Source organism: Triturus cristatus, chromosome 7, assembly GCF_964204655.1.
Source record: "Triturus cristatus chromosome 7, aTriCri1.1, whole genome shotgun sequence".
Lineage (NCBI taxonomy): Eukaryota > Metazoa > Chordata > Amphibia > Caudata > Salamandridae > Triturus > Triturus cristatus.
The window spans coordinates 1,286,998,736-1,288,152,168 of record NC_140590.1 but is presented as its reverse complement, the minus strand read 5'-3'; the positions used below and the strand labels follow the sequence as shown (position 1 = coordinate 1,288,152,168).

The 1,153,433-nt window shown below is 45.1% G+C and overlaps 1 protein-coding gene, 1 non-coding gene and 4 pseudogenes across 2 annotated transcripts; 1 reads left to right on the top strand and 5 right to left on the bottom strand.

The window, feature by feature from the left end:
- Positions 1-501,757: 501,757 nt before the first annotated feature.
- LOC146811901 (sulfotransferase 1 family member D1-like) lies at positions 501,758-1,017,044 on the top strand. The gene is made up of 7 exons (XM_085618863.1): positions 501,758-501,891; positions 618,507-618,632; positions 1,005,750-1,005,847; positions 1,006,077-1,006,203; positions 1,014,839-1,014,933; positions 1,015,061-1,015,241; positions 1,016,846-1,017,044. The coding sequence occupies exons 4-7, from the start codon at positions 1,006,137-1,006,139 to the stop codon at positions 1,016,956-1,016,958; spliced, it is 456 nt and encodes a 151-aa protein (XP_085474989.1). The 5' UTR covers positions 501,758-501,891; positions 618,507-618,632; positions 1,005,750-1,005,847; positions 1,006,077-1,006,136; the 3' UTR covers positions 1,016,959-1,017,044.
- Positions 596,092-596,233, bottom strand: LOC146811903 (U4 spliceosomal RNA). Its single transcript, XR_014967324.1, has one exon. It is a non-coding gene; the product is annotated as a U4 spliceosomal RNA (small nuclear RNA).
- On the bottom strand, positions 795,113-822,518 carry LOC146811902 (insulin receptor substrate 1-A-like; annotated as a pseudogene).
- Positions 1,017,045-1,142,725: 125,681 nt separating the features above from the next.
- On the bottom strand, positions 1,142,726-1,143,084 carry LOC146811900 (large ribosomal subunit protein eL33 pseudogene; annotated as a pseudogene).
- Positions 1,143,085-1,146,296: 3,212 nt separating this feature from the next.
- On the bottom strand, positions 1,146,297-1,146,770 carry LOC146811899 (large ribosomal subunit protein eL33 pseudogene; annotated as a pseudogene).
- A 3,097-nt stretch (positions 1,146,771-1,149,867) lies between these two features.
- On the bottom strand, positions 1,149,868-1,150,345 carry LOC146811898 (large ribosomal subunit protein eL33 pseudogene; annotated as a pseudogene).
- Between the last annotated feature and the right edge of the window lie 3,088 nt (positions 1,150,346-1,153,433).

Here is a 1,153,433-nt window from a genome sequence, read left to right as displayed (position 1 = left end):
GTTTGAGCATAAGATTCTCGATTTCCCTATCCCTGAAGCGGTAGAAATTGGCTAAAATGGAAATGGTAAATACACTATTCAAAGTTTGTATTATTCCCACTAACTGTAGCATAACCCTTCCTCTCTCAACTTATCAGCTGAAATAATTGCTACTACTGTACAATATCTTAAATGTAATAAATGAAGTGAGAAGGGTACCCTGCCACTTGGCTGGCAAAAAGATGTATTTATCTATGCCCTAATGTACATGCCACAGTTGTTTAGAGAGCATTAGGAAACGAGGCATTGATTTGAATTTCGAATGAGCTGTTGATTTTCACAATAATACAGACTCCATAATACTGATCTGTTTACGCTTTATGAAAATCAAGATTTTTTTGTATTGCTTATACTAAATGCACTAACAGTGGAGTTTTCCATCTGCAGATTATACTGAATGACCAGCAGTGGCAGTGTTTCACAACAGATTTTCTCCGCATCGCCGAGAATAAAGAAAAAAAAAAAAAGCAAGTCTTCCGGCGTACTGCATCATTTTACCAATTTATATGGTAAGTAAAACTCACAACCATTTCTTTGGGCATTCAAGAGACGTTCAGAGCATGTGAATGTCCTCACTACCTTGTAGTGGGGTCCCATGCTTGAATATAATTTCTGTCAATAAGGAAGAATTATGGATCACATTGTGTTGGTCATGATAGATAATAAAAGACTGACTGCCTCCAAGGCTACCAAAGCCTGCTTTAGATCCTGGTGCTTGCCTTATTCCATTCAGGGAAATTGCTGCCTTTGAGGCTGAAATGTACTATCTTACTTTAAAACGATAGCCTTACTTTGTCGCTTAAGGAAACTCATTTAACCTCTTCCCCTGCACTCTGTGTGTTGGGCTCTGATACTGGAGTTGAATTGTTAAGGATAATCTCTGTTTTTGTATCAACATCCCACTTTAAAAAAAAAAACCAATGCTATGACTGGTTGAGAGACCTTTACCATTCCACCTCCTACTTGCCTTGCAGTCATGAATACAGACAGTAACCGAGTGCATAATTGCTGATATCTCATCCTCCTGTGTGTCACCTTCACCCAGGGCAATTCGTCCAGTGGTGCTCTGACATCATAAAGCTAAAGCAGAATGTCGTCTGACGTGAGGGTCACTCAGTTGCCTAGCAAGCAATAGAATACCTTAATCTTGGTATTGAAATGAGTAGCAGGTTAGACAGGATGCCCAACTGAAATCTAAGATGGTGAGATGAAAGAAATTAGGGCATTTTTTGCGATTTCTAAATCTGTATGAACCTAAGTTTGAGCATAAGATTCTCGATTTCACTATCCCTGAAGCGGTAGAAATTGGGTAAAATGGAAATGGTAAATACACTATTCAAAGTTTGTATTATTCCCACTAACTGTAGCATAACCCTTCCTCTCAACTTATCAGCTGAAATAATTGCTACTACTGTACAATATCTTAAATGTAATAAATGAAGTGAGAAGGGTACCCTGCCACTTGGCTGGCAAAAAGATGTATTTATCTATGCCCTAATGTACGTGCCACAGTTGTTTAGAGAGCATTAGGAAACTAGGCATTGATTTGAATTTCTAATGAGCTGTTGATTTTCACAATAATACAGACTCCATAATACTGATCTGTTTACGCTTTATGAAAATCAAGATTTTTTTGTATTGCTTATACTAAATGCACTAACAGTGGAGTTTTCCATCTGCAGATTATACTGAATGACCAGCAGTGGCAGTCTTTCACAACAGATTTTCTCCGCATCGCCGAGAATAAAAAAAAAGAAAAAAAGAAAGTCTTCCGGCGTACTGCATCATTTTACCAATTTATATGGTAAGTAAAACTCACAACCATTTCTTTGGGCATTCAAGAGACGTTCAGAGCATGTGAATGTCCTCACTACCTTGTAGTGGGGTCCCATGCTTGAATATAATTTCTGTCAATAAGGAAGAATTATGGATCACATTGTGTTGGTCATGATAGATAATAAAAGACTGACTGCCTCCAAGGCTACCAAAGCCTGCTTTAGATCCTGGTGCTTGCCTTATTCCATTCAGGGAAATTGCTGCCTTTGAGGCTGAAATGTACTATCTTACTTTAAAACGATAGCCTTACTTTGTCGCTTAAGGAAACTCATTTAACCTCTTCCCCTGCACTCTGTGTGTTGGGCTCTGATACTGGAGTTGGATTGTTAAGGATAATCTCTGTTTTTGTATCTCCATCCCACTTTCAAAAAGGCCCCAATGCTATGACTGGTTGAGAGCCCTTTACCATTCCACCTCCTATTTGCCTTGCAGTCATAAATACAGACAGTAACCGAGTGCATAATTGCTGATATCTCATCCTCCTGTGTGTCACCTTCACCCAGGGCAATTGGTCCAGTGGTACTCTGACATCATAAAGCTAAAGCAGAATGTCGTCTGACGTGAGGGTCACTCAGTTGCCTAGCAAGCAATAGAATACCTTTATCTTGGTATTGAAATGAGTAGCAGGTTAGACAGGATGCCCAACTGAAAACTAAGATGGTGAGATGAAAGAAATTAGGGCATTTTTTGCGATTTCTAAATCTGTATGAACCTAAGTTTGAGCATAAGATTCTCGATTTCACTATCCCTGAAGCGGTAGAAATTGGGTAAAATGGAAATGGTAAATACACTATTCAAAGTTTGTATTATTCCCACTAACTGTAGCATAACCCTTCCTCTCTCAACTTATCAGCTGAAATAATTGCTACTACTGTACAATATCTTAAATTTAATAAATGAAGTGAGAAGGGTACCCTGCCACTTGGCTGGCAAAAAGGTGTATTTATCTATGCCCTAATGTACGTGCCATAGTAGTTTAGAGAGCATCAGGAAACGAGCCATTGATTTGAATTTCTAATGAGCTGTTGATTTTCACAATAATACAGACTCCATAATACTGATCTGTTTACGCTTTATGAAAATCAAGATTTTTTTGTATTGCTTATACTAAATGCACTAACAGTGGAGTTTTCCATCTGCAGATTATACTGAATGACCAGCAGTGGCAGTCTTTCACAACAGATTTTCTCCGCATCGCCGAGAATAAAGAAAAAAAACAAAAAGCAAGTCTTCCGGCGTACTGTATCATTTTACCAATTTATATGGTAAGTAAAACTCACAACCATTTCTTTGGGCATTAAAGAGACGTTCAGAGCATGTGAATGTCCTCACTACCTTGTAGTGGGGTCCCATGCTTGAATATAATTTCTGTCAATAAGGAAGAATTATGGATCACATTGTGTTGGTCATGATAGATAATAAAAGACTGACTGCCTCCAAGGCTACCAAAGCCTGCTTTAGATCCTGGTGCTTGCCTTATTCCATTCAAGGAAATTGCTGCCTTTGAGGCTGAAATGTACTATTTTACTTTAAAACGATAGCCTTACTTTGTCGCTTAAGGAAACTCATTTAACCTCTTCCCCTGCACTCTGTGTGTTGGGCTCTGATACTGGAGTTGGATTGTTGTTAAGGATAATCTCTGTTTTTGTATCTCCATCCCACTTTCAAAAAAACCCCAATGCTATGACTGGTTGAGAGACCTTTACCATTCCACCTCCTACTTGCCTTGCAGTCATGAATACAGACAGTAACCGAGTGCATAATTGCTGATATTTCATCCTCCTGTGTGTCACCTTCACCCAGGGCAATTGGTCCAGTGGTGCTCTGACATCATAAAGCTAAAGCAGAATGTTGTCTGACGTGAGGGTCACTCAGTTGCCTTGCATGCAATAGAATACCTTTATCTTGGTATTGAATTGAGTAGCAGGTTAGACAGGATGCCCAACTGACAACTAAGATGGTGAGATGAAAGAAATTAGGGCATTTTTTGCGATTTCTAAATCTGTATGAACGTAAGTTTGAGCATAAGATTCTCGATTTCACTATCCCTGAATTGGTAGAAATTGGCTAAAATGGAAATGGTAAATACACTATTCAAAGTTTGTATTATTCCCACTAACTGTAGCATAACCCTTCCTCTCAACTTATCAGCTGAAATAATTGCTACTACTGTACAATATCTTAAATGTAATAAATGAAGTGAGAAGGGTACCCTGCCACTTGGCTGGCAAAAAGGTGTATTTATCTATGCCCTAATGTACGTGCCATAGTAGTTTAGAGAGCATTAGGAAACGAGGCATTGATTTGGATTTCTAATGAGCTGTTGATTTTCACAATAATACAGACTCCATAATACTGATCTGTTTACGCTTTATGAAAATCAAGATTTTTTTGTATTGCTTATACTAAATGCACTAACAGTGGAGTTTTCCATCTGCAGATTATACTGAATGACCAGCAGTGGCAGTGTTTCACAACAGATTTTCTCCGCATCGCCGAGAATAAAGAAAAAAAAAAAAAGCAAGTCTTCCGGCGTACTGCATCATTTTACCAATTTATATGGTAAGTAAAACTCACAACCATTTCTTTGGGCATTCAAGAGACGTTCAGAGCATGTGAATGTCCTCACTACCTTGTAGTGGGGTCCCATGCTTGAATATAATTTCTGTCAATAAGGAAGAATTATGGATCACATTGTGTTGGTCATGATAGATAATAAAAGACTGACTGCCTCCAAGGCTACCAAAGCCTGCTTTAGATCCTGGTGCTTGCCTTATTCCATTCAGGGAAATTGCTGCCTTTGAGGCTGAAATGTACTATCTTACTTTAAAACGATAGCCTTACTTTGTCGCTTAAGGAAACTCATTTAACCTCTTCCCCTGCACTCTGTGTGTTGGGCTCTGATACTGGAGTTGAATTGTTAAGGATAATCTCTGTTTTTGTATCAACATCCCACTTTAAAAAAAAAAACCAATGCTATGACTGGTTGAGAGACCTTTACCATTCCACCTCCTACTTGCCTTGCAGTCATGAATACAGACAGTAACCGAGTGCATAATTGCTGATATCTCATCCTCCTGTGTGTCACCTTCACCCAGGGCAATTCGTCCAGTGGTGCTCTGACATCATAAAGCTAAAGCAGAATGTCGTCTGACGTGAGGGTCACTCAGTTGCCTAGCAAGCAATAGAATACCTTAATCTTGGTATTGAAATGAGTAGCAGGTTAGACAGGATGCCCAACTGAAATCTAAGATGGTGAGATGAAAGAAATTAGGGCATTTTTTGCGATTTTTAAATCTGTATGAACCTAAGTTTGAGCATAAGATTCTCGATTTCACTATCCCTGAAGCGGTAGAAATTGGGTAAAATGGAAATGGTAAATACACTATTCAAAGTTTGTATTATTCCCACTAACTGTAGCATAACCCTTCCTCTCAACTTATCAGCTGAAATAATTGCTACTACTGTACAATATCTTAAATGTAATAAATGAAGTGAGAAGGGTACCCTGCCACTTGGCTGGCAAAAAGATGTATTTATCTATGCCCTAATGTACGTGCCACAGTTGTTTAGAGAGCATTAGGAAACTAGGCATTGATTTGAATTTCTAATGAGCTGTTGATTTTCACAATAATACAGACTCCATAATACTGATCTGTTTACGCTTTATGAAAATCAAGATTTTTTTGTATTGCTTATACTAAATGCACTAACAGTGGAGTTTTCCATCTGCAGATTATACTGAATGACCAGCAGTGGCAGTCTTTCACAACAGATTTTCTCCGCATCGCCGAGAATAAAAAAAAAGAAAAAAAGAAAGTCTTCCGGCGTACTGCATCATTTTACCAATTTATATGGTAAGTAAAACTCACAACCATTTCTTTGGGCATTCAAGAGACGTTCAGAGCATGTGAATGTCCTCACTACCTTGTAGTGGGGTCCCATGCTTGAATATAATTTCTGTCAATAAGGAAGAATTATGGATCACATTGTGTTGGTCATGATAGATAATAAAAGACTGACTGCCTCCAAGGCTACCAAAGCCTGCTTTAGATCCTGGTGCTTGCCTTATTCCATTCAGGGAAATTGCTGCCTTTGAGGCTGAAATGTACTATATTACTTTAAAACGATAGCCTTACTTTGTCGCTTAAGGAAACTCATTTAACCTCTTCCCCTGCACTCTGTGTGTTGGGCTCTGATACTGGAGTTGTATTGTTGTTAAGGATAATCTCTGTTTTTGTATCTCCATCCCACTTTCAAAAAAACCCCAATGCTATGACTGGTTGAGAGACCTTTACCATTCTACCTCCTACTTGCCTTGCAGTCATGAATACAGACAGTAACCGAGTGCATAATTGCTGATATCTCATCCTCCTGTGTGTCACCTTCACCCAGGGCAATTGGTCCAGTGGTGCTCTGACATCATGAAGCTAAAGCAGAATGTTGTCTGACGTGAGGGTCACTCAGTTGCCTAGCAAGCAATAGAATACCTTTATCTTGGTATTGAAATGAGTAGCAGGTTAGACAGGATGCCCAACTGAAAACTAAGATGGTGAGATGAAAGAAATTAGGGCATTTTTTGCGATTTCTAAATCTGTATGAACCTAAGTTTGAGCATAAGATTCTCGATTTCCCTATCCCTGAAGCGGTAGAAATTGGCTAAAATGGAAATGGTAAATACACTATTCAAAGTTTGTATTATTCCCACTAACTGTAGCATAACCCTTCCTCTCTCAACTTATCAGCTGAAATAATTGCTACTACTGTACAATATCTTAAATGTAATAAATGAAGTGAGAAGGGTAACCTGCCACTTGGCTGGCAAAAAGATGTATTTATCTATGCCCTAATGTACATGCCACAGTTGTTTAGAGAGCATTAGGAAACGAGGCATTGATTTGAATTTCGAATGAGCTGTTGATTTTCACAATAATACAGACTCCATAATACTGATCTGTTTACGCTTTATGAAAATCAAGATTTTTTTAGTATTGCTTATACTAAATGCACTAACAGTGGAGTTTTCCATCTGCAGATTATACTGAATGACCAGCAGTGGCAGTGTTTCACAACAGATTTTCTCCGCATCGCCGAGAATAAAGAAAAAAAAAAAAAGCAAGTCTTCCGGCGTACTGCATCATTTTACCAATTTATATGGTAAGTAAAACTCACAACCATTTCTTTGGGCATTCAAGAGACGTTCAGAGCATGTGAATGTCCTCACTACCTTGTAGTGGGGTCCCATGCTTGAATATAATTTCTGTCAATAAGGAAGAATTATGGATCACATTGTGTTGGTCATGATAGATAATAAAAGACTGACTGCCTCCAAGGCTACCAAAGCCTGCTTTAGATCCTGGTGCTTGCCTTATTCCATTCAGGGAAATTGCTGCCTTTGAGGCTGAAATGTACTATCTTACTTTAAAACGATAGCCTTACTTTGTCGCTTAAGGAAACTCATTTCACCTCTTCCCCTGCACTCTGTGTGTTGGGCTCTGATACTGGAGTTGGATTGTTAAGGATAATCTCTGTTTTTGTATCAACATCCCACTTTCAAAAAAACCCCAATGCTATGACTGGTTGAGAGACCTTTACCATTCCACCTCCTACTTGCCTTGCAGTCATGAATACAGACAGTAACCGAGTGCATAATTGCTGATATCTCATCCTCCTGTGTGTCACCTTCACCCAGGGCAATTGGTCCAGTGGTGCTCTGATATCATAAAGCTAAAGCAGAATGTCGTCTGACGTGAGGGTCACTCAGTTGCCTAGCAAGCAATAGAATACCTTTATCTTGGTATTGAAATGAGTAGCAGGTTAGACAGGATGCCCAACTAAAAACTAAGATGGTGAGATGAAAGAAATTAGGGCATTTTTTGCGATTTCTAAATATGTATGAACGCAAGTTTGAGCATAAGATTCTCGATTTCACTATCCCTGAATCGGTAGAAATTGGCTAAAATGGAAATGGTAAATAAAATATTCAAAGTTTGTATTATTCCCACTAACTGTAGCATAACCCTTCCTCTCTCAACTTATCAGCTGAAATAATTGCTACTACTGTACAATATCTTAAATGTAATAAATGAAGTGAGAAGGGTACCCTGCCACTTGGCTGGCAAAAAGGTGTATTTATCTATGCCCTAATGTACGTGCCATAGTAGTTTAGAGAGCATTAGGAAACGAGGCATTGATTTGAATTTCTAATGAGCTGTTGATTTTCACAATAATACAGACTCCATAATACTGATCTGTTTACGCTTTATGAAAATCAAGATTTTTTTGTAGTGCTTATACTAAATGCACTAACAGTGGAGTTTTCCATCTGCAGATTATACTGAATGACCAGCAGTGGCAGTCTTTCACAACACATTTTCTCCGCATCGCCGAGAATAAAGAAAAAAAAAAAGCAAGTCTTCCGGCGTACTGCATAATTTTGCCAATTTATATGGTAAGTAAAACTCACCACCATTTCTTTGGGCATTAAAGAGACGTTCAGGGCATGTGAATGTCCTCACTATCTTGTAGTGGGGTCCCATGCTTGAATATCATTTCTGTCAATAAGGAAGAATTATGGATCACATTGTGTTGGTCATGATAGATAATAAAAGACTGACTGCCTCCAAGGCTACCAAAGCCTGCTTTAGATCCTGGTGCTTGCCTTATTCCATTCAAGGAAATTGCTGCCTTTGAGGCTGAAATGTACTATTTTACTTTAAAACGATAGCCTTACTTTGTCGCTTAAGGAAACTCATTTAACCTCTTCCCCTGCACTCTGTGTGTTGGGCTCTGATACTGGAGTTGTATTGTTGTTAAGGATAATCTCTGTTTTTGTATCTCCATCCCACTTTCAAAAAAACCCCAATGCTATGACTGGTTGAGAGACCTTTACCATTCTACCTCCTACTTGCCTTGCAGTCATGAATACAGACAGTAACCGAGTGCATAATTGCTGATATCTCATCCTCCTTTGTGTCACCTTCACCCAGGGCAATTGGTCCAGTGGTGCTCTGACATCATAAAGCTAAAGCAGAATGTCGTCTGACGTGAGGGTCACTCAGTTGCCTAGCAAGCAATAGAATACCTTTATCTTGGTATTGAAATGAGTAGCAGGTTAGACAGGATGCCCAACTGAAAACTAAGATGGTGAGATGAAAGAAATTAGGGCATTTTTTGCGATTTCTAAATCTGTATGAACCTAAGTTTGAGCATAAGATTCTCGATTTCCCTATCCCTGAAGCGGTAGAAATTGGCTAAAATGGAAATGGTAAATACACTATTCAAAGTTTGTATTATTCCCACTAACTGTAGCATAACCCTTCCTCTCTCAACTTATCAGCTGAAATAATTGCTACTACTGTACAATATCTTAAATGTAATAAATGAAGTGAGAAGGGTACCCTGCCACTTGGCTGGCAAAAAGATGTATTTATCTATGCCCTAATGTACATGCCACAGTTGTTTAGAGAGCATTAGGAAACGAGGCATTGATTTGAATTTCGAATGAGCTGTTGATTTTCACAATAATACAGACTCCATAATACTGATCTGTTTACGCTTTATGAAAATCAAGATTTTTTTAGTATTGCTTATACTAAATGCACTAACAGTGGAGTTTTCCATCTGCAGATTATACTGAATGACCAGCAGTGGCAGTCTTTCACAACACATTTTCTCCGCATCGCCGAGAATAAAGAAAAAAAAAAAGCAAGTCTTCCGGCGTACTGCATCATTTTACCAATTTATATGGTAAGTAAAACTCACAACCATTTCTTTGGGCACTCAAGAGACGTTCAGAGCATGTGAATGTCCTCACTACCTTGTAGTGGGGTCCCATGCTTGAATATAATTTCTGTCAATAAGGAAGAATTATGGATCACATTGTGTTGGTCATGATAGATAATAAAAGACTGACTGCCTCCAAGGCTACCAAAGCCTGCTTTAGATCCTGGTGCTTGCCTTATTCCATTCAGGGAAATTGCTGCCTTTGAGGCTGAAATGTACTATCTTACTTTAAAACGATAGCCTTACTTTGTCGCTTAAGGAAACTCATTTCACCTCTTCCCCTGCACTCTGTGTGTCGGGCTCTGATACTGGAGTTGGATTGTTAAGGATAATCTCTGTTTTTGTATCTCCATCCCACTTTCAAAAAAACCCCAATGCTATGACTGGTTGAGAGACCTTTACCATTCCACCTCCTACTTGCCTTGCAGTCATGAATACAGACAGTAACCGAGTGCATAATTGCTGATATCTCATCCTCCTGTGTGTCACCTTCACCCAGGGCAATTGGTCCAGTGGTGCTCTGATATCATAAAGCTAAAGCAGAATGTCGTCTGACGTGAGGGTCACTCAGTTGCCTAGCAAGCAATAGAATACCTTTATCTTGGTATTGAAATGAGTAGCAGGTTAGACAGGATGCCCAACTAAAAACTAAGATGGTGAGATGAAAGAAATTAGGGCATTTTTTGCGATTTCTAAATCTGTATGAACCTAAGTTTGAGCATAAGATTCTCGATTTCCCTATCCCTGAAGCGGTAGAAATTGGCTAACATGGAAATGGTAAATACACTATTCAAAGTTTGTATTATTCCCACTAACTGTAGCATAACCCTTCCTCTCTCAACTTATCAGCTGAAATAATTGCTACTACTGTACAATATCTTAAATGTAATAAATGAAGTGAGAAGGGTACCCTGCCACTTGGCTGGCAAAAAGGTGTATTTATCTATGCCCTAATGTACGTGCCATAGTAGTTTAGAGAGCATTAGGAAACGAGGCATTGATTTGAATTTCTAATGAGCTGTTGATTTTCACAATAATACAGACTCCATAATACTGATCTGTTTACGCTTTATGAAAATCAAGATTTTTTTAGTATTGCTTATACTAAATGCACTAACAGTGGAGTTTTCCATCTGCAGATTATACTGAATGACCAGCAGTGGCAGTCTTTCACAACACATTTTCTCCGCATCGCCGAGAATAAAGAAAAAAAAAAAAAAGCAAGTCTTCCGGCGTACTGCATCATTTTACCAATTTATATGGTAAGTAAAACTCACAACCATTTCTTTGGGCATTCAAGAGACGTTCAGAGCATGTGAATGTCCTCACTACCTTGTAGTGGGGTCCCATGCTTGAATATAATTTCTGTCAATAAGGAAGAATTATGGATCACATTGTGTTGGTCATGATAGATAATAAAAGACTGACTGCCTCCAAGGCTACCAAAGCCTGCTTTAGATCCTGGTGCTTGCCTTATTCCATTCAGGGAAATTGCTGCCTTTGAGGCTGAAATGTACTATCTTACTTTAAAACGATAGCCTTACTTTGTCGCTTAAGGAAACTCATTTCACCTCTTCCCCTGCACTCTGTGTGTTGGGCTCTGATACTGGAGTTGGATTGTTAAGGATAATCTCTGTTTTTGTATCTCCATCCCACTTTCAAAAAAACCCCAATGCTATGACTGGTTGAGAGACCTTTACCATTCCACCTCCTACTTGCCTTGCAGTCATGAATACAGACAGTAACCGAGTGCATAATTGCTGATATCTCATCCTCCTGTGTGTCACCTTCACCCAGGGCAATTGGTCCAGTGGTGCTCTGATATCATAAAGCTAAAGCAGAATGTCGTCTGACGTGAGGGTCACTCAGTTGCCTAGCAAGCAATAGAATACCTTTATCTTGGTATTGAAATGAGTAGCAGGTTAGACAGGATGCCCAACTGAAAACTAAGATGGTGAGATGAAAGAAATTAGGGCATTTTTTGCGATTTCTAAATCTGTATGAACCTAAGTTTGAGCATAAGATTCTCGATTTCCCTATCCCTGAAGCGGTAGAAATTGGCTAAAATGGAAATGGTAAATACACTATTCAAAGTTTGTATTATTCCCACTAACTGTAGCATAACCCTTCCTCTCAACTTATCAGCTGAAATAATTGCTACTACTGTACAATATCTTAAATGTAATAAATGAAATGAGAAGGGTACCCTGCCACTTGGCTGGCAAAAAGATGTATTTATCTATGCCCTAATGTACGTGCCACAGTTGTTTAGAGAGCATTAGGAAACGAGGCATTGATTTGAATTTCTAATGAGCTGTTGATTTTCACAATAATACAGACTCCATAATACTGATCTGTTTACGCTTTATGAAAATCAAGATTTTTTTGTAGTGCTTATACTAAATGCACTAACAGTGGAGTTTTCCATCTGCAGATTATACTGAATGACCAGCAGTGGCAGTCTTTCACAACAGATTTTCTCCGCATCGCCGAGAATAAAGAAAAAAAAAAAAAGCAAGTCTTCCGGCGTACTGCATCATTTTACCAATTTATATGGTAAGTAAAACTCACCACCATTTCTTTGGGCATTAAAGAGACGTTCAGAGCATGTGAATGTCCTCACTACCTTGTAGTGGGGTCCCATGCTTGAATATCATTTCTGTCAATAAGGAAGAATTATGGATCACATTGTGTTGGTCATGATAGATAATAAAAGACTGACTGCCTCCAAGGCTACCAAAGCCTGCTTTAGATCCTGGTGCTTGCCTTATTCCATTCAAGAAAATTGCTGCCTTTGAGGCTGAAATGTACTATTTTACTTTAAAACGATAGCCTTACTTTGTCGCTTAAGGAAACTCATTTAACCTCTTCCCCTGCACTCTGTGTGTTGGGCTCTGATACTGGAGTTGTATTGTTGTTAAGGATAATCTCTGTTTTTGTATCTCCATCCCACTTTCAAAAAAACCCCAATGCTATGACTGGTTGAGAGACTTTTACCATTCCACCTCCTACTTGCCTTGCAGTCATGAATACAGACAGTAACCGAGTGCATAATTGCTGATATCTCATCCTCCTGTGTGTCACCTTCACCCAGGGCAATTGGTCCAGTGGTGCTCTGACATCATAAAGCTAAAGAAGAATGTCGTCTGACGTGAGGGTCACTCAGTTGCCTAGCAAGCAATAGAATACCTTTATCTTGGTATTGAAATGAGTAGCAGGTTAGACAGGATGCCCAACTGAAAACTAAGATGGTGAGATGAAAGAAATTAGGGCATTTTTTACTATTTCTAAATCTGTATGAACCTAAGTTTGAGCATAAGATTCTCGATTGCCTATCCCTGAAGCGGTAGAAATTGGCTAAAATGGAAATGGTAAATAAAATATTCAAAGTTTGTATTATTCCCACTAACTGTAGCATAACCCTTCCTCTCAACTTATCAGCTGAAATAATTGCTACTACTGTACAATATCTTAAATGTAATAAATGAAATGAGAAGGGTACCCTGCCACTTGGCTGGCAAAAAGATGTATTTATCTATGCCCTAATGTACGTGCCACAGTTGTTTAGAGAGCATTAGGAAACGAGGCATTGATTTGAATTTCTAATGAGCTGTTGATTTTCACAATAATACAGACTCCATAATACTGATCTGTTTACGCTTTATGAAAATCAAGATTTTTTTGTAGTGCTTATACTAAATGCACTAACAGTGGAGTTTTCCATCTGCAGATTATACTGAATGACCAGCAGTGGCAGTCTTTCACAACAGATTTTCTCCGCATCGCCGAGAATAAAGAAAAAAAAAAAAAGCAAGTCTTCCGGCGTACTGCATCATTTTACCAATTTATATGGTAAGTAAAACTCACAACCATTTCTTTGGGCATTCAAGAGACGTTCAGAGCATGTGAAGGTCCTCACTACCTTGTAGTGGGGTCCCATGCTTGAATATCATTTCTGTCAATAAGGAAGAATTATGGATCACATTGTGTTGGTCATGATAGATAATAAAAGACTGACTGCCTCCAAGGCTACCAAAGCCTGCTTTAGATCCTGGTGCTTGCCTTATTCCATTCAGGGAAATTGCTGCCTTTGAGGCTGAAATGTACTATCTTACTTTAAAACGATAGCCTTACTTTGTCGCTTAAGGAAACTCATTTAACCTCTTCCCCTGCACTCTGTGTGTTGGGCTCTGATACTGGAGTTGGATTGTTAAGGATAATCTCTATTTTTGTATCAACATCCCACTTTCAAAAAAACCCCAATGCTATGACTGGTTGAGAGCCCTTTACCATTCCACCTCCTATTTGCCTTGCAGTCATGAATACAGACAGTAACCGAGTGCATAATTGCTGATATCTCATCCTCCTGTGTGTCACCTTCACCCAGGGCAATTGGTCCAGTGGTACTCTGACATCATAAAGCTAAAGCAGAATGTCGTCTGACGTGAGGGTCACTCAGTTGCCTAGCAAGCAATAGAATACCTTTATCTTGGTATTGAAATGAGTAGCAGGTTAGACAGGATGCCCAACTGAAAACTAAGATGGTGAGATGAAAGAAATTAGGGCATTTTTTGCGATTTCTAAATCTGTATGAACCTAAGTTTGAGCATAAGATTCTCGATTTCACTATCCATGAAGCGGTAGAAATTGGGTAAAATGGAAATGGTAAATACACTATTCAAAGTTTGTATTATTCCCACTAACAGTAGCATAACCCTTCCTCTCAACTTATCAGCTGAAATAATTGCTACTACTGTACAATATCTTAAATGTAATAAATGAAGTGAGAAGGGTACCCTGCCACTTGGCTGGCAAAAAGATGTATTTATCTATGCCCTAATGTACATGCCACAGTTGTTTAGAGAGCATTAGGAAACGAGGCATTGATTTGAATTTCGAATGAGCTGTTGATTTTCACAATAATACAGACTCCATAATAGTGATCTGTTTACGCATTATGAAAATCAAGATTTTTTTGTATTGCTTATACTAAATGCACTAACAGTGGAGTTTTCCATCTGCAGATTATACTGAATGACCAGCAGTGGCAGTGTTTCACAACAGATTTTCTCCGCATCGCCGAGAATAAAAAAAAAGAAAAAAAGAAAGTCTTCCGGCGTACTGCATCATTTTACCAATTTATATGGTAAGTAAAACTCACAACCATTTCTTTGGGCATTCAGGAGATGTTCAGAGCATGTGAATGTCCTCACTACCTTGTAGTGGGGTCCCATCCTTGAATATCATTTCTGTCAATAAGGAAGAATTATGGATCACATTGTGTTGGTCACAATAGATAATAAAAGACTGACTGCCTCCAAGGCTACCAAAGCCTGCTTTAGATCCTGGTGCTTGCCTTATTCCATTCAGGGAAATTGCTGCCTTTGAGGCTGAAATGTACTATCTTACTTTAAAACGATAGCCTTACTTTGTCGCTTAAGGAAACTCATTTAACCTCTTCCCCTGCACTCTGTGTGTTGGGCTCTGATACTGGAGTTGGATTGTTGTTAAGGATAATCTCTGTTTTTGTATCTCCATCCCACTTTGAAAAAACCCCAATGCTATGACTGGTTGAGAGCCCTTTACCATTCCACCTCCTTTTTGCCTTGCAGTCATGAATACAGACAGTAACCGAGTGCATAATTGCTGATATCTCATCCTCCTGTGTGTCACCTTCACCCAGGGCAATTGGTCCAGTGGTGCTCTGACATCATAAAGCTAAAGCAGAATGTCGTCTGACGTGAGGGTCACTCAGTTGCCTAGCAAGCAATAGAATACCTTTATCTTGGTATTGAAATGAGTAGCAGGTTAGACAGGATGCCCAACTGAAAACTAAGATGGTGAGATGAAAGAAATTAGGGCATTTTTTGCGATTTCTAAATCTGTATGAACCTAAGTTTGAGCATAAGATTCTCGATTTCACTATCCCTGAATTGGTAGAAATTGGCTAAAATGGAAATGGTAAATACACTATTCAAAGTTTGTATTATTCCCACTAACTGTAGCAAAACCCTTCCTCTCAACTTATCAGCTGAAATAATTGCTACTACTCTACAATATCTTAAATGTAATAAATGAAGTGAGAAGGGTACCCTGCCACTTGGCTGGCAAAAAGGTGTATTTATCTATGCCCTAATGTACGTGCCATAGTAGTTTAGAGAGCATTAGGAAACGAGGCATTGATTTGAATTTCTAATGAGCTGTTGATTTTCACAATAATACAGACTCCATAATACTGATCTGTTTACTCTTTATGAAAATCAAGATTTTTTTGTAGTGCTTATACTAAATGCACTAACAGTGGAGTTTTCCATCTGCAGATTATACTGAATGACCAGCAGTGGCAGCCTTTCACAACAGATTTTCTCCGCATCGCCAAGAATAAAGAAAAAAAAAAAAAGCAAGTCTTCCGGCGTACTGCATCATTTTACCAATTTATATGGTAAGTAAAACTCACCACCATTTCTTTGGGCATTAAAGAGACGTTCAGAGCATGTGAATGTCCTCACTACCTTGTAGTGGGGTCCCATGCTTGAATATCATTTCTGTCAATAAGGAAGAATTATGGATCACATTGTGTTGGTCATGATAGATAATAAAAGACTGACTGCCTCCAAGGCTACCAAAGCCTGCTTTAGATCCTGGTGCTTGCCTTATTCCATTCAGGGAAATTGCTGCCTTTGAGGCTGAAATGTACTATCTTACTTTAAAACGATAGCCTTACTTTGTCGCTTAAGGAAACTCATTTAACCTCTTCCCCTGCACTCTGTGTGTTGGGCTCTGATACTGGAGTTGGATTGTTAAGGATAATCTCTGTTTTTGTATCAACATCCCACTTTCAAAAAAAAACCAATGCTATGACTGGTTGAGAGACCTTTACCATTCCACCTCCTACTTGCCTTGCAGTCATGAATACAGACAGTAACCAAGTGCATAATTGCTGATATCTCATCCTCCTGTGTGTCACCTTCACCCAGGGCAATTGGTCCAGTGGTGCTCTGACATCATAAAGCTAAAGCAGAATGTCGTCTGACGTGAGGGTCACTCAGTTGCCTAGCAAGCAATAGAATACCTTTATCTTGGTATTGAAATGAGTAGCAGGTTAGACAGGATGCCCAACTGAAAACTAAGATGGTGAGATGAAAGAAATTAGGGCATTTTTTGCGTTTTCTAAATCTGTATGAACCTAAGTTTGAGCATAAGATTCTCGATTTCACTATCCCTGAATTGGTAGAAATTGGCTAAAATGGAAATGGTAAATACACTATTCAAAGTTTGTATTATTCCCACTAACTGTAGCATAACCCTTCCTCTCAACTTATCAGCTGAAATAATTGCTACTACTGTACAATATCTTAAATGTAATAAATGAAATGAGAAGGGTACCCTGCCACTTGGCTGGCAAAAAGGTGTATTTATCTATGCCCTAATGTACGTGCCATAGTAGTTTAGAGAGCATTAGGAAACGAGGCATTGATTTGAATTTCTAATGAGCTGTTGATTTTCACAATAATACAGACTCCATAATACTGATCTGTTTACGCTTTATGAAAATCAAGATTTTTTTGTAGTGCTTATACTAAATGCACTAACAGTGGAGTTTTCCATCTGCAGATTATACTGAATGACCAGCAGTGGCAGTCTTTCACAACAGATTTTCTCCGCATCGCCGAGAATAAAGAAAAAAAAAAAAAGCAAGTCTTCCGGCGTACTGCATCATTTTACCAATTTATATGGTAAGTAAAACTCACCACCATTTCTTTGGGCATTAAAGAGACGTTCAGAGCATGTGAATGTCCTCACTACCTTGTAGTGGGGTCTCATGCTTGAATATCATTTCTGTCAATAAGGAAGAATTATGGATCACATTGTGTTGGTCATGATAGATAATAAAAGACTGACTGCCTCCAAGGCTACCAAAGCCTGCTTTAGATCCTGGTGCTTGCCTTATTCCATTCAGGGAAATTGCTGCCTTTGAGGCTGAAATGTACTATCTTACTTTAAAACGATAGCCTTACTTTGTCGCTTAAGGAAACTCATTTAACCTCTTCCCCTGCACTCTGTGTGTTGGGCTCTGATACTGGAGTTGGATTGTTGTTAAGGATAATCTCTGTTTTTGTATCTCCATCCCACTTTCAAAAAGGCCCCAATGCTATGACTGGTTGAGAGCCCTTTACCATTCCACCTCCTATTTGCCTTGCAGTCATAAATACAGACAGTAACCGAGTGCATAATTGCTGATATCTCATCCTCCTGTGTGTCACCTTCACCCAGGGCAATTGGTCCAGTGGTACTCTGACATCATAAAGCTAAAGCAGAATGTCGTCTGACGTGAGGGTCACTCAGTTGCCTAGCAAGCAATAGAATACCTTTATCTTGGTATTGAAATGAGTAGCAGGTTAGACAGGATGCCCAACTGAAAACTAAGATGGTGAGATGAAAGAAATTAGGGCATTTTTTGTGATTTCTAAATCTGTATGAACCTAAGTTTGAGCATAAGATTCTCGATTTCACTATCCCTGAAGCGGTAGAAATTGGGTAAAATGGAAATGGTAAATACACTATTCAAAGTTTGTATTATTCCCACTAACAGTAGCATAACCCTTCCTCTCAACTTATCAGCTGAAATAATTGCTACTACTGTACAATATCTTAAATGTAATAAATGAAGTGAGAAGGGTACCCTGCCACTTGGCTGGCAAAAAGATGTATTTATCTATGCCCTAATGTACATGCCACAGTTGTTTAGAGAGCATTAGGAAACGAGGCATTGATTTGAATTTCGAATGAGCTGTTGATTTTCACAATAATACAGACTCCATAATAGTGATCTGTTTACGCTTTATGAAAATCAAGATTTTTTTGTAGTGCTTATACTAAATGCACTAACAGTGGAGTTTTCCATCTGCAGATTATACTGAATGACCAGCAGTGGCAGTCTTTCACAACAGATTTTCTCCGCATCGCCGAGAATAAAAAAAAAGAAAAAAAGAAAGTCTTCCGGCGTACTGCATCATTTTACCAATTTATATGGTAAGTAAAACTCACAACCATTTCTTTGGGAATTCAGGAGATGTTCAGAGCATGTGAATGTCCTCACTACCTTGTAGTGGGGTCCCATGCTTGAATATAATTTCTGTCAATAAGGAAGAATTATGGATCACATTGTGTTGGTCATGATAGATAATAAAAGACTGACTGCCTCCAAGGCTACCAAAGCCTGCTTTAGATCCTGGTGCTTGCCTTATTCCATTCAGGGAAATTGCTGCCTTTGAGGCTGAAATGTACTATCTTACTTTAAAAGGATAGCCTTACTTTGTCGCTTAAGGAAACTCATTTAACCTCTTCCCCTGCACTCTGTGTGTTGGGCTCTGATACTGGAGTTGGATTGTTAAGGATAATCTCTGTTTTTGTATCAACATCCCACTTTCAAAAAAAAACCAATGCTATGACTGGTTGAGAGACCTTTACCATTCCACCTCCTACTTGCCTTGCAGTCATGAATACAGACAGTAACCAAGTGCATAATTGCTGATATCTCATCCTCCTGTGTGTCACCTTCACCCAGGGCAATTGGTCCAGTGGTGCTCTGACATCATAAAGCTAAAGCAGAATGTCGTCTGACGTGAGGGTCACTCAGTTGCCTAGCAAGCAATAGAATACCTTTATCTTGGTATTGAAATGAGTAGCAGGTTAGACAGGATGCCCAACTGAAAACTAAGATGGTGAGATGAAAGAAATTAGGGCATTTTTTGCGTTTTCTAAATCTGTATGAACCTAAGTTTGAGCATAAGATTCTCGATTTCACTATCCCTGAATTGGTAGAAATTGGCTAAAATGGAAATGGTAAATACACTATTCAAAGTTTGTATTATTCCCACTAACTGTAGCATAACCCTTCCTCTCAACTTATCAGCTGAAATAATTGCTACTACTGTACAATATCTTAAATGTAATAAATGAAATGAGAAGGGTACCCTGCCACTTGGCTGGCAAAAAGGTGTATTTATCTATGCCCTAATGTACGTGCCATAGTAGTTTAGAGAGCATTAGGAAACGAGGCATTGATTTGAATTTCTAATGAGCTGTTGATTTTCACAATAATACAGACTCCATAATACTGATCTGTTTACGCTTTATGAAAATCAAGATTTTTTTGTAGTGCTTATACTAAATGCACTAACAGTGGAGTTTTCCATCTGCAGATTATACTGAATGACCAGCAGTGGCAGTCTTTCACAACAGATTTTCTCCGCATCGCCGAGAATAAAGAAAAAAAAAAAAGCAAGTCTTCCGGCGTACTGCATCATTTTACCAATTTATATGGTAAGTAAAACTCACCACCATTTCTTTGGGCATTAAAGAGAGGTTCAGAGCATGTGAATGTCCTCACTACCTTGTAGTGGGGTCTCATGCTTGAATATCATTTCTGTCAATAAGGAAGAATTATGGATCACATTGTGTTGGTCATGATAGATAATAAAAGACTGACTGCCTCCAAGGCTACCAAAGCCTGCTTTAGATCCTGGTGCTTGCCTTATTCCATTCAAGAAAATTGCTGCCTTTGAGGCTGAAATGTACTATTTTACTTTAAAACGATAGCCTTACTTTGTCGCTTAAGGAAACTCATTTAACCTCTTCCCCTGCACTCTGTGTGTTGGGCTCTGATACTGGAGTTGTATTGTTGTTAAGGATAATCTCTGTTTTTGTATCTCCATCCCACTTTCAAAAAAACCCCAATGCTATGACTGGTTGAGAGACTTTTACCATTCCACCTCCTACTTGCCTTGCAGTCATGAATACAGACAGTAACCGAGTGCATAATTGCTGATATCTCATCCTCCTGTGTGTCACCTTCACCCAGGGCAATTGGTCCAGTGGTGCTCTGACATCATAAAGCTAAAGCAGAATGTCGTCTGACGTGAGGGTCACTCAGTTGCCTAGCAAGCAATAGAATACCTTTATCTTGGTATTGAAATGAGTAGCAGGTTAGACAGGATGCCCAACTGAAAACTAAGATGGTGAGATGAAAGAAATTAGGGCATTTTTTACTATTTCTAAATCTGTATGAACCTAAGTTTGAGCATAAGATTCTCGATTTCACTATCCCTGAATCGGTAGAAATTGGCTAAAATGGAAATGGTAAATACACTATTCAAAGTTTGTATTATTCCCACTAACAGTAGCATAACCCTTCCTCTCTCAACTTATCAGCTGAAATAATTGCTACTACTGTACAATATCTTAAATGTAATAAATGAAGTGAGAAGGGTACCCTGCCACTTGGCTGGCAAAAAGATGTATTTATCTATGCCCTAATGTACATGCCACAGTTGTTTAGAGAGCATTAGGAAACGAGGCATTGATTTGAATTTCGAATGAGCTGTTGATTTTCACAATAATACAGACTCCATAATACTGATCTGTTTACTCTTTATGAAAATCAAGATTTTTTTGTAGTGCTTATACTAAATGCACTAACAGTGGAGTTTTCCATCTGCAGATTATACTGAATGACCAGCAGTGGCAGCCTTTCACAACAGATTTTCTCCGCATCGCCAAGAATAAAGAAAAAAAAAAAAAGCAAGTCTTCCGGCGTACTGCATCATTTTACCAATTTATATGGTAAGTAAAACTCACCACCATTTCTTTGGGCATTAAAGAGACGTTCAGAGCATGTGAATGTCCTCACTACCTTGTAGTGGGGTCCCATGCTTGAATATCATTTCTGTCAATAAGGAAGAATTATGGATCACATTGTGTTGGTCATGATAGATAATAAAAGACTGACTGCCTCCAAGGCTACCAAAGCCTGCTTTAGATCCTGGTGCTTGCCTTATTCCATTCAGGGAAATTGCTGCCTTTGAGGCTGAAATGTACTATCTTACTTTAAAACGATAGCCTTACTTTGTCGCTTAAGGAAACTCATTTAACCTCTTCCCCTGCACTCTGTGTGTTGGGCTCTGATACTGGAGTTGGATTGTTGTTAAGGATAATCTCTGTTTTTGTATCTCCATCCCACTTTCAAAAAGGCCCCAATGCTATGACTGGTTGAGAGCCCTTTACCATTCCACCTCCTATTTGCCTTGCAGTCATAAATACAGACAGTAACCGAGTGCATAATTGCTGATATCTCATCCTCCTGTGTGTCACCTTCACCCAGGGCAATTGGTCCAGTGGTACTCTGACATCATAAAGCTAAAGCAGAATGTCGTCTGACGTGAGGGTCACTCAGTTGCCTAGCAAGCAATAGAATACCTTTATCTTGGTATTGAAATGAGTAGCAGGTTAGACAGGATGCCCAACTGAAAACTAAGATGGTGAGATGAAAGAAATTAGGGCATTTTTTGTGATTTCTAAATCTGTATGAACCTAAGTTTGAGCATAAGATTCTCGATTTCACTATCCCTGAAGCGGTAGAAATTGGGTAAAATGGAAATGGTAAATACACTATTCAAAGTTTGTATTATTCCCACTAACAGTAGCATAACCCTTCCTCTCAACTTATCAGCTGAAATAATTGCTACTACTGTACAATATCTTAAATGTAATAAATGAAGTGAGAAGGGTACCCTGCCACTTGGCTGGCAAAAAGATGTATTTATCTATGCCCTAATGTACATGCCACAGTTGTTTAGAGAGCATTAGGAAACGAGGCATTGATTTGAATTTCGAATGAGCTGTTGATTTTCACAATAATACAGACTCCATAATAGTGATCTGTTTACGCTTTATGAAAATCAAGATTTTTTTGTAGTGCTTATACTAAATGCACTAACAGTGGAGTTTTCCATCTGCAGATTATACTGAATGACCAGCAGTGGCAGTCTTTCACAACAGATTTTCTCCGCATCGCCGAGAATAAAAAAAAAGAAAAAAAGAAAGTCTTCCGGCGTACTGCATCATTTTACCAATTTATATGGTAAGTAAAACTCACAACCATTTCTTTGGGAATTCAGGAGATGTTCAGAGCATGTGAATGTCCTCACTACCTTGTAGTGGGGTCCCATGCTTGAATATAATTTCTGTCAATAAGGAAGAATTATGGATCACATTGTGTTGGTCATGATAGATAATAAAAGACTGACTGCCTCCAAGGCTACCAAAGCCTGCTTTAGATCCTGGTGCTTGCCTTATTCCATTCAGGGAAATTGCTGCCTTTGAGGCTGAAATGTACTATCTTACTTTAAAACGATAGCCTTACTTTGTCGCTTAAGGAAACTCATTTAACCTCTTCCCCTGCACTCTGTGTGTTGGGCTCTGATACTGGAGTTGGATTGTTAAGGATAATCTCTGTTTTTGTATCAACATCCCACTTTCAAAAAAAAACCAATGCTATGACTGGTTGAGAGACCTTTACCATTCCACCTCCTACTTGCCTTGCAGTCATGAATACAGACAGTAACCAAGTGCATAATTGCTGATATCTCATCCTCCTGTGTGTCACCTTCACCCAGGGCAATTGGTCCAGTGGTGCTCTGACATCATAAAGCTAAAGCAGAATGTCGTCTGACGTGAGGGTCACTCAGTTGCCTAGCAAGCAATAGAATACCTTTATCTTGGTATTGAAATGAGTAGCAGGTTAGACAGGATGCCCAACTGAAAACTAAGATGGTGAGATGAAAGAAATTAGGGCATTTTTTGCGTTTTCTAAATCTGTATGAACCTAAGTTTGAGCATAAGATTCTCGATTTCACTATCCCTGAATTGGTAGAAATTGGCTAAAATGGAAATGGTAAATACACTATTCAAAGTTTGTATTATTCCCACTAACTGTAGCATAACCCTTCCTCTCAACTTATCAGCTGAAATAATTGCTACTACTGTACAATATCTTAAATGTAATAAATGAAATGAGAAGGGTACCCTGCCACTTGGCTGGCAAAAAGGTGTATTTATCTATGCCCTAATGTACGTGCCATAGTAGTTTAGAGAGCATTAGGAAACGAGGCATTGATTTGAATTTCTAATGAGCTGTTGATTTTCACAATAATACAGACTCCATAATACTGATCTGTTTACGCTTTATGAAAATCAAGATTTTTTTGTAGTGCTTATACTAAATGCACTAACAGTGGAGTTTTCCATCTGCAGATTATACTGAATGACCAGCAGTGGCAGTCTTTCACAACAGATTTTCTCCGCATCGCCGAGAATAAAGAAAAAAAAAAAAAGCAAGTCTTCCGGCGTACTGCATCATTTTACCAATTTATATGGTAAGTAAAACTCACCACCATTTCTTTGGGCATTAAAGAGACGTTCAGAGCATGTGAATGTCCTCACTACCTTGTAGTGGGGTCTCATGCTTGAATATCATTTCTGTCAATAAGGAAGAATTATGGATCACATTGTGTTGGTCATGATAGATAATAAAAGACTGACTGCCTCCAAGGCTACCAAAGCCTGCTTTAGATCCTGGTGCTTGCCTTATTCCATTCAAGAAAATTGCTGCCTTTGAGGCTGAAATGTACTATTTTACTTTAAAACGATAGCCTTACTTTGTCGCTTAAGGAAACTCATTTAACCTCTTCCCCTGCACTCTGTGTGTTGGGCTCTGATACTGGAGTTGTATTGTTGTTAAGGATAATCTCTGTTTTTGTATCTCCATCCCACTTTCAATAAAACCCCAATGCTATGACTGGTTGAGAGCCCTTTACCATTCCACCTCCTATTTGCCTTGCAGTCATGAATACAGACAGTAACCGAGTGCATAATTGCTGATATCTCATCCTCCTGTGTGACACCTTCACCCAGGGCAATTGGTCCAGTGGTACTCTGACATCATAAAGCTAAAGCAGAATGTCGTCTGACGTGAGGGTCACTCAGTTGCCTAGCAAGCAATAGAATACCTTTATCTTGGTATTGAAATGAGTAGCAGGTTAGACAGGATGCCCAACTGAAAACTAAGATGGTGAGATGAAAGAAATTAGGGCATTTTTTGCGATTTTCTAAATCTGTATGAACCTAAGTTTGAGCATAAGATTCTCGATTTCACTATCCCTGAAGCGGTAGAAATTGGGTAAAATGGAAATGGTAAATACACTATTCAAAGTTTGTATTATTCCCACTAACTGTAGCATAACCCTTCCTCTGTCAACTTATCAGCTGAAATAATTGCTACTACTGTACAATATCTTAAATGTAATAAATGAAGTGAGAAGGGTACCCTGCCACTTGGCTGGCAAAAAGATGTATTTATCTATGCCCTAATGTACATGCCACAGTTGTTTAGAGAGCATTAGGAAACGAGGCATTGATTTGAATTTCGAATGAGCTGTTGATTTTCACAATAATACAGACTCCATAATACTGATCTGTTTACGCTTTATGAAAATCAAGATTTTTTTAGTATTGCTTATACTAAATGCACTAACAGTGGAGTTTTCCATCTGCAGATTATACTGAATGACCAGCAGTGGCAGTGTTTCACAACAGATTTTCTCCGCATCGCCGAGAATAAAGAAAAAAAAAAAAAAGCAAGTCTTCCGGCGTACTGCATCATTTTACCAATTTATATGGTAAGTAAAACTCACAACCATTTCTTTGGGCATTCAAGAGACGTTCAGAGCATGTGAATGTCCTCACTACCTTGTAGTGGGGTCCCATGCTTGAATATAATTTCTGTCAATAAGGAAGAATTATGGATCACATTGTGTTGGTCATGATAGATAATAAAAGACTGACTGCCTCCAAGGCTACCAAAGCCTGCTTTAGATCCTGGTGCTTGCCTTATTCCATTCAGGGAAATTGCTGCCTTTGAGGCTGAAATGTACTATCTTACTTTAAAACGATAGCCTTACTTTGTCGCTTAAGGAAACTCATTTCACCTCTTCCCCTGCACTCTGTGTGTTGGGCTCTGATACTGGAGTTGGATTGTTAAGGATAATCTCTGTTTTTGTATCAACATCCCACTTTCAAAAAAACCCCAATGCTATGACTGGTTGCGAGACCTTTACCATTCCACCTCCTACTTGCCTTGCAGTCATGAATACAGACAGTAACCGAGTGCATAATTGCTGATATCTCATCCTCCTGTGTGTCACCTTCACCCAGGGCAATTGGTCCAGTGGTGCTCTGATATCATAAAGCTAAAGCAGAATGTCGTCTGACGTGAGGGTCACTCAGTTGCCTAGCAAGCAATAGAATACCTTTATCTTGGTATTGAAATGAGTAGCAGGTTAGACAGGATGCCCAACTAAAAACTAAGATGGTGAGATGAAAGAAATTAGGGCATTTTTTGCGATTTCTAAATATGTATGAACGCAAGTTTGAGCATAAGATTCTCGATTTCACTATCCCTGAATCGGTAGAAATTGGCTAAAATGGAAATGGTAAATAAAATATTCAAAGTTTGTATTATTCCCACTAACTGTAGCATAACCCTTCCTCTCTCAACTTATCAGCTGAAATAATTGCTACTACTGTACAATATCTTAAATGTAATAAATGAAGTGAGAAGGGTACCCTGCCACTTGGCTGGCAAAAAGGTGTATTTATCTATGCCCTAATGTACGTGCCATAGTAGTTTAGAGAGCATTAGGAAACGAGGCATTGATTTGAATTTCTAATGAGCTGTTGATTTTCACAATAATACAGACTCCATAATACTGATCTGTTTACGCTTTATGAAAATCAAGATTTTTTTGTAGTGCTTATACTAAATGCACTAACAGTGGAGTTTTCCATCTGCAGATTATACTGAATGACCAGCAGTGGCAGTCTTTCACAACACATTTTCTCCGCATCGCCGAGAATAAAGAAAAAAAAAAAGCAAGTCTTCCGGCGTACTGCATAATTTTGCCAATTTATATGGTAAGTAAAACTCACCACCATTTCTTTGGGCATTAAAGAGACGTTCAGAGCATGTGAATGTCCTCACTATCTTGTAGTGGGGTCCCATGCTTGAATATCATTTCTGTCAATAAGGAAGAATTATGGATCACATTGTGTTGGTCATGATAGATAATAAAAGACTGACTGCCTCCAAGGCTACCAAAGCCTGCTTTAGATCCTGGTGCTTGCCTTATTCCATTCAAGGAAATTGCTGCCTTTGAGGCTGAAATGTACTATTTTACTTTAAAACGATAGCCTTACTTTGTCGCTTAAGGAAACTCATTTCACCTCTTCCCCTGCACTCTGTGTGTTGGGCTCTGATACTGGAGTTGGATTGTTAAGGATAATCTCTGTTTTTGTATCTCCATCCCACTTTCAAAAAAACCCCAATGCTATGACTGGTTGAGAGACCTTTACCATTCCACCTCCTACTTGCCTTGCAGTCATGAATACAGACAGTAACCGAGTGCATAATTGCTGATATCTCATCCTCCTGTGTGTCACCTTCACCCAGGGCAATTGGTCCAGTGGTGCTCTGATATCATAAAGCTAAAGCAGAATGTCGTCTGACGTGAGGGTCACTCAGTTGCCTAGCAAGCAATAGAATACCTTTATCTTGGTATTGAAATGAGTAGCAGGTTAGACAGGATGCCCAACTGAAAACTAAGATGGTGAGATGAAAGAAATTAGGGCATTTTTTGCGATTTCTAAATCTGTATGAACCTAAGTTTGAGCATAAGATTCTCGATTTCCCTATCCCTGAAGCGGTAGAAATTGGCTAAAATGGAAATGGTAAATACACTATTCAAAGTTTGTATTATTCCCACTAACTGTAGCATAACCCTTCCTCTCTCAACTTATCAGCTGAAATAATTGCTACTACTGTACAATATCTTAAATGTAATAAATGAAGTGAGAAGGGTACCCTGCCACTTGGCTGGCAAAAAGGTGTATTTATCTATGCCCTAATGTACGTGCCATAGTAGTTTAGAGAGCATTAGGAAACGAGGCATTGATTTGAATTTCTAATGAGCTGTTGATTTTCACAATAATACAGACTCCATAATACTGATCTGTTTACGCTTTATGAAAATCAAGATTTTTTTGTAGTGCTTATACTAAATGCACTAACAGTGGAGTTTTCCATCTGCAGATTATACTGAATGACCAGCAGTGGCAGTCTTTCACAACACATTTTCTCCGCATCGCCGAGAATAAAGAAAAAAAAAAAGCAAGTCTTCCGGCGTACTGCATAATTTTGCCAATTTATATGGTAAGTAAAACTCACCACCATTTCTTTGGGCATTAAAGAGACGTTCAGAGCATGTGAATGTCCTCACTACCTTGTAGTGGGGTCCCATGCTTGAATATAATTTCTGTCAATAAGGAAGAATTATGGATCACATTGTGTTGGTCATGATAGATAATAAAAGACTGACTGCCTCCAAGGCTACCAAAGCCTGCTTTAGATCCTGGTGCTTGCCTTATTCCATTTAAGGGAATTGCTGCCTTTGAGGCTGAAATGTACTATCTTACTTTAAAACGATAGCCTTACTTTGTCGCTTAAGTAAACTCATTTAACCTCTTCCCCTGCACTCTGTGTGTTGGGCTCTGATACTGGAGTTGGATTGTTAAGGATAATCTCTGTTTTTGTATCAACATCCCACTTTCAAAAAAACCCCAATGCTATGACTGGTTGAGAGACCTTTACCATTCCACCTCCTACTTGCCTTGCAGTCATGAATACAGACAGTAACCGAGTGCATAATTGCTGATATCTCATCCTCCTTTGTGTCACCTTCACCCAGGGCAATTGGTCCAGTGGTGCTCTGACATCATAAAGCTAAAGCAGAATGTCGTCTGACGTGAGGGTCACTCAGTTGCCTAGCAAGCAATAGAATACCTTTATTTTGGTATTGAAATGAGTAGCAGGTTAGACAGGATGCCCAACTGAAAACTAAGATGGTGAGATGAAAGAAATTAGGGCATTTTTTGCGATTTCTAAATCTGTATGAACCTAAGTTTGAGCATAAGATTCTCGATTTCCCTATCCCTGAAGCGGTAGAAATTGGCTAAAATGGAAATGGTAAATACACTATTCAAAGTTTGTATTATTCCCACTAACTGTAGCATAACCCTTCCTCTCTCAACTTATCAGCTGAAATAATTGCTACTACTGTACAATATCTTAAATGTAATAAATGAAGTGAGAAGGGTACCCTGCCACTTGGCTGGCAAAAAGATGTATTTATCTATGCCCTAATGTACATGCCACAGTTGTTTAGAGAGCATTAGGAAACGAGGCATTGATTTGAATTTCGAATGAGCTGTTGATTTTCACAATAATACAGACTCCATAATACTGATCTGTTTACGCTTTATGAAAATCAAGATTTTTTTAGTATTGCTTATACTAAATGCTCTAACAGTGGAGTTTTCCATCTGCAGATTATACTGAATGACCAGCAGTGGCAGTCTTTCACAACACATTTTCTCCGCATCGCCGAGAATAAAGAAAAAAAAAAAGCAAGTCTTCCGGCGTACTGCATCATTTTACCAATTTATATGGTAAGTAAAACTCACAACCATTTCTTTGGGCATTCAAGAGACGTTCAGAGCATGTGAATGTCCTCACTATCTTGTAGTGGGGTCCCATGCTTGAATATAATTTCTGTCAATAAGGAAGAATTATGGATCACATTGTGTTGGTCATGATAGATAATAAAAGACTGACTGCCTCCAAGGCTACCAAAGCCTGCTTTAGATCCTGGTGCTTGCCTTATTCCATTCAGGGAAATTGCTGCCTTTGAGGCTGAAATGTACTATCTTACTTTAAAACGATAGCCTTACTTTGTCGCTTAAGGAAACTCATTTCACCTCTTCCCCTGCACTCTGTGTGTTGGGCTCTGATACTGGAGTTGGATTGTTAAGGATAATCTCTGTTTTTGTATCTCCATTCCACTTTCAAAAAAACCCCAATGCTATGACTGGTTGAGAGACCTTTACCATTCCACCTCCTACTTGCCTTGCAGTCATGAATACAGACAGTAACCGAGTGCATAATTGCTGATATCTCATCCTCCTGTGTGTCACCTTCACCCAGGGCAATTGGTCCAGTGGTGCTCTGATATCATAAAGCTAAAGCAGAATGTCGTCTGACGTGAGGGTCACTCAGTTGCCTAGCAAGCAATAGAATACCTTTATCTTGGTATTGAAATGAGTAGCAGGTTAGACAGGATGCCCAACTAAAAACTAAGATGGTGAGATGAAAGAAATTAGGGCATTTTTTGCGATTTCTAAATCTGTATGAACGCAAGTTTGAGCATAAGATTCTCGATTTCACTATCCCTGAATCGGTAGAAATTGGCTAAAATGGAAATGGTAAATAAAATATTCAAAGTTTGTATTATTCCCACTAACTGTAGCATAACCCTTCCTCTCTCAACTTATCAGCTGAAATAATTGCTACTACTGTACAATATCTTAAATGTAATAAATGAAGTGAGAAGGGTACCCTGCCACTTGGCTGGCAAAAAGGTGTATTTATCTATGCCCTAATGTACGTGCCATAGTAGTTTAGAGAGCATTAGGAAACGAGGCATTGATTTGAATTTCTAATGAGCTGTTGATTTTCACAATAATACAGACTCCATAATACTGATCTGTTTACGCTTTATGAAAATCAAGATTTTTTTGTAGTGCTTATACTAAATGCACTAACAGTGGAGTTTTCCATCTGCAGATTATACTGAATGACCAGCAGTGGCAGTCTTTCACAACACATTTTCTCCGCATCGCCGAGAATAAAGAAAAAAAAAAAGCAAGTCTTCCGGCGTACTGCATAATTTTGCCAATTTATATGGTAAGTAAAACTCACCACCATTTCTTTGGGCATTAAAGAGACGTTCAGAGCATGTGAATGTCCTCACTATCTTGTAGTGGGGTCCCATGCTTGAATATCATTTCTGTCAATAAGGAAGAATTATGGATCACATTGTGTTGGTCATGATAGATAATAAAAGACTGACTGCCTCCAAGGCTACCAAAGCCTGCTTTAGATCCTGGTGCTTGCCTTATTCCATTCAAGGAAATTGCTACCTTTGAGGCTGAAATGTACTATTTTACTTTAAAACGATAGCCTTACTTTGTCGCTTAAGGAAACTCATTTAACCTCTTCCCCTGCACTCTGTGTGTTGGGCTCTGATACTGGAGTTGTATTGTTGTTAAGGATAATCTCTGTTTTTGTATCTCCATCCCACTTTCAAAAAAACCCCAATGCTATGACTGGTTGAGAGACCTTTACCATTCCACCTCCTACTTGCCTTGCAGTCATGAATACAGACAGTAACCGAGTGCATAATTGCTGATATCTCATCCTCCTTTGTGTCACCTTCACCCAAGGCAATTGGTCCAGTGGTGCTCTGACATCATAAAGCTAAAGCAGAATGTCGTCTGACGTGAGGGTCACTCAGTTGCCTAGCAAGCAATAGAATACCTTTATCTTGGTATTGAAATGAGTAGCAGGTTAGACAGGATGCCCAACTGAAAACTAAGATGGTGAGATGAAAGAAATTAGGGCATTTTTTGCGATTTCTAAATCTGTATGAACCTAAGTTTGAGCATAAGATTCTCGATTTCCCTATCCCTGAAGCGGTAGAAATTGGCTAAAATGGAAATGGTAAATACACTATTCAAAGTTTGTATTATTCCCACTAACTGTAGCATAACCCTTCCTCTCTCAACTTATCAGCTGAAATAATTGCTACTACTGTACAATATCTTAAATGTAATAAATGAAGTGAGAAGGGTACCCTGCCACTTGGCTGGCAAAAAGATGTATTTATCTATGCCCTAATGTACATGCCACAGTTGTTTAGAGAGCATTAGGAAACGAGGCATTGATTTGAATTTCGAATGAGCTGTTGATTTTCACAATAATACAGACTCCATAATACTGATCTGTTTACGCTTTATGAAAATCAAGATTTTTTTGTATTGCTTATACTAAATGCACTAACAGTGGAGTTTTCCATCTGCAGATTATACTGAATGACCAGCAGTGGCAGTGTTTCACAACAGATTTTCTCCGCATCACCGAGAATAAAGAAAAAAAAAAAAAAGCAAGTCTTCCGGCGTACTGCATCATTTTACCAATTTATATGGTAAGTAAAACTCACAACCATTTCTTTGGGCATTCAAGAGACGTTCAGAGCATGTGAATGTCCTCACTACCTTGTAGTGGGGTCCCATGCTTGAATATAATTTCTGTCAATAAGGAAGAATTATGGATCACATTGTGTTGGTCATGATAGATAATAAAAGACTGACTGCCTCCAAGGCTACCAAAGCCTGCTTTAGATCCTGGTGCTTGCCTTATTCCATTCAGGGAAATTGCTGCCTTTGAGGCTGAAATGTACTATCTTACTTTAAAACGATAGCCTTACTTTGTCGCTTAAGGAAACTCATTTCACCTCTTCCCCTGCACTCTGTGTGTTGGGCTCTGATACTGGAGTTGGATTGTTAAGGATAATCTCTGTTTTTGTATCTCCATCCCACTTTCAAAAAAACCCCAATGCTATGACTGGTTGAGAGACCTTTACCATTCCACCTCCTACTTGCCTTGCAGTCATGAATACAGACAGTAACCGAGTGCATAATTGCTGATATCTCATCCTCCTGTGTGTCACCTTCACCCAGGGCAATTGGTCCAGTGGTGCTCTGATATCATAAAGCTAAAGCAGAATGTCGTCTGACGTGAGGGTCACTCAGTTGCCTAGCAAGCAATAGAATACCTTTATCTTGGTATTGAAATGAGTAGCAGGTTAGACAGGATGCCCAACTGAAAACTAAGATGGTGAGATGAAAGAAATTAGGGCATTTTTTGCGATTTCTAAATCTGTATGAACCTAAGTTTGAGCATAAGATTCTCGATTTCCCTATCCCTGAAGCGGTAGAAATTGGCTAAAATGGAAATGGTAAATACACTATTCAAAGTTTGTATTATTCCCACTAACTGTAGCATAACCCTTCCTCTCAACTTATCAGCTGAAATAATTGCTACTACTGTACAATATCTTAAATGTAATAAATGAAATGAGAAGGGTACCCTGCCACTTGGCTGGCAAAAAGATGTATTTATCTATGCCCTAATGTACGTGCCACAGTTGTTTAGAGAGCATTAGGAAACGAGGCATTGATTTGAATTTCTAATGAGCTGTTGATTTTCACAATAATACAGACTCCATAATACTGATCTGTTTACGCTTTATGAAAATCAAGATTTTTTTGTAGTGCTTATACTAAATGCACTAACAGTGGAGTTTTCCATCTGCAGATTATACTGAATGACCAGCAGTGGCAGTCTTTCACAACAGATTTTCTCCGCATCGCCGAGAATAAAGAAAAAAAAAAAAAGCAAGTCTTCCGGCGTACTGCATCATTTTACCAATTTATATGGTAAGTAAAACTCACCACCATTTCTTTGGGCATTAAAGAGACGTTCAGAGCATGTGAATGTCCTCACTACCTTGTAGTGGGGTCCCATGCTTGAATATCATTTCTGTCAATAAGGAAGAATTATGGATCACATTGTGTTGGTCATGATAGATAATAAAAGACTGACTGCCTCCAAGGCTACCAAAGCCTGCTTTAGATCCTGGTGCTTGCCTTATTCCATTCAAGAAAATTGCTGCCTTTGAGGCTGAAATGTACTATTTTACTTTAAAACGATAGCCTTACTTTGTCGCTTAAGGAAACTCATTTCACCTCTTCCCCTGCACTCTGTGTGTTGGGCTCTGATACTGGAGTTGTATTGTTGTTAAGGATAATCTCTGTTTTTGTATCTCCATCCCACTTTCAAAAAAAACCCAATGCTATGACTGGTTGAGAGACTTTTACCATTCCACCTCCTACTTGCCTTGCAGTCATGAATACAGACAGTAACCGAGTGCATAATTGCTGATATCTCATCCTCCTGTGTGTCACCTTCACCCAGGGCAATTGGTCCAGTGGTGCTCTGATATCATAAAGCTAAAGCAGAATGTCGTCTGACGTGAGGGTCACTCAGTTGCCTAGCAAGCAATAGAATACCTTTATCTTGGTATTGAAATGAGTAGCAGGTTAGACAGGATGCCCAACTGAAAACTAAGATGGTGAGATGAAAGAAATTAGGGCATTTTTTGCGATTTCTAAATCTGTATGAACCTAAGTTTGAGCATAAGATTCTCGATTTCCCTATCCCTGAAGCGGTAGAAATTGGCTAAAATGGAAATGGTAAATACACTATTCAAAGTTTGTATTATTCCCACTAACTGTAGCATAACCCTTCCTCTCAACTTATCAGCTGAAATAATTGCTACTACTGTACAATATCTTAAATGTAATAAATGAAATGAGAAGGGTACCCTGCCACTTGGCTGGCAAAAAGATGTATTTATCTATGCCCTAATGTACGTGCCACAGTTGTTTAGAGAGCATTAGGAAACGAGGCATTGATTTGAATTTCTAATGAGCTGTTGATTTTCACAATAATACAGACTCCATAATACTGATCTGTTTACGCTTTATGAAAATCAAGATTTTTTTGTAGTGCTTATACTAAATGCACTAACAGTGGAGTTTTCCATCTGCAGATTATACTGAATGACCAGCAGTGGCAGTCTTTCACAACAGATTTTCTCCGCATCGCCGAGAATAAAGAAAAAAAAAAAAAGCAAGTCTTCCGGCGTACTGCATCATTTTACCAATTTATATGGTAAGTAAAACTCACCACCATTTCTTTGGGCATTAAAGAGACGTTCAGAGCATGTGAATGTCCTCACTACCTTGTAGTGGGGTCCCATGCTTGAATATCATTTCTGTCAATAAGGAAGAATTATGGATCACATTGTGTTGGTCATGATAGATAATAAAAGACTGACTGCCTCCAAGGCTACCAAAGCCTGCTTTAGATCCTGGTGCTTGCCTTATTCCATTCAAGAAAATTGCTGCCTTTGAGGCTGAAATGTACTATTTTACTTTAAAACGATAGCCTTACTTTGTCGCTTAAGGAAACTCATTTAACCTCTTCCCCTGCACTCTGTGTGTTGGGCTCTGATACTGGAGTTGTATTGTTGTTAAGGATAATCTCTGTTTTTGTATCTCCATCCCACTTTCAAAAAAACCCCAATGCTATGACTGGTTGAGAGACTTTTACCATTCCACCTCCTACTTGCCTTGCAGTCATGAATACAGACAGTAACCGAGTGCATAATTGCTGATATCTCATCCTCCTGTGTGTCACCTTCACCCAGGGCAATTGGTCCAGTGGTGCTCTGACATCATAAAGCTAAAGCAGAATGTCGTCTGACGTGAGGGTCACTCAGTTGCCTAGCAAGCAATAGAATACCTTTATCTTGGTATTGAAATGAGTAGCAGGTTAGACAGGATGCCCAACTGAAAACTAAGATGGTGAGATGAAAGAAATTAGGGCATTTTTTACTATTTCTAAATCTGTATGAACCTAAATTTGAGCATAAGATTCTCGATTGCCTATCCCTGAAGCGGTAGAAATTGGCTAAAATGGAAATGGTAAATAAAATATTCAAAGTTTGTATTATTCCCACTAACTGTAGCATAACCCTTCCTCTCTCAACTTATCAGCTGAAATAATTGCTACTACTGTACAATATCTTAAATCTAATAAATGAAGTGAGAAGGGTACCCTGCCACTTGGCTGGCAAAAAGATGTATTTATCTATGCCCTAATGTACATGCCACAGTTGTTTAGAGAGCATTAGGAAACGAGGCATTGATTTGAATTTCGAATGAGCTTTTAATTTTCACAATAATACAGACTCCATAATACTGATCTGTTTATGCTTTATGAAAATCAAGATTTTTTTGTATTGCTTATACTAAATGCACTAACAGTGGAGTTTTCCATCTGCAGATTATACTGAATGACCAGCAGTGGCAGTCTTTCACAACAGATTTTCTCCGCATCGCCGAGAATAAAAAAAAAAAAAAAGCAAGTCTTCCGGCGAACTGCATCATTTTACCAATTTATATGGTAAGTAAAACTCACAACCATTTCTTTGGGCATTCAAGAGACGTTCAGAGCATGTGAAGGTCCTCACTACCTTGTAGTGGGGTCCCATGCTTGAATATAATTTCTGTCAATAAGGAAGAATTATGGATCACATTGTGTTGGTCATGATAGATAATAAAAGACTGACTGCCTCCAAGGCTACCAAAGCCTGCTTTAGATCCTGGTGCTTGCCTTATTCCATTCAGGGAAATTGCTGCCTTTGAGGCTGAAATGTACTATCTTACTTTAAAACGATAGCCTTACTTTGTCGCTTAAGGAAACTCATTTAACCTCTTCCCCTGCACTCTGTGTGTTGGGCTCTGATACTGGAGTTGGATTGTTAAGGATAATCTCTATTTTTGTATCAACATCCCACTTTCAAAAAAACCCCAATGCTATGACTGGTTGAGAGCCCTTTACCATTCCACCTCCTATTTGCCTTGCAGTCATGAATACAGACAGTAACCGAGTGCATAATTGCTGATATCTCATCCTCCTGTGTGTCACCTTCACCCAGGGCAATTGGTCCAGTGGTACTCTGACATCATAAAGCTAAAGCAGAATGTCGTCTGACGTGAGGGTCACTCAGTTGCCTAGCAAGCAATAGAATACCTTTATCTTGGTATTGAAATGAGTAGCAGGTTAGACAGGATGCCCAACTGAAAACTAAGATGGTGAGATGAAAGAAATTAGGGCATTTTTTGCGATTTCTAAATCTGTATGAACCTAAGTTTGAGCATAAGATTCTCGATTTCACTATCCATGAAGCGGTAGAAATTGGGTAAAATGGAAATGGTAAATACACTATTCAAAGTTTGTATTATTCCCACTAACAGTAGCATAACCCTTCCTCTCAACTTATCAGCTGAAATAATTGCTACTACTGTACAATATCTTAAATGTAATAAATGAAGTGAGAAGGGTACCCTGCCACTTGGCTGGCAAAAGGTGTATTTATCTATGCCCTAATGTACGTGCCATAGTAGTTTAGAGAGCATTAGGAAACGAGGCATTGATTTGAATTTCTAATGAGCTGTTGATTTTCACAATAATACAGACTCCATAATACTGATCTGTTTACTCTTTATGAAAATCAAGATTTTTTTGTAGTGCTTATACTAAATGCACTAACAGTGGAGTTTTCCATCTGCAGATTATACTGAATGACCAGCAGTGGCAGCCTTTCACAACAGATTTTCTCCGCATCGCCAAGAATAAAGAAAAAAAAAAAAAGCAAGTCTTCCGGCGTACTGCATCATTTTACCAATTTATATGGTAAGTAAAACTCACAACCATGTCTTTGGGCATTAAAGAGACGTTCAGAGCATGTGAATGTCCTCACTACCTTGTAGTGGGGTCCCATGCTTGAATATCATTTCTGTCAATAAGGAAGAATTATGGATCACATTGTGTTGGTCATGATAGATAATAAAAGACTGACTGCCTCCAAGGCTACCAAAGCCTGCTTTAGATCCTGGTGCTTGCCTTATTCCATTCAGGGAAATTGCTGCCTTTGAGGCTGAAATGTACTATCTTACTTTAAAACGATAGCCTTACTTTGTCGCTTAAGGAAACTCATTTAACCTCTTCCCCTGCACTCTGTGTGTTGGGCTCTGATACTGGAGTTGGATTGTTAAGGATAATCTCTGTTTTTGTATCAACATCCCACTTTAAAAAAAAAACCAATGCTATGACTGGTTGAGAGACCTTTACCATTCCACCTCCTACTTGCCTTGCAGTCATGAATACAGACAGTAACCGAGTGCATAATTGCTGATATCTCATCCTCCTGTGTGTCACCTTCACCCAGGGCAATTGGTCCAGTGGTGCTCTGACATCATAAAGCTAAAGCAGAATGTCGTCTGACGTGAGGGTCACTCAGTTGCCTAGCAAGCAATAGAATACCTTTATCTTGGTATTGAAATGAGTAGCAGGTTAGACAGGATGCCCAACTGAAAACTAAGATGGTGAGATGAAAGAAATTAGGGCATTTTTTGCGTTTTCTAAATCTGTATGAACCTAAGTTTGAGCATAAGATTCTCGATTTCACTATCCCTGAATCGGTAGAAATTGGCTAAAATGGAAATGGTAAATACACTATTCAAAGTTTGTATTATTCCCACTAACAGTAGCATAACCCTTCCTCTCTCAACTTATCAGCTGAAATAATTGCTACTACTGTACAATATCTTAAATGTAATAAATGAAGTGAGAAGGGTACCCTGCCACTTGGCTGGCAAAAAGATGTATTTATCTATGCCCTAATGTACATGCCACAGTTGTTTAGAGAGCATTAGGAAACGAGGCATTGATTTGAATTTCGAATGAGCTGTTGATTTTCACAATAATACAGACTCCATAATACTGATCTGTTTATGCTTTATGAAAATCAAGATTTTTTTGTATTGCTTATACTAAATGCACTAACAGTGGAGTTTTCCATCTGCAGATTATACTGAATGACCAGCAGTGGCAGTCTTTCACAACAGATTTTCTCCGCATCGCCGAGAATAAAAAAAAAAAAAAAAGCAAGTCTTCCGGCGAACTGCATCATTTTACCAATTTATATGGTAAGTAAAACTCACAACCATTTCTTTGGGCATTCAAGAGACGTTCAGAGCATGTGAAGGTCCTCACTACCTTGTAGTGGGGTCCCATGCTTGAATATAATTTCTGTCAATAAGGAAGAATTATGGATCACATTGTGTTGGTCATGATAGATAATAAAAGACTGACTGCCTCCAAGGCTACCAAAGCCTGCTTTAGATCCTGGTGCTTGCCTTATTCCATTCAGGGAAATTGCTGCCTTTGAGGCTGAAATGTACTATCTTACTTTAAAACGATAGCCTTACTTTGTCGCTTAAGGAAACTCATTTAACCTCTTCCCCTGCACTCTGTGTGTTGGGCTCTGATACTGGAGTTGGATTGTTAAGGATAATCTCTATTTTTGTATCAACATCCCACTTTCAAAAAAACCCCAATGCTATGACTGGTTGAGAGCCCTTTACCATTCCACCTCCTATTTGCCTTGCAGTCATGAATACAGACAGTAACCGAGTGCATAATTGCTGATATCTCATCCTCCTGTGTGACACCTTCACCCAGGGCAATTGGTCCAGTGGTACTCTGACATCATAAAGCTAAAGCAGAATGTCGTCTGACGTGAGGGTCACTCAGTTGCCTAGCAAGCAATAGAATACCTTTATCTTGGTATTGAAATGAGTAGCAGGTTAGACAGGATGCCCAACTGAAAACTAAGATGGTGAGATGAAAGAAATTAGGGCATTTTTTGCGATTTTCTAAATCTGTATGAACGCAAGTTTGAGCATAAGATTCTCGATTTCACTATCCCTGAATCGGTAGAAATTGGCTAAAATGGAAATGGTAAATACACTATTCAAAGTTTGTATTATTCCCACTAACAGTAGCATAACCCTTCCTCTCTCAACTTATCAGCTGAAATAATTGCTACTACTGTACAATATCTTAAATGTAATAAATGAAGTGAGAAGGGTACCCTGCCACTTGGCTGGCAAAAAGATGTATTTATCTATGCCCTAATGTACATGCCACAGTTGTTTAAAAAGCATTAGGAAACGAGGCATTGATTTGAATTTCGAATGAGCTGTTGATTTTCACAATAATACAGACTCCATAATAGTGATCTGTTTACGCTTTATGAAAATCAAGATTTTTTTGTATTGCTTATACTAAATGCACTAACAGTGGAGTTTTCCATCTGCAGATTATACTGAATGACCAGCAGTGGCAGTGTTTCACAACAGATTTTCTCTGCATCGCCGAGAATAAAGAAAAAAAAAAAAAGCAAGTCTTCCGGCGTACTGCATCATTTTACCAATTTATATGGTAAGTAAAACTCACAACCATTTCTTTGGGCATTAAAGAGACTTTCAGAGCATGTGAATGTCCTCACTACCTTGAAGTGGGGTCCCATGCTTGAATATAATTTCTGTCAATAAGGAAGAATTATGGATCACATTGTGTTGGTCATGATAGATAATAAAAGACTGACTGCCTCCAAGGCTACCAAAGCCTGCTTTAGATCCTGGTGCTTGCCTTATTCCATTTAAGGAAATTGCTGCCTTTGAGGCTGAAATGTACTATCTTACTTTAAAACGATAGCCTTACTTTGTCGCTTAAGTAAACTCATTTAACCTCTTCCCCTGCACTCTGTGTGTTGGGCTCTGATACTGGAGTTGGATTGTTAAGGATAATCTCTGTTTTTGTATCTCCATCCCACTTTCAAAAAAACCCCAATGCTATGACTGGTTGAGAGCCCTTTACCATTCCACCTCCTTTTTGCCTTGCAGTCATGAATGCAGACAGTAACCGAGTGCATAATTGCTGATATCTCATCCTCCTGCGTGTCACCTTCACCCAGGGCAATTGGTCCAGTGGTGCTCTGACATCATAAAGCTAAAGCAGAATGTCGTCTGACGTGAGGGTCACTCAGTTGCCTAGCAAGCAATAGAATACCTTTATCTTGGTATTGAAATGAGTAGCAGGTTAGACAGGATGCCCAACTGAAAACGAAGATGGTGAGATGAAAGAAATTAGGGCATTTTTTACTATTTCTAAATCTGTATGAACCTAAGTTTGAGCATAAGATTCTCGATTTCCCTATCCCTAAAGCGGTAGAAATTGGCTAAAATGGAAATGGTAAATACACTATTCAAAGTTTGTATTGTTCCCACTAACTGTAGCATAACCCTTCCTCTCAACTTATCAGCTGAAATAATTGCTACTACTGTACAATATCTTAAATGTAATAAATGAAGTGAGAAGGGTACCCTGCCACTTGGCTGGCAAAAAGATGTATTTATCTATGCCCTAATGTACGTGCCACAGTTGTTTAGAGAGCATTAGGAAACGAGGCATTGATTTGAATTTCGAATGAGCTGTTGATTTTCACAATAATACAGACTCCATAATACTGATCTGTTTACGCTTTATGAAAATCAAGATTTTTTTGTATTGCTTATACTAAATGCACTAACAGTGGAGTTTTCCATCTGCAGATTATACTGAATGACCAGCAGTGGCAGTGTTTCACAACAGATTTTCTCTGCATCGCCGAGAATAAAGAAAAAAAAAAAAAAGAAAGTCTTCCGGCGTACTGCATCATTTTACCAATTTATATGGTAAGTAAAACTCACAACCATTTCTTTGGGCATTCAGGAGATGTTCAGAGCATGTGAATGTCCTCACTACCTTGTAGTGGGGTCCCATGCTTTAATATAATTTCTATCAATAAGGAAGAATTATGGATCACATTGTGTTGGTCATGATAGATAATAAAAGACTGACTGCCTCCAAGGCTACCAAAGCCTGCTTTAGATCCTGGTGCTTGCCTTATTCCATTCAGGGAAATTGCTGCCTTTGAGGCTGAAATGTACTATCTTACTTTAAAACGATAGCCTTACTTTGTCGCTTAAGGAAACTCATTTAACCTCTTCCCCTGCACTCTGTGTGTTGGGCTCTGATACTGGAGTTGGATTGTTGTTAAGGATAATCTCTGTTTTTGTATCTCCATCCCACTTTCAAAAAGGCCCCAATGCTATGACTGGTTGAGAGCCCTTTACCATTCCACCTCCTATTTGCCTTGCAGTCATAAATACAGACAGTAACCGAGTGCATAATTGCTGATATCTCATCCTCCTGTGTGTCACCTTCACCCAGGGCAATTGGTCCAGTGGTACTCTGACATCATAAAGCTAAAGCAGAATGTCGTCTGACGTGAGGGTCACTCAGTTGCCTAGCAAGCAATAGAATACCTTTATCTTGGTATTGAAATGAGTAGCAGGTTAGACAGGATGCCCAACTGAAAACTAAGATGGTGAGATGAAAGAAATTAGGGCATTTTTTGCGTTTTCTAAATCTGTATGAACCTAAGTTTGAGCATAAGATTCTCGATTTCACTAACCCTGAAGCGGTAGAAATTGGGTAAAATGGAAATGGTAAATACACTATTCAAAGTTTGTATTATTCCCACTAACTGTAGCATAACCCTTCCTCTCAACTTATCAGCTGAAATAATTGCTACTACTGTACAATATCTTAAATGTAATAAATGAAGTGAGAAGGGTACCCTGCCACTTGGCTGGCAAAAAGATGTATTTATCTATGCCCTAATGTACATGCCACAGTTGTTTAGAGAGCATTAGGAAACGAGGCATTGATTTGAATTTCGAATGAGCTGTTGATTTTCACAATAATACAGACTCCATAATAGTGATCTGTTTACGCATTATGAAAATCAAGATTTTTTTTGTATTGCTTATACTAAATGCACTAACAGTGGAGTTTTCCATCTGCAGATTATACTGAATGACCAGCAGTGGCAGTGTTTCACAACAGATTTTCTCTGCATCACCGAGAATAAAGAAAAAAAAAAAAAAGCAAGTCTTCCGGCGTACTGCATCATTTTACCAATTTATATGGTAAGTAAAACTCACAACCATTTCTTTGGGCATTAAAGAGACTTTCAGAGCATGTGAATGTCCTCACTACCTTGTAGTGGGGTCCCATGCTTGAATATAATTTCTGTCAATAAGCAAGAATTATGGATCACATTGTGTTGGTCATGATAGATAATAAAAGACTGACTGCCTCCAAGGCTACCAAAGCCTGCTTTAGATCCTGGTGCTTGCCTTATTCCATTCAGGGAAATTGCTGCCTTTGAGGCTGAAATGTACTATCTTACTTTAAAACGATAGCCTTACTTTGTCGCTTAAGGAAACTCAATTAACCTCTTCCCCTGCACTCTGTGTGTTGGGCTCTGATACTGGAGTTGGATTGTTAAGGATAATCTCTGTTTTTGTATCAACATCCCACTTTCAAAAAAAACCCAATGCTATGACTGGTTGAGAGACCTTTACCATTCCACCTCCTACTTGCCTTGCAGTCATGAATACAGACAGTAACCGAGTGCATAATTGCTGATATCTCATCCTCCTGTGTGTCACCTTCACCCAGGGCAATTGGTCCAGTTGTGCTCTGACATCATAAAGCTAAAGCAGAATGTCGTCTGACGTGAGGGTCACTCAGTTGCCTAGCAAGCAATAGAATACCTTAATCTTGGTATTGAAATGAGTAGCAGGTTAGACAGGATGCCCAACTGAAAACTAAGATGGTGAGATGAAAGAAATTAGGGCATTTTTTGCGTTTTCTAAATCTGTATGAACCTAAGTTTGAGCATAAGATTCTCGATTTCACTATCCCTGAAGCGGTAGAAATTGGGTAAAATGGAAATGGTAAATACACTATTCAAAGTTTGTATTATTCCCACTAACTGTAGCATAACCCTTCCTCTCAACTTATCAGCTGAAATAATTGCTACTACTGTACAATATCTTAAATGTAATAAATGAAGTGAGAAGGGTACCCTGCCACTTGGCTGGCAAAAAGATGTATTTATCTATGCCCTAATGTACGTGCCACAGTTGTTTAGAGAGCATTAGGAAACGAGGCATTGATTTGAATTTCTAATGAGCTGTTGATTTTCACAATAATACAGACTCCATAATACTGATCTGTTTACGCTTTATGAAAATCAAGATTTTTTTGTATTGCTTATACTAAATGCACTAACAGTGGAGTTTTCCATCTGCAGATTATACTGAATGACCAGCAGTGGCAGTGTTTCACAACAGATTTTCTCCGCATCGCCGAGAATAAAGAAAAAAAAAAAAAGCAAGTCTTCCGGCGTACTGCATCATTTTACCAATTTATATGGTAAGTAAAACTCACAACCATTTCTTTGGGCTTTCAAGAGACGTTCAGAGCATGTGAATGTCCTCACTACCTTGTAGTGGGGTCCCATGCTTTAATATAATTTCTGTCAATAAGGAAGAATTATGGATCACATTGTGTTGGTCATGATAGATAATAAAAGACTGACTGCCTCCAAGGCTACCAAAGCCTGCTTTAGATCCTGGTGCTTGCCTTATTCCATTCAGGGAAATTGCTGCCTTTGAGGCTGAAATGTACTATCTTACTTTAAAACGATAGCCTTACTTTGTCGCTTAAGGAAACTCATTTAACCTCTTCCCCTGCACTCTGTGTGTTGGGCTCTGATACTGGAGTTGGATTGTTAAGGATAATCTCTGTTTTTGTATCAACATCCCACTTTAAAAAAAACCCCAATGCTATGACTGGTTGAGAGACTTTTACCATTCCACCTCCTATTTGCCTTGCAGTCATAAATACAGACAGTAACCGAGTGCATAATTGCTGATATCTCATCCTCCTGTGTGTCACCTTCACCCAGGGCAATTGGTCCAGTGGTACTCTGACATCATAAAGCTAAAGCAGAATGTCGTCTGACGTGAGGGTCACTCAGTTGCCTAGCAAGCAATAGAATACCTTTATCTTGGTATTGAAATGAGTAGCAGGTTAGACAGGATGCCCAACTAAAAACTAAGATGGTGAGATGAAAGAAATTAGGGCATTTTTTGCGATTTCTAAATCTGTATGAACGCAAGTTTGAGCATAAGATTCTCGATTTCACTATCCCTGAAGCGGTAGAAATTGGGTAAAATGGAAATGGTAAATACACTATTCAAAGTTTGTATTATTCCCACTAACAGTAGCATAACCCTTCCTCTCTCAACTTATCAGATGAAATAATTGCTACTTCTGTACAATATCTTAAATTTAATAAATGAAGTGAGAAGGGTACCCTGCCACTTGGCTGGCAAAAAGGTGTATTTATCTATGCCCTAATTTACGTGCCATAGTAGTTTAGAGAGCATTAGGAAACGAGGCATTGATTTGAATTTCTAATGAGCTGTTGATTTTCACAATAATACAGACTCCATAATACTGATCTGTTTACGCTTTATGAAAATCAAGATTTTTTTGTAGTGCTTATACTAAATGCACTAACAGTGGAGTTTTCCATCTGCAGATTATACTGAATGACCAGCAGTGGCAGTCTTTCACAACAGATTTTCTCCGCATCGCCGAGAATAAAGAAAAAAAAAAAAAGCAAGTCTTCCGGCGTACTGCATCATTTTACCAATTTATATGGTAAGTAAAACTCACCACCATTTCTTTGGGCATTAAAGAGACGTTCAGAGCATGTGAATGTCCTCACTACCTTGTAGTGGGGTCCCATGCTTGAATATCATTTCTGTCAATAAGGAAGAATTATGGATCACATTGTGTTGGTCATGATAGATAATAAAAGACTGACTGCCTCCAAGGCTACCAAAGCATGCTTTAGATCCTGGTGCTTGCCTTATTCCATTCAAGAAAATTGCTGCCTTTGAGGCTGAAATGTACTATTTTACTTTAAAACGATAGCCTTACTTTGTCGCTTAAGGAAACTCATTTAACCTCTTCCCCTGCACTCTGTGTGTTGGGCTCTGATACTGGAGTTGTATTGTTGTTAAGGATAATCTCTGTTTTTGTATCTCCATCCCACTTTCAAAAAAACCCCAATGCTATGACTGGTTGAGAGACTTTTACCATTCCACCTCCTACTTGCCTTGCAGTCATGAATACAGACAGTAACCGAGTGCATAATTGCTGATATCTCATCCTCCTGTGTGTCACCTTCACCCAGGGCAATTGGTCCAGTGGTGCTCTGACATCATAAAGCTAAAGCAGAATGTCGTCTGACGTGAGGGTCACTCAGTTGCCTAGCAAGCAATAGAATACCTTTATCTTGGTATTGAAATGAGTAGCAGGTTAGACAGGATGCCCAACTGAAAACTAAGATGGTGAGATGAAAGAAATTAGGGCATTTTTTGCGATTTCTAAATCTGTATGAACCTAAGTTTGAGCATAAGATTCTCGATTTCACTATCCCTGAAGCGGTAGAAATTGGGTAAAATGGAAATGGTAAATACACTATTCAAAGTTTGTATTATTCCCACTAACAGTAGCATAACCCTTCCTCTCTCAACTTATCAGCTGAAATAATTGCTACTACTGTACAATATCTTAAATGTAATAAATGAAGTGAGAAGGGTACCCTGCCACTTGGCTGGCAAAAAGATGTATTTATCTATGCCCTAATGTACATGCCACAGTTGTTTAGAGAGCATTAGGAAACGAGGCATTGATTTGAATTTCGAATGAGCTGTTGATTTTCACAATAATACAGACTCCATAATAGTGATCTGTTTACGCTTTATGAAAATCAAGATTTTTTTGTAGTGCTTATACTAAATGCACTAACAGTGGAGTTTTCCATCTGCAGACTATACTGAATGACCAGCAGTGGCAGTCTTTCACAACAGATTTTCTCCGCATCGCCGAGAATAAAAAAAAAGAAAAAAAGAAAGTCTTCCGGCGTACTGCATCATTTTACCAATTTATATGGTAAGTAAAACTCACAACCATTTCTTTGGGCATTCAGGAGATGTTCAGAGCATGTGAATGTCCTCACTACCTTGTAGTGGGGTCCCATGCTTGAATATAATTTCTGTCAATAAGGAAGAATTATGGATCACATTGTGTTGGTCATGATAGATAATAAAAGACTGACTGCCTCCAAGGCTACCAAAGCCTGCTTTAGATCCTGGTGCTTGCCTTATTCCATTCAGGGAAATTGCTGCCTTTGAGGCTGAAATGTACTATCTTACTTTAAAACGATAGCCTTACTTTGTCGCTTAAGGAAACTCATTTAACCTCTTCCCCTGCACTCTGTGTGTTGGGCTCTGATACTGGAGTTGGATTGTTAAGGATAATCTCTGTTTTTGTATCAACATCCCACTTTCAAAAAAAAACCAATGCTATGACTGGTTGAGAGACCTTTACCATTCCACCTCCTACTTGCCTTGCAGTCATGAATACAGACAGTAACCGAGTGCATGATTGCTGATATCTCATCCTCCTGTGTGTCACCTTCACCCAGGGCAATTGGTCCAGTGGTGCTCTGACATCATAAAGCTAAAGCAGAATGTCGTCTGACGTGAGGGTCACTCAGTTGCCTAGCAAGCAATAGAATACCTTTATCTTGGTATTGAAATGAGTAGCAGGTTAGACAGGATGCCCAACTGAAAACTAAGATGGTGAGATGAAAGAAATTAGGGCATTTTTTGCGTTTTCTAAATCTGTATGAACCTAAGTTTGAGCATAAGATTCTCGATTTCACTATCCCTGAATTGGTAGAAATTGGCTAAAATGGAAATGGTAAATACACTATTCAAAGTTTGTATTATTCCCACTAACTGTAGCATAACCCTTCCTCTCAACTTATCAGCTGAAATAATTGCTACTACTGTACAATATCTTAAATGTAATAAATGAAATGAGAAGGGTACCCTGCCACTTGGCTGGCAAAAAGGTGTATTTATCTATGCCCTAATGTACGTGCCATAGTAGTTTAGAGAGCATTAGGAAACGAGGCATTGATTTGAATTTCTAATGAGCTGTTGATTTTCACAATAATACAGACTCCATAATACTGATCTGTTTACGCTTTATGAAAATCAAGATTTTTTTGTAGTGCTTATACTAAATGCACTAACAGTGGAGTTTTCCATCTGCAGATTATACTGAATGACCAGCAGTGGCAGTCTTTCACAACAGATTTTCTCCGCATCGCCGAGAATAAAGAAAATAAAAAAAGCAAGTCTTCCGGCGTACTGCATCATTTTACCAATTTATATGGTAAGTAAAACTCACCACCATTTCTTTGGGCATTAAAGAGACGTTCAGAGCATGTGAATGTCCTCACTACCTTGTAGTGGGGTCCCATGCTTGAATATCATTTCTGTCAATAAGGAAGAATTATGGATCACATTGTGTTGGTCATGATAGATAATAAAAGACTGACTGCCTCCAAGGCTACCAAAGCCTGCTTTAGATCCTGGTGCTTGCCTTATTCCATTCAAGAAAATTGCTGCCTTTGAGGCTGAAATGTACTATTTTACTTTAAAACGATAGCCTTACTTTGTCGCTTAAGGAAACTCATTTAACCTCTTCCCCTGCACTCTGTGTGTTGGGCTCTGATACTGGAGTTGTATTGTTGTTAAGGATAATCTCTGTTTTTGTATCTCCATCCCACTTTCAAAAAAACCCCAATGCTATGACTGGTTGAGAGACTTTTACCATTCCACCTCCTACTTGCCTTGCAGTCATGAATACAGACAGTAACCGAGTGCATAATTGCTGATATCTCATCCTCCTGTGTGTCACCTTCACCCAGGGCAATTGGTCCAGTGGTACTCTGACATCATAAAGCTAAAGCAGAATGTCGTCTGAAGTGAGGGTCACTCAGTTGCCTAGCAAGCAATAGAATACCTTTATCTTGGTATTGAAATGAGTAGCAGGTTAGACAGGATGCCCAACTGAAAACTAAGATGGTGAGATGAAAGAAATTAGGGCATTTTTTGCGATTTTCTAAATCTGTATGAACGCAAGTTTGAGCATAAGATTCTCGATTTCACTATCCCTGAATCGGTAGAAATTGGCTAAAATGGAAATGGTAAATACACTATTCAAAGTTTGTATTATTCCCACTAACAGTAGCATAACCCTTCCTCTCTCAACTTATCAGCTGAAATAATTGCTACTACTGTACAATATCTTAAATGTAATAAATGAAGTGAGAAGGGTACCCTGCCACTTGGCTGGCAAAAAGATGTATTTATCTATGCCCTAATGTACATGCCACAGTTGTTTAAAAAGCATTAGGAAACGAGGCATTGATTTGAATTTCGAATGAGCTGTTGATTTTCACAATAATACAGACTCCATAATAGTGATCTGTTTACGCTTTATGAAAATCAAGATTTTTTTGTATTGCTTATACTAAATGCACTAACAGTGGAGTTTTCCATCTGCAGATTATACTGAATGACCAGCAGTGGCAGTGTTTCACAACAGATTTTCTCTGCATCGCCGAGAATAAAGAAAAAAAAAAAAAGCAAGTCTTCCGGCGTACTGCATCATTTTACCAATTTATATGGTAAGTAAAACTCACAACCATTTCTTTGGGCATTAAAGAGACTTTCAGAGCATGTGAATGTCCTCACTACCTTGTAGTGGGGTCCCATGCTTGAATATAATTTCTGTCAATAAGGAAGAATTATGGATCACATTGTGTTGGTCATGATAGATAATAAAAGACTGACTGCCTCCAAGGCTACCAAAGCCTGCTTTAGATCCTGGTGCTTGCCTTATTCCATTTAAGGAAATTGCTGCCTTTGAGGCTGAAATGTACTATCTTACTTTAAAACGATAGCCTTACTTTGTCGCTTAAGTAAACTCATTTAACCTCTTCCCCTGCACTCTGTGTGTTGGGCTCTGATACTGGAGTTGGATTGTTAAGGATAATCTCTGTTTTTGTATCTCCATCCCACTTTCAAAAAAACCCCAATGCTATGACTGGTTGAGAGCCCTTTACCATTCCACCTCCTATTTGCCTTGCAGTCATAAATACAGACAGTAACCGAGTGCATAATTGCTGATATCTCATCCTCCTGTGTGTCACCTTCACCCAGGGCAATTGGTCCAGTGGTACTCTGACATCATAAAGCTAAAGCAGAATGTCGTCTGACGTGAGGGTCACTCAGTTGCCTAGCAAGCAATAGAATACCTTTATCTTGGTATTGAAATGAGTAGCAGGTTAGACAGGATGCCCAACTAAAAACTAAGATGGTGAGATGAAAGAAATTAGGGCATTTTTTGCGATTTCTAAATCTGTATGAACGCAAGTTTGAGCATAAGATTCTCGATTTCACTATCCCTGAATCGGTAGAAATTGGCTAAAATGGAAATGGTAAATACACCATTCATAGTTTGTATTATTCCCACTAACTGTAGCATAACCCTTCCTCTCTCAACTTATCAGCTGAAATAATTGCTACTACTCTACAATATCTTAAATGTAATAAATGAAGTGAGAAGGGTACCCTGCCACTTGGCTGGCAAAAAGGTGTATTTATCTATGCCCTAATGTACGTGCCATAGTAGTTTAGAGAGCATTAGGAAACGAGGCATTGATTTGAATTTCTAATGAGCTGTTGATTTTCACAATAATACAGACTCCATAATACTGATCTGTTTACGCTTTATGAAAATCAAGATTTTTTTGTAGTGCTTATACTAAATGCACTAACAGTGGAGTTTTCCATCTGCAGATTATACTGAATGACCAGCAGTGGCAGTCTTTCACAACAGATTTTCTCCGCATCGCCAAGAATAAAGAAAAAAAAAAAAAGCAAGTCTTCCGGCGTTCTGCATCATTTTACCAATTTATATGGTAAGTAAAACTCACCACCATTTCTTTGGGCATTAAAGAGACGTTCAGAGCATGTGAATGTCCTCACTACCTTGTAGTGGGGTCCCATGCTTGAATATCATTTCTGTCAATAAGGAAGAATTATGGATCACATTGTGTTGGTCATGATAGATAATAAAAGACTGACTGCCTCCAAGGCTACCAAAGCCTGCTTTAGATCCTGGTGCTTGCCTTATTCCATTCAAGGAAATTGCTGCCTTTGAGGCTGAAATGTACTATTTTACTTTAAAACGATAGCCTTACTTTGTCGCTTAAGGAAACTCATTTAACCTCTTCCCCTGCACTCTGTGTGTTGGGCTCTGATACTGGAGTTGGATTGTTGTTAAGGATAATCTCTGTTTTTGTATCTCCATCCCACTTTAAAAAAAAACCCAATGCTATGACTGGTTGAGCCCTTTACCATTCCACCTCCTTTTTGCCTTGCAGTCATGAATGCAGACAGTAACCGAGTGCATAATTGCTGATATCTCATCCTCCTGCGTGTCACCTTCACCCAGGGCAATTGGTCCAGTGGTGCTCTGACATCATAAAGCTAAAGCAGAATGTCGTCTGACGTGAGGGTCACTCAGTTGCCTAGCAAGCAATAGAATACCTTTATCTTGGTATTGAAATGAGTAGCAGGTTAGACAGGATGCCCAACTGAAAACGAAGATGGTGAGATGAAAGAAATTAGGGCATTTTTTACTATTTCTAAATCTGTATGAACCTAAGTTTGAGCATAAGATTCTCGATTTCCCTATCCCTGAAGCGGTAGAAATTGGCTAAAATGGAAATGGTAAATACACTATTCAAAGTTTGTATTATTCCCACTAACTGTAGCATAACCCTTCCTCTCAACTTATCAGCTGAAATAATTGCTACTACTGTACAATATCTTAAATGTAATAAATGAAGTGAGAAGGGTACCCTGCCACTTGGCTGGCAAAAAGATGTATTTATCTATGCCCTAATGTACGTGCCACAGTTGTTTAGAGAGCATTAGGAAACGAGGCATTGATTTGAATTTCTAATGAGCTGTTGATTTTCACAATAATACAGACTCCATAATACTGATCTGTTTACGCTTTATGAAAATCAAGATTTTTTTGTATTGCTTATACTAAATGCACTAACAGTGGAGTTTTCCATCTGCAGATTATACTGAATGACCAGCAGTGGCAGTCTTTCACAACAGATTTTCTCCGCATCGCCGAGAATAAAAAAAAAGAAAAAAAGAAAGTCTTCCGGCGTACTGCATCATTTTTCCAATTTATATGGTAAGTAAAACTCACAACCATTTCTTTGGGCATTCAGGAGATGTTCAGAGCATGTGAATGTCCTCACTACCTTGTAGTGGGGTCCCATGCTTGAATATAATTTCTGTCAATAAGGAAGAATTATGGATCACATTGTGTTGGTCATGATAGATAATAAAAGACTGACTGCCTCCAAGGCTACCAAAGCCTGCTTTAGATCCTGGTGCTTGCCTTATTCCATTCAGGGAAATTGCTGCCTTTGAGGCTGAAATGTACTATCTTACTTTAAAACGATAGCCTTACTTTGTCGCTTAAGGAAACTCATTTAACCTCTTCCCCTGCACTCTGTGTGTTGGGCTCTGATACTGGAGTGGGATTGTTGTTAAGGATAATCTCTGTTTTTGTATCTCCATCCCACTTTCAAAAAGGCCCCAATGCTATGACTGGTTGAGAGCCCTTTACCATTCCACCTCCTATTTGCCTTGCAGTCATAAATACAGACAGTAACCGAGTGCATAATTGCTGATATCTCATCCTCCTGTGTGTCACCTTCACCCAGGGCAATTGGTCCAGTGGTACTCTGACCTCATAAAGCTAAAGCAGAATGTCGTCTGACGTGAGGGTCACTCAGTTGCCTAGCAAGCAATAGAATACCTTTATCTTGGTATTGAAATGAGTAGCAGGTTAGACAGGATGCCCAACTGAAAACTAAGATGGTGAGATGAAAGAAATTAGGGCATTTTTTGTGATTTCTAAATCTGTATGAACCTAAGTTTGAGCATAAGATTCTCGATTTCACTATCCCTGAAGCGGTAGAAATTGGGTAAAATGGAAATGGTAAATACACTATTCAAAGTTTGTATTATTCCCACTAACAGTAGCATAACCCTTCCTCTCAACTTATCAGCTGAAATAATTGCTACTACTGTACAATATCTTAAATGTAATAAATGAAGTGAGAAGGGTACCCTGCCACTTGGCTGGCAAAAAGATGTATTTATCTATGCCCTAATGTACATGCCACAGTTGTTTAGAGAGCATTAGGAAACGAGGCATTGATTTGAATTTCGAATGAGCTGTTGATTTTCACAATAATACAGACTCCATAATAGTGATCTGTTTACGCATTATGAAAATCAAGATTTTTTTGTATTGCTTATACTAAATGCACTAACAGTGGAGTTTTCCATCTGCAGATTATACTGAATGACCAGCAGTGGCAGTCTTTCACAACAGATTTTCTCCGCATCGCCGAGAATAAAAAAAAAGAAAAAAAGAAAGTCTTCCGGCGTACTGCATCATTTTTCCAATTTATATGGTAAGTAAAACTCACAACCATTTCTTTGGGCATTCAGGAGATGTTCAGAGCATGTGAATGTCCTCACTACCTTGTAGTGGGGTCCCATGCTTGAATATAATTTCTGTCAATAAGGAAGAATTATGGATCACATTGTGTTGGTCATGATAGATAATAAAAGACTGACTGCCTCCAAGGCTACCAAAGCCTGCTTTAGATCCTGGTGCTTGCCTTATTCCATTCAGGGAAATTGCTGCCTTTGAGGCTGAAATGTACTATCTTACTTTAAAACGATAGCCTTACTTTGTCGCTTAAGGAAACTCATTTAACCTCTTCCCCTGCACTCTGTGTGTTGGGCTCTGATACTGGAGTGGGATTGTTGTTAAGGATAATCTCTGTTTTTGTATCTCCATCCCACTTTCAAAAAGGCCCCAATGCTATGACTGGTTGAGAGCCCTTTACCATTCCACCTCCTATTTGCCTTGCAGTCATAAATACAGACAGTAACCGAGTGCATAATTGCTGATATCTCATCCTCCTGTGTGTCACCTTCACCCAGGGCAATTGGTCCAGTGGTACTCTGACCTCATAAAGCTAAAGCAGAATGTCGTCTGACGTGAGGGTCACTCAGTTGCCTAGCAAGCAATAGAATACCTTTATCTTGGTATTGAAATGAGTAGCAGGTTAGACAGGATGCCCAACTGAAAACTAAGATGGTGAGATGAAAGAAATTAGGGCATTTTTTGTGATTTCTAAATCTGTATGAACCTAAGTTTGAGCATAAGATTCTCGATTTCACTATCCCTGAAGCGGTAGAAATTGGGTAAAATGGAAATGGTAAATACACTATTCAAAGTTTGTATTATTCCCACTAACAGTAGCATAACCCTTCCTCTCAACTTATCAGCTGAAATAATTGCTACTACTGTACAATATCTTAAATGTAATAAATGAAGTGAGAAGGGTACCCTGCCACTTGGCTGGCAAAAAGATGTATTTATCTATGCCCTAATGTACATGCCACAGTTGTTTAGAGAGCATTAGGAAACGAGGCATTGATTTGAATTTCGAATGAGCTGTTGATTTTCACAATAATACAGACTCCATAATAGTGATCTGTTTACGCATTATGAAAATCAAGATTTTTTTGTATTGCTTATACTAAATGCACTAACAGTGGAGTTTTCCATCTGCAGATTATACTGAATGACCAGCAGTGGCAGTGTTTCACAACAGATTTTCTCTGCATAGCCGAGAATAAAGAAAAAAAAAAAAAATGAAAGTCTTTCGGCGTACTGCATCATTTTACCAATTTATATGGTAAGTAAAACTCACAACCATTTCTTTGGGCATTCAGGAGATGTTCAGAGCATGTGAATGTCCTCACTACCTTGTAGTGGGGTCCCATGCTTGAATATAATTTCTATCAATAAGGAAGAATTATGGATCACATTGTGTTGGTCATGATAGATAATAAAAGACTGACTGCCTCCAAGGCTACCAAAGCCTGCTTTAGATCCTGGTGCTTGCCTTATTCCATTCAGGGAAATTGCTGCCTTTGAGGCTGAAATGTACTATCTTACTTTAAAACGATAGCCTTACTTTGTCGCTTAAGGAAACTCATTTAACCTCTTCCCCTGCACTCTGTGTGTTGGGCTCTGATACTGGAGTTGGATTGTTAAGGATAATCTCTGTTTTTGTATCAACATCCCACTTTCAAAAAAAACCCAATGCTATGACTGGTTGAGAGACCTTTACCATTCCACCTCCTACTTGCCTTGCAGTCATGAATACAGACAGTAACCGAGTGCATAATTGCTGATATCTCATCCTCCTGTGTGTCACCTTCACCCAGGGCAATTGGTCCAGTGGTGCTCTGACATCATAAAGCTAAAGCAGAATGTCGTCTGACGTGAGGGTCACTCAGTTGCCTAGCAAGCAATAGAATACCTTAATCTTGGTATTGAAATGAGTAGCAGGTTAGACAGGATGCCCAACTGAAAACTAAGATGGTGAGATGAAAGAAATTAGGGCATTTTTTGCGTTTTCTAAATCTGTATGAACCTAAGTTTGAGCATAAGATTCTCGATTTCACTATCCCTGAAGCGGTAGAAATTGGGTGAAATGGTAAATACACTATTCAAAGTTTGTATTATTCCCACTAACTGTAGCATAACCCTTCCTCTCAACTTATCAGCTGAAATAATTGCTACTACTGTACAATATCTTAAATGTAATAAATGAAGTGAGAAGGGTACCCTGCCACTTGGCTGGCAAAAAGATGTATTTATCTATGCCCTAATGTACATGCCACAGTTGTTTAGAGAGCATTAGGAAACGAGGCATTGATTTGAATTTCTAATGAGCTGTTGATTTTCACAATAATACAGACTCCATAATACTGATCTGTTTATGCTTTATGAACATCAAGATTTTTTTGTATTGCTTATACTAAATGCACTAACAGTGGAGTTTTCCATCTGCAGATTATACTGAATGACCAGCAGTGGCAGTCTTTCACAACAGATTTTCTCCGCATCGCCGAGAATAAAAAAAAAAGAAAAAAAGAAAGTCTTCCGGCGTACTGCATCATTTTACCAATTTATATGGTAAGTAAAACTCACAACCATTTCTTTGGGCATTCAGGAGATGTTCAGAGCATGTGAATGTCCTCACTACCTTGTAGTGGGGTCCCATGCTTGAATATAATTTCTGTCAATAAGGAAGAATTATGGATCACATTGTGTTGGTCATGATAGATAATAAAAGACTGACTGCCTCCAAGGCTACCAAAGCCTGCTTTAGATCCTGGTGCTTGCCTTATTCCATTCAGGGAAATTGCTGCCTTTGAGGCTGAAATGTACTATCTTACTTTAAAACGATAGCCTTACTTTGTCGCTTAAGGAAACTCATTTAACCTCTTCCCCTGCACTCTGTGTGTTGGGCTCTGATACTGGAGTTGGATTGTTGTTAAGGATAATCTCTGTTTTTGTATCTCCATCCCACTTTCAAAAAGGCCCCAATGCTATGACTGGTTGAGAGCCCGTTACCATTCCACCTCCTATTTGCCTTGCAGTCATAAATACAGACCGTAACCGAGTGCATAATTGCTGATATCTCATCCTCCTGTGTGTCACCTTCACCCAGGGCAATTGGTCCAGTGGTACTCTGACATCATAAAGCTAAAGCAGAATGTCGTCTGACGTGAGGGTCACTCAGTTGCCTAGCAAGCAATAGAATACCTTTATCTTGGTATTGAAATGAGTAGCAGGTTAGACAGGATGCCCAACTGAAAACTAAGATGGTGAGATGAAAGAAATTAGGGCATTTTTTGCGATTTCTAAATCTGTATGAACGCAAGTTTGAGCATAAGATTCTCGTTTTCACTATCCCTGAAGCGGTAGAAATTGGGTAAAATGGAAATGGTAAATACACTATTCAAAGTTTGTATTATTCCCACTAACAGTAGCATAACCCTTCCTCTCTCAACTTATCAGCTGAAATAATTGCTACTTCTGTACAATATCTTAAATGTAATAAATGAAGTGAGAAGGGTACCCTGCCACTTGGCTGGCAAAAAGATATATTTATCTATGCCCTAATGTACATGCCACAGTTGTTTAGAGAGCATTAGGAAACGAGGCATTGATTTGAATTTCTAATGAGCTGTTGATTTTCACAATAATACAGACTCCATAATACTGATCTGTTTACGCTTTATGAAAATCAAGATTTTTTTGTAGTGCTTATACTAAATGCACTAACAGTGGAGTTTTCCATCTGCAGATTATACTGAATGACCAGCAGTGGCAGTCTTTCACAACAGATTTTCTCCGCATCGCCGAGAATAAAGAAAAAAAAAAAAGCAAGTCTTCCGGCGTACAGCATCATTTTACCAATTTATATGGTAAGTAAAACTCACCACCATTTCTTTGGGCATTAAAGAGACGTTCAGAGCATGTGAATGTCCTCACTACCTTGTAGTGGGGTCCCATGCTTGAATATAATTTCTGTCAATAAGGAAGAATTATATATCACATTGTGTTGGTCATGATAGATAATAAAAGACTGACTGCCTCCAAGGCTACCAAAGCCTGCTTTAGATCCTGGTGCTTGCCTTATTCCATTTAAGGAAATTGCTGCCTTTGAGGCTGAAATGTACTATCTTACTTTAAAACGATAGCCTTACTTTGTCGCTTAAGTAAACTCATTTAACCTCTTCCCCTGCACTCTGTGTGTTGGGCTCTGATACTGGAGTTGGATTGTTAAGGATAATCTCTGTTTTTGTATCTCCATCCCACTTTAAAAAAAACCCCAATGCTATGACTGGTTGAGAGACCTTTACCATTCCACCTCCTACTTGCCTTGCAGTCATGAATACAGACAGTAACCAAGTGCATAATTGCTGATATCTCATCCTCCTGTGTGTCACCTTCACCCAGGGCAATTGGTCCAGTGGTGCTCTGACATCATAAAGCTAAAGCAGAATGTCGTCTGACGTGAGGGTCACTCAGTTGCCTAGCAAGCAATAGAATACCTTTATCTTGGTATTGAAATGAGTAGCAGGTTAGACAGGATGCCCAACTGAAAACTAAGATGGTGAGATGAAAGAAATTAGGGCATTTTTTGCGATTTCTAAATCTGTATGAACGCAAGTTTGAGCATAAGATTCTCGTTTTCACTATCCCTGAAGCGGTAGAAATTGGGTAAAATGGAAATGGTAAATACACTATTCAAAGTTTGTATTATTCCCACTAACAGTAGCATAACCCTTCCTCTCTCAACTTATCAGCTGAAATAATTGCTACTTCTGTACAATATCTTAAATGTAATAAATGAAGTGAGAAGGGTACCCTGCCACTTGGCTGGCAAAAAGATATATTTATCTATGCCCTAATGTACATGCCACAGTTGTTTAGAGAGCATTAGGAAACGAGGCATTGATTTGAATTTCTAATGAGCTGTTGATTTTCACAATAATACAGACTCCATAATACTGATCTGTTTACGCTTTATGAAAATCAAGATTTTTTTGTAGTGCTTATACTAAATGCACTAACAGTGGAGTTTTCCATCTGCAGATTATACTGAATGACCAGCAGTGGCAGTCTTTCACAACAGATTTTCTCCGCATCGCCGAGAATAAAGAAAAAAAAAAAAGCAAGTCTTCCGGCGTACAGCATCATTTTACCAATTTATATGGTAAGTAAAACTCACCACCATTTCTTTGGGCATTAAAGAGACGTTCAGAGCATGTGAATGTCCTCACTACCTTGTAGTGGGGTCCCATGCTTGAATATAATTTCTGTCAATAAGGAAGAATTATATATCACATTGTGTTGGTCATGATAGATAATAAAAGACTGACTGCCTCCAAGGCTACCAAAGCCTGCTTTAGATCCTGGTGCTTGCCTTATTCCATTTAAGGAAATTGCTGCCTTTGAGGCTGAAATGTACTATCTTACTTTAAAACGATAGCCTTACTTTGTCGCTTAAGTAAACTCATTTAACCTCTTCCCCTGCACTCTGTGTGTTGGGCTCTGATACTGGAGTTGGATTGTTAAGGATAATCTCTGTTTTTGTATCTCCATCCCACTTTAAAAAAAACCCCAATGCTATGACTGGTTGAGAGACCTTTACCATTCCACCTCCTACTTGCCTTGCAGTCATGAATACAGACAGTAACCAAGTGCATAATTGCTGATATCTCATCCTCCTGTGTGTCACCTTCACCCAGGGCAATTGGTCCAGTGGTGCTCTGACATCATAAAGCTAAAGCAGAATGTCGTCTGACGTGAGGGTCACTCAGTTGCCTAGCAAGCAATAGAATACCTTTATCTTGGTATTGAAATGAGTAGCAGGTTAGACAGGATGCCCAACTGAAAACTAAGATGGTGAGATGAAAGAAATTAGGGCATTTTTTGCGATTTCTAAATCTGTATGAACGTACGTTTTAGCATAAGATTCTCGATTTCACTATCCCTGAATCGGTAGAAATTGGCTAAAATGGAAATGGTAAATACACCATTCATAGTTTGTATTATTCCCACTAACTGTAGTATAACCCTTCCTCTCTCAACTTATCAGCTGAAATAATTGCTACTACTGTACAATATCTTAAATTTAATAAATGAAGTGAGAAGGGTACCCTGCCACTTGGCTGGCAAAAAGGTGTATTTATCTATGCCCTAATGTACGTGCCATAGTAGTTTAGAGAGCATTAGGAAACGAGGCATTGATTTGAATTTCTAATGAGCTGTTGATTTTCACAATAATACAGACTCCATAATAGTGATCTGTTTACGCTTTATGAAAATCAAGATTTTTTTGTATTGCTTATACTAAATGCACTAACAGTGGAGTTTTCCATCTGCAGATTATACTGAATGACCAGCAGTGGCAGTGTTTCACAACAGATTTTCTCTGCATCGCCGAGAATAAAGAAAAAAAAAAAAGCAAGTCTTCCGGCGTACAGCATCATTTTACCAATTTATATGGTAAGTAAAACTCACCACCATTTCTTTGGGCATTAAAGAGACGTTCAGAGCATGTGAATGTCCTCACTACCTTGTAGTGGGGTCCCATGCTTGAATATAATTTCTGTCAATAAGGAAGAATTATGGATCACATTGTGTTGGTCATGATAGATAATAAAAGACTGACTGCCTCCAAGGCTACCAAAGCCTGCTTTAGATCCTGGTGCTTGCCTTATTCCATTCAAGGAAATTGCTGCCTTTGAGGCTGAAATGTACTATTTTACTTTAAAACGATAGCCTTACTTTGTCGCTTAAGGAAACTCATTTAACCTCTTCCCCTGCACTCTGTGTGTTGGGCTCTTATACTGGAGTTGGATTGTTGTTAAGGATAATCTCTGTTTTTGTATCTCCATCCCACTTTCAAAAAGGCCCCAATGCTATGACTGGTTGAGAGCCCTTTACCATTCCACCTCCTATTTGCCTTGCAGTCATAAATACAGACAGTAACCGAGTGCATAATTGCTGATATCTCATCCTCCTGTGTGTCACCTTCACCCAGGGCAATTGGTCCAGTGGTACTCTGACATCATAAAGCTAAAGCAGAATGTCGTCTGACGTGAGGGTCACTCAGTTGCCTAGCAAGCAATAGAATACCTTTATCTTGGTATTGAAATGAGTAGCAGGTTAGACAGGATGCCCAACTGAGAACTAAGATGGTGAGATGAAAGAAATTAGGGCATTTTTTGCGATTTCTAAATCTGTATGAACCTAAGTTTGAGCATAAGATTCTCGATTTCCCTATCCCTGAAGCGGTAGAAATTGGCTAAAATGGAAATGGTAAATACACTATTCAAAGTTTGTATTATTCCCACTAACTGTAGCATAACCCTTCCTCTCAACTTATCAGCTGAAATAATTGCTACTACTGTACAATATCTTAAATGTAATAAATGAAGTGAGAAGGGTACCCTGCCACTTGGCTGGCAAAAAGATGTATTTATCTATGCCCTAATGTACGTGCCACAGTTGTTTAGAGAGCATTAGGAAACGAGGCATTGATTTGAATTTCTAATGAGCTGTTGATTTTCACAATAATACAGACTCCATAATACTGATCTGTTTACGCTTTATGAAAATCAAGATTTTTTTGTATTGCTTATACTAAATGCACTAACAGTGGAGTTTTCCATCTGCAGATTATACTGAATGACCAGCAGTGGCAGTCTTTCACAACAGATTTTCTCCGCATCGCCGAGAATAAAAAAAAAGAAAAAAAGAAAGTCTTCCGGCGTACTGCATCATTTTTCCAATTTATATGGTAAGTAAAACTCACAACCATTTCTTTGGGCATTCAGGAGATGTTCAGAGCATGTGAATGTCCTCACTACCTTGTAGTGGGGTCCCATGCTTGAATATAATTTCTGTCAATAAGGAAGAATTATGGATCACATTGTGTTGGTCATGATAGATAATAAAAGACTGACTGCCTCCAAGGCTACCAAAGCCTGCTTTAGATCCTGGTGCTTGCCTTATTCCATTCAGGGAAATTGCTGCCTTTGAGGCTGAAATGTACTATCTTACTTTAAAACGATAGCCTTACTTTGTCGCTTAAGGAAACTCATTTAACCTCTTCCCCTGCACTCTGTGTGTTGGGCTCTGATACTGGAGTGGGATTGTTGTTAAGGATAATCTCTGTTTTTGTATCTCCATCCCACTTTCAAAAAGGCCCCAATGCTATGACTGGTTGAGAGCCCTTTACCATTCCACCTCCTATTTGCCTTGCAGTCATAAATACAGACAGTAACCGAGTGCATAATTGCTGATATCTCATCCTCCTGTGTGTCACCTTCACCCAGGGCAATTGGTCCAGTGGTACTCTGACCTCATAAAGCTAAAGCAGAATGTCGTCTGACGTGAGGGTCACTCAGTTGCCTAGCAAGCAATAGAATACCTTTATCTTGGTATTGAAATGAGTAGCAGGTTAGACAGGATGCCCAACTGAAAACTAAGATGGTGAGATGAAAGAAATTAGGGCATTTTTTGTGATTTCTAAATCTGTATGAACCTAAGTTTGAGCATAAGATTCTCGATTTCACTATCCCTGAAGCGGTAGAAATTGGGTAAAATGGAAATGGTAAATACACTATTCAAAGTTTGTATTATTCCCACTAACAGTAGCATAACCCTTCCTCTCAACTTATCAGCTGAAATAATTGCTACTACTGTACAATATCTTAAATGTAATAAATGAAGTGAGAAGGGTACCCTGCCACTTGGCTGGCAAAAAGATGTATTTATCTATGCCCTAATGTACATGCCACAGTTGTTTAGAGAGCATTAGGAAACGAGGCATTGATTTGAATTTCGAATGAGCTGTTGATTTTCACAATAATACAGACTCCATAATAGTGATCTGTTTACGCATTATGAAAATCAAGATTTTTTTGTATTGCTTATACTAAATGCACTAACAGTGGAGTTTTCCATCTGCAGATTATACTGAATGACCAGCAGTGGCAGTGTTTCACAACAGATTTTCTCTGCATCGCCGAGAATAAAGAAAAAAAAAAAAAAGAAAGTCTTCCGGCGTACTGCATCATTTTACCAATTTATATGGTAAGTAAAACTCACAACCATTTCTTTGGGCATTCAGGAGATGTTCAGAGCATGTGAATGTCCTCACTACCTTGTAGTGGGGTCCCATGCTTGAATATAATTTCTATCAATAAGGAAGAATTATGGATCACATTGTGTTGGTCATGATAGATAATAAAAGACTGACTGCCTCCAAGGCTACCAAAGCCTGCTTTAGATCCTGGTGCTTGCCTTATTCCATTCAGGGAAATTGCTGCCTTTGAGGCTGAAATGTACTATCTTACTTTAAAACGATAGCCTTACTTTGTCGCTTAAGGAAACTCATTTAACCTCTTCCCCTGCACTCTGTGTGTTGGGCTCTGATACTGGAGTTGGATTGTTAAGGATAATCTCTGTTTTTGTATCAACATCCCACTTTCAAAAAAAACCCAATGCTATGACTGGTTGAGAGACCTTTACCATTCCACCTCCTACTTGCCTTGCAGTCATGAATACAGACAGTAACCGAGTGCATAATTGCTGATATCTCATCCTCCTGTGTGTCACCTTCACCCAGGGCAATTGGTCCAGTGGTGCTCTGACATCATAAAGCTAAAGCAGAATGTCGTCTGACGTGAGGGTCACTCAGTTGCCTAGCAAGCAATAGAATACCTTAATCTTGGTATTGAAATGAGTAGCAGGTTAGACAGGATGCCCAACTGAAAACTAAGATGGTGAGATGAAAGAAATTAGGGCATTTTTTGCGTTTTCTAAATCTGTATGAACCTAAGTTTGAGCATAAGATTCTCGATTTCACTATCCCTGAAGCGGTAGAAATTGGGTGAAATGGTAAATACACTATTCAAAGTTTGTATTATTCCCACTAACTGTAGCATAACCCTTCCTCTCAACTTATCAGCTGAAATAATTGCTACTACTGTACAATATCTTAAATGTAATAAATGAAGTGAGAAGGGTACCCTGCCACTTGGCTGGCAAAAAGATGTATTTATCTATGCCCTAATGTACATGCCACAGTTGTTTAGAGAGCATTAGGAAACGAGGCATTGATTTGAATTTCTAATGAGCTGTTGATTTTCACAATAATACAGACTCCATAATACTGATCTGTTTACGCTTTATGAACATCAAGATTTTTTTGTATTGCTTATACTAAATGCACTAACAGTGGAGTTTTCCATCTGCAGATTATACTGAATGACCAGCAGTGGCAGTCTTTCACAACAGATTTTCTCCGCATCGCCGAGAATAAAAAAAAAAGAAAAAAAGAAAGTCTTCCGGCGTACTGCATCATTTTACCAATTTATATGGTAAGTAAAACTCAACCATTTCTTTGGGCATTCAGGAGATGTTCAGAGCATGTGAATGCCCTCACTACCTTGTAGTGGGGTCCCATGCTTGAATATAATTTCTGTCAATAAGGAAGAATTATGGATCACATTGTGTTGGTCATGATAGATAATAAAAGACTGACTGCCTCCAAGGCTACCAAAGCCTGCTTTAGATCCTGGTGCTTGCCTTATTCCATTCAGGGAAATTGCTGCCTTTGAGGCTGAAATGTACTATCTTACTTTAAAACGATAGCCTTACTTTGTCGCTTAAGGAAACTCATTTAACCTCTTCCCCTGCACTCTGTGTGTTGGGCTCTGATACTGGAGTTGGATTGTTGTTAAGGATAATCTCTGTTTTTGTATCTCCATCCCACTTTCAAAAAGGCCCCAATGCTATGACTGGTTGAGAGACTTTTACCATTCCACCTCCTATTTGCCTTGCAGTCATAAATACAGACAGTAACCGAGTGCATAATTGCTGATATCTCATCCTCCTGTGTGTCACCTTCACCCAGGGCAATTGGTCCAGTGGTACTCTGACATCATAAAGCTAAAGCAGAATGTCGTCTGACGTGAGGGTCACTCAGTTGCCTAGCAAGCAATAGAATACCTTTATCTTGGTATTGAAATGAGTAGCAGGTTAGACAGGATGCCCAACTGAAAACTAAGATGGTGAGATGAAAGAAATTAGGGCATTTTTTGCGATTTCTAAATCTGTATGAACCTAAGTTTGAGCATAAGATTCTCGTTTTCACTATCCCTGAAGCGGTAGAAATTGGGTAAAATGGAAATGGTAAATACACTATTCAAAGTTTGTATTATTCCCACTAACAGTAGCATAACCCTTCCTCTCTCAACTTATCAGCTGAAATAATTGCTACTTCTGTACAATATCTTAAATGTAATAAATGAAGTGAGAAGGGTACCCTGCCACTTGGCTGGCAAAAAGATATATTTATCTATGCCCTAATGTACATGCCACAGTTGTTTAGAGAGCATTAGGAAACGAGGCATTGATTTGAATTTCTAATGAGCTGTTGATTTTCACAATAATACAGACTCCATAATACTGATCTGTTTACGCTTTATGAAAATCAAGATTTTTTTGTAGTGCTTATACTAAATGCACTAACAGTGGAGTTTTCCATCTGCAGATTATACTGAATGACCAGCAGTGGCAGTCTTTCACAACAGATTTTCTCCGCATCGCCGAGAATAAAGAAAAAAAAAAAAAGCAAGTCTTCCGGCGTACAGCATCATTTTACCAATTTATATGGTAAGTAAAACTCACCACCATTTCTTTGGGCATTAAAGAGACGTTCAGAGCATGTGAATGTCCTCACTACCTTGTAGTGGGGTCCCATGCTTGAATATAATTCCTGTCAATAAGGAAGAATTATGGATCACATTGTGTTGGTCATGATAGATAATAAAAGACTGACTGCCTCCAAGGCTACCAAAGCCTGCTTTAGATCCTGGTGCTTGCCTTATTCCATTCAAGGAAATTGCTGCCTTTGAGGCTGAAATGTACTATTTTACTTTAAAACGATAGCCTTACTTTGTCGCTTAAGGAAACTCATTTAACCTCTTCCCCTGCACTCTGTGTGTTGGGCTCTTATACTGGAGTTGGATTGTTGTTAAGGATAATCTGTTTTTGTATCTCCATCCCACTTTCAAAAAGGCCCCAATGCTATGACTGGTTGAGAGCCCTTTACCATTCCACCTCCTATTTGCCTTGCAGTCATAAATACAGACAGTAACCGAGTGCATAATTGCTGATATCTCATCCTCCTGTGTGTCACCTTCACCCAGGGCAATTGGTCCAGTGGTACTCTGACATCATAAAGCTAAAGCAGAATGTCGTCTGACGTGAGGGTCACTTAGTTGCCTAGCAAGCAATAGAATACCTTTATCTTGGTATTGAAATGAGTAGCAGGTTAGACAGGATGCCCAACTGAGAACTAAGATGGTGAGATGAAAGAAATTAGGGCATTTTTTGCGATTTCTAAATCTGTATGAACCTAAGTTTGAGCATAAGATTCTCGATTTCACTATCCCTGAAGCGGTAGAAATTGGGTAAAATGGAAATGGTAAATACACTATTCAAAGTCTGTATTATTCCCACTAACAGTAGCATAACCCTTCCTCTCTCAACTTATCAGCTGAAATAATTGCTACTTCTGTACAATATCTTAAATTTAATAAATGAAGTGAGAAGGGTACCCTGCCACTTGGCTGGCAAAAAGGTGTATTTATCTATGCCCTAATGTACGTGCCATAGTAGTTTAGAGAGCATTAGGAAACGAGGCATTGATTTGAATTTCTAATGAGCTGTTGATTTTCACAATAATACAGACTCCATAATACTGATCTGTTTACGCTTTATGAAAATCAAGATTTTTTTGTAGTGCTTATACTAAATGCACTAACAGTGGAGTTTTCCATCTGCAGATTATACTGAATGACCAGCAGTGGCAGTCTTTCACAACAGATTTTCTCTGCATCGCCGAGAATAAAGAAAAAAAAAAAAGCAAGTCTTCCGGCGTACAGCATCATTTTACCAATTTATATGGTAAGTAAAACTCACCACCATTTCTTTGGGCATTAAAGAGACGTTCAGAGCATGTGAATGTCCTCACTACCTTGTAGTGGGGTCCCATGCTTGAATATAATTTCTGTCAATAAGGAAGAATTATATATCACATTGTGTTGGTCATGATAGATAATAAAAGACTGACTGCCTCCAAGGCTACCAAAGCCTGCTTTAGATCCTGGTGCTTGCCTTATTCCATTTAAGGAAATTGCTGCCTTTGAGGCTGAAATGTACTATCTTACTTTAAAACGATAGCCTTACTTTGTCGCTTAAGTAAACTCATTTAACCTCTTCCCCTGCACTCTGTGTGTTGGGCTCTGATACTGGAGTTGGATTGTTAAGGATAATCTCTGTTTTTGTATCTCCATCCCACTTTAAAAAAAACCCCAATGCTATGACTGGTTGAGAGACCTTTACCATTCCACCTCCTACTTGCCTTGCAGTCATGAATACAGACAGTAACCAAGTGCATAATTGCTGATATCTCATCCTCCTGTGTGTCACCTTCACCCAGGGCAATTGGTCCAGTGGTGCTCTGACATCATAAAGCTAAAGCAGAATGTCGTCTGACGTGAGGGTCACTCAGTTGCCTAGCAAGCAATAGAATACCTTTATCTTGGTATTGAAATGAGTAGCAGGTTAGACAGGATGCCCAACTGAAAACTAAGATGGTGAGATGAAAGAAATTAGGGCATTTTTTGCGATTTCTAAATCTGTATGAACGTACGTTTTAGCATAAGATTCTCGATTTCACTATCCCTGAATCGGTAGAAATTGGCTAAAATGGAAATGGTAAATACACCATTCATAGTTTGTATTATTCCCACTAACTGTAGCATAACCCTTCCTCTCAACTTATCAGCTGAAATAATTGCTACTACTGTACAATATCTTAAATGTAATAAATGAAGTGAGAAGGGTACCCTGCCACTTGGCTGGCAAAAAGGTGTATTTATCTATGCCCTAATGTACGTGCCATAGTAGTTTAGAGAGCATTAGGAAACGAGGCATTGATTTGAATTTCTAATGAGCTGTTGATTTTCACAATAATACAGACTCCATAATACTGATCTGTTTACGCTTTATGAAAATCAAGATTTTTTTGTAGTGCTTATACTAAATGCACTAACAGTGGAGTTTTCCATCTGCAGATTATACTGAATGACCAGCAGTGGCAGTCTTTCACAACAGATTTTCTCTGCATCGCCGAGAATAAAGAAAAAAAAAAAAGCAAGTCTTCCGGCGTACAGCATCATTTTACCAATTTATATGGTAAGTAAAACTCACCACCATTTCTTTGGGCATTAAAGAGACGTTCAGAGCATGTGAATGTCCTCACTACCTTGTAGTGGGGTCCCATGCTTGAATATAATTTCTGTCAATAAGGAAGAATTATATATCACATTGTGTTGGTCATGATAGATAATAAAAGACTGACTGCCTCCAAGGCTACCAAAGCCTGCTTTAGATCCTGGTGCTTGCCTTATTCCATTTAAGGAAATTGCTGCCTTTGAGGCTGAAATGTACTATCTTACTTTAAAACGATAGCCTTACTTTGTCGCTTAAGTAAACTCATTTAACCTCTTCCCCTGCACTCTGTGTGTTGGGCTCTGATACTGGAGTTGGATTGTTAAGGATAATCTCTGTTTTTGTATCTCCATCCCACTTTCAAAAAAACCCCAATGCTATGACTGGTTGAGAGACCTTTACCATTCCACCTCCTACTTGCCTTGCAGTCATGAATACAGACAGTAACCAAGTGCATAATTGCTGATATCTCATCCTCCTGTGTGTCACCTTCACCCAGGGCAATTGGTCCAGTGGTGCTCTGACATCATAAAGCTAAAGCAGAATGTCGTCTGACGTGAGGGTCACTCAGTTGCCTAGCAAGCAATAGAATACCTTTATCTTGGTATTGAAATGAGTAGCAGGTTAGACAGGATGCCCAACTGAAAACTAAGATGGTGAGATGAAAGAAATTAGGGCATTTTTTGCGATTTCTAAATCTGTATGAACGTACGTTTTAGCATAAGATTCTCGATTTCACTATCCCTGAATCGGTAGAAATTGGGTAAAATGGAAATGGTAAATACACCATTCATAGTTTGTATTATTCCCACTAACTGTAGTATAACCCTTCCTCTCTCAACTTATCAGCTGAAATAATTGCTACTACTGTACAATATCTTAAATTTAATAAATGAAGTGAGAAGGGTACCCTGCCACTTGGCTGGCAAAAAGGTGTATTTATCTATGCCCTAATGTACGTGCCATAGTAGTTTAGAGAGCATTAGGAAACGAGGCATTGATTTGAATTTCTAATGAGCTGTTGATTTTCACAATAATACAGACTCCATAATAGTGATCTGTTTACGCTTTATGAAAATCAAGATTTTTTTGTATTGCTTATACTAAATGCACTAACAGTGGAGTTTTCCATCTGCAGATTATACTGAATGACCAGCAGTGGCAGTCTTTCACAACAGATTTTCTCTGCATCGCCGAGAATAAAGAAAAAAAAAAAGCAAGTCTTCCGGCGTACAGCATCATTTTACCAATTTATATGGTAAGTAAAACTCACCACCATTTCTTTGGGCATTAAAGAGACGTTCAGAGCATGTGAATGTCCTCACTACCTTGTAGTGGGGTCCCATGCTTGAATATAATTTCTGTCAATAAGGAAGAATTATGGATCACATTGTGTTGGTCATGATAGATAATAAAAGACTGACTGCCTCCAAGGCTACCAAAGCCTGCTTTAGATCCTGGTGCTTGCCTTATTCCATTCAAGGAAATTGCTGCCTTTGAGGCTGAAATGTACTATTTTACTTTAAAACGATAGCCTTACTTTGTCGCTTAAGGAAACTCATTTAACCTCTTCCCCTGCACTCTGTGTGTTGGGCTCTTATACTGGAGTTGGATTGTTGTTAAGGATAATCTCTGTTTTTGTATCTCCATCCCACTTTCAAAAAGGCCCCAATGCTATGACTGGTTGAGAGCCCTTTACCATTCCACCTCCTATTTGCCTTGCAGTCATAAATACAGACAGTAACCGAGTGCATAATTGCTGATATCTCATCCTCCTGTGTGTCACCTTCACCCAGGGCAATTGGTCCAGTGGTACTCTGACATCATAAAGCTAAAGCAGAATGTCGTCTGACGTGAGGGTCACTCAGTTGCCTAGCAAGCAATAGAATACCTTTATCTTGGTATTGAAATGAGTAGCAGGTTAGACAGGATGCCCAACTGAGAACTAAGATGGTGAGATGAAAGAAATTAGGGCATTTTTTGCGATTTCTAAATCTGTATGAACCTAAGTTTGAGCATAAGATTCTCGATTTCACTATCCCTGAAGCGGTAGAAATTGGGTAAAATGGAAATGGTAAATACACTATTCAAGGTTTGTATTATTCCCACTAACAGTAGCATAACCCTTCCTCTCTCAACTTATCAGCTGAAATAATTGCTACTACTGTACAATATCTTAAATGTAATAAATGAAGTGAGAAGGGTACCCTGCCACTTGGCTGGCAAAAAGATGTATTTATCTATGCCCTAATGTACATGCCACAGTTGTTTAGAGAGCATTAGGAAACGAGGCATTGATTTGAATTTCGAATGAGCTGTTGATTTTCACAATAATACAGACTCCATAATAGTGATCTGTTTACGCTTTATGAAAATCAAGATTTTTTTGTATTGCTTATACTAAATGCACTAACAGTGGAGTTTTCCATCTGCAGATTATACTGAATGACCAGCAGTGGCAGTGTTTCACAACAGATTTTCTCCGCATCGCCAAGAATAAATAAAAAAAAAAAAAAGCACGTCTTCCGGCGTACTGCATCATTTTACCAATTTATATGGTAAGTAAAACTCACAACCATTTCTTTGGGCATTCAAGAGACGTTCAGAGCATGTGAATGTCCTCACTACCTTGTAGTGGGGTCCCATGCTTGAATATAATTTCTGTCAATAAGGAAGAATTATGGATCACATTGTGTTGGTCATGATAGATAATAAAAGACTGACTGCCTCCAAGGCTACCAAAGCCTGCTTTAGATCCTGGTGCTTGCCTTATTCCATTCAGGGAAATTGCTGCCTTTGAGGCTGAAATGTACTATCTTACTTTAAAACGATAGCCTTACTTTGTCGCTTAAGGAAACTCATTTAACCTCTTCCCCTGCACTCTGTGTGTTGGGCTCTGATACTGGAGTTGGATTGTTAAGGATAATCTCTGTTTTTGTATCAACATCCCACTTTAAAAAAAAACCCAATGCTATGACTGGTTGAGAGACCTTTACCATTCCACCTCCTACTTGCCTTGCAGTCATGAATACAGACAGTAACCGAGTGCATAATTGCTGATATCTCATCCTCCTGTGTGTCACCTTCACCCAGGGCAATTGGTCCAGTGGTGCTCTGACATCATAAAGCTAAGGCAGAATGTCGTCTGACGTGAGGGTCACTCAGTTGCCTAGCAAGCAATAGAATACCTTAATCTTGGTATTGAAATGAGTAGCAGGTTAGACAGGATGCCCAACTGACAACTAAGATGGTGAGATGAAAGAAATTAGGGCATTTTTTGCGATTTCTAAATCTGTATGAACGTAAGTTTGAGCATAAGATTCTCGATTTCACTATCCCTGAATCGGTAGAAATTGGCTAAAATGGAAATGGTAAATACACTATTCAAAGTTTGTATTATTCCCAATAACTGTAGCATAACCCTTCCTCTCTCAACTTATCAGCTGAAATAATTGCTACTACTGTACAATATCTTAAATGTAATAAATGAAGTGAGAAGGGTACCCTGCCACTTGGCTGGCAAAAAGATGTATTTATCTATGCCCTAATGTACATGCCACAGTTGTTTAGAGAGCATTAGGAAACGAGGCATTGATTTGAATTTCGAATGAGCTGTTGATTTTCACAATAATACAGACTCCATAATAGTGATCTGTTTACGCTTTATGAAAATCAAGATTGTTTTGTATTGCTTATACTAAATGCACTAACAGTGGAGTTTTCCATCTGCAGATTATACTGAATGACCAGCAGTGGCAGTGTTTCACAACAGATTTTCTCTGCATCGCCGAGAATAAAGAAAAAAAAAAAAAAGCAAGTCTTCCGGCGTACTGCATCATTTTACCAATTTATATGGTAAGTAAAACTCACCACCATTTCTTTGGGCATTAAAGAGACGTTCAGAGCATGTGAATGTCCTCACTACCTTGTAGTGGGGTCCCATGCTTGAATATAATTTCTGTCAATAAGGAAGAATTATGGATCACATTGTGTTGGTCATGATAGATAATAAAAGACTGACTGCCTCCAAGGCTACCAAAGCCTGCTTTAGATCCTGGTGCTTGCCTTATTCCATTCAAGGAAATTGCTGCCTTTGAGGCTGAAATGTACTATTTTACTTTAAAACGATAGCCTTACTTTGTCGCTTAAGGAAACTCATTTAACCTCTTCCCCTGCACTCTGTGTGTTGGGCTCTGATACTGGAGTTGGATTGTTGTTCAGGATAATCTCTGTTTTTGTATCTCCATCCCACTTTCAAAAAGGCCCCAATGCTATGACTGGTTGAGAGCCCTTTACCATTCCACCTCCTATTTGCCTTGCAGTCATAAATACAGACAGTAACCGAGTGCATAATTGCTGATATCTCATCCTCCTGTGTGTCACCTTCACCCAGGGCAATTGGTCCAGTGGTACTCTGACATCATAAAGCTAAAGCAGAATGTCGTCTGACGTGAGGGTCACTCAGTTGCCTAGCAAGCAATAGAATACCTTTATCTTGGTATTGAAATGAGTAGCAGGTTAGACAGGATGCCCAACTGAGAACTAAGATGGTGAGATGAAAGAAATTAGGGCATTTTTTGCGATTTCTAAATCTGTATGAACCTAAGTTTGAGCATAAGATTCTCGATTTCACTATCCCTGAAGCGGTAGAAATTGGGTAAAATGGAAATGGTAAATACACTATTCAAGGTTTGTATTATTCCCACTAACAGTAGCATAACCCTTCCTCTCTCAACTTATCAGCTGAAATAATTGCTACTACTGTACAATATCTTAAATGTAATAAATGAAGTGAGAAGGGTACCCTGCCACTTGGCTGGCAAAAAGGTGTATTTATCTATGCCCTAATTTACGTGCCATAGTAGTTTAGAGAGCATTAGGAAACGAGGCATTGATTTGAATTTCTAATGAGCTGTTGATTTTCACAATAATACAGACTCCATAATACTGATCTGTTTACGCTTTATGAAAATCAAGATTTTTTTGTATTGCTTATACTAAATGCACTAACAGTGGAGTTTTCCATCTGCAGATTATACTGAATGACCAGCAGTGGCAGTCTTTCACAACAGATTTTCTCCGCATCGCCAAGAATAAATAAAAAAAAAAAAAAGCAAGTCTTCCGGCGTACTGCATCATTTTAACAATTTATATGGTAAGTAAAACTCACAACCATTTCTTTGGGCATTCAAGAGACGTTCAGAGCATGTGAATGTCCTCACTACCTTGTAGTGGGGTCCCATGCTTGAATATAATTTCTGTCAATAAGGAAGAATTATGGATCACATTGTGTTGGTCATGATAGATAATAAAAGACTGACTGCCTCCAAGGCTACCAAAGCCTGCTTTAGATCCTGGTGCTTGCCTTATTCCATTCAGGGAAATTGCTGCCTTTGAGGCTGAAATGTACTATCTTACTTTAAAACGATAGCCTTACTTTGTCGCTTAAGGAAACTCATTTAACCTCTTCCCCTGCACTCTGTGTGTTGGGCTCTGATACTGGAGTTGGATTGTTGTTAAGGATAATCTCTGTTTTTGTATCTCCATCCCACTTTCAATGCTATGACTGGTTGAGAGCCCTTTACCATTCCACCTCCTATTTGCCTTGCAGTCATAAATACAGACAGTAACCGAGTGCATAATTGCTGATATCTCATCCTCCTGTGTGTCACCTTCACCCAGGGCAATTGGTCCAGTGGTACTCTGACATCATAAAGCTAAAGCAGAATGTCGTCTGACGTGAGGGTCACTCAGTTGCCTAGCAAGCAATAGAATACCTTTATCTTGGTATTGAAATGAGTAGCAGGTTAGACAGGATGCCCAACTGAAAACTAAGATGGTGAGAGGAAAGAAATTAGGGCATTTTTCGCGATTTCTAAATCTGTATGAACGTACGTTTCAGCATAAGATTCTCGATTTCACTATCCCTGAATTGGTAGAAATTGGCTAAAATGGAAATGGTAAATACACTATTCAAAGTTTGTATTATTCCCACTAACTGTAGCATAACCCTTCCTCTCAACTTATCCGCTGAAATAATTGCTACTACTGTACAATATCTTAAATGTAATAAATGAAGTGAGAAGGGTACCCTGCCACTTGGCTGGCAAAAAGATGTATTTATCTATGCCCTAATGTACGTGCCACAGTTGTTTAGAGAGCATTAGGAAATGAGGCATTTATTTGAATTTCTAATGAGCTGTTGATTTTCACAATAATACAGACTCCATAATACTGGTCTGTTTACGCTTTATGAAAATCAAGATTTTTTTGTATTGCTTATACTAAATGCACTAACAGTGGAGTTTTCCATCTGCAGATTATACTGAATGACCAGCAGTGGCAGTGTTTCACAACAGATTTTCTCCGCATCGCCGAGAATAAAGAAAAAAAAAAAAAGCAAGTCTTCCGGCGTACTGCATCATTTTACCAATTTATATGGTAAGTAAAACTCACAACCATTTCTTTGGGCATTAAAGAGACGTTCAGAGCATGTGAATGTCCTTACTACCTTGTAGTGGGGTCCCATGCTTGAATATAATTTCTGTCAATAAGGAAGAATTATGGATCACATTGTGTTGGTCATGATAGATAATAAAAGACTGACTGCCTCCAAGGCTACCAAAGCCTGCTTTAGATCCTGGTGCTTGCCTTATTCCATTCAAGGAAATTGCTGCCTTTGAGGCTGAAATGTACTATCTTACTTTAAAACGATAGCCTTACTTTGTCGCTTAAGGAAACTCATTTAACCTCTTCCCTTGCACTCTGTGTGTTGGGCTCTGATACTGGAGTTGGATTGTTAAGGATAATCTCTGTTTTTGTATCTCCATCCCACTTTCAAAAAAACCCCAATGCTATGACTGTTTGAGAGCCCTTTACCATTCCACCTCCTACTTGCCTTGCAGTCATGAATACAGACAGTAACCGAGTGCATAATTGCTGATATCTCATCCTCCTGTGTGTCACCTTCACCCAGGGCAATTGGTCCAGTGGTGCTCTGACATCATAAAGCTAAAGCAGAATGTCGTCTGTTGTGAGGGCCACTCAGTTGCCTAGCAAGCAATAGAATACCTTTATTTTGGTATTGAAATGAGTAGCAGCTTAGACAGGATGCCCAACTGAAAACTAAGAAGGTGAGATGAAAGAAATTAGGGGATTTTTTGCGATTTCTAAATCTGTATGAACCGAAGTTTGAGCATAAGAGTCTCGATTTCACTATCCCTGAACTGGTAGAAATTGGCTAACATGGAAATGGTAAATACACTATTCAAAGTTTGTATTATTCCCACTAACTGTAGCATAACCCTTCCTCTCTCAACTTATCAGCTGAAATAATTGCTACTACTGTACAATATCTGAAATTTAATAAATGAAGTGAGAAGGGTACCCTGCCACTTGGCTGGCAAAAAGGTGTATTTATCTATGCCCTAATTTACGTGCCATAGTAGTTTAGAGAGCATTAGGAAACGAGGCATTGATTTGAATTTCTAATGAGCTGTTGATTTTCACAATAATACAGACTCCATAATACTGATCTGTTTACGCTTTATGAAAATCAAGATTTTTTTGTATTGCTTATACTAAATGCACTAACAGTGGAGTTTTCCATCTGCAGATTATACTGAATGACCAGCAGTGGCAGTCTTTCACAACAGATTTTCTCCGCATCGCCAAGAATAAATAAAAAAAAAAAAAAGCAAGTCTTCCGGCGTACTGCATCATTTTAACAATTTATATGGTAAGTAAAACTCACAACCATTTCTTTGGGCATTCAAGAGACGTTCAGAGCATGTGAATGTCCTCACTACCTTGTAGTGGGGTCCCATGCTTGAATATAATTTCTGTCAATAAGGAAGAATTATGGATCACATTGTGTTGGTCATGATAGTTAATAAAAGACTGACTGCCTCCAAGGCTACCAAAGCCTGCTTTAGATCCTGGTGCTTGCCTTATTCCATTCAGGGAAATTGCTGCCTTTGAGGCTGAAATGTACTATCTTACTTTAAAACGATAGCCTTACTTTGTCGCTTAAGGAAACTCATTTAACCTCTTCCCCTGCACTCTGTGTGTTGGGCTCTGATACTGGAGTTGGATTGTTAAGGATAATCTCTGTTTTGTATCAACATCCCACATTAAAAAAAAACCCAATGCTATGACTGGTTGAGAGACCTTTACCATTCCACCTCCTACTTGCCTTGCAGTCATGAATAAAGACAGTAACCGAGTGCATAATTGCTGATATCTCATCCTCCTGTGTGTCACCTTCACCCAGGGCAATTGGTCCAGTGGTGCTCTGACATCATAAAGCTAAAGCAGAATGTCGTCTGACGTGAGGGTCACTCAGTTGCCTAGCAAGCAATAGAATACCTTAATCTTGGTATTGAAATGAGTAGCAGGTTAGACAGGATGCCCAACTGACAACTAAGATGGTGAGATGAAAGAAATTAGGGCATTTTTTGCGATTTCTAAATCTGTATGAACCTAAGTTTGAGCATAAGATTCTCGATTTCACTATCCCTGAAGCGGTAGAAATTGGGTAAAATGGAAATGGTAAATACACTATTCAAGGTTTGTATTATTCCCACTAACAGTAGCATAACCCTTCCTCTCTCAACTTATCAGCTGAAATAATTGCTACTACTGTACAATATCTTAAATGTAATAAATGAAGTGAGAAGGGTACCCTGCCACTTGGCTGGCAAAAAGATGTATTTATCTATGCCCTAATGTACATGCCACAGTTGTTTAGAGAGCATTAGGAAACGAGGCATTGATTTGAATTTCGAATGAGCTGTTGATTTTCACAATAATACAGACTCCATAATAGTGATCTGTTTACGCTTTATGAAAATCAAGATTTTTTTGTATTGCTTATACTAAATGCACTAACAGTGGAGTTTTCCATCTGCAGATTATACTGAATGACCAGCAGTGGCAGTGTTTCACAACAGATTTTCTCCGCATCGCCAAGAATAAATAAAAAAAAAAAAAAGCACGTCTTCCGGCGTACTGCATCATTTTACCAATTTATATGGTAAGTAAAACTCACAACCATTTCTTTGGGCATTCAAGAGACGTTCAGAGCATGTGAATGTCCTCACTACCTTGTAGTGGGGTCCCATGCTTGAATATAATTTCTGTCAATAAGGAAGAATTATGGATCACATTGTGTTGGTCATGATAGATAATAAAAGACTGACTGCCTCCAAGGCTACCAAAGCCTGCTTTAGATCCTGGTGCTTGCCTTATTCCATTCAGGGAAATTGCTGCCTTTGAGGCTGAAATGTACTATCTTACTTTAAAACGATAGCCTTACTTTGTCGCTTAAGGAAACTCATTTAACCTCTTCCCCTGCACTCTGTGTGTTGGGCTCTGATACTGGAGTTGGATTGTTAAGGATAATCTCTGTTTTTGTATCAACATCCCACTTTCAAAAAAAACCCAATGCTATGACTGGTTGAGAGACCTTTACCATTCCACCTCCTACTTGCCTTGCAGTCATGAATACAGACAGTAACCGAGTGCATAATTGCTGATATCTCATCCTCCTGTGTGTCACCTTCACCCAGGGCAATTGGTCCAGTGGTGCTCTGACATCATAAAGCTAAAGCAGAATGTCGTCTGACGTGAGGGTCACTCAGTTGCCTAGCAAGCAATAGAATACCTTAATCTTGGTATTGAAATGAGTAGCAGGTTAGACAGGATGCCCAACTGAAAACTAAGATGGTGAGATGAAAGAAATTAGGGCATTTTTTGCGTTTTCTAAATCTGTATGAACCTAAGTTTGAGCATAAGATTCTCGATTTCACTATCCCTGAAGCGGTAGAAATTGGGTGAAATGGTAAATACACTATTCAAAGTTTGTATTATTCCCACTAACTGTAGCATAACCCTTCCTCTCAACTTATCAGCTGAAATAATTGCTACTACTGTACAATATCTTAAATGTAATAAATGAAGTGAGAAGGGTACCCTGCCACTTGGCTGGCAAAAAGATGTATTTATCTATGCCCTAATGTACATGCCACAGTTGTTTAGAGAGCATTAGGAAACGAGGCATTGATTTGAATTTCTAATGAGCTGTTGATTTTCACAATAATACAGACTCCATAATACTGATCTGTTTACGCTTTATGAACATCAAGATTTTTTTGTATTGCTTATACTAAATGCACTAACAGTGGAGTTTTCCATCTGCAGATTATACTGAATGACCAGCAGTGGCAGTCTTTCACAACAGATTTTCTCCGCATCGCCGAGAATAAAAAAAAAAGAAAAAAAGAAAGTCTTCCGGCGTACTGCATCATTTTACCAATTTATATGGTAAGTAAAACTCACAACCATTTCTTTGGGCATTCAGGAGATGTTCAGAGCATGTGAATGCCCTCACTACCTTGTAGTGGGGTCCCATGCTTGAATATAATTTCTGTCAATAAGGAAGAATTATGGATCACATTGTGTTGGTCATGATAGATAATAAAAGACTGACTGCCTCCAAGGCTACCAAAGCCTGCTTTAGATCCTGGTGCTTGCCTTATTCCATTCAGGGAAATTGCTGCCTTTGAGGCTGAAATGTACTATCTTACTTTAAAACGATAGCCTTACTTTGTCGCTTAAGGAAACTCATTTAACCTCTTCCCCTGCACTCTGTGTGTTGGGCTCTGATACTGGAGTTGGATTGTTGTTAAGGATAATCTCTGTTTTTGTATCTCCATCCCACTTTCAAAAAGGCCCCAATGCTATGACTGGTTGAGAGACTTTTACCATTCCACCTCCTATTTGCCTTGCAGTCATAAATACAGACAGTAACCGAGTGCATAATTGCTGATATCTCATCCTCCTGTGTGTCACCTTCACCCAGGGCAATTGGTCCAGTGGTACTCTGACATCATAAAGCTAAAGCAGAATGTCGTCTGACGTGAGGGTCACTCAGTTGCCTAGCAAGCAATAGAATACCTTTATCTTGGTATTGAAATGAGTAGCAGGTTAGACAGGATGCCCAACTGAAAACTAAGATGGTGAGATGAAAGAAATTAGGGCATTTTTTGCGATTTCTAAATCTGTATGAACCTAAGTTTGAGCATAAGATTCTCGTTTTCACTATCCCTGAAGCGGTAGAAATTGGGTAAAATGGAAATGGTAAATACACTATTCAAAGTTTGTATTATTCCCACTAACAGTAGCATAACCCTTCCTCTCTCAACTTATCAGCTGAAATAATTGCTACTTCTGTACAATATCTTAAATGTAATAAATGAAGTGAGAAGGGTACCCTGCCACTTGGCTGGCAAAAAGATATATTTATCTATGCCCTAATGTACATGCCACAGTTGTTTAGAGAGCATTAGGAAACGAGGCATTGATTTGAATTTCTAATGAGCTGTTGATTTTCACAATAATACAGACTCCATAATACTGATCTGTTTACGCTTTATGAAAATCAAGATTTTTTTGTAGTGCTTATACTAAATGCACTAACAGTGGAGTTTTCCATCTGCAGATTATACTGAATGACCAGCAGTGGCAGTGTTTCACAACAGATTTTCTCCGCATCGCCAAGAATAAATAAAAAAAAAAAAAAGCACGTCTTCCGGCGTACTGCATCATTTTACCAATTTATATGGTAAGTAAAACTCACAACCATTTCTTTGGGCATTCAAGAGACGTTCAGAGCATGTGAATGTCCTCACTACCTTGTAGTGGGGTCCCATGCTTGAATATAATTTCTGTCAATAAGGAAGAATTATGGATCACATTGTGTTGGTCATGATAGATAATAAAAGACTGACTGCCTCCAAGGCTACCAAAGCCTGCTTTAGATCCTGGTGCTTGCCTTATTCCATTCAGGGAAATTGCTGCCTTTGAGGCTGAAATGTACTATCTTACTTTAAAACGATAGCCTTACTTTGTCGCTTAAGGAAACTCATTTAACCTCTTCCCCTGCACTCTGTGTGTTGGGCTCTGATACTGGAGTTGGATTGTTAAGGATAATCTCTGTTTTTGTATCAACATCCCACTTTAAAAAAAAAACCAATGCTATGACTGGTTGAGAGACCTTTACCATTCCACCTCCTACTTGCCTTGCAGTCATGAATACAGACAGTAACCGAGTGCATAATTGCTGATATCTCATCCTCCTGTGTGTCACCTTCACCCAGGGCAATTGGTCCAGTGGTGCTCTGACATCATAAAGCTAAGGCAGAATGTCGTCTGACGTGAGGGTCACTCAGTTGCCTAGCAAGCAATAGAATACCTTAATCTTGGTATTGAAATGAGTAGCAGGTTAGACAGGATGCCCAACTGACAACTAAGATGGTGAGATGAAAGAAATTAGGGCATTTTTTGCGATTTCTAAATCTGTATGAACGTAAGTTTGAGCATAAGATTCTCGATTTCACTATCCCTGAATCGGTAGAAATTGGCTAAAATGGAAATGGTAAATACACTATTCAAAGTTTGTATTATTCCCAATAACTGTAGCATAACCCTTCCTCTCTCAACTTATCAGCTGAAATAATTGCTACTACTGTACAATATCTTAAATGTAATAAATGAAGTGAGAAGGGTACCCTGCCACTTGGCTGGCAAAAAGATGTATTTATCTATGCCCTAATGTACATGCCACAGTTGTTTAGAGAGCATTAGGAAACGAGGCATTGATTTGAATTTCGAATGAGCTGTTGATTTTCACAATAATACAGACTCCGTAATAGTGATCTGTTTACGCTTTATGAAAATCAAGATTGTTTTGTATTGCTTATACTAAATGCACTAACAGTGGAGTTTTCCATCTGCAGATTATACTGAATGACCAGCAGTGGCAGTGTTTCACAACAGATTTTCTCTGCATCGCCGAGAATAAAGAAAAAAAAAAAAAAGCAAGTCTTCCGGCGTACTGCATCATTTTACCAATTTATATGGTAAGTAAAACTCACCACCATTTCTTTGGGCATTAAAGAGACGTTCAGAGCATGTGAATGTCCTCACTACCTTGTAGTGGGGTCCCATGCTTGAATATAATTTCTGTCAATAAGGAAGAATTATGGATCACATTGTGTTGGTCATGATAGATAATAAAAGACTGACTGCCTCCAAGGCTACCAAAGCCTGCTTTAGATCCTGGTGCTTGCCTTATTCCATTCAAGGAAATTGCTGCCTTTGAGGCTGAAATGTACTATTTTACTTTAAAACGATAGCCTTACTTTGTCGCTTAAGGAAACTCATTTAACCTCTTCCCCTGCACTCTGTGTGTTGGGCTCTGATACTGGAGTTGGATTGTTGTTAAGGATAATCTCTGTTTTTGTATCTCCATCCCACTTTCAAAAAGGCCCCAATGCTATGACTGGTTGAGAGCCCTTTACCATTCCACCTCCTATTTGCCTTGCAGTCATAAATACAGACAGTAACCGAGTGCATAATTGCTGATATCTCATCCTCCTGTGTGTCACCTTCACCCAGGGCAATTGGTCCAGTGGTACTCTGACATCATAAAGCTAAAGCAGAATGTCGTCTGACGTGAGGGTCACTCAGTTGCCTAGCAAGCAATAGAATACCTTTATCTTGGTATTGAAATGAGTAGCAGGTTAGACAGGATGCCCAACTGAGAACTAAGATGGTGAGATGAAAGAAATTAGGGCATTTTTTGCGATTTCTAAATCTGTATGAACCTAAGTTTGAGCATAAGATTCTCGATTTCACTATCCCTGAAGCGGTAGAAATTGGGTAAAATGGAAATGGTAAATACACTATTCAAGGTTTGTATTATTCCCACTAACAGTAGCATAACCCTTCCTCTCTCAACTTATCAGCTGAAATAATTGCTACTACTGTACAATATCTTAAATGTAATAAATGAAGTGAGAAGGGTACCCTGCCACTTGGCTGGCAAAAAGGTGTATTTATCTATGCCCTAATTTACGTGCCATAGTAGTTTAGAGAGCATTAGGAAACGAGGCATTGATTTGAATTTCTAATGAGCTGTTGATTTTCACAATAATACAGACTCCATAATACTGATCTGTTTACGCTTTATGAAAATCAAGATTTTTTTGTATTGCTTATACTAAATGCACTAACAGTGGAGTTTTCCATCTGCAGATTATACTGAATGACCAGCAGTGGCAGTCTTTCACAACAGATTTTCTCCGCATCGCCAAGAATAAATAAAAAAAAAAAAAAGCAAGTCTTCCGGCGTACTGCATCATTTTAACAATTTATATGGTAAGTAAAACTCACAACCATTTCTTTGGGCATTCAAGAGACGTTCAGAGCATGTGAATGTCCTCACTACCTTGTAGTGGGGTCCCATGCTTGAATATAATTTCTGTCAATAAGGAAGAATTATGGATCACATTGTGTTGGTCATGATAGATAATAAAAGACTGACTGCCTCCAAGGCTACCAAAGCCTGCTTTAGATCCTGGTGCTTGCCTTATTCCATTCAGGGAAATTGCTGCCTTTGAGGCTGAAATGTACTATCTTACTTTAAAACGATAGCCTTACTTTGTCGCTTAAGGAAACTCATTTAACCTCTTCCCCTGCACTCTGTGTGTTGGGCTCTGATACTGGAGTTGGATTGTTGTTAAGGATAATCTCTGTTTTTGTATCTCCATCCCACTTTCAATGCTATGACTGGTTGAGAGCCCTTTACCATTCCACCTCCTATTTGCCTTGCAGTCATAAATACAGACAGTAACCGAGTGCATAATTGCTGATATCTCATCCTCCTGTGTGTCACCTTCACCCAGGGCAATTGGTCCAGTGGTACTCTGACATCATAAAGCTAAAGCAGAATGTCGTCTGACGCGAGGGTCACTCAGTTGCCTAGCAAGCAATAGAATACCTTTATCTTGGTATTGAAATGAGTAGCAGGTTAGACAGGATGCCCAACTGAAAACTAAGATGGTGAGAGGAAAGAAATTAGGGCATTTTTTGCGATTTCTAAATCTGTATGAACGTACGTTTCAGCATAAGATTCTCGATTTCACTATCCCTGAATTGGTAGAAATTGGCTAAAATGGAAATGGTAAATACACTATTCAAAGTTTGTATTATTCCCACTAACTGTAGCATAACCCTTCCTCTCAACTTATCCGCTGAAATAATTGCTACTACTGTACAATATCTTAAATGTAATAAATGAAGTGAGAAGGGTACCCTGCCACTTGGCTGGCAAAAAGATGTATTTATCTATGCCCTAATGTACGTGCCACAGTTGTTTAGAGAGCATTAGGAAATGAGGCATTTATTTGAATTTCTAATGAGCTGTTGATTTTCACAATAATACAGACTCCATAATACTGGTCTGTTTACGCTTTATGAAAATCAAGATTTTTTTGTATTGCTTATACTAAATGCACTAACAGTGGAGTTTTCCATCTGCAGATTATACTGAATGACCAGCAGTGGCAGTGTTTCACAACAGATTTTCTCCGCATCGCCGAGAATAAAGAAAAAAAAAAAAAAGCAAGTCTTCCGGCGTACTGCATCATTTTACCAATTTATATGGTAAGTAAAACTCACAACCATTTCTTTGGGCATTAAAGAGACGTTCAGAGCATGTGAATGTCCTTACTACCTTGTAGTGGGGTCCCATGCTTGAATATAATTTCTGTCAATAAGGAAGAATTATGGATCACATTGTGTTGGTCATGATAGATAATAAAAGACTGACTGCCTCCAAGGCTACCAAAGCCTGCTTTAGATCCTGGTGCTTGCCTTATTCCATTCAAGGAAATTGCTGCCTTTGAGGCTGAAATGTACTATCTTACTTTAAAACGATAGCCTTACTTTGTCGCTTAAGGAAACTCATTTAACCTCTTCCCTTGCACTCTGTGTGTTGGGCTCTGATACTGGAGTTGGATTGTTAAGGATAATCTCTGTTTTTGTATCTCCATCCCACTTTCAAAAAAACCCCAATGCTATGACTGTTTGAGAGCCCTTTACCATTCCACCTCCTACTTGCCTTGCAGTCATGAATACAGACAGTAACCGAGTGCATAATTGCTGATATCTCATCCTCCTGTGTGTCACCTTCACCCAGGGCAATTGGTCCAGTGGTGCTCTGACATCATAAAGCTAAAGCAGAATGTCGTCTGTTGTGAGGGCCACTCAGTTGCCTAGCAAGCAATAGAATACCTTTATTTTGGTATTGAAATGAGTAGCAGCTTAGACAGGATGCCCAACTGAAAACTAAGAAGGTGAGATGAAAGAAATTAGGGGATTTTTTGCGATTTCTAAATCTGTATGAACCGAAGTTTGAGCATAAGAGTCTCGATTTCACTATCCCTGAACTGGTAGAAATTGGCTAACATGGAAATGGTAAATACACTATTCAAAGTTTGTATTATTCCCACTAACTGTAGCATAACCCTTCCTCTCTCAACTTATCAGCTGAAATAATTGCTACTACTGTACAATATCTGAAATTTAATAAATGAAGTGAGAAGGGTACCCTGCCACTTGGCTGGCAAAAAGGTGTATTTATCTATGCCCTAATTTACGTGCCATAGTAGTTTAGAGAGCATTAGGAAACGAGGCATTGATTTGAATTTCTAATGAGCTGTTGATTTTCACAATAATACAGACTCCATAATACTGATCTGTTTACGCTTTATGAAAATCAAGATTTTTTTGTATTGCTTATACTAAATGCACTAACAGTGGAGTTTTCCATCTGCAGATTATACTGAATGACCAGCAGTGGCAGTCTTTCACAACAGATTTTCTCCGCATCGCCAAGAATAAATAAAAAAAAAAAAAAGCAAGTCTTCCGGCGTACTGCATCATTTTAACAATTTATATGGTAAGTAAAACTCACAACCATTTCTTTGGGCATTCAAGAGACGTTCAGAGCATGTGAATGTCCTCACTACCTTGTAGTGGGGTCCCATGCTTGAATATAATTTCTGTCAATAAGGAAGAATTATGGATCACATTGTGTTGGTCATGATAGATAATAAAAGACTGACTGCCTCCAAGGCTACCAAAGCCTGCTTTAGATCCTGGTGCTTGCCTTATTCCATTCAGGGAAATTGCTGCCTTTGAGGCTGAAATGTACTATCTTACTTTAAAACGATAGCCTTACTTTGTCGCTTAAGGAAACTCATTTAACCTCTTCCCCTGCACTCTGTGTGTTGGGCTCTGATACTGGAGTTGGATTGTTAAGGATAATCTCTGTTTTTGTATCAACATCCCACATTAAAAAAAAACCCAATGCTATGACTGGTTGAGAGACCTTTACCATTCCACCTCCTACTTGCCTTGCAGTCATGAATAAAGACAGTAACCGAGTGCATAATTGCTGATATCTCATCCTCCTGTGTGTCACCTTCACCCAGGGCAATTGGTCCAGTGGTGCTCTGACATCATAAAGCTAAAGCAGAATGTCGTCTGACGTGAGGGTCACTCAGTTGCCTAGCAAGCAATAGAATACCTTAATCTTGGTATTGAAATGAGTAGCAGGTTAGACAGGATGCCCAACTGACAACTAAGATGGTGAGATGAAAGAAATTAGGGCATTTTTTGCGATTTCTAAATCTGTATGAACCTAAGTTTGAGCATAAGATTCTCGATTTCACTATCCCTGAAGCGGTAGAAATTGGGTAAAATGGAAATGGTAAATACACTATTCAAGGTTTGTATTATTCCCACTAACAGTAGCATAACCCTTCCTCTCTCAACTTATCAGCTGAAATAATTGCTACTACTGTACAATATCTTAAATGTAATAAATGAAGTGAGAAGGGTACCCTGCCACTTGGCTGGCAAAAAGATGTATTTATCTATGCCCTAATGTACATGCCACAGTTGTTTAGAGAGCATTAGGAAACGAGGCATTGATTTGAATTTCGAATGAGCTGTTGATTTTCACAATAATACAGACTCCATAATAGTGATCTGTTTACGCTTTATGAAAATCAAGATTTTTTTGTATTGCTTATACTAAATGCACTAACAGTGGAGTTTTCCATCTGCAGATTATACTGAATGACCAGCAGTGGCAGTGTTTCACAACAGATTTTCTCCGCATCGCCAAGAATAAATAAAAAAAAAAAAAAGCACGTCTTCCGGCGTACTGCATCATTTTACCAATTTATATGGTAAGTAAAACTCACAACCATTTCTTTGGGCATTCAAGAGACGTTCAGAGCATGTGAATGTCCTCACTACCTTGTAGTGGGGTCCCATGCTTGAATATAATTTCTGTCAATAAGGAAGAATTATGGATCACATTGTGTTGGTCATGATAGATAATAAAAGACTGACTGCCTCCAAGGCTACCAAAGCCTGCTTTAGATCCTGGTGCTTGCCTTATTCCATTCAGGGAAATTGCTGCCTTTGAGGCTGAAATGTACTATCTTACTTTAAAACGATAGCCTTACTTTGTCGCTTAAGGAAACTCATTTAACCTCTTCCCCTGCACTCTGTGTGTTGGGCTCTGATACTGGAGTTGGATTGTTAAGGATAATCTCTGTTTTTGTATCAACATCCCACTTTCAAAAAAAACCCAATGCTATGACTGGTTGAGAGACCTTTACCATTCCACCTCCTACTTGCCTTGCAGTCATGAATACAGACAGTAACCGAGTGCATAATTGCTGATATCTCATCCTCCTGTGTGTCACCTTCACCCAGGGCAATTGGTCCAGTGGTGCTCTGACATCATAAAGCTAAAGCAGAATGTCGTCTGACGTGAGGGTCACTCAGTTGCCTAGCAAGCAATAGAATACCTTAATCTTGGTATTGAAATGAGTAGCAGGTTAGACAGGATGCCCAACTGAAAACTAAGATGGTGAGATGAAAGAAATTAGGGCATTTTTTGCGTTTTCTAAATCTGTATGAACCTAAGTTTGAGCATAAGATTCTCGATTTCACTATCCCTGAAGCGGTAGAAATTGGGTGAAATGGTAAATACACTATTCAAAGTTTGTATTATTCCCACTAACTGTAGCATAACCCTTCCTCTCAACTTATCAGCTGAAATAATTGCTACTACTGTACAATATCTTAAATGTAATAAATGAAGTGAGAAGGGTACCCTGCCACTTGGCTGGCAAAAAGATGTATTTATCTATGCCCTAATGTACATGCCACAGTTGTTTAGAGAGCATTAGGAAACGAGGCATTGATTTGAATTTCTAATGAGCTGTTGATTTTCACAATAATACAGACTCCATAATACTGATCTGTTTACGCTTTATGAACATCAAGATTTTTTTGTATTGCTTATACTAAATGCACTAACAGTGGAGTTTTCCATCTGCAGATTATACTGAATGACCAGCAGTGGCAGTCTTTCACAACAGATTTTCTCCGCATCGCCGAGAATAAAAAAAAAAGAAAAAAAGAAAGTCTTCCGGCGTACTGCATCATTTTACCAATTTATATGGTAAGTAAAACTCACAACCATTTCTTTGGGCATTCAGGAGATGTTCAGAGCATGTGAATGCCCTCACTACCTTGTAGTGGGGTCCCATGCTTGAATATAATTTCTGTCAATAAGGAAGAATTATGGATCACATTGTGTTGGTCATGATAGATAATAAAAGACTGACTGCCTCCAAGGCTACCAAAGCCTGCTTTAGATCCTGGTGCTTGCCTTATTCCATTCAGGGAAATTGCTGCCTTTGAGGCTGAAATGTACTATCTTACTTTAAAACGATAGCCTTACTTTGTCGCTTAAGGAAACTCATTTAACCTCTTCCCCTGCACTCTGTGTGTTGGGCTCTGATACTGGAGTTGGATTGTTGTTAAGGATAATCTCTGTTTTTGTATCTCCATCCCACTTTCAAAAAGGCCCCAATGCTATGACTGGTTGAGAGACTTTTACCATTCCACCTCCTATTTGCCTTGCAGTCATAAATACAGACAGTAACCGAGTGCATAATTGCTGATATCTCATCCTCCTGTGTGTCACCTTCACCCAGGGCAATTGGTCCAGTGGTACTCTGACATCATAAAGCTAAAGCAGAATGTCGTCTGACGTGAGGGTCACTCAGTTGCCTAGCAAGCAATAGAATACCTTTATCTTGGTATTGAAATGAGTAGCAGGTTAGACAGGATGCCCAACTGAAAACTAAGATGGTGAGATGAAAGAAATTAGGGCATTTTTTGCGATTTCTAAATCTGTATGAACCTAAGTTTGAGCATAAGATTCTCGTTTTCACTATCCCTGAAGCGGTAGAAATTGGGTAAAATGGAAATGGTAAATACACTATTCAAAGTTTGTATTATTCCCACTAACAGTAGCATAACCCTTCCTCTCTCAACTTATCAGCTGAAATAATTGCTACTTCTGTACAATATCTTAAATGTAATAAATGAAGTGAGAAGGGTACCCTGCCACTTGGCTGGCAAAAAGATATATTTATCTATGCCCTAATGTACATGCCACAGTTGTTTAGAGAGCATTAGGAAACGAGGCATTGATTTGAATTTCTAATGAGCTGTTGATTTTCACAATAATACAGACTCCATAATACTGATCTGTTTACGCTTTATGAAAATCAAGATTTTTTTGTAGTGCTTATACTAAATGCACTAACAGTGGAGTTTTCCATCTGCAGATTATACTGAATGACCAGCAGTGGCAGTCTTTCACAACAGATTTTCTCCGCATCGCCGAGAATAAAGAAAAAAAAAAAAAGCAAGTCTTCCGGCGTACAGCATCATTTTACCAATTTATATGGTAAGTAAAACTCACCACCATTTCTTTGGGCATTAAAGAGACGTTCAGAGCATGTGAATGTCCTCACTACCTTGTAGTGGGGTCCCATGCTTGAATATAATTCCTGTCAATAAGGAAGAATTATGGATCACATTGTGTTGGTCATGATAGATAATAAAAGACTGACTGCCTCCAAGGCTACCAAAGCCTGCTTTAGATCCTGGTGCTTGCCTTATTCCATTCAAGGAAATTGCTGCCTTTGAGGCTGAAATGTACTATTTTACTTTAAAACGATAGCCTTACTTTGTCGCTTAAGGAAACTCATTTAACCTCTTCCCCTGCACTCTGTGTGTTGGGCTCTTATACTGGAGTTGGATTGTTGTTAAGGATAATCTGTTTTTGTATCTCCATCCCACTTTCAAAAAGGCCCCAATGCTATGACTGGTTGAGAGCCCTTTACCATTCCACCTCCTATTTGCCTTGCAGTCATAAATACAGACAGTAACCGAGTGCATAATTGCTGATATCTCATCCTCCTGTGTGTCACCTTCACCCAGGGCAATTGGTCCAGTGGTACTCTGACATCATAAAGCTAAAGCAGAATGTCGTCTGACGTGAGGGTCACTTAGTTGCCTAGCAAGCAATAGAATACCTTTATCTTGGTATTGAAATGAGTAGCAGGTTAGACAGGATGCCCAACTGAGAACTAAGATGGTGAGATGAAAGAAATTAGGGCATTTTTTGCGATTTCTAAATCTGTATGAACCTAAGTTTGAGCATAAGATTCTCGATTTCACTATCCCTGAAGCGGTAGAAATTGGGTAAAATGGAAATGGTAAATACACTATTCAAAGTCTGTATTATTCCCACTAACAGTAGCATAACCCTTCCTCTCTCAACTTATCAGCTGAAATAATTGCTACTTCTGTACAATATCTTAAATTTAATAAATGAAGTGAGAAGGGTACCCTGCCACTTGGCTGGCAAAAAGGTGTATTTATCTATGCCCTAATGTACGTGCCATAGTAGTTTAGAGAGCATTAGGAAACGAGGCATTGATTTGAATTTCTAATGAGCTGTTGATTTTCACAATAATACAGACTCCATAATACTGATCTGTTTACGCTTTATGAAAATCAAGATTTTTTTGTAGTGCTTATACTAAATGCACTAACAGTGGAGTTTTCCATCTGCAGATTATACTGAATGACCAGCAGTGGCAGTCTTTCACAACAGATTTTCTCTGCATCGCCGAGAATAAAGAAAAAAAAAAAAGCAAGTCTTCCGGCGTACAGCATCATTTTACCAATTTATATGGTAAGTAAAACTCACCACCATTTCTTTGGGCATTAAAGAGACGTTCAGAGCATGTGAATGTCCTCACTACCTTGTAGTGGGGTCCCATGCTTGAATATAATTTCTGTCAATAAGGAAGAATTATATATCACATTGTGTTGGTCATGATAGATAATAAAAGACTGACTGCCTCCAAGGCTACCAAAGCCTGCTTTAGATCCTGGTGCTTGCCTTATTCCATTTAAGGAAATTGCTGCCTTTGAGGCTGAAATGTACTATCTTACTTTAAAACGATAGCCTTACTTTGTCGCTTAAGTAAACTCATTTAACCTCTTCCCCTGCACTCTGTGTGTTGGGCTCTGATACTGGAGTTGGATTGTTAAGGATAATCTCTGTTTTTGTATCTCCATCCCACTTTAAAAAAAACCCCAATGCTATGACTGGTTGAGAGACCTTTACCATTCCACCTCCTACTTGCCTTGCAGTCATGAATACAGACAGTAACCAAGTGCATAATTGCTGATATCTCATCCTCCTGTGTGTCACCTTCACCCAGGGCAATTGGTCCAGTGGTGCTCTGACATCATAAAGCTAAAGCAGAATGTCGTCTGACGTGAGGGTCACTCAGTTGCCTAGCAAGCAATAGAATACCTTTATCTTGGTATTGAAATGAGTAGCAGGTTAGACAGGATGCCCAACTGAAAACTAAGATGGTGAGATGAAAGAAATTAGGGCATTTTTTGCGATTTCTAAATCTGTATGAACGTACGTTTTAGCATAAGATTCTCGATTTCACTATCCCTGAATCGGTAGAAATTGGCTAAAATGGAAATGGTAAATACACCATTCATAGTTTGTATTATTCCCACTAACTGTAGCATAACCCTTCCTCTCAACTTATCAGCTGAAATAATTGCTACTACTGTACAATATCTTAAATGTAATAAATGAAGTGAGAAGGGTACCCTGCCACTTGGCTGGCAAAAAGGTGTATTTATCTATGCCCTAATGTACGTGCCATAGTAGTTTAGAGAGCATTAGGAAACGAGGCATTGATTTGAATTTCTAATGAGCTGTTGATTTTCACAATAATACAGACTCCATAATACTGATCTGTTTACGCTTTATGAAAATCAAGATTTTTTTGTAGTGCTTATACTAAATGCACTAACAGTGGAGTTTTCCATCTGCAGATTATACTGAATGACCAGCAGTGGCAGTCTTTCACAACAGATTTTCTCTGCATCGCCGAGAATAAAGAAAAAAAAAAAAGCAAGTCTTCCGGCGTACAGCATCATTTTACCAATTTATATGGTAAGTAAAACTCACCACCATTTCTTTGGGCATTAAAGAGACGTTCAGAGCATGTGAATGTCCTCACTACCTTGTAGTGGGGTCCCATGCTTGAATATAATTTCTGTCAATAAGGAAGAATTATATATCACATTGTGTTGGTCATGATAGATAATAAAAGACTGACTGCCTCCAAGGCTACCAAAGCCTGCTTTAGATCCTGGTGCTTGCCTTATTCCATTTAAGGAAATTGCTGCCTTTGAGGCTGAAATGTACTATCTTACTTTAAAACGATAGCCTTACTTTGTCGCTTAAGTAAACTCATTTAACCTCTTCCCCTGCACTCTGTGTGTTGGGCTCTGATACTGGAGTTGGATTGTTAAGGATAATCTCTGTTTTTGTATCTCCATCCCACTTTCAAAAAAACCCCAATGCTATGACTGGTTGAGAGACCTTTACCATTCCACCTCCTACTTGCCTTGCAGTCATGAATACAGACAGTAACCAAGTGCATAATTGCTGATATCTCATCCTCCTGTGTGTCACCTTCACCCAGGGCAATTGGTCCAGTGGTGCTCTGACATCATAAAGCTAAAGCAGAATGTCGTCTGACGTGAGGGTCACTCAGTTGCCTAGCAAGCAATAGAATACCTTTATCTTGGTATTGAAATGAGTAGCAGGTTAGACAGGATGCCCAACTGAAAACTAAGATGGTGAGATGAAAGAAATTAGGGCATTTTTTGCGATTTCTAAATCTGTATGAACGTACGTTTTAGCATAAGATTCTCGATTTCACTATCCCTGAATCGGTAGAAATTGGGTAAAATGGAAATGGTAAATACACCATTCATAGTTTGTATTATTCCCACTAACTGTAGTATAACCCTTCCTCTCTCAACTTATCAGCTGAAATAATTGCTACTACTGTACAATATCTTAAATTTAATAAATGAAGTGAGAAGGGTACCCTGCCACTTGGCTGGCAAAAAGGTGTATTTATCTATGCCCTAATGTACGTGCCATAGTAGTTTAGAGAGCATTAGGAAACGAGGCATTGATTTGAATTTCTAATGAGCTGTTGATTTTCACAATAATACAGACTCCATAATAGTGATCTGTTTACGCTTTATGAAAATCAAGATTTTTTTGTATTGCTTATACTAAATGCACTAACAGTGGAGTTTTCCATCTGCAGATTATACTGAATGACCAGCAGTGGCAGTCTTTCACAACAGATTTTCTCTGCATCGCCGAGAATAAAGAAAAAAAAAAAGCAAGTCTTCCGGCGTACAGCATCATTTTACCAATTTATATGGTAAGTAAAACTCACCACCATTTCTTTGGGCATTAAAGAGACGTTCAGAGCATGTGAATGTCCTCACTACCTTGTAGTGGGGTCCCATGCTTGAATATAATTTCTGTCAATAAGGAAGAATTATGGATCACATTGTGTTGGTCATGATAGATAATAAAAGACTGACTGCCTCCAAGGCTACCAAAGCCTGCTTTAGATCCTGGTGCTTGCCTTATTCCATTCAAGGAAATTGCTGCCTTTGAGGCTGAAATGTACTATTTTACTTTAAAACGATAGCCTTACTTTGTCGCTTAAGGAAACTCATTTAACCTCTTCCCCTGCACTCTGTGTGTTGGGCTCTTATACTGGAGTTGGATTGTTGTTAAGGATAATCTCTGTTTTTGTATCTCCATCCCACTTTCAAAAAGGCCCCAATGCTATGACTGGTTGAGAGCCCTTTACCATTCCACCTCCTATTTGCCTTGCAGTCATAAATACAGACAGTAACCGAGTGCATAATTGCTGATATCTCATCCTCCTGTGTGTCACCTTCACCCAGGGCAATTGGTCCAGTGGTACTCTGACATCATAAAGCTAAAGCAGAATGTCGTCTGACGTGAGGGTCACTCAGTTGCCTAGCAAGCAATAGAATACCTTTATCTTGGTATTGAAATGAGTAGCAGGTTAGACAGGATGCCCAACTGAGAACTAAGATGGTGAGATGAAAGAAATTAGGGCATTTTTTGCGATTTCTAAATCTGTATGAACCTAAGTTTGAGCATAAGATTCTCGATTTCACTATCCCTGAAGCGGTAGAAATTGGGTAAAATGGAAATGGTAAATACACTATTCAAGGTTTGTATTATTCCCACTAACAGTAGCATAACCCTTCCTCTCTCAACTTATCAGCTGAAATAATTGCTACTACTGTACAATATCTTAAATGTAATAAATGAAGTGAGAAGGGTACCCTGCCACTTGGCTGGCAAAAAGATGTATTTATCTATGCCCTAATGTACATGCCACAGTTGTTTAGAGAGCATTAGGAAACGAGGCATTGATTTGAATTTCGAATGAGCTGTTGATTTTCACAATAATACAGACTCCATAATAGTGATCTGTTTACGCTTTATGAAAATCAAGATTTTTTTGTATTGCTTATACTAAATGCACTAACAGTTGAGTTTTCCATCTGCAGATTATACTGAATGACCAGCAGTGGCAGTGTTTCACAACAGATTTTCTCCGCATCGCCAAGAATAAATAAAAAAAAAAAAAAGCACGTCTTCCGGCGTACTGCATCATTTTACCAATTTATATGGTAAGTAAAACTCACAACCATTTCTTTGGGCATTCAAGAGACGTTCAGAGCATGTGAATGTCCTCACTACCTTGTAGTGGGGTCCCATGCTTGAATATAATTTCTGTCAATAAGGAAGAATTATGGATCACATTGTGTTGGTCATGATAGATAATAAAAGACTGACTGCCTCCAAGGCTACCAAAGCCTGCTTTAGATCCTGGTGCTTGCCTTATTCCATTCAGGGAAATTGCTGCCTTTGAGGCTGAAATGTACTATCTTACTTTAAAACGATAGCCTTACTTTGTCGCTTAAGGAAACTCATTTAACCTCTTCCCCTGCACTCTGTGTGTTGGGCTCTGATACTGGAGTTCGATTGTTAAGGATAATCTCTGTTTTTGTATCAACATCCCACTTTAAAAAAAAACCCAATGCTATGACTGGTTGAGAGACCTTTACCATTCCACCTCCTACTTGCCTTGCAGTCATGAATACAGACAGTAACCGAGTGCATAATTGCTGATATCTCATCCTCCTGTGTGTCACCTTCACCCAGGGCAATTGGTCCAGTGGTGCTCTGACATCATAAAGCTAAGGCAGAATGTCGTCTGACGTGAGGGTCACTCAGTTGCCTAGCAAGCAATAGAATACCTTAATCTTGGTATTGAAATGAGTAGCAGGTTAGACAGGATGCCCAACTGACAACTAAGATGGTGAGATGAAAGAAATTAGGGCATTTTTTGCGATTTCTAAATCTGTATGAACGTAAGTTTGAGCATAAGATTCTCGATTTCACTATCCCTGAATCGGTAGAAATTGGCTAAAATGGAAATGGTAAATACACTATTCAAAGTTTGTATTATTCCCAATAACTGTAGCATAACCCTTCCTCTCTCAACTTATCAGCTGAAATAATTGCTACTACTGTACAATATCTTAAATGTAATAAATGAAGTGAGAAGGGTACCCTGCCACTTGGCTGGCAAAAAGATGTATTTATCTATGCCCTAATGTACATGCCACAGTTGTTTAGAGAGCATTAGGAAACGAGGCATTGATTTGAATTTCGAATGAGCTGTTGATTTTCACAATAATACAGACTCCATAATAGTGATCTGTTTACGCTTTATGAAAATCAAGATTGTTTTGTATTGCTTATACTAAATGCACTAACAGTGGAGTTTTCCATCTGCAGATTATACTGAATGACCAGCAGTGGCAGTGTTTCACAACAGATTTTCTCTGCATCGCCGAGAATAAAGAAAAAAAAAAAAAAGCAAGTCTTCCGGCGTACTGCATCATTTTACCAATTTATATGGTAAGTAAAACTCACCACCATTTCTTTGGGCATTAAAGAGACGTTCAGAGCATGTGAATGTCCTCACTACCTTGTAGTGGGGTCCCATGCTTGAATATAATTTCTGTCAATAAGGAAGAATTATGGATCACATTGTGTTGGTCATGATAGATAATAAAAGACTGACTGCCTCCAAGGCTACCAAAGCCTGCTTTAGATCCTGGTGCTTGCCTTATTCCATTCAAGGAAATTGCTGCCTTTGAGGCTGAAATGTACTATTTTACTTTAAAACGATAGCCTTACTTTGTCGCTTAAGGAAACTCATTTAACCTCTTCCCCTGCACTCTGTGTGTTGGGCTCTGATACTGGAGTTGGATTGTTGTTAAGGATAATCTCTGTTTTTGTATCTCCATCCCACTTTCAAAAAGGCCCCAATGCTATGACTGGTTGAGAGCCCTTTACCATTCCACCTCCTATTTGCCTTGCAGTCATAAATACAGACAGTAACCGAGTGCATAATTGCTGATATCTCATCCTCCTGTGTGTCACCTTCACCCAGGGCAATTGGTCCAGTGGTACTCTGACATCATAAAGCTAAAGCAGAATGTCGTCTGACGTGAGGGTCACTCAGTTGCCTAGCAAGCAATAGAATACCTTTATCTTGGTATTGAAATGAGTAGCAGGTTAGACAGGATGCCCAACTGAGAACTAAGATGGTGAGATGAAAGAAATTAGGGCATTTTTTGCGATTTCTAAATCTGTATGAACCTAAGTTTGAGCATAAGATTCTCGATTTCACTATCCCTGAAGCGGTAGAAATTGGGTAAAATGGAAATGGTAAATACACTATTCAAGGTTTGTATTATTCCCACTAACAGTAGCATAACCCTTCCTCTCTCAACTTATCAGCTGAAATAATTGCTACTACTGTACAATATCTTAAATGTAATAAATGAAGTGAGAAGGGTACCCTGCCACTTGGCTGGCAAAAAGGTGTATTTATCTATGCCCTAATTTACGTGCCATAGTAGTTTAGAGAGCATTAGGAAACGAGGCATTGATTTGAATTTCTAATGAGCTGTTGATTTTCACAATAATACAGACTCCATAATACTGATCTGTTTACGCTTTATGAAAATCAAGATTTTTTTGTATTGCTTATACTAAATGCACTAACAGTGGAGTTTTCCATCTGCAGATTATACTGAATGACCAGCAGTGGCAGTCTTTCACAACAGATTTTCTCCGCATCGCCAAGAATAAATAAAAAAAAAAAAAAGCAAGTCTTCCGGCGTACTGCATCATTTTAACAATTTATATGGTAAGTAAAACTCACAACCATTTCTTTGGGCATTCAAGAGACGTTCAGAGCATGTGAATGTCCTCACTACCTTGTAGTGGGGTCCCATGCTTGAATATAATTTCTGTCAATAAGGAAGAATTATGGATCACATTGTGTTGGTCATGATAGATAATAAAAGACTGACTGCCTCCAAGGCTACCAAAGCCTGCTTTAGATCCTGGTGCTTGCCTTATTCCATTCAGGGAAATTGCTGCCTTTGAGGCTGAAATGTACTATCTTACTTTAAAACGATAGCCTTACTTTGTCGCTTAAGGAAACTCATTTAACCTCTTCCCCTGCACTCTGTGTGTTGGGCTCTGATACTGGAGTTGGATTGTTGTTAAGGATAATCTCTGTTTTTGTATCTCCATCCCACTTTCAATGCTATGACTGGTTGAGAGCCCTTTACCATTCCACCTCCTATTTGCCTTGCAGTCATAAATACAGACAGTAACCGAGTGCATAATTGCTGATATCTCATCCTCCTGTGTGTCACCTTCACCCAGGGCAATTGGTCCAGTGGTACTCTGACATCATAAAGCTAAAGCAGAATGTCGTCTGACGTGAGGGTCACTCAGTTGCCTAGCAAGCAATAGAATACCTTTATCTTGGTATTGAAATGAGTAGCAGGTTAGACAGGATGCCCAACTGAAAACTAAGATGGTGAGAGGAAAGAAATTAGGGCATTTTTTGCGATTTCTAAATCTGTATGAACGTACGTTTCAGCATAAGATTCTCGATTTCACTATCCCTGAATTGGTAGAAATTGGCTAAAATGGAAATGGTAAATACACTATTCAAAGTTTGTATTATTCCCACTAACTGTAGCATAACCCTTCCTCTCAACTTATCCGCTGAAATAATTGCTACTACTGTACAATATCTTAAATGTAATAAATGAAGTGAGAAGGGTACCCTGCCACTTGGCTGGCAAAAAGATGTATTTATCTATGCCCTAATGTACGTGCCACAGTTGTTTAGAGAGCATTAGGAAATGAGGCATTTATTTGAATTTCTAATGAGCTGTTGATTTTCACAATAATACAGACTCCATAATACTGGTCTGTTTACGCTTTATGAAAATCAAGATTTTTTTGTATTGCTTATACTAAATGCACTAACAGTGGAGTTTTCCATCTGCAGATTATACTGAATGACCAGCAGTGGCAGTGTTTCACAACAGATTTTCTCCGCATCGCCGAGAATAAAGAAAAAAAAAAAAAAGCAAGTCTTCCGGCGTACTGCATCATTTTACCAATTTATATGGTAAGTAAAACTCACAACCATTTCTTTGGGCATTAAAGAGACGTTCAGAGCATGTGAATGTCCTTACTACCTTGTAGTGGGGTCCCATGCTTGAATATAATTTCTGTCAATAAGGAAGAATTATGGATCACATTGTGTTGGTCATGATAGATAATAAAAGACTGACTGCCTCCAAGGCTACCAAAGCCTGCTTTAGATCCTGGTGCTTGCCTTATTCCATTCAAGGAAATTGCTGCCTTTGAGGCTGAAATGTACTATCTTACTTTAAAACGATAGCCTTACTTTGTCGCTTAAGGAAACTCATTTAACCTCTTCCCTTGCACTCTGTGTGTTGGGCTCTGATACTGGAGTTGGATTGTTAAGGATAATCTCTGTTTTTGTATCTCCATCCCACTTTCAAAAAAACCCCAATGCTATGACTGTTTGAGAGCCCTTTACCATTCCACCTCCTACTTGCCTTGCAGTCATGAATACAGACAGTAACCGAGTGCATAATTGCTGATATCTCATCCTCCTGTGTGTCACCTTCACCCAGGGCAATTGGTCCAGTGGTGCTCTGACATCATAAAGCTAAAGCAGAATGTCGTCTGTTGTGAGGGCCACTCAGTTGCCTAGCAAGCAATAGAATACCTTTATTTTGGTATTGAAATGAGTAGCAGCTTAGACAGGATGCCCAACTGAAAACTAAGAAGGTGAGATGAAAGAAATTAGGGGATTTTTTGCGATTTCTAAATCTGTATGAACCGAAGTTTGAGCATAAGAGTCTCGATTTCACTATCCCTGAACTGGTAGAAATTGGCTAACATGGAAATGGTAAATACACTATTCAAAGTTTGTATTATTCCCACTAACTGTAGCATAACCCTTCCTCTCTCAACTTATCAGCTGAAATAATTGCTACTACTGTACAATATCTGAAATTTAATAAATGAAGTGAGAAGGGTACCCTGCCACTTGGCTGGCAAAAAGGTGTATTTATCTATGCCCTAATTTACGTGCCATAGTAGTTTAGAGAGCATTAGGAAACGAGGCATTGATTTGAATTTCTAATGAGCTGTTGATTTTCACAATAATACAGACTCCATAATACTGATCTGTTTACGCTTTATGAAAATCAAGATTTTTTTGTATTGCTTATACTAAATGCACTAACAGTGGAGTTTTCCATCTGCAGATTATACTGAATGACCAGCAGTGGCAGTCTTTCACAACAGATTTTCTCCGCATCGCCAAGAATAAATAAAAAAAAAAAAAAGCAAGTCTTCCGGCGTACTGCATCATTTTAACAATTTATATGGTAAGTAAAACTCACAACCATTTCTTTGGGCATTCAAGAGACGTTCAGAGCATGTGAATGTCCTCACTACCTTGTAGTGGGGTCCCATGCTTGAATATAATTTCTGTCAATAAGGAAGAATTATGGATCACATTGTGTTGGTCATGATAGATAATAAAAGACTGACTGCCTCCAAGGCTACCAAAGCCTGCTTTAGATCCTGGTGCTTGCCTTATTCCATTCAGGGAAATTGCTGCCTTTGAGGCTGAAATGTACTATCTTACTTTAAAACGATAGCCTTACTTTGTCGCTTAAGGAAACTCATTTAACCTCTTCCCCTGCACTCTGTGTGTTGGGCTCTGATACTGGAGTTGGATTGTTAAGGATAATCTCTGTTTTTGTATCAACATCCCACATTAAAAAAAAACCCAATGCTATGACTGGTTGAGAGACCTTTACCATTCCACCTCCTACTTGCCTTGCAGTCATGAATAAAGACAGTAACCGAGTGCATAATTGCTGATATCTCATCCTCCTGTGTGTCACCTTCACCCAGGGCAATTGGTCCAGTGGTGCTCTGACATCATAAAGCTAAAGCAGAATGTCGTCTGACGTGAGGGTCACTCAGTTGCCTAGCAAGCAATAGAATACCTTAATCTTGGTATTGAAATGAGTAGCAGGTTAGACAGGATGCCCAACTGACAACTAAGATGGTGAGATGAAAGAAATTAGGGCATTTTTTGCGATTTCTAAATCTGTATGAACCTAAGTTTGAGCATAAGATTCTCGATTTCACTATCCCTGAAGCGGTAGAAATTGGGTAAAATGGAAATGGTAAATACACTATTCAAGGTTTGTATTATTCCCACTAACAGTAGCATAACCCTTCCTCTCTCAACTTATCAGCTGAAATAATTGCTACTACTGTACAATATCTTAAATGTAATAAATGAAGTGAGAAGGGTACCCTGCCACTTGGCTGGCAAAAAGATGTATTTATCTATGCCCTAATGTACATGCCACAGTTGTTTAGAGAGCATTAGGAAACGAGGCATTGATTTGAATTTCGAATGAGCTGTTGATTTTCACAATAATACAGACTCCATAATAGTGATCTGTTTACGCTTTATGAAAATCAAGATTTTTTTGTATTGCTTATACTAAATGCACTAACAGTGGAGTTTTCCATCTGCAGATTATACTGAATGACCAGCAGTGGCAGTGTTTCACAACAGATTTTCTCCGCATCGCCAAGAATAAATAAAAAAAAAAAAAAGCACGTCTTCCGGCGTACTGCATCATTTTACCAATTTATATGGTAAGTAAAACTCACAACCATTTCTTTGGGCATTCAAGAGACGTTCAGAGCATGTGAATGTCCTCACTACCTTGTAGTGGGGTCCCATGCTTGAATATAATTTCTGTCAATAAGGAAGAATTATGGATCACATTGTGTTGGTCATGATAGATAATAAAAGACTGACTGCCTCCAAGGCTACCAAAGCCTGCTTTAGATCCTGGTGCTTGCCTTATTCCATTCAGGGAAATTGCTGCCTTTGAGGCTGAAATGTACTATCTTACTTTAAAACGATAGCCTTACTTTGTCGCTTAAGGAAACTCATTTAACCTCTTCCCCTGCACTCTGTGTGTTGGGCTCTGATACTGGAGTTGGATTGTTAAGGATAATCTCTGTTTTTGTATCAACATCCCACTTTAAAAAAAAACCCAATGCTATGACTGGTTGAGAGACCTTTACCATTCCACCTCCTACTTGCCTTGCAGTCATGAATACAGACAGTAACCGAGTGCATAATTGCTGATATCTCATCCTCCTGTGTGTCACCTTCACCCAGGGCAATTGGTCCAGTGGTGCTCTGACATCATAAAGCTAAGGCAGAATGTCGTCTGACGTGAGGGTCACTCAGTTGCCAAGCAAGCAATAGAATACCTTAATCTTGGTATTGAAATGAGTAGCAGGTTAGACAGGATGCCCAACTGACAACTAAGATGGTGAGATGAAAGAAATTAGGGCATTTTTTGCGATTTCTAAATCTGTATGAACGTAAGTTTGAGCATAAGATTCTCGATTTCACTATCCCTGAATCGGTAGAAATTGGCTAAAATGGAAATGGTAAATACACTATTCAAAGTTTGTATTATTCCCAATAACTGTAGCATAACCCTTCCTCTCTCAACTTATCAGCTGAAATAATTGCTACTACTGTACAATATCTTAAATGTAATAAATGAAGTGAGAAGGGTACCCTGCCACTTGGCTGGCAAAAAGATGTATTTATCTATGCCCTAATGTACATGCCACAGTTGTTTAGAGAGCATTAGGAAACGAGGCATTGATTTGAATTTCGAATGAGCTGTTGATTTTCACAATAATACAGACTCCATAATAGTGATCTGTTTACGCTTTATGAAAATCAAGATTGTTTTGTATTGCTTATACTAAATGCACTAACAGTGGAGTTTTCCATCTGCAGATTATACTGAATGACCAGCAGTGGCAGTGTTTCACAACAGATTTTCTCTGCATCGCCGAGAATAAAGAAAAAAAAAAAAAAGCAAGTCTTCCGGCGTACTGCATCATTTTACCAATTTATATGGTAAGTAAAACTCACCACCATTTCTTTGGGCATTAAAGAGACGTTCAGAGCATGTGAATGTCCTCACTACCTTGTAGTGGGGTCCCATGCTTGAATATAATTTCTGTCAATAAGGAAGAATTATGGATCACATTGTGTTGGTCATGATAGATAATAAAAGACTGACTGCCTCCAAGGCTACCAAAGCCTGCTTTAGATCCTGGTGCTTGCCTTATTCCATTCAAGGAAATTGCTGCCTTTGAGGCTGAAATGTACTATTTTACTTTAAAACGATAGCCTTACTTTGTCGCTTAAGGAAACTCATTTAACCTCTTCCCCTGCACTCTGTGTGTTGGGCTCTGATACTGGAGTTGGATTGTTGTTAAGGATAATCTCTGTTTTTGTATCTCCATCCCACTTTCAAAAAGGCCCCAATGCTATGACTGGTTGAGAGCCCTTTACCATTCCACCTCCTATTTGCCTTGCAGTCATAAATACAGACAGTAACCGAGTGCATAATTGCTGATATCTCATCCTCCTGTGTGTCACCTTCACCCAGGGCAATTGGTCCAGTGGTACTCTGACATCATAAAGCTAAAGCAGAATGTCGTCTGACGTGAGGGTCACTCAGTTGCCTAGCAAGCAATAGAATACCTTTATCTTGGTATTGAAATGAGTAGCAGGTTAGACAGGATGCCCAACTGAGAACTAAGATGGTGAGATGAAAGAAATTAGGGCATTTTTTGCGATTTCTAAATCTGTATGAACCTAAGTTTGAGCATAAGATTCTCGATTTCACTATCCCTGAAGCGGTAGAAATTGGGTAAAATGGAAATGGTAAATACACTATTCAAGGTTTGTATTATTCCCACTAACAGTAGCATAACCCTTCCTCTCTCAACTTATCAGCTGAAATAATTGCTACTACTGTACAATATCTTAAATGTAATAAATGAAGTGAGAAGGGTACCCTGCCACTTGGCTGGCAAAAAGGTGTATTTATCTATGCCCTAATTTACGTGCCATAGTAGTTTAGAGAGCATTAGGAAACGAGGCATTGATTTGAATTTCTAATGAGCTGTTGATTTTCACAATAATACAGACTCCATAATACTGATCTGTTTACGCTTTATGAAAATCAAGATTTTTTTGTATTGCTTATACTAAATGCACTAACAGTGGAGTTTTCCATCTGCAGATTATACTGAATGACCAGCAGTGGCAGTCTTTCACAACAGATTTTCTCCGCATCGCCAAGAATAAATAAAAAAAAAAAAAAGCAAGTCTTCCGGCGTACTGCATCATTTTAACAATTTATATGGTAAGTAAAACTCACAACCATTTCTTTGGGCATTCAAGAGACGTTCAGAGCATGTGAATGTCCTCACTACCTTGTAGTGGGGTCCCATGCTTGAATATAATTTCTGTCAATAAGGAAGAATTATGGATCACATTGTGTTGGTCATGATAGATAATAAAAGACTGACTGCCTCCAAGGCTACCAAAGCCTGCTTTAGATCCTGGTGCTTGCCTTATTCCATTCAGGGAAATTGCTGCCTTTGAGGCTGAAATGTACTATCTTACTTTAAAACGATAGCCTTACTTTGTCGCTTAAGGAAACTCATTTAACCTCTTCCCCTGCACTCTGTGTGTTGGGCTCTGATACTGGAGTTGGATTGTTAAGGATAATCTCTGTTTTTGTATCAACATCCCACATTAAAAAAAAAACCAATGCTATGACTGGTTGAGAGACCTTTACCATTCCACCTCCTACTTGCCTTGCAGTCATGAATAAAGACAGTAACCGAGTGCATAATTGCTGATATCTCATCCTCCTGTGTGTCACCTTCACCCAGGGCAATTGGTCCAGTGGTGCTCTGACATCATAAAGCTAAAGCAGAATGTCGTCTGACGTGAGGGTCACTCAGTTGCCTAGCAAGCAATAGAATACCTTAATCTTGGTATTGAAATGAGTAGCAGGTTAGACAGGATGCCCAACTGACAACTAAGATGGTGAGATGAAAGAAATTAGGGCATTTTTTGCGATTTCTAAATCTGTATGAACGTAAGTTTGAGCATAAGATTCTCGATTTCACTATCCCTGAATCGGTAGAAATTGGCTGAAATGGTAAATACACTATTCAAAGTTTGTATTATTCCCACTAACTGTAGCATAACCCTTCCTCTCTCAACTTATCAGCTGAAATAATTGCTACTACTGTACAATATCTTAAATGTAATAAATGAAGTGAGAAGGGTACCCTGCCACTTGGCTGGCAAAAAGATGTATTTATCTCTGCCCTAATGTACATGCCACAGTTGTTTAGAGAGCATTAGGAAACGAGGCATTGATTTGAATTTCGAATGAGCTGTTGATTTTCACAATAATACAGACTCCATAATACTGATCTGTTTACGCTTTATGAAAATCAAGATTTTTTTGTATTGCTTATACTAAATGCACTAACAGTGGAGTTTTCCATCTGCAGATTATACTGAATGACCAGCAGTGGCAGTGTTTCACAACAGATTTTCTCCGCATCGCCGAGAATAAAAAATAAAAAGCAAGTCTTCGGCGTACTGCATCATTTTACCAATTTATATGGTAAGTAAAACTCACAACCATTTCTTTGGGCATTCAGGAGATGTTCAGAGCATGTGAATGTCCTCACTACCTTGTAGTGGGGTCCCATGCTTGAATATAATTTCTGTCAATAAGGAAGAATTATGGATCACATTGTGTTGGTCAGGATAGATAATAAAAGACTGACTGCCTCCAAGGCTACCAAAGCCTGCTTTAGATCCTGGTGCTTGCCTTATTCCATTCAGGGAAATTGCTGCCTTTGAGGCTGAAATGTACTATCTTACTTTAAAACGATAGCCTTACTTTGTCGCTTAAGGAAACTCATTTAACCTCTTCCCCTGCACTCTGTGTGTTGGGCTCTGATACTGGAGTTGGATTGTTGTTAAGGATAATCTCTGTTTTTGTATCTCCATCCCACTTTCAATGCTATGACTGGTTGAGAGCCCTTTACCATTCCACCTCCTATTTGCCTTGCAGTCATAAATACAGACAGTAACCGAGTGCATAATTGCTGATATCTCATCCTCCTGTGTGTCACCTTCACCCAGGGCAATTGGTCCAGTGGTACTCTGACATCATAAAGCTAAAGCAGAATGTCGTCTGACGTGAGGGTCACTCAGTTGCCTAGCAAGCAATAGAATTCCTTTATCTTGGTATTGAAATGAGTAGCAGGTTAGACAGGATGCCCAACTGAAAACTAAGATGGTGAGAGGAAAGAAATTAGGGCATTTTTTGCGATTTCTAAATCTGTATGAACGTACGTTTCAGCATAAGATTCTCGATTTCACTATCCCTGAATTGGTAGAAATTGGCTAAAATGGAAATGGTAAATACACTATTCAAAGTTTGTATTATTCCCACTAACTGTAGCATAACCCTTCCTCTCAACTTATCCGCTGAAATAATTGCTACTACTGTACAATATCTTAAATGTAATAAATGAAGTGAGAAGGGTACCCTGCCACTTGGCTGGCAAAAAGATGTATTTATCTATGCCCTAATGTACGTGCCACAGTTGTTTAGAGAGCATTAGGAAATGAGGCATTTATTTGAATTTCTAATGAGCTGTTGATTTTCACAATAATACAGACTCCATAATACTGGTCTGTTTACGCTTTATGAAAATCAAGATTTTTTTGTATTGCTTATACTAAATGCACTAACAGTGGAGTTTTCCATCTGCAGATTATACTGAATGACCAGCAGTGGCAGTGTTTCACAACAGATTTTCTCCGCATCGCCGAGAATAAAGAAAAAAAAAAAAAAGCAAGTCTTCCGGCGTACTGCATCATTTTACCAATTTATATGGTAAGTAAAACTCACAACCATTTCTTTGGGCATTAAAGAGACGTTCAGAGCATGTGAATGTCCTTACTACCTTGTAGTGGGGTCCCATGCTTGAATATAATTTCTGTCAATAAGGAAGAATTATGGATCACATTGTGTTGGTCATGATAGATAATAAAAGACTGACTGCCTCCAAGGCTACCAAAGCCTGCTTTAGATCCTGGTGCTTGCCTTATTCCATTCAAGGAAATTGCTGCCTTTGAGGCTGAAATGTACTATCTTACTTTAAAACGATAGCCTTACTTTGTCGCTTAAGGAAACTCATTTAACCTCTTCCCTTGCACTCTGTGTGTTGGGCTCTGATACTGGAGTTGGATTGTTAAGGATAATCTCTGTTTTTGTATCTCCATCCCACTTTCAAAAAAACCCCAATGCTATGACTGTTTGAGAGCCCTTTACCATTCCACCTCCTACTTGCCTTGCAGTCATGAATACAGACAGTAACCGAGTGCATAATTGCTGATATCTCATCCTCCTGTGTGTCACCTTCACCCAGGGCAATTGGTCCAGTGGTGCTCTGACATCATAAAGCTAAAGCAGAATGTCGTCTGTTGTGAGGGCCACTCAGTTGCCTAGCAAGCAATAGAATACCTTTATTTTGGTATTGAAATGAGTAGCAGCTTAGACAGGATGCCCAACTGAAAACTAAGAAGGTGAGATGAAAGAAATTAGGGGATTTTTTGCGATTTCTAAATCTGTATGAACCGAAGTTTGAGCATAAGAGTCTCGATTTCACTATCCCTGAACTGGTAGAAATTGGCTAACATGGAAATGGTAAATACACTATTCAAAGTTTGTATTATTCCCACTAACTGTAGCATAACCCTTCCTCTCTCAACTTATCAGCTGAAATAATTGCTACTACTGTACAATATCTGAAATTTAATAAATGAAGTGAGAAGGGTACCCTGCCACTTGGCTGGCAAAAAGGTGTATTTATCTATGCCCTAATTTACGTGCCATAGTAGTTTAGAGAGCATTAGGAAACGAGGCATTGATTTGAATTTCTAATGAGCTGTTGATTTTCACAATAATACAGACTCCATAATACTGATCTGTTTACGCTTTATGAAAATCAAGATTTTTTTGTATTGCTTATACTAAATGCACTAACAGTGGAGTTTTCCATCTGCAGATTATACTGAATGACCAGCAGTGGCAGTCTTTCACAACAGATTTTCTCCGCATCGCCAAGAATAAATAAAAAAAAAAAAAAGCAAGTCTTCCGGCGTACTGCATCATTTTAACAATTTATATGGTAAGTAAAACTCACAACCATTTCTTTGGGCATTCAAGAGACGTTCAGAGCATGTGAATGTCCTCACTACCTTGTAGTGGGGTCCCATGCTTGAATATAATTTCTGTCAATAAGGAAGAATTATGGATCACATTGTGTTGGTCATGATAGATAATAAAAGACTGACTGCCTCCAAGGCTACCAAAGCCTGCTTTAGATCCTGGTGCTTGCCTTATTCCATTCAGGGAAATTGCTGCCTTTGAGGCTGAAATGTACTATCTTACTTTAAAACGATAGCCTTACTTTGTCGCTTAAGGAAACTCATTTAACCTCTTCCCCTGCACTCTGTGTGTTGGGCTCTGATACTGGAGTTGGATTGTTAAGGATAATCTCTGTTTTTGTATCAACATCCCACATTAAAAAAAAACCCAATGCTATGACTGGTTGAGAGACCTTTACCATTCCACCTCCTACTTGCCTTGCAGTCATGAATAAAGACAGTAACCGAGTGCATAATTGCTGATATCTCATCCTCCTGTGTGTCACCTTCACCCAGGGCAATTGGTCCAGTGGTGCTCTGACATCATAAAGCTAAAGCAGAATGTCGTCTGACGTGAGGGTCACTCAGTTGCCTAGCAAGCAATAGAATACCTTAATCTTGGTATTGAAATGAGTAGCAGGTTAGACAGGATGCCCAACTGACAACTAAGATGGTGAGATGAAAGAAATTAGGGCATTTTTTGCGATTTCTAAATCTGTATGAACGTAAGTTTGAGCATAAGATTCTCGATTTCACTATCCCTGAATCGGTAGAAATTGGCTGAAATGGTAAATACACTATTCAAAGTTTGTATTATTCCCACTAACTGTAGCATAACCCTTCCTCTCTCAACTTATCAGCTGAAATAATTGCTACTACTGTACAATATCTTAAATGTAATAAATGAAGTGAGAAGGGTACCCTGCCACTTGGCTGGCAAAAAGATGTATTTATCTCTGCCCTAATGTACATGCCACAGTTGTTTAGAGAGCATTAGGAAACGAGGCATTGATTTGAATTTCGAATGAGCTGTTGATTTTCACAATAATACAGACTCCATAATACTGATCTGTTTACGCTTTATGAAAATCAAGATTTTTTTGTATTGCTTATACTAAATGCACTAACAGTGGAGTTTTCCATCTGCAGATTATACTGAATGACCAGCAGTGGCAGTGTTTCACAACAGATTTTCTCCGCATCGCCGAGAATAAAAAATAAAAAGCAAGTCTTCGGCGTACTGCATCATTTTACCAATTTATATGGTAAGTAAAACTCACAACCATTTCTTTGGGCATTCAGGAGATGTTCAGAGCATGTGAATGTCCTCACTACCTTGTAGTGGGGTCCCATGCTTGAATATAATTTCTGTCAATAAGGAAGAATTATGGATCACATTGTGTTGGTCAGGATAGATAATAAAAGACTGACTGCCTCCAAGGCTACCAAAGCCTGCTTTAGATCCTGGTGCTTGCCTTATTCCATTCAGGGAAATTGCTGCCTTTGAGGCTGAAATGTACTATCTTACTTTAAAACGATAGCCTTACTTTGTCGCTTAAGGAAACTCATTTAACCTCTTCCCCTGCACTCTGTGTGTTGGGCTCTGATACTGGAGTTGGATTGTTGTTAAGGATAATCTCTGTTTTTGTATCTCCATCCCACTTTCAATGCTATGACTGGTTGAGAGCCCTTTACCATTCCACCTCCTATTTGCCTTGCAGTCATAAATACAGACAGTAACCGAGTGCATAATTGCTGATATCTCATCCTCCTGTGTGTCACCTTCACCCAGGGCAATTGGTCCAGTGGTACTCTGACATCATAAAGCTAAAGCAGAATGTCGTCTGACGTGAGGGTCACTCAGTTGCCTAGCAAGCAATAGAATACCTTTATCTTGGTATTGAAATGAGTAGCAGGTTAGACAGGATGCCCAACTGAAAACTAAGATGGTGAGAGGAAAGAAATTAGGGCATTTTTTGCGATTTCTAAATCTGTATGAACGTACGTTTCAGCATAAGATTCTCGATTTCACTATCCCTGAATTGGTAGAAATTGGCTAAAATGGAAATGGTAAATACACTATTCAAAGTTTGTATTATTCCCACTAACTGTAGCATAACCCTTCCTCTCAACTTATCCGCTGAAATAATTGCTACTACTGTACAATATCTTAAATGTAATAAATGAAGTGAGAAGGGTACCCTGCCACTTGGCTGGCAAAAAGATGTATTTATCTATGCCCTAATGTACGTGCCACAGTTGTTTAGAGAGCATTAGGAAACGAGGCATTTATTTGAATTTCTAATGAGCTGTTGATTTTCACAATAATACAGACTCCATAATACTGGTCTGTTTACGCTTTATGAAAATCAAGATTTTTTTGTATTGCTTATACTAAATGCACTAACAGTGGAGTTTTCCATCTGCAGATTATACTGAATGACCAGCAGTGGCAGTGTTTCACAACAGATTTTCTCCGCATCGCCGAGAATAAAGAAAAAAAAAAAAAAGCAAGTCTTCCGGCGTACTGCATCATTTTACCAATTTATATGGTAAGTAAAACTCACAACCATTTCTTTGGGCATTAAAGAGACGTTCAGAGCATGTGAATGTCCTCACTACCTTGTAGTGGGGTCCCATGCTTGAATATAATTTCTGTCAATAAGGAAGAATTATGGATCACATTGTGTTGGTCATGATAGATAATAAAAGACTGACTGCCTCCAAGGCTACCAAAGCCTGCTTTAGATCCTGGTGCTTGCCTTATTCCATTCAAGGAAATTGCTGCCTTTGAGGCTGAAATGTACTATCTTACTTTAAAACGATAGCCTTACTTTGTCGCTTAAGGAAACTCATTTAACCTCTTCCCTTGCACTCTGTGTGTTGGGCTCTGATACTGGAGTTGGATTGTTAAGGATAATCTCTGTTTTTGTATCTCCATCCCACTTTCAAAAAAACCCCAATGCTATGACTGTTTGAGAGCCCTTTACCATTCCACCTCCTACTTGCCTTGTAGTCATGAATACAGACAGTAACCGAGTGCATAATTGCTGATATCTCATCCTCCTGTGTGTCACCTTCACCCAGGGCAATTGGTCCAGTGGTGCTCTGACATCATAAAGCTAAAGCAGAATGTCGTCTGTTGTGAGGGCCACTCAGTTGCCTAGCAAGCAATAGAATACCTTTATTTTGGTATTGAAATGAGTAGCAGCTTAGACAGGATGCCCAACTGAAAACTAAGAAGGTGAGATGAAAGAAATTAGGGGATTTTTTGCGATTTCTAAATCTGTATGAACCGAAGTTTGAGCATAAGAGTCTCGATTTCACTATCCCTGAACTGGTAGAAATTGGCTAACATGGAAATGGTAAATACACTATTCAAAGTTTGTATTATTCCCACTAACTGTAGCATAACCCTTCCTCTCTCAACTTATCAGCTGAAATAATTGCTACTACTGTACAATATCTGAAATTTAATAAATGAAGTGAGAAGGGTACCCTGCCACTTGGCTGGCAAAAAGGTGTATTTATCTATGCCCTAATGTACGTGCCATAGTTGTTTAGAGAGCATTAGGAAACGAGGCATTGATTTGAATTTCTAATGAGCTGTTGATTTTCACAATAATACAGACTCCATAATAGTGATCTGTTTACGCTTTATGAAAATCAAGATTTTTTTGTATTGCTTATACTAAATGCACTAACAGTGGAGTTTTCCATCTGCAGATTATACTGAATGACCAGCAGTGGCAGTGTTTCACAACAGATTTTCTCTGCATCGCCGAGAATAAAGAAAAAAAAAAAGCAAGTCTTCCGGCGTACAGCATCATTTTACCAATTTATATGGTAAGTAAAACTCACCACCATTTCTTTGGGCATTAAAGAGACGTTCAGAGCATGTGAATGTCCTCACTACCTTGTAGTGGGGTCCCATGCTTGAATATAATTTCTGTCAATAAGGAAGAATTATGGATCACATTGTGTTGGTCATGATAGATAATAAAAGACTGACTGCCTCCAAGGCTACCAAAGCCTGCTTTAGATCCTGGTGCTTGCCTTATTCCATTCAAGGAAATTGCTGCCTTTGAGGCTGAAATGTACTATTTTACTTTAAAACGATAGCCTTACTTTGTCGCTTAAGGAAACTCATTTAACCTCTTCCCCTGCACTCTGTGTGTTGGGCTCTTATACTGGAGTTGGATTGTTGTTAAGGATAATCTCTGTTTTTGTATCTCCATCCCACTTTCAAAAAGGCCCCAATGCTATGACTGGTTGAGAGCCCTTTACCATTCCACCTCCTATTTGCCTTGCAGTCATAAATACAGACAGTAACCGAGTGCATAATTGCTGATATCTCATCCTCCTGTGTGTCACCTTCACCCAGGGCAATTGGTCCAGTGGTACTCTGACATCATAAAGCTAAAGCAGAATGTCGTCTGACGTGAGGGTCACTCAGTTGCCTAGCAAGCAATAGAATACCTTTATCTTGGTATTGAAATGAGTAGCAGGTTAGACAGGATGCCCAACTGAGAACTAAGATGGTGAGATGAAAGAAATTAGGGCATTTTTTGCGATTTCTAAATCTGTATGAACCTAAGTTTGAGCATAAGATTCTCGATTTCACTATCCCTGAAGCGGTAGAAATTGGGTAAAATGGACATGGTAAATACACTATTCAAGGTTTGTATTATTCCCACTAACAGTAGCATAACCCTTCCTCTCTCAACTTATCAGCTGAAATAATTGCTACTACTGTACAATATCTTAAATGTAATAAATGAAGTGAGAAGGGTACCCTGCCACTTGGCTGGCAAAAAGATGTATTTATCTATGCCCTAATGTACATGCCACAGTTGTTTAGAGAGCATTAGGAAACGAGGCATTGATTTGAATTTCGAATGAGCTGTTGATTTTCACAATAATACAGACTCCATAATAGTGATCTGTTTACGCTTTATGAAAATCAAGATTTTTTTGTATTGCTTATACTAAATGCACTAACAGTGGAGTTTTCCATCTGCAGATTATACTGAATGACCAGCAGTGGCAGTCTTTCACAACAGATTTTCTCCGCATCGCCAAGAATAAATAAAAAAAAAAAAAAGCAAGTCTTCCGGCGTACTGCATCATTTTAACAATTTATATGGTAAGTAAAACTCACAACCATTTCTTTGGGCATTCAAGAGACGTTCAGAGCATGTGAATGTCCTCACTACCTTGTAGTGGGGTCCCATGCTTGAATATAATTTCTGTCAATAAGGAAGAATTATGGATCACATTGTGTTGGTCATGATAGATAATAAAAGACTGACTGCCTCCAAGGCTACCAAAGCCTGCTTTAGATCCTGGTGCTTGCCTTATTCCATTCAGGGAAATTGCTGCCTTTGAGGCTGAAATGTACTATCTTACTTTAAAACGATAGCCTTACTTTGTCGCTTAAGGAAACTCATTTAACCTCTTCCCCTGCACTCTGTGTGTTGGGCTCTGATACTGGAGTTGGATTGTTAAGGATAATCTCTGTTTTTGTATCAACATCCCACTTTAAAAAAAAACCCAATGCTATGACTGGTTGAGAGACCTTTACCATTCCACCTCCTACTTGCCTTGCAGTCATGAATACAGACAGTAACCGAGTGCATAATTGCTGATATCTCATCCTCCTGTGTGTCACCTTCACCCAGGGCAATTGGTCCAGTGGTGCTCTGACATCATAAAGCTAAGGCAGAATGTCGTCTGACGTGAGGGTCACTCAGTTGCCTAGCAAGCAATAGAATACCTTAATCTTGGTATTGAAATGAGTAGCAGGTTAGACAGGATGCCCAACTGACAACTAAGATGGTGAGATGAAAGAAATTAGGGCATTTTTTGCGATTTCTAAATCTGTATGAACGTAAGTTTGAGCATAAGATTCTCGATTTCACTATCCCTGAATCGGTAGAAATTGGCTAAAATGGAAATGGTAAATACACTATTCAAAGTTTGTATTATTCCCACTAACTGTAGCATAACCCTTCCTCTCTCAACTTATCAGCTGAAATAATTGCTACTACTGTACAATATCTTAAATGTAATAAATGAAGTGAGAAGGGTACCCCGCCACTTGGCTGGCAAAAAGATGTATTTATCTATGCCCTAATGTACATGCCACAGTTGTTTAGAGAGCATTAGGAAACGAGGCATTGATTTGAATTTCGAATGAGCTGTTGATTTTCACAATAATACAGACTCCATAATAGTGATCTGTTTACGCTTTATGAAAATCAAGATTGTTTTGTATTGCTTATACTAAATGCACTAACAGTGGAGTTTTCCATCTGCAGATTATACTGAATGACCAGCAGTGGCAGTGTTTCACAACAGATTTTCTCTGCATCGCCGAGAATAAAGAAAAAAAAAAAAAAGCAAGTCTTCCGGCGTACTGCATCATTTTACCAATTTATATGGTAAGTAAAACTCACCACCATTTCTTTGGGCATTAAAGAGACGTTCAGAGCATGTGAATGTCCTCACTACCTTGTAGTGGGGTCCCATGCTTGAATATAATTTCTGTCAATAAGGAAGAATTATGGATCACATTGTGTTGGTCATGATAGATAATAAAAGACTGACTGCCTCCAAGGCTACCAAAGCCTGCTTTAGATCCTGGTGCTTGCCTTATTCCATTCAAGGAAATTGCTGCCTTTGAGGCTGAAATGTACTATTTTACTTTAAAACGATAGCCTTACTTTGTCGCTTAAGGAAACTCATTTAACCTCTTCCCCTGCACTCTGTGTGTTGGGCTCTTATACTGGAGTTGGATTGTTGTTAAGGATAATCTCTGTTTTTGTATCTCCATCCCACTTTCAAAAAGGCCCCAATGCTATGACTGGTTGAGAGCCCTTTACCATTCCACCTCCTATTTGCCTTGCAGTCATAAATACAGACAGTAACCGAGTGCATAATTGCTGATATCTCATCCTCCTGTGTGTCACCTTCACCCAGGGCAATTGGTCCAGTGGTACTCTGACATCATAAAGCTAAAGCAGAATGTCGTCTGACGTGAGGGTCACTCAGTTGCCTAGCAAGCAATAGAATACCTTTATCTTGGTATTGAAATGAGTAGCAGGTTAGACAGGATGCCCAACTGAGAACTAAGATGGTGAGATGAAAGAAATTAGGGCATTTTTTGCGATTTCTAAATCTGTATGAACCTAAGTTTGAGCATAAGATTCTCGATTTCACTATCCCTGAAGCGGTAGAAATTGGGTAAAATGGAAATGGTAAATACACTATTCAAGGTTTGTATTATTCCCACTAACAGTAGCATAACCCTTCCTCTCTCAACTTATCAGCTGAAATAATTGCTACTACTGTACAATATCTTAAATGTAATAAATGAAGTGAGAAGGGTACCCTGCCACTTGGCTGGCAAAAAGGTGTATTTATCTATGCCCTAATTTACGTGCCATAGTAGTTTAGAGAGCATTAGGAAACGAGGCATTGATTTGAATTTCTAATGAGCTGTTGATTTTCACAATAATACAGACTCCATAATACTGATCTGTTTACGCTTTATGAAAATCAAGATTTTTTTGTATTGCTTATACTAAATGCACTAACAGTGGAGTTTTCCATCTGCAGATTATACTGAATGACCAGCAGTGGCAGTCTTTCACAACAGATTTTCTCCGCATCGCCAAGAATAAATAAAAAAAAAAAAAAGCAAGTCTTCCGGCGTACTGCATCATTTTAACAATTTATATGGTAAGTAAAACTCACAACCATTTCTTTGGGCATTCAAGAGACGTTCAGAGCATGTGAATGTCCTCACTACCTTGTAGTGGGGTCCCATGCTTGAATATAATTTCTGTCAATAAGGAAGAATTATGGATCACATTGTGTTGGTCATGATAGATAATAAAAGACTGACTGCCTCCAAGGCTACCAAAGCCTGCTTTAGATCCTGGTGCTTGCCTTATTCCATTCAGGGAAATTGCTGCCTTTGAGGCTGAAATGTACTATCTTACTTTAAAACGATAGCCTTACTTTGTCGCTTAAGGAAACTCATTTAACCTCTTCCCCTGCACTCTGTGTGTTGGGCTCTGATACTGGAGTTGGATTGTTAAGGATAATCTCTGTTTTTGTATCAACATCCCACTTTAAAAAAAAACCCAATGCTATGACTGGTTGAGAGACCTTTACCATTCCACCTCCTACTTGCCTTGCAGTCATGAATAAAGACAGTAACCGAGTGCATAATTGCTGATATCTCATCCTCCTGTGTGTCACCTTCACCCAGGGCAATTGGTCCAGTGGTGCTCTGACATCATAAAGCTAAAGCAGAATGTCGTCTGACGTGAGGGTCACTCAGTTGCCTAGCAAGCAATAGAATACCTTAATCTTGGTATTGAAATGAGTAGCAGGTTAGACAGGATGCCCAACTGACAACTAAGATGGTGAGATGAAAGAAATTAGGGCATTTTTTGCGATTTCTAAATCTGTATGAACGTAAGTTTGAGCATAAGATTCTCGATTTCACTATCCCTGAATCGGTAGAAATTGGCTGAAATGGTAAATACACTATTCAAAGTTTGTATTATTCCCACTAACTGTAGCATAACCCTTCCTCTCTCAACTTATCAGCTGAAATAATTGCTACTACTGTACAATATCTTAAATGTAATAAATGAAGTGAGAAGGGTACCCTGCCACTTGGCTGGCAAAAAGATGTATTTATCTCTGCCCTAATGTACATGCCACAGTTGTTTAGAGAGCATTAGGAAACGAGGCATTGATTTGAATTTCGAATGAGCTGTTGATTTTCACAATAATACAGACTCCATAATACTGATCTGTTTACGCTTTATGAAAATCAAGATTTTTTTGTATTGCTTATACTAAATGCACTAACAGTGGAGTTTTCCATCTGCAGATTATACTGAATGACCAGCAGTGGCAGTGTTTCACAACAGATTTTCTCCGCATCGCCGAGAATAAAAAATAAAAAGCAAGTCTTCGGCGTACTGCATCATTTTACCAATTTATATGGTAAGTAAAACTCACAACCATTTCTTTGGGCATTCAGGAGATGTTCAGAGCATGTGAATGTCCTCACTACCTTGTAGTGGGGTCCCATGCTTTGAATATAATTTCTGTCAATAAGGAAGAATTATGGATCACATTGTGTTGGTCATGATAGATAATAAAAGACTGACTGCCTCCAAGGCTACCAAAGCCTGCTTTAGATCCTGGTGCTTGCCTTATTCCATTCAGGGAAATTGCTGCCTTTGAGGCTGAAATGTACTATCTTACTTTAAAACGATAGCCTTACTTTGTCGCTTAAGGAAACTCATTTAACCTCTTCCCCTGCACTCTGTGTGTTGGGCTCTGATACTGGAGTTGGATTGTTGTTAAGGATAATCTCTGTTTTTGTATCTCCATCCCACTTTCAATGCTATGACTGGTTGAGAGCCCTTTACCATTCCACCTCCTATTTGCCTTGCAGTCATAAATACAGACAGTAACCGAGTGCATAATTGCTGATATCTCATCCTCCTGTGTGTCACCTTCACCCAGGGCAATTGGTCCAGTGGTACTCTGACATCATAAAGCTAAAGCAGAATGTCGTCTGACGTGAGGGTCACTCAGTTGCCTAGCAAGCAATAGAATACCTTTATCTTGGTATTGAAATGAGTAGCAGGTTAGACAGGATGCCCAACTGAAAACTAAGATGGTGAGAGGAAAGAAATTAGGGCATTTTTTGCGATTTCTAAATCTGTATGAACGTACGTTTCAGCATAAGATTCTCGATTTCACTATCCCTGAATTGGTAGAAATTGGCTAAAATGGAAATGGTAAATACACTATTCAAAGTTTGTATTATTCCCACTAACTGTAGCATAACCCTTCCTCTCAACTTATCCGCTGAAATAATTGCTACTACTGTACAATATCTTAAATGTAATAAATGAAGTGAGAAGGGTACCCTGCCACTTGGCTGGCAAAAAGATGTATTTATCTATGCCCTAATGTACGTGCCACAGTTGTTTAGAGAGCATTAGGAAACGAGGCATTTATTTGAATTTCTAATGAGCTGTTGATTTTCACAATAATACAGACTCCATAATACTGGTCTGTTTACGCTTTATGAAAATCAAGATTTTTTTGTATTGCTTATACTAAATGCACTAACAGTGGAGTTTTCCATCTGCAGATTATACTGAATGACCAGCAGTGGCAGTGTTTCACAACAGATTTTCTCCGCATCGCCGAGAATAAAGAAAAAAAAAAAAAAGCAAGTCTTCCGGCGTACTGCATCATTTTACCAATTTATATGGTAAGTAAAACTCACAACCATTTCTTTGGGCATTAAAGAGACGTTCAGAGCATGTGAATGTCCTCACTACCTTGTAGTGGGGTCCCATGCTTGAATATAATTTCTGTCAATAAGGAAGAATTATGGATCACATTGTGTTGGTCATGATAGATAATAAAAGACTGACTGCCTCCAAGGCTACCAAAGCCTGCTTTAGATCCTGGTGCTTGCCTTATTCCATTCAAGGAAATTGCTGCCTTTGAGGCTGAAATGTACTATCTTACTTTAAAACGATAGCCTTACTTTGTCGCTTAAGGAAACTCATTTAACCTCTTCCCTTGCACTCTGTGTGTTGGGCTCTGATACTGGAGTTGGATTGTTAAGGATAATCTCTGTTTTTGTATCTCCATCCCACTTTCAAAAAAACCCCAATGCTATGACTGTTTGAGAGCCCTTTACCATTCCACCTCCTACTTGCCTTGCAGTCATGAATACAGACAGTAACCGAGTGCATAATTGCTGATATCTCATCCTCCTGTGTGTCACCTTCACCCAGGGCAATTGGTCCAGTGGTGCTCTGACATCATAAAGCTAAAGCAGAATGTCGTCTGTTGTGAGGGCCACTCAGTTGCCTAGCAAGCAATAGAATACCTTTATTTTGGTATTGAAATGAGTAGCAGCTTAGACAGGATGCCCAACTGAAAACTAAGAAGGTGAGATGAAAGAAATTAGGGGATTTTTTGCGATTTCTAAATCTGTATGAACCTAAGTTTGAGCATAAGAGTCTCGATTTCACTATCCCTGAACTGGTAGAAATTGGCTAACATGGAAATGGTAAATACACTATTCAAAGTTTGTATTATTCCCACTAACTGTAGCATAACCCTTCCTCTCTCAACTTATCAGCTGAAATAATTGCTACTACTGTACAATATCTTAAATGTAATAAATGAAGTGAGAAGGGTACCCTGCCACTTGGCTGGCAAAAAGATGTATTTATCTATGCCCTAATGTACGTGCCACAGTTGTTTAGAGAGCATTAGGAAACGAGGCATTTATTTGAATTTCTAATGAGCTGTTGATTTTCACAATAATACAGACTCCATAATACTGATCTGTTTACGCTTTATGAAAATCAAGATTTTTTTGTATTGCTTATACTAAATGCACTAACAGTGGAGTTTTCCATCTGCAGATTATACTGAATGACCAGCAGTGGCAGTGTTTCACAACAGATTTTCTCCGCATCGCCGAGAATAAAGAAAAAAAAAAAAGCAAGTCTTCCGGCGTACTGCATCATTTTACCAATTTATATGGTAAGTAAAACTCACAACCATTTCTTTGGGCATTCAGGAGATGTTCAGAGCATGTGAATGTCCTCACTACCTTGTAGTGGGGTCCCATGCTTGAATATAATTTCTGTCAATAAGGAAGAATTATGGATCACATTGTGTTGGTCATGATAGATAATAAAAGACTGACTGCCTCCAAGGCTACCAAAGCCTGCTTTAGATCCTGGTGCTTGCCTTATTCCATTCAGGGAAATTGCTGCCTTTGAGGCTGAAATGTACTATCTTACTTTAAAACGATAGCCTTACTTTGTCGCTTAAGGAAACTCATTTAACCTCTTCCCCTGCACTCTGTGTGTTGGGCTCTGATACTGGAGTTGGATTGTTGTTAAGGATAATCTCTGTTTTTGTATCTCCATCCCACTTTCAAAAAGGCCCCAATGCTATGACTGGTTGAGAGCCCTTTACCATTCCACCTCCTATTTGCCTTGCAGTCATAAATACAGACAGTAACCGAGTGCATAATTGCTGATATCTCATCCTCCTGTGTGTCACCTTCACCCAGGGCAATTGGTCCAGTGGTACTCTGACATCATAAAGCTAAAGCAGAATGTCGTCTGACGTGAGGGTCACTCAGTTGCCTAGCAAGCAATAGAATACCTTTATCTTGGTATTGAAATGAGTAGCAGGTTAGACAGGATGCCCAACTGAAAACTAAGATGGTGAGATGAAAGAAATTAGGGCATTTTTTGCGATTTCTAAATCTGTATGAACGTACGTTTCAGCATAAGATTCTCGATTTCACTATCCCTGAATCGGTAGAAATTGGCTAAAATGGAAATGGTAAATACACTATTCAAAGTTTGTATTATTCCCACTAACTGTAGCATAACCCTTCCTCTCTCAACTTATCAGCTGAAATAATTGCTACTACTGTACAATATCTTAAATGTAATAAATGAAGTGAGAAGGGTACCCTGCCACTTGGCTGGCAAAAAGATGTATTTATCTATGCCCTAATGTACATGCCACAGTTGTTTAGAGAGCATTAGGAAACGAGGCATTGATTTGAATTTCGAATGAGCTGTTGATTTTCACAATAATACAGACTCCATAATAGTGATCTGTTTACGCTTTATGAAAATCAAGATTGTTTTGTATTGCTTATACTAAATGCACTAACAGTGGAGTTTTCCATCTGCAGATTATACTGAATGACCAGCAGTGGCAGTGTTTCACAACAGATTTTCTCTGCATCGCCGAGAATAAAGAAAAAAAAAAAAAAGCAAGTCTTCCGGCGTACTGCATCATTTTACCAATTTATATGGTAAGTAAAACTCACCACCATTTCTTTGGGCATTAAAGAGACGTTCAGAGCATGTGAATGTCCTCACTACCTTGTAGTGGGGTCCCATGCTTGAATATAATTTCTGTCAATAAGGAAGAATTATGGATCACATTGTGTTGGTCATGATAGATAATAAAAGACTGACTGCCTCCAAGGCTACCAAAGCCTGCTTTAGATCCTGGTGCTTGCCTTATTCCATTCAAGGAAATTGCTGCCTTTGAGGCTGAAATGTACTATTTTACTTTAAAACGATAGCCTTACTTTGTCGCTTAAGGAAACTCATTTAACCTCTTCCCCTGCACTCTGTGTGTTGGGCTCTTATACTGGAGTTGGATTGTTGTTAAGGATAATCTCTGTTTTTGTATCTCCATCCCACTTTCAAAAAGGCCCCAATGCTATGACTGGTTGAGAGCCCTTTACCATTCCACCTCCTATTTGCCTTGCAGTCATAAATACAGACAGTAACCGAGTGCATAATTGCTGATATCTCATCCTCCTGTGTGTCACCTTCACCCAGGGCAATTGGTCCAGTGGTACTCTGACATCATAAAGCTAAAGCAGAATGTCGTCTGACGTGAGGGTCACTCAGTTGCCTAGCAAGCAATAGAATACCTTTATCTTGGTATTGAAATGAGTAGCAGGTTAGACAGGATGCCCAACTGAGAACTAAGATGGTGAGATGAAAGAAATTAGGGCATTTTTTGCGATTTCTAAATCTGTATGAACCTAAGTTTGAGCATAAGATTCTCGATTTCACTATCCCTGAAGCGGTAGAAATTGGGTAAAATGGAAATGGTAAATACACTATTCAAGGTTTGTATTATTCCCACTAACAGTAGCATAACCCTTCCTCTCTCAACTTATCAGCTGAAATAATTGCTACTACTGTACAATATCTTAAATGTAATAAATGAAGTGAGAAGGGTACCCTGCCACTTGGCTGGCAAAAAGGTGTATTTATCTATGCCCTAATTTACGTGCCATAGTAGTTTAGAGAGCATTAGGAAACGAGGCATTGATTTGAATTTCTAATGAGCTGTTGATTTTCACAATAATACAGACTCCATAATACTGATCTGTTTACGCTTTATGAAAATCAAGATTTTTTTGTATTGCTTATACTAAATGCACTAACAGTGGAGTTTTCCATCTGCAGATTATACTGAATGACCAGCAGTGGCAGTCTTTCACAACAGATTTTCTCCGCATCGCCAAGAATAAATAAAAAAAAAAAAAAGCAAGTCTTCCGGCGTACTGCATCATTTTAACAATTTATATGGTAAGTAAAACTCACAACCATTTCTTTGGGCATTCAAGAGACGTTCAGAGCATGTGAATGTCCTCACTACCTTGTAGTGGGGTCCCATGCTTGAATATAATTTCTGTCAATAAGGAAGAATTATGGATCACATTGTGTTGGTCATGATAGATAATAAAAGACTGACTGCCTCCAAGGCTACCAAAGCCTGCTTTAGATCCTGGTGCTTGCCTTATTCCATTCAGGGAAATTGCTGCCTTTGAGGCTGAAATGTACTATCTTACTTTAAAACGATAGCCTTACTTTGTCGCTTAAGGAAACTCATTTAACCTCTTCCCCTGCACTCTGTGTGTTGGGCTCTGATACTGGAGTTGGATTGTTAAGGATAATCTCTGTTTTTGTATCAACATCCCACTTTAAAAAAAAAACCAATGCTATGACTGGTTGAGAGACCTTTACCATTCCACCTCCTACTTGCCTTGCAGTCATGAATAAAGACAGTAACCGAGTGCATAATTGCTGATATCTCATCCTCCTGTGTGTCACCTTCACCCAGGGCAATTGGTCCAGTGGTGCTCTGACATCATAAAGCTAAAGCAGAATGTCGTCTGACGTGAGGGTCACTCAGTTGCCTAGCAAGCAATAGAATACCTTAATCTTGGTATTGAAATGAGTAGCAGGTTAGACAGGATGCCCAACTGACAACTAAGATGGTGAGATGAAAGAAATTAGGGCATTTTTTGCGATTTCTAAATCTGTATGAACGTAAGTTTGAGCATAAGATTCTCGATTTCACTATCCCTGAATCGGTAGAAATTGGCTGAAATGGTAAATACACTATTCAAAGTTTGTATTATTCCCACTAACTGTAGCATAACCCTTCCTCTCTCAACTTATCAGCTGAAATAATTGCTACTACTGTACAATATCTTAAATGTAATAAATGAAGTGAGAAGGGTACCCTGCCACTTGGCTGGCAAAAAGATGTATTTATCTCTGCCCTAATGTACATGCCACAGTTGTTTAGAGAGCATTAGGAAACGAGGCATTGATTTGAATTTCGAATGAGCTGTTGATTTTCACAATAATACAGACTCCATAATACTGATCTGTTTACGCTTTATGAAAATCAAGATTTTTTTGTATTTCTTATACTAAATGCACTAACAGTGGAGTTTTCCATCTGCAGATTATACTGAATGACCAGCAGTGGCAGTGTTTCACAACAGATTTTCTCCGCATCGCCGAGAATAAAAAATAAAAAGCAAGTCTTCGGCGTACTGCATCATTTTACCAATTTATATGGTAAGTAAAACTCACAACCATTTCTTTGGGCATTCAGGAGATGTTCAGAGCATGTGAATGTCCTCACTACCTTGTAGTGGGGTCCCATGCTTTGAATATAATTTCTGTCAATAAGGAAGAATTATGGATCACATTGTGTTGGTCATGATAGATAATAAAAGACTGACTGCCTCCAAGGCTACCAAAGCCTGCTTTAGATCCTGGTGCTTGCCTTATTCCATTCAGGGAAATTGCTGCCTTTGAGGCTGAAATGTACTATCTTACTTTAAAACGATAGCCTTACTTTGTCGCTTAAGGAAACTCATTTAACCTCTTCCCCTGCACTCTGTGTGTTGGGCTCTGATACTGGAGTTGGATTGTTGTTAAGGATAATCTCTGTTTTTGTATCTCCATCCCACTTTCAATGCTATGACTGGTTGAGAGCCCTTTACCATTCCACCTCCTATTTGCCTTGCAGTCATAAATACAGACAGTAACCGAGTGCATAATTGCTGATATCTCATCCTCCTGTGTGTCACCTTCACCCAGGGCAATTGGTCCAGTGGTACTCTGACATCATAAAGCTAAAGCAGAATGTCGTCTGACGTGAGGGTCACTCAGTTGCCTAGCAAGCAATAGAATACCTTTATCTTGGTATTGAAATGAGTAGCAGGTTAGACAGGATGCCCAACTGAAAACTAAGATGGTGAGAGGAAAGAAATTAGGGCATTTTTTGCGATTTCTAAATCTGTATGAACGTACGTTTCAGCATAAGATTCTCGATTTCACTATCCCTGAATTGGTAGAAATTGGCTAAAATGGAAATGGTAAATACACTATTCAAAGTTTGTATTATTCCCACTAACTGTAGCATAACCCTTCCTCTCAACTTATCCGCTGAAATAATTGCTACTACTGTACAATATCTTAAATGTAATAAATGAAGTGAGAAGGGTACCCTGCCACTTGGCTGGCAAAAAGATGTATTTATCTATGCCCTAATGTACGTGCCACAGTTGTTTAGAGAGCATTAGGAAACGAGGCATTTATTTGAATTTCTAATGAGCTGTTGATTTTCACAATAATACAGACTCCATAATACTGGTCTGTTTACGCTTTATGAAAATCAAGATTTTTTTGTATTGCTTATACTAAATGCACTAACAGTGGAGTTTTCCATCTGCAGATTATACTGAATGACCAGCAGTGGCAGTGTTTCACAACAGATTTTCTCCGCATCGCCGAGAATAAAGAAAAAAAAAAAAAAGCAAGTCTTCCGGCGTACTGCATCATTTTACCAATTTATATGGTAAGTAAAACTCACAACCATTTCTTTGGGCATTAAAGAGACGTTCAGAGCATGTGAATGTCCTCACTACCTTGTAGTGGGGTCCCATGCTTGAATATAATTTCTGTCAATAAGGAAGAATTATGGATCACATTGTGTTGGTCATGATAGATAATAAAAGACTGACTGCCTCCAAGGCTACCAAAGCCTGCTTTAGATCCTGGTGCTTGCCTTATTCCATTCAAGGAAATTGCTGCCTTTGAGGCTGAAATGTACTATCTTACTTTAAAACGATAGCCTTACTTTGTCGCTTAAGGAAACTCATTTAACCTCTTCCCTTGCACTCTGTGTGTTGGGCTCTGATACTGGAGTTGGATTGTTAAGGATAATCTCTGTTTTTGTATCTCCATCCCACTTTCAAAAAAACCCCAATGCTATGACTGTTTGAGAGCCCTTTACCATTCCACCTCCTACTTGCCTTGCAGTCATGAATACAGACAGTAACCGAGTGCATAATTGCTGATATCTCATCCTCCTGTGTGTCACCTTCACCCAGGGCAATTGGTCCAGTGGTGCTCTGACATCATAAAGCTAAAGCAGAATGTCGTCTGTTGTGAGGGCCACTCAGTTGCCTAGCAAGCAATAGAATACCTTTATTTTGGTATTGAAATGAGTAGCAGCTTAGACAGGATGCCCAACTGAAAACTAAGAAGGTGAGATGAAAGAAATTAGGGGATTTTTTGCGATTTCTAAATCTGTATGAACCTAAGTTTGAGCATAAGAGTCTCGATTTCACTATCCCTGAACTGGTAGAAATTGGCTAACATGGAAATGGTAAATACACTATTCAAAGTTTGTATTATTCCCACTAACTGTAGCATAACCCTTCCTCTCTCAACTTATCAGCTGAAATAATTGCTACTACTGTACAATATCTTAAATGTAATAAATGAAGTGAGAAGGGTACCCTGCCACTTGGCTGGCAAAAAGATGTATTTATCTATGCCCTAATGTACGTGCCACAGTTGTTTAGAGAGCATTAGGAAACGAGGCATTTATTTGAATTTCTAATGAGCTGTTGATTTTCACAATAATACAGACTCCATAATACTGATCTGTTTACGCTTTATGAAAATCAAGATTTTTTTGTATTGCTTATACTAAATGCACTAACAGTGGAGTTTTCCATCTGCAGATTATACTGAATGACCAGCAGTGGCAGTGTTTCACAACAGATTTTCTCCGCATCGCCGAGAATAAAGAAAAAAAAAAAAGCAAGTCTTCCGGCGTACTGCATCATTTTACCAATTTATATGGTAAGTAAAACTCACAACCATTTCTTTGGGCATTCAGGAGATGTTCAGAGCATGTGAATGTCCTCACTACCTTGTAGTGGGGTCCCATGCTTGAATATAATTTCTGTCAATAAGGAAGAATTATGGATCACATTGTGTTGGTCATGATAGATAATAAAAGACTGACTGCCTCCAAGGCTACCAAAGCCTGCTTTAGATCCTGGTGCTTGCCTTATTCCATTCAGGGAAATTGCTGCCTTTGAGGCTGAAATGTACTATCTTACTTTAAAACGATAGCCTTACTTTGTCGCTTAAGGAAACTCATTTAACCTCTTCCCCTGCACTCTGTGTGTTGGGCTCTGATACTGGAGTTGGATTGTTGTTAAGGATAATCTCTGTTTTTGTATCTCCATCCCACTTTCAAAAAGGCCCCAATGCTATGACTGGTTGAGAGCCCTTTACCATTCCACCTCCTATTTGCCTTGCAGTCATAAATACAGACAGTAACCGAGTGCATAATTGCTGATATCTCATCCTCCTGTGTGTCACCTTCACCCAGGGCAATTGGTCCAGTGGTACTCTGACATCATAAAGCTAAAGCAGAATGTCGTCTGACGTGAGGGTCACTCAGTTGCCTAGCAAGCAATAGAATACCTTTATCTTGGTATTGAAATGAGTAGCAGGTTAGACAGGATGCCCAACTGAAAACTAAGATGGTGAGATGAAAGAAATTAGGGCATTTTTTGCGATTTCTAAATCTGTATGAACGTACGTTTCAGCATAAGATTCTCGATTTCACTATCCCTGAATCGGTAGAAATTGGCTAAAATGGAAATGGTAAATACACTATTCAAAGTTTGTATTATTCCCACTAACTGTAGCATAACCCTTCCTCTCTCAACTTATCAGCTGAAATAATTGCTACTACTGTACAATATCTTAAATGTAATAAATGAAGTGAGAAGGGTACCCTGCCACTTGGCTGGCAAAAAGATGTATTTATCTATGCCCTAATGTACATGCCACAGTTGTTTAGAGAGCATTAGGAAACGAGGCATTGATTTGAATTTCGAATGAGCTGTTGATTTTCACAATAATACAGACTCCATAATAGTGATCTGTTTACGCTTTATGAAAATCAAGATTGTTTTGTATTGCTTATACTAAATGCACTAACAGTGGAGTTTTCCATCTGCAGATTATACTGAATGACCAGCAGTGGCAGTGTTTCACAACAGATTTTCTCTGCATCGCCGAGAATAAAGAAAAAAAAAAAAGCAAGTCTTCCGGCGTACTGCATCATTTTACCAATTTATATGGTAAGTAAAACTCACAACCATTTCTTTGGGCATTAAAGAGACTTACAGAGCATGTGAATGTCCTCACTACCTTGTAGTGGGGTCCCATGCTTGAATATAATTTCTGTCAATAAGGAAGAATTATGGATCACATTGTGTTGGTCATGATAGATAATAAAAGACTGACTGCCTCCAAGGCTACCAAAGCCTGCTTTAGATCCTGGTGCTTGCCTTATTCCATTTAAGGAAATTGCTGCCTTTGAGGCTGAAATGTACTATCTTACTTTAAAACGATAGCCTTACTTTGTCGCTTAAGTAAACTCATTTAACCTCTTCCCCTGCACTCTGTGTGTTGGGCTCTGATACTGGAGTTGGATTGTTAAGGATAATCTCTGTTTTTGTATCTCCATCCCACTTTCAAAAAAACCCCAATGCTATGACTGGTTGAGAGACCTTTACCATTCCACCTCCTACTTGCCTTGCAGTCATGAATACAGACAGTAACCAAGTGCATAATTGCTGATATCTCATCCTCCTGTGTGTCACCTTCACCCAGGGCAATTGGTCCAGTGGTGCTCTGACATCATAAAGCTAAAGCAGAATGTCGTCTGACGTGAGGGTCACTCAGTTGCCTAGCAAGCAATAGAATACCTTTATCTTGGTATTGAAATGAGTAGCAGGTTAGACAGGATGCCCAACTGAAAACTAAGATGGTGAGATGAAAGAAATTAGGGCATTTTTTGCGATTTCTAAATCTGTATGAACGTAAGTTTGAGCATAAGATTCTCGATTTCACTATCCCTGAATTGGTAGAAATTGGCTAAAATGGAAATGGTAAATACACTATTCAAAGTTTGTATTATTCCCACTAACTGTAGCATAACCCTTCCTCTCAACTTATCCGCTGAAATAATTGCTACTACTGTACAATATCTTAAATGTAATAAATGAAGTGAGAAGGGTACCCTGCCACTTGGCTGGCAAAAAGATGTATTTATCTATGCCCTAATGTACGTGCCACAGTTGTTTAGAGAGCATTAGGAAACGAGGCATTTATTTGAATTTCTAATGAGCTGTTGATTTTCACAATAATACAGACTCCATAATACTGATCTGTTTACGCTTTATGAAAATCAAGATTGTTTTGTATTGCTTATACTAAATGCACTAACAGTGGAGTTTTCCATCTGCAGATTATACTGAATGACCAGCAGTGGCAGTGTTTCACAACAGATTTTCTCCGCATCGCCAAGAATAAATAAAAAAAAAAAAAAGCAAGTCTTCCGGCGTACTGCATCATTTTACCAATTTATATGGTAAGTAAAACTCACAACCATTTCTTTGGGCATTCAAGAGACGTTCAGAGCATGTGAATGTCCTCACTACCTTGTAGTGGGGTCCCATGCTTGAATATAATTTCTGTCAATAAGGAAGAATTATGGATCACATTGTGTTGGTCATGATAGATAATAAAAGACTGACTGCCTCCAAGGCTACCAAAGCCTGCTTTAGATCCTGGTGCTTGCCTTATTCCATTCAGGGAAATTGCTGCCTTTGAGGCTGAAATGTACTATCTTACTTTAAAACGATAGCCTTACTTTGTCGCTTAAGGAAACTCATTTAACCTCTTCCCCTGCACTCTGTGTGTTGGGCTCTGATACTGGAGTTGGACTGTTAAGGATAATCTCTGTTTTTGTATCAACATCCCACTTTAAAAAAAAAACCAATGCTATGACTGGTTGAGAGACCTTTACCATTCCACCTCCTACTTGCCTTGCAGTCATGAATACAGACAGTAACCAAGTGCATAATTGCTGATATCTCATCCTCCTGTGTCACCTTCACCCAGGGCAATTGGTCCAGTGGTGCTCTGACATCATAAAGCTAAAGCAGAATGTCGTCTGACGTGAGGGTCACTCAGTTGCCTAGCAAGCAATAGAATACCTTAATCTTGGTATTGAAATGAGTAGCAGGTTAGACAGGATGCCCAACTGACAACTAAGATGGTGAGATGAAAGAAATTAGGGCATTTTTTGCGATTTCTAAATCTGTATGAACGTAAGTTTGAGCATAAGATTCTCGATTTCACTATCCCTGAATCGGTAGAAATTGGCTAAAATGGAAATGGTAAATACACTATTCAAAGTTTGTATTATTCCCACTAACTGTAGCATAACCCTTCCTCTCTCAACTTATCAGCTGAAATAATTGCTACTACTGTACAATATCTTAAATGTAATAAATGAAGTGAGAAGGGTACCCTGCCACTTGGCTGGCAAAAAGATGTATTTATCTATGCCCTAATGTACATGCCACAGTAGTTTAGAGAGCATTAGGAAACGAGGCATTGATTTGAATTTCGAATGAGCTGTTGATTTTCACAATAATACAGACTCCATAATAGTGATCTGTTTACGCTTTATGAAAATCAAGATTGTTTTGTATTGCTTATACTAAATGCACTAACAGTGGAGTTTTCCATCTGCAGATTATACTGAATGACCAGCAGTGGCAGTGTTTCACAACAGATTTTCTCCGCATCGCCGAGAATAAAAAATAAAAAGCAAGTCTTCGGCGTACTGCATCATTTTACCAATTTATATGGTAAGTAAAACTCACAACCATTTCTTTGGGCATTCAGGAGATGTTCAGAGCATGTGAATGTCCTCACTACCTTGTAGTGGGGTCCCATGCTTGAATATAATTTCTGTCAATAAGGAAGAATTATGGATCACATTGTGTTGGTCATGATAGATAATAAAAGACTGACTGCCTCCAAGGCTACCAAAGCCTGCTTTAGATCCTGGTGCTTGCCTTATTCCATTCAGGGAAATTGCTGCCTTTGAGGCTGAAATGTACTATCTTACTTTAAAACGATAGCCTTACTTTGTCGCTTAAGGAAACTCATTTAACCTCTTCCCCTGCAATCTGTGTGTTGGGCTCTGATACTGGAGTTGGATTGTTGTTAAGGATAATCTCTGTTTTTGTATCTCCATCCCACTTTCAAAAAGGCCCCAATGCTATGACTGGTTGAGAGCCCTTTACCATTCCACCTCCTATTTGCCTTGCAGTCATAAATACAGACAGTAACCGAGTGCATAATTGCTGATATCTCATCCTCCTGTGTGTCACCTTCACCCAGGGCAATTGGTCCAGTGGTACTCTGACATCATAAAGCTAAAGCAGAATGTCGTCTGACGTGAGGGTCACTCAGTTGCCTAGCAAGCAATAGAATACCTTTATCTTGGTATTGAAATGAGTAGCAGGTTAGACAGGATGCCCAACTGAAAACTAAGATGGTGAGATGAAAGAAATTAGGGCATTTTTTGCGATTTCTAAATCTGTATGAACGTACGTTTCAGCATAAGATTCTCGATTTCACTATCCCTGAATCGGTAGAAATTGGCTAAAATGGAAATGGTAAATACACTATTCAAAGTTTGTATTATTCCCACTAACTGTAGCATAACCCTTCCTCTCTCAACTTATCAGCTGAAATAATTGCTACTACTGTACAATATCTTAAATGTAATAAATGAAGTGAGAAGGGTACCCTGCCACTTGGCTGGCAAAAAGATGTATTTATCTATGCCCTAATGTACATGCCACAGTTGTTTAGAGAGCATTAGGAAACGAGGCATTGATTTGAATTTCGAATGAGCTGTTGATTTTCACAATAATACAGACTCCATAATAGTGATCTGTTTACGCTTTATGAAAATCAAGATTGTTTTGTATTGCTTATACTAAATGCACTAACAGTGGAGTTTTCCATCTGCAGATTATACTGAATGACCAGCAGTGGCAGTGTTTCACAACAGATTTTCTCTGCATCGCCGAGAATAAAAAAAAAAAAAAAAAAGCAAGTCTTCCGGCGTACTGCATCATTTTACCAATTTATATGGTAAGTAAAACTCACAACCATTTCTTTGGGCATTAAAGAGACTTACAGAGCATGTGAATGTCCTCACTACCTTGTAGTGGGGTCCCATGCTTGAATATAATTTCTGTCAATAAGGAAGAATTATGGATCACATTGTGTTGGTCATGATAGATAATAAAAGACTGACTGCCTCCAAGGCTACCAAAGCCTGCTTTAGATCCTGGTGCTTGCCTTATTCCATTTAAGGAAATTGCTGCCTTTGAGGCTGAAATGTACTATCTTACTTTAAAACGATAGCCTTACTTTGTCGCTTAAGTAAACTCATTTAACCTCTTCCCCTGCACTCTGTGTGTTGGGCTCTGATACTGGAGTTGGATTGTTAAGGATAATCTCTGTTTTTGTATCTCCATCCCACTTTCAAAAAAACCCCAATGCTATGACTGGTTGAGAGACCTTTACCATTCCACCTCCTACTTGCCTTGCAGTCATGAATACAGACAGTAACCAAGTGCATAATTGCTGATATCTCATCCTCCTGTGTGTCACCTTCACCCAGGGCAATTGGTCCAGTGGTGCTCTGACATCATAAAGCTAAAGCAGAATGTCGTCTGACGTGAGGGTCACTCAGTTGCCTAGCAAGCAATAGAATACCTTTATCTTGGTATTGAAATGAGTAGCAGGTTAGACAGGATGCCCAACTGAAAACTAAGATGGTGAGATGAAAGAAATTAGGGCATTTTTTGCGATTTCTAAATCTGTATGAACGTAAGTTTGAGCATAAGATTCTCGATTTCACTATCCCTGAATTGGTAGAAATTGGCTAAAATGGAAATGGTAAATACACTATTCAAAATTTGTATTATTCCCACTAACTGTAGCATAACCCTTCCTCTCAACTTATCCGCTGAAATAATTGCTACTACTGTACAATATCTTAAATGTAATAAATGAAGTGAGAAGGGTACCCTGCCACTTGGCTGGCAAAAAGATGTATTTATCTATGCCCTAATGTACGTGCCACAGTTGTTTAGAGAGCATTAGGAAACGAGGCATTTATTTGAATTTCTAATGAGCTGTTGATTTTCACAATAATACAGACTCCATAATACTGATCTGTTTACGCTTTATGAAAATCAAGATTTTTTTGTATTGCTTATACTAAATGCACTAACAGTGGAGTTTTCCATCTGCAGATTATACTGAATGACCAGCAGTGGCAGTGTTTCACAACAGATTTTCTCCGCATCGCCAAGAATAAATAAAAAAAAAAAAAAAGCAAGTCTTCCGGCGTACTGCATCATTTTACCAATTTATATGGTAAGTAAAACTCACAACCATTTCTTTGGGCATTCAAGAGACGTTCAGAGCATGTGAATGTCCTCACTACCTTGTAGTGGGGTCCCATGCTTGAATATAATTTCTGTCAATAAGGAAGAATTATGGATCACATTGTGTTGGTCATGATAGATAATAAAAGACTGACTGCCTCCAAGGCTACCAAAGCCTGCTTTAGATCCTGGTGCTTGCCTTATTCCATTCAGGGAAATTGCTGCCTTTGAGGCTGAAATGTACTATCTTTCTTTAAAACGATAGCCTTACTTTGTCGCTTAAGGAAACTCATTTAACCTCTTCCCCTGCACTCTGTGTGTTGGGCTCTGATACTGGAGTTGGATTGTTAAGGATAATCTCTGTTTTTGTATCAACATCCCACTTTAAAAAAAAAACCCAATGCTATGACTGGTTGAGAGACCTTTACCATTCCACCTCCTACTTGCCTTGCAGTCATGAATACAGACAGTAACCAAGTGCATAATTGCTGATATCTCATCCTCCTGTGTCACCTTCACCCAGGGCAATTGGTCCAGTGGTGCTCTGACATCATAAAGCTAAAGCAGAATGTCGTCTGACGTGAGGGTCACTCAGTTGCCTAGCAAGCAATAGAATACCTTAATCTTGGTATTGAAATGAGTAGCAGGTTAGACAGGATGCCCAACTGACAACTAAGATGGTGAGATGAAAGAAATTAGGGCATTTTTTGCGATTTCTAAATCTGTATGAATGTAAGTTTGAGCATAAGATTCTCGATTTCACTATCCCTGAATCGGTAGAAATTGGCTAAAATGGAAATGGTAAATACACTATTCAAAGTTTGTATTATTCCCACTAACTGTAGCATAACCCTTCCTCTCTCAACTTATCAGCTGAAATAATTGCTACTACTGTACAATATCTTAAATGTAATAAATGAAGTGAGAAGGGTACCCTGCCACTTGGCTGGCAAAAAGATGTATTTATCTATGCCCTAATGTACATGCCACAGTTGTTTAGAGAGCATTAGGAAACGAGGCATTGATTTGAATTTCGAATGAGCTGTTGATTTTCACAATAATACAGACTCCATAATAGTGATCTGTTTACGCTTTATGAAAATCAAGATTGTTTTGTATTGCTTATACTAAATGCACTAACAGTGGAGTTTTCCATCTGCAGATTATACTGAATGACCAGCAGTGGCAGTGTTTCACAACAGATTTTCTCTGCATCGCCGAGAATAAAGAAAAAAAAAAAAAAGCAAGTCTTCCGGCGTACTGCATCATTTTACCAATTTATATGGTAAGTAAAACTCACAACCATTTCTTTGGGCATTAAAGAGACTTTCAGAGCATGTGAATGTCCTCACTACCTTGTAGTGGGGTCCCATGCTTGAATATAATTTCTGTCAATAAGGAAGAATTATGGATCACATTGTGTTGGTCATGATAGATAATAAAAGACTGACTGCCTCCAAGGCTACCAAAGCCTGCTTTAGATCCTGGTGCTTGCCTTATTCCATTTAAGGAAATTGCTGCCTTTGAGGCTGAAATGTACTATCTTACTTTAAAACGATAGCCTTACTTTGTCGCTTAAGTAAACTCATTTAACCTCTTCCCCTGCAGTCTGTGTGTTGGGCTCTGATACTGGAGTTGGATTGTTAAGGATAATCTCTGTTTTTGTATCTCCATCCCACTTTCAAAAAAACCCCAATGCTATGACTGGTTGAGAGACCTTTACCATTCCACCTCCTACTTGCCTTGCAGTCATGAATACAGACAGTAACCAAGTGCATAATTGCTGATATCTCATCCTCCTGTGTGTCACCTTCACCCAGGGCAATTGGTCCAGTGGTGCTCTGACATCATAAAGCTAAAGCAGAATGTCGTCTGACGTGAGGGTCACTCAGTTGCCTAGCAAGCAATAGAATACCTTTATCTTGGTATTGAAATGAGTAGCAGGTTAGACAGGATGCCCAACTGAAAACTAAGATGGTGAGATGAAAGAAATTAGGGCATTTTTTGCGATTTCTAAATCTGTATGAACGTAAGTTTGAGCATAAGATTCTCGATTTCACTATCCCTGAATCGGTAGAAATTGGCTAAAATGGAAATGGTAAATACACTATTCAAAGTTTGTATTATTCCCACTAACTGTAGCATAACCCTTCCTCTCTCAACTTATCCGCTGAAATAATTGCTACTACTGTACAATATCTTAAATGTAATAAATGAAGTGAGAAGGGTACCCTGCCACTTGGCTGGCAAAAAGATGTATTTATCTATGCCCTAATGTACGTGCCACAGTTGTTTAGAGAGCATTAGGAAACGAGGCATTTATTTGAATTTCTAATGAGCTGTTGATTTTCACAATAATACAGACTCCATAATACTGATCTGTTTGCGCTTTATGAAAATCAAGATTTTTTTGTATTGCTTATACTAAATGCACTAACAGTGGAGTTTTCCATCTGCAGATTATACTGAATGACCAGCAGTGGCAGTGTTTCACAACAGATTTTCTCCGCATCGCCGAGACTAAAGAAAAAAAAAAGCAAGTCATCCGGCGTACTGCATCATTTTACCAAATTATATGGAAAGTAAAACCCACAACCATTTCTTTGGGCATTAAAGAGACGTTCAGAGCATGTGAATGTCCTCACTACCTTGTAGTGGGGTCCCATGCTTGAATATAATTTCTGTCAATAAGGAAGAATTATGGATCACATTGTGTTGGTCATGATAGATAATAAAAGACTGACTGCCTCCAAGGCTACCAAAGCCTGCTTTAGATCCTGGTGCTTGCCTTATTCCATTCAAGGAAATTGCTGCCTTTGAGGCTGAAATGTACTATCTTACTTTAAAACGATAGCCTTACTTTGTCGCTTAAGTAAACTCATTTAACCTCTTCCCCTGCACTCTGTGTGTTGGGCTCTGATACTGGAGTTGGATTGTTAAGGATAATCTCTGTTTTTGGATCTCCATCCCACTTTCAAAAAAACCCCAATGCTATGACTGGTTGAGAGACCTTTACCATTCCACCTCCTACTTGCCTTGCAGTCATGAATACAGACAGTAACCAAGTGCATAATTGCTGATATCTCATCCTCCTGTGTGTCACCTTCACCCAGGGCAATTGGTCCAGTGGTGCTCTGACATCATAAAGCTAAAGCAGAATGTCGTCTGACGTGAGGGTCACTCAGTTGCCTAGCAAGCAATAGAATACCTTTATCTTGGTATTGAAATGAGTAGCAGGTTAGACAGGACGCCCAACTGAAAACTAAGATGGTGAGAGGAAAGAAATTAGGGCATTTTTTGCGATTTCTAAATCTGTATGAACGTAAGTTTGAGCATAAGATTCTCGATTTCACTATCCCTGAATTGGTAGAAATTGGCTAAAATGGAAATGGTAAATACACTATTCAAAGTTTGTATTATTCCCACTAACTGTAGCATAACCCTTCCTCTCAACTTATCCGCTGAAATAATTGCTACTACTGTACAATATCTTAAATGTAATAAATGAAGTGAGACGGGTACCCTGCCACTTGGCTGGCAAAAAGATGTATTTATCTATGCCCTAATGTACGTGCCACAGTTGTTTAGAGAGCATTAGGAAACGAGGCATTTATTTGAATTTCTAATGAGCTGTTGATTTTCACAATAATACAGACTCCATAATACTGATCTGTTTACGCTTTATGAAAATCAAGATTTTTTTGTATTGCTTATACTAAATGCACTAACAGTGGAGTTTCCATCTGCAGATTATACTGATTGACCAGCAGTGGCAGTGTTTCACAACAGATTTTCTCCGCATCGCCAAGAATAAATAAAAAAAAAAAAAAGCAAGTCTTCCGGCGTACTTCATCATTTTAAAAATTTATATGGTAAGTAAAACTCACAACCATTTCTTTGGGCATTCAAGAGACGTTCAGAGCATGTGAATGTCCTCACTACCTTGTAGTGGGGTCCCATGCTTGAATATAATTTCTGTCAATAAGGAAGAATTATGGATCACATTGTGTTGGTCATGATAGATAATAAAAGACTGACTGCCTCCAAGGCTACCAAAGCCTGCTTTAGATCCTGGTGCTTGCCTTATTCCATTCAGGGAAATTGCTGCCTTTGAGGCTGAAATGTACTATCTTACTTTAAAACGATAGCCTTACTTTGTCGCTTAAGGAAACTCATTTAACCTCTTCCCCTGCACTCTGTGTGTTGGGCTCTGATACTGGAGTTGGATTGTTAAGGATAATCTCTGTTTTTGTATCAACATCCCACTTTAAAAAAAAACCCAATGCTATGACTGGTTGAGAGACCTTTACCATTCCACCTCCTACTTGCCTTGCAGTCATGAATACAGACAGTAACCGAGTGCATAATTGCTGATATCTCATCCTCCTGTGTGTCACCTTCACCCAGGGCAATTGGTCCAGTGGTGCTCTGACATCATAAAGCTAAAGCAGAATGTCGTCTGACGTGACGGTCACTCAGTTGCCTAGCAAGCAATAGAATACCTTAATCTTGGTATTGAAATGAGTAGCAGGTTAGACAGGATGCCCAACTGACAACTAAGATGGTGAGATGAAAGAAATTAGGGCATTTTTTGCGATTTCTAAATCTGTATGAACCTAAGTTTGAGCATAAGAGTCTCGATTTCACTATCCCTGAATCGGTAGAAATTGGCTAAAATGGAAATGGTAAATACACTATTCAAAGTTTGTATTATTCCCACTAACTGTAGCATAACCCTTCCTCTCTCAACTTATCAGCTGAAATAATTGCTACTACTGTACAATATCTTAAATGTAATAAATGAAGTGAGAAGGGTACCCTGCCACTTGGCTGGCAAAAAGATGTATTTATCTATGCCCTAATGTACATGCCACAGTTGTTTAGAGAGCATTAGGAAACGAGGCATTGATTTGAATTTCGAATGAGCTGTTGATTTTCACAATAATACAGACTCCATAATAGTGATCTGTTTACGCTTTATGAAAATCAAGATTTTTTTGTATTGCTTATACTAAATGCACTAACAGTGGAGTTTTCCATCTGCAGATTATACTGAATGACCAGCAGTGGCAGTGTTTCACAACAGATTTTCTCCGCATCGCCGAGACTAAAGAAAAAAAAAAAGCAAGTCATCCGGCGTACTGCATCATTTTACCAAATTATATGGAAAGTAAAACCCACAACCATTTCTTTGGGCATTAAAGAGACGTTCAGAGCATGTGAATGTCCTCACTACCTTGTAGTGGGGTCCCATGCTTGAATATAATTTCTGTCAATAAGGAAGAATTATGGATCACATTGTGTTGGTCATGATAGATAATAAAAGACTGACTGCCTCCAAGGCTACCAAAGCCTGCTTTAGATCCTGGTGCTTGCCTTATTCCATTCAAGGAAATTGCTGCCTTTGAGGCTGAAATGTACTATCTTACTTTAAAACGATAGCCTTACTTTGTCGCTTAAGTAAACTCATTTAACCTCTTCCCCTGCACTCTGTGTGTTGGGCTCTGATACTGGAGTTGGATTGTTAAGGATAATCTGTTTTTGTATTTCCATCCCACTTTAAAAAAAAACCCAATGCTATGACTGGTTGAGAGACCTTTACCATTCCACCTCCTACTTGCCTTGCAGTCATGAATACAGACAGTAACCGAGTGCATAATTGCTGATATCTCATCCTCCTGTGTGTCACCTTCACCCAGGGCAATTGGTCCAGTGGTGCTCTGACATCATAAAGCTAAAGCAGAATGTCGTCTGACGTGAGGGTCACTCAGTTGCCTAGCAAGCAATAGAATACCTTTATCTTGGTATTGAAATGAGTAGCAGGTTAGACAGGATGCCCAACTGAAAACTAAGATGGTGAGATGAAAGAAATTAGGGCATTTTTTGCGATTTCTAAATCTGTATGAACCTAAGTTTGAGCATAAGATTCTCGATTTCACTATCCCTGAAGCGGTAGAAATTGGGTAAAATGGAAATGGTAAATACACTATTCAAAGTTTGTATTATTCCCACTAACAGTAGCATAACCCTTCCTCTCTCAACTTATCAGCTGAAATAATTGCTACTACTGTACAATATCTTAAATGTAATAAATGAAGTGAGAAGGGTACCCTGCCACTTGGCTGGCAAAAAGATGTATTTATCTATGCCCTAATGTACATGCCACAGTTGTTTAGAGAGCATTCGGAAACGAGGCATTGATTTGAATTGCAAATGAGCTGTTGATTTTCACAATAATACAGACTCCATAATACTGATCTGTTTACGCTTTATGAAAATCAAGATTTTTTTGTATTGCTTATACTAAATGCACTAACAGTGGAGTTTTCCATCTGCAGATTATACTGAATGACCAGCAGTGGCAGTGTTTCACAACAGATTTTCTCCGCATCGCCGAGAATAAAAAATAAAAAGCAAGTCTTCGGCGTACTGCATCATTTTACCAATTTATATGGTAAGTAAAACTCACAACCATTTCTTTGGGCATTCAGGAGATGTTCAGAGCATGTGAATGTCCTCACTACCTTGTAGTGGGGTCCCATGCTTGAATATCATTTCTGTCAATAAGGAAGAATTATGGATCACATTGTGTTGGTCATGATAGATAATAAAAGACTGACTGCCTCCAAGGCTACCAAAGCCTGCTTTAGATCCTGGTGCTTGCCTTATTCAATTCAGGGAAATTGCTGCCTTTGAGGCTGAAATGTACTATCTTACTTTAAAACGATAGCCTTACTTTGTCGCTTAAGGAAACTCATTTAACCTCTTCCCCTGCACTCTGTGTGTTGGGCTCTGATACTGGAGTTGGATTGTTAAGGATAATCTCTGTTTTTGTATCTCCATCCCACTTTCAAAAAGGCCCCAATGCTATGACTGGTTGAGAGCCCTTTACCATTCCACCTCCTATTTGCCTTGCAGTCATAAATACAGACAGTAACCGAGTGCATAATTGCTGATATCTCATCCTCCTGTGTGTCACCTTCACCCAGGGCAATTGGTCCAGTGGTACTCTGACATCATAAAGCTAAAGCAGAATGTCGTCTGACGTGAGGGTCACTCAGTTGCCTAGCAAGCAATAGAATACCTTTATCTTGGTATTGAAATGAGTAGCAGGTTAGACAGGATGCCCAACTGAAAACTAAGATGGTGAGAGGAAAGAAATTAGGGCATTTTTTGCGATTTCTAAATCTGTATGAACGTACGTTTCAGCATAAGATTCTCGATTTCACTATCCCTGAATTGGTAGAAATTGGCTAAAATGGAAATGGTAAATACACTATTCAAAGTTTGTATTATTCCCACTAACTGTAGCATAACCCTTCCTCTCAACTTATCCGCTGAAATAATTGCTACTACTGTACAATATCTTAAATGTAATAAATGAAGTGAGAAGGGTACCCTGCCACTTGGCTGGCAAAAAGATGTATTTATCTATGCCCTAATGTACGTGCCACAGTTGTTTAGAGAGCATTAGGAAACGAGGCATTTATTTGAATTTCTAATGAGCTGTTGATTTTCACAATAATACAGACTCCATAATACTGGTCTGTTTACGCTTTATGAAAATCAAGATTTTTTTGTATTGCTTATACTAAATGCACTAACAGTGGAGTTTTCCATCTGCAGATTATACTGAATGACCAGCAGTGGCAGTGTTTCACAACAGATTTTCTCCGCATCGCCGAGAATAAAGAAAAAAAAAAAAAGCAAGTCTTCCGGCGTACTGCATCATTTTACCAATTTATATGGTAAGTAAAACTCACAACCATTTCTTTGGGCATTAAAGAGACGTTCAGAGCATGTGAATGTCCTCACTACCTTGTAGTGGGGTCCCATGCTTGAATATAATTTATGTCAATAAGGAATAATTATGGATCACATTGTGTTGGTCATGATAGATAATAAAAGACTGACTGCCTCCAAGGCTACCAAAGCCTGCTTTAGATCCTGGTGCTTGCCTTATTCCATTCAAGGAAATTGCTGCCTTTGAGGCTGAAATGTACTATCTCACTTTAAAACGATAGCCTTACTTTGTCGCTTAAGGAAACTCATTTAACCTCTTCCCTTGCACTCTGTGTGTTGGGCTCTGATACTGGAGTTGGATTGTTAAGGATAATCTCTGTTTTTGTATCTCCATCCCACTTTAAAAAAAACCCCAATGCTATGACTGTTTGAGAGCCCTTTACCATTCCACCTCCTACTTGCCTTGCAGTCATGAATACAGACAGTAACCGAGTGCATAATTGCTGATATCTCATCCTCCTGTGTGTCACCTTCACCCAGGGCAATTGGTCCAGTGGTGCTCTGACATCATAAAGCTAAAGCAGAATGTCGTCTGTTGTGAGGGTCACTCAGTTGCCTAGCAAGCAATAGAATACCTTTATTTTGGTATTGAAATGAGTAGCAGGTTAGACAGGATGCCCAACTGAAAACTAAGAAGGTGAGATGAAAGAAATTAGGGGATTTTTTGCGATTTCTAAATCTGTATGAACCTAAGTTTGAGCATAAGAGTCTCGATTTCACTATCCCTGAACTGGTAGAAATTGGCTAACATGGAAATGGTAAATACACTATTCAAAGTTTGTATTATTCCCACTAACTGTAGCATAACCCTTCCTCTCTCAACTTATCAGCTGAAATAATTGCTACTACTGTACAATATCTTAAATGTAATAAATGAAGTGAGAAGGGTACCCTGCCACTTGGCTGGCAAAAAGATGTATTTATCTATGCCCTAATGTACGTGCCACAGTTGTTTAGAGAGCATTAGGAAACGAGGCATTTATTTGAATTTCTAATGAGCTGTTGATTTTCACAATAATACAGACTCCATAATACTGATCTGTTTACGCTTTATGAAAATCAAGATTTTTTTGTATTGCTTATACTAAATGCACTAACAGTGGAGTTTTCCATCTGCAGATTATACTGAATGACCAGCAGTGGCAGTGTTTCACAACAGATTTTCTCCGCATCGCCGAGAATAAAGAAAAAAAAAAAGCAAGTCTTCCGGCGTACTGCATCATTTTACCAATTTATATGGTAAGTAAAACTCACAACCATTTCTTTGGGCATTCAGGAGATGTTCAGAGCATGTGAATGTCCTCACTACCTTGTAGTGGGGTCCCATGCTTGAATATAATTTCTGTCAATAAGGAAGAATTATGGATCACATTGTGTTGGTCATGATAGATAATAAAAGACTGACTGCCTCCAAGGCTACCAAAGCCTGCTTTAGATCCTGGTGCTTGCCTTATTCCATTCAGGGAAATTGCTGCCTTTGAGGCTGAAATGTACTATCTTACTTTAAAACGATAGCCTTACTTTGTCGCTTAAGGAAACTCATTTAACCTCTTCCCCTGCACTCTGTGTGTTGGGCTCTGATACTGGAGTTGGATTGTTGTTAAGGATAATCTCTGTTTTTGTATCTCCATCCCACTTTCAAAAAGGCCCCAATGCTATGACTGGTTGAGAGCCCTTTACCATTCCACCTCCTATTTGCCTTGCAGTCATAAATACAGACAGTAACCGAGTGCATAATTGCTGATATCTCATCCTCCTGTGTGTCACCTTCACCCAGGGCAATTGGTCCAGTGGTACTCTGACATCATAAAGCTAAAGCAGAATGTCGTCTGACGTGAGGGTCACTCAGTTGCCTAGCAAGCAATAGAATACCTTTATCTTGGTATTGAAATGAGTAGCAGGTTAGACAGGATGCCCAACTGAAAACTAAGATGGTGAGATGAAAGAAATTAGGGCATTTTTTGCGATTTCTAAATCTGTATGAACGTACGTTTCAGCATAAGATTCTCGATTTCACTATCCCTGAATCGGTAGAAATTGGCTAAAATGGAAATGGTAAATACACTATTCAAAGTTTGTATTATTCCCACTAACTGTAGCATAACCCTTCCTCTCTCAACTTATCAGCTGAAATAATTGCTACTACTGTACAATATCTTAAATGTAATAAATGAAGTGAGAAGGGTACCCTGCCACTTGGCTGGCAAAAAGATGTATTTATCTATGCCCTAATGTACATGCCACAGTTGTTTAGAGAGCATTAGGAAACGAGGCATTGATTTGAATTTCGAATGAGCTGTTGATTTTCACAATAATACAGACTCCATAATAGTGATCTGTTTACGCTTTATGAAAATCAAGATTGTTTTGTATTGCTTATACTAAATGCACTAACAGTGGAGTTTTCCATCTGCAGATTATACTGAATGACCAGCAGTGGCAGTGTTTCACAACAGATTTTCTCTGCATCGCCGAGAATAAAGAAAAAAAAAAAAAGCAAGTCTTCCGGCGTACTGCATCATTTTACCAATTTATATGGTAAGTAAAACTCACAACCATTTCTTTGGGCATTAAAGAGACTTACAGAGCATGTGAATGTCCTCACTACCTTGTAGTGGGGTCCCATGCTTGAATATAATTTCTGTCAATAAGGAAGAATTATGGATCACATTGTGTTGGTCATGATAGATAATAAAAGACTGACTGCCTCCAAGGCTACCAAAGCCTGCTTTAGATCCTGGTGCTTGCCTTATTCCATTTAAGGAAATTGCTGCCTTTGAGGCTGAAATGTACTATCTTACTTTAAAACGATAGCCTTACTTTGTCGCTTAAGTAAACTCATTTAACCTCTTCCCCTGCACTCTGTGTGTTGGGCTCTGATACTGGAGTTGGATTGTTAAGGATAATCTCTGTTTTTGTATCTCCATCCCACTTTCAAAAAAACCCCAATGCTATGACTGGTTGAGAGACCTTTACCATTCCACCTCCTACTTGCCTTGCAGTCATGAATACAGACAGTAACCAAGTGCATAATTGCTGATATCTCATCCTCCTGTGTGTCACCTTCACCCAGGGCAATTGGTCCAGTGGTGCTCTGACATCATAAAGCTAAAGCAGAATGTCGTCTGACGTGAGGGTCACTCAGTTGCCTAGCAAGCAATAGAATACCTTTATCTTGGTATTGAAATGAGTAGCAGGTTAGACAGGATGCCCAACTGAAAACTAAGATGGTGAGATGAAAGAAATTAGGGCATTTTTTGCGATTTCTAAATCTGTATGAACGTAAGTTTGAGCATAAGATTCTCGATTTCACTATCCCTGAATTGGTAGAAATTGGCTAAAATGGAAATGGTAAATACACTATTCAAAGTTTGTATTATTCCCACTAACTGTAGCATAACCCTTCCTCTCAACTTATCCGCTGAAATAATTGCTACTACTGTACAATATCTTAAATGTAATAAATGAAGTGAGAAGGGTACCCTGCCACTTGGCTGGCAAAAAGATGTATTTATCTATGCCCTAATGTACGTGCCACAGTTGTTTAGAGAGCATTAGGAAACGAGGCATTTATTTGAATTTCTAATGAGCTGTTGATTTTCACAATAATACAGACTCCATAATACTGATCTGTTTACGCTTTATGAAAATCAAGATTTTTTTGTATTGCTTATACTAAATGCACTAACAGTGGAGTTTTCCATCTGCAGATTATACTGAATGACCAGCAGTGGCAGTGTTTCACAACAGATTTTCTCTGCATCGCCGAGAATAAAGAAAAAAAAAAAAAGCAAGTCTTCCGGCGTACTGCATCATTTTACCAATTTATATGGTAAGTAAAACTCACAACCATTTCTTTGGGCATTCAAGAGACGTTCAGAGCATGTGAATGTCCTCACTACCTTGTAGTGGGGTCCCATGCTTGAATATAATTTCTGTCAATAAGGAAGAATTATGGATCACATTGTGTTGGTCATGATAGATAATAAAAGACTGACTGCCTCCAAGGCTACCAAAGCCTGCTTTAGATCCTGGTGCTTGCCTTATTCCATTCAGGGAAATTGCTGCCTTTGAGGCTGAAATGTACTATCTTACTTTAAAACGATAGCCTTACTTTGTCGCTTAAGGAAACTCATTTAACCTCTTCCCCTGCACTCTGTGTGTTGGGCTCTGATACTGGAGTTGGATTGTTAAGGATAATCTCTGTTTTTGTATCAACATCCCACTTTAAAAAAAAACCCAATGCTATGACTGGTTGAGAGACCTTTACCATTCCACCTCCTACTTGCCTTGCAGTCATGAATACAGACAGTAACCAAGTGCATAATTGCTGATATCTCATCCTCCTGTGTCACCTTCACCCAGGGCAATTGGTCCAGTGGTGCTCTGACATCATAAAGCTAAAGCAGAATGTCGTCTGACGTGAGGGTCACTCAGTTGCCTAGCAAGCAATAGAATACCTTAATCTTGGTATTGAAATGAGTAGCAGGTTAGACAGGATGCCCAACTGACAACTAAGATGGTGAGATGAAAGAAATTAGGGCATTTTTTGCGATTTCTAAATCTGTATGAATGTAAGTTTGAGCATAAGATTCTCGATTTCACTATCCCTGAATCGGTAGAAATTGGCTAAAATGGAAATGGTAAATACACTATTCAAAGTTTGTATTATTCCCACTAACTGTAGCATAACCCTTCCTCTCTCAACTTATCAGCTGAAATAATTGCTACTACTGTACAATATCTTAAATGTAATAAATGAAGTGAGAAGGGTACCCTGCCACTTGGCTGGCAAAAAGATGTATTTATCTATGCCCTAATGTACATGCCACAGTTGTTTAGAGAGCATTAGGAAACGAGGCATTGATTTGAATTTCGAATGAGCTGTTGATTTTCACAATAATACAGACTCCATAATAGTGATCTGTTTACGCTTTATGAAAATCAAGATTGTTTTGTATTGCTTATACTAAATGCACTAACAGTGGAGTTTTCCATCTGCAGATTATACTGAATGACCAGCAGTGGCAGTGTTTCACAACAGATTTTCTCTGCATCGCCGAGAATAAAGAAAAAAAAAAAAAAGCAAGTCTTCCGGCGTACTGCATCATTTTACCAATTTATATGGTAAGTAAAACTCACAACCATTTCTTTGGGCATTAAAGAGACTTTCAGAGCATGTGAATGTCCTCACTACCTTGTAGTGGGGTCCCATGCTTGAATATAATTTCTGTCAATAAGGAAGAATTATGGATCACATTGTGTTGGTCATGATAGATAATAAAAGACTGACTGCCTCCAAGGCTACCAAAGCCTGCTTTAGATCCTGGTGCTTGCCTTATTCCATTTAAGGAAATTGCTGCCTTTGAGGCTGAAATGTACTATCTTACTTTAAAACGATAGCCTTACTTTGTCGCTTAAGTAAACTCATTTAACCTCTTCCCCTGCAGTCTGTGTGTTGGGCTCTGATACTGGAGTTGGATTGTTAAGGATAATCTCTGTTTTTGTATCTCCATCCCACTTTCAAAAAAACCCCAATGCTATGACTGGTTGAGAGACCTTTACCATTCCACCTCCTACTTGCCTTGCAGTCATGAATACAGACAGTAACCAAGTGCATAATTGCTGATATCTCATCCTCCTGTGTGTCACCTTCACCCAGGGCAATTGGTCCAGTGGTGCTCTGACATCATAAAGCTAAAGCAGAATGTCGTCTGACGTGAGGGTCACTCAGTTGCCTAGCAAGCAATAGAATACCTTTATCTTGGTATTGAAATGAGTAGCAGGTTAGACAGGATGCCCAACTGAAAACTAAGATGGTGAGATGAAAGAAATTAGGGCATTTTTTGCGATTTCTAAATCTGTATGAACGTAAGTTTGAGCATAAGATTCTCGATTTCACTATCCCTGAATCGGTAGAAATTGGCTAAAATGGAAATGGTAAATACACTATTCAAAGTTTGTATTATTCCCACTAACTGTAGCATAACCCTTCCTCTCTCAACTTATCCGCTGAAATAATTGCTACTACTGTACAATATCTTAAATGTAATAAATGAAGTGAGAAGGGTACCCTGCCACTTGGCTGGCAAAAAGATGTATTTATCTATGCCCTAATGTACGTGCCACAGTTGTTTAGAGAGCATTAGGAAACGAGGCATTTATTTGAATTTCTAATGAGCTGTTGATTTTCACAATAATACAGACTCCATAATACTGATCTGTTTACGCTTTATGAAAATCAAGATTTTTTTGTATTGCTTATACTAAATGCACTAACAGTGGAGTTTTCCATCTGTAGATTATACTGAATGACCAGCAGTGGCAGTGTTTCACAACAGATTTTCTCCGCATCGCCGAGACTAAAGAAAAAAAAAAAGCAAGTCATCCGGCGTACTGCATCATTTTACCAAATTATATGGAAAGTAAAACCCACAACCATTTCTTTGGGCATTAAAGAGACGTTCAGAGCATGTGAATGTCCTCACTACCTTGTAGTGGGGTCCCATGCTTGAATATAATTTCTGTCAATAAGGAAGAATTATGGATCACATTGTGTTGGTCATGATAGATAATAAAAGACTGACTGCCTCCAAGGCTACCAAAGCCTGCTTTAGATCCTGGTGCTTGCCTTATTCCATTCAAGGAAATTGCTGCCTTTGAGGCTGAAATGTACTATCTTACTTTAAAACGATAGCCTTACTTTGTCGCTTAAGTAAACTCATTTAACCTCTTCCCCTGCACTCTGTGTGTTGGGCTCTGATACTGGAGTTGGATTGTTAAGGATAATCTCTGTTTTTGGATCTCCATCCCACTTTCAAAAAAACCCCAATGCTATGACTGGTTGAGAGACCTTTACCATTCCACCTCCTACTTGCCTTGCAGTCATGAATACAGACAGTAACCAAGTGCATAATTGCTGATATCTCATCCTCCTGTGTGTCACCTTCACCCAGGGCAATTGGTCCAGTGGTGCTCTGACATCATAAAGCTAAAGCAGAATGTCGTCTGACGTGAGGGTCACTCAGTTGCCTAGCAAGCAATAGAATACCTTTATCTTGGTATTGAAATGAGTAGCAGGTTAGACAGGATGCCCAACTGAAAACTAAGATGGTGAGAGGAAAGAAATTAGGGCATTTTTTGCGATTTCTAAATCTGTATGAACGTAAGTTTGAGCATAAGATTCTCGATTTCACTATCCCTGAATTGGTAGAAATTGGCTAAAATGGAAATGGTAAATACACTATTCAAAGTTTGTATTATTCCCACTAACTGTAGCATAACCCTTCCTCTCAACTTATCCGCTGAAATAATTGCTACTACTGTACAATATCTTAAATGTAATAAATGAAGTGAGAAGGGTACCCTGCCACTTGGCTGGCAAAAAGATGTATTTATCTATGCCCTAATGTACGTGCCACAGTTGTTTAGAGAGCATTAGGAAACGAGGCATTTATTTGAATTTCTAATGAGCTGTTGATTTTCACAAGAATACAGACTCCATAATACTGATCTGTTTACGCTTTATGAAAATCAAGATTTTTTTGTATTGCTTATACTAAATGCACTAACAGTGGAGTTTCCATCTGCAGATTATACTGATTGACCAGCAGTGGCAGTGTTTCACAACAGATTTTCTCCGCATCGCCAAGAATAAAGAAAAAAAAAAAAAGCAAGTCTTCCGGCGTACTTCATCATTTTAACAATTTATATGGTAAGTAAAACTCACAACCATTTCTTTGGGCATTCAAGAGACGTTCAGAGCATGTGAATGTCCTCACTACCTTGTAGTGGGGTCCCATGCTTGAATATAATTTCTGTCAATAAGGAAGAATTATGGATCACATTGTGTTGGTCATGATAGATAATAAAAGACTGACTGCCTCCAAGGCTACCAAAGCCTGCTTTAGATCCTGGTGCTTGCCTTATTCCATTCAGGGAAATTGCTGCCTTTGAGGCTGAAATGTACTATCTTACTTTAAAACGATAGCCTTACTTTGTCGCTTAAGGAAACTCATTTAACCTCTTCCCCTGCACTCTGTGTGTTGGGCTCTGATACTGGAGTTGGATTGTTAAGGATAATCTCTGTTTTTGTATCAACATCCCACTTTAAAAAAAAACCCAATGCTATGACTGGTTGAGAGACCTTTACCATTCCACCTCCTACTTGCCTTGCAGTCATGAATACAGACAGTAACCGAGTGCATAATTGCTGATATCTCATCCTCCTGTGTGTCACCTTCACCCAGGGCAATTGGTCCAGTGGTGCTCTGACATCATAAAGCTAAAGCAGAATGTCGTCTGACGTGACGGTCACTCAGTTGCCTAGCAAGCAATAGAATACCTTAATCTTGGTATTGAAATGAGTAGCAGGTTAGACAGGATGCCCAACTGACAACTAAGATGGTGAGATGAAAGAAATTAGGGCATTTTTTGCGATTTCTAAATCTGTATGAACGTAAGTTTGAGCATAAGATTCTCGATTTCACTATCCCTGAATCGGTAGAAATTGGCTAAAATGGAAATGGTAAATACACTATTCAAAGTTTGTATTATTCCCACTAACTGTAGCATAACCCTTCCTCTCTCAACTTATCAGCTGAAATAATTGCTACTACTGTACAATATCTTAAATGTAATAAATGAAGTGAGAAGGGTACCCTGCCACTTGGCTGGCAAAAAGATGTATTTATCTATGCCCTAATGTACATGCCACAGTTGTTTAGAGAGCATTAGGAAACGAGGCATTGATTTGAATTTCGAATGAGCTGTTGATTTTCACAATAATACAGACTCCATAATAGTGATCTGTTTACGCTTTATGAAAATCAAGATTTTTTTGTATTGCTTATACTAAATGCACTAACAGTGGAGTTTTCCATCTGCAGATTATACTGAATGACCAGCAGTGGCAGTGTTTCACAACAGATTTTCTCCGCATCGCCGAGACTAAAGAAAAAAAAAAAGCAAGTCATCCGGCGTACTGCATCATTTTACCAAATTATATGGAAAGTAAAACCCACAACCATTTCTTTGGGCATTAAAGAGACGTTCAGAGCATGTGAATGTCCTCACTACCTTGTAGTGGGGTCCCATGCTTGAATATAATTTCTGTCAATAAGGAAGAATTATGGATCACATTGTGTTGGTCATGATAGATAATAAAAGACTGACTGCCTCCAAGGCTACCAAAGCCTGCTTTAGATCCTGGTGCTTGCCTTATTCCATTCAAGGAAATTGCTGCCTTTGAGGCTGAAATGTACTATCTTACTTTAAAACGATAGCCTTACTTTGTCGCTTAAGTAAACTCATTTAACCTCTTCCCCTGCACTCTGTGTGTTGGGCTCTGATACTGGAGTTGGATTGTTAAGGATAATCTGTTTTTGTATTTCCATCCCACTTTAAAAAAAAAACCAATGCTATGACTGGTTGAGAGACCTTTACCATTCCACCTCCTACTTGCCTTGCAGTCATGAATACAGACAGTAACCGAGTGCATAATTGCTGATATCTCATCCTCCTGTGTGTCACCTTCACCCAGGGCAATTGGTCCAGTGGTGCTCTGACATCATAAAGCTAAAGCAGAATGTCGTCTGACGTGAGGGTCACTCAGTTGCCTAGCAAGCAATAGAATACCTTTATCTTGGTATTGAAATGAGTAGCAGGTTAGACAGGATGCCCAACTGAAAACTAAGATGGTGAGATGAAAGAAATGAGGGCATTTTTTGCGATTTCTAAATCTGTATGAACCTAAGTTTGAGCATAAGATTCTCGATTTCACTATCCCTGAAGCGGTAGAAATTGGGTAAAATGGAAATGGTAAATACACTATTCAAAGTTTGTATTATTCCCACTAACAGTAGCATAACCCTTCCTCTCTCAACTTATCAGCTGAAATAATTGCTACTACTGTACAATATCTTAAATGTAATAAATGAAGTGAGAAGGGTACCCTGCCACTTGGCTGGCAAAAAGATGTATTTATCTATGCCCTAATGTACATGCCACAGTTGTTTAGAGAGCATTCGGAAACGAGGCATTGATTTGAATTGCAAATGAGCTGTTGATTTTCACAATAATACAGACTCCATAATACTGATCTGTTTACGCTTTATGAAAATCAAGATTTTTTTGTATTGCTTATACTAAATGCACTAACAGTGGAGTTTTCCATCTGCAGATTATACTGAATGACCAGCAGTGGCAGTGTTTCACAACAGATTTTCTCCGCATCGCCGAGAATAAAAAATAAAAAGCAAGTCTTCGGCGTACTGCATCATTTTACCAATTTATATGGTAAGTAAAACTCACAACCATTTCTTTGGGCATTCAGGAGATGTTCAGAGCATGTGAATGTCCTCACTACCTTGTAGTGGGGTCCCATGCTTGAATATCATTTCTGTCAATAAGGAAGAATTATGGATCACATTGTGTTGGTCATGATAGATAATAAAAGACTGACTGCCTCCAAGGCTACCAAAGCCTGCTTTAGATCCTGGTGCTTGCCTTATTCAATTCAGGGAAATTGCTGCCTTTGAGGCTGAAATGTACTATCTTACTTTAAAACGATAGCCTTACTTTGTCGCTTAAGGAAACTCATTTAACCTCTTCCCCTGCACTCTGTGTGTTGGGCTCTGATACTGGAGTTGGATTGTTAAGGATAATCTCTGTTTTTGTATCTCCATCCCACTTTCAAAAAGGCCCCAATGCTATGACTGGTTGAGAGCCCTTTACCATTCCACCTCCTATTTGCCTTGCAGTCATAAATACAGACAGTAACCGAGTGCATAATTGCTGATATCTCATCCTCCTGTGTGTCACCTTCACCCAGGGCAATTGGTCCAGTGGTACTCTGACATCATAAAGCTAAAGCAGAATGTCGTCTGACGTGAGGGTCACTCAGTTGCCTAGCAAGCAATAGAATACCTTTATCTTGGTATTGAAATGAGTAGCAGGTTAGACAGGATGCCCAACTGAAAACTAAGATGGTGAGAGGAAAGAAATTAGGGCATTTTTTGCGATTTCTAAATCTGTATGAACGTACGTTTCAGCATAAGATTCTCGATTTCACTATCCCTGAATTGGTAGAAATTGGCTAAAATGGAAATGGTAAATACACTATTCAAAGTTTGTATTATTCCCACTAACTGTAGCATAACCCTTCCTCTCAACTTATCCGCTGAAATAATTGCTACTACTGTACAATATCTTAAATGTAATAAATGAAGTGAGAAGGGTACCCTGCCACTTGGCTGGCAAAAAGATGTATTTATCTATGCCCTAATGTACGTGCCACAGTTGTTTAGAGAGCATTAGGAAACGAGGCATTTATTTGAATTTCTAATGAGCTGTTGATTTTCACAATAATACAGACTCCATAATACTGGTCTGTTTACGCTTTATGAAAATCAAGATTTTTTTGTATTGCTTATACTAAATGCACTAACAGTGGAGTTTTCCATCTGCAGATTATACTGAATGACCAGCAGTGGCAGTGTTTCACAACAGATTTTCTCCGCATCGCCGAGAATAAAGAAAAAAAAAAAAAGCAAGTCTTCCGGCGTACTGCATCATTTTACCAATTTATATGGTAAGTAAAACTCACAACCATTTCTTTGGGCATTAAAGAGACGTTCAGAGCATGTGAATGTCCTCACTACCTTGTAGTGGGGTCCCATGCTTGAATATAATTTCTGTCAATAAGGAAGAATTATGGATCACATTGTGTTGGTCATGATAGATAATAAAAGACTGACTGCCTCCAAGGCTACCAAAGCCTGCTTTAGATCCTGGTGCTTGCCTTATTCCATTCAAGGAAATTGCTGCCTTTGAGGCTGAAATGTACTATCTCACTTTAAAACGATAGCCTTACTTTGTCGCTTAAGGAAACTCATTTAACCTCTTCCCTTGCACTCTGTGTGTTGGGCTCTGATACTGGAGTTGGATTGTTAAGGATAATCTCTGTTTTTGTATCTCCATCCCACTTTCAAAAAAACCCCAATGCTATGACTGTTTGAGAGCCCTTTACCATTCCACCTCCTACTTGCCTTGCAGTCATGAATACAGACAGTAACCGAGTGCATAATTGCTGATATCTCATCCTCCTGTGTGTCACCTTCACCCAGGGCAATTGGTCCAGTGGTGCTCTGACATCATAAAGCTAAAGCAGAATGTCGTCTGTTGTGAGGGTCACTCAGTTGCCTAGCAAGCAATAGAATACCTTTATTTTGGTATTGAAATGAGTAGCAGGTTAGACAGGATGCCCAACTGAAAACTAAGAAGGTGAGATGAAAGAAATTAGGGGATTTTTTGCGATTTCTAAATCTGTATGAACCTAAGTTTGAGCATAAGAGTCTCGATTTCACTATCCCTGAACTGGTAGAAATTGGCTAACATGGAAATGGTAAATACACTATTCAAAGTTTGTATTATTCCCACTAACTGTAGCATAACCCTTCCTCTCTCAACTTATCAGCTGAAATAATTGCTACTACTGTACAATATCTGAAATGTAATAAATGAAGTGAGAAGGGTACCCTGCCACTTGGCTGGCAAAACAGATGTATTTATCTATGCCCTAATGTACGTGCCACAGTTGTTTAGAGAGCATTAGGAAACGAGGCATTTATTTGAATTTCTAATGAGCTGTTGATTTTCACAATAATACAGACTCCATAATACTGATCTGTTTACGCTTTATGAAAATCAAGATTTTTTTGTATTGCTTATACTAAATGCACTAACAGTGGAGTTTCCATCTGCAGATTATACTGATTGACCAGCAGTGGCAGTGTTTCACAACAGATTTTCTCCGCATCGCCAAGAATAAAGAAAAAAAAAAAAAGCAAGTCTTCCGGCGTACTTCATCATTTTAACAATTTATATGGTAAGTAAAACTCACAACCATTTCTTTGGGCATTCAAGAGACGTTCAGAGCATGTGAATGTCCTCACTACCTTGTAGTGGGGTCCCATGCTTGAATATAATTTCTGTCAATAAGGAAGAATTATGGATCACATTGTGTTGGTCATGATAGATAATAAAAGACTGACTGCCTCCAAGGCTACCAAAGCCTGCTTTAGATCCTGGTGCTTGCCTTATTCCATTCAGGGAAATTGCTGCCTTTGAGGCTGAAATGTACTATCTTACTTTAAAACGATAGCCTTACTTTGTCGCTTAAGGAAACTCATTTAACCTCTTCCCCTGCACTCTGTGTGTTGGGCTCTGATACTGGAGTTGGATTGTTAAGGATAATCTCTGTTTTTGTATCAACATCCCACTTTAAAAAAAAACCCAATGCTATGACTGGTTGAGAGACCTTTACCATTCCACCTCCTACTTGCCTTGCAGTCATGAATACAGACAGTAACCGAGTGCATAATTGCTGATATCTCATCCTCCTGTGTGTCACCTTCACCCAGGGCAATTGGTCCAGTGGTGCTCTGACATCATAAAGCTAAAGCAGAATGTCGTCTGACGTGACGGTCACTCAGTTGCCTAGCAAGCAATAGAATACCTTAATCTTGGTATTGAAATGAGTAGCAGGTTAGACAGGATGCCCAACTGACAACTAAGATGGTGAGATGAAAGAAATTAGGGCATTTTTTGCGATTTCTAAATCTGTATGAACGTAAGTTTGAGCATAAGATTCTCGATTTCACTATCCCTGAATCGGTAGAAATTGGCTAAAATGGAAATGGTAAATACACTATTCAAAGTTTGTATTATTCCCACTAACTGTAGCATAACCCTTCCTCTCTCAACTTATCAGCTGAAATAATTGCTACTACTGTACAATATCTTAAATGTAATAAATGAAGTGAGAAGGGTACCCTGCCACTTGGCTGGCAAAAAGATGTATTTATCTATGCCCTAATGTACATGCCACAGTTGTTTAGAGAGCATTAGGAAACGAGGCATTGATTTGAATTTCGAATGAGCTGTTGATTTTCACAATAATACAGACTCCATAATAGTGATCTGTTTACGCTTTATGAAAATCAAGATTTTTTTGTATTGCTTATACTAAATGCACTAACAGTGGAGTTTTCCATCTGCAGATTATACTGAATGACCAGCAGTGGCAGTGTTTCACAACAGATTTTCTCCGCATCGCCGAGACTAAAGAAAAAAAAAAAGCAAGTCATCCGGCGTACTGCATCATTTTACCAAATTATATGGAAAGTAAAACCCACAACCATTTCTTTGGGCATTAAAGAGACGTTCAGAGCATGTGAATGTCCTCACTACCTTGTAGTGGGGTCCCATGCTTGAATATAATTTCTGTCAATAAGGAAGAATTATGGATCACATTGTGTTGGTCATGATAGATAATAAAAGACTGACTGCCTCCAAGGCTACCAAAGCCTGCTTTAGATCCTGGTGCTTGCCTTATTCCATTCAAGGAAATTGCTGCCTTTGAGGCTGAAATGTACTATCTTACTTTAAAACGATAGCCTTACTTTGTCGCTTAAGTAAACTCATTTAACCTCTTCCCCTGCACTCTGTGTGTTGGGCTCTGATACTGGAGTTGGATTGTTAAGGATAATCTGTTTTTGTATTTCCATCCCACTTTAAAAAAAAACCCAATGCTATGACTGGTTGAGAGACCTTTACCATTCCACCTCCTACTTGCCTTGCAGTCATGAATACAGACAGTAACCGAGTGCATAATTGCTGATATCTCATCCTCCTGTGTGTCACCTTCACCCAGGGCAATTGGTCCAGTGGTGCTCTGACATCATAAAGCTAAAGCAGAATGTCGTCTGACGTGAGGGTCACTCAGTTGCCTAGCAAGCAATAGAATACCTTTATCTTGGTATTGAAATGAGTAGCAGGTTAGACCGGATGCCCAACTGAAAACTAAGATGGTGAGATGAAAGAAATTAGGGCATTTTTTGCGATTTCTAAATCTGTATGAACCTAAGTTTGAGCATAAGATTCTCGATTTCACTATCCCTGAAGCGGTAGAAATTGGGTAAAATGGAAATGGTAAATACACTATTCAAAGTTTGTATTATTCCCACTAACAGTAGCATAACCCTTCCTCTCTCAACTTATCAGCTGAAATAATTGCTACTACTGTACAATATCTTAAATGTAATAAATGAAGTGAGAAGGGTACCCTGCCACTTGGCTGGCAAAAAGATGTATTTATCTATGCCCTAATGTACGTGCCACAGTTGTTTAGAGAGCATTAGGAAACGAGGCATTTATTTGAATTTCTAATGAGCTGTTGATTTTCACAATAATACAGACTCCATAATACTGATCTGTTTACGCTTTATGAAAATCAAGATTTTTTTGTATTGCTTATACTAAATGCACTAACAGTGGAGTTTTCCATCTGTAGATTATACTGAATGACCAGCAGTGGCAGTGTTTCACAACAGATTTTCTCCGCATCGCCGAGACTAAAGAAAAAAAAAAAGCAAGTCATCCGGCGTACTGCATCATTTTACCAAATTATATGGAAAGTAAAACCCACAACCATTTCTTTGGGCATTAAAGAGACGTTCAGAGCATGTGAATGTCCTCACTACCTTGTAGTGGGGTCCCATGCTTGAATATAATTTCTGTCAATAAGGAAGAATTATGGATCACATTGTGTTGGTCATGATAGATAATAAAAGACTGACTGCCTCCAAGGCTACCAAAGCCTGCTTTAGATCCTGGTGCTTGCCTTATTCCATTCAAGGAAATTGCTGCCTTTGAGGCTGAAATGTACTATCTTACTTTAAAACGATAGCCTTACTTTGTCGCTTAAGTAAACTCATTTAACCTCTTCCCCTGCACTCTGTGTGTTGGGCTCTGATACTGGAGTTGGATTGTTAAGGATAATCTCTGTTTTTGGATCTCCATCCCACTTTCAAAAAAACCCCAATGCTATGACTGGTTGAGAGACCTTTACCATTCCACCTCCTACTTGCCTTGCAGTCATGAATACAGACAGTAACCAAGTGCATAATTGCTGATATCTCATCCTCCTGTGTGTCACCTTCACCCAGGGCAATTGGTCCAGTGGTGCTCTGACATCATAAAGCTAAAGCAGAATGTCGTCTGACGTGAGGGTCACTCAGTTGCCTAGCAAGCAATAGAATACCTTTATCTTGGTATTGAAATGAGTAGCAGGTTAGACAGGATGCCCAACTGAAAACTAAGATGGTGAGAGGAAAGAAATTAGGGCATTTTTTGCGATTTCTAAATCTGTATGAACGTAAGTTTGAGCATAAGATTCTCGATTTCACTATCCCTGAATTGGTAGAAATTGGCTAAAATGGAAATGGTAAATACACTATTCAAAGTTTGTATTATTCCCACTAACTGTAGCATAACCCTTCCTCTCAACTTATCCGCTGAAATAATTGCTACTACTGTACAATATCTTAAATGTAATAAATGAAGTGAGAAGGGTACCCTGCCACTTGGCTGGCAAAAAGATGTATTTATCTATGCCCTAATGTACGTGCCACAGTTGTTTAGAGAGCATTAGGAAACGAGGCATTTATTTGAATTTCTAATGAGCTGTTGATTTTCACAAGAATACAGACTCCATAATACTGATCTGTTTACGCTTTATGAAAATCAAGATTTTTTTGTATTGCTTATACTAAATGCACTAACAGTGGAGTTTCCATCTGCAGATTATACTGATTGACCAGCAGTGGCAGTGTTTCACAACAGATTTTCTCCGCATCGCCAAGAATAAAGAAAAAAAAAAAAAGCAAGTCTTCCGGCGTACTTCATCATTTTAACAATTTATATGGTAAGTAAAACTCACAACCATTTCTTTGGGCATTCAAGAGACGTTCAGAGCATGTGAATGTCCTCACTACCTTGTAGTGGGGTCCCATGCTTGAATATAATTTCTGTCAATAAGGAAGAATTATGGATCACATTGTGTTGGTCATGATAGATAATAAAAGACTGACTGCCTCCAAGGCTACCAAAGCCTGCTTTAGATCCTGGTGCTTGCCTTATTCCATTCAGGGAAATTGCTGCCTTTGAGGCTGAAATGTACTATCTTACTTTAAAACGATAGCCTTACTTTGTCGCTTAAGGAAACTCATTTAACCTCTTCCCCTGCACTCTGTGTGTTGGGCTCTGATACTGGAGTTGGATTGTTAAGGATAATCTCTGTTTTTGTATCAACATCCCACTTTAAAAAAAAACCCAATGCTATGACTGGTTGAGAGACCTTTACCATTCCACCTCCTACTTGCCTTGCAGTCATGAATACAGACAGTAACCGAGTGCATAATTGCTGATATCTCATCCTCCTGTGTGTCACCTTCACCCAGGGCAATTGGTCCAGTGGTGCTCTGACATCATAAAGCTAAAGCAGAATGTCGTCTGACGTGACGGTCACTCAGTTGCCTAGCAAGCAATAGAATACCTTAATCTTGGTATTGAAATGAGTAGCAGGTTAGACAGGATGCCCAACTGACAACTAAGATGGTGAGATGAAAGAAATTAGGGCATTTTTTGCGATTTCTAAATCTGTATGAACGTAAGTTTGAGCATAAGATTCTCGATTTCACTATCCCTGAATCGGTAGAAATTGGCTAAAATGGAAATGGTAAATACACTATTCAAAGTTTGTATTATTCCCACTAACTGTAGCATAACCCTTCCTCTCTCAACTTATCAGCTGAAATAATTGCTACTACTGTACAATATCTTAAATGTAATAAATGAAGTGAGAAGGGTACCCTGCCACTTGGCTGGCAAAAAGATGTATTTATCTATGCCCTAATGTACATGCCACAGTTGTTTAGAGAGCATTAGGAAACGAGGCATTGATTTGAATTTCGAATGAGCTGTTGATTTTCACAATAATACAGACTCCATAATAGTGATCTGTTTACGCTTTATGAAAATCAAGATTTTTTTGTATTGCTTATACTAAATGCACTAACAGTGGAGTTTTCCATCTGCAGATTATACTGAATGACCAGCAGTGGCAGTGTTTCACAACAGATTTTCTCCGCATCGCCGAGACTAAAGAAAAAAAAAAAGCAAGTCATCCGGCGTACTGCATCATTTTACCAAATTATATGGAAAGTAAAACCCACAACCATTTCTTTGGGCATTAAAGAGACGTTCAGAGCATGTGAATGTCCTCACTACCTTGTAGTGGGGTCCCATGCTTGAATATAATTTCTGTCAATAAGGAAGAATTATGGATCACATTGTGTTGGTCATGATAGATAATAAAAGACTGACTGCCTCCAAGGCTACCAAAGCCTGCTTTAGATCCTGGTGCTTGCCTTATTCCATTCAAGGAAATTGCTGCCTTTGAGGCTGAAATGTACTATCTTACTTTAAAACGATAGCCTTACTTTGTCGCTTAAGTAAACTCATTTAACCTCTTCCCCTGCACTCTGTGTGTTGGGCTCTGATACTGGAGTTGGATTGTTAAGGATAATCTGTTTTTGTATTTCCATCCCACTTTAAAAAAAAACCCAATGCTATGACTGGTTGAGAGACCTTTACCATTCCACCTCCTACTTGCCTTGCAGTCATGAATACAGACAGTAACCGAGTGCATAATTGCTGATATCTCATCCTCCTGTGTGTCACCTTCACCCAGGGCAATTGGTCCAGTGGTGCTCTGACATCATAAAGCTAAAGCAGAATGTCGTCTGACGTGAGGGTCACTCAGTTGCCTAGCAAGCAATAGAATACCTTTATCTTGGTATTGAAATGAGTAGCAGGTTAGACAGGATGCCCAACTGAAAACTAAGATGGTGAGATGAAAGAAATTAGGGCATTTTTTGCGATTTCTAAATCTGTATGAACCTAAGTTTGAGCATAAGATTCTCGATTTCACTATCCCTGAAGCGGTAGAAATTGGGTAAAATGGAAATGGTAAATACACTATTCAAAGTTTGTATTATTCCCACTAACAGTAGCATAACCCTTCCTCTCTCAACTTATCAGCTGAAATAATTGCTACTACTGTACAATATCTTAAATGTAATAAATGAAGTGAGAAGGGTACCCTGCCACTTGGCTGGCAAAAAGATGTATTTATCTATGCCCTAATGTACATGCCACAGTTGTTTAGAGAGCATTCGGAAACGAGGCATTGATTTGAATTGCAAATGAGCTGTTGATTTTCACAATAATACAGACTCCATAATACTGATCTGTTTACGCTTTATGAAAATCAAGATTTTTTTGTATTGCTTATACTAAATGCACTAACAGTGGAGTTTTCCATCTGCAGATTATACTGAATGACCAGCAGTGGCAGTGTTTCACAACAGATTTTCTCCGCATCGCCGAGAATAAAAAATAAAAAGCAAGTCTTCGGCGTACTGCATCATTTTACCAATTTATATGGTAAGTAAAACTCACAACCATTTCTTTGGGCATTCAGGAGATGTTCAGAGCATGTGAATGTCCTCACTACCTTGTAGTGGGGTCCCATGCTTGAATATCATTTCTGTCAATAAGGAAGAATTATGGATCACATTGTGTTGGTCATGATAGATAATAAAAGACTGACTGCCTCCAAGGCTACCAAAGCCTGCTTTAGATCCTGGTGCTTGCCTTATTCAATTCAGGGAAATTGCTGCCTTTGAGGCTGAAATGTACTATCTTACTTTAAAACGATAGCCTTACTTTGTCGCTTAAGGAAACTCATTTAACCTCTTCCCCTGCACTCTGTGTGTTGGGCTCTGATACTGGAGTTGGATTGTTAAGGATAATCTCTGTTTTTGTATCTCCATCCCACTTTCAAAAAGGCCCCAATGCTATGACTGGTTGAGAGCCCTTTACCATTCCACCTCCTATTTGCCTTGCAGTCATAAATACAGACAGTAACCGAGTGCATAATTGCTGATATCTCATCCTCCTGTGTGTCACCTTCACCCAGGGCAATTGGTCCAGTGGTACTCTGACATCATAAAGCTAAAGCAGAATGTCGTCTGACGTGAGGGTCACTCAGTTGCCTAGCAAGCAATAGAATACCTTTATCTTGGTATTGAAATGAGTAGCAGGTTAGACAGGATGCCCAACTGAAAACTAAGATGGTGAGAGGAAAGAAATTAGGGCATTTTTTGCGATTTCTAAATCTGTATGAACGTACGTTTCAGCATAAGATTCTCGATTTCACTATCCCTGAATTGGTAGAAATTGGCTAAAATGGAAATGGTAAATACACTATTCAAAGTTTGTATTATTCCCACTAACTGTAGCATAACCCTTCCTCTCAACTTATCCGCTGAAATAATTGCTACTACTGTACAATATCTTAAATGTAATAAATGAAGTGAGAAGGGTACCCTGCCACTTGGCTGGCAAAAAGATGTATTTATCTATGCCCTAATGTACGTGCCACAGTTGTTTAGAGAGCATTAGGAAACGAGGCATTTATTTGAATTTCTAATGAGCTGTTGATTTTCACAATAATACAGACTCCATAATACTGGTCTGTTTACGCTTTATGAAAATCAAGATTTTTTTGTATTGCTTATACTAAATGCACTAACAGTGGAGTTTTCCATCTGCAGATTATACTGAATGACCAGCAGTGGCAGTGTTTCACAACAGATTTTCTCCGCATCGCCGAGAATAAAGAAAAAAAAAAAAAGCAAGTCTTCCGGCGTACTGCATCATTTTACCAATTTATATGGTAAGTAAAACTCACAACCATTTCTTTGGGCATTAAAGAGACGTTCAGAGCATGTGAATGTCCTCACTACCTTGTAGTGGGGTCCCATGCTTGAATATAATTTCTGTCAATAAGGAAGAATTATGGATCACATTGTGTTGGTCATGATAGATAATAAAAGACTGACTGCCTCCAAGGCTACCAAAGCCTGCTTTAGATCCTGGTGCTTGCCTTATTCCATTCAAGGAAATTGCTGCCTTTGAGGCTGAAATGTACTATCTCACTTTAAAACGATAGCCTTACTTTGTCGCTTAAGGAAACTCATTTAACCTCTTCCCTTGCACTCTGTGTGTTGGGCTCTGATACTGGAGTTGGATTGTTAAGGATAATCTCTGTTTTTGTATCTCCATCCCACTTTCAAAAAAACCCCAATGCTATGACTGTTTGAGAGCCCTTTACCATTCCACCTCCTACTTGCCTTGCAGTCATGAATACAGACAGTAACCGAGTGCATAATTGCTGATATCTCATCCTCCTGTGTGTCACCTTCACCCAGGGCAATTGGTCCAGTGGTGCTCTGACATCATAAAGCTAAAGCAGAATGTCGTCTGTTGTGAGGGTCACTCAGTTGCCTAGCAAGCAATAGAATACCTTTATTTTGGTATTGAAATGAGTAGCAGGTTAGACAGGATGCCCAACTGAAAACTAAGAAGGTGAGATGAAAGAAATTAGGGGATTTTTTGCGATTTCTAAATCTGTATGAACCTAAGTTTGAGCATAAGAGTCTCGATTTCACTATCCCTGAACTGGTAGAAATTGGCTAACATGGAAATGGTAAATACACTATTCAAAGTTTGTATTATTCCCACTAACTGTAGCATAACCCTTCCTCTCTCAACTTATCAGCTGAAATAATTGCTACTACTGTACAATATCTGAAATGTAATAAATGAAGTGAGAAGGGTACCCTGCCACTTGGCTGGCAAAACAGATGTATTTATCTATGCCCTAATGTACGTGCCACAGTTGTTTAGAGAGCATTAGGAAACGAGGCATTTATTTGAATTTCTAATGAGCTGTTGATTTTCACAATAATACAGACTCCATAATACTGATCTGTTTACGCTTTATGAAAATCAAGATTTTTTTGTATTGCTTATACTAAATGCACTAACAGTGGAGTTTCCATCTGCAGATTATACTGATTGACCAGCAGTGGCAGTGTTTCACAACAGATTTTCTCCGCATCGCCAAGAATAAAGAAAAAAAAAAAAAGCAAGTCTTCCGGCGTACTTCATCATTTTAACAATTTATATGGTAAGTAAAACTCACAACCATTTCTTTGGGCATTCAAGAGACGTTCAGAGCATGTGAATGTCCTCACTACCTTGTAGTGGGGTCCCATGCTTGAATATAATTTCTGTCAATAAGGAAGAATTATGGATCACATTGTGTTGGTCATGATAGATAATAAAAGACTGACTGCCTCCAAGGCTACCAAAGCCTGCTTTAGATCCTGGTGCTTGCCTTATTCCATTCAGGGAAATTGCTGCCTTTGAGGCTGAAATGTACTATCTTACTTTAAAACGATAGCCTTACTTTGTCGCTTAAGGAAACTCATTTAACCTCTTCCCCTGCACTCTGTGTGTTGGGCTCTGATACTGGAGTTGGATTGTTAAGGATAATCTCTGTTTTTGTATCAACATCCCACTTTAAAAAAAAACCCAATGCTATGACTGGTTGAGAGACCTTTACCATTCCACCTCCTACTTGCCTTGCAGTCATGAATACAGACAGTAACCGAGTGCATAATTGCTGATATCTCATCCTCCTGTGTGTCACCTTCACCCAGGGCAATTGGTCCAGTGGTGCTCTGACATCATAAAGCTAAAGCAGAATGTCGTCTGACGTGACGGTCACTCAGTTGCCTAGCAAGCAATAGAATACCTTAATCTTGGTATTGAAATGAGTAGCAGGTTAGACAGGATGCCCAACTGACAACTAAGATGGTGAGATGAAAGAAATTAGGGCATTTTTTGCGATTTCTAAATCTGTATGAACGTAAGTTTGAGCATAAGATTCTCGATTTCACTATCCCTGAATCGGTAGAAATTGGCTAAAATGGAAATGGTAAATACACTATTCAAAGTTTGTATTATTCCCACTAACTGTAGCATAACCCTTCCTCTCTCAACTTATCAGCTGAAATAATTGCTACTACTGTACAATATCTTAAATGTAATAAATGAAGTGAGAAGGGTACCCTGCCACTTGGCTGGCAAAAAGATGTATTTATCTATGCCCTAATGTACATGCCACAGTTGTTTAGAGAGCATTAGGAAACGAGGCATTGATTTGAATTTCGAATGAGCTGTTGATTTTCACAATAATACAGACTCCATAATAGTGATCTGTTTACGCTTTATGAAAATCAAGATTTTTTTGTATTGCTTATACTAAATGCACTAACAGTGGAGTTTTCCATCTGCAGATTATACTGAATGACCAGCAGTGGCAGTGTTTCACAACAGATTTTCTCCGCATCGCCGAGACTAAAGAAAAAAAAAAAGCAAGTCATCCGGCGTACTGCATCATTTTACCAAATTATATGGAAAGTAAAACCCACAACCATTTCTTTGGGCATTAAAGAGACGTTCAGAGCATGTGAATGTCCTCACTACCTTGTAGTGGGGTCCCATGCTTGAATATAATTTCTGTCAATAAGGAAGAATTATGGATCACATTGTGTTGGTCATGATAGATAATAAAAGACTGACTGCCTCCAAGGCTACCAAAGCCTGCTTTAGATCCTGGTGCTTGCCTTATTCCATTCAAGGAAATTGCTGCCTTTGAGGCTGAAATGTACTATCTTACTTTAAAACGATAGCCTTACTTTGTCGCTTAAGTAAACTCATTTAACCTCTTCCCCTGCACTCTGTGTGTTGGGCTCTGATACTGGAGTTGGATTGTTAAGGATAATCTGTTTTTGTATTTCCATCCCACTTTAAAAAAAAACCCAATGCTATGACTGGTTGAGAGACCTTTACCATTCCACCTCCTACTTGCCTTGCAGTCATGAATACAGACAGTAACCGAGTGCATAATTGCTGATATCTCATCCTCCTGTGTGTCACCTTCACCCAGGGCAATTGGTCCAGTGGTGCTCTGACATCATAAAGCTAAAGCAGAATGTCGTCTGACGTGAGGGTCACTCAGTTGCCTAGCAAGCAATAGAATACCTTTATCTTGGTATTGAAATGAGTAGCAGGTTAGACAGGATGCCCAACTGAAAACTAAGATGGTGAGATGAAAGAAATTAGGGCATTTTTTGCGATTTCTAAATCTGTATGAACCTAAGTTTGAGCATAAGATTCTCGATTTCACTATCCCTGAAGCGGTAGAAATTGGGTAAAATGGAAATGGTAAATACACTATTCAAAGTTTGTATTATTCCCACTAACAGTAGCATAACCCTTCCTCTCTCAACTTATCAGCTGAAATAATTGCTACTACTGTACAATATCTTAAATGTAATAAATGAAGTGAGAAGGGTACCCTGCCACTTGGCTGGCAAAAAGATGTATTTATCTATGCCCTAATGTACATGCCACAGTTGTTTAGAGAGCATTCGGAAACGAGGCATTGATTTGAATTGCAAATGAGCTGTTGATTTTCACAATAATACAGACTCCATAATACTGATCTGTTTACGCTTTATGAAAATCAAGATTTTTTTGTATTGCTTATACTAAATGCACTAACAGTGGAGTTTTCCATCTGCAGATTATACTGAATGACCAGCAGTGGCAGTGTTTCACAACAGATTTTCTCCGCATCGCCGAGAATAAAAAATAAAAAGCAAGTCTTCGGCGTACTGCATCATTTTACCAATTTATATGGTAAGTAAAACTCACAACCATTTCTTTGGGCATTCAGGAGATGTTCAGAGCATGTGAATGTCCTCACTACCTTGTAGTGGGGTCCCATGCTTGAATATCATTTCTGTCAATAAGGAAGAATTATGGATCACATTGTGTTGGTCATGATAGATAATAAAAGACTGACTGCCTCCAAGGCTACCAAAGCCTGCTTTAGATCCTGGTGCTTGCCTTATTCAATTCAGGGAAATTGCTGCCTTTGAGGCTGAAATGTACTATCTTACTTTAAAACGATAGCCTTACTTTGTCGCTTAAGGAAACTCATTTAACCTCTTCCCCTGCACTCTGTGTGTTGGGCTCTGATACTGGAGTTGGATTGTTAAGGATAATCTCTGTTTTTGTATCTCCATCCCACTTTCAAAAAGGCCCCAATGCTATGACTGGTTGAGAGCCCTTTACCATTCCACCTCCTATTTGCCTTGCAGTCATAAATACAGACAGTAACCGAGTGCATAATTGCTGATATCTCATCCTCCTGTGTGTCACCTTCACCCAGGGCAATTGGTCCAGTGGTACTCTGACATCATAAAGCTAAAGCAGAATGTCGTCTGACGTGAGGGTCACTCAGTTGCCTAGCAAGCAATAGAATACCTTTATCTTGGTATTGAAATGAGTAGCAGGTTAGACAGGATGCCCAACTGAAAACTAAGATGGTGAGAGGAAAGAAATTAGGGCATTTTTTGCGATTTCTAAATCTGTATGAACGTACGTTTCAGCATAAGATTCTCGATTTCACTATCCCTGAATTGGTAGAAATTGGCTAAAATGGAAATGGTAAATACACTATTCAAAGTTTGTATTATTCCCACTAACTGTAGCATAACCCTTCCTCTCAACTTATCCGCTGAAATAATTGCTACTACTGTACAATATCTTAAATGTAATAAATGAAGTGAGAAGGGTACCCTGCCACTTGGCTGGCAAAAAGATGTATTTATCTATGCCCTAATGTACGTGCCACAGTTGTTTAGAGAGCATTAGGAAACGAGGCATTTATTTGAATTTCTAATGAGCTGTTGATTTTCACAATAATACAGACTCCATAATACTGGTCTGTTTACGCTTTATGAAAATCAAGATTTTTTTGTATTGCTTATACTAAATGCACTAACAGTGGAGTTTTCCATCTGCAGATTATACTGAATGACCAGCAGTGGCAGTGTTTCACAACAGATTTTCTCCGCATCGCCGAGAATAAAGAAAAAAAAAAAAAGCAAGTCTTCCGGCGTACTGCATCATTTTACCAATTTATATGGTAAGTAAAACTCACAACCATTTCTTTGGGCATTAAAGAGACGTTCAGAGCATGTGAATGTCCTCACTACCTTGTAGTGGGGTCCCATGCTTGAATATAATTTCTGTCAATAAGGAAGAATTATGGATCACATTGTGTTGGTCATGATAGATAATAAAAGACTGACTGCCTCCAAGGCTACCAAAGCCTGCTTTAGATCCTGGTGCTTGCCTTATTCCATTCAAGGAAATTGCTGCCTTTGAGGCTGAAATGTACTATCTCACTTTAAAACGATAGCCTTACTTTGTCGCTTAAGGAAACTCATTTAACCTCTTCCCTTGCACTCTGTTTGTTGGGCTCTGATACTGGAGTTGGATTGTTAAGGATAATCTCTGTTTTTGTATCTCCATCCCACTTTCAAAAAAACCCCAATGCTATGACTGTTTGAGAGCCCTTTACCATTCCACCTCCTACTTGCCTTGCAGTCATGAATACAGACAGTAACCGAGTGCATAATTGCTGATATCTCATCCTCCTGTGTGTCACCTTCACCCAGGGCAATTGGTCCAGTGGTGCTCTGACATCATAAAGCTAAAGCAGAATGTCGTCTGTTGTGAGGGTCACTCAGTTGCCTAGCAAGCAATAGAATACCTTTATTTTGGTATTGAAATGAGTAGCAGGTTAGACAGGATGCCCAACTGAAAACTAAGAAGGTGAGATGAAAGAAATTAGGGGATTTTTTGCGATTTCTAAATCTGTATGAACCTAAGTTTGAGCATAAGAGTCTCGATTTCACTATCCCTGAACTGGTAGAAATTGGCTAACATGGAAATGGTAAATACACTATTCAAAGTTTGTATTATTCCCACTAACTGTAGCATAACCCTTCCTCTCAACTTATCCGCTGAAATAATTGCTACTACTGTACAATATCTGAAATGTAATAAATGAAGTGAGAAGGGTACCCTGCCACTTGGCTGGCAAAAAGATGTATTTATCTATGCCCTAATGTACGTGCCACAGTTGTTTAGAGCGCATTAGGAAACGAGGCATTGATTTGAATTTCTAATGAGCTGTTGATTTTCACAATACAGACTCCATAATACTGATCTGTTTACGCTTTATGAAAATCAAGATTTTTTTGTATTGCTTATACTAAATGCACTAACAGTGGAGTTTTCCATCTGCAGATTATACTGAATGACCAGCAGTGGCAGTCTTTCACAACAGATTTTCTCCGCATCGCCGAGAATAAAGAAAAAAAAAAAGCAAGTCTTCCGGCGTACTGCATCATTTTACCAATTTATATGGCAAGTAAAACTCACAACCATTTCTTTGGGAATTAAAGAGACGTTCAGAGCATGTGAATGTTCTCACTACCTTGTAGTGGGGTCCCATGCTTGAATATAATTTCTGTCAATAAGGAAGAATTATGGATCACATTGTGTTGGTCATGATAGATAATAAAAGACTGACTGCCTCCAAGGCTACCAAAGCCTGCTTTAGATCCTGGTGCTTGCCTTATTCCATTCAAGGAAATTGCTGCCTTTGAGGCTGAAATGTACTATCTTACTTTAAAACGATAGCCTTACTTTGTCGCTTAAGGAAACTCATTTAACCTCTTCCCCTGCACTCTGTGTGTTGGGCTCTGATACTGGAGTTGGATTGTTAAGGATAATCTCTGTTTTTGTATCTCCATACCACTTTCAAAAAACCCCCAATGCTATGACTGGTTGAGAGCCCTTTACCATTCCACCTCCTTTTTGCCTTGCAGTCATGAATACAGACAGTAACCGAGTGCACAATTGCTGATATCTCATCCTCCTGTGTGTCACCTTCACCCAGGGCAATTGGTTAAGTGGTGCTCTGACATCATAAAGCTAAAGCAGAATGTCGTCTGACGTGAGGGTCACTCAGTTGTCTAGCAAGCAATAGAATACCTTTATTTTGGTATTGAAATGAGTAGCAGGTTAGACAGGATGCCCAACTGAAAACTAAGAAGGTGAGATGAAAGAAATTAGGGCATTTTTTGCGATTTCTAAATCTGTATGAACCTAAGTTTGAGCATAAGAGTCTCGATTTCACTATCCCTGAACTGGTAGAAATTGGCTAAAATGGAAATGGTAAATACACTATTCAAAGTTTGTATCATTCCCACTAACTGTAGCATAACCCTTCCTCTCAACTTATCAGCTGAAATAATTGCTACTACTGTACAATATCTTAAATGTAATAAATGAAGTGAGAAGGGTACCCTGCCACTTGGCTGGCAAAAAGATGTATTTATCTATGCCCTAATGTACATGCCACAGTTGTTTAGAGAGCATTAGGAAACGAGGCATTGATTTGAATTTCTAATGAGCTGTTGATTTTCAGAATAATACAGACTCCATAGTACTGATCTGTGATTTTTTGTATTGCTGATACTAACTGCACTAACAGTGGAGTTTTCCAGCTGCAGATTATACTGAATGACCAGCAGTGGGAGTGTTTCACAACAGATTTTTTCTGCATCGCCGAGACTAAAGAAAAAACTAAAAAGCAAATCTTACTCCAGTATTGGAGCTTTCATAGATCCACATGCCTGAATCATTCCCCGTTGTTGAGACGGGAGTCTCCGTTACATAAAAAAAGCATTGCTTAGTAGTATAGCAAACTGAAAAGAGGCCTAGGCCCATTTTCCTTTGCAACCCATAACCTTTGTTATGTAAAAAAGGACTAAACTTGTCTCTGAACCAATCAGAGCCTCTCACCCTCTAGAGTACTCCTGAGAGAACCTTCTGCCCCTCAGATTTTCTACCGCACGTTGTGCTAGGGAGTCTACTTTGAGCTCTGCTCAAATTCTACAGTTTGGTTCTAGATTGAAGAGTTTATTCAACTGCTTTTTTCCTTACTAACTTCTGGAGAATGGCTGACAAGGAGAAGAAGGTTTATTTAGAGTCTGCGCCACCTGTTCAAAGAAAAGGTTATATACAGACGACCCTCATAAGGATTGCATATACTGCCTTTACCCACACCATCACGCAAAGGAACGTAAGGTATGTCATACCTTTTCTAATAAAACACTGAGGGATCGTGAAGGAAGGCTTTTACTATGGCTTCAAAAACTTAAGACCAGGAAAGACGTCGTGTCTAGTGACAGTGATGAGGCGTCAACAACTTCTAGGAGATCTCAGAAAAGAAGCAGATCTCCTCAGGCTCATACCTCAGGGGAAAGACCTGAGAAGGCTCTTAAAAAGGTCACGATTGGGTCTTCAGAGCGCAGTCCCTCAAAATCTCCTCCAAGTATGGAAAAGGAGAGCAAGGGTCATGCTTCAGAGGTAAAACATACAAAGAGGATTAGCTCAGAGCCCTCAAAATCACCCCTTAAGGTTAAACATTCTCTTAAGAAGCCAGCCTCTACACCTCCTGAAGATAAATTGGAGAAATCTACGTCGTCGACGGGACCGTCGACGAAAGTAGTGTTGTCGACGAAGTAAAGTGAGGTAAAAATTACTATTAAACCTATACCTTTGTCGACGATGGCGTCAACGACTACGTGAACTTCGACAACATCGACGACGACCACGATTACGTCGTCGACTGGATCATTGACAGTAACCGCAGGATCGTCGACGGTGACAACAACGACGTTAACGGCAGCGTCGACGGCAGCATTGGCGACGACAGATTCGACGGCAATCTCGTCGACGAGAGAAAAACCCCCAGAATAACGGGATTTTGCCAGGAAGAGGAGAATTACCCCAGATCTTACATCTCCAAGCAAGGTGACACCTCTAGTACCATCCCACCTGTTAGAGGAGGAAGAGTCACAGGAGGAAGATAATGATGGACCTTTTGGCTACGCCAGTAGCCCCTCGCAATTGCATGTAAAATGCCAAGATGATGACTGGGAAGATGAATATGGGGGGGTTTCAGGATCGTCCCCAGCAACACTATCTGGAAGAAATGGTGAGCATTCCATCTTCACTGCCAACGGATTTACAGTTTGTTGGATGATTATAAAAGGAGGCATCCTTTACCTCATACTTCTCAAAGAATACCGGTGACTACATCTCAGCCACACTCTATTCCATGTACGCCAGTGCGACGGCAAGAGGTTTTACCAGAGTCCTTGCCCATATCACCACTACCACAACCAGATCCAGAGTCCTCTGATGATGAACAGGAAGAGGGAGAGATAACAGACCCTAGTAAAGAATGGGACGATTATCTCATTTCGTCGCTTTCATCTCCTTCACCGAAACCTGTCGATTCGCCTCCGGAGGACATCCGGGGGGTTCCATAATCTAATGGAGAGAGCTACAAAGAGATTTACGCTCACCATGTCATCTGATAAGACAGAATGTTTCTTGTATGATTTCAAGGAGCCATATTGTAGGGCAGTTTGATCTCTTCCGCTTGTCAGTCATATATGGGAGGAAGGTCTCAAGGTCATGGAGACACCAGCAATGGTTACCCCAGTACTCGCAAGACTAGACGACAAAATATAAAGCGCCCTCGGATGCTCCAGCTTGTCTACTAGGCCACCCCAAGCCGGACTCCGTTATAACCCAGGCGGCTCAGCGAAAATCAAGGAATCCATCAGCTCCAATTTCAACACCTCCCGAAAGAGAGGGTAGGCGTTTGGACAATGCGGGCAAGAGATTTTCTTCCATGTCTGCCCTTCTAGTTAAGGCGGCGAATGCCCTAGCCATCCTGGGCAGGTATGATAGACCAATGTGGTGCGACCTCTCGCCTTACATAGACAACATTCCAGAGGCTGACAGACAGGAAGCCAGAAAGATCCTCCAGAAAGGAGAAAGGACTTCGGCTGAAGTCATAGATTGCGCAATGGACATTGCGACCACGGCCTTAAGATCTTTGGGGGGAGCGGCAGTCTTACGCCGACAAGGATGGCTGAGAGCAAGAGCTTTTAGGCCTGAAGTCCAGAATAAAATCTTGGACCTTCCCTTCAATGGAGAAGATTTGTTCGGGAAGCACATTGACGAGGCTTTGCAGAGTATCAAAAAAGATACAGACACGGCGAAATTACTGGGAACGCTGCAGTATAGGAAGGTTCCTTTTCGAGGCTCAAGATGATAGGGGCCAATCCTCCTATAGAGGGGGTTACCAACAAGGCAAGTATACTTCTTACTCCACCTCATCTCAGCCATACCGTCAACAGTATGCGCAGCGACAAACAGGAGGTTACACAAAATCTACTCCTAGATGTTGAGGAGGTCATCTGGGGGAAGGACAATACCAGTCGACAATGACTATGTTCTGAATCCGGCTACACCTATTCCTCTTATGTCGCATGTTCCCCTGGGTGGAAAAATTTCTCCTCATCTTCGAAATTGGCAGCAAATAACTACGGATCAATGGGTCCTCAACATAATACAATTTGGCCACACTCTAGAGCTTCTGCAAACGCCCCCCTTGTACACCACCAAAACACCAAGAGGTCAAACACTTACATCAGATGCTTCGGGAGATTCGGACAATGCACTGAAAAGGAGCAATAGAACCGGTACCGAATGCCCAGAGAGGAAGGGGATTTTATTCCCGTTTTTTTCTAGTCAAGTAAAACTTTCTCCAATGGCGCCCTATTTTGGACCTCAGATCCCTAAAACCTTACCTCAAGAAGCAATCTTTCAGAATGGTTTCCCTCCAAGATATTCTGATGCTAATAAACCCAGGAGATCATATGACCAAATTTGACCTACGGGATGCGTACTTTCACATTCCCATCCATCCTTCCCACAGGCAGTATCTTCGCTTCATGGTGGCAGGAGAACACTACCAATTCAAGGTACTGCCTTTTGGCCTGAAGTCAGCCCCGAGAATTTTTAGGAAATGCCTGGCTCCAGTGGCAGCGGTCCTAAGAAAGCAGAAACACCAAGTATTTCCTTACCTTGATGACTGGTTAGTCAAAGCGCCATCAGCAACATCGGCTCGGTCGTCGACAACGGCTTGCGTGGAACGGTTTGCCAGATTAGGTCTGACTTTAAATGTAGAAAAATCATCTCTTCAGCCAACACGAAATATCACCTTCTTGGGAGCAATAATAGACACAGAGGTAAACAAGGCGTTCCCCTCCAAGGAAAGACAGCTGGGAATAATATCTCTAGCCCAGTCTCAGTACGCAAGTACAAATCATTGCTGGGAACTAGTCATCTTGCATTCCCCTCGTACCTTTCTGCAGGCGAAGGATGCGTCCGTTGCAAGAGCAACTGGATCTTCAATAGCATCTGGCGGAAGGATCCTTCGACGATATACTCAGGGTAACGCCGACCATGGTCCACGCGGCAACATGGTGGGCCCAAAAACAGAACATCTTGCAGGGTCTTTCATTCCTTACTCAACCAGCCCCTCTGGTGATTACGACAGATGCATCCTTGGAAGGCTGGGGAGCATTCCTTCAGGACCTCCAAGTCAGCGGTCGCTGGAAATTGCACAAATAGCAAATGCACATCAACCTCTTGGAGCTCATATCCGTCCGTTTGGCATTGTTAGCATTCCTACCAAGGATACAGGGATCAGCTGTGTTAATAAGAACAGTCAACACTCTTATAAAGTTCTTAGAATATTGTGTATCCTTTTTCATTTTCTCACTCCTCCTCTACTTTCCTTTTCCTTCTTCTTTCTTTTTCCCTTTTCTGTTTGTATTTTGCACTTCCATGTTAATTGATTATTGCTTGCAATATGTTTTTTTTGCTCTGTGATTGTTTTTGCTCTTGTTCATTCTTGATGATTCAATAAAAATTTCTTAAACAGAAAAGAAGAGCAAAGTGGGAGATTTTTTAGAAAAAATCGGGAGAATGGGGCCTTGAATTGGGTTACTGTCATGAATGGGCTTTGGAAGTGTGCTGCTGCAGGATCAGACATTTGAAACACAAATGCACGTTTTTTTCTTACCTTTCAGAAGCATGGAGCGCAATGGCAGGCAGAGAGAAGGTGATGCAAGTGTTGTGCACTGGCAGTGCATACACCAAACCCCCGCCCACCCCCCTCCCTGCCCTCGTGTGTGGCAGCCCGGGCTGAAACAGCTTCCCGGGCACTCATACAGCCGCCCCTGAGAACTTCACAGGTCTTTAAAAGACCATTCGCTTGTTAATGAGGCTTTGTTGGTTTTTCACCCCTTCTAGAGCCCCTGCATCGCCACTCTGACTATTGCTGGAATAATTAGCACGTTACACAATACCAAGCCCTGTCAGCTGAAACCCCGAGGAATCGGGTTTCTGGATGCTTGAATCGGGAGGCGAGAGCTACCCTTGAAATTGGTAGTCTCCCGTCTGAATCGAGAGGTATGCTTAAGGCACAAAAAATACAGGCATAGGTTATGTTTCGTGTCATTTTTTCTGTACTAGCACTCGTGCTCATATGACCCCAAATAACACGTTAATCCTACATGATGAAAGGCCAAGAAATTATGTTGGGTTACTGCCACAATATATGTACTGTTCATGAAAGTGCAATTTGTTTGCTGACAGCTAGATTAATAAAGCTCAAAAACGTTAAACTTGACATACGGATAATGTGTAAAAAGTATGCGCGTTTTGAACATGTTTCACATGTCTCCCTTTTGTAGAGACCTAATAACTGCAGCAAAAAAAAGGTCAAACTCGTTTTACACTTTGATTGTATGTTCCTGCATTGTGCTTAACGTTTTAAAGAATTTGCATATTAAGACACTTGGGTTTCCGTGAAATGCTACTTATTTGTTGCTTGGTGAGGACGAACTGAGAGGTCAAGTCAGAGCAGGAAGCACGTATACAAAACAAAGCCTTACCTGGCTTAGCCTGCATGACACTACTCTCTCCAGCCAAAGCACATAAACACCCGGAATCGTGGTTACATTAGCATATGTATAGCTGCTTAGCTACCGCTTCCATCCCCCAAAGCCACCTGCCCCTCTGATGCTCCACGGACCTCACCCAGGAACAGATAGTTTAAAAGCAGCTAGTGCTTGCTATGAGCAGCGCAATGTGAGTTTCCTAGAGAAGTCTGGCAGGTGTATGTGGTGAGGAAATGGGGATTGCTTATAGACTGGCCATTCCTTGCTATAGGGACGCACATTTTGAAATACGAGTTACCAATATTTTATAACAACATTGAATAATTTAAAAAGTGTGACAAACTTGCACCAAGTGTATAAAAAAATATAGAATGCGTCCCAGAGTATTTCCCGGCCTCACTATGAACCTTGACCTTTAATTACATACTGTTTTTGAGCGGGATCCTAAAAAGTAATTCAATTCATGAGGGCAAAAACTGAAATATCAAAAAAAGGAACAGATATGTCGATGTGAGTGAGACAGCAAAGAGAGGGCAAAATGCAACCGCAGTCAGGTGAATGGTGTTAAATGAGGTAGGGAACTGTGCGGGCTGCATCGCCTTGTCTAATATACCCTGCCACAAATATTGAAGTATCATTACACAGAACAGAAACTTTAAATCACATGAGAAACAGATTTAATGGGAAATCCAGAGAAATGTCCTGTTTTAAAACGTGTTTCACAAAGGTGAAGTGTCATTCTCAAACGTTCAGTGTTAAGAGACGTCTGAAATTATGAAACCTAATCAGGTCTAGTAAGCACTATACAAATTCTATTTAAATATGCACATGCACCTGTCAGCACCTGATAGTGTTATAAGTGTTAATCTTATATGTGTTAATCAGGAAACTGATATCAGAGATTGAAACCAGCTCAGCTGTGAGACAATAAAAAGAAACCTTGCTGGTTTCAGGTAAAGAGTGAGTACTAGGCATCTGTAGCATACATGGAAGGGGAAATTGCTTCTAAGGATTGTTTTTGTGAAGGAAAGGTACCCCTTCCTGTACTAAAACAATCCTGTCTGTATCACAGACACCCTTGCATCATGGTGCAAAGGGGTCTGCCTTGTCGCTAGGTAGCACACAGTGCAGCAGTCAAAAAATGTGCCATATCTTAGCAAATCTGGCGTATTTCTGCTATCTTTGCAACATTGCTTGCTGACCACGTTTAATGAAATGTTAGTAAATATGCACCAAGTGTATATTTCCCTAAACTGCCTTGACCGTAATGACAAGAGCTTTAGTGTCTGAGGGACACAGACATCAGAAGAAATTGCAATACATACTCATGGCCACTTGAAAGATTGCAATTGCAACTCAATTTAACAAGATCCAGTTCAAGTACCTCAATGAATCTTACATCACAGAGGAACCTATGCCATGCCTACTCCCCTAGTTGCCTTAAATGTGGATAATCCATGGATATTTTTTACACATGGTGTGGTCATGCCAGGAACTATAGCCCTTATGGCATGAGGGGTGTATCTTAGTTAATGAAGGATGAATTGGGATGGCAGACTGGGTCACAACAATACCAGCACTACTCAATATCTTTTCTGATCTAACTACCAATAGGTATGCATAAGCTTCTGTAGCAGAAGGCCTAATGTTTGCAAACAAAGACATTGTGTGAAAGTGGCAAGAAGCTAACCTTCCTGACATGGGGAACTGGGTGACCTTGGAATCCTCCTTTATAAATCTAGGAGCAGTCCTAGGAACGCTACACGAGATTGAGACATTGGATGCAAAATATAGGTATTGTAATGCCACAAATGTGTAAGATTGACATGTGACCAAAGACAGAAGTCCAATGCTACTCCTCTCACTCTGCAGTCAGAGAAAGAAGTAAATTGAATTAGATGAATCTTGCATGGGTCTGGAGTGTGGCAGGTAAGGCTGTAGGATGTCATTTTTTTCTAATACACCACAAACTGTAAATACCAGTAAATGAACTGTACACATTCAGGAGTTAGAAAAGCAAAAACGAAGTACGTTTTGTTGCTATTCTGAAGTGTGAGTGTGAATGGAAACAAAGATTTTAATAGGTTCAAAACAAAGAGGAGTAGACAGGAGAACTGATTTGGGGTGGTTTTCTTTTCAAGTATCTCTCCAAGTAGTTTAGTAGAAATAACCATTGTATGAGTTGACGTCCCTCACAACAGGGTAGTCTCTAGCTTGAGAACCCAATACCGAGGCACAGAGGTGTGAACCATATGCTCCTGGCTATGAACAACCACAAAGACAGTGATCAAAGAGACAAAGGATGGATTTACCTAAAAGACCCTTCTCACTCTGAACAACAGTCGTCAGCCGCCTTCAACCCCACCATCTTCCCAGGGGCAGTGTTATAGGAAGATCTTAATCACATTTATATGTGTACTTAGTACTCAATTCACTGTCTGTTTCCTCCTTCCTGCATCCTGATACACTTCCACTGTATGGGAAAATAACATCACATCCACCTTGTGCACAGGAACATTTCTAGTACATTGCAAAATGGGACCCATAGGCCTTCATCACTCTACTTCGCTTATACATATAATGCACACACTGCATAAGTCACATACACAAACATGCACAACATAGACTTCAGAGGGATTAGGTGACAAAACAGGGCATGATACAGACTGCACATTTGGCGAGACACTCTCAGACAATGCCAAATATATTATTTTGAGTGAGGAAATTTTATTTACAGAATAGTGAGGGAAAACCTTAAATAAGATCTCATTTGTTCTGTCAGCTCACCTTGTGTAGCGTACAGACCTCGTGCCAAGATTGGGTAATCCAAACTGTTTAAAAGGGCTGTCCAAGGCCTTAGACAAAACAGGTTTAGGCTTTTGATGTTTCAATGATGTGTATACTCTGAATCACATATTTAAGCAGTCTGCCCCGGATATGGAGCACTATGTATAATGTTGTTTCATTCTACAGCTTACATTCTCTGATTGCTTGCTAACTCAGAAAGCCTTCTCTCATTATACTCTGAATACCCTGCATGGAAAATTGACCTTGACTTAAGTTCTGCTTGGTTCCCCCCCTTTCTGTTTTCAGAATGACCCTCTTCTTAACTTCCATCCTCTGTATAACTTCTATTTCTGAGAGTAGCCTCCTCTTAGTCTCATGCCTGCCTGCCTCAATCCTTTGTATTGAAATTCTGCAATTGGCTGATACCTCATTTGATAGATCTCAATCTCTCCTATTTAAAACCACATCACTGTCATCTAACATGAACTAATTTCTGTCATCCTATCTATCTCACCAACCATTCATCTGATACCACATAGCCTCCACTAATGATCACACCTATATGCGAGTAATATATCACAAAGTAACTGGAGTAAATTCATGCTTTTATTGAGAGCAAATGACTAATACCAAAAGCCAACAATAACCACTAGACCAACCACTAACCCGGAGTTCCAGTGTAGTGTGCTAATCTTAAAGCACATCAACGCCTTGTTAGTGTTAGTGAGAGCTATATAAATACAATTGCAATATAACCTTACACTGAATGATGCAATGCTTAAGACCAGAGCCACTGGAATTGTATGATTTAAAGCCTCAGCATTTTCCGCATAATTGTGGATTTGCCATATACTACTGCATAATGTTCAGATTTTAACAAACAAAATAATTTCTAGCTCAGACAGATCAAAAGTTCCTAAAAATGAGGCAATACGTGTTCCTGTGCCACAGAAGGTCCTTTGCAAAGGCTGACTGGTCATCTTTCTGTTACTTATTGCTGAATTAAGATGATACACTGGTAATAATCAGGTGAATGTTTTAACTGGACAGTGTTAATGTGTGTAAAAATAATGAAGTAATACTATTACAAAATGTGCCTGTTGGAACCAGCCCTTTTTGCAGAGTCATCCCCAGAATTTTTGTTTTCTTTTCTGAATCCATTCCTGTTGTCATTAGAATGCTGGGCCTCATTACGAGCTCGGTGGGAGGGTTACTCCGTCACAATGGTGACGGATATCCTGCCTGCCAAAATATAAATTCCATAGGATATAATGGGATTTATATTTCAGCGGATGGGATATCCATCACCATTATGATGGAGTAACCCGTCTGCCAAGATCATAATCGGGCCCTCTATCTCTAAATTCTCTCCTCCGGTAAGCTGCTGCGATAGAATAAATAAATATGAAACTATGTCCTCCGATGAACTAAAAGCTTTTTGCTGAATGGTTTTAGATGAGATCTATTCCTTTAACCTGAAATTGGAGAAATTTTCCAAAATCATTTGTAGCTTCACTATGCTGCCCTCCTACTGCTAAACTCAAGTGCTGCAGAAACTCCCGCAGTAGCCGTAGCACCTGAAGCTGACTTAGTGTATATGCTGCTTGATGAACCACCTTCCATGAAGTCCCCCATCTCCATTCAAACAGATTTTTTGGTGCGAAGCAATATTTTCTTAGACGGACCTCTATCTTGACTTGCCTGCACAGGGACTCCTGTGCGCTTCTCATGTTCGCTTTCAACGGAGCCTCTAGGAGCATGAGATTTCATGACTCCAGTGTAGTCTAATGCAGCAGATCATGTAGTTTAATGCATCAGACCATCTCAGCTGGAAAAGGAGTGATGCACTAGGTGGATTAACCAAGGCAAGCCTCACCCAGATATAAAAAATATCCTATTGGAGCCAAAACAGTGTTACCCATCAAACTCCAATTCCTTTTGGTAAAGAGAGCACTCACCTCTGGGTCTCCTAGCTCCATTTGCAGTCCTGTTGGGCCGCTTTTGCAAGAGAAAGACCAAGTCCACTTTCACTTGACTGTCACTGTCTGCATCTCATCAGCTGCGGCATACCGCATTGATTGCAGAACCATGACCCTACAGATCCAGCAGTTCTGCTGCTCTGTCAGAGTGCAGTGTGATGGCATTAGGGCTTGACAATGGCTAAAACAGGCTGAGCTGGCCTTGTGCCCACAATTGAGTACTGCAGGAGCACCACTCCCAAAGTGCTTTGTTGGTTGCAGGTCATAGGCCAACCTCACAATGTGGCCCAATACTAGCTTATGTTTCCCTCGCCACACTGCAACTGTATCCACAGCACCTTGTGCCAGACCAGCAACAATGGAGATGCAGTGAGGCAGCAAGGCTAGGAAAGCAGCAGTCTAAATACCAGGAGAGACCAGGCCGAGCTGGTATCCAATGCAGTGTCTCAGCCGTGCATGAGGCGACACAGCACCACGCCCCCAGCAGTGGTGTTTTTTCTATAAATGGCATTTATATCACATAAATTGTCAAAACCTTTTATTAGTTTGACTGTGCTTGATATGATTGGTTTACATTGATTTTTTTATTTTACACAATCATTTATAGGATGAACTTTGTATTAATATTTAGGATGATTTCTTGTTCGTTGAATTCTATTTGTAACAATTCTAATTAATAACACACAATAAAGCTTACTGCTCACTTATGTACTAATGCAAATTCATATTTGTTGATCACACAATCAAATTTGCACGCGTAAAAATCAAGGTTTATGCACATAAGTAAACTACAGGTGCCCAAATAGGCTTTTCAATTGGCCACTTTTCAAACTTTTATTTGATTTCTTATAGTTGTTATATTGCCCAGTTGTAGCTTAAAGTCAAACTCCACAGCAGAGCTTAATGTGTACAAGAATAAGTACTAGGACCCAAACTTTTGCTCAGACGTCTGTATCCGGCACTCTTAAAGTTTGGGGTGACAACTACCAAGGCTGCACAGTCTTGATTCCACCTCCTTCCTTTTCAAACCACCACCCTACTTAGGGTGACCAGATTTTTAAAGTAAAAACTAGGACATTTTGCAAAAATAGAAGGACTCAATTCAGTGTCATCTGAGAGGCACATAAAGACAGCACTTATCAATAAAGAAATACAAACAAGGAACTAAGAAAATAAATAAGGTCATTTTTGAAACCCAGTAACGTGCATGTTATTATTTAAATAGCTTTCTAATAATAGCTGCTAACTAGTACTTTATTGTAACAGATAAAAACGTGCCTTCAATGTTTTCAGTTGACACTGAAATCAGGAGCTTCGACAAAATTGGTAAAATCTGCTGGGACAGCTTCTGAAAACCTGGAACTGTCCAGCCTGGTCTCCCTAACCCTACTATCCGTGCCACTTTGTCTCACTCTTGAAGGTTCTTTTTCATCCCTGCTTTCTCCCATTGTCACCTTTTTAGGTCTCGTCTGATCCAGCGCTTGCGCTGATCTGGCTGAGACATTTTGTATACAGGCTTTTCAAAGTGCTGCCGTGGCCTAAAGCTTCAGTGCACGTGAACGTGCACGCGCCCAGCGCCATGTGTCTTTCCTCCGTAGCATGCGATCGTAATCGCGATCACTTTCGCTTTCCCAGCCGCGTTGCCTAAGCTTGTTTTTTAGCTGTACTCCAGCAGCGCTCGGGCTCAGCTGTTGCTCGCTCATTTCCTTGGTGGCGGCTGCCTCCATCTCCCCCCTGCTTGTAAATTGAAGGCAGCATGCCTTTTAACAGCACGCAGTCCATTGCGGATAAAAACACACACATAAACAGAGAGTGCCGTACCTCCTTGTGGGCTGCCCACCCTCCCCCCACCACTCATCCGCTGCCTGTCTCTGTTTACTTTGGGCAGCGGCATGGAGATAACTGTGTGCTTTTGGAGTGGGTGCAATTATTTTTATTAGAAGTCCGCACGTCTTTTAACAACACGCACTCGCAAGGCAGATACAAAAAATGCCTTGTAGTGCTTCTCACCGTATTTACAATGTTGGGTGAAGGGACTTTTAAATCTTTCTGGCTTTTCAGCATGACTCACACGTGGCTATAAATTTGTTGAATGCTCACGCAGGATAGTGGAGAATGCATGTTCTTCCATGGAAAGCTGCTGACGTCCCGCTTAAACTGCTCACACACATCAATGACTCTTTGCTCATCTGATGCCCTACGTACTGTAATTGGTCGTGCTTAACTGCATAACATTGGACCCCACGCTCTTTGTTGCTGACTCCCTCGTGGTATAAAACCTCTTCCGTGATTGCCCTCCCGCCCAGCAAAAAATTCCCTTGCTGGCCAATGTTGCTTTATCCTTCATGTGGTTCACCCTAACCCCATGTAGATTTCCCTTATCTGATGCTTTTCCCCTCCCACGCCCTGTTGCCTTCCCCACTCGCTCCTCTGTTGCCCCATCCCCACCCTCTTTTTGTAACTTTAGCTGTTGCTCGCTCATTTCCTTGGTGGCGGCTGCCTCCATCTCCCCCCTGCTTGTAAATTGAAGGCAGCATGCCTTTTAACAGCACGCAGTCCATTGCGGATAAAAAAACATACATAAACAGAGAGTGCCGTATCTCCTTGTGGGGTGCCCACCCTCCCCCCACCACTCATCCGCTGCCTGTCTCTGTTTACTTTGGGCAGCGGCATGGAGGTAACTGTGTGCTTTTGGAGTGGGTGCAATTATTTTTATTAGAAGTCCGCACGTCTTTTAACAACACGCACTCGCAAGGCAGATACAAAAAATGCCTTGTAGTGCTTCTCACCGTATTTACAATGTTGGGTGAAGGGACCTTTAAATCTTTCTGGCTTTTCAGCATGACTCACACACGTGGCTATACATTTGTTGAATGCTCACGCAGGATAGTGGAGAATGCATGTTCTTCCATGGAAAGCTGCTGACGTCCCGCTTAAACTGCTCACACACATCAATGACTCTTTGCTCATCTGATGCCCTACGTACTGTAATTGGTCGTGCTTAACTGCATAACATTGGACCCCACGCTCTTTGTTGCTGACTCCCTCGTGGTATAAAACCTCTTCCGTGATTGCCCTCCCGCCCAGCAAAAAATTCCCTTGCTGGCCAATGTTGCTTTATCCTTCATGTGGTTCACCCTAACCCCATGTAGATTTCCCTTATCTGATGCTTTTCCCCTCCCACGCCCTGTTGCCTTCCCCACTCGCTCCTCTGTTGCCCCATCCCCACCCTCTTTTTGTAACTTTAGCTGTTGCTCGCTCATTTCCTTGGTGGCGGCTGCCTCCATCTCCCCCCTGCTTGTAAATTGAAGGCAGCATGCCTTTTAACAGCACGCAGTCCATTGCGGATAAAAAAACATACATAAACAGAGAGTGCCGTATCTCCTTGTGGGGTGCCCACCCTCCCCCCACCACTCATCCGCTGCCTGTCTCTGTTTACTTTGGGCAGCGGCATGGAGGTAACTGTGTGCTTTTGGAGTGGGTGCAATTATTTTTATTAGAAGTCCGCACGTCTTTTAACAACACGCACTCGCAAGGCAGATACAAAAAATGCCTTGTAGTGCTTCTCACCGTATTTACAATGTTGGGTGAATGGACCTTTAAATCTTTCTGGCTTTTCAGCATGACTCACACACGTGGCTATACATTTGTTGAATGCTCACGCAGGATAGTGGAGAATGCATGTTCTTCCATGGAAAGCTGCTGACGTCCCGCTTAAACTGCTCACACACATCAATGACTCTTTGCTCATCTGATGCCCTACGTACTGTAATTGGTCGTGCTTAACTGCATATAAAACCTCTTCCGTGATTGCCCTCCCGCCCAGCAAAAAATTCCCTTGCTGGCCAATGTTGCTTAATCCTTCATGTGGTTCGCCCTAACCCCATGTCGATTTCCCTTATCTGATGCTTTTCCCCTCCCACGCCCTGTTGCCTCCCCCACTCGCTCCTCTGTTGCCCCATCCCCACCCTCGTTTTGTAACTTTTTTTTTTAAGCAAACTGCTGCTGACACTTCTGGCTTTTGTAGCGTTTTGTATCATGGTTTTTCATGTATCAATCCATATCGGATCGATAAATACAAACATAATAAAGTATTTCACAAGCCCAGACCAAAAAAAGGTTGCTGAGATTGGCTTCTGCAGACTGAGAACTAGCAAACCGTTGTGACCCCATAAACAACAAAACCTGCCAGCTATTATCTCATGGCGACTTCACAATGATATTGTGCTCTCAGCAGCGTGTACATATCCTGAAAAAAGCACGTGAAAACACTGATCCTGAATCCTGGCATTGCCTTGAAGTGTTATTAAACGGTTTAATTCAGGCTTCCGGGTGCACTTACAAGTGAGCCAATCCTGACTGGGAGAGAGAGGTTTTAGGAAACGATCTGTCCTGTGAGACACCATAGGATTATTTATATGTGGGTTCCAGAGCCCTCTATCCATATGGATGAACACACACAATAAATCTACACTGTATATTTTACACGGCTTTAATAAACTAATGGCCTAGTTTAGCGCAGATTATTTGGACACCTGTTATCAGCAAAATAAGCATACCTGAAATCCAAGTGAAAACAAAAAAAAAGCATCTGCAATGCAATAGGTCTCTCATTTTCAAAATTTTGACCTATTGGAATTGTAAATGTCAATGCCTTTTATGATTGCAGGTTTTTTAAACACATACATAAAAGGCATTGTCATTTACAATGCTAGTAGCTCAAAATCTCGCAATTGCGAGACCTATTGCATTGCAAATGCTTGTTTTCTATCTTTCTATTCTTCCTTTTTTCTTCCCGTTTGTGTTTTGCTCCTTGTTTCTCTAAATTGATGTCTGTTGAGAAAAAATAAGTGCCACCCCCCAAACCAGCTAAAACTTTAGTGTGAGCTAATACCCTCATGATGAACCAGTGTTTTATTGGGCTCAGACATTATTTGTAGAAATTGTGGATTACTTGCCCGGTCTGTTGTGCTGCGTGCATGCCACCAATCACAAGTGTTTGCTCATTTTAATGTTCTACTTAGCAGAGCATTCTCTATTAGACAGTGCTAATTGCTCTTATTGTTAAGTCACTGAATAGTCCAGTCTCTGTAGAACGTATTACACAACTAAATATTTGATTTGGTAAAGTAAAATTTGGCTGGATGAAAATGTGCTGCCACTGATATAAATTGAGGGTCATGCTTCTATGAGCATCTGCTTAAACACATAAAGCCTAAAATAATTTTCATAATAAAATATGAAATACAAATGGGCTAAACCCCTGTAATTTGTAAGGGGAAAGAACCTGGAGTATGCTTTCAGTATCTGAAAAACATAGTCCTTCCATGTCGCTTTTATTTGTGGTATGCACACTCAAATATGAGCGCACGCCATCTATGAGACTTCATTAATCCACAACATTCAAAGAGGCTTCGGCAGACACCACTGTTGAAATGCAGAACCATCTCACTGAAATGTGGTTTGCTGGGCGCTAGTCGCTAGTATTATATAACAATATAAATGTGAGAAGGCTGCCCATTTCTTATAATATTAATGTTTAGCTTTATACAATACCATAAAGAATATTGTCACGGACAAAAATTATACAAGTTGCATACACGCACATGATTTTCTACATAGGGAAAGCCAGGAATTTAAACCATGCCATGGCAAAGCAGACATATTAAATTCCGACATTGCATTTCATCCTGCAATATATTTTCTTCATCCTATTTAAAAGCCAACCAAAAAGTATGTATGCAAAAACCATATTGTACCAGAAGCCCCAAACTATTCCATAGCATCATTAACAGAAAGGAAACCAAGAGCAGGGCCTCTGCCTCAGGATGGCCTCTCACAGAACGTAAATGCGCGATCACGCATCAGAAAAGGTAAATCAGAATAACAAGAGACCTGTGGCTGGCACACCTAAAGCGCATGAAGTGGGGGATGGGCTGTCCTGCAAGGAATGCACCTTGAAAGGAAGCTTACAGGAAAGCAGCATTGAATGTGACTCTTTATTCCCTGACAAAAGCAAGTACAAGCCGAGGCGCACAGAAGAGACGCTCAGTGGCCTCGGCCTCGAGCTCAGAGCAATGTTAAAATCACAGGCAGACTTGACATTGAAATATAGCATTTGCAGGTGCTCTACAAAACTCCGTGTGCATAAGCACACACTTTTTCTGTTAATTATTGCATTGTTAAAGCCTGTCTAGGATGCAGGTGGGTCAGAATTTGCGAACTGTTTAAGGGTTACTTATGAGACACTTTTACAGACTCAGCAATGAGAGGTATTTTCATTCTTTTTTCATGTTTCAAAGCGAACCTTCAGTGATTGTTTCTAAATAGAGCACTGGATTAGCAACCACATTACAAAGGCTTCCTTTCATTTGGGAAAACCTGTTTTGTAACTAAACAAACTTTTGGGGGGAAATATCGGTGACATGCAAATAAATACAAGTAGGGAACAGGAGACAATAAAAAGAACCGTAAACTAAGAAATACATGGAGAGGAAGAGACAGGAGAAAGAGAGAATGGGAAGTCCAATATCATTGAAGAAGTCCCAGAAATGAGTTAAACATGTACATAGTAAAAACATGATCTGACCAGGAGAGACAACTGTGCAGATTGAAATCTAGGGAACTCTGAAAGGATAAGACACTGGAACTATCAGGGGAGAATGGGCAGACAGAGGAAACGGATGGTGAGCAGGAACAGCTATAAAAGTGGAACACATAAGAAAGCAAATAGTGTACAGCACGGATTGTATTGAAGCTGTCCCATGTCAAACTTGAGAAGATTTTCCAGTCCTGATGTTTTCTTTTCATTGAAACACTTGTGGTGTTTTAGTATTATGCAAGACAAGAATACAAATATTATGATGTAAAAAAAGAATTAAATGCACCAAGAAATACTGGGTGCTGCTCAGCCTGAGAGCTGTACTAACTGCAATAGAAAGCTAGGATTAAAGAGGAAAGGTAGGGTAAAGAACTATTGATTAACTATTTTTATTGATTTTTGTGTTGAAACATACTCTCACCTACATCCAGACTAGGCATTGAGAATTCCAGAATTCCTCAAAGTGTATGTTCATGGCAAAGCAAACCTATAAATACAAAGCCCCTTGAACTCCCCCTCTCCCCTGACTCCTCAATCCTTCCTCTCTTCAGGGTTAAACCAATGCTTTTGGTGACAATAAAAGTGCCAGGCGGTATGCCAATTCCATCATAAGCAATCAGTTCATTCCTGGCATCTTTTTTTTTTTTTTTTGCCATTTGATGGCTTTCGATTTGGCCTGCTTTGTGATCATTGTCTCACATATGAAGGTGTCGCCCGAGGACTCTCAACTGACTATGGCATGGAAGCTCTCCAAATTCTGTTTACAAACAGTACTAACGAATAGTCCAAATAAAAGGTTTAGGTCTAGGTTTCATTGACAGAATGAGTTTCTCAATTCCTAGCAGGTTGCACTCTAGCTGTGTTTTGAAAGTCACCTTTGAAAGTACAGTACAGTGCAGCACATATGAAAAGTGGGAAATCATTCCTGGGTTCCTGCTCGGCCGCATAGGATGACATTGAATTGAGACCCTGATAGCAACAAAAATCGGGCTCAGGAGCTCAAATCAAGGCTGTCTCTAACACAGATTCGACCCCCCCAGCAATTTTATAATAGCCACAGCTAAGCAAAGTGTTCGATTACAAAGGTAATTGCTTATTTTAACATGCACTTTATTATATTTTTATTACCAAACTGCAGGTTTTTTATGACTTTGGCAGGGGGAACAGGTTCAGTGTCTCGTAGAGCCCAGCTCAAGGCAAATGCTTATAGTTACTGTATTGCCTTTTCTTAAGCTGAGCGCAGCTTCCCCAATTCGCAATAAAAATAGACAGATTTGGGGAAGGAAAAAAAGAAGCGGACGAGGAACCTGAACATATAAGACAGAGACCTCTTAGAGACATGAGAGAAGAGAACATGGGATGTTGGGGAGTGCCATATGTCGAGGGTGAAAACGTCTGAAGTGTATGGAACTGGATAAGAGCGCAAAGGTAATAGAAAGAATAGAGCAAGTAGGGAGAGGAAAGGCTCAATCAGGGAGAGAATATCCGGGATGGCATGAGAAGCACGTTTGTAGATTCAAATGGGGAGGTTTGGGGGTGATATTTGTAAACACCCAAGAGGCAGATCAGAGTTTTAAGAATATGTATTGGCTAACGGAACTGCATATTGAGGGCCTAATTATGAGTAGTATGGTCCAGGGAGTTCAGAAATACTCTACCAGAACTACCATTTCTGGCTAGTTATTTCTCTACTGTACCACTCTATTCGGAGTTAAAATTTGGAATTAGACGGGGTGGTATCTCCCCGGGGATAACATTCGACTTGACCTGTAATTGAGCCAATAATGGCTTTTTGAGTGAGTGAGTGAGAGAGAGAGAACGTCCATAAAGATATCAATTATCATCAGTTTACATATATGGAGTCGTTCTCTATGAAATGGTGAGAGCTATGAATTAGGTAAAAAAACTCAAGAATGTTAAAACCCGGACTGGATTTGGAAAGGGGTAGGATGACCTAGGAAAGGGGTTAACTAGTTACCCCAGTATTGGAACTTTCATAGATTCTCATGCTTTGTATCATTCCCCGTCGTCGGAATGGGAGCCTCGGTAAATAAAAAATATATATATATCATAACCATAGAAACAAAAGAGAAAATGGGCTTAGGCCTCATCTCATTTTGTAGTATATCACCCTCTTTGTGTAAAAGAGCCCAAACTTTTGCCAGGACCAATCAGCACAGCCTCACCCTTTGGAACCTTCCTGAGAGAGCTCAGAGCCTCAGATTTTTCTACCGCACGTTGTGCTAGGGAGTCTCCACTGAACTCTGCTCAGTTTTCTCAATTTTTTCTTTCAGAAATCTACATTTGAAAATCTATAGTGACATTATGTCGGAAAAGGAAAAGAAAGCCTTATTCAGGCCCTGTGCTTCTTGTGGAAAGAATAGACTTTACATTGAAGATAAGCATGAGAATTGTATTTACTGCTTATACCCTGAACACCAGGCCACAGACTGCAAGATTTGTCGGACCTTCTCTACGAAGACTTTGCGGGACAGAGAGGGTCGCTTGCTGACATGGCTGCAGAAGCTGAAGACCAGGAAGGAGGTTCTCTCTTCAGATGAGGAGGATTCGATCTCTGGCACCTCCTCCAGGAGATCAAAGAAGAGGGGTAGGTCATCTCCCTCCATCTCTGCGGAACCCCCTGTCAAAGCCCCTCACGGGATCTCTGAAAGGTCTGAGGAGGCTGGTCCCATAAAATCTCCTCACGGAAGTGTAAAGGAGAGGCAGGGACAGGCTGCTGCTGTGGACACAGCCTCTAGGGACAAAAAGGAGGTTTCTAGATCTTCTCCGTCCCAAAAGGAAAAGCCTGTGAAGAAACACTCTACAGGAACTTCTCAGATGGTTCCTGTGAAAAAACAGCGTCCGTCGACTGTGATTAAAGCAGGTACGTCGACGACTATTTCCACGACAAGAACTGTTTCCTTGGTTTCGTCGACGGGAACGTCGACGATGTCTGCTCCTGTTTCGTCGTCTACGACCGCTTCATTCTTGTCGTCGACTGTTTCCATGAAGCCCCTGTCGACGGCAGTTTCGACAACGAAGACCACGATGACAACGTCGTCGATGCTGATGACAACGAGTTCGTCGACGAGACCATCGACGGTTGTCCCGTCGACGATGAAGAAAGCTCCGTCGACGAGTTTGCCGTCGACGAAGCAGAAGGCTCCGTCGACTATCCTACCGTCGACGACGATTCAAGCATCGTCGACGACCTCATTGTCGACGACGATTCACACTCCGTCGACGAAGTCATTATCAATTTCATCGACGCTTGGGATTCCTGCGACGACGACTCCGTCGACGGGACCGTCGACGGGACCGTCGACGAGTCAAATTTCTGGATTTTCAATAAAGAAGTTGAAAATTACACCGGACATGACATCACCTAGGCGGGTTACGCCTTTACCACCATCTATGCTACTGGATGAGGAGGATGAGTTTTTGAGCAGTATGGGGATGCCTACAGTCCCTCAGAGCTGCATGTAAAGCAACAAGAGACTGATACTGAGGAGTATTATGGTCAAGATGAGCAGGAGGAACAACAATATGTTCAACAGGAAGTACGTCCTCGCACTTTGAGACCGGACATGATAGCGTTACCAGTTGCTCTGGTTACGGACTTGCAGATGATGTTGCAGGACTACAGAGCTCGATTTCCATCACACCCTGACGTTCCACCGGTGCATCCATCTACATCAGTGGTTCCGCGGAGGCCGTCAGTGGACTTGCCGCCTCTACCTAAAGACATACCGCGTCCCTCACCAGTGGTGGTACCAGTAGTGGTTCCTCAGACTTCGTATCCGGACCCTACCAATGAGGATACACAGGATGTAGATACGGATGAAGAGGATGGGGGGCACGTGGTCCCACTAACTGATCCAGGAGATCCGGATGTGGATCCTGATGACACTGGAATGCAAGATCCGGATGCTGCAGGGCGGGACACGAACGTGTCGCCTCCGGCAGATATTGGGGGTTTCCATAATCTTATGGAGCGTGCATCCAAACGATTTGGTCTGCCTCTCACAGTGGAACAGTCGGACTGTTTTCTTTATGACTTTAAGGCACAGTACAAAAAGTCGGTCAAGTCAATTCCCATCATTGAGCATGTGTGGGATGAGGGAATCAAGATTATGCAGAACCCGGCTACTGTCATCCCGGTTCTTCCCCGGCTGGAGAAGAAATACAAGGCCCCTGAGGGCAGTCCTGCATGTCTTCTTGGACAACCAAAGCCTGACTCTGTGATATCTCAGGCCGCACAGAGCAAGTCCAAGAATCCTTCAACACCTTTGACTACGCCTCCAGATAAGGATGGCAGGCGGCTGGACAATGTAGGGAAGAGATTTTCCACCATGGCCAGTTTGTTGGTTCGGGCAGCAAATTCATTAGCCATTCTAGGCAGGTACGACCGCCAAATGTGGTGCGACATGGAGCCGTTTATGGATCTACTAAGAGACTCTAGTCAGGAGGAGGCCAAGCAAGTCCTCATGGAAGGAGAGAGATATTCCTCTGAGGTCATTGACTGTGCTATGGACATAGCCTCTACCGCTTTCAGGGCTTTGGCAGGGTCAGCGGTCTTGCGCCGTCAAGGCTGGTTAAAAGCGACCTGGTTCCGTCAGGAGGTCCAAAATAAGATCCTGGACCTCCCATTTGACGGGGAAATGCTTTTTGGCAAGCATGTTGATGAGGCCCTGCAAAGCATCAAAAAGGACACGGACACAGCGAAGTCCTTAGGATCCTTAAATTATCGAAAGGTTCCATTCAGAGGAGCTTGTGGACGAGGGTTCACTTCTTACAGAGGCAACCAGCGTCAGTATTCCACGCATTCAGGACAATCATATAAGGCTCAGTACTCGAACCAACGCCAAGGTCAATCGGCGTCTTTCTCTCGTCAGTCCCAGAGAGGACGTCAGAATCGTCAGGGACGAGACAATGCCAAGAGCCAATAGCGGCCTCCTGGCTCTGGCTACTGTTCCTCCCCTACCAAGGACACCGGTTGGGGGCAGGATCTCCTATTGTCTGGACAGCTGGGTCCTTATTACATCGGACCGGTGGGTTTTGAATATTGTTCAGAGTGGCCATACGTTGGAATTTCAAGATCTTCCTCCAACGAGAGCTCCGGACGCCCGTTCCTCAAAACATCTCCGATTTGTTACGTCTCGAGGCCCACCAACTATTCATCAAGGGGGCAATAGAACCGGTGCCTCTTTCACAGAGGGGCAAGGGTTTCTATTCCAGGTTCTTCCTGGTTCGGAAGACGACAGATATGTGGCGTCCTATACTAGACCTAAGGGAGCTCAACACCTATCTCATCAAGCTCTCCTTCAGGATGGTCACTCTCTAGGATATTCTCCGTCTACTGAATCCGGGCGATTTTTTGGCGTCCCTGGATTTAGAGGATGCGTACTTCCACGTTCCAATCCACCCAGCTCACAGGCAAGATCTACACTTCACAGTAGGCAAGAGCCATTTCCAGTTCAAGGTGCTTCCGTTTGGCCTTCGGTCTGCACCTCGGATATTCACGAAGATGCTGGCACCAGTCGCTGCTTTTCTCAGAAAGCAATCCCTAGAAGTGTTCCCATACTTGGACGACTGGCTCGTCAAAGCTCCATCGCTCAAGGCAACTTCCCAAGCCGTTTCAACTTGCATTCAATTGTTCACCCACTTGGGTCTTCAGCTCAACAGGTCCAAGTCGGTGCTGATACCCTCCAGATCGCAAAAGTTCCTTGGAGCTATTCTGGACACGACACTATGCACAGCTCGTCCGTCGGAGGAGCGTCAACGCAAGTTGATCACCTCCGCTCGTCAAGTGCTGCAGAGGAAATATTTGTCGGTTCGCCTGTACAAGTCCTTACTCGGATCAATATCATCCTGCATACCATTGATACCGCATTGCAGGCTTCATATGCGTCCTCTGAAGGAAGAATTAGACAAACAATGGCGCCAGGCAGAAGGGTCATTCAACGACAAGGTGTGGGTAACACCAGGTATGCGCAAGGCCTGCGAGTGGTGGCTGGTAAAGGAGAACATCGCAGGAGGATTAACATTCCGGACTCCACCGTCTCCTATGGTGGTGACCACAGATGCCTCCTTAGAAGGCTGGGGAGCGGTACTCCAGGAACTTCAAATCAGCGGTCACTGGAGTCCAGCACAGAGCTTAAACCACATCAACCTTTTGGAGCTGATGGCCATTTGCTTAGCCTTGTTGGCGTTCCTTCCCAGAATTCAGAATCGTGCAGTGCTGGTCTGGATGGACAATACGACGGCCATGCACTACGTCAACAAGCAAGGGGGAACAAGATCGCGAACTCTGTCCAAGGAAGCTCAGACGATCTGGGATTTTGCAATTTCTCACCAGATCAACCTACAAGCCGAGCACCTAGCAGGATGCCTCAACATCACGGCGGATGCTCTGAGTCGTCAGACGGAAGTGACTCACGAGTGGGAATTAGACCAACCCACGCTGGAGGGAGTATTCGAGGTATGGGGTACTCCGACCATAGACCTCTTTGCGTCCCTGGAGAACGCCAAATGTCAGTTTTACGCAAGCAAGGTTCCCCATCGAGGATCTCTGGGGAATGCCCTTTCGATTGCTTGGTTCGGCGCATTTTGCTACGCTTTTCCTCCCATTCCTCGAGTTCTCAGGAAGGTCAAGGCGGAACCGTGCAGAATGATTCTCATTGCTTCAGCATGGGCCCGGCAGTTCTGGTTCACGGAACTCCTGCTTCTCTCCCAGGATCGCCCAATTCGCTTGCCGCTGATTCCATCTCTGTTGTCGCGGGATCAGGGACAGGTGCTCCATCCGGATCCGAAGTCACTACACTTGACAGCGTGGCTCCTGAATACAGAGAATTTCGTCATCTGAATCTCTCCAGAGAGTGCAGGGATGTTTTGTCTCAGGCGCGGGCGCCAAGCACGAATAAGACATACAGGGCAAAATGGAAGAGGTTTTGTCTGTGGTGCCAGAGGAATAAACTCCATCCTTATAAATCCCTGCCACATCAGGTTTTACCTTACATCCTGTCGCTGGCTCAATCAGGTCTGGCGCACTCTTCTGTCAAGCTACATCTGGCTGCCATATCACGTTTTCGACGAAAGACATCGGGGCCATCTTTATGGTCCGCGAGGATTGTAAAACAGTTTCTTAAAGGGTTATTTCGGATGTATCCTCCGGTCCGAGCACCTCCACCGATCTGGCAACTCAACCTAGTACTGGCTCAGCTCATGAAAGCTCCCTTGGAGCCGATTCACAGGGCGGACTTGAAGTTCCTCTCTTGGAAGCTAGCCCTCCTCTTAGCATTGACATCCGCTAGGAGGGTTAGTGAACTCCAGGCTCTGTCCATAGTGGAACCATTTCTTCAGTTCAAAAAGGATGTGCTAATATTGAGAACCAACCCAAAATTCATCCCGAAGGTGCCTTCGGCTTTTCATCTGAATGAACCCTTGATTTTGAAGTCCTTTTTTCCACGTCCTTCTACCCAGGCAGAACGAACATTGCATTCTTTGGATGTCCAGAGATGTCTGAAATTCTATCTCGAACGCACACAATCTTTCAGAAAGTCTACACAGTTATTTGTTTCCTACAGTGCACCACGGAAGGGATTGCCTCTCGCTAAGAGTGGCATTGCCCGCTGGATTTCCAGTGCAATACAATACTGTCATCAGGCTGCGGGCAAACCTTTGGACAGAAGGGCCCGTGCTCATTCTACAAGAGCGATGGCGTCTTCAGTGGCTCTTTTTGCTGGAGTTGCTATCAAAGACATTTGCAGGGCAGCAACGTGGAGCAGTGTACACACCTTCACGAAACACTACTGCCTGGAATCGGTGGGACGAGATGACGCTGCTGTTGGTCAAGCAGTCCTCCGGAATCTTTTTCATTGAGAGGTGAGCTTTCCCTACAATCCCTCCATCCTGGTAAGCACATTTGGTTCAGTAATGATTGTTTTTCATGTAAACTGAGATGGTTATGTAAAGCCATGTGTCTTCCAAAATGTGCTTTTGTGATTTACTGCTTACTATTCTGATACAAAGCATGAGAATCTATGAAAGTTCCAATACTGGGGTAAGAAAACAAGTTACTTACCTGTAACTTTGGTTCCCCAGTATTGGTAACTTTCATAGATTCTCATGCGCCCACCCACCTCCCCTGGGAAAGCTCTGCCGCTTTACTGAGGTAGTGGCTGTTTGTACAACGGCTATGAAAATCTGAGGCTCTGAGCTCTCTCAGGAAGGTTCCAAAGGGTGAGGCTGTGCTGGTTGGTCCTGGCAAAAGTTTGGGCTCTTTTACACAAAGAGGGTGATATACTACAAAATGAGATGAGGCCTAAGCCTATTTTCTTTTGTTTCTATGGTTGATATATATATATTTTTCATTTACCGAGGCTCCCATTCCGACGACGGGGAATGACGCAAAGCATGAGAATCTATGAAAGTTACCAATACTGGGGAACCAAAGTTACAGGTAAGTAACTTGTTTTCATATCATTGCCTTCCCTCTATGATTTACATCATAAGTTTTTGTTGGGTATGTATATATTTATTTCTATGCACGTACATGATAATGTAGAGGGTCGATGACCAGCATAAAGTCAACAACTCCAGGAAGAGACAGATGGGTTGTGAGCAGTTAAAGCAGTGTGATGTAGCATTTTGTAAAGAGGTGAGTCTTCAACTCTTTCCTAATTTTAAGCAGTGTTAGTGCTGTTCTGATGGATATGGGGATGTTGTTCCAAATCCTGGGTATATATATGGAAAAGGCATAATGCCTTGTGTTTTTTTTCAGATATACATTCCTTATTCTGTAGTCTGATGGTGTCCTGGCTCTGCATTTGCTAAGATCCACCAGAGATTAAGAGCTTGTCTGCAAGATAAGCGGGTTGCTGATCGCGATGGCTTTGTAAAACACGCCGCTGATTTTGAAGATGGTGCGGGCCAGCAAGGGGAGCCAATGTAGTTCCATTAGGATGAAGGTGATGTGATCATATTTCATCAAGCCCAGGATGAGAAGTTCTACGGTGTGTAAGAGGCTCTTAAACGGGGACTGTGGGATGTCTGGGAGGCCATGGAGTAGGGCGTTATCACCATTCATGCGTGAGTACAAAGCCTTCACCAGCTGTTTTGAAGTTGCTTTCTGTAACTAACAGTTTCACTTTCTAGCACCAGGCCACTGTTATGGGGAAATGTGTTCCTTGAGGATGTGGTTGGTTTCCATGATGTATCAAAGCAACTTGACATTCCGTGAAAGGTTGCGTTCATAGACCTCAAGGTACAAGCCATTGAGCCAAGGTTTATATGTTGTCAGCTGCTTTGCTGCATTCCTTTCTCAAGCATTAATTTAATAAGCTAGTGCAGATTGGGAGTTGCAGTGAATGTACTTCAGTCCAAACATTTACACTAATGTTATAGATTCGAGTTGTTTGTATTATGAAACATTTATTTTAACATGTTGTCCCCATAGGGGACTTAATGTTACTGTTCATTTTTTGATCCCAATTCTTATTTAAAAAGTTATTAGGACCTGTCCTGCAGAACGTACTGGATACCCAGTTTACTTTGTAGTTTAGGAAGTTGCTTCTCCATATGTGTTGCATCATCGATGCAACTTCTTGGTAGAAATCATAGACCCTTGGTTACCTCTAGACCATATAGTGCCTTTGTGGACCAACTGATACTTAGATACTCAGTAGGTTCTGGAAGCAGAATTTTTCGTTTAGTTGCAACCTTACCACATCTATACTCCATGGACTCTTACATATTTTATATTTGTTCAGAACAGCATCATGGTCTTAGCATAGGTCAGCTGGTCCCAAGCACACTGTGCTGAGGCAAAGAGGGGTGGAAAAGGCTATCTTCATCCAAATCATGCAGCAGTATCCCTATGACTAAGCCTTCGTACAGCTCATCTCTCAGCTAGGCACTAACAACTTGAGGTGTAAGGAATATTTTTTAGTGAAAAACGGGGGAAGGTAGGCACCAAATCAAATTCAAAAACAATGTTTTTAAAGGCAGAAGCCTACATTCCACTATAATTTAAAAAGAGAAGCCTCCCTCAAGTTATACATGGTGTGTGATATTTTATTTGTTCTAGAGAAACCCTGCGTATCCTGATTTTATAACAGTCTAATTTAGGTCGGGCATTAGCACATTCAAGACCCCACATAAAACTACTTTCAACTTTATGGGTCTATACTATATTTAGATAACCAACGAGTTATTGGTGACATGTCCGATCTATTCTAAATAAACCACAAGAGTTGCATGAGGTTTCCCAGCCGCTTATCTCAATATTGCCAATGCAGAGAAGAGGTTCGTAAACAATATCGTTAAACAAACAGAAAATATCCTTATTGCCCTCCGATACTGTTAAATATTGACTGTGCATAAAACGTTTCCTTGTCAGTACTCACCCGAGTTTCGGAGAGTGCTCCTCACTCGTGTTTTCGGCGTCTAGTTCAGGACCTATCTTTTGTCTACCCTATTTATAGCGAGTCCATAATTACTTACCCGCATCATACAGCTAAAATCTGTTGTAAAATACACTTCACTAAGAGCACAGCTATATATATCAACACCTCTTCCTTGCCATCTGAGTTTTAATTCCTCATAATCAACTGATATCACAAATATTAAAACTCTGCACAATGATGATATCCTTACTCAAGATGGCCGCCACTGCCTCCAAATATATAGCGGAGTACAGGAGGTCATTCGTGTTTCAGCTAAACTGCAGATCTATTCAAAAAACATTATTGTTGGCCCTATCACACGTAAGAACAGGTACCTACATATGTTTAATGAGAATCCAGTCTGGGTTGCAAGATGTCAAGTGTATTGTATACACATACTCATAATTTCACCAAAGCTTAATCAATGCCACTAATATGTACCAAAACCAAATACATGATTTACTTTCCTTGCTTAAAAAACTGTCCCAGTTTCAAGTAGATGCACAGTAAACAGCATGTGCATACGATCATAGTATAATCAATTAGAGAGTCACTCTATACTAACGACTACCTCTAAATGATAATGATTCCTTTGTATGTTAGATGTATCCTAGTTATACATTCATCTATGTCATCCATAAGATTACGATTAGCCTAGAGCCTCCTATTCAACTGCCACTATTCTGGGAAGTGAACCCACCATCACACCACAACTATATTACCCTTCTAAAACAGTTACATTAGCAAAAGTAGGACATCATTTAAAAACTATTTCTGTGCCCACATGTCCAACTAGTTTACATACACTTTCGTGCATTCATGTGTATTACAGTATAAGCAGCACAGCATACTGTTCCATAGTTGAAACACCAGAGTATGTACATTTCAAAATACCATATTCTTAAGGTTCTCACAATGATTCATGTATTCATGCTAACCCACTCTCATCCATAACATGTACCTAAGAAATATTGCATTTAGTGATCTATGTTGAGCCCACGCTCTACAGATTTCAACATCATTATCCAGCGCGCCTCATTCTGCCTCAACCTCAACTCCCTATTACCCCCTCTGGGGTTGTTGGGTGTCGTCTGTAGACCATGGAATCTGAATTGCAGAGGTTTACCCTGAGCAGTGCAATCACACGTGTTGTGCTATCGGATATCTCATATCTCTTTGCTTTACTGCTCTGAAATGTTCCATGACTCACTCTCGCATAGGCCGAATGGTGCTCCCAACATATATCATTTCACAGTTGCAAATGAGTAAATATACTACATACTTTTGTCATACAGTCAATGTGGGTCTTAATCTTGTGCCTGGATGAACCATTAAACCCAAACTCCTGAATGCCATATACGGCCAATTCACACATACTGCAGTGTCTACACTTATACGAACCAATAGTCATAGTGTCTAGCCATGTTTCTGGTTTCAATGTGGGTGGGTAGCTTGGACTTATGATTGCTCGCATTGAGTTCCATTTCTTATATGTGACACTAGGATATTCGCTCACGTAATTCTGCAGGTCCCTGTCCATTCTCAACAAGGGCCAATTTTTTTTAGTATATTACAATCTATGGGAATAGGGATATTTGGTGATCAATCTCACAATACCCTTCTTATTACCCAAACTAATGTCAGTTCTGTCTTTCAAAGTGTTTGTACGATACAGTTTCTGGTTCACCACATCCTTTTTATAACCTCGTTTGAGTAAACGCTCACTGATGTCTTTCAGATTGAAATCGAATGTGTGTTCCTGGCTACAATTTCTACGTGCCCGTAGCATCTCGCCATTGGGGATGGAGTTAATTTGGCTTTTAGGATGAGCATTCTCAGCATGTAGTACAGAGTTGCATGAGGTATGCTTATGGTGCATGTGACTATGGATTTGATCACCTGAGATGTAAAGCTAAACATCCAGAAACACTAATTCAGTTCTGCTCTGGGTCATAGTAAACCTCATATTGTGGTCATTGTTAAGAAACTAAAAAAAAATGTTTAGCTTAAGAGGGGAGCCTGTCCAGATCATTATACAATCGTGGATAAATCAACCCCAATAATATGTCGTCAGTCCACTCTCACCCACGAGGGCCCCAGACGTGCACCGCCTCGAACCAACCCATGAACAGGTTGGCAAAAGACGGTGCAAATCTGAATCCCATTGCGGTACCGCATGGTTGTTTATGCCACTCTCCATTAAAGAGAAACACGTTGTTGTTTAGTATTAACCTCGACATCTGAATCAACATTTCAGAGTGAACCATATACTCTACTTGTCGTTTATCCAGAAAATATCCTAGTTCATGCAACCCTTGCTCATGTTCGATATTAGTATAAAGTGAGACGTCAAAGGATACTAGGGTCATGCCTGCTTCCCACTTGACATCACACAGCATATTAAGCAAGTATCACGTATATATGAGGGTAGGTTTGATACGTACGGTCTCAAATAAACATCCACATATTGGGAGAGTTTCTCTGTTCGTCCCCCAATCCCCGAAATGATGGGTCTACCGGGGGGGGCGGGGGGGGAATTGGAGTCTCTTATGCAACCTTGGCAAGGTATACAAGCAGGGAAACCTAGGACGGTCAACAACTAGGAACCCATATTGATGATACGAGTGATTTCATATGTTGGATTCCTACTCAGTTTGATGTAACATTTATTATCACTGAGCTGCTAATAGATTTCATTGTCATAATCAGATCTTCTCACGACTACCATGCAGCCACCTTTACCGGCTTTCCGAACTATAATATTCTGGTCTTGTGCCAGATCATACAAGGCCGTTTTCTCCTTGGAGGTCAAGTTGTCTTTAAAATGGTGGTGTTTGTATCTATTTTCTTGCCAATTGTCAATATCCTGTAGCACAGCTTTATAAAATAAGTCAATGTTATTACCACTTTGTAACTGTGGGGTCCAATGTGACTTAGCCTTAAGACCACTATCTTCACTTAAATCATAATTTAACTCCAGCTCCTGTAAATGTTTATAGACTGTTATGGGATCTTCCTCATTCTCAGTACTCAACAACAGTAAAGCAGTGTTCTTAATAGCAGCAATAGTACATGACCTGGATGGTTTGTCGCACACAGCATTTATACTAGACGTTTCTCTGGTTACAAAGAATTTCTTTAATTTCATTTTTTTTTTTAATGTTTTTTTATTGTCATTTTGTATTTCTTTGCAAGACATACCGCATTACTACAGAATTGACAATACAATGAGTACAAAGGAAGAAGATTAACAGACAGAAATAATAAAGAAATGGCCGTAAGGCGATACAAAAAATGCAATTCAATTATAATGTTCAAGCCAGCTCCCCCTGAATCCATTGCCGCACAGGGTCCCAAATTTTTCTGCCGAAACACCTTTTCCTTCTGCCTTTTGTTCTATAGATAGCTTCCTCTATATTATAAGAGGCTAGGAGACGGGCTCTCCACACTTCAAATGAAGGAGGAGACAGACTAATCCATTCTTGAGTTATACATGCCCTGATTAAAGCCAACGTATCTGAATTCACACCACTCAAGACAAGTTCCCCTGTTAAAATAGGGGAAGACCCAAGCACTGTGTTAAAAAAAGTCTGTATTGCCTCTAAAAAAAGGCGCTAACCGTGGACAGGCAAAAAACATATGTATCGAGTCTGCAGCCTGGGAGCTACACCTATTACATGCTGTTCCCACCGTCCCACCCCATTTTTAAATTTTTAAGGGCGTATAATATAGGTCATATATAGCCATATAATGCTGAGTTCGTAATCTACCAGTAACCAAAACCGTATTAGCCAAAGTGATTGATTCTTCTAGGCAAATAGTCTTGGTACCTAACCTCTCAGCCCATCTTGCTGCATGAGCAGCAAAATCATCTGGACAGGTATCCAAAAAAAGTCTATAATAATAACCAATTCGTTTTTTTAACAAACAGATTATCAACAAGTGGAATCCTTACAATGCCGGATACTTCCACCATTGACAGAGAACAAAAAAAACTATGAATCTGTAAATATTTAAAATAATCCTGCATTGAAAGTTTATATCTTTCCGTTAACTCGAAAAAAGTAAGTAATAGGCCATCCTGCCATATATCATAAACCCAGTGAATTCCTTTATTTCGCCATCTAGACATGACTACATCCTGAAAAACGGATGGAAATATTTTAGAGGCAGAAAAAGGTGTGTAGATCAACAGTTTCATAATTCCAAATTGGTGCCTAACTATCTTCCATACCCCGAATGCTGCTTTCAACGTCTTAAATTATTTTTTTTTATAGTAGCTTGGTTCTATATTTTTAAGAAAACAGCCACGGCATTCCTCTCCCATTATAAGTTCATATATTGAGGGTGAGTGACTCTGAGGAATCCTTACTTTTTCTCCGATAATCAAAGGAGAAATAAACTGTAAAACGGAGGCAACATAGTAGAACAAAAAATGTGGAATTCCCCAACCCCCCCTAGATTTTGGTAAGATCATCTTTTTATATGCCCTACGATGTTTTTTATAGCCGCAAATAAACCTGGACACCAGTCTTTCCAATTGTTTAAAAAAAAGTCAAGGGAAGTTCAAGTGGAATAGAACGAAACATGTAAAGAAATTTTGGCAGTATGATCATTTTTATCACATTATTCCGACCAACTAAGGATAAATGAAGATGATCAATCCGTTCAAGTGTAGACTTTACGTTTTGAAGAACCGGGTTAAAATTTATACCTGGGATATCTGATACAGGGGAGGTGATTTGAATACCCAAATAAGTTGCTACAGATACTAAAGGAATCGATAAGGGGGGGGGGGTCTGACTTATAAATATATTTTGAGTTTTCGCTATATTCAATTTATAGCCAGAAAAGGACCCAAACTGAGTAGCCAGGTCCTCAACCACTGGAAGAGCTTTCGAAATATTAGTTGTAAGTACTATAATATCATCAGCATAGGCAAGCGCTCTATAATTACTATTAGCAACACTGACTGGAGGAATTTCGTATGCTGAGTTCAGTTTGTTTAAAAATATGTCTATATAAATGGCAAACAAAAGTGGGGAAGAAGGGCAGCCCTGAGGGGTCCCTCTAGAGATAGAAAAAGGAGAAGATTTTTTGGAGCCCAATTTTATACAAGATGTGGGGGATACATAGAGAGATTTTACGACAAGGATAATGCGTGGGCCAATCCCTTTCATTGCTAACATCTCCCACAGATATGACCATGCTACCCTGTCGAATGCCTTTTCGGCATCCAACAGGGTAATACCTAGATCACACCTCATCACTTCGGCCCGATCCATTAAAGTGATTACTCGCCTAACATGGTCCGAAGTATCCCGATGAGTAATAAAGCCATGCTGTAGAGGCGATACTACTGTAGAAATTACCCTGGATATACGAGTTGCTAAGATCTTTGAAAAAACCTTACTAAAAGCATTAATGAGCGATATTGGTCTAAAAGATGAAGAAAGAAGATGGGGTTTGCCTTTCTTGAGAAATGCCATGATTGTTGATTGGCTCCAAGAAGGGGGTGCAACCGCGTTTTGAGCCTCTACGCAAGTCTGAAGAAAATCTTGTTTCAGAAAGGCTCTAAACACTCTATAAAACTCTAATGGTATACCATCTGGCCCCATGGCTTTCCCAGCGGCCAGCGAGAGAATAGCCGCCTCTACTTCATCCCATGAAATTTCTACATCTAATGCTACAGATTGAGCATCAGTTAACTTGGAAATATTGTCAGTCCCACAAAAATTTAACAGAGAATCTGATGAATACGATAAATTTTCCTCAGTATAAAGATTACTATAGAATGAGCGAAAAACCTCCCAAATTTCTTCTGGTAAAGTGTATATTTGACCCCAGTCGCCCTGAATCTCACTCAGTGTTAAACACTTCGTGCTGCCTAAGCCTTTTAGCCAGGATCCGCCCTGTCCTTTCCCCCAGTTCATAAACTCGGGAGCGAGACACTAGAACCTGCTCCGCCAATTTCGATGCAAAGACTTAATAAAGCCTAGACTTATGTATAGCAAGTGTTGATTTAATAGGTTCAATATCTTGAGCTGCCGTAATAGCGGAAACTAGTTTAGCCTCCCATTCTAGGACAGCCTTCTGATAGGTAACAATTTGGGCCCGGGAAGACCTTTGTTTATTAATCGGACCGCAGCCTTGAACGAATCCCAGACCATTTGAGTGGAGGCGGTCCCACGATTAATGTCGAAAAATTGCTTCATCCATTTAGACATGTGTTCAATATACAATGGATCGGCCAAAAGTTTACGTTCAAATGTCCAGGAATTTATCTTCGGAGATGAACCCAAACCTTGCTTAATCTCAATTAATATAGGGTTATGATCTGAGATTATTCTAGGGAGTACCTCATAGGTAATATTATTTAGGAGTACCGAAGGCACAAAAAAATTGTCTAGGCGGACCACTTTCTGATGTGGGGCTGAGTAAAATGTAAATCCCGGTGCCGTGTTTCTCTTTGCAAACCCCACATCAGAAAGGCCAGCCTCTAAGACTAAACCTCTTAATGCCTTATAGACCTTCTTAAGCCCTAGATAAGGAATCTCTGATGATAGGTTGACATCTCTGTCAATATGGATATTGAAATCCCCACAAAGTTCTAATGGAGTGGGCCATCCAGCTAATTCTAAACTTAGAAAATTTAAAAGGTCCGGGTCATCAGAGTTGGGGCCATATATAGAGCAAATAGTCACTTGTCTACCATTTAGAAACAGTTCTATTATGACCCATCTTCCAAACTGATCAGCTTTAACTCGTTTACAAGACCCTAGCCCCTTTCTAATGAGAACTGCCACCCCCCTAGTAGTAGTGCCTTGACTCGTACATCCCACAAGAAGCATTCCTAGATCATTAAAACATTTTCTATTATTCCATATCAGATGTGTCTCTTGTATACAGAGGACATCTATTCGCATACTTTGAATGATATGTGCACACATACCCCTCTTTTGCTTATTATTCAGCCCACAAATGTTCCAAGAACATAGTCTTAAATTCGCCATTGAGAATTCTTTCTTTTTTGTTCGTTTGTCATTCCTCCCCACTCTTTACATAGTTCAAAACTAATTAAAAAAATAAAGCTGAAGTCTATATAATACAAAACATCCATAACTTCCTCTACTGAGCTAGAATACAAATTAACTGCAATAATCCTGAACTTGCTTGACCCATCCCCACACCCCCCCTCCCCCAAACCCCCCCCCAACCCTGACCCCACCCATAGCGGGCAAAGGGACTGAGCAGTCCCTAATAGTGATGGTCTGAGAAGCATAATACGTCTCACTGCGCACTCTCATCTGCTAAACAGAGATCCAAAAAGAATACATTTTAAAGACAATTGGGCCCACCTATGACAGAAACAAAGAGAGCATAGAACCAAATAGATAATTACAGAAAGTGGACCCCTGAGAAATTAGTCTAACAATCAAAAACAAGTCCAACTAGATTTAAGTCATCATATCTTGGATAGAAATTCTTTTGCTACGCTCTCCGAAATGAAGAAATTAGTTCTCTCCTTAAAAATGACCTTAAGTTTCGCAGGGTTAAGAAGAAAAGCTTGGGCTCCCTTCATCTGAAATGAAGGGATAAGTTGGCGAAACTGCCAGCGTTGTTGGACAGTAAAATGACAATAGTCAGGGCAGACAAAAAAGTCCAGACCCTTTCCCCTTTGTTTGCGATCTGGCCGAGCAAGATCATATAATGCTTTGCACGCCAGAAAGTTCAGAGAAATCAAAATAGCTCTCGGTTGGTTGTTAGAGGCCACTCCAGAAATCTTCTTAAGTTGGAAAGGAAACCTGTGTGCTCTGAGGAGCTCCCGGTCCCACTGCCACTTGGTTAGTTCCGGGAAGGCCTCAGTAAAAAGTTCTATAATGAACTGTCTGACATTGGTCCCTTCACTTCCTTCGGGAATACCCAAAATAAGCAGATTATTGCACCTTGATCTGTTCTCTAAATCCACAAGCTTCCAATTAAAGTCCTCCTTTAGATTAACAAGCGTGGAGAGCTGAGAAGTTTGCTGAGTCAACACATCTTCAATAGCGGAGATCCTCCCCTCAGCCTCCTGTACTCTGACAGAGTTTTCATTGCAAGTTTTTATCACCCATCTTACGTTGTTTTGGAGCTTATGTAATACCCCTTGGGTACGCAGGTTCTCGGCTCTGGTCTCTTCCCGGTGTTGAACCATCACTTGATACAACATATCTAGGGTAACCCCCGATGTCTGGGAACTCTGCGACGAATCACTTAAATCTGCATGAGTGTTCCCAGTAGGGGAGATAAGAGAGCCATGATACTTAACAGCTTCTGGGTTTGCTGAAGGGGGGCCCCCCCCCTAAGGACAGTATTTTCCTCACCCCCCCACTCCATTCGAGCAGACGAAGAGTCACCATTAATTGACCCTTCTTCAATGGAAAGGCTGGTATTTTCTTGACCCCCAGCAGTTAAGCTAGAAATACTACCATCGTCATTCCACTCCCCATCCCCATCCTGATCTGAACTTTCCATCTCCAGTGCTGCTGATAGATCCGACATTGAATAGAAATTCCCTGTCAACCGAATGTGTGTCCACAATGTTATCAACCTCCTCCTGAGAATTAGCATAAAAAATAGAACCGGCGCTGGAGGCAACAGTGTTTTCATAGGACATGCCCTGGGATTTTTACTCTAGCTCCAGAGCGATAACTGTATCCTTTTTACCAACATCTACAGTAGAAGCAGCAATCTGTACCACCAGGGATGCCTCATTGCCGGAGGAGGGGAGAGGAGCCGATACTTCGCACTATCACTGACAGTCACACAAGGATTGTCCGAAAGATTATCACTCAAGTATATTGAGGAGGGTTCAAAATTAACCAGTGAATCACCAACAGTGTTCGATTTTAGGTTACCCTTCAAATTATCCTTATCCTTATCCAACGCCTTATTCCCTTTTTTAAACATGCCAGGTATTTTTTTCTTTTTAGCGGGAGTAGCACTACATCTCCCAGCATGCATCAGGTCAGTTTCGTGAGGCTTGTGTGGAATAGGATTAACAGAGTCAGCCGGAGTATTATTCAAACTGCTATCCTTCTGAATAGACTCATCGACGTTTTTTAGTGTATTCTGAGCAGATCCATGATTACCCGGCTTACCAATAACTGTTGCGGCAGCCGCCGCCACTGCCCGAGTTGTTGGCTTGGGTCCCATCGCTGGACCCCTTCTCCGTACTAGTCTCCCCAGTGCTTCTTTACTTTTGGTCCGTTTGCCTGTGGCAGCTGGTTTCGACAAAGTCCCGAATCCAACACAGTCGTGGTTCGTCAGCCAGATAGTTCCGCCTCAATAGCTGCCCAGTAGTAACGGTCACCACACGCCAGGCAGCTTGGAGAAACCGACGATATTTGAATAAGGAAGCCTGCCGCATACTAGCGAATCACCCCATTAATCAGGAATCCGCATGAAGTCTTCTCCGCATCTCCGTCTAAACTACAGGTGAGAGCGACTAGCAGCGAGCTCGACCCTGCTGCTCACTCGGATGCGCACGCATCCGCCATCTTTGCCCATATAATCTGAGAGAGTCCTGTGAGGAAAACAGAAAGTCTCTCGAATTTCTTTAATTTCAACTGCCTTATAAACCTATACAGGTCAATTTTTGTATCAACAATATCATATATTTTAACAGGACAGAACCTCATGCCCTTGCTAAGTACTGAAATCATCTCTGCAGTAAGGATCTTATCTGATAGGTTAACCACCTTCATCTCAAAATTCCGACCTTTTATCTATTTCTTCCATGATCTGGTCTGCATGCCTCGTCTTTCCCTTGTGCATTTCCCCCCTCTGCACACTCTCCTTGTTTTGGTGTTTCTCCTCCCTTTGTCCACATGTTTTGATCCTTGTTCCCCATCATTAATCTCCATACTTCTTTTAAAAAAGCATTGGATCGATTGGAGGTTCCTTCTCCAGGGTCCTCATCCCCACTACTAGACATATTTATTACTGGTCGATGTTGCACTCTTCTCACTAAATGAGGATGTCCTACTATCACTTGTTGTGACATCCTGTTAGACCAAGTAATCAAAACGCTTGGCAAACGTAAAGACTCTACCGCCCAAGTAATCTGCCTCATCTCTCTTGAGTTTACGGGCCTTGCGCTGCTTAATATCGTCCTCATGTTTACTGAGGATCCCTTCTAAGATGTCATAATTCTTCTTAGTTGCCTCTTCCAATTTCAAATCCGCAACCTCCTTTTCCAATAAGTCAATTTCACCTGCTAATTTATCAACCTTCCTACTTGCATTCTCTATAAGGATGTTCATCAAGTTGTTGGAATTACTAGTTAATTCTTTTTCCCGCTGCACTAAGATCTTGCTCCAGATCATCGTAGGTGGGAAAGAGTTGTGAACGGAGTCCACGAAGCACCCTACCCAATCTCTGGTACTGCCTTAATGTCGCTCCGTCTCACCATTTAGATGCCTCCACTTTCTTCAACCTTTCCAGACGTATAAACTTTTGTTTTAATCCCACTTTCACCTTGATGTTTCCCTGGGTTACTGCTTTATTAATAGCAACCCCTGCACTCAAATCCTTAAGTCCTCAGCTACTTTAACTCTATCCCTTCTCACACTCATCTTGTATAACCTCCTGAATCACTATTCACTAGTCATCACTATAATCACACACTATGTCTGTGGGGACATCAGTATGACTAACCTAAGAAAGTATCTCAACAGGGACATGAATATTACCATCATAAAACCACTATCTCTAAGATACTTCATCACATGTTTAAACACACACCATCTCTGTGATGTCATGGACATCACTATCAACAGACACTATCGACATAGTCACACAACTGTGTGGAGACACGTGAATAACTAACTTAACACACTATCTCAACAGGGACTTAAATTTTACTATTTTGTGAAGTTATAAAGAAAAATGTATTCAGCTTAAGATGGCATATAATAAAATAATACAAAGCACTTAAGAGTTACAGAGAGGGCAAGATAAACAAAAGAGAAAATAGAAGAAAGGAATATACAATGCATACAAACACAACAATACAGTCTGATCATTTGGCAACTTTATAAACTTGAGATAATGTAAGAAGACATTTGATAATAACAAGTCTAAAAGATTGTTGTGTGGAAGTCAGGAAGGTTTTAAAACTTCCTGAAGAAGAGGTGGGGTGGGCAAGAGTTGTAATGGCGGAGTAATCCAAAAACATTACTATCATTAACACACAATCTCCAAGTGGTATTGAAACACAAGTTTAATCACACACTATCTCTGTGGTGACTTGAGCTTCCCTATAATCACTCACTGTCTCAATGGGGACCTGGACATTACAATAATCACACAGCATCTCTGCTGGGACTTGAAACTGGCTTACATAACACACTATCTCAAACACTGGGCTATGAGTATCATTAACACACTATTTCTAATGGGACCAGAGCACAAGTTTAATCACACACTGTCTCGTCGTTGCAACGGGCATCACTATAATCACACACTATCTTTGTGGGGACCCGGGCAGGGGCACATTTTATGGTTTATTTCTCCACAAAAACAGCTAATTGCCCTCTCTGTTCCTGAAAAGAGGATTCACTAACCCCTTTGAGAAAGCCTAGTTGTATACCCAACATACACCGTCGTACAACATTTGGGATACTAAAAAAATGTTTGTTTACATTGTGAAAGACTCCTGTAATTAAGGGGGCTCATTTTGAAATGTTTATTCACAAGAAAAGTACAGCTGTATGTCAGCCAAAGTGAAATTATCTACTCTTACACAATGAGCATAACAGCTCAGTTTAAGAGCCTAATTTGCACTACCATCAACGCTGTTGAAGAAGCTCATTCTTAACCTGAGCAATTCTGGGAATGTGCTTTTTTCTATGAACAAGGTAGCGTTTAAGAACTCCTGTATTACACCCCAAACATAAAACGTGACTCCCAAATTCAATCAATCAATCAATCAATTAATACTTTATTTCGCATTAAGAAACAAACGCATAAAAAGTTCAGATAAAAGTATACAAACATATCAATAAATTATATAAAATGCAGATATCTTAAAAGTTTAACTTAAAAACAGCGTATAAATCTCCACACTAATTCATCTGATTCTTAAAACATTTAGATTTCTTTGGGCTGTGCATATTAAACAGGTTTTTTGACATTTGATCACATGTTCGCTAATCTGCGAGTTTTTAATACTCTACATAGAAACGAGGCCACCGTCAGGCATACATATGGAGTCTCTAATTGTAACATAACAGTCAGTGCGGTAATGTAATTTCGCAAACAAAATTTCCTCAGTAGTGGCACAATAAATCTTTTTCTCTGTTTTGTAAAAATAACAAAAAACAGTGTGTATAATTGATTGTTTTGAGTGGGAATTGCACAAATATAGTCTTATTTGTGTCTCAGAACACATTCGCTGGGAAACCCAGCATTAAAGTTACATACCCCAACCTAAACCTGATTAAAATAAAACAATGGCAATTATTGGTCACACAAGCAAGGTACGAAGATAGACCGTGTGTCAGAGTTGGGCTCTTATTATATTCAATTACCTTGGTTTTATCTTTATTTCTCTGTTCTCTTTCATGTGCACATTTCCCTAAAAAAGAATTTATTAATTTCGCTTTTGAGAAGGATTCGCATTGATCAGGGTCATCGTAGAGGGCCACCAATCCCAGAGCGTCCAATGTGCACTGCATATAGTTTAGCCACTGTATTTTGTGCCCATAAGCCAATTTCACGATGTCCTTTATAATACATCGGTTTATCTGTACAGCCTCCCATTTCCAAATTGACAGCAAGCGTGGCAAAGGCGCCAGTTTGATTGTATCATAAATGTAGGGAAAACCTAGTTCCTTATGAGTAATTACATTGGTACATGCCTTAGGGGCAGACAGTAACCTCTTGGTGAACCTATCTTCTATTTTTTGAAGGGCGTCCACATTGGTTCTACCCCAAATGGCCGCCCCATATGTGGCCACAGCGACAGTTTTTGTCAAGTAGATTTTAACCATCTCTGGTATTGGTTTGTTGCTCAAGTCCGATGCAAACCTAAAGATTGCCGCTCTACTTTTGTTCATCTGTGTAGCCCTCGAGGATAGCATTATTTTCCAGTCTAAGTTATTATCAAAGGTAATGGCTAGATATGAGAAATTAGCTACAATATCAACTTTTCTCTGTGCAATAGCATAATTTCCTTTCTTTTTGCATTTCTCAATACACATAATAAAAGACTTCACTTTGTTCACATGTAAATCAAGGTTTTCCATAAAAGAAACATAATGGGTGATGTAATTTTGTAGGACTAAGGGTGTTCATGCCAAGAGGACCGCATTGTCTGTGTACAACAGGATGGGGAATCGTGTAGTGCTTGCAATCAGAGTGTCTATAATCTTTTCAACCAAATATTAATTTAGTTTTTTGGTGTACAATGAAAACAGGAGGATGTATGATGACGCAACACAAACAAACACAACACACACCATTACATCGCAGTCATCACATCGCACGCACCGTTACATCGCATGCATTCACCACGCAAACCATTACATTGCACTGCGCCCTCACATGCATGCAAAAGACCGTTGCAACCCAAACAAAGACCACGCATTCTATCACACCGCAAAATTCTCCCTCACGGCCCCCCCAAACACAGTACAACACCTTGAGGCGTAAACAGTAAACGCAATTCTGATGGATACATCTGCCAGTGGATTCCTCACCTTGTGAATATCCCCTCCACTCCACGTCGACGTGGGCGACGTCACAATACAGACTCCGATCGACGTCACCGGAGCCATAAGAAGCCCACGTCGGCGTGATGACGTCAGTTCCCTTTTTTCCGCGCCTTCGACGCGCAACGTTTTTTTTCCAGTCCTCGTTGGCTACTTTGTAGTTTAGCCGTGTTAATCTGTTAATTCAAAAAGTCGGGATTTAAGCCCTGTAGGGAATGTGGAGGTCTGATGTCGATGACGGATCCACACCAGAACTGTTTATTGTGCCTCTCTTCGGAACATGATATGGAGGAGTGCGGTTGCTGTAGAAGCATGAACCCGAAAGCACTCAAGGAGAGGAAGACTAAGCTCTTCATGAAGAGGATCGGTGAGGAGAAGAGAGGGAGGAAAAAGGAGAAGTCGAAGAGGGGGTCATCGACTTCGAAGTCTTCGAGGTCGAAGAAGCACCACAAGAAGAGGAAACCTTCTTCTCGACGTCGGTCCTCGAGGTCCAGGAAGTCGAGGTCGAGGTCGGCTTCGCCCCTTCGACGCCGGAGAAAATGCTTGTCTCCTTCTCCTTCACCTTTGAAGTCACCGAGGTGTTCTCCTTCGAAGAAGCAGACTCCGGCTCAGTCCCCGACGCGGTCATCAGATCCGTCTAAGGAATCGACTCCGGTTCGAGTGGAGTCGGATGCTTCCATGCATGAACAGGAGCAGGAAGAGTCTGTTCCGGTGCCTGAAGAGTCTGAGGCTCCGGTTGAAGATACTGCGGAGCCGACGCCGGTGACTCCACAAGGGGATACAGGGCCTTTTCCTTTTCCTCAGTTCCCGGCTCCAGGTACAGATTCTACCAATTTCTTAAATGCTATGTATGGCATTTTTAATAGGGCGGCCTACCCATCCGGAGCACCAACTGGTCCCGTGGGTCCGATGGCATTTACACTAGGGGTGCCGCAGCAGTATGCTCAGGCCCCCTTTATGCCGATGGCGCCATCTTGGCAGTTTCCGGCGCCGTCTGGGGATCCGATTCGACCTCGGAAGGACCAGCGGACTTCGGAGCCTTCCTCGAGGCCGACTCCATCGTCGCAGTGTCCGGCGCCGCCGACTCCACCTATGGCGCCGCCGACTCCGGTACCTTTGGCTCCTCCGACGCCGCGTACGACGTCGTCGACGCCGGCTCCCCGGATCCGGTCGAGGAGGGAGGCCCAGAGGGTGTTGGAGGAAAGGAGATATCGGACAGATGTGGAGGAAGGTGAGGTTGACTCTTCCTCAGATGAATTTGAAGGCATTGATGAAGCTAGTGGATTGGATACAACCCCAGAGTGGGAGCATGCATCTGCCAGGTCTTCTCCACCTCAGGAATTGGCTCCCTATCATGTAGTGATCAAAAAGGCGGCAGAACTTTTGGATTTGCAGCTGCCTTCTGTGGAGTAAAAATCCAACTTGCTTACAGAAGTGTTGCATTCTCCATCATCAACATCAGAGCCTTTGTTGCCTTTCAATGAGGCCATCTTGGAGCCGGTCTTAGAGGTGTGGAAGAAACCCCTTTCATCTCCGGCGGTGTGTAGGCAGGTGGCAAGAAGGTACAAGGTTGCACTAGGGGATCCTGGCTTCTTGTCAACTCATCCATCTCCGGACAGCTTGGTTGTGCAGGCTTCATGTTCCAAGCATGCTTCGGGTGCCTTCCCTCAGTCTCCAGCTGACAGGGAATCTAAAAAGGTTGATCAGGCAGCCAAAAAGACCTTTTCCACTGGAAGTATGGCGTTAAAATCAGCTCATGCTACATGCCTGTTGGGGCGTTATGTGCATGCGCTAATGGACTCCATTAAGTCTTTGGCCCCTAAGTTGCCTGAGGGGGATAAGTCGTCCTTTTTGGAGTTTGTGGCGGACACTCAGGCGGCTGCCAGACAAGTTATCCAATCAGGGTTGGATACTGCGGACTCTGTGGCAAGGATCATGGGGTCGTCTGTTGCCGCAAGGAGGCAGGCTTGGCTCCGTACCTCTGGGTTCTCAGCTGATGTGCAAGCTACGCTGGTTGATCTGCCATTCGACGGACAGAAGCTGTTTGGGGAAAAGGCAGACTCTGCCCTGCAGCGATTTAAGGACAGCAGGTTGACTGCGAAATCCTTGGGACTGCAAGCTCCTGCTAGGGGTTCGTCTTTTCGACAATTTACGGGTTTTGGAAGATCGTCTTTTCGCTCTTACTGGCAGCCCCAACAGCAGCAGCAAAAAGAGCAGCAGAATCCCCTCTATAAGTCCTATAGAGGGAGACAAAGGGGTCGGAGAGGTTCTGGGCGCAACCCCTCTTCTTCCTCCTTCTGCTCCCAATGAAGCTTCAGGGAAGCAGCCCTAGATCCCCCATCCCGGATCATGTAAGACCTGTGGGGGGTTGGGTGTCCTACTTTCTACGGGGTTGGAAATCTGTTACAACAGACCTTTGGGTTTTGAACCTCGTAGAGACTGGGTACGCCCTTCCCTTTCGGGAATTTCCTCCCCCTTACCCTCCTTGCCAAGGTTATTGCTCGGAAGAGCATCTGCTTCTCCTGCAGAAAAGTTCTAGCCTTGCTTCAGAAGGGTGCAATAGAGGTGGTTCCGGAGCAGGAAAGGGGTCAGGGATGCTACTCCCGGTATTTCCTGATTCCCAAAAAGGACAGCAGATTGCGTCCAATCCTGGACCTCAGAATCTTGAATTTTTACCTGAAGCAGGAGAAATTCAAGATGCTGACCCTTGCGCAGGTTCTTCAAGCGTTGCAGCAAGGAGACTGGATGGAGTCGCTCGACTTGCAGGACGCGTACTTTCATGTCCCAATCCTGAAGTCGCACAGGAAGTATCTCCGTTTTACGGTTGGGTCGCAACACTACCAGTTTGTGGTCCTCCCGTTTGGTCTTACTTCCGCACCTCGGGTCTTCACGAAGGTGATGGCAGTGGTGGCTGCTCATCTCAGGAGGTCGGGGATTCCAGTTTTCCCCTACCTGGACGACTGGCTTCTGAAGGCAGAGTCCCCAGAGATGGTGCAGCGTCATCTGCAGGTAACATCTCAACTGTTATTCGACTTGGGTTTTTCGATCAATGTGCCCAAATCTCACCTGGTGCCCTCTCAACGCAACCTGTTCATAGGGGCGGTACTGCACACTACTGTGTGTCGAGCATTCCCTCCTCCTCGAAGGATTCTCGACATTCAGGAGATGGTCCCTTTATTCCACAATGGAGCGGTTGTTCCAGTTCTGAAGGTCCTTCGCCTGCTCGGTCTGTTCGCTTCCTGCATTCTGTTGGTCAACCATGCACGCTGGCACATGAGGGCGCTCCAGTGGTGCCTCCGCAAGCAGTGGTATCAGCACAACGGGGATCTCGGGGAGTCGATCAGGATCTCCAGAGAAGCTGCAGCGGGTCTGTTTTGGTGGAGCGTGGAGGGCAATCTGTCTCAAGGAAAGCCTTTTCATCTGCCTCCATCGGTGGCCACAGTGATAACGGATGCATCCACCTTAGGGTGGGGTGCGCATCTGGGGGACCTGGAGATCAAGGGTCTTTGGTCTCCAGAGGAAAGGTTGCTTCACATCAACCTTCTGGAATTGCGGGCGATTCGTTTGGCGCTCAAGGCCTTCCTCCCTTCCCTTCGCGGTCAGTCGATTCAAGTCCTGACAGACAACACGACCGCGATGTGGTATGTCAACAAGCAGGGAGGAGTGGGGTCTCTTTGTCTTTGCAGAGAGGCTTTACGTCTATGGTCCTGGGCTCAGGACCATCAGATTTGTCTGATGGCAAATCATTTGGCCGGGGTGCTGTGCGTGCGGACAGTCTCAGTCGGCAGTTCTCCGCCGACCACGAGTGGAGGCTCCATCCGGAGGTAGTTCGTCATGTCTTTCGGACGTGGGGGACTCCTTGGGTGGATCTGTTTGCAGAAGGACGGGCAGTGCGCGTTCTCGAAAGTGGCAGTCTCCAGTATCCGATGCAGGGGGCGTTGGGGGACGCGTTTCAGTTGAGTTGGGGCTCACGACTCCTTTACGCGTTTCCTCCCATACCCTTGATTCCTCTGGTTCTGAGGAAGATTCGCACAAGACCGGGCCCAAGTCATATTGGTCGCCCCGGATTGGCCAAGAAGGGTGTGGTACACAGATCTTCTCCACCTCTCCTCGTGCCCTCCGCTCCGTCTCCCTCTGAGGGCAGACCTCCTCTCGCAGTCGGAGGGGCAGGTTCTACACCCCCACCTCCAGAGCTTACACCTTCATGCCTGGAGATTGAACAGGGCAACCTGAGTTCCTTCTCTCTCCCACCTGATGTTGTGGACGTTATTTTATCGGCCAGGCGACACTCCACCAAGTCCATTTACTCCTACAGGTGGTCAAAATTTGTAAAATGGTGTGGAGAGAGATCCATTGACCCTTTAAAGGCTCATCTTTCCAATGTGCTCCAGTTTGCTCTTTCCTTGGCTCAGCAGGGCTTTGCTGTGGCCACGGTCAAGGGTTACCTTTCGGCCTTATCGGCTTTTCTGTGGCTCCCAGATCAACCTTCACTATTTAAATCTCCGGTTGTTCTGAGGTTCATCAAGGGCCTTACAAACATGTTTCCTCCTACTCCATTTGTAATGCCTCAGTGGGACCTTAATCTTGTTTTAACCTTTCTAATGGGGTCCCCTTTTGAGGCTCTACATAGTTGTCCTTTGAGGCTGTTGTCCTTTAAGGTGGCTTTTCTTGTAGCCATAACCTCGGCAAGGAGGGTAAGTGAGCTTCAAGCTCTAAGTTCCAAACCTCCTTTTCTTACCTTACATGCTGAACGGATGGTTCTCAGGACCAGGGCTGCTTTCTTGCCAAAAGTTGTCACTTCCTTTCATTTGGGGCAGTCTATTACCCTCCCTGTTTTCTATCCACCCCCTCATCCTTCCAAAGAAGATTAAAGACTCCATCGCCTTGACCTGAAGATTGATTGATTGATTGATTGATGTACATAGAGCGCAGCTATCACCCTACGGGCATCTTGGCGCTTGCATTGGGAACCCGTCCTGGTTTTTCCCTGTAAGATAACCCATACTGGGCATCCCCAAGGTGAAAGCCAGGCATCCCGCCGCGGGGGGCCATTGTGGAGATTAAGCAGGCTTGTTGCCCAGAGCTGCATAGTGTGAACTCGTGCTTAGAGTGGGCACCGAAGCGAGAATTATCGAGTCCGTGGACGATTGGGCTCTGGACCCTGCTGCGTCGGGAATCGAACCCAGGTCCCGGGTCTGATCTCTGCTTCAGGGTATGCCTCCTCTAACCAGTGAGCTACACTTCTCCGCTGATAAGACTCCTCCGGAGGGTATTCGTGCTCACTCTACTAGAGCTAAGTCTTCAACATCTGCTCTGGCCCGGGGGGTTCCCATGGCAGATATTTGTAAAGCCGCGACTTGGGCCTCCCTCCATACTTTCGCGAAGCATTATTGCTTGGACTCAGAGATGAGGAGGGAGGGCCACTTCGCGCGCTCTGTGTTGCAGGACTTTCTGGTATAGGAAGGTGGACACCCTCCTCCGGGAGTGGGGACTGCTGTGGGAATCTATTCACAAGGTGAGGAATCCACTGGCAGATGTATCCATCAGAAGAACAAGTTACTTACCTTCGGTAACGCTTTTTCTGGTGGATACAGTATCTGCCTGTGGATTCCTCACTGACCCACCCGCCTCCCCGTTGTCCATCCTTCTATACCTAATGTTCTGTTAATGATGTTTCAATCTACTATTCTAATGATGGTATTTCAAGGTGTATTTGTTACTGTCAAAGGCATTTCAATCTACTATTCTAATGATGGTATTTCAAGGTGTATTTGTTACTGTCAAAGGCATTATGTCTTTCTTTTGCCTTTTTATTTATTCTCCACACTGTGTGTGTTGCTTTGCATATTGTGTACTGTGTATACTGTGTATGTATATTGCTGTCAGTCCGTCCATGTGCCTCGAAGGCACGGAAAAAAGGGGCGGAACTGACGTCATCACGCCGACGTGGGCTTCTTATGGCTCCGGTGACGTCGATCGGAATCGCGAGCGGAGCCGATGTATTGTGACGTCGCCCACGTCGACGTGGAGTGCTGGGAAAGAAAAGTTCCGTGGAATGCTGGCGCAGGTGATATTCACAAGGTGAGGAATCCACAGGCAGATACTGTATCCACCAGAAAAAGCGTTACCGAAGGTAAGTAACTTGTTCTTCTAAACCGGAGATTTCCCATTGAAATCAATTGAGCGCCCGAAGGCTCAAAAAGCACCCTGCACCCAGCCTCCCGAGTGGGCCCCCCCCCCCTATCCCTCATAGGATAACATTGGGACTAACTCTCTCTGCACCCGGCCGCCCTAGAGTCGCTGAGGGTGAACCAACTGTACCTACCTGACCCTGGGGGACCTTTGAGTCTATGCCCAGAACCTCAACTCTGCCAGTCGAGTACTTACCCTATGAAGAAAATAGTTATCGGTTTAAAGGTAACATTGACTGGCTTTTTCCTGAAATTTCTTCTAAGTGTGGACTTTTCAAATCTTAAAATATTCAGCACAAATCAGCCGAGTAACGAAAATACTCACCTGCTCTTAGGTGAGCTCCCAGTGCTGGATCTTGGTGCCCAGCACTGACTCTGAAAAATACTTACAACTGTACTTACCAGTAACCCAATTTTCTCCCATAGGAAATCATTGACTGTTTTTCTGTGCAATTTCTTCTGTCAATTTTCTGCAAACTTTAGATATTCTTTAAAAATCGTATAATATCTGAAAACGTAATTACTTACCTGTTTTGGATAAAGGTCCCAGTACTGAGTCTAGGTACCCAGCACCGGATTAGAAAAGTAACGAGAAGATACTGTACATGCAACTTGAATTTTTTTCCATAGGGAATCATTGACTGTTTTCTTTGAAATGTTTTCTAGACGGAGCGCAGGAACAACAGCCCTTCGAATTATGTACTTTGAAATTTCACTTCAGGGAATCGCTTGGGGAGGCAAGATGGCGGCCGCTGATGTGGCTGAGTGAGAGGTGGTGAGGGTGCTCCCGCTGGTAGAATCAGAAACTGCTTTATTCACTGTAACGGCAGCCTGTCTTCACGTCAGTGTTGTGGTGCAGTTTATGCCGTGTAAGTCGCTGAAGTGAGTGTCCGGAGTAGCGGAGAGAAGCGGAGCTGTTACGTGCAGGTTCTTCAACATCGAAGACTCCCAGAAATCTGTAACAGCTGTGGTACGGTGGACTTTGCAGTTCACAGCAGAGGAAACCGAGGCGGCGAATCTCTCGGTGTGGTGTGAGCAGGCACCGAAAGAAGTTTGAGTAGCTGGTTTTTTTTTTTCTCTCTGGTGCCATTAATCCTACAGGCACAGCGAGCTTTTCACACAAAGGGTAAAGGCGCATCCAATTTGACTAAGACTTATTGGGTTGGATAGGGGTGGGTTGGGTTGGTGAGGTAAAAAAAAAAAAAGAAAATAATGGTTCATGAGCATGCAGGGATGGAGTGTCTGATAATTGATGGTTTGTTGAGTACAGTGTGTATTAACTCTGGGGTAATTGATGTTGGTTAATGGTATTCGCTGTTCACTGAATGTTAGCGGGCTGAACAATTACAATAAATGGCAACGGGTGGTAAGGGAATTGACAATGCTTCAGTGTGATGTGATGGGTCTTCAGGAAACCCACATCCCTTGGGCTAAAAGAAAGACCCTTTTGGAGTTGGGTTTTAAAGTTTTGATTTGTACCCAGCAGTCTACTACTAACCGAGGGGTGGCAATCTTAGTTAGAAATCACATTCAAGGGACTGGTAGGGTTTTAGCAGATAAGCAAGGGAGATGGGCTATTGCTGAATGTATAATAGGACAGATGAAACAGAAGTGTACTGCTTGTTCCATTTATGGGTCAAATCTTGATGAGGCATTAATAATAGATGAGCTTAATGTTGAGCTGGCTCAGTGGCCCTCTCCACTATTACTATGTGGCGATTTGAATATACACTTGGGGCCCTCAGATTTAAGTGAAACTAATTGTCGGTATAACGGGAGGAAACCGAATGTTTTTAAGGCACTGCAATCACTAGTAGAGGACCAGGGTCTTGCGGATGCCTGGGATATGTTAAGAAGAGGCGAACCGGGATATACTTTTTTTTTCTGCCCGCACCGTAAATTAGTGAGGTTGGATTATTTCTTGGTTTCACGTGTAATGTTGATTGGGGCTGCGATTCAGGTCTATCCACGAGTTTCCTCCGATCATGGCCCCCTTGTATGAAGTCTAAATATTGGTAGGGTCGGTACTAGACCACGTGCCTTTTCCTTTGATAGGAAATTGTTGTGCGATACACTTTGTTAATAAGATGAATATTTGGATCAGGCACTTCTTTGAAATTAATCGGAATTCCGCAAGGATTGGTTGCGTCTTGGACTCTTTCAAAGCTGCTTTTAGGGGGGGGGGGGGTTGGGGAGAGTGCTTAGCTATGGTTTATACAACGACGCACTTCATTGCAGGGATTATATGCGGCATTAGTGCGCGCTGAAGAAAAACTTGTCATAGTCTGGATTCTTGATCCCCTCTGAGGCGGAAAGCCGGAGGTTTAGCTCAATCTGCATTTTTTTAAAATTGTCACAAAATATTTGTTTTAAAACTCACAATAACGATCTGTCTCACCTGAGTTGAAGCGCTGCCGCTTCGCGCTCACACAGATCCCACAGGAAACCACAACAGCGCCAGCGCGCCAAAAGGCGGAGCCACGCCCACTGCGAGGCCACGCCCACCGACCACTACAAAAACGCTAGGAAAGCGCAACGACTGCCATTCTTGATCCCCTCTGAGGCGGAAAGCCGGAGGTTTAGCTCAATCTGCATTTTTTTAAAATTGTCACAAAATATTTGTTTTAAAACTCACAATAACGATCTGTCTCACCTGAGTTGAAGCGCTGCCGCTTCGCGCTCACACAGATCCCACAGGAAACCACAACAGCGCCAGCGCGCCAAAAGGCGGAGCCACGCTCACTGCGAGGCCACGCCCACCGACCACTACAAATGTGTCGACCAACCAAGCGCAGCGGACGAGCGCAGCGGGAGCGCCGTCTGCGCGCCGAAGGCGCGCCTAAGGCAAGCCCGTCTGCGCCCGTCCGCGCCAAGACCGCGCCTAGCGCACGAAACTCTGCGCAAACCTCAACCATCATTAAGTACCTCCCTGAAGACCTCTATAGATTACAGGGTGGCAAACACTGCCCCTGTATACTCGATCTAACAAAATCTGCGGACACTATCAGCTGCAAAAATTGCAACTGGACGCCTACTAATTATCCAGCCTCTATACCCACTCCTCTATTGCATCCCAAGGCCGCCACAACGCTCTTTAAAGGAGGCCTGATTAACGCACGTTCCATGTGCAAGCATAATCAAGACATTCGCGACCTCATCTGCGACTCGGACCTGGACTGCCTAATGATAACCGAAACTTGGTTAACAGAAGATAGCAATCCTGATATTGCTGCTTCCCTACCTCAAGGCTACTCATTCTTTAGGCAGGACAGACCAAAAGGCAGAGGAGGAGGTGTCGCCATAATACTTAGGAACACCTTCCCATGCCACTCCTTCAACCTAGAGCCCCTAAAAAACACGGAAGGTCTAGGTTTCTCAATCAAATTGAACGAGCAAACCTCCTTCTCGGGTGGCCTCATTTACCGCCCGCCCGGTAATGCCACTGAATTTCTTGATTCATTGTGCGACTCCCTGGGTCACTTTCTTCTCCGATACCCCCACTTCACCCTACTCGGGGATTTCAACCTACATCTTGACTCCAAATCTGATACCCAAGCCATCAATTTCCTCCAAACACTAGAAATGTTTAATCTCCAACAACTAGTCTCCCAGCCTACCCACCTGCTTGGTCACACCCTTGATGCTGTATGTACCAATCTCTCTTCCCTCATCACCCTACCCCCGCTCCCTCAAATCTGGACCGACCACAGCTTGATCTTGTTCCACATCCATAGCGTACGCTCCCCTTCTCGCAATAACACTAACTCACGCCCCTCCAACCCTATAAATTGGAAAAAAGTCCAAGAAAGCTTAACTCTTAAACCTATGGATCAATCCCATACCCCTACCCTGTCCGGAAATGTAGAAGTCGACGCCGACCTCTTTTACAATTGGCTCACACAGGAAATGAAAACCAGAAACCCCCCCAAACGTCAAGGCATCTCTCATAAAAAATCCAAAATCAATGCCCCCTGGTTTACCCCCGAACTTGCCACCTCTCACCTACTTTGTAGGAAAGCAGAGCGAAAATGGCGTAAGTCCTATGACATTGACGATCGTCTCTTATATACTCAAACAAGAAAAGCCTATCTTTCGAGTATCAAATCAGCCAAGAAGTCCTACTATGTGAACGCCATCAAAGAATCCCATCAAAAACAAAAGACCCTGTTTTCTATAGTAAAGTCATTCACCCAGCCCAAAGCACTGCAACCTGAAATACCTCCATCACAGGACTTATGCGACAAAATCTCCGACTATTTTGAAGAGAAAATTGTTTCCATTCAAAGCAATTTCCCTCCTTTCTGTACCTCCTCACTCCCCCCTCCCTCGGACTCCTTTCCAGGAACTTTGAGCAGTTTCTCCCCTGTAACTCTGGCGCAAACTAGAGAAGTCATCCTGGCCTGCAAATCAGGCTCCCCTTCCGACCCCTGTCCCCCCAAAATCCTTCACCAAATTATCGACGTGATCAACCCAGCAATTAACGACATAGTCAATTCGTCGCTTAGCACAGGAACTGTCCCCCCCCCGATGGAAGAAAGGAATTGTCAAGCCTCTCATGAAAAAGGCCAATAAACCTCCGTCTGACTTGACCAATCTGCGCCCGATCTCACTACTCCCAGCCTTAGGAAAAATAACCGAACAACTGGTCTATAGAGAACTTAGACAATACCTGGAAGCTAATAACATACTCCATCCGCAGCAGTCGGGTTTCCGTCCCAAACATTCGACGGAAACAGCGCTGATAGAACTATCAGACACGATCAAACTGCTACAAGATCAGCGAAAAAATTCAATCCTCATCCTTCTTGACCTGACCGCGGCGTTTGACACCATTTCCCATTCCATCCTCATCAGTAGACTGACGAACATAGGGATTTCAGACTACGCTCTATCCTGGTTAAAATCATTCCTTGCAGACCGATCACAGTCTGTCGCTCTGGGCCCTTTCCATTCAAAAGAGAAAACGATTTCCTCAGGCGTCCCGCAGGGTTCTATCCTAAGTCCCCTCCTTTTCAACATCTATCTCATTCCTCTCCTGTCCTTGATTGAATCCTTTGGAATACCTGTAACCTCCTACGCCGATGACACCCAGCTCATCGTGCCCTTGGATGGTAGCTCCACCAGTGCTGAACTCAACCTCAAGAACTGCCTAACGGAGGTCTTCCATTGGATGAACGCAAATCATTTGAAATGTAATTCAAATAAAACGGAGATTCTCCCAATTGGAAAGAATACCTCCTTCTGCCCAGCCCTCTGGTGGCCAGACGACTCAATCGCCCCCCCCCAAACTGTAACTACGGCCAGGAATCTAGGCGTCATTTTCGACTCAGATCTCTCCTTTGATCAACATGCTAAGACTGTAGCCGGCAAATGCTTCGGGACAATAAGATCCTTAAGAAAGTTCTTCAACTTCCTCCCTCTCGACGCCAGAAAGAGTGTAACAGTAGCCCTTATAATTTCACGACTAGACTACTGCAACGGCTTACTGGCAGGGGCAAAAAAGAGCACTCTCGCGAAACTCCAGAGCGTGCTTAATACAGCTGCTCGACTTGTACTCAAACTGCCCCGCAGAGCTTCCATCTCCGCAGCCCTTCGATCCTTACACTGGCTACCTCTCCACAAGAGAATTTTATTCAAAATTCTTATCGTCGCCTTCAGAGCTTTTAATAAATCAGGTCCAAAATACCTCCACAAACGTTTTCCCCACTACACCCCCGGGCGATCTCTCCGTTCGTCCCAGGACAACCTCATCCTGCCTGCAAAGTATAATCTGAAGACGAAGGGAGCTAAAACCTTAAGCTACCTGGCCACCAAAGCATGGAACAATCTGCCCAAACACCTCAGGCAACTAACGCAAGAAAAGCCATTCAGAAAGGTTCTGAAGACTTGGATCTTCAGCCTCCCCGATGATCTCACTAAAGCAGCCTTCTAATCCCTCTCTGTTCCCAGACCGGTAATCAAGGATTCTCAGCGCCATGATGCTCCTTCCGGAGCGAACGCCGCGCTTTACAAATACCCATACAAATACAAATACAAAATAGTCATACAACGTGGATTGGATATCACTGAAACCTTGACAGCAGTAGCTTGCTGTAAAGCCAGGATTAATTTGCATTGGATCACATAATTCAAATATTTTTTAGTCTCGCATAATTTGGCTATTTCTGAGTACGGTGAGGCTAGTGGACGCTGCCTTGCTCAGAAATTAAGATCTAAAGAGATGGCTCAGCAGATCAAAGCAATTAGAAATACTTTATATAAAAGTGGAGAGTATGATATACAGGCAGAGGAGGCCTTTGTTCTGCGTTTTTGTGATAGTAATTTAAATAAGCAAGAGTCTGATCTCCTTGAAACTCCTATAACGGTGGAGGAGATAGAGCGCGCTATTAATAATTTGGCCTCGGGAAAGGCAGCCGGGCCAGATAAACTCCCACTCGAAATATATAAAACTTTTGATTTTTTGAAAGACGATATGTTGGCTACGTTCAGACAGGCACTAATGGCTTTTCCCCCCCCGGACATGGGATGAGGCGAGTATTATTGTTTTGAAAAAAAAAAGATAAACCGGCGGATAATCCGGCCTCCTATCGTCCTATATCTTTATTAAATACTGATAGTAAGATTTATTCGAAAATCCTCGCAACCCGGTTAGCTGAAGTTATAATTCCGTTGTTATCGACTAGACAACATGGCTTTATCCCGCAGCGTGGTACGATTAATCATATTAACAGGGTGGTGACATTAATGGATATCGTTAATACCACGGGAGATGCTTTTAGTCTTATACTACTTGATGCCGAAAAGGCTTTTCACCGGGTTGCCTGGGAATTTTTATGGTCCGTATTACAACGACGGGGGTTTCAATCTAGTTTAATTCAGGCTATGCAGGCGCTCTACTCCCAACCCATTGCAAAAATCTGTACTATGGGTTTAGAATCTAATTGGGTGGCCATTACTCATGGAACAAGGCAGGGATGTCCCTGCTCCCCCTTGTTGTTTTCGTTACACATCGATCCTTTTATAAAAATGCTGGAAGCCAGTAGTAAGATCGAACCGGTGATACTTCAGCAAAGAACATTACCGGGTGCTAGCTTATGCAGATGATTTAGCTATTGTTAGTCCTAACCCTGTTACAGCTTTACCAGAAATAGAGTTCTTGGCATCACAATTTGGTGTAGTTTCTGGTTACAAACTCAATGCTGCTAAGACTCAAATACTTTGTGTCAATGTAACAACTTACATAGATCAAAGGGTTATGAATGAAGTGCCTTATTTGGGGACTAAACTACGGGCCTGTCTACATTCACTGGTAGAGGCTAACTGGTCATCTCTTTTGAGTGAAGTAAAGAAACAGTTAGATAGATGTGAATGCTTACACTTATCTATGGTTGGGCGTTGTAACGTCCTCAAAATGTTAATCTTACCTAAAATACTGTATTTTCTGAGAGCTGTTCCATTAGAGATACCCAGGGTCAATCTTGCGCGGTTACAATCTTTGTGTACCAGATTTCTGTGGGCACAGGGGAAAGCACGTAGAGCTCTTCGATTTTATCATTTTACCACGTTAACAAGGGGGCTGGGCTGTCCCAGATTTCACTTTATATTACTTGGCATGTACCCTACAGCGTATGAATGTTCTTTTGACAGGGATAGAAGTGAGTAATCCAGCAGAAGCTCCTTCTATTTTTCAAATGTTAATGGGTAGTGCAGCGAAGAATCGTTAATTCCTAATGTAGATCTGAATTATTATAAGCGGACCCGGTTTTAGGTATTGCTAGCAGCATTTAAAGCATGGCGATCTGTAAAAAAATATAACATGGGGAAGATCTCTGGATATACTCCCTTATCTGCGTTAGAACATCTCCCTCTGATATTTGGGGATCGAATAGTAGATCGGTGGCGAGACAATGGTGTGCAAAGAATGAGATTTATACGTTAATGGAGATCTACTGTCTTGAAATGCTAGAGCAGAAATTTCAAGTTCGTCGCTCTGACTTTTTTTAAATATCTTCAAATTTGGGACTACTTGTGTAAACATCACTGGAATATAGACTCAAATCCAGTAGCTGAAGCTGTGGGGAAGAATCCTCGTATTGGAGATCTGTTCTGGTTATTAACTAAAAATATGGTTAACGACTTAGAGATTCACAATTCTAAATGGGACCGTCGGCTGGGACGGGTCAGGACTCGAATTGAAATTTCTATTAAAATGGCTGGAAGTTTATTTATGGCCGCTAATTTACGTGCACAACATTACAAAACAATTTTTAATTTATATTATACACCAGTAAAAATGCTTAGATGGGTGGGGGGGGGGTAAGGATGGGAAATGCTTTCGTTGTGGTTTTGATGAGGCTGATATACTTCATATTTTTTATTCATGTATGCATTTAAATAGTTTTTTTGGACACTGAGAAATTTTTGGAGGAGATATTGGTCGGAACAGTACGACTATCCAGTGCGTGTGTACTACTAGGGATAGATGAAGAAATTGGCAGGGACTCTGTGATGTATAAATATAGATATTTGATATTTATGGCCACTGCAGTGATAAGACTATGTATAGCCTCAATGTGGCTACAGCGTGATGCACCATCTTTTGAACTTTGGCGTGCTAGATTTCTGTCATCTTTCAATATTGAATATAGTGCATATGCTCTGAAAGGTTTGCGAAAAAAGAAACTAGGTTAGGAAATATGGGGACCAGTGATGACTTGTATGAATCTGTAAAGTATAAGAGTATATGTAAAAATATTGGTGTTGTGCTGTAACTAACCATTAACCGTGATTCTTTCGCTGTGTTTTTCCTTTTGTTTCTTCATTTTTTTTTTACTTTTGTCTTGCTTTCCTTTTTGCACGCTCATGGATTATCAATAAAATCATTTAAAAAAAAAAAAATAGAAAATATATTTTATTTATATATATATATTCACTGAAAAAACCATAGGTTTCACACATGTTATAGTTAGCGGAAATTTTACTGATAAAAAACCAATGAAATTCCCCCGTTATAGTTACTGCAGGCAACTATAACTCACGCGACCGCAATCCTCTGCTGATGCTAATACTGTATTTAGACACTTATTTGCCCATGTCTTCTTCCATACATTTTTAGCTATACATATATTACAAATATTTTTTTTTCATAAAGACACATATGTCATCAGCAGAAGATTGCGGTCGCGTGAGTTATAGTTGCCTGCAGTAAGTATAACGGGGGAATTTCATTGGTTTTTTATCAGTAAAATTTCCGCTAACTATAACATGTGTGAAACCTATGGTTTTTTCAGTGAATTTGCAAGGTTTTTTAAATGCTAATTCCTAACTATAACGTGTGTGAAACCTATGGTTTTTTCAGTGAATTTGTACGGTTTTTTAAATGCTAAGTTACTTTACGCCATTTGTGGCGTGCGCGCCCACTTAACGCAGTTCGTTCTGTGCGCACACGGTGCGCTTCGCGCACCGTGCGCGCACAGTGAGCACGCGGTGCGCTTCGTGCACCGCGCGCCCACTTTACGCAGTTAGTGCCATGCACGCACGGTGGGCACGCGGTGCGCTGCGCGCACCGCGTGCCCACGTTACGCTAGATGGGCCATGTACGCACGATGCGCTTTGCGCACCATGCGCACATGGAGGACATATGATGCACTTAGTTTTGAAAGGTAATATTTTAATTTTTCGTATATTTTAAAAGCCATGTACAAATGGTGCCCTTCGGGCACCATTTGCACACGGGGTGGAGAGAGTCTGGATAATTATTTTTTTTTTTTTAAATTTTAGTTTATCTCCTGTGTTATACACAATGCACAATTGGTGGCCTTCGGCCACCAATGGCACACGGGGTGGTGAGAGTGTGGATAATTTTTTTTTTTATATATATTTTTTTACCGTACGCGTACGGTAAGCGTGATCGGCGAAATTATCAAAAAAATAAAAATTCAGTTTTTGGCCTTGGGGGATCTTTGGGGACTCCCTCAACATGCCTATGTGTGTGGGAGCTGTCTAAACAGCCCCTTTACATGTTTTGGGGCTTTAAATTTGAAAAATCACTCTCAGTGCGAGAGAGAAAATGGCGGCCGCCGCTTCCTGGTTTCGGCCGATTCGAATGTTTACTAAGATCTAAGAGCCAATCAGAATCGCGCTCGCACACGCCACCGTACGCGTACGGTAAGCGTACCGTAAGCGCTCCGTAAGCTGGCTCAGATATATATATTGATTTAAAGGCTATTTTCTCAGAATCTACTGAACAGATTTACACCAAACCTACAAAAGGCACTTCCTTGACCTGAGGATTACCTCTCTGCCAAATTTCTAGTAATTCTGTTCAGCCGTTCGGGCTGTAGCCCTGTCTAAAGGTCCTATGGAAAAATGCATCGGAAAAACGCGTTTTGGGACCCCCCTTTTATCTCAGCCCCCGCTTGACGAATCCCCCCGAGACTTTCAGGGTAGGAGCGGAGCATAGCGCCCCACCTATTTTGAAAAATTCGCGAGGATTCGTCGACCGGCGCAAAAGTTATTCAAAATAGAATGTTGCGGATTTCCTATGGAAACGTGGTCCTAACTATAACTACCTACTGGCGACCGCCAGTAGGTAATATATATATATATGCAAAAAAAGAGAGTTTCCCCTTGGGTGGAGGCACACATCAATCGTTGCTGGAATCCCACACTTGTGATCACATTCAAATTCACCGCCGACGCGTTTCGGGCTGTTTCCCTTCTTCATGGGCGGTCTTGAACAAATGGACGGCACGCAAGGACCACCAGCGTTTTCCCTCATCTCTTCTGCATCATAGTGACTGCCCCGGTCACGGATGGCACCCTCACTGAACTTGTGGGTCCGCTGTCGCCATAGATCAAGAGCGGCAGTCGGAATGACTGTTGCTGTTATTGCTTTTCCTGCACTTTCGTGAGCACCCCAGTGATTGTTTTTTATTACAGATGGACATTTTTGGCAGCACCTCATGTGAGGCTCAATTGTATGGAGGAACTACCAGTCCCATAATTCCAGTGATGACCTATTTCAGGATGAATAAAAAGAGATGAGGGAAAACGCTGGTGGTCCTTGCGTGCCGTCCATTTGTTTAAGACCGCCCATGAAGAAGGGGAACAGCCCGAAACGCGTCGGCGGTGAATTTGGAATGTGATCGCGAGTGTGGGATTCCAGCAACGATTGATGTGTGCCTCCACCCAAGGGGAAACTCTTTTTTCTGCATCATAGTGACTGCCCCGGTCACGGATGGCACCCTCACTGAACTCGTGGGTCCGCTGTCGCCATAGATCAAGAGCGGCAGTCGGAACGACTGTTGCTGTTATTGCTTTTCCTGCACTTTCGTGAGCACCCCAGTGATTGTTTTTTATTACAGATGGACATTTTTGGCAGCACCTCATGTGAGGCTCAATTGTATTGAGGAACTACCAGTCCCATAATTCCAGTGATGACCTATTTCAGGATGAATAAAAAGAGATGAGGGAAAACGCTGGTGGTCCTTGCGTGCTGTCCATTTGTTTAAGACCGCCCATGAAGAAGGGGAACAGCCCGAAACGCGTCGGCGGTGAATTTGGAATGTGATCGCGAGTGTGGGATTCCAGCAACGATTGATGTGTGCCTCCACCCAAGGGGAAACTCTTTTTTCTGCATCATAGTGACTGCCCCGGTCACGGATGGCACCCTCACTGAACTTGTGGGTCCGCTGTCGCCATAGATCAAGAGTGGCAGTCGGAACGACTGTTGCTGTTATTGCTTTTCCTGCACTTTCGTGAGCACCCCAGTGATTGTTTTTTATTACAGATGGACATTTTTGGCAGCACCTCATGTGAGGCTCAATTGTATGGAGGAACTACCAGTCCCATAATTCCAGTGATGACCTATTTCAGGATGAATAAAAAGAGATGAGGGAAAACGCTGGTGGTCCTTGCGTGCCGTCCATTTGTTTAAGACCGCCCATGAAGAAGGGGAACAGCCCGAAACGCGTCGGCGGTGAATTTGGAATGTGATCGCGAGTGTGGGATTCCAGCAACGATTGATGTGTGCCTCCACCCAAGGGGAAACTCTTTTTTCTGCATATATATATATATATATATATATATATAATATATGTGTCAACTTTTAAAATAGCTAAATATTGCTTAAAAATCATCACAGAATCAAGTGATGAAAGTAGACTTAATTACTAAGTACTGACCCAGGACTGAATCTAGGATCCAGTCCTGGAATTCCAAAAGTAATCCTAAAAGTAATCTGTTGCAAATAACTTGAAATTTCCATTGAGCTCAATGCGTTGTTGTGTTTAAAATAGTGTTGCCTATTGCAACCACTTGTAACTTTTTATAAAAGTCAATTGCATATTGCAAAAGTATTTATATAAAGCATCTCATTCTGAGAAAGTATATTTTAATGCCAAGTGTTGGTTCAAAAATAAAACAAGCATATATTTTTTATATATAAACCATTGGCCTAGAGTTCAGTTATTGTGTGTGAGACCATGTGCTGACTGAGTGTACAACAAATGCTTTACACTGTCCTCTGATACGGCATTACTGCTCGACCAAGCTACCACTTTAGAGAGTAAGGTTATATCTAACTTTAGCCTCTGTCATACCCTTGGGGACTATGGCCTCTGTACACCCTGTACCTATTAGGGGACAGTATATACAGAGCCACTTTCTCACAAAGCACTAAACTGGAATTTGTGAAAATGAACCGGCGACCGAGGTACAACCCAGTAGGCCTGTGCCAAAGAACAGGGCACATGAACTCAGCCTCAGAAGACACATATAATACACTCCAGGCTAGAACAAGTTACTTACCTTCAGTAAAAGCAGATTCCTCACCTTGTGAATATTCCCCAGGCATCCGGCTGGATCCAGAAGCTTTAAAAGCAGTTCTCCTGCTTGCCAGGAGGTGGCAACGTGCAGGTCCTGAAGGACAAGCAGCGCTACATATAAGCATCAACCATGCATGCTAACATTAGTTCTAGGCTGCTTACACCTTATGAACCACAGTCCATTAGCAGATTAGCATGGCTTGTGTGCAAGTATTCAAAACTGGACTTTGATATGAAAAGAATACAGTTCACAGAGTGTTGTTTCGAAACGTATAGGTTACCTGTCGGTGTAGTTTTGTGCAGCTTGAAGAATTTTCTGGATTTACATGCCGTGCATTATTCCACCATCTAGTGGTTGGGTTGGCGCCGGTGTGGTGAGCGCGAGAGGGAGCGCATATGTGGGGGTCACTGCAACAAAAACCCAGTTTCCTACAGGTGCTTGGTGAGAAAATCTGAGTCACTGATCTCCGGTCTATGACATTTGGCCACTGGCTGTTCAGACTGGCAAGAACATGGTTTTCATCAACTAGCTATCACAGTATGTATGTTATCATTAAATAAAAGTATGAGCTCCGCTGTTGCTATACTGTATTGGTAGCCAAAGTGACGAGAAACTATCCTAGGAGAGGCATCACAGTCCTCGAAAACAAGGTATTCCCTTCACCATCCACATCCTGGGAGGTGCACCCTGCTCTGACTAGAGACAACCACAAAAGAGCCACAACCACAAAAGTGAATGGACCCTCTATTGGTAGTTGCGATGTGGTAGAGGCACATGGATGATAAAGTAACACAGCACGACGACTGGTTGTACTTTTGCAATTGTATTACATCATCATACGAGTTCGGACAGAAGTCAATTCGGAGTCTGACATCAAGAGTGGTCAACACGGCAGAAGCCGATGTGGGTCATGAAGCTGGGTGGAGTCTGTAACAGAAGACAGCTGCTCAGTAACTGGTTCAGCAGGGACAGAAATCGCTGGGGACGGAACTAACCGGGTGTAACCGGGGCTCAGGGACAGACGGAGAACTAGTTCGTGATAAACGAGGTTTTATTGAGTAATAGCATTTCTTTTGTCTACTCGTTAGTCTTTCACGAGCAAAGGTGGCGTTATCCGTGGTGGGGCTCGAGGGACTTCGTCCGCCTTGTGGGTCGTCTACTTCGGTGGGTCTTACTCCCCAGGTCTTCAGGCTCGGATGTCTCCCCAGGTGCGTGGCGGGCCCTGTCCTAGCCACGCTCCTCCCCTGGGAACGTGGCTGGGCGCTTCGCGGTGTCCCGGACCTCCTCGCCGTCCGCACTCTCTCTCTCCGGTCCGTTGATGTTCTTCCTCGTCCGCTGTCCAGGGTCTTCGGTCCAGTCCGCTGTTCAGCTCCTCTCTTCCGCTCGGTTCACCTGCTCCGTACCTCCGGGAATCGCCGTCCGTCGACTTCCTGATCTCGAGGGCTTTTGACAATCCCTCCTCCGTGACGTCACTTGTGGGTGTGTCCCCCTGTGGAAAGTCGACCGCGACACTCATGGAAGGTGAGGAGCCCTTTAACTGGGCCGATGTATCCGAGTATGGCACCCAGTCTTCCTGTGATAAGGGAACAAGAGGGGGTGAGAAGGGCACGTGGGACCACCAGTCCTTTTCCCCCAGCCTGGTCTGTCCAGCTCCGTTACACAGGGGTAACCTGACTGGAGACCCTTGCAGCCCTATAGGGCCCAAAGGCACACTGCAGGGAGCCTGAAGCACACTACAGATGTGCAGCATGGCCCTTATGAAGGCTCAATATGGTGAGAGATTGGCGACTGCCTAGGAGATTTGGAATACATCAAGGTCTCCAGCCACCAAATTGATTCCTTAGCTGGTATTGAAGTGCGACTTACATCGTGGCCCCTCACGTCTCAGTAAGAAAAGGCATGACTGGGTTGAGCCCCACTTTTCCCTCTTGTGCTTGGACTTTCTGGATGACTGAGCGACAAGCTCAGTCACGAAGTAGCTACAGGAGTATTCCCAGGAGCAAGAACCATGCGAAGGCTGCAACTACTACTTGTGACCTCTTGTGTGCAGTAACAAACAACTTCCCCTCTGGGTCTCAGATACCCTTTGGGTGCACGATGGATCTGAAAGAAACACGTTAGTTAGATTCCTCACCTTAGAATATTCCCAGGCGTCAGACTGGATCCGGAAGATTTTTCGTCAGCAATACCCCTTGCGCGTCGCTAGGCGTTGTCTGCGGCTCCGCGTCCGTTGTCGGCGTCGTGCGCCGGGATGACGTCGTCGGAGTACTTAGACGCCGCCCTCGCGCGCTGACGTCAGTTCTTCTTTTTTTCCGCGCCAGTAAGCGCAGATCCGGGAGAGCTACCCCTTTAGTCAATTTTTGACTAACTTTTTTGATCCTTTTTGATCGTGTCTCGACACCGGTGCCGGTAGGATGCCTGGGTTTAAAGCCTGTACGGACCGTAACCGATTGATGTCGGTTACGGACCATCACCGCCGGTGCCTTTACTGCTTGGGCCTCGATCACGACGCGGAGTCGTGTTCGGACTGCAAGGCCCTGACCTCGAAGGCTAGACGGGAGCGGTCCCGTAAGCTTCTCGAGATTCACCATCGGTCGTCGGGATCCAAATCTTCGAGTAAGTCGAAGCATTCCAAGAAGCGACATCGCTCTTCGGACTCCCCTCGCCGGTCGCACGACTCGGCCGAGGGTCAGGGTGGTTCCACCCCCGCGGCTCCGGCGGAGCTGCAGGCGCCGCGCCCGTCCCCATACCCTCCGGTCCCTGGGACTAACGCGACGCCGGCGGAAGTCAGTGCCTTCCTCTCGGCCATGAGGAACCTGGCTCCACCGTCGGCGCCCGCTGGTGCGCCTTCGGGCCCCACGGACCCGACTGGGCTGCCTTGCCTGCCGGTGGCTCCGGCCCCGGCGCCGTTGACGGCTCTGGCCTCGACGCCGCAAGCGCCCGAGGGACCCGTTCTCGAGTCCCCGTCGACGCCGGTCAACCTCGTCACGCCTCCTCCGCCGGCGTCGACACCGGTACCACCGCCGACGTCGACTCCGCTCGACGTCGTACCCCAGTTCAGTCCCACTCCGGGCCCGGCGCCGGTCCGGCGTCGATGGACGCCGAGATCGGCGCCGCTACAGACTCATTATGTCTACCGCCCGGCCCTGTTACTTTCTCCTCTATACCAGGAGTCGGATGATGGGGACAACTGGGAGGGATCCGAGGATCCTATGGCCGCTCAGGCTCAACTGTCCCAGGACTGGGCAGATGAACTGGGGGAGGCCAGTGGCCTGGATACCTCTCCAGACACTGGATTTGTCTCTCCTCCGACTGTGGCTTCGGAGGAGGGCGCTGCTTTCTCTGTGGTGCTGAGCAGGGCGGCCGCAGCCCTTGGGCTCGAGCTGCCTGCCGTGGCGGTGAGGACTAACGTCCTTACTGAGGTGCTTCAGTCTGCAGCAAGCTCCACTGAGCCTCTGCTGCAATTCAATGAGGCCCTCATTGACGTTCTGCAGGGCACCTGGTCCAAGCCCTCCACAGTTCCCCCTGTGGACAGGAACGTCGCCAGGCGCCACCGCCCTGCTCCGGGCGACCCCAGTTTTCTGTCCCAACACCCTACCCCTGAGAGCCTGGTTATCCAGGCCGCCACCTCCCAATCCTCTTTCCCGACCGCCCCACCGGACCGGGATTCCAAGAGACTAGAACAGTTTGGCAAGAAGCTGTTCTCTTCCCTTAGTTTGGGCCTGCGGTCTTTGAACACCGCTTGTCTCTTGGACCGTTATTCCCACTCTCTGTGGGATGCGGTGGAGGACGCGCTGCCCCTGTGTCCGGAGGAGGTCCGGACACGACTCACCCAGGCTCTGGCCGATGGGAGGGATGCCGCGCGACATGCTATACGTTGTGGGCTTGACACCACGGACTCGCTGGGTAGGGCCATTTCTACCACAGTGGCGCTTAGACGTCACGCCTGGCTGCGGTCCACGTCATTTTCGAGCGATGTCCAGAGCACTCTCATGGACATGCCGTTTGATGGCACTCGCCTGTTTGGCGAGAAGGCGGACAGTGCGCTGAACCGCTTTAAGGACTCCCGGGCTACGGCCAAGTCCTTGGGCCTCTCGGCCCCGCGGTCGCAATCTTCCGCCTTTCGCCCCTTTCGTGGCCAAGGAAGGGGTGCCTCCTCACGTGCGCCTAGCCACCAGCCGCAGAACTAACCTGCGCGCGGACGTGGTTTCCGCCGAGGCGGTTCTGGAGGACGACGAGGTCAGCCCACATCCACCGCGGCAGCATCCGCCTCAAAGCCTTCGTAGTCCGAGCTTTCAGGCCCATTCCACGCCAGTGGGCGGCAGAGTTCGCCATCACCTGCTCCACTGGCGGTCCATCACATCGGACAGGTGGGTGCTGCAAATCGTCCGAAGGGGCTACTCCCTCCCCTTCGAGACGACCCCTCCAGCCATGCCACCGCAGCACCACTGTATCTCGGGGGATCATTTGAATCTTCTCCACGAGGAAGTTTCGGCCCTCTTGGCCAAGGGGGCCGTCGAGCGCGTTCCGAGTCCAGAAGTAGGTCGTGGTTGTTATTCCCACTACTTTCTGGTTCCCAAGAAGGGCAAAGGGGGCCTACGCCCTATCTTGGACCTCCGGAACGTCAATGCCTTCCTCCGGAAGGAGAGGTTCAAGATGTTGACTTTGGCTCAGGTTCTAGCTGCCCTAGACCCCGGAGACTGGATGGTAGCGTTGGACTTGCAGGACGCATATTTCCACATCCCCGTCCTACCGGCCCACCGGCGTTACCTGCGGTTCACGGTGGGCCAAGAGCACTTTCAGTTTACCATGCTCCCCTTCGGCCTCACCAGTGCCCCTCGGGTGTTCACGAAAGTGATGGCGGTGGTCGCAGCTCATCTGCGCAGATCAGGGGTTCCAGTCTTCCCCTATCTCGACGACTGGTTGTTGAAGGCGGGCTCGCCCCAGGCAGTCGTCTCCCACCTCCAGACTACGGCGGATCTCCTGCATTTGCTGGGGTTTTCCATCAACGTGCCAAAGTCACACCTGAGTCCCTCTCAGAAGCTCCTTTTCATCGGAGCGGTTCTCGATTCGGCGCAGTTCCGGGCCTATCCACCGGAACAGCGGGTCCGGGATATTCAGGCCCTGATTCCCATCTTTCGGCCTCTATCCTGGGTTTCGGTCAGGCTAGTGTTGCGGCTTCTGGGGCTGATGGCCTCCTGCATCCTACTAGTGCATCACGCCAGGCGGCGCATGCGGGCTCTGCAGTGGGACCTGAAGTTTCAGTGGGCCCAGCATCACGGCAACCTGTCCGGCCATGTCTTGATCTCGGAGGGCACTGCACAGCAGTTGCAGTGGTGGCTCACGGACCGCGATTGGGTCATGGGCAGAAGCCTCTCCCTTTCCCAACTGGAGCATGTCGTAGTGACTGATGCGTCCCTCCTGGGATGGGGTGGCCATATGGGAGAGGTGGAGATCAGAGGCCTCTGGTCTCCGGCGGAGTCTCGTCTCCACATCAACCTGTTGGAGTTGAGAGCGATCCGACTTGCACTGAAAGCCTTCCTTCCCTCTGTCAGGGGAAGTGTCGTGCAGGTGTTCACGGACAACACCACCGCCATGTGGTATTGCAACAAACAGGGCGGGGTGGGGTCGTGGACCCTTTGTCAGGAGGCCCTGCGCCTCTGGACGTGGCTGGAACACCAGGCCGTCACCCTAGTGGTTCAACATCTGGCGTGCTCAGACGAACTCAGCCGCCGGTGCATGATGGATCACGAATGGCGTCTGAACTCCGAAGCGGCGCAAGGTCTCTTTCAGCAGTGGGGAGAGCCTTGGTTAGATCTATTCGCCACCGAATAGAACGCGCAATGTCAGCAGTTCTGCGCGTTGGAATTTCCAAGGCGGCACTCGCTCGGCGACGCTTTTCGTCACGAGTGGAGCTGCGGTCTGTTGTATGCCTTTCCGCCTATACCACTTCTGCCCAGAGTGCTGAAGAAGATCAGGCACGACCGGGCCCAAGTCATCTTGGTGGCTCCGGATTGGGCACGAAGGTACTGGTATCCCGAGCTACTCAGTATGTTGACCGATCCTCCGATACGTCTGCCCCTTCGGGAGGATCTTCTGTCGCAGCAGCAGGGGACGGTCCTCCACCCGAACCTGTCCAGCCTCCACCTCCATGCGTGGAGATTGAGCGGCGGCAGTTGATGCCATTTGACTTGCCTCCTGAAGTCTGTGATATCATTCTGGCAGCCAGGCGTCCCTCCACAAATACGGTATACGCCTGCCGGTGGAACAAATCTGTGGCATGGTGCACAGCAAAGGCTGTGGATCCCCTTTCCGCCCCTCTTTCTGAGGTTCTCCTCTTTCTTCTTTCTTTGGCCCGGCAGGGCTCTGCCCTGGGCACCCTGAAAGGTTATCTTGCTGCCATCTCTGCCTTCTTGCGGCTTCCTGATCAGCCTTCTCTTTTCAAGTCCCCTGTAGTTACACTCTTTCTAAAAGGCATTACTCACACGTTCCCTCCTGTCCCTTTTGTAATGCCTCAGTGGGACTTGAATCTTGTTCTCACATTTCTAATGTGCGCTCCCTTTGAGCCTCTTCATAATTGTCCTCTTCGTCTGCTGACGCTTAAGACTGCTTTTCTGGTAGCCATCACCTCGGCTAGACGGGTGAGTGAGCTCCAGGCTTTATCTTCAAAGCCTCCTTTTCTCTCTGTTCATCCGGACAAGGTTGTCCTTCGGCCTCGTCCCTCCTTTCTTCCGAAAGTGGTGACTCCATTTCATCTTGGGCAGTCTGTCACCTTGCCCACCTTCTTTCCGCCTCCGCATCCTTCCAAAGAGGAAGAGAGGCTCCACCGTCTGGACCCAAATCGTGCGATCTCCTTTTATTTGGACCGCACAAAGCAGTTCCGGGTGGACGACCAACTTTTCGTTGGATACGTGGGTGCTAAGAAGGGGAAAGCTGTGCTCTAACGGACCATCTCTCGTGGGTCGTTTTGTGCATCAAAATTTGTTACCCCTTGGCAAAAAAGGACCCTCCTGTTGGGCTGCGCGCCCATTCTACTCGGGCCACAGCGGCTACTACTGCTTTGGGACGGGGTGTCCCTTTGCAGGACATCTGTCAGGCGGCGACGTGGGCTTCGCTACACACGTTTGCCAAACATTATTGCCTTGACAGCAAAGTCCGGAGGGATGGCTTCTTTGGCCGTTCTGTCCTCCAGGACTTTCTGGTGTGATCTTGGTTCGCAGACCCACCACCGGGGATGGTATTGCTTGGGTATCTATTCTAAGGTGAGGAATCTAACTAACGTGTTTCTTTCAGATGAACAAGTTACTTACCTTCGGTAACGATGTATCTGTAAGAAACATTAGTTAGTTAGATTCCTCACCGACCCACCCGTCCTCCCCGTTCTGCGAACTGACATCTAGGGTTAAGGTTATCCTTTTCAGGCCCCTAGATTTTATTTTTGGCACCAGTGTCGGTCTTTGCATGGCTCTGCGTTCCTGGCGCGGAAGGCTATGTACAAGAACTGACGTCAGTGAACGAGGGCGGCGTCTAAGTACTCCGACGTCATCCCGGCGCACGACGCCGACGACTGACGCGGAGCCGCAGACGACGCCTAGCGACGCGCAAGGGGTATTGCTGACGAAAAATCTTCCGGATCCAGTCTGACGCCTGGGGATATTCTAAGGTGAGGAATCTAACTAATGTTTCTTACAGATACATCGTTACCGAAGGTAAGTAACTTGTTCTTCACGGACCGTCGCGTCCCCAGCCAAGACACCAAAGACTGTGCAATCCACATGGGACCGATTTTAAAGTAAGCCTTGTCACATGCACACAATTATAATTTACCGACTTAACTGTTTGATAAAATGAGTTATTTGTTGAACAGACAATGATATTATACCCTTCTGAGTCTTAAGGTCAATGTATATACTTAAAAATCTCATTTGAAAAATACATTGAATGTCGTCCGACTTTAGGTTTTACTCTGTCTGCCCATTCACATTTCCACAATGTGTCAGCAGAATACTGAATTATAGTATTTCCAAACTATATTTTTTCCTAAGGCTTTCGCTAAAAAGGATTTCACCACAAACTTGTATCTACACTAGTGCTAGATTCAACTCAGGAGATTTAAATCTATAATCGGGCATTTCTATCTGGTGCAGAATCTTGGAGTGGTTCTAGTCAGAGTAATAATTTCGGTCCCACTGCCAGTATCACACAAGATTTGAAGACACTTTAGGAAGTCAGGAGAGGGTAATTTGGAATTTAGAGCATAATAAATCGCACAATATTTTGTATTCTAGCAAGTTTGTGGAGTTGGATTAACTCACCACACCCTCAGAAAATTAAATATTTCAAAAGTAAAACTTGTTACTGCAGGTGGGACAGTGTGTAACAAACCTCCATCCTTGTAGCATGCTCTAGGATTATAAAGATTATATAATTGCACACAAGGGCAGTAAATTCACGTTATATTTGACGATTAGATACTGACCCACTTAGGTCGGAGATTAGAAGAAAAAAGAAAAAAGAAAAACGAAAAGAAAAAAAAAAAGCTTCGAATGCTAGTTTAGCTTTTGTTGCAATTTTATCTTCTAGACTGCACTCTTAAGGTGATCATCAAGAGCAATTTAAGAATACAACCAGTGCACCTCAAGGCCATGCTGCAACTCAGGCCACTGTAGAAAAGATTGGACTCGCCTTCTCCTGGTAGATCTCCAGATATGCCATGGTGACTTGGAAATTCCAAGGGGCGCCAGAGGAACAGTTCTCTGAACGAGTCAGCTTAAACAAGTCCTTCACTGCTCGAGGGATGATACCAGGCTGCTCTTGACTTCCGAGCATTGTGTGCGTCTTACCTAGGAGGAAGCCAGAATACACAGTAAGGACATGTTATCAGACCTTGACATACAACAGATGCACAACGAGGTAAAGCATGGATGTTCAATTTCCGACTAGAGTAATCTTGCTGCAAGGGGAAATTGGACTGCTTACTGTGTTCAGAAACGTTCATATGACATTTTTTATTCAGGTTTACGAGAAAAAAAAACTAAATTCAAGAGGTAACTGCGCTATATGCAGCACCTACTGAGGACTAACAGCACTGCAAATATTACTATGTTGAAATATTTGGCAGTAGATAACTAGTCTGAGAAGACATTCGCAGGCTAGATAACAAAGCAGGACTGTCAGAATATGGAGTTAGATTAACAGACCGGAAACCTGCCCAGGAGAAACTGTTTGTGAGAAAGTGGCTCTGTATATACTGTTCCCAAATAGGTACAGGGTGTACAGAGTCCACAGTCCCCAGAGGTCTAACAGAGGCTAAAGTTAGATATAACATTACTCTCTAAAGTGGTAGCTTGGTCGAGCAGTAAGGCAGTATCAGAGGACAGTGTAAAGCATTTGTTGCACACACTGAGCCAGCAAATGGTCTCACACACAATAACTGAACTCTAAGCCAATGGTTTATATATAAAAAATATGCTTGTTTTATTTTAGAAAACAATAGGTATTAAAATATACTCTCAGAATGAGATGCTTTATATAAATACTTTTGCAATATGCAATTGACTTTGTAAACAGTTACAAGTGGTTGCAATAGGCAACAAGTTACAAGTGGTTGCAACAGGCAACACAATTTTAAACACAATAATGCATTGAATTCAATGGAAGTTTCAAGTTATTTGCAACAGATTACTTTTAGGATTACTTTTAAAATTCCAGGACTGGATCCTAGATTCAGTCCTGGGTCAGTACTTAGAATCAAGTGATGAAAGTCGACTTAATTACTGTGATTTTTAGACAATATTTTGCCATTTTAAAAGTTGACACTTTCATAGAAAACAGTCAATGATTCCCTATGGAAGAAAATTCAAGTTGCATGTATAGTATGTTCTCGTTACTTTTGTAATCCAGTACTGGGTGCCTAGACTCAGTACTGGGACCGTTATCCAAAACAGGTAAGCAATTACGTTTTCAGAAGTTATGCTGCTGTGTATCAACTCCGCTGTTACCAGCTTACCGAGGCCTTCCTGTCATCCCCACTGTGTACTCTCAGTAGCCGTGTTGCCTTCTGAGCCTATATTTGCATCTCCTTGTGGCTGCGGTAATGAAAAATATTGTTTATTCAGAATCTGCAATTCCTCCCCTTGGTGTTTGCAGCCGCGTTTCCACATGTTCATGCTTCACCCGTGTTGGTGGCGAGGGTGGAAGGGCCAGTGGAGCAGGGGGGCTGCACACTGTAAATGAGGACACGTGGTGGCTCGTACACTCATCCCTTTTGCATCACTCCCCTCAGATTTCAAAGTAGAAAATCTTGTCAGAGCTGTCTAACATGTCCCCTCTTCGGGTACAGCTGCCTGTCTGCCAGAACTGGTGATTCACACCTGAAGATGGAAACCCATTAGTAGTAAACATTCTGCCTTTCACGGACAGAAGTCCGCATAGAGCTAGCCAGGAATTTGTTTTGAAAGCATTTTATTTAGGTTACGTGAATGAAGCAAATTAATTGAATCCATCATATCCAAAGAACTCGTGCGATATTCAAGATCTGATTGCCTCACTAAATGTAAAAAAAAAAACACGTTTTAATCCAAAATCTTTTTTTTGGAGTAACATTTTACTACATAACTGCTTCTACAATTGGAGCCATCATATGCCCACATAACTGTGACATAAGGTTCGAAATTGATATTTTTATGACAGAGCGGACAAATCTAACTGCATTCTTTCCTTGTGCGTGAGAAGAAGCCTGGCTGTAAGATTTACCACCGATCCTGTGCTCTTGAACTTTGTTCGGGGTTAAAGACAGCAGATGTCTGTGGTATTGGGACCGCTTGCTCCCATCTCCGGTTTCCTTTTACAATCTTAAACAAGCCTTGATAAAAACACAAGGCCCCATAAAGATAAACAGTTTACGCCAGAAGGAAAGCAAGTGAGCCAGTCCAACTGGGCCGGCACAAAAAGCCAAAGGGAAGCAACCTAAAACCCTCCTTTTACATGGGAAGCCAGCGTTTAACCTAAACTCTAGGCGCACCCCTCATTTTCATTGGGTAGCATCAGAGTCCCCTTCTCCTAACTTAGCTGATTACTACAAGTCTCGAGGCGAGGAGCGCATGCGCACCAACGCCAGCCGAGACCTAAAAATAAGTTTAAACAATTAGTCATTGGAGACAATCTAAACAGACTTTGCATCTGACATCAGAAACTCTAGACTGAATGGTCAAATGAGTTAGTCCTGAAAATAAGCTATACTCTAGGACTGAAGTGAGAGCTAATGGCGCGCATAGAAGATTTGTTGTGGTCTAGCTACACCAGCAGATTGTTTCGCTGGCTAGACTTAGAGGCTCCGGTTAAGCGCAGTGTGGCCTCAAGGGTTGCAGAAGTACTTTGCCCAGTGAAGATTAGAGGTGGAACCGATTGGTACTAATCTTTTTTCCATGGTGCCAGGTACTGATGGGTAGGGTTACCATGTTGGGACCCCCCAAAACCCAACTCAGACATTGTACAAACAGATGTGGTACTACAATTCTGCCGTGACAATGGAGAACAACATGACTTCATTGGTGCAGCTCACCTACCTAAAATGCAGAAAAATGAAGCAGTAAGGGGAATTAAAGTGACTTTTACACACATCTGTGCTACTTCAGCACCTTTCTGTCAAAGGCTGCTAACAAATCCTGCATGAAACCTAGCCCCAGTGTGTTCAGTTGACCCTCTGAACTAGGACAAGTGCTAAGTTTGCTTCAACAGATGGTGGGAACAGGGACTAACAGCAAATCAATGGTCTTAGTTTGGAAGTAGACATCTTGTGAACAACTGCTCACCCATTTAAATAAGCTGTACGTCATTTTGCAGTTCATGTAATTACATTGCTCTTTGTCTGTGGAGAGACTGAGACCGTGTAGGTGCGGTTGATGGCTGGCAAACACCTGGTGCATGATGTTTTTAGCTTGTTGGTTGTCTCTGAAAGTGGTTGCAAGCAGTTTTGGGACACCCTGGATGCTCCTTCTGAACTAGCCTCCCAATTACTGCCTGACCACAATGATTTTGTTTAATGGTCTTCAGTAATTGTCTCCTACGTAGCTCGAAATGTATAAAATGCTATGGATTGTAACCCCCATAGAGCAGTGCAGTTGGTCAGTGGCTGTTCTCGTTTCGAGCTAATGCAAATAAACTGCTTCATGCCGGCTTACAACTGTATTTGGCTGTGCTTTATTTAGAATGAGAAGTTTGCGTTACCAAATAGTGCCGAAACTTGGGATTCACCAAGTTGGAACCCAGTTGGAGGAAGTGCCACGGTTGGAGGGCCAAGGCATACTAACGACTCCGAAGCATACACCTGCATAGTGGAGCAGTTTCCCACAGTCAGTCCACGGAATCTCCTGGGACACCCTACAACATAACCTGCTTGGTTCTAATCCCTACAAACGAGGCCTGTGTTACCATGACATAGTAAAATACAGTTGTCCCCAAGTAAGAAGAAGTAGAGTTTAAAATTTTGGATGGCTCCAGTCCCCCTTGAGTGGTTGTTTGCGGGTGGTTGGAGTCCCCCAACCGGATTGAGGTCTCAGTTACAGGTGGTTCGAGTTCCGCCTTTTATATCGGTATTGATTTTGTTCCTTCTTACCATGGGTTGTTGTGTTAGTAAAAATTGTGCATGTATAGGAACTTATTGGCACGAGAAGTATTTAGAAGCGGCACAGTACACACCTCCACCTGCTAGTACGATGTGGTATGCAATGAAGAAAATGGGGCTCCAGGCAGGCCTATTTCTAATACACAGGCATGATTATACTAAACACTATCCAGATTTACAATGGCATGAAATAGGATCCTTTGATAAAGCGAAGTTGGATTATTTGCAACAATGTTTAATGGCTAGGGAAAGACTTTGCTATTACAGTAGGAGCCCTTACATTTTAGGGATGAACATGCACAGGCCAGAAACTACGTGCCACCTGGAATGGAACAGAAAGGGGAAAAAGCCTGAGCCCAAAAAAAAAAAAAAAAGAACTGGTAGAGATAGTACTAGAAGCAGAAATGTGGACTCAAAACTTTTGTTCATAATCCCATAGATCATAGATCAGTTGTCCCCTCGGCTCCCATCAGTGACGTGGACTGAGAGTGGCCATAGAGACTTATAAGGTCCCAAATGCGAGACCTATTGGCTATGCCAATGCTTGTTGGGTATATTCTGGTGGTGGTTTATGCTTTTTTTTTTTTTTAAACGGGTGGAGGCAGATCTAGTAAACAGTGATGCATTATCGACAGCCAAATTTCTGTTAAAACTTAAATACTCAGATTTGGGTTGCCCCGGAGGATATGGGAGCGACAATGCAAGTCACTTGATGTATGCAGTTATGGACAATGTGTTCAAGGCCCTGGGTATACGGCAAAAATTCCATTCTGTTTAGCACCCAGTTTCTCCTCTCCACCAATCCTGCTGCTTCGGGACGATAAAGAACAAAGTATCCAAGATAGTAGCATCCTCCTCCGTGACATGGCTTGATGCTCTTCCGCAGGCACGAATGAGGATGTGCCATACCCCAGATAGTAAGACGAAGTTGAGCGCACATGAAATATTCCCTGGTCGAGCAGCAACTTGATGGGGAGTTCCTTCAAAGAGAACCGACTTCTGTTGTGTCGGATGAGCTGTTGCACCAGTATTGTCAAGAACACTGTTGCTGCCATCAATAAACTACTAATAATAGTATTATAATAATACTATATACTATAATATTATAATTATAATATTATAATTATAATATTATTATAATTATATTATAATTATTATATTATAATATATTATGTGTGTATATATATATATATATATTATAATATATAATACTATTCGAAGTGGAAAAACTGCAGAGGATCTAATAGAACCAAATGCCTTTCTAGCCACTATCGACCTAATGGGCGCATATTTTCGTGTTCCAGTGTTCAAGCCACATCAACTGTTTCTCCAGTTTTGCGTTTGGGGCAAATATTGGCAGTACAGAGTACGCCACTTTGGGCTACACTCTTCTCCAAGAGTCTCACAGAGATGGGGGCCCACTGGTGACTCCCCCTCATCTCAAGGTGGTGCTAATAGTCCCATACCTCAACAACTGGCTGCGCCAAGCTCCATCAATCTCAATTCTAAAGCAGCATCTCTCCTTGACCATTACTACTCTAACTCTTCATGGGTTTCTGTTGGATCTGACAAAATGCCATCTTCTTCCTTCCAGGGATTTTCAGTTCATTGGAGCATGATTTGATACTATGTTGCGCCAGGTGTTTCTCCCCATGAAAAGGATTGTCCATCTCCAGGATCTGCTTAAGAATTTCCTTATGAGCAAGGAGGCCTGCCTGCTCAGGTGGATGGAGGTGCAGGGTCATATGGCAGCAGATGTCTTCAAGGTTTCATTGGAAAGAATTCATATGAGACCTCTGCTGTACCATCTACTATACCATGGCGCCCTGTCAGTCAAGAAGTAGAACTATGTGGTTCCTGTCTCCCGAAATGTCAAGCATACTCAGCAGTGGTGGGTGAACAGGGAGTGGTGATATGTTCAGACCCTCCGATAACATTGACAACAGAAGCAAGCGCTGTGGACTCGGGCTCATCATTGGGGTCCTTGACAGCTCAAGCAAGATGGTCTGGGACAGAGGGTAGAAGGTCATCGAATTGGAGAGAACTGATTGCAGTCTTCCGTGCTCTTCAACACTTCAGTCAACATCTGTCCCACCACAATGTGTTGATAAGATCTACAACACAGTGACAGTGGCGTACATAATTCATCAGGGAAGTACCCATTGTCCATCCTTGAACGAGTGGCCTGCAGTCTGGGTCTGTGACCAGAAACTCATCTCCTCTCTGTCAGCAATGCACATCAAGGGTCTTGAGTTGGTAGTTTGTCCCTTCTCAGGATTTGCAACTGAAAAGATCTATGATCAGTGCCCTTTGCAGGAAGTTCAGCTTCCCCTCTCTGAATCTCTTTGCCTACAGGAGCAGTGCTGTTCTTCCGAGGTTTCATTTTAGGTCTCAGGAGGAGGGAGCTTGGAATATGGATGCATTTACTCTGAAATGGCCACGGAAACATCTTTTTGCCTTCCCACCAATTCCTTTGATTTAGAGACTCTTGTGCAGGGTTCAGCTGGAGAGGCCCCAAGTAATTGTGGTGGGTCCTTAGAAGCCCAGACGCAGCTGGTTTCCTCTTCTGAGGAGCGTGGCATGTAGTCATCCATGGATCCTCCTGCAGTTTCCTGCTTTCCTGAGTTCTTGCTCTCAACTCCAGCTTTGTCGTCTTTCCCTTTTGGTTTGGAGGTTGAAAGGATGAGATTAGAAGAACAAGGTTCACCTCCCCATTTTATTGATGTTGTGCAGAAATCGAGAAGATCTTCTACTCTTGCTTCCCATTCTAAACGCTGAAAAGTCTTTGATCCTTGGTTTTCTACACAGGGAGTTCCTTCAGTGGATTGTTCGGTATCTTCTATTATTCAATTTCTCTTAGATGGGTTTCAGAAAAATCTTTCTCTTTCTACTTTGAGGTCACAATGTTATGCAATTAAGGCATTTTATGTGAAACATGACCTGGTTAATGGTGCGGTCTCCTTGGTTTCTAGAATGTTCAAACATTTTTCTATCTCTAAATCTTCTGTTAAGTCTTCAGTTCCCTCTTGGAATCTTACCTTAGTGTTAAATGCATTGCAGTATTGCCCCTTTGAACCTTTGGAAATGGTGGATCTCACATTTCTTTCCTTTAAGGTTTTTTCTTAGTGGCATTGCTTCTGCCCATCAGCTGGGGGAACTTTCTTCTCTGCTATGTCAGCCCCACTTTCTTTCCTTTCTGGATGACACAGTGGTATTTCAATTCTATCAATAAGGCATACAGTTCCTAAGGACACAAGAAGAGAGGTTTAGAGGATCGGTTGGTATATATATCCAAAGGTTGGAGCTGGAGTCTCCTACTTTTGGAACTAGGGCCCTCACACACCCAGCCGGGTGTCATGCTTCATCATAGGGCTTGCTTCTCGTCGGGTTGGCAGTGCAATGCCCAATGAGCACCCTTCAAGGGGCTCTGTATCAGATCTTTTGTTCCCAAGCCATAATGTGAAGTGCCAGTGTAGGGCCGTGGAGTTTAGATGGGTGTATAGAGTGTGCAAATTGTGTAAGAAAAATTTAAAAGAAGACTAAGTAGTACTCTAAAAAAGTTTTAATCGGTGGGTCTACTTGTCTAGTTAAAACCTGAGATAGCAAGCTATTGACATGATGTTCAGTGGTTTCTAATACGAAGCAAGACTCATGTTGACCTTTTTGTATGTCACAAAAGTGATCAGTTAGCACTTCACCAGGACCAGAAATAAAATATCTATCTACACAGTGGTTGGAGTCTCAGTTGCTGTAAGGGGTAAACCAAGCAATAGAACAACCTAAATGTGGAGTACCTTATGGTGATACCGATCTGAAAAAATATAATCATAAGTAAAATTCTCAATACAATACAGCATGCTGTAGAGTTCTTACCATGCTGTTAGTTGAAAAGTGTGTGGCAGGCACAGTGGAAAGGCAGAAGAGAGTGGCCGGCAGGTGCCACATCTAGAGGCATAAGCAGGCAGGGTGGCTATCAAACACCATGACTTAAAATAAGTTTTCAAGACTCGTTCATCTGGGGTGGGTTACCAACTACATCAAGTACTGGCAAAAGGAACGCTAAATTATAGTGTTCTAGTGTGGGGTGAAAGAAGAATCAAATATGTATTACAGCAGCAGCATGTCAATGTATAGCACACATTAATTTGTATAGCTAAATTGTTGTGTGCTGGAGTGGGGAGAAAGACTATTCCAAGTGTGTATAACAGCAACAGCATGCCATTATGTAGCTGTCAGCATGACCGAGGTGGCAATTGCTCATGGTTTTGATGCGGCTCGATAGTCGGACGACCTACAACCACCTCGACAGAGCAGACAGAAGGGGAGTATTTCAACTCCAAATTTCGTCACAACACTATTCCTGCGACCTTGCGCATGACATCTCTCTACTGTATATCTACCATGAATATAACAACCCCAACACACACGGTCTTCCCCGACCGTAGGTTAGACACCTACCCCTACAGAATAATGTAACTACCCCGCAAAAGACAATATAGAAGAAAGCAGGGGGGCAACTAGCGCCAAATTTCGGGGGGTGGGGGGCTAATACTTCCAGCAATGTGTCCTTGAATAATGTAACTGTTGCTTATGCAAAGTGCCTCAATACCTTCGGGTGGAGTTCAAGCTGAATAAAACTGCAAAAAAAACCAAAGCCTAAGGTTAATTTTCAGGAAATGCATTCTCCCACTGTGGCATCAAAAGTAATTTGCAGCTTTAAGGAATAGGCAGGGTGGAGATGCAGGGGCTCTAGGAACGGGTAAAAAAATCAGCAAAACCTCTTTATCAAGTAAATGGTCTTTTAAAGACCTTTGAAATACTAGGGTGCTGCTGCGATAGATGCCAGACCATCCACCCACAGCAGCTCACAAAGTGTCTGTGTGTGTGTGGGGAAGCTGTCTCAGCCCGAGATGACACACATGATGGGGTAAAGCCCTTTGAGCCCTATGGACATTGCGTTCTACTAGAAAGTGTTCTGTACAGGCTCAGATTTGAAAGGCGAGCCTTCGGGCATTGGTCGATAGGCCGGTGCTCCAGGATAACCTGTGGGACAGTTTTATGAGGCCTCAGTAAACCACTCCAAGAGACTGACTTTCTTCCCCAATCTCCGCCAGGCCACTTTAATGTGGCACCAGTATCTTGTTCGCTCCCCTGCCAACTGTAAATTGAGGCTGGGGGCCAGCCTTTGGGTCATTCTCACCTTGGCACCCCGTCTCGCGTGCCCTGCCAGAAGCAGTGTTATCTCCCCCGCCGGGCCATAACTATTGGGTCATGGCAGGTGCAGGGAGGGTGGGTTGTATGCAGGGGCCTCGCAGGGAGGCAAGTTTTATTTGGCCATTCACACCTACCCCCAACCCCTTGATCAGCAGCAGTGTGCTTCTTGACAACTCCCTTGCCAGGTACATGCCCTGAGGCTATAATAAAAGGCATGATCACGGAATGTGGGCCACTTTCTTTTAGAGTGCCCAAGCCTAATTGTGATCCCAATCCGACCCTGGTTCCATAGCATGTTGTGTACGTCAAATGAGGGAATGTCCTCATCAGGTAGGTACATTCAGACCGCAAAAAACTGGGAGAAACACACATTTGGCGGTGGAATAGGAATGGCCTTAGCCACATATATGTATGTCTCACAAAGTGAACTCATGAGTACACCACAACATACAACGAAACATCACAGGGGAACAGAACTTCAGAATACTCACCAAAGTATGTCCACAGAGACCTATTTACTGGCACCATGCCCGCCCTACATGCATCAGTTCCACAGGCAAAATCCTAATCAGATAAATCACACAGGAAAGTAAAGTCAAATTCTACAGCTGATCTACCTAGAAGCAAGACAATATATCCACCCAACCAGATGGAAAACCTAGTCCTAGCTTGTTTACTATCTCACACCTCACTTTGCCTGATGCAACAACTTGTTGATGCATATCTACAAACAACAAATTAACTACTGCAGTCCAACCTGGACTGCCACTCTGCCATCAGTCCAATCACACAGAGCAGGTATCCAACAAAGCCTACATCCACCTTTATCTCAGCTTCACCACAGGGCACGTAGTCAGGTCATCATAAGGAGACACAACCAGAATGGGAGGTAGGATGTGTCAGGAATAACAACATGGGAAGGATCCAGCACAGATACAGAGCAGGACTCAGACAGATGAATCCCTTACATACAATCCCTACCATGCTCACAGGTCAGATAGCACGCACGCACACCGCACTCAAATACATTGGGACACAACTATCTTGGGGCACCCTATGCTATGCCAGGCCAGGCTGACACGCCCCTGGTGGACCTGTGCCATTCACTCACCACTGTTCACCCAGGCGAGCCAGCAAGGCATGGGATAGGATACCTACCTGTACAGTCAGGACTTAGTATCACAATGTCCCACTTGGAATCACAGCACTCAAAAAAGATACAAACTGATAACTATCCAAACGGAGCAGGCATCAAATCTGCAGGTACACAAAGGATCGTTGATCATCCAAAACCTTTGGCGAAGGAATACACACATCTCCAAACTAAGACAATTTCTCACATACAAAAGACAGACACAGGGAAATGCATTTGCTGGTGTATGGCACAATGAATGTCCCTGCACACAAGTCACAAGACATTTCAACATCAAAACTAAAACAACACTATCAGCTCAATATCATGTCCTGGACACAAATTGGGATATATAGTAAATCATCTCTCTTAAAGCAGGAAATGCAGATCAGGTCACAGGGGCAGAACAAACATTCAGCAAAGAGACAAGCATAGCACAACAGGAGCATATGGAACAAAATTGAACAACACGATAAACATAAGCGAGCTAGAACAGCACAGAGGGATCATGTGCATTTAGAAAGTCAGCACACAAATATCTCACAGGTCACACATGGGGGGTTAGACTGGGGCCTCTAATACAATAGCCATTGTCATCAGTTGACATTGTGGCATATGTGTACTCTAAATGACACCCCTACAAGTGAAAAAAGGAGGAAATGTCATGCAGACAGTCTGCCTCACATGACAGAGCAGCTGCCTCATCTAGCCATGTCTGGAACACCTCTCATAGGTCCATGACCACGTGTCTCTGACCCTCACCCTACAAAGTCCTACACCCATCCAGTGGCTCTTCATGGAACAAATTGTCCCACAGCTTAGCTATTGCAATCCTCTGGAGGCACACAACTCACTCTCTGTGCTGCGCAGGAGCCTCAGCCCTGCACCATTAGCGAGTCGCTGTGCATAAGTGTTGTGGTGTTGGGACTGCAGTGGCCTAACAATGCATGCAAATGGCCCCGCATTTGATGAGCATTTACAAAGCCATACTTTCATTGGATAGCTTTAGAAACCTAACCTGTAGGAATTTCCCTCTATGCATCCACTCCAATGGAAGGAGGTTGAACTAACCCCTCACATGGCCAAGTACATCTGTAACGCCAAAACACAGGTTTGCAGCATACAGCCATGTCTAGAACATATGTATCAAATTCAAAATAGGTGCATCACATTGTGTCCTGCCCTTTGTACACACAAACTTTCTGGGTCAGACAGCTGAGGTTAGACATCTGGCACAGGGCATGTCTAACTAAATGGACTGGAATTTGGCATCACGAGATTCTGTACATCGGTATTGCCTAGTGTATTCATACTCCTCGGCCATGGAGGACTCCGGATATATCAGTGTCCCATAGCTAGCGAGCAGGTGATAGTGGGTCATTCTTCATGTGTACAAACACATTAGTAAATAAGATCACCAAACTTAACCCATGACGCGCAGGCCGTGGGTTAGGGGCCAATGTGCAGAATCAGTGTCTGTCACTCTACAAATGTGTACCATCTCTGCCATTAGTGTACTATGTGCCAAGAAATGGACCCTTGCAATGTCAAGATGTTCCTGCAACTGGACAAAGGTTATGTACGCCCTGACCCTGATTAGGTCCCACAATGAGCTCAATCCTGTGTCTGTTCATGCTGTCAATCCTTCCCAACAATGCTTCTATGGAAATGAGCCAGGACGTGCAGAATAAGAGACGGAGAGTATGGGATCATGTCCCTCAGTAGCCACAGGTCCAATACCCCAAAAACACACTTTCACCAGGCTGTCAGCTCCACAGGGAGCTGTGTTTTCGAGAGCAACATTGATACCGCTATCTCATGTACTCTGCATTTTGAGAACATGCTCACTTTGTACAACTGCCTACCAAACAAACTTAGCACTGGTCATTGCAGTGGTCCTGCCGCATAACATTCTTTTTAAAATGCACAGCCTTGACAGCATTTGCTCTGGCTGATGCAGCCTCCACAAAGCCCCACTTATCATGCCACTATTGCAGATCAGCCCTCGCAGCATGGTGTCAAACTACCTGGATGTGGCACCAGGCACAGCTACTGTATGGGGATGGCAAAAACAGAAGAAGCAGGGGAGCAGTATCTCCTCAGGAAGTGAAAAACGGACTTGACCTGTAACTGGAAGAGTGATAAATATAAAACATCTGTGGATGTAGTGATGATATGGCCCTATTAAGTTTCACACAATGAGATACTTTGCATCATCTCAGTTAGATTCATAAGTACCAAAAAAGATTAAGGTCAAGCATCACACACTGCTTATCCGCCATCACCTCTTGTAGAGGATAATCCACACAGAGGGAAAAAACAGAACACGTGGCCCACTTAACACACAAACTCCTGCAAATCTGATTGTCTCACAGAAATATCTGAAATGTCCTTGCAGAGAGACTGAATAGAGAGCAGCATGTCGTCTGAATCAATGGATACTACACATACCTCACTGCACAGTGGAACTCGCCATTAGTACCAGCCCTGATAAATTTGTTGGCTAGTGGCTGCATTGGCCGGGCAAAGAGAAGATGGGAAAGAGGACAGCCCCGACCAGTCCCCCTGCACAATCTAAAAGAGGGTGACACTTGACTTGGGCAGTTGGCTTGGCATCAAAAACACATGTGTTGTTGCAGCTGCCCTGCAAAGTCCACCTTTGACTAGAATAGCAAATATGTATACACAATCAAAGGAATTCTAAGCCTTTACCAATACTAGCACCAAGCAGGCTACATAGGGACACCTCAGACGGACCAGATACAGCACACTATTTTACATAAGAATGTCAAGCCTCATGGATCTATCAGGGATAGATTCCCTTTGGACACCATGCACTAGATGCCTTTGGTGTACCAGCAGGCAAGACATCTCTCGTATACTAAGGATTAAGAATTCCTTGCAAGCAGGGATCAAGGAGTTTGTGACAATAGGCTCAGCTAGGTCACTAATGGGTTTTAACAATGGGCGAACAAAGCAAACACAAAAATCATAGACGGAGTGCTGAAACTTTTCAAGCACTCACCCCCAGTCACAGATCTGGGTTGAATCCATCATCATTCTTTAGCTTACTTTGTCACCCCATTTCAGACACAGCTATATGCAAATAAATGTCTTCCCTGGACCGGAAACAAGCATCCTGGGACCGGTTTCGGGCTATCAGCCCTCATCAGCCAGGCTAGCTTGAATCCAGTGGCAAAGTGAGCAGGTGACCCACGTCTGGGCATACCCTACCAACTTAGGGCGAACAAAGCAAACACAAAGAGATGATGGACGGAGTGATGAAACTTTTCAAACTCTCACCCCCAGTCACAGATCTGGGTTTTAACAATGTACACCCAAAGAATCACCACATGGATTGTGGGTGTCCCCAATCACTCAAGGTGGCCCAAGAAAGATACAGTCACCTGTGTTCGAGTACAAGTTCATAGGCATTATCGAGACTGGGTAAGAGGCTGTCCAACGCATGAGTGGTCAACGTGGCAGTACGCAGAATCACTCTGAGTATCTTTTGTACCAGCCAACAGGGTGTTGATGACTGCATGCACTGCCAGATCAAGTACAGGATCCAATCCAGTCAGGAATCAGGAAACATCTACCTGGTGTTCGACTAGGAAGGAATGTATAGGCCACAACAATACACCGTGAAGGATTCATGGATGGTTGCCTGACTAGTGTGCATCTGGGGCAGGTGACCCAGAACAATCAACATCTGTTAGGTTGTTGTTGAGCAACAGAGGAGGCAGGACAGGAGTTGCCCGGACTTATCTTCCTCTGTGTGCATTCCAGCTTGTCATGTTGCAAAGTAAAAGCAATGCAATTGCTCAGTCTGATGGGTGTGGTGTGTTTGAGCATCTGTCAGCATGGCTAATATCACAGCCTGCAATTGAACCTAGTGATGTCTCTGTCTATAGCAAAGCTCTGGGGACATCGGCCCCAGACAACACACAACTCCCCAGACCCAGGCACTCAGTACTGATTTTAGTGCTTACCACTACAACAACCTAGAAGTTGGTGTGTCCCAGTTGTCAGTTAAATATACTGGGACGGAATCCCTCAGAAATGTGAAAAATGCACAGACAAACGACAACGTAGGATGCAGTCACCATGTGTGGACTGGGGGCGCTGCACACCACACCCAATGTGTATATATGTATTGGGTCATCTTCTGAGAATGTCATTCACAGCTATTCAGAATATGGCGCCCTCAGGCTGTAGTGTGAGCTGCTAACAAATATTCAGAATGTGCAGATTTTTTTACTGCAGAGTAGTAGGAGGACTCATGAGTCTCAGGACGTAGGATCCAAAAACAGTGTTGGAGGGACCAGTGCGCAGCCCATTGTGTAAGATAAGCTGCTGGCGAGGATGCCAGGGAGGGTGCTTAATCTGTGGCTCTTGGACACAATTGACATAGCCATCCTCAAGCCAGGGGATATGGGTACACCTTGTGAGGATGAGTGATATGTGCAGAATGAAGTCTGCTTTTTCCACATTCAGCACTGAAACACTGACCCCTAGTCTTTGAAAACGTCAAGGAGACCCTCTACTAAGACATATTGCCCTCAGGCTCTGTGGCGTTGTTTAATGGGCTAAATGGCACCTCATATGGACCCACACAAGGGCTACCCTTGCCAAACCAGATCAGAGGATGAAAAAACATTGACAATGTAAACACTTATGGAATTGGGTATAATGTTCCGGTGTCACATGTGTCTCTTGTAACAGTATCAAAGAACAACCTGAGCTAGTCAAGTCAAAAGAACCTAACCTAGGGGAATGGGAGGTGTCAGAAATCAACTTGATTCTGAAATTCACCAATTTGAAAGAAAGGGAAAGATTATCTCTTTCTTGAGTCCCCTCACTCACCAGGGTTTCCCCACGGTGACCTATGCGGTCCGGTAGGTTTTGGCTCTTAGCCTGCACAATCTCTACTTGTGTGGGTATGACCTCTCTCACATCCAGATCAAAGTACATGCTCATTTCTCAAACTATCCTACATACACAAGCTCTCCATAATCACCCTCTGGTGCATCTATCTGGAAAACCATTTCTGGCCTCCAAGCTCCACCCTTGTACTCTAACTCTTCAACCCAGACTCTCACAATCTCATAATGGTGCTGCCCTTCTTACATCGACACCTACATTCACAGCAACACTCTTCATCACTATGTACACAACACCTCTCACATACATAAGTACATAATTACAATAGTCATCACCTCCTCAGCAGACGTTAAAAGTATCATGTCAAATGGATACCTCTCATCACCATTTTGACCCTCACTAATGTCTTGGACTGCACTTTAATCACAATGTGCAGCATGACATCCAACCCTGACAGTCACACTTAACACCTCACCACATCTGTCTACGAGGCACTTACTTTGCTCAATGAATATGTCCTCATTCATTTGTATCTCTCCATTCACTCACCCTACTCTGCTTAAGTTCTACTGATAGTCATTTCACAAACTACTGCATCAACAGATTCAAACACCACATTCATCAACTGCATAACACCGCACATTTCACCATACACTACCCTAACTTACACAACTGGTGTATACACTTGACATAGACTTAGCCACTTTGTTACAAATAATACGTTTAAGCTTGTATCACTTTGGCCCTGTCACATCCACATCTCAGTTCTATGCTCCATACTTCCATGGACTTTGGCACTTGAAGAACTACCTTTATCAATGACACTGCCCTGTCACAGTCATCTCTCACCATAGTGCCACAGACTACAGCTCTCATCTCCTGTCAGACTTCAACCTTATCTAGCTGGTTCTATCTCTTTCACATCTACGTATTCTTAGCTTAACTTGCCCAGGCTTTAACCAGTCTTACAAGGTCACACACTCTGATTCACACACCCCAACATTTCAAAACATTCACATTGAATCAATGAGGATACTTCATGTATCCTACACAAGAACTGCCTCTGACGTTAACTCCTATCTTCAACTCTCATAAAATTCCTAACTTGTCCTGCCCCATTACGTATGAGGCTCCACTCCATTTCCAAAATGGAAACACAAGTCCCTCTCACCTCTACCCTTGTTAAGCTAGCTCAGACCATGCAACATCAACCTTGCAAAACACATCTGCAGCTAGGCCTCACATTGCAAGATCCACCTCCTCCCCGTCTGTCAACTTAGTGTATGGGTGTGATACAGGCTCTTGTAGCTTCTGCACAGCATGATGTTCCATAAACATAAACTATAGGACTGTACCTACCAATAGTCCCAGTACCATTTACCAAATAATCAGTCAGTTGGCAGTGAAGAAGGTTCAATTGTTTATTAAACAAAATACTCTATAGAGGAGCCTCTCCGAACCTCACCCATCAGGTGCGCCGAGAAGACTGTTGGCTCGTATTCAAACATGAGGTTGTATACTTTTCGGTTCAACACATACAATCACTGAAAGAGGAAAAATACCAGTTGGCCCTCTAGCTCCAGGGAAGGACCATATATGGCACACATCAGATCAGTACAAAGGCTTGACTATTTATTGCTGAGGAGGTCAGGAGGGGTGACTCCATTTCATCTTGGTTCCTGGGAGTGTAGACACAGCGCCTCCAGGAATGCGCTTATCGCCCCCAAAGCCAGATGCGACCTTGAGTCTTAGAGCAGTCGAGTAAAACAGCCTACCTTCAGCTGCTACCAGTAACTCAAAGTGAACTGGGGCCTGACAACTGCACATGATCAACACGTGATCACGGCCTATGCTCGAGCATATGATCAGAAGATGGCGTCTGTATAGTTCTTGGCCTACTCTTTTAGCAATAGATATACAGGGAGGAAATAAACTAATTTCCTCCAAGCGAGCGTATATATCAAACCGAGAGTTATACATATAGATGCATCATGCTAACATAATATGGGTCCGATACCCCTTGTATGCGGGAAATCTACTTTTTGTCCCTCAAGCAGACGGGCCCACAACACTTCTGTGCACGCACAGTCCACTTGGCTTATCACATGTAGAACAGGGCAATCCAATAGACAGAGCTGAACTAGGAGTGCTGTTATGTGTGATATTGGCCAGCATCAAACATAGGTCAAAAGTACTCCATTGTCATCTATGCACAAATGATAACATACATACAAATCATATGCTCAACTACAAATGACGTGTGGATAAAATTGTAAAGTCCTAGCTTTTACAGACCAAACAATTGTCAGTGGGAAAGTGTGCAAAAAACCCAAATCTCAACCATTTTCCACTCTTCTCACTCGGCAGTCATCCCTGTTGAGCAGTGCTATGATGCTATGATGCCATTATGGCTGTCAGACTTCAGTTGGGGGGGGGGGGGGGTACCATAGGATTCCCTGGTGTTCATCCAGGCAGGGGCAGGTTGAGATCACATTCATAGCACTCCCAAGTGATGTGGCTACATGCCATATTGAGGACGATGCATTGTGTACGCTGAGTGAGGGATGAGCAAATGTCAAGTGTGGCATGAAATAAAACTCAGATTTTACAATTTTCTTTCCAGTCCGTAAACTGAAGGGCTGTTTGTGCCAAACACATTGACATCTCAGCCCATTCCTAAAAGTCCCAGGTGAGGGGTGTTGTGTGTCGATTGTGCATCACCCTGAGCCACTATGGATGGAAACCCAAGTGAGGGGTCTGTCCACCTGTAGCTCGTAACAGTGCCAGCACACTGAAGGCAGTGCTCTGTTGCTTGGCTCTGTAGTCATTAGCATTTGTGAGGCCCTGGGCAGCTGTCCACAGGCAGCTTCAGCACCGACTGGCACACAGAATACACCCTTAACTAAATTCACTCCACACCACTCCAGTTGCCAACAACTGAGGTTCAAACTCCTTGCATGAACTGAGCAAAGGAGATTGTTGCCGTGCATTGTTATGCTGAAAAGATACACCTTCGACTGCGTCACATGAGGGGACTAGAAGGAGCATTGGATAACCAAGCACAGACAAAATGTTCACTCAGAATGTACTAACAGGACTTGACATTGCCTAGCTTTTCCAACCAGACAATTAGCTGGACACAAAAAATACCCTTAGAAATGAATAGAGTTTGCCTAAATGTCTGAAAGATAAATGACACACAAAGACCATGCGGCACCCATCATTGTTCCTGAACAAGTACATGAAATATCTTGGACACAACAATCACAATGCACTCCTGACAGTATCGTGACATCTCCTAATCCATATGCAGCCAGGCACATGTGTGTCACTTAACTGATATGAGTGTCACAGCCTTTGGCAAATACAAAACTGTCTGCCGTCTTAGGTACAATGTTAGGTGTGTCATATCCCTTCTCAGAATCATCATATGCCTGAAACAACAACATTTAGAACTAGTGCCTATATGTGAAATGCAAGGTGTTCAGTTTGTTGTAAAAGGTAGTCACTTACTCATGATACATATCCCTATGATGGCACACAAACAAACCCTTGTCAAACCTGAATACACAGTAGGTTTCATTGATGCAACAACAAAGATTATCACAATGCAAAAAACAAATTGACTAAACAACAAAACCACAAGCCTGAAGTACCACGCATTGTGTCTTGGTTACAGTTAGCTTGTCACACATCCTCTCTGGCCTTGTAGACACACTCAAAGTCACTTATCGCACAAATGGTCATTGAAAAGCTTGGACAACATATTGCAACTAACATCAGCCTGGGATATACCATATATCCCCATCCTGCTGCTTACTATACTCTGGTCTGGTGTATCATATATCTGGCTGAATGAGCAAATGCACGGCCATGTATACACCAATATAAAATCAGAAGGAACATCACATGAGCATGATGTGGCCTATGTCCAGTACACAGAATTGGGAAATGCCCTGACTCTCACACTTCAACTGTGGCGTAAGGCCAGAATGAGATGTGCATCACAACGCTAGCTACTGCACAACTCTATAAACACAGCATGTCATCACTAGCATTCCAATTGTGTGACAAACATCCATGTACCATACGCTGTGTACACATTCAACTAACACATACAACAATTGTGTCCATGTAAAGGCAGTAAAACACTAACATACTGAGACATGTCCTGGACATACACACCATCCACATGATGTCCCCAAACAAAATCAGGATGGAATGACTGACATCTAAATTTAAAGGCACTGGACAATCAAGACCACAGACACCTTGCCTAACAGGAATATCTGCAGAAAGTGGAGTCCTTGGAGGCAACAGGGTCGGGACTCTGTCAGAATAATACTTACCTTACACTCACCAAGGGCACAGGAAATGTATCAGATGGGTACACAGCCTTGAAGGGTATAGGCCTACAGTGGCTTGCCACCTGTGGCAAGGCTGTCATTGCCACTAGTCTACCAGATCTATAGAAGACACAGACATGGGTCCACCACAATCAAGTCACATACAAGTCTTGTACCATTACTTCATGTACATGGGTGTGTCCCAAGCCACTACCATGTAGTCAAAGTCCATATGTATCCAGGTGTATTGATGAGACAGGTGTCTTTATGCACATTACAAACATATGCAGCATGCTTTTCAAAAACGGTTGTACTTTGCCACACTTGCACTATGTTGCAATCTGAAACCATGAACCAGGTGGAACTGTGTTTTCCTAAACAAAGCTGTGTGACTTCATGTCACACTCATTTACAAAACCAATATTAACATTGACATCTAGACAAAGTAGGCACAAAAATCTAGGTTGCATACTAACCAAGTGCTTTTACTCCATGCAGTAATGCAATCCCCATGTTGAAAGGAGACATCAGCTAGGCCTACCAGTGCAAGGGGTTCGCCCTTCTCTGCACCGAGTCCTCAGACCAGTAGGAAGAAGTTGGCACAGAAACTGGAATAGAAAATGCAAAGTTTAATAAACCTTCATGAAGTGGAACCACATTCAAACAGCACCCTGTGGTGCTGAATGAATGTAGCACACAGAGTAGAAGAACCATGGGTCTTTTATACCCACACAGGGGCTCAAAAAGAGGGCGGTACAAGTATACATGAGAAGAGTTACATACATAGATGGTCATACAGAAATGCACAGTCAACAGTAAAGGAGGAGCTAGCAGTTGCTGACTCTGGTAGAAACAACCTGACAGCTACAGACTAAAAACAGATGCATGGACAGTTAGATATTCCTGAGCATGTGCAGAGTAGCAGAGTCCAAGTATAACCAGTCCTTTAAACAGAGCACAAGGGTAAACAACAGTGAAGAAGGAAACCGCTCTTGGTGAACACATGGCAGACAAAATGGCTGCCAGAAATACAAAATGGATTCCACAAAATTGACAAGATAGCCTCTAAATACCAAATGGATTCCGCTAACGCTAATTTAATCGCAGCCAATTTACGACACACACCATACTAACATTGTTGTATACTTACATCACAAATTACACAGGAATGACAGTTAACCTGAAATCCATTTTGAGGACATAGAAAAATCGAAAAATAAATATAAAATTCCTTATTCAGCAAAATATAATGGAGATTGGGGTAGGAAAAAGGCAAATGGCCAGTCCTATATATAGTCCATGGTTTGGAGTGCCACTAATATCATGCGCCAAACTACTTGCCTGCACTTTGCCTTCAAAGGGACACCTCCCACAGGAGAATGCCAGACACCAAAGGAACAAAACTAGGGATGACTGAGTTGGATTTGGGGAGGGATGGAATCAGAAGGGGGGTCCAACTGCAGTGGTAGTGTCATATTGAGGGGGCTGTGGTCCAATGAAGTGGTAGGGTCAGATTGAGGGGGGTCAGCTGTAGTGGGAGGGCTAGATGGAGGGGGATGGGCTGGGTTTTACAAGTTTGGGGATGTGGTAGTGGGGAATGGTATGAACAGAGAGGAAGTGACTTTTTGGGACAGGTTATTTTTGGTTTGGAGGTACTGGGCTGGGGAATTATGAGTTGCTGGAGGGCGTTTGGGCTTAGGAGACCAGGGGTTGGGTGATTGTAGGATTTTTTTTCTCAGTGGGAGGGTGTGGGGCAGATGTAGATGGCAGTGGCGGGGGGTGGGTTTTCTCTTCTTGGGAGTTGGTTGGTAGGTTTGGGTGGGGAAGAGGTCAATGGCAGCAAGGTGGAGGTTCTGGGCTGAGTGGGTACGAGGAGAGGCAAGGGTAGGGTCAAGGGGAGCGCCCTCGGACAGTGAGATGGGGAGCAGCTGAGAGGGTGGAGATGTTAGTGGTGGTGGTGGACTTGGATGCCGATGATTCTGTTTATGGGTAATCCACCACCACATGGAAGTCCTCACTGGAGTTTGGCCTGGTCGGTGACCCAACTGATATTCCATCCGACGTGCCCTCAGTGAGGCTCCCCTCACCCTGCATGCCACTGGTACCTTCCTGTTCAGGCTCAGCACTGGAACCAGTCTGACGAGCTTCTTTCCCTTGCTCCATGGCGCTGTCTCCTCCGCTGGCCAGTTCTGATGCTGTGAACAAGAAGGAAAATTAATCAAATTAGTTGCCCGTATCTACTTGACACATAGGTATCATCACAAATCTTAACAGATCAACCAACTACATCAATTGGACTAGTGCAATTATTTTGATCCTGTTCCGTAAATAGCACTTGTTGTTAAGCCAGTTAACCAATGCTCCCACACACATGATGTTGTCAACAACATTGGGTGTACCAATATCAAAATCCACAATGTCAACTTCTTCACTATGTACCAGCTGATGTATTGTCTTTCAGTACTGACGGCCTTGTGTCATGACATACCTGTCTCATCTAATGCAAGGGAGTTTAGACCTCACAATGGAAATAGGATTTACACAATAGAATTGAAACATGGTATCCATTCTGCAATCCCTACTCATCACATTGGGAACCATTGGGTCTAATGTTAAAGGTCATTTAACTTTATTGTCATACATCAAGCTGGCGTAGTCATTGCATAAGTCATATCACACAGATCATTCGTCCTGTAGCTTAAGTTCTTTCCTGTTCGGTCACACATCCAATTCTTATTGTGGAAACACCAAGGTAGTGGCATAGCTATGGTGAGAAGTACGTGGCCCACAGTCTTATGTCATCTATGCACAGTGTTAGGAAGATGACTCCAAATGTTGTGCACATTGGAAATAGCTCATCAGTTTCACATGTGAACAATGATCAACACACTGCCAAGTCCAAAGACTGAATCTCCACAATGCTTCATGTGGATCACTGTGCCGTCTGGGTGCATCGTCTGTACAGACTATCAGTAATGCATATCGATTCTCTAAGAGTTTAGTCAACACTGTGTACCATTCTGTCCAGCCTGCATGAGTCCACATTTGTAGAGGCCAAGTCTGAATTTCCCTCACTTCTTTTGACATTGTGCAACAAATCATTTTGTTTAATTACTTTCAAATGATGCAAATGTGACATCTCTGAATCTAACAGTGATGCATCGAACTTATTACTTAACACAAGGGAACTGTTGTAAATTTGTATCTCACATTATACCATACAATTCTAGCCCTGTTTCTACCAGTGACCACCTGTGTTTGACACTGAATGGCATATGTTGTCACCATTGCAGAGTCCGACACATGGAATCATTCTTTTGAATGGAGAGAATGTAATCTTACTCAATCATGTGAAAGGACAGTGTGACAGGTGACCTGAGTTTTCAAACTTGTAATTAGCCCATGGGATACATTCGAATACACTGAGCACCAGGGCTGGGTCCTAACATTGGCACATTGACCAATCCAAACTCATCAAGGCCTCAACATAGACATCATCTGCTACTGGGATGTACAGCATGGGCTATTCATACTTGAGTGCTCCAACAACAACATACTTCACAGATTTGGTGTAACCACACTGAGAACAGTTCAGACATTATTCAATGTGCTGATACATGTTGAGCAATCACATTATTCCTGAAGGTTATGTCCATTCCATGCACATGTTGTTGTCATTTGTTTAGATCACATGAGCATGGCACTACTGTCCTTACCCTGAAACATTTTTCCTCACATTTTCCAGATGAAAGGGGCATAACCATGCATCTACTTATCAATGTGCAAATGCATCTTTTAACAGTGAACGGTCGTTTTGGGTTTCTTACAACCTGTAAAAGGGCCAGCAGGCTAAGATACTTCAACCTGCATGGTCAAAAAAGTTGTGCAAAAAAAGGCACATACTCATCCCCTCCTTGCTGCTGTCTGGATTTCAACTTCCCTTCCAGGTCAGGGAAGACCACCGCTAGTATGCAGAGCATGTGGGGGTCAGTATCTTGTGAGCACCCCTCTTGCCTGGAGGTGACCGGCCCAGCTGGACTTCCGTGGTCTTCTTGGTCCAGCCATGATGGTCCTGCCACTGTTTCCGACAATGATGGGTGCACTGATTGGTGACCCCCACGGAGCGCACCTTCCGGGCAATGGTCCTCTACAGCTTGGCCTTCTGATGGGATTTGACCTGTAAGGATGACATGGTGACAGACCCTTAGTTCACATGCAACATGTTTCTGAGTCAAAAACTGGTACACATAGGTCATGGTCAGATTGGCAACAATGTCTAAGGGGTAGGCAAGTGGCATTATGTGCAGTTTGCCTGTGTTCAATGATGACTCAATCCCATGAAAACAGGGATAAGCTGTGTACACCAGTACACACACTTTTATGTAGAAGTAGACCTCACTAAGGCCTACCAGTGCTATGGGTCCGCCCTTCTTTACGCACTAGTCCCCAGACCAACAAATAGAGATTGGCACGGAAGCTGGAATATCAAGAAAACAGTTTATTAAACCTCATGAGTGGAACTACATCTATACAAAACCCTCAGGCAATGTATGAGGTAGCACAAGGAGCACAGAAACTGTGGGTCTTTTATACCCACTCAAGAGCTCAAAAGGAGGCAGCACAAGTACACACAAGACTAGCTATTCACATGTATGGACATACAGAAAATGCTCAGTCAACAAAGTAGGAGGCGTAATGAAGTTGTTGACATCAGTTAGAACAGCCTGACATTTACAGACCAAGACGGGTGCATTCTAGAAGCTATGCCTTTCTGAGCATGTCCAGTGCTCTGGCTCAACACTGAAGGAGTTAATTATAGTTCCTGACTCAAGTGAAATACAGGAGCAGGCAACAGTGAAGAGAGAAAGCACATGGCGAGCACATGGTAAAATAAAATGGCTGCCAAAAACAAAATGGCTTCAGCTCATGCTAACAGCGATCTCTGCCACACGTCCACATCTACAGCAGTGTTCTTGTCCAGAACAGTTATCTACACACTTTGAAACCTTTCTAAAAACAGTATACATGCTTGTCTATAAGATTCCTAATGCCAGTAGTGCATGGTTATTGCACATGTCAAATTACAATGCAGTGTGATCATCACACACCTGCTCCTCTGGTTTGCCATACAGCTGGCTGTACAGAGGGAGGAGGCTGTCCAGCAGCACTTGGTTTTCTTCCTGGCTGAAGGCTGGAGCCCTGCCCTCTGTGCGTGCCATAGTAGCTCCCAGAGGATATGAACAGAGCATCAGAGAGATGGGGAGGTGCAGGAATAATGCAGGTAGTGCAGGCAAGTGAAGTCTCCAGGGAACAGACACTTAGGTTTGCAACGGTCGCATTTTCCGAATACGTCCAATGCATTACATTGCTTGCAGATTGCACGACAACCACGCGGTTTGAAAAATTATCATCGGACTGCAAGTGACTTTGATACATTGGCAATGGGAGGTTACTGAGTTGGTTTCCACACGATGCGGAAGCATTCCGAAAGCTGTGTCTCACCATAACAACTAACAGCCAATGTCTGTGTCCGAATCAGTCATGATGCGCCTACCACGTCCTTAGAATAGATGCTCGGTTCTGTCACCATAACAACTGACAGCCTATGGCTGTGTCCGAATCGGTCATGATGCGCCTACCGCGTCCTTTGAATTGAAACCCACATATGTCACCATAACAACTGACAGCCTATGGCTGTGTCCGAATCGGTGATGGTGCGCCTACCCCGTTCTTTGAGTAATCAGTTGGCAGGGCAGACACTTTTTTGAATGTTGTAATTTTGAGTACATCCATATCTGGATGCAGCTTTTCCCTGTTGAAAAGGATATCTAACTGAAACGCTCACACTTCCATGATGACCTAACCTTGAGGGGCACATGTCACACTGATTGTTTCCCAGTTGGTATGAGCCTCACAAACAACTCCATTTATCCTCTTAGGCTTGATCACAGTCAAGAAGCAGTTTTTGGGCAATACAAGTGCAGTCTTTACCTAGTCACTGTATTACGGGACAGTGTGACCCAGTGTGTAATCTGTGTGATGTGTGATGATGTCAGACTGGAAAGGTGGTGTGTTTTTCAAGTCCTGGATAATGCATTTACAAAGAATTACTACACAGTGGCAATTAGCAGCCACATAAGCTTAGGTTTGATATGTGAATTTCTAGTGTATCGCTGTGTCCCACACTTAAGTGGCCCACCACATAATATGGGAATCCTCATAGTGAATAGTTTGTATATGTGATTGTATGTGTAATGCAGACATGACAACATGACAGATTCCACCCTGTAACAGTAGTGTGCAAGATTAGCATTGTGAGACACTGTGCGCATGTGGTGTCCCACATATCAGGCATTACATGATTCTATTGTGGGTACATTAGATCCATGTGATTGTTCTCACAAAACTATATTTAGGCTTATTTGCTTGGAGTTGTGGAGTATGCCAAGCTAGCTTAAAATGAGCAGTGACAGACACTAGTGTAGTTTACACTACTGCACTCTATCTGCTTTGTCACCATACATTGGAAACATGTCCAGCAAGGGTCAGTATGCTGTGATATGTATGTGAGGACTACCTCATTCATTGAGATGTGTCTTTCCATTGTTATCCATTTTTATGTATGGTCAATTTTGATTTGCTCTTCGTCTAAGTGCATGTTCCTTGGGACATTGTGGATTGACCCCAACTGTGTTTACACTCAACACATAGGTATCGCAGATAGCCTCCAGTGTACAGGCCCTTTCCAGACTTACAAACAATGGAAGAGTGGGACATCATCAAAAAGTACCATTTCACAAGGGCAACAATTGAGGAGTTGTGCCAACAGTTGTCACCTCATTTGCAGGCTGGTCACACTCATCCAACTGCACTGACCCCCAAGGTGAAAGTGATGGCAGCAATGCATTTCTTTGCCACAGGAACATTACAGTACACAGTGGCAACATCGGGTGGAATGTCCCAGCCCATGTTCAGCAATGCCCTTTGGGATGTGGTGGAGGCATTGCTCCGTTACATGGACCACTACATCAAGTTTCCGAAACCTGGAGAGTTGTCTGACATCTAGGCTGATTTCTTTGCCTTTGGACGGATACCCCATGTCATTAGAGCAATTGATGGTACACATGTTGAGTTGATCCCACCATAGGTCAATGAACTGGTCTATCGCAATGGAAACCACTATCACTCCATCAATGTGCAGGTGATGTGTTTGGCTGGCATGTGCATCTCACAAGTCTGTGCACGTTTCCCTGGCTGTACACATGGCGCACACATCATGCGAAACAGTGTCATCTCACGATTGATGAGTCAACTTCAACCTGACTGTGCCTGGCTTGTTGGTAGGTGATGTTGTATGTGTATGTTGCAGTGTGTGTTGATTGTATGTCAGATAGTGCTCTGATGTTAGACAACTACATTTTCTTTGTTCACTGTAGGAGACTCTGGATACCCCAACCAGCCATGGTTACTGACACCACGGCACAACCCAGTCACCCCAGCAGAAGTGCACTTTTGTGAGGCCCATGGTAGGACCAGGCGGGTAGTGGAGCGGACTTTTGGCCTCTTAAAGACAAGATTCCACTGTCTGGACAGGATGGGAGGAGCCCTCCAATATGCCCGATTAAAGATGTGCCAGATCATCGCAGCTTGCTGCATGCTACACAGCGTTTCAATACGTAAGGGAATGCCTCTGATAGTGGATGATGGAGACCAGTAGCTGCCGGCGAGGGAGGATCCAGGATTGGGCCATGATGACAGTAGTGATGATGATGATGGCGTGGATTTGAGACAACAACGTATCCACAACTTTTTTACATGGGTGTAAGTATGCAATGAGAGCAGGTGACTAACCCCAATTGGTTGTTGTTGTGTTGCTGGTGGACAATGTGTATGTATGCTTGTGAGTGTCTGATAACTGTCCTTAGGTTTTTCCTAAGATGGATTTTGAAATGGGCAGGTTGACATGTACAGTGTTACCGTAATGCCTAGTTAGTGTTCACTCTGACATTTTTGTGCTTTATTTTTTTTTTAAATGTTTGTATTATGATTTTATTGGTAACAGCACTCTGTTAAACAAATCTTTTACAGATGAGGAATAATCAAAAACCATCTGGTTCAGTCGTTTTTACCAAAACATTTGAGCTAGATACATAAATGATATTAGAAAGCATAGGAGACACATTTTTTAAATTAATCCAGCTGAATTATGAAAATAAACACATCAATCTTAACCAGAGCAAGCGTTAATAGCACATCAAATCTTTATAAGAATCAGAGCTGGTCAGCCTTACCAAAACAGAGATTACACCCCAGAGTTAATAGTTCATGGACCACTAATTGTCTGAGCCTCCCCCCCCATCTCCGAATAGGAGCCCATATTCACCTGCCAGACAATCTGTTTTTAACTCCTTCTCTCATAGATACTTCTTTCTAGTTTGAACATAGCCAACAGCCTGGCAAGCCATTGCTGAAATATTGGGGCTACCGAGTCGAGCCAAGACGAGGCTATGCATATCCGGAACACCGCCATAGCCAGGAATAGAAATCGGTAATCCATGTCTCACTCTCCATTATTACCGACCCCCAAAAGTATTACCGCAGGGGTTAGTACAGCTTTTACTTCTAGAGTTTGGTTAAAAAGTTTCTCTATGGGATTTAATAAGATCTCTAGACGTGGACAGGACCCAAACATATGGGCTAAGTCAGCCTCCGTTGAGTCACACCGGGGGTATCTGACTCCCACCTGCCCCCCCTCATTGGGCAATCTTAGCCGGGGTATAGTAAAGTGCAAAGACTGTCAGTCAAACCACTTTAATCGATTAATTAAAATCATAAAAGTACATCACAATAATTCATACAAATAAAATGCATTACAAAATACAGTATAAAATGTTTCATAGGAGGATCAACCAAGCCAATAAATGTGCCCCTGATATCAGAGTCCGGGTTGGGCGTCAAGTTTTTTCCTTTTCCTTACCGCAGATACCAAAAAATTCGCAATATTAAAAATAATCCATGGGCAGTCAAGTAATTGAAGATACATCAGTGCTGGTTTAACTTGATAAAAACCTCTCCCTTGATACAATGGTAAAATATACTTCACTCTGCTTGCAGTATAATAGTTACAGAATAGGATAAAGTGCGCAGTGTCTTGGATTGAGCTGTCATCACATTTACAAAGAGCAGCATCTTCTGGTTTGATACATCCTTGAAAGCTCCCTAGGTTAAAATGTATTAGGTTAAAGCGGAATCTAGTCAACAACCAGCGATGAAAGTGATTTGTGACTATCTTAAGATAAGGCTCAATATGGGGGGAGGTTATTAGTAAGAAATGGGCCCTTACAGAAACTTTATTTAATTCCGCCCCCTCCCGCTCTAGAGACCTTAAATTCAAAAATTGTGCTTTAATCTTGTTAACATCCCCCTTAGTAATCGTTTCTGGCTTGTCATAGATCTCAGGGCGCCCTAGATTATAAAATGATTTCTTGATGTACAGGAGCCACGGGATATCAAGCGCTCTATCTAAACCCATACAGTCTGTTAAGATCAGTCGGTTTAGGGAGAGTTCAGGGTTCAGCCATATTTTCAACCAGGATATTAAAGGGGCCAGACTTATGCTATCAGAGACATAGTCCATTCCTAATTCTTGGTGTATTGAAAAGGTGGAGGAGGACTGGGGGACGGAGAGGAGTGAGCGAAAGAATTTGTTTTCTACAGTTTGAACACCCTCTACTTTTTTGTACCCCCAGATAGCGGCACCATAAACCGCCAAAGCTAGACATTTCGCCCTATAAATGGCAAGTACTGCCTCACATGGTTTGCCGCCCTAGGCGTCGGGCAAAACTTAGTATAGCTGAGGAAGCTCTGCCTACGTTATTCTTCTTGGCTAAAAGCTGAGGGGACCATGAACACCTATCATCAAACAGAACCCCCAGATAGGTAAAAGCCTTTACCTTTGTAACCGCTATTCCGTTACAATAAAAATGTTTGCCTCTATATTTATGTGTGCCCAGGGACATAACATGCGATTTAGTGCTATTCACCACTAAATCCAGAGAACTCATGAACTCCCCAAAGGAGTTCAGTAGTCGCTGTAATCCCAGAGGGGTATGGGCCAATAGAACAGAATCATCCGCGTACAGGAGAACAGGCAATCTACTGTTCCCTATATGCGGTATATCCAAGCAGGCCTTGCCTAGGGTGATATCTAACCTGTTAATATAGAAGGTAAAAAGTAGGGGGGCCAAGATGCAGCCCTGGCGAACCCCTCTAGACTATTTAAAGTGTCGTGTGCATTTACCCTCGTGGGACACCCTTACTGCAGCATATAGGTCTTTATGCAAATCCGCAAGAAAATGAACTAGGCAGGGATCGATCCCCCAAATCCAGTAGGATCGTCCACAGCTTTGATCTGTTCACCAGATCAAAAGCTGTGGATAGATCCATAAATGCCAGATATATGGGACCTTTGGTTGATTTAGTGTACTTATTAATTAACATGTACAGGTTAAGGCGTTGTTCCATGGTACCTCTGCCAGATCTAAAGCCATATTGTGCCTCTGATAAGATCCCCCTCTCGGTTACCCAGTCTGAAATTTTGTGTAGGATCACTTTGCCCAGGATTTTCACTGCTGAGTCAATTAATGAAATAGGCCGGTAACATCTCGGATCACCCCTCTCTCCCTTTTTAAAAACCGGTAGGATAATTGATTTGGACCAGGACTCCGGGAACCCATTCACAGCACTAGCATTAAAAACATTAGTTAATATATTACTCCAGAACTCGATGTCACCTTTGTAAAGATCCAACGGCACACCGTCTGGTCCTGGGGCCTTATTTGAGGCAGAATCTTTTATAGCCTTGCAAACATCAAGTTTCTCAAAAATCAGACGGTTGGAGGGGCAAGGTGTTTCTGGGACCTCAAAACTGGCCGGGATCAAATTGCTAGCGTAAATACATTCAAAGTGAACCAGCCACTCCTCCTCGGGGATGTTTATATCAAGTGGAGCATTTTCCTCCCCTGTTAAGAGTGGACTATTAACTATGTTCCAAAACTTAGCACTATCCTTGAGGACCTCTACCGATGTTAAGGCATCCCAGGCTTCTTTCTTAAGTTCACTTTTACGCCTCTGGGTAGTTAGTTTATAATTTTTCCTAAGGATAGAGATTTGGGCCTTGCCCCGGGGTTGCTTTTTTAAGGCAATTAATACATTTTGGTGAGCCTTAGAGCAGCTGGGATCAAACCACTTTTTCCGTTGTAAAGGACGTAATTTGCAGGTGATGGTAAGGTCTGCTGCAACCTGGGAACAGATGGAATCGAAAGCGGAGATAATTAAAAGACTGTCTTTTAATGCTGAGCTTGAAGCCTCACTGAACACACCACTGTCAGTCCCAATTCCAATGAGTCCATAAAACTCACTGGTTCTATGCCCAGTCGCTCAACCCATTTCCTTGCATGTTTTTACCTGTCATCTTGTTTGAATACTACCAGTTCGTCATACAATCTCTTTATAGTACAGTCCCTCCCTTCTCTAATAACTTCTATGATTTTCACTTTACTACAACCACTCATCCTGCCCACCTTCCCACAGAGATAACTTCGCACCTGCAGATATTTAAAAAAGTTTGTCCTCTCGATTCCAAACTTATCCTGAATATCTCTAAACTGACGCATTCCATCTAGCCGTATTAGATCCCCTAAAGTCCGGACACCCCGCTTCGCCCATTCTGCCATAATTGTATCTGAAAAAATTCCAGGAAGCACGGGGTTTTTATACAGCTGGGTGTAGTTGTTTAGTCTCCCTATGCCCATTTTCTTTTTAAGTGCGGTCCCGATTTTAAAAGCTGCCATTAAAGTCTTGAATCTTGTTCTCTTATAGTAACTGGGCCCGTTCATAAAGCAGTTAGCCGCATCATCACCTAGCAGTAACTTGTACACATCTGGTAACCCAATTTCATCCAGAGAATCAACTATATACCCGCCCATTAGATTACTCATATATTGGAGGGCCGCAGCCCAGTATTAAGCTTTAAAATCAGGAATAGCAAAGCCTCCTCTATCCCTGGGCAATGACATAAACCTAAACGCCCTCCTAGTTTTATCATGTGCCCAGATAAACCTGTTAACTATACCCTCAAGTACCACAAAACCGTGTTTTTCAAATTCTAAAGGTATTGTCCGAAACAGGTAAAATATTTTGGGCAGAAACATCATTTTTACCACGTTACACCGACTCACCAGAGACCTATGTAATTTAATAAATCTATCAAAATCTAGTTTGGCCTTCCTGATTACTAGCTCAATATTTATTGCCACAATCTTCCCCAGCTCAGCTGTTATACCAATGCCCAGATAAACGGCTGTTTCTGTCACCCAACTATCAACCAGGTCAACCTTTCCATTCTTAACAATCTGCATCTTTTGTCTATTTAGGGCATATCCGGACAACTTCCCAAAATCATGAGCTACCTTCTCCACAGCGGCTAGCGCAGTTAAAGGGTTTGAGGTGATAATGGCTACATCGTCCGCATATGGCAGGATTTTTGTTTCTAGCCCTTGGCTAATGATGGGCTCAATTCTATTGTTAGCCTCAAACAATTGAAGGAGAGGGTCGATATATATAGCAAAGAGGAGGGGAGAGCAGGGACAGCCCTGCCTTGTACCACGTTTAATCAGGAATTGTGCAGTATATCCCCCGTTTATTCTTAGTCTGGCCATTGGAGCTCTATACAAGGTCCCGATAGCTTTAATAAATCCCCTCCCGATGCCAAACCATCTCAGAGCTTCCCAGAGGTACTCCCAGGAGACCCTATCAAATGCTATCTTTGCATCCAGAAGCATCACTGCCATAGGGTCCCCTGAGACCTCCGTTGCATTGAAAAGGGTTATTACCCGCTGGATATGTTGTGGTGTTCCCCTCCCTGCGATAAACCCATGCTGACAGGGATGGATTGTTTTTCCGATAATACTATTTAGTCGAGTCGCCATGGCTTTGGAGAAGATTTTTACATCGCTGTTCATCAGTGTTATTGGCTGATAAGACCCAGGTTCCCTCTGTACCTTTCCTTTTTTTTCTTTTAAAACTACAATATCTGCCCCAGCCCAAGACTCGGGTGCCGCCTCACACTCCTGAGCCCGACACATGATATCCATCAAATCACATCCAATCATATCCCAAAAGATTTTATAAAGCTCTAGGGGAATCTGGTCTGGTCCAGCAGCTTTCCCAGAAGGGAGGTTTCTCACTGCATTATAGATCTCATCCTGAGTCAATACAGTCTCGAGGGATTCACTGTCTGCAGAATCCATACTTTGTAACGGGATTCTGCTTAGATATTCTTGAATTGCATATTGCTCCCCCTTGGATTCATCGCTATATAGGCGCTGATAAAATTGTTGAAACACTTCCCGTATACCAGAAGGGTCAGCAATTACTTTCCCACTATCATCTGCTATTTCTAGTATTTCCCTTGCCGTGCTCTTTTGTCTCAGTCTGACAGCAAGAATGTGCCCCACCCTTTCACTAAATTTGTAGCACTGTGCTTTTTTAGCCAAAAATCTTTCAGCCGCTTTGTCGGCTGGTTGCCCTCCTATTTCTGCTTTAGCTAAAGCCAGCTGGGGCAGAATATCATCGATAGAATTACCCATATGTATAGCAGTTGCCAGCTCCTCCTCGAACCCAATGAAGGTCCTACATAATGCTTCTGCTCACTGAGCCTACCTCTTCTGCCGACGCAGACTATAGCTCAAGGTCTCGCCTCTGAATCCTGCTTTGAATGCGTCCCACACTACCCCGGTCCCTATTAGACTCCCAGAATTGCTTAGTACAGTCTTTCATATGGAGTACATATTCTTGCTCTTGTAACAACCCCCATTCGAATGTCCAAACCCGTCTGGGCCTCACCTCCCCTGTAAAGCCAACCGTGAGAACTAACTGGTTATGATCCAAGACCACCAAAGGATATCTCTCTATCCTAGCCCTTGCCAACAAATACTGTGATAAAAACAATTGTCCAATCTGTAAAGTGTCTTATGAGGGGCCGAATAAAATGTGCTGCCGGGATCTTTAGGCTTTAGATAAGTCCAAATATCAGTTAATCCATTATTCCTTATTAAGTTAATTAGAGCCTTATACACCTTCCTTTTGCGACCCGTTTACCCACCTCCTCCACTACCACACAGCCTACCCAACCCGTTAATGTTGAGATTCCCACACAATATTACTGGGGTGTGCCATGTTGCTAACTCGGAGTCCAGATATTCAAATACCTCCGGGTCATCCCCAGTAGACCCATATACTGAACAGACTGTAAAAGTTTCACCTCCCATCACGCATTCTACCATAGCCCAGTGGCCCCATTTATCAGCCAGTTTCCTTTTGATTAGAATATCCCTTCTCCGGATAAGAATGGCGACCCCTCTCGTTCGAGTCCCATGCTGGGTATTAACCAGAAGTTGATATCCTAATTGTTCCATTAATTTACCCCTAACACCCTCTATGTGGGTCTCTTGGATGCATAGGATATCTATCCACAGTGATTTAAGTAAGATTGGAGCCCGTTGCCTTTTACCGTGATCATTTAGCCCGCAAACATTTATTGAGGCGATTCGAAGATTCATTTATCCAAACAAGTTTCCTTATAACCCGCAGCCCAAATACTTCTTTGATTAAACCAAATTGAATCCATCAAAGCTCATTTTCCTCCCTCTTAGAAGGCCTATTGCCAAAAATTCCCTCATGTGCTATGCTATACAATACTGTGCTGTGCCCTTACCCACCCCATTCCCTAGTATGGAACCACCCACCACCCTCACCCCACCCCACAACCCTTACAGGCAGATAGGTGAAATATGACCTATGTATGACAGCTGATGACACATCTCGAGTCGCCGCTGTCTCGCTTCCCCCCCCTTCCCGATACACTACCAAATCCCAAACCAAGTGACTTCCTCAATATAGACATAAGCGTAAACAGATTTAGCAGAAAAAATAAATGTTTAAGTCAGCTTAAACCAGCTAGTACCAATTCCCGGTTAGCCAGCAGCCTAGACCCCCACCACAATGTTGAATTTCAAGTTCAGAAACCCCAGTCAATGAGCGGGCTGGCCCCCTCGCAGTGCACAACCTTCTGCCCCTGTCCTTGTAGCATCCTTCAATTCTGTGAGGTACTCATGTACCTTAATTTCTGAAAAAACATCCGAACCCTCCCACTTGAGATGACCTTGAGCCGGGCAGGCAATTGCAAAAATGCCTTGCAGCCCATCCCCTGAAACGGTGTTATCAGCTGGCGTAATCTCCACCTCCGCTCGACCGTGGCGTAACAAAAGTCAGGGTGGGCAAAGAAAGAATGCCCATCATATGTCTGTTTAGAATCTGGCTTTGCTCTATTAATTATAGCCTGTCTAAGGAGACAATTCCCTATATATATTAAGATCGCTCTGGGTCGTTCCCCTTGTCTGGTGGCATTGGCTTTCTTCTGAAACATTGCAAAGCGGTGTGCCTGCTGCACCTCCATGTCCCAGTTCCATTGGGCAAGATCCGGAAAGGCGCCCCTTAACAGAGAAACAACAAAGGCCATTATATTTTCTCCTTCAACATTTTCGGCAAGACCTAATAACCATACATTATTATTACTCTGTCTGTTTTCCAAGTCTTCCATCTTCCAGCATATATTCAATGATTACTTTTCCTGCAATTCCTTGAAAACCCATAACTTGACAACATCCTCCTCTAAAGCAGCCATTCTTTCCTCCATCTGGGTGACCCTTACTGCTGTCTCAGAGCACAGCTTGTTAACCTTGCGCATAGACCCCTGCAGTTTTTTTGTGGCCTACAGCGATCTCCGACTCTCCAGTCTAGCCTCCCCCTACATTTGTTTAAGAGCAGAGTATAGTAATTCCAGCGTAGGCATAGGTGAAGTGGAGGATTCCATATCATCGGGTCTTACTTGCACAGCAGTCTGCCTATCGCTTTCAAACGACATACTGGTAGCCGAGTAGTCCCGTTCAAGTTTTACGGGCAGTTGCCAAATCAGATTTAGCAGAACTGGTTTTAGACTTTGACCATCATCTCCCAGCCGTAGGTCTACTTCGAGGCGCTCTTTGTGTGATGGAGGACCCCCCAGTGTCTGTCTCATCAGAGGTATTAAACTCGCTCTGTACAGGTGAGCCAGAATCGGAATCATCATTAAGTGAATAAAACTTGTCCCCTTCTGGGGAGCCCGGGGCGGTTTCAGACCATAGCGGCATTGAGGTTTGAATTATTGCGCGATCCTTGGGTATGACCAGCTGTAAGATATCACCTACAGTAGAGGGAAGATGATTGCCTGATTTGTTCGTCCCCCCCGGTTTTCAAAACCTCCTCGATGACCTCTGTAACACTATTGCCTATCGGAATAGAGCCGGGAGATTGATCAGCACTTTCCTCTAGGCTTTTACCTCCACTAGCTCTTTCCCTCAGTTCTCCCGACATCCCCGGGGAGGCAAACGGTGACGGCTGTAATGATTCCCCCTCATTATGTTGAACCCCCATTAAAAGGTCCCGTTCCTGTACCTGACTGAGGTACTTCAATCCAGGTTCCATACCTGTCTCCTCAACTGAGTTTGTCCTCACGGCCGCAGTCTTTCCAGCACCCAGTGTACCGGCTCCGGCTCCAGCCCCCCTCTGAGTGGTGATGTCCTGACTCCCGCTGGCGGCAGAAGCCGAGGCTGCCAGAAACGCCTTCATAACAGTAGGCTGCCGAAAAGAGCTCTCCGCGGCTGCTGCGGCGCGAAGCCGAGTCCCTCCAGCCACGCCGACAACGCTAGCCTCCCTCTGCTTATGCCCGCTTTGATCGGGTTTCTTGACAGGGGCACCACGCCGATCCTGAACAGGACCTTGCTGGGGGAGAGCAGCCGCCATTCCGTGAGCGCTCGAGGCACTCAAACCACTCGGAGCTGGGAGCCCTTAGCTGCTTCTTTTACTTCTTTTGCTTCTTTTGCTGCCTTTGTTGACTTGGGAGCCATGATCTTCCCGCAGCTCCGGCAACTCTGACAACACTTGCGGCAGTTCTGGAATGCCCCGGCTTGCCGCAGGTTTCAGCTTATGAACTGGATAACAAGAGCTGTTTTCCAAAGCCTTTTCCGACAGAAACAGCCGAGCAGACTAGCCAGCGGACTTGCATATGGTGGCATAACTCTCCATTCAGCCGTACATCCTAGAAACCTCGGGAGAGAGAGTGAACCAGCAGCGGCTCTCACTGAGGTCAGTCAGCGGCCATCTTGCCTTCAACATTTTTGTGCTTTAGATGACATAGTTTGCTACCTTATTCCTGATTTCCTGTCTCTGTAGATGACATGGCAAAGTACCCTGGTAAGAAAAAAAACATAGAACAGAGGACTTGCAAGTTGTGACCTCACCAGACACATGATGCTGTGACAAACTCTGAGATGGAACTGTTGCTGAACTCCCTGGCACGCACTTCCTTCAGACCTGAGAGTCAGTTGATTTTGTTTTTTGTTCTTTTCAGTTCTGTGTGATGTGATTTGACTTTGTGTACATGCACAGGTTGTATACGGAGAATAAACCTGTGTCCACATTAAGGTGTGCCTTGTCTATTATCACACATCCAAATAGATTTTGAATCAAACTTTGACCATGATGAACTGGTTTGCTAACAATGATTCTTGACTGTGTTGGCGAGTAGTGATATTTTTGTAGGCAATTGACTTCCAGTGAATCTGTACCTTGTAATACTGGTTGTGTGATAACCCGGTTGTGTCTATCTATCATGCTAGTCCAAGGTACCTTTACTCATGAGACCTTAGTTTACTACTTGGAAGTAATTTGTTACCAAAGTTGTTGACAATTTCTTCTTTGTCATTTTCCATATCATTAAAATATGTACATTTGGAATTCAAAGCCATGAGATGAGCAAGTATTTCAGGGTAACGTGTTTTATTTTTGTGCATAAAGTTAGAAGATAAATCCACACAATGGTAGTGTGCTCACAACAAAAAAAGGACGTGCTGATAGGAGTTGATAGTGTTTGTAGATAAACTTATCCAAGGCAAAGCCAAAGTTATTTTAGTCCAAAGTCCAACTTTGACCCTACATCCAATGTGGGACAGTTCTTGATGACAGTCAGCAAAGTGAACACTTGGCACACAATTGAGGATATCAGTGGCACATTTTCACTTCCTGGGGGTGGTACATTGCCATCTGACTCTCAGGGATTTTTCCTTGGGTGACCCTTCCCACGTTTGGCGAGGGGACCCTCTTGTTGGTATTGACGGGCGGTTCCTCCAGCCCCTGGTCCCACCTTTGCTGGCCTCCCTCTCTTGGTCCCCCTCCTGTCCCCTCCTCCTCTGTCAAAACACTAGGCATTAAGCTCAATTCTCAACTTACCCTTCACTCCCAGGTTAGCTCTGTGGTATCTTCCTTTTTTCTTTCACTACGTACTATCCGCAAGGTGTCCCGTTTCTTTACTTTTTCCGCTCTTAAACTTATTATCCTGGCCATGGTAGTGTCCCGCCTGGACTACGGGAACGCCCTGTATGCCGGCATTCCTGCATACAGTTTGCGCCGCCTACAACAGATTCAAAACCAGGCGGCCCGCCTAGCCTTCAACCTTCCCAAATTCCACCACTCCACCCCACTTCTAAAATCTCTTCACTGGCTCCCAGTATGGGCCAGAATTCAATTTAAACTCGCATCAATCACTTTTCTGGCCCGATCGGACCTGGCACCTGCCTTCATCTCCTCTGAGATTGTTCCCTATGTCCCCTCCAGGGACCTACGTTCTTCCTCTCAGTCCCTCCTCACCATCCCTCGCTTCCGGAGAAAAAAGTGGGGCGGCTCCAAATTTGCCTTTCTAGCACCAACCCTTTGGAACTCCCTCCCCCTTCACCTTCGTGCCAGCACCCTCTATCCCCAATTCCGTAAAAATCTTAAAACCTACCTTTTCACAAAATCCTTTGAATGAATGCCCAGTCCTTTCCCCCTGTTTCTTAAACCTCGGTCCCCACTAGCTACAGCGCCAAGAAACCGCCGGTATACGTGCGCTTTAAAAGTGCTTTTAAACTCAAACTCAAACTCAAACTCAGGCTCTTGGGGTACTGTGGACTCTCCGCCAGACTCCAAGTCCCTCCCTGTGTGCAGATGTTGGGGGCACACCAGGAGGTATGATCAGGTGATTTGAAATCTGGCAGAGGCTGGTACCAATGTCCGCAGCACCCCAGTCATATAGTCGATTTACTGATTAATTATATCATGCCATTGGTTCTGGCCTGCCTGCAGCTGCTCGATGTTTTGTAGGATCCCAATTACCTGGTCCATTTCTCCCTGGTAAGCCTGGTAGGCGGTGATCACCCGGGAGAGGTTTGGGTGATCCTCATCGGCAGCAGCAGCTGCTTAACGGCATAGATCCCCCACGGCCACTCCCACCACCCATACCCACCCGAGCAGGCCAGTTGTTGGTGGCACAGTCAACACTGAGCCTCCTTCCTCATTGACAGGGTGCTGTTGTCCGTCAAATCCAGAGTGCTCTGTATTGCCATGCTGTTAGCGTTGTCCCAGGCTACTGTGTCCATCAGAGTATGGGTCAGCTGGGTGTTGTCAGCTGAGGCTGAATTGGTCGTAGTGGATCCGGCTGTCGCTGCTGGTGCTGTCTGGCAACACAGAGTACTCCTGGTCAGCCAGAGTCTGGGACTGGCTATCCTAATCTGGTCCAGTGGTGTTCCCAGCTCGCCCTGTGGGTACAGAAATTACACAATCATTGATGTGAATGTCCACTGCACCACAAATCATACCCATTACATAGATGACTGAACCTAACAATAAGTTTATGAAGATAGATTGGCCTCCTTCATCCATGATGCTGGCCTTTGTTTTTGGATGACAATGCAATTTTGACGAGGCGTGGATTGGTGAACATGTCCACCTATGTGCATAAATGGGGATGTTATGTTGAGTTCTTATTACATGTACATTGACAATGACTGGTGCAGGACACCCTGTGGATGACACTGGTGGGTTGGTGTTCTCCACAACTGTACTTTCACTGTGAAATATGTACTCTTGGTTCCCAATGTTGGAGTTTGTCAGGCCTGTGTACTGGGCTTAGTCCATGTCTCAGCATGTAACATAGTTGTGGCTGCCTACACACTCACAGGCTGTTGCTTTCCCCAGAATTTTGTGGTCATGGTGTGAGTGAGGTACTTATTGTTCTCATCTCATGACACACAAATGAATGCCTGTGAGGAGCCAAATGTGGCACTGCTTAGCTTTGTGCCTACACAGGTCATGTATTTTTTACATTTACTCCATATTCAGTAGAGAGGACCAACTCAGTCCCCAGTGTGTGCCATCTTGCCAGTACATTTCGACTCACTCTCAGGAAAGCAGAGTCCCAGTTAGGCTGGTTGGGATGGGTGGGAAGGTGTGTGTGGGCCCAGGCCTGACGGGAGTTGTAGTGACAGCAAACTCTCCTCCTCCCACACAGCCCTCCAAGCCCACCTGGGAATCTGCATTGCTAACAGTGAGTGGAAATTTACTAGCAACATGGCTGACACTGCTGGATGGTGTTCAACTTGAAACCAACTTCAATCAAGGCCCTGTGCTCCAAACACCAGTTACCAGTGTCGGACATCTCGATAGTAGACTTCCAATCACTGTCAGGTACCAATAGGCACATATGAGCTGGTTGAAATGGGTGAGAGGAGTGTTTGCAATGACTCCATCTCCCATCAGGTCCTGTTCTGCACACACTGTTCCCACCCAGCCCAAACAGCATACCTGAAACTCTGCTTACCTGACAGTGAGTTGAAATGTACTGCCAAGATGGATGACACTAGTGACTGGTGTTAGGAGCATAAGGCCATGATGGGAGTTTTGGTCAGCTCATACGCCTGGCTGGGTGAAATGGCTGCCAAGTACAAAATGGCTTTCAGCTCATGCTAACAGATCCCTGAAATCTTTAACACGCCAGGCACCAGTGTCATACATCTTGCCAGTTCACTTTCCCTCATTGTCAGGACACCATACTTCCTGGTTGGCTGGTTCAGCTGTGTGGGAAGGTGTGTGTTTGGGCCTATGGCTCCCTGACAGTGAGTGGAAATGTACTGGTGAAAAGGATGACACTGTGGACTGGTGTTTGAAGCACAGGGCCTTGTTGGAAGTTGTGGCTAAGTCCAACACCAGTCACCAGTGTCAGACACCCTGCTAGTACATTGGGAAGCACTGTGAGATAAGCATAGTTCCTGGTGGGCTGTTTTGGCTGGGTGTGAAGGTGTGTGTAGAACAGGGCCTGATGGGAGTTAGAGCCATTGGATATACTCCTCCTGCCACCCAGCCCAGCTAACAACTTTGGGCCTCTGCCTACCTGACAGTGAGGGGAAGTGGACTAGCAAGATGGCGGACACTACTACATGGTGTTGAACTTGAAGCCAACTCCCATAAAGAGCCTGTGCTCTCAAAACCAGTCACCAATGTCAGCCATCTTGACGGTACATTCCCAATCACTGTCAGTAATCAGTACAAAGACTCCTACTCCCACTCAGCACAACCACTTCATCTGGGCCTATGGCTACCTGACAGTGAATGGAAGTGTACTTTCGAGATGTCTGACACACGGGACTGGTTTGTGGAGCACAGGGCCTTGATGGGAGTTGGTTTCAAGTTCAACACCATGCAGCAGTGTCAGCCATCTTGCTAGTCCACTTCCCCTCACTGTGAGGTAGGAATAGGCCCAGAGGAGTTAGCAGGGCTGGGTAGGAGGAGTATTATTTGCAATGGCTACAACTTCCATCAGGCCCTGTCCTATGTACAACTTCCCACCCAGCTCAAACAGCCCAGCATGAACTATGTTTTGCTCACAGTGGTGCAAAATATAATAGCAAGATGTCTGACACTGGTGCCTGTTTGACTTGACTACAACTCCCATCATGGCCTTCTGCTCCAGACACCATGCAGCAGTGTCAGCCATCTTGCCAGTACATTTCCACTGATTATCAGAGAAGAGTTCCAGGTGGGCTTGTTGTACTGGGTGGAAGGAGGAGTGTTTGCACTGACTACATCTCCCATCAGGCTCTGTCCTCTACACACCTTCACAGCCATCCCAAACAGCCTACCTGGAACTCTGCTTTCCTGAGAGTGAGTAAAAATGTGCTGCCATGATGGCTGACAGTGTGGACTGGTGTTTGGAGCATAAAGCCTTGCTGTGAGTTTAGAAGAAGTATGCCTTTTCTGTAGTTTGTTTATTAATCTAAAAATAGTCATTTGTTTAACTGGGTCGTTTACAGTGATGTCTATAGAGGTGTAATTGCTAACTTTAGTGGAATTTGGAGTAGCTACTTACCAGACTCTGGTCCTTTTGTTGTCCATAGTCGCTCTCTAGCGGAAGGGTGGCACGCAAGGTAGTGAAGTGCACAGGTGGTGCAGGAGGGCCACCGCCAGTTCTTTGGGCGTTTGAATGCTCTTTTCCTAGCAGTTTTCTGACCCTCCTTCTGACTTTATACCACCTTCTCCTGATATCCTGCATTGAGCACGGGTCAGATGCCTCAGCGTTCACCTTGTTGACTATCCTGTCTCATATCCTGTTTTTCTGGGTGATAGGGGACTTGTGGCCTAGGGTCCCAAATAAATGTGGCTCTACTTTGATGATTTCATCTACAAGCACTATCAACTTGGATTCTGTGAACCGTGGCTGTTTCCTCTGGGGCATGGTGGGGGTGAGGGTGAGAGTGAATATGAATTGAGGGTATGTTTGTAAGAAAGTATTTAACAAATATAGGGATCAGTGCAAGTTTTGTGGTGGATGAAGTGTGTGAGTGTGTGCAGGGCAGGTAGCAGGGAATGACGAAAATCTCCTCCCTCTATGCTGGCAGCAGCTGTGTGAGCAGAGGATCATGGTCATTTTTTGCACGTCTTGTAGGTGGATTGGTGGGCATGGCTAATATTTGACTTTTTTTATTGTTTCTTTTGGAGCTGCCTATGCTTGTTGTAACTGATTTTTGCATTTTACACTTGGCATGTGTAACACAAGCCGACACGGTTCCGAAACCGGGCCGGATGCATCGTAATCTGTTCATTAGGTCAACCGAGTCTTGTTCGTAAGCGGAATGCCTATACGACGGCTTTTGCAATCGACTCGGGCGGTTCAGACATTTTTCTGACTGACGAGGTCGGGCGGAATGTTTTCCGACCGATTCCTTGGAGTTTTACCTGCTATGCATCTTAATGCGGTCGGAGAGCTCGCGGCCGAGTTGCTCGGTGTCGGTCGGACGGTCTTTCCGACCGACATCGTCATGAGGCCCAAAGTGAATACAAGGTAATTACAGCTTTGACCGTTCACTAGTGTGCACTAGAATGAAAAATGTCCTAGCTATCGTAACGGAAAGTTTCAATTCTATTAAGGACTCGGAGGCGAGGATTATGCTTTTCTCTCAACGCTTTATTCACAGCAGCCATTCAAAGGTTATAAACTACTATTCTCATGAACCAAAGGGAATAAGCAAAAAACAATAGAGCGTCCCAGTCTAGACAGTCCTCCTTGTCATGCACCAATCACAGGGCCCCCAGGCGTATGTAGTCCTCTGTCCCTGTTCTCTGTTCCTCTTTCGTCGCTCCAAGCCAGCCAATTCCAAAGTTCAGGAGTCTTGTTTGCCGGCGTCGCCTGCAGAAGCAAAGCACAATGTCAGCGACAGCGATGGTTAAGGTTTAACCCTATGTCGCATAGTCACAGGAGAAGAAGAAAACCCTCATTGACTACACATTTCCAACCCATATGCAGGACGCAGGCGGCCCCTTTAATGCAGGCTGGCTCACCTCGGCAGCGGAGACGCCCCCTCTGACGTCACCGACAGCGCACCTATCCGCTGCGATCTGCCCCAGTAAGACGGAAGCCAGTGAGGAGATCGGCGCGAAAGCCCAAGGAGGAGAAGGAGCTGGAGACGGAAAGCGAGGCGAAGGACGGAGAACGGGACTTGGAGGTCGGAAGCGGAGGAGACGAGAGAGCTGCAGAGCCAGGAGGCCATCTACACGGCGTCTCGCCCTGCCACGTGCTCGGAGGAGCGTGGCTGGGAAAGGTACGGGGCCGGATCCTGGGCTTAGTCTCAACACGGGGAGGGAGACGAGAGCCCTGGGGAAGGAGAGGACAACGCCGTTCTTACCAGGAACGGGAGAGAGCGACCTAGTTCCCGTTCTGTGATATACATTGCTCTGGAACATTAATAAACCCACAAAATTGTATTACAGACTAGCCTCCATCATTGGTCTTTACATGGGGTCATACCCCTGTGCGACAAGTGGCAAGCCAGATAGGAGCGTCAACTATGAACCTCCACCCGATACAGGATGGACACTCTCATACATCAAATGAAGGAGAGCCAGGCCAAGCTGGAGTGGGCAATGGAGCGTTCCTCCTCCCAAGGGGAAGCCGATCGGGCCGTCTTCACCTCGGCTATCCAAACCCAAGCCGAGAACTTAGTGAAATTGGCCGAAGGGCAGAATCTCCTCATGGCTTCGCTGGGGCAGGCTAGAGCGGCCGCAACACCGGGAACTGTGGTCCCCCTTCAGAAGTTTACACCCGGAGAAGACCCGTTAGCGTTCTTTCTAAATTTTGGAAGGGCCGCCCGGGCTAGTGCATGGGCAGGAGAGAGATGGCCTTTCTAACTGGCACCGTTGTTGGTGGATGAAGCACAAGCAGCATATCAAACCGTGAAAAGGGATGGAACCGCTACCTATGCCCTGGTGAAGCAGTACATTCTGGATAGGCTAGGAGTGGACGATGAGACTTATAGACTACGATTCCGACAAGAGCGCGGGGCCCCTGGGGATATACCCAAAACTCTTTTTTTTAAACTGAAAGAAGCGGCTGACCTTTGGCTAAAACCTCAAGAGTCCAGTATGGAGGTAGTAATGAACAAAATCTATCTTGAACAATTCCTTGAAGCCCTCCCCTATCCCAGCCGGCGCTGGCTAAAGCAACACCCCGGTTTGACCCTGGAACAGGCCGTAGAAATGGCCACTTCTTATGCCCGAGCTCATGGCCGACCCACCCCAAAAGACCCCGAACGACTTTTAAGACATGTTGCCCAAGGAAAAGGAGACAGGAAATCCGTTAAACCCATCCCTGAGCCCGTACAACCCCGAGGAACACGGCTAGACAATACCCCTTTTTCAGGTCCCCAATATTATGAGTGTGGGGAATGGGGACACATAGCCAGGTTTTGCAGGAAGAAGAGGGAGAAAGAGGAGGAACCCATGGATGTGAGCTACTCGCCCCACTCCCTCCTATTCGCTCAGGAAACAGGACCAGTGTTTTATGTGAGTGTAAAAATACAGGGAAAAGGAGTGCGGGCCCTACTAGACTCAGGCTGCAAACATTGAGTAGCAAGGCAGGAGCTTATTCACCCCTCTTGGGTCCTACCGGGTAGAAGGGTGGGCATTCGGTGTGTACACGGGGAGGTTAGGGAATACCCTCTGGCTACCATCCAGCTACAAACACCCACAGGGGCCACCATGGATGCAATAGTGGGGGTCCTCCCACACCTTCCGGAACCAGTCATTTTAGGGACCGACAATCCATGTTTTACTTCCATGATGAGGGAAGCCCTCAGTTCCCCAAAATATTGTCATGTCTCCCTGTTGACTTCAGAACCCTGGGCTAGGGATACACACTTTCGAACCACCCAATTAAACGATGCCAGTCTTGTCAACGCCTGGAATAAAGCCAGGGCAGAACAAGACCCCTCGAATAGAGTATATCCCTCCTTTGTTGAACAAAACGGTCTACTATACCTGTGGTACTGTAAAATTTGGGACCACGTAGGAGGTATGGCCCTACCCTGCCTATTCCGGCATCAGCGAACCGCGAATGCCCAATGTAGTATGTACAAGCGTTTTGCATAACGCTTCATCTTAAAATGCACTATGTATACGATATTACACAGTGACTTTGTGGGTTCCATTTTAGAGCGGTAGCCATCTTATAGTTGCCCTCACATAGGCTGCACATTAGGGACAGGCACAGGCCTTTGAAACGCATGTACTTTCTGCTGACTTCTCTGTGACCCGTGCGAGCTGGCTCCACTGCACGAGGTCAGTCCGGTCTCACGAGCTCCCCGTCCTGCGGCCACCTGTGATCAGCATCAGGGTTTGACACACCATAAAGCCTTTTATCCCACACAAACCCCCGACCAAATCTTTCACACCTGACTCTGCTCCCTGCTTTGTCGCCTGTTTACGAGGGGGAGGTGCCCGTGTTTATTGGGGTCTGCGGATATCCGATGACGGATCTGAGCCTCGCTGGGTAAACAACTGTGGGTTGGCTGAACCGAAATGTGGGATGGTCATCATGACTCTGCCTTTTCGTTTGTAATAAATACATATGAATGACCATGTCGTAAAACAAGGAATGTGTGCCTGAAGCATGATATTTTGTATATAAGGAGAAGACTGGTTTTGTAAGGTCGAGCAGTCTCCTAAGAACATACCCGTGTGTACTTCTAGGATTGCTGTTATTGGCTGCAGTCAATAATAAAACGATCTTTGACGCCACCGCAAGACTCTGTGTTTCTGTGGTCCAAGACAGGAAGAACTCGAAGTCATAGGGTGCTACCCCTGGCACCGCTGGGGTCCTAAATAACCCAGTACTTCAGTTGGTGCCCAACACGGGGCGATTTCAGCGGTACTGGTCCAAGCCAGAGGTTCGTGAGGAGCTTCGTGTGGAAATTCTGGAGGAAGGCTGCCACTTCATCGACCCCTGCATGTCGACGTGGTCCGAAAGTCTTTACTGCGAGGTTCCCCGCTTGCTGACGGCTACGAAGGACTGCTGCCCTGACTATCGCCCTGTTTTGGACCCTTGATAATTTGGTAGAGCGAAACGATTAACGGAGTCTTCTGGTGACGTCATCGATACCTCAGTTAAGTATAAGTGGAGCGTCTCCTAATTCTTAAGTTTGGTTCTTAGTTTTGGTATCCCTTCGGGATCGCTTTGATTTGGAGCTTGCAAGCGCCAAAGCCGAAAGACTCGTGTATTCACGAGACTATCGCGTTTTTGATAATCCTTTGAAGTTTGAAACTAGACTAGTGAGCAAAGATGCCTGGTTCTAGTATATTTGGAAACTTGTTTTGTTTGGGTTGTAAAAGGGATTCCCAATTGGAGGATTCGTGTCCCGTTCCTCCAATTGGAACTCCAACTTATGAGCTTTATGTAAAACATGGCGTGGGCCCCATTGCATATAACGAAGTATGGATCCGATACACCAGGAAGGACGGTTTTTTAAAATGGCCCCAAAATGGTAGTTTCGATACAGATATCTTAGACAATTTGGAAGTTAAATTATTTAAAAAGAAAGCCCGGCCGGCGATGTTTCAGTCTTTCCGCCTATGGCGAAAGGAAGCCAAACAGAAGGAAATCAAATTAGCAAAAAGAAATAAGAGAGAAAAAGTTATGTCGATAATGCAAGCAGCTGTACAATTTAAAGATAATGAGGAGGAACAAATGAATGAGCAGTTACATAGACAGCGTAAACTAGGGATCGATAAATGTTACCCAGTTTTACCGAACCCTCAGCAAAATGTGTTACAAGAAAAAGAGAAAGACCCCCTTATGTCACATTTGCTGAGCTCGCCACCTCCGTATGCGCAGAGTGCTACAGCACCTCCGCAACACTTGAATGCACCGCCTCCTGTTAATGCGCCGCAAGCTTTCCTGCAGCCGCCAGCTCCTCCTCAGCCGGCGCCTGCTCTTGTAATGCAGCCCCCTCAAGGGCCGCCGACTTTGCCGCTAGCATCCCCTTTGCCTTCTGCGACTTTGCCTGCCCCACCAACTGCCTCTCTTGGCGCTCTCCCTGACATAACCACTGTACCAGTATCTGCACCCGTTTTGCTTCCCTCTGTCTTTCCCCCCGTTTTTGCCTCAACCTCTCCTTCTACACGACAACGAATAGCTAATGTGGTCACTAGTTTGATGTCGCCTCTCTTTGGGTCATCTAGTGTGACCCCTGGTTTACAACGTAAACAGCTGCATAGCCAGCTGCCTGGTTCTGGAGAGAAAGAGGTACTGGACCATATGGCACGTAGATGGATTGTTTTTTCTTCACTCTATGATGTAGAGTCAGTTGTTAATGTTTTTCACCAATGGGAAGCCCCAAAACAGAGGTATGTATTTGAGAAAATGTGTGAATTCCTCTGTGAGGAATTGGAAGATCATGGTTTAGACTCAAGCCCACAGGGGTTGTGTCGAGTGCGATTCGATTTCGGAAACGGTACGATTGTGGGTCCCGATGTAGATAAAGCAGTTGCGACCTTGCTGTCCTTCAGGAAGGATGATTGTCACCAGTCATTGTTCGAACAGGAGTTCCCTGCGGGGAAAAAGTTAAAAGCGCGCCAATATCCGATGCGTGAGGTTCCTCCAGTTTGGAGACCTGGTGATGCTGCTGCTGTCCCGCCTGTTCTGCCACATTTTCAGCGTGTTTGGGTGCATGTCCCTTGGAAACGATCTGAAGTAATAGCGCTTAAACAGACATTGCCTGATCCCCGTAAAAACCCTGCAGGATATTATAAAGAGTTATCACAAACTGCGTCATGAATCTAGCTGACATAGACATGTTGTTTGGAAATATTGTTCCACAGCCTCTATGGGGATCAATTCGTAATGTAGATCACGATGCAGAACTAGGTGGCACATGGGCTAATATCATTGCTGCAGATACTAGACAAGTTGGTGGTGCGAAACCTGAGCCTTTAGTAGCAGAACTCCCTGGTAGAATTATTGCTTACATGAAGACTTTAATGCCCGCGATGCGTTTGAATTGGGATAAATTGTCTGCGTGTAAGCAGAAGAAAGATGAAACAGTGTCTGATTTCTTCACTAGGTTTGAGGAAACGTTTATTGACCACAGTGGTCAAGATATGAGTACAGAAGGTGGTCAACGATTATTTGTTGATAAATTAGTGCATAATTTGCTTCCAGAGTTGTGTAAGAAGTTAAAAGATTCGGAGAGTTCTTGGGCTGTTTCCTCATCAGCGCAAATACTGGCTACTGCACAGTATTATGAAAATAGAGATAAGGATGAGAAAGATAAAGCAGACAAGAAAACAAAAGAATTGAAAACGAAGGTCCTTCTACAGCAAGCTTACCCGCCACGTGGTGGCCAGAGTAATTATCAGCAACAGCCACAGTTTCAGAGAAACGTGCAAAGGTACGAGTATTCTCAACCACGTGTTCCGGTAGGCCCTAATAAATGTTCATATTGCAAGGAAGAGGGTCATTTCAAATAGAGTTGTCCTATTCTGTTACAGCGCGCTAATGGCGCTTTTAGCACCAGAGGTAGAGGTGGCCAACAAGCTCCTAGAGGCAGGGGACGCGGGAATGTTCCCCAGAACGCGCGCCCTCTTCCATCTCAGAAAACGATTAATAGCTTTGATCAGCAAGCCAATGCAACTGGTAGGTCAGCTCAGTACTATAACAATGACTATTATGCAGAGGATGAAAATGTAGAAAGTAATGATTACTAGGATAGCCGTAGACAAAGAGTGGGAGTTGTTTCAGTGCCAGTGGATCAGAGTGGACCGTATGTCAAGGTGACTACAGCGGGTGTGTCAGAACCTTTTCTGTTGGATACTGGTGCTGCAAAAAGTTCAATTATGCATTCAAAACTCCCTGGCGCACCTTTGTCTGGCGACACGAATGTTTCAGTTGGTTTTTCTGGCGCCCTGGTTAGGAACCCGATCTCTAGTCCTATGCCCCTTTCTGTTGGATCTTTTCAGCTGCAAGCACCCCTTATCCTAACGACAGGTTGTGGTGAAAACCTGTTAGGATTAGATTTGTTGAAGAGATTACACGCGGCATTATATTGTTCCACCTCAGGAGTACAACTTACACTTGGTAGGGAAGTGATTTCCCCAATGTACCTGTCAAGGAATGAACTGCCAGCTGAATTATCATCTCTTCCGGACACTCTTTGGGCTTCTGGTCTCAATGATGTGGGCCTTTTGGAAATACCGCCGTACGTGGTTACTTTGAAAGCCAATGTTAAATTGCCACGCATTCCCCAGTACAAGAGCTCTAATGAAGGTGAAAAACGTTGCTAACGATTATCTATGAACTGATTGAAAAGGATGTAATTGAAGAGACAAGAGGTAACGTTTGCAATAGCCCCGTTTTGCCTGTTTTAAAACGTACTGACCCTTCACAGCCACCTGTATACAGATTTGTGATCGATCTTAGAGAGGTAAATAAGATTGTTGTGCCACAGTTTCCAGTTGTCCCTGATATAACTGCTTTGCTAACTAGGATTCCAGCTTCCGCCGCTTGGTTCTCAGTGATTGATTTAAAGAATGCTTTCTTTAGCATCCCAATTGCAGAGGAAAGTAGGGACATTTTTGGTTTTCGCCTAGGAGGTCGTAGCTTCCGTTTTAAACGCGCTCCTCAAGGCTACTGTGAAAGCCCATTAATATATAGTCAAGCTTTAAAGGCACAGCTTGATGCAATTGTTTTACCTAGTGGTGCCACCCTCATCCAGTATGTTGACGATTTACTAATCGCCGCGGATACTGAGGAAATTTGTAAAGAAGCTACGGTGTCATTGTTGCGTCATTTGTCTGCCTTCCATCACAAAGTGTCTCTCAAAACTGCAATATTGTCGACAAGAAGTGACCTACTTAGGTCATCTCTTTTCGAAGGAGGGAAGGAAACTGACCCCAGAAAGAATTCAGGCCATTACAAAATTGAGCGTACCAAGAACACAGAGATAAGTGCGTGCTTTCTTGGGTATTACCTCCTACTGTAGGCAGTGGATCCCGAGTTTTTCTTTGCTGGCAAAACCTTTGATAGCATTGACATGTAAGGATACACTGAGTTTAGTCCCATGGTCTGAAGAGTGTCAGAAAAGTTTTTCCGAATTGCGTGAGGCATTATGTTCAGCTCCTGTGTTGGGCACTCCCGACTACAGCAAGCCTTTTACATTGTATGTTCACGAGAAGGAAGGTTGCGCATTGTCAGTGTTGACACAGTCTTTTGGAGACAAACAGCGCCCATGTGCGTATTTTTCATCGACCTTGGATCTGGTAGCTAAGGCCTTGCCAAGTTGTTTGAGAGCCACAGCGGCAGCAGCTGTCTCTATTCGACAGTCTGCTGGGTTAGTAATGAATAACACGTTAATTGTGATGGTTCCGCACGCAGTGGACACATTGTTGAACAGGACCAAGACACAGCACTTAACTAGTGCTCGATTGTCAGGTTATGAGTTGACACTATTAGCGAGTCATGTACACATAAAAAGATGCAACACATTGAATCCAGCTACCTTATTACCAATTGCAGCAGACACAGATGAGATTGAACAGCATGATTGTCTGTTCAGAACAGAAGAAGAAACAAAAGGGAGAGTGGATCTTAAAGATACTCCCCTGGTTGAATGTGATGGTACCTTGTGGGTGGATGGTTCATGCTTCAAGCTCCCGAATGGTGATACAACTGCTGTATATGCTGTCACGACTTTGCACACGGTTGTCGAAACCGCACGTATACCACATAATTCAGCTAAAGCAGCAGAGCTAATTGCACTTACAAGAGCATGTGTGTTGTCGAAAGGTATGAGGGTGAACATATATACGGATAGTCAGTATGCGTTTGGCGTGGCCCATAGTTTCGGGCGATTATGGAAAGAACGTGGATTCCTGACTTCGCATGGAACGAAAATTCAGAATGGTCAGTTGGTGAATGATCTCCTTGAGTCACTGACCTTGCCGCTACAAGTTGCGATTGTGAAATGCAGTGCGCACAAGAAAGTTACCGATGATGTTGGTCGTGGTAATGCATTTGCTGATGAAATCGCAAAAGAAACAGCAAAGGAATTACTACACAGTGGCAATTAGCAGCCACATAAGCTTAGGTTTGATATGTGAATTTCTAGTGTATCGCTGTGTCCCACACTTAAGTGGCCCACCACATAATATGGGAATCCTCATAGTGAATAGTTTGTATATGTGATTGTATGTGTAATGCAGACATGACAACATGACAGATTCCACCCTGTAACAGTAGTGTGCAAGATTAGCATTGTGAGACACTGTGTGTATGTGGTGTCCCACATATCAGGCATTACTTGATTCTTTTGTGGGTACATTAGATCCATGTGATTGTTCTCACAAAACTATATTTAGGCTTATTTGCTTGGAGTTGTGGAGTAATAATAATAATAAAATCAGCTTTATTCGGTAAGTTGGTTACAGACCATAAAAGCAAGTACAATATTACATTTCAACAGTTATACAATAAAAATCATATGAGTTAATAACAAACAGAAATTTAAGAAGCTCTAATGAGAGCAAACATTTAAAATATGTGCAAAGTAGTGGCCTTATAAGGTGTGAAATAACAAAGATCATTTATAATTGTGTATTTATAGGATAATAGGATATACACAAATAACTACAAACACAAGAATTCATTAAATGGTGTCGCTATAATTTAAGAAGTCGTGAGTGATAAAGTTTATGAATCTTTAAGATAGGAGAAAAAGATAACCCCCCAACTGCAAAACTAGGATGCTTTGGGGGATATACCCAAAACAACGTTTGGTATCTTATGATTACAATACTCCATCTTGAGATCTATAATTGTAATAAGTCTTCTTTGCGCAATTTTAAAGAGGGACAAGAAAATTCCATATAAAAGATTATCATCAATACAATTTAGAAATATGTTCTGGCATTTAACCTCAGATAACCAGCTGTACATCCTCAAAGATTTTTCCTGTGATAAAAGATACATTTAAGAAAAGTACTAACAGATAGGGAGACAAATTCAGAATCCAGGAATTGCAGCCATAACATGGCTGGGCGACACTTATTGAAACCTGACCGTTTCAGTACGGGGACTAACCAAAGTTTGCGATGTGAGGTATAGTATTTGCAAAACAAAATAGTATGCATTGTAGATTGCTCTGCTGTTTCATCGCATGGGCACACCGGCAAGAGTTTCTCCCACGTATTTTTAGAAGGAAAGGCTACCATCCTATGGAAGATGTTTAGCCTAAATCTGGTCAGTAGGAATCGCTCAAACTGTGATTGAACATACGTCAGGTATGGTTCAATCTCCAAAGTTGTCATCACTAGCATGGAGTGGCGAACCGAAGGTTTCTGGACCTCTGCGCACATACGTAATTCTTCGACGTGGGACAGTGCCCTTATTTTTAATTCCTTCTTGGGTATTTCAGAAATAAGTTCTGGTGTCAGATAGTATTTACCCAATCCTAGGTCTATTAAAAAATGTTTTATGTACATCAGCCACTCAATCTTCCCCACGTGGTCCAATGACATGCAATCTACCAGTAACTTCTTTGTGAAGGTATTTTTAGTCGAAGTCCAAACGCGATACCACAATAGAAGTGGTTCAATTTTTGCAAGGTCCTCGATATGAGAAATACCCAGTTCAGTATGGGAGGCGAAGGTGGAAACTCCTTTTGGAACCGCCAGAATAAATCTCAAAAAGTTATTTTCTGCCACCTGAAGGGAGCCAGTATTTTTATGACCCCAAAGGCCTGCTCCATACAGTGCTGTTGAAAGGCACTTCGCTTTATAAATTCGAAGAAGCTCTACAGGTGGTCTCTTGCCCAATTTTTGTGAGAATTTTATTAGGGCAGCATTTGCCCTGAAAAGATGGTGTTTACGGGCCTCTATGGCTGGTTTCCAGTTTAGCTTCGCGTCCATCATTACTCCAAGATATGGGTATTGGTCCGTCGATTCTAGCCTTTCCTTATCTAAATAGATACTGTTCCCCCTTTTTCTGCCCTGCCCTGCCACCATGACGAACGTTTTTTTTATGTTTATTCGAAGATCTAATTTGGCCATGAAACTTGCGTACCGTTCCGTTGCTTTTTGTAATTCTAAAGGGGTACGTGCAAGTATCACGGCGTCATCCGCATATAAGAGTGCTGGTATTAAGCGTTCTCCAGCTCGTGGGAGGTCCTGAGCCCCCTCTAGCATCTCCATCTCAAGACCATTAGTGTATAACGAGAAGAGGAAGGGGGCCAGGACACAACCCTGCCTTACACCACGCTCTACAGCAAATGAGTTCGAGAGTTCTCCCCGGACTCCAAATCGTACCCTGGCAGAGGCTTTCATGTATAATTCACGGAGAAAAGATATCGAGGTCTGATCCACGCCCATTTTACTAAGAACTATCCATAACTTTGAGTGAGAAACACAATCAAAAGCCGCGGACAGGTCAACGTAAACCATATACAATCTACCCCGCTTTGCAGAGACATATTTCCCCATGATTAGGGACAGATTTAGGGCCTGCTCTATTGTCCCAAAGCCCTCCCTGAAACCAAACTGGATATCAGAGAGGACCCCGTCATCGTCCACCCACTCCTGGAGTCGCTGGAGAACCACTCTGCCCAGTACCTTCCCCAGAGAGTCCAGGAGCGAGATTGGACGATAGCAGGAGACATCCTCCCTGTCTCCCTTCTTAAAAACAGGGACCATGATTGATTGTGTCCAGGATTTAATTAGGCCACACTTCATAACTGCGTCAAATACCCTTTTTAGGATGGGAGTCCACAGTTCTAGATTGGATTTAAAAAAATCCACTGGCACGCCATCCAGGCCAGGGGCTTTCCCACTTTTGCTTGCATTGACTGCATTAGAAATTTCAGTTAGAGTAATATCTATTGAAATTGGAAGGGAGTTGGGCTGGATACTACAAACGTTATCTTCTGTGGATTCCACTTCTGGAGTTTTGGCGAAGATTTTTGAGAAGTGGTTTACCCACATTGGGCCATCAATTGCCACATCTATCATTGGATGGTTGCTATTATCTTGCAAGAATGGCGCCCTGAGCAGTTTCCAGAAGGCATCAGTATTTCTAATCAGGGAACTCTCGTGAAGTTGGTCCCAAAATGTTTGTTTCAGTTCTTGTTTCCTGCCCTTGCAAGCTGAAGTGTAGGTTCTTCTTAGCCTCCTAATCTCATCCTGATCTCTAGGGATTTTTGAGAGGGCTTGCTTTAATTTTTTATGTGCTATAGAGCAACTATGGTCAAACCACCCTCTTTTTCTCCTCCCATTACTTTTACATTTTTTAGTTAACTGTTCCTTTACCTTATCTAAAATTTCCCCGAAATTATCCAAAACCTCCTGGTCCCCCGTGTTGGTATCTAGGCATTTTACTACAGCCTCATATGTCGCACGGACCACCCTTTTTGTTAGATCTACGGGGTCTATCTTACCCCAGCCTAGGGTGTAACCGTTTATTTTTTTGAGGTTTATTTCGTGCTGGGTAAGAATGGAATTTATAGACTAAAGCGGAAACTGACCTTGATCCAAGGATAAAATTATAGTCAGGGCAGCGTGATCACTTAGAGTATTTATAAGAGTCCTAAAATAGCCAACCTTATTTACTAATGTGGCTGTAGCCAATATATAATCGATTGTCGACTCACAGCCCCTTCCCAGATAGGTTGGTTCCAACTGGCCGTTCAGAGAATTTGGAGTATTTAATATTATGAGGCCTAATTCGGACATGGTTTCATTTAAGAGATTTCCCACCACTGAGTGACTAAAATGAATTATTTGACCATCTATTTCATCCACCATGCCGCAGAGATTGGTATTACTTCTAGTACAGGGGTGATGATTAAAATCACCCCCCCCATATAATACTTGGGGGATCCTGGTTTTTTTTCTGTTTGGACCAGGTTACAAGTTTCTTACGGAGAGCCCCTAATATTCCAAATCTGTCAGTTTCTATCAAATTATCGTATAAATTTACGACAAGAATGGTCTTTTTCCCCTCAAATGTTAGTTTTAATATCTGATAGTTTGGTTCTAATTCAAGGGGTGTTATCTCTAGGCATGGTAGAGTGTTCGCTATGTAGATCACTAGGCCACCTTTTGGTCTACCATGCGAGACAGCTTTTGCTGGAATGAAAAAGGTTTTATACCCCGTTAAATGTAACTCAGATGTTACCCATGTCTCCTCTAAGAAAATCACATGATATTCCTGTACATAATTTAGTATAGTCCCATCTATAATTTTTCTCTTGAGCCCCGCGATGTTCCAGAATAAAAATTGTATTTTTAAACTTTTCTGGATTTCATCAGTTCTTTCAATCTGATCTATTCCTTCTTGGGAGGAGCTCTTTGCGATAGAATGGGCTCCCACTCTTAGTGTGGTAAATATATCTTTTAGTGGATTATCTGGAGGATGGAGTCCGTCTTCAGTGGCTAGGCTATATGGTAACTCAACCATAGATTCCTGCAAAAGAGGGATTTCTTCTTCATTTGCAGATGGTAGGTCACCTAATACATCTTGTTCTCTATCTTCTAGGGTTTTACCGATGTCATCCCCTTCCACAATTATAGGATTTTGTACAATACAGGACTCTAAGGAAGACTGTCTTTGCGGGACTCTCCAGTGCCATCTAAGTCAGTCAACTTCATCTAATCCAAAAATAGAGAAACGATTGTATGTGGGCACGTTAAATCCATAGTGTGAGGGAAAACTATAGTTGTTACTATGGAACTCCCTATGTGACTGGGGATAAGGGGAATAATTATCCATATTTTGGCGCAGGAGTCGGGGACCCACTTCCTTCCAGTCCAAATAGGAGTTTTTTGCTGGAATAGATTTCGAGTGTAAAGTTAGGTCTCTTGGATAGAAATAGCTAACGTAGTGGGTGGAGATAGAGGCTCCTCCTCTTGTTTCATACCAGTCTCCAATGCATCTTACTGCTCTATGGTCTTTGAAGTTTATAATTATCACGTCGCCAGTTCTGTCTTTGGGTCTTGATCCCACCCAAATTGCTAGTCTCACTGCCAACATTTCTCCATTGACATGGGCTGGTAATGGTCTATTCAGCTCAAGCCAATGGATAGTTTTATTTTTTAAGGCGTGATGATCCTCTCTGAGCCCCTTTGCAAGCTCTGGTACCCCAGCCATAATGATCGTGTAAGGGGCCGATTGTGGTGGTAAGTCTACTATTCTTTTTATTTCTCCAGATGGCTGAGTAGATGATAACATTCCCTTATTATTCCCGGCTACTTCATTTGCTGGTTGAGAGATTTTATCTGCTAAAAGATTTTTGGTAGGTTCATTCTTATCCCCTTCCCTTTTGTTACTAGATAGGGCAGTCTCCCTATTTCCCTGAGAGTTAGCTTGGGGGGAAGATTTCTCCTTACTAGTTTTTAAGTTATCTGTTTTAAACAGAGCTTTATTCCCCTGCGTGCTGACTACTGTTGCAGGCACTATACTTGTGGAAGAGTGCGGTATTGACAAAATAGGAGGTGTTGTATGATTACTATCAATATTTTTGTCATAGGTGCTTTGCAGTTTTGTCAGAGCGGCAGTATTCCCTTCTATTTTACTGCCCAAGCTATCTAAATGTGTACTTATCATTCGTGTTCTCTCTAATAGGGGGAGTAAGAGGGATTTCATTAGAACTTCCAATTTATTAATAAAATCTACTTCTGGGTGTAAGGTATTTAAGGGTTCTGAGAGATTGGAAGTAGCAGGTAGATTATTTATCTCTGTAGGAAGAGAGGGTCCAGCCGGCTTGGAAGATCTTGTATTATGAGGAGCAGAAGAACTGATTTTTTGTATTTTCGTAGAATTTATCGTAGACGAAGACCCCCTTTTTTTCCTTGTTTTCTTTTGTATTATTTTTTTTCCTCTATAATGCTGATCTATAGACAATGGGGAGGCTGAGAGTAATTTGGGAGTATTCGATAAACCAGATGTATTTGAAGAGGAAAAGGAGGAGTTTGGGATTAGTACAGTGGTAGCGTTAGTGGTGGATGGTATGTCATCATCATTCTCCATCCTTAAGGCTGTTAAGGGAGTAAGGCCCTGAGCTAAGTCCAAATGTGTCCTCCCTGGAGAAACAGCTTGCGCTAATGACCCCAGGGAGGAACGTTTCCCAGTTAGTAGGTCTATTGAAAGGCGCTTTTCTGTATCTGCTATTTCTTTTTCGAGTACATTGGAGACCCTCTTAAAAAATTGGTCAATTGACCCAGTAGCAGTTCCATGTAATGTATTTACCGTTATAGTGCGGGATTTGCCCTTTTGTTTAGACATGATGGAATACTAATTCACAAGTATTCTGATGAGGGTTATCCAAGAACAAGTACGCAGATACAATACAAAGATGATATATACGTTACAAGAGATAGACGATGTAGTATTGAGTAGATCCAGTGCGATATTTAAGTAGTCAAAAGAACAATTACACCAAGTCCATAAGGCAGTCTTACCGCGTCATAAATGTTAGAGGGATGGCCCGTCCCGTCCCTCGTCGTTCTTTGACGGCCTTAGATGGCCCGCCCTTTGCCCGGGCTTCGCCCGGCGCGTCCCGCGAAGCGGGCCTCTCCGATGTTTATGGGCACCACCTGGCGCTCTTCGCGCGTCAGCTCGCCGGGCCGCCGCTGAGGCTGCCGGGATTTTGAGTCCCGGGGCGGCGACGCGATGGATTGAAGCTGCTGGTGCTGCTGTGGTCAGTGTTGGCCCCCGTATGACTCCTGGCGGTGGCGGCAGTAACAATAGCGATGTGGACCTGGCAGGGTAGGTTCTGCTGCTTTCCCGCAGCTCCGCCGGCCTCTCCGATGTTTATGGGCACCACCTGGTGCTCTTCGCGTGTCAGCTCGCCGCGCCGCCGCTGAGGCTGCCGGGATTTTGAGTCCCGGGGCGGCGACGCGATGGATTGAAGCTGCTGGTGCTGCTGTGGTCAGTGTTGGCCCCCGTATGACTCCTGGCGGTGGCGGCAGTAACAATAGCGATGTGGACCTGGCAGGGTAGGTTCTGCTGCTTTCCTGCAGCTCCGCCGGCCTCTCCGATGTTCATGGGCACCACCTGGCGCTCTTCGCGCGTCAGCTCGCCGCGCCGCCGCTGAGGCTGCCGGGATTTTGAGGCCCGGGGCGGCGACGCGATGGATTGAAGCTGCTGGTGCTGCTGTGGTCAGTGTTGGCCCCCGTATGACTCCTGGCGGTGGCGGCAGTAACAATAGCGATGTGGACCTGGCAGGGTAGGTTCTGCTGCTTTCCCCTGTGGAGTATGCCAAGCTAGCTTAAAATGAGCAGTGACAGACACTAGTGTAGTTTACACTACTGCACTCTATCTGCTTTGTCACCATACCTTGGAAACATGTCCAGCAAGGGTCAGTATGCTGTGATATGTATGTGAGGACTACCTCATTCATTGAGATGTGTCTTTCCATTGTTATCCATTTTTATGTATGGTCAATTTTGATTTGCTCTTCGTCTAAGTGCATGTTCCTTGGGACATTGTGGATTGACCCCAACTGTGTTTACACTCAACACATAGGTATCGCAGATAGCCTCCAGTGTACAGGCCCTTTCCAGACTTACAAACAATGGAAGAGTGGGACATCATCAAAAAGTACCATTTCACAAGGGCAACAATTGAGGAGTTGTGCCAACAGTTGTCACCTCATTTGCAGGCTGGTCACACTCATCCAACTGCACTGACCCCCAAGGTGAAAGTGATGGCAGCATTGCATTTCTTTGCCACAGGAACATTACAGTACACAGTGGCAACATCGGGTGGAATGTCCCAGCCCATGTTCAGCAATGCCCTTTGGGATGTGGTGGAGGCATTGCTCCGTTACATGGACCGCTACATCAAGTTTCCGAAACCTGGAGAGTTGTCTGACATCTAGGCTGATTTCTTTGCCTTTGGACGGATACCCCATGTCATTAGAGCAATTGATGGTACACATGTTGAGTTGATCCCACCATAGGTCAATGAACTGGTCTATCGCAATGGAAACCACTATCACTCCATCAATGTGCAGGTGATGTGTTTGGCTGGCATGTGCATCTCACAAGTCTGTGCACGTTTCCCTGGCTGTACACATGGCGCACACATCATGCGAAACAGTGTCATCTCACGATTGATGAGTCAACTTCAACCTGACTGTGCCTGGCTTGTTGGTAGGTGATGTTGTATGTGTATGTTGCAGTGTGTGTTGATTGTATGTCAGATAGTGCTCTGATGTTAGACAACTACATTTTCTTTGTTCACTGTAGGAGACTCTGGATACCCCAACCAGCCATGGTTACTGACACCACGGCACAACCCAGTCACCCCAGCAGAAGTGCACTTTTGTGAGGCCCATGGTAGGACCAGGCGGGTAGTGGAGCGGACTTTTGGCCTCTTAAAGACCAGATTCCACTGTCTGGACAGGATGGGAGGAGCCCTCCAATATGCCCCATTAAAGATGTGCCTGATCATCGCAGCTTGCTGCATGCTACACAGCGTTTCAATACGTAAGGGAATGCCTCTGATAGTAGATGATGGAGACCAGTAGCTGCCGGCGAGGGAGGGTACAGGATTGGGCCATGATGACAGTAGTGATGATGATGATGGCGTGGATTTGAGACAACAACGTATCCACAACTTTTTTACATGGGTGTAAGTATGCAATGAGAGCAGGTGACTAACCCCAATTGGTTGTTGTTGTGTTGCTGGTGGACAATGTGTATGTATGCTTGTGAGTGTCTGATAACTGTCCTAAGATGGATTTTGAAATGGGCAGGTTGACATGTACAGTGTTACCGTGATGCCTAGTTAGTGTTCACTCTGACATTTTTGTGCTTTATTTTTTTTTTAAATGTTTGTATTATGATTTTATTGGTAACAGCACTCTGTTAAACAAATCTTTTACACATGAGGAATAATCAAAAACCATCTGGTTCAGTCGTTTTTACCAAAACATTTGAGCTAGATACATAAATGATATTAGAAAGCATAGGAGACACATTTTTTAAATTAATCCAGCTGAATTATGAAAATAAACACATCAATCTTAACCAGAGCAAGCGTTAATAGCACATCAAATCTTTATAAGAATCAGAGCTGGTCAGCCTTACCAAAACAGAGATTACACCCCTGAGTTAATAGTTCATGGACCACTAATTGTCTGAGCCTCCCCCCATCTCCGAATAGGAGCCCATATTCGCCTGCCAGACAATCTGTTTTTAACTCCTTCTCTCATAGATACCTCTTTCTAGTTTGAACATAGCCAACAGCCTGGCAAGCCATTGCTGAAATATTGGGGCTACCGAGTCGAGCCAAGACGAGGCTATGCATATCCGGAACACCGCCATAGCCAGGAATAGAAATCGGTAATCCTTGTCTCACTCTCCATTATTACCGACCCCCAAAAGTATTACCGCAGGGGTTAGTACAGCTTTTACTTCTAGAGTTTGGTTAAAAAGTTTCTCTATGGGATTTAATAAGATCTCTAGACGTGGACAGGACCCAAACATATGGGCTAAGTCAGCCTCCGTTGAGTCACACCGGGGGTATCTGACTCCCACCTGCCCCCCCATTGGGCAATCTTAGCCGGGGTATAGTAAAGTGCAAAGACTTTCAGTCAAACCACTTTAATCGATTAATTAAAATCATAAAAGTACATCACAATAATTCATACAAATAAAATGCATTACAAAATACAGTATAAAATGTTTCATAGGAGGATCAACCAAGCCAATAAATGTGCCCCTGATATCAGAGTCCGGGTTGGGCGTCAAGTTTTTTCCTTTTCCTTACCGCAGATACCAAAAAATTCGCAATATTAAAAATAATCCATGGGCAGTCAAGTAATTGAAGATACATCAGTGCTGGTTTAACTTGATAAAAACCTCTCCCTTGATACAATGGTAAAATATACTTCACTCTGCTTGCAGTATAATAGTTACAGAATAGGATAAAGTGCGCAGTGTCTTGGATTGAGCTGTCATCACATTTACAAAGAGCAGCATCTTCTGGTTTGCTCCATCCTTGAAAGCTCCCTAGGTTAAAATGTATTAGGTTAAAGCGGAATCTAGTCAACAACCAGCGATGAAAGTGATTCGTGACTATCTTAAGATAAGGCTCAATATGGGGGGAGGTTATTAGTAAGAAATGGGCCCTTACAGAAACTTTATTTAATTCCGCCCCCTCCCGCTCTAGAGACCTTAAATTCAAAAATTGAGCTTTAATCTTGTTAACATCCCCCTTAGTAATCGTTTCTGGGTTGTCATAGATCTCAGGGCGCCCTAGATTATAAAATGATTTCTTGATGTACAGGAGCCACGGGATATCAAGCGCTCTATCTAAACCCATACAGTCTGTTAAGATCAGTCGGTTTAGGGAGAGTTCAGGGTTCAGCCATATTTTCAACCAGGATATTAAAGGGGCCAGACTTATGCTATCAGAGACATAGTCCATTCCTAATTCTTGGTGTATTGAAAAGGTGGAGGAGGACTGGGGGACGGAGAGGAGTGAGCGAAATAATTTGTTTTCTACAGTTTGAACACCCTCTACTTTTTTGTACCCCAGATAGCGGCACCATACACAGCCAAAGCTAGACATTTCGCCCTATAAATGGCAAGTACTGCCTCACATGGTTTGCCGCCCTAGGCGTCGGGCAAAACTTAGTATAGCTGAGGAAGCTCTGCCTACGTTATTCTTCTTGGCTAAAAGCTGAGGGGACCATGAACACCTGTCATCAAACAGAACCCCCAGATAGTTAAAAGCCTTTACCTTTGTAACCTCTATTCCGTTACAACAAAAATGTTTGCCTCTATATTTATGTGTGCCCAGGGACATAACATGCGATTTAGTGCTATTCACCACTAAATCCAGAGAACTCATGAACTCCCCAAAGGAGTTCAGTAGTCGCTGTAATCCCAGAGGGGTATGGGCCAATAGAACAGAATCATCCGCGTACAGGAGAACAGGCAATCTACTGTTCCCTATATGCGGTATATCCAAGCAGGCCTTGCCTAGGGTGATATCTAACCTGTTAATATATAAGGTAAAAAGTACGGGGGCCAGGATGCAGCCCTGGCGAACCCCTCTAGACTATTTAAAGTGTCGTGTGCATTTACCCTCGTGGGACACCCTTACTGCAGCATATAGGTCTTTATGCAAATCCGCAAGAAAATGAACTAGGCAGGGATCGATCCCCAAATCCAGTAGGATCGTCCACAGCTTTGATCTGTTCACCAGATCAAAAGCTGTGGATAGATCCATAAATGCCAGATATATGGGACCTTTGGTTCATTTAGTGTACTTATTAATTAACATGTACAGGTTAAGGCGTTGTTCCATGGTACCTCTGCCAGATCTAAAGCCATATTGTGCCTCTGATAAGATCCCCCTCTCGGTTACCCAGTCTGAAATTTTGTGTAGGATCACTTTGCCCAGGATTTTCACCGCTGAGTCAATTAATGAAATAGGCCGGTAACATCTCGGATCACCCCTCTCTCCCTTTTTAAAAACCGGTAGGATAATTGATTTGGACCAGAACTCCGGGAACCCATTCACAGCACTAGCATTAAAAACATTAGTTAATATATTACTCCAGAGCTCGATGTCACCTTTGTAAAGATCCAACGGCACACCGTCTGGTCCTGGGGCCTTATTTGAGGCAGAATCTTTTATAGCCTTGCAAACATCAAGTTTCTCAAAAATCAGACGGTTGGAGGGGCAAGGTGTTTCTGGGACCTCAAAACTGGCCGGGATCAAATTGCTAGCGTAAATACATTCAAAGTGAACCAGCCACTCCTCCTCGGGGATGTTTATATCAAGTGGAGCATTTTCCTCCCCTGTTAAGAGTGGACTATTAACTATGTTCCAAAACTTAGCACTATCCTTGAGGACCTCTACCGATGTTAAGGCATCCCAGGCTTCTTTCTTAAGTTCACTTTTACGCCTCTGGGTAGTTAGTTTAATTTTTCCTAAGGATAGAGATTTGGGCCTTGCCCCGGGGTTGCTTTTTTAAGGCAATTAATAAATTTTGGTGAGCCTTAGAGCAGCTGGGATCAAACCACTTTTTCCGTTGTAAAGGACGTAATTTGCAGGTGATGGTAAGGTCTGCTGCAACCTGGGAACAGATGGAATCGAAAGCGGAGATAATTAAAAGACTGTCTTTTAATGCTGAGCTTGAAGCCTCACTGAACACACCACTGTCCGTCCCAATTCCAATGAGTCCATAAAACTCTCTGGTTCTATGCCCAGTCGCTCAACCCATTTCCTTGCATGTTTTTACCGGTCATCTTGTTTGAATACTACCAGTTCGTCATACAATCTCTTTATAGTACAGTCCCTCCCTTCTCTAATAACTTCTATGATTTTCACTTTACTACAACCACTCATCCTGCCCACCTTCCCACAGAGATAACTTCGCACCTGCAGATATTTAAAAAGGTTTGTCCTCTCGATTCCAAACTTATCCTGAATATCTCTAAACTGACGCATTCCATCTAGCCGTATTAGATCCCCTAAAGTCCGGACACCCCGCCTCGCCCATTCTGCCATAATTGTATCTGAAAAAATTCCAGGAAGCACAGGGTTTTTATACAGCTGGGTGTAGTTGTTTAGTCTCCCTATGCCCATTTTCTTTTTAAGTGCGGTCCCGATTTTAAAAGCTGCCATTAAAGTCTTGAATCTTGTTCTCTTATAGTAACTGGGCCCGTTCATTTTCATAAAGCAGTTAGCCGCATCATCACCTAGCAGTAACTTGTACACATCTGGTAACCCAATTTCATCCAGAGAATCAACTATATACCCGCCCATTAGATTACTCGTATATTGGAGGGCCGCAGCCCAGTATTAAGCTTTAAAATCAGGAATAGCAAAGCCTCCTCTATCCCTGGGCAATGACATAAACCTAAACGCCCTCCTAGTTTTATCATGTGCCCAGATAAACCTGTTAACTATACCCTCAAGTACCACAAAACCGTGTTTTTCAAATTCTAAAGGTATTGTCCGAAACAGGTAAAATATTTTGGGCAGAAACATCATTTTTACCACGTTACACCGACTCACCAGAGACCTATGTAATTTAATAAATCTATCAAAATCTAGTTTGGCCTTCCTGATTACTAGCTCAATATTTATTGCCACAATCTTCCCCAGCTCAGCTGTTATACCAATGCCCAGATAAACGGCTGTTTCTGTCACCCAACTATCAACCAGGTCAACCTTTCCATTCTTAACAATCTGCATCTTTTGTCTATTTAGGGCATATCCGGACAACTTCCCAAAATCATGAGCTACCTTCTCCACAGCGGCTAGCGCAGTTAAAGGGTTTGAGGTGATAATGGCTACATCGTCCGCATATGGCAGGATTTTTGTTTCTAGCCCTTGGCTAATGATGGGCTCAATTCTATTGTTAGCCTCAAACAATTGAAGGAGAGGGTCGATATATATAGCAAAGAGGAGGGGAGAGCAGGGACAGCCCTGCCTTGTACCACGTTTAATCAGGAATGGTGCAGTATATCCCCCGTGTATTCTTAGTCTGGCCATTGGAGCTCTATACAAGGTCCCGATAGCTTTAATAAATCCCCTCCCGATGCCAAACCATCTCAGAGCTTCCCAGAGGTACTCCCAGGAGACCCTATCAAATGCTATCTTTGCATCCAGAAGCATCACTGCCATAGGGTCCCCTGAGAGCTCCGTTGCATTGAAAAGGGTTATTACCCGCTGGATATGTTGTGGTGTTCCCCTCCCTGCGATAAACCCATGCTGACAGGGATGGATTGTTTTTCCGATAATACTATTTAGTCGAGTCGCCATGGCTTTGGAGAAGATTTTTACATCGCTGTTCATCAGTGTTATTGGCTGATAAGACCCAGGTTCCCTCTGTACCTTTCCTTTTTTTTCTTTTAAAACTACAATATCTGCCCCAGCCCAAGACTCGGGTGCCGCCTCACACTCCTGAGCCCGACACATGATATCCATCAAATCACATCCAATCATATCCCAAAAGATTTTATAAAGCTCTAGGGGAATCTGGTCTGGTCCAGCAGCTTTCCCAGAAGGGAGGTTTCTCACTGCATTATAGATCTCATCCTGAGTCAATACAGTCTCGAGGGATTCACTGTCTGCAGAATCCATACTTTGTAACGGGATTCTGCTTAGATATTCTTGAATTGCATATTGCTCCCCCTTGGATTCATCGCTATATAGGCGCTGATAAAATTGTTGAAACACTTCCCGTATACCAGAAGGGTCAGCAATTACTTTCCCACTATCATCTGCTATTTCTAGTATTTCCCTTGCCCTGCTCTTTTGTCTCAGTCTGACAGCAAGAATGTGCCCCACCCTTTCACTAAATTTGTAGCACTGTGCTTTTTTAGCCAAAAATCTTTCAGCCGCTTTGTCGGCTGGTTGCCCTCCTATTTCTGCTTTAGCTAAAGCCAGCTGGGGCAGAATATCATCGATAGAATTACCCATATGTATAGCAGTTGCCAGCTCCTCCTCGAACCCAATGAAGGTCCTACATAATGCTTCTGCTCACTGAGCCTACCTCTTATGCCGACGCAGACTATAGCTCAAGGTCTCGCCTCTGAATCCTGCTTTGAATGCGTCCCACACTACCCCGGCACTCGCACTGTCCCTATTAGACTCCCAGAATTGCTTAGTACAGTCTTTCATATGGAGTACATATTCTTGCTCTTGTAACAACCCCCATTCGAATGTTCAAACCCGTTTGGGCCTCACCGCCCCTGTAAAGCCAACCGTAAGAACTAACTGGTTATGATCCAAGACCACCAAAGGATATCTCTCTATCCTAGCCCTTGCCAACAAATACTGTGATAAAAACAATTGTCCAATCTGTAAAGTGTCTTATGAGGGGCCGAATAAAATGTGCTGCCGGGATCTTTAGGCTTTAGATAAGTCCAAATATCAGTTAATCCATTATTCCTTATTAAGTTAATTAGAGCCTTATACACCTTCCTTTTGCGACCCGTTTACCCACCTCCTCCACTACCACACAGCCCACCCAACCCGTTAATGTTGAGATTCCCACACAATATTACTGGGGTGTGCCATGTTGCTAACTCGGAGTCCAGATATTCAAATACCTCCGGGTCATCCCCAGTAGACCCATATACTGAACAGACTGTAAAAGTTTCACCTCCCATCACGCATTCTACCATAGCCCAGTGTCCCCATTTATCAGCCAGTTTCCTTTTGATTAGAATATCCCTTCTCCGGATAAGAATGGCGACCCCTCTCGTTCGAGTCCCATGCTGGGTATTAACCAGAAGTTGATATCCTAATTGTTCCATTAATTTACCCCTAACACCCTCTATGTGGGTCTCTTGGATGCATAGGATATCTATCCACCGTGATTTAAGTAAGATTGGAGCCCGTTGCCTTTTACCGTGATCATTTAGCCCGCAAACATTTATTGAGGCGATTCGAAGATTCATTTATCCAAACAAGTTTCCTTCTAACCCGCAGCCCAAATACTTCTTTGATTAAACCAAATTGAATCCATCAAAGCTCATTTTCCTCCCTCTTAGAAGGCCTATTGCCAAAAATTCCCTCATGTGCTATGCTATACAATACTGTGCTGTGCCCTTACCCGCCCCATTCCCTAGTATGGAACCACCCACCACCCTCACCACAACCCTTACAGGCAGATAGGTGAAATATGACCTATGTATGACAGCTGATGACACATCTCGAGTCGCCGCTGTCTCGCTTCCCCCCCCTTCCCGATACACTACCAAATCCCAAACCAAGTGACTTCCTCAATATAGACATAAGCGTAAACAGATTTAGCAGAAAAAATAAATGTTTAAGTCAGCTTAAACCAGCTAGTACCAATTCACGGTTAGCCAGCAGCCTAGACCCCCACCACAATGTTGAATTTCAAGTTCAGAAACCCCAGTCAATGAGCGGGCTGGCCCCCTCGCAGTGCACAACCTTCTGCCCCTGTCCTTGTAGCATCCTTCAATTCTGTGAGGTACTCATGTACCTTAATTTCTGAAAAAACATCCGAACCCTCCCACTTGAGATGACCTTGAGCCGGGCAGGCAATTGCAAAAATGCCTTGCAGCCCATCCCCTGAAACGGTGTTATCAGCTGGCGTAATCTCCACCTCTGGAGAAACTGGCTTTGCTCTATTAATTATAGCCTGTCTAAGGAGACAATTCCCTATATATATTAAGATCGCTCTGGGTCGTTCCCCTTGTCTGGTGGCATTGGCTTTCTTCTGAAACATTGCAAAGCGGTGTGCCTGCTGCACCTCCATGTCCCAGTTCCATTGGGCAAGATCCGGAAAGGCGCCCCTTAACAGAGAAACAACAAAGGCCATTATATTTCCTCCTTCAACATTTTCGGCAAGACCTAATAACCATACATTATTATTACGCTGTCTGTTTTCCAAGTCTTCCATCTTCCAGCATATATTCAATGATTACTTTTCCTGCAATTCCTTGAAAACCCGTAACTTGACAACATCCTCCTCTAAAGCAGCCGTTCTTTCCTCCATCTGGGTGACCCTTACCGCTGTCTCAGAGCACAGCTTGTTAACCTTGCGCATAGACCCCTGCAGTTTTTTTGTGGCCTACAGCGATCTCCGGCTCTCCAGTCTAGCCTCCCCCTACATTTGTTTAAGAGCAGAGTATAGTAATTCCAGCGTAGGCATAGGTGAAGTGGAGGATTCCATATCATCGGGTCTTACTTGCACAGCAGTCTGCCTATCGCTTTCAAACGACATACTGGTAGCCGAGTAGTCCCGTTCAAGTTTTACGGGCAGTTGCCAAATCAGATTTAGCAGAACTGGTTTTAGACTTTGACCATCATCTCCCAGCCGTAGGTCTACTTCGAGGCGCTCTTTGTGTGATGGAGGACCCCCCAGTGTCTGTCTCATCAGAGGTATTAAACTCTCTCTGTACAGGTGAGCCAGAATCGGAATCATCATTAAGTGAATAAAACTTGTCCCCTTCTGGGGAGCCCGGGGCGGTTTCAGACCATAGCGGCATTGAGGTTTGAATTATTGCGCGATCCTTGGGTATGACCAGCTGTAAGATATCACCTACAGTAGAGGGAAGATGATTGCCTGATTTGTTCGTCCCCCCGGTTTTCAAAACCTCCTCAATGACCGCTGTAACACTATTGCCTATCGGAATAGAGCCGGGAGATTGATCAGCACTTTCCTCTAGGCTTTTACCTCCACTAGCTCTTTCCCTCAGTTCTCCCGACATCCCCGGGGAGGCAAACGGTGACTGCTGTAATGATTCCCCCTCATTATGTTGAACCCCCATTAAAAGGTCCCGTTCCTGTACCTGACTGAGGTACTCCAATCCAGGTTCCATACCTGTCTCCTCAACTGAGTTTGTCCTCACGGCCGCAGTCTCTCCAGCACCCAGTGTACCGGCTCCAGCCCCCCTCTGAGTGGTGATGTCCTGACTCCCGCTGGCGGCAGAAGCCGAGGCTGCCAGAAACGCCTCCATAACAGTAGGCTGCCGAAAAGAGCTCTCCGCTGCTGCTGCGGCGCGAAGCCGAGTCCCTCCAGCCACGCCGACAACGCTAGACTCCCTCTGCTTATGCCCGCTTTGATCGGGTTTCTTGACAGGGGCACCACGCCGATCCTGAACAGGACCCCGCTGGGGGAGAGCAGCCGCCATTCCGTGAGCACTCGAGGCACTCAAACCACTCGGAGCTGGGAGCCCTTAGCTGCTTCTTTTACTTCTTTTGCTTCTTTTGCTGCCTTTGTTGACTTGGGAGCCATGATCTTCTCGCAGCTCCGGCAACTCTGACAACACTTGCGGCAGTTCTGGAATGCCCCGGCTTGCCGCAGGTTTCAGCTTATGAACTGGATAACAAGAGCTGTTTTCCAAAGCCTTTTCCGACAGAAACAGCCGAGCAGACTAGCCAGCGGACTTGCATATGGTGGCATAACTCTCCATTCAGCCGTACATCCTAGAAACCTCGGGAGAGAGAGTGAACCAGCAGCGGCTCTCACTGAGGTCAGTCAGCGGCCATCTTGCCTTCAACATTTTTGTGCTTTGGATGACATAGTTTGCTACCTTATTCCTGATTTCCTGTCTCTGTAGATTACATGGCAAAGTACCCTGGTAAGAAAAAAAACATAGAACAGAGTGGACTTGCAAGTTGTGACCTCACCAGACACATGATGCTGTGACAAACTCTGAGATGGAACTGTTGCTGAACTCCCTGGCACGCACTTCCTTCAGACCTGAGAGTCAGTTGATTTTGTTTTTTGTTCTTTTCAGTTCTGTGTGATGTGATTTGACTTTGTGTACATGCACAGGTTGTATACGGAGAATAAACCCGTGTCCACATTAAGGTGTGCCTTGTCTATTATCACACATCCAAAGAGATTTTGAATCAAACTTTGACCATGATGAACTGGTTTGCTAACAATGATTCTTGACTGTGTTGGCAAGTAGTGATATTTTTGTAGGCAATTGACTTCCAGTGAATCTGTACCTTGTAATACTGGTTGTGTGATAACCCGGTTGTGTCTATCTATCATGCTAGTCCAAGGTACCTTTACTCATGAGACCTTAGTTTACTACTTGGAAGTAATTTGTTACCAAAGTTGTTGACAATTTCTTCTTTGTCATTTTCCATTTCATTAAAATATGTACATTTGGAGTTGACAATTTCTTCTTTGTCATTTTCCATTTCATTAAAATATGTACATTTGGAATTCAAAGTCATGAGATGAGCAAGTATTTCAGGGTAAAGTGTTTTATTTTTGTGCATAAAGTTAGAAGATAAATCCACACAATGGTGGTGTGCTCACAACAAAAAAAGGACGTGCTGATAGGAGTTGATAGTGTTTGTAGATGAACTTATCCAAGGCAAAGCCAAAGTTATTTTAGTCCAAAGTCCAACTTTGACCCTACATCCAATGTGGGACAGTTCTTGATGACAGTCAGCAAAGTGAACACTTGGCACACAATGGAGGATATCAGTGGCACATTTTCACTTCCTGGGGGTGGTACATTGCCATCTGACTCTCAGGGATTTTTCCTTGGGTGACCCTTCCCACGTTTGGCGAGGGGACCCTCTGCAGGCTCTTGGGGTACTGTGGACTCTCCGCCAGACTCCAAGTCCCTCCCTGTGTGCAGATGTTGGGGGCACACCAGGAGGTATGGTCAGGTGATTTGAAATCTGGCAGAGGCTGGTACCAATGTCCGCAGCACCCCAGTCATATAGTCGATTTACTGATTAATTATATCCAGCCATTGGTTCTGGCCTGCCTGCAGCTGCTCGAAGTTTTGTAGGATCCCAATTACCTGGTCCATTTCTCCCTGGTAAGCCTGGTAGGCGGTGATCACCCGGGAGAGGTTTGGGTGATCCTCATCGGCAGCAGCAGCTGCTTGACGGCATAGATCCCCACGGCCATTCCCACCACCCCTACCCACCCGAGCAGGCCAGTTGTTGGTGGCAGAGTCAACACTGAGCCTCCTTCCTCATTGACAGGGTGCTGTTGTCCGTCAAATCCAGAGTGCTCTGTATTGCCATGCTGTTAGCGTTGTCCCAGGCTACTGTGTCCATCAGGGTATGGGTCAGCTGGTTGTTGTCAGCTGAGGCTGAATTGGTCGTAGTGGATCCGGCTGTCGCTGCTGGTGCTGTCTGGCAACACAGAGTACTCCTGGTCAGCCAGAGTCTGGGACTGGCTATCCTAATCTGGTCCAGTGGTGTTCCCTGCTCGCCCTGTGGGTACAGAAATTACACAATCATTGATGTGAATGTCCACTGCACCACAAATCATACCCATTACATAGATGACTGAACCTAACAATAAGTTTATGAAAATAGATTGGCCTCCTTCATCCATGATGCTGGCCTTTGTTTTTGGATGACAATGCAATTTTGACGAGGCGTGGATTGGTGAACATGTCCACCTATGTGCATAAATGGGGATGTTATGTTGAGTTCTTATTACATGTACATTGACAATGACTGGTGCATGACACCCTGTGGATGACACTGGTGGGTTGGTGTTCTCCACATCTGTACTTTCACTGTGAAATATGTACTCTTGGTTCCCAATGTTGGAGTTTGTCAGGCCTGTGTACTGGGCTTAGTCCATGTCTCAGCATGTAACATAGTTGTGGCTGCCTACACACTCACAGGCTGTTGCTTTCCCCAGAATTTTGTGGTCATGGTGTGAGTGAGGTACTTATTGTTCTCATCTCATGACACACAAATGAATGCCTGTGAGGAGCCAAATGTGGCACTGCTTAGCTTTGTGCCTACACAGGTCATGTATTTTTTACATTTACTCCATAGTCAGTAGAGAGGACAAACTCAGTCCCCAGTGTGTGCCATCTTGCCAGTACATTTCGACTCACTCTCAGGAAGGCAGAGTCCCAGTTAGGCTGGTTGGGATGGGTGGGAAGGTGTGTGGGCGCCCAGGCCTGACGGGAGTTGTAGTGACAGCAAACACTCCTCCTCCCACACAGCCCTCCAAGCCCACCTGGGAATCTGCATTGCTAACAGTGAGTGGAAATTTACTAGCAACATGGCTGACACTGCTGGATGGTGTTCAACTTGAAACCAACTTCAATCAAGGCTCTGTGCTCCAAACACCAGTTACCAGTGTCGGACATCTCGATAGTAGACTTCCAATCACTGTCAGGTACCAATAGGCACATATGAGCTGGTTGAAATGGGTGAGAGGAGTGTTTGCAATGACTCCATCTCCCATCAGGTCCTGTTCTGCACACACTGTTCCCACCCAGCCCAAACAGCATACCTGAAACTCTGCTTACCTGACAGTGAGTTGAAATGTACTGCCAAGATGGATGACACTAGTGACTGGTGTTAGGAGCATAAGGCCATGATGGGAGTTCTGGTCAGCTCAGACGCCTGGCTGGGTGAAATGGCTGCCAAGTACAAAATGGCTTTCAGCTCATGCTAACAGATCCCTGAAATCTTTAACACGCCAGGCACCAGTGTCATACATCTTGCCAGTTCACTTTCCCTCATTGTCAGGACACCATACTTCCTGGTTGGCTGGTTCAGCTGTGTGGGAAGGTGTGTGTTTGGGCCTATGGCTCCCTGACAGTGAGTGGAAATGTACTGGTGAAAAGGCTGACGCTGTGGACTGGTGTTTGAAGCACAGGGCCTTGTTGGAAGTTGTGGCTAAGTCCAACACCAGTCACCAGTGTCAGACACCCTGCTAGTACATTGGGAAGCACTGTGAGATAAGCATAGTTCCTGGTGGGCTGTTTTGGCTGGGTGTGAAGGTGTGTGTAGAACAGGGCCTGATGGGAGTTAGAGCCATTGGATATACTCCTCCTGCCACCCAGCCCATCTAACAACTTTGGGCCTCTGCCTACCTGACAGTGAGGGGAAGTGGACTAGCAAGATGGCGGACACTACTACATGGTGTTGAACTTGAAGCCAACTCCCATCAAGGGCCTGTGCTCTCAAAACCAGTCACCAATGTCAGCCATCTTGACGGTACATTCCCAATCACTGTCAGTAATCAGTACAAAGACTCCTACTCCCACTCAGCACAACCACTTCATCTGGGCCTATGGCTACCTGACAGTGAATGGAAGTGTACTTTCGAGATGTCTGACACACGGGACTGGTTTGTGGAGCACAGGGCCTTGATGGGAGTTGGTTTCAAGTTCAACACCATGCAGCAGTGTCAGCCATCTTGCTAGTCCACTTCCCCTCACTGTGAGGTAGGAATAGGCCCAGAGGAGTTAGCAGGGCTGGGTAGGAGGAGTATTATTTGCAATGGCTACAACTTCCATCAGGCCCTGTCCTATGTACAACTTCCCACCCAGCTCAAACAGCCCAGCATGAACTATGTTTTGCTCACAGTGGTGCAAAATATAATAGCAAGATGTCTGACACTGGTGCCTGTTTGACTTGACTACAACTCCCATCATGGCCTTCTGCTCCAGACACCATGCAGCAGTGTCAGCCATCTTGCCAGTACATTTCCACTGATTATCAGAGAAGAGTTCCAGGTGAGCTTGTTGTACTGGGTGGGAGGAGGAGTGTTTGCACTGACTACATCTCCCATCAGGCTCTGTCCTCTACACACCTTCACAGCCATCCCAAACAGCCTACCTGGAACTCTGCTTTCCTGAGAGTGAGTAAAAATGTGCTGCCATGATGGCTGACAGTGTGGACTGGTGTTTGGAGCATAAAGCCTTGCTGTGAGTTTAGATGAAGTATGCCTTTTCTGTAGTTTGTTTTTTAATCTAAAAATAGTCATTTGTTTAACTGGGTCGTTTACAGTGATGTCTATAGAGTTGTAATTGCTAACTTTAGTGGAATTTGGAGTAGCTACTTACCAGACTCTGGTCCTTTTGTTGTCCATAGTCGCTCTCTAGCGGAAGGGTGGCACGCAAGGTAGTGAAGTGCACAGGTGGTGCAGGAGGGCCACCGCCAGTTCTTTGGGCGTTTGAATGCTCTTTTCCTAGCAGTTTTCTGACCCTCCTTCTGACTTTATACCACCTTCTCCTGATATCCTGCATTGAGCACGGGTCAGATGCCTCAGCGTTCACCTTGTTGACTATCCTGTCTCATCTCCTGTTTTTCTGGGTGATAGGGGACTTGTGGCCTAGGGTCCCAAATAAATGTGGCTCTACTTTGATGATTTCATCTACAAGCACTGTCAACTTGGATTCTGTGAACCGTGGCTGTTTCCTCTGGGGCATGGCGGGGGTGAGGGTGAGAGTGAATATGAATTGAGGGTGTGTTTGTAAGAAAGTATTTAACAAATATAGGGATCAGTGCAAGTTTTGTGGTGGATGAAGTGTGTGAATTTGTGCAGGGCAGGTAGCAGGGAATGACGAAAATCTCCTCCCTCTATGCTGGCAGCAGCTGTGTGAGCAGAGGATCATGGTCATTTTTTGCACGTCTTATAGGTGGATTGGTGGGCATGGCTAATATTTGACTTTTTTTATTGTTTCTTTTGGAGCTGCCTATGCTTGTTGTAACTGATTTTTGCATTTTACACTTGGCATGTGTAACACAAGCCGACACGGTTCCGAAACCGGGCCGGATGCATCGTAATCTGTTCATTAGGTCAACCGAGTCTTGTTCGTAAGCGGAATGTCTATACGACGGCTTTTGCAATCGACTCGGGCGGTTCAGACATTTTTCTGACTGACTAGGTCGGGCGGAATGTTTTCCGACCGATTCCTTGGAGTTTTACCTGCTATGCATCTTAATGCGGTCGGAGAGCTCGCGGCCGAGTTGCTCGGTGTCGGTCGGACGGTCTTTCCGACCGACATCGTCATGAGGCCCAAAGTGAATACAAGGTAATTACAGCTTTGACCGTTCACTAGTGTGCACTAGAATGAAAAATTTCCTAGCTATCGTAACGGAAAGTTTCAATTCTATTAAGGACTCGGAGGCGAGGATTATGCTTTTCTCTCAACGCTTTATTCACAGCAGCCATTCAAAGGTTATAAACTACTATTCCCATGAACCAAAGGGAATAAGCAAAAAACAATAGAGCGTCCCAGTCTAGACAGTCCTCCTTGTCATGCACCAATCACAGGGCCCCCAGGCGTATGTAGTCCTCTGTCCCTGTTCTCTGTTCCTCTTTCGTCGCTCCAAGCCAGCCAATCCCAAAGTTCAGGAGTCTTGTTTGCCGGCGTCGCCTGCAGAAGCAAAGCACAATGTCAGCGACAGCGATGGTTAAGGTTTAACCCTATGTCGCATAGTCACAGGAGAAGAAGAGGGGATGGAGAAAACCCTCATTGACTACACATTTCCACCCCATATGCAGGACGCAGGCGGCCCCTTTAATGCAGGCTGGCTCACCTCGGCAGCGGAGACGCCCCCTCTGACGTCACCGACAGCGCACCTATCCGCTGCGATCTGCCCCAGTAAGACGGAAGCCAGTGAGGAGATCGGCGCGAAAGCCCAAGGAGGAGAAGGAGCTGGAGAGCGAACAGCGAAGTAGACGGAAAGCGAGGCGAAGGACGGAGAACGGGACTTGGAGGTCGGAAGCGGAGGAGACGAGAGAGCTGCAGAGCCAGGAGGCCATCTACACGGCGTCTCGCCCTGCCACGTGCCCGGAGGAGCGTGGCTGGGAAAGGTACGGGGCCGGATCCTGGGCTTAGTCTCAACACGGGGAGGGAGACGAGAGCCCTGGGGAAGGAGAGGACAACGCCGTTCTTACCAGGAAGGGGAGAGAGCGACCTAGTTCCCGTTCTGTGATATACATTGCTCTGGAACATTAATAAACCCACAAAATTGTATTACAGACTAGCCTCCATCATTGGTCTATTCACGGGGTCATACCCCTGTGCGACAAGTGGCAAGCCAGATAGGAGCGTCAACTATGATCCTCCACCCGATACAGGATGGACACTCTCATACATCAAATGAAGGAGAGCCAGGCCAAGCTGGAGTGGGCAATGGAGCGTTCCTCCTCCCAGGGGGAAGCCGATCGGGCCGTCTTCACCTCGGCTATCCAAACCCAAGCCGGGAACTTAGTGAAAGTGGCCGAAGGGCAGAATCTCCTCATGGCTTCGCTGGGGCAGGCTAGAGCGGCCGCAACACCGGGAACTGTGGTCCCCCTTCAGAAGTTTACACCCGGAGAAGACCCGTTAGCGTTCTTTCTAAATTTTGGAAGGGCCGCCCGGGCTAGTGCATGGGCAGGAGAGAGATGGCCTTTCTACCTGGCACCGTTGTTGGTGGATGAAGCACAAGCAGCATATCAAACCGTGAAAAGGGATGGAACCGCTACCTATGCCCTGGTGAAGCAGTACATTCTGGACAGGCTAGGAGTGGACGATGAGACTTATAGACTACGATTCCGACAAGAGCGCGGGGCCCCTAGGGATATACCCAAAACTCTTTTTTTTAAACTGAAAGAAGCGGCTGACCTTTGGCTAAAACCTCAAGAGTCCAGTATGGAGGTAGTAATGAACAAAATCTATCTTGAACAATTTCTTGAAGTCCTCCCCTATCCCAGCCGGCGCTGGCTAAAGCAACACCCCGGTTTGACCCTGGAACAGGCCGTAGAAATGGCCACTTCTTATGCCCGAGCTCATGGCCGACCCACCCCAAAAGAGCCCGAACGACTTTTAAGACATGTTGCCCAAGGAAAAGGAGACAGGAAACCCGTTAAACCCATCCCTGAGCCCGTACGACCCCGAGGAACACGGCTAGACAACACCCCTTTTTCAGGTCCCCAATGTTATGAGTGTGGGGAATGGGGACACATAGCCAGGTTTTGCAGGAAGAAGAGGGAGAAAGAGGAGGAACCCATGGATGTGAGCTACTCGCCCCACTCCCTCCTATTCGCTCAGGAAACAGGACCAGTGTTTTATGTGAGTGTAAAAATACAGGGAAAAGGAGTGCGGGCCCTACTAGACTCAGGCTGCAAACATTCAGTAGCAAGGCAGGAGCTTATTCACCCCTCTTGGGTCCTACCGGGTAGAAGGGTGGGCATTCGGTGTGTACACGGGGAGGTTAGGGAATACCCTCTGGCTACCATCCAGCTACAAACACCCACAGGGGCCACCATGGATGCAATAGTGGGGGTCCTCCCACACCTTCCGGAACCAGTCATTTTAGGGACCGACAATCCATGTTTTACTTCCATGATGAGGGAAGCCCTCAGTTCCCCAAAATATTGTCATGTCTCCCTGTTGACTTCAGAACCCTGGGCTAGGGATACACACTTTCGAACCACCCAATTAAACGATGCCAGTCTTGTCAACGCCTGGAATAAAGCCAGGGCAGAACAAGACCCCTCGAATAGAGTATATCCCTCCTTTGTTGAACAAAACGGTCTACTATACCTGTGGTACTGTAAAATTTGGGACCACGTAGGAGGTATGGCCCTACCCTGCCTATTCCGGCATCAGCGAACCGCGAATGCCCAATGTAGTATGTACAAGCGTTTTGCATAACGCTTAATCTTAAAATGCACTATGTATACGATATTACACAGTGACTTCGTGGGTTCCATTTTAGAGCGGTAGCCATCTTATAGTTGCCCTCACATAGGCTGCACATTAGGGACAGGCACAGGCCTTTGAAACGCATGTACTTTCTGCTGACTTCTCTGTGACCCGTGCGAGCTGGCTCCACTGCACGAGGTCAGTCCGGTCTCACGAGCTCCCCGTCCTGCGGCCACCTGTGATCAGCATCAGGGTTTGACACACCATAAAGCCTTTCATCCCACACAAACCCCCGACCAAATCTCTTTCACACCTGACTCTGCTCCCTGCTTTGTCGCCTGTTTACGAGGGGGAGATGCCCGTGTTTATTGGGGTCTGCGGATATCCGATGACGGATCTGAGCCTCGCTGGGTAAACAACTGTGGGTTGGCTGAACCGAAATGTGGGATGGTCATCATGAGACTGCCTTTTCGTTTGTAATGAATACATATGAATGACCATGTCGTAAAACAAGGAATGTGTGCCTGAAGCATGATATTTTGTATATAAGGAGAAGACTGGTTTTGTAAGGTCGAGCAGTCTCCTAAGAACATACCCGTGTGTACTTCTAGGATTGCTGTTACTGGCTGCAGTCAATAATAAAACGATCTTTGACGCCACCGCAAGACTCTGTGTTTCTGTGGTCCAAGACAGGAAGAACTCGAAGTCATAGGGTGCTACCCCTGGCACCGCTGGGGTCCTAAATAACCCAGTACTTCAGTTGGCGCCCAACTCGGGGCGATTTCAGCGGTACTGGTCCAAGCCAGAGGTTCGTGAGGAGCTTCGTGTGGAAATTCTGGAGGAAGGCCGCCACTTCATCGACCCCTGCATGTCGACGTGGTCCGAAAGTCTTTACTGCGAGGTTCCCCGCTTGCTGACGGCTACGAAGGACTGCTGCCCTGACTATCGCCCTGTTTTGGACCCTTGATAATTTGGTAGAGCGAAACGATTAACGGAGTCTTCTGGTGACGTCATCGATACCTCAGTTAAGTATAAGTGGAGCGTCTCCTAATTCTTAAGTTTGGTTCTTAGTTTTGGTATCCCTTCGGGATCGCTTTGATTTGGAGCTTGCAAGCGCCAAAGCCGAAAGACTCGTGTATTCACGAGACTATCGCGTTTTTGATAATCCTTTGAAGTTTGAAACTAGACTAGTGAGCAAAGATGCCTGGTTCTAGTATATTTGGAAACTTGTTTTGTTTGGGTTGTAAAAGGGATTCCCAATTGGAGGATTCGTGTCCGGTTCCTCCAATTGGAACTCCAACTTATGAGCTTTATGTAAAACATGGCGTGGGCCCCATTGCATATAACGAAGTATGGATCCGATACACCAGGAAGGACGGTTTTTTAAAATGGCCCCAAAATGGTAGTTTCGATACAGATATCTTAGACAATTTGGAAGTTAAATTATTTAAAAAGAAAGCCCGGCCGGCGATGTTTCAGTCTTTCCGCCTATGGCGAAAGGAAGCCAAACAGAAGGAAATCAAATTAGCAAAAAGAAATAAGAGAGAAAAAGGTATGTCGATAATGCAAGCAGCTGTACAATTTAAAGATAATGAGGAGGAACAAATGAATGAGCAGTTACATAGACAGCGTAAACTAGGGATCGATAAATGTTACCCAGTTTTACCGAACCCTCAGCAAAATGTGTTACAAGAAAAAGAGAAAGACCCCCTTATGTCACATTTGCTGAGCTCGCCACCTCCGTATGCGCAGAGTGCTACAGCACCTCCGCAACACTTGAATGCACCGCCTCCTGTTAATGCGCCGCAAGATTTCCTGCAGCCGCCAGCTCCTCCTCAGCCGGCGCCTGCTCTTGTAATGCAGCCCCCTCAAGGGCCGCCGACTTTGCCGCTAGCATCCCCTTTGCCTTCTGCGACTTTGCCTGCCCCACCAACTGCCTCTCTTGGCGCTCTCCCTGACATAACCACTGTACCAGTATCTGCACCCGTTTTTCTTCCCTCTGTCTTTCCCCCCGTTTTTGCCTCAACCTCTCCTTCTACACGACAACGAATAGCTAATGTGGTCACTAGTTTGATGTCGCCTCTCTTTGGGTCATCTAGTGTGACCCCTGGTTTACAACGTAAACAGCTGCGTAGCCAGCTGCCTGGTTCTGGAGAGAAAGAGGTACTGGACCATATGGCACGTAGATGGATTGTTTTTTCTTCACTCTATGATGTAGAGTCAGTTGTTAATGTTTTTCACCAATGGGAAGCCCCAAAACAGAGGTATGTATTTGAGAAAATGTGTGAATTCCTCTGTGAGGAATTGGAAGATCATGGTTTAGACTCAAGCCCACAGGGGTTGTGTCGAGTGCGATTCGATTTCGGAAACGGTACGATTGTGGGTCCCGATGTAGATAAAGCAGTTGCGACCTTGCTGTCCTTCAGGAAGGATGATTGTCACCAGTCATTGTTCGAACAGGAGTTCCCTGCGGGGAAAAAGGTAAAAGCGCGCCAATATCCGATGAGTGAGGTTCCTCCAGTTTGGAGACCTGGTGATGCTGCTGCTGTCCCGCCTGTTCTGCCACATTTTCAGCGTGTTTGGGTGCATGTCCCTTGGAAACGATCTGAAGTAATAGCGCTTAAACAGACATTGCCTGATCCCCGTAAAAACCCTGCAGGATATTATAAAGAGTTATCACAAACTGCAGAATCGTGCGTCATGAATCTAGCTGACATAGACATGTTGTTTGGAAATATTGTTCCACAGCCTCTATGGGGATCAATTCGTAATGTAGATCACGATGCAGAACTAGGTGGCACATGGGCTAATATCATTGCTGCAGATACTAGACAAGTTGGTGGTGCGAAACCTGAGCCTTTAGTAGCAGAACTCCCTGGTAGAATTATTGCTTACATGAAGACTTTAATGCCCGCGATGCGTGTGAATTGGGATAAATTGTCTGTGTGTAAGCAGAAGAAAGATGAAACAGTGTCTGATTTCTTCACTAGGTTTGAGGAAACGTTTATTGACCACAGTGGTCAAGATATGAGTACAGAAGGTGGTCAACGATTATTTGTTGATAAATTCGTGCATAATTTGCTTCCAGAGTTGTGTAAGAAGTTAAAAGATTCGGAGGGTTCTTGGGCTGTTTCCTCATCAGCGCAAATACTGGCTACTGCACAGTATTATGAAAATAGAGATAAGGATGAGAAAGATAAAGCAGACAAGAAAACAAAAGAATTGAAAATGAAGGTCCTTCTACAGCAAGCTTACCCGCCACGTGGTGGCCAGAGTAATTATCAGCAACAGCCACAGTTTCAGAGAAACGTGCAAAGGTACGAGTATTCTCAACCACGTGTTCCGGTAGGCCCTAATAAATGTTCATATTGCAAGGAAGAGGGTCATTTCAAATAGAGTTGTCCTATTCTGTTACAGCGCGCTAATGGCGCTTTTAGCACCAGAGGTAGAGGTGGCCAACAAGCTCCTAGAGGCAGGGGACGCGGGAATGTTCCCCAGAACGCGCGCCCTCTTCCATCTCAGAAAACGATTAATAGCTTTGATCAGCAAGCCAATGCAACTGGTAGGTCAGCTCAGTACTATAACAATGACTATTATGCAGAGGATGAAAATGTAGAAAGTAATGATTACTAGGATAGCCGTAGACAAAGAGTGGGAGTTGTTTCAGTGCCAGTGGATCAGAGTGGACCGTATGTCAAGGTGACTACAGCGGGTGTGTCAGAACCTTTTCTGTTGGATACTGGTGCTGCAAAAAGTTCAATTATGCATTCAAAACTCCCTGGCGCACCTTTGTCTGGCGACACGAATGTTTCAGTTGGTTTTTCTGGCGCCCCGGTTAGGAACCCGATCTCTAGTCCTATGCCCCTTTCTGTTGGATCTTTTAAGCTGCAAGCACCCCTTATCCTAACGACAGGTTGTGGTGAAAACCTGTTCGGATTAGATTTGTTGAAGAGATTACATGCGACATTATATTGTTCCACCTCGGGAGTACAACTTACACTTGGTAGGGAAGTGATTTCCCCAATGTACCTGTCAAGGAATGAACTGCCAGCTGAATTATCATCTCTTCCGGACGCTCTTTGGGCTTCTGGTCTCAATGATGTGGGCCTTTTGGAAATACCGCCGTACGTGGTTACTTTGAAAGCCAATGTTAAATTGCCACGCATTCCCCAGTACAAGATCTCTAATGAAGGTGAAAAGCGTTGCTAACGATTATCTATGAACTGATTGAAAAGGATGTAATTGAAGAGACAAGAGGTAACGTTTGCAATAGCCCCGTTTTGCCTGTTTTAAAACGTACTGACCCTTCACAGCCACCTGTATACAGATTTGTGATCGATCTTAGAGAGGTAAATAAGATTGTTGTGCCACAGTTTCCAGTTGTCCCTGATATAACTGCTTTGCTAACTAGGATTCCAGCTTCCGCCGCTTGGTTCTCAGTGATTGATTTAAAGAATGCTTTCTTTAGCATCCCAATTGCAGAGGAAAGTAGGGACATTTTTGGTTTTAGCCTAGGAGGTCGTAGCTTCCGTTTTAAACGCGCTCCTCAAGGCTACTGTGAAAGCCCATCAATATATAGTCAAGCTTTAAAAGCACAGCTTGATGCAATTGTTTTACCTAGTGGTGCCACCCTCATCCAGTATGTTGACGATTTACTAATCGCCGCGGATACTGAGGAAATTTGTAAAGAAGCTACGGTGTCATTGTTGCGTCATTTGTCTGCCTTCCATCACAAAGTGTCTCTCTCAAAACTGCAATATTGTCGACAAGAGGTGACCTACTTAGGTCATCTCTTTTCGAAGGAGGGAAGGAAACTGACCCCAGAAAGAATTCAGGCCATTACAAAATTGAGCGTACCAAGAACACAGAGAGAAGTGCGTGCTTTCTTGGGTATTACCTCCTACTGTAGGCAGTGGATCCCGAGTTTTTCTTTGCTGGCAAAACCTTTGATAGCATTGACATGTAAGGATACACCGAGTTTAGTCCCATGGTCTGAAGAGTGTCAGAAAAGTTTTTCCGAATTGCGTGAGGCATTATGTTCAGCTCCTGTGTTGGGCACTCCCTACTACAGCAAGCCTTTTACATTGTATGTTCACGAGAAGGAAGGTTGCGCATTGTCAGTGTTGACACAGTCTTTTGGAGACAAACAGCGCCCATGTGCGTATTTTTCATCGACCTTGGATCCGGTAGCTAAGGCCTTGCCAAGTTGTTTGAGAGCCACAGCGGCAGCAGCTGTCTCTATTAGACAGTCTGCTGGGTTAGTAATGAATAACACGTTAATTGTGATGGTTCCGCACGCAGTGGACACATTGTTGAACAGGACCAAGACACAGCACTTAACTAGTGCTCGATTGTCAGGTTATGAGTTGACACTATTAGCGAGTCATGTACACATAAAAAGATGCAACACATTGAATCCAGCTACCTTATTACCAATTGCAGCAGACACAGATGAGATTGAACAGCATGATTGTCTGTTCAGAACAGAAGAAGAAACAAAAGGGAGAGTGGATCTTAAAGATACTCCCCTGGTTGAATGTGATGGTACCTTGTGGGTGGATGGTTCATGCTTCAAGCTCCCGAATGGTGATACAACTGCTGTATATGCTGTCACGACTTTGCACACGGTTGTCGAAACCGCACGTATACCACATAATTCAGCTCAAGCAGCAGAGCTAATTGCACTTACAAGAGCATGTGTGTTGTCGAAAGGTATGAGGGTGAACATATATACGGATAGTCAGTATGCGTTTGGCGTGGCCCATAGTTTCGGGCGATTATGGAAAGAACGTGGATTCCTGACTTCGCATGGAACGAAAATTCAGAATGGTCAGTTGGTGAATGATCTCCTTGAGTCACTGACCTTGCCGCTACAAGTTGCGATTGTGAAATGCAGTGCGCACAAGAAAGTTACCGATGATGTTGGTCGTGGTAATGCATTTGCTGATGAAATCGCAAAAGAAACAGCAAAGGAATTACTACACAGTGGCAATTAGCAGCCACATAAGCTTAGGTTTGATATGTGAATTTCTAGTGTATCGCTGTGTCCCACACTTAAGTGGCCCACCACATAATATGGGAATCCTCATAGTGAATAGTTTGTATATGTGATTGTATGTGTAATGCAGACATGACAACATGACAGATTCCACCCTGTAACAGTAGTGTGCAAGATTAGCATTGTGAGACACTGTGTGTATGTGGTGTCCCACATATCAGGCATTACTTGATTCTATTGTGGGTACATTAGATCCATGTGATTGTTCTCACAAAACTATATTTAGGCTTATTTGCTTGGAGTTGTGGAGTAATAATAAGAATAAAATCAGCTTTATTCGGTAAGTTGGTTACAGACCATAAAAGCAAGTACAATATTACATTTCAACAGTTATACAATAAAAATCATATGAGTTAATAACAAACAGAAATTTAAGAAGCTCTAATGAGAGCAAACATTTAAAATATGTGCAAAGTAGTGGCCTTATAAGGTGTGAAATAACAAAGATCATTTATAATTGTGTATTTATAGGATAATAGGATATACACAAATAACTACAAACACAAGAATTCATTAAATGGTGTCGCTATAATTTAAGAAGTCGTGAGTGATAAAGTTTATGAATCTTTAAGATAGGAGAAAAAGATAACCCCCCAACTGCAAAACTAGGATGCTTTGGGGGATATACTCAAAACAACGTTTGGTATCTTATGATTACAATACTCCATCTTGAGATCTATAATTGTAATAAGTCTTCTTTGCGCAATTTTAAAGAGGGACAAGAAAATTCCATATAAAAGATTATCATCAATACAATTTAGAAATATGTTCTGGCATTTAACCTCAGATAACCAGCTGTACATCCTCAAAGATTTTTCCTGTGATAAAAGATACATTTAAGAAAAGTACTAACAGATAGGGAGACAAATTCAGAATCCAGGAATTGCAGCCATAACATGGCTGGGCGACACTTATTGAAACCTGACCGTTTCAGTACGGGGACTAACCAAAGTTTGCGATGTGAGGTATAGTATTTGCAAAACAAAATAGTATGCATTGTAGATTGCTCTGCTGTTTCATCGCATGGGCACACCGGCAAGAGTTTCTCCCACGTATTTTTAGAAGGAAAGGCTACCATCCTATGGAAGATGTTTAGCCTAAATCTGGTTAGTAGGAATCGCTCAAACTGTGACTAAACATACGTCAGGTATGGTTCAATCTCCAAAGTTGTCATCACTAGCATGGAGTGGCGAACCGAAGGTTTCTGGACCTCTGCGCACATACGCAATTCTTCGACGTGGGACAGTGCCCTTATTTTTAATTCCTTCTTGGGTATTTCAGAAATAAGTTATGGTGTCAGATAGTATTTACCCAATCCTAGGTCTATTAAAAAATGTTTTATGTACATCAGCCACTCTATCTTCCCCACGTGGTCCAATGACATGCAATCTACCAGTAACTTCTTTGTGAAGGTATTTTTAGTCGAAGTCCAAACGCGATACCACAATAGAAGTGGTTCAATTTTTGCAAGGTCCTCGATATGAGAAATACCCAGTTCAGTATGGGAGTCGAATGTGGAAACTCCTTTTGGAACCGCCAGAATAAATCTCAAAAAGTTATTTTCTGCCACCTGAAGGGAGCCAGTATTTTTATGACCCCAAAGGCCTGCTCCATACAGTGCTGTTGAAAGGCACTTCGCTTTATAAATTCGAAGAAGCTCTACAGGTGGTCTCTTGCCCAATTTTTGTGAGAATTTTATTAGGGCAGCATTTGCCCTGAAAAGATGGTGTTTACGGGCCTCTATGGCTGGTTTCCAGTTTAGCTTCGCGTCCATCATTACTCCAAGATATGGGTATTGGTCCGTCGATTCTAGCCTTTCCTTATCTAAATAGATACTGTTCCCCCTTTTTCTGCCCTGCCCTGCCACCATGACGAACGTTTTTTTTATGTTTATTCGTAGATCTAATTTGGCCATGAAACTTGCGTACCGTTCCGTTGCTTTTTGTAATTCTAAAGGGGTACGTGCAAGTATCACGGCGTCATCCGCATATAAGAGTGCTGGTATTAAGCGTTCTCCAGCTCGTGGGAGGTCCTGAGCCCCCTCTAGCATCTCCATCTCAAGACCATTAGTGTATAACGAGAAGAGGAAGGGGGCCAGGACACAACCCTGCCTTACACCACGCTCTACAGCAAATGAGTTCGAGAGTTCTCCCCGGACTCCAAATCGTACACTGGCAGAGGCTTTCATGTATAATTCACGGAGAAAAGATATCGAGGTCTGATCCACGCCCATTTTACTAAGAACTATCCATAACTTTGAGTGAGAAACACAATCAAAAGCCGCGGACAGGTCAACGTAAACCATATACAATCTACCCCGCTTTGCAGAGACCTATTTCCCCATGATTAGGGACAGATTTAGGGCCTGCTCTATTGTCCCAAAGCCCTCCCTGAAACCAAACTGGATATCAGAGAGGACCCCGTCATCGTCCACCCACTCCTGGAGTCGCTGGAGAACCACTCTGCCCAGTACCTTCCCCAGAGAGTCCAGGAGCGAGATTGGACGATAGCAGGAGACATCCTCCCTGTCTCCCTTCTTAAAAACAGGGACCATGATTGATTGTGTCCAGGATTTAATTAGGCAACACTTCATAACTGCGTCAAATACCCTTTTTAGGATGGGAGTCCACAGTTCTAGATTGGATTTAAAAAAAATCCACTGGCACGCCATCCGGGCCAGGGGCTTTCCCACTTTTGCTTGCTTTGACTGCATTAGAAATTTCAGTTAGAGTAATATCTATTGAAATTGGAAGGGAGTTGGGCTGGATACTACAAACGTTATCTTCTGTGGATTCCACTTCTGGAGTTTTGGCGAAGATTTTTGAGAAGTGGTTTACCCACATTGGGCCATCAATTGCCACATCTATCATTGGATGGTTGCTATTATCTTGCAAGAATGGCGCCCTGAGCAGTTTCCAGAAGGCATCAGTATTTCTAATCAGGGAACTCTCGTGAAGTTGGTCCCATAATGTTTGTTTCAGTTCTTGTTTCCTGCCCTTGCAAGCTGAAGTGTAGGTTCTTCTTAGCCTCCTAATCTCATCATGATCTCTAGGGATTTTTGAGAGGGCTTGCTTTAATTTTTTATGTGCTATAGAGCAACTATGGTCAAACCACCCTCTTTTTCTCCTCCCATTACTTTTACATTTTTTAGTTAACTGTTCCTTTACCTTATCTAAAATTTCCCCGAAATTATCCAAAACCTCCTGGTCCCCCGTGTTGGTATCTAGGCATTTTACTACAGCCTCATATGTCGCACGGACCACCCTTTTTGTTAGATCTACGGGGTCTATCTTACCCCAGCCTAGGGTGTAACCGTTTATTTTTTTGAGGTTTATTTCGTGCTGGGTAAGAATGGAATTTATAGACGAAAGCGGAAACTGACCTTGATCCAAGGATAAAATTATAGTCAGGGCAGCGTGATCACTTAGAGTATTTATAAGAGTCCTAAAATAGCCAACCTTATTTACTAATGTGGCTGTAGCCAATATATAATCGATTGTCGACTCACAGCCCCTTCCCAGATAGGTTGGTTCCAACTGGCCGTTCAGAGAATTTGGAGTATTTAATATTATGAGGCCTAATTCGGACATGGTTTCATTTAAGAGATTTCCCACCACTGAGTGACTAAAATGAATTATTTGACCATCTATTTCATCCACCATGCCGCAGAGATTGGTATTACTTCTAGTACAGGGGTGATTATTAAAATCACCCCCCCCATATTTGGGGGATCCTGGTTTTTTTTCTGTTTGGACCAGGTTACAAGTTTCTTACGGAGAGCCCCTAATATTCCAAATCTGTCAGTTTCTATCAAATTATCATATAAATTTACGACAAGAATGGTCTTTTTCCCCTCAAATGTTAGTTTTAATATCTGATAGTTTGGTTCTAATTCAAGGGGTGTTATCTCTAGGCATGGTAGAGTGTTCGCTATGTAGATCACTAGGCCACCTTTTGGTCTACCATGCGAGACAGCTTTTGCTGGAATGAAAAAGGTTTTATACCCCGTTAAATGTAACTCAGATGTTACCCATGTCTCCTGTAAGCAAATCACATGATATTCCTGTACATAATTTAGTATAGTCCCATCTATAATTTTTCTCTTGAGCCCCGCGATGTTCCAGAATAAAAATTGTGTTTTTAAACTTTTCTGGATTTCATCAGTTCTTTCAATCTGATCTATTCCTTCTTGGGAGGAGCTCTTTGCGATAGAATGGGCTCCCACTCTTAGTGTGGTAAATATATCATTTAGTGGATTATCTGGAGGATGGAGTCAGTCTTCAGTGGCTAGGCTATATGGTAACTCAACCATAGATTCCTGCAAAAGAGGGATTTCTTCATCATTTGCAGATGGTAGGTCACCTAATACATCTTGTTCTCTATCTTCTAGGGTTTTACCGATGTCATCCCCTTCCACAATTATAGGATTTTGTACAATACAGGACTCTAAGGAACACTGTCTTTGCGGGACTCTCCAGTGCCATCTAAGTCAGTCAACTTCATCTAATCCAAAAATAGAGAAACGATTGTATGTGGGCACGTTAAATCCATAGTGTGAGGGAAAACTATAGTTGTTACTATGGAACTCCCTATGTGACTGGGGATAAGGGGAATAATTATCCATATTTTGGCGCAGGAGTCGGGGACCCACTTCCTTCCAGTCCAAATAGGAGTTTTTTGCTGGAATAGATTTCGAGTGTAAAGTTAGGTCTCTTGGATAGAAATAGCTAACGTAGTGGGTGGAGATAGAGGCTCCTCCTTTTGTTTCATACCAGTCTCCAATGCATCTTACTGCTCTATGGTCTTTGAAGTTTATAATTATCACGTCGCCAGTTCTGTCTTTGGGTCTTGATCCCACCCAAATTGCTAGTCTCACTGCCAACATTTCTCCATTGACATGGGCTGGTAATGGTCTATTCAGCTCAAGCCAATGGATAGTTTTATTTTTTAAGGCGTGATGATCCTCTCTGACCCCCTTTGCAAGCTCTGGTACCCCAGCCATAATGATCGTGTAAGGGGCCGATTGTGGTGGTAAGTCTACTATTCTTTTTATTTCTCCAGATGGCTGAGTAGATGATAACATTCCCTTATTATTCCCGGCTACTTCATTTGCTGGTTGAGAGATTTTATCTGCTAAAAGATTTTTGGTAGGTTCATTCTTATCCCCTTCCCTTTTGTTACTAGATAGGGCAGTCTCCCTATTTCCCTGAGAGTTTGCTTGGGGGGGAAGATTTCTCCTTACTAGTTTTTAATTTATCTGTTTTAAACAGAGCTTTATTCCCCTGCGTGCTGACTACTGTTGCAGGCACTATACTTGTGGAAGAGTGCGGTATTGACAAAATAGGAGGTGTTGTATGATTACTATCAATATTTTTGTCATAGGTGCTTTGCAGTTTTGTCAGAGCGGCAGTATTCCCTTCTATTTTACTGCCCAAGCTATCTAAATGTGTACTTATCATTCATGTTCTCTCTAATAGGGGGAGTAAGAGGGATTTCATTAGAACTTCCAATTTATTAATAAAATCTACTTCTGGGTGTAAGGTATTTAAGGGTTCTGAGAGATTGGAAGTAGCAGGTAGATTATTTATCTCTGTAGGAAGAGAGGGTCCAGCCGGCTTGGAAGATCTTGTATTATGAGGAGCAGAAGAACTGATTTTTTGTATTTTCGTAGAATTTATCGTAGACGAAGACCCCCTTTTTTTCCTTGTTGTTTTCTTTTGTATTATTTTTTTTCCTCTATAATGCTGATCTATAGACAATGGGGAGGCTGAGAGTAATTTGGGAGTATTCGATAAACCAGATGTATTTGAAGAGGAAAAGGAGGAGTTTGGGATTAGTACAGTGGTAGCGTTAGTGGTGGATGGTATGTCATCATCATTCTCCACCCTTAAGGCTGTTAAGGGAGTAAGGCCCTGAGCTAAGTCCAAATGTGTCCTCCCTGGAGAAACAGCTTGCGCTAATGACCCCAGGGAGGAACGTTTCCCAGTTAGTAGGTCTATTGAAAGGCGCTTTTCTGTATCTGCTATTTCTTTTTCGAGTACATTGGAGACCCTCTTAAAAAATTGGTCAATTGACCCAGTAGCAGTTCCATGTAATGTATTTACCGTTATAGTGCGGGATTTGCCCTTTTGTTTAGACATGATGGAATACTAATTCACAAGTATTATGATGAGGGTTATCCAAGAACAAGTACGCAGATACAATACAAAGATGATATATACGTTACAAGAGATAGACGATGTAGTATTGAGTAGATCCAGTGCGATATTTAAGTAGTCAAAAGAACAATTACACCAAGTCCATAAGGCAGTCTTACCGCGTCATAAATGTTAGAGGGATGGCCCGTCCCGTCCCTAGTCGTCCTTTGACGGCCTTAGACGGCCCGCCCTTTGCCCGGGCTTCGCCCGGCGCGTCCCGCGAAGCGGGCCTCTCCGATGTTTATGGGCACCACCTGGCGCTCTTCGCGCGTCCGCACGCCGCGCCGCCGCTGAGGCTGCCGGGATTTTGAGTCCCGGGGCGGCGACGCGATGGATTGAAGCTGCTGGTGCTGCTGTGGTCAGTGTTAGCCCCCGTATGACTCCTGGCGGTGGCGGCAGTAACAATAGCGATGTGGACCTGGCAGGGTAGGTTCTGCTGCTTTCCCGCAGCTCCGCCGGCCTCTCCGATGTTTATGGGCACCACCTGGCGCTCTTCGCGTGTCAGCTCGCCGCGCCGCCGCTGCCGGGATTTTGAGTCCCGGGGAGGCGACGCGATGGATTGAAGCTGCTGGTGCTGCTGTGGTCAGTGTTGGCCCCCGTATGACTCCTGGCGGTGGCGGCAGTAACAATAGCGATGTGGACCTGGCAGGGTAGGTTCTGCTGCTTTCCTGCAGCTCCGCCGGCCTCTCCGATGTTTATGGGCACCACCTGGCGCTCTTCGCGCGTCAGCTCGCCGCGCCGCCGCTGAGGCTGCCGGGATTTTGAGTCCCGGGGCGGCGACGCGATGGATTGAAGCTGCTGGTGCTGCTGTGGTCAGTGTTGGCCCCCGTATGACTCATGGCGGTGGCGGCAGTAACAATAGCGATGTGGACCTGGCAGGGTAGGTTCTGCTGCTTTCCCCTGTGGAGTATGCCAAGCTAGCTTAAAATGAGCAGTGACAGACACTAGTGTAGTTTACACTACTGCACTCTATCTGCTTTGTCACCATACCTTGGAAACATGTCCAGCAAGGGTCAGTATGCTGTGATATGTATGTGAGGACTACCTCATTCATTGAGATGTGTCTTTCCATTGTTATCCATTTTTATGTATGGTCAATTTTGATTTGCTCTTCGTCTAAGTGCATGTTCCTTGGGACATTGTGGATTGACCCCAACTGTGTTTACACTCAACACATAGGTATCGCAGATAGCCTCCAGTGTACAGGCCCTTTCCAGACTTACAAACAATGGAAGAGTGGGACATCATCAAAAAGTACCATTTCACAAGGGCAACAATTGAGGAGTTGTGCCAACAGTTGTCACCTCATTTGCAGGCTGGTCACACTCATCCAACTGCACTGACCCCCAAGGTGGAAGTGATGGCAGCATTGCATTTCTTTGCCACAGGAACATTACAGTACACAGTGGCAACATCGGGTGGAATGTCCCAGCCCATGTTCAGCAATGCCCTTTGGGATGTGGTGGAGGCATTGCTCCGTTACATGGACCACTACATCAAGTTTCCGAAACCTGGAGAGTTGTCTGACATCTAGGCTGATTTCTTTGCCTTTGGACGGATACCCCATGTCATTAGAGCAATTGATGGTACACATGTTGAGTTGATCCCACCATAGGTCAATGAACTGGTCTATCGCAATGGAAACCACTATCACTCCATCAATGTGCAGGTGATGTGTTTGGCTGGCATGTGCATCTCACAAGTCTGTGCACGTTTCCCTGGCTGTACACATGGCGCACACATCATGCGAAACAGTGTCATCTCACGATTGATGAGTCAACTTCAACCTGACTGTGCCTGGCTTGTTGGTAGGTGATGTTGTATGTGTATGTTGCAGTGTGTGTTGATTGTATATCAGATAGTGCTCTGATGTTAGACAACTACATTTTCTTTGTTCACTGTAGGAGACTCTGGATACCCCAACCAGCCATGGTTACTGACACCACGGCACAACCCAGTCACCCCAGCAGAAGTGCACTTTTGTGAGGCCCATGGTAGGACCAGGCGGGTAGTGGAGCGGACTTTTGGCCTCTTAAAGACCAGATTCCACTGTCTGGACAGGATGGGAGGAGCCCTCCAATATTCCCCATTAAAGATGTGCCAGATCATCGCAGCTTGCTGCATGCTACACAGCGTTGCAATACGTAAGGGAATGCCTCTGATAGTGGATGATGGGACCAGTAGCTGCCGGCGAGGGAGGATCCAGGATTGGGCCATGATGACAGTAGTGATGATGATGATGGCGTGGATTTGAGACAACAACGTATCCACAACTTTTTTACATGGGTGTAAGTATGCAATGAGAGCAGGTGACTAACCCCAATTGGTTGTTGTTGTGTTGCTGGTGGACAATGTGTATGTATGCTTGTGAGTGTCTGATAACTGTCCTTAGGTTTTTCCTAAGATGGATTTTGAAATGGGCAGGTTGACATGTACAGTGTTACCGTGATGCCTAGTTAGTGTTCACTCTGACATTTTTGTGCTTTATTTTTTTTTTAAATGTTTGTATTATGATTTTATTGGTAACAGCACTCTGTTAAACAAATCTTTTACACATGAGGAATAATCAAAAACCATCTGGTTCAGTCGTTTTTACCAAAACATTTGAGCTAGATACATAAATGATATTAGAAAGCATAGGAGACACATTTTTTAAATTAATCCAGCTGAATTATGAAAATAAACACATCAATCTTAACCAGAGCAAGCGTTAATAGCACATCAAATCTTTATAAGAATCAGAGCTGGTCAGCCTTACCAAAACAGAGATTACACCCCCGAGTTAATAGTTCATGGACCACTAATGACTGACTGACTGACTGACTGACTGAAGTATTTGTAGAGCGCACGAATGCCGCGGCGTCTTGGCGCTAACAGATCCAGAGAAGAGAGAGGCAGAGGAGCAGGGTGATCTAGACAAAGAGCCAGGTTTTTAGATCTTTTCTGAAGGGCGTTTTAGATTTTTGGGCACGAAGAGCTGGGGGTAGCGAGTTCCAGATTTTTGCCGCTTGGTATGAGAAGGACTTTCCCCCCCACCGGGCTTTATTTATTCTGGGTTGACAGACGAGGTCAAGGGTGGATGACCTCAGTACGCGCGGGGGGATGTATCGGGGCAGTAGGTTATTGAAGTCGTCGGGTCCCTTGCCGTGGAGAGATCTGTGGACCAGGCAGAGAGCTTTGAAATGGATGCGGCGCCTGACTGGGAGCCAATGTAGCTCTCGAATAGCCTTGGATGTGGGGTGGCGTCTGGGAATGTTTAATAGGGCTCTGGCTGCCGCATTTTGGATTGCCTGAAGTTTAGACAGCTGTTTTTCTCCTGCTCCCAAATAGAGGGAGTTACAGTAGTCAATGCGGGATAAGACCAGGGCTCCCATTACCGTTTTCCTAAGGGTGTCTGGGATGTAGGGAAGAACTTTCCTGATCAGCTTGATGTTATGAAAGCAGGCTGAGGTCACCTGGTTCACCTGGGCTTTGCAGGAGAGTTATTTGTCAAATAAGAAGCCAAGGTTTCTGACCTTGTCTACGGGAAGAGGGCAAGTTCCTGCTTCGGGGGGCCACCATAGGTCGTTCCAGATGGAAGTTTTATGGCCGAACTCGATGACTTCGGTTTTATCCGTATTCAGTCTTAGGAAGTTGTTGCACATCAAGTTCTTAACCTGAGAGAGGCAGTTCCTGAATCTTTCTGCAGTGGCGTCGATAGATTGAGAGATGGACACTATAATTTGTGTGTCGTCGGCGTAAGACACCAATTGTAGGCCGTGGGATCTGATCAGGGCAGCTAGGGGAGTGACGTAAAGGTTAAAAAGGGTTGGAGACAGTGCTGAGCCTTGGGGGACTCCGCCCGGAAGAGAGAATTCAGCGGATTGCAATCCATTCCAGACCAGTTGATTAGTACGATTGGTTAGGAAGGAGGCAATAAGGGCCAGTGCAGAACCGGTGAAGCCGAGTGACGTGAGTCTTTTTAATAGGACGGCGTGATTCACAGTGTCGAATGCCGCTGTGAGGTCTAAAAGTATCAGGGCCGATCGCCCACCTTCGTCCATGGTTTTGCGAATTTTTTCAGTGGCCATAATGAGGGCTGATTCTGTGGAGTGTAGGGTCTGAAGCCGTGTTGAGATGGATCAAGTAGCTTTTTTTCCTCCACATGACACATTATTTCCTGATTTATAGCTTTTTCCAAGATTTTTGAAGGTAGGGGCAGGCAGGAAATGGGCCGGTAGTGTTTGGGTTCAAAAGGATCAAGGGATTCTTTCTTGAGGATAGGTCTAATGCAGGTCATTTTCCAGTTTTTTGGAAATTCTCCTTGGGAGATGATTTTATTGAGCAGGGGAGTCAGGGTGTTTGCGATGGTCTCGGGAATTTGATGAAGCACATAGGGGGGGCATGGATCCAAAGGAGAACCGGATTTGATCTGGATTAGTAAATCATGTACTTGTTGTTTTTCAAGTGCAGGGAAGCTGGGAAAGCAGGGGGGAGTTATGTCGGTATGTCCTTCTATGTTAGGAGGTATGGTGGATACCATGGTGCTAAGGTCATCATATACTGATTGTACCTTTTCTTGGAAGAAGGTGGCCATTTCATCGACGAAACTCTGATCAGGGTTAAATACTGTGTCTCGCGGGGTTTTTGTTAGGTGGGCCACAGTTTTAAAAAGTTCCCTGGAGGAATTGGCCGATTTCTGGATTTTTCCTGTGAAGTAAGCGGCCTTTGCCTGAACTATTATGGATTTGTACTCCTGTAAGGTATTTAAGTATTCAAGTTTTTTCTCACGGCTATAATCCGAGCGCCAGCTACGTTCTGCGCGTCGGCACTTAATCTTAGCAGTTTTTACCTCAGCCGTATACCATTGAGCGGTAACTAGCCGTTTACTGGGTTTCTTTAATTCAAGTGGGGCCAGCTCGTTCATTGCATCAATAATCCATTGATTAAAGTTGGAAGCCCAGTCTTCACTGCTTCCGTGGTCGAATTCGGGAGAGGTATTTTCCAGAGTCTCGGCGAGTTGTTTGGATTCGAGTTTTTTCCAGGGGCGGGAGGTTTCGGGGGGTAGGTAGCTTCTGCGCTGAATTGCAGAGTTTTTTATTTGTAAATTAAAGTAGATGGCGTTGTGATCTGACCAGGGTATGGGAGTAATGGATAAGATTTTGATGGAGTGGCAGTTGGAAAAGATCCCATCAAGGGTATGCCCTGCTGTGTGTGTAGGTTTGTTGATCAGTTGTTTCATGTCGAAGCTGAGAAAGTTATCAATGAGGGTGGCGGAGTCTGAGTCGTTCTTTAGCTCTAAATGAAAATTGAAGTCGCCCAAGATGGTATAGAAGGCTGCATCAAAGGTAGTTTCTAAGAAAGTGAGTAGAGCTTTGGTGAAGGGAGTCCTGGGTCCGGGAGGGCGGTACACCAGCAGTCCCTCAAAAATCAGATGATTGTTTTCTTTGATCTTAAAGGTCATTGCTTCTGCTTCGAGTTCAAGTTGGGGGCAGGAGGTTATTTTGAGGTGCGATCGGTGGATTATCGCTATACCTCCTCCGGTAGTTCCTGTACGATTCAGGGATTCAACCGAGTAGCCTAAGGGTGTGGCGGTGTTCCAGTCAGGTCCGGAGGTCGAAGAGGCCCAGGTTTCCGTTAAGAACATGAGGTCAATGCTGTTGTCATTGAGTAAGGCTTCAATCTCATGTTTATGTTTGGGCATAGATCTTACATTAAGAAGAATGCATTTAAGCGACCTATTTTTGTGGGGCATAATCTGGGACCTGTTGTTAGAGGTAAAGGGGGTAGCTGGTAGAGGGTTGCTCCCACCAGGCTGCGAGGTTTTGGTAGGGGAAAGTTTTGGTGGGTTATGTGTGAGGCTCAGTGGGAAGGCTGGTATTTGGGTGCCACAAGAGGGACATGTAAAGGGACTATAGATGTTTCTGGGATCCATTTTAGTCGGTTGGTCGCAGGGGCATTGATCAAGTTTATATAGGTCGGGTTTAGAGTATTGAGGGTAGGAAAAACGGGCAGGGTTTCTGGCACTAGGCACGGTACCGGCGTGGACGGGCGCAGACGGGCTTGCCTTAGGCGCGCCTTCGGCGCGCAGACGTCGCACCCGCTGCGCTCGTCCGCTGCGCGTCCGGTGATTGCACATGTTTATAGGGGATGTGAGTCGTAGGAGCGGTGGGCGTGGCCGACCGTAGTGGGCGTGGCCTCCGGGAGTCCCCGTCAGTATCGCCACTGTCAATTAGCAGGGGCCGCGGCAGCGTTTAATCCGCTACGCGGGAATTTGGTTGTGGTGCAGCTGTGCACAAGTGAAGCTAGGCAGCAGGACAATTTTAAAAAAACACAAAACAATTTGCTTAAAACAATGTCTAGAGCCTATCTCCCGGCTGTGCCTCAGGAGAGTGGAGTCTGTTTACCGTCGCGCTATCGATCGGCGCGTTAAGTAGTTGTAGGAGGGGTGGGCGTGGCCGACCGTAGTGGGCGTGGCCTCCGGGAGTCCCCGTCAGTATCGTCACTGTCAATTAGCAGGGGCCGCGGCAGCCTTTAATCCGCTACGCGGGAATTTGGTTGTGGTGCAGCTGTGCACAAGTGAAGCTAGGCAGCAGGACAATTTGAAAAAAACACAAAACAATTTGCTTAAAACAATGTCTAGAGCCTATCTCCCGGCTGTGCCTCAGGAGAGTGGAGTCTGTTTACCGTCGCGCTATCGATCGGCGCGTTAAGTAGTTGTAGGAGGGGTGGGCGTGGCCGACAGTAGTGGGCGTGGCCTCCGGGAGTCCCCGTCAGTATCGTCACTGTCAATTAGCAATTGTCTGAGCCTCCCCCCATCTCCGAATAGGAGCCCATATTCGCCTGCCAGACAATCTGTTTTTAACTCCTTCTCTCATAGATACCTCTTTCTAGTTTGAACATAGCCAACAGCCTGGCAAGCCATTGCTGAAATATTGGGGCTACCGAGTCGAGCCAAGACGAGGCTATGCATATCCGGAACACCGCCATAGCCAGGAATAGAAATCGGTAATCCTTGTCTCACTCTCCATTATTACCGACCCCCAAAAGTATTACCGCAGGGGTTAGTACAGCTTTTACTTCTAGAGTTTGGTTAAAAAGTTTCTCTATGGGATTTAATAAGATCTCTAGACGTGGACAGGACCCAAACATATGGGCTAAGTCAGCCTCCGTTGAGTCACACCGGGGGTATCTGACTCCCACCTGCCCCCCCATTGGGCAATCTTAGCCGGGGTATAGTAAAGTGCAAAGACTTTCAGTCAAACCACTTTAATCGATTAATTAAAATCATAAAAGTACATCACAATAATTCATACAAATAAAATGCATTACAAAATACAGTATAAAATGTTTCATAGGAGGATCAACCAAGCCAATAAATGTGCCCCTGATATCAGAGTCCGGGTTGGGCGTCAAGTTTTTTCCTTTTCCTTACCGCAGATACCAAAAAATTCGCAATATTAAAAATAATCCATGGGCAGTCAAGTAATTGAAGATACATCAGTGCTGGTTTAACTTGATAAAAACCTCTCCCTTGATACAATGGTAAAATATACTTCACTCTGCTTGCAGTATAATAGTTACAGAATAGGATAAAGTGCGCAGTGTCTTGGATTGAGCTGTCATCACATTTACAAAGAGCAGCATCTTCTGGTTTGCTCCATCCTTGAAAGCTCCCTAGGTTAAAATGTATTAGGTTAAAGCGGAATCTAGTCAACAACCAGCGATGAAAGTGATTCGTGACTATCTTAAGATAAGGCTCAATATGGGGGGAGGTTATTAGTAAGAAATGGGCCCTTATAGAAACTTTATTTAATTCCGCCCCCTCCCGCTCTAGAGACCTTAAATTCAAAAATTGAGCTTTAATCTTGTTAACATCCCCCTTAGTAATCGTTTCTGGGTTGTCATAGATCTCAGGGCGCCCTAGATTATAAAATGATTTCTTGATGTACAGGAGCCACGGGATATCAAGCGCTCTATCTAAACCCATACAGTCTGTTAAGATCAGTCGGTTTAGGGAGAGTTCAGGGTTCAGCCATATTTTCAACCAGGATATTAAAGGGGCCAGACTTATGCTATCAGAGACATAGTCCATTCCTAATTCTTAGTGTATTGAAAAGGTGGAGGAGGACTGGGGGACGGAGAGGAGTGAGCGAAAGAATTTGTTTTCTACAGTTTGAACACCCTCTACTTTTTTGTACCCCCAGATAGCGGCACCATACACCGCCAAAGCTAGACATTTCGCCCTATAAATGGCAAGTACTGCCTCACATGGTTTGCCGCCCTAGGCGTCGGGCAAAACTTAGTATAGCTGAGGAAGCTCTGCCTACGTTATTCTTCTTGGCTAAAAGCTGAGGGGACCATGAACACCTGTCATCAAACAGAACCCCCAGATAGTTAAAAGCCTTTACCTTTGTAACCTCTATTCCGATACAATAAAAATGTTTGCCTCTATATTTATGTGTGCCCAGGGACATAACGTGCTATTCACCACTAAATCCAGAGAACTCATGAACTCCCCAAAGGAGTTCAGTAGTCGCTGTAATCCCAGAGGGGTATGGGCCAATAGAACAGAATCATCCGCGTACAGGAGAACAGGCAATCTACTGTTCCCTATATGCGGTATATCCAAGCAGGCCTTGCCTAGGGTGATATCTAACCTGTTAATATATAAGGTAAAAAGTACGGGGGCCAGGATGCAGCCCTGGCGAACCCCTCTAGACTATTTAAAGTGTCGTGTGCATTTACCCTCGTGGGACACCCTTACTGCAGCATATAGGTCTTTATGCAAATCCGCAAGAAAATGAACTAGGCAGGGATCGATCCCCAAATCCAGTAGGATCGTCCACAGCTTTGATCTGTTCACCAGATCAAAAGCTGTGGATAGATCCATAAATGCCAGATATATGGGACCTTTGGTTCATTTAGTGTACTTATTAATTAACATGTACAGGTTAAGGCGTTGTTCCATGGTACCTCTGCCAGATCTAAAGCCATATTGTGCCTCTGATAAGATCCCCCTCTCGGTTACCCAGTCTGAAATTTTGTGTATTATCACTTTGCCCAGGATTTTCACCGCTGAGTCAATTAATGAAATAGGCCGGTAACATCTCGGATCACCCCTCTCTCCCTTTTTAAAAACCGGTAGGATAATTGATTTGGACCAGAACTCCGGGAACCCATTCACAGCACTAGCATTAAAAACATTAGTTAATATATTACTCCAGAGCTCGATGTCACCTTTGTAAAGATCCAACGGCACACCGTCTGGTCCTGGGGCCTTATTTGAGGCAGAATCTTTTATAGCCTTGCAAACATCAAGTTTCTCAAAAATCAGACGGTTGGAGGGGCAAGGTGTTTCTGGGACCTCAAAACTGTCCGGGATCAAATTGCTAGCGTAAATACATTCAAAGTGAACCAGCCACTCCTCCTCGGGGATGTTTATATCAAGTGGAGCATTTTCCTCCCCTGTTAAGAGTGGACTATTGACTATGTTCCAAAACTTAGCACTATCCTTGAGGACCTCTACCGATGTTAAGGCATCCCAGGCTTCTTTCTTAAGTTCACTTTTACGCCTCTGGGTAGTTAGTTTATAATTTTTCCTAAGGATAGAGATTTGGGCCTTGCCCCGGGGTTGCTTTTTTAAGGCAATTAATAAATTTTGGTGAGCCTTAGAGCAGCTGGGATCAAACCACTTTTTCCGTTGTAAAGGACGTAATTTGCAGGTGATGGTAAAGTCTGCTGCAACCTGGGAACAGATGGAATCGAAAGCGGAGATAATTAAAAGACTGTCTTTTAATGCTGAGCTTGAAGCCTCACTGAACACACCACTGTCCGTCCCAATTCCAATGAGTCCATAAAACTCTCTGGTTCTATGCCCAGTCGCTCAACCCATTTCCTTGCATGTTTTTACCTGTCATCTTGTTTGAATACTACCAGTTTGTCATACAATCTCTTTATAGTACAGTCCCTCCCTTCTCTAATAACTTCTATGATTTTCACTTTACTACAACCACTCATCCTGCCCACCTTCCCACAGCGATAACTTCGCACCTGCAGATATTTATAGAAGTTTGTCCTCTCGATTCCAAACTTATCCTGAATATCTCTAAACTGACGCATTCCATCTAGCCGTATTAGATCCCCTAAAGTCCGGACACCCCGCCTCGCCCATTCTGCCATAATTGTATCTGAAAAAATTCCAGGAAGCACGGGGTTTTTATACAGCTGGGTGTAGTTGTTTAGTCTCCCTATGCCCATTTTCTTTTTAAGTGCGGTCCCGATTTTAAAAGCTGCCATTAAAGTCTTGAATCTTGTTCTCTTATAGTAACTGGGCCCGTTCATTTTCATAAAGCAGTTAGCCGCATCATCACCTAGCAGTAACTTGTACACATCTGGTAACCCAATTTCATCCAGAGAATCAACTATATACCCGCCCATTAGATTACTCATATATTGGAGGGCCGCAGCCCAGTATTAAGCTTTAAAATCAGGAATAGCAAAGCCTCCTCTATCCCTGGGCAATGACATAAACCTAAACGCCCTCCTAGTTTTATCATGTGCCCAGATAAACCTGTTAACTATACCCTCAAGTACCACAAAACAGTGTTTTTCAAATTCTAAAGGTATTGTCCGAAACAGGTAAAATATTTTGGGCAGAAACATCATTTTTACCACGTTACACCGACTCACCAGAGACCTATGTAATTTAATAAATCTATCAAAATCTAGTTTGGCCTTCCTGATTACTAGCTCAATATTTATTGCCACAATCTTCCCCAGCTCAGCTGTTAGAAACAGCCGTTTATCTGGGCATTGGTATGTCACCCAACTATCAACCAGGTCAACCTTTCCATTCTTAACAATCTGCATCTTTTGTCTATTTAGGGCATATCCGGACAACTTCCCAAAATCCTGAGCTACCTTCTCCACAGCGGCTAGCGCAGTTAACGGGTTTGAGGTGATAATGGCTACATCGTCCGCATATGGCAGGATTTTTGTTTCTAGCCCTTGGCTAATGATGGGCTCAATTCTATTGTTAGCCTCAAACAATTGAAGGAGAGGGTCGATATATATAGCAAAGAGGAGGGGAGAGCAGGGACAGCCCTGCCTTGTACCACGTTTAATCAGGAATGGTGCAGTATATCCCCCGTTTATTCTTAGTCTGGCCATTGGAGCTCTATACAAGGTCCCGATAGCTTTAATAAATCCCCTCCCGATGCCAAACCATCTCAGAGCTTCCCAGAGGTACTCCCAGGAGACCCTATCAAATGCTATCTTTGCATCCAGAAGCATCACTGCTATAGGGTCCCCTGAGACCTCCGTTGCATTGAAAAGGGTTATTACCCGCTGGATATGTTGTGGTGTTTCCCTCCCTGCGATAAACCCATGCTGACAGGGATGGATTGTTTTTCCGATAATACTATTTAGTCGAGTCGCCATGGCTTTGGAGAAGATTTTTACATCGCTGTTCATCAGTGTTATTGGCTGATAAGACCCAGGTTCCCTCTGTACCTTTCCTTTTTTTTTTTTAAAAACTACAATATCTGCCCCAGCCCAAGACTCTGGTGCCGCCTCACACTCCTGAGCCCGACACATGATATCCATCAAATCACATCCAATCATATCCCAAAAGATTTTATAAAGCTCTAGGGGAATCTGGTCTGGTCCAGCAGCTTTCCCAGAAGGGAGGTTTCTCACTGCATTATAGATCTCATCCTGAGTCAATACAGTCTCGAGGGATTCACTGTCTGCAGAATCCATACTTTGTAACGGGATTCTGCTTAGATATTCTTGAATTGCATATTGCTCCCCCTTGGATTCATCGCTATATAGGCGCTGATAAAATTGTTGAAACACTTCCCGTATACCAGAAGGGTCAGCAATTACTTTCCCACTATCATCTGCTATTTCTAGTATTTCCCTTGCCGTGCTCTTTTGTCTCAGTCTGACAGCAAGAATGTGCCCCACCCTTTCACTAAATTTGTAGCACTGTGCTTTTTTAGCCAAAAATCTTTCAGCCGCTTTGTCGGCTGGTTGCCCTCCTATTTCTGCTTTAGCTAAAGCCAGCTGGGGCAGAATATCATCGATAGAATTACCCATATGTATAGCAGTTGCCAGCTCCTCCTCGAACCCAATGAAGGTCCTACATAATGCTTCTGCTCACTGAGCCTACCTCTTCTGCCGACGCAGACTATAGCTCAAGGTCTCGCCTCTGAATCCTGCTTTGAATGCGTCCCACACTACCCCGGCACTCGCACTGTCCCTATTAGACTCCCAGAATTGCTTAGTACAGTCTTTCATATGGAGTACATATTCTTGCTCTTGTAACAACCCCCATTCGAATGTCCAAACCCGTCTGGGCCTCACCTCCCCTGTAAAGCCAACCGTGAGAACTAACTGGTTATGATCCAAGACCACCAAAGGATATCTCTCTATCCTAGCCCTTGCCAACAAATACTGTGATAAAAACAATTGTCCAATCTGTAAAGTGTCTTATGAGGGGCCGAATAAAATGTGCTGCCGGGATCTTTAGGCTTTAGATAAGTCCAAATATCAGTTAATCCATTATTCCTTATTAAGTTAATTAGAGCCTTATACACCTTCCTTTTGCGACCCGTTTACCCACCTCCTCCACTACCACACAGCCTACCCAACCCGTTAATGTTGAGATTCCCACACAATATTACTGGGGTGTGCCATGTTGCTAACTCGGAGTCCAGATATTCAAATACCTCCGGGTCATCCCCAGTAGACCCATATACTGAACAGACTGTAAAAGTTTCACCTCCCATCACGCATTCTACCATAGCCCAGTGGCCCCATTTATCAGCCAGTTTCCTTTTGATTAGAATATCCCTTCTCCGGATAAGAATGGCGACCCCTCTCGTTCGAGTCCCATGCTGGGTATTAACCAGAAGTTGATATCCTAATTGTTCCATTAATTTACCCCTAACACCCTCTATGTGGGTCTCTTGGATGCATAGGATATCTATCCACAGTGATTTAAGTAAGATTGGAGCCCGTTGCCTTTTACCGTGATCATTTAGCCCGCAAACATTTATTGAGGCGATTCGAAGATTCATTTATCTTAACAAGTTTCCTTATAACCCGCAGCCCAAATACTTCTTTGATTAAACCAAATTGAATCCATCAAAGCTCATTTTCTTCCCTCTTAGAAGGCCTATTGCCAAAAATTCCCTCATGTGCTATGCTATACAATACTGTGCTGTGCCCTTACCCACCCCATTCCCTAGTATGGAACCACCCACCACCCTCACCCCACCCCACAACCCTTACAGGCAGATAGGTGAAATATGACCTATGTATGACAGCTGATGACACATCTCGAGTCGCCGCTGTCTCGCTTCCCCCCCCTTCCCGATACACTACCAAATCCCAAACCAAGTGACTTCCTTAATATAGACATAAGCGTAAACAGATTTAGCAGAAAAAATAAATGTTTAAGTCAGCTTAAACCAGCTAGTACCAATTCACGGTTAGCCAGCAGCCTAGACCCCCACCACAATGTTGAATTTCAAGTTCAGAAACCCCAGTCAATGAGCGGGCTGGCCCCCTCGCAGTGCACAACCTTCTGCCCCTGTCCTTGTAGCATCCTTCAATTCTGTGAGGTTCTCATGTACCTTAATTTCTGAAAAAACATCCGAACCCTCCCACTTGAGATGACCTTGAGCCGGGCAGGCAATTGCAAAAATGCCTTGCAGCCCATCCCCTGAAACGGTGTTATCAGCTGGCGTAATCTCCACCTCCGCTCGACCGTGGCGTAACAAAAGTCAGGGTGGGCAAAGAAAGAATGCCCATCATATGTCTGTTTAGAATCTGGCTTTGCTCTATTAATTATAGCCTGTCTAAGGAGACAATTCCCTATATATATTTAGATCGCTCTGGGTCGTTCCCCTTGTCTGGTGGCATTGGCTTTCTTCTGAAACATTGCAAAGCGGTGTGCCTGCTGCACCTCCATGTCCCAGTTCCATTGGGCAAGATCCGGAAAGGCGCCCCAGTTCCATTGGGCAAGATCCGGAAAGGCGCCCCTTAACAGAGAAACAACAAAGGCCATTATATTTTCTCCTTCAACATTTTCGGCAAGACCTAATAACCATACATTATTATTACGCTGTCTGTTTTCCAAGTCTTCCATCTTCCAGCATATATTCAATGATTACTTTTCCTGCAATTCCTTGAAAACCCATAACTTGACAACATCCTCCTCTAAAGCAGCCGTTCTTTCCTCCATCTGGGTGACCCTTACTGCTGTCTCAGAGCACAGCTTGTTAACCTTGCGCATAGACCCCTGCAGTTTTTTTGTGGCCTACAGCGATCTCTGACTCTCCAGTCTAGCCTCCCCCTACATTTGTTTAAGAGCAGAGTATAGTAATTCCAGCGTAGGCATAGGTGAAGTGGAGGATTCCATATCATCGGGTCTTACTTGCACAGCAGTCTGCCTATCGCTTTCAAACGACATACTGGTAGCCGAGTAGTCCCGTTCAAGTTTTACGGGCAGTTGCCAAATCAGATTTAGCAGAACTGGTTTTAGACTTTGACCATCATCTCCCAGCCGTAGGTCTACTTCGAGGCGCTCTTTGTGTGATGGAGGACCCCCCAGTGTCTGTCTCATCAGAGGTATTAAACTCGCTCTGTACAGGTGAGCCAGAATCGGAATCATCATTAAGTGAATAAAACTTGTCCCCTTCTGGGGAGCCCGGGGCGGTTTCAGACCATAGCGGCATTGGGTATGACCAGCTGTAAGATATCACCTACAGTAGAGGGAAGATGATTGCCTGATTTGTTCGTCCCCCCGGTTTTCAAAACCTCCTCAATGACCGCTGTAACACTATTGCCTATCGGAATAGAGCCGGGAGATTGATCAGCACTTTCCTCTAGGCTTTTACCTCCACTAGCTCTTTCCCTCAGTTCTCCCGACATCCCCGGGGAGGCAAACGGTGATGGCTGTAATGATTCCCCCTCATTATGTTGAACCCCCATTAAAAGGTCCCGTTCCTGTACCTGACTGAGGTACTTCAATCCAGGTTCCATACCTGTCTCCTCAACTGAGTTTGTCCTCACGGCCGCAGTCTCTCCAGCACCCAGTGTACCGGCTCCGGCTCCAGCCCCCCTCTGAGTGGTGATGTCCTGACTCCCGCTGGCGGCAGAAGCCGAGGCTGCCAGAAACGCCTCCATAACAGTAGGCTGCCGAAAAGAGCTCTCCGCGGCTGCTGCGGCGCGAAGCCGAGTCCCTCCAGCCACGCCGACAACGCTAGCCTCCCTCTGCTTATGCCCGCTTTGATCGGGTTTCTTGACAGGGGCACCACGCCGATCCTGAACAGGACCTCGCTGGGGGAGAGCAGCCGCCATTCCGTGAGCGCTCGAGGCACTCAAACCACTCGGAGCTGGGAGCCCTTAGCTGCTTCTTTTACTTCTTTTGCTTCTTTTGCTGCCTTTGTTGACTTGGGAGCCATGATCTTCCCGCAGCTCCGGCAACTCTGACAACACTTGCGGCAGTTCTGGAATGCCCCGGCTTGCCGCAGGTTTCAGCTTATGAACTGGATAACAAGAGCTGTTTTCCAAAGCCTTTTCCGACAGAAACAGCCGAGCAGACTAGCCAGCGGACTTGCATATGGTGGCATAACTCTCCATTCAGCCGTACATCCTAGAAACCTCGGGAGAGAGAGTGAACCAGCAGCGGCTCTCACTGAGGTCAGTCAGCGGCCATCTTGCCTTCAACATTTTTGTGCTTTAGATGACATAGTTTGCTACCTTATTCCTGATTTCCTGTCTCTGTAGATGACATGGCAAAGTACCCTGGTAAGAAAAAAAACATAGAACAGAGGACTTGCAAGTTGTGACCTCACCAGACACATGATGCTGTGACAAACTCTGAGATGGAACTGTTGCTGAACTCACTGGCACGCACTTCCTTCAGACCTGAGTCAGTTGATTTTGTTTTTTGTTCTTTTCAGTTCTGTGTGATGTGATTTGACTTTGTGTACATGCACAGGTTGTATACGGAGAATACACCTGTGTCCACATTAAGGTGTGCCTTGTCTATTATCACACATCCAAAGAGATTTTGAATCAAACTTTGACCATGATGAACTGGTTTGCTAACAATGATTCTTGACTGTGTTGGCGAGTAGTGATATTTTTGTAGGCAATTGACTTCCAGTGAATCTGTACCTTGTAATACTGGTTGTGTGATAACCCGGTTGTGTCTATCTATCATGCTAGTCCAAGGTACCTTTACTCATGAGACCTTAGTTGACTACTTGGAAGTAATTTGTTACCAAAGTTGTTGACAATTTCTTCTTTGTCATTTTCCATATCATTAAAATATGTACATTTGGAATTCAAAGTCATGAGATGAGCAAGTATTTCAGGGTAAAGTGTTTTATTTTTGTGCATAAAGTTAGAAGATAAATCCACACAATGGTGGTGTGCTCACTACAAAAAAAGGACGTGCTGATAGGAGTTGATAGTGTTTGTAGATGAACTTATCCAAGGCAAAGCCAAAGTTATTTTAGTCCAAAGTCCAACTTTGACCCTACATCCAATGTGGGACAGTTCTTGATGACAGTCAGCAAAGTGAACACTTGGCACACAATGGAGGATATCAGTGGCACATTTTCACTTCCTGGGGGTGGTACATTGCCATCTGACTCTCAGGGATTTTTCCTTGGGTGACCCTTCCCACGTTTGGCGAGGGGACCCTCTGCAGGCTCTTGGGGTACTGTGGACTCTCCGCCAGACTCCAAGTCCCTCCCTGTGTGCAGATGTTGGGGGCACACCAGGAGGTATGGTCAGGTGATTTGAAATCTGGCAGAGGCTGGTACCAATGTCCGCAGCACCCCAGTCATATAGTCAATTTACTGATTAATTATATCATGCCATTGGTTCTGGCCTGCCTGCAGCTGCTCGATGTTTTGTAGGATCCCAATTACCTGGTCCATTTCTCCCTGGTAAGCCTGGTAGGCGGTGATCACCCGGGAGAGGTTTGGGTGATCCTCATCGGCAGCAGCAGCTGCTTGACGGCATAGATCCCCACGGCCACTCCCACCACCCCTACCCACCCGAGCAGGCCAGTTGTTGGTGGCACAGTCAACACTGAGCCTCCTTCCTCATTGACAGGGTGCTGTTGTCCGTCAAATCCAGAGTGCTCTGTATTGCCATGCTGTTAGCGTTGTCCCAGGCTACTGTGTCCATCAGGGTATGGGTCAGCTGGGTGTTGTCAGCTGAGGCTGAATTGGTCGTAGTGGATCCGGCTGTCGCTGCTGGTGCTGTCTGGCAACACAGAGTACTCCTGGTCAGCCAGAGTCTGGGACTGGCTATCCTAATCTGGTCCAGTGGTGTTCCCAGCTCGCCCTGTGGGTACAGAAATTACACAATCATTGATGTGAATGTCCACTGCACCACAAATCATACCCATTACATAGATGACTGAACCTAACAATAAGTTTATGAAAATAGATTGGCCTCCTTCATCCATGATGCTGGCCTTTGTTTTTGGATGACAATGCAATTTTGACGAGGCGTGGATTGGTGAACATGTCCACCTATGTGCATAAATGGGGATGTTATGTTGTGTTCTTATTACATGTACATTGACAATGACTGGTGCATGACACCCTGTGGATGACACTGGTGGGTTGGTGTTCTCCACAACTGTACTTTCACTGTGAAATATGTACTCTTGGTTCCCAATGTTGGAGTTTGTCAGGCCTGTGTACTGGGCTTAGTCCATGTCTCAGCATGTAACATAGTTGTGGCTGCCTACACACTCACAGGCTGTTGCTTTCCCCAGAATTTTGTGGTCATGGTGTGAGTGAGGTACTTATTGTTCTCATCTCATGACACACAAATGAATGCCTGTGAGGAGCCAAATGTGGCACTGCTTAGCTTTGTGCCTACACAGGTCATGTATTTTTTACATTTACTCCATAGTCAGTAGAGAGGACAAACTCAGTCCCCAGTGTGTGCCATCTTGCCAGTACATTTCGACTCACTCTCAGGAAAGCAGAGTCCCAGTTAGGCTGGTTGGGATGGGTGGGAAGGTGTGTGTGGGCCCAGGCCTGACGGGAGTTGTAGTGACAGCAAACACTCCTCCTCCCACACAGCCCTCCAAGCCCACCTGGGAATCTGCATTGCTAACAGTGAGTGGAAATTTACTAGCAACATGGCTGACACTGCTGGATGGTGTTCAACTTGAAACCAACTTCAATCAAGGCCCTGTGCTCCAAACACCAGTTACCAGTGTCGGACATCTCGATAGTAGACTTCCAATCACTGTCAGGTACCAATAGGCACATATGAGCTGGTTGAAATGGGTGAGAGGAGTGTTTGCAATGACTCCATCTCCCATCAGGTCCTGTTCTGCACACACTGTTCCCACCCAGCCCAAACAGCATACCTGAAACTCTGCTTACCTGACAGTGAGTTGAAATGTACTGCCAAGATGGATGACACTAGTGACTGGTGTTAGGAGCATAAGGCCATGATGGGAGTTTTGGTCAGCTCAGACGCCTGGCTGGGTGAAATGGCTGCCAAGTACAAAATGGCTTTCAGCTCATGCTAACAGATCCCTGAAATCTTTAACACGCCAGGCACCAGTGTCATACATCTTGCCAGTTCACTTTCCCTCATTGTCAGGACACCATACTTCCTGGTTGGCTGGTTCAGCTTTGTGGGAAGGTGTGTGTTTGGGCCTATGGCTCCCTGACAGTGAGTGGAAATGTACTGGTGAAAAGGATGACACTGTGGACTGGTGTTTGAAGCACAGGGCCTTGTTGGAAGTTGTGGCTAAGTCCAACACCAGTCACCAGTGTCAGACACCCTGCTAGTACATTGGGAAGCACTGTGAGATAAGCATAGTTCCTGGTGGGCTGTTTTGGCTGGGTGTGAAGGTGTGTGTAGAACAGGGCCTGATGGGAGTTAGAGCCATTGGATATACTCCTCCTGCCACCCAGCCCAGCTAACAACTTTGGGCCTCTGCCTACCTGACAGTGAGGGGAAGTGGACTAGCAAGATGGCGGACACTACTACATGGTGTTGAACTTGAAGCCAACTCCCATCAAGGTCCTGTGCTCTCAAAACCAGTCACCAATGTCAGCCATCTTGACGGTACATTCCCAATCACTGTCAGTAATCAGTACAAAGACTCCTACTCCCACTCAGCACAACCACTTCATCTGGGCCTATGGCTACCTGACAGTGAATGGAAGTGTACTTTCGAGATGTCTGACACACGGGACTGGTTTGTGGAGCACAGGGCCTTGATGGGAGTTGGTTTCAAGTTCAACACCATGCAGCAGTGTCAGCCATCTTGCTAGTCCACTTCCCCTCACTGTGAGGTAGGAATAGGCCCAGAGGAGTTAGCAGGGCTGGGTAGGAGGAGTATTATTTGCAATGGCTACAACTTCCATCAGGCCCTGTCCTATGTACAACTTCCCACCCAGCTCAAACAGCCCAGCATGAACTATGTTTTGCTCACAGTGGTGCTAAATATAATAGCAAGATGTCTGACACTGGTGCCTGTTTGACTTGACTACAACTCCCATCATGGCCTTCTGCTCCAGACACCATGCAGCAGTGTCAGCCATCTTGCCAGTACATTTCCACTGATTATCAGAGAAGAGTTCCAGGTGGGCTTGTTGTACTGGGTGGGAGGAGGAGTGTTTGCACTGACTACATCTCCCATCAGGCTCTGTCCTCTACACACCTTCACAGCCATCCCAAACAGCCTACCTGGAACTCTGCTTTCCTGAGAGTGAGTAAAAATGTGCTGCCATGATGGCTGACAGTGTGGACTGGTGTTTGGAGCATAAAGCCTTGCTGTGAGTTTAGAAGAAGTATGCCTTTTCTGTAGTTTGTTTATTAATCTAAAAATAGTCATTTGTTTAACTGGGTCGTTTACAGTGATGTCTATAGAGGTGTAATTGCTAACTTTAGTGGAATTTGGAGTAGCTACTTACCAGACTCTGGTCCTTTTGTTGTCCTTAGTCGCTCTCTAGCGGAAGGGTGGCACGCAAGGTAGTGAAGTGCACAGGTGGTGCAGGAGGGCCACCGCCAGTTCTTTGGGCGTTTGAATGCTCTTTTCCTAGCAGTTTTCTGACCCTCCTTCTGACTTTATACCACCTTCTCCTGATATCCTGCATTGAGCGCGGGTCAGATGCCTCAGCGTTCACCTTGTTGACTATCCTGTCTCATATCCTGTTTTTCTGGGTGATAGGGGACTTGTGGCCTAGGGTCCCAAATAAATGTGGCTCTACTTTGATGATTTCATCTACAAGCACTATCAACTTGGATTCTGTGAACCGTGGCTGTTTCCTCTGGGGCATGGCGGGGGTGAGGGTGAGAGTGAATATGAATTGAGGGTGTGTTTGTAAGAAAGTATTTAACAAATATAGGGATCAGTGCAAGTTTTGTGGTGGATGAAGTGTGTGAGTGTGTGCAGGGCAGGTAGCAGGGAATGACGAAAATCTCCTCCCTCTATGCTGGCAGCAGCTGTGTGAGCAGAGGATCATGGTCATTTTTTGCACGTCTTATAGGTGGATTGGTGGGCATGGCTAATATTTGACTTTTTTTATTGTTTCTTTTGGAGCTGCCTATGCTTGTTGTAACTGATTTTTGCATTTTACACTTGGCATGTGTAACACAAGCCGACACGGTTCCGAAACCGGGCTGGATGCATCGTAATCTGTTCATTAGGTCAACCGAGTCTTGTTCGTAAGCGGAATGCCTATACGACGGCTTTTGCAATCGACTCGGGCGGTTCAGACATTTTTCTGACTGACGAGGTCGGGCGGAATGTTTTCCGACCGATTCCTTAGAGTTTTACCTGCTATGCATCTTAATGCGGTCGGAGAGCTCGCGGCCGAGTTGCTCGGTGTCGGTCGGACGGTCTTTCCGACCGACATCGTCATGAGGCCCAAAGTGAATACAAGGTAATTACAGCTTTGACCGTTCACTAGTGTGCACTAGAATGAAAAATTTCCTAGCTATCGTAACGGAAAGTTTCAATTCTATTAAGGACTCGGAGGCGAGGATTATGCTTTTCTCTCAACGCTTTATTCACAGCAGCCATTCAAAGGTTATAAACTACTATTCCCATGAACCAAAGGGAATAAGCAAAAAACAATAGAGCGTCCCAGTCTAGACAGTCCTCCTTGTCATGCACCAATCACAGGGCCCCCAGGCGTATGTAGTCCTCTGTCCATGTTCTCTGTTCCTCTTTCGTCGCTCCAAGCCAGCCAATCCCAAAGTTCAGGAGTCTTGTTTGCCGGCGTCGCCTGCAGAAGCAAAGCACAATGTCAGCGACAGCGATGGTTAAGGTTTAACCCTATGTCGCATAGTCACAGGAGAAGAAGAGGGGATGGAGAAAACCCTCATTGACTACACATTTCCAACCCATATGCAGGACGCAGGCGGCCCCTTTAATGCAGGCTGGCTCACCTCGGCAGCGGAGACGCCCCCTCTGACGTCACCGACAGCGCACCTATCCGCTGCGATCTGCCCCAGTAAGACGGAAGCCAGTGAGGAGATCGGCGCGAAAGCCCAAGGAGGAGAAGGAGCTGGAGAGCGAACAGCGAAGGAGACGGAAAGCGAGGCGAAGGACGGAGAACGGGACTTGGAGGTCGGAAGCGGAGGAGACGAGAGAGCTGCAGAGCCAGGAGGCCATCTACACGGCGTCTCGCCCTGCCACGTGCCCGGAGGAGCGTGGCTGGGAAAGGTACGGGGCTGGATCCTGGGCTTAGTCTCAACACGGGAAGGGAGACTAGAGCCCTGGGGAAGGAGAGGACAACGCCGTTCTTACCAGGAAGGGGAGAGAGCGACCTAGTTCCCGTTCTGTGATATACATTGCTCTGGAACATTAATAAACCCACAAAATTGTATTACAGACTAGCCTCCATCATTGGTCTATTCACGGGGTCATACCCCTGTGCGACAAGTGGCAAGCCAGATAGGAGCGTCAACTATGAACCTCCACCCGATACAGGATGGACACTCTCATACATCAAATGAAGGAGAGCCAGGCCAAGCTGGAGTGGGCAATGGAGCGTTCCTCCTCCCAGGGGGAAGCCGATCGGGCCGTCTTCACCTCGGCTATCCAAACCCAAGCCGAGAGCTTAGTGAAATTGGCCGAAGGGCAGAATCTCCTCATGGCTTCGCTGGGGCAGGCTAGAGCGGCCGCAACACCGGGAACTGTGGTCCCCCTTCAGAAGTTTACACCCGGAGAAGACCCGTTAGCGTTCTTTCTAAATTTTGGAAGGGCCGCCCGGGCTAGTGCATGGGCAGGAGAGAGATGGCCTTTCTACCTGGCACCGTTGTTGGTGGATGAAGCACAAGCAGCATATCAAACCGTGAAAAGGGATGGAACTGCTACCTATGCCCTGGTGAAGCAGTACATTCTGGATAGGCTAGGAGTGGACGATGAGACTTATAGACTACGATTCCGACAAGAGCGCGGGGCCCCTGGGGATATACCCAAAACTCTTTTTTTTAAACTGAAAGAAGCGGCTGACCTTTGGCTAAAACCTCAAGAGTCCAGTATGGAGGTAGTAATGAACAAAATCTATCTTGAACAATTCCTTGAAGCCCTCCCCTATCCCAGCCGGCGCTGGCTAAAGCAACACCCCGGTTTGACCCTGGAACAGGCCGTAGAAATGGCCACTTCTTATGCCCGAGCTCATGGCCGACCCACCCCAAAAGAGCCCGAACGACTTTTAAGACATGTTGCCCAAGGAAAAGGAGACCGGAAACCCGTTAAACCCATCCCTGAGCCCGTACGACCCCGAGGAACACGGCTAGACAACACCCCTTTTTCAGGTCCCCAATGTTATGAGTGTGGGGAATGGGGACACATAGCCAGGTTTTGCAGGAAGAAGAGGGAGAAAGAGGAGGAACCCATGGATGTGAGCTACTCGCCCCACTCCCTCCTATTCGCTCAGGAAACAGGACCAGTGTTTTATGTGAGTGTAAAAATACAGGGAAAAGGAGTGCGGGCCCTACTAGACTCAGGCTGCAAACATTCAGTAGCAAGGCAGGAGCTTATTCACCCCTCTTGGGTCCTACCGGGTAGAAGGGTGGGCATTCGGTGTGTACACGGGGAGGTTAGGGAATACCCTCTGGCTACCATCCAGCTACAAACACCCACAGGAGCCACCATGGATGCAATAGTGGGGGTCCTCCCACACCTTCCGGAACCAGTCATTTTAGGGACCGACAATCCATGTTTTACTTCCATGATGAGGGAAGCCCTCAGTTCCCCAAAATATTGTCATGTCTCCCTGTTGACTTCAGAACCCTGGGCTAGGGATACACACTTTCGAACCACCCAATTAAACGATGCCAGTCTTGTCAACGCCTGGAATAAAGCCAGGGCAGAACAAGACCCCTCGAATAGAGTATATCCCTCCTTTGTTGAACAAAACGGTCTACTATACCTGTGGTACTGTAAAATTTGGGACCACGTAGGAGGTATGGCCCTACCCTGCCTATTCCGGCATCAGCGAACCGCGAATGCCCAATGTAGTATGTACAAGCGTTTTGCATAACGCTTCATCTTAAAATGCACTATGTATACGATATTACACAGTGACTTCGTGGGTTCCATTTTAGAGCGGTAGCCATCTTATAGTTGCCCTCACATAGGCTGCACATTAGGGACAGGCACAGGCCTTCGAAACGCATGTACTTTCTGCTGACTTCTCTGTGACCCGTGCAAGCTGGCTCCACTGCACGAGGTCAGACCGGTCTCACGAGCTCCCCGTCCTGCGGCCACCTGTGATCAGCATCAGGGTTTGACACACCATAAAGCCTTTCATCCCACACAAACCCCCGACCAAATCTCTTTCACACCTGACTCTGCTCCCTGCTTTGTCGCCTGTTTACGAGGGGGAGGTGCCCGTGTTTATTGGGGTCTGCGGATATCCGATGACGGGTCTGAGCCTCGCTGGGTAAACAACTGTGGGTTGGCTGAACCGAAATGTGCGATGGTCATCATGACTCTGCCTTTTCGTTTGTAATGAATACATATGAATGACCATGTCGTAAAACAAGGAATGTGTGCCTGAAGCATGATATTTTGTATATAAGGAGAAGACTGGTTTTGTAAGGTCGAGCAGTCTCCTAAGAACATACCCGTGTGTACTTCTAGGATTGCTGTTACTGGCTGCAGTCAATAATAAAACGATCTTTGACGCCACCGCAAGACTCTGTGTTTCTGTGGTCCAAGACAGGAAGAACTCGAAGTCATAGGGTGCTACCCCTGGCACCGCTGGGGTCCTAAATAACCCAGTACTTCAGTTGGCGCCCAACTCGGGGTGATTTCAGCGGTACTGGTCCAAGCCAGAGGTTCGTGAGGAGCTTCGTGTGGAAATTCTGGAGGAAGGCCGCCACTTCATCGACCCCTGCATGTCGACGTGGTCCGAAAGTCTTTACTGCGAGGTTCCCCGCTTGCTGACGGCTACGAAGGACTGCTGCCCTGACTATCGCCCTGTTTTGGACCCTTGATAATTTGGTAGAGCGAAACGATTAACGGAGTCTTCTGGTGACGTCATCGATACCTCAGTTAAGTATAAGTGGAGCGTCTCCTAATTCTTAAGTTTGGTTCTTAGTTTTGGTATCCCTTCGGGATCGCTTTGATTTGGAGCTTGCAAGCGCCAAAGCCGAAAGACTCGTGTATTCACGAGACTATCGCGTTTTTGATAATCCTTTGAAGTTTGAAACTGACTAGTGAGCAAAGATGCCTGGTTCTAGTATATTTGGAAACTTGTTTTGTTTGGGTTGTAAAAGGGATTCCCAATTGGAGGATTCGTGTCCGGTTCCTCCAATTGGAACTCCAACTTATGAGCTTTATGTAAAACATGGCGTGGGCCCCATTGCATATAACGAAGTATGGATCCGATACACCAGGAAGGACGGTTTTTTAAAATGGCCCCAAAATGGTAGTTTCGATACAGATATCTTAGACAATTTGGAAGTTAAATTATTTAAAAAGAAAGCCCGGCCGGCGATGTTTCAGTCTTTCCGCCTATGGCGAAAGGAAGCCAAACAGAAGGAAATCAAATTAGCAAAAAGAAATAATAGAAAAAGGTATGTCGATAATGCAAGCAGCTGTACAATTTAAAGATAATGAGGAGGAACAAATGAATGAGCAGTTACATAGACAGCGTAAACTAGGGATCGATAAATGTTACCCAGTTTTACCGAACCCTCAGCAAAATGTGTTACAAGAAAAAGAGAAAGACCCCCTTATGTCACATTTGCTGAGCTCGCCACCTCCGTATGCGCAGAGTGCTACAGCACCTCCGCAACACTTGAATGCACCGCCTCCTGTTAATGCGCCGCAAGCTTTCCTGCAGCCGCCAGCTCCTCCTCAGCCGGCGCCTGCTCTTGTAATGCAGCCCCCTCAAGGGCCGCCGACTTTTCCGCTAGCATCCCCTTTGCCTTCTGCGACTTTGCCTGCCCCACCAACTGCCTCTCTTGGCGCTCTCCCTGACATAACCACTGTACCAGTATCTGCACCCGTTTTGCTTCCCTCTGTCTTTCCCCCCGTTTTTGCCTCAACCTCTCCTTCTACACGACAACGAATAGCTAATGTGGTCACTAGTTTGATGTCGCCTCTCTTTGGGTCATCTAGTGTGACCCCTGGTTTACAACGTAAACAGCTGCGTAGCCAGCTGCCTGGTTCTGGAGAGAAAGAGGTACTAGACCATATGGCACGTAGATGGATTGTTTTTTCTTCACTCTATGATGTAGAGTCAGTTGTTAATGTTTTTCACCAATGGGAAGCCCCAAAACAGAGGTATGTATTTGAGAAAATGTGTGAATTCCTCTGTGAGGAATTGGAAGATCATGGTTTAGACTCAAGCCCACAGGGGTTGTGTCGAGTGCGATTCGATTTCGGAAACGGTACGATTGTGGGTCCCGATGTAGATAAAGCAGTTGCGACCTTGCTGTCCTTCAGGAAGGATGATTGTCACCAGTCATTGTTCGAACAGGAGTTCCCTGCGGGGAAAAAGGTAAAAGCGCGCCAATATTCGATGCGTGAGGTTCCTCCAGTTTGGAGACCTGGTGATGCTGCTGCTGTCCCGCCTGTTCTGCCACATTTTCAGCGTGTTTGGGTGCATGTCCCTTGGAAACGATCTGAAGTAATAGCGCTTAAACAGACATTGCCTGATCCCCGTAAAAACCCTGCAGGATATTATAAAGAGTTATCACAAACTGCAGAATCGTGCGTCATGAATCTAGCTGACATAGACATGTTGTTTGGAAATATTGTTCCACAGCCTCTATGGGGATCAATTCGTAATGTAGATCACGATGCAGAACTAGGTGGCACATGGGCTAATATCATTGCTGCAGATACTAGACAAGTTGGTGGTGCGAAACCTGAGCCTTTAGTAGCAGAACTCCCTGGTAGAATTATTGCTTACATGAAGACTTTAATGCCCGCGATGCGTGTGAATTGGGATAAATTGTCTGCGTGTAAGCAGAAGAAAGATGAAACAGTGTCTGATTTCTTCACTAGGTTTGAGGAAACGTTTATTGACCACAGTGGTCAAGATATGAGTACAGAAGGTGGTCAACGATTATTTGTTGATAAATTAGTGCATAATTTGCTTCCAGAGTTGTGTAAGAAGTTAAAAGATTCGGAGAGTTCTTGGGCTGTTTCCTCATCAGCGCAAATACTGGCTACTGCACAGTATTATGAAAATAGAGATAAGGATGAGAAAGATAAAGCAGACAAGAAAACAAAAGAATTGAAAACGAAGGTCCTTCTACAGCAAGCTTACCCGCCACGTGGTGGCCAGAGTAATTATCAGCAACAGCCACAGTTTCAGAGAAACGTGCAAAGGTACGAGTATTCTCAACCACGTGTTCCGGTAGGCCCTAATAAATGTTCATATTGCAAGGAAGAGGGTCATTTCAAATAGAGTTGTCCTATTCTGTTACAGCGCGCTAATGGCGCTTTTAGCACCAGAGGTAGAGGTGGCCAACAAGCTCCTAGAGGCAGGGGACGCGGGAATGTTCCCCAGAACGCGCGCCCTCTTCCATCTCAGAAAACGATTAATAGCTTTGATCAGCAAGCCAATGCAACTGGTAGGTCAGCTCAGTACTATAACAATGACTATTATGCAGAGGATGAAAATGTAGAAAGTAATGATTACTAGGATAGCCGTAGACAAAGAGTGGGAGTTGTTTCAGTGCCAGTGGATCAGAGTGGACCGTATGTCAAGGTGACTACAGCGGGTGTGTCAGAACCTTTTCTGTTGGATACTGGTGCTGCAAAAAGTTCAATTATGCATTCAAAACTCCCTGGCGCACCTTTGTCTGGCGACACGAATGTTTCAGTTGGTTTTTCTGGCGCCCCGGTTAGGAACCCGATCTCTAGTCCTATGCCCCTTTCTGTTGGATCTTTTCAGCTGCAAGCACCCCTTATCCTAACGACAGGTTGTGGTGAAAACCTGTTAGGATTAGATTTGTTGAAGAGATTACACGCGACATTATATTGTTCCACCTCAGGAGTACAACTTACACTTGGTAGGGAAGTGATTTCCCCAATGTACCTGTCAAGGAATGAACTGCCAGCTGAATTATCATCTCTTCCGGACGCTCTTTGGGCTTCTGGTCTCAATGATGTGGGCCTTTTGGAAATACCGCCGTACGTGGTTACTTTGAAAGCCAATGTTAAATTGCCACGCATTCCCCAGTACAAGATCTCTAATGAAGGTGAAAAGCGTTGCTAACAATTATCTATGAACTGATTGAAAAGGATGTAATTGAAGAGACAAGAGGTAACGTTTGCAATAGCCCCGTTTTGCCTGTTTTTAAACGTACTGACCCTTCACAGCCACCTGTATACAGATTTGTGATCGATCTTAGAGAGGTAAATAAGATTGTTGTGCCACAGTTTCCAGTTGTCTCTGATATAACTGCTTTGCTAACTAGGATTCCAGCTTCCGCCGCTTGGTTCTCAGTGATTGATTTAAAGAATGCTTTCTTTAGCATCCCAATTGCAGAGGAAAGTAGGGACATTTTTGGTTTTAGCCTAGGAGGTCGTAGCTTCCGTTTTAAACGCGCTCCTCAAGGCTACTGTGAAAGCCCATTAATATATAGTCAAGCTTTAAAAGCACAGCTTGATGCAATTGTTTTACCTAGTGGTGCCACCCTCATCCAGTATGTTGACGATTTACTAATCGCCGCGGATACTGAGGAAATTTGTAAAGAAGCTACGGTGTCATTGTTGCGTCATTTGTCTGCCTTCCATCACAAAGTGTCTCTCTCAAAACTGCAATATTGTCGACAAGAAGTGACCTACTTAGGTCATCTCTTTTCGAAGGAGGGAAGGAAACTGACCCCAGAAAGAATTCAGGCCATTACAAAATTGAGCGTACCAAGAACACAGAGAGAAGTGCGTGCTTTCTTGGGTATTACCTCCTACTGTAGGCAGTGGATCCCGAGTTTTTCTTTGCTGGCAAAACCTTTGATAGCATTGACATGTAAGGATACACCGAGTTTAGTCCCATGGTCTGAAGAGTGTCAGAAAAGTTTTTCCGAATTGCGTGAGGCATTATGTTCAGCTCCTGTGTTGGGCACTCCCGACTACAGCAAGCCTTTTACATTGTATGTTCACGAGAAGGAAGGTTGCGCATTGTCAGTGTTGACACAGTCTTTTGGAGACAAACAGCGCCCATGTGCGTATTTTTCATCGACCTTGGATCCGGTAGCTAAGGCCTTGCCAAGTTGTTTGAGAGCCACAGCGGCAGCAGCTGTCTCTTTTCGACAGTCTGCTGGGTTAGTAATGAATAACACGTTAATTGTGATGGTTCCGCACGCAGTGGACACATTGTTGAACAGGACCAAGACACAGCACTTAACTAGTGCTCGATTGTCAGGTTATGAGTTGACACTATTAGCGAGTCATGTACACATAAAAAGATGCAACACATTGAATCCAGCTACCTTATTACCAATTGCAGCAGACACAGATGAGATTGAACAGCATGATTGTCTGTTCAGAACAGAAGAAGAAACAAAAGGGAGAGTGGATCTTAAAGATACTCCCCTGGTTGAATGTGATGGTACCTTGTGGGTGGATGGTTCATACTTCAAGCTCCCGAATGGTGATACAACTGCTGTATATGCTGTCACGACTTTGCACACGGTTGTCGAAACCGCACGTACACCACATAATTCAGCTCAAGCAGCAGAGCTAATTGCACTTACAAGAGCATGTGTGTTGTCGAAAGGTATGAGGGTGAACATATATACGGATAGTCAGTATGCGTTTGGCGTGGCCCATAGTTTCGGGCGATTATGGAAAGAACGTGTATTCCTGACTTCGCATGGAACGAAAATTCAGAATGGTCAGTTGGTGAATGATCTCCTTGAGTCACTGACCTTGCCGCTACAAGTTGCGATTGTGAAATGCAGTGCGCACAAGAAAGTTACCGATGATGTTGGTCGTGGTAATGCATTTGCTGATGAAATCGCAAAAGAAACAGCAAAGGAATTACTACACAGTGGCAATTAGCAGCCACATAAGCTTAGGTTTGATATGTGAATTTCTAGTGTATCGCTGTGTCCCACACTTAAGTGGCCCACCACATAATATGGGAATCCTCATAGTGTATTGTATATGTGATTGTATGTGTAATGCAGACATGACAACATGACAGATTCCACCCTGTAACAGTAGTGTGCAAGATTAGCATTGTTAGACACTGTGTGTATGTGGTGTCCCACATATCAGGCATTGCTTGATTCTTTTGTGGGTACATTAGATCCATGTGATTGTTCTCACAAAACTATATTTAGGCTTATTTGCTTGGAGTTGTGGAGTAATAATAATAATAAAATCCGCTTTATTCGGTAAGTTGGTTACAGACCATAAAAGCAAGTACAATATTACATTTCAACAGTTATACAATAAAAATCATATGAGTTAACAACAAACAGAATTTTAAGAAGCTCTAATGAGAGCAAACATTTAAAATATGTGCAAAGTAGTGGCCTTATAAGGTGTGAAATAACAAAGATCATTTATAATTGTGTATTTATAGGATAATAGGATATACACAAATAACTACAAACACAAGAATTCATTAAATGGTGTCGCTATAATTTAAGAAGTCGTGAGTGATAAAGTTTATGAATCTTTAAGATAGGAGAAAAAGATAACCCCCCAACTGCAAAACTAGGATGCTTTGGGGGATATACCCAAAACAACGTTTGGTATCTTATGATTACAATACTCCATCTTGAGATCTATAATTGTAATAAGTCTTCTTTGCGCAATTTTAAAGAGGGACAAGAAAATTCCATAGAAAAGATTATCATCAATACAATTTAGAAATATGTTCTGGCATTTAACCTCAGATAACCAGCTGTACATCCTCAAAGATTTTTCCTGTGATAAAAGATACATTTAAGAAAAGTACTAACAGATAGGGAGACAAATTCAGAATCCAGGAATTGCAGCCATAACATGGCTGGGCGACACTTATTGAAACCTGACCGTTTCAGTACGGGGACTAACCAAAGTTTGCGATGTGAGGTATAGTATTTGCAAAACAAAATAGTATGCATTGTAGATTGCTCTGCTGTTTCATCGCATGGGCACACCGGCAAGAGTTTCTCCCACGTATTTTTAGAAGGAAAGGCTACCATCCTATGGAAGATGTTTAGCCTAAATCTGGTCAGTAGGAATCGCTCAAACTGTGACTGAACATACGTCAGGTATGGTTCAATCTCCAAAGTTGTCATCACTAGCATGGAGTGGCGAACCGAAGGTTTCTGGACCTCTGCGCACATACGTAATTCTTCGACGTGGGACAGTGCCCTTATTTTTAATTCCTTCTTGGGTATTTCAGAAATAAGTTATGGTGTCAGATAGTATTTACCCAATCCTAGGTCTATTAAAAAATGTTTTATGTACATCAGCCACTCAATCTTCCCCACGTGGTCCAATGACATGCAATCTACCAGTAACTTCTTTGTGAAGGTATTTTTAGTCGAAGTCCAAACGCGATACCACAATAGAAGTGGTTCAATTTTTGCAAGGTCCTCGATATGAGAAATACCCAGTTCAGTATGGGAGGCGAAGGTGGAAACTCCTTTTGGAACCGCCAGAATAAATCTCAAAAAGTTATTTTCTGCCACCTGAAGGGAGCCAGTATTTTTATGACCCCAAAGGCCTGCTCCATACAGTGCTGTTGAAAGGCACTTCGCTTTATAAATTCGAAGAAGCTCTACAGGTGGTCTCTTGCCCAATTTTTGTGAGAATTTTATTAGGGCAGCATTTGCCCTGAAAAGATGGTGTTTACGGGCCTCTATGGCTGGTTTCCAGTTTAGCTTCGCGTCCATCATTACTCCAAGATATGGGTATTGGTCCGTCGATTCTAGCCTTTCCTTATCTAAATAGATACTGTTCCCCCTTTTTCTGCCCTGCCCTGCCACCATGACGAACGTTTTTTTAATGTTTATTCGAAGATCTAATTTGGCCATGAAACTTGCGTACCGTTCCGTTGCTTTTTGTAATTCTAAAGGGGTACGTGCAAGTATCACGGCGTCATCCGCATATAAGAGTGCTGGTATTAAGCGTTCTCCAGCTCGTGGGAGGTCCTGAGCCCCCTCTAGCATCTCCATCTCAAGACCATTAGTGTATAACGAGAAGAGGAAGGGGGCCAGGACACAACCCTGCCTTACACCACGCTCTACAGCAAATGAGTTCGAGAGTTCTCCCCGGACTCCAAATCGTACCCTGGCAGAGGCTTTCATGTATAATTCACGGAGAAAAGATATCAAGGTCTGATCCACGCCCATTTTACTAAGAACTATCCATAACTTTGAGTGAGAAACACAATCAAAAGCCGCGGACAGGTCAACGTAAACCATATACAATCTACACCGCTTTGCAGAGACATATTTCCCCATGATTAGGGACAGATTTAGGGCCTGCTCTATTGTGCCAAAGCCCTCCCTGAAACCAAACTGGATATCAGAGAAGACCCCGTCATCGTCCACCCACTCCTGGAGTCGCTGGAGAACCACTCTGCCCAGTACCTTCCCCAGAGAGTCCAGGAGCGAGATTGGACGATAGCAGGAGACATCCTCCCTGTCTCCCTTCTTAAAAACAGGGACCATGATTGATTGTGTCCAGGATTTAATTAGGCCACACTTCATAACTGCGTCAAATACCCTTTTTAGGATGGGAGTCCACAGTTCTAGATTGGATTTAAAAAAATCCACTGGCACGCCATCCGGGCCAGGGGCTTTCCCACTTTTGCTTGCTTTGACTGCATTAGAAATTTCAGTTAGAGTAATATCTATTGAAATTGGAAGGGAGTTGGGCTGGATACTACAAACGTTATCTTCTGTGGATTCCACTTCTGGAGTTTTGGCGAAGATTTTTGAGAAGTGGTTTACCCACGTTGGGCCATCAATTGCCACATCTATCATTGGATGGTTGCTATTATCTTGCAAGAATGGCGCCCTGAGCAGTTTCCAGAAGGCATCAGTATTTCTAATCAGGGAACTCTCGTGAAGTTGGTCCCATAATGTTTGTTTCAGTTCTTGTTTCCTGCCCTTGCAAGCTGAAGTGTAGGTTCTTCTTAGCCTCCTAATCTCATCCTGATCTCTAGGGATTTTTGAGAGGGCTTGCTTTAATTTTTTATGTGCTATAGAGCAACTATGGTCAAACCACCCTCTTTTTCTCCTCCCATTACTTTTACATTTTTTAGTTAACTGTTCCTTTACCTTATCTAAAATTTCCCCGAAGTTATCCAAAACCTCCTGGTCCCCCGTGTTGGTATCTAGGCATTTTACTACAGCCTCATATGTCGCACGGACCACCCTTTTTGTTAGATCTACGGGGTCTATCTTACCCCAGCCTAGGGTGTAACCGTTTATTTTTTTGAGGTTTATTTCGTGCTGGGTAAGAATGGAATTTATAGACGAAAGCGGAAACTGACCTTGATCCAAGGATAAAATTATAGTCAGGGCAGCGTGATCACTTAGAGTATTTATAAGAGTCCTAAAATTTCCAACCTTATTTACTAATGTGGCTGTAGCCAATATATAATCGATTGTCGACTCACAGCCCCTTCCCAGATAGGTTGGTTCCAACTGGCCGTTCAGAGAATTTGGAGTATTTAATATTATGAGGCCTAATTCGGACATGGTTTCATTTAAGAGATTTCCCACCACTGAGTGACTAAAATGAATTATTTTACCATCTATTTCATCCACCATGCCGCAGAGATTGGTATTACTTCTAGTACAGGGGTGATGATTAAAATCACCCCCCCATATAATACTTGGGGGATCCTGGTTTTTTTTCTGTTTGGACCAGGTTACAAGTTTCTTACGGAGAGCCCCTAATATTCCAAATCTGTCCGTTTCTATCAAATTCTCGTATAAATTTACGACAAGAATGGTCTTTTTCCCCTCAAATGTTAGTTTTAATATCTGATAGTTTGGTTCTAATTCAAGGGGTGTGATCTCTAGGCATGGTAGAGTGTTCGCTATGTAGATCACTAGGCCACCTTTTGGTCTACCATGCGAGACAGCTTTTGCTGGAATGAAAAAGGTTTTATACCCCGTTAAATGTAACTCAGATGTTACCCATGTCTCCTGTAAGCAAATCACATGATATTCCTGTACATAATTTAGTATAGTCCCATCTATAATTTTTCTCTTGAGCCCCGCGATGTTCCAGAATAAAAATTGTATTTTTAAACTTTTCTGGATTTCATCAGTTCTTTCAATCTGATCTATTCCTTCTTGGGAGGAGCTCTTTGCGATAGAATGGGCTCCCACTCTTAGGGCCTCATGTAGGTAGCATACAAGTTACCACTTCTTAAATACCGAACGTTACCGAATCGGTATTTAAGAAGTGGTAACTTGTATGTAGGTAATCCTTCGGTAAATATTACCGAATCGGTAAAATTCGGTAATTACCGAATCGGTATTTACCGATTCGGTAATGAGGCATACCTTCCCATTGATGGGAAGGTATGCCTCATTACCGAATCGGTAAATACCGATTCGGTAATGGGGGGGAACACATGCAAGGGTGGCAGGGTGTCACATTGACACCCTGTTGCACCCCTGATTCGGCCATGTGTGCACATGTGGCACACATACATGCCCTAAGGGCATGTATGTCTGCCACATTGCACACTTCTACGCGCTTTAAAATGCTTAAACACATCCATTCATTATTTACCACCAACTATTAGTTGGTGGTAAATACCGACTCCTAAAAACACCCACACACTCCCCCTACATCTCATTTCTGTATTCGGAATTTACCGAATCGGTAAAATTACCGATTCGGTAATTTTACCGATTCGGTAAATTACCGAATACAGAAATGAGCCCCCTACATCTCAAAAGCCAAAATACCAGTCGGTAACGGTATAATTACCGAAAATCGGCCGTTACCGACCGGTATTTGGCGACCTACATGAGGCCCTTAGTGTGGTAAATATATCATTTAGTGGATTATCTGGAGGATGGAGTCTGTCTTCAGTGGCTAGGCTATATGGTAACTCAACCATAGATTCCTGCAAAAGAGGGATTTCTTCTTCATTTGCAGATGGTAGGTCACCTAATACATCTTGTTCTCTATCTTCTAGGGTTTTACCGATGTCATCCCCTTCCACAATTATAGGATTTTGTACAATACAGGACTCTAAGGAAGACTGTCTTTGCGGGACTCTCCAGTGCCATCTAAGTCAGTCAACTTCATCTAATCCAAAAATAGAGAAACGATTGTATGTGGGCATGTTTAATCCATAGTGTGAGGGAAAACTATAGTTGTTACTATGGAACTCCCTATGTGACTGGGGATAAGGGGAATAATTATCCATATTTTGGCGCAGGAGTCGGGGACCCACTTCCTTCAAGTCCAAATAGGAGTTTTTTGCTGGAATAGATTTCGAGTGTAAAGTTAGGTCTCTTGGATAGAAATAGCTAACGTAGTGGGTGGAGATAGAGGCTCCTCCTCTTGTTTCATACCAGTCTCCAATGCATCTTACTGCTCTATGGTCTTTGAAGTTTATAATTATCACGTCGCCAGTTCTGTCTTTGGGTCTTGATCCCACCCAAATTGCTAGTCTCACTGCCAACATTTCTCCATTGACATGGGCTGGTAATGGTCTATTCAGCTCAAGCCAATGGATAGTTTTATTTTTTAAGGCGTGATGATCCTCTCTGACCCCCTTTGCAAGCTCTGGTACCCCAGCGATAATGATCGTGTAAGGGGCCGATTGTGGTGGTAAGTCTACTATTCTTTTTATTTCTCCAGATGGCTGAGTAGATGATAACATTCCCTTATTATTCCCGGCTACTTCATTTGCTGGTTGAGAGATTTTATCTGCTAAAAGATTTTTGGTAGGTTCATTCTTATCCCCTTCCCTTTTGTTACTAGATAGGGCAGTCTCCCTATTTCCCTGAGAGTTAGCTTGGGGGGAAGATTTCTCCTTACTAGTTTTTAATTTATCTGTTTTAAACAGAGCTTTATTCCCCTGCGTGCTGACTACTGTTGCAGGCACTATACTTGTGGAAGAGTGCGGTATTGACAAAATAGGAGGTGTTGTATGATTACTATCAATATTTTTGTCATAGGTGCTTTGCAGTTTTGTCAGAGCGGCAGTATTCCCTTCTATTTTACTGCCCAAGCTATCTAAATGTGTACTTATCATTCGTGTTCTCTCTAATAGGGGGAGTAAGAGGGATTTCATTAGAACTTCCAATTTATTAATAAAATCTACTTCTGGGTGTAAGGTATTTAAGGGTTCTGAGAGATTGGAAGTAGCAGGTAGATTATTTATCTCTGTAGGAAGAGAGGGTCCAGCCGGCTTAGAAGATCTTGTATTATGAGGAGCAGAAGAACTGATTTTTTGTATTTTCGTAGAATTTATCGTAGACGAAGACCCCCTTTTTTTCCTTGTTGTTTTCTTTTGTATTATTTTTTTTCCTCTATAATGCTGATCTATAGACAATGGGGAGGCTGAGAGTAATTTGGGAGTATTCGATAAACCAGATGTATTTGAAGAGGAAAAGGAGGAGTTTGGGATTAGTACAGTGGTAGCGTTAGTGGTGGATGGTATGTCATCATCATTCTCCACCCTTAAGGCTGTTAAGGGAGTAAGGCCCTGAGCTAAGTCCAAATGTGTCCTCCCTGGAGAAACAGCTTGCGCTAATGACCCCAGGGAGGAACGTTTCCCAGTTAGTAGGTCTATTGAAAGGCGCTTTTCTGTATCTGCTATTTCTTTTTCAAGTACATTGGAGACCCTCTTAAAAAATTGGTCAATTGACCCAGTAGCAGTTCCATGTAATGTATTTACCGTTATAGTGCGGGATTTGCCCTTTTGTTTAGACATGATGGAATACTAATTCACAAGTATTCTGATGAGGGTTATCCAAGAACAAGTATGCAGATACAATACAAAGATGATATATACGTTACAAGAGATAGACGATGTAGTATTGAGTAGATCCAGTGCGATATTTAAGTAGTCAAAAGAACAATTACACCAAGTCCATAAGGCAGTCTTACCGCGTCATAAATGTTAGAGGGATGGCCCGTCCCGTCCCTCGTCGTCCTTTGACGGCCTTAGACGGCCCGCCCTTTGCCCGGGCTTCGCCCGGCGCGTCCCGCGAAGCGGGCCTCGCCCGGCGCGTCCCGCGAAGCGGGCCTCGCCCGGCGCGTCCCGCGAAGCGGGCCTCTCCGATGTTTATGGGCACCACCTGGCGCTCTTCGCACGTCAGCTCGCCGCGCCGCCGCTGAGGCTGCCGGGATTTTGAGTCCCGGGGCGGCGACGCGATGGATTGAAGCTGCTGGTGCTGCTGTGGTCAGTGTTGGCCCCCGTATGACTCCTGGCGGTGGCGGCAGTAACAATAGCGATGTGGACCTGGCAGGGTAGGTTCTGCTGCTTTCCCGCAGCTCCGCCGGCCTCTCCGATGTTTATGGGCACCACCTGGCGCTCTTCGCGCGTCAGCTCGCCGCGCCGCCGCTGCCGGGATTTTGAGTCCCGGGGCGGCGACGCGATGGATTGAAGCTGCTGGTGCTGCTGTGGTCAGTGTTGGCCCCCGTATGACTCCTGGCGGTGGCGGCAGTAACAATAGCGATGTGGACCTGGCAGGGTAGGTTCTGCTGCTTTCCCGCAGCTCCGCCGGCCTCTCTGATGTTTATGGGCACCACCTGGCGCTCTTCGCGCGTCAGCTCGCCGCGCCGCCGCTGAGGCTGCCGGGATTTTGAGTCCCGGGGCGGCGACGCGATGGATTGAAGCTGCTGGTGCTGCTGTGGTCAGTGTTGGCCCCCGTATGACTCCTGGCGGTGGCGGCAGTAACAATAGCGATGTGGACCTGGCAGGGTAGGTTCTGCTGCTTTCCTGCAGCTCCGCCGGCCTCTCCGATGTTTATGGGCTCCACCTGGCGCTCTTCGCGCGTCAGCTCGCCGCGCCGCCGCTGAGGCTGCCGGGATTTTGAGTCCCGGGGCGGCGACGCGATGGATTGAAGCTGCTGGTGCTGCTGTGGTCAGTGTTGGCCCCCGTATGACTCCTGGCGGTGGCGGCACTAACAATAGCGATGTGGACCTGGCAGGGTAGGTTCTGCTGCTTTCCCCTGTGGAGTATGCCAAGCTAGCTTAAAATGAGCAGTGACAGACACTAGTGTAGTTTACACTCCAAGGTATGGTGACAAAGCAGATAGAGTGCAGTAAACATGTCCAGCAAGGGTCAGTATGCTGTGATATGTATGTGAGGACTACCTCATTCATTGAGATGTGTCTTTCCATTGTTATCCATTTTTATGTATGGTCAATTTTGATTTGCTCTTCGTCTAAGTGCATGTTCCTTGGGACATTGTGGATTGACCCCAACTGTGTTTACACTCAACACATAGGTATCGCAGATAGCCTCCAGTGTACAGGCCCTTTCCAGACTTGCAAACAATGGAAGAGTGGGACATCATCAAAAAGTACCATTTCACAAGGGCAACAATTGAGGAGTTGTGCCAACAGTTGTCACCTCATTTGCAGGCTGGTCACACTCATCCAACTGCACTGACCCCCAAGGTGAAAGTGATGGCAGCATTGCATTTCTTTGCCACAGGAACATTACAGTACACAGTGGCAACATCGGGTGGAATGTCCCAGCCCATGTTCAGCAATACCCTTTGGGAGGTGGTGGAGGCATTGCTCCGTTACATGGACCACTACATCAAGTTTCCGAAACCTGGAGAGTTGTCTGACATCTAGGCTGATTTCTTTGCCTTTGGACGGATACCCCATGTCATTAGAGCAATTGATGGTACACATGTTGAGTTGATCCCACCATAGGTCAATGAACTGGTCTATCGCAATGGAAACCACTATCACTCCATCAATGTGCAGGTGATGTGTTTGGCTGGCATGTGCATCTCACAAGTCTGTGCACGTTTCCCTGGCTGTACACATGGCGCACACATCATGCGAAACAGTGTCATCTCACGATTGATGAGTCAACTTCAACCTGACTGTGCCTGGCTTGTTGGTAGGTGATGTTGTATGTGTATGTTGCAGTGTGTGTTGATTGTATGTCAGATAGTGCTCTGATGTTAGACAACTACATTTTCTTTGTTCACTGTAGGAGACTCTGGATACCCCAACCAGCCATGGTTACTGACACCACGGCACAACCCAGTCACCCCAGCAGAAGTGCACTTTTGTGAGGCCCATGGTAGGACCAGGCGGGTAGTGGAGCGGACTTTTGGCCTCTTAAAGACAAGATTCCACTGTCTGGACAGGATGGGAGGAGCCCTCCAATATGCCCCATTAAAGATGTGCCAGATCATCGCAGCTTGCTGCATGCTACACAGCGTTGCAATACGTAAGGGAATGCCTCTGATAGTGGATGATGGAGACCAGTAGCTGCCGGCGAGGGAGGATACAGGATTGGGCCATGATGACAGTAGTGATGATGATGATGGAGTGGATTTGAGACAACAACGTATCCACAACTTTTTTACATGGGTGTAAGTATGCAATGAGAGCAGGTGACTAACCCCAATTGGTTGTTGTTGTGGTGCTGGTGGACAATGTGTATGTATGCTTGTGAGTGTCTGATAACTGTCCTAAGATGGATTTTGAAATGGGCAGGTTGACATGTACAGTGTTACCGTGATGCCTAGTTAGTGTTCACTCTGACATTTTTGTGCTTTATTTTTTTTTAAAATGTTTGTATTATGATTTTATTGGTAACAGCACTCTGTTAAACAAATCTTTTACACATGAGGAATAATCAAAAACCCTCTGGTTCAGTCGTTTTTACCAAAACATTTGAGCTAGATACATAAATGATATTAGAAAGCATAGGAGACACATTTTTTAAATTAATCCAGCTGAATTATGAAAATAAACACATCAATCTTAACCAGAGCAAGCGTTAATAGCACATCAAATCTTTATAAGAATCAGAGCTGGTCAGCCTTACCAAAACAGAGATTACACCCCCGAGTTAATAGTTCATGGACCACTAATTGTCTGAGCCTCCCCCCATCTCCGAATAGGAGCCCATATTGGCCTGCCAGACAATCTGTTTTTAACTCCTTCTCTCATAGATAACTCTTTCTAGTTTGAACATAGCCAACAGCCTGGCAAGCCATTGCTGAAATATTGGGGCTACCGAGTCGAGCCAAGACGAGGCTATGCATATCCGGAACACCGCCATAGCCAGGAATAGAAATCGGTAATCCATGTCTCACTCTCCATTATTACCGACCCCCAAAAGTATTACCGCAGGGGTTAGTACAGCTTTTACTTCTAGAGTTTGGTTAAAAAGTTTCTCTATGGGATTTAATAAGATCTCTAGACGTGGACAGGACCCAAACATATGGGCTAAGTCAGCCTCCGTTGAGTCACACCGGGGGTATCTGACTCCCACCTGCCCCCCCCCCCCCATTGGGCAATCTTAGCCGGGGTATAGTAAAGTGCAAAGACTGTCAGTCAAACCACTTTAATCGATTAATTAAAATCATAAAAGTACATCACAATAATTCATACAAATAAAATGCATTACAAAATACAGTATAAAATGTTTCATAGGAGGATCAACCAAGCCAATAAATGTGCCCCTGATATCAGAGTCCGGGTTGGGCGTCAAGTTTTTTCCTTTTCCTTACCGCAGATACCAAAAAATTTGCAATATTAAAAATAATCCATGGGCAGTCAAGTAATTGAAGATACATCAGTGCTGGTTTAACTTGATAAAAACCTCTCCCTTGATACAATGGTAAAATATACTTCACTCTGCTTGCAGTATAATAGTTACAGAATAGGATAAAGTGCGCAGTGTCTTGGATTGAGCTGTCATCACATTTACAAAGAGCAGCATCTTCTGGTTTGCTCCATCCTTGAAAGCTCCCTAGGTTAAAATGTATTAGGTTAAAGCGGAATCTAGTCAACAACCAGCGATGAAAGTGATTCGTGACTATCTTAAGATAAGGCTCAATATGGGGGGAGGTTATTAGTAAGAAATGGGCCCGTACAGTAACTTTATTTAATTCCGCCCCCTCCCGCTCTAGAGACCTTAAATTCAAAAATTGAGCTTTAATCTTGTTAACATCCCCCTTAGTAATCGTTTCTGGGTTGTCATAGATCTCAGGGCGCCCTAGATTATAAAATGATTTCTTGATGTACAGGAGCCACGGGATAGCAAGCGCTCTATCTAAACCCATACAGTCTGTTAAGATCAGTCGGTTTAGGGAGAGTTCAGGGTTCAGCCATATTTTCAACCAGGATATTAAAGGGGCCAGACTTATGCTATCAGAGACATAGTCCATTCCTAATTCTTGGTGTATTGAAAAGGTGGAGGAGGACTGGGGGACGGAGAGGAGTGAGCGAAATAATTTGTTTTCTACAGTTTGAACACCCTCTACTTTTTTGTACCCCCAGATAGCGGCACCATACACCGCCAAAGCTAGACATTTCGCCCTATAAATGGCAAGTACTGCCTCACATGGTTTGCCGTCCTAGGCGTCGGGCAAAACTTAGTATAGCTGAGGAAGCTCTGCCTACGTTATTCTTCTTGGCTAAAAGCTGAGGGGACCATGAACACCTGTCATCAAACAGAACCCCCAGATAGTTAAAAGCCTTTACCTTTGTAACCTCTATTCCGTTACAACAAAAATGTTTGCCTCTATATTTATGTGTGCCCAGGGACATAACATGCGATTTTAGTGCTATTCACCACTAAATCCAGAGAACTCATGAACTCCCCAAAGGAGTTCAGTAGTCGCTGTAATCCCAGAGGGGTATGGGCCAATAGAACAGAATCATCCGCGTACAGGAGAACAGGCAATCTACTGTTCCCTATATGCGGTATATCCAAGCAGGCCTTGCCTAGGGTGATATCTAACCTGTTAATATATAAGGTAAAAAGTACGGGGGCCAGGATGCAGCCCTGGCGAACCCCTCTAGACTATTTAAAGTGTCGTGTGCATTTACCCTCGTGGGACACCCTTACTGCAGCATATAGGTCTTTATGCAAATCCGCACGAAAATGAACTAGGCAGGGATCGATCCCCAAATCCAGTAGGATCGTCCACAGCTTTGATCTGTTCACCAGATCAAAAGCTGTGGATAGATCCATAAATGCCAGATATATGGGACCTTTGGTTCATTTAGTGTACTTATTAATTAACATGTACAGGTTAAGGCGTTGTTCCATGGTACCTCTGCCAGATCTAAAGCCATATTGTGCCTCTGATAAGATCCCCCCTCTTGGTTACCCAGTCTGAAATTTTGTGTAGGATCACTTTGCCCAGGATTTTCACCGCTGAGGCAATTAATGAAATAGGCCGGTAACATCTCGGATCACCCCTCTCTCCCTTTTTAAAAACCGGTAGGATAATTGATTTGGACCAGAACTCCGGGAACCCATTCACAGCACTAGCATTAAAAACATTAGTTAATATATTACTCCAGAGCTCAATGTCACCTTTGTAAAGATCCAACGGCACACCGTCTGGTCCTGGGGCCTTATTTGAGGCAGAATCTTTTATAGCCTTGCAAACATCAAGTTTCTCAAAAATCAAACGGTTGGAGGGGCAAGGTGTTTCTGGGACCTCAAAACTGTCCGGGATCAAATTGCTAGCGTAAATACATTCAAAGTGAACCAGCCACTCCTCCTCGGGGATGTTTATATCAAGTGGAGCATTTTCCTCCCCTGTTAAGAGTGGACTATTAACTATGTTCCAAAACTTAGCACTATCCTTGAGGACCTCTACCGATGTTAAGGCATCCCAGGCTTCTTTCTTAAGTTCACTTTTACGCCTCTGGGTAGTTAGTTTATAATTTTTCCTAAGGATAGAGATTTGGGCCTTGCCCCGGGGTTGCTTTTTTAAGGCAATTAATAAATTTTGGTGAGCCTTAGAGCAGCTGGGATCAAACCACTTTTTCCGTTGTAAAGGACGTAATTTGCAGGTGATGGTAAGGTCTGCTGCAACCTGGGAACAGATGGAATCGAAAGCGGAGATAATTAAAAGACTGTCTTTTAATGCTGAGCTTGAAGCCTCACTGAACACACCACTGTCCGTCCCAATTCCAATGAGTCCATAAAACTCTCTGGTTCTATGCCCAGTCGCTCAACCCATTTCCTTGCATGTTTTTACCGGTCATCTTGTTTGAATACTACCAGTTCGTCATACAATCTCTTTATAGTACAGTCCCTCCCTTCTCTAATAACTTCTATGATTTTCACTTTACTACAACCACTCATCCTGCCCACCTTCCCACAGAGATAACTTCGCACCTGCAGATATTTAAAAAGGTTTGTCCTCTCGATTCCAAACTTATCCTGAATATCTCTAAACTGACGCATTCCATCTAGCCGTATTAGATCCCCTAAAGTCCGGACACCCTGCCTCGCCCATTCTGCCATAATTGTATCTGAAAAAATTCCAGGAAGCACGGGGTTTTTATACAGGTGGGTGTAGTTGTTTAGTCTCCCTATGCCAATTTTCTTTTTAAGTGCGGTCCCGATTTTAAAAGCTGCCATTAAAGTCTTGAATCTTGTTCTCTTATAGTAACTGGGCCCGTTCATTTTCATAAAGCAGTTAGCCGCATCATCACCTAGCAGTAACTTGTACACATCTGGTAACCCAATTTCATCCAGAGAATCAACTATATACCCGCCCATTAGATTACTCATATATTGGAGGGCCGCAGCCCAGTATTAAGCTTTAAAATCAGGAATAGCAAAGCCTCCTCTATCCCTGGGGAATGACATAAACCTAAACGCCCTCCTAGTTTTATCATGTGCCCAGATAAACCTGTTAACTATACCCTCAAGTACCACAAAACAGTGTTTTTCAAATTCTAAAGGTATTGTCCGAAACAGGTAAAATATTTTGGGCAGAAACATCATTTTTACCACGTTACACCGACTCACCAGAGACCTATGTAATTTAATAAATCTATCAAAATCTAGTTTGGCCTTCCTGATTACTAGCTCAATATTTATTGCCACAATCTTCCCCAGCTCAGCTGTTATACCAATGCCCAGATAAACGGCTGTTTCTGTCACCCAACTATCAACCAGGTCAACCTTTCCATTCTTAACAATCTGCATCTTTTGTCTATTTAGGGCATATCCGGACAACTTCCCAAAATCATGAGCTACCTTCTCCACAGCGGCTAGCGCAGTTAACGGGTTTGAGGTGATAATGGCTACATCGTCCGCATATGGCAGGATTTTTGTTTCTAGCCCTTGGCTAATGATGGGCTCAATTCTATTGTTAGCCTCAAACAATTGAAGGAGAGGGTCGATATATATATAGCAAAGAGGAGGGGAGAGCAGGGACAGCCCTGCCTTGTACCACGTTTAATCAGGAATGGTGCAGTATATCCCCCGTTTATTCTTAGTCTGGCCATTGGAGCTCTATACAAGGTCCCGATAGCTTTAATAAATCCCCTCCCGATGCCAAACCATCTCAGAGCTTCCCAGAGGTACTCCCAGGAGACCCTATCAAATGCTATCTTTGCATCCAGAAGCATCACTGCCATAGGGTCCCCTGAGACCTCCGTTGCATTGAAAAGGGTTATTACCCGCTGGATATGTTGTGGTGTTCCCCTCCCTGCGATAAACCCATGCTGACAGGGATGGATTGTTTTTCCGATAATACTATTTAGTCGAGTCGCCATGGCTTTGGAGAAGATTTTTACATCGCTGTTCATCAGTGTTATTGGCTGATAAGACCCAGGTTCCCTCTGTACCTTTCCTTTTTTTTTTTTTAAAACTACAATATCTGCCCCAGCCCAAGACTCGGGTGCCGCCTCACACTCCTGAGCCCGACACATGATATCCATCAAATCACATCCAATCATATCCCAAAAGATTTTATAAAGCTCTAGGGGAATCTGGTCTGGTCCAGCAGCTTTCCCAGAAGGGAGGTTTCTCACTGCATTATAGATCTCATCCTGAGTCAATACAGTCTCGAGGGATTCACTGTCTGCAGAATCCATACTTTGTAACGGGATACTGCTTAGATATTCTTGAATTGCATATTGCTCCCCCTTGGATTCATCGCTATATAGGCGCTGATAAAATTGTTGAAACACTTCCCGTATACCAGAAGGGTCAGCAATTACTTTCCCACTATCATCTGCTATTTCTGGTATTTCCCTTGCCGTGCTCTTTTGTCTCAGTCTGACAGCAAGAATGTGCCCCACCCTTTCACTAAATTTGTAGCACTGTGCTTTTTTAGCCAAAAATCTTTCAGCCGCTTTGTCGGCTGGTTGCCCTCCTATTTCTGCTTTAGCTAAAGCCAGCTGGGGCAGAATATCATCGATAGAATTACCCATATGTATAGCAGTTGCCAGCTCCTCCTCGAACCCAATGAAGGTCCTACATAATGCTTCTGCTCACTGAGCCTACCTCTTCTGCCGACGCAGACTATAGCTCAAGGTCTCGCCTCTGAATCCTGCTTTGAATGCGTCCCACACTACCCCGGCACTCGCACTGTCCCTATTAGACTCCCAGAATTGCTTAGTACAGTCTTTCATATGGAGTACATATTCTTGCTCTTGTAACAACCCCCATTCGAATGTCCAAACCTGTCTGGGCCTCACCGCCCCTGTAAAGCCAACCGTAAGAACTAACTGGTAATGATCCAAGACCACCAAAGGATATCTCTCTATCCTAGCCCTTGCCAACAAATACTGTGATAAAAACAATTGTCCAATCTGTAAAGTGTCTTATGAGGGGCCGAATAAAATGTGCTGCCGGGATCTTTAGGCTTTAGATAAGTCCAAATATCAGTTAATCCATTATTCCTTATTAAGTTAATTAGAGCCTTATACACCTTCCTTTTGCGACCCGTTTACCCACCTCCTCCACTACCACACAGCCCACCCAACCCGTTAATGTTGAGATTCCCACACAATATTACTGGGGTGTGCCATGTTGCTAACTCGGAGTCCAGATATTCAAATACCTCCGGGTCATCCCCAGTAGACCCATATACTGAACAGACTGTAAAAGTTTCACCTCCCATCACGCATTCTACCATAGCCCAGTGGCCCCATTTATCAGCCAGCTTCCTTTTGATTAGAATATCCCTTCTCCGGATAAGAATGGCGACCCCTCTCGTTCGAGTCCCATGCTGGGTATTAACCAGAAGTTGATATCCTAATTGTTCCATTAATTTACCCCTAACACCCTCTATGTGGGTCTCTTGGATGCATAGGATATCTATCCACAGTGATTTAAGTAAGATTGGAGCCCGTTGCCTTTTACCGTGATCATTTAGCCCGCAAACATTTATTGAGGCGATTCGAAGATTCATTTATCCAAACAAGTTTCCTTCTAACCCGCAGCCCAAATACTTCTTTGATTAAACCAAATTGAATCCATCAAAGCTCATTTTCCTCCCTCTTAGAAGGCCTATTGCCAAACATTCCCTCATGTGCTATGCTATACAATACTGTGCTGTGCCCTTACCCACCCCATTCCCTAGTATGGAACCACCCACCACCCTCACCCCACCCCACAACCCTTACAGGCAGATAGGTGAAATATGACCTATGTATGACAGCTGATGACACATCTCGAGTCGCCGCTGTCTCGCTCCCCCCCCCTTCCCGATACACTACCAAATCCCAAACCAAGTGACTTCCTCAATATAGACATAAGCGTAAACAGATTTAGCAGAAAAAATAAATGTATGTTCCACCTGCGGTCCCCTTGCAACCCCTGCCCATCATAGGGAACCCGTTTGATAGACTAGAGATGGACCTTATAGGACCCTTACCCAAGTCCAGTAGAGGACATCAATATGCCCTTGTTTTGGTAGATTATGCCACTCGCTATCCGGAGGCCTTCCCCCTTAGAGCAGCCACTTCCACTGCCATAGCCCAGCGCCTGGTTGAAGTATTTTCAAGGATGGGATTCCCTAGGGAAATAGTCACTGATCAGGGCACCCCCTTCGTGTCCAAATTAATGGAACCGGTTTGTCTCCAGCTGCGCATCCGACACATAAAAACCTCGGTGTACCACCCCCAGACAGATGGCTTAGTCGAGCGCTACAATGGAAGCCTTTAACTGACCCTAAAAAAACTTCTGTCTGGGGATGGGAAGAATTGGGACCAACTCTTGCCTTTAGCCTTGTTTGTGCTACGGAGCCAGACCCAGTCCAGCCTGGGCGCATCCCCTTTTGAGCTTCTCTTTGGTCGTAAACCCAGAACCCTGCTGGAGATAACCAAAGACAGCTGGGAAAAAGAAGGGAAACAGGAGGCTGAGGCATTGTTAGATTATACCCGCCAATTGCAGTCCAGATTGCATAAATTAAGGACCCTAGCCCATGACCACTTAGCCATCGCCCAAACTAAACAGAAATACTTTTACGATAAAGGGAAGAAGTGGAGAGAGCTCAATGTGGGTGACTGGGTCCTGGTGTTGTTACCCACTTCCACCCAAAAGATGAAGAAAGAGTGGCAGGGTCCCTTCCGGATTATTAAAAAGGTGTGTAGAACAACGTACGTTCTACAGGTCTCTCGAACCAAAACTCAGTTGTACCATATAAATTTATTTAAAAAATGGTTAGGAACCCCTCCGAGCCCTTCACAAAACGTGTCATTTACCACGCCTCTGTTACATACCGTTAAGGAAGTCCCTATCAATCCCGAACTGTCCACAACCCAGCGGGATGCGATAGATTCCCTTCTTCTTAGGTTTTCTGGTATATTCTCCGACCAACCCGGGAGAACCCACCTGGAGGAACACACCATCCCTACCCCCGCAGGAGTTATCGTCAAACAAAAGCCCTATCGGATACCTGAGGCACGACGAGTGGCCTTTCAAACAGAAGTACAGCAGATGCTAAAAACGGGAGTGATCATACCTTCCCATAGCAACTGGTGTTCCCCAGTAGTCTTGGTGCCGAAACCGGACGGAAGTATCCGGTTTTGCATAGACTTCCGAGCCGTCAATAGAGTCTCCAAAAAGGACGCTTATCCTCTTCGCAGGGTCTACGAATTGGGGGAACGCCTTGGTGAGGCCAGATATATAACAACTATCGACCTCACCAAGGGCTATTGGCAGATTCCACTAGCTCCTGCTGATCAGGAGAAAACTGCCTTCTCGACTTCCTCTGGTCATTACCATTTTACAGTACTACCTTTTGGGCTGCATGGGGCTCCGGCCACTTTTCAACGGTCCATGGATACCCTACTAAAACCCCATCTTCCTTATGCGTCTGCCTACCTGGATGACATAGTAGTCTTCAGTAAAACCTGGGCCGATCACCTCCAACATCTGGCCAATATTTTTGAAAGTATAGGCAAAGAGGGGTTCCATATAAATGCGAAAAAGTCCAGGGTGGCTTTTCAACAGGTGAAATATCTGGGGTTTCTGCTTGGGGATGGAAACATACAACCACAGAAAGAAAAGGTGGCAGCTGTTCAGGCTTTACCCTACCCAAGGACAAAAAGGGAACTCAGGGCGTTTTTGGGACTGGTTGGGTATTATAGGAGGTTTATCTCCCAATTTGCCAATCTGGCTGGACCCCTCACTGATCTCCTTTGTAAGTCCCAGACCTCTCCCCGCTTGCGGGCCCCCACGGATTTGGAAGCTACTGCTTTTCAGGCCCTCAAAGATGCCCTCACCTCTTCCCCAGTGTTAGTGACCCCTGACTTTCATAAGCCCTTTATTCTCCAAACTGATGCCTCTGGGGTTGGGATTGGGGCAGTGCTCTCCCAGGAGGATGCTGAGGGTTGCGAACGCCCCATTCTATATATCAGTAGGAAGCTGTTTCCCCGAGAGCAGGCCTATTCCACTGTGGAGAAAGAGTGTTTGGCCGTCCGGTGGGGGGTGGATAAATTGCGGTACTATTTGGAAGGCAGGTCCTTCATCCTCTTTATGGATCATGCCCCTCTCACTTGGCTCCAGTGCAACAAGGGCCACAATGAGCGCATCCTCCGGTGGTTCTTGGCCTTACAGCCTTATCGCTTTGAAGTACGGCATCGGAAAGGGATGGACCAGGGGAATGCGGACTTTCTCTCTCGATATCCGATTTCCCCCGATCGGGAAAATCCGGGGGGAGGGATGTGTCGCATAGTCACAGGAGAAGAAGAGGGGATGGAGAAAACCCTCATTGACTGCACATTTCCACCCCATATGCAGGACACAGGCGGCCCCTTTAATGCAGGCTGGCTCACCTCGGCAGCGGAGACGCCCCCTCTGACGTCACCGACAGCGCACCTATCCGCTGCGATCTGCCCCAGTAAGACGGAAGCCAGCGAGGAGATCGGCGCGAAAGCCCAAGGAGGAGAAGGAGCTGGAGAGCGAACAGCGAAGGAGACGGAAAGCGAGGCGAAGGACGGAGAACGGGACTTGGAGGTCGGAAGCGGAGGAGACGAGAAAGCTGCAGAGCCAGGAGGCCATCTACACGGCGTCTCGCCCTGCCACGCGCCCGGAGGAGCGTGGCTGGGAAAGGTACGGGGCCGGATCCTGGGCTTAGTCTCAACACGGGGAGGGAGACGAGAGCCCTGGGGAAGGAGAGGACGACGCCGTTCTTACCAGGAAGGGGAGAGAGCGACCTAGTTCCCGTTCTGTGATGTACATTGCTCTGGAACATTAATAAACCCACAAAATTGTACTACAGACTAGCCTCCATCATTGGTCTATTCACGGGGTCATACCCCTGTGCGACACCCTATGAAGGAGGGAAGCATTCAGCAGAAAACCAAAGTCTACAGAAGCATTTCAGAACCACATCTTAGAAAACATCAAAGATACAATTAATTACTTACTGAAGTACGAGGGTGGGAACAGACCTGAAATAGGTGCCCTGGGTGGGATAATCCTCGCCTCCGAGTCCTTAATAGAATTGAAACTTTCCGTTACGATAGCTAGGAAATGTTTCATTCTATGTCAGGACCGGAGGCGAGGATTATGCTCGTTTAAAGCTTACTCACCACCAAGTGTGCCATGTCTAGCACCGGCTTAAAGTAAAACCGCTTAAAGGTGGATTCGGAAGACCAGTCTGCTGCGTTCAGAATGTCCTCCAGACGAGCTCCCAGGGCAAATGCTTTAGAAGCCATGGCCCCTCTTGCTGAGTGGGCACCAAAACTCCGCAGATCAATTCCAGCCTCCTGCATCACCCAACGAACCCAACGGGCGATCGTGGGAGAAGACACAGCCCTTTGAGGCTTCTTTAGTGCAATGAGCAACTGTTGCTCACCCGGAGGTCGGAATTCTTCAGATATCTGTTCCTAAGCCTTGAGGCAAGAGACGACGCACAACTTAGGAGAATCCAGGAAAGCGGGATAAGAAACGGACGTCGTTCCGCACTTCGTCCTCCTTCGGATCGTGAAGGTTACCCCAGAAGGAGAATAGATCCGCCCTGACACATCCAGTGCTTGCACATCTGAGACGCTCCTACAAGAAATGAGGCATAGGAGCATGGCCAGCTTGGCCGAGAGTTCCTTCCTTGATAAGAATCGATTAGGTTGCCACGACAAGACCAGGTTAAGAACCTGGTTCACGTCCCACAACTGGGAGTAACGAGGCTCGGGAGGCAAGGAAAGCCTAATGCCACACAGAAGACGGCAGACCAAGGGATGCTCGCCCACGGGAGAGCCATCCACCAGGGAGTGACCAGCGGAAATGGCAGACCGGAAGGTGTTAATGGTTCTATAAGCCAAACCCTCCTCCGCCAAGGCTGCCAAGAAATTTAAAATGGCCGTCACATCCGCTGCCACGGGATTTAAATTCAGTCGCAGACACCAGCGAACCCATCGTCTCCACGTGGAGCGGTATCGCTTAAGGGTACCATCGGCCCAGGCCTTGGACATGAGCCTCTCAGCCGCTCCCGAAAGGCCTGGGATCGCCCATCGACCCCTGTAATCTGCCACGCCATCAGAGCTAGGGAGCCCTGGGAGACGAGAGGATGGGGAAATCCGTCTGGACTGAGCAGGATAGTCGGAAAACGGGGGAGTGGGATTGGAAAATCCCAAGAAAGTTCCAGAAGAACTGGAAACCAGACTTGAGACCTCCAGATGGGCGAAATCAACACAATGCTCGCCTGCTGGCGACGCACTTGGGCTGAGACCCTCGTCAACATTGCGAACGGCGGGAAGGCATACCCCGCCTTGTCCCTCCAGTCTTGCAGGAAGGCATCCGTGGCCGCCGCCAACGGATCCGGTCTCCAACTGAAGAAGCGGGGAAGCTGAAGATCCAGACGGGAAGCGAAGAGATCCGTCGAGAAAGGGCCCCAGACGCTCTGAATATCTACGAAAACTCCCGGATTAAGCTTCCAAAGGCTCATATCGTGGGAATGCCGTGAGTGGAAATGTGCCACCTGATTGTCGAGACCCGGAAGGTATTCTGCCGTAACCGAGACATGATGATCGAGGCAATACTGACAGAAATTTGCTGCCAAGTCCGCCAGAGCCCGCTAACGCGTGCCTCCTAGATGGTTTATGTACCGGACGGCCGAAACATTGTCCATACGGAGGAGAACGGAGGACCGGACTGAGTCCTTCGTCCAGCATTTGATCGCGAATGGTCCCGCCAACAGCTCTAAACAATTGATATGAAGCTGTTGCTCCTGCGGAGACCACACTCCTCCTGTAGTGAATTCTCCACACCGTGCGCCCCAGCCAGATCTGCTGGCGTCGGCCTCGATGACAATATCGGGCGCGGAACCAAAAATGGCCCGCCCGTTCCACGCCTCCATGTTGATCAGCCACCATTGGAGCTCTTCCCTGGCGTCCGAGGAGAGGGCGACCTTCTGCGAGTAGGAGAGACCTTTGCGCAGGTGACGAGCTTTGAGGCGTTGGAGAGCCCTGTAATGTAGAGGGCCCGGAATAATCGCCTGGATGGAGGCCGAGAGAAGCCCCACAATCCGGGCTAGTTGACGGAGAGACAAGCGGGATTGAGTCAGGGCTCTCCGGATCTCGTGGCGGATCTTCGCCAATTTCCGAGAAGGAAGACTGAGGGTTGACTCCACGGAGTCGATGACAAACCCCAAGAACACCACCTTCCGAGCGGGCACCAACGTGGATTTCGACTCGTTAACCACAAAGCCCAAGCTCTGAAGGAGGTTGACTGCCGACTGCAGCTGCGACGACAGGGCCCAAGGGCACTGAGCCATCAACAGGATATCGTCCAGATATACGATTAGGCGCATACCTGACGCACGCAGACGTTTGATCACTGGCCGTAAAACCTTGGTGAAGCACCAGGGCGCGGAGGCTGAAGGGCAGAGTGGTAAACTCGTACACCTTGTCCCGCCAAGGGAACTGAAGGAACCGCCTGTGTGGGGGAAATATGGGAATGGTAAGATAAGCGTCCTTTAAGTCGAGGCGCGCCATCCAATCGCCGGGTCTGAGGAGGTCACGCAGCAGATGGATCCCCTCCATCTTGAAGTGGCGGTAAACCAGCCATCCGTTGAACTCCCGAAGGTTGATGACCGGACGCTGCGTACCATCTGCCTTGTCCACCAGAAAGAGGTTGCTGAGAAAACCTCGAGGATGTGGAACGGACTCCACAATCGCTCCTTTGTCAAGCAGAGAGGAGACCTCTTGGTCGACCAACGGCGTCGGAGGCCGAGAAGGAGAGGGGACGCGGTGGAAGGGGCTGAGAAGGGTCTCCGTGAAACTATATGAAATCACTGGACGGTCTGCAGAACCCAGGCGTCTCCTGTGACAAAAGTCTAGGCCTGGAAAAAATGCGGCAGACGGCCCCCCACCCTTAGACGGGAAGAAGGGAGAACACTCACCGGACACACTGGAGGCTCCTCCGCCTCGGCCGCCTCTGCCTTTCCCGCGTCGTCCTCTGGTGGGATAGAAATTGCCGAATCTGGCTTGATCCTGGTATTGACCACCTCCGGAGCCTTGCCCTCTGCCCTGATTTGGCCGGCCGGACGAGCGGCCCCTACCTCGTCCAGCCCCCCTGAAAACACAAGGACGGAAAACCCTGCGGATGGAGGATTGGGCCTTGTCCTACGATGTGAAAGTATTCACGAATTTGCCCAATTCCTTGATGAAGGGCTCTCCGAAAAGTCCTCCCTGGGCCACAGAACCAGCCTCCGAGTCGGCAAGATCCCCAAGTTTGGGGTCAACCTTGATTAGTAAACTTCTGCGCCTCTCAGTAGAGAGCGCGCAGTTGGCGTTTCCCAGGAAAACCACCACTCATTGGGCCCAAGCGGAAAGTGTCTCCGGAGAAATCAGCGAGCCTGACTGCTTGGCCTCCTCGGCCATGTCCAGGATTTTAGTAATGGGGCCGAGGATATCGAGGAGCTTGTCCTGACAAGCTCGCCAGGATCTATCAATGCCCCTCTTAGGGTCTTTGACGAACTTTTGAAGAAAGGTGGCCATACGCGGGTCAATCTCTGGAGTAGCCGCCACCTTTCCCTCCAAAGTAGGACGGGGACACTCCGCCCGTAGACAGCTCCTAGCTGTGGCCTCTAACGGCCGGCGGATCCTACTAGCTACATACTGGGCTACCTTGTCAGAGGGGGCCCAGTCCGAGGACCGGGGATGCAGGACATCATCAGGATCAAGAATGTCTGAGCAGAGATTCTGCGGATCAGAAGGGGGTTCCGGGTGGGCGGGGCGCCAAGGTTCCTCGTCCGCGTCCCCTGTATCACCGTTCCCCGGGGAAGTTGAAGGTCCCTCAACAGGCTTGCTCGCCAAAAACGCCTGTTTAAGGCGGGCGAAAGCATCCAAATCCACCCCTGAATCCCTAGGATGCTTGGCCGGTGGGGGCTTGGGAGTCGGTGGGAGTAACACTATCGCCGGACGCAGGAGCTGGGAGGGACTGGGAAAACTTGGTCATTTGAGCGCAAGCCTGCTCAATACGACGAGACAGGAGATCCTCTAAAGGAGCCATGGCCTGCTCCACTGCTCTGTAGATGGAGTCGTCCACCACATTATAAAAATCATCGTCCCACTGGATGGACGTGAGGGGTTCCTCCTCCCATTGGTCATCCTGAAAGGACTCCTCTCGATAGTTCTCCATTAGATCAGGAAACCACGCCACTCAGGTAAGTGGGTAAATAGTGAGGGGTAGCCTCAGGGATATATGGGAGGGCTGGGTGACAGCCTAATATTGGGCGAGCGATGCTCGCGTGACTAGTGGGCTCAAAACCCTGGGACACACAGCCCTGGTGCAGTTAATTTAAAAGGGCGGCCTGCCAAAATAAACTGGCCCAATACAGACTCCCTGCAGGAGCGTTATAAATATGGCCTGAAGGTACTGGCCCCCAAAGTAGTGGCAACACACGTGCACAAATTCTGCCTAATGACAGATACAGACTCGCATCTAGCGCGAGCGTTCACAGGGGCGTTATGAAGCAAAACGCTGCCTCAAAAGCATTTTTACCGACCACAGTGGGCGTGCTGGCAGGCAAAGGCTCGTACGATCATCCGCATCTCCGTTGAACAAGGCGTGGAATGCGCGGAATGCCGGAAACGCGGACGATCGAGAGGACGCGTCTATGCGCCCTCTAGCAGTGAGAGGAGGACACTGCGAGCCCGCACCAAAAGAGATCCGGCCGCTAGGGAGTGAAACGCTCCCACGGCCGAGCGAGGGGCCGAGTAGCGGTCACCTCGCAGCAACGGGAAAACAAATGCCTAGAAACGTGGAAAAATCGGGGAAAACGCCCGCGGCTCACGCGCCGCCAGAACTGAAAGCAGGCTCACCAGAGCAGGTAACGCGGTACGCTAACGAAAATGAAGACACCAAAATCTAACCACATATGCAATATACTGCGCGCAGCACCGCCAGTGAGGGTAACCATTTGAAAACAGTAGGGAAAGTAATAATAGTGGCACGGCCTGTAAATAATTAGACAGCATGCAAAACAACACTTAGCTTTTGGCTGCAGCAGCGAAGAAAGGGGAACAGAGAACAGGGACAGAGGACTACATACGCCTGGGGGCCCTGTGATTGGTGCATGACAAGGAGGACTGTCTAGACTGGGACTCTCTATTGTTTTTTGCTTATTCCCTTTGGTTCATGGGAATAGTAGTTTATAACCTTTGAATGGCTGCTGTGAATAAAGCGTTGAGACAAAAGCATAATCCTCGCCTCCGGTCCTGACATAGAATCTAGAATTCTTGCAGATTTGATTGTCAAGATTGGATACAAGTGTTGAGGGGGAACTTTTCTGAGTTCTTTCATAAATGCACTGTCCACTTCAAACTGGAGCTAAGAGTCTGCCCATTACTGTAGTATTTTAGCTCAATGCTTGGTTTGTCCATCTTTTTTGCTATATTGAACACTGTCACTTTGATACAATTGATTTACCTATGCCTACATACAAATACATAGTTTCAACTTTACCGTAGCATGCAAAATCGCTGCTATAGCTGATAGAGTTCAATATTGTGCTGTTAATTCTCTTGGATTTTCTAGCTTCCTTGCTACTATGATGTATCTGCTGTTTACTCTTTTGTATTGAACTATCAATTGCCTAGGGGTTTTATTGTGTATTACTTTTATCATTTTAAACATGCTTTGTTGATATTGTGATTTATTTAATTCAATATACTGTTATGTATTTTTTAGCCCAACTTTTATGGATTTTAAATGTTCTATGTAATGTATTGTGATGTACTTTTATGATCGAAGTGAACGATAATTACATTTTTGATGATGATGATAAAGGGTTTGGTATTACAGGAAGTGCTGGGGGAGGGCTTCGCTCTTGTGGTACCCAGCTGAGGGTGGGTGCTTTTAGGTAGCATTTCCTGCCCTGGCATTGGTTAACTAAACTTCACAGGTAAGGACTGGGCCGAGGATGAGAAGGACAACGAGTAATGAAGATTACTGGTAAGTAATCAGGGCACTACTTCTGCCACATGTCCTTCTTCACATCCTTTCTGCCTTCTTCGAAACCTCACAGTGACGTAACGAAACTTGAGGGGGCCCCTTGCAAAGTACAGGAAGGGGGACCCCATGTTCCGGACAGAGTCAGGAGCTCTCAGGCCAGCAGGCTGCTACCATGCACAGTGATGGAGGGGGGCCCCTGGAACCCGGGCCCCCCTGCACTGTGGGGCTATTTTTACGCCACTGAAATCTCACCCGGTCATCTACACTTTCTTCTTCTATACTTTTCTCACCCAAAACCCCTCTTTACTACATCTGCTCACTGTAGCTCACCTTGCCTCTCTAAACCTCTATCACCCATGCCTCTTTTCAACTTCTCTATAATTATTTAATTACTTGAGTGGTTTTATATAGCCCGAACATGGGCTGAAGACATAGGAGTGGTTAACAGAAGGGGTGATGACACAGTTTAAAATTAACACCTACAAAATCAAGAACAATCATGATACAGTGGAGATTAATGTCATGATAAGCAGAGTATACATGTAAGGGGACAGTACAATACTAAGGGAATCAGGATGGGAATAGTGTTAGGCATGCAACTATTCCAGTATATTAAGAACATGGTTTACATTTGTGAAGCCTTTGGGATAAGCAGAAGAAAACAGACATGCAAAGTTGGTGTGAGTGATGCAGCCCCAAGGGAAGGAGATACAACATAGGAAGTGTATGGGGTGAGCAAGACACACAAGAGAAGGCTCAGCAGACGAAGGGATGGGGCAGAAGCTGTGGCTAAGAATAGACAATGAGTCACAGTAATAAGGACATTCTGAGATACATTTGAAAAAGTCCAGCTGAAATTCTTTGAGACAATGAAAGAAGAATATGAAATGCTAAATAAAGAGATCTTTCGATATTTCCAAGCTAGAAATGGCTTGGGCACTTTAGTCGCAAAAAACACACCTGTCGAGGGGGACAAACCCCCTACAAGATAGGATCCTATCCGAACGCCTACTAAAAAGGCAATTTCCTTCATACAAAAAGAAATTGAGTAATTCCAGCCCCACCAGAAAAACTTAAGGACAGATTTGAAAGAGACCTGGGCAAACTTAGTGATGAGGATTCGGCTGAGGCAATTCAGGACCCAAGAGATTTGAGAATAAATGTGGAGTTTCGACCTGAGCAGTTAAGATTCCTCCACAGAAGCCATTACAAAAAGATACACATGGAGAGACTTGGCAGATCTGCTAGAGAAATATGCCCAAGAGGCTACAACCGGACTGGGTCATTCATATACATAATCTAGGACTGCCCTCATCTAAATGACTACTGGGAGGGGTGCCTACTCTTGCCTGACTGACTACTGGGAGGGGGTGCCTACATGTATAACAGAGTTTTGGACACACAGTGCCGCTAAACACAAAACTGTTCATCCTGGTAATCTGGAATGACAAAAGACCACCCAAATATCCATGGCTTGATTTGGGGTGAAAAAACTGAGTGTCTCTGAAAGTGGAGTGGTCTGTGTTGTTAAGGGTGTGGCTTAAACATGTAAACTAAAAATCTGTGCTTCCCATCATGTGCCACCTGACTGATATTTTCGGATTCACTGTGTTTTCTATTATTGCAACCGGATATGTAACACAACAACTGACATACACTAAAACAAGTCAGGACTATTGGCTTTGTCAGTGGTTGTTAGCTGTATAAGATAAACGTGGAACAAATATTTTATTGTAAATAATATTGAAAATGTTTTAATTCTTAAATTATGAGACTGTTAATTCTACATTACTGAGGCCTGTGGAATGAGTAGAGGTCCTCAGTGTCTCAATCACTCCTGTTCTTCCCTTCACACCACCTTCCTCTGCAGTCCCTGTTAGACACTTGTGCCCCTTTCCTCTTCAACTATTTCTGAAATCCTCCATCTGTAAAGCTCACTCCTCATCTATTTCCTTTTCGGCACTCTTTTCACTTTCCCCTGTATGTACTTCCTTGTATCTTCCTCACTTCACCACCCCCAAAAACACAACACACCCACTCACCTGTAAGCAGTGTATTTTCTTTCATTTATACCTTGTCAATATTTTGGCCAGTATTCATCTCTGACTCACACACATTTGCATAGAATCACAGCTGCAAGTGGCATACGTGAACATTGCTTTGTGAGCTCTGCAGAGAGGCCAAGGATTGGATGACCCTGTATTCTGAGCACCTTTGACTCAGTGACAGCTACTGTGAGAAACTCTCATTGTTCTCGGCCTCAACTCCAAAACTCTCAATCTCAGTCCATTGTCCCGGCAGGCAGGAAGGCAGGCAGGTGCTATAGAGTGCGGGGGAGAGGTAGAGTTAACACTCTCCACCGTAGAGCGCACGCAGAGTGAGAGGTCAGCATTCTAGTTTCCTGACCTCCGACACCTAAAAATGGCGGATGCAAAGCGGGTGCGCAGCGAAGCCCGTTACTGAAGTGAGAGGTGTACTGGTGCTTACCTCTTTGTTAAATATTGGCATTTTATCTTTTTAACATCTTTTTTGTAAATTCACCACGATTATTGTTTTTAATTGACTGCACTTTAGTGCTGCTCATCTGAGAAGGAGTGTGAGCACCGTGTCCCAGCAGGCAGGAAGGCAGGCAGGTGCCATAGAGTGCGGTGGAGAGGTAGAGTTAACCCCCTCCACCATAGAGCGCACGCAGCGTCAGAGGTCAGCATTCTAGTTTCCTGACCTCTGACACCTTAAAATGGCGGATGCAAAGCGGGCGCTCAGCGAACGTGCACAGCGAGTGTGCCGCTGGCACGCCAAAGACAAGCCCGTCTGCGCCCGTCTGGGACCAGGGGTCAGTATTCCTGCCCTAAACAAGAGATTACGAATCCTTTACACCCCGAACCAGATATACAGACTCAGGCCCCCCCCTTGACTCATGCTGCAACACAAGGTGGGAATTTAATAGAGGGCCAGAGGGGACCTGGGTATGTAATCATTGCAAGTATGAGGTAATACCACAAGATACTGGCACACCAGACGTCTGTTGTCCTAATGACATAAATATCATTTGGAAAATGGGCCTATTTAACAGTCGCTCCCTCCCTCAACACAGCTCTAAAACGCGTATGTTGATAGAGGAGGCAGAGCTTGACGTACTATTCATCACAGAAAGCTGGATTACGGACAGCTCCACCCCAGACATCTTAATGGTCCTACCCCCGGGGTTTCAAATTCTTAAACAGGACCGCATATGAAAGGGGGGAGGTAGACTGGCCTTCCTACTAAGAAAGGAATATAAAAGTGTCATCACTCCACTTCCTATTCCGGATTGTGAAAGCTGCCAATTCTCCATCACCCTCTCAGCTAAACATACACTCTAAGGGGTATTAATTTATCGACCACCGGGTCCCTATGGGGAGTTTTTAGACAGTCCACCTGACACTCTCGTCAGCCTTTGGGTGAAGAAAGCACATATAACGATGCTAGGAGACCTAAATTTCCATCTCGAGGGCCAGAATCTCGACCCCAAAACTGTAGCAGCCACTCCAGTACCCATGCCATGGTCAGACCACTTCCTCATTCCCTTCACTCTTAGTGTGGGGAAAAAAAATTACAACACCCAGGAACTACCCAGAGGAGGAACTGGGCGAAGTTTAACCCAGAGGCCTGGAGGGAATGCTTAGTCACCTCTGCTCCCAGGATACAAGGAAGAAGCATACTCCGCCTGGGAAAGCATGGTTACTAGCTCATTGGATAGGATGGCCCCAATAACTCTCAAACCAAAAACGTTAGTTAATAAGGCAACTTGGTTTAAAGCACAATTGGCATTATTAAAGAAGAACTGCAAAAAACTGGAAAGGGAGTGAAGGAAGAATTACGACGCCAAACTCAACACTTCCTATAAAGCAGCCATTAGGCTCTACCACAATAATAATAAAGACGCGCAGGCAAAACATTTTGAGTTAAAGATCAGTAAAGCATAAAACTCATCTAAGGAACTCTTCAAGGTTGTCATAACTCTAACCTCCCTAACAGACAATAACCATTCCCCACAGTCCTCGGAAGAGAAATGTAATGAATTAGTGTCTTTCTTCTCAAAAAAAGTTATGGATATTTAGTTTCTTTCAGAATGGGAACGGTACGACCACATGTATGGCTGAGAATGGAACCACTACGTTCCAGGGATAGAAGCAGAAGTGGAGCACTACCCTGTCGGCCCTAACCTGCTTCCCTTCTACCAATATAAATGGTCTGAGATCACTGATTTAGAAGACGAAATCAGGCTCCTCTCTAGACCCAGCTCTACCCCATGTGTTGGGGAAGGCCATGGACGTCTTGCTCCCCTCTTTGGTCGACATCATTAATCTCTCGCTAGAGGCAGGTGAAGTTCCAAAAGCCTGGAAATATGCAATAATTAGGCCCCTATTAAAGAAAGACAGTCTGGACCCAGCCCGATTAGGGAATTAATAACCTATCTCACTTCTTCCAATAATTGGCAAACTAACAGAGAAAAATTTTAACAGGGTATTAACAGAATTCCTGAAAACTAATCACTGTTTCCACTCAAATGGACTTTCGGACACAATATAGCACGGAATCAGTATTGTTGGTTGCGATGGAAGAACTAAAAACGACTCTGGACCAAGGGAGCTCAGCTGCTATACTGCTCCTCGATCTCAGTGTGGCATTCAACACCATGGGCCACCCAATCCTAAGTAAAAAGCTGTGGGAAGGTGGCATCCAAGGCAAAGCGCTGAAGTGGCTGTTGTCCTTTTTTGAGGGCAGAACCTTTCTAGTCATGGATGTACCTTTCCTCAACACGCTAAGAAAGATTCCATGTACATAAATGGAGAACCAGACACAAAACTGAATGTAAAAAAACACAGTACGTCAACATCAGATGCCACCGCAACACCGGGAAGATAGTCGCAGGGCCTGTCGCGGCCAAGAAGAACCGTTGAGTCATCGCAGGGTCCCCGAAGCACCTCACATCGCCAGAGAAGAGGATCGACGTCGCATCAGATGTAGCCGCATCACCTGCAAGCGCGTCACAGGGCCTGTCGCGGCTCGCATCGTTGTCGAAGCGCCTGAGGATCGACGTTGCATCAGACGTCACTGCATCACCGGGAAGCATGTCGCAGGGCCTGTCGTGGCTCGCATTGATGCCAAAGCATTTCGCATCCCCGGAGAAGAGGATTGACGTCGCATCAGATGGCGCCGCATCACCGAGAAGCGTGTCGCAGGGCCTGTCAAGGTCCGCATCGTGTCGCATCAAGAAGAAGACGCCATCTTTGTCGCATTGTACCGGATCTTCATCGCATCACGGCGTTGCATGCCGCATCGTCACGAAAGCGCAGTAAGAAACCGACGCATCACCTCCCCTCGCAGAGAAGAACCGACGCATCCCCTACGCATCAGTAGGGACCCGACGCATCACCGTTCTTGCGTGTAAGGAACAGACGCATCACCTTCCCTGCAACACTTTAGTTGTATAGCGTTACGCATCCTAAGGTACAGTGAACTCTGTGTCGCATTTTAACATCTAAAGAGAATTAGGTTATTTCTACCATTTTAAGTACAGTATTGTGGATTTTTGTCGTTTGTGGTCTTGTAATAAGTCTATATAAAGAATACTTATTTTTGGTATAAAACTTGTGTGGTGTCCATCTGTAGTGTTGTCACTTGGTTACTGTATGTGTTCATATATGCTTTACACACTGCCTCTGAGATAAGCCTATCTGCTCGTGCCAAGCTACCAAGGGGGTGAGCAGGGGTTATTTTAGGAGTGTACCCCCTTACCCTGACTAGATGCAAGGGTCCCTATTTATCAAAGGTACCTACCTCTGCCAACTAGAGACCCCCAAATCTAACAGTATAAAATTATGTACCTATAAATATTTTTTTTTCATTTGAAAGAATAGTAAGAACAGTGAACATATAAAAGATCCTCATAATTCATTAATGGACCGCATAATTCCTTTTGCACATACATGCCCATAAAAATGATGCGACTGCAAAACAGACAAACAGGTTCTGGAGTGATTTTAAAAAATAGAATGCAACCTGGCATTGACGGAATAAATGTCTTTTTAAAATTGGTACAATAAATGACTTCCTTTCTTGAGCATACGTGCTACAGAAAAGTACCAAATGGAAGTCATTTCATGGTGACTTAAAATTGCAAGGGGCACAGAGGTAAATCAGAGTGCCTACATTTTCTACCTGGATACCCCAACATCAACGGGATCAGAATTAGGCAAAATAGCAGTAGGATAAACTTGTGATGAGAGAGTGGGACCTCTGCTAAATATAAAAACTCACCCTCCTCTATTGGGGGTGTTAGTTGATACAACCAAAGCATCTACGTACCATAATTCTTCTCTCAACGGTCATATTGGGCCATCACCTTGAAAATCTCGGCCAACCTCAACTTGGAAAGGTTCCGGCATGTCATTGGTACCTTAAAAAGATTCAACAAGCCTAAGGCACTAAATTCCAGCTCAACATAGCTTAACCATCGACTCCTGCTATGGTTCTCAATTTTGAGCAGGTCTGTAATTATCCTTTGATTAAGGGGGACTGTGTCCCTACGCCGAATCGACAACCACAACATGAACGGTGCCAAGCGAATTGAGTCAGTAATGTAAGGAAAGGCCGATTCTATATGAGAGATGTAATTTGAGTACGATTGTGGAAGGCAGATTAGAGATTTCAAAAATGTGTTTTCAACTATCTGTAATGGCTCAGTGGGGGCCATGCCCCATAACCCTGCCCCATACGCTGCAGCTGATACTGTTTTAGCCAGATAAATCTTTTTTATGGGCCCAAGAGGTATGGCACCCAACATCCTAGTCAATGTTTTTAATATCGCTAGACTCCTATCCATCGCCATTGCACTTCCTTCTACCAGCTGTGACCAAGATTGTTTCTTGTAGAAGAGGATCCCTAAATATGAAAATGTGTTTACCACCTCGATTTTTTTTTGAGCCCATATTATCTTTTTTCCCTGCCCCTGCAATTAGTATAAATGTCTTCGTTTGGTCAACTTTTAGGTCCAGCGTACTCATATAAGCTGGCTTATGTATTACCTGAAAGATAGAACCTTTCAGATTTTCGAGGGATATTGTACTTCAGAAAGCCTGCTCCTTAGATGTGGAGTGCCACACAGCTGATAAAGAAGTTGTACTCTTTTTAATTTATACATGAGAGCTCTGGCAGATATTGTTTTCTCTTTTAAGATTTCACAGATTTCGTATGCAAACGATGCACAAATGGTCTTTTCGCTGTCACAGACTGATGGCCCTGTCCCCTCCTCCCTAGGACTTTGTCTAGAAAAGGTTGCCAAATGTATGGAGCACTCTTGCCTCAAATTGAATGGAAAGAAAACAGAGCTTATGATCATGGGCAACAACCCTGGACCATGCTTACATCTGGGCCGGCCTAACCATCTGGACCCTCCACCTACTCCATAACCATTAAGAGTTTAGGAATGTGGCTGGATGAGCCTTTGAAATTTGATTCCCAATATTTAAAATTAGCTGCTACCTGTTGCAGCATGTTGAGGATGCTATGTAAGGTTCTTCCCCTTCTCCCCTTTAACTCTAAAAGATTGGTAATCCGAACGATCATCCTCTCTCCCCTGGACTACGGCAAATCACCCTATTTGAGAGCTCCTAAAGCCACTGTAAAAAATTTGCAGGTAGTTCAGAACTCCGCTGTGCAAATTCTATACGACATACCCAGAAATCAATTGCGCGTCAAGCTCTCCATCTCTTCCATTGGCTCCCAATGGCAGAGAGTATCCAATTTAAATCTCTTTGCATCACCCATTGAGCACTTCTTGCTAAAGGTCCATCAATCTCTCAGTCTCTGCTCTTCCCTTCTAGACCAAGTAGATTCCTGTGGTTCTATAATGCCCATTTGGCCAGAATCCTGATCATCAGGAGGGAGAGATGTGAAAGGAGAGCGTTCACCTTTAATGCTGCAAAACTCTGGAATAGTCTCCCCATCTCGCTACACTCTGTGGATAGGGTATACTCCTTATGTAAATGATTAAAGACTTGGCTCCTCCAGTATATTTCTCTGTAGGTCCTTTCCGTGTGGCTCTGATACTAACAGTGCTGGGATGCCTACGGATAGCCATGCCCTATACAAGTGCTCCTAGAATAGAATAGCTTCATCTTCAGGAGGATTTTCTGTTGTAGCAGCATAAGAGGTGCCTTTATCCAAACCTGCACAATCTACAACTCCATGCATGTTGATTGAGTGGCGGCAGTTGACTGCATTTGATCTGCCACTTGAAGTTGTGGGTGCCATCCATGTTGCCAGGTACCCTTTCACAAGATCCATTTACACTGGGCAATTTTGTGGCCTTGATGGTCAGACGCTTTGTCTGTGGCCCAGCAAGGCCTTGCAGTGGACAATATTAAAGTTTGTTTGTCAGCCCTTTCACCCTTTTTTCATTTTCTGGACCAACCATCCTTATTTAAATCACCTGTTGTGATGTGGTGTAATAAACGTTTGACACACATGTCCCCTTACAAACTATTTGTGATGCCACAGTGTGACCATAACTTGGTTTTGATGTTTCTCATGCGTACGCTTTTGAGCCAATGCACAGCTGCTCATTGCGTCTCGTGACCAAAAGGACCATTTTGATTATAGCTATCTCTTCAGCTCATTGCATGAGTGAACTTTAGACACTATTGATGCAACCGCCCTACACCACTTTTTAATAGACAAGCTGGTGAAGATGGCTCGAGGTGTCTTCTTGAAAAAAAGGGTGTGATTCATTTCCACATTGGGCAATCCTTCAATTTCTCACATTCATTGGTCCTCTTTACTAATCAAAAGAGGAGTACAGACTCCATTGGTTAGACTCTAGAGGGGCTTTAAGCTTTTACATTGATCGTACCAAGTACCATCAGGGGGATTATCAGCTCTTTATGGCGTTCTCCTGGGCAAAGAAAGGGAAGGCTGTGCAGTAGAGGACTCTGTTGAGGTGAATAATCTTCTGCATTAGAAAGATGCATTTCTTTATTCAGTTAAATGCTTAACCTTAAAAGATATAAAACCTGATAATCATACCAAAAATGATACATAAACCCGTAAAGGAACATAAAAACATACAAGAGCCATTTTACAATAAATAGTGGACAAAAAGCTTCTTCATCTAACATAAAAACAAAGGTGCAATTCTTAAAAAAGGCCCCTATATCATGGCCAGACACTTCGTATTTTTACCAGACAGCTTAAGAAGTGCCCCTTGCAAACACATGCGGACATCGGGCATGCTTTTCCTGGCCATGTTGGGAGGCCTCACTTGGAAATATTTAGCCTCCTTCAGGATAGGGACCAGGAATATTTTCCTTGGTTGGGTGTAGTGACCACAAAACATGAAAACATGCAGCAGAGTCTGCTCAGAGGAGCCATCACATCAACATGGCCATAAACAGCCTTCTGCCTCCCAGCCTTTGGGGAAACTAACCATTGTTCTAGGTTACCATTGTCAGTAAATTGCTTCCCTCGTCACACAGCTCCGCCTGTTAGCTGCTGCCCACTGACCCTTTCAGGTCCTCAGTTCGAGGCCCATAACCCTGGTAGTCCAGTAGGGAGCATCTCTACAGTACTGCTGCTCTCTGCCATCTGTCTTTCTGCCTTTTTTTTGCTCCTCTGCTCTTTTTTCACCTTCTTTTTTTCGATTACTGCTTTCATTTCATTTTCTTTCTTGTCTCCATTTTTGTGCCTTTTTTCTCTTACCTTAGGGGATGCGCTAAAGGCAAGCCCATCTACACCCGACCACGCCCAGCGCCACGGACCCTGGGCCTCCGATTATCCACCGCTACGACTCCAGAACCCTCCATGCCCTCAACACCGGACGTTCCAGTGCCACCACCTTGCTTCGACAAAGAAGACCCAAGGCCCGTTCACCTGCCGCAACTGCAACTGCAACTTTGCCGGCCTCCGCAACCAGTCACATCAACAGCCCAGCCCTCAAGAACCAGACCAAACCACCTCGGATGCAACCTACTCAACACCCGCTCCCTCAAGAGAAACGCCGTGGAGGTCTGGGACCTGCTCGACTCCATCTCCCCCGATGTTGCCTTCTTTATAGAAACCTGGAGGAACCCCTCCTCAGCCCCAGACATCGCAATGGCCATCCCCGATAGCTACCAATTCATCCACAAGGACTGCATCAATCAGCTGGGAGGAGGCATCGTCATTGTATGCAAAAACACCCTCTGTCTCACAACCAGGTTCGACAACCACTCACCTGACATGGAGCACTTCCACTTCCAGATCCAGACCAACCTGAATGTCACCCTCCATGGCACCCTCGTCTACAGACCTCCTGGACCTCACCCTCCTGCAGCAAGGCCATAGCCAACTTCATCGCTCATCACGCACTCTCATCAATGGACTACATCCTCCTTGGCAACCTCAATTTCCACCTGGACAACCTGAACGAACACAACACTTAATTGCTATTGGAGAACCTCGCCATCATTAGACCCAAACAACTGGTCACATCGCCAACCCCCTCAGCAGGACACACGCTGGACCCCATCTTCTCCACAAGCACCAACATCTCCGTCAGCCATTCCTCCAAGCCACCCTCTGCAGATCCAACTGACCCCAAGAACTGCAGACCCATCTCTCTGCTCCCGTTCACAGCCATAGTCATTGAGAAAGCCATCAACGCCCAACTCTCGGAGTTCATCAAAATTAACCACATCCTTGACCTCTCCCAATCGGGCTTCAGAAACAACCACAGCACCAAGACTGCTCTCCTCGCCACTACAGACGACATCTTCACCCTCCTCGACTGAGGCAAAACTGCTGCTCTCATTCTCCTGGACCTCTCAGCTGCCTTCAACACCATCTCCCATCACACCCTCTGTGCAAGACTCCACGAGGCCGGCATCCGTGACAAATCCCTAGAATGGATCCGCTCTTTCCTCACACAGAGTCAGACTTCCACCGTTTAACTCAAAACCCATAGAGATCAGCTGCGGAGTGCCTCAGGGATCCTCCCTGAGCCCCATCCTCTTCAACATGTACATGGCCCTGTTTGCAGCCATCGCGGAAGCCACAGACTCAGCATCATATCCTACGCCAACACCCAGCTGATTCTCTTCCTCACGAATGAACCCACAGCCGCCAAGAGCAACTTCCACAATGGGATGAAGGTAGTCACCACCTGGATAAAGTACTGCTGCCTCAAGATTAACTCAGACAAGTCAGAAGTCCTCATCCTGGGCTCCACCCTCTCCACCTGGGACTTTCCTTTTGGCCCGCAGTGCTCGGAACCCCCTACACCCACGGACCACGCACGAAACCTCAGCATCATCCTGGTCTCCTCTCTCTCAATAAAAACACCAAATCAACACTGCTTCGTCCTCCTGCTTTCACATGAGATCTTTAGAGATCATAAGATCTTTAAGTGTATCCCACGGAGTCTAGGAAAAAAGTCACCCATGCGCTCATCAGCAGCAGACTCGACTACGGTAACACATTCTATGCTGGCACCACCCAGAAACTCCAAAAGAAACTGCAGAACACCTCCTGAACATCCCACGCTGCAGCCACATCACTGGCCACCTGAGACCTTAACTTGCTACTTATCAACAAAAGAATTACCTTCAAGCTCCTCACGCACGCCTACAAAGCCCTCCACAATGTTGGACCTGCATACCTCAACCACCGCCTCGCCTTCTACACTCCCACCAGATTTTCAGCTCCGCCCAACTGGCCCTGACCACCATCCCATGGATCCACAATACCACGGCTGGAGAAAAATCCTTCTCCTACCTCGCTGCGAAGACCTGGAACTCCCTGCCTCTGCACCTCAGGCAATCCTCATCGCAATTCAGGAAGGATCTCAAGACCTGGCTCTATGACTGAACCGCTGATCCCCCCCCCCCCCCCAGCACCTTGAGACCCTCAAGTTGATTTATTGATTGATTTATTGATTGATAAAAATGCATTCATTCAGAATCTGGATAAAAGATGTCAATAATAAATATTACTAACCCAGGTTAGATATGGTGCCATGGAACTAATTTACTGTGTCAGGAAATAAGACTGATGGTTTATGAGATTCAAGTTCCTAACGATTGACCAATTGCTGCATGAAGAATGATGTTTAACCCATGATAATCTTTTTTGGTAGTGCCTTCTGGATGCGTAAACAGACTAGAGCAACCCAAGGTGGAAAATGCAGACTTTATGTAACTCAGCAAAGCTATTATTTTGTGATTATCAAGGGAAAGACAATCCTGAATAATCAGTCTATTTAAGCTGAACTCATTCTTAAGCCAGATGAAAATCCAACTCACATCTGCTCAAACTTACGCCTCTACTGAGATTTAACAAATGTCCAGCTTCTCCTGTACCACAAATGTGAAAGTACCCAGGGGTACCCCCTAGAGCTTCCTGAGGAATTTATTATCTTCCCGCTGAATCAGGTCAAAATCCCGAAAGCCCCAAAGGTCAATACCATAGCTAGCCACTGCCGCACACTTGGCCTTATATACCTTGATCAAGGCTTTCACAGGTTTCTTGCCCACCTGCAACCTAAAATCCATCACTGCTCCAGAAAACCTAGCCACAGTTGATTCTTTGAGTAAACAGAGGGAGCCCTGGAGGATTTATCATCAAATAAAATCCCCTGATGATTAAAAGATCCCACCTGGAAGATTCTGGCTTTCTGATAAAAATTACTCCTCACTTTTGCAGGATTGGCCCCCAACTAGGGGTGGGCGGAATTTGTGAAATCCACTTTCGCAAATTATCGCGAAAATGTAAAAAATCTCCACAAACACGCGGAAATATCGCGAAGATGCGGAAGTTTTTTTCCCGCATGTTCGCGAGATTTTCTGCATGGTTGCGGCTCACCAACTTACCCATGTGGTTGCTCGCGGGCGCGGCCATCTTGTTTTCAGTTGTCTCGCGGTGCATGATCGCGAGAAGAAAGACGTGATCGCGCGACGCATGACGTCACTGCGGGCGCGAACTGTCGCGAGACCGCGCAAATGGCTAAAAACAATACAACATCTCATGGAGAACGCGACCGGATCAAGAAAACTTGTCGGCGAACGCGGGGATTCAGGTAAGGCGGTCGCACGCGAGAATGTATTATTTTACAGCGCAAGCAAGAAACAAATTATCGCGAAGCTGCAGAATGGGGAAATTTTTACATTTTCGAGCTTTCCGCGGAATGCGGAAATGTCAAATTATCGCAATTTCCGCGACCGGAACAAAATTTTAGCCCAGGCCTACCTCCAACATCATTGTGAATGATTTGGCAGAATTTACGAACAAATCCAAACCCTCCATAAAGGAGATAAGCGTCCAAAAGATGTTGGAGACCTAGGGTCGTCCTCGACATGAGGACGGCATCATCCACATCTTTGAGAACTGGAATTGCCCTCAAACCTACCTTGGGGAAGATCACCCTGAACCTCCTTTGTAGTCTATTCCAGGCCATTAATATAGATAGTTAACAAAAATGGGTCGAGGATGCATTCCTGCCATACACCTTGGGAAATAGGAAAACTCTTCATACAAGCACTGAGGAACTTCGATTTTCGATCACGATCGTATCGACCCGCCATTTTGTGCTCCGCCGCCATTTTGTTTTGCCCTCACTCAGGCAGCATGGCGAACAAAGTCTTTTCTGCTTTTCCTGCAGCATCGTGTCGAAATAAGCCTTCTGCCTTTATTTACAAAGCTGGTGTTAGGACTGGCCGAGTACACTAATAGCCGTCTGGTTTTTCTAATCCCTGTCTCAACTATCTGTTGGTTCACACTATTCTCTTCTGACTCTATCTTATCGTCTGGCCTTCGCTGTTCTCTGCTCGTATTCTCTCGTTTCACAACTGTCCTCCAAAACACACAAAGGTGTCTCGCCATCTACAAATCAGTTACAAATCTGTTAATACATCAACCTATGGGGAGGGGTGACAAACACAGTTAGAAGAGAGGCTTCTTCGAGTTACATGATTATCTTGTTTTCCAACTTCTCCTATTGGTTCCATTCTGTTTTCCGATTTTTCCTATTGGCTCCTTTTATATGTTTTAGGTGTGTTCTTGGTTAATGTATATGTCACCTATGTACTATATAAGATTGTGCGCCACGGAGTGAAGTGGCAGTCTACTGAGAACCTACCTCGTGTACTTCTAGGATAACTGTACTAACTGCAGCTAATAAATTCGATCTTTTACGCCTGACAGAGTGTCCCGTGTCTCTGTGTAGCTGAGCAGGTGAACCCCAGAGATTAAGGCGTACCCTGCGCCGCCAGGCCCATAAGGTTCTGGTTCTTCAACTGGCGCCCATCGTTGGGCGGCTTCAGTGGTAGTGGTTCTACCTGAAGGTCGTGAGGAACCCCGCAAGAAAATTCTGGAGGAATCGCGAGCCACGCCAAGCGACCCCTGTATGTCGAAGTGGTCCAAAGGTCTTTTGCAGCGTGGTTACTCCTTCCTGACGGCTACTGACGATTGCTGCCCTGACTGCCGCCCTGCCTTGGCCCTTCCTTTGGTGATGTATGGTAAGGCGAGACGATAGACGGGCCTCTGTTGGCGTAAGAAGATGTCCTTAGTTAAGTATTTTGGTGGGTCGCTCCCACAACTTTGGTTCTTTGTTTTGTTTCTTTGGTTCTTAGATTCGGCTATTGCAATAGCCGAAGCCGAGGGGTAAGTGCATTTGTGCTGAGTAACGAGTTTACCCCCTTGAAGTTTGTGAACAGTCCGGTGAAATCACGAGATGCCTGGTCTGACGAAGTTTGGTAAAATTTGTTGCTTTGGTTGTAATAGGGATTCCCGGCTTGAGGACTCTTGTCCGATTCCTTCGGTTGGAACTCCCACATATGAGCTCTATTCTAAACATGGTGTTGGCCCCATTGCCTTTAACGAGACATGGACCCGATACACGAAGAAAGATGGTGTTTTAAAATGGCCAGAAAATGGTAGTTTCGAGCCTGATGTGCTGGATAATTTGGAAGCAGTTTTATTTAAAAGAAAAGCCCGGCCGGCAATGTTTGACTCTTTCCGTCTTTGGCCTAAGGAAGCCAAACAGAGAGAAATTAAACAAGCAAAACGAGATAGGAAAGCACAGGGTATGACGATTATACAGGCTGCCCAACAATTCAAAGATGACGAAATTAATAATGCAATGGAAATTTCAGAGAGACAGCATCGTATGGCGGTAGATAAATGCTATCCGGTGTTGCCTACTTCTCCTCCCGATAACAAGAAAGACTTGGAGGAAGATCCCCTGATGTCTCACTTATTGAGATTGCCTCCGCCCTATGCACAAGGTGCTAATGCACCCCTGTTATTACAGCCTGTTCAGCTGCCAGTAGTACCTCCGCCTGCTCCGGCTCTTCCAGTATTGCCCTTACCAGTTTTGCCTTTAACTTCTACTTCTTTGCCCTCATCTCCCGAACTTCGAACTCCTTTGCCTTCTGCTCCTCCTGCAATCACTGGTTCTCCTTCTGTTAGTTAACCTAATACCTTGTCCCCTATCCTTATGTCCAATTCTCCGTCTGTGCGTAAGCGACTCACGGACACTGTCACTGGTATTTTATCTCCTTTCTTTGAAGCTTTAAATGCGTCTCCGGCTTTTGCTCGATGACAATCTCGTAGTCAGTTCCCAGATTCCGAAGAACGAGAAAGGTTGGACTCTCTCGCACGCACATGGATCGAGAAGGGTCCCCAGTATAGTGTGCCCGATATTATGTCTACCTTTTCACAATGGAATGTGCCTACGCAGAGATATGTTTTTAATATAATGTGTGATATTCTCGTTAAAGAATGGGAGGATATGAATTCAAGTTCAGTTCCACAGGGTCTGTTAGATGTTCAGGCTGACTTCGATAAAGGACTTATTGTGGGTTCCAAGGTTGAGAACGCTGTAAGGACGCTTATTACCTTTAGAACCTTATTGTCCTCTCAGACTTTTCTTGACTCCGATCCTTCGGTTAGACTGACACTGAAGAATTATCCTATGAGAGAGGTTCCTCCAGTGTGGAAAGAAGAGGTTGCAGCTCAAGGTAATAATCCAGCTATTCCTGCTCATTTCCAACGTATATGGGTACATGTCCCCTGGAAGAGATCTGAAGTTTTAGCACTTAAACAGACTCTACCGGATCCTCGTAAGAACCCTGCGGGTTATTATAAAGAATTGTCACAGACTGTTGATGCTTGCATCATGAATCTAGCTGATATTGATATGTTAATGGGAAATGTAGTTCCGCAAGCGTTATGGGCCAAGATTCGTAGAGAGGATTAGGTTCAAGCATTAGGTGGTGATTGGAATGCTATAACTGCCGCGGATGCAGCTCAAGTGGGTGGTGCCAAGCCTGAAGTTTTGATTTCAGAACTCCCTGGTAGAATTATTACATTAATGAAAACGATGATGCCTGCCTTGAGAGTTAACTGAGATAAATTAGCGGCATGCAAACAAAAGAAAGATGAAAGTGTCTCTGATTTCTTCACTCGTTTCGAGGAGACATTTATCGATCACAGTGGTCAAGATATGGCTACAGAGGGTGGACAGCGATTATTTGTGGACAAATGTGTATTTAATTTACTTCCCGAGCTGTCGCACAAATTGAAAGATTCTGAAAGTTCGTGGGCTGTTTCTTCTTCTGCCCAGATATTGGCTACTGCACAATATTATAAAAATAGAGAAAAAGAAGAAAAAGACGAAAGAATTAAAAACGAAGGTTCTCTTGCAACAGGCTTATCCACCTCGTTATGTTCAGCCTCAGTTTCAACAGCCTCTGCAGTTTCAGAGGGTGTATCAAAAGCCTGAGCTATATATTCCGAGACCTTTGTTAGGTCCTAATCAATGTGCCTATTGTAGGGAGGAAGGTTATTTTAAGAATAGTTGTCCGGTTTTATTGCAACGTAATGGAGCACTATCTACTCCACAAGGTCGTGGTGGCCTCCAGTCAGTTAACAGAGGTAGAGGTCGAGGTGTGTTGACTCAAGAACAACGTTCCTTTCCTCCTCCTAATTCCGTGAATTACTTTGATCAACAAAACGTTAGGTCTACACAGTACTACAATGAAGACCATTATATTGAAGGCGAGAATGAAAGCCTTCATGTTAACTAGGACAGCCATGGACAAAGTAAGGGAGTTGTGTCGATTCCAGTAGATCAGAATGGACCTTATGTTAATGTCACTACAATGGGTGTCTCAGAGCCATTTCTTTTAGATACTGGACTGGTGCGATGAGAAGTTCCATCATTCATTCTAAACTCCCTGGGGCACCTTTGTCTGGCTTAACAAATGTATCTGTAGGATTTTCTGGCGCCCCAGTCCGTAATCTGGTTTCTTGCCCTTTGCCTATTTCAATTGGCCCTTATGATTTGGAAGTTCCGCTTCTTTTAACGAATGGTTGCGGTGAGAATCTGTTGGGCTTGGACTTATTGAAAATAATGCATGCTACGATATATTGTTCTCCTTCTGGTGTATATCTTACTTTAGGACAGAAACTGACTTCTCCAATGTATTTGTCAAAAGACCAATTTCCACCTGAATTGCTTTCTCTTCCTGAAAAGCTTTGGGCTACAGGTCCGAATGATGTGGGTTGTCTTGAGATTCCACCTTATGTTGTTACTCTCAAGCCTAATGTTGAATTACCACGCATTCCACAATATAGAATTTCCACTGAAGGTGAAAAAGCGGTTTTGAAAATCATTCATGATTTGATTCAGAAGGGTGTGGTTGAGGAAACGAGAGGAAACATATGCAATAGTCCTATTCTTCCTGTTCTTAAACACACTGATCCTTCTCAACCTCCAGTTTATTGTTTTGTAATTGATCTTCGGGAGGTAAACAAAATTGTTGTACCGCAATTTCCGGTGGTCCCAGATATCACTGCTCTGCTGACAATGATACCTTCCACAGCAACTTGGTTTTCTGTTATCGATCTAAAGAATGCCTTCTTTAGTATTCCTATTGCTGAAGAGAGTAGGGATATTTTTGGCTTCTCTCTTGGAGGCCGAAGCTTCCGTTTCAAGCGCGCACCACAGGGCTATTGTGAAAGTCCCTCTATTTACAGTCAAGCTTTAAAATGTCATCTTGATACTTTTTCTTTGCCGTCTGGTGCTGCTCTTATCCAGTACATGAACGATTTGTTAATCGCTGCTGATTCCGAAGATATCTGCAAGAATGTGACTGTTGCATTGTTACACCACTTGTTCGATCTAAATCTTAAGGTTTCACCTTCCAAATTACAATATGCTCGTCGAGAGGTTACCTACTTGGGTCATCTCTTGTCAAAGGATGGACGGCGGTTAACCCCAGAACGAATTCAAGCGATTGCTCAAATGTCTGTGCCATCCACACAAAGGGAGGTGCGTGCCTTCCTAGGCATTACTTCTTATTGTAGGCAGTGGATTCCGAACTTTTCTTTGTTGGCTAAACCTCTGTTGGCACTTACTTTGAAAGATACGCCTCAGCCCCTTCCATGGACTGATGAATGTCAGAAGAGTTTTTTTGATTTACGTGCTGCTCTATGTTCTGCTCCTGTATTGGGTACTCCCGATTACAGTAAACCTTTCACGCTCTATGACCATGAGAGAGAGGGTTGTGCATCGTCAGTTTTAACGCAGCGTTTTGGAGACAAACAGCGACCATGTGCCTATTTTTCGGCTACGTTAGATCCAGTAGCTAAAGCATTGCCTAGTTGTCTTAAAGCGACAGCAGCTGCAGCAATTTCTATTCGACAGTCTGCTGGAGTGGTGTTAGATAACACTCTTATTGTTATGGTGCCACATGCAGTGGATACTTTACTGAACAGAACAAAAACGCAGCATCTTACGAGTGCTCGTTTGTCTGGATATGAGCTTACGCTCTTGGCTAGTCACGTGCACATCAAACGATGTAACACTTTGAATCCAGCTACTTTGTTGCCTCTTCCAGTAGATAAAGACGTTCAAGAACTACATGATTGTTTCCTCCGTACTGAGGAAGAGACAAAAGGAAGAATTGACTTGAAAGATACACCGTTAGAAACTCCTGATGGAATTTTATGGGTAGATGGTTCTTGTTTCAAGCTTCCTAATGGAGATACAACTTCAGCCTATGCTGTTACTACTTTACATACAGTTGTGGAAACAGCACGCATTAGACACAATTCAGCTCAAGCAGCAGAACTGGTAGCTTTGACGAGAGCATGTGTATTGTCGAAAGGAAAAAGAGTGAATGTGTATACTGACAGCCAGTATGCGTTTGGTGTGGCGTTCAATTTTGGGCGTCTGTGGAAAGAAAGGGGATTCCTTACTTCACATGGCACTAAAATACAGCATGGTCAGTTGGTGACTGACCTTCTTGAGTCACTTGCTTTGCCTGCTCAGATAGCGATTGTGAAGTGTAGTGCACACAAAAAGATTACAGACGATGTTGGTCGAGGGAATGCATTCGCAGATGAGGTAGCGAAAAAGACGGCGAGAGATGCTACAAGTCAAATGTATGTTGCAGGTCCTGCGAATTGGGTCAGAGAGAGAGGAATGTATGAGGATACAGTAGAAAGTGTAAAGTCGATTCAGGAAGAGGTTACAGAGAAAGAATTGACAAAGTGGAAAGAAAGTACAGGAATGTTAGATGAGATGGGTTGTTGGGTTGAATTGTCCGAGCACCAACGCTGGCTGTTACCAGACGCTTATGTACTACCAGTAGTTACTATGACGCATGGTCCAGCCCATTTAAGTGCGAAGGGAATATGCAAGCTTCTGGCTCCAGTGTGGCAAAACAAAGGAATTCCAAAGTGTGCAGAAAATGTAGTGAAACATTGTATTGTTTGTCTAATGTACAATCCGGGGAAGGGAACCCCAACTCCAGCAGGTCACTTTGCTCCTCCGACATATCCATTTGAGGTGTTGCAGATCGACTACATTCACATGGAGCGGTGCAACAACCTCAAATATGTTCTGGTGGTGTGTGCCTTTTCCAGATGGATAGAAGCATACCCTCTGAAAGACAACACAGCTTTATCAACTGCTAAAGTTCTACTAAAAGAATTTTTCCCCAGGTTTGGTTTGCCGCGCATTGTCTGGAGTGACAATGGGAGCGAATTTGTAGGCCAAGTCATGCAAAAAGTTTGTGCAGGTCTTGGTATCAAACAAAAGTTCCATGCGGCAAACCATCCACAGTCAGCGGGTTTAGAAGAATGTTACAATGGTACCTTAAAGCTTAAGCTTGCGAAAGTGCAGGCTAGTACAGGACTTAATTGGCCAGATGCTCTACCATTGGCTCTTCTATCCACCAGAACAGCAATACACTCTCGTTTGGGACTTAGCCCTTATGAAGTGGTCTTTGGACGCAGAGCATTATGCCTCGACTGGCGACCGATAGCTCCAATAACTTTGGGAATGGAAAATTAGAGACCAGAGTGGTGACCTCCTCGGGCTACCAATAGATATTGACTGTCCCTGGCTATCACCGTGGAGATAGAAGCTCAATGGTATGCTCGTTTCTCGTCAGTCTGTTAGAACCGGGGCCAATCCAGGTAAGGAATCTACAGACAGGAAAGAATGGTTTATAATTTTCCAAAATACCTCTGTGTCATTACTTTCACTGGCTGGTACCATCTCTTCCCAAATGTCCACCTTAAGGGACTCCTTTCTATCTATTAGCAGCTTCTTTTATGAAGCTCTCAAACAGTGTATATCATCCTTCTCTCTTGAATACAACATGGGTGTTGCCATCAAGGCCCCTCGTGCCTTTGAGCAGTCTCCATTAAACCACCGAGGATTATTAGAGGCAGGGGGCGTCCCACAATGGCCACTGTTAGGGCCGATTTAACACCGGCACACAGATGAGAACATTCTAAGAGAAAATCTTTAGGGCATAGGTCGGGATTGCATCAATTCATCCCCTCAAGGATTAAAGAGTAAACCAGAGAAGTCTATGGGAACGATGTTTTACCCGCTTACCTGTCTTCCTTGATCTGAGACACCCAATGGATCGTGTACTGTAAGTGACGCGGTAAGCTGTTTGCTCCTCTGCATTAACATCTGCTACATACTTACTAAAACGCTGCCTCCAGAGGGACTGAGAGCCTATTCCACCAGGGCTAAGGCTACTATCAATGATTTGGCCTGTGGAGTGACTGTTCTTAACATCGGTCTGGCTGCTATGTGGGAGTCAATGCATATGTTCAAGAGCACTATTGTCTTGATTGCCAAGTCTGGCGGGAAGGACATTTCACTTGCTTAGTCCTGCAACACTCCACAGACCCTCCACCTTTAAGGGCTACTGCTTTGGAATCTATTCTATAGGTGAGGAATTAGCGGTTTTGTAGAGCGACTTCTTTTTAACATCTAAAAAGGTCCCAAGTCGGACATCTGCACACTGGTGCTGACAATTGTGTTCTGCTCCATGTTTGAGCGTATGGAAATATTCAAGCAAGAAACACGCAGGAGTGTTGCTTACTTGTATTTCTGATCTGTCGTTTTAGGGACAGTGTGGCGTTTCCCAGCTCCACCGAGCAGTGTCCTGGAGTACTGCTGAAAAAAACTTCAGGATCCATTCTGGTGAGGAATCTGTGGCAAGAAAGACTATCTTCCAGAAAGAGCAGTACCAAAGCTAAGTAATTTGCTACTCTTGAAACAACTCTGAGTTCTTTGATTGTTCCAGTGAGGGAAGAACTTTTTTTCCTGAAAGACTGGAGGATCACATTAGTGGAGCGTGCCCGTGAGCCTTTTCTCCGTTTTGCTGCCACCCTAGTGACCAGATGGTACTTTATGTATTTCTCAATTTTTGTTTGGTTAGCCTGGATACCTTTGTCTTTCACAAATCCACTCCACTTTCACTTGCACTACACATAGTCTGATCTTCTAGTGCTCCTACGTAATCCGCAAGTCGCAGCACGCCTCAGTCCGTAGAGGACTGGGAGGACCCCAATGATGAAGCATGTCACCGTGGGGAAACCCTGGTGAGTGAGGGGACTCAAGAAAAGGACAATCTTTTCCTTTTTCTACATTTGGTATTTCAGAACCTATTTGGCTTCTGATACCTTCCTTCTCCCTAAGGTTAGGTTCTTTTACTTGACTAGTTCAGGTTGTTCTGTGATACCTTTGTCTTCGGCCATGATGTTGGTGGGTTGCGCTTTTGCACAAGTGAGTCAAAGATGGGTGTTCATGCCAAGAGCCTTGCTCATATCTGTATTAGGCTCCTGTTCATAATCTAAACAAGGGTCTTCAACAGTCAGTTGATATTGGTAAAATCAATTGTGGTGAGGGTGCCCTCTGCTGAGGGAATATAGCAAGGGAGTTCTTCTAGGTTCAAATATTGTATCATGACCATTCACTGTAAATCATATGGACATGGCACTAGCCTTGATGCAAGTGCAATCTTATTGATTCCCCGTCGGCGGTTTAAATGGAATTGTAGTCTGTCTGCGGGAGGTTAAATACCATTTGAGTGCAGAGATGTAGTTAACTGTACTGTGAGGCCACAGTAGAAGCACCCTGAAATCTAAAAAGTGAAAGTGACACCCATTCTCATACTGGTTGGCAAAGTTTATGTTGGTCTCATTGCATCCAGAGGTCCTGTGAGCATCCTGGCCCTTTTTTATGGTCACTGGCGCTATAATACTCATTCACTGATTTCAGGGAGAATATGTGTATGTTCAGTGAAGCAGCCTGTGGCCTTGTGGGCACAATTCACATCCATGTTTATTTGCTAGAAAAGAAAGGGACGTCTCTGCTCCTCTGCCAACTTGTGGTGGGCCCTCCATCAAGCCATTTATAGGCAGAGTGTCCCTGTGTTGCCCAATCTACGCTCTGTTTTTGTGGCTTGGTGGGCCTCTTGTGATCCAGGCCCAGTTTTAGCAGGGGGGCTATGGTGGCCAGGCCCTCCCAAGGTGTTCCTGTGGCCTTCCCAAGGCCCATTTACAAGCTGAAAACATATTGCGTTATTTTTATTAGTAGTGTTTGGGCCTGCGGCCTTGCTTTGTTTAACTTTCATGAAAAACATGAATGCCTTGGTGGAGGATTTGGGTGTATGATATGGTATGGCTGTGCAGCCTTACTGTGTAATACACTCACAAAAACTTAGGTCCTGTCAGAATCATTTGTTAAACCTTAAACTCAATCCTGGGTAGCTATGGCTGTCCGCAGCAAGGCTTATACAAAGGAATTAGTATAAAGCGTTTAACAGTACCAAACAACGAAACAAGCAAGCCACACAGCCCAGAAAAAAACCCACACCAATTTAAAAAAATAGAGTATATTTTGTCACATGGCCCATGGGGACATTGTCGTCTTATCAAAATTGGCATGAGCACGCCGCAGATTGCCCGCTGCTTTGCTTACATTTCTATAAACTTTATTTTTGCAACTGTCTCTATTGCTGTTTTCACATGAGAACCCATCACAGTGTTCACACTCTGCAGGTTTCTGGGATATTGTCTGAACATTGTGGGCAAGGTCGAACAACAAGACTCCTTGTTATTTTGTTCTGGCCAGGTGTTAGCACCTAGACAAAACATACTTATGCAGCTGTTGTTTGGGACAACGTATTTTGGTCTTATTGGAATACACAAATAGGTAGCAGATACTTGGAGAGGTTTCCAGGGAGAAGAGCAAGACAACACCTATGAGGTAGATCTACCCTCTTTAGGCTATGGCATGGGGTCTGCAGACAACGCCAAGATATCTTCTAATATATAATATTACTTCTATGCAAGGGGAGGGAGGTTAGGTTTTATAGTCTTTTCATAATGACATCTCCTTTCATGATTTACGCACAAAATGCTATGGTGACAGTATTCGTATTATGCATTTTTCTGCTTGTTGTGGCACATATACTGCATATTAGAGCACGTTAGTTAAAATAAACATTTTAAACTTTTTCGTATCTCTGCCAAATCTTATTGTGGACAAGTCCAAGAGTACGAGGGAAAGGGTGTGTCTTGTCACCACGATTCCTGAGAGATTTGGGAGTGTTCTGTTCTGGGGTGTCTAATCACTTGTTTCTCTGTGAGTGAGTATGAGAGCAAGTTAGACACAATAGCTAGTCGGTCCTGGGATCATGAGTACTAAGGTGGTAGGATGACTCAGTCCCTATACACTAAAATCCCATAATCCTATGCATAATTCTGTCTTTGGACAGAATCCCTGCAACATGGCGCCACCAACGTTTAGTCTGGTACTTATTCACGAGACTCCTGAGTAGCACTTGTGCATGTCCACGATACCCTCTCACCGATTCCCGGAGATGTCCCTGGTGGGGAGGCTTAGCCTCCTATATTTGTAGGGTATACCTATTTCTATAGGTTTTTTAAGCTTGGAGTTTTAAAGGTTTTTGGACCCTATTTTGCGTTGCCGTTTTGCTTGTTCATTTCTTTTTACACATGGCACAACCAGTCGCTATTGCGGCACATAACCGCACAGCGGTTACAGCTTACTTAACTCAACACGGAGTCCGCAATTCAGGGGCTAAGATTATTTTCGTGGTTGAGGTGGATCCTGCATACAGCTTTGAGGTATTTTATTCTTGGGTTACATTCCCCAATTGTCAGAGTCCCACAAGTCTTACCTTATACTCGTGAGGCGATCTCGCAGAGGCGACATGAACCACCACCGCCGTTCCCCAACTTACTCTAGTAGATGTGTGAACACTGAAATGGAGATGGGACCGGAGGTAGAAGCCAGAAAGGGAAAAAACTTGGGGCTCTGTATGTTCCTGGAATTCCTCAAGGCACTGGGTCTGTAACGGAAGAATAAGGGCACCGCTATTATCTCTGAAGCACCCTAACCCCTTCCCTTCTAGCCTCAGGACTACTGGATCAAAACAAAAGGACAGTATGGTTTACCTTGTATGTACACCAAGGAAGACATCAATAAGGAACAGCAAAGAAAGAGCGCTCCCGCGCGTGTACCAGGAAACAGAAATTCTTCAGTGCCCCTGGGAGTGCCTGTGGAAATGTTCCTTAGTTGAAGTAGCCAACAAACAAGTACCAGCACTCCTGTGAGTTGAAATCAAAATCAAAAAAATAGCGCTCCTGTGCAAATAATAAAGAGGACCTGACAGCACACATGCAAACACACTCCTGTGCGTGGTGTCGGTGAATAAACAAAACCAAGCTTCTAATAGGGGTCCCAGGCCAGGGGAATGCCTGCACGTAAAGGCAGTCTCGTAACAGGCAAGGTAGGGTAGCTACATTTCTTGTGAATAGTCAGCCTACGAAATAACGCATAGAGCGAGTCCCTCTAGGCATTTGCACAGAAGAAGAGGGAACAGCTACCTGCAGGAGAAGGCGCGGAGCACAGCACTCCATCCGCTGGCGGCACCAGGCGCCGGTGTAGTGGGCTGCGCTGGCTGTTATGCTCGTAACACTGGAAGCGTCGTGACCAGGGTGGCGTCCGTTTCCGATCACTGAAGCTAGACTGCTAACCCGACTCCACACCGTGAAGCCGCGATCACGCTTCGTAAAGCGTGCGGTTCTGCAGCTGTCCTTAACCATGACATCGCGGGTGATGCAAAAGATAACTTGTTTCACGCTTACACGGCTGCTGATCCTCCAGCAGCTTATCGTCCTTATGCATTAATTGAAGTTCTGTTGTCGTCCTGGGAGCATACCATTTGGTTTAATTGTGCCCTTCCTCACCCTGTCTCTTTTGTTCGAATGAGCCCCTTGTCTATCGGCGTGGCCACCTGGCTGGCTTTGGCTGGTTTTACACCACATCTAAATTATCTCAATGTTACAATTGTAGAGCTACGTCTAATGTACACACACAGATGGTTCATCTTTATAGACGAGTCATACAGTTTATGTCTTGTGCACTTCAGGCAGCTCCGGCTGGAGCTGCTCCTCCAGCACCAGGTCACAGCAGAGGACTTGTGATTAGTCCCGTCATGATTAACTCTGTGATGGGTAAACATCCTCAAAATCGTGACAACTTGGCATTTTGGCTCACACAAAAATTTGAGCAGCACAAGGCTGTTTTTCCACATACATCTCCTTTTGAAAAACACAGGATTCTTACAATGAGTATGCCAAGTGGTCTGATTCCTCTTTTAGCGGCCTGCGCCACCTGGGGGACGGAGTTTGCTTTAGTGTATACACTGTGTTATGGCACCCCCTCCATGAGCGTTCTGCCGAGCATTCTGAAGAAGGTACAGGATAAACACAGGGCTGGTCCAGCCCTGGATTTGGAGGTGAAGTTATTGGGCATGTTCCCTATTGTCGCCAACATTAAAGGTGAAGCAGTTTGCTTGCAAGTACGCCAACACCTAGCGGTGGTGGCGGACGTGGATCGGGAGCGACAGTTGTCGATTATTATTGCGGATATGTATACATCCTAGGGACGCAATAGCTTAGGAATTCGATCATTTAGTCACTGCAAATTAAACCCCCTCTTGAAAAGGAGGATCGTCCAATCTTTCCTAAAAAGGCGTGAAAAAAAAAGTGCGGCAGCAACAACAGAAGCCTGGTTCTCGTGCAGGTTCGCCTCCACCAGACGCTTCCGAGCATAGACATGATTTGCGTGACCGCACTAAAATTAAGACAGCCGAGAGGTTTTAGGTTCCGAATATGTGCCGATACAATGCGATCAAAATGATCGCGGAACGTTACATCGCAGTTTTTACACTGCAAGTCCTTACAATGACTTGCGCTGGAGGGCGATGGACTCAGGAATAGTACGATTTACTATTCCAACACCAGTCTACATACAGTAGGGAAGGTGTTGGAATAGTAAATCATACTATTCCTAAGGTTATAGCACCATCCAGCGCAAGCCGTTGTAACGACTTGCATTGTATTACCCACGATGTGAAGGCATTGCGATGCAATGCCCGCGTGGTAATGGATGTTTCCCTCAGGTTCCTGATCCTCATTCTCCTCGTTCCTTTCAGGAATTGTCGGATCAACAATTTGGCTGAGGAGGAGGACAGTATCGCAGACAAGGAGAGTCTACGCAGGCAAGACGTGACCCGCAGCGCCAGTTTGATGTGAAAGTCAAGCAGGAGAAACCACCTCAATATCGTGTCCAATTTCAGAAGAATAAGGTTGACACTTTGACTGCAAAGTATGACTCAAATGGTGAGAACCCTCCTCCTCGACCGGAGTTGGATGGTAACCCTCCTCAACAGGGCGGCGGAGGTTACCATAGTGCGACAGACACTCCACCACCATCTGGAGCAAAAGCAACTGACCCTTTTATTACCGTTGAAACAGCTGACACTTGTGTTGCTCCTCCTGATAGGCTTTATAAAGTGAGCCTTCAAATTGATGGTTATATTAAATGCCCTGTTAAAGCAATCTTTTGGGATAATCTGACATCTTCTTATGACATTTTGTTAGCAGAGGTTGATTGGCCTCGTCCCCTTTTGTCCTTGCTTCCTCCAGAGGGGAGGATTTTATTCTACCTAGTTTTTCGCAATATGTACCTGCTGAGGATAACATTGCTTATGAGTGGGCATTATCCCTGGCTTCTGCATTATATCTCAATCAGGCGGGTTGGAACATGGATTCCCCAATTCATGTGATTCCTTTGCGTTCTACACCAAAGCCCGACCGCAGCATCCAATTAAACGTGATGCCTAAGCGTCCGTAAGTGACATCTTGACTCAGTTGGAATATCAGGGTGTAATTGAACCCTGTGTTTCAACGATGAGTAATCTTCTTTTTCCCATATTGAAACTGGATGGTTCATATCATATAGTTTTAGAGTACAGGCATTTGAACAGTCATGTTCGTACCTTTGTGGCTCGGAACAGACATGGCTCTGCGTTAGCAAACAACATTGTTGGAATTATAAAACTACTTTGGATATTTTGAACGGCTTTTTCAGCCATTCTTTGACTCAGAAAAGCTGTGATTTGACCACATTCAGTGCTCTAGGCAATCAGAGACGCTATTTGAGATTGCCTATGGGATATAAGAATAGCCCAAGCATGTTTGCGGCCGCATTCTTTCAATTTTACATGAGATTGACCCTGATGCCTTTTCGTACGTCGATGATATTTATTTGATGGATGATGAAATGAATCTGCATCTTCTGTGTGTGGACTGCATTGTCACGCATTTTGCGAAGTTAGGCTACAAATTTAATTTTGCTAAATCACATATTGCCTTTCTAACAAGGTAGGGGTTTGGCATCCCACTTTTTGGAAAATTGTGCTCAATTACAGCCTCCTTCTACCCTTACAAAATTGCAGTCTTTGCTGTTTTTTTTAAATTTCGGAAGAACTTCATTTTCTGATTATGCCCAGCATATCAAACTACTTTATGAGTTGATGCAACCCTCTTTTTCATCTTCTAGTTGGCTTCCGGAATATAACGCAGTACTTAGGTCTTTGAAATCTGATCTCCTTGCAACTCAATTATTATTAACGAGAGACAATACAACTAATTTGGTCATATGGATTGTGCCAGGAGCGTTAGGGTTTTCTTACGTGACTTTTAATGAAGGGGACACAGTTCCCATAGCTTATAAATCTCATTTATATATTCAAGCTGAGATGCGTTTTTCTTCTACAGAAAAGATTTTAACACCTGTTCAGATGTCAATTCTGAAACAACGCTCGCTGGCTCAGGGTTAACGCATTTTCATGGTTTCGCAAGTGCCTGCTTTAGAAGCAGTCACGATTGGTAGTGTACCAAATTCTAAAGCTTTGCATCCTCGTTGGATACAATGGGCTAGTTCTTTGACGTCGGCTGATGTCAACTTTATCTTTGACCCTTCTTTGCAAACAGAAGAGTTTTTACAATATGAACACGGACATCCTCCTCCTCTATCATTGCTCCCACTTGATCAGTATAAATGCATTATTTACACTGATGGGTCTACACAGTCAGCCATTGATTTTAAAACATGCGTATTCCACAGCCTGTGCAATTGTGACAGGCATGATAGTAAATGATGATTTAAAATCCTCCTTGTTGCACACACAATCCCTTGGGGATTGCACAGCACAATTGGCCAAGCTACGTGCTTTGGTTTTGGCTCTTGAGCTTGCTGATCCAGACATCCCTACACTTGTAGTGTGCAATTCATTTTACTGTGTATACTCCTTCAATGAAAACTTATTCTTCTGGACACAAAATGATTTTCGTGAATCTGAAGGTAGCGCAATAAAGCATAAAACAATTTGGGTCTGAGTGGCCTCTCTTAAGGAACGTTTGCCACTCACACATGTTATCCATACATTGGACCATCAGCGTGTGGGAGAACACGCTGTTGGTAATTCGCTGGCAGATGAGGCAGCCAAATCTGCAGTAGCCACATACTCAGTAGCAGCAGTTACTAGGTCTATGACTGAAATTGATGATGATCTGTTGGCAGCTGTTGCCACTACGAAGGAGGGAACGCAGTTTCCCCAAGGTTTCCCTTCTCTTTATACCTATCATTTAACATCTGATCAAATTCCATTTGTGACTATTCCATCCGTTAGCGATTGCATGATTCCCAACGAGGACCACAGACTTTTTTTTTGATCGAGGGTGCACATGAAGGTGTGGCTTCTGCACATGCTGGCGTGACAGCAACTATTTTACTTTTGCAACAAAGTTTTTGGTGGCATGACTTATACCATCAAATGCGTAAATAGGTTCTTTCCTGTGACATTTGTCAACAGATTAAACCTTCAACTGTTTCATGTCCACCACATACTCAACGCTACATTTCAAATCAACCATTTGGTTGCATTTATCTTGATCACTGCAGTCCTTTAAGTCTGATAATGCTTTTAAGTATATCCTGGTTGCAGTGGATTTATGCACTAGATTCTTTTGGGTTTGGCCGCAACGTAGTGCTGACACTCAAACAGTTATAAAAGATTTGCATGTCTTTGTAGGGACATTTGTCTGTGGCTCCATCCATTCAGACCAAGGTCCGGCTTTTGCCTCCAAGGCTTACCAGGATGCGATCAAGTCTCTTGGGGTGCAGGTGCAATTCTCATCTCCATATCAGCCTGATGGCAATTCTGTTGTAGAGGGGATGAACCGTGACTTAGAGCAATCTCTGACAGCTAGGGTTTTAGGTACTGGTAGGGGCTGGTTGATTCATCTTTATGGAGTCTAACGTGCACTTAATAATCTCCCTAGAAGATCTCTGGGTGGGCAGAACCCATAGGAGTTGTTCTTTGGCATTAAAATGTTTGTGCCAGACCTTGATGGTCTAGGCATTGTGGCGGCTGCCGCAACATTTGCGTAAATAACCATTGTTCTATGTTATAGGATCTACAAAAGCTCATTTGCCCTCTTCCACAGAAGCAGCGGTGCTGTTTCTGGTTTCTGGATGTCTTCCTAAAGTTGGAGATCTGGTCCGAGAGAAGGTGGAGAACAAAAAAGAATTTGGTCCATTGTACCGTGCACCGGTCCCAGTCCTTGGTTTGAAGGGCACCTGTACTGTGATTCTGCCCCCACTGCCTGGTCGTAAGGAGAATCTATACATTTCAATCGAGCATGTCAAGATACACCATATGGCCGATACTAAATTGTATGCCTACAAGCATTCCATGTTGGGATGTTTCACTGTATCCAAAGGCTTCTGTTTCCCCGATAACTGCCCGACAAATGGAGGGGGAGATAGAATCTTAAATTGATTTGTTGCCTGTTTAACCTTCTACATCAGCAAAACAAAATGGACAAGTTTTTGACGATTCAGAGCAAACTTTTTTTGCTATCACTTTAAGGGAAACGTGAAAGGAGAGAGCACAACTGCTGTGAAAGAAACCCCTCACCCACCTACCTAGTAGGTGGCATGCTTCATCATTGGGGCCCAACTGGATTGCCTAATACAATCCAGCTGTGCTACGACGCCTGGATTACAGCGGAGCAGGATATTGAGCAGAGAGTGGCGTGCTATGTGAGATGTGATTATGGGTTAAAAAAGTCTCTGAGAAATGCCCTTTGGAAAAAACTTTTATTAGAAGGGTCCCAGGACTAATGTTAAAAAGTTATGCGGGATATATAGTTAGGAATATTATTTTCCTGAAATCCCTTGTAAATAAGGTCAACTAGTTTCAGCCTTCTGGATGGTTCTAGAGGCTTTCGTCAGGACCAGAAAAAGGTGAATGGCCATAAGAACAAGGTATAGGCCACGTGTAAATATCAGCACACACCCTAAAGTGTGCTGTGAGTGTAGTGGTAATGTACTCACAGTATCTCCGTTTGAGATTACTTGAGTAAAGAGGTAGTTATGCCTCTGGAAATTGATCGACGTTTAAATCCCCTCTTGACAGTTGTCAGGGAAAGTAAGGTCCGAGGTACCTAGGACGACGATCAGGTCCGCTTGTTCAAGCGGACCCGATCGTCGTCCTAGGTACCTCGGACCTTACTTTCCCTGACAACTGTCAAGAGGGGATTTAAACATCGATCAATTTCCAGAGGCATAACTACCTCTTTACTCAAGTAATCTCAAACGGAGATACTGTGAGTACATTACCACTACACTCACAGCACACTTTAGGGTGTGTGCTGATATTTACACGTGGCCTATACCTTGTTCTTATGGCCATTCACCTTTTTCTGATCCTGACGAAAGCCTCTAGAACCATCCAGAAGGCTGAAACTAGTTGACCTTATTTACAAGAGATTTCAGGAAAATAATATTCCTAACTATATATCCCGCATAACTTTTTAACATTAGTCCTGGGACCCTTCTAATAAAAGTTTTTTCCAAAGGGCATTTCTCAGAGACTTTTTTAACCCATAATCACATCTCACATAGCACGCCACTCTCTGCTCAATATCCTGCTCCGCTGTAATCCAGGCGTCGTAGCACAGCTGGATTGTATTAGGCAATCCAGTTGGGCCCCAATGATGAAGCATGCCACCTACTAGGTAGGTGGGTGAGGGGTTTCTTTCACAGCAGTTGTGCTCTCTCCTTTCACGTTTCCCTTAAAGTGATAGCAAAAAAAGTTTGCTCTGAATCGTCAAAAACTTGTCCATTTTGTTTTGCTAAAGTCATTGGGGAAGAGGACAAGTTTTTCTTTTTCCTCGCTCTCTTTTTGTTCCTATTTAACCTTCTACATCTACAACTGTTGATAATGAGTATGCTTCCCCACCAGTTGAAATTATAATTGACATTCCTGAAAGTACCATTCATTCACCTTCCAATGAAGATCAGCCATAATTTTTTCAGCTAGGGTCCAGTGGTTACTATATGGACCGAGATAACTTTTCTTCAGATACATCATCTTTGTCTGCGGCAAAGCCCCCTACACAGTTTTGGATTTTAATCTCCTGGTTAAAAAGAACTTACCTGGTTCCGCTATGGACATATGTCTGGATTGTGCTGACAATGGTGTTCCTCTTCATGTGGATTGGATTTGTGTCTGTGTTTTTCTTATTAATTAATGGCCATTACTCACCTGAACGCTCTGCTGTAGACTTTGTTGACGGAGTTCTGGCCCCTCATACTTCATCTCATAAAATGAAAAGAGATCAATCCCTAGTAAATATTTCAGCCTTCCCAATTGTTGATGGCATCGTTTGGGATAAGGTACCATTCGATATCCATGGCCTGACAGAAACTTTTCAAATTCCATATGTGTTCCATGTTTCTTTAGGTGATGTGGTTTTGCCTGGGATTCACTCAGATGATTGGGATGTTAACGCTGTTTATTGATTATATTCTGATTTGAAATATCATAATGCTTTTGACACTGAAGATTTGTATTTAAATTTTGTTGATTTATTTTGTTACCAACATTATGGCCATCATTTTTTACACAAAATCAATACTTGGCGAACGCAGTTAATTATACACAATGAGGGCATTGCCAAACCCCATTACAGGGGAGCACAAAGACCCAAATGAGTAAATTTATGGACCTGTGTCCTATTTTTTATAAATTGAAGATGCCTAAACACACCAACTTTATGCTGACTCATACTAAATTGGTCTATTCCTCTTCGTTTATAACCAATGTGTCCATGAAAGGTTATGATTACCGGAGGGACATGTGTTGATTTAAAATCTATCTGGGGTACCAAAGATTGGCAAGTGCGGGGCACTGAATCATTGCATCGCGCATGTTTAATACCATCTCAGCTCATATTTTTAAATCAGACGGTACAGCAAACTTCTTGTTTTGGTTTAGCCACCACTAAAAAGCTGAATACTCCTGGCATTCGGTTCTTGGCTGCCTGTGACACATGGTATACACATACCAACTAGCCGATTGACGATTTGACTGTCATGTTTCAGAACGGTACGCTAAACTTTTGCAATATTGACCCCTTGGGTTGGTTATTGTGGCCAATGAGCTCAACTGCATGTCAATTATGCTTTTTTAATACCACAAAAGGGTTTACACAAAGTAGACCTGATCGTCGTTTTCCACATTCTCATACAGTCACCACATATTCTGTTGGTAAATTATGTCAACAATGGTTGGAACATTCCACACTGTCATCTGTGAAACAACATCTTTCCCTTTTATCAGGTGACATTGATCTTGCTGATTTTCTTTTGGGTCCAAATTCCCCTCGCGCTAAATGTTTTGTTTATGCAGCATATAATTAATTTTGGAAGCTATTGCAGATGGAAGCTGCGGTGCACCTACGTCAAATAGTCCAAGATAATTTAGAAAAAGTTCTTGCAGCAGTCGGTACCAGCATTAATACACTGTCTTCTTGTAGATGTACTTTGGATAATATTGTATCATCAGTAATTGACATTGTTCAAAACGAAGTGCATGTTTTGTATCATGGTCAAAATCAGCTGCGTTCTGTTATGTAATTTGGTTGGACCTTGCAAACACTCAAAAGTGGAAAAGTACCATGGGATTACCTGAATGCTTCTGCACTGTTTATAACATTTAATTTGACAGATAAATGGAAATTGATGTCCATGAAAGACGCAACATATACGATGTTACATACTGAAATACTAGAACAGTTACCATTTTCTGTGGCAGAAACTGATTAAGCTGTGTGGTTAATACATGGGATTATTTCATTGCCTAATTCACTGTTCCAGTTTACGGCCTGCATGAAACACTATCCAGTTGGTAGATTTGAACCCTTCGGATTAGCTATATTCATGAATTATGGTCCTTGCCTATCAAGTTTCGGTGCCAATGAGCTGATAAGGTGGTCTTCCTTACAGGTGAGCATTGTGATTCTACAGTAGGCCTGGTCTGTAAACAAGTGAAACTTCACGGCGCCTGCAACGTTTCGGCACCTAATTTGGCTAGTTTTTTAAAAGGGAACCCGGTCCCAGCTAATATTCCTGCACTGACTTTGCTTTCTAATGGTAGTTATCTTATCCTAAATAGCCACAACTGCTGCGGCTTTTGGGCAGGCATGCCGTATATAATAACAGTTTCACAACATGTTACATTTTGTAGCAATGTTCTCTTTCCACCCCGCGCAGGATTGTAGATAGTTCAATGTGGCCTTCCATTCCGACTTCGAAAACAGATTTCAATAAGCTAAGCAGACTCAAAGTGCTTTTGTTTCAACAAGAAGTGGTTCTCACATCAGCTCGTGAGACTTTCGAATTGCAGATGGCGAGAAACACGACTGAGATTCGGTCACTGCTAAACATGAATCTCACTCTACATTTTGGAGAAAAAATTCACCAATTATTTAATGCGTCTGATACTGAGGGCATGGCCCACTTTTTTAAACTTGTGGGATCCGGACTTGTCACCTACTCTCAGACTATTTTTGGAGTAATCCCAGCTTTTATCCATTCTAGGCCTGGGCAAAAATTTCGTTCCGTTCGCGGAAATTGCGATAATTTGACATTTTTGCGTTCCGCGGAGAGCGCGAAAATGTCAAAAATTCCGGTTTCCGCAGCTTGGCGATAATTTGTTTCTTGCTCGCGCTGTAAAATAATACATTCTCGCGCGCGCGCGATCGCCTTACCTGAATCCCTGCGTTCGCCGACAAGTTTTCTTTATCCGGTCGCGTTCTCCATGAGATGTTGTATTGTTTTTAGCCATTTGCGCTGTCTCGCGACAGTTCGCGCCCGCAGTGACGTCATGCGTCGCGCGATCACGTCTTTCTTCTCGCCATCATGCACCGCGAGAACAACTCAAAACAAGATGGCCGCGCCCGCAAGCAACCACATGGGTAAGTTGGCGACCCGCAACCATGCAGAAAATCTCGCGAACATGCCGGAAAAAAACTTCCGCATCTTCGCGATATTTCTGCTTGTTTACGATAATTTTAAACATTCTCGCGATAATTTGCGAAGGTTAATTCCGCAAATTCCGCCCACCCCTAATCCATTCAATTTTTTCCAGCGCTTTGGGAGGGTTTCCCTATTGCTCTTTTTGATTTGCTGCATGCTTGTACATCTACTGCTGCTCTACAATGGCTGCTTGATCTGCCAAGCCGGGTCCAGTTGAAGCTATACAGAGATCGGATATGGCAGTTTTTTGGTTTGATGCCATTAGAAAATCTTAACATCGACTATTGGCTGATCTTCCGTTATGCCTACTTCACCTGCGTGCAATCTGTATTCTACTGCCTCCTGTGCCCTTTTCATTGGGCCCTGTATGCCTGCCTCTCCAAGACGTCACACGTTGCCCTGGATTATGGGTCCGTTGATGGTCCATGACCAGGAATTTTCCGTGGATAGGCGCCTGGTGTGCAATCCTCTACTTAGACCAACGGCAGGCTTGAGTACCTGTGCTTGTGAACAGCGCCTCTTGCATCGGAGTTTCATCGAAGTTAACGCAGGTTGCCCTGATATGCTCCTAACGGACTCTGGATATGAGGAACATGTGTGCTTGTTCAAATTACTTAATTGGATGCATACCTTTTTACTATTTAAGGTTCAGACAACTGCCTAGAGCTTATGGCATTCCACTTTTACCGCATATTTTTCGCTGTGAATTGATATAGTTTTGGGTACCCATTTGGCTTCTTTGTTTATTTTATTTTTTACTATTTATTAGTCCTTAAAGATTCTACTTGGGATTTGAATGGCTCTTTGGCATACTACCGAGACTCTCTGCTTCTGCTTACCTCTGACTTTTGTTTTAGCCGGAGCTAACGACCAAACCAAGGGGAGGGTGTCACCTGGCCCATGTGGACATTGCCGTCTTGAGCACGCTGCAGAAAGCCCGCTGCTTTAGGCACGTTACTATAAAAATGTATTTTTGCAACTGTCTCTATTGCTGTTTCACATGAGAAATCATCGCTGCATTCACACATTGCAGGTTCCTGGGATTTTGTCTGAACATTGTGGGCAAGGTTAAACAACAATGCCCCTTGTTATTATGTTCTGGCCAGGCCTTAGCACCTAGACAAAACAAACTGATGCAGCTGTTGTTTGGAACAACCTACTTTGGTCTTATTAGAATACGCAAATAGGTAGCAGACACTTTGAGCCGGACCTTTCCAGGAAAAAGAGCAAGACAGCACCTATGATGTAGACCTACCCTCTTTAGGCTAAAGTATGGGGTCAGCAGACAACACCCAGAGATCTTCTAATGTATAATAATATTACTTCAATGCAAGGAGAGCGAGGTTAAGCTTTATAGTCTTTTCATAATGACATCTCCTTTCATGTTTACGGACTAAGTGCTTTGCTGACAGTATTTGTATTATGCGTTTTTCTGCTTGTTGTGTCATGTATACTGCATTTTAAAGCACTTTAGCTAAAATAAACATTTTAAACTTGTTTGTGTCTCTGTCAAATCTTATTGTGGACAAGTGCAAGAGTGCAAGAGAAAGGGTGTGTCTTATCACTACGAGTCCTGAGAGATTTGGGAGTGTTGTGTTCTGAGGTGTCTAATCACTTGTTTCTCTGTGAGTGAGTAGGAGAGCAAGTGTAACACTATAGCTAGTCATACCTGGGCTCATGGGTACTCAGGTGGTAGGATGACTCCGTCCCTATACACTTAGGTCCCATAATCCTACGCATAGTTCTGTTTTTGGGCAGAATCCCTGCAACAATTTAGATGAGCAAAATCCACCGGAGAGTTCCAGGAGATACAGGGCCAGCTGTATGAATATAGCATTTTGCGATTCCCAAATTGTGAATCACAAGGATTCGCAAGTAGGGAATCGCAAAATGCAATGTATGAAGGTGTATAGTACACCTTTTGCGATTCCTAGGGGGTCGCAAATGACCTCCCTCATGAATATTAATGAGGTAGGTCGCAATTTGCGACCTCCAAGGAATCGCAAAAATCACGGAAATAGTGGCCAGCTGACCACCATGTCCGTGATTGCTTTTAAATAAAGCAATCTTTTTTTGTAAAGCAGCCTGTTTTCCTTAAAGCAAAACGACATGCTTTGCAAAAAGAAAAATGAAAAGTTTTCTTCTCATTTTGTAAGAGCAGGCATTGGTCTGTGGGACCCCTGCCTACTCTTAAAAATGGTTTTACAAACATTCACAAAGGGAAAGGGGTCCCTTGGGGACCCCTTCCCATTTGTTAATGGGTTACCACCTACTTGAAGTAGGTGGTAAAATGCGAAAGTTTAGCGACCGAAATAGTGGTCACATAACATTCATACATACCGATGCAATTCGGAATTAGGAAGGGGTGCCCTAAACACGCCTCTTCCTAATACCGAATCGCAAACCAATTTTGCAATTTGGCAACAGGTTACCGAATCACAAAATTAGGTGAGCTACATCGGAAAAGCAATTTTTGCATTTGCAAATGGGCAGATTCTGTGAATCTGCCTGTTTATGAACGCAAAAAGGCTTGATACATCTGGCCCACATACTTTTAAAGAAAACTTTAATCTCAGTTCAGCTGCAATCAAGTATTGGTAACCATAACATCTGATAGAGACATCAAGCTGCAGATTCTTTAATTTTGAATTTTCCCAGGCGCCAGTCAGGATCTGGAAATTTTTCATCTGTACCCCAGCACGCTGGGGGACAGCGTCGTACGGCTCCACAGTGACGTTGTCTCCGGATGTAACGTCAGTGGAGCCATATAAAGTCCCCTCTAGCGCGCGGACCTTAGTTTCTTCTTTACTGTGCTGCAACATGGTTTCGTCAGGAAACAGTGTGCCTTATGCCCTCTTGGTTTAAATCCTGTGGGTCCTGTGCTCACCAGATGTCAGGTATGGATCCACAGTCCTATTTGTATGTGGTGCTTAGGTGAGCACCACAATGCAGACGACTGTGACGCCTGTCAACGGTTGAAGCCGAAGCTTCTGACAGCGCGGTTGTCTCGGACTTCCAGCTCCTCACTATGTCGTCTTCTTCCAGGTCCAGAGGTTGTTCCCAGAAGCACCGACCATCACCCTGTGGTCAACTGCAGTGGTCCCAGTCTCCAGCAACATCTCATGGTAAGCGGTGTCGCAAGAGATGGAAACCCCTGTCTTTTATGACCTCTTCGACTCGCGATGCGGATTGGTGGAACGTCTTGCGGTCTAGTGCTGGGACTCCTGCTCCGGCGTTGTGCCCATGCCTCCCAATTTTTCCAGGAGCCAGGGCGACCTGGAATCAGATGCAGGAGTACTGTGAGGCTCTTCATCTGCTTTTTGGGCCCTCATCACCCTCTAGAGTGCCTGTGGGCTCCAAGGAGGTTGTGGGCGCCGTAACTGCACTATCGTGGGCGGGTTCGCCCTCGGCGGCAGTTCTAGTTTCAGACTCAGAGACGCCAGTGCATGGAACTGTTGGTCCCCCACCTGTGGCGTCGATCGATGCCGAAGCAAGGTCAGTTGTCCCTCCAGTGCCTTTCCCAGCGATGACAGAGGACTCAGAGTTGGAGTCTTTGCGCATCGTGGAGCAGGCTTTGCCGCGTCTCCTGGTGTTTACATCAACGCCGGTCGAGGCCTCTCCTTCTTCTGAGGTGGACGTCAACACGATGATGCCTCGGTGTCGTTTGATGTGGTTTATGGAGCCATTAGCACCGGTTATTTTTTTGGGGGGCCCACAGGACCAGTTAGGGGAAGGTTGGGTGGAGATGATTCCTTTAGAACAACCAGGGCTGGTAGACAGCTGGGTTACTGAGTTGGGTGAGGCAATCATGCTAGATTTATCCCCTGCTTCCTCCCTTTTCTCCCCCATGGCCTTGCCTTGGAAGCCAGTTCGACCTTGGGGAAGGTCTTGAAGAAAGTGGCTGTTGTCTTGCATCTCACTCTGCTCTCTGTGGAGAAGGCAACTGATCTTCTGATGGAGGTCCTTCCTCTTCAGTTTGGGGTTGAACCATTTCTTCCCTTTTGCCAGGCACTAACTGACATTCTGCTAGGGGCATGGGCAAGACCTGACTCAGGGGTACCGGTAGACTGTACTATTGTCTGCACTTCTCGCTCTGTCCCTGGGGACCCCGTTTGTCTTGTTAGGAAACCGACCCGCCACAGCTTCATGGTCCAACTATCATGGTATCCCTGGAAATGGAGAACATTCTTCATTCCCCACTTAATAAGGAGTCCAGGAGGCAGGACGCTTTGGGAAAATGTGTTTTTTCCTCCACCAGTGCAGCTTTACACTGCACCAACACTATTTGCGTCCTCAGGCATTTTCTCCACACATTGTGGGATTCTTTGGGCTAGTTTTTACCCTTGTTCCCCAAGGCTAACAGAGGAGAGTTACATCATTTGATTGCGGATGGCTGCCAGGCTGCTGATTCGCTGTGGCATGGACTATATGGAGTCCATTGGCCAAGCTATGGCGTCGGCTGTGGCTCTGCACTGGCATGCATGGCTTAGGGCATCTGGGTTTTCAGAGGCTGTCCCGTCCATCTTGCTTGATTAGCCGTTTGATGGTGATCACCTCTTTGGGACCCAGGCTGATGCTGCCCTACTCTGGTTTAGGGATGGTCGAACAGACTCTTAGTCTATCTATGTTTACTTTGGCAACCTCCCTTTCCCCCCTTTATTGGTTGGTGGGCAATTACACCATTTCTGATAATGTGACAGTATTGTATGCAGTCTCTAGTTGTAGTGCTGAAGTCTTCAGCACGACTTGTTGTATTTGTAGTGTTGAAGTGTTAAGCACCTCTATTTTCTTGCTGGGAGACTAGTGTCTCTGGATTTAACAGTTTCAATATCCAGATTGACAACTATGGACGATATATGTTATCTTTGTCTTCTTAGAAACATGCACTTCTAACTGCCACATTTTGGATATCTGAAACTGTGAGGGAACCGAAACAAGAATACTAGGACGTGAAGACATCATTTATCCCTCTTAATTTTTCCTTGGTGTGTATATATATTTTTCTTCTTTTTTCTCCTTTTTCCTATAGTCACTATGTCTTTATATGTTCTATCGGCTCCCCCCCCCCCCATCTCAGTTGCCATTTAGACTTGTACTTTATATTTTGCTCTATATTAGGTGTTTTTTCTGATACCTTGTTTTCTCTTCATTTCCCATTCCTTTGGTTACCCTTCTCTTGCCTTATGGTTGGAATTAGCCGAATTAGGCTCTGGTTGGAACATTTCGAGAGGAGTGCTCTAATATTGGGTTGAAACACTTATTGACCATAGGCATCATTAAATTAGTCACATTAACATTGTTTGACGTAGTAATTGCGATTATATAAATATATGTCTCTTCCTGGAAAATCATAAATTGCGTTTCAATTGCTTCAGTTGAAACATGATAAAATTGTGTTTGTATGGGTTTCGAATAACTTTTTTGGTATTAAATATGCGTCTGTATATGCTCGGCATATATATGGAATTTTTATTATTATGTTGTATTTGTTTGTGCCTTGTCCTTATGTTAAATATTCACAATGCGCTTTTGTATATATCTGTTGCAGCCCTGAAGAAGTCCAGAGGTGGACGAAACGCGTCGGCTGCTTTGGCTGTGTTGGAAAATTGTTTTTTAATTGCAATACTGACTGTAAAATAAAGAAGAATCTTTTTGAGAAAACGAAAAATAACTTAAGAACTTGGACTTTATTTAATTTACATTGTTTAAGTGGTGCATTTGGTGTTGTTTTTGTTCAATATCCAGATTGATTTGCTGCTGGTTAGCGGTTTATTTTGTTTTGTAACTCTGAAGAAGAGCTTAGTTTCAAGAGTTCCTACCTTTTAGGTATATGTAGAGCCTAGTCTTAAGAGTTCATACCTTTATGGTATATGCCTTACTCTATGTGGAGTATAGGTTTGCTATTGTGTAGCGTTGTTTGGGTACTACTTATGTAATATATTGGCATGCTGTCAGATAGTTCGGTCTGCTATCAGATAGTTTTCTCTGAGTGCCTGGCCTCATGCAGGCATCATTCGAATATGTAACCTAGGCCATTAGGTCCAGGTTATGTGACCTTCATGGATCATAGTCGTTGCTTTCCTTGGTGGTGCACTCTTTTAGGAGTCCTGTTATTTTTCCCTCTTGTAGAGTTTTTTCATAACCAGAGTAGTTAGCTCGCTTTTCTTTGTAAACAGACTGCATATGCTCTATCAGTGTGGGTGTATTCTTGTAAATACACAAGCTATAGTTCCCTCCCTTCTTGGGGGGCATAGCTTGTTCCTTGGTTCATTCTTGTGACAGGGCTTTTAGACTTTTTAGCGAGCCCTCCTTGATAATCTCCATCAACGTTCTTTGCTTATACATATCTAACAATAGCTTTTGAAGTATGCATTGAATTTTCTCAGCACTTAACAGTCCTCGAGATCTCCTGTTGCGTCTTCTTGAGGATGAATAATTATATATATATATATATATATATACATATATATATTCACTGAAAAAACCACAGGTTTCAGGGGTGTTATAGTTAGCTGGACACTTCCCTCGTACAAAACCCTAGAAATTACCCTGTTATAGTTAGTTCAGCTAACTATAACTCGCGCCCCCGCAATGCACTGCTGATGACGTCACATATTACATCACTCATGACATGGTCAGTGACATCACTGATGACATCACTGATGACATCATCCATTGAGTATGTGTTTCTGAACAGTTTTAATATGTTTAATATATATAGGGAAAGGCCTGTTGAACAATAAGTGGGTGTACAAGTGTGTGAATGGGTGATTTTCTAGGTGCGTAACTGACTCTATAAGTGAGTCATTAAATGTATCTTACTGCAGACTAGTGACTAAACTGTGAATGTCTGTATCTGTCTGTCTGTTGGTGCATAAGCGGCTGCATGGTTTTATGAATAGCAATATGAGTGTCTCTATGGGTTATTGATTGGTTGTCTGAGTATCTGTATGGGTGCCTGAGTGTATGTGTGGGTGGGGTGTGTGGGACTGTATGGTTGGGTGAGTGTATGTAAGGGTGTGTTAGTGATTGAATGTATATCTCAGTTGTACATGTGTCAGTAACTACATATGTGAAACACAGTGTATATGTGTATAAGAGTATATAACTATCTGTATGTGAGAGTGTGTGATTGCGGGACTGACTGTATGGATGAGTGTGTGCTTGTACTAGTAATTGAATAAGAGTGTCAACATTTTTTAGTATTTTTATGAGTAAGTGAACTTGAGTGTGTTTAACTGTATAGGTGAGTCAATTGGACTGTTTAATTATTTGCACAACTGACTAGGTGTGTCAGTACCTCAATGGATGATTGGCAGTGTGTGAGTGTCTATATATGTGTATAAATGCATATGATAGTCTTGTACGGAGTGACTGTAAGTATAAGTGACTGTACAGGTGAGTGAGTGGAGGTGCATGTAGTCCTAAGAGTCAATGAGTGGGTATGTAGTTATTGGTATTGGAGTATCTATGGTTTTCAAAATGGCCGTCTGAAATTTTGAGTTGATGTATCAAAAGTTATATTAGGGTGTGAGAAGGTGTACTAATTTATCACATGGATGATGTCATCAGTGATGTCATTTGAGATGTCATTTGAGATGTCATCAGTGATGTCATCAGTGATGTCACTGACCATGTCATGAGTGATGTAATATGTGACATCATCAGCAGTGCATTGCGGGGGCGCGAGTTATAGTTAGCTGAACTAACTATAACAGGGGAATTTCTAGGGTTTTGTACGAGGGAAATGTCCAGCTAACTATAACACCCCTGAAACCTATGGTTTTTTCAGTGAATTTCAAAGGTTTTTTAATTGCCAATTCCTAACTATAACGCCCCTGAAACCTTTGATTTTTTAAGTGAATTGCAAAGGTTTTTTAAATGCCAATTCCTAACTATAACGTGCATGAAACCTATGGTTTTTTCAGTGAATTTCAAAGGTTTTTTAAATGCTAATTCCTATCTATAACTTATCTCTAAAGATATCATGTTTAATGATTTTGATTGGATTTCTATATTTTTCAAATTCAGTGTGTCAATTTCATTAATTATTTTTTTTTTAAATACTTTTTTATCACCATTTTTTAAACATATTTTTTCAATTAATTCTTTTAAAAATTAAAAAATATTATTTGCACTTAATGGGTTTTTCAAACATATTTTTTATATTTTTAAAAATATTTTTTTAACTATATGTGCAAAACTTTATTTTAGATATATTTTTTTTCAATGTTTTTGGATCCGCGCACCCTAAGCGCACCGTTCACGATCCGTACGCGATAGCATCCGCGCATGGTATGCGGTGGGTACGTGTTTAGTGCGTGATCGCTATGCCACCGGTACGCGACTCCCAGCCTATACGCGATACGTTTGATGTACGTAACGCGATGTTTACGCGCTTCCGCGATGCATCATATGCGTCCATGACGCGGTAGGTGCGCGAATCCCGCGAAATATTTAACATTTAAAAAAACATATATATGTGTATTTTATGTGCATATTAATTCAAGACAAACTGTAAACTAGTCTTAAAACTAATACATTATTACATCTAATGCTATAATGTTTTTAAATTCAATTTCGCGGATGCGTGCTGCGTAAGCGCAGGGTGCGCGGATCCCATGTGACCTGCAAAAAAAGAGATTTGATTGGTTCATTACACTTCCTGTTCTAACTACTGAAAGACCCCACCCATTTCAGTCATTCTTCTTTGAGCTTCTTTGGAGAACTATCTCTTTGGAGAGAAGAAGATTTTTTTAGACAAAGTATACACTTAGCTCTAACTTTTTGCAACCAAAAAGGGCTTCAGGGCAGCAGGCATCACCTGCATCACCTCAAACCTTTGAGGATGATTTTTTGCCGGAGGAACCACGCAAAAAACGTTTTGCTTCAGTGGTGTGGAAATTGTTTACTTTTCCCGAAGGACAGAATAAGACCAATGCCACCTTGGTCACATGTAAGATTTGCAAAAGAGTCTTATCGAGAAGGGATCCTAACAAGAAATACTCTTGCGGCACGGCAAGTATGATGAAGCACATGAGGACCCTTCATCCAAACAATCTTGCACGTGAAGAGTGCCGACAGATGAGAGACACTCCTGCTCCTGCGCCATCCACCTCATCGCAGCCGAGCACGTCAAGAGTGCATCCATCAGACCAAACCTTGGACATCCGTCCTCAATTTAAATTTTTAAAAGTGCTCTGCACTAACTGCAATAAGACTTTGTGCTATGGTGAGCAGTCGATCGATCTGATCTGCCCCCGGCAGGAAAGTCATATTTGCTAGTTTTATTTTATTTTTTTTTTTTTTACTGTTCCCTGAAGTTCATTGTTTGGTTTCTCCTGTTTTTTTTTTTCTTTCAGAAAAACCAAAAAAATCACTAAATTGTTCAGAAACCCCCCCCAAAAATTATAAAAGTTCTTGTAAGAACTAACTTTCCTGGTTTAAAAAAAGAGCTAAATTTCTTTGTTAGTGTGTGAAAGTTTAGATGAATGTATGTGTAGTACGTAATTGACTGAATGAATGCATTAGTAGTGTATGGTGAATGTAAAAGTGCAGAACTATAAGGAAGTGCTGCAGCATCACACAGTAACCTCTTTAACTGCAGTGTGCTGTAGTACTTCCAAAGCACAGGGATGCAACATATGTACATAAATATGTTGCAAATCTATGCTTCTGTCTGCACGGCTGCTTAAACTGCAGCCATGTGGTGACACAGGCATCCTTGCACCATAGTGCAAGCATATCTGTGTCATGTGCTATTTGTTTTTCTACAGGAAGACACACCTTCCTGCACAAAAACAATGAGAAAACACATTTTTCACCTTCAATGTATGCTGAACATTTCAGCATGCAATGAAGATCTAAAAATGTGGAGAAATTAAAACAATTTTCCTTGTTGTGCTTTCCTACACCAATTTTACAATGATGCACCATTCACACACATATCAAGATTTAGGATTTTTGATCAATCTACACATGTGTCTTGTTCTATGAGTATTAAGTGCAATCATGCACAACAACACTTATAGAACACCCTTTCACCCGAAAGTGGTCTGCATGATGAGGTTATATTATCATGGAGTATAAAAAGTGCACAGAGTGCCTTTTCCTCTCTTTGAAAATATGAAAGAGTATCTTACACAATAACTATGTTACAAAAAGTGACATATTTCCGTTTTTAAATTTCCTTGCGAATGATAGAAGGTAAGCACAGAATTTTGACTGCAAAGATGTTCAAAGAAGAATGATTGAAATGATTGCGGTCCTTCAACAGCTAAAAAGATGAAATATTATGAACCCCTTTTTTTTGCAGGTCACTTGATATCTGATTATGGTCAGATTTCAAAACTGCATACACAAAGTGTTTTTAGAAACGTGTTTCAACTTTGTAGATTCTTGCAGGCCTCTTCATTCTGCATATTGAGACTTAGTTAAACTTACCTCCACAGTAATAGGAATAAAAAATGTTATTCATTTTTGCCTAATTTTCATTCAAATATAAATTCTTAAATTGCTCATTTTAAAATTTGGATCTGTGAAAGAAAAGAAAATAAACATTATAACATATAATAATACATTTTTTACAACACAACATAATTTCACAAAGTAATTTGTTTGCCTTTTTTGCTGTTCTCAGAATATATTGAATTTCACTCGAAATAGTGATTTCAATGGTACTCATCACTTAACAGCGGGCAAAAAAAAAACAATCAGAATGATTGTTAAAAAAAACCCAACATACTATTCTCAGTAAAATACCAGAAAATACAAATCATACATATATGAAATGCTTACAGTTTACAAAATGTTATAACTTTAACATATAAAAACTGTAAATGTTGCCACATTAAAATAATCACCGAATAAATGGCCACCAAAAAGTCCATAATTCAAAAATACACCTTTCCTTGAGGCCAAATGGTATTTTTGCACTTCTTCTTTATGTAAATGGTCCAATGGTAGTTCTATTAAATTATAATAATAAATTCCTCAGAGAGTGAATTATCTTCCTAAAACTTTGGCTTCAAAAATATTAGGTAGGAATTCTGTAATTCCCTAGGCAAACGTTGTTTGAAAACCAACTGGGCATGATTACAAAGTGTCCAGCCTTTGTCACATTTTAGATAGGCAGTGTAATGTCCAGATGTGGTGGAAGGACCATCATGGAAAACTATTGCAATTGCTACAAAAGTCCTTCCTGATATTGATATTTGTGCTGCTACAAATTGTTTTATTAAAGTATCTAATTCTCTTCCATCAGCTGTACAACGTTGCATCATTAAAATTATGTATTTTCCATATTTTGTTAACAATAATGTGGATAACATCTCTGATTTACATTGGCTACACTCCATGTTTTGAATTGCACCTTTCACTAATTTATTGAAAGCCACTGATTTACAGTCTGGTAATGTTAAATACAGAAATCTCTCAGTGTCTACATTGGTGCTACATGTATACATGCAATTTTCACAATAATGTTCCCATTTGTAAGAAAGGCCAAAAATATTTTCTATTTCTACACCTTCATTTTCAAAAATTGTAAGCATATACATAAAAAATTCCTGAGCATCTTGTTGGATATTTTGTGTAAATTGTGTAGAACCAGAACACACATCCAAAAGATTACGAACATCTGAAACAGATTGTATCTTACTTCTATCTGTTGTCAATTTTTCATAAACAGAATGCAACAGAGAACAAAATCTTTTTTCCCGATTCTGCATAATTTGTTCTTGCAAATCTTCCAGATAAAAAACAACATTGACCACTACATTAGCATAGCAGTTGACACCAGAACTATTTTCAAACTGATAACCAACAATCTCTTCAACAGTGTCCAATTTCTTTTTACCTGCAATCACATTATCTTGTTCTTTTCTTTTCTTGATACCTTCAGAACAGATATTCTCTAACCTTTTTTTTCGACCAACCACACGCTTTTCAAATACAGGATATTGACCTAAATTTGGAGCATACACTGTCGCTGTCCAAATTGTCCTCGGAGTCGCACGATGCTGTAAGGGGTCCACCTCCCGATAATCACTTGGTCTGATATATATAGAACAGACACAGAAGGGTGATCAGGCGAGGGAAGGAAAGGAAGGGGACAGCTGGGAGGGAGATCTGAAAGAGAAAGAACAATATGCAGTGGTTAGACCAACCCCTAGCTTCCTTACAAGATTGTTCCCTTGACTCCCTTGCTATACCTGTAAAGGAAATGAAGCACTCCTGAAATGGGAGACCTGGAGGACCTGGAATCAGGGCAAGCGTGGACCCTACAGAAAAGACACTGATCAGCATTTGTTGTGACCCCTTTCCTAACACCCCCTCGTAGAAGCACCTCCGGCTAACCTACATACCATGAGTTCTGGTTTCCTCTCTGAACAGGGGGGAAGGACGTATGCCAGCAGTCACCTTTCCGCCCCTGTAGTGAGTACAAATAAACACATGAAATGCAGCAGGGCACTGGATGACGATAATTCCTCCTAACGCCCTACACGGGTTCAGAACAAACCCTTGTGCACTATCCCAATACGTCTTGGGCAGTGCTATCTAGAAACAGGGATGATATCTCAAGTCACTGTGAAGCGTCCATACCCCACAGTCTGGATAGCCAACAACAAAGCAATGTGAAGACTTCAATTGTAATTTAGAGAACAACAATCCGCCCTGTGAGAGTCAAAAGGCGGGCTCGAGCTGACGTGTACTACGTCAGGCAAACAGTCCCCCTGGACTTGCGACCCCGCAACGCCTCAGGCGGCTTCCAACGGGGCCACGGAATCACTGTTACCAACAGGCAAGGCTTAACCAAGCCTTGTCAAGACCGGAGAGTCAATGAAAACAGTGCGTAAGAATTCAGCGAGGAAAACCGAGTCGGTGCAGAGCACCCCTACCAGAACGCCACCCTCCTTCTGCACTCCGACCTGGAACTCAAACTAACCGGCACCCGACTGATGCCGGAAGTTCCTTTTCTTTGTCTTTGCGCACGGCGCGCTGACGTCACGAACATCCGCACGCAGTGCGCCATGGGAATTGTAGTTCCCTTTACCTCCGCCTACCGCGGGTTTGTAGCGCTCTGATTGACAGTGCTCTTCTGCGACCTTTGTGGGCCACAACATACACCCTTCTTAACCTATTATACTCTTTTACACAGTTTGCATCTGCAGTAACCTTTGTCTCATCAAAATCAATCAAAAACAAACCAGATAATGTTCTGACTCGCGACAAAGCAACATATGCCATACCCTCTTTAAATACAGTAGATCCAATGTTCACCAATGCACTGTCTACACTTAATCCTTGAGATTTATGAATAGTCACTGCATATGCCAGAGAAAATGGAAATTGTTTCCTACGGACATATAAATCTTTAACAAGCAAAAAACGAACTGAACAACGACCAATTTCTTTAACTTCATCAATCTGATCAAATTTAATTTTTAAAAATTCAATTCCTTCTTTTTTCTGATAATTCACAAAATCCACCACTTTGCCCATTGCACCATTAACTAAACCTTTCTCTACATCCAAATTACGCCTTAAAATTACCCGACAGTTTACACACACATACAGTGTCTTTTCCAAACCAGCAGTTTTAGATATTTATTTTTCTAAACAATCTAGTTTTGATCTCAACTTACCCGTTAAAATAACAGTGATTCCTTCATGTAGTATTTTATCGATGGCTTCCATTTTGACAATTTCTTCATTTTCCAATTTTAATAATTCTTCGTTGAATATTGAACACTCACGCAGTGTCGGCATTAAGCAAATCACTGACTTATTTTTAGCAATTTCCACGTACACTTTTGCAGCAACTGCATTTTCATTTGGAAAGACATTGCAAAGTAATCGACTCTCCAAAGCTTCTTTCACTTTTTTTGAAAGAATTCCAATTCTTATATCTTGAAGAATACTTCCATATTCAGCATCATTTGCCTGTGGCATATTTGTGGTCAGTTCTTTGTATTCAAAATTACTCCAAATGTTCACATTACCAACACTGCCAAGAGACTTTCTAGTATCTTCATGGGCAAGTGTTTTAAATACCGGTTATCCTTTTACCGGTGTCAGTTGCAGTAGATCTCCAAAAACTATGACGTGTTTTCCTCCAAATAACACGTCATACTCTGTGCATTTAAGAATGCAGCAAATTCTTAAAATAAAGGCAAGCATCAAGTTTGAAACCATGCTCACCTCATCAATAATGAGAAGTTTCATTTTCTTCAGCACTCTTGAAACTTCACAACAAGCTTCTCCAGATAGCTTGTGGTATTCCAATTTGTTCTCATGCTCTACTGGCAGCATTAGTAAACGATGTAAAGTAATTCCTTTAATGTTATGTGCTGCCAACCCAGTTGGAGCAGTGACAACACAAGAAAAATGCGACTCAGTTGTTTTTTGCAGATAACTTGTAATTACTTTAATTAAGAAACTCTTTCCTGTTCCAGCTTGACCACTCACATACATTCGGATAGGTTTAAATGATGTACATGAGCACACTCTCTTTTCATGAAGTAATCCATGGTCAATCTGCTCTTTCACTTGCTGATATATTTGTTTCTGTTCAACATTTAGTTGCTCTTACAAGTTTCCTAACTGTATTGCATCTTCTTGTGCTTGATACATTGCTGTTTCCACCTCATTCATGGCAATCGCTGCTTCATTTTCAACAATTGGTTGTCCTAGTGGAGCTTGGCTCAGTGCAGCAGAATTTTGACTGTCTTGAAAACTGTCTCTAGCAATCTCAGCTGCAATTGTAGCTTCTTGATCAATTTCGTCATTCAACATTTTCACATAATTTGCGAAAGCACTGCATTGTATGCTATCTTTACAAGCATTAAATGAATCTTCATAGCTGGGAAAATCTCCAAGTAATTCCAGTTCAGAACGCCATGGTTTTAACATCTGCAAAAGGGCTAAATAGTAAAATTCCCTTTTGTCAGCAGTGTCGCAACTCAGTTTTCTGTGATTAATTAAATTTCCTTTCCTTTGTTTCACCAGACATCCTTCAGAACCAATCACTCCATATTTTCCATCGTTGATGTTCTCTGTAATATTCCGTTTAAAAGTGTAGTTTTGCAACACTTCATAGAGACATATGTTCTCAAGATGATGCCTTCTCTTTGGATAGTATGTGTCCAACATATTGGTTTTCAAAATATCTGTACTTTCAGGGTCATTTTCTGCTAAATATTCAATTTCTTTAACAGATTTCAATACCCGATTTCGCATTCCTGCAAGACCTAGACTCACCCAAATGATTCTTCTACTTTTGGAATATAGACTTGCAGATGATAACCGATCTGAACATTCATATGCTCCAATTTCACGATGCAATAACATTTTCAAACTGAAACTGTATAATTTCTTACTTAGTCTTCTCGTGAGAAATCTCTTCCCACATTTCTTTCAATTCAGTCTTTTCTGATTTAGTAATGTAAGACGTTACATATTGAGCAACAGCAATAGAATTGTCCGCAACATACTGAATATCCATGTTAGCGTTCCACATGGATAAAATAACTGGGTTGTAGTCATTTATGTATTTTGATTCTTCGCTTCTTCTTAAGTTGTAGGTGTTTTTTGGAGACTTTCTTGTGATGGTATGTCATACAGCTGACATGAAACTGTTCACTCTTCCTTTGGCTAATACAGGACCTGGAAATCCAAAACGACATTTGGTATAGAACTTATCCTTTGACTTGTACTTTCGTCGACAGTATTTTCCACACCTATGGGTTTGAAATCGTAAGACTTGTTCTTTTAAGTTTTTGTCTTCTCTGCTATTTGGTACAGCACATGTAGCATAATCTTCAATGAAAGACAAAACACTTTCATCTGAATCTGTTCCAAATTTGGGGGCATCCTTGACCCATGACAACATATGTATGTGAGGAGCACCTCTTGCTTGATACTCCTTTCTCCAAAAGAAATCCACAACTTCTCCAAGAGGAGGATTCTTTTTATTGCAGATGAAAGACATCATAGCTTCAAATCTATGATTGAAATATCTGCATACATTGACAGGATCCAAAGAGCACAATTCTCCAGGTGTCTTGTATTCAATATTATTTATATTGGAATTTGCCTCTCGAAGAAATTCAAGTAAATCATCCCAAGCATACTTAGCACAGCTTAGTGTAACAAACCATGTAGGAGTTCCCAAGTTCCGTAGCATGCATTTCAGTTCTCCATGTCGACGGTACCAATATTCATTAGTCCCACGCTGACATGCCATCAGATTAATCAACTGCGATTCTAAATGGTCATCTCTCTGATGCACTTTATCCATAAAATCCTTTGCAGTAACATTTTGAAGATGCATTCCAGTTTTTAAAATGTGATTTACTGCATATGAAAGTCCAGACAAGTCACTTTCAAACAGAAGATGAAACATATAAGGGATACATTGTCGAAATCTTGGATCTTCTGCATATAATCTTGTTGTCCGATATTCAGATGCAGGAATCTGCACAGGACGTTCATCATATCGTCCACCTTTTCCTGTTGGAAACAACTGCGGGAAACAACGAGCTTCCAAACTCTCTTCCCATACACTCATGGGACTTCCTGTTGCTTTTTTCATTTGAAACAACACAATTGTATTCCCCATCACCTCTTTGGAATGAAGTGGATGTACAGTGTAATGTTCATAGATCTCTTCACATCTGGACATGTCCACTTTTTCAATCTGTCCACTTAATATTTCACTATCTTCTGCTAAATCTATTTCTTCTTCTCCAACAAACACATTTCTATAGTACTCATTATTTTGTATCAGATACAATGATGCCTTTTGCACTTTTCTAACATCCACTAACTCTTGCCAGATTTTCTTATTCTTAGTATGAACACCATTAACTAGAATGACTAGTGGCTCATTTTCTGCATGATCTACACCAATAGTTTCAACATTTTTCCTTAAATCTAATGGTAAATACACAACTCTTCCTTTCAATCCTCTTTGCAACTCTGATGGAGGTAATTTACTTGTTTTGGTCTCCATACGAACAATAGCCTGAAATGGGTGAACACATTGTATCAGAATAGACTCATACGTATTTAAATCTATCAGCTCTGGAGGAATAGCAACCAACTCTAGATTATTATGAACAGCTCTAGCAGACATTTTATTCTCATCTAATTTATTATAACAATATTTGCAAATACGTTGCTCACATCCCAAATCAAAACAATCCTCTACCAACAAATAAGTTGCAAATTCCATCCACTTATCATTATCTTCTATTTCACTTTTTAAATACAGATTGACACCCCTAGTCTGATTTTTTATTGTGACTTCACCGACAACAAATGCAAGAAACATTTGGTCTTTCACCTGAAATTACCTTAAACTTTGTGATTTCATCCTCAAATTTTTCTGAAAATTACAGGTTCTACATGGTCTTCAACATTTTGTTCTACTAATGTGTCAGTTTCTTCACTCTCTTGCTGAGGCCCAAAGTAACAATACTCAATATCCTCACAGACCTGCTTCACATCTGAAACTGACCCACGCAGAAGAGCACTGTTCAACTCACTTAACTTTAGTGCTAGACTTTTTGCATAATACAACCTTCTCACTAACTTCCGCATTTGAGTATGATGTACTGCCAGCATTCTGAAATGGTGAAAAACTCTTTCACAAACTTTCCTAGAAAGACAAGCCAGAGAATGACCTTGCAAACCAGTATGTTTTCTCACTCTGCAAGGGTCTAGTCCTTGCAACAGCTTAATCTTTTGTTTTACACTTTTTTTTTAGTATAGACTCGTAAAAAACTACATAATTTTTCAATAGATTCCTGTCGTACACTACAAACACTACTGCAATCCCAAGTGTACACAGGGTTTTTAGCACGTCTCCCTAAAACTTCATCAGCTATCACTTCTTCTGCATATCTTTCAACCATTTTCTCTTTCTCCATTGGACAACCATCACTAACCTCCTAACCTCTACCACTGGTGTCAACTGTATACAATAATTTTTCACTTAGTGAATAACTCTCTTCATTAAAAAAAGGCTCTGAACTAGAACTGTGTTTCCATTCTCCCAAAAAAAATCACAATTTTTTTTTAATAACTCTTTTCCTCCTACTTTTGGCCTTCATTACATATATTGGTTTATCTAGTGATCGAATTCTGTTTAACACTAAAATAAACAGTTTCCTTTTTACTTCAAAAGCCTTTTCCACAATGCTTTCAATATGCTTCTTCTTTTTATAAAATAAAGCTCTCTTTTTATATTTCTTCACATCTTTCAGCAAATTATGCACTACTCTCTTGTAAAATATTTTTTTGCGTAATTCCTTATACTGATTTTGTCTTCTTTTACCATACTTTATCTCCGTTGACTGAACATTTGCTTTTTTACTTTTCCTCTTATTTTGATTTTTTTTCTTACTTGAAAAATTATTTGAAGTTGCAGCATTCTTTACATTCTGTTGGCTCCTACAAACATTTTTAATAAATTGCTTTGTGATCTTACCAGAAGATTTTTTCCTTTTAGCCACATAATCTTTTTAATTCAATACTTGTGGTTGATGTTTCTTCAAATAATCCTCCTGTCTCTGTTCTTTTCCTTTTTTTTCTGGTATACTTTCTCGATTTTAACGTTGAAAAACAGTATCTGCAAAAAAGAGTCACAAATAAATGTATATTAATAACTTTCAAATTTACAATATTCCATTACTGTACAAACACATTTTATATAAAAACAGACTAAAAAACTATAGCCCTGAACCACAAGTGTGACGATGATTAAAACACTACATACATAATGCATACTACTTTGAAGCAGTTCCTGCACTAAAGCCTACCTCACTAAAAGACTACATGCTAACTAACTGAATGATTACAGTACTAAAAAGAGACACACTGGGTGAGTAACAGGGTGTTTGCTAGAAGTGTATGAATACTAACTGGGGAATTGAAGCTGCGAAAGACAACTGTGTAGCTGATTAGATAACTGAATGCATAGTGGATAGGCATTTAAAGCAGTCCATGTGCTAAGGCCCGGCTCACTGCATGAGTACTTGGGTACTGACTGACTGAATGATTAGACTACAGCAAGGAGACTGCCTGGATGAATTTATAACTGGTAGACTTTTTGCACAGGGAATGAATTAGTACTTGGTACTAAAAAGGTCACTAAAAGACTGCAAAGGGAGTGACAAGATGTTTGCTGGACTATATGGATATTGACTAGGGAATTGAAAGTATAAAAGACAAATCTCTAGGTGGTTAAAAGACTGCATGCATAGTGCATAGGGGTTTGAAGCAGTCCATGTGCTAAGTCCTGGCTCAGTGCATGAATACTTAGACAGTAACTGAATCATTAGAGTACTGGAAAGAGAGTGTCTTGGTGAACTTATAAATGTTTGGGTATTGGCACAGTGAATGAATTACTACATGGTGCTGAATGGGTCACTAGAAGACTACAAACAGAGTGACAGGGTGTTTCCTGGAAGTGTATGGATACTGTCTAGAGAATTGAAGGTGTGAAAAACAACTGTGTAGGTGGTTAGAGAACTACATGCATACTGCATAGACATTTCAAGCAGTCTATTTGGTAATGAATGGTTCACAACATAAGTACTTAGAAACTGACTAAATCATCAGACTACTTCTAGGACAGTGCCTGGGTAAAAATTTTAAATTTTCAGTTCTGGGGCAGTAAAGACAATACTACATGATACTGTACGTTAGTGTCAAAGCATGACTCATTTCATCAATGCATAAGCAAACACTGGCTTCTAATGCTACTAAAACTTGACAACATGACACGTTTTATAACAGTTCTACACAAGCACCACCATCCCTAGGAGTTTACCAAAACTCATTCACTACACTGGAAGTGGTGAGGGAACTGCACACAATCTACATATTTCACGACTACACTTTAATGTCAATGCCTGACTCATTTAATCAACACACAAGCAAAGACTGGCTTCTAATGCTACTAAAACTTGACAACATGATAGGTTTCAAAACAGTTATCTGTCAGCAAATGCACAATGTTCCCAAACGCTTCTCTGACAGTGGTTCCCAAATGCATACAGGCTCACAGTGTGATTCTAGACAAGCACCACTATCCTTAGGAATTTACCAAAACTCATTCACTACAGTGGAAGAGGTAAGGGAACTGCACACAATCTATATATTTCACAACTCCACTTTAGTGTCAATGCCTCACTCATTTAATCAACACACAAGCAAAGACTGGCTTCTAATGCTACTAAAACTTGACAACATGACAGGTTTCAAAACAGTTATCTGTCAGCAAATGCACAATGTTACCAAATGCTTCTCTGACAGTGGTTCCCAAATGCACACAGACTCAGTGTGATTCTAGACAAGCACCACTCTCCCTAGGAGTTTACCAAAACTCATTCACTACACTGGAACTGGTAAAGGAACTGCACACAATCTACATATTTCACAACTACACTTTACTGTCAATACCTAACTCATTTAATGAAAGCATAAGCCATAACTGTCTTCTAATGCTACTAAAACTTCACAACATGACAAGTTTTAAAACAGTTATCTGTCAGCAAATGCACGATGTTACCAAACGCTTCTCTCACAGTGGTTCCCAAATGTACACAGACTCACAGTGTAATTCTAGACAAGCACCACTATCCCGAGGAGTTTACCAAATCTCATTCACTACAGTGGAAGAGGTAAGGGAACTGCACACAATCTACATATTTCACGACTCCACTTTAGTATCAATGCCTGACTCATTTAATCAACACATAAGCAAAGACTGTCTTGTAAGACTATTAAAACTTGACAACATGACAGGTTTCAAAACAGTTATCTGTCAGCAAATGCACGATGTTACCAAACGCTTCTCTGACAGTGGTTCCCAAATGCACACAGACTCAGTGTGATTCTAGACAAGCACCACTATCCCTAGGAGTTTACCAAAACTCATTCACTACAGTGGAAGTGATAAGGGAACTGCACACAATCTACATATTTCACGACTACACTTTAGTGTCAATGCCAGACTCATTTAATCAACACATAAGCAAAGACTGGCTTCTAATGCTATTAAAACTTGACAACATGACAGGTTTCAAAACAGTTTTCTGTCAGCAAATACACGATGTTACCAAACGCTTCTCTCACAGTGGTTCCCAAGTGCACACAGACTCACAGTTTGATTCTAGACAAGCACCACTATCCCTAGGAGTTTACCAAAACTCATTCACTACACTGGCAGTGATAAGGGAACTGCACACAATCTACATATTTCACGACTACACTTTACTGTCAATACCCAACTCATTTAATGAAAGCATAAGCCATAACTGTCTTCTAATGCTACTAAAACTTGACAACATGACAGGTTTCAAAACAGTTATCTGTCAGCAAATGCACGATGTTACCAAACGCTTCTCCACAGTGGTTCCCAAATGCACACAGGCTCTCTGTGTGATTCTAGACAAACAACACTATCCCTTGCAGTATACCAAAAGACATTTCTTCATCTACAAGGAGTACTACATTTTACTGCAGAAACATAACTCCTTTCACAAATTTATAAACAATAAGTGGTTTCTAAATCTACCAAAATATAAGAACTGCATAGTTATCTGTCTACAAACGCATGAAAAAACACAAATCCTTATCACAAAATGGTTTCTACATGCACACATACTGTCAATAAGATTGTAGAGAAAAAAAAGTACTCCCTGCACTTTAGCAGAAGAAATACATTAGTCTGATTAAAATAAAAATAGTCTACATACATCCCCTCACAATTAAATAACTCACCTTTCAAGATGTTTTGTAGATTAAGAAGTATATCAGTCACACACCAGATTTTCTTATACAGAATCTCTGCACTGTGCACCTCTCAGCAAACGCAAAGAATGTCAAAGTTTCCCTCTCATTTTCCACACATATACATGTAAACATCAAATCACATTCCTTCCCACATAAATTCAAAAGCAAACACTCATTTCTATTGGTTAAACATTTCAACCCTTTCCAAATGACATAAACTTCAACCCTTCCCCCAATCTGCCTTCTGCCAGTTACCATAGATACAGGTCATGGAACACTGTCCTGAGCACACAGGTCACAAGTTCAGCACACACAATGTTGCTAATCAAAACAGCAAGTGTGCTTGACTTCTCAACATATCAGCTTATCATATATAATGTTCCTTACAATCTGTTTTTGTTAACCAATAAGAATCAAGCGTTTAAAAAACAGAAATATGCACCCTACCTTTCAGTGTAGAAGGTTGTCAAACAACCAATGATATCTTGTCTTTTTTCAAAATTGCATCTTAGCCACCATTTTAGACACATCTTACTTTCCAAACTGCCATTTCATTTTGAGAGACCATCTGAGTGCATCCAGACCTCCTTACAAGATGCTTACAGTGTGGATTGTGTGACACAGCTACATTTTCTGGAGCCAAAGGTATGCAGAAAACAAAGGCATTCACAAAGACCTAGGTTTGCCAAATGTAGACATTAAATGGATTGGACAGAGAGGGTTAAAGTGGCACCAATTGATGCCATTGGTGAAATCCTTCATGCAAATCCAACACCCTGACCTCATAATAGTGCACTGTGGTGGCAATGACCTAGGCACTTTGACTGGGGTAGGTCTGGAAATGCTTATGAAGGACTCATTTGCACAACTGATTTCACTTTTCCCTAAAGCTGCCTTTGTGTATTCTAACATATGCCAAAGGCAGAAATGGAACTGGTCCAATCATTTTTGTCCACAGATTGAGAAAGCTAGGAAACATGTGAATAAATCTGTTTCTGCTTTTCTCCGAGACTACAGAATGGGGTCCATTTACAATAACAATCTGCGCTTTCATATGCAAGAGATGTATAGGAGAGATGGAGTACACTTTACTGATGAAGGAAACAGAGTCTTCCTCAACAACTTTAGACTCTGTATAGGTACTTACTTATAAGTACCAAAAACTCTCAATGAATACAACAGCTCTTTTTAGAGCCACTCAAGAACAATACACTTAAGCTTAATCTTTATCTCCCAACAATTTCATTTTTTTTTCCTTGGATCCGCGAACCCACCGCGAGAGAATCCGTGCATCCAACGCGATAGGATGCGCGAACCGTGCGAGCATTTCGCCGCTTTTTTTTTTTTTAAAAAGGGGGGCCCCAGGGGGTCCTTCTGGGACCCCCTAAGCACCTCTAGAGGGTCAGAGTATTTCCACTCTGCCCCCTTTATATCTTTTACACACTTATTTCCCTTGCTTCTTCAGCCTCGCTTCTACCGAGGCAGAAAATGGCCGCCAACAGTTCCTGGTTTCGAATGTAGAGAGACGCTCGACAGCCAATTAGCATTCAGCGCGCGATCGGGAGGGTGCACGCTCGGTTCGGGGAGGGTGCGCGTACGGTGCGGGTACGGTCCGCGGATCCTCCGCGGCCATAAATATCACAAACTTTTTTACCCTAATTTTCTCAGGAACTACTGAACAGATTCACACTAAATATGCAAAAGGCACGAGTCCGAACTGAGGACTACCTCTTTGCCAAATTTGGTGTCATTCCGTTCAGCGGTTCGGGCTGTAGCTGCGACAACAGATCCTATGGGAAATTGCATGGGGAAAACGCGTTTTGGGACCCCCCTTTTTTCTCGGCCCCCTCTTGACAAATCACCACGAAACTTTCAGGGTAGGAGCGGAGCGGAGCTGGGCAAAAGTTTGGAGAATTTTGCGAAGATTTGTCAATCGGCGCCAAAGATATTCCCAATAGAATGTTGCGGATTTCCTATGGAAAATAGGTCCTAACTATAACTATCTACTGGCGACCGCCAGTAGATAATATATATATATATATATATATATATATATATATCAACCTCCAACTCCCGTCTTCTATCAAAGAAAGGACGCCGACACCAACGATTCTCACCAAATCCACAGTTTAATGATTTCAATCCTTTGCGACGCGTTTCGGCATTCCTGCCTTAATCATGCAATGGATAACTCTTTCCGTATGTGGGTTAAAATACACAAACGAGTACAAAAAAAGGTCACATGATAGAATCCACCAATTGCTGACCACTAGACATAAACAAAAGACTTTGTAGCAGACCTAGATACAGGCAAGTATACACAGTTACCATTTTTTTGTCTAAATAAACATAACTTTATCGACACAGCCACTAAAATAAAAACAAAATATTCTTTTCATATTCTTTTAAATGAACTGATACATTTATACTGAATCAGCCAATTTCCAAGAGCAAAGTCGATCAGATAAAATACATTTTATATTGTCCACTATGCGCAGGAAAAGTGTTTATAAATAAATAATGGGACATTTATTTAAACAGAAATTTCATTCTAAGTTTAAAAAAGCCATGTTCCCAGTTGACTTTTTATCCTGTAAACATCAGTTACGCGAATAAAGTGCATAGTGCTTATCTCCTAAAGTGCAAATATAGTGCAGTTTCAAGAAAAAAGGGGGTATTACAACTCAACGCATACTGTGTACTGAAATGAGTCTAAAAACTATGCTCTATAGGCTGTGGATATTGTGTCATAATAATATCTAGCCTGCCACAAATGTTAATTAGTGAGCATACCTTCCACATTACTAATTTCCTTTAATTAAATATTACCAAACCATCATGTTTAAACATTACAATTGCGTCTTGTGACTTGATTACTTATTCCCAGTGCGACATTGCTGGGCCTGAAATAGCACCCAATCTGCTGTCAAGTCTGTATCCCAATTTTTACTCTGTACAAATTGACAGGGCTTCCAATCTACTATTATTTCGAAGAGGGTTTCCTGGTGTAACTTCTTAATCCTTGTGTTTTCCAATCACTTGCCCCTCTCTCTGAAAGTATTCTTGATTGTAAAGAAGGCCTAAAAGGCAAAGTAATTAAAAAAAAATTCGAATTCCAAAAGGTCTTCACAGCTACTGCCCTTTGGCCTAAAGTGCTATCTTATTTTTATAAATCAATAAATGTATCTAAAATATATTAAAATATTATATCCTTAAATAGATCAAAAAGATGTATTGTTGATTTAAATTTATATACCTTCTCATTGACCTGTCAGAGAGACTTTGTTCATATCAATTGGTAAAACCATGTACATAAAGTGCAAGTGCCTGTAAGTACATATTTATGTAATACTGATGTGTAGATTAGCCACTGTCAAATATAATCTTGTTGTACATAGGGAACAGACACTGGTACTGAAACGACTCTAAGAGTCAACATGATGCTTCGCAATTGTAATAATAAGTTTGCACACTTATGGCGAAGGAAAAAAGCCTGCTTCATAATTAATTAAATAGTGTCGGTGGAAACTAAAATCGACCTTTAAAACAGTATAAAATACAATATCAATAAAATGAAGAACATATGGAAAATCCTATCTGTTAGAGATAATTTATAAATGAACATGTAAATCTTCTTCAGAGTTCAAGCCATGCGGCACCCTGGTGTTGAATAAGATGATGTATTTGGATTCAAGTTGTCTTAATTTCCGCTCCCTGTTGCCTCCCCTCCGGGATTTAGGAGCTTGATCAATAGCAAAATAACACAACTCATTAGCATTTCCATTGTGGGATTCATGAATATGCCGGGCAACTGCATAATTTGGATCCTTATTATTAATTGCCCTAAGGTGTTGTAGAATCCGAATGTGTACCATGTGTATCGTGCTCCCCACATACATTTTGGGGCAGGAGCATTTCAACACATAAACTACAAACTCACTTCTGCAGTTTAGTGAACATCTGATTTTCCATGGGTTTTTTATCAGATTCGAGGACACTTGAGTTTCATTTTTCCCAATCTTGCATGCCTTACATTTAAAACAGCGATGGAAACCTGGGCTGGGTCTAAGCCAAGTTTGTTTGGTTTTTAACTCTGGGCTCGTTACCACCAATTCATCCCTCATTGACTTTGCCTTTCTGAATGTCAGCATTGGTCTGTTTGGGATGAGGGTGTTTAGAATTGGGTCCCCTTTAAGTAAGTGCCAGTGCCTGGTCAAACTATGTCTGACATCGGCTTGGTAAGCTGAGAAACCAGTTATGAGTCTTATAACTGCGCCCCTGTCCTGTCTCACTCTTACAGTTTGTTCACTTGGCCGTGCGAGGAGTTGATGTCTCTGTAGTTTCTCGACTTTCTTCATGGCTTGATTCAACGTTTCGGCTTGGAATCCTCTTTGTGTAAATCTAGCATTGAGATCAAATTGTGCTTTGGCTAATTCATTGGTCTCACTACAGTTTCTTTTCATTCTGATGTGTTCCCCGTATGGAATGCTCTTTTTTAGGCTCTGAGGGTGGAAGCTACCAGCGTGCAGAATTGAGTTTCCCGCCGAGGTCTTCCTATAGGATTTTGTATGAATATTTCCACCCACAACATATACTTCCAAGTCTAAAAACGGCACCGATGAATTACTAATTGTTTCCGTGAATCTCAAATTTAGATCATTATCATTGATGTGATCTATAAACTCACTTGCACTGGCAATGGTCCCATCCCATATCATAAATAAATCATCGATGAAACGGACCCAGAAAATGATGTTATTTTCCCAGGCCGTTTTGTGCACCACTTTGAGCACCTGCTCCTCCCACCAGCCCGTATGCAAATTAGCATAGCTGGGGGCGAAGCAGGTGCCCATCGCCGTGCCCCGTTGTTGTTTGTACATGTCTGTTCCAAAGAGGAAAAAATTGTTAGTGAGACATAGTCTGCACATCTCCACAAGCATCAAAGAATGTTGGTAAAATTGAATGGGTCTAGTTTTCAAATAGTGTAAAGTGGCTTTCAGACCATCAACATGCGCAATACTCGTATACAGGCTAGTTACATCCATAGTAACTAGGATGTATGATTCCTTCCACTCAATCTCTGCAATTCTACTAAGAAAATGTCCTGTATCCTGGATATATGCAGGGAGTGATTTAACACATGGTTGGAGACAAGAGTCTAAATATGTTGATTCAAATAGACTGCCAATTGCAGAGATTATCGGTCTCCCGGGTGGTGTTTCCTTGTTTTTGTGGACTTTGGGAATTAGATATAATATGGGAGTGACCGGGTTATCGATTTTTAAAAAAAGAAATTCCTTCTGAGTTAGAAGGCCCAGTCCTCGCCATCTGGAGAGATCTTTATGATATTTTAGTTTGACCTCTTCTACATTACTAGCTGGGACCTTAAGATAACTATTGGTGTCTTTTAGTTGTACTCTTGCTTCCCTATTGTAAGCCTCCAAAGGCCAAAGTACTAGGTTACCACCCTTGTCTGCCTGTCGAGTCACAATGTCTGGTCTTTCTTTAATTTTAGTCATGACAGTGTGGTACTTTCTTTCAAACTCACTACACTTCCTGGGGAAGTTAGTGCTGGATTTTAATGAAATGGTCTTAAAGTCTTTAATCACAAGATCCGAAAAAAGATCAATTGCGTCCCTGGAGGTATTGGGGGTGAAAGTCGATTTGGGCCTAAATTCCATATCTACAGTATCAAAAAGATCAAGACCAGTCACCTCCCCCATAGAAGAGCCCTCATCGAGATCATTGTAAATTCCATCACCCTCATTTAGTAATTGATGTAGAACAGTTAGGGCCTCGAGGTCTCTAATTTGAAGATTAGCAGATTCGTCAACAACTGTACATTCTGTAGTAACCCTTTTATGAGCAAAAAAAATTTTTAAGTTTCAACTTTCTAATAAATCTAAAAAGATCTATTCTGCTTTCTATGTAATTGAAATTAGTTCTTATACAGAATGTCAGACCTAAAGCAAGAATCCTAGTTTCTTCTTCTGAAAGAGTCAAATCAGTTAAATTCATTACAGTCAAAGGCTCCATACCTATTTGCGCTGATAAGAATCTTTCCTCAGTGTCCCTGACCTCAGTTCCATTGCCGTGGCGCCTGTTCTTCCGTCTCCTGGCGAATCTCTGATTTTGTTTTTTTGAAATTTTGGTCTCACACTTTTTGTCCTGTCCACCAATAAAAAACCAAACTCCTCAACAACAGTTGGTGCTGCGTCATGGATGCGGCTTGTTCCTTCTGCTTCTGATTCACTTGCCGAGCTGACCACCGAGCTGATGTCAGAGCTTTTATCTGTCTGTTCGTCCTGATTATTGTTCAATAGTTGTCGACTGGAGGATGCTGCCGATACTTTGGAGAGCCTTTGTTTGCGTATGTTGTCAAATCTTTTCGCAAATGTGTAGATCTGCCCTCTGGCATAATCCAGCCTAAGCACCTCTAGAGGGTCAGAGTATTTCCACTCTGCCCCCTTTATATCTTTTACACACTTCTTTCCCTTGCTTCTTCAGCCTCGCTTCTACCGAGGCAGAAAATGGCCGCCAACAGTTCCTGGTTTCGAATGTAGAGAGACGCTCGACAGCCAATTAGCATTCAGCGCGCGATCGGGAGGGTGCGCGCTCGGTTCGGGGAGGGTGCGCGTACGGTGCGGGTACGGTCCGCGGATCCTCCGCGGCCATAAATATCACAAACTTTTTTACCCTAATTTTCTCAGGAACTACTGAACAGATTCACACTAAATATGCAAAAGGCACGAGTCCGAACTGAGGACTACCTCTTTGCCAAATTTGGTGTCATTCCGTTCAGCGGTTCGGGCTGTAGCTGCGACAACAGATCCTATGGGAAATTGCATGGGGAAAACGCGTTTTGGGACCCCCCTTTTTTCTCGGCCCCCGCTTGACAAATCACCACGAAACTTTCAGGGTAGGAGCGGAGCGGAGCTGGGCAAAAGTTTGGAGAATTTTGCGAAGATTTGTCAATCGGCGCCAAAGATATTCCCAATAGAATGTTGCGGATTTCCTATGGAAAATAGGTCCTAACTATAACTATCTACTGGCGACCGCCAGTAGATAATATATACATATATATATATATATATATATATATATATATATATATATATATATATACATTATCTACTGGCGGTCGCCAGTAGATAGTTATAGTTAGGACCGTGTTTCCATAGGAAATCCGCAACATTCTATTTGGAATAACTTTGGTGCCAGTTGACGAATCCTCGCGAAATTTTCAAAATAGGTGGGGCGCTCCGCTCCGCTCCTACCCTGAAAGTCTCGGGGGGGATTCGTCAAGCGGGGGCTGAGAAAAAAGGGGGGTCCCAAAACACGTTTTCCCCATGCAATTTTCCATAGGGACCTTTAGTCCAAGGTACAGCCCGAACGGCTGAACAGAATTACTTGAAATTTGGCAGAGAGGTAGTCTTCAGCTCAGGGAAGTGCCTTTTGCAGGTCTGGTGTCAATCTGTTCAGTAATTCCTGAGAAAATCAAAAGTAAAATCATATATATATGTGGGCGGAGCCTAACCACACATCTCATCCTGAGATCTGATTGGCTGTCAGCACTTCATCCAAGCAGTGTTGGCAGCCATCTTGGGACCAATATACATGATAGCACCTCATTAAAAAGCATTGCAGTTAATAGAAGGTTTTAAGACTTTAGTTACATTATAAATCATTTGTTGATGGTATCATACTCATTTTAGGAATTGTGGTATGTTCTAAGGTGATTTCACCATGTGAAAAAGCCTTCTGCTGGGATATCATGATTGAGAGAAAAATATTTTCTCATGCTTTTCCCACAGAGGTTTGGAAGGTGATCTATAAGCTAAACTGAGAGCTTATTTTCTGTAAATTCACATTATCTTTCTCAGTCATGTGAGAATGAAGTCTGACGTTCTCAGTAAAACATGTACATCCAACAAGGGCAGAGACTGTCAGTTGATTCCTTTGTGTTCTACTGCAGCTTCCCAGAGTGTTCCAAAGAACAACTAGAGCGCTAACAGTCCTACTTATGATAAACGTATGGCACACCTGAAGCCATCTTGCTTGGATTAAAGTGGTAACTCTTAAACAATTTAATTTAAAAAGAAACAAAATGAGGGGGTTCATTTTTCCATAACAAGTATGATTAGTGCTGCAGAAAGAAAAACTAGGGCACATTTTGACTTCTGAAATCCTCTTTTATTTCATTAAAAAATTCTGACATGCAGACTGAAACATGCAATTTTAATACCAGGAGCAGACTTCCATGGTGAACAGTAGTTTTACTACAGTGATCTAATGAGCAACTAGAGTGCTAACTTTCAGAATGTATGGCAAATGTGTGACATATCTGAATACCTTCATGATGGAATCAAAGTAAAAAACTGAAAGCATTTCCTACTGAGGAGACTGCAGTACATGAGGAAATTAGGAAACTTCATAACAAATAAATCTCCCAAGATGGCCACCGGAGACAAAAGAGCCCAAATGTAGCCCAAAATCACCCAGATGTAGCCCAAATATAGCCCAATGACAGAAGTGTGCAAAACACTTATTATTTTGTGTTTTTGCAGTGTTATATAGTGCAGACTTGTCAGGTATTGGAGTGCTTTACATGAGCATTGGTTACAACATACAATAACAAATTCATTTTGGTTGTAGACATGGGGAGACTAAGTGATTTGACCAGAATCACAGAATGTCGAGCTGAAGCAGAAACTCCAACCTGGTTCCCCAGTTGCAAAGTCTGCAGTTCTGGAAGTAACACCACATCCTCTCCCCTGAGTGCAACATTTAATCAAGTGGTCAACTGGATAAAAAAACATAAAGATAACAAATAATTTAAAAGTGCTTTGTCGCTATTTGAAAACTCTGAAAATATGTCCTTATTTTAGTCTTTTAGAGCACTAACCATAATTTTGATGCCAATAAGACCCTCTCATATATGTAATTTCTAAAGGAAATGCTCTAGGTATTACAGTTTTGATTACATCAAGATGACGTCAGGCGTTCCACACTTTTGTAATAAATATAGAATGTTAGCAATCTAGTTGTTCATTAGGATACTGTTGAGAGGCAGAGGCCAGGGGCACGGACTCTGAAAATTGAAGGCAGGTAGGACGGTGCAAAGGCAACAATTTAACCACACTGAGCAGGCAGGAAGGGCCGTGGCAGCACAACAGACTATGGAGGGCAGTGGAAAGGGGGGCAGGGGCAACAAACCAACAATACAGGACTTGCAAGAGAGGCTGTGGCAATGTAATAGACCATTGTGGGCAGAAGGAAGAGGCAATGGTAGTACAACCATACATGCCAACAGACCCGATTCAGCCAGGAAACGTCCATTGTTTTTAAGCTCAAATGGGTTTTATTTGATCTGTCTCCTGTCTACAATCTCCTCTTTCAATGTAACTCAAAGGGGAAAATCAATACCCCAGGTTTTTTTCAAAATCTCCCTCTTACCAAGTTCAAAATGTTCGCAAGTATGGTACATTGGATCATGGAAGGAAATGGGGTAGGGACATGGGCTTGGATAACAGAGGACAGGAGGGACATGGAGAGGTGCACCAAACTGACCCCGCAGGGCAGGCATCAGGGTTTGCAGCAGCACAATACACCACACAGGGCATGCGGGACGGGAGTGCAGCACAACAATCCATAGAAAGCAAGAGGGAGGGGACAGGACCATGTACATGGACAACAGAGAACAGAGGGGCAAGAGGCAATGGTAGCTAGCTGACCATAATGGACAGACAGGAGAGAAAGCTGCAGCATAACAGACCATAAAGGGCAGGAGGGACGGATCAGGGGCATTACAATGCAACAGACAAGCCAGGAGGGAGAGAGTAGGGGTCTGCACATGTAAACAGAGGGCTGGGGGCAAGGGGGCAGGGCAGGAGCAGCAAGATAGCCATGGAGGTCAGGCAGGATGGGCACTAAAAGCAAGACACACCATGAAGAGCAACAGTGAGACTGTGATGGCATACACACAGACCATGGAGGGAAGGTGGGAGGGGGTCAGGGGCAGCTAACTGACCACACAGGGAAGGTGGGAGGGGACATGGCAGCACAGAAGACCATGCATGGCAAGTGGGAGGGTTAGTGGCAGCACAATGGCTATGATGGGCAAGAAGGAGGGTGCATGGGCATGCACAAAGGACGATGGAGGATAGAAGGGAGGGTCAGGACCTGTGCACAGACAAGAAAGTTCAGGGGAAGGGGCCTCACAACAGACCGCACGGGGCAGGCAGGAGGAGCAGTTGCAGCACAACAGACCAGGGAGGGCAGAAGGGTGTGGCAGTACAATGGACCATGTAGGACAGGAGGAAGAGGATAGAGGCATGGCATGTGGACAGGCAGGGTGGAGGTGGCAGGGACAGGTTACAGTCATCTGACAATGCTAGGCAGGTGGGAGGGGAGTGGCAGCTCAACAGAACACTCAGAGTAGATAGGAGTGGCAGGTCCATGGAACATGGTGGGCAAAAAGGATGGAGCAGGGGCATGCACAAAGACATCGGAGGGCAGGGGGAAGGAGAATATAGGCAGCAAGCTAAGGGGCATAGAATTGGGCAATGGAGGGCAGGAGGAGGGGACTGGTACATCATACTAAATTGAGGGCAGTGGCAGCACATCAGACCATGCATGGCAGGAGGGAGGAGGCTAGTCCATGGATTCACACAACAGAGGATAGGGAGGAGGGGGATGGGGCAGCAAGCTAACTGTTCAGAGAAGGCGGGTATTTGGAACTTTATTGTCTTTAAAACGTGTGTCTGTGCGAACTACTTAAAATATAAACAAGTATGCAGCATAATCTCACTTTTATTCAGGAAGAAGAGGACGTTTGTGACTGTGACTCCGGGCTCACTTGGCAGAAACACCCCCTGACCCTCCACCCCCTATCGCAAAATGTAATGCCCGTGAAAAGGGTAGGTGAACACAGTGTTATATAGAACATAGTCCTGAGAGCACGATTGAAAATGAAAACTAGATATAGTGTATGGTATAAACTATGCACCAAAAAGTGTGATATAAGATGAACCGGGCGTGAAATATAATATGCAATACATTGTGCGCAATGACAGATTCATTGGAGAGCGCGAGATAGCACAGGCACTAGCGCGTGCTATGCGATGTGCGCCTTGGAGTGTAATATGCACAGGGCAGTGTTGTGTAACCTAACTAGTCTCTAAAGTTGTAATATAAAATATGTGCTGGGGAGTGTAACGTTGCATATGCACTGTGACAAAGATATGGATCCCAGATTGTAATATGTATGGCACAGCACTGTGCGTTATAACATAGGCATCGAAGAAGGCACGTTAGATGGGGCAATATAACCCGTGCGAAGACAAGTGTGGCATGACATATTCACGGGGTGGTGTTACAGTGCACATTGGCTAGAGAGTGTCATAGCATATGCACTAGCTGGTGGAATACAACACAGAGGTGTGTGGCACTCGGCAGGCAATGGTGGGTGTAACACAGCATTGGGCTCTGCCAGGAGCGCGCTGTGACTCTCAAGTGATGTTCGTCCCCTTTCCAGAGAGTAAAATAAAAAGTATTACACATCCGGCAGTGGATGTGTGTTTTATTAACCGTGAGGGGGGTTTCTTACATAGTTTTGGTTGAATTTTTGTCGAATCCCCTTTGAATGGCTTGGTGTGCATGTGTATTAAATGTGCCCGTCAATAGCTACCCATGTTTGTATAAATAAACGACAAGGGTGTCTACCGGGATTAGGCACGGTAGGGCATCAGACATGTCAGAGCTTCACTAGTGGTGTAAATACATTCCACGTGGATTCATTGTATGCATAGTCGCCTTTTAATGAATATCACTCAAATCGTCATGGTGATAGGTACGTACGGTTTGTCCAGCATGTCCTAGGTGTGTCTATAAATATATATTTTTTTAAAATAATAAAAAACAGTGGCCGGCCCTGGGGATTGGGGTAAAAAAATATAATTAGGAGACAGGCCCTGGGGGATGGGGTCATCAGGGCCAATAAATTAGAATAAGAAGGGGAACCACACAGCCCCCCTTCTTAAAAAATTAAAATAAATAAAAGACTGGCATCGTGCCGGAGGCCACGCCCCCTCCTTGCAGCACTCTGCAAACGCGCCCCCTGGCGAGTTGTAAGTTGGGGAATTAATTCCTCTTCAATACTGAGGGTCCCTGAGGGCCAACTAGCCCAACAGGCATCTCCAGTATGCGCCAGGGAGCTGCGCTGCAGACAGGTGTTCTGAGGCCAAGACCCTTTTTACACCTCTCTGCAACGCAGCTCTGTGGCACTTACTGGAGGTACCTAGTGGTCTAGTTTGACCCTAGGGACCCTTAGGATTCAAGGGGACTTAATCTCTCAACTTAGAACAGCCACAGGGCGCGTTTACACAGTGGTGAAGGGAGGGGACGGGGCCTGAGTTAACGTGTGCAAAAACGCCCTGTGGCCTGTTTTAAGAGGTAGTTTTAAACCCCCTGCCCTATTATATACTAGGGGCTTACAGAGGAGGTCATGCTAATCGCGTAATGTTCCCTAGTGTATGTAGGTGTTTTCACTGTATTCTAAGTGTCTTTTAACATAGCACTGGCTCTAGGACTGGTTAGTCAGACTCAGTTACCACCAGTATCCGTCTGAAAAAGTTGAGGGTACAGGATGATTTTGCAACAAGGATTCTTTCTGCTCTTCTTTTTGTTCTTTCTGCACGTTATCCTTCTTCCTGCACTTTTCTTCGTCTTTGAGGACTTCTGTTGCTTCTTTCTGCACTTCTTTTTTTTATTTCTGTGCATTTTTTCTTCTTTCTTCACATGTCCTATCTCTGTAGGCATAGTTAGAAATTAGCATTTAAAAAACCTTTGAAATTCACAGAAAAAACCATAGGTTTCAGGCACGTTATAGTTAGGAATTAGCATTTAAAAAACCTCAGAAATTCACTGAAAAAACCATAGGTTTCAGGGGTGTTATAGTTAGCTGGACTTTTCACTTGTACAAAACCATTGAAATTCCCCCGTTATAGTTAGTTCAGCTAACTATAACTCGCGCGCCCGCAATGCACTGCTGATGACGTCACATATTACATCACTCATGACATGGTCAGGACTTTGTGGACCTTGCAAGGCACTACGAAGAGGTGGCGGTGATGGCAGTCCCAGACATTGGTGCAGGAGTTGTCAGGCCCTTGAAGTCACATGTGTTGCAGATCAAACTCCATGAGGTTGAAGTTAGGAGCGCCGATGTCGGCAGGCTTCAGTGCAGGCAGAGGCTCTGTGACAGCATCCAGCAGCATTGGTGAGACCAGGGCTTCGGCGGTTCTTTTTGTGGTGCTGACAGGTCACGGTGAAAGCAGCGTCATTATCGTTGATCATTGCTGAAGCGCTAAAGTCGGTAGACGATCTGGAGTCGATGGCACCGCCATCAGCAGGCGAAGACTGTGGTGTGAGGAGGGGCAGTGCGTCGAGTAACTTACAAGTGGTGTCCCCAGGCCACGGTGCAGGCAGCGGAGTCAATGTCAGCGTGGAACGTCGGCAGCGGGGAGGACAGGCAGAAATGTGAAGCAAGGCAGTGCAAAGTGCGGTCCCCTGAGGTCACGGTGCAAGCAGTGTCTCGTTGGCGTCGGCAAGACCAGGGTTGCGACGCATAGCGGGTGGTGCTCATTGCGGTGCCAAGAGGTCAGGGATTCTGCAGCGTAGCCGTTGGCAGTGTTGAGTTGCTTTTTCTTCTGTTGTAGCACAAAACACACTGTTTGCAGTGCTGGTAGTAGGTGATTTTGAAGTCTTTGCTATTTCTTAAACTTCTTGAACAGGGGGCAAACTGTGCTCCAAGCCCTTGGAGAAACTTAGGAAAATAAATTGCAGAAAGTCCAGTCGTGTCCTTTCACTGTCCAAGATGGAAGCAGCCACTGCAACCAACACAGCAAAGCACACAGCACAATGGTAGTTCCTCCTGAAAGCTTCTCCAGCTCTTCTCTTGGCAGGTTCCTTAGTCCAAAAGAGTTCTAAAGTTCTGGGGTATGGGCCGAAATAATTATACCACTTTGCCCTTTGAAATTTTTGGCAGAAAGTTTCTTGGCTCAGTACTAACCTGTTCTGTCCTCCCAGGTCTAGCTTCTCTACAGGAGGTGGAGACAGCATTGTGCAGACCCAACAAAGCCTATTCAGGTGGTAGTGAGAACTCCTCCCACCACTCTAAATGCAGAAAGGTCTATTCAGGCTGGCTATGAGTTATACAGGAAAGGCAGGACACACCTCAACCCCTCCTTGTGACTGTCTAAAGTGAATGCACATTACTAGGTCCTGTCACTCCCAAACCAGATGGTGAATAACAAACATGGAGAGGCACATAGGATGGTTCAGCAAGAAAATACCCACTTTCTAAAAGTAGCATTTTGAAACACATAATTTTAAAACTACGGGGCATATTCTCAAGGATTTATCGCAGAGTTAACGGCACTTTATCGCAGCCAAAGTGACGATTAATCGCCCCATTCACAAGCTGGTGCTAACAGCCAATATCACCAGTTTACCTGTGAGAGCAGCCGCAAAAAACATCACCGCAGATGACCCCAGAAACTAACGCTAATGAGATGCTGAGTAGGAGTTCCTGTACAAAAAGCCACAACAATACCACTTCGCAACATTCTCAACGACCAGCCAGATCGGCGATAAGGTCACAAAACATGCCATAAGGTGCGCTAGCAGCAGGGAAGTAACACCTGCTCTGACCTGGTGTAAAGTCGGATGACAACCGGCACCAGACACGGGAGCACAGCCCAGAGCCAAACCTGAAGAACTGCAGATGCCCTGGAGCAACTGAACATGCAACACCAATAGGGCAACAACACCCACTGCACCCACCCCCAGGACACCCGCTGGGGCCCTACCCCGGGCAATATGGACAAAGATATTGCACATCAACTCTACGAAATCATGAACCAAACAATTCGCCTGAGATCGCACAATCACAACACCTAACATACTTGTGTGGTCAGAAAAAGGAGAATCATACATCCATCTTAGAACATCCAAATAATTTGTTTATTACAGAATACACCCAAAACAACTATTCTGAAGAGACATGGTGGGCCTTCTCAGGACATTCTGTAAGTCACAGCCTGCAAGACCAAAACCTAGATAAGAAGGTGTGTCATGTGCTCATCAAAGTACAGAGAGAGAGAGCGAAAGAGAGATAAATATAGAGAGAAAGAGAGGGAGAGAGAGAAAGAGAGGGAGAGAGAGAGAGAAAGAGAGAGAGAGAGAGAGAAAGAGAGAAAGAGAGAGAAAGAGAGAGAGAGAGAGAGAGAGAGTGCCGACATTGCGGACCTTGGCCTCACTGCTCACCTTCTGCCACCGGTGTATGTCTCCAACCACGTGCCGGTACACACTGCAGTGCTGGAGGTCCCTTATCTGAAACAGTTTCCAGAAACATGAATGACAGAGTCCATACAGTTGCACACGCCATCATCGCTTACCCGCCCCTGCGCACACAGGCTGCTACACCCCAGCCCCTCCCGCCGCCCAGCGGTGATTGCCCACCCCTGCACACACAGGCCTCATTGCTCACCTTCCGCCACTGGCATGTCTCCAAGAGGGCCCACCATGTGCCGGTGGGAGCTCCACCCTCCACATCATGCAGCCCCGCACCACGGACCACCAGGTCACACACTTGATTCTGGGTCTTGATTTTGCAATGGCAGAGATCACATCAGTGCACACTACATCATCGCAGGCTACACACCCGCTCAGCTCTTGAGGTGCCACTAACTCTGTGACCCGCGAGGCTACGTGGCAGTAGGCCTGCTCTGCCCGCTGGCTCAGACCCACACTGTGGTCCAGCAGGGCTCACACTAATCCCACCAGTCCGGACAGCCAGGACGGCGCCTGATCGCAGACTGCACACCCGCTCAGCACTTTAGGTGTCCCTACCTCAGTGCACCGAAAGACACTGTCCCGTGGCGGTGTGCCTGTGCCTGCCGCAGTGTATCCGGTGCCACCAAGTCTGTGCACCACAAGCCATGGACCCTTTTTGATTGAGTCTCGTGGTGCGGACGCCATCATGTCACCCCCGGCAATGTGAGGTGGCAGGGTCCTAGGCCCTCATGCATAAATGATAACCACACGGAGACACCCAGTTAGAGAGTGGAAATTGCATCCAGCACATGCACGTGCACCTTTTTATTGGCAGGTTCACGTGTCCTGTGATGGCTGTGCTGGATGTGTGTGGTGTGGGTGTAAACCAGCCGTGAGGGAGGGGCTGTGGCATGCTGACAACTAGACCTGTAAGCAGCAAATCCCTACAGGGAAGACCTGGGACATGTGGCGTTGTCTTCCCCCCTGTGAGCGTAAGCAGAGTGGGCTGGCCTGGTGTATGCCAGTCCAGCATAAGGGTGTGAATAGTGACCCCTGGGCTCTGGGCTTGGTTCCGTCCTGGGCTGGACAAGGAAGTCATTAATGCGTGTGTCTCCGTTTTAGTGTCGGCGCCACCCAGACAGCAATCGGCAATGTGTCACTCTGTGACCCAAGTCCCACAACATGAGCAACATGGATGTAAGGGGAATCACTGAACGTACATTCATCCATACTTCCACACTTGAAAGATCATAGACATGACACATCTGTGTGAATATGAATGTTTATTGCACATTGCAGAACCAAGCAGAAACAGGCCATATGGCGGAAATGAATGCTACTGCGTCCTTCTAACCACGGAGGCAGATTCATCAGCATCTTCGTCCTCTGCTGTTGCAGTGACACCTCAGGGGCTGGAGATGGAATGTCTGCTGCACTGTGTGGCACTGACACATCAGGGGCAGGAGATGTGGATGAAGTGGTAGCAGCAGCATGCATCAGCGCCAGGCCTTTTGGCAGCAATGCCATGAGGAGGGTCTTTAGGGCATTGTGGGACCCAGCTACCTCTCGCTGGTGTGTGCAGCTGCTCTTTCCGGCTGAGTCCGCTCCATAGTCTCCAAGATCCTACGCAAGTGTCCCAACTCCCTGGCGAGCTTCCTGGAGCCACTCTGACTTGACAGTCCTTCTTGTCTCAGGACTCTAGCAACATTAGCCATGGTTCATTGGAGAGCATGGAGCGGACTGTGGGTGTCCTTTAGGGACTGTGAGTGGTCCCTGATGGGACTTAGACACCCACGTATGGCATCTAGTTTGCCTGCCATGTGGTCGAACCCCACCTGCACCTGTTCAGCCAGCATTTCCTGACACCCCAACAAACGGCGTTGGAAGGCCATGTGTTTGTCGTGTGGGTCCTGGGAGGCAGCCGTGTTGGTGGGTGCTGCCTGCTGTGTGTTCTGTGTAGGGGGTGGGTTCTCCTCGTAGAAGCTGGGCTGCCCTGCTCCTGGAAGTGGGCTGCAGAGGCTCTCCATGAGCTGTTGGTGGGCGTCGGAGTCGAAGGTGTGGTGGTTCTCTTCGTCATCAGAGAAGAGAGGTTTGGCCTGCTCTGCAGGAGGTGTTGGATTTTCCCCTGCAATGTGAAGGGGAGATGCAGTTTAACATTGTGTTTACATGTATGTTGACGCATTGTACATCTTTACATTCAGACTGCATGACAGTGTACATTGTGACTGTTTGGGGGAGTAGCCAATTTGATGTGGGACTGTGGACACTCCAACAACATCACTGATGTTAATTTGTACTTATACATTGTCAACTCACATTTCCCTGCAATGCCAAATGTGCTTGGCCAGTTTCTACAGACAAGCGGCACCAGTTGTGTCCTCTGTTCTGTTGTGGATGTGTTGCGGTTTGTACCACATCGTTGTCAATGTTGATGTGCTCTGCATGTAATGTGTGTGTGCCGCATTTTGGGGGAGTTGCCCTGGCAGCTCTGATTTGGCTGCCCCTTATTCCTTACATGTGGTGTGCCTTTGACTTCTGTGCTTTTACAGTGCTGAGATGTTGCATACTTGGATGCGTTGGCCTCTTGGTGGGAGTTGGGGGTCTGGGGCATGGTTTGTCCACAGCTGTGCTATGCTTAATTGTGCATGTGTGCCATTGTGCCCATCTCCCCCCGTCCCCCCAGTCCCTGGTCATTACTCACCCTGTTGCTGTTGTGTCTGGACATGTTGAGCAGTGCCCGGGCCCCCAACTCCTGCCACCGTCTCCCCACTGATGACTGTGGACACCATTTCCTCTATCTCGTCCAGCTCCTCCTGTGGCGCTGGACTCCCACCCCCAGTCTGCATTGCTGCCTTCCGGTTCTTGGCGAGTTTCTGCTTGGTTTTGTGTTTCACATCATTCCAGTGCCTCTTGACCTCTTCCATTGTCCTCTTCAGCACTCCAACTGCATTCACCTTGTCCACAATGGTCTGCCATATTCCATTTTTTGTTGCCAATGACACAGTTGAGGTGACGAACAGTAGTTGATGGTGTTCTATTACCTCCGTTATCAGGATCCTGTTTTCCTGCGGACTGAACCGCTTCTTCCTACTCTTCTTGTCCTTGCCCTTCCCTGACCCCGAGGTCCTAGGCTAGTCCTCCGGGGGGCTTGTGGGGTTCTGGTTGTCCTCTGCACTTGCTCCGGCAACCTCCATTGTGCTTCGCTGTTGTTAGGCTTTTGTTTGTATGTTTTTTCTACTTTTATAGTGCATTTTCCGACTTGACGTGTGGGAATTGCAGGTCTGTGACTGGTTTTTGGCTGATTTTTGTATCACGATTGGCGTCATCGCTACTATTTTTGCGTTTTTGCAGCATCGCGTTGATTTTAACGTGTTCATTTGACGCGTTAGCGTGAGACTATCGCATAGTACTGCCGTGTTGGGAATGCCACGTTAATACAGCGTTATTTTCCCGCGATAGACTGTGATGTGAAGAGTTGCGTTGAGCTAATTTTCCGTTAATTATCACACATTCTTGAGAATATCCCTCTACCTTTACTAAAAGGTGTGTTATTATTGTCTGAGTTCAGAGAGCGTAAACTTCAAATCCTTAGCTGTTCACAATTGAAAGCTACACTTGTAAAATGTTACAAGGCAGCTCCAATGTTAGCCTATGGGAGAGCTGAAAAATGAAAAACACAGTATTTCACTATCAGGACATGTATAACACACCAGTACACCAGTACATGTCCTACCTTTCACACACACTGCACTCTGCCCACAGGGGTACCTAGGGCCTACCTCAGGGGTGTCTTACATGTAAGAAAAGGGAAAGTTAGGGCCTGGCAAGTGGGTGCACTTGCCAGGTCAACATGACAGTTAAAACTGAGCACAGGCACTGCAGTGGCAGGTCTGAGACACCTTTGAAAAGCTATGTGGGTGGCACAACCAGTGCTGCAGGCCCACTAGTACCATTTGATTTACAGGCCCTGGGCATACTCAGTGCACTGAACTAGGGACTTACCAGTAAATCAAATATGGCAATCATGGAAACCCAATCAGAACACAATATACAGTAGGAGCACTTGCACTTCACACTGAATAGCAGAGATAAAGTGTGCAGAGACACTAAACCAGAAAAAACTAAGTCCAGCATACCATCAAACCAGGAGGTCAGAAAGCAAAAAGACAGGGGAAACATTCCAAAAGATGCCAGATCTAACACATGTCCCGTTCAGCTATAGGGAGAACTACCCACCCAGATGGGAGTTCTCTTCACTAAGATGGAAGAACCTGGACAGACCATCAGTGTTGGCGTGTTCTGCCCCAGGGCGGTGTTCCACCATAAAGTCCATTCCCTGTAGGGAATTGGACCACCTCAACAGCTTTGAGTTTCACCCCTCATTTGTATTAACCATCTGAGGGGCCTTAGGTCTGTCTGAACTCGGAAGTGAGTCCCAAACAAGTTGGGTCTTAGCTTTTTTAGTGCCCAAACCACAGCAAAAGCTTCACAATCAGTTGCACTCCACCTCTATTCCCTGGGGAGTGATCTCCTGCTAAGGAAGACTAAAGGCTGGTCGAGGCCCTCTTCATTTAGTTGTGAAAGCACTGTTCCCATAGCATGCTCTGAAGCGTGTGCCTTAAGCATGGGTGCCATGCACATGGCTGCCTTCAGGCTATCATAGTGGTTTGACAGGTATCAGTTCACATCACTTTCCGTGGATGCTTCCTGGAAGTCAGCTCAGTCAAGGGGGCAACAATGGTGCCGTACCCACTGATGAATTTTCTATAGTAGCCGGTGAGGCCTAAAATGGCTCTCACCTCTGTCTGGGTCTTGGGGGACTCTCAAGCCAGAATGGTGTCAATCATAGGCTGTAGGGGCGCTACCTATCCGCTTCCTAACTGGTAAAGTACTGCACAGACCCATGCTCTTCTGGCACTTACTGGCCTTGATAGTGAGGCCCACCTTATACAAAGCCTTCAACACTTCCCAGAGGTGGTGCAAGTGATCTTCCCAACTGGAACTGAACACTGCAGTGCCATCCAGGTAGGCAGCACTGTAATGCTCCAGTCCAGCCAATGCCTAGTTAAACAAACTCTAAAAGGTGGAGGGGGCACTCCTCAACCCAAAGGGCATAACCCAGAACGGGTAGTGACCCTCTGGTGTTGAGAAATGTTAGAAATGGGGGTCTCTAGTCGGCAAGGGCTTGCACCTTTGTCCAAATAGAGACCCTTCTTCCTAGTCAGGATAAGGGAGTTACACTCCTAAAATAACCCCTGCTCACCCCCTTGGTAGCTTGTCACGAGCAGTCAGGCTTATCTTAGAGGCAGTGTGTAAAGCGTTCACACATAACCAACAGTAATACAGTGTAAGCACTACAAACGGACACCACACCAGTTTAGAAAAATATACAATATTTTTATGTAATTAAGACAAGACCAAAAATGCTAAAAATCCACAATACAGTACTTAAAAATCTACTGTTATAAAAATACGCTTGAAAAACAGTTCCTGTCATGAGCAAACAAATCCAAACAGTTCTGGCTGACCGCGACATCGCGGGCAAACTACGGTGTGGGGAAGACCCACAAACAGTACATTTTTAGAAATGCAGGGCGTCAGCGACCTCTCGTTGAGCTTCCGAAAACACGGCGTCGGTTCCGGAGGTTGGTGAAGGAGTCGTCGGGCCCTTGAAGTCACACGCATTGCAGATCGATCTCCTCTCTGTTGGAGTCAGGGGCGCTGGCGTTGACAGGTGTCGTGTGCTGCGGTGTGGAGTACAGCGGTGCGGCGTGCGGTGCGAGCAGCAGCTCGGTATTGGCGTCAGATGGCGGCGTCGGAGAGACCAGGCAGTGTTATGTTATGTTATGTTAAAAGAAATTTATACCGCGCACTATCACCATAGGTTTCTTGGCGCTGAATGACCAGTAGCGTGATTCAGGAGAGAGGGTTAAACATATGCAGAACGAAAGAGCAGAGTTTTTAAAAGTCTGCGAAACGAATCGTACTGGGGGCAGAGGCGAAGTGAAAGTGGCAGAGAGTTCCAGGTAGAGGGAGCCTGGACTGAAAAACTCAAGCCACCGTGTTTCTTCCTGGTAAATTTGGGAACCTCAAGAAGATTGAGAAAAGCTGAGCGGAGGGCCCTAGAGGGAGTGTAGCGAGTCAGGCACGAAGAGATGAACGAAGGGGCTGCATTCGAGAGGGCTTTGAAGGTGGAACATGCCAATTTATAAGTGCAGCGTTTAGAGATGGGGAGCCAGTGCAAACTAAAGAGGAGAGGGGTGACATGCTGATATTTAGGCTGGTGGAAGATCAGACGGGCAGCTTGATTCTGAACCAGCTGAAGTCGATGAAGGAGACCGACTGGAATACCCGCATACAGCATATTGGCATAGTCAAGCCTTGAGGTAATGAGAGCGATAACAACTTGGGTCAAAGCATCTGTAGTAAGAAACCTGCTAATCTTACGGATCCGTCTGAGGTGAAAAAAACAGGCTGAGGTGACCGAATTGATTTGCGGTTTCATGGAAAGATCTTCTGAGATAATCACCCCGAGGCTTTTAACTGAACGCACAGGAGTCGGTGCGGCCCCCAGGGATGTAGGCCAGTAGGTGGAGTTCCATGGATGGTTAGGGCCACCTACCAAGACAAGCTCGGTCTTGGTAGGGTTAAGTTTTAAGTGGCTGTGATACATCCACTCAGCGATGGTCAGCATAATAGTCTGAAAATTAACGCGGGAGGAGGGAGAAGGGTCAATAGGGAAAATTAACTGAAGGTCGTCCGCATAATTAAAAATGGTAGCTGGAGAGTTGCGGAGGGAGGCTAACAAGGGTTGAAGGTACAGATTAAAAAGAAGCGGGGATAGTGCCGAGCCTTGAGGGACTCCGCAAGGGAGAGAGACAAAAGGCGCGGACAAAGTGGAAAGATGGACGGACTGAGTTCGTTGATGGAGAAAAGATCTGAGCCAGTCGAGGGCTACTCCCTGGATGCCGGCGTTGTGGACACGGTCGATCAGAATGGTATGATCGACCGTGTCGAACGCCGCTGAGAGATCCAATAGGACAAGGGCCTGAGGTATATTATTGTCAGCGCCCTTCCTGAGGGTGTCCAGGACTGCTACTATGACCGCCTCGGTGGAATGGAGGGGTCTGAAACCCGCTTGTTGAGGGTCTAGATAGGAGGAATTCTCTATAAAAGAGCTCAAGCAGCGGGTAACATAGGTCTCCAGAATTTTTCCTAAATAGGGGAGGAGAGAAATCGGTCTATAATTGCTGAGAATGGTGGGGTCAGCATTCGATTTCTTCAAGATGGGTAGGATGGCAGCTTGCTTGAAAGAGAGAGGGACCTCCCCTTTAGCAAGAGAGTTGTTTAATAGAGCAAGGGGGGGGCCCGGACAAGCAAGGAAGGCCTCTCTCAGAATCTGGGGAGGGCAGCAATCGTTAGGGGAACCTGACTTAACTTTGAGGAGGAGTGAGGTGAATTCCTGAAGGGAGATAGGTGGAAATTCCATTAAGATACTGGTGTTTTTGGGAGGAAGAGGGGGGGGAACGGGAGATGCTGGGTTAGGGATATTGTTCTTAATGGTTATTACTTTCTCTATGAAATAAGAGTTGAGTGCGTTGCAGAGGGTTTGGGTCGGTTGGGGCTGAGGGGTAACCCTGTCCGGCAAGGAAAGCTCATTTACTATCGAAAAGATGTCTTTCGATTTGTTGTTGGAAACCAAGATTAGTTGGGAGAAGTATGCCGTCTTGGCTGCTAATATCGCTTGCTTATAGGTTTTTAGAGCCCCGATATAAACAAGTTTTAACTGGGGGTCATAGTGGAGACGCCAACGACGTTCGGCTTGCCGCAAGGCAAGTTTATCTGCTTTAAGTTGGTCAGTATACCATCGTTGCGCGTCGTGGGGGCGCTTAGTTTTTATCTTGTTTAGCGCGGCTACTTTGTCACTCGCCTGGCGTATCCATTCATCAAAATTAGCTGCCTGGGCCTCAAGAGAGGTCAGAGATGTGGGAACAGAAGAGGCGAGAATGTCATGGAATTCGGACAGGTTGGCACTTTTCCAGTTACGGGCCATGAGATTCTTAATGCGGGGGGGAGGACACGGAGTGTGCAGATGAAGATAGAACGAGATGAAATAATGGTCCGACCATGGACAAGGGGAGACTGACGGGGATGAAATATCAAGATCCGATGTCCAGACTTGGTCAAGGATATGACCCTTAAAGTGAGTGGGGGTGTGGATGTGTTGAGAAAGATTCATGTCTTTCAAAAGGTCGGAAAACTCGACCGATAATTGACTTTCATGAGCATCTGAAGGCCAGTAATTAAAATCGCCAATCACCACAAGGTTAGCGTGGTCGATAGCTAGTTGGGCAATGTAGTTGCTGAAGAGTTTGGGGAAAAGAGGCATATAATCAGGTGGTCGATATACAAGAACGCAAACAAAAGACGATTTAGGAGAAATAAATTTCAGTGCCAGGAGGTCTGATTTGGGGATGGAAATTGCCGTAACCTCGGAAAAGGTGTGCGTCGAGCGGATGATAGCCGCCACTCCACCACCAGACTTCCCCGCAGGCAGAAGAAGGTTGTGCTCGTCGCAGTGCTGGCATGTCACGTGCAGGCAGCGGCATCGTCGTTGCTGAAGCGCTGTCGTTGGCTGATGAACTGGAGTCGATGGTGCCGGTGTCGGTAGGCCGAAGCTGCGGTGCGAGATGAGGGTGGTGCGTTGTGTAACTTTACGAGCGGTGCCCTTGAACCATGGTGCAAGCAGCATCATCGATTTTGGCATGGAGCGTCATCATCAAAGATACCAAGGCGTCGTCATGAAGCGAGGCGGTGCGGAGTTCGGTGCCCACAAGTCGCGGTGCGAGCAATGGCTCAGTGGCGGCGTTAGCAGGCGGCATCTGTGAGACCAGGGTCATGGTGCAGCGTTGCGGCGGTGCCTTCAGGACACGGAGTCGGCAGCGGCGTCATAGACGTCCTTGGGTTGCTTTTCTTCTGTTGCAGCACAAAACACACAGTCCCCAGTGCTGAGGGCAAAAGAGGTTGAAGTCTTTGCTGTTCCTGAGACTTCTTGAACAGGGGGCAAGCTCTACCTCAAGCCCTTGGAGAAACTCACAAAGAAGAATGCAGAAAGTTCAGTCCAGTCCTTTCACTGCCCAAGACAGAAGCAGCCACTGCAGGCAAACACATCAAAGCACACAGCAAAGTGGTAGTTCCTCCTCACTGCTTCTCCAGCTCTTCTTCTTGGCCGTCTTCTTGGTCCAAAAGAGTTCTAAAGTTCAGGGGTCTGGGCTCCAATATTTATATCCCAAAATCCTTTGATCTCTTAGGCAGAGAGTGTCTGTGCCCAGCCAGAACCAGTTCTGCCTTCTCTGGTGTGATTTCCTGGCAGGAGTTGGAGACGGCATTATCAGAGGTAGACCAGGCCCTTTGAGGTGTGAGAAAATCTCCTCGCCCTTCTCCAATTGCAGCCCAGGTCTATTCAGCCCTTTTATGACCCACCTAGACTTTCTGGAGCCACTCCTACTCCCCAGCCTCCTGTCATCCAAAACCCAGACAGGCAATCTGCATTCCAGCAAAGGCACAGGGGATGACTGAGCAAGAAAATACCTACTTTCTAAAAGTGGTATTCTCAAAAAATCACCTTCACTAAAGGATGCATCTTTAGATTCTGAGTTCAGGCATACTAAACTGTAATTTCCTACCTAGTTCCCAGGGCTAGTTATGTTTATAAGATGTTATAAACAAACTTCCCATTCTGTCCTATGGGGAACAGGTAGCCTTGCAATAGTGAAAAACGAAATTGGCAGGAATTCACTATCAGGACATGCCACACACACCAGGGCATGTCCTACCTTTCACATACACTGCACCCTGCCCACAGGGGTACCTTGGGCCTACCTTAGGGATGGCTGACATGTAAGAAAAGGGAAGGTTAGGGACTGGCAAGTGTGTGCACTGGCCAAGTCGACATGGCAGTTACAAGCTGCGTGCAGACTCTGCATGGGCAGGTCTGAGTTACCTTTTCAGGGCTACCCACGTGGGTGGCACAATCAGTGCTGCAGGCCCACGAGTAGCATTTGATTCACAGGCCCTGGCACACTCAGTGCACTTTACTAAGGACTAACAAGTAAATCAAATATCCAATCATGGAAACACCAATCCATAACACAATTTACCACAGGAGTACTTGCACTTTCCCACTTATCAGCAGTGCATAAAGTGCGCAGAAACGCTGCGCCAGCAGAAACAGAGTCAGAACCGGGAGGTCAGAAAGCAAAAACTCAGGGGAAACGCACCAAAAGATGCCAAGCATAACACATGTCCCATCCATCTGAATGTAGGGAGAACTACCCACCCTCCTGGGAGTTCTCTTCACTAAGGCAGAAGAACCTGGACAGACCATCTGCATTGGCGTGTTCTGTGCCAGGACGGTGTTCCACCGTAAAGTCCATTCCCTGTAGGGAGATGGACCACCTCAGCAGTTTGGGATTTTCACCCCTCATTTGCATCAACCATGTGAGGGGTCTGTGGTCTGTCTGAACCGGGAAGTGAGTCCCTAACGGTATGGTCTCAGCTTCTTCAGTGCCCAGACCACAGGGAAAGCTTCCCTTTCTATGGCAATGCACCTCTGTTCCCTGGGAAGTAGTCTCCGGCTAAGGAAGACTACAGGCTGGTCTAGGACCTCTTCGTCCAGTTGTGAGGGCACCGCTCCCACTCCATGCTCTGAAGTGTCAGTCTGCACGACAAATTCCTTGAAGAAGTCAGGTGACTTGAGCACGGGTGACGTGCACATGGCGGCCGTCAGGGCATCAACAGCCTTCTGGCAGGACTCAGTCCAGTTCACCTTCTTGGGCTGCTTCCTGGAAGTCAGCTCTGTTGAGGGGGCAACAATGGTTCCATATCCCTAAATGAACCTCCTGTAGAACCTGGTGAGTCCTAAGAAGGCCCTCACTTCTGTCTGGGTCTTGGGGGGCTCCCAATCCAGAATGGTGTCAATCTTGGGTTGTAGGGGCGCCACCTGGCTGCTTCCTACCTGGTGTCCCAAGTACACCACCGAACCCTGCCCGATCTGGCACTTACTGGCCTTGATCGTGAGGCCTGCCTTCTGCAGCGCCTTCAACACTTCACTGAGGTGCTGCAAGTGTTCTTCCCAGCTGGAACTGAACACGGCGATGTCATCCAGGTAGGCGGCACTGAAATCCTCCAGCCCAGCCAACACCTGGTTGACCAACCTCTGAAAGGTGGCAGGGGCATTCTTCAACCCAAATCGTATCACCCGGAACTGGTAATGTTCTTCTGGGGTTGAAAATGCTGACCTCTCCTTGGCCCCATCGGTTAAGGCAATCTGCCACTACCCAGACGGTAAATCAAATGCGCTGAGGAAATTGGCAGCTCCCAACCGATCAATGAGCTCATCAGCTTTGGGGATGGGGTGTGCATCAGTCCTGATGACAGCATTGAGCCCACGGTAGTCCACACAAAACCTCAGTTCTGGGGTGGTACTGGGTGCAGCAGCCTTTGGGACCAAGACCACTGGGCTGGGCCAAGGACTGTTGGAAGGCTCGATCACCCCTAACTCCAACATCTTAGAAACCTCCTCTTTGAAGCTGGCCTTGACCCGGTCAGTCAACCTGTAAATCTTGTGCTTCACAGGCGGGCTATCACCGGTGTCCACGTCATGGTTACACCAGTGAGTAACACCTGGGGTTAGGGAGAACAGTGGGGCAAGCTGTCCCAACAATCGGTGACAATAGCTCTGCTGTCCTGGGCTCAGTGTAGGGGAGAGGATCACACCTTCCACTGACCTTCCACTGACCCATCGCCCTACTTGGTAGACAGGAGGTCAGGGAAAGGCTCACTCTCCTCTTCTACCCCATCATCTGTCGCCAAGAGCATGCTCACTTCGGACCTCTCAAAGTGGGGCTTGAGGCGGTTCACGTGAAGGACCCTCAAAGGGATCCTTGGAGCCCGCAAATCCACCAGGTAGGTGACCTCACTTTTGCGCTCCACCTCAAATGGCCCAGTCCACTTGTCCTGCAAGGCACAAGGTTCCACTGGGGCCATGACCCAGGTTGAAATTGGACAAGAGTGGCATGCTGGTCATACCACTTCTTGATTTCTTCTTGGCTTGCTTCTAGGTTCGCCTGAGCGAGTTTCTTGAAGCAGGCAGTTTGGTTTCTGAAGGCCAGCATGTAATTAAACACATCCTGGGGAGTTTTCCTGGGAGCTGCCTGCCAGCCTTCCTTCACCAAACTCAGAGGTCCTCTCACAGGGTGACCTTACAGAAGCTCAAAGGGACTGAACCCAAGAGACTTCTGTGGTACCTCCCTGTATGCAAAGAGAAGGCACGGCAAGAGGACGTCCCACTTATGCCTCATGGGTTCTGTTAGACCCTTAATCATGCCCTTCAAGGTCTGGTTGAATCTCTCTATCAGACCGTTACCTTGTGGATGGTAAGGGGTGGTGAACTTGTAGGTTACACCACACTCCTTCCACAGGGATGTCATATACTTGGATATGAAATCGGTCCCCCTGTCGGAAACCACCTCTCTGGGGAACCCCACTCGGGAAATGATCCCCATTAACACTCGGCTCACCACTGGCGTGTCATTGTCCTTCGAGGGATTGCCTCCGGGTACCAAGTGGCATGGTCCACCAAGACCAGGATGTACCTGTTGCCCATGGCTGTCTTGGGATCCAGTGGCCCCACAATGTCCATCCCTACTCTTTAAAAGGGTGTCCCAACAACTGGAAAAGGTTGGAAAGGAGCTTTGAATTTCCTCTCACTCTTACCACTGGCCTGGCAAGTTTGGCAAGACCTGCAATGTCCATCTGACTGTCTCTGCATTTGGGGCCAGAAGATGTGTTCGACAAGCCTGTCAAAGGTCTTGTCCTGCCCCAAATGTCCTGCCAAAGGCACTTCATGAGCCAGACCCAGTAGGAAGGTCCTGAAATTCTGGGCTACCACCAGCACACGGGCTGACCCAGGCTCAGCGACCTTAGGCTCACTATACAGGAGATCATTCTCCCAGTAGATCCAATGTGATCCGGACTGATCACCAGCTGCCTGGTCTGCAGCCTGCCGCCGAAGACCCTATAGAGAAGGGCACTCTTTCTGCTCCTTGCAGAATTCCTCCCTGGTGGGACCCCCTTCTTGCTGCCAATGGGTCAGCTCCGAGATGTCCCCCATCAGCTACCTGCTTCCCTGTAGGTAATGGGGCGTCCCCCTCCAGGTCTGCCTCCTCCCGGTCCGTGGAATCTTCAGGGGACGGTTTCCCACGCGCCTTGCCCTTTCTCTTGGCAGGGACTTGGGCCACTGTTTCAGGCTCCAAGTCCTCTTGATCACCCTCTCTGGCCGCCATTGACCGAGTGGACTAACATGCCCATTCTGGCAACCCAAGCATCTCCAAGTGAGACCTGAGCTCAACATCCTTCCATAAGGACTGCTCCAGGTTGTTAACTAGCAGACAATCTACAGGCATGGAAGGGCTCACAACCACCCTCAAGGGACCTGAGACCCCCCCACTCGAAGGGAATCTGCACCACCAGACACTGGCGCTCTGAATTGTCTACAGCAATTACTTGGTGGAATGCCCCTGGGACTACCTGCTTCTCAGAGACCAGGTGGCACCGGACTGAGGTCACACTGGCTCCAGTATCTCTGAGAGCCTCTACCCTTTTCCCATTGATTGTCACCCAGGTGCTGTATTTCTTTGTGTTAGAGGGCACCTGGTTTCCTGGGACCATCTCACTGTCCCCTAGTGAGACAAGCGTCATTTATGCGGGATCCCCACCCTTCTGTGGGTACTCTTCCTCCCCAAGCGCTACACTAGCCAACACCTTGGACTACCCACGGGTGGGTGGCTGTGCCCCCTTGGAACACTTGGGGTCCCCCTTCATGTGATCCACCTGGTCACATGCAAAACACTTTGGGCCGGTCTCAGCAGGCTTTCCTGACGAGACCCCTTGTTTCTTATCTCCAGGGGGATGGGAACTTTTACCCTGGGTGCTAGTTTGGGGCACTCTAGAGAACTCCTGTGATTTACCCTTGTCCCCCCCACTTTTCTGCTGGGGACCCTGCCCACCTTTGGCTGAGTCTCCCCCAAATGCTTTTCTTGTGGACCCTGGTACTCACCCAGCTGTCCGCCTCCATAGCTTCCTATCAACTAGGTGCTGGCGCAGATCTACAAAACATAGACTAGACAAGTGCTCCCATGCAATCAAATTGTAGAGCCCCTGATAATCTGTCACATTACTGCCCCTCACCCAGCCATCCAGTGACCTGCTGAACGAATCTACACATTCCAACCTAGTGTTGGCATCAGACTTTTTACTGGACCTAAACTGATCCCTTTACTTCTCAGAAGTGACTCCATACCTCGTGAGGAGGGCGTCCTTCATGTCAGCATAGGTGAGGTTCTGCCCTTTACCCAAAGCTATCAGGGTATCCCTAGCTTCTTTCGGAAAAAGAGGCCACAACCCTGCCCCCCAGTTCCTTCCAGGGACCCCTTTCATATGAATAGCCACCTAGTACCCTTGAAACCACCTTCATATGTGATCCCCCTTCTGGTACTCTTTACCTACATTCTTGGGAATGTGCACAATCCTATCTGCCTGTACTGAAGAGTTGCTGCTACCATCAGTGCTGGATTTGCTTATGAATTCCAGCTCCTTGAGCCCATGCTCATGGCCTAATACCATCCTCTGTGACTCCATCTTGAGCCTCTCAAGCTCTATCTCGTGCCTCCTAGCTTCCCTTCTATCCTCCAGCTCCTCTCAGAACAAACCATTGCAACCTGGCCTGGAGGGATCCCCCCTCCCAAAAGCACATCTACCCTAGGACTAGGCTACTCCGCCTCCCCACTGAGAATACCAGACTGCTCGCTGGCATGTCTGGCTGCTACCCAGGCCCTCAGTGCCTTTTGTAGCTCCTCCTTCCTAGTGAGGCCTCGGACTTGGACCTTTAGTTTTTTGCAAATCGCTTTCAACTCCTTCACGTTGTAGGATTTCAACCTATCCTCCTCAAAGGCAATTTCCATGGATGCAACAGATGATGCTCTTGATTCAGGCATGATGAAGGAGCAAGTTCATGCTGGCAAGGTCAAAAATAAAAGTATGTGGTACGGAATGGTCTTCGATATGGTAGTAGTGCACATGAATCACTGTAAGTCAAGTGCAAATGCAAGTCCTATCCTCACCGCTGACAACCAATGTTAGAAATGGGGGGCTCTAGTTGGCAAGGGCATGCACCTTTGTCCAAATAGGGACCCTTCTTCCTAGTCATGATAAGGGGGTTACACTCCTAAAATAACCCCTGCTCACTGCCTTGGTAGCTTGGCACGAGCAGTCAGGCTTATCTTAGAGGTAGTGTGTAAAGCGTTCTCACATAACCAACAGTAATACAGTGTAAGCACTACAAACGGACATCACACCAGTTTAGAAAAATATCCAATCCACGCATCTTGCTCCTTGGCAGACAGGAGGTCAGGGAGAAGTTCACTCTCCTCTTCTACCCCATCATTTGTCGCCAAGACCATGCTTACTTCAGACCTCTCAAAGTGAGGTTTGAGGTGGTTCACATGTAGGACTCTCAAAGGGTTCCTGGGAGTCTGCAAGTTCACCAGATAGGTGACATCATTTGTGCGCTCCACCACCTCAAAAGGCCCAGTCCACTTGTCCTGAAGAGTCCAAGGCTCTACTGGGGAGATGACCTACATTTTCTGGCCAGGTTTAAAACTCTACCAAAGTGGCATTCTGGTCATAGCATCATTTCATCTCTTCCTGGCTGGCTTCCAGATTTACCTGAGCAAGTTTTCTGAAGCACACGGTCTGGTTTCTAAAGGCTAGCATGTAGCTAAATACATCCTGCGGAGGTTTCTTGGGAGCTCTATCGTAGCCTTCTTTCACCAGACTGAGAAGTCCTCTCACAGGGTGCCCATACAGTAACTCAAAGGGACTGAACCCTAATGACTTCTGCAATACTAACCTGTAAGCAAATAGAAGACATAGCAAGAGGACGTTCCTCTTAAGCCTCATAGGGTCTTTCAAACCCTTGATCATCCCCTTCAGAGATCTGTTCATTCTCTCCACCGAACCATTACCTTGGGGGTGGTAAGGAGTGGTGAACTTGTAGATTGCACAACACTCCTCCCACAAGGATGTCATATACTTCGATTTAAAAGTGTTACCCTTGTTGGATACCACCTCTGAAGGAAACTCGCGCTGGAAAAGACCCCATCAATGCCCGGCCCACCAATGGTGCTGTTGTTGTCCTCGAGGGATAGCCTCCGGGTACTGGGTAGCATGGTCCTCCAAGCCCAGAATTTACCTGTCGTCCATGGCTCTCTTGGCGTCCAGGGCCCCACAATGTCCATCCCTACCCTCTCAAAAGGAGTGCCTACAATCGGAAAAGGTTGGAAGGAGCCTTACACTTCCTCCCACTTGCCTGGCAAGCTTGGCAAGACCTACAATATGCATTAGAATGCCTTCACATTTGGTGCCAAAAGAAGTGGGTGACAATCCTGTCAAAGATTTTCGTCCTGCCTTAAATGTCCTGCCAAACGTATGTCATGAGCCAGATGCAGTAGGAAGGTCCTGAAGCGCTGGGGTACCACCATCACACAGGCCGACCCATGATCAGCGACCTTAGGCTCGCTGTATAGCAGTTCATTCTCCCAGTAGATCCATTGTGATCCAGACTGATCAGTTGCCTGGTCTGCAGCCTTTTGCCACTAACCATCTAGAGAAGGGCGCTGTAGGAAGGTGGGATCTTTCTAGCATGGTTACCACACTTTTAGTCTGGTGTCAGTGTGTTTTGTACTTAGCCTGCTGGGATCCTGATAATCAGGACCCCAGAAACTGTGCTCTCTCTCCTAAAAATGATTCTGGTGAGTACTTTTGTGCCTCCACAATTGGGTGCTGGTGTGCTCTTGTACGCCCCTAGCATATGGTACTAAGGAACTCAGGGCATAGGTACGCCAGGGATCTCCCATGAACTGCAGCATGTATTATGCCACCCATGAGAGTCTACTTAAACTGTGAATACCGACCTGCCATTGCAGCCATTTTTAGATTGTGCTTGCATCTCTTACAACAGATATAAGATTCCTTACATCTATGGTCACTGCACTTAAACCCTATAAGTCACCTCTATAGTAGGCCCTTCAGTCCTGCTGGCAGGGTACTTGGATATAAGTGTGAGGGTGCCCCTGCAGGAGCAGGACTCCCCTACAAAACCCGGAGTAGATTCTTCAGGCTTTGTATGTGCGGTCAGCCGTTTTAAGCTTTATAGTGGGCATCAGTCATTACGAGATGTCCAACTATATGATGGTTGCACCTAACCCGGTCATGTTTGGGATAAAACATGTTGGAATTATACCCAAATACCTACTCTGGTGTTGGAAGTATGATCTCATGTACTGTCGGGATCCTTAGGGTCCCCCCTGTACTCCTGCTAACAGACTTTCAGGGTCTGCCAGCAAGTTAGTGCTGCTGACGACCACAGACACAAGTCTGCCCTCCTGATGCTGAGCTGAGCTCGAGCAGGGGAAGGTAGGACAATAGGTTTCCTGTCACATGGAGGTGTGACCATCTCCCAGACAGGACTGAGTATATTGGTCTTGGATGGGGGGCTTTCCAGTGCCACCAGACTGCTCTGAAAGGCACAAATAGTGCATACTCCAGTTTGAGTAATTCCAGGAACCCTTGGTTCCTGCTCTGCAACGAAACTGGACGAAGGACATGCGAGCAATCTCCCCTCTGCCCAGGACCCCGAGTCGTTCCAGCCCATTCCTTGGGTATTTAAGGGCTCCCCTGTGGGTGAGTCCTCAGATTTGTTATGGAACAAAACTCACCTCTGAAACCAAGACACTCTTCGACTGTCTAGACACTTGGACTTCGACTGGAACAGAGACTACAACCGGGAGGATTCCTGCTGCACCTGGTCTTGCTGTCCTTCATATCTTATGCCTCGTCTTTGTTTGTGCTTCATCCAGATTCTCCAGAAGACCAGTGGGCATCAAGGACATCCAAAGTAATCTCCTTAGGAGTGAAGGAGTCACTCCCCTGCATCTGCAGGCACCACAACGAAGCTGACCGGTCTTCTGCTCCCGTCATCCTACGGACTTTCTGAGCTCAGAAGCACAGGTGCTGGTTCTGTGGCTCTCCCGTTGCCTGACCTGTCTTCCCTACAATTTGGAGAACAGTATCCCTTGTCTGAGCTGCTGGTACCGTACCCCTGTGCACTGTGCCGACTTGCAGTTGCCAAGGCCTGTTGACTCTGCACTCCAGAGATCCTCAGGCTACAATAAGCTCCAGCCTCCAGCACAAATCACCACTCGAAGAGTTGCTCCCCCTGCAGTCCTTGCATCATGGGCAACCAGCTTGAGTGATCTGCCCGAGGTCTTCTCGTGACTCCTGTGCCTTCGGCCTGTGGGTCCTTCCTTTGCTTCAGTGGCCACCCCTGCTTGCTCTGGGCCTGCTCTGACTCTCCTACCTTTGGTAAGTCTCATGGACCTTGCTGGTCTCAACGTTTTCACCTTTTCACTTTCCAAACTAGTTGCCGCTACCAAGGCTTGTTGGTGCTCCCGCTGGACACCAACCACCTAAACACCGACATCCAACATGGCACAGCTTGTGCATGGCTCCTGGTCTTCCTCAGCGTCACCTTATCTTCACAGCTGCAGCGACAAGGTCACCTCCAACTTTCCTGTACTTCCGAACATTGGTGGGCCTTGTGACCCCGTGACTCCTGATCACTTCTGAGTGGCATAGACTCTGTCCCCTCTGCTTGCAGGTTCTACTCGTCATGAATCCACTCTTGGATTCCATCATACTTCTTCAAGAACTTCTCCAGAGGCCTTTTTTTCAAAGTCTCCTATTTTCTTCAACGGAGGTTCCGACGTAACTTCACCCTATGCACCGGCTTTCCTGGTGCAGGTAGCCTGGTTCCTGGGGCATCTACGGTGGGGTGGCTCTCCAACCTTACGTCTTCCAAAAGGTTTCTTTAGGGTCCTCCACTAAGGGTTCTTCTTCTTTAAACTGGGCACCAGGCTGTGTTTACACTCTGTACACATCCTCCATGGGGTCCTGGGTGCTCAACTTCTGCGGTTCCTTGTTCTCCTAGCTCCTCTGAGTCTCCTGGTCCAAGTCCCATTCTTTCTTGCAGTTCTCATTCCACTTTCTTAATATATGGTTTGGCCTCCCCCTGGAGACCAGTGTATATTTGTGCTACTTATCTGATTTCTTTAACTTATTTTCACATGTATTGTTGATATATCTGGGTAGGAGATATACCAATGTGCTAGTGTTTGTGTCAGCAATAAATAGAACTATTTTTCATACACACTGTGTGGTTCTTTTTCATTTAACCTAAACTGCTGATTAAATGTGGTGGAACAAGCTGCTTTATACTCCTTCAAGATAGGCCTAAATGCTGCTCTCCACAGCTTCCACTTTGAGAGCCTAAGATTATCAAAGACCACTAAAATCACCATAAGAGTTGCCTGGATTAGTGCAAGGTCCGTCACTCCTTAGATTGTGCACCATATACTAAGCCAGACTCCTACAGGAACTTCCTCTGCTTTTTGCAGAACTCTTCCCTGATGGGACCCTCTTCCTGCTGCCAATTGGTTCAGCTCATACAGGTCCCCCACTTCTGTCACTTGTTCCCTTGTAGGTTCTGGGGCCTCCCCCTCAGGGCCTGCTTCCTCCTGGACAGTGGGGACTTCTGAGGTGGGTTTCCTGTGCCCCTTGATCTTTCTCTTGGCAGGTACCTGGGCCACTGTTTCAGGCTCCAGGTCCTTCTGATCACCCTTTCTGGCTGCCTTGGACCGAGTGGGCAAGCATTCCCACTCTGGCAACACCAACATTTCCAAGTGACCTGTGAACCACATCCTTCCACAAGGACTGCTCCAGGTTGTTACCAAGCAGATAATCTCCAGGCATGGTGGGGCTCACACCCACCCTCAAGGGACCTGAGACCCCACGCACTCAAAGGGAGCCTGTGCCACCTTACATTGGCACTCTGAATTCTCTACAGCAACTACTTGGTGGAATGCACCAGGTACTACTTGTTCCTCTGATACCAATGACACTGGACTGAGGTCACACTGGCTCCAGTATCTCTGAGAGCCTCTACCCTTTGCCCATTGATGGTCACTCAGGCGCTGTATTTCTTGGTGTTTGCAGGCACTAGGCTTTCCTGGACCATTTAACAGTCCCTTAGTGAGACAAGGGTCCTTTCTGTGGGATCTCCACACTCACCTGTGACACCCTTCTTCCCGGGTACTACACTAGCCAATCAATCGGAATTTGTAGACTGTGCCTACACACCCGTACAGTTCTGAAGGCGCTGTGTTGGGGGGGGGGGGGGGATCTGCTGTTCAAGTCAAAGAGCCAGGTTTTGAGTTCCTTCCTGAATTGAGGTAGAGATGGTAATTGCCTGATTTGCAGAGGGAGGGAGTTCCAGGTCCTTGCAGCGAGGTAGGAGAAGGATCTTCCTCCAACTGTGGGATGGTGGCCAGGTGGGCGGAGCAGAGATCTCTGGTGGGAGTCTAGAAGGATAGGTGGTGGTTGAGGTATGTGGGTCTGGCATTTTGGAGGGCTTTGTAGGTGTGCATGAGGAATTTGAAGGAGATCCTTTTGTTGACTGGGTGCCAGTGGAGGTCTCTCAGATGGGCAGTGATATGGCTGTGGCGAGGGATGTCCAGGATGATTCTGGCAGAGGCGTTTTGGCTGCTTTGCAGCTTCTGTTGAAGTTTTTTTGTGGTGCCGGTGTAGAGTGCACTGCCGTAGTCAAGTCTGCTGCTGACGAGTGTGTGGGTGATGGTTTTTCTTGTCTAGGTGGCTGGTGATCCACTTTAAGATCTTTTTGAGCAGGCGGCGTGTGTGGAAGCAGGACGATGAGATGTCATTGATCTGGTGGTTCATTGAGAGCGAGGAGTCCAGGATGATGCAGAGGTTTTGTACGTGGTCAGTGGGTGTGAGGGGGGTTCCACGCACTGTGGGCCACCAGGATGTGTCCCAGGCGGAGGGGTTGGGGCCCATGATGAGGAATTTGGTCTTGTCTGAGTTGAGTTTGATGTAGCTGTCCTTGCACCTTGGACTTTCCAACATCTTGGACTGTCCACCTGTCATGGCTGTCGCAGACATAGGCTATAGTAGAATGATGGGAAAAGAGTGCCTGATGAACTACGTTTCCCAGTATCCTCTGGGGTTGTCACAGGAAGGAACTCCGGATGTCAGCAGTGGAGGGAGGGCAGGATATAATCCCCTCATGTGCGCTGACCCAGTGCTTGTCGTTCTGACTTCCTGGTGGAGTTTCCAGTGACTAGCCGTTCCTGTTTGAGTGTTTGGATTTCTTTGGCTCGCTTTCAGGCGTTTGGTGCGTTGCATTACTTAAGCACATTTGCGTCTGCCGCGGCTTTTCCTTGCCGCTTCCTTTATTTTTGTTTTTCTCCAGCGCGTCTGGGTTCTGTGCTACGCATTCATCATTCAAAAACCTTTTCCCTTCATCAGCGGGCACCAGCTTCAGCCTGTGCCGGTAGTCCCGCTTCCTCTAGCGTCGAAAGCAGAATGGGAGGAGACCTAATCCCGGCTTCCCGCTACTTCTGTCAGGTCGGCTCCCGTGACTGAACAAGGAGCATTCTTTTAACAGGAACAGATAAGTGGAAGGAGCACTCTACGTTCCTCTCTCTTCATTCTACATTGGACTTGAACTTTCGTTACAGCTCTTTCCTTTTGTTTTAAGACGCTGGTCAGTTACTGGGTAGTGGTATCTCTTGAAGAGCACTGTTAGAAGACTTTTGGTTCTCTCAGTTTGAAACTGTTTCTTGTGTTTGGCGTTTGAAGTAGACTACGACTTGCTGTTTGTGATACCCCTACTTCTATTCTTTGTGATATATACTGGGAATGTGAGTATGCTTGTGTCAGTGGGGAGGGGGTGCTAGAATCAGGGTAAGCCATATATATATTCCTTTGAGCATATCCTTGTCTCCTCTCTTGTACACAGATTCTTTCCGCTCCAGGAAAGGTTCTTCTGTGTCCTGGGGGTCTGCCAAAACACAGAGAGGTCCTGACCAGTGCCTCTTCGAACCCAGCAGTGTTATTGTTTTCTCCTTTTCCCCCGAGACACTTCCTGTCAGGGCAGTGAGTTTGCCTTTACTCCCTATGTGGCAGCGAAAAAAGGGAGGAGGGGATCTGGCAGCTCTCCATCATCTCCGATGGTCGATTTAGCAGGTTAGTGCCATTTCTGTCTACCAGACTTGACACCACCGGTGGGTGACTGTGCCCACTTGGGGCATTTGAAATCCCTGTTCATGTGGCCCTCCTGGTCACATACAAAGTACTTACGGGATACTGCCTCTGCAGGCTTTCCTGAAGAGACCCATGGTTTCTTATACCCTGGGGACAGGAATATTTACCCTGGGTTCTTCATTAGTGCCCTTTTGAGAACTCCTTTGCTTTACCTTTGTCCCCCCACTCTTCTACCGGGGACCCTGCCCACCTTTGGTTTAGTCTCCCCCAAACACCTTCTTGTGGACCCTGGTACTCACCCAGTGGTCCTCCTCTATGGCAAGCTTTCTGGGGTCAGTCAGACTACTATCAGTCAAGTGCTGGCTCAGCTCTGCAAAACATAGACAAGACAAGTGCTCCCACGCAATCAAATTGGAAAGCCCCTGAAAATCTGTCACACTGCTGCCCTTCACCCAACCACCCAGTGACCTGCAAAAAGAATCTACACATTCTAACTGAGTGTGGGAATCAGTCCTCTTACTAAATACAAACTGATTCCTGTACTTCTCAGGAGTGAGACTGTACCATGTGAGGAGGACCTCCTTCATGTCAGTTTAGGGGAGGCTGTACCCCTTACCCGAAGCCAACAATGTGTCCCTATCCCCTCTGTGAAGTGTTTACACAATCCTGCTCCCAAGTTCCTATCAGGGATCCCATTCATGTGGATAGATGTCTCATAGCCCTGAAACACCTCTGCATGTCATCTCCCTTCTTGTACTCTTTTCCTACATTCTTGGTAATGTGTACTGCTCTGTCTGAGTGCACTGAGGAATTGCTGCCATCAGCTGTGCTGGGCCTACTCCTCTGATCCAGCACCTTTACTCTAAGCTCCTGGTCTAACTTCATCATTTTCTTTTTGATTGCCAGCTTGAGCCTCTCCAGCTCCATTGCATCTATCATTGCTTCTCGCCTGTCCCTCAGCTCCGCTGAGGATAAACCACTGCTGACTAGCCCGAAAGGACCCTCTTAAAAGCATATCAATCCTTGGAATAGGCTCCTTAAGCCTCCACACCAAGATCTCCAGAATGCTCACTTGTATTTCTGGCATCTACCCAGGCCCTCTCCATCTTTAGTAGCTCCTCTTTCCTGCTGAAGCCCCTAATTTAGACTATCTGGTTTTTGCAAATAGCCTTATACTGCTTCACGTTGTAGTATTCCATCCTTTATTCCTCAAAAGCCACTTCTAGGAATGCAACTGATGATGTTCTTGACTCAGGCATGATGCAGTAGAAAGTTCAAGCTCAAACAAATGGCAAATATCAAAAACAGACCAAAAAGAAAACAGTATGTGGTACTTTGTGATCTGTGATATAGTAGTAGTATACACCAATCACTGTAGGTCAAGTGCAACCGCAAGTCCTATCCTTACCTCTGACAATCAATGTTAGAAATTGGAGTCTCTGGTTGGCAGGTTTGTACCCTGTCAAAGTAGATACCCTTCCTTCTAGTCAGAAAAAGGGGATTACACTTGTAAAATAACTCCTGCTCACCCCCTTGGTAGCTTGGCGCAAGCAGTCAGGCTTATCAGAAGCAATGTGTAAAGCATTTACACATAATACACAGTAATACAATGAGAACACTACAAAAGGACTCCACACCAGTTTTAGAAAATAGCCAACATTTATCTGTGTGAAATGAGAACAAAACGATAAAAATCCAACATACAGTAATAAAGATATGAATTTTGCAAAAACACACTTAAAAGACAGTTCCTTGAAGTCGATATCACCGTCCGAGGCTATAACGGCAGGGTGAACAAAGAACTCCAACAGTTCAGACCAACTGCGAGGTCGCGGGCCGGCTACAGTGTTGGGAAGAATCGCAAACAGTACCTTGGAAAGACAGTGCTTCGTGGACCTTGCAAGGAATTCTAAAGAGGGGGCGTCGATCCCTGAAGTCAGCGCAGGAGTCGTTGGGCCCTTGAAGTCACACGCGTTGCAGATCGAACTCCGTGAGGTTGAAGTCAGGAGCGTGGATAATGGCAGGTGTCAGGTCTGCAGTGCAAAGTGGAGTGGAGTGGCGTGTGGTGCCCTCAGGTCGCGGTGCAGGCAGCAGCTCTGTGATGGCATTCAGCGTTATCGGTGAGACTAGGTCTGCGGTGCGTAATGGGGAGTTGCTCATTGCGGTGCTGGCAGGTTATGTTACATGCATCGGAGTGTTGTCACTGAAGCACTGTCGTTGGTAGCTGGAGTCGATGGTGACGCTAGGCCAAGGCAGTAGTGTTGGACAGGGCGGTGCACAAAGTAACTTTTGAACGGTGCCCCAGGCGATGATGCAGGCAGCATCATCGATGTCGGCATGGAGCAGCATCGTCCGAGAGGTCAGGTGGTGATGTGAAGCAAGGAGGTGCGAAGTTCAGTGCCCTCGGGTCACGGTGCAAGCAGCGGCTTGGTGGCTGCAGCATGGGTGAGACTAGGCTTGCGGTGTGAAGCGGGCGGTGCTCTTCGTGTCGTACTTTGCAATTTGGGACCGCGTAGGAGGCAGGGCCCTACCCCTGTCTATCCCGGTATTAGCGAACCGCGAATGGTCAATGCGGTATGTACAAGTGCTTTGTGTAACGTTTTAGCTATGAATGCACTATGTATACGTTATTATACATCACTACGTGGGTTCCATCTTAGAGCAGTGGCCATCTTATGGTTGCCCTCACATAGGCTACATATCATGAAGCGAATACGGGCATTTTAGAGCACATGTGCTTTCCTTTGACTTCTCTGTGACCTGGGCAGCTTGGCTTCGCTGCCCCAGGTCAGTCCGGTCTCACGAGCTCCCCGTCCTCTGGCCACCTGTGATTAGCATCAGGGCTAGACACACCATAAAGCCTTTTCATCCTACACAAGCCTCCAGCTAATCTCTTTCGCACCTGACTATTCCTGCTTTATGGCTTGTTTTCCAAACAGGAGATGCTCATGTTTATTGGGGCCTATCGATATCTGATGTGGGATCTGAGCCTTGCTGGGTAAATAATTGCGGGCTGGCTTAACTGGAATGTGGGATGGTCATCATGACTCTGCCTTTTCATTTGAAATGTATACATGTATATGGCCATATCGTAAACCAAGGAATGTGTGCCTGAAGCAGAATATTTTGTATTTAAGGAGAAGCCCGTTTCTGTGATTTTTAGCAGTCTCCTGAGAACATACACGCTGTTGTACTTCTAGGATACCTGTAATTGGTCTGCAGCCAATAAACTGATCTCTGACTTCACCCAGATGACTCTGTGTTTCTGTAGGTCTTAAACAGGAAGAACCCCGAAGTCATAGGGTGTGTTCCCCTGCACCGCTGGGCTTAAAATACCCAGTACTTCAGTTGGCGCCCAACTCGGCGCGATTTCAGCGGTACCGGTCCAAGCCAGAGGTTCGTGAGGAGCTTCGTGTGGAAATTCTGGAGGAAGGCCGCCACTTCATCGACCCCTGCATGTCGACGTGGTCCAAAAGTCTTTTCTGCGAGGTTCTCCGCGTCCCGACGGCTACGAAGGACTGCTGCCCTGATTAATCGCCCTGTTTTGGACCCTTGACGATTTTGGTAGAGCGAAACAATCGAGAGAGTCTTCTGGTGACGCCATTGATCATCGATATTCAGTTAAGTATAAGTGGAGCGTCTCCCAGTTTGAATTTGGTATCCTTCGGGATTATTTTGATTTGGAGTTTGCAAACGCCAAAGCCAGAGGACTCATGTATTCACGAGACTATCGTAATCGATAATCCTTTGAAGTTTGGAGCTAGACTAGTGAGCAAAGATGCCTGGTGCTAGTACATTTGGTAGATTGTTTTGTTTGGGTTGTGGAAGGGATTTCCAGTTAGAGGATTCATGTCCGGTTCCTCCAATTGGAACTCCAACTTATGAGCTTTATGTAAAACATGGCGTGGGCCCCATTGCATATAATGAAGTATGGATCCGATACACCAGAAAGGACGGTGTTTTAAGATGGCCCCAAAATGGTAGTTTCGATACAGATATCTTAGATAATTTGGAAATTAAATTGTTTAAAAAGAAAGCCCGGCCGGCGATGTTTGATTCTTTCCGCCTATGGCGAAAGGAAGCCAAACAGAAGGAAATTAAGCTAGCGAAAAGGAATAAGTGAGAAAGAGGTATGTCAGTGATGCAAGCAGCTGTGCAATTTAAAGATAATGAGGAGGAACAAATGAATGAGCAATTGCACAGACAGCGCAAACTAGGGATTGATAAATGTTACCCTGTTTTGTCACCCCTTGTGCAAGATGCAACAAAAGAGAAAGAAAAAGATTCCTTAATGTCCCATTTGTTAAGTTCGCTACCCCCATATGCGCAAAATGCCACAGCACCTCCACAGCTTGTAAATGTGCAGCCTCCAGTAAATATGCCGCAAGCCTTCCCACAGCCGCCAGCTCCTCTTCAGCTGGCTCCTATCCCTGCAGTGCAGCCCTCTCAAGGGCCGCCAGTTTTGTTACCTGTTACCCCCGCGCTTCCTGCGACTTTGCCTAGCACGCCAGCAGCTTCCTTCTTACACTACCCAGGTACCTGTATCTGAATTTGTTTTTCTTCCCTCTATCTATCCCCCCGTTCTCGCCTCAACTTCTCCTTCAGCACGACAACGACTAGCTAATGTAGTTACTAGTTTAATGTCGCCTCTCTTTGGATCATCTAGTGCCACTCCTGGTTTGCAGCGCAAGCAATTGCGCAGTCAGCTGCCTGGTTCCGACGAGAAAGAGGTGTTAGATCATCTGGCGCGTAGGTGGATTGGTTTCCCTTCACTCTATGATGTGGAATCAGTTGTTAACGTTTTTCACCAATGGGATGCCCCAAAACAGAGGTATGTCTTTGATAAGATGTGTGAATTCCTCTGTGAGGAATTGGAGGATAATGGTGCAAACCCAAACCCACAGGAATTGTCGAGTGCGATTTGATTTAGAAACAGGTATAATTGTGGGCCTCAAGGTAGATAAAGCAGTTGCGACTTTGCTGACAATCCCCATTTCTGAGGGACAGTAATCATTGTTCGAACAGGAATTCCCTGTGGGGAAGAAGGGAAAAGCGCGACAATACCCTATGAGAGAAGTCCCTCCGGTATGGAAAGAAGCCGTTGCGGCTAATGCCGCTCAAGGTATTGCTGCTGCTCCAGCACATTTTCAGCGTGTTTGGGTGCATGTCCCTTGGAAGCGTTCTGAGGTCTTAGCGCTTAAACAGACATTGCCTGACCCCCGTAAAAACCCTACAGGTTATTATAAAGAGTTATCACAAACTGCAGAATCATGTGTGATGAATCTGGCTGACACAGATATGCTGTTTGGGAATGTGGTTCCACAGCCTTTATGGGGATCCATTCGTAATGTAGATCACGCTGCAGAATTGGGTAACACATGGGCTAATATCATTGCTGCAGATGCTGGCCAAGTTGGTGGTGCGAAACCTGACCCTTTAGTAGCAGAACTCCCTGGCAGAATTATTACATACATGAAAACCATAATGCCCGCGATGCACGTAAATTGGGATAAACTGTCTGCATGCAAGCAGAAGAAAGATGAGACAGTGTCCGATTTCTTTACCAGGTTTGAAGAAACGTTTATCGACCACAGTGGTCAAGACATGAGTACTGAAGGTGGCCAACGGTTATTTGTTGATAAATTTGTGCAGAATCTACTTCCTGAGCTATGTAAGAAATTAAAAGATTCAGAAAGTTCTTGGGCTGTTTCCTCTTCAGCGCAAATACTGGCTACTGCACAGTATTATGAAAACAGAGATAAAGACGAAAAAGATAGAACAGACAAGAAAACGAAAGAACTGAAAACGAAGGTCCTTTTGCAGCAGGCTTACCCGCCACGTGGAGGACAGAATAATTATAGCCAAACACAAGGTGTCTATCACCAGCCCCAACAGTTTCAGAATAATCAGCAAATGAATGGGTATTATCAACCACGCATCCCTGTAGGTCCCAACCAATGTTCATATTGCAAAGAGGAAGGTCATTTTAAATATAGTTGCCCTAAATTAATGCAGCGTAACAGTAATGCGTATGGCGCAAGAGGTAGAGGTGGTCAGCAAGCTCCTAGAGGTAGAGGGCGTGGAAATGTTCCCCAGAACGCGCGTCCTCTCCCGCCTCAAAATACCATAAATAGCTTTGATCAGCAAGCCAACGCGACTGGTAATACAGCTCAGTACTACAATAATGATTATTATGCAGAAGACGACAATGTAGAAGATAATGATTACTAGGACAGCCATAGACAGAGAGAGGGAGTTGTTTCAGTGCCAGTGGATCAGAGCGGACCTTATGTTAAAGTAACTACAGCAAATGTAACGGAGCCCTTTCTGCTGGATACTGGTGCTGCAAAGAGTTCAATCATGCATTCAAAACTCCCTGGCGCGCCTTTGTCTGGCGAAATGAATGTCTCAGTAGGTTTTTCTGGCGCCCCAGTTAGGAACCCGATTTCTAGTCCTATGTCGCTTTCTGTTGGACCTTGTGAGCTAAAAGCACCCCTCATCCTAACAACAGGTTGTGGTGAGAATTTGCTAGGATTAGACTTGCTAAAAAGATTGCATGCTACGCTGTATTGTTCTCCCTCAGGAGTACAACTTACATTAGGTAAGAAAGTGATTTCCCCGATGTATTTGTCTAAGAATGCAATGCTGCCTGAATTGTCATCCCTTCCGGATGTCCTTTGGGCTACTGGTCCCAATGATGTGGGTCTTTTGGAAATACCGCCATACGTGGTCACTTTAAAAGCCAATGTCAGATTGCCACGTATCCCCCAGTACAAGATCTCCAATGAAGGTCAGAAAGCGTTGTTAGCAATTGTCAATGATTTGATTAAAAAGGGTGTAATTGAAGAGACAAGAGGCAACGTTTGCAATAGTCCTGTTTTACCTGTCTTAAAACGAACGGACCCTTCACAGCCACCTGTTTACAGATTTGTGATTGATCTTAGAGAGGTAAATAAGATTGTTGTGCCACAGTTTCCAGTTGTCCCTGATATAACTGCCTTGTTAACCATGATTCCAGCCTCCGCTGCATGGTTCTCAGTGATCGATTTAAAGAATGCTTTCTTTAGCATCCCAATTGCAGAGGAGAGCAGAGACATTTTTGGCTTTAGTTTAGGAGGCCGAAGCTTCCGCTTTAAACGCGCTCCTCAGGGCTACTGTGAAAGCCCATCAATATACAGTCAGGCTTTAAAAGCGCAGCTTGATGCACTTGTTTTACCTAGTGGCGCTATCCTCATTCAATACGTTGACGATTTACTAATCGCCGCGGATACTGAAAAGATTTGCAAAGAAGCTACATTGTCATTGTTGCGTCATTTGTCTGCTTTCCATCACAAAGTGTCTCTCTCAAAGCTACAATATTGTCGACAAGAAGTGACCTACTTAGGTCATCTCTTATCGAAGGAGGGAAGGAAACTGACCCCAGAGAGAATTCAAGCCATTTCACAATTAAGTGTGCCTAGAACACAGAGAGAAGTGCGTGCCTTCTTGGGCATTACTTCATACTGTAGGCACTGGATCCCAAATTTCTCTTTGCTGGCAAAACCTTTGTTAGCATTAACATGTAAAAACACACCGAATCCTATCCCATGGTCTGATGAGTGTCCGAAAAGTTTTTTGGAATTGCGTAATGCACTATGTTCAGCTCCTGTGTTGGGTACCCCTGACTACAGCAAGCCTTTTACATTATATGTTCATGAAAAAGATGGTTGCGCATTATCAGTGTTAACACAGCCTTTTGGCGACAGACCGCGTCCATGCGCATATTTTTCATCAACCTTGGACCCTGTAGCTAGGGCATTGCCAAGTTGTCTGAGAGCCACAGCTGCCGCAGCTATGTCTATTCGACAATCTGCTGGACTAGTGATGGATAATACATTGATTGTTATGGTTCCACATGCTGTGGACACATTGTTAAACAGGACCAAGACACAGCACTTAACTAGTGCGCGATTATCAGGATACGAGCTGACACTGTTAGCAAATCACATACACATAAAGAGATGCAACACGTTGAATCCAGCTACATTATTGCCAATTCCAGCAGACCTAGATGAGATTGAGCAACATGATTGTCTGTTCAGAACAGAAGAAGAGACGAAAGGGAGAGTAGATCTCAAAGATACTCCCCTGACTGAGTGTGATGGTACCTTATGGGTGGATGGTTCGTGTTTCAAGCTCCCGAATGGTGATACGACTGCTGCATATGCTATCACTACTTTGCACACGATTGTGGAAACTGCACGTGTGCCACATAATTCGGCCCAAGCAGCAGAATTAATTGCCCTTACAAGAGCATGCGTGTTGTCTGAAGGAATGAAAGTGAACATATATACGGATAGCCAGTACGCCTTTGGCGTGGCCCACAGTTTTGGGCGATTGTGGAAAGAACGTGGGTTCCTGACTTCGCATGGAGCTAAGATTCAGAATGGCAAGTTGGTGAATGATCTCCTTGAGTCACTGACCCTACCGTTACAAGTTGCGATTATGAAATGCAGTGCGCACAAGAAAATCACTGATGATGTTGGTCGTGGTAATGCGTTTGCTGATGAAGTCGCGAAAGAAACAGCAAAAGATGTAAAGACTCGAATGTATGTTGCAGGCCCTGCAAGATGGATTGGTGATGTTGGAATGTGTGAAAACACAATAGAAAGTGTAAAGTCCCTTCAAGCTGAAGCCACAGAGAAAGAGTTGAGCAAGTGGAGAGAAAGTATGGGTAAGTTGGATGAGAATGGTTGTTGGATTGATCTGTCAGAACATAGGCGATGGTTGTTACCTGATGCATATGTGCTTCCAGTAGTTACGATGGCACATGGAATGGCACATATCAGTATGAAAGGAATCTGTAAGTTGTTGGCTCCAGTATGGCAGAATGCTGGAATTCCCAAGTGTGCAGAGAATGTGGTCAAGAATTGTATGGTATGCTTGAAGTACAACCCTGGTAGGGGAACCCCAACTCCAGCTGGTCATTTTGCGCCTCCATCATATCCATTTGAAGTTTTGCAGCTAGATTTTATCCACATGGAAAGGTGCAACAACCTGAAATATGTGTTGGTGGTTGTTTGCGCTTTTTTCAAAATGGATAGAAGCCTATCCCCTAAAGGACAACACTGCTCTGTCCACAGCCAAAGCCCTTGTGAAGGAATTTTTCCCTAGGTTTGGAATGCCAAGAATGGTGTGGAGTGATAATGGGAGTGAGTTTGTGGGTAAGGTAATGAAGAATGTGTGTGAGGGACTAGGTATAAAGCAGAAATTCCACGCTGCAAATCACCCCCAATCAGCTGGATTAGTAGAACGCTACAATGGCGCTATAAAACTCAAATTGGCCAAAATCCAGGCGAGCACCGGTCTTAAATGGCCTGACGCTCTGCCTTTGGCACTCCTGTCCACAAGAATGACCGTGCACTCACGAGTGGGACTTAGTCCTTATGAGGTTGTTTTTGGCCGCCCAGCCAATGTATGGGGTGTGCCAAGACCGACGAAATTCAGTGAAATCGAACATCCAGTACTGCTTGATTACTTGTATGATTTGACGGTTAAACTGCGTGTTTTACACCAACAGGTGCATGATACTCTCCCCCCGGCCTCTGAGGCTCCAGGACACCCCATTGACCCTGGCACGTGGGTCCTCGTGAAAAATTTCCAGCGCAAAAGCAACGATGAGCCTCGTTGGATCGGCCCTCATCTCGTACTACTGTCCACAAGATCAGCTGTTCGTGTAAAGGGGAAGAAGAACTGGATCCACGGCGCCCACGTGAAAAGAATCCCTTTGCCTCTGCCGTATGACCAGTGGGCCCAGGAGGGTATCGCAGACTCTGAAACAGACACTGTACCTCGTTTTGTGCCGTTCAGTGATGCACGCATAAAAGGCACAACTTCAGCACAACAGAGTGACGATATTTTGCAAGAAGCTGTGCCACCGTCAATTCGATTGGACACCACAGAGCCTGAACTCTTGTTTCAAGATCAGACAGTACCTGCCCGTTTTCATTACAATCTGAGACCAAGGCCTATGGACAAATAAACATTCTTTTTCTTAACTTTTTATTTTTTGATAACCAGAGCTCTCCCATCTGAAGGACTTTCTTGATTTTTGTTTTTCGAACCACCATCCGGGTTCAGCCGCAGGGTCGCGGTGCCAAGACTTTGGGGTACAGGCCAAAGACGTTAGGTCAACGGTTCTGGTTGGTCTAGGGAGTTCCCTGGACTAACAGGCGTACTCCTTAGCAGAAGAAACTCACCCGCCGCGAGCGGCACGATTAGAGGATGGAGTTTTTTAAGACGGAGAGACCCGCTGAGGAAATGAACTTTAAAGCAAGAATGTGTAAAATAATGAAGAGCAAACGTTTTGTATTTTTATGTTTGTTTATATTATGTAGTATGGTAGTGTTTACTGTAGGATTTGTATTCTTCTCCTCTCAAGAGCCCATTGCACCCACTGTACAGCCTATGCCTCCTTCTACTGTCTCCTCACACTCTTTTCACCCTCTGCCTGAACATGAACAAGCTAGACGGTCTGAGTTTGTAAACAACTCGTTTATTCAGCTCCTGCACCAGCACCAACTAGTCATGAATACAACGAATTGCTGGGTGTGTGGTTTAATGCCACATACCATTAACAAGGGTATTCCTTATCTAGTGCTGCCGTTTAGTTACAATGGATCGTCATGGGCATTCCAGACCATGTTTCTCTTTGCCCTAGATGCCTACTCCCCGCGACAACCGCGTTCCATCAGACCTAGTACAAATAATAAAGCTTTAATGAAAGGAGTTGCCGATATGAGCAGAGATATCGATGCATACTCATCTATTCCCAAAGAAGAGTTGAGAGCTTATGTAGGGTGGAACGCGACGGGGTATAGTATTAGTCCGGGTGAAAGACAGCGAAAAATCTCATCCCCAATCTGGGTCGTACCCCACATAGGTCGGTTCTGTTTGCAAGGTAATGGTCAGAATCCAAGAGCTCAACTGGGGAGAAGTGACTGTACTGAGACGTACACTTTTCCATCACAGTTTTCACCTGCGTTTTTGGCTGCCAAGGGTACAGATTTTGTCTGCAATGACCGAGCATATACATGGTTGCCCCCTGATTTCTCGGGCACATGTTATATTGCAAATCTGCTACCGCCGACATTTACTGCTGCCTCTGACTATCACAAGACCAGAGTTGTGAGAGGCGTGATTAGTAAGGAGGATACTGCCGGTCAGGAAGCGGGAGATTTCTTTTTGGGTTTCCTGCCGTTTTGGGGACCTATGGTCAATAGTAGGAACCTGAGACAACTGACTCGTGTGGTTGAATCCACTGTTAATGTTACGGCTGGTGCCCTTGGTAATTTGACAGCTGAGCTCCAAGCGGATCGCCTCATGACTTTGCAGAACCGCATGGTTCTAGACGTTATACTTGCAGACCGCGGTGGGGTATGTAAGGTTATCCAATCTAGTTGTTGCATTTTCATACCAGATAACGCTCCAACAGTTTATCAAGCCATCTCCAAACTGCATAAAATATCTGAGTCCATACACGTGGATAAAGGAGATTGGTCACTGGTGGGGTGGTTCTGGGAACTGATATCTGCCTGGGGTTGGAAAGTTCTGATGGTCATTGGAATGATCTTAGCCATTCTTTTCCTGTTCTGTCTGTGCATACAGTGTGCTCCTGCGATATGTGGCCTCTGTGCTACATTATGTGTAAGGAAACCTGTATCGAGGGACGAGCTAAGTAATAGGATGATGCTACAGCAACATCTCCATGACTTCGTGAATATTGACCTAGACTCGGATTGAAATGAGTATAGTTATTGCCTATGTAAGGGCAAAAGGAGGGTCTGTCGTACTTTGCAATTTGGGACCGCGTAGGAGGCAGTGCCCTACCCCTGTCTATCCCGGTATTAGCGAACCGCGAATGGTCAATGCGGTATGTACAAGTGCTTTGTGTAACGTTTTAGCTATGAATGCACTATGTATACGTTATTATACATCACTACGTGGGTTCCATCTTAGAGCAGTGGCCATCTTATGGTTGCCCTCACATAGGCTACATATCATGAAGCGAATACGGGCATTTTAGAGCACATGTGCTTTCCTTTGACTTCTCTGTGACCTGGGCAGCTTGGCTTCGCTGCCCCAGGTCAGTCCGGTCTCACGAGCTCCCCGTCCTCTGGCCACCTGTGATTAGCATCAGGGCTTGACACACCATAAAGCCTTTTCATCCTACACAAGCCTCCAGCTAATCTCTTTCGCACCTGACTATTCCTGCTTTATGGCTTGTTTTCCAAACAGGAGATGCTCATGTTTATTGGGGCCTATCGATATCTGATGTGGGATCTGAGCCTTGCTGGGTAAATAATTGCGGGCTGGCTTAACTGGAATGTGGGATGGTCATCATGACTCTGCCTTTTCATTTGAAATGTATACATGTATGTGGCCATATCGTAAACCAAGGAATGTGTGCCTGAAGCAGAATATTTTGTATTTAAGGAGAAGCCCGTTTCTGTGATTTTTAGCAGTCTCCTGAGAACATACACGCTGTTGTACTTCTAGGATACCTGTAATTGGTCTGCAGCCAATAAACTGATCTCTGACTTCACCCAGAAGACTCTGTGTTTCTGTAGGTCTTAAACAGGAAGAACCCCGAAGTCATAGGGTGTGTTCCCCTGCACCGCTGGGCTTAAAATACCCAGTACTTCATTCGCAGTGCCAACAGGTCACGGAGCTGCCAGCAGTGTCAGGTTGCTTTTTCTTCTGTTGCAGCACAAAACCCACAGTTCCCGGTGCTGGTTATAGATGATCTTGAAGTCTTTGCTGTTCCTGAGACTTCTTGAACAGGGGGCAAGCTGTACTTCAAGCCCTGCAGAAAGTCCAGTCCACTCCTTTCACTGCCCAAGACAGAAGCAGCCACAGCAGGCCAGCACAGCAAAGCACAGAGTAGTAGTTTCTCCTGACAGCTTCTCCAGCTCTTCTTCTTGGCAGGTTCCTTGGCCCAAAATAACTCTAAAGTTCTGGGGTCAGAGCCCCAATATTTATACCACTTTCCCCTTTGAAGTTGTTGGCAGAAAAGTCTCTTGGCTCAGTACAAACCAGTTCTGTCCTCCCTGGTCCAGTTTCACTACAGAAGGTGGAGATAGCATTGTGCACAACTGGCACAGCCTATTCAAGTGCTAGTGAAATCTCCTCCCACCACTCTGAATGCAGATAGGTCTATTCAGCCTTGCTATGAGTCACCCAGGAAAGGCAGGACACACCTCAATCCCCCTTGTGATTTTCTATTGTGAATGCACATCCCCAGCTCCTGTCACTCTAAAACCAGATGGTGAATACACAAATAGGATGGTTTAGCATGAAAATGCCCACTTTCTAAAAGTGGGATTTTCAAACACATAATTTAAAAAACTATTTTACTAAAAAGTGTGTTATTAAATTTTGAGTTCAGAAAGCCTAAACACAACATCCCTAGCTGTTCACAATTGAAAGTTACACTTGTAAAATGTTACAAGGCAGCTCCAATGTTAGCCTATGGGAGAACCAGTCCTTGTAATAGTGAAAAACAAAATACACAGTATTTCACTATCAGGACATATAAAACTCACCAGTGCATGTCCTACCCTTCACACATACTGCACCCTGGCCACAGGGGACCCTGGGCCTACCTTAGGGGTGTCTTACATACAAGAAAAGGAAAGGTTAGGACCTGGCAAGTGGGTGCAATTACGAGGATGACATGGCAGTTAAAACTGTGCACAGATACTGCAGTGGCAGATCTGAGGCACCTTTGAAAGGCTACTTGGTTGTGTGACACAACTAGTGCAGCAGGTCCACTAGTAGCATTTGATTTACAGGCCCGGGCACACTCAGTACATTGTACTAGGGACTTACCAGTAAATCAGATATGCCAATCATTGAAAACCCAATCATAACACAATTTATAGTAGGAGCACTTGCACTTTAACACTGAATGTCAGTGAGAAAGTGTGCAGAGACACTAAACCAGCAAAAACAAAGTCCAGCATTCCATCAAAGCAAGAGGTCATAAAGCAAAAAGAAAGAGAAAGACGCCAAAAGATGCCAGGTCTAACAGCTACTCTTCAAAATAAAGATTTATAATGTGTTCAATACCTCTACACACTTATGGTGCATTAAAAGGACATGCGTTTTGTAAACGCTTATACCAATTATCAGGACACAGGCTATACAAATTAGGTAGAAACTTAATACAGTAGTTACCCGCCACTATGTAAACTATAATGCAAAATAACACACTCATTGAATTATGTCAGCAGTGATGTCATAAACGATGTCATAGAACTTGTCATGAATGATGTCATGTGAGGTCATAAGCAGTGCAATTATGTCATGTGAGACAAGGGTGCAAGTTATAGTTAGCTCCGCTAACTATGACTGGTGAATTTCTGCGTTTTGTTTAGTTGAAAAGATTAATGTTATCACTGATATGTTCACATAATTATAACGTTACGTTTACCTTCATTTTTTCAATGAATATATACACATATATATATACACACACATATATATACACACACACACACACACACACACACACACACACACACACACACACACACATATATATATATATATATATATATTTATATAACGTTCACACAGGTTTTGCAATCTTCATGCTTGCCCATTGTAGGTGGTGCCACCAAATTTATCTTTGGCCCCTTGTCATCCACTAGAAATCACTTCTGGAGATGCCACTGGGGGCAAGTTTTATAGTATTATGTAAGGGTGGGCGGAGTTCATGGAGTCGCGCTCCATGTAGCTCCATGAAGTGATCCAAAAACCCTGCCGTGCTACTCAGAGTTCTGCAAGCAGGTGGAGTAAGGTCACAGATATAATAAATAGGCCCTGTGTAGCTGGATCATGTCACTCTTTTATGCTCTGGTGGCGGCAACACACTTGCAAGTGACGGTGTGCACTGCGCTGCAGGCTGCGGCCTCTGCCAGCCGGAGCTGCCCTCCTCCTCCATCTTCTGCTCCTAGTCCTCCTTAGACTCTGCTCTGGCGGAGACTGCAGCCTGTAGTTCAGTGCACACCATCACTGATAAATGTATTGCCACAGACGGAGCTTCCATGACCTAGTTTTGTCCTACTTCTGTGGTGTATTGGTTTCTGGTCAGACTGCGGAGGAAGCAGTGCAGATAGAGGCTTCGAAAACCCACCATAAAAGACAATGCGCACAACTTGCTTGGAACTGCAAATAATTCCGCTATTGCAGATTGGCTGATACACCACTGCCGCCTGATAGGCAGTGCTTAATTTGTGAAAGTGGGGTGAGCGCCAGCGCTCGGGTAAACTCTCCTCCACCAATGGTCAGCAAAGTTTTTTGCCAAAATTCGCTCTTCTAAGAGGAGCGCGGAGTTGCAAAACTCCCTGAACTATGCCGGCAGAGCGGAGGTTCCCACCGAACCTAGGAATTATGCCCTATGTTCCCTTTAGGCTGCACGACTGTGTGGCCACATGCACAGCCTTGGCTCTTCCTGCACCTAGACTGTCTCTGAGAGCACCCTGGCCCCTTCCAGGAGCAAAAGGGACAATAAAAGGACATTTTACCATAGCCCCACACGTGGTGTCAATGAAATGTCAGTGGCGGTCGGCACAGATCGGTGGTGGTGATGGCGGGCCGGGGCAGGGAGACAGGTGGGAGGGTGCTGACGGACAGACAGAGACGAGGTGTAAATTCAAAAGAAAGAAATTACATTCAACTTACCTCTTTGCTGCGTCCTCCCTCACATCCTCCCTCGTGACGTCTCTCCTCTGGTGGCCAGAACAAGGCACCAGAAGCACCCAGGCTGAAGCTCCCCTGAGTCAATCACAATGCTGAATTGCAAAGTTGTGATTGGTCTGAGCGCAAAGCCACAGCACTCAGACGGGGATAGAGAGCCTGGGCATGTTCTCTACCCAGGCTCTAATGCAGCATGGGTGGAGAACATGCTAAGTGAGTATGACTGTTTGGCCAGCCCCAGAGGTCTGACCAAACAGCATGCGCACTTTAGGCAGTGCAAACCACTCCTCCCCCTCAGTTGCTCTGTCAGCAAAGCAGGCCAACCCGCCCGTCCTGCCTGGCAAAGATGCCATGCCTGCACTAGGAAAAAATATAATAATGATTATAACTTTCAGTTATCATTTTATTTTTCCTTCCACTGCTGAAAAGCAGTGGGGCAATGCTCCCCGCCTTAGCAGAGGAGACACCACTGCAAAATATCCTTTTATTGTCCCTTTTGGGAGGTGCAAAAACTCCTCTTTCTTTTGTGGCAGGCAGTGCTGCAGGAGCCCCAGATCATACACCAAAGACAAAGGGGCTGCTGCTTCATTTAATTTAAGAATGGAGCATTTCAGGAGGCCAATTTGGGGCAATGTGAAATAAACAAGTTGAACTGGATTATTTGGTTTAAAGACTTGGCAAAAACTTTTTTTACCAAGCCTCTTTTTCGTTCACATACAAGAGCTACTTCAAATACGTGATTTCGGGATGCTTATGGAGCAAGTCTGGTTTTATGTTTGTGCTGTGTGTTCAGCAGTTTTCAGGAAACAATAAAATGTCAAGATAACTCTGGGGATTATTGTTCCTGCTGGAGAGAGGCGGAAGTTTGTCTAGTGGCAGTTTTGACTTATCATAAAGTAGTGTAGAGGGTTAATATGCCTACTGTGAAGAATGTGTACCATGCAGATCACATAACTGTATTTATGTAGATAGCTCACGTAGTTACTGCTTTTGTCACAGAGATCCTTTTGTTACTTGCAATTCATAAATTACAATCCTAATATAGCACAGTGACCTATGATTTGTTATCAAAGAGCTGCTCAAAAACGGCATGGCATAAGTTAGAACTTTGTTTTCCCCCCGGGTTTTTATTATCCTAATATTGCTAAAAGGGGTTTGTTTGAGTGGAAATAGAGTCTATTAGTAACCCCAACCACTGGGGCCATCCCAACCACTGGGGTACTTTTTAAATAAAGATTGTCTGCTACTCCAAACCAAACACTCATAAAATATACTGCCTACCAGTATCAATGACATGTGATTCCTATCCCTTTTAATTCTCATTCTCTTATGTAACATTTTCTATAGACTGATTACACACATATGATTCATTGTCTCTGTATAATGTATGTCTGTGATGTAAAGTGCTCTGACATCCTACACTGGTATGAGCAGTGCTATACAACAAATGGTGTGTGAGAGAAGGACACTTGATTGATGAAGTACACTGTTGGAGGGTGGTAGTGAGGGAATCCATGGAGAAGGAGGTCTTGGGGGTCGCTAAAAATGTCGCGTGTGTGCCACCACAGGCTCTATGGAAGCAGTGTGTTGATCATCATGGAGACATTCCATAGATACCATATGCTCAATGTTTGATAGTGCTTGGGAGAAGCTGACCTGGTATATGATGTCCACTTATGTAAGTGGGCAACTTGCACCAGTCCAGACAACCCTTATGATGATATAAGAGGTCTTAGACAATCTTAGAAAGCTCTCCAAATGGTAGCTGTGGAAAGCAGCCTTCAGGCTTAGTCCAGAAGGAGTGTAAAGCAGCTTGTCTTACTAGAATGCAATCTTATAGTATAGATTAAGTGAAAAAGAACTACACCAAGGGGGTGATTAGGATGGTGGGCGGACTTAAGTCCGCCCGCCACCATAGCAGTAACGGGACCGCCCGCCAGCCATGCGGCGGTCCCACCACCCCAATTATGATGCGACTGCCACCGTGGCGGTCGCATAAGGCATTTTTTTGAAAGTTTAGAATGCTTTATTGAGATAGTAAACAAAGTAGAACATCAGTACATAGTCATGCAGCAAGAAAGATAAAAATAAAATATATATGTGACTATAAGACAAAAAAACACCCTCGAAAGGTAAAATCTGTACAAAGAGTAAATGCATTTTAACATACATCAGGCATTTTAACATTGCGGCATGTGCTGCTGCCTGCTGCACCCGCCACAATGGTGAAATGCCATGTTGTGCATTGCAATGCACAACGTGGCAGGCACTGAGCTGTGCCTGCCACCTTGTGCATGGCAATGTAGGGGGGTACCATAGGTATCCCCCCCAAGTGCAGACCCGCCAACCCCCCGGGTGCCCGTAATGAGCCCCCTAAGTAAATCCCCGCCAGCCTTTCCATGGCTATGAAAAGTAATGGGGTAACCCTGTGTCCCTCAGAACCTGGGTATTTGTATTATATGGCTACAATGGTTCTGTCGGGGAAATACAATTACTTTGGGATGTTCACAATATAAATACATTACATGTAACATGTATCCATGATTCAGGAAGAGAAAAGAACAACACCCAAGCGAAAGTTTCAATCAATATTTTAAGAAGTAACAAATAAGTTGGGCTACAATGGTACAATTGAAAGAAATGTGAGAAAGGGGTGACATGTAGAAATAAATACAGACAATACACTTAATACACTTAGTATAACAAATAAAGTAATAGTTAGGAAGGTGCGATTTTTGGTAAAGTCCATATGATTGATCACATACGCCTTTTGTTCATATGTGAATAGACTTTTGAACTGAGACTTTGCGTAGACTCTTAGTGTGCGTCGACGTTTCGACCCTATGTAAGGCGCAAAAAATTTTCATGAGCGTCACGGCGGGTCTTCTTCGGGACGGAGGGGTATATGTAGCCCTGCGCAAGAGTCATTAATCACTGTGCGTGTGTTATGCTTCTATCTCCAAAAACGGGGTCGATTTATAGTTGACCTCAAAAGAGACACGAGTCGTAGAGGTCTTGGCAAGTGCCCAAGTAATTAATTCTTTCAGCCAGATCGTGAAAGAATTAATTACTTGGACACTTGCCAAGACCTCTACGACTCGTGTCTCTTTTGAGGTCAACTATAAATCAACCAAGTTTTTGGAGATAGAAGCATAACACATGCGCAGTGATTAATGACTCTTGCGCAGGGCTACATATACCCCTCCGTCCCGAAGAAGACCCGCCGTGACGCTCATGAAAATATTTTGCGCCTTACATAGGGTCGAAACGTCGACGCACACTAAGAGTCTACGCAACGTCTCAGTTCAAAAGTCTATTCACATATGAACATGAGGCGTATGTGATCAATCATATGGACTTTACCAAAAATCGCACCTTCCTAACTATTACTTTATTTGTTATACTAAGTGTATTAAGTGTATTGTCTGTATTCATTTCTACATGTCACCCCTTTCTCACATTTCTTTCAATTGTACCATTGTAGCCCAACTTATTTGTTACTTCTTAAAATATTGATTGAAACTTTCGCTTGGGTATTGTTCTTTTCTCTTCCTGAATCATGGATACATGTTACATGTGATGTATTTATATTGTGAACATCCCAAAGTAATTGTATTTCCCCGACAGAACCATTGTAGCCATATAATAAGCCTTTCCATGGCAGCATCACCGCCATGGAAAGGCCTTGAATGCCACACATCCTAATATGAATGGTTGGCCCAAGTCCACCGGTCCAGCAATCGGAACCATTGCCGACCGGCGGAAAAGCGTTGGATGCACTTTGCATCCGGCGCAATACCCCCTGCCATTATAATATGGCGGGGGGTAAATCAGGTTGCGATGGAGGGCGGATCGCCATCCTAATCAACCCCCAAGTATTTATAAAAATATGTATTTATTATATAATACTCTTTAGTACGTTCCAATAACTCCAACACGGAGATAAACACAATGCACACACTATGTTAGCAAAGAAACATAGTAAATAGCACGAAATACACAGTGGCCGCAGGGGTACCAAACCATATACTAAGAAAGTGGTATAAGAATAACGACTTGAGTCAAGACAGTATTGAGAGGATGTAGAAGTGCTGGGACCCTAAGGAACTACTCAAGGTGAGTAGATAGGGACCCCATGGAGAGCGTGTGCAGTGTGGAAACACAACCACATGCTCCGAACAACTCGATCTGCAAGTCACGGTTGGATTTTTAAAGATTAAGTACCCTTCCCGGTGGACCCTGAAGAACCCCAGTGGAAGATAGAAAGTTGGAGAGCCACCCCACCCGTGGATACCCTAGTACCCACATTACCACCAGGGAATCCGGGTGCATACCTGTGAAGTGGTGTCGGACCCCGCCATCGAACCCAATGGAGGATTTCAGGAAAGTGCTGCTGGCGAAGAAGGAGAAAGTGTCTGGTGGAACCCAAGGATGGATTCTTGATCAGAGGTACCTGCAAGCAGAGGGGACAGAGTCTATGTCACTCAGGGGTGACCAGGAGACTTGGAAGACAAATGCCCTCCAGTGTCGGATGTTGCAGGATGGATGACGATGACCTTGATTCTGCAGCTGTGAGGACCAGGCAATGCTGTGGAGGACCAGGAGGCATGCACGAGCTGTCCCACAAAGGATGTCGAGTGCTGAAGGGCCGGTGTCTGGCGGGAGCACCAACAAGCCTTGGCAAAAGCAAGCCATGGAGGAATCAAAGAAGGAGCAACGTCGGGACCAGCAAGGTCCAGGGGACTCACCAAAGGCAGGGGAGTCAGGGCAGCCCCTGAGTAATCAGGGGAGCCCAACAGAATAAAGTGTGACCCTCAAGTGGGCCCACAGGCCGCAGGAACTGGAGTCGCAAGAGGACCTCAAGCAGCTCACCAAATGATGCCGGCCACGATGCACACGATACGGTGTGGCTGAAGATTCTGGTCACTGGAGGTGCTCGAGGTTAGGACTACTTGGAGCCTGAAGATCTTCATTGCAAAGAAGGCAACAAGCCTTTGCAGCTGCAAGTTGGATGTGGTGCAAAGGGGTTCCATTATTGCAACCCCCACGAAAGATACTGGCCTCAAACTTGGTGAGAGGGCAGGGCAGGCCTCGGGAGATGTGGAAAACCACCACCTGTGTTGCAGAGCCCACGGAGTCTGGAGGAGTTCAGGTCCAGCAGACCGGTCGACTTAGTTGCGGTGCCTTGGAATGCAGGGGAGTGACTCCGTCACTCAAAGGGAGATTTCTTCAGGTGTCTTTGATGCTTCACAGGCCTTGGGAGGTTCCTGTATGATGCAAAGGCACAGACGATGCAGCAGACTGGAAGGGAGATGAAGTCAGGCCCAAACAAAGTCTAGTAAAGTCTAGAGTGCCCAGATGGTAGAAGTGAAGTGGTGTCTGATCTGAATCTTATCCCACGCTGAATCTAGGGACCTACACCCAGGTAAGCCCATAAGTACCCTAGGGAAAGGGTTGGGAAGATTCAGGGGACCCTCCCAGGGGAGGGACTGGACAGAGGGAGGTTACTCCCAAGTCCTGTGTCCAGTTTCACGCCAGAGTGAAGCCAACGGCTCCCAGAACTGGTTAGAACTGGACTATGCATGGGGACACCAAGTGTGCCCCTCATGCAGACTTTCTGGAGCTGGCAAGCGCACCCACCCGGTCCCAATACACTAAATCCTGTCTGAGAGTTGGTCGCACCTCCCAGTGACAGGATGCCTATTGCTCCACCTTCTTCTCGAGCTTGGCTCAACAGAAGGAGGGCAGAAATATGTCTCTGGTTAGCAGCAACCATTTTGTGCTGTCCAGGTCTAGAAGGTTGGCACCGGGAACACTGAGATCCTAAGGAGGGCTCTTCCAGTGCTTGGAATCATACCTCCCACACCATTTACAGTTTGGGGGTAATATTCTAACATGTTTGATAGCAAACATGAAAGGATTCGTTGCAGCCGTTTTTGAGATGGTCATCGGGTAATTACGCGGTGCCCCTCTATAAATTATATGCCTGCTTCACTGACAACCAGGGTGAATAGACTCTGCAGGCTACAGGGGTGTCCTGCTCATGCAGGGACACCCTCTCAATTAGAATCAAGCACCCTGCCTTCAGGATTGCAAAGGCCTGCTAGAGCGAAGCCTTATAGGTTTAAGTGCAGTGAACCTTACATATAGGAAACCTATATCTTAGGTAAGAGGTTCAAGCACCAACGAACACAGGCTGCAATGGCAGGCCTGTAGTTCCATTTTGCATGGTCTCTCATGGGTGGCATAATACATGCTTCAGCCCTTGGAAGACCTCTGGAGTACCTATGCCCTGGGTACCTTAGTACTATATACTAGGGACCTATAAGGGTACCCCAGTATCCAATCTGGGATGTCCCTAAGTACTGAACACAACAATTTAGGGAGTAAGCAGATAGACTGGGATCCTGATTAACAGGATCCCAGTCAGACTAGTCAAAAATCAGCATAGCACCATGCAAGTGGGGGGAACCATACAGAAGGATCCTACCTTCCTACAGTGCTGCTTTTTAAAGATTTGTACTTGTCTCTTTCCCATTAATGTCATTTGGTGTGTTTTTTTACTAATATGTATTCAAACACTTGGCAAAGGGTTTAATAGTGCCCCCTTAATTGAAAAGTGAATTATTTGAATGTATTTTTTTTAAACAAAATATTTAAAAATGTAATTTAAAATTGAATAGCTGTTTCTACCTTGATGTAAAATTATTACTGTACTTGGCATTGATCCAGGCCCAGGCCCTGCACTTCTATCGGCAGCCGAGCTAGGGCTGAAAAAGCACTGCTCCAAGATCTGTTTGTGCTGTGTGTATCTGTTTGGAAGGGATGAGGAGGTATGATCAGTCAATGCTGGAAAATGTGTGTTTTGCCTGGAAACTGAGTCATGTTTCCCAAAGCAGTCACCCAGAAGAACAGGAGTCTGGTCAATGTCAGTCAAGAACTCCAGATTCTTGCCCTGGTCCTTTATTTATGTGATATCACTGAAGAGCAAATAAAGACAGCTGTGCAGTATTTAATGCCACAAGGCAGTAGTTGAGTTGGTCTGATAAGACAAGCACAGCTTAGAGCACCCCTAATATGTCTAATCCACTGCCGAGGCTCCGGTCCCAGCCTCTCTCCCAAGTGTGCCCTTGGTTCAGCCCCCCCACCCAATTACGCCTTTCTGCCACTGCCAACAGCATCTTGCTGATGATCTACCTTCACTCCACTCCTCGGAGTCCATCATGCTCAAAGGCATCACACGCATGTGTGTCGTCTTGGGAAGAGTTTCAGTGTCTTGTGGCAGCACCAGACAGGCAGAGGGCAGGTTGGGGTGAGCTCTATTCTTAGAATAGGGAGCCGGATTAAGGAGAATTTGGCCTCCGGATGTAAGGTAAGCCTTTCATCCTTCTGAGGTTGAGAGACTGAGCACGAACAAGTTGGGTAATAATTCCTCAAGGTGTAACTTTTAGCTGTGCTCCTTTGTTAGTGTCATGAGAATGAGTAGCTAGGCATACCCATGAGAAATAAAGTTCAGCGAATCAGTTCTGTTGTTACTAGCGAGCGGGTGCCAGCACTGGAGGTAGGGTTTGGTTGGCTGACGCTCAATGAGGGGCATGTCAGCACAGGGGCAGGATTATGAAGGACTTATATATTGGCTTGCAGGGATCCCAGCGAAGAAGCACGTCAGCAATTTGTAGAACTCAGTGAATGGGGACATCAGCAGTGGGTTCTGGGGGGCCCAGTGAAGGAATATTAGCACAGTTGGATGGAGTTACAGTTCTGTGAAGAGTGGGAACTCAGTACATGGGTCTTGAAGGCTGATTTTCCCTCCGACATACTGCCTTTCACATATTCCATCTTGTGAAGTGCAAGGCATGCATATTCCCGTAGTGAAGCTTACTGGGATAGAGGTACCTTTCGAGGCTAGCACATGCTTAGGGTGCCTGCAGATGAATTGTGGTCAACAGGAGCCGGCTTGAAACCTAGGCCTCATATACCTACAATGGTTGGAAGCTGGCAACCTGGGCTCAGGAAGTGGTACAAGAGGCTTAGCTTCGTGGCATAGGAGCAGCTACTCAGACTGGCGGGTGGGGGGGTCATCAGAAACTTTCACTCGGTTTATGTAAGAGATTGATATAAAAGAGGACAAGGAGACAGGGTGGAAGTTGATAGATGATGGAAAAGGCAACGGAAATCAAGAAAAATAGAAATTTGGAACACATTAGAGCTGGATAGAAAGAGGTTGGGAGGAGAAGTGTGCTACTACGGAGGAGTGATATAGAGGAGGGATATATAGGAAGGACATAGAAGGGTAGGTGAGAATGGGATATGAAGTAGAGAGAATAAAGGCAGGCGAGCCACAGCATTACAAAATGGACAAAGGATGTAGGAAAGAGAGATCCCAATTAGCCTATTGAGAGCTGTGCAGCTTTTGCATCAGGACACGTGGGTCAGGATCAAGATCAGAGACGGTTCAAGACTGTTACGTCCAATTTCGACAACGCAAGGCCTTAAGCAAGGGTGTGTCCTGGCCCCAACACTTTTTAATTTTTTTTTTATCCGATCTCCCGGAAGTCCTGAATTTAGCTAATTTGCACCCACCCAAAATAGGTAGTCTCCACCTGTCAAACCTTCTGTATGCCGACGATGTGTTCTCTTGAGTCACACAAAGATAGGCCTACAACGGCTCCTGGACGCAACCGCCGCATATTCAAACAAGAATGGGCTTCAGATCAATAACAAGAAAACTAAAATTTGGGCTGAGAAGCTGGCATGGGTTTTAAATTTGGAAAAAATAGAAGAAACCAGCTTCCACAAGTACTTAGGAGTCTTCTTTATTAACAACGACAGATACAAGAGCCAACTGGGTGAACAAAAAAAGAAAGGAAATGCATTAGCATTTGCACTTAGCTCCATTCACAAGAAAACATTTGGCCCAACTTTTGCTCCAACCCTGCAAGTGGCCCAGGCAAAGGTCATTCCAACTTTAACCTACGGAAGTGAGGTGCTAAAAGGGCTAGACAGCGGCCAACTAGACAAATTAGTCGCAAAAATTTCAGAACGACTTTCCAGCTACCTTTCCACACTTCACCAGCACAAATTAGGCTGCAGACAGTCAATGGGCCGAATGGCGAAGTATCTAATAAGCTGTCATAAGCTGAGGGCGTCAAAGGAGGGTAGCTTGGCTCACCACTTATGGGCCCAGCTTAACACAAGACGATGGCCAGCTGGGCACCGCTATCTGTCCTCTGGGCTCAGCACTCTCGGCCTGAGCGAGCTCTGGGACTTACATGTAAGCCAAAATGAATTTAAGAGGCTAATAAAACTCAATGCGAAAAGACTTTCCTCAGTCGAAGATAGGGACAACATTTCCATTAGAAGCCATGGTTTGATGACTCTTAGCACTTACGCTCAGCTGAAACCTCAGAGTTATCTAACTCTCTCCTTCAGTGCATGTACTAAGCTCCACTTCTTAAAACTGAGAATGGGGGTGATATCTACGATATGTCATCTCCCCAAATGGAAAAGAGACTGTGCGTTGGAAACATGCCGGCTTTGCGGCCAACATAGGGAAGATCTTTTGCACGTACTGTGTTTGTGCCCCCAACCTCTTGAAGGAAAGGACGGCCCTATTACGAAGGGGTTGGATTGAGAAGGAGGTCAGATCATGTAGAGGTGCAGTGTTGGCCTGCTTTGATCCCCGGAATACCACCTTAAATTGCACATTGGTTAGGTTCATGGATTGCTTTGCAAAAAAAATAAGCGGAGGTGATATGCGTAACGTTTCCTCGGCCTGAGACCTAGACCTCCAACTTACCTGTATCAGTTGATGAACTATCGCCATTTACGGAGCAGACTGGCACACGAACAGTTTTAGCCAATAAAATAAAACAAAATTGACAACAAAACAGGGGGTAATTTACTGGCTAGTGGACCCGGGTCTCAAATGCTATTATAAACTAGGACAGCCGTCTTCTCATGGGAACATTGCTACAGGAGCTATGTGTAGTGCACTCACAATAGAGTTTTAGATGTTATGATGTGGGGTGCCTTTATTTTTACAGGAACCTGGGACTAATTATTAACTTTACATATTGCAACAACTTTTTAGTTATGAAGTGGGTTGCAAGGGTTTTAACAAATCATGCAATAAAGTTTCTTTCTCTCTCTCATGTAGGAAAGAGAGAATGAAAGAAAAGATGGGAGAGTAGAGACAAGTAGAAAAGATAAGGACGGGACTGGAAAGAAAGAAAAGGTCCTAGGTAAAAAAGCGGAATAATAGGAAGGACTTAAATAATAGAAAGATGAAGAGAGACGATTTGGGGGGGGGGGGGGGGTGAGGGAAACGGGATATTTGAGTGTAGAGTGAAAAGGGGACATGAATGGAGAAGATGAACTAAGGGAGTGAGAAAGTAAAAAGGAAAAAGTGAATAAGCAAGACATGCTGAAGAAAAGAAAGGAAGGAGTGTAAAACACAGAAAGAAGAGAAAAGGGAAGGAAGGATGATAAGAACAAACAAAAGGCGATAGGTAACAAGAGGGGAGGGGAAAAGATTGAAAGGAGACTTTCAGGGCAACACCAGACACACCAGTCAAGGGGTTAATTCATTAGTACAATAAATAAGTGGTTTTGCACATTGCTGGGTAAGAGCTGTCATCCGAGTTGGGGGGGGGGGGGGGGGGGTTGTTGTTTTGTAGTTGTGTTCTTCAAATGCTGGAAATTGAAAACTTGCATAGAGCAGTTTAAAGTAATAAAGAGACAGGTAGACAAAGGTGAAAATCAAGGAGGTCAGAGTTAATGAACGAGAGGAATAATTGAGACGCTTAGTCAGGATATAAATTTGATAGAGAAAGGGTAGAATGAGAGAGAAAGGACAGGGAGATTAGAGAAAGTTTGGGGAAGAGAGAGTGGTAGGATGTAGACTGAAGAGAGGAGGCAGGATGGGGAGAAAGAAGTAGAGGGGAGCAGAAAGGGAGAAAGAAAAGTGGGAAAGATAAAGAGGCGCAAGGAGACAAGACAAAACCTTTTTTTAAAGGAGGAACGAGCTAAGGACAAGTGAGACAGATAGAGTGGAAGCGGATAGGGATGATAAAAGGTGCTAGGAGGCCATAAGAGAGGCACGACGTTAGCGAAGAGAGAAGAATGATGCCTAGAATGATTAAACAATAAGATTCAGTGTCACCGGGTTCAAAAGTGCAAAGGCCACTGCACACCTTTAATGGGTGTCTTTTAAAACCAACTCAAAGGTGAGGTGCGGTCAATTTTTTTACTGACTTAGATTAGGGCTGATGGTACCCTTGCTATGCCACTGAGTTTGATAGCTTTCATGTGGCACATACTTGCATATTAAGCTGTTGCTTGTCTCCAGTGCACAAAGCCTTGACTATAGTGCACGAAGCACCTTAATTGCTGCACATAAAGTACACATTTTAGAGGAAACCTTGATTATGCCACTTTACTTTCAAAAGATAACCTTCTGCCACTAGTGATTAGAAGAGGCAGAGGTAACAGTGTATGAGCAGATAAGGAGGTCTGAGTGCAAGGGGGTGGGGCAGGAGCAAAGGTTCGGGAAGGACGTAAACAGCATTTTTCAAACTTAAAAGTGATAACATTGCTTTCATTTCACAAGTGGGATACGCCTGCTGCAATCCTTATCTGCAGTTCATCCTGATTTATATTCAAAATTGAGGCACATGATCCCACAACACCAATTTTGTGAACCTGGCTGCTGTGAACACGGTCCTTTTTGGGGGGCATTTTTTTTATACAGCGCGAAACCGACTCGAAGGTATAATTGTTGCGGTGTACATGAGCACCAGTTACATTACACAGACACATTTATTTTTTTTGCAGGCACGAGGAGATTAAGTACTTTGCCAAGGATCACAGGATGTCGAGTCGACGCTGAGACAGGAACCTGAGACGATTTACCAGTTGTAAAGTCTGCAGCTCTGGCCGTTAAGCTACATTCTCTCCACATAGAAATGTCCGATCCCTCTCAGTCCCAGGAGAAATCTGAGAAGTCTCTCACCCTCCACCCCATCACGTGTTATACTGCCAGCCTGAGAGCCTACTTTGACCACGCCCAGAAGCCCTGTTCTGCAAAGCGGCTCTGATAAGAGAGCAGAGCGACGCCTGCTCCCTGTTCCCACTGTGCTGCCTCTTCTATTCTTTTCAACACTAGTTACGAAGTAAGGACTGGAGGAGACCGGAATCCGCCCGGAGAGAAGGTGAGTGGCGGATTCACGATAGTCCACGGGCTGTATTTAAGTCTGAGTAACACTCGTCTGAGGGCGGGTAGGGAGGGAGGGATCTTTCCACCGGACTCCACATAACGGCTTTAAGGCGCTGGATATGCGCACGGTAAATCCAAATTGTTTGGCTGATTTACAGTATACGTTATCAGTCTTCCTAGCGCTCTAAGCACAGTTTACACATTTTGTAGCACCGTCTTGCCACAGACGACACCATCATTTACATACCGTAGACTTTCTGTCCTCGTATCTCACACAGGGAACACATTACACAGTGCTTTCTCCCCTCATACCGCACAATGCTTTTCATACATATTACACAGTAGCTTTTACCACCGTACATCACAGCTTTTTAGAAAACGGTTACACACTACATACATGTGATTCTCAGACCCTACAGCGCTTTACAGACGGTGCAAATTATAAAGCGCCATCTGTCTTCAGACACGGCGCCTGGTTTCCAACTAACTGCAGCGACTCTCCCGGACTGTGTCCTGGTGCACTGTGCTGACCCTTGCACATGCAGCAGCATACATGTTTTATGTCACGCAGACCTCTCTCTACTCCCATCCAGCCCAGCTGAATAGGTGGTGGATACAGATTAGTGAACACCGTCTCGCAACTTAAAATGCGAGCACCAGCAGCAATAAATCATTGTCCAGCCAAATACTCTCTTTTATAACAAAGATAAGTATTTTATTTCTAATGCTTCCCACACAAAGGAAGAATATGGCATGCACAAACAATTTACACGGTCCTCCCCTGAGGTCTTTATGATTCTGTTGTCAGCAGCTCCTTCCTGAGATTTGCTCAGGCCCCTTCCTTGTGATCTCTAACATTATCAATGAGCGCCCTTTGAGGTGTACAGCGGAGGCCTGGTCCTCCCCACCCAAGTGTGTTTCCCACCCAGCTTACAGAAATGCAGCAATCCACAAGTCTGTCCGGGAGGAGCTCTCTACTTCCACTCGATGATTCACCATGCAGGCCTGGGACCCTCCATGTATTATACGATGCACAGGTACATATGCATCCAGTGCATTTATACAAAATACACACATTGCATAATTCTGTATCCTCCATGCAGTGTACCATTCAAATGCACACATACATTTAGCACTTGCATTCAACATGCATGCACTGCCCAGCACTGTATCCTTTTTGTATTGTAGCACTCGCAGATACACATAAACCCAGCACATGCACTTATCCTGCACGCACTGCAGTCTTTATGTATTGTGCCATTCACTGGCACACGCAGCACATGCTCTTATCCTTCATGCACACAAAACAGAGAGTGAGAGGTTGGGTGATCAGATTTGTAAAACCGTTGGGAAAGCCAGTCAGCATTCCCAGGGGGCAATCCAGCTCTCTGCTCCATCACGAAGTCTAAACCTTGCAACAAAAAAACCCAATCTCAACAACTTTAAAATTCTCTCACTTCTTAGCTGTCAAACATTTCAGTGGCTTATGATCCGTTTGCACCACCAATTTAGTGCCCAAAAAAAAGGGCGGAGCTTATGCAAGGCCCTTACTAAGGCAAAGCACTCCTCCTTGATAACCGCCCAGCTCTTTTCCCTTGGTAGTAATCTCCTACTAATAAAGACTATCGGGTGCCCTTTACCTTTGTCATCCAGTTTAGCTAACACCGTTCAAACTCCTTTATCAGAGGCGTACATCTGTACAATGAAAGGCTTACTGTAGTCAGGTGCTTTCAGTGCGGGTGTACATCATTGTGCCTTCTTCAGTTCCTCAGATGCTTTCTGACATGCCTCAGTCCTGGTTGCTTCCTTGAGGTCACAGCCATCCATGTGTCATCTATACTCCTATAGTTTGCCACTAAGTTCCTGTAATACCGTGTGAGTTCTAAAAAGACCTTAACTTCAATCGGAGCAGTAGGCACTTAGCATTCCATCTTCATAATAAATCTGGGCATCCAACAGTCTAATCTTTCTGTTCCCCACCTCATGCCCAAGGTAGACTACAGAGGACTGCCCCACCAGACACTTGGTTGCCCTGGTGGTCAGTTTTGCCTCCTGTATCCGGTTGTATGATAGAAGCGCGCATGGTTAAACCACACGTGCCTCTACCATGCAGCCTAAACCCCAAATGCATCTCAACCACTCTTTCCTTTACCACGCATGCCTTTACCACGAAATCTCGTAGTATAGACATGAATGGTAAAGGGGTATCTGTGGCTAAGCTCGCCACTATCCCAACCCTGCAATGTTCCTTAAAATGTATTTATTTGTGCTACACTACTTTAACTTCTGTAGCAATTATTACATGCAACGATAGTCATTTAGAACTGCGCTACACAGAAAGGCAATGTGCTGGGGCCCGTGTGTGTAAATGTTTTTTGGCTCCAATGAATAGCAAGTGCAACAAACAGCAATATCTTTTATTCCTCTTTGCGACGCTGAGGCGACCACCCCCCATTTGGGAGCCACACACCCTGCTGGGTGGCACAGACACTGCAGGTCATCTACACACTGTCGTATCACAGCTTGCATCTTAATAAGCAAAGCAAGGTGTCACTGCATGCAACTATTGTTGGGACAGGAGTGTTTATTACAGCCCGTATTTCTGAGGAGGCAATTTCACAAAATGCTCTTAAGTAACCCTGCAGAAATGGCACAGAAAGACAAACAAGCATTGGCATAGCCAATAGGTCTCGCCTTTGGGACCTTATAAGTGTTTAGCCATGCAACAGCTGCATAACTAAATACTTATAAGGTCCCAAAAGCGAGACCTATTGTCTATGCAAAGCGGCCGTGCGGCCGCGAAAGTGATCGCGATCACACATCAAAGCGGCCGCGAAAGTGAAAGTAATCGCGGTAAAGCGCGGCGCGAGCGCCCACGCACATGCACTGTAGCTCTAGGCTGGCCTGGTAGCACTTTTTGGAGCCCTCTCAATAAGTCTCGCCAGACCAGCGCATGTGCCGATTCAGGCGAGACCTAAAAAACAACGAGGGTGATCTTACACTTTCCGGACAGGCTTACGCCTCTTTCGGCTTGCATAATTGGCATTAGTGTTCATTGTGAGACCCTCATGCGATGACAGTGTCCACTTCTTGGTCAAAATTCACTGTCACAGCACTTTCCTTCTTCTGTTTACACTTTTGGGTGCATTCCTTGCCCCAAAAACAGAAGGCACACTGGGTGCGCTGTCGCCATAGATGCTAGACAGACTCCGAAATTCATAAAAACAGCCCAGGTGATGCAATGCAAGAGCGAGCGGCAGGGAGACATCCTGGGGTCTCCTGGGACAAGGGTGGGGTACGAGGAGGGAGTCTATGGGGGCGGTTATCCCCATGACAGCCTCACAACTGTACCAGAGCCCCGTACACTTGTGATCAGATTCCGGGCGCTAGACTGGGCCAGATGCCCTCGGGCTGCAATGACCGCAGCCCAGGCTGCATCAGTGCCCGCTGAGCCGCGTGGCCTCGCGTCCAGACTCAGCCTCACTGCCTGTAAACAAGGTTTGTCTTTGCAGTTCCCAAGCAGTCCCACTCCGAGCCCTAAAAAAGTAACTTAAAGCTACCCCAACCCCCTCCTCCTCCAAAAGCAACCCCTAGACCCAGCCCCTCTTAACTGTCCGACGCTCCTGTTAACAGTCCCTGCCCATGCCGGACACTAGAGTGCATTTGCCTGAAACACGCATATGCGTGGTTTAGGCAAATGCTTTGTTTGGGCAAGTGTGGTTAAGCTTGCGGGCTTCCGGAACTCGTGGCTCTGGCCGCCTAGTTCCAGTTGTTTTCCCCTGTATCCTGCTATTAATTGCTGAACACTACAGTGTCATCCAGGTAAGCCACACATAACTCTTCCAGCCATGCAGGAACATGGTTCGCCAGGTGATGAAATGTGGCAGCAGCATTCTTCAACCTAAATGGCATTACCTTAAACTGATACAGCCCCTCTTGCACCGAGAATGCAGTCTTCTCCTTGGCATGTGGTGCCAAAGTGATTTGCCAATTTTCAATGGTCGGATCCAAGGTGTTCAAGTAATGCAGCTCCTAACCGGTCCACAAACTCATCCGCTCTTGGGATTGGATGGGCCTAGGTCTTGGTTACCCTATTAAGGGCTCAGTAGTCAACACAGAGGCTCAAGTCATTAGACCCTTGCTTTGGTACTAGATCTACAAGACTAGACCAAGAACTACTAAAACTGCTCTCAAAGAGCACCTGATTCAACATTTTGGCAACTTCTGCCTTAATGCATCCCTGAACTGCTCAGACATTCTGTCCTTTACTGGCAGACTGTCACCTGTGTCTCTCATACACACAGATAGGTGTGTACCCTGGAGACAGCGAAAAGAGGTTGTCTAGATACCTGAACCCCTCTCTACATACTCTCTGCTGCTAAGGTATTAACTAACTGAACCCCTTCCACAGTACCAGCCTTCATGTCCCTATGCTGCAAGTCAAGTAGAGGATCACTGTTTCCTCCACTTCCTCTGCCATAGCTATGACATTCACTGTGTAACCTCTCTGGAGGTAAGACTTCAGCCTGTTTACATGGAACACCCTCTTGGGTTCCTTTGTGGCACCTATGTCCGACAAGTAGTTTATCTTAGAAACCTTCTAAACTACCCTGTATGGCCCACACCATGTGTCCACCAAAGTCTTGGGACAGATTGTCTTTAGCACTAATGCCACCCGACCTTCACTCCAGTGACACAGGTGTAAAAAGACCTGTTCACTTCTGCTGATCACTGCACAGTATTCTGCCGGATCAGTGATAGAAAATTGACCACACAAATATCGTGACACAGAAACATTATGTCAAAAATATCGCTGACACAAATATCACTTTCCTTTACTTATAAAGGTAAGTACAAAAATAATGAGTAAAAAATATAATTTACATTAATATTGTAAGAATGACATAAATATCATTTTTAAATAAATACACAGTTTAACATAGTACAACGTAAACATTTTAATACATAACTATATCATGTATATTACATAAATGTAACATTTAATATTAAAAAATATACTTATGCACACATACATAAAAATGCGTGTATGTTTATATGTACATATCTATAAAACGACTAATTTTAAATATATATATTTTACATTATATGAAATGTTTTGTGTTTTTTAAATATACTAATATAAAAACAAATGTACACATGTTTATATATAAATACATAAAACATTAAAACAATGAAAACTAAAAACATAAAAAACACATTTACTAAAAACATTAATATCAAAATAAAAAAATATACACATATATATATATATACAGATAATATATATTTTTAAAAAGCAAACAAAGAATTATATTACATAAATTTGAACAATAAAAACAATGTAGTAGACTTTGCAGTGGAAATAGCATGCCTATTTTTTTACAGCCTGTGCAACAGTAGTGAAAGCATTTGACTCCAGAGGGGTAGCATTTACTATTCCCACTTCTGTCTGTGCAACAGTAGGGAAAGCGTTGGAAATCAGAGGGATCACATTTACTATTCCCACTCCAGGCTGTGCAACAGTAGGGAAAGCCTTGGACAACGGAGGGGTAAAATTTACTATTTCTACTCCAGTCTGTGCAACAGTAGGGAAAGCTTTGGACACTGAAGGGGTGACATTTACTATTCCCACTACAGTCTGTGCAACAGTAGGGAAAGCTTTGGAAACTGGAGGGGTACAATTTACTATTCCCACTCCAGTCTGTGCAAAAGTAGGGAGAGCGTTGGACACCGGAGGGATAAAATCTGTGCACAAGTAGTTAAAGCATTGGACTCTAGAGGGGTAAAATTTACTATTCCCACTCCAGTCTGTGCAACAGTAGGGAGAGAGTTAGACGCATGAAGGGTAAAATCTGTTCAACAGTAAGGAAAGAGTTGGACGCCAAAGGGGGAAAATGTATTATTCCCTCTCCAGTCTGTGCACAGTAGCTAAAGTGTTGTATTGCGGAGGGGTATATTTTACTATTCCCACTCCAGTGAGTGCAACAGCATTAAACGTTTTCACTTCAAACACATACCATATTTTAATAACTCTATTAATTGTCCAAATTATAAAGCTATTACTATAAAAAAATATATTAATACATTTAAAAAAACAATTGAAATATTTATACTTTTTTAAATACTTTAAATTTACACATTTTTTATTAAATGATCATTTAATTAAAATACATTATACTCCCATAAACATAGCAACACACAATTACATATGATTAACATAATAAAACATAACAAAATTACCATATTAAGCAATATATAAACTAGTGATTAATAAATGATTAATTGTTTGTTAATTATAATTCAATACTTTACCACCTTATTCCCCTACAAACAAAACACAAAATATAATTTTAAAACAATTTACATAGTTATCAATACATTGAATTTGTAGTTAGAAAATTAATAATTAATAGGTCAGTGATTATTACTTAATTTCTAATGCCACACCCTTAAAAACCCAAAAGCCTGCACTTAAAAAATAACAAACAATTTATAGTTATACAGTGTTCCTAATTAATTTTCAATTAACTAATTAATATTATTGTTAATAATGAATATATTATTACTTAATAAACTTCCCACCATATACCCCTACAAACAAAACAAACCTCACCAAAAGAATCCCTCCAAAACAAAAACAAAAATTACATAATTATCAATTAACTAATCAATAATAAGCAATTAATTATTAATTATTACTTAATTGACTCTCCACCCTATACCCATACAAACAAAACACACTCTTAAAATATCACTTAAAAATATAATAATTACACAATTTACATAATTAATTATCAATTGAATTCATTTGAATTAAAAATGAATTATTTATTTATTATACTTAATTAACTTCCCACTCTGTATCCCTGCAATCCTCACTAAACGCTACAACACTATAATCTACTAATAACAATTACATTAAAAATAAGAACTAACTTAAATTAAAAACTATAATTTAAAATGATCAACAATTAGACAAACAATATGTAACATATACAATAAAAATATGTACTAAAACAGATATACTTACCTAAAAATCGATATTTATGTTTATAATATTTCTTCATCATGATATTAATGTGTCACTATATTAAAAACTTGATATTTTGTAGCTCGATATTTTTGACTCTATATTATTTTTAAATACCATTCTGTAACCACTGCACTTGTGCTGCTAACTTTAACCACTTTGATGGTAGTGCTTTGGGTGCCCCACTCAGTCCAATAAGACCACAGTTCGTAAGACAGGCCTATGTCTTGAAGCACATTCATGATCCATGTTTGCCTATAACAACAAAAAATCGGCATTAGGGATCCAGACATCAGTACAGTGGGGCACTTGGAGAAGGGGTGTGTATCCCTGTGCAGAGGATACTTCCGTCCCAATTCTGTTTCTGGGGACTGGAAATTCTGCTTTGTCACTCAAACGAGTGTGCACCTAGTGCTGCGTTTACAAGCCTGCAAGACTCTAGTAACTTTTGATTTTTTGTCATTACTGGGAACGACAGTCGTGCATCTGTGCTGAGGGCTCACTTTGACATTGTATTGGCCCAGAGCTGGACTATATTCTTGAAGGCACACTATTTGCATCCTCCTTTTTTCCTGCATGTGAACGCAGTTGGCTTACTGTGCAATCAACTGAAAATATCTGCAGTGCTTGCCTTTCACACTGTCACCTGGCCTGGAAAGGTGTTTAATTAACCCCAGCAGGTTAAGCAGTAATTGGGCGATAAAGCCTCTCTCTCTTTTCATCCTTATTTTTGTTTCCCCTCCAATCCAGCACTCACCTCCCTGCTGACATTAAAGGTCAGAGACTATTGGGTGACCTGTCTGGTAGGAACAAGCACAAGCCAGAAACTGCCTAATACTGGTCCCAGAGCTCAAGCTTTAAATTATATAAACTCAAAAAGTTTGATAGCAAGGTGGAGACCCACCAGACCTTCTCACCAGGCATCATCCGGGCATCATCTGGGGGAGGCCCAACACAGAGAAGACCGACAAATACTTTTGAGCTCCAGGGTTGGGGTGCATTGTCAGCTACTCCCTCGCCTGTTTGGCACAAGAACCTGGAACTTTGCATCCTGCTAGCATGATCTGCCTTGTAAACACCTTGATGGAAAGAGCTCACCAACTGCAGAAGAGGGGTACTGGAGGTATCCCTACACGAAGGAAACGCTGCTAAGAAGAGAAGGAACAGTATATTAGCCCACTGTAGTGCAGGAAAGGATTTGTACCACCAGACAAGTTGGTGAGACTGTGTGACCCCGGTCCCCCCGAAATGTGCTGGAGTGATATGGCTCACTGGTTGAGAGAAGCAGGATCAACTGTGACTGCTTGATGCTAAGGAAAATAGCAGACACATTCAAAGTATTCATCCGAAGAAGCAGATGCCCTTGTGACAGCCTAACCCTGGAAATACTCTAGTCAGCAGTTGTGCATGACCAGGATTACAGCTAGTACCTAGCTACTCCATTTGTTTGGAATTTGTATTTTATTTTGGGTCCAATGAAGATCCAACAGTCCACATCTCCATTCCTGCATAGAGTGTGGATGAGTGTAACCTCTGTAGAGTTGTGCTCACGCTTCTCTCAGCTTTCCAGTTTCAAGATCTGATGTGGCAGGTCAGCATAAAACTCCTGATCTTGTGTGAGCCAGTAAGGCTGAGGCTGAGTGAGCATGGCTGTTCCCAGAGTCTCTCTCTGCGCACACACATACCAGTGGGAGTGGCATCTCCTCTCAATGTGCCAAATGGGAGGATTCTGTGTGTATCTTACAAGGTAGTGTGAGTCAACAGTTGCTAGAGACGCAATAACTTTGGACTTCTAAACTTCGCTACCATGATAGTAAACTAACAAACCAAAGAACTAGGTTATCAATGTTTGCTTCAACTGTAGGGTGTAAAAGGCTCATATTGTTACAAATGGAGTCAAATAATCCCTGATTGCGTTGGGCACTGAAAACACTCACACACACCACTTCAATAGTGCACAATATGAACAAAGTTTGGTTTTGACAGTTAATAATAAGGGCATATTTATCAAGTGTTTATAATCACCTTGGTGCCACTCGGTGGGGGCACAGGGCGATGCAAAACCTTTACTGAGATTTACCAAGCCATTCAAGGCCTTGCGTGGTCCTGTGTGGCTTGTAAATCTGGAGTGTGGCTTGGTAAATCTGGAGTAATGCTAGGCAGCAAAAGTCACTGCCTTGTGTTACTCTGCCCCAGGGAGGTGTTGTATCGGTGGAGCGTGGGTGTTCCCAACCATTCACCTATGGATTCTGAAGCATTCCAAAATTTACCATGAGTAGTAGACATGGGAATGTGTTGTTATGCCATGCCTTCCCTGGGGAGGTGTAGCAAGAAAAAATAGCTTTATTTCCCCTAGCTTCTGCAGCACACCTAGAAAGAAGAAAAAGGCTTACAGGATTGTTTTTGTGTTGAAAGATGTACCTTTCTGCACAAAACAATGCTGCCTGTAATGCAGGCAACCTTGCACTATAGTCCAAGGGTGCCTGTGTTGGTGCTAGGCAGCTGTTTGTGCACTAGGACAGGCACAGAGCTGGAGTGTATAACACAGTGAAGACCGCTTCTAGAGTATGACCGAGTATATGTGAAGTGAAAAGTGCTAAAGTGGGCACATTACAAAAAGTGACGGACTGGCATCACACACCACCTGGTGTCATGCTTCATCATCTGCCAGTCCTCGCCCTCCAAAAACCGCATTTGGTGGAGGGCGGGCATACATCTAAAGATAGGGATGCACTTCTAAACTAAGTGGGGGCCCGGAGGGTAATGTGAGTTTAAAAAGCAATAATAGTGCACCTGACAACTTTTTATTCTAATGTGGTGATTAGATGGAAATAAAAACGTAAGTGCGGTGAGTAGGGACCTTAATTATCCCATCGCCGCTGTGTTAGAGGTCGACATGTTTCTGCCAGTTGTCCAAAAAGGTACGTGGCATTCATCAGGACCAAATAGAAAAAGGGAGGGCTCCTAGTCTGATCAAAGACTATCCATTGGGTGTGGTGACCTATGGTCACTCAACACTAAGAGGGTACATTAACCTGTGAAGAGAGAAAAACACACAAACAAACAATAATGAAAATGTGTAGATTTTACAAAAAACATAAACTCGGTCAAAACAATCATGAGCCATACGCATACGTAAAACTGTAGTGTGTGGCTATAAGGTGAGCTATACAGTGTCAGACATCTGTGTTCATTCTGACAAAAGTAGCATAATAAGACATTATCTATGGTCTTACCCTGCTCTTTCAACCTACTTGCCCCATGGGAGTTGGAATGAGGAGAGCCCCTGTAGTCAAACTCTAGGGGATACAATAGAGTGACGAATCAGAGGCATGCTAGTAGAAAACACTGTGGGCCATTTACCTGAGGTCTCTAGTGGTCATATACAGAGCTGGAGTGTGCCATATCTTGATAGATATGGTGCATTCCTGCCCTTTTATGTAGTGCAGTGCAGCAGGGTGTCTTGCTGCGGTGGGTAAAATAATATTAAATATGGCCCTAAGTGTTAATTACTACTCAGTGGATCCCATTTGATTAATCTTATAATAAAGAGTTTTTATTCATCCCGGCAGGGATACAAACTTATGCCTTGCATGATTCATGCAACAGGCATTTTAATCCTCTAAGCTATTTTATAGTGACTCAAATCTCTAGCTGGCGGTTACACACAGATCTCTTCTGCAAGCGCTTTAACCACCTGAACTATTTCACCAGTTAGTAAAACGCAGTACAACATCACTGACTGATAAAAGTCAAAGCTCACACCTGTCTGCACCAATCCTGGAAGATTCCTGTTTGCAGCAACTTTATGAGTGCCATTCCACAGATTTCTGGCTGAATCCTCGTCCCTGCAAGCAGTGTGGAATCAACAGCTGTTGTCTAATGACAATCCAACCTTCTGGCTCCTACCAATCCGGGTCTTCCTCAAGCTTTCTGACCTGCAACAATTTAATAAGATTCAATCACAGCAATCCAGTCTGCAGACATGCACCAGCAAACTGCAGAGTATCACCAGCAGATGACACCTAATGCTTCCACCCACCTCCACCAAACAGGGATTTCCGTGTGCTTTCCACCCTCTCCTCAACTTCTGCTTCATTTTCAGGGCATCCCCTCACCCAGACGCAAGACACCGTTGGAGACACATCTTGTTTTACGAGAATCTAGCTGATTCATTCTTCACACTCCTTAAATTGGGAACAGATTGTCCACTGAGGTTGGACACAGACTTTGACATTAGATTATTCCTGTGGCCTTCTTCCGTTAAGTGTTTATTTATTTTATTATTTATTTAGGAATCTTATATAGCGCTGGCCAGACCCGAAGGTATCAGAGCACTTTACTACATTTATCATGTTGCAGTCAGACACACATTATTTCAATAAATAGCATTGTCTCGTGTCGAATCCTGTTAAGGCTTGGAGGGGATCATAGGAGTGAATCAAAAGGCAGGCAATATAAATGCCTTCCTGTTGAAGTCCCTATATTCTTCGCTGTGGGAGATTCCTGTGGCAGAGGAGCTCTGTCTCGTCGGGTGGAAGCTATCAATTTGGAAGAGTTCGGTTGAGGAAGAGGTCTTTGAGCTATTTTCTGAAGTTTATTAAGGAGGGGTTATTCTGATATGGAGTGGGATGGAGTTCCAAATTTTGGGCGCATTTCCAGAGAAGGAGTGAGATAAGGTTTTTTGTTTGTGAGTTTTGAGAGGAATGAGGAGCAGTGTGTTAGTGCTCGTGAAATTCCTCGTCTGGCCTACCTTTTTGAGTTTGGAAGCCAGGTAGGCAGGTTTACCGATGTGAAGAGCTTTGTGTGTGAGACATGCAGTTCGGAAGTTGGAACGCGCTTCAATTGGGAGCAATTTTAGTTCTCTTAGAAAGGGAGAGATGTGGTCATATTTCTTCACTCCGGTCACCATCCTAGCAGCTGCATTTAGAATTGTTCTAAGGGGAGCTATGTGAGATTTTGCCGTGCCTGTGAGGTTCACATTCCCGTAGTCCAATCTGGACGGAACCAACGATTGTGTGGCCTGTTTAATGTCATTGGGAGGGATGAAGGGTTTGATTTTGTTGAGTAGTTTTAGGTGTTAGAATGCGCACTTCGCAGTGGCCTTAATATGGTTGCTCATGTTTAGACGGGGGGCAGAGTGATTCCCAGGGATTTTACAGAGTCAAAAGCACAAAGAATATCCTTTGGCAAACAAAGGCCTATTCACCAGCCTATCATCATTCACCCAATAGATCTCATACATCAGACATCCAACCACCGTGCCACTGATCAGTCCAACTGTTTCAATGTATTGACACAAAAACCTATAAAGCTAAGCTTATGATAACACAGTTCATTAGAAATATTTCTTTTTTTTTTTTTTATTTCCTCATACTCATAGCGCAAAATGATCAGAAGAGATACTAAAAAATGTCATATAATAAAAAATCACAGTATTAAAAACACAAGACGAGAGTTAAAAAAGACATTAATCTTCCTGATGCTTCTCGAGCAGTCAACATCCAAAAAAGCATCTATTTTACGGATTAGTGGAACACAAATGTCGATGCGTTTCGATGGTTATACTGATGGGACCATCTTTATCAAAACTATAATCAATAGGCTCTCGTTGAATAAAACACATTAAGAAAACCGCTGTTAGAGGTGGACAATAGACTTAGAAAACTGCTGCAGTGATCCAATTTCCCAAATAATAAGTAACGATCTTAATTGGCACCTTTTGGTAACACGTGTTGTAATTTATGGAAAAAAAAATATAAGCGGACTGGAAGGGTAATATATGGAGGCAATGGACTGGCTGTAGTATCAATTTGAACTGTCATAGCACGGAGGAGGTCAGTACACCTATAGTCCACAGATACAGATACAACTAGGTGCATGTAGGTTAGACAGTTTTAAACAATTCTAGGGCTCATAGTGAATCTCTGGTCAATGACGTGCTTATGAAGTTTGTAAAGCAGAAGGTTTGAATTTATTGAGCATGTCTTAAAGATTAATAGACCCGCTAACGTCACTCTTTGACTGTCACCCAGGCCTGGGGTTTTTCTAAGGATGTATAAGGGTAGCATGGCTAATATAAATACAATAATTCATTATAACAAATAAAGCAGACCTACTTCAAAAAGTGTAAATCATAATATAATCATAAGACATAGACATAGGAGAAAAACAAAACGCAGGACAAAAAGGAAAAAGAGAAAACCAAACTTGCCTTTATTATTTGGTATTAAAACATGCGTGCTTTACACTCCGTGGGGTTTTCACTTTAATCCATGCCACTAAATAATTCAGTGTATGGTAGATGCAAGTCATTGTTAACACATATCATTTGGTGGTGAGGTGCTCGTGTCTTTGTTTTGTAAAGGCTAAACCATAAGGGGGAGTGTGCTCTGAGAGAATTGATTCCAAGGGAAGCTGGGACATGCTAATTGGTTGTAAAGCATATGTAAATCAAGAATTGGTGAGAGATAGTTTTTTGATGGGTCATACCTAATGTATAAACCAGTCAAGAGCAATTGTCATCAAAATCTTTGCCATCAGTTGATAGGACCCACAAGACCACAAAAACTCCCTATCTTGTGCAAAGCACCCCAGGTATTCCCCCTCTTTCCAGTCTTCTTCAATCACTTCATGGCAACTCCCAGAGCTTTACTCACTGACAACATCAAGATCCATCAATACACTGAACGCTACCTTAAAGTCTCCTCATTCAGTGACATTCATTGATACAATACTTGTCTAGCGCTAACCCAGAATTGGATGTCAAGTACCCCCCTAACAACCTTGACAAACATTGAATACTCCTATTTGCAAATAGCAACAGACAACCACAGATTCAAGCCAAACTATTGAAAATGAACCTAGACAGTGTAATTCTCAACAGGAAAACCAAGATAGCATCGTACTAACTCTTCCTCGTGAAAAAAAGTGAAACTCTTCTTCCAAAAAACTGGTTTCAAAACTGTGCAAGTCCTTGTCCTTGCATAGGTGTAAGCAAAGCAATGCTTAGCTGCCTACCCAAAGCCAGCATCAGTCAAAAGCATGATTCACACTACAGGATATGCATAACATGCTTGAAAAAATCACTGTAATCACCTAAAATCTGAAGGACTTACATAAGCTGCCACTCAAGACTTGTATCATATTGAAGATCAAAAGTCTTTACTATGTATCAAAAAGGGCACCCTTGAGAACCAGGTCATAAAGCCAACCACTTCAGGCACACAGCGCCATTCCAGTATCTAGAATATTGCCGGACGGAGACTAACGTAAAACAAGCATTTGCAATGCAAATTGGTCTCTTATTTGTGAGTTAGAGGTATTGGCATTGTAAATGACACTGTCTTCTACCTACCAAAGGAATGAAAGAGGAAAGAATATGGAAACAGAAAGGATGCTAGACAACAAAGGAAAAAGAAACGGAGATGGAATGAATATGTGGAGAGGGGACAACTGGAGTGAAAATAAAATAAAGGGGAAAATGGAAATGGCACAATTATGACAGAATGATGAAAATTAGTTAAAGAAAGCAAAATGCCCAAAGATTAACAAAGTAAAGAAAGCAGGAAATAGAGACGAACAAATAGAAACAGGAAAAGAAAAGAACAAACAAAAAGCAGAGCAAAACAGACCCTTTGCTCCTTTCTTTTTCTCTCCAATATATGAATATAAATTGAACAGTATTTAGATGTGTTGAGCTTGGTTCTTTCCCAAACAGATTTTTTTGGGAAGCGTTATTTCTTCGTTCAGTTTTGTACTGCGCCCTGTTCCCACCCAAAGTTGGAGTGTGCTAAATGAATGTACATGAACAGAATATGCTTCCAGAGGGCGAAGGAAAAGCACTTGTGAGTTCAGAGGCCATCATGAGCTTTGAATCTATGCTGCCACCATCCAGGGAATGGCTATTTAAGCAGAGAGGGCCTGCTTGACTAATTGATCTGAGGAAGAAGTTCAAGCAGTCTTTTAGTTCAACAGATTGTCTTCTTGTGGTGAACTGGGTTTCCCTACTATGCAAATCCTCTAATCTGATCCCAGTTGAACTACTGAATTTGCATCCAACTGCAGAACAAAATAAAACTCTTCCTAGGACGCAGCTTCTGGCCTGTTTTACACAATGCATTCTGGGAGCAGCAGTCCTGGGCCCATTCTACTGACCCAAACAAATCAACGCTTAGGGACTGAACAGTGAGTCATTGGGAACAAGGGGTCATCGGGACTTTGACCGGAGGAGTTACCAGAGAAGAACAGGAGGAGGCAGAGGGAGAAGCCAAATGTTCACATATTTATTTATATTGAAATTTGGACAGTCTCTAGTCTTCTTCACGAATACACTATTCATGGAAAAGCGGGTTCTCTGTTTCAAACAAATGCAATCGTTTCCCAGTTCCTGAAATAGCTGATCTGGTGTTTCAACAGTAAACTCCTACATAACACGTTGTTTGGCAAGCTAGCGAATTAACTCAACGTTTTCCTAGTACCATTTGCCTACCAGCCACCTCTCTTTATCCACTGGTCGTTAAGTACGTCATTCGAATTTTTGGTCCACCCACCACAGCAAACGTCACAGGGGCAAAGGGTCAGCCTACTTTAGCCAGTGTCTTACTTCTCTATGAGTAAAAGCATTGTGCTCTTACAGATAAAAAGTAGGCGTCTTCCGCATTTTTACCAAGCCACATGTCTGTAGCCAAAGGCCGAGCTATTGGCTTTGCCAACACTGGTCTGTAATTCTAATCTTTATTGTGGTCAAAAACGTAGGTAGTGAAATGTCACCTACCATTCCTGTCTACATCATAAAATGTTTTTCCGTTTGTCAACTTCTTCTCATATGGATGTTGGTGGAGACACAGAACAACTGACAGTTATGTAAAGGAAGGGATTCTTAAGTTAAAATTGACTTGTGAGGAAGGTCAGTTCCATCCACTGCCCAGTTTTGTGCCGAACAACAAAAACGGTGTCAAGTTTGTCAACACCCAGAGACAGAGTTGAACAATCATGATGGATGCCAAATACACGAGTGCCAGACACTGCCAATGCCAACCACTTTTCGTACTTTTAGAGGATTATGCAGCTGGTTCACATTTACAATATGGATAATATACGAATTCACAAACTTGATGGGCAACTATTAGAGAAAGAAGGCTTCTTTTACCAAGCTACAGCAACTAAACACCAAACCAGGTACAAGATCTAATCCCACTAATTTTCCTATCATTCTGATATGACACTTCCGTAACAGGCTATGCAAATTAGCCTGAACAAGTCCACCAATCGAAATTAGGGTACAAATAAACAAGGATTGTAACGTAGAAACTGGTCTATAGACAAGACGTTTATGCATTTCTTCTAGCGCGAACAGATTGACGGAATGCTCTGTACTGGGACCAGATTACTTAAGAACAGCAGATTCATTTGTAAACAATCTAAACACCTTATGTTCTCTTACAACCTTTCAAAGAGGAATCCGCCCAGAGAACAGAATGGAAATAACATGAATTTAAGTTTCATACAGCATAGGCCTATGTATAAACAGGCAATACCAGCAAGCAGAATCAGATTACAAGTGTTGGAAAGGCATGTATTAAATTAAAGACTTTAACAAAAACTACACATACCATGTTCTCTTTGACGTTTATTTATATGTTCTATAAACTTTGCCAGAGGCTAGAAGCATAGAATAAAAAAAATAAAAAAAATAGAATACCACCTCACACAGTTTTGCACCAACCCAGGGCAACACTTGAAATGTAATGTTAGCTGATTGTGAGCTCAAGTACCCGTAGGTTTGCAGAGTAGCTATGGCATAAATTGCTTTAACTCTTTGGACAAAGATTCTGGCAAATTAATTTTTATAGCAAGAAAAACTTCTCCAGTACATAAGCAGCTACGGATGGCGAACTGACACGTTTCCCTAGACTGAACTATAAAAGGCACATAAGTGGCCCATACATAATTACTGAATCTGTACTTTTTTTACTAGCTCATTTTATCCGGAGATGCAGCGTGCAATACACATTCAGTCACCCTAAAAAGCGGCGCAGAACTAACACCTCACGTCACTTCTGGCAAAGATGCTCCAGCGTAGGTGAACAATATTCTATTTTTAAACAATAAAATTAAGAGAATGAGGAACGAAATGTAACGTTCTGGGCACTAACTTAATATCCTTTTCACATTTATAACGTATTAAGAGGACTGAAAATGTCCCAATTAAATTCCGACAGTGTTGACATATCATGAACTTCGGCAATAACCCAAAAGTTACAACATTCAACACAAGTACATTAATGAACGGTTCCTAATCGCAAAATATACCCCGACATCAAAAATGAAAACTAGGAGCAAATAGATGTTTTTTGCGGATGGAAAGTATTCCAAAAATAAAACCAAACATGGGTAGCAGTAACAAAATACGCAGGGTGTTGCATGACACCCGGTGGTAATTGGGCACCTGTTTAAGCTGAGCCCCCTAATTACACAAGCCATGCTATGTTCATCCCATTAAATCCCTGCTTACAGCTAATAAAATTATGGCCCCACATATTCTTTGGTGTGGTGTAGCGTGGGTGCTGACTATTCAGATGTTAGGGCAGAGGTTAAACAATGAATAAACAGTCCTTGAAGGCGGCCAGTGGGGTTCTGAACTTTTAGTTGATGCTGATGTCTCAAACAACGAGTAGTCTACGAACAATTATTTGGGTATTTTATTTACTCACCTCGGCGCTCTGTATCTATCCGGTCACCATTAACAAGAACACACTGGAACTTGCTGCAGCACTCATTGTTCGAGTTGGGTCAGTACCAGGCCGCCGTGGCTCTAACTAGATCACACATAGCAATGAAACCACAGCACTTGGTAACGAAGGACGCCAACGGAGCAAACGAGGAGTCATAACTACCCTTTTGCTGCTGAAAGGAGGCAAGGGCTGAATCCGGCCGACGTTCCTTACGTAGAAACAAACAACGGACAAGAATGAGGCTTTCCCAACAAGCAAAAAAAAAAAAAGCTCTAGAAGTAGTTTTAAACAGTGTTTACGGTTCTTTTTGCCCATTAGGTTTCAGAGATAGTCCTGAATCGCATTATGGATGTAATTAAAGGTCATTTGCCGTCTAGCGTCAAAAATAAAAGTAGCTGATGTATGTATATACATATGTTTTATAAATATTTGATTATATGCCAGAATCCTATTTCTATCACAAAATATTTGTCTGTTTACAGTAAAAGAGTTTGAAACTTGCAAAATATACTGAAAAATCTATCGGACATTCATAAAACCCACCATTCTCCAAAATGGCCACTCTGATAACACTAATCTTAACACAATGGTACAAGCACAAACAGTTCTGAATCACGAGCCCTAGTGCATTGGAAGGGGGAGTGCGGGCGGGCGCGAGACAACACAAGCATGACCAGGAGTGCCTGGAGGGGGGTGGGGGCTGCCAAGAAGTCACAGACTGCGGGAGGGAGGGAGGGGGAGGGACGGGAAGAAAGTAGTCTGTGCAGTAAAGGGGCCGATTGCCATGGAAGGACACAAAAGACAACATGGCCATTATAGGGAGGGACTAACAAGCCGAAAATCAATCAGAATGCAGCATTTAGGATGTAAGCCAATCCAAAAGACGTGCGGAGAGTGGGCGGAGCTTAAACAAAACTTCCCCACTATAGTATACACTGCATGTCTCAACGAGACAGCGCAAGCGCTGCCTATGCGAGACCTAAAGAAGGGAAACAAGTTTTGCACTTTTCATATACTGTCCAGGAAGTGGAACAGAATCCACATCAATTTCAGAACTGGTGCTGCCCTTCTGCATTTCAGGAACCATGAATGTAAATCTCCACATTTATTTTATCTTAGTGAGTGACTACAGGGAGATATCGCCTCTTGGCTCCCATTATGCTTTGGACACCAGATTCAGGCAAACAGTGATGATGTAAGCATGCTCATGGATCAGCAAGCATGCATGCCCAAGTATATGCTCCAGCATGTTTTTTGGTAAAGCAAACAGCTTCTGAAAGATGGTGGCACTGTGAGAGACGCAGTGTTAGTGGTGGTGCAGCTGCTCCTCATTTGTTGGAACTTGTATGGAAGTCTTTGAACAGCGAATGTGTTATGAGGCCCTTCCTTCAGTGCTGACGGCTATGAGCATATAAGCAAACTACAATCACGTGGAATCCTTAAAATAATTGGCAGAACGTATGCAGCAGATTTGCCTTACTGAATTCACCAGCCCTCTGCCGTTGTGGGGGGTCTTCTACTGGCCATGACCAGTGCAAACTGCACGGGCATCTTAGGCTGCAGGTAAGCATACATTTTGAGGCCCATAACTTCGCCCAGTTGTCAGAAACAGTAGTTTATCAGGCAGCCTGCACAGCAAACACCACAGCAAGGATAGGTCTGGCAAGCCTGTGCTTCGCCCTAGTTCCCTGGCCGGTCCACTAACTGCCTCAACATTTCGGCTTTCTCTGCTAAGAGGTCAGACGGGGCAGATACAGAGGTAGGAGCAACAATATAAAAAAAGGCATCTCTTTCTGGCACACAGACTCGGGTTGTGTCTGAATTCCTCGGCCAGAGACCACCTCTTCCCCACTTAATGCCTCCAACAACTCGTCTTCCCAGAGAGGCAAGTACACACCTCTTCTTAAGTCAGACTATTCGGTCTCTATGACCACCTTATGCCCTCTGGCAGTGCCTGTTGATGGTGCTTCTCTTCATGACTCCTGAGCACAACAAGAAGCAGAAGCCGGAGCATTTAATCCAGGCGATTCAGAAAGGGGAGTGACACAAGCAGGTGGACAAGATGAAGAGGTGATAGACACCTTGGCTCAGGCCGGTAAAAACGTTTCTCCTAATTTGGCTGAGCAAGTTGTCTCAAATGCTGAACCACATGATGACTTAAAACCTGGTCTTACCCCAGCACACGTACTGCGAGCTGTTCCTATTTCACTACTCTAGTCTCAAAGGAAGAAGATGAATCTGCTGGAAAGATACCTCTTGTCCAGAACATAAAGGGCTCCGACCTTGAATCTAAGTGCAAGAATGAGATGGAGAGTCACAACAGTCAATCTGAGCAAAGGACAAGCTGGGGTGATCTTATGATGTTGCAGAACTCAAATGTCTATAATCCTCAGCAGGACAGGAACAGAGCCAGACCTCTAGCTCTTTCACCATATATACCCTTGTCCAAAGTATGCTATTGCACTCTCAGGTGAAAAGGCTTGACGGTAGTGGTGTCAGGGTCGGATCTGTCCAGAAAAGGAGCAGAAAATCCAATATCCACTGGCATCATTCTGCTCACCAGTTTACACTTCCCCCTGTTGCAACCCTACCTTTAGGGCCAGTCAAAGACTCCAGTTTTCAGTGTGCTACAGTGATGCAGGATAAATCTTGTGAATCTTCACTTAGCAATACCATTGTACATCTAAGTACCCATTGAGGAGAATTCCATAAGGGCTCAGAGCCCAACATTGTTTGATATCTACGTAGCGCCCCTGGCACAAATTGTGAGATAATGCAGTGTGGAGATCGTGTCATATGCAGATGGCACTCAACTTCTCATCTCCTTTGGTCCTGATCCAGATAAAGTGAAAGCTCAGTTTGTGTGTTCCATTAGGGAAATCACTGCCTGCATGACCAACAACTGTCTCCAACTAAACAGTGAGAAAACCTGACTGGTGGCCTGCTGAACTTGGTCCAGCCCCTGCTCCTAAGCAAGTGGTGAAAAATCTTGGAGTAAAATTAGATCATTCACTATCCATGAAAGATCAAGTTGATGCTACATGTGGCACTTGCTTCGCTACAATGAGGCTCGGTAAAATAGTTTTACCCTTGCTACCGGCCAATTTTAGCAGGACCCTTGTCCAAGACCTTATAATCAGCTGCCTGGACTTTGGGAATGCTTTACCGGTAGTAGGAAATGACACCTTGCTGACCAGACTTTCAGTTGTGCAGAATACAGCAGCACAGCTGATCTGCAATCTACCTGCACGATAGTCGTCTGCCTCCATTTAAAAAAATAACTGCATTGGTTGCCTATCAGAAAGCCGGCAGTCTTTGAGCTCTGCTGTTGCATAAGTATCTATACACGGCCCATCCTGCTTACCTGCTTTTGCGACTTAGGGCCAGATTACGAGTCTGGCGGTCCGAGGACCTCCAGACTTGTGGTGGCGCTGCTGATCTAGCAACAGCCACACCGGCTGTCCGACTGCCACATTAGAGGTGGGTCAGTCAGACCACCCTGGGACCGCTGGCTCCACCAGGAAACCACAGTTCCCTGCTGTTGCAATGGCGGTTAGAGGCCACAATATGCTTGGCAGGACTGCTTTGGTCCCGCCAAGCATAGTAAGAGTTTCCTCTCCTCCAGGGTTTACATGGGGGTTCTTCCTCCATGTAAAGCTTGGAGGAGAGGAAACAAAAAGGGCCCTACAGGATCCCCATGTGCTTCAATCGCTTGTGGATGCAGACAGAAGGGGCATAACATGTGCACCACTGTGTGCATGCACATAGGTTACTGCATTGCATGGACTTTCAAGTCCATGCCGTGCAGGAACCTTGTAGTACGACCCCATGCTGCCCTCCTGCCAGACTACTGTAAAGTTGTAATCTGGCAGGTGGTGGCGACCTTCGGCAGGGCAGTGGCATGGTGGTTTGCACCGCCAAGTCACACCGCCGCTGAAAAGTCGTAATCGGACCCTTAGTCACTATCAGTCTTATAGACAGCTAAGGTACTCAAAGAAAGCTCTCTTGCAGATTCCACACATTTGCGCCTCCAAACATTGGGGCAGAGATTTCTTGTAAATGGCCCTATATCACTGAAATAGACTCCCTCTCCATCTTCATACCTGCCCTGATTTTATGAATTATAAGAGGATGTTAAAAACTTGGATGTTTTAGAATTTACCAATTTGTCTGATCAGCAGAGTGCTGAGATACTCCTTCCGGAATTAATCATGTGCTATATCAAGAACAAGAACTAAATACAAAATAAATGTTCTTTCAAAAGGAAGACACAAATTACATAACGGAAATTTCCAAGCAAATGCCTTTTCTAGAAAGTCGCGTTCATAAAATTGCGGCACAGACTGGCAAGCTGGAAAAAGCATCAACGAGCACAACATGCACATTTTTAATCGAGAGAAATAGACCAATAAAATCTTGCATAAGATGGAAGAAATAGAAAACAGGATGCGACAACTGGCCAAAGCTCTTAGAAATTGCGCAGGGGCACAGAGGGATGACCCACTTAGCTTTGTGGTTCAATTACTCCAGAAAGCCTTTCCTTCCTTGCAAGAATTGGAAACTGATTGTCAAATCCGGCAGGTGCTCCAGCGCAGAGTTCAAAATCCCTCTCTACCGTCACGGACCAAAAGATCTCACATACACACACTATCCATACATTCGCTGGTGGGGCCCATAACACCAACATTCACTCACCATCAGTCCGTGTGGGAGGCGATTATCCTTCCAAGCGCTGGAAATGGGAGAGGGGAAAAAATTACCACAATCTACCCTAATGAGCAACAAATCTACACAACCTTCTGATACTCATTAGGCCCTAAACTCCACCTTTAGTATTCCCCTCATAAACGGGACGGATCAGTTAGTTGTAGGTTTAAGTGAATTTCTAATTCTCTAATTAACCTTTTCATTAACACATTTCAATGAATAAACAACCCAACTCATTTCTGTAGATGTTCAAATCCAAATTTATATTAATATTGCAAATTAAATCATTCATTTGATCAAGTTGCCATTCATATTTACCTATTCTGGCTAAAGTCGTCCTCTATGTCAAATCTGGCAGTCTCGCAAATCTATGCTCTTCAATTTTAGTAGGTTCAGTTCATCAGGAGTTTGGGCATTAATTCAGTCCATCAAAGATTCAGGCTAACAGCTGTCCTGCAGTGTCATCGTCCTCTCCGTCAGCATAACGTCAGGAAATTGAGAAAGGCCAGAAACGAACCCGCCTCTGCCTCTCTATTCTACCATAATTTATAGTAAAATCAATATCAAATGTATCAAAGTTTTGGGCATCCGAGTTTGCTGATTGGACAATCAGGGATCATCCTTTTAAGTTCTCACAAAAGTGTCTTTTGGGTTATGACCCTTGTCAGTTCCGGTTCACACAAGTCTTTGTTCGGAATATTTGGCCGACATCCCAGGCTGTCCTTGGAAGGTACATGTTCTTCTGGGGTCAGGTCCAGGCCACTGTGTATCTGTTGTCAGCGCAGGCGCACTTCACCCAAGCCTTGTTCAGCATTGGCAGTCTGGTTAGGCACCAAAGGCAGCCATCTTTCGATAGGCCAAAATGGTCAACTTAAGCAAAGAAACACAAAAACGTAATTAATACATAGAAATGACTAATTAAATGTTATTCCCTCGCTAATACCCATATGTGTATGTATTTATCTAGCCAAAGCAACACTCAGTGCGGTTTATACTTACTAAATAAAGCACAAATCACAATTACATCACAAAAGCGACATATATCATACAATATTCTAATAGTCTATGATTAGTATGCGTACGAAATTTAGTTCACGTATTAATTAAGTCATGCAAAGCGATCCCACGTGTATTTCAGTCATTAATAAGGTTGATTAGTTATTTCCACTTCAATCCATTAATTCAATTATAATTAATTAATTAATCTAATTAATAAACATGCAAAATGGGGTGGGTATACAAAATTTTGCATAACCCGCTCCAGCACAGGCACTCAGATTTCCCTTTCGTAGACTTTAGAATAACACTCGATGGAAAAAGCACATCCATGTGCAATCTTGATCTAGATAGCCAACTTAATTTTTAGTCAGCTACTTTATCAAATTGCTCGACCAACACACAAGTCCAAAGAAGGAAGTCACACCTTGTTTTCTTTCATTCTGACTTCTGCTATGCAACTGTTGTATGATGCTGGAAACAGTGACAGCGAATTCCGGGGTTCCCAGCAGTAGGGGCTCAGGTATGACTCCAGGAGCCAGCCTGGTTGGAAGTTATTAAGGACTCACACACTTGCTTCTGTAACATCAGAGCAAATGGCTTTGGCTCTACTAGAGACTTGGTCAATGAGTGATCTCTCAGATAATGTTTAGGGGATGAGCATTATGCTGTGAAAACTCAGAATGAGGTACTGATAATCCCTGGTGGGTCACAATGATCAGGTGTCAAGCCTGGTTACAAGCCTGGCCACAACTCCTGTCAATAATTCTTTGCATATCATTCACCCCCTTTATTTTGTCCTTTATATTCTTATGTCTTTATAAACACTAGGTGCTCTGAGAAGGTCTGGGACTCACTATTCTTAGAGGTCATATTAGAGGTTACATTAATAGTATTAATAGTAATTTATAAAAGTTCAATAGTCATGCCATTCAGAATCTTATAATGATTGAAAATCAGCCACATCCACTAGGCCACTCATAAGGAGAGCATGAGAAGTGTTGACCAGGGGACTATCTCTGACTGCTCAGGGATCGCCTGGACTTTGAGGGTAGGGGCAACACACTGCTCGAAGGGGGAGTGATTCGGAAGGTTAGGGTCATGGGTTAGGGGGAAAGAGTTAGGTGGGTTAGAGGGATTTGATGAGTTTGAGGGCCTCGTGGAGGGCAAGGGGGAAAAATCAAAGCTGCACTTCACTTAAAGCCCTGCAACTTATTCTGCAATATACTGTATAATGGTTCATTAGGACACACACTGTGACAGTGACATCAACTTTTAAAGGTCGTGCAAGAGTCCAAACACAGCTTATTCGCCTACAACCATAAAGGCCGGCAGCGGGTGACTACTCATTGCCAGGAGCAAAGGCACATAGAGGAGTACAAGTAACACTACCTGTAACCCAGAAACCGGTCCCCATAGAAATATTTACCAGCAGAGTCTCCCGCCTTAGCGGCGTCGTGCCCTCAGTAGGCCTCCCGCCCGGCAAACCTGCTTATACAGTTATATTATTGTTCAATTAGCCGGAATGAACTGGACTGGACCCGCCGCACCCTCGCGGGTCCCTGTCCCCTTATCATACACATCTCAGGCATCGACTTCCTCCAGCATAGAGGACAGGAAACTCATGGCTAACAGTGCATCACAGTTTTCACGGGCCAGCCGGGCAGGCAGCGCAGAGATAAGTCTTCAATGGCGCCCCACTCGTGCAATGCAACAGTCATAGCTTAATATGGCTAATATCGTCCAGGGCAGGCGCTGTGTAGGCCCAGTAACTTTCATCGATGACATACAGGGCGCTATGCAGTTCGGCCTCCAGCAGGCCTTCCACTGCAAGAGAGCAACAAGGGATTGAGCACTCTACCCTCAATACCCAGCGGCCGTGCCAGGGCAAGTAAACCGCCCCAGTCCCTGCATCAAAGATTGCCAAAGCGGCGACCAATCAACCAGGGGGGCAGAACAAGGGAAAAGGGAGGGGGTTAACCAATACAAAAGGCAACAATCTTTGCGGGGAGGAAGGGGTGTGTGCTCCACTGTCGTCGTCAGGTGGAGGCTACGGGTTTTAGTCTACTAAAAGCAGGGTCCTCTCTCTTCCAGGAGCGCGGTCACTAGGGACATATGTTATACACCCTCCACAGGTTTCCAGAGCCCCCCCGGGTCCGTGGGATCTAGCACATCATCAAAGAGCTTCAGGGCTCGAAGCCGTGGTGGCTGCAGACAAGCATGTTCTAGTCGCCCCAGGTAATCAACCAGAGGCTTCCAGAGCTTCCTATATTTGGCGTCTCGGAGCTGCAGACGTGCCGTGAGAGACTCCATCGCCACCACATGCCATAGACGGGTAAACCACACGTTTACGGAGGGCGACTCTGATTTCTTCCAATATAGGGCTACTGTTTGTTTTGCAGCACCCAGCATGTGGAGACTAAGGTGCCGATCACGGCCCGTCATGGCTCTCAGGGTTGCTGGTCTAATGCCCAGAAGGACTACCAGCGGATCCTCCGGAAGGGGGTACCCGAGCACCTTTTTTATATGGCTGAGGACCTCTTTCCAAAAGATTTTCAGAAGCGGGCATGTCCACCAAATATGTGTGAAGTCTCCCTGCGCCTGGGCGCAACGCCAGCATAGGGGGGAGGAGTTGGGAAACATTTTGTGAAGCCTAGCGGGGGTGTAGTACCATTGGGTCATCACTTTGTAAGCCGAGTCCTGTTGGGGAATGCTGCGCAGGATTTTGGGGATGTCGCCCCAGAGCCTGGCCCATTGGGCAGGGGTAACACCTGAGCCAGTAGTGGTTTGCCATCTCGATTGATATGGGTGGGGGTCCGGCCATCGCGAGTGTTGTAGCACCTTATATATGCGAGATATCAGCCCCTTATAGTTGCCGAAGTCACGTGCTAGCTGCTCGAACTGCGTGTAAGGTCGCGTTGCCGCCTGCGTCAGGGATGAGCCCTGTATCCAGTGACGCAGTTGTATATACTGGAATTTGTCACTTTCTAGGAGCCCGAACTCCTGCTTGCACTGAGCAAAGGATTTGAGAGAGTCACCGAGAAACAGGTCCCGTATCGTCCTGCATCCCGACTCCGTCCAGTTTGTGAAGTGGGGTGGTCGACATGCCGGCGGGAATTGTGGATTTCGAGCAATCGGGGTGTGTGGGGATGGAAAGGTGGTCAGGCCCCTACTCACTGCCACTTTATCCCAGATCTCCAGGACCGTTTTGGTAGGGACGGCCATGTAAGCGCTACGATGACGTGCCTCTCGGGGCAGCCAAGCATGGTCCCACAGCGGGCGACAGGTGACTGCCCTATCCATGTGGAACCACACCTTCTCACTCTCCCACGCCCCCCACTCCAGGACACAGCGGAGATGCGACGCCCAGTAGTAATCGAGAAGATTAGGGCAGGCCAGGCCACCCCTATCCCGGGGGAGGTTCAAGATTCTATTCGAAAACCGCGGTTTCTTGCCCCCCCATACAAATGCGGTGAGCTCGCGTTGGAGCCCCTGGATTTGATGCTCCGGAATTGGAGTCGGCAGTGTTTGAAAAAGATAAAGGACCTTTGGCAATATCGACATTTTCACTGTGTTGAGTCGGCCAAGCCAAGAGAGTGGCAAGGCCTTCCACGCCCGTAGGTCGGCTAGGACAGAGAGTTTGTATTCCTGCCAGTTGGCCTGCATCCAAGTGGCCAGGTCTGGAGTCAAATTAAGACCCAGGTATCGCACTGATGCGTCCGCCCACTGATATGGGGCCGAAGCTTGGATCGACGGAAGCTCCCCGTCCGGGATCGAAATATTGAGGGCCCAGGACTTTGCATGGTTAATTTTAAGCCCGGAGGCACGTTCGTAGGTTCGGAGTAGCGAGTGCACCGCCGGCAGCGAGCGTAGGGGCTCAGAAAGGGTGAGAAGAAGGTCGTCTGCAAAGAGAGCGATCTTATGCTGTACTCCGCGAAGAAATATACCGCAGATATCAGGGGACCGCCGGATCATAATGGCTAGGGGCTCCACCACAAGGGCGAACAGCAGGGGTGACAGAGGACAGCCCTGCCAGGTGCCTCTACAGATGGGGAAAGGTTGCGTGAGCTGGCCGTTGACTCTTACCCTGGCTACCGGCGAAATATATGGGGCCATAATGCGCGCCACCATCTTAGGGCCCAGACCCACTTTCCGCAAAACCGCCCGGAGAAAATTCCAGTCCACCCGATCAAACGCTTTTTCAGCGTCAAGCGATAGTAGGCAGGCCGGGATCCTCCAGTGCTTAGCCTTCCCAATGATATGTGCAATACGACGCACATTATCCGCGCCCTGACGTTGATGGATGAACCCCACCTGGTCGGGCTCAATGAGATTGGGTAGGTGAGGGCTAAGTCGTTTAGCCAGGATTTTAGTGTATAGTTTTAAATCCGTATTCAACAGGGCGATGGGCCGGTAAGAGGAGCACAGCGTATGATCCTTCCCGGGTTTCGGAATAAGGGTTATGTCAGCCATTGCCATGTCTGCCGACGGCCCAACTGACTCCGCAAAGGAATTAAAGAGGCGCAGGAGATACGGCTGTAATTGCGGCAGAAAGGCGCGATAGAACGACACCGGGAGCCCGTCCGGGCCAGGTGTTTTGCCAAGCGGAAGGTTGCGCAGGGCGCCAGCTAATTCTGCCGGATTGATAGAGTCTTCCAAGAGCCCAGATTGATGCTCGCTCAACGGGTACCAGTGACAAGAGTCTAAGGCCTCAGTCATCAGCTCCGCCGCAGGTGAGTCGCTAGTGTAGAGAGCCGCATAGTAGTCGCGGAATGTTTGGAGTTTCGCCGGTTCCGCAACGGCCCAGGGCGCGTCCGCCTTTTGCAGTTTCGCTATATGTGCTTTAGCCGCCCGCGTCCGCAAGCGTCGCGCCAGAACAGTGGCTACCTTGTCGCCCCCCTCGTAGTAGCGCTGCTTGAGTGCAAGCAGAGCGCGCTCAGCCTTGTTGACCCTGTGCGCGCGGAGCTGCCCCCTAAGAACGGCCAAGCGGCGCTTGTGCGTCGCCAGCGTGCGCTCCTTGTCCATCTGCTCTAGCATCTGCAGTTCCCGCGCAAGTTTCGTCTCGTAAAGCTGGGCCTCTCGCGCTCTAGCGACAGCCAAGGCTGTGAGAGTACCCCGTATAGTGGCTTTGAAGGCGTCCCAGAGAAAGGGGAGAGGGGTCCCCGGCAAGTCATTGTCTTTGAAATATGCCAGGATGGCTGTCTGGATTTCCTCCCTGTCTACTGGATCTCGAAGGACGTGATCCGGGAATCTCCAGCGGCGCGACCGCAGTGGGTGGATAGGACCCTCCTGTAAAAGCAGCTCAACATGGGCGTGATCAGAGACCGAAATGGTGGAGTGGGACACCGAGACGGAGTCCTTGAGCAAAGAGTGCGATATGAAGAGGAGGTCTATGCGCGAGTAGGAGCGGTGTACATGGGAGTAAAAGGTGTAGTCTCGCAGCCCCGGGGAGTGATACCTCCAGACATCTACTAAGTTTAAGGCGGCTAGGGAGTGTTTCACCGCCGCGGACATGGCTCCCACCCCGTGGAAAGCGCCCCCACAGCGATCGAGCTCCGCGTCCCACACCCAATTGAAGTCCCCTCCGACTATGAGGTCGGTGTTCACTGGCTCAAGGTGTTCCCTGATTATCCTATGTAAGAAGACATCCTGACCCTGATTGGGGGCATATAAATTACACAGCGTCAGAGCGCGGGTTCCCCGCCGGATCTCCACCCGTAGAAACCGCCCCTCAGCATCCCTATAAACTTTGGCGTCCCCCCGGGGTATCCCTGCCCTGCACAGGATCGCCACTCCCGCTGTCTTCGAGGGAGCCGAGGACCAGAACTGAAGGGGGAAGCGCGGGTGCGCCATCTGGCCCACATCAGACTTGAGGAGGTGGGTCTCTTGGAGGAGGATTATATCGGGATTCAGTAGGAGCAGGTAGCGCCATATTAGGCGTCTTTTGTTGGGAGAATTGAGCCCTTTCACATTAAGGGAGAGAATCTTCCAGGGAGATGTGGTATTCATTGTCATAAGATCCCTAGTAGGGTGCCCCCTGTATGGTCATCCCACCCCTGCGCAGGTCCCCCCGCCAAGGGGAGTGTATAAGAGGGGGTACTGAGGGGAACGGGTAGGAACAAGTAAAACCATGGAAACATTCAATCGGCCAACAGGGCCGGTAAAGCCTATTCCAGTCAAGGGAGTAGCCAGGCACCACGGCACAGGCTGTCCCGGAGATGTCACTCTCCCAGAAATAGGAGTGGGGGTGTGCCATCGCTGAACCACTAAGCTATGGCGTCGAGGGTCCTTCCTGGGCCGCCGCCCAAGCCGTGGAGGCAGCGCACCGTAGAAGAGGCATGGGTGCGCCTCCAAGTGAGGCGTCAAGGGCGTCAAGTCATGGGGGAACAACGCAGCCCAGGACCGGCCGCACCACCAGTCGTCTCAGTTGTAAAGCAGCAATGGGGTTGGATGGTCCGCAATGGTAGCGTTCATTTAAGGGCAGATGCCTGTGAGCCGGCCGGTGAGTAGGCACCCTCCAGGGATTTTATATGTTCAATAATGTCCTGCTTGTCTCGGGAGGCCCTGCTGCCCTCCGGTGACGATGGGTGTCGAGGGCGTCGCACTGTGGACCACTGCGGCTTCAACGGGACTCTGAGGTTGGCAGGGCGCCCCGAGGGGCTGGCCGGTGGAGTATCGGGAATCTGCAGTAATTGAGCCGCTTCTCGGTATGATCGCAGCACCCGCCGCTTGGACTCCCACTGAAACATGAGGGCGAAGGGATGGGCTCATTGGTAGCGGATGTTGAGCTCTCTCAGTTTGTCCGTGATGGGTCTGAAGTCCCTTCGTCGCCGGAGAGTTGTGGAGGCCAAGTCCTGGAACAATTGAATTGGCTTTCCCCCGCAGAGGATTTCGGATTTGCCTCTGGCCGCCTTCAGAATGGCTTCTTTCTCCACAAAGAAATGGACCCGTGTCAAGATGTCAGGGATAAGTCCCGGCCTCCCCATCGGCCCCGAGACCCTATGTGCGCGGTCCAGGGTGGGCTGCGAAGTGTCATCATCCCCTCGGATGTCATGGAGTAGGTCCGCCACGAAGGACATAATATCTGCCCCTTCTGCCCCAGGCGGCACCCCCCGGATGCGTATGTTGTTCCGGCGCCCCCTATTTTCCAAGTCCTCATGTTTGATCTGGAGCTCAACATGCTGCTCCTCCAAAGTCGCCAGCCTCTGCCATAAATGCTCTTGGTCTTCTGTACGCGCATCCAGGGTCTTTTCTAAGTCGTCCACTTGGCCTCCCAGCTCCCCCACATCCCTCCGAAGCTCCTTTACACACGCCTGGACTTCCGTGCGGAGGGACCCAATTTCTGACTTAAGTTCCTGCATGAACGCCGTCATGAAGGATTGCGTGACGGGTTCCGCCGAGACACCTGCTCCCGATGGCTCCGCGCTCAGCGATGCAGTGTTAGGCGTGCTCCACAAGTCTTTGACAGAGGCGTCTTTGGGGGTCGCCGGCGGCTCCTTCCCCGGCTTCGTGCGGGGTCATGGTGTAACCGCGCCTGGGATCAGCCTCTCAGCGTGGGGGAGCAATGACACTGAGCAACACCGAGCCCCGCAGTCGTACGATGGGTGCCCAGCTCGGATCCTCCAGTCCCGAAGACAGGGGGGCGCAAAGGGGAGCGCAGTCGACGGGTCCGTGGCCCAGGGCGCCGCAGTTCATAAGGCTCTCCAGGCACAGCACTGCGGAGGTGAGATCAGGGAGGATGCCACAGCGCAAGGAAGCCAGAGGCAGCGGGCAACGTAGGTCGCACGCCGCGAGGTATGTCGAGTCTCTCCCCTCCTGCAAGCCAAGTCTCAGATCAGAACAGCTCAGCAAGCAACTGTCTACCGTAGGACCTACAGAGCCCAGGCACAGGCCCACCAGATGCGGCCGTTAAGCTGCACTCCTCCACAGGATCAACCGCCAACTCCAGGTCCAAGCTCCCACGCCGTCCAGGACCCCCGCTGCGCATCGATGGCCACACTGCAACTCCAGAGGCGACTCGTAGCTCGAGGAATGGCTGCCACACCCGCAATGCGGGCCCCCAGCAAGCTCCTAGGCCAAGGCGTGAGAACGGACCTTACTCAACTCAGCGCCAGCCTACCACCTCCTGATCTGGGGATGCAAGTAGGGGGACACAGGCAACAGTTCGCTGGGGCCAGGCGCGCCCCGAACGTATCTCTCTCTCAATCGCCTCCCCCGTCCAGTCACCGCGTGGGTCAGGCCTCTCCCACTTAGTCCCTCGAGGTAGCGGCCGGCTTCCCTCAGCCCCCGGCGCCGCCCGCGCCCGCCAGGCCACCGCTTATGATCCTCCTCGCCGGGCCGTCCCACACACCCCGCGCCATCCGCCGTCACCCTCGGGCCCCTGCCGCTGATCCGGTCCCCAACAGTCTCACAACTCTTCCGGGAGGTCCCGGCCTACCAGGTCTGGACGTTGCAGGAGGCGTCCGTTGCACCACTCGCGGCTTCCCGGTGGCTCTCCGCTTCCGCACTTCGTGATTGCCTGGCGCACCCAGGCACAGTCTCCTCGCTAGCTAGAGGCACGATACTCCGGCCCGGGCCCGGCAGGTCCAAACCAGGTTCCCCAGGTACACGGGGCACAGGCAGCAGGGCAAGCAGCGCCACCACACGACAGCAGCTCCACGTGGGCAGCGAGGCGCAATGTGTGCCGCTGAGCGCTCCCGAACCAGCATCAGCGATCTGCTCCAAGTCCGGTGCCTCAGTGTCGCCGACCTCCGCCGCGGCACCGCCGGTCGTGCAGCCGGAGCTACGGGCCAGGGCCAGATGCGGACCACAAGATGGCGGCCGCGGCCGTCACCACCCACAAAGCCTGGTCTCTCCTGCTGTCGAGCCCGCGTGGTCAAGGGGCTGACACGCCTCGGTGCTTTCGCCGCTCCGCCACCTGTCCGCGTTGCTTCTCCGGTGTCTCTCTTCCCGGGGCAGCGAGGCTCAGTCCCACCGCAGCGCGGCGGGTCAGGGCATCCAAGATGGCGGTCGCGCTCTCTCCCGCCGGTGCCTCTTCTCGAACGCCGCGTTGCCTCGTTACCGCTCAGTCCAGGGATCTCCAAGTCGCCAGGCAGCTGCCCGCACTCTGTGGCCAGCCGGTCCCCCCCAGCTAGGTCGTCTCCACAGCCGCTACCCTGCTTTAAATGCTGTTTTCATCGGCGGCAGCCCGGAGCCTCGGCAATGCGCGACTCACAACGTCAGCGGCGAGATCACGCCCCGACATCAACTTTTTAACCTGGAATGTTAACAGGCTTTGATCCAATTACAGAATCCATCTAGTTCAATAAGAGCTTATAGGTATTGATGGAGCGCAGAAACCTAGGTAACGGGGAAATGGACGAGACCCGTACCGATATCCTCCCTTCGTCACAGACCAGATATCACACTAATGCTTTCACACATGCAGTCATTGGTGGGGCCCATAACACCAATTTTTTTTTTTTAAACTTTATTTATATGTTTTTCCGATCAACATGTACAAGTTGTGCATAGGCTAATACCTCAAGGAACAATAGCATAACATAGCATATTACCACTCGACAGTGTCCCAATATCATAATATTCGCCCATATCGGGCACGATAAGAAAGAGGAGAAAAGTTATATTTCCATAACACCAACATTCACACGTTACTTCACACTGGTCTGCACATACAGGAGAGATGAGCGGTTCAAGCACTTGACATGAAAGGAATACCTTATGACCTATGGAAAGAAAAATAATTTACATATCTATACATTAATACCCTTTCTCCTGCAGATCTCAATCTTAAAACATCAAGGCACTCCTCCCATGTGATCGATGGATCAAATTAGTTTGATTGGTTGATGATGATTTTAGAACCAGCTAAAACATATTTCATGATTCCGATCTTACCTCCCTCAATAAATCACACTAACGCATTTCTTGTTAATCAAAATTTGTTTATCTAAAAGTTATTGAAAAGTTCAATTCAGCATTTAGCAAGTTTATATCAATTTCCATGTAAATCACAGAACACCATATTTACCTATTCTGGCTATTGGGCGTCCTCTAAGTCATTCACATAGCGTAGTCAAATTGTCAGTCAAATAGCAAATCAGAGTTCTTCGCTCAGCACACTACAGAACCAAAGGATGGACAAGGTCCAGAGACGTGCAAGCATTTACCTATGCCCATAGGTTTAGATAAGTTCACAGTTCATCAGATTATGGGCGGCATTTAGTCCGTCAAAGATTCAGGAACGCATCAGTCACCCTAGGCAGTAGCGTCACGTAGCGTCACCGTCGTCTTCGTCAAAGATTTTGCCGATGATGATGAGCCATCTCTCTATTCTACCACGTAATTTATAATGAAATGGAGGTAAAGAAGGAACAAATTATAAAATTTGGACAGTCGCGATTGGTCGGTTTAGATCGAACGGTGGAGTCTCGGTACAGTTCAAAGATGACATCACAAAGTCAGTTCACTCTGGTTTTGTTAAGAGTCCTTTTGTTATTCAGCTTGGCTGCGGTCCCACCGTGGCCTTGTTCGGGAACACTAAGGCACAGGTCATGACGAGGCCACAGGGACGTTTTGTCACAGCGGCACACTTCACTCCAAACCTCGTGGAGCAGTGACCGTCACCTCTTGTCGCGTCGGCGGCCATTTTGGTTTTTAGGCCCAAAGGATAACTTAAGCAAAACAAACACAAAAGAGTAATTAATACATAGAAATAATGAATCTAATGTTAACCCCTTACTAATCCCTCTATGTGTATGTATTTATCTAGCGTATAGCGACATTTAAAGCGTTCATATTCACCCATTTGTTGTCATATCGGGCAACATTACAGTGGCATCACAGAAGCACCATTATCATGCAGTATTCTATTTACTACATATACTACTGTTAGTATGCGTACGGATTTTAGTCACAAAAGTTATTTAGCCATGCAAAATGCAAATCCCACGTGTATTTTATAAGTTAATAATGTTGATTAGAAAAACATGCAAACTCATTTAATAATATTATGTTTAATAGTTTATTTAATTAGTATATTCATGCAGAATAGGGGGGTATACAAAATTTTGTACTACCCGCTCCATCAATCCCCCCCTTTGGTGATTTTATCACCACACCATTAAAATTTTGAATTAATTTTTCATGGAGTTGAAATTAATTCTTGCTTTAATTTATATCTCTGTTTCCTCAATTTCTTTTCTTCTGGCTGTCTTATACATATTTTCTTTCATTTCCTCTAATTCTGCTTCTTCAAACTCCCTCTCTTATTCTGTCTTCTTCTCAAATTTTCTCTTTTTAACTTTTTCTGGATTTTCTTTCTTTTATGACCTAGACATCCTAATCTTAATATTAATACTATAGAAATCACACATGTTAATGGAAATAAGATTTTACCTAAAAAGGTACTACCTAAGTTTACTAAGAAATCTTTAATAGAAGATATTTTCTTTACAATCTTTTCCCAAACACTTTCAACCTCCAGTGGTGCAATTTCCTCATGCAGATCAGTTATATTTTTAATGTAAATTTTTAAATCTTTACTTTCGTCTGGAATGTAAGTACAACACTGTTGAACTTTCAGCATTCCACAGACTCCACCCTCTTTTGCCAATAATATATCAAGGGCAAGTCGATTTTGCATTGCCATGGCACGCATGGCAACCATTTCAGTATTCACCAATTAAAATCCTCCAGCGGTGCTGGTTGACAAGCGATCCACTACTGTTGATAGCCTTCTAATTTTGTTTGCATTTAGAGATATTCCCACTGCTGGTATCAATGCTCCAAAAATGTCACCTACAATTTCTGACCAAGATTCTCTTCTTCTACGTGCTAAATAACTACCTAACTTATGTACACCATCTTCTCCTCTTCCCATGTGGAATATCTTTGGAAAGACCAGACCTACATAACATGTGCCATACCAATGGTCTGGCAAACGATAGTATGCCTTGTTCCCACAGATAAAATATAACCCAGGAAAAACTGGATCATTTCCTCCTTTAAATCCCCATCCACCCATGATTCGGTATGTATCATGGCCCTCACTGTTACCTACAAAGTAATTATCATATGCAGTTTGATTCCTTCTAATACACAATTTCCCTTTCTGAGGCCAATCTAAAGCCATAGTTGGACTAGCTTCTCCTTTCAAGAGTTTTTCCATTTCTACATCCCAGACTGTCTTCTCCACTTTTCCTTCAGATGCCTTCCTTTGCATTTTCAATCTCCTTTCTTCAACCATATCTAAGAATGTCATTTCCTCTTTCTTTAAATTACAAGTCAGATTATTTCTAAATATATATTCTAATGTTAGTTCTTTAGTTTCTAAGAAAAATTCACCTAATACCTTTGCAGGTTTTACTTTATTTAGCTTGTTAATTATGTTATCTACATCTGAAAAATAATATTCTAATTTCCCTGTTTTGTAAAACAGACTAGCTATTACACTACATGTTATTCCATAAGTTACTGGAAGGTGGTGGTAAGTCACTCCCTCCGATACAGATGCAGGTAACTGCATACAAACGTAGCAGTCTCTTCCGTCCATTGTCTTTACATATTCATACTGTAATTTCGAAAATACATTGTTAGAAAAATCAGTTATAGACCTGTCTTTATGTAAATAATTCCTATCTATTTTAGTCGGAAATACCCTTTGATTCTTTTCAATATTAGTTTTGTTTTCACTATGTCCTTCTATTGTGTCTAAGGTAACCTTAAATGAGATCATCAGAGCTAGTACACTCCACAGAAGCATTAGTAATCCTGTACAACAACATCACATTTTACACCATCGCTTCAAGAATATACATCTATCTTTTCTACTATCTGTGTTTGCCATTTTTGTAATGTTTGCCATTTTTGTAAGAATGATCAGTGTCTTTTGAACTAGCCTCTTCTACTTCACAACTAGTTTGTCTAACCCAAGGCTCTAAGCACCTACTTGGTTCTACCAGTTTTGTCTTTTTCCGTATTTTATTGTCTTTTCATTAGCAGCATTCTTGTCTCATTCAGTTTGGCATTTGATCGTCCTTCACCTTTCCTTCGCAATCTTGATACAGAACTTCCTGAACATCCGTTTCTTCTCCAATATCGGACACGATAACTCTCAGGATTTCCGATTCTTCGTCTTCCTCAACCACTTCTGGTACAGTCACCTCTGGGTTTCCTTGGCTGTCCGCCTCTTCTTTTATTTCAGGCAGGGCCACATACGTCCATTCCGGCGACTTATACTTCTGGTTAGGTTTTCTGGTTCTTTTGTTTCCTTCTATTACAAGTATTTCTTCGTCTTTCGATTTTTCTTGAGTAGATACTTCATTCACCTGTTCAGCTCTTGGTGAGTTTACTCATGTCAATCGATATCTTAGCCTTTTTATCTTGTTCGGCCAAATTTCACCTCTTGCTGATCTCTTCAGTTTACTTATCATTCTTTTCAGTTCTCCATGCTCTCTTTCTCAAGACTCGACCTTCTGGTACTTCGTCTTCACTTTCCTCCATTTCTGTTTCAACTTGCTTTTTACTTTCAACAGCTTTTATTTCCACCACTTCTTTTGTTTTCCCTACTTCTGTCCCTCCTCGGGTTTCTTGCGCACAATCTTCCTGCTGACTACTTGTCCCTTCCTCAAACTGGATGCTGGAGTTCCCTACACCTCCTCAGGGGTCTTCCGCAAGAATCTTTCCCTCTCTCTCTGTATCTGGCACCTGTCCATCTACCTTTGTTATTTCAGGTGGAATCTCTCTCAGTTTTTTATCTGGAACTTTTTTATCAACAATCTCCTTAATTGTCTTTTCACTGTCTTTCTCTTTTTTTCGAACGTAAAGTTACTTGTTCAGTGTCTGAGTCTGAGCTGGTATCAGAAATCTGTAACCTTCTCCTTAAAGAAATTCTTCTTGGGGCAAAAGTCAGATTTGGCTCTGTTTCCCCCCTTTCAGGATTTTCTCTTGTTCTCGCTTCTTCATCATCTGATTCAGAACTTGTTTCTGATTCATCGAAATATTCTCTCTCTTGGTGAACCACTGGATTTGGAATCCTCAATGTGTGACTAGCATGAATCCAGTTCTTTATTCCGGCACACTTCACAGCTGTTGTCGTGGTCAGAATCACCTGTCGTGGGTTTCCCCACCGTGGGACCAAACAGTTCCTCCTTCTGTGTACTTTGATTCTTACCCAGTCCCCTGGGCTCAGATCATGAGCTTGCTTCTTTTCAAGGGTAGTGGCATCCGCTCCAACCTGATGAAACACAGAATGAACTGCGTCGGCCAGGCCCTTACAGTAATCCAAAACCAAGTCATCAGTTATAGGCAACAGCTTGTTGACTGGTATGAAAACATGACTCATTGCTCTTTCCATTATGATTTCATGGGGGCTCAACCCTGTAGTTCTGTCTGGAATTGATCTAATAGCCATGAGTACTAGAGGCAAGACATCAGGCCATTTCATACCCGTGGCTAAACACATTTTCCCTATTCTGTTTTTGATGGTACCATTTACTTGTTCCACCACACCAGAAGCCTCTGGGCGATAGGCACAATGTCATTTTTGCTGTACATTCAATGCTTCACAAATTAATTTTATGATCTCATTATGAAAATGTTTTGCTCTATCTGACTCAATAGTTACTGGGGACCTGAATCTGGGAATGAATTCCCTCAAAAGCAATTTTGCCACTGTGATTCCATCGCTTCTTCTTGTTGGGTATGCTTCTACCCATCTAGAAAACAAAACAAACAGACCATTATTAGAACATACCTCAACCTGTTGCAGGGAGGAATTTCAATGAAATCAACCTGCATTCTGGTGAAAGGCCCTCCTTCTCGACCTATTGTTCCTAGGCTTACCACTGTTTTTCTTCCAGGATTTTACTGCTGACATATAAGGCATCTTTGACAAAGACTCTCTGCTACAAGTCTAAACTTTGCATTGTACCAGGTTTGTTTAAATGACCTTATCATAGCGTCTCTCCCTATGTGTCCCTGTCCATGATACATCCGTGCCATGGCAGACACCATGCTATCAGGCATAACTGGTCTTCCATCCCGATAGACCCACACATGATCCTTCTCCCTTGGTGCACATCCTGCTTTTACCCACTGCTTCATTTCCTCATCTCCTGCCTCTTCCTGCAATTGCCTCACTTCCTCCCAGGTACCTACAATGTTAGTAAACATTAGGGTGCAAGAATTCATATCTCTCTCCTTCGCCCGATTTATAGAATTCTGATTTCGTGCACAGTATTGGGCCATATCGTTGTCATATTTTTGCCGACTGCAGTGTAATCTTTTGATTGGCTATGTGCGGCACACTTTACAACATCCAATTGCTTAGGCAGCTTTATCGCCTCAAGCAACTTCCCAACCACTTCAGCATTTTTTATGGGAGTTCCACTCGACGTCAAAAATCCTCTCTGTAGCCATATTTGGCCAAAATCATGCACAACACCAAACCCATACTGACTATCAGTTATCACAGTCACTCTCACATTCTTTCCTATCTTACATGCTCTAGTCAAAGCAACAAGATCAGCTACCTGGGCTGATTTTACACCCTTCAGGTAGGATGCTTTCATTACTGCTGCAACTGTGCATACTGCATATGCTGCACTCAGCATTCCGTCATCTGTTCTCAAGCAAGATCCGTCCACAAACATCACAAAATCACTTTCTGGCAACGGTACATCTTTTATATCAGGACGTGGTTTGGTACAGAAATCGAGTACATCCAGACAATCATGGTCCACTTCGTCTCTGACTTCAACATTCTCAGCATCAGGCAACAAAGTTGAAGGATTCACATTCAAGCATCTCACAAGGCTCACATTTGTTGCACCTATTATGACTTTCTCATATTTGGTTAGCCAACTATGGGTCATGAACTGAGTGCGACTCCTTGTTAAAAGGATTGCCACATCATGAGGTACAAACACCTTCACAGGATATCCCATCACAATTCCTTCACTCTGTTCCAAGCTCCTACAAGTAGCAGCCACTGCTTTCAGACACCCAGGTAAGGCTACAGCTACTGGGTCTATCTAGCATAGACGAAAAGAATGCAATTGGTCTTCTCAGTTTTCCATGTTTCTGTATTAATACAAAGAGTGCACATCCATTCCTCTCACTGCAGTACAATTCAAACTCCTTTTCATAATCAGGCACACCTAATGCTGGCGCTTCACACAGACCATCTCTCAATCGCTTAAAGGCAGCCAATTCTTCTTTATTCAACTCAATGGGATCTCTCACATCACTTCTTGTCAAGCGTACCAAAGGCTTTGCAATCAGGGAAAAACCACTTATCCACTGACGACAATACCCAACCATTCCAAGAAACATTCTCACCTCTCTTTGCGTCATGGGGGCTCTCATTCCTTTTATGATTTTGATTCTGTCTATTGTTATTTTTCTCAGTCCCTTTTCAATGTTATGGCCTAAATAATGTACTTCCTTTAGGCAAAACTGCAACTTTGATAGTGACACTTTAAGTCCTCCATCAGCCAAATGATTCAGCAAGGCTATGGTGTCCATTACGCAAGCTTCACGTGTTTTCGACGCCACAAGCACGTCGTCGATACACTGTACTAACACTGAATTCTCGGGCATTTCTAGGCTTTCTAAGGACTTTTTCAATATCTGATTAAATATTGAGGGGCTTTCTGTATACCCTTGTGAGATTTGGCACCAAGCCATAATACGTTTGCCAAAACGAAACGCAAAAATTTGCTGTCTGTCATGGTGCAATGGAATGGAAAAGAAAGCATGGCATAAGTCAATCACTGTATACCATTCTGCATCATGGGGAATCTGATACAAAATCACAGATCGATTTGGTACAATGAGACAATATGATACAACAATTTTGTTTATCTTTCTCAAATCTTCTACTATTCTGAACTTTCCATTAGGCTTTTTCAGTCCCATGATTGGTGAATTACATGGACTACTCATTATCTCTCTCAAAATGCCCTGTTTTGTCATTTTCTCGATTATGGGAGTAATTCTTTCAATTATCTCAGGTGTCAATTTATATTGAGGGACATTGGGATAGCTTAGTCCTTCTTTCACAGTTATTTTTACTGGGTCCACATTTCTCATTAGTCCTACATCTTCTCCTGTGAAATCCCAGACTTCTGCTTTTACAGTCTGTTTTAATTCTTTTGGTAATTCATCAGGATTAAATACAGCATAAACTTCAGTAATCTCAGTTTCCCTATTTGCCATAGTCATTTTATACAGTACGTCGTCATCAGAGGTCTCAAATGCTATACCATCAGGAGTACAAAATATGGTGCAATTCATTTTGCACAACAAATCTCTACCTAACAAATTCACAGGACTTGTATCGCACACGACAAAACGGTGCATTTCTGAGAATTTCCCTATGCTAACTTTCACTAGTTCTGTAAAATAAGTTTTAATCTGTCTGTTGGATACGCCAACTACTTGGATTGTTTCATCCGAGAGAGGAAGATTTTTAACATCAGCTGACCTAACAGTTGATCGAGTAGCACCAGTATCTAATAGGAAAGTATTATTTTCATTATTCACTTTTCCGTCCACAAATGGGCCTGTCTGGTCTACTTCTATAGTTGCGCCAAGTACGCACTCTTCTTCCTCCCCTCGGCACCGTCAATAACCTTCTTCTGACTCGCTCTCATCGTGTTGTAGCCAATACTGCAAAACAGCAGCGTGCGGCAGCTTAGTTACCTGTTCTTCGTTTTAGAATCCTGTCTCATTACTGTATTTCTGTGAGTTTACGCTCTGTGGAAAAGGCGGTTTTGGCACCTGATTCTGTTGGGTAACAACCTGCTGCTGTCGCTGCGGTTGACCACTCACCTCTTTCTGCACCTGTGGATGCAATGATGCATTTTCATTGTTAGTACTCGGGGGAAATTTACACTCGGATTTCCAATGCCCTATTCTTCCGCAATTATGACATGGCCATTTCTTTTTAGCTTCTTCTATATTAAAATGTCCTTTACCTTTCCCAGGAGTGAATTTCGGTCTAGGTCCTGTATTATTTGCTTGTTCCACTAACTGAGCTTCTTGTCTTTCTGCTACCTTTACTTGTGCCCACATAGCTTTTTCTTTTAATTGACGCTGTTTGGCTTCAATTTCATCACTAAAATATTTTGCATGTCTTAATACTTCATCTATTTTCTTATTTTGCCATTTCACTAATTTCTGGACGTATACCATATACAAATCTGTATACACAATGACTCAAATCCTTTTCACTCAAGTTTTCATCACCACTGAACTGCTTAAATGTGAGTATTAATCTCTCATAATACGCGTGTACTGACTCCTTACTTTTCTGATGAGTTCGGTCAATTTTTACCCAATCAGTCTCTTTGGGAGGTAACTTGTTTTTCAAAAAGGTAATTACTTGTTCATATTTCTTCATCACCTCTGGATCAGGGGCACCTGTCTTTGGATCTGTAGGGTATTCTTTTGTAGGCCAGTCTATCACTATTTTACACTCTGTCCTTAAATCTGCTGGTACTATTATGTCAAAAAGGCTGTTTAAATCAATCCACAAAACTTTTGATAATTTTACAAATCTGCCCACTTGCCTATACCACTCAACTGGCTTTTCGCGTAGTCGAGGGAAATCATTCGTAAATGACAAAATATCTTGCTTAGTCCAAGGAACATGTACATATCCTCCTCCTGGAATTTCTCTCATAGGGCATTCTGTCACTACTTTTTCTTTCTCTCTTACAGGAAAAGCTGTAAAAGTTTTATCTGAGGTATCATCTCGTTTTCGGTACCCCCTGCTCCTCCATTTATCCACATCTCCCCATTTTCTTAACAAGATGATTATTTCCTTAGTCTGACTTATTCTTCCTGTGGTATTCAAATTTTCGATATCTTTTTCAGTGAAATCTATTCGATATGGTTTTTGTAGAGCCTTTACCTTTTCAATATCTATACCCATTTCATTTGCTACTTCTTCTAATATTTCATGCCGATTTTTTGCTCTCCAAGTTATACTTTTGCACAGAAATAGTAATTCCTCATCCTGATAAGTTTTTAACTTCTCTGTGGGGATAGTTCCTACTATTAATTCTTCCAGAGCCAATCGTAGCTTGGCCACATCTATTGATTGGGATTCTCTCTCTTTTCTCTGTAAGCTCCTCAACCATTCGCTTAATTCTTCCGAAGTAGGACCCACTGGTTTCTCTCCATTACTTCGTTCTAAGTCTTTTGGAGTCTCTAATACTGATTCCATAGTCACTGTATGTCTTTCTGTTATATTTGGACTTAATGTCAGGTTTCTAGGAACATTTGGCTCGATCGTACTCATTGTTTGTCTCCATGGGTTTTCATCTGAACTTTGCTTTGACCTCCTAGTCTGTTTATTACTGTTATTGGGGACTGTTAGACAATGTTCACTATCTTTCTGTTTGTCAAAAATAGGCATCACGGGGCCTATTGTCACGGGAACAGTCACAGCTTCTAAATGTTTAGTCAATTCCCTTATCTTTTCAGTTAATTCTAAAGTTGTTTTTGCTAATTCTGCTGAATTTTCGCCACTCACTTTATCATCTAATTTTCTCTCTATCTCTCTGATGGAATTATTTTTCCCTATTTCTTGGGGTACTGGTCCAGTCTTAATGATTCGCAAAGTTTCTCTCATTGGGGCACTTGGTGTCAACATTTCAGATTCTGGTTGATACGGAGGTGGATTTTTATAAAACATGTCGTCAAGAACATCATCCTCCGATTCATTCACTCCATACCCTCCTGATTCTATATTATATCTCTTTTCCGTACATTTTCTACCTCCAATTTCTTCAGCATTTCTTACAGGAAACAAACCATCAGTCATACATGCATTTCGTCACCTCGTCATTCTGTCATCATGATTTTCATGCCCATATCTACCAAACATGTATCTATATCTTCCGCCACTCCTCTGTCTCTCTCTGTCATGCATCTCATCTTCCCATTCCGTCAGTGCTTCAAACTGTGTTGGTCTAGGTCTTGGTTCTAGATTCATCATTTTCTCTCTCAAATTTTTCAAAACTGCTATATTAAACGAACCATGCTCTGGAAATGCCAAAACTCCATCATTCTTCGTGTACTTTACCCAATTATATAACCAAATACAAGTATGATATCCGTATTTCGCAACCATAAAAGATGCAGGTGTTTTCGGCGTGGGAAGCAACTAGCCCTCCCTAGTCACAATTGGTTTATCCTTTTTAAACAATTTCTTGATTTTCCCAAACCAGGACTTTTTCTCCTTTTCAGGTGGATCGTAATACATCATTTTGTCTTACGTGTATCGCTAGTCTTTCCTTACGACTGTTCTGTTGTTTTAACCAATCGTAGCCCGACTCACACTAACGCACCAATCTGGAGCGTCTATGTCACTTCTGCAATTCTCCAATTCCAGCGCAACCTACACTAGCACATCAATCAGGGGCGTCTACGTTTCTTACTGACTAGCCAATCCCAGCGCGGCTTTTCTAACGTCAGCTTTTCTCACTGTCGCAGCTCCTGCTCCTGCTGACCCCTCCTGTACAAAATTTTATCGGTAACTTTTCTTACTTTCTTTTTATTTACAAATCTGTTAGTAACGACATAAAAACGCCACCATTGTCCGCTTCGCTAACCAAAGAATAGTTAATGACCTCACTCACAAGAATTCTGTCTTTCCCGAGAGCAGCGCTTACCTCTGCCCTACTACGGAATTGTTACTTCCGTTGATAAAGTAGCACATCCCTCTACCTTACCCTTCTAGCAAGCATTAGCTAACTGTTTCTCCAGAATAAGACACCTAGTTGGAGACCCAATGCTCCTGAGAAATAAAACCAGAGTTTCACAATTAACCCGAATGCTATTTCACTCCCGCACTTTCACACGGAAAATGTAGTTCATTCATACAGAATTCTGTCTTTCCCGAGAACAGTGATCAGTCTGTCCTACTACAGAATTATGACACTCGTTAACAAAGTAGCACTTCCCTCTACTTTATCCTTCTAACAAGCTTAGGGAACACCCATTACCTTTCCAGTGATAAGCGTTATCAGAACTCCTTCTGGACCCCTGGTACCTAAGACCAAAATTTCACAGGTGACCTTCGCTACCATACACTTCTTTCATACAGGAGATGTTTCTAATGGCAACACACAACGATGCTACAGAATCGAACCCAGACAATGCGTTGTGCAACTTCAATCGTTACACATTTCCCCTGTGTACCCACAGGGCAACAACAATTCCATCTTTCCCGAGAGCAGCGCTTACCTCTGCCCTACTACGGAACCGGAACCGTTACAAACTTCCGACTTCCTACATCCCAGAAGTCGTGCAAACAACATAGAACTTGACGTGACTCAACATAGAGTGTTAATACATAAACCAATACCAATAAATAATCAATAAGCAATGTACAAGCAATAATCATCAAACCAAAACAATAAAACCCATCATACTGCTACCAGAAAAACTGATGGAGCGCAGAAACCTAGGTAACGGGGAAATGGACGAGACCCGTACTGATATCCTCCCTTCGTCACAGACCAGATATCACACTAATGCTTTCACACATGCAGTCATTGGTGGGGCCCATAACACCAACATTCATACATCACTTCACACTGGTCTGCACATACAGGAGAGATGGGCGGTTCAAGCACTCGACATGAAAGGAATACCTTATGTCCTATGGAAAGAAAAATAATTTCCATATCTATACATTAATACCCTTTCTCCTGCAGATCTCAATCTTAAAACATCAAGGCACTCCTCCCATGTGATCGATGGATCAAATTAGTTTGATTGGTTGATGATGATTTTAGAACCAGCTAAAACACATTTCAAGATTCCGATCTTACCTCCCTCAATAAATCACACAAACGCATTTCTTGTTAATCAATATTTGTTTATCTAAAAGTTATTGAAAAGTTCAATTCAGCATTTAGCAAGTTTATATCAATTTCCATGTAAATCACAGAACACCATATTTACCTATTCTGGCTATTAGACGTCCTCTAAGTCATTCGCATAGCGTAGTCAAATTGTCAGTCAAATAGCAAATCAGAGTTTTTCGCACAGCACGCTACAGACCCAAAGGATGGACAAGGTCCAGAGACGTGCAAGCATTTACCTATGCCCATAGGTTTAGATAAGTTCGCAGTTCATCAGATGATGGGCGGCATTTAGTCCGTCAAAGATTCAGGAACGCATCAGTCACCCTAGGCAGTAGCGTCACGTAGTGTCACCGTCGTCTTCGTCAAAGATTTTGTCGATGATGATGAGTCATCTCTCTATTCTACCACGTAATTTATAATGAAATTGAGGTAAAGAAGATACAAATTATAAAATTTGGACAGTCGCGATTGGTCGGTTTAGATCGTCCGGTGGAGTCTCGGTACAGTTCAAAGATGACATCACAAAGTCAGTTCACTCTGGTTTTGTTAAGAGTCCTTTTGTTATTCAGCTTGGCTGCGGTCCCACCATGGACTTGTTCGGGAACACTAAGGCACAGGTCATAACGAGGCCACAGGGACGTTTTGTCGCAGCGGCGCACTTCACTCCAAACCTCGTGGAGCAGTGACCGTCACCTCGTGTCGCGTCAGCGGGCATTTTGGTTTTTAGGCCCAAAGGATAACTTAAGCAAAACAAACACAAAAGAGTAATTAATACATAGAAATTATGAATCTAATGTTAACCCCTTACTAATCCCTCTATGTGTATGTATTTATCTAGCGTTCATATTCACCCATGTGTTGTCATCTCGGGCAACATTACAGTGACATCACAGAAGCACCATATATCATGCACTATTCTATTTACTACATATACTACTGTTAGTATGCGTACGGATTTTAGTCATAAAAGTTATTTAGCCATGCGAAATGCAAATCCCACGTGTATTTTATAAGTCAATAAGATTAGAAAAACATGCAAACTCATTTAATAATATTATGTTTAATAGTTTATTTAATTAGTATAGTCATGCAGAATAGGGGGGTATACAACATTTTGTACTACCCGCTCCATCAGTATTACATCAGAGATTGCTTGCTACCAGGAAACACATTTGACTAGACTGGATAAGGGGAAGTTGGAGCTCTTGACATTTAAAATAGTTGCAGAAACTCATCAGGTTACTCCAGCTTGAGGGGTTGAATGGCTTACCAAGAGTGCATTATGGGAGGTTAAGTAAAGCTGGCTAGATATAAAAGGACATTAGCTCATCAGTCGTTGTGTTAGGAATCATTAGCTCTCACTATTTGAAAGCTATATCCTACAAATGCAGCTCCTACTTGAACTTCCATCATGGGAGGATCCTGTTTTAATATGTGGGAATATTAATATTGCCATTGAACCGAATGATGATTCTACTAGCCCATCTACATTTAATCATTCATGTCAGTCTAGATCAACTTTATTGCATATTCAATATTCACTGAGCCTTGTTGATGCATGGCAATATTTTCGTAGTGACCCTAGATTAACCTATTACTCGGTTAGACACCCTATATGCCCTAGGATCAATGGCCCATATGTAATACCCAATTTTGCATTTCTTAACAGCCTGAATCACAATTTCGGGCCGTTAATAAATGCAAAACTACCTTTCGGTATGTACAAAAGGCATATATGGGGCACTGCAAAATGTGATTCCTACCCAGTAGAAATTGAATTTTGGGAATTGCAAAATAGGAAATCTCAAATAGGGATTTCCTATTTGCTATTTGGTAAGCGCATGTACATAGCATTTCCTAATTGTGACTAGTCACAATATGGGCATTCAGGAAATGCAATTCTCATTGGATCTAATGGTAACCAGGTGCAAACATGAAAAAGGCACCCAATCAACAGTCTGAAGAAAATAATCCCTTGCTCAAATTACCAAGAGGAGCAGTTACACATGTCATCTCAAAGCTAGCTGATTTATATAAAAGGTGCCTATGTAAATCAAAGTCTTAAAATAGATCTGTTTTGGAAAATGTTACAATAACATCCAGTCTCAGAAGAATATGTCATAGCATTCTCACAGACAAATCCTGTAGTGTATCAATCTCTTTTGATCTCATGAACTTCCAAGGCAAGTAGGTAGTTCGATGTGGCTACTTGATCCCGTTACCTTACAACTTACTGGACTAATGGTCTGCCTTAAGCAGGGGAGATGCCCCCAACTTTGTGAATATCCATGTTAAACTGTCAGGAAACCCATATTTACAAAAAACGTGGGGCCTGATTTTGAGTTGGGCGGGGAGGCCTCCCCTAGATTACAGCCTGCTCTTTTTGGGGACCTTCTGCAGCTGTTAACACATTTTTTCCTGCCCTCTGGTCATATCATTTTCTGATCTGGAAGCTTTCCTCTTTTTATTTACAGAGGCATATTCATATAAGCAGCTTAAAAGAACCTGATTGATTCAAATGAAAACGCATTTGTTCACAAAACGAAAAATGCCCACGCTTTGTATACTTACTCTTTGTATACTTACTAAGAATCATGGCACTGATTGACAAAGATTGATGTGTGAGTAATTGGGACTTACTCTTGTAGTATTTCTGACTTACTCATACATTTGGGGAGTAAACCAAAAATACTCCTGGCTTCCACCTGCAATGCAGAAGTACTACTAGAGTTTGTCAGAGAAAAAACTTTATGATTTAGGCCCCATATGTTCAACTAACAGCTCTTGGTTTCAAAGTAGCTCTATCTTGGATCTGCGTTGTACTGGCCTGCTTCAGTTACAAAAATGCATTCAGAGGTCCAGATCTGAGTAGGTCTGCTGGTAAAAGCCAAACTCCGAAACAGTGGTATTGCTGGAAAGGTTCCCAGATAACAGAACAGATTAATGTAATGTAATCCCTATAAAGTGAAGACTGCAGCCAAGTGGCTTGGTCTCAGAAAGTGAGTGGTGGCCTGGCTGGTGTGTACTCAGAAGTAGAGAAGAGGGTGCCTTCAGAAGAAGCTAGAATGGGACCCTGTGTTAATGAGAGGCCTCAATGGAATCCTTGCCTTACTTCTGTTCTGAAGAGGTTTCGGCGGAGATGATCATCTGTGAGGCAAGTGTCTGTCACTTCATGAGACACTGAAACACCAGTGGTAAACAATTAGAGAAGACATAGTATTGCAGTGAGAATTACTTTTGATCTCATATGTTACCACTATATCTAATAAACTGAGTAACGTATGTAATGCTTAATTTCGCTTATGCCTAATTTTCTACCTTTTGTTTAATGGTTTGTTTGCTTTTGTTTTGTGCATAAAGTGCACTCAATGGAAGTTAATCATACGTTTTTGTGATGCACAAAAACTGAACAGGAACTTGCTCATGGTGTATTGTAAAAGTATACCTTATTTGAAAGAAACACATTAGTTAGATTCCTTACCTTAGAATATCCCCAGGCGTCAGGCTGGATCCGGAAAGATTTTTCGTCAGCAATACCCTTGCGCGTCGCTAGTTGTCGTCTGCGGCTCCGCGCCCGTCGTCGGTGTCGTGATTGCCGGGATGACGTCGTCGAAGTACTTAGACGCCGCCCTCGCGCGCTGACATCAGTTCTTCTTTTTTCCGCGCCTGTAAGCGCAGATCCGGGAAGAGCATACCCTTTTAGTCACTTTTTGACTAAACTTTTTGAACTTTTTTGGTTCCTCTTTCGAGTCGACCTCGACTCCTGGTGCCGGTAGGGATGCCCGGTTTCAAGCCGTGCGACGCCTGTCATCGCCTGATGTCGGTCACGGATCACCACCGTCGGTGTCTCTACTGCCTTGGGGCCGTCCATGATGCTGAGTCGTGCCTCGACTGCCGGGCTTTGACCTCGAAGGCTAGGCAGGAGTGGTCCCGCAAGCTGCCCGAGATCCAGCAGTCGGCTCCGCGCCGCTCAAGGTCCCGGTCGAGGAGGACGTCGAGGGACCGGTTGCGGAGCCGCAGCCATCACCATTGTCGGGATTGAAGTCCTCGCATTCCGGTAAGTCGAGGCACAGTAAGAAGAAGTCAAAGAGGCGACATTGCTCTTCTGACTCTCCTCGCCAGTCGCACGACTCGGCTGAGGGTTCAGGTGGCACCACCCACGCGGCTCCGTCGGAGCTGCAGGAGTCATATCCGGCCCCATACCCTCCGGTCCCTGGGCCTGATGAAACTCCGACGGAGATCCGAGACTTCCTCGTGGCCATGAGGAGTCTCGCTCCGCCGTCGAGGCCTGCCGGCACTCCTTCTGGCCCCGCAGGTCCGACTGGGAGGCCTAGCGAGCCGGCGGCTCTGGCCCCGGCTCCGCCGTCGACTTCGGTCCCGACGCCGCCGGCCCCCATGGGATCCAGGCCTGGATCTCGGTCGACGCCGGTCGACCTTACGACGCCTCCGCCGGCGCGACTCCTTCGGTGCCGCCCCCGGCGCCGTCTTCGGACAACATCGTCCCCAGGTTCAGTCCCGGTCCGACGTCAGTGCAGCGCAGCCCGGCGCCGGAGCGGCGCTGCCTGGCGCTGTTGCAGGGATTCTGCTTATGCACAGAACTATGCGCAGGAAACCAGGACCTCAGAGAATTGTGGTGTACCAGAAACTCCCCTCAGAACCCCTTATCCGACCAGCATCAGTGTCCCATTCGTTATCCGAGATTTAGCTTGGCGGACCCAATGTATAGACAGCCCAGAACAAGCGACTTAGGATATTCTCAAGAATGGTGGGAATCAGAAATACCTGTTCGTAATTATTCTCATATCAGTCCACAACAGAATAACAAAGACACAGTAAAGTTTAAAGAGTTTATATTATAAACCTCGCATCCTAAGATGCAGTACTTTGGCTAACATAAGCAGACAAATTGTTAAGATCAGAACCATCAGCATTGTTACAATACCATGGAAAATGAAAGGAGCAATCATAATAAAATGACAGTGGAAATCAGCCACCTTCCTTTCGCTAGTAAACTAATAGGTTATTATTAGACTAATAGAAGGTCTCTAGGCTTGAATGGGGGACCCCATACCGTATAGATCAGCTTAGTGGAATCACATCACAGGATCAGCTAGGCTCTCTCCTGGGAACGCTCTTCTTCCGAATGAATCTAAAACATGCTGCACTGTAATATTAAAGGCACTCGTCTTTCAGGTATCTGCAGCTGCGTGCATGTTATGACTACATAGTGGGACGATCAACCTGCACACAACAACATGCACTGTCTAGTGACCCAGACTGGTTCTTTACACAATGTACAGACCAAGGTCGCTACTCACTGTTAAGGATGTTAAACAACAGACGGTTCTCATGTGAAGCAAAGTCGAGTAAGCATTTCTCAATTAATAACATGTATCAACAGTGTCGTGTGCAAAAGCAGCAAAAGCGGCAAGATGGCTTTCTAACATCTAACGCGGTTGTGCTAACTTAGCACTGTACATAGGGAGATAGCAATCTTCACTACACCCCCGCTTGATCGGACCACTAACCACTAGGGGCGCACTTTCTAGAACGCAGAGTTCAAGTGAGACTGAACGGAACCAAGGGCAGGAACTGTAAGTCCATATAAGGTAAGTGAAAAGTTCGAAGAAAAAAATAAAAAGAAAAATGATGTTTCAGGGAAAAAAAACCATGTAAATGGAAGGAAAAAAATATAACATCGATGGATGCATCATGAAATGAGGAGGGCAAAAAGTCAATCCATCGAGGAAATCATTGGAACGTTCCGCAAAAGTATCTGCCATCCAGTTCAGCAAGGGGAAGGAACACACGTGGTCCTCGATTACTGGAGCCTCTAGCACTACACGAGGACAACAGGCGGGGTCTTCAAGATAACTTCTCTCCAGGAAGTCAGCAGCAGCCGTTCCGATGTCCCAATTCCCTAGGACTCCATGTGCCGCGCCACAGGCCATGAACCCGACGCCAGAACAGTCCAACTCATGAGCCACTAAGGGGCTCATCAGCCGATCATAATCCGGGGCAGGAGACACCAAGTTCGACAGACACAAATCCAGAGCCCATTGCAACGGACAATCTAGGCAATGAAAGACAGGTTGCACACAAGTAAAGAAGGGGAACTGGAAGGACAGTCCATAGGCGATGCTTAAGGTCGCCAGAGGTAAGGTGCCATAGTATTCAAACATCCGGTTACGAAGATGGAGCAGCCGGGGCATGCTGTCTTGTAACGCAAGTTGCGCAGCCATAGCGTAGTACACAGATCAATAAAAGCACCCCAGCCACGAGGGCGAGAAGCAAAGGGAGACCTCCGAAGACACTGGAAAAAATAGAATGAAAAAATGCGGGGATCACACCAAAAATAGTTTGAAAGGAGGTCACGAGGCCGGAGCCCACAATTTTAAAAAAATGAGCCAGGCCACTTGTTGACGAGGCATTAAAGATAGTCTGAATCAAGGTCCCAAAATGAAGGGGGAGATCAGTATTCAAAAGCGCTTGCACCTCCGTGCGTGTGTTAGCTACGTGAAGGACAAATGTTTCTCGAGATGAAGTCAACGCGACTTCTTTTTGAGACAATGGAGCCCTTATTCTGCTCATCTTGTTGAACTCTGCTTTCAAGGTTGGTATGGAAGGCCAGATGGATACATCGAGCCGTCCATGCGGGGGTGGGAAAAGGACGTTATTACAGCAAACTACTCTTTGTGATACAGTCACGATGTAAGGAATTCCCACTAGCATCCCACAGCAAGCTTCATTATTTAAAAGCAAATAACTACCGTTAGCAAGCAGCGTAAAAGACGGTGTTATGACTGGCACTGGAATCCCTTTCAGGATGCAAGCTAAATTAGGAGCGTGTATATTACAAGCACCATGCAATTGAATGTGCCTACACACTACAGAGTGATCTGGGGTGGAAGTGCACTCTTCACCTTTTAAATAAACCTCCTTGCCGTCTCTCACGCACCTATATGTGAACGGGAGCGACCAAACTTCGTGCAGGAAGGCAGTACCAAGCTGTTCATATCTGCCCAGGGCATAATGTTTCATGCACGAACTGAACTTAAACAGGGGAAATGGTAACGTGATCAACCCGTGGATAAGCCACACAGCGGAGTTCAATTCAGCAACAGAGAAAGGTAAAGGTTCTAACTTTTCAATGTGCAGCAATGAGTAAGTAGCATCTTTCATGGACATGAACTGTTGTTTTGCAGTTAAATTAAAAGGAAGGAACAAAGATGAAGTATTCATGTAATCCCACGGGACTTTCCCTGCCTTTAACGTTTGCAACGTCCACGCAAACTGCATAATAGAACGCAATTGATTTTGACCATGATACAATACAGACAAATCATCTTGCACAATGTCTACGACAGACGAAACAATATTATCTAAGGTATAAATTCTAGAAGACAGCGTGTTTATGCTATTATCAATTACAGCCAATACTTTCTCCATATTGGCTTGATCAATAGCGCATAATCTGGATGCAGCTTCAATTTGCGACAATTTCCAAACTTCATTGTAAATAGCATACACCCATCTTTTGGACCTGCCAGTCGCAGGACCCTTAACAAAATCATTCAAATCTATTTTGTTGTTCAAACGTGATAAATGAAGTTTAACAGAGGCTAATGTGGAATGTTGCAGCCATGACTGGCATTACTTACCTACCGAGTAGGTAGTTACAGTATGTGAAGTTTCAAAACGGGGGTCCACTCTAAGTTGTGTATACCCCGGAGACAAATCTAAAAACCGATGTTGACAGGAATCTGAGCTCGTTTGCCACACCAACCACCAGGCTGGATTAGACACACTAAAATCCGAAAAGTATGTGAATTTGTTCACTAACGTTGTGGAGCTGCCAGGCATGGGGGCTGGACAATGTTCCCATTGTGTAAAATTGACAACATTTCTAAAAGTATTTTCTCTGTGTAGGAAATGTGTGCCATAATGTTGGTAGCAAAATTGTTCATCATAATTTGCAGTATCTAAATACAAATCTTCAGCATCAAATGCAGCATAATATTTCAAATCAGAAAACAGTGCTTCTATTGCTTATACATCCCAATCATCCGATCGGATGTTCTGTTTAACCACATCACCCATAGAAACACGAAAAACATTTGGCACATTAATCACTTCAGTGGGGCCATGAATTTGAAATTTAACAGCATCCCAAGCGCTCCCATCACGCACTGGCCAGGCAGTAATGTTCACAAAAGTCTGGTCCCTTTTCATAATATGTGATGAAGAGTGGGGGGCCAAAGTTCCATCAATTAATCCAACTGTAGATCGTTCATTCAGGTAGTGTCCATTGATAAGTTTAAAAAACACTACCACAAAACCAATGGACATAAACAAAAAAACACATGTGAGCATCAGCCAAATGTAAGTCCAAGGTGGAATTAAAAAATGTCTTTTGAACCAGGCAGCAAAAATAGAAACTTTTGATGGGGCATTGAAAGTCATTGAATTAGTGTCAAAAGAAGAATATGACTGGTTAACTGCGGTGGATTGCAAAAGAGGCACCGGGAATTCTGCAGGATAAGCATACTCAGCATCTTTAGGACCAGTAACAGTATGCATCTCGACGGCAACATCAGGCAAGGTTTCAGAACGTGGGACCACAACAGAATTTCGCAGCATTGAAGGGCAAGAAACTGCTGGTGTCATACTAAGAAGTATCGGCCACTCGCTGTAGCTTGACATTGTCAATAGAGATGTACCTGTTATCCTTGCGACCAGGAAGTGGAGGTAAAATGACTGTACGTGTACCCTGTACTCCAAGCACCGGCACTGGTGCACGATAAGAGGGGCCGAACTCCTTCTTGTTTTCCACCTTCTCACGGACCAGGTCACCAACTCGAGGTAGCCAGCCGACTACCGGAATCTGGAGCGCAGCATCAGATGTGGAGGGTACGTGTTCCTTTGCTAGAGTGTCTCTGGCTTCTTGTAGAGTCTACAATACAGCACAGTGATCATCTAGGTCAAAAGGCGCGGCTGCCGCTGCCATGTCTAGACTATCAAGGTCCAGGACAAACATTTGTATGCCAAAGAGCATCATGTACGGGGTCCGCCCACCCAGAGACCTTCTAGGGAGATTATTAAGTGCACGTTGCACGTCATACAAGTGGGCTAGCCAGTTCCGGCCAGTACCTAAAACCCTGGCTGTCAAAGATTGCTTTAGCCACGGTTCATTCGCTCCACAACACTATTGCCCTCAGGCCGGTATGGAGACGAAAATTTGACTTGGACCCCCAAACTTCTCATGGCTTCTTTGTACGCCTTAGAGGCGAACGCAGGGCCGTGGTCAGAATGAAAGGTACCACATGCAAAACTTCCAACAAAGACACGCAAATCCTTGATGACAGTACGGGCATCAGCACTCCTTTGTGGCCACACCCACAGAAAACGTGTGCACGAATCCACTGCAACCAAGATGTACTTGTACGCAGTATCAGAGGTAAAAGGACCGCAATGATCTAAATAAACACAAGCAAGTGGTTTATTAAATATATACAACTGCGTTTGTGGTGGGCGCGCCGCAGATGAAGGCTTTATCTGCTGGCAAATGTCACAATTAAGAACATGGGCGCACGCTTGTTTGTATAAGCCGAACCTTCCAGTAACGCTGCTGTAATAGAGATACAGTGGCTGAAACGCCGGCATGCGCGGACGCCATGCCCTCGTGGGCCGCTGATATCAAAGATGGTCTGCAGTCCGCGTTGGGTATCAATCTGTCACCAACGTCGTTAATCCTCACTAACGGGACGTTATCAGGACTTAAGCGATAATGGTAGTGAGAAGGGAAACCTCTTGGAAAGTTCTTTCCCGTCTCTGTAGCAGAAATTGCTGCCAAGATGTCATCATCGATCTTACTTTGTGATCTTGTAACTGCTGCTACTAAGTATGTCGCCACTGCGGTTTTTGCTGCCTCGTCAGCCAGACTGTTACCGACAGCATGGACACTAACACGTTGGTGACCAAGAGTGTGAATTACATTCACGAGGGGCAGACGTTCATTAAGTTCTGCCACTCGAACCCAAAGCGTTTTATGCTTAACTGTGCTACCTTTGGAATCACGATAGTCATTTTGAGTCGAAAAATTTAGATTGTCGTTGTATGTTTGAACACAATAAAACGAGTCACTCACTATAAGAGTAGTGACCCGAGGATCAGCAAACTCCAGTGCAAGCACCAGAGCCCGAAGCTCTGCTAACTGTGCAGTACAATCACCCAATGACTGCGTATGCACGACATCAGATTGGAACTCGCCATTCCCGAAAGTACCGACCACAATTGCGCAGGCCGCTGAATAGGCGTGCTTTGATCCAGTTGCGGGTTGCGCAGACCCGTCAGTGTAAATGACACAATGGTAATCCTCGAGCGGGCGCAAAGTCAGAGGAGCCGGATGAACTAATTCATACTCCAAGAACTCCTGAGTCTGTAATGCCGCGTCAAAGATATATGTGACGTCAGGCGAAGTCAAGGATGTTGCCCATTGTATCCACCTCGGATGCAAAGCTTTAGAATTGGGTACACTAGCTTTTGTCACCGCCTCAAGGGCAGGATATGGTGTTACCACCAACATGCGTTTCCCTTGTGATAGCGCTCGTTCTTTCAGGATCGCCATCTGTACTTTCTCGACAGTGGAAAATCGCAGCTCAGCTGAAGTGTACAGGTGTGATTTGTAGGCAATGGGGACGGTGTCGCCCTCATTGAACGTCAAGTATGTGAAACCCACTGCGCCCGGTACGATTCTAATGACCAGGTTAGTGTGGTTATCACAGGTTTGTAAATATTTAGAAGCAAGAAGATCAGCCTGCAATGACTGCAATGCAGCTGAATGCTCCGGCAGCCAACAAGATTTGGAAAAAGTAGGTTGTACCAAGGCATAAAGCGGCTTGATATACTGGGCATAATCAGGAACGTAGGTACGACCGAAATTCAGAAAGCCCAGCAGGGATTGTAATTTCTTCAGCGTTGTAGGAGCACGAAGGCGAGCACATTTCTCAAGGAAGTGCGGAGCCAAACCTCGACCTTCATTGTTGAGTTCGTACCCCAAGAACAACACTGTATACTCGGCAATGTGGGACTTCGCAAAGTTGAACTTGTAACCGAAGTCTGCACACATAGTAATTATGTTATCCACGCGAGCAAGGTGTGGAAGCAACTCGTTGTCCGTCAGATAGATGTCATCTACATACGAGTACGCCTCCGGGTCTACCATTTCCAAGAGAGAGACCACGCGTGCGGCAAAGACACCAGGGCTGTTTTTATAGCCCATTGGTAGCCTTTTGAACTGTTTTTGTTTGCCACCCGAGGTAAACGCCGTCCACTCACTACTAAGAGAGGACAGGTTATGGCTGTAAAAGCCATTGGAAATGTCAAGTGTGGTTTTAAACCGTTTTTTCACGAGACTATCCACGAGAGCCGAACTACGGGTATTTTGTACCGCGCACGTCCGGCAGTGTGAGTTTAAGTGCCGGTAATCCAAGACTAGGCCGTACAACCCGTCAGGCTTTGTCACAGTGAATAAAGGGTTATTCATTGGTGACACACATGTTTCAATTACTCCTTGATATTCCAATTGTTCAAGGATAGACGCGACGTGAGGTCTAGCTTCGCGACGCATGGGATATTGGGGTTGTGGCTGGGGGGTGGACCGTAATGGAATCTCATGGTTGGGAGAAAATTTATCACAGCCAACCTGATTATGATACAACGCAGGTGCGAGCACCTGCACCCACTCCCCGGCCAACCTATTAGAATGTTCCGTCGGCACTGTGTGCCCAAAGGACGGGAGGATCATCTCCTCCCCTCTAGGAGCATCTAAAACGAAAGCCGGGGGCCAATCAGCCTCTGCCAAAAGAATATTATATGTGGAGGTCAGATTATCCCAAAAAATCCCTTTAATCGTGCGTTGTATGTCACCCTCAATTAAAAGGACTATATCAAATAGTCTGTCAGGGGGAGCTACGCGAGTATCAGCAGTTTCAACACTAACAAATGTATCAGTTGCTGTCGCCGCCAGATATGGACGCAGTGCTTGCCGCACTACTGTAACTTTCGCGGCGCTGTCGAGCAGCGTTAGTGCCCATGTCAGGTTCCGAAGCTGTGTCCGTACCATCTGAGGCATACCTCGCTGTTAGTGCAGCAACTTTCTTTTTCTGAAACGGGGGCCGTTGACGTGCAGACTCGTCCTGCTTGCCTTTACCGTCAGTCTGACGGGGTTGCTCACGACCTTGAGCACCCCTTCCTTTCCCACGGTCTCTGCCACCGGATTGTGAAGCCGATGTATCCTGTGAAGAACGAGGAGAGCGTTGTTCAGAAACCTGAAATCTATCAGGTGACTTAATACGAGAACGATCGCGCAGATCATATGTGCGGTCACCGGACGACTGGACGGGTGAGGCAGAACGAGAACCCTGCTTCTGTTGCTGTTTCCCCTGTTTTTTACTTCTCCAACTTTGTTTTGGAAAATTGGGTTTTTCGTCTTTAGTTTGCTGTACTATATCAGGAATGATCACTGCAGGTTTCACACCCAAGGCACTGCGTCCTACAGTTCTGTAGGCTTTCGCAATAATTTTTGCAAATTCCCTGGGCCTGTCGACTACATCCACGAGCTCCAGCATATTTGCTACTTGGAACTGCATGGCATCTCCTTTGAGGTTGCCCATCACCATGGAACAAACCACATCGCAGTTGTCGACAAGCCTCATCCCCAATTCAATAGCCGCCTCTGCACCGTGATTGTCTTGAACTTTTTTGATTACGGAGGGGAGTACAGACATAGACGGAGTGCCGTAGCACTTCGAATAGGTCGCAGCAAAGACCTTGCCCCAGTTATCACAATCGATTATATCCGGGACCAGGTCCTTCGGCAAAGCAATGGTGAGTATCCTGTGTTTCTCCACAGGAGTGGTGTGCGGAAAAAACGCTTCCAGTTGGTCAAATTTCTCAGCAAGCCAGTAGGGAAATTCATCCCTACTTTGGGGGCGCTTGCCCACAACCGAATTAACCATAACAGGACTAATGACCACTGCATGGTGGTCAGTCGTGTGTCCTGCAACCACAGGTGCCCCGGCCTGCACGTTGCGTGACACGTACTGCACTAAAGCCCTATGGACCGTAATCAGGGCTGTGTGTAGTACCCGCAACTCAGCCACCGCCACCGTCATGTAGCGGGGATGAGGCGTAAAGCCGGCCAGCACCGGCCATGTGGCCCCTGCAATAGACAAAGGGCCCATTCTAGTCGGTGCTACCGCATGGGGAAGGGCACCATTAAACCAAATTGTATGCTACCAGGCAGAAATAGGAATTTCCAGTGTCCTATATGGGGTATAGACCAGAGGAAGCTGCGTGGGAGTGAAGGTGTGAAACGTATCATCGTCTACATCCACCGCTGGAAAAGTCACCCATGAGTAGAACAACTCATATGGGTACGACGCATCAGCGCTCACCACAAAAATAATAGCCATCTCATCATCTGGCACCCCATACGTCGTCAAATGACGGCGCAGAGGCGTCCGACTATGTGTGGCAATTTCTACCGCGATAAGGACACACTAAAGAGTAACAACGATATCCACAGTAGCACTAGGGTTCAGAAAAAACTAACCTTTTTAATGATCAAGCTTGAAGGAACCTTTAGTCGAAACCTAGATAGGTTAAGCCGTCAACCGGAAACTAGAGTGAGGGCGTTGTGGACTAATACAAGCACTACTAAGGCGTTTCAAATCAATAGACCAAACGTTAGGTGCGCCATGTTGCAGGGATTCTGCTTATGCACAGAACTATGCACAGGAAACCAGGACCTCAGAGAATTGTGGTGTACCAGAAACTTCCCTCAGAACCCAGAACCCCTTATCCGACCAGCATCAGTGTCCCATTCGTTATCCGAGATTTAGCTCGGCGGTCCCAATGTATAGACAACCCAGAAAAAGCGACTTAGGATATTCTCAGGAATGGTGGGAATCAGAAATACCTGATGGTAATTATTCTCATATCAGTCCACAACAGAATAACAAAGACACGGTAAAGTTTAAAGAGTTTATTTTATAAACCTCGCGTCCTAAGATGCAGTACTTTGGCTAGCATAAGCAGACAAATGGTTAAGATCAGAACCATCAGCATTGTTACTATACCATAGAAAATGAAAGGAGCAATCATAATTAAATGACAGTGGAAATCAGCCACCTTCCTTTCGCTAGTAAACTAATAGGATATTATTAGACTAATAGAAGGTCTCTAGGCTTGAATGGGGGACCCCATACCGTATAGATCAGCTTAGTGGAATCACATCACAGGATCAGCTAGGCTCTCTGGGAACGCTCTTCTTCCGAATGAATCTAAAACATGCTGCACTGTAATATTAATTGCACTCGTCCTTCAGGTATCTGCAGCTGCGTGCATGTTATGACTACATAGTGGGACGATCAACCTGCACACAACAACATGCACCGTCTAGTGACCCAGACTGGTTCTTTACACAATGTACAGACCAAGGTCGCTGCTCACTGTTAAGGATGTTAAACAACAGACGGTTCTCATGTGAAGAAAAGTCGAGTAAGCATTTCTCAATTAATAACATGTAACAACAGTGTCGTGTGCAAAAGCAGCAAAAGTGGCAAGATGGCTTTCTAACATCTAACGCGGTTGTGCTAACTTAGCATTGTACATAGGGAGATAGTAATGTTCACTACAGCGCCGTCTCCGGCGCCGATGGATGAGCAATTCATCCGCCGCCCGGCTCCGACCTTTCAGCCTGTCTACCAGGAGTCGGATGAGGGGTCTGAGGACCCTCTGGCACAGCAGTGCCAGTTTGATCAGGACTGGGCAGAAGAGCTGGGGATGCCAGTGGTCTCGACACCTCCCCTGACAGTGGCTTCATCTTTCCGCCCTCCGTGGCTACTGAGCAGGGTGCTACCTATTCTGTGGTGCTGCTCAGGGCTGCCGAAGCCCTTCATCTGGAGCTCCCTGCAGTGGCCGTGAGGACTAACCTCCTCACCAAAGTGCTTCAACCACCAGTAAGCTCCTCGGAGCCTCTACTGCATTTCAATGAAGCACTGACTAACGTTCTGATGGGAACCTGGTCCAAGCACTCCACAGTCACTCCTGTGGACCGGAATGTGGCCCGGCACCAGCGCCCAGCACCGGGTGACCCCAGTTTTCTGTCGGTGCACCCCACCCCTGAGAGCCTAGTTATCCAGGCCTCTACCTCCCAGACCGCCTTCCCGTCCGCTCCTCCGGATCGGGAATCCAAAAGGTTGGAGCAGTTTGGGAAGAAGCTGTTTTCCTCCCTCAGTTTGGGGCTGCGGTCTATCAACAACGCTAGCCTTTTGGACCATTATACCCACTCCTTGTGGGATATGGTGGCGGACGTGGTGCCCAGTGTCCGGAGGAGGCCAGGACACGGCTCGCCCAGGCTCTTGCTGAGGGGCGGGATGCAGCACGGTACTCGATCCGATGTGGGCTTGACACCACGGATTTGCTAGGTAGGGCGATTGCGACGACGGTGGCGATTCGTCACCACGCCTGGCTGAGATCAACAAATTTCTCCGGGGATGTCCAGAGCCCTTTCATGGACATGCCCTTCGATGGCCGTCGCCTCTTTTGCGACAAAGCGGATAGTGCGCTGGAGCGCTTCGAGTACTCCAGGGCTACGGCCAAGTCCTTGGGCTTCTCAGCCCCGTGCCCGCAAACTTCCGCTTTTTGCCCCTTTTGTGGCCAAGAAAGGGGCACCCCCACAAGTCCGTCTAGCCACAGGCCTCAGAACCAGTCTCAACGCGGACGTGGATTCCGCCGAGGCGGAGCAGGGGGACAGAGAGCCGGTCGCCCACATCTGCCCCAGCAGCATATGCCTCAAAGCCTTCCTAGTCTGACCTTTCAGGCCCATTCCATGCCAGTGGGAGGTAGTGTTCGCCATCACCTGTTCCACTGGCATACCATCACGTCGGACAGGTGGGTGCTGCAAATTGTCCGAAGGGGCTACTCCCTCCCCTTCGAGGCGACCCCTCCAGCCATGCCACCGCAGTACCACCGCATGTCGGGGGATCACTTGCTACTTCTGCAGGAGGAAGTTACGGCCCTCTTGGCCAAGGGGGCCATCGAGCGTGTTTCTGGCCCAGAAGTAGGTTGGGTTGTTATTCCCACTACTTTCTGGTTCCCAAGAAGGGCAAAGGGGGCCTACGCCCTATCTTGGACCTCAGGAGCGTCAACGCCTTCCTCCGGAAGGAGAAGTTCAAGATGCTCACCTTAGCTCAGGTTCTGGCTGCCTTAGACTCTGGAGACTGGATGGTAGCGTTGGACTTGCAGGACGCATATTTCCACATCCCCGTCCTGCCAGCCCACCGGCGTTACCTGCGGTTCACGGTAGGCCACAAGCACTTTCAGTTTACCGTGCTCCCCTTCGGCCTCACCAGTGCCCCTCGGGTGTTCACGAAAGTGATGGCGGTGGTCACAGCTCATCTGCGCAGATTAAGGGTTCCAGTCTTCCCCTATCTTGACGATTGGGTGTTGAAGGCGGGCTCCCCCCAGGCAGTCGTCTCCCACCTCCAGACTATGGCCGAGCTCCTGCATTTGCTGGGGTTCTCCATCAACGTGCCGAAGTCGCATCTGAGTCCCCCCAGAAGCTCTTTTTCATTGGAGCGGTTCTGGACTCTGCGCAGTTTCGGGTCTATCCTCCGGAACAGCGGGTTCGGGATATTCAGGCTCTAATTCCGATCTTTCAGCCTTTATCCCGAGTTTTGTTCAGGTTGGTGCTGCGGCTGCTGGGTCTGATGGCCTCCTGCATCCTGCTGGTACATCATGCCAGGTGGCGGATGCGGGCTCTGCAGTGGGACCTGAAGTTCCAGTGGGCCCAACATCGGGGCAACCAGGCCGACCACGTCCTGATCTCGGAGGGAACTGCAAGACAGTTGCAGTGGTGGCTCATGGACCGCGATTGGGTCAGTGGCAGATCCCTCTCCTTACCCCAACTGGAGCACGTAGTGGTGACGGATGCGACCCTCCTGGGATAGGGGTGCCACATGGGAGAAGCGGAGATCAGAGGCCTCTGGTCTCCAGCGGAGTCCCGGCTCCATATCAACCTATTGGAGCTGCGAGCGATCCGGCTTGCACTGAAGGCATTCCTTCCCTCTGTTTGGGGAAGTGTAGTGCAGGTGTTCACGGACAACACCACCGCCATGTGATATTGCAACAAACAGGGCGGAGTGGGGTCGTGGACCCTTTGTCAGGAGGTTCTGTGCCTCTGGACATGGCTGGGACATCAGGGCATCACCCTGGTGGTTCAACTGCAGAGCGGACGTACTCAGCCGCCGGTGCATGATGGATCACGAATGGCGTCTGAACTCAGACGTGGCGCAAGGCCTCTTTCGGCAGTGGGGAGAGCCTTGGTTAGATCTATTCACCACCGAAGAGAACGCACAATGTCATCAGTTCTGCGCGTTGGAATTTCCAAGGCGGCACTCGCTCTGTGACGCTTTTCGTTGCGAGTGGAGTTGCGGTCTGTTGTACGCCTTTCCGCCTATACCACTTCTGCCCAGAGTACTGAAGAAGATCAGGAGCGACCGGGCCCAAGTCATCCTCGTGGCTCCGGATTGGGCACGAAGATACGGGTATCCCGAGCTACTCAGTCTATAAATCGATCCCCCGATTCGACTGCCTCTTCAGGAGGACCTTCTGTCGCAGCAGCAGGGGACGGTCCTCCACCCGAACCTGTCCAGCCTCCACCTCCATGCGTGGAGATTGAGCGGCGACGGTTGATGCCATTTGACTTGTTTCCTGAAGTCTGTGATGTCATTCTGGCAGCCAGGCGTCCCTCCACTAAAACGGTATACGCTTGCAGGTGGAATAAATTTGTGGCATGGTGCACAGCAAAGGCTGTGGATCCCCTTTCTGCCCCTCTTTCTGAAGTTCTCCTCTTTTTTCTTTCCCTGGCCCAGCAGGGCTCTGCTCTGGGTACCCTCAAGGGATATCTTTCAGCTGTTTCTGCTTTCTTACGGCTTCCTGATCAGCCTTCTCTTTTCAAGTCCCCTGTTGTTGCTAGATTCTTTAAAGGCATTACTCATATGTTTCCTCCTGTCCCTTTCGTAATGCCTCAGTGGGATTTGAACCTAGTGTTGACCTATCTGATGTGCGCTCCTTTTGAGCCACTTCCTAATTGTCCTCTTCGTCTTCTGACTCTTAAGACTGCTTTCCTGGTTGCCATCACATCTGCCAGACGGGTGAGTGAGCTCCAGGCTCTTTCTTCTAAGCCTCCTTTCCTCTCTGTCCATCCGGACAAGGTTGTTCTCAGGACTCGTCCTTCCTTTCTCCCTAAGGTGGTAACTGCCTTTCACATCGGCCAGTCTGTTACATTGCCCACCTTCTTTCCACCTCCGCATCCCTCGAAAGAGGAAGAGAGGCTCCACCGTCTGGACCCAAAACGTGCGCTGTCCTTCTATCTGGACCGCACAAAACAGTTCCGGGTGGACAACCAACTCTTTGTTGGCTACGTGGGCGCTAAGCAGGGACCGGCAGTGCACAAACGAACCATCTCTCGGTGGGTCGTTTTGTGCATTAATGCCTGTTATTTCTTGGCTAAGAAGGAACCTCCTGTGGGGCTGAGGGCCCATTCCACTCGGGCCACAGCGGCTACTACTGCCCTGGGACGGGAAGTCCCTCTGCAGGACATTTGTCAGGCAGCAACGTGGGCCTCACTGCACACGTTTGCCAAGCATTATTGCCTAGACAGCCAAGTCCCGAGAGAGGGCTTCTTTGGCGGTTCCGTTCTCCAGGACTTCCTGGTGTGATCTTGGTTCGCAGACCCACCACCGGGGTTGGTATTGCTGGGGTATCTAGTCTAAGGTAAGGAATCTAATTAACGTGTTTCTTTCAGATGAACAAGTTACTTACCTTCGGTAACGATATATCTGTAAGAAACATTAGTTAGTTAGATTCCTTACCGCCCAACCCATCCTCCCCGTTCTGCGAACGGATATCTAGGGTTAAGGTTATTCCTTTTAGGGCCCTAGTTTCATGGCACCAGTGTCGGTTTCTTGCATGGCTCTGTGTCCCTGGTGCGGAAAGCTATGTACAAAACTGACGTCAGCACGCGAGGGCTGCGTCTAAGTACTCCGACAACGTCATCACAACGACGGAGCAGAGCCGCAGACGACGCCTAGCGACGCGCAAGGGTATTGCTGACGAAAAATCTTTCCGGATCCAGCCTGACGCCTGGGGATATTCTAAGGTAAGGAATCTAACTAACTAATGTTTCTTACAGATATATCGTTACCGAAGGTAAGTAACTTGTTCTTCTGCATTAAAAACCTTTTTTCTCAGGTTATAAAGAATGTATCTTTTCACAAAAAGAAACACAAAATCCACATTTACTTATTCAAATTTGCTATGGGAAACTTCACCGTTGAAATGGAAGTACTTTAATGCCAGAAATGCCAGAGCAAATTTGTTTTCTATAACCCTTTAAAATTGCTTAGAAATGTTCATATTTGTGGGTACAAAACGAAATTTGAATGACACGCTGTTTACTTTGTTTGGACAATACTCCAGGTATTGTACAGTATCAGTCACTGGCGCCGTGTAAAAATTTGCAATTTCATGTTAGGAAATCTCAATTCTGCAAATTCCTAATTTGAGACTACCTAATAGCTATTTCAAATCTGTAGGAATCACTATAAGTAAATCATATGTTACATTCATTCAATTTTACGATTCACAAATAGCAAATTCTAGGGATTCGCTATTTGGGAATCGCAGTTTCGGAAATTTGTACATATGGGCCAATGTTTTGTTGGTCTCTAAAAGCCATATGCCATACATTAAGATCAGCTCTTCCCCTGGGTTGCTTAGGATCGCAATTCCCTTATACTGCTAATCTCTGACAGTCCTGCCAAAGTAGAGCCGGGCTGCAACAATGGTCGTTTGATCGAATTCTTCTAATAGAGGAAGACTATCAGGGTTATTTGACCAAAGCAATATCCAAATATATCAATAATATTATCAACTCACCATCTTTAAATATGGTATGGGGCTTCATGAAGTCAGGTTTTAGAGGGAAGATAACCGCAATGAAGCTTGTCGCCATACTGAGGAATCCCACAGAAATAATTAACTCATCAATCTGCATTGGTGAGGGTCACAATAATTAAAATAAATATTAACAAATTGCTGTGTGAACCTTCTCTTCAGAGGGTTCAGCAAAGCCATCTTACAAATTTTGAAAATAGTATATTTTAATAATACATGGAAGATTTTAGCACTCCAATTCAAAGAACACATTGCTCAGAATCATGGTACTGCCATCCACGATACAAGGGGGGTTATTGTAGATGAGAAGGAGCAGATTAACCCCACATTTTGGGATTATTAAATAGATCTGTGTACGAAGAAACTGTATTGGGCAATTTTTTTATTTACCATTTTAAGATGAGGGGTGGCTGTGGTTTGGTAAATTTAGTTAAAAAATGGTTACTGAGAAAGATGCAGCCAGGTATCAAAATCCAGCTCCCAGCCTTCCAAAAAAGTTATGAGATGGATGAAGGCAGGGGAGCAACTGAGGAGATGGGTTGGAAGTTGAAAAAGTCAACAAGGCTGAGGAGTGGGGAGCAGCTGAGGAGCTGGCGGGCTCATAGAGTAGAAGTAATAGCAAGCCAGATGAAGGAAGTGAGCAACAGATGAGCTTGAGGGAGGGAGGCAACATGGGGATGGGATGTAGAAGCAGCAAGTGGGTGAAAGAGTACGAAAACGCCATCCCTCCTATGATGTACTGGTATGAAAAGAAGGTAGTTCCCTGATGTCAGCCGGGAAAAGATACAAGCCACCCAGTTTAAAGGATGGTAAAGAAACTATACTCCAGCGAAATGACAAACACAAAAACAGAAAAGTAAGCCATTGAATCAGAAGCAAGCAAATGAGATTGACAAGAAAGCCAATCCAAGATAGGCAACAGGCGACCCAAATCCCTATCTAAGAATCATACAGAACAGGCATTCAACAACAGACTGCTAAAAGGTGTCTTTAGGCAATACCTAAAATTAGACAGAGGACAGTGTGAGATTTTCATATAATCCTCATCACAGAGACGGGGGAATATATCCTTGTTTCACAGCCAATTCAGCCGCAATAGTGAAGTTGTAGTGAATGTATTCATTCAGTTTTGATGGGAATTATTATTTTATTTTATTATTATATTGATACTGTACACAATCTATGACATATGAGTCAGATGGACATTAAGGGGCCTATAACGATTTTGGCGGTCCTGACCGCCTAATTATGATGTGAACGCACATGCTAGGGGACCCCAAACACGCTTTCTGACAGGGTTTCCTTGTCGGAAAGGCCGGCATAAAAACCCTGCCGGAAACCGTGCATCGTAATCCGGATGGTGTAAACCGACGTCCACGTGGATTACGGGCTGGTTCCGACTGGCCCACGGGCTCCTTGAGCCCGTACGAAGCCAGGCCTACTTCAATTCTGACCAGCTGTATTGTAATCAGCCGCTCAGAATCGAAACCAACGATGTCGGTCATAAAGCCTCTAACCTAAGTTCAGAGGCTTTATGAACGACATCGTAGTCGGCCCCTAACTGTTTTTTTGTAGATGAAACCAATCTCTGTAACCCTATAGAAAAGTTTATGTTTTAAATTGCCTGTTTCATTGTGACAAAAGTGGCATAAAAAGAACAACAGGCAACCGAAACTTGCGTTGACTGTGTCTTGGTTTTCCAGAAGAGGCCTGAATATGTGTGACACTTGTGCATAGTGTACAACACAAGCATTGTGATCATGGTCTTTGTACATACGCCTGAACCCTTGTTGTTAAAATACGTATGAGTGAGTTTGAATGTTAGTATTAATGAGATAAAGAGGACAAGGAGTGTTTTGAAGGATCTTAAAATGTTTACACTTAAATGTGTGGTGATTTCCCTTCTGGTACCACTTTGATACTCCTTTAGTGTTCAATCAATCGATCAATCAATATTTATAAAGTGTGGCAAATCACCTGTGAGGGTCACCTGTGAGTGTCTCGAGGTGCTGGAGTTGCTAACTGCTACATGGTGTCCTATTCATTCGATTAGCAAGATCTTGAGCTCTTACCTGAATTCCCAAAGCATCTTAGTCATTTTAAGCTGCCTCTGCTTGCTCTGCATAGCCACATATAACACATTTGTTTTTGCATCATAATTCTGGAAATACACTGTACATGTTGTTTGTTTTATTCAAGGACTCTTCTTTGGAGTTTGTCTACACATTTTGTACAAGGTTGCTTGTGATACATAACAACATAGTGTACTGTTTTCTTTGCTGGTTCAGCAACCGCACCTAATGTTTTAGACAGCACAGTTGCACAGCTGCATCTCCAGCACAATAGTGTTACCATATAAATTGTGTTCCATCCTGTTGTGGGCAGAGAGGAGAATTCCGGTAGAGCAGAATGTTCTGGAACGACAGCAGTGCCTGACATGCAGCCCTCTGTAAACTAATTTACCACTCATGATGTGGACCACCTAGCTACATGCACCTGGTAGGAGGTCCTAGGCTAATCCCAGAGATCGCAAACATATGTTCACGTGCTCACACAGTAAGGGAAGACCTAGACAGATATATCATTTGCCATGGGTGGGATTTTATCCTATGCACCCTGTTAGTTATGCTAAGTACTTTGTTTAGTTGCATATTTTTAATGTCAAAGCATATGTGCTTCAAATTAGACTACGATAGTTTCAATAAATGTATTGTAAACTTTATCTGTGTCTTTATTATGTTTACTACGGGCATGCATGAGTGAGTAAGTGAGTAAAGGAAGGGGAGGATCTATTTCCATGGTTCCCTTGACTAGAGGGTCATGTTTGAGGTTGCTGAAATCATCAGTTACTCTGCGGAGGCACTGTGAGCTATCCAGAATTTGGCAGACAGTTGCTGACGCTGTAGAGAGACTCAGTCCGTCCTGAAACACCGTTCTGCTTTACCAGTAGAATCATTGCAAAGAAATACAGGAAATAATACATGAGTTATTGTATTGTATGTAATGGCATTTTTTTGATATTTGAAAGGTCCAAAATGAAAAAATAAGTGAAGTATTTCTGTGTTTGATAAATAACTTATGTTGTAGATCGTTTTCTTGGTACACTTATCGTGAAGCAATTCAGATTCAACTGGAGTTATTTAGTGTTTATTTTCATACATTATATATATAGAGCACCTTATAACAAGTGATATAAGGCATCTAAATATAAGTTACACATTATACACCTCATTACAATATAACTTACAGCTCTTTGCATGCAGGTTACAGTTATTACAGTCCTCCGTCCAGGTGTCAGGAGCCTCCGGATCCTCTTCTTCGGCGTCTTCGGGTCTGATAACAGCAGTGATCCTTGACAGCGTCTCTGCTTCTCCAGCGTCTGCCCCGTTCTCCAGCTCCGGATGCTTCCTATCAGCTGACACACCGGATGTGTCGTCTCCCCGTCGTTTCTGCCCGGCTTGACCTTTGTCGGACGTTGCTGATTGGTCGTGTTGTGTATTTGTCCTGCTTCCCTCTGGACGGTTTGTTACTGGGTCACTCACATCGAGCTGCGGGACAAGGGAGAAGTCTTTTGTTATTTCCGGACTACTATCTGGATTCTCAGAGTCATCGTCGTCTTCACTAGTAAGGTAGGGCACCCACGCGGGCTTTACTGGGGGTTTGGTGGTGGTAGTGGGGCTGCTCCCGGGGTCTTCCTCACATCCCCCTTCCCTAATTTTCTCGTATACAAGAAAAGGACTCCTGGGATACCTAGACAGGAAATCCGCATTGGCTTGGTCTTTCCCTTTTCGGTGGTAGACTGTATACCTGAAGGGTTGAAGGACAAGGAACCACCATAAGATTCTTTGATTGTGTCCTTTGTTCCGGGAAAGCCATTCAAGAGGGGTGTGATCGGTATAGAGTAGAATTCCCTCCCGTCAAGGTAATAAGAGCCTCAACAGCCCATTTGATGGCCAATGCCTCTTTCTCGATTACTGCGTATCGGGTTTCTCTTGGGAAGTACTTACGACTAATAAAAAGGGATAGGCCGTTCCTGTTGCTTGTCGTCATTTTGGGACAGTACAGCTCCGATGCCATTATCGGAGGCGTCTGTTTGGAGTATGAACGGTTTCTCATAATCAGTATTTGTAAGAAGGGGTTTGGAGTTGATGAGTTGTTTCAGTTGTTGGAAGGAATATAACGTCGAGGGAGAGGGGTTTTTTTAGGGATTTTTCTGTTTGGATGGATTTTTTTAAGAGATCAGTCGTAGGGAGTGGCAATCTGCGAAAAGCAGGGGATGAAGCGCCTATAATAATCAAGTAGGCCTAAAAAGGCCCTAAGGTCTTTCTTGGTTTTGGGAAAGGGGACTTTGGCAATTGCTACAACTTTCTCTTCCTGGGGCTGATACAACCGTCCCCCAATAGAAAGCCCAAGTATTTCACTGACCTGGCTGCTAAGTGGCTCTAAGCTGGATTGATAGTCAACCCGCCTTCTCTTAAGGATTGGATTACCTGGGTCAGGTGATGGAGGTGTTCTTCCCAGGAGTCGCTCTAGATGATTATGTCATCTAAGTAGGCTGCTGAGTAGTTTTTATGGGGTTGTAGTATTTTATTCATGATTCGTTGAAAAGTTGCGGGCCCCTGTGTAACCCAAAGGGTAATACTCTGAAGTGGAACAATCCCCTGGGAGTACAAAAAGCAGTCTTCTCTCGGTCCTGGGCTCTCAGGGGAACCTGCCAGTAGCCCTTGCAAAGATCTAGTGTGCTAATGTACTGGACTTTCCCGAGTCTTTCTATCATCTCGTCGACTCTAGGGAGGGGATAAGCATCAAACTGTGATATCTTATTTACCTCCCTAAAGTGGATACAGAAGCGTATAGACCCATCGGGTTTTGGTACTAGGACTATGGGTGAACACCACTCGATTTTGGAGTGTTCAATGATACCTAGTTTCAGCATTTGAAGGACTTCCTGGTCTACAGCTTCTCTACTTGCTTCGGGGATTCGGCAGTAGAACACTGCTTGTACTTGGAGCAATGGTTCTCTTAACTCTCGTTTGAGGGCTTCCAGCAGTTCAGCATCTATACTTTGTTCTGCCAGGGAATTCTGCGGTTCCGTCAGCAGGACATGGGTAGGACCTTCCAATTTTTTTAGGAGGTTGATTTGAAAGATTTGTGTGGAATTACCTGAGGGATCCATTTCTATCTTATAAGTTACAGGTGTCACTTTGTCCACCACTTTAAAGGGACCTTGCCATTGACTTAGCAGTTTGTGTTCAGAGGTTGGGCGTAATAACAGGACCTGGTCGCCTACATGTTAGGTTCCTTCTATGGTGGATTTATCATATTGTTTCTTTTGTGCTGTCTGGGAATGCTCCAAGTTTGCCCGTACGATATCTCGTACCTGGTTCAGGTGTGTCTTAAGGCCGGACACATATTCTAACAGAGGTTTCGAGGTGTCGGTTTCCTCCTCCCACTCCTCTCTGGCCATATCCATAAGGGTACGCGGTGGCTTTCCATACAACAACTCAAACGGGGAGAATCCCAGACTCTTTTGTTGTCCACACCTTATAGAGAACAGGGCTAAGGGGAGCATGTCCTCCCACCTACGGGCTTCTAGGTTTAACAATTTCCTCAAGGTAGTTTTTAGGGTGGCATTATACTGCTCTACCAGACCATCCGTCTGAGGATAGAAGGCAGCAGTGCGGATCTGCTTGATATGTAACTGCTGACACACCTGTCTCATAAGTCTGGAGGTAAAGGGAGTGCCAGGATCGGTAAGTATTTCCTTTGTAAATCCTACTCGGGCGAAGATATTGATCATGGCTTTGGCCACTTCGGTGGTAGTGGGTTGTCTAAGGGCAATGGCCTCTGGAAACCTTGTAACATAGTCTATTAGGACTAAGACATAGCGACACCCGCTACGGGAGGGTAGGAGGGGCCCGATGATATCCATTCCCACCCTAGAAAAGGGGACGTCAATTACAGGTAAGGGTCTCAGGGGCACTCGGTGTGGAATGTAGTGACTGGCTTTTTGGCAGATAGCATACTCTTGACAATACTTTCTGACTTGCTGATAGATACCTGGCCAGTAGAACCGCTCTAGTATGGCTTTCTTGGTTCCCCCCCCCCCCCCCCCCCCAAAATGACCTCCCAATAAGTGGCTATGGGCAAAGTATAGAACCTTTTCTTGGAAGGGGGTGGGGGTACTAACAGCTGAGTAGGCAGGGCTTTCCCCCCTTTTCTGTACAACAGCCCCTTTGGGTGAAGAACTGGGGACCTACTTGAAGAGGGACTTCTTGCTCAGTCGCTTGCCTCCAAGCTTTTTGTAATGTGTTGTCCTCTCTTTGAGCTGAGCGAAAGTTCCTATAGTGTTCCCAAAGAGCGGAAGCGGTATTGGTCAGAAGGGCAGGGTTTCCATTCTTCTTTTCCTGTCTTCTTTGTTGTCTGCTCTTCCTGTCCTTCCCTGGCTCCCACCCGGGATCTAGTTCTTGAGAAAACGGCGCTTCTTCTCTCCACTCGGTCCCTTCCTTCCATGGGTCTTGAAGCAGGGTATGCATGTGGGGGTAGTCAGTCCCTAAGACCACGGGTTCAGGAAGGTGAGGGAGGAGACCTACTTTCATGTTCACTGCAGTGGCGTAACGAAACTTGAGGGGGCCCCCCTGCAAAGTACATGGAGGGGGCCCCCCATTCTCCGTGCCAGTCAAGTGCTCTCAGGCCAGCGACCCGCCATACGGCCCATAAAACCCATAAAAAACGTGCCTTCCTATGTCTTTAGTCGACCCTCTATGAAAACCAGGACATGTGTTAAAATTGTTGAAATCTAATGGGACAGCTGGTGAAAAACCTGGACTGTCCTGACGAATCCAGGACACCTAGCCATCCTAGGCCCTCCAGAGGTTGGTGGCTTGTGCTCTTCTCTAGTAGTCAGTGCTAGCTGTGAGGCAGGGGCTCCTAGTGAGGCACTGCAGCAGAGGCAGGAGCCAATGAAAAGTACCAAGAGGATGCAGCCATGGACTATCATTTAGAAGTCGCCAGGAATTGCACCTGTGACACCTTGCTACCAATGGCACTCCCCTTGCAACCCATGGCACTCCCCTTGCTACTCATGGCAGGTAGATCAAAATAAAGAGCAGAAGGCAAACAGGATGCCAATAAGAACTGTTTACTTTCAGAAACTTCTTGTGTCAGCCGCTTTCTGTTTTGCGAAATAAATATATTCACCCTGGCATTGTACGCTCTGAAAAACTTTCCTCGGTTGTCTTGATTGCAAAGATTAATACAACATACGATCCTTAAAATGTAAAGCCTTTTTTCTCTATTCTGGCCAGATAGATAGATTCCAAATTACAATGCTTTGTAAAAGGAATAGATGGCCCTGAATAGGGTGCCCCTGGTGACATGGCCTATCTGGTAAACATACTATACATTAATACCAGCCTAAGGGCCTGATGAAGAGGAGATTGTATAGCTGATCGATATTGAGAACACAGCCAAGCTTTGCAATTATAAAAACCTTTAAAAAATAAATTATGTGACACCCCACCAAGTCAGCTATGCCAGGTTTGACAAACTCCAGACAGTCCTGACCTTCGAGCCAATAGCATGTTGCATTTTTGGAGATGTTATTCATCTCCCTCATGTATGAGGTTGGAAATCCCACCATTCAGCGTGCTTAGCTGAAGAGCTGGAAATGGCAGAGGGTATCACACTTGCGATATATCAATCTCACATAGATGCACATATTCACTCCCTGCCTCTCTCTAGAGTACGCACAAGCACAGCCTGGCCATTTGGAACTTCATGATTCTGATTGTGCGGAGTCAAGGGATGCCCACCCGAGCTTGAGACTAGGGTACTATGCTTCACAGGTAGGAAAAGACAATGAGGAGACAGTGAGGCAAGGGAGGGGGCAAACACGTGCGGCAAATAAAGAGCATAAGGGAGAAGCTGAGTGAGACAGAGACAGAAGGACAAATAATGGAATAGACAGGCAAAGAGAAAAAAATAGACTTATAGAGGGATATTGAGGAGAAAGAGAAAGTGAGTCAGACAACTAAACAGAGAGCCAGAGAGAGTATGAGAGAGATAGAGGAATATATATGGAAAGACAGAGAGGGCAAAGCAGAGCACGAAAGTGAGCCTGGGCTAAAGAACAAGAAAGTGGAAAAGATAGAAAAAGAACACAAGCATGAGAGAGAGGGGTACACGCATACAGTTTCTAAGCGCTGTTATTAAGGTTCCAACTCAATGCCAGTATTTTTGATTCAGTTTTTTTAACTCTTTTGTTACAGTGCTGGCATTTCTAGGTGAAATAAGTGCATTACCTTTAGATGAGCAACAAGAACAAGCACACTGATACACATAAGAGGGTGTGTTTTCATTCTGGGCAATGAGGACCTACGTGTTTTGTACATGACTGCAATCCCTTCCTTATTTTATGTTCATTGAAACCCTCAGCTCTCTCCGGCTGTGCACCTGATAACACTTAAATTAAGTGCCCACATGCTGCTTTCACGCTGAACAAGTTGAATCAAAAGAACTGGACACTCTGACAAGTCTGAATCAGAGCTTTGAGTACCAAGACATTAGTAAAAGAAAAGCCAATAGAGCACATTGTATGTGGGAGCTATTCTATCGCTGAAATCTGCCATGTATCTGCAGAAGCGGTCAATAAAACCTTATTGATAATATTGTCCAAACTTGGACTCCGTGGACTCCTCAAGTCTGAAACAGACTCACGCATCCATGACGGCACCAGCAGGTGGTCAGCCAAAGCAGAAGTGCACAACGATCTTAGGAGCATCTGGTGACAGTGAGCTCATCCAATCATGTTGGACGAGTCCCTCGGGCGTGTGCTGAGACAGACGTCACAGGGGATTGACTCACGAGTGGCACGAGGTCTTGCTAGTGAAACTGCTCTTCAACACTTGCTTACATGCTTTCATTACCGACCACAGGGCAATGACTTCTAAAAGAGTTCCTGCTGTTATTATTTGTTTTGTAAATCATTTATAGGTGTGGGTTTTTAACGTGGTGTGAAGTAAGCTTTTAGTTCTATTTACAATCATATATAGAAAACGGAATTTTAAAAAAACTAACTGGTCGAACATCTAATTTGGCTGGTAGGAGCCAGAACCCTGCCTGCTCGATGGTATGTCCCCCTATTGTCCTTCTTCTATTTCTCTACACAGTCCTTCCGTCCCCACTCTTCAGTTTCCCCCTCTGCCTGACCCCTTCCCTTCCATCAGGTCTCTTGCATCTTCTGTTCCTAACCCTCCTGGCCTCTTGGTCCACTAGTGAGAGGGGGTCACCGGCCCTGGCACAGAGATGTGCCCTTTGGTCCATGAGCCCTGCAGGAGAGGCCTTACTGAGACACCCCCCGCTCACCCCTCTCTAGTGACCCTCGTTTCAGGATCAACTGCTTACTCCTGTGTTTACATCCAGCCCGACAAAAGCCGTTTAATGAAAAGTTCCAATTTGACCAGAATTGCATTATCAGGCAGCATGACAATACAGCTCTTCCTGCCTCAGTTCGGGTGTTTCTAAACGCTGTAAATAATGAGTGATGGCATTATCCAATGTCATGATTCTCAATTTGCGGGCCTCGGAAGGATGTAGAGACAAGTGGGTCTCGCAAGGATTCAGGCTATGAACTGCAGGTCACTGAAGTACCATTGAGAAAGTTCTTTTAAAAGTAGATATAATAAAACTTTGTTATAAAAATTGATACTTTTTAATTATTTTTGAACTTGTAGTCGGCTGTATGATCTTTTAATTAAAAAATAAAGCTAAAAAAACATGGACAATGCCTCGGAAATATGACAAACAAGCGTTTTCACTCTGGGTTTGTATGTGTCGTTTCCGAACTTTCAACATTTAGGCCTTGAATACGAATGCGTCATTATTTTGCGATCCCTGCGCAAACACCTGTTTGCAAACATTGAAGATACAAGAAATTTACCTCCGTTATGTTTCAGAAAATAAGACTTGTGGAAATGCAGCGGGTGGAAACAACACAGTGAATAACCACATGTGCAGATTTTGGTGCAGAAAGCTTTAAAATCCAGTTATTTCCTTTTATTGGGGGAGAACTTGTAATCGGTGCTGTTTGTCACAGCTGCTAAAATCAATCTTCAGGACCCAGCGGCTGTACTCACAGGTTGCCGCTAGCACTGTCCCATGGCCATTGTGGTACTCACAGGCTGCAGACAGCACCCCTTCCCTCCCCTCCCCTCCCTCTCCCCTAGCGGAAGCTGCACCCACAGTAGACCCACAGGACACCTTCCTTTATCCCCTGTCTGGGCCGACCTCACATGGCCCCAGCTCCCAGCCCCCCAGCCTGGGCAAAGCTTCTGTCTGTAACCGCGTCGGACCCAAAGTAGGGTTGTTGGGGGTACTCACAGGCAGGCAGTGTGCGTCCTCCTGGGCCCATGCCCCTATGTCCTGCTATGGAGCAGAGTACAGGACTGAGCGCACAGGTGCTCTCCAACAGGGGAAGAGAGGGCAGAGACTAATGCCTGGCATCGTGCAGTCTTGACGCAGAACGGAGTGAAACCATCCGCATAATCAGTCTTCCACTGCAACATAATTCTGGTCCCCCCAAACCCTCCCCACCCCACGCATGAAAATCACTGGGTTAACATGCCTACTTACAGAGATCCCTTAGAGCAAACCTCTCACAGCGCTCTGCAGATGAGCTGAGGAGGCCCCCTTCATGTACTGAAGGCTGGGGACCCGCATCACCGCCAGGACTGCGGGGGTGTTTGTTACGCCCCTGCCTCTCACACATGCATTTCAATGGTTTAATATCAATACTCATACCAGTGTAGGATATCGGAGCACTTTACATCACATATATGTACAGAGACAATGAACCAAACGTGTGTAAATCAGTCTATAGGAAATGTTAAATAAAACACTGAGGATTAAAAAGTGTAGGACTCACGTCATCGATACTAGAAAGCAGTATATTTTAAGATTGTTTGGTCTGGAGAAGCACAAACTCAGGATTTATAATTTTTAGCTACATTAGGATAATTAAAGCCTGGGGGAAAACATAACATTTTAACCCATGCCATCCAGTTTGCAGCAGCTCTGTTATGACAGTTAATAGGTCACTATGCTATATTAGGACTGCAACTTCTGAACTGCAAATAACATAAGGATCTCTGTGATAAAAGCAGTAACCCACTGAGCTATCCACATCAAATACAGCTCTGTGATCTGCATCGTACGTGTTCTTTCCAGCAGGCACATTAACCCTCTTCACTACTTTATGATGAGTCAAAACTGCCACTAGAGTAAAAATCCGTATCTCTCTAATCACCAGAGTTATTTTGACATTTGCCTGAAAACTGCTCCACACACCATGAACTCTGCAGCAGGTGTTTTTAAACCCATGTTATTTCTTAACACAGGCCCCCATCCACAGCTCAGTGCCAGGCGCAGCTGCACCAGTCGCTCTGCCTTAAAGTTGGCCCTGGTGCCAGCGCATGCCACTCAGTAGCCACTGTATTTGGGCTCACCGCTGCTGGCGCGAAGTCCTAGTAACCTAAGTGAGTAGCCCTGAGTGCAGCAAGTGTGGGTCCTGATGTCGCTGTGCTGTAGGGCTGGGACTATTCGTCACCAATGAGGCTCACCCGGGCAGCACCGGATATGAGCGTCACCAATGAGTGACATCCTGCTGGTTTAAACATCCCTAGGCCTTCGGGCTCAGCCGGCCCCCGCCTCGCGCCCAAGATGCCCCTGTACAGTTCCTGACATTAAACACCATGTAAAGACCCCCCCTCTTGTTAGCCCATCTTCATCACACCCCGGGAACATCCGAACAATGGCGGGTATGAGTGCGTCACCCAGCAGTATATAGGACTCATGATAGTTCGTCAGTAGGGCCGGGTTCTCGTATCTGCTTCTCGCCAAACACCTTCTTCGTGAAGAACAAAATTACAGCCCTACTGAGAGAGTCTGCATTTCTGTGCGCCCCCAGACCTCGTCTGTGTCATCCTGCCCACACCCCCCCTCTAAAGCAGCACCCCACTAGGACAGACACTCAGAACACTCCGCAGCCGCACTTTGCAGATACCTCGCTGGGCTCAGGCACCTGCTGAACTAAACCTCTAAACCTTGCTAACGTGTCCGGTTTTATAACACTTTATGCAGACCTGACCCACTCCTGGAGAACTGCAATAGTTGTCATATCTTGTTGAAGAATCGGACTTCGAACTCACAGGTTTCTTGGCAGCTTGCTGTCAGGCAGATGGTATGGGAAAATAGTTTTGTGTTTAGCTTTTGGCTGTTTTTTGTTTAATCAAACATCAGCCTACGGGTGAAAGGTAAGTGCTATTGCACTGAGTATCGTGTTTGAACACACCAGTGACGTTGTAAATGATAACAAAAATATATAATGCTACTGCATTACTACAATAACGCTTCTATATCATGTCAGAAGATCAAGGTGGCTTTTCGCTTACCTGGGGGTCTGAAAACAGCAGCCCTGTGTCCTCGTGGGCCGCAGCGTTTCCGGGGATGTTCCTCGCCAGCACGGGCACCCCTAGATCCATGGCATACACATGAGGTGGAGCAGACACAGAGATTAGAGATGTGTGCAAGCAGCGTGTCACACGTGTCACTTCTCTACATAGAGGAACCCCGCAGACATGCTTTCTGCAGCGAAGTCCTCCTGTGATGTATGTAGTCAGAAAGACCCATCTCCGTCTCATGAATATTTCCTCTCAAACCAACTGACAAAATTGGGGCTGCACGTTGGCACCAGGGCCCCCACCCCTCCCTTTTCCGGCCGGGCTCTGACTGAAGAGAAACAATGTAACTTGTTACTTTGTTTCTCTTCAGTCCTGGGTCCCGCTAGGAGCTCAGGGCAGGCTGCAGCTGCTTTAGTGAGTGAGAGACACAGCTCCCGACCGAAGAGCTGAGGGGGCCCCCTTCACCTACTGAAGACAGGGGGCCCCCCCGCACTGCGGGGGCTGCGGGGGTGTTTGTTACGCCCCTGATGAGACCCTGCGGGCCTCACCTCCACCCCAGGAGAAAATAGAAAGAGTGAAGCCTGAAACTATGGATCACTCTACCCAAACAGAGAGCATAGGGGAGGAGGAGCAGTCTTCCCTCCACCAGACTACAGGTAAAGGTCCAGTTTCTCAGGGAACTGATCCTGCCCCTTGTGAAGTAACTGCCCCAGAAGTGGACAGGCTTGGCCTGCCCACCTCTCTGATGGCAGGGGACCCTTCCAAGGTGGTACCCAGTCTGGAGCAGGTATCCTGCCCCTCTCTACCCTGCCTCAGTCAGCCCAGGGCTGCAGAGGTCAGGGAGGTCAGTGGACCCTTATTGGGCCCCTGCCCAGAGGAACCCCCTCATCAACAGATTAGGGACACCCAGCAGAGTAGTTTCAGCCAGGTGAATATTCCTCTACAAACTGAGGGATCCCCCTTACCCCTAGGTATAGGCACCCCTCAAATGGATGTTGTTGAGCACAGGGAAACCTGGGGCCTAGCTGCCCCAAACCTTCCAGTGCCCTCCACTATTCCAGCCAAAGGGATCCAACCCCCAGCTGTAGGCAGCCAGAGGTTGACCCTTAGGGCCAGATATGACACAGTCATGGGCAGAAAGGCTTCCATAGTGGCCAGTGATCTGAGGAGGTTGAGACCAACCCAAGTAGGGTCTCACTTCCAGACTCAGACACCCCACCAGCCCACATCTGACCCAAAAACCAATACAGGTAATTTCCCTAGACTTTGGAGAAACTCTAGAACCCCTTGGGGTAGGATTTCCCAAGTGGACCATGACACAGGGAGCAACCATGTTAGTACAGGTTCTTCCTTATATGGCCACTCAGGAAATAAAGGCTTATCTGGACAAGGTTAGCCTTATCTCCTTTCGTTTGGGGGGGCTTATGTAGGAGAGTGGAATCTGACTAATGGTTGCCCCCAACTTTTTGCCTGGTATTTAAGTGGTTTTTGAATAGTCTGGCTGGGATCCTGCTATCCAGGACCCCAGCCTATCTGCTTTCTCCCTAAAACTGTTGTACTGTTGTGAGTACTCTAGGTACAAACATAATTGGATGCTGGGCATGCCCTACCAGTCCCTTGTAGATGGTACCCTAGGTACCCAGGGCATGGGTCCCCCAGTAGGCCTACCAGGGCTGCAGCACTTATTGTGCCACCCTGGGACAGCCAACCAAACTGACACCACCAGGCCACTACTGTAGCCTGGGTAAGGTGGTGCTAGCACCCCTTACAGGGATGTAGGTACCCTATGTCCCATACCATTACAACACATATACTCTCATAGGTCACCCCTATGGCAGGCCCTGGTAATCCTACAGGGCTGGGTGCTGAGGTATGTGTGAGGGGGGACCCCTACGTGAGTAGGACCTCCCTGCAACCTTCGTAAAACCGTTACTGGGTTGTTTGTAGTGTAGCCATACCATATACTCTAAACCGCATTATAAGTGAATCGCGTCATCGCGATAACTTGAGAATGGCTACACAGAACCATATCGTGTTTGGTGTCAAACATGAAGGAATCATACCCCCAGTCCAGCCATGGGCATGGGGGCACGATTCCCCCTTGCTAGGAGGGTGATATGGGAAAAGCGGTAGATTTTAGACACCAATTTAAAAGTGCACATGTACCACAAAATGGCTACTGTCCGCCACCTACACAACTCTGGCTGGCTGTTGCTGGGGAAAACCCCAGCCTCGCCAGCTGGACAATAGGGCTCCTGTGGCAGGGAGGTGCCAGCACCTCCCCAGACAGGATAATGTGGATTGGAACAGGGTGGGTGCACCAAATGTCCTTTCAGAGTTGCACGTAGGCAGCTGCAGAGCCCCAATTCTGCATACACCGCCTGGAACCGGTTCAGGGGCATCCTGCCCCTCGCCCAGGCGGGAAACACACAAAGGGGAGTGGGTGTAGCCACCCTTTCCCGCCTCTACTCTGATTGGTAGGCTCTATTTTAGACCATCCCCTAATCTTGGGGATATATGGGAATAACTTTGCCCTAGAGCCTTAGATTCGTCCAGAACTTCACAGAACTGACCTTCGACGAGCTGCTGCCCAGCTGACTGAAGAAATCTCCCTTGGGATAAAGGAGTTATCCCCCTGCTTGGCAGGCACCTAAAAGACTACAAGATACCCGGTTGGAACTTCGTTGCTCTCACGACCTTCGACGCCTTCCAGCAACCTCGAGGTGGGTCTCCAGTGCATCCCAGCGTCCTGTGAGTGTGCCCAGCAAGTCTGAGCACCCTGGACCACGTGGGTGTCGAGATCCCCGCATACCCCGAGACACCGGCCACCTCTTGTCCAGCACATGACCCCGACCAGTGGGGAAGTTGTGCTTTGGCCCATTTCTGAGCCAACCATCCAGCAGCATTTGTGCCAACTCTCAGCTCCCTGGCCCGCTCCGGTGGCCCGTGGGAGCCCTTTTACGCACTCCATTTTGCTGCCTTCCACGGTCCCTTGTCTCTCGACTTGTGGGCCCTGACGGAGGACAATCTTCTTTTCCAAGAGTTCCCCTGGTTGCTCCAGGCCTGCTCTACGCTCCCTGCAAAGGAGAGCACCCTCAGACCTCGTGGGTTTGCACCAGCAGCTGCTTTGTCCATCTTGCGTGGGTTGCGGTTGCCAATGCTTAGTGGATCCAATCGGGACACTAACACCGCAGCGACCCTCAGCCGACGTGGGACAGTTGCCCTCCAGAAGCTGGCCTTCCTTGAAGCCTCCCGGAGCCCGTGACTGCAGAGCCCAGCTGTACCTTCTACACCTGAAGCACCCGACTTCCACGAGCTCCTTGCTGTGAGCTCCCTGGTCACTTTGCTGTGACCCAGACTCTGTCCCCTCTGCTTTCAGGTTCATCTTTATCTTCTCTTCAACTTTAATCTTCACGACTTCAACGACGCTTTCAGCTAGCAGCAGTTTGGACTACTTTTCCATAGAAAATCAGCCCGCGACCCGACACCAGAATCGACCTATGCACCCGGCTTCCCTGGGGCAGGTAACAGTGGTACTTCGGTACTCCAGTGGTGGTGGGCTCTCCAAAGCCTTAAGTCTCAAGCCTTAACTTTGTACTGTTGCTAGAAGTGTCCTTAAGCTTTAAATATTCAACCGCGACATTCTCCATAGGCTAACATAGCGATCCCGATAGCAGCTCTTTGCACTGCACGCGTCTCCCGTGGGTCCCCTTCCTCTTAACTGTGGGTGGATTCTGAAGGGGCAAGCGATCCTGAATGCCCTAGGCATTGTCTGTAGAATTGTCGTGTTTCTTATACCACTATTTTAGTATATGGTTTGGTCCCCCCCTGGGGCCCATTGATTTCTGTGCTATTTATTGTGTTTTATAAATGCTTGTTTGAATTGTAACTTTGCCACTAGCCACATAAAGTGACTGTGGGATTCTGTCTAGAATAAATACATATATTTTATATATATACCTGTGTGGGCTACTCTTTCATTTGGTTATTCAAGAGGTTATTATGGTAAAACAATAAGCTTAACACTCCTTCAAGACTTAGCCTGAAGGCTGCTCTCCACAGCTACCACTAGGATAGCTTTCTTTAAAGGTTGTCTTAAACCTATCATCAATAGGAGTCGAATTGGACTGGTGCAAGGTGTCCCTATAACTAGGAACAGCATATGCCAGGCCAACTTCTCACACTTACCATTTATCTTCGGGCTTGCACCCCTGGCTGTACCCAGGCTAAGGGGCAAGTCTGCTAAAAATATGGCAAAGAGTAACGGGGCCAATACACAGCCCTGTCTCAACCCATTGTTTATAGGAATTTCCTTTGTGAGCCCACCAGAAGTATCTTTGATTACACGTGCCCAGTTATGGCTATGCAGTTCTTGAATTACCAACAAGAGATCAGCAGGCACCTCATACTTCCTTAATACTTCCCACAGACAATCCCTATCCACCAAGTCAAAGGCTGCGCGAAAGTCCACGAAGCAGCAATACAATTTGCCCTGCTGCTCCATGGACTTCCTTGCCACCGCCCACAGTGCAAAACAGTGATCAACAGCTGAGTGCCCCTCCTTAAAGCCACCCTGCTCAATTGGAACTATTGACCTCTGCTCTACCCAATCCTTCAACTTGCCCAGGATTATTTTCGAAAAGACCTTGACCCCAATATCTAATAGGTTAATTAACCTATAGTTCTTGGGGTCCTTTTTTTCCCCTTTTTTGTGCAAGGGTCTAATTATTGCGCCTTTCCAGGTCTTGGGGAATTTGCCTGACACCAGAATTGCCACAAACATCTGGGAAAAGAAACCTGCCCACCAGTCTATCTGGGTTTTAATTAGGATCGCAGGGAGGTTATCTGGGCCAGCTGCACGTGATAAGTTCAATTTTTTGATGGTATCTTTTACTTTCTCTACAGAGAAGACTGGTATTAAACCTTCTACTCCCCTTATCCAAGTTGATCGATTATTCTCGATTTCCGGGGGCCTTTTGGCATTGTAAAGGTTGCTTAAGTAGTTTCCCCATGCTTCCTCCTCCACAACACTGCTCATAGTACCCGGAGTTCTACCTGCAGACTCCTGTATCAGCCTCCAAAACCCTTTTATATTTTTATTTTCAATTGTCTGTAAGAGGTTTGCCCAACATTCTTCTCTGAAAATCCCTTTCTGTCTCCTTATTAGGGATCTATACTCTTTTTTCAACCCACACAACCGTTCCACATTCCCAGGATCATAACTGATCCTCTGACGTCGCTCTAGTTTCCGTATCACGCTTTTTTTGCTTTGACATTCCAGATTAAACCACTTTGACTTACATTTCATGGTTTGGGTATTTACCTTACCCTGTTTCTTATCTTTCAGGTACACCCTTATACATTGCACCGCCTGTGCTATTACATCCTCATACCATACTACCTGCTGCCCTTCAATCCTTTCCTTCGATAAATTTTGTTGGAAGCAAGCTAATTTCTCAATATACTCTTCCGTCAATTTTGTGGTCATACGCTTGGGATATTCCACATTTTGAGGAAGCACCCTTTCACATTTACCTAATGACTCACCTACAATTTCACAGAATAACGCATTGTGATCGCTATCCCTGCGCTTGATTACCTGGAAATTTTTTACCAATGCATAGTTCCATGCCAGAGTAAAAATATAATCTATAGGACATTGTTGATTTCCCACTCTAAAGGTCTGGGAGGCTGGCCGATCTGTATCCTTCCTGCCATTTAAACATATCAAGCCCTTTGAACCCAAGAACTTCCCAAGAGCTTCATCCTGTCTGGTGGCTAGACACAATGGAAAGACTGCTGGTCCAATACTATAGGCACTCATCATATCTTCAAACCAATGATCTAACTTTTCACAATTTAATTTATGATTAAAATCACCCATTAACACCAGAGCATTCCTCCCATACTTTTCTGTCAGATCAATTATCTCCTTTTTAAAGAGGCTTAATTCTCTCTCATATTCTTTTTGAGTCCCCCATTGAATATATACATTTACAATGATGAGATGGACATCCTTGCCTTCAATACCTTTGTAACATACATTACAAACCAACAGCCATTTGCATAATGAGCTGATTAATTTTGACTCATTTACGAACTTGGTTGAAGCAAGGGTCAACAATCCCCCTGAGGGGCATCCAAATTTTGTGTTTTTACTGGCTGGTTTATACACATGAACAAACCCTTCTACTACCTGAGTGTTGTCGCATAGCCAAGTCTCCTGTAAGCAAATGACATCAGCACATTTTGAGAGCTGGTTTAAACTATCCGCCTTTGATGTTCCTACCAACCCGTTTATGTTCCATGAAATCAATTTCAGGCTATGCGGCAACTCAGTAACCTAGTCGATGTCGCTGAGGCATCCTGATTCATTCAAACCCCATGAACAGATACTACTGTCCCAATCCCTACATTCCTCTTCCCTACTGGGTTTGGAGTTTTCTACAGCTATGGTGATGTTGGCCGTCTCACCCCACCCCCCGGTTAACCACCTCACTTGCCTTTCCCCCAGACCCGCATGAAATCTCATGAAGCCTCCCTTACGCTGTTTCCCTGCATCTACTTCTTCTTCTGAAATTATCCTTATTCCCTCTTTTAGGATTTCTTTCCCTGCTTTCAGGATTGCCGCTTTAACAAGTCCTGAATAAACTAGCACCTTTGTGTACTCTGCGCCATTATTATCACAGCAAAACCCTATCTGTCTCAGATCCTTTGACCCAATTTCTTTTAGGGAAGGGCATTTTGCGAATGAAAATAAAAGATGAGAACGGTTCAGCGGGCCTAACTTTCTTAGTTTTTTCCCTCCTGTTCCCTGTTCATTGTGTTTAAAGTAAATCCACATTTTATTACAATTGCTTTTATCTGGGGTTTCTAGATCACTGCCACCTCTTCCCATCTGTGTATTCGTACTTAGGCGCATGTCAGCTCTACTGCCTCCTACATCTACACTTCTTATTTGTACCTTCCCTCCTCGCTTGTTACAGGATTTTTTTGGCGAGGGGTTATACGCGTTAAACCGTGGTACCTTTTTCCTATCCCTTTCAACTTCAGTGACGGCACCTACCGAGTCTGGTTGTCTCCCAATTACCCTTTTTTCTCTTATCTGATTTTTCTGCTGAGCATTTTCTTTTGGTTTTGTCCTGGACTGCATTTTTTTGCTCTTCTCTTTTTTTTGGGCTTTTAACTTGTCCTGGACATGAGAGGGTCTTTTACTTGGGTACCTTATGGTCTGATGCCTCAAGAGCACTCCCCGCCTCTTTACCAACATAGGCCACTTAGAGATATAGACATTACTCTGGGAACCACCCTCCACTGCTGGCTCTACTTTCTCTTCCCTTTGGTCGTCTAACCCTGGCGCTTGTACAGTTCTTACCATTGTAGGCATCAAACCCCTTATCCCCTGCAGTTCTTCTATCATTTTTTTAAACTGCAGTTCGTGTTTATTTAACAGAGTATTATTTAACACCAAAACCTCCAGCAAGCCTTGCAACATTTTTTGGAGCATTAGCATAATGTCCAGCATCGAGGCTGAGGATGAAGTTGTAATGTCCATACCCAATGTACCATTCCGTAGTATTTCATTTATGGAGTCCAAAGGTTTCGGACTTTGGAACCCGACTTGATCCAGGCTTTTGTCCAACATAGTTCTTGCCGAGGAGTTTAACAAATAGGAACAATCCCCCACATCAATGGGCCCCAAACCTGCCAAGCCTACATCCGCTACTCTTGGCGAAGAGAAGATGCATGGGGAGGATGACAGTCTTGGTTCAGGGAGCGGTATCCTTTGGCTTAAATCATTCTGTGAAAAAGAGGTGTCCATAATCTCCACGACATCCTCTACTTCAGCACTTGGTATTTCTTTGTTAGACTCATGGATTTGGACTATGGTTTGAATTTGGCTTTTACCTGGGGTTGGTGTTCTTTTAAAGTGCTTCCCCACAAAGTCCTTTATCGATTTAGACACCAAACCTCCTTCTTTCTCACTACTTATTAATGTATTCTCAGTAGAAGCCTTCTTAGTAGCCTTTTTCTTTCCCTTTTTATCATTTTTATCATTTGTAACGCGTGGCTTCACGATGGTCTCTTTGGGCCCTTCTGTAGAAAAAGACGCTTCGGACTCATCAGCATTATCCAATGACCCTGTGCGTTTTTCCTTCTGCTTTGCCTTTCTTGGCGCCATAACCGCGTTTCGCACCTGCTCCCTGGAGTATACTCACTGCGTATGATTTCCGCCCTTTATTTTTCTTTTTATTACTCTCCCACTATGCCAGGTAAGCAAAACAAATTCCCATAGAGCAAGAAATAAAAGGCACTTAGCTGAGGGTGCAATCTTCTTGATAGGGAAAGTAGGTAATTTGCGCAGGCTTCGTCAAACGCGTTGACTGGCTAGATCATGATGTCAGGGGAGCATACGCAGAATCTGCGTGCACAGAAACCCTCCGTAAAAGGAAGAAACACTATTTGATAAGCCCGGCTTCTTAGTGGCTTTGCAAGCGCTCCAACGCCAAATAGGTAATTGTTTTCAATGTTTTCCCCAGAGTAAAACAATGATTACTACAGTATAAAGTTGGAAAACATTGTTAAGCTTATCTTTCTGGATTAAACCCAGTTGAGAGGTTTCTCCTACTCGCCTGTCCACCCAGCAAAGCCTGGATCAATGTCACTTCCCGTGAGCCAGGAGTACCGGGAGGACGCCGCGAACCGTGGATCCGAGCTTTGCCTGAAGCTCCCTGAAGCCGCGGCATCCACAGCGTTACGGCGATCGACCAGCAGTCCGTGGTACTCATGACAGGCTTCACCGTCGCACCGTCGCACCGCCCCGCCAAGAGATGGATGGTGTGGGGGGGCCGCAACGGGGGCTGCAACGGGCTGGACGAAGCCTCCTGACCTCCGGGTGATAGGACGAAGCCTCCTGACCTCCGGGAGATAGCACAGCACTGCAAGCGGCAGCAGGAACGGGAACGAAACACTCCGAAAACCAGAACTGGACTTTCTCTCTGTGGGGGTAGGGAAAGTGGCAGGGAATGGAGGTGATGCCGTGCCTATTCTTACCTGCATTTCCATCGACCTTTTGATGTCGAGGATCCTGCCATAAAAAAGGTAATTGGAAAGGCTGCAAGGGAGCCCCACACAGGGCCTCTAGCTGTTTACGCTTATTGGGCATTGTGGCTATGGGCACATGTTGTGCCTCCCTATGCCTGCACTGTCAAGCGTACACCATCTGCCATGCCCAGCTTGGTGCATGGTAACAGCATGCGCACGACAGAGCAGGCTCTGCAGTGCCGTGGCTTTGCGTTCAGGCTCATTCTGTGAGCCAAAGCATGCTGCCTCCGAAAGACCGCCCCTTGCACAGTACCGCCCAGCAGTCAACTCAGAATACGGTGGTCGGAATGCTGCTGGCTTGGCAGCTTTCTCCCAAATTGGAAATGCCGTGGCCTGGCGGTACAACTGTGGCGATCGGAATCCTGTCCCAAGTGTAGGTGGGGCATCTTCATTCAGCTGGACCAACACCATATGGCCTGGGACTACCTAACTTCCCCCTCCCCCGCCTTGTGTATAAACCACATTTATTAATGATGGACATGAGACTGGGTTTCTTTGGAGGCGGGGGTCATACAACCCCCGGCCGTATTTATTAAAACATGAAAACAAATAAAAATTTAATTAAACAATATTTACACAATTTTTTACGCAGAAAATGTAGCATGACATTTGATTACAATTCGTAGGTACAGATATCAGATGGCTAACCTTAACATATTTCTAATACAGAGTATTTCCTATCCGAGTCTAACATCTGAATCATAATCATACATTAATTACTTTCTGCGTATCCTATTTGGGCCTACGGCAAGGTTGCTAACCGGTGTCAGATCCTTATCAATTAGCCACACCCTCCCGTAGGAGTGCGCATGCGCAGAGGGCCCGGTTCCCAAAATGGTACTTCCCCCCCCCCCGGTTACCCCCTATACGCTCCCTGAACTCCATTAAATATGGGGGCTCTTGCACTCTGCGCCATTTAGTGACGGCATTGTGCCCGTGCGGGGTGGCCAACCAGCCTAAAGAAAGCGTGACTCCCCCCTTCCCCGCACCCATCCAGCCAACCGGATGTACCGCCACTGGAGTTATAGGAGAGACCCCTTGTCCCTCCCCCTGGCCGACCCCATCCAAGAATGGCGCCGCCCCCTTAGGACCTTAAATTTACTGCTCACCAGTCATGACCAAGGAATAGCAATAAATACGACGATTGATGACCTGTAAACGGGAACATTTCTAAGGAACAAAACACCATATTGACAACCTTATAATACAATAACCAATTCTGCTACAGGGGATGGTGGGTGGGCAAAAAGTTTACTGCCTCCTAGAGGCTGGGTGCGGCAGACCTGGGAGCGCGGGACAAAGAGACCGACTCCCGCGCTCCCTGGTCTTTTAACCCCTAGTTCTGGCCCGGCCGGTTCTAACCGGCCGGACCCCTGCTCTCCCTTGACCCGGAAGCGACTCAATCGCTTCCGGGTCAAGGGGGAGCCCCCTCAGGCCAACCTTAAAATATTTCTAATACAGAGTATTTCCTATCGGAGTCTAACATCTGAATCATAATCATACATTAATTACTTTCTGCGTATCCTATTTGGGCCTACGGCAAGGTCGCTAACCGGTGTCAGATCTTTATCAATTAGCCACGCCCTCCCTTAGAAATGCGCATGCGCAGAGGGCCCGTTTACCGAGAGGGTACTTCCCCCCCCCGGTTACCCCCATACGCTCACTGAACTCCATTAAAAATGGGGGCTCTTGCACTCTGCGCCATTTAGTGACGTCATCGTGCCCGTGCGGGGTGGCCAACCAGCCTAAAGAAAGCGTGACTCCCCCCTTCCCCACACCCATCCAGCCAACCGGATGTACCGCCCCCGGAGTTATAGGAGAGACCCCTTGTCCCTACCCCTGGGCGACCCCATCCTAAGGACCTTAAATTTACTGCTCACAAGTCATGACCTTACCGCCACAGGCTAGCGTAGTTGCTCGACTATCTGGCCCCCCCCTCCTCTTACCCTGAAAGGTCATGCCCAGCCCTTACACTACCTAGCCAAGCCATCATATTTTCTAACATCATTTCATTACCTAACCTAGTCAGGTGGACCCCGTCTTTTAAGAAGCACGATTCCCCCCTGACACACCCATGTGCAATGTTTTGTAACTGAGGGGACCTGAACAATTTCCCTATTTTATTGTTGATCCTCCTTACCGAGTGATTCAACGCTTTCATAGAATTTACCCCCTCCATTTAAATCTGGGTATCATCTGCGACCAAACTATGGTGAAGCCCTGGCATGCCTTAGCTAACCAGCCTACTTCGGAGATTATGTCCTCCATCAAGAGCCTTCTCCCCAGTTTTACCAGGTCGTTCCCACTTAAATGCAAGATGACTATCATGGGCGGAGGGCTGTGTCTATTCAAAAGATCTGTCCCATAACCCCTAAACTGATTGAGGCAGAGACCCCCTTTTCCATAGAAAGAAACCTTGAAACCATCCTGCTCAGCTCTTTGTCTGTAATTACCTGAAAGGAAAACAGATTTCATACGCCGTATATAAGAATGACCAATGACCCACACATCCTGTGTTCCCTTGTCCTGTGGTTGTGGCCGCCGTTGTGAAGAATCTTGCTGTTGTGCCGATGGCAGTTTCCCCCCTGCGTGACAGGTTCGAGAAACTGAAAGCAAACAAACAAACAGGACAGGCATCAGTCCACAATTGTATGGTACTCTCACAACATGTGCAGCCGCACATAGCGCTTGTAATTATTAGAAGACCATCTTCCAATCCTCTTTACATTGTTGCTATGCAACCCTCTAGCTATTGCCACTGTGGCGAATGAATGAGTCCCAAAGTCCTTTGGATTCAACCCTGTCCTGCTGATTGCCATGGCCAATACCCTTTTAAATTGGAACATGGTAAGCGGGGTACTGTCCGCATGCATTAACAATGTCCCACCTACCGCACTATTCCTCTGTCGGAAGTAAGCTTCTAGGTGCATCACTGGGCAGCATGGATTGCTTTGTGCCCGGTGAAGTACCATCCCTTCGCCACGGCCTTCCTAATCGGCTTTAGATTTTTTAATGGTTATTAGCAAAGCGTCCCCCTGTATCTTCGCATTCTCCAGCAGGAGCCCACCTTGTACATCCTGCTTGTTGCGTGCCACCACTTCACCCCCCCCCTAAATGCCCCATAAAAGAGCTAGTGCAAAGGCAGCTCTGAATAGTAATGCCTCCCCTATTGAACTGCAAATGGCACCCAAGGCTGTTAGCAGTGCAGTCAGCCGCTCCAAACCAATCGGCTGTCTGGTGTCAGGAGCAGCCCCCTGGAGGTGCCGCCACCCCTTCAATGCCTTTCTTACAATGAAACTGTTCGTGGGGTCTTTGGTGTCCCTGATCTGTGCAAAGAAAGAAACCGCTGCTACATGTCGCCTGGCTGTCGCCGCGGAGCGCCCCTCTTTATTCAAAGTGTCTAAATACAGGAGGAATGCCCCTGACTTATGCCAGCTATCTGCCCATTCCTGCCCCAAAAATGTGCAGTAAGACCAAAACGCCCCTTCGTAAGCTTTCCTGGTCCTGGGTGCAAGGCTAGCTGCCACGAGGTTCTGTAGCTGGGGGCACCAATCTGCCAGAGTACTTCCGGGAAGTGTGTTGGTGTTGCCTCTGCAGATGGTAGGTGTACCCTGAAAACCTGCATCTTGAAGCGAGAGAGTGCATCAGCAGCATTATTCAGCACCCCCGGGACATGTTTAGCCTTAAACTGTATGTTCAGCTTCATACACAACAGCACTATATTTTTCAACATGCGGAGGATCCTTTTGCACCGTGCAGCCTGTTGGTTGATGCATTCCACCACAGTCATGTTGTCTGACCAAAAAATCACAGATTGATTTCGCAGATGATGAGGCCAAACAGTCAATGCCACCCAAATGGGAAAAAGTTTCAGGAAGCCTATGTTGGCTGTCAGACCACTCCCAACCCACCAAGCCGGCCAATGTTGTGCCACCCACTTGTTCCCGAGTATGGCACCAAATCCCACACTGCCCGCAGCGTCAGTCCATAAACCTAACTCCGCGGAAGTAGTGGGGGGACCGGGCCACACTACCCTGCCGTTGAAACCCTCCAGAAATGCGATCCAAATCCGCATGTCTTGGCGAACCTCAGACGACAGTCTTGTGTGATGATGTTTTTCTTGCAGGCCTGTCATGGCCTGTGAGATGGAACTGGAGAATGGTCGTGCCATAGGTATTACCCGTAGCGCAAAGTTCAACTGGCCCACTGCCTGTTGTAGCTGGTGTAAGGTTACTTTATCTTTTGACAAACATTTCTGGAGTACTGCTCTAAATGTCACTATTTTTTCTTTAGGTAACCTAAAACATCCCTGTACAGAGTCCAATTCAATGCCTAAAAATTCAATTGTGGTTGCTGGACACACTGTCTTCCCTGGTGCCAGAGGGACCCCAAAAAAACGTATGAGCACGCAAAATTCCTGCAATGCCACCGCGCATTCCCGGGAGCCCGCCGACCCCAGAAAGAGAAAATCATCCAGATAATACATGACATATTGGTGCCCCGTTGCCAGCCTGAAAACCCATTCCAAAAATGAATGGAATTTTTCAAAGTAAGCGCAGGAAACAGAACAACCCATGGGCATGCACATATCCATGTAGAATGTGCCCTGAAATGAAAAACCCAACAGGTGGTGATCTAAAGGATGAACCGGCAGCAGCCGGAAGGGGGATTCAACATCTGATTTGGCTAGCAAGGCCCCTGGTCCCAGAACCCTTAGCATATCAACTGCCTGGTCAAAAGAAGCATATTTTACGCTACAGATTTCTTCGTTGATGGCATCATTTAATGAATTGCCTCTAGGGGCTGACAGATTATGAATCAACCTGAACTCCCCCTCATCTTTCTTTGGGACCACCCCCAGGGGCGAGCAGACAAAGTTGGGCACGGGGATGTGGTCAAACGGACCCGCTATTCTACCCAGGCGCAGTTCTTTTGCAATTTTAACTGCTGCTACCCCTGGGTTGGACCTTACCGACAGCTGATTTTTACACTCTGGTGTCCCTGTATAGTCAACAGCCGGAATCCTAAAACCACACCAAAACCCTTCCTGTAACATCCTAGCCGTGGCATGATCTGGGTACCTATTTAACCAAGGAGTCATAGCCAGAACGTCAATGGGTGAATGTGTTACCATTTTTTCCTTTTCCCTATTCTTGTTTTTTCCTCCCTCTATTTCCTGAGAATGCATTCCCTTTCTTGAGGCATTTTGATTCTGGGTGAGAGGGGTGATTACATATGGAGCATGCGTGTCTAAATTTACAAGTGCCTTGGGCTCTGGTGCATGTCTTTCCATTAAAATCCCAGCATACCCCTTTGCGACCCCTCCGGTTCCCTGCACCCGGGGCCGTGCCCCCGGTTTGTGGTGGCCGAAAGGGCTGAGGTGCTTGGGAAGTGTGACTCTTGTTCCAATTTTGCACTGCATTGCCCGGCTGTCCTGGGCCAAACTGATCAAACCATGAGATTGAGTCAACCCGGTCCCATGTAAGTGATGGGTCAAATTCCTTAGCCTTCCTGAAATTCATGTCATATTCTTTCCAACCTACCCCCCCATATTTATCATGAGTCATAGTAACCCTGCTCTGGTAACACGCTATTTCTGCTTGCAGATTAGGCGACCGCTCAGCTATTATGGCCATAAACACTGAGAAAGCCCTAATCCAATTGGTCTGGGTCTCCTCCACCTTGAATCTCGACATTTCAACCCGCCATTCACTGGGAAGCATCCAATCCTTTTGCTTCCTGGCATACTCCATTTCCCTGTTATCCACAAGTAAAGAAAACATGTTTACATAAGCACCAGACCATATCAATTCCTTCACCTTCTGTGTTACATGTCTTGCTAAATAGTCCCTCCTAGAGGGTAGTACACCCGCGCCCAGCACTGGCAATGCCACCTCCTTACCTATTGCCCCAACTCCAGCTGGCTCCGCCATCTTGTCTTTTCCAATGTCGCACTCTTGTTGCGCTGGTTGGGATAGAGTGGTATTACTCGGGCCTGGGCTCGGCACCCCGCTTGGGGCAGCCATAATCCTCGCCACCATCCTCTACACCTCTGCTAATGGATCCTCCCCTACTTCTTTTGCACCCACAGAAGGTGGTAACATTCCCCCCTTTCCTAACCAAGGGAGGACTGCCGCTATCTGCGCTGCTATCTCCGGCGGAACCTGACGAACCTCTGCTGGCGCTAAAACCGGGGTGGGGGCCACTGGATTCAGGACCGGAACCCTTGGGCATGGTGCGGGCACCACTGGGATTATCATTGGTACCACCGGGGTAGCTGCTGGAGACACCGCACTTGGCGCAGGCACAGGCGGGGAAGGCACAGGGTTCAATGGGACACTTGGCGCTAACTCTGGTATAGCTATAGGGCTCTCTGGTGTGACTGGAAGACCTGAGGGACCCTCCCCAGAAGGAATTTCCCCAAAAGGTTGCCTTGGTGTGGGGTCTTGGTTCTTCCCCTTCCTGTTTCTAGTCCGCTTGGGGAGTGATTCTAATTCCCCTCTGGGTTTTGAGGGCACTATTGTTCGCTTGGGCCTGCCTGGTGGGCCACTCTGGTCATCTACTTATGCCCCATTTGCTCTACCTTTCCCCATCTCCTATCCATTGTCGCCATCCTGCGCATCATAGATTCCAACATATGTTCCATGCGGGAACGCTTTGCACCCCGTTTACTAGCCATTATTCGTGGGCCAACAATTTCCAGGTAACCCACACACTGATCAGCAATTACACCTGCGAGTACAATGCTATTTGTCACCTAAATGGGACCTATCGAGGTCCTTACCTGTACGTTGGGGGTACACAAACTGGCCGTAAGCACCACGCAACTGGGACCGCGCCACACCAGCTAGCCTGGGCGGTAGGCGAGCGAACTCTAGCCCGGCGGCCCACAGAAACAGTGAAGTGCAGGCCTGTCTGTGTCCCCTTACAGCGATACCCTCTGTCTCGCCTCCTTCTGGTCTAGTATGAAGAGCACCCCACTATGTACTCCTATGATGAAAAACCAGGTTAGCATATGCTATGGATAAACAACAATAAACTTGGATCCAACTCATACAGTCTCTTGTTATATGATGCCACTATAAACACCCCTTAAATGCCCCCTGCCACTGAGGACGCTCTTATAATTTGCCCCGAATCACAAAAACTTGCCAATGTCACAAGGAAATGCGATGCCCAAATTGAAACCTCCTGCCTACTGCCCTTTCCTTTAGATCTGCAGTCCAAAGCTCTCCCAACTGAGCTATTTACCAGTCTCCTCGGAGACTATCGAAAAAATTGTACGGTCGTATAAATTTTAAGTCGCCACAGCGAGTTATTGAGGAAAGTTTTCAATAAGCAATAATCGCGCCTACTTTAAACATCATTAGCTACGATACTGCCATTTTTTTTTTCCAACAGAGATCCAACTGATCAGAATTATTGAGAATTGAACCTGTAACCTTGACAGTAAGAGACTCAGACCTTAACCATGAAGCCACTGTGACTCCTAAAGCCACACTGAATCTGTGAATATTCCGACAGATCCCCCCTTCGCCCGTACCTTGGAGACACGTGCGCGCGCCTTACTTAACTCCCCGGCTGCCGGCTCAGTCCTCCGTTCGTTCCCGCCAGCTCCCGCTTCCGATCCCCGGCGCGAGACCACGATCCGCGTTGGGGAAGAAAAAGACAGGAACCGCCGGCCACCGCGTCACTTGAAACCCTGCAACAAGAAAAAGGACAAAAAGTTTACAGCCTCCTAGAGCCTGGGTGCGGCAGACCTGGGAGCGTGGGACAAAGAGACGACTCCTGCGCTCCCCGGCCTTTTAACCCCTAGTTCTGGCCAGGCTGGTTCTAACCGGCCTGACCCCTGCTCCCCCTTGACCCGGAAGCGACTCAATCTCTTCCGGGTCAAGGGGGAGCCCCCTCAGGCCAATCCCCGTTGTGGCGCGTCCACCGCGTCATGATGACGCAGCAGAGCGTGCCCCATCGGGGAGAGCAGGCGAGGGGGTCGGGGGTCGGGGGTCGGTGCCCCGCCATACCTGCAGCAGGGCCGATGAAGGCCCCACCTTTTTCTTCCACAGCTGCACCTCGGTCCACAGCCACAGGGGCTGGATCTATCTTTGTCTTCCTTTTTGCCGCAGCTAGTTGTCCAATGGTGTCCGTCATTGTGATCTTCACTGTAGAAATGTAAATGTTTTCTAATGGTGCCACTTTTATACCTGTACTTCCTAATGCAAAAAAAAATAGCTAAACAAAGTAAAAAGATTTGACGAAGAAAGGATTGTAAACATGTCTTTGAAAATTGCATAGAAATGAAACATTTCAGGAAAAACAAAAGAATGTTGCATTTTCAGGGAGGTATCCACTAAAAAAGTGCCTGAGGTAGTTTCATTTTAGTAAAACCTATATTGATTAAAAACAAAAACCCCTAAAAGATTTATTTAAGTCATGTTCCTAAATAAAGTTTGGACACAAAATAAATCATACATTGAAATATATGCAACTTTATCATAATTGCAATGATTAACTAAATATAATCTTGCATACTGTTGAAGTGAATTCGTTTGCTAACATGTAGTATTACATAGCCCCCTCCAGACCAATTTCTGTTCCTTAAACAAGCATCATAACAACAGGAAATGACACCAACCTATCCCTTTTACTTTCATATTGTAAATGATACCATTTATATTTTTAAACTCTTTCTATCAATCAATCATTTAATCAGGATGTGTAAAGCATGGCTAATCACCCTTGATGGTATCCAGGCACTGAGGATCATGCTGCTTCAGGTGGGTTCAGTTGAACAGCCAGGTCTTGAGTGCCTTTCGGAATTCCTGGAGAGAGGTAGAGGTCTGGAGGTGAAGGGGGAGATTGTTCCAGGATTTAGCTACGAGGTAGGAGAAGGAGCGTCCTCCACTGTTGCTCCTGCGGATGAGAGGGAGGTGGAGCTCAGGTGTGGGAAGGGTTAGTTGGAAGTTCAGACGGTGGTTGATGTAGGCTGGTTCCTTGGTTGCACAGGAATTTATAGGTGTGGATCAGCATCTTGAATTAAGATCACGTCTGTATGGGAAGGCAGTGAAGTTTCTTGAGGTGAAGGGTGATGTGGGTCCATTTGGGGAGGTCGATGATGAGCCTGGCTGCTGAGTTTTGTATGGGCTATATTCTCTTCAGGAGGTAAGTGGTGATTCTTGTGTAGAGTGCATTGTCATACTCCAGATGGTTTGTGACTAGGGCCTGAGTGACAGTTCCTCTGGTGTTGATGGGGAGCCATTTGAAGATTTTCTGGAGCATGGAAAGCATGAGGAAGCAGGCAGATGGAAAAACGTTGCTCTGGGTTTTCATGGTGAGTTTGCCATCCAGGATAATGCCATGGTTACGAGCATGGTCTGTCGGTGTGGGTGAGTGTCCTAGTTCCAAGGGCCATTAGGAGTCGTTCAATTGGAAAGTTCTGTTTCTGAAGATTAGCACTTCCATTTGGGCTGTTTTGAGTTTCCGGAAGTTGTTTTCATCCAGGTGGCGACGTTCATCATACACCTGTGGAAGTTGGCTTGCGTGCTGGTGGGGTCGTCTGAGAGCAAGAGAAAGAGCTGGGTGTCATCTGAGTAGAATATGATGTTTAATCCATGCACTCTGACGATGTTGGCCAAGGAGGTTGTGTAGGTGTTGAACAGTGTGGGGCTGAGTGATGACCTTTGAGCAACTGCGCAGATGATGCTCTTGGGTTCCGAGGTGAACAGTGGTAGGCAGACTCTCTGGATGCTTCCAGTGAGGAAGGAGGTGATCCACTTGTGGGCGTCTCCTTGGATTGCAATGTGATGAAGTCTTTTGATCAGGGTGTGGTGGGATTACTATGTTTAATGCTGCTAAGAGGTCCAGTAGGATTCTGATGTCTTCGGTGACAGCGATCAGGGCAGATATGGAGTTGTGGTTGGTGAGAATTCTGGATTGGGAGTTGTCTAGAAGATGGTTGTTTTCCAGGTGTTCTGTGAGTTGGTGGTTGATGGCTTTTTTGAGGACTTTGGCGGGGAAGGGTAGCAGAGAAATTGGATGGTAGTTTTTGAGTTTGCTGGGGTCGGTGGATAGTTTATGGAGAAGGGGTTTGATTTCTGCGTGTTTCCATTATTTTGGGAAGGTGGCCATGTTGATAAAGGCATCAAGGAGGGTGTTGAGCTCGCTGCTGATCTTCTTTTTAAAAAAAATGTCTTTATTGGTTTTTGGATAAACAACAACAAAAGCATCACAGTGTCAGCTTGTGATTATCGTGGCATGGAATATAAGTCCTCTCAATATAAAATGCGTTAGTTTGTACATCCCCAGACTTAGATCTATTTCATGTATATACAGTAGCAATGTATTAAAACGTAACCCGCTCTCCCCTTTCCACATTCAGACCGACCTGAGGGGTCCAATAGCCCGTCGTATATTTCGACATGGCGGGATGAGTCCAATGATCCACATGACCCAGCTATAGAACAACCGTGTCCAATATGAAGAATACGCACATGCATATGTTACAATCTACTGCACTATCCGTTAGAAGCGTCTTCCTGGGTGTTCAGTGATGGAGCATCCAGGGCATCTTCGCTGTGTGCCTGAAGGTACGAAAGCAGTGGCGCTCATATATCTCGGGGACGAGATTTGGCCAGCAATAACTCTGCAAAGGTTGTTAGTTGTTCTTTACTATAGATACAATAATTTAACCAGTCTTTGAACTTGAGGGCTTTTCCCCCTGCCCCATCTACAGGCCACCCTCCGCCTAGCCATCAGCAGAGCCATAGCGGCGAACTTTCTACGCACCTTAGGGATGTCCGCCGTATACCCCAATAACGCAAGTAAGGGGGACTGTGGCAAAGGCATTTCAATCATCTCCACTAGCACCTCCAACACCTCCCGCCAATACACCTGGACTTGGGGACATGACCACGCCAAATGTAGTAAATCAGCCCCCTCTTGATGGCAGCGCATACAGCAGTCATCTTCCTGAAGTTTATATTTTCGGAGCAGTGCGGGTGTGTAATATATTCTATGCAACATTTTAAAATGTATTATTCGCAGTCTGCTGCTGGCTGTAGTTTCTGCCGTCTGTGCACAGCAATAGTTCCATTGCTCATCAGTTAGTGGGGAGTCTTGATCCCGATCCCACGCGCATCTGGCACCTGCCGGCACATGCGGTCGTTCCATCAGCGCAGCTTTGTAGATGCGAGATACAGCGTGAGAGGGTCCAGCCATCTTTAACGTGGTGTGTAGGACTTCCAACTGAGGGGGTTCCTGCGGGAAGCATGGAGTGTTCGCCCGCAGTTCATGTTTGAGTCATATGTACAGAAATACTTCCAGAGGGGTAATTTTTTCTCCAGTCGGCAGCTCCTTTTGGTCTTTGAACCGCCCCCTGTGATCCTGATCACCCCACGTTGGCAGTCCTCTCCTCCGCAACATATCATGACATATCGCTTCCTGTGTGACCGGAGCACACGGCAAATATGGCAGTGGCACAAGAGGGAAATAAGGCAGGTCTTTATCCATTTGTCTTGTCAAACGACTCCACGCACTATTGGTGCATGATACAGTATGGTGCATCACCATCTCACCTGGGACTCGCGTCCCCAGCAGGGATGTTAGGGGTGTAGGCCACATGTATCCTTGTTCAACGGCGAGGTGCGGCATGTAAGGTGGCGGATGGAGCCAATAAGTGGCGTTATGGGCTTGGGCACTTAAATAGTACATTTCCTTATCTGGAATTTTAAACCTTCCCCTGGAGACGGGTTGAGTCATAAGTTTCCAGCTCAGCCGAGGTTGTTTCCCACCCCAAGCCAACTTGACAAGCAGCGATCGAAGGGTGTTAAAAAAATTGCGCCCTGGATGATAGGGTATATTAAGGAATAAATAGAGAAGCTTGGGAAGAATATTCATTTTCATTGGGGCTACTCTGCCTGCCAATGAAAGTGGGAGGGTGATCCAGCAGTCCATTCATGTGGTGATCATGTCTATCGCAACCCCATAATTAGCTCTGATCGGCTCTGCGCGATTCCTGGTGATGACGATCCTCAGATATTTAATTTCATTTTCACACCAACTTAATGGATACTCCGGGATAAACCTGGAAGTGTTAGGGGTGAGTGGGAATATCTGTGACTTACTCCAATTCAGCATTATCCCAGAATAATGTCCAAACCTAATAAATTCCCTCAATATGGGACTAAGACTGACATTGGGATCCCGGAGGTATAATATAATTTCATCCAGATATAGTGAGATAAGGCTTTTTCGGGAGGGATAAATTATTGCGTGCTCTCTGTGGTGCTGTCTAATTTTAGCCACTAAAGGCTCAATTGCCAAGCCAAAAAGTAACAGGGATAGTGGGCAGCCCTGGTGGGTGCCTCGCTTAATGGAGATGGGATCCGTATATAGCCCGTTAATCTGGACCACCGCCTCCGGCTTAGTATAAAGCAATTGAATCCATGCCAAATAAGGACGAGGGAAACCGATTCTGCCCAGGAAGGCCAGCATATAATCCCATTCCAGGGAATCAAATGCCTTTGTGGCATCCAGAAAAAACCCAGCTATTGAACAATCTGGATCTACATCAAGCAGCAGCGCAAAATGGTGCGCAAGTTATGGGAGGTGGCCCTTCCCGGGACAAATCCCGCCTGATCAGGCAGGACCAAGCCCTCCATGAGCAGAGACAGTCGGTTGGCTATAACTTTAGCTAGTATCTATGTGTTGAAGTTAATTAAAGATAGAGGGTGGTAGGCCTCACAGTTGTCTGCATCTCTGCCTGGCTTTTGCAGGGAAATAATCAGGGCCTGCCGCATTGAAAGAGGGAGACACCCCGAGTCTCGTGCCTCCTCAAATTCTTGTTTGAGAACGGGAACCAATAATTCACTGTAGCATTTATAGAATTCAACAGGCAGCAGGTCAGAGCCTGGAGCCTTGCTTGAACCCATCCCCATAATTGCTGCCCTTATCTCATCCTCCTCAATATCAAGCAACAAGAACTCCCTACGGGAGTCACTGATCCAGGCCAGGGCTATATCCTCAAAATATGCCGCTATGTCTGGAGGGGACCGACCAGCTGTGTGATAGAGCGCGGCGTAATAGTCAGTGAATATGCGAAGTATGTCCCGGGGGCCTGTGTATCTTCACCCTTCTTTGTCCCTAATTTCTAAAATGTGATTGGCGCCTCTGGGAACTCTACTGACTCCAGCCAGGGCCTTGCCAGGACGTTCACCGTCACCATACTGCCTGGCAATGTAGTACTTCGATCGGAATTTGGATTCCCGCTCAGCTTCGTCAGAATATTCCACTAGGAGCTCTTTGAGCCAAACCCGCGCCCGGTCCTTGGGCGAGGATGCAACACGTGCCTCAGTATCTTTGATGTCTAATTCGAGCTTGCGCAGCGTGCCTCTAATGGAACGCAGCACCGCTCTTCGCTATGCAGAGGCCTCTGATAGTGACTTTAAAACTCTCCCAGACACATGCAAGGGTAGGAACGCTGTCAATGTTGCGGGGGAAAAAGTCTATTATTTCCTGGCGCAGTTCCTCCCAAAAAGCATCATCTAGTAGGGTTGTGGGTAGCAGTCGCCAGGAGCGGTAGCTGGATTTCTCTCCAGGCAGTTCTAGTTTCATAAGGACAGGGGAAAGGTCCGAGAAGGTGCGAGCCAAATGCGTCGCCTTTCTAAGCCAGGTATTTAACCCGGAAGATAGCAACTAGTAGTTAATGTGGGACCAACTGCTGTGTACAGATGAGAAGAATGTGCCTTCTGTTCACGTTGGATGCAGGGAGCGCCACGCGTCAAAGAGCCGATAGTCGGTCATTATGGCCGAGAGGTGTTTCGTAGCTTGCAGGTGGGATGTCAAGTGCGGGTGCGATCTGTCAAGCCCTGGCTCTAATGCCAGGTTGAAGTCCCCTCCCCATATAAGGAAAGTGGAGCCTATTTCCAGAATACCCCCCCATAACTGAGTGAGATACTGTGCATCATCAATGTTGGGTGCATACCAGCTGACTAATGTCAACGTGTGATTTGCTATTCTACCCCACAGGATACAGAATCTGCCATGGGGATCTTATATTGTTCCCATTAGGCGGTACCCTAGACCTTTCTTGATCATAATGGCGGTACCCCTAGCCCCTAGAGAAGGTAGAGAAGCAGGTATGTTCCAACCACTTTCTACCAAACACTTGCTGCACCCCAGGGGCCATGTGTGTCTCTTGTAGCATTGCTATCTGGACATGTCTATCAAGGTAATGGAGAATCTGCCTACGCTTACGAGGGCCCCGAAGTCCTCGGACATTCCACGTCAGACAGTTGATAGTGGGTTTACAAGGTGGTGTTGCATTAGCCATAGAATGCACAGTATTTGGGATCGAGACATGTACAAATCCACTTATACCAGTACAATCTACAGTGAATGGAGTCACAAACCACACAATAACAAGCATTAAAAATGCAATAGGCCTTGCCTTTTATTAAGTTGAAGCCATTTGCTTTGCTAATGGTATTATATAGCAAAGCAAATGGCTTTAACTTAATAAAAGGCGAGGCCTATTGCATTTTCAATGCTTGTTAGATTTGCAGCTAGATTGCTCAATGCTGCTCTCTACAGGAGGAGGTGGGGCAGTTTTATATGATGCTCCAGATACTCAGAATGAATGTGACATCTGTACCAGACACATTCTAAAGGTTTTTAGGTCTCGTCTGACCCAGCGCATGCGCTGGTCTGGCGAGACTTATTGACAGGGCTCCAAAAAGTGCTACCAGGCCAGCCTAGAGCTACAGTGCATGTGCGCGGGCGCGCGCGCCGCACTCTAGCGCGATTGCTTTCATTTTCATGGCCGCTTGGCATAGCCAATAGGTCTCGCTTTTGGGACCTTATAAGTATTTAGTTATGAAACTGTTGCATGGGTAAACACTTTAAATGTCCCGAAGGCGAGACCTATTGGCTATGCCAATGCTTGTTTATTCAAGCTGTATATACGAAACAATGGCTAATCATGTCAGTATTTCTGCCCGCAGGTCACGTTGAGGCTTTATAGACAGTCAACATTTCAGCCAATGGTCTTTTCCTGTGGCCTGATCTTACAGCAAACCTGAAAATCACTCCATGGGTGTGCTGAAAGTTTGCATTTTTGCATCTTTTATATAGCGCAAACTCGACCCGAAGGTATTTGAGCGATGTACATGAGCACCGTATTTACATTACATATTCAGGCCCGGGGTGATTTAGTGATTTGCCCAGAATCACAGATTGTGGACGCAACCCCGAGGCTCGAGCCCTGGTTTCCAGCACCAAAGTCGGCAGTCTAGCCGACGGACCACATCCTCTCCCCCAAGTGAATCCTGCTAGAAGATCTTTCCATGTGAACATGGAAATAAAAGTAATGCGGAGGTAGTGAGTGTCCTCTACAGAGCCTCATAAGGCTCAAGAGTCATAATGAAAGATTTAAGTATGTATTGAAGCAGAGGCAAGTTTAGCCCACTGAAGGCAAAATAAAGCTATTTTTTTTACTTCAAAGTTGGGAGTCTCCCGTCTGAATCGGGTCTATTGGCATGTTTGGTAGGCACCGAAAGGCACTGTTAATGCCTATAGTTCTCAATGGTGAGAATGATCGGCTTTTCCAATGCTTGTTCGTATTGTTCACAAGAGGTCTTGTTTTACAACAAATCCAGTAAGGACTGCTAAACCTGAACCTTCGGTAACCAATCAAAGTCGCCATTACATTGTGCGTCCTTTAAGCAACCATAATACGGCGGCTTCATTTTGTGGTGATTTTTGTTTTACTGATCGAATACTTAAATGTTTTCTCAATTCTACTAGTGGTTTCTCATTGTAATACTTTTCTCATAGTAATTACTTCAGACATGTATGTAACAATATTCAAGATGCACATTTTAACTGAATCGGTTCTTATTTACATGCTGTAGATTATTCTCTATCTTTTCTGTACTACAAAGGTAGCAAGCTCATAGCGGAGGTGTTCTTTGGATCTCTTTCCTACAAACATTGACCTTAGGAATTCCAAGATGGCCACCACGTTGGTTATGGATTAGTGGGCGGTCTGCGTGCTGCATCTGAAGTTCTCGCTCGTGTTCTTGATTACACTCAGGTGGCTGTAGAGCTGAGCCAACCGTGCCTGGCTCACAGTTTCTTTTGAGCTGACAGTGGAGGAGCTCTGTTTGCTATGGCTTCCGCCGCCACCCCGGACCCCTTGCACAGCCTGCAGGAGGAGGCTTCTTGCCCAGTCTGCCTGGACCCCTTTCGGGACCCGGTGTCGGTGGAGTGCGGCCACAGCTTCTGCCGGTCCTGCATAAACCAGACCTGGTGGGGCCTGCAGTGCAACTAACTTCCCGTGCCCGCAGTGCCGCTGGGTGTCCCGCTGGAAAAAACTGCGACCTAACCGACATCTCGCTAACATGTCCGAGCTCGTGGTGCAGCTGGCGCAAGCGCAGGCTGACCGCTGCTCCAAGCACCACGAACCGCTGCGGCTCTACTGCCAAGAGGACCAGCGGGCCCCCTGCCTGGTGTGCAGAGAGTCCTGGGAACACGGGGCGCACACCGTGGTGCCCGTGGAGGAAAGTACCGAGGAGTACAGGGTAAGGAGGACTTCTACTTTGTTTGTTTATTATACAGTGTGAACTAGATCTGAAGAAACTGAAGCGTGTTACAAGAGTTAGTACCAGTTACATTAATGTTCATAATTGTGATGACGGGCAGGGAGGGCGCAACAGGCGAGCTGCAGAGAGAGAGCCCTCCACCGCCGCGCGCAGCAACGCCAACAACAACTCTCTTTTAGAGCGTCCCAGTTGGACTGCCTCGCATGACTGGTTTCTTATCTTTATGGGGCCATGTGTTTGGCCCCATAAAGATAAAAAACATTTTACGCCAGCAGTAAGTCGGGGCAGCCAGTCCAACTGGGACGGCTCTAAAAGAGAAAAGTGTACGTCGCGAGATGCTCCTTTCCAATGGCTGGCCACCGTTTAGCATAAACGGTGACGCCAGCCAATGGAAAGGAGGGGCGGGGCTTAAAGCCCACTAGAGAAATCTAACCTAAAACATTAAATCTCGCCAGCGGGACTGCGCATGTCTGCGCAGTCTTACGACAGGTGAGACCTAAAAAGTGATACGTCTAAATTGAAACAACTAATCTCTTGCATTGGGCAACTTCCCACCCCGTCCCACACCTGCAACCCAAACCTGCAGGGGATAATTTCCCTCCCACCCCAACAGACCAACAGCATAGACATTGTGGACAGCAGTCCATAAAAGCATATCTCCTAGGCCTAATGTCTGTAATTAGAATAGGATTAGGCATGTCAGGGGCCGATATTGCTAAGCTCTGCATACACCATGCTAACGTCAACCTCAGCAGCACCTCACATAGCGAACTTGCGCAGGTAGCATAGTATACTGCAAAAATATCCCCCCACATCGCCATACCGGTCACAAGGAGACAATGAAACATCAAAAGTACATACATTATTAGTGCCTGCCATAATGATGCTAAAGTAGCCAAATACAACAGTACTTTCAACTTGCATAACATTCTGAAGGGGTGCTTCCACTGGGGGTACATGCCAGAGAGGCCGTCAGCGCACCTCGCACATGCAAGGGAGCCCGCAGATCATTGTCTTATAAGTCGCGCCAAAGTCAATTCCCTCGTTATAAGGCGCTGGCAATACATCAAGAGTGTCAGTGGTTTTTGGGATAGTGCAAGGCGTGTCTCCCTCTGCGGCATAATAAAGGGAACAGTCTTACCAGTTCTCTTTGGCACCGTCGGGCTGTCCAGGTCCAGCTTTACTGTTCCTCAGGATCTGGGGTACTTCGTCCAGAGCCGGGCGCATCAGCCTGTGGCATGGGCGACCTCCTCGGGCGCGCTTTCAGGAAGTCTTCGATGTGTTGTGGGCCAGAGAACATGTGCGTCTTCCCCCGATGCTGAACGCGCAGCCACACCAGGTAAAGCATGGCATAGAGGATGCCCGCCTGCTGAAGCTTCTTCTTCACTGGGATAAACTTCTTCCTCGCATCTTGTACCGCCATAGTGAAATCCGGGTAGAGCGCAATCTTCATCCCTTCAAAGGACAGATCCTGTTTCTCCCAGGCGAGCCTGAGCGCAGTGGCCCGGTCTTTGTAATTCAGGATACGTGCCAGGATGGGTCGCGGTGACACGCCAGGCGGCGGTCTCGCCATCAGCAATCTGTGAGCCCACTCGATGATCAGTACCTTGGAGAAGGCTGCAGCCCCAAAGAGACCCAGGAGCAGACGTTCCACAAAGTCCTCCATGCAACCAGTGTCTGCAGACTCGGACACACCCACTATGTGCAGGTTGTTCTGACATGGGCGCGCCTCCAAGTCTTTATTTTTGGCCGCTATGACTTGGAGGAGTTTCTCCATGCCTGGAAGCTTCACATTAGTGGCAGCAGAGGTGTCCTCAAGAATGGAGATACGCTGCTCAGCTTCAGATAGTCGGTCGTCATGTTTTTCCAACTTCTGCGCAAGAAAGTCCATACGCAAGTTCATTGAATCCATCTTTGATTCGATGGAAGTTAAACTCTAGCAGATTGTGTGGAGTACAGCTTTAAAATCTTCCTCTGGCTCTTGCGCGGGGGAGGCTGGTCATCGTTCTCTTGTGAGCTGGCATCGTTCTCTTGCGAGCTATGCAGTCTTATCTTTCTAATAGGCAGCAGGCAGTGACTATGTCGCCATTCATCTCCCAGAACAGAGATGTTAAACAGGGGGTCCCACAGGGCTCGGCCATCAGCCCAATTTTGTTTAATCTAAATCTTCGCCCTCTCATTATTTTAATAAAATCATTCGGCATTGATGTCATTAACTATGCGGATGATACTCAGCTTGTCTTCACTGTTGAAGGCAACAATGCAGTGTCTCTGGAAAAATTCCACAATTGTTTGCACAGAAAGGCAGAATGGCTGAAAGAGAATTCTCTACAATTTAATGGGGAAAAAACTGAAGTCCTGTGCTGTACCGCAGGTAAAATTCTGCGTCCTCTCCCAGCAGATTTCTGGCCAGATTCAGCTAGTAATTCCTTAGTGCCCGCTAATACAGTGCGTAATTTAGGAGTGTTGCTGGATAGCAACTTACAACTTGATTCTCAGGTGAATAAAATAGTGAATATTTGTCTATCTCTGCTTTGTGCTCTTCGGAAGATACTCCCGTTTCTACCCGCTTTGGTTAGACCTCAAGTGGTATGGAACAGTTTTCTAAGCAGAATAGATTAATGTAATGCACTCCTTTTGGTTGCCCCAGCCTCTTTGACAAAGAAATTACAAAGAGTACAGATTATGGCAGCTAAGTTGGCATTAAATCGATCATATAGAGCCTCTGCCTCTTTGGCCCTAAAGGACTTGCATTGGCTGCCCGTTGTGCAAAGAATTCAATTTAAGGCACTTTGTGTTGTCTACAGGGCATTACACAACATTGGGCCTAAAGTACTACAAAGGAAGTTTGTATGGTACTCTCCTGTTAGATCCCTGCGCTCTTCTTCTGCAAATCTGGTCTGTGTTCCCCATGTTAATAAAGCTCGAATGGGGGGCAGATCTTTCACTTTTACAGCTTCCAGACTTTGGAATGCACTACCTCCGGAGCTTAGACAACTGAACACCTTGTCACGCTTCAGGAAGGAACTGAAAACCAGACTGTTCCCTAGAGACTAGACTTTCACCTATCCCAGTTCTGATATCCGCTGACTGGTAATCTAAGCGCCAGGATACCCTTGGGGTGTCAGATGTGCTGTACAAGTGAACTTTACATTACATTACATTACATCAGGGACCTGCTTCCGCACCGAGAAGTGAAGCTTCGTCTGTTTTCCGTCGGTCCGGCCCATCATGTGTCACTGCACATGTGGGCTCCCTCCGGGATCACCCACGACCCTCTGAAGCAGCCTCCAGTGACTTCAAGCGTAGTTTTTAGGGCTGGAAATGGAATCGTCCCCGCACCTGTCAGCGGTGACCAGTATGGTGCCCCACGCGTACCTGCCACACATACGAAGGAGCCCCCTCTAAGGCTTGGGGCAGCGCAGGCTCCACTTCGCCTCAGCCACAGCACAGGGGGGGGCGAGCAGGAAGTGCGAGTATGGAGTGGCCAGGCCACCACTCAGACCCAGTCCACAGGCCTGAGGTAACAATACAGGGCAGAGAAGTCCCTGTCGCACCGTCGTGCAGGGTCAATCCAGGCCTCTACCGTAACCCCACACGCTCGACCGTAGCAGCCAGCAGACTCGAGCAGTAAATAATCCTATCACCGGCAACACTTCAATCTGTGTCCCCTGTAGCTCTCGCAGTATTAGGGGCTCCCAGCACACAGTTCCCAGCGCAGCAATACAGGCCCGGGTCGCTGTGATTGAGCCTGAGCCGCCTGCTCCAAAACCCGCTCGTAGCTGACCCCGCACGCACAGCAGACAGCTGGGTCTGTACTTATGGGTAAAGCTGCTCTGGCCACACAATCAGGCCTCCAAGATGCCGAATCCCCAGACTCCGCGGCTACGCTGCCAGGTGAGAGGTTGGGCACACAGGCTACAGGCCCCGCTCCGCCTCTCAAGCCGCCGGCTTCAATCCTCAGTAGAGACGCCCCACAAGAGGCCGGCGCTTCCAGTCAGGCCCTGTAAAGGTGCACGCAACCGGGTGTCCCTACCCCAGGTGGCAACAGCTAGATCCAGAGCGCGGCACATCTCGCAGACCTCAGCTCATCCTCCGCCAGCGATCAGCGACCCGAGCCTCACCATAAAATCAAATGGCGCTGCCATTTTATGACTTATGTTTCCCATCCCCTCCCTTTTTATATTGTTTTGCTCTGATTTCTCATTTTCAGAATTGCGAAAGAAAAAAAAGACATTTTCAAACAGATTTGATATTCAGTTGAGTTTGGCTGTATTACGACATACATTTTTCAAAAGGATTCAGAAGCTGTGGAAGGTGTAGATTCTTACATCACTGCATTAAGGAAATTGGTAGCAGAATGAGACTTTAAAAATTTCAGTGATCAACTGGTACATGACTGCTTCATTAATCACTGTATAGATAAAGGCATTTGACAGAAATTGTTGTCGCTTGGTAACCCAACTTTAGAGGAGACTATTAGGATAGCCAAGAGTATTGAAACATTGAAGAAATCGGCAAATGAACTAGATGTTAAAGTAGTTGATTCAGTAAGTCCAGTACGGTTAACAACAGACAATAACAAAGGAAGGAGGGAAAGGCAAGCAAATCATTTTTATAAACAAACAAATATATGTTTTAGGTGTGGCAATCCGAGTCACACCCAAGGGGTATAGCTTGTCCAGCCAAGAAGGCAACATGTAGAATATTTAGCAAAATAGCCCATTTTGCAAAAGTGTGTAAAAGCATGAAACACAATGGAACAAAATTAGGGTGTGTTATGGGTGAGTTATGGGTAACAGAGAGAGTGACTGAGAAGATCTCTGATTGGTGACATGCAGGACATAGTGTTGGTGTTTGGTGATGGAAGTGTTAAACCAGGGGATCCTTCTGAATGTTTTGATCCTTATTTGGATATTTTAATTTGAGAGAATATTTTCATTTACTGATGGATTCTGGTCCACGTGTAACCATGATCACCAAAGAACTGTTCTTGGTGAATTTGAGGAACAGACAGTTGTTGCCAGCAGATCGAGCTCTGGTTTCCTATGAAGGTTTCAAGATAGACTTTAAAGGTAGCCACATTCAGTGCATTATATATGTTGCAGTCAAGTGACTAAACATTCTGATATGGTTCCATAAAGGGTTGTTTGGCATGATCTTGCTCCCAGGTGCAAAGGAAAAGGTTCTAGTTATAAGAAACACCAAATATGTAGAAGAGATGTTGAACATGTTTCCTAGTGGGTTTTTTTCAGGAGAATTTGTGAAAATGAAAGGTTTTAGACATAAAAGCAAAATAAAGGATGGTGCCAATCCCATCAAGCACAAATTGAGGGGAGATCTTTTTAGTGTCAGGGAAGATTTAGAAAAAGAATCCCTCTGTCATCATTGTGTGACAGAGGGATTATCGAACCAATTAAATCATAAATTTGGTTTGCCCTTTTTATTGTGGAGATCTCAAAGTATGTGTAGACCTTCACAGTCTCAACAAGGTGATCTAGGTAGATCTTCGCCCTCTCCCAAACAGCACAGAAATGTTGACCACAGTTGCTTGGGCAAGTTTTTATTTCAAAATTGACTTAGCTGCTGCCTATCATCAGTTTTAATAAGCTTCAACATGGATCAGCCAATACATAATCAACACAGATGGATCAGATGTAGTTTTTTCAGGAGCAGAACCACCATGCCTCTTTCCAGCTAAGAGGGACTTAAGCAGACACACAATAAATACCACAGAGATCAGATGCTGCTGAAGTTATATTAGAGTGTAGATATGTTACAAATTAGCTAGACAGGGATAAAGAGGAAAGCCACCCTTGCACGAATGAGTAGTTGCCTAGTATCCTCTTCTTTTAGGGGATGGAACCACTTAAAGCATTGTGAGTGCCTTGTCAGATTTGCAGACTTCACTTTGTTTGGCATCTAGGATAATATCAAGGACACTTTTGACAAAACAAAGTTGCCACCCTACCTCCCACTGGACTACTGTTCTACCTTTGACATAGTACACTATCCTTTCGTAACATAGAGATTAAGCAAGAATGGAACTTCAGGTATTATCTGGGATTGCAATTCACCATACATTGTTGAAAGGTCCAACACGGATTCCATTATCTTTGGTAAGATGTACTTCATTTGCTAGGTTTCTACAAGTGACCATCATCATTCCTCTTCTCTTCTACATATACCCCAGTCCTTTTCAGGAACACATCAGATCCCTCAGCCATTCCTGTTACAACTCTGCCAACAATTCTCAATTCACCTAAAAGTTTGATACTCTTCCAGAAAAACATCCCTGCACCCAAGGTCAGAACCTGAAAGCCGTGGGCCATTGGAAGCTATGCAATCACCTCAAACTTAACTCATCAAACATTAAGATTCTCAGATGTGAAACCTGGAGGGTGAATCACAACATTACCATTTGGCCTCAGAAACATAGACCTTCACCAGGCTTGTCTAGAAAAAAGAGTAACCTTTGAGTGTCCACCAACTCCATCTTGTACCTGGAGGTACACCAAGTGATCACATAATTATTCTATGGCATACAAACATTGCATGAAAATGTTCTGTATCTAGGACCCTCTCATATGAGATAGCTGAATTTTGCCATGATCCCTTCATTTTCAGATGAAGGCAATGGATTGTACTTTCAGTCCTTTCTGTGTTTGCTCTGTAGACTTTAACAAGTCCAGAAAATGATTACCTGACAACTGCAAGTGTTTCAGTTGGCTGGTAGTGAATCTTAAAATAGAATGAGTTACAGTGGTTGACCCTGTCAATAGACACACCTCACATTGTTTCCTACCTGCATACTTCTTGTCCTATTATGCTAATGGGAGCGGAACACTTACACACCCCTACAGAATATCAATAACTTCTTATAATTATTACCTATTTCAAGATGCATGTGAGGTCTCTCTAATCCAGAGAAATGAGCCAATTGCTCATTTGCACCTACTCCCACAACTCCTCCAATGTCAGGGTGAGGAGCCACCTATTCAACTGCATCTACTCCAATACTTCACTGGGATCTCTCTACCCCTGGTAGAAGGGAAACCAATTCACTTATGAATTCCTGTGCATCACAGCTCAGCCACAGTATACAGCCCTACTTTAGTTATACTCTTCTAAGTTTAGAGTGCTAATGCTTCACTATGGAGATCTGCATTCCTCACACTTAGAAATTGATTTTGATATCTGTGGGTTGCCTAAGGTGTCTAACCGATTAAATAATAAGTTGTGACAGATGTCTTTCTGGCACTTAAAGCACTCACAAGAGAATCTTGATATTGCCAGTAGTTTACAGAGATAATCATCTATCTACAAATCTGATAGAGACTACTAGCCGCAGATTTCTTCACGTAGAATTATCCCCAGGCGTGAGACTGGACCCGCAAAACTTTTTGCCCAGCATCCCTGTGCGCCAGGGGACGGCATCACGTGACTCCGCCCAGGCGTCGTCCGCGTACGTGACGTCAGCGAGGTCACATAAGTCCCACCCTGGCGCGCCTACGTCAGTTTTTTCCTTTTCCGCATGCAACGCGGATCTGGTTTGTGCTCTGGGCCTGTTTAGGCCTTTCCCTTCTGCTATTGCTGCTTGTGTGGGAACAGTGTGCAAATGCCTTCGGGCTTTAAAACTTGTTCGTCGTGTGGCCGCCTCATGTCGGCGACGGATCCTCACCCCATCTGTACGTGGTGTATGGGGGAGCACCACGACTCCACTGATTGTGAGGCGTGCCAGCAGATGAACCCGAAGTCCCGGCATGAGCGCCGGATGAAACTTCTTTCGGTTCGTGTGTCCAGGTCGGCGTCGTCATCTCGCCTGGCCCCGGAGGAGGGTTCTCGGACCCGTGGCTTCCCTTGCCGACTTCGATCTTCTCCCAGGTCGCAGGTGCGCCGCTCACCTCTTGGTAAGTGTCACAGTCTGTCCCCGAGGGTCCGGTTCCGGCCTGTCGGGGGCGTGGGCTCTCCGCAGGTGGTGCGGCCCCACAGGTTGTCCGGTGTGGGGGCGGCCAGAGCCCAGATGGAGACATATGCGGCGGCTTTGCAGGCCTTGCTGGCTTCTCCTCCTCCTCCTTCCCCTCCTGGAACATCAGCGGATCCCTTGCAGTGTACGGGGCCCTCCACCGCATTGCCGGCGGCTTCGGCCCCGGCGCCCACTGGTTCAGATCCAGGCTCGGAGGATGTGGTGCCGTTGGGGTGCGGCCCTTCGGGGTCCCTCCTTTGGACCACAGCGCCTCTACTTCGCCGCAAACTCCAGCGGGAGTCCCTGTGGTGTCGTGGGAGGTCGCCGGGGCTCAGGTTGCACCCCCGAGCCCCTCTCGGTCCTCAGGACAGGCAGCGGCCTTGTCCGAGGCCGAGGTGATGCCGCCACGGTGCAGGTGGCTGCTGGCCCTGGCGGTGCCGCAGGTGTCGGCGGAGGGTCCTTCTCACCCGAGCCCCTCTTGGTCCCCGGGACCAGCCGTGACCTTGTCCGAGGCCGAGGTGATGCCGCTACAGCGCCGGCAGCTGCTGGGCCTGGCGGTGCTGCAGGGGTCGGTTGAGGGCCCGTCTAGCCCTGTCACGAGTCGCGGCTGGCGGGGGTCTCCTCGTCCTTCCCCGGGCCCTTCTAGCCCCTCCACGCAGGTGGCTGCCTCGTCAGAGGTCAGGTCGACGCCGTTCTGACGCCGTCCCTTCGCCACCCCGGCTCCGGTCCTGCTCCGGTCTCCTGCGCCGTGTGCTGTGTCGGAGGTCGCCCTGGCGTCTCCTCCGGCGCCGGTCGGCGGCGGTGTCCTGCCTTAGGTTGCGGACTCTTCGGTGCCGGGCCGACGTCGGGTCGTTGACTCGTCTTCGGACGCTTCCTCTTCTCCAGCGGTTCAGCGGTTGCTGGTGTCATCCTCGCCGGAAACGGGCCGCCATGTCGTGGCTTTTTCCCCGACGTCGTCTAAAGGCGGCTCCTCGCTGTCTCTACGACTGTGGTCTTCGCCGGAGGAGCCGCAAATCCCCCACTCTTCAGTACCTCTTCCTTCTTTTCGGCCTTGGCCCTTCCTTCCTCCGGTTGGCTTGGAGGATGGCCGCCTTAGCTTGCAGCCGTCACCTAACGAGGAACTGCTTTCCCCTCCGCAGGGCCCTATGGAGGCGGGTGCGGCCTTCGCCCGTGCTGTTTCCAGGGCTGTGGGAATTCTGCGCATGGGTGATCCAGCTACCCATTTTCCCGCAGATCATCTTCTGGAGGTTCTTCATCAGGGCTCTGGTGGTAGGGAACTGTTGCTTCCCTTCGAGGGTTCACTCCACTCTTCTCTCTTGGGGACTTGGGGCCGTTCCACCACGGGGGACCCGGTGCCCCAGCACCTTCTGCACCGCCACCATCCGGCACAGCGTGATCCGGTGTTCCTTTCTCTTCACCCTTCGACCAGAGGCCCTCTTTTGCAGTCTGCCTTTCCGACTTTGCTGCTGCTGTTGTCTCACCCATCACGGGAGGCCTGCTGGCTGGACTCCTGGGGGCCCAATATGTTTGTCTCGACCAGCGCGGCTCTGCGGGCCCTTGGCCTTAACACACTGTGTGTTTTGGCTTGGGCCACTTCTTGCTTGTGGGACTCAGCAGAGTTCCTTATGTCTACAGCTTCTCAAGAGGGTGCCTGTGTGGATTTGAGACATCATGTCTTGGATGGTCGGGAGCTGGTGGCGTTTATCCTTTGCTCTGCTCTGGACATCTCGGAGGTGCTGGGTCGTGCCTTGGCTTCTTCGGTAGCCCTTCGTCACCATGCCTGGCTTCGGAACAGTGTGTTCTCGTAGAATGTTCGGGAACGGCTGGTGGATCTTCTCTTCGATGGTGCTCTTTTGTTCCATGCCCCTGCGGACTCAGCCATCCAGAGGTTCTTGGCGGGGCTTTGTCCTGCTCCTCCTCCTCCTCCTCCTCCCCCTCCTTCTTCTCCTCCTCAGTGACCTGCATGTTGCTCTGGTTCTTGGAGCTGTTCTTCCATTGGGGCGGGTCTCCCCGGTTGTCTGGCTGAGTTTGTGGTTCTGTTGGCTGCTGGCCAGCCCTTTTTGACTGTGTGTTTTTTCCTTGGGCTTTTCACACCATGCTGGGCCTGAGATTGGGCCTTCTGTGTTTCCTCTCTGGCTGCTTGATAGGCCTCCTGTGTTTTTTTTTGCCGTAGGTCTTTTTTGTTGTCCTCTGCTGCGGAAGTTTCTTCCTAAGAGGTTCCCATGTCTTGGGATATGACATGCCCCATGTGGGGCAGGGTTGGCTGTTATATAGCCCTGGTATGTGCTGGGGAGTTGTGGTCGCCTGCGGGCTTCTGCTCTTCGTGGCGTTATGGTAGCTGGCGGATGCAACCTTCTTCTTCGCTTTTTGCTTTGAAGTGTTCATTCTGTGGTGTCCCTGGTGACAGGCGGAGCTTGCCAGTGCCGCCCTCTTGTTCTTTCTGCACCGTTGTGCCTTCTTGGGGCTTTAGTGGGACTGTCATCCTGCCTTCTCGGCTGCTTCCAGTAGGCCTTGCACTTGGTTCGACCTCTTCTCCCTGTGGGGGGGATGGTCCCTGCCTTCTGGACCCTCTTGCGGGCGCTGTTTGTCCTTGCGGGGCATTGGATGATTCTTCCTGGGTGAACTTGAGTTCCCCTTTTCGGCTTCCGCCTGCTTCTTGCTGCCGGCACCATCCTGTCTCGGCTTGCCTTTGCTCTGCCTCTTCTCCTTGGAGTCTCTAGGTTGCTCTTCTCCTTCGGCGCCATCCTGTCTGGGATTGCCCTTGCTCTGCCTCTTCTCCTTGGAGTCTCTAGGTTGCTCTTCTCCTTCGGTGCTCCTTTCCTTGCCTTGGCCTTGGGCGGAGGTTTTGTTGCCTCACGTGAGCATGGGGTGTTTGGCCTCTTTGCGCCTTGCCTTGTTTCCTCTGCTGAGTGAGAACAGGCTATCTTCTTCTTCTTCTCTTCATTTCCCTTTGCCTGGGGGACGGGGCTCCTCGTCCTGTTTTTGGACTCGGCCCCCGTGCGGTCCTCTGTTCTGCCCAGGTGAGTGTGGTCCTCTTGCAGACCCTCCTTCCCCTTGGGTATGGCTAGGGTATCTATTCTATGTGAAGGAATCTGCGGCTAGTAGTCTCTATCAGATGTACGAGTTACTTACCTTCGGTAACAATGTATCTGGTAGAGACGATTCTAGCCGCAGATTCCTTTACGGCCCACCCTTCCTCCCCGTTCTGCGAGGGCTTGTGATTTGGTCTTTTGCACTCGCTTCCCTGTGGGTGGCTGTGTCTTCTATGAGTACATTCTTTCTCTCTCTTTCTGTCGGGCTGTCCCTTTTTCCTCCCCGTTGTCACATGGGAGGATAGGTTTGTTGGTCCTTCTGGCTCTTTGCAATCCTTGAGGTTGGGGGTCTTTTGGCTGTGCCTCTGCCTTGTTCATGATGGAGGTTGTCGCACTCGGTGAGGGGGATGTCTTGGAGTTTTGTCGTTCCCTGTGTGTGTCCCCGACTGCTTCCCCTTCCTTGTCTTTGGTTGACGTTGTAGACCTGTTACATGTTATCGTGACATTTTTACATATGTCCTTTGTCTCCGGGGTGAAACTGTCTCTGTACTTGCAGGGTTGCTGCCCTGTTCTTTATTCTTTCCCGGCCTTTGGGTACTGCAGTGCCGGGCTCTGCTCTTTATGGTGTTGTACCTCACCATTCCTTTTTCTGTTCTTTCCCACACTGTTTCTATACTCTCACAGTTTTGTCTCCTGGCTCCGCGTTGTGGCGCGGAAAAGTTCTCTGAAGAAAACTGACGTAAGGGCGCCTGGGTGTGACTTATGTGACCTCGCTGACGTCACGTACGTGGATGTCGCCTGGGCGGAGTCGCGTGATGCCGTCCCCCCGGCGCGCAGGGATGCTGGGCAAAAAGTTTTCCGGGTCCAGTCTCACACCTGGGGATAATTCTACGTGAAGGAATCTGCGGCTAGAATCGTCTCTACCAGATACATCGTTACCGAAGGTAAGTAACTCGTACAACAAGCTGATCCAGTAAGCTCAGATCCGTTTTCTCTGATTCACCAAGGTAAATATGCATGTGTAGATTTACTCATATGTAGATTTACCACTACACCTAGGTCTACACTTTTTTGCTATTCACACTTGGTGTGCATAGATTTACACCTAAGTGTAGACTTACATTTTATCCGCCTCCTTAGTTAAGGAGGTGGCGAAATCTAAAACTGAATTTGAGACTGTAAAGTTGTGACTTGTAGGTGGTAAAGACTAGGGAAAATAATAACATTTGACATATTTAAAACAATACACATTGTAATGTAAAATACAAATGTAAATTGATTTAAAATAAAAATTAACCTCGAAATAATAAAACGTTATAGCACAATAACACATCAAATCAAAGTAAATAAATCAAATGCATTAATTTTTTAAATAATTTGTTTATAACAAAATAGAAAAATCTACATCAATAGCCTTTAATATTTAATTAATGTTTAGTACATTTAATTTAAATTTGTGTTTTTGCATGTTTCTACAATAATTTACACATTTTATGAAGTTTGAGTTTCTTATAAGTTTTATAAACTATCTTAATTTCTAAAATTCGAAAATATTTCATGTTTAATCTAATTTTGTTAACACTAAAACAGTGAATGTATTTATTTAATTTAGAAATCAAAATGATGAATTTATTAAATAGTACTTCCTTTTAGTGTGGTATTAGGCCACTGCGTCTGTTGTTTACTCTGGGAGACTGTGTAGGACATGTGAATGGTCATGTTTTTAATTGGTTTACTCCAAGGCTGGGCTGGAGTACATTTACTACTGTTTTTGGGACCTTTTGGCTGTAGTCACATTAGAAGTGTAGTTTGTGAATAGCAATGGTCATATTGTTTTTTGGGTGAGGGTTTTTGCTAGCCTGCCTCTTCCAAACTCTTGCTTACCACTCCCTAAACCCCTTCTTAATCTGTATTACCTTCCCATTTAGGAGAAAGTATTCCCCAATGTCCAGTCCCTCCCACATTTACCAGTAAATCCTGGGTTTACTTGTGTGAATCTCTTTGCATAGAAAAGATAGGAGTGAATGCTTGAACATTTTTTACCCTTTGTTCCATCTTTGTTTGGCTTCTTCTCAGGTACCACCTGGATCAGTGAAATAGTGGACTGCATTCTTAACAATGGTGATGTGGAGAAAACCAAGCGCAATCCCATTAATATTAGAGTCCCATTCCTGGAGTTTGCAGCCCCAAACTTTTCTTCAGGTAAGCTCATAACAACCCCCTCCCCTTCACAATCAATATCTGAAAATACAGCATTAACTTCTCATGTAACTTGTGGCTGGGGCTGAGTATCTTTGAAGGCTTAGGTCCACTACTATGGTGGTTATGAAAACCTGAACACATTTTTTGATAAATTCTGTGCATTTATTTATAAATAACGTGTGCCCATATCCTTAATCAAAACTACACATTTTCTGTTTGATTCTGCGTACTGTTAATGTTGGAATATTCAAACAGATTTTAATTGGTCCTGCTCCATTTTTATCAAGAATTTCTCTCTTTCGCTAAACAATTTATGCATGTTTTTTGATGACTCCTGAACACTTATTTCGATAAATTCAGAACTTGTTCCCTGAAGAATTCTGCTCTCTATTTAATAAACAAATCTTTACACTTCTTTAATATTTGATCCCACCTTTCTATAAAATCAATTTTTCAGACATTTGGTAATTAAACCTACTCACATGTTCTGACACTGAATGCACATCTGTACTGAATCATTCATGTGCATATATTTTACTGATTTTGCATGTGTCTTTTTAGAGACATGAAGAGCTCTTTTTAACGATTTCTGTAAACGTGCCGTTACTCCATGAAGGGAAAAAAATGGTTCTGAGTATTAACCTCTGTGGTATCACCCTTAATATGATCACTTCTCTGCGGCACCTAGAGAAGTCCATTCTTGGCCCTGATATTCACACCACTTTTCTGTGAGGTGAAAGATAAATTTTTGAAATAGTATAATCTTCCACTTGCTATTGTAAGATGTATAAATGATATCCAAAGTATTTAAAAACAATTATTACCCATATTCTTTTATCGCTTCAGGACAGTAATATTTTTGATTCAAAAAAGATATTTTTAAGAAATTCGCTGCTCTTTTTTTTTTTATCTGGTGGCAAAGAAATTTCACGACTGCCCAGATATTCACATAAACATAATAAGTTTCAGTCTTCCATACCTTCATCTCTATTACTGGTACCTACTTGGAGGTGGTCCTACCAACTCTACCCATAGAGCAGTTAACAGTGTGGCTATTTGTGTAACTGCAGAGCAGATGTTCTGCACTACTGAAGTTCCTGCATACCCTCTTCCTCATACAATTGCTGCTGAATTATACTGACAGTGCACATGTACTTACAATGCAGTCTTTTAGTAAAATTGTTAAAGATTTTTCCCCGTTGGTCGTATGGACCTTTGTAGGTTGACTTGAAGCGCTGTAAGGGAGAGGACATCAGCGATACATTTCTGACTTGTGAAGCCAATGTGACTCCACAATAAAGATCAGGAATCGGCAAATACGATTGAATAGATTTTTTTTAGGATACTAATCAATCCAGTATGTGAGCAGAATAAAACTCAGTTTAAGAGAGACAACAATGCAGCAGGTAAGCTGAAATATCTCAGTAGAATGAGCCATAATAAAATGAGATACAGAATAGTGACAGCCACAACAATAATGAAACAAATTAAAGTGAATAAGTGTACCATAAGAAAACGTCCCTTCTCTCTTCTAAACATAGATCAGCTACAGGTTGATCTTGTCAGATGCCCCACAAGACTTACTTCTGCTTGTGAAGCGATTCCGCAGAGACGACAAGAGCACCCGCCCCTGTACCCACCTGACCCTTGTGGAAATCGGACCCAACAGGGATGAGATGGACGCAGGGATAGGAGCCAGAAAAGGAAGTAGAGGCTTGGTGAGTGAGGTGGAGCTTGCAGGATATCCCGGGGCCAACTGGAAAACAGAAAAGAACCTGATTGGTAAAGAACTCTCTCGTCTTTTCAACAACCCTTAAAACACACACAAAACGTTCTCCTGCCGGGGACTCACCAGTGCTTCTGAAGACCACGGTACTCAGACATCAGTGCAGCTCCAAGGAAGGATAATCCAGGTGAGGCATTCCTGTGCGATGTGTCAAACAATTGTTAAACGTTAAGGAACAGCGCTCCTGCGCGAAGGGGAAACAACACAACTGTACACCAACCAAAGTAAAGCACTCCTTGTGCATGAAAACCCTTCACCCCTTCCAGAGCGCTGGCGAGGTAAGGGTTACTGTAGGCAGAACACAACTGCCCCGGATGGCGCTCCTGTGCGGACACCAAAAGAACCAAGATAATAGCGCTCCAGCGCGGACACCAAAAGAATCAAAAGAATAGCGCTCCAGTGCGGACACCAAAAGAACCAAAAGAATAGCGCTCCAGTGCGGGTGAAACAAACCAACAGCTGACTTCGGTAGCGTCTGGGCTCAGGAAACACCTACGCGTCTTCAGGGGAATCCGGAAAGGATTCGAAGCATGGAGCCGGCGGGAAACGCGGTGTTTAAGCGTTTCCCCCGGAAGTGCTTCTGTGACCCGTCGTCAGCTGTCAAGGACTAGACCGGGGCTCAGCCTCCACCCGGAAGTGAGTATCCCGGCAGATTTGTGTGTGCTTTAGCGGGATGGCGGGGAACGGCAAGCTCCGTGAAACCCGACAGTACCCCCACCCAAAACAGGCCCTCCCCCAACACTCCTGGACTTCAGAAAGGGGAGGCAGGGCGAGGGCTCACAGGGTGACTCAGATGAAAAGCACGTACCAGAATGGGAGCATGGCGCACATGGGACAAGGGCTCCCAAGACCGCTCATCCGGACCGTACCCCTTCCAGTCCACCAGGTAGAAAAGCTTACCCCGGACACGACGAGACCCCAAGATGGCCCTGACCTCATACTCAACATGGTCCTCCACTACCACCAGAAAAGGAGGAGAGGGAACAGTGCTACCAGAACGGACCGCCCGCAGATGGGAGACATGGAAGACTGGGTGGATCCACATGTGCGGAGGAAGCGAGAGCCTCATGGCCACAGGGTTGACCACCTTCTCGATGACAAAAGGACCCACAAAACGGGGCAACAGTTTCTTGGGACCATGCAAATTGAGGTGCCAAATGGAAAGCCACACCGTGTCGCCCAAGCGGTATTCGGGCTCCTTGTGTCTATGAGCGTCAGCATGCGCCTTGTAGGTGTCCTTCACCTTGGCCAACTCAAACCGTGCCTGCTGCCAGAGTCTGCGCAGGGACTCATGATAGGAATGCACCGTTGGCAACTGGCTGTCCCGGGGTACCTCCCAGGCAGAGGTGCGAGGGTGACAGCCGTGGAGACAAAAGAAGGGGGACATGCCAATGGCCGAATGCTTGCTGTTGTACGCGTATTCCGCCAACCATAACACCTCAGACCATTCCTTCTCAACCATCAGCAGCAAACAACGGAGGTATTGTTCCATGGTGTGGTTCGTTCTCTCGGCCTGACCGTCGGTCTGGGGATGGTATGCTGAGGATAAGCGCACGTCCATCTCGAGGATCCTGCATACCTCCTTCCAGAAACGGGACACGAATTGCGATCCCCGGTCCGTTATGACCACCGATGGAATGCCATGGAGGCGAACCACCTCGTGCACGAAGACCAAGGCCAGTTCCGCAGCTGTGGGCAATTTCAACAAGGGTACGAAATGCGCCATCTTGGAGAGGTGGTCAACAATGGTGAGAACCGTGGTGTGCCCGGTCTTGGTGAGCGGGAGGTCAACCACGAAATCCATGGAGACGGTGTGCCAGGGATATGGCGGCACAGGGATGGAACGCAGCAGACCAACAGAAGGCTCAGAGCTGTTCTTACCCAATAGACAAACGGCACAGTTCGTCACATGAGTTCTCGTGTCGGTCACCAGTGTTGGCCACCAAAACTGTCTTTGTACGAGCTCGAGTGTCTTGTGATAGCCAGGGTAGCCGGAGAGGACATGATCGTGGCACATGCGGACTGCTATTTATTTGTTGACAGGGCACCCCAGGTAGGTACAACCGTTCTCCTTTAAACAGCAACCCGTCCACACAAGTCGCCCCTTCGTGTTCTTTTGCCAGGACTACCGGATCGGACCGCTTCATGTCTTGTTTCACCAGAGTCAGGAAGTCCGAGGATGCTATAACGCCCTGGAAGTGTTTCTCCGATAGTATGGGAACCGGCTCGGCGTTTTCGGCATCCTCATCGGATTCGTCTAGCCGTGAAAGGGCATCTGCTTTGGCGTTGCCTTTCCCGGGTCGGAACGTGATCACAAAGTTATATTCATTGAAGAATAAGGTCCATCGCAACTGTCGGGCTTTGAGGGCACGTGCTGAACGTACAAACTGGAGGTTCCGGTGGTCAGTGTAGATGGTCACCGTGTGTTTGGAGTCTCTTAGGACGTGGCGCCATTCCCCGAATGCTGTTTTGATTGCTAGGAGCTCCCGGTCGGACACGGTGTAGTTGCATTCCGCTGGTTGGAGTTTCTTGGAGTAAAAAGCCACCGGATGCAGTTGTCCTGTGCTGGTGCTTCGTTGGGATAACACGCCCCCTATAGCTTCCTTAGAGGCATCTGCTTCCACTATGAAGGGCTGCTCGGTATCGGGATGCACCAGAACGGGGGCTATGGTAAATCGCCTCTTTAGTTCTTGGAAGGCGCTGTCAGCTTTCTGATCCCAACCGAAACGCACCCCTTTGCGCAGCAAGCGTGTGATAGGAGCCACCATTTCGGAGAAGCCTGTGATGAACCTACGGTAGTAGTTGGCAAAACCTAGGAACCGTTGGACCCCCTTTACGGATTCCGGAGAAGGCCAAGAGAAGATGGCTTCTACCTTTTTGTTGTCCATTTGGATGCCTGCCGGAGTGATGATGTGCCCCAGGAACTCAACAGAGGTGACGTGAAAAACGCTCTTCTCCAGTTTTACGTATAATCGATGTCTTCCTAGCTGTTGGAGGACGGAACGCACGTGCTGCACGTGTTCTGCGATGGTCCGAGAATATATCAGGATATCGTCTATATAGACAATACAGAAGACATCTATATAGTCCCTCAACACCTCATCGATGAAGTACTGGAACGCTGCGGGGCGTTACAGAGTCCGAAAGGCATGACCTGGTATTCAAACAGACCAAATTTCGTCCGGAAGGCGGTCTTCCATTCGTCACCCTTTCGGACTCTGACTAGATGGTAAGCACCCCGCAGGTCTAGCTTTGTGTAAACTGAGGCGTTTTTTACCTGATCCAGGAGGTTGGAGATCAATGGTAGAGGGTACCGGTTTTTCACGGTGATGGCGTTCATCGCCCGAAAGTCTATACAGGTCCTCAGATCGCCTTCCTTCTTCGACATGAAGAAAAGAGGAGAGGAAACCGGAGACCTGGAATGGCGAATAAAACCGGTGTCCAGATACTCGTCCAAATAGGATCGAAGGTGGATGTTCTCCTTCTCTGTGAGAGAATAAATTCTGCTGCATGGCAACGTGGAGCCGGGGATCAGATCTATTCGGCAGTCAAACGACCGGTGTGGTGGCAGAGTATTGGCTCTCTTCTTGTCGAACACCTCCGCCAGGTCCTGAAATTCCTCCGGTATGGCTGCTTGGGAAACCATCCCCATGCCATCTTCTAGCAGCGAACGTGCTTGTATGGAGCGAGCCCCCAGGAGGTCGTCCTTCGTATAACAGGTTCCACAGCAGTGTTCCGAATCCAGGTGTATGATTTTGGCCACCCAATCGATGCGGGGATTATGCTTCACCAACCACGGCAACCCCAATATAACCTTGAATTGAGGAGCGTCGATGACGTCAAAACAGATAGACTCGGCATGGTGGTTGGCAAAGGACAAAGTCATGTTCTCGGTTTGATGCCTGATAGGGCCGGAAGTCAAGTCCGTTCCATCAACAGCCTTGACCGTTTCGGGTTGTGCTTTTGACACAGTGTTTATGCCCAAGGCACGTGAAAAACCGGTGTCAATAAAGCTGCCTGTCGCACCGGAATCCAACATGGCGGTTACCAACCAGGTTCTGCCCGCATGGTTCTGTAAGGATACTTCTACGCCTAGGTGATGACTGCCGTCGAATACTGCAGGGATCGCTGAGGTGTGATACGAAGAACCCAGAGGATGGATCCCCTTGTCTACTGGGTTGTCTCGTTTCCCGTCTGGTCGCCTTTGGTGATGGGCAACGCAAACGGCCTTCTGCCCCTAGGTTTAGGGGGTTTCACCGGACATTCCCTGACGAAGTGTCCGCTTTTCCCACAGTACAGACATTGGTTCTGCTTCCTCCTTTTTTCTCTCTCTTGACTGGTCAAGGGCCCTCTTATGCCCCCGATCTGCATCGGTTCAGGAGCCTCGCCCTGGGGAGGGGATTCGTCTTTGGCTTTTTCGGTGCCCTTGTCCCCAAAGGACAAGAACCAGTTGTCACTACCCTTTCCCTTCTCGGTCCTTCTTTCCTGTAGTCGGAAGTTCATTTTCACCACCAAGTCGATGAACGGACCTATTTCGTCAGGCGGGTTGGGTAACTGTGAGATAAGACCCTTCAGGTCATCACGCAATCCTCGATATAATACTGACACCTTCTTATACTCGGGCCAATGGGCCTCGATAACAAGCCGGCTGAACAGGGTGATGTAATGTAGCAGGTCTTGGCTGCCTTGTTTTAGGTTGAGCAACTCATTGTCTGCGGCCTGCACAAAGGTGTGACGAGCGAACATACGCCGCATGGCTTCCTTAAATGTCGGCAAGTGGTGGAGCATGGGGTCGTCATTTTCTACCAAAGCAATGGACCACTGAGCGGCGTCCCCGCCCATGTATAGAATGTATGCGACCTTGGATGTATCATCGGGAAAAGCCGCGTTTCTGGCCATGAAATGCAGGTAGCATTGATGGATGAATATACCATACTTGGTGCTGTCGCCGTAGAAACGTTCAGGTGGTGCCAGCTGTACAGGATGGGGTGTGACGACTTGTATGGCGGTATTCTGATTGGTGGCAGCGGAGGACCCCCCCAAAGGTAAATGTAGGCTGTCTCAATAGACCTTCTTGTATGACAATGGGGCTAGGGGTGGTTCCCCAAGGACTGGTAACCCCGGATGCCATTTGGCCCTGTAGGGCAGTTATATCATGGCGTAGACTGAGGTTCTCGGCTTGCATGGCAGCCAGCATGACTGCTATGTCCTGCAAAGTAACCTCCGGGTCGCCCATGTCGTCTGGGTGGAATAGTTATCGTGAGCTTCGAATTCTGTCAGATGCCCCACAAGACTTACCTCTGCTTGTGAAGCGATTCCGCAGAGACGACAAGAGCACCCGCCCCTGTACCCACCTGACCCTTGTGGAAATAGGACCCAACAGGGATGAGATGGACGCAGGGATAGGAGCCAGAAAAGGAAGTAGAGGCTTGGTGAGTGGGGTGGAGCTTGTAGGATATCCCAGGGCCAACTGGAAAACAGAAAAGAACCTGATTGGTAAAGAACCCTCTCGTCTTTTCAACAACCCTTAAAACACACACAAAACGTTCTCCTGCCGGGGACTCACCAGTGCTTCTGAAGACCACGGTACTCAGACATCAGTGCAGCTCCAAGGAAGGATAATCCAGGTGAGGCGCTCCTGCGCGATGTGTCAAACAATTGTTAAACGTTAAGGAACAGCGCTCCTGCGCGAAGGGGAAACAACACAACTGTACACCAACCAAAGTAAAGCACTCCTTGTGCATGAAAACCCTTCACCCCTTCCAGAGCGCTGGCGAGGTAAGGGTTACTTTAGGCAGAACACAACTGCCCCGGATGGCGCTCCTGCGCGGACACCAAAAGAACCAAGATAATAGCGCTCCATCTCAGACACCAAAAGAATCAAAAGAATAGCACTCCAGCGCGGACACCAAAAGAACCAAAAGAATAGCGCTCCAGCGCGGACACCAAAAGAACCAAAAGAATAGCGCTCCAGCGCGGACACCAAAAGAACCAAAAGAATAGCGCTCCAGCGCGGGTGAAACAAACCAACAGCTGACTTCGGTAGCGTCTGGGCTCAGAAAACACATACGCGTCTTCAGGGGAATCCGGAAGGATTCGAAGCATGGAGCCGGTGGGAAACGCGATGTTTAAGCGTTTCCCCCGGAAGTGCTTCTGTGACCCGTCGTCAGCTGTCGAGGACTAGACCGGGGCTCAGCCTCCACCCAGAAGTGAGTATCCCGGCAGATTTGTGTGTGCTTTAGCGGGATGGCGGGGAACGGCAAGCGCTGTGAAACCCGACAGATCTATCCAGTTATTTTATTTAGGGAGCTTAGAACGCATCAGTATAATATAGACTTCTGTAAAAATCTTGGAAAAACTAGCCTAAAGCTTGACACGTGCAGGAAAAGGTAAGCAGAGAGGTCTGTACCTCCCAAGTCTCAAAGGAGTCTGCCCCTAACTGTGAGAACACAAATTAACATAACAGGAGCCTCAGAAACATGCTTATCTCGTCTCACAACACCAGGAACCAACCAAATTGTTACTTGAGAGGAGCAGACTCTCCCTCTAGTTTCCCATCGAAATGAAACTAGGACCGTAAACCACACCTTAAATATCCCGGCTTCTTGGTACATGATGAATAGAAGGCCTATTTTAGGCCATTCGTTCTCAACGTTTACTGCCAAGTTCCTCCCTTCAGGCCTTACTATTGACAGTCTAATAGAAACACTACGCCTTTCTCTAACTAACGAGAAGCATGATAATGCATATACAAAAAGATAGAGATAATATACTGTAAGACTAAAGGCATTTCAATTGAGGCCTGTAGTCAGGCTAAGCTAACTCAGCAGTCAACATGAAATTTGAATACATGATTATACATACACAAGTATAACTTTAAGAATAAGTGCAAGATGTGAATAGTAAAAAACATGTTTACATGTTTCAACTGAACATTAGTGCACTTGAATGTAAACCTTTAATCCCTACGATGATTACGTTTCATTAATACAATTAAATGTTTCACACACATTAAGGAAGTTAAGGCACACAGTGAATACTTGAGACATGAATATATGTTTGCAAAATTATTACAAATAAAGGGTGGAACCTAAATTCCGCTGCTCTAATACAAATTTGATGAGCTATCATCCATACTTTCAGATTTTCAGTACTCTTAAGCAATTCGTTACATGTGATATTGAGTATTTTGGATTGTGCACATCAGACTTAACGGCTTGATTTAGTGTTTGGTACACCGGGTACTCACAAACATGATAGAGTACCTTGTCCGTCAAACCCTCCATCTGTCTGCCTCATTTAGTGGTGGTCTAACCATCAGCTTTCCATTGAGAGACCCGCCATTAGCTCCATTGACGGAAAGTTTCCTCTGATGGAGTAAGGTCCATCGGAGGATCTATTTAGGGTTCAAGGTGTAACGCCTTTTTTTCCCCGTCTGTCACCTTGTAAATTTGGCAGAGAGGGACAGAAAAAAATGTAATGACGCCCACACTTTGGAATATATCTTGCGAGGTGTGGGGGTGTCATTTGATTTTGTTTTTCAGAAACAAACTCTCACTTTGGGAGTTTGTTGTGGAAAAACAAACTTTTGAAAAGTTTGGTGTACAGCAGTCAAAAACGACTGTGGACATACTTCAAATTTTTAGTAGATTGTACAGAGATATCTGCTGAATTGACTAATGTCTCTGAATTTGCCAGATGGAGGTCCGTCAGGCTGGTGAATGTAGTCTCCTCCATCACCCTGACACACTAGTCCATTTGTTAATCCCTAAATCAGACCCTTATTCTTTAAAATGTGGAGTGAGATGGAAATTAGAACTCTGGCCAACCTCTTCAATCTCAAGAGGATTTGCAATTTTAAAAGTGACAATCAAATTTCATTGTCTGAAAGCATGATTTTTTTTTTTACATATTAATTTAAGATCGTATCTAGGCCCCGGGCGAAATTTAAATTATGCCACGGAATTTGCATGATTTCAAGAATTTTGTCTAGTGCTTGTTACACAAAATTACTAATTGTATGCCATTACGCCACATCACACAGCTCCACATGTTCATGTCATAATTTTACCATAAGCGCAGTGGAATAACATGAATGTCCAGAATGTGAGCAGAATTTACCTTGAGTTTCGCAAAGTGTCTTGAAAGCAAATTATGACAATTATGCATATCCGTGATCATATCTGAAGAGTAGAGCAGGACGGACACTTTCATGGAAATATGGGATTGTGAGAATATTTTGTTACATCCATGGGATTTCTGATTGCTATCATGTTTTGCTTGGTCGTGTTTAGAACAACTTAATATTCTTTAGTGAGAAATGGAAAGGGGATATTGGTTAGCAAGTTTGTATAGGATGTGTTTCCCTAGCCATGCAACTCATGATTCAATACTTAAATCAAGTCAATCTCCTTCTACAATATTATATTACAGTTTGCAGACTTTATCTTTCACCTATTAGGAAGACTAAATGGTATATCCTGGATGGCAAGTCTGTCCTAAATGTAATTTTTCACAAGCCTGTATCCGAGCCTGCTCCACTTTAGAAAAAAAAATGTGAATACCTATTTGTTTTTGGCTGAGAGGAAGCTATTACCCTTTTACCGATGCATGCTCATGGGTAAGATTGCACTCTACAAATAATAAATGTGACGACGAAAATGAATAATATATGCAAGTAGTGAATTATGCCACCCAGATGTTGTGTTATCTTAGTTTATGACTGCTATATCTCCTAATAAACAACTATTTGTTTTCTCCGTCTAGCGATTACTGGAAGCACCGTAGTTAAGGTGAGATTGAACAAACTCCCCTCTCAGTCCATATCAATACATTACAATATGACGACAAAAGTCATTGTTGATATGATCTTATAGTAAACTGCTGTCTGACGCTCTAATAAACACAAAGGGCCTCATTGCAATGGCGGTCTGACGAACGTCTGATCACCATCACAGCTGAATGGAGACCGCCCGACTAGTATGCAGCAGTTCCACCCGCCATATTATGATAAGAACGCGGGGCAGGCGGTCAGAAACATAAATTTTTCTATTGCGACTTGTGCTGCAGCCCAGAAAAAGACCGCAGCACATTCCATAGTAGAAAAAGCCATGCTTGCAAACATCCATGTACGGTGTGCCAGGCACCATATCTTAAGTGAAATCGACAAACAACTATGAATTGTCCACAGTTAAAGACATCTTTTCATCTAGAACATTAGAGTGTTTAAAGGCTAAATGCAGAGACAATTGGTGATTACCAGGCAACCATTATCTGCCACAGTCGGGTAACCATGCATATCCTGCTCACTAGACTGTACACCCTAAATGCACCTCATCTCTATTGTATACCAAGACATCTTTGCTGTGGTTTCTGTCACGGTAGTCAAAGCTCCTCAGGATCAGGGTGATGCTCACAAGGGTCCACCTCCTGATTTCCCCACACTCTGACTATTCAAACAATTGCAGAGCATAGAGGTAATCAAGCGAGGGATAGGGTAGGAAAGGGACTGCAAGGGAAGGGATACCTGAAATGAGAGAAACAAAAAGGTTAGCAATATAATATTCCCTGACTACTCTCATTTCAGTCTCGCTAAGTCAGTTCCGTACCATAAGCAGTCTCTTTCTCTGGGTGTGAAATCCCTCCCTAGTCGTGCCCAAAGTAAGATTCATCTCTCACCAATGGGAAGCTGGGACACACAAAAGGCAAGGCAGGTGTTAGTGACTGGTTCATACAGTGTGCATTCTAACAATGGACCCTTATGCCCTCTCTCACGTACCACATTCCTACCCCCTGTAAAGCATAGAAGATCTCAGCCAACTCCAAGAACCAAGGAAAGGAAAACGAGGCCCCCACTGCGGTGGGAAACGATACGACAAAGTTTTGAGCTGGCTAGTGCATGATGCAAAGCGGTTACTGTAGTTTTCCAAAACAAATCCTTCTTCAAATGTTCCAACACCACAGACCCTTTAAAGTTTTCAGCAAAAATGGCCTCTTAAGTCAGAAGGCGACCTGTCTCATAGTTCGCCCGATTATTAACAAAGAAAAGCTTATCTCTTGACCTCCTCACCGGAAGCCAAGAAACGATGACCAAAGGCACAATGGAACGTTACTGGTTTCTCTTAACCTCCTTGGCGGACATCAAGAGGCTTACCGATCTCTTCCACGGCCTGCCCACTGGTCCCGGGATCCCTCCGGTATTCGCTCCATACCAAGGAACAGGGTCCCCCTTTGAGTCTCTTCAACTATGGCGGTAAGCGGCCTCGGACCCGGGCGGATACTTCCGCATCAGAGGGGGCAAAGCAGTGGGTCCGCAGCAGCGGCAGAGAGGATACCGCGGTCTCACAGGTCACCTGACGCTCAGCCGAGCGCTGGTTCAGCAAGAGTGACTCCGCAATGAGCCCGGAGGTTATGATTTCCTCGCTCTTTGCGTTCTGCCCGAGAATGCCGAAAATCCTCGCCAACGCGTCCTGGCGACAAACTAGTCAGTATCACGTACGACGCTCCCAGCGTTGTACGCGATTATATTCACGTGGCTCCTCCCCTCCAGAGAGGGGCGCTGGGAAATGTAGTTCTCGTCTTACTTTGGGGTAGGTGCGGTTCGTCTCGTCACTGCCTGACAGTACACCCCCCCTCCCAAGCGCCTCCTAGCACCTGGTTTGTTCGGATTCCGGGAATAAAACAACCTCACCGCACGGGGGGCATGGACCCCTGAGCACAGCTCCCAAGAATCGTCTTCCGATTTGTACCCCTTCCATGACACCAAGTACCACAGGCATCCGTGGCGGTACTTGGAGTCTAAGATACGCCGTACCTCATACTCCTCTTGCCCATCCACTATCACTGGTGGCGGTGCTCGGCGGTGTGCACTCCTTGCCGGTTTCAGCAAGCTGCAGTGGAATACCGGATGCACTCTTAAGGACCCTGGCAATTTCAGTTTATATGCCACTGGATTAATTCTGCGCAGGACGGTATAGGGACCTACATACCGAGGGTGAAATATGCTGCGGTAACGGAACCGTAAGTTGTTTGTGGAGAGCCAGACCCTATCGCCCTCTTGGTATGTCGGACCCTCCTGTCGATGTTGGTCCGCCCACTTCTTGTAGGATGCCTTGGCCTTTTGTAGATGGACTTGGATGCGCCGGTGACTCTTTAGGAGGGCTTTCATGTGTGCCGATACTGTAGGATGATTCTGCACTTCGCTAGGGATGGCCACGGGCAAGGTGTTTGCGTGGAAACCCGTATTTGCCCGATAAGGAGTTTCTCCTATAGAACAATGCCACGCATTGTTGTACGACAATTCGGCCAACCACAACAAGGACACCCATGACTTCGCTGCTTCGTTGGCATAGCATCTGAGGTATTTCTTGACTGTCTGGTTCAGCCTCTCAGTTTGCCCATCGGTCTGCGGGTGGAAGCTGGTGGACAGAGCGTCTTCCACTCGTAGAGCCTTGCACCACATGTGCCAGAACTGGGCCATGAACTGGGGGCCCCTGTCGGAGATGATGACCCTAGGTATTCCGTGCAACCGAACTATATGGGTCAATACTAGTTGCGTCGTTTGATTCGCCGTAGGCAGGTTCTTACAGGGGATGAAGTGGCCCATCTTCATCAGACTGTCTATGACTACCAAGATGGCGTTACATCCCTGATCCAATGGGAGGCCCAAGATAAAATCCACGCTGATTGTCTGCCACGGATGCGATGGAGTGGGCAGCGGCATTAGCAGTCCTTTGCTCTTGTTCTGTTCACTTTTGGCTCTAGCACAGGTTTCACATTGTTCTACCCACAGTCTTACGTCTTTGGTCATGTTTTCCCACCAGAATTGCCGTTGCATCATATGAATGTTTTTTTTGTGTCCCGGGTGGCCTGCTATTACTGCGTTGTGACACCAGTTGATAGCCTTCAATCGGAGGGCGTGGGTAGGGATATATAGGTTGTTCTCATACAGAGGGATGCCATGTTTGAGAGTTCGACGAACATCCTGCGCGGCCCACTTTTGCCACTGTTTCTGAGATCGGTTGTTGGTAACTTGTTCCATGAACTGATTCGCGGATATGGTACATAAGACTCGCTCAGGGGGTATGATCGCTCTCTGTTCTTCCTCTGGGGGGTCCTCCGCTTCCCCCTGCCTAGACAGAAAATCTGCCTTTCTATTGTCCGCCCCTGGTCTAAAGGTGATCACGAAGTCATATCCCGCAAAAAACAGCATCCACCTCATTTGTCGTTGCGACAGATGTCGTGCCGTTTTCATGTACTGCAAGTTTCGGTGGTCCGAGTAGACGGTTATGGGATGTTGTGCTCCCCAAAGATAATGCCTCCACTCTTGGAAGGCTGTTTTTATGGCCAGAAGTTCCTTCTCGGCCACCGTGTAATTGACTTCTGCCGCATTTAGTTTTTTGGATAGGAAAGCCACCGGGTGTAATTGTCCTGTATGTTTATCCCTCTGTGATAGCACTGCCCCTATGGCCACATCCGAGGCGTCTGCCTCCACTATGAACGGAATATCGGGTTGAGGATGTCGTAAGATGGGTGCGGTACAGAAGGCCCTTTTCAGCTGCCCGAAAGCCTCCGTGGCCTCGGAGGTCCAGAGAAAGGGGGTTGCCTTTCGTAGCAATCTGGTTATTGGAGAGGCCACCTGCGAGAAATGAGGGATAAACCTCCTATAATAATTAGAAAACCCCAAAAAACATTGCACCTCTTTCACACTCTTTGGAATGGGCCAATTCTGTACTGCCTCCACTTTTCTCTCTGCCATTCTAAACCCCCGGGGATTCAGAAAGACTCCCAGGAATTCTACCTCAGTAACGCTGAACTCACACTTACTGAGTTTACAATATAGACCATTGTCCTGTAGCGCTTGTAAGATGTGAATGACGTGTCGGGTATGTTGTTCCGCTGTGACCGAATAGACCAAGATGTCATCGATATAGACGATCACAAACCGGTCCATGAACTCTTTTAAAACATCATTAAGGAAATACTTGAAAGCCGCCGGGGCGTTACACAACCCGAACGGCATAACCAAGTATTCAAATAAACCAAAACGAGTTTTAAAAGCCGTCTTCCACTCATCCCCATCCCGGATCCTCACCAGGTGATATGCCCCTCTTAAGTCCAATCGGGTATATATCCTGGCCTCCCTTACCTGATCCAACAACACCGGAATGAGTGGAAGAGGGTATCGGTTTCTCACTGTGTTTTTATTTAGTTGCCTATAATCGATACACGTTCGTAGGTCGCCATTGGCTTTCGCCGTAAAAAAAGGGGGGACGCTGCTGGTGAACGAGAAGGGCGGACAAAGCCAATGGAACAGAAGTGATCCAGGTATGCCCGTAGGTGCCTTGTTTCTGGTTCTGATAAGGCATATACCCTGCACGAGGGAATGACTGCGCCTTCTATTAGATCTATACGACAATCATATACGCGGTGGGGAGGTAGGTTCTCCGCCTTGGCTTCACAGAATACGTCCCGATATTGTCGGTACTCCGCGGGCAACGTAACGTCTTTTTCGGCTGCTGTGGCTACCTGGTAACCCTGAACAAGGGACAAGACATGTGAGGTATGCTCTTTCATACAAGTAGACAAACAGTCTGGAGAGTTAAACTCAATGGTTTTTTGTCTCCAGTCCATTGTGGGATTGTGTTGCCATAGCCAAGGCACACCCAATATTATTTCATATTGGGGTGCCTCGATGATGTTCAGTGCGAGGTTCTCCACATGGTCCTGTGGCGAGCCCTCGAGCACCAACTCTAACACTTCCGTGTGCTCGGTAATGGGACCAGATTTCAACGGCTTGCCGTCTACTGCTAGCACCGTCTCTGGCTTGTCGCTGGGCACTCTACCTAGTCCCAGCCGCTGTACCAGCCCATAATCGATAAAATTTCCGGTGGCTCCGGAGTCAATCATTGTCCGGACCAGATGTTGCTGCAGCCCTGTTCTAAGAACCATTGGCAGCACTATGTGTGCCGTTGCACCCGGCACCCCTGAAACTTCTAATGACGGCACTCTCCACTTGTAATCTGCTACCTCCTCTCCGTTGAGCTCCTCGGTTCTACGTTCTTCGGGCTCCGCTCGTACGGTGGCTACTTGTTTCCCGGAGTAGGAAACGTTCCTTTTCTTGGGCTTCACAGGACAATCCCGAACATAGTGGCCCTTCTTTCCACAGTACATGCAGAGCCCCTGCACCCGCCTAGATTCGCGTTCGGTCTTGGACAGTGGAGGCCTCATCGCTCCAACGTCCATGGGCTCGGGAACTGCCTCATTCAAGGGTGGAGAGGAACGGCTTATTCTCTCTATACCTACCGGCCCTCTCTCTCTCCCCTTACGGTCCCCACCCCTTTCGGACATTCGGTGATCTAACCGCAGCGTGAGGTTTATTAAGTCAGTACAAGTGGTAGGTTGGGGATCTATTTGAGCCAGCATGTCCTTAATCTCATCCCGTAACCCTTGGTAATAAAGGGCCATTCGTTTTTCATCGAGCCATGCGGTTTCTCCCACCAACCTATTGAAGGTAGTCATGTAAGTAATCAAATCCTTTCTACCTTGACGTAGCTCCAATAATTCCCGGTCCGCACTTAGGGTAGTGGCTCTCCTGTCAAACACCCTCTCAAATTCTCTCCTGAACGCTGCCCAATCAGAAAGTAGAGGGTCATCGTTTCTGACCAATGGAACCGCCCAGCTGGCGGCGTCCCCGGTGAGATACGATATGGCAAAAGCAACCCTAGATATGTTTGTGGAAAAAGAGGCAGGCCTACAAGAAAAATGTAGCGTGATCTGTGTGAGAAAGGTTTGTATTTTGTGCGGGTCGCCGGCATATCTTTCCGGACTAGCCAAGGGTATCGGTGGTGGAACCGTCACCTGTATTTGCGAACTGCCTGTAGACACATCAAAGGGGTTTCTAGTCTGTCTATCCAGTCTCTCCTTAAGTGCCGCGTTCTCTGTTCGAGAAGCGGCTACTTCTTGTTGGACCAGACCCAAGGCTTGTAACACATCCTCTAACGTGGCCATCACTGAGTATAACCCTAACCGGGAGGAGACGGTTTTGTGGGTACGTGATTCTGTCACGGTAGTCCAAGCTCCTCAGGATCAGGGTGATGCTCACATGGGTCCACCTCCTGATTTCCCCACACTCTGACTATACAAACAATTACAGAGCATAGAGGTAATCAAGCGAGGGATAGGGTAGGAAAGGGACTGCAAGGGAAGGGATACCTAAAATGAGAGAAACAAAAAGGTCAGCAATATAATATTCCCTGACTACTCTCATTTCAGTCTCGCTAAGTCAGTCTCTTTCTCTGGGTGTGAAATCCCTCCCTAGTCGTGCCGAAAGTAAGATTCATCTCTCACCGATGGGAAGCTGTGACACACAAAAGGCAAGGCAGGTGTTAGTGACTGGTTCATACAATGTGCATTCTAACAATGGACCCTTATGACCTCTCTCACGTACCACATTCCTACCCCCTGTAAAGCATAGAAGATCTCAGCCAACTCCAAGAACCAAGGAAAGGAAAACGAGGCCCCCACTGCGGTGGGAAACGATACGACAAAGTTTTGAGCTGACTAGTGCATGATGCAAAGCGGTTACTGTAGTTTTCCAAAACAAATCCTTCTTCAAATGTTCCAACACCACAGACCCTTTAAAGTTTTCAGCAAAAATGGCCCCTTAAGTCAGAAGGCGACCTGTCTCATAGTTCGCCCGATTATTAACAAAGAAAAGCTTATCTCTTGACCTCCTCACCGGAAGCCAAGAGGCGGTGACCAAAGGTACAATGGAACGTTACTGGTTTCTCTTAACCTCCTTGGCGAACATCAAGAGGCTTACCGATCTCTTCCACGGCCTGCCCACTGGTCCCGGGATCCCTCCGGTATTCGCTCCATACCAAGGAACAGGGTCCCCCTTTGAGTCTCTTCAACTATGGCGGGAAGCGGCCTCGGACCCGGGCGGATACTTCCCCATCAGAGGGGGCAAAGCAGTGGGTCCGCAGCAGCGGCAGAGAGGATACCGCGGTCTCACAGGTCACCCGACGCTAAGCCGAGCGCTGGTTCAGCAAGAGTGACTCCGCAATGAGCCCGGGGGTTATGATTTCCTCGCTCTTTGCGTTCTCCCCGAGAACGCCGAAAATCCTCGCCAACGCGTCCTGGCGACTAACTAGTCAGTATCACGTACGACGCTCCCAGCATCGTACGCGATTATATTCACGTGGCTCCTCCCCTCCAGAGAGGGGCGCTGGGAAATGTAGTTCTCGTCTTACTTTGGGGTAGGCGCGGCTCGTCTCGTCACTGCCTGACAGTTTCTATAGTGGGGGTGGAACAGATTTCGAATTTTAGACAGACAACTATCAGTAAAGGGTGTTTTCAATCAAGCAGTTTCTTGTGACATCACAGACAAGAAAGCTACAAGTCTTCAATTTTATGTTGTGGGTTAACCACCACCACAAGCATTTCCCCAAGAGAGCAATATACAAAGTGGCCTTCATCACCCTCTCTGACCTTACTCAGGGTCTCTGACTCAAAACAATATCCAATAAGTCTGGAGCTGGTGAAATGTTTTTTTTTTCCCCAGGCATATGCCACAAAAGTGAGCAAAAAACAAAAAATGGCATAATCCAGTCGTGGCCGGTGCAGGTAAGAGAGGTGCGGCGGGACGGGGGTGGGTTGACTTGACATACGAAGGAAAATAAAATGTAAAGGAAAGTAAACCACCTACCTTGCGCTCGCCGCATCACCGACTCGGCAATGTTGCGAGCGCAAGGTAAGTGTTTTTCTTTTTTCTAAACTTTATTTTCCCTCCTCATCATCTGTTAACTTAACCCCCCATGCCCGCCTCACCACTCTTACCTGTACCGCCCGCAACTGACATCACCTAAACATGGCAGCCTCAAGTGTAAATGTACAAACATTTACTAGCACAGCTGTTTTATCAGTAAAAATTTTTAAACAAGAAAGTTTTCAGTTGTGTCAGTCATTTCATTATTATTTTTCGAAGAGACCAGAATAAAACGCCACCTAATCAATATCTAAAATGGTATGCAGCTACAATGTTACAATGTCATTAAACTCTTTATAACATACACTTTTAAAGGGAGTGCCGGCAAAATAAACTGCCTGGGCCTGATTCACAAAGGGTCTCCACACTTGTGGTAGACGTGCTGCAGTCATGGGGAGTCTCTGCACTTGGGAAGGAATCTCTGCAATGCTCTGAATGCTGAGGCTGCGAAGTGCGATTGTGAATCAGGCCCCCAGTGTTTAGATTTATTAAAAAACATAAATGCAATTCAAAGAAAGACATTTTGAACCAGCTTTGCAACCAAAAGGAAAACAATTGCATTTAAGGCATGTTTGAACAATGTGCGCAGGCTTTGTGACTAATGTGGTGGGACAGCAAAAACCCTCAAAATCCAGACTCAATAAGTACTTTGTGTTCTGCCACTATGATCATCTGCCACTTCTTCTAATAAGCAAATTAAAAAAAAAGATACGAATGTCTGGTGTCCTGCCACTTTCTTCCTCATCACTTGATATTATATTTGCACCATTCTCAAATTCCCTGCTTGGTAGCATACCAGTCCCAATTATTTTTGTAGGCATTGTCCTCATGTAATGTCACTGAATAACCACATTTTGAATCTGGTATTCACACCAGTGACATCTTCTAATGGAAGCCATACTCAACAATATTATCTGATCATAAAAGTTCCTTAATTCTTGCATCCATCAATCAGATGCAGGTGGCACTACTTCTATTCCATTCAGTTTCTCCCCATATGAATGTGGCTACAGTAACACAGGATGTTTTGCTGATATGAATATTCTCATTTTCCCATGCCTAAAATATTATTGAACATGACGTCCATGAAATAAAGTGGTGGCACATATGTTCTTAACTCCAAAATATTTCTGATAGATAGATAGACTTTATTACACAATTACTTAAAATCATTGCATTTCTTACAACAAGGTATTGAAAACAATTTCCATTTTCTGTTAAAAAAGAGTTAATGTCTGGCATGGCTAAAATTCTGAGTGATCTTCAATAGAAAGCATAGATTTTAATGCAGACATGAATTTCACGAAACGGGCGGCCAACTGGGCGGAGTCACCCTTGATGCACTGCTCTAGTGCTTCTTGGCATGTCCATACATTAAGGATGCCCCAGATGGGACACAGATAAAACATTTGCAGGGGGCGCAGGATCTTACAAATACATATGGCGTAAATTAGAGTTTCTTCCTGTAGGAAAGTAGGATCTGCTTTTATGATTACCCCCAATTTTTGTGTGGCGCTATGCTGTTTCTGACTAGTCTGAGTGGAATCCTGCTAATCAGGACCCCAGTCTCTGTGCTTTCTCCCCTAAATTGGTATGGTAAGTACTTAGGTATATTCCAGATTTGACACTGGTGTAATCATATCAGTACCTAGTATATGGGACTGAAGTACCAAGGGCATAGGTACACCAGGGGTCCCCCATGGACTGAAGCATGCATTATGCCACCCATGAAGGACCACTCAAATTGTAGCTACAGGCCTGCCATTGCAGCCTCTGTAAGCTTGTGCTATCACCACTTAGGAAAGATATAGGTTTACCTATATTTAAGGTCACTGCATTTAAAACCTAGAAGTCACCCCTAAAGCAGGCCTTTCAATCCTGAAAGCAGGATGCTCGGTTCTAAGTGTGAGGGTGCCCCTGCAGTAGCAGGACACCCCTACAGCCTTTGGAGTCCCTTCTCCCGGGCTGTAAGTGCATCAGACATTACGATACATAGAGTGGCCATGCGTCAATATGCAATGACCATCACTAAACTGGCTTTAAATGAATCCTATCATGTTTGGTATCAAACATGTTGGAATCATACCCCCACACGGTAAAAGGTGAGAGAGGTATGATTCCATGCCCTGTAAAGCTCCTCCAGGAGGCCCTCAGTGCTCCCAGTACCAGTCTTCTAGACCCCGACAGCACAACATGGATGCTGCCGACCAGAGACACGATTCTGCCCTCCTGTTGCTGAGCCAAGCTCGAGTAGGGGAAGCCAGAACAATAGGTATCCTGTCACAGGGTGGTGTGACCACCTCCCAGTCAGGGTTTAGTTTACTGGGGCCCGGACGGGGGTGCTTACCAGCACCACTCAGTCTGCTTGGAGGGCACATTTAGTGCCCTCCTTGCATTGTCTAGTTCAAACCAGCTCAGGGAGCCATTGGCTCCTGCTCTGGCGCGAAACTGGACAAAGGACATGGGAGTATCCACTCCACTGTCCGACCCCTCTCCTGGGAGGGAACCCTAAATCATCCTAATCCTTTCCTCTGGGTACTTAAGGGCTTACCTAAGGGTGGATCCCTAGATCCACCGTGTGACAAGATTAATTTCAAGACACCACTTATTCTTCGACTATCTGGGCACTCTGGACTTCTCTGGACTCTGCTCTGGGCATCAAGACTGCAACTGGAAAGACTCCTGCTGCTCCTGATCTTGTCACCCTGCTCCTCTGCTGCAACATCCATGCCTATGCTCCATACAGGAACGTTTCTAGGTCTGTGGGAATCCAAGACACCTGAAGGAATCTCCCTTGAAGTGAAGGAGTCACTTCCCTGCATCTGCAGGCACTGCAACTAAGCTGACCAGTCTGCTGATCCTGGGCTCCCACATACTCCGAAAGGCTCAGCAACACAGGTGTTTCTTCACATCCCTCGAGGCCTGCCCTGTCCTCTCACCAACTTTCAGGCCACTATCCCTCGTTGGAGCCACAGGAACCGAACCCCTGTGCACCACATCGACTTGTTGCTGCAAAGGTTTGTTGGCTTCCTTCCATCAAGATCTTTGGGCTTCAAGTAGCCCCAACCTCCAGCATCTCCTGTGACCAAGATCTTCGTCTTCAATGCATCACTTGCATTGTGGGCTTGCATCTTTGGCAAGCTGGTTGAGGTCCTTTCGCGACTCCAGTGCCTCTGGCATGCGGATCCACTCGAGGGTCGCCTTCAATTTCTGTGGGCTCCCAAGATTGCTCAGGCCTGCCCTGACTCCCCTGCTTGTGGTGAGTCACTTGGACCTTGCTAGTCCCGACACTGCACCTTCTTCGCTTTCCACATTGTTGGCAGCAGGCTTGTTGGTGCTCCTGGAAGATGGAACACTCGGCGGAAACAGGCTGATTGCGCTCTAGGTAGCCATGTGAACATTTTATCTTTAAAGGTCACTGCACCATTTTTGCATCCATTACACAAATTAGCTGAAATAAATCCAGAGTGTTCAGGGCTTTCCTCATTCTTAAGAAAGCCACCTCTATGCAGTGGGCTGCTCCTTCCATTGCTGTAATATGCGGTGCTGATCTTCCTCTGCGATCTATCCATACTCCCAGGTACTTATATGTGTCCACTACTTTGATAGGTTTTCCTTCGATTTACCAGAGGTATTTTCTTGCTCGTTGTCGCAATACCATCATCACCTTAGTTTTTGCGATGTTAATCTTTAAAGCGTGTTTTTTTGCAGTACGAGGCCAGTGAGACAAAGAGCCTCTGGAGGCTCACCAGGGTTTGGTCAAGGAGAATAGTGTTGTCTGCGTATTACATTGATTGGATTTTGATGGATGCAAGTTTGGGCGGAAATGTCTGAGCGGCTGCCAGCCACTCTGGCAAGTATGCTAGGTACAGATTGAAAAGTAGTGTGGCCAATATGCACCCTTGCTTTAAGTCTCTGTTGGTCATGATTGTATAAGTTGTTAACCATCCAGACGAGACTCATATTTTTATGCAGGTATCGGTGTACAAAGCGATAAGAACATTTAATAAGGATTGGGGGATGCCCAAATTGTTAAGTTTTTCTGACACTCTGGGGCGGACGACACTGTCGAAAGCTGTTTGGAAGTCGACGAACCCCAAGTACAACGACTTTTCTTTTGTGGCAAGCATGCTCTCCATCATGTGAGCTAGACAGATCAAATTACCTTCAATGTGGCAGCCCTTTTGTAATCTGGTTTGAGTATATAGGATAAATTTGCGATCTTCCACCCAGGTAGTCAGTTCTTGCAGTAAAGTACTGGCATAATGCTTTCCTTCAACGTCGAGAAGAGCGATCATCCTGTAATTTTTGGGGCTGGAGCAGGAACCTTTTTTATGAATGGGAACAAGGAGAGAGCCTAACTAGGAGTCAGGAATTGACCCACCCATTCGGCTTTCCTCCAATAGGCGGCGCCAAGAGAAAAGCCAACTTGTGCGGTGAAGGTTTGTACACCTTTATTGGTATGCCATTTGTGCCGGGTGCCCTTCCTGGGTGCCTTTTTTTTTTTTTATAAGTGCAATTTGCGTTGCTGTTATGTTGACGATAGGTTCTCATCCCTGTGTGAAAGTTGACATGACTAGAGCTGTGGACACCAATCTGATTATTACGTAGAGTGTTTCAATGTGAGCCTCCCACTCGACGGGGGCAATGTTTGTTATAGTTGATGGTTTGGCCGGTGTGGCACATTTGTTTACCCTGATCCAAAATCTCCTTTGATCTTTTGATTTTATAATTTCGTGAGCAGTTGCCCAGAGCTGGTCCTCTTTCAACCTCTGGATGGTAAATCTTGCTTTCCTGTACTCATTGCGAGTAGTCTATACCTACTCTGGGAGAGATTTGCATTCGGTGTCATCTTAGGTGCGTTTATCCAGAAGGCTGTTTAATTTATGTTTCATTTTAACTATGATTTGCTTGTATTCGATAACGGGGTTTTCTTTAAGTCTAGGTTTTCTCTTAGGTCATCCACTGTCTTTTCTCATGATATTGCAGTCAATGAGTCGGTGCACTCTTGTATCAATTTATCCAGGAAGTGGTCTACCCTCTCATCGATCACGTCCTGGTCGTCTGAGGTCCTCCGTATTTTTCTTACTGGTTTTAGGTTGTCTTCTTTCCTGATCAAACGGATTACTGGTCGGAGGCACTGCGAGAGGGCCACTTTACACGTAAGAATGGCATGATCACTTGCTGGCGAAGGAGTTACCGTGATTTTCTGCACTAAGAGGAAGTGAGTGATTGAAACCCAGATGTAGTCCAGTGTGGCCATTCTAAAGCACGATACATGTGTGTAAGCGGCTGGCGAATCTGATTCTGATCTTCCATTTAAAGTGGGGAGACCTAGTTGATTTAGGTAAGCTGCTACCTTTATGCCACATCTGTCTCTCCGTACTGATGTCTTATATCCGAAAAAGCCCACATTTCCTCGTCCAGTGAAGTTAAGGAGAAAGAATCCAAGCCTGTCTCCGTAAGGTTGGCATTAAAATCTACCATTATTAGCTACATGTCGTTTGGAAAGTGAGCGGGGAGCATTTGTTCAGGGTTACCTCTCGTCGATTTTGGATGGATGTAAGTAGATGCAGCCAAGGATCATTATTTGTTCGGAACTATGATCTTCCGCCTGCTGTATCTGAGTCTTAAAAAATATAATCTCCCTACCCTTTGCACAGTAAAGAAGCCTGTCGGGCCAAGTTGTTCTTCACGTAGATTGGCACGCCTCCAGGGGAATAGCCACCTGCTTAGTATGCTGTTGCATATGATTCATAAACAGTATAGCCCTGCCTTGCATTGTTTGCAAGGTCCATGTAATAGCTTGTCCGGTGGCAGTATGTCACCTTTTTGGCTTCATCTTAATTAATCCTCAGATGTTCCATGAACAGACTATTAAGAAGTAAGCGGCGTCCTTATTGGTTTTGTTTTTTAACCGGGGTGATAGGTGCTTCACTTTAGGGCCTGGGAGAGCCAGGTCCAGTCTTGAGAATTTTGCCGTTTAAGAAAACACTGGCGCAGACCTCCTTACTTACTTGTAGTGATTTGCAGCAAGCCCTCTGTCCAAGGCATTGGTTTTGGTCCTGCAAGGGGACCACGCAGGACTGAAATGGATGAGGACATAGTTGTATTACTGTAGATTGCACTTTTTCATTGTTTTCCTTTGGAGTGCTGTAGGATTTTTTTTTAGGAATGCTGCACTTAACTGAAGCTGCAAAACTGACCTGGATTCTCCAATCTCCCAGACAATTTTTATTCTTCATTAGGGCAGAGGACATGTCTTTACTATAGAAGGTTACTTCCGTGGCCTCATTTATCTCACCCAGTTCTGGGGCAACAAATGCCACACTTTCGATGTATATGGTTTTAATATTTTCTAGTCCCGGTAGGTGCGAGCACAGCTTTAAGATATTTCCTCTGATGAGGGTGTCCCATTTCCCTTAGTACAACAGTAAATTCAAAAGTGGCAAGGAGGAAAAAATATATATATACAAATTCTACGATAGAGGACTCTATATTCCTCTATAGTCCTGTCATTCATTTCATTTCATTTTAAACAAAGAACAATCACATACCAGAAAACACATGATTACATAATCTAATTATTGTAATCTGAAATCACTTAATCATCATTTTTAACTGTTTTCCAAAACACTATATACATATATATACACACACACATACAACAATTATATACAAATTACACAAAACACATCTAACAATCCCATACAAATCACAAAATGTAAACATTAATTCATAAGTTCCTTTCCACCCAATTCATTAAAAAGAAGAGAAAGAGTCCACCTATTCCATACAGGGAATACACTCCGAGGTAGTCTTATCCACACAATTTTTTCTATTTTCTCCAGAACTTTAATCTCACGATTGTGCGAAAAATGTATTTCCAGACTTAATCAAATAATATCATCAGACTCCTCTTATCGTAATCTGTCGACACGGACACGTTTCGGCCTCCTAAAGCATCTTGGCCTCCTCAGGACAGGGGTGAGGGAAACGACTTATGGTCAATGATTCCGTATGCCTAAGGTCCGGAACAGGCAAGTCAAGACTCGAAAAGCAGGGCATATAGCTCAGACTCGTATGATGTGCAACATCCAACTAATGGAGAACGCACTGCAGTCCACTAACGGAGTCACGGCTTCCAATAACTGATACAAATCTTTTTACTTTCATAAGACATCCGTGGTCGAATTAATCGACGTAGTCTTCTTCGTAGTGATGGCACAGGGCCTCTAGGACACATACTCCGGGTACAGCTTCAGTTTTAAGGCCTCTTGGGTCAGCTGCATTTTCTCATCGGTGTTCTGCTGTCGTAAAAATGTTATCGGTGAGCCTTCTTTGAGCACCTCGATCTCGGAGGGTCAACTTTGCGGATCTGGTCTTACCTCTAGTGGACAATTCAGGGAAGCATCGCAGGATGGTTCTTTTCTTCCTTCATTTTCTAGGGTATGCTGCAATCTGCCATCGGCGATTTCACGGTGGTTTAGTGCTTTCACATTTAGTTTTTTTCCTGACTTCAGGTGACCAGGGGCTCGGTAGTCGTATGCCCACCGATGTCGAGTGCTGCAGGGATGAAGAAGGGTTGCTTGACTCTGCAGCCACGGGGATCAGGAGACGTCAAGGATGACCAAAGTCTGGAGGTGAGCTGTCCCATGAAGGATGTTGAAAGCTGAGGGGTCAATGTCCGGCTGGAGCACCAACAAGCCATTGGCAACAGCAACCCACACTGTCAGAGGAAATAGGTTACGGTGTGGACCAACAAGGTTCAGGGGACCCTCCAAGCAATGGAGAGTCAGGGCACATCTGGAGCAACCAGGTTAGCCCAAGAACTAGCAAGGTGACCCTAGCCAGGACCCACAGGCCAACAGACCAGGGATCATGAAGAGACCTCAAGCAAGTCGGCAAAGCACCAGCCCACAGGACACTTTTAGAGTGGAGGCTGGAAATCTTCACTGCAAATACTGCTCTGGGTCAGGACTACACGGAGTCCAAAGCACAGGCTCAGGAATCGTAACTAACCATATGCACTTGCAAAAATACGCTGTGCACAGGGGTTCGGGTTGCACAGTCCCCACGAGGGATACTGGTCTCAGAATCGCTGAGAGGGCAGATCGACCTCAGGGACCTTTGGGAACCCACCTCCTGTGTTGCTGAAATCTTCGGAGTCTTCAGTAGCTCGGGAGAAGCAAACCGGCCAGATGCGTTTAGGTGCCTGCTTTTGCAGGGGAGTAACTCCTTTACTCCAAGGGAGATTCTTCAGTCATCCAGCGTCGTGCAGGCAGTCGAAGTATTTGGTTTCTTCTTAGTAGAATCTTGTCCAGGTAAAATTTAAAGTCCTGTAGCCAGGTAACCCACTATATACCCATGGGAAGGGGTAGGAAAGATTCTGTGGACCCTCCTAGGGGAGGGGCAGGACAGAGGGGTGGCTACACCCATGTCCTTTGTCCAGTTTCATGCCAGAGCAGGAGCAAATGGCTCCTCGAACTGGTTTGAGCTGGACTATGCACGGGGACACTAAATGTGCCCCAGTGCAGACTTTCTGTCACTCACCCATCCCCAATACACTAAATCCTGTCTGGGAGGTGGTTACACCTTCCTTTGACAGGATGCCTATTGTCATGCCTTCCTCTGCACGAACTTGGCTCAGCAGCAGGAGAGCAGAATCGTGTCTGTGGCTGGCAGCATCCATTTTGTGCTGCCCAGGTCGAGAAAGCTGGTACTGGGTATACCGGTGACCCACATATGTCCCTTCAGAAGGGTGGAATCATACCTCCCCCACCAGTTACTGGCAGGGAGGTATGATTCCAAGGTATTTGACACCAAACACGACATGTTTCCAAGAAGCCGTTTTAAAGTTAGTATTTACCGTGAGGTTATAATGCACTTAAACATATATGTCTGGCTGCATCACAGACAACCCCGGAGAATGGTCTATAAAGGCTGCAGAGGGGCTCTGCTCATGCAAGGGCACCCTCTCACGTAAAACTCAGCACCCTGCCTTCAGGATTGTTAAGGCCTGCCATAGGGTGACTGATAGGTATTTAAGTGTAGTGATTTAAATAGATATAGTGAACCTATATCTTAAGTAAGTGGTGCAAGCACCAGCTTGCACAGTCTGCTGTAGCAGGCTGATGCTGTCAATTTGGATGGCCTCTCAGGGGTGGCATAATGCATGCTTCAGCCCATGGGAGGTCTCTGGAGTAACTATGCCCTGGGTACATTGTATACCATATACTCGGGACTGATAAGTGTACCCCAGAATGCAATCTGGAGTTTACCTAAAGTACATGCATATCAATTTACAGGAGAAAGCAGATAGACTGGGGTCCTGGATAGCAGGATCCCAGTCAGACTAGGCCAAAACAGTGTGACATCAGTAAAAAGTGGGGGTAACCATAAGAACCAGATACCAGTTTCCTACACAACCCCCCGCCAAATGTAAGGACATTAAACCACCATGACCAGTTGAGTCTTCATGTTCTAAGTGGAAATATCTGGAGAGTCCATCTGCATTGGCATGGTTACTCCCAGGTCTATGTTCCACTGTATAGCCCATCCCTTGTAGGGAAATGGACCACCTCAAAGGTTTGGGGTTTTCACCCTTCATTGGTTTTAGCCATAAGAGGGACTTATGGTCTGTCTGAACAATGAAGTGAGTGCCAAACAAGTATGGCCTCAACTTCTTCAGAGCCCAAACCACAGCAAAGGCTTCCCTCTCAATAGCTGACCAACGTTTCTCTCTGGGGGTCAGCCGTCTGATAATAAAAGCTACAGGCTGATTTTGACCTGATCAGGTTGAGTTCTATATAGTATAGTGTTTCAAAGGAGTTGGTCCCAGCCCTAGGACAAGAAACCAGGAGACGACTGATACACACGCGGCTATCGATTTTCACCATTATTGAAGGTGTGAAGCCCATGTATACCCCCCTTTCTTTGAAACACAATACTGGAGACTATATAGTAAGGTCTATATTTGGATCTCCATTGAAAGACTGATCTCCAGCGATTTATACGCGTATATACATGAACCAACTGAGGACCAAACTCACCATGTAGGTGAAGAGACGGTGGATCTAGACAGATCATGTGGATATTTTAAAGTTACTTTGGAAGGATTGGTTATACAACCATTATCCCCCTTTTATACACAATTAGCGGTGTATTTTAATTTTAACCCGTTAAGCGAGAGACAAGCTTTACACATGTCCTGAGGAAGGTGGTACCCCAACAATTAATTACCTCCGAAACGCGTTGACGCCTGTATTTTTTCATTGGGTTATTTCCAGGAACAGCCTCATGTCTAATATAACTAATGAGTGAATAGACTGATGGTGCATATATACTTAACTCCTGTTGGGAATACTCATTGTTTGATGAATTTATGTATTTCACATATATGCCTTTGTCTCTCATGATGTTTTTAATATGTTTCTATGTGTAAATTGATGTATTTTTTTACTTGTTCTTTTAAATAAATCACAATTGTAAACATTTTTTGAGCTCTCTATCTTTGTCAATATGTGGTTGTTTTCTGGGTCCAGACTTGTGACTCCATCCGTATGGATGCACTTGTATATGCGACATAATAGTGTACACTTGATGACGAATGTGTTTTATTGTATACGTGGTTATAAGTTGTTCTTGGTGCACGTCCAAGAGAGCCCTTTATTTACATTTACCAGAGGTACCCTGTCTCTTGGCCAGTGGGGTCGCTCCCTGTTGTGCTCACATATGGTTTGAGCTTGTTCACATGGAGCACCCTGTGGGTTCTCCTGGGAGTTCCAAGGTCCACCAAGTAGGTAACCTTTCCCTTTTGCTCAAGTATGGTATGGTGCCCACTCCACTTGTCTTCGAGAGCTGCTGGGGCCACAGGCTCCAACACCCATACCTTCTGTCCTGGCTGGTATACAGTCAAAACAGCCTTTTGGTCATGCCAGGCCTTTTGCAATTCCTGGCTAGCCTCAAGGTTTTTGGATGCCATCTTCAAGTACTCAGCCATCCGGGAGCGGAGACCAAGTACATAGTCCACTATGTCCTGTTTAGGTGGTTTGAGAGGTAACTCCCATCTCTTCTTAACCAAACATAAGGGACCCCTAACTGGATGTCCAAACAGAAGTTCAAAAGGGCTGTAACCAACCCCCTTCTGTAAAAAGAGAAGGCAGGGCAAAAGGAAGTCCCATCTGTGCCTAAGCTTTTCAGGGAGACCTTTTATCATGCCCTTTACGGTTTTTGTTGAATCTTTCAACTAACCCATTGCATTGTGGGTGATAGGATGTGGTGAATTTGTAATTCACTCCACACTCCTTCCACATTGCAGTCAGGTGACCAGACATATATTTTACACCTCTGTCTAATACTACCTCAATTTGGAAACCCACTCTGGAAAATGCTCTCAGGAGAGCTCTAGCCACAGCAGGAGCTGTGGTAGTCCTGAGGGGAATTGCCTCTGGATACCTACTGGCATGGTCAACTCCATGGGACCAACAATGTCAATCCAACCCTCTCAAAGCTAACCCCCACCACAGGTAGTGGTATCAGGGGGGCCTTTGTAGTACCACCTGCCCTACCACTGGCTTGGCAAGTGATACAGGAGCGACAAAACTCCTTTGTGTCTTCTGACATTTGAGGGCAGTGAAAATGAGGGACAAGCCTGTCCCAGGTCTTACTTTGGCCTGAGTGTCCTGCTAATGGGATGTCATGTGTCGGTGTTAATAGGAAGCCTCTAAACTTCAGAGGCATAGCCAACTTCCTGATGGCACCAAGCTTGGGGTCTCTCCCCTCTGAATACAGAAGTCCATCCTCCCAGTAGATCCTGTGGGACCCACTGGCACTCCCAGCAGCCTCAGCAGCAGCTTGCTGTCTGAGGGGTTCAAGAGAGGGGCAGCTCAGTTGCTCCTGGCTTAGATCTGCCCTGGAAGGGCCCCCTGTCCCGAAGAACTCAACCTGATCAGGTTCAAGTTCCTCTGAGACAGTTCCTTTACAGGGACTGAGATCACCTCCCTCAAGAGACGATCCTCACGCTGAGGCAGGGGGGAAGACACTGCCTTACCCCTTCTGCTCCTTCTCTTGGAAGGCACCTGGTCCATCTTTTCAGGATCCAGGCCCTGTTCAGTGGAATACATTTTTGCCTGTGACCTAGTCATGGCAAACGCATCTGCAGGGATGCCCAGCATTTCTGCATGTGTCCTAAGTTCTACTTCAGCCCAAGCTGAGGTTTCCAAATCATTGCCCAATAAGCATTCACCAGGGAGGTCTGAGCTAACCACAACTTTCTTAGGGCCAGTTATCCCTTCCCAGGTGAAATTCACAGCTGCCAAGGAATGGTCTGTCCTGACATTGCTTGCATTGGTCACTTGGTACATCTCACCAAGTATGATCTGTTCAGGGTCCACAAGATCTTTTGTCACCATTGTGACACTTGCACCTGTGTCCTTGTATGCCATGGCCTCCTTACCATTGATCAAAGGCTGCTGTCTGTACTTGCCCAGATTACTGGGACTGACAAATAGGGAGGAACTATCCATGCCTCCATCACAGACTAACCCAGCCTGAGTTGAAATTATGACTAGGCCAGAATCCATCTCAGATCCAAGGGTTAACCCCACTATACCCTTGTTCTGTAAACCACCACTTGGAAACTAAGCTAGGGGGAACAGTTGCCTGAGGGAAAGTGGTGGCTGGAGTAGATTCCTTGGCCCTTGGACAACTGGCATCTTTTGTCCAATGTGTCTGCTCTCTACAGATATGACACCAAGGATTAATTTTCCCTTTGCCTTTAGTAGACGGTCCCCCCCCCCCCCCCCCCAGATGCAGGCTTTTGGGGCCCTTGTGAAGAATTCTGGTCTTTACCCTTCTCCCCACCCTTATCTGAGGTTTTAGCATCTTGCTTCTTTTAGTCACCACCTTGATTCTGGTTTTCTGCTTCACCCTGGTCCTGACCCATTTGTCTGCCTTCTTTCCCAATTCTTGGGGAGAGGTCAGATCAGAATCAACCAAGTACTGATGCAACAACTGATTTTGGCAATTATTAAGGATCTACCCCCTCATAATTAAATTGTACAATCCTTTAAAATCACACACCTTACTGCCAAGTAACCAGCCTTCCAGAGCCTTATTAGCACAATCTACAAAGTCAACCAAGTCATGAGTCTGTACCTTCTGGGTGTCTCTGAACTTAATCCTGTGCTGTTCAGTGGTTAAGCCAAACCCATCAATAAGAGCACTCTTCAAGACTGAGTAATTGTCAGCATCCTCTTCCCTAACAGTGAGGAGCTTATCTCTACCTTTGTCAGCAAAGGAGAGCCACACGATAGCTACCCACTGCTCTTGAAGGACCCTCTGTACCTTACAGGCCCTCTCTAGTGCAGTTATCCATTTGTGGATGTCATCCCGCTTTGATAGGCAGGGACTATCTTGTTCAGGTTCCTATGATCATGGGAATACTCTCTAGTTCTAGGGACACTGTTGCTGCCACCATGGGACTCTAGTTCCAATCTTCTTGTAGCTCTTTGGAGCTCTAGGGCATCCCTGTCTAGGGCTAATTGCTCTTTCTTGAGCCTGAGCTTGACTCTCTCAAACTCCAGAAATTGGCACTGCTTATCATAAGAGGATTCCCTCTTGTTTGATATGGAAGTCCCTACAGAAGTACCTGAGAGATTGGACTCCACCGAAGGAGTTCTGGGACTTCGGATGTATGATGTTACAACGCATACTTTTACAACGCATGCACTTACAACGCAATTTTTACAACGCAACATCCACTACAACGCATTCCATTACATCGCATGACACTACAACACATTTAAAAAACCTACCTTTACAACGCATTCCATTACATCGCATACTACCTTTACAACGCATACCATTACAACGCATAATGTTACTTTTCATTTAAGGTAAGTATTGGATAGTATAGGGGTAAAAATTACTATTCTAACTCCAGGGGGTGCAACAGTAGGGTAAGTGTTGGATAGTATAGGGGTAAAAATTACTATTCTAACTCCAGGGGGTGCAACAGTAGGGTAAGTGTTGGATAGTATAGGGGTAAAAATTACTATTCTAACTCCAGGGGGTGCAACAGTAGGGTAAGTGTTGGATAGTGTAGGGGTTAAAAATTAATATTCTAACTCCAATGGTATGCATTGTAATGGTATGCGTTGTAATGCCTGCGTTGTAGTGACATGCGATGTAGTGTCTGCGTTGTAAAGGATGTTCCGTTGTAATGCCTGCGTTGTAAGTGTAGTGCGAGGTAATAGTTGCGTTGTAAAGGTTGTTTCCCGGGTCTTCTAGCTAATCTCTGTTCTCTTCCTGGTGGAGTAAAGAGAGGGCCACTGGGGTCTTCTGCCCCACCTGAAGGAAGATCTAAGTTAGAATCATTTTGATTTTCGTGGTCAGGGTTTGATTCCAGGTCAACAAAGTTTTCACTTTCTGGCCTTTCCTCTTTCCCTGCCCCACCCACTCTGACTACCTCATCAGACCCTGGGGTCTTTCTAAGGTCATCTAAGAGCAAAATCTCAATGCGACGTTGGGTGTTTGCTGTTCTCCATGTCCTCTACTTCCTAGATGCACACATGGCTCTCAATTCTGGAGAAGAGATGCCATTGTATCTAGTTGGCAGAGCACCACTGACTTCTCCTCTAAAAGACATACTAGTGTTATGTGGTGTAGGAACCTACCTAACCTAGTGGAGACTAAACTCTCTTGAGTTGGAGAAAGGGTGTGCTAGACCCTTGGCTTGCCCAACTCCAAGTTCAGTAGAACTTACTTTATTCTAATCTTGATTGTATTATATGTGCCTAATACTTAGTGGTTTTCAGTTACTCATTCAATGAGATTTATCTGGTAAAACAATAGCAAGCTTGAATCCCAACCACTGCACACCAATGTGAGAAGGTGGGTTAGTATATGCTGTCCTCTAATTAAAATGGGACCTTCTACCAGGCCTCACGGCCCTTATGATGTATGAGGTCAAATATAACCTTATTGAAAGCTATCCTAGTGGTAGCTATGGAGAGCAGCCTTCAGGCTTAATCTTGAAGGAATGTAAAGCAGCTTGTTTTACAAGAATATCACCTCCTAAATGATTAAATGAAAGGAGAACCACGCAGTGTTTATATAATAATATGTATTTATTAATATAACACTCTCTACTAGTCTCTGCACGAGACTAGGGCACAAAGCGCACAATACAAGATCAATAGAACAGCGAAATACACAGCGGGCTCCAGGGGGAGACCGAACCATATACTACAAAAATGGTATAACACCAATGACTACAATAGACATAGTGCCTAGAGCACGTAGAATCGCTGGGACCCCAAAGAACCACCCAGAGTGACACAGGGAGCCCACGAAGGATGGGTGCAGTGAGGAAATACAGACACGTGCTCCGTACAACTCTATGGGAAAGTTGCAGTTGGAAAATTACAAGTTAAGGACACTTCTAAGAGGACTTCGAGCAAACCCTTTGGAACTTAGGAGGTTCAAAGGCCAACCCACCAGTGAGTACCGAAGTAGCCGTGTTACCTATCCCAGAGGAGCCGGGTGCATAGGGGTCAAGTGGTGTCGGAAACCTTCGTCGTTTTCAATGGAGAGCTGCAAAGAAGTCCTGCTGCCAGGAGGGCGAAGAATGTCCAGTGGAATCCAAGCCTGGATTCGAGGTGAGAAGAACCTGAAAGCAGAGGGGACAGAGTCTGGGTTATTGCATGTGACCAGGGGCTCGGTAGTCGAATGGCCACCGATGTCGAGTGCTTCAGGGATGAAGAAGGGTTGCTTGACTCTGCAGCCACGGGGACCAGGAGACGTCGAGTATGACCAAAGTCTTGAGGTGAGCTGTCCCACGAAGGATGTCGAGAGGTGAGGAGTCAATGTCTGGCTGGAGCACCAACAAGCCTTGGCAACGGCAACCCACGCGGTCAGTGGAAACAGTTTACGGTGTGCACCAGCAAGGTCCAGGGGACTCTCGAAGCAATGGAGAGTAAGGGCATGTCTGGAGCAACCAGGTAAGCCCAAGAATTAGCAAGGTGACCCTCGCCAGGACCCACAGGCCAACGGACCTGGGATTGTGAGGTGACCTCAAGCAAGTCGCTAAAGCACCAGCCCACAGGAAACTCGTGGAGTGGAGGCAGGAAATCTTTGGTGCAAATACTACTCAGGGTCAGCACTACATGGAGTACAGAGCACAGGCTCAGGAATCGTCACTAAGCACATGCACTTATAAAAGTACGCGGTGCACAGGGGTTCGGTTTGCACGGTCCCCATGAGGGATACTGGTCTCAGAATCGCTGAGAGGGCAGATCGACCGCAGGGATCTTCGGGAACCCACCTCCTGTGTTGCTGAAATCTTCAGAGTCCTCAGGAGCCCAGGAGAAGCAAACCAGTCATATGCATTTAGGTGCCTGCTTTTTCCAGCATCGTGCAGGCAGTCATAGAACTTAGTTTCTTCTTAGCAGAATCTTGTCCAGGTAAAATCTAAAGTCCTGTAGCCAGGTAACCCACTTTATACCCATGTGAATGGGTTGGAAAGATTCTGTGGACCCTCCTAGAGGAGGGGCAGGACAGAGGGGTGGCTACACCCATGTCCTTTGTCCAGTTTCGCTCTGTATCTTACTCTGGTAGTGCACTCTATTCCATTTTATCATATTATGTTTATCATACAAATGAGCTTGTTCACCGTGGCAGATCTGAAGTGACAAATTAATCTTTTTGAATAATATATTATTGTTTTCATATATATAATATTATGCATCTTGAAATTGCTTATACTTCTTTTGTGATTATAGGTGTGTCTGTCCCACACCACCTGTCCATCCTCGCCCTGATGAAGGTGTAGCCCCGGCGGGGGCTTGACACCGAAACGCGCGTTGGCGTTTTTAAGGCTATTGGGTAGTCGAAATTCTACTACCCATACACTGTGGATGTCAATTGTCATCTTGTCATTCAATCATTATGTGGCAAATATATTATCTTGATGCTCTTTGATTTTTATGAACAAAATTTGTGTGTTGTTGTATATAGGATGATGTCGTTGTGGAATGTGTGATAGTATGATTGTGGTTTCTGAATGAGGCGTGTGGGACAGAATTATTACATCAATGTAAATTGTGGAATGTTGCTTTGCAATAGATGTATGTATATATAACAAACTGGTGTCAAAAATACAATAAATTTGATCGACTATTGTGATGAAATTACATTATTGTTGGATTATTTTTTTGTATTCTTTTTGATTATTGTCCTGATCTGCTACGGTGTGTGGTCATTAATAGTAGGACCCTTCATAGGGCCTTTCTCTAACTATTTTGGCAGGTATTTCTCTTTGTTGGTTGTCCTTATTTCCCCTGCCATACCTGCCTTCATAATTTTTCAGGGGCCCCCTTCTTAGTTGTTGCTTTGTCCAGTTTTGCGCCAGAGCAGGAGCAAATGGATCCTGCAACTGGTTTGAGCTGGACTACGCACGCGGACACAAAATGTGCCCCCAGTGCAGACTTTCTGGCACTCCAAGAGTGCACCCACCCAGCCCCAATACACTAAATCCTGCCTGGGAGGTGGTTACACCTCCCTGTGACAGGATGCCTATTGTCATGCCTTCCTCTGCGCGAGCTTGGCTCAGCAGCAGGAGAGCAGAATCGTGTCTGTGGCTGGCAGCATCCATTTTGTGCTGCCCAGGTTGAGAAAGCTGGTACCGGGTATATCGGTGGCCCTCATATGTCTCTTCAGAAGGGTTGAATCATACCTCCCCCGCCAGTATGATTCCAAGGTGTTTGACACCAAACACAACATGTTTCTAAGCAGCCGTTTTAAAGTTAGCATTTACTGCGAGGTTATAATGCACTTAAACATATATGTCTGGCTGCATCACAGACAACCCCGGATAATGGTCTCCGAAGGCTGCAGAGGGGCTCTGCTCATGTAGGGGCACCCTTTCACGTAAAACCCAGCACCCTGCCTTCAGTATTGTTAAGGCCTGGAATAGGGGTGACTGATAGGTATTTAAGTGTAGTGATTTAAATAGATATAGTGAACCTATATCTTAAGTAAGTGGTACAAGCACCAGTTTACACAGTCTGCTGTAACAGGCTGGTCGTGTCAATTTGGATGGACTCTCAGGGGTGACATAATAGATGCTTCAGCCCATGGGAGGCCTCTGGGGTACCTATGCCCTGGGTACATGGTGTACCATATACTCGGGACTGATAAGGGTACCCCAGAATCCATTCTGGAGTGTACCTAAAGTACAGGCATATCAATTTACAGGAGAAAGCAGATAGACCGTGGTCCTCGATAGCAGGATCCCAGTCAGACTAGGCCAAAAACAGTGTGACATCAGCAAAAGGTGGGGGTAACCATAAGAAGCAGATACCACTTTCCTATAACCCTGCTGGGGTTTACCTTTGCATTAAGAGAAACAGCGGTTCCTGTGGAAAATATGACTAATAATAATACTAGAATACGGAATCGCAGTATATGTTTAAGGGTTAGGTCAATATTCAATGGAGAAGAACCATACACAACTCATTTTTCAGTACGAACAATAGTTGTTTATGTAAATATAAATGCACTTTTTCAAAAAAACACAGTGCAATGTGTCCCCAGTGAACATCAAACCTAGAAAGTAGTGACTTATTTGTGGCATATAAATATGGTTTCCAACAATTATACAAGTCGACCATCACAGGTAATCCATAGTACAAACAGCGTCCTTATATGATAATAGGCGCTGATGGATGGTTCGGTCCGTTTTTGTCGAGGGTGTTTCAACCCCTATAAGAATGAGGGGTCTCTTCAGGACCTATTTGTATAGGGACATCTGAAATGAAGGAGGATATGCCAGCATGACTGTAGTGCACCACAGGGGAGTGGAAGGTGAAAAAAGAGTACTCACATGTGTCCCAGCCGGGCACCCATGGAGGGAAGGGGAAGCTGACGAGGAATGTGGATGCGCCAGATGGCGAGGATATAGAACAGAAAGCTGGAGACACGTCAGTAATTGTTGTCCAGGGAGGCCTCCGGAAACAATGTCCATGGGAATACCATTTGTAGGTAATTATAAAAAGCTCCGACTTGCGGGATCAATTGCAGATTAGACAACCACGACAATCCGCATACCTTTGACCTGTGGCAAAATCGAGAGGCTGGTATGCGTGCAGCCACTACGCGTCCTAGTGGAGCCGCTTTCGTCAGCTCCACTGTTGATAGGTCATTTCAACAGTGGAAGCTGAAAAAAGCGGCTCCACTAGGACGCGTAGCGGCTGCACGCGTACCAGCCTCTCGATTTTGCCACAGGACGAAGTGTAATGAATGTGCTTTTGGCTAAAAGGACACATCCACCCATGCACACCCACATTGGAGGCAAATATACCACTGCACCTTTAAATAATACACTTTGAGCAGAACTCCCTAAAGAAAAAGAAAGGACACAGCACTCCTTTTAGGTGAGGCAAGAAAACACATTCAGGTGCATTTAATATAACACACACAAGTTTATTAATGCAATATTTTAGAAAGGCAGGCTGAATATATCAGTATTTGCATACTCCCAAATATCAAGTGAACAATTAAATGAATAATTGAAATAAAATGCAGTATATACAAGTAGTAAAGAGTAGAAAATATATACAAAATGGTTAGGAACACCTCACCGATTGAATTTGCATCATCCTTGCCAACTCAAGCTGGGGAAGCCCTTCAACAGCCCAGGAAGGAGTTCAATCAGGACTCAAGTTCCGTCACCTCCACAGCAGTACGTCTATTCTGTGGTGAACTTCCACCTGGCCCCGAGGGCTCCCAGCTTTAATACCATTACTGAATGTAAGACGAAGCTTCTAGAAAACTTTGCCCCCTTCTCATGAGAAAGAACCGAGCTGGCTGTACCAGTCTGCGTCAAAGCCAAGACGGAAGCTGGCCAAGCTCACGTATTTTGACTTCGAGGCAGAGTTGTACATTAAACAAAAGCAATCGCTCAGAAAAACAGAAAGACCTTGAATGTGATTAACTGCAGCAAGGCAAAGCCAAGGAAAAAGGATGACATGAGGCCATGTCAAAGCCAATAGTAAGCACTTATAATTCTCATAACCCGAACAACTTGCAAGCACTGCTGTGCACGCAGACGCAAGGCAAAGTCAGAAAACAAGATGACATGAGGCCAAGTCAAAGCCAATAGTACTGTTCTACTCCGTGACAGCTCCCACTAAAAGACAGCAAGATTACAAGACAGAAGAGAAGCAGGCACATGCAGGACCGTCCTACATTAAGGCTAGTGTAAAATAACACACTAAAGTCAATTAAAATGGTGGTAGTCAAAGGTCATCATAGGGTGCCAAACCACAAGAGTGGCTCTTTCATTACATCCCGCCCCATGACCTTCGACTATCATCATTCAAAAATGTAACCTCTTAACTAAAAATACAACTACGAGTGAAAAACTGCATTTCCTAAATCCATGTTGAAGCAGTAAATCATGGGCTGACCTGAAAGCACAATTATAATACTGTGAAATCATAAAAGCATGTAGAAATAGCACTAAACGGAGTGAGTTATGTAAAACGGAGTTAATGGTCAATACATCTTTCCCTCACTTATAACATTTCATCTCTTGACCAATGACTTCTATAACATATTGGTCTAAAATCAACTACTTGGGGGCGAAACATAGACAAGAGATTAGGCACACACTGAATGAAACAACATAAAGATACTAGGATACATATTGTTAATGCTATCCCACCTAGAACAGAGCAAAGTTTACCAAAATCTGGCAACCACCGAAATAACCAATCACACCATCCCTTTTCTACATCCTGCTTGACATCTTTAGCTAAATTGTGTAAAGCATCAATGTGGGATTGAATTGACTTAGAATGATCTGAAAGATTAAAGGAACACATTCCCTCAAAGCCTGAACATCCATGATCATGCTTCAGGAGCAAATAATCAATAGCGGCTCTGTTCTGTAATATAGCTTTTCTAGCCCCCTGTACATCTAGTAAAAAGTCTGCTAAAGCATTTGAAGTAAGATTAATATTTTTCATCGTTAAACATGCCAATCTACTAATAGTTCTTGAGTTATAAATGGCTAGGCCTGGAATTCCTACTAATGAAGCAGCTAAACTAATATATTCAGATTTGGATAACAAATGAACTTCAGAGTCACAATGTTCACTAAGCTGAACAGCTTCTTTCGTATTTCGAGCATGTGATGCTGGATCTAATGGAAACATCATCAGACCTAATTTAGTAAAGGCACACGGTTCACCTGTAATGTTTGCTGGAATAATATAAGTAATATTTCCACAAGAGAATAACCACCCTACAGACAGTTTGACATGCCTGAAATGACTGGCAGCATATACTATATTCTTACACACCATGTGATTGTGCACATTTGCACAAACGTCACGTCTGGTTTCACATAAAACTGTCTCTTGGTAAGACATAGTGGGCTGACTTCCATCAAGTCGTATTTGAGCACATTTACCAATGGTATTTGGATCGCAAGTTAAATTGTAACAAACGTCAGCCTCAGTAATATTAATCGTGGTCACTTGTGTCATGTTCTTCCTATCAGTATTGGTAGTTTCAGTACAAAATCGGCAAAACTCATAAGGTGAGAAATGAGACTTTACACCATGTTCGTTCACTGCCCCGTCTGCATTTGTAACATTGAACGTCTGCAAGAGCACCTCAACAGGGGTAGGTATAGCTACAAGGCACGTGGAAACAATATCCATGGTGCTCTTCATGTTGGACATGCAGAATTACGATCTGTTGAGGACTGTCTGTGCAAGATAAGACCACACGTTAACAGGTCGCGTTAGCAGCGCTGTCAGTCTGCGTGTTCTGCTGGCCACTTCGGGTAAGGTGCTCCTCGTCCCTCCCAGCCCCACACGCACACGACCACACCAGCACCAGCAAGCGCAAGCAGAGCACCGACACGCCATACTGTGATCTAAAAGAACAGAAACAAAACAGGTATTATTAATTCTTGTAAATAACATTTATCAGCAGGCACATGTTCCCATTGTTCCTGCCCTGGCTTCATGATCAATAGGACTCTGCCAGTTCAGGGGGAATATTTGGAGACTCTACCCACACTTTGGCTCCTGGGTTCTTATCAGTTGAGGCAAACCCTCCTTTCCCACGTACGGTGAGGAGGGCTGGGGCAGTCCCTTTCTTAACTACCCCTCCATACACTGGCATGATCACCATTTGAGCAACTCTGGTGCCAATTACAATCCGGTAAAAACCGGGTACGAACCGTCGGACGGAGCATATTCTCCGTCCGACGCGTACCCGGTCGTCTAAATATACAAACATGGAATTACGATTCGCACGGAAACACCATTTCCGTACGAATCGTACAAAACCCCGACCGACGAAAATAAACGTACAAATGCGATCCGGGAAAGCGCCGACATGACGTCGGGACGCACTCAGCCTGCCATTCACGAACCAGGAATCACGATTCACACCGACGTCATCCCGCACGGTGAATATTTTCCGGCTGCCAAAAACTGCCGGGAAATCAGGACGACGCGAACAAGGAGGACCTGTACGCGACGGACAGACAGGACGACGCGAACAAGGAGTACCTGTACGCGACGGACAGACATGGACCCGAACCTACGTGTCATCCCGGCCCTCATAGCAGTCGACCTCCTCTACAGGTTCAGACGCAGACGCCGCAGAAGGTCAGAACAACAAAGGGAGGGGGGAAAGGGGGGGGGCAGGACCAGGGGCAGGCCACAAAATCCCCACCAAAGTCACACAGCACACATGCCCTGGAAATACCTGACCCTCAGGCCCTGGTTACTACGAGGGGGTGGGGGCGTGTCCAGCTAAGCCAGCGACCGCCACAACGGAAGTTCTTGACGACGCGAACCGGCAACACAACAATACAGGTACGTCCCGTACCCACGCCTTAAGAGCGTGGGTACGAGTCGTACCACGCCCACACCTACGTCACCCCAACAATGGCGGGATGGCTCGTACCCACGTGGCAAAGGCCTGGGTACGGCCCGCACAAGCATTCCACAGCGTAGGTATGGATATGTACGGACTGTACCCCCACCCGCGTATGCATGGAGCGTACCCCCCACCCCAACAGTGTAAGTACGACCCGTACCCTCACCCGCGTACGTATGGAGCGTACCCCCCACCCCAACAGTGTAAGTACGACCCGTACCCTCACCCGCTTTCTGCTTGGAGCGTACCCCCCATGCCAACAGTGTACGTACGGACCATAACCCCACCCGCGTATGCATGGAGCCTACCCCCACCCCAACAGTGTAAGTACGACCCGTACCCCCCCGCGTACGTATGGAGCGTACCCCCACCCCAACAGTGTAAGTACGACCCGTACCCTCACCCGCATGGAGCGTACCCCCCATGCCAACAGTGTACGTACGGACCGTATCCCCACCCGCGTATGCATGGAGCCTACCCCCACCCCAACAGTGTAAGTACGACCCGTACATCCCCCCACGTACGTATGGGGCATATCCCCCACCCCAACAGTGTAAGTACGACCCGTACCCTCACCCGCGTACGCATGGAGCGTACCCCCCACCCCAACCGTGTATGTACAACACGTACCCCCACCTCGTATGCATGGAGCGAACCCACACACGTGTATGTTCTAAGCGTACATATTGTGAAATAGGAGGGGTGTGTGCAGAGTCCTCCCAGCAGTGCCCAGACACAGGAGGGGTGTGTGCCTAACACTCCCAGCAGTGCCCAGAGACAGGAGGGGTGTGTGCCTAACACTCCCAGCAGTGCCCAGAGACAGGAGGGGTGTGTGCAGAGTCCTCCCAGCAGTGCCCAGACACAGGAGGGGTGTGTGCCTAACACTCCCAGCAGTGCCCAGAGACAGGAGGGGTGTGTGCCTAACACTCCCAGCAGTGCCCAGAGACAGGAGGGGTGTGTGCCTAACACTCCCAGCAGTGCCCAGAGACAGGAGGGGTGTGTGCAGAGTCCTCCCAGCAGTGCCCAGAGACAGGAGGGGTGTGTGCCTAACACTCCCAGCAGTGCCCAGAGACAGGAGGGGTGTGTGCAGAGTCCTCCCAGCAGTGCCCAGAGACAGGAGGGGTGTGTGCCTAACACTCCCAGCAGTGCCCAGAGACAGGAGGGGTGTGTGCCTAACACTCCCAGCAGTGCCCAGAGACAGGAGGGGTGTGTGCAGAGTCCTCCCAGCAGTGCCCAGAGACAGGAGGGGTGGGTGCCTAACACTCCCAGCAGTGCCCAGAGACAGGAGGGGTGTGTGCCTAACACTCCCAGCAGTGCCCAGAGACAGGAGGGGTGTGTGCAGAGTCCTCCCAGCAGTGCCCAGACACAGGAGGGGTGTGTGCCTAACACTCCCAGCAGTGCCCAGAGACAGGAGGGGTGTGTGCAGAGTCCTCCCAGCAGTGCCCAGAGACAGGAGGGGTGTGTGCCTAACACTCCCAGCAGTGCCCAGAGACAGGAGGGGTGTGTGCCTAACACTCCCAGCAGTGCCCAGAGACAGGAGGGGTGTGTGCAGAGTCCTCCCAGCAGTGCCCAGAGACAGGAGGGGTGTGTGCCTAACACTCCCAGCAGTGCCCAGAGACAGGAGGGGTGTGTGCAGAGTCCTCCCAGCAGTGCCCAGAGACAGGAGGGGTGTGTGCCTAACACTCCCAGCAGTCCCCAGAGACAGGAGGGGTGTGTGCAGAGTCCTCCCAGCAGTGCCCAGAGACAGGAGGGGTGTGTGCCTAACACTCCCAGCAGTGTCCAGAGACAGGAGGGGTGTGTGCAGAGTCCTCCCAGCAGTGCCCAGAGACAGGAGGGGTGTGTGCCTAACACTCCCAGCAGTGCCCAGAGACAGGAGGGGTGTGTGCCTAACACTCCCAGCAGTGCCCAGAGACAGGAGGGGTGTGTGCAGAGTCCTCCCAGCAGTGCCCAGAGACAGGAGGGGTGGGTGCCTAACACTCCCAGCAGTGCCCAGAGACAGGAGGGGTGTGTGCAGAGTCCTCCCAGCAGTGCCCAGACACAGGAGGGGTGTGTGCCTAACAATCCCAGCAGTGCCCAGAGACAGGAGGGGTGTGTGCAGAGTCCTCCCAGCAGTGCCCAGAGACAGGAGGGGTGTGTGCCTAACACTCCCAGCAGTGCCCAGAGACGGGAGGGGTGTGTGCCTAACACTCCCAGCAGTTCCCAGAGACAGGAGGGGTGTGTGCAGAGTCCTCCCAGCAGTGCCCAGAGACAGCAGGGGTGTGTGCCTAACACTCCCAGCAGTGCCAGGGACAGGAGGGGTGTGTGCCTAACACTCCCAGCAGTGCCCAGAGACAGGAGGGGTGTATGCAGAGTCCTCCCAGCAGTGCCCAGAGACAGGAGGGGTGGGTGCCTAACACTCCCAGCAGTGCCCATGGAACGCAAAGGGTGGAGTAGCCACAGATACCATGGCCACAAATGTCAGTCAGGTGCACAAAGACCCTGCAGTACATGTACCACATGTGTGCGACGCTGGGAGTATACGCATGCATAGCGCCGAAAAGAAAACATGTCCACATGAAGTCATGTCAATAGTCCACATACACAAGTACAATGACTACCAAGGATGCCACGAATGATGCAGGTGGAGACATCGCTCAGCATGCATGTGCAAAGTTGAAGGAGTCCGTCACACACCCAGCTAATGTACACACAGCTCAGCGCTAAATATTGGCAACACCCTGCAGGGAAGGTGTCAGGGTACACAGAGGAAGGAATACACCTTGGGACTATTTCACCATGCAGCAACTGCTTACATGAACAGAGAAACCTAGCTAACACCGTGTGATGGCACAAAGATCTCAGAGTCCCCCCTATGAGCAGCACACTACTACATTTTCCACACACCCAACACATGAACACCACCCAAAACCATGTAGCAGCCCCACCAACAGCAATACCAGCAAAGCAGTAGTGTTCCAAGGGAAAAAAATAAATTGCTTTATTCAGCATGATCCAAAAAATCTTGTTTGTAGGCAATTCAATATTTACAAAGCCCATAGGGCAGTCCAGAAGTCACAGCTGGATGGGGGACACAGTGGGATGCGTGTCCCCTAGCTTGCCTGCACAGTTAGATTCCGTCGTCTTCCACAGGGGTGAGAGCATCATGTGGGGGGGAAGGACCAGGCACCGCAGGGACAGGAGGGCGAAGGGTAGGCGTTGTGGGTGCAGGGATGGAGGACTCCACCACAGGGGGTGGGGCAGGGCCAAAGGTGGAGGCCAGGATCTCGCTGCACACCTTAGCAAGGTCCTCCAGGGAATCCCCTGCACCCGAAGGAACCACAGGCCCCAAGGAGGGGGGGGGGGGTCAGAGGGATGGGTCGCAGCACCACTGGGGGAGGGTGTAGACAGGGGGGGGGGACTCAACCACCTTGACCGGGGACTCCCTTGGCCGCTTGCGGGGTGGTGTCACTGTGGGGCTCAGGGACAGAGCGGCCATGAAGGAGTCTTTGTGTGATATGTGGCCAGGAGAGCTGAGGGGAGGGGATTTGGAGGGAGTGGATTTGGTGGAATGCGGACTCCCACTCTGGCTGCGTGTCTTACGTTTGCCCCCCGACCCAGTGGGTGTGCCTACTTCACCCTGTGTGTGCGTGCCAGGAGGTGTGCGGGTGACCTTCCCTGCTGGTGTGGTGCCTGTGTCCGTCGTGGTGGGTGCATGCTGACGTCTGGGTGTACGTGGGACAGGCATGGGAGTGGGAAGTGTGGATGGGGCAGGGGTAGGGGTTTGGATGAAGCGCTGCAGGAGACCCACTGCTGCAGTCAGTGTCGAGTCTATCGACCTCAGCAAGCTGCGTTGGTCAGCCTGCGATGAGTGGATGCCCTCCAAGTATGCCTCCATGTTGTTGAGGACCTGGCTGTTGCCATGGAGGACATTAAGGATCGCAGCCTGACCAATCTGCAACTGCCGCTGGATGTCCACAGACTCGCCATTGGCGGCAGCAGTGGAGACAGGGGCAGGGGGTGCGGTGCCTGGCAGGAAGGAGACATGTGGTGACCGGGCACGTTGGGAAGGGACACGAGCAAGTGGGAGGTGGCTGATGGCAATGGAGGGGGCGGGGTGCGATGTTGTGCCGCTGTCAGCTGGTGGTGCAGCCTCCGCCCACTCGGTGAGATCATCCTCGGACCCGTCCGCTTCATATTCGGTGGTGCCAGTGGACAGGTCCTCGGCCTCACTCTCCTCCGCCTCAGTACCACTCAATGTGCCAGCCACGATGTCAACGCTGGCACAGGTGCCCGGTCCCTCCGCACCGTCTGTGCTCATGTCTCCCTCCGTGTCCCCCGACGATGCTGTGGGCAAGGTGAAGAGACAGCAATTAATCACACACCTGTATACATATGTCACATGAGTCCAATCTACATAGGTTACAGTGCATAGCCTGCAAAGAAAGATCAGTAACATCTACAAAACAAGGTACAGATGTAGGGCATGCAACACACAGTTGGTTGACCCACCATGCCAATGAAAACCCATGGAGAGCATGACACAATAGCAACTGACATGAAATGGAGTTTGACATAGGAGCCAGGCCCTGGGGACAATCCAGCACTGCATCTGCACCACACAGCGTTGCCGACTATAGGGATGAGGAGGGACCATATCCATGAACTTGAGGCACATGCTGCATAGGTAATCCTGAAAACATGCCCACCATGACTGGCTCACTGCACCTTGAGTGTATGTCCAGACAAACATCACACACTGGCCAGACCTAGCAAGGAGAATTCTGGTTTTGACATGTAGGCTTGGCCCGCACCAACCACCCCCTACATGAGACAATTTGTTGAGACACAGGTGGCACTTACATCTCTTAGTCTGGGTGAAATACACAGGGGCTGCAGAAATGCAAGATTGGACGCCAAATACCCAAGGTGCGCCTGTCCAAATAATCATGTACAAATGGGCATCATCAGATGATTGTAACAAGACACACAGGCACTGGCCACTGTGACTATGAACAAGGAAAATCAGGTCAGGCTGTACAGTGGACACTTGTACTACATCTCACGTCAATATACATGGTGCCAGGGGACAATGGCACAGAGCACAACCTATGCTGTAGACACTGAGAGTGTCCACGTTTTGTGATGACACACATGACACCTAGGAAAATATGCCCCAGGGGACAGTAGTGGCATCACAACTCCATGGTCCTGAATGGGAATGACTGCAACACACCCCAACATCCCTGCACTATGCGTATCGCACACTCATGCACATCATGTCACAGGCCACAACATAGGACATGCGCGCTGTAAGACTAACTCCCATGTCTGGACTCTGCATCAGTGCCAACTGACATGGAAACCACATGTACTGAACTGGACAGGGCACAGCCAAGGTCCCCAAACCTGTTACACACCACCCCCACACATGATGCTACAGGCATAGTTCACGTGGAGAAAGCACCAGCCTACATTACCTTGTGAAGGAGTGACTACACACAGACCAGGGAACACATTGCAAGGAGGGGAAGGGAGGCAGGAGAGCACAGCTATACTGTGGCTAACAGGATCTGCACAGCACCTTTAAACCCTGGCAGTGTATCCATGCAACTGTGCACTTACAAATGCTGGTGAAACACAACAAACACACTTGTACCTACCCCCTTCCTGCTGCTGCTTCTCCTGTAAGCGCCTCTCCAAGTCTGGAAATACCACCGGCAGCACACGCTTGTGGATGTGGGTCAGTCGGCGGTGCCCGCGGTTCTTATGGGTCTCAGGTGAGTCCCCCAGCAGGACCCGTGCGATCCTCCGCGTCCAGCACCGGATATCCTGCCAGCGTTTCCTCACCTGGGACAGGCGCCGCTTCCGACCATCCGCACTCCTCACGGCGCTGACGGAGGTCAGCCATATCTGCTCCTTGGCAGAGGCGCCTACCTGTGAGGATGAACAAGTGACACTACATCAATACACCTGGCACATGTCACAGAGACACATATTATAACACATTTGCTGTTTACAACAAGGCATAGTATGCATCCAACGCATTGCACCTTTGTCATAGGGACATGATCCTCTGGGGAAGGGCAAAAGCAGTATGTGCCATTGAAAGTACACAGGTGGAATGAGGGCAACTACACAATCAATGATCCTGGCTCACACTGTGCATCACAAGCTACCCCAGGATAATGTGCAGCACCTCTAAGCAGTCACATGCCACAGGCCACTGATGCCACCGCAGCAGAGTACACAGACACACACAGGCACAGGACATTCACCTGCCATTGCCAAATGCAGCGACATACCTCACTCTGCACATGTGCCACTAGACGGGGGGGGGCTCACAGGTGTGGGGCTGGCTCTGCACGTCAGACACACAGCACTGCTCCCTGCTCACATCACATGGCCAGGGTATATCCATCCCTCATGCAGCTGGGGTGCTACACTCCACATATGCACCCACCCACATGACAGGGGACTTACACACACACCGATGTCCAGGGTACGAACACATCATGTGGACACTCTCAGCACAGGTACACAGAACTAACACACATCTGTGGGTATAGTCACCTGTCACACTGGGCTGACCACAGAATCACATGAGGACTGTAGAGGCTACATTCCCAGGAGGACAAGACAGGCAGAATGTGGCATGCACCATGCAGTGATTGTCACAGTAAACACCATGCTAGTGAGGAAGGCAGACATGCACCACAGCATGCTCTGGCTGTGAGACATCATGCATTCCCCCCCCTGGGACCCCCCCTACAGTACATAGCATGTGTGTCACACCTGGACACAATGGCAGAAGTCACAGTCTCAAAAAAGGGACACAGTCTGTGCTAGTGGACTCTGCACTCACCTGATAACCTGTTCGCCCATACAGCAGGGGGTACTGTGGGAGGATCACATCCAGCAAAGCCAGGTTCTCCTCCAGGGTGAATGGCTGTGACCTCTCCACAGCCCTTGACATGGTTCCAGGGAATCAGTAGCAGCAGCTGGGTCGTGGAATACAGAGATGTGCAGGCAAGTGCTCCCTCATGGGACCTGGCTGCCTTATATCTGCCTTGTTGGCCTGTTTCATGCACAGGAGTACAGAGTGATTGGTCACTCACATTTGCATCCTATGTTTCCTCCAATCCCTTCAAACCTAGCAGTCAGTAGGTTCTTATTGTGTTTTTTTCTTGAGCATGATGTCAACTCCAGAACCACATTGCAAGAAAGTAGATTCATTCCAACTGACTTCTGCTGTGCACCTTCCGGAAAAAATTCAAACTTTAAACTTGGTCTCCATGACAACCAGCATGCATGTAGGCCTTTATACTTGTCCCTCATGTGTCCCCTATGTAATTTGGAGCTTCACACACAGGTACGGTGCGTTCCGGGGCCCTAGGGCACCCCAAATGCATAGCAACGGCCCGTACAGGCGTGTGTACGCTCCGTACCACTATGGATGTTCTCGCGTATGCGTACTCATGGTGGTACGGACCGTACACACGCCTGTACGCTCACTATCACTATGAGTACGCATACGCGAGCACACCCATAGTGAGACGGAGCGTACACACGTGTGTACGCTCCGTACCACTATGGGTGTTCTCGCGTATGCGTACTCATGGTGGTACGGACCGTACCCACGCCTGTACGCTCACTATCACTATGAGTACGCATACGCGAGAACACCCATAGTGAGACGGAGCGTACACACGCGTGTACGGCCCGTCTCACTATGGGTGTTCTCGCGTATGCGTACTCATGGTGGTACGGACCGTACACACGCCTGTACGCTCACTATCACTATGAGTACGCATACGTGAGAACACCCATAGTGAGACGGAGCGTACACGCGTGCGTACGCTCACTATCCCTAGGGGTACACATACGGCAGCACTCCCATAGTGATACGGGAACGTACACAGGCCATTTTTGCGAAAGTACGGTGCTTTTCACACATCACAGTGGTGACAGGCAGCACACAGGAAGGAATAGGGCTGACATACTTGTCCATGGATGGACATCAAGGCATTGTCTGGGCAGTACTACATGTGTGGGGCACAGGTGTGAAAGGCTGTGATGTGGCACATTACTCCTGAGTCTAGAATGCACCAGATGTATGATGAGATGTGTACACATGTAATGTGTGACGGTGCAATGTGTGCCAGGCATGCCCTTGACTCCTTTGACATGTGTGCATGTCGTACTGCACACTTGGGATGAGCGTCACTGGCATGGCACGGACAACAACACACGCAAGTGTCCCCTGAGGCCCGGTACAGGGGTTACCACACCTGACATGTCACTACCCACGGTGCACGATGTGACTATGTCATGTATGTGTGGGGGGTTCCCATTAGGTTGATGTTGGAGCTCCCTCAAAAGCAGCAGCTGTTGCAGCAACCAACATGTGTCTGTGTGTAGATTGACATGGCACACTGTTCCGCACACCATGGCACATGTGGTATTGGATGTGAGGTGCGTATGTATGCATGGGACACGGAGTAGCGTAACAAGGACATGTCTGCATCCTCTCTATGAATGTGTGGTGAGTCATCACATGCACACCTTCATGGCAAGGTGTGTGGGCTGTCCTAGTAGTTCCGCTACCAGTCTCTGCAATCGACATCCTACTTCTGCTGATGTGTGGATGTATGTCACTCCTGTCTTGCGTCTGGCTGTTCACTTACACTGGGACACAGCTAATCCCATGCCATGGCATGTGGAGGTTCACAATCTCCGTGTGTAGCTTGGTCTTGGTAGGGGTGTCACCTGCCAGCCATACGTGTCCAGGGCATGTGGCACATACCTGACTCCGTATGTCGCATATGTGTATTGACAGATGAACATGTGCTCAGTACATATAAATTGTTGTTGTAGTGCACTCACTCTTCCTTGTCACTTCCAAATTACTGCAGGGCGCCGCCTCTTCACCGACCAATTCCGGACTTGGCTGACATGCGGGAGAATGACTGTATCCGGTGCTACCGCTTCCCCCAACGGTTGATTCAGGAGTTGACGGCGAGACTGGCACCACACCTGCAACCGCTGCACAGGTATCCTACGGCACTGACACCCAAGCTGAAGGTAATGGCAGCCCTACATTTTCTTGCCACGGGTACCTTTCAAAATACCATAGCTCATGTTGGTGGCATGTCCCAGAGCATGTTCTGCCGTGTGCTGCATGATTTCTTAGAGGCCATGTTGATTCACCTGGATGACTTCCTCCATTTCCCAACCCCTGCAATGTTGACTGGGGTCAAGCGTGGATTCTATGCCCTGGGAGGGATGCCCCATGTAATTGGGTCCATAGATGGGACACATGTGGCTTTGGTACCACCACAGGCACAGGAGGTAGCGTACAGGAATCGCAAGCACTACCACTCCATCAATGCCCTTGTGGTGTGTCTGTCCAACATGGTGATTTCACATGTCTGTGCTCGTTTTCCAGGATCAGCGCACGATGCCTACATCATGAGGCGTAGCAGGATGCCTGAAATGATGACGCAGCTGCACAACGAACGAGCATGTGTTGTTGGTGGGTACAGTCTGTCTGTCCTGTATCTTGCGTAGACTTCCAGCACGACCGCTTCTCCTGTCCTACTTATGTCCATGTGCTTTCCATGTAGGGGACGCTGGCTATCCCAACATGCCATGGCTGATCACACCTCTCCGCAACCCCATCACGCCGGCCCAGCTCCGCTACAACACCGCCCATGGCCGGACAAGGCGAGTGATAGAGAGGACGTTTGGCCTCCTGAAGAGCCGATTCCGATGCCTCCACAAGACCGGCGGCGCCCTCCCATATGCCCCGGCGAAGGTCTGCAAAATCTTCATGGTCTGCTGCATGCTGCACAACATGGCAGTTGAGAAAGCTGTGCCACTCATCCTGGATCAAGATGATCAGGACCATCCACCCGTGGAGGACGAAGGGCTTGGCAATGGGGCTAGTGATGTGGAGGATGTGGTTCCGCAAGAGGACATCCGGACTCGGCTCATACGCGACTTCTTTGCTTAGTGGTGAGTACCAGTGTCTGAGTGTGCACGCATTGGTCCCCGTGTGGCATGTGTTGCGATGTGTGTGTCCATCTGCATGTATGGCACGTGAGTCAGAGGTGTGTGTGGATGTGTCACTCGAGTGATGGTGCCAGTGATAAGTGTATTTCCCCAGTCATAATTGTGACCTAGCATGTTGTCATCCTTACATGTGTCGAGTACATGCACATGCAAGTGGCTGTGCTTTTTGTGGCTGACTTCTTGTGTCTCTCATATCCCCAGGTACTTGCGCATGCCGTCTGCTGGTTGCATTGTTGTGGCACTGCTATTCCTCATGGACACGTCATCGTGTGCTGACTCAGCGTTACCCGCACGGACGAGTTTGGAAGTCTCCTTAGGGTAAGGGATGCATTAGGGGTGTATTGGGTGTGGCAGTTGTTCACGATGTATGCACACTGCCCCTGTCGATGTTTGGTTCCTCTGCAGACATGTCACATCACCATGGTACACATTACATGCAGCTGGGTACACCTGAATAGATGGTCAGACTTGTTGACAGTCATCAGTGATGGGATTGTGGAATGTGATGATGGCATCAATGTGTGTTACACTGCCCTCGGACACATACGGTTTGCCTTGGCTTGACATGCTGTGGGACTTCCACATCAGCGGATCAATGGTGTATGGCAGTCTCTCCGTGAGCAGCAGGGGGTGTTTAGCTGTTGGCCGACACTTGTGTGCCAGTTCCATGGCTATCACGCATTTGGGCTGCAGAAGGGGGGTTCCAGTGTTGGACCCACATGTAACTCCACATTACCCGTTCATGTTGCCTCTGCAATCCCGAATACATGACAAATAAAGGTGTCCCTATGCCTCCAAGGTGCCTCTTCTCAGTCAATGCTGGTGTGTTGCCACGGTACATCCGGCATGTCTGGCATGTTTTTCCGTGATAGTGGCTATGTGTCTATGTGTCTATGTGTCGAGTAGCAAGATGCAAACTGTTTGTGTGGGATTAGACTGTGTATTGTGCATGTAGTCAATGACTGTGTGGGTATTGTGACATGTGCCATCCCCATGCATCCCACGTTGGCCAGGCCACCATTCACTGCATCCACCTGACTCACGCTTGCAGGACATGGTTCTGCCACCTGTCCACACATACCTGGGTGCCCCCAGGACACTCCACATGATCCCTGACCTCTGCGCATGGCTGTAGCTCTACTCAATATGTCTGTCGGCACGGTTGTGCGGCCACCCCCTCAGCTGGTTGGGCCCATCACGGGTGTGTATGGTGCTCCATGTCTGTCTTGCCTACTACAATGTGACCCATGTGTGTCCTGTGCCAGACTCAGGCCCCAGGGTGTGGATGGTTGAAGTCAAATGAGAACTCAGGCATAGTTAGACTTTACAAGACACATGTAAGGTAATAATGCAATCAGTAGGCATCTTCTCTTTATGGTGTGACTTTTTATTTTGGTTGGGGTAGGGGGGGGGTTGACATGAGGGGCTTTCCGGGTGTGTGGAATCCAAAGTTCACTTGGGGAGTTGGTGTCCTTGCCATTTGAAATCCTCAGAGTCCATGCCACAGTCTTTGTCAACATTGGTCAGACAGTGACCGGCAAGTCCATGTGGCAGAGAATGTCTTTTGATGCTGTGCTGCTGTTGCTCCAGTGGGCCAGGTGCCAGGCCAGGTGTCCTGGGAGATGGTGCTGTTGCGCCGACCCTCACGGCCTTTTCCGTGGACGACCCGCCCTCCTGCGGGGACCCTCAGAAGCAGGCCGTGACGATGTTTGGGATGCTCCGTCGGATGTCTCCTCCTCCTCCTCATCCCTCCCTGTGGGTGGTGATGTTCTACGCCTGATGGCACAGGGAGGGTTGCCCATGTTGTCGGCCATCCGACGGAGTGTACTGTGAATTCCCGTGAACACCGTCACAAGCTCAGCCTGTCTGTCCTCCATCCTCCGTTGGTGTTGCAGTAGACAGGCATGTTTCTCCGCATGTTGCTGGGCCTGCTGGGTCTTGATCCCCTCGAGGATGGACACAACCTGGGCCATGCCCGTGTTGTCCTGCCGGTATGTGTCCAGGATGTTTCGGACATGGGAATATACCGGTTCCCCAGCCAACTGGTCAGGCTCGCGCCTCCGCCGTCCTCCACTGCCACCACCCCTGCCCACTTGCACCTGGCCTGCCCTTGTGGGCACATCGGGTCTCCGGGACCCCTGAGGGGTGGCATTGGCGTTGTCGCCTGCCTCCTCCTGGGTGCCCGGGACACCGTGTCCCTCCTGGCCAGCCTGGCTGCATTGTGGTGGTGGGGCAGGGATCCTGGGTGTCTCCTGGGATGTGGCAGGAGTGGGGGTGGTGGTTGGCTCAGTTGTACCTGACGCAGGTGCTGCAGGTCGTTGGACACCAGAGGGGCCAGGTTGGTCGGGGTCGGGTTCGTCCACAGAGTGGTGAGAGTCGTCGCTGCCGGTGGCTCCGTCATCCCACCGAGCCGGATCCTGTGTGTCTTCCCCCCCCAGTGTTGGGGGGTGATCCACGACGTTGACCTGTGTGTGAGAGAGACAATGTTAATTTTGTTCCAAGCAACATCCATGTTTCATTGGTTTCTAAGTTGGCACATTTCCTCTGGGAATTTGGATATGTCTTGCATTCCACTCACAGTGCACTTGTACATGGGTATGTCCCTTGGCCACAGCTTTAGCGACTTTACCTATGTGTGGCACAGTCTTACTTGCTGCGTCAATTGTGACTGCAGTCAGCAGTGGAGTGGGCAGGTGTGGAGAGCCATGCATTGGCGCCTTCCGTGTTGCACTGTACGTGGGCACATGGAGTGGTTCCACACACTTAGATAATGCAGGTAGCTGTCGTTGTGCTCGTGCACAGGTTGTGACATGGCTCTCTGTTTAGCCATGGAGAAGAGGGGAGATTCTGGCACTGGCCACCCTTGTCTACATGCACGCAGTCCACCTGCTGACGAGCAGACATTCTCACACCCCACAAGGCTGATTTGCTCTCCCTGTGTGTCCCTGTCTCGCTCCCTCTCTGTCCCCCTCTCCCTCCCTCCGTGTGTCAGCCTCCTCACTCTGTCCGTCTCCCTGTGTCTCCCTCCCTCTCTGTCCCCCTCTCCCTCCCTCTGTGTGTCACCCTCTGTCACCTCAGCCCAGTTTCCTGGGCACAGACTGTTAGCAGATCTTTGAATGGCCCTTGGCTTGTTGATGTGAGTTTGTTTGTGATCTCCAGGCACCCATTGGGTGTAGTGTCTGTGTCTGTGCTGCTGCTGTGGTGGTGTGTGCTGCCAGTCTTTCACAGTGTTGGCTGTTCATTAGCTGCTGTCATGTGCAAAAAGTGCCTTCACCCCCATGTCTTAATGCAAGGCGTCCGCCATTTGCTGGCAAGTCTTTCCTGTGTGGGGACACACTGTTTGTCTGGCTGTGACCTAGGCCATATGGGCAGAGGGCATTGTTGTCTGCTTCTGAGTTGCACTATGTGATTTTTGGGGCCCACACTCCCGCCATCCCGGTTACCGTGTCTTGTGTTGGTGTTTTCTGTGGCCTGTGACTTGACATTGTCCAGCTGGGTGCATGGGGCATGGTGGCGCTAGTGGCATGTGCGTGTTCATGGAGTGTGGTTGAGTCATGCGATAGCTTGGGGTGGTTGCGTGCCTGTTTGTGAGTTTGGTTGTGGATGACGTTCCCCCCATGTGAGGTGAGTTGTTTGTGTACTCACTCGGGTCTCGGACTCCTTCTAATCCGTCCACTGCCACCACCGGCAGTATGGCCATCACCCTCTCCTCCCAGGGATGGTAGTGTACGGGTCTGCGGGCCGGCCCTCCTCCAGTGACGTTGACCTGGTTGTGTTCGTCCGTCATTTTGGCTCGGACCCTCCTCCGCAGATCGTACCACCTGGCTTGGCATTCATGCCTGGTCCTTCTGGTGTCCGCAACGGCATTCACAGCATCGACGATGGTCTGCCACATGGATGTTTTTTCAGAAATGGTGGTCTGTCTGACCAATGTTCCAAAGAAGTGTGGCTCAACTCTGAGGATTTCCTCGACAAGGACCTCCAACTCTCGGCTAGTGAACTTTGGATTCTTGTTAGTGGGCATGGTGAGGGGTGTGGGTGTGGATGGGGGGGGGTTGTGTGGATGGTTGTGGGTGTGTGGGTGTGGGTGTTTGGGTGTGTGTGTGAATGTGATGTGGGGGTGTTTGTGAAGGTGTGTGTGTGAAGGTGTGCAAGTGTAAGGTGTGGTGGAGCTTCTAGTATGGTGCTGTAGGTTGTCTGTGGGGTCTGGCAGCAGTGAGTCTGTTGCAAAGGCTCATGGTTTGTGTGTGTGGGCCCTTTTTATTGGTCCATTGGTGGGTGTGGCTGTGTTTGAACTTTGGGTGGGTGTGTTATAAGGAGTGGTTGTGTTTTGGGCCTCTGTTTTGGATTTTGGCAGTTGCAGGTCAGTGATTGTGTTGTTTTTGAGCTTGTTGGACATGTTTAGTGGCTTTGTGCCATTCGAATGGTGTATTCTTTTGTTGTTTTGTTTTGTCCTGGTTGTGTACGTGCGTTTTTAACGTGTGTACGGTGTGTACTTCGGCCATTTGGTTGTACAGTGCTGTCCTTGTGTCTGGCTTGGTACGACTCGTACATGCGCGATGTTGTGTGAAGGTGCTGGTGTTGGGGCCTGGGGTACGCTCCATACATCCGCGGGTGAGGGTACGGTTCGTACATACACGGGGGTACGACACGTACACGGGTGGGGGTACGACTCGAACGTACAGGGGTGTACATACACGGGGGGTTCGACACGTACAGGGGTGTACATGTACGGGGGTTCGACACGTACACGGGTGTACATATACGGGTGGGGGTACGACACGTACACGGGTGTACATACACGGGGGGTTCGACACGTACAGGGGTGTACATGCACGGGGGGTTCGACACGTACAGGGGTGTACATACACGGGAGGGGGTACGACACGTACAGGGGTGTACATACACGGGGGTGCGACACGTACATGGGTGTACATACACGGGGGGGTTCGACACGTACATGGGTGTACATTCACGGGGGGGTTCGACACGTACACGGGTGTACATACACGGGGGTTCGACACGTACACGGGTGTACATTCAGGGGGGGTTCGACACGTACACAGGTGTACATACACAGGGGGTTCGACACGTACACGGGTGTACATACACGGGGGGTTCGACACGTACACGGGTGTACATACACGGGGGTTCGACACGTACATGGGTGTACATACACGGGGGGCTTCGACACGTACAGGGGTGTACATACACGGGGTTGCGACACGTACACGGGTGTACATACACGGGGGTTCGACACGTACAGGGGTGTACATGCAGGGGGGGTTCGACACATACACGGGTGTACATACACGGGTGGGGGTACGACACGTACACGGGTGTACATACACGGGGGGGTTCGACACGTACACGGGTGTACATACACGGGGGTTCGACACGTACACGGGTGTACATACACGGGGGGTTCGACATGTACACGGGTGTACATACACGGGGGTTCGACACGTACACGGGTGTACATTCACGGGGGGGTTCGACACGTACACGGGTGTACATACATGGGGGGTTCGACACGAACGTACGGGGGCTGGGTGGGGGGTTCGACTCGAACATACGGGGGCTGGGGGGGGTCAGCGCGTACATAGGAGGGCTGGGGAGAGTGTTGGGCGCGTATGCGGGCACATGTCTCCATGGTTGCTATGTGAGTTCGGTGCGGACGGTGTTTTTTCCATCCGGTTGTAACATCGGACGCACGGGACGGATCGTACTTGCGCGCTCGGACTTCACTTTTCACATTTGTACGGTAAATCGTCCGTGGACGTGTCGGACACATTTTCCGACCCGAGGACGTGTGGGGAATAATTCCCAATGCGATTCGTATGGACTTTTTACCATGCGAATCGTAATTGCCAGTTTGTACGGCACTTGTACGATTCGTACAGTAAAAAGACCGGATACGAGTCGTACGGGGAATTTTTTTACCGGATCGTGATCGGCACCTCTGTCTCCAGATTGTATCATCAAATCTGCATCACCACTGTTAAGTAGGATGACTTTGATTTCACCTTGATAGTCTGCATCAATGACTCCTGCCAGCACTTGGATGCCCTTTAGAGACAATCCAGATCGAGGGGCAATGAAACCAAAGTGCTCTGGGGGTATCTGAATTCCCACTCTTGTCTCAATGAGTGTAATATCTCTTGGTTTCAGTCTGTACAGTTTCAAAGCATACAGGTCAAGACCTGCAGCCTCCGGTGTCGTCCGGTACGGGGCCAAAGCTCCTGGAGCTGTCTCCCAGTAAAGAATGGTATTGGTGGCCACATGAGGCTGAATCTGCAAAGCTGGAGTTAACATTCACATTAAAGGTGTTTCTACATTTGCTAAAGGTCTATTATTCAATATCTGCAATGCTTCATTTAAATGATCTCTCCAATTTTTCAATGAGCCATCAGACAAATTTCTCAATTGGTCTTTCAACAATCCATTCATGCGCTCAATCAAACCCGCAGCCTGTGGGTAGTATGGATATGAAACATCCACTCAATGTTGTGTTGTACACAATATTCCTGCACCAATCTGCCTTTAAAATAGGACCCGTTGTCACTTTGGATCTGTAATGGAATTCCATAATACAAAATCAACAAGTCTAACGTTTTCAATGTATTGACCTGAGTAGCACGTTTACATGGAAACGCGATCAAATATCCAGAGTATGTATCCACAGCCGTGCACACATATTGACATCCTTGACTAGTTGGCAGAGGCCAAATGTAATCTATCTGCCAAATCTGTGCTGGCAATTTTCCTCTACCTAGCTGTCCTCTCACTATCTGTGGGACTGATCTATGTTGGGCATGCTGACAAACAGGACACTGCAAAATCAGTTTTATTAAAATCTAGGGGAATGTGTACCCCTCTATTCTCTGCTCACCAGCTAGTAATCTGTTCTCCAAACTGTCCGCATTTCTGATCAGAACCTGGTCAGAATTCTGCGTTGCCACCTCAGCCTCTGAAATCTCAGCCTTCTCATTTGTGAGAGAATTAAACCAGTGGTCAAGTGAGTGGGTGGAGCAATGACTATCTACATGATACACGGTAACTGTACTTTGTGTCAACATGGTCCAGATGTCTCGTCACAAATCCTTACCCCACACTTCCTTTGCATTTATCATCCAATTATGAGCATGCCATGTGGGAAGCCAAGTTGCTAGCTCATTGGCAGTAGACCACGAATCAGTGTAAATATGACATTTTCCTGGCAATTCTTGTTTCAAAGCTTGATACACAGCGTATAGTTCTGTGAACTGGCTACTCTTTCCATCTCCAGTAGTAGACATCAATTTCTTGGTCACAGGATTGTATGACACCGCCATCCAGTGCCTCTTAGCCACTACATACCTGGCTGAACCATCAGTAAACCAGACATGCTTCTTGTCCTCCACGGACAATTCGCCAAATGGCTTACCCCACTTTACAGGAGACTCCTGTATTTCAGGTACATCATGCAACACCTCTGTCTCTTCCATTGGCGCCTGCGCCACCTGCTCATGCAACACCGTGGTGCCTTTGGGACCTACTCGGGCCCTATCCTGTATATACTACTTCCATTTGATTATGCTGGCTTCTTGCGCATGTCCAATTCTGTGAGTCTTGGAGGGAACTCATCACCCACTGCATTATTGGAATTTCAGGTCTCAAAATTACATCGTGCCCTAGGGTCAATTGTTCAGTATCCACCAGAGCCCAATAGCATGCAAGCAACTGTTTTTCAAAGGGGGTGCACCTCTCTCCAGATTCTGGCAATTTCTTTGTCCAAAACCCTAAAGGTACTTTCGTTCTTCCCTGCTTCTGCCATAAACTCCAGTTAACGTACAATCCTTGCACTGTCACATTCAGCTCAACATCCCCTCCCGTACTGGCCACAAATCCAAAGCATGCTGTATAGCCTCTTTTGCTAATTCAAATGCAATCTGCTGTTGCTCTCCCCATTCAAATGCATTTTTCTTTCGTGTAACATTGTACAAAGGGGCCAAAACCTGACTCAAGTGAGAGATGTGCTGTCTCCAAAAACCAAACAAACCAATGAACCTCTGTGCTTCCTTTCTGTTTCAGGGCACTGCAAATTCTCTGATCTTTTGTTTCACTTGGGGCACCACCTCTCTGTGTCCCTGATGCCACTGAATACCCCAAAACTTCACACTTTGAGAGGGTCCTTGTAATTTGGCGGAATTTATCTCCTATCCCTTGCTCTGCAAATGCTACACAATCCTATCTAACTGAATCTGCACTTTTTTTGTGTCTCTCCCTGTATCATCACGTCATCAATGTAATGGCAAAGCTGTACCCCAGGGATAACTGACACCTCATCAAAATGTTCTGCCACCAGCCAGTGACAGATCGTGGGACTATGTAAGTACCCTTGTGGCAAATATTTAAATGTCAGTTGTCTATCATCCTATGAGAAACTGAATTGGTCTCGACATTCAGGGGCAATTGGTATCGAAAAGAAAGCATTGGCAATGTCAACAATTGCATAACAAGTCCCAGGGTGCTACTGTATTTTCTCAATTAAAGTAACAGTGTCTGGGACAGCAGCAGTCAAAGGAGGTGTATGCTTAATCTGACAAAGACTACTAGCCGCAGATTCCTTAACGTAGAATTATCCCCAGGCGTGAGACTGGACCTGGAAAATTTTCTTTGCCCCAGCATCTCTGTGCGCCGGTACCACGCGACTCTGCCCTGACGTCGTCCGTGGGCGTGACGTCAGCGAGGTCACATAAGCCCCACCCCGGCGCGCTGACATCAGTTTCCTTCTTTTCCGCGTGCAACACGGATCTGGATTGTGTCCCTGCCTGTTTTCAGGCCTTCTTTTCACGCTTTGCATTGTGGAACAGTGTGCGAATGCCTTCGGGCTTTAAGGCGTGCTCGTCTTGCATGCATCAGATGTCGGTGACGGATCCTCTTCCTATTTGCATGTGGTGTTTGGGTGAGCACCATGATTCCACGGACTGCGACGGTTGCCAGCATCTGAAACCTAAGTCCCGGCGGGAGTGCCGGATGAAGCTCCCGCCGGGGGCTTCATCCGATCTTCCCGGTCTCTGCGTCCGTCCCCCACGGAAGGGTCCAAGAATTGCCGCTTCCGATTCCGACATCGGCCATCACCGAGGCCCCTAGGGCGTCGCTCGCCCGTCGGTAAGTCTTATAGCTTGTCCCCGAGGCCTGGTCCCTGCTCTGCGGAGGGCGCGGGTTTTCCACTGGACATGCGGCCTCATTCGTCGCCACCCTACCTGCCGTTTCCCGGCGTTGGAGCTACCAGGGCCTAAATGGAGGCCCATGCTGCGGCTCTGCTGGCTTCCTTGGCCCCTCCTCCTCTTCCTGGAATGTCTGCGGATCCCTTGCCACGTGCGGGGCCTGCTGCGGAGTCGCCGGTGGCTCCGGCCCCGCGCCGACGGGTTCGGCTTCAGGTTTTGGAGGTGTGGTGTTGTTGGGGTGCGGCCCTACGGGGTTCCTCTCTTCGGCCCACGGTGCCTCTGCCTCGCCGCAAACCCAGAGGGGGTCCCTGTGGTGTCGTGGGAAGTCGCCGGGACTCGCGGCTCGCCCCTGAGTCCTCCTCGGTCTTCTGGGCACGCAGCGGCCTTGCCAGAAGCCGAGCTGATGCCACTCAGGCGCCGACGACTGTCGGCCCTGGCGGTGCCGCGGGTGCTGGCTAGGGGCTGAGGCGCTTCCCCTGGTCCTCTCGTCTCTCCACGCAGGCAGCTGCTTCGTCGGAGGTCGAGTCGGCGTCTTTTCGGTGCCGTTCTTTTGCCGACCCGGAGCTGGCCCGCCCCATTCTCCTAGGGCACAAGTGGTGAAGGAGATCATCTCGGCGCCGGTTGACATCACACCGGTGGCTGTGGCGGATTCCACAGCGCCGTGCCGGTGTCGGGTCGTCGACTCGTCTCCAGAGGCCCCCTCCTCTCCAGAGGTTCATCGACTTTTTGTCTCTTCTTCCCCGGAGACAGGACACCACGTCGTAGCCTTTTTCCCGGCGTCTTCAAGGGAGGGCTCTTCGCCGTCCCCACGGCCACAGCCTTCCCCAGAGGCACCTCAGGTCCCCCACTCATCTGTGAATTTTCCACCATTCCGGGGCTGGCCATTTCTTCCTCCAGCTGGACTCGAGGATGGCCGTCACCCACTGAGGAATTGCTCTCTCCCCCACAACGCCCTACAGAGGCGAGTGCAGCCTTTGCCCGGGCCATTTCCACGGCCGCTGGCATTTTGCACATGGGCGACCCCGCCACCCCATTCCCTATGGACCATTTGCTTAAGGTTCTCAATCAGGGCTCTGGTGGACGGGAGCTGCTTCTTCCCTTCGAAGCTTCGCTCCATAATTCTCTTCTGGGGGCCTGGGGGTGTCCTGCCACGGGGGATCCGGTGCCCCAGTTGCTCCTCCACCGTCCTGCTCCACACGATCCAGTCTGCCTTTCTTTCCACCCTTCTACCCAGGGCCCTCTGCTCTAGACTTCTTTTCCTTCCTTACCTTTGGTGTTGTTTCCTCCGTCACGCGAGGCCCGGTGGTTGGATTCATGGGGGCGTAACCTCTTCGCTTCCTCTAGTGTTGCTTTGCGAGCGCTCAACACGCTTTGTGTGTTGGCCAGGGCTACTTCCAGCTTGTGGGATTCCATGGAATACCTTCTGTCTTCTGCCTCTCAAGAAGGTGTCTGCGCAGATCTGCGGCACCATGTGATGGATGGTCGGGAGTTGGCCGCGTTTATTCTTCGTTCGGCCCTGGATGTTTCTGATGCTTTCGGCCGCACTATGGCGAGTTCAGTAGCTCTCCGTCGCCATGCTTGGTTGAGGGATGGCGTTTTCCCTGAGAATGTTAGGAAGCGTCTGGTTGACCTGCCTTTTGATTGGGTGCTTTTGTTAAACACCCATTCGGATGCCACCATTCAGTGGCTCCTTGCGAGGCTCCATCCTCCTCCCCCTCCGTGAACTTGGCTTGTCGGTCCTCTGCTGCTTTATTGGCGGCGTTATCCCACCACTTTTTTCAGGAGTCTAGTGGTTCGGTTGTAGCATCTGTGTATTCTGTGTGAGTTGGCGTGCCTTTGGGGTCCTTAGGTTGACCCCTTTGTGCTGTTGGCTGCTGGTACAGCCCCTTTGGCTTTTGTGATTCTTTGGTGGTTGGTACACCTGTATGTGTCCTCAGGTTGGGCCTTCTGTATGTTTTTTGTTTGGCTGATTGGCAAGCCGTCTGTGGTTCTATCTGCAGGTCCTTTAGGTTCTTGTCCTCTGCTGCGGGATTTTTCCCTAAGAGGTGTTCCCATGTTTTCTTGGGACGTATCATACCCTATGCGGGGTACTTGTAGCTATTGCATAGCTCTGTCCTGCGCTGGGAAGGTATGGTAGCCCCTTTTTCGGGTTCCCTGCCTTTCCTGGCATCACTGTATACCGCTGGTGCGGTCTCTTGTGTCTTATCCGGGCGCAGCTTGCGCTGCTCCAGGTTCTGTCATTCTCGGTGTTCACTGCGTCGCTCGACCAGTCTGGCATGCTGTCTACGGTGTCGTGTTGTGGCGTTTCTGCCCTCCTGTCCGGTGTTTCGTCCTGGTCCTTTGTCTGGTGTTCAGGGGGGCTGGGTTTCTCCTGGCTTTCCTGCGTTCTGGTTGACGGCTTGGGTCCATCCTCCGTGTCTCTCCCTTTTTCTTTTCTGGCTGGTCCCACTTCTCTTCATGGGTCAGTGTGTGTCTGTTGAACGATCCTCCTTTGGGGATTGTTCTGAATTTCCCTGGCCTCTGCCCTCGGCCTGCGACTGGCTTGTTTTGGGTGCACTGCTCCATGGTACTGTCAGCTGCCGGCTGCGCACGCCTGCTTGTTCTGGTCCAACCCCATGGCCCTTATTGTGTTCGCCTTGTGCCCCTGCCTCTTGTTCTGCTGGGGCTCTGCGCACCTGTGCTTTTCTTCTTATGCCTGCGCTTCTTGGCTGCGGAGACGTTCTACCTCTTCTCCCTGAAGTTGGGGTCGTTCTTTTTCTCCTGGGTGCTCCTCTGCGGCTGTTTGTCCCTAAGAGGTTTTGTGGCCATTGTACCTTGAATGGACTTGGGGTCTCCTAGTCTTCCCTTTGCCTTGTTCTTGCTTAGTTCTGGTTGGTGCGGGCTGGGCCGCCCTTCTTGTCCCCGTGTCACGTCCCCTGTTGGGGCCCTGTGTTTCTTCCTACTGGGGAGGTTCTCTCGCAGGCCCTCCTCCCCTCTGGGTATGGCTAGGGTATCTATTTTACGTTAAGGAATCTGCAGCTAGTAGTCTCTATCAGATGTACAAGTTACTTACCTTCGGTAGCGATGTATCTGGTAGAGACGATTCTAGCCGCAGATTCCTTCACAGCCCGCCCTTCCTCCCCGTTTAGCGAGGACCTTCAGTTTGGTTTTCTGCACTCACCTCCCTCCTGGTGGCTTTCCTTCTGTGGGTGTCCGCTTCGTTTCTTCCCGGACAGGATGCTTCGTTCTGCTTGATTGTTACACCCCTTCCCTTATGATACATGGTCGGTTGGTTCATGTGTGCTTCTGCACCCCTCCACCCTGGTTTTTTCTCCAGTGTAGGGGCCTACTTTTGCTCTTCTCCCTTTTACTTGCTTGGGGTTTCTGATTCCCTTACCGTCCTCTACGTCGTTTTTTTTTTTTGTCTGTGCCTCGGCCTTTTTGCTCCTTTCAGGGGATACGGCCCTCCTTGATGGTGTCGTCTGGGGGTGAATTGCTGTTACTCCTCTGTTCTGGGCTTGTTGCCCTTTACTGTTGTGGATTGTGATTGCAGTCTCTCTCTCTCTCTCTCGCTCTCTCTCTTTTCTGCTATGGCGTTTTCACACGCTTTCTGCCTCCAGGGAGGATGTCGCCTTAGCTTGCAAGGGTGTTCCTCGGAGCGGTGCTCTGCTCTTTCGCTGCTATGGCTTTCCCCGCTATGGCTTTTTGTACCTTAGTGCTTGGCACTTTTCCCACTGGTGCTGTTCCTCATCTGCTTTTACGTACACTGTTCCCATACTCTCCACAGTGTTGTTTGTGATGGCTCAGCGTTGTGGCGCGGAAAAGTTCTCCGAAGAAAACTGATGTCAGCGCGCCGGGGTGGGGCTTATGTAACCTCGCTGATATCACGCCCACGGATGACGACAGGGCGACGTCACATGGTACCGCCCTCGTGCGCAGGGAAGCTTGGGCAAAGAAAGTTTTCTGGGTCCAGTCTCACACCTGGGGATAATTCTACGTTAAGGAATCTGCGGCTAGAATCGTCTCTACCAGATACATCGTTAACGAAGGTAAGTAACTTGTACTTTTCAGTTCAAAAGATTTTTATTGGATAAGTAAAGGTGTCAATACATGAGAAAAAATACAAACATGTCTTCAATTGGAGAAGAAAGGTAATACATGGTAGTGAAAATATACAATTAATCAGAGGATAACAAGGGTTTGAGGCTAAGTATAAAAAAAACAGCACTGGTAATAATGAAAATTAAAGTAGCTTATATAAAAAGAATAATACAAATGAAAAACAATATCACTCAGGGAGGCTTAGAGACCTCTTGCTGAATAGGTGATACATGGGAGGAGCGTTTAGCACAGATATCTAGATACAAGGTTACAGGAAGCCATAAATCATGTCGTTTAGCAACTAAACTAAGGGGGTGCACAAAGACAGTGTCTAGCCTGTGATTATAACACACATTGTACCACCATGCTTTAAAAGAGATATTCGTAAAGTTTTTCCAGTTGACGGTGATTTGTTGGAACGCAACAGCTAACAACAAATCAACAATTTGCGTGTTAAGATGAATGTCATCCCAGCAGGGAGAAAGGCTTCCTAAAAAAATATTGACAAAAGAAAAGGGGAATGTAGTGTGGAATATGGCATTGATTTGGGCCCAAACTAGTGTCCAGAAATTTTTCGTGGAAGTGCAAGAAAAAAGCATGTGAAAAAGAGTGGTGTTAGGAGCAGAACAGGACCAACAGAGATCAGGTGTGGAAGAAAATCTTTTATTCAACATCTGGGGAGAGAAGAGGAGTCTGTTGTAAATGAAGAAAAGCGTTTGTGTGAGGGAGGCAGCCCTAGATGTCTTGCGAAGTTTGGTCCATAGTTTATCCCACAGGGAGGTGGGCCAAGAGATGGCAAAATCAGATTCCCACTGTTCCTCAACTTTGGATTTTGGTCTGGGTGTGAGAATCGTATGGAATGAGTGGTATAATGAGGAGGCTGTAGGGTGAGTGCGCAGGAAGGAATGAAGGTGTGAGGTAGGGTTGGGAGGGCGAGGATGCGTGGGGTGGTTAGAGAGAAGAGCATAAGTGGACATGACTGCATTTTTAAGCGCAAGATACTTGCAGGCAGAAGAACGGGGGAGATGGAAGTGTTGACTGAGAACGGAGAAGGATAAGAAATCAGAATTAGAGAAGAGTTGAGATACCCAGATTAAACCCCTCTGTCTCCAGGTTTTCCAATAAAAGGGTTTGCGATTGATGGTTATACTATTGTTGTGCCAGATGGTGGAATTGAGAAACTCTGCTACAGAGGAAGGGGGGTTTGGGGAGGTGGAGAGAAGCAGCTTGGCTGTGAACTTGTGGATAGGAATGGAGGAGAAGTGAGGCTTGCGGGAGAATGAGAGGTATTCAGCAAAAGTGAAAGGGGATAAGGAAAGTCGCTCAATGACAACCCATAAGGGGGACGGCTCAGCAGGGTCTTGCAGCCATTGGGAAGCTTGCCGCAAGAGGAATGCCTTGTGGTAAGCGGGAAAATTTGGAAAGTTAACTCCACCTTCAGACTTGGGGAGTTGCAATCTGGACAGGGACATACGTGCTTTTTTGCCGGACCAAAGAAAGGAAGAGAGAATAGTGTTGATTTTCTTAAAGAACTTAGCAAGGATAGGAATTGGGATGTTAGAAATGGTATAAAGGACTAACGGGGAGAGCATCATTTTAATTGTATCAAGACGGCCCCACCAGGAGAGGTATAATGGGTGCCATCTAGAGGTGAGGTCGGACAGTTTTTGGATGCATTTATTGAGACATAATGAAACAGTGTCAGGGAGGGAGGAAGTAATGTGTAAACCTAGATATTTGATGTGTGAGGAGCTCCAGGTAAAATTGGACGCCATAAAGTCCGGTTTAAAGGTGAACTTGGTAAGGGGTAGAATCTCACACTTGTCATTGTTTAGCTTATAACCTGAAATCTGAGAGTAGTCATGGACTTCAGCTAGGAATGCGGGAATGGAAGATGTAGGGTTAGACATGAATAGTAGAATATCGTCTGCGTAGGCAGCAAGTTTAATATTAGTTTGGGAAATTTGGAAACCATGTAAGTTGGGGTTTTGACGAAGCTTTGAAAGAAAAGGTTCCAGGGCCAAATTAAAAAGAAAAGGGGAAAGAGGGCAACCCTGACGAACACCCCTACCCAGATTGAAAAAAGAGGAGACTAGACCGTTGGCGCAAACCGCCGCTCTAGGGCTGGAATACAGAAAGGAGATAAAGGAGATGAAGTGTGGGCCAAATCCAAACCATTTGAGGGCGGAGAAAAGGAAAGTCCACTCCACCCTATCGAACGCTTTTTCTGCATCTAGGGCAATGGCTGCAAGTGAGTCTTGGAACTGTGGAGATTTGGAAAGGACATTAAACAAAAGTCTGGTATTATCAGTGATGAAGCGGCCCTTAACGAAGCCAGATTGTTCAGGGCCTAGCAATTCGGGAAGGTAAGGGTCCAATCTAATGGCGAGAGATTTGGCATACAGTTTATAATCAATGTTAACCAAAGAAATTGGTCTGTAATTCTTACAATGTTGGGTATCTTTGCCTTCTTTGGGTATGACGCAGATGTGGGCATCAGAAAATGTACCTGAGGAAGAGCCATTCAATATGAAGGAATCAATAAGGGAATGTAGTCTGGGCAACAACAATTTGGAAAAATGCAAATAAAACTCAACTGTGAATCCGTCTGGGCCGGGGGCCTTATCTTTCTTGAGTGATTGAAGTGCTGAAAGTAATTCATCACTAGAGATTGGTGATTCAAGGGCGGATAGATCAACAGGGAAATTGGAGGGTGGTTGGATGGTGGCGAAGAAAGTAGCAAGAGAATGGGGAGTGGGGTGAGTCTCAGAAGAGTAGAGTTTGGAATAAAACTGGGAGAATTGCTCTAAAATATCAACATCCGTATGCTTTAAAACAGAATTAACATCGTAGATAGATTCAATATTCAGTTTGTTTTGCTTGACTTTTAAATAATTGGCTAAGACCTTCCCCGCCTTGTTTTTACCCCCATAGAATTTTGAACTGGATTTTAACAAATACAATGAAGCATCCTCAGTGGATTGTTTGTTAAATTGCATCTTAGCAGCAATGAGAGCAGTCAAACAATCTTGCGAATGGGATGTATAGAAGGAATGTTCTAATTTTTTAATCGTACAAAGGAGGTCACTGGTACGTTTACGAGCGTTCTTGCGTTTAGTAGCCACAAAGCTGATAATAAAACCTCTGGCTGCTGCTTTATAGGCATCCCAGACAACGTGGTTAGGCATAGTGGGAGTGTCGTTAATGTTGAAAAATTCTGTGGTAAAGTCTACAAAGGAGGCGGAGAATTTGGGATCAAGGAGTAAAGTGTTGTTAAAGCGCCATCTCTTTGGTCCAGTGGACTTGGGTAAAATGTCAATGTTTATCAAAACAGGGGCGTGGTCAGAAAATAAGATGGGGCCTATGTCAGCATGGGTGAGGGATTGGGACATATGATGGGAGAGGAAAATATAGTCAATACGGGACTGGGAATGATGAGTCGGGGAGTAGAAGGTGAATTCTTTAGAGGTGGGGTTGCAGAGACGCCAGGAGTCAATGAGTTTATGCTGGGATATCGCTTGAGTAAAAAGCTTGTGGGACTTGCTGGGGATAAAAGGTGCCTTGGAGTTCCTGTCTAAAAAAGGATCAAAGGGTAGGTTACAATCACCTGCTAAAATAAAATTATCATCAATATATTCAGTGATGCGGGAGGCCAATGCGTGCCAGAAGACCTGATCACCTCCAGTAGGAGCATAAATGTTAAGGAGGGAGAGAGGGACGCCTTTTGAGGAGAGTTTGACATACAACCATCTACCATCAGGATCTGATTCAGAAGCCAAGAGCAAATGGGTAAGAGACTTGCGGACTAGTACAACCACACCGTTTCTCTTACCATCACCCGGAGATGAAAATACAGCCCCCACCCAACCTCTCTTAAGTTTAGCAGCTTCAGCATCAGATAGATGGGTTTCTTGTAAAAAGGCAATGTCTGCATTTAATTTGGCTAAATGAGAGAGGATTTTTTGTCTCTTGATAGGAGAATGCAGACCTCTAACATTCCAGGAAACAATTCGAACTGACATTAAAGACTAATCAAAAAATGGACCAATTGGAGAGTAGGACAGCAAGGAAATGCCTCACAGCGGACAAGAGCATAAGAGGAAAAAAGAGTGAGATGAGAACTGACGCGAAAAGACAAGGGTAGAAGAAAAAGTGAGAAAGGAACCAGTGAAGCCATAAAAATAGGAGAGAGCCAAGAAAGCAGAAAGAAAGTGAAGAAGATACAACAATACTCAAAGATAATGGTAGGTAAGGGCCAAGGGGAAATAGAATAGGTAAAGGGAGATGAATACAAGCAAGAGAGCCAATACACAGTGGGGAGAAGAAAAAATGAAGAAAGAAAGATAAGGGAGAAGCATGAAAAATGCAATGACACCAGTAAATCTGAAAACAACGAGGGAAAAGGTACAATAAGAGAATATAAAACAAAGAAAAACATGATAAATGAGGAATGAAGAGTACTTACGAGGGGTAGCACGGGAAAAATACAATCAGGAACTGGGAATAAGCGGAAACACACATGGAGATGAGGGGAGGGAGGTAGGGCCAACTGGGAGAGGCAGGGCATTCGGGGTGAGAGAGACGTCCAACCAGGGATAACAGAACGGAACGCAAAACAGTGATCTGTGAAGGGAGAAAGAGAACATAGTTAGAAACTCGAATACACGTTGATAAAGAACAAACATATGACCAACTGAAGAGCCCGATTAACACTATCAGACGATAAAATGAAAGGCATAATCTTGACGAAAGGTCATACAGTCTGAAGAACCTGCGAAAGAAAATGAAAGCATTAAAGCAGGACAAATTAGAGAATCAAGCTGCAGCTGCAAAAATAAGTCATGGTGGGTGGGAAGAGGGACCGGCTATCTCCATGTCGGGCTGACCGCAGGAGTTCAGGAAGCTTCGAAGACGGGCAGGATCCTCATATGTCGTAGTCTTGTTATTATAAGTGACCTTGAAAAGGCAAGGATGAAAAAGCCCATATCTGGCACCAATGGAGCGTAGGTCAGGTCTCATGTCTAGGAAAGCCTTGCGACGGTTTGCAGTGGTTCTGGCATAATCTTGTGCAAAGAACAAGGTGGAGCCTGACCAAGTGAGGCGAGGAGAGGCTTTGGCGGCTAAGAGGACTTTCAACAAGTCTGTGTACTCTAGAAAGTACATTATTACACCTCTAGGCTTCGTTGATGCGGAAGGAGAGGAGGAAGCTCGACCAAGTCTGTGGGCACGCTGGATATTCAGTGAGGTGTCATCAGGTAGGTGGAGAAGCTTCGGGAGAAAGGATTTGAAAAAGCTGATGGGATCATTCCCCTCACAGCCCTCCACCAGGCCGTAAAGGCGAAGATTGTTGCGCCTGTTACGATTTTCGAGGTCCTCCACCTGCTTCTGAAGAAATGAAATCTGCGTGTGCATGTGAGAAACCTTGGACGCGGATTCCTGAAGAGAGGAGACGTCACGCTCCACCAGCGATACTCTTTCGTCCATCGAGGCCCAGTTATCAGTGAGAATCTGCAGCTTAGCATTCGTCTCCTCCATGTAAGGGCGTAGGGCCCGTATCTCTTCGAGGATTAGCTCCATTGAGATGGGCGAGGAGGACTTAGGAGGCGAAGGCGGGTCTTTCTTTAACCTCTTAGAGTTCACTTTTGCCGAAGGCTGTGAGGTGATGTCCGCAGTCGATGTCATTTCAGTTGAAGGTAGAGACTGAGAGGCTTCCAAGTGGGCCAGTGCCGTGAAAAGTTTGGAATTCTTAATGTAACTACGTTTTTGAGTCTGACTAGAACAATGCGCCATCGGCACGCCAATGGAGCGCGCAGTCAAAAAAGAAGAAAGAATATCTTATTGCCCAACTGAAAAAAGAGCAGGGAGCAAATTAATAAGGGAAGGAAAATGCCAGGCCACAAAGTTGGAGTCAAAGGTGTTGGAGACTGGAAGCATAAGATGGCCGCCGTATATGAGGAAAGTTGAAAATTCCAGTCAGCAGAAAAAGGCAGCGGAAATAATCATGTTGAGGAGAAAAAAGAAAGTCACCTTAGAGTGCAGAATGGCCACAACTGTGCTTCAGGAGGTGCTGGGGTCAGTAGTTAAGCATGAGGCGTCCAGGGGATCCATGCACGGCAAAGCGCACTGCTGAGGCAATCACGGGCGAAAATAAACAAGATGGCGGCCGCGGCCGCTGACGAGCCGCGACCGAAAATAAAATGGGTTGTAAAACCCAAAATAACTGTGCCTCAGCGCCAGAAAAGGATTAAAAATGATCTTGGCATGTTCCGACAGGAGAGGGTGCCCTTCGTTGGTGGAAACTGAGGCGCGAACCGCCAGTAAACCCTGGTGTGAACGGAGCTCCTAGCCGAACGCCGCCATCTCCTTCGGGCGCCAAGCCACGCCCCCAGTAACTTGTACTTCAATTCACGATAATCAACTGTCATGCGCCAAGTATTGTCACTTTTGTGCACAGGCCACACAGGGTTATTCCAAGCGGTAGTGACTGGAGTCACCACCCCTGCCTCTATAAAATCCTGTATGGTTGCACTGATCTCTTCATGCCCTCCTGGAATTCTGTACTGTTTCAAATGAATTACCTTAGTAGCCTGAGGCACCTTCACTGGGGGAATTTTCAAGTGACCCACCCTTACAGCGCCAACTGAAATGTACTTCGTTGATCCAAGTTGATAGTACCCATCCTCCAAATACAAAGTCATTCCCTTCAAGATATCAATTCCAATAATATATTCAGATAGGGGCACAATCAATACAGTGTACTCTCTTTTTGGTATTCTCCCTATTTTCATTTGGACCTTTGTCTGCACTGCTTGTGTCTCTTTATCGCCTAAACCTGTAATTGTGAAATACTGTCCTTTAAACTTTCTGGTATTACCGTATATCAAAGTGGCCTCCACTCCGGTATCCACTAGGGCTCGGGCCCTCTGAACATTACGATGTTTCCAATGAATGTCTATGTCAACATTAGGTCTATTGTCTTTGCGAGTCCATCTCTGTACCGGAGCTTGACCTATTTCCTAATCTGCTTTGTATCTGTGAACCTTTGCCCAAGTCAAATCCGGGTACAATATTCATATCCTCGAGGGAGAAAATCCTCCTCCCTCAGGTTCTCAGTGAGCCAGTTGCTTTCTAAGTCTTTCCCTTCTTGCTCGAGCGGGTAGGTCTATTTCCCCTCCTTCTCCTGCTCCCTGTCCGCATCCTTATCTGACTGTCTCTGCATTTTATTTTGTTCATTTACTCTCCTACTACCTTCCTTCTTATCCAAACCTCTTTTCCGGTACATCTCCCACAGACTTTTAGTCTCTATTCCATATATCTTCTCCTTTTTCACTCCATCATTCAACAAAGCCATAAACATGTCTCTTCTAGACAGCCTGTTAATGTCTGTACGAGTCTCAGACCTGGAAGCCCTTTCAGTCTCTATCCAGTCCCCCAACTCTCCTAACTCACGGACTGCCTCAACTACCTGCACCAAAGTATTACCAGTCTGATTGATTAGCAAAGTCATCATTACTTGTTTGTATGCAGGGGGATCTGTACAAATGATTCTATTTCGCACAGATGCATTTAACAGCCCATCCATCAACCTATGAGCATTATCCAGAAAAATAGCAGTTTTCATCACCTCCTCCTTAAGCCTCTGTATAGCATATTTCAATGTATACCAAGGTTTGCCATTCACTGGCCAGTCTGGCTCTGTCAGGTATTTATGACTACATCCAATCACTGCCAACTGCAACACACTGATTTGATTATTGTCACTGTAATTCCTAAACTGCTCCTGCACTGTAGAATCAAAACTGAGTGTACAAAATTTCACTGCATCTCAATGATCTAACATCACACCAACAGCGCCCAGCTCAAACAACTGAACCATCCACGTGAGCAGAGATTCTCCGGGCCTTTGTCGAAATCTGTCTGAAATATCATTATTTATTTTTTATTTATTATTTATTTATGAAGTTTTATATAGCACAACTAGACCCAAGAGGGTATCAGAGCGCTTTACATTTAGGATCGTTGCGTTAAAAGTTACATCAGTTACAAAAGCATAGTAAGGTACAGTACACAAAAACAATGTTGCAAGAATTCGTAGGAGGGAGGGGAGGAAGGAGTCATGGCGGGAAGACGAGGAGGAACTGTGCCCAATGTCCGGCTGGGTAGGTGACGGTCAAGAGGGAAACCAGGGCCAATCTCCTCATTAGGTGTCTAGCAGCTCCACCGGGCCTCAGCCATGTTGCTCAGGTCTCAGCGTTCAGAAAACCAGATTTGAGTTTATTTGATTTGAGAAGTTTGTATAGCGCTGGCTCGACCCGGAGGCATCAGAGTGCTTAACCAGAGGTTCGTTGCATTACAAGGTACAACTAAATCGTTTTATATAGCGCTGCCTAGACCCGAAGGTATCAGGGCGCTTTACCAGGGGAACATTGTGTTACAGGTTACATCAGTTACAATAGCGTAGTAAGGTAAAGAAAACAAACAACGAGGTTGAGAGAATTCGAAGGAAAGGAGGAAGAAGCCATAGCAGGGAGATGAGGAAAAACTGTGCACAATGTCCGGCTGGGCAGGTGACGGTCGAGGGGGAAAACCAGGGCCAATCTCCTCATTAGCTGTCTAGCAGCTCCAGCGGGCATCAGCCATGTTGCTCAGGTCTCAGCAACCAGGAAAAGAACGTTTTGAATAAATAGATAGGCTACAGTGGTATAATCAAGTAGTGGAAGAGCATGTCCCCACTAGAGGTAAAAGAAGGGGGGTGGGAGTAAACAAACCAGAGAAGGAGCTGGGGCTGACATTTAGGGTGGATGAGGGATGTGTTCGAGGTCTGGACGAAGTCGGTACGCATTTTATAACTTTGCATAAGTATGAGGTGTATTATGTGGAAGACGCTTACATTGCAAATTTAAAATCGCCTCTTGTCGTTAATGAGCTCGTCGTACCAAGGTTAACATCATAAGATGGTGCATTATGTGGCAGGAGCTTATTTTGCGAAGTTATAACCACCCCTCGGCGTTATTGAGCTCGTCGTAGCAGTGTTCGCATCAGGGATAGCATAGCATCTTCATTTGAGTCCCAGTTTGCTGCCATCTTAGGGTCAGGCACTATGATTATTTTCACTGCAAGCAAGCCCTCCTCCATTTTAGTTAATAACTTTTGCTGCGTTGAATAGTAGAAGTGTTATTTGTTTCCTTACTCTCTGTAGAATAGCCATGAGATGGTGCAATATGAGGTCGGCGCATATGCTGCCATGTTATAGCCGCACCAATTCGTTATTGCGGTCGTCGCAACAGGGTTTACTGAACCCGAGGGGCCGCCATTTTAGATACAGGCATTAAAGTTGGTTTGTCCTGTGCCTCGCCGCCACCGATGCCAACGCGTTAGATGCAGCATCTCCCAGGATCCGGTGCATGGACACTTGCCCCCTGCCTCTCAGTCACTCACCAGTAATGATTTCAGTTTTTTATTTTGGCTGACAGCGACGGACTGAAGTTACGGGCGGGAGGGGCCCCTCCCTCCAGCGATCCTGGAACCACTCAATGGGCTGTCCCGTCTCTCTCCTCGCGTTGTCGAGTCTTCCCTGTTTCTTTCCGCCGTCTGTCTGGGTGCTTTAAAGATCGGAGCAGCCTGGTCAGGGCCACCCTCAGTCTCAATCGAGTAATCTCCTGCTGAGTAAAATTCTCCATACTGTCCATCGAAACCCCCTGTGGGTAATTTGGACCACCCAGTATCTTCCGACAATATATGGGTTGCGCCTGAATCAATTTGCGTTCCATTGACTCACCCTGCCTGCCAGCCTGATCGCGCTCGCCAGCTTTCTCACACTCTCCTCCAGAGTCTGAGAACTCCAATGAATCCCAAATATTTCCATCCCACGTTTCAGGGTCCCAGTCAATTCAAACCTTTGCAATAGCTAAACGTACTTTTCTCTTGTTAACCCTCCCTCTCCTTTTCATATACTTGTATTGCGCGATACAAACTGCAGCCTTTTCTGCCACAGTCTGGTAGGTTTCCAACTTATCTTGCAATAACTTATTCTGACAGGTTAACATCGTAGAGGCATTTTTGGCTTCAACCAACTATTTCTCTAATTTTTCAACTCCACTCTGCAGCTGAACATATTTTTCATGCATTTTACGATAAGCACTTAAGAGCATCCAGCCTCTTCTTCCTAATGAAGCAAGTTCCTCTCCTTTCTTCACAGGCACTGTTTGCAAACACGCGACCACTTGTGCTGGCTCAGCTAAACACACACTCCAATTCTCACTCAGCCCAGCACAATTATCCCACTCATGAGCTAATGCGCTATATGGGACTACCTCCCATCCAGGTATATCAATTGGTATCTGGGAATCCGATTTCAATTTTCTAGAAAACATGTTTATTTTCCCCTTTTAAATTCAATGCTCGAATCCTATGAGAATGACGCCAAGATATAATGAATGTGCTTTTCGCTAAAAAGACACACCCAAACCCTGCACTCCCACTTTGGAAGCAACTATACCACTGCTCCTTTAAATAATACACTTTGAGCAGCACTCCCTAAAGACGAGGAAAGGACACAGTACTCCCTTTAGGCGAGGCAAGAAAACAAATTCAGGTGCATTTAAAATAATGCACACAAGTTTATTAATGCAATATTTTAGAAAGGCAGGCTGAATATATCAGTAATTGCAGACTCCCAAATATCAAGTGAACAATTAAATGAACAATTGAAATCAAATGCAGTATTTACAAGTAGCAAAGAGTAGAAAATATATACAAAATGGTTAGGAACACCTCACCACTTGGATTTGCATCATCCTTGCCAACTCAAGCGTGGGAAGGCCTTCAACAGCCCAGGAAGGAGTTCAATCAGGACTCAAGTTGCGTCACCTACACAGCAATACGTCTATTCTGTGATGAACTTCCTCCTGGCCCCCGAAGGCTCCCAGCTTTATTATACCATTACTAAACGTAAGACGAAGCTTCTAAAAAACCTCGCCCCCATCTCAAGAGAAAGAACCAAGCTGGCTGTACCAGTCTGCGTCAAAGCCAAGACGGAGGCTGGCCAAGCTCCCGTATTTTGACTGTGAGGCAGAGTTACACATTAAACAAAAGCAATCGCTCAGAAAACAGAAAGACCTTGAATGTGAATATCCAAAACAACATGCAAGCACTGCTGTGCATGCAGAAAAACTGCAGCAAGGCAAAGCCAAGGACAAAGGATGACATGAGGCCATGTCAAAGCCAATAGTAAGCACTTATAATTCTCATAACCCAAAAAACTTGCAAGCACTGCTGTGCACGCAGAAGAAGGGCAAAGTCAGAAAACAAGATGATATTAGGCCATAGTACTGTTCTACTCCGTGACAGCTCCCACTAAAAGACAGCAAGATTACAAGACAGAAGAGATGCAGGCATATGCAGGACCGTCCTACATTAAGGCTAGGGTAAAATAACACACTAAAGTCAATTAAAAATGGTGGTAGTCGAAGGTCATCATAGGGTGCCAATCCACAAGAGTGGCTCTTTCATTACACGAAGGTACACGGATTGTCGTGGTTGTCTAATCTGCAATTGATCCTGCAAGTCGGAGCTTTTTATAATTACCTACAAATTGTATTCCCGTGGACATTGTTTCCGGAGGCCTACCTGGACAACACGGACTGACGTGTCTCCAGGTTTCTGTTCTACATCCTCGGCATCTGGCGCATCCATATTCCTTGTCAGCTTCCCCTCCCCTCCATGGGTGCCCGGCTGGGACCAATGTGAGTACTGTTTTTTTACCTTACACTTCCCTGTGGTGCACTTCAGTCACGCTGGCATATCCTCCTTCAGTTCAGATGTCCCTATACCAATAGGTCCTGCAGAGACCCCTCATTCTTATAGGGGTTGAAACACCGGCAACAAAAACTGAGCGAACCATCCATCAACACTTATTATCATATAAGGACACTGTTTGTACTATGCATTACCTGTGATATTCGACTTGTATAATTGTTGGAAACCAAATTTATGTGTCACAAATAAGTTACTGCTTTCTAGTTCCATGTTCACTGGGGACACATTGCACTGTGTTTTTTGGAAAAATTGCATTTATATATACATAAACAACTATTGTTTGGTCGCACTAAAAAAGGAGTTGTGTATGGTTCTTCTCCTTTGAATATCGACCTAACCATTAAACATATACTGCGATTGCTCATTCTAGTATTATTATTAGTCATATTTTCCACAGTAACCACTGTTTCTGTTAATACAATACTTACCCTGGTTCCACGTGAGTAGGGTTTCCCTTTTTTGGGGCTTACCTTTGCGACATGGTGTCAAAAAAACCCTATATTTTGGTGGTGCGGTAGGCTTGTCAGGAATCAGGGAGGATTCTTTGGCGGCCTCTTGTCTAAAGCATTTCGTTGATAGTTGGTTCGCTTTTGCTTTTTCAAGGTTCTGCGCAGGTCTGAGCTCGGTAAATTGTTTGGTGTCTGCATGGTTTTGGCATGTGCCTTGCACTTTGATGTTTTGTTCAGGAGAGCGTGTTGCTGCAGTTTCTACTCCATGATTGCGGTTAGGCGGGGGGGTTTATTTGGGCTTTAGGTTCCATGTCTTCACATGTGAGCCAACAAAGTAGGGCACCATCCTTTTTCTTGGACTTATTTAATTTCTTTATTTACTTCTTGTAAATTAGCGCTGGCCTTCTCTGGGGGATGCTTTTGTCGTGTTTTTTACCTCAACCTGTGAGGTCAGATTGCTGATGTCTATTGCGGGGTTTGGTTGTGCGAGACTATCTGCGTCTTTTATTGTTGTTTTTTGTGTGAGGTCATATTTTTGTTTGTCATTGACTATGGCAATGCCGGCCTGGTCCTCTTGTGTGTTGATGGTCTTTTGCCCTGGAACCTCAGAGGGATCATGACTGTGCGACTGGATTCTTGTTCTTGTGCCAGCTATGTTACCTTCTGGGCGCACACTGGTGAGCAGGTGTTCTTTACTTAATATGGGCCAGGATTGGTGTTGATTATGAGGTGGCGGGGAGAAGGAGTTGTGTGTGCTTCTCTCTGTGCCTCCATTCTTCAGATCCTCAATTAGGGTAGGCATTATGTCTGGGAGCATTCCTAGTTTCTTTAGTGTGGGGTTGCAGCTGCATTACTTGTACATTTGCGGTTGCGCTGGCTTGGTCTGAGCTTTACGTATCAGAGAGTTTAGTTGGTCAGGCTTGCTGCCAGTTCCAGTTATTTGCTCAGCTATCAGGTGGAGAATGTTTATTTGTACATCCAGTTTATCTGCATGCATATGGGCTGCGTTAGCCTTGAGTTCAGGGATTTTTTTGTGGATATAAGCAGGTTCTCAACCTTATGAGCGGATGAGGTGCCTGTGCAAGAACTCTGTTTTTGGAAGTTCCTTAGCCAGGGTTTGAAATTGTAAGATTGTTTAATTTGAGCAGCAGCTACTTAGTAAGGGTTGTTTCCCTTGGGAGTTTTTTGATATTTTTGTTGTGATTTGGCTGTTTTTTGACTGTCACTGATGTTGTTAGTGGTTATCAAGACGATGGAGTCCTCCATCAAAGCATTTGTTATTCAGCCTCTGGATTCATGCTGGCGTGATTCCTCTAGGTGGTTATTATAGGTTAGCTTGCAAAAAACTTCTGCCGATGGGAGTACAGTTGAAGGCAGGTCAAACCTAAGCTCTAGAGAGCAGGATCCCAGTTCGCCATTAGATTGCTTTGTTACTATTTGAGGACGCAGCGGGCTTGATGAGTTTATTAACAGACTTGCTGAGCTCTCTGTGCTAGTTGACAAGATCCATATTGGTGATTTCTGGCTTGTGTTCTGATTTAAAGTTTGGTCCTGGTCTTCTCAGAGATGAGGTTCCAAACGTGACCAGGGCTATTGGTGAGCCTCACTGGCTTTCTTGTTGCCAGAACTTCAAGATTTAGCGAGTCATCAAGTCGACTTTTTCGAAATTTCCTTGGAGATGTGATCAGGGCTGGTCTCAATGATATTGAAAGTGGAGGCTGCTAACGTGAGCTTTCGCGTTTTTTTACTTTTCCGATCAAGATAGTCCCTGATGTCTCTGGTGTCTCTGTTGTCTCTGCTGTCACTATTATTTTTCTTGTAATTATATTTGATTTGTTCCTTTTACTGATTTTGGAGTATTTCCTGGTTGTTGCTTCATATGTGCGTCTTGCTTTCCTTTGATCTGGGATGTCAGGAAGTTACCGTGCCTTCCGATTTGGAGCCCCTCGTGTGCCTCCTGGTTTCCTTCAATTGTAGATGGCAACTGGTTTCCTCGCTTTCCTCTTTGTGGGTACAACATCTTTGTTTTCTGTCTTTTGGCAGTCTTGTGGGGGCCATGGGAGTTTTGTGATTGCGTGGCATTTCTTATTCCCATTAAGTTCTTGACTAAGAACTTTTGTGGGGCGGTGGGCTTTGTCCTTTTCTTTCTGCTTTACCCTCCTGCGGTACTGGTACCGTACGTCGACAAGGTCAGGTTCCACTCTGTGGTTGAGTAGCAGAGGGAGGGGGCACGTAAAGGGGCCGAGGCTCAACCAGGCGGCCGATCAGGAACACACTGGGCCACCCGCAAGCCGCACCCAAACCTGGTTGGGCTGCATCTGCAAGGGCCTGAGTTCACACTAAGCAGGCAGTAACTACTGCCGCTGCAGCTCAGGCCCCTCACCACTTGGTGGGAGCCTGGAGAGGGATGGGGGCCGGAGGTCAATGGGAGCTGAGGAGCTGGGAGACAGGGAGCTGTAGGTGGAGGGGCCAGAGGGATGACACAGCCAGATAGATAGACAGGCAAACAGGGGCCAGATTATATGTCAGAGCTCAAGTACAGTGCTGGGTTCGGATGCAGGCAACATTCCGAGCAGTTCGAGAAGCAGCATCAGCCGAGGGGGAGGCTAAGGCTGCACGGCGATACGTGTAACCATGTGCACCCTCTTACTTGGGTTGCTCTAGGGTCGCTCTGGAGCTTTGGACTGTACCGCCACGCTTCCGATGCCGTGCTGCTGTCACCCACCATAACGTTGCCCGCTCCTCGGCTCAGCCGCTTGAATCCACTTGGCTTTGTTCTGCTTGGCCCACTTGACCTCTTGAGTCAGCTCCTCTCTCTCCCTCCTCTCCCCTCTTCTGCTGAGCATGGCTCCTCTCAACTCAGTGCTCCATGCTCTGTCCTGTGTCCAGCGTATTGGAGATGTTGAAAAAGGCTGCTGCATACAGTCAGTCCGATAGCAATTAAATGGAACCCAAATATATTTCCTGGTGTATTCCAAACACTTTTTTATAGTGCATATCATGCTTTTTTAGAAGAATCACACACACACACACACACACACACACACAACCACACACACACACACACACACACACTTTTCACCAAAAAAAAGATAAGTATAGGGAGAGATTTACACCTCTTCTGAGTATCCTTTTCTTGTTGGATTTACAGGCATTCCCAGACATATTCCAGGAAAGTTGCAAGTTTCCATGCATGCTACAGAGAATGTCATGTGTCTTTTCCAAAAGTCTCTTATTCTATTCCCTTATTGCTATGTTTACCATAGCAGAGAAGGGGAGCTCTCTGTGCAAACACACACTTTTTTCTACACAATGAAATAATTTTCCTCATGGAGAAAACCCTTCTTCTACACTCCCACCAATTGTGGCTATGATCCTTTCTCCCTCCCACCCTAGAAGAGAAATCACTCTTGTCCTATTCTGGAGTAAATATTTGGCCATGTCTATAGTGGAAAGGGATTGGATCGCACCTTGTGGATGCCCCCAGACAAACATTTTGTTGTGGGTGTTGAGAAACGTTCATGGTAAACCATGCCTTGGAATGCCCTCTTCTCACTCCATATGTGGGTTTTACAAGTGAGGATTTCTCAACACATGTGGCAGAGGAACTGGCACTCGAAAGACCATTATGTTGGTTAGGAACACATTTATGAATTTTTGGATTGCGTAAACAAATGTCAATTTGCAATAAACTTACATCATCGTCATCATAGTCTTTATTCGAAAGTTCAAATTCATAAAAGACACAAGTATCACGTAAATACAAGTACAATAAAAGCACCCTAATGGATGCAAAGAACCATAAAATATATCATATGATAAATATTAAAAATATGAATATAAAAAAGAGATTAAACAGTAATTCGGATGACTAGATGGTGGAATAACATGTAAAAATGCGGAAAGTTAAAACATCAAGAGTGTTCCATAGCCCTACCATACAGAGCTCAATTAAGAACTAACAGAGTGAGCGTACCGATTTATTCCTTAAATTCCATGCCCAGCCCAGATATTTGGCAAGACCAATAGAAATAATCGGAAGGGTATTAGTGCGTAGGATCCTTAGGGCCACAAGACTACTCCTTGTGCCCTAAACCCTACACAATGGAGACAACCAGATACGTCTGGGGTCAATATAGGCAGGGCAGACAAACAGGAAATGGCCAATTGATTCAGACTGCATGCCACATGCGGGGCATGTATCATTACCAGCACTCGACCACCTGCTTGTAAGGGACCTGAGTGGCAAGGAACCTACTCGTAGCTGAAAATATAATTTCCTGTCACTTGGTTTAGTAATCAAGTCCCAGTAAGTTTCTAGGGCTGGAGTAACCTTTACCTCTAGGAACCAATTAGTCATCCAAGAACAATTAACTTGGCTCCAGGTTTTATAATCAATATGTTCCCAATATAACATTTTCAAGGAGCTCTTGGAGGGGAATGTCGTTGTCATTGGATCATTCCACAGCCCCACCAAGCCCAGATCTACGAGGGCCGCACGTATCTTCCTCAGCCAACCAATCTTATGAGAAGTATCAGACTTGATGACATCCAAGAGCCCCCTGGCATAGAAGGAGAGCTCCGGAGTAGACCACAACCTCTGCCAGTATAAAACCGGACGGAGATTGGCTAGTTCCAGAATAGCTCTCCTACCTAGATCGTATCTTAAAGGGACCAAGGGAGTACTCTGGGGAAGGCCTGTAATACTACGTAAAAATTTATTTTCAACTACCATTAGTGGACTCAACGAGTCAAAACCCCATAGCTCAGCCCCATACAAGACAGAGCTTAAAGCCTTTGCCTCATAAACCTGGAGAACAGGTTTAATCGGCTTCGTAAGGGAGGTTTTGAACTCGCTGAGTAAAACCCCAGTAATCTGCCGAAATTTCAGGGAGGTTGTCATGATATGCTTACTCCACTTGTTGTCATCAGATATGTGCATACCAAGATATATAAAGCTTTTGACCTCCTCTAGTGGCTGGGCATTCATGAAAAACTTCCTCGCTCTATAACTAGAAGATGGATTAAAAACCATGAGTTTGGTCTTGGATACATTTACTTCCAGACCCTGGGCTAAACAAAAATCGTCAAAGACAGACAGGGCTCTTTGCAGACCACTTGGCGTTTTTGACACAATAAGAGTGTCGTCCGCAAACATCAATATTGGGGTAACTATCCCTGCCAACTTGGGAGCATCTGTAGGAACACTAAGCATAAGATCTACGATCCCGTTTATATACAAGGAGAAGAGCGTCGGGGCCATAGTACAACCTTGGCGTACACCACGCTCAACTGGGAACTCAGGAGTAACATCATTAAAACCTCCCCATTGAACTTTAGCAAAATTGGACTCGTGTAGTCTCATAACCAGAGTCAAAACTTCCGGAGAAAGCCCCAACTTTGCTAGAACAAGCCACAGCCTTGAGCGTGGGACTAAGTCAAAGGCAGCCCTTAAGTCAACAAAAGCAACAAAGAGGCTGCCTTTCCCCAGGGTCACAACCTTCCAATATAATTGGATAAAGCGAAAAACCTGGTCCACTGTGCTAATGGATCTACGAAAGCCAGCTTGAAATGCAGATAAAACCCCATTTTCCTCTTCCTAGTATTAAATTCAGGACCATCCTCCCAATGATCTTCTGAATTGTGTCTATCAGACAAATGGGTCTGTAGTTACACGGGAGGGCCTTGTCGCCTTTTTTAAAAACTGGAATAATGATAGCGCCCCCCCACGATTTTGGTACAGGGGCACCTTCAGCCACCGCGTTGGCCACTAGTGCAATGTACTTGCTCCAACAAATTCTATTCTGGAGAAAGACATCAGACGGAACCCCATCAGATCCAGGTGCACGTCCGGTAGCTACCGAGGCCAATACTATTAAGGCATCTTTGGGGCTGAAAGGGCCTTTGTTGTAGAAAACGTATGAGATTGTTACAGAAGGAATATGTGAAAGGCTACAGGCATACTGAGGCTTAAAGTACTTAAGCCACTCGTCCTGAGCCACATAATTTAAAGGATAGGCCACCCCTATTCCATTTAATAATATTCCAAAACCTTCTAGAATCATTCCCGTAACTGGCTCCCTTCAGATCTTGCCAAAAGAGCTCATCCCAATTCTTTTTGGCTTGTACGAGACATTTTTTGTAAGCCTGCCTTGCCAACTGGATGTAGATCCTATTGCCACTTGAGAGAGCAGCGGCTAGATTCGATCTTGCATTTTTACATTCCCTGTCATACCAGCGGAGCCGCCTAGGAAGGCGCTTATTAGTTTTAGTGACTGACTTCAGAAAATGTCCCTTTAATCCTTCAAAGAATAACTCATGTATGCCAGTTACTTGGGTCAAACCTTCATCGGAGGCCAATACGTCCTCTAGATGTAAAATTACTCCCACCAAGTCAGCTTCTATTTTTGCTATGGACATGTCATTAGTCGCCACCTCCCGCCACCTAAGCTTGCGCATATTATTAGAGGAGACGACTTCTGGCGGGTGGAGTTCAATTATACCAGCTACAGAAGAGGTACCACTCCACCACTGATGGGTGACTCAGATGGGATTATGGTCGCTCTCAACTCTAGGTTCCACCACCATGTCATTGTTGGAATGCCATAAATTATTACAGCAGAGGACATAGTCAATCCTACTTTTGGAGCGACCATTATCAAAAGTATTAGCACCCGACTTATCACCCTGGGTTCTGCCATTCAAAGCCCTAAGACCATGCTCATAACAAAGAGAATTTATCTGAACTATGACCTCGGACCAACGTTTAATTGGGGGGAGAGCCAGGGCTGGAATATCCCACAGACGATCCTCCTCAGGATCAAGACCCCATTCTGAATCCGAAGCTAAAAGGGGTTCGAACGTAACGTTAAAGTCTCCCGCGATAATCGTACCCTCCTTGCTACCATAGGTATCCATAAGAGAATCCAGGGTAACCAACACTTGCGACCTTTTCCCCTTTGTCCCTCTGAGATAAAGGTTGTAAATAACCAAATCCTGCATAGAGACCGAAGGCAACCTAATTAATTGAATGTCTGGTGACCCGGTCTGCAACTCACTAGCCTTAGAGAATAGAGCCTGACGAGCCCAGGTAGTTAGGCCACCCATAGGGCGGCCTATAGGGCCCTTGGATGCTGGAATATGGAAATTTAAATAGCCTGGCAAAAACAGAGGCTCAACCGACCAAGTCTCCTGGAATAAACAGACGTCAAAGTTACTTATGAATTCTATCCATGCGGGAGAATCCATTTCGCCTTGAGGCCAGCAACATTCCAGGAAATCAGGGATCCAAACCTGGATCCCAATGCCCTAATCTGGGTGTCAAAACAAGGAGTAGCTATCTGAGAACTCGAAGACTGGATAGGCAGATTTAGAACCTTTTCCCTAGAAGGGGAGGGAGTGCTAAACTGAGCCTGAGAAAAGACATCAGGGTAAGCCTGTGGCACATCAGCAGTAAAGAAAACTCCCCCGAGGACGGTTACACTAGGATGAACTACCTCCGGTCAATCTAAATCATTCAAGTTACACACACCATTATTACCATTGGAAGTCAAAACAGGGGATCCATGATTAAATCCTCTCCCCATTCAGGCGTGGCCCCGCCCTATCCTCAAGGGTAGTAAATTGCATATAGAAATAGTGTAAATCATGCACCTGGATCCCCGAATGAGACCAAAAAGGAGCATGGTCACATATAAAGCTAGCAACACGGCTGTCTTTAAAGTTAATGATAATAGTATCGCCTGAAGCATCTTTGGGTCGCGATCCTACCCAGCTAACCCTTCTAACAAACAGAATTTTCCCATCCATATTATTGGGAATAGGCGTGTTCTTATTTAGCCAGTGGATCACTTTGTTCTTAAGTTCTTCAAAGGATTCAGGTTTTAAACTTTTTAATTCGGGGACACCAGTTAATACCGCCACATAAGGAAGAGACTGAGGAGGAAGATGGATATGGGCCAAGGAAGAGCGAGGATTATTTTCAATGGGACCAATTTGTGTGTCAACCTCAGTGTGATCAACCGCTAGATCAACAGTTGTCTGAGAAGCCTTCTTGGTAGGAGCGCAATTTTTGTTCCTAGATTTTGAGGGACCAGAGCCAGGACTAACAGGTGTTGGCACTGGAGGTATACCAGAGGGAACAGGGGCAATAGGTGGAGGGGCGACTGAAAGTGCAGAGCTACGGATATCGCCTGCTTTTGCAGTGAGTTTAACTACATGTTTTAAAGAACAAAAATTGTCAAGAATTGTCTGCTCTAGGTTATCAACTTTATCACTAACCAATTTAATTCTTTCCAGAAGGGACAGCATTAGGGAGCGAATCAACTGCTCAATCAGGGAAAGCATATCATTGGCTTGCGGTTGTCCTGGTGGGCTATTAGGAATCTCGCCAGAGGCCGGGCGCTCTTCATGTGAGGGGGAGAGAGGGATAGACACATTTTTTGAGGTTTTAGGAATTTTACTCTGTTTTAAACCTTGGGCGTCCGTACCTCTCTTCCGCTTAGGAACAGCTGATCTAGGTACTTTGGTTGTTTTGTTATTAGCCCTGGTTAACGGGGGAATACCCAGAGGGCTTAGCAGACCCTCGATTGGGGGAGGGGGATTAATAACTTCAAGTGCGCTTACATTTTGCACAGATGTAGTGGGACTAGGGTCAGAGGTTCTATGATCCACTGACCTGGCTGGTGACTTAGCCCGAGCCAATGCGCCAATAGATGAGCGCCTGGTATACATAGGCTCAATGGAGAGGCGGCGTTCAGTAATGGAAATTTCGTGCTCCAGGACGGAAACAGCTCTAGTTATGAACTGGTCGAGAGTACCCGTCACGGAGGCAGTACCCATTCCCCGCTTCCCTTTTCCAGCCATGTTACCACAATCACAGGAGCTACCAACAAATCAGTGGCAGAATTAGATGTGCAACTTGAGTCACAACAGTTATGACATCATTTGCCTTTGCAAATAGGTGTCATAGTTTGGAGATTTCATCACCCTTTTCCTGAAAGTTCTGAACATGCCACAATTTCTTCTGCACACCAGTTCACAGAATTCTGCACACTTTTCACTAAAGTAATGCACAGATCTGGTTTAGAGCACGTACCTTAGTAAATTTTTGACCCTTTTTGAGACTTTCGTCTCCTGTACAATTTTGGTTTCCTTGGTGCACGTAGGGATGCCTGGATTTAAGTCTTGTGGGGCCTGCCATCGCAAAATGTCGGTGGCGGACTCCCACGATGTCTGCCTCTACTGCCTAGGGACCAACCACGACTCCCGGGACTGTCGGGCCATGGCCCCGAAGGCCTTGAGGAAGCGGTGCCGGAAGCTGCTGGAGGTCTGACACTCGTCCCAGCGACGTTCTCGGTCCAGGGGCTGTTCCAGGGAACGCTCACGGGACCACAGTCATCGATCCTAGGGCTCCAAGTCTTCACCCTCGGAGTCCCGCAGACTACCCCCCTTACCTGGGTCCGTCGGCGACTCCCGCACAGGTGCAAGAATTTCTTGCTACCATGGACCGCCTCTTTAGGCCTCGGGCACCCACCGGCGCACCTTCGGGTCCCGCGGTCCTGTGTCTGGATCCTGTTGGGCCGCCGGCGCCGCTGGCGGATCCAGCTTCGGCACCACAGGATCCTGCGCCGTTGGCTCCAGCCACGGTGCTACAAGGACCAGCGCTGCCGGCTCCGGCGCCACCCTTGGCTCTGCCTCCGGTGTTGCAGTGGGTGCCATTTGTCCCGCCCTTGCCCAGGTTCCAGGACCCTTTTGTACCTACCTGGGATCCGCATTGGGACACCGGCGCCATTCTCGGCGCTGTTTTTGGCACTGTTTCCGATGCCGTTTCTTCCTTCTCCGGCTCCTGCTCTGCCGCCGCGGTCTGTACCACTTGCGGCAGAGGTGGAGGACAACTGGGAGGGGTCCGAGGACCCTCTTGCCCGTCAGTGTGACTCCGAGCAGGACTGGGCGGACGACTTAGAGGATGCCGGTGACCTCGACGTCTCCTCTGACCCGGGGTTTGCCTCTCCCCTGCCTACCATGGAGGAAGGCGCCTCCTACACTATGGTGCTCCGCCGGGCAGCAGAGGTCCTCAACCTTGATCTCCATGTGGTGGCCCTCAAAACTAATCTCCTCACTGAAGTAATCCAGATGGCGTCCACTTCGCCGGAGCCCCTGCTACCATTTAACGACGCCCTCACTGACGTTTTGCTGGGCACTTCGTCGCGACCAGCCACAGGGGCCCCTGTGGATAAGAATGTCACCAGGCGTCGCCGCTTTTCTGACCACTCATCCTACACCTGAGAGCCTGGTCATACAAGCCTCGACGTCACAGAGTGCCTTTCCCACGGCTCCGCCAGATAAGGACTCTAAGAAGCTGGAGCAGTTCGGTAAGCAGTTGTTCTCTTCGGCTAGCTTGGGGCTAATATTCCCAAGCGTTGTGGGATACAGTTGCACAGGTGTTGCCTCAGTGTCCTAAAGAGACCCAGGCTGTGCTGTCCCAAGCTATTGCCGAGGGTAAGGATGCGGCTAAGTTCGCCATTCGGTGTGGTTTGGACATGGCGGACTCACTAGGTAGAGCGATTTCTACGACTGTGACGCTTCGTCGCCACACCTGGCTGAGATCTACTGGGTTCTCGCCAGATGTCCAAAGCTCACACATGGACATGCCCTTTGATGGCACTCGCCTGTTTGGCGATAAGGCCGACAGTGCACTGGAGCGTTTTAAGGACTCGTGGGCCACGGCCTAGTCCTTGGGTCTTTCCAAGAAAAGTCCAGCCACTCCTGGTTTTAGTTCCTTTCGTGGCCACCGCAGTGGCGCCCAGGCACGTTCCTTCAGCAAGCCTGTGCAGAACCAGCCTCAGCGCGGATGCGGCTTCTGCAGGGGCGGGTCTGGAAATCAGCGTGGGGGTCAGCCCACCTCCGCCCCCGCTGCTGCTACCTCCAAACCTTCCTAATCCAAGCTTTGTGGAGCACCCCACGCCAGTGGGTGGCAGGATCCACCATCACCTCCCCCACTGGCACGCTATCACGTCAGACAAGTGGGTGTTGCAGATCATCCGCAGGGGTTACTCCCTTCCCTTTCAGTCCACCCCTCCAGCCATGCCACCTCTGTACCCCTGTATTTCGGGGGAACACTTGGCAACTCTCCAGCAGGAAGTTACGGCCCTCTTGGCCAAGGAGGCCATCGAGTGCGTTCCTGGGCCGGAAGTAGGGAGTGGTTGTTATTCCCACTACTTTCTGGTTCCCAAGAAGTACAAAGGGGGTCTGCATCCTAGCTCGGATCTCCTGGATGTCAACCGCTTCACCGGAAGGAGAAGTTCAAATTGCAGACTCTAGCTCAGGTCTTGGTTGCCCTCGTCCCTGGAGACTGGATGGTAGCGTTGGACTTGCAGGACGTAAATTCTCACATCCCCATCCTGCCGGCCCACCGGCATTACCTGCGGTTCACGGTAGGCCAGGAGCATTTTCAGTTTGCCGTGCCCCCCTTCGGCCTTACCAGTGCCCCTCGGGTGTTCATGAAGGTGATGGTGGTGGTTGCAGCTCACCTGTGCAAGTCAGGGGTATCAGTCTTCCCTTACCTCGACGACTGGTTGCTGAAGGCGGGATTGCCCCAGGCAGTCGTCAACCACCTTCAGACTACGGCCGACCTCCTGCATTTGCTGGGTTTCTCCATCAAAGTGCCTAAGTCGCACCTGAGTCCCTCTCAGAAGCTCCCCTCCATTGGAGCGGTTCTGGATTCAACGCTGTTTTGGGTTTATCCTCCCGAGCAGCGAGTCCGGGATATTCAGGCTATGATTCCGCTCTGCGCCTCTGGACATGGCTGGAACATAAAGGCATTACCGTGGTAGTTCAACACCTGGCAGATTCTCTGAACGCCAGAGCGGACGAACTCAGCCACTGGTGCTTGATGGATCACGAATGGCGTCTGCACTTTAACGTGGTGCAAGGTCTCTTTCTGCAGTGGGGAGAGCCTTGGTTAGATCTATTCGCCACCGAAGAGAACGCGCAATGTCATCAGTTCTGCATGTTGGAGTTGCGGTCTGTTGTACGCCTTTCTGCCTATACCACTTCTGCCCAGAGTGCTGAAGAATATTCGGCGCAACCGGGCCCAAGTCATCCTCGTGGCTCCGGATTGGGCGCGAAGTTACTGGTATCCCGAGCTACTCAGCATGGCGATCGATCCCCCGATCCGTCTGCCTCTTCGGGAGGATCTTCTGTCGCAGCAGTAGGGGGCGGTCCTCCACTCGAACCTGTCCAGCCTCCAACTCCATGCGTGGAGATTGAGCGGTGACAGTTGGCAGCTTTCGATCTTCCTTCCGAAGTCTGTAATGTCATTCTGGCAGCCAGGCGTCTATCCACTAAGACGGTATACGCCTGCCGGTGGAACAAGTTTGTGGCATGGTGCACAGCAAAGTCTGTGGATCCCCTTTCTGCCCCTCTTTCTGAGGTCCTTCTGTTCCTACTATCCTTAGCCCAGCAGGGCTCTGCTCTGGGCACTCTCAAAGGTTATCTTCCGGCCATCGCCGCCTTTCTAAGGCTTCCAGATCAGCCTTCTCTCTTTAAGTCCCCGGTTGTTAGCCGTTTCCTGAAAGGCATTACGCACACGTTTCCTCCTGTGCCTTTCATAATGCCTCAATGGGACTTAAATGTTGTCTTGACCTATCTGATGTGTGCTCCTTTTGAGCCCCTTTATAACTGTCCTTTACGTCTTCTCACTCTCAAGACGGCTCTCCTGGTAGCTATCACCTCTGCCAAAAGAGTGAGTGAGATCCAGGCTCTTTCTTCCAAACCTTCTTTCCTTTCTGTTCATCCGGACATGGTGGTTTTAAGGACCCGTCCTTCTTTTTTGCCAAAGGTTGTCAAGCCCTTCCACATTGGGCAGACCATCACTTTGCCCACCTTCTTTCCGCTTCCGCATCCTTCGAAAGAGGAAGAGAGGCTCCACCGTCTGGACCCAAAACTTGCGCTCTCGTTCTACCTGCAGCGCACACGACCGTTCCGGGTGGATGACCAGCTCTTTGTTGGCTTCGTGGGCGCCAAAAGGGGTCGGGCTGTGCATAAGCGGACCATCTCTCGGTGGGTCGTTCTGTGCATCAAGGCCTGTTACTCGTTGGCTAAGAAGGAGCCTCCTGTGGGGCTGCGTGCCCATTCTACCAGGACGGCGGCCACTACTGCCTTGGGACGCGGCATCCCCTTGCAGGACATTTGTCAGGCAGCTACGTGGGCTTCGCTGCACACGTTTACCAAGCAATACTGCCTTGACAGTCAAGTCGGAGAGACTGCTTCTTTGGCCGTTCTGTTCTCCGTGACTTTCTGGTGTAATGTATTCGCAGACCCACCACTGAGGTAGGTATTGCTGGGGTATCTATTCTAAGGTAAGTAATCTATCACTAACGTGTCTCTTTCAGATGCACAAGTTACTACTTATGTAACGATATATCTGTAAGAGACATTAGTTAGTGATAGACTCCTTACCGCCCCACCCATCCTCCCCGTTCTGCGAAATGATTTCTAGGGTTAAGGTCATCCCTTTCAGGGCCCTAGTTTTTTGGCACCAGTGGTCAGTTTCTTGCATGGCTCTGCGTTCCTGGCGCGGAAAGTCATCTACAGAACTGACGTCAGCACGCATGGGTGGCGCCTAAGTAGTCTCCATGACATCATCTCGGCGCTTATGACCCCAGCGACGGACGCGGAGCTGCACGACGCCACCCACTGACGCGCAGGGGTACTGCTAGCAAAACTTTCCGGATCCAGTGTGACGCCTGGGGATATTCTAAGGTAAGGAATCTATCACTAACTAATGTCTCTTACAGATATATCGTTACATAAGTAGTAACTTATGCGTTAGGAAGTATATGAACTTTTTAATGCCTGGTATTCAGTGTTCCTAAAGAATACAGCAACACTTTTTAAAAGAATACTGTTGATTATGCACTCTTGCCTCTAAAGAATTCTTTGCTCCTTTTGTAAGAAATTCTGCTCAAGATCTTTACACCCTTGTTAATGAATGTGCTACATGTTTGAGTACAAAAATATTTTGCAATTTCTTTATAAATTATTCATCACATTTGCAACAAATATGACTGACTTTTCCAAAGATATCAGCACTTTCTTTCTGAAGTATTTTATACATTTTTGTTTTAAGATTTCATGTTTGTTTAAGCTTAATGGACAATTTTTCAATTCTGCAATCTTTTTTTGCTTTACTCTGAATCCTTTGCAATTGGATTCTGTGGAATTCTGCAAAGTGTTTTGGAGCAATTTGCACAGCATTTTGCACAGTTTCTTAATTCTACACTGTGTCATAAAAGATTTTACAAAAATTTCAAGCCAATCCTGTTCTTTTTTTAACCCAAATTATGGGCATGCTCGGAAGATTTAGCACAAATTTTGTAAGAAGATTTCTGCACTCCTTTTAATGAATTAAGCACACAGTTTTTATACACAATTGGATGTTCCTATGTATTCTGCCCCCTCTTCCATTGCATGATTTAGATTTGGTCTACATAATGATTCGAAACCCATCTGCAATATTTTTTCTAAAGAATTCTACGCATGTTACAAACAATTATGTACAGGACTTTGAGCAACTTGGAACTATTTCAAATGGATTCTAAACTTCAGGTCTAAATACATCTAGATGCTTTTCAAGTGAAGAGTCTTTCTATTTTATTATGCAGACTCTCTAACAAATTATGTACATTTGCTAAAAAATGATGGAAAGTATTTTCTAAACATATCTGTGAATGTTTTTTAAAGAATGTTGCAAATATTTTCTGGAAATAGCTGAACTTTAGGTAAGAAAACATCTACACATTTCAGAAGATTTTTTTTTAAATTGGAATCTGCACCTCATCTCTACAACGGCCCCCCACAGACGCCGGGGATGCCTGGTTTCACCTTGGAGATACCCAGAAAGGGACCATCTCACAGGGATAGCCAGGACGGGTTCCCCAGCGGTCCACAGCGCCGGGACGCCCCCGTTGGTGGGCAGCTGTGCGCTTTACAAGCTTACAACATTTACATTTACTGTGAAAAAATAAATGAAAACTGAGTAAGTATCCCAGTAAATCAGAAAATAAGTGTAGGTCATGCTCAGTAGGCAGGATTGTTTTAAAATATTTCTTAAAGATAAAAATCACCAAAGAAGAACTAATTAGAATAATAATACAATTTCCAATTGTGGTGCTATTATATATATATATATATACTATTTGTAATAAATGTTCGAGAACACATGGGCGCTTGCATTTCATGTCCGTGATCAAGGCAGACTAAGCCGAAACGTTGGACGAAGAGAAAGCTGGCGCTTGTGACTTTGAAATAAATACGTTTTCCATGGTATTGGGCCTCACGTTGTTGTGCTTGCTCGATTGAGGTTAATGGGTTGCTCCGTGCCCATGTGGTGAGGCCGCCCCGAAGGGCTTGAGGCTTCGGAAATGGGGGAACGCTTTGCTTCTTTTGGAATATTAACAGAGGAGCCTTGCCCACTCACGCCACCCTACCTACGAAGGATTGCCTCTAGTGCAAAAGAATGGCGCGTTGGAGGGGATTCAAACAAGACGAAATCCTGTGATGATCGTGCCATGGTGAAGCTGTTTTTTCAAGTCAAAGAAGTGACAAAAAATATTTCAAACTCACCTGCCTGTCGCAGAACGAATTTCCACTATGATATCAGTGCGTGTGCAACATTATAGTACCATCAGGTGAAAAATAGATCGGGACATCCAGAATACTTTTGTAAATACCGGCACTATGCACTGTGGGAGCAGTAGTACTGGGATCTTCAGTCACGTGATGCACTATTTGTAATAAATGTTCGAGAACACCTGGGTGCTTTCATTTCATGTCCGTGATCAAGGCAGACTAAGCCGAAACGTTGGACGAAGAGAAAGCTGGCGCTTGTGACTTTGAAATAAATACGTTTTCCATGGTATTGGACCTCACGTTGTTGTGCTTGCTTGAGTGAGGTTAATGGGTTGCTCCGTGCCCATGTGGTGAGGCCAACCCGAAGGGCTTGAGGCTCCAGAAATGGGGGAACGCTTTGCTTCTTTTGGAATATTAACCAAGGAGCCTTGCCCACTCGCGCCACCCTACCTACGAAGGATTGCCACTAGTGCAAAAGGAATGGCGCTTTGGAGGGGATTCAAACAGGACGAAATCCTGTGATGATCGTGCCATGGTGAAGCTGTTTTTTCAAGTCAAAGAAGTGACAAAAAATATTTCAAACTCACCTGCCTGTTGCAGAACGAATTTCCACTTAAATATCAGTGCGTGTGCCACATTATAGTACCAGCAGGTGGAAAATAGATCGGGACATCCAGAATACTTTTGTAAATACCGGCACAATGCACTGTGGGAGCAGTAGTACTGGGATCTTCAGTCACGTGATGCACTATTTGTAATAAATGTTCGAGAACACCTGCGTGCTTGCATTTCATGTCCGTGATCAAGGCAGACTAAGCCGAAACATTGGACGAAGAGAAAGCTGGCGCTTGTGACTTTGAAATAAATACGTTTTCCATGGTATTGGGCCTCACGTTGTTGTGCTTGCTTGAGTGAGGTTAATGGGTTGCTCCGTGCCCATGTGGTGAGGCCGCTCCGAAGGGCTTGAGGCTCCGAAATGGGGGAACGCTTTGCTTCTTTTGGAATATTAACAGAGGAGCCTTGCCCACTCACGCCACCCTACCTACGAAGGATTGCCTCTAGTGCAAAAGAATGGCGCGTTGGAGGGGATTCAAACAAGACGAAATCCTGTGATGATCGTGCCATGGTGAAGCTGTTTTTTCAAGTCAAAGAAGTGACAAAAAATATTTCAAACTCACCTCCCTGTCGCAGACCGAATTTCCACTATGATATCAGTGCGTGTGCAACATTATAGTACCATCAGGTGAAAAATAGATCGGGACATCCAGAATACTTTTGTAAATACCGGCACAATGCACTGTGGGAGCAGTAGTACTGGGATCTTCAGTCACGTGATGCACTATTTGTAATAAATGTTCGAGAACACCTGGGTGCTTTCATTTCATGTCCGTGATCAAGGCAGACTAAGCCGAAACGTTGGACGAAGAGAAAGCTGGCGCTTGTGACTTTGAAATAAATAAGTTTTCCATGGTATTGGACCTCACGTTGTTGTGCTTGCTTGAGTGAGGTTAATGGGTTGCTCCGTGCCCATGTGGTGAGGCCAACCCGAAGGGCTTGAGGCTCCGGAAATGGGGGAACGCTTTGCTTCTTTTGGAATATTAACCAAGGAGCCTTGCCCACTCGCGCCACCCTACCTACGAAGGATTGCCACTAGTGCAAAAGGAATGGCGCTTTGGAGGAGATTCAAACAGGACGAAATCCTGTGATGATCGTGCCATGGTGAAGCTGTTGTTTCAAGTCAAAGAAGTGACAAAAAATATTTCAAACTCACCTGCCTGTCGCAGAACGAATTTCCACTATGATATCAGTGCGTGTGCCACATTATAGTACCATCAGGTGGAAAATAGATCGGGACATCCAGAATACTTTTGTAAATACCGGCACAATGCACTGTGGGAGCAGTAGTACTGGGATCTTAGGTCACGTGATGCACTATTTGTAATAAATGTTCGAGAACACCTGCGTGCTTGCATTTCATGTCCGTGATCAAGGCAGACTAAGCCGAAACGTTGGACGAAGAGAAAGCTGGCGCTTGTGACTTTGAAATAAATACGTTTTCCATGGTATTGGACCTCACGTTGTTGTGCTTGCTTGAGTGAGGTTAATGGGTTGCTCCGTGCCCATATGGTGAGGCCGCTCCGAAGGGCTTGAGGCTCCGAAATGGGGGAACGCTTTGCTTCTTTTGGAATATTAACAGAGGAGCCTTGCCCACTCACGCCACCCTACCTACGAAGGATTGCCTCTAGTGCAAAAGAATGGCGCGTTGGAGGGGATTCAAACAAGACGAAATCCTGTGATGATCGTGCCATGGTGAAGCTGTTTTTTCAAGTCAAAGAAGTGACAAAAAATATTTCAAACTCACCTGCCTGTCGCAGAACGAATTTCCACTATGATATCAGTGCGTGTGCAACATTATAGTACCATCAGGTGAAAAATAGATTGGGACATCCAGAATACTTTTGTAAATACCGGCACAATGCACTGTGGGAGCAGTAGTACTGGGATGTTCAGTCACGTGATGCACTATTTGTAATAAATGTTCGAGAACACCTGGGTGCTTTCATTTCATGTCCGTGATCAAGGCAGACTAAGCCGAAACGTTGGACGAAGAGAAAGCTGGCGCTTGTGACTTTGAAATAAATAAGTTTTCCATGGTATTGGACCTCACGTTGTTGTGCTTGCTTGAGTGAGGTTAATGGGTTGCTCCGTGCCCATGTGGTGAGGCCAACCCGAAGGGCTTGAGGCTCCGGAAATGGGGGAACGCTTTGCTTCTTTTGGAATATTAACCAAGGAGCCTTGCCCACTCGCGCCACCCTACCTACGAAGGATTGCCACTAGTGCAAAAGGAATGGCGCTTTGGAGGGGATTCAAACAGGACGAAATCCTGTGATGATCGTGCCATGGTGAAGCTGTTGTTTCAAGTCAAAGAAGTGACAAAAAATATTTCAAACTCACCTGCCTGTCGCAGAACGAATTTCCACTATATCAGTGCGTGTGCCACATTATAGTACCATCAGGTGGAAAATAGATCGGGACATCCAGAATACTTTTGTAAATACCGGCACAATGCACTGTGGGAGCAGTAGTACTGGGATCTTCAGTCACGTGATGCACTATTTGTAATAAATGTTCGAGAACACCTGCGTGCTTGCATTTCATGTCCGTGATCAAGGCAGACTAAGCCGAAACGTTGGACGAAGAGAAAGCTGGCGCTTGTGACTTTGAAATAAATACGTTTTCCATGGTATTGGGCCTCACGTTGTTGTGCTTGCTTGAGTGAGGTTAATGGGTTCCTCCGTGCCCATGTGGTGAGGCCGCTCCGAAGGGCTTGAGGCTCCGAAATGGGGGAACGCTTTGCTTCTTTTGGAATATTAACAGAGGAGCCTTGCCCACTCGCGCCACCCTACCTACGAAGGATTGCCACTAGTGCAAAAGGAATGGCGCGTTGGAGGGGATTCAAACAGAACGAAATCCTGTGATGATCGTGCCATGGTGAAGCTGTTTTTTCAAGTCAAAGAAGTGACAAAAAATATTTCAAACTCACCTGCCTGTCGCAGAACGAATTTCCACTATGATATCAGTGCGTGTGCCACATTATAGTACCATCAGGTGGAAAATAGATCGGGACATCCAGAATACTTTTGTAAATACCGGCACAATGCACTGTGGGAGCAGTAGTACTGGGATCTTCAGTCACGTGATGCACTATTTGTAATAAATGTTGGAGAACACCTGGGCGCTTGCATTTCATGTCCGTGATCAAGGCAGACTAAGCCGAAACGTTGGACGAAGAGAAAGCTGGCGCTTGTGACTTTGAAATAAATAAGTTTTCCATGGTATTGGGCCTCACGTTGTTGTGCTTGCTCGAGTGAGGTTAATGGGTTGCTCCGTGCCCATGTGGTGAGGCCGCCCCGAAGGGCTTGAGGCTCCGTAAATGGGGGAACGCTTTGCTTCTTTTGGAATATTAACAGAGGAGCCTTGCCCACTCGCGCCACCCTACCTACGAAGGATTGCCACTAGTGCAAAAGGAATGGCGCGTTGGAGGGGATTCAAACAGGACGAAATCCTGTGATGATCGTGCCATGGTGAAGCTGTTTTTTCAAGTCAAAGAAGTGACAAAAAATATTTCAAACTCACCTGCCTGTTGCAGAACGAATTTCCACTATGATATCAGTGCGTGTGCCACATTATAGTACCAGCAGGTGGAAAATAGATCGGGACATCCAGAATACTTTTGTGAATACCGGCACAATGCACTGTGGGAGCAGTAGTACTGGGATCTCCAGTCACGTGATGCACTATTTGTAATAAATATTCGAGAACACCTGGGCGCTTGCATTTCATGTCCGTGATCAAGGCAGACTAAGCCGAAACGTTGGACGCAGAGAAAGCTGGCGCTTGTGACTTTGAAATAAATAAGTTTTCCATGGTATTGGGCCTCACGTTGTTGTGCTTGCTCGAGTGAGGTTAATGGGTTGCTCCGTGCCCATGTGGTGAGGCCGCCCCGAAGGGCTTGAGGCTCCGGAAATGGGGGAACGCTTTGCTTCTTTTGGAATATTAACAGAGGAGCCTTGCCCACTCGCGCCACCCTACCTACGAAGGATTGCCACTAGTGCAAAAGGAATGGCGCGTTGGAGGGGATTCAAACAGGACGAAATCCTGTGATGATCGTGCCATGGTGAAGCTGTTTTTTCAAGTCAAAGAAGTGACAAAAAATATTTCAAACTCACCTGCCTGTTGCAGAACGAATTTCCACTATGATATCAGTGCGTGTGCCACATTATAGTACCAGCAGGTGGAAAATAGATCGGGACATCCAGAATACTTTTGTGAATACCGGCACAATGCACTGTGGGAGCAGTAGTACTGGGATCTCCAGTCACGTGATGCACTATTTGTAATAAATATTCGAGAACACCTGGGCGCTTGCATTTCATGTCCGTGATCAAGGCAGACTAAGCCGAAACGTTGGACGCAGAGAAAGCTGGCGCTTGTGACTTTGAAATAAATACGTTTTCCATGGTATTGGGCCTCACGTTGTTGTGCTTGCTCGAGTGAGGTTAATGGGTTGCTCCGTGCCCATGTGGTGAGGCCGCCCCGAAGGGCTTGAGGCTCCGGAAATGGGGGAACGCTTTGCTTCTTTTGGAATATTAACAGAGGAGCCTTGCCCACTCGCGCCACCCTACCTACGAAGGATTGCCACTAGTGCAAAAGGAATGGCGCGTTGGAGGGGATTCAAACAGGACAGAATCCTGTGATGATCGTGCCATGGTGAAGCTGTTTTTTCAAGTCAAAGAAGTGACAAAAAATATTTCAAACTCACCTGCCTGTCGCAGAACGAATTTCCACTATGATATCAGTGCGTGTGCCACATTATAGTACCATCAGGTGAAAAATAGATCGGGACATCCAGAATACTTTTGTAAATACCGGCATAATGCACTGTGGGAGCAGTAGTACTGGGATCTTCAGTCACGTGATGCACTATTTGTAATAAATGTTGGAGAACACCTGGGCGCTTGCATTTCATGTCCGTGATCAAGGCAGACTAAGCCGAAACGTTGGACGAAGAGAAAGCTGGCGCTTGTGACTTTGAAATAAATACGTTTTCCATGGTATTGGGCCTCACGTTGTTGTGCTTGCTCGAGTGAGGTTAATGGGTTGCTCCGTGCCCATGTGGTGAGGCCGCCCCGAAGGGCTTGAGGCTCCGGAAATGGGGGAACGCTTTGCTTCTTTTGGAATATTAACAGAGGAGCCTTGCCCACTCGCGCCACCCTACCTACGAAGGATTGCCACTAGTGCAAAAGGAATGGCGCGTTGGAGGGGATTCAAACAGGACGAAATCCTGTGATGATCGTGCCATGGTGAAGCTGTTTTTTCAAGTCAAAGAAGTGACAAAAAATATTTCAAACTCACCTGCCTGTCGCAGAACGAATTTCCACTATGATATCAGTGCGTGTGCCACATTATAGTTCCATCAGGTGGAAAATAGATCGGGACATCCAGAATACTTTTGTAAATACCGGCACAATGCACTGTGGGAGCAGTAGTACTGGGATCTTCAGTCACGTGATGCACTCTTTGTAATAAATGTTGGAGAACACCTGGGCGCTTGCATTTCATGTCCGTGATCAAGGCAGACTAAGCCGAAACGTTGGACGAAGAGAAAGCTGGCGCTTGTGACTTTGAAATAAATAAGTTTTCCATGGTATTGGGCCTCACGTTGTTGTGCTTGCTCGAGTGAGGTTAATGGGTTGCTCCGTGCCCATGTGGTGAGGCCGCCCCGAAGGGCTTGAGGCTCCGTAAATGGGGGAACGCTTTGCTTCTTTTGGAATATTAACAGAGGAGCCTTTCCCACTCGCGCCACCCTACCTACGAAGGATTGCCACTAGTGCAAAAGGAATGGCGCGTTGGAGGGGATTCAAACAGGACGAAATCCTGTGATGATCGTGCCATGGTGAAGCTGTTTTTTCAAGTCAAAGAAGTGACAAAAAATATTTCAAACTCACCTGCCTGTTGCAGAACGAATTTCCACTATGATATCAGTGCGTGTGCCACATTATAGTACCAGCAGGTGGAAAATAGATCGGGACATCCAGAATACTTTTGTGAATACCGGCACAATGCACTGTGGGAGCAGTAGTACTGGGATCTCCAGTCACGTGATGCACTATTTGTAATAAATATTCGAGAACACCTGGGCGCTTGCATTTCATGTCCGTGATCAAGGCAGACTAAGCCGAAACGTTGGACGCAGAGAAAGCTGGCGCTTGTGACTTTGAAATAAATACGTTTTCCATGGTATTGGGCCTCACGTTGTTGTGCTTGCTCGAGTGAGGTTAATGGGTTGCTCCGTGCCCATGTGGTGAGGCCGCTCCGAAGGGCTTGAGGCTCCGGAAATGGGGGAACACTTTGCTTCTTTTGGAATATTAACAGAGGAGCCTTGCCCACTCGCGCCACCCTACCTACGAAGGATTGCCACTAGTGCAAAAGGAATGGCGCCTTGGAGGGGATTCAAACAGGACGAAATCCTGTGATGATCGTGCCATGGTGAAGCTGTTTTTTCAAGTCAAAGAAGTGACAAAAAATATTTCAAACTCACCTGCCTGTCGCAGAACGAATTTCCACTATGATATCAGTGCGTGTGCCACATTATAGTACCATCAGGTGAAAAATAGATCGGGACATCCAGAATACTTTTGTAAATACCAGCACAATGCACTGTGGGAGCAGTAGTACTGGGATCTTCAGTCACGTGATGCACTATTTGTAATAAATGTTGGAGAACACCTGGGCGCTTGCATTTCATGTCCGTGATCAAGGCAGACTAAGCCGAAACGTTGGACGAAGAGAAAGCTGGCGCTTGTGACTTTGAAATAAATACGTTTTCCATGGTATTGGGCCTCACGTTGTTGTGCTTGCTCGAGTGAGGTTAATGGGTTGCTCCGTGCCCATGTGGTGAGGCCGCCCCGAAGGGCTTGAGGCTCCGGAAATGGGGGAACGCTTTGCTTCTTTTGGAATATTAACAGAGGAGCCTTGCCCACTCGCGCCACCCTACCTTCGAAGGATTGCCACTAATGCAAAAAGAATGGCGCGTTGGAGGGGATTCAAACAGGACGAAATCCTGTGATGGTCGTGCCATGGTGAAGCTGTTTTTTCAAGTCAAAGAAGTGACAAAAAATATTTCAAACTCACCTGCCTGTCGCAAAACGAATTTCCACTATGATATCAGTGCGTGTGCCACATTATAGTACCATCAGGTGAAAAATAGATCGGGACATCCAGAATACTTTTGTAAATACCGGCACAATGCACTGTGGGAGCAGTAGTACTGGGATCTTCAGTCACGTGATGCACTAGTTGTAATAAATGTTGGAGAACACCTGGGCGCTTGCATTTCATGTCCGTGATCAAGGCAGACTAAGCCGAAACGTTGGACGAAGAGAAAGCTGGCGCTTGTGACTTTGAAATAAATACGTTTTCCATGGTATTGGGCCTCACGTTATTGTGCTTGCTCGAGTGAGGATAATGGGTTGCTCCGTGCCCATGTGGTGAGGCCGCCCCGAAGGGCTTGAGGCTCCGGAAATGGGGGAACGCTTTGCTTCTTTTGGAATATATATATATATATATATATAAATATATATATATCACTTCAAATTACAATGACTATACATTTTAACGTATGGAATTTGTTTTATTAGGATTTTAACTTGTGTGTTATTACAATGTTGCCCTTTTCCGCTGGTGACTATCACTATGTATTTTTTCTATGTCTAACGTGCAAAGTTTGAATCAGCCAATTGTGTCATTTTCCTAATTAGCACTAAGCACTTTAAAAAGCGGGATCGCAACTCCCATGGCGTCATGTGATCAAGGCCTCTGGTAGGCTGAAACGCATCATGCAGGCATTGCTTGAACAAAATAAAATAACTACTCACTTGCAATTTGGGTCGGTTCTCGTCTGTTCCTGTTTTCCTTCAAGATCGTGGGTGTTCAGGAGCTCTTCAGGCGAAATGCCCGTCATATATATATATATATATATATATATATATATATATATCCATAACCTACTGGCAGTCACAGTAGGTAGTTATAGTTAGGACCTATTTTCCATAGGAAATCCACAACATTCTATTCCCAATAAGTCTGGCGCCGGTTGACGAATCTTCGCGACATTTTCCAAGCTTTTGGCCAGCTCCGGTCTGCTCCTATCCTGAAAGTTTTGTGGTGATTCGTCAAGCTGGGGCCGAGAAAAGAGGGGGTCCCAAAACGCGTTTTCCCCATGCAATTTCCCTTAGGACCTGTTGATGCAGCTACAGCCCGAACTGCTGAACGGAATTACACCAAATTTGGCAAAGAGGTAGTCCTCAGTTCACACTCATGCCTTGTGCATAAATGGTATAAATCTGTGCAGTAGTTCCTGAGAAAATGAGACTAAAAAAGATAGACATATCTATGGCCTCGGTGGATCCGCGCACCCTAAGCGCACCCTCCCCGAACCGAGCGTGCACCCTCCCGATCACGCGCTGAATGCTAATTGGCTGTCAAGTGTCTGTCTACATTCGAAACCAGGAACTGTTGGCAGCCATTTTGTGCCTCGGTAGAAGCGAGGCTGAAGAAGTAAGGGGAATAAGTGTTTAAAACATATAAAGGGGGCAGGGTAGAAATACTCTGACCCTCTAGTGTTGCTTAGGGGGTCTCAGAAGGACCCCCTGAGGCCCCCTTTATTTATTTTTTTAAAATCGGCGAAATGCGCAAAGGGTGCGCGGATCCGGACGAAAAAGAAAAAAAACCCGAAGCTCGGGCTTCTGCGCTTCGTTGATAATTAGCCCCCGGGTGGGCCAAATCCCGGGGGCAAAATGTTGGTAAATTAATAGGATGGAGGGGGGCTGCGTGGCCCCCCTCCTGGAGCCCTTGAGGGCCCTGGGGACCGCCACCCCCCAGGGCCGGCTCCTACAGTGTCCTGGGGTGCCCACCCCCAGCACACTGTTGTTTGCTGTGAGAGGGCGGGAGTCTCCCACCCTCCCATAGCAAACTTCGTCAGGATTTTGAAAGAGGGAGCAGGGAAACCCGCTCTCTCTTTCAAAATCCAAACGATATTGCTTTTCCAAACGGGGAGCTGCATGTCAGCAGCTCCCCATGTGGAAAAGCAATGCCGGCTCCCGAAGGACGCGGGGAGCCGGTTGGGACTGTGGGGGCGTTGGGGCTCCCCCCACTGTCTCAAACATTTTTTTATAAGCCCCCGGGTATGGGGTCCCCAGGGATAATAAAAATTAGTGATAGGGGCTATTTTTTTTTTTTACGGTAAAATTAGGAGTCGCACATCCTAACGCGTTGGGTGCACGGTTTCTCTCGCGTTGGGTGCGTGGTTCCTATCGCGTTAGGTGTGCGGATCCAAGGAAAAAAAAATGAACATTTTGGGAGATAAACATCAAGCTTAAGTGTTTTGTTCTTGAGTGGCTCTAAAAAGAGCCGTTGTGTTCATTGAGAGTTTTTGGTACTTCTAAGGTTTTCGTAAGGTGCCATCAAGCCTTTAGAATTCTTAAGAGCGAAACGGCCGCGCACATTGTGTTTGCAGTGGCTAAATTTTTGGGGGCTTTCTGGCAAAAACGGAAAAAATACCTAAAAATGTCGATTTGATCTAGGAATGTAAATATTATGTATTAGCTGTCTGGATGCATTATTTTAAAGATTTTACCCATTATTCTCAAATGTTTTACACTGATTTTATGTGCTTTTATGGATTTATTCCGAAATAAAGTTTCTTTTGACTTGACTTGGTACTTCTAAGTAAGTACCTATACTGAGTAGGAGTGGGCGGAATTTGCAAAAGTGACTTTTGCAAATTATCGCGAAAATGTTAAAAATCTCCGCAAACACGCGCAAATATCGCAAAGATGCGGAAGTTTTTTTCCCGCCCGTTCGCGGTATTTTCTGCGTGGTTGCGGCTTGCCAACTTACCCATGCGGTTGCTCGCGGGCACGGCCATCTTGTTTTCATTCTTCTCGCGGTGCATGATCGCGCGACCAATGACATTACTGCGGGCGCGACAGCGCAAGTGGCTACCAACAATCCACCATCTCGTGTAGAACGTGACCGGATTGGGAAAACTTGTCGGCGAACGCGGGGATTCAGGTAAGGCGATCACGCGCGCGAGAATGTATTATTTTACAGCGCGAGCAAGAAACAAATTATCGCTAAGCTGCGGAATGCGGAAATTTTGACATTTTCGCGCTCTCCGCGGAACGCGAAAATGTCAAATTATCGCAATTTGCGCGAGCGGAATGGAAATTTAGCCCAGGCCTAATACTGAGTCTAAAGTTGTTGAGGAAGACTCCGTTTCCTTCATCAGTAAAGTGTACTCCATCTCTCCTATACATCTCTTGCATGTGAAAGCGCAGATTGTTATTGTAAATGGACCCCATTCTATAGTCTCGGAGAAAAGCAGAAACAGATTTATTCACATGTTTCCTAGCTTTCTCAATTTGTGGGCACAAATGATTGGACCAGTTCGATTTCTGCCTTTGGCATATGTTAGAATACACAAAGGCAGTTTTGTGAAAAAGTGAAATCAATTCTGCAAAGGTGTCCTTCATAAGCATTTCCAGGCCTACCCCAGTCAAAGTGCCTAGGTCATTGCCACCACAGTGCACTATTATGAGGTCAGGGTGTTGGATATGCATAAAGGATTTTACCAATGGCATCAACTGGTGCCACTTTAACCCTCTCTGTCCAATCCATTTAATTTGTACATTTGGCAAACCTAGGTCTTTGTGAATGCCTTTGTTTTCTGCATACCTTTGGCTCCAGAAAATATAGCTGTGTCCCACAATCCACACTGTAAGCATCTTGAAGGGAGGTCTGGATGCACTCAGATGGTCTCTGTAAATGAAATGGCAGTTTGAAAAGTAAGATTTTTCTAAAATGGTGGCTAAGATGCAGTTTTGAAAAAAGACAAGAAATCAGTGGTTGTTTGACAACCTTCTACACTGAAAGGTAGGGTGCATGTTTCTGTTTTTTAAACGCATAATTCTTATTGGTTAACAAAAACTGATTGAAAGGAACATTATATATGATAAGCTGATATGTTGAAAAGTCAAGCACACTTGCTGTTTTGATTATTTATTATTTATTTTATTTATTTATTCATTTGTAGAGTGCCTGGTTACACCAGTCGGTGTGTCCCCGCGTTTAGAGAGAGTTCTAGGAGAAAGACACTGGGAGTCTGCACGCATGTCCGTATAGAGGGGTATAGTGGAAATTATCCCAGAGGTGGATGTACAAATAGCCATGTTTTAAGTAGCCTACGAAACTTAATTTCGCATGGTTCTCTTCTTAGGTTAACAGGAAGGCTATTCCATAGTTTTGCAGCTCGGTACCTGAACGAATGTTCGCCCATTCTGGCTCTAAAGATTCTTGGTATGTTCACCAAGTCCTTATCTATAGATCTTAGGCAGCTCCCTGGTGTGTATTTCGTGATTAACGGTTGTAGATACCTAGGACCTTTCTTTAGAAGAATTCAATGGCAATGACACATTGCCTTAAATACTACTCGCTTCTCCACTGGAAGCCAGTGGAGAGCTGTCAGTGATTTTTTTGCGTTGGTTCTTCTTGGCAGCCCCAGTACCAACCGAGCTGCCGCATTCTGTACTCTCTGTAGTCTAGCCATGTCCCTCTTGGTAGCTCCGAGGTATGAAACATTTCCGTAATCCAATTGGGAAGTCACCACTGAATGAACAATGGTCTTCCTGGTATTAGACGGTAATAGATCTAGTATTTTTTGCAACGTTTTTATCGTGGCATAGCATTTTCCGGCTATCTTCCTGATTTGGCTCTCGAATGTCAAGTCTGAGTCGAACCACATTCCGAGGTTTTTAACTTCAGCCTTAGGTGTAGGTAGTATGCCCAGAGAGTCAGGCCACCATGCACTTGACCAAATGGATGGCGTTTTCCCTACGATCAGAACCTCAGTCTTGCTGCCATTTAGTTTGAGACACTGATTTGTCATCCAGAGTGCTATTTCCTTTAGACATTCAGAAAAACAAACCGCTGCTTGGTCCTTGTTTTGAGAGAGCAGGACAATCCACTGCGTGTCGTCCGCGTAAGACACTATTGATACCTCATATTTCTCCACTTTCTCTGCAAGTGGTGCCATGTACACATTGAAAAGAGTAGGGCTCAATGCTGATCCCTGTGGTATTCCCTGAGACAAGGGAATACTCTTTGAGCGATGTGATTGTTGTGAGACTTGAAACCTTCTCGACGAGAGGAACGATGATAGCCACTTCAGCGCACTGTGCCTGACACCGCACGCCTCTAGCCTATGCAGGAGCAATTTATGGGAAACGGTGTCAAACGCCGCGCTGAGATCCAGCAAAATCAATGCGGCTGTTTGTCCCTCGTCAGCATATTTTCTCAGAGTTTCAGAGGCCATGAGTAACGCGGACTCAGTGGAATGAGCACTCCTAAAACCTGATTGTGAGGGGTGCAATATGTCATTCCTATTTAGATGTTCTACCAGCTGTTTGTTCGCTATCTTCTCAGCAATTTTTGCCACAAATGGCAAAAGAGAAATCGGGTGAAGATTATCCAAAATGTTTAAATCTAATGAAGGCTTCTTCTTTAATGGCTTGACAATGGCCTGCTTCCATTTTGCAGGAACCATGCCGGTTTGGAAGGAGCGCTGGATAAGATCCGCTATGTACGGCATAATAACACTGGCTCCCTCCATTATCATTTTAGGTTGGGCTGGATCAAGCGGGGAACCAGATTTTATCCCTTTGGCTAAGGCGGTAATTTCGTCGATTTCCAACACATCAAATGTGTCCAGAGTCTCCCCTGCAAAACATTCCTGGCTTTCGTGCATTAGGCCTATACCCTGGCGAGCTTCTGCCGGGAAGGTTTCGTAAATTTTTGTCACCTTATTCGAAAAGAACTCGGCTATCTTGTTGCAGTTCTCAGTAGAGGTGCTCGAGTCATCTCTAGCTATGTGTGTTCTAAGGGACTTAAGTAAAATAAACATTTCTTTGGAGGAGTTACTGGCTCCTTCAATTTTTTCCGTATAGAAAGTACTTCTCGATTTTTTTATTAGAGCATGATATTGCTTTAGTTCTTTTTTGTACTCCTCTTTCGCCTTACTACAATATTCCTTCCTCCATGCTCGCTCAAACGATTTGCATTTTCCTTTAGCCAATTTCAGTTCGTCACTAAACCAAGGTGCTGTTATTTTTTGTCTTTTAGGGGTTCTTGTGCTCTAAGGTGCAGTTTTATCTAACGCCTCTGTGATCCATGATTCCAGATTAGAGTTGGCTAGATTAATATCTGTATCTAACAAGGGTATTTCTTCCAACAGTGCCTGGGTGAAGGAAGTCGTGTTAAAATTGTTCCATTTTCTCGTAGTAATCTCCCTATTCTGTTGTTTTTGTCTTCTTCTATGGGATGGTAAAGTAAACCGACCAAATAGTGGTCGGACCATGGAATAGGCCATGGTGTATCGACTTTTATCTCCATGATATTAGAGAAAATGGGGTCAAGAGTGTGGCCACCTTGGTGCGTAGGTGTCTCCACTTTTTGTTTTAAGTTAAGAGTTAGAAGATCTTTGCATATAGTGTTAGCATCTTTGTTCCGTTGATCTTCAAAATGTATGTTGAGGTCACCTAGGACCAGAAAGTTTTTATATCGTAGAGCTGGGTGTACTATCATTTCTTCTAGGCTTGTGATAAAATTGGTTAGTGGACCTGGAGGGCGATATATTAAAAGGCCAGCGAGGTGTTATCCTCTGAAGCAGCTAGTGTGAAAAGAAAGGCTTCGCAGTCTATTAAATCCATTCCTGTTATTTTACATTTAAGTGTAGATTTATAGATTATCGCGATACCTCCACCTCTCTGACCGTCACGGTCCTGCCTCTCTATCCTATATTCATCGGGTACTGCATCCAGGACATCTGGGGTGGAACACTCATTGAGCCATGTTTCGGTCAAGAAGAGAGCATCCAGTGCCTGTTCCGCCGGCGCGCCCGCTGCGCGCGTCCGCTGCGCGGTCGCATGCCCAACTGATTTATGAGGTGAATCGTGTGCGAAGTCCCGCCTCCCCGACCGGAAGTGACAGCCTGTGCAGCCTAGCCACGCCCTCCACGCAACGGCACTCAGCCGGGATGGACCGGGGCGGGTAAAAGTTTAAACTGTGCAAATAGCAGGTCAGTGCACAATTTACAGTACAGATTTTACGTTTTGTAAAACTTTTAAAAACTTTTAAAAAGCAGCGCTACCAACACACATCACACGTGAAACACACCGGCAATATCCTATGAGTCCCTCAGTGCGCTCGCATGCCCCTCGGTCTTTTGAGGTGGATCGTGGGCGAAGTCCCGCCTCCCCGACCGGAAGTGACAGCCTGTGCAGCCTAGCCACGCCCTCCACGCAACGGCACTCAGCCGGGATGGACCGGGGCGGGTAAAAGTTTAAACTGTGCAAATAGCAGGTCAGTGCACAATTTACAGTACAGATTTTACGTTTTGTAAAACTTTTAAAAACTTTTAAAAAGCAGCGCTACCAACACACATCACACGTGAAACACACCGGCAATCTCCTATGAGTCCCTCAGTGCGCTCCCATGCCCCTCGGTCTTTTGAGGTGGATCGTGGGCGAAGTCCCGCCTCCCCGACCGGAAGCAACATTGTGTGCTGAACTTGTGACCTGTGTGCTCAGTTCAGTGTTCCATGACCTGTTCCTATGGTACCAGGCAGAAGGCAGATTGAGGGTAGGGTTCAAATTTATGTCATTTGGAAAGGGTCGAAATGTTTAACCAATAGAAATGTGTGTTTGCTTTTGAATTTATGTGGGAAGGAATGTGAATTGATGTTTACATGTATATGTGTGGAAAATGAGAGGGAAACTTTGCCATTCTTTGGTTTTGCTGACAGGTGCACAGTGCAGAGATTCTGTATAACAAAATCTGGTGTGTGACTGATATACTTCTTAATCTACAAAACAACTTGAAAGGTGAGTTATTTAATTGTGAGGGGATGTATGTGCTGTATTTTGATTTTAATCAGACTAATGTATTTCTCCTGGTAAAGTGCAGGGATTACTTTTTTTTGTCTACAGTCTTATTGACAGTTTGTGTGCTTGCAGTGTTCCAGTGACTTACTCAGTACCGTGTAGTAATGTATTCACTGTGCGAAAACTGAAACACTTGTAAATTCACCCAGGTACGCTTCTTGCAATAGTCTAATCATTCAGTCAGTACCTAAGTACTAATGGAGTGAGGCAGGCCTTAGCACATGGATTGATTCAAACGTGTTTCCAGTATGCATGGAGGCCTCTAACTACCAACACAATTGCCTTTCTGACCTTCAATTTCTCTGTCAGTATTTATAAACTCCAATAAACACTCTGTCACTTTAATTGCACACCTCCACTGACTCATTTGGCAGTAAGTACTAACCTATTCACTGCACTAGAATCCCAAATCTTAAAAAGATTCACTGAGTCACTCTTTTTGTAGTACTCTAATGATTCAGTCAGTACTCAGGTAGTTTTGCAGTGATCCAAGTGTTAGCCTATGGACTGTTTCAAACGTCTATCCACTATGGATGTAGGTCTCTAGCCACCTACATACTTGTCTTTCACACCTTCAATATCCCCAACAGTATTCATACAGTTCCCGCAAACACTCTGTCACTCTCCTTATACTTCTCCAGTGACCCATTCAGCACCATGTACTAATCCATTCACTGCGCTGAAAGCCAACCACTTATACATTCACCCAGGCACTGTCCTTGCAGTACTCTAATCATTCAGTCGGAACCCAAGTACTCATGCAGTGAGCCAGGCCTTAGCACATGAATTGCTTCAAACGCCTATCCAGTATGCATGCAGTCCTCTAACCACCTACACACTTGTCTTTCACACCTTCAATTCCCCAGTCAGTATACATACACTGCATCTAACACCCTATCACTCCCCTTCCACTCCTCCAGTGACCCATTCAGCACCATGTACTAATCCATTCAGTGCGCCGAAAGTCAACCATTTATAAATTCACCCAGGCTCTCTCCTTGCAGTACTCTAATCATTCAGTCAGTACCCAAGTACTCATGCAGTGAGCAAGGCCTTAGCACATGAATTGCTTCAAATGCCTATCCACTATGCATGCAGTCCTCTAACCACCTACACACTTGTCTTTCACACCTTCAATTCCCTAGTCAGTATTCATACCCTGTCACTCCCCATGCAGTTCTCTAGTGACCCATTCAGCACCATGGACTAATCCATTCACTGTGCCAAAACCCAAACATTAATTAATTTTGAATACAAAGAACTGACAACAAATTTGCGACAGGCAAATGATACTGAATATGGAAGTATTTTTCAAGATATAAGAATTGGAATTCTTACAAAATATGGCAAACAAGCTTTGGAAAGTCGATTACTTTGCAATGTCTTTCCAAATGAAAATGTAGTTCCTGCAAAAGTGTACATGAAAATTGCTGAAAATAAATCAGTGATCTGTTTAATGCCAACACTGCGCGAGTGTTCCATATTCAACGAAGAACTATTGAAACTGGAAAATGATACTTCGATCGAGGAGGCTAACCGGGAGGTTAACCCGGAGGACTCTGGTTTTTATCAATTCGTGGATGAGTTTCAGATTTCTGAAGTAGCAGACATTTTGATTAGTCTTCCTACTGCGAAAGCCCCGGGCTTAGATAAGCTCCCCGGCCATCTTTTTAAAAGTGAGCTGTTAATATGGGCCCCTTATTTAACCGCATTATATAATGCAATTTTAAAGGGCATGGCAATCCCTACTACCTGGCTTGGAGCAGAGATAGTTCCAATTTATAAAAAAGGCTCTCCTTTACTTCCCGCTAACTACAGGCCAATTAGCCTTATAGACGTCTCCCAGAAGATCTTTGCTCGACTAATTTTAAATCGATTACTAGATTGGATGGAGGACACCGCTATACTTAGTCCCTACCAGGCTGGTTTTAGGAAAAAGGTATCCACGGTAGATCAAATCTTTCGGCTCATGCTTATATATTGGAAGACTGTCCATGTTGAGGCGGAATCCCTCTATACTGTGTTCGTCGATCTTCGCGCGGCCTTTGACCTGGTCCCCAGGGTCAAACTCTGGACCGTCTTAGCAAACCTTGGAGTGCCTGCCCCCCTGTTGAATATTATAATCCGTTTACACAAGGGGAACTTCGCTCAAGTAAGGTATGGGAAGTCTGGTACACTCACCCCAAGATTTGCTGTAGAGAAGGGAGTTAGGCAAGGCTGCGTCCTTGCACCCACCCTTTTCTGTCTTTATGTAAACGGAGCCTTTATGTATTTGAACAGGGTTGTAAATAGTGATGCTCCTAAGTTGGACCGTAACAGGATCCCGGCCATAATGTTCGCCGACGATACCCTGCTACTCTCCAAATCTCCCCTGGGTTTGCAGAGGGTATTAGACGGGTTTGAGCTTTTTTGTTATGAACAGGGATTGGAAATCAATACGTTGAAAACCAAATTCATGATTTTCAACCCTCCACCTAGAACGCGCCCAAACCCCTCTATAGGCGGCATTATCCTGGAAAGAGTTCACACCTTCGACTATTTAGGCCTTACCCTAAACGAAGGATTATCTTGGTCCTCCCATCAAACAAAAGCCCACCTAAAACTAGCCCAGTCGACTGGTGCAATTCTAAAGTTTTATAATTCTTCATCTGAAAAGCCCTTAGCTCCACCTCTTGAAATCTATAAGCTTCAGGCCCGTGGACGGATTCTATATGGTGCAGAACTCTGGGGTTCTAAATGCTGTAATGAGATCCCACTTGTGGAATCCAAGTTTATAAGACATCTAACAGCTTTACCCCAAAGTACCCCTTTGCTTCCCGTAAGATTGGATCTGGGTTTACGACCAATAGAAGAAGTCATTGGTTTAAAGCCATTAATTTTTTTGAGGAGGATATGGTCAACACCTGAGCTGGAGGTCTATAAGAATGAATTAGTGGAAATACTGAGTCTTCCAAGTGCAGCCAAATTTCCTTGGTTATCATATGTAAAGAAACAATTGACTGCACTTAGACTATCGGATCTTTGGTCAGACCCAGAGTTGGCTTGTACTACTATTTCCCGGAAAAAACTCATTAAAATATATCATGAGTATAAATTAGCAGAGATCATTTCTAAATCCCAACCTTTTATTTTAACCCAATCCTTTTTAAAAGTTAAAGACGATTATCATTTAGAGCTGGCTTTAAGCGAGATCAGACCCTATTTTACTAGGAAATTGTTCTTACAGTGGAGATACGGCACACTGCCCCTAAGAGCATTCACAGCTAAATAGTCGCATCCCACTTTGCAAAATTGTCCAAGTTGCGATGCAGAATTAGAGTCAGATTTACATATGTTATTCTTCTGCCCCGCCTACAGAAAGAGTAGGAAATATTGGATTATACCTATTTGTAGGAACTTAGGGTTTGCACATTGCATGGAAGCCTATAGAGTTTTTAAATCAGACTCCTCCAGGCAAATAGTATTTGCAATCTCTTCATTCCTTGCAGCAATGTGGAGGACAAGAAGATTACAACTGTCCTAGTTTGATTTTGTCAACTTGACCCTTGTCCCAAAAAAAATAAAAAATAAATAAAAAAATTGATGATTGTCCGCCGTATAACCTAACTTAATTTAACTGAAATTTTATTATTCTACTGCCAGTATTGTACAGGTTGAAGTTTTCGAATGATTGTCTCATATCTGCTTTTTTATTTTTTATTATGATAACTGCATTGCTTTTATTCAAGTTTGTGCTTTTATGACTAAATTAGTCGCAATAAAGTTGGAAAGGAAAGGAAAATGAAGAAATTATAAAAATGGAAGCCATCGATAAAATAGAGCATGAAGGAATCACTATTATTTTGACGGGAAAGTTGAAAACAAAACTGGATTCTTTAGAAAAAATAATATCTAAAACAGCTGGTTTAGAAAAGACACTATCTGCGTGTGTAAACTGTCGGGTAATTTTAAGGCGTAATTTGGATGTAGAAAAAGGGTTAGTTAATGGCGCAATGGGTAAAGTGGTGGTTTGATTGAAGATGTTAAAGAAATTGGTCGTTGTTCAGTTCGTTTTTTGCTTGTTAAAGATTTATTTGTCCGTAGGAAACAATTTCCATTTTCTCTGGCATATGCAGTGACTATTCATAAATCTCAAGGATTAAGTGTAGACAGTGCATTGGTGAACATTGGATCTACTGTATATAAAGAGGGTATGGCATGTGTTGCTTTGTCGCGAGTCAGAACATTATCTGGTTTGTTTTTTATTGATTTTGATGAGACAAAGGTTACTGCAGATGCAAACTGTGTAAAAGAGTATAATAGGGTAAAAAGGGTGTATGCTCCAAATTTAGGTCAATATCCTGTATTTGAAAAGTGTATGATTGGTCGAAAAAGAAGGTTTGAGAATATCTGTTCTGAAGGTGTCGAGAAGGGAATAGATCAAGATAATGTTGTGATTGCAAGTAAAAAGAAATTGGACACTGTTGAAGAGGTTGTTGGTTATCAGTTTAAAAATAGTTCAGGTGTCAACTGCTATGCTAATGTAGTGGTCAATGTTGTTTTTTATCTTGAAGGTTTGCAAGAACAAATAATGCAGAATCGGCAAAAAAGATTTTGTTCTCTGTTGCATTCTGTTTATGAAAAATTGACCACAGATACAAGTAAAATACAATCTGTTTCAGATGTTCGTAATCTTTTGGATGTGTGTTCTGCTTCTACACAATTTACACAAAATATCCAACAAGATGCTTAGGAATTTTTAATGTATATGCTTACCATTTTTGAAAATGAAGGTGTAGAAATAGAAAATATTTTTGGCCTTTCTTACAAATGGGAACATCATTGTGAAAATTGCATGTATACATGTTCCACTAATGTAGACACTGAAAGATTTCTGTATTTAACATTACCAGACTGTAAATCAGTGTCTTTCAATAAATTAGTTAGAGGTGCAAATCAAAACATGGAGTGTAGCCAATGTAAATCAGAAATGTTATCCACATTATTTTTAACAAAATATGGACAATACATAATTTTAATGATGCAACGTTGTACAGCTGATGGAAGAAAATTGGATACTTTAATAAAGCAGTTTGTAGCAACACAACTATCAATATCAGGAAGGACATTTGTAGCAATTGCAATAATTTTCCATGATGGTCCTTCCACCACATCTGGACATTACACTGCCTATTTAAAATGTGACAAAGGCTGGACACTTTGTAATGATTCCCAGTTGCTTTTCAAACAACGTTTGCCTAGGGAATTACCAAATTCCTACCTAATATTTTTAAAGTCAAAGTTTTAGGAAGATAATTCACTCTCTGAGAAATGTATTATTATAATTTAATAGAACTACCATTGGACAATTTACATAAAAAGGAGTGCAAAAATACCATTTGGCCTCAAGGAAAGGTATATGTTTGAATTATGGACTTTTTTGTGCTCATTGACTCTGTCAATATTTTTAAGCGACAACATTTACAGTTTTTATAAGTTAAACTTATAAAATTTTGTTAGCCATAAGCATTTCATATATGTGTGATTTGTATCTTGTGGTATTTTACTGAGAATAGCATGTTGGTTTTTTTAAAACAATCTTTTTGATTTTTTTTTTTTTGCCTGCTGTTAAGTGATGAGTACGGTTGAAATCACTATTTCTAGTGAAATTCAATATATTCTGAGAACAGCAAAAAAGGCAAACAAATTACTTTGTTGAAATTATGCTGTATTGTACAAAATATATTATTACATGTTATAACTATTTTTTCTTTTCTTTACAGATCCTAATTCTAAAAATAAGCAGTTTACATCAATTTTTATTGCAAAAAAAATCTGAAAAAAATGTATTCCATTTTTAATTTCTATTACTGTGAAGGTAAGTTTAACTAAGTATTACTATGCAGAATGTGCAGATCTGCAAGAACCTACAAAGATTGAACAAGTTTTTAAAAACACTCTGTTTATACCAATGTAGTTTTGAAATCTCTCTGTTACTGGATATTATGTGACCTCCAAAAAAAATAGATTTGAGTGGTTCATAATATTTCCCATTGTACCTATTGAAGGACCACAATCATTTCAATCATTCTTGTTTGAGCATCTTTGCAGACAAAAGTCTGTGCTTACCTTCTATTATTCGGAAGCAATTTAAAAACAGAAATATGTAACTTTTTGTAACATAGTTATTGCGCAAGACACTCTTTCATATTTACAAAGAGAGGAAAAGGCTCTCTGTGTACTTTTTCTACTCCATGTAAATACAACCTCATCATACACACCACTTTGCATTGAAAGGTTGTTCTATAAGTGTTGTTGTGTATGATTGCACTGAATACTCATAGAACAAGACACATCTCCAGATTTATCATAAATCATAAATCTCTATATGTGTGTGAATGCTGCACCATTCTCTAATTGGTGTACGAAAGCAGAACAAGGAGAATTGTTTTCTTTTCTCCTCATTTTTAAATCTTCAATGCATGCTAAAATGTTCAGCATACATTGAAGGAGAAAAATGTGTTTATTGATTGTTTTTGTGCCGTAAGGTGTGTCTTTCTGCACAAAAACAAACAGCACATGACACAGATATCCTTGCACTATGGTGCAAGGGTGCCTGTGTCACCACATAGCTGCAATTTAAGCAGCCGTGCAGAGAGAAGCATAGATTTGCAACATATTTATGTACATATGTTGCATCCCTGTGCTTCGGAAGTACTACAGCACACTGCAGTTAAAGAGGTTACTGTGTGATGCTGCAGCACTTCCTCATAGTTCTGCACTTATTCATTCACCATACGCTATTAATACATTCATTCAGTCAATTACATACTACACATACATTCATCTAAACTTTCACACACCTACAAACAAATATAGCTCTTTTTTTAAATCAGGAAAGTTAGTTCTTACAAGAACTTTTTTTTTCTTCTTTTTACTTTTATATTTTTTTTGGGTTTTTTGAACAATTTTTAATTTTTTTTGGTTTTTCTTTAAAAAAAAAAGGAAAAAACAGAACTGGAGGAACAGAACAATGAACTTCAGGGTAAAAAAAAAACCTAACAATGATGGCTTTCTTGCATCCTGCAAATTAAGTCAATAGACTGCTCTCCCTAGCATAGCACTGCATTACACGTCAAGCAGAGTACTTTCAGTGTGGCAAACTGAGGACGGATGTCCAGGTGTTGGTCCGATGGATGCACGTGAGAAGTACTTGGCTCTGATGTCTGTGAAGGTCCAGGAAGAACTCTCATTCTTCAGCACTCTTCACGTGCCAGGTTTATTGGATGCATGGTTTTGAGATGTTTTTTCAAGCTCGCTGTACTACATGAGTACTTCTTTGCTGAATCGCCATGGGAGAGCACTCTTTGACATATCTTGCATGTCACTTTGGTGGCATTGGTCTTCGATTGCCCCTCTGGAAAAGTAAAAAATTTCCAGATGATGGATGAATATCTTTCCGGGCGTGGTGCTTCAACCAGAAATTCATCTCCAGAAGAATGTTGAGATGCTGGAGATCCCTCTTGCCCTGAAGCCATTGTTTTGCAAAAAAGTTTGAACTAAGTGAAAACTTACTCAAAAAAGCTTCTTCTCTGCAAAGAGATGCTCCTCCAAAGAAGGTCTGAGAAGAATGATTGAAATGGGTGGGGTCTTTCAATAGTTAGAACAGGAAGTGTAATGAACCAATCAAATCTCTTTTTTTCAGGTCACATGCGATCCGCGCACCATGCGCATAGGCAGCACGCACCCAGCGCGCATCTGCAAAATTGAATTTAAAAGGAATATAGGATTACAAGTAAAAATATATCACTTTTATGAGTAGTTTAGAGTCTGTCTTCAATTAATATTCACATGAAATACATATATATATTTTTTTTAATGTAAAATATTTCGCGGGATTCGCGCACCCACCATGTCATACACGCACATGACGTATCGCGGAAACGCGAATGCGTTGCGTAACGTGCATCGTACGTGTCACGTATAGGCTTGGAGTCGCGTACCGGTCGCATTGCAAACACGTACCCAACGCTTACCGTACGTGCATTCTTTCGCGCAGGGATCGAGAACGGAGCGCTTAGGGTGCGCGAATCCAAAAAAAAAATGGAAAAAAAAAGTTTTGAAAACATAGTTTGCAAAATATTTTTAAAAATATAAATAGTCAGGAATTGGCATTTAAAAAACCTTAGAAATTCACTTAAAAAACCATAGGTTTCAGGGGCGTTATAGTTAGCTGGACATTTCCCTCATACAAAACCCTAGAAATTCACCCGTTATAGTTAGTTCAGCTAACTATAACTCGCGCCCCCACAATGCACTGCTGATGACGTCACATATTACATCACTCATGACATGGTCAGTGACATCACTGATGACATCTCAAATGACATCACTGATGACATCACTGACGACGTCATCCATTTGATAAATTAGTGCATCTTCTCACACCCTAATATAACCTTTGATACACCGACTCAAAATTTCAGACAGCCATTTTGAAAACCATAGATACTCCAATACCAATAGCTACATACCCACTCATTGACTCTTAGGTCTACATACACCTCCGCACTCACCTGTACAGTCATTCATACTTACAGTCACTCAGTACAGGACTATCATATGCATTTATACACCTATATAGACACTCACACACCGCCAATCATCCATTGAGGTACTGACACACCTAGTCAGTCATGCAAATAATTAATCACAGTCCAATTTACTCACCTATACAGTTATACACACACAACTTCACTTACTCATAAAAATACTACCACATTTGTACGCTCTTATACAATTAATGATACAAGCACACACTCATACATACACTCACTCTCACAATCACACACTCTCACATATAGCCAGTTATATACTCGTACACACATATATACTGCCTTTCACATATGTAGTTACTGTCACATGACCACTGAGATATACATTCAATCACTAACACAACCATACACACACGCACCCACCCATGCAGTCCATCACAGATGCACTCTTAAAACTATGCACCCATAGGATCACCCACTCACACATCTATGCACAGAGTCATACACACCCTACCCACACAAACACTCAGGCACCCATACAGATACTCATACAACCAATCAATAACCCATAAAGACACTCATATAGCTATTCACAAAACCATGCAGCCACTTATACACCAACAGATAGACAGATACAGACAATCACACAGTTTAGTCACTAGTCTGCAGTAAGATACGTTTCATGACTCACTTATATAGTCAGTCACGCACCTACTAAATCATCCATTCACATACTTATACACCCACTCATTCTTCCATAGGCCTTTCCCTATATATATTAAACATATTTAAATTTTATAGAAACACAGACTCACTGGATGACGTCATCAGTGATGTAATCAGTGATGTCATTTGAGATGTCATCAGTGATGTCATCAGTGATGTCACTGACCATGTCATGAGTGATGTAATATGTGAAGTCATCAGCAGTGCATTGCGGGGGCGTGAGTTATAGTTAGCTGAACTAACTATAACGGGTGAATTTCTAGGGTTTTGTATGAGGGAAATGTCCAGCTATAACGCCCCTGAAACCTATGTTTTTTTAGTGAATTTCTAAGGATTTTTAAATGCCAATTCCTAACTATAACATGCATGAAACCTATGGTTTTTTCAGTGAATATAGATATAGATATATATAGATATATATATATAAAGTAACAATAGTATTAATGAAGACTCAGTGATATGAGTCACTGTGGCTATTTATTTATTAGGGAAGAGGTCCAAAAATTGACTCCCCACAGGATTTGAGTCCTTTTTCACAGTTGTCCTTATGATTCAGTAAGACAGCAATCTGGGAATAATTTCTAAGCACAAATTCTGAGAGTAACCCATCTACACCAGTTGCCTTATTATTTTAAGGGCCTTTGCAGCCAGCTCGGGCCTGATTCACAAAAGTAGACTTAGACCAAAAGTCTAAGTTTAGACCTGAAGTCTAAGATTAGACCTGAAGTCTAATTTTAGTAGTAGTAAAGTTTGACTTTTGGTCTAAGTTTAGACCAAAATTCTAACTTAGACCAAAAGTCTAACTTTACTACTACTAAAGTTTGACTTCAGGTCTAAATTTAGATCAAAAGACTAACTTAAGTAGTAGTGAAGTTAGACAGTTGGTCTAAGTTTAGACCAAAAGTCTAACTTTAGTAGTAGTAAAGTTAGACTTAGACCAAAAGTCTAACTTTAGTAGTAGTAAAGTTAGACTTTTGGTCTACATTAGACTTTTGGTCTAAACTTAGACCAAATGTCTGACTTTACTACTACTCATGTTTGACTTCAGGTCTAAACTTAGACTTTTGGTCTAAGTTTACTTTTGTGAATCTGGCCCTCTGTGTCTACTGCAGAGATGGTCCTATGTTGGAATATCGTGGTAAACATCTTGTGGCCAAAATATCAACTCCAAAAATATTGTAAAGTATGTATTAATAAGTAAACATTGACTATAGTAAAATCCAGAGCTAAGCCCTTTAAAGGCCTATATGTTGTCAAGGTACACATACGTAGAGTCAAATATAGCAAATCTATGTTTACCTAGAAACACTTAACTTCATAATATTTTGCAGTTGATATTTGGGCAACAATATTTTTTGTAGAAAAGTTTTTTGCCCTTGATATTCTTGTGGAACATCATGGAGATTTCTGGTTGTCATTTGTTCCTTGTGCTTGGTGTTGAATATCTTGCAGAACACAGTAGAGGGTGATTAGAGCTCAGAAAGGCATCCAAAAATATAAAGGATTTTCTCAGTGCTAATGGTTATTTAATCTCAATTTCTAGATTATTGTACTAGCTTGCTCCCCCATCGCCTGGATAGCTATCACTCTATCTCAGGGCTAAGGTTAACTACTTTGCTATGATCTTCATACTTAGGAAGAATTTTACCACAGCTAACTTCAACTCCAAAGACCTGTTTTCAGGTCTATCTATTTCACTTGGTCAATGCTTCTCCTGGCCTGCAATTGTTAATTAAATCTAGGTAAGCATCCCTTACAAAAGTATGATCTAAAGAATTCCTAGATTGTATTTTCTCTGGCACCTACAGGAACAGATTAGTGTGAATTCATTTATATTATGGATCAGAACACCAACATAGCAAAATGTTGTAGTGACTGAATTGTACTCAATTGTTTAGACTGTCTCCAAACCTATGCCGCACATTGTTACCATATTGTTTAATTTTAGTAATCACCAGCGAATTGTGTTCACTTATGTGACCTATCACTCTTACTGCACTGTTACCCATAATATCTAGTTAGTATACTGTAGTAGGCAGAAGAAAAATGTGGACAAAAAAGCAGACTGTGAGAAAGTAGATTATTATTAGTTGGGGTGGATGATAGTCCACCTCAAGTAATGAGGTCACTATTCTTGTTAGGTCCAGTACAGATTTCAATAATTTAAACCTAAGCTCTGCCCCGGGTAGTTATGGCACAGAACAGACAAACTTAACTTAAGAAAATATGTATAGCATTTAGAAGTAGCAAACCAGTTAAAAAGGTCAAAACACAACCCATTAGAAATCCCACTCCAAATCATAAATATAGAGAATAATTTAATTAACAAAATGACACCAAAGTGACAAAAATTATATATGGGAATTGTAGATAAGAATTTTGAAGTTTTTGAATAAATATTGCGCCGACATGCGTTAAGCGCCAACATGCGTTAAACGCCTACTGCAATCATCTGGTTGGAAGTTTTACCTTCTAATGGATACTTCTACCAGAAGATTCCTCACCTGTAGAACAACTCCAGGCACCAGACTGGATCTGAAAATGTCAAAGCTCTCACATCACCAGTAGAGGGCACTGCCTTTGGGCGACACCGGAAGTGACATCAGGTGACGTCCCAGAGGCCATATAGTGCCAGCCCCAGTCAACGACATCAATTCTGTTTTTTCGACACTTGTGATGTAGACCCGGAGCTCGCTCTCTCTGATGAGTTTTTTTTCACAATAAATTCCAATTGTGCAGTACCATGTCCCTTCCTAAGAAATTGAGTTAAACCCCTGCAGGAGCTGTGAGGGACAAATGTCCATTACGGAAACCCATACTATTTATCTCTGGTGTTTGGGGTCAGAGCACTATTCATAGGCTTGTATTTCATGTTGCAGCATGCATCCTAAGGTGATAAATTAGCAGGCAGTGAAGCGCTTCAGAGCAACAGTCAAGGGTAACTGATGGTGCGTAGACATTCTAGACATTGCTTCAGGTTAACCTCTTCTTCTCCTGGGGGCAACAAGAAGAAACTTAAGGAGAGCAAGAAGCACTCCAAAGGCAAGCCACAATGTTGCTCTCTATCTCCCACAGGACCTTCATCTTCGGTGCTAGAGTTAGTCGAAAAGACCCAGGTCATTCCCCCTCCGAGCAGCACTTTCTCCAGTGACTCCACTGTACCACCGATCGGCCTCTAACCCCTCTGCTTCCCTCAGGGCTGGGATTATCAAATCTCGATTGGAGAATCTGGAGATCAGAGGTATCTGGTCCATGGAAGAACAAGTTCTTCATATCAATATGTTAGACCTTGAGAGATTCAGCTGGTGCTAAAGGCATTTCTCCTCTCTATTCAAAGTAGGTCCATCTAGAACTTGATGGACAGCACAACAATAATGTGATAGGTGAACAATCAAGGAAGAGTATTGTCTCATCTCCTTTGTCTGGAAGTGTTGAGGTCTTGGGCACGCTGTCAAGGGATCTGGTTTACCACCAAGGACCAAGCAGAGTCTCTGAACGTCAGAACTGACAGCCTGAGCTGGCATTACCTTGCCAATCAAGAGTGGCATCTTCTACTAGAGGTAGTTCAGGACAAATTCCTCTGATGGCACTCCTCTTAGGTGAGCTTTTTCACCTTCTCAGAGAATGCTCAATGCCAACAGTTCTGCCCTCTCAAGTATCCTTTGAAGGGAAACTTGAGGGATGTGTTTCTGTTGAGGTCAAATTTTCACCTGCTTTATGTGTTCCTCCCATACCATTGGTTCCTCGGAAGATCCGCCAAGACCGGGCCCAATTAATTCTGATCACCCTAGACTGTCCAAGGGGGATGTGGTATACAGGCCTTCAGTGCTTCTCAATTTGTCACCTGCCGGACTTACCATTCAGGCCAGACCTTCTCTCCTAGTTGCGGGGGATGGTTCTCAACCCCAGTCTCTGAGTCCTCCTCCTACATGCTTGGAGATGAATTTACTTGAGAAATGTTCAACACCCACTAAGTAGCCATATCTCTCAACGTATATTTTTTCAAGCAATAACCAGTTCAATTCAACATCGATTTCAAATCTCATTCAGTTTCTTAGAATGTCCTTCAAACGAAAACGTTTATGTATACTCAGATCACTTCAAACATATTGTGTGTTTAAAATATTTTCTTTATTGATGAGTTATAAAAGATATTCACACCAGCGTAGCCAATGCGTTTCGTCTCCTTTCACAAGACTTCTTTGGGGCTTGAAATTTTAGATGTATTATTTGACATCACACAATCGTTGAATTTCATTTGCAAAGTACATTAGATATTGTAATCGTAATCTATGATTTCACAACAAGAAATATTTCAGCATCCCTAGGGACCGCTAACCCGGTAATGGTAGACCTACACCGTGACCTGAATCGGATTAAAGGACGACATGGTCCATGCAGGATATTAACATTGGGTCGCTGAAATTTCTTGTTGTGAAATCATAGATCACAATTACAACATCTAAAGTACTTTGCAAATGCAATTCAACGGTTGTGTGATGTCAAATAATGCATCTAAAACATCAAGCCCTGAAGAAGTCTTGTGAGAAGAGACGAAACGCGTTAGCTACACTGGTATGAATATTTTTTATAACTCATCAATAAAGAAAATCTTTTAAACACACAACCTGTTTGATGTGATCCGAGTAAACTTAAAAGTTTTCTTTTGAAGGTCATGCTAAGAAACTGAATAAGATTTGAAATTGGTGTTGAATTGAACTGGTTATTGCTTGAAAAAATATATTATGTTGAGAGATATGGATAGTTAGTGGGTGCTGATCATTTCTCAAGTAAATAAGTGTGTGGATTGTATCCGCCTAAGGGGACCCAGGAGGCTGTTTTCCCCGATCTAAGCACCAATGTCTAAGACTAAACCCCACGTGTTGTTGGGTACGGCTCTGAGAGGGTAAGCCTCCGTTCTATAAATCGCTTGCTATCCTTGGAGATTGAGTAAGGACACCTTATTCCCTTTAGCTGCCACCGAAGGTGGTGGTCATCACCTTGTCAGCGATGTGCCCCCGAACCAAGTCTGCTTACTCTGGCAGATCTATCAAGTTTGTTACATGCTGTGCCGTCAATAAAGTGGACCCTTTGCAGGTAAGCAGTCACATGTCTTGCCAAACGCACTTTCCCTTGCTCAGAAAGGTTGCGCAGTAGGCACGATCATGGGGTATTTGGCTGCGCAGTCTACATTAATCTGGCTGCCATACCAATTGTTCATTTTCAAGTTCTTCATTGTTACGCTTTTTCTCAAAGGATTGATGAATATGTTTCCGTCAACTCTGTTTGTTGTACCCCGCTGGGGCCTTAATCTGGTTTCGATTTTTATCACAGGGACTTCATTTGAGCCCCTGCATAGTAGTCCCTAGAGGACGTTGACCATAAAGATCATGTTTTGGGTGCCTAATACTTCGGCCAGGTGGGTGAGCGTGTTACAAGCCATTAGCTCCGACCACCCTTCACGCCTTCTTACCCCGACAAGTTGGTGTTTGAAACCAAGACTGCTTTCCTTCCAAAAGTTATGATCCCCTCCCACCTGGGCTAGTTAATCACCCCTCCAACCTCTTACCTTTTGTCCCGTCCCACTAAAGAGGAGGATCGGTTGCATTGGTTGGATCCTAGGATCACAGTTGACTACTTTCCGGATCGTACCAAGGATATACAACTGGATTACCAGCTGTTCGTCAGGTACTTTGGTGCCAAGAAATATAAAACCATGCAGAAAATAACTCTTTTTAGATGGATCATTGTCTGCATTAAGATTTCTACATGTTGACCAAATTGGAACCTCCAGGGTTCAGAACTCATTGCACCAGTGCCAAAATCCACCATTCCTGCTCTCTTCAGAGGCAGTTCCATTGCAGAGATATGAAAAGCAGTGACATGGGCATCCCTATAGACCTTCACCAAGCATTATTGCCTAGATTCAGAGATGCATGGGGAGGGCCACTTTGCCAGATCTCTTCGGCAGGATTTTCTTGTGTAAACCATCCATCAATTCTTTTCCAGGAGCAGGGTATCTGAAATCTGTTGTACAGTTTAGGAATCTGCGGGTAAAAGTATCCAACAGAAAAAAAGTTACTTACCTTCATTGTCGATATTCTTGTGGATACTAAATCTTCCTACAGATTGCTCACCGACCTGCCATCCTCTCCGTTTTATAGATGTATTAAGGGGAAAGTTAATAATATTCCAGTTCATATTTCCTTAGTCTGTCAATGTCAGTTTGTCCGTTCACCTCGAAGACTTGGGAAAATGGATGGAAACTGAAGTTGCCAGAGGGAGTGCTATATGGCTTCGGGTACTTCACCAGACGTCACTCCTGGCATCGTCCGAAACCAGCCTCACCTACAGGTGAGGTGAGAGCTTTGAAGATTTCCAATCCAGTTTGACATTTGGGGTTGTTCTACAGGTGAGGAATCTACAGATACATAGGGTACCCAACAGAAAGATAGTTACCGCATGTAAGTTACTTTTTTGTTTTGACTTAGTCTCTAAAAAGGAAGTAAAAAATATTCAGCAGGCTTTGGCCAAGAAGGGCTCCACAAAGCCAGATAACCATTGGACAAGGTCTCAGTGTAGCTGTTGACTTTTGGTAGAAAAGCCTTAAGTGGGAGAAATTCATATTTCAAATCCCTCGCCGGCCGCATACTTTTGGCACCTGTGCCAGCTGAAGATTTCCACGTTCGGACTTATTCATTTTTTTTAAAGCTGGGGTTCCTCCAGCAGGGCAAGGCTTCAAGCTTTAGCTGAAAAGGGCTCCACAATTCAAAAGACCCTCTCTTCAGTGCCCCACTGAAACTGATTTGCTGCTATGGAAAAGTTCCAGGTGGACCCGACCTGAACTAGGTCTGCTGGCATCTCCTCTACCACTGGGATTGCACATTCAGAAAAAAACAGCAGCAGCAGTCCATAAAAAATAGATGTGATCATGCAAATTGAGGCATTTTCCTACACAGAACAATGGATAAAGCATCCAGAGAAAAGTCCATATATGTAAGTATGTGATAAATATAATTTTAGTAAAATCGAAAGGTCTTGCCAAATGCCGGACCTAAAAGGATACCCTATTACCCGTCATGCTTAATATTTTGTGCATGATACACATACATTGATTCCTCTCCTCATTTGTATATACAAATCAAGGTACATCATAACTTGCGTGTGAAACATATCTAGATACATGATTCCACATGAAGATCCTGCGAACAGGAGGAATAATTTATGTTCATAATGGAGACGGTATATCAACCATACATTGCATGAAATTCCAAATGGGATAGTAGTAAATTAGGTACTATGGACCATAATCAAGCACACTAGAAAGCAAAACCAATCTAATCATACAATAGGAGCTACTCCCAAAGCCCTGCTCTTCTCCACTTATTCTTATCATCATCCTTGAGCTTGATTTGCAAGATGCAGTCATGGTGTGCAAGTGGAAGAGGGACTTCACTAAGGAAGAGAGTGATATTGTGGTAAACACTGTTGTTGATTACTATGAGTAACTACATAGTCTACAACCACACACACTCAGTTTAGCTGACAAACAGGCATGCTTCAGGAAGTCCCTGAAATGGTGAATGTAAAGGGGTGAAGGTAAACACCATGGAGGAGATAAAGAGATGTGCAGTGGCCCAACTTTTCCTGAGACTACTGTCATCAGTCCAGGTAAGTTTAAGTCATGAAAGCTAGTACCAACATATGTCTGCTCCTACCAATGTTTGAACACCGGCTCCTCAATGCTTGCATTGCAATCAGATGCAAAGAGCCACATGCCACCCATGGACAACACAACAGGCACTGAAGCAAACATAGCAACAACACACATGTATTCCAAACTATTGCATCATATAGAGGCATATTACAAAACATTTCTTCATATGATTTCATTATTCTGAACCCATTAAGTGAACCGCTTCAAGCCTGAACACCAAGAGATACCTTTTGTTTGGCCAGGGTTTAACCTAGAATGGCCCGAAAGCCAACCTTTCCCAATGAGCTAGGTCAAAGTCAATACTGCACAGCAACATATCCTCTCTGTCTACCATCTTCCCTCCTCACTTTCTTGTGTCTGCGCATCAACCAACATGTGACAGTAGCAGTCCAGCGATTACTCCATATTCTATCTCATTTACATACTCATGTTATCATCATATAGGAACTGGGTTGGCAGCATCTTCAATAACTGTTGACATTTTCCATGGTGGTGTTCTTGCAAAATACTACAAGAAATGGCGACAAGTGCTGTAATTGATGTTTGAGTCTGTGCTCGCTTCGGCAGCACATATACTAGTAGTTCATGTTTGAGTTTGTAAAACTTCATGCCAAATATAGAACAAAATGGACAGCTAGACATACCAGCCTACACAGATCCTACCATTATGTGGAATTTATGTGACCCAGCAATGTATTTGATGGAGGTACAAGGTAAATTTTTACTACATTGTTCTCCACACCTTGCACCCTTTATGGAAAACCATTGTTCTGACTAACCCTTACTAACAAACCCCACAAGTTTGAATGCAGCACACAACGAGGAATGCAGAAGCGATGGGTTACTAGGCCCTTTTGAAAACGTCAACCACGTAGAAGTTTTTTACGCAAATCTGGATCTCAAGTTACTTGGTTGAATCGTATTAACCTCCATGAGAATAACTTCTTCTCTCTCTGTGAAGCCATGAAGAAGTCTCTTTGAGATGAAACGCGTCGGCTATGATCTTCTATTTTAATGAAAATATGAAATAAAGAGAGATCCTTTTACGACACTTACAGTTTGGACTTGGACATCATTTTGTGTGCTTACTGTCTTTTGAAATATTGCCTTTGGATTTTTACAATTTATTGAATAGTGCTGAACCATTTGTGTTTAAAACCCCACAAGTTTGCGTATGTAACAATACTCAACACAGGTTCAGAGCCGGTCACAGCACCGAGTCGGCTCTGATCAAATCAGTTGAAGAAATAAGGATAGCTTTAGACAAAGAAGGGAAGGCCGCACTTATTTTGTTAGATCTATCGGCGACCTTCAACACTGTCCACCATATCAATCTGGTGGACAGATTAGCAGAAATAGGGCTCTCCACCTGCTAACATCATTTCTGGAAGATAAGATACAATTTGTGGCTATGGGCCGGTTTAAATCTGATCCTTTTCAGCTCCGTTGCGGAGTGCCTCAGGGTTCCTCAATTAGCCCAACTCTTTTTAATATCAACATAGCGGCTCTGGCCCCAGTCATAAAAACTTTTGGCTTCAACTTAACTTCGTATGCTGATGATACACAGATAGTGGTATCAGTTAGGAACCAGCCTCATTACGTTAGCAAGCAGTTTCATGACTGCATGCTAGCGGTAAGTTTATGGATGAGTGCTAATAGTCTGAAGCTAAACTCTAGCAAAATGGAGGTGGTCCTCTTTGGAAACGATCCCTCTTATTGGTCCCCAGGCTGGTAGCCAACGAATCTAGCAAGCTGCCAGCACCTGTAGTAAAGGCCAAAAATCTTGGGATAATTATAGACAATAAACTTACTTTTGTGGAGCAGATTAATGCCCTTACATGTTCCACTTTTTTCATTCTGAGGAAAATTAGAAAGACCCTGCCGTTTATCCCAGAAAAAAGTTCAACAACTGGTCATATCTGCTTTGATATTGGCCAGCTTATATTACTGTAATGGCCTATATCTTAACCTACGGGCCCAGCATCTTAGGAAACATCAGGTGCTGCAAAACCAAAATGCAGCCGCAAGAGTTCTCTCCCATACACCTAAGTATGTATCAGTCAGGAAAAGCATCAAACAATCACACTGGTTACCGGTGAAGGAGAGGGCGTATTTTAAAGCTTTGTGCATTGCGTATGAAGAACTGCACAAACAAGGACCACAAGAATGAAGCCAGAAATTCAGATGGTATACACCTTGCAGATCCCGTAGATCCTCTAATTCCAGTACTTTTGTGGTACCCACATTTCAAAGAACGAACTGGGGTGGCAGAAGATTCTATTTGGGTAACATAAAAATCTAGAATAAACTCCTGACATCTATTCGATCAGCTTCTTCCTTACTTAATTTAAGGCGGGAGCTGAAAACTTGGCTTTTTAGCACATCAGATTTCTAGTAAGATACCAGTTTATTCCTTGGTTCGATTAGTAGGTCAGCGCCAGGAAACGGTTTTGTAACAGAGCACTTTACAAGTCTCATACATTAACATTAACATTACTGATGTACCTATATTGACTCTTGTTGGGTAAACCTTGACTCTGTGCCATGAGTACACAGAGATTACTAATAAGATTAGCTGGTTGATATTGTGTTTCTAGAAGAAATTTGCTTTTAAGTAATTGCTTTTTTTTCTGCACTTCTGCGTTTTGCAGGGTGCATCGACGGGGATTTTACGCTATTTTTTATAAATCTTTTTATTGGGTTTGAACAATAACAAATCACGTGCATAATCAAGAGATAATTGGCATGTTTTATCATGCATAACAGTGCTCTTATGTAATACATGTAGCGCGATCAGGGTGTAACTTGCCATCTTCGTGTTGTCCGTTGCCGTTCCAGTTCCGTTGTCGGTGACACACATAGATCATCTTGATAAGCATTCCATTTGCCCCACATTTTGTCCCATTTTTTTGGGGCACCCTCTTACTTTGAACACCTCTTTTTCAGCAATCATACACTTATCAAGTTCCCTGGTCTGTTCTTTTAAGGATATTTTTATATCTAAATAAAGTATATACTTACTTACTTACTTCAAGTTCCCTGGTCCACAGCCGGAGCGAGGGTTTATCTGCCACCCTCATTTCCTCGCTATCTCTCTCTTAACCAACGTGTAAAGCAGCGTCAGAAATTGTTGTTCAGTTTCCGTCAAGTCTGTCAGCCCCCAAATATTTAAGAGACCCAGCCTAGGTGTCAGGGTGTGTTCTTTCTCTACTGCTTCTAGCATATTGTACGTGGCCCCCTCCCAAATAGGTCTCACTCCTGAGCAGTCCCATATCATATGGTAAAAAGATGCGTCTTGTTGACACCCTCTAAGGCATGTTGAACTGGCTCTGGCGCCTATCCTTGCAAGGGTTATTCCCGTGAGATATGATCTGTGTAAGATTTTTAGTTGGATAAGTCTGTACCGCAATGCTATGGCTGCCTCGCGAGAGGACATCAGTGCCGCCTGCCAGTCGCCGTCCTCTATCGGACCTATGTCCGGTTGTCATTTCTCTCTGAGTTTGTGGGAGGTGTCTGGTAGGTTGTTACAGAGTTTTTTATATGTGAGTGAAATGGCCTTAGTGAGCAGTGGGCCATCAAGAAGTCTGTTTTCCAGAGGGGACGAGTCTGGTATATCTGTCATGTCCGGGATAGCTGTAGTGAGGGCGTGCCTAATCTGCAGATATCTAAATACTTCTCCACGAGCCATATCATATGCTCTCTGTAGGTCCTCAAATTTGAGAAGTGCCCCCTTTTTTTTTTTTTTTTTTTTTAAAACCTTTATTGTGCATAAAACTCAATACAAGCATGGGCCTACAACCACCAGGGCCGGCCGCTAATATATACATGGTCATCAACCTCAAGGCAGCAACAGGCCCCCTGGGGCTCAGTCGAATTAACAAATTACTGAGTGCACCTCAGAGGCTATCAGGATACATAATTTTTGGAAATACAAACAAAGGAAGAAAAAAATAAAATAACACCAAAAAAGCAAGGCGGAAACAATCGAAAAAGGGCGTCTAACCACAGCCGGGGGACCACATAATACATACTCCACCCTCGGGTGGTTAATGAGGATGATCAAGGGGGAGGTGGGGGCGACGGGAGAGCCAAAACCATCTACAGGTAAAATATAAGAGTCCGGGAACCTCCGGATCAGGGGGACAAGGCCGCATCAGATGTGTCCACGAGGGGGGGCGTGCAGATGTTCCCTCGGTACGCGTTCCACTGACCCCAGATTCTACCCCACGCCCCCGGCTTACCCCGGGCCACATTCACGGTCTTCTCTCTGCACATACACCAGTCCATGTTCTCCATCCAAAATGACACGGTGGGAGGCCGCCGGGAACCCCAAAGCTGTGCGATGTCCCTCTTAGCAATCATGTTCCCCAGGGCCGCCCACCGAGTCTGAGCCGCATTATAGTCATTAGGCTCCCACACGTTCAGCAAACATCGGCGAACCTCAGGCAACAGAGCGACCCCAGTGACACATTCCATGACAGTGTGCACCCGGCGCCAATACTCGGCCACCTCACAGCACTCCCAGAGAACATGGAGAAAAGTGGCGCTGAGCCCACAGCCACGCCTACAGAGCCCGTCTTCAGAAAAACCCATCAAAACTAAACGAGGGCCCGACACGTAGACACGGTGGAGAATTTTAAGCTGGACGAGACGGAGACGCGCGGGTATAGCCACCTCCTTAGGGGAGGACAGCGCTGACTGCCAATCCTCATCGTCCAGTTCCACCCCATCCCCGATCCACGCCTCCCGAAGACGCACGAGGAGATCCGCCCGAATGTTTATTAGTTTTTTGTAGATAAGGGAAATAGTACTGTCGGGCAAGTGACCGTCGAGTATGCGGTCCTCGAGTGGCGAAGATACAGGGACTGCGGTCTCAGCCCCGAAGACCGAGAGCAAGGCGTGCCGAACCTGAACGTACCGAAAGAACTCCCTCTCACTCAATTCGTACTCACGCTGCAGCGCAGCAAAGGATTTAACCGCACCCTTCACCCAGAGGTCACCCACCCTGCTGATGCCAATTGTGTCCCAACGCTCAAAGCCCTTCGTCGTCCAGAGGCTTCCCAATCTTTCAGATGCAAACAAAGGGGTCGCACACGTCAAACGATCATTCCAGCCCATGGCCACATTCGCAGCCTTCCACAAGCGTACTGCAATCTTAGTGGGACCGGTTAAGTTCCTCCCAGCCGATCTAGAGTAAAGCGCTCTGTTAAAGTTGCCGCCAGGCAGCAAAAATCTATCCATTTCGAAAGCCGGATTCGGACCAGGTGCGTACGTTGCATGGTTAATAGCTGATAGCTGGGAAGCCCAGTAGTACCTCCTGATATCCGGGAGTGCAATGCCCCCGTCATACCAGGGGAGAGTCAGTTTTGCAAGAGCAATACGTGCACGACCGTCCCAAACAAGTCTCCTTTGCAAGCTCTCCACTTCCCGGAAGTAGGCCGCCGGAATAATATCAAAGGAGTTCTGAAGTGCGTAAAGGAATCGGGGGAGAGACATCATTTTAAAAAGTGGCGCACGACCGAGGGGAGACAGGGGAAGCTTACACCAACGGGCCACGTCTAACCTCAATCTCCGAAGTGGAGAGAGGAGATTATGTTCGTAGCGGACAGTCGGGTCCAATGAGACGTACACCCCCAGGTACGTAAAGCCGGAATGGGACGCCTTAATGGGAAAACGAGAAGGCAGGAGAGGAAAGCCACCTGATATAGCATAGACACAGGATTTGGACCAGTTAATGCTCAAACCAGAGTTCTTGCCGAAGGAAGTGAGGATGTCAAAGAGCACATTGAGTGACTTACGCGGTGAGGTGAGGTACAAAAGAATGTCGTCCGCATACAACGAAACACGATCCTCGAAGCCAGGGGCCCACTGGATCCCTCTTATCGACGGTTCCCAACGAAGCCAAGCAGCGAGCGGTTCCAAAGCCAAAGCGAAGAGCAGGGGAGACAACGGACATCCCTGCCTAGTTCCCTTCCCAAGAACGAAAGACCGGGAAACCCTCCCATTAACGACAACCTGTGCCAACGGAGCAGCGTATAAGAGTTTAACCCAACTAATAAATCCCGCCCCGAAGCCAAACTTTGCCAGGGCGTCCCAAAGATACGGCCATTCTATCGTATCAAAGGCCATCGTGGCATCCAAGGAAACCAAGATGGCCGGCTCTAAGAGATATTCCGCCCTTGCAAGTACGCCATGCAGGTGCCGCAAGTTAAGGGCAGTATTCCGGTGCGGGATAAAACCGGACTGGTCCGGATGCACCAGATCACAAATAACAGTAAGCAGGCGGTTAGCAAGGACCTTAGCAAGGATTTTCGGCTCAGCGTTCAACAGAGAAATAGGCCTGTACGAGGCGCAACGTTCCCGAAGGCTTACCGTCCTTGGGAATCACGACTATAGTGGCCAGACGTTGGACGTCAGGGAGAGAACCAAGTTCAAGCGACTCCAAAAACATACGACGGAGAAATGGCGCAATTTTATCCGGTTGCAGTTTGTAGAGTTCAATCGGGAGTCCGTTGGGGCCCATAGCCTTGCCGGAGCGAAGGGAGCGAATCGCGGTAGCAATCTCGTCGACCGATAAGGGGGCATCTATCTGCTCACGCTCATCCACCGACAGGCAGGGCAAAGCAATATCCCTCAACAAGTGATGAGAGTCAGCCTCATCTCTAGCAGACACCGGGGAGTACACAGCACTGAAATAGTCAGCAAAACACTCCACAATCTCACCAGGGTCAGTCACACCCACTCCCTCCGACGTCTGAATCACGGGAACCGCTCAATTCACTCTCTCCTTCTTATCAAGCCAAGCAATCAATTTACCCGCCTTATCCCCAGCATCATACAGTCTGCCCTGCTGTTCCCTATACATTGTCCGAGCAGCATCCGTAACAAGGGACTTATATTCGAACTGTTTCAGGCTGAGGGCATGGAGCCCGTCCTGAGTGACACCCGTCTCCAAGGCAGCCTCCAACCCCGATATCTCAGCCTCCAACGCAACCACCACCCCGTTCTTAGCTTTCTTGGCCTCCACGATCAGGGATAGGGCATGTCCTCGGAGAACCGTTTTGAAAGCCTCCCACAAGGACACTGAGGACAGGACGGACCCCTCATTCTCAAGAAAATACTGTTCAAGCGACTTAATGAGACCCTTGCGAATCTTGGGGTCACGCAGGTACCAGGGGTTAATGGGGGCAATCCGCCCCGCGGATCGCGTCCCGGTATCGAAGAGGAGCCACAATGGGGAATGATCGGAAATGCCCCGGGCCAGGTGCTTAACCTCCCGGACCCGGGTGGTCTGGGCCGCGGGCACAAGAAAATAATCTAGTCTGGAGAGACTCCCGTGGGCCCCGGAGTGGAATGTGTACTGACCCTGTGTCGGATGCATCAACCTCCAGCAGTCCACTAGACCAAAAGTGTCCAAGAACCCGCCGAGCCACGCCTGGGTGGCGGGGAGGGCCCGGGGAGGGTAACGATCCAACTCGCCAGAAATCACGGAATTAAAATCCCCACCCACAAGCAGGAGACCATCAGGAAGGTCAAGTAACATACGACCCACATCTGAAAAAGTAGAGGTCTGGAGTCCCGGGGGAACATAGACCGAAACCAATGAAAGAGTCTGCCCCTCCCACCATCCAGTCAAGGACGCATAGCGCCCTCTATCATCAAGAGTGACTTTGTCAATCTCAAGCGGGAGGGAAGATCGCAGCAAGATGCCCACCCCTCTGGAGCCAGTGGTGAAGCCAGAATGTGCCACCAGTCGGTAACCCCCCCTGTTCATAGCATGACATACATTGCCCACCAAGTGCGTCTCTTGAAGAAATACCACATCAGGGGCCAATCGGCGCAAATATTGCAACACAACCCCCGTTTGATACGGTCCCCCAATCCGTTGACGTTCCAAGACATCAGTTTCAACCCGTCCCCCCCCATCCCAACACAAGAAGCTGGAGTCCCCGGGCACGCAGCCAGACACCTAAAACTGAAAGAGAAAAAACATACCGCCTTAAAAAGAAAAAACACACAACCCAACAACCACTGCCACCCTCCCACTTCCACACCATTGCAACTCCCCCCACCCTGCACCCCTGCGGACTAGACAGCCCCCCCAACTTGCAGTGTGCCTGTCGCCCTAACAATCCCATGCTACAAAAAGACCCTAGAGGAGGAAAGGGACCCGTCCCCTCCCGCACCCAAACGAACCATTAATAGACAAAATATACAATTGAAGTAGAACCTGGCTGAGCGCAGAAGGAAATGTCAAAGTGGAGGACCAAAAATCATGCCTGCAGAGGCCCTCCGCCCTCGGCACCGCCAGTACGCCCAGATCGTTCGCCCCGGTCCGGCAGGGAATCCAACCAGTCACTCACGGTGTCAGGGCGTTCAAAAAAGATAGTCCGATCTTCATATTCCAGACGAAGCCTGGCAGGGAAAAGCATAGAGTATTTGAGTTCCAGATCTCGAAGACGGCGCTTCACCCCCTGAAAGCCCATTCTCTGTTTCTGAACGAGTTGGGTGAAGTCCGGAAAGAAGTTAACGGAGGAATTCTCATATTTAACTGGGCCGTGCACCCTCGAGGCCTGCAGGATCGCATCCCGGTCTCTGTAATGAAAACGTTTTGCAATGATAGGCCTCGGGGGGGCTCCTGGTCGAGGCCTGCTGCCCGGGACACGATGGGCACGCTCCACGGTGAAGAACTTGCTCAGGCCTGAAGGTGCAAGATGATTGAGGATGAGATCTTCGACCATGAGGTCCACCGGACGGCTGTCGAAAGTCTCCGGTACACCTATGACGCGGATATTGTTGCGTCGTGCCCGACCTTCGAAATCCTCCAGCCGCCGGGACATCGTGTCGTTTGCCAACTTTAGATCGCCAAGAGTTGCCTGGAGGTCCGAGACATCCGTAACAAGAGTGGAGGTCCTCAGGTCCAGCGACTGGACCCTCTCGTTAGTCTTAGAGAGATCTGCCCGAATTAACGTAACATCAATGGCAACCGTGTCAATTTTACGGGCCAGAGCCTCGTACTGCTGGGCGATGGTCTCCCTTATGCCGTTGATGGCGCCCATAACGTCCTGCAGCGACAATTCCGTGGGAACGGACGGGCCGCCACCGGAGTCCTCCACGACGGCACTTGCTGGCCCGGGGGATCCTTTACCCTGGGTATAACGATCCATGATGTTACTCTGGACTGGTCCCCCACGGTGGAATGTCTTGGCCCTCCGTTTCTCGGGATCCCCCTTGCCCGCCATAGTGGGCGATGCTCACCGGAGGGGTCCGCCCGGACCGATGGCAAAGGGGCGTCAGCAGATCAGACACAGACTGTCCCAGAGCCCGCTCGGAAGAGTTGAGGAAAAGGCAGAAATCAATCCAGTACAAAGGCCGGAGGGCGTCCCAGCCACGCGAAGTAGCTCCTCGATCAGGCCATGCAGAAGTGCAAAAGCGAAACCGAAAGTGGGGGTGCGGTCATTGGCAGGGCTCCGATGCCGTTGTTGTTTAACTACACCCCGGCCCCACAGTTCACCAACGCACCGGGCACAGGTTCCAGGTGGGCCTCTGAAATGCAAGACGCTGTATTTCAGGTCTCCCAGATCCGATTTTCGTTCTGAAAAGAGTTATGGATTCAGCCAAGGTTCATCCTCCAGAATCCGTCCACAAATCCAGGATAATGTCAGGATAAGTTGCGAGGAGTGGCAAGGGTCCGGGGAGCCCTGTGCTCACGCGACCATCTTGGATGCGTGCGAAGCTCCTCCTCCTCCTGAAGTGCCCCCTTTTTTACCAAGTCTCCTATTGTTGAGATTCCAATTTTGTCCCACTTGTCGATCCCGGGTTGATTGCCGAGAAGTCCCAGTCTCTGGGTACATCACAGGGGCGTGGCCTTAGTGAGGGTCATCACCCATCCTAGACGGGAGTTAGCCAGGTGCCATATCATCACTGTGTGAGCAGTAGGGCCGATGTAATGACCCTTTCGGGTCATCGAGTATAGGGCCTCCAGGTATCCTGCCCTTCCCATCTGATACCTATCTAACATGTATGCCGGATCCACTGGGGATCTGTATATCCAGTGGTTCACCACCACCAGTTGCGTTGCCCAATAGTAAAGGCGGAGATCAGGGAGTGCCACTCCCCCGTCGTACCACCCTTTAGTCAGCTTGTGCATGGCTATTCATGGGGATCCACCACCCCATAGTATTGTTCGTATTTCGCTCTCCACTCCGGCAAAATATGAGTCCGGGACCCTGTGGGGGCAGTTTTGAATGATGTATAAGAACCGGGGCAGGGCCAGCATCTTAACCCCTTCCATGCCCATGACGGAACGGTTCCGTCATGAGCATCGGTTGCGCTGTGCTCATGACGGAACCGTTCCGTCATGGCCCCGCCCGCGCTCGAACCCTTCAGCACCGCGGGGGAATTCCCGCAGCGCTGAAGGGGTTAAAAAGAGCTGCTCGCCCCACCAGGGACAGCGGTAGGGAGCGCCAGTGTTTAACATCAGCTCATAGCCTGGCCTGAGGTACCTGGAGATTCCGGGAGTAAAAGATTTGTGGGTCCGTAGTCACAAAGATCCCCAAATATCAGAAACCTTCCGTGGTGATCTCAACTGTACAGCCTGACGGCAGCCGGGGAGCCTGGCCCTTGAGGAGGAACAGCACCGATTTACTCCAATTTATGGCATATCCTGAGTATTTCCTGAAGTTCGTGAATATGTTCAATACCCCATTGAAGGGATTTATAAGGGGATGCCAAGTTGAGCAATATATCATCTGCTTATAATGATATTCTGTCATCGTGTCCCTCTGCCCATTTCAAACCCCTCACCATGGCATCTCGCCTAAACCATGCCGCCAGCGACTCCAGCATCAGAGTGAATAACAAGGGTGAGAGGGGGCATCCTTGCCTGGTGCCTCTTTTCAGTGGGAAGGGGTTGGATGTGTAATTGTTGACTTGGACCTGTCCCCAAATGTCTGTATATAGTAGTTTCACCTAACCCATGAATTTAGGACCGAATCCCATATGCCTCAGGACTTCAAATAAGTAGGGCCATTCGATGGAATCAAATGCCATCGAGGCGTCCAAGGAGAGGATGACAGCGTCTTCTTCAAGAAACTCACGACGTGCCACTACATTGTGAAGGCGACTAATGTTTAATGCTGTATTCCTCCTGGGCATGAAGCACGACTGGTCTGGGTGGACCAGCGATGAGATGACCGCTATTAAGCGTAGGGCTAGGACTCTAGCTCAGATTTTTGCTTCCACGTTTATTAGGGAAATCGGGCGGTAGGAGCCACATGCCTCCGCCGACTTACCCGGCTTCCTTATTACCACGATGGATGCTAGTCTTTGGTCTTCCGGTAGGAGACCCTTCTCATAGCTTTCTTCGAACATAGCCCGTAGATGGGGCGTCACTTGTGTGGCTACCACTTTCAAAAACTCTATGGGTATCCCGTTGGGGCCCATCGCTTTGCCTGATTGAATTTTACTCATTGCTTGCTGAATCTCCGCATCTGTTAAGTCACCCTCCAATGCTTCTCTGTCTTCGTCCGATAAAACCGGTATGTCACTGTCTGCGAGGAGCTGGCGGGAGTCCTCTGAGGTGTAGGACGTGACTGAGGTGTAGACTTGTTCTAGGTGGTTTGCGAAGGCGTTGGCTATGTCACGTGGGTGTGTGACGTGTAACCCAACCCAAGAATCAACAGAGGCACCCATCTCTCCCCTTGCTCCCTCCTCTCCAGCCACGCCAGCAATTTCCCGGCTCTGTCCCCTAGTTCGTATAGTCTATGTGTGGTGTGAAGGAGTTTGGTCTGTATTTTTTCCCTAGCTAATATCTTATATTCTTCTTGCTTGAGCTGCAGGCGGTGTCTAGTATCGTCTGAGGGGGCCATATTGTGTTCATTTTCTAGTCTCTGGAGGTCCCTTTAAACCTTATCCATCTGTTGCTGCTGTTGTTTAGTGTACCCTACCCTGAGAGCTAGGGCCTGTCCTTTTATTACTACTTTAAATGCCTCCCAAACCGTCTGCGCCGATCCTACGGAGCTTACGTTTTCTTCACAGTAATTCTGGGTGTGTTCCACTAGATCCTCTTTAATATATGGGATCATCAATATCCAGGGACTGAGAGTCAGTGCTCTGCATGGTTGGCGCTCAAAGAGTGTGAATTCCACTGCCACTGGGGAGTGATCCGAAATGCCCCTTGGGAGTGCCCGGGGGTTTTGAAACTGGCAAATAGAGCCCGATTGTGTGAGAAAATAATCAATTCTGGAGGATCTTCTGTGTGCATTTGAATAATAGGTGTACTGTCCTCCGTCTGGTTGTATCGCACGTCAAATGTCCGTTAGGCCTAGGGCCCCTGCGAATTCGTTCATGTGTTTGTGCGGCCGTGCCGATTGTCTTGGTGGAAACCTATCTCTGCTGTCGTCCATCCTCATATTAAAGTCTCCCCCCATAATTAGCGTGCCTATAGGAAGATCCGTTAGTATCTTCCCTAGATCCGCGAGCGCTTCCTTTCCCATTGCTGGAGGGAGATACACTGAAACCACATTCAGTGCTCTTCCCTTCCACTGCACCTCCGCCACCGCAAACCAGCCCCGCTGGTCTGCCCATGTTCACCTCACCATAAGTGCCACATTCTTTTTGACCAAGATACCTGTCCCTTGAGAACCCGAGGTGAAGTCCGCATGAACCAGCAGTTTATATCCCCATCTTGTACGGACCTTGCTTTTATTACCCACCATATGCGTCTTCTGGAGAAACACGAGGTCTGTAGCTTGCCTTTTAAGGTATTGCTGCACTATCCCTCTCTTGATTTTATCCCCCATGCCGTTCACATTCCATGTCATTACCAACAGTGACACATCACTGTTAGCCCCTGCCATCCTCTGTCCCTGGGTGTGAATATACATATGCCATTGCCCCCGAACATAGCACTGCCCACCTTCCGAGGAGATCCTTCCATCTCCCTTCTCTGTCAACCCTGGTGCGCATATGATGTTCAAACTCAGTGATAACCTTCACTACTGTATTGTGACTGTCTTGGGCAATCATGAAATATGCTCCCAACTTTCCTTCAGCATGTGAAATCAAACTAAGGAAACATCCTATCCCCCCTCCCCGTACCTGCCTTTCCTCCCCCCTCCCTGCCCCCCTGCCAGTGGATTCAAAACTACCCACTCCCCAACTAGGCAGAGTGCCTCTTACCCCCCTCAATATGCTTGCAGGTGCTGACTGGCCTCCCTGTCACTCTCGCCTTTCCATAGTAATCATAATGCATAATGTAATGTTCAATGCCTGCATTCCACCCCTACTCAGCCTCAACATATGAGTCCCTCATTGTCTCTGTTACTTCCAACAATAGTCTATGCTCGGTATCGGCTTCACCATGCGGAGGCTCAGTGTATTCCCCCACGCATCTTCTCTCCCTTCTCGGCCAAGGATGTGTCTTCCTCCCGGTCTTGTCCGAGTGTGTGGCTAGGGGAACATGTTCCTCCGTTTCGACCCCTCCGGGGCCCCCAACTTTTCTCCACCCTTCTATCCAGTCCCAGACATCCTCTGGTGTGGAGAAGAACCACATCTTCCCCTCCGATTCCACTCGTAGCTTTGCAGGAAAAAACACTGCGTATTTCACCTCCCGCTGCCTTAGTTCTCTTTTAACCTCCATAAAACTTCGTCGTTGAGCCTGGACTTTTGCAGTATAGTCTGGGAAGAAGGTGACCACGCTGTTTTCAATCTTCAGTGGGGGATTTGCTCTGGCCATTCGCAGGATTGTGTCTCTGTCTCTGAAATTGAAGACACGCGCAATAAGTGGGTGCGGAGGGGCTGCCGGCTTATGATGACCTCCCGGCACCCGATGTGCCCTTTCAATGGAGAAGTAGCTAGATAGTCTCTTGGGTTGGAGATGTTTAATGATCAGCTCTTCAACATAGAGGTCCGCAGCCGGCACCTCTGCGCATTCCGGGACCCCCAAAATGTGAATGTTATTTCTGCGTGCCCGCCCTTCATAGTCGTCCAGCTGTTTAGCCATCAAGGCTTGTTGCATCTGCAGTGCACTAACTTGCTGCTGAAGCTGTGATGTGTCCGCCTGGAGCGCAGCTGTCGTGTCTCCCAGACTTTTGACTTTATCGTCCATTTTGCGAAAGTCCGCCCGGAGCAGGGATACCTCCACATTCACTGAGTCTAGGGATGTGCACACCCCCGTAATGGCCTCCATGATGTCGTGAAGTGTGAGGTCTGCCTGTGGTGAAGGACCGCATTTCCCATCCGTTGTTTCTGGTTGCACTGTGTCCTGCTGCTCTCTCTCCTTGCCCCAGGCATATTTAGCAAGTTTAGTTTGGGCCAAGGCCTTGGGTCCCCTTCCACTTGCCATTTTCAATGGGAAACTTGTCCCCTGTTTGTGGCCCACCTTGGTAATCCCCGCTGCCTGCCCGGTGGAAATCAACCCCCCCGGCGGCCTGTCGGCTTTCCCAGGGGGGGCTGCTGGAACTGAACTGCTAGTTGGGAGTGCTGGTGTAGCACCAGTATTTGTTGTTCTGTGGCCCCAATGTGCACAGGTCGGGGCTCTACCTTTCACCCGGGCCCCCTTTTCTGTCACAGAGTGGCTTTGTGACCCCCTCTTCAGTCAGGGTTCCCAATGTCACTTTTTACCCTTCCTTCTAGTCCTTTGGCGACTGTGGTCTCCCACTCCACATATTAGGTATGAATGTAATATCTCTGTGGGAATAGGAGTGCTTCTCTTGTTTTGTGGCCCCTTGTCAGTTGTTTTCCTGCGCCTGCTAATTAAATGGCGCTAGCTCCCACTCTCTGTCCTGCTGATCCGCGTAGGGCGTGCAAGGAGGGGGGGGAGGGGCGTCTGCCTCCGGTAAGGCCGCACTCTAGGCCTCCGCCGGGGCCTCGATTTTGAACCAGTCAGCCAGGTCTGCCCACACCACACCACCGCCCCCCCATTCACCGCGCCTCCAATGTCCCGGCGATCTTCGATGGGTCCGAGTTCGCCGCTTGATGTGAGAGCAGGTGATCGCTCCGTGCGCTCTGAATCTCGCTGGGTCTGCGGACCGCGCCTCTCCTCCGGGGCTCACTCCGATGAGCACAGAGCCGCCGCCATCTTATGTTCTCTGTGGAGCGCCCGTCTGGATATCGAGCTATTTTCTGACCCTTCAGGTCTCTTTCACGCCGCCAACAAAGCCGCAGGAGGTACAGGTACTCTTCCAACCTGAGTTTCAGGTTAATTTCTCGGTTTGTGCAGGATAATTACCGGATTTCACGGTGAGGGCTGAGGAGCCTCTCTAGGGAGCTGCCATTCATCTCGGCTGCTAGCCACGCCCCCCGATTTTACGCTATATTAATTCAGTTTGTCAAGGGCACTGTTTGATTGTTTCCTCTTACCTCAGCTGGGAGGGCGGGGTTTCAGCTTCCATCAAAGTTTTGCCCTGAGGTAAGTGGCATTTTTTCTCCTCTCAGTGGGGACATTGATAAGACACCATTTGGCAGGGTTAGTGGTCTAGTTGTCAAACCTGCCTGCCCAGGTCTATTTGATGAGAGCTGCGAAGCGGACGCACAGAGATGTGCCTCTGGCATGCCAAAGGAAAGCCGGTCTGCGCCAGTCCGCATCTGGAAAGCGGCTAGTGCCAGTAATGCTGCTCAAATTTCAAACCCCCAGACCATCAAATGGTCTAAAGACTTGCTCTTGGCTATGAATAGAGACTCTTGTTCTGGTAAGTCCAGGTTGGACCTGGTGACGGGGGATGCCGAGCACTGTTGCAGGGCTTGCAATTTTAAGTTGGATGTAGGGGTGGGGCCGGAGGGAGGAAAGGCAGCCTCCCCAGGACTCTCCAATGTTAACAGTTTTAAAGTCAGAGCCTGTCTGATTAATTGCAGGTCTCTTCCGATAGATGCAGATGACATCTGTCTTTCCCTAGCTGAGAATTCCTGGGACCTTATGTTCCTAACAGAAGCCTGGCTGAAGGAGGGTATGAACTGTGACCTGGCACTACATGTCCTCCCCCGGATTTAGGATAGTATGCGCTAACCAGGGTGGAGCTAGGGCAAGGGTGGTGTTGCAATCATTCTAAAGGACACCTTAGAGATCACCAGCGAGGCTGGGCTATATTGGGAATATTGAGGGCTTGTCCTTCTGAGTCAAGATCTCACCATCCTCCTCCTTTGCCGGGCTGTTACTATATAGGCCTCCAGGCTGCCCCTTTAGCTGTTTGTCAGACTTTTGCGACACTATTGCTCAACTATCATTACAATATGTTAATCTGACAGTCCTGGGAGATTTGAATCTACACGTCCACACCCCAGCTGCTCCGAGGTGGCCCAGTTTATGGTAAAATTAAATGGCCTTAACCTCACGCAACTGGTAACCGCATCTACCCACAGAGCGAGCCACATGCTGGATTTGATTTTTTTAAATAACCAAAATCTTAGAGTGGGGGATCCCCTGCATCTGATTTGGATGGATCACTTCTTGGTACCATTCACTTTTAGGTCAGAGACTAGGCCGTCAATACATAGGTAGATCATGGCAACTAGGAGGAACTGTAGGAAAGTCACCAAGAGGCCCTTGGGCCTGCACTTCAAGAATCTGTGAAACAGCTGACAGGTAATCCTGACAGTGACTCATCCTGCTAAACTTTCAGCCCTATGGTTCTCAACAGAGCTAAGAAAAGAGAAGAGCCTCTGTAAGAAGCTTGAATGGTGCTGGAGAAAGTTCCACAATCTTGCAGCAAAAGGCATCTATAAAGACCTGCCACTGCAGTATCTGCATGCAGTTTTAAGTGCCATGTCGACCTGGCAAGTGCCCCCATTTGCCAGGCCCTAACCTTCCCTTTTTCCATATGTAAGGCACCTCTAAGGTAGGCCCAACGGTAGCCCCATGGGTAGGGTGCATTGTATTTGAAAGGTAGAACATGTACTATTGTGTTTTACATGTCCTGATAGTGAAATACTGCCAATTTTGTTTCTCACTATTGCAAAGACTAGCTCTCCCATAGGCTAACATTGGAGCTGCCTTGTAACCTTTTACAAGTGTAACTTTTAATTGGGAACAGCTATAGATTTGCAGTTTAAGCTCTCTGAACTCAGAATTTAATAACACACCTTTTATATAGCTGCCAAGGTTTCAGATTGCTGTCTGTGACAGTTTCAGAATATTAGCGTAATTATAAGTTACATTCAATGATTGAGAAACACTTTTGCGCGAGCAAGATCAAGCAATGAAGACAAGGGAAACATATAAATATCCCAATTACACCTATTTGAGCAACAAGAAACTCTAAGAAGACCTTAAAACTGCTTAAAAGTACCAGACATGGAAAGGCAGTAACTTCACAGGAGGGCTTCGTAGTGATAATGTTGATGTAAAAGAGCTTGTAAGGAAGTTTACCACAGCTGCATATCCCAGACCGCTGCATACTGACACTGCAGGTATGGCCTTGCAGCTGAGCAGTAACCCTCACACTACAGCTCTTAGCTCCTCTCAGGCCAGCTATGCTCTCTGAATTCCTTGCAAGTCTGCTGGTGCCATGACAGGCAGCCTCTCTCCTGTGGTTTCTCTCTCCCACGTCAGGTTAGGGATGCATTCACAGCCCGCCTCTTCTCCAGACAGGGACAAACAAAGTGGCTGGATGGCTTTATTGGCAAGGGAGAAATTCAAATCCCTCTGACCAGTCCACTATATCCAGATGGGCAGAAGGAGGCAGCTCTAGGTAGGGAAAACATCCTGCGCCGTGCCGATGCCGCCAACACAAACTCGCAGCACAGACCAACGTAAGTGTCGTGCATGGCGGGCCTATGGGCAGGCGACAAGTGGAAAATGCAAAGTAATGTTATCAGACATTGCCGCCACCCATGGTGAAAAGTGACGGCATGCCAAAACCAGCTCTGCATGACGATTACACAGGCCCAGTAACACAAGGATGAGGCATTTTTTAATTGGCAATCAGCACTCCCTAAGCTAATGACCCAGATTGGAAACGCAGCTGACCTGAATTTTGTGCAGACTGAGTCTGACTCTGCTGCACATCGCTCAGGTGTTAACTTTTACCTAAAGGGGTTGAGTTCAATTAGGAAGCAGGAAAAGATTAGTACAGTGACACCTTGTGTCAGTGAGTGCCATGAGGGTACGGGCAGGGCCAGCAGTGACACTCCCCCGCACTGTTCCGGCCGGTCTGGGGCAGGCAGCATCATGGTCCAGAACTCTGACTAACTTGTGCAGCATTGCTCTTCATCACAAATGCTGAGTACCGCACCACCACTCTTCTGCAGCAGCCACCGTCCGGGTTAGTCTGCAGCATGATTCCGCCGGGCCGAGCAGTGCATGCTGCAGCGGGTGGTAACCGGCTCATGCTGACTCAGGCTGCGCAGCCAAAGAACTTACAATTGTGGTGCGCATGCACTGCGGGCAGCCAGGCCCACCTTTTGTTGATTGGGCAAACAAAAACAACACCGAAGTCTCTTGTGAGGTAACGTTATTAGTCAAATTTAAATTACTGTGGTATCAGGTAAAACTTTGTACCCACTGCTGCTAGCTGAGAGTGGAGCCATCCCCCAATCCTCCCTCAAGCGGCGCACGGAGCGCATGCTGTCAGCAAAAGCTTTGGCTACTAGTGGAGATGCTAAATAGCAGCGCTCAGGCAGGCAGCTGAGGCGCTTTAAATGTATGACAATGCATTTCAGTGCGGTGATGGGGACCGCCACACTGAAATGTGTTAGTCTAATGCCTAATGCGTGGTACTTGGCTCGACTGACAGCCTAAAAATACCGTTGCCACCAATACCGCTACCCACTGTTAAACACTAGAAACACCCTTACCACCTTATAGCCCTACCCACCCCTAAAGCCTAAAAACACCCTTACCACCCAATACCCCTACTGACCCTTTAACCCTAAAACAGCCTTTCCACTCAACACCCCTACCTATCCTAACCCTCGGTCCAGTGATTGAAGAACGACAGAAGTTGTTGTCAAATAGCTGTTTTGGGTGGTCAATCATTTTAGTAAGTTTAAGATTTGAAAGCATGTAGCATTCTCATGGCAGTGATGAATCTCAATGCTACTACAGCTGCCCATTGGGGTTTGTATTTGGTAACTTATTAACGAGGACTGTAATAATTTCTATCATTTGCGCTGATCACTTCTATTTTAAAGTATTTTGTTCAGTTTATTTAATTTGTATCGCATGAAGTGTATTTTATTATATATATATATATATATATATATATATATATATATATATATATATATATATATATATATATATATATGACCGTGTTTCCATAGGAAATCTGAAAATTCTATTTGGAATAACTTTGGCGTCGATTAACGAATCCTCGTGAAATTTTCAAAATAGGTGGGGCGCTCCGCTCCGCTCCTACCCTGAAAGTCTCGGGGTGATTCATCAAGCGGGGGCTGAGAAAAAAGGGGGGTCCCAAAACGCGTTTTCCCAATGCATTTTCCTATAGGACCTTTAGTCGAAGGTACAGCCCGAACGGCTGAACAGAATTACTTGAAATTTGGCCAAGAGGTAGTCCTCAGGTCAGGCATGTGCCTTTTGCATATATGGTGTAAATCCGTTCAGTAGTTCCTGAGAAAATCAGAAGTAAAATCACATATATATCTGGGCGGAGCCTAACTACACATCTCATCGTGAGATCTGATTGGCTGTCAGCACTTCATCCACGAAGTGTTGGCAGCCATCTTGGGACCAATATACATTATAGCACCTCATTAAAAAGCCTTGCAGTTAATAGAAGGTTTTAAGACTTTAGTTACATTATAAATCATTTGTTGATGGTACCATACTCAGAATCAGAATCAGAAAAACTTTATTCGATTGTAAGCAAAAACAATCATAAAAGTGTACATAAATAAAATACAGCAAATACATGAAAGTCATAAAAACTTGGATTAAGAAGAGCATAATGCCCAAAGGTATTTTAAAAAATACATTATAAGATCATCCTTTTTCTAATAAAAAACACTTTTTTCAAATAAGAAATGACTGTTGCAACACAAAGGTGGTTATCCAAACATTGGATCTCATACAGTGCACGGCGACATTGACGATGTCCAATCATCTTTAAGAAGGGCAATAATATAGTTCGCCTATCACGGATATAATAACGACAAAACAATACAACATGCATGGTACTTTGAGGAGAGGTTTCATCACAGGGGCATGGGGACAAATCATGAGACCAGTCGTTGATTGTGGGAAAACTGACCAATCTGTGAAAGATATTAAATCTAAAACGACAAAGTAAAAAACGGTCAAAGTTATTTGGTACATAAGTCAAATAGGGTTGAATATTAAAAGTAGTTAAAACTAATTCATGTTGGAGGACAGTTGGTTTTAAAACCTCCACAGCACATCTTAAGGATTCTAGGTGTGTCAGGCATTCTTTTTTAAGATCCTTTCTGGAAATAGCTGAGGTAGTAAGCGGATTTAGAAAGTACTCTAATTTGCCCATATCAGATAAAAAATTACGTACATATCTGAGCCACGGTATCCTCATGTATCCATCTAACTTAATAACATCTGACAAAATATCTCTATTAAGCTTAGGTTCATCTTTTGACCATACCCTGTGCCATAACAGTACGGGTTCTAGCTTAATAAGGTCAGATATAAAAGAGAGACCCAGTTCAGTGTGGCAGTTAAAACTAGAGGAACTATTAGGAACCGCGAGGATAAACTTCAAAAAGGTATTCTCAACAACCTGGAGCGGAATCGGGTCCACTATCCCCCATATTCCGCTACCATACATGGCGCCAGATAAACATTTAGCTTTATACATTTTAATTAGCTCTGCGGGGGGTCCTAAGGACCTAAGAGCAGCTGTCGAATGAATCATCGCCTGTTTTTTTGCAGCCAATGCCTTGCCCCAAGAATCCTTCTGCGTAAATAAGATACCAAGGTAGGAAAATTGTTGAGTAAAAACCAACCGTTGTCCTTCAATAAAAATAGGCTTCTTAGATTTTACATTTCTGCCACAGTGCATGATAAATGTTTTTGCTATGTTTACTTTTAGGCCCAATTCTAACATGAAGAGGGCAAAACTAGCAACCACGCGCTGTAGTCCCAATTGAGTGCGGGACATTAATACAGCGTCATCCGCATACATTAATAACGGGATGGGACGGCCAGCAACATAGGGGGGATCAAGTTTGTTATTGCACAGGGCTTTCTCCAGACCATTTATATACAAATAAAAAAGGAAAGGGGCCAGGACACAACCTTGCCTGACCCCACTCCTGATTGGGATTTTACCCGTGCATTCCCCATTTTGGCCGTAACGTACAGATGCAGAAGCTTCACTATAAAAACATTTAAGAAAATAAATAATGTTATCTTCAACCCCAAGTTGTTCCAATAATATCCACAGTTTGGAATGAATCACACAATCAAAGGCGGCTGAAAGATCGACAAAGGCTACAAACAGATTCTCCCTCCTGGCTCTGGTATATTTTCCCGTTAACATCAGAAAATTTAAGCCTTGTTCCACAGTACCTAATCCAGTACGGAAACCGTATTGTAGGTCAGAGAGGATAGAATTGTCATCAGCCCATCGAAGTAGCCGGTCCAGAATTATTCGTCCCGCTATTTTTGTAAATGAATCTAAAAGAGAAATAGGTCTATAACAGGCCGGTTTGTGACGATCCCCTTTTTTGTAGATAGGAACAATTATGGACTCCACCCAAGTGGATAAAAAGCTAGATGCACAGCAAGCATTTAGCACCTGAACCAATAGGGGTGCCCACAATGACATAACTGCCTTAAATACATCTATGGGCACACCGTCTGGGCCGGGGGCCTTCCCCCCCTTACTTGCTTGAATCGCTTTTTCAACCTCGGGGAGAGAAAACTGCATACTCATTTTAGGAATTGTGGTGTGTTCTAAGGTGATTTTACCATGTGAAAAAGCCTTCTGCTGTGATATCATGAATCATGTTTGAGAGAAAACTATTTTCTCATGCTTTTCCCACAGAGGTTTGGAAGGTGATCTATAAGCTATACTGAGAGCATATTTTCTGTAAATTCACATTATCTTTCTCAGTCATGAGAGAATGAAGTCTGACATTCTCAGTAAAACATGTACATCCAACAAGGGCAGAGACTGTCAGTTGATTCCTTTGTGTTCTACTGCAGCTTCCCAGAGTGTTCTAAAGAACAACTAGAGCGCTAACAGTCCCACTTATGACAAAAGTATGGCTCACCTGAAGCCATCTTGGTTGGAATAAAGTGGTAACTCTTAAAACATTTAATTTAAAAAGGAATACAATGAGGGGGTTCATTTTGCCTTAGAAAGTATGATTAGTGCTGCAGAAAGAAAAATTAGGGCACATTTTGAGTGACTTCTCAAATCCTCTTCTATTTCATTAAACAATTCTGACATGCAGACTGAAACATGCACTTTCAATACCAGCAGCAGACTTCCCTGGTGAGCAGTAGCTTTACTACAGTGATCTAATAAGCAACTAGAGTGCTAACATTCTGAATTTATGGCGAATGTGTGACACATCTGAATGCCTTCTTGATGGAATCAAAGTAAAAAACTGAAAGTTTTTCCTACTGAGGAGACTGTAGTAAATGAGGAAATTAGGAAACATCATAACAAATAAGTCTCCCAAAATGGCCACCAGAGACAAAAGAGCCCAAATGTAGCCCAAATATCACCGAAATGTAGCCCAAGTATAGCCCAATGACAGAATGTCCCAGAGTGTTCTAACGAACAACTAGAGCGCTAACAGTCTTACTTATGACAAAAGTATGGCACACCTGAAGCCATCTTGATTGGAATAAAGTGGTAACACTTAAAACATTTCATTTACAAAGGAACAAACTGAGGGGGTTCATTTTCCCATAGAAATTATGAATAGTTCTGCAGAAAGAAAAATTAGGGCACATTTTGACTTCTCAAATTCTCTTCTATTTCATAATAATATTCTGACATGCAGACTGAAACATACACTTTTAATACCAGCAGCAGAATTCCCTGGTGAGCAGTAGCTTTACTACAGTGATCTAATGAGCAACTAGAGTGCTAACATTCAGAATTTATGGCAAATGTGTGACACATCTGAATACCTTCTTGATGGAACCAAACTAAAAAACTGAAAGTATTTCCTACTGAGGAGACTGCAGTAAATGAGGAAATTAGTAAACTTCATAGCAAATAAATCTCCCAAGATGGCCACCAGAGACAAAAGAGCCCAAATGTAGCCCAAATATCACCCAGATGTAGCCCAAGTATAGCCCAATGACAGAATGTCCCAGAATGTTCTTAAAAACAACTAGAGCGCTTACTGTCTTCATTATGACAAAAGTATGGCACACCTGAAGCCATCTTGATTGGAATAAAGTGGTAACACTTAAAATATTTCATTTACAATGGAACAAAATGAGGGGGTTCATTTTCCCATAGAAATTATGAATAGTTCTGCAGAAAGAAAAATTAGGGCACATTTTGACTTCTCAAGTTCTCTTCTATTTCATAAAAATATTCTGACATGCAGACTGAAACATACACTTTTAATACCAGCAGCAGACTTCCGTGGTGAGCAGTAGCTTTACTACAGTGATCTAATGAGCAACTGGAGTGCTAACATTCAGAATTTATGGCAAATGTGTGACATATCTGAATACCTTCTTGATGGAATCAAAGTAAAAAAACTGAAAGCATTTCCTACTGAGGAGACTGCAGTAAATGAGGAAATTAGGAAACTTCATAACAAATAAATCTCCCAAGATGGTCACCAGAGACAAAAGAGCCCAAATGCAGCACAAATATCACCCAGATGTAGCCCACATGTAGCCCAATGACAGAAGTGTGTAAAACACTTATTTTTTGTGTATTTGCAGTTTTATATAGTGCAGACTTGTCAGGTATTGGAGTGCTTTACATGAGCATTGGTTACATCACACAAGATCAAATTCATTTTGGTTGTAGACATGGGGAGATTAAGTGATTTGACCAGAATCACAGAATGTTGAGCTGAAGCAGAAACTCCAACCTGGTTCCCCAGTTGCAAAGTCTGCAGCTCTGGAAGTAACACCACATCCTCTCCCCTAGGTGCAAAATTTAATCAAGTGGTCAACTGGATAAAAAAACATAAATATTACAAATAATTTAAAAGTTCTTTGTCGCTATTTGAAAACTCAGAAAATATGTCCTCATTTTAGTTTTTTAGAGCACTAACCATAATTTTGATGCAAATAAGACCCTCTCATATATGTAATTTCTAAAGGAAATACTCTAGTTTTTACAGTTTTGATTACATCAAGATGACGTCAGGCGTTCCACACTTTTGTAATAAATATAGAATGTTAGCAATCTAGTTGTTCATTGGGATACTGTTGAGAGGCAGAGGCCAGGGGCACGGACTCTGAAAATTGAAGGCAGGTAGGAGAGTGCAGAGGCAACAATTTGACCACACTGGGCAGGCAGGAAGGGCAGTGGCAGCACAACAGACTATGGAGGGCAGTGGAAAGGGGGGCAGGGGCAACAAACCAACAATACAGGACTGGCAAGAGAGGCTGTGGCAATATAATAGACCATTGTGGGCAGAAGGAAGAGGCAGTGGTAGTACAACCATACATGCCAACAGACCAGTTTCAGCCAGGAAACGTCCAATGTTTTTAAGCTCAAATGGGCTTTACTTGATCTGTCTCCTGTCTACAATCTCCTCTTTTTTAATGTAACTCAAAGGGGAAAATCAATACCCCAGTTTTTTTTTCAAAATCTCCCTCTTACCAAGTTCAAAATGTTTGCAAGTATGGTACATTGGATCATGGTAGGCAGGAGGAATTGGGGTAGGGACATGGACTCGGATAACAGAGGACAGGAGGGACATGGAGAGGTGCACCAAACTGACCCTACAGGGCAGGCATCAGGGAGTGCAGCACAACAATCCATGGAAAGCAATAGGGAGGGGACAGGACCATGCACATGGACAACAGAGAACAGAGGGGAAAGAGGCAATGGTAGCTAGCTGACCATAATGGACAGACAGGAGAGAAAGCTGCAGCATAACAGACCATAAAGGGCAGGAGGGACGGATCAGGGGCATTACAATGGAACAGGCAAGCCAGAAGGGAGGGAATAGAGGTCTGCACATGGAAACAGAGGGCTGGGGGCAAGGGGGCAGGGCAGGAGCAGCAAGATGACCATGGAGGTCAGGCAGGATGGGCAGTAGAAACAAGACACACCATGGAGAGCAACAATGAGACTATGATGTCATATACACAGACCATGGAGGGAAGGTGGGAGGGGGTCAGGGGCAGCTAGTTGACCAAACAGGGAAGGTGGGAGGGGCCATGGCAGCACAGAAGACCATGCATGGCAAGCAGGAGGGTTAGTGGCAGCACAATGGCTATGATGGGCAAGAAGGAGGGTGCAGGGGCATGCACAAAGGACCATGGAGGATAGAAGGGAGGGTCAGGACCTGGGCACAGACAAGAGAGTTCAGGGGAAGGGGCCTCACAACAGACCGCACGGGGCAGGAGGAGGAGCAGTTGCAGCACAACAGACCAGGGAGGGCAGAAGGGTGTGGCAGTAAAATGGACCATGGAGGACAGGAGGAAGGGGATAGGGGCATGGCATGTGGACAGGCAGGGTGGAGGTGGCAGGGACAGGTTATAGTCATCTGACAATGCTAGGCAGGTGGGAGGGAAGTGGCAGCTCAACAGAACACTCAGAGTAGATAGGAGTGGCAGGTCGATGGAACATGGTGGGCAAAAAGGATGGAGCAGGGGCATGCACAAAGACATCGGAGGGCAGGGGGAAGGAGAATAGGGGCAGCAAGCTAAGCACAGAGGCTAAGCAGGAGGTCAATGATGGGCCATAGAGTGGGGCAATGGAGGGCAGGAGGAGTGGACTGGTACATCATGCTAAATGGAGGACAGTGGCAGCACATCAGACCATGCATGGCAGGATGGAGGAGGCTAGTCCATGGATTCAGACAACAGAGGATAGGGAGGAGGTGGATGGGGCAGCAAGCTAACTGTTCAGAGAAGGTGGGTATTAGGAACTTTATTGTTTTTAAAATGTGTGTCTGTGCAAACTACTTAAAATATGAACAAGCATGCAGCATAATCTCACTTTTATTCAGGAAGAAGAGGACGTTTGTGACTGTGACTCCGGGCTCACTCGGCAGAAACTCCCCCTGACCCTCCATCCCCCATCGCAAAATGTAATGTCCGTGAAAAGGGTAGGTGGACGCAGTGTTATATAGAACATAGTCCTGAGAGCACAATTGAAAATGAAAACTAGATATAGTATATGGTATAAACTATGCACCAAAAAGTGTGATATAAGATGAACCGGGGCGTGAAATATAATATGCAGTACATTGTGCGCATTGACAGATTCATTGGAGAGCGCGAGATAGCACAGGCACTAGCTCGTGCTATGCGATATGCGCCTTGGAGTGTAATATGCACAGTGCAGTGTTGTGTAACCTAACTAGTCTCTAAAGTTGTAATATAAAATATGTGTTGCATATGCACTGTGACAAAGATATGGATCCCAGATTGTAATATGTATGGCATAGCGCTGTGCGTTATAACATAGGCATCGAGGAAGGCACGTTAGATGGGGCAATATAACCCGTGCGAAGGCAAGTGTGGCACGACATATTCACGGGCTGGTGTTACAGTGCACATGGGCTAGAGAGTGTCATAGCATACGCACTAGCTGGTGGAATACAACACGAAAGTGTGAGGCACTCGGCGGGCACTGGTGGGTGTAACACAGCATTGGGCTCAGCCAGGAGCACGCTGTGACTCTCAAGTGAGGTTCGTCTCCTTTCCAGAGAGTAAAATAAAAAGTATTACACATCCGGCGGTGGATGTGTGTTGTATTAACCGTGAGGGGGGTTTCTTGCATAGTTTGGTCGAATTTTAGTTTAATCCCCTTTGAATGGCTTGGTGTGAGTGTATATTAAATGTGCCCGTCAATAGCTACCCATGTTTGTATATATATACGACAAGGGTGTCTACTTGGAGAGTACCCACCGGCGGGGGTGCCGGGATTAGGCACGGTTGCCTTTTAATGATCATCACGCAAATCGTCATGGTGATAGGTACATACGGTTTGTCCAGCATGTCCTAAGTGTTTCTATAAATATATATATTTTTTAAATAATAAAAAACAAAGGCCGTCCCCGGGGGATGGGGTCCCCGGGGCCATAAGTGGCCTGAGGAGGGGGGCAACGCAGCCCCCTCCTAAAGAATAACAAAAAAAAAAGAGGCCATGACCCGGGGGTTGGGGTCTCCGGGGCCGATTAAGCCCTTGGGAGGACCAAATTTTTTTTTTTAAACAAAAAATTTAGGGTGCAGGCCCTGGGGGATGGGGTCCCCAGGGCCAGTAAATTAGAAAAAGAAGGGGGGCCACACAGCCCTCCTTCTTAAAAGAATAAAATAAATAAAAGACCGGCATCGCGCCGGAGGCCACGCCCCCTACTAGCAGCACTCTGCAAACGCACCCCCTGGCCAGTTGTAATTTGAGGAATTAATTCCCCTTCAATACTGAGGGTCCCTAAGGGCCAACTAGCCCAACAGGTATCTCCAGTATGCGCCAGGGAGCTGCGTTGCAGACAGGTGTTCTGAGGCCACGCCCCTTTTTAAAACTCTATGCAACTCAGCTCTGTGGCGCTTACTGGAGGTACCTAGTGGGCTAGTTTGACCCTATGGACCCTTAGGATTCAAGGGGACTTAATCTCTCTTCTTAGAACGGCCACAGGGCGCGTTTACACAGTGGTGAAGGGAGGGGACGGGGCCTGAAGTGACATGTGCAAACACGCCCTGTGGCACATTTTAAGTTGGGGAAATAATTCCCTTTCAATCCTGAGGGACCCTGGGGGCCAACTAGCCCACCAGGGGCTTCCAGTAAGCGCCACTGCTCTGCGTTGCAGAGAGGTGGTGCAGGCCATGCCCCTTTTCACACCTCTCTGTAATGGCGCTTACTGGACGTACCTAGTGGGCTATTTTGCCCCTAGGGATCCTCAGGATTCAAGGGGACTTAATCTCCCAACTTAAAAAATGGCCACAGCGCGTGTTTACACAGTGGGGAAGGGAGAGGACGGGGCCTGAGGTGACGTGTGCAAACACGCCCTGTGGCGCGTTTTAAGAGGTAGTTTTAATCACCTGCCCTATTATATACTAGGGGCTTACAGAGGAGGTCATGCTGATCACAGGGGGACCCCAAGGCATAGTGTTCCCTAGTGTATGTAGGTGTTTTCACTGTATTCTGAGTGTCTTTTAACATAGCACTGGCTCTAGGACTGGTTAGTCAGACTCAGTTAACACCAGTATCCGTCTGAAAAAGTTGAGGGTGCAGGATGATTTTGCACAAGGCTTCTTTCCGTTCTTCTGTTTGTTCTTTCTGCATGTTATCCTTCTTCCTGCACTTTTCTTCATCTTTGAGGACTTCTGTTGCTTCTTTCTGCATTTCTTTTTTTTCTTTCTGTACGTTTTTTCTTCTTTCTTCACATGTCCTATCTCTGTAGCCATAGTGAGGAATTAGCATTTAAAAAACCTTAGAAATTCACTGAAAAAACCATAGGTTTCAGGGGTGTTATAGTTAGCTGGACTTTTCACTCGTACAAAACCATTGAAATTCCCCCGTTATAGTTAGTTCAGCTAACTATAACTCGCGCGCCCGCAATGCACTGCTGATGACGTCACATAATACATCACTCATGACATGGTCAGTGACATCACTCATGACATCACTGATGACATCTCAAATTACATCACTGATGACATCATCTTTATATATTACAAAATGGCACCTTCCCAGTTTGACAAAGGCCGCTTTACAGCCAGAACGCGTCCTTTCCAAAGGTACCTGATGCAATGACAGTTGACCTCTTCCAGTCTTCGTTGGCCGATTTTTCTCTCAGATAAGAGAAAGCTTGAGAGTAGCATTTAAAAAGGCGCTAGCGGTAGCGTCTCACCGTGCACCACCAATGTTTAGGAGCAGGCCAGCATAACCGCATTGTTGTGGGGGCATATCTGCCAAAGTTTTAGATTGCTTATGTATGACATTTTTGGAATTTCAGTGTAATTATGAGTGACATTCAATGACTATGAGTGACACTGTCTTGCGACCAAAATCAAGCAATGAAGACCAGGGAAACACATCAATATCAGAAATTACACCCATATGTGCAACGAGAAACTCTAAGAATATCTTAAAACTGCTGCAAAACACCAGAAATGGAAGGGCACTGAACTAGCGCCCAGTTTACTTAGGCTCATGATCATGACGTGCTAAAAGTAAATTAAATAAGGAATGGAAAAGGTACTAGTGATCCTTACTAGTCTGTAGCGACAGCACGTGGCTGGACCGACAATAAACCTATCAAACACTGCAGTGAGTATGTTTATTTCTTATAGCACTCTGACCTGCATTGCTGCCAAGTTTTCAGGCTGCTTATGTGTGACATTATGCTGTTTTCAGTGTGCGTATAAGTGACACTCTACTCCCAAACGAGTGACACTTTCTGGCATTTAAATCAAAGCAGTAATAAGTATTTTTGTGCTTCTCTTGAATTTTAAAATTATTATGCAAGGTAAAAACCCCGCTTCTGTAGTTAACCAGTGAAGGTCTTGCAAAGCCAGACAACTGGAAAACCTTGCAATACAAACAACTGCTTAACATGACAAAGTCCAGCCTGTGCCCCTAAGTTTGCTGTACCTGAAATAGTCTTCTTGTAAAATGCCCCATGGCTACATAATTTCATCACCAGAAAAACCCATAAGTTCCTTCCACAACTAAAGGGGACCTACCTGCTGAAAGGCGCCAGCGTGAATCTCAGCTGCTACTATTAATCAACAGCTATCATCAATCGATCCTAATGACATCCAAAGTACCATAGCCAACACCCTATCAGCCATGCACCCAAAGCGTGCCCACAAACCTTGTTGTGAGTATGTGTTATATAATTTACTGAAGGGCACCTACGTACTCAACAATTCGAAAGTGGCTCAGACCTATCATATGGAACGTGTTACATAAACACTAACACTGTACTTTAAAAAATCTCTATTACTCTAGGCTTGACTACATTTTTATCAGTCAGAACTTAATGGGAGCCCTCCAGGCAGCCAAGATATTTCCCCTTTCTATATCGGACCAAAGCCTTGTAGCGATTCACTGAACGTGGAGCAACATTGCTTCTACTTCTTCCAGGTGGTACTTACCGGCGGCCCTCACAAGAGACAGGGTGCTCTGCACATCACTGAGAGAAACGATTACAGATTTTTTAAATCTAAATAAACCAGAGGACACGTCGGCATACAACAATTGAGATACGTTTAAAGCAGTCTTTCGAGGGAAATGCATCACCCTCAATTCTACCCTGAACAAACAGCGGACCAAGGAGAGAGAGGCTCTGGAAGTAGAGCTGGCTACCGCTGAATCCTCCCAAAAAACTAATCCCACTCGAGATACTCTTCGAAACCTCACTGCCCTGCGGGGCAAACTTAGAGCCATCTACAATAATAGGGCTGCATTCACTTTCCTTAAACTCCGCCAACTATCATACTCACAGGGGAATAAGATTGCTAAACATCTCGCCAGACAACTCAGGGAAAAACGGGAAAGGGAAAAAGGTGACTTGACACACAAAGATGAGGACAAAGCTGAACTCTTCAGCTCCTTTTACAAGACCCTTTACACGAAGGACCAACAAGACACGAGTAAACATCACTACTACCTCCAGACTTTACCGTTCCGTCAAATATCGACAGAATGGAACGACAAACTTACTGCCCGCATATCATGCGAGGAGGTAGCCGCCGCAATAAAAGCCCTCAAACTACACTAGGCCCCAGGCCCAGACGGATACACAGCCCAATTTTACAAAACCTTTGCCCAAGACCTAATCCCCCACCTCACCCGGCTCTTTAACAAAATTGCAGAAGAGGGAGAGGTCACCAGATCAATGGCTGAGGTGGTGATCACGGTTGCACCAAAACAAGGGAAGGACCCACAATTATGCGCATCATACCCCCCCATCGCCCTTTTAAACCTAGGCGCGAAGCTCTATTCTTCTATCTTGGCGACTCGACTAAACGACCTCATGCCCGACCTAATCCACCCTGATCAATCGGGATTTATTAAGTGTCGACAGTAACATGACAATACTCTGCGCATAGTTCACCACAATGAGAAAGCCAACAAAAAACACATCCCTGCAGTGCTAGTTGGACTAGATGCCGAGAAGGCTTTCGATAGGGTGGATTGGGAGTTCCTTTTCAACACATTAGCAAAACTCGGGTTTGCTGCCAAATGTATTACTATGCTTTGGACTAATTACACTCAACCATGCTCCAGAGTACAAGTTAACGGGATCCGCTCAGAACCCTTCTTCCACACCAGAGGCACTCGCTAGGGATGCCCCCTTTCACCCCTATTATTCGCCCTCAGCATAGAGCCCCTACCGATGTCCATAAGGGCAGCCCCAGAGATTCAAGGAATTCCCTTTAGCAGCGTCCAACATAAAATATCGCTTTTTGCGGATGACATGCTCCTTTCTATCACGGATCCACGCAGGTCCCTACCCCCACTTCAATTGGAGCTAGCGAGATTCGAAGAGTTAGCGGGGTTCAAGATTAACCTAGGCAAATCATATATAGTTAACATTACACTTCCAGAACCAGAGGCCCGAGAATTGCAGAGACATACCCCGCTTCAATGGACTTCTAACTCACTCCAGTACTTGGGGATCCAGTTGCGCACCGCATAGAGGGGCTCTTTCGAGCTGACTTTCCACCTGCCCTCAACCGCATTCAAACTGATCGTGCGAGGTGGAAACCTCTCTTCATATACTGGCTAGGCCGCATACACGCCATACAAAAAAAAGAAAATAGGCCGCATACACGCCATTAAATGGTCACTCCTCCCCAAACTCCTATACTTATTTTAGGCCCTACCGATAGAACTAGAGAGAGACTTAAGTGTCACAGAGTCTCAGCTGACTCGCACGTTTAAGCCGGCGTAGTAATTTAACATTCAACATAGCAGACAGCTAGAACTGTCAGAAATCTACTTTAAATGACACACTGTGTTTTTGAGAAAGAATGCCAGAAACACACAGTAGGTCAGAGCCTGGGCCGCGCCAGGGCGGAACTTGAGAGCTATACAGCAAGTTCAAGGCCCATTGACTGCAGGCAGCTATCTGAAGGAAATATTTCTGTAATACAAATAAATCAAGACACACACACAACACTTGTGTGCGTACGCAGCCCTCTGTGTTTCTTACTGCACATCACTTGTTGCAGCGACTCTGCACTGTGAGGTAGGCTCAGACTGAGAGTGACCGTCTGCCGCCCGCCTAATAAGTCAGTGAATCTTTGACTCGGCCAGGTCTGCCGTGTCCGACCAATCCGATGACAGTCATTACCCCCAGGTCCCTCTAGTCCTCGTCCCCTTCATAACTAATGAGATAGTCCCATCTCGCACACAGAAAAAAGAACGAAGGAATGCTGGACCTACCCCTCCCCCTCCCTCTGGGAGTACATACAAGTACAGGTCCCAGCATTCCTCCTGTTCTTTTTTCTGTCTCTACCTACGATGAGAGAACACTGCAGGAGCGGGACGCTCCTGTCTGCTGGTGTACTCACCTGGATGCTGCTGGGCGAGTGTCCTGGTGTTTTCTGGTTCCTCACCCTCCCTGCCGGGCTTGGGGGGTGTGGTTCGGGCCCCGTTGCTGGCTGGATGGTGCTGGGGTCTTCTGGCCGCCCCTCCCGGTTTCCTTCTTGGATCCTATTTGCTGGGGGCGGGGTAGCGGCGTTGTTCGGCCGGCGGAAGGCGGGTTGCTGTGGTTCCGCCTTCCGGGTCGTGTTGCCTGTCTTCCGGGATCGGAGGTGCGGCGGAAGTCAGGCGTTCTGAGGCGGGCTCCTTCACTTTGGAGGATTTAGGAGCCCGCGCGGGTGAGTACCGCATAGCGGCTTTGGCTGGGGCTCGTTCTCCTGCCTGTGTGTTGTTTTTTTGGACATCGCTGGTGCTTTCCACTGTGCTTTGGTGCTCCGGAGTTGCTGTGGCTCCGTCTTCATGGGGATGCATACGCGGAAGAGCCGCCATCTGGAGCGCTCCTCTTCCTCTGTTTCCTCCTCCTCCCCTTCTCCTGCCAGGTCTCAGCATCACAGGGAGTGCGGGGATGCCAGGTTTAAGCGTCTCATCAGAGAGACACTTAGCGAGATGGGAGGTGTTGGTGCAAGATCAAAGGGCGCAGGTCCGGTGTCTTCTGGTTCTTCTGATGGCGAGGCTGACTCTGAACACAAGGAGAAGTACATTGATAAAGACGTGTTGGCTGGGCTGCTGAAGCATGTCAAATCTAACATGGGGTTTCCGGATGATGAGGCTCGGAGTACGTCTGGTGGTCCCTTGTTGGGCCAGTTTCAGGGCTCTGCCACTGTGGATGTGCCTATTCATCCTTTCATTAAGGATGTCCTGCAGCGTGAGTGGACGGATCCCGATCGGATCTTGCTTCCTCGTTTTATGGCGAAGCTTTACCCTTTGCAGGATATGGCTGCGGACTTGCCGGATTCTGTCCCTATTGACTCCTTTGTGGCCAGTCTGGTGGGTCGCACTTCCTTGGCGGAGGATGCGGTGTTGAGGGATCCTGTTGACAAGAAGGTTGATTCCTCCCTCAAAAAGGTGTATTCTGGTTCCCATTTGACGTTGAGGGCTGGTATTTATGGGACTTATGTTTGGCAGTCGTTGCTTTCGGATCTCAAATCCCTGTACCAGTCGATGGATGACTCTACTGACTGTTTCGGTCTGCTGGAGCATATTGAGAGACAAGTGGATGTGTCCTTCGATGTGGTGCGGGCCTCTGCCCTTTCCGGTGGGGCGTGTGTGGCTGCCCATCGCAGTCTTGTCTTGCGGGACTGGAAGACGGACTCTGCCCAGAAGACTTGCGCTTTGCGTCTGCCTTTCAAGGGGACTATGTTGTTTGGGGATGAGTTGCAGGATAAATTACATAAGTTGTTTAAGGAGAAGAAGCATTCTTCTTCTTTTAAGCAGGCCTCTGCTGTTTCTGTTCCCTCTAGGCCTAAATCCTTTTATCGTCCTTCCTCTCATAAACAGTTTTTGGGGGGTAGGGGGAGGTTTTCTTCCAGGCGGGGCCGGGATAAGAAGGCTAAGTCCCCCCCTCCCAAGCCGCGTTCCTGACTATATGGCACGGGATCCCGGGTTATTGGTAGGCGATCGCCTGCGCTTCATCCTGCCGGCTTGGCTGCGGTCTTGTTCAGACGTTTGGGTGTTGGACATCATTCGTGTGGGTCATGTCCTGGAGTTCTCCTCTCCTCCTCCGGACTCGGGGGTTCGTCCGACTCCTTGGCCGTCCTGTCCGTCCAAGCGGTCCGAGTTGTCTCTTCTCCGGAAGGGTGCGATTCAGGAGGTTCCTCCTCTGGAGGTGGGGCTGGGGTTTTACTCTCTGATTTTTCTGGTTCCCAAGGTGACGGGGGGAAGGTTCCGCCTGGTTCTGGATTTGAAAACCCTGAACTCCTGGGTGGTTCGTCTGCCATTTCGTATGGAGACTCTTCAGAGGGTGATCCCGTTGGTGCTCCCGGGCCATTTCATGTGCACCTTCGATCTTCAGGACGCTTACTTCCATGTCCCGATTCATCACCTGTCCCGTCGCTTCCTGAGGTTTTGTGTTTAAGGGCGTCACTTTCAGTTTCTGGCCCTGCCGTTCGGCCAGAGGTCTGCTCCTTGAGTGTTTACCAAGGTTGTGGCTCCAGTGGTGGCTGTTTTGCATCTTTGGGGTCTCCTGATGTACCCTTACCTCGACGACTGGTTGATCCACACTCCTTCTCAGTCCCTGTTGTTGGAGGCTCAGGGAGTGGTGTGTTCTGTGATGAGGGAGCATGGGTTTCTTCTGAATCTCCCCAAGTGTCAGCTGTCTCCCTCCCAGGACTTGGTTTTCATCGGAGCCCGGTTTCGGACCGATCTCGGCCGGGTGTTCCTGCCCTGTGCCTCGGGTATTGATGTTGGTGTCTCTGGCTCGGCGGTTCTTTGTGGGGGGTTCCTTTCCGGTTTGCCTCTGGTTGCGTCTTCTGGTGCTCATGGCGGTGACAGTATTCACTCGTTTTCACCTCCGTCCTCTCTGGTTGTACCTTCTGTCTCGTTGGGATCCTGTGTCTCGCAGGATGGATTGTCTTCTTCCTGCGTCCCCTTTGGTCCACCCTGCCCTTCTTTGGTGGACGGTTTCGGCCAATTTGTCGCAAGGTCTGCCTCTGCAGCCCTCTTCTCCGGTGGTCCTGACTACGGATGCCAGTTCTTTCGGGTGGGGTGCAACCTTGGGTTCCCTGTCCCTTCAGGGTCGTTGGTCCGTTCTGGAGAGTCGTCGTTCATCCAATTGGAGGGAGCTGTCGGCGGTGTTCCGGGCGGTGATGGGTTTTCGGGTTCAGTTGCTCGGTCGCCATGTTGTGGTGCGGTCAGACAACACGGTGACAGTTGCCTACCTCAATCATCAAGGGGGAGTCCGCTCCTCCTCCCTGAACACGGTGGTGATCCCCCTGTTCTGTTGGGCGGAGGTTTGTCTGTTGTCTCTTTCGGCAGTTCACATTCGGGGTGTGGACCATGGGGCAGCGGATGCCCTCAGCCGTTGTTTCCCCGCCTCTCTGGAGTTGTCTCTGACTCCGGTGGCTTTTCGGCTTGTGTGCAGGAGGTTTGGTCTTCCTTTTCTGGACCTCTTTGTTTCCCGGCTCAATGCCAGGTGCCCCGATTCTGCTCCCGGGGTCCTCAGGAGGGTTGCTGGGGGGTGGATGCCCTGACCGTTCCCTGGTCGTCCCGGCTTCTCTATGCCTTCCCTCCTCTGGCTCTGATTCCCCGTTTTTTGGCCCGCCTATGTCGGGAGGATCGGGTGGTGGTAGTTGTGGTTCCGTTTTGGCCTCGGAGGTCTTGGTTTCCGACTCTGCGGTTGTTGGCTGTCCAGGGTCCCTGGTTTCTTCCTCTGTCTCCTTCTCCCCTGCGGTCTGCTCCGTCGCTGTCTCTTCTGAGGTTGCGTCTGTCGGTGTGGAAATTGAAAGGCAGGGTTGGCGTCAGCGGGGTTTTCCTGAGCATTTAGCGGTGGCTCTTCAGGGGTCACGTCGCCCGTCTACCCTCAGGTCTTATGACCATCATTGGGGTAATTTTGGTCGTTGGTGTTTGGCTCTGGATTTGTCCCCTTTGGTGTGCCCTTTGCAGGTGGTGCTGCAGTTCCTTTGGGAGGGTTTTGAGAAGGGTTTGGCTGTTTCCACTTTGCGTGCTCAGTGGGCTGCTATTCGGGCTTTTCATTCCCCTTGGGGGAATTTGTCTGATGTCGAGGATCTGGTTTCGCGTCTTCTTCGAAGTTTTTCTCTGTCTCGTCCGGTGGTGCGTCCTTCCTTTCCTTTGTGGGATCTGCCTTTGGTACTTCGGGCTCTGGTGTCTCCTCCATTTGAACCTCTCTCGTAGGTGGATGTTAAGTTTGTGACTCTCAAAGTGATCGTTCTCGTGGCTATCACTTCTGCCCAGTGCCTGGGGGAGTTGGGGGCCTTGAGGGCCCGGGAACCTTTTTTGTCCTTTTCCGAGGATGGTGTTGTTTTCCCTTTGGATTCTGCATTTGTTCCGAAGGTTTCCTCCCAGTTTCACCGTTCTCAGGAGTTGGTGTTGCCTGCCTTGGGGTCTGATCTGGACTCTCTGGGGGATCCTCCTTGGTCTTTGCTGGACGTGTGCAGGGCATTGCGTGTCTACTTGGACCGCACTGTGGGGTTTCGGAAGTCTGACTCCCTTTTCGTTTCTTTTGGTGTTTCTTCTCGTGGGGGAAGGCTTCTTCGGCCTCCATTGGTCGCTGACTGAAGCAGGTCATTGCTTTGGCTTACTCTCTTTCTGGGTCTCCTCCTCCTGCGGGGGTTCAGGGGAGGTCTACCCGTGGGATGGCTGCTTCCTGGGTTGAGGTTGGTGGTGTTCCCATTTCTGAGATCTGTCGGGCGGCCACTTGGACGTCCTCTAATACCTTCATTAGGCATTATCGCCTTCAGAATTTGTTGGGGGTGATGTTAATTTTGGTTTGGGTGTGCTGCATGCTAGGTGCTCCTGAATTTCTTGTGTCTCCTGTTCAATAAATCTCTGACCTTTTTGCATTTCGGTTGGTTCTGGTGGTTTATTGTTGATGAATGCCGGTTGCTGCTTGGGTATTTCTCATTAGTTATGAAGGGGACGAGGACTAGAGGGACCTGGGGGTAATGTCCTATTACTTACCGGTAATCTTCATTACTCCGGGTCCCGTTGTCCTCGTCCCCTTCATGGCTTCCCTCCCTCCCTGACTTGTCAGCCTTCATCTCGGGCTTGGGATTGTCAGGAGGAATGCTGGGACCTGTACGTTTATGTACTCCCAGAGGGAGGGGGAGGGGTAGGTCCAGCATTCCTTCGTTCTTTTTTCTGTGTGCGAGATGGGACTATCTCATTAGTTATGAAGGGGACGAGGAAAACGGGACCCGAAGTAATGAAGATTACCGGTAAGTAATAGGACATTTACTCTCACTCTCGGCAATTGAATTCTCCGCGGTGCTGCCAGGGTTCAAATATCCTGCAGCTGCCCAGACTGATAGAGCTAAGCCATGCGGTGACCACTGCTGCGCCATGATGATTTGTAAACAAGCATTTGCAATGCAATGGGTCTCGCCTTAGGGACCTTATATGTATTTAGCTATACAGCACATTAGCCTGGGTGCTGAAACATCTACTGTTCTTTAACATGGAGGGAAAGTAATCACCAAACTGCGTGACGCACCCGGTATGGGAAAACATGGAGAGAAATATTGCCTTTTAGCGGGAAATGATATAGTCCATGGTATAGTCCAAAGCTCTGCAGGGCCTTTGGTGGTCATATCACTGAAAATACCAGATTTGAAAAAAATATTATTGTCTACAGGTGCTCGTGGAAGATAATTTCTATGGACTGGAATCTAGAGAATGCTAAAGAGATTCTGGTATTTTAGTGACCTTTGCTGGTCGTTTTCTATCAAACAGTTAAATAGAGGCAGTTGAACAGAAAAAAAGTCCCTAAGCGGAAGCAGACAAGTCCTAGGGCTGATCTCCAGAGCCCACAAAGTACATACACATATAAGTATATACTAAAGTACATACACAAGAGATCTTGAATTCTCGACCTAAAAAGTTAGCTGATTCTGCTGCAGCTTTCAATACATATGAAGAAGGGGAGAAATACTTAGGTACCGTACATGTCAGCACTATTGGAATTGGGGCAGTTTTAAGCCAACGAGTAGAAATAAGTCAAAGTGGCCTTTGTTTCAAGGAGTCAATGTAATACTGAACTCCACTACAACACCACAGAGTGTGAAGCAATGGCTTTTGTTTGAGCAGCAGAACATTTTGAACATTTATCTGTAGAACAAGGTTCTTGTTATGTTATGAATATAAATCACTTCAGCCTCTGAGTGTGAGAGGCATGGAAAAGGTATCTCTGAGATTAGTTAGATTACTGTCCCAACAACTTGATTTAAATTTTGAAGTGGTGTGCGTTCTGGGGAAAAGCCAGGGTGAGGGCTGATATTTTGTTCAGATTTCTTATTGACAGGATAGAGGAGATTTTCTGGAAGATGTAATTATATGTGTAGTGAGGGTTATTGGGTGTTGTGGGAAAAGAACATTATCTAGCCATGGAAGACTGGAATGTGTCCTCTAGTTCTGACATGGTCTCAACCTGCCCAGATTATTTTTTTTGAATTGTGATAGGTTGGCCTTAGCATCACTTTAGATGGGTAGTTGGAGGGACAACTGAAAGATTTTCATAGATTCAAGGAGTTAAGCCTGGAGGGTAGCCATGTAGTAAGGGGTAGAAGATTGTTCCATTGACTTGCAGGACAAATTGTTAAATTTGACTCATGATGGCCTTCAGTGAATGACAGCAAGCAACTAAGAGAAAGCTGTGTGACTATTACAGGTGGCCAGCCATGGATAATGCTATGGAGTTACATACAGCATCTGGACACATTTGTCAGAGTACCAACAAAGAATTGGTTTCTAGGAATTCACAACTGGTACGTCTTGAGTGTCCAGAAAATGCTTGGCAATTTATTTGCTGGGTCTTGTTTTACGTTTACCACATGTCAATATGTTCATTCTTGTGTTAGTTATTTATCATTCAAATTGGTGCATTTTTACTTTGGGAAAAAGATCAAAACATGAGTGGTTATTGCCTTTTTTGGAATGTTTACAGTGGAAAGTCAGCTACAGGTTTTGGTGTCAGATAATGGAATAAAGATTATTACCCCACATTCAACTACTGGTCTGTGTATTTCAACATTTTAAGGATGCAGTTTTCAAAAGTAGTCCCTAAATACTATTAGGATTGGTTAGGAGAGCCCAGCAGACCTGCAAGAGTTGCTGGGGCTCACTGAAAGAGTAATGTAAGATACCAAGATTCTTCATCAAAATAAAGACTTTGATTTTTAAGTGGGCGATATGGTCAAGATATGGAGGGAGCAAAATGTGTCCACATTTTTAGGTCTCGCCTTGGCAGCACATGCGCTGCATGCGCTGTCTCAGCGAGACCTAAAGTAATCTCAATATGTTGGCAAGCAGCCAGTAGTTTCTCCTGCTGCTTGCCATTGAGTTAGTGTTGTTCTCGCATTTCTTACCTTTGTTTTCAGTGGCCCAACTGACTTCCGTGTAGTCCGGAAGCAGCGGCCACCAACTACAGTTTTAGTCCGCACTGTTCGGACTTTTTGTTTGTCTTGCGCATCGCTGCCTGACCTAAACATGGTAGCAGCGCATGCGCAAGGAGCCGGTGTGTGCGAGGGGTGGGCAGCGCATGCGGCTTGTTTAACTAAACTGCTGGAATTTAAAATCAACTCTAGCACTGATCTGTCGGTCGATGTTTAGGGGGTCGGGAGTGTGGCTAGATTGAGGGGTAGCTTGGTTTTTGCATCAATTTAAGGTTATTGGAGGCGTGAGGCTCATAGCTGAGTTAGAGTTACGCATCATCAGGTTACAATCAGTGTTTAAAGTACCCATTAGTGGGTTAAGAGATGGGTAGTTCATTTTTTTATTTTTATGAAGTATATTTTCAAGATTATAGTCATGCTCATCGTGAGCATGTCTTTGATATGCGGGTGCTGGACTGGTATATTGCTTAAACATACATATTTTCAAGAGTGAATATTTTGGTGGTATGATGTAAATCCATTATGGACTCAGTGCCGTAATTCAGATGAACACTGAATATAGCTGCGTCTCCCGTGGCATCTCAAGTCCAAGTCTGAGGGCCCCCTTTGTTGTACAGTTCACGTTTACAACTGGCGAAAGTACACGAGAATTACGGGGTTCCAAACAGCCTCGTGTTCAACGAGTGGGGGCGCCATCCTTTCTGGTTGTTCAAATGTGTCATGGTCTCGAGCATCGGTTAGAGGCAGCTTTAAAGGGTTGCACAGCGCCAAAGAGCATTGTTCGACTGCTGCAGAATGCACACGTACTCCGCCATCATGAAACTGTGAGTACATCAGTACAATGTCTGAGCCACGGAAAGAACGCTGCCTACGTGATCAGTGTGCCACAATAGATACAACCCTATTTATTATTACATGTATTCACTTTATTTTTATTTCTAAAGCACGCGCCACAAACCAGCCCTTTGTTGGCCCCAAGATGACAATGGATACATACTGATTCCGCTGCCACCAACAGGAGAAAAGACAATTTTTCACTCTCTCTGGAAGAGAAGCAGTCCGCGTTCCTGCCAGATCTGACTTGGCTGTCGCTCCCCTAGCTTTTGGCCAAGCATCGCATATCTGTCTCCAGGCACCTGGCGGAGGATAGGGAACGGGCTGAAGGCTGGTGCCAGACATTTTGAATCCCTAAGCAAACGTATGTGATTCCTCGCCAGGCAGTCTAGCACCTGATTATCGGTAGCACTTCAAGCAGCTGTCCAGTGTTTTTTATTGCTGTTCCACCATCCCCTGCATAGCTGGGGGTAGGCACACATCCTTTTGCTCACCGCATTTCTCTGCTTAGCTCAGGGGGTACTTGCTGCAAAATAGCTCGACGGGTTCATGCAATTACTGCTGCTTCCAAGATCTGTGCTGACCTTTCACGCCGCATGTTAATTAATTCCCCTAGGATCAGTAAACGCTAAACGGAGCCCTACAGGGTAATTGTATCCTTCTTTATCTACAGCTACGGGCAGGGTTTAAGTGGGCCGGGTCCTGTCAGTGCTCAGCACCTACAGTTCTGAAGAGCAGGTGCTGAGACGGGTCCCTTTGGGGTTCTCCATCAAACATTTTATTTGCTTTTCATGTAACTTTTTTTCTTGCAGTTCTATATTGCGCCAACTCGAAGCACTTTGCATGAGCTCCAACAAGGACATATACATTTATTATTTGGTAGGCAAGGGGAGAATAAGCCATTTGCCCAGAATCACAGGATGTTGAGGCAACGAACACTCGAACCTCCTTCCCCAGCTCCAAATTCGTTAGCACAGGCCCTGACGCCACAACCTCTCAGACACAAACTGAAGCATTTTCAATATTATATAAAACGAAGCCAGAGCTGTGTTTGCACGTTGTATATGTATTTTATGCAACTATTAACCGTTGGCAAAGCCAATAGTCCTAACTTGTAGGTGTATTATTACTTGTTTTATTATATATCTGGAGGCAATAACAAAAGCAGCAAAAATAACAGTCGGGCGGCACACTATGCTAACAACATATTTTTAGCATAATGTTTTTTAGTCACGCCATTAATTACATCGACCACGCCCCTTTGTGACCTCCAGTTCTTTCATCCCACGTAAAGCCCTGGCTACGGGAATGCTGTGGTAAAATTTAGCCCCCAAGTGCATCCTGTCAGATGCCTCAGTGCGTTCACCGGGCTCCATGAGGAGCCCACCCTCGCTCCTTTGAGACCGCTGAGACGCCCATTCCATCCTCTTAATGTGACGAAGTCACGTGGTATTAAGGGGAATCCAGCCTAGGAAAACGCTGATCGTGGTCAGGCAATGACGCAATAAGCAAAATAAAACAATAAACGACTCGAGGTAAAAGTGTGGCTTAGATGCGCCACAAACAGCTCCAAATATGTGGAATCGCAAGAGAAGGCAAGGAATGGCAAAGGGCGGGGGTGGAGGGGGAATACAGGGGAACCTTATTTTAATCGTGGCAGGAGGCAGCGGCGTCACTAGGGTTGGTGTCACCCAGTGTGGTAACTCATGGTGTCACCCCAGGACAGGGTGCCACGCTCCCAAGGACAAGGGGGGGCGTCTGTGGGGCGGGGAGGGGGCATGTTCATCAGATCTGCTGTCACTCTGCACTGTGTCTGCGGGGTGCCTCGTGTCCTACCATGAATTTGTGGCACAGACCTTACACCTTCCCTCCTTGGGGACCCCATTTACTGTACTAGTGGTGCCGCCCTTTTATCTCTCTCCACCAGTATTTTCTCAGCTCCCCCCCTACCTACCCCCATGGACCCCGGTTTCTCCACATACTCCGAGAGCACACAGTGCAGATGCTGGCACTGTGCATACTGTGATGAACCGATCTTCTGCAGGCATCCCAAACACAAGGGGAGACAAAAAGAAAGTGCTCCCTTTCCTTCTAAAAGGTATATTTTACGATAAAAACACACCTGGGTATATGGATCCTTGGTATCCGCAAAAATATAATAGTTACAGCACGTAAAACATAATGCGTAATTGTGATAAGAGGGTTGGAGCTGCGCATCTGCCTCAGTTGTAGAGTCAATAATCAATACGCGTTTACGGATCTATGAATGGGGAGGGGTGCCCCCCACCTCCGTGTAATGCGAAAGCCCGGTGCGCTCTGCGGGCTGCCTCTAGTCGCACATCATTTCCCATGCTCGACGTCAGCAGTCATATTATGCACAGGAGAGTTGCACCTGAAGCCCTCCGTGAACCCGCGTGGAGCAGTGAGATGCTTAATTTGCGGAGGGCTGCCCTCCCTTCACCAGCCAACAACGCAGCAATGTTTCACCGGCGCTTCTCCCCTCTGGGAACCGCGAGGGCCAGGAGACAATGACAAGCCATTCATATCCTCACCACGGAGGATTTATGTGGCACACCAGCGCTCATGGGAGGGGTCTGCCGCGCGCGGCTTCCACTTGCTCTCACTTTCGCCCCTCCTTTTTTTACTTTCCCAGTCACCCCTCCGTAGACTTCCTTCCATGAAACTCACCCCAGAACCTAGTACTCTCTCAGCATTCCGTTGTACCTCATTGTTTTCCCCATTTCGCCTGAAAGCACCCCTATACACGGCCTCTGTCTGTCACGGCTCACATCATATGCGCTGCCTTTTACTCACCCACTACTCCGCCTGCACCCCGTGTACCTCGTTTTCCCCGTACCTTCGCACCCCCTACTCCCAGGCTGTGACCCATACCTCCGCACGACCGTGTCACGCACCCCCTGTGCCCCATACCCCCTGCACCCCTGTATCGTATACATCTGCACCCAGAGGCGCAACTAGAGCCAAATTTCGGGGGGGGCTAAGAAAAAATTTCGGGGGGGGGCTGAATCTTTTAAGCCATAGGCAGAGTGGAGCTGCTGGGGCTCTTAGAAGGGGTGAAACAACAGCGAGGCCTCATTAACATGCAAATGGTCTTTTAAAGACCTGTGAAGTGCTCGGGTGCGGCTGTGTGTGCCCCGGGAAGCTGTCTCATCCTGGGCTGCCACACAAGACGGGGGGGGGCGGGGGCTGAAGCCCTGTGAGTCCAATGGGTGTTGCGCGCCTGTCTGCACCCCCATGTGTCATATCTACACAACCTTGTGTCTCAAAACTATGGACACCCTGTGCCCCATAGCTCCGCCCTCCCTCTGCCCCATACCTCCGCACTCCCCTACGGTGTCCCCCCATGTGATGGTGTCACCCGGTCGTAAACAGAAAAATAAATCACTCGGCAGGAAGCATAAAGAATAGACTTGTGCTACTATATTTCATTGTGGACAGCATATAAGTGAAACAGCCCTGTGCACTACAAACGAAAAGGGCGGGGCTGGGGATCTCCTCCTCAAAGCACTTCGTCAGGGAGTGACGTGCAGTGCAGCAGCCTCCAATCAATGCCCCCACCCGGCCCCACTGCCATAAGTAAAAGCTGTGTAGTGGGTGGTGTAGTGGGAAAAAGAACGATGGATTTAACCCAGATCTCTTGACTGGGGGAGAATGTCTGCATTGTCAGCATTCCGTCCATCATTTGTTTGTTGTAACGCTTTTCGCCCTAAGTGGGATGGGTATTCCCAGACGTGGGACCCGTGCTCAATACGCCACTGGAGTCAAGCTATCCTGGTTGATGACGGCTGATAGCCAGAAACCGGTCCTAGGATGCTTGATTCCGGTCCAGGAAAGACATGGCTTGGCAGTTCGGGCTGGACTGTTCCCATGAGGCACAGGGTCAAGACTGATTTGCATATGGCCATGTCTAAACTGGGGTGGCGTAGTGGGCAAAAGAACGATGGATTTAACCCAGATCTCTTGACTGGGGGAGAATGTCTGCATTGTCAGCATTCCGTCCATCATTTGTTTGTTGTAACGCTTTTCGCCCTAAGTGGGATGGGTATTCCCAGACGTGGGACCCGTGCTCAATACGCCACTGGAGTCAAGCTATCCTGGTTGATGACGGCTGATAGCCAGAAACCGGTCCTAGGCTGCTTGATTCCGGTCCAGGAAAGACATGGCTTGGCAGTTCGGGCTGGACTGTTCCCATGAGGCACAGGGTCAAGACTGATTTGCATATGGCCATGTCTAAACTGGGGTGGCGTAGTGGCCAAAAGAACGATGGATTTAACCCAGATCTCTTGACTGGGGGAGAATGTCTGCATTGTCAGCATTCCGTCCATCATTTGTTTGTTGTAACGCTTTTCGCCCTAAGTGGGATGGGTATTCCCAGACGTGGGACCCGTGCTCAATACGCCACTGGAGTCAAGCTATCCTGGTTGATGACGGCTGATAGCCAGAAACCGGTCCTAGGATGCTTGATTCCGGTCCAGGAAAGACATGTCTTGGCAGTTCGGGCTGGACTGTTCCCATGAGGCACAGGGTCAAGACTGATTTGCATATGGCCATGTCTAAACTGGGGTGGCGTAGTGGGCAAAAGAACGATGGATTTAACCCAGATCTCTTGACTGGGGGAGAATGTCTGCATTGTTAGCATTATGTCCATCATTTGTTTGTTGTAACGCTTTTCGCCCTAAGTGGGATGGGTATTCCCAGACGTGGGACCCGTGCTCAATACGCCACTGGAGTCAAGCTATCCTGGTTGATGACGGCTGATAGCCAGAAACCGGTCCTAGGATGCTTGATTCCGGTCCAGGAAAGACATGGCTTGGCAGTTCGGGCTGGACTGTTCCCATGAGGCACAGGGTCAAGACTGATTTGCATATGGCCATGTCTAAACTGGGGTGGCGTAGTGGGCAAAAGAACGATGGATTTAACCCAGATCTCTTGACTGGGGGAGAATGTCTGCATTGTCAGCATTCCGTCCATCATTTGTTTGTTGTAACGCTTTTCGCCCTAAGTGGGATGGGTATTCCCAGACGTGGGACCCGTGCTCAATACGCCACTGGAGTCAAGCTATCCTGGTTGATGACGGCTGATAGCCAGAAACCGGTCCTAGGATGCTTGATTCCGGTCCAGGAAAGACATGGCTTGGCAGTTCGGGCTTGACTGTTCCCATGAAGCACAGGGTCAAGACTGATTTGCATATGGCCATGTCTAAACTGGGGTGGCGTAGTGGGCAAAAGAACGATGGATTTAACCCAGATCTCTTGACTGGGGGAGAATGTCTGCATTGTCAGCATTCCGTCCATCATGTGTTTGTTGTAACGCTTTTCGCCCTAAGTGGGATGGGTATTCCCAGACGTGGGACCCGTGCTCAATACGCCACTGGAGTCAAGCTATCCTGGTTGATGACGGCTGATAGCCAGAAACCGGTCCTAGGATGCTTGATTCCGGTCCAGGAAAGACATGGCTTGGCAGTTCGGGCTGGACTGTTCCCATGAGGCACAGGGTCAAGACTGATTTGCATATGGCCATGTCTAAACTGGGGTGGCGTAGTGGGCAAAAGAACGATGGATTTAACCCAGATCTCTTGACTGGGGAGAATGTCTGCATTGTCAGCATTCCGTCCATCATTTGTTTGTTGTAACGCTTTTCGCCCTAAGTGGGATGGGTATTCCCAGACGTGGGACCCGTGCTCAATACGCCACTGGAGTCAAGCTATCCTGGTTGATGACGGCTGATAGCCAGAAACCGGTCCTAGGATGCTTGATTCCGGTCCAGGAAAGACATGGCTTGGCAGTTCGGGCTGGACTGTTCCCATGAGGCACCGGGTCAAGACTGATTTGCATATGGCCATGTCTAAACTGGGGTGGCGTAGTGGGCAAAAGAACGATGGATTTAACCCAGATCTCTTGACTGGGGGAGAATGTCTGCATTGTCAGCATTCCGTCCATCATTTGTTTGTTGTAACGCTTTTCGCCCTAAGTGGGATGGGTATTCCCAGACGTGGGACCCGTGCTCAATACGCCACTGGAGTCAAGCTATCCTGGTTGATGACGGCTGATAGCCAGAAACCGGTCCTAGGATGCTTGATTCCGGTCCAGGAAAGACATGGCTTGGCAGTTCGGGCTGGACTGTTCCCATGAGGCACAGGGTCAAGACTGATTTGCATATGGCCATGTCTAAACTGGGGTGGCGTAGTGGGCAAAAGAACGATGGATTTAACCCAGATCTCTTGACTGGGGGAGAATGTCTGCATTGTCAGCATTCCGTCCATCATTTGTTTGTTGTAACGCTTTTCGCCCTAAGTGGGATGGGTATTCCCAGACGTGGGACCCGTGCTCAATACGCCACTGGAGTCAAGCTATCCTGGTTGATGACGGCTGATAGCCAGAAACCGGTCCTAGGATGCTTGATTCCGGTCCAGGAAAGACATGGCTTGGCAGTTCGGGCTGGACTGTTCCCATGAGGCACAGGGTCAAGACTGATTTGCATATGGCCATGTCTAAACTGGGGTGGCGTAGTGGGCAAAAGAACGATGGATTTAACCCAGATCTCTTGACTGGGGAGAATGTCTGCATTGTCAGCATTCCGTCCATCATTTGTTTGTTGTAACGCTTTTCGCCCTAAGTGGGATGGGTATTCCCAGACGTGGGACCCGTGCTCAATACGCCACTGGAGTCAAGCTATCCTGGTTGATGACGGCTGATAGCCAGAAACCGGTCCTAGGATGCTTGATTCCGGTCCAGGAAAGACATGGCTTGGCAGTTCGGGCTGGACTGTTCCCATGAGGCACAGGGTCAAGACTGATTTGCATATGGCCATGTCTAAACTGGGGTGGCGTAGTGGGCAAAAGAACGATGGATTTAACCCAGATCTCTTGACTGGGGGAGAATGTCTGCATTGTCAGCATTCCGTCCATCATTTGTTTGTTGTAACGCTTTTCGCCCTAAGTGGGATGGGTATTCCCAGACGTGGGACCCGTGCTCAATACGCCACTGGAGTCAAGCTATCCTGGTTGATGACGGCTGATAGCCAGAAACCGGTCCTAGGATGCTTGATTCCGGTCCAGGAAAGACATGGCTTGGCAGTTCGGGCTGGACTGTTCCCATGAGGCACAGGGTCAAGACTGATTTGCATATGGCCATGTCTAAACTGGGGTGGCGTAGTGGGCAAAAGAACGATGGATTTAACCCAGATCTCTTGACTGGGGGAGAATGTCTGCATTGTCAGCATTCCGTCCATCATTTGTTTGTTGTAACGCTTTTCGCCCTAAGTGGGATGGGTATTCCCAGACGTGGGACCCGTGCTCAATACGCCACTGGAGTCAAGCTATCCTGGTTGATGACGGCTGATAGCCAGAAACCGGTCCTAGGATGCTTGATTCCGGTCCAGGAAAGACATGGCTTGGCAGTTCGGGCTGGACTGTTCCCATGAGGCACAGGGTCAAGACTGATTTGCATATGGCCATGTCTAAACTGGGGTGGCGTAGTGGGCAAAAGAACGATGGATTTAACCCAGATCTCTTGACTGGGGGAGAATGTCTGCATTGTCAGCATTCCGTCCATCATTTGTTTGTTGTAAAGTAAAAGCTGTGCCACAGAAAGAAAGGGCCGGGCGCACCCGGAGAGGATGTGAGAGTGAACAAGGAAAGGGCCGGGCACACCATCAGGTGTTGAACTGAGAGGTGTGTGTGTGCTACTGACTCCAGGGGTCAGATGGAGTACAGCTTCAAACATAAGAGTGAAACTAAGATAGGTTTTAGATTTTTTTGCATCTTTTATACAGCGCGAACTCGACCCGAAGGTATTGGAGCGCTGTACATGATAGGCAATAGTATGCCACTCACCTGCTGAGTTGCAGACAGGGGGGGGGGGACTACCTCGGTGACGGTCGGCCTTGCTGCTTTGGAATAAAATTAAATTATAGTGGCGCTGTGGCGACGGCGACCTGAGACCTCCTCACCTCCTCGTCCCTCGTGATGCAAGTCACGCGCACTTGGGGGGGGCCAATGCGCATGCGGGATTCGGATTCTACCCGTAACAACATCGCCGACTGCACCCCTCTAGTGACGACGTGACGTCACTGCCAAGGCGCGCAGACGCGGCGGAGAAGGAGACAGTGCGCGCTGCGCACAGGCACCTCCTGAATAGAACAAGATTAGGTTGCGCGCGTCGTCGTTGCGTTTCGGTTTCATTCTGGACTGCTGGTTTGAGTGGTTTCAATAACATTGTGCACGGCGGACGGTTGCAGTGCATCACAGACAGTGACACACCGACTGGGCCGGCCCTTTGGTGTCACCCCCGTGAGGGTGTCACCCGGTGCGGTCCGCACCCCCCGCACCCCCCTAGTGACGCCACTGGCAGGAGGGAGGATAAAACAATCTCCCTTCGTCCTTATTATGTGGCACAGGAACAAACATTGTCAAAGCCAATTACTCTCGCTTAAACGAGATTAATTGGCTTTGTCAATGTGATTTTTAGCCATGTTGCACAGCGGCTGATCTAAAAGTTTGTTTCTCTGGCGAATATTAAGGTGAAGTTGTAAATCCCCCGCTTATTTTAAGAAAGAGTCAAACAGTGATAAGCTTGCATTGAATTAACTGCTGCTTTAAGGGCGGAGCTCAAAGCAAAATATACGGTACCCTCCCTCTTGTAGTTTTATTCTCCCAATTATATATGCATAGCTGCAGATTGCCTAGCCAGTTGGGTGACTGTCAGCTGATCCGTGTGTTTTGAGCACCAATCATGCTGGAACCTGTTGCTTTATAATAATTTGGGATAGTGAAACTACAAGTACCAACTTACTAAATGGGATCACCGGGGCTTGCCTTCCCGGGCTCTGCTCCCCCGGAGTCCCCCCACTCCACCCTTCACAATCCTGTAACCCCTGTTATTCAGACTGGCGCTAATTACACATTGGATTACATTTGTGGCAGCAACAGCATGACACTTTCTTTCTTACATGTTCGTGCCCTTGAGGGGGCTCTGTACCATCGGATAATCCTCTAGGTTCAGAATTCGACACATGATAAATGACACCTATCACAGGTTTTCAATTTCCAAATGGGGGGATAGCATGCACATTTGGTGCTTTCAACACCAGAATCTGTATGTCCTGATAATTACTCGGTATTTCCAATGTATGTCTGTATGCGGGGGTCAACAGGGGGTAAAAGACATTGTCATTTATAACGACATTACTTGATTAATGCTTCACGAAGAGAAAAAAAAACAATAAGATTTTCAATGCCAATAGCTCAAAACAATGTCATTGCGAGACCTCTTGCATTGTAAATGCTTGTTTTAATGTTGCAGTAAGGTATCAGTCCACCTGCAGAATGATTCTTGGTGGAGCAAGGAGAGGAGCAAATTGTAGTTGAAAGAATAGTGGTGAAATGCAAATTAGTAACATTGTGATTTTCCGTTGAAGTTAAGGTCAATTGAGTAGAAAAAGTGGTGAAGATGGACTTCCATAAGGAAATGGGAGCAGCTATGAAAATGTGGGAGCCATTTCTTTAAGCAGCAATGGGTACAATAAAGTGAGGTTGAAGCTGTTCATAATGGGCATATCGATCAGGAAGTTCAGAAGCAGGCAGTTTTCATTTGTATGGGAAAGTCAATATCCTGGCCACAAAAAATACCACAAGATTCAGATATTTCCAGTGTTTCTGCTCCAGAATGATTTCTCTGATGCACTCTACTAATGATGAGGCTCACATTCTTGATGTTCAGGTTGCCTCAGGTAATAGGAGAAATAGTGGTTACAATGCCTGAAAGTTTTTTTAACGTTGTTACGTTTATAAAGTATAATTAGAGTTATTTGTATGCAGAGTTTTTCGATCCATTAGCAGTATTGTTATTAGAAGTTTAGTTTAGTAATAAGGGAAATGCATGGCGTTCTGTTTGAAGTCTTGATGTTATATGAATGGTCGTGTGGGAGAATGGGCGCAGAAGGAGTTGGAGCCGCAATTATGGATGCTCGTTTAATTGGCGCTTATGCCTTATCCAATAAATATTAACCTCACAACTCGCGGTCTTAGATTTAGACTTAATACTGCCTTTGCTCTATTACTCATAAAGGAATAATAAGATTTTGGAAAGAGGCTGCTGCACAGGATGAGCCTAACACCCCTGAAATTTCACTTTTCTTTCACAAAAGTTTTGGAAGATTTCCACAAATGTTCAAGAAATATTAACTAAACAACTGCTAGACACAAACAGAAGCGGACTAGGAAGTCAATGTACACATAAAACCAGGCATGTGAATAAAAGCCCATCTGGAAGGCCAGATGACGTGCCAAGGCCAATAGAAACAGATTAAATGAAAAAGGTGAACAGCATATGGCTTTGAAATTACCATACACTGGCAGCAGAAATAAAGAGTATGGTACATATTGAATATCACAATATTGATGAATCACGCACACCAGCATAAACAATTCAATCTAAACTTCTCAATTAATGACTTCGGTGGGCGTGCGGGGAGGCAGCGTCCTCTAAACCAAGGCGTCGTAAAATCAGAAAGGTTGCATGTCCCTACTCGGGAGATGTCCCTCCATGCGCACTGCCGATAATGTGAATGTTCAAAAGTTTGTGAAAATAATCAAGTTTGGTGAATTCAAAACCAAGATTTATTTGTGTTGTTTTTAATATGGTATCATATGCTCATTGTAATCATGAGACATGGAGATTCTTTTAAAGTAAATCCATTAAGGGGTTAATCTTGGTCCTTAAATAAATCATCCAAATGAAAACCCCAATGCATTTCGGGCAGTTGTCCTGCCCTTCGTCAGAGAGTAAGTTCCTTAAAGCGAAGGTTAAACCGACCACATTTCTCCCGCAGTAGTAGAGGTCTCCAGGTTTATGGAAAGTGATCCTTGCATATGGACTCAGGTCCTCGGTGGAGCTGGCCGAGCAGGGCGTCCCAGAGCTCTTTTGTTGCAGAGGGGACTGCTCCATGCCCAGGTCCAAGTTTATGTAATTCAGGGGGGGTGTCCTCAGGATGATCCTTTGGCATACTCACATTCTCGAAGGAGGCCGAGCTGTGGCGCTTGCCATCCTCGTTGCAGGGCAGTGTGGCGGGTGAGAAAGTTTCAGAGCTGTGCCGCCGCCGACCCTGCGGGTCTACCCGTACGACCCTGGCGCTGCCGGGGCTCAGGTTGACCCTGGTGAAGGTGCTAAGGCCAGAGCCCTGGCCTGGCAGCGGGGCAGGAGCGGAGAGACCTGGATGGTCCTGGAGGGCTGCAGGCTTGGGAAACAGCAGGTTTTCTGAACATCTTCCGAAAGCCATATCGGCATAAATGCTGTGCGCCCCGGCCTCCGGATAGCCCATCGTTGCAACTCGGTACTCTGGCTTTGTCCAAGGAGAGGTGGGTAGGCCTGGGCCGGCGGGTGGCTGTCTGCGCTGGAGGGTCCGATTGGCTTGTTTGGTCCTGGCCACCCAGGCTGTTGCTGCTGACAGAGGACGGCGAGTCTTCGCCACCAGGGCGGTGCAGATGCTTGAAAGAGCGCGGCAGGGAGTAGTAAGCGCAGGCGGGCTGGGTGGCCACCTCAGCTGGCAAGCAGCCGTCTGGCGGTTTGCTGGTGCTAGAGCCGCTGACCGGACTCATCTTCACATAGTCTCTGAAGGGCAGTTTGCCATCGCTGCTTTCCAATGACAGTCAGGCACCGCAGCCATCGGGGGAGCAACTGTCACTAGGTGACATCATCGTGTAGCCGCTGGGGTCGGTGCGAGGCCGCAGGATCTGTTGCGGGGCAAGCATACTGGTGGGGCTGATGGGCATATAATCGCCGGGCGGGCGCCACCCCTGGACTCATGGACATGTATCCGTCGTCCTGCGGCTGTTCCGTGGGTTAACAGTGCGGGGCCAGGAAGGTAGGAGGCCAGCAGGGTTGTGCCATGGCAGTGTAGTCCTCGGTGCAGGCCGGGCACGGGGCCGCTGTTGGCCGACGGGAGGTGGTGGGGAGGTGCCGGTCGAGTGTGTCCGCTTCCTGTACCTCGAATCTTGGGCAGGCGGGGGTCGGCGAAGTGGTTGGACACCGTGGCCCATGCAGATGTAGACCAGCCCGTCGGCGGGTGGAGTGTGGCCGGGGAAGTCCGGTGTCACGCTGCGAAAAGAACCCCTGAAGTCACTAGGGCTGGATCCATATTCGTCCGAGGATATGAAGCCACCGTCAGTAGGGGAGCTGAACACCGAGGTGCTGGAGCAACGTGGGCAGACCCCGTCCGACGTGGAGCTGTGGCTGCTGCTGCTGAAGGCTGGCAGGGCTGGCGGCGGCCGAGGGAGGTCAGCGGCAGGCCGACGCTGGGATGAAGTGGTGGTGGCTGAGGAACAGGTGCAGGCACTGCGGCCGTGGGCAACACGAGGATGACGAGTGCGCCCGACCGGGACTAGCTGGGCTACCATCTCCCGAGGCCGGCTGCCCTCGCCGTCACTTGAAGCGCGCACACGGAATGGGCCAGGCTTCACCTGGTGGCTCAGGCTGGCCTGGGGGAGGGGCGGCTGCAGGCGGCGCACGGGCACCGAGATCAGGTTGGAGCAGAGCTTGGCGCTCTGGCTCTTGCTACGTGGCCGGAACTCATCGCCTCACCTCGTCCTACTTCTCTGCTTGTACTGTCTCTACCTCCCGCCGTAAAATGGGAAAACGCCACTGTTTTGTCCCGCATGAGTACGATGTAAGGCATTGCCCGCATGCGAGACAAAGAGTGCGAATGCACCCTCCAATGAAATGACAAACAAGCATTTAAAATGCAATAGGACTCGTATTTACACGAGACCTATTGCATTTTAAATGGACATGCAGGCATGAAAGAAGACATGAAACGGAGGGGGTGGGGGTTGGTTGTGGTCCAAGAAGTTACGGACTGCGGGAGGGAATGGGGAGAGGCAGGAAAACAAAACGGTTTTTGAAGTAAAGGAGCTGATAGCCTCGGAAGAACAACAATGACGACATCGGCTTCAGGAGGCGGGACTAACAAGCCAAAAACCAATCAAGATGCAGAATTTATCATTGAAGCCAATCAAAATTATGGCCGGGAAGTGGGTGGAGATTCCCCCTGCTATAGTGTAAACTGCATGCTTCACAAAGCGAGCAGCGCGTTGCGCTGCAACGCTATGTGAGACCTAAAAACAAGCCCAACGCCTCCCACAAGCTAACTTCAAGCAGCACCTAAAGTGCAACACAAAGCCTATCAGACTAGGCTGCCATGCCTCGGTAGTAGCCAGTGAGCACTACCTTCACATTACCGGTGAAGAGCCCCGGTGGGAATAAAATAGCCTTCTCAAAACCTCAAAATTATACTGTAGCAGCAACCTGCTAGCAGAGCTGCTGCTACTAGCGCAGGCATGCCATGCCACAGGTGTGCTGCATCTCCCACTCCTCTTAACACTTTTAGGCAGTGGCAACAGCTTCATTGACATCTAAGGCCCTATACCTCTCATGAGTGACAATGCGGTAATGCAAAGTACCACACTGAAATGCTTTTGTCTAATGCCTGATGCATAGTACTTGGCAGGACTGCTTTAAGTAAAGGTGGTTTTTAAATTGTGTGTTTGAAAATGCCACTTTTAGGAAGTGGGACTTCCTTGCTCAACCAATATTTGGGCAGCATTTCCAGCACCACCAAAAAGAATGTGTTGCTCTTGATGGAGCGCAAAAACCCTGGTAACGGGGAAAGCAAACCCGTACCGGTATTCTCCCCGTGTCAGACCCGACGTCACACTAACTCATTCACACATGCAGTCATTGGTGGGGCCCATACCACCAACACTCACACTAACCATTCTCCGGTCTGCACGCAACGGGAGGGATGAACGTTTCAAGCGCTCAACATGTGAGGGGAACACCTTATAAACTATAGGGAAAGAAAAGTTATTTTACAACAATGTACATCAATACCCCTTCCACCTACAGATCTCAATCCTAAACATCAAGGCACTCCTCCCACAATGATCAATGGATCATTTAGTTGGATTGGTTGATGGTGATTTAAAACCAGCTAAAACACATTCAAGATTTAGATCTTACCTTTCTCAATAAACCACAAACTCATTTCTTGTTAATATCTGTTTATCTAAATTTCTTGAAGAGTTATGTTCGCATTTGGAAAGTTTATATCAAATTTCAAATATAGCGCAGAACATCATATTTACCTAATCTTGCTATTCAGAGTCCTCTAATTCATTGGCTCATATTGCAGTCAGTTGTCCAAAAGCTAACCAAAGTTCAAAGTTCTTTGCTCAGCACGCTACAGTCTCAAAGGATCGGCAAAAGACCAGAGACGTGCAAGCAACTATCAGTAAATGTATGTAAATGTATGTGTCTTGTAAAGCGCACTGCTGCCCTGAGGCGTCGTGGCGCTGTAGACCGCTGGGGAACCCGTCCTGGCTATCCCTGTGAGATGGTCCCTCCTGGGTATCTCCAAGGTGAAACCAGGCATCCCCGGCGAATGTGGGGGGCCGTTGTGGAGATGAGGCAAGCTAATGCCCAGAGTTGCCGAGTGTGTTCCTGATTAGAGTAGGTACCGAGGCGAGAATTATCGAGTCCGTTTTGACCCTGGTCCACAACCCTGCCGCGTCGGGAATTGAACCCTGGTCCCTGGCCGATTCTCTGCTTGCGGATCTGCCGCCTCTAACCAGTGAGCCACACCTCTCCACCGCCCATAGAATTAGGAAAAGTTCGCAGTCATCAGATAATTGGGCAACATCTGGAGCATCTAGGATTCAGGAAAACGCAGTCAGTCGCCTAAGTAGCATCATGAGTCGATGAAGTCGATGTAGGGAGCGGTCGAGAGCACGATTACCCCTCAATATTCTACCATGTACTTTTATAATAAAATCGAATCAAGAAGATACATTTTGTAATTTCAGCACGGTTATGATTGGCTGGTTGCGGTCATCCGAAGGTAAAGTTTGGGACCTTATTACAGTTCGAGGGGTGAGGTCATCAAGTCAGTGAAAAGTCAGTTCGTTCCGGTTTTACTGAAAATCAATTGTCTTCAGTCTTGGCCGTCTTCCCACAGTGTCCTTCCTTGGGTACACGGAGATCACAGTTCACGACGGGGTCTGGGAGACTTTGTCGCTTCTGCGCACTTCACTCCGCACCTCATGGGACAGTGGCCACTTCGTCGTGTAGCGTCAGAGGTCATTTTGGGTTTTAGGCCCAAACGCCAACTTAAGCAAAACAAACACAAAGAGTAATTAATGCATAGAAATAATAAATCTAATGTTAACCTCTTACTAATCCCTCTATGTGCTTGTATTTATCTAGCGTATAGCGACATTTAAAGCAATTATATTCACCCTTTTGGTCCTCCTCCTGGGCAACATTACAAGACATTACAAAAGCAACATATATCATGCAGTATTCTATTTACTACATAAACTACTGTTAGTATGCATACGGATTTTAGTCATAAAGGTTATTTAGCCATGCAATATGCAATCCCACGTGTAATTTTATAATTAATAGATTATTCAATTAGTATTTTCATGCAGAATGGGGAAGGTATACAAAAGTTTGTACTACCCGCTCCATCACTCTCTACTGAAGACAGACAACTATTCCTATTCTGAAACACGTGTCTAGAGACACACAGCACTGGCTGCACCAACAAGGGTGAAAAACTAAAGCCTGTCACTCTAGTAAGTGTTATCATGCACTGCATTTACTATGATGCATCGGGCCAAACTGAGTGCTGGGATGTGAGCAGTGCGCACCCACCCTCCTCCTGTGCCTCTGTCTGCTTGTGGATTCACTGTCTGGTTTTAGATTGATAGGGGCTGTTTGTGCATTCACTCCAGACACTCACACAAAGGTAGCTGAGGTGTGCCCTGCATCTGTGAATGGGCCATCCTGGGCTAGAGTGAAGGGAGGAGTTGTCACTGACACCTGAATAGGCTGTGGCTGCTCTGCACAATGCTTTCTCCACCTCCTGTAGTGAAGCTGGACCAGGGAGGACACAACTGGTTTTGACTGAGCAAGAGAGACTTTCTCTCAAAGACTTCAAAGAGAAAAGTAGAATAAATATTGGGCCCTGACCCCCAGAACTTTAGAACACTTTTGGGCTAAGAACCACGCCAAGAAGAAGAGCTGCACGGAGGAGTCCTGCCCCATTTCCGTTTGTTGCTTTGTTGGGGTGACCTGCAGTTGCTGCTTCTGTCTTGGGCAGTGAAAGGGCTGGACTGAACTTTCTGCTACTTATTTCCCGAGTTTCTCCACAGGCTTGAAGTAGAGCTTGCCTCCGGTTGGAAGTCTCAAGAACATCAAAGACTTCAGGTTCATCTGCCTGCACTGTGGCTTATGGACATTGCTCGTGAGTTACACAAAGAAACGCCCCATCCCACACCGCAGTCCTGGTCCTCTGACATCAGTGCCATAGACTCCAGCAGCGTCCACCGACGCCGATGCTTGCTCCGCGTCCTGTGGGCACCACACAAAGCTTCGCATCGCAACCTTGCGTCTACCGACAACAGTGCTTCATCAAAAATGCTGCTGCCTGCACCATGACCTGTGGACATTGCACATCGCATCACCTCGCTTCACACCATGGCCCTAGTCTCACCAATGAGGCAGGACGCAGTCTCCGAGCGGCTGCCTGCACTGTGACCTGTGGGCACCGCATGTCTCATCGTCCCTTTGCTTTGCAGCCCTGACACCAGCGCTCCTGACTTCCACATCACGGAGTTTGATCTGCAATGCCTGTGACTTCAAGGACCTGACAACTCCTGCACCGACCTATGGGACTGCCACCTGCCACTGCTGTCTCTTTGGAGCTCATCGTAAGTTTCATGCCTAAACTGTTAGATTTATTTGTTCACAACACCGTGATAGCCCCAGAGAGAGCTATTAACTTCAAGGGACTGTCTTTTAAGTATATTCTTGCAAAATTCATAACTTTATTACTGTATGTTGTATTTTTATTGTTTTGGTCTTGTTTTACACAGATACATATTGGCTATTTTGCTAAAACTGGTGTAGGGTCCTTTTGTAGTGGTCCAACTGTATTACTGCGAGTCATGTGCAAATGCTTTACACATTGCCCTGAGATAAGCCTGTGCCAAGCTACCAAGGGGGTGAGCAGGGGTTATTTTGGACGTGTATCTCTCTTTTCCTGACAAGAAGGAAGGATCCCTACTTGGACAAGGTGCACAGATATGTCAATTAGAGACCCCCATTTGTAACAGCCCATAAAACATGGAAAAAATTAAAAACAGTATGTCAATGTAAGCATTGCAATTATTATGGAATTCTTTTTTGGGCAAGTCATTAAAGTCATAAAACAAGGCAATTGGTTGTAAATAACAACATCCCAGCAATCAAAGTTCATGGAAGAACTGAAGGATGGATCTCTGGTTACAAATTAGAGCATTGTTGATGCATTACTTTTATTTAAAGATCTGTTTTGTGGGGTCTTTAGTTGCTAGCTCAACTTAATCACAAATATTCATTGTTTACTGCAATAAGACTACCCAAAACAGAAGGATGCCTTCGTTCTACAGACCTGGTCAATTGAATGAGTAGTGTTTTTTGTTATCGGACATACTGCAAATCGAATTTCTCCTTCGATATGGCCAGATGCACAGAGCACATTTTCTGTGAATCAGACCGTTTGGGAACCAACATTTTTTTTCCATGTACCAGGCCCTATTCGTGATTCGATACCCCATTACCGAATCGCAAATAGGATTTGCCATTCGGTATTAGGAAAGGGTGTGTTTAGGGCACCCTTTCCTAATACCAACCCGCAGTGGTATGTGTGAATGTTTTGTGACCAAAATGCAGTCGCAAAACATTTGTAGTTTACCACCAACTCCGGGTTGGTCGTAACCCCTTTCTGTAAATGTTGGTGAAAACATTTGTTAGGAGCAGGCAGTATCCCACGACCACTGCCTACTCTTGAAAAATGAAAAGAAAACTGTTCATTTTTATTTTTTAAACGCATCCCATTTTCCTTTAAGGAAAGCAGGCTGCATTTTTTTTTAAAAAAAACGTTTTATTGAAAAGCAATCACAGAGATGGTAGCTTGCTGACTCTAGAAGGCCACCATCACTGTGATTTTAGCGATTTCCAATGGGTCGCAAACCGAGACCTACCTCATAAATATTAATGAAGTAGGTCTATTTGCGAACTACTGGAAATCGCAAAATGTGTCAAAACACATTGGTACATGTTTGTTTGTGATTATCAAACAGCGAGTCACGAAAATTCGCAGATTAGTAATCGCAAAGCCAAACCGAAGTACATCTCCCCCATAGTCCCTATGCAGTAACACAGTGTCCTTTTATTTACCAGGCATGGTAATGAATACAGTGTATGTAAATACATCGACTGTGAATCATGAAATCTCAGACTGGGACAATGTCTCTACCTGCTTCTTTCAGCTTTGAAAAATCAGAAAGATCAGCCGATTTCTCACTACCGAAGTTCTGACCCAAGTAGTTTTAGCCCTGGTCCTCTCCATATTGACTACGCCAATTCACTCTACTTTGATGGCAGCATGTCATCCCTCTTATGAAAAAGTTACACTGGCTCCCGATAGTCAGTTGCCTCATTTTCAAAGCGCTTCATGGCAACTGCCCAGTGTTTGTTTCCACTCGGGTTCAGAGATACACCCTCACGTGGGACCTTAGGTCTTCCCATCTGAATCTCCTAGCCACACCATCCTTTAAACTCAAGACATTGAGGAGGACTAAGATTTGCGGTCCAGGCCCCTCAATTTTGGAACTCTCTTCCTCAGGACATTAGATCTATGACATCATACCCTCAATTCAGGTAACTTTTGAAAACCTGGCTCTTTCACCATGCGTATGAATGAATCTCTTGGCAGCAGAACTCCTTTGATCCCAGCGCCATGAAACCAAGTGGTGTACACACGCTTTACAAGTACTTTAAACATAACACACATACTGGAATGACAAAGACACACGTTAAGTTCCAGTTACAGGTTTACAAAATTGGAATTGCTCTTTAGGCGTAACTGCAAGGTTATTGACTCTGCATCTAGATATAGATTTATGCTCCAAAAATAATCTAAAATTTTAATCTGTTAAACGAATGAACTACTTCCATAGTGTAGCAACTTCTTCCTGTTAAATACTTTCTGATTGTATGCTACGATGCAAGAGCCCAGCTTTGACTGTACAGCTGAGAATGGGTGTTTACACGCACGCTTCCACATTCGATGATAATTTAAAACTGTTTTGCAATAATACATTGACTACGTCTATTTCTGGCTACAACGAGAGCTATGTTAACCCCTTCCCCGCTCATGACGGAACCGCTCCGTCATGAGCCACGGTTGCCGTGTGCTCATGACGGAGCGGTTCCGTCATGCCACGACCGTTGGCGGCCGCTCCGCCCTTGCGGCGCTGTTTCCCCGCCTGTGCGGGGGGACAACGCAACTGGGCGGAGTCATGACGGAACCGTTCCGTCATGAGCACAGCTCAACCGTGGCTCATGACGGAGCGACTCCGTCATGAGCACAGCGCCACCGTGCTGCCCCCCCGCACCCCCCAGCGCTGCGGCGGAATTCCCGCCGCAGCGAAAGGGTTAAAAGTAGCTCAGTGTTATGTATGATTTCCGTAATCAATGATGAATATTGCATCTACCTTTGAAGGATAAAATGCTGAACCTTAAGTACTGGTAGTTAAACACCTAAGTTTAAACTTACTAACAAGCATTGGCAGTGCCAATCAGTCTTGCTGCTAATACAAAGCAAGCACCATCTGATCTGCACCTCCTGTTTTCTGGCCACATGTTTGCTGCCAGAATGGATGAACCAAGTTTAAAATCTGAAATTATTCAAATTGAAGTTCAGGGTGGTGTTCATTCAATCAATCAATCAGGCGCTTGTAGAGCCCGACAACTCACTCGTAAGGGTCTCAAGGCGCTGGGGGGGGGGGGGGGGGGCGTGGGGTGCAGGTTCCAGTCCATCCAGCCTAGTGGCTACCTTTGTTACCCCTGAATTGCCTATTCAAAAATCGGAGCAATGTTTCCTCCTCTGTTGTCCTAGTTTTCAGTTGGAAACAAAAGTTGGGAGTACTGAGTAATCCAAAATGCCTTTTTAAATCCACAGAGCTGAATTCCAGCTGTCGCATTGCTCGCGCTGATGCTGAATCTGGGAGGAATTTGATTTAATCTTGGGGAAATACATCTGTGCAACTCCGCCGTGAGTTAACGAACATTTAGCCCTATATGTCCCTCTGTAAAACCTTTACATTAATGTAATTTCTGTCCATAGCGTACCTATCCTGCAGGCCTGCATTGCAAGTAGAGAGGGGAGAGCCACTAAAAGCTTGAGCCAAATACCTCACTCTAGCTCAGCTCGAGGTCTTCAGGGAACCTCGATGCAAAGTGAGCCAAGCTTTCACGGAGACGATGTGGCCTAGTGGCTACAGTTACCAACCATGAAATATGTGGAGCAGGCTTGGATCCTGGCCTTGGCTCAGCATCTTGTGAATCTCAGCAAATCTTCCTATGCTGAAAAATAAAAAGTGTAACTAAAAGGCAACACAGGGGCTGTGTACCCTATATGTGGACAAGAATCTTATAGGCTTTTATTTACAAGCGAGGTTTTCGTACAGTACACATCCTGAACTTAAGTATTTGAAGGTGTTCTCGTAAGTGATAATGAACAAAAAGGAGGCTTTGTGAAATAAAGAATTTCCCTAGGATCATAAAGTTTGGCCAAGCCGGCATCTGGGACTGATCCCAGAGTTTCCAGTTTCACAGTGTGCAATTCAGCCACTGTGCAATTCTGCCACCTAAGGCTAATGCTTTGTTCTTAATTCTTGGAAGATGAGGATGTAGGTGACAGGCAGAATCCGCATTTTCTTTTTGGCAGTTTTCCATAACGCCAACTTTGCCCAAGAGCATAATAGTGCTTCACAACCGACACAAACTGTGTTCACTAATAGCTTTGTCATCAGGTCGGGGGCAGGAATGTTTAACAGTCCTTGTTTAAAAACCTCTCAATTGTAATAAATACCTCTAAAATAATCTGATGTATTTATTAGCTGAAAATTTTGAAGGCACCTTATTATATTCTAAGATGACGTTTATTGCATGATTTACATGACAAACATTTTTTAGGCTCAGCTTGCGCACAGTCTCTTTGAGCCGTAGCTGAACGTTGGCCCGACTGAGACTCGGCCCTTCCCTGTTGATTTGTTGGCTCGCACGCCACTAATTGTAGGTATGCTTAGGGGCTTACAGTAGCGTTTGAAGAGGATATTATACTGTAAACAAAACTCAAAGTAAAGAATCCATGGTAATCTGCAACAATTTCCGTTGTACCTGAAAACGTCTGAGTGACTGCAGCAAAACAAATCAGCTATTAAACATGCAAAACAATTCTTTAGTAAAGTCAATTTTTTTGTTGATGATCGAAAAGGAAACACTGTTGTTGTGAGACAGCGCAAAATCTACATGGTTTGAGACAGGCGAGACTGCACTAATGTTGCGCTAACTTGTCCTGAAGTACATGGAAGCTCTGACACTTCTTTGGTCTGCGGGTTTGGAGCAATGGTTGATCTTAGCTCATTGTTTTCGGTGCTCAGCACCGGCATCTAAGTGACAACCCCAAAACTTATAACAGTCTGCCACAAGGTTGCGCGGTTTGCCTAATTTACAGGTGAGCCCGATAACATTTGTTTGTTAATTTGATGCACATTAAAAATAACTGTTAACAGCTGCCTGAGCTAATCTTATAGCTTTGAGCTTTGGTATCCTGGAACTGTCCAAATTGTCACACTTGTAGGAAGGTGGTGTTAGTAGTTGTGTTGGTGCTGTCATTGTCAGCACTGATAAGGCCACTGGGTAGTACACGCTGCAGTGGCCTTCTGACGAGAGCCCTGACACTTATTCATTTCACAAATTAACCACCGGTTTGAAGTAATGGGATGAGTGGCTACAACGTAGGAATCTGTAACGCAGCATCAAAAAACACCTGCATCACCAATTAAGCCAGACAACTGTACACATTAATGAACGCACTAGTAGGTTATCATACATGCCCTCTGTCAATCATCTTTTAACTCTTGTGCCCGTTCATACATCCACCGACTTATTCTTGCATTCACCCTCAGAAACAACCGCAATAAAACACACACACACTCAACAAGATATGCTCGATAAATTAAAAGAATTCAAATAGGGAAACGAAAATATCTTGCCATCTAAGGATGGCAGGCAAATGCTTGTAATAACAAAAGTTAACATAGCAGTGACTGTCTGTCATACAAAGGTATTATAAATAGTCTATTGTTGAATCATGGCCACCACATGTAGAACCAATGTGTTGGCCATTTTGGAATTTTAAAAATAGTGATACAGTATGACCAACAGCATTAGATAAGCATCTCCTGTTTCGGGGATGTTACCATGTGAGATGCAGTGCACAGCAGATGAGGTAAGTGACAAGAAGAGACTTGTTGGCTCTTGAGAGCTGGAGTATCCCCGTAAGAAATATTACAATAAAAAAAGGAGAAACAAAGAATTGAAAAGAACTATGAAAAGAGTAAATTGAAAGCTAAAGAACTGGCTACCCACATTCATTTTCTGGTGGATGTACCCATGTGATTAGAAAATGCTACCAGAAGGGCAAGAGAGCCAGGAACTAATGTGTGGACTGAACCTGTACCCCATGCTGTGCGCTCTTATGGATGGAAGCAGAGTGTGAATTACATTCAGACAGACCAATGGCAGAACAGAACTGCCCCAAAAGGTGTGTGTGTGTGTGTGTGCGCGCGTGTGTGTGTGTTCACTGCAAAAACCATAGGTTTCGGGGACGTCATAGTTAGTTGGACATTTCATTCATATAAAGAAATTCGGCCGTTATAGTTAGTAGAGCTAACTATAACTCACTCCCCCGCAATGCACTGCTGATGACGATTACTTCACTCATGACATGCTCAGTGACATCCCTGATGACATCTCAAATGTCCAACTAACTATAAGGTCCCTGAAACCTATGTTTTTTTCAGTTAATTTATACGTTTTTTTAAATGCTAATTTCGAACTATTACATAGCAGTCACGTTTGCAGCGTGATGGAGAAAGGTGAGCGTGGCCTCCAAACACCTCTTAGCAATCCCACTCTGGGGGATTTACTGGAGGTGACAGGAGGGGTAGTTAGCCCCCAACATCAACCTTGGGGGCAAACTACCCCTCCTATTACCTCCAGTAAGTCCCACACAGCAGGATTGCTAATTTCTCATACCAGGCCGCACACCCTTTCTCCACCACTCTGCAGAGCAATCCTTGCGCGTTCTGGGTTGGGGCATTAAGTCCCCTTGAATCCTGAGGGTCCCTAGGGGCCAACTAGCCCACCGGGTACCTCCAGTAAGTGCCTGGAGGTAGCTGGAGGGCTAGTTGGCCCCCAGGGACCCTCAATATTCAAGGGGAATTAATTCCCCAACTTACCGGGACATTGCAGGAGCCAGCCCTGGGGGGGGCGGTCCCCAGGGCCATCAAGGGCTTCAGGAGGGGGGCCGCGCAGCCCCCTCCCAAGTGTTTAAAGCCCCGGGGAGGTGGTGGTCCCCAGGGCCTGGGGGTCTGCAACGGACCCCTGCATTAGAATATTTAGTGCCCTGGGGAGGTGGTGGTCCCCAGGGCAGTGTGGGGGGGGCAGGCGTCCCCCACACTTCTTTGTTTTAATTTAAGCCCCGGGGAGGTGGCATCCCCGGGGCTTTGGGGGCCCCGCGAGACCCCCGACCCATATAAATAAATGCCCTGGGGAGGTGGCAGTCCCCGGGCAGCATGGGGGGGCAGGAGCCCCCATTCATTTGTTTTAGAAGCCCTGGGGAAGTGGCGGTCCCGGGGGCTGTGGGGGGCTGCGTGCCACCCGCACATAATGAATAAAGCCCCGGGGAGGTGGTGGTCCCCGGGGCAATGGGAGCTCCCGCTAATTAATTACACATTGCCCCCAGGACCTGGCCCACCCGGGGGCTTACAGATAACAAAGCACGGGAGCCCACGCTTTGGTTTTTAAAAGAAATTTCACCCGGAGTTTCGCACCCAGCGTGAATTTGACTGTTTTTAAAAACAAAAAATGCTTTTTTTGCCATGGGGGTCCTTGTGGGACCCCCTAAGCAGGCCTTGGGGGTCAGGATGTTTCTACCCTGCCCCCTTTTCTTGTTTTTCATCTTTTTTCCACCCTTATTCTTGTGACTCTGTTTTGGTGTATTTTCGTTCAGCAGTTCGGGACTGTAGCCTTTTTCAAAACCCCTATGGAAATTAACATGGGGAAAATGCGTTTTTGGGACCCCCATTTTTTCTCGGCTCCCGCTTGACGAACCACCCCAAAACTTTCAAGACACAAGCTGACCTGAGCAAACCATTAGTTTTGAACATTTCACAAAGATTCGTCAAGCGGCGCCAAAGAGATTGGCAAATCAAAAAATGCTTTTCCTATGGATAAAAGGTCTTAACTATAACAACCTATTGGCAAATGCCAGTTGGTGACATGTATATGTATGCATATATATATGTATATATACATATATATATATATATATATATATAAATATATATATATATATAAAACCTACTGGCGGTTCAACTGTATTGGGCCTCACCTTGCGTGTCTTGCTGAGAGGAAGTTAACATGCCCATGTTGTGAGGCCGCCCTGAAGGGCCAGGAGCTCCGGTAACAGGGGAACGCTTTGAGCTTCTTTGAGATACATATATATATATTACCTACTGGCGGTTGCCAGTAGGTAGTTATAATTAGGACCTTGTTTCTATTCAAAAAGCATTTTTTCTTTTGCCAATATCTTTGGCAGCGTTTGACGAATCGTCACAATATTTTCCAGACTAATGACCAACTCCAGTCAGCTCCTGTCTTGAAAGTTTTGGGGTGATTTGTCAAGTGGGGGCTGAGCAAAAAGGGGAGTCTCAAAATGCGTTTTCCCCATGTTAATTTCCATAGGAGATTTTGGAACAGGCTATAGCTCGAACTGCTGAACGGAATTACACCAAATTTGACAAAAGGGTAGCTCTTGGTTCAGAAAGCGCCCTTTTTTTAAATAGTGTAAATCCATTCAGTAGTTACTGAGAAATTCAAAAAATAAAAATGTATATATCTGAGCACTGAGGAGGATTCACAAATCATCCCGAGCACAAGCTTTATTCTGACTGGCTGCCCACTCTCCAAACCAAGAAGTGTTGGCAGCCATCTTGTGACTCGGTAACCGAGTCACAAGAAAACAGTAAAATAAAGGTTAAAAAACAAGAAAGGTTGACAGGGTAGAAACACCCTGACCCCCTAGGCCTGCTGAGGGGGTCCCACAAGGACCCCCAGGGCCATAAAAAGCATTAAAAAAAAAATCTGCCGAATTTGCCCTGGGTGAGCCAATCCGGCCACTAAAATAAAAAAAAATGAAGCGTGGGCTCCAGCGCTTCGTTTTAATGAGCCCGCGGGTGGGCCAGGTCCCAGGGGTAATATGTAAATATATGCGGGGGCCGCGCAGGCCCACGCAGCCCCGTGGACTTCCACGGGGCTTGTTTAATTATGCGTGGGAGGCATGTGGCACCCTGCAGCCCCGGGGACCGCCACCTCCCTGGGGCTTAACTTAATTTTGTGTGGGGGGGCCTCTTGGGCCCTACCAAGTCCCAGGGACCTCCACCTCTCCGGGGATTTACTTATTTATGTGTGGGTTCCTTGTGGGCCCCCCAGACCCTGGGGACCACCATTTCCCCGGGGCATTGAATATGTTAATATGGAGGTCCGTTACGAACCCCGACTCCGGGGACCACCAACTCCCTGGGGCTATCTCAATATTGGAGGGGGTTGCACAGCCCCCTTCCTGGAGCCCTTCATAGCCCTGGGTACCACCACCCCCAGGGCCGGCTCCTGCAATGTCCCAGGGTGCCCACCCCAGGACATTGCCATTTGCTATGGCAGGGCAGGAGCACAGCTTCTGCCCTGCCATAGCAAACACTGCTTAGCTTCTTGGAAAGCAAAGCAGAATTGCTTTTGGGCAAGCGGAGTTGCATGTTATCAGCTTCCCTTGTCCAAAAGCAATGCCGGCTCCCACAGGAGGTGGGGAGCCAGCAAGGACTGTGGGTGCATTGCGGTCCCCAACTTGATTGCCGGCCCCGGGGGATGGAGTCCCTGGGGCAAGAAGTGGCCCGGGAGGGGGGCCATGCGGCCTTCCCTTTTGTAATAAATAAATACATAAGAAAATACGTTGGGCCCTGGGGGATGGGGTCCCCGGGGCCATAATTGGCCTGAGGAGGGGGGCCACGCGGCCCCCCTCCCAAAAAGATTTTTACAAAAATGAAGGCTGGCATGGCCCTGGGGGATGAGGTCCCTGGGGTCGGAAGTGGTCCCCCTACTGTATATTTAATTATTTACGAAAAAAAGAAAAGCCTGCATCTCGCCAGAGGCCCCGCCCTCTCCCTGTTCCACTCTGCAAACTTGCCTCCTGGCACATTCTAAGTTGGGGGATTAAGTCTCCTTCATTCCTGAGGGTCACTGGGGGCCAACTAGCCCACCAGGTATCTCCAGTAAGCCCCCACACAGCTGGATGTCATCAGTGATGTCATTTGAAATGTCCTCAGTGATTTCACTGACCATGTCATAAGTGATGTAATATGTGATGTCATCAGCAGTGCATTGCGGGTCGTGAGTTATAGTTAGCTCAACTGACTATAACGGCCTAATTTCTCTGGTTTTATACAAGTGAAATGTCCAATTAACTATAATGTCCCTGAAACCTGTGTTTATATATATTCACTGAAAAAACCATAGGTTTCAGGGGCGTTATAGTTAGCTGGACTTTTCACTCGTACAAAACCATTGAAATTCCCCCGTTATAGTTAGTTAAGCTAACTATAACTCGCGCGCCCGCAAGGCACTGCTGATGATGTCACATATTACAACACTCATGACATGGTCAGTGACATCACTCATGACATCACTGATGACATCTCAAATGACATCACTGATGACATCACTGATGACATCCTCCGGTGAATGTGTGTTTTTCTGAAAATTACATATGTTTTATATATGTATATCTCAAGGTCGATGGAAGAATAAATGGGTATATAAGTGTCTAAATGGATGATTTGTTTTTGAAAAATTGATTGTATAACTGACTGATGAAGTGTATCTTAGTGAATACATGGCTTAGTGAGTAATGTTTAAATATGTAAATATCTGTATCAGTCTCTCACTTTGTGTATAAGTGGCTGCATGGGTTAGTGAGTAGCTACATGAGTGTCTATATAGGTTATTAGTTGTTTTATTGAGTATCAGTATGAGTGTCTGCGTGTCTGTATGCTTTGGTGGGGTGGTATTACATAGTGCATAGGTGCATGAATGACTGACTCACTGTTTGTATGTGTTGAAGACAGCATGTGTGCAGGACTGTATGGGTGGATGAGTGTGTGCATGGGTGTGTTAGTGAGTAAATGACTGTCTCAATAGTGTCTTTATGAGTAACTACATATGTTTTAAACTAGTATATGTGACTATTGGTGTATATTAAGTGAGTAAATGTGAGAGTGAGAGATTGAAAGAGTTCCTGTATGAATAAGTATGTGTTTCTATAAGTGATTGCTTAAAAGACTAAGTATGTGTAAGTTTCTGTAGAAGTAAGTGTGGTGGTGTGTGTATAACTGTATATGCAAGTAAATGGATGTTTGATTCTTTATTAGCATGAGTGACTATGTGTGTGAGTAACTCTATGGATGAGTAGCGTTGTATAACACGATGTATAGGTGTATGAGTACATATGATGAGTGAGTACATGTATGAGTGACTGTATAGGACTGTTGGTGAATGAGTGGATGTGTATGTTGATCCTAGAATTACTGAATAGGTTGTTGTAACTGGTATTGGTATGTCCATTGTTTTGAATATTTTAGTTTCTATTTTTGAATGTGTGTATCAATGGTTATATTAGGGGGAGAGGAGGTCTGCCACTCTATCACAAGGATGATGTCATCAGTGATGTCATCAGTGATGTCATTTGAGATGTCATGAGTGATGTCATGAGTGATGTCACTGACCATGTCATGAGTGATGTAATATGTGACGTCATCAGCAGTGCATTGCGGGCACGCGAGTCATAGTTAGCTGAACTAACTATAACGGGGGAATTTCAATGGTTTTGTACGAGTGAAAAGTCCAGCTAACTATAACGCCCCTGAAACCTATGGTTTTTTCATTGAATTTCTAAGGTTTTTTAAATGCTAATTCCTAACTATAACGTGCCTGAAACCTATGGTTTTTTCAGTGAATTTCAAAGGTTTTTTAAATGCTAATTTCTAACTATGCCAACAGAGATAGGACATGTGAAGAAAGAAGAAAAAACGCACAGAAAGAAAAAAAAGAAATGCAGAAAGAAGCAACAGAAGTCATCAAAGACGAAGAAAAGTGCAGGAAGAAGGAAACGTGCAGAAAGAACAAACAGAAGAGCAGAAAGAAGCCTTGTTGCAAAATCATCCTGTACCCTCAACTTTTTCTGACGGATACTGGTGGTAACTGAGTCTGACTAACTAGTCCTAGAGCCATTGTTATGTTAAAAGACACTCAGAATACAGTGAAAACACCTACATACACTAGGGAACACTATGCGTTGGGGTCCCCCTGTGATTAGCATGACCTCCTCTGTAAGCCCCTAGTATATAATAGGGCAGGGGATTAAAACTACCTCTTAAAACGCGCCCAGGGCGTGTTTGCACACGTCACCTCAGGCCCCGTCCCCTCCCTTCCCCACTGTGTAAACATGCCCTGTGGCTGTTTTAAGTTGGGAGATTAAGTCCCCTTGAATCCTGAGGGTCCCTAGGGTCCAACTAGACCACTAGGTACCTCCAGTAAGCACCACAGAGCTGCGTTGCAGAGAGATGTAAAAAGGGGCACGGCCTAGACCACCTCTCTGCAACGCAGCGCAGTGGCGCTTACTGGAAGCACCTGGTGGGCTAGTTGGCCCCCAGGGTCCCTCAGGATTGAAGGGGAATTATTTACCCAACTTAAAACGCGCCACAGGGCTTGTTTGCACACGTTAACTCAGGCCCCGTCCCCTCCCTTCACCACTGTGTAAACACGCCCTGTGGCCGTTTTTAGTTGGGAGATTAAGTTCATTTGAATCCTGAGGGTCCCTAGGGTCCAACTAGCCCACTAGGTACCTCTAGTAAGCGCCACAGAGCTGCGTTGCAGAGAGGTGTAAAAGTGGCACGGCCTTGACCACCTCTCTGCAACGCAGCTCAGTGGTGCTTACTGGAAGCACCTGGTGGGCTAGTTAGCCCCCAGGGACCCTCAGGATTGAAGGGGCATTATTTCCTCAACTTAAAACACGCCATAGGGCGTGTTTGCACACGTCACCTCAGGCCCCGTCCCCTCCCTTCCCCACTGTGTAAACACGCCCTGTGGCCGTTTTTTAAGTTGGGAGATTAAGTCCCCTTGAATCCTGAGGGTCCCTAGGGGCAAAATAGCCCACTAGGTACGTCCAGTAAGAGCCATTGCAGAGAGGTGTAAAAAGGGGCACGGCCTGCACCACCTCTCTCCAGCGCAGAGCAGTGGCGCTTACTGGAAGCACCTGGTGGGCTAGTTGGCCCCCAGGGTCCCTCAGGATTGAAAGGCAATTATTTCCCCAACTTAAAACGCGCCACAGGGCATGTTTGCACACGTCACCTCAGGCCCCGTCTCCTCCCTTCACCACTGTGTAAAGGCGCCCTGTGGCCGTTCTAAGTTGAGAGATTAAGTCCCCTTGAATTTTAAGGGTCCCTAGGGTCAAACTAGCCCACTAGGTACCTCCAGTAAGCGCCACAGAGCTGCATTGCATAGAGGTGTCAAAAGGGGCGTGGCCTCAGAACACCTGTCTGAAATGCTGCTCCCTGGCGCATACTGGAGATACCTGTTGGGCTAGTTGGCCCTCAGGGACCCTCAGTATTGAAGGGGAATTAATTCCCCAACTTACAACTGGCCAGCGGGCGCGTTTGCAGAGTGCTGCAAGGAGGGGGCGTGGTCTCTGGCACGATGACGGTCTTTTATTTATTTTTATTTTTTTAGAAGGAGGGCTGTGTGGCCCCCCTTCCTTTTCTCATTTATTGGCCCTGGGGACCCCATCCCCCAGGGCCTGCACCCTAATTTTTTTGTTGAAAACAATAAATTTGACCCTCCCAAGGCCTTAATCAGCCCCGGGGATCCCAACCCCCGGGTCCTGGCCTTTTTTTTTTTTTATTCTTTAGGAGGGGGGCTGTTTTGCCCCCCTCCTCAGGCCACTTATGGCCCCGGGGACCCCATCCCCCGGGGCCGGCCTTTGTTTTTTATTATTTTAAAAAAATATATATATTTATAGAAACACCTAGGACATGCTGGACAAACCGTATGTACCTATCACCATGACGATTTGTGTGATATTCATTACAAGGCGACTATGCATACAATGAATCCACGTGGAATGTATTTACACCGCTAGTGAACCTCTGACGTGTCTGACGCCCTACCGTGCCTAATCCCGGCGCCCCCACCGGTGGGTACTCTCCAAGTAGACACCCTTGTCGTTTATTCATACAAACATGGGTAGCTATTGACGGGCACATATAATACACACGCACACCAAGCCATTCAAAGGCGATTCGACAAAAATTCGACCAAACTATGCAAGAAACCCCCCTCATGGTTAATAAAACACACATCCACCGCCGGATGTGTAATACTTTTTATTTTACTCTCTGGAAAGGAGACGAACCTCACTTGAGAGTCACAGCGTGCTCCTGGCTGAGCCCAATGCTGTGTAGCAACCACCAGTGCCCGCCGAGTGCCACACACCTCTGTGTTGTATTCCACCAGCTAGTGCATATGCTATGACACTCTCTAGCCCATGTGCACTGTAACACCACCCCGTGAATATGTCATGCCACACTTGCCTTCGCATGGGTTATATTGCCCCATCTAACATGCCTTCCTCGATGCGTATGTTATAACGCACAGCGCTATGCCATACATATTACAATCTGGGATCCATATCTTTGTCACAGTGCATATGCAACGCTACACTCCCCAGCACATATTTTATATTACAACTTTAGAGACTAGTTAGGTTACACAACACTGCCCTGTGCATATTACACTCCAAGGCGCATATCGCATAGCACGCGCTAGTGCCTGTGCTATCTCGCGCTCTCCAATGAATCTATCATTGCGCACAATGTATTGCATATTATATTTCACGTCCGGTTCATCTTATATCACACTTTTTGGTGCATAGTTTATACCATATAGTATATCTAGTTTTCATTTTCAATCATGCTCTCAGGACTATGTTCTATATAACACTGCGTCCACCTACCCTTTTCACGGGCATTACATTTTGCGATGGGGGGTGGAGGGTCAGGGGGTGTTTCTGCCGAGTGAGCCCGGAGTCACAGTCACAAACGTCCTCTTCTTCCTGAATAAAAGTGAGATTATGCTGCGTACATATTTTAAGTAGTTCACACAGACACACATTTTCAAAACAATAAAGTTCCTAATACCCACCTTCTCTGAACAGTTAGCTTGCTTCCCCATCCAGCTCCTCCCTATCCTCTGTTGTCTGAATCCATGGACTAGCCTCCTCCCTCCTGCCATGCATGGTCTGATGTGCTGCCACTGCCCTCCATTTAGCATGATGTACCAGTCCACTCCTCCTGCCCTCCATTGCCCAATTCTATGGCCCATCATTGACCTCCTGCTTACCCTCTGTGCTTAGCTTTCTGCCCCTATTCTCCTTCCCCCTGCCCTCTGATGTCTTTGTGCATGCCCCTGCTCCATCCTTTTTGCCCACCATGTTCCATGGACCTGCCACTCCTATCTACTCTGAGTGTTCTGTTGAGCTGCCACTCCCCTCCCACCTGCCTGGCATTGTCAGATGACTGTAACCTGTGCCTGCCACCTCCACCTTGCCTGTCCACATGCCATGCCCCTATCCCCTTCCTCCTGTCCTCCATGGTCCATTTTACTGCCACACCCTTCTGCGCTCCCTGGTCTGTTGTGCTGCAACTGCTCCTCCTGCCTGCCCCACACAGTCTATTGTGAGGCCCCTTCCCCTGAACTCTCTTGTCTGTGCCCAGGTCCTGACCCTCCCTTCTATCCTCCATGGTCCTTTGTGCATGCCCCTGCACCCTCCTCCTTGCCCATCATAGCCATTGTGCTGCCACTAACCCTCCCGCTTGCCATGTTTGGTCGTCTGTGCTGCCATGGCCCCTCCCACCTTCCCTGTGTGGTCAGCTAGCTGCCCCTGACCCCCTCACACCTTCCCTCCATGGTCTGTGTGTATGCCATCATAGTCTCATTGTTGCTCTCCATGGTGTGTCTTGTTTCTAGTGCCCATCCTGCCTGACCTCCATGGTCATCTTGCTGCTCCTGCCCTGGCCCCTTGCCCCCAGCCCTCTGTTTCCATGTGCAGACCCCTATTCCCTCCCTCCTGGCTTGTCTGTTCCATTGTAATGCCCCTGATCCATCCCTCCTGCCCTTTATGGTCTGTTATGCTGCAGCTTTTGCTCCTGTCTGTCCATTATGGTCAGCTAGCTACCATTGCCTCTTTCCCCTCTGTTCTCTGTTGTCCATGTGCATGGTCCTGTCCCCTCCCTATTGCTTTCTATGGATTGTTGTGCTGCACTCCCGTCCCGCATGCCCTGTGTGGTGTATTGTGCTGCTGCAAACCCTGATGCCTGCCCTGTAGGGTCAGTTTGGTGCACCTCTCCATGTCCCTCCTGTCCTCTGTTGTCCTAGTCCATGTCCCTACCCCAATTCCTCCTGCCTACCATGATCCAATGTACCATACTTGCGAACATTTTGAACTTGGTAAGAGGGAGATTTTGAAAAAAAACTGAGGTATTGATTTTCCCCTTTGAGTTACATTGAAAAAGAGGAGATTGTAGACAGGAGACAGATCAAATAAAGCCCATTTGAGCTTAAAAACATTGGACGTTTCCTGGCTGAAACGGGTCTTTTGGCATGTATGGTTGTACTACCACTGCCTCTTCCTTCTGCCCACAATGGTCTATTATATTGCCACAGCCTCTCTTGCCAGTCCTGTATTGTTGGTTTGTTGCCCCTGCCCACCTTTCCACTGCCCTCCATAGTCTGTTGTGCTGCCACTGCCCTTCCTGCCTGCCCAGTGTGGTCAAATTGTTGCCTCTGCACTCTCCTACCTGCCTTCAATTTTCAGAGTCCGTGCCCCTGGCCTCTGCCTCTCAACAGTATCCCAATGAACAACTAGGTTGCTAACATTCTATATTTATTACAAAAGTGTGGAACGCCTGACGTCATCTTGATGTAATCAAAACTGTAATACCTAGAGCATTTCCTTTAGAAATTACATATATGAGAGGGTCTTATTTGCATCAAAATTATGGTTAGTGCTCTAAAAACTAAAATGAGGACATCTTTTCTGAGGTTTCAAATAGCGACAAAGAACTTTTAAATTATTTGTAATCTTTATGTTTTTTTATCCAGTTGACCACTTGATTAAATGTTGCACCTAGGGGAGAGGATGTGGTGTTACTTCCAGAGCTGCAGACTTTGCAACTAGGGAACCAGGTTGGAGTTTCTGTTTCAGCTCAACATTCTGTGATTCTGGTCAAATCACTTAATCTCCCCATGTCTACAACCAAAATGAATTTGATATTGTGTGATGTAACCAATGCTCATGTAAAGCACTCCAATACCTGACAAGTCTGCACTATATAAAACTGCAAATACCCAAAATATAAGTGTTTTGCAACCTTCTGTCATTGGGCTACATGTGGGCTACATCTGGGTGATATTTGTGCTGCATTTGGGCTCTTTTGTCTCTGGTGGCCATCTTGGGAGATTTATTTGTTATGAAGTTTCCTAATTTCCTCATTTACTGCAGTCTCCTCAGTAGGAAATGATTTCAGTTTTTTACTTTGATTCCATCAAGAAGGTATTCAGATATGTCACACATTTGCCATACATTCTGAATGTTAGCACTCTAGTTGCTCATTAGATCACTGTAGTAACGCTACTGCTCACCAGGGAAGTCTGCTGCTGGTATTCAAAGTGCATGTTTCAGTCTGCATGTCAGAATTTTTTTATGAAATAGAAGAGGATTTCAGAAGTCAAAATGTGCCCTTATTTTTCTTTCTGCAGCACTAATCATAATTTCTATGGCAAAATGAACCCCCTCATTTTGTTCCTTTGTAAAATAAATGTTTTAAGTGTTACCACTTTATTCCAATCAAGATGGCTTCAGGTGTGCCATACTTGTGTCATAAGTAAGACTGTTAGAGCTCTAGTTGTTTGTTAGAACACTTTGGGACATTCTGTCATTGGGCTATACTTGGGCTACATCTGGGTGATATTTGTGCTACATTTGGGCTCTTTTGTCTCTGGTGGCCATTTTGGGAGACTTATTTGTTATGAAGTTTCCTAATTTCCTCATTTACTACAGTCTCCTCAGTAGGAAATACTTTCACTTTTTTACTTTGATTCCATCAAGAAGGCATTCAGATGTGTCACACATTTGCCATAAATTCAGAATGTTAGCACTCTAGTTGCTTATTAGATCACTGTAGTAAAGCTACTGCTCACCAGGGAAGTCGGCTGCTGGTATTGAAAGTGCAAGTTTCAGTCTGCATGTCAGAATTTTTTAATGAAATAGAAAAGGATTTGAGAAGTCACTCAAAATGTGCCCTAATTTTTCATTCTGCAGCACTAATCATACTTTCTATGGCAAAATGAACCCCCTCATTTTGTTCCTTTTTAAATTAAATGTTTTAAGAGTTACCACTTTATTCCAATCAAGATGGCTTCAGGTGTGCAATATGTTTGTCATAAGTAGGACTGTTAGCGCTCTAGTTGTTCTTTAGAACACTCTGGGAAGCTGCAGTACAACACAAAGGAATCAAATGACAGTCTCTGCCCTTGTTGGATGTACATGTTTTACTGAGAATGTCAGACTTCATTCTCACATGACTGAGAAAGTTAATGTGAATTTACAGAAAATATGCTCTCAGTTTAGCTTATAGATCACCTTCCAAACCTCTGTGGGAAAAGCATGAGAAAATAGTTTTCTCTCAAACATGATTCATGATATCACAGCAGAAGGCTTTTTCACATGGTAAAATCACCTTAGAACACACCACAATTCCTAAAATGAGTATGGTACCATCAACAAATGATTTATAATGTAACTAAAGTCTTAAAACCTTCTATTAACTGCAATGCTTTTTAATGAGGTGCTATCATGTATATTGGTCCCAAGATGGCGGCCAACACTTCTTGGATGAAGTACTGACAGCCAATCAGATCTCACAATGAGATGTGTGGTTAGGCTCCGCCCAGATATATCTATCTTTTTAACTCTAATTTTCTCGGGAACTACTGAACGGTTTTACACCATTTAAGCAAAAGGCACGAGTCTGAACTGAGGACTACCTCTTTGCCAAATTTGGTGTAATTCCGTTCAGCAGTTCGGGCTGTAGCTGCGTCAACAGGTCCTATGGGAAAATGCATGGGGAAAACGCGTTTTGGGACCCCCCTTTTTTCTCAGCCCCCGCTTGACGAAGCTGGCCAAAAGTTTGGAAAATTTCGCGAAGATTTGTCAATCGGCGCCAACGTTACTCCAAATAGAATGTTGCGGATTTCCTATGGAAAATAGGTCCTAACTATATCTACCTACTGGCGACTGCCAGTAGGTAATATATATATATATATATATATATATATATATATATATATATATTTCTCCAAACGTTTCCTCGTCAAGGACACAAGAACGTGGCGCACACTCGCGATGGTGTATCAAATTTCTTATTTATTCCGTTTCAAGGGCAGACAAACGCGTTTCGGCCAAAAAAAAAAATATATATATATATATATATATATATATATATATATATATATATATGAATCCAAATTTTGCTCAGGTGTACCCGACTTCAGGCGCTACTCGACGGGTGCGTTGCCTCGCGGTTGAGCAATCCGCCAATATCCACCACAACACTCCCAGAGAGGAAGAATAGGTCGCACTCCAACCAGCTTTCAAACTTTGTTTTATTCCTTCAAGGTCGCAGAACCAACAATTTACCAACGCGTTTCGTTATACCAGATAACTTGTTCACGGTTGTTGTTTGCTCAAATGCATTCAAAAAATGTTCATTTAAATAAAGTGAATTGAAGGAAGTTCAATGACATCATTTCCGACATCTTTCACCATTCACCCTTTGACTTATGGGTCATGTAGTCATTATTACACAAATCAGTTTTTTGCGAATTACCCATGTTCTCGGTAACATGTTTACATTTAACAGTTTTGTTTATATCTTTGTCCAAGTTTTTCAATCTTTTCCTTCAGTGGAGTATATTTACAATATTTCACCATTTATGTGTATTGCAGCCCTCCAGTGGGCTCATGCAGTTTATTTTTGAACTCATTCAAAAACTGTAATTGTCGTCTTAGAAACATTTACTTATAGCCCTCTGGTGGGCATATACCTTAAGATTCGAAGGCAGTGCACTGTAGTCCCTTTGAGTTACAATTGCAATCTGGACATGATTCTATATGTACTCGAGAACTTTCTGTTATTCAGAGATGTATATACAGTTCTTCTGACTGATTTAACCCAAACGGCATCATGGATCTCAAGTTCAAAATATGTCTGGATTCTTTCTGGCGTAGGATTTTCTCCCTGTTTCCTCCACGCACATTTGGAGGCACTGATTCGATGCCATAAAATTTCAAGAGTTTCCAATTGGCATTATGATTGACTTCCATGTGCCTTGCTACTGCATTGTTTTTATCTTTGTTTTTTGTTGCTCGTACGTGTTCCAATATTCGCTTCTTGAGCTCACAGATGGTAGAGCCCACATATTTGAGTGGGCAAGGACATTCAATGACATACACTGTGTATTGGCTTTTGCACGTTATTAGATTTTTGATTTGCCACGTTTTTTTGTTAGCCATTGTGACTTCCATTGTGGGTTTGGCAATCTCGCAAACTTTGCAATTATGACACTTTACAAAGCCAGTTGTATGTAGCCATGATTCTTTCAATTTCTTTGTTTTGTAGAAGCTGTGTACTAGGCGATCTTTTAAATTCTTTGCTCTTCTGTAAGTGATCACCGGGTGACTCCCCATTTTATCACCGATTGTTCCGTCTAGTTGTAGAATTTTCCAATTTTTCTTCAAAATATTTACAATGTCTTTAGATTCTTGGCTATAATCCAAAATGCATCTTATAGGTTCCTCTGCGGTGGTGTCACTTTTATCCTTTGGCATTAGACATTCCGCTCTGGTTTTCAGATTAGCTCTGCTCCAACATGTGTTGACTGTATTCCTCGCATATTTTCTCTGTATGAATCTTTTCCTCGTGGTTGCACTGTGTTTTAGCCATTCTTGTTCTTCGCTGCAAATTCTTCGCAGGCGCAGAAATTCGCCATATGGAATGCTGGATATTAATGAGGGTTGGTGGAAACTGGTGGCTTCCAAAGTTGCATTGGTCGCTGTATTTTTGCGATGTAACGTGGTTTCTAAACCATTGTTTTGTGTATAAATTTCCGCATCCAGGAAGACGACTCGATCTTTACTTAGGTTGTATGTGAATCTGAGGTTGGGTGTACTGTTGTTCAAAATTTTGAAGTACTCTTCAAATAAATCCGCTTGTCCATTCCATATAATAAGGAGATCGTCTATGAAGCGGATCCACCTTACAATGTGGTTTGTGTATTTAAGATTAGTCTGATTCCATGCCACCTCTTGTTCCCACCAGCCCATTACCAGGCATGCATAACTGGGGCTGAAAGAAAACCCCATCGCCGCTCCGTTCTTTTGGCGATATATGCTTTCCCCAAACGAGAAAATGTTGTTTGTTAAGCAGAGTTTCATCATGTCGAGCAACATCTCGTTATGTTCTTTGTAGTGAATATTCCTTTCTTGTAGGAAATATTCACAAGCTTTTAGACCTTGCGTATTGTCTATTGTGGTATACAGCGACACCACATCCATTGTAATGAGACAATAGGAGTTTTGCCAAGATAAATCTTTCAGAATCCTGAGACAATCCGAAGTGTCCTTTATGTAAGATTTCAATTTGGCCACATATGGCATTAAAAAATAGTCAATAAAGTTTGCCACTGGTTCCATGATCGAGCCCTTAGCTGACAGAATAGGTCTGCCCGGTGGTTTTTTGGGATCTTTATGTATTTTCGGGAGAAAATATATGGTTGCCAGTATCGGGAAGTCCACTGTTAGATATTTCCGTTCATCATCATCAATCATGTTGTTAGCCACCCATGTTGCTAATTTATTATCCAGATCTTTTTTTATTGTTGATGTGGGGTTGTTTTGCAATTTTTCATAGTAATCCATGTTGTTTAATTGTGAGTGGGCTTCTTCTGTATACATGTTTTTGTCCCATAACACAATGTTGCCCCCTTTATCCGCTGATTTAATTTCGAAATCATCTGTTTTGGATAATTTAGAGAGAGCCTCTCTTTCTGTTTTCCTTAGGTTGTCATGGAATTTTTTGTGTTTTAATCTGTATAGGTCATGTATGACCGCCTCATGAAAAAGATCAACTTTGTTACCTGGGGTAAGTTGTGGATAGAATTTTGATCGTGGTCTTTTTTCACTCACTCCGGCTCCTAATTGTGGACAAGCCGTGTTAAGGGTGACTTCTTTTCCAATTTCTGCATTGAGATTTAATAGAGTTAGAAAGTCATCCGCTTCCTTGGCCTGAAGTGTTAATGTTGGTTTCTCCAATGTTCTAGCCAACTTAGGTTTATGTTGATTTTCCAGGAAATGTTTAGCAAGTTTGATTTTCCGAACATAGAGGTATAAATCAATGCGTGTTTGCGCCAAATCCATTCTTTGTGTGGGACAATAATTAATCCCACGTTTTAGTAATGATGTTTCCTCCAACGATAATTCTTTTTCAGTTAGATTTATAATTTGGAGTTCATCTACTACAGATCCTTCCTCTGCCTCATGCTCCTCGTTCTTATCCCACTTTTTTCTGTTGAGGAACTTGCTTCTTCTTCCCCTTCGTTTTGTCCGTCGCGTTTTCTTTGCTGCCACCGTTTTCCTCTGCCTCTTCCTCGTGTCTGGCGTTGTGATGTTTGATTTTGCTCCCACTGTCGTTGTTGTAAAACAAGGCGCATGTCGCCTAAAAAAACATTCCTTGCTCCCTCAGGGGTTGCTTCATTCTCCCCTTCACTTTGGTCAGTTGAAGCCAGCGATGAGAAGCTGCTAGAGGTGGTTGAGTACTTGCTGGTAGGTGTTTGTTTGAAAGGATCGTATTTCCGTGCGAAGGTGAAGATTCTACCTTCTGCATAGTCCTCCGCATCTCTTATGAATTTGCTATGTTTCCGTTGTCTTACAATGTCCTCATGTTTATCTATTTGCTTTTCCAAATCCTCTTTGAATTTTGATAATTCTGGATTCAATTGAACTGATTCTAAATCTTTTTCAATTGCTTGTAGTTGTTCTTTGATTTTATCCAATGCAATTTCAATATGTTTAACCAGTATTTTGATTAAACCCAATGAAGAATTCAAAGTATGTTCACCCCATTCCTGTAATAAATCGTTAGATGCATCTTGTTGACTTGGCATTAACATAATTCTTAAACCACGGGGTCCTATACAGATTAAAACACAAAAAATTCCATGACAACCTAAGGAAAACAGAAAGAGAGGCTCTCTCTAAATTATCCAAAACAGATGATTTCGAAATTAAATCAGCGGATAAAGGGGGCAACATTGTGTTATGGGACAAAAACATGTATACAGAAGAAGCCCACTCACAATTAAACAACATGGATTACTATGAAAAATTGCAAAACAACCCCACATCAACAATAAAAAAAGATCTGGATAATAAATTAGCAACATGGGTGGCTAACAACATGATTGATGATGATGAACGGAAATATCTAACAGTGGACTTCCCGATACTGGCAACCATATATTTTCTCCCGAAAATACATAAAGATCCCAAAAAACCACCGGGCAGACCTATTCTGTCAGCTAAGGGCTCGCTCATGGAACCAGTGGCAAACTTTATTGACTATTTTTTAATGCCATATGTGGCCAAATTGAAATCTTACATAAAGGACACTTCGGATTGTCTCAGGATTCTGAAAGATTTATCTTGGCAAAACTCCTATTGTCTCATTACAATGGATGTGGTGTCGCTGTATACCACAATAGACAATACGCAAGGTCTAAAAGCTTGTGAATATTTCCTACAAGAAAGGAATATTCACTACAAAGAACATAACGAGATGTTGCTCGACATGATGAAACTCTGCTTAACAAACAACATTTTCTCGTTTGGGGAAAGCATATATCGCCAAAAGAACGGAGCGGCGATGGGGTTTTCTTTCAGCCCCAGTTATGCATGCCTGGTAATGGGCTGGTGGGAACAAGAGGTGGCATGGAATCAGACTAATCTTAAATACACAAACCACATTGTAAGGTGGATCCGCTTCATAGACGATCTCCTTATTATATGGAATGGACAAGCGGATTTATTTGAAGAGTACTTCAAAATTTTGAACAACAGTACACCCAACCTCAGATTCACATACAACCTAAGTAAAGATCGAGTCGTCTTCCTGGATGCGGAAATTTATACACAAAACAATGGTTTAGAAACCACGTTACATCGCAAAAATACAGCGACCAATGCAACTTTGGAAGCCACCAGTTTCCACCAACCCTCATTAATATCCAGCATTCCATATGGCGAATTTCTGCGCCTGCGAAGAATTTGCAGCGAAGAACAAGAATGGCTAAAACACAGTGCAACCACGAGGAAAAGATTCATACAGAGAAAATATGCGAGGAATACAGTCAACACATGTTGGAGCAGAGCTAATCTGAAAACCAGAGCGGAATGTCTAATGCCAAAGGATAAAAGTGACACCACCGCAGAGGAACCTATAAGATGCATTTTGGATTATAGCCAAGAATCTAAAGACATTGTAAATATTTTGAAGAAAAATTGGAAAATTCTACAACTAGACGGAACAATCGGTGATAAAATGGGGAGTCACCCGGTGATCACTTACAGAAGAGCAAAGAATTTAAAAGATCGCCTAGTACACAGCTTCTACAAGACAAAGAAATTGAAAGAATCATGGCTACATACAACTGGCTTTGTAAAGTGTCATAATTGCAAAGTTTGCGAGATTGCCAAACCCACAATGGAAGTCACAATGGCTAACAAAAAAACGTGGCAAATCAAAAATCTAATAACGTGCAAAAGCCAATACACAGTGTATGTCATTGAATGTCCTTGCCCACTCAAATATGTGGGCTCTACCATCTGTGAGCTCAAGAAGCGAATATTGGAACACGTACGAGCAACAAAAAACAAAGATAAAAACAATGCAGTAGCAAGGCACATGGAAGTCAATCATAATGCCAATTGGAAACTCTTGAAATTTTATGGCATCGAATCAGTGCCTCCAAATGTGCGTGGAGGAAACAGGGAGAAAATCCTACGCCAGAAAGAATCCAGACATATTTTGAACTTGAGATCCATGATGCCGTTTGGGTTAAATCAGTCAGAAGAACTGTATATACATCTCTGAATAACAGAAAGTTCTCGAGTACATATAGAATCATGTCCAGATTGCAATTGTAACTCAAAGGGACTACAGTGCACTGCCTTCGAATCTTAAGGTATATGCCCACCAGAGGGCTATAAGTAAATGTTTCTAAGACGACAATTACAGTTTTTGAATGAGTTCAAAAATAAACTGCATGAGCCCACTGGAGGGCTGCAATACACATAAATGGTGAAATATTGTAAATATACTCCACTGAAGGAAAAGATTGAAAAACTTGGACAAAGATATAAACAAAACTGTTAAATGTAAACACGTTACCGAGAACATGGGTAATTCGCAAAAAACTGATTTGTGTAATAATGACTACATGACCCATAAGTCAAAGGGTGAATGGTGAAAGATGTCGGAAATGATGTCATTGAACTTCCTTCAATTCACTTTATTTAAATGAACATTTTTTGAATGCATTTGAGCAAACAACAACCGTGAACAAGTTATCTGGTATAACGAAACGCGTTGGTAAATTGTTGGTTCTGCGACCTTGAAGGAATAAAACAAAGTTTGAAAGCTGGTTGGAGTGCGACCTATTCTTCCTCTCTGGGAGTGTTGTGGTGGATATATATATATATATATATATATATATGTTACCAACTTAGTCCATTTTCCCTGCAGTTTTGCGCTCAATTTGCGGTTCGTTACCCAGCAGCTGGACCAAGGCGCTTTTACTTTGTCACAAATCCGGTAACACCAGAAAAACGGGCCGCACTCACCAAAGGCGTACTTTTGTGAATTTTTTTATATTCTTATTCTCATAATTATTAGGGGTGGGTGGAATTTGCGAAAGCGACTTTCGCAAATTATCGTGAAAATGTTAAAAATCTCCGCAAACAAGTGTAAATATCGCGAAGATGCGGAAGTTTTTTTCCCGCCCGTTCGCGGTATTTTCTGCGTGGTCGCGGCTCGCCAACTTACCCATGCGGTTGCTCGCGGGCGCGGTCATCTTGTTTTCACTGATCTCGTGGTGCATGATCGCGAGAAAAAAGACGTGATCGCGCGACGCATGACGTTACTGTGGGCGCGAACTGTCGCAAGACAGCGCAAATGGCTACCAACAATCCAACATCTCGTGGAGAACGCGACCGGATCGGGAAAACTTGTCGGCGAACGCGGGGATTCAGGTAAGGCGATCGCGCGCGAGAATGTATTATTTTACAGCGCGAGCAAGAACCAAATTATCGCTAAGCTGCGGAATGCGGAAATTTTGACATTTTTACGCTCTCCGCGGAACGCGAAAATGTCAAATTATCGCAATTTCCGCGAGCGGAACAGAAATTTAGCCCAGGCCTAATAATTATTCAAGTTTCCATGATCAAGGCACAGGAAGTGCCAAAACGCGTAGGATTTCTTTGTCTTGAAATGCCGGAAACTTGAATAATTATGAGAATAAGAAAATAAAGAAATTCGCAAAAGTATGACTTTGGCGAGTGCGGCCCGTTTTTCTGGTGTTACTGGATTTGTGACTATATATATGTATATATATATATATGTATGTATGTGTATGTATGTATGTACGTATGTATATATATATATATTACCTACTGGCAGTTGTCAGTAGGTAGTTATAGTTAGGACCTAGTTTCCATAGGCAAAGCTTTTTTGGTTTGCTAATAACTTTGGCGCCGTTTGACAAATCTTCACGAAAGTTTCCCAAAAAAGTGGCCTACTTTGTCTATGTCCGCATGGAAAGTTTTGAGGTGATCCGTCAAGCAAGGGCTGAGAAAAAGGGGGTGGAGGGGGTCAAAAAATGTTTTAGCTATAACTACAGCTCGGAATGCCTCATGGAATTACACCAAATTTGACAAAAAGCTAGCTCTTGGTCCAGAAAGAGCCCTTTTTGTAATTTGCTGTAAATCCATTGAGTAGTTGTGGAGTTATTAAAAAAATTTATAGATATCCAGGGATGTGGAGGGTCAGCTGATCCAATAGATCTCATGGTGAGATCTGATTGACTGCCAACACTTCAACTAGTAAGTGTTGGCAGCCATCTTGTGACTCAAATTTGTCTGAGTCCCCAGAAAAAAAAAGAAAATTGTGTAAAATTTGTGAATCCACAGTAAAACTGAAAAAAAATAGGCGTTGGCTCCCGCACTTGTTTTGTATATGCACACCACCAGCAACTTACCATCAAGCAACCTAGAAACACATTTGTTTGTTAACCACATGCCCACATGTGCTTAGGATAAAGGATTCATAGTCACATAATTATTGGGTCGCTGTGCCCTAATGTTTTCTAGAGATGAAGACATCACAGGGTGCAATGATTGAAACTACATCAACCGACTCACGCCAGACCAGCTCCTCACATCAGATTTACAATGTATGCAACTTTTTACGAATCTCTCCTTAGACCTAACTGATGATCATTTTTGTATCCTGCATTTTATCATCAGCACTGCACAGCGCGTTATCGTACATAGCTTTGCACATCATTGGGCATAGTTTGGTACTAGATAGGTGTAGTTTAGCACTGTACAGAGCATAGTTCTGCATTGTACAAGACACACTTCTGCACTGTACAATATATAGATCTCTATAGTAAGTGACATATATCTGCACTGTACTCTACTTACTTGAACACTGTTCAGAAATAGTTTTTAATCTATTTTCACTCAGGAAGACCTTGTTCTGCTCCGTTTGGGACAAGGTTTAACACTACAGGACAGTTTTGTGCTGCACATGACAGCATTCCGTGCAGAGCAGAGCCCTTCATTCGACAAGACATAGTTCAGCGTAAACATCCGTGCTATAGCGAAGACTAGAAATATTTCTGTCCTGCATAAGGACATACTTTACTGTTAGGGACATAGCTCTGCACAGCTCAGGGCATGGGACTGCACATTACAGACATCTGTATAGAGCAGAGCTCTGAAATGTATGAGCTACAGCTGTTCCCTGTATAAACATTCTGCACTGTTTGGGGTGGAGTTCGCCACCATCAGCAATGTAGTTGGCGTAATAAATATAGATTTGCTTTAATAAGGACAAACTTGCCTTGATAAGGCTACGTTGCATGCTGTGACTGAACTGCCTTTCAGGATACCCCATGCTGGGAATCCTACTGCAGGGAACAAGGTAAGCAGAACACATATTTAAAAGCAATAGGAATTCTGGATTCTTTGGACACACAGTAATAACGGGCCCAGGTCCTAAAAAAACATAACTGCTGTTTTAGTGGAGGCATTTGCAGTGCTTAAATGGTATCTGCATCTCTCGGTCAGAATCAGGCCTTTCAACCTGCCCTATTCAACAACGGGGGAGAGAGAGCCAACAGGGCGTTGTGGCAGTCACTGTCAACATGGCTGCCATATGCCAAAGACTGGAGGCAGGGCACTTGAAATAGTACCAGCCGTGCCAAGGATGCTGCCTGAGGTCTCTGTTTTTAAAGCACCCCCTGCCCTTGCTCTAGGCACGTGGACAATGTTTAGCTCTGTTCTCGCAGCCTTGATTTAATTAGCAGCTCGCAAGCAGCAAGCATGCAGACACTCAGTTTGTGCTGCACATGACAGCATTCTGTGCAGAGCGGTGTCCTTCATTGACCAAGACATAGTTCAGCATAAACGTCTGCGCTGTAGACAAGACGAAACATATTTCTGCTCTACATGAGGACGTGCTTTACTGTTCAGGACATGGCTCTGCACAACAAGGGGCACAGGACTGCACATAACATACATCTGTACAGGGCAGAGCTCTGAAATGTATGAGCTGCAGCTGTGCACTGAACAGATATGTGGCACTGTTTGGAACACAGTCCTACACCATCATCGATGCAGTTGGGTTTATAAATAGATTTGCTTTATAAAGTGCAAACCTGTCTTCTTAAAGCTATTTTGCCGCGCTGTAACTGAGGTGCCTTTCAGGGTACTGCATGCTGGGAATCTTACTGCAGGGAACAAGGTGAGCAGATCACAAATAAAAAAGGGATTCTGGGTTCCTTAGACACATGGTAATAATGGGTCCAGGCCCTAAAAAACATAATAGCTGTTTTAGTGGTGGCCTTTGCGCTGGTTGAATGGAATCCACATCTCCCGCTCAAAAGCAGGCCTTTCAGGCCTCCCTATTAAACAAGAGAAGAATCAAAGCCAGCAAGTACATGGTGGCTGTCATGGCCAGCATGGTTCTTATATGTCCATGTAGGAGAGTGGCATCGACTGCATAGTTGCCCCAACTTTTTGCTGATGTTTTTGCTGTTTTATGACTCTAGCCAGGCTGTGGCCCTGCCATCCAGGACCCCAGCCTATCTGCTTCCTCTGTTAAACGATGTGAGTACCTTAGGTACAACCCAATTGGATGCTGAGGATGCCCTGACAGTCCCTTGTAGATGGTACCCTAGGTACCCAGGGCATGGGTCCCTCAGTAGGCCTACCAGGGCTGCAGCACGTATTGTGCCACCCTGGGGCAGCCATACAAACTGACACCACCAGACCACTACTGTAGTCTGGTAAGGTGGTGCTAGCACCCCTTACAGGGATATAGGTACCCTATATCCCACCCCATTACAACACATATACTCTCAAAGGTCACCCCTATAGCAGGCCTTGGTAATCCTACAAGGCAGGGTGCTGAGGTATGTGTGAGGGGGGACCCCTACATGAGTAGGGCCTCTCTGCAACCTTCGTAAAATCATTGCTGGGTTGTTTGTAGTGTAGCCATACCATATACTCTTAACCGCATTATAAGTCTATCGCGATAGCGTGATAACTTGAGAATGGCTACACAGAACCATATTGTGTTTGGTGTCAAACATGTAGGAATCATACCCCCAGTCCAGCCATGGGCATGAGGGTACGATTCCCCCCTGCTAGACGGGCGATATGGGAAAAGCGGCAGAATTTAGACACCAATTTAAAAGTGCACAAGCAGTACAAAATCGCTACTACCCGCCACCTACACGACCCTGGCTGGCTGTTGCTGGGGAAAACCCCAGCCTCGCCAGCTGGACAATGGCAGGGAGGTGCTAGCATCTCCCCAGACAGGATAATGTGGATTGGAACAGGGTGGGTGCACCAAATGTCCTTTCAGAGTTGCACGTAGGCAGCTGCAGAAGCCTCATTCTGCATACACCGCTTGGAACCGGTTCAGGGGCATCCTGCCCCTCGCCCAGGTGGGAAACACACAAAGGGGAGAGGGTGTAGCCACCCTTTCCCGCCTCACCTCTCATTGGTGGACACTACTCTGGACACTCCCCTAATCTTGGGGATAAAGGTGAATAACGTGGCCCCAGAGCCTCAGATTAATCTTGAACTTTACAGTCTTGACCTTCGACTTGCTGCTGCCCAGCTGACGGAAGAAATCTCCCTTGGGATAAAGGAGTTATCCCCCTGCTTGGTAGGCACCTGAAACACTGCAAGTGACCCAGTTGGAACTTCGCTGCTCTCACAAACTTCGACGACTTCCAGAAACCTTGAGGTGGGTTTCCAGCGCATCCCAGAGGCCAGTGAGTGTGCTCAATAAGTTTGGGCACCATGGACCGCGTGGGTGCCGAGATCCCCAATACCCCGAGACCCCGGCCACCTCTTGCATAGCACACGACCCTGACCAGTGGGGAAGTTGTGCTTTGGCCCGTTTTTGAGCCAACCACTCTACAGCAACTGTGCGAAAGACCAGTGCCCTAGCCCCCTCCGGTGGCCCGTGGGTGCCCTTTTACGCACGCCAAATTGCCGCCTCCCGCGGTCCCTTGTCTCTCAACTTGTGGGCCCTAGCAGAGGTCTATCTTTACACTCAAGAGTTCTTCTGGTTGCTCCAGGCCTGCTCTACAGTCTCCTTGAAGGAGACCTCTCCCAGACCTCGTGGGTCTGCACTGTAGCAGATTTGTTTATTCTTCGTGGGTTGCGGTTGCCAAGGCTTAGTGGATCCAATCCGGACACTAACACCGCAGCGACCCTCATCCGATGTGGGACAGTCGCCCTCCTGAAGCTGGCCTTCCTTGAAGCCTCCCGGAGCCCGTGGTTGCAGATCCAAACTACACCACTGTCCACCTGAAGCACCCAACATCGAAGGGCTCTTTGCTTTGAGCCTCCTGGTCACTTTGCCGTGACCCAGACTCTGTCCCCTCTGCTTTCAGGTTCTTCTCTACAATCTTCACATCTTTGATCTTCACGGCATCATCAACGCTTTTGGCTAGCAGAACTTTTTACTATTTTCCCATTGAAAATCAGCCCGCGACCCGACAGCAGAAACGACCTATGCACCCGGCTTTCCCTGGGGCAGGTAACAGTGGTACCTCAGTACTCTCGTGGTAGTGGGCTCTTCAAAAGCTTAAGTCTGAAGTTTTAACTTTGTACTCCTGCTAGAAGTATTTTTAAACTGTTTATTTCCAACCGCGACATTCTCCATAGGCTGTAATAGAGATCCCGATAGCAGCTACTTGCACTGCACGCGCCTCCCGTGGGTCCCCTTCCTCATAACCTGGGGTGGATTCTTAAGGGGCCAGCGATCCTGAATGCCCTTGAAGTACTGGGTTTTTCAGAACCCAGCGGTGCCAGGGAACACACCCTAATACTTCGAGTTCTTCCTGTTTCAGACTACAGAAACACAGAGTCTTCTTGGTGAAGTCAAAGATCGTATTTATTGGCTGCAACCAGTAACAGGTATCCTAGAAGTACAACACGGTGTATATTCTCAGGAGACTGCTCAAACTTACAAAGCCAGCCTTCTCTTTTATACAAAATATTGTGCTTTAGGCAAACATTCCTTATTTTACAGTTGACCATTCACATATTTTCACTACAAAGAAAAAGCAGAGTCATGATGACAAGCCCATATTTCAGTTTGTCCAGTCCTCAATCAATTACCCGGCAAGGCCCGGTACTTTCATCAGATATCGACGGACCCCCAATAAAAACGGGCACCTCCTCCCCGTAAAGCAAGTCATAAAGTAAGAAACAGGGACAGGTGTGTGTGAGATTAGGCATGGTTTGTGTGTGATGAAAGGTTTTACGGTATGTTGTGCCTTGATACTAATCTCATTCGGCCACTGGGAAAGGAACTGGCCGAACAGGTTTGGCTTCAGGCGGTGGAGTCAGCTTACCCAGGTCACGGAGGAGTCAGCAAAGGTGTATGTGTCCTTCAGACTCGATTTTTGGCCTAGTCATTGGCCTATGTGAGGGCAATCACAAAATGGCTGCCGTACAATGGAAACCGAGGGATCAGAACGGAAACTATGATTTCAGGGTGGTTTCTTCACCCGAATATGGCGTAAATGCTCATGCATAGTATCCTAATCATTTGCAGTCTGCTGATACCAAAATCGTCATGATACGACGATGTTTATAACACGGGTCCGGAATTTTCAGTACCACAGACCCTCCTTTTGCCCTTACATAGGCAATAACCTATCCTCACGTTAATCTGAGTCTAGGTCTGAATCCAGGTCTATATTCACAAAGTCGTTGAGATGTTGCTGTAGCATCATCCTATTACTTAGCTCGTCCCTTGATACAGGTTTCCTTACACACGATGTAGCACAGAGGCCACATATTGCAGGAGCACACTGTACACACAGACAGAACAGGAAAAGAATGGCTAAGACCATCCCAATGACTATCAGAATCTTCCATCCCCAGGCGGATATCAGTTCCCAGAACCACCCCATCAATGACCAATCTCCTTCATCCACATGGATAGATTCGGAGATCTTATGCAATTTGGAAATGGCCTGGTAAACTGTCGGAGCGTTATCTGGAATGAAAACACAGCAACTTGATTGGATCACTGTACATACCCCACCTCGGTCTGCAAGTATGACGTCTAATGCGACCCTGTTCTGAAGAGTCATAAGGCGATCCGACTGGAGCTCAGCAGTCAATTACCAAGGGCACCGGCGGTTTCATCTATCGTGGATTCAACCACCCTTGTCAATTGCCTTATGTTCCTGCTGTTAACCATAGGCCGCCAAAACGGCAGAAAACCCTTTACGAAATCTCCAAGTTCTTGTCCTGCAGTGTCTTCTTTACTGATGACACCTCTAACTATCCTTGTCTTATGGTAATCTGCCGCGGCCGTGTAGGTGGGTGGCAACAGGAACAAAACAAAACATGTGCCTGAGAAGTCAGGGGGCAACCATGTATAGGCTCTATTATGGCAGATGAAATAGGTACCCTTAGCTGCTAAGAACGAAGGGGAAGTCTGAGACGCAAAAACATATGTTTCAGTGCAGATACTTCTCCCTAACTGAGCTCTGGGATTCTTGCCATTACCTTGCAGACATAGGTGACCCTGATGGGGTACAATCCAAATCGGGGAGGATCTCTTTGCTCGCTGGTTCTCACTCAGAGTAACTCCATATCCTGTTATGTTCCATCCAATGTATGCTAGTGTCTCATCTCTCGGGATAGTCTCATAGGAAATATCTTCCCTAATCATATCTACTATACCCTTAACTAGAGCACTATTCTTAGGATTATCTTTCACAGAACGTAGGGGGTTGGCTTCATGAGCGCATATGAATATCGTTCTATATGCCCACACAGAACCATTATGGCTGAAAGGCAGGATCAGATAAGGGATACCTTTATCAGTAGCATGAGGCATAAGACCACACATGTTAACTACTAATTGGTGTTGGTGTAGAAGCTGAATGAATGAATTATTGACAAATTCTAATCTTCTAGCAGACTCGTGTTCAGGCAGGGGGTGAAAAGAATGCGAGGAAACAGTAGAAGGAGGTATGGGCTGTGTAGTGGGTGCAAATGTCACTTGAAAAGAGAATAAAACATATCATATTAAAAACGTCATTACACTAAGCAACATGAAAATACATAATATCAAAAATCGTTTCTTTGTCATCATTATACACATTCTGGCTTTAAAGTTCATCTGTTTGGCAGGTCTCTCATTCTCGAAAAACTCCATCCTCTCTAATTGCTGCTCGTGGTGGTAGGGTGTTCTATGCTAAGGAATGCTTCTGTCAGTCCAGGGCAACTCCCTTAGACCGACCAGAACTGTTGACCTAACGTCTTCAGCTGCACTCCAAAGACTTGGGCAACCACGACCCTACAGCTGAACCCGGATGGCGGTTCGAAAAAACAAAAATAAGAAAGTTTCCCAGATGAGAGAGCTGCACTTTCAAAAATAGCAAAGAAAAGGAGTTTTTATTTGTCCACAGTTCTCGGCCTCAGATTGTAGCGAGTTTTTCCAGGTACTGTCTGGTCCTGGAACAAGAGTTCAGGCTCTGTGGTGTTCAATCGAATTGACGGTGGCACAGCTTCTTGCAAAATACCGTCACTTTCTTGCTCAGAAAGTGTTCCTTTTACACGTGCGTCACTAAAAGGCAGAAAACGAGGCACGGTCTCAGTCTCAGAGTCAGCGATCCCCTCCTGGACCCACCGGTCATACGGTAGAGGCAAAGGGACCCTCTTGCAGTGTACGCTGTGGATCCAGTTCTTTCTCCCTTCCACTCGAACAGCTGATCTTGTTGAGAGAAGGACGAGATGGGGGCCGGTCCAGCGGGGCTGGTCATTGCTTGTCCGTTGGAAATTTTTGACTAGCACCCATGATCCAGGATCGATAAGATGTCCTGGAGCTTCAGAGACCTGAGGCAGAGTATCGTGAACCTGTTGATGTAAAACACGCAATTTAGCCGTCAATTCATATAGATAATCAAGCAGTACAGGGTGTTCGATCTCACTGAATTTTGTCGGCCTTGGCACTCCCCATATGTTGGCCGGTCGGCCGAACACAATTTCATAGGGACTAAGTCCCACTCGCGAATGCACAGTCATTCTTGTTGATAAGAGTGCCAAAGGCAGAGCGTCAGGCCATTTAAGACCAGAGCTCGCTTGTATCTTTGCCAACTTCAATTTTATTGTGCCATTATAGCACTCTACTAGTCCAGCTGATTGGGGGTGATTTGCAGCGTGAAATTTTTGCTGAATACCTAGCCCTTCACATACTTTCTTCATCACACGACCCACAAATTCACTCCCATTATCACTCCAGACCATTCTCGGCATTCCAAACCTAGGGAAGAATTCTTTGGCAAGGGCTTTAGCTGTGGATAAGGCAGTGTTGTCTTTTAAGGGATATGCTTCTACCCATCTTGAAAAGGCACAAACAACAACGTGTACGTATTTCAAATTGTTGCACCTTTCCATGTGGATGAAATCTAGCTGCAAAACCTCAAACGGATACGTTGGAGGCGCAAAATGACCAGCTGGAGTTGGGGTTCCCCTACCAGGATTGTATTTCAGACACACCATGCAATTCTTGACCACATTCTCTGCACATTTAGGAATTCCAGCATTTTGCCATACTGGAGCCAACAACTTACAAATCCCTTTCACTCTGATATGGGCCATTCCATGAGCCATTGTCACCACTGCAAGCACATACGCATCGGGTAACAACCATCGCTGATGTTCTGACAAGTCAACCCAACAACCATTTTCATCCAATTTACCCGTACTTTCTCTCCACACATTCAACTCTTTCTCTGAAGCTTCAGCTTGAAGACACTTCACACTCTCTATCGTATCTTCACACATTCCAAAATCACCAACCCATCTTGCAGGGCCTGCAACATACATTCGGTTCATTACATCTTTTGCTGTTTCTTTTGAGATTTCGTCAGCAAATGCATTACCACGACCAACATCATCAGTCACCTTCTTGTGTGCACTACACTTCACAATTGCAACTTGTAACGGCAAGGTCAGTGACTCAAGAAGCTCATTCACCAACTGACCATGCTGAATCTTAGCTCCATGCGAAGTCAGGAACCCACGTTCTTTCCACAATCGTCCAAAACTATGAGCTACACCAAACGCATACTGGCTGTCAGTATATATGGTCACCTTCATTCCTTTCAATAACACACACGCTCTCGTAAGTGCAATTAATTCTGCTGCTTGAGCTGAATTATGTGGTATACGTGCAGCTTCAACAATCATATGCAAAGTCGTGATAGCACATGCTGCAGTCGTATCACCATTCGGAAGCTTGAAGCATGAACCATCCACCCATAAGGTACCATCACACTTTACAAGAGGAGTATCTTTAAGATCTACTCTCCCTTTCGTTTCTTCTTCTGTCCTGAGAAAACAATCATGCTGTTCAACATCATCTGTCTCTACTGAAATCGGCAATAACGTGGCTGGATTCAACGCATTGCACCTCTTTATGTGCACATGACTCGCTAACAGTGTCAACTCGTAACCTGACAATCGAGCACTAGTTAAGTGCTGTGTCTTGGTCCTGTTTAACAACGTGTCCACTGCATGTGGAACCATCACAATCAACATATTATTCATCACTAACCCAGCAGACTGTCGAATAGAAACAGCTGCTGCTGCTGATCCAAAGTCGACGAAAAATACGCGCATGGACGCTGCTTGTCTCCAAAAGACTGTGTCAGCACTGACAATGCACAACCCTCTTTCTCATGGACATACAGTGTAAAGGGCTTACTGTAGTCGGGGGTACCCAACACAGGAGCCGAACATAATGCATTACACAATTCGGAAAAACTTTTCTGACAATCTTCAGACCATGGAACGGGATTCGGTGTATCTTTACAGGTCAAAGCTACCAAAGGTTTGGCCAGCAAAGAAAAATTTGGTATCTACTGCCTACAGTATGATGTAATGCCCAAGAAAGCACGTACTTCTCTCTGTGTCCTTGGCACACTCAATTTTGCAATCGCCTGAATTCTTTCTGGGGTCAGTTTCCTTCCCTCCTTCGATAAGAGATGACATAAGTAGGTCACTTCTTGTCGACAATATTGCAGTTTTGAAAGAGACACTTTGTGACAGACAAATGGCGCAACAACGACAAGGTGGCTTCTTTACAAATCTTTTCAGTATCTGCAGCGATTAGTAAATCGTCGACGTACTGAATGAGGGTAGCGCTATCAGGTACAACAACTGCATCAAGCTGTGCTTTTAAGGCCTGACTATATATTGATGGACTTTCACAGTAGCCTTGAGGAGCGCGTTTGAAGCGGAAGCTTCGGCCTTCTAAACTGAAGCCAAAAATATCTCTGCTCTCCTCAGCAATCGGGATGCTGAAGAAAGCATTCTTTAAGTCAATCACCGAGAACCAGGTGGCGGAAGCTGGAATCAGAGTCAATAGGGCAGTGATATCAGGAACAACTGGAAACTGTGGCACAACTATTTTATTGACCTCTCTAAGATCAATCACGAACCTGTAAACAGGTGGCTGAGAAGGGTCAGTACGTTTCAGAACAGGCAGAACAGGACTATTACAAACGTTGCCTCTTGTTTCTTCAATTACATCTTTTTCAATCAAATCATAAATGATCGCTAGTAACGCCTTTTCACCTTCACTAGAGATCTTGTATTGGGGAATGCGTGGCAATTTAACATTGGCTTTCAATGTCACAACATATGGCAGTATTTCCAAAAGACCCACATCATTAGGACCAGTAGCCCAAAGAATATCAGGAAGAAACGACAATTTGGTCGGAAGTTTATCCTTCGACAAATACATTGGAGAGATCACTTTCCTACCCAGTGTAAGTTGTACTCCCGAAGGAGAACAATATCATGTCGCATACAATCTTTTCAACAAATCCAATCCTAACAAGTTTTCACCACAACCTGTTGTCAGTATAAGGGGTGCTTCCAATTCACAAGGTCCAACAGAAAGGGACATAGGACTAGAAATCGGATTCCTAACCGGGGCGCCAAAAAAACCTACTGAAACATTCATCTCGCCAGACAAAGGTGCGCCAGGGAGTTTTGAGTGCATAATAGAACTCTTTGTAGCACCAGTATCCAACAGAAAAGGCTCTGACACACCTGATGTAATCACCTTAACATAAGGTCCACTCTGATCTACTGGAACTGAAACAACTCCTTCTCTTTGTCTATGGCTGTCCTAGCAATCATTACCTTCCATATTCTCATCTTCTGCATAGTAGTCATCAGCATAGTACTGAGCCGTCCTACCAGACGCGTGATTTTGCTGGTCAAAACTATTCATTGAATTCTGAGACGGAAGGGGACGCGCGTTCTGGGGGACACTTCCACGTCCTCTACCTTTAGGAGCTTGTTGACCACCTCGACCTCTTGCGCCAGATGCACCATTCGCACGCTGTAACAAAATAGGACAACTATACTTGAAATGACCCTCTACTTTACAATATGAACACTGATTGGGACCCACAGGAGCACGTGGTTGAGAATACTCGAACCTTTGCGAGTTTCTCTGAAACTGTTGAGGTTGCTGATAATTACTCTGACCACCAAGTGGCGGATACGCCTGTTGTAAAAGAACCTTTGTCATCAATTCTTTAGTTTTCTTTTCTGCTCTATCCTTCTCATCTTTATCCCTATTTTCGTAGTACTGTGCAGTAGCCAATATTTGTGCTGAAGAGGAAACGGCCCAAGAACTCTCTGAATCTTTCAATTTTTTACACAGCTCGGGAAGTAAATTGTGCACAAACTTGTCAACGAACAACCGTTGACCACCTTCTGTACTCATATCTTGACCGCTGTGGTCGATAAACGTTTCCTCAAACCTAGTGAAGAAATCAGATACTGTTTCATCTTTCTTCTGCTTACACGCAGACAATTTATCCCAATTCACACGCATCGCAGGCATTAAAGTCTTCATGTAAGTAATGATCCTAGCAGGAAGTTCTGCTACCAAAGGCTCAGGCTTGGCACCACCAACTTGTCTATCATTTGCAGTACTAATATTAGCCCATGTGTCACCTAACTCTTGCGCATGATCTGTATGGCGAATCAATCCCCACAAAGGCTGTGGAACCACATTCCCAAATAATATGTCTATGTCGGCTAAATTCATAATGCAGGAGTCTGCAGTCTGTGATAATTCCTTATAATATCCTGCAGGGTTTTTACGAGGATCAGGCAAAGTCTGCTTAAGGGCTAAAACTTCAGCTCGCTTCCAAGGAACATGTACCCAAACACGCTGAAAATGAGCTGGAGCAGCAACAATGTGATTAGCGGCATCAGCCGCAACGGCTTCCTTCCACACCGGAGGGACTTCTCTCATTGGGTACTGTCGCACCTTTTTAACAGAGGAGTCAGGCTCAAACAGTGACTTGGAAAGATCTTTATTCCTAAAGGACAACAACGTCGCAACTGCTTTCTCAACATCGGAACCCACAATCGTGCCCTTTGAAAACTCAAACCGTACACGACACAACTCAGGCGGATTTGTTTCTAACTCATTATCCTCTAATTCCTCACAAAGGAAAGCACACATTTTTCTCAAAAATGTATCTTTGTTTTGGTGCTTCCCATTGACGGAAGACATCCATAACAGACTCTACATCATATTTAAAAGGGAAAGTAACCCATTTACGCGCCATATGGTCAAACGCTTCTCTCTCTCGAGAATCAGGCAGTTGACTACGCGACTGCTTACGTTCCGAATTAGGGGTCACACCAGCTGACCCGAAGAGAGGAAATATAATGCTAGCAACAGTGTCAGTCATTCTCTGTCGGATAGAAGGAGAAGTTGACAAGAGAACAGGAGGAAAACAGAGGGAGGCAAGGCAGACGCAGATGCAGACGCAGAGGCAGTATCAAGAAGAACACCATAAGAGGCAGTCGGTGTAGTAGGCAAAGTCGTAGGGAGTGTAGATGGAGCAGGTAGCAAAGTCGGCGGCCCTTGAGGGGGCTGCGCCATAGGAGTAGGAGCCAACTGAAGAGGAGCTGGCGGCTGCGGAAGAACCTGAGGCACAATATTTGGGGGTTGCACAACTAAATGTTGCGGAGGTGCTGTAGCACTCTGCGCATAAGGGGGTGGCGAACTCAACAAGTGTGACATTAAAAGATCTTTCTCAATTTCTATTGCTGCATCTTGCTGAAGAAGCGGCAAAACTGGATAACATTTATCAATCACCATTTTACGTTGCCTGTGCAACTGCTCACTCATCTGTTCTTCTTCATTATCTTTAAATTGCATAGCAGCTTGCATTATCGACATACCCTTTTCTCTCTTATTTCTCTTTGCTAATTTAATTTCCTTCTGTTTGGCTTCCTTACGCCATAGGCGGAAAGAGTCAAACATCGCCGGCCGGGCTTTCTTCTTAAAGAGTTTAACCTCCAGATTATCCAGAATCTCTGTGTTAAAACTACCATATTGGGGCCATTTTAAAGCACCATCTTTCCTGGTGTATCGGATCCAGACTTCATTATATGTGATGGGGCCTACGCCATGTTTCACATACAGTTCATAGGTTGGAGTTCCAATCGGAGGAACCGGACACGAGTCCTCCAATCGGGAATCCCTATGACAACCAAGACAAAACAAATTTCCAAGTCTGCTAAGACCAGGCATCTTCGCTCTCTAGTCTAGCTTCAAACTTCAAAGGATTATCGAATACGATAGTCTCGTGAATATACGAGTCCCTCGGCTTTGGTACTTGCTAGTTCCAAATCAAAGATCCCAAGGGGATACCAAACTAAGAATCAAACTAAGGACTGGGAGACGCTCCACTTATACTTAACTGAGATATCGATGACGTCACCAGAAGACTCGTCTATCGTTTCGCTCTACCAATCATCAAGGGTCCAAAACAGGGCGATAGTAAGGGCAGCAGTCCTTCGTAGCCATCGGGAAGCGGGGAACCTCGCAGCAAAGACTTTCGGACCACGTCGACATACAGGGGTCGATGAAGTGGCGGCCTTCCTCCAGAATTTTCACACGAAGCTCCTCACGAACCTCTGGCTTGGACCGGTACCGCTGAAATCACCCAACGTTGGGCGCCAACTGAAGTACTGGGTTTTTCAGAACCCAGCGGTGCCAGGGAACACACCCTAAGACTTCGAGTTCTTCCTGTTTCAGACTACAGAAACACAGAGTCTTCTTGATGAAGTCAAAGATCGTATTTATTGGCTGCAACCAGTAACAGGTATCCTAGAAGTACAACACGGTGTATATTCTCAGGAGACTGCTCAAACTTACAAAGCCAGCCTTCTCTTTTATACAAAATATTGTGCTTTAGGCAAACATTCCTTATTTTACAGTGGACCATTCACATATTTTCACTACAAAGAAAAAGCAGAGTCATGATGACAAGCCCATATTTCAGTTTGTCCAGCCCTCAATCAATTACTCTGCAAGGCCCGGTACTTTCATCAGATATCGACGGACCCCCAATAAAAACGGGCACCTCCTCCTCGTAAAGCAAGTCATAAAGTAAGAAACAGGGACAGGTGTGTGTGAGATTAGGCATGGTTTGTGTGTGATGAAAGGTTTTACGGTATGTTGTGCCTTGATACTAATCTCATTCGGCCACTGGGAAAGGAACTGGCCGAACAGGTTTGGCTTCAGGTGGTGGAGTCAGCTTGCCCAAGTCACGGAGGAGTCAGCAAAGGTGTATGTGTCCTTCAGACTCGATTTTTGGCCTAGTCATTGGCCTATGTGAGGGCAATCACAAAATGGCTGCCGTACAATGGAAACCGAGGGATCAGAACGGAAACTATGATTTCAGGGTGATTTCTTCACCCGAATATGGCATAAATGCTCATGCATAGTATCCTAATCATTTGCAGTCTGCTGATACCAAAATCGTCCTGATACGACGATGTTTATAACACGGGTCCAGAATTTTCAGTACCACACCCTAGGCATTGCCTGTAGAATTGTCGTGGTTCTTATTCCACTTTTTTAGTATATGGTTTGGTCCCCCCCCCGGGGCCCAATGTTAATAGTGCTATTTATTGTGTCTATCAATGCTTGTTTGATATTGTAACTTTGCCACAGCTTCATAAAGAGACTGTGGGATTCTGTCTAGAATAAATACATATATTTTATATATATACCTGTGTGGGCTACTCTTTCATTTGGTTATTCAAGAGGTTATTATGGTAAAACAATAAGCTTAACACTCCTTCAAGACTTAGCCTGAAGGCTGCTCTCCACAACTACCACTAGGTGTCCCTATAACTAGGAGACAGCATATGCCAGGCCAACTTCTCACATTGGTGTGCAGCGGTTGGATTCAAGCTTGCCATTGTTTTACCAGATAACAAATTGAATTTCTAAAGTGAAAGCCACTAGGTACCAAAGGTACATATAAATTCAAGCTTAGAATACAATAAGTTCTACTGAACTTAGGAGTTGTGTGTAGAGGGTTTAGCACACCTTGACTACAACTCAAGAAAGGGTTCAGTAGGCCACACTTAGTGTAGGTAGATACACCACTATCACTACACTAGAAATGTCTTTAGGTTCAGGTGCCCATAAGGCTCTGGAAGGACCCCAAAGGGTCCCAGTCGACAAGTATGATCATCTCTCCTTTGCTGATCTTAGGGAGATGTGCACCCTTAGGAATCTTAAGACAAACAAAGGTGCCAATACCCAACGTCTCAGGGAAATCCTGCTCATAGCAGACTTTATGCAGACTTTAGGGTCTGGTGGGGTAGACAGGTTGGGTGGGCATCCATCAGAAGAGGACCTTCCAAGAGAGGACTCTGATGAGGACCAGGAAGAGGCTGAAGATCCTGACCTGGAAGAACCAGACCACTCACAACATGGAGGTGATGGCCCAGGAGGCACTCCCTCCATCCCTAAAGGGAGAGTGGTGGATCCCAGAAGGAACAGATCCCCCTCAGTGCGGTCCAGCCATTCTAGGAGATCCAAAAGGACCTCTGCCTCTCCTCAGAGGAGAGAATCCTCCCAAGAGAGGAAATGCAGACTGATCCAGTTTGAGCAGGTAAAGCTACAGCTCAGGAGAGAACAGTTAGCATTAGACAGGGAGTCCCTGGAGCTTCAGAAAGCTTCAAAGAAGTGGGGTCTAGAGACCCCTGGTGGCAGTAATGAAACCCCTAGAGTTAGAGAGAAAGTCCCTGACAATAGGAACCTCCACAAGATTGTGCCCCCCTATCATACAGGGGATGACATCCACAAATGGATATCTGCTCTTGAGAGGGCCTGTAAAGTACAGAGGGTCCCAGTAGAGCAGTGGGCAGCAATCCTGTGGCTCTCCTTTGCAGACAAAGGTAGAGACAAGCTCCTCTCTGTTAGAGAAGAGGATGCTGATGATTATTATATCCTGAGAGATGCTTTAATAGATGGGTTTGGCTTAACCACTGATCAATACAGACTTAAGTTCAGAGATACCCAAAAAGCACAGAATCAGGATTGGGTAGACTTTGTTGATTGTGCTACCAAGGCACTGGAAGGTTGGTTAACTGGCAGTAAGGTGAATGATTAGCGAAGATTGTATAATCTCATAATGAGGGAGCAGATTCTTAATAATTGTCAGAACCAGCTTTTACATCAGCACCTGGTAGACTCTGATCTGACCTCTCCCCAAGAATTGGGAAAGAAGGCAGACAAATGGGTCAGAACCAGGATTAAGCAGAAGGTCCAGCCCTTAGGGGGTGCAACTAAAAAGCAAGATGCCAAAAGCTCTGAGAAGGGTGGGGAGAAGGGAAAAGACCAGCAGTCTTCACCAGGCCCTGCATCTGCATCTGAAAAGACCCAAGCTAATAAAGCTAAACAACCAAGGAAGCCATGGTGTAAGTTCTGTAAGCAGAAGACCCATTGGACTTCAGATTGTAATAAGGCCAAAGACTCCACAAGTACCACTCCACCTGCCCCTAAGGCAGCTGCTCCCCCTAGTGCAACCATAGGTGGTGGTACACAGAACAAGGGCATAGTAGGGTTGACCCTGGGATCTGGAGAGGACTCTGGCCTAGTCAGAACTCCTACTCAGGCTGTTCTAGTTTGTGATGGGGACCTGTCCCTGTTTGTGAGCCCCAGTGGTCTGGGCAAATACAGACAACAGACAAAAATTAATGGAAGGGAGTCACTAGCTTACAGGGATACAGGGGCCAGTGTCACCATGGTGACTAAGGACCTTGTGGACCCTAACCAGATCATACTTGGTGAAATTTACCAAGTGACCAATGCAAGCAATGTTAGTACAGACCATGCTCTAGCAGTTGTGAACTTCTCCTGGGGAGGGGTAACTGGCCCCAAGAAAGTTGTGGTGAGTGCAGACCTACCTGTTGAATGTTTACTAGGGAATGATTTGGAGACCTCAGCATGGGCTGAGGTGGAGCTAACTACCCATGCAGCAATGTTGGGTATACCAGCAGAAGTGTTTGCCCTGACAAGGTCAAAAGCAAAGCTGACAGGAACTGAACAGGCCTTGGATCCTGGAAGAATGGACCAAGGACCTTCCAAGAGGAGGAGTAGCAGGGGTAAGGCAGAGCCTTCCCCCCAGGAACAGTCTGTAGAAACTCTTTTAGCAGAAGAGGATCTATCTCCTGAGGAAGGAACTGCCCCAGAGGAACTGGAACCTGATCAGGTTGAGTTCTTGGGGGCAGGGGGACCTTCTAGGGCAGACTTGAGCCTGGAGCAGCAGAGCTGCCCCACTCTTGAACCCCTCAGACAGCAAGCTGCTGCTGAGGCTGCAGGGAATGGCAGTGGGACCCATAAGATTTATTGGGATGAAGGGCTCCTTTACTCAGAGGGTCGAGACCCCAAGCCTGGTGCAGCCAGGAGGTTGGTCATACCTCAAAAGTTTAGGGGCTTCCTGCTCACACTGGCCCATGATATTCCCTTAGCAGGACACCTTGGCCAAAACAAGACTTGGGACAGAATTGTCCCTCACTTTCATTGGCCCCAGATGAGTGAAGACTGTAAGAGCTTTTGCAGCTCTTGCATTACCTGCCAAGCAAGTGGCAAGGCCGGTAAATCCACAAAGGCCCCCCTGATACCATTGCCTGTGGTGGGGGTGCCCTTTGAGCGGGTGGGGATTGACATAGTTGGTCCCCTGGACCCACCAACAGCATCTGGGCACATTCTAGTGGTAGTGGATCATGCCACTAGATACCCAGAAGCTATTCCCCTTAGGACCATCACAGCACCTGTGGTGGCAAGGGCCCTCCTGGGAGTCTTTTCCAGAGTGGGGTTTCCTAAGGAGGTATTGTCTGACAGAGGTACACACTTTATGAGTAGTTACCTGAAGGCAATGTGGAAGGAGTGTGGGGTTAATTATAAGTTCACCACCCCTTACCACCCACAATGCAATGGTCTTGTTGAGAGATTCAACAAGACCTTAAAGGGTATGATCAAAGGGCTACCAGAAAAGCTTAGGCGAAAATGGGATGTTCTTCTGCCCTGCCTTCTCTTTGCATACAGAGAGATGCCACAAAAGGGGGTTGGTTATAGCCCCTTTGAACTTTTGTTTGGCCATCCTGTTAGAGGGCCACTTTGTCTAGTGAAGGAGGGATGGGAGCAACCTCTCAAACCCCCTAAACAGGATATTGTGGACTGTGTACTTGGTCTCCGCTCCAGGATGGCTGAGTACATGAAGAAGGCAACTAAAAACCTGGAGGCAAGTCAGGAATTACAGAAAGCCTGGCATGACCAAAAGGCTGTCCTGGTGGTGTACCAGCCAGGGCAGAAGGTATGGGTGTTGCAGCCAGTGGCCCCAGCAGCTCTCCAAGATAAGTGGAGTGGACCCCATACCATTTTGGAGAAAAAGGGAGAGGTTACCTATTTGGTAGACCTTGGCACTCCCAGAAGTCCCCACAGGGTACTTCATGTAAATAGGTTGAAAGCATATGTGGACAGGGCTGACATGGGCTTGCTCATGGCAACAGATGAGGGACAGGAGGAAGAGAGTGACCCTCTCCCAGACCTGCTCTCTCAGAACCCTGACGATGGGTCAGTTGATGGAGTAGCCTTGGCAGGCAGCCTCACTGACCAGCAGCAAGCTGACTGTAGACAAGTTCTTCAGTCTTATAGACATATGTTTTCTCTGACTCCAAGTCAGACCCCCTGGTGCACTCATGAGGTGGACACTGGGGACAGTCTGGCTGTCAAGAATAACATCTACAGGCAACCTGATCATGTCAGGGACTGCATAAGGACAGAAGTCCAAAAGATGTTGGAGTTGGGAGTGATTGAGCCCTCAGATAGCCCTTGGGCTAGCCCAGTAGTCCTAGTACCAAAACCTCACACCCAGGGTGGTAAGAGAGAGATGAGGTTCTGTGTCGACTACAGGGGACTCAATGCAGTCACTAAGACTGATGCTCATCCAATTCCCAGAGCAGATGAGCTCATAGATAGATTGGCCTCAGCCAAATATCTGAGCACATTTGATCTGACAGCTGGCTACTGGCAGATAAGGTTCGCTGAGTCTGCAAAAGCCAAAACAGCATTTTCTACCCCTAGTGGGCATTATCAATTTATTGTGATGCCCTTTGGTTTGAAAAATGCACCTGCCACTTTTCAAAGGTTGGTGAACCAAGTCCTCTCAGGCCTGGAAGACTTTAGTGCGGCATATCTAGATGATATTGCTGTCTTTCGCTCCACCTGGGAGGATCACCTGATCCACCTGAGGAAAGTTTTGGAAGCCCTGCAAAAGGCTGGGCTCACTATCAAGGCTACCAAGTGCCAGATAGGGCAGAGTCAGGTTGTGTACCTGGGTCGCCTTGTAGGTGGAGGCCAGGTTCAACCACTTCAGAGCAAAATCCAGACCATAATGGACTGGGTTGCTCCAACCACCCAGACTCAGGTTCGAGCTTTCTTGGGCCTGACTGGTTACTATAGGAGGTTTGTAAAGGGATATGGATCCATTGTGACCCCCTTGAATGACCTCACCTCTAAGAGGATGCCCAAAAAGGTTCAGTGGACTGTCAGCTGTCAGAAAGCTTTTGATGACCTAAAACAGGCAATGTGCTCTGCTCCAGTGCTCCAAAGCCCCAACTACTCCAAAGAATTCCTAGTTCAAACTGATGCTTCAGAGGTGGGGGTAGGTGCTGTGTTATCACAACTGAATGAGGAGGGCCAGGATCAACCAGTAGCTTTTATTAGCAGAAGGTTGACCCCAGAGAGAAACGTTGGTCAGCTATAGAGAGGGAGGCCTTTGCTGTGGTCTGGGCCTTGAAGAAGCTGAGGCCATACTTGTTTGGCACTCACTTCATTGTTCAGACAGACCATAAGCCCCTCCTATGGCTAAAACAGATGAAGGGTGAAAACCCCAAACTGCTCAGGTGGTCCATTTCCCTACAGGGGATGGACTATACAGTGGAACATAGACCTGGGAGCAACCATGCCCATGCAGATGGCCTCTCCAGATATTTCCACTTAGAACATGAAGACTCAACTGGTCAAGGTTAGTTTAATGTCCCTGCGTTTGGGGGGTTATGTAGGAGAGTGGCATCGACTGCATAGTTGCCCCCAACTTTTTGCTGATGTTTTTGCTGTTTTATGACTCTAACCAGGCTGTGGCCCTGCTATCCAGGACCCCAGCCTATCTGCTTTCTCTGTTAAACGACGTGAGTACCTTAGGTACAACCCAATTGGATGCTGAGGATGCCCTGACAGTCTCTTGTAGATGGTACCCTAGGTACCCAGGGCATGGGTCCCTCAGTAGGCCTACCAGGGCTGCAGCACTTATTGTGCCACCCTGGGACAGCCATACAAACTGACACCACCAGACCACTACTGTAGTCTGGGTAAGGGGGTGCTAGCACCCCTTACAGGGATATAGGTACCCTATATCCCACCCCATTACAACACATATACTCTCATAGGTCACCCCATAGCAGGCCTTGGTAATCCTACAAGGCAGGGTGCTGAGGTATGTGTGAGGGGGGACCCCTACATGAGTAGGGCCTCTCTGCAACCTTCGTAAAATCATTGCTGGGTTGTTTATAGTGTAGCCATACCATATACCCCTAACTGCATTATAAGTCTATCGCGATAACGCGATAACTTGAGAATGGCTACACAGAACCATATCGTGTTTGATGTCAAACATGTAGGAATCATACCCCCAGTCCAGCCATGGGCATGAGGGTACAATTCCCCCCTGCTAGAGGGGCGATATGGGAAAAGCGGCAGAATTTAGACACCAATTTAAAAGTGCACAAGCAGTACAAAATGGCTACTACCCGCCACCTACACGACCCTGGCTGGCTGTTGCTGGGGAAAACCCCAGCCTCGCCAGCTGGACAATAGGGCTCCTGTGGCAGGGAGGTGCTAGCATCTCCCCAGACAGGATAATGTGGATTGGAACAGGGTGGGTGCACCAAATGTCCTTTCAGAGTTGCACGTAGGCAGCTGCAGAAGCCTCATTCTGCATACACCGCTTGGAACCGGTTCAGGGGCATCCTGCCCCTTGCCCAGGCGGGAAACACACAAAGGGGAGAAGGTGTAGCCACCCTTTCCCGCCTCACCTCTCATTGGTGGACACTACTCTGGACACTCCCCTAATCTTGGGGATAAAGGTGAATAACGTGGCCCCAGAGCCTCAGATTAATCTTGAACTTTACAGTCTTGACCTTCGACTTGCTGCTGCCCAGCTGACGGAAGAAATCTCCCTTGGGATAAAGGAGTTATCCCCCTGCTTGGCAGGCACCTGAAACACTGCAAGTGACCCGGTTGGAACTTCACTGCTCTCATGAACTTTGACGACTTCCAGAAACCTTGTGGTGGGTTTCCAGCGCATCCCAGAGGCCAGTGAGTTTGCTCAACGAGTTTGGGCACCGTGGACCGCGTGGGTGCCGAGATCCCCAATACCCCAAGACCCCGGCCACCTCTTGCATAGCACACGACCCTGACCAGTGGGGAAGTTGTGCTTTGGCCTGTTTTTGAGCCAACCACTCTACACCAATTGTGCCAAAGACCAGTGCCCTAGCCCCCTCTGGTGGCCCGTGGGTGCCCTTTTACGCACGCCAAATTGCCGCCTCCCGTGGTCCCTTGTCTCGCAACTTGTGGGCCCTAGCAGAGGTCTATCTTTACACTCAAGAGTTCCCCTGGTTGCACCAGGCCTGCTCTACAGTCTCCTTGAAGGAGACTTCTCCCAGACCTCGTGGGTCTGCACTGTAGCAGATTTGTTTATTCTTTGTGGGTTGCGGTTGCCAAGGCTTAGTGGATCCAATCCGGACACTAACACCGCAGCGACCCTCATCTGACATGGGACAGTCGCCCTCCTGAAGCTGGCCTTCCTTGAAGCCTCCCGGAGCCCGTGGCTGCAGATCCAAGCTATACCACTTTCCACCTGAAGCACCCGACATCGAAGGGCTCTTTGCTTTGAGCCTCCTGGTCACTTTGCCGTGACCCAGACTCTGTCCCCTCTGCTTTCAGGTTCTTCTCTACAATCTTCACATCTTTGATCTTCACGGCATCATCGACGCTTTTGGCTAGCAGAACTTTTGACTATTTTCCCATTGAAAATCAGCCCGCGACCCGACAGCAGAAATGACCTATGCACCCGGCTTCCCTGGGGCAGGTAACAGTGGTACCTCGGTACTCTCGTGGTAGTGGGCTCTTCAAAAACTTAAGTCTAAAGTTTTAACTTTGTACTCCTGCTAGAAGTACTTTTAAACTGTTTATTTCCAACCGCGACATTCTCCATAGGCTGTAATAGAGATCCCGATAGCAGCTACTTGCACTGCACGCGCCTCCCGTGGGACCCCTTCCTCATAACCTGGGGTGGATTCTTAAGGGGCCAGCGATCCTGAATGCCCTAGGCATTGCCTGTAGAATTGTCGTGGTTCCTATACCACTTTTTTAGTATATGGTTTGGTCCCCCCCTGGGGCCCAATGTTAATAGTGCTATTTATTGTGTCTATCAATGCTTGTTTGATATTGTAACTTTGCCACAGCTTCATAAAGAGACTGTGGGATTCTGTCTAGAATATATACATATATTTTATATATATACCTGTGTGGGCTACTCTTTCATTTGGTTATTCAAGAGGTTATTATGGTAAAGCAATAAGCTTAACACTCCTTCAAGACTTAGCCTGAAGGCTGCTCTCCACAGCTACCACTAGGAGAGCTTTCTTTAAAGGTTGTCTTAAACCTATCATCAATAAGAGTCGAATTGGACTGGTGCAAGTTGTCCCTATAACTAGGAGACAACATATGCCAGGCCAATGTCTCACAGTCCAAAAGACTGAAGGCATGGCACTTGGAATAGTACCAATCTTGCTAAGGGTGCTGCCTGTGGCCCTAGGTTTTAAAGCATGAACAGCCTTGCTCTTAGTATGTGAACAACCTTTAGCTCTGTTCTCGCAGCCTGGATTTAATGAGCAGCTGGCATGTGACAAACATACAGCCACTTACACACCCACTCACAGACCCATACAGCCATTCACATACCCACAAACTACTCACACACCTATGCAGAGACCCATACAGTGACTCACACACCCATTCACTGACTCACACAGCAAATCATATACCCACTCACATGCTCACTCACACCCCAACACAGCCACCCACATACCTACACAGAGACCCTTACAGTGACTCTCACACCTACTTACCAACACATACAGCCACTCGCATACCCAATCACAGACCTATACAGCCACTCACAAACCCATACACACACACACACATAACCATTCACCCTCCAACATCACAGACCTACACAGGCACTCACACCCATACAGCCACTCACACACCCACTCACAGATTCATACTTACACTCACACACCTACTCACACACACACACTCACGTACTGAAACATCCACTTATACCCACTCACACACCCACACACATACCCATACAGGCACTCACACCCTCTAGCAAACATATATAGACACACACACCCATACATCCACTCATACACCCATTCACAGACCCATGCAGCCACTCACATATCCACATATCCACATAACCGCTCACACACAGTCACAGACCCACACAGACACTTATGCACCCACTCAATCACCCACACAGACACTCACACATGCCAACTCACCAACCCATACAGTGACTCGCACACCTATTCACCAACCTACACAGTCACTCACATATCCCCTCACAGATCCATGCAGGCACTCACACACTCAAAAGACCACTCACATACCCATTTATACACTCACTTATATCCCCACATAACCACTCACACACCCACACACCATCTCACACACCCATACCATCACTGATACATCCACTCACAGACCCAGAGAACCACTCACACAGGTACACCTACACCCACCCATCACATCATTTAAGGTTCAACTGCTGTTATAGTTTGGTGTGTTTTAATAATATATATTTTTTAAACCTCAATGTACACATTCAGTCAAAAAAGCAAAGGTTACACACACACACATATTTGATTTAGAAAATAAGATTGACAATCTCTGCAAAAAATAAAAACAAACGTTACATGGGCTTTATAGCTACACATACTACTACAAAACCATAGAAATTTACTGAAAAAAACAAGATTACAAGGACATTATAGTTAGGAAATAGAATTTAAAAAAACCTTAAACATTCACTGAACAAAAAAGGGTACGAGGATGTTATAGTTAGGCTAAGATTTTACACATACAAAACCATATAAATTCAGCAGTTTTAGTTACCTGAGCTAACTATTTTACGCCCCTGCAATATTCTGCTTATGATCTCACATATTATATCACTCATGATATGATCAGTGACATTACTCATGACATCACTGATGACATCTCAAATTACATCACTTATGACATCATCTAGCAAAGTCAACTTTAATACACTTCATCAAATACCTTTTACACTTTTTAAAAATAACAAGAAGACACTGGTTAGAGCTCACTGTAACCGTGCCAATCTTTACACTGACATATCACCAAAGAGACAGTTCCCAGCGGATAGTCCTGTATCTTCTGAACCACTACTCTAAACACTAATGCTCAAAGTAAAACATCTGACCTCATAGGCTAGTCTATTGTAAACCACAACAACACTATCTGTGAACCTGGAAAGAGGTTTTAGAGTAAATATCAGACTTACACAAAGCACTACAAGATACAACCACTAGAGAAGTCTTAGCACACAGGTGACTGTTTCACACACCACTAGTAAATTTCTTAATCATCCTGGAGAAAGGTGTGAGCACAGAGGTGAGTCTATATAAATGTCTACTACACTGAGCCATCACCCCAGAGAAAGGTCTTAGCGAACAGATACATATATTGCAATCTACGTTTACAGTCATTCATCACAAGGAGAGAGGTCTAAGGAAACTGGTCAGTATGTCATAAAACAGAACTATACTCAGCCATTACTGTAAAGTAAAGTCTCAATGAAGTGAACAACCTAGACTGTCACAAAGCACTACCGCTTCCTTACAAGCCAACAGTGGCATTCGGATCGCCACAGAAAGGTCCGCAGAATTGAAGGATTTGGGGTGCTTACTCACCCCTTTTCAGTACTTACCAGCAGATTTTGACGTGGATCCCTTTCTCCAGGTCCTTCCTACTCAGGACCATCTTCACCCTGAGGAATACCACCCCATCTTCTGCAAAATACAGGTAAGTGCTTTGGTACCATGTACCCATTACCGGGAATGCCCACAGATGGGTCGGACTCTGGAAATGGGTAGGTAGTATTTTCACATATATCATGCATATGTGCTCATTCATCGCATTTGTAGTTTAAATGTACACACAGGCATCAATATATATAGAAATACATTGCCCTTCACCACAAGATTACCGTAGCCACACTGCTGGCTCATTGGGAAACTCATAATATGGCGGTCAGAAGGGCCACAGGTGCAGTGGTCTTGTTGCAGGGATTCTGCTTATGCACAGAACTATGCACAGGAAACCAGGACCTCAGTGAATTGTGGTGTACTAAAAACTCACCTCAGAACCCAGAACTCCTTATCCGACCAGCATCAGTGTCCCATTCGTTATCCGAGTTTTATCTCGGCGGTCCCAATGTATAGACAACCCAGAACAAGCGACTTAGTGTATTCTCAGGAATGGTGGGAATCAGAAATACCTGTTCATAATTATTCTCATATCAGTCCACAACAGAATAAACAGAGACACAGTAAAGTTTAAAGAGTTTATTTTATAAACCTCGTGTCCTAAGATGCAGTACTTTGGCTAACATAAGCAGACAAATGATTAAGATCAAAACCATCAGCATAGTTACAATACCATAGAAAATGAAAGGAGTAATCATAATAAAATGACAGTGGATGACAGCCACCTTCCTTTCGCTAGTAAACTAATATTATTATTATTACTAATAAAAGGTCTCTAGGCTTGAATGGGGAACCCCATACCGTAAAGATCAGCTTAGTGGAATCACATCACAGGATCAGCTAGACTCTGCTCCTGGGAAAGCTCTTCTTCCGAATGTGTCTAAAGCATGCTGCCTGCAATATTAAAAGCACTCGACTTTCAGGTATTTGCTGCTGCGTGCGTGTTATGGCTAAATAGTGGGCCGATGAACCTGAACCCAACAACATGCACCGTCTAGCGACCCAGACTGTTTCGTTACACAATGTTCAGACCAAGGTCGCAGCTCACTGTTAGGGATATGAACAACAGACAGTTCTCATGTGAAGCAAAGGCGGGCAAGCATGTCTTAATTAATAACATGTATCTACAGTGTCGTGTGCAAAAGCAGCAAAAGTGGCAAGATGGCTTTCTAACATCTAACGCGGTTGTGTTAACTTAGCATTGTACGTATATAAATAGCACTCTTCACTACAGTCTCTTAGTAATCACGGATGCTGTCCTTCAGAGGTTGGACCGATCAAACTCGTAATAAGGCCCATAGTATAGAGTCAAATAAAGAGTTTGAAATTGGAATGTCATCTTGTACAGAACAGTGGAGTGGCATGTCGTAGAGTGTTGGAAAGTGTTGTAGACTGCAGTGGAGTGTTGTACACTGGAGTGTAGGGGCATAAAGTGAAGTGGAACGTTTTACAGTCTAGTGTAGGGGCATAAAGTTGGAGTACAGTGTTGTATAGTGGCACACAATGTAGTTTTGCAGAGTAGAGTTTTATAGAGTGAAGTAGTGTACCTGACAACTCAAAAAATAACTTCACTGTGTAAGAAGGGGGCCGATGTCCTGGAGTGTTTTCACACCTTTTAATAAACATTGGTTGCTTGCAGCCTCCAAAAGTGAGCTGGAAATCTACTGTTTATAGTGGTTTTCAGATCGTTTTCCCTACCACCGTGTGATTTTGGCTCCTTACCGGGTGACTTCGTGAAGGGAGCCGAAATTGTGTGACACACAATACAGTGTGTGTTTCAGGTATGAAATAGAGTGTGGTACAGTGAGGCAGTGTAGAGTGTTGTACAGTGCCATACAGTGGGGTAAAGTGTCTTGCAGTAGAGTTGAGTGAAGTGGAGTGGAGTTCAATTGAGTGGCATAGGATAGGGTGAAGTAGCGTGTTTTATAGTACAGTGTCATGGAGTGTAGTAGAGTGGGATGGTATAGTATACAGTGGAGTAAAGTGTTGTGGAGGGGTGTGTGGTACAATGGAGAGTGGAATAGAGTGTCACAAGGGATTAAAGTTTTATACAGTGGAGTGGCGTGAAGTAGAGAAGAGTGCGGTACAGTGGGGTACAGTGAAGTGAGATAGACTGTCGTGCAGTTGAGTGGAATAGAGTAGTGCACATACAGTGAGGTATATTGTGATACAGTGGAGGCGCATACACTTGTGGAATAAGTGTTGGTGAGCGGAGCACAGTCAAGTGGCGCTGACTATAGTTGGGTAATAGGAGTAGCATACAGTGGAGTGGTGTAGAGTGAAGTGGATTGCAGTGCAATAGCATAGAGTGGAATGGCGTATAGTTAAGTCACATAGAGTGGAATAGCATAGAGTGGAGTGGGGTAGAATGGAGTTACATACAGTGGAACAGCGTAGAGTACAGTGTTGTGGAGTGGCGTGGAGTTGGGCACAGTGGAGTAGCATACTGTTGAATGGTGTCCTGTAGACTAGCATACACTGAAATAACATAGAGTTGGAGTAGCGTAGAGTGGAGTGGCATGCAGTGGAGTAACAAAGATTGGAATAGCATGTAGTGGTGTACAGTGGAGTAGTATAGAGTTGTATGGGGTACAGTGGAATAGTGTACAATGGAGTGGAGGAGAGTGGATTGGCATAGAGTGTAGTTGTGTACAGTGCAAAAGGATATAGTGGAGTGGGTAGAATGGAGTGGAGTACAGGGGAGTGACATACAGAAGAATAGCATACAGTGGTGTGGCATAGATTGGAGTGGCATAGAGTGTAGTTGCGTACAGCGGAATAGCATAGAGTGGAGTAGCGTACAGTGGAGTTGTGTATACTGTATGCTGGCATAGAATGCCGTGGCGTAGAATGGAGTGGCATAGAGTGAATTCACATACAGTGTAATGGCATACAGTGGAGTGGCATAGATTGACTTGTCTTACAGTGGAGCTGCATTCTGTAGAATAGCATACAGTGCAGTGAAGTGTGGTAGAGTGGACTGGCGTACATAGTGAAATAGAGTTAAGTGGCGTGGAATAGCATAGAGTGGAGAGGTGTAGAGTGCATTGATGTAGAGTAAAACATTGTATAGTAGAGTGGGGTAGAGAACAACAGCGCACAGTGGAGTGATGTAGGTTGGAATACTGTATATTCAAGTGGTGTATTGTGGAACAGTGTACAGTGGAGTGGTGTAGAGTGGAACAGTATAGAGTGAAGCAGCGAGAGTGGAGTTAAGTACAGTAATCTACTGATTAGCATACACTGGAGTGGCATAGACTGCAGTGGTGTGAAATGGAGTGGCATAGAGTGGATCGGTGTACAGTGTAGTGGCATACAGTGGAGTAGTGTAGATTGTAGTGTCATACAGTCAAGCAGCATACAGGGGTTTTAGCGTTCAATGCAGTGGCTTAGAGTGGAATGTGGAAGAGTAAACTTATGTACAGTGGAATAGCGTGGAGTGGCATAGAGTGGAGTTGGGTAGATTGGAGTGGCATAGAGTGGAGTTGGGTACAGTAGAATAGTGTACAACAGAGTAGGGCAGAATGGAGTGGTACAGTGGTTGTGTACAGTGGAATAGCATGTGGATGAGAAGGCAGTACGTGATTGACTAAATGGATGTGTTTACCAAAGGTGTTTGTCAACCATGTAGTTTTTAGAACAGTTTGGTTGCTTTCTGCTTTTCACTATGTTTTGGGCTAGAGTCTTAGATATAGGTAAGTAGAAGGTTGTATTATTATTCCTTACCTATTACCACTTTGTTAAAGTGGTAGTAGCCAGAGACATTTATTTATACTTTTTACAGCAGTTTAGGGAGAATTGGGCATTTTTTTGTTTTGTAAGTTGCATGATCATTTGCATGTATTGCCACGCTACACCATAGATTCTTTTGTGCAGGTTTATACATATTCTAAATAGAAAGTACACTATAGTACACTATATTTTTTAAATCTGAAAGAAACACGTTTGTTAGATTCCTTACCTTAGAATATCCCCAGGCGTCAGGCTGGATCCGGAAATTTTTTTCATCAGCAATACCCTTGCGCGTCGCTAGGCGTCATCTGCAGCTCTGCGTCCCTTGTCGGCGTCGTGATCGCCGGGATGATGTCGTCGGAGTACTTAGATTACGCTCTCACGTGCTGACGTCGGTTCTTCTTTTTTCCGCGCCAGTAAGCGCAGATCCGGGAAGAGCATACTCTTTAGTCACTTTTTGACTAAACTTTTTGTACTTTTTTGGTTCATCTTTCGATTCGACCTCGACTCCTGGTGCCGGTAGGGATGCCCGGTTTCAAGCCGTGCGACGCCTGTAACCGACTGATGTCGGTTACGGATCACCATCGTCTGTGTCTCTACTGCCTTGGGGCCGACCATGATGCCCAGTCGTGCCCCGACTGCCGGGCCTTGACCTCGAAGGCTAGGCGGGAGCGTTCCCGCAAGCTCCTCGAGCTCCGGCAGTCGGCTCCGAAGTCATCACCGCTCGTTGGGTTCGAAGTCCTTGCATTCAGGTAAGTCGAGGGACAGTAAGAAGAAGTCGAAGAGGCGACTTCGCTCTTCTGACTCTCCTTCCCAGACGCACGACTCGGCTGAGGGTTTGGGTGGCACCACCCGCGTGGCTCCATCGGAGCCGCAGGAGTTGCCTCCGGTCCCTGGGCCTAACGCGACTCCGGACGAGGTTCAAGACTTCCTCGTGGCCATGAGGAGTCTCGCTCTGCCGTAGCGGCCTGTCAGCGCACCTTCGGGTCCCGCGGGTCCACTTGGGAGGCCTAGCGAGCCGCCGGATTTGGCCCCGGCGCCGTCGTTGACTTCGGTCCCACGCCGCAGGCCCCCGTGGGATCCAGGCCTGGATCCCGGTCGACGCCGGTTGACCTTACGACCCCTCCGCTGGCGCCGACCCCTATGGTGCTGCCCCCCGTCTTCGGACAACGTCGTCCCCAGTTTTAGCCGCGGTCCGGGTCCGGTCTCGGAGCGGCGCCTCCTGGCGCCGTCTCCGGCGCCGATGGATGAGCAATTCATCTACCGCCCTGCTCTGTCCTTTTAACCTGTCTACCAGGAGTCGGATGACGGGGACGACTGGGAGGGGTCTGATAACCCTCTGGCACAGCAGTGCCAGTTTAATCAGGACTGGGCAGAAGAGCTGGGGGATGCCAGTGGTCTTGATACTTCACCTGACACAAGCCCTTCATCTGGAGCTCCCTGCAGCGGCCGTGAGGACTAACCTCCTCACTGAAGTGCTTCAACCGCCAGTAAGCTCCTTTTTTTCAGTTGAGAACAGTATCTTCCAAATGTAAGTAGCAGGTGTGGTTAACTTCTGCACGTGTGATCGTATCCTATGTAGTGTACCTTTCAAACATTTTTATTAACCCATCAGAAACATACTTTTTCACGAAACTTACATGCACCCTAGTTTTCACTGTACAATGTTCTTCATCAGCAAATCATTTATCGTTTTCTAAAAAAAAAAAAGCTTATTCTCCACATTTCAACATATCTCTCATTCTACCAACGGACTACATGAGCTACAGACATCTTTTGATTCCTTCCAGCCATACCTTATTTATTTATTTATTTATTTTGGCGATTTTTAGAGCGCGCAAATACCCTTGGGTGTCTCGGCGCTGTAGATGCAGAACTCTCATGGGGGGGGGGTAGGAAGGTTTAGGCAGGGAACAACCAGGTTTTTAGTTTCTTTCTGAAATTCAGAAGGGTCGGGGCACACTTGATGTGTAGAGGGAGTGTGTTCCACAAAATAGCTGTGGCCACTGAGAAGCGTTTGTCGCCCCAGTTGGCCCTTCTTGTACGGGGGACCATGAGTAAATGTGCTGAGGATGACCGCAAGGTTCTTGTGTGTTCAAGCGGTCGGAAGGCTCTTCTTAAGAATAGGGGTCCGTGATCATGGATAGCCTTATATGCTATGCATAATGCTTTAAATTTGATCCGGCTCCTCGCCGGTAGCCAGTGCAGCTGTCGGATGTAGGGGGAGACCGATGCAAACTTAGGGATAGATAGCAGTATCCTGGCGGCTGCATTCTGCACTGTTTGCAGTTTATTGAGGACCTTTTGTTGTGCATTGAGGAACAGTGCGTTGCAGTAGTCAGTTTTGGAGAATACCAAAGTACTGACCAGGGTTTTGCCTGCATGAGGAGGAAGATATGGGATTAATTTTTTTATCCTTTTTAGAGTGTGGAAGGAAGAAGAAACCACTGCATTAGCATGTTGCTGAAATGACAGCTTGTTATCGAAGATAACGCCCAGGTTGCGTACCTTCGTTACAGGTTCTGGGGGTTGTCCCATCTGGTGGGGCCACCATTGTGGGGACCAGGTAGGTTGGAGCCTCCCGAATGTCATCACCTCTGTCTTATCAGAATTGAGTTTAAGACAGTTGGATGACATCCTTCAAAATGCTAGTATGGATTGTAGGACACAGCTATGTTTTCTGGTGCAAAAGATATGCTGAACACAGACGTATTGACAAAGACCTAAGTTTACAAAATGTGGACATTAAATGGTTTGCACAGAGGATTAAAGTGGCACCAATTTTTGCCTTTGGATAAAACCTCTTTGCATCTCCAATACCCTGACCCTTGTTGAGGCTATCCTCAAAGCCCCTGCTCCTGATTCGAAGGATAAACTTCTTTCTTTCTCAGGTCTCTGCAAGTACTTCAGTAAATGTATTAAGAACTTTGCGTCCAAGATGGAACCCTACAGGAAAGAATGTTGAATGTGTTTGGGAAGAAAGACAGCAAAAAATGTTAAGAGTATCAAGGCTGAGATGGTGGCCACCTTAAAAATGTACTGTATCAATAAGATGTGCATAGTTACAGTAGATGCAAGTTTATATGGTTTAGGAGGGGTTCTGTCGCAACGTGGTGGGTAAGAAGAGTGGAATGTGGCATTCGCTTCCCGCACCCTTAATGAGACGGAGCGGTGCTATGCAGTCATTGAGAGAGAGTTATAAGCTTGTGTGTGGGCAGTGGATCATTTCCGCAACTATGTTTGGGGAGCTCGTTTCATTTTGAGAACAGACCACAAGCATATTGTAACCATTTTGTCTCCTGGGGTGGTCAAAATGGTACTGTTTGCATATAGCCAGGTTAATGTCTCGCTTACAAGAGTACAATTTTCAGGTGGAATTTGTACCAGGGAAAATCAATGTAACAGCGGATTGTCTTTCTAGGTTGCCTCGTTATTTAAATGAAGACAGGGATGATGAAGAGGAGATTGTAGCCAATATTAAGGAAGTGGTGTTGTGGAGATCTGGTACAATTTTGGAAGAAATGTGGAGAAGTGCTATGGAGTGTGATACTTTGCTTCTCAAAGTTACAGAATATGTGAAAGAGGGATGGCCTCCCAAGAGTGAGATTTCCGCAGATTTGTTTCCTTTTTGGAAAGTCTCAGGTGAACTGGATATGGAGGGAGATCTGGTATTCAGGCAAAGTAAATGCATTCCACCTATATCCCTTTGTGATCGCATTTCGTCTATGGCTCATGAAGGTCATCTGGGTATGTCCTCCATGAAGAGATTGGTCAGAACTGTGTTTTGGTGGCCTGGTTTGGACAGATCTGTGGACAGAGTAGTAAGGGAATGCTCTGAATGTGCTAGCAGTGAAAATATGCTTAAGTGTAACCCTGCTCCATTCATTTCCGTGGAGTGGCCTGAGTTTCTGTTGCAAAAGGTTGGTTTTGACATTCCACGGCCGTTTAACTTAAATGGCCTGAGGTCAAGCTTTTACCCCACGTTAATACTTCTAATGTTATTGAGTTTTTCAAAGAGGTTTTTGCCAGAGAGGGTTATCCAGAAGTACTTATTATGGATAATGGAGTTCAAATGAAATCTCAGGAGATGGAAGATTTTCTTAAGTTTTTTAACATTTGTCATGTCACTACTGCCTTATACAAACCTCAAGGTAATGGTCAAGTAGAGATATATAATAGAGTCTTGAAACAAGATATTCTGTGGGCACGCAGTTTTGGTGTAGATTGGAAAAACAAATTAAAAGAGAAGTTATGGCTGTACCGTATAATGCCTCACACTACTACTGAAGTTAGTCCTTTCAAATTGTTGAAAGGAAGGGAGCACATCTCTAAGTTGAGCCCTTGGTGGTTTAGAAAGAAGAGACGGGTGGGTCCTTGTGGGAAAAAACAAAGAAGATGTGGCTCGGAGAGTGGAAGAGAAGCAATTGAGATGCAAACATTATTATGAAATTAGGATGAACGTGAAACACCCCCAGTTTGTTATGGAGACTGGATCAGAATACACAAACCAGGTGTTTTGTTTAAAGGAGAGGCCAAATTTGGAAGACCAATAAAAATCATAAAGGTTAATCGCAACAGTGTTGTCACCCAAAATGGCAAAGTATGGAATGTCAGGAGGGTGGCTAAAAGTGTGGGTGTCTGTTCTTAAATTTTTGTTAAAGAAGGAAAATGTGTTACATCATGTACTGGTGTTCCTAGTCCCTGTCCCTTTAAGCCTCTGTGTATATTTGATTCCGGCACCTGCCAGGTTTGGTATGGGTTCTAAACAGAACTAGAACCTGGTCATTCTGTATCTGCCTGCTGCAGGAGATGGTACTGTGCCTTGGAGAATAAACCACTTTTGGTTACTACTGGATTCTGTTTCTACTTTCTTTTGATCTTACACTGGAGACGATTTACGCCTGGTACCTGCTACCCTACTTGGCACAGGAGCGGTACCACTACATGTGGGATCTTATTTTTAACCAACTACTGGACTACAAATCTACCAGACAAATAAATTCCTTCACCTTCGAAATCACCGTTGGTGAGTGAAATTTATGCAAATACAACAGTTTGCTCAGCGCATTTTTCAAATACTGCTAACTTTTGGCTACTACTGGATTCTTTTTCTACTTTCTTTGGATCTTACACATACCTTTATGAAAATTACAAATGTATCAAAATTACAGTTGGTAAAACAATATACAGCCTTTCTCAATAGGGCCTAACAAGTATCATCACAATGGTAATGTATGACATTATTTGTAACCTAATGCCTATTTATGGCCTGTAACATAATATGATAATAATCCGCTATTGGAGGCTGTGAGAAATTGGGTTGTTGGTTGACAGGGGTGTTAACCCTGGTCAAGCCACAGCCACAGTGCCGGTCAGGGTAAACCATAAAAGTCACGCAATAACAATTTGCTTAACCCTCCGATTGCTTGCCACAAAGGCTTAACTAAAGGTAATGTGAAAAGTATTTAGCAGCGCACAAACAGTAATAAGGTGAAAACACTCCACAAGAGGAATCCAACACCAGTTTAAAATAATAGGGTACATTTTAATAAATTATTTGACACCAAAATGACAGAAGAATGAGAGCTATGCAGTTTTAAAGATTTTAGGTAAGAAAAGCATCTGAAAACACAAAGCTCCACTCATGGTTATCTGGTCATGCGAGATGGAGTAAAAGTCAAAAGTTCAGGTCGACTGCGATGGAGTTCGGGCCGGATACAGAGACCAGGTTAGTCCGAAAGAAAGAGTTACCATCAAAGTCCAGTGCAAAGAGTTCCATTCACGGTGGAAGGGGTCGAATAAAGAGCATTGCAGATGTAGCACAAAGAGCAGGTGGGCATCATGAGTGGCCGTTGAAGGAGCTTTTAGCTGACGGTCACCCGAGATTTCAGTTCTGTAGCGTACAGATCTCGCACTGTTAGGTGTTCTTTGATGGGTGCTGTGGGCCGAAGAATTATATTGGCTGGCACTTCGCATTGGTGGGCGATGTGGACAACAAGATCTAGACTCAAACAGGCCCATTCGCAAAGAGCTCAAACGTTCAGGATTTTTCCTTTTATTTACAGAGGAGCTCAACTGAGGCCATACCAAGGGTCCAGAACCCGAGGGGCATCTCTTGGGGGTCAGGAACTAACTCCAGCAGAGGCCAGCAGAGCTCAGGCAGGTCCAGTTACACGTCCAGACTGTAGATCAGCTGGGCAGTTGCAGGGAGCCTCTGGCACATGTTATGTCCCTTTAGCTCAAAACAGGAGGTCAGTCAGCTGACAGGATGAAGGGTGCAGGTCCAGTCTTCCTTCTCAGCAAGCAGAGTTATAGAAAAGGGTAAACCCAAATAAGCCCCTGGGACCTGGCTATAGGACAGTGCAGTAGGGAAGCTGGTCCCAGTAGAACAATTCTAAATGACACACACAATTACTTACCATTAGGCTTTAATACACTAGTACTCCATAATTCTTAGTTTAATGCTATTTAATCACATTGAACAGGTGTTCATACATCTATAACTAATCCGAGAAAATGTATCAAATAAGTGCCCTACGTAAAAAGGGAAAAGGGGAGAGAAGGTAGTGTGCATCAAGTGAGGGTTGGAGGAGTCAAAAAGGAAAGGTAGTGACAATATATCCATCGCACCATTATTTACAGTAAAACCGGCTTTTCTCAGCCTCACGGTTAAATGATAACAAATACATAGCCATTGTTTATAATACACTGACACAATGAAAAAGTACTATTGAGCAAACTGGCACAAAACGGTGACTAAGTCGACGTTTTGACCCCAAAACAAAGTAGGCTGCTTAGGTTCTTACACCGGGGTCTTCCTCAGGACTGAGTGTGGGGCACCTGGGAATTTAACAGAGGAGGTTCTTAGTGTCTGGTGTATTTAACATTTAAAAGAAGGTTAATAAATAATAATCACTACAAATTACCATGCGCCTATTTAACTGGATGGTGGAAACATTGTAGGTGGGCCCATAGGCTCCAAAAGCAGAGAGCGGAGTGATGGCACCTGTAAGACAAGGTGAGGGCCATCAGGAAAATATCTCACAAAATTAGTAGTAGATGTGCACAACTGTGCTCAAAAGCACAATCCATCTGACATACTTGGCACAGAGGTGGATATTGGGTTATTGTAGACAGTGAGAAAACATTTTAGTGCTGTGTTGGCTGTGTTCCGATTAAATGAGATTGTGGATGCTAATCGATACCGTTATTATTCTGCTTGAGAATCCTGCCTATTTCCATAGGCATGGAATGCAAAAATGTTCACATAGGGAATAGCCCTAAAGGTATGCAACCATGGTTCTATTGATGAAACTTTGCATATGTAAATGTCCACGTGCATTAGAAACCGGATTAAATGCATAATACCTGTTGGTCCTTTTTTCAGGGTCATCCCAGAACTTTTTGCCCTCCTCCTGTATTGTTTCGGACCTGTTGTTGGTGGTTTTATGACTCTGGGCACTTTACCACTGCTGATCTGTGCTAAAGTGCATATGCTCTCTTTTGTAAATTGTTGTAATGGATTAGTGACTCCATGATTGGTTATTTGATTTACTTGTCAGACCCTAGTACAGTGCACCATGTGTGCCCAGGGCCTGTAAATCAAATGCTGCTGGTGGGCTTGCAGCACTGATTGTGCCATCCACAGAAGCAGCTTGTAAAATAGGGCTCAGGCCTGCCATTGCAGAGCCTGTATGCAGTCTGGGACTGCCATATCAACTTGGCAAGTGCACCCACTTGCCAGTCCCTAAACCTTCCCTTTTCTCCATGTTAGTCACCCCTAAGGTAGGCCCCAGGGAAGGGTGCATTGTATGTGAAAGGTAGGACATGCCCTGATGTGTGTGGCATGTCCTGATAGTGAATTACAGCCCATTTAGTTTTTCACTATTGCAAGGAATCTGTTCCCATAGGCCAGAATGGGCAGTTTGATTAAAACATCTTATAATCCTAACTGACCCTAGGAACAAGATGGGTAAATAAAGTTTAGTATGCCTGAACTTAGAATGTTAAAATACATCTTTTAGTGTGGATGATTTTTACATTCTGTGTTTGAAAATACCACTTTTAGAAAGTACGTATTTTCTTGCCTAACCATCCAGTATGCCTCTGCTAGGTTTGTGTATTCCATGTCTGGTTTGTGAGTGACAGGGGGCGGAAGAGGGTGTTGGCTACAGCAGTCTGATGGGTCAGGGCTGGGCTGATTAGGACCTGCATTGAATAGCGAGTAAGGGGAGGAGTTTTCATTTCACTTGCCTAAACCTTCATAGAATAGAGAGTAGGGGTAAGAGATTTACTTTCACCTACCTGGGCCAGGTCTACTTTTAGCAATGCTATCTCCACCTCCTGCCAGGAAGCTGCACCAGGGAGGACAGAACTGGTTTTGGCTGGACACAGGCACTCTCTGCTTTCAGAGAACAAAGGATTTTGCAGTATAAATATTGGGGCCCAGACCCTAGAACTTTAAATCACTTCTGGGAATCAAGACAAACCTTTGCCAAGGATAGAAACCAAGGAAACTGAAGGAGGAGACTGTCCCTGTGCTGTTTGCTGTTTATGTTGGCCTGCAGTGGTTATTTATTGCCAAGGAAAGGAGAAAAGGAACTTTGTATGTACTTTTACTATCTTGAGGAAGATCTCTAATGGCTTGAAGTTGAGCTTGCCGCCTGTTCTGGAGTCTCAGGGGCACAAAAACTTCACCACCAGTTCCCGCTGAATTCACTTGCTGGGAATTCTGCCTGCAGAGAGGTACCTGCTGTTGTTTTGGGCCATCTGGAGACTGCGTGTTGCTGAGAGCTTGGAGAGGAAGAAGTGTGGTGCCGCCGCAGCAGTTGCCGGATACATCACCGAGGAAGTGTGTCGCCGCCGCAGCTGTTCGCCGTCGCATCACCAAAGAAGCGTGTCGCATCACAGGAGAAGCGTGCCGCTGCCACAGAGGTTGCTGTCGCATCACCGGAGAAGTGCTTCGCAGGGTCTGTTGCGGCTCAAAAGTTCACCGAGTTCGCCACACGGCCATCGGGCATCCACGCATCGCATCCACGTTATCGCATTAAAGACGCCATTTGTCGCATCGCACCAAATCGTCGCATCACATCGAGGTACCATCTTGTCGCATCGCACCGATCACAGTAAGAAACAGACACTTCGCCTCCTCTCCGGTAAGGAACAGATGCATCGCCTTCCCTGCACTGCACTGCGGAACAGGTGTGCCACCTCCCCCGAAGCAAGGAGCTGATGCATCGCCTTCCCTGAGACCGTTTTGTTTGTATTGCGTGACACATCCAAGGTACTTTGAGAGTAAAGTGTGCATTTACCTTCTACATTGAACTACGCTATTTCTACCATCTGAAAGTCATATTTTTAATATTGTATTGTGGATTTTTATCGTTTGGTCTTGTGTTAAGTCTGGATAAACATTACTTATTTTTCTAAAGTGGTGTGGTGTCCATTTGTAGTCTTTTCACTGTATCACTGTATGTGTTCACAAATGCTTTACACACTGCCTCTGAGATAAGCCTGCCTGTTTGTGCCAAGCTACCAACAGGGTGAGCAGGGGTTATTTTAGGAGTGTAGCCCCCTTACCCTGACTAGAAAGAAGGGCCCCTACTTGGTCAAAGGTGCCTACCTCTGCCAACTAGAGACCCCCGTTTCTAACAATACCTCATATAGTAGTGTCACCAGGGCGGCTGAAGAAACGCATTATCATGTATAAACATTGTATGCAAGGAACCATATTCCATGTACCACTCTGTGTCATACATTAATTATCCGTCACATGCAAGGTAGAGTATTAGTCATCAGACCTTATAGGGAACAGTAATTGTAATCAGTGCAGGACACTCAGTTCGGATGAAAAAAATTGGTTCCGATGAAAAAACCAGAAGTGGGATATTCAGATGCTAGGCAGGACAACTGTGCATGACTGGCATCCAGTTAATCTGATAGAGACATCTAGCCGCAGATTCCTTAACTTAGAATATCCCCAGGCGTCAAACTGGATCCGGCAAATTTTCCGCACCAGCACCTCTGCGCGTCGGGTGCCGCATGGCTCCGCCCTGACGTCGTCCACGGATGCGACGTCAGTGGAACCATATATACCTCCCCCGGCGCGCTGACGTCAGTTTTTTCTTTTTCCGTGTCCGAATGCGGATCCTGGAAAACCAGCAGTTCCTTGGCCTGTTTTTTGGGCCTTCTTGACGTCTTTGGAGTCAGGGAACAATGTGCGATGCCTTTGGGCTTTCAGGCTTGTGAGACCTGCAAGCGACAGATGTCTGTCCCGGATCCACACGCGATTTGTATATGGTGCCTGGGCGAGCACCACGACTCAGAGGAGTGCGACGCCTGTCAACAGACGACACCTAAGTCCCTTCGGGCGCATCGTATGAAGCTGCTAGCTGCCCGGCTGTCCGATCCTGCCCCTTCCCTCTGTCGATCTTTCCCTCAGGTTCGGCGTCAATCGCAGGGTCATTCCCACGAACGTCGTTCGGAGGCAGGTAAACATACGCGCAAGTTGCGGAGGACATTCTCTGGCCAGCATGTTGCTGGGGCCTGCGGCTCGGTCCTTGCCGGCATGGGCACCCAGGTGTCGGGCGACTAGATCTCAAATGGAGGCCTACTCTAATGCACTCCAATCTTTCTTTGGGTTACCCACTCTCCCTGGTGTGCCTACGAGTCCCACAGAGGAGGAAGGCACTCATATCGGATCTTCGCTGGCGGATTCGTCCTCGGCACCGGCTATGTGCGTCGACTCCAGCCCGGGAGTCGATACGACGCCAATGGGACACAGCCCGGAGGGGCATCCTGGTCGTCTGTTCAGGCCACCCGTCCGGTCAACGCATAGCCCTGTGCCGCTTCCTGACAAGGCCTATGCTAACGTCGGCTGTGGCGCTGGGAGACTGTACTGCAGGAGCTCCAAACCACACCCGGAAGCTCCCCCTCCTCCCCTTCGGTGGAGGTCGAGTCCCCGTCTATTGGCGCCCACCTCGAGTCCCCTTTAGCGTTTCTCGATCTTGCGTTGGTGCCTGCGACGACGGCAACGCTCGATCCCTTGTTACAAGAGGATCAACTCCACAAGGACCGGCTCACAGCGGGTTCACCATACCAAGGGTCGGTTGCGAGTCCCCTGATACAGGTTCCTAGTGTTCCCTGTCCCTTGTACCAACCACAGGCTGTTTCACTCTTGCTCTCTGGTGGACAGGTTAGCCTTCAACCGTCCCCTAACGACGAATTGTTGTCACCAACCAGGATGGCAACGGGGGCTAGTGCAGCCTTTGCACGGCCTATTCGCAGGGCCACGGACATTCACTGCTTGCAAACCCCTAGGGTTTCCGTTACTACTGATCCGTTACTGGATCTCCTCAATATGGAGCCTGTGGACGTGGAGCCTTTGCTGCCCCTTGGTGGCTCTTTATTTGATATCATGCTTGGGGCCTGGGCGCAACCCTCCTCTGGTGACCCTGTTGATAGAGCCAATTGCTCACTGGCTCCGTCCTGCCCCGGACGATCCAGTCTGCTTATCTCTTTGCTCTAGAGCTCAGGGTCTTGTTGTTCAGGCAGGTTTCTCCCTCCCACTAGGAAAGCTCGGTTGCTAAAGACCTGTGGACGCAACATATTTTCCTTCACCAGTGCTGCCATTCATGCCTTAAACACATCTTGTTTGTTCGCAAGTACTTCCTTTGCACTTTAGAATTTGGTTGAGTTAATTCTTCCTTCTCCCAGAAGCACCCAGGGCAGATTTGCAGCGTCTTCTTCTTGATGGCTGTGGATTGGCACAACACTCCATTCGCTCGGCCCTAGACGATACTGATTTGTTCGGCCCTAGACGCTACTACTGATTCTGTTAGTAGAGCAATGGCACGGTCAGTTTCTTTGCGCTGCCATGCGTGGCTGCTGGATAGTCAGTTCCCCGACAATGTTCGGGATGCTCTACGTGATCTGCCATTCAATGGTGTAGACCCCTTTTTAATTGTCACGCTGATTCAGCGGTCTCCCGCCTGATGTCTGGTCTCCCATGATTCCCTGGCCTTAACGACCACATTTTCTTGGCTTTGTGAGCCTGTTTGTCACATTATCTGTGACTTTATATTGCTTTCCTTAATTGGCAAGGTTGCCTTCCTTATTTGCGACTTTGGGTTCATGACGTAATACCCAAATGGTCTGAGCGGATGTGCCGCCCTGTTTGCCTCCATTGGACCGGTAGAGGGCCCTTGTTGAGGTTAAGACTTACCCTATGTGGGGTACTTTGTAACGTACACTCCAAGGGAGTATTGTTCACAGGGGATCTTTTATATATCACCCTGTCTTCATTTTCTGCTGTCTGCGTCCCGCATGTGCACGTAGGTGTTGTTGTATGGCACTTCAAAATTGTGGTGTCCGGTTCCCTGTACTACTTTCAGGCTGCGGCTGGTTTTCCTTTTACCAGCCGCTGTCCTCTGGGAGCCTTGTGTGGTTCCGTCCAGGCGCAGTTCTTTCTCTACTGAGGCCCTGTATTGTTCACCCTGGGATGAAGTTGGCACCCTGGTGTACTTCGCTTCATAGGGTGTTTGTGTTCTTTCTCCCGCTTCTGCGATGCTTGCTCTACCCTTAACTTTTGGGTTGATTATTACTTTCGCGTACTTCATCCCTGTCTGGGTTTCATCCTCTTACACAGGGAATATTTGCCCCATGGGCGTTGTGCAGTCCTCTGCACACCATTTTTGAGAACTTTTGTAAACATGAGTTTTTTCCTGAGACATTCTGCTCAGGTGGTTTGCACATTTCTGCATTGGGTTCCTGCTGTAACACTCTCTACGAAGTGTTCTCTTGAGGATACTTGCTTCTTGGGTCTCTGGGCCATTTGGATAGTCCTAAATGTTCCCAATTTCCTGTCTAGCTCCGCCTCTTCCTTTGTCTCCTGGAGCAGCTTGGCTCCACCTGGGAGGGTAGCTGTTTTCGCTTCCGGCTCTACATATTGCCCAGACTACATTTGCTTCCATGACACTGTGGGTTCTTTCACGTACCCATGTCTTTCATCACATTCAGCGTCCTTTTACACAGGTTTTTTCTTACCCTATGTTCCTCACACAGCAAACTCGTATACGCAGATCCCTTTCTGCGGTGTGTCTTTGCGCAGGCCAGCTCAACCGATAATGTCTCCTTTCCCTCTGTGGCTGCTCGAACTGCCCTACAGATGGGTTTTGTCCTATACCTAGATTGGTTTTACCTTCAAGGTATGCATATGTTCCAGTCTTCCACATGACTCTTATTATTCCTGTAGTTCTGTGTGGGAACTTCTAATGGCTGCCGTAGGCCCCCTCTCCTGTCTGGCGGAGGGGCGACTGCGTGCTGGAGTATACTGTGTTCCTGATTCTAACGGCACTTTAGGACAATTGGTCGGTGTCCTACCAATGCTATCCCACGTCTTTTAGCCGGTTTAGGTTCTAGGCCGCTTATTTTCACTGTTGTACGTACTGACCTAGTATGCGCTCACTCTGTCATACCAGTTTGTCATCTCTCTGACTTTCAGGTCAGTCAACACATCGGACTCTGCGGATCCATTCATTCTCATCTTGGCGAAGCCAACACCTCTAACTTCCGCTCCGGCATTCTAGCTTTACGCTTTCTTCTCTCAACCCAGTATACATACCGGGTTTTCCTGCTGTTTTGGATGGCTTGCGGTACCCTGCCTCCCGTTGTTAACGCTCTTTTAGGAGCTTCATGGTCGGGTGTGTCTGCACCAGCGTGCAGTCCCCACTGTATTTCGTCAACTGCTCACGGGTACGTTCCCTGAGGAACTTGATGGGGTACAGTCGCAGGCCCGCCTCCTCTATGGGTACGGATTTGGTATCTATTCTAAGTTCAGGAATCTGCGGCTAGATGCCGCTATCAGATGAACGAGTTACTTACCTTCGGTAACTATGTATCTGGTAGAGACACAGTCTAGCTGCTGATTCCTTAACGCCCGCCCGTAGTCCCCGCTCTGCGAGGACCTTTTCAGGTTGGGCTTCCTGTGTTCGCCTCCCTCTGGGTGACTTTATCTTTCTGCAGCGTGACATCTTTCCCTTCGCTCCTACACAGAATAACTAATTCTGTTTCACTTGCTCCATTTAGCTCGTTCTCGTGATGGGATGGTATGCTAATGTGTCTGGTGTCCCTTTACATCCGTACGCCCTGGGTTATCCAGTGGGGGATCTCCTCCTCTCCTCCTCTCCCCCCCTCCCATCTCTCCGCTTCTTAATCGTCTTGGGGTCCCCTACCCCCCCACTGACTTGGTGGTTTAAATCCATTGGCTTGGCCCCTGTCTACTGGATCTCAACTCGGGATACGGCATCCCTGCCTAGTGCTGTCTTGTGAGGGATTTTCTTTGCTCATGGGTCCAGACTTGTGTCCTTCACAGTTATCTTTTCAGGTTGCAGACTTCTGCCGTCTGCAGCAATGTTTTTTCTCACATCCTCTTCTGCCTCCGGGGGAGGTTTGGCATTCGCTTTTCGAGGATTGCTCCTCACAGCGGTACTGTGTTTTTTCCCTTTGCTAGTTTTCAATATACGGTGCCTGGCACTGTGCTTTATGGTGCTGTTTATCACCATTCGCTTTCCTTTGCATTTTCTATCTTTTACGCACACTGTTCCCATATTCTCACGGTTTTTGGTGGTGGCTCCGCGTTGTGGTGCGGAAAAGTCTCTCAGAAGAAAACGGACATCAGCGCGCTGGGGGAGGCATATATGGCTCCCCTGACGTCACGTCCGTGGACGACGTCAGGGCGGAGCCATGCGGCACCGACCCCCGACGCGCAGGGGTGCTGCTGCGGAAAATTTTCCGGATCCAGTCTGACGCCTGGGGATATTCTAAGTTAAGGAATCTGCGGCTAGACTGTGTCTCTACCAGATACATCGTTATCGAAGGTAAGTAACTCGTTCGTTAAGGCCAGTGTGTATAGAGTCCAATCAATACATCCATTTGCACTCTCTCACATTTAAGATGGTTTCAATGTTGCCCCCTCTGGTTCCAAGTGTAGCCTTTTCCAGTACTAGCCACTTAAGATCATCAAGGACTTAAGCAGCCTACTTTGTTTTGGGGTCGAAACATTGACTTTGTCACCGTTTTGTGCCAGTTTGGTCAACAGTGCTTTTTAGGTCTCGCCTACGAAGCGCGCATGCGCTGATTAGGAGGACCTTTAGCTGTTGTTCTGCTCTTTTTCGAAGCACATACTCGTGCTTGTGGTGGAATCCACCTTGCGGGAGAGCGCAGGGGCGCACCACAAGCACGAGTATGTGCTTCCAAAAGGAGCAGACTGCACGCGCACCACTCCCGGGCTCACCTCCTGCTCCCCCCCTCTCTCTCTCATGCGCTCTCCCAGGAAATACACTCAGAACTTGGATTTGTTACTCACTCCCGGGCTCTTTCTCGCTCTCTCTCGCTCTCTCTTCCACCACTTTAAATAAACTTTAGTTTACCAACCGCCACTCTCACGGCCCCGGGTGCTCTATTCCGTCCTTCCTAGTTTTTCTCTGCCGGCTCTCCTAACTCCTGCCCCCTCGCCTTCCCCCGCCCCTCCCATTTTTCCAACACTGAGACAATTCAAAACGGCAGCTGGGAGGAGGCGCCAACCTTGCTTTCGCCCAAGGCGCTTTCTGTGCAAATGCGAGGTCTGACTGCAGGTACACACACTTGTCTGTTGCACAGTGTGAACGGACAGATTGTGCATCTGTGGCTGTACTGCTGCTGTAAAAGTGCGCACGATCACACACTGCGTCGCACCTCTCTCTACCGTGCATCCCCTGCAGACAGTCCAGTCCCAGAGCAGGTAAGTCATTACCACAACTGTTTGTAGCTTTCTGACACACTGTGCTCCTGCTCTTTACGCAGATTAGCCACCGTGTTTTCTGGCTGAGCAGTTTGTTCCATTTTGCGTTTGTTCGTGCCGCCTGGGTTTGTGTTGTACTTCGTCAGAGATCCTAAGATTATTAAAGTAAAGAGAAGTGAGAAGTCATCCCGCAGTGTCCATCCCGCACTTTCTTTAACCTCCATTCTGAATATTACTGTTCTTTTCCCCTTCAAGTTACTGCGGGTTGGGCTACTTTTAATCGTAAAGCCTAGTTTTCTTTCAATTTGTTATATATATTTAAGCTTGCTTTTTTGTCCATTTTGGGGTTTTAGGTGGAATCAAAGTAGGTTCGGACAACCTTATTACAATAATAACAAATGCTGTGTTCAGTTTGTCCTTATTACGTTGAAATCCATACATCACTGTGAAGGTCTCTCACTGCCCATGTTGTCCAGTAAGGCGGAGGGATATCTTCTGAGGTCTAAGCTTTGGAGAGGATTTCTGACCTTATGTGAGCTGCAGCTCTCTTGCTACCTACAGTGGTTCAGAGGCGGCAACCCCTTGACACACGCTGCTTGGCTGTCTGCCAAACACAGGGGTCTATGCACTCCACTGACGGTGGGGTTAAAACCCACCCACATCACTCCTGTAGCACTCTCAAATGGCTGTTTGCCAGACCCCATCCAGCTCCCTACACTCATCAAAACTCAAGCCTGTTAACTGTAACCACACTGACAAGTTCTCTTCGAGGTGTTGTTCCTCTGAGATTCTCACCCCCAACTCGGTCTGAGCTACACCGGGCCTCTAAATTCAAAGATGTCCTTAAAACTAAACTCCCCACTTTCTGTCTGAATTCAGGATAATCTTCCCCATCAGCTTCTTGGTTCCCAAATGTACACCAACACCTGATACTGCACCCCAAAACCAACCCTGTGTTGAATGAGCATTGCTCAAGGCAACCATTGTGACTTTGTTCTGTGAAAAGGTTTTTGCAAGCTTCACTAACGTGCATCAAAGCTTCAGCAATGTAAGATTCCCTAACACAACAGCAGCAGTGCAGTGATCCGCAAAACAGAGAACCGATAAAAGACAAGAGGCAGGTGCATCAGTGCAAAGCACTTCCTCTCCCTCACCTCACCTCTCCTTGCCCTCGCTGTGTTACACCAACACAACTCAAGTACAAACAAGCATTGGCATAGCCAATAGGTCTCACCTTTGGGACTAAGCGTTTAGCCATGCAACAGTTGATGTTGTTGCGCCAAGAATATTCTACTGCATAACTAAATACTTATAAGGTCCCAAAGGCGAGACCTATTGGCTATGCCAATGCTTGTTCACTGTGTCAGTGTGTTACAAACAATGGCTATGTATTTGTTATCATTTAACTGTGAGGCTGAGAAAAGCCGGTTTTATTGTAAAATATTGGTGCAATGGATATATTGTCACTACCTTTCCTTTTTCACTCCTCCAACCCTCACTTGATGCGCACAACTTTCTCTCCCCTTTTCCCTTTCATGTGGGGCACTTGTTTGATACATTTTTTCGGATTATTTATTGATGTATGAACATCTGTTTAATGTCATTAAATAACACTGAACTAAGAATTATGGAGTACTAGTGTATTAATGCCTAATGGTATTTAATTGTGTGTTATTTAGAATTGTTCTATTGGGATCAGCTTCCCTACTGTACTGTTCTCAGCAAGCAGGGCAGCAGAGTGTCAGTCCTTCTGGCAGCAACACAGCATAGCAGTCCTTCTTCTGTAGCATTCACTGGTCCTTGAGTATACTGGTTGTGGAACGGAGGGTCACTTTTTTTTATACATGATTTCTTCTTTGAAGTAGGAAATGTTTCTAGAGAATTCCCTTTGAAGTGCTTGAAGCTGCCCAACTCACTCCACTGCTCTGGCTCCAAGCTGGCTGCATGAAGAATGCACGGGTGACAAGTCCTTAGTTTGAAGGCAGATCACAGACTGTTCAGTTGCAAGTGGGGCTGTGCCCAGCAGAACTCTTTCATCCTACCAGTCCATGGCCCACCCAGACACACCTCATCCCTCTATTGTGTTGCTGCCTCAGAGGAATAAAAGTCTAACTGCCAATTGCACCTAGTCATGTGACCTAGCATAGTCGGCAAGCACCAAATAGTTTAGGAGAGGAATATGCCAACCTTCTAAAAGTGAATTTTCAAAAGGTTGCCACTGTTTACCTGGCTTCTGGGTAAATAGTGATTTGTTCTGCTATTTACTGGGGCACTGGCTAAATAATTGAAATTCTTTACTATGTGGCCAGTGGCCGTACAAATAACAAAAAAAGTAATTATTTACTTAGCTGCTGGGTAAATGGAGATTCTGCACTGTTTGCTTGGTAGCTGTGCAAATATCAGAAAATCTTTACTATTTACCCGGCCACTACTTGAACAGTGGAAATTCTACATTGTCTGTCTGGTGGCCATATAAATGACAGGAAAACATAAATATTTACCCAGCTGCTGACTAAGTAGTACAGATTTTGATCTGTCTGCCTGGCAGTCATACAAACAGCAGAAAAATCTCAATCTTTACCTAGCCGCTGGCTAAGCAGTAGAAATTCTGCACTGGGCGGCTGGCGGCTGTACAAATAGCAGAAAAATCTAACTCTTTACCCAGCTGCTGGTTAAATAGTAGAGATTCTGCACTGTTGATCCAGCAGCTGTGCAAATAGCAGGAACATTTAAATATTTACCCTACTGCTGGCTGAATAAAAGAAATTCTTTGGTGTTCGGATGGCAGTCATGCAAATGGCCGGCTAGCCAAACTTTTCAAATTAAATGTTGTTTTTCAAAAACAAAATCACAATTTAGGAGATTGTTTTTGAAAACCAAAAAATGAGTGGCTCCATGTGCTAGGAGTGTTTTCTCCCAGGGTGATGGGGTCATTATGTTTATTTCCTGTCCCTAACAACCAGGTTTTATTCTAAATATAGTATAAAGCCCTTCCTTCAATGACCCATACTTTGTTGTGCCATCAGAGGAAGTATTCTGCTGAGACGTCACAAGCAAAGGAATAAATGAAACTGAATGCCATTGGAATATGAATTAATTTTCCCATTAAATCAGAGAAGGACATATATGCCTCAAAGAAGAAAAGAAATTCACAGAGATTTTTATTCATTGACTTTATTACAAATATTATAAGAATTAAGACACTGAATCATCACATCCACGTTCTTACCTCTATTCTTGTGACCTGTTGATCGATCATTTCACAGTTTCACTTTAGTACCCATTTGTCAGAAAAGGGATGCTGATCCACTGTTGAGGTTTCAAATCTGATTTGGGGTATTTCTCTTTCAACTATCATTTTCTAGACGTTGCTCACACACAGCCTTTGTGCTAGGTGTTGGCTCTCACAGCAATATCAACAGTGCTGGCTCAAAGCAGAAGTATCCAAAGCATGGATACAATGAAGCATGAGATTTCAGCAACTGGCTGTCATCAGCTTTCTTAGAAGTCATCTGGCACAGACAAAAGGGCAGACCTGCTTAGAAACTTTGACACCTTTCACAAGAGAAACTTACGACCTACCCCTTATTTCTATCATCTACCCTATGTCGCCACTCGGGAAGAACTAATCAGCAGCCCTTTGCTTAAAATAACCTCATATACTTTTTGTGCCTTTTCTCCATTCTCCCTAACCTCATCTCTGGGTCTCCACCCTCTATCCACAGGGATGCAGGCAACACATACCCACTGTGTAGAAGTGGTATGTACTCTCCATAACGTCATACAAAATCATCTCTCTGGTCCATGCACCAAGAATTTCATCACACAAGGAGTCTTACTACTATACACTTAAGGGCATATTTATTAAGGGCTTGTGTTGCCCTTGCGTCAAGCTAGGCAACGGAAGCCAATACCACCCCTTAAATGGAATTTACTAAGCAACGCAAACCCACCTTATGTGGTTCTGTGTGGCTTAGTAAATCCACAGTAGTGCAGGCAACTCAAATCCCTGCCTTGTGTTACCCTGTGTTGAGAAGGTGTTCCATGGGTGGAGCATGGGCATTCTCATGCATCCACCCATGTATTTTAACACAATCCATATGTTCTATGCTGGTTAAAACTGGGATTGCATCAAAATGTTACTCCTTCCCAAGTGAGGTGTAACAAGGTTGTTACTTATTTCTCTGCATCCTGCATTCTGCAGCACACATAGAGTAATGCCTCCAAGAATAGTTTTTGTGCAGGATGGTGCTCCTTCCTGCACAAAAGCAATCCTACTTGTAATGCAGGCACCCTTGCACAATGGCACAAGGATGCTTGTGTTGGAGCTAGGAAGCACACAGTGTGCCAGCACAGGGACGGAGTAGAAATACATCATATCTTATAAGATATAGTCCATTTCTGCTCTCTCTCTCTTTCACACAACGCAGTGCAGCAAGTTGACGTGCTGCCTTGCATGACTTCTTAGTAAATCTGCCCCTTGCTATATACCTACCTCACATGAACCCACATGGAATGTCATCGCAAAGATCTGGGGAGGTCGCACCGAATCCCTCTTTAGGCCATCAGAGACCTATCTGGAGCCTCCAGCCTCTTGTGATCATCATAGCATTCTTTTACGATGCTGATTGCCCCATTCATTTGACCCCTTTGTTAGCTATTAACCCTTTTTCCTGACTTCAACCATCTGATTTTCGCAAACTCTTTCTGACATCTTTCACAGACCACACTCATTTTCTCCCATCCACCTTTAAACTCCATTGCCAAAGTTAAGTACCTATTCACTCACCTCAGACAGAGCTATCCTCAGACTACTGTGCCAGCATCAGACTGCATCTGCTACACTCAGATGTCAGTGTGTACAGTTCTGACCTTTTATTCACTTTACTTGCTCTGACTTTTTAGCAAATACTTACCAGTCCTATGTGTGGGCTGAAGAGGTGATGGTTTCTAGGGGTTGGCAGTATAAGAAGCATAAGTAAGAGCCACTTACAAAAGGGATATCCTAATAAATGTGGCCTAGACTGACATAGGCGTTCTCCTGCTCCTGGTCCTCTTTCTTTACTTCCAGGTCCTTCAGTGCCTTCAGACCTTGTTCCTCCTCGCAATCCTGCTGCAAGTCCTCTTTTACTGGGCTGTTTTGGTTCTGATTTCCTGAACCCGGGGGTCCTGGTTTCAGTTCTTCAAAACCCTGCCCCTGACTCATCTTTGTATTGGCCCTTCATGGGCCCTCTGATCCTGGCTTTTCTGATCCTCATCCTAAGTCCCTAGTATATGCTACTAATGTACACAAGGCATATGTACACCAGGAGTTTCCCATGGGCTGCAGAATGTACTATGCCACCCATGAGAGACCACTCACACTGTGACTACAGGCCTGCCATAGCAACCTGTGTGTGCTGGTGCTATCACCATTCACAACAGATATGTTTCCTTATATCTGAGGTCACTGCACTTAAAACCTATAAGTCATCCCTAAGGCAGGCCTTTCAATCCTGAAGGCAGGGTGCTTGTTTGTAAGTGTGAGGATGCCCTGCATGAGCAGGACACCCCCTACATAGCCAGGAGTTCATTCTCCAGGCTTTGTAAGTGCGGTCAGCCATTTTATACATATAGTGGATGTGAGAAGTTGGCCTGGTAAATGCTGTCCGCTAATTAAAGTGGGCACCCTGTACCAGTCCAAACAACCCTTATTGATGATTAGGTCAAAGACAACCTTTATAGAACGCTATCCTAGTGGTAGCTGTGGAGAACAGCCTTCAGGCTAAGTCTCGAAGGAATGTAAAGCAGCTTGTTTTACCAGATCTGTACCTCCTGAATGACCAAATGAATGGAGAACCACACAAGTGTTATATAAAATATATGTATTTATTACTAAACACTCTCTACTAACCTCTTTATGAGATTAGAGCACAAGGCACACAATACTTTATCAATAGAACGACAGTAAATAGCACAATACACAGCGGGCTCCAGGGGGAGACCGAACCATATACTAAATTGGTATAACAACAACGACTTCACTAGACACAGTGCCTAGAGCACGTAGAATCGCTGGAACACCAAGGAGCCACCCAAAGGAGTGACACAAGGAACGCACGGTGGACGAGTGCAGTGAGAGAACACAGACGCGAGCTCCGTACAACTCTATGGGAAAGTCGTGGTTGGAAAAGTACAGTTTAAGGACACTTTGGAGAGGACTTCAAGCAAACCCTTTGGAACATAGAAGGTTCTAAGGCCAGCACCCTTATGAGTACTGAGGTACCCGTGTTACCTATCCCAGAGGAACCGGGTGCATAGGGGTCAAGTGATGTCGGAAACCCTGGTCGTTTTCAGTGGCGTGATGCGAAGAAGTGCTGCTGCAGAGAAGATGAAAAGTGTCCGGTGGAATCTAAGCCTGGATCCGAGGTAAGAGGAACCTGAAAGCAGAGGGGACAGAGTCTGGGTTACTTATGGGATGACCAGGGGCTTGGTAGACGAATGCCCACCGATGTCGGGTGCTTCAGATGAGAAGATAGGATGCTTGACTCTGCAGCCATGGGGACAAGGAGATGTTGATGATGACCAAAGTCCGGAGTTGAGCTGTTCCACGAAGGAAGTCGAGTGCTGGGGGGTCAGTGTCCAGATTGAGCCCCAACAAGCCTTGGCAATGGCAACCCATGCCGGCAGAGGAAACAAGTTACCGTGAGGACCAGCAAGGTCCTGGGGACTCTCCAAGCAATGGAGAGTCAGGGCACATCTGGAACAACCAGGGAAGCCCAAGGAAAGTCAAAGTTACCCTCACAGAGACCCACAGGCCAACTAACCAAGGATAGCGAAGGGACCTTGAGCAGAATCACGAAATACCAGCCCAAGAAACACTCGTGGAGTGTAGGCCAAAAATCTTCAGTGGAAATACTGCTCAGGTCAGGACTACACGTAACCCAAAGACCAGCCTCAGGGATCGCCAAAAAGCATATGCTGCTGCAAAAGTACACCGTGCACAGGGGTTTGGGTTGCACGGTCCCCACGAGGGATACTGGTCTCAGAATTGCTGAGAGAGCAGATCGACATCAGAGATGCTAGGGAACCCACCTCCTGTGTTGCAGAAATCTTTCGGAGTCCTTAGGAGCTCGGGAGATGCAAACCGGTCAGATGCGTTAAGGTGCCTGCTGCTGCAGGGGAGTAACTCCTTTGCTCTAAGGGAGATTCTTCTGTCGTCCAGCGAAGTGTAGACCATCGAAGTAAGTGGTTTCTGCTTGCAGAGTTTAGTCCAGGTAAATTCTAAAGTCCTGTAGTCAGGGTTCCTACTTTATACCCAAGGAAGGGGTTGGACAAACTCTAGGGACCCACCTATGGGAGGGTCAGGACAGAGGGGTGGCCACTCCCATGTCTTTTGTCGAGTTTAGCACCAGTGCAGGAGCAAATAGCTCCTTACAACTGGTTTGAGCTGGACAATGTACAGGGACACCAAATGTGCCCCCAGTGCAGACTTTCTGGCACTCTGAGTACACCCACCCGCCCCAATACACTAAAGCCTGTCTGGGAGGTGGTCACACCTCCCTGTGACAGGAAACCTATTGTCAGGCCTTCCTCTGCTCGTGCTTGGCTCAGCAGCAGGAGGGCAGACTCATGTCTGTGCCTGGCAGCATCCATTTTGTGATGCCCAGGTCGAGAAAGCTGGTACCGGGTGTACGGGTGTTTCACATAAGTCCCTCTAGAAGGGTGGCATCATACCTTCCCTGCCAGTTACTGGCGGGGAGGTATGATTCCAAGGTGTTTGACACCAAACACGACATGTTTCTAAGCAGCCGTTTTAAAGTTAGCATTTACAGGGAGGTTATAATGCACTTAAATATATATGGTTGGCTTCATCACAGACAACCCCGGAAAATAGTTTCAAAGACTGAAGAAGGGCTCTGCTCATGCAGGGGCACCCTCTCACATAAAACCCAGCACCCTGCCTTCAGGATTGATACGCCCTGCCATAGGGGTGACTTATAGGTTTATATGTGCAGTGATTTAGAATAGATATAGGTAACCTATATCTAAGTAAGGGGTGCATGCACCACCTTACACAGGCTGCAGTAGCAGACCTGGGGTGTCATTTTGAATGGCCTCTCAGGGGTGGCACAATACATGCTTCAGCCCATGGGAGGCCTCTGGGGTACCTATGCCCTGTGTACATGGTGTACCATGTACTAGGGACTGATAAGGGTACCCCAGTATCTAATCTGAAGTGTACCTAAAGTACAAGCACAACCAATTTAGAGGGAAAGTAGATAAAGTGGGGTCCTGATTAGCAGGATCCCAGTCAGACTAGTCAAAAACCAGCAAACCACCAGGAAAAAAGTGGGGGTAACCATGCAGATTCCTCCTTCCTGCAGTGGACATCAAGTCAAATATGAGATTTCTAACTATATATTTACTGCACCAAAATGGGTCATGTTTGGTATCAAACATGTTGGAATCCTACTCTAACACTGATTCCAGTGTTGGTTGTAGGATTCAATGTACTGGGGCACCCCTAGGGAGCCCCTCTGTATTCCCAGTACCAGCCTTTCAGGGTTTAACAGCAAGCTAGTGCTGCCGCCGACCACAGACACAATTCTGCCCTCCTGCTGCTGAGTCAGCCTCGAGCAGGGGAAGGTAGAACAATAGGTTTCCTGTCACAGGGAGGTGTATTGGACTGGGGTGGGGGCACTTGCCAGTGCCACCAGACTGCTTTGAAGGTCACACTTGTTGCCCTACTTGCATACTCCAATTGAAACCTGTTCAGGAAGCTGTTGGCTGCCGCTCTGACGTGAAACTGGATAAAGGACATGGGAGTATCCTACCCTTTTTCCAGCCCCGCTTCTGGGAGGGAATCTGAATTGTCTCAACCCTTTCCTTTGGGTACTAAAGGGCTTACTTGTGGGTGGCTCTTCAGATTCATCTTGAGACAAGATTCAAATCTGAAACCACTTCAACTTCTACCATCTGGACACTTTGGACTTCGCTTTGGGAACCAAGGCTGAACCTGGAAGACTCCTGCTACTCCTGGTCTCGTCGTCCCACTAGTCTTCTCTGTCATCTGTGCTTCATCCAGGTTCTTCACCAGGCCTGTGGGCATCAAAGACACCGAAGGAATCTTCTTTGGAGTGAAGGAGTCACTCCCCTGCATCTGCAAGAACCCCAACTAAGCTGACCAGTCTGCTTCTCCTGAGGTCCTCTGGACTTCGAAATTCTCAGCAGCACAGGTGGTTGTTCTGAAACTCACTTGAGGCATGTACTGTCTTCTCACCAAGTTTGAGGCCAGTACCCCTCCTCAGTACTGCTGGGACAGCACCCCTGTGCACTGCGGCAGCTTACCGTTGCCAAGGCTTGTTGACTCTCTTCTCCATAGATGTTTGGGCTCCAAGAATCCGCAGCCTCCAGCATCTCTTCCTGCAAAGATCTTTGTCCTCACTGCATCCTCTATACCGTGGGCATGCATCTTGGGTGAGCTGTTCGAGGTCCTCTTGCGACTCCTGTGCCTTCGGCCTGTAGGTCCTCTTGAGGGTCTTCTTTGGCTACATTGGGCTCCCCTGCTTGCTCAGGGCCTGCTCTAACTCTCATGCACTTGGTGAGTCCCTTCGACCTTGCTTGTCCCAACACTGCACCTTGTCGTTTTCCACGTCTGTTGCTGCTGACAAGGCTTGTAGGTGCTCCCGCCAGACACCGACACCCTGGTTCTCAACTTCCAATATGGGACAGCTCGTGAATGGCTCCTGATCTTCCACAGCATTGCCTGGCCCCCACAGCTGCAGCAATAAGGTCACCGTCAACCCTCCTGCATCTTCCGTCATCAATGGTCATTGGTCTTATGTGCCTCCTTGTCACTCCAGAGTGGCATAGACTCTGTCCCCTCTGCTTGCTGGTACTCCTCTTCTAGAATACATCCTTGGATTCCACCGAACTCTTTCATCTTCTTCATCAGCGGCATCGTCACTGAAGTCCTCCATTGTGGTCTATGGCGGTTTCCGACGTTGCTTCGCACCTAAGCACCCAGCTTCCCTGGTGTAGGTATCCTGGTTCCTGGGGTATCCATGAGTGGGGGGACTCTCCAACCTTCTATCTTCCACAGATTTTCGTCTGGGTCCTCTGGGAAGTGTCCTTCTCCTGGAAAACTGCAACAGAGATTTCCCCATTGACTTGCATTGAGTACGCGGTCATGATCCCACTCTGCACACAGCCTCTATGAACCCCATAGAGGCTGTGTGCAGAGTGGGAACATGACCAGACACTTGCCTTTGGTAGTTCCTTGGGTCCCCAGCTCTTCTAAGTCTTCTGGGTCAAGTCTCGACTTCGGTCGCAGTTCGCATTCCGCTTTATTAGTAAATGGTTTGGTCTCCACCTGAAGACCACTGTGTATTTGTGCTACTTACCTGTTCTGCTTTTGAAATATTGTGTGTATTGTGTTTATATCTCCTGTTAGGAGATATACCAATTTGTTAGTGAGTGTGTATAATAACTATTACCATTTGTATAACTACAATGTGTGGTTCTATTTTGTTGAACCTACACTACATGATTAGTGCTGATAAAACAAGCTGCTCAACACTCCTGGACTAAGCCTGAAGGCTGCTCTCCACAGTTACAACTGAGAGAGCTTTCTAAGGTTGTCTAAGATCACTAAAATCAACATAAGGGTTCTCTGGATTAGTGCAGGGTGCTTCACTTAAATTAGTGTGCACCATATACTAAGCCAGCCTCCTACACCCAGTTCCAAGTTCCAAGGAGGAGGGAGCTGGCCCTGGGGTTCCCCCAGAGGCCCCAACAAAAAGTAAGGATATTGAAGTCCCGGGTGGGCACCGGGACACTCAAAATAAAACAAAAGAATAACAAGTGAGTGACAGGATCCGCACATGCATTAATCAGTGCCCCTTAAAGGAGTGCCTCGTAATGGTCTATGATGTCTTTAGATGAGCCAGGGGCATCACCAAGCAACTTTTTTCTTCAGTGTTGGGTGTTGCAGTAAGTCTCCTGGGTAGCTAAATCCATGACCCTGTGAGTGAGTGTGTGTGTCTGTCAGTGGGTGTGTGAATTGGTGCATGAGTCTGATTGGATTTGTGAGTGGGTGTGTGAGTCTGAGTGGGCCTGTGAGTGGGTGCATTAGTGTTTAAGTGGATTGTGAGTGTCTGAGTGGATCTGTGAGTGGATGCATATGTTTTTGAGTAGGCTTGTGAGTGGGTTTATGAGCTTCTCAGTGAGTCTGTGAGTGGGTGCGTGAGAGTCTGAGTGGCTCTGTGAGTGGGTGCGTGACTTTCAGTGGCTCTCTGAGTGGATTCATGAATCTCTGAGGGAAGAGCTGCTAAGAGTGCACTAGCAGTAAGTACGCTATCAGCAGGTGTGCAGCCAACCATAAATGCACATCATAACTCATGAACTCTAGGCACCCCCGAGTCAGACAAAGTTATAATCAACTCCCACAGTGCTAGTGCGGCACACATGAATCAAGCCATACCCAGCACTACCACCAAGAAAGGTCTTAGACTGTGGCACATCACTGGTGCCTGCCATGGTCATAAAAACTGTTTTCTGGAAGTAACAAACTCTTAATGTCCTCTTTGGCCATGGTGCAGCATAGAAGAATCCCATTAATCCCCAAAATGTTTTGATCCGGAGGTCGGCGACATGCCTGTTATTATTTTCTAGTATAGAAAAACAATTGGTCCTAGACTTTTTTAACACGCCAATAAGTCAAATGATATTTTTGATTCGGAATACAATTTAGGCATACATAACATCAGCACAAAGTATCAAATACAAACAAGCTTTCAAGTTACAGGGTTCATCCTTCAATGATTGATCACTTTTGAGATTATGAATCTAAAATGCACCTTCATCCTCCTTACAGACTACCCAACCCCGGGAGCTGTGATCAGGGCCATCAACCTACAGGCACCTAAAATAGGTCAGTAGCCTAGGCCCTCGTAGGCCTTTCTTACTATATACTGAACAACATAACATTAAATCCAACTTCATAATTGATCCCATAGGCTATCTCCCAACCCTTACCCTGTCCTGAGGAAGACCCGCAAGCTGAGGATCTAATTACCCTCCACGCACTAACTCGGGTAGAAACGTCGACATTCGTCCCCAAGTGGGCCTGTCCAACCTACAGATGATAACTCTCTGAATTGCTTGTTAAATTATCAAGAGCAACAACGTAAATGACCAATAAAGGACAGGCCTTAAATAACTGGTGTTGCTGCTGCTCACAACCAGTTCGGAATAGAATGATTGTATTTCTCGCTACTTGAACTACCTTCACTCTGTGAAATCCCTCTTTTTTATCTCTTTTATCTATTCACACATGAGCACTATTCCTTCACTCCCTCTTCATTGGAGCAACCTCTCTATAACTCCTATATCACATGGTAATGTGTGTGCCTTCTGAATATGTCTCTGTGAATAAAACAGATAATCTGTTAAAGAATTAGTGGGCGCCGTTGTTCTTTTTGAAGGTGCACACTTGAAAGCTTGTTTGTATTTGATACACTGTGCTGATCTTATGCGTGCCTAAATTGTATTACGAATAGGGGTGGGCGGAATTTGCGAAATTCATTTTCGCAAATTATCGCGAAAATGTTAAAAATCTCCGCAAACACGTGGAATATCGCGAAGATGCAGAAGTTTTTTTCCCGCCCATTCACGGTATGTTCTGCGTGGTTGCGGCTCGCCAACTTACCCATGCGGTTGCTCGCGGGCGCGGCCATCTTGTTTTCACTTGTCTCGCGGTGCATGATCGCGAGAAGAAAGACGTGATCGTGTGACGAATGATGTTACTGCGGGCGCGAACTGTCGCGAGACAGCGCAAATGGCTACCAACAATCCAACATCTCGTGGAGAACGCGACCGGATCGGGAAAACTTGTTGGCGAACGCGGGGACTCAGGTAAGGCGATCGCGCGCACGCAAGAATGTATTATTTTACAGCGCGAGCAAGCAAAAAATTTCCGGTAAAATGCGGATTGCGGAAATTTGGACATTTTCGCGTTCTCCGCAGAGCGCGAAAATGTCAAATTATCGCAATTTCCGCGAGCGGAACGGATTTTTAGTCCAGGCCTAATTACGAATCAAAAATATCGTTTGACTTAATGGCAAGTTAAAAAAGTCTAGGACCAATTGTTTTTCTATACTATGATACCCAGACCGCAGACAATGATTGGGTTACCCCATTAGTTTATAATTGTTATTATTTCCAGCAAGGTGCCTGTCCACTGTGATTACACTGAGGACAGGCCCACCAGAGGCAGACACTCAGATGGCAAGCAGCAGCTGAAAGTTTTTGTTTTTGCTGTTGCCCACAGCCTCTTGCCTCTTTCTGCACCCCTCTTGCCTCTTTCTGCACCCTTCTTCCCTCTTTCTGCACCTCTCTTGCCTCTTTCTGCACCCTGTTCCCTTTTTGTGCACCTTTCTTGCCTGTTTCTGCAATTCTCTTGTCTCTTTATGCAATTCTGTTGCCTCCTTCTGCACCTCTGTTGCTTCTTTCTGCACCTCTCTTGCAAATTTCTGTACCCCTCATGCCTCCGTCTGCACCTCTTTTTCGGTCTTTCTGCACTGCTCTTGCTTCTTTCTGTATCTCTCTTGCAGGTTTCTGCACCCCTCTTGCCTCTTTCTGCACCCCTGTTCCCGCACCTCTCTTGCCTCTCTCAGCACCCCTGTTCCCTTTTTCTGTATCTCTTTTGCCTGTTTCAGCAACTCTATTGCCTTTTTCTATACCTATGTTGCTTCTTTCTGCACACCTCTTGCTTCTTTCTGCACATTTGTTGCTTGTTTCTGAACTTCTCGTGCTTCTTTCTGCACCTCTCTTGCTTCTTTCTGCACCCCTCTCACCTCTTTCTGCATCCCTCGCACCTCTTTCTGCACCCTTCTTCCCTCTTTCTGCACCTCTCTTGCCCCTTTCTGCACCTCTTTTGCCTGTTTCTGCAACTGTCTTGCTTCTTTCTGCACCCTTCTTGCCTCTTTCTGTACCCCTGTTGCTTCTTTCTGCACTTCTCTTGCTTCTTTCTGCACATCTCTTGCTTCTTTCTGCACCTCTGTTGCTTCTTTCTGTACTTCTCCTGTCTCTTTCTGCACCCCTCGTGCCTCTTTCTGGACAACTATTGCCTCTTTCTGCACCCGTCTTGCCCATTTCTGCACCTCTTTTGCTTTTTTGCTTCTTTCTTTCTTCACTTCTCATATCTCTTTCCGCACCCCTCTTGCCTCTTTCTGCACCTCTGTTGCTTCTTTCTGCCCTGATTTTGCTTCTTTCTGCACCTGTCTTACAAATGTCTACATCCCTCTTGCCTCTTTCTGCACCCTTCTTCCTCTTTCTGTACCTCTCTTGCCTCTTTCTGCACCTCGTTCCCTTTTTCTGCACCTCTCTTGCCTGTTTCTGCAACTCTCTTGCCTCTTTCTGCAGTTCTCTTGCTTCTTTCTGCACTTCTCTTGCCTCTTTCTGCAACACTTGTGTCTGTTTCTGCACCTCTGTTTGTTCTTTCTGCACTGACCTTGCTTCTTTTTGTACCTCACTTACAAATGTTTGCACTCCTCTTGCCTCTTTCTGTACCCCTCTTGCCTCCTTCTGCACCTCTGTTGGTTCTTTCTGCACTGCTCTTGCTTCTTTCTGCATCTCTCTTGTACATTTCTGCACCCCTCTTGCCTCTTTCTGCACACATCAGTACCATATTGTTGTGCCATATTGTGGATCCAAGAAAAGAGTCTGAATCTGTAGGGAGTGTCGATGAGTTAGGTTCTAGACTTTTGCATGTGTGTTTGAGTATAGGAATAGATACAGATTGAGGTTTGCGAGTGAAGGATAAATATTCTTGAAATGAGTAGAGGTAAATAAAGAACGTTCAAGTTTACCCCACAAAGGACAATCCAAGAAAGAATCAGACAGCCATCTCGAAGATTGGTGGAGTAAAATCTATTTTTGATAGGACGGGAAATCAGGAAAGTTAACACCACCCTCTGATTTTGGCCATGTCAATTTTAATAATGACATGTGAGATCTCCTGTTATTATATAGAAATTAAGATAACACAGAGTTTATCTTCTTAAACGTTTTTGGGGGAATGAGCACTGGAATATTGGAAATTGTGTAAAGTTTTATGGGGGTTATCATCATCTTTATAGAATCTAAATGGCCCCACCAAGATGAATATAAGGGGTGCCATTTAGCAGTCAATGTGGAGATTCTTTGTGTACATTTATCAATGCATAAGGAAAGTGTTGCTGAGATAGGAGGGGTAAAATGTAAACCTAAGTATTTTATGTGGTGAGGGTTCCATGTAAAGTAAGTCTGGGCGGTAAGCTCCGCTGGCGGAGTTTGCAGATTTTTTGTTACTCTGCCTTCCGCTTAGATTGCGGAGTTCAGCAAAAACTCTGCAAACTTCTGCATAGCGGAGTTTACCTGCGCGCTTCAAGTTTAGCAATGTTAAACCAGTCTCTTTAAGAGTAAGATTAAACTTGACTGCATTTTTTGTACTTGCCACACGATGGAGCTACTTCCAAACATTAGATGTTGCTGACTGGCAGCGTAAACATCTTTAGCCTTCGGGTTATATATATTTCAAAATCTGTGCACCTGATCTCAATAATAATACTAGCCACATTGAACATGCCTACTGTGCAATGCAGAATCCGACATACCTGGTGTCTTTGAGTCCTCCTCCTCTCTTTTCACCTCCGCCTTTCAAGCCGTTGATTGTGTGGCTCTACCTCCTCCCTACTACTGGTAGCTCTGGAGAGACTTAATGACTTGAACTACCACCGTGTCTCCTTCACAGCCTGGCACAGTCATTTCTGCCAGGTTTCCCATAGTCTTTGGCAGTGACTGCAGTCGGTGAGGTACTCGAATGTCCCAGGCTGGACTGACGTAGGTGGGAAGGAGAGAGCGCCGCCTGATTAAAATACCACACATGCATGTAATCTGCTCATATTTCAGCTGCCTGGTGTGAAGCTCTTCAAAGGCAGCTTGAAATTTTAAGTTTCTCCATACTTTTTCTTTTCACAGAAAAATACAGACTTGAATAATTCCTATTTAAAGTATGAGACGTTTAAAAGAGGCAAACTGCCGCAATATAACGTGTGACAGCACCAACATTTCTTAAGGTGGTAGTAAATACTAAGGGCTGTTGACATGCGTTTCCTCTGATTTAGTTTTAACTCTCAGGAGCAAGGCTTGGAACTGCCAAGTTGAAAAATAAAAGCTTGCTTGATAGCGTTGTGAAACAACAAAAAGTCACATGCAAAGAGGAGATGGGGCTGAAATGTATTGATAAATACCCATAATAAAGGCTCCTAGTTTTATAATCTCGATGAAAAATGTGGACAATTGTAGATCGAAAACATGCTTGTAACCCAAGCTGCCCTCTGCCTTCACAGAATGCAAGTTGCAGACAGTGAAAGATGTGCCCAGAGGGAATTGGATGTTCTGTATTTTTTTCTTTCATGTTAATGCTACTTGCTGCCAGTCAGCCACGAAACAAGTTGTTTCCACTTCTTAATTAAGCTCATAAAACACTTGTAATGAACGACTGGTGCTGATGCGCTTAACTGCGATGACCTATTACCTCCTCATTAGCATTCATTTAGGACACGGGCAGTTGGCTCCTGAGAGCAGCAGCACATGCAGTGAGTCACTGTGAGTGCTTCCTTCCTGGTCTTTGGCACAGGGGTGCCCAACCATGCCCGGAGTGTTGCAATTATTGCTGTTTCACTTACATTGTCAGCAATGTAACGTGCTTCATATGGATGAAGTATTCCCACAGCTGTTAATTAACTTGAAGCGGAAACCGGCGTGCACGGGCTCATCCATAATGTATAATGTGTTTGTCACGCTCACTTTTTCCAAAAATGATAACATAAAAAGAGCTACTCCTTTATTTTTTCTTTCTGCCACTGTGAATAAAGGAGCTTTGTACAGAACTGTGCTTTCCATTTTCCTGACTTTAGTGGCTGTCTTATGATACTACGCACACACTGAACACCGCAGAATTTTGCACGGTTTTCCGTAACCCAGCGGAATTCCACAGAGATAAACTCAGCAAACTCTACCCACCCCTAATGTAGTTTGAGGCAACAAAATCATCTTTGAAGGTATATTTGGTTAAAGGCAATATTTCGCATTTGTCTCTGTTCAGTTCTTACCCGGATACAGAGGCAAAGGATTCAACTTCCTGTAAGAAAGCGGGGAAAGAGGATTGGATTAAATAATAATACATCGTCAGTGTATGCTGCCAATTTAATTTGTTGTTCTTTAAAATCAAATCCATGTATATCTTGGTTTTTGACGGATTCTAGACAAAAAAGGCTCTAAGGCTCAATTAAATGGGAATGGGGATAATGGGTAACCTAGGCAAACACCTCTGCCTAGATCAAAGTATGAAGATGTGTTGCCATTTGCACAAACTGCTGCCCGTGGTTGCAAATAAAGAATTAAAATTAAATAAATAATTTTTGGACCAAAACCAAGCCATTTGAAGTGATTGAAAAAGATCAGGCCATTTAACTCGATCAAATGCTTTTTCTGCGTCTAAGGCTACAGCTGCTAAGGATTGGGGTAGGTGGGAGGACTTAAATAATATTTAGAAAAATAAGCGAGTGTTGTCTGTGATAAGACGGTCTTTAACAAATCCAGATTGTTCTGCGCCTAGTAATTGGGGGTAAGCAGGATTCCAAACGTATGGCCAAAGCCTTAGAAAAAATGTTATCATCGAGATTGACTAGCGAAATGGGTCTATAGTTCTTGCAGTATCTTAAATCCTTCCCTTCCTTAGGAATAAGGCAAATTAAGGCATCTAAAAAAGAACCAGAGGATCCACCTGAGTATAAAAAGAAGTCTAGGAGATTGTGCAGTTTGGGAAGGAGCAGCTGTGCGAAGTGTAAAAAAAACTTGACAGTGAAACTGGCTTGACCTGGAGCTTTATCTTTTATTAGTGTCTGTTAGACAGCTATGAGTCCCTTTTGTGATATATCGGATTCTAAGGAGGTGAGATCTAGCCTAGAATCAGAGGAATGCTGAATGTCAGAAAAAAACTGAGAGTTGTGAAGTTCTGAGGTAGAGTTCTCTGACGTATATAGTGTCTTGTAAAAATTAAGAAATTCGGGGGGCAGCAAATGGCGGCTGGCTAGCGGAGCTCTGCATTCCCGAAATATATCCGACAATATCCTGACCCCACAAAAGCATCATTTGTACAAAAAAGACGGTTCCCAGCACCAGGGACGCCGTTAGCAGACAACTGGCTACACTGGCACCAACTGGAGTTGGTAATCACCTGCAAAACTCGAGGCGGACGGCGGTTGGCGAATGTGGCGGCATCCGCACGCATAGCAGAGGAAACGGAGATTCCAGCAAAACTTGCCAATAGTTAACCGGAGATGACTCCGATTAGCCGCGTGGCGGCTGATGTACATGGCGCCGGGGAAGATTAGAGCCTGGAAAAGAGAAGGCGCGCAGGAGGTGTGCTTTTGACACTGCCGGGTGCAGCCGCTACTGAAGGTCCTGGATTGCAGGCCTAAACGGTCGGAAGCGACGGAGGCGGCCCCGGACCCTGGGGGAGGTACCAGCACATCGCAGCGAGCGGAAGAGGCAGGATACAGCCGCGTAGCGGTTAGAAACTTTGGCTGGACTCACCATCGCTTGTGGTTGTGCTCCTGAGTGCCCCCGAGCAGAAATTGATATCTTCACGGGCCGCGCCGAGCTGCTAGCGCAATAGAAGAGGCACCGCCAGCAAGATCCGGGCCCCAGCGGGAGGTGCTCTGTGAGCGGGGCTGCCGCTTGCTTCGGCGGTGCCCTGGGGACTGCAAGCTGCGCGGGAGGTGTCTGTGGGCTCAGGGCCTAACAACAGCCAGTGGCCTGGGCCCTCCGCCCCCCTCCGACTGTTCCTGCCTGGGCCACAGCTACATGTTGCAAACCCCCCCAGCGGACCGGAGTGGACTTCCGTGACAGAGGGGGCTGATACTCACCCCTGAGGCTTCTGAGTGAGGTGGGAGCACTCATTACAGGATAACAAAGGCTGCAATCAGCAAAGGGGGAAGAGGCAGATATCGGGAACAGCGCAGGAGGTGCCGGTGTTGAGATCCGACCCCTCCCTGCTGACCTGGGGAGGTTCGCTGCGGCGGTAGAGGGCTATAAAGACCTGCTGACCTGACGGCTGCAGAGGGCTGAAACAAAGGGAAGTCCTCGCCCGGGCAACCTCGTAGTCAAAGTCTGCAGGACACTTACGCATGCAGGAAGCCTACCCACTGGAGCCATATATTGCGGCGATAACAGGATCCCTGTGGGCTAATCCTAGACACAACTGGCAGTGGGCCTGCGAAAATACTGATCTGCTTGGCACCTCCTACCTACTGTTGCCCCATAGGCCGCAAAGTCAGCCATGGCGATGGGAAGAGGCCCGAAAGCGAGCGTACAGGGTAAACTTGCAAAATTAGCATGGAATAAGACTGGGGAGGACCGGGAGATGCAGCGACTAGAGGACCAAGGGTCACAAAAAGAGTCGGGACTGCAGTCAGAACCTACCCTACGGGACGTGCTGGAGGCCATCAATGGAGTGAGGTCCTCCCTGGATTCTGTCACCAATTAAGTATCCCTACTACGGGCGGACTTTCGGAAAATTGACGAAAAAGTTAAAGACCTCAAATTGGTCACGTCGTCGCTGCAGGACGACACGGCTCAACTCCAAACCCAGGATGCTGAGCTTCAGAGCTAACACGTGAGGATAGCGCAACAGCTAGATGAGTATGAAGGAAGGGCCCGCAGGAATAATATCCGTATTTTAGGTGTGCCTGAATGGACGGAGGGGCCAGCAGCGGACCTCTTTGTCGAAGATATTATAGTGAAACATCTGCAGCCCAAAAGTCTCTCCAAGTATTTCTCCATTGAACGAGCACATCGGGTACCGGGAGGGAGGCCAAAACCTGAGGCCCCTCCGAGACCACTAATACCCCGGGTATTTAACTATAGAGACAGAGATATTATTCTGCAAACGGCACGGGGGGCCCCCACTAAAGGTAGAAAACAGAGACATAACGTTTTTCCCAGACTTCACGGCCAAGGTCCAGGCCCAACGGCGTAGCTTTCTGGCAGTGAAGAAAGAACTCCGGTATCGAGAGGTGAAATACGCCATTTTGTTTCCAGCGAAACTGAGAGTGGAATCAGAAGGAAAGACGTGGTTCATCACCTCGCAGGAACATGCGTGGGAATGGCTGGAGGGATGGCACAGAGTTGGTGGCCACCGTCGAGATCGAAATACAGGGACAAGAAGGCACAGAGAGACCGAGGAGACTCGTTCAGAGGATGGCCCCGCTGGTACTAAAGACACATAGGCGTAACCTAGGTGGTACAGATGTACAGATGATGGGGACTGCAGAAAATTCTACCTCCAGGGATGCTTCCGGACATTGGTGAGAACGTTCCTATTATAATAGTGACTTACTGGCTTGGAGGGCATTTGATACAGCAATTGTTACTGTCGCTCGGCCTTATTTGAGATTAGTGTTATTTTGTTCCTCCATGGGTCGAGCTGGGAGTTCCTAGAATGGAGGTATACCACTGATTGCTGTAGGCGGTGATGGAAGACCGCGCACCCGCATTTTTCGGGATTTTTGGGAGGGGGAGAGGCACTCTGGCTAGTTGGGGAGTGGGTAGTTCTAAATCCACTGGTAGGGAGGGGGGCGGTGAGGGGGTGGGGGTTGAGTGTTCATTGTCTTTAGGAACGTTTGATTCACAAAGTAGTTTATGCATACTGCCACATGTACAGTCCGCACCAGATTTTAATAGTTGGGAGGACGAGCCAGGCCATGCCCTGGCTCTACCACTGCGGGGGATTGTTAAACACGTTCTCCTGCTAAATTGTTGCATTTTTACTGTCACCACTTTGGATGATGGGGGTAAAACGGATTCGTCGATCTCTATACTTTCCTGGAACGTAAACGGACTGGGGGATAAAATTAAACGAGGGATTGTCCAGCAGTATCTGAAACGGCAGGCCCCGGACATAGTATTGTTGCAAGAAACGCACATGGTGGGGAACAAGAGTAAAGCCCTCACACGATGGGGGTACAAACTCCTAGTACATGCTGACTTTATTACGGGATCCTGGGGAACTGGGATTCTAGTTAAGAAGAACTAGCTATCAGGGTAAAGAATACCTGGGCGGACCGGGGGGGGCGGGGGGTAGATTTGCTGTCCTGGAGGCCCAATGGGAGGGGAGGGCGCTCAACATAATTTCAGTATACCTGCCTCCTGCGTTGGGTAAAGCAGCTTTGATAGCTCTTGGAAAAATCTTGACTGACCTTCCGGTGGGTACACTGGTAATGGGGGGGGGGGGGGGGGATTACAACATGATCATGGAGGAAGATAAGGATAGATACCCCTGGCGGGCGGGGACACGTCCTAATGTGCAAATGAAAGAATTCACCACAGCTATGGGTCTAGTATATGTGTGGCGTACCTTGAAACCCAATGATACCCACTACACGCACTATTCAAATGCGCATAGAAGCTCATCTCGAATTGATTATTTCCTAACGCATGCAGCCTCCATTGGAAATTTTCAAAAACCCAACGTTCTGCCGAGAGGCATCTCAGATCACTCTCCGGTTACAGTTGAACTTACACACTGGGCGAGACAGCCACGTTCCACAATAGTTTTAAACCCGTGGATACTGAAAATCCCGGATATTAAAGCAGAACTATGTCAGCAAACCTGTAATTATTTCAATGAAAATGCTGGCTCGGTAAAGTCAGCGCAAACTTTATGGGAGGCCTGTAAGGTGGTGCTAAAGGGACATGCCTTGTCCCTGAAGGTGGGATACATAAAGAAGAAGCATAGCCAGTTAGCCCACTTGGAAGACGAGCTTCGTGAATTAGAACAAGATAGCTCAGATAAGCCCTCAGAGGAAGCGTTGCATCACCTCGAAATGAAACGAGAAGAGTATAGGATTAAAACTAGGAAACATATGTTGGCCAAACACCTCAACATACAACATCGTTTATATGAACTCTGAGACAGGACTGGGAAGACGCTGGCCTGGTTGGAAAAGAGAGAGCAAGGGGAGAGATGGGTATCGAGCCTGACCATGTCTAATGGCAGCACTATAACACATCCAAAAGATATAGCGCAAGATATAGCGCAAGCATACACCGCGGAGGATTCCCGCCAACTCCTTTCTGATAGCAATGTAACAACTCTTTCAGAAATGGACAGAGACACACTGGAGGGTGACCTGACAGATGAAGAGATTCAAAAGGCGATAAGCCAAATTCACTCATTGAAGGCCATGAGGCCTAATGGGCTCCCCATTGAATTCTTGAAAGCAACGGCCTCACAATTTACCCCTCATCTGCGGGCCATGTACAATGAAAGCTACGAGCAAGGGAAGCTGCCCAGAGACCAACGAGTAGCATCTATAGTTGTAATCCGTAAACCAGGGAAGCCTGGGGATCAGTGCGGTTCCTACCGGCCGATCTCATTGATCAACGCGGAAGCTAAGATCCTAGCTAAAGTTCTGGCCACCAGATTGGTCCCGGTTATCTCATCACTGGTGCATCCTGACCAGTCTGGGTTTATGCCGGGGCGCAACACAGCACTGAACATCCGCCGACTTAACAATGTGCTGGCACAGAGGGAATTCTTGGAAGAGGATGCTGTGGTGTTATCATTAGATACCTCTATGGCGTTTGATTCCATTGAGTTGTGGTAAATAAAATAAATATTACCGGACTGAATTTCATGCGGAATCTTAAATTAAAGTAAAATAGCTCAAAATAACGAGAGGCAGAATCCGTGGTATAAGAGGTTTCTAATGGGCTTTATTCCATTCAAAATGGCCGACTCGAGTCGCGGCCCTCAGGTTCCGTCACCACGAAGGTTCAGGAAGTGAAGTACAATAATTTATTAACAGACATGTATTTTTATAATAAGTACATTACAATGAAACGAATGTAGAAGGCGTAACATTTGATAAGAAAAATGACGTGACAGTGACATAATCGAAACTAGGCGTAATAAGGAATAAAAGAAACATGATTGGTTAGAATTATCAGACATAGGTGGATCTATAAGATAATACTTGGCATAGATGCGCGCGCGGCAGCATGACGTGTAATTGACGTGCAACTAGGGGGTGAAGGGGACTTGACATTTAGCTCTACATGTGGAGACGAGAAGTCTGGGGTCAAGTCATCCTAATCCCAAATCATATCTAACATCCTATGTTTAAAGAACTATGTTATCCACAAGGAAGAGACTCTCGGACAGAATCTATTCTATACTGACTGTGTGCGTGTACAAGCGTCTAAGTGTCTATATGAGATGCGAGGGGCAGAAAACTTTCCATGGCAACAGGGCTATGAATCACTTGCAGGAGGACGGAAAGGCTGAGTCCTTTGCTTGTGAGCTAAAGGAAATGTTTACCTAAATCACTGGACAGGAATGCATCGGCTGAAGAGTAAAATAGATAATTCGAAGGTGAAATACAACTTCTTGGCAGACAGGTGAAAACTAGCCGAGGCAGTCACCGTTAGCTGCACAGGGAGTAGGACAAAGTTCATGGATACAGATGCGAGCTCAAGCTGAAGCTGTCAGAGACAGAGAGCAGGGAAAGGCTTTGAGGACAGAATCGGGCCTACTTGCCTGAACTGTAAAAATGGAGTAACTTAGCCATATAAAGTCGGTGGCTTTTCATACTTAGGAATCGAATATCCAACCCTGTGATGGCGGATCTGACAGAGAACATGTCAACGGTAGACACACATATGTTTGCGTCTTAGAAACTGGAACTGGAGGGAACATACATGTACTTGTAACATGCATATAGAACCGTTGGGGTCCAAGATAGGGGACATAACTGATCAGGAAAATCCACATTTCCACATTCCCTCCTTGTCCCCTTCTTGCCCTTCACGAGACATCAATCTTCATCATTCCATTGATTTGCTCATGGAGCATCATTTCTTCTTCTTTCTTCTTCCGGGATCTTGAGCGAAAACCTTGATGTGGGATACACGATGTGGCACACAGACCACAAATCGCTGGTCCACATTGTAGGCATAGACAACAACTGAAGAGCATAAGAAGGCCAATACCTAGGAAGGATAGAACTCTCCATCCCCAGGCTGATATCACACTCCTAAACCACCCGGACCACGTCCAAGTGCCTGGATTCTCGTGTATCTGGCTTACAATCTTATGAAGGCGTGTTATAGCTTTATATACAGATGGCGAATTTTCTGGTATGAATATGCAGCAGCTGGATCCGATGACCCTGCAAGCTCCGCCCCTATCGGCCAGGATGACGTCAAGGACAAGACGATTCTGGAGAACAACAATTCTCATCGCTGATTGTTCCTCTGTCAGATTGCCTAGGGCGGCTATAGTCTCGTTTACTACAGCTTCAAGAGTCTTGGTGAGTCTGCGTATCAGCTTACTATTTGATATTGTACCTATATAGGGAAAGATACCTTTATTGAAATCTACATACTTGTCCCATGCTGTTTCAGTATAATCGACAACTGGGAGATCTCTTTGCTCTCTATTGTGTACTAAATGAACATTTCGATAATAATCAGGGGGGGCTAGGAAAACAGGTGGCAAAAGGAATGCTATGTAACAGGTACCATCCCAATCTAGAGGCAGACACATATATGCAGTCTGACCACATATGAAGTAGGAATGGCGAGAAGCTCTAAATGAAGATTTACCTTGATCACTATATTCTACTGTAGTAACGCATTGGCTATGGCCCATGTGTTTGGAACCAACTTTTCTAACACATAATTCACCCTTAACTGGAAATACTGACATAGTGGGCAGAATTAGTTCAACTTCGGATTTGACATTCAAAATCATAAGATTAGGCGTAAAATTACCTAATTTATACACTTCATTTTCTAGATCAGTTCCTGTTCTACTGAGGTGACCCTCCTTATTAGGGTGACAGACTTTGAATAAAACTAGATTCAGATTTCCCCATATCCAATGTTGTTGATAAACTGCTGTGTCTGGGTCTATGGAATTTAATAAACTAAACCATGCTCCACAGGAGCCATTGTGTGTGAACGGATGTGGAAAGAAAGGCAGAACTCCTTTGTTATTCTGATAGGGAGGGAGTCGGCCACACACCCAACAATTGGTCGCATTACTAGTCTGATGGGAATGATGTAACATACTAATGAATGTGTTATTGCGCAGCGCAAGTCTATAGGATAATTCATGTGGCGGTAGGTCACTAAAAGAATGTTCATCAGTTATATTGAAAACACGTTTAGAAACAGGATAATACATATGCAACAATATACTTGCAGTAACTATTAAAAAACTCAATAAAAACAAAATTAATAATGTCACAATACAGTGGTTACGCAGTAATTTACAATAAGCATGTCGTTTCATTATGATTCTGGACTCTACATGATTCAGACCTAAGGGGTACATGTCGGGACAGATTCAACCGCTTCACCTTGGAGAGGACTTAAACAATCAAATCGTCCGACAGTTTAGATCTGGACCTGAGTTTCTGTTTATAGAGTTCGGTGCTACTGGCCTCAGCCAAAGGTAGCTTTGAGTCTATGGGGGAAGACACACGGGCAGTACTGTCTGTGTCAGGAGGAAGTCCATGAAATTTTTTTACGTGACTGGAATGAATCCACCCTTTTCGTCCCTCGATCTTCACGGCTGTTCTTGTGGTCAACAGGACCAACTTGGGTGCTTTCCACCGGGGCTCCAATTGACTCTTCCTGTCGAAATTTCTCACAAAGACAAGATTACCCGGAACAACGTCATGGGGTTTCGCCTCAGTGTTGTCGGGAAAGGCTGCAGCTACCTGTGAACGAGAAGATTGTAGTGCAGACATCAAGGAAGCCAGGTAATCTGTCAGCATATTACAGTCAACATCAGTTATTTTACGTGGTATAGGCGTCCCCCACATATTCGGCGGTCTACCAAAGATCACCTCATACGGGGATAGCCCTGTTCTAGAGTGTGCTACCATTCTCATGTAAAAGAGTGCAACTGGTAATGCTACTATCCAGTCGACACCTTTCTCTCTACATATTTTGGACAGTCTGATTTTCAGTGTCTGGTTATGTCTTTCTACGAGACCTGCTGCTTCGGGGTGTCGGACACAGTGGAATTTCCACTGATATCCCAACAAGAGTGAGACATGTTTCATTAATTCGGATGCGAAAGGCTGACCGTTATCTGAATATACAACACGTGGTAAACCGTACCGTGGGAAGAATTCTCGAACTAGCTGCTTGGCAGTAGTCGGGGCAGTGTAATCTGATACGGGATACGCCTCTGTCCAACGGGAGAGAGCGCAGACAACTACGAGGACATATTTGAATCCTCGACAACGTTCCATCTGAATATAATCCATCTGGAGGACTTCAAAAGGATGGTCAGGAGGCTGAAATCCACCCTGCTCTACGGGAACACTCTTTCCTGGATTAAACTGACAACATATCATACAGGTACGAACTTTTTGTTTAGCTGCTGCTCGTAAATGTTTGTTGAACCAAATGTGCTGAATGCTGTCTAGCATAGCCTTCTCTCCTAAATGTGCTGGACTGTGAACTGTAGCTATAATGGCTTGAACCATGGAATCGGGGAGAAACCATACAGATTTCTCCTTTGTCATCCACCCTTGATCTGTCTGGATCCCTCCTAGTTCAGTCCACTTCTTTATTTCTTCTGCTGTGGCATGTGTCTGTATGTCAATTACATCAAGTGTGGGATCCTTAATTGTCATACACTGTGTTGGTGTCTGAACTATTGGCTTTGTCATGTCTAATGTGCGATTCTGAGCAGTCTGTTTAGCTGTTCTGTCAGCTAAATCATTGCCTTGAGAAATGGTATCAGTAACCTTCGTGTGTGCTTTACATTTCATAATCGATATAGCAGTGGGTAGATGTATTGCGTCTAACAAAGCATGAATGAGGGGTCCGTGCTGAATGTGGGCACCATGGGACGTTAAATAACCTCTCTCTCGCCACAGCACGCCGAAGTCGTGTACAACTCCGAATGCATAACGTGAGTCAGTGTATACATTAACTTTCTTATTTGTGGCTTGAATACAGGCTTGCGTTAGAGCAATGAGTTCTGCTGCTTGGGCTGACAAAGTATCTATACAATGTGTCTCAATAACTTCAGTGTCTGTTGTGACTGCATACGCGGCCACTAAATCTCCTGTACTTGCTCTCATGCATGATCCGTCTACATACAACGTCAGGTCTGGATCTAACAATGGAACGTCTGTCAAGTCTTGTCTAGGTTTCGTCTTTATTTCAATGATTTCAACACAATCATGAGCTAGTGGGTCTGTTCCAATTACAGGTAATAGTGTAGCAGGATTCAATGTATTACACCGTCGGATCTCTATGTGTGGTTGAAACAATGTCAGTTCATAACCGGTAAGTCTTGCTATGGTCAAGTGTTGTGTTTGTGTTCGGTTCACAAGAACCTCTACTGCATGTGGTACTTGAACTGTCAATGGGTGTCCTAATACTATGGCATCGCTTTGTCTGATTGCTAAAGCTGTCGCTGCCACTGATTTCAGGCATGCAGGCAAAGCCTGAGCTACGGGATCTAATGTACTGGAAAAATAAGCACATGGCTTGCGTGATCCTGCTTGATCCTGAGTGAGTACTGACAAGGCAGTACCTTCGCGTTCTGTAACAAAGAGTGTAAAAGGTTTGCTATAACATGGTGTTGCTAAAACAGGTGCTTGACATAAAGCTTCCTTTAGGCTTTCAAAAGCTTGTGTATGTTCCTGAGTCCAAGGGAGAACAGTCGATGTGGCTGCCTCCTGTGTGGTTAACTGAATGAGTGGTTTTGCTAGAAATGCGTACTGAGGGATCCACTGCCTACAATATGAAGTGAGGCCTATGAAAGCCCGCACCTCCTTCTGTGTCTGGGGTATTGACATGTTAGCAATTAACTGGATACGATCTGGTGTAAGCTGCCTTCCCTCCTTGGACAGCGAGTGACCAAGATAAATAACTCGCTGAACACAGAATTGCAGCTTAGAAGGGGACACCTTGTGCCCCTTGTCGGCTAGGAAATGTAAAACTGTCAGAGAAGCTTTTTCACATTCTGGCTCGCTTCTCGCGGTGATCAGCAGATCATCGACATATTGAAGCAGTGCAGTATTGACTGGCATGTGTATACTGTCAAGTTCTCGTTTCAGTGCTTGGCTGTAGATGCTGGGGCTTTCTGTAAATCCTTGGGGAGCGCGTGAGAATTTAAAGCTGCGCCCATTTAAACTGAATCCGAACAAGTATTGGCTTTCCGGATCTATTGGGACGCTGAAAAAGGCATTCTTGAGATCAATTACAGTAAAGAATGTTGCTTCGGAATCAATTGCTGTCAACAATGATGATATATCAGGGACCACAGGGAATTGTGGTACAATACACTTGTTTAGTTCACGCAAATCAATAACCAATCGGTATACTGGCGGAGCAGTAGGATCAGTTCGTTTAAGAATCGGAATTATCGGTGAATTACATACATTGGAGTCTGTTTCTACAACTACTCCCTGGGCAATTAGTTCATCAATGATTTTCAACAAAGCCACTACAGCATCATGCGGTAACTTGTATTGTCGCATTCGTGGTAGTACCACTCCTGCTTTCAATGTAACTCGATAGGGTGTAATGTTCATGCAGCCAACATCCGTAGGGCCTTGTGCCCATAGATGTACTGGTAAAATCTGTAGTCGGGGATCCATGTCTCTAGACACATAGTGACCTTTAAAATCACGCAAAAACAACCTTACTCCTTCCGGAGAACAACATATTATGGCTCCTAGTGCTTTCAGAGTTTTAATTCCTAACAAATTTTCTGGGCATGATTTAGTAAGCAATAAATCTGTAATTCGTGTCAAAGGTCCTATCGTAAGTGGTAGAGGCTGTGATACTTCATTAACAATAGGTTTTCCTGAAAAACCAAGGGAAACATTTTGAGAGCCTGAGAGGGGTGCCCCTGGAACTTCACTACGTTTTATGGTTGTTCGACTTGCCCCTGTATCGAGTAAGAATTTTCTATCTTGACCTAATAATTCACTATGTACATAAGGTCCTTCTTGATCTACCGGAATCTCGATAAGCGGTAAGTCAACTTCCCTCTCTAGGCTGGTTCATGTGTAACGCTGATACTCAGGGTATTCATACTGTGCAGTCTGATACATTTGTTGTGTTGTGGTTTGTGTGGCAGTAGCAGGCAACGGTGGTGCAGCTGGTACAAACTGTATGGGTTGCTGTGAGGCTGGCATAGACTGTTGCTGAACTGGCACGGACTGTCCATGCTGCATAGCTCCTTTTTCATCCTGATCTTGTCTAACTAATCGTGGTCTCTCTTTTGCAATACCTATAGCTATATTTCGTTTCAGGACTTGACAATCATGTACATAATGGCCTAGTTGTTTACAGTAATTGCAGGTTCCTTTTACAGGAACTGCAGAATCACCAGAATGTGTCACACCCTTTTTGTGACCATCTGCTGGTACTGTCTGAGAAACTAGCATTTTCATTTTTGTATCCTTCATGCGTCTATGCTCGTGTTCTTGTTCATCCCTAATTCTATTGTGATGATACTGTAACATTTGTAGCATTTGCGACGGAGTGTTACTTTGCCAGGTACTCTCGAATTTCAATATTCTATTCTTCACTGGAGGCAATGCATTTTCCACTAATTTTGTCACAAATAAATGTGGATATGAGTCACTACTTGCTTTTATACCACTATTTATACCAAAACATTTTTCAAATCGAGCATAATAATCGCTTGTGTCTTCATCTTGCTTTTGTTTACAGGCTGTGATTGCACCCCAATCTTCCTTTTTTGTAGTTAATAAACGTGGCAGTACCTGTACTAGTAAACCTGGTAATAGTTTAACTTTATCTCCGAGCCCTGAACCTGCGGCTCGGCCCCTTTCTTCCTCTGCTAATGCTGTCCAGTCTATCTTTTGGTCTCCCACTTCCCACTCTTTTTCTTTCAGTTTTTCATATATGCCAGCAGGCAAAAGCACCTTTAATATCGTCATAATATCAGGAAAGGTGTACTCTCCCATCAGTAACATGTCTTTAATTTCTCGGTGGAAACCCGCTGGGTCTTTGTCATGACTAGGTACTACTTTCTTCATTTCTAATAATTCCATTTTTGATATGGGTGTGTAAACAAATACACGGTGAAACTCATTGTCTTCGCCTTTTATTGGGTGCACTTCCCGTAAAGGATTTTGTCTATCCATGTAGTACGGTGCTCTTTCTCTGGGGGGCAGGGAGAGAGAATCTGGATTTACAAAAAGGACGTACTGCTTACGTGACACTAATATCTCTTTAATTAGCTTGTTACTAGAACCTCTCCATCTGTACGTAAGTAGTTCCGTTAATATATCCGGTAAAGGACCAGGGTCAGCATGTTGGCTCTTATATAATATGAGGAGTTGCTGAATCATATAGATTCCAGCTAAACGTTGTTCATCTGTACTGAGGTTGAGAAACGTGTGTGCTACGGTCTCATCACCGTATTTTTCAGGACTAACAATCCAGTGAACGGCTGATCTGGCTAATTCTTGCTCATCCATGGAATCGAGGAGGTGATAACCCCTTCGTTCTCGTAGTATTTTATCTGCGGCTTGAAACGAATGTTCAGGAGATTTCAGATTTATTACAGGCGTCGGATACGTTCTGCTATTATTTGGACATACAGAGTGTATTGGATCAGAAAAACATCTAGTATTTTCACAAGATCTTCCTCTGCCTACATAGGCTATGGTCTCTGACTGTCTTGCAGAGTCCCCTGATTCGGACACTTCATCTTGCTCAAACTCGTCTGTTCCCAATCTCTCTTCATGAATACGCTCTATTTCTTTACGTATTTTTCGGCACATGGCTATTATACAATTTTGCTTATCGTGTCTCCCTTCTGATATATTCTGACTCCATCTTGTAAGAATAAGCATTGCATTCCGGTCTACCCCCGGACGATCTTGATTTCTGATCACACAGTTTATGAGGAAACGTAACAGTTCCCCTTGTATCTCTACTTTCTGGAATTCCATAGCTCTGTTAATACATCCTGGATCTCGTCCTGTTTGAACAAAATGATATATGTTATCTAGATGCGTAGCCATCCCTGGTAACCTTGCTAAATACTCTGCGGCTCGTCTGATACGTAATGATGCCAGGACCATTTCGTCCTCTTTACCAACCACCGGGTCATATCTACAATTTACAAGAAGTTCCTTAAGCGTACGTTCATTTACGAACTTAGGTGTACGTGAATGTGCTGACTCTTGAAAAACAAGTTTATTTATTCTAGGTGGTGTAAAAATACTGCTAGCACCTCCCGTGGCCCCATCTGGGGCGTCGGGTGTGAAAGGGTTCGTCGAACGTGATACAGCAACTATGGGCGTCGATACCCCTGTAGAGTCGACTGCGGAGACAGATGCGGAAACAGATGTGCTTGCCGAAGCTTGTATCGGGACTTGCTGTTGCACGGGGACAGATACCTGATCCTGACGTTGGACCCCTCCGCCAGGCGGTCTATGTGGTGTGGCGTTAGCATACTCGGGAGCTGCATCGTCTAGATATGAGGAAAGAAAAACATCTTCTGCGGTTCTGGGATGCCCCTTTGGATGTACCTTAATTGGAAATAATGGGGGTGGCAAGTCTTTTGGTACCTCCGTAACAGCCTTAGGTAGTCCTTCGGCTAGAAGGGGATACATACCATTCATAAGAGCATTTCTTTGTCTATTTACTTGTTCTGATTTCACTCGGATACCTTCCTCAATTAATAGATTTTCTTGAACTTTATTTGAACTTTCTTTACTCCTCTCTTCTTGTCTACGTGCTTTTTCTGTTCGTCTATGAGATTCTTTACGCCATAACTCAACAGCGTCTTTCTGTGACTGTCTGACCTTTCTTTTCCATAACTCTTCCTCCACTTTCATGATGCACTCTGCATCCCAGGTTCCCGCTATGGGCCACCTTTGACTTTCCGGTAATCCTTTGGTATAATCTGCCCATAGATCAAGAAACAATATGGCATCTAAGCCATGTTTTTGGTACATGAAATGTCCTGGAGTGTCTCTAGGAGGAATAGGAACTGCTTCTTCAAGCACCCCTTTTCTGGTAGTAATCTGTCTTAACTTCGAGAAGAGCGGCATATTTTACAACTGATCTGATACTTACTCTTGAACTTGCTTAATACGAGAAACACAATAATGAACAGTGAACAATGAACAGTCATTCATACCACAATATGCAAGACATTTTCTGAATACTTTAAACATTAAACATTAAACATTATAACAATGATCGACAATGATGACAGTCTGCCTAACTAATCACCACGCTGAATTCTTGACAATAACTGAACACTTCGGAATACTTGATATACTGCTAAACAGTACATATACACTGCTAAACAGTGCAGACCGGATTTGTGTACCCAAATCCGTCTTGACCGGCACAACCTATGTGCGCGTCAACACGCCTCCCCGGCGATGGTACTCACCGAGTAGCTCCTTGAAACGGAAGGCCTCAGAGAATGGACAGGACTCGATAACTGCGGACATCGGACCCTCTGGACGTCGGAATTTCGGAAAACCTGGTGGGCCTCTGTATACCTCGGATCTTGCTCTCTCAGCTAGGCTCTGGTCGGGATACTTCGCACTTCTCACCGCCTCGTCTGGGTTGATCGCAGCCTCAGTCGCCCCCGCTTGACCGGAGGGAGCTTACAGGAAATCCTGCTGGTACGCGTTTATGGTCCGTCCAGCTGTGGCAGGAGACCGGGCCTGCAACGCACCGCCGGCGCGTGAGATGAGAAAGTGTCCCTGTTCGGGCGCCATTATGTGGTAAATAAAATAAATATTACCGGACTGAATTTCATGCGGAATCTTAAATTAAAGTAAAATAGCTCAAAATAACGAGAGGCAGAATCCGTGGTATAAGAGGTTTCTAATGGGCTTTATTCCATTCAAAATGGCCGACTCGAGTCGCGGCCCTCAGGTTCCGTCACCACGAAGGTTCAGGAAGTGAAGTACAATAATTTATTAACAGACATGTATTTTTATAATAAGTACATTACAATGAAACGAATGTAGAAGGCGTAACATTTGATAAGAAAAATGACGTGACAGTGACATAATCGAAACTAGGCGTAATAAGGAATAAAAGAAACATGATTGGTTAGAATTATCAGACATAGGTGGATCTATAAGATAATACTTGGCATAGATGCGCGCGCGGCAGCATGACGTGTAATTGACGTGCAACTAGGGGGTGAAGGGGACTTGACATTTAGCTCTACATGTGGAGACGAGAAGTCTGGGGTCAAGTCATCCTAATCCCAAATCATATCTAACATCCTATGTTTAAAGAACTATGTTATCCACAAGGAAGAGACTCTCGGACAGAATCTATTCTATACTGACTGTGTGCGTGTACAAGCGTCTAAGTGTCTATATGAGATGCGAGGGGCAGAAAACTTTCCATGGCAACAGGGCTATGAATCACTTGCAGGAGGACGGAAAGGCTGAGTCCTTTGCTTGTGAGCTAAAGGAAATGTTTACCTAAATCACTGGACAGGAATGCATCGGCTGAAGAGTAAAATAGATAATTCGAAGGTGAAATACAACTTCTTGGCAGACAGGTGAAAACTAGCCGAGGCAGTCACCGTTAGCTGCACAGGGAGTAGGACAAAGTTCATGGATACAGATGCGAGCTCAAGCTGAAGCTGTCAGAGACAGAGAGCAGGGAAAGGCTTTGAGGACAGAATCGGGCCTACTTGCCTGAACTGTAAAAATGGAGTAACTTAGCCATATAAAGTCGGTGGCTTTTCATACTTAGGAATCGAATATCCAACCCTGTGATGGCGGATCTGACAGAGAACATGTCAACGGTAGACACACATATGTTTGCGTCTTAGAAACTGGAACTGGAGGGAACATACATGTACTTGTAACATGCATATAGAACCGTTGGGGTCCAAGATAGGGGACATAACTGATCAGGAAAATCCACATTTCCACAGAGTGGCCATATTTGTTTGAAGTCTTGACCAAGATGGGATTTGGCCCGAAATTTTTAGGCTGGATCAAACTACTCTACACAGATATAAAGGGCCAAGTGAGAGTTAATAACTATACCTCACGCATATTCACACTGCGAAGGGGAACCCGACAGGGCTGTCCTCTGTCCCCATTAATATTTTCCTTGCTGCTGGAACCGCTGGCCGCCGGGATCCGTCGAGAGGGTCAGGAAGATCGAATATCCCTGTACGCAGACGATATCTTGCTGTACCTAGCCTCCCCATATAAGTTCATTCGTGGCATCCTGGATATTTTCACGAATTTTGGAAAGTACTCTGGCTATCAAATAAACTGGAGTAAATCAGTACTGTTTATGCTCCGGGGGCGGGTTCCCCGTCTCCCCCCAAATTGCGCAATCGAGGTGGCGGGGGACGGCTTTCGATACTTGGGAATATATGCTAAGTCTAACCCTGCCCTTTTTTATGGTCGTAACCTGGCCCCTCCACTGGCCCGGCTCAAAATAGATGTTAAATATTGGAGATCCTTGCCCTTGTCACTGATTGGTCGTGCTGCCCTGTTTAAGATGCTGGCACTCCCCCACTTTTTATATATCCTCCAGAATTGCCCATATCGAGTTCCAGACGCATATTTCACAGAGGTGGAGAGTGAGGTTAGAACCCTGCTCTGGGATTGAAGGGCCCCCCGCATTGCCACCAAAAAACTAACGAAAGGTTGGTACGATGGAGGAATAGCCCTCCCAGACCTTAGACTTTACTACTGGGCCTCGCAATTAGTGGTGATAAACCAATGGATTTACCGCTCTCCTAATGATCCCACATATATGCTTGACAGATATCAGATGGGGCGCTCAGGCTATCTAGGAGCGCTGTACTCCAAAGTGAAGCGAGGGCAGTATTTGGGGCCTCTCTCTCATACAGTAGATATCTGGCACTGGGCCAACTCCTGACTAGGGTGGTCAAACATCCTCACAAAGACAACGCCATTATGGTATGCCCAAAGGTTGGGTTCTCTCTGCCATCAACCTGGCTTTGATAGGTGGGACACCATCGGGATCTCCGTCGTTGGAGACATGATCAAAAAGGGGTCGATCCTCAGTTTTAAGGAGCTTCAAGACCAGTATGCAGATCCGACATGCCCTTATCACAGCATTGCCGAACCCCGCAGAGATACCAGAGTCGTCACGATTGGAGGATCGGCTGCTAGATGGGCCACTACATTCCAAAGCCATTTCATTGATCTACAAAAAATTGTGTAATAACATACCTGACACATTGCACAAGCTTATAAAACAATGGGAGGGAGACTTGGGATCACTTGAAGATGAAGATTGGCAGGCTGCCCTGATGTCCCCTGGAGAAGCGTCCATCACTCTCCGCCTCCGATTGATACAATTCAAAATTCTCCATAGATCATATTTAACGGAAGTAACACTTGCAAAGATAGGGGCCAGGACTGATCCACTCTGTCTCAGGGGTTCTAACCATACGGCTACCTTTTATCATACGATATGGGAATGCCCGCAGCTTCTACAGATATGGGAGGGGGCCACGACTCATATTCAAACGGCCCTAGGGAAAGTATTGACTCTCACACCGGGGTTGGGTCTGCTTAATATATGGGCGGCAACAGATCTTACAGAGGTGGAACAACAGTTAGCCACACTTGGATATACCCTGGTCAAAAGAGAAATAGCTAAGAGGTGGGCGGCGGCAAGTTCTCCAACTACGCAAGCATGGCTACAGGAAGTTGATAAATGAATGATCGCAGAAAAGGAAGTTTTTACAATTCGGGGATGCCCAAAAAAATGGGATAGGAAATGGGGCAAATGGAATGTATACCGTGGTAATCTTTGTATTTCCCCAATGCTGGAACTGGAAATGAGACGTAGTAGTGATCGAGCAGCAGATAACATGTAAATGTGACTTTCTTCCCCCTGGCAATGTACAGATATACTCATTGATTTCTGAAATATCGATTCTAATGTATGCATAACTACAATTGAAACGAATAAAAAATTTCTAAGAAAAAAAAATTAGGAAATTAAGAAATTCATTCAAAATCTCAGCATCTTTAAACTTTAATGTGTGTTGCTTATCCATAATTGACTCTATATAAGCTTATTGTGTTTAACTTTAAAATAATTAGCTAATATTTTCCCAGCTTTGTTCTGGCCACCATAAAACTTTGCACTAGATTTTAATAAGTATGGTGAGGCATTGTCTGTCGATTCCTTGTTAAATTGAAACTTGGCATTCATAAGTTCAGATAAACAATCTTTTGATTTGGAGGAGTAGTAGGAATGCTCAAATCTCTTTATCTTTAGTTAAGAGGTCTTTGATTAATTTGCGTGAAGTTTTGCATTTTTTAGAGACAAAAAAAATAATAAAGTCTTGAGCAGCTGCTTCAAAAGCATCTGAAATAACAGAAAAAATATTCATTGAAAAAGGAAACAAAAGAGGAGGTAAACTTTGTATCTAAGAGAAGAGCATTATTAAAATGCCATTTCCTGGGTACATTAGTTTTTTTTTAAAAATACTCAATTGAATAGATGTTGGAGCATGATCGTATATTAGAATAAAGCCAATATACGCAGCTCATAGGGATTGGGAAATATTGTCAGATATAAAGAAATAATCTAGTTGTGATTGAGTCTGATGGGCTGGAGAATAGTAAGTAATCAACAACCTGGTTACAATCACCAGCAAGTATAAGATTATCCTCAATGCAATGTGAGATATGTTGAGTAAGACATGTCCAAACAGAGGACTCCCCAGCGGTGGGGGTATAAATGTTGAGTAGAGAAACCTGAGGATTCCCGACCCACAATTTTGTATCGACCATCTTCCATCGTTATCAGAACCCTGCAAGAGCAAATTAACAGAAAGCATTTTATGATAGAGAGTTAAAACCCCATTCCCCTTACCATCCCCAGGTGAGAAAAAGACCTCCCCAACCCAACCTCTCTTCAACTTTAAAGATTCATTTGCCTTAAGATGAGATTCCTTTATAAGGACTATATCAGCCTCTAATTTACCCAAATGTGTTAAAACCTGTTGTCTTTTAATTGGAGAAATTCAAACCTTTGACGTTCCAAGAGACAATTTTCAAAGACATGAAGGTGACACAAGAAAAAGTCGAAGACACCAATCCAGGCAAGCCAACAAGCAACTAAACACAAGCCATATAACAATCCAACTGTATAATGAATTAACCAAACAATACATGAGAAGTAAGAGAAATGAATGAAAATACAAATGTGAAACATTGGAGAGATGAAAGAAAAAGAGATGAATAGGGCACTTTACCCTGCACACTTTTACAACATGGGCCATTAGCCCACATTTTTTACCCTGCAAAATCTTTTACAACGCAGGGCTTTACAACGCAATCCATTACAATTCATTCTCCATTACAACGCAATTTACTATTCTAACTCCACCGGGGCTTTACTTTGAGGAATGCGTTGTAATGGTTTGTGGTGTAAAGCTCTGCTTTGTAAAATATTTTGCGGAGTAAAAAATGCGGGGTAATGGCATGTGTTTAAAGGATGTTGACCAAAAGAGATTGAATATAAAAAAGGGAGAGAAGTAGGACAAAGAGGAAAGAGAGAAAAGATAGGAGAAAAAGATACAAGGGTAAGAAAGGAGAAACATGCCTAGAAATACCCTACAAGGGTGGGGGGGGGTGAACCCAAATGGAACAGATGACCAAATTCAACCGAACGAAAGGCGAGGAAGGACCTCATCACATATGACGAAGAGAATAGGCAGGCACAAACATCAACAATCCTGCAGAGAAGGAATAAAGGCAAATATTATAACAAGGAGTTGCAATAAAATGTTGGAATACATCATATCAAACAATTTTAAACTAGTCAACCGTATAATGGAATATAAGTAAAGTAATAAAGGAAAAGAACAAAAACTATGGTAAGAGCTTGTTAACATTACATGGTCTGAGATGTCGAGGCTCCAGAGAAGTCCATGGATTCTGTTTTACAGAAGTTAAAGAAGCTCTGCAACTTGACTGGATCCTCCTATTTTGTGGTTTTGTAAGTATAGGTGACCTTGAAAAAGCATGGATGAAAAAGGTCATAGCGGGCTCCCAAAGAATGTAAATCAGGTCTCATATTGAGGCATTTCTTGTGTCTGTTTGCAGTAGCTTTGGCGTAGTCCTGAGAGAAAAATAAAGTTGAACCTGACCACTCTATGCACTGAATTGATTTGACAACTGTGAGAACTTTTATACGATAGGATAGGATGAGGATTTATTATGCGTACTATTACCCATAGGTGCCATGGCACTGGGCAGTGCAGAAGAGAGAGGAGAGTGCAGAGCTACTGACTAAAATGAAAAAAGCCAAGTCTTCAGCAGCTTTTTGAACACCAGGAGCGATTCTACATGGGATATCGAAGAAGGTAGGGTATTCTAGAGTTTTGCAGCCACCACAGAGAAGGAGCGACTGCCCCTTCTGGCTTTGCTGACTCTAGGGGGTGATCAGTTTTTTCTAGGAGGAAGATCTCAGGGCCCTCCCAGGAATATACCATTGAAACATGATTATAAGGTCTGTGTACTCGAGGAAGTAAAGGATGACTCCCCTCGGTCTCTGTGAACATGATACACCAGTCAGCTGATGGCCTAACCTGTGAGCATGTTAGATATTAAGAACAGTTCCCTCTGGTAAATGCAGTAACTTAGGGAGAAAGGATTTGAAGAAAACGAGGGGTTCAGAGCCCTCTGTACCTTCCTCCAAACCATAAATGCGAAGTTTATTTCTTCTATTCCGATTTTCAAGGTCTTCGACCTGTCTTTGAAGTGAGGACACTTGTGATTGAAGTACGTTAACTTTAGCATCAGTGAGTCCAAGAGAAGATACATTCTGCTCTACTGCTGTGAGTCATTCATCCATTTTAGAAAGGTTGTCTGTGAGAAACTGCAGCTTGGTGTTCCTATCTCAGAAAGTCCAAAGAGACAGGACAGGAGGATTTTGGCGGGGAAGGAGGATCTTTTTTTCAAGCACTTCGTAGCTGCTTTTCCTGTTGCTAGAGGGATAGGGCTTGAAGAAGAAGACCCTTTAGACAGAGACACCAAAGGATCTTCCATTTTGCAGAATTCTGTACAAATCTGAGAGTTTTGAATGAAGGATTGTTTAGAGCGTAAAGCAGGTGGACCCACGTTTTTTAACCTTCCCATAAGAGATATTGGAACAGAGAAGGTTATCTTTCAGCTGTATGAAGGAATGGAGATATTAACTGGCACAGATGGAAACCACTATGCAGGTGAAGATGAAATCCGTCGTATGCTGTGGAACTCTGCACTTTTCCACTCAAACAGAGAGGAGTAAAAAAAAAAAAACACCTCATTGGCATGTATATGACATCACCATGCTAGCATGATGTGTTGCTAAGATATGTCACACCATAAAAGTATCAGTACAAAGAAACGGCTGCCTTCATTTTCCCTGCAAAGCTGTAAAGCCCCAATGAATTATCTTTAATCAAAATGGTGCCCGCTAATAGTATCACCTGAGGCAAGGAGTATTATCTTTTAAAAGCAGGTTTCAGTATCAAGACGATAACCGCATTTGGAGCTCTTTTAGCTCAGGAATCATGATGTTTGCCACAAATTAGCACAAGAGCATGGGTAGCCCTCTTGAGACCTCCAGTGAGATAGCATCGTATCAGGGCAACACCACGTTTAAAATTCAAAATGAGCGCTGCAATCCGCGCCGCTTCCCATGTTTAAAAGTAAGTCCTGAGGCGAAGAAAATTACTCCAAAGGGTGTTTCCTTTGTCAGAACGACATCCGTAGTTGATAACGCCTTACCGAACTTGCAGAAGCTTTGTTTTGATGTGGTCCGTCTGCGCCGCACCGAGGAGCCTCACTCAGGTGCTACCATCTTCTGCAGGCTCCAAGCCACGCCCCGAACAACTATATTTTTAACATTGATATTTTCAAATTCAATATTTCATACTTGCACAAATTTTGATATTTTCACCATCTATATTACCTACCTCGATATTCTTCTTCCACAATATTCTTTACTCTATCCATGTCAATCGATATTTCTGCTTCAGTATTCTGTCTCTGCACCGCCTGAAGTCTGATCTCCACAGCTACTTCTTTGAGACCTTTCTATGGTTATCAAAGACCACTAAAATCCCCTTAAGGGTTGCCTGGATTAGTGCAGGGTACATCACTTGAATAAATGTGCACCACATTCTTAGCCAGCATTCTATACAACCTTTTTTTTCTTAGCTCTGACGTGCCTCACAAAGAGTTGGTCTTCCACCCGGAACTCTTTTGTGCTGTCAAGGTAGAACAACAATGCTCTTTTTGGGTTTAGACAGTGGAGATTCTCCTCTTTCATAGAGAGATTCGCGAGAGCAAAAAAAAGTGGGCAGCGTGACTGATTGACCTAGGTGGAATAGAGTAACCACCTTTGGCAAGAATGAAGAGCTGGTGCGAAGCACTACTTTATCTCCAAAGATTATCATATAGGGAGGCTTGGATGACAATGCCTGCAATTCAGGCAGACGTTACTAGCTCCAGAAAGGCTGTATTGATGGTAAGCCAGAGGGGACGGTTATGCAAATTCTCGAAATGAGCGCACATAAGGAATGTGGGAACCAAATTAAGATCCCTCTGTGACATGACAAAGTGCATGGGTGAAAACATATGTATGAGCCCTTTTAAGAATCTATTTACAACAGGAGATTTAAACAAACAGGGTTGTTCTGTCAGCGGCAAGAAAGCAGACAGAGCAGAACAATAACCCTTGAGAGTGCCCAACGCAGAGCCCTGTTGGGCAGGGGCAAGAATGAAAAGAAGGATAGTAGCTAAAGAGGCAGCTTGAGGTTTAATAGACCTTTCTGTACAATATTTTACATATGTTTGCCAACGGCAGGTGTATACCATCTTACTGGAGGGCCACCTGGCTGCCAAAATAACATTAGGTAATCAACCTTGTCTTCAAGCAGGGCCTCCGTCGGTAGGTTCCTGGCCCGTTTGCAACCCCATTTTCAGCATCCACTCTGAGTATCTAGGTTGCAAACGGGCCAGGAACCAACCGAGGCAGGCCCTGCTTGAAGACAACCCTAAACCCCCTAAAGAAGTTCCACTGACATGCGTTACCACGTATAATGTTGCCTCTAACGCCATTGCCAAGTCAATAAACAAGCATTGGCGTATTTTGGAAAGTAACAACAGACAATGGACAAAACCATTGTTTTCTTACAAAAAGGCCAGAAGCATTAGGGACGCCCTAGTACACACTCGCCCAAGAAAAACTGAGAATTAGGAAACTCCAACTGTACTTAATGCTTGGGGTCTGCCTAGAGTCCTGGGACATTTCCCCTGTGGAAATTGTAGCGTCTGCCATTTGACTGCACCCACTAAAACCCTAGCCCTGGAAAGTGGAAATACTTGGACGCAGCGCTCACATACTAATTGCAATTCAACCAATGTGGTCTACCTGATCACGTGCCCATGTGGACTGCGGTATGTGGGCATGACCACATGCAAAGTAAAACAACGTGTGTGTGAACACCGAAGTAATATCCTGTGCAAAACGAGCACAACCAGGATGACTGAACATTTTCTGCAGTCCAATCATACAACGAACGATTTACGTTGGACGGTAATTGAACAGATACAATCTGGGAACAACTAATCACAGATACTGTTCAAGAAGGACAGCGGTGGGTCTACCGCCTTCAAGATACACAGAGGGACTCAACGATAACATCCAGTGGGGTTCCGTGTTACGCCGTTGAAACAGCCTAATCCTCTTGTTCATGCCATATCACATTTGTGTCTTAGTTTACATATCGATCAGCACTTGGACACAGATCTATTAGACACCCTGACAGTCCAAAACCATTATCTTGACACTCTCTGGGTTCCAAGTAATTATCATTATGAGTAACATCCCTCAAGTTTACTGACGATTGACACATCCCCATGACACAAATTGCAGGGTCTCGATCTAACAAATTGAAACCCTAACTATTGACAATACACCTATAGGACTATACACTATGGGGTTTGTTACATATGTTAGATATGTTGATTCGCATCGTACACTATAAATCTAATGCTTCCATAGTTTGTCTTGAGCAGAACACCACCTTATGGGAGATTATATCGGTCTGACTATTTTATCCAACTGTGCTTATTAGTACATCCTTTTAAACCATCACACATACACAAAGAATTATGTGTTATACCTAAATTACACTCCTTTTGAATTCAGTCAGCCCTCCCGGAGGATAATCTCACTAAACACTTGTGATTTAACATTCTCTCGCGAGCGTTAACTTAATAAAGCTTTTTGATTCAATTCACCGTTTCTCCAACTAGAACAAGCATTCTGGTCTAGTCTCCAGGGGCGTACATCTGACGCATGCACACGCCGGGACGTCATTACGTCACCGGCTACGCGCCGCAAGCTCCCGATGCGGTCTAGGTCACGCAACTGCTTTAAAATCTCCCCGACCCAGCGTGGTGACATCCCCGGGTCCTCAGGAAGGGAGTATGCAGGTTCCATACCGGTGCTGGGCTTTGGTGTAGTGAGTATTGAATCCCCACACTCTTCAGGCTTTCGAAGGTAAAATATAATGGCTGTGATTTGATTAACATTCTTTTTCACTTAATTTTACCTCTACAGCATGTGACTACAAGCCACCGCCCCCCACCAGGACCCATGGTGTAAGGTTACCTGATACCTTAAGTAAGCCCGACCCCCTCCGTATTTTAATCTGTCTATTGTATGGCTACTACGAGCCCCACGTTTGCTCGTATCCTGTGATTCTAACAGTTTAGTCATGTCCTTTTGGTTTTGTTCATAATATTTGATAAAAATATCTGAAGGACCGGCAACACACGCGTCAGCGTGCAGGACTAAAGCGTGCTTTTGATAACAACTATCACGCTGGAACTAGCGCTAGGATTAGAGCTTGGTACGTCAAAAAAGCACGTGAACAGCACAACATGCTAGTGCTAACTACGTACACATCACAAGCACAGATAGGCTCTATAGCCTTCTAAATTTAAGCCTGTAGTGGCACTATGTAGAGCACCATACAAACGGCATGAGCATGATCACCTTTGGACTATTCGAGTACACAAACCACAATATATGTACTGTTATGTGACTTGTGCTGTCTTTTTGTATGTTTTCTTTTCTTCACAGATTCATACGGCTTTCACTAATGCTGAAGGCTCTACTCAAACCATAAGTCATACCGGTTTCACAACACCACAGGTTAGGGTGCGCCTTAGCGTGCGCATACCGCCGTGGTGTTATGGTCCTCACGAAAGCCTCGCAAAAGGCGAATTGAGGCAGAAATATGTTGACCACACCCCTTTTTTAAACACTACGGATGTATCTGGTCAATCTAGCCAGTTTCTGAAACATCCACTGCAAGGTTTTTAAGTGGCACCTAGTTCTCCACGAATAAAGTTGGTTTACGGACGAACTAAGAACTTTTTTGATCACTTCCACTCACACGTGCATCATCAAAAAACCCGCTCCGCTATAGTCAAGCGTTGTAGCACACCAGGGAGGCACTCGGCCTCTCTGGTGGGAACCCAATGAGGAAGCATGTCACCAACTAGGTTGGTGAGTGAGGGTTCCTTTTACAAACAAGAGTGACTTCTTTTGCCGGCTCTTCTTTTTTTTTGGGCTGCACTCTTCTGTTTTTTATTTGATGCCAAAATAACATCACATACTTCGGGAGGAATGTCGAAAGCTATCAACTGTCGCTGCTCAATCTCCACACATGGAGGCAGAGAGTTGATAGGTTTGGGTGGAGGACCCTCCCCTGCTGCTGCAACAGAAGATCCACCCAAAGGGGCAGCCTGATCGGAGGATTGATGCTCATTTTCAGAAGCTCTGGATACCAGACTCTCCTTGCCCAGGACGGGGTAACAAGAATGACTATGGGCCAGTCATTCTTGATCTTCTTCAGAACTCTAGGCAGAAGTGAGATGAGCGAAAAGATATACAGTAGGCCTGAGCTCCACTTGCGACGAGTGATGGCAGCCTTGGAAACTCTAGCACGTAAAACAGCTGTATTGCGCTTTCTCTCTGGAGGTGAACAGATCTAGCCAAGGCTCTCTCAACTATTGAAAGAGGCCTTGCGCCACCTCCGACTTGAGACGCCATTCGTGATCCACTAGGCGCCAACGGCTGAGTTTGTCTGCCCTGGCATTCTGAGAACCTGCCAGGTGTTGAACCACCAGGGTTATGCCCTGCTGTTCCAACCAAGTCCTGAGACACAGGGCCTCTTGACAAAGGGTCCACGGCCTCGACCCCACGCGGCTTGTTGCGGTACCACATGGTGGTGAATACCCGCACTACCTTCCCCTTGACAGAGGGAAGAAATGCTTTCAATGCCATCCGGATCAAAGTTTTTAATTATTATCAATTATTTAAATTATAGTTATTTATTTAAATAGTCTAATTAATGTTGTTGTTTTTTTTCAAGTTTGAGGTGTGGGTACTGGGTTTTGTAGAGGTATCGGATGGAAAGTCAGTTCATTATAATTTATTATTAATGAATTTATAATTAGTTAATTAATACATTATTTCTCTTAATAGTGTAAATAAATGTTTTTAAAGTTGAATTTAACATGCTGGTTGTGGGTTTTGCATGGGTATAGTGTGGGAAGTAAATTAATTATAATTATTAAAAAATGATTTATTATTATCAATTATTTAATTAATAATTAATTTTGCATATTGTGTAATATATTTTTTTGGGGGTGTGGTTTTTGTATGAGTACAGGATGTGTAGAAAAGTATTATAATTAATAAATATTGATTTTTTTTGTATGAATTATGTAAATATGTAATTAAAATATTGTTTAGGTTATATGTGTAAGTTGTATTTGTAGGGCTAAAGGGTGGAAAGTTCATTAAATATAATTATTTTATTTTTAGTTAATTAAAAATATTAATTTTTTAATTATTATTTATGTAAATTCTTTCATTAACTTTTTAAAAATGTATATATTAAGTGTGGGTTGTTTGTTTTGTACGGATAAAGGGTGGAAAGGTAATTAAATGCAATTGTTTTATTAGTAGTTAATTAGTGTTAATATTTTAATAGATATTTATTTATGTAAAATGTGTTAATATTATAAATTTAAATATACATTTTAGATGTATGGTGTGTAACTTGTAGAGGTATAGGGTAGAAAGTTATGTAATTACAACATTTTAAAAAGCAACTTTTTTTAAAATTAAAATTGTAATTTATTATTGTATGTGTTAATTGTGTTATGCTTTTTAATTGTAAATAATATTGTATTTGGTTATTATTTTGGCAATAGAGTTTGGTATTTTGACAAAATTTGTATTAATTTATAATATACATTAAACATTGTAGTAAATATATAATTTTAATTCACTTTTTTAAAAATATAGAATTTTTATTTTCAAATATTTGTATTTTTATTAACTAGAGTTTTGAAACTCTAAATTTTACTTGTAGTGAAATAATCTGTTTCCAATGTTGCATAAAGTGCAGTGGCAGTAGTGAATTTTACCCCTCCACAATCCAACAATTTCCCAACTGTTGTAATGACTGAAGTGGGAATAGTAAATTTCACCCCTCCGTAATCCAACACTTTCCCTACTGTTTCACTGACTGGAGTGGGTATAGTCAATGTTAACCCTCTGCAATCCAATGCTTACCTTATTGCCGCACTGAGTGGAGAGGGAATAGTACATTTTACCCCTCCGCAATCCAACACTTTCTCTACTGTTATATTGAATGGAGTGGGAATAGTACATTTTACCCCTCCGCAATCCAACACTTTTCCTACTGCTGGACTGATTCGAGTGGGAATAGTACATTTTACCCCGCCGTAATCCAACAATTTCCCTACTGTTACACTGACTGGAGTGGGAATAGTAAATTTTACCCCTCCACAATCCAATACTTTCCCTGCTGTTGCATTGAGTGGAGTGGGAATAGTACATTTTACCCCTCCAAAATACAAGTCTTTCTCTACTGTTGCATTGACTGGAGTGGGGATAGTACATTTTACCCTTCGCAATCCAGCACTTTCTCTACTGTTGCACTTATTGGAGTGGGAATAGTAAATTTTACCCCTCCGACATCCAACACTTTTCCTACTGTTGCATTGACTGTAGAGGGACTTGTACATTTTATACCTCCTGAGTTCGACACTGAGGGGCTCATTTGGGTGCCGGTTGGAAAGCCTCCAACCACAGGAGGGTTGCCGACCGACATCCTTTGTTTAAAGTCCAACCGCCTAATTACAGTGTAGGAGGTCGAAGTTTAAACTGGCCGGTCGGACCGACTGGCTTCCGACGGGCTCAAGGAGCCCTTCAGCCAGTCAGAGGCCGCACATAATCCCCTACCGACGGCATTTCCGCCTTCGGGATTAGGATGTCTTTTTCCGACAGGCTTTTCATGTCGGACTTTCTGACATTGAAAAGCCTGTTGGAAAGTGACTTTGGGGGCCCTTAGCAGGGCACCCATGCCTCCGCGGCCTCCGGTTGAGGGCCTGGGGGCACGCGGTGCAGGGATTTGCTGGAACTCCCATTTCTCTATGGGAGCTTCTGCTGCTGCCAGTTCCCGACTGCTGCACAAGCTCCCATAGGGAAATGGGAGTTTGTGACCGCACCACGTGCTGTCGCTTTGTAATAGGGTGTTCGTAACTGTCGACCTACGGTCGGTCTGTTCCCACAGTATATGTATTATTTAAAAACGTTGTAGTTTACTTTATATTGTTTAAATGTATATTAGTGTGTTTTTGGTTGTTTGAAATTATAATATTTATAATTATTAATGTTTTAATATATTACTTTTTTGTTGTAAATTCTAAATTTATTTTGTTTGAGTTTTTTATTCCAACAAGATTGTCTTGAGTAGGAAACGCTACTGCTCTAGTTGGTTATTACAACTTTTTGGTAAAACTGCAGTTGATCATTAGGTAGTTAACTTACAGGCTGCATGTTGTGCCCCCCCTGAATGTATCCCCATGGTGGGGGGCATGGGAGCCCTGCAGGGCACCTTTGTTCCTGCACCACCAGCCCTTTCATGGCGGAGCCCCTCCATGAAAAGGCTGGTGGTCCAGGAACTCATAATATGCTGAACGGGACTGTGCCAGTCCCCACTCAGCATATTGCGTTGTGGTGCTCCTGTGCCACCACCTGGAAATGATTGTTCCCTGGCGCAGCTGACGGTCCACCGCTGCATCGACTTTAGAAATTGTAATGCAGCGGACGGTGGACTGCCATTGCTGCGGCACAATGATTCTGGTGGTCGGTAGACCGCCAGACTCATAATCATGCCCACAGACTGCAATGGCATAGAGTGGAGTGGTGTACAGAAGAGTGAGGTAGAGTGAAGTGGCATACAATATAATAGCGTGGAGTGGCATAGGGTGAAATAGCATATAGTTGAGTGTCGTACAGTGGAGTGGCGTAGATTGGAATAACGTGAAGTGTAGTGTGGTGAGCAGAGTTGCTTACAGTTGAATATCTCAGAGTGGAGTAGTGTGGAGGGGACTAGCATAGAGTGCAATGGCATAGACTGGAGTGGCATAGAGTGAAATTGCATATAGTGGAGTGTCGTACAGTGGAGTGACGTAGATTGGAAAAGGGTGAAGTGTAGTGGGGAGAGTAGAGTTGCTTATAGTGGAATAGCATAGAGTGGAGTAGCTTAGAGGGGACTAGTGTAGAGTGCAGTGGCATAGACTGGAATGGCATAGAGTGGAGTGGCATGGAGTTGCATTGAGTGGAGTGGAGTGGAGGAGAGTGGTGTACAGTGCAGTGGCATACAGTGTAGTGGCAAACTGTGAAATACTGTATATGAGAGTGACGTAAAACCAAGTGGCACGGTGTAGAACAGCACAGAGTGGAGTACCGTACAGTAGAGTTGCATACAGTGGAATAGTGTAGAGTGGATTGGCATACAGTGGTATAGAGTGGCTTATAGTGGAATGCAACAGAGTGGAGTGCCAAACAGTAGAGTGTTCCTAGAGTGGACTGGTGTAGAGTGGAGTGAGGTAGATAGTAAGGGCGTTTAGTGTAATAGCGTAGGGAGGAGTGGCATAGAGTGGAGTAGCTTACACTGGAGTGGCATAGAGTGGAATAATGTACACTGGAGAAGCATAGAGTGGAGTGGCATATAGTGGAATAGCATGGAGGGGAGTGGCATACTGTAGAGTGGAGTGAGAAACAGTGTAGTGGCATTCAGTGGAATAGCATAGGCTGGAGTGGTATAGAGTGGAGTGACACAGTGTAGTGGCGTAGGGTGGAGAGTTGCAGAGTGGAGAGGAGTAGAGTGTAGTGGGTTAGACTGTAGAAGTGTACAGTGTAATTGTGTACTGTGGAGTGGCGAACAATGGAATAGCATAGAGTGGAGTGATATACAGTGGAGTAGTGTACTGCTGAGTGGTGTAGAGTGCAATAATGTTGAGTGTTACTGGCGTACAGCGTAGTGATGTAGAATGGAGTGGCATATAGTGAAATAACATACAATAAAGAGGCATAGAATGGAGTGTTGTACAGAGTGTGGTAGGGTAGAGTGGCGTACAGTGGAGTGGCTTAGAGTGGCTTGGAGTGGAGTGAGTAGAGTAGAGTGGCATGGAGTGGAGTTGCATACAGTAGAGTGGTGTACAGTGGAATAGCATATATTCAAGTGATGTGGAGTGGAATGGTATAGCGTGGATTAGCATAGAGTGGAATGTCATACAGTGGAGCTGCATACAGTGGAATAGTGTAGAGTGTATTGGCATACAGTGTAGTAGTGTAAAACGGAGTGGCATAGACTGGAGTGTCATACAGTTGAGCTGCATTCAGTTGAATAGCATACAGTGGAGTGGTGTACAGTGCAGTTGCTCACAGTGGAGTGTGTTAGAGTGGAGTGGCATACAGTGGAATAGCGTAGAGTAGAGTGGCGCACAAAGAGTGGCATACAGAGAACTGTTATAGAGTGGACTGGCGTAGAGTGGAGTGAGGTACATTGTAGTGGCTTACATTGAAGTAGCATAGAGTGGATTGGCATATACTGGAGTGGCATACAGGGGAGAGCTGTAGAGTATGATAGTGTAGTGTGGAGTAGTGTACAGTGGAGTAGCATAGCATGCTGTGAGGTACAATGTAATGATGTACTGAGGAATATTGTAGACTGGAGTAATGTAAAGTGGAGTGGGATACAGCGTAGAGGCATAGAGTGGAGGAGTAGCCTAGAGTGGAGTGTTGTAGAATGGATTGGCGTACAGTGGAATGGTGTCGAGTACAGTGGTGAAGATAAGAGTGGTGTAGATTTCAGTGGCATTTAGTGGAGCAGCTTAGCGTAGAGTGGAGTAACGTTCAGTGTTACTGCCGTACTGTGTAGGGACGTAGAATGGAGTGGCATACAGTGGAATTGCGTAGAGATTACGTAGAGTGGAGTATCATACAGTGGAATAATGTAGAGTGTTGTACAGGAAAGTGGATTGGCGAGAGTGTAGTTCCATAGAATGGAGTGAGGTACAGTGTAATAGAATACATTAAATTGTTGTAGAGTGGAGTGGTGCATATTGGAGTGGCGTGCAGAGGATTAGCGTACAGTGCACTGGTGTACACTGAAGTAGCGTACAGTGGAGTGCCATATAGTGGAACAGCATAGGGTGTAGTGTCGTAGAGTGGAGTTGCATACAGTGGAATAGCATAGAGTGGAAGGGTGTACTCTCAAGGCACAGGACCCACAGTATCTGGTGCATAAGGAGGTGGTGATTTCAATAGATAAGACAATATGGGATCTTCTATCGCCTCTTCTCCCGTCTTATCAGAACTAGACGGTAAAACCGGATAACATTTATCCACCGCCATATGATGCAATCTAGCAGAAACTTCCTGCTCCTTCTCGTCTTTGTCTCGCTGATACTGTTCCGCATTTTGCATCACCGTTATAACACCTTCTCTCTTATTTTTCTTAATCTGTTTGATTTCTTTCTGCTTGGCCTCTTTACGCCATAACCGAAAGGAATCAAACATGGCCGGCCTAACCTTCTTTTTGAACAATTTAGCTTCAAGATTATCTAATTTTGCAGTTTCAAAACTACCATGTGATGGCCAACTAAGAACACCATCCTTTTTAGTATAGCGAATCCAATAGTCATTGTATACAATAGGACCTACTCCATGGCGACTATAGAGCTCATAAATTGGAGTTCCAACTGGAGGTATCGGACATGAATCCTCCAATCGGGAATCCGTGCTGCAACATTGAAGGAAACCAAACAAAGTACTACGGCCAGGCATCGTGCACACTAACCGAGTTTACAAACTTCAAGGGCTATCGAATTACGATGTCCTCGCAAAAAAATGCAAGACCCTCGGTTTTGGCAATTGCAATCGTCAAAAAAAAAACAACAACTAAGAACCAACAACTAAGAACCACAAATGCAATGGAACCATGCAAACAACCAGATTTAACCAAGAACTCTGGGAGCTACCCACAAATACTTAACTGAAAGAGCAATGGCGTCACCAGGAAGGCCCGTCTATCGTCTCGCCGTACAAAGGACTACGCCAGGCGCCAAAACAGGTCGACAGTCAGGGCATCAGTCCGTTGCAACCGTCAGGAGGCGGGAATCTTCGCGGGAAAAGTCTTCGGGCCACTTATGTCGACAACTGGATCGATGAAGCGGGGTGCACCTTCCCTCGGAGATTTCACACGAAGTTCCTCACGATCGTCGGGTTTTGGACCGGTACCGCTGATGTCGCCCCACGTGGGCGCCAACTGAAGGACTGGGCTATTCTAAGGCCCAGCGGTGCCAGGGGACAACACCTGAAACCTTCGTGGGTTACCTGTTCCAGCGTACAAAACACAGAGACACGGGACACTTCCTGCGGCGTCAAAGATCGGCGTTTATTTACTGCAGGGATACAGAAGTCGCAAGAAGTACACAACGTGTAGGTTCTGAGAGACTGCTTCAAATTGCACAAGTGGATCGCTCCTTTTATACACATTTTCGCCATTGCACAACATGACGAACAAAGGTTACAACTCAGTTCCCACAGTAAACTTCAAGAGAGTCGCATTCATGTTTCAGAAGCCCGGAACATAATTACAGCAGTATTGCCGGTTCCCAACTGTAAAAGCACACTATCCCCACATTAAGCACATTCCATTCTGGCTGTAAACGAAGTAGGAGAAAGGACAGGAACAGATGCAAAGGAAAAAACAAGGATGCACACAGATTGGAAAAAGAGTGTAAAGAGCAATAACGGAAACTCGATTGCAGGATCAAAGGACTCGTGCCTAATGCATGCATGACTGAAACAATACACTGGCACGGCAAGATGACCCTCGAGCGGAGCCATCTGCCTTTGCCGTGTCATCCCCCTCATCGTAAAGACACCTTCAAAGGAACACGTGTCCTCCACGGAAGCTTGGGAATCCCAGGGTCATGAAGCGGACAGTGTCCGTTCGCTGGCTACTTGAGGGCAAGAAACAAAATGGATGCCGTATCTAAGATGGAACCCGAGGGTTCAGATGGACATACCCGGAAATGAGACAAACCATACATAGTAGCGTAGCGAAAACGCGTACACCCACTAAACTCGTCATTTGCGGTTCGTAGATACCAAACTCGTCCATATTCGAACACACCCAAAAAGTGCCATTACGATTCTCACGGAACCTCAAAGGGTCATAAAATAGAGTGACATAGAGTGTAATAGATATACAGTGCAGTGGGGTAGAGTGGAGAGGCATGCAATGGATTAGAGTAGAGTATAGAGATGTAGAGTGGAGTGGAGAGCCATAGAGTTGATTGATATAGAGTGGAGTGTTGTACAGTGGAGTGTGGTAGATTAAACAGACGTATCGTGAAAGTGTGTTAACGGATGTAGATGTAATGTGGCAGGAAATGTGATTATTTGATGTAAATGGTACTTTGCGGTAGTATGTGGAAATAGTGTTAATAGTGTTAGAGTAATAATTTTCAAAATACTAAGTTTTATATTGTGCCACAATATACTGTGGTAGGTTTGCAGTGTACTGAGTACCTGTGCATAAATCAGTATGTGATTGGCTAATGTCTGTGTTTAATACACACAAATGATGATGGGAGACTGCTTGCTTTAGGTCTAACCAATGGCAATCGCTTGGAGTAGCACTGCAACCCATAGTTCTTTTGCTCACCATGCCAGCTCACTTTGGACCAAGCCATAAGAAATCAGTCTTGACCCTGCTACTCATGGGAACAGTCCAGACTGAACTGCCAAGACAAGTCGTCCCAGAACCAGGACCCAAGCAACCCAGGACCGGTTTCACCCTAGTTATGGGCTCATCAGCCAGGTACAGCTTGGTTCCAGTGACACAGTGAGCATGAAACTCACATCTGGACATACGCATGCCATATGTAAGGTACATGAAACACACAAAAGGTGATGGGAGGCTGTTGCAATAAGTCTAACTACTGGCAATCACTCGGGGCAGCACTCCAACACATCGTTCCTTTTGGTAACTACACCATCTCCGTTTTTAACCCAGCCATCTGCAAATCAGGCTTAACCCTTTTCCTCATGGGAACAATCCAGCCCGAACTGCCAAGCCAGGTCCTCCCAGAACCAGAACAAAAGCAGCCGAAGACCAGTTTCACCCTAGTTATGGGCTCATCAGTCTGGTACAGCTTGGTTCCAGTGACACAGTGAGCATGGGACCCACATCTGGGCATACCCATGCCACTTAGGGTGATACATGAAGCCCACAAAAGGTGATGGGAGGCTTCTTGCCATAAGTCTAACCACTGGCAATCACTTGGGGTAGCACTCCAACCCATCAAAACTGGTCCTGGGTTGCTTGTGTTCCAGTTCAGGGAGGACCTGGCCTGGCCTAGAAACAGCCTTAATTACACTGGCTGACCCACATGTGCCATTTTCCCACAAACCATAGCATGCTTGCCTTACCCATGCATGTGCCTTATCAGTGCATATGTGTGGTTAAGGCAATGCCCTGTCTAGTTTCCTAGCGGAGGCACAGAAAGGGGAAGACCGGAAGAGGAAAACCCGGAACTCGGGAGAGGACACAGTGAGGTAAGTGGGGCTGGGGCTTGGTCTTGGGGTGGAGGGGGTAGTTTTGGGGGGGTAGGTTTTAGGACTAAGGAGGGAGTCAGGGTAGTTTTTAGGGTGAGGACAGTTTTTAGGGCTAAGGGCGGGGGAAAAGGACAGTTTATAGTGCAGGGTCCGGGTACTTTAGGGATGTAGGGGATTGTTTTTAGGGCTCAGGTCAGGGGAGCTGGGGTAGTGGTAGTTTTTTGGGTGTGGGCGTTATTTTTAGAGATCAGGGCAGGGGGAGAAGGGACAGTTTACAGGGCAGGGTCGGGTAGTTTAGGGATGTAGGGGATGGTTTTTAGGGTTCAGGGTAGGGGGGTGGGTTTGGGGTAGTTTTTGGGGTAGTTTTTGGGGCATAGGCTTAATTTTTAGGGCTCAGGGCAGGGGGAGAAGGGACAGTTTACAGAGCAGTGTAGGGGTAGTTTAGGGATGTAGAGGATAGTTTAGGGCTCAAGGCGTGGGGGCTAGGGTCGAGGTAGTTTTTGGAGTGTGGGTTTATTTTTAGGGTTTAGGGCAGGCAGAAAAGGGACAGTTTACAGGGCTGGGAGCAGGGTCGGGTAGTTTATGGATGTAAGGGATCGTTTTTAGGGCTCAGGGCAGGGGGGCTGGGTCCGGGTCGTTTTTTGGGCATGGGCTTAATTTTTAGGGCTCGGGCAGGGGGAGAAGGGACAGTTTACAGAGCAGTGTAGGGGTAGTTTGGGGATGTAGGGAATAGTTTAGGGCTCAAGGCCTGGGGGCTGGGGTCAAGGTAGTTCATGGGGTGCAGATTTAATTTTTAGGGGGCAGGGCAGAAAGAAAAGAGACAGTTTGCAGGGCAGGGGGCAAGGGTATGATGTTTAGCCCGCATGTCCCTTTACCCATCATGTCTTTACCACAAAATTGTGTGGTAAAGGCATGCGTGCTAAACACACAGTTGTGGTGGAGACCCCGTGGTACAGACATGCGTGGTTCAGCCATGCGTTGGACCATCATACAACGGGCCTGACCTGGTAGTTCGAGCTGGACTGTTCCCAGAGGAGCAGGGATAAGACTGATTTGCATATGGCAGGGTCCATACTGAGATGGATTGGTGAGCAAAAGAACGATGGGTTAAGATACTACCCAGAGTGCTTGCCAGGGCTTAGACAAATTGAAAGCATTCCTCCCATCACATTTTATGTGTTTAATGGCTGTGTTTACCAAACATAAGGCGGCCATGTTGTTTTCAGCACATTTTGTCTGCGTTCTGAGTTTTGTGGTTAGGGCCTTAGATCGAGGTATGTAGTAGTTTTAATAGTTGTTCCCAACCTGTTACCACCTTCTTAAAGTGCTAATAGGTAGAGAAATGTACTTATAATTTTCCATATATTTTAGAGCAGCATAGGGAGAACTGCACATTAAAAAAAGAACCACAATGTTGAGACACCACTCGGTGTTTTGGATCTCCTACTTACTAAAGGGGAATCCATAATGGACTTCACTTACCGGCATCCAGCAGTCCGGATCGGCAACGCAGGATGGAATACAACTGTGAGGCGGAGGAGAGGTTGTGACGAGGCTCCAAAGGGATGGGCTTCAGCAGGATTCAAAACGGCCCCCAGGTGTGAGGTCCTGCCTCTGTAACTGGCCCTGAAGAAAGCACACATGCTGAAACGCGTCTGCCCAGAAGTTACTGTCAACCACAGATTCCTGCGCTGACTAATAATCCTGAATAAATCCTTTGTCTCTGCCAGGTGGTGTCGGACCCGTTCTTAGAAGTGAGTGGGTGTTTGGACTATATATATATACGAGTGGAGCGTTTGATGAGTCTACGCCCAAGACCTCAGAGACAGGCGTACCCATCAAACAAGGCTCAAAATCAAGGAGCAGAAGGAGAAAAAATCGGAGATGGGGCCACAAAAACACAGCAAAGAAACGTATACAGACGGAACAAGAGGAGATGAGTAACAATAAAGTTACATCGGACAACACGGTGGTAAATTTAACTGACATGGTTTTGACTCAAGATGAAGAAAACATTCTGGCTTTAGGATTATCATATTGCAAGACCACAAATTTTGATTATACTCAAACCAGGATAGACCTTTACCATTTTACACGGAAATTAAAATTGCGCAAACATTTCTTCAATACTAAAGAAAAGATAAACATAAAAGATCAAGGAATACATCCAGAACCATATACTTTATCTGTGGCGGATTTATCTTCCTGAGAGACATGGTGGAACTTGAGAAGGAGTGTTTAACAGTGGTACCGAATTTGGATGACGCAGGAATCAATTCAATTCAAATTCAATTCAAATGATCTTTATTCGGATATATTTAAAACATCCATAAAAGTACATACAAATTGCAACATTCATCCCTATACACAATAAAAGTTACATCAACAATAATAACTTAGATATGTGCAAAGCAGCCAAAAAAGTGCAAATAACAATGTACAGATAGTACAAATACTTCTGGATCTAACAGGCCATTTCCATTTTGTTCGACATCAAGGAATAAAAAGATAAAATTGATAACTCTATAAAATACATCCATTTAAATATATATAAAACATAAAAGTCATCCCAATGAACAAGGATAAAACAGATCTTATTAATCAAAGCACATCTAAGGGAACGCCAATTGTACAAAAATGCAATGTGCAAATAGTGATGCAAACTGTCAGGCCAGGTTCATTATGGTATATAGACACCCATTATGCAAAAGGTGCAATGTGCAAATGGTGCGAGATGGTAAACAACCTATCAGGCCGTGTTCAATGAGGCGCGAGAACGAACAGCAATTTTGAGAAAGTGGCTAACTCTGGAGATTACATCGTCAGTGCTTAGCATCCGTAAAATTCTGAAAGCCTCGTTAAAATCCGTCAAAGCACTAACTCTAAAATAGGGAATTAGGAAGTGTTTGGTATATTTTGCATAAAAGCCACAAAACAATGTAAAATGCAGCAAACTTTGCTTCCCACCTTGGTTACATGGACAATCTAAATTTCCCAAATTATGGGTATAACCCAAGGGGAAACAAAGTAAATTTACCACACTTCCATCCCTAAACCTAAATAGCAAGCTCCTGTTCCATCTGCCCAGTTTCTTGCGCAAATAACCTTGGGGCATATTATGTGGCCTAGCACAAGGTTCTTGAATAGGAATATACCTGAGGATTGCTGGCTTTGCGAGTTCAATATTTTCTCGATTCACTCGGTACAGATCGAATAAGGCCCTTCTTACTATATTCTTATGCGAAGAGTCTATTGTTTCAGGGGCTAAGAAAAGGTGCCCCATTTCTACACTTGCTAAACTCTTCTGTACCGCATTAAGCCAGGGAATGTAATTGGCCCGCTCACTTTTTAGGCAGTCTGAAATGATATCACGGGTCAACGAGGCAGCGGGGTTACGCCAAATTTTTAACCAAAACAAAGCGGGTCTTGATTTTATAAAATCCTCTATATAGGGGAGATTCAATTCTCTATGGCACACATAGGAGGGTGCCGGAATAACCCCCCCCCCCCCAGGGCCTTCCTACAGAATTTATTTTCTTCTGTCTGAATGTTGGTGCAATTCGAGTAACCCCACACCTCGGCACCGTAGGTTCCTGTAGGGACGCACTGGGTCTTGTAAATTTGTAAAAGGGATGGGATGACCTCGACGTGCTTTGGTTGGCGTAGGGTAATTATAGAATTGATGGCTTTGCCCAGTTTGTTCCTCCCTCTGGTAACATGAGGTTGCCAGGATCCAAAATCAGAAAACAACAAGCCTAAATAAGGGAAGGCACAAGTGCTGTTTAAAACATTATTCCCTGACATAATATGGCGAATTTTGTGTTTCTTTGGCCCGCAAGACATTATGTAGGATTTTTTAAAATTTGTACATAAGTCAAGATCAGCCATATAAGAAACGAAGCCTGAGATTAAAGTGCGCAGTGCATTGGGTGTACGACCTATAAGTACCGCATCGTCCGCATAAAGAAGTGCGGGGAGAGGGTTGCCATTGACGAGCGGAACATCGGTGGTTAGTTTACCCAAAGATGTGCTTAATTCATTTATATATAAAATAAAAAGCAGGGGAGCCAGGACACAGCCTTGTCTTACTCCCCTGCCAATTAAAATCTCGCCCGAAACCTCACCATCATTATTAATACGGACACAGGCTTTTAAATCACTGTGTAGATGGGCCAAAAATTGAACCAACGGTTCATCCAAACCGTATCTCAGCAAGGCTGTCCATAAACGGGAACGGTTAACAAAATCAAAAGCAGAACTTAAATCCATAAAACCTAAATAAAGTGGGGATTTTTTAGCTATGGTATATTTATCTAAAACTAAATTTAAGTTTAAGCACTGCTCCACCGTCCCTATATTACTTCTAAAACCTAACTGACATGGGTGTAAAATTTTATTTTCTTCAGCCCAAGTACTAATCTTATTAAAAATGACCCTACCCAAGATCTTCAATGTATTATCAATTAGTGATATTGGGCGATAACTGCCAGGGTCAAGTCTATTACCTTTTTTGAAAATAGGTACGATGGTGCTGTTAGACCAGGAATCGGGCAGTGAAGTAATAGATAAATTATTAAAAACATTACACAATAATGGTGACCAAAAGTCAGGCTCTGATTTTATTAAATCAATGGATAATCCATCGGGCCCCGGCGCTTTATTTCCTGCGCTTTGAAAAATTGCGTCCTCCACCTCCATTATAGAAATGTTCGGAAACTTAAAAGTTTGGGAATTTACCACGGAAGGGATCGGTGCCGTGTAAATATTTGTAAAATGCTTCACCCATACATCCCCTAGTATGCTACAGTTTATGGGAGTAATGTTGGAGCCAAACGATTTCAGGTTCTTAACCTCGCTCCAAAACCCAGCAACATTCTTCGTTGCTGCTGTGCGTACAAGGGATTCCCAATGGGGTTTTAAGAGCTCTTCAGAGCGTGTTTTTAAAGTGCGTTTATAACTAGACCTCAGAGACCTCACCAGTAACTGATCAGGTGGGTCAGCTTTTAGGGCAATTCTCAATTCTCTATTTGCTTTAGAGCAGGAGTTATCAAACCATCTCGGGTTAGTATTAGTGTTGATTAAAGCTGGCTTAGATATCTCCTTTTTTATGGTCTTGCACAGCTCCGAAAATGCTTCCACAATCGCGTGTCCAGGGCAGTCGGAGGATAGACAGGTGGATACTAATCGGGGGTTAGACTTTATAACACAAGCTAACACCCCCTTATTGTCAATCCGCTTCCAGACCACCCTGAGTTTGTCTGTCGACGCGACTATGTTTTTAGCCCCTATTTCTGTCCGTTTCACCTTTTTGTTAATAGATTTGAAACTAGATAAAATCGGGTAGTGGTCGCTATGTGCCGTCCTAGCGACTATGACCTCTAATAAAAGATCCACAAGTGGGGAGGTTATGAATACGTAATCAATTGTAGATGCACAGCCATGCCCAACATAAGTAGCCACAGGACATTTATTTTCAATAGTATTTGCCTTTTCCATGACATGGGTTAAGTCCCTTGTGGCCAGGTGGTTAGACAGTTCTTTACCTCTTTTACAAGGAGGGGTTTGACGGTGAATGTGTGCATTAAATTCTCCTCCTAAACATATCCCATCAAGTTTACCACACTTTTGTCCTTCTGTAATGTCATCAATAAAATTAAACAACTTTATAAAATTCATATTAGGATGTGTTTTAAAATCATTATTGTAAAAATTTATTAAACAGATTCTTATTCTACTGATGTAAAGCAATGCCTGAAAGCTCCTGTCATATGTTTCCAGCTGTTCGACTTTAACATCTGCACTAATTTTGACCCAGATGGAAAGTCCCCCACTGGGTCTACCCAAAACTGGGATTGGTGCAGTTTGGTTAAAACAACTGTATCCATCAAAAAATAGTGCACCAAGTTTCTTGAAACATCAAGATGTCAAATTTGGAAACCCAATCCACCCAGTTCCCATTTGTTACTTTAGCGTTGAGACCTGCTATATTCCAACTCAGGATTGTCAAGTTATTAATCGATGTACCCAAGGTAGAAACATGACTGTTGCCCTTAGGTGCCTTGGCATCATTAGCAGTCACTGTAGTCGGATCAATAGTTAGATCCCCCGCTGGGCCAGATATATTAAGATAATTCCTGCTTACTAGATCTGGGAGGGTAGTTGGTAGTCAGTCCAAGGTGCCCAGATCAGACAGAGCACTGAACCTGTTGTGCAGGGGAAAAGGTGGTAAATCAGGGCTAGGTGGTCTATAGTGGGGTCTGTAGAAATAACCCAATGGCAGAGAGGTTATGACAGTGGAGGGGGAAAAACACGTATTGGTACTACCAAGAATACATTTAACTGTAGAGGGATTTCTAAAATTAATAACGATACAGTCCCCTTCTATATTCTTAGGTAGTGGCCCAACCCAGCTCACCCGTCGAACAGTCAAAATTTCTCTCATAATATTAGGGCCTACCCCTTTGTGTTTAGATAGCCAGTCTATACACTTGTTGTTTAGCTGCATCCATGACTCACTCTGTCCCTCCCTTAACTGAGGTACGCCTGCCAGGATTATTACATAAGGGCAGGCGTCGGGGGGCAGATGGAGAGCAGACCCTGGGTGTATTGTTGGCCTTGTAGCGGTGGTTTGGCCCTTATCTAATCCAATGGTGGTAGGTACCTTCCTCCTTGTAGCTGGCAAGGTGGGAGCATCCTTTAACATATTAGTGGCCGTACTAGTAAGGTGTACTGGTTCCGTTGCTCCTATCAGGGTATGCTGGGTGGTTTTTACAATGTGACTTCTCCCTTCGTTAACACCTTTGGATGCAGTATTAGAGGTAGTTGCGCCACTAAAAGCATTAGGCCCTTCACTCAAAGCGCCCCTATTAGCGACTTCTAGCTCCTTCAAAAGGCGCTCTCCCCTTATTAAATCAAGGCTGATAGCCCCCTTCCTTTTGACATCTTCATTCTTTATCAGAGTTTCAATTCGGTCTAATCTTTTAAAAATATTATTAAACTGCTTGATCATTTGACATTCTAACTGTTTAAAAATGGTGTCCACAATGGTTTCCATGAAATTCACGTTAGACTTCTTTGATGTGATGCTTTCACTAACAAAATCGGTCTGTGTGCATGTGCAATTATAACCACTTCTTGGAGGGGTAATATCCAAGGGTCCTTCAACGAATTGTAATTGTTCGGTCATAACGCTACTACCCCCAGTTTTTTTTTGCTTCCCTCTGGTCCACATACTCTGTGGTGTGGGTTGGTCCTTATTGCATATAGCTTGTTTTTTTTTATTGGTTAATGATTTTGGAGGGCCTCTTTTCCTTTTTCCTCCAACAGGTTTGGTTTTTGGGGTTACAAGAGGGATAGAAACATGTGCAGTGGCATCAAGCTGGGAGTCCAGGATAATAGTGTCACTTTCCCCCCCAGGGGTATCAGATGGTAAATGAGACGAATTGGGTTTGTTAACTGTAACAATTGGGGATAAAGATACGATATGTTCTATACTTAAATCCCGGGGCTCAGAGTGTGCACGTAAGAGCTCCAATGACATCCGTCTCTCTGTGCTCGCAATTTCATTAGCAACCATGTTAAAAGCATTGTCCAGCATACTTTCTAGGGATAACGATGTTATGGGGTCGGTCACTGTCGGTTTACCAATAGGATTTGTGGAGCGTTTCCCCCTGATGGACATGTCGCCTCTCTCACCTGACTTCTCGACTTAGTGGGGTGGCCCGCCCGACCACTGATGACCTCTGAGGGCCTCAGAGGGCCCGCCCTTTGCCCGGGCTTCGCCCGCGCGCGTCCCGCGACGCGGAGGAAGCCTCGCGCTTTTCTGCGCCTCCGGGCGCGATGTCAGGCGGAAATGCCCGGTGCCGCTCAGCACCCTGGGAACTGTGGTCTCTGCGCTGCAGCCGGCGGTGTCAGGGCGGCGGCAGCAGGACACACAGCGTCAGCAACCCAGGTGCAACGAGCGGGATCCCAGGTATGTGCAGATCCTCTCTCCTCTCTCGCGCGGTGTGGATAATGCCCTCGCTCCTCAGGGGAAGCCTCGCGCTTTTCTGCACCTCCGGGCGCGATGTCAGGCGGAAATGCCCGGTGCCGCTCAGCACCCTGGGAACTGTGGTCTCTGCGCTGCAGCCGGCGGTGTCAGGGCGGCGGCAGCAGGACACACAGCTTCAGCAACCCAGGTGCAACGAGCGGGATTCCAGGTATGTGCAGATCCTCTCTCCTCTCTCGCGCGGTGTGGATAATACCCCGCTCCTCAGGGGAAGCCTCGCGCTTTTCTGCGCCTCCGGGCGCGATGTCAGGCGGAAATGCCTGGTGCCGCTCAGCACCCTGGGAACTGTTGTCTCTGCGCTGCAGCCGGCGGTGTCAGGGCGGCGGCAGCAGGACACACAGCGTCGGCAACCCAGGTGCAACGAGCGGGATCCCAGGTATGTGCAGATCCTCTCTCCTCTCTCGCGCGGTGTGGATAATGCCCCCGCTCCTCAGGGGAAGCCTCACGCTTTTCTGCGCCTCCGGGCGCGATGTCAGGCGGAAATGCCCGGTGCCGCTCAGCACCCTGGGAACTGTGGTCTCTGCGCTGCAGCCGGCGGTGTCAGGGCGGCGGCAGCAGGACACACAGCGTCAGCAACCCAGTTGCAGCCAGCGGGATCCCAGGTATGTGCAGATCCTCTCTCCTCCACGCAGGAATCAATTTGGATCTGAATATATCAGCTTCTGTAACAACACCATTTCGACCCAAATCCATTTTTAATCCTCTAATGCCAAGGGATAACATCGATATCTTTGCGGATAAAATGATTCAAGATCTTAGAGTTTTGGCAACTGAAAGCAGTAATACATTTAAGATGGTAAAAAGTATGGAACCGGTTGGATATTCTAAAACAATACAAAAAATCAAAGAGCGTCCAGACATCGTAGTACGCTGGTCAGACAAAGGTGGCAACATTGTACTTTGGCCTTTAGACATGTATGACAGGGAAGCATTAGACCAACTATCGGACAGGAACTGTTATACACGGATCAGTGCCACAAATATCATCAGTACTAAAGAAAAATTCCACGGATGTTTGTATGAATGGAAACAGAAAGAGCTAATAACCAGGAAGGAACTTGATTTTCTAAAAAATGATTATCCTGTAACACCACAGCTTTATTTGTTACCAAAAATTCATAAGGATGCTGTGTGTCCCCCTGTCAGACCAATTATATCTGCCATTGGAAGTTTATTTGAAAATACCAGCAAGTTCATTGATTTCTTTCTTCAGCCATTTGTACGGACTTTACCATCTTATACTAAAGACACTGGTGATTTTCTTACTAAGATTTTTGATTTTAATTGGCAGGAGGATTATTTGTTTGTTACACTAGATGTACAAAGCTTGTATACTAGTATAAGACATCAGGATGGTATGAGAGCTATGAAACACTACTTAAGTAAAAGGGATTTGAGTCTACATGATCATACAGCTATGTTGTTACAGATGGTGGAGTGGTGTTTAACAAACAACATTTTTCTATTTGACAGGCTATTATACAAGCAGTTACAAGGTACAGCCATGGGTACTTGCTTCGCCCCCAGCTATGCTAATTTGCATATGGGCTGGTGGGAGGAGCAAGTACTCATGAAAACATGTAACATTCAATTGAGTGAAAATGTTGTCATATATCAACGTTATATTGATGACATTTTCATGGTGTGGAAGGGCAGCAAATTAAGTGCTATTGACTTTGTTAATGTCATAAACACTAATGAACTAAATCTCAAATTTACAGGCACTATAGATAAAAAATCTATTGTGTTTCTTGATTTAGAACTTTACACCATGAACAACAAAATACATTCGCGCACACACCGCAAGCTGACTTCAGGAAATGCTATTTTACACGCTCTGAGTTTTCATCCTGTGAAACTCATTGAGAATATTCCCTTTGCAGAGTGCCTTCGTATGAAGAGAAATTGCAGTACTGTTGAGAGCCTTACGGAATCCATTGATAACCTGTGTAAAAGACTTAGCAATAGAGGTTATAGAACAAAAACTCTAGAACAAGCTAAGAAAATTTTTTCAAATATCCCAAGACAAGATATTCTATTTAAGAACAAAGCAAACAGCACCACGCCAGGAGAAACGAACAAACAGACACCTAGGTTAATTACAGGCTACAACAGTTTTCATCAGAGACTAAGACAAATCCTTTACAGGCATTGGCCGATAATACGATGTGACCCTGTCATAGGTCCTTCATGTACTAAGCTCCCCCAGTTAACGTTCAGGAGAGCCAAGTCCATGAAACAGGAACTCGTATCCAATGCTCCTGTGTCAGACAAAGGTACCAGCTGGCTAAAGTCCCAAAAAGGATTTTTTAAATGCACCAAGTGCAAAGCCTGCCAGTATGGAATCAACACCAAATCAATCGTAACTCCAATAAGAAAAACTCCCATTGAAATCAGGGAGCACTTCACGTGCAAAACAGAATTTGCGGTATATGTGTTACGCTGTACCTGCAATAAGATGTATGTTGGCAGCACCATTCATCCTGTACATGTCAGAATTTTGCAACATTTAAGGGCAATCAATAACAAAGACCCGACATACCCAGTGGCACGACACATCAATAGTGTACATGATGGTAAATCAGAAGATCTGGTATATTTTGTTGCTGACAGTGTCAAGAAAAACATCAGGGGCGGGAACAGACAACTGGCACTAAGGAGGTTAGAGTCACCATATATAATACAGTTAGACTGCAAGATTCCAAATGGTTTGAATGCCGACGAAGCATTAAGCGTTCATTTATAAATTCACGGCTGCCTCTCTAAGTTTCTTGTAACAATCCTGAAAAGTCTTGACCCAGTTTCTGTTCATTGGTTTAATTATTTTATACGTGTCTAGTGTGTAATTTTGTCCCCCATACTAACATGTGATAAATTTATGAAGACATTAAGATGCTACATTAATTGAATCAGTCATTAACATTAGACTTCCAAATGAGGAATTTGCAGTGGTTATTGACTATGATGAAGTAGGCCCACTTGGGCTCAATTTCACTAAAAGTCTACAATATGATTTACAAATTGTACAAATGTATATTTAATTCACTGGTTATCTCTAGAACCCTAATATGAATTAATGTTTGATTGATGCAATTTTTTGCGTTGTACGAAAAAAGACACTAGTCTGAAGAAAGACTTATATATATTTTTTTGGCAAGTATTTCCTTTATGTCAACCTTGGTTGCTGGTTGCTAAGCAACTTGGGGGTTTGTTCCACATGCACGTAATTAGTATATAAGCATTGTTTTTGAACTTGGTCTGACACAGTGAGCAAGGCGGATTCGTTCGCCGAAACGCGTCTGGGCCACAGCTTTTTGAAATAAAGCAATTTCTTTGACAAACTTCACCCACGGAGTCAGTGCCTGTTTCGTATGTATGGAACCCGGTTTGGAGCCAATATATATATATATGTATATATATATATATATATATATATATATATATATATATATTCACTGAAGAAACCATAGGTTTCAGGGGCGTTATAGTTAGCTGGACTTATCACTCGTACAAAACCATTGAAATTCCCCCGTTATAGTTAGTTCAGCTAACTATAACTCGCGCGCCCCCAATGCACTGCTGATGATGTCACATATTACATCACTCATGACATGGTCAGTGACATCACTCATGACATCACTGATAACATCTCAAATGACATCACTGATGACATCACTGATGACATCATCCAGTGAATGTGTGTTTTTCTGAAAATTACATATGTTTTATATATGTATATCTCAAGGTCGATGGAAGAATAAATGGGTATATAAGTGTCTAAATGGATGATTTGTTTTTGAAAAATTGATTGTATAACTGACTGATTAAGTGTATCTTAGTGAATACATGGCTTAGTGAGTAATGTTTGAATATGTAAATATCTTTCTTAGTCTCTCACTTTGTGTATAATAGCTGCATGGGTTGGTGAGTAGCTACATGAGTGTCTATATAGGTTATTAGTTGTTTTTTTGAGTATCAGTATGAGTGTCTGAGTGTCTGAATGGTTCGGTGGGGGATATTACGTAGTGCATAGGTGCATGAATGAGTGACTCACTGTTTGTATGTGTTGAAGACAGCATGTGTGCAGGACTGTGTGGGTGGATGAGTGTGTGCATGGGTGTGTTAGTGAGTGAATGACTGTCTCAATCGTGTCTTTATGAGTAACTACATATGTTTTAAACTAGTATATGTGACTATTGGTGTATATAACTGAGTATATGTGAGAGTGAGAGATTGGAAGAGTTCCTGTATGAATAAGTATGTGTTTATATAAGTGATTGTTTAAAAGACTAAGTATGTGTAAGTTTATGTAGAAGTAAGTGTGGTGGTGTGTGAATAACTGTATATGCAAGTAAATGAATGTTTGATTCTTTATTAGCATGAGTGACTATGTGTGTGAGTAACTCTATGGATGAGTGGCGTTGTGTAACAGGATGTATAGGTGTATGAGTACATATGATGAGTGAGTACATGTATGAGTGACTGTATAGGACTGTTGGTGAATGAGTGGATGTGTATGTGGATCTTAGAATTACTGATTAGGTTGTTGTAACTGGTATTGGTATGTCCATTGTTTTGAAAATTTTAGTTTCTATTTTTGAATGTGTGTATCAAAGGTTATATTAGGGGGAGAGGAGGTCTGCCACTCTATCATAAGTATGATGTCATCAGTGATGTCATTTGAGATGTCATGAGTGATGTCACTGACCATGTCATGAGTGATGTAATATGTGACATCATCAGCAGTGCATTGCGGGCGCGCAAGTTATAGTTAGCTGAACTAACTATAACGAGGGAATTTCAATGGTTTTGTTTGAGTGAAAAGTCCAGCTAACTATAACGCCCCTGAAACCTATGGTTTCTTCCGTGAATTTCTAAGTTTTTTTAAATGCTAATTCCTAACTATAACGTGCCTGAAACCTATGGTTTTTTCAGTGAATTTCAAAGGTTTTTAAAATGCTAATTTCTAACTATGCCTACAGAGATAGGACATGTAAAGAAAGAAGAAAAAACGCACATAAAGAAAAAAAAGAAATGCAGAAAGAAGCAACAGAAGTCCTCAAAGACGAAGAAAAGTACAGGAAGAAGGATAACGTGCAGAAAGAACAAACAGAAGAGCAGAAAGAAGCCTTGTTGCAAAATCATCCTTTACCCTCAACTTTTTCAGACGGATACTGGTGGTAACTGAGTCTGACTAACCAGTCCTAGAGCCAGTGCTATGTTAAAAGACACTCAGAATACAGTGAAAACACCTACATACACTAGGGAAAACTATGCGTTGGGGTCCCCCTGTGATTAGCATGACCTCCTCTGTACGCCCCTAGTATATAATAGGGCAGGGGATTAAAACTACCTCTTAAAACGCGCCACAGGGCGTGATTGCACACGTTACCTCAGGCCCCGTCACCTCCCTTCCCCACTGTGTAAACACGCCCTGTGGCCGTTTTAAGTTGGGAGATTAAGTCCCCTTGAATCCTGAGGGTCCCTAGGGTCGAACTAGACCACTAGGTACCTCCAGTAAGCGCCACAGAGCTCCATTGCAGAGAGATGTAAAAAGGGGCACGGCTTAGACCACCTCTCTGCAACGCAGAGCAGTGGTGCTTACTGGAAGAACCTGGTGGGCTAGTTGGCCCCAGGGTCCCTCAGGATTTAAGGGGAATTATTTCCCCAACTTAAAACGCGCCACAGGGCGTGTTTGCACACGTTACCTCAGGCCCCATCCCCTCCCTTCACCACTGTGTAAACACGCCCTGTAGCCGCTTTTAGTTGGGAGATTAAGTTCATTTAAATCCTGAGGGTCCCTAGGGTCCAACTAGCCCACTAGGTACCTCCAGTACGCGCCACAGAGCTGCATTGCAGAGAGGTGGAAAAAGCGGCACGGCCTGGACCACCTCTCTGCAACACAGCTCAGTGGCGCTTACTGGAAGCACCTGGTGGGCTTGTTACCCCCAGGGGCCTTCAGGATTGAAGGGGAATTACTTCCCCAACTTAAAACGTGCCATAGGGCGTGTTTGCACACGTCACCTCAGGCCCCGTCCCCTCCCTTCCCCACTGTGTAAACACGCCCTGTGGCCGTTTTAAGTTGGGAGATTAAGTCCCCTTGAATCCTGAGGGTCCCTAGGGGTAAAATAGCCCACTAGGTGCGTCCAGTAAGCGCCATTGCAGAGAGGTGTAAAAAGGGGCACGGCCTGCACCACCTCTCTGCAACGCAGAGCAGTGGCGCTTACTGGAAGCACCTGGTGGGCTAGTTGGCCCCCAGGGTCCCTCAGGATTGAAAGGGAATTATTTCCCCAACTTAAAACGCGCCACAGGGCGTGTTTGCACACGTCACCACAGGCCCCGTCCCCTCCCTTCACCACTGTGTAAACGCGCCCTGTGGCCGTTCTAAGTTGAGAGATTAAGTCCCCTTGAATCCAAAGGGTCCTTAAGGTCAAACTAGCCCACTAATCAATCAATCAATCAATCATGAATGCTTTATTCGACAACTTAATGCCATAAAAATAAACATTTCATTCAAAACTACAATTCATTTTAAAAAGAAACCATCCTAATATCAGCTCAATAGGCAGCTCATAACAATCCATGTAAAAAAGAGACTTAAAGGGCAGGATTCAAAAATACAAGAAGTGCAAAACTACAAGAGTCTTTTCCTGTGATCCGTCTTATAGAGCTAGAGCTTTGCTAAGCATACAGTAAAAATTTTGTATAAAGTGCAAAATGTTGTTAAAAAGTTCAAAGATTAAAACAGCGCGTTAGTCCTCAAAATAAAATTTCAAAGTGCAAAAAGGCAAACATATTAAAATACGAAACTTCAATTTTCACTCCCTATAATATATCTTAATGTGCAACGTGTTTTATAAAGTGCAAAATGCTAAAAAGATATAAACCATACGGGGCAGACTACAGAAATTTCATTTCAGACAACCATATAAAAACGTTATTTAAGGTGCTACGTGCATATAAGAAAAACTCATAGATTTATGATGATCTCTAGAATGTTGACACATTGTGGGCCTCCTAAAAAACAGTCCTTCATATGAAAATCATTGTTACTAAAATCACGGACTTCTAAAATTACATGACAACATTTAAGAATCCAAGCAATAATCAGGTGGCAAATATCTGTTTTTCTTAATCCTCATAGCAGCAACCAAAAAAACACGCAATATAAAAAATTTCCCATGGGGTGTTCAATGTCTGGAGATGGAGTAATGCTGGTCTAACCTGCAGGAAACCCCTTCCTCTAAAAATGGGAATTATGTACTTCTTCTGGATATCAGTATAAAAAGGACAAAACATCGTAAAATGGAGGGTATTCTGGGAAGAAAAATTATCACAATGACAAGGAACCGCATATTCGGGGTTCCACCACTCCTGGAAATCACCTAATAAGAAAGGAACCAAATTAAAACGAAACCTAGTTAAAAGCCAATGATGGAAGGGCTAATTTACTATTACCAAATATGGTTAATACAGATGTTCGTTTTTATTAAAAAATGGGCCCTGACTGAGGGTTTATGCAACTCTGATTCTTCCCTTTCTGCAGACAGTAAATTCTTAAAGCTTGTTTTCACCCACCGCACATCCTCCCTCCGAATCTTTTCAGGCGCTTCAAATAGCTCTGGCCGCCCCAGTTTGGTTAACATACTTTTAACATAAGACAACCACTTAATCTTGTTAGACTTGTCTAAATGAACACAGTCTCGTAGAATCTCATGATTCAAAGTCAATTCAGGATTAATACATGTTTTGAGCCAGCAGAGCAACGGAGCTATGCTCAAAGTGTCCGAGATATAACCGATCCCCAGTTCCTGATGTATCGAAAAAACTGGCGTTGATTGTGGAACTGATAAGAGACTGCGTAAAAATTTATTTTCCGCTATTTGAATAACAGACTGTTCTTTAAAACCCCAAATAGAGGAACCATAGGCCGCAATCGCTACACACTTTGCACTATATATTTTCAATATACTCTCAATCGGTCTAGCCCCCAGACGCTGTGCGAACCCCATTAATCCTAGGGCAGATTGAGTAATAGAATTCTTTTTAATTTTCTGTTGAGGTAGCCAAGAAAACTTCTCATCAAAAACAACCCCTAAGTAGGTGAAGGAAGAGACCGAACCCATTACAATAAAAAGAATAGGGTTTTCTTGCTCTACGACCAGAAGACAAAATGTGGGACTTGCTATTATTTACTACCAGGTCCAGCGACTGCATGTGTGCCCCAAAGGCATCCAAGAGCCGCTGGAGACCCACCGCCGTACGTGCTAGAAGAACAGCATCATCCGCGTATAAGAGAACCGGGATAGATCGGTCTCCTACATGCGGGATATCCAAAGACGCCTTCAAAAGGGATCTGTCTAGGTCGTTAATATACAAAGTAAAAAGAACTGGCGCTAGGATACACCCTTGACGAACTCCACGGGCTGATCTGAATGAGCTTGAGCATTTACCATCATGTGAGATCCTGACCGAGGCAGTAAGATCTTGATGGAGATCAGCCAGGAAATACACTAAAGATGGATCAAGACCTTTGTCCAACAGAATATTCCACAGCTTTGACCTGTTAACCAGGTCAAACGCTGAGGATAGGTCCATAAATGCCATCCTTAAACAGCCTTCTTTTTCCACAGTGTATTTGCTAATTAGTAAAGACAAATTAAGACACTGATCGATGGTACTTCTACCTTTTCTGAACCCATATTGTAAAACAGAAATAATGTTCTTCTCGGTGGCCCAATCCGAAATTTTAGTTAAAATTATTTTTCCTACAATCTTCACAGAAGAATCAATCAGGGATAGTGGTCTATAACACCGCGGGTCCCCTCTCTGGCCCTTCTTAAAGATCGGAATGATAATCGATTGAGACCATGATACAGGGATCCCTGAGGTGCCAGAAGCCCAAAATTTAGGTTCACCTTTGTAGAGATTTGCAGGAACAGAGTCAGGGCCAGGGGTCTTATCACTGATAGTCTCCCTTATTGCTTTCTCCACTTCCTCTTCAAGGAACACAAATGGGACTCGGACTTGAGAAGGTGATGAGCTAAGAAACAAGTCTTGAGTCTCTATGGAGGCATATATTGCCTTAAAATGGGACAGCCATTGAGCCTCTGTGATGTTACATTCCTGGATCTCATTATCCATGCCTGAGAAAAAAGGGGTATTGATAATTCCCCAAAATTTTGAGCTATCCCTGAGTACGCCTACTGATAGCAATGCGTGCCATGCCTCAGCCTTAATCTCTGCTTTCCGGCTATTAATGACCTTCTTGTACTGTTTCCGTAAATCAGCAATTAAGACCCTATCACGTGGTGAGCTTTTCAATGCTAGATTTAAAAGTCGATGAGCACGTGAGCATTTATTATCGAACCATTTTAAGCCACGTGTCGCTCTCTGCTTAGGATTGACTGTTAATTCGCTAGCTATTTGACTGCAAATACCCTCAAAGGCTCTAAAGGTAGCATCTTTTGTGCTTAAAGGATCGGCACATATTAGAATATTCCCCTTGCATTTCTCGCACAAATCTGTAAAGAAGATGTCCGGCATAACTTTGGCCCATCTGAGCCTTCTCCCCTGATCACAAGTAATTATGGAACAGGGTGCGAAGTGTATGCTACCAGGTGCTAATAGGCCACAGCTTTTATCTAATTCCAAGATGATGGGGTTATGGTCACTAAAGGGCGATTCCCTGGCATTATAAAAAATTACTTTGTCTAAGAGCACAGGAGACAAGAAAATGTAATCAATAATAGTATCTCTGGCTATAGATTTAAATGTAGGACACCGGTCAAGAATGTTAACAAAACCAGGTTCAAAGAGGTCAAATTCAGACAAAAGGGACTCTAAGCCCTCCCCCTGTTCTGAATGTTCAAAATGGGGGGTCATTGCAAAATTCTAACCAAGATCGTCTTCAATACAACAATGAGAGCAGCAAGGATAAATGTTAAAATCGCCCATAAGCACAACGTGGTTTGCATTACCCTGTAATTTCCTAAAAAAAGTTTCAAAGTGTTCAAGTGTTGGTTCCTGTAGTCATTTTCCCCAGAGTTATAAAAATTCACAAGAAGTATCTTGGGGTAGTCTGGGGAACAGATTTCTACTGCCAGACAGTTAAAGGAGTCTGTGTCAATCCTTTTCATAGATCCCCGTAAATTCAGAGACAGAAGTAACATAAGACCACCCTTAGCTCTTCCTGCTGGAGCTGCTCGGGCTGGTAAGAAATAAGAGCTAAAACCATCCAGCCAAAAATTATCCCCCCTATCCCAAGTTTCCTGAAGGGCAATTATGTCAAAAGCTTTTATAAATTCTAGCCATTGAGGGTTATCTCTTTTACTTCTTAGGGCCGCAATGTTCCAGCTAATAATACTGCATTTGGTTGAATTTGCGTCGCCAGTAACTTCTTGGGCATAAATGATACAAGGCGTATCAGATAGATATTTTTCACTCCCGGTATCAATACCCTCCGAGACATTAAGACTAGGAACAGAAGAACTAACCGCTATCACTGGAAGTCAATCATTTGACTCCAGCTGGCTTAATGGGAGAAATCTATTAGACAATGGTAAACCCTCCTCCTTAGAACCTGACCGCACACCCATAATGTAAGGAGACAGGGCACCAACTCCACACAACCTTGCAGGACTAGAAACACTGCTTACAGGTCTTACATGCCGGTGCGGCAGCAAATGGGAAGTAATATTAGCCTTTGACCTATTGCAAGAATAACCTGTACTTATTGATGGGTAAAAATAACCCAACCGGACGGCCCTTATGCCGTCCCCATTTAGGTCAGCAGCATCCCAAAACAACCGGTCCGCTATATCTGGTTTATTAAAATTGACTATTATACAATCACCAGCGATTTTTTGGGGATGATTACCCACCCAGGACACCCTCCTAGCTATAATATTATGGTCTGAGATCTTAGAGGAACCAGAACAATAATGATTACACCAACTTTTTGTTTTACGCAACAAACCATGTGTTGATTCTTTTTCCGGATGCTCTAGGGAGGGAACCCCAACAAGAACGGCAACCAAAGAAGTAGCTTCTGGGGGGAGATCAATCCTATTGTGGTTATAAAATGTAGAATTCTTATACTGCTCAGAATTCTCCCTCATGGCTATGGGCAGCCCTCTAGGTTGCCTCGTGTCGTTACAGGGGGTAACATTAGGATCCCTTTGGCTCACGGTAAGTGGGACATCCATCCTATCCCCTGAATTCAGGGTACCGCCCCTCCCCAAGGAAGGCAGCAAGTCACTCAATTGGTTGTTCCCTCTGTTAGCTAAACCAGATGCTGCTGGACACACATCAATATTGTTAACCATGGGACACAATTTTTCTCTCAGACAGGAGTCAATAATAGTGTTTAAATGTTCACATTTCTTTTTTAGATCAGCCACACAAGCATTCATAGTGTCAATAATATTCTTAGCAATAGTGGTCAGCATTGATTCGAATCTTGTGCTAAAAATATCCTCAATAAGGGACCGCAAAGACTGTTGAGTGGATTCATCAATTCCCTGGATGGGCTTAAAGGTGCTGTTCTAAGAGCCCTTGGTGCGCTTTATAGTTTTTTTGTGAGGACGTTTCACTCCAGTAGGCCCCTCCAGGGGAGACCTTTCTAATTTGCCACATGGTGAAGTATAAGTGCTCTGAGGGCTAGGCATGCCATCTATACCGGCCAAAGCAAAGGGAAGAGCATCGGTCTTTGATTTGGGGGCATTAATCAATACCACAGGGTCCAGGGGTACGGGGGCAGATGCCAAGAATGCTGACACCTCGATCCCTTCCCTAGGTGCTTCACTTGAGTCCAAGCCTAGCTCCTTTTCCGCATTTGCTATTTCTTTATTCAAGGCACCCACGGCAGAGGTTAGGTAAGAAATTATAGATGGTGACTTTCTGGGTATTTTAGCTTTTAGACCCCCCTTATCAGAGTTACCCAGATGTTTGCGCTTACCCATCTGGAGTTGTTAGAGGGGTGGCCCAGCCCGGACTCCTTCGGGCTGCGTGTGCCCCGTGCTGATTAAGAGGGCTTTTGGCGCCCTCTGATGACGCCGATTCTCGGCGCAGAGCAGGGCCCTCTGATGACGCCGATTCTCGGCGCAGAGCAGGGCCTTATGGGAGATGTAGTCCTTCTGCACCCCTCACGGCAGCGGCTTGAAGAAAGATGACTCAGTGCCCAAAAGCCGTTCCCCTCACGGCAGCGTTATGAGAGCTGTAGATCCGATCACTTTACAGGAGTCAGAGAAATTAAAAGCGCGTCCTGCACTGCGTGAGCCCCGTGCTGATTAAGAGGGCTTTTGGCGCCCTCTGATGATGCCGATTCTCGGCGCAGAGCAGGGCCTTATGGGAGATGTAGTCCTTCTGCACCCAAAGGCCATTCCCCTCACGGCAGCGGCTTGAAGAAAGATGACTCAGTGCCCAAAAGCCGTTCCCCTCACGGCAGCGGTATGAGAGCTGTAGATCCGATCACTTTACAGGAGTCAGAGAAATTAAAAGCGCGTCCCCACTAGGTACCGCCAATAAGCGCCACAGAGCTGTGTTGCATAGAGGTGTAAAAAGGGGCGTGGCCTCAGAACACCTGTCTGCAACGCAGCTCCCTGGCGCATACTGGAGATACCTGTTGGGCTAGTTGGCCCTCAGGGACCCTCAGTATTGAAGGGGAATTAATTCCCCAACTTACAACTGGCCAGGGGGCGCGTTTGCAGAGTGCTACAAGGAGGGGGCGTGGCCTCCAGCGCGATGCCGGTCTTTTATTTATTTTATTTTTTTAAGAAGAAGGGCTGTGTGGCCCCCCTTCTTTTTCTAATTTATTGGCCCTGGGGACCCCATCCCCCAGGGCCTGCACCCTCATTTTTTTTGTTGAAAAAAATAAATTTGGAAGGGGGCCGCGTGGCCCCCCTCCCAAGGCCTTAATCGGCCCCGGGGACCCCAACCCCCGGGTCTTGGACTTTGTAAAAAAAAAAATCTTTAGGAGGGGGGCTGCGTTGCCCCCCTCCTCAGGCCACTTATGGCCCCCGGGACCCCATCCCTCGGGGCCGGCCTTTTTTTTTTTTTTTTTTTTTTTAAATATATTGATAGAAACACCTAGGACATGCTGGACAAACCGTATGTACCTATCACCATGAGGATTTGCGTGATATTCATTAAAAGGCGACTATGCATACAATGAATCCACGTGGAATGTATTAACACCGCTAGTGAAGCTCTGATGTGTCTGATGCCCTACCGTGCCTAATCCCGGCGACCCCGACCGGTGGGTACTCTCCAAGTAGACACCCTTGTCGTTTATTTATACAGACATGGGTAGCTATTGACGGGCACATTTAATACACACGCACACCAAGCCATTCAAAGGGGATTCGACAAAAATTCAACCAAACTATGCAAGAAACCCCCCTCACGGTTAATAAAACACACATCCACCGCCGGATGTGTAATACTTTTTATTTTACTCTCCGGAAAGGAGACGAACCTCACTTGAGAGTCACAGCGTGCTCCTGGCTGAGCCCAATGCTGTGTTACACCCACCAGTGCCCGCCGAGTGCCACATACCTCTGTGTTGTATTCCACCAGCTAGTGCGTATGCTATGACACTCTCTAGCCCATGTGCACTGTAACACCACCCCGTGAATATGTCATGCCACACTTGCCTTCGCACGGGTTATATTGCCCCATCTAACGTGCCTTCCTCGATGCCTATGTTATAACGCACAGCGCTATGCCATACATATTACAATCTGGGATCCATATCTTTGTCACAGTGCATATGCAACGTTACACTCCCCAGCACATATTTTATATTACAACTTTAGAGACTAGTTAGCTTACACAACACTGCCCTGTGAATATTACACTCCAAGGCGCATATCGCATAGCACGCGCTAGTGCCTGTGCTATCTTGCGCTCTCCAATGAATCTGTCATTGCGCACAATGTATTGCATATTATATTTCACGCCCCGGTTCATCTTATATCACACTTTTTGGTGCATAGTTTATACCATATACTATATCTAGTTTTCATTTTCAATCGTGCTCTCAGGACTATGTTCTATATAACACTGCGTCCACCTACCCTTTTCACGGGCATTACATTTTGCGATGGGGGTGGAGGGTCAGGGGGTGTTTCTGCCAAGTGAGCCCGGAGTCACAGTCACAAACATCCTCTTCTTCCTGAATAAAAGTGAGATTATGCTGCATACTTGTTCATATTTTAAGTAGTTCGCACAGACAAACATTTTAAAAACAATAAAGTTAATAATACCCACCTTCTCTGAACAGTTAACTTGCTGCCCCATCCACCTCCTCCCTATCCTCTGTTGTCTGAATCCATGGACTAGCCTCCTCCCTCCTGCCATGCATGGTCTGATGTGCTGCCACTGCCCTCCATTTAGCATGATGTACCAGTCCACTCCTCCTGCCATCCATTGCCCAATTCTATAGCCCATCATTGACCTCCTGCTTAGCCTCTGTGCTTAGCTTTCTGCCCCTATTCTCCTTCCCCCTGCCCTCCGATGTCTTTGTGCATACCCCTGCTCTATCCTTTTTGCCCACCATGTTCCATGGACCTGCCACTCCTATCTACTCTGAGTGTTCTGTTGAGCTGCCACTCCCCTTCCACCTGCCTAGCATTGTCAGATGACTGTAACCTGTCCCTGCCACTTCCACCCTGCCTGTCCACATGCCATGCCCCTATCCCCTTCCTCCTGTCCTCCATGGTCAATTTTAATGCCACACCCTTCTGTCCTCCCTGGTCTGTTGTGCTGCAACTGCTCCTCTTGCCTGCCCCGCGCGGTCTGTTGTGAGGCCCCTTCCCCTGAACTCTCTTGTCTGTGCCCAGGTCCTGACCCTCCCTTCTATCCTCCATGGTCCTTTGTGCATGCCCCTGCACCCTCCTTCTTGCCCATCATAGCCATTGTGCTGACACTAACCCTCCCGCTTGCCATGCATGGTCTTCTGTGCTGCCATGGCCCCTCCCACCTTCCCTGTGTGGTCAGCTAGCTGCCCCTGACCCCCTCCCACCTTCCCTCCTTGGTCTGTGTGTGTGCCATCATAGTCTCACTGTTGCTCTCCATGGTGTGCCTTGTTTCTAGTGCCCATCCTGCCTGACCTCCATGTTCATCTTGCTGCTCCTGCCCTGCCCCCTTGCCCCCAGCCCTCTGTTTCCATGTGCAGACCCCTATTCCCTCCCTCCTGGCTTGTCTGTTCCATTGTAATGCCCCTGATCCGTCCCTCCTGCCCTTTATGGTCTGTTATGCTGCAGCTTTCTCTCCTGTCTGTCCATTATGGTCAGCTAACTACCATTGTCTCTTTCCCCTCTGTTCTCTGTTGTCCATGTGCATGGTCCTGTCCCCTCCCTATTACTTTCTATGGATTGTTGTGCTGCACTCCCGTCCCGCATGCCCTGTGTGGTGTATTGTGCTGCTGCAAACCCTGATGCCTGCCCTGTAGGGTCAGTTTGGTGCACCTCTCCATTCCCCTCCTGTCCTCTGTTATCCGAGTCCATGTCCCTACCCCAATTTCTCCTGCCTACCATGATCCAACTTGCGAACATTTTGAACTTGTTAAGAGGGAGATTTTGAAAAAAAACTGAGGTATTGATTTTCCCCTTTGAGTTACATTGAAAAAGAGGAGATTGTAGACATGAGACAGATCAAATAAAGCCCATTTGAGCTTAAAAACATTGGACGTATCCTGGCTGAAACGGGTCTGTTGGCATGTATGGTTGTACTTCCACTGCCTCTTCCTTCTGCCCACAATGGTCTATTATATTGCCACTGCCTCTCTTGCCAGTCCTGTATTGTTGGTTTGTTGCCCCTGCCCCCCTTTCCACTGCCCTCCATAGTCTGTTGTGCTGCCACTGCCCTTCCTGCCTGCCCAGTGAGGTCAAATTGTTGCCTCTGCACTCTCCTACCTGCCTTCAATTTTCAGAGTCCGTGCCCCTGGCCTCTGCCTCTGAACAGTATCCCAATGAACAACTAGCTTGCTAACATTCTATATTTATTACAAAAGTGTGGAACGCCTGACGTCATCTTGATGTAATCAAAACTGTAATACCTAGAGCATTTCCTTTAGAAATTACATATATGAGAGGGTCTTATTGGCATCAAAATTATGGTTAGTGCTCTAAAAAACTAAAATGAGGACATATTTTCTGAGTTTTCAAATAGCGACAAAGAACTTTTAAATTATTTGTATTCTTTATGTTTTTTTATCCAGTTGACCACTTGATTAAATGTTGCACTTAGGGGAGAGGATGTGGTGTTACTTCCAGAGCTGCAGACTTTGCAACTGGGGAACCAGGTTGGAGTTTCTGCTTCAGCTCAACATTCTGTGATTCTGGTCAAATCACTTAATCTCCCCATGTCTACAACCAAAATGAATTTGATCGTGTGTGATGTAACCAATGCTCATGTAAAGCACTCCAATACCTGACAAGTCTGCACAATATAAAACTGCAAATACACAAAAAATAAGTGTTTTGCACACTTCTGTCATTGGGCTACATGTGGGCTACATGTGGGTGATATTTGTGCTGCATTTGGGCTCTTTTGTCTCTGGTGGCCATCTTGTGAGATTTATTTGTTATGACGTTTCCTAATTTCCTCATTTACTGCAGTCTCCTCAATAGGAAATGCTTTCAGTTTTTTACTTTGATTCCATCAAGAAGGTATTCAGATATGTCACACATTTGCCATAAATTCTGAATGTTAGCACTCTAGTTGCTCATTAGATCACTGTAGTAAAACTACTGCTCACCACGGAAGTCTGCTGCTGGTATTAAAAGTGCATGTTTCAGTCTGCATATCAGAATTTTTTAATGAAATTGAAGAGGATTTGAGAAGTCAAAATCTGCCCTAATTTTTCTTTATGCAGCACTAATCATAATTTCTATGGCAAAATGAACCCCCTCATTTTGTTCCTTTGTAAATTAAATGTTTTAAGTTTTACCACTTTATTCCAATCAAGATGGCTTCAGGTGTGCCATACTTTTGTCATAAGTAAGACTGTTAGCGCTCTAGTTGTTCTTTAGAACACTCTGGGACATTCTGTCATTGGGCTATACTTGGGCTACATCTGGGTGATATTTGTGCTACATTTGGGCTCTTTTGTCTCTGGTGGCCATTTTGGGAGACTTATTTGTTATGAACTTTCCTAATTTCCTCATTTACTACAGTCTCCTCAGTAGGAAATATTTTCAGTTTTTTTCTTTGATTCCATCAAGAAGGCGTTCAGATGTGTCACACATTTGCCATAAATTCAGAATGTTAGCACTCTAGTTGCTCATTAGATCAACGTAGTAAAGCTACTGCTCACAAGGGAAGTCTGCTGCTGGTATTGAAAGTGCATGTTTCAGTCTGCATGTCAGAATTTTTTAATGAAATAGAAGAGGATTCGAGAAGTCACTCAAAATGTGCCCTAATTTTTCTTTCTGCAGCACTAATCATACTTTCTATGGCAAAATGAACCCCTTCATTTTGTTCCTTTTTAAATTAAATGTTTTAAGAGTTACCACTTTATTCCAATCAAGATGGCTTCAGGTGTGCAATACGTTTGTCATAAGTAGGACTGTTAGCGATCTAGTTGTTCTACAGAACACTGGGAAGCTGCAGTAGAACATAAAGGAATCAACTGACAGTCTCTACCCTTGTTGGATGTACATGTTTTACTGAGAATGTCAGACTTCATTCTCACATGACTGAGAAAGATAATGTGAATTTACAGAAAATATGCTCTCAGTTTAGCTTATAGATCAACTTTCAAACCTCTGTGGGAAAAGCATGAGAACATAGTTTTCTCTCAAACATGATTCATGATATCACAGCAGAAGGCTTTTTCACATGGTAAAATCACCTTAGAACACACCACAATTCCTAAAATGAGTATGGTACCATCAACAATTGATTTATAATGTGACTAAAGTCTTAAAACCTTCTATTAACTGCAATGCTTTTAATGAGGTGCTATCATATATATTGGTCCCAAGATGGCTGCCAACACTTCTTGGATGAAGTACTGACAGCCAATCAGATCTCATGATGAGATGTGTGGTTAGGCTCCGCCCAGATAAATCTATCTTTTTAACTCTAATTTTCTCAGGAACTACTGAACGGATTTACACCATTTAAGCAAAAGGCACGAGTCTGAACTGAGGACTACCTCTTTACCAAATTTGGTGTAATTCCGTTCAGCAGTTCGGGCTGTAGCTGCGTCAACAGGTCCTATGGGAAAATGCATGGGGAAAACGTGTTTTTGGACTCCCCTTTTTTCTCAGCCCCCGCTTGACGAATCACCGTGAAATTTTCAGGATAGGAGCGGACTGGAGCTGGCCAAAAGTTTGAAAAATTTCGCGAAGATTCGTCAATCGGCGCCAACGTTATTCCAAATAGAATGTTGCGGATTTCCTATGGAAAATAGGTCCTAACTATAACTACCTACTGGCGGCTGCCAGTAGGTGTTATATATATATCCTGTTACAAGAGCCCGCCCTGCAGGGTTGGGGGCCCCCGGCAAAACAGAGCTTTTCTGAAACATTTTACGGAGGGGTCATTACCTGCTCGACTGTGTGCCAGCTATTGGATTTCCGAGGTGAATTATGGCACTGTGAGCGAGAAAGGGAGAAGAGAGAGGCCTCAGTCTGTCTCTGAAGATTCCGCAGTTTGAGCAAGTATAATTACAGCGTGGCAGCAACCATGCACTTTGCAAATTATATTTTTAACAGTGTGCACCACGGGACTATGACAGTAATATTCGTGACATTGATGCTTTGATAATAGCGCTACTAAGCATAAATGAATTTTGCACCATGTCACGTCATGACACCATAATTGTGGTGCATTCTGGGGCTGGTAGGAACTTGTGAAACAGCCATGTGACCACTTGGATTGAAAACACACACTCACCTGTGAACAAGGCGATTAGCTGAAACATGTAAGGTATAAATGAGTGATTTGTGCTATACATCTTTCTTACCTGCAAAATAACATTAAAAAAAAAAGTGTTAAAGATGGGAGAGAGGTAAAAGCAAGAGGTGAAAGGAAGATGATGATACCCAAATTCTATTTTTTCATCCTTTTAAACCTCCTTATTTATATTAATTCATTTGTCATTAATCTTATTACGGTAAATGAAATTTTAGTGCACTACTTTCAACCATTAGTTCGTGCCCATGTGTTGACCCTCCAGTGGGCATTGCTATCCAGTTAATCGTTCTCTATTTCATAGTTTTATAGTATTTATATATCCACATCCCGTTCCTCCTCAACAAACAGGACTTGATTCACTCGGGTTTGAGTTCAGCGGTTTACTGCGGCTACTGGTAATGCGTTCCGACCGTCCACGCGGTCTTTTTCACAACAGTTACATATAGCCATTTTGTGCTTTAAATACGTATCCCACCAATTAAAGTGACAGTGCATTACAAGTTCACTAGCGTCTGTCAACAATAAAGTTTTCACATTCAAATATGTTCAGTAAAGTTTTCATCACTGTGCTTTGTTGCTCTGTGTAAATTACACAACTCATTTCAACACCCTGTTCACCTCCAGAAATCAAGGAGCATACTTCTCACGATTCGAGTATAACTATCAGTTCCATGTGCCCTTCTCTGTCCCAGTGCGAGAGTGTTAATCTGTGTTTTATGTTTGAAAGCTGTCACATACACAGCTGTTGGACGTGGCCCATCTGGCAGGTCCGCCCCTGAAGTTTTTATGGTATATGTAACCTGGGGATGGTGATTCCCCCTCTGAGTGAGTGTGAGGAGAGAGAGAGACCCACCCTTCCATAGGAATACATGGGGAATGGATGAGTCCTGGGTAGTTCCCGGTGCGTAGGGTGTGCCGGGTCAAGTCTGGTATGTATGAACTCGTGAGGTTGAATGCTGCGCAACGGTATATGAGGTATGAGTGTGTCTAGTGTAGAAGTCCCCCTTTTGGGAAGTGGCATATTTGTGGAATATGTGCCTGGCGTATGATTGGCCGGGGCTGGCTGGTGAGCCTGGCTCCCAGGATCTGGGAGGGTCTGCCCGGTGGTGAATGGAGTGTTTAGCATACTGATGTGAGGGGAGGAGTGAGCCTGGGTCTGCTTGTGGATTGACCGTCTGGTTTGAGTGTCATGAATGAGGCTGGGTTTTCCCCAGACATTGCTGGCTCCACCCCCTGGGGTGCGGCTGATGTTCCTAGCCTGGCCAGTGTAAAGAATCCCCCATAACCAGTTCCAGCTGGTTCTCCCCCTGCCTGCCCCTTCAGACCAAGAATGTGTGTATAAAAAGGGTGCTGTGACACTCTGGACTTGTTCTTGTTCTGTACTTGAATCTGCCAGGGGCGTGCTGCTGCTGGGGCTCAGGGGAAGGCTTGCCTCCCTGGGCCCTGCCCAGCCCCTGATGCCCTGGATGCTGGAGGACTTCTGGGACCATTCTGTGCCATGGCCCCATACTTTCTAAAGGCCTCTTTGCTGGGAGCTTTTTGCTCCATCTCTTTGTGCCTCCAGGACTTTAGAGACTTCAGGCAGCCGTTTTTAGCGCCCTGGGAGCGCTGGGGTGCTTTATTTCTTTTAGGAAGCGCTGGATTGTCGCAGCACCGGGCTGCACCTCACCGTAGAGGCAGGGAATCCCCAGCGTAGGGATCCCCCCCGCATTTGCCTGGTCGGGCGGGAGCCCACCCCGCTTCATCCTGATTCTAAATTGCGGGTGCCCACCCCGCGATAGTGCTCCTAGCGAGAGCCCACCTCGCTTCATCTTTATCTACGGGTGCCCACCCCGCATCTGAGCCGTGATGGAGTCACCGCCGCGGCCCGAGCCGCCTTTGAAAATCACCGCGGCCCGCCTGGTTGTGGACGGGGCCGCGGGACGGAAGCGGAAGTGCCGCCATTGTCCCCGGAGCCTCGCAGGCTCCACCAGCAGAGAAGTCCCGGTCCCGGAAGAGGGACCGGGCGAGGAGAGGAAGCCCGAGACCCGGGTTTACTGAGAGCACAGCGCGGGGCTCCCATCTGCGAGGGAAGCCCCGCGCCGCATGAGAAGTGCCGCCGCCGCCTCTGGAGAGCAGCCTGGTGAGTAGAGCTGCCTGGGGGGGGGGAGTTCGCCAGATGGAGGCACCCGTGCAGTGCTGAGCGGCCCCTCGTTACAGTGGGCCGCTCCAACATGCCTCTCCCGTGTGCGTGCCGGACGAGGCACTGCACTGGATCCCGTCTTTCCCCGAGCAGCCCCCGCTTGATAGTGGGGCTGCTCCAACGAGGGGGCACAATTGTATTGAGAAGGCTCCAACGATGGGGCGATCTCTGAAAGAGCCCAGCGAGGCTCCACCCACAAGGGGCACCAGTTGTTTCTATACGGAGCGGCCCCAGATGGCAGCGGGTCGCTCCCCCTTTGCCCCCCCCAGTAACGTTTAGGGCCACGAAGGCTCTAGGGGGCCTTTCAATTGTTTTATAGCCCGGAGAGGGCTACAGAGGCACGCCGGTGCCTGAGTTCGTTCCACAGCTGCCCAGCACTTAGTGGGCAGCTGCCACGTTTAGGTCGTGCCCCTCTGAGTTTTGGACTGGGCCTCCTGCGCAGTCTTGCCCCTGACTTTGCTGGACACAGGGCGTCTTAGCCTGGACAAGGCCGGTGGGCCTGGGGACTACCACAGGTGGTGGCATATGAGTTCTGGCGCAATTGTTCCTTGCTCTACACCTCTGAATGTGTTCATGCATCATGTGTAACGTTCTATTACCCCTACAGGTATGGTGATACTTAGGTGGTTGTTTGCTTTCTCCTAGTACAGGTAGTGCTAGTGAGGTCCTGATTCCCTGCGCAATATTTCTCCTAAGGTGGTGAGGGTTGCGTAGGTGGTGCTTTCCGATACCAGTAGTTACCGGTTGTGGCTACACGTTATTTTGTGCTACTGTGATATTATTCCTATGTTCTAAATGCTAATTTCTACACAGTGCTGATTCCGGACAGTGGTCCATGTGGCCCTGTCCCCTGTATATATAATCCCTTGTAAATTCTCCCCGTGCCTGTGGGCACCGTGTAAAGTGTGTGCCTTTATTTAATGTGTGGTGTATAATACAGAGGCTATTTTTATACAATACCTTGTGTGGAGTTTCCTGTGTGGTGGGCCTGGGGTGTTGTTGCTGGGTGCTTGCGCAAATGCTTCACATGTCCTCCGAGATAGGCCTGGCTGCCCGCGCCGCGTTACCTAGAGGGCGAGCAGGGGTCGACCTTTCATAGGAGTGGTGGTCTCTGACTGGCTGGGGCGCCAGCCCTGGCCGGCCGGGGGCCCCATTTCCTACATTGGTGGCAAGCGGTGGGATCCGGACTTGTGTTTGCGCAGTACCCCAACGATAACTGGCCTCCCTGCAAAACTCTGTATTGTACATGGTTGCAAAGAAAGGAGATTATTGTTTTAAGAGGTTACGTAAATGTCCGTTCTGTGAAAGATGTGTTCAAGTTAGGTGTCCCTAGCTTGGGAGGGTAAATCATCTCCCTAGAGTAATATGGTTCTCTGGATTCACCAGAAGGGTGGGATCCAGTAGTGGTTGCGAAATTGTGGTCAAATATGTATGGTCCGTGTCCCTGCCCTAGAGTAATGGTACCCGTGCCCCGAGGGTCAGGTTGAGGAATCAGGGGCGGTGGAAAAAAAACTGTCCTACCAGTCTAGGGGACGGTATGTGCATGAATGTTGAGGTATGATGAGTAATAGAATATAAGTTCCCCGGGATGGGGAGCTTGCTGAGTCAACGTTAATACTGTCCTTCCTTACCCCGCTGAGTGTGTTGGAGGCATCATGTGTTCCGTGCACCGCTGAATGTGTCTGATGCGTCAGGTGTCCTGTCCTTCCGTACCCCGCTGAATGTGGTTTAGGCGTCAGGTGTCGCCCTGGCTGAATTTATGTTAAGTTGTATCCCGGACAAGGAAGACCTGCTGGCGCTGCCGCGGCTTGCCTTGGGGAGAGCTGAACGTTGAGACCTGCTGGCGCTGCCGCGGCTCATTTTTGTTAAAGTTATGGTAGTTGTATCCCGGACAAGGAAGACCTGCTGGCTCGGCCGCGGCTTGCCTTGGGGAGAGCTGAACCTTGAGACCTGCTGGCGCGGCCGCGGCTCGTTTTTGTTAAAATTATGGTAGTTGTATCCCGGACAAGGAAGACCTGCTGGCTCGGCCGCGGCTTGCCTTGGGGAGAGCTGAACCTTGAGACCTGCTGGCGCGGCCGCGGCTCGTTTTTGTTAAAATTATGGTAGTTGTATCCCGGACAAGGAAGACCTGCTGGCTCGGCCGCGGCTTGCCTTGGGGAGAGCTGAACGCTTAGTTCCCAGGTGGAAGACCAGTGGAGGGAGGAAGTTCCAAGACTGATAAGAAAGTGTGTTCTGAGGGTGTTCCTCCTGGGAGGACGCGGAACCTCAGAAGTAGAGGTAGGGTGGGGCATTCTTGCCCGTGACCTCTGGCAAGCCTGAGGGTGTGGACCCTAGGTGGAAGGAACAGTGGTAGGCGTGGCTACCCCGAGAAAGGGAGGGGAGAAGGGCTATTGTGGGCCCGGGGTTACCACCCCCCACTCCGGATTAGCAGGGACCAGTGGTGTCTGGGTAGCCCAGGGCCTGGTCCCGGTCACGGACAACTAAGGCGTGTCCGTGGGGTAGCCTGGTTGGGCCTATGTCTTTATTATTTTTTATTTTTTTATTTTTCTTAATCTTTAGCGTGTGTGTGTCTATCGGTCCAGGTGGGCGTTGAGCTGGAGGGTGGCTCGGTAGCGCGGGCCACGTCCATGTTCTATCGCCCTGCACGCAGGGAAGTCCATCACGGTAGTGATTGGTCTGCCCTGCCTTTGGGCTGGGAGGGGCATGTGTTGGACGTGGCCCATCTGGCAGGTCCGCCCCTGAAGTTTTTATGGTATATGTAACCTGGGGATGGTGATTCCCCCTCTGAGTGAGTGTGAGGAGAGAGAGAGACCCACCCTTCCATAGGAATACATGGGGAATGGATGAGTCCTGGGTAGTTCCCGGTGCGTAGGGTGTGCCGGGTCAAGTCTGGTATGTATGAACTCGTGAGGTTGAATGCTGCGCAACGGTATATGAGGTATGAGTGTGTCTAGTGTAGAAGTCCCCCTTTTGGGAAGTGGCATATTTGTGGAATATGTGCCTGGCGTATGATTGGCCGGGGCTGGCTGGTGAGCCTGGCTCCCAGGATCTGGGAGGGTCTGCCTGGTGGTGAATGGAGTGTTTAGCATACTGATGTGAGGGGAGGAGTGAGCCTGGGTCTGCTTGTGGATTGACCGTCTGGTTTGAGTGTCATGAATGAGGCTGGGTTTTCCCCAGACATTGCTGGCTCCACCCCCTGGGGTGCGGCTGATGTTCCTAGCCTGGCCAGTGTAAAGAATCCCCCATAACCAGTTCCAGCTGGTTCTCCCCCTGCCTGCCCCTTCAGACCAAGAATGTGTGTATAAAAAGGGTGCTGTGACACTCTGGACTTGTTCTTGTTCTGTACTTGAATCTGCCAGGGGCGTGCTGCTGCTGGGGCTCAGGGGAAGGCTTGCCTCCCTGGGCCCTGCCCAGCCCCTGATGCCCTGGACGCTGGAGGACTTCTGGGACCATTCTGTGCCATGGCCCCATACTTTCTAAAGGCCTCTTTGCTGGGAGCTTTTTGCTCCATCTCTTTGTGCCTCCAGGACTTTAGAGACTTCAGGCAGCCGTTTTTAGCGCCCTGGGAGCGCTGGGGTGCTTTATTTCTTTTAGGAAGCGCTGGATTGTCGCAGCACCGGGCTGCACCTCACCGTAGAGGCAGGGAATCCCCAGCGTAGGGATCCCCCCCGCATTTGCCTGGTCGGGCGGGAGCCCACCCCGCTTCATCCTGATTCTAAATTGCGGGTGCCCACCCCGCGATAGTGCTCCTAGCGAGAGCCCACCTCGCTTCATCTTTATCTACGGGTGCCCACCCCGCATCTGAGCCGTGATGGAGTCACCGCCGCGGCCCGAGCCGCCTTTGAAAATCACCGCGGCCCGCCTGGTTGTGGGCGGGGCCGCGGGACGGAAGCGGAAGTGCCGCCATTGTCCCCGGAGCCTCGCAGGCTCCACCAGCAGAGAAGTCCCGGTCCCGGAAGAGGGACCGGGCGAGGAGAGGAAGCCCGAGACCCGGGTTTACTGAGAGCACAGCGCGGGGCTCCCATCTGCGAGGGAAGCCCCGCGCCGCATGAGAAGTGCCGCCGCCGCCTCTGGAGAGCAGCCTGGTGAGTAGAGCTGCCTGGGGGGGGGGAGTTCGCCAGATGGAGGCACCCGTGCAGTGCTGAGCGGCCCCTCGTTACAGTGGGCCGCTCCAACATGCCTCTCCCGTGTGCGTGCCGGACGAGGCACTGCACTGGATCCCGTCTTTCCCCGAGCAGCCCCCGCTTGATAGTGGGGCTGCTCCAACGAGGGGGCACAATTGTATTGAGAAGGCTCCAACGATGGGGCGATCTCTGAAAGAGCCCAGCGAGGCTCCACCCACAAGGGGCACCAGTTGTTTCTATACGGAGCGGCCCCAGATGGCAGCGGGTCGCTCCCCCTTTGCCCCCCCCAGTAACGTTTAGGGCCACGAAGGCTCTAGGGGGCCTTTCAATTGTTTTATAGCCCGGAGAGGGCTACAGAGGCACGCCGGTGCCTGAGTTCGTTCCACAGCTGCCCAGCACTTAGTGGGCAGCTGCCACGTTTAGGTCGTGCCCCTCTGAGTTTTGGACTGGGCCTCCTGCGCAGTCTTGCCCCTGACTTTGCTGGACACAGGGCGTCTTAGCCTGGACAAGGCCGGTGGGCCTGGGGACTACCACAGGTGGTGGCATATGAGTTCTGGCGCAATTGTTCCTTGCTCTACACCTCTGAATGTGTTCATGCATCATGTGTAACGTTCTATTACCCCTACAGGTATGGTGATACTTAGGTGGTTGTTTGCTTTCTCCTAGTACAGGTAGTGCTAGTGAGGTCCTGATTCCCTGCGCAATATTTCTCCTAAGGTGGTGAGGGTTGCGTAGGTGGTGCTTTCCGATACCAGTAGTTACCGGTTGTGGCTACACGTTATTTTGTGCTACTGTGATATTATTCCTATGTTCTAAATGCTAATTTCTACACAGTGCTGATTCCGGACAGTGGTCCATGTGGCCCTGTCCCCTGTATATATAATCCCTTGTAAATTCTCCCCGTGCCTGTGGGCACCGTGTAAAGTGTGTGCCTTTATTTAATGTGTGGTGTATAATACAGAGGCTATTTTTATACAATACCTTGTGTGGAGTTTCCTGTGTGGTGGGCCTGGGGTGTTGTTGCTGGGTGCTTGCGCAAATGCTTCACATGTCCTCCGAGATAGGCCTGGCTGCCCGCGCCGCGTTACCTAGAGGGCGAGCAGGGGTCGACCTTTCATAGGAGTGGTGGTCTCTGACTGGCTGGGGCGCCAGCCCTGGCCGGCCGGGGGCCCCATTTCCTACAACAGCATTTCCACTACTGACGTGACTCCTTTGTATTAGAACAGCTCGTGCAGCATTATAATTATGCATACTAGTCAGGGCATCGCGCTCACTGCCCCATACGAGGATACTACCATCCTATTGGTGCTGATTCCCCTGCTGCATAAAACACCCAGGGGCAGATTTACAAGCCCCTTGCGCCACTTTTGCGTCACTTTTCCCATCTTAAAAGTGACGCAAAAGTGGCGCAAGGGGCTTGTAAATCTGCCCCCCAGTGCTTTGGTTCTGCGCCGCTTACCACCATTAAGGTGCTTGATAATGGTTCATATAAGGAGCCAGTGCTCCAACTGCATGATGCTGCTTAGACATTCACACTTCTTATTCCCAAAGCCCATATTCACAACTCAGAAATCATATAAGTCTCGCACCCAAGTTGTACGTAGTGTCCTGTGGCTACAAACTGAGTCATATTGTTCCTTCATATTCCTCCCAGTCCATATTGGGGCAGTTTGCGGCTAATACAATTGAGATTGCCCATTTACTTCCCCTCAAATTAAATTACCCGGGGACTAAACTGCTATGTGCCCAGTGCAACAATCCAATTTCTCAGTATAAATGGCTAATGAAGATAAAACACTACATGCAATAACCCCCGCACTTAGCCCACTCTCCCCCCCAGTGGTACTCTCCCCACGTTGTATCCCTTGTGCAAATAAGCCAACGTACACACTTCTTGTGGTGGTCATTTGTTGGCCGCAGTTTTATTAGGAATACATGTAGTTATACTGGCAGTTTGGTAAAAGCTTTATTGGCATGTTAGTCTTGTCTCTTGGTCTTTCTGTCGGTTCTTTCCGGTTGGGTTTCCCCTTTCTTCTGCGTGGGAGGTGTAGCAGCTGTCCCGGAGTTAGGCCGCAACTCGCTACCTTGCCGGACTCGTGTTGTGCCCTGCCAACCGGCGGGGGCTGGGCTGCGAGCGCCGTCTCCGTTTGCTACCCCCTCTTGGTAGGCCGACTTACCCAGCCGTGAGGTATCCCAAAGTGAGTGGTCCTACGCGCACCCTTCGGTCCACTCGCCCAGCCGTGAGGCATCCCAAGGTGAGTGGTCCTGTCCTGGCACACCGCCCTCCGGTGTGCCTCCGTACCGACTGTTCTCCCCGTCGTTCTCCGCACAGCGTCCTGCCTGTTCCTCAGCCCTGCGACATAGCTGTTCCTCAGGTGTGGGTGGGTGGGTCAAAGTAAAAGTGGGGGTCCTTCGCCGGTGCTGCTCCCCCGCTCCCAAGTATAGTAGCCAGCTTGGGGGAGCCATGCTTATATCCCCCCCCAGCGTAGCTCGCCCCTGCCGGTGTTCGCCCCTCATTGGGCCGTTCGTATGGCGCTAGGGCCCCCATTGGCCGGGGGGGTTGGCGCCATGCCGGCGGCTGCGGCTGGGGGGGGCGGGTAGCCTCCTGTACTGTGGGCGCTTCTTCTTGGTGCCAAAAACCGGTTTTTCGGGGGTGGGGGGGGGGCCTGGCGTTGGTTATGGCGCCGGCCTCTTATGCCCCCGTTGGGGGCTGCCTCTGCGATAACCCCCGCACTTAGCCCACTCTCCCCCCCAGTGGTACTCTCCCCACGTTGTATGCCTTGTGCAAATAAGCCAACGTACACACTTCTTGTGGTGGTCATTTGTTGGCCGCAGTTTTATTAGGAATACATGTAGTTATACTGGCAGTTTGGTAAAAGCTTTATTGGCATGTTAGTCTTGTCTCTTGGTCCTTCTGTCGGTTCTTTCCGGTTGGGTTTCCCCTTTCTTCTGCGTGGGAGGTGTAGCAGCTGTCCCGGAGTTAGGCCGCAACTCGCTACCTTGCCGGACTTGTGTTGTGCCCTGCCAACCGGTGGGGGCTGGGCTGCGAGCGCCGTCTCCGTTTGCTACCCCCTCTTGGTAGGCCGACTCACCCAGCCGTGAGGCATCCCAAAGTGAGTGGTCCTACGCGCACCCTTCGGTCCACTCGCCCAGCCGTGAGGCATCCCAAGGTGAGTGGTCCTGTCCCGGCACACCGCCCTCCGGTGTGCCTCCGTACCGACTGTTCTCCCCGTCGTTCTCCGCCACGCCGCCAGGGAGGCTCCCGTCTTCCTGCGGCTCCCCCCCCTCACTCCTGGGACGGCTTCAACTGCACCCCGCCATAGCCATGGCGCCCCACAGGTTGCTCCAAAAAACCCCCATGCCTTCCTCGGACAGGTGCACCCCATCCTGTGCGTAGAGTTCTGGGCGGCCCGTGTGGATGAGCCCGTGTCTGACTGACTCCAAACCATTGATTCTGCAGAATTTGCTTACAGTGAGGTTCAGCTTCTTCCGGGAGTTCTCGACTGCTTTCTGGGATTCAGCCCCGCGCCACACCTTCCTGCTGATCAGCTCCGACCAAATAATGGTGGTGCTCCTGAAGGCTTTGGCTGTCTCCGTGAGGTCCCTCTAAATGTTGTGGAGGAGTGCTCTCCTCCCCAGTTTGGCCAAATCGTTCCCCCCCAGGTGGATAATCAGGACGTCCGGGTGCCATACCGCCTCCGCCTGTAGGTCTGCCAGGGTGGCCGGTAGCTGGTCCCACCTCATCCCTGGTCGGCCGTACCACCGCACGCAGGTGTCCCCTGGCCGTCCTTCCCGCTTGTGGCCCCCGCGTCGCCACCAGGTTTGCATCCTATTTATGAACGAGTGGCCCACCACCCACACCAAACGTGGTTTACGTCCTGCTGGTGAAAGGACAGCAACAAAAATTGTCATGTGGGTGCCTGACTGCTGGGGGGTGCCTTAGCTTCTCCCCAGTCGCCCTGTATCTCATAGCAGCTGGGGCCGTACGTAGGTGCGGTATGCCCGTGACCGCCATCGCCCAACTGCTTGGATCCCCGCCTCGCTCATCCCATGCAGCGCGGCGGTCGTGGCGGCCCCTATCCGGAATGAATGGGACCCGAAGGCTGCTGGTGGCAGCCCTGCTTTGCTGAGTGCGAGTCGCAACATTGCTTTGAACTGAAATTTGCTCAGGTGCGTGCCATCACTGAGCCTGAATAAGGGGCCTTCCCCGGCCGGGCGTATGGCCATAAAAGCCAGCAGACAGCATACTGCGCAGCAATCTTGTTCCCTGATGCATCGTAGTTTTATTAATGCTCCCTTGCCAGCCTGATCTGTTTTTGATCGTTTCAGCAGGATCTCCACTTCCCCTGCCCCAGGCGCCACGTCGCCCGCTTGCAAGCAGTGCTCAGCTGCCCCTGTCTTTGCTGGCGCCACCAGCTCGCTGAGGCGGAATGCCCCGAAGAAGGCGGTCGTAAAAACCGCCCTAAACAGCAGGAGCTCAAAGTCGTCTTTGGCCGGGCCCTGCAATGCCCCCATTAGGCTGCCCAGCCTAGTGTAGTCTATTGGGCGCCTGCTATCCCTCCTCGTGCCCTCCGAGCGTCTCCAACCCTTCATTGCCGTTTTGATGTAGTGGGATGCAACTGGGTCGTGGCGGTCATCAGCTTACTGTAATGTGATACTGCAGCCAGGTGGGCCTGTGCCCATGACCTGGACTTTTTGGCGTTAAACGCCCACTGTATGAATACTCCGGTTGCTCTGCCCGTTGCCCCCACATCGCCCAGGCTCTGGATGCCGCCCACTTGCATTACGGTAGCAACGTACCTCCTATACCTCCTGTTTGCCTCCGGGGCGAGTGCCTGGCCAATTAGTTCTGATAGGTCAACCCCGCCAGGCCCCACAGTGATTCCGGAAAGGGGGTCATGTTCTGCTCCGCGCTGGGTGCTAGCTCCCTGAACCTTGCCATTCGTGCTCTGGACAGGGCGTCCGCCACCTCGTTTTCTACTCCCGGTACGTGGCGAGCTCTCAGGTCTATGTTGCCCTCCAACTGCAATTTAATCAGTCGGCGCATTAGTCTCAAAGTATTAGGGCACCTGGCTGTCCCTCTGTTAATCGCTTGCACCACCCCCTTGTTGTCGGACCAAAGTGTCAGCTTCATGTTCTTTAGGGCCTGCTTCCATACTGTGAGTGCGACTATGATAGGGAATAGCTCTAAGAAGGTAATATTGCTGGTCATGCCCTCCCTGTGCCAACTGCCAGGCCACTGCCCTGCGCACCACTTGTCGCCCAGAATCGCCCCAAAGCCCGTGCTACCTGAAGCGTCAGTGTACAGCGCGATCTGCTTGCTGGTCACCCAGCCTTCCCTCCATATCAGCACGCCGCTAAAGTCTGCCAGAAAAGTGTCCCACATTAGCAGATCCTGTTTGACTGCCGCACCCAGCCTCACATGATGGTGCTTCTGGTGGATCCCGCATGTCAACTGTGTCAAGCGCCTGGCAAACGCCCTGCCCGCTGGGATCACTCTGGCCGCGAAGTTTAGCTTGCCTATGAGCCTTTGGATTTCCCTTAATGAGGCTTTTTCCCGCCCGCAAAGGGCCCTGATTTCTGCCCTGAAATCCTCTACTTTGTCTGGGGGGAGCCTGGACGTCCCTGCAATCGAGTCTATCTCTATCCCTAGGAAGGTGATGCTTGTAGCGGGGCCCATTATTTTGTCCTGGGACAAGGGGATCCCTAGCTCGTCTGCCAAGTCCACAAATGCTGCCAATGTGTTCCCGCAAACCGCTGACCCAGCCGGGCCTGTGAAGAGGAAGTCATCCAGGTAATGGAGCTTCCCGCCCGCCGGGTGCCTGTCATGCAGTGCCCACTCAACAAAGGTGCTGAATATCTCGAAGTACAAAAATCAACAATGAGGGGGGGAATAGACCACTTGTCCTGTGTACCAGGGTCTCATTTAACGTGGATGGTTGTCGTTAAAAAACCCTCATATACGTACACAAGTCTCGGGCGGTATATGTTGGTTCTCCGCCTTCGTGTGTCGTAATAGCATTATCATTGGGCTTTTTTTTGTCCAAATGCTTGCCTCCCCATGGAGGAAGACCAACTGGTTCTACAGTAGTGGTCAGAGAGATAAAAAGAGGGTGTGCTCGTGCTCAGTGAAAAAGTGATTCTGGAGATAAAAAACCCGGTTGTCAAAACTCTTTTCCTTTATTCTTGAGATATTTGACTTGGGAAATTAAAATCGTGAACGTGCATGTAGAGACCTAGTTATTGGTCTAATGCACTGGTTATAGTCTTTAAGAGGTCTGGTCTACATGTTTCAGCCTCGTGCAGAGTCTAGAGGCTTTCGTCAGGACCGAGGTAGATTAAGGGGAGCTATGCTGGGCTCACCTTGTGAATTCTGGGGGCGGTTATAGTTTACTCACCACCCTTGATGTAAGGAGTCAGATCTCTTAGTACCTGTTCCTGTGAAAAAGAAATAGTGTGTATTATCACATCCTAACAACACATTAATTGCTAGTGTTCTCTCTTGGGTAATGCTAAAACGGATATTTATAACAAACAGTCTCAGTGTACTGCATTCATTGCGCTTCGTTGGCGCTTTGCCTTCCACAGACTAGGTGAAAAAAAGAGATTACGGTCGAGTTAAAAACAGAGGTTAAGTAAACATCACATCGCTTATCCTTATTTGTTTTAGTTGTATAGACTCTTAACAGTATGTGTTTTATCCGTTCGTTACTAATCTAAAAATGATGAAAAGGTAAAGAAATCGGCTATTGCTGTCTGAACAGACGCGAAGTCTCTATCTGGACTAATGGGATTAGTTCTCGGTGAAAGGAGATTACCTTTTTTTAGATTTGGACATCTTTCTTCAGGATGTTAGTCAGGTGGTGGGAAACCTCTTGCTGTTGGAGAGGGGGAAAGAGTTAGTTTTCTTACTCACTGTTTGGCGCTATTTTAAGGAGACGGCTTCCGCGTCGCTTACCGGTTCCTCCGGCAGACCCACTTGTTCTGACTCTGACGTTATCCTGGGATAACGTGCATTCCGGTGGACTCGCGTTAAATAGGCCGTCGTTACGAAAATCAAAAAGGGACTTCTCGGTTTGGTTGGCATTAGGTTGTAACTGGTTGGCAATGTATTATATGGTTGTCAACAAAACACGCACAACGCTAGGAATGATTTTTAAAAGAAAGGGGAAGTCAAAATTGGTTTCAAGTGTGTGGTATTGTGTTGAAGGTACATATGTTAGGTGGTTGTTGACATCAGGATTTTTATCGGGATGACAGGAGATTAGAGGATCATTTCGGTGGGTGCCACTGGTTGGCGATGTTACGTACAGCTTTAGATTCATAATGATTGCAAGAAAGGCCTTCCTTATGTTACGTGTTTCCCTCTCATGAATCTTACGGGTCTTCATGTAATCAGACAAGATAGTTGTCATCATTTACAGAGAGTGGACCAGGGTATGGAATCGTTCAGTCCCTCTTTATCTGTCTTCAGGCGATGGACCCAGCGTTGTTCCTTTTCGAAAAGTATTTGTTCAACATTGTGGTTTTTGAAAGCTAAGGTCTCCAAGATTACCCAATTCAGATCTTCAGGGGTGTGGTTAGTGTCAATAAAGTGCTTACTCATTTTTGTTGTTGCCCTTTTGCATGAGATGTTGCTGCGATGTTCGATGATCCGTTGTTTGGCTTTTCGGCAAGTCATTCCTATGTATCTCAGGTTACAAGGACAGACTATCATGTACACCACATGTGTGGTGTTGCAGTTTGTGTGATTACGTAATTCCCATTTGAGGTTGGGAAGAAGTTGCAGAGTTTTTGTCATTTTAGTTAACTTACAGACTGAGCAGGAGCCACACGGGTAGTGACCTACTACCGGACTTAAGTTCCAGGCTGTTGCTAAAGTTACTCTTGTGGTCGTAGTCCTTGGTCTCGTGTGGACCAGAATGTCCTTGATGTTTTTGGTTCTTTTGTTGGCAAATCTTGGTTTTGGCCACTTCAGTGTGTTCGAGGTTAGGATTCTCCAGTTCTTATTAATGATTTTCTTGCCTGTGTTAGATTCAGTGTTGTATGTTGTTACACATGTCATTAAATCTTCGGGTTCTTCTCGTTGTACAGTGGATAATAGATTTTCTCTGGGTTGATTGCGAGCTCTCTTTTGACATTTCCTTATCGTTTTTATGGGGTAATCTCTTTTGGTGAGTCGATGTTCTAAATCTCTTGCTTGCTGTCTATAATCCTCCAAATTACTGCAGTTTCGTTTCAAACGGAGGAACTGACTGTAGGGGAGATTGTCTCTTAAAGGTCGAGGATGGAAACTCTTATAAGAGAGAATGCTGTTTCTGGCCGTTGGTTTATAGAAGGTCCTGGTGTGTAGTGACTCGTTCTTGGAAAAGATAGTTACATCAAGGAAGTCCAGTTGATGTTTATCTGCTGTTAGTGTAAATTTGAGGCAGTCATCCCTCATATTGATCCAAGTCAGGAAGTTTTTTAGAGCTTCTTGGCTGTCTTCCCATATCATAAACACGTCGTCTATGTACCGTCGCCAAAACCTGATTTTTTCGTAGAAGGGGTTGTTGGGGGTTTGTACGTGTTCATGTTCAAAATTGCTCACATACAGTCCTGCTACACTCGGAGCAAATGTACTGCCCATTGAAGTTCCGTGGCATTGTCCAAATAGGGTCCCTTCGAATTCAAAGTAATTCTCTGTGAGGGATAATCTGCAGCATTCCAACACGAAATGTCTAGGTGTTCTATAGGTCCAATCACAAGAGAATAGGATGTTTTCTAGAGTATTAAGAGTCTTCTCTTGAGGTAAACTGGTGTAGAGACTCTCCACATCTAAACCTACTAGGAGCATGGTGTTTTCGTTGTAGGTCTGGCCTTCCAGTAGGTTCAGGAGATCACGGGTGTCCTTCAGATATGTCGGGGTCTTTTGTACCAGTGGTTTCAGGAATTGGTCCGCAAACTGGGAGAGTGGTTCTAATACTGAGCCAATTCCCGACACTATTGGGCGTCCTGGTGGTGGAGTTTTGTTCTTATGAATCTTTGGTAAAGAGTAGAAGTAAGGGACTCTCGGTGTATTTCCAACAGGGAGAAGATATCGATAAACTCTTTTCGCCAAATTCGCTCTTTTACCGCTGGCGGTATGAGGCATGCCAAGCCTGTTGCCCTGGTGGTCATAGATGCCGGGCCTGGTGACGGCCTTGCATATGGTTCGGCCGTCGGCGGTGCCACGTGTGAGCTGCCCTGCGCGCTTGTGCCCTCCCAGGCTGCTACTGGCGCCCCATTGTCTCCCCCGGACCCTGCCGCGCCCTGCCCTAGTGCTTGCACTCGTGCCTGCCCTGGGTCTATGAGGTGCCACGGCAGACCAGCCCGCTCCTCCCCTGCTGCTGCCGGTGCCCCCGTCCCCCGGTCCCCCTGTGCCTGTGCTCCTGCCGCCCCTGTGCTTAAGCTCTGTAACAGCAACGGTGTCATAGATTTAATACATTCCTGCACTATTGCGCTGATATGCTCACCGGGTGTTGTCGTGTCACTGACCCCTGGGCCTGGTCCCGCCGCCGCCGTGCTGGCTACAGGTGGTTGGGCCTTCCTCTGGGGAGTTTTCTTGGGAGCGGCCGCCTTCGCGAGCTTGGCTGGTGCCCTTCTTATCCTCTTGGCCGCCGGGGTTCTGGCAGGCATCTGCCGCTGGCCGCTTGCCCCCTCGCTGTTGTCGTCCTGCGAATAGCGGTCCATCCAGTCGTGCCCATGCTCTTGCGACGCAGCGCGGATCCTTTTCAACAGCTCTCCCAAATCCTCCTGCTGGCGCTTCCTGCCCCTCTTTGCCATCTCGTGTGTTCCTTAGGGATCCCCCCGCTGCAGGGTGCTGCTGCTTGTTATATTAACCAAGCGACCGGGTCAATTTGGCCAAAGGCGGGGTGCTGCCGCTGGCTATATGCACCAATTCCCGCCGTTACGCTCGAGATGCCGGTTTGCCACGGTAATGCTGCGCGTCACCTCCCTCACGTTGCCCGGCCACCCGGCTTTGTTTATGCTGCCTCAGCGGGGGCGGTGGCCGCTTCGTGCTCTCCCTCTTGTAGGGCAATCCAACGCTGCCTCAGCCTGCCCCGTGAAGTCGTGCCGGCCCCTTTAAGGTGTCCTCCGTCGGGCGTGCGTCCGCTCGTACCTTGCTTCTCGCTTGGGCGGGGCTGGTTGTAGCAGTTCGCCTCCCGCTTCCCAGTACTTGCGCCGGACCTCTGGGCACGGGGGACGCCGGTTCCTGCTCCCGTGGGCGCTTCCTCCTTCCGCTGCACTACCCAGGCCGTGTGGCCGGCCCCACGCTGCTGTCTACCGCCGGCGGGTTGTCCTCGGCGGCCTCCTTGGGACGCGATGCACTTGGTTGGGAAGGCGGCGAGAACGGGCGGCGAACTCCACTCCGGAAGGACCGCGCAGCTGTCCCTGGTCGAGGCACTGGTCGTCCGGTCTTCGGAGTCCTGGCAGCACGGCAGTCTTCAGAGTCCTGGCAGCACGGCAGTCTTTGGAGTCCGGGATTCTCCTCACGACGGGTAAGATCGAAGAGTACTTCCGTTGTTCCGCTTCTCAAAGTAAAAGGGGGGGTCCTTCGCCGGTGCTGCTCCCCCGCTCCCAAGTATAGTAGCCAGCTTGGGGGAGCCATGCTTATATCCCCCCCCAGCGTAGCTCGCCCCTGCCGGTGTTCGCCCCTCATTGGGCCGTTCGTATGGCGCTAGGGCCCCCATTGGCCGGGGGTGTTGGCGCCATGCCGGCGGCTGCGGCTGGGGGGGCGGGTAGCCTCCTGTACTGTGGGCGCTTCTTGGCGCCACAAACCGGTTTTTCGGGGGTGGGGGTGGGGCCCGGTGTTGGTTATGGCGCCGGCCTCTTATGCCCCCGTTGGGGGCTGCCTCTGCGATAACCCCCGCACTTAGCCCACTCTCCCCCCCAGTGGTACTCTCCCCACGTTGTATCCCTTGTGCAAATAAGCCAACGTACACACTTCTTGTGGTGGTCATTTGTTGGCCGCAGTTTTATTAGGAATACATGTAGTTATACTGGCAGTTTGGTAAAAGCTTTATTGGCATGTTAGTCTTGTCTCTTGGTCCTTCTGTCGGTTCTTTCCGGTTGGGTTTCCCCTTTCTTCTGCGTGGGAGGTGTAGCAGCTGTCCCGGAGTTAGGCCGCAACTCGCTACCTTGCCGGACTCGTGTTGTGCCCTGCCAACCGGCGGGGGCTGGGCTGCGAGCGCCGTCTCCGTTTGCTACCCCCTCTTGGTAGGCCGACTCACCCAGCCGTGAGGCATCCCAAAGTGAGTGGTCCTACGCGCACCCTTCGGTCCACTCGCCCAGCCGTGAGGCATCCCAAGGTGAGTGGTCCTGTCCCGGCACACCGCCCTCCGGTGTGCCTCCGTACCGACTGTTCTCCCCGTCGTTCTCCGCACAGCGTCCTGCCTGTTCCTCAGCCCTGCGACATAGCTGTTCCTCAGGTGTGGGTGGGTGGGTCAAAGTAAAAGGGGGGGTCCTTCGCCGGTGCTGCTCCCCCGCTCCCAAGTATAGTAGCCAGCTTGGGGGAGCCATGCTTATATCCCCCCCCCAGCGTAGCTCGCCCCTGCCGGTGTTCGCCCCTCATTGGGCCGTTTGTATGGCGCTAGGGCCCCCATTGGCCGGGGGGGTTGGCGCCATGCCGGCGGCTGCGGCTGGGGGGGGCGGGTAGCCTCCTGTACTGTGGGCGCTTCTTGGCGCCAAAAACCGGTTTTTCGGGGGTGCGGGGGGCCCGGCGTTGGTTATGGCGCCGGCCTCTTATGCCCCCGTTGGGGGCTGCCTCTGCAAAACTGCTCTCTCCAACCCTGTGCAGACGACTTAATCCGTCATTTATCCCTACACCCACAGTAAATTGAGGGAATAAAGTGCAAGGTGCCACATGTTACGTAACACATTTTCATAAATATTAAAGTGCTGCGTGCAGGGTGACCTAATCAGAACCTGAATGAATAATTTGGCTTTCTGAAATTAAAGTGCCACATGCCTATTTTTGACTCGTCTACCATACGGGGCAAGTGCCCTCTAGGTGCGGTGTGCTTGATTTACTTATCCCACGCTCACTGATTTAATCTATATATTTAACATACAGTGCTCTGTGCTCAAAGTTAAAACTGAAATTCCACACATTCTTACATCCTATAGAAAACAGACGGGTTTCAAAATTACAATATAAACAGCTGAGAAATCCATAATTCATTACAGTTGCACATGCAGGTCTTCTTCAATGTTGAGACCCATAGGGACCTTCACATTGAATCTTAAAATATGTTTAGACTCCAATTGCCTTAAGCATCGATCCCTATTGCCTTCCCTGCTCCGAATCGGTACCTGATCGATAGCAAAGTACTGCAAGTTATCAAGATTACTATTGTGTACTTGCTTAAAATGTCTTGCCACTGGGTATGAAGGGTCCTTATTCACAATCGCCCTAATGTGCTGTAGAATCCTCAGATGTACGATCAGAATCGTGCTACTTATATACATCTTGTTGAATTGGCCATTGCTGGTCAGTGCCGGGTATTGTGACTGTTCTGATTTTAACTCCATATCTGCACGCCTTGCACCTGTAGCATTTGGTGAAACCTCCTCTGCAATCCAGCCAAGTGCCCCCAACCACCATCTCTGGGCTACTAAATCGTCCCTCATCGATCTGGCTCTGTGAAATGACAACAACAGCCTCTTGCTAATTTTCTGACCTATGACAGGATCGTTGCTTAGTAGGTGCCAGTTCTGCTGTAAGATCTGCCTCATCTCCCTGTGTCTCGCCTGTAATGAACCTTAGATCCTGTCCGGAGTCACTCTGCGCCTTCTCTAAGAATAAAAGTTTATCACTCTCTTTAGAATTGGCTTTCGGCTCTCTCTCTCTCTGGCTTCCCTCAATGTTCTCTTTTTATACCCTCTTGCTGCAAACCTTTGTTCCAATTCATACTGTGCAGTGTCTAGTTCTACCCCCTCACTACAGTTTCTATACATTCCTAAGTTTTCTGCATAGGGGATACTATATTTTAAACTAGTCGGGTGGAAGCTCTGAGCATGCAAAAACATATTGCCTGCTGTACTCTATCTAAAATTCTTTGTGTGAAGTTTGCCATCTTTTATATATACTTTCAGATCTAAAAATTCTACAGACTGCTGGCTCGGGTGGGGGGGGGCAGTGAAGTGCAGAATAAGGGAATTGTTATTGATCTTTTCTACGAATTCCTCAGCTGAATTCAATAGGGAGAACTGCACATTAAAACAAGAATTTGCAATGTAATAGGTCTCGCGTTTGTAAGAGTTTAAGCTATTGGCATTGTTAATGACAATACCTTTTATTTATCTGTTTTGATAATTAACACATAAATAAAAGGCATTGTCATTTACAATGCCTATAGCTCAAACTCTTGTAAATGCGAGACCTCTTTAATTTCAAAGAAGTGGCTGCCATTGTTCTGGGCTACTTGGAAAGGGAAAGTGAAACTGAATGTTGCATAAAAGTATGTTGTGCCTGCAGTGGGAGAAACTCATTAAAGAAAATAGTGGTTATAGACTGAATAAGACATACAGTGTAACAACAGAAGTAAAAGGGCCAGTCCTAATGGGAGGTTACAAATGAAGACAAGGCAGTACTAAGGAGGGACTAGCAAGCCTACTGACAAATCAGAAGCCAGCATTTATGAAGCACAATGACAAGCCAATGACAAATATGGGCGGAGAGTGGGTGGGGCTTTTATTCCATACTCGAATACAGCATGGCTCGCAGAGCAGCGCATGCCGTCTCCTCAGTGTCAAGAAATCATACAGTTGAGAGGGAATAATCAAAAGTAAGGCATAATTAATGTAGTGAACAGCATGTTACCAGGAAACAATTGGCACCAGCACAGCAATTGTATTGTAATTGTATTTGTATAGCTCTTCCTAACCCTGACGCGGCGTCGAAGTAATTTTTTTCGCCGAGTAGCAGGCTACTCCGGAAAACCTAAAGAATTAGTGGTGAATTAGTATAGTGACATATGAAAGTAATTTGAGTGGTGGATATGTTAGTCAGTTATTTGGATTGAGAAGGATATTGGAGGGATAGAAGAGTGAAAAATGGTTTGCATTTATATGTTGCTTGCTACCTGTGATGGGGTGTTGAAGCAATTTTACAGCGAATAGTACGCTACTCCAGAATCCATAAAGGATTAGTGGCGACTTTGTATAATAATAATAATCCACATTTGTAAAGCGCGAACAATCGCCCATAATGGTCTCTAGGCAATGGGGGCCGTCGGTATGATTAAGCAAGCTATTGCCCAGAGTCACATGGTGCATGTTGCAGCGCAAAAACCCAGGTAACGGGGAAACAACCCTTACCGGTATCTTCCCTGCGTCACAGACCCGACATCACACTAACTCATTCACACATGCAGTCATTGGTGGGGCCCATAACACCAACACTCACACTATTCTTTCACTGGTCTGCACACACAGGAGGGATGAGTAGTTCAAGCGCTGGACATGTAGGGGAAATACCTTATAACCTATAGGGAGAAAAGTTATTTTACAAATTATACATTAATACCCTTTCGCCTACAGATCTCAATCCTAAACATCAAGGCACTCCTCCCACATGGTCAATAAACCATTTAGTTGGATTGGTTGATGGTGATTTAGAACCAGCTAAAACACATTTCAAGATTTAGATCTTACCTCTCTTAATAAACCACAAACTTGTTTCTTGTTAATCAATATCTGTTTATCTAAATTTTCATAATGGGTTAAATTCGCATTTGTCTCGTCAAGTTTGGAAAATTTATATCAAATCTCATGTAAACCGCAGAACATCATATTTACCTAATCTGGCTATTTGGAGTCCTCTGATCCATTGGCTCTGCATAATCAAATTTGCAGTCAGTTGTCCGAAAGCAGACCAAAGTTCAAAGTTCTTTGCTCAGCACGCTACAGTCCCAAAAGATCGGCAAAGGACCAGAGACGTGCAAGTATCTATCATTGCCCGTAGATCTAAAGAAAATTTGCAGTCATCAAGTAATCTGGCAGCATCCGGACCCTCTGGGATTCAGGAAATGCAGCTGTCGGCCAAAGTAGCAGCAGCAGCAGCAGTAGTAGTGGTTGTAGTCGCAGTCGTAGTCATAGCAATCGCAGTCATAGCAGACCTCTCTATTCTACTAAGCATTTTTATAATAAAATTGAAGCAAAGATTATACAAATTTATATTTTAGCACAGTCATGATTGGCTGGTTAAGATCGTCCGATGTAGGGTTCTCAGTTCTTAGTACAGTTCGAGGGGTGAGGTCATGAGTTAGTTGAAAAGTCAGCCTGTTCCGGTTTATTGTAAGGTCGATTGTTCTCTGTCTTGGCTGTCTTCCCACTGTGTCCTTGTTTGGGTACATGCTGAACAAAGGTCGTGACGAGGTTTAGGAGATTTCTTGCGCCTGCGCAGCTCACTCCGCGCCTCGTGGGACAGTGGCCACTTCGTCATGTAGCGTCAGCGGCCATCTTTGATTTAGGCCCAAAGCCAACTTAAGCAAAACAAACACTAAAGAGTAATTAATACATAGAAATAATAAATATAATGTTAACCCCTTACTAATCCCTCTATGTGTCTATATTTATCTAGCATATAGCGACATTTAAAGCAATTATATTGACCTTTTTGATCCTCCTCATGGGCAACATTACAAAAGCAACATTTCTCATGCAGTATTCTATTACCACACATACTACCGTTAATATGCGTACAGATATTAGTTATAAAGGTTTATTTAGCCATGCAAAATGCAATTCCCGCGTGTCATTCGGATATCTGTTTCCCCAATTTCTTCTCTTCTAGCTGTTTTATACATGCTATCTTTCATTTCTTCTAATTCTACTTCTTCAAATTCCCTCTCTTGTATCTTATCTTGTCTTATTCTGTCTTCTTTTCAAATTTTCTCTTTTTAACTTTTTCTGTATTTTCTTTCTTTTACGACATAAATATCCTAGTCTCAAAATTAATACTATAAAAATCACACATGTTAATGGAAATAAGATCCTACCTATAAAGGTACCACCTAAGTTTAATAAGAAATCTTTACTAGAAGAAAAATTCTTTACAATCTTTTCCCAAACACTTTCAACCTCCAGTGGTGCAATTTCCTCATGCAAATCAGTTATATTTTTAATGTAGACCTTCAGATCCTTACTTTCGTCAGGAATGTAAGCACAACAATGTTGAACTTTCAGCATTCCACAGACTCCACCCTCTTTTGCCAATAATATATCAAGGGCAAGTCGATTCTGCATTACCATGGCACGCATGGCAACCATTTCAGTATTTACCAATAAAAATCCTCCAGCGGTGCTTGTTGACAAGCGATCCACTACTGTTGATAGTTTTCTAATTTTGTGTGGATTCAGAGATATTCCCACTGCTGGTATCAATGCTCCAAAAATGTCTCCTACAATTTCTGACCAAGATTCTCTCTTTCTACGTGCTAGATGACTACCTAACTTATGTACACCATCTTCTCCTCTTCCCATGTGGAATATATTTGGGAGAACCAGACCTACATAACATGTGCCATACCAATGGTCTGGCAATCGATAATATGCCTTATTCCCGCAGATAAAATATAACCCAGGAAAAACTGGATCATTTCCTCCTTTAAATCCCCATCCACCCATGATTCGGTATGTATCATGGCATTCGCTGTTCCCTACAAAGTAGTTATCATATGTAGTTTGATTCCTTCTAATACACAACTTTCCTTTCTGAGGCCAATCTAGAGCCATAGTTGGACTAGCTTCTCCTTTCAAATGTTTTTCAATTTCAACATCCCAAACGGTCTTTTCCTCTTTTTCTTCATGTACTTTCCTTTGCATTTTTAATCTCCTTTCTTCAACTATATCTAAAAACGTCTTCTCCTCTTTCTTTAAACTGCAAGTCAAATTGTTTCTAAATATAGATTCTAATGTTAACTCTTTAGTTTCTAAGAAGAATTCACCTAACACCTTTGCAGGCTTTACTTTATTCAATTTGTTAATCACAGGTACTTGTGAAAATATGTTATCTACATCTGAAAAATAATATTCTAACTTCCCTGTTTTGTAAAACAAACTAGCTATTACACTACATGTTATTCCATAGGTTACTGGAAGGTGATGGTAGGTCACTCCCTCCGATACAGATGCAGGTAACTGCATACAAACATAGCAATCCCTCACATCCATTGTCTTTACATATTCGTACAGAAGTTTTGAAAATACATTGTTAGAGAAATCATTTATAGACCTGTCTTTATGTAGATAATTTCTATCTATTTTAGTTGAATATACTTTCTGAATCTTTTCTATATTAGTTGTATTCTCACTATGTCCTTCTATTGTTTCTAAGGTAATCTTAAATGAGATCATCAAAACTAACACACTCCATAGAAGCATTAGTAATCCGTACAACAACAACACATTTTAAACCATCGTCTAAGAAACACACATTTAGCTTTTCTACTTTCTGTGTTTGCAATTTTGTAAAATGATCAGTGTCTTTTGACTTAGCCTCTTCTACTTCACAACTAGTTTTGTCTAACCCAAGGCTCTAAGCACCTACTTGGTTCTATCAGTTATGTCTTTTCCTGTATTTTATTGTTTTTCCATTAGCAGCAATTTTGTCTTGTTCAGTTTGGCATTTGATGGTCTTTCACTTTCCTCTAATAATCTTGATACAGAACTTCCTGAACATCCGTTTCTTCTCCAGTTTCGGACAAGATAACTCTCAGGATTTCCGATTCTTCGTCTTCCTCAACCACTTCTGGTACAGTCACCTCTGGGTTTTCTTGGTTATCCGCCTCTTCTTTTATTTCAGGCAGGGCCACATAGGACCATTTCGGCGACTTATACTTCTGGTTAGGTTTTCTCGTTCTTTTGTTTTCCTCTGCTGTAGTTGTTTTCTCGTTTTTCGATTTTTCTTGACTAGATGCTTCATTCACTTGTTCTGCTCTGGGTGAATTCACTTGTGTCAGCCGATATCTCAGTCTCTTTATTTTGTTTGGCCAAATTTCATCTCTTGCTGATCTTTTCAGTTTACTTCCTTTATCATTCTTTTCAGTTCTCCATGCTCTCTTTCTCAAGGCTCGACCTTCTGGTACTTCTCCTTCACTATCCTCTGATTCTATTTCAACTTGCTTTTTGCTTTCAACTGTTCTTCTTTCCACCACTTCTTTTGTTTTCCCTACTTCTGTCCCTCCTCGTGTTTCCTGCACACATCTTCCTGCTGACTCACTGTCCCTTCCTCTAACTGATGGTTGGAATTCCCTACGACTCCTCGGGGGTCTTCCGCAAAAATCTTTCCCTCACTTTCTGTTTCTGGCACCTGTTCATCTACTTTTCGTATTTCAGGTGGAATCTCTCTCAGATTTTCATCAGGTACTTCCTTATCAATAATTTCTTTGATTGTCTCTTCACTGCTTTTCTCCCTTCCTGAACGTACCGGTATCTGTTCAGTCTCTGAGCCTGAGCTGGTATCGGAAATCTGTAACTTCCTTCTCAAGGGAATATTTTCTGGGGCAAATGTCAAGTTTGGCCCTGTCTCCCCCTTTCAGGATTTTCTCTTATTTCTTCAGCATCCGATTTAGAACTACTTTCTGACTCTTCATAATATTCTCGTTCTTTGTTATCCACTGGATTTGGGATTCTCAATGTGTGACTAGCATGGATCCAGTTATTGATCCCAGCACACTTCACAGCTGTTGTTGTAGTCAAAATCACTTGTCGTGGTTTTCCCCAACGTGGGATCAAACAGTTCCTGCTTCTGTGTACCTTAATTCTTACCCAGTCCCCCTGGGCTCAGATCATGAGCTTGCTTCTTTTCAAGGGTGGTGGCATCCGATCCAACCTGATGAAACACAGAATGAACTGCGTCAGCCAGCCCCTACAGTAATCCAACACCAAGTCATCAGTTATAGACAACAGCTTGTTGACTGGTATGAATACATGGTGCATTGCTCTTCCCATGATAATTTCATGAGGACTCAAACCTGTGTTCCTATCTGGAATTGATCTAATAGTCATGAGTACCAGAGGCAAGACATCAGGCCATTTCATACCTGTGGCTAAACACATTTTTCCCAATCTGTTTTTGATGGTACCATTACTTGTTCCACCACACCAGAAGCCTCTGGGCGATAGGCACAATGTAGTTTCTGTTGTACATTCAATGCTTCACAAATCAGTTTCACGATTTCATTATGGAAATACTTTCCTCTATCTGACTCAATTGTGACTGGGAACCCAAATCTGGGAATGAACTCTCTCAATAGTAATTTAGCTACTGTGATTCCTCCTTCTTGTGGGGTATGCTTCTACCCATCTAGAAAACAAACAGACCATTACTAGAACATACCTCAACCTATTACAGGGCGGCATCTCAATAAAATCAATCTGCATTCTGGTGAAAGGCCCTCCTTCTCGACCTATTGTTCCTAGACTTACTACTGTTTTCCTTCCAGGATTGAACTGCTGACATATAAGGCATCTTTGACAAAGGCTTTCAGCTACAAGTCTAAATTTTGCATTGTACCAGGTCTGCTTAAATGACCTAATCATAGCGTCCCTCCCTATGTGTGCTTGTCCATGATACATCCGTGCCATGGCAGACACCATGCTATCAGGCATGACTGGTCTTCCATCCCGATAGACCCATATATGATCTGTTTCCCTTGTTGCACATCCTGCTTTTACCCATTGTCTCATTTCCTCATCTCCTGCTTCTTCCTGCAACTGCCTCACTTCTTCCCATGTACTCACAATGTTAGTAAACAATAGGGGACAAGAATTCATTTCCCTCTCTTTCACCCTGTTAACCGAATTTTGATTTTGTGCACAATATTGAGCCATATTGTTGGTGTATCTGTTTCCAACCGCGATATAATCGGCGGTTTGTGCATGGGCAGCACACTTTACAACAGCCAATTGCTTAGGCAGCTGAATCGCCTCAAGCAATTTCCCAACCACTTCAGCATTCTTTATAGGAGTTCCACTTGAAGTCAAAAATCCTCTCTCTAGTCAAATCTGGCCAAAATCATGCACAACACCGAAGCCATACTGACTATCAGTTATCACAGTCACTCTCACATTCTTTCCCAACTTGCATGCTCTAGCTAAAGCTACAAGTTCAACAACCTGGACTGATTTTACTCCCTTCAGGTAAGATGCTTCCATTACAGATGCAACTGTTCATACTGCATATGCTGCACTCAGATTTCCTTTGTCTGTTCTCAAGCATGACCCATCTACAAACATCACAAAGTCACTCTCAGACAAAGGTACATCTTTTATATCAGGACATGGTTTGGTACCGAAATCCAGTACTTCCAAACAATCATGGCCCACTTCGTCCCTGACTTCAACATTCTCAGCATCAGGCAATAGCGTTGAAGGATTCACATTCAGACATCTCACAAGGCTCACATTCGTTGCACCTAATATGACCTTCTCATATTTAGTCAGCCGACTATGTGTCATGAACTGAGTGCGGCTCCTTGTTAAAAGGATTGCCACATCATGAGGTACAAACACTCGCACAGGATATCTCATAACAATTCCTTCACTCTGTTCCAGACTCTTACAAGTAGCAGCTACTGCTTTCAAACAACCTGGCAATGCTACAGCTACAGGGTCTAGTATAGCTGAAAAATATGCAATTGGTCTTCTCAATTTTCCATGTTTCTGTATTAATGCAGAGAGTGCACATCCATTCCTCTCACTGCAGTACAACTCAAATTCTTTCTCATAATCAGGCATTCCTAATGCTGGCGCTTCACACAAACCGTCTCAGTTGTTTAAAGGCTGTCAACTCTTCTTTATTTAATTCAATGAAATCTCTCACATCACTTCTTGTCAGGCGTACCAAAGGTTTTGCAATCAGGGAAAAGTTACTTATCCACTGACGACAATATCCAACCATTCCAAGGAACATCCTTACTTCTCTTTGCGTCAATGGGGCTCTCATTCCTTTTATTATCCTGATTCTGTCTGTTCTTATCTTTCTCAGTCCCTTTTCAATTTTATGGCCTAAATAGTGTACTTCCTTTTGACAAAATTGCAATTTCGAAGGTGACACTTTAAGTCCTCCATCTGCCAAATGATTTAGCAATGCTATGGTGTCCATTACACAAGCTTCTCTAGTGTTTGACGCCACAAGTAGGTCGTCAATATACTGGACTAACAACGAATTCTCGGGCATTTCTAGATCTTCTAAGGACTTCTTCAAAATCTGATTAAATATCGAGGGGCTTTCTGTATACCCCTGTGGGATTTGGCACCATGCCACAATACGTTCGCCAAAACGGAACGCAAAAATTTGCTGGCTGTCATGGTGCAATGGGATACAAAAGAAAGCGTGACATAGGTCAATTACTGTGTACCATTCTGCATCATGAGGAATCTGACACAAAATCACAGATGGATTTGGTACAATAGGACAGCATGATACAACAATTTTGTTTATCTTTCTCAAATCTTGCACTATTTTGAACTTTCCATTAGGCTTCTTCAGGCCCATAATTGGTGAATTACATGGACTACTCATTATTTCTCTCAAAATTCCTTGTTTAATCATTTTCTTGATTATAGGGGTAACTCCTTCAATTATCTCAGGTGTCAATTTATAGTGAGGAACATTTGGGTAGCTTATTCCTTCCTTCACTGTTACTTTTAGGGCATCCACATTTTTCATCAATCCTACATCTTCTCCTGTGAAATCACAAACCTCTGCTTTTACTGTCTGTTTTAATTCTTTTGGTAATTCGTCAGGGTTGAATACAGCATAGGCTTCAGTAATCTCAGTTTCCATATTAGCCATAGTCATTTTATATAGTACATCTTCCTCAGGGGTCTCAAATGCTATACCATCAGGGGTACAAAATATAGTGCAATTCATTTTGCACAATAAGTCTCTTCCTAACAAATTTACAGGACTTGAATCGCACACGACAAAGCGGTGCATTTCGGAAAATTACCATATACTGACTTTTACTGGTTCTGTGAGATACGTTTTAATCTGTCTGTTGGATACTCCAACTACTTGGATTGTTTCGTCCGAGAGAGGAAGATTTTTAACATCAGCTGACCTAACAGTTGATCGAGTAGCACCAGTATCTACTTGGAAAGTAATATTTTCATCATTTACCTTTCCGACCACAAAAGGTCCTGTCTGGTCTACTTCTAGAGTTGCGCCAAATACGCACTCTTCTTCCTCCCCTCGGCACCATCAATAGTTTTCTTCTGACTCACTCCCATCGCGTTGTAGCCAATACTGCGAAACAGCTCTAGCGCGCGGCAGCTTAGTTACCTGTTCTTCGTTGTAGAATCCTGTCTCATTACTGTATTTCTGTGAATTTACGCTCTGTGGAAAAGGTGGTTTTTGCGCCTGATTCTGTTGGGTAAAAACCTGCTGCTGTCGCTGCGGTTGACCACTCACCTCATTCTGCACCTGCGGATTCAATGATGCATTATCACCATTAGTATTCTGGGGAAATTTACACTCGGATTTCCAGTGCCCTATTCTTCCGCAATTATGACATGGCCATTTGTTTTTGGCTTCTTCTATATTAAATTGTCCTTTTCCTTTTCCAGCATTACATTTAGGTTTTGTTCCTGCACTATTTGCTTGTTCAATCAGCTGAGCTTCCTGTCTTTCTGCTACTTTTACCTGTGCCCACATAGCTTTTTCTTTTAATGTACACTGCTTGGCTTCGATTTCATCACTAAAGTATTTTGCATGTCTTAGTACTTTATCTATTTTCTTGTTTTGCCAATCCACAGTATGCTGCTTAATCATTTCACTAATTTCTGGACGTAGGCCATATACAAATCTGTATACAAAATGACTTCAATCTTTCTCACTTAAATTTTCCTCACCACTAAACTGCTTAAAGGCAAGTATTAACCTTCCATAGTACGCGTGCACTGACTCCTTAGTTTCCTGATGAGTTCGGTCAATTTTTAACCAATCGGTCTCTTTGGGAGGTACTTTGTTTTTCAGAAAAGCAATTACCTGTTCATATTTTTTCATGACTTCGGGATCAGGGGCTCCCGTTTTCGGGTCCCTAGGGTATTCTTGTGTAGGCCAATTTATCATTAATTTGCACTCTGTCCATAGATCTGCTGGAACTATTATGTCAAATAGACTATTTAGATCAATCCACAAAATTTTCGATAAGTTTACAAACCTATCCACTTGCCTATACAACTCGACCGGCTTTTCGCGTAGTCGAGGGAAATCATTTGTAAATGACAAAATATCTTGCCTAGTCCAAGGGACATGGACATATCCTCCTCCTGGAATTTCTCTCATAGGACATTCTGTTACTACCTTTTCTTTTTCTCTCATTGGGAAAGCTGCAAATGTTTTCTCTGAGGCATAATCCCTTTTTCGGTTACACCTACTCCTCCATTTATCCACATCTCCCCATTTTCTTAGCAAAATGATTATGTCTTTAATCTGAATCATTCGTCCTGTGATGTTCACATTTTCAATATCTTTCTCAGTAAAGTCTACTCGATATGGGTTTTGTAAGGCCTTTACCTTTTCAATGTCTATACCCATTTAATTTGCCACTTCTTCTAGTCTTTCGTTTAGATTCTTTGCTCTCAAAGTAATACTTTTGCACAGAAATAGTAATTCTTCATCCTGATAGGTTTTTAACTTCTCTGTGGGGATAGTCCCTACTATTAATTCTTCCAAAACCATCCTTAGTTTGGCCACATCTATAGATTGGGATGCTCTGCCTTTTCTCTGTAAGCTCCTCAACCATTCACTTAATTCCTCTGAAGTAGGACCTACTGGTTTTTCCTCATTACCTCGTTCTAGGTCTTTTGGAGTTTATGATACAGATTCTGTAGTCATTATCAGTCTTTCCACTACGCTTGGATTTACTGTCAAGTATTTAGGCACACTTTGTTCTATAGTACTTACTGTTTGTCTCCATGGGTTTTCGTCTGAACTTTTCCTTGGCCTCTCAATCTGTTTATTACTGTTATAAGGGACCGTCAAACAATGCTCACTTCACTATCCTTTTGTTTGTCAAAAATAGGCATTACATGATCTATAGTTACGGGAACAGTCACAGCTTCTAAGTTTTTTGTCAATTCCCTAATCTTTTCAGTTAATTCTAAAGTGGTTTTTGCTAGTTCTGCCGAATTTTCACTACTCACTTTACCATCCTGTTTTCTCTCTATTTCTCTGAAAGAATTATTTCTCCCTATCTTTTGAGGTACTGGTTCAACTTTAATGTTTCGCAAAGTCTCTCTCATTGGGGCACTTGGAGTTAACATGTCGGATTTTGGTTGATACGGGGGTGGATTTTTATAAAACATGTCATCAAGAACATCATCCTCCGATTCATGCACTCCATACCCTCCTGATTCTATATTATGTCTCTTCTCCGTACATTTTCTACCACTAACTTCTTCAGCATGTCTCACAGGAAACAAACCATCAGTCATGTTTGCATTTCGCCATCGCCTCATTCTGTCATCATGATTCTCCTGTCCATATGATCTACCAAACATGTACCTATACCTTCCGCCACTCCTCTGTCTTTCTCGGTCATGCATCTCATCTTCCCATTCTGTCAATGCTTCAAACTGTGTTGGTCTAGGTCTCGGTTCTAGATTCATCATTCTTTCTCTTAAATTTCTCAAAACCGCTAAATTGAACGAGCCATGCTCTGGAAACGCCAAAACTCCATCATCTTTGGTATACTTTGCCCAATTGTCCAACCAAATGCATGTATGATATCCGTATTTCGCAACCAGGAAGGATGCGGGCGATTTCGGTGGGGGAAGCAATTGTCCTTCCATAGTCACAATCGGTTTGTCCTTCTTAAATAATCTCTTGATTTTTCCAAACCAGGACTTTTTCTCTTTTTCTGGTGGATCGTAATACATCATTTTGTCTTCCGTGTATCGCTAGATTTTCTCCTACGACTATTCTGTTGTTTTAACCAATCGTAGCGCGACTCACACTAACGCACCAATCAGGAGCATCTATGTCACTCCTGTAATTCTCCAATCCCAGCGTGACTCACACTAACGCACCAATCAGGAGCGTCTACGTCACTCTGCAATTCTCCACTCCTAGCGCGGCATACACTAATGCACCAATCAGGAGCGTCTACGTTTCTCACTGACCAACCAATCCCAGTGCGGTCTTTCTGACGTCAGCTTTTTCTCGCTACTCCTGCTTCTGCTGACCCCTCCTTTACAAAATTTTCTCGGTAAGCTCTTTACGTTCTTTTAACTTACAAATCTGTAACGACATAAAAACACCACCATTATCTGTTTCGCGAACCAAGAATAGTTAATGACCTTTCTTACAAGAATTCCGTCTTTCCCGAGAGCAGCGCTTACCTCTGCCCTACTACGGAATCGTTACTTCTGTTGATAAAGTAGCACATCCCTCTACCTTACCCTTCGTGCAAGCATTAGCTAACTGTTTCTCCAGAATTAAGGGGCATATTATCAAGCCAGGCGATAAAATTATCGCCACTTTAGCGGCAGAAAACAGCCGCTAAAATGGCGATAATGGGCTTGATAATATGCTCTATGGAATTCCAATTGAAGCCAATGTTAACTGTGAAGGACATCTAACCTGAGCTTCAATTGGAATTCCATAGAGCATATTATCAAACCCCTTATCGCCGTTTTAGCGGCAGTTTTCTGCCACTATAGCGGCGATAATTTTATCGCCTGGCTTGATAATATGCCCCTAAGACATCTAGCTGGAGACCCAATGCTCCTGAGAAATAAAACCAGAGTTTCGCAATTAACCTGAATGCTATTTCATTCACGCACTTTCACAAGGAAAATGTAGTACATTCGCACAGAATTCTGTCTTTCCCGAGAGCAGCGAACAGTCTAACCTACTACAGAATTATGACACTTGTTCATAAAGTAGCACTTCCCTCTACTTTATCCTTCTGGAAAGCTTAGAGAACACCTATTACCTTTCCAGTGATAAGCGTACTCAGAGTACCTTTTGGACTCCTGGTACCTCAGACCAAAAATTCACAGGTGACCTCCGCTACCATACACTTCTCTCATACAGGAAATATCTCTAATGGCAACACACGACGATGTTACCAAATCGAACCCAGACAATGCGTTATGCAACTCCAATCGTCACACGTTTTCCCCGTGTACCTACAGGGCAACAACAATTCCGTCTTTCCCGAGAGCAGCGCTTACCTCTGCTCTACTACGGAACCGTTAAAACTTTCGACTTCCTACATCCCAGAAGCCGTCAAACAACATAGAACTCAACGCAACACTTTTCCATAATCAATAATCAATAAGCTATTTACAAGCAATAATCACCAAATCAAAACAATAAAAACCATCATCTTGCTACCAAAAAACTGTTGCAGCGCAAAAACCCAGTTAACGGGGAAACAACCCGTACCGGTATCCTCCCTGCGTCACAGACCCGACATCACACTAACTCATTCACACATGTAGTCATTGGTGGGGCCCATAACACCAACACTCACAATATTCTTTCACTGGTCTGCACACACAGGAGGGATGAGTAGTTCAAGCGCTGGACATGTAGGGGAAATACCTTATAACCTATAGGGAGAAAAGTTATTTTACAAATTATACATTAATACCCTTTCGCCTACAGATCTCAATCATAAACATCAAGGCACTCCTCCCACATGGTCAATGGACCATTTAGTTGGATTGGTTGATGGTGATTTAGAACCAGCTAAAACACATTTCAAGATTTAGATCTTACCTCTCTTAAACCACAAACTCGTTTCTTGTTAATCAATATCTGTTTATCTAAATTTTCATAATGGGTTAAATTCGCATTTGTCTCGTCAAGTTTGGAAAATTTATATCAAATTTCATGTAAACCGCAGAACATCATATTTACCTAATCCGGCTATTTGGAGTCCTCTAATTCATTGGCTCTGCATAATCAAATTTGCAGTCAGTCGTCCGAAAGCAGACCAAAGTTCAAAGTTCTTTGCTCAGCACGCTACAGTCCCAAAAGATCGGCAAAGGACCAGAGACGTGCAAGCATCTATCATTGCCCGTAGATCTAAAGAAAATTTGCAGTCATCAAATAATCGGGCAGCATCCGGACCTTCTGGGATTCAGGAAATGCAGCTGTCGGCCAAAGTAGCAGCAGCAGCAGCAGTAGTAGTAGCCGTAGTCGCAGTCGTAGTCGTAGCAATCACAGTCATAGCAGCCCTCTCTATTCTACTAAGCATTTTTATAATAAAATTGAAGCAAAGATGATACAAATTGATATTTTAGCACAGTCGTGATTGGCTGGTTAAGATCGTCCGATGTAAGGTTCTCAGTACTTAGTACAGTTCGAGGGGTGAGGTCACGAGTTAGTCGAAAAATCAGCCTGTTCCAGTTTATTGTAAGGTCGATTGTTCTCTGTCTTGGCTGTCTTCCCACGGTGTCCTTGTTCAGGTACATGGTGAACAAAGGTCGTGACGAGGTTTAGGAGATTTCTTGAGCCTGCGCAGCTCACTCCGCGCCTTGTGGGACAGTGGCCACTTCGTCGTGTAGCGTCAGCGGCCATCTTTGATTTAGGCCCAAATGCCAACTTAAGCGAAACAAACACAAAAGAGTAATTAATAATAGAAATTAATAATAGAAATAATAAATCTAATGTTAACCCCTTACTAATCCCTCTATGTGTTTGGATTTATCTAGCATATAGCGACATTTAAAGCAATTATATTCACCTTTTCGATCCTCCTCATGGGCAACATTACAAAAGCAACATTTCTCATGCAGTATTCTATTACCACACATACTACCGTTAATATGCGTACAGATATTAGTTGTAAAGGTTTATTTAGCCATGGAGTTTGGATTGAGAAGGATAGCGGAGGATAGAAGAGGGAAAAAGGTTTGCATTTATATAGCGCTTGCTACCCCTGATTAGGTGTTGAAGAGTCTTTTTAGTGAGTAGCACACTACTCTGGAACCCATAAATATGTATAGGTGAGCATTAGTATCAGTCAGGGAGGCTTGGCTGAGCAGAAGTATCAACCAGAGAGGTGGAGGTGAGGAGCAGTGTCAGTTAGAGGCATGGATGAGCAGCAGTCTCTCGTAGGTGCATGGTGGGGATAATCCAATATAAAGGCAGGAAGTAGGAGTCTTAGCCAGAGGCATGTGACAGCAGCTGTCTTGGCTACGGGCAAGGGTCAATTGCATTCTCAACTACAGAAAGGGCTTTAACTAGAGGCGTGGAGTGATAAGCACCCTCATCTCTATAATCAAACCATGTATAACTGAAGAGAAGCACTGCTGCTAGGAAGAGAGAGCAGAACCCTCCACTAAGGGCAGGTTGTAGACAGCAGTCTCAGGAAGGCAGGGGGTGAGAAACAACTCAGCAAGTTGCACAAAGTGGAAGGGCAATGACCTCCGTAAATGCAGGTGGGAGTTGCAACCTCGGCTCAAAATATCGAGAGAGAGGCCGGGGATCAGCAGCACTCTCATCCGTGTAGAGGCTGGGGATAGGCAGCACTCACAGTGTAGAGTATGGGGATCAGCATCCCTCTAATCTGTGTAGAGGCTGGGGGTCAGCTGCACTCTCATCTGTAAAGTCTAGGGACAAGCAGCACTCCCATCTGTGTAGATGCTTGGTATATGCAGCACTCTCATCTGTGTAGAGGCTGGGGAAAGCAGACTGTCATCCGTGTTGAGGCTAGTGAACAGCAGCACTCCCATCCGTGTAGAGGCTGTGATCAGCAGCACTCTCATCTATGTAGAGGCTGGTGATCAGCAGCACTCTCATCTGTGTAGAGGCTGGGGATAGGCAGAACTCTCGTCGGTGTAGAGTATGGGGATCAACATCACTCATCAAAATCATTCAGAATCAAGGGCTGACTAGGAACTACCCTGTCTTAGGGAGACGGGGTGAGCTGCTCTCGATTGGGGAGGCTCTGTCTGAGGTGACCTCAAATCACAGAGGCACACGAGAGTCCTATTCAGGGGTCTCCAACCTTTGCTCTAATAAAAGCTACTTATTTTCAATAAAACTCCTTCGGAGCTACTTATATTATTAGAGATGTAATAGTAACCACATCAGGGATGATCAGCGGTAACCTAATGCAAGATTACCAGCAGGCATCATCTCAGTTCATAACCACATCAGGGATGATCAGCGGTAACCTAATGCAAGATTACCAGCAGGCATCATCTCAGTTTATCAGTCACAGTTGCAAGCGGTAATGTAAAAAAATGCTTTGTCATTCGGAAATGCCTCTAACTGGGTAATACATAACAGCTATATCCCCAATGCTCCTAGCACCAACTTAATAAGATTAGTAAAAAGTCCCCCCCAAATATTGTGATTTTACCTCTCAAATACCAGCTTTAAATATATTTTGCAACTTTTACCATTTTCTCCCAATATAAGTGTTAGAATCCGGGGTCTCTGGTTGGCGCAGGTATGCACTTGCGACAAGCAGGGACCCTTTCCTCTAAGTCAGGGCAAAGGATCACCTCTTTAAAAATAACCCCTGCTCGCCCTCTAGGTAACGTGGCGCGAGCAGTCAGGCTAGATTTCCAGAGGGCATATAGGTTAAGCGTTCAAGTTGTCCCACACAATAATCACCTCCCCACCACACAAAGACACAAGGCTGTATTTATCAAAAATATAGTCTTTATATATAAGCTTTCTTCCAGGCAGGTTGCACCAATACAGTTCTCTTGGGGAAATAATCCAGTTACTCTCAAAATGCTTTAAGGGCAGTCCACAGTTGTAAAAATGGCACAGTTATAATTAAAATTAGCTTCTTAGGGTTTCTGGGCACTTCGTAGCGCCTTTGTGATGCTCTGGGCAAGGTTTTTACAGTACCTTGCCGTTTCTCAAGCTTCTCGCGTGAGCCGGAGTACCCTTGCCGAGTCTCACTCTTCTCGCGTGAGCACCGGCAATGCTTTTCAATGATGTTCGGCTCAATCGTAGGTACGGTTCGAACTCTGCTGGTTCCAAGGCCCGTACGGTTCGAACCAAGGCAAGGCAGTACGTTTACAAAGCGCAATTGACTCAGCTGGACGTACGGTTCGAACTGGCAAAGGCAGGTACGGCTCAAACCCAGAGTACTTTAGAAGCAGTACGGTGCAGACAGGGAATCAGTACGGTGCGAACCCAGGGTGTACAAAGGGCAGTACGGTTCGAACCCAGGGGGGGGGTTCAATGGCAAGTACGGCTCAGACACCGTACACTTGAAGGCAATATTTTTAAAGGAAAGTACGGATCGTACTTTCACCGCGATCAGCACCGTACCTTTGCAGCTTCACGGGGAAGGTTCGTGGCGGCCTCGCGGTCCAGTCCAGGGGTGTCCCACGTCGCGCTGGTGTCCCAAGTGTCCAGGGGACGGCGGAGCTTCGTGGGGCGCTCGGGCAGGATGCAGGTTGCCACGAAGGGGGGTCAGAAGCAGAAGGGCAGCCTCGGGGTGATTTCCCAGCGCAGCGCGCTGTCAGCTTCGTCCAGGTACGGCGAACCAGGGCACGTTTCAGGTCCTCACAAAAGCCTCCACAACCCGGCGGGGTCACAGGGGCTCGGCGCTCAGACGCAGGACTCTCCTCCTTACTTTGCGAGCTACGGCTCGAGGGGGCAGCTGTTCACGGTGCTCAGGCTGTCAGGCCTTTACTTTGTTTGCAGCCACGCCAGCAGCAGAAGTCGCGTCGCTCAGTGAGGTCCGGGGATGCACAGGTTCCCAGGGGTCAGCTTGCGGAATTACCCACGGCACTTCTCCTCTTCTTTCAGGGTGGTAGCGCCCACTGTTCCTGGGGCGCAGGTCAGGGGGCAAGTTCACACGCAAGCCCTTGGAGATTGTTTGTAACAGCACAAGTTGAATTAAAGTCTTTTTCTTCAGGCTTTCCTTCTCCTTCCAGCAGACAGGCACCCACTGCAGGCCAGTCTCCCAGGCAGAGAGACAGTATTCCTCCTTCAGCTTCTCCAGGTCCTTCTCCTTCAGGCAGAGTTTCTTCTTGGCGCAAACAGGATCTAATTTCTTAGAAGCCAGCCTCCTACTTTTATAGCACAATTCTTTTGTTCTTTAGCGCCAGGGGGCCTGGGCCTGGCTCAGTCCAGTTTTTGGAGCACTTTGTTGTGGTGACTCTGCACTTTCCTTTCAGCAGCAGGGCAGAGACATCAGCCGCTCCACAGGGGGCGGCGCCGGCTTTGTGGTGGCAGAGCACAGGTCTATTCAAGAGTCAGGGTGTACTCCTCCCACCCATCCTAGTGTAATCTCCCTACCCACCACCTGGCAGCCAACCTGTCTCCTGGAATTCCCCAGCCCTGCTCCTTACTGTTGCTAGGCAGAACACACACACACAGCGCAGAGGCGGACTGAATGGCCAGATCAGTAAATACTAACTTTCTAAAAGTAGTATTTACAAACACAGGATATTAAAATAAACTTTACTAAAAGAAGTATTTTATTATTCTGAGTTCAGACATACTACACATGACTTTCTACCATGCTCTATGAGTCCACTGGGGTCACAGCGTGTAGTGACTCCAGCAGCCCATTCTGGCCTATGGAGAGCAGGTAGCCTTCAATAGTAAAAAACGAAAATGGCTGTAATTCACTATTAAGACATGCCACACACATCAGGGCATGTCCTACCTTATGCCTACAATGCACCCTGCCCTTGGGCCTACCAGAGGGGTGACTAATATGTAGTTAAGGGAAGGTTTAGGGACTGGCAAGTGGGGGCACTTGCGCAGTCAGCGCGACAGTACCAGACTGCGCGCAGGTTCTGCAGTGGCAGACCCTAGACATATTTTACTAGGCCGCTTCTGTGGGTGGCACAACCAGTGCTGCAGGCCCACCAGCGGTATTTGTATTTACAAGCCCTGGCACTCCTGGTGCACTTTACTAGGGGCTGACAGTAAACCAAATGACTCAATCATGGACACCAATCAATGTATACATTTTTAAAAGGGAGCACTTGCACTATGGCACTGATCAGCAGTGTCACAGTGCTCTGAGCAGCTAACACCAACAAAACACAATGAGGCACATCAGCAAAAAGTGGAAGGGAAACTCACGCCAAGGTGCCAGGTCTAACAATAAGCATAAGAGTTCCTAAAATAGTCACATTTTCGTCTCAACCACATATTTTTCAGTACACATCATAATACATCAAAGCAAAAACTTTAAATTTGGTTGACTGGGCTCCACACAGGAGAGTTACTTAGAGATAGCTGGGGAAAATCGTAACTAGTGGAAATACCATAGGTCTCAGAATCCGCCTGTACCTTTTTTCGATTGTGTCATATTCTTAAAATAGCTTTTTGGCCATTAAAAAAAGATTCGAAATGGAACAATTAAAGTACAATTTTTAGCAAAATACATTCTTCATCATATTAAAATAATATAATTATCCAATCCAATCCAATCCAAAATCAGCTTTATTCGACGTGAGTCATAAAAGCAATACAAAACAGGTACAGGTACATAATACACAATTAAAATAACAATACACATAAAATTGAGACTACTTAAAATATTTACAATTTTTTAAAAATACATGTGATGTGAGTAAAAAAAATCATTACAGGTGACAACCAAAACAATTAGCACATTACTAACTAATATTCTTGATTCTTATTACCCATGCCCACCCCAGGAATTTAGCAACGGCCACAACTATTACCGGGTCAGTGCAGGTTCGAAGGAGTCTTCCTGCCTCAAAACTCCGTCTAGTACCTAGTAGTTTGCAAACAGGGGTCAACCATACACGCCTCGGAGTCGCATAGGCAGGGCAAGCAAAAAACATGTGTGCTAAAGTTTCCATCTGGGAGTTACAGAAAGAGCATGTGTTGCTACTCAAGGACCCCCACCGGGCTACAAAAGAGTTTAGAGGCAACGCTCCCACCCGCATCTGGAAAAATAGCTTCCTATCTAGCACCTTGGTAATAAGATCCCAAAAATGTTCTAACCTTGGAGCAGTTTTAAGACTCAAGAATTCATCAGTTAGCGAAAGGGATTTAGTTTCCTGAAATACCTTGGCATTTACCAGCTCCCAATATTTCTCTTTCAATAGAGCTTTAGATGGAAAGGTAGCAGCCAGTGGGTTCTCCCAAAGTTCGCTCATCCCCAAAGCCTCAAGGGATTTTCTGATCTCTTTAAGCCAAACAATCTTTCGAGAGCCCACCAAAGACATTATGTCAAGAAAACCCTCCGCATACTTGGATAATTCCGGGGTAGTCCATAGGCGACGCCAGTGAAGAATAGGTCGAAGCCTGGCTATATCGGCTATCAAGTTCTTCCCAAGGTCGTATCTTAAGGGTACTATTGGTGTGCTCTGTGGGAGAGAAGTAATACTACGAAAAAACCTATTTTCCGAGATGGATAAGGAAGACAGGTTCTCGTAGCCCCACAGTTCAGCCCCGTAAAGAGCAGAACTCACTGCTTTAGCACTATAGACCTGAAACACAGGTCTAATAGGTTTTGAAGGAGACTTCTTAAATGCACCAGCTAATGCTCCGACCAGCTGCCTATGTTTTAGGGTGGACAAATCTTTCTGTAATTTCCACGAAAAATTGTTTTGGATGTTAACACCTAAATAATTGAAAGCCTGTACCTGATCTAGAGGATTTTTAAACAAAACAAAATTGTTTTTAAAAGTTTTATGTGGCCTAAATACCATAAGTTTCGTTTTTTTAATATTAACTTCAAGGCCACGGTCAACACAAAAGGTCTCAAATATATCCAATGAACGCTGAAGTCCGCAGGTTGTTTTAGCAATTAAAAGCGTGTCGTCAACGAACATTAGGATAGGGACCTTAGTGTTGGCAAGAATGGGAGCATCAACGTGGGCTTCCAAAAGACGATCCGCTATATCATTAATATATAGGAAGAATAAAGTAGGAGCCATTGCACAACCTTGCCTAACACCTCTTTGGACAGGGAAGTCCTCAGTCGTTAATCCCGGGCCTCCCCATCTAATACTGGCAGTGTTATCCGCATGCAGCCTCTGGATCAAGGACAACAATCCGCCGTAAAGCCTTAGATCTTTCAATGTCAACCAAAGTTTATGACGGGGGACTAAATCGAAGGCCGCCCTTAGATCTACAAAGACCGCATACAAGTTCCCCTTACCCAGGACGACCATCTTCCAATACAAGAGGATAAAGCGGAACACCTGGTCAATAGTACTAGTGTACCGTCGAAATCCTGCCTGAAAGGGAGATAAAATATTATCTGACGCTATCCAGAAGCGAACTCTATTTAAGATCAGTCTACCAATAATCTTCTGGATAGCGTCAATCAAGCTAATGGGCCGATAGTTCTCAGGTAGCGAGTGGTCCCCCTTTCTAAACACCGGGATTATTTCCGCCGCTTTCCATGAGTTAGGAATTGGAGCACCATGCGCCAATGCATTAGCGATCAACTGTATGTATCTCCCCCATCTAAGCTTGTCATACAGGAAAACATCCGCGGGTATACCGTCCGGGCCGGGGGCTTTACCAGAGGCCACACCAGCGAGTGCTAATTCCACCTCTGAACTAGAAAAATCATCTTCAAGTTTAAACAACTGGTGGGGCTCCTGGCTCGCAAAGGAATCAGTGGGAGAGGCATACTGCGGTTTAAAATACTCAACCCACTTCACTTGTGAGACATTATTTTGGGGGCGCTCAGGCTGGCCACCAGAACCCCACTTAACAATACTCCAGAATAATTTACTATTACTCTGTAGGCTTGCTTCAAGGAGGGCCTCCCATTTTTCCCGTCCCAAAGGCGTTTGGCCCTATCAACACAACTCTTATAGATGACTCGTCTGCGGCGAACCAGGGAAACATCCCCACCCTTCAAAGCTTTTCCAAGTAGTAACCTGGCCTCCCTACATTCCTTATTATACCAGGAGGCTTGGTAGTTAATGCCTCTTGGTCCTGTTTTAGCTTTAATGAGGAAATAAGATTTCAAGCTGGCAAATAAGCTATAATGAGCAGATGTTACATCCCGCAGATTCCCATCAGAAGCAAAAACTGACTCTATGGCATTAATGGAACCGTCCACCTCGTCCAAAATTGTAGATAAGGTGGCAGGTCTCCCCATAAGACCAGACCATCTTAGACGGCGCATATCGTTGGATGGCACCACCTCAGGAGGACTCAACTCCCCATTCTCTACGGGAGCACTAACAACCTTCCACCATCTATGAAATAGACAGAGAGGGTTCTGATCACTCTCAGGAAGGGTCACTATCTTCATATCAGCGAGGGAGTGCCATAAATTCATGTCAGCCAAAATATAGTCAATTCGACTCCTACTCAGCCCATTATCAAATGTGCAGGCGCCCACTCGGTCACTAGGCAACCCACCATTCACGGCCCTCAAGCCCCTCTCCATACAAAGAGAATTAATTTGAATGGCAACTTCAGACCACCTTGATAGAGGGGACAACTCCAGGGGTGGGATATCCCAACATATCTCTTCATTGTCCTGTGAGTCCCAATTGTTTTCAAGAAGGGGTTCAAACGTACATTAAAATCTCCGGCTATAACGATAAAAGTATCAGCTGAGTAAAGATCAAAGACGTAAAAGATCGTCAATAACCAGGGATTTAGCACCCCTACAACCCCTTACATACACATTGTATAAGTCAATTTTGCCCAATGATCCAAGATCAAGCCTCAACAGTGGAATGTCTTGGTTTCCCGTGTGAAGGAGCTTAGCATTTAGACACAATTCGCTTCTTAGCCAGATAGTTAGGCCCCCAGATGGACGACTGTGGGACCCCTTAATTGCCGGGGTATGAAAGTTTAAGTAGCCCACACAAAAGCATGGTTCTAGGAGCCAAGTCTCCTGAAATATACAGATGTCCATTGTTGTTAATAAATGTTACCCAGTCTAGAATGGCTAGTTTAGAATTTATGCCAGCGATATTCCAGGAGCATAATGAGCCGCCAGACAGTGAATGGCCAACCAATTCAGGGATGGTACGTTGCGAGTCTACTGATAAGCCACTGGTGACTAGGTCAGGCCCCTGACATAATTCCAGGGCGGGAATAGAGGGGCAGGTATTGAGGGACACCGGGACATGGCACACAGGGATGAAATAAGGGTCAGTACAGGGACTGACTTTAATAGTCTCTTGGTACTCAGTTACCACAGCCCTTACACCTCTGGCCCAATGACCAGCACACCCCTCGTTAGGTAGTCAGTCAATATTATCCAGGGAAGAACCAGCCATCACCCTGTCCCTACCTTGACCACGCTTAATCCCCCCTAGATCGTGCGGGGGGTAGCTACGCAGTTGGATAGAAGAGCCTTCCGGAGGACTAGACCTGAATTCCAAAGATAGGAGGTTTTCTGCAAGGTAATTATTTTTAAGAGTCAATTCAATACAATCTACTGGGACGCTAGATGAGGAAAGTCTAGTGGCTCTGAAAATATCCTCCCTGATGACTGAACGGCATCCCCTCACATGCCTCAACCATTGGATCGCCTTGTTAGTCAGTAACTCAGGAGACTCAATGCCGCTATGGACAGACAGTTTAGGAACATTGGTCATAAAGATTTTATTAAGACAAACAAAGGTATTACCTTTAGGTTGGACATTATGAGCACCCCGACCATCCAGTGGTTTAGCAGAGTCGCTTTGCCCCCCCCCGCCTATCCATACAATTTGTTCTGACCTGCGGGGTACTATTAGAATTAGCTAATGGGCGACCCAAAGATAGAATCGTACCTGCCTTAACGGCGTTACTGTAGGTGACTTTACCTCTGGGACAGGGGATGGAGAACCCGGGTGTAACAATCTGTGCACCTAATGGATGAGCTGGGGCAGTTAAGGGGGTAGTTGTAATGCTACCAGTGGCGGACGATGGAACAACAGGACCCAACTCAATTTTACTGGTCAGCGACTCTATCACTGTTTTCAATAGACCGATTTCGTCCCTCAACAATTTCACCATTTTAATAAGACTGTGTAAGGTATTGTCAGGTAACTCCCCAAGATTAACTACGGGGAGTATAGGGGAACTCAACGAAGGTTCAGCAGAAACCATCACTGTACCGCCACCGCGACAATTAAAATGCTTATTTTTCTCATCTTAACAGCAGCTACAATATAGTTCAGAGCAGTAGTACAATTATCAGGTGAAAACAGACATTGCAGATATACTGGTCCCTCTTTCAATATAATAAAGTACTTATGCATTAAAATAAGCCATAAAAAGAACACCATCTTGCTGTCATGTATTTAAAATATTTTGATCCAAGTATGGTCGAGCCACAAAGCTAGAAAGTTACAAAAAGCGGCTTCCATGCCGCCCGATGCTTGATTCGGTCTCTGTTAGAACAGAAACCATTCGAAAAGTCTAGGTCAAAAGCTTATGTCGCCTACACCAGACATTCACTAAAAACCTGCTTACAGCTAAGACAATAGGATTTGATGTATTAGCCTTTAAGATCCTCATGGCAAATTGGCAATCCAATTATGCGTAGTTCTCAGGTTACAATAAACAGGTCGAATTCACCTTCTTCGGAGAAAGCGGTATTCAGTGCGGAAGAACAAAATGTGTTCAACAGTCTCGATGGCAAGATTAAAGGTAGACAACCCAAATGGCATCTCACATAGAGACTTTTAGCCAATGGTGATGTATTCAAATCAAGGTAGGGCTCGAACTTGGGATAACATTTAAGATTTAAAAACTCAGTAGTTAAACACCCTGCAGACATGCTTGTAGCATTTAGTTCCGTCAAAAAAAAAAACAGTACTTTGAGTTTACAATGACCGTATCTTTTTTACAAATGCACTCCGGACAGTCCCAAAGATTATTCAACCCCAGAGATCTACACCAGGTTGCAACATTGAGTAGCCAGGGAATCCTTTTAGCACCGCTCATATTAATGACTTCTCTCAGCGACTCACAGTATTTTCTTAATTCTAAGGTGAACCACAAACGCACAAAATGAATACTCTAGCTAACCGGTTAGAATATGCTATCAGAAATCTATTTTGTTGACTACTCTGGCTAGACCACAAACTTAATTAGTCACATCATCCAAGATATTTTAAACATTGCTTTATTTTATTTTTTTATCTTATCCAGCACAAGTATATTAATATATTCACAAATAAATATCCTATCTAAAAAATTGTAGAAACACCAGATCCCATTGCAAACCTTCCACTCACAACATACATAACATTTCATGCTCAAACATCCTCACACATCTCAGATACATGCATAATCTATTTTGTTGACTACTCTGGCTAGACCACAAACTTAATTAGTCACATCATCCAAGATATTTTAAACATTGCTTTATTTTATTTTTTTATCTTATCCAGCACAAGTATATTAATATATTCACACATAAATATGCTATCTAAAAGATTGTAGAAACACCAGATCCCATTGCAAACCTTTCACTCAAAACATACATAACATTTCATGCTCAAACATCCTCACACATCTCAGATACATGCATAACATTCGTGTCAATAAGTATAATATGCATCAAGTCCCCTCAATGTGTATAACAACAATGTATAAGAAATTTCACCAACTCAGATCTTCATAATATCAAAAATCTGCAGCTTTGATTTACAATTTGTGTAACGTCATAACAAAAGAAACATGAAAGTAAATATAATCAAAATGTTAACATCAAAGAAAAACTTGTCAAACAATTCATCGATTTTCCAAAACAAGTATATCAGGTGAATTCATTGAGGGAACATATTCACAGCGCCGACTCGCGTTTCGATGAAACACCCCTTCTTTGGGTATCACCTTCATCTGATAGAGACTACTAGCTGCACATTCCTTCCCGTAGAATTATCCCCAGGCGTGAGACTGGACCCGGAAAACTTTCTTGCCCAGCATCCCTGCGCGCCAGGGAGACGGCATAACGCGACTCCGCCCAGGCGTCGTCTGCGTACGTGGAGTCAGCGAGGTCACATAAGTCTACCTCAGTTTTTTCCTTTTCCTTTTCCTTGTGCAACGTGGATCCGGTTTGTGCTCTGGGCCTGTTTAGGCCTTTCCCTATGCTATTGCTGCGTGTGTGGGAACAGTTTGAGAATGCCTTCGGGCTTTAAAACTTGCTCGTCGTGTGGCCGCCTCATGTCGGCGACGGATCCTTGCCCCATCTGTATGTGGTGTTTGGGGTAGCACCACGACTCCACTGATTGTGAGGCGTGCCAGTAGATGAAGCCGAAATCCCAGCGGGAGCGCCGGATGAAACTTCTTTCGGCTCGTGTATCCAGGTCGGCGTCGTCATCTCGCCCAGCCCCGGCGGAGGGTTCTCGGACCCACAACTTCCCTCGCCAACTTCGATCTTCTCCCAGGTCGCAAGAGCGCTGCTCACCTATTGGTAAGGGTCGCAGTTTGTCCCCGAGGGTCGGGTTCCGGACAGTCGGGGTGTGGGCTCTCTGCAAGTGGTGCGGCCCCGCGTGTCGTCCCCTTATCTGCCGTTTCCCAGCATGGGGGTGACCAGAGCCCGGATGGAGACATATGCGGCGGCTTTGCAGGCCTCGCTGGCTTCTCCTCCTCCTCCTTCCCCTCCTGGGATGTCAGCGGATCTCTGGCCCCGGCGCTGACTGGTTTGGATCCAGGCTCGGAGGATGTGGTGCCGTTGGGGTGCGGCCCTTCGGGGGTCCCTCCTTCGGACCACGGCGCCTCTGCTTCGCCGCAAACTCCCACGGGAGTCCCTGTGGTGTCGCAGGAGGTCGCCGGGGCACAGGTCGCAACCCCGAGCCCCTCTCGGGACAGGCGGTGGCCTTGTCCGAGGCCGAGGTGATGCTGCTCCGGCGCCGGTGGCTGCTGGCCCTGGCGGTGCCACAGGGGTCAGCGGAGGGCCCATCTCTCCCTGTCACGAGTCGCGGCTGGCGGGGGACTCCTCATCCCGCCCCGGGCCCCTCTTGTCCCTCCACGCAGGCGGCTGCCTCGTCGGAGGTAGGGTCGGCGCCGTTCCGTCGCCACCCCTTTGCCGCCCTGGCTCCGGCCCAGCTACAGTCTCCTGCGCCGTGTGCTGTGTCGGATGTCGCCCCGGCGTCTCCTCCGGCTCTGGTCGCCGACTGTATCCTGCCTCAGGTTGCGGACTCTACGGTGCCGGGCCGACGTCGGGTTGTTGACTCGTCTTCGGACGCCTCCTTCTACAGAGGTTTGGCGGTTGCTGGTCTCATCCTCGACGGAGACGGGCCGTGGCTTTTTCCCCGACATCGTCTAAAGGCTGCTCCTCGCCGTCTCCATGACCGCGGTCTTCGCCGGAGGAGCCGCAGGTCCCCCACTCCTCGGTCCCTCTTCCTTCCTTCCGGCCTTGGCCCTTCCTTCCTCCGGTTGGCTTTGGGATGGCTGCCTTAGCTTGCAGCCGTCACCTAACAAGGAGCTGCTTTCCCCTCCGCGGGACCCTACGGAGGTGCGGCTTTCGCCCGCGCTGTTTCCATGGCTGTGGGAAGTTTGCGCATGGGTGATCCAGCTGCCCATTTCCCTGCAGATCATCTTCTGGAGGTTCTCCATCAGGGCTCTGATGGTAGGGAACTGTTGCTTCCCTTCGAGGTTTCACTCCACTCTTCTCTCTTGGGGACTTGGGGCTGTCCCGCCACGGGGGACCCGGTGCCCCAGCTCCTTATGCACCCCCACCATCTGGCACCGCGTGATCCAGTGTGCCTTTATCTTCACCCTTCGACCAGAGGTCCCCTTTTGCAGTCTGACTTTCCTGCTTTGCTGTTGCTGTTGTCTCCCCCGTCACGGGAGGCCCGCTGGCTGGACTCCTGGAGACGCAATATGTTTGCCTCAACCAGTGCGGCTCTGCAGGCCCTTAACACACTGTGTGTTTTGGCTAGGGCCACTTCTTGCTTGTGGGACTCGGCAGAGTCCCTTATGTCTGCCGCTTCTCAGGAGGGTGCCTGTGTGGATTTCAGACACCATGTCTTGGATGGTCGGGAGCTTGCGGCGTTTATCCTTCGCTCCGCTCTGGACATCTCAGAGGTGCTGGTTCGTGCGATGGCTTCTTCGGTTGCCCTTCGTCACCATGCCTGGCTTCGGGACAGTGTGTTCCCGGAGAATGTTCGAGAACGGCTGGTGGACCTTCCCTTCAATGAGGTTCTTGGCGGGGCTTCGTCCTCCTCCTCCTCCTCCTCCCCCCCCTCCTTCTTCTCTTCCTCAGTGACCGGTATGTTGATCTGGTTCTTGGAGCTGTTCTTCCATTGGGGCGGGTCGCCCTGGTTGTCTGTTCTGTGTGCTTCATGGCCACTCGAGTCCTCCTTGCTGAAGCTGTGGTTCTGTTGGCTGCTGGCCAGCCCTTTTTGACTGTGCGTTTTTCTTTTGGGTTTTTCTACGCCATGCTGGGCCTTAGATTGGGCCTTCTGCATTTCCCCACTGGCTGCTTGATAGGCCTCCTGTGGTTTTTTTTGCCGCAGGTCTTTTTTGTTGTCCTCTGCTGCGGAAGTTTCTTCCTAAGAGGTTCCCATGTCTTGGGATGTGACATTCCCTATGTGGGGCAGGGTTGGCTGTTATATAGCCCTGGTATGTGCTGGGGAGTTGTGGTCGCCTGCGGGCCTCTGCTCTTTGTGGCGTTATGGTATGTTGCGGATGCAACCTTCTTCTTCACCTTTTTGCTTGAGTGTTTCGTTCTGTGGTATCCCTGGTGCCTGACGGAGCTTGCCTGTGCCACCCTCTTGTTCTTTCTGCACCGTTGTGCCTTCTTGGGGCTTTAGTGGGACTGTCATCCTGCCTTGTCTGCTGTTTCCAGTGGGCCTTGCACTCGGTTCTACCTCTTCTCCCTGTGGGGGGGATGGTCCCTGACTTCTGGACACTCTTGCGGGCGCAGTTTGTCCCTGCGGGACATTGGACGATTCTTCCTGGGTGGTCTTGGGTTCCCCCTTTCGGCTTCCGCCTGCCTATTGCTGCCGGCGCCGTTCTGTCTAGGATTGCCTTTGCTCTGCCTCTTCTCCTGGGAGTCTCTAGGTTGCTCTTCTCCTTTGGTGCGCCTTTCCTTGCCTTGGCCTTGGTCGGAGGTTTTGTTGCCTCACATGGGCATGGGGTGTTTGGCCTCTTTGCGCCTTGCCTTGTTTCCTCTGCTGAGTGAGGGCAGGCTATTTTCTTTTCTTCTTTTCTCACCCCCCCTCCCCCCCTTGGGGTTAGTGGCCTCCTGCTGGGGGGTTTCCCTTTGCTTGGGGGACGGGCCTCTTCGTCCTGTCTTGAGACTCGGCCCGTGTTGTGCCCCAGTGGGTGGGGTCCTCTCGCAGACCCTCCTTCCCCTTGGGTATGGCTAGGGTATCTATTCTACGGGAAGGAATCTGCGGCTAGTAGTCTCTATCAGATGTACGAGTTACTTACCTTCGGTAACAATGTATCTGGTAGAGACGATTCTAGCCTCAGATTCCTTCACGGCCCGCCCTTCCTCCCCGTTCTGCGAGGGCTTCTGATTTGGTCTTTTGCACTCGCCTCCCTGTGGGTGGCTGTGTCTTCTATGAGTACATTCTTTCCCTCTTTCTGTCAGGATGTTCCTTTTTCCTCCCCGTTGTCACATGGGAGGCTAGGTTTGTTGGTGCTTCTGGCCCTTCTGCTCTGGTTGCTCTGGTTTGGGGCTTACACCCCCCCTTTTTTGTTACTAGGGTTCTGGGCTCTTTGCGATCCTTGAGGTTGGGGTCTTTAGGCTGTGCCTCTGCCCTTGTTCCTGATGGGGGTTGTTACACTCTGTGATGGGTGTGTCTTGGAGTTTTGTCGTTCCCTGTGTGTCCCCGACTGGTTCCCCTTCCTTGTCCTTGGTTGAGGTTGTAGTCCTGTTGCATGTTATCGTGACATTTTTACATATGTCCCTTGTCTCCTGGGGGAGCTGTCTCTGTACAGGCAGAGTTGCTGCTCTGTTCTTTATTCTTTCCCTGCCTTTGGATACTGCAGTGCCGGGCACTGCTCTTTATGGTTTTGTTCCTTTTTCTGCTCTTTCGCACACTGTTCCTATATTCTCCCAGTTTTGTCTGTTGGTTCTGCGTTGTGGCGTGGAAAAGTTCTCCGAAGAAAACTGATGTAGGCGCCGGGGTGGGACTTATGTGACCTCGCTGACGTCATGTACGAGGACGACGCCTGGGCAGAGTCCCGTGATGCTGTCCCCCCGGCACGCAGGGATGCTGGGCAAGAAAGTTTTCCGGGTCCAGTCTCACGTCTGGGGATAATTCTACGGGAAGGAATCTGCGGCTAGAATCGTCTCTACCATGTACATCATTACCGAAGGTAAGTAACTCGTACTTCAGGGTTCATATGGTGTATATAGACAGAGAGAGCAACGGGACCTATCGTGGTGAAAACAGAAAAGCCCGATTTAGGGAAGTCTCCTTGGTATAAAAACAAGGGCCACTGCTCGATTTCAGATAGAGTGCTGCCAAAAGATAATAAAGGAGCTCTAAACGCTGTGGTCTCTCAAATTTATATAGAATATGCAGCACGAGATGTTTTTCTCATAGAGGGTCGTCTGGTAGAAAACCACGTTAAGCGGGGGATCGTCTTCAATAGTATCGCAGCTGAGGCAGACTCCACATAGTTTCTCAGCTCTTTCACACAGCATAGAGATATAAATCGCGCCTTCGTCCAGTAATCGTTTTAATCTCTCATGAGGCCAGCTTCATAAAAAATATCTCGCTCTGTGGGTATTTGAATTACGGAACAAGGCCAAGGAGAATTCCCTGAATTCCCTGAATTAAAAGATGCCTATTCCATGCAGCAGCATAGTAGCAGAGCGTCCCGCTTACGAAGGGAAAAACAGCCTGGGTCTTCTTAAGCGGCACGCTCTGCTACTATGCTGCTAATAAGCATCTTTTAATTCAGGGAATTTCCCTGAAGAAGGTGATACCTAAAGAAGGGGTGTTTCACCGAAACGCGCGTCGGCTCTGTGAATATGTTCCCTATATGAATTCACCTGATCTACTTGTTTTCAAAAATCGATGAATTGTTTGACAAGTCTTTCTTTGATGTTAAATTTTTGAATTATATTTATTTTCATGTTTCTTTTGTTATGACGTTACACAAATTGTAAATCAAAGCTGCAGATTTTTGATATTATGAAGATCTGAGTTGGTGAAATTTCTTATACTTTGTTGTTATACATATTGAGGGGACTTGATGCATATTATACTTCTTGACACAAATGTTATGAATGTATCTGTGGTCTGTGTGAGGATGTTTGAGCATGAAATTGTATGTATGTTGTGAGTGGAAGGTTTGCAATGGGATCTGGTGTTTCTACAATCTTTTAGATAGGATATTTATTTGTGAATATATTAATATACTTGTGATGGATAAGATAAAAAATAAAAAATAAAGCAATGTTTAAAATATCTTGGATGATGTGAATAATTAAGTTTGTGGTCTAGCTAGAATGGTCAACAAAATAGATGACGCATAGCATATTCTAAACGATATAGGTAGAGTATTCATTTTGTGCTCCTTTGGCTGTTATTCCCCTGCCTCTCTACCTACGTTTAATGCCAGGGGTCCCCGTTTTATGAATGTTTGAACCACAAATGTAGCCAGAACATCAATCATTTTAGTGCACTCACGTCTCCAATTCTCCTCATCCCAAAGTCAAGATAGAAGGGGGTCGGCGGTGTACAAGGTGGAACACAAACAAGGGAATAGACAAATGTATTCTCGCTCACCACCAGTTTGCGTGCATCAACGTGGCCCCATAACTCAGCAACATATAGTGCCGCATTTTGAGCTTTCATCCGATAAACCTCTAACGTTGGAGTTATAGACCGAGTCGGGGTCTGTTTGTGAAATCGATTTATGGGTTTGGATTTATGGCAAAGGGTCCGAAAGCTTTTCTCGAGCTGAGAATCACAACCCAGGGTGTTGTTTAGACTAACCCCAAGGTAGTAAAAAATGGCCACCCTCTCTAGCGTTTTTTCTGTCAGCTTCACCGCTCTTGCTTCACCCTTTCTCATCCCAAAGACCATAAACTTGGTTTTCTTCACATTTAGTTCCTTGCCCCTGGCTTCACAAAAAGCCAAAAATGTGTCTAATAGTTTCTGTAGACTCATGGGGTCCTAGAAATGAGTAGAGAATTGTCAGCAATGGTGAGTCATTTGCACAGTTTATCATAACCTTGACTTTTCATTTACATTCAGGGAGAACAGTGCAGGTACAAGTATGCAACCTTGGTATACCCCACGCCAAATGTGAATATTAGTAGTTAGTTCATCCTGTCTCCCCCACCAAGCCTGTGGGTAATTACCCTCATGCAGACTTAAAAGTAAATTGACCACATTTGCAGATGCTCCCATCCCTATCCCGGGGCACAAGATCGAATTCAGCATGAAGGTCGACAAAGGCTGCATACAATTTCTGTTTATTTAGTAATACATACTTCCAATTGAGTAATAAAAACCTGAACACCTGGTCACAAGTACTGGTTTTGGTGCAAAATCCAGCTTTATAAGGTGACAGAATCATATTATCCTCCCTGCATAATGACAACTTATCCAGGGCTTTCCTGGGAATTTTTTTTTGCAAGTTATCTAATAGGCTGATCGGCCTGTAATTTGACAGGACTGAAGGATCTCCATTCTTAGGCAATGAAGCTATCCAGAGCCCTAAAATGCATAGAAGCTGTCCAGAAGCCCACTGACTGTGTTCAACATATGAGGTGGTGCACAGTCTGTGCGGCCACAGCCCCTCCCCGAAGGCTCCCCTCTGAGGAAGGTGGAAAAATGGGTCCAGGGCCGCCCGCAGCCTCAAATTGTAGGGAGATGCAGTTGTTCACTGCACCCACCTACAGAGAGATCCCTGCCCCACTTTGAATGTGAGACCAGGTTTCCGCCTGCAGTGAAAGAGAGGTTGGTGGCTTCAATTAGCAAGTTTGACCTTCACTAGCGCGCTGTTCACATTGCAGGTGAGTACACGCACGGTACTCTTTGCCATTGCATAGTGGGAAAATGCATCCCAGGTATAGGATAGCTCCTCTTGTATTATATCTGTGAGTTTCAGGCATATGCTGTGCATTGTAACTGTCTCATTGCATCTTGTATAATCATGGTATGTTTGTGCATGATGCTTAGTATTTAAATATTATATCCTTCAATCACATTCTGAGGTTATACCCATTCCACCATATATTAAAATGGCAATCTCCCTCTACCCTGATGTTCACAGAGTTCACGTATACATGATATACAATCACTACATTCTTCCTAATCACTATGGGGTCTCAACCTTCCTGCCTGGTACACTAGTGTTAAGTGCACAAACCGTTGGGTTATTTTGTCTTTCTCATAGAAATAGTGTGCGATATCCAATTATGTAATGTGCTTGTGCTTGCTTCATGTGTAAATTGACTACATCACACATTGTAGCTGTCATACAGGGACGTCATTGATGGTGTCCTTGGTGATGTCATATGTGATCTTATTGAGGTAATCTATTATGCCATTTAAGATGTCATCAATGATGTTATCACTGGGCTGCTGAGACTCATATTATTTATCAGTCTAGTGAAAGCGAGGGGGAATACAAGAAAACATTTGGTGGTGAAAGCAGATCTTGCAAATAAAAAAAAGAATGTTAGCTTTAAGTAAAAAATATCTTATTGGGGCTCAAACATGTAACTTGAATATAACTCAAGATCCTTTAGCAAGCACTTTAACACACTAACCTGTTTTGTACTTTGTTGCTTTCCTTTCACAGGAATAGAGCTCCTGGTCAATTCCCAATCTCCCAGGATCATTAAGACCCATCTGCCGGCCAAGCTGCTTCCTAAGACCTTCTGGGAGAAGAATTGCAAGGTATGAAGCCCTGGGGTAATAGAGATGAGTAGGGATTGTAATGTGAGGATGTAACTTGGGGTAACTTGGGAGACTGCGATAAGTATAGCAGGCGATACCAAACCACCACCTCTGCAGCTGGAAGGACTTCCTACTGAAGGTCCTCTGATATGTGTGGATCTCCTTGAAGTGTCAGTTTATAACAATTTGCATTTACATCATACATCTCTTCCTTTCCTGTTTCCTGCAGATTGTCTATATTGCACGAAATGCAAAGGATGTGGCAGTCTCCTATTACTACTTCTATAAGATGGCTTTGATGCATCCAGATCCTGGGAGCTGGGACGATTTTCTGGAAAAATACATGACTGGTGAAGGTAAGTCTTTGCAGCCTCCTGATGGAGCTTATTGTTGGCTAAAACACTGATCGGCATTTGAAGTGACCAATTACAATGTTTATAGACTAATCCACTTATAGGTCTTTGGACAGCGGAAGGTAGAATGTCTCTTCATTCTTTCAATAGGATGCCTTCCTGCCCATTTCCGATTTTCTTGCCCTATTTGTCCCTAGTGGCCTCACTCTTTTTGATGCCACTGGAGGAATTACACGATTTCATTGCTCTAATAGCAAAGTACTAGTACATTGTAGGATACGAGGTGCCGCCAAACCAGGTTGTAGCTTGACTGACTGGCAGAAGCAATATGGTTTTTTGGTGTGGCAGACATATATTTGTACCCCTGGGACAGAGACCTTCTGGCCCTCTCAGTGACATCTGTTCAGTTCCCATAACTGGGTACCTCGTGTGTATGCTTCATACATGGTGTGTATGAGAGCATGTGTGATGCACAGTTATTTCCTACAATGATACAGTGCTTGTAGCACAATTCTAATGTCCGTCCAGCTTCCCTCATAATTATAGTACCCACTGGGCCTCCACCTCAGAGGAATTTGAGCATCTGTAGAAAAGATCCCCAAGCCTCGTGCATACCCAAAACCAAGTTTGCCCAACAACAGCACTCTTGTATTCCGAATGTAGCTGAGAAGTTGGATGGGTGTCTAGTTGACCCAGCTTGTGATGGTACAATAGCTTCACATCAGTGAGACTCTTTCAAACAGCCACTGGCACTATGAAAGGTACTCGTATTGACTTTAAGGTAAATCCCCACAAAATCTACAAGGGGCGTTTGACCTTAAACGGTGTCCCGTTAGAGATGGCTTGTAATTTTGACTATCTATGTATTAGAATTTCGGACAACATGTCATGGAATCCACATATAGCTAAGGTGACCCTGAGGTTTAAGCAAATAACAGGGGCTCTAAAGAAGGAACACTGCACCTCTTACAACAAACCAGCCACTGCGGCTCTCCAAATTTATGACTCGAAAGCTGCAAGCTGTGCTGTATGTGGAGCCGAAATGTGGGGTTTCGAAAGACTGATCTTACTCTACCAGAAAATAAGTTACTGAGGAACTTGATGTTACTACCTCAGAGTACTCCTCTAATCCCATTGAAACTGTACTTGGGCCGCAAATCTATTTCTGATATTGCGAAACTACACCTGTCGCTCTTTTGGCTGAGGATCAGATCTACCCCGAACTGCATTCGTATGCCATTACATTGAAGGAAGTTAGCACTCTTGATGTTTTTAACAACATAAGTTGGCTTAAAAACATGAAATGTTTACTGAAATCTCTTGGAGTAAAGGATCTTTGGGACAACACTAATTCCCTGCCACCTTTCGGCAAACATAAACTGAAAGCCATGTACTGGGAATGGGTACACTTGTCTGAACTCAATAATTCATCGAGTGGTAGGTTAACAACAGAATTTGTTGACTTCAAATTGACTTGACCATTTAAAGACTATCTGGACATTATACAGTCACCCTTTGATAGGAAACTTTACATGCAGTTTATGTTTGAAACTCTTCCTTTAAAATCCTTCACCAGACCATGGCTTTGCAATCAAACACATCCTTAGTAATGTCCCTTTTGTTTTTCACCTCTAGAATCAATTGCACATGTTTTATTCGCCTTTTCTGGCTTATACATCCCCAAGATCAAGGTGGCTTACGCCTGTATGTAAACAATTGGGTACCCGAGAGCATGGCGTAGCCTTACACATTCTTAGATCTGGCACAAGACCATTGTTTGCTTGTTTGCTCGCTAAATTCTTGGGCCGCATTTGGGGAATTAGAAGGAATTTTTACAATCCTTGCTTCCCATTGTGATAAGCTGTTTTACTAATTCCAGTGTGCTAAACTTGTTTTTATAATGTTACTTTTATTGTAGGAACTTTTTCTACTGAGTATTCGCTACATACAGGACTCTCTTTTACAGCATAGCAGGCCCTATCACCTTTCATGAACTTTGAGGCTTTTGCAGATTTTATTTGATCATGTGCAAATGTAAAATTTTGTCTCCTTTTCATATTCAATTTTTGTAATATGTATTGTATACCTTATGGCTGATTTTAATGATCTGTGGTAAAATGTATTTATCATTTATTATGCACCCTTGCACTTTTAGGGTCTCACGACCGAAATAAAGTTATTACTACAGGACTTTAAGGTAACTGCAGCAGAGAAGTGACTTTGAGGCTGTGCCAGGAAGTGCCTCTGTTTCCATTAAAGCTATATTTATCAACAATGCGGATTGTAGATTCTCCTTTTTTTGCAGTACTAGCCCTTACGAATTGGTGTGTGTAATCCCACCACTTTTCTATACTCCAGGGCAGGCTTCAGTAATATCTACCCATGCATTGCAATAAAGATAACAAGGACTGGGGCAGTCAGCACTCAGGAGTTAAATTAGATATTTAAGTAAAGTAGCTAGCACCTTATTAAAAATAAGTCCAAACAGGTAGGAAAAGTGTGAAGTGACTTAACACATCTGGGACAGACAAGATTGTTAAGACTAACAATATGTATGTACTACAATAATACCATAAATAACTAGCTTTAGCCATTGACGGTGACTAGCTAGAATACTGCACCCGAGGGGGCTGGGTTTGTTGGGAAAGAGAAGCTGAGTAGTTTGCTCATTCACCCCTCAGTACAAATGTAGAAACACTACATCACAATGAAGTAATAGTCCACCTCCTCTCTCAGAAACCAGTTACCCCTCTGTGGCATCTTGAGATGTCACTAATGTTGCTAAGCACTAAAAGAATGTTATCATCTGGATGAGCCTTATGATGTAATGACTAGAGGGCAGTTGCTGCCTAGCTTTCATCCCCACAAGACCTGTTTATGTGGATGGGATCTTTCTATGGATTAAACCTATTAACTACAAGCAACCTTCCTGGTGTCTTTATTACATTTGGCGACTGAGGATGGGATACACCTGAAGACTTTCATCTTTACTCCATGAAGGACTATTTTATTAATGGAAAGATCCCAACATTTCTTCATCAAAGCTGTGGAACTGTTCGTTAAACCTCTACTTCACGCCTTTGTATCTACTTCGCTGTTCTGTGGATAATACTTGGCGTGTCATCTATTTCAGAGCTACCCTGGAATTTTTTTTAATCACGTGAAACGCACAAACTTGTCTGTTTGAACTTTGCGTTTGGCACGGCTGTTTCTATCTGCACGGAGGAGTGGATCTGTCGTCCTGGATTGCATTTGGTGCCTGGGAAGCGTGTTGTCGTTTCGTGATTTGGGCTGTCTTTATTCGCGACGAGGCACGACATTTTTGAGACGGTGGGCGTGTGGATTCCCCACCTCTGACTCCCTCTGAACTGAGCGGGTGCTTGCGAGAGTGTTGTGCCCCAGCGCGCATTTGCACTCAACATCAAGTTTGCTGATTTCACCGCCTCAACGTGTGCCCACCAGAAAAGGGTGGAAAAAGTTTATTTTTGAAAGACACGGCACGCACTTACCTCGCGGACCAGCGTTCGAGATCAGCGGTGTTCGGCGCTCCATGAATTCCGTTCTCTCCGTGCATGGAACTTGATCTACGACGCTCCGTCACCCCGACAGCCTGCGTCTGGTTCCAGAACTCTTCTACGGCAAGTGCGCAGACACGCAACGTCGTCTCTGCGTGTAACGCATGGTTGCTTTGCAACACTACACAACTTCTCTCCGCGTTAATCACGCTGCTGGAAACGAGGAAAAGACAAGGAAACAAGCGCTCAGCGCTCACGTTAAGGGGGCCAAAGCAAGTTTTAAGCATTTGGTTCCCAAAACATATAATAAAACGAACAGGTCGAGGTAAATTTTAATGTGTGTCATAAACAGTGATACACACACTTTCTTCAAATTTTAAGTCTACAACAGTGATACACACACTTTTGTGCATCGCATATTTTAAAGGAAAAAAAAGAATATTGTTTTTCTCACTATCCTGACATTCATATGGTTAATTACTTGAAGTTAAAGTTTTTTTTTCATTTTATTGAAAAAAGGGGATATAGTTTGTGTTTTTGTTTCAAAGGTAGTATATAAAGGACGGGTAAGACTATGCAGAACGTAACGGCACCACTGTTCTTTCTGTCATCGCCAGGTGATCCCCCCCATTAAATGGAAAAAATGGCGAAAGGTTTTTGAAAGATATGCAAGAGTGTGCGGCTCGTCCCTAAGTGCAGAGAGGAAAACCGCTCTACTCTTACATTGTTTGGGATCTGAAGGACAGGAAGTTTTTGATCATCTTCCTGAACTTCATGATCGTACCCTTAACGAATATGAAATTTGCATTGCTATGCTTGACAAACATTACTTGCCCAAAGTCAGTACTATTCTAGAGAGATACCATTTTGGGAGGAGGAGTCAGTTAGAAGATGAGAGTATAGAGAATTACGTTACGTCTCTTAGAAAATTGGCTTCATCATGTAAATTTGAGGGAACACTTGAGAGAATAAGAGATCAGTTCATGCTGGGTTGCAGCATTGAACGTGTTAGGGAAGAATTGTGGCAGAAAGACGAGCCAAATTTAGAAGAGGTAATTGTAATTGCAAAAAGAATAGAGCATTCGCTGAAATGTGTAGATGTCATAAAGAAAAATGGTGAAAGCAAAGAGAAAAGTTCTATTCAAGCTGTTACTACTAAACCTGGAGGGACAACAGGTAACATGGGTAATGAGAGGATTAACAATTCAAAAGAAATAGGAAAGAAATTTGATTTCTCAACTGTTAAGTGTTTCCGCTGTGGGAAAACAGGTCACTTTGCAAATGACAGACAATGCCCAGGGTGGAAGGTCACGTGCAGTAAATGCAAAAAGAAGGGTCATTTCTCTGCCATGTGCAAAGGAAGAAACTACAGGGGCAAGATAAATGAAGTCTACTATGATGTGGATGGTACGTATGAGTGTCAAGAGGAGGTAGACTGTGGCCAAATTCAGGTTCAAGCCGTGCAGAGTGGGGAAGGAGGAAAATCCCCGATAGATCAAATTTTAGTGGAAGGGAGACCCACTAAAGTCCTGTTCGACTCAGGTGCAAAGATTAGCATTATTTCAAAAGATTTCTTTAACAAAGTAATGTGTGGAAAAGTCAAAGTTTATCGCCCTGACATAAAACCGTTTGCATACGGAGGGGAACCCATAAAATTGTTTGGGTACTTCTGGGGTTTAATTGACTACAAAAACAGGTTAGCAAGCGCAAAAATTTACATTTCACAAAAAGGAGACCACATTTTGAGCTGGTTCCACCAGAGGGATCTAGGCGTTAAGTTGGACCCGAATTCTAATCCACCCATCATACTTAGAAAAGATTTCAAATCAAATCTAACTTCAGTTAGTCAGAATACTGTAGATGAAGGATTTGGTGAGAGTTTAAAAAAGAAATTCCCAAATGTGTTCTCAGACAAGCTAGGGTGCCTCAAAGGGTATCTTCATCACATTCGCATGGTTGAAAATGCAAAACCCATTTGTTGCAAGGTTAGGAATGTGCCCTTTACAGTAAGAGAAATGGTCAAATTAGAACTCAAACGCTTGAAGTCTGAGGGAGTGATTGAAGATGTAGAAGCTACACAATGGGTCGCTCCGGTGGTCGCCGCAAAGAAGGGGGATGGATCTCTTTGTTTGTGTGTCGACCTTCGGGAATTGAACAGGAGTGTGGTAGTTGACTGTTATCTGCTGCCTAAGATTAACGACATGTTAATGCTGTTGAAGGGGGCAAAGGTGTTCAGCACCATTGACCTAAGGTCGGCCTATCATCAAATTAGATTAGATGAGGTTTCGAAGGATCTAACAGCATTTGTCACTCCATTTGGCACTTTTCGTTTTTCAAGACTCCCTTTTGGCCTTGTATCAGCAGCCTCAGTCTTCCAGAGAGCGCTGGAAAAGGTTTTGAAAGGCCTCACTGGTGTTAGAGTTTACCAAGATGACATTTTGAACTTTGGAGGTGATACTAAGGAGCATGATGAAAGGCTATACATGGTTTTGAACAGATTACAGGAATTCAATTTAACAGTAAAAATTGAGAAATGTAAATTTAGAAGAAACTCCATTGAGTACTTAGGACACACTATATCCGAGGGTGGTGTTTTGCCAAAGGAAAGTTTAATTACTGCTATACAGGATTTAGCCACCCCAAAGAATAAAGAGGAACTTATGAGTTTCCTCGGTATGGCCGAATATTATAGTAAATTTGTAAGCGGTTTTGCTTCCTTATGTGTTCACATGAGAGCAACTGTGATAAAGAGTTCTATGCTGTCAAAGAGAAATTGAAAAGTGCTCCAAAACTATGTAGTTTTGACCCAAAAAAGAAATCCATTCTAGTCACGGATGCAAGTTTAAAGGGGTTAGGAGCAGTTTTATCACAAGAAGGTCGTTCTCAGAAACAAGTGATTCTCTTCTTGTCTAGGAGTTTGAGAGGCGCAGAGTTGCGTTACTCTGTGATTGAGAGAGAAGCACTTGCTGTTTATTGGTCGATAAGAAAGTTAAAGGATTTCCTTTGGGGTGGTGAGTTTGAAGTCAGGTCTGACCATAAACCGATCTTTAGGAATAAAGGTATTGACGCGGTTTCTAGTAGAATAACGAAGTGGATTGTAGGCCTACAAGATTATGAATTTGAATTGAAATATTTGCCTGGGGTAGAAAATAAAGTGGCTGACGCATTGTCAAGACTGGTTGTTGAGAATGATCAAGATTCGGATGAGGGTGAACAAGATGATGATATGGTCTGTGTCGTTGAAGAGAAAATAATTGACAAATGTAAATGGCAGGAAGCTTTACAACAAGATTTTAAGCTAATTAAAGTGTTAGAAATTATTAACAAGGGTTGGGAAGGTAAACACAAGGGAGACGCAAAATTGGCATGTGCGTGATCAATTGTCTCAACACGATGGACTCCTTTTTAGGGGTTTAAGACTCATCCCTCCCAACTCTGTTAGAGCAGAACTTATATCGTTGGCACATATGACCCATCAGGGTGTTTCTAAAACTAAGGAGAGACTTAGATTAAATTATTGGTGGCCAGGAATGGATTTACAGGTTGAACGGGTGATAAGAGATTGTGTTGATTGTGCCCTCAGTGAGAGGGTAGCCAAACCTAAAACACAGCCCATGATCATAAGAGACAGACCAGATGCTCCTTGGAAGGAAGTAGGTTTAGACATTCTGGGTCCAATACAGTGTTCTGGTACTGAGTGATACGTGTTTGTTTTAATGGATTTTTTCTCTAGGTGGCCTGAGATTGGAATCTCCAGAGGAATTGAGACTAGGCACGTTATAAACTTTCTAGAAAAAGGTATTTGCTAGGGAAGGATTACCTAATAGTATCCTAACTGATAACGGTGTACAGTTCGTGTCTAAGGAAATGCAAGTATTTTTGGCTGCACATGGTATCAAACATAAAAGGTCCTCTCTGTACCACCCAGAAACGAATGGGATGGTTGAGAGATTTAACCGTGTGCTTAAAGAGACCATCAGCATGGCACGGATGAATGGGCTGGATTGGCGTACCCAAATTTGGAAAAAGGTGGAGGTTTACAGAGTGTCACCTCATTCTGTGACAAATAGAACTCCCTTTGAATTGTTTAGGTCTAGATGCCCAAATACTCTAATTGCACCTCCCTGGGTAAACAACATGCAACCTGGTTTACTCGTTGAGAATGAAAACAAAAAGTGGAAACTGCATGAGTCTAAAAGTGTTGAAGCCAGGAAAAGGATCCATGATCTTAGGAACTCTGTTGGGAAAACTTTGGTCAAGGTGGGGGGTTGGGTTCTTATAAAGAAACCCTCAAAGAAGAAATCTATGTCAGGGTTTTTGAAGCCCATCCAAGTAATCAAAATTTTCAACAATGCTATAAAGACTGCAGATCATCGTATTTGGAATTTAAACAGGGTGGTGGTGGTTAGGAAAGATTTTGCAGCTGGTCAAAGTGATTTAAGTTGTGCAGAACCAAAACCTAATCCTCTTGCTATTCGGAAGTCTTCTAGAGTCTCTTCTCCACCAAAGTTTTTGAGAGATTTTGTAAAATAGGTCATCTCATGTGTTATTAGTTCATGTTTATTGTCTAGCTGTGGACTTATTTGTTTCTGTTGTAAAGGATGGGGATGTGTGGCATCTTGAGATGTCACTTATGTTGCTAAGCACTAAAAGAATGTTATCATCTGGATGAGCCTTATGATGTAATGACTAGAGGGCAGTTGCTGCCTAGCTTTCATCTCCACAAGACCTGTTTATGTGGATAGGATCTTTCTATGGATTAAACCTATTAACTACAAGCAACCTTCCTGGTGTCTTTATTACACCCTCCAATCAACTACTTACTATATCATTATCTTTGACCATATACAGAGCTCCGCTATTAGCTAGTTTCACGCGAAAACAAAGGGCTTCACAAGGATTCCCAACCTAGTTTGCCAGATGCAGAGATTTCTAAGTAGGGAAATGAATTTGTACCCCAAGCCGTTGTGGGTAGATAATCCTTCTTTACTGAAAAAGAAGCTATGTGCATTTGTTTATGAGTTTCGTCTCCTAAAGAACAAGGCTGGGCGATGTCTCTTGTGGGTTTGGAGGGGAGTTGAAGGTTGATATGTGTTGTTTCTCATGACTATTCCTTTTGTCAGTTGCATACGGCTCCTGGTATGAACACGTCAAGAGCTGGTGGGAGAAGAGAAAGGACCACCGCATCCTGTACCTGTTCTATGAAGATATGAAGGAGGTGAGAAACCAAAGGAACGAAAACCACAATGAATAATCCTGCTTGTAAAATTTCACCTTCGTATATCACTGTACTCTTTTATTGGTGTATGTTAAATTGGTGTCTCCCCCTTCTCTCTCTATTTCAGGACCCAAAGCGGGAATTCCGGAAGATCATGCAGTTCATGGAGAAGGAGTTGGAAGAAGAGATTTTGGAAAGGATCAATCACCACACAACTTTCAAGGAAATGAAGGATAACTTGATGACCAACTATAAGACTGTTCCAAAATGTAGGATGGATCATCAGGTGTCCTCTTTCATGAGAAAAGGTACGTGTCTCTTATTGACCACCACGTGTCCTCATTCAGAGCAGAGAGAATCAGTCTCAGGCTTACTCACTGCTGGCTGATCCTTCTTCCAGGTATATCACACAATAATGCTTTTTTTGGCATGCCAGGTTATGGAGAAATTGTTCAAATAAAGACTTCCATATATGTATGTAAACTTCAAATCAGAAAACAAGTGTTCAAGGATGTTTATGAACATGCCACCCCCATGCTTCCATTTATTTGATCTAAAGAGAAACACTTTGGATCAGGGGTTGAAATGCGTTTAAAAAGTATAGTAACTGTGATGGTGCATGTAATGAAGGTGGGGCCAGTGAGCATGGGGGCGGGGTCAAAGGTGTGGCTAAAAATAGTATGAAACTTTTTAGATCCTTTACCTTTAGATAACTGCATATAAAATAACGCACAGATTACATGAAAAATAAATGCAAGTAATTCATTGGGAATGCGCTATTATACTTTATGAAACCTGTATTAGTTAATGCACTGCAAAGGTCTGTGTGTGTAGAACCACAGAATTGAAACCGGGTCTGTGCAGTGGAGAATAGTAAGTTTGTATTTTTAGTGCTACGAGGCCTTACCCTATGACAAAAAGTGCAGTGAATATGCAAGTCATTTTTTTAAACTTCATTTACTCGAAGTAAATGATGGGCTGCTACAAAATGTTCAAAAAAGTTTAAGATAAAAAAACTTCCAAAATATAGATTTTAATAATACTGAAACTATATGTAGTGATTGTTTTTTATGAGTGTCCATTACAAGCCCACACTTCACAGGTCAGTTGGTAACTCCGTTGCAATACCATTCAAAAGAATAAATCTGAGTCATCCGAAACCATCCATCAATTAAAGCCTATACTGGCTTCCAAGTGCACTTTACATTTGCACAATAACCAGTTGTGCACATGTATATTTCTTTCCAGCAAGCAGACACCATGGCAAGAAGGCGTGTGTGGTTGTCTGCCACGTTCTCAGTTTCACAGCACTTGAGACTCACTGCCTTAACTTCAGCTGAAGCATTTCAAGCTTCGGAATTAACCATCCCAGGACGATTGTCTTTTCACATAAAGTAAGGGAACTGTTTTTCTTAAATTAAAAAAGTATGGGCACACCGTTGCCCTGAGATCCCACGCACTTCGACCTCCGGTTTGGCTAACAAGGGATGTATTGATATTTCATATCGAACTGCGTTGAGCAGAGTAGGTTCCCTGCTTCTCTTGCAATTATGCCATTATGTCTACTGAGTGGATTGTGAACCTCATCAGAACTCATGTAACGTAACTGGTGCTATGTAAAGCGCTCTGATACCTGATTGGATTCGGGTCAAGTTCGCGCTATATAAAACTCTGCAAAAAAAAAAAAACTCAGCTGTTATTGTTGATGGGGTGAGGTACATAGATAACCCGAAAATCTACACCTCTGTATGTTTGAAAACTGTAATGGAATCCAGAGAAAGTTTGTTTCCAACTCTGTTCCACCTTTGCCCCAACATCAATAAATAATGAAGAAGGGGGCAAATGTATCCCATTTGTTACATATGAAACTCCCAATGTATACAAAAATGGTTATTTCTTTCTCTCTACTCAGGGATCACAGGGGACTGGAAGAACCACTTCACTGTAGCACAGAACGAGAGATTCGATGAAGACTATCAGAGGAACATGGCGGGCAGCTTGTTGCATTTCAGGACGGAGATATGACATTCCGATCCTTAACCTCTCAGTGTTTTGCATTATAACATATATTTACTGCTCTAGATGTTATTAAATTTGCATCATTCACCATTCTTGACTGATCCATTTCTCTGACGAGAACCTAGCCTACCATTGTTACACCAGGTTGCCGCAGCAACTACTACTGTCTACCACTGGAACATCTCACCCTCTAGCCAACATTCTATTCTGCCACCTTTGCCACGGCCTCGTCCTGTTATAATCTCTATTTGAACCATACCTACAACCCAGTTTATAATCTGCTGTGTATTTGCAAGGAAGCTTTTTTTGATGAAGCTTTCAAAGTTTGCTTATCTTTAGATACCTGGGGTTTATGGGAAGAAATGCACAGACCCTATTCCTCACCCACATTAGGCTAACACTGACCAGGATAACTCTGAGCATTTTGAGGCTTCACTCGATATGTTTTGTAATGCATGTCCATGCCCTCATTTCTCACAGGTTGAGTAGGTCCAAATAATCCATATTCTTTTTGATGATCCAGGATCGAGCCTTCATAAGGGGCACACTTTTCCTGCAAAGACGGAGGTATCATGAACAATGGATTGAAACATGCAGGTGAGAGGTGGTTGGCAATAGGACCTTCCCAAATAGGATAAGGAATGAGGAGCAGAGGTAGTGAATGATGACCACATAGATGAAGACATGCCAAAAGGCAGGAATCAAAAGTGGATCGAAAATGGCATTAATTGGAAAGAGAGGACACGGTTATGGGAGAGAGCAGATTGGATAGAAATGAAGAAGAACATAACCTTGAGTGAAGATGCCTGCCTATTAGTGGTTCAAAGCTGGTGGAGATTGTAGGAATAACTGCATCAATCAGGGCTGGCTTTAGCACTGGTGGCGCCCTGTGCGACAATGTTTGTTGGCGCCCCCCACAGACTCCCTCACTGCCATCCTTTAACAGTGTCCCCTCAAGTCTCCGTAACCACTCTCTCTCAGATATATTTTTTAATTAGTTAAATAGTGCCTCCTATACCAATGTAGGGTGTCAGAGCACTTTACATCCCACACATATTACACAGAGACAATCAGTCAAAGGTGTGTAAATTAGTGTATAGGAAATGTTCCATAAGCCAGAAGACTACAATGTGAATCACATGCCATCCATACTGGTACATTTTAGTTTAAGAGTGCTTGGTCTGAAGAAGCACAGACTCAGAATCTTAAACATAACCCCATGGTTTGGGGTTACATTTAATAATAAGGATTTTTTTTTGTTTACCGAAATTAACCCTTTTTGAAACATTAGATTAATGAAAGACAGAGGAGAAAATTATAATGCTGTAATCTATACCTTGCAGTTTGCATGCAGCTCTTTTACATTTATTATCTCACTGTTCCATGTTAGGATTTTAACATCTACACTGTTAGTGACAAAAGGATCTCTCTGACAAAATTACTGACCTATTTAAACTATATGCACTTTCGGATCTACATGGTACACATTCTTTGCAGCGGGCATATTAACCCTCTGTGCTACCATAACATGAGTTAAAACTTCCACTAGACAAAACTCCTTCTCTCTCCAGGAAGAACATTAATCACCGTAGTTATCTTGACATTTTTATTGTATGAAAATTGCAGGAGGCCAGCAATGCAGCAGCAGGTGCTTTTAAAAAACCACAAAATACTTCCAAGCACGGCGCCCCCTCGAAGAGTCAACACCTGGTGCGGTGGCACCGGTCGCACCGCCCTAAAGCCGGCCCTGGCATCAATGAAGCACTGCATTTAGTGAAAAGATGAGTGAGTATATGAAGTGAAACAGAGAAAGAAAGTTGCATTATTCAAGGAAAGGAGGAGGCCAGATAGTCATTACATCATGGCCAAAGCTGTAGGACACGACCCAGAAGGGCTGCTTAGTCAATTTCGAAGTGATACAGATTAGACAGGAGTGCATTATGGTGTCCAGGAAGTGGGAAAGGAGATGGTTGATCCTTCACCAGTGCAAATAGCCCAGGGTGTGTATGAAAAGGCTGAAGGGTAAGAGGTAAGAGCTCCAGGAGTGCTTGTGTTATGGGGATGAATGTGTCACTCAGCGCTATAGAAGAATTATGTATTTAAGCAGAAAAACGTTTCAGGTCTGAGTTTATTTGCGTGTACAGCTATCTTTGTTAAATGAAGAGGCAGAAGTTTTGCAGGTTTTGAAGTGGGTTTATTCCGAGAAACAGGCACCCACGACCGGAGCGGTCCAGCTGCGCAGAATCCAACCAACAGTGGTGTTGCCAGGGGATCTTCAACAACCGAGCAGCCGCGCTCGAGAATGCAAGCCAAAGATGAATAAAATGACAGCGGCTCACAGAGCATTACAATCATTACAAACAATCTTCAAATACAAAACACACTCAAAACATCAGCCTGTGTTACATTATAAAATTTGCACCTTACAACTGTATTAAAAAAAGTGGAATATGATAGATAATTTAACACTCAAGGCCGTCCAGGACAGATGGAAAAATCGTAGTAGGCAAACATAATCAAAAATCTTTCGAGCTAGAATAGGGTAAGACCTGTTAAGGCATAATAGACTGGATGGAGCCTGTCATCTCGGATATTGTCTCTCTTTTCAAGCCTTCCATATATATTTAGCCATAACATATTGACGGTCTGATGGAGATGACTGGAGGCCAGACAGTGATACAAAATCAATTATAAATGTAATACATGCGGTTCCTCTCTTTCAATTCCCAAAAGGCCAAGCAATAAGCCTAAAGATAGCAAATGGGCTATGGTGTCTTCCGAGACACCATATCATTGCATATTTTCAGTGTCTACCCCATTCTCGGTAAGAGAGGCAAGGGATACAATGCCCAAACAGAATTTTAAGTGTAGTATTCTCAGTTCAGGGGAATGGGCTAGGCTACGGTTTTGCTCATAGACATCATTTTGTAGATATATAGAAACTCAGTAGGGAATGCTATAGACAATCCGGACAACATGCTTTCTATGGTTCAAACTGTATATTTCTTTTAAACCAATACACTACCAGTACATAGGGGCAATTCTAGATGATCCTACATTTTTGTGCATAATGTTGAGTAAAAGGTAGGCTAGACATGCATGAATCAAGGAATATCAAGATACTGAACCTGTGACAGAACATCCTTACAGTTTTTTTTGCAAAGTTCGCCTTATTTCTGCAGAGTAAGTTGCGACTCGGTTTGGGCCTGTTATCAAAGGAAGAGACTCCTACCTCAAATCTCAATTGGATGAAGGTGACCCCTACGACCAAATTCAATAAGTGCCTGAGGAATTTCACTCAAACCTCTACATCCACAAAATCCTTAACTCAGCACCTAATACGACAAAAAGAGACAGACGTGGCAATATGCATCTCTAACCCGCCGTGAGATCTTGAAGAGACCAGTGTATCGACATTCTTCCTGTGTGAAATTACTGCTTTTGCATTTGAACTCTCCAACCAAGTTCGCCCTGTCCTCGACTCCAGAAGAATGAGAAACTGGAACCTGTCCACTAGATTGCATTGTTTGTGGGAGTTGTTTTAAGAGGCCTAGACAGGCCAATTAACAGGCTGTTTTTTAACATTTATGTAAGACTTTGACTTAAGTAATTTTGAGAGAATAAGTTAACAGCCTTTATTTACTTTGAAGGCTCAGTTAGCTTGAGAAGTGCATTGTCAACTGCAAATAAAAGATGTGTTACTGGCACGCTACTCCTCCTCGGATAATCTGGTCTGTCTTCCTTTAAATGCTCCTCCAGATCATAAAAGTGAAATCGGCCTGTTAATAGCAGGATCATTCCTTTTAATCTTTTTATGATATCAACATTGCAACCACTGTCTCCCATGAAAATGGAAACAGAGAGGTTTGTAAGATGTATTCATAACAAAAGGTAAGACCAGGGCCCTAACGCCTTGGTCTAATTTATATATAGCAACAAGGATATAGCCAGTGCTGGGCACTATATTCTTTTTTTGATCTTTCAGGGCTGCTGCGACCCCAATAAGGATAAACAAAGGGGGGGGGTAGCTATATCTAAAGGAGGGACAGGTTCCTCCTGCTCGTGTGAGATCCTGTGTAGGAATCTGTATGACAATCAAACAGAACCCTACATTGAGCTCCGTTGTCAGGATTGTGCTTGATCCATGTTAGAAATGGGGGTCTCTAGTTGGCAGAGGTAGGTATCTTTGTCCAAATAGGTACCCTTGCTTCTAGTCAGGGTAAGGGGAATACACTTCTAAAATAACCCCTGCTCACACCCTTGGTAGCATGGCATGAGCAGATAGGCTTCTCAGAGGCAGTGTGTAAAGCATTTGTGAACACATACAGTAATACAATGAAAACACTACAAATGGACACCACACCAGTTAAGGAAAATTAGTAATCTTTCTCTAAACCAAACAAGACAAAAATCCACAATACAGTAATAAAAATATGACTCTCAAATTGTAGAAATAATTCAGTTCAAAGGACCTTGGATGAGTCGCGCACACAAAGAAGAAGGGTCGCAAGGAAGGTGATGCATCGGTTCCTTACACTCAGGGAAGGTGATGTGTTGGTTCCTTGCTCCAGGGGAGGTGATTTGCCGGTTCTTACTGCTGTGCAGTGGAGGGGATGCATTGGTTCCTTACCGGAGAGAAGGTGATGCGTCGGTTTCTTACTGCGTGGGGAGGTGATGCGTCGGATTATTAATGTGTCCTGCAATGATGCGACAGACCTGGCACCTCGATGTGATGCGACAATCTGGGACAATACATGGGTTCTTGCAGCCAGGGCATGTGTTGGAATCGATGCGGTGATCTCGGACTTTGGAGATCGGTGCACTCGATGCGGCGTGTGATTTCTCGAGCCGCGGCCAGGCGCTGCAACGATTTCTTCAGCGCTGCGTCGGAAACAGGTGCAGATGCGTCATACTTTTTGTTGCTGCATTGCTTTTCCTGCTCCCATCAGCCAGAACAACCTCAAGAGGCCCAGACCAGCTACAGGCAACTCCCAGCAAGGATGTTCAGGGGTGCTGGGGGTAAAGTATTTGTGTCCTTGAGACTTCAGAACAGGAGGCAAGCCCTTCTTCAAGCCCTTGGAGATCTTTCTCAAGCAGAGGACACAGCAAACAGCAAAGTCCTTCTCCCTCTCCTTGGCAGAAAGTAGCCACTGCAGGCCAACCCCAGGCAGCAAACAGCACAGGGGCAGCATTCCTCCTCAGATTCTCCGGCTCTTCTCCTTGGCAAAGGTTCCTCTTGATTCCCAGAAGTGATCTTTGAAGCCTTTTCTATCCCTGAGACTTCCAACAGGAGGCAAGCTCTTCTTCAAGCCCTTGGAGAAAAGTCTAACAGCAAGAAGATGAAAGCACAGTCCAGTCCTTTCCCTACCCAAGACAGAAGCAACCGCTGCAGGCCAACCCCACCAGCACACAGCACTGGGGAAGTACTCCTCCTACAGCTTTCCCGGGTCTTCTTCCTGACAGGTTCTTTAGTTCCTTAGCATTAATCTAAAGTTCAGGGGTTTGGGCCACACTTTTTATAGCACATATTCCTTTGTTCTCTCCTGGCCCAGGGCTCTGAGCCCTGCCCAAACCAGTTCCGAGGGGCACTTTGCAAGTGCACAACAACCTCAATTGTCAGTGTGAGCACTGGCTCCAGACGCACAGCAGAGGGGTGGAGCCATCATTGCCGAAGGCAGGCACAGCCCTATTCAGGTGCAGGTGCTACTCCCACCACTCCAAATGCAGACCAGGCCTATTCAGCCTAGAGCTGACTCATCCAGACTCTCTGGAGCACTGCACATCCCCAGGTCCTGTCACTCCAAAGCCAGACAGTCAATACGCATCCTAGCAGAGGCACACTGGATGGCTAAGCAAAAAAATACCTACTTTCTAAAAGTGTTATTTTCAAAAACAGAATGTAAAAATCACCCTCACTAAAAGATGCATTTTAACATTCTGAGTTCAGGCATACTAAACATTATTTTCCTACCTTGTTCCCAGGGGTACTCATGTTTATAAGATGTTATAAACAAACACCCCATTCCAACCTATAGGAACAGGTAGCCTAACAATAGTGAAAAACGAAATTGCAGTATTTCACTATCAGGACATGCCACACACACCTATGCATGTCCTACCTTTCACATACACTGCACCCTGCCCACAGGGGTGCCTTGGGCCTCCCTAAGAGATGACTAACATGTAAGAAAAGTAAAGAGTAGGGCTAGGCAAGTGGGTGCACTTGCCAAGTCGACATGGCAGTACTAGACTGCACACAGATACTACAGTGGCAGATCTGAGTCACATTTACAGGCTGCTTATGTCGGTGGCAAAATCAGTGCTGCAGTCCCACGAGCAGCATTCGATTTACAGGCCCTAGGCACATACAGTGCACCGTACTAGGGACTGACTAGTAAATCAAATATGCCAATCATGGAATCACCAAGCCATAAACACAATTATTAGGGAGAGCATATGCACTTTAGCACTAATCAGCAGTGGTAAAGTGCCCAGAGTCATAAAACCACCACCAACCGGTCAGAAAAAATGTAGGAGGAAGGCAAAAAGTTCTGGGATGACCCTTCAAAAAGGGGAAAGTACAACAATCCATTAGTTGGAACCTTCCCATGGCAGGTGAATCCCACGGGTGTCCGCACGTTCTTAGTGTTGTTGCTAGCTGCTACAGGACCTGATTCCAATCTTGTAATACGCTTCCCTCTTTTTGCTGCCAGTAAAGATGCCTTGGCAAGGCCTAGGGTTTCCTTCTGTTAAGGCATTGCTCGAGTAAGCTTCATCATAGATATTAGTTCTAATTTAGCAAATAAACATCCTTGATCAATTAAAGCATTTGTTTGTATTATGCCCTCAAAGGCTTCCAGTGTTACAGTGGAATCATCAGGATTGGTGTTATAGTTTCTAGTGAGTGTAGAATAGCTCGCCATCCAGCTTGAATACAGTTTTGCAGATCCTCTGTGCCAGTTCTAACTGATAAACTGAGCGTGGGTCATGAAAACTTTAAACCCTAGTGAAAACGCTTAGCTCATTTTCTAGAGTCTAAAATCAGTGTGTATTGTGAAGTAATCATTATTCCTCTTTCTTGACCTGTTCTAAAGGTACTGGAGAATCTGAGATAGAACATACACTTATATTCTCCAAGACCCACACTCTCACTCTCCCCTGTGTTAGTGAGCAGGAAGTAACGGGGAACACAAGGGAGTGCAGAATAATTTGCCACCAGCTGCAAGTGGCAGCAGGCCCAGTCATCAGGCTCCTTCCTGTCTGAACCTGTTACGTAGGCTCTGACACTTCTTATCCTTACCCCAAGAAAGAAAGAATACACCACTTGCATAGCTATGTCTTCCAGGCAGCGACCGCTGTCTCTCTAGGCCATCATCCCGGTCAGGCTCTGAACTGGAGTGACACACACAGGCAGCTACCGGTGCTGGGTAAAGTCTGGCCCCAGAAGCTGGTACAGGCATTGTATGAGGGAGCAAACAGATGCCTAGGTGTTGCCTCTTTGAAATGAATATTGACATGTGAAGTGCTCCCTGGAAATACACAAAACCCGGACCAACGGATTGTAGAATCATCCAGAAAGTCTTGATAGACATTTGCCCATATGTTAAAAAACAAATCTTTTCAGGTAACCAACTACTTACTTTTCAATCAATCTATACTTTATTCGATTTTTAAAATAAAATTATAAAAGTTGAGCACAATGTGATACATTACATACATGACAACATCAACACGAATTTAACTTTCTTTAATACACCGGAGAGATAACTTAATTAAAAAAACATACTGTATGGGTAGTTAAAAACTGTAAAAGCAATAACTCTGGTCTCACTTAATTTAAATTAATGGGCATCAAAAGTGGACGTATGAATTTACAGGCCAAATTATGATTATCTCGGGTAAATCATAACTAAATGCAAAGTATCACTAATAGACTGTCGCATTCACACATGGACAACATGGAATCCTTATAACACGCTTGCAGTTTATATACAGAGGCGTAGATCTTACGGCGGAGGTGGGGCGAGGAGCCTCAGGAGATCCTTTACAGTCATGATTGGAAAGGTCAGATGATAATACTAGTTTACTCCGTATGGAGACAAATTCTGGGGTAGGGCCCAGTGACGACTTTCTGCAGCATTATTTCTAGACAGTACTTGGAAACAAAACCCCTAGGGAGAAATTCATACTGCCTTGCTAGTGCACCATGATGCATCACTGCTGTGAGAAGGGGGAACCAGTACCTCAAAAACCCAATTTACTCCTTATCCGCTAGATAATCTTGGTATAGACTCCCGTTTAGCTGTCAATAATCCCATCTCAACTAGGCGCCTAACGCCTTTGCGTATATGTTTGGAAAAACCCAGTAGAGCCAATAATGGGTCCAGATTCAGGGGGACCCCAGTAATATCGCTAAGTTTCTGAAAAATAGCTATCCAGAAGTTGGCTATGTCTAGACACAGCCATGCCATGTGGAAGAACCCTGCAAGATCCACACCACATCTCTCACATTTCACCGTGTCTCGAAGGCCATATTTATGTAAGCGAATCGGGGTATAATATACTCTATTTATAAATTTGAAGTGTATAAGACGGTGTCATCCGTTCATAGAAACGCGACGTGTAGCCTCGCAACAATAACACCAAGTGCCAAGTAAAGTGGTTCTTCCTGTAGTCCTGAGCTAAACTGTAAATGCTGGAGATTACCTTCTGGGGAGACTCTGCCCGCAACAGGCGGAAGAAGGGAGCAACCTCTGGCAGTTCAGTCAATTCGTCTCCCAACATGTCGCGGAGGGCATGTCTAACCCTGTAATAATGGAACGTCACCAGCAGGGTGACGTCCTGCCCATCCGAGACCAAGTCCTCCCATCACCGTCCAGTTCCATCGTCAAAGAGGTCACCTATGTGAAGAATATCAAGTGCCAAAAGTGCACGCAGCACCTCCGGCTCAGTAAGCAATGGTAGCCAAAAACACAGTTCAACTGGAGCGAGTGGAGAATAAAGGATGGAGGCCACCTGCCGCTTCAAAATGTTATGCCATGCTTGTGTAGTGGCATTGATAGATTCAAGTGTACCAGCGCATCTATGCGGGGCTCGAAACAGGAATGCAGCCATTGGGGAGGGTGCCTCTGTGACCTTCTCTATATGCAGATGAGGAGGGGGGGTTTGTTGATGCAGCCAATAAAATGAAGGCAGACATTGCGCCGCATAGTAATAGAGTTCCATGTCAGGGGCACCTAGGCCACCCATGGAGTACGGAAGCGTCAGAATGTCCCATCGAACCCAAGGTTGTTTACTGGCCCAAGCTAAGTGAATCAACAGAGATCTGATGCGTTTGAAGAAGGGAGCAGGGGGTACAATTGATAAGTTACAAAACAAGAACAAGAATCATGGGAGGACCCCCATTTTCATTAACGCGATGCGGCCCATTAGGGATAGTGGCAAGCGCACCCATCTGTCAACATCATCCTCCAGTTTCGTCATCGCCCTGCCATAGTTCAGAGTTAGTGTGAACCTGACTACCCAAATACCGCACAGGGTCAGTTGTCCACTGAATTCTAGCTCGATAGGCCCCAATGCCGGCATGAGTGTGAAAATTGTGGATTCGGTCCAATTAATGTGGAGGCCGGAGAACTCGCCGCAGCGTACCACTTTCCTCAGGACCGGGGACAGGTTGGTCTCAGGATCTCTAATATAAAGGAGAGTGTCATCAGCGTACGTGGAAATAATTAGATTATATCCAGGGAACCGATTCCCCTATCACTGTGGTACTCCCTGAGTGCGCATGCCAATAGTTCGGCCACAATAGCATAGAGGAGTGGTGAAAGCAGACCGCCCTGGCATGTACCCCTAGAAATATTAAAGCGTGTGGTGACCAGATTACCCACTCTGACCCTGGCAGTCGGGCGTTATATAGAACTGACACTAACTGAAGAAAAAGGTTGCCGACCCCCATGCTTCGCAAGACCAACATCATGAAGTCCCACTCGACCGAATCAAAAGCCTTATCAGCATCTACAAATATAGCAGCAGCTTTTACCTCGGGATTAGTGTGTTGAATGGCTCCGACCACTGTGCATGAATTATGGGTGATGGTGCGTCCCAGTGTCGGTACCAAAGGAGCTACTCTATTAGCTAGCACCTTGGTGAACAGCTTGGTGTCAACGTTTAACAGCAAGAGCGGTCTATACGATGAGCATTCATCCGGGGGCACCTGGCTTCGGAAGGGTAACCAGTAGGGCCTCCTGCATAGAAGGCGGCATTGTCCCACTTTCGACGAATTCTTCGCCCGGAGCGCTCCCTGCTTGTATAGACTTTAACACCTCATGGATTTCCACCGCTTCAACGGGCCTCAACCATGGGAGCTTTATGTGCTCCACGTAGTCCAAGGCTACATCTCTATTTCCTCTCGTCCCAGATTGATATAGTTTGGAGTAGTAATTCCTAAACCTATAAGCGATGGAATCTGGGTCGCGCAGTGTTTTGCCGGTTGCTGCCCAGAGTTCCATGACTCCTATCCTTTCCCGTCTACCCTTCAGTACCACTGCAATTGTGGCCCCCGGGCGTTCACCTTCGCCGTAAGTCCTGGCGACTGCATATTTCCCATGGAATTTAACTTCCCTATTGGCGGTTTTGTGATATTCGTCCAGCGTGCTCTTTAATTCTGCTTCCACCTGGTCTGCACCGACATAAACCTTAAAAGCTTCCCACGTTGTGGCAAATAGGGAGACTGAACCAATATTAGTATCGAAGAAGACCTCAATGGCTTCAGCCATTTCCATCTTAAACACGTTATTGAGAAGGGCGTAGGGCGGGAACCTTCATGTAAATGGAGCTGGCCTCTTAGACGGGTGTTAAGGTGTAATAGGAGAGGAGAGTGGTCTGAGTATGTGCCTGGGTGTACCTCACATATGCTTATTGCAGAGGAGAATGAGCTAGTGACGAACCAATAATCTGTCCTGGTGTGCAGGTTGTGCGGGGCTGAATAGTGCGTGAAACCCCCCGGATCCCTGGTCCTGGAGCGCCAAACATCTATCATATTTAGCATACCCAACTGTCTGAACCGTGACTGATTGTCTGCACATCAGGCCCCCAGATCAGTCCTTAGCAGGATCAAGGATGCATTTAAAATCCTAAGAGCCAATCATCTTAAATGGTAGCTGGACATGTCTAAAGTAAGATAAGGCTCCCAGCCACTCATAGTTTTCACCAATATCACATGGCATGCTAAATGCTTATTCAATGCTATTGCCTGTCGTTCTTCAGCCATCTTACCTCTAACCACTTGTTTAACCCATATGTGGTCAGTTTCAACAATACAATTTGGATCAGTTAAAGCTCAGGTCTCCGTAACGTTTTCATATTGGAAAAAACATAGGACATCCAAGGGATTAGTAATGAGCTGTCCAGATTCATGCAATCTTGCACAATCAGTCTGTTAAGTCCTCGCTCGTCCTTTGTCCAGACCGAGAGCCAAAGCAACATAGGGCAGGGACAAATGTAATCTTTCACATGACCCATGCTCAACTCCTCATGAAAAACCTCAGAAGATGTACTTTGTGGTACCCCCTAAGAGCCTCCTGGGAAATTTATTTTCATCATTAAAAAAAACTTTATTTCGGCCAAAAATTGCTATAAAAGCACAGCTAAAAAACTACATTACATTTCATTAAAAACAGAACTAAAATGAGCAAAATTGCATTCGTAGCATTGTCATAACCATTGTCCCAGGAGAGACACCAACTAGCATGATAGAAACATGTGTTATGATAATAATCCATTATCATCTCAATTGTCCTTCTGGCTCACCCCACAGCCCCATATATAAGTGGGACAATGATAAAGTGCTTGTGCATCATATAGCCAATCTAGGAGATCATGACTCCATTGTCCCTTTACCTCACCACAGCCGCACATTGTTGTTTAAATATAACAATCATAAATTGCTTGTGCATCCTACAGGCAATCTATGAAATAATAAAGCGCTTATGCATCACACGGGCAATATTAGTGATTTTTACATTATCTGGAAAGTTGGTTTCGTAAAAAGGCCCGTTTGTAGGCGTAGGGCAGCCATGACCTGGTCTAGCAACAGTAAACAATCTTACAAAGAAGAATGAACAGTGGCTTATTTAAGCATGATTGAGAAGTTATTCTTTAAACGATTTTAAAATGTCTACTTACAATTTAACAAAAATAATTTAAAAAAATACTCAAAAATGAAGTAAACCTAAGAACAGGGCCCATTGTGAAGAATATAATAAAGTGTGTTGTCCCGCGCAAGAGAGTTGTCTTTAAAATGACACAACGAACACACCACATTAAGATAAGAATAAAAAACGTGAGACAGAAAACACAATGGGTGGGTGTGTGTCATATTTCAATACCCTGTATGCCTCTCTGCAACATCTAAATCCCAGATTTCTGCATATCTGGCGGAGCCAGCGAGTCCTTACCCTCTTATATCCTTGACAGACGAAAATTACATGGATAAGCTGGGCAACCCCGATCAGATGGGTCCGCCCACTTACTGGTGAGTGCGCGCAATGGGAGCACCCCGTGTCTGAACTGAAGGTATAGTTTCTTGGCCAAGAGTGGCTGAATATCATCCAGAGCTGACTCTAGTCTGTATTGGTCTTTAACTTGTAAAAACTCAAGTGTTAAACAACCAACTGAGGGATTTCCTGTGGCCTGGGTTTGTTTGTATTCCCTATACACATTTTTTTTTAACAGACATTTCTTCCCACCCCTCCGTTCCCTCCCCCCCACCCCACTTAGGCATTACAATTCATTATATATACATAAATCAGGAATTGAAATATCACATATATTTAATAAGCCAAATATGTTACAATATCAAAAAAAAAAGGGAAAATAATTATTCTTGCGCAATTGGTTTAGTTGAAGTTTTAAATTATCTAGTGTATTCAAGCCATTTCCCAGTATATTTTATTTACATAGTTAAGGCCACAACGCATCTAATCCGCACTCTCTTAATTTTGTATCCACTGTCACAGGGGCTCCCATATTTCCAACCCCTTTTTCCTCTTGTTCCGTCCCTTCCTTCTATATATTGCAACCTCTAAGCTACATTAGGCTAATAGTCGTGCCCGCCATTGTTGGAATACTGGTGGATTTGGATCTAAACAAGCGGAGGCCATACATATTCTAAATATTGCCATTGATATAAAAGTCAATCCTTGTATATTAGTTGGTCGAATGTCTCCATCTATACCCAACATAATTTCTCCTGTGGTGATTTCTATTCTTATATTGCAAATTTCAGATAGAAAGTTAGATCTGTCTCTTATTAATTCTTGAAGCATATTACATTCTGCAAATATATGTACAATGTCGGCTTCGTATAAAGCACACCGCGGACATTCTGTTCCCTTACCAAAACCCCATTTGGCAATTCTATTTGGTGTGTAATATATTTGAAAGAACGTTTTGTAATATTGGGTTTGCAACCTAGCAGACATTAATATAGACTGTGATAGTTCATACGATCTGAGACATGATTCTTCCGTTATCCCTAGTTTGTCTTGCCATTTTGATGAGAATTTATTCATATCATCCGGGAGTATAGTGATCATACTATCATAGATTTCACCAATCTTACTTGATTTATTCTTATATATAATTTCGATAGTTTGAATTTTCTGGAATTTAGAACTGCTCCCTCCTTTCCTAGTAAAAACATCCCTGATTTGAAAGAATTTAAAGAAGTCCCGATGTTCTAATGTATATTCACTTCCTAATTCTTCGAATGATTTTAGTTCAGCTCTAGTATAAAAACAGCCAAGTTGAAAAACCCCTTCATTTATCCATCTATTCATACATATGTCGTTAAATATTCCCGGTAGATTAATGTTTTTAGATAAGACTGTATAATAAGAAAATCTTCCAATTCCCAGAAGTTTACGTACGTTCTTCCATGCTGTATGTATACCCACCAGGGTTTTAAAGCGTATTTTTTTAAAATAACAATCCTATGTATGTCGCCATAGATACCCATTAGCTTCACTACCCAAAATGAGTTCTTGTGGTGTTGGAATATCCCCATCTAGTCTACTGTTGTTACTCAGGGTCATTAAAACCCTACAATATTTCAAAATTGTAGCCCACCAATACATTTTAAGATTGGGAAAGGTCATACCACCTCTATCTTTCGGGAGAGAGATATATCTGAGGGCCCTTCATGGTCTTTTATATCCCCATATAAACCGAGAAAACATGCTATCTATGGTTTTAAATAATTGTGGTGTAAACTCCAAACAAATTGTCCTAAAGAAATATAAGAATTTTGGAAAAAAAAGCATCTTAATCACATTACACCTGCCTCCGATAGTTAGATGTAGGTTGTTTAATCTGTTAAGGTCTTTTTCGGTTCGTTGAATTAATGGATCTAGATTGACTTCTACTAGCCTATCCAGGTCAGCTGTTATGTTAACTCCCAGATATATGGCTTTCTCAACGACTCGATCGTCCCTCAACGTAAGTTTGTTATTAAGCACTATCTGGGTTTTATCTTGATTCAATTTATACCCGGATGCCTTTCCAAAGATTTTAGCCTCCTCTTTAATTGCTTTTATTGTGGCGGCAGGATCGCTTGTCACTAACACGATATCATCCGCGTAAGCCAGTGTTTTGGTGTCCCAGATTTGTGATCGTATTGGTAAAATTTCCAGATTATTTTCAAGCCTATGGATAAATGGATCGATAAATATCGCGAATAATAATGGGGAGCATGGGCATCTCTGTCTCGTCCCTCTGGTTATATCGATTTTCTCTGAGACCGTTCCATTCACCATTATTACGGCTTCTGGTGCCAGATATAACATTTGAATTGCTTTAATAAAAGACTCTCCGATACCATTTCTTGACATTGCTGACCATAGATATTTCCAGGAGACCCTATCGAAGGCTTTCTCAGCATCTAATAATATGAGTGCCATAGGGTCTCCTGTTGTCTCAGCAATATCAAAAAGTGTGATCACTCTTTGTATATGATCCGTTGTGGATCTCCCCGGAATAAATCCGTGCTGATGCCCAGATACAATTTTATGTATAATAGGCGCCAGTTGGTTGGCTAGAAGTTTCGCGTATATTTTTGAGTCGCTGTTTATTAGGGTGATAACGGTATGATCCAGGTTCTGTAGCATCCTTATTTTTTTTTAGAAAAACTGCAATTTTAGCTCGAGCCCATGATCCCGGGGGTTGTCTGCCCAAAAAGATATGTGCGAATAATTTACTTAGGATTCCCTTTAATGGTTTATAGAAATTGACATAGAATTCTGAGGGTATCCTGTCTAATCCAGCTGCCTTCCCCTTCGCTAAACTATTTATTGACAATAGAATTTCTTCCCATTCTGGCATTTCATCCAGACTAACCTGATCCTGTTGTGGTAATCTTAATGTTGAAGTCTGATCTAAATATTCCTCAATCTTATCTTGCGGTATACTCATCTCTTTATATAGCTCTTGATAATACCTTTGAAATACGGCTCTTATCTCCTTAGGATCATTTTTAAGTCCACATTTTGGATCTTTAATCACTCTTATGATGTTGGCTGTATTTTGCTGTCTAGTTTGGACAGCCAGTTCGTGTCCGACTTGTTCGCTCAGTTCATATGTATTTGCTCTGTTCATTGATGCTTGGCATATTGCTTTTCTGTATAAATATCGATTATAGCATTTTTAGCAATTGCCACTGTACTTTGTGCCTTTTCAATTTCTTGTCCTATTTTGTAATGCTCTTGTCAGCCTCTCTTCGGCTAAAGCCAGGTCTTCTTGTAATATCTAGGCCTGGGCGAAAATTTCGTTCCGTTCGCGGAAATTGCGATAATTTGACATTTTCGCGTTCCGCGGAGAGCGCGAAAATGTCAAAATTTCCGGTTTCCGCAGCTTGGCGATAATTTGTTTCTTGCTCGAGCTGTAAAATAATACATTCTCACGTGCGCACGATCGCCTTACCTGAATCCCTGCGTTCGCCGACAAGTTTTCTTGATCCGGTCGCGTTCTCCATGAGATGTTGTTTTGTTTTTAGCCATTTGCGCTGTCTCGCAGTGACGTCATGCGTCACGCGATCACGTCTTTCTTCTCGCGATCATGCACCGCGAGACAACTCAAAACAAGATGGCCGTGCCCACAAGCAACCACATGGGTAAGTTGGCGACCCGCAACCATGCAGAAAATCTCGCGAACATGCGGGAAAAAAACTTCCGCATCTTCGCGATATTTCCGCTTGTTTGCGATAATTTTAAACATTTTTGCGATAATTTGCGAAAGTTAATTTCGCAAATTCCGCCCACCCCCAGTAATATCCCTATTTGTTGATGGGCCTTTTTGTTGAGGTTTAATGAAAAACGTAGCGTCTCTCCTCTTACCCCTGCTTTTAGGGCATCTCAAACAGTCTCAATTGACGTGCTACCCATATTGTCTTCTAAAAATTCTGGTAGCCATTTATTCATGTGCTGACAATATTCTTTGTTTAAGAGCAGAATTCTATCGAAGGTCCACATTTTTTTCGTTTCATTGTTTATTCTACCATTATCTATGCTCATAATTAAGGGATTGTGGTCCGATAGGACTCGTGGTAATCTATCTATTGAACACCTGGAGATAATCGTGCTAGACGTAAATATATAATCTAGTCTAGTGAATTTAGCATGTGGGTTGGAAAAAAACGTAAAACCTGCATCATTTGGGTGTTTTACCTGCCAGCAATCACTCAGACCATGTGTTATACATAATTCTTTAAGGGCAGAAAATACCCTTGGCTTCCTCCCTTTATATTTAAACCCAGACTCTAATGACCAGTCACAGGGTGGGTTTAGATTATAATCACCACATACAATCAGTGGGAGCGGCCAATGGACCAATTTGCTATTGATGAATTCCAATCTCCCTGGGTCATCAATAACATTTCCATATATTGAGCATACAGTTAGTTTCATATCATTATTATACTGGCATTCCGCTATTTCCCATCGTCCATATTTATCGGCTGCCGCTCTTGAAAATTGTACCCCGTTTCCCTTAAGCAGGATGGCTTGTCTTTGTACCCTGCGCCATTGCTATAACCAGTTTATATCCTAGTGTTTTAAGTAAATATTGTTGTGACCCCTCTATGTGCGTCTCTTGAAGACAAATGCCGTCAGCTCCTATTGTTTTTAAACCCACCGCCACTCTTTGTCCTTTTTTTTAGATCATTTAGGCTACATATATTGAGAGAAAGAACTTTCAGTTTAGCCATTAAATACTATATACATTCCTCCTGCAATCAAGCTCACCATCTCATCACATTTTTTGTGCCATTCTTGATTCTTAATTTGTTTTTTGCGCAGTTTTTTATTCATCCTGATTGTATATCTTATTTCTGTTGAATACCTGAGATTTCTTTTCCCTGCCCCTCTGCCACCCCCACACCTCCCCCTCCCCCACCCATCTTAAGGCAGTCAGGCTCAATCCTGAGCCTGTGTGATAGAGTCTGGATCGCCTTCACCCACACTCACACTTTCCCCCACTACCTTCTCCTGTGCTCACCCTGACGGAAAAAAAAGACAGAAGAAAACGAAGAGGAAAAAAAAAAAAGGAGAGAAAAGAAAAAGGGGAGTAAGAAAACCTAATTAAATACCATAGCGTGATGCATAAACCTTATGTTACTATTTCCCTCTCCCCCCTTTCATACCCCTCCCCTTCCCATTTGTGCTACTGGTTATCTTGATATAAACCCATTTGTTGTCTTATTTAGTCTCAACAGTTACTTTTCCCGGTTGTGATCTCATCTAGTAATTTCTGGGCTTGTATTTCGGAAGAGAAATAGTGGGTTAGTTCCTGATAGATAATCTTTAACTTGGCCGGATTCTGTAAGAAAGCTGATGCTCCTATTTTTTGGAATGGGGTTATGAGTTGCCTAAGTCTCCATCTTCTTTCAACAGTAGCATGTGCAAAATCTGGTTTGGCAAAATAAGAAATGTTCTCCCATGTCCTCTTCATGTTGGGTCTGGCCAAGTCATAAACGGCCCGGCAAAGCAAGAAATTCCCAAAGTATATAAGGATCACACGGGGGTAAGCTTTTGTATTTACCGGACGCTTAGAGATTGACAAGGGAAACCTATGTACCCTCTGAATTTCCTTATCCCATTCCCAGTGTGCTAATTCGGGTAAGGAATTTTTCAATAGATTTATTGTAAATGTTCGAATGTCATTTCCTTTGCTGTTTTCTGACATCCCTAATAATCTCAGGTTGTTACGGAGCTGCCGATTTTCTGCCTCCTCTAGTTTCCACATTACATCCTTCAGCGTATTGTCTTGTGAGGATGTCTGCTCTTTCAGTGTATCTACTGATTTTTCGAGATCTTCCGTGCGTTTTTCCACCATACAGAGCCTCTCCGATATCTCCGTGCACGTTTTCCCTACTTTACGCATAGTACCTTGTAATTTCTTTGAGGCAAGCCATGCTTGACGATTGTCATTTTTAATTTCATCCTAAAATGATCTCAGAGATTGAAAGATCATTGAGAGGGAGGGCTCTTTAGTTTCATCAAACGCTTTCTGTGCTATCTGACTTGTCGGTAGTTCTCTTGTTATATTTCCTGCTGCTTTCGGATTACTAGAGGGTAGTAATTGTGTCCCTGAGTAATCCCACCGAGTTCTCCTTCTTCTTTGCCAAATATTCCCTTATTGTTGTTTCTCTTACCAACCGACCCCCTTTTGGTTCTCTTAGGTATCCTTTTATCATCTTGTTGACTATAACTACTTGTAAGAGAATCCTCACACTCCACTTCTTCACTGCTACTAAAAAGTCGAATATCTGAGTCCATCGACTCTTCATTCAGGGAGTAGAATTTTTCCAAGGAATCTGGGGAGAGGTATCCTACCTCAGGGCATTTTGTCTGTCTTGCCCCTTCATTGTTGATTCCTTGCTGTGGTTGTTCGGGTATAGCTTCCTCAATCTCAGTCACACTCTCTTTAGGTTTTTCCAGAGTATTACCCCTCTCTGGAGCCATATCGATAATATCTGCAGTAGCGTTCTTGTTTTGGGGGTCCCTATAGCATTCTTCAGGTGAGCCTAATATAGTATTCTCATTACATGATCCCCAGGAGGTCCTCTCCTCTGCAATAAATCCTGGTAGTGACACCAGAGAGGTGTTCTGGGGCTTTTCTGTGTTTACCACTTCCTGACAACTCATATGCTGTGTGACCTGTTCTTTTTCTCTTTCATAGTCGATCGGTGAAAACATGCTAGTAATTATAGTTTGTTTTTTCTCGCAATGGCCCCCCTGAGACATACCTTTCACAACGTTGGTTTTAGGGAAAAGCTCTGCTTTGTCCTTTATTTTTTCTTGTTTACTCCCCTTACCAGAGCATGTCTCTGCTTTCTTAGCGTCCGTTTCTATTTTTGGATCGCTCTCCTTCCGTGTAGTCGATAGCGTGTTTGAGCGCGTCTTACCGTGTCCTCCTCACGCTGCCATCTCCGTGCAAAGCTCTCTGCAGTCTCCGCGGCCTCTTCCGGCTTCCTCGTTGCTAGGAAACCTCAGCCGGTAGCCGTCACAAATTCTCCCTACGGTAGCTGTCAGGAGAAGCCGGGCGAGAGATTCCCAGCGAGCGGAGCAAGCAGCCAAGCAACGATGTTTCTGGACTCCGTCAGTTCTACGAATCCACTGGGTCCCGTGAGCAATTCTCATTTTCCACTCCTTTCCCTGTCATCACTTACATTCTCATTGTCTTATGAATGGATTTTTACTTTATCGGTAAATAGCAATCGTTTCGTCAGCAATCAGCAATTCTCCAGTTATCCTGTGAGCACTACGAGGAGCGAAGTGGAGGTGAGTGAATCCGACCTCACTCAGACGCCATCTTGCCCTCCAGGTCAAGAGATTACCTCTCCAATTGCAACGCAGGTATTCCTAATGTGTACCAGCCAGGTGAGTTTACCCACACCCTGGAGCCTCAACACTTCACTCAGCTCTTCCATTTAGGCCGACAGTTGAGGGGGGCTCCACAGTCGGCACCAGAATAAGAGGGGTCTGAGGGCGGCTTCATCAGACATTGGCCTACTCCCCAGGTCCATTCTAAGAGGTGTAAGAGGGGAGCTAGGGGGAAGACCGAGGAGTTGTCTGGCAAAAGAGTTCTTAATATTTGCTAAGGAGCCCAGGGGGCGGTGACCTCAGATTTCAGCACCATACAGTGGAGCACCCCTGGCTTGTGCTTTATAGATTTCAACTGCCGGGCTTATAGATTAATAGGTACCGCTCCTATATACCTTTGTTAGGCCCCCTGTCGACTGTACCAGCTTTAAGCTTGCTTTCTTCATTTGCGCACCCCAATCCACTTTTTCTGTTAGCATACTCCCGAGGTACTCAAAGATGGACACCCTCTCTAGTAGGTTTCTAACTAAGCAGGGATTGGGCCGGGTACCATTACTTGCATTAAAAAACATATATTTAGTTTTTTGTAGGTTGAGCTCCAAGCCCCGATTCCTACAAAAAGAACTAAAGTTGTTAAGGGCCTTTTGAATTCCCATGGGCGATTTGGACAGAAGGAGGGTATCATCCGTGTATATCATTGCGGTACTTTTGTGATTTCGCAAGTTTTGGGGCGTCAATTTCAATCTCTGTGGTTAGTGACTCAACTAGGCCATTAATTAAAAGACAGAAGAGTGTCGGAGCCAAGAGCCAACCTTGGCGTACAGCTCTATCTACCGACAATGGAGCAGTCAGTTCGCCATTTTTTCCATACCGAATTTGGGCATTATTGCCTTGATGGAGAAGTTCCAACTGGTAACAAAGATATGGTGGAATGTCCATGTCCAACAGGAGTGCCCATCTTTTCCCCCTCGGAACCAGATCAAACGCAGACTTAAGGTCCACAAAAATCAAATAGAGGCTTGCCACCCTCTACAAGTACGGACTTCCAGTCTAACATTTGGAGCCTAAAGATTTGATCGGTTGTTGAGATCTTGGCTCTAAACCCATCTTGGAGGGGGCTAAGCACATTGTGCTCATCCATTCAGCTCGGTAACCGTCCAAGAAGGACGCAAGCAAATAGTTTTTGACTTACGAGAATCAGACTGTTGGACTTGGCCCTATTTGCAGGGTCATCCCTAAACTTTTTGCCTTTCTCCTAGCCTTTTTTTTCTTACTTGGTGTTGGTGGTTTTAGGACTCTGGGCACTTTAGCACTGCTGTCCAGTGTAAAGTGTGTGTGCTCTCTGTGTTAAATATGGTAAGACTGGTCTACACCGGTTTGGCCTATGTAATTCACCTGTCAGTCCCTTGTAAAGTGGTATCCCATATACTCAGGGCTGGTAAATTAAATGCTACGGGGGGGGGCTTGCAGCGCTGATTGCGCCACCCACCAAAGTAGCTTTTCAAACCTATCCCAGGCCTCTGCCTTTGCAGGGCTTGTCCGCACTGTGTTACTGCCGCTGTGACGGGGCACCTAAAGTGTGTGCCATGTCTGTGACCACCCTTTTACTGCATGTCAGTCACCCCTAAGGTAGGCCCTAGCTAGCCCTATGGGCAGGGTGCATTGTAGGTAAAAGATAGGACATGTACCTTAAGTGTGTGACATGTCCTGGTAGTGAAAAACAGCCATTTTAGTTTCTCACTACTGTGGGGTGCCCTCCCATAGGAATGCATTGGGGATTCCCTGATAAGTGTTTCAGTAGTAATTCCTGATATGAGAGGCGCAGCGGGCTCATGTTTGGTATGTTTAGAATCATGATAATAAATGCTACGCAATGGTGTGCGCAGATTTATTATAACTATTTTAGAAATGCTACTTTTAGAAGTTAGCATTTCTGTGTGCTATGTGTCTGCCTGCCTGATGTGAATTTCATGTCTGGCTTTTAAGTGACAGGGGCTGGTGAGGTGATTGAGTGACAGGGGCAGGGTGAGTCAGCGCTGGGCTGAATGGGACATATGCATTTGAGTGGTAGGAGGAGAAGTCCCTGGTCCCTGAATAGTATTGTACCTGCCCTAGTGAATGCTGGCTCCGCCCCCCTGTGGTGTGTCTAATGACGAGCCCCCACCTGACAAAGGGGAAGAGGAGCCTTGTAAACAAAGTGCTCTAATTCCCCCCTGAACCAGTTTTTGCTGGTTCCCCAAGCCATGTTGAGGAACTTTAAATTTAACCCCACCCCGTTTTAGTAACATTATGGCGCTGTTGCCCTCACTCAGGCACCTTAAACGCTTATAGCGTTTATTTTGTATTTTATGCTGTTATACATCTAACACGACCTCTCTGTTTCTCCCGAGCCAAGCCCATCCTGAACCTCGTGAACCTCGGCTCGAAGCAGCCAATTCTTTAGATAACCATCTATTGACCCTTGGTGACCGTTCTCCGGCCCCTACAGATGTTTTACGAATCATCATCCCCAGCACACACACGCGCCCTGTCGTAAAGTAATTTAGCTAAGGAATGGTTAAGCCACCTGACCTGTCGGGTCGGATAGAGAACACGACCTCAGGGAAGGAATTTGTATTGCCCATTATTCAGTATCTTGTACAAAGAATGTGTTCTCGTGGATGATTTGTATTTTTATTGCACATGAAGGGGGGTGTTGCTTTAGGGGATTCCAGCGCTACAAAAGATTGTGAGCCACAGATTGAAGTGGCAGTCTCCTAAGAACCTACTTACGATGTACTTCTGGGACAACTGTACCTAGCTGCAGCTAAATAAATTGAAGTTCCTATGCTAACAGAGTGTTCCGTGTCTCTGTAATTTGGAAGGCGAACTCCGAAGATTTCAGGCGTACCCTGCGCCGCCAGGCCTGACAAAGCCTGGTTCTTCAAATGGTGCCCTCTGTGAGGCGGCTTCAGAGGACGTGGGTCCAGCCCAAGGATCGTGAGGAGCCCCGCCAGGAAATTCCGGAGGACGCGCACCACGTGATCGACCCCTGCATGTCGTAAGTGGACCGAAGGTTTTTACAGCGTGGCTTCTCCCCTCTAACGGCTGCGAAGACCTGCTGCCCTGACTGTCACCACACTTTGGCCCTCTTGGTTTTGGTATGGCGAGACATTAGAACGGATCTCTGTTGGCGTGGGAATCATCTGGATAAGTTAAGTATAGTGGCCACTCCTTTGTCTTTGTTTTGTTTTGTTCGACTTTTGCAAAAGCCGAAACCGAGGGTGAGTGCAGTTTGTGTACTATAAAGTGACTAATTAATCCCTCGAAGTTTGTAAGAAACTAGTGTGCTAACGATGCCTGGTTTTAATAAGTTTGGTACTTGGTTTGGTTTTGGGTGCAATAGGGATTCCCGACTGGAGGACTCTTGTCCAATTCCTCCGGCCGGAACTCCTACGTATGAAGTATACTCTAAACATGGTATTGGCCCCATAGCGTTTAATGAGGCATGGGTGCGCTATACCAGGAAAGATGGTGTTTTACGGTGGCCGCAGAACGGCAGTTATGAGCTCGATATCTTAGATAATTTGGAAAACGCCCTGTTTAAATGAAAAGCCCGACCAGCTATGTTTGACTCCTTTTGCTTATGGCGCAAGGAGGCCAAACAGAAAGAAATGAAACAAGCTAAAAAAGATAGGAGAAATTTGACTATTGTACAAGCTGCTCAGCAATTTAGAAATGACGAGACCGATCGTGCGATTGAGATTCTAGATAGGCAACATCGCATGGCGGTCGATAGATGTTATCCAGTGTTGCCGACTCCCCCTGCAGAGAAAAGTGTGGACCCTGAGAAGGACCCTTTAATGTCCTTTAATGTTGAGACTACCCCCGCCCTACGCACAGGGGACTAATGTACCTCCCGTATTACTGCCTCCCCCGAGAGCGAATGTACCCTTATTGCTAGTACCTGCCCCACCTGTTGTTCCACCCGTCGCTCCCCAATTGATTCCCGCACCCCCATTACAACCTCTTCCGGCATTTCCGAGTTCTCCCTTCCCGTCGGCTCCCTTCGTACCGGCTACTCCCTCTCCTGCTCCGCTAAATATAAATGCTACCGCCTCACCTTCTCCGCCTAATATTATGTCTCCTGTTCTAATGACGAATTCTCCCTCCGCTCGGAAACGGATGATCGATACCGTTTCCGGCCTTTTGTCCCCTCTCTTTGGGGCTTTGCAAACTACTCCCATTCTTCATCGCAGGCAAACTCGTAGCCAGCTCCCCGGTCACGACGAACGGGGAGTGCTAGACCTCCTTGCCCGACGGTGGGTCATGAACGACTCGCAGTATAATTTGCAGGACATTATGCTCACTTTTCACCAGTGGGAAGCACCCACGCAAAGATACGTTTTTGATGTTATGTGCAATGTTTTGAGTCAAAAATGGGAAGATATGGGATTGGGGCCAGTCCCCCAGGGCCTGTTAGATGTACAGGCCGAGTTTGATAAAGGATCGATTGTGGGCGCTGAGGTCGAGGATGCGGTAGGGATGCTCGTCACGTTCAGAACAATGTTTGCTTGCCGGTCTTTGCCAAAACGCGATTCTTCTGCTAGGCAAAAGTTAAAACACTACCCTATGAGGGAGGTTCCCCCAGTGTGGAGAGAGGAGGTCCCAGCTCAAGGTGCCAATCCTCTTATACCTGCCCATTTCCAGCGTGTATGGGTGCACGTTCCTTGGAAGCGTTCCGAGGTATTGGCCCTTAAGCAGTCGTTACCGGACCCCCGTAAAAATCCTGCTGGGTATTATAAAGAGTTGTCCCAAACTGTCGACGCATGTGTTAAGAATTTGGCCGACATAGACATGCTCATGGGTAATGTAGTACCACAACCATTATGGACCAGAATCCGGAAGGAAGACCACCCTGCGGAATTGGGGGGTAATTGGGCTGCCATACTTGCCGCAGACAGACTCCAAGTGGGTGGTGCTAAACCTGAACCTTTAGTTACAGAACTCCCAGCTAGAATCATTGCCTTCCTGAAAACTATGATGCCCGCTCTGCGAGTTAATTGGGATAAATTAGCAGCTTGTAAGCAGAAAGCGGACGAAAATGTCTCAGATTTCTTCACTCGTTTTGAGGAGACGTTTATCGATCATAGCGGTCAGGATATGAGCACGGAAGGTGGCCAACGACTCTTTGTAGATAAATTTGTGTCTAATTTGGTACCGGACATATCAATTAAATTAAAGAATTCCGAAAGTGCGTGGGCCCTGTCGTCTTCTGCCCAGATACTGGCCACTGCCCAGTATTATGAGAATAGGGATAAAGAGGAGAGAGAGAAACTGGATGAAAAGACGAAAGACCTGAAAACGAAAGTTCTCTTACAACAGGCTTATCCTCCTCGCCCTGCCCAACATGAATATCAGCCCCCTCCACAATTTCAGAGACCGTTGCAGAGGTCTGGGCCTTTTATTCCCCGACCCGCGCTGGGCCAGAATCAATGCGCCTATTGCAAAGAAGAAGGCCATTTAAAGTATAATTGCCCAGTTTTGTTACAGCGTACGAGCACCACCCCCGGGTCACGAGGCCGGGGTGGTTATCAGTCTGCACCCAGGGGTAGAGGGCGAGGCACTCCGCCTAATAACCAACGTTTCATCCCCCCTGAAAAGTCCACAAACTATTTCGATCAGCGCAATGTTCAGTCTACCAACTATTACAATGATGATTATTATACCGAGGATGAGAGCCAGAATTGCCAATCTAGTTAGGACAGCCTTGGACAAAGTAAGGGAGTAGTATCAATTCCAGTGGATCAAAGCGGTCCTTATGTTGATGTGGTAGCACTAGATGTTACAGAGCCATTCCTATTAGACACTGGTGCGACAAAGAGCTCTATAATTCACTCTAAACTCCCTGGGGCACCTTTGTCTGGCTGTACAAATGTTTCTGTGGGTTTTTCTGGCGCCCCAGTTCGAAACCCAGTTTCACGCCCTTTGCCCATTTTAATAGGTCCTTACCAATTGGAGGCTCCGCTCCTTTTAACAACTGGTTGTGGCGAAAATTTGTTGGAGTTGGATTTATTGAAGAGATTGTATGCGACGTTTCACTGTTCTCCCTCTGGTGTGTGTCTTACCCTAGGTAAGGGATTGACGTCATCGATGTATTTGTCCAGAGACCAGCTCCATCCTGAATTACAGCCTCTTCCTGCCACCCTCTGGGCTACGGGCCCCAATGATGTGGGCCTCTTACAAATTCCACCCTACATTGTAACGATTAAGCCCAATTTTAAACTCCCTCGAATTCCACAGTATAAAATCTCCAGTGACGGCGAAAAGGCTCTTTTAACTATAGTTCATGATTTGGTACAAAATGGTGTGGTCGAGGAGACTAGGGGAAATGTATGCAATAGTCCTGTTCTACCTATTTTTAAACGGACCGACCCCTCCCAGCCACATGTTTATCGTTTTGTGATCGACCTCAGAGAGCTCAATAAGATTGTAATACCTCAATTCCCTGTTGTCCCAGACATTAATGCCATTTTGACAATGATACCTGCTTCAGCTTCCTGGTTTTCTGTCATTGACCTCAAGAATGCTTTCTTCAGCATACCTATTGCTGAGGAAAGTAGGGATATTTTTGGCTTCTCCTTAGCAGGCCGAAGTTTCCGGTTCAAGAGGATTCCTCAAGGGTATTGCGAGAGCCCCTCCATTTACAGTCAGGCATTAAAATCTCAGCTCGACAGTATGCCTTTACTGCCAGGTACCACCCTCATTCAATATGTGGATGACCTGTTAGTTGCAGCTGATTCAGAGGACACTTGTAAAAAGGCTACTATTTCATTGTTGTGCCACTTATCTGACCATCACCACAAGGTTTCGCTGTCTAAATTGCAATACTGTGGCCAAGAGGTTACCTATCTAGGTCATCTCTTGTCAAAGGAGGGACGGCGATTGACCCCAGAACGTATCCAAGCAATTGCGCAAATGCCTATTCCTTGTACGCAAAAAGAGGTGCGTGCTTTTTTAGGTATTACCTCTTATTGTAGACAATGGATCCCCAATTTCTCCCTTCTGGCGAAACCCTTGTTGGCACTGACTCTTAAAGATACACCACACCCTCTTCCATGGTCCGTGGAATGTCAGAAAAGCTTCACTGATGTACGTACTGCCTTGTGCTCTGCTCCTGTGTTAGGTACTCCTGATTACAGTAAACCCTTCACACTCTATGTTCATGAGAAAGAAGGTTGCGCATTATCAGTTTTAACGCAACGATTCGGGGACAGGCAGCGTCCCTGTGCCTATTTCTCTGCCACATTAGATCCAGTGGCCAAGGCTTTACCTAGCTGTTTGAGAGCTGCAGCAGCAGCAGCAGTTTCCATTCGCCAGTCTGCCGGATTGGTATTAGATAATACCCTCATTGTCATGGTGCCGCATGCAGTAGACACCCTCCTAAACAGAACAAAGACGCAACACCTTACGAGTGCCCGCCTTTTGGGGTACGAACTGACACTCTTGGCTAGCCACATACACATTAAATGATGTAATGTCCTGAACCCGGCAACATTGCTGCCAATTCCAGTAGAAAATAGTACACCGGAGCAACATGATTGTTTCCTCCGTACGGAGGAAGAGACAAGAGGCAGAGTTGATTTGAAGGATACTCCACTCCCGGACCCGGATGGAACCCTGTGGGTGGACGGTTCCTGTTTTAAGCTTCCCAATGGCGAAACAACTGCAGCCTATGCAGTCACTACCTTGTACACTGTTGTGGAAACAGCACAAATTATGCATAATTCAGCTCAGGCAGCTGAACTGATAGCACTGACCAGAGCGTGTGTGTTGGCTGAAGGAAAAAGGGTGAATGTGTTCACTGACAGTCAGTATGCGTTTGGAGTGGCCCATAGTTTTGGCCGCCTGTGGAAGGAAAGAGGGTTTCTCACAACCATGGCACTAAGATACAGCATGGCCAATTGATAAATGACCTCCTTGAATCGCTTACCTTGCCCACTCAGATAGCAATTGTGAAGTGTAGCGCACATAGGAAGATCACTGATGATGTAGGTCAAGGAAGTGCTTTTGCAGACCAGATAGCGAAAGAGACAGCTAAGGACACCACTAGTCGCATGTATGTTGTGGACTCCGCTAGATGGGTTGCACAAGGTGGGATGTGTGAGAATACTGTGGACAGTGTGAAAATGATCCAGGCGGAAGCCACAGACAAAGAATTAAGTACGTGGAAAGAAAGTATGGGAAAGTTGGATGAGACAGGGTGCTGGACAGATTTGTCAGAACATCAACGCTGGTTGTTACCAGATGCTTATGTGCTACCAATAGTGACCATGGCACATGGTCCAGCCCACATCAGCGCAAAAGGTATATGCAAACTTCTGGCCCCAGTATGGCAGAATGTGGGGATACCTAAATGCGCAGACAATCTGGTTAAGCACTGTATCGTATGTTTGATGCATAACCCAGGGAAGGGAACAGCAACGCCAGCAGGCCACTTTGCTCCCCCAACGTACCCTTTTGAGGTGTTGCAAATAGATTACATTCACATGGAACGATGTAACAATCTGAAGTACATTCTTGTTGTAGTATGTGCCTTCTCCCGATGGGTAGAGGCCTATCCCCTGAAAGATAATACTGCTCTATCAACGGCAAAGGTCCTTTTAAAGGAATTCCTTCCGAGATTTGGGTTACCTAGAATTATTTGGAGTGACAACGGGAGTGAATTTGTGGGTCAGATCATGCAGAAAGTATGTGCTGGTCTTGGCATCAAGCAAAAGTTTCACGCAGCAAACCATCCTCAGTCAGCGGGTTTGGTGGAGTGCTATAATGGCACTCTCAAGCTTAAATTGGCAAAAATTCAAGCCAGCACGGGTCTGGCTTGGCCTGATGCCTTGCCCTTGGCTCTCTTATCTACCAGAACAACCACCCATTCCCGTATGGGGCTTAGCCCCTATGAGGTTGTGTTCGGACGCCCAGTAAATGTCTGGGGAGTCCCAAGGCCCAAGAAATACTCCGAGATAGAGCATCCATTGTTAATTGATTATTTGTATGAACTCACCACTAAGCTACGTGTCCTTCACCAACAGGTACAAGAAACTGTGCCTCAGGCTTCAACGGATCCTGGTCATGCCATACGATCAGGAGACTGGGTCTGCATTAAAAACTTCCAGAGGTCGAAGAACTAGGAACCTCGCTGGAGAGAACCTCGTCAGGTACTCCTCACAACGCGTACCGCAGTAAAGGTCATCGGCAAAAAGAACTGGGTACATGGGGTACATTGCAAGAAAGTGCCCCAACCTTTGCCTTATGATCAGTGGGTTCGTAACCCAATTGGCGATTCTGAACACGAACGAATACCAAGATTTGAACTGTTTAGCGATGCACACCTAGACTCTGCCGTATCACAGAAAAACGACGACGAGGTCTTCCAAGCAACTGTACCACCGACATCGAAATTGGACACTACTGAACCACATCTCCTTTTCGAAGAACAAACTGTACCTGGTTCCCAGAGATACGATTTGAGACCCAGACTGAATAGAAATACCCCAATGGTACCTCATTGACTTTGTCTTTTATCCGATTTCCACATGTTGCAGGGCCATGACTGAAGTCTCAGACTTGTGACCCAAGTTGTGGCACTAGGCCTGTGGGACTTGTAGGAAAGTAAAGAAAACTACAGACAATCACAGCTGAGTGAAGCAACCTCCCGTGATGGGCAACCTTTAGAGATGGAAATGACTGTTGAAAAGAGAATGAACAAAACACGAACAATGAACACGAAGCATTGTAAATTATTGCATAACCATTGTGTAGTAGTCTTAATAGTATTGATTGTAATGTGTATTATATTGTCGTGCATAGGATGGGGACTACATGCAATTTTTACGCAGCCTGTTACCAAAGTCACCGTTGAAATGCATACATTTGTCACTCTACCACCTCATGTTGAGTTCAGAAGGGGTGAATTCCGTAACAACACATTTGTTTCTATGCTACACCAACATCAATTGGCGACTAATGCAACAAACTGTTGGGTTTGTGGCCTCCTGCCAAGTTCAGCGCACATTGGAATGCCATATATTACCCTTCCTTTTTCATTTAATGGTTCTTGTAGTGCATGGTGGGAACTGAGTGCCAGTTGGGTATTCTCTGGAGATGGTGATACCCAAGACGTAAGAAGCTTGGGAGTACATCTGTATCATTTATGTTGGCGGGACAGAAAAAGGATATATGGGACGAGTAGTGAGATGCTGATCGTCAAACCAGATCTACAGACTTGTACTTCCTGCCCTGCAACAAAACCTCTAAAGGGGGGACAGAGTATAAGGGTACAAGCAACTGCCAACATATTGTAACATTGAATGGGACAGACTGGCCTCGCATGGTTCCCTCACGTAATACATACTTTGTATGTGGGAATAAGGCTTTTACTTCTCTACCTGGTAGCTGGAGAGGCACTTGTTATATCGCTTGGTTGTTGCCCCCTACATACATAGCTGACGCCAAACATCATTTACAGAAAAGAGGGGTGACACCTGATCAGGATACGTCAGGACAGGAAGCCGGGGATGTTTCGAAAGGACTCCTCCCATTCTGGGGCCCAATAGCCAACAGTAGGGACATAAGGCAACTAATTCGAGTTGTAGAAGCAAATTGATCGGATCAAGTTGCTGCATTTATATCCCAGACCACGCCCCTACAGTATACCAAGCCATCTCTAAGCTGCATAAGATCGCCGAGTCCGTCCATCAGGATGAAGGAAACTGGTCTTTGATAAGATGGTTTGGGGACATACTGTCTATATGGGGATGGAAGATTCTTACCTTTGTCGGAGCGATTTTGGCTATTCTCTTCTCATGTTGCCTTTGCCTACAATGTGGTCCCGCTATATGTGGGCTCTGCGCTACCTTGTGTCTCCCACGTCCTGTGTCCCAGAAAGCAGAGAATGCAAAAATAATGTTGCAACAACAGCTTATAGATTTCATGGCCATTGAAGTCGATTCAGATTAGCAACAGCCTATGTTTCCTTTGCCTGAGTAATGGCAAAAGGAGGGTCTGAGGAACTTTAAATTTAACCCCACCCCATTTTAGTAACATTATGGCGCTTTTGCCCTCACTCAGGCACCTTAAACGCTTATAGAGTTTCTTTCGTATTTTATGCTGTTATACATCTAACACGACCTCTCTGTTTCTCCCGAGCCAAGCCCATCCTGAACCTCGTGAACCTCGGCTCGAAGCAGCCAATTCTTTAGATAACCATCTATTGACCCTTGGTGACCGTTCTCTGGCCCCTACAGGTGTTTTACGAATCATCATCCCCAGCACGCACACACGCCCTGTCGTAAAGTAATTTAGCTAAGGAATGGTTAAGCCACCTGACCTGTCGGGTCGGATAGAGAACAACACGACCTCAGGAAAGGAATTTGTATTGCCCATTATTCAGTATCTTGTACAAAGAATGTGTTCTCGTGGATGATTTGTATTTTTATTGCACATGAAGGGGGTGTTGCTTTAGGGGATTCCAGCGCTACAAAAGATTGTGAGCCACAGATTGAAGTGGCAGTCTCCTAAGAACCTACTTACGATGTACTTCTGGGACAACTGTACCTAGCTGCAGCTAAATAAATTGAAGTTCCTATGCTAACAGAGTGTTCCGTGGAAGGCGAACTCCGAAGATTTCAGGCGTACCCTGCGCCGCCAGGCCTGACAAAGCCTGGTTCTTCAATGTGCTGGCGAAGACAAAGGGAAAAGGTGATATAAATATAGGGGCTGTGACCCCATAAAGAGTGTGCTGTTCCTGTACCTTTGGGGGCTTGCTGCTACTGGGGACCAGGAGGAACCGCCATGGGGGCTCGCCTCCCTGCTGGAGGGCCCTGTGTGCTGGCCTCCCTGGGCCCCGCTATGCCCCTTGATTCCTAAGGACTTTTTTTTTGTGGTGGCCCCCAGCGCCATGCGAGCGCTATATTTATATTGCCCAGGAGGTGAGGAGCGTCTGTCCCCTGCAGTGCTGTGTGGCGAGGGAATCCCCGGCGTGTGGGATTACCCCCGTGCACTCCTGAAATCGAGTGGGTGCCCACCCCGCATTGGATAATTTTTTAGGGAGATCGTGGGTGCCCACCCCGCTTATGGCGCCGACAAGGTGGCGCCCAACCCGCATTGGTAATTTTATTCTGAAATTGGCGGGTGCCTACCCCGCTTATGGCACCAACGAGTGGGTGCCAACCCCGCAATTGTTTGGGTGAAGGCAGGTGCCCACCCTGCATTGATGCCAAAGAAGAGTCCCTGCTGTGGCCCAGAAGCCAGGCAAGCTGCCCGGTTGTGGACGGGGCCAACAACGGGAAGTGCCGGCCCGAAGCAGAAAGTCATCCGGCCCGAGTGGGCTCCCATGAGCTGTTGGGAGCCCTGATGCACACTGAGGAGAATCCAGGCGGGATCCCACCCCGCACTGGATGGTGCCGGAAGAAGAGCGGGAGCCAAACCCGCCTCCGTGCACACTGAGGAGCTTCCCCCTACTGGAAGAAGAAGCCAGGAGCCACTGGAAAAGAGGAGAAGAGCTGCAGCAGGTCTGTGGGGCTCCCGTGGTGAAGGGAGAGCCCCGCGGGGGCTGCACCGACCTGAGAAAGGGGAAGAGGAGCCTTGTAAACAAAATGCTCCAATTCTCCCCTGAACCAGTTTTTGCTGGTTCCCAAAGCTCTGTTCTGGCGCAGACAAAGGAAAAAGGTGATATAAATATAGGGGCTGTGACCCCATGAAGAGTGTGCTGTTCCTGGACCTTTGGGGGCTTGCTGCTGCTGGGTCCAGGAGGAACCGCCATGGGGTCTTGCCTCCCTGCTGGAGGGCCCTGTGTGCTGGCCTCGCTGGGCCCCGCTATGCCCCTTGATTCCTAAAGACTTTTTTTTGTTGTTGCCCCCAGCGCCTTGTGAGTGCTATATTTATATTGCCCAGGAGGTGAGGAGCGCCTGTCCCCTGCAGCGCTGTGTGGCGAGGGAATCCATGGCGTGTGGGATTCACCCCTGCGCCCCTGAAACCGAGCGGGTGCCCACCCCACATTGGTAATTTTATTTGGAGATCGGCAGGTGCCCACCCCAATTATGGCGCCAATGAACAGGTGTCCGGCTCGAGCGTGGCTCCCATGAGCTGATGGGAGCCCCGATGCACACTGAGGAGAATCCAGGCGAATTAATACAGAACATATTACAGTCTACATATAAGCATCACATGTAGAAAAGAAAATGTGGCGCAAAATGTCAGTCAAAACTATTAAAGAGTTTCTAAGAAAAAGAGTGAGTCTTGTAAGGCAAATCAATAATTAATAAATGGCAAAAATCTCCCATAAAGAGAAATAAATGCATAAGACAAATAAATCTTTTCAAAACTAATTAATTAGTCAAAGCATAAACTTAAAGTTTTAGCATCTAAATCCCAACCTTCTATCAGCTGCATTTCTCTGCCATGGTCTGTTCAAGTCTGCATCTCTGTGCTTCACAAAGAGGCGCTGCAAGGACTCTCTCAAAAATATGAGCAAAGGCCCCCCACCTCCCTCTGTTTCTCATCGGACGCAATCTCCACCCAGGCTGCACCCGCGATGATCACGTACCTAACCCATATGATGTCTGGCCTCATCTGCTGCCTCTCCTCTCTCCTAAAGTTAAGGCTTAAGACTTAAGGCTAACACGCCCCCTATGGGTTCATTGTTTATACTCTAATTCTTGGCAGACTACACTAATAATGTTGCAGTTTTCAGTAAAGCTTGCACTGATTGGTTACCATAGATGACATGAGGGTCTCACCATCCTGTTCTCATTGCAAATCCGCTTTTAACAAAAGAAGCGTTAATGACAAATATAATAGCAACATTTACTAGGAAAAATGTTTGTCTATATTTTCCTTCCTGCCACATTGCACGCAGGATAAGCACATTCCACAAACACTGGTACATTGGCAGGGTAACAAGAATGTACAGTTCACATTGGTCTTGACTCCTTCTGTACTTGAGGCACTTGGCAGTCCTGCGCATGCGTTTTTCAGCACGATTCTCAGCCATGCTGGATTCTTAGGCAGTCATTTATCTTAGGCCCAAAAATAAAACAAACACAAAAATAGTATTAATTTACTAAATAGAACCCATTCTGTTTAACTCCCCCATACTAATACCTTCTATTGTTTTTCCTAGCAAAAGCTATTAGTTTAAAGCAGCTTTTCTATTATTTGTGCACAACATGCAAAAATATGCAATGTACAACATAGCATAAAACATGCACCAGTGCAAATTTTCAAAGCACAAACAGTTAATACATACTTATAGCAACATGCTCTAATGTTTTAGATAGCTTTTCATGCAAAATGCTTTAGCCCCACGTGTAGTGATGGTGCATGGTTAATTTAATACACATTATAAAAAGATGTGTTATGAACTGAATATGCATTGTTCAAATATGCAACAAAGCCAAAGTCTCTTCAGACAGGAATAGGGAGTGTAGATTACAAGGAAAATGAGCTGGGAAGAGAGAACACATTCAATGATTATCTTCACAGCTAAAGAGGCCACTAAAATCACGAGTTTTCTCTAAACTGCAAAAACACATGTTAATTCAGAACAAGCATTTCAGAGTGAAAGCATTAACCAGGCCTCATTTTATGTCTTTCACTTTGCTTTGCACCAAAAGTGCCACTTTTAATAAGCATTTGTCTAGGCCTCATTTCATGTTTCATATGCCATGTGTTTTCCACTTGCACCAAAATCTGCGTCATTTTAAATGCATTGTGTCTGAAGCACAAAAATAAAGCAATGCCTAATCTTGATGAAATCTAGCTCTATCTTTAGCAGGGAGACGTAGCGATCCCTTTTTAAAAAAGGGTATGATTTCGGCCCCAGCACAGGTGGTCGGATCGCCATTCCGCAGAGAATGGCGTTGAACAAGGAGTACAGGTAGGGGGTCCAGATAGCGGGTTCAGAGCGAAAAAGATCACCAGGGATCTTGTCAAGCACTGGAGCCTTGGAGGGTAGGATTTCATTTACTGCTTCTAGTGTTTCTTTTGGGGTGATGGGTGGGGCAGTTACCGCATATGATGTAAATGTTGTTCCCACTGGCTCGTCTTCATCCACCTCCCTCACATATAGTGACTTAAAATGTGCCCTCCATTCGTTCTCCGGTATTTTGGGTTCTATAGCCCTTTATGCTTCCTGTGTTCCCATATTAACTATGTTCCAAAAAGTTTGCATATTGTGCATAATTAAGGCATTATTCAGGGTGTCCCCTTTCCTATTTTCCCAACTTTTTTTTGCTTCCTTGATGGCTTCACTATGGAGCACCCTTTTCTCTCCGATTAGTGGCCTATAGTTATTTTTAATTGCGGCAGTGAGGTCTGTCTTAGCCTTACGGCAACTCACATTAACCAAGGGATGAGGGAGCTTCCAACCTCCCTCATTCTTTTATTAGGGTTAAGTATATTAGCCAGTCTGGTCACTAAATTTTGATGATTGTTAAACATTTCAGAAAGAGAATTTGGAGCCTCATCATTCACAGTTAGTTGTTCCACTGTTATAAGAAAGGGAATGGTTGTTTGGTATAATAGAGCCAGCTTTTCTTCGGATTGGCAGAAATCACCCCAGCGTACTCTCCTCCTACAGATGGTCAGTTTTAACCTATAATCAGGTGATGATAGTACAAAAGATGCACTCTTATCACAAGGTGAGGTTACCACTAATATGAGAGCGTTGTGGTCACTGTCAAAGTGGGGCACGATATTAAAGTCTATCACCCTATGCCATGATTTAGAATCTACCAGGATATAATCTATAATAGATGCTTGCCCCGGTCTATTAAAGGTGTAATTCCCTGGTGTATCAGATGTAGTGCGTCCATTGCACCCTCTCAAGGAGTGGTTAAGTGTGAGAGTGTTCAACTGCAACACTAGTGGAGACCATGCACGTGCTGGGGGATGTCGGGCTCCGGGATAGCCAAGCGGAGGTCCTCATCACTTGGGTTACCAGTGACCCAACCACTCAGTGGTTCATACTGGCAATTAAAATCCCCGTCCATTATGACCCAAAATTGTCAGGAATTAAAGGAAGAAAGGCTGTCAGTTGGTCCAGGGTTGGTGACTCTAGGTCGTAGCGGACCAGACGAGAATAGACATTATTCAAGGCGATTCTGATCTTCGTGGGGAAGGTCAGAAAGATTCAGAGAATGTCACAAGATGATGTCTCTATCTGTTTAGTGACACATCCCAAGTGCACACCAACCCAGGTACATAATCCCCCCCGATGGCCTGCCCCTGACTACGCTGGAAGCTGTTATACTGAACGTGGCATAGCCCACTCTATGAATGACTCTCCTAGCCCAGGTTTCCTGGAACATGCAGATCTCGTGATGACCAATAAATGAACCCCATTGTGGATTATCCAGTTTGGAGGACAGACCTGCTATGTTCCAAGAAAGGCACTTTAACCTTGGTGGACCCTTAGGTGCATCTGCGTTTAAAAAGCAAGCACCCTGCTTAACTTTTGAGGTGGTGGACTTATCGCCTTCGACCTAGCTACCTGTGGGCTTTTACTGGTGACGAGGGGGCCAGCGGTATCGTCTGTGATGTTTACAGTCACTCACTGTTGATCTATAGGTGACCATGTAGTATCCAGTGGGTAGTTGGGGGTGGTTTGAGTGTTAGCACCCACCTTCCATTCTTTATTTTCTACTCCAGTCTTTACCTCCACCTGAACCATAAGCTCTTCCCCCTTCTGTTCGTGGTACCCCTGCCCTTGTGTCGTCAGCCCCTGACAAAATAAACCCCTCATGAATTCCCCTTGAAGGACTGTCATGGCGCACTCTGGGTGCCGTAAGAGAACACTGACGCGACAGGCAGCTCCGTGAAGCAGGATGCGGTAGTTTGAAGAACTACAGTTCCCCTGATGCCATGGGAAAAGTGCCGCCAATGACGTCACAACGTTTACTGGAAGCAGTTTTATGCACTTCCTGATCACCGGACTGGTGCCGTTAATTCCCAAACTTCACTGCGGAACAGAGACGTCAAAGGATTCCGGTAGGGGTGCTTGCCACACCAACTTTTCCTTGTTCTGAAATGGTAACTCGTACTTCGCTCTTCCTACGAGCAGAAGCAAGATCCTTAGTTCGAGTAGCCCCCTTGGACGAGCCGGTTCTTGGCTCTTGCGGGGTTACTCGTAATTCACCTCTGGCTTTCCTTTTGCCTTCAGGAACAGAGGGAGTATTTCCAGTAGCAGACAGCTTGCGCGGCTGCCCAAACATTTCATTTTTGACTGTGTCTTTTTCTCTGGTTGCATGTGTTCAGCTTGGCCCCATGAAAATGTTATTGTTCTGGACTTGAATCTACCAGGGGCGTGCTGCTGCTGGGGCTCAGGGGAAGGCTTGCCTCCCTGGGCCCTGCCCTGCCTCTGGATGCCTGAAGGACTTTCTCTTCCTCTCTAGGACCTTTTGCTGCATTCTTCTAGCGCCTGGGAGCGCCTTGCCTTAAACATGGCCCCTTATTTTAGGAGGAGCGCTGAGGCTTTGCAGTGCCGTGTTGATTCCAGGGGGAGAGAGGGAATCCTGAGGGATTCCCCCGTGATGCCGGCCTTGTGGGTGCCCACCCCGCTTATTGTTATCTTTTAGTGCGCAGGTGCCCACCCTGCATCTTCGTTTTATTTAATAGTTATTGTGGGTGCCCACCCCGCGTTTTTCTAATCCTAGCGGGTGCCCACCCCGCCTTATGTACTTATTTTTAACTTATGAGGGAGCCTACCCCTTTTACTACCGAAGCGAAAGAATCACCGCCGCAGCCCATGGGAAGTCAGGCATCCTCGCCCGGGACGTGGGCGGAGCCTGTGATGCAGCTGGAAGTGTTTACCCAAGCGGGGCTCCCATGAGAGGTTGGGAGCCCCGGTGCGCGCTGAGGAGAATCCAGGCGGGAGCCCACCCCGCGCTGGACGGCGCCAAAAGAAAAGGAGGCGGCAGGACCGGGCGACGTGCCTCGTGTCCAAGCGGGGCTCCCTTGAGCGGCTGGGAGCCCCGGGGGACGAGTGAGACGTGCGGCGAGGGAGAAAGCTCCGGTCCCAGAAGAGGGACCGGGTGAAGATGAGGCCGCCACAGACGGAGCGGAGTCCCCAGGAGCAAGCCTGGTGAGTCTAGAAGGGCTGGGGGGGCTCCGTAGAGACTACTGTTGGTGCCTGGTACTGGTTGTGTTCTATGTTTATGCTAATTTCTACATTTACTAAGTTCACTTTGTGAGGGTACTAACAGTGGTCCAGTGGGCTCTGTCAGGTGTAAATAATCCCTTGTAAATATTGCCCAGTGCCAGGTGGCACAGTGTATAATATGTGCGTACTATTCTAAGGTGTTATGATAATACAAAGGCTATTTTTTTATATAACCTTGTGTGGAGTTTCTTTTGTGGTGGGCCTAGGATGTTGTTGCTGGGTGCATGTGCAAATGCTTTACACATTGCCTCCGTGATAAGCCTGACTGCTCGTGCCAAGCTACCAAGGGGGTGAGCAGGTTATCTTTGGCGTGTAACTTCCTTGCCCTGACTAGAGTGGTGGTTTCTCCCTGGCTTAGGCGCACGCCTTAGCCAGCCAGAAATCCCATTTCTAACATTGGTGATCAGCGGTGGGATTAGGACTTGCATTTGCGCAGTACCACAGCGACAACTGGCTACACTACAAAACTCTGCATTTTAGATAGTCACATGGAAAGGGATTATTGTTCTAAGTTTGTTTTAAGTGTCATTTCTGTGGAAATGTGTTTCTTGTGCACTTTGAGTTGGGTGTCCTGCCAAGAACAGAAACCAGAAAATCTGGAGGAGAGACTGCTCTTGAGTAGGCCTGGGCGAAGCACTACGCTACGCTCGCGTAGTTTGCGAAGTTCGCGCTACTTCGCACTACGCGAACTGCACGTAGCACAGTGCGAACACGCGTAGCGTAGTGTTGCGTAGTGCTGCGGTCATTTTTTGCTTGCTCGCGGTCCTCAACGTCAAGTTGGCGACCGCGAGCAAGCAAAATGACATCCTGGCGAGACCTTTTCCTTGTTCGCGATCGCGAGCATGGAAAATAAACCTCCCGGCGAGATTCCCAACGCGAGAAGGTCAGGTTTCTCATTGCGAGGGGTCGCGTATGCTCACGACCGCTCGCGATGAGAAACTACCAGTTCGCGTTGAGAAAGCTGCAGCTCGAGGAAAAATCTACTCGAGCAGCAGAAAACTACAGCTCGCACTGTGCAAGATGCCATTTTCAATGATTGCACAGTGCCGGTTGCTTGTCCGCACTGTGCAATCATTGAAAACAACATCTTGCACAGTGCGAACATGTTACTTCGCAGTTCGCGAAGTGCTACGGGTAGCTCGCGTAGTGCGAACTTCACTTTGCGTAGCTTCGCGAAGTGCTACTTCGCGAACTACGCCCACCCTTACTCTTGAGCCATTGCACTGGTTCTTGGGTTGGCCTACAGTGGGAACTTAATTGGTATGGAGTCACTAGCTCGGAAGGGTAGATCATCCCCTAAGTGCAGTGTGTTTTCTGGATTCACCAGTAAGGGTGGGATCCAGTGGTGGCAGCAGAAGTGTGTGTGTCCAGTGCATGAAGTCCCATTCCCAGTTCCCAGAGGGTGGTACCTGGTTCCCGTAAGGGGGGTGCAGGTTGAGATTCAGGGGCAGTAGATACTGTCTCACCAGTCTTGTGGGGGTAGTGTGGATGAGTGATGTGTTGCACTGAACGATTGGGTGTGAGTTCTCTGAAATAAGGAGCTTGCTGAATAATTGGGTGTGAGTTCTCTGAAATAAGGAGCTTACATGGGGGAGTGACTCTAGAGAAATGGTGCAGGTGTCTTCCAACCCAGGGTGGTGGAAGATGTTCAGAGTTAGGTACCCTCACAGTGAGAAGGTTGCAAGGCCCCACATCATATCCTGTGAGGAAGGTGTGCGACTGGGCTGTATTCCGAGCCTCAACCTGTCTCCGACACTGGATGGTTCTTAGAAGGAACACCACGTTGGATGCCTAGTCTGTCTGGTTGGACTGTTCTTTTTGGGGGGATCTCCCCGTGTTAGGTGATTGGGGAGTGATTCCAAAAGGAGTGGCTGAGGTGTCTTCCAGCCCAGAGTGGTGGAAGAGTTTGAGGGTAACCAAGCTAGGTCCCGGTATAGTGAGAGGGTTGCCAGGCCCCACATCATGTCCTGTGAGGAAGGTGTGCGACTGGGCCGTATTCCGAGCCTCAACCCGTCTCAGGGCCTTGATGGTTTCTTCAGGGAACACCAGGTTAGGAGCCTAGGCTGTACTAATAAGCCATTTGAGGGGGATCTTCCCGTGTTCTAGGATCTGAAGAGGCATTTGGGAGTGTTCACTTTAAGAACCAAGAAGAAACTTTTGTTGGGTAGAGGAACCAGATGAAACTCAGGAGAGGCTATCCCTGAAACTGGGGGAAGTGGCCTGCAGTGGTTGCCTGACTGCCCAAGAAATTAGGAAGGACCTGTGTGTGTACTTAATTTTCAACTTGTGTAGGATCTCCCAGTGTCTAGAGGACGTGGAGTGTCTGTAATCAGAGCTCCAGCAGTCCTGGTGTCTGGCAGTACCGCTCCAGTTTGGAGGGTGCAAAAGTCCAGATTGAGGGGTGAGAGGGGGAGGGAGCCCCCAGTGGGAACCAGTAGGTCAGGGACCAGCCGGGAGGGCTGAGTCGCCACTGCGTGACCATGGTGACGCCACTTCTGTCCTGGGGAATATGCACGCACTGTCAGATGGACAGGAGGTTGTGAGATCTGCGCCAGGCAGACTGTCACACGACACATTAGTGATGTGCCACCCTTGGGGGGGCATGCGTGCTCCCCGTGAAGTCCTGGTTTGCCGGGCATCTGACCAAAGGGTACGTCCCTCGGTTGGGGAGCCAGTAGCCGGTGTTTCCGGATCTGGACGTGAGGGCAGCTGTAGTCCTGAGAGCAGGTGGGGCTCATCTTAAGTGAAGAGACCCTGCTCTACAGTAGAAGGGGGTGCAGAGGGAGGGAATCCTCGCCTCTGACCCAGGTGGATCCCAGGTGGTAGACCAGTTGATGGAGAGTGGTCCTGGACTGGTGGGAGAGTTGTGTTCTGGTGGGTGCTTCCCTGGGAGGGTGCGGAACCCCAGAGGTAGAGGTAGGGTGGGGCATTCTTGCCTGTGACCTCTGGTCAGCCTGAGGGTGCGGACCCTAGGTTGAAGGATCAGTGGTAGTTTAGAACTACACTGAGAGGGACAGTGGAGAATGGCTATTGGATGCCAGGGGTTACTACCCCCCACTCTGTGCTTTGGCAAGGACCAGTGGTATCTGGATAGCCTAGGGCCTGGTCCTGGCCATGGACAACTAGGGAGTACCAGTGGGGTAGCCTAGTTGGGCCTGAGAATTTTTTTTTTCCAGAGGGAACCACGTTGGTTCAGAGTGGCGTAGAACCGGAGGGTGTCCCTGCAGTGCGGGCCCGCGTCCGTGTTCTACCGCCCAAAGCAGGGAAGACCATCACGGTGGTGATTGGTCTGCCCTGCGTTTTGGCTGGAAGGGGGTTGTGTTGGACTTGGCCCTTCTGGCAGGTTTACCCCTGAACTTTTTGCATTAAGCTCTGACATATTGGTAGTGATTTTTGGCCTCCGCGCACTTTAACACTGTGGCCCAGTGTAAAGTGCGTGCGCTCTCTGAGTGCATGTGGTGAGATAGGCCTGCCCTCCCATAGGAATGCATGGGGGATATGTGTGTCCATGGTAGTTCCTGATGTGAGAGGAGTGCAGGGTCAAGTTTAGTATGTGCAAACTCGTAATCATAAATGCTGCGCAATGATGTGTGCAGATTTATTATAACTATAGGATAAGTGCCACTTCCAGAAGTTGGCATGTCTGTGTGCTGTATGATGTGAATTGCCTGTCTGAAGTTTGAGTGACAGGGCTGGGGAATTCCAGGAGCCAGGGTGAGTCTGCCCGGTGGTGAATGGAGAGATCAGCAGCTAGATGGGAGGGAGGAGTTGCACCAGGGACCTGAATAGGGCTGGGCCTTCCCTCCACAATGCTGGCTCCACCCCCGGTGGTGCGTCTGATGTCCCTGGCCTGTCCGGTGAATAGAAGAGAGGGGCTGAGCAAAACAAAGTGCTCAAGTGCTCCTGAACTAGTTATATCTGGCTCTCCCCTTGCCCTACAGTTGTAAAACAAAGGATTTGCTGGTATAAATAGAGGGGCTGTGACCCCATGAAATTTTCTTGTTCTGGACTTGAATCTACCAGGGGCGTGCTGCTGCTGGGGTTCAGGGGAAGGCTTGCCTCCCTGGGCCCTGCCCTGCCCCTGGATGCCTGAAGGACTTTCTCTTCCTCTCTAGGACCTTTTGCTGCATTCTTCTAGCGCCTAGGAGCGCTTTGCCTTAAACTTGGCCCTTTATTTTAGGAGGAGCGCTGAGGCTTTGCAGTGCCGCGCTGATTCCAGGGGGAGAGAGGGAATCCCCAGCTGAGGGATTCCCCCGTGATGCCGGCCTTGCGGGTGCCCACCCCGCTTATTGTTATCTTTTAGTGCGCAGGTGCCCACCCTGCGTCTCCGTTTTATTTCATAATTATTGCGGGTGCCCACCCCGCGTTTTTCTAATCCTAGCGGGTGCCCACCCCGCGTTATGTACTTACTTTTAACTTACGAGGGAGCCTACCCCTCTTATTACCGAAGCGAAAGAATCACTGCCGCAGCCCATGGGAAGTCAGGCATCCTCGCCCGGGACGTGGGCGGAGCCTGCGGTGCAGCCGGAAGTGTTTACCCAAGCGGGGCTCCCGTGAGCGGTTGGGAGCCCCGGTGCACGCTGAGGACAATCCAGGCGGGAGCCCACCACCGGGCTGGACGGCGCCAAAAGAAAAGGAGGTGGCAGGACTGGTCGACGTGCCTCGCGTCCCAGCGGGGCTCCCTTGAGAGGCTGGGAGCCCCGGGGGACGAGCGAGACTTGCGGCGAGGGAGAAAACCCCGGTCCCAGAAGGGGGACCGGGTGAAGATGAGGCTGCCGCAGACGGAGCGGAGTCCCCAGGAGCAAGCCCGGTGAGTCTAGAAGGGCTGGGGGGCTCCGTAGAGACTACTGTTGGTGCCTGGTAAAGGCACGGTACCAGTGATGCTTTTAGAGCAGCCCCGGATGGCAGTGGGCCACTCCAACAACGGGGGCAGAGTTATTTTCCAAGCCTGCGGGCTCCAATGAAGGGAGCCTATCTTGATTTACGTGCCAGTGAAGGCACCGCGTTTAGGGTTCTTGGGTGGCCCCGTCTGATAGCGGGTCGCCCCAACGGGGGCATAATTACTTTAGAGCCAAATGGCTCCAACGCTCGGGCCATAGTTATTTACGGAGCCAGTGCGCTCCAGAGGGGCTACTTATTTTCAGAGCCAGAGGGCTCCAACGCTGGGGCATATCTACTTTAAAAGGAGCCACAGGAGCCCGCATTCGTTTCCATGTTTGCCCCAATCCTTTTTAGAGCCTAAGTGGCTCCAACGTTTGGTACATTTGTTTTAAGGGCTACTGTAAGCCCCGGCCGCATTTGAGTATTTACAGCTGCGCAGCAATTAGTGCCAGCTGCACCGTTTAGGCCCTCATTCTAATATTCCCAGCTGCCCAGCAAGTAGTGAGCAGCTGCAACGTTGAGGTCTGCGCTGAAGTGCGCACCTTGACCTTCGCTGCCTTGGCAACGCACCTTGACTTTGGGGACATAGGGCCTTTGAGCCCCTTTCTGAGATGGCCAGTTGGGATTGTTAGGTTTATAGGGCGCCAGGCCCTACTGTGATTTTGGGTGCTAGGAAATGTGATCTCTGTAGAATGATTTACGCACCTGTGTGATGCCTCTAAATGTGATTCATGATTATGAGGTCGGTTCGCATATGATGGTTTATGCTAGTGAGAATCATTCCCTAAGGTAGTTATGCTTATGAGGTTATGGTCTAATGTGTTTAGACTTGTGAGAGAAGTGCATAATGTGTTTATGCTGATGAGGTTGGCGTACAATGCGTTTGGCGCCTAATGTGATACTGTGCATAATGTGGTTTATGTTACAGGCTGATGCTAAGTGCAGTGATTACCAGTAGTACTGGTTGTGTTCTATGTTTATGCTAAATTCTACATTTATTAAGTTCACTTTGTGATGGTACTGACAGTGGTCCAGTGGGCCCTGTCAGGTGTAAATAATCCCTTGTAAATATTGCCCAGTGCCATGTGGCACAGTGTATAATATGTGCGTACTATTCTAAGGTGTTATGATAATACAAAGGCTATTTTTTTATATAACCTTGTGTGGAGTTTCTTTTGTGGTGGGCCTAGGATGTTGTTGCTGGGTGCGCAAATGCTTTACGCATTGCCTCCGGGATAAGCCTGACTGCTCGTCCCAAGCTACCAAGGGGGTGAGCAGGGGTTATCTTTGGTGTGTAACTTCCTTGCCCTGACTAGAGTGGTGGTTTCTGCCTGGCTTAGGCGCACGCCTTAGCCAGCCAGAAATCCCATTTCTAACAGAGTGTAATATGGCCAGGGCATTGGGAGTGAATACATGCACGCAGGCGACCCATGAGCCAAAGCATACCTGGTAGATATGATGTGACTTTGGTACCGTTCTTTTGACCTACAACATCATAGGAGTTAAGTGCTTATTTGTTGATTCCAGTACTCGAGGCACTACCTTAAAATGCCAATGTTAAGAGACTGCTAAGTTCTATCTGAGACTTGTGTGATTCTACGGGCACTCAGTAACTGTGATACCATTTGCTTGTTTATCATCCAGGTATTTCTAATACAAGTGTTGTTACACTTTTCATGCAAACCCAAGGCATTCAGCACCAACCAGTCGAGAGTAGCTTTTTTGGTGTCTTATCTAGTGGGGGACCCTGCACAATGGGCGGTACCATTAGTAAAAAGGGATGATCCCCTAATGTATGATTGGGATTCCTTTATAAAAGAATTTGAAAAAACATTTAACTGCAGAGCAGCAGCTCTCTCGGCAGACCGAGACTTGTTGGAGTTGAGGCAGGAAAATTGGGACCTAATCTCCTACCTCAACGATTTCCGGAGATTGGTAACTGAGACCGAGTGGCCAGAGGCCAAACAAGCAGCAATCTTTCACCTAGGGCTGAGGGAGGATATGAAAGATGTCTTGGCTCAAATCGATCCCCAACCCGTCTCTTGTGATGACCTTATTCAGCTGGTACTACGGTTGGATCATCGTCTTAGCGAACGCAAGGGCGAATATAAGAAGGAGGAAAGATACGCTTTACGAGTTGTTCAACCCCAGGCGCCCGATAACACCCAAGCCTCTAAGTCTGAGCCAATGAAGATTGGAGCTGTTTGTTCACCTCTTACAACAGAGCAGCGAGACTATCGAAGAAAGAAAGAAAGGGAAAGGGTTGTGCATTTATTGTGGGAGAAAAGGTCACTTTATCAAAGAATGCAGCCTTCGCCCAAAATATCCCAGGGTGGAAGATAAAAAGGTGTCTACGGTCACTTCAGGACCCCAGACGGGAAACGAACGAGCTTGAAGAAGGCTGACGGGACCACTTCAAGCCAGGCTTTTATCCCTTCACTCGAAGGTAGCACAGTCTGCGAGAGGAATCACTTCTACATGGACTTATGTTTAAGGATACGAGAAGAATGGCATCTTGTGCAAGCCATGTTGTACTCTGGAGCTACTGGATGTTTTATGGATCAGAAGCAAGCCGTAACCTTGGGAATCACCCTCCAAGAGAAAGATACTCCTGAAGCAGTATTTGCAGTAGATAGGAGGCTTCTGAATTCCAGACCCATCCGTTTCCATATGGGGGAACTAAGTACGTTACATGGTACTGAACATTTGGAAAAACTGGCCTTTAACATAATACAAGCACCCCAATATGGGGTAATGCTCGTATTACCGTGGTTAAGAACCCACAGCCCCCAAGTTGATTGGGAGGAGAAAACCCTTCTGTTTTCCTCAGAATATTGTAGAACACGTATCCAATCCCATACCAGCCCAGCGGCAGCTTTGGCTGTGTGTCATCACATCGCTACCGCAGTGGAACACGATGTAACCTTACCTGAGGAGTATCAGGAATATGCAGAAGTGTTCAACGGAAGAAAGGCGGAGATACTTCCCCCTCACCGTCCATACGATTGCCAGATAGACCTAGTACTCGGGGGCATCGTTCCAGTGGGTAGAATGTATGCTCTTACCGAACCTGAGACTACTCATCTTCATGCGTACCTGGATAAGTATCTGGAGTTGGGATTCATACGGGTTTCCAAATCCCCGGCAGCATCTCCTTTGTTTTTTATTCCAAAGGCTAATGGAGAGCTCCGTGCATGTGTGCATTATAGATCATTAAACGCCTTTACGGTCAAGAACAGATACCCGTTGCCCCTCATCAACGTGTTGTTGGAGCAGGTCAAAGAGCCTGTGATATACACTGGTCTGGACTTAAAAGGGGTGTATCACTTGGTCCGTATGCCAAGCTGAGATGAATGGAAGACGGCGTTTAAAACGTGTTTTGGGTTGTATGAATACCTGGTGATGCCATTCGGCTTGTGCAACGCCCGCAGCGTTTCAATTCTTCCTTAATGACGTCCTGCGGGAGTATTTGGACAAGTTCGTGGTGGTATACATAGATGATATTCTAATCTATTCATCCAGCATAGGGAAACACTGATTAAGAGCGATGAAACAACCACAACACATCAAAGGTCCTGGATCACATTGGACCGAAACGGAACATTACCTGAACACGGGAAAGCTAGTACAAAGACATTGATTGGTGCATATTAGCCAAAAAAACAATATATGAGGGCAGGGGCTGCCCAAGGAATTGGAACAAAATATGAGCAGCATGGGGGGCAAACAGGGGAAATTGAGGAAAGTTGGGAAGGAGGGCGATAATCTCACAGGACATTCAATGGAAAAGGTTTCAGTTATTCAAAATCAGCTGACCTACTATCTAACACTGTGCAATTTATACATGTCTAGAAAGCTCATAAAAATACGTTTGAAAACAATGCTTGCTTAATTATGCTACAGAACAATACATGAGTTATGCCTACCCCTAATCAAAACCATTTGCTTGTGCTGAAAAAGAAGCTGCAGTGAAAACAAAATGCTGAAAGCATCCAATTTGTAAAATGGTGCAGCTGGGTCACAAGCAAGATTGTACCATTTCAATATTAACTTACTATTATCGCAATCCCAAGGGGCTGAAACTATACTCCGGGGCCCGTCAGCCTCCTTCCTTCTATCTGCCTGATAGCCCAGCTGGGCAGTATGGCCTTGTCTCTCTTGTAGAACACGCAAATCTATGTCTACCTGCTTCAAACTAGAAACTTGTCATACCAGTTATGGTAATATTTACTAAGATTTCCCACAATGCAGTATACAAATATGCTACATTTTGTCGTGCAAAGAGGAAAATCAGCGCAGTGCCATATCTACAAACATTGGTGTACTGTTGGTGTCATCCACAAATAGGCTGCCTTGCATTACAGCCTTGGGCCATTGTCCAGAAGACACTGTGCACTATCCTCTATAGGATTTGTGTTAGTGGCCTTCATATTCAGTACATATTCACACATGAACAACCACAGAATGGTCAGACACCTTGGAACCTTGGACGTGTGCTATGCATCAACCCTGGTGTGCCGGAAGATGATCCACAGCCTCCTTCATGACTACAGAGCACTGGATGGTTAGATGAAGACAGCAACGACAAAACCTGAAGACCCAAAGGGGTACCCTTGTACCCTTACATGGGGGGGCGTGGAAGGCTCAAGCAGCGATGAAGACGACGACAGTGGAGGACCCAAAGGGGTCCCCTTGTACCCTTACACGGAGGGCCTGGAAGTCTCAGGCAATGACAAAGACGATGACAGCAGAGGACCCAAAGGGGTCCCCCTGCCCGTTCCGGGTTGGGAGAGCCCCAGAGGGGCCACTAACCTGTTTTTGTCCTTTTTTCCCTATGCCCAGGAACCGGTCAGTGGCAGGGGAGTGGAGAAGGCGGATGAAGACAGGTAGAGTAAATGTTATTTACTGTAGGTATTTGACTAACGTAACCTTTTCCCTTCACAGGTAAAAGGTCAATGGAATAGCTTGTGGACTTGTTGACAAGTTTGTTACTAACGACTTATGATCAAAATAGGTGACATGACCGTAGGCAGGACAGGAAAAAGCAAAGTGCTGAAGAGTGTCATCTGTTGCATTACAACAGGGACACTTGCTAGAACTACAATATTTCTGTCCCCATTTTACACAGATACTGTTTATAGGCAAGACCCCGTACCTCCGTTTTAAATAAGCACCCCGGGACAACATCAAGGAACGTCTCATAGGTAGGAGAAATCTTAAGGTCTAGAAAGGAATCTGTCAGACTCCCTGCCTTGACATCCTTCACTTCTTGGAACCATAAATACTCCTGAAAACGTTCTTTGACCAGGGAGCGAGAAACTGGCTTCTCTGCGTCCAGAGTCCCACAGAGAGGGCAAGCCAATCTCATAAAACATACATTGATATACGCAAACCAAGGAATTCTCTCACAACCAGGGAATATACAAGTGCCTTTATGGATAATTTGTGTGATTCCAACTCATCTGTGGACCAGAGCCTATACAAATAGAAATAGGTCTGAGCAACACCGGAAACAACCATTACAACGCAGTCATTACAAAGCACTACTTTTACAACGCAGTCATTACAACGCAACATCCTTTACATTACATGCCATTACAATGCATGTCACTACAACGCATGCCACTACAACCCATGCCACTACAACGCATGCCATTACAACGCATTATAAGGTAAGTAATGGGAAACAGTAATTTTTACCCCTACACTATCCAACACTTACCCTACTATTGCACTCACGTGGAGTGGGAATATTAATTTTTTTATTTAAGGTGACGAATGTCGTATCTGAACAAGAAATGAGACCCTAACAAGGGTAAAAAAACATGTTTTAAATGCACTATAGGACACGTGCAGCACGTCAATTTCAGAGAGAAAGCAATGCATTCCTCCTCATCTGTGTCTGTTTTGACTAGGCGTTATATTTTGACGCAAAGTCTGGTCAGGTTTTCTTAGTTAATGGGGCTTTGCATCAAAGCCTACTGCTGTTTGCGCATGGTATGCAGGGGCGTAACACAGGTTCCCGCAGCCCCTGCGGTGCGGGGGGCCCCCAAGCTCCAGGGGGCCCCCTCAGCAGAACACTGGCTGCAGAGCTCCTAATTGAGCCTGAAGGAGGCCCCCTCGAGTTTTGTACGCCACTGATGGTATGTTCTCAGAAACACCCCTGGCCACAGAGAGGCGCACAGTCGATTTGACACAGTGAGAAAGACACCTTTCAGATCAAAACACATTTTGTACTAGATAGATAATCATAGCAGCTGCACTGCAGCACTTTGCATACACTAGCACCAGCACAACGCCATGGTAATACTGTGCCTGGGTTTGTTATTTTGAATTACCAGTCATAAAAAATATAGATCCTCTCTCCCATGTAAACACTTAAAAGATTTTCTGAAAAACTGAAACTCCCAGTCACACAACATACCCGACCCTACTTACACATGTTTTTAATGATGAGGTTTGAATACCATCATTCTGATTCATCAGTCTGTTTATTTCGGTTATAAAAATCCATAATATCACAATAAAACCACATAAAACACATGCCAGAAGGCTAAAGCAGACGAAATTAAATGTTTTTTTCAGTAAGTAGAACATAATTGCACTAGTAAAGTGCCATCTTTCACAGTGTACAGGTGCAGATGCCAGTGCACATAAAAGAAGAACTAAGGGGCATATGTATCAAACGATTTTGTATTCGCAAACGCTGCGAATCACAAAAAAACAGTGTTTGCGAATACAAAATCGCAAAACGCGATGTATGTGCCATTTTCGCATCGCATTATTAAGGAATCGCTAATTTTGCGATTCCTTAATTTTGCGTAAGCATTTAAGGAATCGCAAATTGCTTAAATGCTATGTAACACGCACCCAAGTTGTGCGATTTCTCCTTAAGAATCGCAAATTACCACCAACTTCAAGTTGGTGGTAATTTGCGATTTCTTTGAAAAATGCACTTTTTGGCCTTTTTCAAAGTGCCATGTGGCGCACATACATGCCCTTAGGGCATGTATGTGCACCATATGCGCACACATGCTCATTTCAGGGGTGCATCAGGGTGTCATCATGACACCCTTGCACCTTTGAAATTATTCTCAATTTACGATTAGCAAATTGCGAATCGCAATTTGAGAATTACTTCCCTTTCATTCCTATGGGCCTTTTAGATGTAGATAGACAAACATCTTTTTGGTCCTGAAGAATCGCCAGAGTACTTCTCTAAATAGAGCGAGAAACATGTCGACCTAACTGAGGGAGTGTATATAACTTAGTTGATAACTCTAGGTTAATAACACTTGACCTCAGAATTTTTTAACTAGGGGAGAAGACTTCCTAATAAATTAGTTGAGCAAGTACTTCGACCCCTATTTTTAACCACCTACGCATTTCATCTACATCACTTCAGAGCCCCACACACTCATGCATCCACCGGCTTCATTGGATTAAAAAGATCTCCATAAAAGTGCTCCTTAAACAAGAGCCCGTCGGGTATTGCACCAGCCGACTCGACGCAGGAGCAGCCCGATGATGATGCAATACATTCGAAGGGGTAACGTGAGTTACGATACCCTTGAGTTTGTGTGAGGGCCTCAATATCCAATATTTTAAGTGTCCGTGAACACATTCCTTCCCCTTGTCCCTTTCTTCACTTACAGGAACAGCTCTGTTATTGTTGTTGTACCTCCTGGCCCATAGGAATGAATGGGAAGGTATTCCTTAATTGCGATTTCGCAATTTGCTAATCGCAATTAAGGAATATTAAGAATTCGCAAAATATGTGCGAATTTTTAAATACATCCCGTTTTGCAATTCTCAAATAGCGATTCTCAAAAAATAGCTATTTGAGAATCGCAAATACGGTTTTTGATACATATGCCCCTAAGTCAAGATTGAGCAAAACACTCCCTGGTCGATAGAACCAGGCGCGCAACACCCATTGGGCTCACCGGGCTTCAGCCCCCCCCGTCGTGTGTGACAGCCCGGCTGAGACAGCCTCGCGGGCTGGCGTCCGTCTAATTGCAGCCGCACCAGAGTACTTCACGGCTCTTTAAAAGACCATTTACTCGTTAATGAGGCTTTTGTTGTGTTTTCGCCCTTTCTTACAGCCACTCTGCCTATGGCCGGAAGACTTAGCCCCCCCCGAAATCTTTTTCAGCCCCCCCCCCCGAAATTTGGCTCTAGTTGCCCGCCTGGCGGGCCGTGTCCCTCACCTCGGAACAGCGATTCCGTGTGCTTTGTCAACTGCAGTGTGCACCTCCTGCCGCGCTGCAGAGCTGGAACCATCTGAGGTGCCAGGATCGTCGCGGGAGGTGGGGAAGTGACCCCACGAGTGAGTGCTGCCGGCGGTGGTGACCCGCTGCAGAGGAGAGGCCCCCATCGCCATCTGGCTCCTGCCCTGCATCCCTGGTGAGCCGCTCTGACACCACGCGTGAGGAGAGGACACCCCCTATTTCAGCGAGCACGCACGAGGAGCGCGTTGCCAGCCCCTGAGATGCACGAAGTGAGCGTGTCGGCCCCAGCACATGTGGAAGGCTGCCGAAAAGAAGGTGAAAGGAGCGTGTGCCCTGGAGGCAAGCCCCTGTCAAACTGGGCCCAAGACACAGTGAGAAGTGAACCTATGCAACAAAAAGTGGAAGGAAAATAACATCTTTCAGCAGCACACAAGGCTATGCACCAAGGACAAGGGGAGGCACAGTCCCCTTATAAGGAAACCACCAAAGATTACAGGCTGGCACACTAGAGATAAGCCCCAGCAGCAGATTGGGAAGCCAAGTGCCCACAAACAGACTAACACATGGGTGCCTGAGGACCGAGAAGAGCTGACAAAGATCTGGGGGGTGAGGAGTGTGCTGAGCGCCACGGCAGACGGAATACTGCTGAGAGGTTCGAGGCTAGTAATACCGAAATCTCTAAGGCACCAAGCAACTCAATTGGCCAATGCAGGCCACCAAGGCGTGACAAAGATGAAGGCAAGGATGATGGAAACGGTCTGGTTTCCAGAACTCGAGGTGATGGTGGAAGACCTACTCTGCCGATGTTCAGCCTGCCAACCAGTGCTCCTGAGAGGCCGACCCCGGGGTCGGCATCTCAGAATAGGCCTGTACCATACCATGGTCAAAAGTAAGCATGGATTTCGGGAACTTCCCTGGAGAGTAACACACGCTCGTCCTTGTACACACCTTCTCTAAATATCCCATAGTGGAACCAGTTGTGTCGACCACTTTCACACATGTGGCCCCGGTCCTGTAGAAGGTATTTGCACCATTCGATCTTCCCCTGAAGATCAGGAGCAACAATGGGCCCCCATTCCATGGGGCAGAGTTTGCCACTTTCCTCCGTCAACGGGGGATCCATCACCGCTGTGTCACGCCTCAATGGCCCCAGGCTAATGGGGATGTAGAATGTTTCATGAGGATACTGAACAAAATGCTGCGCATTGCAACCGTGGAATAAGTGGAATAAGCACCCCACACTGCACCACGTTAAGGAGTCCATGGTCTCTTATGTTCAAAGGACCACTGAAGGACCTGATACCCACGTGTCCAGGATGGACACCCCCGCCGCTGGATGTCCAGGAAAACCCAAGTGAGGTGAGAGCGGCAGAACCATCGAGCAAGCCTTCGACGTCACGCTGCACCAAGGTCGCTCCGACCCGGTGCCACAGTCATACGGAAAGACCGCTGGCCTGGGGGAAAGTTCTGGACCGCCCATGAACCAGGCACCTGGACGGTTGTCACCAACAACAGAACTATGGTGACGTCTCGAAAAGGGAGCGAGGAAATCTCGCTTAACATCTCCTGGTTCAAAGAGGTCCCACCTGAGTCTTCAGAATTTGGCCTTCCAGTCCCGCTTAGCCAGAGCATGGAGGTACAGAGCGAGGACCCACCTGAGTCTTCAGAATTCGGCCTTCCAGTCCCGGTTAGCCAGAGCATGGACGTACAGAGCGAGGACGAAGGCAGATACAATGTACTCGAACCGACCCACCCCAAAGTCAGCTACCCACCGAGTTGTCGCGAAATGGGCCGTCGGTCGGTGAAGCACCCCTAGAAAGTCAACTTCATCAATACAGTCTACGACCCAACCCTCGCCCTTGCCGACATCGTCAGGATTTTGCATGCTAGGACTTTTTAAGGACTGATACAACCGAACTGTCTATGCCAACTGGACATGTAGAAACTTTGTTTCAAGAACCAAGTTGGAGAGGAATGTAATATTCAGATGGCTGGCAGTTTAGTCCACCACCTAGAACTGTCCTCAAGTCATCCGCAGGCCAGGCGTGGCCGGCGGGGTTAGAATAAATGGGGTGACCCCACACATTGGGTCATTCTCCCACACCAAGCTATTGTGTTAGTGACCCGTTATTTCACTGCGATCCCTGATTGCGTAATCACCCCAGGCCTACCTGTACACAGCCACTTCCACTAGCACAGCTGCAACTCATGGGACTCTTGGTGGATGCGTGCGGCACAGGCTGCGCTGAGTGCTGACTTCCTGCACCTAGGGTGGAATTGTCCCAAGATAAAGCACTTCAGGACGGCAGTGTTTAATAACATAATGAGTATCACAGGCCATTCTGAGCGCTTCTCCAGTGTCACGCTATCGGGCGATGTCAAAGAGGTTCACCCAGAGGCCTGCCGGTTGATGGCATTGCTGCTGACTAAACTCCGGGTGGCTTCAGCATGCCATTCATGTCAGGAGCTGTTTGATGCATATTGGGAACTGATGGTCGTCCTTTCATGCCTGAAAAACAAATGGGCCCCCTCTGGTAAGTTACCTCAGACTCCATGGCAACGCGACTGAGGCCGTGTCTGATTCCTGCAAAGCCCATCTGACTGGGAGAGAGCAGAATGCCCCTCCTCAAATTATACCCTGTCACACATATCTGCTCATGTGGTGGGTAGCTCTAGCCCCCTGTCAAGCTAGGCAGGATGTCACCGAAGACTATCGCCCATGTAAGGTATTAATCCTGATAAGTGGCAAATTAATTTCTCATCCCCAGCTTCTTATCCCGCCCCCTCCCCATTATCTTCCTGTTCCTCCTCCTTTCCTGATGCATTCCAGCGATTTGAGATTTAATTGTTGACCAAATCCGATATGTATCTGATTCCTGAATTCACACTGTTTTTCTGTAGCTGATTACTGCAAAATTCAATAAATGAAATTTATAAAAATACAAATGAAGCCCAATCCAAAATGGCCAACACCGCATGAGAATCTACGTCCTTTTACTAATCCAAGATTAGTTCCTATGCATTTCTGGTTCTATAAAAGGGAGAATTCCATTCCATTCCTTGCGTCGCAACGCTTCAAGCTTCCAACCGCTTGTTCTTCGCTCCTGACCTTCCTGGTTGTTTCTGGTGACCGTTTTGTCCTTCTTTCTGGTAATCCTGCCTTCCTACCATTCCTGTGTCTCTTTCACCTTATTGTCTTCTGGAAATCAGCCTTATTTCCTCTTTCTGGAATTCCAAATCCATCTTGGAGGTTGATTGCCCTCAGGCTTTTTCCCCTATTAGAGATTCCTTCTCGAGGGCACTTTTCTACTTGGATGTATCCTGTGTCTTCATCAATGTGGCTACTAGAAAGGGTTGCCATTACCTCTGGCATACCAGACCTTCAAGACCTAGAATCTTCCGTCAGCTTACGGTCAGACTAGGAGTTCATTTCCTGACACCTGTGATATCATTGTACACCTTTGTCACAAGCCACCTCGAAGGTCACTGCACCACTTTTCCGTCACTGTGCAACATGTTTTAACTGCCAGCCTCTCCTGTAGGTACCCAGCTTTGTCACTGCCCACCTCCTATCACTAACCAACTCTCATGTCAGTATCAATGTACAATACTCCACCTCTGTCAATGACCACTGTACTGCCATTGTCCACTTCATATAACTAGCCTAGCCAGCCTGTTACTTTTTACCTCTACTAATATTCTAAATTTAGAATCACTTACCACGGCCTGCATATAATGACCCCTACTCGCCGAAAAAGCGGTTTGACGCCTCATCAGGGGTAGTATTCGCTATATAAATGCATTTGCAATACAATACAATACATCTTCTATAACTAAGCAACTCCCTTGTTACTGCCCACAAAAGCTAACTCCCCTTTCACTCCATGATTCCCAACATTGCTAAACAAGCATTTCCAATGCAATCGGTCTCGCCTTTGGGAACCTATATGTATTTAGCTATGCAGCACATTAGCCTGGGTGCTGAACATCTACTGTTCTTTAAAATGGAGGGAGAGTAAGCACCAAACTGCGTGACACGCCAGGCATAGGAACACATGGAGAGAAATATTGCCTTTCAGTGGGAAATGCTATAGTCCAAAGCTCTGTTTTTAATATAAAATCAGGGCCTTCCATGGTCATATCACTGAAAATACAAGATTTGAAAAAAAAAAATTGTCTACGGTGCTTGTGGAAGACAATTTCTATGGACTGGAATCTAGAACATGCTAAAGTGATTCTGGTATTTTACTGACCTCTGCTGGTCATTTTCTATCAAGACAAATAGAGGCAGTTGAACAGAAAAAAAAGTCCTTAAGCGGAAGCAGACAAGTCCTAGGGCTGATCTCCAGAGCCCACATAGTACATACACATATAAGTATATAATAAGTACATACTAAAGTATTTATAAGAGGTCTCGAATGCTCAACCTAAACACACAAAGGGGTAAGAAGGAGGTGTCAGGTACTGGATTAAAGAGGCCTTTGGGTGGTTTCAATTCTAGAGAGCCCTGGTATTCGGCCTGCCGACATTTATTTAATAGGGCTTCTGAGCAGAGCTTTGGGCACCGGTACTCATTATTTGACAAATTAAGCACTGACACATCTGAAAAATACTTTTCCTTCGGCAATGCACACAGCACTCATCTCACTGTAGCGCAATGCTTCCCTATTCACATTCCACTCGCAGGCTCCCGCACCCCGTGTGTGGAAGTGCTTCGGGCTCGTGCTCTGACCAACTTGCTCCTTTAATGGACTGTAATGGAAGTGAAGTTCCTTGCGCACTGCAGGGCTCGGGGTTTACTGCTCCAGTGTCCCGGTGGCAGAAACACCGAGCAGCTGAAGCACGAGGCAGGAAATGTAGAAATTACCCAAGAGCATAGCTGCCAAGGTTTTAGATTGCTATGTGTGACATTTTCATAATTTCTGTGTAATTATGATTGCCATTAGAACTGCTATGAGTGGCACTTTTCTCGCCAGCAAAATCAACCAATAAAAGATGAGGGAAACATAAATATCAGAAATCTGACCCATTTGAGCAATGAGAAACTCTAAGATCTTAAAACTGCTGCAGATTCATGTGGTGACTGAGTCATAATTACAACAAAATTATCAAAATATCATACATAGCAATCTGAAACCTTGGCAGATATGAAAGAGGGCGAGCATCACTTCACATGACATAACATTGAAGACCATGCCCATACTCCTGTTCTTTACACCGAGTCTTGTTTACTTAAATATTTCATAAAAGTGATAGGAAGTATGTGTTTTATTATATTGCTATTTTATTGCTTCTCTTGTACAATGCTGATCATATGTTAAACTTGTGAATTTTGGTTGACATAATGTATTGACTTATAAGAATAAAAAGGCAGTAGCAATGCCAATTAGACACAAATAAAAGAAAAGGAGCATGGTAAAACAAGGAGAATAAAACAAATCACTTTTACCAGGTGGTGTTTGTTGTCCAAGACGAGGCCATGCAAAAATATAATGTGATGGGAAAAGGTTTTTCACTTGGAGTGGGGTGAACTAAGTCAGTAAAGCTGTCACTGCAGAAGCCACCTTATTCATAAGTGAATGCTGTAAGCAGGAAAGTAAGACTTGTGAAGTAACTACTAATATTAGCCTCAGATGTCAACTGACTCACGGACTCCAGCTGGCGCAGTTAGCAGTGTCATGACAGCATGGTGCTGGGCAAGCCTCAGAAGAGGCTGGGAAATACGCACAGCGGTCACAGCAGGCTGTATTATTTCAAAATGTAACACCACTGAAGTGAGCAGTCCAGGGGTCTGGTGCACCACAGCTACACAATTCACTAACTTGAACGAGTCAATAAACTAAGAAAACTGCATGTACTCTGTAGCAAAGAGAAACTTTTTATTTTTTTTAAAAACATACTTACTGCATATTTGCTATGCCGTGGGTTTTAGAACAAGTTGCACACAGTACATCTTCTTGCCCGCGCTGTGACCTGGGAAATGTCTTGGAGCCCCAAGAAATTGTCACATACAGGAGACTGGTCGGGCCAGGAGAGGTAGGGGACACTTTTGTACTCAGCAAGGAATGTTTGAGTACTTAAATCTCAGATTTCTTTTTATTAAATCCTGGATGTTTTCAGTGTAAAAAACACTTAAGCCGCTCTTTTTAATGAATGAATAAACCTTTCCTCTTGAAGCAATATCGTGATCGGAACAAGGGGACATTACTCCCTGGGACGCACAATTGAAAATGTCTGAAATCAGTTCTTAAGTGTATTGGATTGCTGAATTTTACTTAGCCCACATGTATGGAAATAGAGAATTTTTATATTCTGCAGTGTACATTGAAATGATGGTTCTGAGATAGACAGTTTGATTGTCTTGAAAATAAATTGCTTTGGAGTCATTTTGTTTGGAGCTCTGCTGCCCTGTTGTGGGCTCTGTCGGCACTGACATTGGCACGGCGAATAAGGGAAAGCCAGAGAGCATACATTTTCTTTCGTCTAATTTCTGAACCGCAGATATTGTCTCATCTACAGGGTAGGTTATATAATGTCGTGACCCTAACGCACTGTGTGAAACAGATTAGAGTAATACCAACAAGCATTGGCAATGCAATAGGACTCGCATTTACGCGAGACCTATTGCATTGCAAATAGCAATGCGTGTGGGTGATGAGGCACGAGGGGGGGTGGCGGCGAGAATACATCAGACTGCGGGGGGCACAGAAAGAAAGTAGTCTGTGCTGTGAAGGGGCCAGTAGCTGTGGAAGGACACACATGACTGACATGGCTGTTATGTGGAGGGACTAACAAGCATAAAACCAATCGGAAGGCAGCATTTAGAACCTAAGCCAATGAAGAAGATGGGCTGGAGAGTGGGCGGAGCTTCCACAAAGCTTCCACACTATAGTGTATACTGCATGCCTCGCAAAGCGATGGCAGCGCATTTGCGCTGCAACACTAGGCGAGACCTAAGAAGAAGAAAGTAGTCTGTGCTGTGAAGGGGCCAGTAGCCGTGGAAGAACACAAATAACTGACATGGCTGTTATGGGGAGGGACTAACAAGCTTAAAACCAACTGGAAGGCAGCTTTTAGAACCTAAGCCAATGTAGAAGATGGGCCGGAGAGTGAGCGGAGCTTCCACAAAGCTTCCACACTATAGTTTATACTGCATGCCTCGCAAAGCGATCCCAGAGCATTAGCGCTGCAGCACTAGGCGAGACTGAAAAATTAAGTAGCTTTATTAGCATGATTCATGACCTCTAATATTGTGACATCACATATGTTTTGATTGCTTTAGAAACATCCTAGAAAATTATGCCACATGACCTAGCACCTATGACGTAACAAAAAGAGATCTCACAGGAAGTGACATCATTCAAATAATATCAACCTTTTTTTTGTTTAAATTTGTTTATTGATTTTTACATTATTGTATTTCACTTCAGGTTACACAGTTTTATTACATTTTCAACTGAACTCAGTAAATTTTCCCTGAGATGGTTTGGAGCGAAGCATTACATAGATTAGAAATCAAGATTTTACTCAGTATTGCAATAATGGCTTCGCTAGCCTAGTGAATGAAATGAATGAAAGGTGAGCTTATATAGCGCAGCTGTCACTCCAGTCGGAGCCTCCTGGCGCTGAAGATAACCGGGTTGACTGTACTGTACTAACTAGATAAGGGCAAGAGAGTGGGCGTCGGAAAGGCCAAATATCCAGGTCTTCAGGGCTCGTTTAAACGGATTAAGCTGTTGTATTGCCCTCAGTTCCTTAGGTAATTGGTTCCATGCCTTTGCTCCTAATATTGTAGCTGATTTTCCTCCCTTAGTTGATAGCTTAAACCTTCCCACTGCCAAAAGATTAGCCGAGCTTGAACGAAGAGTTCTGGTAGTAGTATATGGTTTAAATCTGGCGGAAAAATAAGCTGGGCCAACTCCTCGAACGGCTTTAAAAGTCATCAAAAGAAGTTTAAAGAGGATTCTTTTGGGAATTGAAAGCCAGTGTAGAGTCTTCAGAGCAGCTGAGGCCGATGATTTACGGGGGAGTCCCAAAGCCAGCCTAGCAGCAGCATGTTGGACCACCTGAAGCCGTCTTAGGGAAGATTTGTTAATCCCAGCAAGAAGGCTGTTACAGTAGTCCAACCTCGATAGTATAAGAGCTACTGTCACAGTTTTCCTTGCTGCCGCTGGAATAACATTGAAGAACTTTTTCAAAGTACGAATGTGGCCAAAGCAAGTACCCGTTAATTTTGAAACATGAGGCTTGTGGCCACCAGTCTCTGGGTTGAAACGTATTATTTTTCCCAATAGGGAGAATTTCTGTTTTGTCGGTGTTACAACAGAGATGATTATTAGTCATCCATTTAATGATCTCAGCAAAACATGTTTTAAACTCCTCTCAGCAGATGTTGATCTATCCTCCAGAGACAGAATGAGCTGTGTGTCGTCAGCGTAAGATGTGGTCTCAAATCAAGCTTATGCCAAACAAATAGCGACTAACACTAAAAACCACAGTCTGCCTGGTATCAGAACGTAACAATCTTTCTGCTTCAAGATAGGATCTAGTACCAAGCAAGCGACAGATATGTTTTATCCATTTATTTCTAGATCGTCATAGGCTGGACAGAAGAACAGCAGGTGTGTCTCATTCTCTATTACACCTAGATTACATGAAACACATCTGTCCTCCTCCCTCATGCCCTGCGCCCATTTCACAGTATTTGACTTTAGTTGTAGAATACCATAACGATAATAAAGGTATAAGGATTTGGCTAGTTGTGGCTGTATTTCATCTATAAAGGGTTCAAAGTTCCAAGCTATTTTCATTTGAAGGAACCGTATTGTTAATGACCCCGCCCCTGATGAATGGGACATAGAATCGTGTATAAAAGACCAATAGGTTTCCTTTAGAAACTTTTTTGAGGCCAGTGTCAGGCCAGACGGCTCATCCTAATAATGCCTTAGTCCCAATTAAAAAAAACAATCGTAAATGTGCTTTAACGAAGTCAAACCCACACCTTTATTTAATCCTAAAATTTCTTTAAGACCCTCCCTGTAGTGGATGAGCTTGTCTGTGCTCCACAGGTGATCCCAAAACAACAATGGTTTAAGGTTAGCCAAGTCATCCACACAATGAAAATGTAAATCCATCAACACAGGAGTCAATGGTGTTCGTGTGGGTAGACTTAGTATTTTCCTGAGAAACTTATTTTCACCCACCTTGAATATTCCGTTCACCACAGGGCCCCACAGCTCTGCCCCGTACAGTGCAGCCGATTGAGCTTTATATTTATATACTTCAAGAGCGGGTGGAATTGCTTTGGATGTACTACTTTCGATTTTCCTTATTAATGGGAATATATTCTGGGGAAGAATGGTTTTACTTTTTTCTAGCTGGGGCCTCCAGGTCATTTTTTAATCCAAGGTAATACTTAGATAATTAAAATCATGCATAAACTAGATCTTCTTATTGTTCGCAGTTACATTTTCCTTTAAAGTTTTATGTGGGTTAACTGCCATGTATTTGGTTTTACTGGGATTTATTTTTAGCCCCTTTGCTTTGCAGTATATCCCAAATGAATGTATTACATTTTGTAGGCCTTTCGGTGTTTGGGAGATTAAAATGGTATCATCGGCAAAGAGGAGTGCAGGTACCGGCAAGCCCCCTAGCCTAGGAGAGTCATGAACACAACCCAAAAGGTGATCCGTTATGTCATTAACATATAATGAAAATAAAGTCGGAGCTGGAAGGCACCCCTGTCTTACACCCCTGTTAACCTTAATTAGTTCAGTTAACTCACCTCGTGGACCCCATCTGACCTTTGCCCAGTTGTCATCATGTAGTCTTATTATTTGTAGGAGGATTTTCCCCGGGACCCCTTGATCTTTTAAAGACTTCCACAGAAGATTTTTGGAAACAAGATCAAACACTGCTTTTAGGTCCATGAAGGTGATATACAAATGTCCCTTCCTAAATGTTATATATTTACAGGCTATACCAAGGAATCTAAAAACCTGGTCAATCGTGCCAGTCTTCACTCTAAACCTGCCTGATATTGCGATAAAATGTTATATTCCTCAATCCATTCAATCAATCTATTTAAAATGTGCCTAGCATACACCTTCTGTAGAACATCAATAAGACTAATTGGTCGATAATGTGATGGGTTATGACGATCACCCTTCTTAAAGATAGTCGTGATCTCTGCCCCTTTCCAAGTTTCAGGTAGTGGTGCACCTGAAGCAAGAGAATTACATAACAAATTAATATAGGGGCCCCACACCTCTTTATCATGCTTCCATAGGTCTCCAGGTATTTTGTCCGGACCGAGACCCTTTCCTGGCTTTAATGCATCTATGGCTATTAGAGTTTCCTTCAAGCTGAACGATAACGGTGCGGCGTTTAATGTAATTTCATAACTCATCGGGCAGTAAGCAATGTCATTTGGGGAAGAAGAGTAAAGACTAGAGAAGTGTGCTACCCAAGTATCCGCGTCTAAAAAGAGGTCCTTGCTAGATCGTCCGTTTTAATTGCCATTTGAGATTAACCGCCAAAAACCAATTTGGTCTTTTGCTTTCGCTGCTACAAGTAGTTCATCCCAGATGATCGCCTCCCATCTTTGCGGAGATTAACAATTGCTTGTATTCTGCCCTTTTTTCCCTTAAGGCCACTGTATTTTTTGATTTTGAAGCCAAAATTAGCTCATTTTTTACAGTGCGACATGCTTTATTATACCATGGGTTTTTCAGCTCGGCAGCCACCGTAATCCCATTATTAGCTTTCTTCAGGATTTTACTCAATATGGGTACAAGATCCTTGATTAATTTACAATGGATATCCATTATTGGAATGTCTGATACAGCGAAGTCTACATACGGAGAGACCCTATCTACGAAGGTGTCATAGATCTGTTTAATTGCCACTGAATTTTTCCCTATCGAATGCCATTTTAAAGCTCTCCTATTATTACTTAAAAGTGGATCTATATTACCACTATCAAGTTATCTTGGTCTCAAGGTGACCAGATGGAAAAGGTGAGCTGACAATGTCAGGCATAGTGGGTAGTGGTCACTCTCTGTTCTATTATCAACTTTTAAGTCAAAGGCCATGGACCAAAGCTCAATTGAGATTATTATATAATCTATATGGCTCTTTATATTATTTCTAGTAAATGTGGGGGCTTTTGGGCTATCAGATGGCAGATGGCCATTACAGGCTCTCAAACGGTGCCCCGAAACAAGTCTTAATAGCTGCGCAACTGCTATTGTGCAAGGCACTACTGGCTGACTTTCCAGAAGCGGAATGTTATTGGCCAAGTCTTCTTCTTCAAAGATATTTTCTAGCCCCAGCGCGGGTTCATATGTACGATTAAAGTCGCCTCCCACTATTTTCATTGCCCTTAACTCAAACGAGCTTAAAAAATTGTCTAAATGCTCAATAGCCATCAATTGTTTACTTCTTAGATATGGTCTAGAGTATGTGTTTATTATATAGACTTCCTTTTTATCGGGTGTATAAAATTTTACTCCCAAGATATCCTGCGAGCATGTTTCAACTAATTTAACATCTAAACCAAGAGTCACCTTAACCCAAATACAGAGGCCTCCTGAAGGTCTCCCTCTAGCGGAGGGGATAGCACCTCTGCTAAAAGTTTTATAACCTACTTTATGCAAAGGTTCTACGGCCAAAGTTTCTTGTAACATAATTATATCCTTCTTCCCAATATATTCCTGCCATACAACATCTTCTAAATTTCTTCTGAGACCTGCAACATTCCAAGAGATCAATGCTATCTCTCCTAGACTTCCCACCTCACTTTGTTCCATACACCCAATTGTTGTACTAGTAATACCATCAATTCTAGTGTACCTTTTATAATAGCTAGCTGTGTCTATTAAATCAATATCTAGATTAGTGGCAGTAGCCGTAGCAAACCCTTCCTCTTGAGGTTGCAGCTCAACTGCAAATGATTCCAGTGCCCGTAATGTAGATAATTGTGAGTCTTGGGCATCCAATTCTGACAATACATGGTATCTATTTGTTAAGGGCATTGTGTGCTGTCTAGCTATTAGATTCCATGGCTGCGGTCTATAGAAAAAACCCAATGGAAGGGTACAAATGTTGGCGTTCATCATGCCTATTTCCTCGTTTTTATTCAAAATATGGGGCACCAACTGAGGCCAACAAAAATGGACCACAATGCAATCACCTTCTATGTTTTTAATGGAGTGACCTATCCAACCTACCATACGGACCATTAATATTTATTTTGTGTCCGCTAATTGAAAATTCTTATGTTTGGCTAGCCAATCTATAGTTTTATTCCGAAGGTCTTCCCAGCTTTCTCTTTCAGTCATTCTAAGGGCAGGAACGCCAGCTAATATTAGCGTATACGGGCACGAAGCAGGCGGTAGATTTAAAATGTCCGTATTGGCAGTTCGACTAGAATTGTGAGTCCTCAATGGACTCCCTACATCATGTTTCCTGTCTATTTTAGGGGGTGCTATACAATTTCTCTGTGTGTCTAATAATCCAAGGCCAATTAATGACACCTGGGGCCTGTCACCTATGCTGGTCTGTATAATCTGAGTAGTATTACCACCGTTTCCTTCCATTAATTGTTGTGTAGTTCTATGTATGGTTCTGTCTACCCTTTCATTACTTCCCCCAATATACTCTTCAACCAGGCTATATTTACTTTGTTAAATATGCCCGCAATTTTGTTGCGTCACAGGCTCTGAAGTAGCAGAAAGGAACAAAGGTAGGCGCTACATGGAATACATATTGAATAAATTAAAGATATTTGCACGTAATTTGAAGCAATCTCACTTTATTTGTTCCGAGCAACAGCATTTTTTTTTTTCTTTTAACTATTGATGTCGGAATGTTTATGCCTAGTTTTAAGCAGTTGTTTGTAAGTTAAGAAAACTCAACCAAACACAAACTACAATAAAATCAACAAAAAAAACTCAGATCGTTTCTCGCCCTCGACTGTTTGGATTAAAAATCAAGAACTTCACAATGGGATTGTGACAAGCGCAGCACATATTCTGCCAGCAACTTTATTGAATAAATCCTAGCATTCTAACATTGAAGCCCTTCCTGGAAGAAAGATTTGACTTTAAAGAAAGTTCACAAAAATCACTATTAAGAATTAAACTGATACCTCAACCTTTTCTTGAGTCTGCGCATCGCCAAATAGCTTACCCGCTAAAAAGGAAACTAAGAGACATTTGATCTAATTTCCGGCGGAAAGCGATAAAATTAGATCATACATATAAAGAATATCAGAACATAGTAAACTTTAATATGGTACAAAAATAAGCGCCAAGTCTGCAGAACAGAAGCTGACTTTCACAAAAAAATAAAGGTGATTACATCTGTACCGCCCTCTCCCATCCCTCTTCGTGACCCCTCCGCTTCTGTTTTCACATACTTAGGTGGTATTGCTCAATTATTCTTAGAAAGAATCCTCAGCGGGTGAACTTAGTAAGAGGCAATTGCCCTTAGAGAAGTTAAAAGGAACTTTTTTATTCAGATCTTATTTTGTTTGCTGTACTTTCTTGTGTTCCCTTAATAAATTGACAGTGTATATGGATGTTCATGCCCTGTCTCCGATGCCTTGAACAGGGTGGCCAGCACCCCTCATCGGCAGAGCGGGGTCGGATCCATAAAGGGAGTGGGCGATGAATGGGGTCCGCACCCCCTGTATGGCTGCTGAGGCTGCGAATGAATTCACGGGTCGGGGAGCAGCGTGCTGATGGGCCATGCAGGACACTGAGACCAGGAGTGCACATGCTGGGTTTTAAAGGTTGTAATATTCAGGTTATTGGAAGTGTCTCTTTGGGACCTGTTTCTTGGGAGTGACCGGCCAGACTGGAAATTCTGCGGGTTAGTAGAAAGCAACACATCTGAGCTTTTTTGTCTGCAAAATACACTACCCATACTGACACTGGACCTCTCATCAAAGGCCATCTGAAAACAACAATCCTCCTTTGAACTGGCATCAGGTTTCACGATCATTTTTTTTTTTTTTTTTTTTTTATTATAAAAACCTTTATTCGGATATTTCAGATACACAGCTATTCAGCCGACAACCCGGAGGTTCGGCAGCTCGTCAATCAACATATGTAGTCTTCTACAGCTGTAATGCAGGAGAGAAAAAAGGTTTCAATTTTTAAAGAAAAACGTAACAAGCAAGGCAATGTACATCATGTGTTCGCGCCAGATCCCACCGATGAGGCGGCCCCATATCCACCATCAGATCAGCCCTCAAGTGTGGAGGGGAGGGAGAGGCAGAGGCACTAACTTTCTATCAGATTTCATCCGCAAAACTCAAGTCGGAAGTGGGGCTAGGGGGAAAGGTGCTCCTCTGGCGGGTCAGTGGCAGGAGGCAGGCAGATGTACCCCCTATACTGGTTCCACCCCCCCCCACACCTTGTGCCATTTCTTGGGCCTCCCCCGTGCACAATACACTGTTTTCTCCCGAAACATGCACCAGTCCATGTTATCCTTCCATGCATCCAGGGTGGGCGGGTTAGGGGATCCCCACAATCGTGCAATATCCCGCTTGGCCACCATATTACCAAGGGTCACCCATTGAGTCTGCGCAGCGTCGTAGTCTGTAGGGCCCCACACGTTCAAGAGACAGCGCCGCGCCTCTGAGTGCAACACAATACCCGTGACCTCCTGCATCACAACATGAATCTGCTTCCACAAGTCCGCAATCACACCACACTCCCATATAATGTGCAGGAAGGTGCCCACCATCCCGCAGCCCCTCTTACAAAGCCCGTCCTCGGAGAAACCCATGTGGACCAACCGGGGACCAGTGACATAGACTCTGTGGAGTATCTTAAGCTGGACCAGCCGCAGCCTGGCGGGGATGGCAACCTCTTTCGGGGAGGAGACAGCGCACTGCCAGTCCTCATCGTCCAGCTCAAGACCGTCTCTAGTCCACTGGTCCCGCACCCCCAGGAGGAGATCGGTACGGACGTTCACCAGCTTCTTGTAAATGAGAGAGATTGTGCTCTCCGGCACATGGCCGTCCAAGATCCGGTCCTCCAACGGAGAGGATTCAGGCACCTTCTCCCCCTCAACGAGGACCGACCGGAGCGCATGACGTACCTGCGCGTACCGGAAGTATTCCGTGCCCTCTAGCGCATATTCCGTCTGCAGCTCTGTAAACGACTTAATCCGCCCCTTGGCCAGCATGTCCCCCACCCTGGAGACACCAATCAGGTCCCATTTGTCGAAACCCTTAGAGTTCCAGAGTTTCCCCAGCATGTCCGAGTCAAACAGCGGAGTGGCCAGTGTGAGTCTATCCTTCCACCCCAGGGAGTTCGTGACTGCCTTCCACACGTGCACCGCCACCCCGGTCGGCCCCGTGAGGGATCCAGCCGGGGCCCTTGAATAAAGTGCCCTATAGTAGCCACCACCCCGCAACAACCACCGGTCCATAGCAAAGCCGGGGCTAAGCGCAGGACCGTAGACTCCGTGGTTGACTGCGCTGAGTTGGGAGGCCCAATAGTATCTCCGGATGTCGGGAAGCGCGATACCACCGTCATACCAAGGGAGAGTCAGTTTTGCTATCGCTATACGCGGGCGGCCGTCCCACAGCAGCGAACGCTGTAGACTCTCGACCTCCCGAAAGTAACTGGCCGGGACCAGCTCCTGGGTGTTCTGCAGGGCGTAGAGAAAGCGGGGAAGCGACATCATTTTAAAGAGCGCCGCACGACCGAGGAGGGAAAGCGGCAGCCGCCTCCAGCCCGCCACGTCCCGCCGCAGGCGCGCCAACGGAGGGAGCAGGTTTCGCTCATACCGTACCGTGGGGTCGGCTGAAATATAGATCCCAAGATACTGAAAGCCCTCCCGGGCGATCTGGATCGGGCAATTCCGCGGGGGAACCGGAGCGTCTCCACACAGGGCGTACAGATATGACTTACCCCAGTTGATGGTGAGCCCCGAGTTCCTCCCGAAGGAAGTCAAGATGTCGCAGACAACTATAAGGGACTTCCGGGGTGAGGTAAGATAGAGCAGAATGTCGTCGGCATAGAGGGAAATGCGGTCCTCGTGGTCGGGGGACCAGCGAATCCCCCTCACGTCTGGGTGCCACCGTATCCATGCCGCTAGCGGCTCAAGGGCGAGAGCGAACAACAGCGGCGAGAGGGGACAACCCTGCCTGGTACCCCTTCCCAAGTCGAAGGGATTGGAGGCCCTCCCGTTAACCGCAACTTTGGCGAGAGGTCCTTCGTATAAGAGCCTTACCCAGCCCACAAATCCGGGCCCGAAGCCGAATTTTGCGAGCGCGGCCCACAAATATGCCCACTCAACCGTGTCAAATGCCATCGTTGCGTCGAGCGCCGCCACCACGTCCGGTTCCCGCATCGTCCCGACCCTTGCGATCACACCATGAATGCGCCTAAGATTCAACGCAGTATTCCGATGTGGGATGAATCCAGATTGGTCGGGGTGGATCAGGTCACCGATCACCCTGACTAGCCGGTTTGCGAGGATTTTAGCAAGGATCTTAGGCTCAGCGTTAAGGAGCGAGATCGGCCGGTATGAACTGCACCTGTCTCTAGGCTTGCCGTCTTTATGGATGACCACGATCGTTGCCAGGCGCTGGTCGGGCGGGAGGGAACCCGTCGCCCGCGCCTCCACAAACATGGCTCGTAGATGCGGGGCAATCTTGTCCGGCTGGAGTTTGTAGAGCTCCATGGGCAGGCCATTCGGACCCGAGGCCTTGCCCGGACGCAAAGAACGGATCGCCCCCGCGATCTCATCGACCGTGATGTCGCCATCAAGGTCGTCCCTGTCCACGTCGGAGAGGCAAGGCAGGGCGAGATCGCGCAGGAGTGCACATGAGTCCTCCACAGGCCTGTCCGACACGGATGTATAGACCGTGCGGAAGTAATCCGCAAAGCACTGGACTATGTCCTCCGGCTCCGTGACCAGGACGCCAGCCTCCGTCACTAGGTCCGGCACCACTCGATTGACCTTCTCCTTCTTGTCCAGCCACGCGATCAATTTCCCGGCCTTGTCCCCGACATCGTACAGACGGCCCCGCTGTTCCCTACTCAGAGCCTTGGCTGCGTCAGTCACGAGGGCCCTGTACTCCGATTGCTTAAGGCTCAATTCGTGCAGCGTCCCCTCCGTGACCTCACCCTCCAGGGCCAGCCCTAGTTCTGCGATCTCCGCCTCAAGCTGGCCGACCTCCGCGTCCCTCCGACGCTTGGCCGCTGTAATCAAGGAGAGGGCCTCACCCCGAATCACGGTTTTGAATGCTTCCCACAAGGACACCGCCGACGTGACCGAACCGAGGTTTTCTTGAAAATAACGGTCGATCGCCTTAAGTACCGCACTACGAGTCACAGGGTCTCGGAGATGCCACGGGTTAATTGGGGCCACCCTCCCACACACTCCTCTGGCAACATCCATACAGATCCACACCGGAGAATGGTCAGAAATACCTCGTGCCATGTGCCTGGCCTCAGTGACACAAGGAGCGTGTGCGGCCAAAGTAAGGACATAATCAATTCTGGAGAGACTGCCGTGCGCACCTGAGTGGAAAGTGTACTGCCGTTGTGTGGGATGCAACATTCTCCAACAGTCAACCAGCCCTAGGGTGTCTATGAAATCAGGAAGCCACTTCTGAGCCCCCCCCGAAATCCTCTGCGGGTGCCTGTCAAGCAGGCCTGAGCCGACTGCATTAAAGTCACCACCCACCACCAACACGCCCTCTGGGAGACCCAGTAAAGTCCTCTCTAAGTCCGCTAGGGTAGTGGGCTGCAATGCAGGGGGGACATAAACCGACACCAGGACCAGCGTCCTGCCCTCCCACCGTCCCGCCACTGCCGCGAAGCGCCCCCTATCGTCTACAGTAGTAGAGTCAACCTCAAATGGGAGAGAGGACCTGACTAGTATTCCCGCCCCTCTGGAACCCGAGGTGAACCCGGAATGCGCAACAAACTTATAGCCTTTACGATTGAGTGCATGGCACGTGTTGCCAATCAAGTGCGTCTCTTGCAAGAGGACAATATCAGGGGCACATCTCTTCAGAAATTGCAGTACAATCCCACGCTTAATACGATCCCCCAGGCCATTCACATTCCAACTGAGTATTTTGAGGCCCCTACCCCCCATCCCAGCATGTAAGGAGACCACCACCACCCACGCGGAACCCGACCCGAACCACAGGAGCTTGCATCATGACGCCTTGCAGAACCAAAAACAACAACAACCCCAACAACAAACCCCCCCCACCCCCCACCCTGCACCCCTGCGTAAGCTCTAAAGTGCCCCCCAACTTGCAGTGTGCCTGTCGCCCCTTATAAAACTAGTCTACGGAAAGAACCCCAGAGGAGGAAAAGCTCCCCTACCGCCCCCGCCACCCCCCGGACTGTCAACCTCCCGGAGGGATCGGAGTCGTGATACTTGAGTCCCGGGTCAATGTTCATCACCGGCACCATCCGCGCCACCAGAGCGTTCCACGCCATGTCGCCCTTGGGGCAGAGTGTCCAACCAGTCTCCGACCATGTCGGGTGCCTCAAAAAAGAAAGTTCGCTCTTCGAACACCACCCGCAACCTTGCAGGAAAGAGCATGGCATATTTTAGTCCCATCTCACGCAGTCTCCTCTTGACCGCCATGAAGCCTTGCCGCTGCTTTTGCACCATCTGAGTGAAGTCCGGATAAAAGCTTACAGTAGTGTTCTGGAATGGCAGCGGGCCGGCCATCCGCGATGCTTGTAGTATGGCATCTCGATCCCTGAAATTAAAGATCCGGGCGACAATCGGCCTTGGTGGGGCCCCCACCTTAGGCCTCCCGCCAGGGACTCTATGGGCCCGTTCGACGGTGAAGAACTTGCTAAGGCCTTTGGGTGCCAGATGGTTCACCACCAGGTCCTCCACGAACAGGTCCACCGACTGCTCCTCCGAATTTTCCGGGACCCCAATGATGCGGACGTTGTTGCGCCTAGCACGGCCTTCGAAGTCCTCCAACCGGCGGGCGAAGTGATCATTTGCTGCCCGGAGAGTACGGACTTCCTGCTGGAGGCCGGAGACATCGCCCAGGAGGCCGGCAGTCTTGAGGTCCAAGGACTGAACCCGCTCATTAGTTTTGCCGAGGTCGGCCCGAACCAGGTTGACATCTATCGATATGGCATCCACTTTTTGTGCCAGGGTCTCAAACTGCTGCCCAATCGAGGACTTCATCCCTTCGCTGGCCCCCATGATGTCCTGCAGGGTTAATTCTGTGGAGGGGGACGCCGCGTCCTTCGAGGCTTCCGACGTCGGGCCCGATTCTCCCGGGGACCCCCTCTGATGGGCATAGCGATCCATGGTATTAGTCTGGGTGGAGGTGCCCCGCCTGGTGTTCTTGGGCTTCAGCTTTTCGGCGTCCGACCTGGTCGACATCTCAATCCGCCGTGTAGACAATCTCCTGGCCCGTGCAGGGTAAATGGGCATGCAACCAGTGGCTGGCGCCGCGCACGCCCCGTCCCGGGCGCCCTGGAGACTGGAAGGCGAAATCGAAAGCGAAAGTGAAGTCCCCTCCACCTCCGACGACTCCTCCCCGACCAGGCCGCTGTTGTTCAATTAGGGCACGGGCACTGTGCCAACGCAAGTCCCGGGCACCGTGCGGGGATTAGGCCCCAAACTTCCAGGCAGTATAACTTCGGTCTCCGGTGGGCGATTTCGACCCGGACAACGGTTCCCGCCTCAGCAGCAGATCCTCTCCAATAGTCCGGGCATCAAGTACAGGATAATAGACAGGATAGATGCCGGAGGGAGCGAGGGTCTCGGGAGCTCTAGGCTCACGCGGCCATCTTGATCACGCGCTAAGCTCCTCCCCCTAGGTTTCACGATCATTGATCTTTTTTCAGGCAATGTGATTGAAGAGTGGCTCTAAACACACAAACAGAAAGAGGAGATTAACCTGGGCACATGCTCCCTAGAAACTAATGACTGGCACTACAGGTGCCTAGGTCTTCTACGAAGAGGACCACCTATGGCATCCTCTCGAACCCAGCTGGTATACAGAGACATTTGGAAAGGTCACCTCACCCAAAACTTATAGTGGCATGAGTCATCGCTTGTTGAAGCCCACACCGAGGTAGGTAAGTACCACCATGGTGGACTCAACCAGTCCTGGGAGTCTCTGATAACCTAGGATCCAGATGTGTGGTGAGCACAAACAGCTCTGGCTGAAACGAGCAAAGCCTTCGTTTATGTCAAGCTTATTTTTGCCTAATTTAAATTAAAAATCTGTCTAATTAGTGCAAGGCACCATAAGTAATGATGGTGTCCCTACACTACTTGGTGATCAATAAGTAAGTGTGGCCCTTGCAACAAATAGTAAATAAAAAGGCACCGCTCAACAGTGGCGGCTCCTCCGCTAAGGCAGAGGAGCGTCGGCCTACTGTTTTTTTTCAGCAATATAGGAAAAAATAAAATTATAATAACTCAGTTTTTATCTTTTTATTTTTTCCTTTTTAGTGCACCGCAGCTAAGCTTTGCGGGGAGGTGGGATGGGGCTGATAGAGCAGCAGAGGAGTGGTTTGCTCACACTTCTAAGTGCACATGATTGTTTTGGCTGGCGTAACAGTCATGAGCACTTACTCTCTTCTCCACCCAGGCTGCATTACAGCCTGGGTGAAAAACATGCCCAGGCCTCCATGCCCCATCTGAGGACTGAGCTATGGCGCTAAGACCAATCACAATGCTGCATTGCAGCGTTGTGATCGGCTCGGGGAGCCTGGGTGCTTCCAGGCTGCTGCCTGTTCCTGCCAGCGGGAAGAGGAGAGACGCGATCAGGAGTTGCGGCAAGGAGGACGCGACAAGCAGGTAGGTTGATTTTTTATTTTTTTTAACCTCTCCCCCACACTGTCCACCCTCCCTGATGGGGTCCGGCCACCGCTGCCGCTCAAGATACTCACGGTGTAAAAGGATGAAGGTAGAATGACTTACTGATTAAAGGTATAAGTGCTGAATGCATGCCTATGATATGCCTCATCAAATGATCCAGAGGGGAAGGAGGTTAGCCGGAGTCTGTTTTAAGTGATGTGGGGTAACATTTAGAGCAGGCTTCCTGCCATGTCAAAAAAATGTCTGTGTGTTACATGGTATGGCACCATGTGGCATCAGGGCATCATTGGTGTGGTAGATACTGTCACCTGCCTCACAAAAACTCTCAAATCTTCTTCGAAATATAATATTGATATGTTTATCAATCAATAGCAGTGTTTAGTATCAAATGGGTTTAACCACACATTAAAAATTTGTAGGTATTAAGTTAGAGTCTTTCGGGCCAATAATTGACATGTGTTAAAGACAGAAAGAAACCTTTGCTTACCAGTTTCTTACAAGTAAGAAAATCAAAAGGTTGTATTAGGGGGACTACAGTTTATTCCTATTTAGGTTAGCTACATACCTCTGTGTCTATGCTGATTACAGAGATGGATGGGATTGTAGCCATACTCCCATCCACAGAGCCAGAACGGCGGCAGATCCTTCTCCTACATTGCAGCCAAGACCTGGGAAAAACTCCTCCTCAGCATCAATCAAAGCCCTAAACTGCAAGCCTTCAGAAAAGACCTCAAAACCTGGCTCTTCGGATGACCTTGGAGCTGCCATGAGACCCTCACGGATGAGTTGCATGCTCTATAAATTCCTGATTGATTGATTGTCAAGGATTCATCCCCAGGCACAGATCTGGGTTAAATCCATTGTTTTTTTCTCGCCACCCAAACCCAGTTTGGACCCAGCCATATGCAAATCAGTCTTGACCCTGCTCCCCATCCAGCCCAAACTGCCAGGCCAGGTCCTCCGTGGAACGTAAAACAAGTATCCTGAGACTGGATTCAGTGCATCACCCCTCATCAACCAGGCTAGCTGGAATTCAGTTGCACAGTGAGCATGGGACCCACGTCTGGGCATACCCTTCACACTAAGGTCGACACATAGCATCAAAAAGAGTTGATGGCCGGATGCAGAATATTGTTAAGCATTTACCCCCAGTCACAGATCTGGCTTTAACAAAGAAAGTGCATGGGTCATAACTGTGGGCCGTTTTCACTTTCTCCACCTACTGCCATCAATCAGACATCGGGAGGACCTCAAGAAAGATTTGCATTGCATCAGTGATTGTAAATTCAGGGGGAATGACAGTAAATCAAAAAACTCTGGGGCATATTATCAAGCACGGTGTTAAAATTATCGCCGCTTTAGCGGCAGAAAACTGCAACTAAAGCGGCGATAATGGGCTTGATAATATGCCGCAGAGAATTCCCATAGAAGCCCATGTTGACATCAGAAAATGGGCTTCTATGGGAATGCTCAAGGGCATATTATCAAGCCCATTATCGCCGCTTTAGCGGCTGTTTTCTGCCGCTAAAGCGGCGATAATTTAAAGCCGTTTCTTGATAATATGCCCCTCTATGAATTAATCCCTTAATGTTGTCCAATGTTTCTACCCTGCCGTATATAGCAACCAACACACTAGATATCTGTGTATAGCAGTGGAAATTATATTAAGTAGGGTCAGGACTTCATGACACAGGCCGAGCTTTCCCAATCATAGAGTTTAAAACACCGCAGGTTTGGGAGGGGGCACTACATTTACAGGCCGTTGTCTGGACCAACCATTATAGACTAATGGGGTAACCCAATCACTGTCCGCGGACCTGGGTATCATATGGTATAGAAAAATAATTGGTCCTCGACTCTTTGATCACGCATCAAGTCAAAAGACGTTTATAATTCAGATATAATTTTTTGCATGCATAAGATCAGCACATAGTAGTTAATACATATAAGACTTTCAGATTATGCACCTTGAAAATGAGAAGGCACCCACTGTATTTAAAAATAATTATCTTTTTTATTCACAGCAATAATTGAGATGGTAAAAAACATTACCAAGTGTATAGTAGTCAAGAGGTTGCTCCAAAAAGGGAAGGGGGTGAAGGAGAAGTGCTCGTGTGTGCAATAGATGGAAGTGAAAAGGTCATAGAGTGAAGATCGTTCAAAGGAGGTAATTACAATATTTTCACAATTTCAACTGGTTGTAAGTGACATTAGCACCAGTTGGTTGTGGCCTGTCCATAATCCATTACTTTTGTCATTATTCAAGACAGTTTTTAAGAAACGTTGCAGCGAAATATCATCTGTTCCTTGGACGGGGTGGTAGTGACATATGGTACAGGCCCCTTAGGTGATAAATGTTGACGTTTCAACCCGACTAATTGCGTAGAGGGTGCTTTTAAACCTTCGCTTGCGGGTCTTCCTCAGGACAGGGGAAAGAGGGAGGCAACCTATAAGGGAAAGTATGTAATTAGAATTAGGTGGTATTGAATACTGCAATCTCATAAATTATTAAAAAGTGGGACCTTAGGGGTGCCTAAGCCACTAACCTACTGCAGGTGCCTGTAGTTGGATGGCCCTGATCCCAGCTCCAGGGGTTGGGTAGTCTGTAAGATGAAGGTGCATATTAGATTTCCCATAAGGTGCGGGGATCAATAAATGAAAGTAAAAGTAAAAACACCTATTTGACAGAGTCCTGAGGGGACTGAAGGAATAAGAGGAATTTGCCAGACAGGTAGGATCACTAAACAATGGCTGAGAGTTTTTCCTATTGTGCTGTATCTGTAATACAAATTCCCCCATTGTGTACCTTTACTCTGCGGTACATATGCCTTTTTAATCCAATCCTGTTGCATATGTATTATGTTTGTATTTGTTTTAGTTCACATTGTGAGAAGTTGGCCTGTTATATGCTGTCCACTAATTAAAGTGGGCACCTTGCACCAGTCCAAACGACCCTTGTGATGTTTGAGGTCAAAGATAACCTTTAGAAAGCTATCATAGTGGTAGCTGTGGAGAGCGGCCTTCGGGCTTAATCTTGAAGGAATGTGAAGCAGCTTGTTTTACCAGAACATCAACTCCTATATTGACTAATTGAAAGGAGAACCACACAGTAGTTATATAAAAATATGTATTTATTAATATAACACTCTCTAGTATCCTCTACATGAGGATAGAACACAAAGCACACAATACGAGATCAATAGAACAGTTGTAAGTAGCACAATACACAGATGGCTCCAGGGAAGACCAAACCATATAGTAAAAAAGTGGTGTATCAACCACGACTCGGGTCAAGACAAGGTCTAGAGCACGTAGAGTTGTTAGGACCCCAGGAGCCACCCAAGGTGAGTAGAAAAGGGACCCCACACAGGACAGGTGCAGTGTGCTAACACGACTGCGGGCTCCGTAACCTTCTATGGGGAAGTTGCGGTTGCAATTTCACACTTTACGGACCCTTCTAGGAGGACTTAGAGGAAACCCTTTGGAACTTAAGAGGTTGGAGAGCCACCCCACCCGTGGATACCGTAGTACCTGAGTTACCTATCCCAGAGGAGCCAGGTGCATAGGTCTGTATTGGTGTCAGAAACCACCGTCGTTCTTAATGGACGGCTGCAAAGAAGTACTGCTGCTGTGAGGGTGAAAAGGGTAAGGTGGAAACCAAGCCTGGATTAGGGAAGGAAGGAACTTGAAAGTAGAGGGAACAGAGTCTGGATCACTTCAGAGTGACCAGGGGCTCGGGAGACGAATGCTCACCGATGTCGGGTGCTTCAGGTGTGAAGAAGGTATGCTTGACTCTGCAGCCACGAGAACCAGGAGACGTCGACGATGAACAGGAGCCAGATGCGAGCTGTGCCCGGAAGGATGTTGAGTGCTGAGGGGCCGGTGTCCAGCTGAAGCACAAACAAGCCTTGGCAAAAGCAACCCATGCAGGAAGGTCAAGCAGGTTACGGTGTGGACCAGCAAGGTCCAGGGGACTCACCAAGCAATGGGGAGTCAGGGAAGCCCAACAGAAATCAAGATGACCCTAAGGAGGACCCAGAGGCCCAATGACCAGGAGTCACGAGGAGACCCCAGCAAGATTGCAAAGTACCAGCCCACGGAGCACTCAGTGCGAGGAGGCTGAAGTTCTTTGGTACAAATACTGCCCAGGGTCAGGACTACAGGGTGTCCAATGTACAAGCTTAGGAATTGCCAACAAGCATATACACATGCAAATGGATGCAGTCCCCTGAGGGATACTGGCCTCAAACTTGCTGAGAGGGCAGATCAACCTCAGACACCTTTGAAAACCCACCTCCTGTGTTGCTGAGATCTTCGGAGTCTGCAGGAGCTCAGGAGTAGCAGACCGGTCAGTTGCGTTGAGGTGCCTGCTATGGCAACGGAGTGACTCCTTCACTCCAAGGGAGATTCTTCAGTTGTCCTTAGTGCACTACAGGTCCTGCACAGAGCCTGTATGGAGAAAGGGCACAGACAAAGCTTTGGACAGAGAGGGAGATGAAGTCAGGCCCAGTCGTAGTCCGGAGTGTCCAGACGGTCGAAGGTCAGTGGCTTCTTCTTGTAGAATCTTGTCTACGTAAAATCTAAAGTCTTACAGCCAGATAAGCCCTTTTGTACCCACTGGCGAGGGTTGGACAGATTTGGGCGACCCTCCTAGGGGAGGGTCAGGACAGAGGTGTGGTTACACCCATGTATTTGTCCAGCTTCACGCCAGAGCAGGAGCCAACGGCTCCCAGAACTGGTTTGAGCTAGACTATGCAAAGGGACACCAAATGTGCCCTAAGTGCAGACTTGCAGGCACTCTCAGAGTGCACCCACCCAGCCCCAATACACTAAATCCTGTCTGGGAGGTGCTCTATTGTGCCTGCCTTGCTCTGTTTGAGTTTGACTCAGCAGCAGGAGGGCAGAAATGTGTCTCTGGTCGGCAGCATCCATTTTGTGCTGACCGGGTCGAGAAGGCTGGCACCGTATAGACCAGTGACCCCACGAAGCTCACTTCAGAAGGGTGGAATCATACTTCCCACACCGGTTACTGGTGTGGAGGTATGATTCTAATGTGTTTGATACTAAACACAAAATGTTTCTATGCAGCCGTTTTAGAGATAGCATTTACTGCGAGGTTATAATGCACCTCTACCTATACGTCCTGCTGAGTCACAGACAACCCAGTAGAGTGGTCTCCGACAGCTGTAAAGAGCTCTGCTCATGCAGGGGCGCCCTCTCACTAAAAACCCAGCACCCTGCCTTCAGGATTGATAATGCCTGCTATAGGGCTTATATGTTTTAAGTGTAGTGACCTATAGATATAGTGAACCTATATCTAAAGTAAGTGGTGCAAGCACCATCTTACATAGGTTGCAGTAGCAGACCTGTAGTTCCATCTTGCATTGTCTCTCATGGGTGGCATAATACATGCTTCAGCCCATGGGAGGCCTCTGGGGTACCTATGCCCTGAGTACATGTGCACCATATACTAGGTACTTTTAAGGGTACCCCAGTATCCAATCTGGAGTGTACCAAAGTACATGCATAACAATTTAAAGGAAAAAGCAGATAGACTGGGGTCCTGATTAGCAGGATCCCAGTCAGTCTAGTCAAAACAGTGCAACATCAAGCAAAAAGTGGGGGTAATCATAAGAAGCAGATCCTACTTTCCTACACACATCAGCTATGCTATCTCCAACAAGATATGTAAATAATATAAATATTTTAATCCACACAGTTTTCTCATCTGATATCCTCCCTTATTTTTGTATTTTATACAGCTCTGAGCTGACGGACTACCTAGCCTCTCACAACATCAAACACTGCCGGATAACCCCTTGATGGCTCAAGCCATTGGAGAGGTAGAGCGCCTGATGAGGACCCTCATCAAAACTCTCAAAATTACAATGGCTGAAAGTCACAACACAGGACAGGTGTTGTACCAGTTTTTGAGAGAGTATCGGCTCACGCCCCACTGTACTGCAGGTATATCCACAAGCAAGCTATGCTTTGGCCGGTCAGCGACTGATACCATTGCACACCACCCTGTGTGGGAAGAAACACCAAATAGGCCGAATCAGCCAGATGCCCAGAGGGCCCAGACCAATGGAGATGCATTCCAGAGATGACACGCCGGAGAAAGTTCCATTCTGGTGGGTGACCGAGTGCTAGTGCAAGACCACCACCCTGGGGGAAAATTCAGACTGCAGTTCGAAATGGACCCGGTGGTAGTAGTTGAGATCAGAAGTATGAGAGTGACAGAAAAGAGGGGCCAAGAACTCGTGACACGGAACGTCTCCCAATTCAAAAGGATCCAAAGAGGATCCACCGACAAACTTGTGGTGGCTAAACCATCGGAAGGTGCCACTGCAACAAGCTCTCTGGAGGTCGATAGCGAGGGTGACCTAGAGCCCTATCCAGGGACATCCTCGGAGGATCTGTTCATCACACCTCGGCCCAGCTCCCCCCAAAGCTCAGGGAATACAACCCTGGCTACCAGTCGTGAGAATCCGACAGCAACAGATGCCCCAAGACAAGGATCGTCAGGAGTCTTTGCACGGGGGAACAAGGACGCTATTGCCGGCGGTCACACCCGAAGCCATCCCAGAGATATAAAGACTTTGTATCCGACTGACCAGAGGGGATCAATGAGCATGCCATGGTAACCAGGTACTGGTGCACCACGAGATCAAGTAAGAGTATGTTGCGACTGTTATGTCAGTGCCTGGACTACCGTTGAACCTGAAGTTTGGTTAGTGTTTTGGTTATGTTTTGTTTGACATCTCCTGGTAAAGGAGGAATGTAATATTGCCGGGCCATGGACTTTCCCAGTGTCCCGGACTGCACAGGGGGAAGCCGACCGCACACCCCGTGTGCCTAAGTTAATGGGAGTGGCTGGCGTATGCCAGCGCAAGTGCATAAATAGCCCGGGACTCCAGGCGTGGTCAGAGAACCACTAACATTACCACTGTGCCTGCATGGTTATTGCTCAGAGTATTGGGCAGGCCTCGTACCCCAACACTGCAACACCCAAGTGCCTGGTGTCTTTTGGGCGCTGGGTACTAAGCAGAGGCTGGGGACAAAGGCCTAGTCCTGTGCTCCACATGGTTCATCCTCATCCACCAACTTAGTGCACGCAAAAAGCGTGTAGAAAAGCACGCTTCTACTGCAGCACTTAGAAGCCTTAACTATGCCTACTTACTAAGATAGCTGAAAGCTTTCTTCAGACTATAAAATAAATACAGCCTCTTGTCGAATGCGACACATTACTGTGGATTATACATTCAAAGGAAAGGAAGATTTTTCACATGTACTGAAGGTAATGAGTAACATGTGTGGTGCAATATTCCCATTAGTTTCTTGTTGTTACAGCAAAATGCTTAAATGCCATTACTGGACCGTAAAACATGGTTATTCATTATGAATCTTCGGTCCAGGTTACCACATTTTCTTCTATGGATTCTACGTGATATTTACATTCAACCGACCTTTAATTTATAGTTTAAGATGTCAGCGGAATTCCTTGGTGTTTTATTTTAGGGCCATTTTTTTTAGGTTAATGCCTACTTACATTTTGTATCAACAGACATGTGTGTCAAGGGACATATCCTGTTGTCTCCCCATCCTTTTGACTCTCACTCTTTTTGTAGAAAAACAATTCTATATACTTTGCAAAGTACGCTTTTCTGCTTTTTGATGTTCTTTATATTACAGAGGCACAGTCACGCCTCTGTAGCTAAGGGTGAAGAAGTCCGATTTCGTTACTGTACACTTAACAATTCAGTCACCTTTACCAATCTGCTCCAAACTTGGTGAAACAACTATTTAGAGGGATATCTAAGAGAATCTGGTGAAGATCTAACAAATGATACAAACGTTATAAGGCGGTACATTAATATTCTTTTAATCTGCCAATCCAGTTGCGATTTCCCACAGGAACCTTTTGTGCACGTATAACTCCAAAACTGCTGAACATACGATCACCTAATCTTTTTGGCATGGCAGATTTTCTGTCATTCTGACACTTTTCTTGGTTTGATGAAAATCCATTCAGCCATTTTGGCTATATAATGCATAATGTGGCTGTAGGAGACTAGGATCTGCTTCACAGGGGTACTCCCACTTTTTGATGGTGTTTCACTGTTTTTCGACCTTAGTCTGGCTGTGGCCCTGCCAATCAGGATCCCAGCCTAGCTGCTTCCTCTCTAAAATGGTTTCCATGTACATTAGGTACATTCCTAATTGGATTCTGGAGTGCCTATAAGACACCTATGCACCCTAGTATATGGTAAACTATGTACCTAGGGCATAGGTACCTCAGAGGCCTACCAGGGGCTGAAGCATGTATTATGCCACCCTGGGAAGCACTCCAAAATGACACCACAGGTCTGTTACTCCAGCCTGGGTAAGGTGGTGCTTGCACCCCTTACTGTGGTATAGGCTACCTATATCACTACCATTGCACACACATATAAAACCTATAAGTCACTCCTATGGCAGGCCTTAACAATCCTGAAGGCAGAGTGCTTGGTTTTTATGTGAGAGGGTGCCCCTGCATGAGCAGAGCCCCTCTGCAGCGTTTGGAGTACCTTGTCTGATGCTGTGTGTGGTGCAGCCTGACCATATACTCTTAAGTGAATTATAACCTCGCAGTAAATGTTAACTTTGGACTGGCTGCAAGGAAACATGTTGTGTTTGGTGTCAAACACTTTGGAATACTACCCCCGCCAGTTCTGGCGGCGGGGGTAGCATTCCACCCTTCTAGAGAGAGAGACATGTTCACACTGGTCTACCCGGTAAAGGCTTTCTAAAGCCCTGGCATCACAAAATGGATGCCACTGCCACAGACAAGTGTCTGGCCTCCTGCTGCTGAACGAAACTCTGTCTGGGTAGGCCTGGACAATAGGTTTCCTGTCCCAGGGAGGTGTAACCACCCAGACAGGCAGGTATGTATTGGGGCTGGGCGGGAGCACTCTCTAGTGCTTTGAAGTCCTGCACTGGGGGCACACTTGGTGTCCCTGTGCATAGTCCAGTTCAAACCGGTTGCAGGGGCTACCTGCCCCTGCTCTGGCGCAAAACTGGACAAAGGAAATGGGTGTAACCACCCCTCTTTCCAAACCCTCCCATAGGTGGGTACCTAGAGTATGTCCAACCCCCAAACTTAGTATAAGTATGGGAACCCAGTCCATGAGACTTTAGATTACCCTGGATGAAACTCTGCAACATATATCCTGCACCATCGACTTTCTACTTCCATTAGAAGACTGAAGAAATCTCCCTTGGGGTCAAGGAGTGACTCCCCTGCTTGGCAGGCACCAAAGAAGCAACCGTCCGGTCTGCAACTCTGAATCTCCCGCTGGACGCCAAAGTCTTTGCATCACCAGAGGTGGATTTCCAGACTTCCCCGAGGTTACCCTGAGTCCACAGCAAAGCTGAGGCCCGTGGCTATCGTGGGTGACGTGGAACCGTGACCCCTGGACACCGTGATCATTTGCCAATCCATCATCTTCCTGATCTTCCTCGAAGTTGTGCTTTGGGCTCCGAGTAGCCCCAGCCTTATGCACCTCCTGCACCGAAGATCTCTGCCCTCCACTCCATGAGTGACCCATGGGCCAGTTTCAAGTGCGACCGCTTGAGGCTCCTTCGCGATCGCTAGCCTGTTTGCTAGTGGGTCCCCCCGAAGGCAACTCTTCTTCTGATTGGGCTTTCCTGGTTGCCCCAGACGTGCTCCGACTTACCCTCGCTGGGTGAGTCCCCCAGACCTTGCTGTTCTGCACCGATGTCCTTTTTCTATTTCCATCCTGGTCGCCGACACCGCAGCACTTGACAAACTTCATGGGACAGCTCGTATCCAGCTCCTGGTTGCCTTCGATGCCTCCTGGACCTCGTGGCTGAAGAGTCAAGACACCTGTCAACTCACCTGAAGCACCTGACATCTGTGGACATTGGACTATCGTGCCCCTGGTCACTGGTAAGTGACCCAGACTCTGTCCCCTCTGCTTTCAGGTTCCTTCCATCCTAGATCCAGCAGCACTTCTTTGCCAGCTTCCATTGAAAACAGCGACGCAACCCGACACCAAAAGACACCTTTGCACCCGGCTTCCCAGGGTGAGGTAACTTGAGTACCCCGGTGCTCCCGTGGGTGTTGGCCCTAGACACCTCTAAGTCCAAAAGAGTTCGCTCATAGTCATCCTTTAAGTGTCCTTAAACTCTTAATTTCCAACCGCGACTTTCCCCATAGAAGTTAATGGCGCTTCGTGGCTGTGTTCTCACACTGCACGTGTCCCCCGTGGGTCCCCTGTGTCACTAACTTGGGTGGTTCCTTGTGGTCCAAGCACTTCTACAGGCTCTAGGCCATGTGTCTAGCTCAGTCATGGTTCTTATACCACTTTATTGGTATATGGTTTGGTACGCCCCTAGGGCCCAAACGTGTATTTGTGCTTTTACTGTTGAATACTGACTTGTAACTTAAGTACTTTGAACTTCAACCTCATAAAGAGACTAGCGGGGTGTGTTTTATCCTAAATACATTAAATATATACCTGGTGTGGTTGTCCTTTCATTTGGTCATTCAAGAGATTATAGACTGGTAAAACAAGCTGCTTTACATTCCTTCAAGACTTAGCCTGAAGGCTGCTCTCCATAGCTACCACTATTATAGCTTTGAATAAAGGTTGTCTTTAACCTATTACCATAAGGGGTTTGTTTGGACTGGTCCAAGGTGCCCACTTTAATTAGTGGCCAGCATATACCAGACCAACTTTTCACAGTAGCTCTCCAGTGTGCAAGTCAAATTATGACTATTTAAAAAAAAGATCATGCATCCCATTGGGCATTCATGGAGAGATAGGAGCACAGTGTGTATGAATGAACACTCACAGCATTATTTCCCTCCAGTAATTTCAAACATTGAGAGAACAATACAAGAAAACACCTGTAAAAAGCAGCGTGGGGCATGGAACCCAATGCTTATTTATAAGTGGGAGGTAAGCCTGCCTAGTTATGACTATCTCTCCCTGGCCTGCTTGACAAATCAGGGAGAGGTAAAGTAAAAAAGGTATTTTCCCAGTCCTCTACTAAGCCTCCTCATCATGCCCAGAGGCAGGGACATTAGTTTACTCCCACCTCAGCCTTGCCAGGGGCCTTGAAGAAGAAAATAGACCACATGCCGTTCCATTAGTCAAGGACTATAGGGGAATATTTCTCCTAGTCCCCAGGACAGGGGACTGAATAAATGAACCCTCTTCCCTTGCTCCCCCAAAAACGTAGGAGTGCTTTTCACCTGCACCTGTACCCTGTTGGCCTCTTTTGCTTTTGGGCAAGGCTTAGGGGAGGGTTTGTTATTAAACCATCTCCTGCTCTTGAGCAAGCTCGGAGGTGGGTGGTACACTACCCACACCCTAGGACAAGGGGAGGAGAATTTATAAATCGACTGACCCTGCCCTTGAGCATAGAGGTCTGGTAGGCACCGCTAGCTCCCCAGCCGCGAGGGGTTGTTATATAATTAAACTACCTCCTTTGGCAGCATTTTTTAAAAATCTCTCCTAATGTTCGCAAACATCAGAAGAGACTCTTTTAAAAAAAACTAAAAAAAAACTAGCCCCAGTATTGGGGTGTTATAGAAACACCAATACACAAGTTTAATTTTGTTTCCGAGAAGTCTCTCGAACATGAACATCGGGGTAGATTTAAAACATTATTGCCAAAGCCAACAGGTGCTGCCTGCATCTTAAGTTAGAAGCCAAACTTCTTGGTTTTAGAAATGTTGTAGCCTTGAGAGACACACAAGGGCTGTAAAGCAGGATAGGTTGCCAGATACAGGAGTTACACAGAGACAGGTCTCGCCTAGCGCTGCAGCGCATGCGCTGCCCGCTTTGCGAGACATGCAGTATACACTATAGGTGAGGGAAGCCCAGCCCCCCTCCCCGCCCAATTTTTCATTGGCTTGTGGCTTTGGCCTCTCTAAATGCTGCCTTTTGATTGGTTTGGAGGCTGCTAGTCCCTCCTTATGACAGCCATGTCTCCTTCCATGGCTATTGGCCCCTTTACTGCATATTTCCTGAGTACTACTTTGTGTCCGTGCCACCCCTCCCGCTGTCCGTGCCTTCTCTCCCGCCCCTCCCACTCCCGTTGTTCATGCCTTCATCATGCCCACCCGCACTCCTGCAACTCCCGTTTCCAATTCAAGAGGTCTCGCGTAAATGCGAGTCCTCTTGCATTGCAAATGCTTGTGTACTACAACTGCTGCTCATGTAAAGCGCTGTGATGCCTGCTTGGGGTCGAGTGCGCGCTATATAAAACTGGGAAGGAGGGAAGCCGGGGAGTGGAGAGTGCACCATCACAGCTAGGACCGGCAGCAGGTTTGAGAGCCACCACGGATACCGTATCTATTTCATGGAGCCTCCCTCGCTAGGATAGCGAGAGAGCGGCGAATCCCTGCACCCAGTTTTGGTCTCAGCCTGCCATGTCGGAGCCCGCCTCGCTGCCTGACTCCAAGTTGGCGGCCCCGTGGGGACGGACACGGGGCTGGCATGTAGCGGTCCACCTTCTCTGTCCGCACTTCAGCATTACGTGATGGTGCGAGCGGCTCCATCACGCAGGCGCAGACACTCGGGGCAGGCTGAAGATGGCGGCAAAGGCGAGAGGTGGATGTGAGGGAGGTCCCGGACGGGGAGCGGGCAGTGAGGTGTCACCGAGTGAGTGAAGGGTCACGGTGACGGTCACAGAGTGGGGCGAGGTCACCTGTCAGGGTGAGGGGACACAGTGACTGGCACAGAGGGGGGCCACAGTTTGTTAACGAGGCATGTGGTCATATTGATGGGCACACGCGGGCTTGGGGGTAGGGGGGCACTGACCTAGTGAGGGGTTATGGTGAGAGGCACACATGGGGTGTCACCTGTCAGCAGTACATGGGTCACTGTCACAGAGGGGTGTGGGGGGTACAGAGGGTGTCACATGGCATTAACGAGGCGTAGGGCCACAGTGATGGGGGGGTCACTCACCTCGTGAAGGGTTGTGGTAAGAGGCACACAGGGTGTCGGGGTCATCTGTCACTAGTGCATGGGGTCACGGTCACAAGCACACATGCGTGTGGGGGGTACAGGGGCGCCACATGTTTTTTTAACCCCTCTGCAGTGACAGCGACTCCAAAGATAGCGCTGCTAAGCCCAGTTGCTGGGCATGACTGGAGAATTTGAGGCAGCGCATGTGATTGCGAGGGTGGTGTAAAGAGTTGGCACGGATTTAGGTAGGGCTGACTGGCTGCTGCTTCTGAAGCCAGAGGATTGTGGTGTTTGCTAATGCCTACAGTGTAGACTGTTCAGAGAATAAGCAGTGCCATCGTCCCCATGAGGCCTCGGGACGGTCTGCATATTGTGAAACCTTAAGCAGGCTTCGATTTGCATGATCTTCGTTAGTTTTTGGGAAGAACTACGAAGGCAGGGTTTCAGAACTCACCGGCCTGGGTGCAGATGGGCGTCAGAGAGGTTGGTGTATCCAGGCTCACAGAACAGGGGGATTCATTTTTTTATTTTATTTATTTATTTTATGCGTTTTTATATAGCGCAGACTTTACCCGAAGGTGTCAGAGCGCTTCACAATAGGAAACAACATGAAGAAACTCTAAAGTGTGCTCCTGACTCATTTGCTAATAGTTTGTTCAAGTTTAATGCTTGCTCTGCAGTAGGTTCAGGCAACTATATGTTATACAAATCAAATCAAATCAAATCAAAAATTTATTTATTCGGCTCACCAAAGAGAGTCATAAAAGATACAGTTTAAAAATACACATTAAATACATATTTAAAAAACACATTTGTTTAAAATTCATTGTGTTTAGAGGTCATGGCTGATATAAATGATCACAATAATGACAGTTTTCAGAATTTAAGCTATGAAATACACATCTGGGTAGAACATCAATTAAATTGGTACGATTTATTTAAATAAAATCAGATCTGGGTTAGGTCAGCCTAAGTTCTGTCTGTGGCGCATAATGTACTGTAGGAAATTAGAAACAGTATGGACCAGCCCCTCCCCCTCAAGTGACTGTAAAAACAATAAAGCCGGGCGACAGGTACGGAAGCCCATGCGTTTTAATAGGGGGATTAATAATTTCTTCCGCTGATCTGTGTAATATTTACAGAATAAAATGGTGTGAATTGTGGACTGGGAAGAACTCCCGTCGCAAGGGCAAGGTGGAATTATTTTGGCCGAGTTATTTCTCAGCGGAAATGTGACTAGTCGATGGAAATAATTCAGTCTAAACCTTACCAGAAGAAATAACTCGTAAGAAGTAATATTATAAGTCAGGTAAGGTTGCATCCCAAAGACGGTCTGGACTGTTAGGCTGTGTCTAACCGTTTGTTTCATGACCTCCGAGTTAAGTCTTAGATCTTCAAGATGTCTATAACAAAGGTCATAAAAGACATTTCTTGTTAACTCCTGGATTGTAGGAGGATCATTATAGTATTTTCCTAGGCCTAGATCAGTCAAAAAAATTTTAACATAAGATAACCACCCGGATCTGTGAACGTTGTCTAAGTCCATGCAGTCTTGAATAATAGTTTGTGTAAAGAGAGATTTATCAGATGTCCATATTCGGTGCCATAATAAAAGGGGCTGGATTTTTGCCAGGTCAGAAACATATGAAAGACCTAGTTCTACGTGGCAGGCATAGTTTGCAGCTGATGTTGATAAGGCAAGAAGATATTTCAAAAAGTTGTTTTCTATCGTCTGAATGGGAGCCACAGACACGTGGCCCCATACTCCTGCACCATACAAAGCCACTGAAATGCTTTTGGCTTTGTAAATCTTTACCATCTCCGCAGGTGCTTTTTTCCCAAGTTTTCTCGAGAAACTCACGAGTGCGGAGGTGGTTCTAGCAAACTGCAGTTATCTTACTTCAACTGCCGGTTTCCAGGTTAATTTTTTATCAATCATGACACCTAAATAAGGATAGCTGTCAGTAATTGCTAAACTTTCCTTATTCAAATATATTGATCTGGTTTTAGTACTCTTGCTGACACCTGCCTTCATGACGAAGGTTTTCCCTATATTGACCTTAAGGTTCAGACTAGACATAAAAGAAGCGTATTTATTTAAAGCCCCTTGGAGTTCATTTGGGGTGCGGGCCAAAATAACCGCGTCATCCGCATACAAAAGTGCCGGGATACGGCGGTTGGCCACCATGGGAAGGTCCTGAGCTCCCTTCAACATTTCACCCTCCAGACCATTAGTATAGAGGGTGAAAAGGAATGGAGCCAGGACACAACCTTGTCTCACCCCCTTTTCTATCCCAAAGGATGCAGTCAATTCGCCGTTTGTTCCGAATCTTACTCTGGCACTTGCATCCGCATAAAGTTCTCTTAAAAAAGTGACTGCGGTTTGGTCCATCCCTAGATCTAAGAGGATGGACCAAAGTTTAGCGTGGTTTACGCAGTCAAATGCAGATGACAGGTCGACATAGACCATGTAGAGTGCTCCGGCCTTGATATTAACATATTTATCTATCAAAAGTGATAGATTTAAGGCCTGATCTATGGTGCCCAATCCTTCACGGAACCCGTATTGTAGGTCGGATAAGATGTTATTATCCGCTGCCCACTCCTGCAAACGATCAAGCATAATCCGACCCATCACTTTCCCCGTTGAATCCTGCAGAGAGATGGGGCGGTAGCAGGTGACTGAGTTCCTGTCCCCTTTCTTAAAGATCGGGACTAGGATAGATGTTTTCCAGGATTCCGGAATGGCTCTGGCGCATAGTACATTGAACACTCTAGTTAAAAAAGGAATCCAGAGTTCGGTATTACTTTTATAAAAGTCTATTGGAACCCCATCGGGCCCCGGGGCCTTCCCTGATTTACTAGCGTTTAAAGCCCGTGTGACCTGGTCAATAGTAATAGTTATATCAATCGGAAAAGACAAGAGCCCTTGACAATAAGGACCAGTATTGCCAGAATCAATTGCTGGTAGAACTAATGAGAAAATTCTTGAGAAATGATCAACCCATTCCCTTTCATCTATAGCAACCTCCACTCTGGGCATATTACCGTTATCAGTAAGAAATGGGGCTCTAACCACTCTCCAGAAAGTGGTATTATTATTACTAAAACAGCTCTCATGCAGTTCATCCCAGAGCTGGTTTTTTAACTCCATTTTCCTTTCTTTTAAGGCACAATTGTAGGCTTTCCTTAATTTGGATATTTCGGCGGGATCCCTCGCCGATTTACACAGGGCAGATGTTAACTTAGAGTAGGCCGCAGTGCATGAATGGTTAAACCAGCCTCTTTTATTTTGGGTGGGTTTGGCCTTTTTAACCGTCAAAGCCCGCCTGACCTCCTCAATCACAATGCCAAAATTGGCGATAACCTCTGTGTCAGAAACAGACTGGTCAAGGCATTTTATGATAGACAAATATGCCTTAGTGACCACCGTTTTTAGAATATCAATTGGGTCTACTAGGGCCCATTTTAACGAATAACCATTTAATCTGGACAGTTCTAAATCATTTTGGTCCAGAAGGGTTGGAATTTTAGTGTTAGGCCTATTAAAGAGATGTAAGGTAATACTGATAGGGTAATGGTCACTCAGTGCAATCTGATGAATATTGAAGGTTGTATCCCTCCCTACAGCACTGTTAGAAAGCAGGATGTAATCAATAGTAGAATTACATCCTCGCCCGTGAAAAGTAGGGGCCGGGGGAGTATTTAAATCATGCAAACTATTCATAATTCCCATGTCCAGCTTAAAGATAATTTCATTTAAAGAACTGCCTAGAGTAGAGTGTGCAAAGTGAGAGATGGGTTTATCCATCTCATCATTCAAACCACACAAAAATTGATTAGATGCGACACACATAGGCTGATTAAAATCACCGCCCCAGATAATAATCACCGCTCTGGTTTTTTCTTTAATGAAAGATGTTATTAGAGTGGAGATGGAATTAATTAATTCCAGAGCCACTCGATCGGTAAGGTTGTTGTAGTAATTGACCAGGAGAAAACAATATCTCGTTTTTAATGTAAAACTGATGAGCTGGAAATTAGGATCAAGTTTTATAGTCCTAATTTCATCCAGCTCAATCAGATTTGAAATATAGGTGGTTAACCCTCCCTTAGCCCTACCAAAAGTTGAGGGTTGGGCAGGTGAAAAGTATGTTCTATAGCCATTCAGGTGTGTAGCTGTTATCTGCCATGTCTCCTGTAAGCACAAGATGTTAAAATTTATACTAAAACTAGTCCAAACGTCATTTCCTAATCTGGAGCGAAGACCCGCTACGTTCCAGAATAGAACCGCTACTTCTGATTTAATTGAATTAGAGTTCTGTGTAACCTTGGGACATTATAGAGGAGTCGTAGATATCATCGGAGCATCTGTTACTTGGGGGCAATGTTTGATGGCAGTGGTTGCAAAAACTTGGTATTTAATGCAATTTGGTTTACAACAGGAAGGCAAAGATTGCTATCTAATGAAGCTTTCCTTAAACCACTATCTGGGGTCCGCAAATGGCCATCCAAGGAGAGTCAATCGACGTCCTCCAGTCCTCCAAGGGGAAGGAAACGGTTGGAAATAGGAAGATTAAAATTAGAGGGCTCTATTTGAGGGCGTAAGTGCGTTCTGCACGATGTTGGGTTCCTGTTTAACGCCTGTGGATAGAAATAAGTCAGGTCATATGCTCTTATAGTAGTCTGATGTGAAATGTGAAACCAATTGACTATATGCGTGATGGCTCTGTAGTCTCTGAAGTTGACAATTATTACATCACCTGCGATGTCCTTTGGGCGTGAGCCAACCCACCCAAGTCTACGGACGTGTAAAATTTCACCATTAATGTGGGGCGGTAGGGGCCTATTCTTTCTCAACCAATACATTGCTTTGTTTTTTAACTTGTGGTAGCCCTCCCTCTTCCCTGGTTCCAGAACAGGAACCCCTGTCAGAACTACAACATAGGGAACCGCTTCCGGGGGTAAATCTATATGCTGACAGCTAAGACCTTCAATTTTATTCTGGACAGTATCTGCAAAAGTGCTGTGTGAATTAGAGTCAGAGCTGGTAATTTTAGAAGTAGAGTTTTTATTACCATGATCAGGCTCAGTATTAATATTTTGTCCTGATTGGGGGTTATTTGAATTTAAGGATAGTTGTGTTTTTGTTTGGTCTAGCCCTGGTTGTTTATTATCACTCACTGTTGTCAAGGAAGTATGTGCAATGGTGTTTTGAATTGCTACTGTATTCGAAAGTAAATCTTTTATATGGTCAGTGTTTTGCGCAACAGATTTTTCAATTAACCCTAATTGATTCATCATACCCTTAGCTCTTTCTAAAAGTGGGAGGAGAAGAGATTTTACAAGTATCTCTATTTGTTCCACGATTTCATTAGTCAATAGATCGCAATTATGACATTCCGGCTGAATTTGAACATCGTGTGACTGAGTGACATCGATAGGGTGAGAAATCATGGGGTTACTATCCTTCTGGGTACACTTAATATTAGCAGGAGGATTTGATTTAACATGCTTCTTTGCTCCCTTCTTCCTCTTCTTTAAAGGGGGAGGGCCTCCGCTAATTGTTCTCTTTCCCTTCTTTTGTGGGCTCTCGATGAAGGTAACACTAGTGGACTTTGTCAGGGATGAGCCAAAGGGTATATTATTAGAGGAAGGATTGACATTAAGAGTGGAGGGAGACGATGGTGAATTGGTACAAGATTGTGTCTCGGGGACATCGTCTCGTGTAAGTACGAGCGACCCTAGGACAAATTGCGAGTTATTTATTAAACACGGTGGAGGCAATGCATGAACCGGGGAAGCAGCCACTTGGATAGTACCAAGCAAGGAGCGTTTGCCCTGCAAATGCTCGGCCGAGAGGCGTCGCTCCAACAAGGCAATCTCATTCTCAAGGACTGAAGCAGCCCTTGTAATAAAATTGTCCAGAGTACCTCGAACTGTGCCTCCCAACAATGAGGATCTGCCTTTTAAAGGGTGTGATGTCATAGTGCGCAGATGTAGATGTTATTATACGCACTTATAAAAGGTTTTAAATAACAATATCCAGGGCATTAACTGTGTGTGATCACACAGACCAGTATAATATAGTCTCAGGCAAACAGCACAAAATGTCGAGCTATACCTTATGCAGCACATCGCAGGTTTTAGGGAGAGGGCCCAGCCCAGCCTCGACCGGCCCCGGACGGCCACAGACGGTCCCGCCCTTGTCCCGGGCTTAGCCCGGCGCCGCCCGCCCGCGCGCGTCCCGCGACGCGGAGGGGGCACCAATCTTTTGAGCGCCTCCTGGCGCGTAACCTGCGTCAGCGGCTTCCCTTGCCGCACAGGATGACGGGAGGTGTGGTCCGTCCCCGCAAAGCGGCCGCAGCTGGTGATGGCGGCAGCAGGGGATGAGGAGGCAGCAACTCAGCAAGGCGAGAGGCAAAAGGCACGGAACACAAGGTGAGTGACAGTACAGACACTCAAAGCGTAACCACAGTGTCTGCTAACAGGAGTATATGTTATACTGTATGGAAGGATTCAAATGGAATAAAACATGGCCTTTTTCTTACAAATCATTTTGATTAGAATGGCTTTTGTACCAGTTTTTCCATTGCAGCTCTCTCCTTCTTGGATCTTTGTTTCAGCTTGCAGTGACATTCTTGTATGAGCAGCGTGCAAAACAAATTTCTTATCATTCTTCAGAGTCGACAATGGGACTGGGAACTTGAGGTACCCGTGGTCATCTCAGGCTGGCACAGTCGGTGCTCCTGGGGAGCTCATGCAAATCTCTTATGGAAGCCTGGCTTGCAGAGGACTTCCGCAAACTTGTCACTCTCCCTGAGGAGGCTGGTCTCAACGCAGACCACTCAAGGCTACTGATTGGTCATTTTTGGATCCTTAACGAGCAGGCTTGTGGGGCACGAGGGATCCTCTTGTGTACATTCTGGAGCTGTGTTTTCAGATGAGGAGTTTGGTAGGACCTATGCCCTTGTGTGGATTTGGTTCTCCGTATGTCCTTGTGCATTCAGCACAGTGAATGCGTACTGGGTGTGTGCATAATTGTTTTCTGATCTACAGCGTGTACAGTTTTTAAAAATAAACATCCCTAAGTGCTTCTGCTTTGAGACAGTGTTTATAACTTTTACACAAAGTGGTTGAAAATGAATGACGATACAGACCGTAATGTGCATGATTTGTATTGATGGTAACACCCTTGGTGTTGAGACCCCTTGAAATTATAGCTCTTTCATTCATACCTCAGAGGTTGTGTCTCTAGGTTTTCCCTTGTGTTCCTTCGAGAAATGTGTGAGGTTAGTGTCCTGATACTTCACAGTGGTCTGAGGTTCTAGGATCGCTTTTACAAAGACCAGCATCCGTGCTGGAGCCTGTTATTTAGGACCACATCGGGCCTATAAGAAGGCATCATTGTATGCTATGTGTCAATGCTCTAATATTTCTTTACAGTCGTCCAAACAGCTGCACACATAGGCACAGCTTCATTGCACTTGATTCGGAGTGCTGCCAGGAAACTCGCGCAGAGACTCAGACTCTTTCCACTACAGTACTCTTATTCTATTAGAACTGTGGAATGTTGGGAGCTCCATTGAAGACCATGCAGTGACAGAGGGCTGGTACTGAGAGATATAGCCCTGCTGGGAGCTCTGTTAAAGACCATGCACAGGGCCAGTACTGAGTGATATTGCCCTGTTGGGAGCTCCGTTGAAAACCATGCAGCGGCAGAGGGTCAGTACTAATTGATATAGGCGTGCTGAGAGCTCCGTTGAAGACAATAAGGCGGCAGAGGGCCAGTACTGAGTGATTTAACCCTGCTAAGAGCTCCGTTGAAGACAATGAGGCAGCAGAGGGACAATACTGAGTGATATTTTGTGGAGTTTTATATAGCACGAACTTGACCTAAAGGTATCAGAGCGCTTTACATGAGCATCAGTTGCCTTTCAGATGGACACATTCATTTATTTTTATTTGTTAGGCACGGGGAGAATAAGTGATTTGCCAAGAATCACAGGATGTTAAGGCTCCTTGCGGAGACTTGAACCCGGTTCCCTAGCACCGAGGTCGACCTCCCTAGCCCGTAGGCCATATCCTCTCCCCCTGCTGGTAGCTCCCTTGAAGACAACGAGGTGGCAGAGGACCTATACTGAGAGAGGTAGGCCGGCTGGGAGCTCCGTTCAAGACCATGCAGTGGCAGCGGGCCCGTACTGAGTGATATAGGCCTGCTGGGAGCTCCGTTCAAGACCATGCAGCGGCAGAGAGCCCGTACTGAGTGATATCCTGTGATTCTTGGCAAATCACTTAATGAATGTGTCCGTCTGTAAGGCAACTGATGCTCATGTAAAGCACTCTGATACCTTAGGTCAAGTTCATGCTATATAAAACTCCACAAAATATCACTCAGTATTGTCCCTCTGCTGCCTCATTGTCTTCAACGGAGCTCTTAGCAGGGTTAAATCACTCAGTACTGGCCCTCTGCCGCCTTATTGTCTTCAACGGAGCTCTCAGCACGCCTATATCAATTAGTACTGACCCTCTGCCGCTGCATGGTTTTCAACGGAGCTCCCAACAGGGCAATATCACTCAGTACTGGCCCTGTGCATGGTCTTTAACAGAGCTCCCAGCAGGGCTATATCTCTCAGTACCACCCCTCTGTCACTGCATGGTCTTCAATAGAGCTCCCAACATTCCACAGTTCTAATAGAATAAGAGTACTGTAGTGGAAAGAGTCTGAGTCTCTGCGCGAGTTTCCTGGCAGCACTCCGAATCAAGTGCAATGAAGCTGTGCCTATGTGTGCAGCTGTTTGGACGACTGTAAAGAAAGATTAGAGCATTGACACATAGCATACAATGATGCCGTCTTATAGGCCCGATGTGGTCCTAAATAACAGGCTCCAGCACGGATGCTGGTCTTTGTAAAAGCGATCCTAGAACCTCAGACCACTGTGAAGTATCAGGACACTAACCTCACACATTTCTCGAAGGAACACAAGGGAAAACCTAGAGACACAACCTCTGAGGTATGAATGAAAGAGCTATAATTTCAAGGGGTCTCAACACCAAGGGTGTTACCATCAATACAAATCATGCACATTACGGTCTGTATCGTCATTCATTTTCAACCACTTTGTGTAAAAGTTAGAAACACTGTCTCAAAGCAGAAGCACTTAGGGATGTTTATTTTTAAAAACTGTACACGCTGTAGATCAGAAAACAATTATGCACACACCCAGTACGCATTCGCTGTGCTGAATGCACAAGGACATACGGAGAACCAAATCCACACAAGGGCATAGGTCCTACCAAACTCCTCATCTGAAAACACAGCTCCAGAATGTACACAAGAGGATCCCTCGTGCCCCACAAGCCTGCTCGTTAAGGATCCAAAAATGACCAATCAGTAGCCTTGAGTGGTCTGCGTCGAGACCAGCCTCCTCAGGGAGAGTGACAAGTTTGCGGAAGTCCTCTGCAAGCCAGGCTTCCATAAGAGATTTGCATGAGCTCCCCAGGAGCACCGACTGTGCCAGCCTGAGATGACCACGGGTACCTCAAATTCTCAGTCCCATTGTCGACTCTGAAGAATGATAAGAAATTTGTTTTGCACGCTGCTCATACAAGAATGTCACTGCAAGCTGAAACAAAGATCCAAGAAGGACAGAGCTGCAATGGAAAAACTGGTACAAAAGCCATTCTAATCAAAATGATTTGTAAGAAAAAGGCCTTGTTTTATTCCAGAGCATTTGAATTCTTCCATACAGTATAACATATAGCTGCCTGAACCTACTGCAAAGCAAGCATTAAACTTGGACAAACTATTAGCAAATGAGTCAGGAGCACGCTTTAGAGTTTCTTCATGTTGTTTCCTATTGTGAAGCACTCTGACACCTTCGGGTAAAGTCTGCGCTATATAAAAACGCATAAAATAAATAAATGAAATAAAAAAATGAATCCCCCTGTTCTGGGAGCCTGGATACACCACCCTCTCTGATTCCCATCTGCACCCAGGCCGGTGAGTTCTGAAACCCTGCTCTCGTAGTTCTTCCCAAAAACTAACGAAGATCATGCAAATCGAAGCCTGCTTAAGGTTTCACAATATGCAGACCGTCCCGAGGCCTCATGGGGACGATGGCACTGCTTATTCTCTGAACAGTCTACACTGCAGGCATTAGCAAACACCACAATCCTCTGGCTTCAGAAGCAGCAGCCAGTCAGCCCTACCTAAATCGGTGCCAACTCTTTACACCACCCTCGCAATCACATGCGCTGCCTCGAATACTCTAGTCATGCCCAGCAACTGGGCTTAGCAGCGCTATCTTTGGAGTCGCTGTCACCGCAGAGGGGTTTAAAAAATATGTGGTGCCCCTGTACCCCCCACACCCATGTGTGCTCATGACAGTGACCCCATGCACTGGTGACAGATGACCCCGACACCCTGTGAGCCTCTTACCAAAACCCTTCACGAGGTCAGTGACCCCCCTTATCTGTGACCCCATGCCTTGTTAATGCCATGTGACACCCTCTGTACCTCCCACATCCCTCTGTGACAGTGACCCATGCACTGCTGACAGGTGACACCCCATGTGTGCCTCGCACCATAACCCCTCACTAGGTCACCATCAATATGACCACACGCCTCATTAACAAACTGTGGCCCCCCTCTGTGCCAGTCACTGTGTCCCCTCACCCTGACAGGTGACCTCGCCCCACTCTGTGACCGTCACCGTGACCCTTCACTCACTCGGTGACACCTCACCGACCGCTCCCTGTCCGGGACCTCCCTGACACCCACCAGTCACCTTTGCCGCCATCTTCAGCCTGCCCCGAGGGTCTGAGCCTGCGCGAAGGAGCCGCTTGCACCATCACGTGACGTTGAAGTGCGGACAGAGAAGGCGGACCGCTGCCTGCCAGCCCTGTGTCCGTCCCCACAGGGCCACCAACTTGAAGTCAGGCAGCGAGGCAAGCTCCGCCATGGCCGGCTGAGCCCAAAACTGGGTGCAGGGATTCACCTCTCTCTCGCTATCCTAGCGAGGGAGGCTCCATGAAATAGATACGGTATCCGTTGTGGCTCTCAAACCTGCTGCCAGTCCTAGCTGTGATGGCGCACTCTCCACTCCCCGGCTTCCCTCCTTCCCAGTTTTATATAGCGCGCACTCGACCACAAGCAGGCATCGCAGCGCTTTACATGAGCAGCAGTTGTAGTACACAAGCATTTGCAATGCAAGAGGACTCGCATTTACGCGAGACCTCTTGAATTGCAAACGGGGGTTGCGGGAGTGCGGGTGGGCGGGCGTGATGAAGACACGAACAACGGGAGTGGGAGAAGCGGGAGAGAAGGCATGGATAGCGGGAGGGGTGGCACAGACACAAAGTAGTGCTCAGGAAATATGCAGTAAAGGGGCCAATAGCCATGGAAGGAGACATGGCTGTCATAAGGAGGGACTAGCATCCTCCAAACCAATCAGAAGGCAGCATTTAGAAAGGCTAAAGCTACAAGCCAATGAAAAAGAGGGCGTGGAGGGGGGGCGGGGGCTTCCCTCACCTATAGTGTATACTGCATGCCTCGTAAAGCGAGCAACGCATGTGCTGCACCGCTAGGCGAGAACTCAAAAGGATCTGCTTTGGGCCCACAGGCGAGCAAAAGGGTCAGGGCAAGGCAATACACGGGGCATGCAGGGGGGGGTAGGGGCACACAATGGGGCTGCAGTGGATCAAGGCACAAAACCAGTTGGTAGGGGCCACACAGAGGGGTTGCACAGGATGTGGCACATTGAGGTACCAGATGGGTGTGTAAGGCAGCACACAGAGGGCCTGCAGTTTGCCTGGGGCCCACAACGGAGCAGGTGGACTGCAGAGGTGCACACAGAAAGAGGCAGCGGCAGGAAATGATGGCACATTAGGGCTGCAGAGGAGATAGGAACACAGGTAGGGGCTGCAGAGGAGAGGGGTCTATTTCCTCTTTCTATTTGATGTCCCAGATATTTAACTGAATATTTACAAAACTGAAGATTTTCAGGGGACACTTAATGTCCACCCTTTGCCAAATGATTTAACAAAGCAATTGAATCAGTAACACAGTCCTCTCGCGTGTTTGACGCCACCAATAGGTCGTCAATATACTGCACCAGGACTGACTCTCTGGGCAATACAAGCGATTCAAGGCTTCTTTTGAGAATCTGATTAAAGATTGAAGGACTTTCAGTGTACCCTTGAGGAACATGATTCCAGACATAAACATGCTCTTCAAATTTGAACGAAAATAAAAACTTGCTATCTGGATGCAATGGAATAGAAAAGAATGCATGATGTAAATTGATTACTGTGAACCATCCTGCTTTCCATGGTATCTGATAAAGAATCACAGCTGGATTAGGCACTACTGGGTAGCATGGTACAACAATCTTGTTAATTTTCCTGAGGTCTTGAACCACCCTATATTTCCTGTTAGCTTTCTTAATGCCAATAATGGGTGAATTATAAGGGCTACTCATTATTTCTTTCAGGATACCTTGTTCGAACAATCGCTCTATCTCTGCTGCGACACCTGGTTTTACTTCTGGACTCATTTTGTATTGTCGGGTATTCAGGTAAACAGCACCTTCTTTCACAGTCACTTTTACGGGATCTACATTTGCCATTAATCCTATTTCTTTTCCAGTAAAATCCCATATTTCTGCATTTACAGTCAATTTGACTTCTGCAGGTAATTTGTTTTGTGTCATCATTGAATATAATTCATTTACTTCTGTTCCCTGTTTAGCTAACATAAACTTGTAAACTCCATCTTCATCTGGGGTTTGTAGTGCAGCACAATCCGGTGTGCAAAATATAGTGCAATTCATTTTGCACAACAGGTCTCTCCCAAGGAAGTTCACAGGGCTTGAGTCACAGACCACAAACTTATGCATTTCTTTAAAATTACCAATTCGCACCTCCATGGGTTCTGTAATTGGAGTGCTAATCCGTTTGTTTGGAACACCTACAACTTGTATATTCTCTCCAGAGAGGGGCAGGTTAGGAATATCTGCTGTTCTCACAGTAGACCTGGTATCCAACAAGAAGGTAATATCATTTCCCTTTACTTTACCCTCTATGTAAGGACCTGACTGATCTACCGGTAGGGATGCGCCAAGTGCGCACTCCCCTTCCTCCCCCCTTGGGCACCGTCATTCCTGATCATAACCAATCAGTGGGTCCTGCAAGAGAAACTGTGATGTTACAAAATGTTTCTTACCACTTCCTTCTGGAAATCCGGCGTCCACACTGTACTTGGCTTGACTCACAAAATTTGATTTAGGGGCAGGTGGTAATTGACTCTGAAGATCTATACCCTGTTGCTGATGACTAATTAACACCTCATTCTGTGTCTGTGGATTTAAATTTTGATTCAGGGCATTATTAAGTTTTATAGCTTTACACTCATTCTTCCAATGCCTCAACTTCCCGAACCCGTGACAGGGAAATTTATTCTTTCCCCTTCCCGATTTAATCTTCCCCATTATTGTCACCTTGACTTTGTGTTCTTCCTTGATTTTCTAACTGTTTATTTAGTTGGAGCTCTTGCTGTTCAGCCAATTTTACCTGAGCCCACATTACTTTTTCTTCTAAAGCTTTTCGCTTGTTATCAATTTCATCCCCACAATATTTTTCATATTTTAAAATGTTGTCAATGGGCTTTGACTGCCAGCACAGCATGTGCTAATTAATCATTTGAGATATATCCAATCTCAGCCCAGACACAAATCGATACACAAAATGAGTCATGTCTTTATTTTCTGAACTTTCAAACCTACTATACTGTTTGAACACCTGTAAAAAACGTTCATAATAGGCATGTACATCCTTTTCTTGAGTTGTTCTGTCTATCTTTACCCAATCGTTTTTTTTCGGGGGAATTTTACTCTTTTGAAAGGTGATTACCTGATGATACTTTTTCATTACATCCTGTGATGGGGCTCCTGTTTTTGAGTCTCTTGGATAATCCTCACTAGGCCAATCCACAGTAATCTTACATTCTGTCCACACATCTGTAGGTACTACTATGTCAAACAGACCATCATGATCCTTCAATAAAACTTTTGAAACTTTCACAAACCTCTCAACTTGTCTGTACCACTCCACTGGCTTCTCTCTCAATTTTGGGAAATCATTTGTAAAAGACAAAATATCCTGTCTATTCCATGGCACGTGTATGTACCCCCCTCTGGGTATTTCTCTCATAGGATACACTCTTTCAGCTTTTTCTGTTTCCCTCGCGACATATTGAGATGTTGTTCGATTTACCTGTGCGTCTTGCTTTTTCTTTGCCCATCTAACTTTCCATCTTTCGAGATCTAAAACAAAAATCCGATTGGCCGCACTCTGCTAGTCCTACCTGCGTGTTGCCCCAAAGAATTGTGGTCCATGAAGTAGCGTCGGCGGGTACGCCTATGCCAAAAGTTTAAAATGAAAATGAGTGTCGCGTTAGCCATCCCTGGACACGTGTTTCGAGGTAGTTGCCTCTCGTCAGCAGGGAGTAGGTATGTGTGTGGGGTTGCTGCGTAGGCTGCCAAAAAATATTCTCAGGTAAAGTACCACTCAAGGCACGCAGGTGCGTAGCCAAGGGCTCGTCAGCCCCACCGGCTCAAGGGAGCCTGAATATAAACAAAACTCCGATTGGCCGCACTCTGCTAGTCCTACCAGCGTGTTTCCCCAAAGAATTGTGGTCCATGAAGTTGCGTCGGCGGGTACGCCTATGCCAAAAGTTTGAAATGAAAATGAGTGTCGCGTTAGCCATCCCTGGACACGTGTTTCGAGGTAGTTGCCTCTCGTCAGCAGGGAGTAGGTATGTGTTTGGGGTTGCTGCGTAGGCTGCCAAAAAATATTCTCAGGTAAAGTACCACTCAAGGCACGCAGGTGCGTAGCCAAGGGCTCGTCAGCCCCACCGGCTCAAGGGAGCCTGAATATAAACAAAAATACGATTGGCCGCACTCTGCTAGTCCTACCAGTGTGTTGCCCCAAAGAATTGTGGTCCATGAAGTAGCGTTGGCGGGTACGCCTATGCCAAAAGTTTAAAATGAAAATGAGCGTCGCGTTAGCCATCCCTGGACACGTGTTTTGAGGTAGTTGCCTCTCGTCAGCAGGGAGACGGTATGTGTGTGGGGTTGCTGCGTAGGCTGCAAAAAATATATCCTCAGGTAAAGTACCCCTCAAGGCACGCAGGTGCGTAGCCATGGGCTCGTCAGCCCCACCGGCTCAAGGGAGCCTGAATATAAACAAATATCCAATTGGCCGCACTCTGCTAGTCCTACCAGCGTGTTGCCCCAAAGAATTGTGGTCCATGAAGTAGCGTCGGCGGGTACGCCTATGCCAAAAGTTTAAAATGAAAATGAGTATCGCGTTAGCCATCCCTGGACACGTGTTTCGAGGTAGTTGCCTCTCGTCAGCAGGGAGTAGGTATGTGTGTGGGGTTGCTGCGTAGGCTGCCAAAAAATATTCTCAGGTAAAGTACCGCTCAAGGCACGCAGGTGCGTAGCCAAGGGCTCGTCAGCCCCACCGGCTCAAGGGAGCCTGAATATAAACAAAAATCCGATTGGCCGCACTCTGCTAGTCCTACCAGCGTGTAGCCCCAAAGAATTGTGGTTCATGAAGTAGCGTTGGCGGGTACACCTATGCCAAAAGTTTAAAATGAAAATGAGTGTCGCGTTAGCCATCCCTGGACACGTGTTTCGAGGTAGTTGCCTCTCGTCAGCAGGGAGTAGGTATGTGTGTGGGGTTGCTGCGTAGGCTGCCAAAAAATATTCTCAGGTAAAGTGCCACTCAAGGCACGCAGGTGCGTAGCCAAGGGCTCATCAGCCCCACCGGCTCAAGGGAGCCTGAATATAAACAAAAATCCGATTGGCCGCACTCTGCTAGTCCTACCAGCGTGTTGCCCCAAAGAATTGTGGTCCATGAAGTAGCGTCGGCGGGTACGCCTATGCCAAAAGTTTAAAATGAAAATGAGTGTCGCGTTAGCCATCCCTGGATACGTGTTTCGAGGTAGTTGCCTCTCGTCAGCAGGGAGTAGGTATGTGTGTGGGGTTGCTGCGTGGGCTGCCAAAAAATATTCTCAGGTAAAGTACCACTCAAGGCACGCAGGTGCGTAGCCAAGGGCTCATCAGCCCCACCGGCTCAAGGGAGCCTGAATATAAACAAAAATCCGATTGGCCGCACTCTGCTAGTCCTACCAGCGTGTTGCCCCAAAGAATTGTGGTCCATGAAGTAGTGTCGGCGGGTACGCCTATGCCAAAAGTTTAAAATGAAAATGAGTGTCGCGTTAGCCATCCCTGGACACGTGTTTCGAGGTAGTTGCCTCTCGTCAGCAGGGAGTCGGTATGTGTGTGGGGTTGCTGCGTAGGCTGCCAAAAAATATTCTCAGGTAAAGTACCACTCAAGGCACGCAGGTGCGTGGCCAAGGGCTCGTCAGCCCCACCGGCTCAATGGAGCCTGAATATAAACAAAAATCCGATTGGCCGCACTCTGCTAGTCCTACCAGCGTGTTGCCCCAAAGAATTGTGGTCCATGAAGTAGCGTCGGCGGGTACGCCTATGCCAAAAGTTTAAAATGAAAATGAGTGTCGCGTTAGCCTTCCCTGGACACGTGTTTCGAGGTAGTTGCCTCTCGTCAGCAGGCAGTAGGTGAGTGTGTGGGGTTGCCACGTAGACTGCCAAAAAAGTATTATCAGGTAAAGTACCACTCATGGCGCGCAGGTGCTGGTCCAGGGCTCGTCAGCTCAATGGCTCAAGGAAGCCTTAATACAACAAATCCGATTGGCCGCACTCTGCTCGTCCTACCAGCATGTTGCCCCAAGGAACTGTGGTCCGTGTAGTAGCGACGGCAATTACGCCTGTGCCAAAGTGTTCGATGAAAGTAAGTGTCGCATTAGCCATCCCTGGACACGTGTTTCGAGGTAGTTGCCTCTCGTCAGCAGGGAGTAGGTGAGTGTGTGGGGTTTCCACGTAGACTGCCAAAAAAGTATTATCAGGTAAAGTACCACTCATGGCGCGCAGGTGCTGGTCCAGGGCTCGTCAGCCCAATGGCTCAAGGGAGCCTTAATACAACAAATCCGATTGGCCGCACTCTGCTCGTCCTACCAGCATGTTGCCCCAAGGAACTGTGGTCCGTGTAGTAGCGACGGCGATTACGCCTGTGCCAAAGTGTTCGATGAAAGTAAGTGTCGCATTAGCCATCCCTGGACACGTGTTTCGAGGTAGTTGCCTCTCGTCATCAGGGAGTAGGTGAGTGTGTGGGGTTGCCACGTAGACTGCCAAAAAATTATTATCAGGTAAAGTACCACTCATGGCGCGCAGGTGCTGGTCCAGGGCTCGTCAGCCCAATGGCTCAAGGGAGCCTTAACACAACAAATCCGATTGGCCGCACTCTGCTCGTCCTACCAGCATGTTGCCCCAAGGAACTGTGGTCCGTGTAGTAGCGACGGCGATTACGCCTGTGCCAAAGTGTTCGATGAAAGTAAGTGTCGCATTAGCCATCCCTGGACACGTGTTTCGAGGTAGTTGCCTCTCGTCAGCAGGGAGTAGGTGAGTGTGTGGGGTTGCCACATAGACTGCCAAAAAAGTATTATCAGGTAAAGTACCACTCATGGCGCGCAGGTGCTGGTCCAGGGCTCGTCAGCCCAATGGCTCAAGGGAGCCTTAATACAACAAATCCGATTGGCCACACTCTGCTCGTCCTACCAGCATGTTGCCCCAAGGAACTGTGGTCCGTGTAGTAGCGACGGCGATTACGCCTGTGCCAAAGTGTTCGATGAAAGTAAGTGTCGCATTAGCCATCCCTGGACACGTGTTTCGAGGTAGTTGCCTCTCGTCAGCAGGGAGTAGGTGAGTGTGTGGGGTTGACACGTAGACTGCCAAAAAAGTATTATCAGGTAAAGTACCACTCATGGCGCGCAGGTGCTGGTCCAGGGCTCGTCAGCCCAATGGCTCAAGGGAGCCTTAATACAACAAATCCGATTGGCCGCACTCTGCTCGTCCTACCAGCATGTTGCCCCAAGGAACTGTGGTCCGTGTAGTAGCGACGGATTGCCACACTTACTTTCATCGAACACTTTGGCACAGGCGTAATTGCCGTCGCTACTACACGGACCACAGATCTGGGTTAAATCCATCGTTCTTTTGCCCACTACACCACCCCAGTTTAGACATGGCCATATGCAAATCAGTCTTGACCCTGTGCCTCATGGGAACAGTCCAGCCCGAGCTGCCAAGCCATGTCTTCCCTGGCCCGGAATCAAGCATCCTAGGACCGGTTTCTGGCTATCAGCCGTCATCAGCCAGGATAGCTTGACTCCAGTGGCGTAGTGAGCACGGGTCCCACGTCTGGGAATACCCATCCCACTTAGGGCGAAAAGCGTTACAACAAACAGATGATGGACGGAATGCTGACAATGCAAACATTCTCCCCCAGTCAAGAGATCTGGGTTAAATCCATCGTTCTTTTGCCCACTACACCACCCCAGTTTAGACATGGCCATATGCAAATCAGACTTGAACCTGTGCCTCATGGGAACAGTCCAGCCCGAACTGCCAAGCCATGTCTTCCCTGGCCCGGAATCAAGCATCCTAGGACCAGTTTCTGGCTATCAGCCGTCATCAGCCAGGATAGCTTGACTCCAGTGGCGTAGTGAGCACGGGTCCCACGTCTGGGAATACCCATCCCACTTAGGGCGAAAAGCGTTACAACAAACAGATGATGGACGGAATGCTGACAATGCAAACATTCTCTCCCAGTCAAGAGATCTGGGTTAAATCCATCGTTCTTTTGCCCAACAAAACCACCCCAGTTTAGACATGGCCATATGCAAATCAGTCTTGACCCTGTGCCTCATGGGAACAGTCCAGCCCGAACTGCCAAGCCATGTCTTCCCTGGACCGGAATCAAGCATCCTAGGACCGGTTTCTGGCTATCAGCCGTCATCAGCCAGGATAGCTTGACTCCAGTGGCGTAGTGAGCACGGGTCCCACGTCTGGGAATACCCATCCCACTTAGGGCGAAAAGCGTTACAACAAACAGATGATGGACGGAATGCTGACAATGCAAACATTCTCCCCCAGTCAAGAGATCTGGGTTAAATCCATTGTTCTTTTGCCCACTACACCACCCCAGTTTAGACATGGCCATATGCAAATCAGTCTTGACCCTGTGCCTCATGGGAACAGTCCAGCCCGAACTGCCAAGCCATGTCTTCCCTGGACCGGAATCAAGCATCCTAGGACCGGTTTCTGGCTATCAGCCGTCATCAGCCAGGATAGCTTGACTCCAGTGGCGTAGTGAGCACGGGTCCCACGTCTGGGAATACCCATCCCACTTAGGGCGAAAAGCGTTACAACAAACAGATGATGGACGGAATGCTGACAATGCAAACATTCTCCCCCAGTCAAGAGATCTGGGTTAAATCCATCGTTCTTTTGCCCACTACACCACCCCAGTTTAGACATGGCCATATTCAAATCACACTTGACCCTGTGCCTCATGGGAACAGTCCAGCCCGAACTGCCAAGCCATGTCTTTCCTGGACCGGAATCAAGCATCCTAGGACCGGTTTCTGGCTATCAGCCGTCATCAGCCAGGATAGCTTGACTCCAGTGGCGTAGTGAGCACGGGTCCCACGTCTGGGAATACCCATCCCACTTAGGGCGAAAAGCGTTACAACAAACAGATGATGGACGGAATGCTGACAATGCAAACATTCTCCCCCATTCAAGAGATCTGGGTTAAATCCATCGTTCTTTTGCCCACTACACCACCCCAGTTTAGACATGGCCATATGCAAATCAGTCTTGACCCTGTGCCTCATGGGAACAGTCCAACCCGAACTGCCAAGCCATGTCTTCCCTGGACCGGAATCAAGCATCCTAGGACCGGTTTCTGGCTATCAGCCGTCATCAGCCAGGATAGCTTGACTCCAGTGGCGTAGTGAGCACGGGTCCCACGTCTGGGAATACCCATCCCACTTAGGGCGAAAAGCGTTGCAACAAACAGATGATGGACTGAATGCTGACAATGCAAACATTCTCCCCCAGTCAAGAGATCTGGGTTAAATCCATCGTTCTTTTGCCCACTACACCACCCCAGTTTAGACATGGCCATATGCAAATCAGTCTTGACCCTGTGCCTCATGGGAACAGTCCAGCCCGAACTGCCAAGCCATGTCTTCCCTGGACCGGAATCAAGCATCCTAGGACCGGTTTCTGGCTATCAGCCGTCATCAGCCAGGATAGCTTGACTCCAGTGGCGTAGTGAGCACGGGTCCCACGTCTGGGAATACCCATCCCACTTAGGGCGAAAAGCGTTACAACAAACAGATGATGGACGGAATGCTGACAATGCAAACATTCTCCCCCAGTCAAGAGATCTGGGTTAAATCCATCGTTCTTTTGCCCACTACACCACCCCAGTTTAGACATGGCCATATGCAAATCAGTCTTGACCCTGTGCCTCATGGGAACAGTCCAGCCCGAACTGCCAAGCCATGTCTTCCCTGGACCGGAATCAAGCATCCTAGGACCGGTTTCTGGCTATCAGCCGTCATCAGCCAGGATAGCTTGACTCCAGTGGCGTAGTGAGCACGGGTCCCACGTCTGGGAATACCCATCCCACTTAGGGCGAAAAGCGTTACAACAAACAGATGATGGACGGAATGCTGACAATGCAAACATTCTCCCCCAGTCAAGAGATCTGGGTTAAATCCATCGTTCTTTTGCCCACTACACCACCTCAGTTTAGACATGGCCATATGCAAATCAGTCTTGACCCTGTGCCTCATGGGAACAGTCCAGCCCAAACTGCCAAGCCATGTCTTCCCTGGACCGGAATCAAGCATCCTAGGACCGGTTTCTGGCTATCAGCCGTCATCAGCCAGGATAGCTTGACTCCAGTGGCGTAGTGAGCACGGGTCCCACGTCTGGGAATACCCATCCCACTTAGGGCGAAAAGCGTTACAACAAACAGATGATGGACGGAATGCTGACAATGCAAACATTCTCCCCCAGTCAAGAGATCTGGGTTAAATCCATTGTTCTTTTGCCCACTACACCACCCCAGTTTAGACATGGCCATATGCAAATCAGTCTTGACCCTGTGCCTCATGGGAACAGTCCAGCCCGAACTGCCAAGCCATGTCTTCCCTGGACCGGAATCAAGCATCCTAGGACCGATTTCTGGCTATCAGCCGTCATCAGCCAGGATAGCTTGACTCCAGTGGCGTAGTGAGCACGGGTCCCACGTCTGGGAATACCCATCCCACTTAGGGCGAAAAGCGTTACAACAAACAGATGATGGACGGAATGCTGACAATGCAAACATTCTCCCCCAGTCAAGAGATCTGGGTTAAATCCATCGTTCTTTTGCCCACTACACCACCCCAGTTTAGACTTGGCCATATGCAAATCAGTCTTGACCCTGTGCCTCATGGGAACAGTCCAACCCGAACTGCCAAGCCATGTCTTCCCTGGACCGGAATCAAGCATCCTAGGACCGGTTTCTGGCTATCAGCCGTCATCAGCCAGGATAGCTTGACTCCAGTGGCGTAGTGAGCACGGGTCCCACGTCTGGGAATACCCATCCCACTTAGGGCGAAAAGCGTTACAACAAACAGATGATGGACGGAATGCTGACAATGCAAACATTCTCCCCCAGTCAAGAGATCTGGGTTAAATCCATCGTTCTTTTGCCCACTACACCACCCCAGTTTAGACATGGCCATATGCAAATCAGTCTTGACCCTGTGCCTCATGGGAACAGTCCAGCCCGAACTGCCAAGCCATGTCTTCCCTGGACCGGAATCAAGCATCCTAGGACCGGTTTCTGGCTATCAGCCGTCATCAGCCAGGATAGCTTGACTCCAGTGGCGTAGTGAGCACGAGTCCCACGTCTGGGAATACCCATCCCACTTAGGGCGAAAAGCGTTACAACAAACTGATGCAGTGGAGTTTACCAGCTTTACACATTCATACACACAACACACATTTGGGCCCATATACATTCATACACGCAGTGAGCTGGCAAATATCCACTGGTCATCAAATTTACCCTAGGGAACCTTTACACCATTATTCTTACCATTCCAGTCTCCTGAGTAAATGAACAATTCAATAAGATCTAGTAGTAGATTAGAATAGGGAGTAAAATACGATAATGCATCTAACTTTTATTTAAAGAACCACAGACGCAAAAGGAGTTTTAAAATTTTATCTAAATTAATAATTTTGTGAGTCAAATCAAATTACACATGGATATACCAGAAATCTCCATCAGGAAAAAATAATATAGTTAGCTTATAATCAGTGTGCATTAATAAATTCTTGCAATGACAGCACCTGAGGAGAGAAAGATCAGAGAGCAAGTACGGAGCATTAACCCTACAGATATATTTACCTACAATGGTGTGAGGTCCCCGACATCAGAGAGTTAAAGATTTAGGACAGGTTCAGGACAGGGAAGGTGACCTCTTCTAGTGTAACGCCAGCGTTACACCCCTCTCTGCTGCTACTCTCTCCGGCACGGGCTCGTCCAAACCCCTTCCTAGATGTGCCTCCTCGGTTGTTCGGCGAATTTTCCCTAGTGTTGGATTCTTCAGTCAGATTGCAGCAAAATCGGGCAGCATGTCAGCATAGCGTCAGCTTCTCAGCATCAAGTGTGTCTAACTATCTAGATCTTACCTCTCTTATACCAATTCAAATGTATGATTCACCCCCAAATGTTTCAATTCCATGTTCACACGCAATTTGATTGGGCCAAGCAGTGGGGTGAGGACATCACACTATACTAAGTGCAATAATTTTGTTTAGTCTATTGTCTAGTTTCCCGCTCCTTAATTTTAATACCCACAAGCTTTATTCCTACAAGCATTTCATATGTGGATCGATAAGTCTATTTTACAATGTTGCTTCTCCTTCCTTCTCGTAGGGTCAAAAGTTGGTTTCCCATGTCCTTGCTGGGCTTAGGGTTTGGCAGCCAGTCAATTTACTTCACTTGTTCAGAATAAGCAGACGTTTGCGCATGCATAAAAACCACAAGGAGACAGAGACACGGTCACCCTCCAAGGCCCAAATATGAACTATTAATAAAATCAAAGAAAAACACGTTAGAATACAAACTTAAATGAATTCACTGTATACCACTTACTTCTACTTTAACCCCATTTACTTAATACATCTTTTGCATTAATCGCTTAGTAGAACTTGCACAGGTTAGTTTCAGCACGGCATGTGCGTTAGTGCGTTACTTTAAAGTGGCGATTTTAGAAGCTATTGCGCAGTTGCAAAGTTTTCCCCCCAAGCGACACAAAACGTCATACTACGTAGATGTAGTAGACGCATGCGCAGAAGAGTTCCCGCATTTTCGGCGGCCATTTTAGGACACTCGGGTAATTCATTAGTACATTCACATAGGAAAGCGTCACCTAGATACAATATGTTGAATGTGGTGCACTGTTAGTACTCACTTACAAATTGATTATAGTGTTACAGGTTATTTGAGAGCATTGCATATGAGCAAGTTTCTTTTTATGTGAAACCTTGCTCCACCAAAGCCAATGAATACCAATATTATAAACCTGAATAGAAGACTAAGAGGGTGGTATGAAGAATCTTTACTCAACGATGATGAATATCAGTTTCTATCTCTCATGCCTGCTCCGCTTCGGATCGCGTGTGCAGACAGGATGGAGCAAACACAGAATAAAAATGACTGGCACGGGTGGAAAATCACTTCGCATTCTGGTTGAGGGGTGCATGTCATCCACCGTGCCCCTTTGATTACCTGCTACTTCTGGGTTGTTGCACGTTGTGATCGGAGCTCCTCGCCAGATTTCTGAAAGCCGGCTCCTCTTCCAGCTATAGTCCTGTTTTTGGTTTGCCTGCCTCTGGTGATCTTGTTCTCCTGAGTACACTGCTGACATTTCTATTTTAAGAAAAGCAAACATATATTAGTTATTCCTGACGTAGGGAAGTACTCATCATTGTTTAAGCCTTGCACATTTTTGTGCATATTCCTGGGTTTAGTTTCAGGAGATGTTCCTATGTGGCCCAAAAAAATCTTCTGTTTTTAGTTCGTTGTATGGATATCTGTTTTGTGGCTTATTTTGAATCCTATATTCATTCACTCTCTCTCGCTCTCTCTCTCTCTATATATATATATATATATATATATATGTATAGGTTTCCCAACTTAGAAAGATCCTTGTTCTGGAACTCATAAGAAGGAAATGGACTCCAGTTTATTTGTGCTTCAGATGTTTATTCTGTGCAAAATGTCGTCATGACTCGTTTCGGGCTCTACAGCCCTTGATCACATGTGGGTAAAAAGATTCTTCTGTTTTTTAGTTTGTTGTATGGATTTCTGTTTTGTGGCTTATTTTGAATCCTATATTCATTCGCTCTCTCTCTCTCTCTCTCTCTCTCTCTCTCTCTCTCTCTATATATATATATATATATATATATATATATATATATATATATATATATATATATATATATATATTACTCCATTCCGTCACCTCCAGGATTTATTTCTCCAGACACGGACACAACAATAAGGGCTTGCAATTATTTTATTGCTCCGTCGCCAATACTCGTTTCGGCTCGTCCGAGCCTTGTTCACTTGACATGGCAAGTTCATTTTGATTCCATTTTTAAAGTGACAGGTGAGTTGGGAAATGTATCGAGTGACAGTAAAAACCATAGACATAGAAGAGTAAAATGTATGTATAAATATATATATATGTCTGTGTGTGTGTATGTGCTTTGATTTATACAACTTATTGTCCTCTCTCTTTGAATTAGATGGTAATTGATCCAGCATCTGCCACCACTTTATACTAAAGCTGAAGAGGGAAAATATCAGGTAGGTACCAATTAACGGTTCATATGCTAAGTAGAGTGATGAATATGGTACATAAGGCATACACTGACACCTATACTCTTTTGTTTCTACACAGGAATCATAGGAAGGTCTTGAAGTCTACTCTTCATCCCTATGCATGTCGTGGACGTGTTTTCTTTTGTCCTTCCTTTGTTTTCCAATCCTCCCCAATTTCACCATATTTTGCTTTGACATTGTTGGGCATTTTGGTGGGTGAGGGAAGTTTGGACCTTACTTCAGGTCTTGCATCTCGCCCCTGCAGAAACTCCAGGTGAGGCTTTAAGAACGAGAAGCCCACATTTACTTTCCTCCCTGCCGAGATGGAAGAGTACCAAATAAGCTTGCCAGATTTAGCCCATATGATTGGGAATCTGTAAAAGGAAAGGCAAGCCCTTACACACTGGGTGGACACTTTGCAGCAAAGCTCCATTCCTACTGCAGCAGCAGGGGTCAACACAGGGGGCACTGGCAGTGTTTTCTCCCCTGCTTCTACTTTTAAGTGTCACTCCACCAGTATTTCATATAACCACTCCTTCTGCTATACCTCTATCCCCTCCTGAAAGATTTATGGGAGATCGGTCTGAACTTGCTACATTCATAAACCAGTGCCAATTGCATTTCAAGTGTAAGGCTTCATGCTTTCCTACCGAACAAGCTAAGGTGTTTTTTGTTTTATCGTGTCTGGGTGGAACTGCTGCCACAAGTTTCATACCATTAGTAGAGCGTGATGACCCTTTGCTGTATAATTTGCAGATTTTAAGGATGAGCAAGCCAGATTGTTCGTTAGGCATTCTTTCATGCAGTCGGTTGATACAGAGCTTATAAATCTAAAGCAAGGTACTAAAGACTTAGGGGGTCATTACGATAGCAGACGGAAGTGCATCCGCAATGGTGGCAGTGGCGGAAAACGTACATTTTTCCGCTCCTGATGCGGTCATTGCGACCGCCATATTACGATGGGCTAACATAGGCCATTTGCGACCGCTGCGGTGTTTCAGGTTCCGCATGTTTTTTCACTACGCAAGTGTGGCGGACGGAACCAATAGAGCAAGAACTGCACGCGGAATAACGTCCCGTCCACCAACCAGATTACAATGTATTAAACAGCCAATCCCACCGCAGAGGAAAAACCACCTCATCGCTGATGGGGGAAGCACAACTACGGGGAGGAAAAGTCGAAAGCAAAACACCCGCACACGACCAGAGCCGCCATGGATCCTGCTCTACAGGCGTTTCCGCTGCTCTACCTGATGCATCACCAGCAGATAAGACACCGCCGCGCTCTACAGCAAAGGTACGTCCAAAACATCTCCACGCATGCAACCCCGGTACAACAACAACTCACAGCAAGCGTGCAGGCAGAGCCTGCTCTACGATGTTTGGGGAAACATGCGAAATGCAATGTGTGAGGCCCCCTCAATTTACATTAGTTACATCTTCAGGGCCCCGAAGGCTGCCCTGTGCTGACTCCTTCTGGCACGCTGCTCCCCTCTACCCCTCTTACAAGCACCACTCACACATCTACGATCGGGATCAAGGTGGCAGATTTGATTGGGGACTGGGAGTGTATACACTGCAGACTGTAAAGTGAGGAAGGTGCATGCCCAGGGTGGGTAGCAGTGTCGCAGCAAACAGCTACACACTTTTGCTATCACCTACTGCTACACAACCCAGGCAAACATCCATGCTGGAACAAGACAAGAGGACTGTGCTGGCAATCCGTTTGTACTGTACCTCAGCAACCATGACTGAAATCAAGTAGGTTCAAATAGCACATATCACCTACTGAAACAGTGCTGATGGCACCAATGCTTCTAGATACAAATCATTTGCACACAGTACAGTGTCACACCATGGAGTGGTGGGGAGGGTGGAACATGTGCATGGCATGCATTGGCACATGTTTTGACTACAGTGGTGTATACACGAGAATTGTACAGGTGAGGAGTGTACAGAGCAAAAAGCCATAGTGGGGTATCTCACATTGTGTACGCCAAAATGGTATGACTGTGACTGCTATGAATCAGACCAACACGTATTGGAGCCCATAAAGTGGAAAATGACAGCAATGCATGTGAAAACTCACATATCATGTTTGTATCCCAGAGACATGCAGCACAGTGAGAACAAAGGTAAGCAAGAGCTAGGCCGGATCCCAAGACACACAACACAGACATTGCAGTGATGTGGATAAGATGTAGGTGTACCCTAGGCCTGCAAGGTTACAATGACACACTGCACACTGCTCCGGCAATAACCCCAACATGTCCACAAACACTCTACAAGGTGTCTGATCATGGAAACGAACAGGCACACATCAACTGGATCATACATGTGTGAAAGGGCAATGCTCAAGGGCACATACACATGAACACCACTGCTAATGACAGGGCACTCACACTGTCTGATGACTCCAGTAAGCACATGTACACCCATCCATTCGACTATGAAGCCATACCTACCCAAGATGACAACACACCTACACTGGTGTGTAAACATCAAAATAGATCATACAGCTATGTTATACCCTGTCCACCCCTCAAGTCATCATGTAAATTGGAATAGATTCTCATGATGGAGATCGAACAAATCTGACATGTGTGAATAAGTAGAGCTTATCCAACATAATGAACAGAACCAGAGTTGACCATTACAGACAAGCATCCCCCCATCAAAAGTTTACATCCGTTGCCGGAACCTCAGGTAACACCTGCAATATCAACTTAAGTACATGCCAATGCGAAAGTGTGAATTCAGAGCATAGAACAGATGAACACATACACATACATTGTACAGCATCATTAGTAAGGCTTGCAACAACACTCCGAATATAAATATATTTATTAAAACATAAACTCAGTATCAGCATGTGAAGTGCAAAACATTAAGAGCAACGGCCAGTCAAAAGTCCAAATATGTGTGCTTTGAAATTCCACACAGATGATTGAAACACAGTCCACAGCCATGGAAAGTTGGAAACATCACCAGGATAGGGCCAGCAAATATGCAGCTCAGGCACCGCTCAGGGAGGAGTGAGGTGGGAAGAGGGACTCTGTTTCAAATTTGTGGGGAACTGGAACTGGGTGGGGGATGACTTTCTGGGGTAGTCGGAGGACTGGACCTGGGAGGGGGAGAACTGGTTGAGATAGAGGGATCCCTGGATGTGGGAGCCTGAGGGCTGGCTGGACCAGGTGGAGTCGTCGCAAGGGGAGGTGGTGAAATGCACTAGGGAGGCTCAGTGGCTGATGTTGCATTTGGAGGGCTAGGCCTCACTTGTTTGGGGATACGATAGCCCCCAAGTGTTTTGGGCCAAGGGATAGGTGAGGTGGCCACAACAGCGTCCTTCTTCCCAGAAAGTGGAGCAGATGCTGGGAAAAACATTCAGATCTGGTTGTACGCTTGGGGGTGGGTGGGCTTCTACCCTGCCTACCCTGTTTTGGAGCTACAACTACCTCACTGCTTCTCTGTCCATCCTTCCTAGGGGGTGGGTTGGTGGGAGTGGAAGTCCTGGGCACAACAGGTCTCTGAACAGGGGGGGGCATTAGTGGCACACAACAGGCCCACGGAAGCCAGGGCACCTTCTGTGCTTATTCAGGATCAGCTCTGGATCCTGGAGGGCAATTGGAGGGTGAGGAATGTGAGGTCTGCAATATGGATGCATGTTTTTTGTACTTCTGCTTCTCTGTGTCCTGTGATGTTTTTTTGGTGGGGCTGGCATGTGTGCTCCTTATATGTGTGCCTTGGGGATAATATCTTGTGTCCTTGTCGCTTGGATTCCTGTTGCCATGTGCTGCGTGGGGATGACTTGGTGCCTGAGTGTACTGGTGAGTGTGTTCGCTGGTCAGGTGGGGTCACTGGCAGGGTGGTTGCGGAAGGGACAGCATCCGGACTGTGAGCCTGTGATTACAGAATGGCTGCCGTCAGTGTGGAGGCCAAAGACTGGACAGTCCTGTGCAGGCCACCAACGTCAGAATGGATGCCCTACATGAACGCCACAACCTGTGACAACTAGTTGACATTATCCTCGAGGGCATTCAGTAGCAAAGTCTGCCCCACAGACACTTGACGCAAGATGTCTATGGCCTCCACACTGAGGGCAGCAGGGGACACAGGGACTGGGGTAGCGGTACCTGGGGGAAAAGATACCCTACCCTTTTTAGGGCAGCGGACACAGATAACATTTGGGGGAGCATCAGGGAGGGTGGACACAGGACAGGGTGTGGCGGACAATGAAGCAGAGGTCCATCCTCCTTTGCCTGACAACACCGAAGAGTCACCGCAGGAGAGTGATGAAGTGGAGGTAGGCGTTTCTGGAACGGACTCCTCAAGGGCACTCCTGTCCCTCTCCGCTGAGCTGATCCCCTCAGTGTCGCTGTACTCCTGGGGAGCAGTGGTGCGATTAGCTTCACCAGCGGTTTTGTGCCCCTCTCCTTCTCTGTCCTCTGTAGAATCTGTAGTAGCCAGAGACACTGTTCAGTGAAGTGACCGGACTAAAAACATGTTAGGCAATACTAACTGAAAAGCTTGAACTCAAGGCACATATTTGACTCTTCATGTACTGTCTGCATGAGTCAATATATTTCTATGATCAGCTGATGCATGTTAATATGCTTATTGGATTGTCATGCTCCATGTTGCCTTCATACTGCCAAATTTCTAGGCATGTGTTGGCATCCCAACATCACATCCTATTGTCTGTAGGCACTTCTACATGCCTTCAGCTAGGAGAGCTACACATCAGAATTCACTGTGTTTGTCACACTGGAAGTTTGAGGTGCTATAACCACACACATAGTAAGTTAAAGGAAACTATTGTTAAGTGACATGACATCCTTACATCCACTTATTTATGTCTTGCAAACAAACTACTCTCGAACATTGTTAAGCAATCTGTAGATGTATCAATTAAATGGAAATGCACAACAGCAATCTAGAAAATCACCCTGATTGATGCCAGTGACTGACACGTATGCAGATGTTACCTGGCCTCATGATACTACAGACATGATACATTCAAAGAATATCTCCACTCACCACTGAGTCAACTGAGTGGCTATTACACCAGACCAGAGACAACTCATAGGTTACTACCTTGCTCTGGCCTAGGATTAGTGCAGTCCATCATGGGCAACATCACACTTTGTACAATACACACCCCCAACTTGCTGCTGCTGGGTCCTCAGGCGTCCATCCAGCTCTGGCTGTGTCACTGCCAGGATGCAGGTCAATAGTGGGGTAATGCTGCGGCACGCCAACCAGCCAGTCTGAGGAACCAGGCCCAGTGTCATTTCTGGGACGCTTTTGCTAAGGCATCTGATGCCATCCCACCCCTTGTGGCAGTGGTGTGTCAATGGTTAGAGACCCCTCGGGCCCACACCTTCCAGGCGATGGCCCTCCATATTGTCTTCTGCTGATGGACCTTGAGCTGTAGGTATGGGAGACAAGAGGAGACATTTTTAACACTTTCTAGTGGTGCATTGTGTGTCAGTGCATAGTGCATGCACATGAGCGAGTCCACACTTATTGACACCAAAAGAAGGATGGCATGTCCACTGTACATTTATCAGATGCGAGAGGTAATTTCACACTAATCTAGACAGTAACAGGCGCTGTACTCTTGTGCATACTGGGCTCATCTCCATAGTATCCCTGTAGAATGAGCACACCCCATAATCACTAACCACTGCCCAATCAACACTTACCATCTCACTATTGTACAGATGTACACATAATGAACTCCTAGAGGAAATGGCACAGGGAATGTGTGTCCAAAAAGAGATTTCATGGAGTTATCATTGTAACTGTACTACAGATAAACCACATTCTGGATAAATCGTCATTGCATGCACTTAGGGCTCAGGGGGAACAAGGCTTAAAACCATGCACTTGCACTTGTTTGCCTACACAGACTCCAACACGTATATATCATCCTTTTTGAGATTCACATGTGTGATGTTTCACACCTATGGAGCTGCAACATTGACCAGTGTGTCATCCTCCCCACATACTCAAGTGCATCAAGTAGTACGTGAAGTATGTAAAATGCAGACAACAAAATCATAAATTGCCACTATTGGCTTGCAGTCTGAGGCACAGAGCACTGTACAGTGACATGTTGTGAGCCTTGGACCACCCTAAGTTAGTTTTGCATTCACTTACTAGTACCTCGGGAGCACCATAGAGCCGGCCGTACTGTCAAAGGACCTCATCCACGAGGACCTCCAGCTCCTCTGTGGTGAAGGGACGGGCCCTCAGGTTCTCAGTACGAGCCATGACTGGTCCCAGAGATGAGGTACAGGATCAGTACGTGGTGAATAATGGCAGGCAGCAGTGTCTCTAGGCAAGTGACATGTGTGGACATTTCACAGGCATATCTATAGTGCCCTAGGCTCGGTCCAGTGTTGCTCTGCTGATTGCATTTGCCAGCCTGATTCGCATCATTCAATTGTGCCCAATGCCAGGCCTTGCAGTGGCGGAGCACTCTTATCGCGAGTTTCAAAAATGTTAGCCGCTAGCAGTTCCCATTGGCTGATACTTATTCCTCATAGGCGGTGACGCACCTCGGAAGTCTGGAAGCGGCGACCGCAATCCTGCATCATTCAGTTGGGGCCAATGCGTGTTACCACTGTGGATGCCAGCTATTGCGCCTGTAAACACATTTCGCATTTCCATTTTCTCTTTGCTAATTGCATCACTCATCCCAACACAATTGCCTAAAGTGAATTGTTCACCCTGTCAAGGTATCATAGAGTGTGAGCTTTGAGTTAAGTCTTCACACACATATGCCCAAAAAAAGGAGAGTGAAATTGCATTCTTCATAATGTCTTGTGGCCAGCATGGAATGAAATTAGTTAAGGAGTCGAAAAGGACAAAGGCTTTTCGCACTGCATTAATGTTGTGTATTGGAACATTAAACCTGTGAACACTGTTTGAATATCACTTGCTATTTGACTGTCAAATTCTTGGCCATGGGTTGTCTTATGAAGGGCCAGTGATGCTGGCTGATATTTTGAGGTGTCTATTGTACGGAAATCAGACATACTTGTCAGCTCTAGCACTTTCAACACACATACTGCTGTGGCATGCTGTGTGCCTACCTGCCCTTGCCTGCATATGTTTTCACACACATCAGAGGAGTGCACATGTGTTACAAACAAACATCGCTTTGTCCGACATAATTGGTAATTTTCAGCCATGTGTGCATGTATACACAATCCATGTGTATTGGTTTACTATTTTGGTGAACATGGCAATATCTATCACGCAAAATACTCACACAGTCACGATGTACTGACCCCATAGTGTTCATATTTGTCTGTCCACTGTGCTGCCCATTCATGCATCGTTGTACAGGAGACACTCACTGGCCTCATTTCGAAAAGTTGTTGTGTATTGTGGGACTGAAGCTTGAGGTCGTGCAATGACAGCAGATACATCCAACACAGCATTGATGCTGTTAACCACATGTGCTGTGCCATACACCCCAAGGGCTTCTCACACTATGATTTAGCAGTGCACCACATGTCGTACACATTGACTTGTTTTGATGTTGTAGTAGTTAGTATGTCGAGTGAGTGAAGGAAATCATCATCTGTATGCATGTCACTTGTGCATTTCATGTCTTCAAGAGTCAAGTCTATGTTGTGGTGTGTGAGTCTTTGGTTAAGCTATTTCACACATCTCATCTTTTTCTCATCTTTTGCATGTGTACCCTGCCAGATTACGTAGGAGAAGACCACCTATCTATCACCCTGTCCGAGTCCTGACAATGATGGAGGACATTGAAATCATTAAGAAATTCCGTGTGGATCACCTCACACTGCGAGAGCTATGTGCTCAGTTGGAGCCCCACTTGAAGCCGAACAGAACATATCCGGCTGCATTGTCTGTTACAGTCAAAGAAATCGCTACACTGCATTACTTTGCCACTGGGTCTTTCCAGTACACCGTGGCCAGTGCCGGTGCGATGTCACAGCCTATGTTCAGCATGGAATTGCGTGATGTCCTGTCTGCATTTATGACATACAAGGACAACTACATACACTTCCCAAGGCGCAATGAATTGGCAGCTGTGAAGGGGCATTTTTATGAACTTGGACGCATCCCACATGTTGTGGGAGCCATTGATAGATCCCACATTGGCCTAACTCCACCACAGGCACGTGAACTCATCTATTGGAGCCGCAATATTATCACTCCATTAATGTGCAAGTGGTATGCCACAGCGGATCAGATCATTTAACATGTGTGTGCAAAGTATCCAGGTTCTGCACATGACTCTTACATTTTGTGGAACAGCAGCATACCACAATTGATGCCAAATCTTCACCCAGATCGTGCCTGGCTTCTTGGTGAGTGGGATATGTCAATGAGTGTGATGTATATTTGACATGCTGCTCTCCTCGCATATTACTTTTCCATTGTTTGCCTGCGTTTCTCACAACTAGGTGGCTCAGGGTATCCCAATCGTTCGTGGTTGCTGACCCCACTGTGGAATCCAACTACACCTGGGGAAGTCCACTTCAATGATGCCCATGGTAGGACACGTTGTGTGGTGGAGCTTACTTTTGGACTACTAAAGTCTAGATTCAGGTCTCTGGAAAAGACTGGTGGTGCACTTCTATACTCACCCCAGAAGTTGTGTCAGATAGTCGTCGCCTGCTGCATGCTACACAACCTGGCCTTGCGCAAAGAGATCCCACTGATTCAGGACGATGATGAACAGCAGCAACCCCCCGCTGCAAACCCACACATGCCCAGTGACGACGATAGTGGTGAGGAAGAAGGTCTTGACCTGAGTGAACAAGTAATGACCAACTACTTCCATTGAGTGTATGTTAGCATTGATCAACTATGACTGTGTCTGTTCGCTTTGCTGTTGTCTACCAAACTTGCAGGGTTGTTGCAGGGATTCTGTCCACATACAGAACGATGCACAGGATTATAGGACTTGGGCAGGCTGGGACTGAGTCATCCTACCACCTCAGTACCCATAAGCACAGGACCAAATATCTATAGTGCCTTATTAGCTCTCCAACTCATTGACAGTGAAACAAGCGCTTATACACCACATAACACAACACTGTCAGATCTATCAGGAATCGTGGTAACAAGACACACCATGTTGCCCTCACTCTTATACTTCTCCATAATAATATCAGTTGAAGACCACAAATGTTTGAAAATGTTTATTTCAACTAATGTGTCCTAATGTGCAGTATACGTGCCAAAACAAGCAGATTAATGTATCATACATAAACTGTCAGCATAGAAACATGTCCAGATGTCCAGATTGCTAAAAGAAGTCTTATTATGTATCCCAAGAGCTCTTGGGGCTTTGTCAGCAGGCCCCCATTCCTCAGCCTATAGATGGGGAAATGTACTCTACTCCAGGACAGCGCAGAGAACAAGCTCTGCAGACAGCTTGCATGTGAAAGACATAAACGAAGCTACTTGCAAAGCAACAAAGGCATGTATTTATGTGCGCTAAAGCTGCATAATGGAACCCGGGCTCATTCTAGGCGACAATGTTTACAATTGGAATATAAAAGCCTCCCCTTGCTCAGGTCTGTGGTACCAAGCAAAACAGACTGCAAAGGTAAGCAGAGTCAAAGCGAATGCAGATAGGGCCAAGGTTTGAAAAAATCTGATTGTATTTCAGAAGGAGGCAAGAAAAGGTAAAACAATATTGATTTAGTTCCAAACATTTGCGTCTGCTGGTAAGTAGTTACGAATGCAAGAAAGCACTCGCAGCTTCGCAGGCAATCAGTTTCAATAGACGATCTGAATCAGCTTCAGCAAACAGGACCGCCATCCAATTCAGTAGTATGAAGGAACAGATGTGCTCCTCGCACCCCGTGGATGAAAGGAGCATTTCAGGGCAAGCGGGAAGAGGTTTGATGTAGGCATGGCACAGGAGACGTTGCACAAACGCACATGCACAGCTGGCAGCCCGTCGGCCACGTTGTAAGGCATCCCATAAACGCCTATCACCAGAACAGTCGTGGTCGTGGTTCAACAAAGGACTCACCCACAGGTCATAATCCAGATCAGAAAAAGAAGTGTTTGAAAGGCAGACATCCATGGCCCATTCATAGCGGCATCTGCAACAGTAGAACACAGGATGCACGCAGGTGAAATAGGCATAGTGGAAGGTTAGCCTATAACTGATGCGAAGCACAGTCAATGGCAAAGATCCGAAATTAAGCTGTATTTGTTCACGGGTACAGTTGCAACTGACCGGGGTAGGGCTGGTCCACAGGACGGGCAGCCATTGTGTAAGAGCAATAGGAGAACCAGCATTCTGCAGAACAGCCAAAGGAGTGATGCTAAACTGCCAAATGCTCTTGAAATATTGTATGAATGACCCCTGGTAGTACTCCTAAAATAGTCTGAAACGAAGTAACAAGGCCATAGCCCCCAAGTTAAATTATATGTGCAAGGCCTTCAGTATCAGAAGCTTTCAATATTTGGTATAACAGTTCCCCCAAATGAAGTAGGAGAGTGTGTTTAGCTGTGACTGAATCACGCAGGACGTTCAAGCCACCTGCAAATTGAAGGTGCTGATGTGAGAGCACCTTCTTGTAGAAACAAAAGCGCTTTCAGCCTGCTTAACTCTTTGAAGTCTGCTTTCATAGTGGGAATGTGAGGCCACAAATAACTATCTACATTCACATATGGGGGAGTGAAAAGTACATTGCTACAGCAAGTAAAATGTTGTGAAACTTTTATTATATACGGGACAGCCTGCCCGTAAACCACTGTGGTTTGGGTTATTCAGGATTAGATGACTTCCGGAAAAAAGGAGATTTAGCGTGGAACTGTTGGCAGGGACTGGTCTTCATTTTTAAAAACATGCAAAAATCCACAATGATACATTACAAGCCCCGTGTGACTGTACTTGACTTAGTGAATGCGACAATGTCCCCAAAGGACATTTAACAGGATGTGTTTGGATGCTGGCTCTTGTTGGCAACTGCTAAGGGTTATATTGTGCAGTGCTGTGTGAGTTTTTACTACTCACGTCATGTCCATGTTGATGGTAGTAGGGGGATGGGAGGACACTGCTTTACCTCCCAGCACAGTTCACCCCTTAGCATCCTGGTAAATGCACTTAAGTTTAAAAGCTTAAGTGAAATGTAGCTGAAGTATTTCACCAAAGTTGGACAGGGAGAGGTTCAGAGACCTGAGAGGATTGTGGCAGCTTTCTCAGCAAACACAGATTTTAAGTTTCTTAGCTCTACAGATGAAGGATGATATCCACAAACTCATGTGACTAGAGATTTACAGCACTAACCTGCAACAACCTTGGGGAAACACTTCGCCACAAACTCAAGTAAGCATTTAACCCCTTGTGTGCCCATGACGTGCTGGACACGTCATGGAGCACAGTCGCGCTGTGCCCATGACAAGTCCAGCACGTCATGAGGCATTCCCTGGGGAATCCCTCTGGTGCCCGCACCAGAGGGAATCCCTTTAATTAAAAATAGCCTCGGGAGCTGGGGAAGAGCTTCCCCAGCTCCCAAGGCCCCCCCCCCTTTCAGTGTAATGACGATCGGCGCGCACGTCGGGCCGACGTCATTACACTGAAAGTGAAACTGAAATGAGCCAAGAGGCTCATTTCAGTTTCACTTTGTACGTGCTCAGGGGGCTATCTCAGCCCCCTGAGCACGTAGAAAGACGGGAAAGGTATCGTTGGAAAGGGGAGAATCTCCCCTTTCCAATGGTACCCCTCCCCAGTGGATCCCTGCTTGGGGATCGCCACAGAAGGGCAATCCACAAGCAGGGATCCATCCACTAGACACCAGGGAGGGGGGAGCGGCCCCTTGGGCAAGGGCCTTTGCTCCCTCCAAATAATTGTGGCATTATTTAGTCTTTTTGCCCCCCCTGGGGGGCAGATGGGGGCAGTAGCAAAAAGACCACTAGACACCAGGGAATTGTAAAAAAAAAACATAGGGGTGGGGGCTGCCCAAAACGGGCAGGCCCATGCTCCCACCCCGCCCCCCAATTATCACAGTCTTTCTGCCCCCCTGGGGGGCAGATGGGGCATTGGCCACTAATCTGCTCCTTCGGGGGGGGCAAAAAGCCCACTATACACCAGGGATTTGTTTTCAGTTCTTTTTTAGGGTGGGGGCTGCCCGAAACGGGCACACCAATGCCCCCACCCGCCACCATTTCCGCCTTTATGCCCTGCCTCGGTAGCAGATGGGGCATTGGCCCCCAATCTGCCCCTCGGGGGGGCAAAAAGACCACTAGACACCAGGGAATTTAAAAATAAATAAAAATAGGGGTGAGGGATGCCCAAAACGGGCTGGCCCATGCCCCCACCCCACCCCCCAATTATTACAGTCTTTCTGCCCCCCCGGGGGGCACATGGGGGTATCGGCCCCTAATCTGCCCCTCCGGGGGGGGGGGGGCAGAAGGCCCACTAAACACCAGGGATTTTTTTTGCGCAATTGTGTTTAGGGTGTGGGGTGCCCGAAACGGGCCCGCCAATGCCACCACCCTCCCCCCCACAAAAATGACAGTCTTTCTGCCCCCCAGGAGGCAGATGGGAGCTGTAGCCCCCAATCTGGCCCCCCCTGAATGCAGAATGCCCACTAGAAACCATGTTTTTTTTTGTTTTATTAGTGTAAGGGTAGGGGCTCCCCAAAATGGCATGACAATACCCCACCCCACCCCAAGAGAAATTCCAGTCTTTCTGCCCCCCGGGAGGGCAGATGGTGGCAGTGGCCCCTGATCTGCCCCCTGGGGGGGGGGGGCAGAAAGCCCACTAGGCGCCAGCGAGTACGCAGGCTTTTTTTATGCGTGGGGGCTGCCCAAAATGGTCATACCAATGCCTCCACCCCCACAAAAAATAGCCACAGTCTTTCTGCCCCTTTAGGGGCATATCAGGATGAAACCCCCTTCCCCGATTCCCCCCCAGGGCGGCAGAAAGGCCACTGGGCTCCGGATTTCTTTTAGCAATGTGCAAACCTGTGGATTTTGGGCCCTAGCGCAGTTGGCACGTAGGCAAACCTAGCAAACCTCTACATTCTTTAAAACTAGACACCGAGGAGAATCCTGGATGGGGTGACTTCACTGGCTCTCACCAGGTTCTGTTACCCAGAATCCATTGCAAACCTAAAAATGTGTCCAAAATAACACATTTTCCTCACATTTCTGTGGTGGAAAGTTCTGGAATCTGCGTGGGTCCACAAAATTCCACCCACCCTGCGTTCCCCAAAGTCTTCAGAGAAAAATGGTACCTCACTTGCGTGTGAAGGCCTAGTGCCCGCGTCAGGCAAGGGCCCAAAACCTATTGAGGAGACGTCAAAATTACCTATCACAAAACAACCTGGTTTTGCAAAGGGGGTCCTATGAGTTTTTGGCCCCGGGCTTGGCGGCCACCTAGGGAAACCTACCAAACCCACACATTTCTGAAAACTACACACCCAGGGGATTCCAGGGAGGTATGGCTTGCGTGGATCCCCCAACGTTTCCTTACCCAGAATGCCCTGCAAACCTCAAATTTAGCTTTAAAAATCACCTTTTTCACACATTTTTGTGTGGGAAAGTTGTGGCATCAGCAGGCTGACACAAATTTCCTTCCACCCAGCATTCCCCCGGGTCTCCCGATAAAAACGGTGCCTCACTCGTGTGGGAGGCCCAAGTACCCGCGACAGGCAAGGGCCCAAAACGTATTGAGGCGACATGAAAATTGCCTGGTTTCAGTGGGAATCCATCGGAAGATCTTTCGGAGCATGCGTAAGATGTTGAAACATGATGATGCGATGGCGTTGACTTGTCTGGTCATAGAGAGGGAGGAGTCCAGGATGAAGCCCAGTTTGCGTGCTTGGTCCGTTGGTTTGGGTGCGCTGCCCAGGGCAGGGGGCCACCAGGAGTCGTCCCAGGCAGAGGATGATGATCCAAGGATGAGGACTTCCGTCTTGACTGAGTTCAGTTTCAGGCGGCTGTTCATCATCCACTCGGCTACGTCTTTCATCCCTTCGTGTAGGTTGGTTCTGGCGGTGGCTGGGTCGTTGGTGAGGGAGAGGATCAGCTGGGTGTCGTCGGCGTAGGAGATGATGTTGAGGTTGTGTTGGCGTGCGATAACACTTGCAGGGAAAAACCCAGATGCTTTCATTTGCAGCCCGTTTTTCCCATTGTCCCAAAATAAACCTACATTTTGCTGTATTTTGGCTCATTTCTGTGACCCCTCCAGGGGAATCCACAAACCCTGAGTACCTTCAGAATCCCCATGATGTTGGAAGAAAAGGACGCAAATTTGGCGTGGATACCTTATGTGGTCAAAAAGTTACAGGGGCCTCAGCGCGCACTACCCCAAATAGCCAAAAAAGGGCGTGGCACAGGAGGGGGAAAAGGCCTGGCAGCGAAGGGGTTAAACTGAAGGGCATTTACCAGGATTCTGAGTGTTTAACTGTGCAAGGAGGTGCAAGCTTTCATCCCCCTTCTGTCCATGTTGATGTTGTTGGCCAGTGTGATCGGGAATGCTTCTTGTACAGTGTTGCCTGGTGCTGTGCTTTTGCTGTCATGCCATTATATGTCAACTCAATGTTATTTTCTTGTGTCGTTCTAGGTTGCTCTGCTTTCTCAATGGATTGTCGCATTCTAATCTTGTGATACATTGCAAAGTGAGTTACATACAAATTACTATGATGAACATGATACTGACACAAAGGCATAGTGGTGTGAATTGTGTTTATTTAGACATGAGTGACAGGTGAGGGATGAAGTTGAAAATACTGGTACATGGATACTTAGGGTAGAACACACATCGGTGGAATTCCACAGTGTAACAGAACACTCCTATCATTGTGGCAATGTGGGATCGGATCTACAACAAAGTCAATTCTCTCTGCCACACTTGTGACATCAACGGTGGCTTCTAGAACTGGTTTTGCCTGGTGCTTAGCCGCGTGATCCTCCTGTGGTCTTTCTCGGACGTCCCCTCTGCCGTTTGGCAGGGGGGAACCTGCTGCATGCTCAGAGGTGTCTGAGGAGTCTGTGTCTTCTGCCTCACCCTTCCCTGTGGCTGCTGCTGAGGTGTTATGAGTATCATCAGGCTGGCCACTGGGTTCAGGTGTCGCTATTTGAGCAGCATGGATGTCCCTCAGAACACCCACTAGCTGGCCCATCTACTCCACAAGTTGTCCCAAACGTGTGTCCATGGACCTTTGCAGCAGGTGGAGTTCCTGCAGTTCTTCCACAACCTGGCCCATCTGCCTCTGGTTTTGTTCGTATGCACCAAGGACTGTGTTCACATTGGCCAGGGCCTCAGTCTCAGTGTCCTCCTGTGACTGTCCCTCAGTTTCCCTACCACCTGCCCCGCAGACACGGACCTGTGGCGTTGCCTGTCGGCGCCCCAGCACACTGTCCACAGCACCCCCAGGCTGCCTGGTGGTATTGGTGGCAACTGCCACAGGGACAGTGTTGGAGGCAGCGGTGATGATGGTGGAATTGGCTGCCACACAGGTCATTGTTGCAGGGGTCAGCGTTGTTGCTGCTGTTGTGGGAGTCGTGGTGATGGTGGTGGTGGGGACAGTGTGGCCCTGAGACTGAGCTTGCCCAGCCACGCCTGAGGGGCCAGGTTGGTCCTCCTCGTCTGAGAAACAGAGAGAATCAGCATTCGAGAGGTCACCTTCCGGGGGTGGGGGGGGTGACTGGCTCAGCTCGCTAATCAAAGTGCCACCAGGTGTTGATAGCGAATCACTTGTTGAACAGAGGTTATATTGTCATCATATTCAGTGCACAGCACAACTCTGATGTTCATGTTTTGCACATTTAATTTGAGGTGACCTGTCTTTTTTGGCATTGACGTTACTTGGCATTCGCAACAATTTGTCAGCAGTCGGAAATGATGTGATCAGCAATTCAGATCCTTGAAGGATACAGAATCACTCTGATCCTGTGCCCCATGGCCTTGGCGGGAAGGTTGCTGCAGAACTTGGCACGGACCATGCCGCTGTTACCATGGGCGCGAGTTACCTTACCCCAGATCACAGGAGTTTTGTTGGGTTTGCCACCAGGAGTTATGGTGTTATTCTTGGCTTTGTACACGTGTGCGCATCGCTTGATCAAGTAGAAGTCTGTCTCATCTCTTGCATAAACCCCCTCGATTTTCAGAAGGGCAGTGTGCTCCCTCTGGTTTCGGAGACCACTTTGTAGCCAGCAAAAATGGCCTTACTCCACAATCTTCCAGACATTCTGTAACTTTATAGTCCAGCTGTTGACAGCCCTCTGCAAACATAACATAGAAGTCTTTGCAGATCCTCGGCAGGGTCCAACTTCTCATCCACTCAATATCCCCGCCATCCTGCGCTCCCCAAACCCGGCTGCAGAATTTCTGGATCCCCGGGGAACCCACTAAATCACAACACTTAAAAAGTCCAATATTTGAAGCATTAGAAATGCGGTGCACATGTTCTCCAAAGTGTTGTGGGAGGTTAGTACGTAGTTGCGACTGGATTTCAGAAGGAGACTTGCAACTTGAAGACCAAACCTCTCCCTTGCAGGTATCAAAAAAACTTCTTTCTGAAATAATAAGGTTTTCAGTCTGCTCAGACTTTCAAAATTCACATTTAAGATAGAAATTGAAGGCAAAATCACCCCTTCTTTAGCTCTACGGACAGGAGGAAAAAGCACATTTGTACAACAGGTCACGACTCTGGAAACCGTTATCACATAGGGCACTCCTGGGCTCTTCCCACGGCAACCTTGGTCATTCAACATCAAATAACTTCCATTGGAAAGTAATCTAAATGCAGGATGAATTACAGCAGCTAAGGAACCCTTCAGATAACAAGGTAAATTTGCAATGGACTCAGTACATGCACCGTGAAGTGTAAACTCCCTGCAAACTAATGAATGGCCACAATTGTTCTTGCAGTCAGTACCACTAAATAAAACCTTGTTTGCATCATTTCTACACCTGTATTCAAAAGGTAAGACCTATGTCCCATTTACAAAACTCTCCCCTAACACTTCATACATGACAACTTGATAGTGTTTTTTTAAACAGGACGTAAAGTGGAATGTTGAAATTGGTAGAGATGTGAATCCATAAATTATGCAATGGCTGACGGTGTTTCTGCCACAGTGAATGGTAATTTCTCTAGATGCTCAATCAATTTTTAACATTGTGTATGTTGTGTCCTTTTTTGCCATCATTTTCTGTCCTTTTGTCAAATTATATGGATGGAATACGTCGCTTGTGTGTAATTTACGCGATCATTGTGCAAAGTCTGTAAAGTCCAGCTTAATAGCACGATGGATCCAAGCTGATTCTGTCCACTTTGTAAGAGGGACATCACTCTATATTCTGTCAATTGCTGGCAACACAATGTTAATCAGAGAATACATTTGAGTGGATAAAGTAGTAATACCATTATCGAATACTGCAATACCCTTTTCTAAATTAACTCTGTCAATTTCACGTATCAGCTCAGCAGCTTCCTGCTGTGAAACACAGTTCATTCTATATTGCATTCAAAAAGCGTTTTTGACGTGGCTTTCTAGGAACTTCAAAACATCCTCTAAATCCATGTCATCAGAAAGGAGAAGCACGTCTAACGTGGAATGTTTTAGCCATTCAAGGTGCAATTTGCAGACCCAGTATGTTGTTAGTACTCCTGAGTGTTGCGTCTGCATGTAACATGTGTCCGGTCTGTTTATTCTATCCCCCTTTGTGTTGTTCATGAAACGTGCATGACAACAATGAAGAATAGCATGTTCCATTCCTGAGCATGTTTCAAGTTTTTCTTCTGTGTAAGGGGTAAATTGCAGCCAGTTTTCAAAATGTGCGAATATGGGAATGTTTGGTGTTTTCATGTCCTTTATCTTGTTCAGGCAGAGGCAGGATGTTTGCTTTACAGTTTTGTTCAGAAAAAGCATTTGTTGTGGTATTGGACATGCTCTAAACAATGCCTCGTTGCCTTGAACTTGCTAGTTTTTCACACCCCCAAATTGATTTTAAATCAACATTGTCTTTCCAAAAGGAAAACCCTTGTATTGACAACTGGGAAATAAAGCAGGCCGAATAGATCAATTTTGTTTCAGTTGGCATATTTCTCTTTGCTGGGAAAGGAAAAAGTTTATAATAATATGACTATGAGTCCACAGGGTTGTGGCCGGAAAAATATGTAAACTTCTGAGCAAAGGTTTTGGAGCTACCCACTGGTGGCGTAGGACAATGTTCCCATTGTGTGTAATTAAATACCGCACAAATTACTATGATGAACATGATACTGACACAAAGGCATAGTGGTGTGAATTGTGTTTATTTAGACATGAGTGACAGGTGAGGGATGAAGTTGAAAATACTGGTACATGGATACTTAGGGTAGAACACACATCGGTGGAATTCCACAGTGTAACAGAACACTCCTATCATTGTGGGATCGGATATACAACAAAGTCAATTCCCTGTGCCACACTTGTGACATCAACGGTGGCTTCTAGAACTGGTTTTGCCTGGTGCTTAGCCGCGTGATCCTCCTGTGGTCTTTCTCGGACGTCCCCTCTGCCGTTTGGCAGGGGGGAACCTGCTGCATGCTCAGAGGTGTCTGAGGAGTCTGTGTCTTCTGCCTCACCCTTCCCTGTGGCTGCTGCTGAGGTGTTATGAGTATCATCAGGCTGGCCACTGGGTTCAGGTGTCGCTATTTGAGCAGCATGGATGTCCCTCAGAACACCCACTAGCTGGCCCATCTACTCCACAAGTTGTCCCAAACGTGTGTCCATGGACCTTTGCAGCAGGTGGAGTTCCTGCAGTTCTTCCACAACCTGGCCCATCTGCCTCTGGTTTTGTTCGTATGCACCAAGGACTGTGTTCACATTGGCCAGGGCCTCAGTCTCAGTGTTCTCCTGTGACTGTCCCTCAGTTTCCCTACCACCTGCCCCGCAGACACGGACCTGTGGCGTTGCCTGTCGGCGCCCCAGCACACTGTCCACAGCACCCCCAGGCTGCCTGGTGGTATTGGTGGCAACTGCCACAGGGACAGTGTTGGAGGCAGCGGTGATGATGGTGGAATTGGCTGCCACACAGGTCATTGTTGCAGGGGTCAGCGTTGTTGCTGCTGTTGTGGGAGTCGTGGTGATGATGGTGGTGGGGACAGTGTGGCCCTGAGACTGAGCTTGCCCAGCCACGCCTGAGGGGCCAGGTTGGTCCTCCTCGTCTGAGAAACAGAGAGAATCAGCATTCGAGAGGTCACCTTCCGGGGGTGGGGGGGGGGGTGACTGGCTCAGCTCGTTAATCAAAGTGCCACCAGGTGTTGATAGCGAATCACTTGTTGAACAGAGGTTATATTGTCATCATATTCAGTGCACAGCACAACTCTGATGTTCATGTTTTGCACATTTAATTTGAGGTGACCTGTCTTTTTTGGCATTGACGTTACTTGGCATTCGCAACAATTTGTCAGCAGTCGGAAATGATGTGATCAGCAATTCAGATTCTTGAAGGATACAGAATCACTCTGATCCTGTGCCCCATGGCCTTGGCGGGAAGGTTGCTGCAGAACTTGGCACGGACCATGCCGCTGTTACCATGGGCGCGAGTTACCTTACCCCAGATCACAGGAGTTTTGTTGGGTTTGCCACCAGGAGTTATGGTGTTATTCTTGGCTTTGTACACGTATGCGCATCGCTTGATCAAGTAGAAGTCTGTCTCATCTCTTGCATAAACCCCCTCGATTTTCAGAAGGGCAGTGTGCTCCCTCTGGTTTCGGAGACCACTTTGTAGCCAGCAAAAATGGCCTTACTCCACAATCTTCCAGACATTCTGTAACTTTATAGTCCAGCTGTTGACAGCCCTCTGCAAACATAACATAGAAGTCTTTGCAGATCCTCGGCAGGGTCCCACTTCTCATCCACTCAATATCCCCGCCATCCTGCGCTCCCCAAACCCGGCTGCAGAATTTCTGGATCCCCGGGGAACCCACTAAATCACAACACTTAAAAAGTCCAATATTTGAAGCATTAGAAATGCTGTGCACATGTTCTCCAAAGTTTTGTGGGAGGTTAGTACGTAGTTGCGACTGGATTTCAGAAGGAGACTTGCAACTTGAAGACCAAACCTCTCCCTTGCAGGTATCAAAAAAACTTCTTTCTGAAATAATAAGGTTTTCAGTCTGCTCAGACTTTCAAAATTCACATTTAAGATAGAAATTGAAGGCAAAATCACCCCTTCTTTAGCTCTACGGACAGGAGGAAAAAGCACATTTGTACAACAGGTCACGACTCTGGAAACCGTTATCACATAGGGCACTCCTGGGCTCTTCCCACGGCAACCTTGGTCATTCAACATCAAATAACTTCCATTGGAAAGTAATCTAAATGCAGGATGAATTACAGCAGCTAAGGAACCCTTCAGATAACAAGGTAAATTTGCAATGGACTCAGTACATGCACCGTGAAGTGTAAACTCCCTGCAAACTAATGAATGGCCACAATTGTTCTTGCAGTCAGTACCACTAAATAAAACCTTGTTTGCATCATTTCTACACCTGTATTCAAAAGGTAAGACCTATGTCCCATTTACAAAACTCTCCCCTAACACTTCATACATGACAACTTGATAGTGTTTTTTTAAACAGGACGTAAAGTGGAATGTTGAAATTGGTAGAGATGTGAATCCATAAATTATGCAATGGCTGACGGTGTTTCTGCCACAGTGAATGGTAATTTCTCTAGATGCTCAATCAATTTTTAACATTGTGTATGTTGTGTCCTTTTTTGCCATCATTTTCTGTCCTTTTGTCAAATTATATGGATGGAATACGTCGCTTGTGTGTAATTTACGCGATCATTGTGCAAAGTCTGTAAAGTCCAGCTTAATAGCACGATGGATCCAAGCTGATTCTGTCCACTTTGTAAGAGGGACATCACTCTATATTCTGTCAATTGCTGGCAACACAATGTTACTCAGAGAATACATTTGAGTGGATAAAGTAGTAATACCATTATCGAATACTGCAATACCCTTTTCTAAATTAACTCTGTCAATTTCACGTATCAGCTCAGCAGCTTCCTGCTGTGAAACACAGTTCATTCTATATTGCATTCAAAAAGCGTTTTTGACGTGGCTTTCTAGGAACTTCAAAACATCCTCTAAATCCATGTCATCAGAAAGGAGAAGCACGTCTAACGTGGAATGTTTTAGCCATTCAAGGTGAAATTTGCAGACCCAGTATGTTGTTAGTACTCCTGAGTGTTGCGTCTGCATGTAACATGTGTCCGGTCTGTTTATTCTATCCCCCTTTGTGTTGTTCATGAAACGTGCATGACAACAATGAAGAATAGCATGTTCCATTCCTGAGCATGTTTCAAGTTTTTCTTCTGTGTAAGGGGTAAATTGCAGCCAGTTTTCAAAATGTGCGAATATGGGAATGTTTGATGTTTTCATGTCCTTTATCTTGTTCAGGCAGAGGCAGGATGTTTGCTTTACAGTTTTGTTCAGAAAAAGCATTTGTTGTGGTATTGGACATGCTCTAAACAATGCCTCGTTGCCTTGAACTTGCTAGTTTTTCACACCCCCAAATTGATTTTAAATCAACATTGTCTTTCCAAAAGGAAAACCCTTGTATTGACAACTGGGAAATAAAGCAGGCCGAATAGATCAATTTTGTTTCAGTTGGCATATTTCTCTTTGCTGGGAAAGGAAAAAGTTTATAATAATATGACTATGAGTCCACAGGGTTGTGGCCGGAAAAATATGTAAACTTCTGAGCAAAGGTTTTGGAGCTACCCACTGGTGGCGTAGGACAATGTTCCCATTGTGTGTAATTAAATACCGCACAAATTACTATGATGAACATGATACTGACACAAAGGCATAGTGGTGTGAATTGTGTTTATTTAGACATGAGTGACAGGTGAGGGATGAAGTTGAAAATACTGGTACATGGATACTTAGGGTAGAACACACATCGGTGGAATTCCACAGTGTAACAGAACACTCCTATCATTGTGGGATCGGATATACAACAAAGTCAATTCCCTGTGCCACACTTGTGACATCAACGGTGGCTTCTAGAACTGGTTTTGCCTGGTGCTTAGCCGCGTGATCCTCCTGTGGTCTTTCTCGGACGTCCCCTCTGCCGTTTGGCAGGGGGGAACCTGCTGCATGCTCAGAGGTGTCTGAGGAGTCTGTGTCTTCTGCCTCACCCTTCCCTGTGGCTGCTGCTGAGGTGTTATGAGTATCATCAGGCTGGCCACTGGGTTCAGGTGTCGCTATTTGAGCAGCATGGATGTCCCTCAGAACACCCACTAGCTGGCCCATCTACTCCACAAGTTGTCCCAAACGTGTGTCCATGGACCTTTGCAGCAGGTGGAGTTCCTGCAGTTCTTCCACAACCTGGCCCATCTGCCTCTGGTTTTGTTCGTATGCACCAAGGACTGTGTTCACATTGGCCAGGGCCTCAGTCTCAGTGTTCTCCTGTGACTGTCCCTCAGTTTCCCTACCACCTGCCCCGCAGACACGGACCTGTGGCGTTGCCTGTCGGCGCCCCAGCACACTGTCCACAGCACCCCCAGGCTGCCTGGTGGTATTGGTGGCAACTGCCACAGGGACAGTGTTGGAGGCAGCGGTGATGATGGTGGAATTGGCTGCCACACAGGTCATTGTTGCAGGGGTCAGCGTTGTTGCTGCTGTTGTGGGAGTCGTGGTGATGATGGTGGTGGGGACAGTGTGGCCCTGAGACTGAGCTTGCCCAGCCACGCCTGAGGGGCCAGGTTGGTCCTCCTCGTCTGAGAAACAGAGAGAATCAGCATTCGAGAGGTCACCTTCCGGGGGTGGGGGGGGGGGTGACTGGCTCAGCTCGTTAATCAAAGTGCCACCAGGTGTTGATAGCGAATCACTTGTTGAACAGAGGTTATATTGTCATCATATTCAGTGCACAGCACAACTCTGATGTTCATGTTTTGCACATTTAATTTGAGGTGACCTGTCTTTTTTGGCATTGACGTTACTTGGCATTCGCAACAATTTGTCAGCAGTCGGAAATGATGTGATCAGCAATTCAGATCCTTGAAGGATACAGAATCACTCTGATCCTGTGCCCCATGGCCTTGGCGGGAAGGTTGCTGCAGAACTTGGCACGGACCATGCCGCTGTTACCATGGGCGCGAGTTACCTTACCCCAGATCACAGGAGTTTTGTTGGGTTTGCCACCAGGAGTTATGGTGTTATTCTTGGCTTTGTACACGTATGCGCATCGCTTGATCAAGTAGAAGTCTGTCTCATCTCTTGCATAAACCCCCTCGATTTTCAGAAGGGCAGTGTGCTCCCTCTGGTTTCGGAGACCACTTTGTAGCCAGCAAAAATGGCCTTACTCCACAATCTTCCAGACATTCTGTAACTTTATAGTCCAGCTGTTGACAGCCCTCTGCAAACATAACATAGAAGTCTTTGCAGATCCTCGGCAGGGTCCCACTTCTCATCCACTCAATATCCCCGCCATCCTGCGCTCCCCAAACCCGGCTGCAGAATTTCTGGATCCCCGGGGAACCCACTAAATCACAACACTTAAAAAGTCCAATATTTGAAGCATTAGAAATGCGGTGCACATGTTCTCCAAAGTGTTGTGGGAGGTTAGTACGTAGTTGCGACTGGATTTCAGAAGGAGACTTGCAACTTGAAGACCAAACCTCTCCCTTGCAGGTATCAAAAAAACTTCTTTCTGAAATAATAAGGTTTTCAGTCTGCTCAGACTTTCAAAATTCACATTTAAGATAGAAATTGAAGGCAAAATCACCCCTTCTTTAGCTCTACGGACAGGAGGAAAAAGCACATTTGTACAACAGGTCACGACTCTGGAAACCGTTATCACATAGGGCACTCCTGGGCTCTTCCCACGGCAACCTTGGTCATTCAACATCAAATAACTTCCATTGGAAAGTAATCTAAATGCAGGATGAATTACAGCAGCTAAGGAACCCTTCAGATAACAAGGTAAATTTGCAATGGACTCAGTACATGCACCGTGAAGTGTAAACTCCCTGCAAACTAATGAATGGCCACAATTGTTCTTGCAGTCAGTACCACTAAATAAAACCTTGTTTGCATCATTTCTACACCTGTATTCAAAAGGTAAGACCTATGTCCCATTTACAAAACTCTCCCCTAACACTTCATACATGACAACTTGATAGTGTTTTTTTAAACAGGACGTAAAGTGGAATGTTGAAATTGGTAGAGATGTGAATCCATAAATTATGCAATGGCTGACGGTGTTTCTGCCACAGTGAATGGTAATTTCTCTAGATGCTCAATCAATTTTTAACATTGTGTATGTTGTGTCCTTTTTTGCCATCATTTTCTGTCCTTTTGTCAAATTATATGGATGGAATACGTCGCTTGTGTGTAATTTACGCGATCATTGTGCAAAGTCTGTAAAGTCCAGCTTAATAGCACGATGGATCCAAGCTGATTCTGTCCACTTTGTAAGAGGGACATCACTCTATATTCTGTCAATTGCTGGCAACACAATGTTACTCAGAGAATACATTTGAGTGGATAAAGTAGTAATACCATTATCGAATACTGCAATACCCTTTTCTAAATTAACTCTGTCAATTTCACGTATCAGCTCAGCAGCTTCCTGCTGTGAAACACAGTTCATTCTATATTGCATTCAAAAAGCGTTTTTGACGTGGCTTTCTAGGAACTTCAAAACATCCTCTAAATCCATGTCATCAGAAAGGAGAAGCACGTCTAACGTGGAATGTTTTAGCCATTCAAGGTGAAATTTGCAGACCCAGTATGTTGTTAGTACTCCTGAGTGTTGCGTCTGCATGTAACATGTGTCCGGTCTGTTTATTCTATCCCCCTTTGTGTTGTTCATGAAACGTGCATGACAACAATGAAGAATAGCATGTTCCATTCCTGAGCATGTTTCAAGTTTTTCTTCTGTGTAAGGGGTAAATTGCAGCCAGTTTTCAAAATGTGCGAATATGGGAATGTTTGGTGTTTTCATGTCCTTTATCTTGTTCAGGCAGAGGCAGGATGTTTGCTTTACAGTTTTGTTCAGAAAAAGCATTTGTTGTGGTATTGGACATGCTCTAAACAATGCCTCGTTGCCTTGAACTTGCTAGTTTTTCACACCCCCAAATTGATTTTAAATCAACATTGTCTTTCCAAAAGGAAAACCCTTGTATTGACAACTGGGAAATAAAGCAGGCCGAATAGATCAATTTTGTTTCAGTTGGCATATTTCTCTTTGCTGGGAAAGGAAAAAGTTTATAATAATATGACTAGGAGTCCACAGGGTTGTGGCCGGAAAAATATGTAAACTTCTGAGCAAAGGTTTTGGAGCTACCCACTGGTGGCGTAGGACAATGTTCCCATTGTGTGTAATTAAATACCGCACATGAAGTGCTAGCTCTGTGCAAGTAATGGTGTGCATATCTATAATAACAGAACATTTCATCATAATTAGACGCTCAACTGTGCATATCTTCTCTGTCAAATACTGTATAATGTTTTAGCTCAGCGCAGGTATAGATTCACGCATACAATCAACAAAAACCATGCAGTCTTCCTAGACTTAGACATCACAATGACCAACGAAGGGATAACTACCAAGGTGCACAACAAGCCCACCGATAGGAATACCCTTCTCTTATATGAGAGTCATCACCCCAAGGCCCTAAGACAAAACCTACCGGTTGGACAATTCCTTCGCGTTAGGAGAAACTGCTCGGATATTGACACCTTCGAAGAACAGGCAGCCCAGCTAGAAAAGAAACTCGTCGACCGCCACTACCCCAAAAAAATGGTACGTAGGGCTAAGAAGCGAGCAAGAAACAACCCAAGGGAAGCAATACTAGAGGATGTGGAAAAGGAGAAAACAGAAAGAACAGTGTGCGTCACCACATTCACTCCTCTCTCCAACACAGTACAGAAGATTATTAGGAAAATATGGCATATCTTCAACAGTGCTGAATACAGTGGGAACCCCCACTGTTTGCATTCAAACGCAACAAAAACCTGCGAGACCAACTAGTACACGCCAGAATGCCAACCGCAGATGGCACTGAACAACAGAGGCTTTGGGACCAACCACGTGTGATGGGACACTTTTCATGTGGTGGATGTACATCTTGAATTCTCACCAATAACATGAAAGAATTCAATATAGGCACAGGAAAACCATGGCATCTACGAACATTCAGCAATTGCAATACTGAGAATTTTGTTTACCTAATAACATGCCCATGCGGTCTCCAATATGTTGGCATGACAACCAGAAAAATCAGGATTCGCATTAACGAACACTGTAGCACCATCAGGTGTAAGAGAACAAACACCAAATTGATACGTCTCTTTCTGGAAAAACATCACAAGGACACTGACCTTCGATGGACCATCCTTGAAGTGATGAATAAAAGCAAATTTGACCTCTCAAAAGCACTACACGTGAGGGAACAACGGTGGGTCTATTGTCTGCGGTCCCACGAGAAGGGCCTCAACGACGACATCCCGTGGCTCCAATTGGGTAGATGAATACGGAACTAGAGTTCCACCCTTCCCACTGTCGCACCTTCAGGCTCCCCCCATACGTTGCGCTTTAAGTGACAGCAAGCA

Bases quoted from the DNA above. Each gene is read 5' to 3' on its own strand.
- LOC146811901 (XM_085618863.1), top strand. From the start codon at position 1,006,137: ATGGCTTTGATGCATCCAGATCCTGGGAGCTGGGACGATTTTCTGGAA. The intron at 1,006,204-1,014,838 runs GTAAGTCTTTGC...TCCTTTTGTCAG, and splicing joins AAAATACATGACTGGTGAAG to TTGCATACGGCTCCTGGTAT. The intron at 1,015,242-1,016,845 runs GTACGTGTCTCT...CTCTCTACTCAG, and splicing joins GTCCTCTTTCATGAGAAAAG to GGATCACAGGGGACTGGAAG.